The following is a 1,145,158-nucleotide window of genomic DNA, read 5'->3' as shown; positions in this document are numbered from 1 at the left end:
TTTTTTTATCAATAACAAACTGAAATTTGGTGGCTGCGTTTATGCTTGGGAGGACAGTATATCTCAACGAGTTGTCGTGAGCCGCGAAAACAAAACTTATAGTAATGCATGACAGAACACGTGCGCCATTTCTAAAACCCTGCGAGTGCTAAATTTTAATGCCAGAAGTATAATAAATAAGGTGGAACAGCTTGAATGCCTTCTCTTCAGATACGACCCCCATATTGCAATTGTCACGGAAACCTGGCAGTATGATGGTGTTAGCAACGAAATGCTGGTATCACCATCACATAACATTTACCGTCGGGACTGTGGATCGAGGGGAGGAGGTATTGCAATTATTCTAAAAAGCACGTTTTCCGCAGAAATAGTTCCTCAGATCGAAAAACCATGAGAGTCTGTTTTTGAAAGTTAATTGTTGGGGACATGTAGTTGTGCTATGCACGGTTTATAGGCCACCATCATCCCCTCCCGAGTTCTTGTCCTCACTCCCTGACTACATGACTGTGCTGAAACACCGGAAAATTATCATGGCGGACGATTTCAACCTACCTGCAGTTATTTTGACTGCACAGGCCCGAGATGCAGCTGGCCGATAGCCCTCTTCTCGACATAATGTTTGCATGTGACAGAGCAAGTTGTGCTTGAAAACACACGTGACCACACGTGGGGACAAAAGGAGAGGCTCACACCACAGCGACTGGGACATGCTGCACGGGTTGTCTATAAGTTCCCTCTCACGTGCGAAAGATTTTACATAGGCAAAACCGGTCGATGTATTAATGACCGCCTGCGTGAGCACCACTCCTCCCTGCGGTCAGATAACAGTGCAAACTTGCCTCGCCATTGCAATGAGTGTGGTTGTTACCCTTTGTTCAGCAATGTGACGATTCTTGGTAGGGGCAAGGGCAAAGAAGAGCGAGAAATCTTGGAAGCGTACTACATCAGTTTATTAGGTGACGACTGCATTAGTACAACCTCGGTGCGCTTACTTGAAAAAGAATTTGAATTTCTAGGTCGGTCACGATAGAAGCGGTTCTTGTCTTTTCATGCTCTGCGATTAGCGATGATGCAGTTGCGCATGCTCTGCTGGCCTTTCAGGGACTACACCGATTTTAATAAAGCTCAGTTGATAGCCCAGTCACTGTGGTGTGAGCCTCTCCTTTTGTCCTTTGTGTTTTTGACTGGTTTTTTCGTTCAAGTATGTACCAACTGGCCCAGATTTCAACCCGTCCACACGTGGGGGCACGCTACCGCGCAGGCACCTGTCATGACTGTCCCTTTCTTGATGCAGGCCTACCTTGTGTTGGTCTTTCGAAGCCTTCCCGCCTACCTTGCAAGCATTGAGGGCACAGCATACCGCTGCTTCACAGTTTCTGGCCAACTTTTCAACGGAACAAGGACAGGAGCTACGTGGCCGCTGATTCCCGCCATTACTGATGCTCTCATCTGGCAACCTGGAGCCACTTTGTGCGCGGTCAATGCCGCTGGTCTATTAAACCCGCCTCCGTTCCACTGCCAGTCTGGGCACGCTACTGCGCAGGCACCTGTCATGACTGTCCCTTTCTTGACCCAGGCCTACCTTGTGTTGGTCTTTCGAAGCCTTCCCGCCGACCTTGCAAGCATCGAGGGCACAGCATACCGCCGCTTCACAGTTTCTGGCCAACTTTTCAATGGGACAAGGACAGGAGCTACATGGCCGCTGATTCCCGCTATTACTGATGCTCTCATCTGGCAACCTGGAGCCACCTTGTGCGCGGTCAACACCGCTGGTCTATTAAACCCGCCTCCGTTCCGCTGCTAGTCGGGGCACGCTACCGTGCAGGCACCTGTCATGACTGTCCATTTCTTGACGCAGGCCTACCTTGTGTTGGTCTTTCGAAGCCTTCCCGCCTACCTTGCAAGCATCGAGGGCACAGCATACCGCCGCTTCACAGTTTCTGGCCAACTTTTCAACGGAACAAGGAGAGGAGCTACGTGGCCGCTGATTCCCGCCATTACTGATACTCTCATCTGGCAACCTGGAGCCACCTTGTGCGCGGTCAACGCCGCTGGTCTATTGAACCCGCCTGCGTTCCGCTGCCAGTCGGGGCACGCTACCGCGCAGGCACCTCTCATGACTGTCCCTTTCTTGACGCAGGTTAGTTACTGGATTCCTCCGAAAAGGGCAGCTTGGAAGACGAAAGGCAACGAACCTGCAAGAGAACAAGACACAATAAAGATCAAGATGAGCAGTGGTCACATGATCCCGGTTGTTGAGAAGATCCGTGTGCTGGGGATGCTGATTGAGCGCAAACGAGTCAACGGCGAGACGGTCAACCGTCTGGCGGCCAAAGTCACCACGGCCATCCGCCTCATTAAGAGGGTGTCGCACAGAACAGCAGGCATGAAGGAAGAAAGCCTCACCCGGCTAGTGGAATCCTTCGCTATAAGCCACATTACATACGTTGCTGCTTTCCACAACTGGAGGCAGTGCGAACGAAATAAGATCCATGCACTCATACGCAAAGCGTACAAGGCTGCACTCGGACTTCTCGACTGCACAAGCACCGACAAGTTCCTGGCCCTGGGAGTGCATAACACCCTGGAGGAAATCGCCGAGGCGCAGAGGACCGCTTAAATCACGCCTCTATCGGAAACAAGAACGGGCAGACAAGTGCTGCGTGACCTAGGCCTGGGACCAAAGGAAAGGGGACCCGAAAATACAGAAGTGCCTGTACCGGACGCAATTAGTAGATGGCTGCGGGTTTGTCCAGTGCCAAGAAACATGAACTCTGAGTTCCACAAAGAGCGGCGGGTGGCGAGGGCCAAGGCACTCATCGATCTCCATGCCAAAGACAGGGGTGCCGTGTTTGTGGACGCGGCAGAGTATCCACATGACAGAAAGGCATTCGCCGCTGCAGTCGTCGGGGCATCGACCGGTGCAACGAGAACAGCGGCGAGTGTGCGGACTCTAGGGGCGCATCAAGCCGAGGAGGTGGCCATTGCTCTGGCCATCGCCGACCCCGAGTGCACGACTGTGCTCTGTGATTCTAGGACGGCAGTGAAAAATTACGCCAGAGCAAGGGTGTGTGGTGAAGCCGCGCGTGTGTTGCGTGTGGTCGATCTCGCGAGTGAAAGTCGGTGTGTGGTGATAAAGTGGTTTCCAGCCCACCTGGGCAGTGATGTGTCGGATCGCGGCAACGCTAACCACAACAAGACGGCGAACGCGGTGGCGCGAGGACTAACCAACCGTGCCCGCTGCTACTACAGCCAACCCGTCGTGGTGGTGGGAAACCAAGGACAAAATGACTTCCTACAACGAAATTGTGAAATGGTACCGACTAGAGTGAAGGACTATGCCGCCACCTCATCCGGGCTTGACCCGTAAGGAGGCGGTTTTATATCGACAACTTCAAACGGGGTCGTTATTCACCCCGGTGCTGATGAGGCACGTGTGTCCAAGTGTTTATGAAAGTGATCTGTGTTGTGTGTGCCGAAAGGAAAGAGCCACTGCAGCTCACATCCTTTGGGACTGTGCTAAGAATCCGCACGAAGCTGCAACGATAACAACAATCCCGCCGCAGCTCGAGGCCGCAACGAGGTGCTATGACCAAGATGTCCAAACCCAGGCCGTCCAGCAGATCTCGGCTGCCCTCGAAAGGCAACGACCGAGCGAAACCGGAGGGAGGTTGCCACTCCAAAAGAGGGGCAGGCGCGGTCGACCAAAGGGAATAGTGCAGCCGCGGCCGAAGTAGAGGCGCCACACGCCGCGAAGACGTCATGGCCGCGTCACGGTAACGCCTCCCTAACAGGGGAAGGCTAACCGTTCTGCAGGCATTCACAACAAAGTTTCTTCACTCACTCACTCACTTACCTCATGCTGCTTCATTTCGTAGCAGCAACCCATTCTTGCTTGCGGTATCGTGCCTCCCTGTAATGCATGACTTTTGTCGACGTTTGCTGAAACTGGTTTATTTGTATGCAAGTGCTGTTGTCATGGCTTTTACGCTCATTTTGTCTGGGGACGTCGAACTTAATCCCGGTCCTGATCATAACACCGCACCGTCCCTTGAATTCATTTCTAATGCCTTGTCGCGACTTGAAGTGTTCCAAACTACCTTGTTATCTGAGGTAACATTGATTCGGGTTGCCCAAAGCAATATTGAGCACCTGGTCAACAGTCTTTCAAGTCGTGTTGATGCCTTAGAAAAACTTGCTGAAAATAACCGTTACGCCTCCTCAGAGTCAGTCTCCTCCCCAAATGCTGAAATTGCCAAACTTACTGCTGAAGTACATGCCTTAGCTGGAAAGTGTGACGACTCAGAAAACCATCAGCGCCAGTCAAATCTGCTATTTTTTGGAATTCCGGATAAGAATGGGGAGAGCTGGACGCGATCAGAGTCGCATGTTGTCTCATTTTGTGCTAATAAGCTAGCTATTACGATTAACAGCTTTGATATTGAAAGGGCACATATACTAGGACGTTACCAGGTTGGAAAGAACCATCCGATAATTGCAGTTTGCAAGATTTAAGGATAAAAGTTCAATTCTTTCTGCAACGTCAAAGCTGAAAGATACACCCTTCGCTGTTTGCGAAGATTACTCGGCACGTGTCAGAATAGCCCGCCAAAAACTTTTTGCACATGTGCAAGAGGCTCGGTCCTCTTCCTTTGAGATTTGTTTTGACAAGCTAGCAATGAACAACAAATTATTTATTTACGACTCTCTGACTGACGCCGTTAGAGAACTAAAGTCATAGCATTCACCGCAAACTCGCTCGCTGTTATCCTGCCACACTACATGGCCAGATTCACACCAGCCTAAAGTCCCAGTATACGACAGTATTTCATTTCTTCTGGGAAACGTACGAAGCTATCTTCCTAAAAAAGACCTTATAGAAGGCGTTATTGATGACAGTTCTGCCGACATTGAAATATTTACAGTCATGGCTTACTACTGATATAAACACACAAGAACTTTTGTCCAGTGACGTGTTCAATGCCTTCAGGTCGCAGTGGGGGTGGTGTCCTCTTACTGATTAAATCTGATCTGTCTTCCTCCGCAATACCAATCAACAATGAACAAGAAATTCTTTGCGTTAAAGTGTCTTTTCGTTTTTGCACAAATATTATTATCGCGTGCTACCGTGCACCCGACTGCGATAAATCTTTTACGAAAGACTTACACAACTTGCTTTTGCATTTATTTGCTACATTTCCCAAAAGTAACTTCATCTTCTGCGGTGATTTTAACCTTCCTGACATTAACTGGGACAAAATGACAGCATCTTCTCAGCTATCTAAAAAATTTCTTGATCTTGTTCTAACATTTAACTTCACACAAATGGTGTCTACGCTGACTCGTGGTGCCAATATTCTTGATTTAGTTTTGGTTTCCAACCCCGATGCTGTTCATTCATTAACGTGTATTGATGGCCTAAGTGATCACAAGATGGTGTTATCTTACCTGACCTTTCAGGTACCAACCAGTCAGCCTTCAACAAAATATATCCGCGATTACAACAAAGCAGACTTCTCAAAAATAAATCGGGAATTGGATGCTTTTTTTGTGTCTTTTGAGCAGTCCGCTTCCTCGCGAAGAGTAGAGAGTAATTGGCTACTTTATAAAAAGAAGATATTGTCTCTTGTCGAGAAATATGTGCCACTTGTCCCCATTCGGGGCGATGTCGATAAACCATGGTGCACCAACTCCCTTAGGAAGCTCGTAAACAAAAAGAAGCGCCTTTTTCAGGCAGCTAAACTCTCGGACTGCGATTCCAAATGGGAAAAGTATTTCACATGCCTCCGCCAATACAATAATTGGTTAAGGCAATCAAAAAAGAAATTTTTCGTATCGACCTTCTTAGTATCCTTTGTGAAAACCCACAGAAGTTTTGGAAACTTTTTCTCACAATATAACTTTGTCATATCCTGATGGATCACTTGTCTCTACTGATCATTGATCCAATGTCATGAATTCTTATTTGTCTTCCGTTTTCACTCAAGAACCCGCCTTAGGTAACAGTACCCTTCCTGACTGCAACTCTTCCTGCATGCCTTCAATTGACGTCACATCAGAGGGCATTTTGGCCCTCATCGATAATATCAAGGTCTCCAGTGCTCCCGGCCCACATAACATTCCCGCTAAAGTCGTCAAAAGCACTAAGGTGCTTACTAGTAAAATTCTACAAATCATCTTTACGCAGTCCATAACTACCAGTACCATTCCTAACGACTGGAAGTCAAGCAAGGTTGTCCCGGTTTTCAAACGTGGCGACAGAACTGATCCATCGAATTATCGCCCGATATCACTCACCTGTATTGCGTGCAAACTTCTTGAACACATAATCTATTCTCATGTTGCCTCTCATCTTGAAGCTAACTTTTTCCTTTTCTGTAACCAGCATGGCTTCCGACCAGGTCACTCTTGTGAAACTCAACTATTTGAATTCACTACTGACCTCCATTGAAACCTTGATTCTCTCTTCCAAACAGACGTAATTTATCTAGACTTTTCGAAAGCCTTTGACCGTGTACCTCACGAATGACTAATGATCAAAGTGAACAGCTTGTGTCTCCATCCTCTAATCACTCCTGGATCCGGTGCTTCCTAATTGGCCGATCACAGTTTACAGTGATTGGACACCGTCACTCTACAGTCACCGAAGTATTATCTGGAGAACCGCAAGGTTCAGTCCTTGGGCCCCTTTTGTTTTTAATTTTCATTAATGACCTCCCCTCTGGTATTTCGTCATCCATCTGGCTCTTTGCCGATGACTGTGTGCTATACCGCCGTATAAACTCGTACAATGATCAGTTGCTTTTACAACGTGACCTCACTACAATTGAAAAATGGTGCACAGAGTGGCTCATGCAGCTAAATGCCAAAAATGTAAGTTCATGCGCGTATTGCGGAAACACTCTCTCATGTCATACTCTTTGCATTCCCTTCCTATTGAGCTGGTTCAATCATGAAGGTGATACCTTGGGTGTCACCTTCACTAGCAAGCTTACATGGTCAGAACATATCCAAAATCTGGTTACTGCCACTAATCGATCCCTGGGATTCATAAAACGATCACTATCATCATCACCCACCAGTGTGATCCGTCAACTAGCATATGAAACATTTATCTGTACTAAACTGGAATTCGCGTCGGCAATATGGAATCCCCATCAAGCATACCTTGTTGAGCTACTGGAAGCTATCCAAAATCGCGCAGCCCGGTTTAATACATCCCAGTACGACTATCGGCTAAGTGTTAGAAACATCAAATCATCCCTCCATATCCAATCATTAGCACATCACCGAAAAATCTCACGCTTGTGCCTCTTTCAAAAGCTCTATTACAATTTCCCGCACTTACGCGAGACACTTCTCTTGCCACCCAACCGTACTTCACCCCATCTCTCAAACAACCTCAGTATTCAACTTCTTCACGGCTCTACTAAATCCTTCAACAGCTGTTTCTTGCCAGTAGCCATTACAGAATGGAATAGTTTACCGGACCGCGTAGTAATCGAACATAACCCTACCAAGTTTCGAAACATACTAACGAACTTTCTGAGTATTGATGCTTAATGGATTTCACTTATTTTTACTACATCACACTTTTTTGAGTGCATTGGTTATTACTTATTGTGTTTGACATTTATTTCATTGCACCTTCTTTGCCCTTCTGAATGTTTATTATTATTGTTTCTTACTTCAGTCATGACTGTTTGTACGTTTCTTTTTCTTATGTATGCTCACCCCTTAAGTAATACCCCAACAGGGGCCTTTAAGGCTCAACGTTTTTGGCGTGTAATAAACCCGAACAGCTATCCCGATTTAACGCTAGTTGATGAGCACGGTGATATGGTCCACCACTCGGAATGTGCTGATTTATTGAATAGCGCATTTTCATCTGTATTTACACAGGAAGACACCATATCTTCACCAACCCTTGACAATCTCATTAACATATCAATGCCAGAAATAATTGTTAGCGAAGCAGGTATTTCTTCTTTACTAAATAAACTTAAAGTTTCTTCTGCCCCTGATCACACTGGTATTAATAATAATGTGTTAAAACATTTGTCACCTAGTTTATCACCTACATTATGTGCACTCTTCTCGCAGTCTTTATCAACTAACACTATTCCGCACGATTGGAAGGTGGCAAAAGTCGTACCCATTTTTAAGTCTGGAGACCGAACTCACCCATTAAATTACCGCCCCATCTCCTTAACTAGTACTAATTATAAATTACTTATTGTAATTTGTAACACATCTTGTATACTGAAATCATTAACTACTTAGAAGAGCACAAAATTATTGTTGATTACCAACATGGCTTTCGTCGTGGTTATTCATGCGAAACACAGTTAGCCGGCGTTTTACATGACATACATTCATACCTAGACTTAGGGTTTCAAGTTGATGTTATCTTCCTGGATTTCTCTAAAGCTTTCGATCGCGTTGCTCACCATAGACTAGTACTGAAGCTAATGAACCTTAACATACACCCAACCGTTATTGGATGGATTAAGGATTTCCTCTCATCCAGAGTACAATATACGTCTGTTAACAACAGTGATTCCTCTTATACCAAAGTAACCTCCGGTGTTCCGCAGGGCAGCGTTCTTGGCCCTTTACATTTCTTAATCTATATTAATGACCTGCCTAACTGTGTGTCTTCCCACATCAGACTTTTTGCCACTGACTGCGTAATATATCGATTAATTTCACGCGACAATGACAAAGATATTCTTCAAACCGATCTTAACACTATTAACACATGGTGTTCAACATGGTTGATGACTCTTAATACAGCTAAAACGAAGTTATTATCATTTACTAGGCGCAACCACCGTATTCCAACATCGTATGTAAAATCTAACAATGTAATTGAACTTACAACTTCATATAAGTACCTTGGTGTTCACTTACAGTCTGATCTAACATGGCATCATCACATCCGCCTGACGTTGGCATCAGCTAACCGCTCTTTAGGCTTCCTCAAACACTACCTTAAGCATGCTCCAACTAAACTACGCAGACTAGCATACATCACATTAATACGCCCCAAAATCGAGTATGCATCAGCTATCTGGGATCCTTTTCAAACATATATCACCCAAGAAATCGAATCACTGCAAAACCGCGAGGCCTGTTTCATTTTTTCTGATTATTCACCCTATACTAGCATTTCAGCACTAAAAGCTCGCGCTCAGCTTGACGACTTATCTCATCGCCGCAGAATTGCCCGCCTCTTACTGCTGCACAAACTTTATCATCATCTGCTCCTTCACCGTATCTTCGAACCAGGGACAGCCTTCTTTCCATGCACAGACCATATCTTTAAGATAAAACGCATCAGTTGTCGCTCAGCTAACTATGCTAACTCCTTCGTTCCCCGAACAATTGTTGCATGGAATAACCTACCATCACACATTGCTACTCAAACCGATTTCGCAACCTTTCAGGAACTTTTACGCAATAGTTACGTGTAAATATCCATCATGTACTATTTCTTCATACGTTGTTCAGTGTATGTATTGTTTTCATCATTTGTCTTACCGTTCTGTGTGCACATTGTACAAGTGTATTGTACAATGTATTCATGTCTCATTAATTTGTTAACGTGACAACTGACGCAGTTTCGAGCAACACCCCATTTTACTTCTTTTACGTTGTGCCTATTTAATTGCCTTAATTTATTTTCTCAGACAGTTTTGTATTTTCTGAGTTTCACTTGACTAATGTATTTCGTATATTGTTTTACTTGTGTATTTTGCTAGATATCGTATTTTTGTATAACCTTTGTGTTTTCTTTTGTAAAAATTTTCTATAACTTTTGTGTACTTCAGTTGTTTTTTCCGCAACGCGCGAAGCTCACATTTTTTCATGTATCGATTCCCCCTATGTAATACCCCTTCGGGGGCCTTTAGGGGTATTATGAAATAAATAAATAAATAAAAAATAAATTATGATGATGATGACAATGCCAATACAGGTTCAATTTTGGATCTTCTATTTCTTAGCAAAAACATGACAGAGCTCGAAGTCCGAGTGGAGGAGGGCATATCTGACCACAAGCTTGTGCTGGTCAGTAGTAGACTTGATAGTTGTGAAAGGAAGCACATTAAGCCCTGCAAAACTGTTAAAAGACATTAATAATGCCAATTATCAATCTATCCTTGAACTTTGGAAGCTGGTTGACAGCTTACTAAAAACTGATGTTGCTTCACTGTGGCATGTGTTTGTAACCTGTGTTAACTACTTTATTGATGCCTTCGTGCCTACTAAACACATTAAACCACAACGAAAAACCCATGGATTTACAAAAAAAATTATACATATAAAACGCACATTATAACATGCCAAAAAGCACCGGAACAAAAACACTGAAGTTATTCGCCACCTGCAAGGCCAGTTTTCAGACGCATTGTCTTGTGCCCGACAAAAATATTTTTCTGATACTTTGCTGAATTACATAAAAAGCAGTCCCGATAAATTTTGGCGATATCTTGGCAGTGGAAACATACATTTGCAAGAAATAAGGCAACGCGCCATTGTGGTCACCAATCCTCAGGAAATATCAAATATGATGAATGAATATTTCCATTCTGTATTCACCCACGCTGATAGTCATGGAGGCTTCGTCTTCTCCGTGCCAAGTGTCGGACTTCGTATCTTTTGAAGGCATGTTTTCTTTATTGCTTAATGTTAAAGAAAAATCTCCTGGGGGGCCGGATGGCATACCAAATTCTTTTCTTCTGCGCTATGCCGAGCCTGTTGTACACATCTTAACAGCTGTCTTTTCTTTATCTATGAGCACAGCAACTTTCCCTGATGACTGCTGTGTGGCTCGTGTCATCGCAGTCCACAAGAAGAGTGATCGCGCCTAAGCATTGAAAACTATCGTCCCATTTCGCTGACATCCACATGCTGTAAAACACTAGAACACATTGTCGCTCATTACATAACTAATTTTCTTGGAAGTAACAACTTGCTCTCTCCATTTCAGCCTGGCTTTCGAAAGAAACTGTCGACATGTAAGCAAAACAACTGTTCACGAAATCGCTCTAACGCTTGATTCTTCCGGACAAGTTGATCTTATCTTCCTTGATTTCAGTAAAGCCTTTGATCGCGTCCCTCATGGTGAACATTGAAAACTTACTAAGCTCGGCCTTCCTACATTTATCCTAAATTGGATAAGAGCCTACCTTTCAGACCGTAGTCAGTTTGTAGACGTTAAGGGCCATGCTTCTACAGCATTATCAGTTTCGTCCGGAGTACCTCAAGTAAGCGTACTTGGCCCGATTCTTTTCCTAATCTGTGTTAATGATATAACTAGCACCATTCATCCACACGTTACTGTCAGATTGTTCGCAGATGATTGTCTTGTCTTTAAAGAGATTACTTGCCGTGATGATCAAGTTCAGTTAAGCACTAGCTTAGTCAGGCTTAATGAATGGTGCACCACCTGGTCTATCACCCTAACTACTGACAAAACTGTCTTACTTCGTGTCACGAACAAAAAGCAACCTATGGCATTTACATATTGCATCAATAGTACATAAATAAAGGAAGTCTCCGAATGTAAATGCCTAGGCATAATGATTACAAACACTCTATCGTGGTCGAAACACATTGCGAATATTTGTGCATCCGCCTCTCGAAAGCTTGGCTTTCTGCGTCATAAACTGAAAACAGCACCTTGAAATTTAAAACTTCTAGCATACAGAACTTATATATTGCCAAAACTAGAGTACGCCTCAATAGTATGGGACCCCTATTACATAAAGGATAAGCGTAAGCTTGAAATAATTCAGAGGCGAGCAGTATGGTTCAAAAGGACTTCTTAGGCAAGTTGGTGCTTAGATTTCGTAGGTATACTTTGTGGTGCAAAATACATTTCTTGAAAAGGGACAGAAGAAAGGAAGACAGTGAAGCGCCAAACTACCAACTGTTTAATGACAGCCTGAACAAACGTTTAGAAGAAAAGACAACTTCCGCTCATGCGCAGGAAGCCAAGGTGTGACAGAAAAACATGGTCATGATAACCTACTTTGGATAAAGCACATTTCTGCGGAATATAATACGTTAGATGTATCGCTGACACAATCAGACCCGTTCTTTTTAATATATATTAAATAGAAAGGGTCTGATTGTGTCAGCGATACATCTATCATATTGTAACGGATACGAAAGGCGCGGACAAGAGGAGAGAAAAGAAGACGAAGAGAACGAAGAGTTTGAGAGGCCGGGCTGCCCTACGATCACGCTACGATCACATCCATAGCCTGTAAATAAACCCATTTCTTCGCAACTCTTCGTAACAGTTGTGGTGGAAGGTGCGGGGTAATCGACAACCGAAGACGGAGGCTGAAGCAGAAGTTCTTCGACGGAGCCGTCGCCTTGCTGGGCTCCCACCGAATCTACCGGAGTTGAATATGTCCCACGACGCAGACGAACAACGGCCCATTCCAACAGCTGCGCCGACAAGTTCCGTTCTACAACTGAGAGATGCGCGTCCCTTCGCCGGAAGATCGGACGAAGACGTCGAGGAATGGCTCATCCATTATCACCGGGTGAGTGCCGCCAACAAGTGGAACAGTGCTTCTCAGCTTTCGAACGTCGTGTTCTTTCTAACGGATACTGCGTTGTTGTGGTTCGACAATCACGAGGAAACGTTTACAACATGGGGAAGATTTGTTTCCGAAATCAAAGAGCGATTCGGCGACTCCGCGACGAAAAAGAAAAGGGCAGAACAGACGCTACTGCAACGTGCGCAAGTGCCAGGCGAAACCTGCACGACCTACATTGAGGCGGTAATAAAACTGTGTAGGATGGTGGACTCTGGAATGTATGAGGAAGACGAATTCGGGCACATCCTGAAAGGAATAGCCGAAGACGTTTATAATTTCCTCATCGCAAAGGACAACCTGGCTTCCGTCGCTGACATCATTCGGCACTGTCGCTTTCGAGCAACTGAAGACGAGGCGCATCACACTGAAGTTTGGCAGGCTAGCCAACGTGACGACAGTTGCAAGCGTGGTCAGCAACCAGCCCCTCGATCTGGCATCAACGATACGACAAATAGTTCGGGAAGAGCTCAGCCTGCACGCGCAAGTGACACATCCAGGCACTCATGGCTTCCGCCTACCACAAGATATCGAGCCAAACGTGGCATCCTTCTCCCCGTATCCTGCGGCGAGGGGCACTGAGGATCATGGACTCGCGCCCCGACAGCAGCCGCGTCTCTACGACAGAGGCCCTACTTACGACGCTCGGCCACAACGAGAGCAGCCGCGTTTTTACCCCCGAGGCCCTGTGACTTTGTCAGGCCGCGACAAGAACAGCACCGACGCGACTTACGAGCAGCAGAGACACGTTATCCACATGACAACGAACTTTCTCGCCGCCCGCAGCAGCCTAGCATTCGTTTCGAGGAAGATGCTGTGAACCGCGACCCTCCCGTGTGCTACAACTGCGGTTCCACAGGCCATATAGCTCGGTATTGTCGCCAAGGCCGTCAATCACGAAGGACACCACCGATGTTCTCGCCACCCAGAACCCGTACTTCATATGACTTGCGGACGACCGATTTGCTTCCAATGGACCACTTCTCACACGCGACCAGACGCAGCGATTCGCCAGCTTCTGAGCGGAGTTTGACGCCACCAAGTAATCGTCCCCGTCGCTCTCCGTCCCCTCGGCGCCGTTCTTCGTCACCGCCGCCGGGAAACTAGCATCCGCGGCCAATGGAGGTGTGGTCGCCGGACGGTCTTTGCAAGAAATACTTCTGCCTGTTGTGATGTTCAAAAAAAAAAAACAAAGTGAATGTCTCGATTGACGGAGTACCGACCATGGCATTAGTTGATACTGGGGCGACTGTGTCTGTGATGAGCGTCGCTTTCAAAAACCGTCTAGGCCACAAAGTTATGTTTTCTTGGAACGACGGTATTAGCTTTCGTGGAGTAGGCGGCGAGTGGCTTCAACCCCTTGGTGTTTGTGCTGTGAGTGTTTTGTTGGCTGGGAAAGTGTTTGTGTCGGAATTCCTTGCTCTTTCTCGTTGTTCGCACGATGTTATTCTTGGTATAGATTTTCTTGAACAGTGCGGCGCTTCCGTGGACTGTGGTTGTGGCGAAATATCATTTAACAAGTTATTTATATCAGCACAGTCCGAACAAAGCTCGGGTGGTGAAGACAGGGACACAGACACTCTCAGTGTTCTTGATGAAGTGATTGCACCATCGTGGTGCCTGACGCCCGTTCGTGTTTCTGCAACTACTGTTGATGATTGTGTTGACCTTGTAGTTAGGCCTCTCCGCATAAACTGTGTTAAAAAAGATATACTTGTGCCCTGCTCTGTTGTGTGCATGACGAAAGGAGTCGCCACATTGTGGGCGCTGAACTGTTCCGCCACGCCGGTTGTCCTTCTTCGCGGTATGAAAATCGCTCTCTTCGATAAAGCCGCATGTAGCTCAATAGCGGCACTAACTACGGACGTTTCTACAGCTTGCTCTCCTTGCGGTAATCGCAATTCTGAAGAGCTAATGCTCGGCATGATCAGCAAGGCTCTCGGCACATCGGAACGGCAAGCACTGGTACAGGTCCTTGCCAGACATGAGGCTGCATTCGACTTCACGCATGGAGATGCACCCCTTCATTTACCGTCGTCGCGCGCTCGTCACAGAATAGATACTGGCTCAGCACACCCCATCCGCCGGAAGCCCTACCGAGTGTCATCGTCCGAGCGCAAAGTTATTGCAGAGCAAGTCAAGGAGATGATGAACAAAGGTGTCGTTCAAGAGTCGTCTAGTCCATGGGCAGCCCCAGTAATCCTGGTACGAAAAAAAAGGTGGCTCCTGGAGATTCTGCGTGGACTACAGACATCTAAACGCAGTGACGAAGAAGGATGTATATCCACTACCGCGAATCGATGACGTCATTGATTGCTTACACGCTGCTTCTTACTTCTCAACACTTGATTTGCGATCGGGGTATTGGCAAATACCTATGGACCCTGCCGACAAGGAAAAGACCGCTTTCGTGACTCTAGATGGCCTATTCGAATTTAATGCTATGCCTTTTGGCCTTTGCAATGCTCCTGCCACCTTTGAAAGATTCATGGACACAGTACTACGTGGTCTAAAGTGGGAGATATGCATGTGTTACCTCGATGATGTTGTAATCTTTGGCCGCACGTTTGAAGAACATAACGAACGCCTCAGCCTCGTTCTCGACTGCATTGAGAAAGCTGGACTAGTTCTAAACTCAAAAAAGTGTCGGTTCGGCGAACGTCAAACACTGGTCCTGGGACACTTAGTCGACGAGGATGGCGTCAGACCCGATCCTCGTAAGATTGAAGCGGTGAGCTCCTTCAAGTCACCGCAGTCAGCACGAGAACTCCGCTCATTCATTGGCCTATGTTCGTATTTTCGTCGTTTTGATCCTCGGTTTGCCGACATCGTTTACCCGTTGACAAGTATTTTGCGAGAAAATGCATCCTTCAATTGGACGCCAGAGTGTGACGCATCATTCTCTCAACTGAAGTTTATACTAACGTCAGCACCCCTCTTGCGTAACTTCGATCTATCCTGCCCGACTGAAGTTCACACTGATGCTAGTGGAATCGGGATAGGAGTGGTCCTTGTACAACGTCACAGTGGCGCAGAACATGTTGTCGCATATGCCAGCCATTCCCTGAGCAAATCTGAACGCAATTATACGGTTACGGAACAGGAATGCCTGGCAGCCGTTTTCGCCATACAAAAGTTTCGGTGTTATCTTTACGGTAGACCATTCAAGATTATCACCGACCACCATTCTTTATGCTGGCTGATCGGTTTGCGTGATCCCTCTGGTCGTCTCGCACGTTGGGCGCTGCGCCTCCAGTAATACGACTTTGTGGTATCCTACAAGAGTGGCCGTCGTCACGCTGACGCAGACTGCCTCTCTCGGATTCTTCTTGCGACTACCGACTGCGATGCTGAGAATTTTGACTACTGTCTCGCTGCTGTTACTTCTACGTTCCCTGACGCGGCAGACTTTCAGCGAGAACAACGGAATGATGTTACCCTCGATCCGCTTTTTGTCGCCGCCCGTACTTCTAATGGCAGCGGTCGCTTTACTGTCCGTGATAAATTGCTCTACAAAACTAATTACTCCGGGCATGGAGCAGTTTTCTGCTTGTTGTCCCCGAGAGTCTCCGCTCCGCCGTTCTACGCGCCATGCATGACGATGTGACATCCGGCCATTTCGGCTTCGTACGAACGCTGCACCGCACGCAGGAGCGCTTTTACTGGCCCAAGATGTACGAAACAACCAAGCGTTATGTCGCTAGTTGCGAAACGTGCCAACGTCACAAGCGACCGACCACCGCAGCCCCGGGTCCGCTTCGGCCATTGACACCGCCCAGTACGCCGTTCGAGCAAGTAGGCATTGACCTTTTGGGTCCATTCCCGTTATCTAACAACAAGAACCGTTGGATAATTGTCTGCGTAGACCATCTTACACGGTATGCAGAAACCGCAGCCATACCGTCTTCTACCGCTGCTTGCGTGGCGGTCTTCCTGCTGCGTTCTGTGGTCATTCGTAATGGCTCACCACGTGCCATCATCAGTGACCGTGGTCGCCAGTTCACTGCTGATGCCATTGAAGGGTTACTTCGTTTGTGCACTTCACCTGTCCGTCATTCCACGCCGTATCATCCACAGACCAATGGCCTCGTTGAAAGGAACAGAACGCTGACAAACATGCTTGCCATGTACGTCTCCTCCAATCATAAGAACTGGGACGACGTGCTTCCATTCATCACTTACGCATACAACACTGCGAAACACGAAACCACGAACTATAGCCCATTCCATCTCCTGTATGCAAGGTTACCGCGAAGCCCTGTGGACACTTTCTTACCCTTCGTACTGCACAGTGACGATTCAAGCACTGCTACAGGTCCTTGCCAGACATGAGGCTGCATTCGACTTCACGCATGGAGATGCACCCCTTCATTTACTGCCGTCGCGCGCTCGTCACAGAATAGATACCGGCTCAGCACACCCCATCCGCCGGAAGCCCTACCGAGTGTCATCGTCCGAGCGCAAAGTTATTGCAGAGCAAGTCAAGGAGATGATGAACAAAGGTGTCGTTCAAGAGTCGTCTAGTCCATGGGCTGCCCCAGTAATCCTGGTGCGAAAAAAAGATGGCTCCTGGAGATTTTGCGTGGACTTTGTGTCTCGCCGAAGAAGCCCGTCGAATAGCTCGTCTTCGTACTCTGGCCTCGCAAAGTCGTTCGAAAGAGCGATACGACGACCGTCACGTACAAGTATCGTTGGGAAAAGGCACCGCAACGCAAGCGTGGATTGTGCCAAAAGTTCTTGTCACAATATTCAGGCCCATTTGTAGTCGTGGACCGCCTGAGCGAACTCACGTCATAGCTCGCCTCCTGTGCAATGGTCGGTGATCAAGCAGAACTCAGCTGACTAATATTGCTCCATTGAAGCCTTTCTACCCTGCTTGTCCATCCTGACTCGCCCCACGGGCTTCGTCTGCTTGCGGGGAAATGTAACGGATACGAAAGGTGCGGACAAGAGGAGAGAAAAGAAGACGAAGAGAACGAAGAGTTTGAGAGGCCGGGCTGCCCTACGATCACGCTACGATCAACATCCATAGCCTGTAAATAAACCCATTTCTTCGCAACTCTTCGTAACAATATTATATTCCGCAGAAATGTGCTTTATCCAAAGTATGTTATTATGACCATGTTGTTCTGTCACACCTTGGCTCCCTGCGCATGAGCAGAAGTTGTATTTTCTTCTGTACGTTTGTTCAGGCTGTCATTACACAGTTGGTAGTTTGGCGCTTCACTGTCTTCCTTTCTTCTGTCCCTTTTCAAGAAATGTATTTTGCGCCAGAACGTAAACCTAGTATGGTTAATTTTCAACAAGTTTAGGTCCACTGATTCGCCGTCTCAACTAATGACTGAAAACCATATCCCTACCTTAGAACCATGAAGAACTGTGGCAGGACTAAAATTTATTTTCAGGATGTACGACAAGTCGCTTGAATTTAATGGACGAATATACCTTCAACCTTGCTGTCACGCGCGTCTCGACACCGTCATCCTCACAACTTGCTCCCATCCCGCGCTTGCACTAACCTGTTTAAAAATTCATTCTTTCCTCGTACTGTTTGTTGTTCATTGGAATGATCTACGCTCAGAAATTTTCTCTGCTGATACTTTTGAGCAGGCACTACTAGTGTAATTTGCACAGTAATATGGAATGTTGTCTTTTCCCACTTTTTTCATGTTATTTTTACTATCGCCCATGCAAGTGCATCTTGTTCCGGTGTGAAGTTCTGCAGAAACCCGAACTTATTATTTTGATATGATATTGACTATCCCAGTGCATCTTTCTGATGGCATGAATATCGTCCTTTACAGTACAAGATGGCCAACTTGTTCTTTTAACGCGACAGCGTTAAGGAGCTCGTGTCGCAGAAAAGCCGGTGTCGGCGGCGTTGGCCGTGAGCGATAAATCCCAGCAGGCACTTCATGAATAAAAAACAACTTGCAAGATGGGCCGGGTGGGAATCGAACCAGGGTCTCCGGAGTGTGAGACGGAGACGCTACCACTGAGCCACGAGTTTTTTTTCTTTATTTCCAGCTTGGCTACAAGCCTCAAAAGTGTTTGTGATCATAGATCACACTCGTTTTATATATGAGCCACGAGTTCGATGCTTCAAAGCGATACAAAAGCGCCTCTTGTGAATGCGGTGTTGCCTTAGAAACGAGCTGTTTCTAAGGCTCAGGCGTGCGTCGCTTGCTCATGCGCACATTTCGTTGCCGCGCCGAACGGTGCGTTGCTCGACGCTCACCGCGTCCGATGCGGGGCGCGTAGTCGCTGCGCCGTAGCCCATTGTCTTACACCCCTTGGCGGGTCGACGGGAACGCTGTCGCCAGTGGCGTAGCCAGAAATTTCGTTCGGAGGGGGCTCATATTAAGCTCGGCCTCCTCCTAAGAGGAAACATTAGGTCGGATGCTCCTATCTAAATACATGTAGAAAGAGAATTCGTTTTTCTCGGCAACCACTGCGCCAAATTTGATCAGGTTTGTAGCATTTAAAAGAAAAACTCATATTCTAGTGACTGCTTGTTTTAAATTATCGATTTAGGTCGTCGATATATTATTAAAAAGTGGCAAAAATCGAAAATTTTCAGAAAATGACACAATGAAGGTTACAACTCTGGAAATCAGCAATGAAAATTGATATCACAATTCTGTGAATTGCACATTATAGTACATCTACAGCGGACAAATTTGATATGTTACACATGAGCCTCAAAAAATGAAGTATTACGGAAATACGGCTCTTACAGAACCCTTGTACATAAAATAACCAATTCACGTAAGATACAAAAGGACATATCGAATTTGTCCACCTTGAATGGTGTAATGGATGCCGTTTACAGAACCGCGATCTCTGTTCTTGATGCAGAGCTATTAGTTTGTGAACTTCGTCCCTATATTTTTTTTGAAGTTTCGAATTTTTCTAAATATTTTAAACAAAGTTCCGACCCTAAATCGAAATTCCGCTTCCAACAGACACTAGAATTTAACTTACTCTCTCAAATGCACCATATTTCATTAAGAGCGATTCAGGAGTTATCTCAGAAAAGCGTTTCTGCGTTTTACTTGTATCTGAATAGACCGCGTCGGAGTGGGGCCAAGCTAAAGCTTCCTCTTAAACAATTTGCCTAGGGATCAAATACATGAATAATAACTGCATTGCCATTGCAAAAGATGCTGCAAACGAATTCTTGAACGCTACGCACTGTCAATAAAAGTAAAATATGTATTTTCTCATAAAATATTATACTCGTATGTGCCAAAAGTTGTGCCCAACATAACTGATGTCAATGCTTCCATGTTTTTGTCTATTTAATAAGTGAATAAAATATCACACGAGCTTCAGAACTACATCAGTTAGATACCAACAAAGCAGTGCATGCCACTGATATGAAAAATGTAAAGACCATAACATGAACAAGTTGAGCACAAATATGTTAATGAAACTTTGTCATTCAAGATCCTTGTTTACATTCTTGTACATATGCAACGGCCAGTAAAAAATCTAAATGACGCTGTCATTTGTTCCACTGTATTAAGCAGGAGCAGCTGTCACCGGTCTTGTATCGTGAGTAATTGCACCGAAAGTATAGTCGCAGCAGAGAGCACGTATAAAAAGCAGGAGTTCTGCAGAATATACGAGGGCGAGTCAAATGAAAGTGAGGCAATGCGAATATATGACAAACGGGGTACTTTATTTAAAAGTAGCCTCCATGAGCATTTAGACATTTGTCCCATTGACTCATAAAGCTCCTTGGGTTGCTGCTTCAAAACGTCTGCAACTGACTTTCACGTCATCGTCCGAGACGAATCTGGTTCCCTTGAGCTGTTTCTCCGGTTGCCCCAAAATGTGGAAGTCGCAAGGCGACAGATCTGAGCTGTATGGCGCATATTGCAGCGTTTCCCACTTGAACTTCGCCAGTTTCGTACTAACCACATCAGCGACGTTGGGACGGGCATTGTCGTGGAACAAGATGACCCCATTCGTCAATTTTTCACGTAGTTTGTTCTTGATTGAGACACGCAGCCGATCCGGCGTTTCACAATATGGGAAAGAATTGATAGTCTTTCAAGATTTAGCAAGTTCTATCAGCAATGGCCCCTGACGATCAAAAAATAAAAGTGAACAACACCTTTCCGGCGGAAATGATAGCATTTGCTTTCTTGGGGGGTGGTGAATTCGAATGTTTCCATTGTAAGATTTGCCGTCGTGTTTCAGGCTCGTAGTAGTGGCACCATGGTTCGTCCCCGATCACAATTGCAGACAAGAAATCGTCACCCTTATTGTGATACCGGATCAGATGAGTAAAGGCAGTACCGAACTTATCCGTATTCTGGCGGTGGTTCAAAATCTTGGGCATCCATTGGGCACACAAGAGCCGATAACCGAGATGTTCATGAATGATGGCGTGAACGGTGACGGTGAACAAAACCGTGACTGATGTTCATCGATGCTTATCCTCCGTTCTTGTGTCATCAGTTCATCAACTAGTGCAATTTCGTTAGGGGTGATTGCACGATGGCTTTGGCCCGGTCTGGGATCGTCTTTGCAACTTTCACGTCCTTCTTTGAACCGTTTGTTCAAACGCTTCACAATAGCCAATGAAATGCAATGTTCAATGTACACGGCAGCCATACGGTGACTAATTTCTTTTTGGGAAACCCCCCACCTTCAGCTGACAAAAACCTCACGGCACCACGCTGCTCAACTTCTGGAGCGTCCATTACGTCACGCAACCATGTTCAACCCAGTGTACGAGCGCATTAAAGAACATTTATCCTCATACCTGCGAGCCACTTTTGTAAATGAGAGTTGCCTGCGTGCTACGCGCAGGCCTTGCAGATAATGAACAGAACCATAACTGCGCGGGGTGGGTAGGCTCACTGTCATTTGACTCGCCCTCGTACATTACAAATGCGAAGATACAATGGAATATACAAATGCGAAGATACAGCTTGATAAATGGCAAAAAATTGCCACTGGAGACAAAGTTCACTGCACGTATACACAAAACCTCGCGACAAGATATCCAAACATACGTATAAGTCTCCTATAAATCTACGTATCTAAGAAAAAGTCGTGGCATATAATGGGTCAAACAAGGCAAATAAACCATGTTGGGCAATCACAGGTTCACAGAATCCTAGATCCCGCCCCAATACCATCCACTCCCCCCTGTGCATTGCGCGCGACGGAAGGCGGCGCGCTTGCTCCCCGCTTTTCTCCTTTGCGCACAAAAGACTAAGCCACCATCGTTGACTCACCCATTTCCCCCCCACATCCCCCCCCCACGCTTTCACTCGCACATACAGCATGCGGCGCGCGGTGACGATGTTATCGCCCTTGGACTTTATGCGGAACATGAGGGCGACGGCGACGGCAGGAATGCGCCTAGAGTCTCCATATAATTGCTATCGCAATAATATAGTAAGTGTGTCTGGCAGCTGAAGCGTCCCATGGCCTATTACTTTCCGCAAAAGATGTAACAAAATAGAACTTACACCATGCGACAATTCGCTGCGCCGCAACGTTTCATTTTTTTTTCATTCTTGGGGCGGGGGAACCATAATGAAAAAAGAAAACGCAAAGTATGTTGGTCACAATCGAATGCCTACTTTGGGCAACTAATGTGGCTATTAAAGGAATATCGAAGAAAACACGAGACGCTTGGTCCACCAAGAACAATGCGCATACTGCTCGGTATCCTACACCGGCGAGACAAGACTTTCTGGAGAGGTTGTGCGCAAGCGAACGCGGTGCAATCCGTCGAGTCCCCACAGTGGTGGCGGCGAGCGACCATTGTTTATTTTTCTCGACTGCTAGCTAGAAAGCGTCCAAAACTCTGCCAGGCAAAAATGCACTCGGCCAGAGAACGCGCACCGAAGTGCGCCGCGCGGTGGTCGGGGCAACACTGAAAAAACGCATGCGCTCTGGCTGGCTCTGGCAGCCCCCGGGTAGGTGAGCGAGAACAAAAAAAAAATTGAAGAGGCTCAATGTGCCCTCCCGATTAAAAGTCGAAGTAGAATAAATAAATAAGAACATAGTTACCTTGGCTGGCTTTAGTGTCTTCACTGGAGGCTTTGGCGCAGGTGAAAAAAAATGTTGATATTTTTTTATGTGACACGACGGCACGAATAAACCATCACAACGCTTCGTCCCATCGGGCCTCACTGTGGGCTTTGACAACCTGTCTGATAGTGCGTTGTAGCTTGTCTCATTGTATGGCCCGTTGTACGACTTCGGAAAAGTTAATGCACCTTTGGCATCAAATATTTATGGGAACATTAAACTTACAAAATTCCGCAATTGAAAATCTAAAGCACACGTTTGGAAATGTCAATGCACCTTTCACATCAAAAGTTTATGAGAACTTTATACCCATAATGTTTCGGAATTGACATCCACGCGCTTCGTAGATTCCATGATAGAGTGTAGATTCCGCGGCCTCCGCGAGAGGCCATGGCGAGCCCCTTTGTCATCAAAACGCCACTGAAACTTTGTGCTCGGATGGGGCTGATTGCGTTATGTGACTCCCGGTGCATGGACGTTGCCGCGAAATCCAACCCGAGTTCGCAATTTTCGCGGTGAAATGGCTTTTCGAGCGTGAAAAAGACATTCTAGACCAAATCCAGAATGATTTCCTGCGCCTGGGGTTGCTTTGGTCGGCGGTGCATGGACAGCACGAAAAAATTTCGGGGGGGGGGGGGCTGAAGCCCCATATGCCCCCCCCCCCCCTGGCTACGCCCCTGGCTGTCGCGTTCCACTCTTGAAGGCGAAGCAGAGTAACGCATGAGTTGTTTCTTCGTCTAGCCGAACCAAATATAGCCAAGCAACAGCAGTTCACCAGGCTAAACAGTGGTTCAACAACTAAAATAAAGGCTAGTATGCTTCGCATCCTGGCCTTAACCTTAGCTAAGCCACAGCCATTTTTTTTTCTATTTTGTTCTCGTCCTTTTTCTGTTCCATATGTCTAGCACAAAAGCACATATTATACTTGTCTTAAATGAGTGTTTGCAGAAATACGCCCACCTGCTTGGACTGTATAGACTGCAGTATGTACAAATAAATAAATAAATGAGTCGTTCGGCCGGTTGATTGTAGGCATGCCGCCTTCAGATAGCGCACTTTTGTACAAGTGATTCTATATCATGGTTGTATCAGGCCAGTAGACTAATTGTCTCGTCCCTTGCCTTGCATTTTTCCGTGCCCATGCCCTTCATGAATTCTTCGTAATTTCTGCTTGCATTCTTGCCGGGATTACGAAGTTGATGCCCTTGTGAAGTATACCATTTACTACTGACACCTCGGAAGCCTTTGAAGCTAATGGCCTTTCCACCGCTTCTCCTTGCGAGACCCTTCGCAGCACTAATTTAAGAAATGTATCACTCGCCATTTCACGTACAAGGCGTCGAGCAGTCCTTTTGGAGATGAGTGTCGACACCACGCTGATAGAGGCAGCTTGGTACCCTGCCAAGACATCTTAAGGACGTCTTGGCAAGGTATTCAGATAGATATAGAGAGATATTTAGGCAAGATATTGATTGAATTTATCAGATCTAGTGACCACAAAAAATCAAAGCTTTTTCTGTTGACATCGAGGACTTGTTTTATTCATTGCCGCACGATGGTCTGCTGTCCTGTGTTGAAGCCGCAATTGATGAATGTGGTGCCGTCCATTTCCAGAACGCCTGTGGTATTGGTACGGCGGGCTTTCTAGAGCTTTTACCCTTGTAGTTGATGTCAACTTTTGTTGCCTTTGACAATAACATTTACCTGCAAAAGCAGGGTGTTTGCACAGGATCATGTATTGCACCGGTTTTAAGCGATTTGTTTTTAGCTTATTGTGGCAAGGCTTTTTTTGAATGGCTAGATGATCTTAGGAAGAGGAGGAGGAATAAACTTTATTTGTGCGCAGCAGATTTGAGACCTAGGCCTCTACCTAAATGACGGCCTCGAGCCCTTGGGCCCTGGCGGCATCTTCGGCCTGCTGGATTGCCTTGAGTTGGTCTTCCAGTGCACAGCTGAGCAACGCGGTCTCCCACTGCTCTCTGGTCTTAATTATTTTATTCTGTATAGGTGTACGAGGACAAGCCCAAAATATATGTTGTAGGTCCGCCCTTTCTTCACAGAATCTACATCTATCCGTGTAAAGGTCCGGGTAGTAGCGGTGGTAGGCCACCGGGTTCGGATATGTATCTGTTTGTAAGAGGCGCCATGCCGTCGCTTGCCGTCTATTTAACGAGGAGTGTGCCGGGGGGAAATGGGCCCTTCCCAATTTATAGTGTTTGGTGATCTCGTTAAAGCTGGTCATCCGGTCACTCTCCGTTCCCAGTATTTGTTGCGTGTCACCTGCTCGGCCTGTCAGTTCTCGAGCCAGGTTGTGCGCTATTTCGTTCCCGGGAAGGGAGGAGTGTGCGGGTGCCCAAATAATCTTAGGGTTTTAAAAATATTTCGGTATGTTGATGACTTCTTAATTGTTTTAAATGGACCGTTTTTTTTTTCAGACTCTATTGCCGCTCGTATTTTAGACTTTCATCGCATGCTTTAGACTGTTTACCTTTACTCATAAGTTTCCCGTGCAGGACAGCATTAGGTTTTTAGATCTGCGACTGCGTTTTAACAACGATCATGCTTGCTGGGTGTATGAGCCTAGGGCTAACAAGCCTCCTTTGCCATTCAGCTCTGCTTGCTTAAAGCTCGTAAAGAGAACCATTGTTCTTTCCTTTTTGTCGAGCGCGCTCTGCAAGTCATGCGAACATGCCATCGAAGAAAGTGTAGAAAAGCAGGTAGAGCGTTTGGAGGCGGCGGGTTGTCCCAAACATATTGTTTCCGTCGCCGAAGGCTTGCATCGCAGAAAGAAAATTACATCACGCATGAATGACGAGCAGAGAGCGGAAGAGAACAAGCATCATCATCATCATCATCATCAGCCTGGTTATGCCCACTGCAGGGCGAAGGCCTCTCCCATACTTCTCCAACTACTCCGGTCATGTACTAATTGTGGCCATGTTGTCCCTGCAAACTTCTTAATCTTATCCGTCCACATAACTTTCTGCCGCCCCCTGCTACGCTTCCCTTCCCTTGGAATCTAGTCCGTAACCCTTAATGACGATTGGTTATCTTCCCTCCTCATTACATGTCCTGCCCATGCCCATTTCTTTTTCTTGATTTCAACTAAGATGCCATGAAGTCGCGTTTGTTCCCTCACCCAATCTGCTCTTTTCTTATCCCTTAACGTTACACCTATCATTCTTCTTTCCCTAGCTCGTTGCGTCATCCTCAGATTAAGTAGAACCCTTTTCGTAAGCGTCCAGGTTTCTACCCCGTATGGTGAGTAGTGGTAAGACACAGCTGGTGTACACTTTTCTCTTGACGGATAATGGCAACCTGTTCATGATCAGAGAATGCCTGCCAAACGCACACCAGCCCATTCTTATTCTTCTGATTATTTCAATCTCATGATCCGGATCCTAGGTCACTACCTGCCCTAAGTAGATGTATTCCCTTACCACTTCCAGTGCCTCGCTACTTATCTTAAACTGCTGTTCTCTTCCGAGACTGTTAAACATTACTTTAGTATTCTGCAGATAAATTTTTAGACCCGCCCTTCTGCTTTGCCTCTCCAGATCAGTGAGCATGCATAGCAGTTCGTCCCCTGAGTTACTGAGCAAGGCAATATCATCAGCGAATCGCAAGTTACTAAGGTATTCTCCATTAACTCTTATCCCCAATTCTTCCCAATCCAGGTCTCTGAATACCTCCTGTAAACACGCTGTGAATAGCATCGGACAGATCGTATCTCCCTGCCTGACGCCTTTGTTTATTGGTATTTTGTTGCTTTCTGTATGGAGGACTACGGTGGCTATGGAGGCGCTATAGATATCTTTCAGTATTTTTACATACGGCTTGTCTACACACTGGTTCCGTAATGCCTCCATGATTGCTGAGGTTTCGACTGAATCAAACGCTTTCTCGTAATCAATGAAAGCTGTATATAAGGGTTGGTTATATTCCGCACATTTCTCTATCACCTGATTGATAGCGTAAGCATGGTCTATTGTTGAGTAGCCTTTACGGAATCCGGTCGGGTCCTTCGGTTGACAGAAGTCTAAGGTGTTCCTGATTCTATTTGCGATTACCTTAGTAAGTACCTTGCCGAGCACTTTGTAGGCAACGGACAGTAAGCTGATCGGTCTATACTTTTTCACGTCTTTGGCGTCCCCTTTCATATGGATTAGGATTATGTTGGCGTTCTTCCAAGATTCCGGTACGCTCGAGGTCATGAGGCATTGCGTATACAGGGTGGCCAGTTTCTCTAGGACAAACTGCCCACCATACTTCAACAAATCTGCTGTTACCTGATCCTCCCCGGCTGCCTCCCCCCTTTGCATATCTCCCAAGGCTTTCTTTACTTCTTCTGGCGTTACTTGTGGGATTTCAAATTCCTATAGACTATTCTCTCTTCCATTATCGTCGTGGGTGCCACTGGTACTGTATAAATCACTATAGAACACCTCAGCCACTTGAACTATCTAATCCGTAGTAGTAATCATATTGCCGGCTTTGTCTCTTAACGCATACATCTGATTCTTGCCTATTCCTAGCTTCTTCTTCACTGCTTTTAGGCTTCCTCCGTTTCTGAGAGCATGTTCAATTCTATCCATATTATACTTCCTTATGTCAGCTGTTTTACGCTTGTTGATTAACTTCGTAAGTTCTGCCAGTTCTATTCTAGCTGTAGGGTTACAGGCTTTCATACATTGGCGTTTCTTGATCAGATCTTTCGTCTCATGCGATAGCTTACTGGTATCCTGTCTAACGGAGTTACCACCGACTTCTATTGCACACTCCTTAATGATGCCGACAAGATTGTCGTTCATTGCTTCAACACTAAGGTCCTCTTCCTGAGTTAAAGCCGAATACCTATTCTGTAGCTTGATCTGGAATTCCTCTATTGTCCCTCTTACCGCTAACTCATTGATCGGCTTCTGATGTACCAGTTTCTTCCGTTCCCTCCTCAAGTCTAGGCTAATTCGAGTTCTTACCACCCTATGGTCACTGCAGCGCACCTTGCCGAGCACGTCGATATCTTGTATGATGCCAGGGTCAGCGCAGAGTATAAAGTCTATTTCATCTCTAGTCTCGCCATTCGGGCTCCTCCACGTCTACTTTCGGCTATCCCGCTTGCCGATGAAGGTATTCATTATCCGCATATTATTCTGTTCTGCAAACTCTACTAATAACTCTCCCTTGCTATTCCTAGACCCTATGCCATATTCCCCCACTGACTTGTCTCCAGTCTGCTTCTTTCCTACCCTGGCATTGAAGTTGCCCATCAACATAGTGTATATTGTTTTGACTTTACCCATCGCCGATTCCGTGTCTTCATAGAAGCTTTCGACTTCCTGGTCATCATAGACCAGGAAAAAATGGAAATGAAAAAGAAAATGGAAGGAAGAAAAATTAGCCGTGATACCTTACCTGCATAAGGTGGCTCACAATCTAAGGAAGGTAGGGCAACGTTCTGGCGTAAAAGTGGTTGTCACGGCGCCAAAAAATCTGTTGAGTGTCTACAAAAAAAAAAAAGAGCTGCCCTACTCGAACGCACAAGCCTGAATGCACAATTAAACACAGAGATGCCTATGTGCCTTGCAGGATGGGGGTTGTGTACAAAATCTACTTGTGTGGAAGGTACTACATTAGCCAAACAGGCCGATGTTTGAATGTGTGTCTCCAAGAGCACAGTAATAAGGTGGGCAATATTTCAACAGACGGTCATCTGGTGGCCCATTGTAAAAAATGTGCTGCACAACCACCTTGCCATGCTGTGCTCGATAAGACCGCCATTTTGTATCGGCACCATAATGACCTGACAAGGGAAATCAAGGAAGCATCCGAGATTTCACGGGCAGGTGATCTATGCGTCAGCAGGCCGTCTGTGGCATTATCATCTACAGAGCTTGAATTGATGGCATGACCGCATGTGGCGTTTTTTGTCAAGCTTTTATGTCCTTCTTTCCCTTAGCAGAATCAGTTTCGTATATATGCTCCTGTTCCGCAATAAACGCTGTGTTGAAAGTTAGCGGTTGTCTTGTCTAGTCTTTTTGAATCATCCTTTGCGCGCTATGCTTTTAGTGCAACTATATTTAGGACTTTTTGAATATGTCTTAGCAAAACTTTGTCGGATGTCTTAAAACGTCTTGTAGCCATCGTGAAGACCGTCTAATGCACTGCCAAATAAGGGATATAAGACGTTTTGCAAGATATCTTGTAGCCGTTTTAAAAATCCCTATAAAATATTTTGTGAGATGTCTTGTACTCATTTTAGAAACGGCTATGAGATGTCCTGCAAAACGACTTATAGCCGTTTTAAAAATGACCGTAAGAAATTTTGCGAGACATGTAGCCGTCCTAAAAGTGTTTTCCCAACAGACTGAACAGACTTGACGAGCAAGGTACGATGCCTTCTAGTCAATATTTGTGTAACGTAGCCCTATAATTTAGTAAAGTAATTAATTGTCAGGTCATTTAAGGCCCCAAGGTAACGAAAGTACAAACCATTGAAAGCTCTTTAAAAAGTGGCGGCACTTCTAGTAGGGAATGTTTAAGATTCATTGCAAACATCAGCACCTTAACATTGTGTCGAAAAGTACCACTTCTTCATTGGGCTAGGGAGTAGTTGCAAAAATGACGGCAAAATCTACCAAACCTGTAAATTTACAGTGGGAACACTATTGTCAGGGGAAGCACCAGTGCAAGTGACATTTTAAGTAGTCTCGGCGCTAAAATTCAGTCATAACATTGCGATCCAGTGTCGGTTTCTTTTCAGATCAACTGTCCAACGAAATGATGCTGGGTCAGCGATCTGGCTATAAATGGAATCATCATCAGCCTATTTTATGTCCACTGCAGGACGAAGGCCTCTCCCTGCGATATCCCATTATCCCTGTACTGCGCCAACCGATTCCAACTAGCACCCGCGAATTTCCTAATTTCATCGCCCCACCTACTCTTCTGCCATCCTCGACTGTGCTTCCGTTCTCTTGGCACCCATTCTGTAACCCTAATGGTCCAACGGTTATCTAACCGGCGCATTACATGACCTGCGCAGCTCCATTTTTTTCTCTTCATGTCAATTAAAATATAGTCTATACCCATTTACTCTCTGATCCAAACTGCTCTCTTTCTGTCTCAACGTTATGCCTAGCAATCTTCGTTCCATCGCTCTTTGCGCGGTCCTTAACTTGTTCTCAAGCTTCTTTGTGAGTCTCCAAGTCTCTGCCCCATATGCCAACACTGGTAAAATGCACTTATTGTACACCTTCGTGGGCTCGGTGGCTGCGCCACGACTGTCATCTAACCCACTGGTTTTCGCCATGCAGATGATCGCCGCTGCCCTTTCGCACGTGCTGCTGCCCGCACTGGCGGCTGCTTGTTCTCGGACTCCCTCGGAGCATGCGCCCTTTTGCCACCGGTTTTCGGATCAGCGGGGCGTCGCACATGACTGCGCCTTTCCGGTTACCTATGTACTGCCAACACAGCAATGGACGCTCGATTCATCGTGGGCTCCTGCATCGACATCGACCCTCTCCAGCTCGTCCACTATAAAAGACAGCCTACTGCTCCGGCCTGTGGGGACTCGGCGGCTGCGCCACGACACTGTCGTCTAACCCACTGGTTTTCGCCATGCAGGTTGGTACAAGGCACAGCCTTTTTGCTAAGAGGTGTAACGACTATTGTCTGGTGCAACTTCCGAGCCCCCATTACTGCCTTGCTCTTATTGGTGAGTGTGTGAGAGGGATTCGCTGCTTGCTAATACTCTCTGGCGACGTTGAAACTAACCCGGGACCCGACACGAACGTTGTGTTGAAAGAATTGCAGAAGATTTCAGTGAGTCAGAATACACTAATCAATGAAGTTCAAGGCTTAGAAAGTCAGATTTTAAACTGATAAAGTTCTAATGGACTTGAACAAACGAATGACCGAACTAGAACATTATTACCAGGCCATGATACCACTTCAAAATGAATTAGAAGCTGTCAAATATGCCGCTGCTCAAACTGCCAGCGTGATATCAGGCCTCGAAAATCGCCTAGACGATGCAGACAACCGGTCCCGAAGGAATAATCAAATTTTCTATGGCCTTCCTGATACTAACCCAAAAGAAACCTTTGCACAATCAAAAAAGCTGATCATTGATGAAATCGCGGATATCATGAAGGTAAACCTTGAGTCCAAAGATATCGAACGTGCTCATCGCCTTGGACGCTATTCACCTAACCGGCACCGTCCCATCATTATCAAATTCGCGTCATATAAAACGAAAGAATCATTCCTGTCTAACGGCCGCAAACTGAAAGGCACAAATTATAGCGTGAGCGCAGATTTTTCACCTGCAGTTCGGAACGCCCGCAAACATCGCCTACTCTAAAACTCAATCTATGCCTTTTTCCATGCGTTCCAAAACGCTCGTTATGGGTTCCCAGCGCTATGAATATGACGATTCGACGAAATCAGTTAAACATATTCAGTATCAATCATTGCACAAAATTCGTGCAGTTAATAACCGCCCTTCCGCCCCAAAGAAAAACCTTTCCTTATTTGTTGTTTACACTAATGCCCGCAGTTTCATTCCCAAACGTGGCGCAATATCAAATCTCGTGACGTCATCTAACAGCAACTTGCTAGTTCTAACGGAAACGTGGCTCACAAGGGAAATTAGGGACGATGAACTAGTGCAAGACTCGCCAAACTCCGATGTTTATCGCTGCGACCGTCAAGGGGCACGCGGGGGTGGCGTTCTTATTACTTGGAGTAGTGAATTATCCTGTACCCCAATTATTATTTCTTCCAACTTAGAAATACTATGACTTCTTATTCGCTCTTCCCCTCGATATGTCCTTCTAGGTGTGTGCTACAGGCCACCTACCAGTAATTCAAACTTCTCACCAGAACTTAGCAGTACTTTATGCCAGATTACAGCAAGCCATCCTAACGCTCATATACTTCTGTTCGGTGATTTACCCGCCGTGGTTGCTCAGTGGCTATGGTGTTGGGCTGCTGAGCACGAGGTCGCGGGATCGAATCCCGGCCACGGCGGCCGCATTTCGATGGGGGCGAAATGCGAAAACACTCGTGTACTTAGATTTAGGTGCACGTTAAAGAACCCCAGGTGGTCGAAATTTCCGAAGTCCTCCACTACGGCGTGCCTCATAATCAGAAAGTGGTTTTGGCACGTAAAACCCCATAATTTTGTTCGGTGATTTCAACTTTCTCATTATTGATTGGAATAACCTAACTTCTACTATAAACAACACAGAGGCGAAGGACTTCATCGATATCTGTTTGAATTTTAAGCTTATCTCAGAGCCGACACGCGTAACGCGCGACTGCGCAAACATTTTGGACCTTATACTTGCTGACCATCCAGAGACATCATCATCGGTTACCTACCTTCGTCCTATCAACGACCACAGTGTAATTCATGCCACATTTGACTTTGCCCCAGCACCGCGTGTTCTTTCCAGCAAAACTGTCAACCTGTATGAAAAAGCAAATTTCGAAGCTATAAATGAAGAACTGCAGTCTCTGAAACCTCATTCAATGAACGATCTGTTCAAGACAACTGGGAACTGTTTAGAAATAAAATGAATGAACTAACAAACAAGTATATTCCGAAACGAACATGCCGTGCGAATCATCCGAACCCCTGGTTCAATAACAATTTAAAGAGGTTGGAAAATAAGAAAAAAAAAAGACTTTTTCGTAGTGCCAAGCAGAATCCAAGCCCAACTTCATGGGCTAAATATTACGCCGCTGAGAGAGAATACTTACGTGCTGTCCGCAATGCCAAATGGTCTTTTTCCATTGACCTGCCTAAAATGTTAACAGACAACCCAATAAATTTTGGAAAGTTATCAACCCAAGTAACACACGCACTGTAACTCTTGTTGATGATATGGGTGAAATCATGCCTGAAACTGAGTGCGCACTCATATTTAACAACGCATTTTCGTCAGTATTTTCTAATGATAATAACGTTCCATTGACTAATGTCCCCTGCAACATAGCTTCTAGCATGCCGAGCGTGGTGTTTTATCCTGATGGTGTTTCGCGCATAATCGAAAACCTTTAACTTTCATCCTCAGCAGGTATAGGTGGTATAAACCCTAAACTGCTAAAAAATACAAAATATATTTCTTCATCATTTTTGTGTCTTATATTCTCGCAGTCACTTTCTACAGGTTCCATGCCTCACGACTGGAAGGTGGGTAAGTTCATTCCAATCTACAAGTCTGGTAATAAGAACACACCGTTAAATTATCGAGCCATCTCTCTAACTAGCCTTCCGTGCAAAATCATGGAAAACGTCATCTACTCCCTGATCATGAATCATCTGGACGCGAATCAATTTTTTCATTCGGCACAGCATGGGTTCCGTAAGGGTTTCTCTACCGAAACGCAACTAGCTCTGTTTCTGCACGACTTGCATGTAAACGTTGACTTTAACCAACAAACTGACGCTATTTTTCTGGACTATGAAAAGGCCTTTGACAAAGTTTCTCACCGCCACTTACTACTAAAGCTTTCTTTTTTGAACTTACACAGTGACGTACTGAAATGGCTCGAAGCATTCTTTGCTGATCGTTACCAATTCGTTTCTGTAAATGATAAATCATCCACTCTTCTTCCTGTAACTTCTGGAGTCCCTCAGGGATCAGTTCTCGGTCCTCTTCTCTATTTAATTTATATTAATCATTTACCCCAACACGTATCTTGTAAGATACGAATTTTCGCCGATGAATGCGTGATTTACCATCAGGTTTCTAATGCTACTGACGAAAACACCTTACAACAAAGTCTTAACAACGTGCAGTCTTGGAGTGAAGATTGGCTGATGACTCTTAATCCCAACAAATGTAAACATATATCTTTTACACGTCGCCGTAGCCCTTTCCTGTCCTCTTATACAACAGTAAACGTTCCCTTAGAATCAGTAGAATCATTTAAGTACTTGGGCGTCACATTTTCTCGTGATCTCAGTTGGGGTACGCATGTTTCCAACATACTTTCATCAGTTAACCGAACTTTTGGCTTCATCAGACGACACTTGCGTGACGCCCCGCAGAACGTAAAACTCTTAGCTTTCAAATCCCTTATCAGACCGAAAGTTGAATACGCATCACCCATCTGGAATCCATATGAAGTCTATATAGTTAACGAGCCCGAGTTCTTTCAAAACCGCGTCGTCAGATACATCCATTCATCCTACTCATATGACGTAAGCGTATCATCCTTAAGAGCAAAATCTGATCTACAGCCCCTTGCACGTCGCCTCTTTCATAAGTTCTTCTACAGTTCCTTATTTCACGAGCCATATATCACACCACCCGCACGCATAGCTACCAACTGGGCACCCATTACAAGTCTTACGCCCACGCCCCCCACACAACTACTTTTTTCTCGTATTCTTTTCCCGCACAGCATCAGATTGGAACGCCCTTCCCCACCACGTCGCTGCAATCACTTGCCCGACATCGTTTTTCGAAAATGTGTCATTGTTGGCTGGTGGAACGCCAGGTAGCGTCGAGGAGTGAGGACGTGTTTACGCCGGCTCCGCGAACAACCAAGGATTCTGGTGGTTTTTCTGGCAAAATGATCTGCGATAGTGCTACAATCGATTTTCGGAAGTGACAAGGACCCTGTGGACAGAATTGTTTGTGCCTGCGAGTCGATTTTTAGTGATTTTACGGCTAAAAAACTGTAACCGGAGCACAACGCCACGCTAAGCCTCACCTCGGCTTCGGCATGGCCCCGGCCGTGGACGGCGTCGACGGACAGCTCCAAGCCAGCGGCGGCTCCCAGAGAAGCGGCGACATGGAAGTCACGGTGGAAGGCAACGAAAAGAATCCTAAGGTCTAGTCCCACGCTCCACTATTTAAACATAGTTTGGCTTTACTTCTAAGCATACGAAAAACCGCCTGCTTCTTGGCCAATCCCCCATAGTGGGTATGCGCCATTGTCTGGGACACAAGACAAGACAAGACAAGACCCGACAACGAAGGATGGTTCACCGTTTTGGCGAAAAGGAGGCAGAAGACCGTGCCAGCTGGCGCGGAGACGACGCTCGGACGCTCGGCGGACGCTCGGCGCGACGCGCTCAAGAAGGGAGCAGGGAAGAAGGAAGCGGAGCTATCGGTAGCATCGAACCTACCGAGACTGCCTGCCACGGGCTGGAAAGTGACTCTACGACTACGAGAAGGCCTCTCGGTGCTTCAGAAGGCACCGGAAGTGAGCCTCGGAAGAGCAGTGTGCGAAAGCGCGGGCGTCAGCCTGCAAGAAGCCAAGGGAGACCGCTTCGTGATAAACACCAAACAAGGTACGATTATCTACCACACATTATCGATGGAGAATGCTAAAAAATAAGCAAGATAGAGAAGATCAGAATCGGAGACAAAGATTACGGGGTCGTCACGTACGTGAACGCACCGGAAAGCTGTGGGCGTGGAGTCATTCACGGCATAGAGGAAATGTACTCCGACAAAGATGTCCTACTCAACCTCAACGAGGATGAAGACAACCCGACAATCCTAGAAGCAAGAAGAATGGGCAAAACCAGAACTTTCCTCCTAACTTTTGACGACGAGGAAGTTCCACGCAAGGTTTTCTTCATGGGCGCTATTCTACGGTGCTTCCTATACAAGAAGAGGTACGAAGTATGCTACAAGTGTGGCGGACTCGGGCACAGATCAGACGTGTGTGACAATGACGAACCGAGGTGTAGAGGCTGTGGGGCAACCAGACCGCAAGAAGGACATCAATGCGAGCCGCAGTGCCAGCTCTGCGGCAAAAACCACGTCACCGGGGATAAGAAGTGCAGGAATTTATTCCGCACCCCGTACATCGTGAAGAAGAGACGATGGGAGCAAAAACAAGCGGCCGATGAGGCGAACCAAGAGGAACTTCGTAAAAGCAGGCCAAGCGAGAGATCGAGCAGCAAGACCAGGAGCCGCTCGGAGTCCTTCCCGAGGCTACAGACGCCGCAACAGCAGACAGAACAGAAGGAAACAAGTAACAAGGTGAGCTGGTCAGGCAAAGTCTCCCAGGATTCAGAAAAGGATAGAGAAAACCAGGAGCTAAAAGAGCTTATTAAGAGGCAGGAAGAACAAATCAGAATACTGATTGAGGATAGGAAAAAGGAGAGGGAAGAATTTTTAAAGATAATCGAGGAGATGAAAAGAGAGAAGGGCGGAAACAGTACGAGACAGGAAGAGAGTGTAGGGGACAAAGAACCTAAAACAGATCGGCCCCCGCTCAAAAAGAAGAGAATGGGAGAGACAGACTCAGACAGCAAGATGGACAAAGTTACTCAGGATATTACCCTGATGAACGGAGCTATGATGCAATTCATGGAACAAACTCGAGCGGAATTTGAAAAGCGCGACATCGCCCTCAAAGCAGAATTTGAGAAACGCGACTTCGCTTTAAAAGCGGAATTCGATTGGTTTAGAACACAATTAATTAACATTCAAAATGCATTGGCAAAATAACACGATCTGGCAGTGGAATTGTAGGGGCTTCCTGAAAAAGAGAGCAGTCCTACAAACATTCCTAACTAACATCGATAAACCAGATGTCATTGCGTTGCAAGAGTGTGGAAAAAATGCAAAATTGGCCGGCTACACAGCCTACACTGGGCAAGGAGAGAATCGGCAGACAGCTATTTTAGTTAAAAGAAACTTAGCAGCAGTACTACACGAGACTGACACAAATAAGATTGATCACGTCCTAATTGAACTAGTACCGAGGAAAAGAAAAGATAGAAGCCTATACGTTCTCAACGTATACAGCTCTCCTAAGCAAAAAAAGAATTGTGGCTTCGATCAGCTCATCGAAAGGTCCAAAAACATTGCAGGGAACAGCCCCATAGTCATAGTCGGAGACTTTAACGCACAACACACGGCTTGGGGGTACAAAACCTCGCAACAAAAAGGCAGAGAATTATGGGATACTATCTCCAAGCATGAACTAACTCTACTAACAGATCCTCAAATCCCGACTAGAAAGGGAAATAGTGTTTCCAGGGACACCACACCGGACCTTACTCTCATAGGGGGACACATAACCGCACGATGGTGTAACACGGGAGAGGACTTGGGGAGCCACCACAGAATAATAGAGACGGTGGTAGAACACGGCATACCAACTCCCAAACCCAAGCAGTTCGAAGCGGTAAATTGGAACCTCTTTAGGCAGAAATGTGCCGAAAAAGTGGAGCTCAATGATTTAGGCAGTTGGAGCAAAGCCCTCTTGGAAGCGGTTGAAGAGGCCACCGAAAAGGTGGAGGCGGACGAAACGCAAGAGGTAGTAGACCGGAAAATGGTCGGATTATGGCGGAAAAAGAGGCAGCTAGAGCAAAAATTGAAAGAGAATAGAAGCAATAGAAACATTAGGAGGGCATTAGCGCACCTGAACGGAGAGATTGAAGAATACGCACTCGAACTCACGAAACGAAATTGGAATAGCATATGCGAACAGATGGATCACAAAATTGGTAAATCAAATACATGGCAACTATTGAGGCACCTACTAGATCCCCAAAACAGCAAATCAGAGACGCGTAGCAACATGCAGAAACTAGTGTATAAATACGAAGGGAGTAATGGGCAATTGTTCGCTGAAGTTAAGGATAGATATCTTAAATGTGGTCCGCAACAAACGCTGCCGGACTACAAAGGCGAAGAGAACCCCCTCTTGGACAGCCCCGTCACGGTAGGAGAAGTCAGGGCCGAGTTGAATCGACTCAGAACGAAAACAGCTGCAGGACCGGACAGAATCAGCAATCGGATGTTGAGGAACCTAGACGACAAGTCAATAGTAAACCTAACGAATTTTATGCAAGAGTGTTGGGAGAAAGGTAAAATCCCCAAAGAATGGAAGGAAGCTAAATTAGTCCTAATTCCAAAACCGGGGAAAAAGCTCAGTCTCGAAAACCTCAAACCAATATCCCTCACGTCATGCGTCGGGAAACTAATGGAACATGTGATACAATCTAGAATCAGCAGATACTTGGGAGACCAAGACATATACCCTGACACAATGATAGGCTTCAGAGCACACCTATCTGCGTGCGATGTCATGCTACAGCTTAAAGAGCAAATTATCGACCACAAAACGAAGGACACGAAAGCCATCGTTGGCTTAGACGTGGCCAAAGCATTTGACAACGTAGACCACAGGGCAATCTTAGAACAATTGAATAGCCTAAACGTAGGGAGACGTACCTACGAGTATATAAAGGACTTTCTGACTGACAGAACAGTAACGGTCAGTCTAGGGGGTAACGAGGAGAAAGGGATAGTGCTCAGTAATAAGGGGACACCGCAGGGCTCTGTGCTCTCACCCACTCTCTTTAACATAGTAATGATTGGACTCCCGCACAAACTTAAGGACTTACAGGGGCTAGAACATACGATCTATGCGGACGACATCACCCTATGGATAAATAGAGGCAGTGACGCCCACATAGAAGAAACGCTGCAAAAGGCCATCAATATAATTGAAGAGCACTTAGAAAAAGCCGGACTTAAATGTTCAGCTACGAAGTCGGAGGCTCTCTTCATCAGTCCACAGAAAATGCGAAGGAAAATCCCTAACCACGGGATAAAACTCACTGTTAATGGGGACGCGATTCCAAACGTAAAAGCTATACGTGTGCTAGGCATGCACATTCAGGACAATGAAAGAAATACGGAAACGATTAGAAAGCTTGAAATGAGCGTAAGCCAAACATGCAGACTCCTCCGAAGAATAGCCAACAAGAAGGCAGGCATGAGGGAGGCTAACCTATTAAGGATAATACAGTCCTTCGCGATCAGCAAGATCACATACGCAACACCGTACCTTAAACTAACAAGGGCCGAGAAAAACAAAATAGAAATCCTCATTAGGAAAGGAGTTAAAATAGCCCTAAACCTGCAACCATGCACATCTACGCAGAGGATACTAAACATGGGCATTTCAAACACCCTAGAAGAGTTGATCGAAGCCACACTAGTCTCCCAGCAACAGAGACTAATGCGAAGCAGAGGTGCTCTGAGAATTCTAGCGAAACTAGGATACAAAACTAACAACAAAGTAAGAAACACGGGAGCCATCCCGTCACAAATCAGAGACAGGATACGCATGCCACCACTCCCGAAGAATATGCATCCCAGTCACCACCAGGACAGGAGGAAAGACAGGGTTAAAGCGTTACAAAAATCACTAGATAAACAGCAAGGGGTGTTCTACACGGATGCAGCAGAATATGAAAGCAGACCAGGTTTTGTCTCAGTGACGACACAGGCTAACGGTGGGAACTCAAAGAGCTGCAGTACCCCGCAAAACAGTGTGGAGGTTGCAGAGGAGGTGGCCATAGCCCTAGCTTTGACTCAAAAAGGGGTGAAAATCATAGTGTCAGATTCCAAAACAGCTATCAGGAATTATACCGCAGGGAGAATCTCCAAGGAGGCGCTCAACATATTGGAGAAAGGACCAATTCCAGAAGAATTAGTGAACCTTATATGGACTCCTGCCCACGAAGGCTTGCCCGGCAATGAGAAAGCGCATGCATTGGCCCGAGAGCTTATTTACCGGTCCACCAATGCAGCCTCTACAGCCAGGGAGCCCCTACAAAAAGAGGAAGGTATAAACACTTACAGCGAAATTCTCGATTATTATAGAATGGGAAGGAAAACACTGCCAGAGGCGCATAAGAACCTAAGTAAGCAAGAAGAGATAACATGGAGGCAACTCCAAGCGGGGGTGATCTGCAACCCCTACATTCTGAAGAGATGGCACGATAGCATTGAGGTCATGAGTTGCAAACAATGCGGGGCAAAGGCGGACATGATCCACATACTATGGACATGTCCTAGATACAATAAACCAGATAGGGATAGACAATCCTGGGAGACTTTAATGACCAGCTCGAAGGAAGATGACCAAAGAGAAGTCATCCGCATGGCCCTGGACACCGCTGAGCTCCAAGGAGCATCAGCCAGCTGAAAGGGGAGGAGTAAGCCGAAGAGACAGGAAGACTCTTGCCTCTTTTTGCGGGTGCAAATAAACGTTATTTCTCTCTCTCTCTCTCTCTCTCATTGTTGGCTAATCAATAACATGCTTTTTCACGCATTATTCTTTCTGTTTTTATGCACTTGCGAAAATGTAGCTTTCTTGCACAAATTTTTCTGTATACCTGTGTTTATATTTGCACTATCCACTGTACCCACCCCTTATGTAAAACCCCTCGCAAAGGGGTATGTAAGGAAATAAAAGTGAACCTTCCTCCTTTTCAATGATAATGGTAAGCTTCCAGTCAGGAGCTGGCAATGTCTGCTGTATGTGATCCAACCGAACAACACAGCGTTCGTGTTGTCGACTTGTGTCCTGTCATCACGTCTCACCTTTTAACGCGATAGCTTTGAGGAGCTTGTGTCGCAGAAAAGCCGGTGTCGTAGGCGTCGGCGGTCGTGAGCGCTAAATTCCAGAAGGCACTTATAAAGGAAAATGGCTGTGGCTTAGCTAAGGTTAAGCCCAGGATGCAAAGCATACTAGCCTTTATTTTAGTTGTTGAACTAAAGCCTGGTGAACTGCTGTTGCTTGGCTATATTTGGTTCGGCTAGACGAAGAAACAACTCATGCGTTACTCTGATTCGCCTTCAAGAGTGGAACGCGACAGCGTTCCCGTCGACGCGCCAAGGGGTGTAAGACAATGGGCTACGGCGCAGCGACTACGCGCCCCGCATTGGACGCGGTGAGCGTCGAGCAACGCAGCGTTCGGCGCGGCAACGAAATGTGCGCCTGAGCAAGCGACGCACGCCTGAGCCTTAGAAACAGCTCGTTTCTAAAGCAACACCGCATTCACTAGAGGCGCTTTTGTACCGCTTTGAACCATCGTACTCATACTCATGGGCTCAGTGGTAGCGTCTCCGTCTCACACTCCGGAGACCCTGGTTCGATTCCCACCCAGCCCATCTTGCAAGAGTTGAGCCAAAGCCACCTAGAAAATCAGTCTCTGTAGGACGCCGCAACTTTCGCTTCTCATTCCAACGAGCAGCTCTGTCTCCAGGAGGCATCTCACCTCGTGAGTGTCTAGCAGAGGCAGGCGCAGCTGCTTATATACCGCCGCGCCGCCGCGAGCGACGGCGCGAGTTGGAGCCCCGTTTCTCCTCTGTCGTGACGTCACGGTGTCACGTGGTATTGAAGGCGACACCGCCGCGCCTGAGGAGCTGGGTTGAGCTCTCGTAATATGCTTCGCATAAAAACAACTGGCAAGATGGGCTGGGTGGGAATCGAACCAGGGTCTGCGGAGTGTAAGACGGAGACGCTACCACTCAGCCACGAGTTCGATGGTTCAAAGGAAGACAAATGCGCCTCTAGTGAATGCGGTGTTGCCTTAGAAACGTGCAGTAGAAAGTTATACTGCGGTGTATATCGGTAATTATGAGCATGTAAATTACAGAAGTCGCAGTTACACGAGTAGCGAAGTACGTTTCGGCTACATTTCTTCTGCGCTCAGCGCACACGCTGAGCCATCTTGCGGCAAACACAGAAGACCCCTCCTCGATATGTACGGTGCTGTCCCGGCAGGTGGCGCGCCACTCGCCCGCGCGACGCGGCTCCTCTTTCCGCTCACAGCGCTATCCCTAGGTACAGTGTTCGATGCGGGACGCCTCTGACGTGATCGCAGCGCCGTAGTGCGTCTGAGCTCGAAAAAATCGACCGCGCGCTGCTGCTAACAAAACCAGCATGGTAAGATCACTTCGGGATGCTTACGTTAGTTTCAACATTTTCCGCTAGAGGTGCCGTTATAAGCGCAATTTTATCTTGCAAGCTTTCTCTTACAATTACCGAAGCATTTTTATTACATAAAAAGAGGGCCAAATTATCATTGCTAATTAGATATTGTACTCTTCGTAAGTAAGTTTGTTGTTTCTTTGTCACTATAAACGCAAATAGCGTTCAGCATCATCGATCTTCCACGTGACCTCTGGCCTGGATTTAAAATTTTTACCGGTATTTTCGAGTGCATGGCGGCACGGATTCATTCGTTCGTGCACTCAGACTGGTTGCTTCTTTTTTGCTAAAGCTAGTTTATTGCGCTTCGATGTCTCGCGTTATTTAACCTGGGGTGAAGTGACGTGTTTGCAAGCGGACATGTAAGCCCGAAAGTTGGGTATCGGTCGTGAGCCATTCGGAACACGTCTGCATCGAAACGGGAGCTGGATTCTGGTGCGGCTGACAACGGCAATAACGGTGAGTCGTTTAGCACCTCTGCTTGAATCGTTATATAATATTCGTCTCATTAACTTACAGGCGGAGACAAGTCAACGGACTAGATCCTGCACAACATATGACAGTCGAGATCCTACGTTGGTGTTTCCTAAATAAACCGTTACTTGCGAGGCTGTCGTTATACACACACAATCAGGAAAGAAAGAGAGAGCGATATCGGAACGCGCGTCGCATTTTTCATCGCATTGTAGCCGCGGCCATAGGTGACTGGGTAGCCTTAACAATATACATATAAAACTTTTTTTCGAGTCCGCCGGCAACTTCTTTCGTCCACATAACCGAATAATCCTTTGGTAAAATGATGTGAAAGTACAGAATTCAATGTATTAAACAGTTGGAAGCGTGATAATTCACTACTATTTCGCATTTGTTGGTTCCAAATGTTCTTGCTTGTTCAGTTTGGTTTACCGTAGGGCATTTATTTTTGCAGTAGTGAAGCAGTGCATAACGTTCGTGCAGAAAAATAATGCATGAGTTCTAATAGCTTCATGACTTTCATGCATTTGCTTGTGGAACCAGCAGTGTGATCTCTTCCAGTGTATAATTGAACATACAAGTGTTCTCATTTCTGATCTTAATAATACTTAAGCTGTTTACATGCATTGTATAGCTAGGCAGACATAAATTTATGGGCAATAGCAATATTTATTTAACGTGCTGCTTAAGCACCCTAGAACAGACAGGGTACATTTTCACGTGTTCTGTAGTCGCAAACGATTACAATATATATGTCACACCTTTTTGCATTTCATATTGCAAAATTGTGCTTTTTCAATTTCTGATTCAGTCAAAATTTCTGTTCCAGACATGCAGTAATGAGGATGGCACCAGTATAAAGCAACACACTCCACACACTAAACAGAAGCCGCTACCTGCTACAACAAGGTCATTGTGTGGACATTGGCTGCTACTACAAGGTAATCAACATGTGGTTCAGAAATAAATATGCTTGATATATGCTGTATTGGCTTGCTAGTTTTGAGATGCAGCAGAAATGAATGTTTGTTCATGTTTATGGTTCAGTATAACTGGTCCGAACATAAAAGAAAACACACATGAGTTTGGCTAATCTGTGCTGTATCTCATGTGTCACCGTTCTGCCCCAACAGAGTCCATGCCAAGCATATCTTGGTCATCACAGGAGCTCATATCCACACCAACAGAAAGAAGCATGGAGCCGAATTTGCAAGGCTTTTACACCACGAACAAAGAAGCGCATGCAGAAGAATTTGCATGAGATATCAAGTCTGCAGAGCACTGTGCCAAGACTGAAAAGAGCTTCAGCCACCATTCCACCAGCACGGACAAATTGGCTGAGTCATCCAGGTAACTCAAAACGGACTTTATAGAAATTCTTCGTCTTCAGATGCACCTGCAACTTCTGATCAAGCACGGACGACGCTGGCCAAAATAGTTCCATCAGTTTGCCCTTAATCAGCTTCCTGGCCATGTCAATTCCATTTGTGCCAAGTGTAATTTTTCTTCTATAAATGCAAGCTTTTTCATTGCCCATTCTCGTTAGAGATCATTCATCCTCATCCAAACATAAAGGTCAACCGATTCTTCGCTGATACTTAATACCAGTCACTGTCTAGTAGCATAACATATCTGTAGCAGTACCTTCTAGTGTACGTTGTCATGCACAATTCCTCTCATGAAATAGCTGATGCAACATCGACATGTGTCTTACATTAACCTACGCACCCTTCGCTATGCACCATTTTACTTTTCTTAATGTTTTTTGCCTTCAATGCTTGCAAGAGCAGAGTTGCTTCTCTCTTGAATGCAAGCTTTCTCATTTTCCATATTCCATATTCCTAGTCTCGTTCATGATTGCTCTTCCTCGATAGCCTGGGTCTTTGCGCAAGTTACACTAAATGATTGATTGCAGAATCTCGTTTTGCTGACCCACTTGGTTGTGTTCGCCGTGTTACATTTCTCGGATGTGGGGGCCTGGTCAGTTGCATTGGTAAGCAGTCTCTCGAGATAAGCATTTGCTCCTGCAGTCCGCACAGCGACATAGACTCCCAGTATACACGCATCGTAACTGGTGCTCCCATTTGTTCCTTCCTGCTGCAGCCATAGGCAAATTGTACTTGTGGCTTACCTCGGCCATGATTTGCTCAGAATGGAGACCAGCATATCTGCTTACATGGTTCGAAGTATATGAAGTTGATAGCCGTATGGGTGGAAAGGCCCGCAAAAATGGCGGCCGAAGGTGATTCCCACGAAAGCGACTTGTCCATATTGAGACAAAGTGGGACACCAAATGTGAGCCACGCATTGGCGGCCCTCGACAGAAAAGGAACGTGCAGGTTGGAAAGGAGTGAACGCTAAAATGCCGGATAGTCCATTTCGCTGTGTTGGTTGCGGCAGCAGATGCCTGCGTCACCTGATTGCTTCGCAATGGAAGTTGCTCATCTTCAACGGCAACTGTCGGTTCAAACAGGTGCGACGCTCTGTCCAATCTGTTTGTACTGCTGGTTGTCGCTCGTTACCAGAACACCACATGCGACGAAGGCAAGCATTGTGCCTGTAAGTAGCCGGCTGAATGTATCCTAAGAGACCCGTGAGTGTGAATGCTCACTGTTGCCATATGGTTCGTCACCAATGTATAACGTATTCTCTGGACTTCATGCATTGATTGATTGCTGTTTAATTTCGCTGTTACCTTACTTGGTTACGGTCGCCGTGTTATGTTTTTTGAATATGGCGGCCAGGTCAGTTGCATTGGGAAGCAGTCTCTCGAAGTAAGCATTTGCTCCTCCTGTCCACACAGCGACAGTGGCTCCCAATTCCACACACCGTGATTCGTGCTACCCGTTCAGCCTTTCCTGCTGCAGCCATGGACAAATTGTGCCTGTGGCCTTTCCTCGCTGCGATTAAGCACGAACAGAGACCAGCACACGTGCTTACATGGTCCGACGTGTATGAAGTTTGGTGGAAAGGCCCGCGAAAGCGACTTGTCCATACTGAGATAATGTGGGACACCAAGTGCGAGCCACACATTAGCGGCCCCCGAAAGAAAAGGAACGTGCAGGTTGGAAAGGCGTTAATGCTAAAATGCCGGGTAGTCCATATCGCTGTGTTGGCTGCGGCAGCAGATGCCTGGTTCACGCGATTGCTTCGCAATGCAAGTTGTTCATCTTTAACGGCGACTGCCGCTGCAGACAGGCGGGACACTCTGTTCAATATGCTTGCGCCGCTGGTTGTCGCTCGTTACTAGACCGCCATGTGCGACGACGACGATGAGCCGTTTACGAGCTCGCGCCAAAGATTCCAGCGTATCTCGACATACAAATTTTATTTCTGCTATTGCACGAGAATGTACACTTCTTGTCTTCTGCCAATAAAGTCGCACGTTTTGTTCACTCACTTGTGGCTTGTTTGTATGGGCGTCAGTAGAGGCTCTTTTGTCTCCTGGCAATTAGAACGCACCGGCTACGCGCCAGCCGAGGCATCGAGGCATGCCGCATAGCCGGCGGGGCGAGTACGGCGCGTACGAGCGGATACAAGCGTACACGACCGGCGAAAAGCGGCCATATTGGATAATGCTCTAAAAAAATGCGCATTTCCGCTTCCTGTTTTAGCAGCGCCATCTGGCGTCCACCTAGGTAAGTTCCATGCGCTGCCGCTGCTTATTTTGGAACCACTGCGGAAGGTAGTTTCCCTTCTCTAAAGTTGATCTTTATTCTATGGCGTCCCCTGCTATATGTGCCGTGCTGCTGGCGAGGAGCCATGCGTCTGCGTGGTGCTCCCAAGCGAGGTAGAGGACGATCCGATCGAGGCGTCAGCCCCATGATCGCGTCCGCCTTCATGGCGCGCCGCGGCCCGGCTGTCCGTGCCGATTACGACGTTTGGCTCGCGTAGATCGTTTCTCCCTCCGAGACACCGAGTTCTTTGATTCATTCCGCTTGCTCAGGCGCTCGTTTCGTCTTTGTGTGACTCAAGAGCATGCCGAGCGAATGAGTGGGTGGTGCGAACGGGGTGCGATAACGCTATCGTGGTCCACTCTTGAAGGCGAAGCTTAAAGGGAAGCTGAAAGGTTTTCCAGAAAAAATGACTGAGGAGCAGTACGCCGTGGTTTTCAACCCTCTGAATTCGAATATCGCATCGAAATTGAGTGAAAGAAAGCGCAAACATATTTTATTTCGATGAAAAGTGCAGCAGCGGACACGCCCAGCTCGCGCGCCTCGTTTCTGCCTGTGATTGGTCGGGCGCCTCGTGACGTCAACAATGGTGTTCGTCCGGACCGACTGCTACCGCTACACACGAAGCACGGTGCAAAGTTGTTTGGTGGTGTTTTGCTGAGACGGTCATGGAAATTTTCGAGAGCTTGCGTTTCTCTGAGGAGTTCGGCGTTAAGTCCAAACTCTACGAGAGCGATTTTGCGCGCGACGGTGACGGGCGACGGCTTCGAGCGACAAAACGGGCCGTCGCTTGAACAAATCGCTCGGTGTTGTCGCTCGATCGCTCGTTTCTAGAAATCTAGAACTCGTCGCTCGTCGCCCGGAAATGCTATAAGCGACTAGCAAATTGTGCGAAGCCGAAACTGGATGTACATTACTGAAATACTGCTGTTTGTCGCACGGAACGAGTAAACTATTGAATTTTACACATGCAAGAATAAGAACCTAGTGCAAGACCTTCAGAAATACTTTATGCTCCTTCTTCAGTAAAATACATCAACTTAAATTGATAAAGCATGCGTCACGCTAGTTTCGGCGCGTATATTGCTGCCCTCATTCCGGGAAGTCGTCGCTCAACGCCTTCGCTCGCGTGGAGTTCGGCTTGCAGACGACGAGTGAACGCGACAGCCATCGCCTCGCTTGTAGCGCTGTCGCTGTCGCGTGCAAGATCACTTGTAAGGGGTTTATACTAGTACATACTACACGTACGTACATACTTGTACATACTACATGTACGAGCCGATTGCGAAGAGCCGGCCTCTCCAAGAAGCGAAAAATGCTGGTGCAAGCACTGCTTTCCACGCGAACGAAGGCGAAATGTTAGCATCTCCTTGTGTCGGAAATGTTCTTTGGCGAGTATGTTTTTTTGCTAAGCTGCATTCAGCGTTCCAGTGAGTGCGTTTCCGGGCAAACAACTGTAGTGTTATGTTCCTGCATTCTCCTCGTAGAACGTAAGCGGTGATGCGATCTTCAGCATTTGTGCGCTGCCCCAAAGCTGTCGGCAATCTACACAGACGGTTTAAACGCGGGAAACGTTTACCGGCTGTTGTAGCCCGTGTAGTATAGAACCTTCACCAGCGCGCCATCCGCACGCTACTCGTAACCGGCGAATTCCGTCGGCTACGTGAGATGGTCGGTTTCTTATGTGTGCGAGAGAAGGGGGAGTGCAGCGTCTTGGCGTGAGCAGGCTTTCCAACACATGCAAACTTTACGCTTGCACTGCGTTATGGTAGCTGCATGCAGGCTGTTTCACAACACACGTGCGAATAGAAAATTCGCGGCGCTTGGCGATGAAACCTGCGTCAAGGGTGGGCGATAAACATGCACCTTCCGTTCAGCGTGCTATTTTTTTTAGGAGAACCCAAAGCACGCATTATTGATAAACTCCGGTAGTAATCGTCACGGCAGTGGTTAGAGCACAACACTTGTTCTTGAGCGCTTGAAGTTGTTTCGCTTCACAGCAGCCTCCCACTTAGCTGAAAGCTTCTTGTCTTGCAGGAACTAATGGAACATCGGAACATCGTCGCGGCCGCTGGTGTTCGTGCAAGCGTAGGCTGCACAGAACGCCGGCGTGATCGGCCTACAAGTTCAATTGATGCTGCGCACGTCAACTACCAGTCCTATATGCACACAAATAAAGGAATGTAGGGTGACCCACTTGGTTGAGCGGGCGAGCCATGCTGCCACGTAGTTCCGGTGCTCAACGCTATTTTCATGTGCGCCCACCTTCTCTCCTGGTCTTTTCCAATCAGAAAAGCCGTGCATGGTGAAAGTACTGGGGTTGCTTGAAATCGAAAATAGTTTGCACATGAAACAGTAAACAGAACCTTTGGACTCCGAGTACATTAATTAGTGTCGCTCGTACGCCTCCCCATTTACAACCTTTCGCACGAAAAGATGAGGTGACATATAGCGTTTCTGAGTTTGGTATTGCCTTTCGGAAGACGGAAAATTTTCTGCCCGACTTTCAAAATACAATGGCCCTTTCTCAAGGCATGCACTCCGAAAGCTGTCAGTAATAACGTCTGGTCACTTAGCAGGGTCACTTCGGAGAATCTCGCAACGTACCTCTTGCTGTGGGAGTGTCTGTACTTCTCATTATTGGAATGCATCATGTAACCGCACAAAAACAAGGGACAAAGAAGGAACACACAAGACAGGCGCGGATTTATCTTTGTCCCTTGTTTTTCTGCGGTTACATGATGCATTCCAATAACGACCACCAACTAGCCCGCTTATCCCTGTTAAATCTGTACTTCTCTCTTGCTGCAACGAGAAGCCGTCTCATTTGTCATCTCGAGGCACACTTTGTGGGTGGTAACATGATTATTTGAAGCCAAACTAACAGAAAACAAGTGAGTCGGTTCTTGGAGTGTTGTTTCCTGGCGCTCGTTAGAAGGAGGCTCATCGGGGAGGTTTGGCACCTGTTGATCAGCAGTAGTAGAAATCGGGCTTGGCGGACCGGACACCTGGAGCTCTGTGGCAGGGGCCCGGCCGAGTAGCATACACGTTGCTGACTCGGGAACTGGACAGGGCTCGGTTTGCATCGGTTGCTCAGAAATATAGATGACCGAGGTTGCCACCGTTTTCACAGGATCCAGACAACCAAGATGAGTCAAACCTTGCTTCTTGCCAGGAAACCGTGATGATGGAGTTGGCAAGTCCTCCACAGAAGCACAGCCGGTACTATTGGGAGTGTGACACGGACTCTGGGTAGAGCGATCATACTGCTCTGCGGAAGCTGCATTCAGTAGGTACTTTGTCATCTTTGGTAGCTTCTTTTCACGCTCTTCTCTTTCTTACTTCGCCTTTCGTTTAGACGCACCACTTTGATGCTTCCGACCGAGCATTTTCGCATGAACGGATGTATGAACCGGGTACTTCGTCAGTCCGACGTTACCGCAGGTGTCCAACGGTGGCCGTCCCGATGACTGGCGCCTGGATGGTCCGTGGCTGGCCGAGAGTGGTGCGTCCCCCGGGAGCTCCTCCGCGGGCGGGCTTATGCAAGCTTAAACGGCGGCTCGGGGTTCAATCGCAGCCCGCGATCAACTTCCTTTTATAGACGCGCGCCACATCTGTCTGTTACTAGTGCCAAAGCAGGCATTCGCATACGCATTGAATTCCTTGTACAAATTCCCTCCTCCGTACAAACTCACTCCTTCTCCCGTTCCGGTCTCATCTTCCTATTGGCTAGGAGCGATCGTCTGTTCTGGGAGCCTCTAGATTTTTCTTTTGCCCTGTCAAACCGAGTACAAGAACGAACGGAAGAGGGCAACTCCTAGCGCGGGCGAAGTTACGCGCCCTCAGTCGCCTCTGAGTAATCTTTTTCTACTTCTTTCTGGAAAATTCGGCCTCCAGTGTGATCTACTTTTTTCGTCGAGCGCGCGCGAGGGTGCGCAGCCACTAGGCAGGAATGGGCCCTGGAGACAGGCCTTTGTGTCCCCCTCCTTTAATCCAGCGCTGCGTGGGCAGGACGAGAGCAGTCGGGCTACGGGCTCGAGTTCTACGCCCAGCTGCCTGGCCAGAACGCCGCCGCCACCTGCTCGTGTCGCCTGCTGCCCGAGGCCGACCAATGCCTCCTTTACTAGATGCCCGCCGCGTTGCTCGCTTTCCCATTGTAGCGGCGGTTCCCTTAGTTGAAGTTAGTTCAGCATAAATTCCGTGAGGCGGCGCTCGTTGCCTTTTCAACTTCTGCGGGCAGCCGAGAATGTCGGGTCAGGACACCAAAGCGGTGGCAAAGACTCAGAAAGTAGGGTAGACTCTACAGGCGAAGTGGGAGGCAGGGAGCCAAAGCAAGCGGTCGCCAGCTCGCCGCCGGTGAATCGGCGTAGCTATAGTGAAGCAGCGCAACACGCCCCGAGTGAGGCGACGCTGCAGCCACAGGAAGCTGGAAAGAGCGGCACCTACCTTCAGGCCGCCACGCGGAAAAAGCAGGAGCCCAGGGGACAATGCCTTTTGTCGCGTCCGAATCACGCGGAAAAGGACACAGGGAAGCAGGGAGAGGTAGGAGAGAGTGAAAGGGTGATTATCGCTGCCGACTCAAACATGGCTGGGTGCTCAAAAGCAATTGTGGAGAGGGTGAAAGGCGACAAAAGAGTGGCGGTAGGGACATTTCCAGGGCGGACACTGAGTTCTGTCATGGAGCGAGCAAAAGAAAAGCTCACGGAAAATGCCCACGTGCGCAAGCTTGTCGTAGTAGCAGGTGGGCTAAATGACGTCCTAAACAGGAAAGGGCCAGGACTAGCCCAGCGCTTGGCGAAGGGGGTGGACGACTTGCGCGAGCTATCCCCTCAGGTGCAGATCGTGGTGTGCACGGTGCCGGATGTGCCTGTGCGTGACAGTCACGTACAAAGAGCCGTAATGGCTGCCAATTAGGCAATATGGAAAATGAGCCGAGAGAAAGGCTTCCAGGTTGTCGAAGTAAACAGGGAAGTGAGAAGTTGTGGTGGTTTTAAACGAGATGGGATCCACTTCAATTACAGGCTAGCACGAGAAGTGGGCTGGCGACTTGGGGGTCGCGCTGTTGCTTTTTTAGGGGGCCCGCGGGCGCTCAGGAGGTTAGAGTAGGTAGTAATGAAGAAGGTCCCCTAGGGGAACATCAGCTGAGCATCGCCATGGATAACAGAAAAAGGTGGAAAGCAAGAACAAGAGCTCGCCATGCAACAGGCTACATAAACATGCAGGGCGGCAGAAGAAAGGAAAAGTGGACAGAGATTGAGGAGCAGTTACATAGAGAACAAATAGGGGTGTATGCGGTTAGAGAAACGCACCTTAGAGACTCAGAAGAGCCGCCAGTTATTGAAAATTATGTATGGGAAGGGTGCAACAGAACTAAGTCGGAAAGAAAGGGAGGGGGATGCGGAATGCTCATCCATCAGGGAGCCAAATGGAAAAGAGTAAATTCACAATGTAAAGAGCATCTTTGGTTATCAGGTACAATGAGTGGGAAAGAAACTTGGCTGGGAGTAACGTATTTGTGGACCGGAAAAAATTGCACAGAGAAGAATAAAGAGTTAGTGGAATGCATAAGCGCTGATATTAAGCGTTTCGGGAATGGTGCTGAGATTGTCCTAATAGGTGACATGAATGCCCACATACAGGATTTAGATGGCTATACCGACAGTAACGGGAAGTCAATGCTAGACCTTTGCGAGCAACCTAACCTCGTGATCGTGAATACAGGGGCTAAGTGTGAAGGACAGATCACGTGGGAAGTGGGAAACCGGCAATCGACCATTGATTACTGTCTGATGACAGAAGGAATTCATGATAAGTTGAGAGAAATGGTCATCGATGAGGAAGGGTTTAACAGCATATGGAGTGACCATAAACGCATCATTTTGAACATGCGATATGTAGTTGGGAAAGAGAGCAAGGAAAGCACAATGGCCAGTCCAAATTTGAACGCTGAACAAATAGCAAATATAGTCACTAGAGTTGAGGAAGAACTTGGCAAGTGGCCAAGTAAGGAGTGGGAATATGGTGAGCTTCTAAGTGTAATAACGACAGAAATACGGAAAGAGAAACAACATGTTCGTTGGAAAGGAAAAAAGAAACGGAAAAGCTAGTGGAACAAGGAGATACGAGAAGCGATCGCCGAACGACAGAAAGCATCTCGAGAGCGCAGGCAGGCAAAGAAGGCGCAGTTGCCACAGGATGAAGTAACTAGTAAATTGGTAATATACCGGGAGAAAAAGTGTGTGATTCAAATACTGGTGCAAGCAAAATTAAAAGGTGAAAGTGAACGTTGGTTGTCAGAAATACGTGAGAAAAAGAAGGCCGCACCTAGAATATCTTGGAATCACATAAAATTACTAGGCAGGAACTCAACAACAATACAACAACATATCCTAGACGAAGATGAAAACAGACTGGAAGGAGAAGTGGCAATAAATTACATCCAAAAAGTAACAGCCGAATCTTTCCAAGGCAAGGACGAGGTTGTATTTCAAGAAAAAAAGAGCATGAAAGAGACCCAAGTGGAAAAGGAGCTGAGGCTGACAAATTTAGACCGGAAGAAAGCGGAAGAGAAAATTCCTAAGCGCACAGCCACAGGGCTAGACGAGGTTCCCGTTAGGCTGATAAATGAATTGGGACCAAAATGTAAGGAAGCTCTGGTGAAAGCAGTGGAAAAAACTTTAAAAGATAGACGAATACCAGACATTTGGCGACAAAGTAGAATGAATTTAATTTATAAAGGTAAGGGGGAGAAAGACAGAATTCACTCGTATAGACCGTTGACCATTACATCGGTGATATACAGGCTAGCAATGCAGGCAATCAAATTAAAGCTTCAAGCATGGGCAGAGAATAATGGCATTTTGGGAGAGCTTCAGAATGGCTTTAGAATAGGTAGGCGTTTGGATGATAAGTTGTTTGTTCTTACTCAGTGTATTGAAATATCAAAAGCAGAAAGCAGACCGTTTTATGTGGCCTTTTTGGACATTACAGGAGCCTACGACAACGTAGACCGCAACATTTTGTGGGATATTCTGGAAGGGGAAGGCTTAGGTAACGATTGTCTACAGCTTTTGAGAGAGATTTACCTAGAAAATACCGTTTGCGTTGAATGGGAAGGGATGAGGAGCGCGGAGAAAGTTCATATCAACAAGGGACTGAGGCAGGGGTGCCCTTTATCCCCGCTGCCGTTTATGATGTACATGGTGAGGATGGAGAGGGCGCTAGAAGGAAGTAATATCGGGTTTAATCTCTCATACAAACAGGCAGGTACAGTAATAGAGCAGCAACTTCCAGGTTTATTTTATGCGGACGACATTGTGTTGCTCGCTAACAAGCAAACCGATTTGCAACGTCTGGCTAATATCTGTGGACAGGAAGGCAACAATTTAGGTTTGAAATTTAGTGTTAGAAAATCAGGTGTTATGGTATTCAATGAAAACAGTGAACAGACAGTGGAGATACATGGCCAAGAAATACCTCGGGTAACAGAATATAAATACCTTGGTATATGGATAAACGAAGGCAATAGATATATGGAAACACAGGAAAAAACCATAACAGTCAAGGCGAAGAGAAATGCAGCCATAATGAAGCACAGAGCGCTATGGGGATACAATAGGTACGAGGTCCTCTGAGGTATGTGGAAAGGGGCAATGGTTCCAGGACTTACTTTCGGAAATGTGGTTGTTTGCTTTAAATCAGGGGTACAATCAGGACTCGGCGGGAACCAAAGGTCAGTGGGTCGCCTCGCATTGGGCGATCACGGGAAGACTACAAATGAAGCTGGGCAGGGGGATATGGGCTGGACTAGTTTTGAAGTGAGGGAAGCTCGCAGTAAAATTGAGTATGAAGAACGGCTGAGGAATATGGAAGAAAGTGAATGGGCTGGGAGAGTGTTCAGGTATCCGTACAGGCAAAACATTGATTCACAGTAGAGGAAAAGAACTAGGAAGCTTACCAGCAAGTATGCGGCCTGTGGGGTGGGCAACACAGCAACAAGGAAGGTCAAACGGAAAGTCAGAAAGGCTGAATTAATCTCATGGGTGGCGGCAATGGAAAAGAAACCTGCCATGAATAACTACTTAAGAGGAAAAAACGAAATCAGGAAAGAAACCATTTATGATAAGTCAAAGGGAAGCTCATTACTTTTCGAAGCGAGATCGGGATGCCTTAGAACACGCACCTATAAAGCGAGATATAAGAAGGAAGAAGAAGCATGTGCTTGCTGCGATAAAGCTAGGGAAACGACGGAGCATATTTTATTAGAATGTGAAGACGTCTACCCAGCGGTCGATTTAGGCACCACTGGCCTCCTTGAAGCCCTTGGGTTCAGCGGGAGCAGTGGTAAAGCAAACAGGTCCGCAATAGACATTAGTAAGAGGTGATTGGAGGATTGGTGGAAGAAAAGTAGGGAAACGACAAAAGACGGAGACGTACAAAAGCACAGTTCGCAATAGGGGATCAGAAAGTTTGGACGTGGTAGTTCATAGTTTTCTTTTTTTCTTTTTTTCATTGGTTAACCTTGGTAGGATATTAGACAGCATAGTAGCAAGAGCTTGGTGGCGCAACCCACCGCCCCGTTTCAAAGGGGACGCTCATAACATTCATCCATCCATCCACTTCTGGTGGATGTGGCAGCGGCGGCTGAATGCATCCGCCGGCGCGTTATATGCGCGCATAGAGTTACTATAGACCGTTTCATCGGGCGAGGAGGATAGGGCGCGCGGAGAGCCTTTCCTCCTCTCTGGCTTGGGCGATCCGGCGCGGCGCTGCTTGAAAGTATTGCTGTCGCGTGCTGCGAAACGATTTCGAGGTGTTTTAGATCTTACTTTGTGAAATTTACGCCATGTTCGTTCATATAAGGTGGTCAGGGAAGCCTTTCGGTGCATCGGTAGCTACTGTAGGCAGAAATATGTCTTGGGGGCGCAAAAATGTGACGCGCATAATCAGTCGCAGTGTACTATCGGGACAAAAGTCTCCGGACCGCCGCGCACGGCCGCCGGAGCAGCAGCGAGTAGAGTCAGTGAAAAGAAATTTCAGAGTACCGCAAAGGTCGGGATTTGACTGGCAACACTGAGCGGCCACCGCCATATACCTTCCAAGCGGACTGCGTCGCGGGAAGGCCGCCGTGTTGGAAGAGCTTGATATTCGGTGACACATCGGGTTGAGTGTTTACTGAAGTACAAATACTTTGTGCCCGGAGATAACCGTTGCTAAGAACGAAAATAAAATGTTATTTTGTGCGAAGTAATGCAGCCGGTGGTTGTTTTGCACGCTGATCATGTTTATTGCTGGAACTGTGCTACGATTGTGGGCAGCAGCTTAGCGCTGCTATCGGGAGCTTATGCACGCGTTCTTTTTTTTCCTTCCGCGGAGCGAGCTACGAAGGAAACATTTCGTCACTTCGAGCCGGAATGAGTCAAGCTTGTGCTTTTGGGCATGAACATCGTGGACCGCTGTCGGCTTCTATTGAATGTTTCTAAGCAGGACGAAACTAACACCTGACACTGTCGCAGGCACGTACGTTCATTGTATAATTTCGCAAGCTAAATCGGATACATATAATTTAGTTTGTAAACGGATACCGTGCGTTCTCGATTCTGCCGGGCGACTTCGTCGGGCGTATACGCACGACACACTGCGACTGCCGTGTGCGCACTGGTGTTTGGCCGTGATCGTAAGACGATCTGTGCCCAGCAGGCCTAAAAACCAACTTGGATGACCATTTTGCGCACTAAATCTTGTGGAAGGCCAATATGAGCCATTTGCGTGATTACAGCAACGTATATGTACTTCTCTACACTGATAATGAGCGAGAGTGTGCTACATTGCGATTTATGAACGGGGCTGTCTAGTGCGTGCATCAGCGGCTACTCTTCCCAACTTATTTATGACTGTTTTCTTAGACTGCCAAGATTTGCTGCCTGTGTAAATAAAAAAAAAAGCAGGAACGCCCATTGGTGACGCAGCACATTTTTTCTAAGTTACTTAGGCGATGTATAACATTCTTGTGGTTTTAGAGCGGTTTATGTAACATGCATAGTGAGAGTGAAACTAAAGCTACTGGGTGTTCTGTTGTTTTGTATTTCTTGTTATGTATCAAGCACAACGTTATTTGGGTATGCGCCGTAGCATTTCAACATAGAACATAATATATATGCTGACTTCAGTTCATTGCATGTGCTCGGCTTACAAGCTGAAAATTTGAAGCATGTGTTGTGAATATCACCTGGCCATTGGTTTCAAGCTCGAAATGCGTATGTATAAATGAGGAAAGGATAAGCGGAAAAAAGGAAATATCGTGGGCCTCGTATTGACCATGTTTTTATTGACAGCGATCGTCACGATCTGCGAAAAAGAAGTGCCATATATGGGTCAAGTGACACGGAATTCTCGCGTGGCAAGTGTGCCTTCACGTGCCACGAGCACGGAATAACCGCGTGTGTTGAGCAACAAACGCGTACACGTGTACCCGCGTCAAGCGTGCAAGACGCGAACGATCCCTGCAATGAACTTCTATTTTCGTAGCATCGCTAACACCGCGTGCACTTCGCTTAAATATCTTCTAAAACAGTACCGAAGAGCACAAGCAAGGTGTACATATACCTCGCACACGCGGGTGTTTTTTGTAGGCTTCAAGTTCTCCCGGCCGATTCTGTGTAACCACGCAGAACGACGCTCTCGGTCATTTTTTCTCGGTCGGAATCGAGTAAAAAGTCTTTCCAGACTCGGTTCGGTTGCTGCGTCCGAAGACGCAGCAGCCAGGCATGATTTCCTTGCAATCAAATGCGAGCGCGACAATCGGAACATAAAAAAAACGTAGGGAACCTGCGCTGCCTGCGCTCTAACTCAGCCGTGTTGCCCGGCGCTTGGAAGGTATATGGCACCCCAAACTCACGTGGTACGGTTGGGCCAATGAACGCGTAGGCGGCGCGGGGAAAACGAATGCGGTACTCTGAAATTTTTTTCAGTGATTCTAGCAGCGAGTAGGGTGCTTCGATGCCTGCCCGCTGCGCCGCCGTTCCAGGGTGGTGACAGCCTTTGTACCGCTCCGCGCCGACGTTCGGCAGACGCGCCGCCATTTTGGTTCGACGTTGCTGCCCGCTGCACGTGTCTCCCGTGCGGTCGACGAGTTGGTGAGGCGGCATTTTCGTGCTCTCGTGAGCAACCAACATTGAAAACATTTTCGCACACGCTCTTGCAGTGTAACAGTATTCTTATCGTTCACCCGTGGGTGGGTGAACAAGATAAGAGAATGACGGGCTGCTGCGTTCCGCTGTGCACCGGCTCATGGAAAAAAGGACTGCGGACTTTTCGGTTTCCCCGAGACCCTGAGAGAAGAAAGAAGTGGGAGGCTCAAGTGAAGCGGGAGAAGTGGAAAGCGACTGACACATCTAAGATATGCGAGGTATGTGATCGAAGCTTGCTTGTGCCTCGGAGTTTGATAGGGAAGTTGTCTAAGTTGGTCGGTCGTCGTTTAACGCGTAGCATTTCTTCTTCATACGTGACGCGTACAGAATGTCCGCGGTGACTGTGCAGCCTATGTTTAGTATACAGCCGCAAGTGTTATATCGTTGGATAGCTTATGTCCAGTATAACTACGCTGCGCTCATTAGAGGTTTCAACTAATTACTGCTAGTTAATTGTAATTAAATTGCTGTTTACGCTGCATTATTTAGTCATATATTTTTGGAAAACCTATGTAGGGAGACTTAAGTGCCTTCGGTAGTTTTCCCTTTACTGTTCTGTCTTGTTTGTTTGCAGCTGCAGGTGCGCATGCTTATGTCGCTCTACTTAGTGCGCGCAACGTGTCGCGACTTAGTGCACCTTAAAAAAAATTATGGGGTTTTACGTGCCAAAACCACTTTCTGACTATGAGGCACGCCGTAGTGGAGGACTCCGGAAATTTCGACCACCTGGGGTTCTTTAACGTGCATCTAAATCTAAGTACACGGGTGTTTTCGCATTTCGCCCCCATCGAAATGCGGCCGTCGTGGCCGGGATTCGATCCCGCGACCTCGTGCTCAGCAGTGCCGGCGCGCCCCAGACAACCGATCAGCGGCGGCTCCCAGCTAGTAAACCGACATGCTCGCAGGTAAGAAAGGATGCGCGCAGCGTCAGTCTCGTCACAAGGCGCGTCACCGCGAGAGCGCGCGGCGCTCACTGCTGCTCCGGCGGCCGTGCGCAGCGGTCCGGAGACTTTTGTCGCCGATAGTACGCGCATTATCAGTCGCGGTGCGTGTATGTATTGATACGTGTACTTATCTTTATCGGACGACCACGTTTCGCCGCTTAACAAATGCAATCGCACAGCGCGGGACGCGCCTGCATGTATCCGACGTTTCTGGAAAGTTATCGATGCTTCTACCCGGCTGTCTGTTGTCGCCGAACCTTGTGTTATCTGATTTCATCGCGTAGCGCGAATGGTGTAGAACTTTGTGGAAAGCACGCGGGTCCAAACGATTAGTCTGGAACATTCGACGACTGCTCTATAAAAGCCGACGCGCTTGACCCGCTGAGCAGATTTCCGACAATCGCCGACTGTGTTCGCTGCTTTCGTTGTGCTATAAGTGTAGCCTGTTTTGTGGGCACAGGTTCGCCAATAAAATCTAGTTTTGCCTTTCACAGTATTGCTACTGTGTTCTTAACGTCACCACCACGTGACATCTGGTGGAGGTGCTAGTGCGTTCATGTACCGAACGCCCCCGCAAAGCCGCGATCCAAGCCCGAAGCCCGAGGACAAAACCAACATCGCCCAAGACCAGCGTGCTAGCCGCAGACTTCAAGGACTGCCCCCAGAGCACGGACTTCTACCTGAGTCGACAAAGAAGATCGTGGTCAAAACAACCCCAATGGCTGCCCCAGCGTCCCCCGTTATCCTACAACAACCTCGGGACCCACCAACCTTCCATGGAGCAGCGACTGAAGACCCGGAATCATGGCTGGAGACCTACGAACGCATCGCGACGTTCAACAACTGGGACTCCGACGACAAGCTGCGGCATGTCTACTTCGCTTTAGAAGACGCCGCCAGAACTTGGTTTGAGAACAGGGAATCGACCTTGACAACGTGGGACCTGTTCCGTAGCGGCTTCCTGCGCACCTTTACAAGCGTCGTGCGCAAGGAAAGGGCTGAAGCTATGCTGGACGCCCGAGTGCAGCTACCAAACGAGAACGTTACCATCTTTACGGAAGAAATGAGCCGCCTATTCCGCCACGCCGACCCGGAAATGTCCGAGGAAAAGAAGGTCCGGCTACTGATGCGTGGTGTAAAGGAGGAACTTTTCGCCGGTATGGTACGAAGCCCACCGAAGACCGTCGACGAGTTTCTTCGCGAGGCCACTAGCATCGAGAAGACACTCGAGATGCGCAACCGGCAATTCGACCGCCGCACCAACTCTACAAACTATGCCGGCGTTCAATCGCTGGCCTCCGACGACCTGCGCGAGGCTATCAGGGCAGTCGTACGAGAGGAGCTCCAGAAGATCTTCCCGTCGTCGCAGCCTCAAGTGGCCTCGATCGCTGACATCGTCAAAGATGAGGTTCAGCGGTCGCTTGGGGTTCCGGAGGTGCAACCTCAATTACCGCAACCCCAGCCAGAAGCGATGACCTACGCCGCCGTCGCACGCCGTCAAGGTCCTCCTCCGCGACCGCGACAGCACCCTGTAACGCCGCAATTCCGTCGACCACCCCCGCCGCCAGCACGCCCACCCGTCGCCCAGCGCAGCTACCCGAGGAAGACAGACGTATGGCGCGCTCCTGACCACCGCCCGCTGTGCTACCACTGCGGAGAAGCGGGTCACGTCTACCGACGATGTCCATACCGGGTGATGGGACTGCGAGGTTTCGCCGTCAACGCTCCGCGCCCGCAGCAAGGTGAACGCCCTCGCGATATCGCTGACTACCTCGCGGCTACTCAGTGGAGCTCTCGACGACCGTCGCGTTCGCCATCACCAGGCCGCTACCTGTCGCCGCAGCGCCGACCATTCACTGGCCCAGCCCGGGGCCGGTCAGCAAGCCCATATCCGGAAAACTAAAAGCAGCAACCGATGGAGGTGCGGTTGCTGTCCGTCGAACTGACGAAGACCCTCCGCCGCCGACGAAGACGCCGAAGAAACTACCTCGACAACATAACGACACGCCGCCGTCCCGACGAAGTCTGGAAAGAAAGAATGCGACGACGAAAGACGACCTGACGACGTCACATACCAGCCACAGGTCAACGCGACGCAGCCGTGATCCGACGCCAAGACCTAACTGCAACGCCAGACAAAGAACCACCGACCTCGAGGTGCTTCTGGACGGCCACGCAGTTACCGCCTTAGTGGACACAGGGGCTGATTACTCAGTAATGAGTGGACACATCGCTGCCCAGTTGAAGAAAGTTAAGACCGCATGGGAAGGCCCTCAAATTCGGACCGCTGGAGGACACCTCATCACGCCGACTGGAATCTGCACGGCAAGAATAACCATTCATGACCGGACTTATCCTGCCACCTTCGTTATCCTGCAACAGTGTTCACGAGACGTCATTCTCGGCATGGACTTCCTGAACCAACACGGCGCAATCATCGACCTGAAGTCGCAGTCAGTAACGCTGTCGGAAGATCAAGCGATACCGTCGGAGAGCCCTCGTAGTCACCACGCCTTGAGTGTGCTCGAAGATCAAGTGAGCATCCCGCCTCGCTGCAGCATCGTTATTTCGGTCGGCACCGAAACACCCGCTGACGTAGAAGGCGTCATCGAAGGCGACCAACATCTACTGCTCGACCGTGAAATTTGCGTCGCAAGAGGGATCGCTCGACTCCACGGAGGAAACACGAAAGTGTTGCTGACAAACTTCAGCCAGGAGTTCAAGCACCTCAACAAGGGCACGACGATCGCGTACATCGAGGAAATTCTGGAAACAAGTAATGCGTTTGTCCTCTCGGATTCCGCCGCATCTACCCCGACGACCATGGTTCCCGAACCAGACTACGACATTAATCCAAGTCTCCCAGTGATTAAGCAACAGCAGCTCAGAAGTCTGCTCCGACGATACAAAAGCTGCTTTTCGACGACATCGAGGATTCGACAAACACCAGTCGCCAAGCATCGCATAATCACCGAGGAGTACGCTCGACCACTCCGCCAAAGCCCTTACCGAGTTTCGCCGCGAGAACGCGAAGCTATAAGAGAACAAGTCGACGAAATGCTGCGCGACGACATCATCCAGCCGTCGAAAAGCCCATGGGCATCCCCTGTTGTCCTGGTGAAGAAAAAGGACGGAACCCTACGTTTCTGCGTCGATTATCGTCGTCTGAACAAGATCACGAAGAAGGACGTATACCCCCTTCCACGGATAGACGACGCATTGGATCGGCTCTGCAACGCTAAGTACTTCTCCTCGATGGACCTCAAGTCTGGCTATTGGCAAATAGAAGTCGACGAAAGAGATCGCGAAAAGACCGCCTTCATCACCCCAGACGGCCTCTACGAGTTCAAGGTTATGCCATTTGGACTGTGCTCGGCGCCTGCAACGTTCCAGCGCGTGATGGACACGGTTTTAGCGGGATTGAAATGGCAGACCTGTCTCGTTTACTTGGATGACGTCGTTGTATTCGCCGGAAATTTCGACGATCACCTTAGGCGGCTTGCCACAGTACTAGAGGCCATCAAGTCATCAGGGCTCACTCTGAAGCCAGAAAAATGCCGCTTCGCTTACGACGAGCTTCTGTTCCTAGGCCACGTCATCAGTAAATCCGGAGTACGCCCCGACCCCCAGAAAACAGCTGCCATCGCAAACTTCCCGCAGCCCACCGACAAGAAGGCAGTGCGTAGATTCCTTGGCATGTGTGCCTACTACAGGCGCTTTGTCAAGGACTTTTCACGCATCGCCGAGCCGTTGACACGTCTAACTAAATGTGATGTTGAGTTCAAGTGGGAAACGCCGCAGGCCGACGCATTTGAAGAACTCAAACGACGCATGCAGTCGCCGCCGGTACTTGCGCACTTCGACGAGTACGCCGATACAGAAATCCATACTGACGCCAGTAGCCTAGGCCTCGGTGCCGTTCTAGTCCAGAGGAGAAACGGAGTCGAACAGGTGATAGCTTACGCTAGCCGGTCGCTGTCAAAAGCGGAAGGCAACTATTCTACAACCGAAAAGGAATGCCTCGCCATCGTTTGGGCTACACCTAAATTTCGCCCTTATCTTTATGGCAGGCCATTCAAAGTCGTCAGTGACCATCACGCGTTGTGTTGGCTAGCGAGTATAAAGGATCCTTCAGGACGACTGGCACGGTGGAGCCTCAGACTACAAGAATACGACATCACTGTAACCTACAAGTCAGGACGAAAACACTCCGATGCCGATTGCCTATCACGCGCCCCCATTGACCCGCCGCCGCAAGATGACGAAGATGACGCCTTCCTTGGCATGATAAGCGCGGAAGACTTCGCTGAACAGCAACGGGCAGACCCGGAGCTAAAAGGCCTGGTGGAATATTTGGAAGGGCACACCGACGTTGTCCCCAGGGCATTTAAGCGCGGATTATCTTCCTTCACGCTTCAAAACAATCTCCTCGTGAAGAAGAACTTTTCACCAGTCCGCGCCAACTACCTTCTTGTTGTCCCGTCAGGACTTCGTCCAGAAGTATTGCACGCCCTACATGACGATCCGACCGCTGGACACCTCGGTTTTTCCCGGACACTATCGAGGATACAAGAAAAGTATTATTGGCCGCGCCTGACCGCCGACGTCGCCCGTTATGTCAGAACATGCCGAGACTGTCAGCGACGCAAGACACCGCCGACAAGGCCAGCCGGATTACTACAGCCAATCGAGCCTCCTTGCCGACCATTCCAGCAGATCGGGATGGACTTGCTGGGACCCTTTCCGACGTCAACAACCGGAAATAAGTGGATCGTCGTGGCGACAGACTACCTCACCCGCTTCGCTGAAACTAAAGCACTGCCGAAAGGTAGCGCAGCCGAAGTGGCGAAATTCTTTGTCGAAAACATCCTGCTTCGACATGGCGCCCCAGAAGTCCTCATCACCGACAGAGGAACGGCCTTTACAGCGGAGCTCACCCAAGCCATTCTGAAATACAGTCAGACAAGGCACAGGAGAACCACGGCCTACCACCCGCAGACGAATGGTCTTACGGAGCGGCTGAATAAGACCCTCGCCGACATGCTAGCGATGTACGTCGACGTCGAACACAAGACCTGGGATGCCGTCCTGCCGTACGTAACATTCGCTTACAACACGGCGGTGCAAGAAACAACACAGATCACGCCGTTTAAGCTGGTTTACGGCAGGAACCCGACGACGACGCTCGACGCCATGCTGCCCCACGTCACTGACGAAGAGAATGTTGACGTCGCTAGCTATCTCCAGCGAGCCGAAGAAGCCCGACAGCTCGCCCGCCTACGGATCAAGAACCAACAGAGGACCGACAGCCGACACTACAACCTCCGACGACGCTTTGTTGAGTACCAGCCCGGCGACCGTGTTTGGGTTTGGACCCCGATACGCCGACGAGGACTCAGTGAGAAACTACTCCGACGCTATTTCGGACCCTACAAGGTCATCGGACGTATTGGCGCTCTGGACTATGAGGTCGTGCCAGACGGCATTTCGCATTCACAGCGGCGCCGCGCACGATCTGAAGTGGTCCACGTGGTGCGCCTTAAACCCTTTTACGGACGCTGACGAACTTCGTCATTTTGTTCTTTTCTTTGCTACGAGTGCTTTTGTTTATTACCTTCGTTTGTTTGCAGCATCGGGTCGATGCTTTTTAAGAGGGGGGTATTGATACGTGTACTTATCTTTATCGGACGACCACGTTTCGCCGCTTAACAAATGCAATCGCACAGCGCGGGACGCGCCTGCATGTATCCGACGTTTCTGGAAAGTTATCGATGCTTCTACCCGGCTGTCTGTTGTCGCCGAACCTTGTGTTATCTGATTTCATCGCGTAGCGCGAATGGTGTAGAACTTTGTGGAAAGCACGCGGGTCCAAACGATTAGTCTGGAACATTCGACGACTGCTCTATAAAAGCCGACGCGCTTGACCCGCTGAGCAGATTTCCGACAATCGCCGACTGTGTTCGCTGCTTTCGTTGTGCTATAAGTGTAGCCTGTTTTGTGGGCACAGGTTCGCCCAATAAAATCTAGTTTTGCCTTTCACAGTATTGCTACTGTGTTCTTAACGTCACCACCACGTGACAGTATTGTTTACTATACTGCTTATATCGATTTTAATTCAACAAAGAAAACCGCCGTCTCTGTATTACCAGCATTAAGTGGTAAATCAGCTCACTGTCTGATCGATTGGCGTAGGGAGTAAAACATAAAACATAAGAGCGCATGCTCGTGCACGGCCAACCTATGGCAACCACGAAACATCTGAGCGGCAGGCGCTATCAAATATTTGTGATACATTGGCATCGTTATCACGCATTTCAAGTCTCACGCTAGCCTTGCTGCATGAGGCCCATGGCGCTGCTCAACACAGCGATCCCTGCGGTTGGTAAGCTAGCACGATACATATATAAGCTGCGTGCTTCGGCATTGCCTTTTTGGCCTGTATGCAGCCATAATATATGAGTGGGTTCGCATAAAAAGATTGCGATGGCTATTTTTGACCGCAATATTTCCGTGATACGTGTGAGTGCGTCGTAGAGAACTGAACGAACACAACCGAAAAAAAAATTTCGGTCATCATCCTCTTTCTTTAAAACGGGCTAACACCGCACAATGTTTATAAATCTAATAACCGCTGATGCCGTATGCTTGGACCATGCGCTATATAGAACAAATATATCTGTAATGCAGCACCTACTACTGCTTAGGACGCTCGCGCAGTTCGTAAACGGTCGCTTTGCTGGGCAAGCTTAATTCAGACTGTAAGGTATGCTGCTATTAATAGCCAAAACTATTTTATTCATAGGTAGAAACCTCATCCATCCAACCAAGTAATCATGCAATGTAACCTGCAGCGAACAGTTTGAACGCTTGTCAAAGTATAACAGCACAGCTCCTATCGTAGCAGAACGGTACCCACGCTGTTGCGATCGTCGCGTATGTTTCATGGCTCCGAAACCGCAGCTTAGAAATAGAGGATAATACTACAATAAAGTAACATTAGTGATTGGAACATCGGAAATACACAATTGATCTCCGAGGCTGATTGTAGGCTCAAATATGCGCGCACACATCGCGCTGCGTGTTCCGTCCACCTCAACGCCAGCAGAAATACCGGCCATGACGCCTTACACCACTTCAGCACGTATCACAGAACCGTTTCCCACGTAGAAGACGCACGTCATACTAAACAGACCGCACGACCGCGAAAACAAACGCCAGAACCTACCGCCGAGCGTATACCTGCCATGCAAAAGACCGCTTTCACCCAAGCCAGTATGGCGCTGCTTATAGGCGGCGCCACTGCGTTCACAATATGGCGGCGCCTACGAAAAAACGGTCTATACTGACTTTAAAGGACAAGCTACCCATGCATTGAAATCGGGAACCGCAAGAGCGCAGCCATGTTGCTACGCGCCGAGGTTGCCAGTTCCTGAGACGCTTGCTAGGCTTGGTGACAGTGGTCAGTTTTAATCTGGCAACCGTAGCAGCGTAGCAGCATGGCGTCGCGCTTGTGGTGTGCGTGCAGCCGTGTGTTTGAGGCTTTATAAGTTGGTTCTTAATTCTATGTTGCGGGATGGTGTGGGTGTGGTTCATGTTAGCCGTGCAGGTGGCAGTTATGCAAGCGAAGGATGATCCTGTTGAAGTTTCCGGCGGTATGCGGTTTTCAGCGGTCACACCTGTTGCAAGAGTGTCACTCGACGAGGTTACGAGTTAGGAGCTCGAAGCTGTAGTCAGATTCCTCGTTGGCGTTCCGTAATTATCTTCGCATGGGCGCGGTATGTTGCGAAAGCTGCTGTCGCGATCTATCGTGGCGACGATAGATCGTTTTTTTTTATTACAAGTAGGGATCCAGCTGTAGGGCACATGTAACCGACAAACGGAAGTCTCAGGAGAGCACCTGAGATTATAATAAAGCAGGCGGCGCAGGAACTCCCGGGCGCCCAAGGGACAGTGGGGGGATCGAAGCTCGAAGCAGAACGGTACGTAGGTTGGGGCCGCCGAGGCAGGTGTGCGCCAGGGAGTGTTCGCACTGACAGCTCTCCTAGCACGCGCAGCGGTGCCTCACAAGGTCGAGATACTTTAAAGGTACCTGCGCCCATGATCTTTATTTTGCCTCGGTGCAGTGAGCAAGATTAACCAGAATAATATGGAGGGCATCCGGTGCAGTCGCGAATGCGAGTCATGCCAAATGTAGCTCGCGTCGCCTGGTGTGTGAAGTAATATCAGAGTTATGCATGAACTTTATGCATAATACGCTTTGTTACGGTACCTTAAAGGAATGGGTCGGTGTAGGTACGCTTTTTCGTACCGCCCTAATCCTATACCCCCCCCCCCTACAAACACACACATACCCCCTTTTTTTCCTATATGTATACATACAATTCCTTCCCATGACGGAGTGACCAGTTCAAGTTGTCAGCTTGTCAATAACTGTCATAGGAATTACTGTAATAAACACAGTTCATGATCGGATTGCTTACTTTTATTTTTTATTGTAACAATGAGAACTACATAGAACCTTATTTTGTATATGTGAGAGAAGTATAGGCCTTTTGCACATTTGGATTTCACAAGCTTAATCCAATGTGCAATACAGAGACAAAGCAGCTGCTACTACATTAAGTGCATTGAGGGCCACACAACGCATACGTAATTAAAGGCGCAAACTATAGAGGGAAGCTTCAAAATACGCTCTGTAGCACTGCAAAGTATAACATATTGTACGTGTACACTAAACACGTTCGAAAAAGCAATGCATCAATGTCCCATTTGCCTTGAAGTTTACTATCAAGTTCAAGTTTACTGAAGCTTATCATGAGCATATGTACAACAGGAATCTGATGACACACCCGCAGTCAAGGTGGCTGTTCGAGGTGTGCTGGCTGCCTCAGTGTAAGAAAAAGAAATTGGGTGAATGTCAACACCAGTGCCACTGCTTCTTGCCTCTGACCTGCACGTGCCTCCGCGGCATCTTTGTTGGTGGAGTCTGCACAGGTGAGCTGGCGTGGCGAGGCGTATGAGTCATCCGAGAGAAAGAGTATGGTTTACATAGAGAAGTGGCTGTTCCTATTGCCTGTCGCTTTCCCTCAAATGCTTCCTTGGCGACTAGGGTGACACACCCGCAGTCAAGGTGGCTGTTCGAGGTGTGCTGGCTGCCTGAATGTAAGAAAAAGAAAGAAATTATATGAATGTCAAAAGCGGTGCTATTGCTTCCTGCCTCTTACCTGCATTTGCCTCCATGGCCTCTTGGCTTGTGGGGTCTGCATGAGGGAGCTGCTGTGGCTAGGCGTAGACATTGTCTAAGCAAAAAGAAAAGGTCATTCAAATGGGTAATCATGGAAATAAATGCAGTTCTTATGTCTGCTTCTTGCACTCTTTTTGCCTAAAAGTTTTCAAACATAGTGTCCAGAATACACCAGCACTTTGACTGCTTTTGCTTTTTACCTGTAGGTGTTGCTGTGAGATCCTTAGTATGACTCCATGCAGCATTGTAACACTTGGTGGAGGCATCTGAAGTGGTATGCATAAATATAAAAAAAATCACCCTTGTCTGCATGAATGCTTTCAATTTCTAAATGCAGTGGTAACTATCACTATTAGCGCAATGCCCCCCACATCTATGTGGCAAGTGCCATAGCTCGAAACTGAATTTTTCCTTTAGTGTTTCACAAGGCGTCTGATATGTCCACATTAGATGTGATCCGTTTCTTTTTATTTATCCCAGTGTGGAGAGAGCATCATTAAATTGTTTTTTATTTTTGCATGTCTTGTTTTTTGGTTTGTTTCTGAATTTATCAAGCAGCAGTCTCATGAAGCTAAAGTGACGTATGTAATGACAATCATCAGCTTTTGTTTTGCAGAAAAACAATGCATTTCCTGACCCATTGTTTGCCATCCCATCACTCGCATATTTCGACATAACATCACCGAAACGTGCGACCTTCCCGGCAACTAAACAACATCCTGTGTGTGTTTGGAAACGAGTGCGCCAACAGCCTTCTTGCCGCTGAGTGTGTCTGTCGTGTAGCGATTACACGACGACTGTTGTGTTTTGTGGCTCAGCGCTACGAGCCAATGCAACTGTCGTGACATTCTGAAGCGGTGGTATGGATCGTGTCAGCGAGTCTCCTCGATCGTGTTCGGGCTGCCAGCGTGATCTAATCTCGCGGCACACCAACATCGAGCGTAGTGAGTGCGCGTGTGTGAGCGCGGTAACTGTTCTCGTGAACCGTGAGACGTCGCCACGTAAACTTGAATCATGACGCGCTTTGTTGTGTTTATGCATTTTCGCCTCCGTGCACCGCTAAAGCCCCGTAAGAATTGGAGGGCCCTTATACAAAACGCACGCGGATTGGCCTAGCTATTACTGCACTGTGTTTTGCTGGCGATCCGTGTATCGCTTCTGGTGTGTTTCTTAAGTTAATTTGCAGTTGCGTGTTTTTCATCAGTAAAATGGCATCGCCAATTACTGAAACATCTTCGAGTGTACGGGAAACTTGGAAGGAACGAGCTCGCTTGTATATGTAATGTACATTGATATATCGTATTATACTTTATTATTGGATGACCAGTAGCAGTGGCTATGCAGTATTTGTTTTTAAAAGCAGAATAATGCGGGCACTTAGGAATATATTTATTCACATATGCACTGCACAAAATACGGTTAGGATATGCAGAGTTGGAAGTGACTTATTGGTCATATTGTAAAGCGCAGTTAACAACGCGCGCACAAACACAGGAAAGTGTAAAAGTAGAATTCGCTGATGAAATTTTTCATTTTTTATCGCACGTAACGCAATGTGGATATTTGTCAGCGAGTTAATGCGCTCCTGCCCCGCTGTTTACTAGCACGCCAGGTGCACTTGCTAAGTCAACGGGCTCATAATGCACTGAAATCAATAATCTCCACAAACCTCGGCCGTCAACATTCATGCGCGCGAATGAAATACTATCGCAGCTCTGCACACACGCGTGTATACTTTCTCTCGCACCTTCGTATCGCTCTACGTTACTTTCCTCGCATAGTCGTGCAGTTACTGATGGTTCAGTCTTTCCGTCCAATTCTCTGCAACCATACTTTTCTTCTGGTTAGGTTCTGGTTGCCGCGCGGGATGCAAAATAGCTTCGTGCCATCGTCCTGTTTCGGCACCGAACCACACAGCGACAAGGCGTTTCGGCCCTCCCGGAACGAAATTATCGCAGCAATGCGCATAGCACAACAGGCGAAACGCGCGCACTTCGCCCGGCGCGCAGGAACTTTCGTGGTGGCAAAGGGGCGGAGCAAGGTCACATGTCACCGATCTGCCTATCGCTAGCGTCGTCGGCAGGATCAAAGCCTTTCTCTACTTTGCAATTATTGAAGGATTTTACGGTAATGGCGTATGCAACGCCACCACTCCCCCGGTTGGGTGGCGCGAGAGTTGAAATTCGAGAAAGGTGTTCGGACCCTTAAGATGCAATTTTCTCGTAAGCTAAGTGTTTTCTTGGCACGAAACAAGCGTTGCGAGGTTTCTGGAATGGTATTTAAACAGTCCACGTCGACTTAGTGTTGATCCTTTAACAAACACGTTGTCACACTCGCACGGGCATACATGAACACATCTCGCTTGATGACTGCGGACACTCGTTATCAGAACGCTGGCGGGTTGAAGAGCGACAGCAGCGGCGATCAAATTCCTCTTCGTGCTGCCTCTCGCTTCAACGCGAAATAGGTGCGCGAGAGCATAGCGCTCATGAAGCTATCAACTATCGGGTTTGCTAGTCTTCGAACTCATTACAGATGTATGGACAGATGTATGCGTTAAGAGACAAAGCCGGCAATATCATTACTAATATGGATGAGATAGTTCAAGTGGCTGAGGAGTTCTGTAGAGATTTATACAGTACCAGTGGCACCCACGACGATAATGGAAGAGAGAATAGTCTCGAAGAATTCGAAATCCCACAGGTAACGCCGGAAGAAGTAAAGAAAGCCTTGGGAGCTATGCAAAGCGGGAAGGCAGCTGGGGAGGATCAGGTAACAGCAGATTTGTTGAAGGATGGTGGGCAGATTGTTCTAGAGAAACTGGCCACCTTGTATACGCAATGCCTCATGACCTCGAGCGTACCGGAATCTTGGAAAAGCGCTAACATAATCCTATTCCATAAGAAAGGGTACACAGAGGACTTGAAAAATTATAGACCGATCAGCTTACTGTCCGTTGCCTACAAAATATTTACTAAGGCAATTGCTAATAGAATCAGGAACACTTTAGACTTCTGCCAAGCAAAAGACCAGGCAGGATTCCCTAAAAGCTACTCAACAATAGACCATGCTTACGCTATCAATCAGGTGATAGAGAAATGTGCGGAATATAACCAACCCTTATATACAGCTTTCATTGATTACGAGAAAGCGTTTGATTCTTTCGACACCTCGGCAGTCATGGAGGCATTGCGGAATCAGGGTGTAGACGAGCCGTATGTAAAAATGCTGAAAAATATCTATAGCGGCTCCACAGCCACCGTAGTCCTCCATAAAGAAAGAAACAAAATACCAATAAAGAAAGGCGTCAGGCAGGGAGATACGATCTCTCCAATGCTATTCACAGCGTGTTTACAGGAGGTATTCGGAGACCTGGATTGGGAAGAATTGGGGATAAAAGTTAATGTAGAATACTTTAGTAACTTGCGATTCGCTGATGATATTGCCTTGCTTAGTAACTCAGGGGACCAATTGCAATGCATGCTCACTGACCTGGAGAGGCAAAGCAGAAGAGTGGGTCTAAAAATTAATCTGCAGATAACTAAAGTTACGTTTAACAGTCTCGGAAGAGAACAGCAGTTTACGATAGGTAGCGAGGCACTGGAAGTGGTAAGGAAATATATCTACTTAGGACAGGTAGTGACTGCGGATCCGGATCGTGAGACTGAAATAATCAGAAGAATAAGAATGGGCTGGGGTGCGGTTGGCAGGCATTCTCAGATCATGAACAGCAGGTTGCCATTATCCCTTAAGAGAAAAGTGTATAACAACTGTGTCTTGCCAGTGCTCACGTACGGGGCAGAAACCTGGCGGCTTACGAAGAGCGTTTTACTTAAATTGAGGACGGCGCAACGAGCTATGGAGAGCAGAATGATAGGTGTAACGTTAAGGGATAAGAAAAGAGCAGATTGGGTGAGGGAACAAACGCGAGTTAATCATATCTTAGTTGAAATCAAGAAAGAGAAATGGGCATGGGCAAGACATGTAATTAGGTGGGACGATAACCGATGGTCATTAAGGGTTACGGACTGGATTCCAAGGGAAGGGAAGCGTAGCAGGGGGCGGCAGAAAGTTAGGTGGGCGGATTAGATTAAGAAGTTTGCATGGACGACATGGCCACAATTAGTACGTGACCGGGGTTGTTGGAGAAGTATGGGAGAGGCCTTTGCCCTTCAGTGGGCGTAACCAGGCTGATGATGATGAAGGTGATGATGAACTCATTGCACATTACCTGCAAGATAGGATGCGCGCCATGCATAGTCTCAGCCGGTGCAGAACTATTCTACCCGCTTCCTTGCGCGCACAATCCCCCCAAAGCGCGCGAGAAGACGCTGATGCACAAAGCCACCATCCTCCTCGGCTCATCCTCGCATGTTTTCCCTCGCATCTAGACGTACGGTGCGCAGCCGCGATATCGCACTTGAACTTTATCCTCATGGCGACGCCTACGGCGGAAATTCGCCTGCAGTGTCTTTAGTGCCTGTATAATTGACGGGGGGTGAGCGCATATGGGGGGGGGGAGGGGAGGAGGCTGCGCTCACTTTATATTCTTGCAATACAGACAATACGAAATCCAAGAAAAAACTGCGCAAAAAAAGGGACAAGATCTGCGCAGTCCGGAACTGTATTGAACGATCTGGCGCTGTGTCTTTCCAGAACGCGTGTGGTATTTCTGTGGAAGGTTTTCTAGAGTTGCTTAAGGCATATCTTTCGTCAACCATTGTGAGTTTTCAGGATAAATTTTACGTGCAAAAACGCGGCATTTGTATTGGGTCGTGCGTAGCCCCTGTTTTGTCTGAGATTCTTTTAGCCGATCTTGACCGCTCGCTATCGCGGGTACTTTCTGACGACCGCATCATTCGTGTGTTCCGGTACGTTGATGATTTTTTGATTCTTTTAAATTTAGACCACAACGACGACTTGACACAGGTGGCATCGGAGGTTTTAGCATCCTTCAAGTCTGCTTTTGCCAGCTTTAATTTTACTGTTGAACTTCCTGAAAATTCTTGCCTGCAATTCTTAGACTTAAAATTATTTTTTAATGACCCTGCCCACCTCTGCTGGGCTTACATGCCTAGGTCGAAAAAAGCACCTCTACCCTTCAACTCGAGCCATTCGAAGCTGGTCAAGAGGGGGATTGCGTCAACGTGCCTCAGGGCTTCGTTGGTGAAGTCCTGCCCTCATAAGGTTCAGTCCAGTTTTGATGCCCAAGCTGAGCGCCTTCGGTCGGCCGGTTTTCCGCTGGCCCTTCTTCGGGCTGTTGCCGAGTCCCTGTTGAAGTCCTTCCGATTAAGTTCAAAGCCTCGTGGGGTGGACACACAGGAGAGGAGGAAGTATGAAGTTATGCCCTATGTCCACAGGGTCTCGCATGGCCTGAAGAGAGTCGCGGGTAAATTCGGCATTCAGGTTCTCTTTTCGGCACCTTATAAGCTGTCTAGTCTGTGCAATTTAGTTAGACCTGATAGAAAAAAGAAAATTGAGTGCTGCACTAACCACAGGAACAAGTTTGTGCCCTGTAGAGCGAATGTCATTTATGAGATTCCGCTGAGTTGTGGCAACGTGTATGTTGGGCAAACAGGGCGCTGCATTAATATTAGATTGTTAGAACACGCTAATTCCCTAGATGATTCTAGAGGACAGCATCTTCCGAAGCATTGCAAGACCTGCAGGCATGACGGGAATGCTTGTACCCCACTTTTCGGCAGGACTAAGATTGTCGGACGCGCAAGGGATAAGAAAGAGCGCGAAATAATCAAAGCCTTTGAAATCGCGAGATTAGGGCCTGATAAATGTGTTAGCGAAGCTTCCATACATTTGTACCGCAAGGAGTTGGCGTTTCTAGGCTTGACCACCTGACAGCTGCTTTTGTCTTTGTGGCCGGTGCGCATGCGTTCTGTTGTTGGTGGGAAAGAGGCGATGGTGCATTAAACCAGTTGTTAGTCTGCGCCCGTGTCGTGTGGTTCTTTCTGTGTCTTGTCCCTTTTTTTGCGCAGTTTTTTCTTGGATTTCGTAATGCTATACCAACTAGCCCCTCACCGTACGCTTCTAGAATACAGACAACGTTGTTAGTCGACGCTTGTGTTGTCTAGTTTCTGTCAGTTCTCTTCTTGTCGCACTGTTTTCAGTTTAAAAGCTTCTTTCTCGTATTTTCCCAGGCGTCATGCGCTTGTGTTAGTGGCGAGAGAGAACTGGGGACTCTCAGTAAAGAACTCTGTGAAATAGTTGTGTGCACCAAGTGGCAAACGGACCCATAGTGGTTTTAGACGTATAGAATTTTAGCTTTCAAAAACTTGCTAAGACCATACGCAAAAATAGTATGGGATCCCTACACCCAATGTAGCTGTCTAAAACTAGAGAAGGTCCAGTGCCTTACTTCTAGGTTTATATTTAAGAAATACCGCCATTTTCACTCTCCGACTGAATTATGTAAACTTGCAGAGCTTCCACCTCTGCAAAAACGCACGGAGTATGAAAGGCTTAAATTCCTGTTCTTAGTAATTTATAACCATGTCAAAATACGATACGACAAGTACTTCCAAATCAAGACACAGTATGTATATACTTCCTTCCACAGTGCACAATGACTGCTTCAGGTATAGTTTTTTTCCAGGGCAATTCAGCAATGGAACTCTTTGCCTGATTCAATTGTCCAAATAAAATCAGTTAATGCATTCTTGGAAGCAATACATTGCCTTATGTACCCTGATGCACCCTGATGTTCTGTACTAATATTGTGATATAATAAGTCAAAATATGCTCTGTAATTATATTGTGAATGTGTTCCATATCAGCAGTGCTACTTCATTTTCTTTTTTCTTCTTTTTAGTGCACTGTTCAATCGCACTAATGCACTTCTCTGTTTATGTGTGTTATATCAACTCCTATAATAGCGCGTCATAGGCTGACAGTATAAATAAATAAATAAATAAATAAATAAATAAATAAATAAATAAATAAATAAATAAGCGGTGCATACAACAGCGTGAACAGGGAACTCCTGTGGAACATATTAAAAAGATGAAGGTATCGGTCATGAGGTAATTGATTTCCTACAGGAAATATATTGTCACGTGGTAGTGACGGTTAAGAAGGCAGCAAAACTGTAAATAAGGAAACGAGCGTTTTATTGGGCGAACTTGTGCCCTCAAAAACAGGCTACACTCAAAGAAGAACGGTAGCGGCGAACACGATCGGCGGTCGTCAAAATCTGATCAGCGGGTCAATAATATCCGTCTGTTTTTCTCCTTCTTGAACTCTCTGTTAGAATTCATCAGTGAAAGAAAATACGCATTAATTCTGGGTGGTGACTTCAACATCAACATGTTAGCTGATAGCAGTGCTAAATTAGAACTCGAATCGCTGTTAAGCTCCCATTCTTGTCAAAACTATATAACATCCCCCACGCGAATCACTACACAATCAACAACACTTTTGGATCTGTTTATAATCAATTTCGATCCTTCATTTGTTAAGGCTGGCACTTTAATGCATAATATTAGCGACCACTTGCCTATATTTATGTTTGTCAGTCAATTCACTAACGCACCTAAACGACTGCATTCTGAATTTTCATACAGACTAATTACTCCTGAAACACTATCCGATTTTAGAGACCGGTTAGGCAGAACAAACTGGAACGAAGTATTCGCAACGAGTGACCCCAACTTGGCATACGATTTGTTTCTCAAGTTCTCTGAAATATACTTTGCATGTTTTCCCGTCAGGACTTTTAAAACACGCAAGAAAAGTCGAAAACCTTGGGTAAATAAAGAATGCCTCAAGCTTATAAGAAAGCGGGACCATTTGTTTAAGGCATTTATAGTGCGTAAATCTCCTGAATCCCTCAAAATTTTCAAGAAATACAGAAATTTCGTCACTAAACACCTTCGTGATGCAAAAAAGCGCTATTATTCTAACCTTTTCAACTCGAGACAAGGACGCACAGAAAATGTTTGGAAGGCACTTAACACTGTAATTAGTAGTGCATCTGAGGCAGTAATTAAAATTGTACAAGATGGAATAGAAATTCAAGGCCCTGAGCTAGCTAATTCATTTAACGACTTCTTTCTATCAGTTGGTGACGCTACCACCAGCAGCGCTGACCTAAGATATATGAATGATCGAACAAACCAAACCATATTTTTAGAGCCAGTTTCAGATGGTGAGCTTGTAGCTACATTTCTAACTCTAATCAATAGCAAAGCCACTGATGCGGACAATATCCAAATGAAACCAGTAAAATATGTAATTGACATACTAGCACCCTGCCTTACCTACATCTTTAATATATGTTTATCTACGGGATCTTTTCCTCGAAACATGCAGACAGCAAAAGTAACAGTTGTATATAAAAAGGGTAATAGAAATGACATGTCCAACTTCCGACCTATATCAGTTCTGCCTGTATTTTCCAAAGGATTGGAGAAAATAATTCTGAAACGCCTGACCTCTTTCACTGACCGCTTCAACTTGATCAGTTCTGCACAGTATGGTTTTCGGAGAAACAAGTCTACAGAGCTCGCACTACTGGCCCAAAAGGAATTCATTCTCGGAAATTTCGAGTACAGAAATATGGTACTTGGGCTTTTTTTAGAATTTTCAAAAGCCTTCGACCTCATTAATCATTGTATTCTGCTTCAAAAACTAGACCACTATGGCATAAGAGGTATCGCGCACAAATTAATCAAGTCGTACTTACTATACCGTACTCAATTTGTAGTCGCTGAAGGAAAACATTCCTCAATAAAACCTATTAAAACAGGTGTCCCTCAGGGAAGCATCCTGGGACCATTTCTGTTCATACTTTATATTAATGAGATTGTCCACATTGATGAAACAGCCCATTATATAATCTATGCTGACGATACGAGTTTATTCTTTTCAGGCAAATCGTGTGCCGATTTGGGCAGTCGAGTGAATAGCGCACTGTCTGAAATTAATGCGTGGGGTCAAGTGAACTCCCTAAAACTAAACATTAATAAAACGAAGGCTGTTCTATTTCACCCTCGCCACACATATGTCCAGTTACCCACCATTTCGTTAAATAACTCTAAAATTGAAGTGGTAAAAAGCTTCAAATCACTGGGCGTGTATTTTTCACAAAACATGACATGGGATGATCATGTGAACTACATTATTAATAAACTATCTAGGACAACCGGCACTATGCGCCGTCACTGTTACTATTTTCCTACCTCTGTTAACATACTCATATATAACTCTTTATTTTCTTCTCTATTGAATTACGCATTTCTTGTATGGTCAACAACAACAGCTTCAAACATTAGCAAACTTTCTGTCTTGCAAAAAAATGCTCTACGACTAACCTGTAACGTCCCATATCGCTACCACAGTGCAGAATTGTTTAAGAAGCACCACATTATTCAGGTTCCATCAATGTATGATTACAAGCTATGCCGTTTATATAAACTCGGTTTGCTGAAAAATAATGATGCCATGACAAACCTAGCAAGGCTAGAGAAAAATTTCCTTGCTTATAATGTGCGCCATCCTGAAGTGTGGTACGTCGTCAAATGTAGGACCAATTACGGAAATCAAATGTTAAAATTTCAATTGCCTACACTTCTAAACCACATAATAAAAGAAAATAAGATTGACATATCTAGTGCATCACCAAAACAACTGCGTTTAATGTTTGTATAATGATGTGATACGATGATTTTCTATTTGACTACTGTATAATCCCCTTTACAGTGACGTTTTATAACTCCTGTAAGTGTTTTTAGTAGGTTGTACTCTATTAGCCGCACGCTTTTATGCTTCCCCGTGTGATAGGGGGTCAGGGCTCCTCAAGCTGTTTTTACAGCTTTTACCTGTCCTCCTTGTAACATTTTCTTCTTGCGGAATAAACTCAATTCAATTCAATTCTTCAACTGGCCGGCGATGGGTCTATTCATGACAGAGTAATCGGCTCCTGTGCCTACTAAGGCGGTGACTGCGTGGCCGTCGAGAAGCACGTCGATGTCGGTGATTCTTTGTCTTGCGTTACAGTTAGGTCTTGGCGTTGGATCACGGCTGCGTCGCGTTGGCCTGTGGCTGATACGTGGCGTCATCAGGTCGTCTTTCGTCGTCGTATTCTTTGCTTCCAGACTTCGTCGCGACGGTGGCGTGTCGTTATGTCGTCGAGGTATTTTCTTTGGCGTCTTCGTCGGCGGCGGAGGATCTTAGTCAGTTCGACGAACAGCAACCGCACCTCCATCGGTTGCTGCTTTTAGTTTTCCGGATATGGGTTCGCAGACCGGCCCCAGGCTGGGCCAGTGTATGGTCGGCGCTGCGTCGACAGGTAGCGGCCTGGTGACGGCGAACCCGTCGAGGGCTCCACTGAGTAGCGGCGAGGTAGTCGGCGATATCGCGAGGTCGTTCACCAAGCTGTGGTCGCTGCACGTTCACGGCGAACCCTCGCAGTCCCATTTCCTGGTATGGGTATCGGCGGTAGACGTGACCCGCTTCTCCGCAGTGGTAACAGAGCGGGCGGTGATCAGGAGCGCGCCAAATGTCCGTCTTCCTCGAGTAGAAGCGCGGGGCGACGGGTGGGCGGGCTGGCAGTGGCGGCGGTGGACGAGGGAATGGCGGCGTTATAGGGCCCTGGCTTGGTCGTAGAGGGGGGCCTTGACGGCGGGTGCCGGTGGCGTAGGTCATCGCTTCCGGCTGTGGCTGCGGTGATTCTGGTTGCAGCTCAGGAACTCCAAGCGATCGCTCAAGCTCATCTTTGACGATTTCGGTGATTGAGGCTACTTGAGGCTGCGACCTGGGGTACAACCTCTGCAGCTCTTCTTGTACGACCGCTCTGATAGTCTCGCGCAGATCGTCGGTGGCCAGTGATTGAATTCCTGCTTAATTAATAGAGGTCGTGCGGCAGTTGAATTGCCGATTCCGCATTTCGAGTGTCTTCTTGATGCTGGTAGCCTCGCGAAGGAACTCTTCTACGGTCTTCGGTGGGCTTCGTATCATTGCGCCGAAAAGGTCTTCCTTCACACCCCGCATGAGAAGGCGGACTTTCCTCTCCTCGGGCATATCCGGGTCGGCGTGGCGGAACAGACGGTCCATTTCTTCCGTGAACGTGGCAACGTTTTCGTTAGGCAGCTGCACTCGGGCGTCCAGCATGGCTTCGGCCCTTTCCTTGCGCACGATGCCCGTAAAGGTGCGCAGAAAGCCGCTCCGGAACAGGTCCCATGTTGTCAAGGTCGACTCCCGGTTCTCAAACCACGTTCGGGCGGCGTCTTCTAAGGCAAAGTATACATGCAACAGCTTGTCGTCGGAGTCCCAGTTGTTGAAAGTCGCGATTCGTTCATAGGTCTCCAGCCAGGATTCCGGGTCTTCAGTCCCTGCTCCATGGAAGGTCGGTGGGTGCCGATGTTGTTGTATGATAACGGGGGACGCTGGGGCAGCCATTGGGGTTGTTTTGACCACGATCTTCTTTGTCGTCTCAGGTAGAAGTTCGTGCTCTGGGGGCAGTCCTTGCAGTCTGCGGCTAGCACGCTGGCCTTGGGCGATGTTGGTTTTTGTCCTCGGGCTTCGGGCTTGGATCGCGGCTTTGCGGGTGCGTTCGGTACATGAACGTACTAGCACCTCCACCAGATGTCACGTGGTAGTGACGGTTAAGAAGGCAGCAAAACTGTGATTAACGGAACGAGCGTTTTATTGGGCGAACTTGTGCCCTCAAAAACAGGCTACACTCATAGAACAACGGTATCGGCGAACACGATCGGCGGTCGTCGAAACCTGATCAGCGGGTCAAGCGCGTCGGCTTTTATACAGTCGGATACAACTTTAGAAAAAAGGGGTTGTTTACTCCTCCGAGGCGGATGCACACGTACATCCACCAATGGGCGCGCACTCTGGACCGACGTCATGCGCCAGGCTTCATGGCCGCCCGGGCTTCGAACTGGGCCAAGTCGCGTCAGCTGTGCGTGTCAACGCCTCGTCACAGTGAATTCCCAAACTGTTTGTGATTGTCTATCATGCCGGAAATACTACTGCGAGCTTACGATACGGCATTTGTGCCGCGTGCGTTTATTCTAAGCCGTGATCCGGCGAAGAAACATTGCAGGGAGCGTCGCTGACGCTGCACTACGCTTTGCCTGAAAAGAGGAACCCAGGGCGACCGCTGCAAACACACATCCTGCCTGTTTGTTCCATGTCTGTTTTGTTTCGCTCCCGAGTGAAGTTACGACGAGAAGAGTTTGCCAATGTCTGGTGCCTACGGTCAGCGGCGGGTGTGTTTGTGTACTGTGTCGCTGCGTTTCTCGTCGGACGGGGTGAAGTTATGGAGCGAAAGCATTCTCAGGAGAAATGAGAAAAGCGTGCGCGCATGAAACAAGCCTACGAGCATCTCAACAGAAAATATTTGCAAAAGAAGCCTCCAACGCAAAGATTTGTCACCGTCAACTTAGCGTGAACGATCGTTTTCAGCAGTGAGATAGCCGAGCGTCTAACGGTGGCGTTCGAGCATTGTGTAGCACCGTCGATTGATTGCTTTCCACCAGTGCTCACTGCGCGCGCAAGCTGTAGAATGCGTGCTGTGGCACAGTCACGCATAAGTTGTGTTGCCAGCGCTCGATATGGTTTCCCACAACATAGCTTCGCGCTGCTTTTCGACTGTCGTGATATGTTGCAATTAAATATTCCCAAGACAGTGTTAAGAGAACGGTTAAAAAAAAAAAAAACATACGAGAAGGTAGGCACAGCAGCTTGGGAACCCGCTCCTATGATACTTCTACCCAGGTCTGTTTGTAAATGTGTGTATGTTTTCTTGCGTCTAAATTTTTTTTATTTCCCACATTTCTTTATATTTGAATTTCTCTGAGTTTTCGCGTTAGTGTGCCTGCTTCCATGCATGTTTGCGCTTACTCCTATTTCTGTCCTTTTATTTTATATTAGCATTTGTTTTTGCTAGTTTTCTTTCAGCAAAGTCTTTACACATTTTCATTAACGAATCTCATTGAAAGCATTAACTCCTGTACACTGCAGGGCTGGCCTCTTCCATCTCATTAAAACCTTTCTCACTGGTCTACCTCGTCTTCTCAATCTGCCTACTCGCTGTGTTTTCTGACCTTGCTTCTTGTGTTGTTGCTGCAATGGGATTAACCAACTTGCTCAAAACAAATTTTGATGGCCTATGAAAACAGAAAGGTTTAGAGATACATGTTCTAAAAAGCGTCATGGGGGTTGCACCGCAACTTTGCCTCTTACCTCTGTTCATGTTTATGCATCAGTACATGTGGCAGCTAGCCAGAAGTGCACATGAAAGGCTGCATATTGCGAAGCAACACCTTTCTATGCTGTTGCATTTCTCATGCATTCAGTCTTAGTAAACAGACAGTTTCGCTGCTCATCACATATGGTGGTAAAAATTTTCAACACGAATAACATTGCGCAGTGGGGAGTCATTTCCTGTCTGACGCTTTCGTCGTTGCAAAGACATTTTTCAGTGAATGGAGACCAGCAAAGCAGTGCACTGAGAGCTTTTGCAACTTTCACCATTTATTACTTCACAAATATCATTGTCTGAACCTGGCCGTCGATCGCTATACCGATGGCTTGTGAATTAAATAATTGCCTCAATAAAACACATTCAACTTCACTCAGCATTTTTTAGTACAAGCAATGGTAGCAGAGCTATTCCGGGTGAATTTTTGTGCTTACATTGGTGTTACTTGCCCGGTCAGACAAACAAATACAACAATGGCTGTGGCATGACTGTGATTTGATGTGCAGACTGCAAACGGTGCCTTTCAAGCGTGCCGTCGACTACTGCTACTAATAGCTACCCAAATGAGTTTTCTGGGACGACAGAAAGCTGAGATAGTTGGTAAGGATTCATTACTAAGCTAATGATGTTTGATAATTGTTCTCTTATTCGCATTACTTGCCTGGGCCAGGTAGCCAAAATAAACAGTGCCACCACATGAATGTGTTTTTGCATGCAAGCTGCCAACAGTGGCTGTCATTTTCACGTTGGTTGCTACCAGTGGCTACAGCTTGACTGCACTTTGACGTGCAGACTGCTAATGGTGCCTTTCAAGCGTGCCCTCGACTACTGCTACTAATAGTTACCCAAATGAGTATTTTGGGCCTCACTAAGCTAATGATGTTTGATAATGGTTCTCTTATTCGCATTACTTGCCTGGGTCAGGTAGCCAAAATAAACAATGCCACCACATGAATGTGTTTTTGCATGCAAGCTGCCAAAGTGCCTGTCACTTTCACGTTGATTGCTACCGTTTCACCAACAGTGGCTACAGCTTGACTGCGCTTTGACGTGCAGACTGCTAATGGTGCCTTTCAAGCGTGCCCTCGACTACTGCTATTAATAGTTACCCGAATGAGTATTTTGGGCCTCACTAAGCTAATGATGTTTGATAATTGTTCTCCGATCCGTATTACTTGCCTGAGCCATATAACCAATATAAAGAATGCGACCACATGAATGAGCTTTTGCATGCAAACTGCTAAAAGTGGCGGTCAATTTCGCGTTGACTACTGCTGTTTCACCTACAATGGCTACGACATGGCTGCGTTTTGAAGTGCAGATGCTAAAGGTGCCTTTCAAGCGTGCCCAGACGACTGTTATTTCATCACAGGGCCCATCATGCTCGTAGGTTGCTGCCCAATAGAGTATTTTGGGCCTTCTGACATTGGCATTATTCATCTCAACAGGCTGGAAAAAAACAATAGGGGCAGCACAACTGCACGCAAAGCACAATGTGCTTTGGCGTGCAGGCTGCTAAGAGTGGCTGTCACTTTTACGTTGACTACTGCTTTTTTTGTGTGAAGCTAGACAGTCGCTGCCCGAATGAGCATTTTGGGCCCCAGATAGTTATTCAGGGTTAATAACTGTATTTGCATTCAGATTTTCCAGCATTTCAGCACGTTTCCATGGCAATTCTTATATTGAGCACGATCTGTGCAGGACGATGCTTTTTCAGAATTGGGCTTCCATTAAAAGAAATATGTCACCAAATGAACTGCTTATTTACTTAAGAGGTCACGGGAGAATGGTTGGCTGTTGCGACCCCACCGTCAAAATTTTGGTAGCCCTAATAAGGGCTGTTCTTTTGTTAATAAGAAGCTGTTATGCTTCATCGAGTGGCTCAATGCCGGACAGCTCGCAGTCGGAGTCGCTTTCTTCACTGTCATCTTCACCCACTTGTGTGATGATGGGTTGGATGCGGTCACTTCCAGACGTATCAAGCCTGAACTTTGCCTCCAGGTTCATCACGTGGTGAATGTTTTTCCTCCAGTCTTCTGCCGTTACGTGCTTGATTTTTTCCCTCAAGACGTCTTCGACCGTGGACAGCTTGAAGTCTCTGCTGTCCGCAGCGATGCCATTTTTCACCTTTGCCCACACGAGCTCGATAGGATTAAATTCGCAGTGGTACGGTGGCAGCCTGAGTACAATGCAACCAGCTCTTTCAGCTGCATTGTCTACGATGTAGCTCAGAAAGCGTGGCCAACTCAAGCAGCTGCTTTCTAACTATCCTTTTGCTGTAGGTGATGTTTTTGCTTTTGAGCCACTCCTGTATTTTTTCCTTCTTCCAAGCTGTCATCGGCAATTTCTCTTCTCACCGGGAATGGTAAGGTGCATTGTCCAAAACAATGACGCTACCAGCAGGCAACTTCTGCAGAACGTCATTAAACCATCCCTCGAAGCGATTGCCATCCATTTCTTCGTGGTAGTTGCCTGTTTTTTGGCCACGGAATCTATCTAAGCAGCCGTCGACGAAGCCATCCTCGCTGCCGATGTGCGACACAATCAGGCGCTGGCCTTTTCCAGAAGGTTGTTTCAGATCCGTTGGCAGGCCATTTGCTCGAGCGTATTGGCGTCCGTGCTTCTGCACCACGATGTCTGTCCACACGATTGACACTGTTTGTCCTGCCGTCGCCCATGTCTCGTCCAGAAAAAAAGATCTTTCGGCCTTCTGCCTGTAGCGCTCGACGTCAAGAACGTAGCGATTCCACCATTCAGCGATGTCATCCCGGTCGATAAGCAGCGAATTGCGGCTCCTCTTCTCATGCTTGAATCAGATCTCGACAAGCAGGCGATGCACAGTTCACCGCTTCAGTGATAGGAGATCCATTTTTGCGTGTGCCGAGGTATGTGTGGCCGTGGCCGGCAGTAGGTCTGGACCCCACTTCACGCAGAGTCAGAGACGAGGAGAGCCTTCTCGGCGAAGAATTCTTTATACAATGTTTACCTGTTGTGGTCGTTATCAGGAGAGAGACCAACAGAGCAGCTTCAAGCTGCTTAAATAACACCCCTCAGTCCCCAGATTACCCAGACAGCCCCCTAATGACGAAACAAGGTCAAGAGAGAGAGGGTCCGGGAAGCCTCCGTGGTCCTAACGCCGCTCTCGGTGGCCGGCGCTTCCTCGAACCGCGCTGCGGCGTCGGGCCGATCTGGCAGTCGGTCAGAATGGTGCGCCGGGGAAGTTTTATGGCCCGCATAGGACAAAGGGAACCAACTGCAAGGCACGAGGTCGATACACAGCCCTCCTTTGGAAGCCGTCCCAAACACAGCGGGAGTCGTTCGTGGTGCGGGCACCGCCGGACAAAAGAGGGGGGGGGGAGGGGTTGCACTGCTGCCGACACTGGGAGGGGCCGAATAGCAGTCCGTGATCCGGTGGCCGCTTTAGTCGTGGACGCCGCGCAGCCGCGAGGAAATCTGAGCCGCGCACGTAGTCGTGTGCCCGAAGCAGGCACCATGCGGGGATGAATGCTGCCTCCACGGTCGACACACCATAGCACTGGCCTTCCCTCAGGCAAATCCCAGGGCACAAACATAACACCATATACGCTTCGAGAACTCGTTAGTGATCTTCACGACCGTCGGTATCTCGTTGCGGCGAAAGAAATCGTGCACACGACCTCGGCGCTCACAACGTGTAATACTTCGTGCTGCGTCTTCTTTTCTCCGCATTTCGTGGGCGCTTTAGCGAGGGCGTTGACAGTTTGCCACCCGAAATATGCGAAGCTTTGACCTCCCTCCTCACCTTGAACACTGTGCTTTCGCTGACACCGAGCATCTTGAGTTTGTTATGGTTGCGATAAATGCATTGTTTTATATAAGTACTTGTTCAATATCAACTGATTCAGTTCAGTTCAGTTTCAGTTCAGTTTATTGTCCTTAAAGACCCCCGGAGGGGGTATTACATAAGGGGTGGGTTTAACATGAGTTCAACATTTGGTACACTTTATAAGTTATATTCAAAGTGATCAATCACACGCTGTAGGAATGAAGACAGGCAAGTGATGCTAACAATGTCAGCAGGAAGGCCGTTCCAGTCTTTAGCTGCTCGAGGAATGAATGAGGCGGAAAAATGAGTGGTTCGGGCACGCGGCCGTGCGACTTGCTGCGGATGACTGGTGCGGTGAGAGATGCGTGCCGCAGGAACGATGTATGGCGCATGACGAAGGGCACTGAAAAAGAACTTGTGATAGAGCTCAAGACTAGCAATGCGTCGGCGATTAGATAGTAATGTTAGTCCGGATTGTTTTTTAAGTGCGGAAATACTGACATCATATGAATATTGTGAGTGAATGAACCTAGTAGCGCGGTTCTGAACAGATTCAAGTGAGGTGATAAGATATGTTTGGTGCGGGCTCCAGATGGCAGATGCATATTCAAGTTTTGCCCGAACAAGGGACTTGTAGGCAAGCAGTTTTACGTTTTGAGGTGCCTGGCGGAGATTACGTTTTAAAAAACCTAGTGTTTTATTAGCAGACGATATGATGTTAGAAATATGTTTATGCCAGGACAGATCATTGCATACAGTGACACCTAGGTATTTATAGGACTCTGCTAGTTCGAGAGGCATGCTTCTAATTTGGTAGGGAAATGCCAGGGGATTACTGCTACGAGTGAAAGACATAACTTTACATTTTTGTACATTAAGTTTCATTAACCAATCGTCACACCATGTTAGTATGTTGGTGAGGTCTTTCTGCAGGGCTGTTTGATTGCTGGTGTTACGTACAGTTCGATAAATGACACAATCATCGGCGAACATTCGGATATTACAGGACACATGTGCAGGTAAGTCATTAATATATATTAAAAATAATAGAGGGCCAAGAACCGATCCTTGAGGGACGCCTGATGTTACTGGCACAGGGTTAGATAGATGATTATTTATAATGACAGATTGGGAGCGGTTGCTAAGAAATTCAATGATCCAATTCAAAACATCAGGATGCAAATTAAGTCTTGTAAGTTTCAATATTAGACGTTGATGAGGTACTTTATCGAAGGCCTTAGAGAAATCCAGGAAAATTGCGTCAGTCTGTATGTTACTGTCAAGGTTAGTGTGAACATCGTGCAGGAAAATGGCCAGCTGTGTTTCACAGGAGAAACCTTTGCGGAATCCGTGCTGGGCGGGATGGAAAAAGTGATTCAAGTCAAGAAAATTCATGATAAGAGAGTAGATGACATGTTCCATGATTTTGCAGGGGACACTTGTTAGGGAGATGGGGCGGTAGTTAAGAGGCGAGTTTCTGTTACCTGATTTGTGAACTGGAACGACCTTCCCAATTTTCCAGTCATCTGGAATGGAACCTGAAGAAAGGGTCTGGGCAAATATCAAGGACAAATAGGCTGCAGAAATAAGCTTAGTGTTTTTTAAAATTTTTGGGTTAATCTCGTCTATGCCGGAAGATGATGAACACTTGATTTTGTCAATGATCGCACAAATACCGTCTGCATTGAAAGCAATGGCTTGCATTGACGAGTTTATACTAAGCGATGACGAAATGGGAGGTTCATTAGATTCGTTAGTGAACACAGAAGCAAAGGCCGAATTGAACACGTCGGCGCAATCGGAATCATTAATAATTTCGTTCGATTCGTTAGTTATCTTAATAGTGCGCGTTTCGCTATCGTTTATAACTCTCCAAAATTGCCTCGGGTTATTGATTAATAGGTTTGGTAGATTATTGTGATAAAAGGAGTGTTTAGCGTGACGCAGTGCGTCGACGTAGCTCTGTTCGGCTTCATAATATTTATCCCATGCGCATGGGCGTCCTCTCTGTTTGGCGGCGCGATACAGACGCTTTTTTTTGTTTTCTAGGCGTTTTAAGGCCTTTGTGAACCATGGTTTTTGCTGATAAGAACGAAAGGTGACTTTAGGAATGAATTTATGTGCAAGATCACTTAGTTTGTTTTTGAAGCGCGTCCAATTGCTGTTGACTGAATGGCTTTGAAAAGTTGATTCGAATATAGGAAAGAATGTATTCATAGCTTCAGTTATAGCTCCGTAATTTCCTTTGTCGTATAGACATATTGTTTTCTTAAAAGTATCCCGTGCCAACAAATTGAACGAAAAAGTGGCATGGATGACTTTGTGATCACTGATCTCAGGTAAGTAAGAAATGGATGAAAGGCTGTCAGGGTGGTCGGTTAGTACGAGATCGAGGACGTTAGCAGTTTGCTGCGAAATCCGGGTTGGTTCAGTTACTAGCTGGGAAAGGTTAAAGTTAAGGCAGAAATCAACAAAATTTTTGGCCTCTGTGTGTCCGGATACCGAGAATGATTGTATGGTACGCCAGTCTATTTGTGGGAAGTTAAAGTCACCGAAGAGCAGGATTTGCGCGTTTCGGTGGGTGGTTACCAGTTCGCTTATGACGTTGTTAAGTTGATGGCAGAAATCAGGAGTAGCACTGGGCGGTCTGTAACAGATACCAAGTAGCACTTTTTTTGGATAGGTATGCATTATGACCCATAGCATCTCAAGATCTGATGTGACGTTAATTAGCGAGCATGGCAACTGCTCACGAACAGCGACTAGCACACCACCACCACGGGTTCCTGCGCGGTCGTTCCGATAGAGGCAAAAACCGGGCAGGTCGGCTAGAACTTCGCTATCAGTAACGGCGCTGCTCAGCCATGTCTCAGTTAGTAATAGTACGTTGCTACCGGTAGATGAAACTATGTTCGACACCAATTCACGCTTTGGCAGGAAACTGCGCACGTTCGTGTATATTACAGAAAGCGAAGCACTATCTCTGGAGCAAGTTGGTGTTATGTTATTTTTCTGCTTGGGGTGATGTAGCTGCTATGACAACTCTTTGACACTACTCGAGGCGGCATCAAAGGTGTATCTTCTTGAACCAATGAACAAAGTCTTAAAGCGGAGTGAAAACGGAACGCCTTTACCTTTTGCGAAAGCAACGAGATGTTTTCGGGAATTTCGTACTGATCGCGAAAAGTCCTCGCTAATACTGTAGTCAGTGCCCTTAAGCTTTCGGCCACTCGAAAGGATGTTAACTTTGGTTTTATGGAAAGTAAATTTTGCTATGAGGGGGCGAGAGTGATTGGGGGAGTGACGACCGATGCGATGTGCACGTTCTATTTCTTTAGGGTCGATGGTTAGTTGCAACCTATCGCAACTTCATTTGAAGCTCGGAACAGGAGTAGTATATGTGTAGTGTACATGTAAACAAGCGCAAAAGCCATGCAGAGCTGCTCTTTCTACTTTCGTCACTTGCAATGAAGCTAAAGAGCAGACGACGGGCAGCGTTGTGGAGGGCACGGGATTATTTTTCTGTCGCGATCCGGCATGTGCTGTAGCACATGAGAGCTCTACTAAACCAGTCATCAAAATACAAGTCTTTATTTATACCGAGAATTGCGCGTTTCAGTAGCACGATTTTTTGAGAGGGATTATTTTAGTCGCGGAGGCAATCGGACGTCGCGCTTCGGTCATCTGGGCGGGGCCTCCCCTTTATTCTAAAGTTGTATCCGACTATAGATCAGTCGTCGAATGTTTCAGAGTAATCGCTTGGACCCGCATGCCTTCCACAAAGTTCTACGCCATTCGCGTCGCGCATACATGCAATCATAATTGAGGTTTTTTAGTGCACGAAAAGAGACTAGAGACAGAGGTAAGACGCGGACAAAGCGCTAACTTTCAACAATTGTTTTACTCCACGAAGCGGTACACATATATATAGGTAACAGACAACACCGTACGCATGCGCATATGTACTGATTTCGAATCAAATGACAATCAGTACATGTGCACATGCGTACGGTGTTGTCTGTTACCTATATTGAAATACCACGGTCGAGACGGCGCTTTATTTCAAGAAGAAAAAATGGCGTCGATGGAAAAACGAACACGAGCCGATGATTGATGATGGCTTTGTACAGATGAAGATGAAGTCCGCATAAATGCTTACACTAATTTTCCCCGTGGACGGAAGCGGCCAACATGGCCGCACATTAGACAGTGGAACGGAGATGAAAGGGCTTCAGGCGGGAAACGTGTACGATCTCTGTTCCGCGCAGCGTCGGTCAGTTGGGGCATCAACAGGTGTAACGCGATAGTTCACCGGCGAGGTCTGCTCTATGACTTTGTGGGGGCCAATATATCGAGACTCAAGCTTCTCACATAAACCGGGTGTTCGTGCAGGTGTCCATAGGAGCACATCGTCACCAGGGCGGTATACGAAACGACGCGGTGAGAGGCATCGTACCGATGTTTGTGATCGTCTTGGCTGGCTTCAGTGTTCACGCGGGCGCGATGACGACATTGGGCAAGACGAGACACAAACTGGTCGCAAATGAATGGTGAAGCGTTGACGGGGCCAGAGAAGAAAGAAGCGTCGAGTAATGAGGCTGGGTGGTGGCCGTATACTAAGAAAAACGGAGAGTATCCGGTGGTCCGTTGAACAGACGTGTTGTATGCAAATGTTACAAATGGAAGAGTCGTATCCCAGTTACGATGGCCAGGTTGAATATACATGGATAGCATGTCGCACAGCGTGCGATGAAATCGCTCTGTTAGACCGTTGGTTTGAGGGTGGTAGCTAGACGTTGTCTTGTTGGACGCTTGCAGAACTTGATTAAAGCGCTTGAAAGAAATGCCTTGCCTCGGTCGCTCAAAAGAATGTGAGGCGCCCCGTGACGTAAGTAGATAGCCTGCAAGAAGAAGGCCGCTACTTCTGAGGCAGCTCCTGAACGTATTGGGGCTGTTTCAGCGTACCGGGTCAAGTGGTCAACAGCAGTGACGGTCCATTTGTTGCCGTCTGGAGTAGGTGGGAGTGGCCCGAAAAGGTCAATGCCGACGACAGAGAAGGGTTGTGCTGGACAAGGAAGTGGTTGTAGCGTCCCGACCGGAGCAGTAATAGGTCGCTTACGGTGTTGGCAAAGCGTGCACGAGGCAACATATCTAGCTATGCTCGTGGAATGACCTGGCCAAAAGAATCGGCTGCGTATGCGCTCATGTGCTTTGTGGTAGCCCAAGTGGCCTGACGTAGGGTCATCGTGTAAGGCCTGCAGAACAGCAGCGCGAAGAGAGCGCGGTAGAATGGGAACCCATCGATGGCCTTCCGGGTGAAAAATGTACCGGTAGAGCATGTCGTCTTCGAATTTGAACAGTTTGAGCTGTTTCCGTAGCCTGGCATTGGGTGGAGATGAAACACCGCTAAGGCTCTTGATGATACTATGGCAATAAGGATCGGTGCGCTGGTGAGTGGAAAGCACTGAAGGGCGGTTTGATGGAGTCAAGGAAGAAATCGATGTAATACACGATGCGTCCTCCGTGCAGACGATTTGACTAGGGGATGTGACGTGCTCCGATGATGGTGGTAATGGACATCGTGAAAGAGCATCGGTATCTTGGTGCTTCCTTCCGGACTTTTATATGACCGAAATTATATGCTTGTAATCGGAGTATCCAGCGGCCAAGGCGTCCAGGCGAGTTTTTGATTGTCGACAACCAACATAGGGCATGGTGGTCGGTCACAACCGTGAAATGTCGACCGTGGAGATACGGACGAAATTTCTGAATGGACCAGACAACAGCCAAACGCTCTTCTTCGGTTATCAAGTACTTCTTTTCCGCGGAAGTGAGAACGCGGCTTGCATATGCAACAACCTTTTCGCAAAATTCGTGGTGGCGCTGCAGCAGTACGGCACCAATTCCTTGACCACTAGCGTCAGTATACAGTAATGTGGGCGCCTTGTCATCAAAATGACAAAGAACAGGTGGGGATGTTAGTGCGCGCTTGAGTTCTTGGAACGCGGCTTCACACTGATCGTTCCATTCGAAGGAACTTGAACTGGCAAGGAGGTTGTGGAGGAGCGAGGCAATGCTGGCGAAGTACCGGATAAAACGTCGAAAGTATGAGGCGAGTCCAATGAAGCTGCGCAGTTCTTTTGCACGAAGTGTGCGTGGAAAGTTGAGCACTGCGGAAATTTTGTCCGGATCGGGCTGGATGCCGTCTTTGCTAACGAGATAACCCAGGACTTCAATCGTTGTGCTAGCGAAACGGCACTTCCTCGTGTTTAGTTGAAGTCCGGCATTAGAAAGGCATGTCAGCACTTCATCTAAGCGCTGCAGATGGTCAGTGAAAGTCGAGGAAAACACGACGATGTCGTCGAGGTAGCATAGACAAGTTTTGCACTTGAGGCCGTGAAGAACAGTGTCGATGATTCTTTCAAATGTGGCGGGAGCATTGCGTAGACCGAAAGGCATTAGGTTAAACTCGTAAAGACCGTCCGGAGTAGAAAAGGCGGTCTTTTCTTTGTCCGCTTCGTGCATTGGAATTTGCCAATATCCGGAGCGAAGATCAAGGCTGGAAAAGTATTGCGCGCCTTGCAAAGTATCGAGGGCGTCATCGATACGGGACATCGGATATAATATCCTTACGGGTGATCTTGTTTAGCGCGTGGTAGTCAACACAAAATCGTACCGATCTATCCTTCTTCTGCACTAAAACGACGGGTGATGACCAAGAACTGGCAGAGGGACGTATGATGTTTCTTTTCAGCGTATCGGCAACGTTCTCCTCGATGATTTTGCGTTCGGCCAAGGAGACTCGGTACGGACGGCGGCGTACAATAGTCTGGCCATCGGTGTCGATACGATGGAAGGCAACGGAAGTCTGTCCGAGTGTCGAAGTATCCATATCAAAGGAGGCCTTATGCTTCGTGAGCAATTTTAGCAACGCTTCACTCTGAGCAGCCGTAAGGTTAGGACTTATCACGGAAGCAAGGGCAGATGAAGCAGATTTGCCCTGTTGAGGAAGAGCTTGCGAGGCGGCAAGAGGAAGCAGGGAGACTGGTTGGGTATCCACAAAACAGGTCACTGCGGAGCCTTGAGGTAGGAGGATTGTCTCAGTGGTCGCGTTTAACGCGATGACTAATGCAGAACTTTCTTTGAACCGCACCAGGCAGGAAAACGAAGACAATCCCACGGGCAAGACAGCGGCCGTAAGGAGTGATGAACACGTCGCCATTGGTGATGTCCATAGAAGAGAGACTTATGATTTGCTCGTGGCCGGGAGGCAGTACAGAATCGGCAGCAGTGAGAAAACGCAGTCGTGGCTCATCGGCAGTACCACTGCAATGAACAGTCTCGGTCATATGGACTACACGTTGACGGCAAGAGATTAAAGCGGACGCTGACGAGAGAAAGTCCCAACCTAAAATTTGTTCATGAGCGCACGGGAATAAAATCGCGAACTTAATGTGATGACGGATACCATCATAGAAGACGCGTGCTGTACATTGGGCTGATGGCCGAATTATTGCTCCATTAGCCCCAATCAGGGACGATCCAATATAAGGCGTCTTCACTTCTCGCAGACGAGAGCACAGGTCCGCCCGCATAACAGATATAGTGGCTCCCGTGTCAATCAGAGCTAACGAACGCACACCCTCAACAGACACCAATAACATGTTCGAAGGACGTTCAGGAGGATTTGGAGCACTTCGCGGCGATGCAGTTTTCCCTCCAAAAACTGCACTCGTTAGTTTTCCGGTCGCTGGACATGGATTTGGGAGACAGGTCGAAGTGGCGAAACAGAACGTCGGAGCGGCGATGGGCAGCGGCGTCTCGAGGTACGTGTGTTGTGTGCGTTGTTGGAGAAGTCGGCCGGAGTTGGAGATCGGCGAACGGGAGGATTATCGTCATAAGTGCGGTAGACACGAGGAGGTGGCTCATCGCGTTCAAAGGCAACGTAACCACGACGTTCGTATTGCTGGCGGCGTCGGCAAAACCGGGAGATATGTCCTCGAAAGCCGCAGTAACAGCAGACAGGCCTCGACGAACGCCAGGCCGAGTAGTAATGTGGGTTCGGAGCTCGGGCGACTAAAGGTGCCAGGTTATCGGGAACAGGCGCAGGTCGTGTGATTGGAGACGGCGCGGCTGGCATTGCAACAACCTGGGCGTAAGAAGCCGGTTGTGGGCCAGGAGAAGCGTTGGTATGGTGGGCGTTCTGCAAGGAGGCCAATTCCTCCTTAATAATGACGCGCCGGTCAGCAGAAGCAGGTTGGACGTGAGCGCTGCTGCAAGGGGGTGAGCCATGCGCTTGCAATTCCTCCCGAATTATGGCTCGCATTATAGACCGGAGCTCAATACCGTTTGCCAGGGGGTTGTCGAAAAAGTCCGGTTGCAAGCGGATTGATTGCAGTGCGTCGAGGCGCTGACAGATGGAGACGACGTCCGACACCGTCGACGGGTTTTGACCGGCGAGTGCGTTGAAGGCAGTGGATCCTATACCCCTAAGAAGGTGTCGCACGCGGTCAGTTTCTGGCATTGGCACTGTCGACACGGCGGCAATGCGCGAGGATGTCCTCAATGTACGAGGTATACGACTCGCCATAGTGCTGGACGCGCTCAGACAGCCTCTTTTTCGCAACTTCCGAACGAACCGTGGGTGTGCCAAAAATCCGCCGTATCTGCTCCCTGAAAGACGACCAATCACGGAAGTCCCTCTCGTGATTCCGGAACCATGTCTTGGCTACTTGAGAGACGTAAAATGGTACGTTGTTTAATCTCGATGCCTCGTTCCAGTTGTTGTATTCGCTGACACGATCGTAGTTGTCGAGCCAGTCTTCAACGTCCTCACCAGGCAAGCCAGAGAAGATTTCAGGATCGCGATACCGGTTGTTGGCAGGGCTGGGAGTGGGGGTGGCTGGCACTTGAACCGAGATCGTCGACGCTGCAGTCTTGCGACATGGCGGCCTCTTGGCATAAGCGGTGTCCCGAACGTAGCTCCAGGAGAGATCTTGAAGTGGATTGAGCTCGAAGGGATCTTAAAGCACCTCCACCACTTGAAATACCACGGTCGAGCCGGCGCTTTATTCCAAGAAGGAAAAATGGCGTCGATGCGAAAACGAACACGAGCCGATGATTGATGATGACTTTGTACAGATGAAGATGAAGTCCGCATAAATGCTTACAATATATATATATATATATATATATATATATATATATATATATACCGCTTCGTGGAATAAAACAATTCTTGGAAGTTAGCGTTGTGTCCACGTCTTGCCTCTGTCTCTCGTCTCTTTTCGTGCGCTAAAAAACCTCAGTTATGGAACACCAACACACCCTAACCTACGCTCTTTCATGCAATCAGATTACACAAGGTTCGGCGACAGCAGACAGCGGATGGAACCATTGATAACACTCTAGCAACTTCCGACACATGCAAGCGCGTCCTACGCTGTGCGATAACATTTGTTAGGCGGTGAAACATGTCGCCTGATGAAGACAAGTACACGTGTCAATATCGAGAAAATAATGTTGAAATAACATGGGAAGGAATTAAGAGTACGACAACTGCAGAGGTACACAAAGGATTAAGGCAAGGTTGTCGTCGATCACCGCTGCTGTTCACGCTTTATATGATAAGAACGGAAAGAAGGCTACAAGGAAGCAATCTAGGGTATAATCTGTCGTACAGATTAGGCGGTAAGGTTGCTGAGCAACGATTACCAGGTTTAATGTATACGGACGGTATTGTACTGTTAGCAAGCCAGGAAGACTTGCAAACTCTGGTTAATTATTGTGGAGACGGAGGAGACAGTCGAGGTTTCAGTTTTAGCGCAGCTAAGTCCGGTGGGATGTTTTTCAACGATGCAACTGATCAGGAGCTTACAATACAAGGCCATGAAATACCCCAAATGGCCGAATACAAATATCTCGGGGCATGGATAAACAAAGGGTAGATGTACACAGAAAAGCACGAACCGTCTCTCATAGCAAAAGCGGGAAGAGACGCCGGGATAATGAAAAAATAGGGCGGCAAACTTGGCGGCAGCGAGACGACAGGAGAGAGCGCAGAATAAAGCGTGCATCTACTTTTTCGCCCTCCAGATAAGCCAGGAACGGAATCCAGCCGTGGACCACTGTAGCCTGCGACTGCATTGAACTTCGCAACGCGCTACCGTCGTTGCCTTGGCGGGGGGCGTGTGCCTTCACTCAACGCTTGTGCGTCTGCGCCGGGAGCGAACTGAGACTACAAAAGCCGTAGTCGTCGTTGGAAGCGGTCACTTAGCAGCAGCGAGACGACAGGAGAGAGCGCAGAATAAAGCGTGCATCTACTTTTTCGCCCTCCAGATAAGCCCGGAACGGAATCCAGCCGTGGACCACTGTAGCCTGCGACTGCATTGAACTTCGCAACGCGCTACCGTCGTTGCCTTGGCGGGGGGCGTGTGCCTTCACTCAACGCTTGTGCGTGTGCGCCGGGAGCGAACTGAGACTACAAAAGCCGTAGTCGTCGTTGGAAGCGGTCACTTGGCGGCAGCGAGACGACAGGAGAGAGCGCAGAATAAAGCGTGCATCTACTTTTTCGCCCTCCAGATAAGCCCGGAACGGAATCCAGCCGAGGACCACTGTAGCCTGCGACTGCGTTGAACTTCGCAACGCGCTACCGTCGTTGCCTTGGCGGGGGGCGTGTGCCTTCACTCAACGCTTGTGCGTCTGCGCCGGGAGCGAACTGAGACTACAAAAGCCGTAGTCGTCGTTGGAAGCGGTCACTTGGCAGCAGCGAGACGACAGGAGAGAGCGCAGAATAAAGCGTGCATCTACTTTTTCGCCCTCCAGATAAGCCCGGAACGGAATCCAGCCGTGGACCACTGTAGCCTGCGACTGCATTGAACTTCGCAACGTGCTACCGTCGTTGCCTTGGCGGGGGGCGTGTGCCTTCACTCAACGCTTCTGCGTCTGCGCCGGGAGCCAACTGAGACTACAAAAGCCGTAGTCGTCGTTGGAAGCGGTCACTTGGCGGCAGCGAGACGACAGGAGAGAGCGCAGAATAAAGCGTGCATCTACTTTTTCGCCCTCCAGATAAGCCCGGAACGGAATCCAGCCGTGGACCACTGTAGCCTGCGACTGCATTGAACTTCGCAACGTGCTACCGTCGTTGCCTTGGCGGGGGCCGTGTGCCTTCACTCAACGCTTGTGCGTCTGCGCCGGGAGCCAACTGAGACTAGAAAAGCCGTAGTCGTCGTTGGAAGCGGTCACTTGGCGGCAGCGAGACGACAGGAGAGAGCGCAGAATAAAGCGTGCATCTACTTTTTCGCCCTCCAGATAAGCCCGGAACGGAATCCAGCCGTGGACCACTGTAGCCTGCGACTGCATTGAACTTCGCAACGTGCTACCGTCGTTGCCTTGGCGGGGGCCGTGTGCCTTCACTCAACGCTTCTGCGTCTGCGCCGGGAGCCAACTGAGACTAGAAAAGCCGTAGTCGTCGTTGGAAGCGGTCACTTGGCGGCAGCGAGACGACAGGAGAGAGCGCAGAATAAAGCGTGCATCTACTTTTTCGCCCTCCAGATAAGCCCGGAACGGAATCCAGCCGTGGACCACTGTAGCCTGCGACTGCATTGAACTTCGCAACGTGCTACCGTCGTTGCCTTGGCGGGGGCCGTGTGCCTTCACTCAACGCTTCTGCGTCTGCGCCGGGAGCCAACTGAGACTAGAAAAGCCGTAGTCGTCGTTGGAAGCGGTCACTTGGCGGCAGCGAGACGACAGGAGAGAGCGCAGAATAAAGCGTGCATCTACTTTTTCGCCCTCCAGATAAGCCCGGAACGGAATCCAGCCGTGGACCACTGTAGCCTGCGACTGCATTGAACTTCGCAACGTGCTACCGTCGTTGCCTTGGCGGGTGCCGTGTGCCTTCACTGAACGCTTCTGCGTCTGCGCCGGGAGCGAACTGAGACTACAAAAGCCGTAGTCGTCGTTGGAAGCGGTCACTTCGTAGGAGCGAGACGACAGGAGAGAGCGCAGAATTAAGCGTGCATTTACTTTTTCGCCCTCCATATAAGCCCGGAACGGAATCCAGCCGTGGACCAGTGTGGCCTGCGACTGCGTTGAACTTCGCAACGTGCTACCGTCGTTGCCTTGGCGGGGGCCGTGTGCCTTCACTGAACGCTTCTGCGTCTGCGCCGGGAGCCAACTGAGACTACAAAAGCCGTAGTCGTCGTTGGAAGCAGTCATTTGGCGGCAGCGAGACGACAGGAGAGAGCGCAGAATTAAGCGTGCATGTACTTTTTCGCCCTCCAGGTTGGTTTGTTTTCATAGTTCAAAGCTTGTCCGAATCTGTTTCTTTCCCTGTCGTACTCGCTGCTGCCAATAATTTCTATCGTGTTTGGCTGGTGCTGTATGTGAAACGCCATGACTTCGCGTTTTGAAGAAATAAGAGAGGAGTAGCGAAAGGAGATGAAGGAATTCAAGAGCAAGCTTGAACGCGATGTACGAAAAGAACTTCGCGACTTTGAGAAAAGCCTTGAGAATTTCAACGCGAGGTTTGAAGAGGTCATGAAAAAGAATAAAACCGTTGAGAAGGAAAACCAGGAGTTAAAGAAAACCAACGGCACTCTCACGACCGAATGCACTAAAATGAAACCGGAGCTAGAGGAGCAAGAGCTCAGAATTACAGCTAATGAGCAATACTCCCGGAACTGCAGCGTCGAAATAAAGGGAGTGCAGGAGAGCAAAAGTGAAGACCTTGTACAAACAGTGTGCCAAATTGGAACATCGCTTCAGCATAAGGTTGAACCGGATGACATTGAAGTCGTGCACTGGGTGAAAACTCGCAGCGACCAGGCGCCATCTAACATTGTCGTGCGGTTTAAGAGCCGCTGCAAGCGTGACGCCTTTCTTCAAAGGCGAAAAAGACTAGGCTTACCATGCACGACCTTGGCCACTCCTCAAATGAACCCATTTTTGTGAGCGAACATTTGTGTTCACCACTGAAGCGGCTACTGGGCATGGCCATTCAGAAAAAGAGAGTGTCAAAGTGGAAGTTCGTGTGGGTCAAAAATGGTCATATTCTCGCGCGTAAAGATGAACATAAGGACTCCCTAGTTGTCCGAGTGACATGTTCACGGGACATTGATAAGATTCAGTAAGCCTACATAAGTGCATTTCCTTGCTCGGTTCACAAAGGAAAGGCCGTTACACCCGATGACGTAAATAAAATATTTGTGTTAGAAAATATCAAAGGATTCACATGTTTCCACTTGAATGTAAGGTGGCTACGGAACAAAGAAGATCAGTTACGTGTTCTGTTAAACAGTTTCAATTTTAAGTTTGACTTCATATTCCTAACCGGAACATGGCTTACTTCAGAATGTGACACTCCAAAACATGAAAATTACAGCAGTTTTTCGAAAAACAGAAGTAACCGAAACCGGTGGTGGGTTGCTTATGTATGTGAAAAGTGTCAGATGCGATTTAATGGAAAACTATTCGTTAATGACGAATGACGTAGAGAGTCTTGTTGTCCGATCCAATGATCATATGTTTGCTGTCATGTACCGCCCGCCTGATGGGAATTTACTCATGTCTTTTGCCTACCTTGAAGATCTGTTCACGCATGTAAACCAAAATGAACTGACACTTGTCCTTGGCGGAGATGTTAATATTAACATGTTGGACACATCCACCCCGCGGCACACGTTCCAGACGCTTTTAGATTGGAATGGTTTTCACTGCATGGTTAACACGGCAACACGCATTACATCGGCCACAAGCACATTAATCGATCTATTCATTACCAATTTAGCATCGCATGATAATATAGGTGGTGTTCTCGCCTCCCATATTAGCGATCACTTACCTATATTTCTGCTTATTAGGTCGCCGCACCATAAGATTGCCACACAACTTTCAGATAATCGAAAAATTCAAAACATTAATCGAATCACGCTTGAAACATTTCGCTCTAAGCTAAAAAGGATAGATTGAGACCCTATATATCATGCGGATAAAGTTGATGAAGTGTATGATACATTCTTATGTTTGTTTCAGGAAGCCTACCATGAGTCTTTTCCTTTAATTACTATAAAAACATCCAGCCGATCGCGGAAACTTTGGATTTCGAACTTCTGCCTTGAAATGATAACAAAGAAAGACAAACTTTGTAGAAAGTTCTTGTCCACGAGAAACCCTGATGACTGGGAACAATTTAGGCAACATAGAAACAATACAACCGCCTTTCTTCGTAATGCGAAAAGGGAATACTTATTTACATGTTTCAATTTGGAATGTAATGCAAAGGCAGATGTAGTATGGAAAACGATAAATGAATTATTGAATCGTTCACCTGCGGCTCAAAGTGCTCAAGAGATAAGCGTAAATGGTCTGGTTTTAAAGGGCAACCAATTGGCTGAAGCATTCAATGATTTTTTTGTCAATCTAGTGAACACTTGTCACTGTCCTGAGGCTGTTAATCAAATCCAGAGTAATAAAAATGGTATATATCTGAACCCTGCGAGTGAGAATGAGGTTAAAACGACATTTAACCTGCTTAAAAATAGTAATGTCTGCGATGTGGATCACCTGCAATTAAAAGCTGTTAAGTACACTTTTGATATAATTGCAGCACCACTCGCACATATCTATAACCAAGCGATTACTACTGGCAATTTTCCCAAACGGATGAAGCTCTCTAAAGTAATTGTTATTCACAAAGAAGGTGATAAAAACCAGTTTTCTAACTATATATATATATATATATATATATATATATATATATATATATATATATATATATATATATATATATATTGTTACGCGCGAAGGAGACCGTTTACTTTAGGTCGCGAAGGTGAGCGCAAGAGCGGCCAGCTGGTTAATCAACTGAGCGTTGTCCTCTTCTTCCTTCCTCCACTCGGGACCGCAAGCACGTTCACTGGTCTTCGTTTTCTTCATGCGTAACATTCCTCTCGTCGCAGACGAAGCCCGCCGGGCGAGTCGATCCATTTGTCTTGACGTGAACAATTTCAAGCGGGCGACATGGACCACTTGTGTCTTGGCAGCTCTTCTACCACTCGCCGTGAGGCGAGCTATGTTATACGTGACTTCCATGAGTCTGTTAATAATAACAAACGGCCCATCGTAGGTGGCCAAAAGCTTCTGGCATAACCCGCGTTTCCGTACTGGAGTCCACAGCCAGACTAAATCACCAGGGCGATAGGTTACCGGACGGTGGCGAATGTCGTAGCGTGCTTTTGACCTGTCCTGCGATGCCAAAGTGCGCAAACGAGCAATACGACGAGCTTCTTCGGCGAGGCAGAGAGTCTCGGTGACAGTGGGATTTTCGTGACTGCAGAAGGGAAAAATAGTGTCGATTGTGTACCGGGGTGGCCGTGCGTACAGCAGGAAGAAAGGGCTATAGCCGGTGGTCTCGTGCTTGGCGGTGTTGAACGCGTACGTGATAAAAGGCAGTACGTCATCCCAGTTCTTGTGGTCGGATGAAACATACATAGATAGCATGTTTACAATTGTTCCGTTGGTGCGCTCCGTAAGCCCATTCGTTTGTGGATGGTATGGTGTCGAGTGACGCAAGTTGGATTCACACAAACGAAGCAGCTCCTCTACAACGTCCGCTGTGAATTGTCGCCCACGGTCGCGGATGATCACGCGAGGCGGACTATGTCGCAAGATCACATATTGCAGCAGGAATGTTGCAACGTCAGTGGCAGTTGCTGAGGGCGCGGCCGCCGTCTCACAGTAGCGTGTGAGGTAGTCGACGCAAACAACTATCCAACGGTTTCCCTTGGCTGATCTTGTAAATGGGCCTACAAAGTCAATGCCCACTTGTTGGAAAGGCGTGCTTGGAGGCGGGATTGGCTGCAGGAGACCAGCTGGAGCAGTAGATGGCCGTTTGTGGCGCTGACACTGCATGCAGCTGGCCACATACGTCTCAACAGAGTGTCGCATTCCAGGCCAATAAAAGCGTTCCTGAATCCGCTAGAGCGTCCTCGCCGAACCTAAATGGCCAGACGTAGGGTCGTCGTGCATAGCACTCAGAATCGCTGTGCGAAGGCTCTCCGGTACCACTAGGAGAAAACGCGCGCCAGTGCCGGAAAAGTTCTTAAACAGGAGTCCATCACGTACACAGAAATGGTTTGCTGTCGTCGAAGCGAAGAGCGGTGTTAATTTATCGTCTTTTCGCTGTTCGGCTTTGAAGCAGTCGAAGTCTGGAAAACGCGGCGACACAGAGGCCACGAGGTGATCGAAGTCGTCGACGTCACAGTCCGTAGTGCTAAGTTGCATGCGCGAGAGGCAGTCCGCATCAGCGTGTCGTCGACCGCTCTTATAAGAGACGGTGAAGCTGTATTCTTGCAGTCGGAGCGCCCAGCGTGCAAGGCGGCCACAACGGTCACGAAAATTCACAAGCCAACACAATGAGTGGTGGTCGGTGACCACTGTAAAGGGGCGTCATACAGGTAAGAACGAAACCGCTGAACCGCAAATATTACCGCGAGGCATTCTTGTTCCGTGACAGTGTAATTCTGCTCGGGCCTACTTAATGAGCGGCTTGCATATGCGATCACGTGTTCGCGGACACCGTAGCGTTGAACTAGGACGGCACCAATACCTATGCCACTGGCATCCGTATGAAGTTCCGTCGGAGCTGAAGGACTGAAGTGTTGAAGAACCGGTCGTGACGTCAGCAGGAACTTCAGCTGACGAAAAGAAGAGTCGCACTCCGGAGTCCACTCAAAGGGGGCGTCCTTTCGTAGCAGGCATGTCAGCGGATACGCGACGTCGGCGAATTTAGGAATAAATCGGCGGAAATAGGAACAAAGCCCCAGAAAACTGCGGAGCTCCTGGACAGAGCGCGGTGCACTGAACGCTTCAACGGCTGCTGTGTTCTGGGGATCAGGGCGGATGCCATCATTGTCGACGAGGTGCCCAAGCACAAGGGTTTGGCGTTCACCGAAGTGGCATTTCTTAGAGTTTAAAACTAGACCAGCGTTTCTGATGCAGTTCAGGACAATATCCAGACGCGAGTTGTGTTCGCTGAAGGCGCGGCCAAAGATGACGACGTCGTGGAGGTAGCATATGCAGATGTTCCACTTCAAGCCGCGCAGAACAGTGTCCATAAATCTCTCGAAAGTTGCCGGAGCGTTGCATAATCCAAATGGCATCACATTAAATTCGAAGAGCCCGTCAGGGGTTACAAAGGCAGTCTTCTCCTTGTCGTCAGGATGCATCGGAATTTTCCAATAGCCGGATCGTAAATCTACTGAGGAAAAGTAAGAGGCGGAATGAAGGCAGTCTATTGCGTCATCAATACGTGGGAGTGGGTACACGTCGTTTTTTGTTACAGCATTCAAACGGCGATAGTCGATGCAAAATCTCCAAGATCCATCTTTTTTTTAACAAGAATCACTGGAGCTGCCCACGGACTCACTGACTCTTGTACGACTCCCTTTTTCATCATTTCGTGCACCTGTTCGTTGATAATCTGGCGCTCTGATGGCGAAACACGATATGGCTTTTGTCTAATCGGATTTGCCGAACCCGTGTTGATGGTATGGCGCGTTCCAGACTCAGGGATTGCAGGTATTTTGTCCTTCTGCGCAAAGTCGAAAACCGAAATGTGCTTCGAAAGCACACCCATTAACGTTCGGCGTTCACTCGTGCTGAGCGATTTGTTTACCATCGACAAAAGGGCCGTATCCGAACTGCGGCCATCAGGTTCTTCCGGCACATCTGTAAGTTCAGCCACTGATAAGGATGCGTGTTCCCTGGCGAAGGCTAATTTTATGCCGTCTGGTAGTATAACAGGCTCCTTAGAACAGTTTACGGTCCATAAGCCAGTGCGTCCGCCTTTTATCGACACCACACAATGTGGCACCAACACATTCTTCTTCACACAGTTAAAGTGTATCGGTTCTACGGTAGCTTCGAAGCTGTCGGAATCGGCGCCGCAACAGACAACGGGAACGCAAATGGTAGATGATGCAGGCATGACCGTATCACCACAAACACACAGTGTAGCTTCGCGATCTACAGGGTTCTACAGGAGTCCTGATGGAATCCTGCCACTTATAAATACCTTCCCTGTGCTGCAGTCGAGAGTAGCACCGCACTCCCGCAAGAAGTCCATGCCAAGAATAACATCATGGGTCGACCGAGGAATAATCACAAACTCTGTCGTAATAGCATGGCCTCCCAAAAACACGTCAGCACTACACACACCAATAGGTCGCAACGGCTCGCCACTCACTCCACAGAACTTTGAATCTTCGTCCCATTTAAACAAAACCTTTCGCCCTAACACGTGTTTAAAAGAGACACTCATGACCGAAATTGTTGCGCCTGTGTCCACCAGAGCCATCACAGAGACATTATCTACAAGAACGCGCACTTTGTTTTTCAGCATCAACACAGGAGGTATTTCTGTCAGTAGCACGTCTCCAGCGACCTCACCTCCATCGGCCGCGCTAGCTAGTTTTCCGGTGACGAAGGGGACGTGGTGCGACGCGGCGGTGAGGGAGAACGGGCAGCACGACGTTGCGGTGGGGGTGTCAAACTCCCGTCAGATGCCGGGGAGCGATTCCGGGACCTTCTCGGCCAATACTCGTCGCCAGACGATACGTGTGCTGGCCACGGGGCACCGTGTCGCCGTTCGGAGGGCCGAGAAAACTGTGAGGGCTGGCCATACCACGTTGTCATACGCTGGTTACAAAACCGCGATATATGACGCGGGACACCTCAGGAATAACACACCGGGAGAGGTCGAAACCTTGGCTGTTCGTCGATGAAGCGGATATTATCATTTTCCCGCGTGTAGTGGGTTGGTTCGTGGCGTGTGTCACGACGATACATCGCGCGTCGAGAAGGCGTGCGCTGAGCGCGTTGGTCATAGCGCGGAGTCGGAGGGCGTGTTGTCATGCTTGACTATGGGGCTGCGCTGTACTCTACGGCCGCTGCCTTAACCATCGGTTGCCAAGGGGCCGAATGTGGCGCCGTCATAGCCTCACGTGACGTGTGCACACCATGGTGGTCGGCAGTTGAATGCAACAACTCTTCGCAGCGGGAAAGTTTCTCGCGGACAATCTGTCGGATCGTGGAAGGAAGGTCGAGGCAAGGACTCGTGTCCACACTGGCAACCGTCGTAACGTTTGCCAACCGACCAAACTTTGGCGCAATCCGACGCATCTTGAGTGTTTCAAAAGTTCTGCAGTGCCGGATGACGTCGGACACAGAACTAAGGCTCTCCTTTCCAATTAGAAAATTGTACACATCCTCAGCCACTCCTTTCAGCAAATGTCCAACTTTATCTTCTTCCGATATGCGAGCACTAACCACCTTGCACAGCTTTAACACTTCTTCGATGTATGTTGTGCATGTCTCACCTGGTAGCTGCGCCTGTTGCCACAGTGTCTGCTCCGCACGCTTCTTTTTGGCGACTGAGTCCCCAAAACACGCCTTTAGCTCGTCAACAAAATGTTCCCACGTCGTAAGCGCGTCCTCGTGGTTCTCGTACCACACGAGGGCGGTATCGGTCAGGGAAAATACCACATTCGTGAGCTGAGCGGTTGCATCCCACCTGTTGGACTTGCTCACTCGTTTGTAGTGGACGAGCCACTCGTCGGCATCTTCCCCCGCTTTGCCTCCGAAGGTGGGTGGAACTCGGTAGTATGGCAGTGGACTGCTAGGCGCTGCCCTCGGAGCGGCTACTTCTTCTGGCATGTCGAAGATGGTCACAGCTGATGGTGGGAGGCCGGCAAGTCGACGGCTTCGACGAAGCTGCGGCAGTGACGGTTCCGTTGTTGTGAGCGCTACCCCGCACCCCCACCACTTTGTTATGCGCAAAGGGACCGTTTATAACCCTTACGGATGAAGGGGACCGTTTACTTTAGGTCGTGAAGGCGAGCGCAAGAGCGGCCAGCTGGTTAGTCAACTGAGCGTCGTCCTCAGTATATATATATATCTTTATACATATATATATATATATATATATATATATATATATATATATATATATATATATATGCATAGGTTTTTCAAAGGCCTTCAATCGCCGGAACTACATAGCGTTGCTAAAAACCTCGAGCTGTATGGTGTACAAGGCACACCCCTACAACTTCTAACCTCTTACCTAAAATTTCGTAAACAAGCCGTAGCGATAGGTGATTCTCTTTCCTCATTTAAAAATGTGAATGCTGGTGTTCCCCAAGGGAGCATCCTTGGTCCCCTTCTGTTTAACTTTTACATTAACGACATAATTAAGATAAGCGCGAAACCGACATTTGTTATTTATGCGGATGACACGACACCACTGTTCCGAAACTCTAATACTACGACACTTCACCTCGATATAAACGATTGCCTTGACGAATTGAACTCCTGGAGCAAGTTAAATTCATTGGAGATCAACGTTAATAAAACAAAGGCAATCCTGTTTTCACCCAAACAATCACGTGCTGTGCTAGAAGGTAATCTTCTCGGTAATGACATTGTAGAAGTTGTTGACTCTGTTAAAGCACTTGGTGTCTATTTTCATAAAAACATGTCCTGAGATCTGCATATCAATCACGTTATTACCCGTATTGCAAAGTCTGTTGGTATTTTAGCAAAGTTTCGGTTCTTTTTACCACAAGAGGTTAAACTATAGATTTACAATGCTCTGTTCCTTTCTCATCTTAATTACTGTATCCTTGTATGGGGTAAAACCGCAACAACGAACTTAAATAGCATATTCGTACTCCAAAAGAAAGCTCTTCGGCATATAGCCAATGCAGATTACCACGCTCATACTAAAGCACTTTCTCATCGTTTTAATTTAGTTTCTACTCGCAATCTTTACTCGTATCATCTGGCGATAAGATATGAACAAAGCATCAACAATCCTGAAAATTTATTAGCTTCCCTTGCAGACCTGACAATTTGAACGCCGATACATCACACTCGTAGCACGGAACCTTGGCAAATACCATTTTCGAGAACATCCTATGGGGAGCAAATGCTTCGCTGTTCTCTTCCTATGCTAATAAATTATCTACACAAACAGACACTAACAATAGAAAATAGTAGTAGAACAAGGCTCCGCAAATGTTTTGTACATGTCGAATAACAACATTATAAGAAAATGTAAAATTCACTTATATGTTGATAAGATTGTTTTCTTCTCATTTGTACGTATGTGTTATTGTACACTAGTTATTATCTTGTTATGTGTAATTGATTCTATTGTTTGTTTGTCGACGTGTCACCTTCGCTGTGCCTTGTAAAAGGGGGCCTGAACCCTCGTCAAGTGGACTAGCGTCCACTTTTTGTTCGGGCCTCCTTCCAAATGTTCTTTGGAAAAATAAACATGATTCTGATTTTTAATGTTGAGGGCACTGTGGGGGTACAACAGGTATGAAGTACTGAGAGGTATTTAGAAAGGAATAATGGTGCCACGGCTTACTTTAGGGAGTGCGGTCCTAGGCTTAAGGGCAGGATTTCAGTCGAGACTAGAAGTAAATCAGAGAGCCCTTAGAAGATTAACACTAGGTGCCCACGGGAAAGCCACAAACGAGGCAGTACAGGGGGATACGATCTGGGCATCGTTCGAAGCACGGGAAGCTCAGAGTAAAATCCTATACGAAAAACGCCTGAGGAAATTGGACAATAACAGGTGGGCAGCTAAGGTATTTAAATACCTATACAGAAAGAGCACTGACTCACAATTGCGGACAAGAACTAGGAAGCTAACCATTAAGTATACCAGACACAAGGACGGAGAAAGACAGAGCATTAAACGACAGGTTAAAAAAGCGGAAGGTAAAAATTGGATAAATTCAATGGAAAAGATGCATAGTGTTGAACTATATCGATACTGCATGATACTGCAGAGGGTGCTAACAATTCCTGGCTCCGGACAGGCCGCCATTGAAACATGAACCTGGCAACGTTTAACGCTAGAACTTTATCTAGTGAGGCGAGTCTAGCAGTGTTATTGGAGGAATTAGAGGGCAGTAAATGGGATATAATAGGGCTCAGTGAACTTAGGAGGCCAAAAGAAGCATACACAGTGCTAAAAAGCGGGCACGTCCTGTGCTACCTGGGCTTAGCGGAGAGACGAGAACTAGCAGTCGGATTCCTGATTAATAAGAATATAGCTGGTAACATACAGGAATTCTATAGCATTAACGAGAGGGTGGCAGGTCTTGTTGTGAAACTTAATAAGAGGTACAAAATAAAGGTTGTACAGGTCTACGCCCCTACATCCAGTCATGATGACCAGGAAGTCGAAAGTTTCTATGAAGACGAGGAATCAGCGATGGGTAGAGTGAAAACAAAATACGCTATACTGATGGGCGACTTCAATGCCAAGGTAGGCACGAAGCAGGCTGGAGACAAGTCAGTGGGGCAATATTGTCACGTGGTGGTGACGTTAAGAACACAGTAGAGATACTGTGAAAGGCAAAAACTAACTTTTATTGGGCGAACCTGTGCCCACAAGAACAGGCTACACTTATAGCACAATGATAGCGGCGAACAAGGTCGGCGATCGTCGGAAATCTGATCAGCGGGTCAAGCGCGTCGGCTTTTATACAGCAGTCATCGAATGTTCCAGACTAATCCTTCGGACCCGCGTGCCTTCCACAAAGTTCTACACTATTCGCGTCACGCGATGAAATCAGATAACACAAGGTTCGGCGACAACAGACAGCCGGATGGAAGCATCGATAACTTTCCAGAAAATTCGGATACATGCAGGCGCATCCAGCACTGTGCGATTACATTTGTTAGGCGGCGAAACGTGGTCGCCCGATAAAGATAAGTACACGTGTCAATACCCCCCTCTTAAAAAGCATCGACCCGATGCTGCAAACAAACGAAAGTCATAAACAAAAGCACTCGTAGCAAAGAAAAGAACAAAAATGACGAAGTTCGTCAGCGTCCGTAAAAGGGTTTAAGGCGCACCACGTGGACCACTTCAGATCGTGCGCGGCGCCGCTGTGAATGCAAATTGCCGTCTGGCACGACCTCATAGTCCAGAGCGCCAATACGTCGGATGACCTTATAGGGTCCGAAATAGCGTCGGAGTAGTTTCTCACTGAGTCCTCGTCGGCGTATTGGGGTCCAGACCCAAACGCGGTCGCCAGGCTGGTACTCGACGAAGCGTCGTCGGAGGTTGTAGTGTCGGCTGTCGGTCCTCTGCTGGCTCTTGATTCGCAGGCGGGCGAGCTATCGGGCTTCTTCGGCGCGCTGGAGATAGCTAGCGACGTCAACATTCTCTTCGTCAGTTACGTGCGGCAGCATGGCGTCAAGCGTCGTCGTCGGGTTCCTGCCGTAGACCAGCTTAAACGGCGTGATCTGTGTTGTTTCTTGCACCGCCGTGTTGTACGCAAAGGTTACGTACGGCAGGACCGCGTCCCACGTCTTGTGCTCGACGTCGACGTACATTGCTAGCATGTCGGCGAGGGTCTTGTTCAGGCGCTCCGTGAGACCATTCGTCTGCGGATGGTAGGCAGTTGTCCTCCTGTGGCTTGTCTGGCTGTACTGCAGAATGGCTTGGGTGAGCTCTGCTGTAAAAGCCGTTCCTCTGTCGGTGATGAGGACTTCTGGGGCACCATGTCGCAGCACGATGTTCTCGACGAAAAATTTCGCCACTTCGGCTGCGCTGCCTTTCGGTAGAGCTTTGGTTTCAGCAAAGCGGGTGAGATAGTCCGTCGCCACGACGATCCACTTATTCCCGGATGTAGACATCGGAAACGGCCCCAACAAATCCATCCCAATCTGCTGGAATGGTCGACGAGGAGGTTCGATCGGCTGTAGTAATCCTGCTGGCCTTGCCGGTGGTGTCTTGCGTCGTTGACAGTCTCGGCATGTCTTGACGTAACGGGCGACGTCGGCGGTCAGACGCGGCCAGTAATACCTTTCCTGTATTCTCGATAGCATCCGGGAGAATCCGAGGTGCCCAGCGGTTGGATCGTCGTGTAGGGCGTGCAGTATTTCTGGACGCAGCGCTGATGGCACAACAAGAAGGTAGCTGGCGCGGACTGGTGAGAAGTTCTTCTTCACGAGCAGGTTCTTTTGTAGCGTGAACGAAGACAACCCGCGCTTAAATGCCCTAGGGACAACGTCGGTGTTCCCTTGCAAATATTCGACGAGGCCTTTTAGCTCCGGGTCTGCTCGTTGCTGTTTAGTGAAGTCTTCCACGCTTATTATCCCAAGGAAGGCGTCGTTGTCCTCGTCGTCTTGCGGCGGGGGATCGATTGGGGCGCGTGATAAGCAGTCGGCGTCGGAGTGTTTTCTTCCGGACTTGTATACTACCTTGACGTCATATTCTTGTAGTCTGAGGCTCCACCGCGCCAGCCGTCCGGAAGGGTCCTTTAAGTTAGCTAGCCAACACAACGCGTGGTGGTCGCTGACGACTTTGAATGGCCTGCCATAGAGGTAAGGGCGGAATTTAGCTGTAGCCCAAATGATGGCGAGGCATTCCTTTTCAGTCGTAGAATAATTGCTTTCCGCTTTTGACAGCGACCGGCTAGCATAAGCTATCACCTGTTCGACTCCGTTTTTCCTCTGGACAAGGACGGCACCGAGGCCTAGGCTACTGGCGTCAGTGTGTATTTCGGTATCGGCGTCCTCGTCGAAGTGTGCAAGTACCGGCGGCGACTGCATGCGTCGTTTGAGTTCTTGAAATGCCTTGGCCTGCGGCGTTTCCCACTTGAACGCGACATCACATTTGGTTAGATGTGTTAGCGGCTCCGCGATGCGTGAAAAGTCCTTGACAAAGCGCCTATAGTAGGCACACATGCCAAGGAATCTGCGCACTGCCTTCTTGTCGGTTGGCTGCGGGAACTTTGCGATGGCAGCTGTCTTCTGTGGGTCGGGGCGTACTCCTGATTTGCTGATGACGTGGCCTAGGAACAAAAGCTCATCGTAAGCGAAGCGGCACTTTTCCGGCTTCAGAGTGAGCCCTGATGAATTGATGGCTTCTAATACTGTCGCAAGCCGCCTAAGGTGATCGTCGAAATTTGCGGCGAAGACAACGACGTCATCCAAGTAAACAAGACACGTCTGCCACTTCAATCCTGCTAAAACCGTGTCCATCACTCGCTGGAACGTTGCAGGCGCCGAGCACAGTCCAAATGGCATAACCTTGAACTCATAGAGGCCGTCTGGCGTGATGAAGGCGGTCTTTTCGCGATCCCTTTCGTCGACTTCTATTTGCCAGTAGCCAGACTTGAGGTCCATCGATGAGAAGTATTTAGCATTGCAGAGCCGATCCAATGCGTCGTCTATCCGTGGGAGGGGGTATACGTCTTTCTTCGTGATTTTGTTCAGTCGATGATAATCGACGCAGAAACGTAGGGTTCCGTCCTTTTTCTTCACTAAAACAACTGGAGACGCCCACGGGCTTTTCGATGGCTGGATGATGTCGTCACGCAGCATTTCCTCGACTTGTTGTCTTATAGCTTCGCGTTCTCGTGTCGAAACTCGGTAAGGGCTCTGGCGGAGTGGTCGAGCGCACTCTTCGGTCATTATGCGATGCTTTGCGACTGGTGTTTGTCGAATCCTCGATGACGTCGAAAAGCAGTCTTTGTATCGTCGAAGCAGACTTCTGAGCTGTTGCTGCTTAATCACGGGGAGACTTGGATTTATGTCGAAGTCTGGCTCGGGAACTACGGTCGTCGGGGTAGAGACGACAGAATCCGAGAGGACAAACGCATCGCTGGTTTCCTGTATTTCCTCGATGAATGCGATCGTCGTGCCCTTGTTGATGTGCTTGAACTCCTGGCTGAAGTTTGTCAGCAGCACTTTCGTGTTTCCTCCGTGCAGTCGAGCGATCCCTCTTGCGACGCAAATTTCACGGTCGAGTAGTAGACGTTGGTCGCCTTCGATGACGCCTTCTACGTCAGCGGGTGTTTCGGTGCCGACCGAAATAACGATGCTGCAGCGAGGCGGGATGCTCACTTGATCTTCGAGCACACTCAAGGCGTGGTGACTACGAGGGCTCTCCGGCGGTATCCCTTGATCTTCCGACAGCGTTACTGACTGCGACTTCAGGTCGATGATTGCGCCGTGTTGGTTCAGGAAGTCCATGCCGAGAATGACGTCTCGTGAACACTGTTGCAGGATAACGAAGGTGGCAGGGTAAGTCCGGTCATGAATGGTAATTCTTGCCGTGCAGACTCCAGTCGGCGTAATGAGGTGTCCTCCAGCGGTCCGAATTTGGGGGCCCTCCCATGCAGTCTTAACCTTCCTCAACTGGGCGGCGATGTGTCCACTCATTACGGAGTAATCGGCCCCTGTGTCGACTAAGGCAGTGACTGCGTGGCCGTCGAGAAGTACGTCGAGGTCGGTGGTTCTTCGTCTGGCGTTGCAATTGGGTCTTGGCGTCGGATCACGGCTGCGTCGTGTTGAACTGAAGCTGGAACGTCGCGTCGTCAAGCCATCTTTCGTCGGTGTAGTCTTGGCTTCCTGACTTCGTCGGGACGGCGGCGTGTCGTCATTAGGTCGTCGAGATGGTCTCTTCGGCGTCTTCGTCGGCGGCGGAGGATCTTCGTCAGTTCGACGAACAGCAACCGCACCTCCATCGGTTGCTGCTTTTAGTTTTCCGGATATGGGCTCGCAGAGCGGCCCCGGGCTGGGCCGGTGTATGGTCGGCGCTGCGGTGACAGGTAGCGGCCTGGTGACGGCGAACGGGACGGTCGTCGAGGGCTCCACTGAGTAGCGGCGAGGTAGTCGGCGATGTCACGAGGGCGTTCACCTTCCCTCGGGCGCTGTGCGTTGACGGCGAAGCCTCGCAATCCCAGGTCGCGGTATGGGCATCGGCGGTACACATGGCCGGCTTCGCCACAGTGGTAGCAGAGCGGGCGGTGGTCAGGAGCGCGCCAAATGTCCGTCTTCCTCGCGTAGGTGCGCTGGGCGACGGGTGGTCGTGCTGGCGGCGGCGGCGGCGGACGACGGAATTGCGGCGTGACAGGGCCCTGGCGCGGTCGCGGAGGGGGACCTTGACGGCGTGCGACGGCGGCGTAGGTCATCGCTTGCGGCTCAGGCTGCGGCGATTCAGGGCCTACTCCAAGTTGTTGTTGGAGTTCCTCTCGCACGGCGTCGGCAATCGTAGCCACTTGAGGCTGTGATGATGGGAACAGCTTTTGTAGCTCCTCCCTCACGACAGCTCGGATAGTCTCGCGTAGGTCGTCGGTGGCCAGTGACTGAACTCCGGCGTAGTTTGACGAGTTCGTGCGGCGGTCGAATTGCCGGTTTCGCATCTCGAGTGTCTTCTCGATGCTGGTGGCCTCGCGAAGAAACTCGTCGACAGTCTTCGGTGGGCTTCGTACCATCCCGGCAAAAAGTTCCTCCTTTACACCACGCATGAGTAGGCGGACTTTCTTTTCCTCGGACATTTCCGGGTCGGCGTGGCGGAACAGGCGGCTCATTTCTTCTGTAAAAATCGCGGTGGTCTCATTTGGTAGTTGCACCCGGGTTTCTAATAGCGCTTGGGCTCGTTCTCGGCGTACAACGCTTGCGAATGTCTGCAGGAAGCCGCTTCGAAATAGCTCCCAGGTCGTCAAGGTGGCTTCTCGGTTCTCGAACCACGTCCTGGCAGCGTCTTCCAATGCGAAGAAGACATGTCGCAGTTTGTCGTCGCTGTTCCACTTGTTAAAAGCAGCGACCCTCTCGTATGTCTCAAGCCAGCTTTCCGGGTCCTCGAACGTTGAACCGCGGAACGTCGGAGGCTCCCTGGGCTGCTGCAGCACGATGGGAGATGCTGGGGCTGCCATTGGGGTGGACTTGGTGGTGATCTTCCTGGTTTCAGGCAAAAGTCCGTGCTCCGGGGGCAGTTGTTGAAGACGGCGGCTTGCTCGATGGTCCGGGACTACGTTGGTGCTGTCTTTGCGGTCCGGGCTTGGGTCACGGTTTGTCGAGGGCGTCCGGTACATGAAAGAAAAGCACCTCCACCAGATGTCACGTGGTGGTGACGTTAAGAACACAGTAGAGATACTGTGAAAGGCAAAAACTAACTTTTATTGGGCGAACCTGTGCCCACAAGAACAGGCTACACTTATAGCACAATGATAGCGGCGAACAAGGTCGGCGATCGTCGGAAATCTGATCAGCGGGTCAAGCGCGTCGGCTTTTATACAGCAGTCATCGAATGTTCCAGACTAATCCTTCGGACCCGCGTGCCTTCCACAAAGTTCTACACTATTCGCGTCACTCGATGAAATCAGATAACACAAGGTTCGGCGACGACAGACAGCCGGATGGAAGCATCGATAACTTTCCAGAAAATTCGGATACATGCAGGCGCATCCAGCACTGTGCGATTACATTTGTTAGGCGGCGAAACGTGGTCGCCCGATAAAGATAAGTACACGTGTCAATATGGCATAGGCACTAGGAATAGCAGGGGAGAGCTATTAGCAGAGTTTGCGGAACACAATAATATGCGGATAATGAATACCTTCTTCCGCAAGCAGGATAGCCCAAAGTGGACGTGGAGGAGCCCGAACGGCGAGACTAGAAATGAAATAGACTTTATACTCTGCGCTGACCCTGGCATCATACGAGATGTCGACGTGCTCGGCAAGATGCGCTGCAGTGACCATAGGGTGGTAAGAACTCGAATTAGCCTAGACTTGAGGAGGGAACGGAAGAAACTGGTACATCAGAAGCCGATCAATGAGTAAGCGGTAAGAGGGAAAATAGAGGAATTCCAGATCAAGCTACAGAACAGGTATTCAGCTTTAACTCAGGAAGAGGACCTTAGTGTTGAAGCAATGAACGACAATCCTGTCGGCATCATTAAGGAGTGTGCAATAGAAGTCGGTGGTGTTACGTTTCGCTTACGACGCGCGGTATAGCCGGCGCGGATGCAACGGACGCCGGGGCTTCATTCAAAGCGGCGGACATTTTGGCCCGTTCAGCGCCGCCGATACGCCTCCCCGCCAAGCGCGTCCAGGCATGTTTCAATGCCACGTGTCTTCAAGTGTGCGCGTGTGTGTGTGTGCATGTTGGTGCCCACGCTTGTCAAAGCGCGGCAGCCGGGGAGAGGAGCTCCCCAAGTGTGAAACGAGGAGGTCTGACCGGCGCCGGCCCGGCGGATGCGTCACTACACTCGTCTCAACCTGTCTCTCAGCCTGTCCGTGCCTCGCATCACGTGCGCCTCTGACGAGGCCTTCCTTCTTCCCCGCGACTCCGAGAGTATAAAAGCAGCTGCCCCGGACGCCAGGAGAGAGGCTCCGATTTCTTCTGTTGAGTAACGTGCTCTCCCATCTCTCCACTTCGGTCGACCTGACCGGCCGCTCTTTTGCGATGCTAGAATAGACAAGTTGTTCTGTTACCAGTCGACTCATGCTTTGCCGGGACCTTCGGATGCTTCCAGTTGTGCCCCAGGCCGCCAGGCCAACGCTACCCTTGGGGCTTGCGACCCGATTGCAACAATGGGTGTCAGCGCTGAGATTCCAACAACTGTCTGCCAATGGTGAGTTCGCGACAACGGAGGCCAGCAGCGAAGATATGCGGTTGACTGTATGCTGAGCAGCACAACGACCATTCGGGAGCAGTGCAACGAGCCCTGTGTGATGACTGGTTGCCTGCAGCGGAACGACTGCGCTGAATTCGTGGCTGCGAGGTTTGGTGAGTGCGGGACTTTCTTCTTCTGAGTTTTGCCAGGCTTTTGTTAGTGTCAGAAACAGAGCTGGTAATTGTGGTTGTCGTTGCTGCCGGGTTAGTTTGCGGCAAGACAATAGTAGGCAGTAGAGAAAGCAGCATTCAGAGTAGCTATGGATTGGAAGTCGTTGCGCAAACCGAAATTGCTGGAGCTTGCAAGAGAGTTGGGTCTGGATGTCTCAGACAAACTCAGAAAACCAGAACTGCTAAGGGCTATTCTTGAGTTAGAAGCGGAGGATGACGAGCTCTCGGAATGCCTTGAGACCATTGAGGAGAGGGCAAAAAGACAGGAGCGCGACCTTAAAGAGCAAAAAGAGAAACAATAGCGCGAACTTAAAGAACAGAAAGAGCGAGAGCAACAAGAGAAAGAAAAAGAGCGCGACCGTCAACACGCTTTGGAAATGAAGCGTCTCGAGGTAGAGATTGAACGCGCTCGTAATGGAAGTCAGGCACACGGTGCAGGAGAACGAGTGTCGTTCAAAATGACTGACCTGATGCGGCCGTTTAAGCTTGGAGGGGACATTGGTTTGTTCCTGGTTAACTTTGAGCGAACGTGCGAGAAGCAGGGGTTCTCTCGGGAAACGTGGCCACAGCGCTTGCCACTTTGTTACCCGGCGAGGCGGCCGACGTAGTCGCTCGCTTGAAGAGAGAGGAGGCAGAGGATTTCGACAAAGTGAAATCGAGTCTGCTAAAAAAGTACAGGCTGTCAGCGGAGGCGTTCCGTCGGAAATTTCGGGAAAATGAGAAAGGCAGAAGTGAGTCATATACAGAGTTTGCCTACAGGCTTATGTCAAACATGCAGGAGTGGCTCAAAGAAGAGAAAGCGTTTGGTGACCACGAGAAAGTTCTGCAGTGTTTCGGGCTGGAACAGTTTTATAGTCGGTTACCTGAGAACGTGCGGTACTGGGTCTTGGATAGGCCAGACGTTAGTACGGTGGCTAGAGCCGCTGAGCTAGCCGAGGAGTTTGTGACGCGTCGGGCTCGCGGAGCTAAGGATGGTCAAAAGGGTGAATTTGGCTCCAAGTTTGAGAGGCCGAAGTTCACACCCATGAGAGCAAGGGGGAACACACGTAGTGCAGATGCGAGTGAAAGCAGTCCGACCGAATCTAAGGAGACGGCGGCAGCCGAAGCCGAACGCAGAAAGCGGTTCGAGACGAGGCAAGCGCGCGCGTGTTATACGTGCCAGAAGCCGGGTCACTTTTCGGCGCAGTGTCCGGAAACAAAAACAAAAGTCGTGTTTTTGTCATTATGCAGCACTGACGAGAACATGAAGCTTCTCGAGCCTTACATGCGAGACCTCCTCGTGAACGGGAAAGAGTGCCGAGTGCTTCGCGATTCCGCAGCTACGATGGATGTGGTTCACCCCTCTTATGTAGAACCCGATATGTTCACGGGCGAGTGCGCATGGATCAAGCAAGCCGTGGAAGCTCATAGCGTGTGTCTGCCCGTAGCAAAAGTGCTTATTGAAGGACCTTTCGGAACGCTTGAGACGGAGGCCGCAGTATCATCTATGCTGCCCCCCCCCCCCCCCCCCCAGTACCCGTACCTATTTTCGAACACGTCCGATCACCTCCTACGCGAGAAGGGGCTTTTGTTTGGTGAGGCTAGCGTTCAGGCCTTAACCAGATCGAAGGTTCGGGAGCTCGCTGCAAAGGCGGTAGTTGCGGGGCCGACGTTGTCGAACAATGAGAAAGGATCAGAGGCGCAGCAAGCTGATATTCAGAGCACGTCCGAACTGAATAAAATTGAGCCTGTAGCGTTGAAGGCACCAGATACTGGAGAGGAAATGCCCGACACGGGAAAGTTAGAAGAGCTATCTGCAGATTTGCTCATCGCGCCTACGTCAGACGGACTTAATAGGTTGCTAAAAGTTAGCCGGTCGGCTTTGATAGCCGAGGAAAAAAAGGATGGCAGCCTAGAAAACATACGCTGCAATGTCAAGGAAGGTATCGCCAAGAAAAATGCTCGTTTTGTGGAAAGAGGTGGCGTCCTGTACCGGAAGTATCTAGACCGCAGGGGAGTGGAGTTCGATCAGCTGATCGTGCCTCAGTGCTACCGTCAGGATCTGTTGCGCTTGTCGCATGGGGGTTTGTGGTCCGGATACCTAGCAGTTAAGAAAACTAAGGACCGTCTCTTGCAAGAGTACTATTGGCCAGGGTGTTTTCGGGACGCAGACCACTTTGTGAGGACATGTGACACCTGTCAGCGGGTGGGCAAACCAGGGGACAAATCGAGGGCGCCGTTGAAGTTGGTACGTATCATTACGGAGCCTTCTAGACGGCTCGTTATTGATACAGTGGGACCTCTGCCGGTAACAACCACGGGGTACAGACACATTTTGACTGTGATTTGCCCAGCGACAAAGTTCCCTGAACCAGTGCTGCTTAAAGAACTCAGCTCAGTTGAGATAGTCAATGCACTACTGTCGATATTTGCGCGAGTTGGTTTTCCTGCGGAAATCCAATCAGATCAGGGCACAGTGTTTACTAGCGCTTTGACGACAACTTTTCTCGAAAGGTGTGGGGTAAAGCTGTTACACAGCTCAGTGTACCACCCACAGTCGAATTCCGTTGAGAAGCTCCACTCCGTCATGAAGCGCGTGTTGAGAGCATTGTGTTTTGAACAACAAACTGACTGGGAGCTGTGTCTGCCTGGGGTGATGTTTGCATTAAGGAGCGCGCCGCATGCGGTTACGGGGTTTTCGCCAGCTGAGCTGGTGTACGGTCGCTCGCTTCGGTCTCCGCTTCGCATGCTTCGAGAATCGTGGGAAGGCAGGGGCGACGACCCAGTCGTGGTGGAGTACGTGCTTAGGCTCCTCGAACGCTTAAGAAGGGCACAGGAGTTGTCAGGTGAAGCAATGGCAAAGGCCCAGCAGAGGGCCAAGGTTTATTATCATCGGACAGCCAGGGCCCGTCGTGTTGAGGTGGGCGATGAGGTCATGATATTGCGCACATCGCTAAAAAACAAACTCGACGTGCAGTGGGAGGGCCTAGCACGGATTGTTCAAAAACTGTCGGACGTCAACTACGTGGTGAGTCTGCCAGGAAAACTGAAAGCACAGCAAGTTTACCGCTGTAATCTGCTCAAACCCTATAGACAACGGGAAGCAGTCGTGTGCATGATGGTAAACGTTCCCGAAGAGCTTCCGGTCGAGCTTCCGGGACTAGGCTCAGTGACAAACAGGAAAGACACCGATCAAGTCATTAGTGACTTAATCAGTAAAGCATCGCTGTCGCCTGAGCAGAAAACCGAACTACACCAGCTCTTACAAGAGTTTCAAGGTCTGTTCTCTGAGAGGCCTGGTAGGACTTCTGTCCTTACTCATGACATAGAACTTACCTCCCCAGAGCCAGTACGATCCAAGGAGTACCGGGTGTCACCCCGCCAGAGCGATATTATGGAGGCTGAGGTAAAGAAAATGCTACAGCTCGGTGTTATTGAGGCGGGTGAGAGTGATTATACCTCCCCTTTGATTTTAGTTGAGGTACCTGGCAAGGAACCTCGTCCTTGCGTCGACTACCGCAGGCTTAATTCCATCACTAAGGATCAAATTTATCCGATCCCTAACATCGAGGAGCGCATTAAGAAAGTTAGTTGCGCTCAGTTTATTTCCACCCTAGATCTTGTCAGGGGTTATTGGCAGGTTCCACTTACAGAAGAGGCTAGTAGGTATGCGGCGTTCATTTCACCAATGGGAACGTTCCGTCCTAAAGTTTTGAGTTATGGTTTGAAGAACGCGCTATACTGCTTTTCAAGCCTCATGGATAAAGTGTTGCGGGGACAGCAAGAATTCGCTTTACCGTATCTAGACGACGTAACGATATTCTCCGCATCCTGGCCTGAGCATATGGCCCACTTGCTGGCAGTGCTAACCCGCCTGCGCGATGCGGGCTTGACAGTCAAGGCTCCCAAGTGCCAGTTAGCACAGGCCGAGGTTGTCTACTTCGGTCACGTGATTGGTCAGGGTCGTCGCCGCCCCTCTAAAATAAAGGTGGCCGCTGTGCGAGACTTCCCGCAACCGCGCACGAAGACCGATATTCGGTCGTTCCTAGGTGTCGCCGGCTACTATCAGAGGTATACATCCCCAGGTACTCTGATATCGCGGCTCCCCTGACGGCTGCTCTAAGAAAAACAGAGCCCCAAACAGTCGTCTGGGACGAGACAAAGGAAAGAGCTTTTAGCGCCCTAAAGAGCGCCCTAACAAGCCAGCCTGTGCTACGATCGCCAGACTACACAAAAGGGTTCGTTGTTCAGTGCGATGCTAGTGAGCGAGGCATGGGCGTTGTACTGTGCCAACGGGAAAATGGAGAAGTGGAACACCCCGTCCTGTATGCTAGTCGTAAGCTGACCAGTCGTGAGCAGGCGTACAGCGCCACCGAGAAAGAGTGTGCGTGTCTCGTGTGGGCCGTTCAGAAATTGTCATGCTACCTAGCCGGCTCGAGGTTTATCATTGAGACGGATCACTGCCCTCTCCAATGGCTGCAGACCATCTCTCCCAAAAATGGCCGCCTTCTGCGCTGGAGCCTCGCTTTGCAACAATATTCCTTTGAGGTGCGTTACAAAAAGGGGAGTCTCAACGGTAACGCCGATGGCCTAAGTCGAAGCCCCTAACGTAGAAATCAGCCTCAGAGTTGTTTGTTACTGATGTTTTTCTTCCTGAGGCAGGATTTTTAACATATTGCTTTTGTTTAGTGTTTCAAAGTGATGACGTGCTTTCTAGTGCAATTTTCCAATTTCTGGACGCGTTCTGAGTGCTGCTAGACTACTGTAAGGAACTAGGCAGTAGTATAAAAGGGGAAAGAGCCTGGCAGGGCTTAGTGAGGGTTGTGTCGTGCTTGCTGACTGAGCGGTTGAGTTTCGGCGTAGTTCTAACGCTTGCCGGGAACGAGAACAAAAATGTCAACTCTCCCGAAGTCACTTTGCAGTGTCCTGTGTGAACCTGAACGAGAGAACGAGGCCTTCTCTGTGCGCTGCGCTCAAGAAACGCCGAAGGACGCCCGACTTCGGTTATGAGCATCATCGAGCGACATCCCTCCGGACAGCGGATGCAGTCCCCTGACAATCGGGATCTCCTTTCCCCGGCGGGGCGGTCTGTTACGTTTCGCCTACAACGCGCGGTATAGCCGGCGCGGATGCAACGGACGCCGGGGCTTCGTTCAAAGCGGCGGACATTTTGGCCCGTTCAGCGCCGCCGATAAGCCTCCCCGCCAAGCGCGTCCAGGCATGTTACAATACCACGTGTCTTCAAGTGTGCGTGTGTGTGTGTGTGTGTGTGCATGTTGGTGCCCAAGCTTGTCAAAGCGCGGCAGCCGGGGAGAGGAGCTCCCCAAGTGTGAAGCGAAGAGGTCTGACCGGCGCCGGCCCGGCGGATGCGTCACTACACTCGTCTCAACCTGTCTCTCAGCCTGTCCGTGCCCCGCATCACGTGCGCCTCTGACGAAGCGTTCCTTCTTCCCCGCGACTCCGAGAGTATAAAAGCAGCTGCCCCGGATGCCAGGAGAGAGGCTCCGATTTCTTCTGTTGAGTAAGGTGCTCTCCCATCTCTCCACTTCGGTCGACCTGACCGGCCGCTCTTTTGCGATGCTAGAATAGACAAGTTGTTCTGTTACCAGCCGACTCATGCTTTGCCGGGACCTTCGGATGCTTCCAGTTGTGCCCCAGGCCGCCAGGCCAACGCTACCCTTGGGGCTTGCGACCCGATTGCAACAACGGGTGTCAGCGCTGAGATTCCAACAGTGGTAACTCCGTTAGACAGGATACCAGTAAGCTATCGCAGGAGACGAAAGATCTGATCAAGAAACGCCAATGTATGAAAGCCTCTAACCCTCCAGCTAGAATAGAACTGGCAGAAATTTCGAAGTTAATCAACAAGCGTAAGACAGCTGACATAAGGATGTATAATATGGATAGAATTGAACATGCTCTCAAGAACGGAGGAAGCCTAAAAGCAGTGAAGAAGAAACTAGGAATTGGCAAGAATCAGATGTATGCGTTAAAAGACAAAGCTGGCTATGTCATTACTAATATGGATGAGATAGTTCAAGTGGCTGAGGAATTCTATAGAGATTTATACAGTACCAGTGGCACCCACGACGATAATGGAAGAGAGAATAGTCTAGAGGAATTCGAAATCCCACAGGTAACGCCGGAAGAAGTAAAGAAAGCCTTGGGTGCTATGCAAAGGGGGAAGGCAACTGGGGAGGATCAGGTAACAGCATATTTGTTGAAGGATGGTGGGCAGATTGTTCTAGAGAAATTGGCCACCCTGTATACAAAATGCCTCATGACCTCGAGCGTACCAGAATCTTGGAAGAACGCTAACATAATCCTAATCCATAAGAAAGGGGACGCCAAAGACTCGAAAAATTATAGACCGATCAGCTTACTGTCAGTTGCCTACAAACTATTTACTAAGGTAATCGCAAATAGAGTCAGCAACACCTTCGACTTCTGTCAAGCAAAGAACCAGGCAGGATTCCGTAAAGGCTACTCAACAATAGACCATATTCACACTATCAATCAGGTGATAGAGAAATGTGCGGAATATAACCAACCCTTATATATAGTGTTACGGTTAATGTTAAAGCGGCTTTATTCAAGGGACGAGATTGATGGTAAAGTCAAGATGGCGTCCTGAGGCTGTACCAGCTCGCGTCTTCTTTCTCTTCTCCTCGCCCGGCTCATGCCGTAGCAAGCCCCGGTTGCCAGACGAAGCCCGCTGGGCAAGTCCAAATCGCTCGGAAAGCGTAGGGTGAAACTGCTTAAGACGGGCAACATGTACTAACTGGGTCCGGCTAGACCGACGACCAGCCGACGTCAAGCGTGCCACCACGTACGTCAAGTCGCTCAAGCGATCTACAATGACGAATGGGCCCGTGTACTGGGGTAAAAACTTTTCCCATAAGCCACGTTTACGTTGCGGAGTCCACACCCACACAAAGTCTCCTTTGGCGTACGAGACAGACTGGTGTCGGCTGTCATAGCGCTCTTTTGATTGGTGTTGCGATGCCACAGTACGAAGACGAGCGATACGCCGGGCTTCTTCGGCAAGACAGAGCGCCTTGGCAACAGAGTACTCGCTGTGAAAGTCAAACGGTAATATAGTGTCAATGCAGCTTAGCGGTGAACGTGCGTAAAGGAGATGAAAAGGACTGTAATCGGTCGTCTCATGCTTTGCAGTATTATAAGCATAGGTGATGAAGGGGAGTACTTCATCCCAGTCCTTGTGATCGGAAGATACGTACAGTGCTCACGGAATGAAATAGGACACGGAGCATTTAGTAGAACCCTACATATGTGCAAACTCGCGAGAGCACCATGTCATGTCGCTAAGAATTTGGTCGCCAAACGTGACGAGGACTCCGTTGTAAGCGTTCGCGCCAAAATTACGTCGATGTGACACGAACTGCAGCCGGTTGAAACGAAAGTATGCGCACTACTTAGCCCTAAATTGACGCGTTTCATTCCGTGAGCACTGTACATGGCCAGCATGTTAGTTAGAGTTCTGTTCGTACGTTCTACAAGCCCATTTGTCTGAGGGTGATAAGGCGTTGAATGACGGAACTGCGAACTGCAGAGACGAAACAGTTCTTCTACGGCGTCCGCAACGAACTGACGACCGCGATCGCTAATGATCACACGGGGGGCACCATGTCGAAGAATAATGAATCGAAGCAAAAACGTTGCAACGGATGCAGCTGTTGAAGATGGTATGGCCGCCGTTTCCGCGTAACGGGTCAGATGGTCGACACATACGATCACCCATCGGTTGCCGTTAGATGATCGGGGAAATGGGCCCAGAAGATCGATACCCACTTGTTCAAATGGCAGGCGAGGCGGAGGCAGAGGTTGGAGAAGACCTGGCGGAGCGGTCGCAGGGCGCTTGTAGCGTTGACATTGTCCGCAACTGGCGACGTAGTGCTTGACTGTGTCCCGCATTCTGGGCCAGTAAAAACGCTCCTGTGTCCGGTTCAAAGTTCTTATGAATCCTAGATGGCCAGAGGTCACATCGTTGTGCATGGCTCTCAGTATGTCCGTTCGCAGACTCTGCGGCACCACCAGAAGGAACCGTGCGCCTTTAGCCGAATAATTGGTATTGTAAAGCAGGCCGTCACGGACACAAAATCGACCGGTGGCTCCAGGACGCGATGCGGCTACAAATAGAGGTTCCAAACTAATATCATTTTCCTGCTCTGCTTTGAAAGTCATCGAGTCTGGGAATGTAGAAGAAATGGGAGCAAAACAGTCATCAAAATTGTCTTCGTCACACTCCGTCGTCGTCAGAGGAAGACGGGAGAGACAGTCCGCATCTGCGTGGCGACGCCCGGACTTGTAGGAAACAACGGAGTCGTACTCCTGCAGTCGAAGAGCCCAACGTGCCAGTCGTCCAATCAGGTCACGGAGATTCACCAACCAGCACAACGCGTGGTGGTCAGTAATGATAGTGAACGGGCGTCTGTAGATATAGGGTCGAAATTTGCGGACAGCGAAAACAGCTGCCAAGCATTCTTGCTCGGTCACAGTATAATTGCGTTCCGCCTTAGTCAAAGAGCGACTAGCATAAGCCACAACGTGTTCAGCTCCTTGATGACGTTGCACAAGTACGGCACCGATGCCGATGCCACTGGCATCAGCGTGCACTTCCGTAGGTGCGGATGCATCGAAGTGACGCAATATGTGCCCTGGCCTGAGTTGAAATTTTAGCTGACGGAACGCGTCGTCGCAAGCCGATGTCCAGTTGAAGGGGACGGCTTTTTGGAGAAGACATGTTAGGGGGTACACAACGTCGGCAAATCTTGGAACGAAGCGACGAAATTACGAGCACAGGCCCAAGAAACTCCTCAACTCCCGCACTGACTTCGGTGCTTCGAAGGAGCTGACTGCCCCAATCTTCCGTGGATCTGGCCGCACACCGTTTTTGTCGACCAGATGCCCAAGTACTAACGTCTCCGTTTCTCCGAAACGGCATTTCTTGGAATTTAGGATCAAGCCGGCTTGTTTGACACAATCCAGAACAAGATTGAGACGGCTGTTATGTTCACTCAATGTGCTGCCAAAAATCACCACATCATCGAGGTAGCACAAACAAATTTCCCATTTAAGTCCTCGGAGGATAGTATCCATGAATCGTTCGAATGTTGCTGGCGCGTTACGAAGGCCGAACGGCATAACGTTAAATTCATAAGAACCGTCTGGTGTCACGAAGGCCGTTTTCTCCTTATCGTCTGGGTGCATGGGTATCTACCAATACCCTGATCGCAAATCCAGTGATGAAAAGCCGGCAGCGGAATGTAGGCAGTCGATGACATCATCAATTATAGGAAGCGGATACACATCCTTTTTGGTGACCGCATTCAGTTTCCTGTAATCAACGCAAAACCGCCACGATCCATCCTTCTTCTTTAGTAAGATGACTGGTGCTGCCCACGGACTAGAAGGCTCTTGAAGAACACTTTTCCGCAACATGTCTTTCACCTATTCAGCAATAACTGTCCTCTCTGTTGAAGAAACGCGGTAAGGCTTTTGCCGAATGGGGTGCGCAGATCCGGTGTCCATTCTGTGGCGAGCACGAGAACGCGGGAGTGAAGCCTGCGTGTCGCCTTGTGTGAAATCGAACACAGAAAGATGTGCCCACAAAACATGTGTGAGAGCGCGGCGCTCATGTGAGGGCAGTGGCTTGTTGATCATTCTTAGGATCTGCTCTTCAGAAATGCTTCGTTGGGGATCGCTAGTATGAGACTGCTCCTCCTCGCTTAGAACTGTAATGGAGCTGTAGGTAATCTCGTCAAATTCAGCGAGCTTCATATTGTTACGTAGGAAGACACCGACGAAAAGCTATTTACAAGTATATTTACAAGGCCATACGCCGCAGTTGGCGAAGAGGCAACAGCCCGCGCTAGCTTCCAATCGTCGTCGTCGTCTTCTTACTGCTCGGCTCTTCGTCATTGGAAATGCTATCCCGTAGCACTAGCCCCGGGGGAAGAAGCGCCGTCCCGGAGCGACTAAAGGCCGGACTCTGAAGCAGTGTAGTAGGTCTTGAGCCTACTGATGTGCACGACATCACTGGATGCCAGAGTAGATGACGAGATTGAGCTCACAGGAGCAATTTCGTACGTCACAGGCGTCACCTGACGCAGCACGCGGTAGGGCCCTGTGTATCGCGAAAGGAGCTTTTCTGAAAGTCCGACGTGACGAGAGGGCGACCACAGGAGCACGAGTGCACCAGGCGAAAACTGTACGTCACGGTGGCGGGCGTTGTACTGACGCTGCTGCGTAGTTTGCGAGTCCGTCAGTCGAGCACGGGCAAGCTGGCGTGCGTGGTCGGCGAGGGCGATGGCGTCGCGCGCATACTCGGTTGTTGAGATCGCAGCAGGAGGAAGTACCGTGTCAAGGGGCAAGGTTTGTTCGCGACCGTAGAGTAGATAAAGTGGAGAAAATCCAGCGGTGTCGTGCCGGGAAGAATTATAAGCAAATGTGACGTAAGGAAGGGCAACGTCCCAGTCGTGGTGGTCCTTCGAAACGTACTTGGACAGCATGTCGGTAAGAGTACGGTTTAACCGCTCTGTCAGGCCATTGGTTTGAGGATGGTATGAGGTACTCAGCTTGTGTTGAATAGAGCAGGAACGCACAATGTCGGCGATAACTTTCGAGAGGAAGTTACGACCACGGTCAGTAAGCAGCTGTCGCGGGGCGCCATGCACTAAGATAATGTCACGCAAGAGAAAGTCCGCGACGTCAGTGGCGCAACTGGTAGGGAGAGCCCGCGTGATAGCGTATCGGGTGGCGTAGTCAGGGGTGCGATTTTGTAGAAATGACTTTTTTCATGCCAATGCCTTCTCGCGTGACGTCACCGATTTTGGAAATTGTGTGTACGTAGGCACGACGTTTTCTTGGATCGTCCAATCAGAAGCTCCCTTCATTGGCCGGATGTTTCTTTCGTATTCTCTTCTCTTTTTCCGGGACTGTATAGCAAATTTGTTTTGTAAAACGGCACTTAATAAAAGCGGACTTCCATGCTGCGTAAAGCAAATTCATTTTGTTACAGTACAACGCAAAAGCTGCCGCAGTCCAAAGAAATGCAAACGCAAGTGCTCTATTTTTGAAGTCGTAGCCACATAGTAGTCGGATGTGCATCCAATCCATGCCGTTGAGCGCAAGCAAAATGGCAGCCTTTGTTTACCTGTGAACAGCTGACAGCCCCTAGCGTGTCTGTCTGAACAGCTGACAGCCTCTTGCGTGCCCGTAATTGCGGCCCCGCCCCCGTCAGATACTGATTGAGGTGAGTAATTATTGCTCGTGTAGTGCTTGCATTGTCGTGTGGTTTTCGCTGCATGTCTGACGTGTGATAATTTCTTCTTTAGGAAGAGCCAAGAAGAATTATCCGTAGCCCCCGAGGTGAAACTTTGCAACATAGTGGATCGAGAACTGTCAAGGCATTTTCCATAGGGCACCGCCATGACATAACGATAGCTTCCTTAAAGTTATCGCTGCATCGGTAATACTTCCTGCACTGATACGCTCCGAGAAAGAAGCTGCTACAACATTAAATGTGAGTAGTGACTTCACCTTTTTTTACATTAGTGGTATAAAAAGGCAGAAATAAGTCGTAGTGAGCACTTTATGCAGGCGCTTAGCTTAGACAGAATGTTTGCCTCTAAATTTCTTACTGTGCTGCGGGCCGGCTGAAATTCCCAATTTGACAAAGAGAAAATGGCAGCAAAAGGGCCGCGGGTGTCCAAAGAGCAGGCGGCTATTCTCGTGCAGTTCATCGAGCAGCACCCATACCTGGCGAGAGCTTCTACAGAGTTCTCGCCACGTATGACTGCTGCTCGAAAAAACGAACTGTGGGAGGAGGTGGCGGCGGTGCTTAACGCACAGGGGCCAGCCGTAAAGGCCACCAGCCGTTGGCGGAACCATTGGGCCAAGATGGCCCATAAAGCGAAAAAAGAAGCGGCCAGGGCCGCGAGCGAGAAGAGGTGAGCTTCTAATGATGCTGACAGTAACGTAGTTTCACGTTGTCGTTGTTGCCGTGTTTGCAGGGCTACTGGAGGTGGCAAAGTGGGTGGCGTGGACGGCCGCGTCCTCGACGTCCTTATGAGGACAGGAGGGGTCCTTGTTTCCCCCCCTGAGTACTTCCCCGATAGCGAGGTGCGTACATTGGATTTAAAGAAGTGTTGTTTGTGTGACCTGCTGTGACCTCACAAATTTTCAGCATTACATTGTAACACAATATTGCAAAATTTTTAAGCCCTTTTTTTGTGCAAGTGACAATATAGGTTATGTACTCTGAGCAGCAACTTGTGTACATGATGCGCATTGCACACACTGCTCGCAATGTCTGAACACTACTCTGATTGCAGGACGAGGCAAGTTCAGAGGAAGCTGCAGGGCCCAGCGGTTCCCGCAGAAATCTACCAGCGACAACTGCTTTCGTGGTGTCGGGCCCTGCAGCTGTTGCTGGGCCAAGTGGCCTTACACGTAAGGCAGTGACCTAGCTTTTGTAGTAGCATTGTTGTTTGCAGTTGCTGTATGATCTTGCTATGAAGTAAAGTACGTCACTCTGCTGTTATTACCGTTGTGTCGAACATCCAGCTCTCATTCATGGAGGAGAAATGCAACACTACAAATGACATCATGTTGTAATAGAGATTCCTTGTGCTTCTTAAGGGTTACTGCTACCAGCAACTTTCTGTGGCATCTTTTGCTCTAACTACCTGTTTTGTGTATCATTTTTGTAGCTATGCAGCTATAATGACATTTCAAAGTGACTGGTTAGGACAATCAATCTGTGTAGGTCGGATAACAGTGAATGAGCAGTCTTTGCTTTTGCTTTGCATGAAGAGCCACCGGCTACGCCCCAGGTGCTGCGGCCTACCACCCAGGTGCCTCAGCCAACCCCGCAGGTGCCGCAGCCAACCCCGCAGGTGCCGCAGCCAACCCCGCAGGTGCCGCAGCCAACCCCGCAGCTGCCGCAGCCAACCCCGCAGGTGCCGAAACCAACCCCGCAGGTGCCACAGCCTACCCCCCAGGTGCCGCAGCCTACCCCTCGAGAGCCACGGGCTCCCCGTAGACAGCCCAGGCAGCAGGAACTTGATGGTGCTGTGATGACGGCTACTGCCGCATACGTTCGCCAGAGCCAGTTGGAGGAAGCCAGAGTTCAAGAGGACACTCGCTTCCGCCAACAACTGCTGGAGCAAAACCGGCAGGTATGTGCAAGGCCACAGATGTATATTTTTCTGCGTATGAAATTGATGAGCATATGACCTCTCTAAAAATTATATTAATCAGTGAACAAGCATAATGTATACGTGTAGTCCTGTGGTGATATCTTGTACACATTCGCGTGATATAACATGTGTAAATATCTACGCAATTATGTGGCAAAAAGAAAAAAGTGGCGTTGAATTCAAGGAAGCAGGTATAGCAATGTAACACATCTTAATGGAATGCGACGGCACAAGTTTGATGAGCCAGAAAGATATTTCCAGTGTTTGAACATACAATGACAAGACAATAGCCTGCAAATGGGGATGAATGCAACACACAAAGGCCCTGTTACTGAGCTTCTGTAATTAAACTAATTACACATCTTTGCTAACAGCACCACGAGGCCCACCTGCAGAGCCTGCGGCAGCACCACGAGGCCCACATGGAGAGCCTGCGGCACCTCGGGGAGGAGGTGGCGGCAATGCGGGAAGTGGAGTCTCAGCGCCTTGAAGTGCAGCGGCAACGCCTCGAAGTGGCGCGTCGGTCGCACGAGACCAACGAGCGCCTGCTTCAGCTGCTGCTGGCTGCACTGGGGCATGGTGGCAGCCAAGCCCCTCCCCCCTCTCAGGCCCCACATAATTAAAGGATGCAAAGGTAGCATAGGCAAGGAATTTGTAACTTATCTTAAAATTTGCTGATGTATTAATGATATGAAGGGCAAATATTGCTAGTTTGCAAATAAATAATTGCTGAAGTCACCCTTTAATGCAACCATAAGTAGCATAGCCGTTGCAGCATGAATTTTTTCTTCAAGGTTTACTTCAGCCATAAGAGCGTGCACACCATCAGGCTCACCTGCAAAAGTGCCTGTAGGCCTGGTGTGTGCGGGCATTCCGACTGTGGCGCTGCAATTTTGAGGTGCCTAGTTATTGTCATGTCAATTTAAGCACGACGCCACACTGCAAGTGTTCTACAATTTAATCCTTGTCATCGAATGGTGAAATTTTCAGGCCTTACTATAATGTCGAAAGCAACCTGTCAATATACACAGCAAAAAAGAAAAAAGTTATGAAAATTCCTTGCCTATGCTCCTTCTTTTCATTTGTAATGTTTATTTTTTGTTTGTTGCATATGCATATTTGTTTGTGTCACTACGTACTGAGCTGGAATGTCTCTTTTCTTGCACATCTGTCTCATTATCAAACAATTTGTTGTCATTCAGTAATCTTTCAGGTTGTGATACATTGTATTTTAGCCCTTGTGGTGCAATTTGTGTGTAATATTTATGCAGTTTGTCTTACTGAATATCATAATATGGTGCTATGGCTCTTTCAGTTTGAGCGCCACAACAGCATGTTCCTTTCACATGTAGTGATGTACCTATACATTTCGCTGTGATAAATATTCGGTTGGCATGTGATTTAAGCACCTGCTCATTTCTGTTTCTGGTGCAGTTTAAGCCAGTTGTTATTACTGTGTACTTGTGCAGTGTACAACAGTTTTCTTAAACGATGCATGCCGTTACCTGTGATATATTACGATGCAAGAACAATGTGATCCGATATTTATTCCAACGTGTCTGTGATATGTTGCATAATGTCTCTACTACTGAGTACTCATGATTCTCACACTTCTTCAATGTAGAGACTGTCGCATGTGATGTGTGCATAAACAAGTGTATGTTGAAGACTGAAATACAGAAAGGTGCAGTTTTCCTCTAGTGCTTTTATTTACACATCGCAACCACATTTCTAGTGCTAGCTTGCACTGTACAAATATTACTGATTAACATTGCTGAGTTCTGCTATATACAAGTGAGGTCACTTTGTTAAAATCTATCAACTGCTCGTGCGTGCACACACTTCACGGGAGCCACAGCGTTTGACATGTCGGATGACCAGTTGGACGGCATTTTCGTCACTCGAAAGGAACTTTGCCGTTGTTGCGAGACAAAATGGTGGAGGACCTAGAAGCTGCGCGTGCAACAGCACGTTCCATGGAGCGGAAGGTGTGACGTGCACTGTACATCTTGGCTTCTGTGAGCTTCTCTGTGCTAGTAGAAAGTGAGGAGACAGGTGCTTATGTCCATCAATGCGTAAGGGGATACGAGTAAGAATCGGGCTACATGCATCTAGATGACGACAGCAGCAGCAAGCAAATTGTGGCAGACACTTTGAATATGCACTTATTTTTAGCTTGCTTTCAATCTCATATGTCACCTCTAACGATACTGTTTTACTTACTATAAGTGCAGGCTTTACATAACCCTTCACTACACAACTTTTATGTACCCACCGTGGTTGCTCAGTGGCTATGGTGTTAGGCTGCTGAGCACGAGGGATCGAATCCCGGCCACGGCGGCTGCATTGCGAAAACACCCGTGTACTTAGATTTAGGTGCACGTCAAAGAACCCCAGGTGGTCGAAATTTCCGGAGCCCTCCACTACGGCGTGCCTCATAATCGGAAAGTGGTTTTGGCACGTAAAACCCCATAATTTAATTTTTTTATCAACTTTTACATTTCTCAACAAATCATGAATGCTTTGCATTACGCAGACATCAACTACAACTTAGCACGGGAAATGTATCTGCAATTTCACAGCATGAAATGCACAATGCAATTACTTAAAACTGTGTGCATGCACCTAACGATGCTGACGCTGCTGTTGACGTCGCAGCTGCCGCCGCACGCTCCTCAAATAACGCATGTGCTGCGCACGGGTTGTTCCAAACATGCCAATGACATTGTCGCGAACAGCCCGCCCTCTCAAGTAGTGCATTCTAGAGCCCGTGTTACGGGGCAGACTGTGTGGCATGGGGTCGCCGTTATTGTCAAGCTCACTACTACTACTGCCGCTGCTGCTGTCGTCATCACTGTCATCGCCTGACTCGTCGCCTTCAGAAAGGCGAAGGTTGTGCAACACAGCACATGCCGCGACAATGTTGGCTGCACGTTCCGGCTCGTAGAGGAGGGTGCGATATCGCTGAAGACAGCGGAAACGGCTCTTTAAGAGCCCAATGCACCTCTCCACTACGGAACGCATGGCGGCATGTGCTGTGTTGTACTGCCCCTCGGCTGTGTGCACTGGAGGATGGCCAGGAACCGGGGTAAGGAGCCACGGCTCCAAGGGGTAGCCACTGTCACCTGCACAAAGATGGAAATAGTACATTGAGTACTCCGCTGACGAGAGGCAAGTTGTCAACTGAGGAAAGCTACAGCATCATTCAACAAAGGTAGACTTCAGGGTTGCAAGTCCCAAGTAAAAGCATGAGTTGAGCATGTCCATACCCGTCACAAACTCTTAACCAATTTACAAGTGTACGCGGTGCCTGCCACAAACAAGAAATCAACACTTGTTGGTGCTATCAATGACAGTAGTAGCAGTAATGTGTGTTCATTTCTTCTGCTTCTGGCAGTCACTGGGTGCAGAAAGCACTAATACGTGTTGCTTTCGTCAGCTCCTCGCAGACACATAATGTGCTTGTAACTTAACACTTCGAACATTGCCAATGGTGGCAGTCAATGTCTTAATTTTCTTTTTTTACTCCGGAATTACTGATGTTCTTGTGGTTTGGTTAAAAGTTTGGGTTGGAGCGGACACGGCGTTCTGCGCTGCTGAAGCGTGACTGCGCCAAAAAAAAATGTTTTTTTTCTCACCGAGGAGGTATTCCCCGGCATTCACGATGCGCCCCGCTTGGAACCGCCGGCGCAACCATGTCGTCCGCCAGACAAAAGCGTCGTGGTCCGACCCCGGTCGCATAGGGTCCAAGGCCAAGATTTTCATGTCCGCGTCGCAGATCTGAGGTAAAACGTAAACCAGAGAAAGTGCCCGTTGGCAAGAGCAACGTAACTTTCAAAAAGGATCGCAGAAAACGTGAGTTTTACTTACGAACATGCAGTTGAGGGCGTAGTATCCCTTGCGGCACATGAACACAGCCTTGCGCTCACCCTTGGGTGCGATGATGGCTATGAGGCTGCCGTCTACGCATCCGATGACGCCGGGGATAACGCCGCGCCGAAGGAAACCCTCCTTCACGGCTGCCTTTTCCTCGGCTGTCTTTGGAAAATGGACCCACTTGTTGCGGGCCCCTGCGTTCACGACAGCCTCTGCCACACGTCGCACGCACTCGCTCACCGTCGACTGCGACACACGGATCGTCTCCTCGCTCCCAACGGACGCTTGGAAGCTCCCGGTAGCAAAGAAGCGCAGCGCACACAACACTTTCCGCTCCACCGACAGTCCCGTCGCTCGCTCAGCTTCTAGTTCCCCCGCCAGTTCCTCGCACAACAACCGCACCGTTCCCTTCGAGAGGCGAAAACGCCGTCGAAAATGGTCATCCGGCATGTCAAACGCGTCGTCTGGCTCTCCCTGTTCACGTCGGCGACGGCGAAGAGCCACGGCCATAGCGATCAGAGGGGCGGCCATTTTTTTCATGCCTTCGGAAACGACCCTGCCTCTGGCCGTTCCAAAAATCCGTGCCTTTTGCTCCGCATAATGAGTGCCTCAACGTCACGATGACGATTACAGTTTTTGCGGGTTCCTGACGTCGCGTGATTGACAGACAAAATGGGCGCGGCCCGGTCATTTTCGACCAATGGCTGCTCAGTGATGGCGGCAAAAGGCATGGAAAAAGTAATAGAATTGCTACAAAATCGCACCCCAGTTGCGATGGCTACCCAATTGTTCCCAGAGGATGACGTGGGAAAGGGACAGAGGAGGTCTAATCCAACACGAAAGAACGGTTCCACAGGGACGGTGATCGGCTGGAGATGACCTGAAGGTAGCACCTGAGGTGTTTTCCGAAGCTGGCATGCATCACAGGCAGCAACATAGCGTCGGACGGAGCGAGCGAGACCAGGCCAATAGAAGCGGCGGCGCACGCGGTCGTATGTGCGGGTTACCCCAAGATGTCCTGTAGTGGGTGCGTCATGCATCTCAAAGAGCACAGTCTGTCGTAGATGTTTTGGTACGCCAAGAAAAAGATCAGGGCCATCAGGGAGGAAGTTCCTTTGGTACAGAATGCCGCCCTGGAGGACATATCGGCGAACGGATGCGTCGGTAGGTGTAGAGCGCAGACGCTCGATGAGTGCTCGCAGCGATAGGTCTCAGTACTGCTCATCGCCGATGTTAGCGAAGGCAGACACAGAGAAAATGCCGTCGCCGGTACTACTGTCGGCGTCGTCAGGCTCGTCTACGGGGTAGCGAGACAGGCAGTCAGCGTCCTTGTGTAGTCGGCCAGATTTGTAGGTGACAGAGAACGAATATTCTTGGAGGCGTAAGGCCCAGTGAACAAGTCTTCCTGTACGGTCTTTCAATGAGCATAACCAGCAAAGCGCGTGATGGTCTGTGACAACGGAAATGGGTCGGCCATATAAGTATGGGCGGAACTTCACAACCGCCCAAACTAGGGCCAGACACTCACGCTCAGTGATGGAATAGCAGCGCTCCGCGGGCGAGAGGAGCCTGCTGGCGTAAGCGATAACACGGTCGTGGCCACGCTGGCGTTGTGCCAGTACTGCGCCAATTCCGTGACCGCTGGTATCAGTACGGACTTCGGTAGGCGCAGAAGGATCGAAATGGGCCAGAACGGGAGGCGTTGTGAGAAGGTCGATTAGAAGCGAGAATGCAGAGGCCTCGTTATCGCCCCACTGGAAAGGGGCGTGTTTTTTCAAAAGCTCGGTTAGTGGTCGTGCTATGGCCGCGAAATTTTTCACGAAACGGCGGAAGTACGAGCAAAGGCCGATGAAGCTGCGCACATCCTTGACACACTTTGGAACAGGGAAGTGCGTAACAGCATGGATCTTGCCTGGGTCCGGTTGCACTCCGTTCGCGTCAACGAGATGTCCAAGGACGGTAATCTGGAGACGGCCGATTTGACACTTCGATGCGTTGAGTTGCAGACCGGCTCGCCGAAAAACGTCCAGGACTGCTGAGAGGCGCTCGAGGTGCGTAGCGAATGTTCGGGAGAGTACTATAACGTCGTCCAAGTAGCACAGGCACGTGGACCATTTGAAACGGTGAAGAAGGGAGTCCATGATGCGTTCCAATGTGGCAGGAGCGTTACATAGGCCGAACGGCATCACTTTGTATTGATAAAGACCTTCGGGTGTTACAAAGGCAGTCTTCTCGAGGACGAGATCGTCCACGGCAATCTGCCAATAGCCGGAGCTAAGGTCAATAGAGGAGAAATAGCGAGCACCGTGGAGGCAGTCAAGGGCGTCATCAATCCGAGGTAGGGGATACACGTCCTTTTTGGTAACCCTGTTAAGGTGCCAATAATCCACGCAAAAGCGCCATGAGCCATCCTTCTTTTTTACCAGCACAACATGTTACGCCCATGGACTACATGACGGTTCAATAATGTTCTTGGTAAGCATTTTGCGATCTTCGGTGTGAATAACTTGACGCCCAGCCGGTGATACTCGATACGGGCGCCGATGAATAGGAGGGGCGTCGCCGGTATTAATGCGATGTTTAACAGCTGTTGTTTGGGCCAAAGGACGATAGTTAAAGTCAAAAATATCTTGGTAGGAAATCAGAACGCGGTAGAGCGCACGAGCGTGCTCGGACGGCATGTCGGGTGCAATCATTTTCTGTAAGTTGGCGATGGTACAAGTTGCCGACTGCGATGGTAGGGAGGATCGGCTTAATTGTCGTCTACTGAAATCGATGCTACAGAGTGATCCTCGAATGAGCAAAGTTGGGCCAGAGATATCCCACGTGGCAGCACTTGTGTCGTCAAGCCAAAATTGACCACTGGCATGCAGACGCAATTCGCCGTAATAGATAAAACTGTATGAGGTACTGTGATCCCGTGTGTAAGGAGGACGTCTCGCATAGGAGCCGCGATGTAGTGACCGTCGGGGACTGGTGGGGATGACACGAAGTCAACGTAAGTCAGTGCCGAAGGTGGCAAGTGAACGAAGTCGACGGAACTGAGGCGAGTAGGGTGTTCAGCGGGATCCAGAACAGGCAGGTCGAGGCGGAGAGTACTGGCGGAGTAATCGATGAGACCAGAATGTGCGGAGAGGAAGTCTAAGCCGAGGATGATATCGTGGGGACAGTGAGCGATGCCTGTGAATAGCACGGTAGTGGAGCGATCGGCGAAGGAGACGCGGGCGGCACACATACCAATTACAGGGGCTGTTCCGCCATCGGCGACATGGACAACAGGCGTCGTGGCGGGCGTGATTATTTTCCTCAGTCGGTTACGAAGGTCAGCGCTCATTACCGAAAAATGTGCCCCAGTGTCTACGAGATCAGATACAGGAACACCGTCGACTTGCACGTCAAGAAGGTTCAGATGAGTGGGCAACGTCAGGAGAGGATTTGGCAGCCTAGGGAGCAATGCTGCGTCACCTCGAGGCGCTGCATCGTCTAGTTTTCCGGCTGGGAGCGGCGTCCGAAGGGAGTCGGCGAATAAGAGCGACGGGGCTGGGGGGAGCGAGATTGTCGTCGTTGGGGCGAAGGCGAACGAGAATAGGGGCGGTTCGGCGCAGGAGAATCGGTGGCGGCATTATCTGAGCGGGCAGCATAGGGACGAGAAAGGCCACCTGGGGGGCGAGAGTAGGCAGTATATGTAGACTGGTTTGGGGAACTCCAGCGACTGCGACAGTGCCGAGAAATGTGCCCATTTCGATGGCAGTGAAAACAAATTGGCTTGTCGTCTGCAGTGCGCAATTCAGAGGGGTTGCGGAAACGTGGTGGGTAAGAAGATACGGGACGGAGCGGAATCGAAGAAGCCGGGCGGGTATCAGGACGATGGGCTGAGCAGATGGTGTGAATACCCATGTTGGCGAACTCGTGGCGGACAACTGCCTGGATCAGGGAAACAGTGACTGCAGGTGCATTGGAGGGGCTGGAGTCAAAGGCAGCCGGTTAGGCGGCCTCGATCTCACGCCGGACAATCCTAGTAACATCGCCAGTGTTGTTGGGACGAGGAGCGTCGGCACAGGAAGATGTCGCTGGGGTGTGGGCAGACGGGCAAAGTGTAGGTCGATACGTCGGCTTTTAGCGAGTTCCAGGCGGCGGCACTATTTTATAACTGCATCCACCGTCGCCACGTTGTTAAATACGAGCAAGTTGAAGGCGTCATCGGCAATGCCTTTGAGGATGTGGGAGACCTTGTCGGACTCAGTCATGTGTGCGTCAACTTTGCGGCACTGAGCGAAGACGTCCTGAATGTACGTGACGTAGGGCTCCGTTGATGTCTGCACACGGCCAGAAAGCGCCTTCTGCGCGGCAAGTTGGTGACCGTAGGCGTTGCCGAACAAGTCTCGGAGCTTTTGCTTAAGCGAATCCCAACTGGTGAGCTTATCTTCGTGCGTCCGATAGCAAACTCGAGGTGTGCCACCAAGGTAAAAGACTACGTTCGAGAGCATGATAGTAGGGTCCCACCGGTTATTGCCGCTCACGTGTTCGTACAGGCTGATCCAGTCCTCGACGTCTTCCCCTTCTTTTCCCGAGAATACGCCAGGATCACGGGGAGCGGGGAGAGTGATGTAGGTCGTCGAAGTGGCAGCAGGTGTCGGAGCCGGCGGAGTCGAGTTGTCGTCGCCGGGAGCCATGAAGGAAGGCTCGACGTACCGTCCACTGCGAAGCTCCGTGACGAGGTACAGGGAACGTCCACCTCCACCAGATATGTTACGTAGGAAGACACCGCCGAAAAGCTATTTACAAGTGTATTTGCAAGGCCATACGCCGCAGTTGGCCAAGAGGCAACAGCCCGCGCTAGCTTCCAATCGTCGTCGTCTTCTTCTTACTGCTCGGCTCTTCGTCATCGCAAATACTATCCCGTAGCAATATCACGCGGGAGAACGGCAGGGACGCAAGAAGAACCGAAAGCCGACAAATTTGAGGCGCCATTCACTACTCTCACGACAGAGTGTGGTACAAGTACATCTTTCTTTGCGCAGCTCGACGTAAGTGGCTGGACTTGCGCGTCAAACGATGAAAGGGCGGCAGCAGCGAAATTGACAGAGATACGTGACAGCGACCAAGGCGGTAGCAGCAAATCGTTAGAAACAACACAATAGTTTTTCACTGGTAAGGATGTGTCGGCAAGGGTGGCGAGAAGCGCGCTATTCAAAGTAATTTCGCCGTGCCAGAGTTAACGGATGCACCACAATCCTGAAGAAAGTCAATCCCGAGAATCACATCATGAGTGCATCGCGGTAGTACGAGAAATTCTGTTTTAAGATCTTGTACTCCGAATAAAACACTTGCAACACAAATACCAAGGGGAACTAGGCACTCTCCACTGACACCACGAAACGTCACACCATCATTCCACGGGAACATGACTTTCCGACCCAGCCTCTCTTTGAAAGTCACACTCATGACGGAAACGGTAGCACCAGTATCCACTAATGCTGTTGCAGGTATGCTATCAATTAACACACGCACTTTGTTCTTCACCATCATAATAGGCAGAGGAGTATTTCGTAGAGACGCAGACTGTCCGGCGACCTGACCTCCATCGGCCGCGCCGGCTAGTTTTCCGGCGGCGGTGGAGGCGTAGCACGACGCCGTGGTGACAGTGAACGGCGGCTGGTTGGGGGCGTCAGGCTGCGGTCTGAAGCTGGCGAGCCACTCCTTCTACTATACTGACGGAAGGTATTCCGAGGTGGCGCGCCTGTGGTGTTTGCAGGGTCTATCGGCCAGCGGTCGTCATAACTATCACGTCCAAAATTAGGCCAAGTTGGTGGTGGGCCATATGTTGTTGTCTGTCAGCGCCGGCGACAAAATCGAGCAATGTGTCCTGAGGCGCCACAGCTGTAACATACAGGCGATGCGCGACCGACGTTGTATGCCTCGGAGTCAACCCTGGGACGCCGCGAATAATAAACGCGATCTTCCGAATTCCGATTCGTGGTGGTAGCTCGACGAGTTCGTTGGTCGTGCGTCATGTCGTCGGGAATGGTACGTCGGTGCTGTCGCAGCTGATCGACTCGACAGTCTGCAACGCCTGGCATGGCAGACAATGCTGACACAGCAGATGCATGTTCTTGAGGTTGGTTGGAAGCGCAACCAAGCTGTTCGACATCCGCCCCTTTGGTGTGTCGTTCAAGTTCTTCGCGGACAATTTGCCTTATAGTTGCTGCAAGGTCAAATTGAAAGCTGTAGTTGTCGTTTTCGTCAACGCTTGCCACCGTTGTGACATTTGCTAGTCTGCCAAACTTTGGCGTGATACGGCGCAGCTTCAAGGCCTCAAATGTGCGGCAATGCTTGATGAGGTCGGCGACCGAGGCGAGACTCTCCTTTCCGATTAAGTAATTGTAAACATCCTCGGCTATGCCTTGGAGAAAGTATCCAACCTTGTCCTCTTCGGACATTCGAGGATTGACAGTCTTGCAGAGCTTCAGGATCGCCTCTATGTACGTAGTACAGGTCTCACCTGGGACTTGAGCGCGCTGAAGCAATGTCTGCTCCGCCCGCTTCCTGTTCGTGGTGGAATCGCCAAAGCACTCTGTGAGGTGAGTAACGAAGCTGTCCCACGTTGTGAACGTATCTTCATGGTTCTCGAACCACACTAGCGCCGTGTCTGTGAGGAACAGAACCACATTGTCGAGCTGAGTCGTGGAGTTCCAGCCGTTGTACTTGCTCACACGCTTGTAGTGGGTGAGCCATTCCTCCACGTCCTCGCCCAATTTTCCAGAGAAAGGGCGGGGCTCCATCTGATGCACCCAGGCACCGGTTGTTCGCACTGGAGCAGCCAGAGAAGGCTGTTGGTCGCAGCTGTGGGACATCGGGGTCTCAAGTGGTGTTGGAGGCAGTCGAGCGAGGCGTCGGCTCCGGCGTGGCATTTGCTGCAGCAGCTCCGTCGTCTTGGTGGAAGTACCCCGCACCTCCACCACAATACTGTTACAGTTAATGTTAAACCGGCTTTATTCAAGGGACGAGATTGATGGTACAGTCAAGATGGCGTCCTGAGGCTGCACCAGCTCACGTCTTCTTTCTCTTCTCCTCGCCCGGCTCTTGCCATAGCAATAGCTTTCATTGATTACGAGAAAGCGTTTGATTCTGTCGAAACCTCAGCAGTCATGGAGGCATTACGGAATCAGGGTGTAGAAGAGCCGTATGTAAAAATACTGAAAGATATCTATAGCGGCTCCACAGCCACCGTAGTCCTCCATAAAGAAAGCAACAAAATCCCAATAAAGAAAGGCGTCAGGCAGGGAGATACGATCTCTCCAATGCTATTCACAGCGTGGTTACAGGAGGTATTCAGAGACCTGGATTGGTAAGAATTGGGGATAAAAGTTAATGGAGAATACCTTAGTAACTTGCGATTCGCTGATGATATTGCCTTGCTTAGTAACTCAGGGGACCAATTGCAATGCATGTTCACTGACCCAGGTCAGTGATCATGCATTGCACGAACATGTTCATGACATGCATCGAACGAACATGGTCACAGGCAAAGTGGTAGAGTGGGTCTAAAAATTAATCTGCAGAAAACTAAAGTAATGTCTAACAGTCTTGGAAGAGAACAGCAATTTACAATAGGTAGCGAGGCACTGGAAGTGGTAAGGGAATACATCTACTTAGGGCAGGTAGTGACGGCGGATCCGGATCATGAGACGGAAATAATGAGAAGAATAAGAATTGGCTGGGGTGCGTTTGGCAGGCATTCTGAGATCATGAACAGCAGGTTGCCATTATCCCTCAAGAGAAAAGTGTATAATAGCTGTGTCTTACTAGTACTCACCTACGGGGCAAAAACCTGGAGGCTTACGAAAAGGGTTCTACTTAAATTGAGGACGACGCAACGAGCTTTGGAAAGAAGAATGATGGGTGTAACGTTAAGGGATAAGAAAAGAGCAGATTGGGTGAGGGAACAAACGCGAGTTAATGACATCTTAGTTGAAATCAAGAAAAAGAAATTGGCATGGGCAGGACATGTAATGAGGAGGGAAGATAACCGATGGTCATTAAGGGCTACGGACTGGATTCCAAGGGAAGGGAAGCGTAGCAGTGGGTGGCAGAAAGTTAGGCGGGCGGATGAGATTAAGAAGTTTGCAGGGACGACATGGCCACAATTATTACATGACCGCCGTTGTTGGAGAAGTATGGGAGAGGCCTTTGCGCTGCAGTGGGCGTAACCAGGCTGATGATGATGATGATGATGATGATGATGATATCGATACTGGAATCAGCAGATCAGGAAAGAAGCGTTTTATATTGCAACGGAACAGCCGCCACAGTGAGGCTGCACTGAGGAGGAGGAAGACGACGTGGGCCCGCCTGATATAGCGTCGCTATTTTGGCCTTCCGTTAGCTTCCCTGTAAATAAATTGTATATAGTATTGGGCTCCAGCTACACGTAACATTAGTTTGGTGGAGGTGGACGTTCCCCGTACCCGTCATGGAGCTTCGCAGTGGTAGCAACGGCGACAGTGCAACTTCGGCTCCTGCTGGCGGCACTTCATCTACGCAACCGTCTCCGCCTGCAGCCCCGACCTACGTCGCCGTTTCCCCCCCTCGGGATCCTGGTGTTTTCAACGGAGTCGGCAGTCCTGATGTTGACGACTGGCTCCGCTTATACGAACGTGGCAGCACAAGTCACAGGTGGGATCCGACTATTATACTTGCGAACGTTCTTTTCTAGCTCGATGGAGCTCATGGTTCCAGACTCACGAAGAGGAGATCTCGAGCTCGGATCTCTTCAAAGAGAACCTCCGCGACCTTTTATGCGAAGCATACTAGCCGCACAACCACGCTCTTCCTTGCTGCGCCGCGCGCGGCCGCGTAGCTACCATATGACGTCATAGCAGCTGCAAAAGCGGAGGCTCAACTCGTGCGCTCGCTTGCGGTCGCACAGATGGTACTGCGGCCTAACTCCCGCTCCTCCCGCTAGGGCACTGACGTCAGAACAGCTGCAAGCCGGGCTCAACTCTTGCAAGATGGGCTGGGTGGGAATCGAACCAGGGTCTCCGGAGTGTGAGACGAAGACGCTACCACTGAGCCACGAGCATTTTTTTTCTTTATTACTGAACCACGGGTACGATGCTTCAAAGCGGTACAAAAGCGCCTCTAGTGAATGCGGTGTTGCCTTATAAACGAGCTGTTTCTAAGGTTCAGGCGTGCGTCGCTTGCTCAGGCGCACATTTCGTTGCCGCGCCAAACGCTGGATTGCTCGACGCTCACCGCGTCCAATGCGGGGCGCGTAGTCGCTGCGCCGTAGCCCATTGTCTTACACCCCTTGGCGGGTCGACGGGAACGCTGTCGCGTTCCAATCTTGAAGGCGAAGCAGAGTAACGCATGAGTTGTTTCTTCGTCTAGCCGAACCAAATATAGCCAAGCGACAGCAGTTCACCAGGCTAAACAGTGGTTCAACAACGAAAATAAAGGCTAGTATGCTTCGCATCCTGGCCTTAACCTTAGCTAAGCCACAGCCATTTTTGGCAATCCTTTTGGTCGCCAAGTCAATGCCAAGCCCTTGCCACACTTGTACAGACGTCAACCGAGTCCTACGTGTCGTACATTCTCGACGTCTTGGCGCTTTGTGCCAAGGCAGACCCGACCATGTCTGAGGACGATAAGGTTAATCACGTCCTCAAATGCATTGCTTACGACGCCTTCAATTTACTGGTGTTTACGAACCTCACCAGCATCGATTGTTGAGAATGACGAGCTGCAATGCGGGATTGCCACCCAATTACGACTGGGGAACAAGACGCGCATCCCCCACTCTCCGTCGCTTCAGCTAGGATGCGTTCGATGAAGCGGGCTTTGTGCTGAAAACCGCCGCCACCACTCTAGCCCCATCGCCGTTGTGACGGAATGAGTTCGTCGGATGAACTATTGTGCCCGAACTCCCCAGCGCGTACCTGATCTGCTACGCGTGCGTGAGCTGCCGCGGGAAAGCCGTTTTTTGTTGCTTCTCACGCGCCGGCCGGCACGCAGGACAACGAGCTACCCAGAATGTCTCCGAGGTACCCGGAACGACTCCCCTCTGACGTCGGCTGCGGACATCGGAATATGTGTGCCTTTGTGTGCGTAAACTGTTCTGCGGCGCGGCGGCGAATTTACAATGAGTAAACGAACGTTCGCGTCACCTTGTATCGCCGGCGGACCGAGTGTTTAAAAACGGCTGTTGTGCGGATGCTCGACACACTTCTCTCGTGCAGTCATGTTGGACTGACACTCTTTTGCTCAAGCAGTCATGTTAGAGTGATTTAAATACTGTAAATAAACCCATATTCCTCGTTCTCGATGAGAAGCAGTTCTTCCCTTCATCAACGTCCTCAGCGTGGATAAGTTGGACGACGGCATGGGCCAGCTACCTTCGAATTCATGCCGGACTCCAATCTTGACAAAGGACCACGAGCGATGGGATTGAGCCCCCAATCCTGACAACTGGCTGACAGCGGTGAGATGGACTTTGCGACATGGTGCTGTATCTGCGGTGAGTGCTTGATTCTTGCTTTGACTCTCTAGGCTTCATTTTGTGGTTGTTCTGTTTAGAACTGTAAGGAAGCTAGATTGTTGAGCGTTAGCTAGGTTGTGTTTTCCTAGCTAGATTTAGAGGGCAGAATCAAGGCAGTAAAGCAGCAATCATGGAGTTAAGGACACTGCTGAGAGACGAGTTGTTTATTGTTGGTGAGGAACTGGGCCTAGATGTACGGAAGGAAATGCTAAAATCGGAATTACTGAAGCTAATTTCCGAACAGGCCAGTGAGGAAGAAATTGAAATGGGGTTTGAACTTCTGAAAAGGAGAGAAGAACGAAAGAGAAAAGAACAAGAAAGAGAGGGACGCGAGTTAAGAAAAATGCAACTTGAACTTGAAAGCAAACGTTTGGAGTTGTCTCAAGGGAGTGAAGGCACTCTGGGACGATCAAATGAGGCAGAATCGTACCGCATGGACAGGCTATTAAAGCCATTTGAGGTCGGGACCGACATAGGCTTGTTCCTTTGCAATTTTGAAAGGACTTGCGAAAAGATGAACTTCGGCCCGAGTACATTGCCACAGCGGTTGCTGTCTATGTTGCCGTGTGAGGCGGCGGAGGTAATCGCCAGACTGAGTGCACAGGATGCATATGATTATGCAAAAGTTAAGGCTAGTCTCCTGAAGAAATACCGCCTTTCAGCCGAAGCTTTTCGGCAAAGGTTGAGGAGCACAGGCAAGAAAGATAGCGAGGGCTATCCGGAGTTTGCATATAGCTTAAAGGCCAACCTTGTCGAGTGGCTTAAAAGCGCGGAAGCGTACGACAGCAGAGACATGATCATTGAATGGATGTGTCTAGAGCAGTTTTACAAAACCATCCCCCAAGCTGTGAAACTGTGGGTGCAAGACAGAGGTAATGTAAACACTGTGGAAAGGGCGGCTGAATTAGCCGAAGAGTACGCAACCCGTAGAAAGTTGAACGCCGAGGAAGGAAACTGGGACGGTCGAAATGGACCGCGGAAACCATTTCCGTTCAAAAGGGGTGCGCAGACTAGACGATCGGAGCCTGTAGACATGGCGGAAAAGCCCGCAGAAAAGAGCGAGGAGAAACTTAACGGAGAAACCGCACAAAAAGAACAGAAAAGAAAATTCGAATCTTTTAGACCAATTCGCTGTTACAAATGCCACAAACTGGGACATATAGCTGTAAACTGCGGGAAGTCTAGCGTAGTTTTCTCCTACGTGGAGGAAAAAGATGAGAATATGGAACTTTTAAGTCCATATCTTCACGACCTGCAAGTTAATGGAAAGCCATGCCGAGTGCTAAGAGACAGTGCCGCCACGATGGACATTGTCCATCCGCCTTACGTGACGGTAGATGACTTCACCGGAGAAGTAGCATGGGCAAAACAGGTTGTAGAAGAACACAGCGTGTGTCTGCCCATGGCCAAAGTCAAAATCAATGGACCATTCGGGAAACTACAGACTGAGGCTGCAGTTTCCAAATTTTTGTCACTGCAGTATCCTTACATCTTTTCGCATCGTTCGAATCAGTTACTGCGTGACAAAGGGCTCAAACTGGGAGAGGGCATAGTACAAGCATTGACCCGAGGCCAAGCTCGTAAGATCGCGGTGCTTTCGGCTGAAAATGCTCAAGCTCCTCCAGCGGAAGCAGAAAAGGGGATAACTTCAATAGCCGAATCCGAGCTAGGCCCGAGGGACAAAAGAACAGTTGAGGAGAGCCTGCCAGCTGACCAGCTCAATGAGAGCGTAGCACTAGAGTGTCAAAGTTCTAGCCTGCAGGAAGAGCGAGCTGACGCACTCACAAGCGAGACAGGGTCGTTATTATCACCGGCCTCAAAGAACTTTGATCAGCTCTTACGTGTGGATAGAGAGTCACTGGCAGCTGAGCAAAAGAATGATGAGAGCTTTGCTAAATTACATGAGACAGCTAAAGAAGGCATTGCTAGGCGCAACGTGACGATACAAGAGAGAGGAGGATTGTTGTATCGGCACTACAGAGATCGAAAGGGTAGGATTTTAGATCAGTTAGTCGTACCTACTAAGTAAAGGGAGGACCTTTTGAGTCTCTGTCATAGAAATGTGTGGTCCTGCCACCTAGGCATAAACAAATCAAAGGAAAGATTGCTTATGGAATACTACTGGCCTGGCTGTTTCAGAGACGTAGAAAACTTTGTAAGACCATGCGACGCCTGCCAGCGTTCTGGTAAACCAGGAGAGACATGGAAAGCTCCACTGAAGGTAGTGCCCTTAATAACAGAGCCTTTCATACGACTTGTAATAGACACGGTAGGGCCTCTTCCAAAAACAAAATCGGGCTACAGGTACTTGTTTACCATGCTGTGTCCGGCTACCAAGTTTCCAGAAGCAATCCCTTTGAAAGAGCTCAGTTCCACCGAAGTAGTAGACGCGCTTTTGACAGTGTTTGCATGAGTTGGGTTTCCAGCCGAAATTCAGGCAGATCAAGGGTCAGTATTCACGAGCGCACTGACTTCCACATTCTTGCAAAAGTGCGGGGTAAAGTTAATACACAGTTCTGTCTATCACCCTCAGTCAAACAGTGTAGAGAGGTGGCATTCGGTGCTTAAGCGAGTTTTGCGTGCACTCTGTTACGAGCATAAGGAGGACTGGGAGAACTGTCTGCCGGCAACTTTGTTTGCTTTGCGAACGGTTCCACATGAAGCGACAGGGTTCTCACCAGCAGAACTAGTGTATGGGAGGACACTCCGTTCTCCACTGAGAATGTTAAGAGAGATGTGGGAGGAAAGAGGAGAGAGTCCAACAGTGGTTCAATACCTGCTAAATTTACTGGAACGGCTCAGCGCAACCCAAGAACTAGTCGGAAAGAACATGGGAGTAGCTCAAAAGAACGCCAAATTCTATTACGACAAGAATGCGAGGCTTCGTACGTTTAACGCCGGAGACCAGGTAATGATCCTCAAACCTTCAAGAAAGAACAAGCTTGAAGTTCACTGGGACGGGGCCGTTAAAGTGTTGCACAAACTTTCAGATACTAACTATGCTTTGAGAATGCCCGGTCGCAGGAAGGAGGTGGGGATATATCACTGTAATTTGATGAAGCCGTATGTAGAGCGGAGCGGAGTCGTTAACTATACCATCAAAGAGCCGGATGGCATTAGTACCAAGTTTAAGGAGTATAGGGCGACCTCCAACTCTGAAATCGGCCTAGAAGAAGTAGTAGAACACTGCTCGCACGCTCTAAGACCCGAGCAGCTCGATGAGCTAAAAGAGGTTTTAGGGGAATATCTCGACAGATTCAGCGATCGGCCGGGTAGAACCGAACTGATAACGCATGAAATTGAGCTGACATCAACCGAACCAGTAAGATCAAAGCCTTACAGAGTGTCTCCAAGACAGAGAGAGATTATAGAGGCAGATATACAGCGTATGATAGAGTTGGGAGTTATTGAGCCCGCTGAGAGTGACTACACGTCATCGCTAATACTGGTAGAAACCCCTAACAAGGACCCTCGTCCGTGTGTTGACTACAGGAAGTTAAATGCCATCACTAGGGATCAGCTCTACCCGATACCCAACATTGAGGAACGACTTGAAAGAGTTAGCGCTGCTAAATACATTTCAACTATAGATCTCGTGCGGGAGTACTGGCAAGTTCCCGTTTCAGAAAGTGCCAGCCGTTATGCCGCATTCATCTCGCCTGTAGGCACTTTTCGCCCTCTCGCACTCAGCTTCGGGCTGAAGAACGCGCCGTTTAGCTTCTCTAAGTTAATGGATATTGTCCTAAAGGACTTGCAGGAGTTCGCCTTGCCCTATCTTGATGATGTAGCAATTTTTTCGGACAGCTGGGAACAACACGTATCGCACCTCAAACAGGTGTTCTCACGGTTGAGGGAAGCCGGCTTAACGATGAAAGCGGAAAAGTGTAGGTTTGGTTGTTCGCAGGTTACTTATCTGGGCCATGTTGTCGGTCAGGGCATGAGACGGCCGGCCGAGCTGAAAATAGCTACGATTGGAGAATTTTCTCAGCCGCGCATGAAAGCAGACCTTCGTTCATTTTTCGGACTTGTGGGGTACTATCAACGGTACATTCCGAATTACTCGCAAATGGCAAGTCCATTAACAGACGCCCTCCGAAAGGGAGCACCGAGTAACGTACACTGGGATAAGGACAAAGAGAACGCTTTCCAAAGTTTGAAAACGCTATTGGTTTCTCGCCCTGTGCTTCGCGGGCCAGACTACACAGAGGAATTCGTAGTTCAATGCGACGCAAGTGACAGAGGTATGGGCGTGGTACTTAGTCAGGGCGGCGACGATAACGAGGAGCAGTGGCGTAGCAACAAGGGGGGCCGGGGGCCCCGGGTGCAAGGGGCCAGTTGGGGGGGGGGGGTGTCATATACGCCTGAAGACACCCGTCTTTCCGCCAGCTTGACTGGGCGCAAATTGCAAAGAATGCTCCGGTATCAGTAGCCCGAGCTCATGCACCCGATGCGTTGCGCCGCAGAATTGTCGACTGCAGCTCTATCAACACCCCACGAAATAATTGCACGAATGTGCGGGCTAAAAAATTTAAATCGCGAAATGGTCACTAAACTACTCGCCTTAGCGGAACGTTTCATGTGGAGTGCGCTCGTGCTGTGCGTTCATGTTGGGAGCAGGAGTCGCTAAACATACAGTGAGGCGTTGTAAGGCGTTTGGGCTCCTCTTCCGTTCAGAACGCGCAGCGAAGACGAACAAAGACAGCAGCGAGCGGGCGTTCAACCAGCGGGCCCGGCGCTCGCGTTTACGGCGAAGCGTTCGTTGAGAGCGTAAGTGGGGCCGTCAAAAGTCGCGAATAGGATTCTCTGGATCGCCTTCAGACTCGGTTCGGCCGAAGAGTTTGGCGGCGTATGACTCGACAGGCTGTAGTCGCGGGCCCGCCGCGATGTCCGGCTCGCTTTTATGCGAAGCATATTACGAGAGCTCAACCCAGCTCCTCAGGCGCGGCGGTGTCGCCTTCAATACCACGTGACACCGGGACGTCACGACAGAGGAGAAACGGCTCCAACTCGCGCCGGCACTCGCGGCGTCGCGGCGGTGTAAGCAGCTGCGGTTTTTCTAGGTGGCTTTGGCTCAACTCTTGCAAGATGGGCTGGGTGGGAATCGAACCAGGGTCTCCGGAGTGTGAGACGGAGACGCTACCACTGAGCCACGAGTACGATGCTTCGAAGCGGTACAAAAGCGCCTCTAGTGAATGCGGTGTTGCCTTAGAAACGAGCTGTTTCTAAGGCTCAGGCGTGCGTGGCTTGCTCAGGCGCACATTTCGTTGCCGCGCCGAACGCTGCGTTGCTCGACGCTCACCGCGTCCAATGCGGGGCGCGTAGTCGCTGCAACGTAGCCCTTTGTCTTACACCCCTTGGCGGGTCGACGGGAACGCTGTCGCGTTCCACTCTTGAAGGCGAAGCAGAGTAACGCATGAGTTGTTTCTTCGTCTAGCCGAACCAAGTATAGCCAAGCAACAGCAGTTCACCAGGCTAAACAGTGGTTCAACAACTAAAATAAAGGCTAGTATGCTTCGCATCCTGGGCTTAACCTTAGCTAAGCCACAGCCATTTTTACTTCCCCTCTCCCGCTCGCTCCGAGAAGCCACTGCGAAATCTGCCGTTATGTTTCACGCTTTCCTTCTTACCCTCGAAAGTTTCACTTGTGGTGTTGTGTGACTTCATGTCACAAGAACAGTGTCTGTATCAGCTGCACAGAATTTTATAAAAGAAAAGGTGAATTTTGTAAGGATATTTCCTGATCGAGATTCTATGAAGTTATGTCTTTTTGTGATTACTAGGAACTCGGTAGCGCGAAAAATATGGCAGATAAGTAATAACCATATCCTTAATGATGCCGTAATTAGTACTTATAGAGGAAGCACTTCAATTCGAGAATTGAGGACTCAAAGTCATAATATTAACTCAACAAAAACTTCTTAAACAAAATCGTTTTGGTTGCTACAACCTACAGTACTGTGGCACTGCGGGCGGCACCCAGTATATGGCAGCAGCGAAAGAAACACGAAATAGTGGACCAGTGAGGTTGATCCCTTAATCCTCTCCATTGCGAGTGCAGACCAACAGTAGTGCAAGCTTTCGCTGGTACGGGCTTCATCGCGGCCTTTTCTTTCTTTTTTTATGGTGACGCCAAGAATCGACGCGAAGCGTGCTCTATTCTGTTCCCAATCTTGCGGTGGTACCGCAGCTCGGATAATCACGTTTGTACGTATAGCAGCAAATGAAAACAAGGCTTTGTTGATCAGAATGAAGAGAACTCGTAATTGTCGTAGCATTGGCGCCCGCGCAGCGGGGGGGCAGGTAGCATATTATAATAGGGTGGGGAGATCAGCGTCACTGACAAACAATTTAATTTTCGTTTCGTTCAGGGCTGCCCACAGACAGAATACTGCGTGTCATAGTACCTACGACGATTTTTGTGAAGTTGTTGTTGGGCAAGATATGAATGTCGGGCTCCAATTTTGCAAATGCAATATTGCCATTAAAATTGGTAATTAAAGCTTTATTATAAAGATATGTTTTGTTACTTGTGACGTGAGTCATGTTTCCCACGATGCCGCATTTGTATTGGCTGCCAAGCCTTACAGTCTGGCAGAAGGTGTGCACGTGGGCTTATCACACGTTATCAGTGCAGCACCCTGTGTTATTTGGCGCAGGAAAAAGAGCGTGTATATTTGCTGCATTCGAGATCTCTGGAAAATAACCCGAAGGAGAGGGGGACCCGGGGAACGTGCGCGGTATCCAAGGCGGCTGTACTGGGGCTGAAACCCGGAAATTGTCGATATCCTCGCCTTCCTCGACTACATAAGGGGGGGGGGGGGGTGACAGAAGACCTATGGGCCCCGGGTACCAGACGACCTAGCTGCGCCACTGATGAGGAGCATCCTATCCTCTATGCCCGCCGTAAACTAAAGGTAAGAGAGGAAGCTTACAGCGTTTCAGAGAAGGAATGCGCTTGTTTGGCTTGGCCCGCACAGAAGTTGTCGTGTTACTTGTACGGAGCGAAGTTCATCTTCGAGACCGACCACTGTCCTCTGACGTGGCTCCATCAAATGTCACACAAAAATGGCCGCTTGCTCCGATGGAGCGTCACTCTCCAAGAGTACAACTTCTCCGTTAGATGTAAGAAGGGAAAGTTGCATAGCAATGCGGATGGTTTGAGCAGGCTAATTTGAATTCTGCGTTTGAGGGTCCCGCCTAAATTTTAGGGTTACTAGTGTTAATTTTATTAGGCGAAGAAGATCCCCTCTCATTTAGCAGGATTCCCTCCATGATTGTTGAATTTGTCAGCAGGAATTTGCTTCAGAAATTGGCATAGCGAAATGCAGCATTTTTTTTTTTGTATCTGCACTTATGTTGTTTTTTTTTTGAAGCCTAGCGGGTCTAAAGTGAGAGCCAATGCGCGGCATCTCGGCGCAGAGCCGTGTTGTGGCGTTCATTTTGCAGTTGCCTGTCCTTGTTGGATGTTTTGGGGCGGTGACATCAATACACAAGTGGTCGCTGCGAGCCAAGACATCAATCCCCCCCTGACCACCAGCCGTTCTCTTCCTGCCTAGCGGTTGTCAGCGCTAGACAGTCGAGATTTTTCGGGCCATGGAGGCGCTGTTAAGAATGGCGAGCTGCAATGCGGGATTGCCACCCAATTACGACTGGGGAACAAGACGCGCATCCCCCACTCTCCGTCGCTTCAGCTAGAATGCGTTCGATGAAGCGGGCTTTGTGCTGAAAACCGCCGCCACCACTCTAGCCCCATCGCCGTTGTGACGGAATGAGTTCGTCGGATGAACTATTGTGCCCGAACTCCCCAGCGCGTACCTGATCTGCTACGCGTGCGTGAGCTGCCGCGGGAAAGCCGTTTTTTGTTGCTTCTCACGCGCCGGCCGGCACGCAGGACAACGAGCTACCCAGAATGTCTCCGAGGTACCCGGAACGACTCCCCTCTGACGTCGGCTGCGGACATCGGAATATGTGTGCCTTTGTGTGCGTAAACTGTTCTGCGGCGCGGCGGCGAATTTACAATGAGTAAACGAACGTTCGCGTCACCTTGTATCGCCGGCGGACCGAGTGTTTAAAAACGGCTGTTGTGCGGATGCTCGACACACTTCTCTCGTGCAGTCATGTTGGACTGACACTCTTTTTCTCAAGCAGTCATGTTAGACTGATTTAAATACTGTAAATAAACCCATATTCCTCGTTCTCGATGAGAAGCAGTTCTTCCCTTCATCAACGTCCTCAGCTTGGATAAGTTAGACGACGGCATGGGCCAGCAACCTTCGAATTCATGCCGGACTCCAATCTTGACAAAGGACCACGAGCGATGGGATTGAGCTCCCAATCCTGACACGATGCGATCCTCAAGGAGTGCTGCCGTCTTGAGCATGCTAAAAGCCGCCGGGTATCCCAGCACATCACGCGACTTCCCAACACAGCTGCTACGTCATCCTGTGGCGACCTCTTCCACCAGCCGTCGCGATGTGATAACTTGACCCGCATCATTCGTCGTGAGGTCGAAGCGGCATAACCGGCGGCCCCTTCATTCCCGTCACCTGATCATTCTCCGGTGACAATCTCCTTAATCCATACCATCGTCCATCATGAGTTGTCCAACGTCGGCCTGCAATCCATTCTTTCCATACGCTCGGAACCTCTTTCTCCACGCACGTCCCCACCGCACTCTTCTTACTCCTCTTACGGACAGCGCAACCCCTCCGAATGGCGAACCGTGGATGACAAGCCGATCTGTTCTAATTGCCGACGCATTGGACATGTCGCTCGCCACTGCCGCAGCCGCTGGACTTCTCCGATGCGCTATTCTCCTGATTACCACCCTCGCCCCTCTAGCGCGTCCTTTTGCTTCGCCCCTTCTATGCCTGCTCCATCATCTGACCCTGCGGCACCTTTGACACGACCCCGCTACTCCCGCTCTCCTTCTCCCTCCCGTCGTCAATCTCGTTCGCCTCCGTCACGCCGTGCTCCTTCTCCGACCTACTCTCCGCACCCCCGAACGGAGAACTAGACAGTGCAGCTTCTGGAGGTGAAGCTGCATTGACGATATTGGCACAAAATCCTCGCTGCACCTTACCCACGCAGAAGAATCTTTTGGAGGTTCTCGTCGACAATGTTCCTGTGTGTGCGTTGATTGACACCGGAGCGAATGTGTCCATTTTGGGTGCTGCTCTTCGCCGTCGGCTCAAGAAAGTTCTGACGCCCGCCCCGAACCGAGTAGTAGATGTCGCCGACGGAGGGACCGTCGCTATTGTTGGCATGTGCTCTGCCCGACTCACCATTGCTGAGGGACACACCGTCGTTCTCTTCACCGTCATCGAGCATTGCCCTCACGAACTTATTCTCGGTCTGGATTTCCTTGCCAATCATTCTGCCCTCATTGACTGTCCGGGCGGCTCACTTCACCTTGACTTGCCCCTTCTTGCCGACCCTGTGGACCCGCCTTCAAGCCGTTTGAGCTGCATGGATTTTACTTGCCTACCGCCTCACTCTGTGACACACGTCGACTTGTCCTCACCAGCTGTACCTGACGGTAACTACGTGGTCGCACCAATTCCGGCAGTTATACTTACACGTGGTGTTACCGTGCCGCACACTGTGCTCACAATTACTGGCAACCGCACCTGCCTGCCCCGTGTCAATATCGCGCTAACCGCGCAAGTTCTGCCTAAGAGGATTTCATTGGCTATAATAAGCGCTTTGCAGGATGATGAGGTTGAGTCATTCACAGTGGAAGATCGTCACAGCTCAGCCCATACCGTGACGTCATCGCACGGTACGGTCGTCGACATTGAGAAGATGGTTTTCTCTGACTCTACACCTGCTCAAGCTGAAGCTCTTTGCCGCGGTCAAACGTCCGTCGTGTCCCATCGCACAAACACTGGCGATGCGAACCCTATTCACCGACGTCCATACCGTGTTTCTGTGTCGGAACGAGCTGTTATCCAACAGGAAATCAAAAAGATGCTTGCAAAGGACATTATCGAGCCTTCCTGTAGTCCCTGGGCTTCTCCCGTCGTACTCGTCAAAAAGAAGGATGGAACGTGGCGTTTTTGTGTAGATTATCGCCACCTGAACAAAATCACAAAAAAAGGACGTGTACCCTTTGCCACGTATTGATGACGCTCTAGACTGCTTGTACGGTGCCACCTATTTTTCTTCTATCGACTTACGGTCCGGCTACTGGCAGATATCCGTCGACGACATGGACCGACAGAAGACTGCATTTATTACCCGTGACGGCCTTTATCAGTTCAAGGTCATGGCTTTCGGTCTCTGTAACGCGCCAGCCACCTTCGAACGAATGATGGACTCCTTGCTACAGGGGTTCAAGTGGTCCACCTGTTTGTACTATCTGGACGACGTCATCGTTTATTTGCCCACATTTGATACGCATATAGACCGTCTTTCAGCGATTCTTGACGTGTTTCGCCGCGCCGGTCTCCAGTTGAACTCGTCAAAATGTCACTTCGCTCGCCGCCAAATCACCGTCCTTGGACACCTCGGGGATGCCAGAGGCGTGCGACCTGATCCGGTCCACCAAGGACGTTCGTAGTTTCGTAGGGCTTTGTTCTTATTTCCGACGCTTTGTAAAGAATTTTGCGACTATTGCACGTCCCCTTACCGACGTCTTGAAGAAAGACGCCCCATTTTCTTGGGGACCTGACTATGCCGCATCTTTTTCGCAGCTCACTACTCTCCTTACCACGCCTCCAATTCTGGCCCACTTTGACCCGTCTGCCGCAACGGAAGTTCGAACTGATGCCAGTGGTCACGGCATAGGAGCAGTATTAGCACAACGCCAGCGTGGACATGACCGCGTTATAGCCTATGCCAGCCGACTTCTATCGCCCGCTGAGCGCAATTATTCAATCACAGAGCGCGAGTGCCTCGCTCTTGTGTGGGCTGTTGCGAAGTTTCGTCCATACTTGTACGGACGCCCCTTCTGTGTCATCACTGATCACCACGCGCTCTGCTGGCTATCCTCACTCAAGGACCCCACGGGACGACTCGCTCGCTGGGCGTTACGCCTGCAAGAATATACCTTCTCCGTGGTATATAAGACGGGACGCTTGCACCAGGATGCCGATTGTTTTTCCCGCTTCCCCGTCGACGAACCGGCTGATGTGGACGCCACCGCTTGCGTTTTCTGTGTCCCAGTTGCTTCAAATCGGCAACGAGCAACGCCGCGATCCTTCGTTACGAGCCCTCATCGACCATCTGGAGTCAACGCCTGGCGACGCCTCTCTCCGGATGTTTCTCCTTAAGGAGGGGACATTATACCGCCGCAATCTCAATCCACATGGCCTTGACCTTCTGCTCGTAATTCCATCCCACCTGCGTTCGACTGTCCTCCAACAATTTCACGACGCTCCCTTGGCTGGACACTTGGGCGTCTCGCGCACATACGACCGTGTACGCCGTCGATTCTTTTGGCCGGGTCTCGCCCGCTCCGTGCGGCGCTACGTTGCCGCTTGTGAGCCCTGTCAACGCCGGAAGAAGCCCTCCATAGCTCCAGCTGGCTGTCTCCAGCCGATCGACATCCCACCGGAACCCTTTTTCCGTGTTGGTGTGGACCTTCTTGAACCGTTTCCTCTCTCAGGCTCCGGAAATAAATGGGTCGCCGTCGCTACTGATTATGCTACGCGGTACGCAATCACCAGAGCCCTTCCGATAAGGTGTGCTACTGACGTTGCTGACTTTCTGCTCTATGAAATCATTTTTGTGCATGGTGCTCCGCGCCAATTACTCACTGACCGTGGCCACAGCTTTCTGTCGGCAGTCGTCGACGACATCCTCCGCTCCTGCTCGACAAAGCACAAGTTCAGCACGTCCTACCACCCACAGACCAACGGCCTCACGGAGCGCCTCAACCAGACCATCACCGACATGCTTTCAAAGTACGTTGCGACCGACCACCACGACTGGGATCTTTATTTACTATATGTGACGTTCGCGTATAATTAATCGCGTCACGACACCGCCGGCTATTCACCATTCTATCTCCTATATGGCCGAGAACCCGCGTTGCACTTGGACACTTTGTTGCCCTCGGCCACACGTTCAACCACTTAATACGCCTGCGACGCGATCGCACGCGCCGACCACGCGCGCCAGCTCGCCCGCACCCGTCTCGAGGCCTCACAGGAGCATCAGAGACGCCTCTATGATTGCCACCATCGCGACGTGCACTTTACTCCGGGTTCTCTGGTGCTTCTCTGGTCACCCATTCGACTTGTGGGCCTTTCTGAAAAGCTGCTGTCGCGCTAGACTGGCCCATACCGTGTGTTGCGACAAGTGACCGATGTCACGTATGAAGTCATCCCCGCCGACCTGTCAGCGTCATCGTCGGCTGCAAGTGACATCGTTCGCGTGGCGCTACTAAAGCCATACCAGACACCTTTCACCGCGGATGTGTAGATTAAGCACCGGGACGGTGCATCTACCGCCGGGGGTGATGCTACGAAACAGCCGCCACAGTAAGGGTGCACTGAGGAGGAAGAAGACGACGTGGGCCCGCTTGATATAGCGTCGCCATTTTGGCCTTCCGTTAGCTTCCCTGTAAATCAATTGCATATAGTATTGGGCTCCAGCTACACGTAACAATGTTAACTCAAGAGGCAGTGCCCTACTGTTTGAAGCTAGGTAAGGATGTCTTAGAACGCGCAGCTATAAAAAGAAACGTAACGAAGAAGAAGACACATGTACTGTGTGAGGTAAATTGGCAGAAACAATAGAACACCTGATACTAAAATGTGATGGTATCCATCCCGATGTCGATGCGGGCACAGTCACGCTTCCGAGGCCCTAGGTTTTAGAGATAACAATAGTCATGTATATAGATATGCGGTGGAAATTAACAAAAGGCGATTGGAAGATTGGTGGCTCAAAAGCAGAGCGGTGACATAAGGTTAAAATTTTAGGAAGACGTATTTAAAGAAAATGGCGAATTTTATTAACTTACAACACAGTTAAACAAAAATAAAAAGCTTAGCATGGTGGCAACTGCCATCACCGTGTTTCAAAGGGGACGCTCCCACCTTCCATCCATCCATCGGGGTAAAGAGAAGGCGTCTGTAAACGATTCTGTGCTTTCAGTTCGCCGAACATTATTATATCGACAGCCAAAAACTTCGCTCGTTTTGACAGTACTTACATAAATTTCCAGCAGGGCTGCCGCGTGGTGTTTTTATTGAGCGCCGTAAGCGATACTTATGAGGAGCGCGCCGCGTGATCCCTCATACTACGCAAGGGAGGCGCTTCCGACAGATGGCGACTCTGTAAGTCCTCGCCCCCAATAAGGCGTCTGGGCCGCCTTTGACAGCGGTTAGAACGTGGAGGGATAAGATAATGGTGAAAATTGGGCGCTTTTCTCACCGGAAAGGCGACTAGACACGGGGGACCTCCACCTTGGGCTCCTTTGAAGGCCGAGCCAAGGAGAGTGGATAAGGTGCTCAGTCGTATGCACACTCGAATATATACATTTGTATACAAGAAGAAATAGTAAAATTGGTTAAGAAAAGCAGGCCAACCTAGATGCAGTAAGTGCAAAAGCAGACCAATTCAGGCTGGTACTTGCAAACAAATATGCAACTTTGGAACAGAGAGATGAAGATGACATAGCGGTAATGAGTGAAACCTTAACTACGTTGACTTCATAAGCAGCATTTGAAGTGGGAGGTAATGCACCAAGGCAACCCATAGGTAAGCTCTCCCAAATAAAAAAGGACTTAATAAAGAAACGAAAAAAAATGAAAGTGTCCAACTCAAGAGATAAGATAGAATTCGTGGAACTGTTGAAACTGATCAACAAGGCAAAAATAAGTGATATTCGAAACTATAACCCGAGAAATACTGAAGAAGCCGTAAGAAACGGACGTAGCCTGAAATCAGCGAGAAAGAAACTTTGCATAGGACAAACCAAGATGTATGCACTGAAAGATAAGCAATTTAATGTCATGAGCAATCTCGAAGATATAGCAAAAGTAGCGAAAGAATTTTATACTAACCAGAGGAGTCAGGATACCTCAATTAGAAACAGTAAAGAACAGGATACAGGAACTCCTCCTATAAGTAGCGATGAGGTCAGAAGGGCCTTGCAAGACAATAAACGTTGAAGAGCAGCAGGAGAAAGTGGAATAACAGTCGAGCTAATGAAAGATGGATGGGACATAATGCTTGCAACAACTGGCGGCTCTCTATATGAAGTGTCTATGACTGCAAGGGTCCCAGAAAACTGGAAGAATGCAAACATTATACTAATCCACAAAAATGGAGACGTTAAAGAATTGAAAAATTATTAGCGCACTCCCAGTATTATAAACACTATTTACGAAAATAATCTCCAAAAGAATAAGGGCAACACTGGACTTTAGTCAACCAAGGGAATGGGCTGGCTTCAGGAAGGGATATTCAACAATGGATCACATCCACGTCATTAATCAGGTTATCGAGAAATCCGCAGAGTATAATAAGCCTCTCTATATGGCTTTCATAGATTACGAAAATGCATTTGATTCAGTAGAGATACCAACAGTCACAGCGGCATTACTTAATCAAGGAGTACAGAATGCTTATGAAATTACCTTGGAAAACATCCACAGAGGTTCTACAGGTACCTTAATTATACACAAGAAAATCAGGAAGATAGCTATAAAGAAAGGGGTCAGACAAGGAGACACAATCTCTCCAATGCTATTCACTGCATGCTGGGATGAAATAGTCAAGCCATTAAACTGGGAAAGCTTAGGAGTAAGGATGAACGGCGAATATCTCGGCAGCCTTCTATTTGAGATGACATTGTCCTCTTCAGCAACGCTGGGGATGAGTTATAACAAATGATTGAGGACCTTAAAGGGCCCCTCACCGGGCCGCATAGCAAATTTTGGTTATACGCTGGAAGTTGTTACGCGCCCCAGCGTTGTGCCGCATTTTTTCGGCTCATTAAAAGCCGAAATAAAAATATTTCAGTGCCGCGAACCCACGATTTCAGATGGCGAGCTCCAATGCGAAGCAAGACATTCTCTCCACTTGCCCCGTCTAGCCTCCGCAAGCGAAATTCCTTCCCTGCGTTCTACCGCGGGGATCGCGTGACGCATACGTCTTCATTTATTTTTCTCCTCGCTTCTTTCTTTCTTTCTTTCTGTCTTTTTTTTTTTTGCGGCGCTCCACATTTTCGCTGACGGCGCCGCGCGCTAGCTGTGGTGATTCTCTCGTTTCGCGCAGCGCACGATTTTGCGTGCTGTGCACAATGACACATGACTACCGGTATAATTCAGTGCTACAAAAATGCTGAGGCAGACACAAGCTATCCGCAGCGCATGATCACGCGCTGCAACACGGTAGAAAATGGCATAGTTTCGGTACTTGCGCACGTGACTGCACGACCGTGGGAAGAAGCAGACAAAGCGGAAGTGCATTTCTCTTGTGAAGTAAAACAAGAAACACGCAGACATTCCGTTTATGTGTTTTATTTACTGTCCAAACTTCAATTCGTCAATTAAAGCGACAGATCACACAAATAGCAGATGTTGCCGTGTATAATTATCGAAGTCACGTGTCTCGATGGATGACGTCACACTGCGCGGGCGCGAGTACGTAGGCGCACGAGTACGTCAACGTCCGAGTTGGAGCGCGGTCGTCGCGAGGAGAAGGGAACACGGCGTTCGGATTGAAATTTCAGACCTTTCCGCGGCGCGTAGCGATGTAATACTTTGCAAACACGATTGTTAGCGCGTATTGTATGCTATGCGCTTCTCAGCTCAACATGGCCAAACCTGGTGAGGGACCCTTTAAAGAATTGGGTGGACAGACAGACATGGGAAACCAGCATTTAAGTGGTGTCCGAGCAAAGCTGGAACTTATGGCTGAGCCAAGTAACTTATAAGGGTTGTGGCGCACACGATAGCTGCGCGCGGGTATGATATACTAGAAATCATCAAGCAGTATCTGCCACACGGTGTTAGCGCATGCTGCCTGCACTAATAGATCTCCCACCGAGCTACTACATCTATACGAATACACAGCTACAAAATGCATGCCGAGATGCAGGATCCGTCCAGTAAAGGGAACAAATTCGCCAGTCGCTTAATATGACATTGACCGACACCAACCGAAGTCGCTTAATCGTTTAAATAATTAGGTGAGAATGACTTGGTTCGACAGGCAAGGTTCTGACTGGTGTTGTATAAGTCGCGGGTCGCTTTTTAAGTCGCGACGATAGATTGGATTTTTTACAAGCACTGCCCCAGGAGGGCACATGCAACCGGAGGCATCAGGAGAGGACCTGAGGTTATAATAAAGCATGCGGCGCAGGATCCCCAGGGCACCGAAGGGGTAGTGGGGAGATCAAAGCTGGAAGCAGGATGGCCCGTAGATTGGAGTGGCGGAGGCCTAAGCGTGCTGGACTTAAAATAAATATTATTACGTGCAGCCGCCAACTTGTGACGCCAAGACTTCTGCAACAGCAGTCAGAAGTTTGCCGTTTGACATACTAAGGTAGCAGCGGATGCGGACGAAGACACAGAAACGTGAAGAAGAGACCCCACGCTACAAGTTAGTAGTATTTTGAAGTTTAAATTATGGCAATCGAATAACGCGCAACTGAGCCCTCTCGAAGCGTTCGACACATGGAAAAATTCGCGAGGACGGTAGGATACCAGTGTGACAGGGGCACAAGCAAGGAAGGAAAACGCACACACAGGGCAAACTGTGAAGATGCTATATGTTTTGCTATATATATAATATATGCTATATCTATCAAGTGACTAGTGCCATGCTCTAATCTTCAAACGTCGCAATGCTTTCGGAATGAAATAGTTAACAATGTGTGCTGTGTGTGTATCTTATGTTCCGGCTCACTGCTCATCGCGATCACGCCCGATCCTGATCGACTTTCGCGGTCGTGATTGCCTCCTTGGACAAAATGAGCGAGAGACCCAATCGCAGTCGAGAATCGCAGTCGAGTAGGGCAACGCCATATCACACTCGCCTTCACGGGAGACCACTGACCAAACGACAACAATCGTTCGCGCCAGTGCACTGTGCCAGCAACACCCAAGGAGACGCACGAGGAAAACTTCTAGACGACGCACGGATCGCCAGCCGACACATGGCTAAATGCCGGCACGCCTAGGAACAGAACGAGCAAAGAAACTGCTTCTCCGTGGTACCTAGGCAAAGGGAGACATTTCAGGCGCAAACGCCCCCAGATTTTCTCTCTCTCACCCGCTGAAACGACTGGCCAATCCCGTGGACTGGCGATTCCTCAAATGACCGTCTCGTCCAGCTCGCGGGATCGATGGTGGATGCGAAGCCTTGCGTGCCGCTGCTGCGGTGCTACCGAGAGAGGGCGCTCGCTGGTGTGACGTCACGCCAGACCGAGAGACGGGGCCCTAGCTGGCGGCATCGATGGTGGAGGCGAAGCCTTGCGCGCCGCTGCTGCGGCGCTACCGAGAGAGGGCACTCGCTGGTGTGACGTCACGCTAAGAGGTTAAATGGGGCTACAGCTCGGCTCCTCGCAGTGGTCGGCGCGCTGCCTTGCGCTATGTCGGATGATGTACAGCCATAAGTTAAACAAAGGGCAACCATGTCCACACCATCAGCCGAACCAAGGCGCAGGCAAGGGTATTGCTTTCGCAATCTTCCAGGCTTAACCAAGCTAAGCCTTCAGCCAATTTTGTGCATGCTTTTAGCTTGCTTTTGTTTTTTATTTGCTGTTTTTTGCCTTTAAATAGTAATTGGGTGGTTTTCGTTTTCTTTCTTTTTTTATCTCTCGTATTTCGGGTGCGCGGGTGTCCTTCTTGTCCTTCCGACATGGCCACAATTAGTACATGACCGGGGTTGTTGGAGAAGTATGGGAGAGGCCTTTGCCCTGCAGTGGGCGTAACCAGGCTGATGATGATGGGTGTCCTTCGTCTACATTTGGTTTTGCAGGATGGTTAGAGCGTCCTTTCGTACTACGTGCTCCAACACGTGCAGCCGGGTGGAACGTTGAGTGTTTGTAGTCTTTAAATGGTAGCTTGGACATGGCAAGACAAATAGGTATTATTGAGTTTACTGTGCGTGTTTTGGTAGGAAAGTGAGAGTGTGGCCGCGTGATTGAGCGCGTGCGAAAGCGTGTCATACCTTAGGTCTCCGCGGCATTGATTGCTTTGAAACAGTGGTGAGGGTTGCTTTGAGACATCTTGAGGATTCGGATCCTGTGGGAATCGGTTTTTGCTAAAAGGCACGTGCTCTGCATTGATATAGTATTATAGTATTTGCAAAAAGCCGTGCAATACATGGCGAGAAAGACGGGAAAGCAGGCAGTGCGCGGGGGGTCCCTCAAGGCAGATGAGGAGACGGATGAGAATGTAGAGGGCATCGAATCAACCGGCACACAATGTGATGTCGATACTAGGCTGCAGAAAATGGAGCCTCTCCAGGAAGAGCTTCTCAAACAGGTGCAAGAGCTCAAAAATGAGCTAAACAGGGAGCGTGATGCACGGAAGGTAGTTGAAAGAGGCTTGAAGCAGCCGACGAAAAGCTGAACGGGGCCGCCATTGTGAACGAGAATGTGCGTGACATTGGAACGCAGACCCCCAACGCAACAGGCGAGGGAGTGTCAGCAAAGTACGTAGAATGCATGCAACGTGACGAAGGGTTAGCTGGAAAGAGGGGCACCTACCTGGAGGCCGCCACATGGAAAAAGCAGGAGCCCAGGGGACAATGCCCCTTGTTGAGTCCGAATCACGCGGAAAAGGAGAGGCAGGGAGAGGTAGGAGACAGTGAAAGGGTAATTATCGCCAGTGACTCAAACCTGGCTGGGTGCTCAAAAGCAATTCCAGAGAGGATGAAAGGCGATAACAGAGTGGCGGTAGGGACATTTCCAGGGAGGACACTTGGTTCTGTCATGGAGCAAGCAAAATAAAAGCTCGCGGAAAATGTCCACGTGCGCAACCTTGTCATAATAGCAGGTGGGCTAAATGACGTCCTAACCAGGAAAGGGACAGGATCAGCCCAGCGCTAGGCGAAGGGGGTGGACGACATGCATATTGTGGTGTGCACGGTGCCGGAGGTGCCTGTACGTGGCAGTCACGTACAAAGAGCCGTACTGGCTGCTAATGACGGACGGACGGAAAAAACTTTAATGGAAAAAGGACCTGCGAGGTTGCCAGCCCGGGCTCAGGCCACCCGGGCATTGTGTGCGGTGAGGCATAGCCTTTCCACCGCTGCCCGGGCCCGCTGGATAGCCCATAATTGGTCGTTTAGTTCTGAGCTAGCCAGAGCGCTTAGCCATCGCTCCTCGAGAAGGTCCGGTTCTATGTTGTCCTCTACGTATACTGAACTGATCTGTGTGCACTTCCACAAGATGTGTGCCATGTCTGCGTGTTCGTGTTTGCAGAGCTTGCAGCTAGCGTCTGGATATTGTGTTGAATTTATTCTGTTTAAGTGTACTGGGTTTCGGAACGTTCTGGTTTGCAATCTTCTCCAATCTGTTTCTTGAGACCTGTCGAGTTGTTTGTGGGGTTGTGGGTATGCTTCTCTTTGTTTCGTGTAGTGTGTCAGTATGTCGTGGTACGTGACCAGTCTGTCCCTGTCGTCTTTTATCGCTTCTTCGTCGTCGTCGCCTCTTCCGTCTTCTCCATCGCCTCCGCCGCAGTCCTTCCCCCTTCCCCGGGGGTTGCGGGGTGTTGGGCCTTCACTGGCCGTGCCGCGGTGGGTTAGTTTTCGCGCGACTCGGTGGGCCTTCTCGTTGAGGTTGGGAGGGGCACTCATGGTAACTTCTCCCATATGTGCCGGGATCCATTTGAGGTATTTGGGTGTAATTGTGCCGTTCCTAAAGTCTTCTGCTCTGTGGTTCAGGATTTTGGCCGCCTCGGTGGAGACCCAGCCCTTTGTGAAATTCCTAATAGCCGTCTTGGAGTCGCTGATTATTGTTCTGTATTGTTGCCGACCGCTGATTATAGCCAATGCGATTGCCGTTTCTTCCGCTGCCTCCGACGATCTAGTCCTTACGGAGCCCGCAGTCACGGTCTTCCCTTTCGTGCATACGACCGCCATTGCGAAGAGGGAGTTACCTTTGTCAGCGCCGACACCACCATTGTCGTCCCTGTTTCGGGGGTACCGCGCGGCGTCTACGAAGAGCACCCCCTCCCGCGCGCCGTGGTTTTTGAGAATCGTTTTCGTGCGGCATTTCCTTCTCTCGACATTGTGCACGGGGTGCATGTTCTTCGGGATATTTTCCGTGTTAATTGCGGCTCGGACGTCTGGGTGAATCTGCATCTTGGGGCCGTTCATTCCGTGGTAGTTTATGCCGATCTTTTCCATGATTTCTCTGCCCGCCTTGGTTCCGGAGAGTCTTTCGAGTTGCGCTATTCTCTGTGCTTCTGCGATCTCCTCCAGCGTGTTATGCACGCCGAGTTGTAGTAACCTTTCGTTTCTTGTGTATTGGGGGAGACCCAGAGCTGTTCTGTACGCTTTTCTAATGAGCGCGTCGATCCTGTCTTTCTCGGCCTTGTTCCAGTGGACGAATGCCGCCACGTACGCGACGTGGCTGATCGCGAAGGCCTGAACGAGCCGTACGACGTTTCTTTCTTTAATGCCCCTCCTGTTGTTGGAGACTCTCTGTATTAGCCGAATGGCCGCCGTGACTTTCTTTTCCAGGCGTGTTATAGTTTCCGTGTTTGTTCCCCTGGCTTCGATCCAGAGACCTAGGACTCTAATCTTTTGGACCATGGGTATCTCCGTGCCTTTCCTCGTGGTTAATCTGATTCCCCTTTTGTGTAGTTCCGCTACGTCTCTGGGCGGTTTGCCGAACCTCCTGGGGCGGTAGAGCAGCAATTCCGATTTTTCCGGCGAGCATTCAAGTCCGGTGCCCTCTAGATGATTTTCGATTGCCTCCACCGCCCCTTGAAGCCTGTTCTCCATATCGCCCTCGCTTGCGTCTTTCGTGGTCCAAATCGTAATGTCGTCTGCATAAACGGTGTGATTAATGCCTTCTATTCGGTCCAGTTTTTCCGATAGTCCGATCATGACGAGGTTGAAGAGCATCGGTGACACGACGGACCCTTGCGGCGTGCCAGCGCTGCCCATGTCCACCTGGATACTCTCCTCCTCGTCCAGTCTGATTCTGGCTGTTCTTCCCGTAAGGAAATTTCGGATAAAATTATACGTTCGTTCGCCCAGGCCGAGTTGCACGATTCTGTCGAGTATGGCCGTGTGCTTGACCCTGTCGAAGGCCTTCTTTAGATCAAGTCCAAGTATTGCCCTCAAGCCCCGCCCCGTGGTATCTATGACTTGCTCCTTTAGTTGTATCATGGCGTCTTGTGTAGAGAGCCCTCTTCTGAAGCCAATCGTGTTGCTGTGGTACAGGTCGTTTGACTCCAGGTAGCCGTTAACTCTACTCAGGCAAGCGTGCTCCATCACTTTACCAACGCAGGAAGTGAGAGAGATCGGCCGCATGTTCTGTATTTCTAAGGGTTTACCCGGCTTCGGGATGAGGATCACGTCGGACCTCTTCCATTCGTCGGGTATCCTGCCGTTCCGCCAGCACTCGTTGATGTAGTCTGTCAAGCGGCTCGTTGCCTGGTCGTCCAGATTCCGGAGCATCTTGTTGGTCACTTTGTCGGGGCCCGGAGCCGACTTGGTCTTGATGGTCTGCAGGACCGCCTTGATTTCTTGCTGGGAGAAATCTCTGTCGAGGTCCTCGTTGGGAGAGCCCGAGTAGTTCCGGTGTTCAACGGCTGGAGGTCTCTCAAGGTAGAGCTTGACGATTTCATCACCCATTTCACGGATGTTTCCTTTGTACTTGTGTCTGAGCTTGGTCATTTCCGCTTTCGCCGCTGTCTTCGTTCCCGACGGGTCGAGCAGGTGCTTGAGGATCTTCCACGTCTTGCCCGTGTTGATGTTGCCGTCCATGGCGTCGCATACCTCGTCCCAATCCTGATTGCATAACTGGGCACAGTGTGCTTCGATGGTCTTGTTTAGTTCCGCGATTTTGCGCCTTAGATTTCTATTGTGTTTTTGCCCTTGCAGCCGTTTCTGGATGGATTTTTTGGCTTGTACGAGGTGCGCGAGCCTGCTGTCCATCCGCGGAGAGTGACCACCACCGCTGTCATGGGCAATATGGAAAATGAGCCGAGAGAAAGGCTTCGAGGTTGTCGAAGTAACAGGGAATTGAGAAGGTGTGGTGGTTAAAAAGAGACGGGATCCACTTCAATTACAGGCTGGCACGAGAAGTGGGCTGGCGACTTGGTGGTCGCGCTGTTGCTTTTTTCGGGGGTCCGCGGGCGCTCAGGAGGCCAGAGCAGATAGTAATGAAGAAGGTTCCCTAGGGGTACCTCAGAAGAGCATCGCCGTCGATAACAGAAAAAGGAGGAAAGCAAGAAAGAGAGCTCGCCATGTAATAGGCTACATAAACAAGCAGGGCGGCAGAAGCAAGGAAAAGTGGGCAGAGATTGAGGAGCAGTTAAATACAGAACAAATATGGGTGTATGCGGTTACAGAAACGCACCTTAGAGACTCAGAAGAGCCGCCAGTTATTGAGAGTTATGTTTGGGAAGGGTGCAACAGAACTAAGTCGGAAAGAAATGTAGGGGGAGTCGGAACATCCATCAGGTAGCCATATGGAAAAGAGTAAATTCAAAATGTGAAGAGCATCTTTGGTTATCATGTACAATGAGTGGGAAAAAATTTTGTCTGGGCGTTACGTATTTCTGGACCGGAAATAATTGCACAGAGAAGAATAAAGAGTTAGTGAAATGCATAAGCGCTGATATTGAGGGTTTCGGAAATCGTGCGGAAATTGTCCTATTAGGTGACATGAATGGTCACATACAGCATTTATATGGCTATACCGACAACAACGGAAAGTCAATGGCGTTTAGACGATAACTTATTTGTTTTTACTCAGTGTATTGAAATATCAAAAGTAGAAAGCAGGCCGATATATGTGGCCTTTTTAGACATTACAGGAGCCTATATCAGCGTAGACGGCAACATTTTGTGGGATATTCTGGAATCGGAAGGCTTAGGTCAACCTTTGTGACCAACATAACCTCGTTATTGTGTACACAGGACCTAAGTGTGAAGGACAGATCACGTGGGAAGTGGGAAACCGGCAATCGACTATTGATTACTGTCTGATGACAGAAGGAATTCATGATAAGAGAAATTGTCATTGATCAGGAAGGACATAGCAGCATAGGGAGTGACCATGAACGCATCATTTTGAAAATGGGATATGTAGTTGAGAAAGAGAGCAAGGAGCGCAAAATAGCCAGTCCAATTTTGAACGCTGAACAAATAGCAAATATAGTCATTAGAGTATAGGAAGAACTTGGCAAATGGCCAAGGAAAGAGTGGGAATATGGGGAGCTTCAAAGTGTAATGACGACAGAAATACGGAAAGAGAAACAACATGGTTCGTTGGAAAGGAGGAAAGAAACCGAAAAGCTGGTGGAATAGGGAGATACGAGAAGCGATCGCCGAACGACAGAAAGCATCTCGAGAGCACAGGCAGGCAAAGAAGGTGCAGTTGCCACAGGATGAAGTAACCAGTAAATGGGAAATATACCGTTGAGAAAAAGCCTATGGTTCAAATACTGGCGCAAGCAAAATTAAAAGGTGAAAGTCAACGTTGGTTGTCAGAAATACGTGTGAAAAAGAACGCCGCACCTAGAATATTTTGGAACCGCATAAAGCTATTAGGCGGGAAGTTAACTACAGTACAACAACATATCCTAGACGAAAATGAAAACAGACTGGAAGGAGAAGCTGCAATAAATCACATCCGAAAAATAACAACCAGATCTTTCCAAGCCAATAACGAGGTTGTACTTGAAGAAAAAAAAAAAGAGCATGAAAGAGGCCCAAGTGGAAAAGGAGCTGGTGCTGACAAATTTCAACTGTAAGAAACCGGAAGAGAAAATTCCTAAGTGTACAGGCACGGAGTTAGACGAGGTTCCCGTTAGGCTGATTAATGAACTAGGACCAAAAACTAAGGAAGCTCTGGTGAAAGCAGTGGAAAAAACTTTAAAAGATAGACGAATACCAGGCAGTTGGCGATAAAGTAGGATGAATTTAATTTATAAAGGCAAGGGGGAGAAAGACAGAATTCACTCGTATGGATCGTTGACCATTACATCGGTAATATACAGGGTAGCAATGGAGCCAATCGAATTAAAACTTCAAGCATTGCAGAGAATAATGGCATTTTGGGAGAACTTCAGAATGGCTTCAGAATAGGTAGCCGTTTAGATGATAACTTATTTGTTCTTACTCAGTGTATTGAAATATCAAAAGTAAAGAGCAGACCGTTATATGTGGCCTTTTTAGACATTACAGGAGCCTTTGACAACGTAGACCGCACATTTTGCGGGATATTCTGGAATGGGAAGGCTTAGATGACGATTGTCTACAGATTTTGAGAAAGATTTACCTAGAAAATACCGTTTGCGTTGAATGGGAAGGGATGAGGAGCGAGGAGAAAGTTCATATCAACAAGGGACTCAGGCAGGGGTGCCCTTTATCCCCGCTGCTCTTTGACGATTTCGGCGATAGAAGCTACTTGAGGCTGCGACCTAGGCTACAACTTCTGCAGCTCTTCCCGTACGACCGCTCTTATAGTCTCGCGCAGATCGTCGGTGGCCAGCGATTGAACTCCTATGTAGTCGGTAGAGCTCGTGCGGCGGTTGAATTGCCGGTTCCGCATTTCGAGTGTCTTCTCAATGCTGGTGGCCTCGTAAGGAAATTCTTTTACGGTCTTCGGTGGGCTTCGTATCATTGCGCCGAAAAGGTCTTCCTTCACACCACGTATGAGAAGGCGGACTTTCTTCTCCTCGGGCATATCCGGGTCGGCGTGGCGGAACAGACGGTTCATTTCTTCCGTGAATATGGCAACGTTCTCGTTAGGTAGCTGCACTCAGGCGTCCAGCATGGCTTCGGCCCTTTCTTTGCGCAAGACGCTCATAAAGGTGCGCAGGAAGCCGCTACCGAGCAGGTCCCACGTTGTCAAGGTCGACTCCATGTTTTCAAACCACGTTCTGGCGGCCTCTTCGAAGGCGAAGTATACATGCCGCAGCTTGTCGTCGGAGTCCCAGTTGTTGAAAGTCGCGATTCGTTCGTAGGTCTCAAGCCAGGATTCCGGGTCTTCAGTCGCTACTCCATGGAACGTGGGTGGGTCCCGATGTTGTTGTAGGATAACGGGGGACGCTGGGGCAGCCACTGGGGTTGTTTTGGCCACGATCTTCTTTGTTGTCCCAGGCAGAAGTCCGTGCTCTGGGGGCAGTCGTTGCAGTCGTCGGCTAGCACGATGGTCTTGGGCGATGTTGGTTTTGTCCTCGGGCTTCGGGCTTGGATCGCGGCTTTGCGGAGGCGTTCGGTACATGTACGCACCTCCATTAGGTGTCCCGTGGTAGTGACGGTTAAGAAGGCAGCACAACTGTGATTAACGAAACGAGCGTTTTAGTGGGCGAACTTGTGCCCTCAAAAACATGCTGCACTCAAAGAACAACGGTAGCGGCGAACACAGTCAGTGGTCATCGAAATCTAATCAACTGGTCAAGCGCGTCCGCTTTTATACATCAATCGTCGAATGTTCCGGACTAATCGCTGGGACCCGCGCGCCTTCCACAATGTTCTATATTATTCGCGTCGCGCACACATGCAATCAGATTACACAAGGTTCGGTCCCAGACAGTGGATGGAACCATCGATAACATTTCAGAAACTTTCGACACATGCAAGCGCGTCCTGCGCTTTGCGATAACAATTGTTAGGCGGTGAAACGTGTCGCCCGATGAAGACAAGTACACGTGTCAATATGGGCTGGACTATTCTTGAAGTGAGGGAAGCTTGCCGTAAAATTGAGTACGAAGAACGGCTGAGGAATATGGAAGAAAGTGAATGGGTTGGGAGAGTGTTCAGGTATCTGTACAGGAAAAACATTGATTCATAGTTAAGGAAAAAAAACAACAACTAGGAAGCTTACCAGCCAATATGCGGCCTGTAGGGTGGGCAACACAGCAACGTAGAAGGTCAAGCGGAAAGTCAGAGAGGCTGAAATAATCTCATGGGTGGCGACAATGGAAAAGAAACCTGCCATGAGTATCTACTTAAGAGAAAAAAACGAAATCAAGAAAGAAACAGTTATGATAACTCAAAGGAAAGCTCATTGCTTTTCGAAGCGAGATCGGGATGCGTTTGAACACGCACCTATAAAGCGAGATATAAGAAGGAACAAGAAGCATGAGCTTGCTGTGGTAAAGCTAGGGAAACTATGCAGCATGGTTTTTTAGAGTGTGAAGACATGTCCCCAGCGGTGGATTTTGGCACCACTGGCCTCCTTGAAGCCCTTGGGTTCAGCGAGAGCAGCGGAAAAGTAATCATGCCCGCCCTAGGAATAAGTAAGAGGCAATTGGAGGACTGGTGGAAGAAAAATAGGGAAACGACAAAAAACGGATACGTACAAAAGCAAAGTTCGCAATAGGGTATCAGAAAATTTGGTTGTGGGAATCCATAGTGCTTTTCTGCTTGTTTAAGCTAGGTAGGACATTAGGCAATATAATAGCAAGAGCTTGGCGGTGCAACTCACCTCCCCGTTCCAAAGGGGGTGCTCGTAACATCCATCCCCCCATCCATTCTGCAGGGGCCCGTACCAGCGGCTAGGGGTCTGGCGCGCCGGTGTCCGGACATCCACAGCGCTGGGAGCGCGATTTGCAGCCTGTGTTTTTTAGAGTGCCTTTTTTAGAGCGACAAACCTTGAGCCACTGTCTTTATGTTACAGTATATTAAAGTAAAGACGGGGAATGCGGGAGATGGAAATTCAAGACGATGAGCAAAGCGTGAGCAAAGTGAATGCAGGAGCCAACGTTTCGACAAGTGGACTTGTCTTCTTCAAGGCGACGTATGCTTTCCTCGACACAGTATATATAGGTGCGGTTCTTCTAAAGGGAGAGAGTGACAGGCGGGAGGATGCAGAAAAGAGGGAAAAAGTGTTAGCGTGTCGAATTGAGAGTAAAGGAACGCTGTTTACAAGGTTAAAGCCAGGGCACCCCCCTCCCCCCCCCTCCCACCCCGGTCTGACAACACACGCGCGTTAGCCGGCGTGTCAAGGGCGTCTGACACTCCGGCTGACAAAAAAAAAGAAAAAAAAGAAAAAAAGGATGGGAAAGGAATGACAAAAAAAGGGGGGGGGGGTGGATACACCAAGAAATCAAACTAAGTGTTGTTGCCTATAGCTTGAAGCTTAGCATAGCGAATAGATTCTAAAGCTCCCTTTGAAACGTTTATGCCTATTGGTTGCAATGTCTTGAACTTATCGATAAGGTATGATTCTCTGTATTTTCTTTCTCGTTCAGAACGGAAATTTGGCTGTAAGATGTAGAGTTTAAGTTCATCAAAGTTATGACCTGGTTGGTTGAAATGCTCGGCGACAGCTTTGGGAAGCTTTTTAGCTGTGTCCGCGCGATGTCCGTTTAATCTGACGTTCATTGATTGCCATGTTTCACCGACATATTGTTTCTTACAGAAGGAACATTCAAGCATATAAATCACATCCGAACTTGTACAAGTGAAGCTAGATTTGACTTCATGTGTATAATTATTTGCGGTGCTTTTAATTTTATTGTCACTTTGAAGTTGCCTGCAGGTTTTGCACCTAGGGCGACAACATGCTTTTATTACGGGGCAATGCTGTTGGCTGACTTTTGCGTCCACTAACATGTCTTTAAAGTTCATGTTTCGGCGATAGGTAACCCTGGGTGCATCCGGGAACGCTTTTCGCAGACGCTCGTTACTTGATAATATTGAGTGGTATTTTCTTAGGATGTTGTTTATGTTTGGGATGCATTAGAATATTGACCCATTGACCCCGTACATTGATCTCCGCTCAACACCAAATCCTTAAAGAACTTGCGAAAAGGAATGATATTGTAACAAAACCAGCAGACAAAGGCGGCAGTATCGTAATATGGCCTATAGAAAAGTACAAGAATGATGCCTCTAAACAACTGAGCAACCACACCCATTACAGCAAAATCGACTCTAGTACAACTTCAGATTACAGCAATATTGTGATAAGCACAATAGCGGAGCTCCTGTCCAGGGAACTAATCACGCAATCCGAATATCGCTTCATGATACCCAAGAACAAAACAGCAGACCGCTTTTATCTTCTTCCTAAAATACCTAAAGTTCCTGTCGAAGAAATATTTACAGCAGAAATCCCAGGTCGGCCTATTGTGTCTAATAACAACACACCTACTGAGTCACTATCTAAATTCTTAAATCACCACCTGTCAAACATACCCACCACCCTCCCATCTTTCGTTCGAGACACGCCGCACTTCCTTCGAATTATCGACGGCATCAACGCCAACCAAATCCTTTCCGACCGTGCTATTCTAGTAACTTTGGATGTTTCTGCCCTTTGCGCCAACATTCCCATGAGTAAAGGAATTGAAGCCGTTTCTAGATCCCTCGCAATCAATCCCCAAGCGCACGCTCCTGAAGTTTTTTATGGCTCCTTAGTTTAGTTCTCATGCTCAACTATTTCGAGTTCGATTCTATACACTACCTGCAAATTTGCGGCACTAGCATGGGTACGCCATTCGCTCCCACGTATGCGAACATTTCCATGGGACAGCTTGAAGCAGACCTGCTGAACTCCTACCCTTTAAAACCCCACACATATCTTCGTTACATTGACGACATATTTATAATATGGGAACACGGCACAAGTGCCTTAACCGACTTAATTAGCCATTTCAATCGTTTTCACCCGAGTATTAAATTTACTGCTCACCACTCTCCTAGTCAGATCAACTTCCTGGACACGACGGTCTACATAGAAAACGGAAAACTGAGAACGACACTTTACCGGAAGCCTACAGATAGCCAGCAATATTTAGACTACAACAGTCATCACCCGCGACATTTCAAGCAAGGAATTTTTGTCGGACAAGGGAAACGTATAAGAAGAATCTGCAGCGAAGACCACGATTATATCCACCACCTAAACGACCTTAACTCAACGCTAGCAGAAAGGAACTATCCCCAAGTTGCTCTCGGTAGAGCTTATGATGCCGCGTCAAGATTGGAGAGACAGTCGGAATTGGCGAAGAGACAGCCCACATTAGAATCTGACGGACCGCCGGCCTTTATAAGAAAATATTCTAATGCACTCCCAAACATAAACAGCATCCTAAGAAAATACCACCCAATATTATCAAGTAACGAGCGTCTGCTAAAAGTGTTCCCGGATGTACGCAGGGTTACCGATCGCCGAATCAAGAACTTTAAAGACAAGTAAGTGCACGCAAAAGTCAGCCAACAGCATTGCCCCGTAATAAAAGCATGTTGTCGCCTTAGGTGCAAAACCTGCAGGCACCTTCAAAGTGACATTAAAATGAAAAGCACCGCAAATAGTTTTACACATGAAGTCAAATCTAGCTTCACTTGTATAAGTTCGGATCTGATTTATATGCTTGAATGTTCCTTCTGTAAGCAACAATATATCGGTGAAACAGGACAATAAATGAACGTCAGATTAAACGGACATCGCGCGGACACAGCTAAAAAGCTTCCCAAAGCTGTCGCCGAGCATTTCAACCAACCAGGTCATAACTTTGATGAACTTAAACTCTACATCTTACAGTCAAATTTCCGTTCTGAGCGAGAAAGAAAATACAGAGAATCATACCTTATCGATAAGTTCAAGATATTGCAACCAATAGGCATAAACGTTTCAAAGGGAGCTTTAGAATCTATTCGCTATGCTAAGCTTCAAGCTATAGGCAACAACACTTAGTTTGATTTCTTGGCGTATCCCCGCCCTTCCCTCCCTTTCCTTTCCTTTCCTTTCTTTCTTTTTTTTTTTGTCAGCCGTCATGTCAGACTCCCTTGACACGCCGGCTAACGCGCGTGCGTTGTCAGAACGGGGTGGGGGGGGGGGGGGGGGGCTGCCCTGGCTTTGACCTTGTACACAGCGTTCCTTCACTATCAATTCGACACGCTAACACATATTCCCTCTTTTCCGCATCCTCCCGCCTGTCACTCTCTCCCTTTAGAAGAACCCCACCTATATATACTGTGTCGAGGAAAGCATACGTCGCCTTGAAGAAGACAAGTCCACTTGTCGAAACGTTGGCTCCTGCATTCACCTTGTTCACGTCTCGCTAATATCTTAAAGTGTCATTTATAATTGCTGAGGCGCTTTTTTACATTTTCTAAACAAAGCCCATAGAATTTCTCAATGCGGCAGCGACCGTTTGTCTTTTGCTAAATCCACTAGTAAGCTAATTTACTTTCGTCCCTTCTGCTTCAACAAACCGGCGCTACTATTTGTCACAATACGCAGCGTTCCCTTTGTTATTGCATACGAAGCAGGGTTCTGAGGAGTGCAGCATAGGATTAGCCTCTGAGTAAATAGAAGCGCCTTCACCTCATTAAGTAAGTTAACATTAATATGTCTTACTGTTTACACTAGAAGAAAAAATATGATGCATAGTGCGTTTCGCATACAGATTATGTGCCGAAGGCCCAAATTCTAGAAGCCGCCAATTGAGAGACAGCTAATTTTTCTAAAACCGTGCTACCGTGGAACCCGTGGTATCAACATGCGTGCTCTTGAATGAATTATTCTAAGTGCCGAAAAAATAAATGCTGCGTTTTTCGTAGCCAACACCACACTCTGGTGAAGATGTTCACCCCTAGCGGGTAGCTCCGGTATTATGGCCGCCTGGGCTTCCTTGACGTGCATCTTAGCTTAGGCATATTTCTCAAATGTGCTTTTCCGGACGTTCTGACGGTCACAAATTTAGTGTGCCCTGCTTCATTACGGGGTTAACAGCACAAAAGAAAAGAAAGAAAAAGGATTGAGAGAAGAAAGACAAACAGGAAAGTGCCTGTCTTGCTCTTTCTCTTGTCTTACTTTTTTCGTGCTGTTTCAGCGTAATGAAGCAACAAGCTCTAGTTCAGACCGTTCAGACCCTTTTAAATTTTATTGTGTACCGTACCGCTGTTCACGAACTTTCCACGTACACGTATCACGTCGAACTGTCCACGTACGTCACGTCGAAGTGCTCCTCATACCCCTACACTCCTAGTCGCAGGACTTGGGGTCCAAGCTCGAGTACATCCTACAAACCATGTAATAGACTCTTTTCACCGAACATGGAAACTCTGTCTTCGCACATGCAAGACCTGCTGTTGCAGTTTGTTGCGAATCACTTCTCGCCTACAATCCGTCTCCAGCAGACAACGTCGCAGTTCGAGATGCAGACCTCCTTTCCCTCTCTTGCTATTCAGACTTTTCGTCTGAATTTTAAAATACTTACCAAGAACGACGATGATAGATTCCTCAATTGTGAAGCGAACATTGCTAAACTAATAGCTTATCGTCTGCCCACGGCGCTTGCCGGCGATTGCTTCGAAGGATCGACAAACGCCATCTGCTAGAGCACGCGGCACGACTAAACTGTCGGAGTCATTATCGTCTACTACGGCGCCTGACGGATTTTAATGATTATACTGAAGGGGAGGATCACGGAAAAAATTTGTTTTAAGTTCTTTCAAAGCACTTTGGATAGTTACAATTGCTTACACGTTCAAATTTCCCGCTTTATCAGCCTCCTAACGTGTTCTGCCATGCAGCGGTGCAGGCGTGAAACACCACCAATAGTGAGATGTGTTTCTCAACAGCGGCCCCAGCGTCGTCGCGTGGGTCTAAATAGAGACCTTTAGCTCAGCGGGTTTACGTTTCGCTCCGCTCGCGGTCTCCACCGTTGCGCCAGCGGAGCGGTTCGCGAAAAAATAATTTTAGCCCGGCGGATCACTCACCCGCTCGAGCGGGGTAAAGAGCGGGGCGCTCTGCTGCCCAACCTAGTGGTCCGAATAGGAGTTACTGAGAAATGAATTTGAATTACGCTTTCTTTTATAATGCAAGAAATGTTGAATAAAGATATATTACATGTTCTTAGTACATTATTTGTTAATAACATACTGAGTACTAATGTACAGGTCAGCGCTGCAGTCGCCGTCGTCGATGCAGAACTGCCGGCATCATGGAGGACGTGTGGCCGGCGTTGATGTTCGCGGCTGCCATCTTGCATTTCCGATGCACGCCCGCGCGCGCTTACGCACGCTCGCGCGCTGCGTATACCCTCCGCTGGGGAGTGCTTTCCAGCGGGCGTAAACGCTGCTCCGTAAAACCACTGTCCGCCTCAGCGTTGTGCGCATGTGCAGTCGCGTCTCCGCCCGCCCGCTCCTCTCCGCTGGCCGTAAACCCGCTGGGCTAAAGCTCTCTAATGTCGTACAAAAATCCCTCACGTGACTTGATCCTAGGTGCCAAGGGACAGGATCGTTTACGGACTTTTGAGAAAGTGCGATGGTGGCGCCAAGTGGTGCCGTGGTGCCACGTGGCGCGTTCAATCTCCGGCACACGCCGACCGCTGCTCGTACGATGTCTCCGCAGCGCGTTCTGTATTTGTTGGCGAGAAGTCATGCAGAAGTAGTGGTGTGGCATGTCGGCTTTTGGCCTCGGTGAATTCTGGTGGTGGACGACCCGTATGTCTGAAGAATTTAGGGGTGCTGACAATCGAAATATTCAAGTGGCGTAGCGCCTCGGCAATGCAACTTGCGGACTGGCGCTGTGTGCAGCGTCACCGGGTTCACCTTTTTCGGCAGCGTCATCACATCGCACATGCACCTTTACTTGATGGGCGTAGTAGACGGTGGTATTGTATGTGTTCTTCGCCACGACTTACGTTATGTAAGTAGTTTAATGCTGAAGGTAGTGTTTGCTCACAAGTGTTCACGTGTCCTTGAAATGGGCAGCGCATGTTTTCAATCGTGTTCAGCGCTAGTGCGCTATCCGTGACTTCATGTGATTCACTTTTATCGTGGGCTTTACGACAATTGTCGCCTAGTGTTCTGAACACAACGGAGCTTTAGTGACATCACATGGTCTGGCAGAATTCCACGAACTAAAATGCGGAGTAGATGTTTAATATTATTGGTACTAAGGGCGCAATAAATACAGTGAGGTGGAGCTTAATAGTCTACTGTGTGATGTTCAGCTGCATCTCTGCCCGTTTTTCGCGCCCTTAGTTTTAGCAATGGGACGCAGGGTTCTGTGCAAAGTTGGGACGAATGAATATGTGTATGCGTCTGCAATAACTTCACCGCAATACAATTGTGTAATGTGATGAAGCAATGTATTGCGGTGACGGGATGTGTGGCAGCCCTAGTTTCAGCTTTGATGTCCCCGTTACCCTGACGATACTGCCCCGTCCACTTTACCATAATGTCAGGTGCTCTCGAAGTCTCTATTTGCTGTTATTTTTATTTTCACATGCTGAATGCTCCAACCGGAATGCACATGTGTAGTGAGGTGAGGCTTATTAAAGTTGCGAAATGCTTTGACAGTGTCAGACCTAACAGTTTAGAATGACATGACCAATACAACAGCCCAGACTTTCATTTCACCAATTTTATTAGGACTGTGAAAATAATCTTACAGCACAGAAAAACAATATAAACACACCAAGAGTTGAATAGCATGTAATACTGGAACGCACAAGTCTAGTGGCCAAGGGTGTGGTGAAGTGTTTTAAACACTCAACCGACACACCTTAAGTGCTTAACAATTTCTAACATATTGGTGCAGGTTGATCAGATTTTATTGCGATATTGGTTGCTTTACAATGAAAATAATAGTATTGGATTAGAGGATACAAGCGACTTGTGTGCTGCTTGGTTATGCAAACCACGTGGAGTCCCAGAAATACCCAAACAGGGTTCTTGTTTCCGTATGCTGCTTCCATCCACTAATCTAAAGCTTTCTAATGTCAGCAGTATAAAGAGAGGATGTAAATATAGGGCTTTGAACTTCGCAACTCAAATTTCGTTTCTTCTCTACTCATACAACTTAAACACTGTGCTGTCATGACAGCATCTGCATAACTCATTGTCACATTTTGAGACAAAAGCAGTGATCACTCGGTTATAGTTGCCTGTCCTAATATTACTCCAAGAATTCTTTAAACAGTTCGTATTTTAAGCATGAAGCATGTCAGGGCCAACTAGAAAATTAACCAAGGAATAATCTACTGGAAGTAACTAAAAAATCGGCAGTCTTCTGAAGTCAGCTTGATTTGCAGCTCCTAAAATTGGCTATTATTGAATTACACCAAAAAAGAAAGAACAGCTTGAATAAACATATGTCACATCAGAAAGTTGTGACAGTATGCTGCAGTCTAAGGCAGTGAAAGGAAGCCGTTTTGGCATTGGTCTACTTCTGTCCCAAAACCAGGCACCACACCCAAGGCGACTTCACTTGGCTTTGACATCTGCAAACTTGCTTTTCCGAGCATAGAATACTCAAAGTGAGCTCAATGCACATCACCCACATTGGGGATGCAAAGGCCAAGAGGATGCCACCTTGATGAAGCAGACACTACAGACGTCAAATTAACAAATGACACCAACTATCCCCACTGCCACACCCTCCATTCAAACCAGAAGGGTGGTACACTTATTTAGCATGAGCAAATGGGGCGTCAGTACAACTCTGCCCCAAGAGGCAGCGACCATTTCCGATATAACACTTGACGCAGGGGTGAAAATGTGCCACATGCATAAAATCAGGGTTTCAGGCTGGGAGCATTTGCGTGACGCACTTGAGTTTGCAGAATGTGAAGGTGTTGAAGAATCGCTAGCAACGCGCATTCTTTTATTTTAGTATTACTTGCGATTCACAAACAGATCCCCCGCTACCGACCTTGCCTCGTCATCTTCATTCTTTCTACTTGCTACCTAGGATGCAAAAGATAGATAGATAGAAACTTTATTGCAATGGAAAAGGTTTGAAGGAGGGGTGGTCGGAGCCTCTCAGTCCAGGGCCCCACTGGCCTCTGCCTTCTGCCCGAGCTGTGCCTCCCACTGCTCCATTGTGTTACTGGCATTTAGCCTATGAGGGTGATTAGTGCACTCCCAGGTTATATGTATTAGGGTAGGTATGCCACCGCACCAAGGACAGTTGGCCCAATAACGAGTGGGATACATTACGTTTAGCGATTTTAAATGGGAGAATACCCCGGTCTGTATTTTACGCCAATCGGCGGCGTCTTCCCCGCTAAGTTGTGGGTGAGGCGGCGGGTATTTTCTGCGGACTCCGCGCTGATGAGCAATGATGTCTTTGGCATTTAAATTAGGTGTAATTTGTGAGGGATAGTGCGGGTGGTTGGGGTTAGAAGAGGGCGCCGTTGCTCGGTTAGTTAACCCTCGAGCTAACGCGTTAGCCTTTTTGTTCCCCTGTACCCCCGCGTGACCCGGGCACGAGAGTAGGCGATGATGGTGGTTGATGGATTTGGGGATTAATCCGCCGTGGTTGCTCAGTGGCTATGGTGTTGGGCTGCTGAGCACGAGATCGCGGGATCGAATCGAGGCCACGGTGGCCGCATTTCGATGGGGGGCGAAATGCGATAACACCCGTGTACTTAGATTTAGGTGCACGTTAAAGAACCCCAGGTGGTCGAAATTTCCGGAGTCCTCCACTACGGCGTGCCTCATAATCAGAAAGTGGTTTTGGTACGTAAAACCCCATAATTTCTTTTTATTTGGGGATTATCGCCAGGCTAGCCGCAGTCACGTGCGCCTTGAGAAACATGCGACATGTCTCCTGGGAGTCCGCGACCACGACCGAGTCCTTTTGCGAACGCTCCGCGTCAGCGAGTGCGATCGCCACTGCTAATATTTCAGCCGAGGTTAGGGATCTCGCCGTGGCCGACGCGGTAATTTGCTGTTGGCTGATCGCGTTCACGACTGTCAGGGCGTACCTCCTTTTGTAGCGCTGCTCGGCCCCCTCTGCATACACAGCTGCGTCCGTGTAGTACGTGTTGTACCTATGGTTATTATAGTACGCTGATTGAATGTGTTGTGTGCGTGCTTTGCGCATTTCATTGTTGTACTCGGGATGCATATTCTTTCGAATTGGGGCTACTGTAATTTTGGATCTCATCGAAGGAGGGAGAGGTATGGCCTGCTCTGTGACATAAATGGGGTATGCTGGAATATTGAGTCTAGCCAATATTGCCCTACCAGTTTTTGGGAAGCTGAGGCGCTCCCTCTGTCGCATCAGGGTGATCTGCCTCAGTTCGTCGAAAGTATTGTGCACTCCCAAAGCTAACGTGCGCTCCGTTAAAGTACATTTAGGCAGGCCCAGAGGAGCTTTGAAAGCGGTTCGGATTATTGTGTTAGCCTGCTTTTCCTCCTCGCTGTTCAGTATTTGGTACAGTAAGCCATACGTGATTCGACTAACCACTAAGGCCTGTACGAGCCTTAGGGTGTCGTCTTCTCGCCTTCCCGCTTTTCGATACGTCACGCGACGTACTATTTGGGCTATGTTGTGGGCTGTGGATTTGAGGGTCTTGAGTGTCTGTACTGCTCTCCCGTCGCTCTGAAGCCACAAACCCAGGACTCACATCGTGGGTACCTCTCGGACTGATTGGCCCTCAACCACGATGTTAATCGATCCTCTGGATTTGTAGCCTTTCGCGTGTATCCGGATATAACATGAAGAACTTCCGGTTCTCTGGATTTGTAGCCTTTCGCGTGTATCCGGATATAACATGAAGAAGTTTTTTTGCATTCGTAGAATGCAAAAGAAGTTCTTCATGTTATATCTTCGCTTTGGTCTCCTGGACTTGGCCTAGACTCTGTTCACCCATCTCGTATCAAGTTATTTTCTAATTAACTGTCTCCTGTCATAGCTGATATTGCTAACAAAATGTATAAAGCAGTCATATTTCCCAGTTCCCTGAAATTTGGTAAAATAACAGCTGTTTACAAAAAAGGCAATCGTGAACTTCTGAATAACTACAGGCCGATCTATACTTTCATTCTTCAGCAAAATAATTGAACGACTAGTTCATACACGTTTATCATCCTACCTAGCAAAATTTAATTTACTATCACCTAAACAATATGGCTTTTGGCAGGGTCGCTCAACTGAGCTTGCGCTTCTAACCATCATCGATAAAGTCAAGAAGGCAATTGACCAAGGCTTGCGGGCTTTTGACACCATTATCAAAAGCTTTTGACACCATTAATCACAAAATTCTAATACATAAACTTGAATCTTACGGCACAACTGGCCCGTCACTTCAGCTTATTTATAGCTACGTAACCAATCGTACTCAAGTTTTTCAGATTGATAGCAAACTCTCATCTGCTAAGAACATATATCAAGGCGTTCCTCAGGGCTCGATCTTTGGCCCACTGCTGTTTCTACTACTTATTAATGACCTACCTAATGTTCTGACCACTACCGACTGTATATTATATGCAGACGACACGACTATTTTTACTTGCGCTAATAATGTCGACGAGCTACAGCGGCATATTAACATTGATATGCATATCATAACTTCCTGGTGTCGAAAGAACATGTTTTGCATCAATCCGCTAAAAAATTGTTTTTATGGTTTTTCATTCCTTCCCGACACTAATTTCGAAATCTATATCTGTGTGTCTTGAAAACAACTTAATAGCAATAAATATCTGATAGCACCATTTCTTGCCGTAGTTTTAGACAGGCATCTGAAATTAATTCTTCATGCGCAGTCACTTGTCCGTAAGATATCGTTTGGAATACGCGCCATAATGGAAACCCCGCTCATATTTACAGCCACACATTATCCATTCCCTTTATCATGCACACATTCACAGTAATTCATATTACTGCATATCAGCCTGGGGATACACATACCTCGCTCACCTCAGCCAACTTCAACGCCTGCAGAATCAGGAGCTTCGTCTCACGACTTTGTCATTTCCTATCCAATGCAACGCCACTTTATTGCAGTTTAAACATTCATCCTCTTTATCAGCTCTTTCAGTTAAACTTAACAATCGTGATCTATAGGTTATTTCGTAATATTATTACGATATCACCGAGCGATGCACAAGGGACGAGCCGCCGCGAGAATGACGACGAAGTGGGTCGGTGCCCTTCGCGCGAGTGAATGTTGGTCTGGTGCTTTGGCTCCAGTCCATTGTAAATAGCCTGTAAATAGCCTCTTTCGTCTGTATCTTTCTACACGCAACGTTCTGGTGGGGGTCCACAATCCTCGTCCTCGCCACGGAACTCAGGAGTGGTCGGTACATCGAGCTGGTCACCATGCCTCCCGGTGACCAGCCCGCGTCTGCAACGGCTCCGCCTGGTCCGACCAATCATCACGGTTACCCAACATCGCGACCCTAGTGTGTTCTCTGGCCTGGAGGGAGAAGACGTTGACGAATGGATCAAGCTATATGAACATGCCAGTGCTAATAACAGGTGGGACCGAACCATTATGCTCGCCAATGTCATCTTTTATCTTGGCGGCACCCCACGCGTGTGGTACCAGACGCATGACGACGAGATAAGCAGTTGGGACACTTTCAAAGAAAAGCTACGGGAACTGCTCGGCGACCCCATTGGCCACAAGGTTGCCGCACGAAAGGCTCTTGCGTCTCGTGTTCAGACATCTACATAGCCGTACGTTTCATACATCTTCGACGTCTTGGCTCTATGCCGCAAAGCTGACGATGCTATATGTCTGAATCAGATAAAGTGTCACATGTTCTAAAAGGCATCGCCGACGACGCTTTCAATTTGCTTGTTTTCGGCAACGTCTCGACAATCGACGCCATCATTAAAGAATGCCGTCGCCTTGAACAAGCCAAGAGCCGCCGCATCACACACCACATCACGCGGCTACCCAATACCGCTGCTACGTCGACATGTGAGGGTCGACCGCGTCAGGCCACCACCTGTGAGGACGTCACCCGTATTGATCGCCGCGAGCTCGAGGCCGTCTGTTCGCCAGCTTTCTCCACGACGCCTTCCGATCCGCCAGCAACCACCATTGCGATGATGCAGGCCGTCGTCAGACAGGAATTTGAAAACATGGGTCTGAACACCGTGTGTTCCACGTCTCGACCCAGCGTTTCCCAGTTATCTAGCGGCCCTCCTCGTCACCGGCGGTCCTTTTCTGCCACATCTCGCCGCAACCCGTCCGAATGGCGTATCCCGGATGACAGACCAATCTGCTTCCACTGCTGTCGCATCGGCCACGTTGCTCGTCACTGCCGCAAGCGATGGCCACCGCCTCCTCGGACGTACGCCGCCACTTATTCCCGCAGCTTCGGACCTTCTGTTCCCTATGCCACCCGCCATGAACCCACTGCCGCTGATGCCCCTGCTGCAAACCTTCGCTACAGCCGCTCGCCCTCCCCTATACGCCATCAGTCTCGTTCGCCCCAACCCCGCCGCTTCTCTTCGCCGCCTATCGCCTCCCGGGCCCAGCCGGAAAACTAAGCACTGCAGCTTCTGGAGGTGAAACTGCGTTGTCGACACTGCCCTCAAATCCTCTGCTCACGTTAAACACGAACCGAAACCTTCTTGAAGTTGACGTTGATGGCTATCCTGTCTCGGCACTCATCGATACAGGGGCACATCTTTCTATTATGAGTGCTGCCTTCCGACGACGACTGAACAAGCTCCTCACCCCAGCGTCGGCACGCGTCGTCCGCGTTGCGGATGGCGGTACTGTGCCTATCATCGGTATGTGTACGGCACGTGTTAGCATCGCCGGCCGCCACACTCCTGTCCTCTTCACCGTGATTGCTCATTGCCCCCACGACCTCATTCCCGGCCTCGATTTTCTCTCCACGCATTCTGCTCTTATTGACTGCTCTGCCAGTACCCTTCGCTTTGAGTTGCCGATTCTCGCAGAGCCTTCTGACGCACCCCAGTGCCGCCTACGCCCCACCGGCTTTATTCGCCTGCCGCCCAAATCAATAGCCTATATTGAACTCTTGTCTTCCCCACCAGTCCCTGATTGCGAGTACCTCGTCACTCCTCTGCCCGACATTCCACTACAGTATGACGTTAGTGTGCCTCACAGTATACTTACTATACTACGAACCGCACTTTCATACCTATCTTTAACTTTGAATTGGCAAAGCAAATACTACCGCAAGGTATTTGCCTTGCCAACGTAGATTGTCTCGGCGACCATCACGTGGCAATTTTATCGACCAATGCTTCTTGCGAGCTTAGCAGGCCCATCGTGCCAGCCTCGGCCGCCGATCCCAAGATACAGAAAATGCTTGGGACGGACCTGTCTTCTGCGCAGGCTGAAGACCTTTACCAAGTGTGATCGTCCTACAGAGATATTTTCGACTTCGACGATCACCCTTTAGGCCAGACGCTCGCGGTCAAGCATCGGATTCTTACTGGTCCTATTCACCGATGACCGTATCGAGTTTCTGCGTCGGAACGCGAAGTAATTCAAAGTGAAGTGAACAAAATGCTAGACAAAAACATCACTAAGCCTTCTTCGAGTCCCTGGGCGTCACCTGTAGTTCTGGGTAAAAAGAAGGATGGCGCGTGGCGCTTCTGTGTAGAGTACCATCATCTGGACAATATTAGTAAGAAGGACGTCTACCCGCTCCCACGTACAGACGACGCCCTTGACTGCGTCCATGGTTTCAGCTATTTCTCTTCTATTGATCTTCGTTCTGGATACTGGCAGATTGCTGTTGACGATATGGACAGAGAAAAAACCGCGTTCATCACACCTGATGGCCTATACCAATTTAAAGTAATGCCGTTTGGATTATGCAACGCCCCTGCCACCTTTGAGTGTATGATGGAGTCCTTGCTCCGAGGTTTCCAATGGTCCACATGTCTCTGCTACCTCGACGACGTCATCGTCTTCTCGCCAACGTTCGACAGTCACCTTGGGCGTCTCACAACTATACTTGATGTATTTCGAAAGGCGAAGCTGCAACTTAACTCGTCCAAATGTCGTTTTGGCCCCCGACAAATTACTCTTCTGGGCCATCTCGCTGACGCTTCCGGAGTACAGCCTGATCCCGACAAAACTTGCGCTGTCCGAGAGTTTCCGGTTCCGAAGACAACCGCGGCCGTTCGAAGTTTTGTAGGGCTGTGCTCGTACTTTCGTCGTTTTATTGAAGGTTTTGCGGCAATTGCTAGACCACTCACTAATCTTTTGAAGAAAGGCGTAGAATTCTCGTGGGGTACTGCAGAAGCCACCGCCTTCTCTCGTCTCTTTGCTCTTCTCTCCTCACCACCCACGAGGTGAGGAGAGAAGGCTTGGTTTGCTCACCCATTGGGGTGAGCAAACCAAGCCCTAGCTTAAATTGTGGCCACACGCAACAAACCCTGACCAATGTTCTGCACAAGACTGAGCAGGCAAAATGTCATGTTAAGAAACTTGCCAGAGACTAGTGGATGGACCACTGTGTGTCATTTGAACGCATAAGTCTCGGTAATGTGCGACACATTCTCGGCTATAACAGGATAAACCAAATACTGTAATACTACTATTTGTTGTGTTATCATCGCCACTAGAGCAATAGCGGCGGCGCGACTATCGCGACAGCTTGTTATATTAACCCAGTCATGTGGCCACCGGGCCGCATTCCACTAGGAGCCGTCATGGAATAAACCACGTTTGGTTTTGTTTTCGCCTTCTTCCTTCGGCTGCGGTTTCCCCCCGCGAAAACACTACAATGGCGACGAGGATGGGATCTTGACCAATTCTGCGGCAAGCTTACATGGCAACGGAAGGTCCGGCAGCGGCGGGTGCAGTGGCGCAAATCTTGGGTCGACTGCGACACATCGAGCCCTTTGACGAGTCCGAAAGCGAGTGGCCGTCATACGAGGAACGCATGTCGTCGTTTCTTCAGGTCAACCGTATCCACGAGGACGACAAGGTACACGCTTTTTTGAGTCTCATAAGCCCAAAGACGTACAGTCTTCTCAAGTCGTTGACCGCGCCGGAATGGCCGTCAGCTAAAGGTTTCGAGTTTTTAAAGACTTCTTGGTGACCATTTGTCACCGAAGTCATCGGTAATTAGCGAACGCGCAAAATTTCACAGAAGAGCGTACAGGGAATGGCGTAGACCTCTCCTGTGTCTACACCATTCCCTTGAAGTGTGGAAAGGCTTATGTCGGCCAAACCGGCAGCAGCATTATGAACGCTTGGGGGAACATGCCCGAAATTTAAGTAACTTAAAGGACAAGTGCGCACATTTGGTCGCGCACGTAATTGAATGCACAGGATGCGAGGCTCGATTGGGAGAGACGAAGATTCTCGGCAAGAGTGCCGACGCGACGGCGCGCGTCAGTTTGGAAGCGTTCCACATACACAAATATGGCGGCAAGTGCGTAAGCACACCTTCTGTGTCGCTTTTTGCTGCAGAGCTTCATTTTTTGGAAGCGACTGCTTACTGATTTGATTGTAAGTTAGTATCCCTCGCCTTTTTCTAGTGTTTTTCTAGTTTTGTTTTTCTCGTTTTCTTGTTTTTTCTGCGCCTGATTCCGTTGACTGCTGGCAAGTTCGTTCATCGATGCGCAATGTCATTTTCCCCGATTGTATCACTCCCTTCCCCCTTCACTTCTGCCTTTCCCCTTATATAAGGTATCCGTCGTCCGTCAATAAAATTTAGTTGACAGTCAGCGCTTGTGTCCCGTCCTTGATACTTTGTGGTTGCATGTGTTTGCGCTGTAACAATTTTTTTGTTATATTCAAGATGCCCTTCAGTCACTTCAAAACCGTGCCACTAGATTCATTCATCGTTCGTATTCTTACGATGTGAGTGTCATCACCAAAATTAGAATCTAATTTACCCCTTCTCTCATGTCGCCACCGTATCGCCAGTCTTTCTTTATTCTATAAACTTTTTCATAGCTCGATGGGTATCCCGCCATGCATTGTTCCACCAACACGCATATCTAGTCGCGCTGGTCATCCTCTTCAAGTCGCGCGCCCACGTGCACGCACCGTTACCTTTTCTACGTCATTTTTTCCTCGTACAGCTGCTAACTGGAATGGCCTTCCGGGCGACACCGCTGCCATCCCTTGTCCATCCACCTTCATAGAAAGCGTCAACAATCACCTTTCACCATAGATTAACACATGGTTTCTGCTTATTTCTGTGTAACCCACCCCTTATGTAATACCCCGTTACGGGGTCTTTAAGGAATAAAAATGAAATGAAATGAAATCCGACTCCGACTTCACGGAGGGGTTCCTGGTCTTCCCTCAAAGCCAGACTGGTGACCAGCCAACGTCACAAGAGCCGGGGCCCGTGGACTCTGTCCCTCCAGCTCCCGCTCCTCCATCGGAGACATCAGCTCCGCAAAGGCTCTACCCTTCAAGACAGCGCCGTCCACCTGAGCGATACGAAGCCCGTTCTTTAACTATTGTATAAGGATACAAGTACACTGTCTAAAATAAAAAGGAAGCAGTGTTGTGTTATCATCGCCGTTAGAGTGATAGCGGCGGCGCGACTATTGCGACAGCTTGTTATATTAGCCCAGTCACGTGGCCACCGGGCCGCATTTCTACTACGAGCCGTCGTGGAATAAATCACGTTTGGTTTTGCTTACGCCTTCTTCCTTCGGCTGCGGTTTCCCCCCGCGAAAACACTACACTATTGATCTTCAGTGCCACCTCGATCTTCAGTGAACGCCTGAGAAACTTGAGTAACAAGCTGCAGATGCTTTCGCCGACCACCTCACAGCTACAGACCGCCTGGTACCAGACTTGTATGCACGTTAATGACCACTTGCCAAGGAAGGAATGGAAAGCCTCTTTACGATGGCAGAAACTGTCGTTGCTATCGAGCATGTCAACACTTAAAACGCACGTGGCAAAGATGGATTCATTTTCCACATGTTGAGGAATCTTTCCGAAACGGGGAAGCAAGCACTGCTGCTTGTAAGCAATGAAATCTGGAACATTGGAATTTGACACAGAGTGGAAACACTTGATCATGATGCCACTACCGAAACCAGGCAAGAAAGCTGACACCATAACCAACCTTTGATCAGTCTCACTCGCATTGACAGCGCGCAAATTGACTGAAGGAATTATCTCGCGAGGCTGAACCACCATCTGGGAAAGACAAGACTATTTTCACCTGTACCAGACTGGTTTCTGGCCGAAGGTTGACATGTGCGGCAATAACCTCTTTCTGCATCAAAGCATCACCAATACCAGCCACTTCGGAGGAAAGATATATGGGTTCTTAGTCACAGGTGAACCAAGAAGGATGTTTAGCACAGTCTGCAACGAGGAGGTACTGGTGGCCTTTCGTGAAGCCTGCCCAAGCAACAGGGTTGCCAGTGTTGTCAAAGCCTTTCATGCAACCAATTGTTTGAAATAGGAAGTTACGGTAAACAGCCGAAATCTTTTACCAAATGCACAAGTGGAAATGCAGGTTAAACCCGTACCAGCACACTTGGTTGCAGGAGTGATTCGCTGTTAAAGTAAGAAGGTGACTTAACAGTTGGTGATAAGGTATACTGAATGCAGGTATGTGCAGTATGTATATATACTGTTAGGCCGAAACAGACGAATTTTCTCCAAAGTAATGTCAAAATCTCATTTTTTTTCAGGATGCCACTCATGTGCTTTAGGTAAGTGTGGAAAGGGTTATATAAAGCGGCATAGTCAAAATGATACTACTATATACAGCTATTAGGTGTAATATTTTTTCTGTACCAGATGCTTGCTCCTTGCACTGATTTGAGATCATTAACTGTAGCACCAAAGTAGTGGACCACTACCAGAACAAAGGCATGTAGTGTGCCCATCTCAATTCTTGTGCTTATGCCAGTCTTCTTGTTTACAGCAAAAGCTGCTATGGTCTTACTCCCCTGGTTATTCTGATGTCTACTGGTGTTGTCACTGGAATTACCAAATTTCTTGCTAGAATATTACAAATAAGGTTCTCATTGTGCTGTGAGATTTGCAGTCCACGATTCATTTCAGCCACTCTGCTGAAGGCACAGTCGTGGTGAATACTGATCTTGGAGAGCGCGATCTAGCCAACAGGAGCCATGATTGGCTTGCACCTGCTCATGTCTGCGTACTGTATATAGAGCTGGCGTCCACGCCTTAAAGTTCTGACACATCACCTTCCCACTTCTGACGGCAGTCCTATGTTACATTTTCTTCTCACATGTAATGACAGTGATTGGGTGCATCTGCTTCAATAATGTTCGTCTAGTGTTTGGCTTCTCAGATTTACTGAATGGGGCTGTTAGTGTCTTGTTTTCCTTAAGCACAACGTGAGATTCAGCAATCGGTAGCCCAAATATAGATTTGTGAAAACCAAAATGAACTCAGCAGTAAGAAGCTAAAGGGTTGTTTTGGTGGAGACCAGTGGCCAGGTCCGGATGTGAAAGAGGAGGAAGAAAAGTAGTCATTCCACTTCAGCACTGGGAGGCACAACTCCGACAAATAAATACGACTCGCGCTTATTTTACTTCTTTAAAGGAGATTACTGACTTGCATTGACAAGTGGTCACTTCAACAAACACCGCATGAAGCAAGCTTCCTGTGCATATTTCATCAGCTACTGCATCGTTGTTTCGCATAATGAGTGAAACTGCAATTTTCTTTATGCCAAAACTTGCCCAATTTTTTGTTTGGCAGTAGAATGTTAGTGGTGCTATTAAGGCACTTAAATGCTCGTGAATAGTAGTAGAGGAAAATTAGTAAAAGTAAGCAAGCAGTGGCTCATGTGTGCGTAGACTATGCATACACCTGGTGCTCTTATGCTCATTTTTTTCCTATCTGATAAACCATTCTAAACGAGACAAGCATATGCACAGTTATTGTGCAAAGTCAGGCCACAACTAAACCAGAGGTGTCCTTGGTAAACAATGTATATTTATTTGAGTGACACTTTCTGCTACCTTGCTATTGGGCTTTCTTTCCTTCCTGTACAGCTGTGCAGGTTCATTAAGATGTGATGTGACAGTTTGAGAATTATAATCATTGAAAGACTTAGCGAAACCTCTTCTTGATTTTTTTCTTTGTTTCAGACTCGGCGCATTGCATTTTAACGCGTGTTTTCCATGTTCTTATGGGTAGGGTATGCTAACATCTTTTACAGCGTGTCAAGCATGTGGGGCCATAGAATGTTTTTGGGTGGAGTCTTGCCCTTGCATTCTGTACAAAATGATGTCGTTTTTTTGTGTCCGAGGCCATTTTACATTTGAGTGTGATTGTAGCATTTCGCTAAATTTTGCCTCTGTCGCCAAAGCTTGACAGATTGCTACCACTGCTGGTGGCATGACCCATGTGACATTTCTTTTTCACTTTCAGTCTTTCACTTATCTTGTGCACTGGTTGTCTTTGTCTTCTTTATTTACTATTTGTTGCCTATATTTGCTCTGTTGTTGCATTTCAGGTTAGGAATGGCTATCATAGTTGGCATCATTTTACCATATTGCACACAATGTGGATGATATGCACTTGCAAATATGGCTAGCTTAAATATAATAAATAGAAGGTAATAATTCAAGAATAGTGCCCTTGCATGGTGGTGCAGCTTTGAATTGTGGCTATAAGGTACCAGCTCTGTAGGTAGCACTGCTTGTGCAGAATATAGTTCAACTCTACTACTTTGAAACATAATTGTTTTTATCGGCACTTGTATAGCTCCAGTTTCTATGAACAACACACATCTGGTTGAAGAGTGGCTTGCACATGCAGTTGGGCCCAATGAATAGCCAAATTTCTGCTCGCTTTCGTGTTATTAGCATATTAGTAAAGGCAGTCGTTTTTACAGTAGCTTGTTTGCCCAGTGTAGAAGCCGCTGCGAGGTGTCAGGATCTCGCTCACAGCATCTGGCAGATAGTTTGCCACAGACCATGTCTTCGGGACAAGTTGAGTTTACTCGCAAAGGGAGAACCAAGCTTGTTGGACATGAAGTAAGCCGCCTGTACACTCAGTGGCCTTCTTCATTTTGTGTGACATATGTGGTTATAGCGACCCTTGCTTTATGCACTTGTCCGGCAGCAGTCCTGCTTTTGAAACACTCAGGATAGCTTTCAGCAAGCTGGACATGAATAACCAGCAGATAACAGATAACTAGCAGGACAAGAAAAAACAGCAGATAATTGTAGCAATTATCATGCGACGCTTCATACAGTATGATGAGGGCATAAATAAATGAGGGTGTTCTTCAAGGCCTTGTAGCACATGTGATGAGTTTGGAGCAACATGATGTATAGCACTTTTTTGATCGCATGCTATAGGTTCAACAGGTGTGGCCATGGTTGAAGTGCAGCGCAAGGTCAAGAAAACAGATATTTATCAGCCACACCCTGGTCAAGGAGATGCTGGGAAAACTAGTGGGAATCTTGTTGAGCATCTGGTTGACCAAGTTGCTGGCTTCATCAGGCAAAGTGTGATAAAGGGATGGAAGTCATCAGCACACCAGAAGGTTTTTACATATATAGACACTGTGTTAAGTTTCTCGGGCACGTCTCTGTCACACATTTGCCAATGTTGACGATGGCACTGTATCTCGCCTAATTGCTGTCGGTTCTTGGTGCAGGTTTCCGATCGTTCAGCTGCACTACGTCCTTCCGTTTTTGCGCATCACTGTTTGCTGCCTTCCAGCGACGTGTCAAGATAACATCCGGACGGAAGTTGAACAGTCAGCAGTGTTTGGAACCTGCGACAACTAGCGGCGGCGTTTATCACCCTGAAGAAAACGCATATAAGGACTTGCAAGAGCTGTTACCGGCCACACTTGACAGTGGTGACGACGACACTGCATCTCGCCTAACTGCTGTTGGTTCTTGGTGCACGTTAGTGCTCGGTAAACTTGCAGTATCTTCCGGTTCTTCTTAGACGTATCAGTTGTTGCCACTGCCATAGTTTGTTGTTTGTCTGTTTTTGTAAATATACTTCGATACTCTTCGGCTTGTTGCTATAGCGTTGTATGAGTGAAATGACCAAGGAAATGGCCAAGTTAAAAGAGATTTTAAGGCAGAAATTAATAAACTCAAAGATGAACTAAAGACGTCTGGAGAATCATTGGAGCGAGACTGCATTGAAATTTGTGAGCTCCGCAATGAAGAAAGAAACATGACCGAAAACCTTGAATTCTCATGCGGTATTGTGGAGGAATAAGGAAGAGTCTGGAGGAAGAAATTGCCAAAAATGCTAAGTTGGAAAGCGAAAACGAAGCTTTGCAAACCAGGTGTACAACCCTTGAAAAACGTGCTTGTAAGCTTGAAAGACGTGTCACGATTCAAGAACAGTACTCGAGAAAGTGCAATGTTGAAATTCAAGGTGTCTAAAAACGCGAAAACGAACAGGTAATCACCATTGTTTCAAAGATTGGTACTGCTATTGGTTAACTAATAGCACTTTCCGATATCGAATCCTGCCTTCGTGTGCCGATAAGAAATCCTGATAAGACGAACAATATTATCCAGTTAAATCATGCGCGAAATACGATATAACGTTGAGAAAGGTCAAAAGACAAAGCTCACTAACTTGCAGATTGGGCTTAACAGCTCGAATGCCATTTTCGTTAATGAGCATTTGTGCCATTCTCTGAAGCGGCTTGTGGCCATAGCTATAAGACGAAACATGAACACAAGTGGAAGTCTGTGTGGACATTCGGTAGTAGGATATTTGCGAGGCAATCTGATGACGCAGTCTTGATTCAGATGGCAGACGAGGCTGACCTTGACAAAATACGCTAGATTGTACGGGTTACCTACGTTGATGACTACTCAGAAGCAGAAAACCTCCAAAAATGGATTATCACGAATTTGTCTTGCCTCGTCACATTAACCCAGCTTAGGCAAATGTTCGCTCTGTTCTGAAAATGAATGCATGCTCAGTGTCTTCCAAGCATGAAGAAATATGTGATTTTGCAACTGCATTTAGTTTACACTTTTCTACTCTACTAATCACAGAAACTTGGTATAATGATGGATGCACTATGCTAAATTTACCATTATAATAATTTCTGTGTAAATATCCCTCAACAGCGAGGTGGCGTCGCTGCTATATATTGTCACGTGGTCGTGACGGTGAAGAAAGCAGCAATATGGTGGAATACAAAACTAGCTTTTATTGGGCGAACCTGTGCCCACAAAAACAGGCTACACTTATAGCCCAACGATAGCGTTGCTCCGGAAGTTCCTCCTTTACACCACGCATCAGTAGGCGGACTTTCTTCTCCTCGGCCATATCCGGGTCGGCGTGGCAGAACAAGCGGCTCATTTCTTCCGTAAAGATGGCAACGTTCTCGTTTGGTCGCTGCACTCGGGCGTTCAGCATAGCTTCGGCCCTTTCCTTGCTCACGACGCTTCTAAAGGTGCGCAGGAAGCCGCTACGGAACAGGTCCCACGTTGTCAAGGTCGACTCCCTGTTCTCAAACCACATTCTGGCGGCGTCTTCTAAGGCGAAGTATACATGCCGCAGCTTGTCGTCGGAGTCCCAATTGTTGAATGTCGCGATTCGTTCGTAGGTCTCCAGCCATGATTCTGGGTCTTCAGTCGCTGCTCCATGGAAGGTTGGTGGGTCCCGAGGTTGTTGTAGGATAACGGTGGACGCTGGGGCAGCCATTGGGGTTGTCTTGACCACGATCTTCTTTGTCGTCTCAGGTAGAAGTCCGTGCTCTGGGGGCAGTCCTTACAGTCTGTGGCTAGCACGCTGGTCTTGGGCGATGTTGGTTCTGTCGTCGGGCTTCGGGCTTGGATCGCGGCTTTGCGGGGGCGTTCGGTATATGAACGCGCAAGCACCTCCACCAGATGTCACGTGGTAGTGACGGTGAAGAAAGCAGCAATACGGTGGAATACAAAACTAGCTTTTATTGGGCGAACCTGTGCCCACAAAAGCAGGCTACACTTATAGCACAACGGCAGCGGCGAACACGGTCGGCGATCGTCGGAAATCTGATCAGCGGGTCAAGCGCGTCGGCTTTTAAAGAACAGTCGTCGAATGTTCCAGACTAATTGTTCGGACCCGCGTGCCTTCCACAAAGTTCTACACCCTTCGCGTCAGGTGATGAAATCAGATAACATAAGGTTCGGTGACAACAGACAGCGGATAGAAGCATCGATAACTTTCCAGAAACTTCGGATACATGCAGGCGCGTCCCACGCTGTGCGATTACATTTGTTAGGCGGCGAAACGTGGTTGCCCGATAAAGATAAGTACACGTGTCCATATGTTAAAAAAGGACCAACGTATGTATGAGTTTTGCAGGGTTACTGATGACTACGTAATACTAACACTGCGGGACAACACAGAGTTCATAACTGTCGTATACCGCCCACCAGGTGGGAATACGCATACATTTTTTACTTACCTTGAGAGCTTCCTAGATTACATCTCAGTAAACAATTTTAACCTTATTACCTTCGGTAACTTCAATATAAATATCTCGGAGAACACACTCGAAACGACCGCCTTCTAAAATATTCTTAGCTCTACTGGTTTCACTAATTTAATTAGTACTTCGACACGCGTGACTCTTGCTACCGCGTCAACTCCCAACTTAATAATTACAAACGTCGAAACCAGAGTACTGGTTTAGCACGTTAGCACGAGGTCTAAGTGACTGCTGCCGCACATTTGCGGTATTTGATAAGATTATAAGTGACAAAAACGCTAACCTGAGCCTCTCGTTGTTCAGCTCTTATCTGAAACAGCCTTGCAGTCGTTCAAACATGTAATAACTAAGTGCGATTGGTCACATGTTACGCGTACAGGAGACGTAAATGGAGCCTATTGCAGATTTCTTGAAACCTTTCTTCACGTGTACGCTAAGCATTTTCTGTTTAAAACTCTTAAACAATCTAAAAAGATAAGGAAGCCATGGGCTACACGCGACCACCTAGCAATGATAACAAATAAAAATAAACTGCATCATCTATTTCTACGCACATGGTGCCCGTCACAGCTGAAAGAATTCAAGGGACTACGAAATAAGCTAAACAGTGAGCTAAAGCGTGCTAAAGTTACTTATTATCATTCACTTTTCTCTGATATCACTAAGAAACGCCCAGAGTGTGTTTGGAAGGTGATGAACTCTGTCTTGGGGCGCGACAAGAAGCATATCACTCCAGAAAGTATTCCAGTCAATGGTCAGCATACTACTGGCACAAATCTAGCTGAGCACTTCAATCCATACTTTGTGAGTGCTGGCGTGCCTGATTATAACAAGAGACCTACTAACGTGATACATACGCAATTTTTGAATTTCAACATTAGTTACAGCTTGTTTTTAGGTCCAACCGATGAACCTGAAATCTTCAGAACCTTCATGAACCTGAAAAACAGCAGGGTCTTAGATATAAATGAACTGCAGATAAAGCCAGTAAAATAGGTAATTGCATGTATCTCTTGTGTGCTAAAGCACATATACAACCTTGCACTAACTTCTGCCGCCTTCCCCGAAGAAATGTAGATAGCAAGGGTTTCTGTAATACACAAAGGAGGTGATCATCAGTCCATGAAAAAGTACAGGCCAATATCCGTTCTCTCAGCTTTTCCAAAGGCTTGGAAAAAGTCATTTGTACGCGTAAAACCGTTTTTTTTTCTAACAAACATCATATCAGATGCGCAATTCGGCTTTCGAAAGGGAAGGCCGACAGAAACAGCCCTACTAGCAATGGAAGAAATTATGGTTTACTACATAGATAACAGATTTTACCTGTTAGGCCTGACTTTTCCAAGGCGTTCGATTCTCTCAGTAATAGATTTTTGCGGACAAGCTGTTCGCATGTGCAATTCGTGGGAAATCTTTAGATTTGTTTAAATCTTACTTAAAAAACCGCCACCAGAACGTATGTTTACAGGGTTTCCAATCGCCTTTTCTTCCTATTTCAATAAGTGTGCCACAAGGGAACATTCTGGATCCCTTCTTGTTCAGTGCGTACATCAATGACCTCGTAAATATCGAAAAATCAGCAAAATTTCTCATATATGCCGATAACAGTAGCATACTATTTTCTGGGCCAAACATAAATGATCTAGTATTTCAATGTAATAACGCACTTTCAAAGCTATCCACGTGGTCAAGCGTTAGCGAAATAGAGGTTGTTCCTCTAAAAACTAAAATTATTATATTTCGTGCAAGGATTAAAGTAGTTTTACGGTTAAGTCCTATTGTATATGAAGGTCGGAGCATCGCTGTAGTAAACTTACACAAGATACTCGGCATTACGTTTTCTGCTCACCTTAGTTGGAACACACATGTGGAAGAGCTATATAGGAAACTGCCATCAACTACAGGAGCATTATCACGATGTCAACGCTTACTCCCCTCGAAGGTAAAAACTCAAGTGTATTACGGACTATTCGCATCCTACATTAACTACTGTAGTCTAGTCTGGGCTACCCCAACTAAACAGAACTTAAATAAAATCTTGCTTTTAATAAAAACGATTATTCGCCATTTTGCAAACATTTCCTAGCTGACTTCAACTGAAACTTTGTAACTTTGTAACTTTGTAACTTTGTAACAGTATTACTCACATATGTTATAATTATGATCCGATATGCATATATGTGCTCTGAACGTCGTATGCTGCCGATCTAAGGGCCTTCAAGGACTCAGTCAAGCTGTCTAGAGCAGCTTTTAGCCGTGAAGACCATCCAGAATTTTCTGGTGAAATGAACTTTTATTGACTGATAACACGCAAACAAATCTTAGTGCGCAAGTTATGCACGACCAACTACATATCCCTGCTGTTTGAACAAAGAACTGCTCATTGTAACTAACGAGGATGGAGTGGACAAAAAAAAAAAAAAAAACAGCAGCTCCATTAATCTGGTTTCACTGGTATCAACAGTGGTTTTGTAAGTGTGCATCACCATATTCACCAATGCCTTCTTGGGAAACATCAGCAAGGAGCAGCTTGAGGCCAGGGGTAACAGACGTCTACAAGCTAAAAATGCATGCATGCATGGGGAGCACATTCCGTCCAGAAAGCAGGCACTTCACAGGGGCACTTGAGAAGGAACAGATTATTGACAGTGGGCAAAGCCAAGCTTCTCTGCTACTAAACATCTAGTACTGTTGCCATGTAACGACCTCTGAAACAATCCCTCTCAAAGAAGAAATCATCTTTGTGTATCCATAAAGAGGGCAGACAGGCAAAGCCCCTCCGGTAATGCTGCCAGCTTCAAATGGCCCACTGTGCACATCCTGAATGCTTCCTTCTTAGACACTGCTGGGTGCAAGCATTCTACTGTCCAAAAGTTGTCATTGAGGGCACTGTTCGTTTGTTGGCAGTACAGTTGAGAAGCGATTGCAACAAACCTGTCTTCCTAGTTGGTCTGGAGGCTCACAGTGTTTATGAATTGACACCATTTTTTATTTATTAATACCTCAAGGGTCCAAACTAGGACATTACATGAGGGGTGGGCACGTAAAGTGCGGGATTGATGATGATGAAATTAGAAAGATGAGTCGGAACACTCAATGGCAGATCTAAAGCGCGCTGTATAGCGGATTGAAATCAGTTTGTCTGGGAAGGCCATTCCAGTCTCGGGCAGTTCGGACGAAGAATGACTGCAGGAACGTAGTGGCGCGTGCTTGTGGTGGGATTACCCAGTTCGGATGGCCTATTCGACGAACGCGATGAGCCAGCTGGACCAGATGGCTGTCACGAGGTATGGGATAAAAGAACCTATGTTAGAGGCATAGGTGATAGATGCGACGACGAGAGGCAAGAGGCGATACGTCTAGTTTAGATTTTAGTGATGAAACGCTAGTGTGATATGAGTAATCTGAAAGAATAAATCTAGCAGCACGGTTCTGAACAGTTTCAAGGGCTTTAGTGAGATTATTTGGCAGACCAGCTATGTGCCGTTCGGCAATCCGAAGATGCCGCCCGAGTCCAAGGACTTCGAGCCGCCACCTGAGGCCACCACAGCAAGAGCTGCCGGACTGTTCTTTAATAAAGTTTCTTCTTCTTGGTAAGGGTCAAAGATAGCACATGCATATTCAAGTTTTGGTCGCACAAGCGTTTTATAGGCGACTGATTTCACGGGTGGTCGTGCCATGAAGAGATTACGGAGAATGTAACCAAGAATTTTGTTAGCTGAATTATTTATGTTGCTTACATGATTTGTCCAAGACAAATCTTTGGCTATGTGAATTTCTAAGTACTTGAAGTCGGTAGTAGATATAGTGCAGTTGTTAATCTTGTAGGCAGGGGGGATGTAGTTAGGTCGACGATGGAATGAAATATGCACAATCTTACTAACGTTTAGGGACATGAGCCATGTAGCACAGCACTCTTGAATATGAAAGAGGTCCTACTGAAGAGTAGAGACGTCAGCGACGGTATTGATAGTGTGGTATAGGACACAACCATCAGTGAAAATACGTATTGCAGAGGTTACAGTGAATGGCAGGTCATTAATATAGATTCAGAATAGGAGACAAGCAAGATGACTGGATGCCTCCAAGCCCTTGTTCATTTATCACACTGTTCTGTTAGTGACAACCATGTGACCTGAAACCAACGAGCTCAAGTTCTGCACTCGAATGGTTACTGTGGTGGAGGATCCGTAATAAAAAGCATAAGAACATAAACTCAAGGGAAATGATAACGTACCATTTAACGGTTAGTATTGCTGCAGCTCAACCCCTTCTTTTATTTCGTCTGGTGGTATCTCTGTACTATCTATATCTCTACTGTACATGGTATCTCTTTACTATACATGGGCATGAACCTCTGTGCATAGCTTACTGCTGAGAGCGCAGGTGATGTTTCCAATCAGTGTCTGATTTTATATACTCTATGTGCGGGCTCAAAGATGCTCGAAACACTGCAATGGAAGCTTTATTTATTTAGTTTTTATTTATTTGTTTCCACAAGGAAGGAGGTACATGGTTGTGGCGGAAAAAGAAGGGGGAAAAAAGCAGCTTGACAGACCCCGGGGCTTCGTTTACAATGGCAGCAGCAGGGCAGGTGGAAAACGTGTTAAGGGAAAAAAGGGGAGAAAAAAAGAAAGAAGAGCAAAAACACCAAGGGCAAAAAATCACAAAGTACAACCGTACACAGTCAAGATTTCAGAAACATTTCACGCAGATTTTTTGCGGAACAAGTGAGCACATCGATATTGCATCCGGCGGGATCATTGAGTAAACTGGGCAACCAGTGGCATAACATTTGCTGGCCATAATTAGTCCGAAGTTGAGGAACACACCAAGTCTCAGGAGATCGAGTTGTGCAAGGGGTTTCTCATTTTGTGAGGTTAGCGAGATAGCTGAGGGCGCCAATATTTCTCTCATATCTTTTGTAGGTTGACAACAAGCGCAGGTTTTTTAGGGCAGGCAATTTAAGGGTTCCAAGGGCGCTGAAACGAGGAGCGGAATGAAAATCACGAGGCTTATTACAAATGACACGAAGAAATTTCTTCTCGATTGCAAACAGCTTGTGAATATTTGTGGCTGAAGTTGTCCCCCATACGAGGCAGCAGTAATTTAGGTGACTGAAAAAAAGTGAGTTATAAATCAGCGATTTCACGGATTGCGGCAGGTATCTAAAGGAATAGACAACACCCAACACCTGTGACAGTTTGACGGTGAGGAAATCTACATGAGTGCGCCATGTCATATGATGATCAAAGTGCACACCCAGACATTTGATTGATTGGACAACTTCAATACTACTGGAGTTAAGTACAATATCTCCAGGTAGCACGATATTCATATTTCTTGGATGAAAAAGTAAGGCTTTGGTTTTTGCGGAGTTGATTGTTAGACCATTTTCGAGGGACCACTGGTGTACTTTGGAGAGCGCACTGTCAGCACGTAAGACCAGGTCATCCAGGGATTTGGATCAAAAAAGAAGTTTAGTGTCATCGGCATACATAAAGTACATTGTACCAGAATCAATGTTAATAAAGTCATTGACGAAAATATTAAACAAGAGAGGGCCCAAGATGCTTCCTTGTGGGACACCTACATGAACAGGAAGGACACTGGGTGATAATCCATTTATATGCACGAATTGCTTTCTGTTACTCAAGTAAGATTCAAGTAAGCTGAGGGCAATGCCACGGATGCCATAATAAGTTAGTTTACGAACCAGAAGTTTATGATCAATAGAATCGAAGGCTTTAGATAAGTCTACAAAAACATCTAAGGTTAACAAATGTGCCTCAAAATTTTCAAGGATTAGTTCTTTCTGCTTAAGGAGTGCTAGTTGACGAAAATATTAAACAAGAGAGGGCCCAAGATGCTTCCTTGTGGGACACCTACACGAACAGGAAGTACACTGGGTGATAATCCATTTATATGCACGAATCGCTTTCTGTTACTCAAGTAAGATTCAAGTAAGCTGAGGGCAATGCCACGGATGCCATAATAAGTTAGTTTACGAACCAGAAGTTTATGATCAATAGAATCGAAGGCTTTAGATAAGTCGACAAAAACATCTAAGGTTAACAAACGTGCCTCAAAATTTTCAAGCATTAGTTCTTTCTACTTAAGGAGTGCTAGTTCAGTCGACATGAATCTGCGGAAAGCGTGTTGATGTGGGGTTAATAAGTTGTTTGTCAAAAAAATAGGATAGCCTACAAAATATTACCTTCTCCAGTCCTTTGGAAAAAATCGGGAGTATGGAGATGGGTCTGTAGTTCGAAATAAGTGATATATCACCTTTTTTGAAAATGGGAAGCACCTTTGCCACCTGCATTCTTTTTGGGAATTGGCATTGGAGAGATAGATATTGTAGATATGAGCAAGAACAGGTGAAATAATATCAAGCACATAGCTGACAGGCCTGATATGCAGACCATCAGCATCACAAGCACTACTTTTACTCTGGTTACGAAAAAGCAGTGTTATTTCATGTTCATTTATAAAGTTCAAAAATATTGATTCCGTGCAGTGAGTATCTAAGAATTGACAGGCACTCAGACTGGCAGTTTGGTGACTTGTACTGGTGAAATGATCATTAAAACAACCAGGAAGCGCGTCACTACAGATTTCCTCACCATTAATGACAATTTGCGTCTCAGGTGTATGACACGGTTCTCTGTTCGTTAATGTGTTTAACTTCTGCCGGACATTACGGCCATCATTTTGGCATGTTAAAAAGTTCTTTTCAAAATATGAGGTACGAGCCGTACGTAGCTGTTTTGTAAGCCGGTTACGGAAGGACCTAAAGGTTTTCAAATCACCAGGATCTTTGGAATTAATAAACCGGTTAAAAAGCCTATTTCTCTCTTTAAATTATTAAATAGGTCATTCGTGACCCACGGTTTGTGAATTCGGGAAGCGCGAGGCTTTCGTGAATGGAACGGAAAATGTTTCTGATAACATATGCTAACTGTGTCAATGAACAGCTCATACGCGGTTGCCAGCACAATGAGAATCATAAACACAACTCCAGTCAACTTTACACAGTTCTTCGCAAAAATGGTCAAGGTTATCGCTGGTGATGGTTTGAAATATAGGAAGACATTTATTTCGATTTTTTGATTTACGTTTCCAGCTAAAAAAGAAAATTGGCACGTGGTCGCTGATGTGATATGAAAGAACACCAGATTTGATATCAGCCTGGCCGCAATTCGTGATGAACAAATCAAGGCATGTTGAAGTAGGAGAAGCGACTCTAGTAGGAGAACGTATGACATTACGGCAGGCAAGAGAATGCAGCAGTAGCTCAAAATCATGCCTCAGGACAGGGTTAATACAAAGATCTATATTAAAGTCACCACCGATGATGATATTGTACTGGAAATCGGAAGTGTATTCGAGAAGCCTTTGAAGGAAGAGCACAAGACAATCAAAATTTCGATTTGGTGGACGATAAAAAACAGAGTAAACTGTACGCGCGTGAAAGATTGACAGCACCTCATAATCATTAGTGACACACGAAAATTCCTCTACACACTTCACGTTGAGGCAGTTTCGCACTAGCATGCAGACACCACCGCCACGTGAAGCAGTTCTGGATCGAATAAAATAATCATAGTTCGGGAGCAGCCAGGGAAACGAGCTCTGGTGGTACCAAGTTTCTGACAGCATAATAAAATCAAACTCCAGATCCAGGCTTCTAAACATGGCGTCAAGTTCAGCTGTCTTGTTTCTCACCGATTGACAGTTTACATGAATACAACGAACTGTTCCATTGTGCCCAGGTCCAATGAACGCCTTTAATTCGCAAGGAAAAACAAGGTTCACACAAGGATGCCATTATGATATGAAAGAAAAAAAAATGTGTTGTTACTTGGACCTAAAAGACCAGCTTATAAAAGTCTGCCGCGCACTTTATTAGGGAAGCATTCTGACCCTCTTCTTACCTCACGAGGACTTTGCCATTACGGTACCATGCAGAGCGGAGATTATTGACACGTGCCCATTCCTTCGCCGTCTTCAGAAGCATTCGATGCTGTGTCGTCAGATTTTCCAGCATGAATGCATCAGGCACGATACGTGGAAGGAGTTTCTTTTTGGCAAGCCATTTGTCCTTTGTTGACTGGCAAGTAAAGCGAATGATTATGCCCGGTGTCGTGTTTCTTGATTTTAGTCTATGGACGGCGGAGTCAGTTTCCTCGGTTAGAAGAGCAAGTTCCAGTTCAGACGCTATGACGTTTAACTTGTCCATGAGCGATTCGTCTTTGTCTTGCTTGATGACCCGAATTTCGAGGCTACGCTTTCCACTATGATATTCCTTGTCGTTAACCGCGGCGCGGAAGGCCTGCACTTCAATGCTTACGCACGATGCCTCAATTTTAGTCACTTTAACAGCGAGCGTCTTTATTTCGCCATCATGCTTGGCAAGGCTCACAAGGACATCATCGTGCTTCTCCGATAGCAGCTTTACTGATGCCTCGATTTCACCAACAGTTTGCTTGAGTGGGAGCAGCTCATCAAGTTTTTTGTTGACTTCCAGGAGCATGGTGGCGATTGAGGCATCCTGCACCTTACAAACGGCGGAGCTGGCCTTACTACTGCGGCACTAAGGGCAGCGCCAGGACTTCCTAAATTCAACAACACTGGACCGAAATTTTTTCTTGGTTACCCCCGAACAATTATGACTGATGTGAAAATGTCCCGAGCATTCGCAGCAAAGCAGATAGTAATCATTTACCTTAATGGCCACATCACATTCGTCACAGAGTTTTACATTCTGACGGAATGTCTAACTCTGGTTGGTTCAAGTGATGCGGTGAAAAGTGAACAATATCGACAGGAAGCTAGAACAATAGGCAACAGCTTATTAGGCAGCAGCTTCTAGTAGAAAAGGTGCCTGAAAGAAAAAAAAGAAGCTGTGCTACAACCATGTTGGCAACATCTGGTCCCTTTTATAAAAATTGTGCTTTCATATCAACTTCAGCCCTCCAGTTTACAGTAAAGTACCAGTGCACTTACGAACAATGAATCAATTCTTAAAGAGCATGTGCAGTCCAGGCAAAACATGGGCATGAATCCGCATTGTGCTCTGCACTGAAGGTGAATAACGCATTCCATAATGGCGAATGTACTTAAGTAAGCTTCCCTGTAGTGTGAATTTGTAATGTACAAAGAATTGTTAATGAAGCTTTCCACGAGCCCAGATGCACTTGCAAATTATATCACACACAAAAAAAAAAAAAACACGTTGCATAACCGGGCTTTTTTAAATTACCTTTCTCGCAGTACACCAATGTTTGGCGGAGAAGCCTAAGCAATGTACTGCGGCGAAGCATACTAAAAGTGGGAAGGGGCCACTGTCACTGGACATAATAAGAGTTCTCTAATGGTACCGTGGTACCTAGTCTAACGACTCGGTACCACGGTCCTTATCATCCTTATGGTCCTTATGATCCTTAATTCACGCATCTAAGTGCTCCGCGTAAAGCGTGTAATTTATCATAAGGTTTCAAAAATGTACATCGCTGCCGATTGCAGCACATCGCTCGGCTGAATTTTAAGCCGCCGCTACCCATTTAACGTCATTTGACCGAATGACGTTAGTAGGGCGGGCTATCCGATTGGCTGCCCAGGGCGCGTCATCAATAATTTTTCCAACTTTATGGTCAACAAATGTTCGTAATAATTTTAATGTTAGTTACTTTGTTTCCATAAAAGGAAAGTAACTAAAAGAGAATGCACAAGAACAATTTCTCACTAGAGTTAAGCACTTCCAGCACACGACAAGCGTCGTCTGCTTGTGTTACAACGTTCACCATTTTGACGAAAGCTCCACGGTCAGAGTCGGTCTCAGTCTTTTCGCAAGCACCATGATCCGAATTGGTTGCGTTGTGGGCTGCAAACGTAGCGACTGGCAATATGTCATCATCATAATCATCATCATCAGCCTGGTTACGCCCACTGCAGGGAAAAGGCCTCTCCCATACTTCTCCAACAACCCCGGTCATGTACTAATTGCGGCCATGCTGTCCCTGCAAACTTCTTAATCTCATCCGCCCACCTAACTTTCTGCCGCCCCCTGCTACGCTTCCCTTCCCTTGGGATCCAGTCCGTAACTCTTAATGACCATCGGTTATCATCCCTCCTCATTACATGTCCTGCCCATGCCCATTTCTTTTTCCTGATTTCAACTAAGATGTCATTAACTCGCGTTTGTTCCCTCACCCAATCTGCTCTTTTCTTATCCCTTAACGTTACACCTATCATTCTTCTTTCCATAGCTCGTTGCGTCGTCCTCAATTTGAGTAGAACCCTTTTCGTAAGCCTCCTGGTTTCTGCCCCGTAGGTGAGTACATTGTACATTTGCACGTTCAATATGTCAAGCTGCGACAAAGCAAGGCAGCGGACGAGCGGAGTGGCTGCAGCGCATCGGACTATCGCTATCCGATCGGCGCCAGGATTTGCGCGTCTGCGGCCGTCACTTTACACCGGAAGATTACTACCACAACAGCGTTTCACGAGTCCGGTATTCGGATAAACGCAAGCGCAAGAGGACAGGTCATGGCCGGTTCACCGTGCCGTTTCGCGGGATGAGGAGAAGCGCAAACATGAAACGCCTGCATGGTGCAGCCACCTGGTGGCACAGAGCTCAACCGAACACAGTAGCCGTAGCGAAGTGTGTTCTTTGCTGCTGGCGTAAATTTTTCACACGAGCATAATTGTTAACACGTTGTTTTTGTAAATGATTAAATGTTTTACACTTGCTTAGAGCAATAGTAGCTCTTTGTATGGCTGGTTAAGCTCTGCGCCAACGGGTGGCTGGACCGGGCAGCTCACGTACGCCTACGCTAAAGTTCCTTCATCAGCTTGAGTTTATACCTCCGCCATCTATCGACATGCCCAACTCGCCTGTGGTTACCGGAATACCAGACACGTTTGGCGCTGCGACAGAATGCTCGCAACGCACGCACCTGTCGCTTGGGGTCGACAGCCAAGCAGAGGAGCAACTGGCAGAGTGGTTGGAGAGGCTTCGCACGCTCACTCCTAGAGAACCGTAAATAGACGACACGACGTGCCATCATGACGCAGAACCAGTGAAGGTGGAGCTTAGCCCCGATCACTCGTCGAACGAGTTGAGGAGAAAATGCTTGGCTATGGAGGAGCGTAACTTGTAATCGTCCGTAGCTCTCGTAACATGAGACGCTTACCACAAATTGTGGTGCGAATGATTACCTTAAGCTGTAGGCAGCGTCTCGTGTGACGCGTGGCTACCCAGACGACTCCACACAGAATGGACTCCGGCGACGCACAGAAGTGACGTCACTTTAATAAAGTAAACTAAATACAATTGAAATATATCAAATCTTACTAAACAATGCGTTGAACTTCCAACAATATGAAAGAAAGTTGTCTTATGCATTAATTAATGTACACATTTTCATTGAATACTTCATCGCAAAATGTTTTCAACTATACTGTCATGCATTTCTCTATATTAATAGACAGCGTTCAATATTATAAGGCAGAAAAATATTATATTGTGACGTGTATTTTCAGGTGCCTGCGGAAATGGAAAGCAATCTTATTGAGCGCCTCGTGCGCAGCATCCCCCATGCGTCATCCGAGAGCCCGACGGAATGAGGGGTGCGTACGTCTAAATGTACAAAAATCTCTCACGTGAGCTGATCCTAGGTGCCTAGGGGCAGGATCGTTTAGGGATTTTTGAGAAGGCGCGGTGGTGGCGCCAAGCGACGCCGTGGCGTGATCGTTCTCTGGCCCGCGCGTTCTGTAACGTTGCTTATGTGATTGCGCTTGCGTTGCTTGTGCGTTGGTTGTAGGTTCTGTTTTACGTGGCCGAAAGCCGTGAGTAGTGGTGGTGAGGCAGTGCGGCTTTGGCCTCGGTGAGCTCTGGCAGTACAGAATCTGCGTTGTGCGAACCGTGCTTCTTCTAGAACCCGGCGGTGGTGACAAATGAAATGTCGGAGTGCCCTAGCGCATCGGCAGCGAAGTTCTGTGAACCGTAATGTGGCGTCACCGTGTCCTACTTTGCATAACGGACATGGAGGGATGTACTGCTCGCTGCAAGTCATGTAAATGTGACTGCATTGACCGCCCGCTGTTCAGCGCTGAATGTGCGTATGGTGTACTGTGCTTGAAACGAATGGTGCAGCGGGGGTGATGGAGGAGCAGAGTGGCTTAATTAGAGGCTCCATTTGCACGTTCACAGACATGTGCTCCCAATTTGGTCTCATTAGTGGCTGTTGCGGTATTGTGGTGTGCTCATTGCCTACGATGCCAACACACAGCTTGTTCTCGTTTTTCCGTGCTAGATATATGTCTGTGTTCCTTGCGTTTGTGTGTTGTAAATTGCTTTCTATTGTGGAAATTCTAGCAGTCTTAATACGCAATGTGTACGAACGTTAATATATAAACATATTTCTGTGTGTCTAAATTTCGAATTACCCATAAAACCCTTTACGACTGACAAGTGGACTACACGGCCTGTGTGGATCAGCTACCTTTTAATTAAGGAACCCTTATTATGTCCAGTGACAGTGGCCCCTTTACACTCTTTGTATGCTTCACCGCAGTACAATGCTTAGGCTTCACCACGAAATGTTGGTGTGTTGCGACAAAGTTAATTTTAGAACGCCCAATTATGCAACGTGTCTTTTGTAGGTTGCTACACCGCAATACAAGTGTGGTAATAAGTATCGTGCAGAAAAGCATACTAAGAGTGTAAACGGCCCATTGGTCTACACTGTGCTCATTATTTTCAATTGTGATATAATTTACAAGTGTATCTGTGCTCGTGGTAAGCTTCATTGACAAACCTTTGCAGTAATATGCTTCATCACATTACAAATTCGCATTGCAGGGAAGCTTAGTAAAGCATATTTGCCATTATGGAACGCGTTATTCACCTTGAGTGCAGAAGCACCATGCGGATTCATGCCCATGCTTTTGCCTGGAATGCACATGCTCTTTGATAATTGATTCATTGTACATAAGTGCATTCGTAGTTTATTCTAAACTGGGGGGCTGAAGTTGATATGGATCACAATTTTTATTCAGGGGACAAGATGTTGCCAACATGATTGTAGCACAGCTTCGTTTTCTTCTTTCAGGCACCTTTCCTACTAGAAGCTTCGATTGCAGTGTTTTGAGCCTCTTTGAGCCAGCACATAGCGTATACGAACACCAGACACTGATTGGGAACATCGCCTGTGCTCTCAGCAGTAAGCTGTGCAGAGGAGAAGTTCATCCCCATGTATAGTAAAAGATGGTCTCTGGTGTCGCTCCACGAGCACCGTGAGCCTCCAGAGCAACTACGAAGGGAGATTTGTTGGCAATCGCTTCTGAACTGTATTGCCACCACACAACAGTGCTCTCAATGACAGCTTTTGGACAGTAGAATGCTTGCACCCAGCAACCTCACTATGCACATGCATTCAGTATGTGCCTTTGTGTAACATGTTTATATATTGTTCTGTAGTGCAATGTGACCGCGTGAGCAGTGTTTCTTTTTGTGTATCTTCTTTTTATGTCACTTTGTATGCTACTGCCAAATAAGGGGGGCCGTTGCTCTGTCAAGCTGTTGAAAGACAGCTTTTACTTCGGTCCCCCTGAATCACTACGCATGACGTGATGGTCGAAATAAACTTACTTACTTATGTGCACAGTGGGCCATTTGAAGCTGGCAGCATTGCCGAGGGGGTTCTGCGTGTCTTCCCTCTTTATGGATACAAAAAGATGATTTCTTCATTGACAGCGATTGTTTCAGAGGTCGTTACATGGCAACAGTACTGGGCGTTTAGCAGCAGAGAAGCTTGGCTCTGCCCACTGTCAATAATCTGTTCCTTCTCAAGTGCCCCTGTGAAGTGCCTGCTTTCTGTACTCAATGTGCTCTTCATGCATGCATGCATGTTTAGCTTGTAGGCGTCTATTACCCCTTGCCTCAAGCTGGTCCTTGCTGATGCCAGCCAAGAAGGAATTGGGGAGTATGGTGATGCACACTTACAAAACCACTGTTGATAGCAGTGAAACCAGATAAATGGAGCTGCTGTTTTTTTATCCACTCCATCCTTGTCAGTTACAATGAGTAGTTCTTTGTCCGAACATAAGGCATATGTAGTTGGTCATGCATACATAGCCTGTGCACTAAGACTTGTTGGCGTCTTATGACAGAGACCTGCCTGATAACCTTAGCACAGTGTCTGTACTGCTGCATTATCTTCGTCGTGTCCAAATCCTTCATTGACGCTCCCAACGAACCAGAACTTACTTGGTGTTCACATCGACGGTGTTCCTTTAACGGCGTTAATAGATACTGGAGTCCAGGTGTCCATAATGAGTTGTAAACTCCGTCGCCGCCTGAAGAAGGTTCTCATGCCTGCTACTACATGAGCTGTACGCGTGGCCGATGGTAGCACTGCTGACGTCACTGGAATGTGTGCTTCCCGTATAAGTATCGCCGACCTTCACGTTCCTGTTCTTTTTGCAGTGCTGACCAATTGTCCCCATGACCTAATCCTCAGACTCGACTTTCTTACGGCGCATTCCGCTTTGATCGACTGTTCTGCCGGTACGCATTGCCTCGAACTTCCTCTACTTGTGCATATTCGTGCGGAACTGCCGAACAACCTTAGTACGACCACCTTCGTCCGCCTGCCGCCTAAAGCCTTGACTTTCGTCGAGTTGCTATCATATTTTCCTGGGCCCGATGGTGATTACGTCGCCACGCCTGTTCCTGATGTACTTTTGATGCACAATATCACTGTGCCCCTATCCGTCGTCACCGTCGCGGATAACCGGACCAGCCTCCCCGTCGTCAATTTCGGCCTGACAAAGTAAGTTCTACCCCAAGGCATATCGGTTGCAGCGCTGCGTGCTATAGAAAATGACCACGTCACAGCGTTTTCAGTAGACGTCTCCTCAGATTCTTCACCATGTCCACAAGATGCTATTAGCCCTAACGCAACATTTCGTACCATGATTGCTGCGGACATATTGCCTGAACAAGCAGCAGCTTTGTGTCGCCTTTTGGTTTCCTACCACAACAATCGCCAATTGGGCTAGACTTCGATTGTTAAGAGTGACATAAATACTGGCATTCCAGTACTATTCATCACCGGCCATTTGACAGAAAGCGGTGGGTGCGCGAGTGTATAATTAAATAACCCTTATTATGTCCAGTGACAATGGCCCCTTTCCACTTTTAGTATGCTTCACCGCAGTACAATGCATAGGCTTCGCCGCGAAACATTGGTATATTGCTTCAGAGCTTAAGGTTATTCAAGACGAAGTGAACAAGATGCTTGCCAAAGGCATTGTTGAGACTTCGTCGAGCTTCACCCGTGATGCTTGTTAAAAATAAAGATGGCACATGGCGTTTCTGCGTAGATTATCGTCATCTAAACCGCATTACGAAGAAAGACGCGTACCCGTTGCCTCGCATTGACGACGCCTTCGATTGTCTTCACGGTGCCAAATAGGTCTTCGGTCCGCTTCTTGGCAAATTTCTGTGGATGAAAAGGACCAAGAAAAGACCGCGTTCGTCACCCCTGATGGTCTATATCAATGCAAAGTTATGCCGTTCAGTCTATGCAATGCCCCAGCAACGTTCGAACGTATGATGGACTCTTTGCTTCCATGGTTCAAATGGTCAGCATGCCTCTGCTACCTCGACGACGTTCTCGTATTTTTACCTACATTTGAGACACACCTTGAGCGCTTATCAGCTATTCTTCTAGTCTTCCGCGAGGCTTGGCTCCAACTAAATTCATCGAAGTGTCACTTCGGTCGTCGCCAGATTACAGCGCTGGGCCACCTCGTCAACGCTTCTGGTAATCAACGAGACCCGGAGAAAATTCGTGCTGTCACGTCTTTGCCTGTACCTCAGCCTATCAAAGACGTTCGGAGTTTTGTAGGACTCTGCTCCTACTTCCGACGCTTCATTAAAGACATCGCAGTGATCGTCCGGCCACCTACTGGTCTTCTGAAAAAGGACGTGTCGTTTACTTGGGGCCCCGCTCCAACTGCCACGTTTGCCCACCTCACCAAGATTCTCACCACGCCACCTCTACTGGCCCCACTGTGACACGTCCTCTCCTACAGAGGCTCGTACCGATGCCAGTGGTCACGGAATCGGAGCCGTCTTAGCCCAGCACCAACAAGGTTGCGATCGTGTTATCGCCTACGCTAGCCACCTCCTCACAGCAGTGGAGTGCAACTATTCTATTACAGATTGTGAATGCCTGGCTCTCGTCTGGGCGGTTTCTCCGCCTATACCTGTATGGCACGTACTCCTCTGTCATCACGGACCACCACACGCTCTGCTGGCTTTCCTTACTCATTGATCCTACCGGCCGGCTTGGTCGCTGAGCTCTGCGGCTGCAAGAATATTCCTATGCAGTTGTGTGCAAGTCGGGCTGATTACACTAAGACGCAGACTGTTTATCATGCTATCCAGTGGACGAACCACCCGCCGACCCTGACCCCGATGCTGACGCTGGCGTTTTTTCCTTCTCTCAGCTGCTACACGTTTATTTATTTCTGGAGTACTGCCGACCTCTCATATGGGGCCTTAGACAGGAGTGGGTTATAACACGAAAACAGATTTGAAAACAAAGAGAAACAATTCTAGAAGCGCAACAGGGAAAATTGCGAAAGCAAGTCGAATGCAGGTACAAGAGAGGACATGATTCATGCACAAGTACAAGAAGCTGAAACGCTAGGAACTCGAACACTAGAAATTGTACAATACAAGGGCAGAATAACGGCAACAGAGATCTCTTGTCAAACATCTCTGCAACGAGTTAACATAGCATAAACAGCGCAAGATAAGCTTGTAAAACATTACGCCTTGCGAACACCGAAAGATACACATGACGCCAAGCAAATATTTTTAGCGCACTGAAAAAGTACTAGAGAATAAAACGTAAATCGAAGCGTAGTGCGCGTGCGTTGAGCGAAGCCAGATGGGGGAAGGGGGGGGGGGGGGCATGTAGAACGAGGTACGGTCAAGTGGATTGTTGCCGCAGCTTTGCCATGAACGACTCAAACGTAGTGCAGTTTACTGTATCAGCAGGAAGAGCATTCCATTCAGTAACGGTGAGCGGAAAAAATGAATTTTTAGAAGCTCGTGTCTTGCAAGAACACTCCTTCAGTTTCTTTGGGCGCTTGGATCGCGTGGATCGCCGATTAACGGATTTTATGTACGTGTCCTTGTTTATACACAGCTTGTCATGATAAAGTAAAAACATGTATTTCAGAAGTTCATGCTGTCTTCTTGTCTGCAATGTATTCAGGTTAGCGTTGCTTAGAAGTGCGATGGGGGATGTAAAGGATCTGTAGCGATTGTAAACAAATCTAATTGCGTTCCTTCGAATCATTTCAACCTTTTAATGCTTTCTTGGCTATGCGGATCCCAAACCATGGAAGAGTACTCCAGGATTGAACGGATGGAAGTTTTGTACGCAGCTAGTTTTATTTTTGGGGTTGATTTGCGCAGAAACATTCTTAGAAATCCCGATTTCTGCATAGCTTTCTTTTCGATGTAGGCAACATGCTCGTTCCATCTAAAATCAGCACTAAATATAACGCCCAAATACTTGAAAGTATCAACGAAAGATAGTTTTTAGTCATTAATAAAATAATCGCATTTTAAGAGAGACCATTTACGCGCCACGCCCATAGCCACTGTTCTTTTCGTTGACCTTCATTTGCCAGAATTCACACTGTCGGGCCCTTGGGCCCTCTCTGCAGCGCGAACGGGGGAAGCCTTTAAAACGCACGCCACAATGGCACCCGTCGCATGGAGCATGCGCACCGATCGCGTTATCATAAGAACTCGCGCGGGCGGTGCCGGGAAGGGAGCTGCCCGATAAGAAGGCAGCGAAGACGGCACTAGGGGCTTTTTTCGGGGCGCGGGCCTGGGGAGGTGCTGGTGGGGCGTAGCCCGTCTAGGTTTCTTTCCGAGCGTGCTGCAGAGCAGGGGGAAAAGCGTCTTTGCATTGTGTCTGCATGAAAGAGTGCTCTTGTTCGCTTTTGGGACTGTGTCTGCGCGCCTGGTTCGGTGCTTGCTTGCTTTCTGCGCTTGATGCATTCTGTTATCGCCCGAAAGATTGTGTTGGTTGATGGTTTGTAACGGCCGTTCTTTCGCTGCTCCCTTTGGTTTGTATATTTTGTTGCCTAGCTGTTCTGCTGCTTGATTTTTTTGCGTTCTTTTACATTATTGGCCGCGAGGCTGCGGTAATTGTTTGAGTGTTTCATTATATCGTAAATTAAAGTGGTTTTTGTTCTTTGCGCCACTGGTCCTTTGTCGTGCTGGTCGCGGCTCGCGGACCCCCTGAACGAAGGCGAGGGGCCTTCATCTGGCGCCCAAAGTGGTTTTCTTCTTTCTCGTTGTTTTTCTGTTCTGGAGTACGCTGCCGCACCGCAGAGACCACGCGCACGGGAACAAGGAAACCGTCCCCATCTCGAGGCAGCTGGAAATGCCCCCTAGGCCTACTTCTTTCGCACCGACATCGGGTCCCACAGCTCACGCATCTGTACCCAGCCCCTCTAACCCGCGTAAGCTCACTGAACGTTTTTATTCTACCTCTCGCTCTCCTTGCGCTCCGCTATTCCGCGCCATCCTGCCTCCGCAGAACCGCTTGACATTGCTTGACCATTTCGTCGGACCGCTTTGCCCGTCCAATTTCAACACCAAAGATGCACCGCCGGCATTTTAATGCACCTACGTTCGGGTAGAGTCAAGAAGGGCGCGGTTGAAAATGATATTCGCGAAACCACTAGTACGATGCCTGATAAGAAGGACCAGGGCGCGCCCGCACTAGATATGTCCAGCATTATTGCCCAGCTGACCGCGCTGCTCGAGCATCAAACAAACGTAACCCCAGCATCCAGTTTCCGTTCGCAGCTCGCTGTGCCTACATATGAAGGCCACACAGATAAGAAATCGGTGGCGGACTTCCTTCAGGAAATGGAAGATTACCGCAATGCGGAAGACATTACGGATGACGTTCTTCTTCAGCGTGTTTTGCCCGTCGCCCTGACTGGGTTCGCCGCCCGCTGGCGTCGTCGCCAGTCATTCCAAAGTTGGGCGCACTTTGAGCAGCTACTGCGAGCAGAATTCCTCCCCCCCGACTACGTTGTCCGCACGAAAGACGAGCTTCGCGCCCGTAGTCAGGCGGAGGAGGAAAGCCTCCAAGAATACATACGGTACTTTCAGGAGCTTTACGAGCGCGCAGACCCTTCAGCACCCGAAACAGAAAGAGTCAAACGGGCAATCCGGCAATCTCACCCACGCTTTCCAGCTTAGCTAAGGAGCCGTACCTTCTCTTCGCTTGACGATCTCGCTAAAGCGGCGTCCGATACCCAGGCGGCGATGTTGGCAGAGCTAACTTACCAGCCTCTACCACCGCCTCAAGCCTCTCTCGAGCCGTCTTGCGCGTGACGCGGTTCTCTAATTGCAAGCCCGGATAATATGGTACCGCCACCATTCATTCCATTCAGTCACCGCACCTTTGCCACCCAGGTACCTTCCGGCCTCCGGTCCGGGAACCAGCAACAACGTTGCCAGGCACTCGGGGCCGCGGCAGGCCTGTAGCGGCTGCCGCCCAGTCAGGCGCAGAAGATACACGCAGGAGCATTCCAGTCTGCTTCCAGTGTGGAGGACGAGGCCACTACAAGAGCCAGTGCCCGAGCCCCCCGGGCATCCTCCAGCAGGGAAACGACGAGGGCCGGCGGTGGTGAGCAGCTACCAGTCGCCGGCCAACGACCTACCGCGCCCCGACGTCCCCTCGCAGCATGCAGGCTCCGGAACGACCTCTCCGGCAGCAGCCGACCCTCACGCGGTGTTACTCGCAACATCGAAGCATCTTGCAGCGGCTGTAAAGCACCGACCGGGGGCAGGCGTTTCCAAGACTACGAAAAGGCGGGTGTTTTGGTCGTGTCACCATCCTGCTGCCACGGTGCTGAGCCGCGGACAACCTCGGAACCGGAGAGGGGTAAAGATACGGCTCCTCAGACTCGAATCACCACCGGCATCAACGGTAGTAGCTGTACCGGAAAGGTGTCACCCCCCAGATCGAGGGCCCAGGATCTCGGACAAATGGTGAGGGCTTTGCCGTCCACGTTCAGTCTTCTTGACGCCCACCTTGAGAAAACACCATCGGTGGTGGTCAGAATGGCCGGAATAGAAGTACCTGCTATTTTAGACACTGGCTTTGCTGTTTCCGTTTTCGGCGATCGTGTCAAAAGCGCCTGCGAGACGAAACGTCTACAGTTACGAAGTGTAAACACGACCCTTCGCATGACTTCCGCTCACGTTGCGTCCGCTACGTCAGCAGCCCGGTTAACGGTTACCATGATTGATAGAAAATTCCGGCAGCGCTTCCTACACCTTCCAGGACTTTCTTGTCCTGTGATTTTGGGCCGTAACTTCATAGCCAAAGCAGGAATCGTTCTCGATCTCTCTAAAGGCACCTACCAGTACGGCATGCATGCCCATCCACTCAAGTTCATGACTAAGCCAGGAGAACCCCAGTCAAATCTGTTTACCGCCAATATCTCTGCGGTCTCCGAGACTGGTAGTGGTATTCTCACTGTTCTGAAGTCTTTCACAGGATCTCCGGCGGAGAAGACCAAAATCGAGACAGCGCTTAAACCATTTGACGAAATGTTCACGGAAGCTCCTGGAAGCGTTAATGTGCTCACTCATAGGATCGACACCGGATGCGCCCGCCCAATTCGTTTCAACCCTCGGCCCCTGAGCATCCACAAGCGAGCACTTCTTGTTAGTGCGCTAGACGAAATGATCGCTACCGGTGCAGTAAGACCGTCTAAGAGCCCTTGGGCGTTCCCAGTTGTACTAGCACCTAAGAAAGATGGCACGGCGCGGTTGTGTGTCGACTACCGTCGGTTGAACGCTGTCACAGTTCGAGACTCATACCCCTTCCCATCAATCGATTCAGTGATGTATTGACTTGGGTCCGCAAAGTTCTGTACTATTTTAGACTGCAGCAGGGGCTTCCTGCAAATTCCGATCGCCCCCTGTGATATTGCAAAGACTGCATTCACTTGCCATCGGCGACTGTTCGAATTTGTCCGATTGCCTTTCGGTTTGTGCAATTCACCGGCAACCTTTCAGCGTGTAATAGATATTGTGCTTCAAGACGCCAAATTCAATTATGCGATGGCTTACATGGATGACGTGGTAGTGTTCTCGAAAACCCTGGAGGAGCATCTCCTTCACCTAACCACCGTTTTACAACGAATGCAGGCCGCAGGCATCACCATTAACCCCCGAAAGGTTCAACTGGTTTCGACCAGAATCAACCTCCTAGGTTTCATTGTCGAGCAAGGCACATTCCGGCCTGACGAGGAGAAACTCCGGGCCATACTGCAGCTTCCACCAACAACAGACGTCAAGAGCCTGCAGCGGTATTTGGGCGTGGTGCGCTTCTACCACCACTTTATCCCCAACTGCGCTGACCTGGCAAGACCTCTCCACCAGCTCCTACGGAAAGGTGCCAGTTGGTACTGGACTGACGTGGAACAGGGATCATTTCGGGCTCTGTCATCGGCTATCGCCGATACCGCACGTCTGCTGCTTCCCGACCTCAACCTTCCATTCAACGTGCAGACCGATGCAAGTGAGTATGGCATCGGGGCAGTCTTGCTTCAGAAACACCAAGGGAAGCTTTACCCTCTGGATTTTGCAAGTCGCAATCTCACAGGAGCAGAGCGGAACTATACCGTAACAGAGAAAGAGCGCCTAGCAATTGTATTTGCACTAAAGAAATTTGACATGTATCTGGATGGGCTGACTTTACCAGGCGCTGACGTGGCCGTCAAAGCTACAAAACCCAGTCGGCCGTTTAGCCCGTTGGGCCCTCTCTCTTCAGAAGTATAATTACAGATTAGAATACAGGAAAGGCACCTTCAACACGGTAGCTGACGCCCTGTCCCGAGCACCACTCTCCGGGGATGGCGAGCCGGCACCCGAAGTCCTGGCTGTGGCAGGGCGAAAAGTGCATTGTCTCTGAAAGAGCGCACGCCTTGAGCACATGCCAATTGGAGCCGTCACGTGGAGCTCCGAACGACGCCAGGCACTATTCCAGCCCATCGGGTGCCAACTGCCCCGAACTAGGACGATGAGAGAGAGAGAGGGCTCTTTATAAGAAAAGCAGATAATTTTGCCGGCGCGTATATAACCGCTGGCATGCTACTCTGTATAGGGATGGGGAATGGGAATAAAGGATTCCAGAAAAGAGTGGGAGAAAGAAAGGATAAAAGTAAATATGAAATGTCCTAGTGGACCTGATGCTAATATTTACAGGTGACATGGCGGGTAAATTTAGACTTTTGTATAGAAAGGATGCAATTTTTAAAGCTTTCCTATTTGACCAATTTCTGTCAGGTATTTCAACAAGAAATCCAAAACCCGTCGCTATTTTGAAGGGCCGGGCATTGGACCTAAAATGCTCGGTAACGTTAACGGTTCGTGGCAAATCCTGTCCATTTGGTGCTCAAAAAAGTGTCTCTCGTCGCGGTACGCGGGGCATTATAGTAATATGTGCTCAATTGTCTCTAAGTTGCGACAGTTATCACAGTATGGGTTAGTGGCAAGTCCTATGCGGTACAGATAATTGTTCGTGTATGCCACGTTCAGTCGAAGACGATGGTACAATGTTTCTAAGTGTCGAGGAAGTGGTCGTGGAATTTTCGGTCTCATTTCTGGGTAAATTTAACGTAGGAAGTTATGTTGGTGAAGCGGCAGATTCAAGATGCGGTCTTTTTCTTGATAGGCATATTTCTTTGCCATGTTTGAAGCGTCGGCTTTCGTAAAATATTGTCACGTGGTGGTGACATTAAGAATACAGTAGCAATACTGTGAAAGGCAAAACGATTTTTATTGGGCGAACCTCTGCCCACAAAACAGGCTACACTTATAGCACAACGAAAGTGGCGAACACAGTCGGCGATCGTCGAAAATCTGATCAGCGGGTGAAGTGCGTCGGCTTTTATACAGAATCGTCGAATGTTCCAGACTAATCGTTGGGACCCGCGTGCCTTCCACAAAGTTCTACATTATTCGCGTCAGGCGAATAAATCAGATAACACAAGGTTCGGCGACAACAGACTGCGGATAGAAGCATCGATAACTTTCCAGAAACTTCGGATACATGCAAGCGCGTCCCGCTCTGTGTGATAAGATTTGTTAGGCGGCGAAACGTGGTCGCCCGATAAATATAAGTGCACGTGTCAATATGTTCTTTTTAACTTGCGGTATTGGAGTCCATTTCTGGCAGCTTCGTCCGCTCTTTCATTTCCCGAAATGCCGGCATGGCCAGGTATCCACTGTGTGGTGAAGAGGAAGACGAAGAATGCGCTCTTGTGTCGGCTATGCGCGCGATCAGCGCTCGTCTACTGCCAGTGCAACTAGACTGTGCCTAGTGCTTTATAATAAACCATCTTATTACATTTGGTGGAAGGTGCTGCACTCCCCGACCTCACCCTGGAACTTCGCAGCCGAACTTTAACATCTGCTCCAGCCGCTACTATGAACGACGCTCCCAACAATCCGCTTGGCGCATCTGCCGCTCCTGTCATCTGCGGCGCCGTGTAACGGCAGCGGGACCAACCTGTTTTTAGCAGATCAGGTGAAACTGACGTAGAAGATTGGCTCTCTACCTACGAGCGCGTCAGTGAACACAACAAGTGGGATGACCCGACGAAGCTCCGTAGCGTCATCTTCTATCTTGCTGACGTTGCCAACCTCTGGTTCCACAATCATGAACGGGAACTGCAAACCTGGTCGGCTTTCAAAACTGCATTCGCGGAAGTCTTCGGTCGCCCAGCCTTGCGAAAACTCCGTGCTGAACAGCGCCTCCGCCAGCGCGCTCAACAGCCCGGCGAGACTTATACTAGTTACATAGAGGATGTCGTTGATATTTGCGCCCGCGTCGATTCCACCATGACTGAAGAGGACAAGGTGAAGCACATCCTCAAGGGCATCGAGGACGACGCATTTCAGATGCTCCTGGCGCGGAACCCTATTCTGTCGCAGCTGTCGTCACTCTTTTCCAGAGCTTCGATGAGCTGCGTCGACAAAGGGTCCTTGCGCGCAGCGCTGTCGCACCTGGCGACTCTCTCTCGGGCCTCACGCTTCGCTCAAACTCCACGCCAGCAACATCGCTCTCTGTTGAGATTAAGGATTTCATTCAACGATGGACCTCCCCAGCCTGACACATCTCTGGCTGCTCCCACTAGGCGGGCCATTCGCGAGGAACTTGCTGGGTCTTTACCTTTCGCCCAACCCTGCCCTCCCGTGGCTGCACCTCTGACCTATGCCGAAGTCGCCGCGCGACCTGCGCCGCCGACGTTCTCGTTTCCGGCGCCAATGCGACTTCAAGCTGCACCTCCTCCCGCGTCGCCTCCCATTCCATCTCGGCGCCCAGTTCAGACCCCTTGGCGCACACGCGACAACCGACCCATATGCTTCGATTGCGGTGTCGCCGGCCACGTTGCGCGCTTCTGCCATCGTCGCATGCCACCTGCTAACGCTACTGTCGCACCGCCTGGATATGCCTATTCCCACGATACTACCGGGCATGCGATGCTTCCCGACCACGAGTTTTCGCCGCCTCCTCGACGCCCTGTCGGCACCCATCGTTCACCATCACCACGTCGTCGCTCACTTTCCCCCTTACATCGCCGCCAGTCACCTAGCGAGGGAAACTAGTTGCTGCAGTTCCGCAGGCACGAACTGCAAGCTTCGCGACTTCTACAAGGCCTGCACAGTCGCCACGCAATTTATTGGACGTTTTGGTCGAAGGAACCGCCGCAATTGCGCTTATTGATACTGGGGCTGCAGTTTCTGTTATCGACGAAAAGCTTTGTCGCAGCCTCCATAAGGTCACGTTGTATCGAAGGACGGTGTGCTTCCTGACCCAGCCAAGCTTCGCGCGGTCACAGAATTTCCGAAGCCCACTACTCTTAAGGCTCTCCGCAGCTTTATAGGGCTCTGCTCTTACTTTCGGCGTTTTGTGCGCGATTTTGCGACTATCATCGCACCACCGACCAATTTGCTTACCGCTACCAACGGCATCTCCTCGTGGTCAACTTCCTGTGACGAAGCCTTCCAGCAACTACGTCGCCTACTTACTTCGCCACCGATTCTTCGACGCTACGATCCCACAGCGCCTACAGAGGTACATACGGACGCCAGCGGTATCGGACTTGGTGCAGTCCTCGCACAACGGAAAGACGGCTATGACGAGTACGTCGTCGCGTATGTGAACAGCACTTTAAAGAAGGCAGAAGCCAACTACGCAGTAATAGAAAAGGAGTGCTTGGCCATTATTTGGGCGCTCGTCAAATTTCGTCCATACCTATATGGTCGCCCTTTTGACATTGTCACCGACCACCATTCACTTTGCTGGCTGTCCTCGTTGAAGGATCCGTCAGGTCGCCTAGGCCGATGGGCACTCCGCTTACAAGAATATGATATCCGCGTTATCTACCGATCGGGCAAAAAGCACTCTGACGCCGATGCGCTTTCCCGATCGCCGCTACCTTGTGATGTGGCTTCAGTGTCTCCGCTCTTCGCATCCATGTCAGCCTTCAACGTCGCTGATATGCCGGACGAGCAGCGTAAGGATCCCCTGCTTTCAACTATGCTGAATTTCCTCCACGACCCATCCGCCACACCCTCTTCTCGAACCCTTCGTCGCCAAGCCGCTCACTTTACTGTCCGCGACAACGTTCTTTACCGCAGAAATTATTTGCCTGATGGTCGCAAATGGCTCCTGGTGATACCACGACACATGCGTTCTGACATATGCGCTTATTTTCATGCTGCTCCTCATAATGGTCATACCGGTGTTCTGAAAGCGTATACTCGGCTAAGGCAGCGTTTCTACTGGCACGGCATGTATCACTTCGTGCGCCAGTACGTACGCGCTTGCACGGCGTGCCAACGGCGTAAAATTCCACAGCGCCCTCCTGGTGAGCTACAGCCGCTGCCCTGCCCGGCTCGGCCCTTCGATCGCGTCGGCATAGACCTATACGGGCCACTTCCCTGCAGCTCCTCGGGTAACCGATGGATAATTGTAGGTGTCGACCACTTGACGCTCTACGCCGAGACTGCCGCACTCCCGGCAGCCTCTGCGCGCGAAGTTGCGTTCTTCATCTTGCTGAACTTCGTTCTTCGACATAGCGCACCACGCGAACTGCTCAGCGACAGGGGACGTGTCTTCTTGTCCGATGTCATCCAAGCCCTTCTCGCTGCATGCAGCACCGTTCACCGCAAGTCTACAGCCTACCACCCGCAAACGAACGGCTTGACAGAGACGTTCAACCGCACACTCGGTGACATGTTGACTATGTACGTCGCCTCGGATCACAGTAACTGGGACACTGTTTTGCCGTTCGTCACGTATGCCTATAATACGGCCACACAAGCTACCACTGGCTTTTCGCCCTTTCTTCTGCTGTATGGACGAGAGCCCTCGTGTACTATGGACACAATGCTCCCATACCGACCCAACGCTTCCGAATGCACGCCTGTGTCTGAAGCCGCCAAATACGCCGAGGACTGTAGGCAGCTCGCGCGAACCCTTACGACCGCTGCTCAAGGTCGTCAAAAGCTGCGACGTGACAGTGGCGCGCTTACACCAGTTTCCCCGACGGGTTCCCTTGTTTGGTTGTTGGTCCCGCCTCACAGCCATGGCCTTTCGACCAAACTCCTGGCACGCTATGATGGCCCCTACCGCGTCATAGACCGTACCTCCGCTGTCACCTACATTGTAGAACCTGTGACACCTTCACCCGACCATAGGCATCGCGGGCGTAACACGGTTCATGTCAACCGACTTAAGCCGTACTATGACCCCTTCATCCTACCTACGCCGTAAGTCGCCAGGATGGCTCCTCTTCTCTCCCGGGGGCCATTGTGGTGAAGAGGAAGACGAAGAAGGCGCTCTTGTGTCGGCTGTGCGCTGCGCGCGATCAGCGTTCGTCTACTGCCAGTGCAACTAGACTGTGCCTAGTGCTTTATAATAAATCATCTTGTTACAACTGGAACTTTATGCAATGCCCAGCAATCTTAGCCTGGTGGTGAAGATAAGCAATGTGAAATGCTGCAGGTTGATTATTGCAACGCTTGTGCCTGTTGCACATACTTTGTAGGGCTGCTTTCGAGTCTGCGAAAATCACCCATGTCTTTGGCGGCTGCTGTCGAAGTACATACACAAGGGCCTCCTTAATGCCATATAGCTCCGCTGAAGTAGATGATGTCGCTCGCTCAAGACGAATGAGAATCGTTGCCCTGTAGAGGGAACAAAAAGTCCGCATGATGAACGATGTGGAGTTGTAGAGCCATCTGTGAAAATGTGCGTTGCGGCTGCGTATTCTTTGTGCATATATTCTAAAGCTATCTGATAAGTCGCTGCTTGAGGCATTTTTTTTTTCGCATTGATTCCAGGTATATATGGCACGATTTCCAGTGGGGACAGTGTCCATGGTGAAATGTTTCGCGGCATAATTTGTGACGCCTGAGCAGGAATCGAAATAGATATGCTTCCGACGGCCTGCCCAACGCTAGATGTAGCACGGTTTCTGGAAATATCCTTTAAAAAGTGAGTCTTCGTATGAATGACGTGGCGGAGGTGTATCCGAAGTGTCTCCTGCGAACATAGCACTTCCAGAGGCAGGCATCCAGCTTCTGCTACAGTCCCTGAGCGGGACGACCCCTTCGGAAAGCCAAGACATACGCGAAGGCAGTTGTTTCGTGCTGCCTCGACTAGGACGATGCATGGTGCTGTTGGACATAGTGTTACATAGTGTTGTTACATAGTGTTGTTACATAGTGTTGTTACATAGTTTTGTTACATAGTGCTGTTACACAGTGCTGTTGGACACCCAGGCGGATGTCCGGTCTTGTACGGAGGGGACTGTCGGGCCCTTGGGCCCTCTCTGCAGCGCGCACGGGGGAAGCCTTTGAAACGCGCGCCACAACGGCACTCGTCTCATAGAGCATGCGCACCGATCGCGTTATCGTAAGAACTCGCGCGGGGACTGCCGGGAAGGGAGCTGTCCGATAAGAAGGCAGCGCAGACGGCACTCGGGGCTTTTTTCGGGGCGCGGGCCTGGGGAGGCGCTCGTGGGGCGTGGCCCATCTAGGTTTCTTTCCGAGCATGCTGCAGAGCAGGGGGAAAAGCGTCTTTGCATTGTGTCTGCATGAAAAAGTGCTCTTGTTCGCTTTTGGGACTGTGTCTGCGCGCCTGGTTCGGTGCTTGCTTGCTTTCTGCGCTTGATGCATTCTGTTATCACCGGAAAGATTGTGTCGGTTGATAGTTTGTAACGGCCGTTCTTTCGTCGCTCCCTTTGGCTTGTATATTTTGTTGCCTCGCTGTTCTACTGCTTGCTTTTTTGCCTTGTTATTTTCTGTTATTGGCCGCGAGGCTGCGGTAATTGTTTGAGTGTTTCATTATATCATAAATTAGAGCGGTTTTTGTTCTTTGCGCCACTGGTCCTTTGTCGTGCTGGTCGCGGCTCACGGACCCCCTGAGCGAAGGCGAGGGGCCTTCAACACCAAGAAGATATTTTAATTAAAGCTATGTTTCAGAGAGCCTGGTCGGGTGGACTGCGTATTTCCTGATAAAGGATGCAGTCATTTGCAAATGACGTAATAGTAAGCGGAATATCAAGGGGGATGTCTTCTACGAATATTAAAAAAAAACAGTGGCCCAAGCACTGAACCTTGAGGGATTCCTGACTTCACGGGTCATGAATCGGAGCACGCGTTGTCGATAGTGATAGTTTGATTTTGATACGAGAGGTAGGCCTCATTCATGAAATTAAGGTGTCATTTGCAGTATAGGTTTGAGTCTTGGCAGAAGTTTGGGATGAGACAAGCGATCAAACGCTTTTTCAAAGCCTAGGAATATCATGTCAATTTGACCTTGTTTATCTAGGATAACTGCAATATCATCAACAGTTTCCAGCAGTTGTGTGATAGTTTAGAGTCCCCTACGAAAGCCGTGCTGTTGGTCATTGATTAGATTATGTTTCTCGAAGAAAAGTGACAGGTGCTTGAATATGATGTGTTTTAAAATTTTACGCATGAGCACAGCAGGGAAATTGGTCTGTAGGAAGAAATGAGGGTAGTATTTGATGTTTTAGGTAAAGGAACAATTTCTTGCAAATTTCCAATTGCTGGGAAGCTTGCGCTGAAAAAAATGATATCTGAAGAATGATGCACAAAAACTTAGAGCACCATTCAGCATGTCTCAGCATACTATTAGAAGCAGGTTATCGTAGCGTAGCAGTGACCACTGTGGCTGAATGCCTAAGGAAGTCGGCTTCGAGGGGGACGGGCGTGATTAGAGAAAGCAGTAATAGCAAAACAACAGTAGTGGCTATTCCGTAGAATCATTCGGTATCACACAGGCTTAAAAAAGTTGAAAGTAGATATGATGTTAAGGTTGCTTTCACTGCTCCCAATAAGCTAGGTAAGATATGCGCTGCCGTGCAGAGGAAAAATGAGCAGGTAAAAGGCAAAAAAAGAATGGATATTTGTCCTGTGAAGCACAATAAGAACAACAGTTTTACTGGCTGTCGTATGGGTGTCATTTATAAAGTTCCCTTTAGCTGTGGCCAGTTCTACGTAGGGAAAACGAGGCGGTGTATCAATCAGAGGCTAATGGAACATAAAAGGTCGTTAAGCGGCGGATCGCCTTCTTATCTTTCCCTACATTGCCAACATTGTAACTGCACGCCAGAGTTAGATGAATGCGCGATATTGTATAGGCACAAGAATGAAGATACGCGTCTTATGGTAGAGGCATGGCATATCTATAATGGTGGAAGGGCGTGCGCGAGTCAGCCTTTAATTGCTTAACATAAGGAAGAGATTAAGTGCCTTAACAGCTATCTCTCGCGTAGACCAGCACATGTACCCGACTGACACGTGGTGATACCACTCCAGAGCTTGCTCAAATGAGTTTTGTGTCTTCTGTCTTCTTTTCGCCTCAGTGCTCCCTTCACTTGATAGTCGGCGTTCGTGTTGTCCACTTCTCTTGTGTCCTGTCTGCACGCGTCACCTTTTTGCATAATGAAGGTTTATGATCGCGCCGTACTCCCGAAGAAAGTCCATGCCAAGTATGACCTGCCTAAAGCACTCTGCTAGTATAGTAAATGATCCGACATATGTGGCCACACGAATTTGTGTCCTCGCAGTGCATTTGCCGATCGGCGTGAGAACATAGCCGCCGGCTGTACGAACTTGGATCATGAAGATAACGCCAAATAAGAATGGATTGGAGTGCCTAGTTCAGTATATTGTTATCCTAGAAGAGAAAACTACACAATCAGTGCATTCTACTAGTACTAAGCTGTAGCTGAAACTTGGGGGATAGCAAAAAAACTTGAAAATGAACAGAACCGTGGAGTGCATGGTGGGCTAGATTATGGCAGTTTCAGCATTATGAGCCGAAAACTGTACAGTACTTATTAGAGAGCAAATGAGTGTATTCAATATACTGGTTGAGAGTAATGGAAGTGGAGTCGGACTGATATTCAATGGAGATTGGTCATTGAATGAAAAGAGCACATAATCAGCAAGGAATTTAACAGAATGTCTGCCAAGGGGAGGGAAACATGGTCGAGGGAAGCGGAGGCCATGGTAGTATGGTACTATTAAAAAACTGCAGGCATAGTATGGAGTCAATTTACACAAGGAATGATAGCTAAATATCACTGTTACCTTAAATCTTTTACGTAGATGAGAACCCACTGTTTGTATAAAAATTACAATAGAGGTGGCTGTTCAAGGTATGCAAAACATAACACAACTCTTTTCGCTTTTATTTGTTTATGTTTCTGGCACCCTGTACAGTACCTTGCACCATAAGCTCCCTACACATCACCCTCTTTCATTGTTTCCAGTTTTTAAACGACAATTTCTTTGCCGGTTCCCCAAGGCTTGGCATTTGTCATTTTCTCGCCATAAATATTTGTGACAACTTGGGTGACTGGGTATGTACACAAATAGACAACCGGCTGCTGATTATTTTATGGCGTAGTAGACAACATCGGCACAGTGTATGTGCAACTGGGTTTGTGCTCATTCTTGGCTAATCCACCAAAATGGATGTGCCACACGGGGTATGAAACCTTAAATGAATTTAGATACGTATTTCTCTGTGCATACACCTGTCACTACTGGACCTTCTCCGCATGCTTTATCACTTTTTTGGGCTTGTAGCGCAGCTCAGAAAGAGCAAAAAGGAAGGTGGAAGGGGTAAAGAAAGGAAACGGAGAACAGAGTGAGCGCTGTTCCCCTTTCATTACCCCTTCCACCTTCCTTTTTGCTCTTTCTGAGTTGCGCTACAAGCTCAAAAAAGTCATGACATACCAACTCGCCTAAACTGCCACGCTTTTGATGTTTTATTACGTTGGCTAGCTGCAGACCTGCTCAAGATTGCCCGCCACGAGCTTGAGCACATGCTGGGACTAGAAATCGTGCATACATTTCCCAGCCCATGAGCATGTCTATTGCACATGGTATTCAAGTAGACTCCAGGTGACTGGCGCTGCGGCTGGCATTTGGCACGTTTATTTGAAAGATGCTAGAAATCTACGTTGAACTACAAAGTGCTTGCCACCAGGAAAGACAAGAACTCAGTTCCTGTGATAGAAATATTTGTTAGTTAGAGAAAAGGTACAATTTAGCAGGAACATTAACTATGTTTTGAAGTTTCCATCCTACTCAGATTACAGTTGAAGCTAGCTTGCTTCTCAGCTTACTTGTGCTCAGAATTAAAGCACAACAAACAGATTAATGGCTTGTCAGGGTATTCTCCACAGAAAGGGGCCACTTTTCTCACTCTCACCCTATCGTTTGGGCTGCTGCTGGTACTTTTGGCCACTGAGTGTGCCGCTGAGTGTCGTTTACCGATGTGCCAGTTTTTTCTTTTTTTGCGTGTGGACACTCCTACCACGAGTTCCTTCGATGTTGTCTTGACGAGGGCCGAACAGTGAACGAGCCAGTTCTTCTCGAAATTTTATAATTGGGGTAGGGTTTCCTTCAAGCATGCCATGAATGTTGCACGCATTTACGATGGCACTTCCAACAAATAACTCAACAGCTACCTTTCTGTACCACTTGAGTCTTTCTAAGGCAGTTGTGGTATGGCGTCATTTGGTCCCTATAGTCGACGCCTTCTTTTGCTGCATTGTAATCGAGAACGGCCTGATGTTTCGTGATTGGTTTGCCGTCCCTTGTCTTCTTCCCGTTGTCCGCCAAGGTTGCTTTATATTTGGCGATAGATGTGAGTATCTGAACGGGCCTCTTGTCCATCCACTTCAGTACCTTCGCTACATCTGTGGACTGAAGTCCGGTAACGCTGCAATTTGCAACCTTTACTTCAGTGACATCTTTTGGCAGCCATTTCCTTGCTTAGCGAACTGTGCCACAAATGAAAGTGTCTTCCTGGTGATGATTGTCTCAGTGAAGCCTCGGTTTCATCATCATCATCATCATCATCATCATCATCATCATCATCATCATCATCATCATCATCATCAGCCTGGTTACGCCCACTGCAGGGCAAAGGCCTCTCCCATACTTCTCCAACTGCCCCAGTCATGTACTAATTGTGGCCATGTTGACCCTCCAAACTTCCTAATCTCATCTGCCCACCTAACTTTCTGTCGCTCCCTGCTACGCTTCCCTTCCCTCGGACTCCAGTCCGTAACCCTTAATGACCATCGGTTATCTTCCCTCCTCATTACATGTCCTGCCCATGCCCATTTCTTTTTCTTGATTTCAACTAAGATGTCATTAACGCGCGTTTGTTCCCTCACCCAATCTGCTCTTTTTTTATCCCTTAATGTTACACCTATCATTCTTCTTTCCATAGCTCGTTGCGTCGGCCTCAATTTAAGTAGAACCTTTTTCGTAAGCCTCCAGGTTTCTGCCCCGTACGTGAGTACTGGTAAGACACAGCTGTTATAAACTTTTCTCTTGAGGGATAATGGCAACCTGCTGTTTATGATCTCAGAATGCCTGCCAAACGCAGCCCAGCCCATTCTTATTCTTCTGATTACTTCACTCTCATGATCCGGATCAGCAGTCACTTCCTGTCCTAAGTAGATGTATTCCCTTACCACTTCCAGTGCCTCGCTACCTATCGTAAACTGCTGTTCCCTTCCGAGACTGTTAAACATTACTTTAGTTTTCTGCAGATTAATTTTTAGTCCCACCCTTCTGCTCTGCCTCTCCAGGTCAGTGAGCATGCATTGCAGTTGGCCCCCTGAGTTACTAAGAAAGACAATATCATCAGCGAAGCGCAAGTTACTAAGATATTCACCATTTACTCTTATCCCCAATTCTTCCCAATCCAGGTCTCTGAATACCTCCTGTAAACATGCTGTGAATAGCATTGGAGAGATCGTATCTCCCTGCCTGACGCCTTTCTTTATAGGGATTTTGTTGCTTTCTGTATGGAGGACTACAGTGGCTGTGGAGCCGCTATAGATATCTTTCAGTATTTTTACGTACGGCTCGTCTACACCCTGATTCCGCAATGCCTCCATGACTGCTGAGGTTTCGACTGAATCAAACGCTTTCTCATAATCAATGAAAGCTATATATAATTGTTGGTTATATTCGGCACATTTCTCTATCACCTGATTGATAGTGTGAATATGATCTATTGTTGAGTAGCCTTTACGGAATCCTGCCTGGTCCTTTGGTTGACGGAAGTCTAAGGTGTTCCTGATTCTATTTGCAATTACCTTAGTAAATACTTTGTAGGCAACGGACAGTAAGCTGATCGGTCTATAATTTTTCAAGTCTTTGGCGTCCCCTTTCTTATGGATTAGGATTATGTTAGCGTTCTTCCAAGAATCTGGTACGCTCGAGGTGATGAGGCATTGTGTATACAGGGTGGTCAGTTTTTCTAGAACAATCTGCCCACCGTCCTTCAACAAATCTGCTGTTACCTGATCCTCCCCAGCTGCCTTCCCCCTTTGCATAGCTCCCAAGGCTTCCCTTACTTCTTCCGGCGTTACTTGAGGGATTTCGAATTCCTCTAGGCCATTCTCTCTTCCATTATTATCGTGGGTTACACTCGTACTGTATAAATCTCTATAAAACTCCTCAGCAACTTGAACTATCTCATCCATATTAGTAATGATATTGCCGGCTTTGTCTCTTAACGCATACATCTGATTCTTGCCTATTCCTAGTTTCTTCTTCTCTGCTTTTAGGCTTCCTCCGTTCTTGAGAGCTTCGGTTTCGGCTGGCCTCGGTTTACCTTTCGACAAAGGAACTGGCGTATCCTGGGAGCAGCACTTAGAAGTTGTTCTGTATTGTGGTCTCCTTGTGCGATGCAGATGGCCATGTTTCTTCTTGTTGTTTTGATCCTTGACAGCAGGTATTTATTCCTGTGTCAAAGAAATAAAACGCTCAGTTGTTAATGCGCCTACGTGGTTGTCTCGTGTTTCCTTCTTTCGTCCATTGTTTTATTTTGGTGCCTCCGTTGTAATCAATCCTTTAGAAGGTGAAGAGTGGGCAAGTTCATGTAGAAGTTGTCTACCTACAGCTGGCACCCGACTCCCTTGTAATTGTGCAAGAGTTTCAAAGATACATCTTCGGCGTGTCCGATGCCAACTTGTCAGTCAGACTTTCCGCCATATACATCAACCTTTTGCGTATAACCGTCTTTTGTACATGCCTTGAAGAGCCTGACTCGGTGCTTACGGGCTTTTCGTGGAATGTACTGTCTGAACGAACGTTGGCCACGCCGTGGCACTATTGGTTCATCTATCTAGACCTCCTTTCCCGGCTCAAGCAGTGGCAAAAATTTTGGTTATATTTCTCTATCAGAGACTGGATCTTACAGACGTGATCCTGCAACTCTGCAACCAGTTCATTGTCCGCAAAGTGCCAGAACCTCAAAAGTAGGAAAGAGGCGGTCACGGCTCACATTTTGACGAATGAGTTCAACGCCACACAGGTTACTTTTTACCTAGTAGAGACTCAGAGTAGGAAGATGGACGAGACCAATACAAACCAGTATTCCAACAAATGCTTTCGTTTGTTGGACATTGGTTTCCATCGAATTCTTCATCTGTGATTTAGATTTGGGAGTAGGAAGACGGAGGAGAACAATACAAATCAGTATTCGAATAAATGATTTCATTTCTTGGACATCGGTTTCCGTCCGTGATTTAGATTTGGCAGTAGTTGACTCCAGCAATTGTTGTGTGAACCTGTTTGTTTCATTGACCATCATTTGCCTGATATCATCCGTAATAAACAGTAAGTATAAAGATGGGGCATAATGGCTAGATGGCAACTGAATGATAGTGGGTGGCCAAGGGTGCGGTGTCACACTAGGCCAAGTGGTTGTTTCCGGTGTTCATTTCTCTAGCGATGCGCTGATAGAAATTAGAGTATCGTAGTCTGAAACATTCGCTTCAGAATCATCAGTCAGGCTCGAGTCTCCATTCGACGTGCTGGCTGAGGTCTGTGACGGTACGTAAACATTATCTTCGTCACTGATTTCACTGTCTGTCCACTGCTCAACATCTAACACTGAAGCACTTGACATATCAGCCGTTGATCTCGAAGTTGCTGGTGGATTCTTCTGGCCGAAACTAAGTTTGTTTCCTCTGTGTTGTGCTTTTTTGTATCCGTCTCGTGGTATAAGTCAGTGCCCCAGCAATGAGACAGACGCGAGGGGATGAAAGAGCATGATCGCAGTGCTGGAACACGGTAGAAAATGACATTAGTTTCGTTCTCTGCGCGCAAATGTCGGAAAGAGTAGAGGAAACGGAAGTTCATCTCTCTCGCTACTGTGTGAAGTAAAACAAAAGCACCCAGACAATTGGTTTGTATCTTTTATAGTTTCTTTAAACTTATTATTATATGTATTATATTGATATGTCAAGTGCTTCAGTGTTAGATGTTCAGCAGTGGACAGACAGTGAAATCTGCGACGAAGATAATGTTTACGTACCGTCACAGACCTCAGCCAGCACGTCAAATGGAGACTCGAGAATCTATTAGACAAGCTGAAAAGTTTGGGAGTAGCAAGAAAAACGCAGATACTTAGCCCAACGGCACACATTTCAAAAACTAATAAATTTAATAATAATGTTTACGTACCGTCACAGACCTCAGCCAGCACGTCGAATGGAGACTCGAGAATCTATTAGGCAAGCTGAAAAGTTTGGGAGTAGCAAGAAAAACGCAGATACTTAGCCCAACGGCACACATTTCAAAAACTAATAAATTTAATAATAATGTTTACGTACTGTCACAGACCTCAGCCAGCACGTCGAATGGAGACTCGAGAATCTATTAGACAAGCTGAAAAGTTTGGGAGTAGCAAGAAAAACGCAGATACTTAGCCCAACGGCACACATTTCAAAAACTAATAAATTTAATATTAATATTTACGTACCGTCACAGACCTCAGCCAGCACGTCGAATGGAGACTCGAGAATCTATTAGACAAGCTGAAAAGTTTGGGAGTAGCAAGAAAAACGCAGATACTTAGTCCAACGGCACACATTTCAAAAACTAATAAATTTAATAATAATGTTTACGTACCGTCACAGACCTCTGCCAGCACGTCGAATGGAGACTCGAGAATCTATTAGACAAGCTGAAAAGTTTGGGAGTAGCAAGAAAAACGCAGATACTTAGTCCAATGGCAGACATTTCAAAAACTAATAAATTTAATAATAATGTTTACGTACCGTCACAGACCTCAGCCAGCACGTCGAATGGAGACTCGAGAATCTATTAGACAAGCTGAAAAGTTTGGGAGTAGCAAGAAAAACGCAGATACTTAGTCCAACGGCACACATTTCAAAAACTAATAAATTTAATAATAATGTTTACGTACTGTCACAGACCTCAGCCAGCACGTCGAATGGAGACTCGAGAATCTATTAGACAAGCTGAAAAGTTTGGGAGTAGCAAGAAAAACGCAGATACTTAGCCCAACGGCACACATTTCAAAAACTAATAAATTTAATAATAATGTTTACGTACCGTCACAGACCTCTGCCAGCACGTCGAATGGAGACTCGAGAATCTATTAGACAAGCTGAAAAGTTTGGGAGTAGCAAGAAAAACGCAGATACTTAGTCCAACGGCAACACATTTAAAAAACTAATAAATATAATAATAATGTTTACGTACCGTCACAGACCTCAGCCAGCACGTCGAATGGAGACTCGAGAATCTATTAGACAAGCTGAAAAGTTTGGGAGTAGCAAGAAAAACGCAGATACTTAGCCCAACGGCACACATTTCAAAAACTAATAAATTTAATAATAATGTTTACGTACCGTCACAGACCTCAGCCAGCACGTCGAATGGAGACTCGAGAATCTATTAGACAAGCTGAAAAGTTTGGGAGTAGCAAGAAAAACGCAGATACTTAGTCCAACGGCACACATTACAAAAACTAATAAATTTAATAATAATGTTTATGTACCGTCACAGACCTCAGCCAGCACGTCGAATGGAGACTCGAGAATCTATTAGACAAGCTGAAAAGTTTGGGAGTAGCAAGAAAAACGCAGATACTTAGCCCAACGGCACACATTTCAAAAATTAATAAATTTAATAGTAATGTTTACGTACCGTCACAGACCTCTGCCAGCACGTCGAATGGAGACTCGAGAATCTATTAGACAAGCTGAACAGTTTGGGAGTAGCAAGAAAAACGCAGATACTTAGCCCAACGGCACACATTTCAAAAACTAATAAATTTAATAGTAATGTTTAGGTACCGTCACAGACCTCAGCCAGCACGTCGAATGGAGACTCGAGAATCTATTAGACAAGCTGAAAAGTTTGGGAGTAGCAAGAAAAACGCAGATACTTAGCCCAACGGCACACATTTCAAAAACTAATAAATTTAATATTAATGTTTACGTACCGTCACAGACCTCTGCCAGCACGTCGAATGGAGACTCAAAAATCTATTAGACAAGCTGAGAAGTTCGGGAGTAGCAAGAAAAACGAAGATACTTAGTCCAACGGCACACATTTCAAAAACTAATAAATTTAATAATAATGTTTACGTACCGTCACAGACCTCAGCCAGCACGTCGAATGGAGACTCGAGAATCTATTAGACAAGCTGAAAAGTTTGGGAGTAGCAAGAAAAACGCAGATACTTAGCCCAACGGCACACATTTAAAACTAATAAATTTAATAATAATGTTTACGTACCGTCACAGACCTCTGCCAGCACGTCGAATGGAGACTCGAGAATCTATTAGACAAGCTGAAAAGTTTGGGAGTAGCAAGAAAAACGCAGATACTTAGTCCAACGGCACACATTTCAAAAACTAATAAATTTAATAATAATGTTTACGTACCGTCACAGACCTCAGCCAGCACGTCGAATGGAGACTCGAGAATCTATTAGACAAGCTGAAAAGTTTGGGAGTAGCAAGAAAAACGCAGATACTTAGCCCAACGGCACACATTTCAAAAACTAATAAATTTAATAATAATGTTTACGTACCGTCACAGACCTCTGCCAGCACGTCGAATGGAGACTCGAGAATCTATTAGACAAGCTGAAAAGTTTGGGAGTAGCAAGAAAAACGCAGATACTTAGTCCAACGGCACACATTTCAAAAACTAATAAATTTAATAATAATATTTACGTACCGTCACAGACCTCTGCCAGCACGTCGAATGGAGACTCGAGAATCTATTAGACAAGCTGAAAAGTTTGGGAGTAGCAAGAAAAACGCAGATACTTAGCCCAACGGCACACATTTCAAAAACTAATAAATTTAATAATAATGTTTACGTACCATCACAGACCTCAGCCAGCACGTCGAATGGGGACTCGAGAATCTATTAGACAAGCTGAAAAGTTTGGGAGTAGCAAGAAAAACGCAGATACTTAGTGCAACGGCACACATTTCAAAAACTAATAAATTTAATAATAATGTTTACGTACCGTCGCAGACCTCAGCCAGCACGTCGAATGGAGACTCGAGAATCTATTAGACAAGCTGAAAAGTTTGGGAGTAGCAAGAAAAACGCAGATACTTAGTCCAACGGCACACATTTCAAAAACTAATAAATTTAATAATAATGCATACGTACCGTCACAGACCTCAGCCAGCACGTCGAATGGAGACTCGAGAATCTATTAGACAAGCTGAAAAGTTTGGGAGTAGCAAGAAAAACGCAGATACTTAGTCCAACGGCACACATTTCAAAAACTAATAAATTTAATAATAATGTTTACGTACCATGACAGACCTCAGCCAGCACGTCGAATGGAGACTCGAGAATCTATTAGACAAGCTGAAAAGTTTGGGAGTAGCAAGAAAAACGCAGATACTTAGTCCAACGGCACACATTTCAAAAACTAATAAATTTAATAATAATGCTTACGTACCGTCACAGACCTCAGCCAGCACGTCGAATGGAGACTCGAGAATCTATTAGACAAGCTGAAAAGTTTGGGAGTAGCAAGAAAAACGCAGAAACTTAGTCCAACGGCACACATTTCAAAAACTAATAAATTTAATAATAATGCTTACGTACCGTCACAGACCTCAGCCAGCACGTCGAATGGAGACTCGAGAATCTATTAGACAAGCTGAAAAGTTTGGGAGTAGCAAGAAAAACGCAGATACTTAGTCCAACGGTACACATTTCAATAACTAATAAATTTAATAATAATGCTTACGTACCGTCACAGACCTCAGCCAGCACGTCGAATGGAGACTCGAGAATCTATTAGACAAGCTGAAAAGTTTGGGAGTAGCAAGAAAAACGCAGATACTTAGTCCAACGGCACACATTTCAAAAACTAATAAATTTAATAATAATGTTTACGTACCATCACAGACCTCAGCCAGCACGTCGAATGGAGACTCGAGAATCTATTAGACAAGCTGAAAAGTTTGGGAGTAGCAAGAAAAACGCAGATACTTAGTCCAACGGCACACATTTCAAAAACTAATAAATTTAATAATAATGTTTACGTACCGTCACAGACCTCAGCCAGCACGTCGAATGGAGACTCGAAAATCTATTAGACAAGCTGAAAAGTTTGGGAGTAGCAAGAAAAACGCAGATACTTAGTCCAACGGCACACATTTCAAAAACTAATAAATTTAATAATAATGTTTACGTACCATCACAGACCTCAGCCAGCACGTCGAATGGAGACTCGAGAATCTATTAGACAAGCTGAAAAGTTTGGGAGTAGCAAGAAAAACGCAGATACTTAGTACTTAGTCCAACGGCACACATTTCAAAAACTAATAAATTTAATAATAATGTTTACGTACCATCACAGACCTCAGCCAGCACGTCGAATGGAGACTCGAGAATCTATTAGACAAGCTGAAAAGTTTGGGAGTAGCAAGAAAAACGCAGATACTTAGTCCAACGGCACACATTTCAAAAACTAATAAATTTAATAATAATGTTGACGTTCCATCACAGACCTCAGCCAGCACGTCGAATGGAGACTCGAGAATCTATTAGACAAGCTGAAAAGTTTGGGAGTAGCAAGAAAAACGCAGATACTTAGTCCAACGGCACACATTTCAAAAACTAATAAATTTAATAATAATGTTTACGTACCGTCACAGACCTCAGCCAGCACGTCGAATGGAGACTCGAGAATCTATTAGACAAGCTGAAAAGTTTGGGAGTAGCAAGAAAAACGCAGATACTTAGTCCAACGGCACACATTTCAAAAACTAATAAATTTAATAATAATGTTTACGTACTGTCACAGACCTCAGCCAGCACGTCGAATGGAGACTCGAGAATTTATTAGACAAGCTGAAAAGTTTGGGAGTAGCAAGAAAAACGCAGATACTTAGTCCAACGGCACACATTTCAAAAACTAATAAATTTAATAATAATGCATACGTACCGTCACAGACCTCAGCCAGCACGTCGAATGGAGACTCGAGAATCTATTAGACAAGCTGAAAAGTTTGGGAGTAGCAAGAAAACGCAGATACTTAGTCCAACGGCACACATTTCAAAAACTAATAAATTTAATAATAATGCTTACGTACCGTCACAGACCTCAGCCAGCACGTCGAATGGAGACTCGAGAATCTATTAGACAAGCTGAAAAGTTTGGGAGTAGCAAGAAAAACGCAGATACTTAGAACAACGGCACACATTTCAATAACTAATAAATTTAATAATAATGCTTACGTACCGTCACAGACCTCAGCCAGCACGTCGAATGGAGACTCGAGAATCTATTAGACAAGCTGAAAAGTTTGGGAGTAGCAAGAAAAACGCAGATACTTAGTCCAACGGCACACATTTCAAAAACTAATAAATTTAATAATAATGCTTACGTACCATCACAGACCTCAGCCAGCACGTCGAATGGAGACTCGAGAATCTATTAGACAAGCTGAAAAGTTTGGGAGTAGCAAGAAAAACGCAGATACTTAGTCCAACGGCACACATTTCAAAAACTAATAAATTTAATAATAATGCTTACGTACCGTCACAGACCTCAGCCAGCACGTCGAATGGAGACTCGAGAATCTATTAGACAAGCTGAAAAGTTTGGGAGTAGCAAGAAAAACGCAGATACTTAGTCCAACGGCACACATTTCAATAACTAATAAATTTAATAATAATGCTTACGTACCGTCACAGACCTCAGCCAGCACGTCGAATGGAGACTCGAGAATCTATTAGACAAGCTGAAAAGTTTGGGAGTCGCAAGAAAAACGGAGATACTTAGTCCAACGGCACACATTTCAAAAACTAATAATTTTAATAATAATGCTTACGTACCATCACAGACCTCAGCCAGCACGTCGAATGGAGACTCGAGAATCTATTAGACAAGCTGAAAAGTTTGGGAGTAGCAAGAAAAACGCAGATACTTAGTCCAACGGCACACATTTCAAAAACTAATAAATTTAATAATAATGCTTACGTACCGTCACAGACCTCAGCCAGCACGTCGAATGGAGACTCGAGAATCTATTAGACAAGCTGAAAAGTTTGGGAGTAGCAAGAAAAACGCAGATACTTAGTCCAACGGCACACATTTCAATAACTAATAAATTTAATAATAATGCTTACGTACCGTCACAGACCTCAGCCAGCACGTCGAATGGAGACTCGAAAATCTATTAGACAAGCTGAAAAGTTTGGGAGTAGCAAGAAAAACGCAGATACTTAGTCCAACGGCACACATATCAAAAACTAATAAATTTAATAATAATTCTTACGCACCATCACAGACCTCAGCCAGCACGTCGAATGGAGACTCGAGAATCTATTAGACAAGCTGAAAAGTTTGGGAGTAGCAAGAAAAACGCAGATACTTAGTCCAACGGCACACATTTCAAAAACTAATAATAATGTTTACGTACCATCACAGACCTCAGCCAGCACGTCGAATGGAGACTCGAGAATCTATTAGACAAGCTGAAAAGTTTGGGAGTAGCAAGAAAAACGCAGATACTTAGTCCAACGGCACACATTTCAAAAACTAATAAGTTTAATAATAATGTTTACGTACCATCACAGACCTCAGCCAGCACGTCAAATGGAGACTCGAGAATCTATTAGACAAGCTGAAAAGTTTGGGAGTAGCAAGAAAAACGCAGATACTTAGTCCAAATGCACACATTTCAAAAACTAATAAATTTAATAATAATGCTTACGTACCGTCACAGACCTCAGCCAGCACGTCGAATGGAGACTCGAGAATCTATTGGACAAGCTGAAAAGTTTGGGAGTAGCAAGAAAAACGCAGATACTTAGTCCAACGGCACACATTTCAATAACTAATAAATTTAATAATAATGCTTACGTACCGTCACAGACCTCAGCCAGCACGTCGAATGGAGACTCGAGAATCTATTAGACAAGCTGAAAAGTTTGGGAGTAGCAAGAAAAACGCAGATACTTAGTCCAACGGCACACATTTCAATAACTAATAAATTTAATAATAATGCTTACGTACCATCACAGACCTCAGCCAGCACGTCGAATGGAGACTCGAGAATCTATTAGACAAGCTGAAAAGTTTGGGAGTAGCAAGAAAAACGCAGATACTTAGTCCAACGGCACACATTTCAAAAACTAATAAATTTAATAATAATGCTTACGTACCATCACAGACCTCAGCCAGCACGTCGAATGGAGACTCGAGAATCTATTAGACAAGCTGAAAAGTTTGGGAGTAGCAAGAAAAACGCAGATACTTAGTCCAACGGCACACATTTCAAAAACTAATAAATTTAATAATAATGTTTACGTACCATCACAGACCTCAGCCAGCACGTCGAATGGAGACTCGAGAATCTATTAGACAAGCTGAAAAGTTTGGGAGTAGCAAGAAAAACGCAGATACTTAGTCCAACGGCACACATTTCAAAAACTAATAAATTTAATAATAATGTTTACGTACCGTCACAGACCTCAGCCAGCACGTCGAATGGAGACTCGAGAATCTATTAGACAAGCTGAAAAGTTTGGGAGTAGCAAGAAAAACGCAGATACTTAGCCCAACGGCACACATTTCAAAAACTAATAACTTTAATAATAATGTTTACGTACCGTCACAGACCTCTGCCAGCACGTCGAATGGAGACTCGAGAATCTATTAGACAAGCTGAAAAGTTTGGGAGTAGCAAGAAAAACGCAGATACTTAGCCCAACGGCACACATTTCAAAAACTAATAAATTTAATAATAATGTTTACGTACCATCACAGACCTCTGCCAGCACGTCGAATGGAGACTCGAGAATCTATTAGACAAGCTGAAAAGTTTGGGAGTAGCAAGAAAAACGCAGATACTTAGCCCAACGGCACACATTTCAAAAACTAATAAATTTAATAATAATGTTTAGGTACCATCACAGACCTCAGCCAGCACGTCGAATGGAGACTCGAGAATCTATTAGACAAGCTGAAAAGTTTGGAAGTAGAAAGAAAAACGCAGATACTTAGCCCAACGGCACACATTTCAAAAACTAATAAATTTAATAATAATGTTTACGTACCGTCACAGACCTCTGCCAGCACGTCGAATGGAGACTCGAGAATCTATTAGACAAGCTGAAAAGTTTGGGAGTAGCAAGAAAAACGCAGATACTTAGCCCAACGGCACACATTTCAAAAACTAATAAATTTAATAATAATGTTTACGTACCGTCACAGACCTCTGCCAGCACGTCGAATGGAGACTCGAGAATCTATTAGACAAGCTGAAAAGTTTGGAAGTAGAAAGAAAAACGCAGATACTTAGCCCAACGGCACACATTTCAAAAACTAATAAATTTAATAATAATGTTTACGTACCGTCACAGACCTCTGCCAGCACGTCGAATGGAGACTCGAGAATCTATTAGACAAGCTGAAAAGTTTGGGAGTAGCAAGAAAAACGCAGATACTTAGCCCAACGGCACACATTTCAAAAACTAATAAATTTAATAATAATGTTTACGTACCGTCACAGACCTCTGCCAGCACGTCGAATGGAGACTCGAGAATCTATTAGACAAGCTGAAAAGTTTGGGAGTAGCAAGAAAAACGCAGATACTTAGTCCAACGGCACACATTTCAAAAACTAATAAATTTAATAATAATGTTTACGTTCCATCACAGACATCAGCCAGCACGTCGAATGGAGACTCGAGAATCTATTAGACAAGCTGAAAAGTTTGGGAGTAGCAAGAAAAACGCAGATACTTAGTCCAACGGCACACATTTCAAAAACTAATAAATTTAATAATAATGTTTACGTACCGTCACAGACCTCAGCCAGCACGTCGAATGGAGACTCGAGAATCTATTAGACAAGCTGAAAAGTTTGGGAGTAGCAAGAAAAACGCAGATACTTAGTCCAACGGCACACATTTCAAAAACTAATAAATTTAATAATAATGTTTACGTACCATCACACCCCTCAGCCAGCACGTCGAATGGAGACTCGAGAATCTATTAGACAAGCTGAAAAGTTTGGGAGTAGCAAGAAAAACGCAGATACTTAGTCCAACGGCACACATTTCAAAAACTAATAAATTTAATAATAATGCTTACGTACCGTCACAGACCTCAGCCAGCACGTCGAATGGAGACTCGAGAATCTATTAGACAAGCTGAAAAGTTTGGGAGTAGCAAGAAAAACGCAGATACTTAGTCCAACGGCACACATTTCAAAAACTAATAAATTTAATAATAATGTTTACGTACTGTCACAGACCTCAGCCAGCACGTCGAATGGAGACTCGAGAATCTATTAGACAAGCTGAAAAGTTTGGGAGTAGCAAGAAAAACGCAGATACTTAGTCCAACGGCACACATTTCAAAAACTAATAAATTTAATAATAATGTTTACGTTCCATCACAGACCTCAGCCAGCACGTCGAATGGAGACTCGAGAATCTATTAGACAAGCTGAAAAGTTTGGGAGTAGCAAGAAAAACGCAGATACTTAGTCCAACGGCACACATTTCAAAAACTAATAAATTTAATAATAATGTTTACGTACCGTCACAGACCTCAGCCAGCACGTCGAATGGAGACTCGAGAATCTATTAGACAAGCTGAAAAGTTTGGGAGTAGCAAGAAAAACGCAGATACTTAGTCCAACGGCACACATTTCAAAAACTAATAAATTTAATAATAATGTTTACGTACCGTCACAGACCTCTGCCAGCACGTCGAATGGAGACTCGAGAATCTATTAGACAAGCTGAAAAGTTTGGGAGTAGCAAGAAAAACGCAGATACTTAGTCCAACGGCACACATTTCAAAAACTAATAAATTTAATAATAATGTTTACGTTCCATCACAGACATCAGCCAGCACGTCGAATGGAGACTCGAGAATCTATTAGACAAGCTGAAAAGTTTGGGAGTAGCAAGAAAAACGCAGATACTTAGTCCAACGGCACACATTTCAAAAACTAATAAATTTAATAATAATGTTTACGTACCGTCACAGACCTCAGCCAGCACGTCGAATGGAGACTCGAGAATCTATTAGACAAGCTGAAAAGTTTGGGAGTAGCAAGAAAAACGCAGATACTTAGTCCAACGGCACACATTTCAAAAACTAATAAATTTAATAATAATGTTTACGTACTGTCACAGACCTCAGCCAGCACGTCGAATGGGGACTCGAGAATCTATTAGACAAGCTGAAAAGTTTGGGAGTAGCAAGAAAAACGCAGATACTTAGTCCAACGGCACACATTTCAAAAACTAATAAATTTAATAATAATGCTTACGTACCGTCACAGACCTCAGCTAGCACGTCGAATGGGGACTGGAGAATCTATTAGACAAGCTGAAAAGTTTGAGAGTAGCAAGAAAACGCAGATACTTAGTCCAACGGCACATATTTCAAAAACTAATAAATTTAATAATAATGTTTACGTACCGTCACAGACCTCAGCCAGCACGTCGAATGGAGACTCGAGAATCTATTAGACAAGCTGAAAAGTTTGGGAGTAGCAAGAAAAACGCAGATACTTAGTCCAACGGCACACATTTCAAAAACTAATAAATTTAATAATAATGTTTTACCGTCACAGACCTCAGCCAGCACGTCGAATGGGGACTCGAGAATCTATTAGACAAGCTGAAAAGTTTGGGAGTAGCAAGAAAAACGCAGATACTTAGTCCAACGGCACACATTTCAAAAACTAATAAATTTAATAATAATGTTTACGTACCGTCACAGACCTCAGCCAGCACGTCGAATGGAGACTCGAGAATCTATTAGACAAGCTGAAAAGTTTGGGAGTAGCAAGAAAAACGCAGATACTTAGTCCAACGGCACACATTTCAAAAACTAATAAATTTAATAATAATGTTTACGTACTGTCACAGACCTCAGCCAGCACGTCGAATGGAGACTCGAGAATCTATTAGACAAGCTGAAAAGTTTGGGAGTAGCAAGAAAAACGCAGATACTTAGTCCAACGGCACACATTTCAAAAACTAATAAATTTAATAATAATGTTTACGTACCGTCACAGACCTCAGCCAGCACGTCGAATGGGGACTCGAGAATCTATTAGACAAGCTGAAAAGTTTGGGAGTAGCAAGAAAAACGCAGATACTTAGTCCAACGGCACACATTTCAAAAACTAATAAATTTAATAATAATGCTTACGTACCGTAACAGACCTCAGCCAGCACGTCGAATGGAGACTCGAGAATCTATTAGACAAGCTGAAAAGTTTGGGAGTAGCAAGAAAAACGCAGATACTTAGTCCAACGGCACACATTTCAAAAACTAATAAATTTAATAATAATGTTTACGTACTGTCACAGACCTCAGCCAGCACGTCGAATGGGGACTCGAGAATCTATTAGACAAGCTGAAAAGTTTGGGAGTAGCAAGAAAACGCAGATACTTAGTCCAACGGCACACATTTCAAAAACTAATAAATTTAATAATAATGTTTACGTACCGTCACAGACCTCAGCTAGCACGTCGAATGGGGACTGGAGAATCTATTAGACAAGCTGAAAAGTTTGAGAGTAGCAAGAAAACGCAGATACTTAGTCCAACGGCACATATTTCAAAAACTAATAAATTTAATAATAATGTTTACGTACCGTCACAGACCTCAGCCAGCACGTCGAATGGAGACTCGAGAATCTATTAGACAAGCTGAAAAGTTTGGGAGTAGCAAGAAAAACGCAGATACTTAGTCCAACGGCACACATTTCAAAAACTAATAAATTTAATAATAATGTTTTACCGTCACAGACCTCAGCCAGCACGTCGAATGGGGACTCGAGAATCTATTAGACAAGCTGAAAAGTTTGGGAGTAGCAAGAAAAACGCAGATACTTAGTCCAACGGCACACATTTCAAAAACTAATAAATTTAATAATAATGTTTACGTACCGTCACAGACCTCAGCCAGCACGTCGAATGGGGACTCGAGAATCTATTAGACAAGCTGAAAAGTTTGGGAGTAGCAAGAAAAACGCAGATACTTAGTCCAACGGCACACATTTCAAAAACTAATAAATTTAATAATAATGTTTTACCGTCACAGACCTCAGCCAGCACGTCGAATGGGGACTCGAGAATCTATTAGACAAGCTGAAAAGTTTGGGAGTAGCAAGAAAAACGCAGATACTTAGTCCAACGGCACACATTTCAAAAACTAATAAATTTAATAATAATGTTTACGTACCGTCACAGACCTCTGCCAGCACGTCGAATGGAGACTCGAGAATCTATTAGACAAGCTGAAAAGTTTGGGAGTAGCAAGAAAAACGCAGATACTTAGCCCAACGGCACACATTTCAAAAACTAATAAATTTAATAATAATGTTTACGTACCGTCACAGACCTCAGCCAGCACGTCGAATGGGGACTCGAGAATCTATTAGACAAGCTGAAAAGTATGGGAGTAGCAAGAAAAACGCAGATACTTAGTCCAACGGCACACGTTTCAAAAACTAATAAATTTAATAATAATGTTTACGTACCGTCACAGACCTCAGCCAGCACGTCGAATGGAGACTCGAGAATCTATTAGACAAGCTGAAAAGTTTGGGAGTAGCAAGAAAACGCAGATACTTAGTCCAACGGCACACATTTCAAAAACTAATAAATTTAATAATATAGTTTACGTACCGTCACAGACCTCAGCCAGCACGTCGAATGGAGACTCGAGAATCTATTAGACAAGCTGAAAAGTTTGGGAGTCGCAAGAAAACGCAGATACTTAGTCCAACGGCACACATTTCAAAAACTAATAAATTTAATAATAATGTTTACGTACCGTCACAGACCTCAGCCAGCACGTCGAATGGGGACTCGAGAATCTATTAGACAAGCTGAAAAGTTTGAGAGTAGCAAGAAAACGCAGATACTTAGTCCAACGGCACACATTTCAAAAACTAATAAATTTAATAATAATGTTTACGTACCGTCACAGACCTCAGCCAGCACGTCGAATGGGGACTCGAGAATCTATTAGACAAGCTGAAAAGTTTGGGAGTAGCAAGAAAACGCAGATACTTAGTCCAACGGCACACATTTCAAAAACTAATAAATTTAATAATAATGTTTACGTACTGTCACAGACCTCAGCCAGCACGTCGAATGGGGACTCGAGAATCTATTAGACAAGCTGAAAAGTTTGGGAGTAGCAAGAAAAACGCAGATACTTAGTCCAACGGCACACATTTCAAAAACTAATAAATTTAATAATAATGTTTACGTACCGTCACAGACCTCAGCCAGCACGTCGAATGGGGACTCGAGAATCTATTAGACAAGCTGAAAAGTTTGGGAGTAGCAAGAAAAACGCAGATACTTAGTCCAACGGCACACATTTCAAAAACTAATAAATTTAATAATAAGGTTTACGTACCGTCACAGACCTCAGCCAGCACGTCGAATGGGGACTCGAGAATCTATTAGACAAGCTGAAAAGTTTGAGAGCAGCAAGAAAACGCAGATACTTAGTCCAACGGCACACATTTCAAAAACTAATAAATTTAATAATAATGTTTACGTACTGTCACAGACCTCAGCCAGCACGTCGAATGGGGACTCGAGAATCTGATTAGACAAGCTGAAAAGTTTGGGAGTAGCAAGAAAAACGCAGATACTTAGTCCAACGGCACACATTTCAAAAACTAATAATTTTAATAATAATGTTTACGTGCCGTCACAGACCTCAGCCAGCACGTCGAATGGGGACTCGAGAATCTATTAGACAAGCTGAAAAGTTTGGGAGTAGCAAGAAAACGCAGATACTTAGTCCAACGGCACACATTTCAAAAACTAATAAATTTAACAATAATGTTTACGTACTGTCACAGACTTCAGCCAGCACGTCGAATGGGGACTCGAGAATCTATTAGACAAGCTGAAAAGTTTGGGAGTAGCAAGAAAAACGCAGATACTTAGTCCAACGGCACACATTTCAAAAACTAATAAATTTAATAATAGTGTTTACGTACCGTCACAGACCTCAGCCAGCACGTCGAATGGGGACTCGAGAATCTATTAGACAAGCTGAAAAGTATGGGAGTAGCAAGAAAAACGCAGATACTTAGTCCAACGGCACACGTTTCAAAAACTAATAAATTTAATAATAATGTTTACGTACTGTCACAGACCTCAGCCAGCACGTCGAATGGGGACTCGAGAATCTATTAGACAAGCTGAAAAGTTTGGGAGTAGCAAGAAAACGCAGATACTTAGTCCAACGGCACACATTTCAAAAACTAATAAATTTAATAATAATGTTTACGTACCGTCACAGACCTCAGCCAGCACGTCGAATGGAGACTCGAGAATCTATTAGACAAGCTGAAAAGTTTGAGAGTAGCAAGAAAACGCAGATACTTAGTCCAACGGCACACATTTCAAAAACTAATAAATTTAATAATAATGTTTACGTACCGTCACAGACCTCAGCCAGCACGTCGAATGGAGACTCGAGAATCTATTAGACAAGCTGAAAAGTTTGGGAGTAGCAAGAAAACGCAGATACTTAGTCCAACGGCACACATTTCAAAAACTAATAAATTTAATAATAATGTTTACGTACCGTCACAGACCTCAGCCAGCACGTCGAATGGAGACTCGAGAATCGGTTAGACAAGCTGAAAAGTTTGAGAGTAGCATGAAAACGCAGATACTTAGTCCAACGGCACACATTTCAAAAACTAATAAATTTAATAATAATGTTTACGTACCGTCACAGACCTCAGCCAGCACGTCGAATGGAGACTCGAGAATCTATTAGACAAGCTGAAAAGTTTGGGAGTAGCAAGAAAACGCAGATACTTAGTCCAACGGCACACATTTCAAAAACTAATAAATTTAATAATATAGTTTACGTACCGTCACAGACCTCAGCCAGCACGTCGAATGGAGACTCGAGAATCTATTAGACAAGCTGAAAAGTTTGGGAGTAGCAAGAAAACGCAGATACTTAGTCCAACGGCACACATTTCAAAAACTAATAAATTTAATAATAATGTTTACGTACCGTCACAGACCTCAGCCAGCACGTCGAATGGGGACTCGAGAATCTATTAGACAAGCTGAAAAGTTTGAGTGTAGCAAGAAAACGCAGATACTTAGTCCAACGGCACACATTTCAAAAACTAATAAATTTAATAATAATGTTTACGTACCGTCACAGACCTCAGCCAGCACGTCGAATGGGGACTCGAGAATCTATTAGACAAGCTGAAAAGTTTGGGAGTAGCAAGAAAACGCAGATACTTAGTCCAACGGCACACATTTCAAAAACTAATAAATTTAACAATAATGTTTACGTACTGTCACAGACCTCAGCCAGCACGTCGAATGGGGACTCGAGAATCTATTAGACAAGCTGAAAAGTTTGAGAGTAGCAAGAAAACGCAGATACTTAGTCCAACGGCACACATTTCAAAAACTAATAAATTTAATAATAATGTTTACGTACCGTCACAGACCTCAGCCAGCACGTCGAATGGAGACTCGAGAATCTGTTAGACAAGCTGAAAAGTTTGAGAGTAGCAAGAAAACGCAGATACTTAGTCCAACGGCACACATTTCAAAAACTAATAAATTTAATAATAATGTTTACGTACCGTCACAGACCTCAGCGAGCACGTCGAATGGAGACTCGAGAATCTATTAGACAAGCTGAAAAGTTTGGGAGTAGCAAGAAAACGCAGATACTTAGTCCAACGGCACACATTTCAAAAACTAATAAATTTAATAATATAGTTTACGTACCGTCACAGACCTCAGCCAGCACGTCGAATGGAGACTCGAGAATCTATTAGACAAGCTGAAAAGTTTGGGAGTAGCAAGAAAACGCAGATACTTAGTCCAACGGCACACATTTCAAAAACTAATAAATTTAATAATAATGTTTACGTACCGTCACAGACCTCAGCCAGCACGTCGAATGGAGACTCGAGAATCTGTTAGACAAGCTGAAAAGTTTGAGAGTAGCATGAAAACGCAGATACTTAGTCCAACGGCACACATTTCAAAAACTAATAAATTTAATAATAATGTTTACGTACCGTCACAGACCTCAGCCAGCACGTCGAATGGAGACTCGAGAATCTATTAGACAAGCTGAAAAGTTTGGGAGTAGCAAGAAAACGCAGATACTTAGTCCAACGGCACACATTTCAAAAACTAATAAATTTAATAATATAGTTTATGTACCGTCACAGACCTCAGCCAGCACGTCGAATGGAGACTCGAGAATCTATTAGACAAGCTGAAAAGTTTGGGAGTAGCAAGAAAACGCAGATACTTAGTCCAACGGCACACATTTCAAAAACTAATAAATTTAATAATAATGTTTACGTACCGTCACAGACCTCAGCCAGCACGTCGAATGGGGACTCGAGAATCTATTAGACAAGCTGAAAAGTTTGAGAGTAGCAAGAAAACGCAGATACTTAGTCCAACGGCACACATTTCAAAAACTAATAAATTTAATAATAATGTTTACGTACCGTCACAGACCTCAGCCAGCACGTCGAATGGGGACTCGAGAATCTATTAGACAAGCTGAAAAGTTTGGGAGTAGAAAGAAAACGCAGATACTTAGTCCAACGGCACACATTTCAAAAACTAATAAATTTAACAATAATGTTTACGTACTGTCACAGACCTCAGCCAGCACGTCGAATGGGGACTCGAGAATCTATTAGACAAGCTGAAAAGTTTGAGAGTAGCAAGAAAACGCAGATACTTAGTCCAACGGCACACATTTCAAAAACTAATAAATTTAATAATAATGTTTACGTACCGTCACAGACCTCAGCCAGCACGTCGAATGGAGACTCGAGAATCTGTTAGACAAGCTGAAAAGTTTGAGAGTAGCAAGAAAACGCAGATACTTAGTCCAACGGCACACATTTCAAAAACTAATAAATTTAATAATAATGTTTACGTACCGTCACAGACCTCAGCCAGCACGTCGAATGGAGACTCGAGAATCTATTAGACAAGCTGAAAAGTTTGGGAGTAGCAAGAAAACGCAGATACTTAGTCCAACGGCACACATTTCAAAAACTAATAAATTTAATAATATAGTTTACGTACCGTCACAGACCTCAGCCAGCACGTCGAATGGAGACTCGAGAATCTATTAGACAAGCTGAAAAGTTTGGGAGTAGCAAGAAAACGCAGATACTTAGTCCAACGGCACACATTTCAAAAACTAATAAATTTAATAATAATGTTTACGTACCGTCACAGACCTCAGCCAGCACGTCGAATGGGGACTCGAGAATCTATTAGGCAAGCTGAAAAGTTTGAGAGTAGCAAGAAAACGCAGATACTTAGTCCAACGGCACACATTTCAAAAACTAATAAATTTATAATAATGTTTACGTACCGTCACAGACCTCAGCCAGCACGTCGAATGGGGACTCGAGAATCTATTAGACAAGCTGAAAAGTTTGGGAGTAGCAAGAAAACGCAGATACTTAGTCCAACGGCACACATTTCAAAAACTAATAAATTTAACAATAATGTTTACGTACTGTCACAGACCTCAGCCAGCACGTCGAATGGGGACTCGAGAATCTATTAGACAAGCTGAAAAGTTTGAGAGTAGCAAGAAAACGCAGATACTTAGTCCAACGGCACACATTTCAAAAACTAATAAATTTAATAATAATGTTTACGTACTGTCACAGACCTCAGCCAGCACGTCGAATGGGGACTCGAGAATCTATTAGACAAGCTGAAAAGTTTGAGAGTAGCAAGAAAACGCAGATACTTAGTCCAACGGCACACATTTCAAAAACTAATAAATTTAACAATAATGTTTACGTACTGTCACAGACTTCAGCCAGCACGTCGAATGGGGACTCGAGAATCTATTAGACAAGCTGAAAAGTTTGAGAGTAGCAAGAAAACGCAGATACTTAGTCCAACGGCACACATTTCAAAAACTAATAAATTTAATAATAATGTTTACGTACTGTCACAGACCTCAGCCAGCACGTCGAATGGGGACTCGAGAATCTATTAGACAAGCTGAAAAGTTTGGGAGTAGCAAGAAAAACGCAGATACTTAGTCCAACGGCACACATTTCAAAAACTAATAAATTTAATAATAATGTTTACGTACCGTCACAGACCTCAGCCAGCACGTCGAATGGGGACTCGAGAATCTATTAGACAAGCTGAAAAGTTCGGGAGTAGCAAGAAAAACGCAGATACTTAGTCCAACGGCACACATTTCAAAAACTAATAAATTTAATAATAAGGTTTACGTACCGTCACAGACCTCAGCCAGCACGTCGAATGGGGACTCGAGAATCTATTAGACAAGCTGAAAAGTTTGAGAGTAGCAAGAAAACGCAGATACTTAGTCCAACGAGACACATTTCAAAAACTAATAAATTTAATAATAATGTTTACGTACTGTCACAGACCTCAGCCAGCACGTCGAATGGGGACTCGAGAATCTATTAGACAAGCTGAAAAGTTTGGGAGTAGCAAGAAAAACGCAGATACTTAGTCCAACGGCACACATTTCAAAAACTAATAATTTTAATAATAATGTTTACGTGCCGTCACAGACCTCAGCCAGCACGTCGAATGGGGACTCGAGAATCTATTAGACAAGCTGAAAAGTTTGGGAGTAGCAAGAAAACGCAGATACTTAGTCCAACGGCACACATTTCAAAAACTAATAAATTTAACAATAATGTTTACGTACTGTCACAGACTTCAGCCAGCACGTCGAATGGGGACTCGAGAATCTATTAGACAAGCTGAAAAGTTTGGGAGTAGCAAGAAAAACGCAGATACTTAGTCCAACGGCACACATTTCAAAAACTAATAAATTTAATAATAGTGTTTACGTACTGTCACAGACCTCAGCCAGCACGTCGAATGGGGACTCGAGAATCTATTAGACAAGCTGAAAAGTTTGGGAGTAGCAAGAAAACGCAGATACTTAGTCCAACGGCACACATTTCAAAAACTAATAAATTTAATAATAATGTTTACATACCGTCACAGACCTCAGCCAGCACGTCGAATGGGGACTCGAGAATCAATTAGACAAGCTGAAAAGTTTGAGAGTAGCAAGAAAACGCAGATACTTAGTCCAACGGCACACATTTCAAAAACTAATAAATTTAATAATAATGTTTACGTACTGTCACAGACCTCAGCCAGCACGTCGAATGGGGACTCGAGAATCTATTAGACAAGCTGAAAAGTTTGGGAGTAGCAAGAAAAACGCAGATACTTAGCCCAACGGCACACATTTCAAAAACTGCGGCGAAACGTTTGCAAGCAACTCAACTGAGAAATATTGCGCCACTCCATTTTTCGAAAGATACGTGCCACCCAATGTCCAATGCAATAAAAAAATATATTAGTTGTGCACTGAAGGTACTGGGCAGTGGGCATGGTGCTGGTGTGCTGGTGCAAGGGAAGACGACGAGAAGTGCTTGCTTCCCCGTTGTGATATAGCGCCGACCTGTTTACGCCTAGCGCTACAACCTATATCTAGTTACCCTTCTGCTAGGTGAACACCCCCATTGCATTTGGTGGAGCTGCTGGGTTTCTCTTCGACATCCTGGAACTCCGCAGCCGAACGCTACCACCAGCTGTTGCAATGGATGAACCGGGACCGTCCCAGGCTGCTGCTCCCGTGCCCCCCGCCATCGTCTGTTCTGGCGTCATCCGGCAGCGCGATCCGGCTAAATTTAGCGGCACAGACGACCACGACGTGGAAGACTGGCTCGCCGAATATGACCGTGTAAGCGCCTATAATAAGTGGGACGACCGCGCCAAGCTCACAAATGTCATCTTTTACTTGACTGACGTGGCAAACCTATGGTTCCGCAATCATGAAGCCGATTTTACCACCTGGTCGGCTTTCACGGCAACTTTGGCAGAGGTCTTCGGCCGTCCCGCCGTTGGCCGGCTTCGCGCTGAGCAGCGCTTGCGTGGTCGAGTTCAACGCCAGGAGGAGACCTTCACTAGTTATATTGAAGACGTGCTCTCGCTATGCAAGCGCGTCAATTCATCTATGGACGAAGCTGACAAGATTAAGCACGTCATGAAAGGCATCGATGACCAAGCCTTCCAGATGCTCGTCGCGAAGAGTCCGCGGACGATTGCCGAGGTCGTACAGCTCTGTCAGCACTACGACGAGCTGCGCAAGCAGCGTGCATCAACGCGCGCTGCTCAGCAGGACACCACGGATCTATCTCCGTTGGATTTCGGCCGCGACGCTGCCGATATCTCTACCTTAATGCCGGAGATAAAGCAGTTCATCCGTCAGGAAGTGGCACGCCAACTCTCTCTGGCGAACAGCACACCCGAGCCGTCGACAACCTTGGCTCCCTCGCTTCGCCACGTCATTCAGACCCAAGTTGCCGCGGCGCTGCCATCTGCCCCTCCTCCGCAGCCTGCAGCTGGACCGCTCACTTACGCTGACGTTGTTGCCCGGCCTTACGCTCCTCCGGCTCCTGATGCCTACCGGGCCACTGGCACCTTCCATGTGCCGCCGCCACCTTCACGCCCGATGGTCGTCCCTTACTCGGCCGCTGGAGCCCCTGTCGTCAACCCGTGGCGTACATCTGACAACCGGCCAATATGGTATTTCTGCCATTTTCCGGGCCACGTAGCACGATTCTGCCGCCGTCGCAGCCCCCGTTTACCTGCCAGTGGGGGCGCCTCAAGCTACAGGCCTGCTCGACTTCCGCGTCAGGACCCATCTAGCCTTCCTCCGGACTCCTCTTACAGTCGCCTCCCTTTCGATGCACGCCGGTCACCTTCCCCACGTCGCCGATCCATTTCCCCGATGGTTCGCCGACCCAGCCCAGCCCGTGAGGAAAACTAACAGTCGCAGTTCCAGAGGCAAGAACTGCGTTTACGTCGAACATTTCAAGGCCTCATTCTAACCCGGTGAACGAAATTGAACTGTCCGTAGATGGCGTCACCGTACACGCACTTATCGACACCGGAGCCGCCGTTTCTATTATTAGTGAGAAGCTTTGCCGCAATTTGAACAAAGTGATCATTCCCCTTACCTCTCTTTCTCTGCGTATGGCAACCTCGCATCGCATTCAGCCTTCAGCGTCGTGCACAGCCCGGGTTGTCATTCAAAGCGTTATGTATGTTATAGAATTTGTCGTCCTACCTCGTTCCTCACACGACGTTATTCTTGGATGGAATTTCTTATCTGTCAATCAAGCTCTTATCGACTGCGCTCGTGCCGAACTTACGTTATCCGTGCCGTGCTGCGACCATGACGACCATTCTCCTAAAGTTGTTGCCGCCTCTGACATCGATATCGCACCTTTCTCCGCCGCTCTGGTTCCTGTGTCATGTAACTCTGCTGCGAACTCATCTGTTCTGTTTACACCGTCGGCCACTTGTGTGCGCCGCCGGAACTTTCTACTTCCGTTTGCTGTCGTCACTTTTTGCGACGGTTCTGCTGCCCTTTACGTGTGCAATCCGTCCGCCTGCCCATCATCCCTACTTCGCGGCGAGTGCCTGGGTACCGCTGAAGCTTTCGATAGCGTTCTCCCGGCCACCATGTTTGGCGACACGGCATCACTTCCGATTTGTTCCGTCACTAATCCTGCCGCGACTGATGTCCCTGTAGACGTCTTCGCTCGCGCCGTCGACGCAGAACTCACACGTGCGCAGCAAACAGAAACCATCAAACTCCTCCAACGTTTTCGTTCCTCATTTGACATTGACCAACCATCCTTGGGTCGAGCGTCCGCAGTCGTTCACCGTATCGACACCGGTCAGCAAACACCATTGCGCCAGCGTCCCTATCGTGTGTCGGCTGCTGAACGCCGTATCATCGACCAGCACGTTGACGACATGCTGGAGCGTGGCATCATCCAGCCCTCTAACAGTCCCTGGGCATCTCCGGTTGTCCTCGTTAAAAAAAAAGATGGCTCCATTCGGTTCTGCGTCGACTATCGCCGCCTTAACCGAATAACGCGCAAAGATGTCTATCCTCTGCCGCGCATCGACGATGCCTTGGACTGTCTGTAGGGAGCGGAATTCTTTTCGTCGCTCGATTTGCGCTCCGGGTACTGGCAAGTGTCAATGGCAGAGGCCGATCGTCAAAAGACAGCCTTTGTAACGCCTGATGGGCTATATGAATTCACTGTCATGCCATTCGGCCTCTGCAACGCGCCTGCCACTTTCGAGCGAATGATGGACACCATTCTTCGAGGGCTGAAGTGGAAAACGTGCCTCTGTTATTTAGATGATATTGTGGTTTTTTCCACCGACTTTGCGTCGCACCTCAACCGCCTCGAGCAGGTACTTGCGTGCCTCTCCACTGCAGGACTGCAACTGAATTTGAAGAAATGCCACTTCGGCGCTCGTACACTTACTATTCTCGGCCATGTAGTTTCAAAAGACGGTATCCTTCCGGACCCCACAAAACTTAGCGCCGTATCCGAGTTCCCTAAACCAACCACCATAAAAGAGCTTCGCAGCTTCATCGGCCTGTGCTCTTATTTCAGACGCTTTGTCCGTAACTTTGCCTCTGTCATTGCCCCCTTGACGCAGCTTCTCACCGGCCGTTCTGACCTATCAGCCTGGTCCTCGGCGTGCGACGACGCATTCCAAGAACTACGACGCGTTCTCACCTCGCCTCCAGTACTGCGACACTTCGATCCCTCTGCTCCAACTGAGATCCATACGGACGCTAGTGGTGTCGGGCTCGGCGCTGTTCTTGCACAACGCAAGGATGGCTTCGAAGAGTACGTCGTCGCGTATGCCAGCCGCACCCTTACCAAAGCCGAGGCGAACTACTCAGTTACTGAGAAGGAATGTCTGGCCATCATTTGGGCTATCGGCAAATTTCGTCCTTATGTGTACGGGCGTCCATTTGACATCGTGACCGACCATCATGCCCTATGCTGGTTATCTTCACTAAAAGATCCAACTGGTCGGCTTGCCCGTTGGGCATTGCGCCTACAAGAGTACGACATCCGCGTTGTTTATCGCTCAGGCCGAAAGCATTCAGACGCAGACGCTCTATCCCGGTCACCCCTGCCCTCTGGCCCTGTCCGCTCGTCTATTTCTACCTGCGGTGCCTTCGCCCTAAACATTTCCGACATGCCATCAGAGCAGCGCAAAGACCCATGGATCTCTTCGCTTATTGACTTCCTGTCCAGCCAGCCGCCAGCACCGATCTCTCGGACGCTTCGTCGCCAAGCCACGCACTTCATCATTCGGGATAACCTGCTGTACCGCCGCAACTACAATTCCAGCGACCGTAAGTGGTTGCTTGTTATACCCCGACACCTCCGCTCCGACATCTGCGCCACGTTCCACGACGACCCACAATGCGGCCACGCTGGTGTATTAAAGACATACTCTCGCCTGCAGCTTCGGTACTACTGGCGTGGTATGTACCGTTTCGTTCGCCAGTATGTCCGGTCATGCCACATATGCCAACGACGCAAGACGCCACCTCAACATGCCACCGGCCCCTTGCAACCTTTACCATGCCCCGCGCGCGCATTCGACCGCGTCGGCATTGACCTATACGGTCCGCTTCCCAACACTCCAAGCGGCAACCGCTGGGTTATTGTTGCTATCGACCACCTCACGCGGTACGCTGAAACTTCAGCCCTAGCATCTGCCACAGCAAAAGACGTCGCCAGTTTTATCCTTCAAAATCTGATTTTACGCCATGGAGCACCTCGAGAATTACTGAGCGACCGCGGTCGCGTTTTCCTCTCTGACGTCCTTTCAGCATTGCTAAAGGAGTGTCGCATCATTCACCGCACTACCACAGCATATCATCCTCAAACTAATGGGATGACCGAACGTTTCAACCGCACCCTTGGTGACATGATGGCCATGTATGCTTCATCTGACCACTCGAATTGGGATCGCATTCTACCTTTCGTCACCTACGCTTACAATACCGCCACGCAAAGCACCACTGGGTTCTCCCCTTTCTTTCTCCTTTACGGACACGAACCTTCATGCACTATGGACACGATTCTACCTTACCGGCCAGATGCTTCGGAGTGTACGACTGTTTCTAGAGCGGCTGCTTACGCCGAAGAATGTCGCCAGCTCGCTCGTTCGTTCACATCCCAGGACCAGTGGCGCCAAAAGCTTCGCCACGATTCATCCACTACGGCTCCGTGCTTTGCGCCTGGCTCGCTGGTCTGGTTGTGGGTGCCCTCTACTCCTCCAGGCCTTTCCTCCAAGCTGCTCTCCAAGTACCACGGTCCTTATCGGGTACTGAAACAAACATCCGCGGTCAACTACCTCATCGAGCCACTCGAAACGCCTTCCGACCAGCGTCGTCGGGGCCAGGAAATTGTCCACGTCTCCCGGCTCAAGCAGTGCCATGACCCCCCTGTGTTCTCCTGTCCTTAAGTCGCCAGGATGGCTACTCTTTCGGTGGGGAGTGATTGTACTGAAGGTACTGGGCAGTGGGCATGGTGCTGGTGTGCTGGTGCAAGGGAAGACGACGAGAAGTGCTTGCTTCCCCGTTGTGATATAGCGCCGACCTGTTTACGCCTAGCGCTACAACCTATATCTAGTTACCCTTCTGCTAGGTGAACACCCCCATTGCAGTTGCAATTTCAAACGTCAGATGGCAACACAAGAGGGAGAATTCTTGCGTGTGGGTCACTCCGCACACAGCATAAAAACGCTTTTATTGAGCACATCGTGGACTGCCGGTGGGTCATAGCATTTAACATCAGACAATTATTCTACTGGCTATCTTAACCTCACGCAACAAAATTCATACCTCTACGTTCAAGGGTCATAAAGTTCTCGCTGCAGCAAGCAGATGAACGCCCCTAACTTTGCTGCCGCATAGGTGGAGCACAGGCTGTGACCCACCGGCGACCCACAATGCAGTTAAAGTGTAATCAAAGTTACCCTAATTAACTGTGCTTTAATCAACTTTGCCCTAATTAACACCAAAGGTTGGGGTACGAGTACCTAATGAACTCTATATAAATTACCTGTGCATTTATCAACCTTGTCCTAATTAACACCAAAATTCGTGGGTTCGAGTGCCTTAATTAACTCTATAGTAACTGTACGTTCCTTTTTTGCATGATTAGTGGCATCAATGTGGAAGAAGACAACGAATGCGCGAGGAGTTTAGCGAGCGCTCCGATTAACCGTGCCTTTTGTTTGGCACGATTAGCGGCATCCATGTGGCAGGATGTGGAAGACGACAAACGTGTGAGCAGTAGCACGAGCGCTCCGACTTTCTTTACCTCACAAGGCGACTTTGAAACATAGAGATCTAAGGCTTTCGCCTTAAAGGGGCCCTCATCAGGTCTGTGCATATTGAGTTGACAAGCGCAGTGCGTACGTACAATGCGCGCTAAGGATCGTGTCTTCTATGTATTACATCCCTATTGCCGCCGAAAGAGCTTAAATTTCAAACCATATTGCCATCTCCTCACGGTGGCCGCGCTCCCAGCCCGACAGTTGACGTGAATCTCACAAGTGCACCTACGCACATGGCTGTGCTGTGATATCACTCACAGGGACACGTGTCTTCGATAATTATTGAAGGCAACATCAGTTATTTGTTGAATCTATTGCTTCGGTGGACCACTTAAAGTTTAAAGAAACAATAAAAGATACAAACCAATTGTCTGGGTGCTTTCGTTTTACTTCACACAGTAGCGAGAGAGATGAACTTCCGTTTCCTCTACTCTTTCCGACATTTGCGCGCACAGAACGAAACTAATGTCATTTTTACCATGTTCCAGCACTGCGATCATGCTCGTTCATCCTCTCGCGTCTGTCTCAGTGCTGGGGCACTGACTTATACCACCAATCACGTGTTCTCGTGCAGAGCGCGCATTATCGGCCGCTACGGGAAACGAGACAAGCGCGACAGCTCGCGCGCGACACCGTCACCGGAAGTGTGCGGTGACGGTGTGGAAGAAGAAGACGGTGAAAAAAGAAGACGGCAGGGTATACCCACAGCGCCATCCCTCGGATCCGGTATGGGAGAACGCTGTGAAGGAATTTCGCTTGCGGAGGCGAGACAGGGAAGGCTGAGAGAGTGTTTATATAGGCGGCGACGCTCGCCTCCCGAAATCATGGGTTCGCGGCACTTTAATAATTCTCTCTCTGCTGTTAATGAACCAATTTGAAAAATTCTTGCGGTAGAACACGTCTTAGAGGGCGCGTAACAACTTTCAGCGTATAATCAAAATTTGTTATGTAGCCTGTGAGGGCCCCTTTAAAACAAATTCGGTAAAAATCGGGTGGGCATGGAATGTTGTTACAGCTCCGTCGAGCTTCACAGCCCTCTACACGAGCATTGCTGTGAAGCCTGTGGCAGGAATCATTATCATCATCATCACCATCAGCCTGGTTACGCCCACTGCAGGGCAAAGGCCTCTCCCATACTTCTTCAACTACTCCGGTCCTGTACTAATTGTAGCCATGTTGTCCCTACAAATTTCTTAATCTCATCCGCCCACCTAACTTTCTGCTGCCCGCTGCTACGCTTCCCTTCCCTTGGAATCTAGTCCATAACCCTTAATGACCATCGGTTATCTTCCCTCCTCATTACATGTCCTGCCCATGCCCATTTCTGTTTATTGATTTCATCTAAGATGTCGTTAACTCGCGTTTGTTCACTCACCCAATCAGCGTGACCACAGTAGTTGGTCACATTGATTTGTTTGAGCATATAGGTTCATGTGCCACATCTACCTCTGTGATGAAAAAATAAGCAAGAATGTCAGCTGCTACGTGTCGACGCATGCATGTGCTTTATTACAGTGGCAGAAATAGAGTTTTATGAAATCAAAGGACTACATAGCACGCGCTCTCGTGGTGTGCTACGTGAATGAAATTATTCGTTGCCTGCCTGCACAAACGTTTGCATCTCGAGTGAATTTCGAGCACACCGTAATAATGTGCAGTTCCGTCGAGCTTCGCAGCACTATAAGCAAGCATTGTTGTAAAGCTAGTGACAAATGTACGATGTCATGAAACCAGATGAATGCATATACCACGCTCTGGTGGTGCGCTGCGTGAATGAAAGCATTGGTTGCCTGCCTGCACAAACATTTGCATCTGGAGTTAATCTCAAACAGACCATAATATGTGCAGGTTCGTTGAGCGCTTCACCGCGTTATATGCAAGCATTGCCGTAAAGCCTGTAGTATAAATAGGGTATCATGAGGTCAAATGAATGCATAGACCGCGCTTTTGTGAAGTACAAAGTGAACAAAGGATTCGTTGCCTGTCTCCACAGTAGTTCGTCACGTTGATTTGTGTGAGCATATAGGTTCATGTGCCACATCTACCTCTGTGATAAAAAAATAAGCAAGAATGTCAGCTGCAACGTGTCGATGCATGCATGTGCAAAGTGTAAGAGCATTTATGCAAACAGTATGTTCCCTGAACATTGTAGCTATTTAATAGCCTAGGAAGTGCGTCTGTAGTGGAGGTTGCAATTATTTTTTTGTTGCTGTTCTATTTGCAAAATTAAATAACTTGATGCTTTCTAAAATAGCAAATTTCGCAATGGTACGTGTGCTGCGTGAGTAAATTAAGAAGACAGCAAATTAATTAGGTTAAACCAGAGGAAAATCTGCAGGTAGGGATTTATAGAAACGTACAGAGTATTTTCTTATGTTTTCGCAAGTATTTTCAGTGTACAGTAAGGAGTAGCGTATGCGTTGAGCGCTGATCTTTCTCTATTTTATTCAGGCTGTTTGTTGAACCTTGATGCAACAAAGATGTAACATTCAGCACTCTACTTCGTTACATCACAATTTTGTTACAATGAAATACTGCATTCGACTGTATGTGCCGCGAATGCGCCTCAAAAGTTTGGCCCCTCTAAGGAAGTCAGTGTTGTATCGTAGCGTCTAGGAAGCCAAACATGCTGGGCCGGGGCCGTGGGGGAAAGAACACTGATTTATCGCACATGTATAGGAGAAAAGTATCAGTCATAGCTCTCGTAGTATAGCCTTCTGGGCCGTTTCCTTTTTTTTCTTTTTTTTCTTTGAAAGTAGTCCTATTAGGGTTGTTATATTTACACGAAGGTATTTCGCCCTCGTCAGCAGCAGTCCTTGAGGTAGCTATTCTGGCGGCTAGCTTCCCACGCTATGCGTGCCGCCCTCGCACCTGCTTAAGCTTTTCCTAGACGCTAGAGTTAGTATACTATGTCCGCGCAACCTTCAGCGGTCGGAAAGCGCGTTTTCCCCTCTTGGCCGGCGGAGAGGGGAGGCTTCGTTCCGGCCGCGAAGCTCTCCACATCTCAATAAGGTGCCTGGTGGTGGTCTCGTGCCGACGATGCCCTCTCGGTGAGCGCATATTTCCCCCCTCATCTTTTAAGAGGTTCAATACATACAAGCATTTGTCTCGCAAACCATATTTATTTTAAGGGAATTTTCCACGTCTCAATAATTTATCTCGTCGCATTCGAGTGCTGATTGCCGTGTTATAGTTTCTTAACGAAGCTTTCCCTCAAGTCTAAATATTTTAAGGCAGTTTGTCGTGTGCGTATCATGGCCACGCACGCTTATATCGCCTTCCGTTTCTCTACCACGGGGGCGCTTTAAAACCACGGCGCTGCAAGTTTGCTTCAGAGACTTTCCTTTCCTTCCTTCTTCTCCGCCCTTAAACTGGCTCTCTTAACTACTACACGCAGAGACAAAGCAACAGCGCGCGCATTAGATCCTATAGATGAGATGAATATTTACAATTATTATTAGGGTTATCATCATATTCGAGTGCTGATTGCCGTGTTATAGTTTGTTAACGAAGCTTTCCCTCAAGTCTAAATATTTTAAGGCAGTTTGTCGTGTGCGTATCATGGTCGCGCACGCTTATATCGCCTTCCGTTTCTCTACCACGGGGGCGCTTTAAAACCACGGCGCTGCAAGTTTGCTTCAGAGACTTTCCTTTCCTTCCTTCTTCTCCGCCCTTAAACTGGCTCTCTTAACTACCACACGCAGAGACAAAAGCGACAGCGCGCGCATTAGATCCTATAGATGAGATGAATATTTACAATTATTATTAGGGTTATCATCATATTCGAGTGCTGATTGCCGTGTTATAGTTTGTTAACGAAGCTTTCCCTCAAGTCTAAATATTTTAAGGCAGTTTGTCGTGTGCGTATCATGGTCGCGCACGCTTATATCGCCTTCCGTTTCTCTACCACGGGGGCGCTTTAAAACCACGGCGCTGCAAGTTTGCTTCAGAGACTTTCCTTTCCTTCCTTCTTCTCCGCCCTTAAACTGGCTCTCTTAACTACCACACGCAGAGACAAAGCAACAGCGCGCGCATTAGATCCTATAGATGAGATGAATATTTACAATTATTATTAGGGTTATCATCATATTCGAGTGCTGATTGCCGTGTTATAGTTTGTTAACGAAGCTTTCCCTCAAGTCTAAATATTTTAAGGCAGTTTGTCGTGTGCGTATCATGGTCGCGCACGCTTATATCGCCTTCCGTTTCTCTACCACGGGGGCGCTTTAAAACCACGGCGCTGCAAGTTTGCTTCAGAGACTTTCCTTTCCTTCCTTCTTCTCCGCCCTTAAACTGGCTCTCTTAACTACCACACGCAGAGACAAAGCGACAGCGCGCGCATTAGATCCTATAGATGAGATGAATATTTACAATTATTATTAGGGTTATAATCATATTCGAGTGCTGATTGCCGTGTTATAGTTTGTTAACGAAGCTTTTCCTCAAGTCTAAATATTTTAAGGCAGTTTTCCTAGTCTGTAAAGCCGGTCGAGTTCACTCTTCTCCTCTGCCGGCCATTTTTCCAAGAAATTATGCCTTCCAACCACAAATCGCAAAAATCGACTTTCGCGGACAACATCAGTCCCTTTCCACGTAATATAGGGCTCGGAGCAGGAGCTTTGGCGCGTGAAAGTAACCTGTGGCTTGACGAACCAACCGACTGAGCTATCTTTCCGGGCAACATTCAAGGGTCACGAGTTCAAATCACATTTTATGTTCCTTTTTTTTAATGTCTTTTCCTTCATTTTATCACTGTACGGAAACCCTCTTAAAAAAATTATATATATCCTCAATTATGTATGGCCACACATGTGCAGGTCATAATTTACCAGGTTCTCTAGCCGAGTGCCATCCGTGCGGTATAACCGAGCTCAGAGTGGTCCACCTTGACTGATCAAATAGGGCACCACTGGAGGTTAAATGTGGCGTACAACTCCTGCGGGACCCGCCGTGGTTGCTCAGTGGCTATGGTCTTAGGCTGCTGAGCACAAGGTCGCGGGATCGAATCCCGGCCACGGCGGCCGCATTTCGATGGGGGCGAAATGCGAAAACACCCGTGTACTTAGAATTAGGTGCACGTTAAAAAACCCCAGGTGGTCGAAAGTTTCGGAGTCCTCCACTACGGCGTGCCTCATAATCACAAAGTGGTTTTGTCACGTAAAACCCCATAATTTAATTTTTATTTTAACTCCTGCGGGGACGTTAGAGTAACCGTTTCCCGTGCAAGAGGGCCGTGATTCAAATCCTGGTGCCGCGCAATCCTCCCCCGGAAAATTGTTGAGAAAATTGCACAAACAGGCCTGGAGTGCGGCCTGATCCCGGTGACCAGAACCGGTAACGCACTCTCTCACCAGAGCAGGATTGGCCACCCTGGTGCAGTACTTGGCCACAACCTCCTATATGAATACAACAATCAAACCCCGGCCCTCAGTCCCCAGCAGCCGCGAAGCAACTGACCACGGCGGCGGTCAGATCAGTGACGCTGCAGAGGGTGCTAAGAATACCTGGCTCCGGACAGGCCGCCATTGGAATCTGAACCTGGCAACGTTTAACGTTAGAACGCTATCTAGTGAGGCGAGTCTAGCAGTGTTATTGGAGGAATTAGAGGGTAGTAAATGGGATATAATAGGGCTCAGTGAGGTTAGGAGGACGAAAGAAGCATATACAGTGCTAAAAAGCGGGCATGTACTGTGCTACCGGGGCTTAGCGGAGAGACGAGAACTAGGAGTCGGATTGCTGATTAATAAGGAAATAGCTGGTACCATACAGGAATTCTATAGCATTAACGAGAGGGTGGCAGGTCTTGTTGTGAAACTTAATAAGAGGTACAAATTGAAGGTGGTACAAGTCTATGCCCCTACATGCAGTCATGATGACCAGGAAGTCGAAAGCTTTTATGAAGACGTGGAATCGGCGATGAGTAAAGTCAAAACAAAATACACTATACTGATGGGCGACTTCAATGCCAGGGTAGGCAAGAAGCAGGCTGGAGACAAGTCAGTGGGGGAATATGGCATAGGCTCTAGGAATAGCAGAGGAGAGTTATTAGTAGAGTTTGCAGAACAGAATAATATGCGGATAATGAATACCTTTTTCCGCAAGCGGGTTAGTCGAAAGTGGACGTGGAGGAGCCCGAATGGTGAGACTAGAAATGAAATCGACTTCATACTCTGCGCGAACCCTGGCATCATACAAGATGTAGACGTGCTCGGCAAGGTACGCTGCAGTGACCATAGGATGGTAAGAACTCGAATTAGCCTAGACTTGAGGAGGGAACGGAAGAAACTGGTACACAAGAAGCCAATCAATCAGTTAGCGGTAAGAGGGAAACTAGAGGAATTCCGGATCAAGCTACAGAACAGGTATACGGCTTTAACTCAGGAAGAAGACCTTAGTGTTGAAGCAATGAACGACAATCTTATGGGCATCATTAAGGAGTGCGCAATAGAAGTCGGTGGTAACGCCGTTAGACAGGAAACCAGTAAGCTATCGCAGGAGACGAAAGATCTTATCAAGAAACGCCAATGTATGAAAGCCTCTAACCGTACAGCTAGAATAGAACTGGCAGAACTTTCTAAGTTAATCAACAAGCGTAAAGCCTGTTTCACATGATGCGATTTTCGTCGCACCGGAAGTGCGATTTCCGTCGTTTGCGATGAAAATCGCAGTCGCAGTGCCGACCCCCCGATTTTCGGCTGCGACCAACCGGTTGGTCGCACAGTCGCACCGTCGCACCGATCGCTGCGATTTTCCGTCGAAATTGCGCGGAGAGCTGCCAACGGAGCTATTTCGCTGGTTTGTTTTGGAAAATGGCGTCAGTGCGCGGAGACGTGGATCGTCGAATTCGGTACGTACGCGAAGGGATAATAAAAAACTTGTACCGCAGATTGCATTCTCCGATTTCTATGCGTTTGTTGACACTCTGCCCAGCAAATGAAGTGCATTTTCACGTTTGCTTCGTACGTCTTTGCGAGTTGTCAATGCTAGGAGGTGTTCGATCCCCAGCAGACGACGAGGTCGCTACAATGTTTTGTTGAGTAGCATGCAAAAATCGCGCTTACGGAACAGCTTGAATTATTTCAACCTCGGCAAAGGCAAATGACAAGACAGCAAAGTACCCGAAGTTTCAACGTTGCGCTGAACGCGGTACCGTTCAGTTGCATTTTCTTGTCGGTTTTCAAGCGTGAATTTCCCGTTGCATCTTGAAAGATTATCTTACCTCACTTAGTTATTAAATTTGACATGGCAAGCGTGCAGGCTATCGTAATGAATTTTCTACAATAGCATTAACTCCGTGGCTTGAATAAACAGCTTCGTCAGTTTGTTTTCGCATATTTCATGCACGCTGAGTTGCATCTCGTCTCTCGAGATTTTTCTTTTGCTGCACAGAAACCAATGAACACTTTGTGTCCTTACTGCACCTGTATTGTCACTTGCTTTGAACTGTAGTTAACCCTTGGCTTGCTATAGTGGCAGTGACAACGCACCCTCCTGCACCGTCATGTAAAACTCGTGCAGCAATGCGAAAAGCAACGAAACGCTAGAAGACGACACTTTAAAGAAGAGTAAATCAAAACTGTGCAGCTAAGTCAGCCAGTTGCGTCCCTTCCTGGAAATCTTTGAATCCTTTAAGTATAAATGTTCCTGCACGTCCACACCTAATAAGGTGTGCAGGAACATCCGTGCCATACGTGTTCCTAATACAGTTTCTAATAAGTTTGTGATCATGACTTGTACAACGATATCCTCTGTCACCTTTATAAGTAATACAGTACCATGCTACTTACAAGAGCATATCAGCCTGGTATTTTAAAAAAAAAACTTTCTACTTTTCAACTTTACGCTAGAATATGCAGTTTATTCAATAAAGGGTCACAAAAAGCTTTTTTGCAATGACACATCTATTGCAGCACTTTTTACTGACATATAGGCAAAAAAAAAAAAAAAATCTCACGACATTGAAGTCGTTCTTCAATTTATTCACCTGCCACTGTGATTAGGCATTCTGCTACTAACACAAGATGAGGGGTTGAATTTCCAGCTGCGGCAGTTACTTTTGGATGAGAGTCACAGGTAAAAATGCTCTTGCACTTACGTTTAGTTCATCTTCATTTACTAAACCCTTAAACTTCCAGAAGCTACTGCATAAAGGGAGCATGCTTATGCAAAATTAATGCAGCACCTTTCCCCACACTTCGAACATGTAAACATTCATTACATCAATATGTATTCAACAGCGCTGCACAAATAAGCTTGATCAGGCATGGTAAGTACTCTGTCGGGAAGCTGGTTCTACAGATACATAGATGTCAAGACATGCACGCACAGCACAAAGAAAACCTTTTTTCATGAGTTGTGCCTTCTGGCAGATATGAGTGGGCAATAAGCAGCATAAACTTTATTGCAGGGCATTGTGTAATACCGCTTATGAAAGAATAAAGAGAGTGAAGAGGCTTTTAACAGCAGTACCTCATGCTACTCTAATAAGATGAATGATGAACAAAAATGTTTCTTGTAGAGCACCTAAGTTAAACAGTAACATATTGAAAGACAGAAAATTCCAGGTGAGAGTTGGAGGTACATTTGGCCCATCCACACAAACAACACAAGCACACTACAAGATATACTACAGCCTATGGTGTACTACAGTCTGTGGGAAAGCTATCTTATACAGAAATCAAGGACGATGCAAGAAGCTCTTGACAACATTGCAGACTTTCTTAGCCAGCCTGGCCTCTCACTTTTTGACAAGTCGGCCTGCATCGACATCTGATATAAGACTAGAACCAAGAACTACCCCAAATTGCATGTTCTGCTTCAGATAGCTGGACAAATATACCCGCAAGTAAGCATCTCCAAATCGTCGGCTAGTGTAAGATCAAGACGGCAGAGCCAGCATGTGGGTGAAACGAGTATGCCATGCCTGGACACAATACACGTGGTGAAAAGAATAATCTCAACATCATGGGGGGTGGATGAGCGGATACTATAAAAAAGCGCAGTTGCTGTACTTGTGTCCAAGGTGTTGTGGTATGAATTACAAGCAGCTCACAAAAAAGACAACTCATCAAACACAGGCATACGGGTACTGACTGGTCTTTTGAACTTTACCAAGGTTGGAGACCTCTATGAGAAAGTGCAAACAAATTACAAGCACCTAGACAGAGTAGAGGTACAGCCTGCGGCAAAAATTCTTTGCTTCAATAGAGCGGAACCTGGTTGCAAGATACTATGCCAGCATATGAGCTGCAAAGACGACTGCTCCTCCCCTCAGAAACACAGGCTCAAAAGCACCTGAACTCGAAACGCAACAGGCCCGTACCGTGCAATATGGGGGCAGACAATTAGGCCAGGAGACTATATTCAACTGGCAAGCACTCGGACGAGGTTGCCATTCATGAAGACACAAACAGACATCAGGCACGTGTAGTAGACTGATGTGGCAATAACAATGTAACAGTAGCATGACACTACATAAAATTATATACCATACAAGTGGGAACCATTCTAGGACATCCTACAGCCAGAGAAACTGAACGGAATGCAAAGCAGCACTTGCAGTGCAAATTTGCAGACTAAAACATCCTGCACGCCTGCATGGATTCACCAGAAGCTGTCAGGGCCTGTGATTCACGCCAGATTGTCAGGGAAATCGGGAGACTGACTCACGACTTGCAAGCACGTGGCCAAGAAATTAAATTGCAGGTTACAGGGTACATAGCCATGCAGATATTCCAGGACACAAGTGGCCAGACATAACTGAAAACTAGACGAGTTGGTGTGTTCATTATTAATTACAGCACAACAGACAGCCTACAGACATGAAGCAAGAGCTCTGTGTTCACTCTGTTCTTTGTATTTCTGTTGTGCTGTATAGTTAATGAATTCATCAGGCTGCACAGAAGAACAATGGCCCTGCACAAGGCCCCGATTTCACGTCCAAATCTATGCATGCACGCACGCACACACACACATGAAGGTTGCAAGGGCACATAGCATCAAGCACTATCCGCAGTATTACACCAGACCTCGCAACTAAGGCTTATTGTGAAAATGAGGCAATTTATACAGTTTAACAGAAAAAGAAATGCATCAAGGAGGCCTGATGAAGATTGCTGCTTGATGCAACCAAACATAAATAAAAACATTGCAGAAAAAAAATGCAGACGAAAAATCCAAGCGAAGAGGAAAAAAACGACCATTCCAATTGCAAATCATGGATGCCAGCACCTTTCAAAAGACACAGTTCTTTTTCCAATACACAGAGTGACAGCTTGCTTATGCAAACACACTCTTCCAGTTCCATGCCATTGGAAAAAAAAAACAAGTTTCTTGGAACGTAATTGCATCTACAGTGGGTGATCACAATGTTTCTTCTTTTACCCTGGGCTTGTATAGTTATTTGTATTTCCTCTCTCTCCTGTTTTTGATTGTTCGGTTTCATCAAGCACTGGTATTTTATCAGGCTTTCTTGCTGCACTACTTTCAGGTACCCTTTATAAATCACTGAAATTTCACAATAAACCTTTGAATCAGTTAGAAGTTAGCGCACCCTGTTCTCACTGCTTTGCACTATGTGCTCTTGCAACATTGCCAAAATAAATATTTTACAAGGTACACACTGCTAGAGTAGATATGCTGGTATGATTTGCAGAAAGGGATAAGTTGCGAATAATGAGCACCTTTTTCAGGAAGTGTAGCAACAGAAAGTGGACCTGGAAAAGCCCTAATGGCGAAATAAGAAAATCAAGTTAATTTCATACTTTCTGTAGATCCCACCACAATGCAGGATGTAGAAGTGTTAGATAGGGTAAAGGTGCAGTGATCATAGGTTAGTGAGGGCTAGGAAACACCTCAATTTGAAGAGAAAAAGAGTAAAATTGGTCAAGAAGAAACAGGTTAACCAAGATCCAGTAAGTGTACAATCAGACAAATTCAGGCTGGCACTTGCAAACAATTATGCAGTCTAGAACAGAGATGAAGATGACAGAGGGGTAATTAAATAAACTGAACCAGGCTGGCTTCAGAGGCAGCAACTAAAATGGGAGGCAATGCACAAAGGCAACCAATAGGCAAGCTCTTCCAAGTAACGAAGGGCCTAATAAAGAAACAACAAAGAATGAAAGTGTCCAACTCAAGAGGTCAGATAGAATTTGTGGAACTATCAAAGCTGATCAACAAGGAGGAAATAAGGGGTATTCGAAATTATAACATGAGAAAGACTGAGGAAGCCTTAAAAGATGGACCCAGTCTTAAATCGGTGAGAAGGAAACTTGGCATAGGACAAACCAAGATGTATGCACTGAAAGATAAGCAGGGTAATATCATCAGCAATATTGAAGGTATAGTAAATGCAGCGGAAGAATTCTATACTGACCTGTACATACCTCCATTAGAAACAGTAATGAACAGGACACAGAAACTCCTCCTATAACTAAAGATGAGGTCAGAAGGGCCTTGCAAGACATGAAACGGGGAAGAGCGGCAGGAGAAGATGGAATAACAGTCGGTTTAATCATTGATGGAGGAGACATAATGCTGGCGGCTCTTTATGCCAAGTGTCTGTCGGCTGCAAGGGTCTCAGAAAACTGGAAGAATACAAACATTATACTAATCCACAGAAAAGGAGACGGTAAAGAATTGAAAAACTATAGGCCCATTAGCTTACTCCCAGTATTATGTAAAATATTTACCAAAATAACCTCCAATAGAATAAGGGCAACACTGGACTTTAGTCAACCAAGGGAACAAACTGGCTTCAGGAAGGGCTACTCTACAATGGATCGCATCCATGTCATTAATGAGGTAATTGTGAAAGCTGCAAAGCACAATCAGTCTCTCTATATGGCTTTCATAGATGACAAAAAGGCATTTGATTAAGCTAAAATGCCAGCAGTCATAGAGACATTACATTATCAAGGAGTACAGGCCGCTTACACACATACCTTGGAAAATATCTACAGAGATTCCACAGCTACCTTAATTCTACACAAGAAAAGTAGGAACATACCTATAAAGAAAGGGGTCAGACGAGGAGACACAATCTCTCCATTGCTATTCACTATGTGCTTGGAAGTAGTATTCAAACTATTAAACTGGGAAGGCTTAGGAGTAAGTATCGATGGCAAATATCTCGGCAACCTTCTGTTTGCACGTGACATTGTTCTGTTCAGCAACACTGCAGATGAGTTACAACAAATGATTCAGGACGTTAACAGAGAGAGTGTAAGAGTGGGGCTGGAGATTAATATACAGAAGACAGATAATTATCAATAGCTGGGCAAAGGAACAAGAGTTCAGGATCGCCACTCAGCCTCTACAGTCTGTGAAGGAGTACGTTTATCTTGGCCAATTACTCGCAGGGGGCCCTCTTCATGAGACGGACATTTGCAAAAGAATAAAAATGGGTTGGAGTGCATATGGCAGACATTGTCAGATCCTGACTGGAAGCTTTCCACTATCATTCAAAAGCAAGGTGTACAATCAATGCATTCTACCGGTGCTGACATATGGGGCAGAAACTTGGAGCCTGATAAAGATGCTTGAGAATGAGTTAAGGACCGTGCAAAGAGTGATGGAACGAAGAATGCTAGGTATAACGTTAAGAGACAGAAACAGAGCGGTTTGTATCAGAGAGCAAACGAGTGTAGCCGATATTCTAATTGACATTAAAAGAAAAAAAAATGGGGCTGGGCAGGTCATGTAATACGGAGGCTAGATAATTAACCGATGGACCATTAGGGTTACAGAATGGGAGGCACACTCGAGGATGGCAGAAGACTAGGTGGGGCAATGAAATTAGGAAACTTGCGGGCGCTAATTTGAGTCAGTTGACACAGGACAGGGGTAAATGGAGATCGCAGGGAGAGGTCTTCATCCTGCAGTGGACATAAAAAAGGTGATGATGATGGTGATGACACATAACCATCATAAATGCAATCACAGTGACTTGTGGCCTAAAATAATCAAGAATAGCGTGGCTGCAAACAGCACCAGACAACACATAAGATGAACAAGAAAACCGAGATGATCAAACAACCAAAAATTTAATGAACAAGCTGAGTAAATACTTAGTGACGAGCAATAAACCGAACACACACAAAAAAGCAAGAACTAATGTGTGTTTCCCGACAGGAAACGCATCCATCTCTAACAGAGGCCATGTTGACACAAGATTCTCACAGCATTTTTAGATCTACAGCTTCCACAATTTCTCTAGGCAGCTGATCACCAGATGTACACAGAATGCTAGCTTCTTCCTCTACCATGCGCGCTCAGATGTGGAGACTTCTAAGATTGTATTGTAGAGGAAGAAGCTAGGTGCTTACAGGAATTATGAAAGCTGTAGACCTAAAAATGCTGGGAGAACCTTGTGTCAGCATGGCCTCCATTAGAGATGGATGCGTTTCCTGTTCGGTTTATTGCTTGTCAGCCAGCATTTACTCGGCATATTCCACAAATTTTAAGTTGTTAGTGCACCTTATGATTGTCTTGTTCTCTAGCAGAAAGGCGTTCATGTTCGTAGCCCAGCATATGCTCGCTGCCACGGGATAGCACCCTGTGGGCTCATAAGATATTCACAGAACATGTCCCTTACGCTAGCTGCAGACCTGCTGTAGTTGTGGCCTACAGGTGGCTGCAAGGGAAACATCGCTTGACCACCATTTGCATGCTGCTGGCCACTGGTTGCCTCGTCCTCGTGGCTGCGGGATTGGTAGACCGGATCCTCTCGCAGAAAATTATGGAGGACACAGCAGGCCATCACCACGTAGTCGACGTTTTCAGGTAGTAGGTTGATGGGACGACGAAATACCCTAAACCTTGACACCATGATGCCAAACGTGTTCTCGACACACCACCTGAAATGGAAAAAACAACATGTTAGCTTGCATTATATCTTTCTCACTACAGTGTAAAGCTACTGCCTAGAACATTTACCTTGCCCTGCTGAGCCGATAGTTAAATATCCTTTTCTCCTCAGTCTGATGCCTCCCCGAATAAGGCCGCAAGAAGTCTTGCCGTAGTTGGAAGGCCTCGTCTCCCACAAAAACATGAGGAGCTAATGTACTTGTGTTGGGCAAAGCCTGTATGGGAGGGAGGCCAAGGGTGCCATTTTCAAGGCACTTTCCAAATCTTGAAGCACTCAGTGTGCCTCCATCACTCTGCCTGCCATATGCACCGACATCGACAGCAACAAACTTCAAGTTGCTGTCAGCCACGGCCATCAGCACTATAGAATAAGTGCCCTGTAAAGATAATGCGCCACAATGTAAACACCTAATTGTACATAGACTGTAAGCTATTTATGTATTCGCATTATTTGATGAGTTTGCTATATGTGCCCAGAGGTTGTTATTTGTAGCACTGGCCATCACTACCAAAATAAACTGTATAGACAGTGAACATTACTCAAGCAAAATAAAACTAGAATGACAGCGTCAGTAATTAATTAACAATCACATGTGTCAGTCATTAGTAGAAAGACAAAGGATAAAGAACACATTGTACTGGGCGTAGTGTCGCTATTTAACAGGTCTGCATCATGAGCGCACATCATGCAGATATACCATATCCATTATAATAATAGCATGCATATATAATGATCATAATTAAACAGCCAATAATGACAATAGCATACCTTGTAGTTGTAATACAGGCTGCGCGAGTGTGGTGGGGCCTGTATTTGCACGTGTTTGCCGTCAACTGCGCCAAAGGCAATTGGGGAAGTTGCATCTTTCACTGCATCCTGCAGCAGTGCTTCTCCAAGTTTCAGTTGTTGGTACCTGAGGAATTTCGGAACAATTGTGGAAAGCAGTACATGACACAAGGCACATGGGTAAGGTATTAAAACCCAACCGATCGAGCGTTCTATCGGGGACACAATTGCCCAGGCGACGCGCGCGACCGTCGGCCGAATTGCATCGCTGTCTGCCGGGATCAGCCGCGCCACCGTCTGCGCTCGAAATCGCAGGAAAGCGCATACGTGGCCCATTAGTGGCCCACACTGTCGGGCGACCTCTAGCGCAGACCATAGCGCGACTGATCCCGGCAGACATGCAGCGATGTCGCGCGCGTCGCCTGGGCAATTGTGTCCCCGATAGAACATAAAACGCACTTTCCTTATTAAAAAGCTGAAATATATGGACATGCATACGATCGACGAACATGTAGAATAGATCGTTCATTATATATTGGGATCGATAATGTCGTTTGCTGTGCGGCATGTTAGTTGCTGGCCTTAATTGCTGGAGTCAGCAGCGAGGTTGCTGAGCGCATTGGGCTTTCCTGAGGGCACATTGCGCACACAGGACAGCTAGGTGAACTAGGACAATTCCATTAAGCGTTCCGAATGAAGGTAGTAGAAAAATAACAGTCACAATGAAGTGCCCTTGGAAACGCGTTGGTATACGTACGTTACTCGCTGTTGCATTTTGCCGGCATTTACGTCGCGTTTTATGCTGTATATAAATGCGGTGGTAACGCAAATTAAGCGGTGCAGAGGCAAATTCGGAGGCACGAAATCCTGAGAGTTCGCGATCGTCATTCCCAATCACGGTGCGATTATTTTTGCTGGTGCTCTAAAGTCAGCTTTGCTGCAATACAGGCGTCTTGTGCGGTGGAGCAAGAGTCGCAGAAAATAGTAGATGTTTAAACGTACATAAGCGCTGAGCTGTTTCTTGTGGATGTGGCGATTTGGGACGTTCCTCACTGTTACATTTTCACGGGGTCCTTTGAAAAATGCATCAACGGGGTTCTACTAATTCCTTTTCGATAACCACTTTAGATTTAGTTTCCCCGTGATTGTTGCGATGGCCTGACAAAGTGCGTGGTCACGTGGGAAGGGGACACTACGACAGTGCAGCGTAGCAACATAGCGGACAACCGAGTAGCCGGTGCGAGTGCCCAAACGTCGCAATGCCATTTAGGTGACCGCGCTTCCCCGTCATACGTCACAACACAGCAGAAACGAAGCCGAAAATTACTAGCAAGTTAAGGCGGGCTCTGTGAGGCTTAAGAATTTTTTTCTTGAGGTTTAGATGTACCGGGCCTTCATTTACAGCAAAAGGAAGACTTGAAAAATTATCGAAAAAATGTGCTGACTTGAAAGCTGTTTCTCTGGCTCACATTATGCAGAGCTGTCAATTAGCAATACAGGAGGCTACTCAGTTTAACCTCAAAATTAATGTTGCAAATACTGACTGAGCCGCATGTATAATCTATAAATGCACCTATTATGCCTAAACATGTACGGCCACTGCATGCGCAATATACATACCTTGAGGCATACAGGTTGCAGGGTACTCCACAAGAGCCTGCACGTGGCGTGCACAATGGAGGACACGGTGGAAATGCCCACCCGGAACTCCAAGGCAATATCTTGCATAAACATCCCCGAGGCCAAATACCTAAAAAGAAATTTTCGTATTATTTATTGCAACATAACGACACAGTGAGTTGTGAAAGAGTGCATGCTGTACTGGTACAGGTGAATCTCGACATGACGAAGTCGCACCTGACACAAAAACACGTTCTTAATATACAAGATTTGTTATAGTTGTATACATGCCAGTGGCGACGAAAAAGGTTTAATTCGTTATATCCGATAATTTGTTATATTGACCTTTGGCTGTTTCAACGCAGCGAACCAAAGTATTGCGACATCATATGAAGGAAGTCACAGGTGGACCTCTACATAATATAGGTCACAGCCAATGCAGCAATGATTTGCAAGTTAGAGACAATAATATACGCTGCAGATCGAATTAGTGCCTATAGAAGGAGCAACTGTGGCGCAACGGCAAGTGCAGCTACGAATTTTGTAAGTTAACATGGTAGCGCCATAATTAAGATGCCTACTTAAGAAATACTGAATGAAAACAAATATAAGATCCACTCGCATAAAATTGCATTCCGGGGGTTTTACCTGCCAAAATCACAGAGATTATAAGGCCTGTCGTAGTCCGGCTTAGTTTTGCCCACTTTGGGTTCCAATGCACGGTAAACGGGTATTTGAGAATTTCGCGGCATCGAAATGCGGCCGCTGCTGCCGGGATTTCATATTCGTTCACATAAATACCTGATAGTGATGGCGAGTCTGGCCCGCGATGGGATTGGCTCTCGAATGAAGTGTAGCCTAGTGAGGGATTCTTCCAAAAGAGCGTGCAGTTGTTCGAATTTTTCTGGTGTCATCCTGTAGTACTTCCTAAAATTTTTGGGTCGCCGGAAATCAGCAAGGGCATCTGAATGAAACAAACAAGACAAGACGATATGTGTATACATGAATATTGACCTTTGGCTATTTCAACGCAGCGAACCAAAGTATTGCGACATCATACTGAGACTCTGGCAAACTGAGAGAGCGCTAGCAACTTACCACTGTGTGAAACTCGGACTCCTGCCTTTGGTTCACCCATATTGGCCGTGTCCACCAGCGTCTTGACGTGACATGTCGCAACAAGAGCTTCTTTTTTTCAAGGAGTGTCATTTCCAGTAGGAGGAAATGGAAGAGATGCGAGCTAGGTCCATGCAGGGACATGTCTACGTCGTTGAACACATCAACGTCGGCCTGCCTGTTTGTGCTCCTTGCCGAAAGCGTCGTCAGTAGAAATTTTTTCCTCTCAAGCAATACGCGCTCTTCCTGTAGAAGAAGTGCTATAAAAGCCATAGCGTTGGCTGCCATCTCGATTGGAATGAATGGGCAAGCTCACGAAGAGAGAAGCAGATGACAGCGTTGATTTTCAACTAAAGTGTGTGTTGCGGGTGGCAAAATATAGGTGCGGGGAGAGAGAGAGAGATGTGGTTCTAGGGGAAAAGGAAAGGTTGACCATATTTTCTGCAGCCCTCGCGGGAGCATAGCCGATGTTGCTATGTATACGAAGAGAGAGAGAGAGAGTTCTTGTTTGAAAGCAGAGAATTCTCTGCAGGGAAGGGCGAAGCTAGAAAAAGGCCGCAGGAGAAAAAAAATTTAAGGCAAAGAGACAGCAAGAGTGCTAGGAAAATAACAACGCTGTGCAACTGCAACAGCTAGAAGGTTGAGAAGTGCGATGCACCGACGCACTGTCGGTTCCGGAGGGGGGGTTGGAAGGACGCGACGGGGGTGCGGGGCTGCGACGTACAGAAAGGGCGTCGAAGGCTGAAGGTCAACGGGAGAGGTGGGACAATTAGGGAAGCAGAGAAAGTTTGCTAACATGAAAAACTGTGCTGGTCTACTTGAAGGAGGCGGACGCATATCCCTTGCACAAAAGAAATGAAACGCATAATGGACTAATTAATGAAAGTTAGCTAACTATATTTTAACTAATTAAATTATGGTACATATTGCAGTTTACAAATTCTAGCCGGGGAGTTCGCAACGCGGATCCACTGGGAACAAATTCTCAGGATGACACCAGTTTCGACCTCGAGGTAGTAATTCTCGAACTGTGCGGACAAATGCATAAAACTACGCTCTTAAGAAAGTAAACGGAACGACAGTGTATTTTTACCGCAAGTTTAACGGCGTATATCTCGTAAATGCTGTCACACACACACACACACACACACACATATATATATATATATATATATATGTATGTGTGTGTGTGTGTGCCTTGCAGTCTCACCCCCTAAAATGAGTAAATTTCAATATGTGCGATGTCATTCGTTAAAACTTATTGTAATTAATTTTTTTAATTAGTCCAATGTATGCATTTCAAATTTTTTTGCAAGTAATGTCTGCCTCTTCGAGTAGACTAGCTCATGGACTAGAATTGTGCTACCTGCCACACACAATCTCTAAAAAAAAATTTTGAAAGTGTTTGCTGACACCCTGCAGTATACACACATGACAACAGCGCGCACATTTGCAGTTTCCATTAAAGCTTTGTTTTCCTTTTTTCCCTCCAAGCAGAGCTGCGAGTCGAGCGAAGGGTCTTTTGTCTGCCCGCTTGTTAATTAAATTAGCATCCGAGTAGGTTGTTGCGAATTTTGTTACAATGAGTACTTTTCGATAGGGACTTTTATTCTTAGTGCTGCTACATATATTAATTGTTGCGTTTCATGATAGCGTAAGGCAAGAATTGAACATAAGGCAATAAGGCTATATTTGCTCTGCATTATAAACCAATTGAAGAGGGGTAGTCATTGCCGACAACAGTATCATGCTGTATATGTTTATTTCAAAAGAAAAGAAAAGAAAGCAGAGAACATTTTGACGTCTTTTATTTTCCCACTTCGCTGTTTGACCTCCAGTCTGTGTGCCGCCCCTTGCGCGCGTCTCCCTTCGGGCTTCGCGTTCCACGTCACGTAAATTAGTGAGAGTCGCACCGTTCAACCTTGAGAATGGCGCAGCGCTTTACCTAGCTTTCCAGTTCTTTAAGCTTTGCAGGGTTACGTTTTCTGCTGCGTGGGAACGTCGTGGCTTATCCCTCCTTCCGCCCCTCCCGTACAGTTCGTGTTGGTGTTCTTGTTTGTTTTCTTTTTAAGCAGCCCCCAAACATACTCTCTCTCGAAGCTGAAAGTGCACGTAGCGTCGTTGGTCGCCATGGCAACAATACTGTAATAGCTAGGGCTCAGTTGCGCAATTACAAAAAAAAAGCAAGAACCTAAAGACAGTGGCATAATTGAGAAGCGTTGTAAATACAAAAAAAAAATATGCAAGAATTAAGAGCAAGAATGGAATGTCCAAGGTTCAATTCTGCATATACTTTTGCGCACATCACGTGCGAAACTACTACGGCTTTTGTACCGCATCACGTGAACAATTTGCGCACCAGCGAGTCGTCTGTCACAGAGAGTCGTCTGCTTCAGATCTTCGTCTCAGCGCCTCCGTTCAACAATGTCGCGTGCGTCTTACAACGAGTTGCTGATAGAGGAAGTGGCAAAGCGCCCGCTTTTGTGGGACTTCTCACTCGTAGATTACAGAAAAACCGCGAATAGGACTTCCTTGTGGGAAGAAATCAAGGCAGCGCTTGAAGTCGTCGATCCTGGAGGTACGTATATATAAATGTTCTTATCTTTGTGGCGTGAAAACATATTTAGGTGTGCACATTACGTCTCCAACTTTAACTTAGGGAACAGCCAGGTAACGCACGCGCGACACTAAAAAACCGCGTTCTCTTTCTTTTTAAATTTTTTTTTTAATATTGGGGTGATTTCCGCGAAACGTCCCAGACCCAAAAGTGATCATTATTGATTTTCTTGAAAAAAATTGGCCTACATGGCTTTTGTGTGAACATGATTTTACCAAAATATCTTGATCAATTTTTTTTTTCCACGTGAGCGCTGTTTGAAATTTCTGCAAAGTAAGAAAATTTGGTTAGAGGTACATTTTTTTTTTACTCAGGTTTCAAACTAGGTGCAATAACAATTTTTTTTTCAAATCATTTTGTTTGCATCCTTGTTTCATATGACGTCATAATTTAATGCATTTGAGAATTTTCCGTGTTTATTTGCCTAAGTAAAAAAGCAATAGAAGTTGCATTTTTAGAACTTTGCTTAAACTGTTTTTTTTTTCAGCTACCATAATTTTTCTCCCTTTTTGCCTGTTACTGTAGTGTCTGCAAAAAATAATTTGAAGTTATTAATAAATACATATCTTTTTAGAAAAATGCCTCCAAAGTTTGCAAGAAATGAATTTATTCTGATATTCAAGCCAAGTTTAAATATTAAGGCCCTCCAGATAAATATATGTCAGATAGCTCAACATACACATTGACCTCCTAGTGTGTGATTTAGAAACTTTCGTTCGAGTAAATTTTGTCTGCGGCAATTGTGGCAATTTCCAATGCAGATTATTATATGTAAATTTTTAAAATATCCGATGCATTTATTAGTCTGATAGAAGTTGCTACAAAAGTACAGTTGTTCATTTATTTCCTGACTGTCCAATAGCATTCCTGACATATTAGTCTAAAGGGTGTCCCAACTAACGTTAGCCAAGTTGTTCAATGAAAAAAAAAATGTTTACAAAACATGCTGCAAGGTACAATCTCGCGACCTATGGTGTCAGACAGTTACACCTCTGGCGACTGAACACCATACATATGTTTTATAATTGTACCTTGCGCAGCCTTTTTTTTTTTTGGACAGCTTGACTAATGTTAGATGGGACAAAGGATGTAAGTAGTATATACTAATGCCTATACAGTGTGACACAGTGCTTGATGTTAGGAGTTCTACAGATAAATGCTTCTGCTATTATACATGATTGTAGCCTGTTACTGCAACTAATGTTTTTGTTGGAGTATAATGCCATCTCTAACGCCACAATCTAAATTACACGTGGTCTTGATAAGGCTCGATATGTCGACAGGAGAGAGTAACAAGCTTTATTGATGAGCTGCAGAGGTTAGCCTGGTTGTTCGCCTGTCAATAAGTCCCAAATGGAAGTCACTGGATTAGTGCAAACAAAATAGTTAGGAACTATAGCAATAGCATAACTATAATTTCAGTTCCAAAATGAGATATATTTGTAGTGAGAGCATATAAATTTTCTGTCAAGTTAGAAAACTGCCTAAAGATTTACTTATTTGTTTTCAACTGGCACATACTTGATCCAAATTTTTCTAGCATATCATCATCATCATCAGCCTAGTTACGCCCACTGCAGGGCAAAGGCCTCTCCCATACTTCTCCAACTACCCCGGTCATGTACTAATTGTGGCCATGTTGTCCCTGCAAACGTCTTAATGTCATCTGCCCACCTAACTTTCTGCCGCCCCCTGCTACGCTTCCCTTCTCTTGGAATCCAGTCCGTAGCTCTTAGTGACCATCGGTTATCTTCCCTCCTCATTACATGTCCGGCCCATGCCCATTTCTTTTTCTTGATTTCAACTAAGATGTCGTTTACCCGCGTTTGTTGCCTCACCCAATCTGCTCTTTTCTTATCCCTTAACGTTACACCCATCATTCTTCTTTCCATAGCTCGTTGCGTCGTTCTCAATTTCAGCAGAACCCTTTTCGTAAGCCTCCAGGTTTCTGCCCCATATGTGAGTACTGGTAACACACAGCTGTTGTACACTTTCCTTTTGAGGGATAGTGGCAACCTACTGTTCATGATTTGAGAATGCCTGCCAAACGCACCCCAACCCATTCTTATTCTTCTGGTTATTTCAGTCTCATGATCCGGATCCGTGGTCACTACCTGCCCTAAGTAGATGTATTCCCTTACCACTTCCAGTGTTTCGCTACCTATCGTAAACTGCTGTTCTCTTCCGAGACTGTTAAACAGTACTTTAGTTTTCTGCAGATTAATTTTCAGACCCACCCTTCTGCTTTGCCTCTCCAGGTCAGTGAGCATGCATTGCAATTGGTCTCCCATATATATATATATATATATATATATATATATATATATATATACATACAGTGTGCAAGAGATTGCACCTAGTGAAATGATGGGCAAGTTATTGAAGTGAATTGCGATTGTGTGTGTGCATTTCAATATAATTTGCGATTGTCGAACATTTGTTGCGTCCAACTGTAAATCTCAAGGCTCATAGGCTATTCATTGCCAATAACCTTATAGGCTATTATTGTTTGCAATGGGATTTTTGTTGTGGTACAGTTTAATACAATTGGTGCACCCCCTCATACAAAACTAGTATAACAGCACATGCACAGTTATTAGTGTATCAGGTCTATTGTTCCGTAATCCAATAAGAAGAAACAGATGGCCAATGCGCTTCGTTTATTGTTGCTTGCAGAACTCATGTAATCATACAGTAGCGCTTTAATCTAGGACATAGCATAGCTTCACAAAACGTGTAGCAACCTTCTTCTGACATCAGTATTTGTTCACAATTACATGGCAGCATGACTGAGGCATTAATCAAGTAGGGCTCATAGGGTGTGGCGGAATGCAAGTGAAGTGCCACACAGTGTAATTACATGGCAGCATGACTGAGGCATTAATCAAGTAGGGCTCATAGGGTGTGGTGGAACGCAAGTGAAGTGCCACACAATGTAATGATTATTTTAAAAGTTACTTTCTCCGCAGAAGTCATGAATGTGCAGTAGAATTTTCATGCATGGTTATCAGTGGCCAGTCATCACTAGGCATTGGTATTTATATTTTCACAAGTTGCAATTATTGGTGAATTGTAAAGCATAAAAACTAAATCTAGAAAATATGTGTTACACATTACGCTGCTTTGTAATGTTCAGCCTTGCCAAACAAGCATTTTTTCTCCTTTTTCTGTTATGTACAATTCTTAGTTACACTGGACGAGATCCAAAGCCGGTGGCGAAATTTGAAGGCCACATAACGAAGAAAAATTAAGGAACTTAAGGACGAGACAAGGAGTGGATCTGGCTCCAAATCCAAATCACGACAATGGCCCTACATGGAGCGAATGCGATTCATGCCAGACTTGATGGAGCCACGCCAGTAAGAACCATTGAGTCACACTGCATGCTTTCAAGCAGAGACACTTTCTTAAATAAATTTTTAATAAATGCAAATTCTGCAGGAGCCACAGCAATATGCACGAGGAAGTGGAGGTGCATGAACTATTCGAGGTTGGCACACCAGCCAGTGACTTCCAGCCAGAAGAACCAGAAGGCGACCGCGAGCCAGACGGCCATGACCAGCCAGAAAACAAGCAAGGGAAAAAGACCGCGGATGACGGGCATTCCACACAACCTTTGTTTGAGGATATTTACAACTTTCCAGAATGCCCTCCCGAGACGCCTGGACCCTCTGGAACTCCAGCCCCCCGGCCACAGAGGCAAGGTATTAAAAGGAAAAGAGGAACCACAGAGTTGGAGGTAGTTGATGCCCAGCTTGCAGCTGTGAAGACCGCTTTATCAGCATTTAAGCCATTAACATCTACAGGGTACTTTCTACTGTCACTGGAGGAAGCAATGAATGAAACCCCGAAACATATGCAGTCCTACCTACGACAAGAATTGCTGAATGTAGTTTTATCTTATAGTCGTGGGGTGTTCCCTGACCTGATTGTGCGGAAACCAGACCCGAACACTGGCATCTTTGAAGACAGACCAGAAGATGAATAAAACTACTTTGCTTAAGAGGACGCTTTAGCTCGGGCCCAACTCCGATGCAGCCAATTCAAATACATGTAAAACGAAAAAAATGTTTTCATAATATAACCCCTGGACCGATTTTAATTAAATTTATTGCATTTGAAAGAGAAAGCTAAATTATAGTGACTGTTGGAAGTGGAATTTCGATTTAGGGCTTGAATTTTGTTAAAACGATTTTCAAGTATTTGACCATTTGAATAATGTAGAAGCACGAAGTTTACAAATTCATTGCTCTGCATCAAGAACAGATATCGCATTTCTGTAAACAGCATCCATTAGATCATTCAAAGCGGACAAATTGGATGTGTGATTTTACATATGTGAATTTGTTATGTTGGTTACAAGGGTTCTGCATAAGCTGTATTTCCACATTGCTAATTTTTTTATATTCATGTGTAACATATCAATTTTGTCCGCTTTAGATGTACTATTAGATGCAATTCACATAATTGTATTATCATATTTTGTTGCTGAGTTAGAGTTGTAAACTTGATAGTGTATTTTTTTGACATTTTTTTTTATTTTTGCCAGTTTTTAATAAAACATTCACGACCTAACTAAAAAATTCGAAACCAACAGTCAATCGAGCTTAAGTTTTTTTTTTAATGCAACAAACCTCGTCAAATTTGGTGCAGTGGTTGCCGAGGAAAACTAATTCTCCTTTTACAATTTAGATAGGAGCACCCGAGCTAAAGCTTCCTCTTAAGGGACACTAAAGAGAAACACTGTCAGTTTAGACCCAATGAATTAAATATTTAATTTTCACTAATTTTGCAGCAATAGTTTTGTTAGTAGATGAGAAAAAAAAGTAAATATTCAGTTTTTCTAATACTGCACGGAAACCTCGGAGCTGGTATGCCAGTGAGATGTCAGATTTCAAAATATTTTTCTCATATTTGAGTCATTGTGGCGCAGTAAAAGTTATTGAAACTTGCTAAGCTCAGTTTTCCAAAGAAGAGATATATGGGCGAGCTGGGTGGACTTTTGTATACTTTGTCTTCATCCATGTTAAAGTTGCATTTTTTTGCCTTGTCAGTTCAGTTTCTGGCTCTTCTGAATCATAAAGGACAAAATAACTAGCCTCGACCAGACACTACCAAAATCTTTGACACTGTGGTGAGCCAGGGCAGGAACATCAATGTGATGTTGCTACCCATATTTTGTTTGTATACCTTTCCTCGCTTACCGGGCCTCTGCTTATGGTAAGCAAACCTTTTTTTAGGTTTGCTAAATTACTACTTCATTAATATAGATAAAACAATGTTTCTCTTTAGTGTCCCTTTTAAGCCTACACTTCGTCACAGGTCAAGAACGAAGTAGCAGCCACTTGCATATAAGTTGCTGACACCATTTGCCATACTACTGCACTCCATGGAAATAGTGCACCTAGTCTAATTCTGTGCGCACGATAAAAATCAGCATGGAAAACAAATGCAACACCAAGAGAAGGTAACAGCGTGAGCAATCTTCAAGCTGAAGCTTAATAGAATAACACACAAAAGGAAAACACTAGCTGAACGTATGTGGCATCGAGTCAGATTATGGAAGAAATAAGCAAGCAGCTGCATCCTATGATCAACAAGCAGATAGAACGTTAACAGGCCCCTTTGCATAAGGAAAGCTTCTACAAGTTCACTTTGGGAAGACTGCCAACTGTGTAAATGAGCATCTAAGTCAGCACAATACATTAAAGGGAATGTCTACCTCGCTGCTCTCGGCACATAGTAACAGTTATAGTTGCAAGCCTTTGTTCAAGTGAACTGAAATTAGAAAGAACCATGAAGATGAAAATCTGCAGGAACTCAATTTTCATATTTATACAGAGGCAGCACAATAATTGGGAACCTCAATCTTCTCTTTGCTAGATAGTGAGATGCAGCTGCTAGTTAATTTAGTTCCATGATGTAACTTAATGGCATGCACATTGAAGTGTGTTTGCCTTTTGTGTGTTCCTATAATTAAACTTCAGTTGTTAAAAAGCACACTTCCCGTGCCATTCTCATTGTGTTGCCATTATTTTTCATGCTAACTTTAAGTATACATCCACTCCAACTAGCGCAGTTTACTACCTCATTGCAATCTTGTATAGTGTACCTAGTTGTAACATCCCTGTTCAGCATAGTGTTACAAACAGTCACTACACAGAGCTTGTGACACAACAGCACTTGAGTGAGGTGAACATGGTCATGGGCAAAGCAGAGGAGGTGAATCAGGGGCACCATTCAAAAAAACTTTCACTACAATTGTTCACAAGAGGAAACTCAAACCAACTGCCAAAACCACTGATGAACAAATAGCTTTGCGAGTTCAGCCCCACATAAAGTGATTCAGAAGTGCATAATCATATGTTCCCCTCCAAAGCATTTGCCATTGTATTCTTGACCTGTCGCTGGCGATAGTGCTCCAGCAGAACCACACCAGCAGTGCAATAAGTAAAAGTGATTACATTTTTCGTGCTGTGATAGTGCAATAAGAAGTTTGAAATGTAGCTTGTATTTGTTTCTTTACTATACCTCAAAGGCACAACATGGGCATTACATGAGGGGTGGGCATATAGATAGTGTTTGAATATGTTGATTAGTTTATAACAAATAGGTGGTAAAAAGCGAGTTGAAATAGTTGTCAGTTGCAGTAGTGATAAAAATGGACAGATCATTTCAATCGTGCTATATGGATGAAGGAGTGCTGAAATGTAACTGTGTGAGCACGTGGTGGGCAAACTGAATTCGCATGGATGGGATGCCATGGCCATAAAAGATGAGTGTGCTATTTCATGGCAGGGTATTATGGAACCTGTGGAAAAGACCAAAGTAGGCGATATTATGTTGGGAGGTGAGGTGCAGTTGTCAGCAAAGACTGTGTTCATCCAAGGAATTGATGGGATGTTAGTCCCTGAATAACACAATGAGGGCTTTTTCATGGAATGTAGATAGCTGTAGAAGGGCATCATGGAGTAATAGCACGAAGGAAGTGTTAGCAAACCGACTGCATTCCCAAGGGAAGCAATATATTCACTAGTGTGAGATTTAGATTACATTTTGAAGCAATAAGAACTCCCCGACCCCTACAATTGCTAGGCCCGTCTTTGTGAAACATGTCAGAATTGATAATATAGGCTTATAGAGAGAAAGAGAGAGAAGAATACTTGATTAGAGAAAAAGCGGAAAAGTTGGCCAAACGAACATGTCCCTGGCTTGCTACTCCGCACCGAGGTAAAGAGGAAGGGTAAAAAGATTCCCGAAGTATCGATGGTCTGGTTGTGCCAGGTTCCAACTAGCACACTTTGTAACCAAAAATTACGCCACACAAAGATTGTAAATATTATTTCAGCTCGCAGATATCATAAAAGTGCATAAACTTCATGATCTTCAATTATTTCCTTGAATTTCTTATGTACCACACAAAGATTGTAAATATTATTTCAGCTCGCAGATATCATCGAAGTGCATAAACCTCATGATCTTCAATGATTTCCTTGAATTTCTTATGTTTAACCTAGCCCATTCTTGGGCCACTGGGTACGTGCCACCGTGACACATGGGCCTTTCTATACTAGTAAAAGCCTTGTTCGTTAGCTGGGTTTTATCATTAGACTTTGTATAACTTAGTGCCCTGTACGATGAGCCAAACGAGAACAAGGTGAAAGCAGGAACCAACGTTTCGACAAGTGGACTTGAAAAAGACAAGTCTACTTGTCGAAATGTTGGCTCTTGCTTTCACCTTGTTCTCATTTTGCTCATCGTCTTGAATTTCCATCTTCGCCTTCCCCTTGTTTTAATGTCCTGTAATCATTTTTCTTGTAATTCCATTTGTGTTTGCACGAGCTTTGTTTATATATTTTTCTGTTATTGTTTGTTAAGTATTATATAAGGATGTGTCCTTCCTTTTGTAACTGTTTTCTTTACTTCCCGCTCACGTAATACTCCAACCTTGCAGCCTTTGAGGTATACAAAGAATAAATAAATAAATGCACAAGCATGTGTCATTCCTTTCTCTGCACACATCTCGCACCATACTGCCTTCAACAAACATCACCATATTGAAGTCTCGCACACATCTCACACCATACTGCCTTCTACAAACATCACTGTGTTGATGGTTTGAAGTGCACATCCACATTAACTGCTATTTGCATTTGGTATAGCATGTGAACAGCGTAGTGCATAAACAAACATTGCATGATATTAAGGTTGTGACCTATGCTATGCATAAAGAAACCTTGCATAATATTCCTCATTGGATTGTCGAAAATAAGGGCAACTCTAAATATTGCAGTTACTTGACCAGCATTTACACTTGACAAAAACTTCATTTCGCATAGATTCCAGCATGTCTGCTGAATCTGCAGTTTTTTGGCTAATTGATGTGGTCATTACTGTGCGGCCGCATCTTGTAGATTTGAAAACAAAGTTCAATAAATTGCTCTGTTGCAACATATTTACAAAAATGCGTACATCACTGCAATCACAGCAGAAAGGTGAAAAACCACGTTCCTGCATTATGCACAGCACGTATTGATATTGTCTTCTCAGAGGTTCACAGTATACTAACAGCACGAGCCGCAGGACAACAAAGCGAACGACAGGCGTGTCTTTCAGAATGCTATGATGCCACGTACATGTTTCTACACAAATGACGGTAGCTGCTCATTCCACGTTCAGCAATCGCACACAGATCATTTGCGGCTTCGGTCAGGGGTAGGCGTGGGCTTTCGGGTTGGTGCAAGAATATGGCTCGGAGCAGGAGCCACTTATGCGCAAACGCAAGCAATACACACACATGATTTCTCCAGAAGATGACGCTGAGCACGTGTAGCGCGAGGGTCTCGTTGAGCTGACACGACGACTTCGCTGCAGCCGAATTCAGAATACTGCATATGCGGTAAGGGTAGCTATATGAACTTGTTGACAGGTCATCCTATAAGTAGACACAACGTAGACAGAACGACACAGACGTAGAAGGCACGAGATAACACGCAGCACTGAACCACTGAACTAGCTGCGCACAGCGTTGTTTAAGTGTCTCCGTGCAACGCACTGAGCTTCCGCAACCGCCGTTGCGCACTCCGAAACAAATATTAACTTCAACACGCTTTTAAATTACAAAACAAGCATATTATTTGCTCCTAATAAAGAAAAGTCAACAATATTATAACGTAAACGTTTTATTCATTACAATAAAATAATTATGCAACGTGTGCCACGAAACCTGGCAGTAAGCAACCCTGGGACTCGCACCAGTCGCATTGTTAAAATCGCAATCATGTGAAATGGGCCCTCTAAAAATCGCTCTGCGACGCGTGCGACAGCACCGATTTTCGTCGTTCCAGTCGCAGCATGTGAAACAGGCTTAAGACAGCGGACATCAGGAACTATAATATGAATAGAATTGAACAGGCTCTCAGGAACGGAGGAAGCCTAAAAACAGTGAAGAAGAAACTAGGAATAGGCAAGAATCAGATGTGTGCGTTAAGAGACAAAGCCGGCAATATCGTTACTAATATGGATGAGATAGTTCAAGTGGCTGAGGAGTTCTATAGAGATTTATACAGTACCAGTGGCACTCACGACGATAGTGGAAGAGAGAATAGCCTAGAGGAATTAGAAATCCCACAGGTAACGCCAGAAGAAGTAAAGAAAGCCTTAGGAGCTATGCAAAAGGGGAAGGCAGCTGGGGAGGATCAGGTAACAGCAGATTTGTTGAAGGATAATGGCCAGATTGTTCTAGAGAAACTGGCCACCCTGTATACGCAACGCCTCATAACCTCGAGCGTACCGGAATCTTGGAAGAACGCTAGCATAATCCTAATCCATAAGAAAGGTGACGCCAAAGACTTGAAAAACTATAGACCGATCAGCTTACTCTCCGTTGCCTACAAAGTATTTACTAAGGTCATCGCAAATAGAATCAGGAACACCTTAGACTTCTGTCAACCAAAGGACCAGGCAGGATTCCGTAAAGGCTACTCAACAATAGACCATATTCACACTATAAATCAAGCGATAGAGAAATGTGCAGAATATAACCAACCCTTATATATAGCTTTCATTGATTACGAGAAAGCGTTTGATTCAGTCGAAACCTCAGCAGTCATGGAGGCATTACGGAATCAGGGTGTAGATGAGCCATATGTAAAAATACTGGAAGATATCTACAGCGGCTCCACAGCCACCGTAGTCCTCCACAAAGAAAGCAACAAAATCCCTATAAAGAAAGGTGTCAGACAGGGAGATACGACCTCTCCAATGCTATTCACAGCATGTTTACAGGAGGTATTCAGAGGCCTGGAGTGGGAAGAATTGGGGATAAAAGTTGATGGAGAATACCTTAGCAACTTGCGATTCGCTGATGATATTGCCTTGCTTAGTAACTCAGGAGACCAATTGCAATGCATGCTCACTGACCTGCAGAGGCAAAGCAAAAGGGTGGGTCTGAAAATTAATCTGCAGAAAACTAAAGTAATGTTTAACACTCTCGGAAGAGAACAGCAGTTTACGATAGGTAGCGAAGCACTGGAAGTGGTAAGGGAATACATGTACTTAGGGCAGGTAGTGACCACGGATCCGGATCATGAGACCGAAATAACCAGAAGAATAAGAATCGGCTGGGGTGCGTTTGGCAGGCATTCTCAAATCATGAACAGCAGGTTGCCACTATCCCTCAAAAGGAAAGTGTATAACAGCTGTGTGTTACCAGTACTCACATATGGGGCAGAAACCTGGAGGCTTACGAAAAGGGTTCTGCTGAAAGTGAGGACGACGCAACGAGCTATGGAAAGAAGAATGATGGGTGTAACGTTAAGGGATAAGAAAAGAGCAGATTGGGTGAGGCAACAAACGCGGGTAAACGACATGTTAGTTGAAATCAAGAAAAAGAAATGGGCATGGGCCGGACATGTAATGAGGAGGGAAGATAACCGATGGTCACTAAGGGTTACGGACTGGATTCCAAGGGAAGGGAAGCGTAGGAGGGGGCGGCAGAAAGTTAGGTGGGCGGATGACATTAGGACGTTTGCAGGGACAACATGGCCACAATTAGTACATGACCGGGGTAGTTGGAGAAGTATGGGAGAGGCCTTTGCCCTGCAGTGGGCGTAACTAGGCTGCTGCTGCTGATGATGATGATGATGATGATGATGATGATGATGATAGGATTTAGAAAGGGGTGCGTCTTTTTATCAATAAAAGATAAGTTGTTCGCACAGCATGCACATGGTGCATGCGTTTCGATTTACTATGCGCTTGCGTGGAACACGTGTGGCGCTCGGCGCCCAAGATATGATACATCTTCTTTTGTTCGTAAAACAAAACAATAAATGGGAAAAGAACATCAATGAAAATGTCCAGGCACTTTAGTTCAAGGCACTTGCGCGAAGTTCTGGTCGTAGGCCAGACGTTGAGGCGGTCGACGTTGTCTGAGCGACCGCCGTGGGGCTGGTGTGGACGAGACACTTATTGGGGCGCCAGGCTCATAGGGAATACACGGGGCTGTACATTCTGTGTAGCTAGGTGCCGACCCATTTCTTTGGCCCGAGTTTCCCTCGATGTTATCGTCGTCGTCTTCCTGTACGTTGCGTCGGAAGGGCTCCCGGGTCAGTAGCAGGTGCTGCCGGTCGAGCCTCAACACCGTGCCGTCTTCGGTGACGACTGTATACGACCTCGGGTAACCAGCAGGTTTGAGAACCTTCGCTTTCCTGTCCCATGCACCTTTCTTGACCAGGACCGTATCTCTAGGGCTCAGGCGTGCCATTGATCCCCTAGAGTGGTCTGTCTGAAGGTGCCGGAGCACTTCGTGACTGGGGTTGCCTTGAACGTCGGTAATTGTTGTGCGGAGCCTTCGTCCCATCAGCAGCTCAGCGGGCGATGCGCCGCACTCGAGTGGAGTGGTCCTGAAAGCGAGCAGTCCCAACCAGAAATTTTGTTTCGCTTCAGTCGTTTTCTTGAGGATACGCTTAGTTATCTGAATACCTTTTTCTGCCAACCCATTAGAACGTGGGTATCCCGGGCTAGACGTGACATGCCTATAACCGTACAACTGTGAGAACAACGCGAATTCACGACATGAAAATTGAGGGCCATTGTCAGAACAAACTTCGATGGGAATGCAGTGTCTAGCAAAGATCGAATTTGCTACGTCAACCACTGTTTTGGCCGTGGTGTCTTTGAGCAGTTCCACTTCGGGAAAGTTTGACAGGGGTTCGTAAACGCACAGGTGCGACCTCCCGCCGTATTCAAAGAAGTCAATTCCGACACGGTACCATGGTTGTTCCGACACAGGGCGCATCAGTAGAGGCTCTCGAGGTTGGCTATATGCATACTTTTTGCAGATAGAACATGTCTAGACGAACGATCTAATGTCCGAGTTCATTCCCGGCCGAAAAACTAACTGTCTTGCCCTGACATTGCTCTTGTTGATTTCCAAGTGCCTTTGGTCAATTATGTTCAATGTCTCTCTTTTCATGTTAGCCGGAATGACTACTTTGCAGTCTTTGAGAAACACTCCTTTCACGTGTGATAACTCGCCTTCGAATCCTTTCCACAGCCCCTCCAAGCATTTTACAGCTTCTAAAGCTCACAGCACGTTTCTTAGCTGTTTGTCACGTGCCGTTTCCGCAGCCAGCCGCCTCCATGTGTTCTCACTAACAAGTGAGGAAACCGTACTCACGGCATGCACCTCTACATCGTAGCTGTCGAGGTCGTAGTCCGTTGTCTTGGTTGTGACACGTCACAGCATGTCAGCCAGGAGGAGCTGCTTACTTGGAACAAATTTTAATTGAACGTCATAACGCAGCAATCTCAGAAAAAATCTTTGCAACCTCGGAGGCATATCACCAATCGCCTTCTGGGAGATAGCGATAAAAGGGCGGTGGTCTGTTTCAGCAGTAAATTGGCGACCATAGACGAAATGATTAAATCTTTAGCAGCGAAAGACCACGGCCATAGCTTCTTTCTCTATTTGAGAATAACGCTGTTGTGTTTCGGTAAGCGCTCGCGATGCATATGCCACGGACTTCCATGTCCCGTTGTGATACTGCAACAAAGCGGCTCCGATTCCGTCTCGGGATGCATCGCATGACACTTTTGTTAATTTGGCCGGATCGAATACCGCCAACATGGCTAGGTGCTGAGGTAGTCACATGGTTCTCTCCATTCCTTTTCGTGGTTATTGGTCCCTTCAAAGACATCTTGTCTGATCAAGCTCCTCAGAAGAGCTGTTCTTTAAACTAAAGGTGTAACAAACTTGCCCAAATAATTAACGACACCTATTTGGCATAAAAATTGTAACAGCGCAAACACATGCAACCACAAAGTAACAAGGACGAGACACAAGCGCTGACTGTCAACTAAACTTTATTGATGGAATACGGATGCCTTATATAAGGGGAAAGGCAGAAGTGAAGGGGGAAGGGAGTGATACAATCGGGGAAAATGACAATGCGCATCGATGAACGAACGTGCCCGCAGTCAAGGGAATCAGGCGCAGAAAAAAAAAGAAAACGAGAAAAAAAACTAGAAATGCACTAGTAAAAGGCGAGGGATACTCACATACAATCCAATCAGTAAGCGGTCGCTTCCAGAAATTGAAGCTCTGCAGCAAAAAGCGATACAGAGGGGGTGCTTACGCGCTTGCTGCCATATTTCTGTATGTGGAACGCTTCCAAACTGACGCGCGCCGTCGCGTCGGCACTCTTACCGAGAATCTTTGTCTCTCCCAATTGAGCCTCGCAACCTGTGCATTCAATTACGTGCGCGACCAAATTTGCGTACTTGTCATTTAAGTTACTTAAATTTCGGGCATGTTCCCCCAAGCGTTCATTAATGCAGCGGCCGGTTTGGCCGACATAAGCCTTTCCACACTTCAAGGGAATGGCGTAGACCACTCCTGTGGAACAGTTGACGAACCGCTCCTCATGTTTTAGCTGACAACCTCTATTTTTAGAGTTGCAGATGCGTGGGCATAACTGTGCCAGCTTGTTGGGTGCCGAAAAAACAACGGGCACCCCATGCCTGTTGGCTACCTTCTTGAGACTGTGTGAAGTATTGTGCAGGTAGGGCACAACCAAAGGCTTGTCGGTCTTTCGACGGTCATCTGTTCTTCGTGTTAGTAGCTTTAGCTTCTGAAGGAGGGTCTCAGACACAGAGACCGAATAGGGGAACCCCGCCGCCAAAAGTCGGCTGGCCTGATTCTCAAAACTTTTCTGCATTAGGTGCGGGCACGACTTCTGAAGAGACGATTCCAAACAATGCGACGCTATAGCTCTTTTTACAGCTTTGGAATGCGCTGAACCATATGGTAACAAATACTTTTTTTTGCGCGAGGGAAGTAGCCCCAGCAAACGTGCTTTTCATGAAAGGTTATTCTCAGGTCTAAAAACTGTAAAACATCTGCGTCAGGTAGTTCATGGGTAAAATTGAGCACAAGTTCATGCTTGTCAAATGCGTTTAAAACTTCACCTACTGTAGAGAGGTAGGTGAAATATAATTCAATAAAACTTGGTGCTGGGCTCGTTCGTGATGCATTCTTTAAAATTGAAGGTAGCGCTAAAAAGGACGAACACACGGTGAAAAGAAACGCTAGCGTTTCTTTGTCGACGAAGAAACGACGAAGAAAAGCTAGCGTTTCTTTGTGGTTGTGTTGTCCTTTCACCGTGTGTTCGTCCTTTTTAGCGCTACCTTCAGTTTTAAAGGTAGGTGAAGGCCGTTTGCTTTTTTAAAAGCACTAAAAAAAAATCTACGCACCTAAAAAACTTTAAAACAACCCCCTCCCCCCCCACCCCCAAAACAAAAGGACCTATTTAAAGTTCATCTAGTTTGGCTAAAAATATATCACAAGGAATTGGGGCGATGCAGGACCCAATGCAGATACCGTTGCTCTGCAAAAAAAGTCAGGTTGTCATAAACAATAAAAGTAGATCTGAGGCAAAACTGCAATAACGATATAAAGTTATCTACTGACAAGCCTGTTGAGTTCCTGAATGACACTTCGCCGTTTGCTTCTACGCATTCCCTAACAGCCAACAAAAGCTAATCTTGAGGCACAGAATAAAGCAAGTCTTGTACATCTACGGAGAAACCAAAGCCAATCTCCAAGCCAATCTGTGCTCTCAAGAAACAGCGTGACATCCGTAGATTTCTTTGTTAGGAACGGATGATCAAAAGCAAGCATTTCGAGATGCTTTTGCAGAAACCTACTAACGTTTATTTGTCATGAACCTTCTTCACTAACGATAGTCGGGAATGGAATATCTGGTTTGTGGGTCTTCGCTGTGAAAAATGCGTTTAGGCTACTACCTCTGCTATTAGCAATATCCCTCGCAAGTTTGTCAAGATTTAATTCCTTACAGAAGTTAATAAACTTGGTCTTGACCCTAACGGCACTTTCCTTAACAGGCTAAAAATTCTTATTGATGGCCACTTGCGCTTTTTCACTGTACATTCCCTTTGGAAGAGCAACAAACCTAGTCTCTTTATCTGCTTGAACAAGCATAAGGTTATTTCTTTTAAACAAAGAAATCACGCCATTTAACAGTCTTCTACGATTGTGCGAGTCAAGAACGTTTGGTGAGCACTTCCGCAGACAGTCTACACCCTCAAGAAGGCAGCGGTCCCGGTCCTCTTCATTTCTTGCTTTCATGGCCAATTTCCTGTTCGTTGCAATCAGTTCATCGGCTGAGACACCAGGCTACAATCCACATTTTGGGTCCTTCTGCAGGAGACGTGTTACGTTCTCAGACAGGGAAACATTTCCAAGGACGATTACACTTCTTTTACTCCCCTCTGTTACCTAAACAAGACAGCAACAGGTTCAGAAGGCACCTCCAATGGTACTCCGTGAGATGAGCAGCTGTTTTGATCAGCGACGCTAGCTTCCTTGCGGCGAGCCATCCGGGGTGGTCAACGTAGCAAACCAATCGAAGCCAATCTTGAAAAAGACGAACTTGCCGCCACAGTTCGGACCTCATTAATCAGCACAGTCTTTCAACGTGTCCCCAGGACGGTGTTACAGGGCCAAAGAGAGCACTTACTTCATCTGGGACGAGGCCCTTGCGGACACAGAAGGCGGTAGCGTCTTGCCTGGCATGTAGCGTTCACGATATGGGTCAGAAAAGGTCAGTGATACGGGAAGAGGGAAGAACACAGTAGGAAGGGCCCACTGAGAAAAACCTCCTCACTGACTCGCAATATACCTTTCGCAAACACAGATCGACTCAGCTTGCACTTCTTCAGCAGAAAGAATACATTTTACAAAATTTTGAGGGCCGCCAGCTTACTTTAGGGGTATTTATTGACTTTAGTTAGGCATTCGACTCCACCAGTCATCAAATATTATTAAATAACCTTACCTACTATGGTATCCGCGGTGTCGCCTTAAAATTATTTCGGTCATACTTGCAGCATAGGTGCCAATATGTGTTGAATAACAACAAATCGTCAAAAATTTCGTGTGTTACGGCAGGTGTTTCTCAGGGCAGTATCCTTGGGCCTCTTCTGTTTAATCTTTACGTCAATGATCTCGGTAATATTGATCCTGATGCCAAATTCATAATCTATGCCGACGACACTAGTGTCCTGTTTTCGTCCTATGATGATTCGGAGCTAGTGTCAGTGGCTAACGTTTGCTTGGAAAAAATATATTTATTGTCTCTAGAAAATGGTCTCAGGATCCACGCTGAAGAAACAAAGGCAGTTTTATTTCAACCGAAGAATAAGAATACCTGTATTTGTAGGGACGTGGTCTTCTAAAATTGAACTCGTCCCTTCTGTGAAAACACTCGGGGTCCTTTTTGATGAAAATAGGAGCTGGAGCGATCATATTGCTTTTCTTGCAGTCAAACTCTCCCAAATTACTGGACGCGTTTTCTCTATTCGCTACATATCTCGGAAGATTAAAATGTTGATTTATAGTGCTTTGTTTGCGAGCCACCTTCATTATCGCTGCCTTATTTGGGGCACCACGTTTGTTACAAGTATTAACCGCTTGCTTGTAATACAAAAGAAAATTGTTCGCGTAAATAGTAATACGCCCTTTGCCTCCCCATCTGAGCCCCTATTTCAAAAACTTCGGGTAATTAAAGTCAGTGATATGTCTACCTACCGCCTTGCTCATGGATGCCTAAAAGAAACCAAACAGAACTTAAGCCTTGTTTCATCTCTGGCTAGATTAAAACACAACATCCCATGTTGTGTTTTACTGGCATGTGCCGCATGTAATACTGGCATGTGCCGCATGTGCGCTCAACCTATGGTAACCAAATGACTTGTTACACTCTCCCCACTCTGCTGAATAGTCTCAGATTTGCGTCCATCGATGTACCTAATTGTTCTGACAGAGAACTGTATAACTTCTATTGCCCCAAGAAGTGGGTTTAACCATGTACCTTATGTTTTTCCTTTTAAGAGTTTTGGGTATCTATATATCTATATTGTCTGTTTTTCCCGAGGCATTTCATGTGGGAAGCAAATCGTTTAAGTGATATCTATGTACTACATGCCATTACTCTCATTCCTTTCTCCATTTTCGTTGTTCCTCTTTCCTTTCTTTTTCTTCTTATTCTTTCTCTCGCTCTTGCTGTCTGCTTCCTTTTGGACCTTCTCGTTACTAGGACCAGTCAAGTTGCTTTTGTAGCAACTTTTTTCCTAATGCCTTGTCACTTTGTACCACTTCTTTTTATGAATAAAGGTATTATTATTATTAGCAGATGCTTGATGTACTTGAAGAAAAAGTGCTACGAAGACGCGGACTTAAAGAAGAACATGTACGTCGGACAAGGCGCAACTTCCAACTAAATATTTTTTTGATGAAACAGGACTTTATATAGGTATAACCTAGAATGGCCCATCGTGACATCACGACCTCCCTATCTCATTAGAAAAGCTATCTCTTTTTCGGTAAGCGTCACTGAAGGGCAGCTAATGCACGTGCCCTCGGCCTTTGCAATGTACAAAGCTTCTAATATCTCCCGTTCTACTCTATCTCTAGACCGTGCCAGAAACCGGGTGTCGCGAAGATACGGACGGCAATTGTGACGTTTACAGTGTTCTGCCAGATGGCCCCCGCATTGTTATTTACGGTCCAATTGTGCTCACGCGCCCTTTCATTAAAACACCGTCCGATTTGACCACTATAAACCTGTTGGCAACTTAGGGGTATCTTATATATGACATTACTTTTGCAAGCTGTGTACTGCGCTGCATGTTTCTTAGAGCATGGTTGGGGTTTTGCTTTTGTCATCATAGGGCATATCTTGGCCAGCGCACACGGTGCACTGAAGAGAAGATTAACACTGTGCCTTTGCGCCACCTTCTTGAGGTTGTGGGACACCCTGTGCCAATAAGGAATCACATGTAATCTCTTCCTATCAAATGGCATTTTTGTGTTAGTGCCCTCTCTTGCCTGTTTGATCTTTTCAAGAAGCTCATCGCAAACGCTAGAGATCAAGAGTGAAGGGAAACCAGCTAGGCGTAGCCTTGAAACTTGGTTATTGAAGCTGCTTTATGTTTTGTGGTTGCAAGATTTAATTAGCACTTATTTTAGACAAGTCATTGTAACTCCTCTTTTTACTAGCTTGGAGTGCGCAGTGTCGTATGAAATAAGCTGCTTCTTCAATCTCGGCTGGTATTCGAAACAGACATGCGTGCTCATCAGAGTGCGATTGAGGTCCAGAAAGCGAATGCTGTTATCACAAGGCCTTTCGCACGTGAAGTTTAGAGCCTCCTATTATTTCCGTATTAATTAATTTTCTCCACCTGGCGGGTTTCGGCAGAACTACTTTGTTTTATTTATATTTAGACTCAAGCGATTTCTATGAAGCCATGCAGATAACTGAAATTAGTAGTCATTAACAGAGGTCTCTAAACATTGCATGGTTTCTCCGGTGAAAAAAAAACATTAGTATCGTCTGCATACATTATTAATTGCGGGGATTCATGTATTACTATAATATCGTTTATATTGACAAGAAAGAGTAGCGGTCCCAGAATAGAGCCCTAGGGAACGCCCTGTTGTACTTCGAGTTTGCTGGAGGACCAATTGTTAACACATACATATTGATAACATTTCTCTAGATAACTCTGAATCAGTTTTAGCGCCGCTCCTCTAATGTGATTTTTCTTAACAAAATATTATGTTGAACAGTGTCGAAGTCTCTGCTGAGATCTAGGAATAAGCCAAGAGTGAGCAGTTTTTCTTTCTTAAATATTTTCAATTATCTATCCTTGATGTCAACGAGAGCAATCTCTGCTGACTTGTTTGCTTGAAAGCCATATTGAGCTTCTGTTATTACTCGGTGCTATTTAAGAAAAAAAAAAGCTTAGCCTGTGATTGATGACGTATTCAACTACCTTTGAAAACAATGTCAGAACCGAAATGGGCCTGTTATTATTAATGATATTCTCACCACCGCCTTTGTAGGCAGGTGTAACTTTTGTGATCTGCAATTCATCTGGGAAATTTCCGCTAAGAAGCCTCTGATTTAATATATGCGATAATATGGGGCTTATCAAGCATACCACATGCTTATTAGGCAATACTTTTACCCCTTCGTCACCACAAGTGACTTGGTTTTTAGATTTCCGATTATTTTTTCAGTTTCATACGTACGCAGTCACTGGAAGTGCCATGCCGACATGGATAAACACCTACTTTGATGAAGTGCCGATTCATTGCTTCTAATAAATCGTGCCCAGTTAGAAGCACATTGTCAATGCAGATTTCCTTCACACCACCGCCAGCTTGGTTTCTTGCTAACATGTTATTTATTAGCGCCCATGTCTTTTCCTGCCATTTTGAACGTCCTTGAATTTAGTTTTTAATTAACTGGACTTTCCGTATTTTAGATCCGAGTTCAATTTGTTTCTCAGTTGTTTGAATTCATTCAGTACGCATGGATCTCGAATTTTAAGAAACTGCTGTAATTTTCGGGTTTTCTCTTTTATTCTTCTATACAGTTCGCTATTAACTCATGGTTTTCTAATCCATTTGCTTTTCTGGGCACTTTCTCTGAGTAGAAAGAACAAATCGTAGCAATGCTGAAATTTCATCAAATGTACCTGGTAAGCAAGTGGGGCACTGCGCTGCTTGAACAAATACATTTCTCTTCTGCTGTATAGTTATGAAACGTCATCAAGCTTTCGTCAGTTATTGCTCAATACGATATTTTTTTTTCAGGAAAAACATAATTTTTCTCAGGAGGAAAGCCCAAGCAGAACGCTGTCAAATGATCGCTGATGTCATATCTGAGAACACCGGCCGTAACATTTGTATCATTCATGTTGGTGACACACACATGAAGACACGTGGCAGTATCTACTGTGACCCTGGTTGGCAGTGATATCAGATTAGAACAGACATAGGAATTTAGTATATCGTGAAGATCTCTAGCACATGGGCTATCTGATCTGGTGTCTATATTGACGTCACCAAGAAGCATAAATAATTTTGTTACAGTCGATTACATGAAGTCGATAAATTCCATCGGTTTGCCTGCGGGTGGTCTGTAGATCCCACCAACAGTGACGTTCGAAAATTTGACAAACAAGCTTTCAATATGTTGATCGTATCTAGTGAGCTTGGTCAGAATGTATCCCACTTTTATTAGTACGCGCGATGTAAACCAATTTAAGGAGTTCAAGAAGCTTCGAAATAAACTAACTTCAGATCTAAAGAAAGCAAAAGAAAATTATTATGAAAGTTTGTTTCTTCGCCATCAAACTAATGTAAAAAAGATATGAGAAACAGTAAACGGATTGACAAGCAGAAACAATGCCATAACCAGCGTACAAGATATTGAGATCAATGGAAATGCGATAACAGGCCGGTGTTTGGCTAACACATTCAATGAGTACTTTATACAGTCAGGAAAGGCAGATACCGCAATTGTAGGCAGTCAACAACCAACAAGACACATCAGTTCTTTACCAAATTCGTTGGTTTTGTATCACGTCTCCCCGCAAGAGAGGGAAGAGTTACTTAATAGAATAAAGAATGTCACCGCTGGTTATGACGAATTTAGGGATGAGCCAGTAAAGTATGTTTCCAAGTTACTAAAAAACGTTCTCATCTATATTATTGACTTAATGTTCGATACTGGTATGTTCCCTGACCAACTGAAAATAGCAAGGGTTCTTCCGATACACGAATCCGGAGACAAAAACGCCCTTACAATTTATCGGCCAATATCGGTATTACCTGTTTTATCAAAAGTCTTTGAGTGGGCAATTAATGATCACATAACAAAGTTCTTAGAGAAATATAATGTCATATCTAGGTCGCAATTCGGATTTCAAAAACACAAGTCAACTGAACAGGCACTACTTCGTGCAAAGGAGAAAATTATTCAAGGTATTGAAAATACGGATTTTACTTTAGGTCTCTTTCTAGATTGGCGGAAAGCATTTTATTCGGTGAATCATGATATTCTACTTCTAAAACTGCAGTGTTATGGAATACGTGCCATGTCATTGAAATTAATAACCAGCTACCTTGAGAAACGCTTCCAATTTACAGATGTTAATAATTATTCCTCGACGTCGTTAAATGTAACAAATGGAGTACCCCAAGGATCAGTATGAGGTCCTACCCTGTTTTTGTTATACATTAATGATGACATAACTCAGATTGACAACACCCTTGATATAGTAATGTGGACGATACTAACGTATTTTTTACTTCACGGACGAAACGTGAACTTCAAGAAAAGACTAATCATTATCTACAAAACCTATCCAAATGGCTATATGATGATTGTCTACAATTAAATGCCTCTAAAACTAAATACATCATTCTTTCCCCCTCCAAATAAACGCTAGCAACATGACATGCATATTACGTATAGAACCGAGATTATTCAGCAAACACCTGAGCGAAAATTCCTAGGCGTTCGGTTCCAAGAGTCTTTGGTATGGTCATGTCATGTCGACCATTTGGTAGTCGATATAGCTCGATCAATAGGATGTATTAGAAAGATTTCTACATTAATACCTCTTCGGCTAAAAAAAAACTCTTTATTACACTCTAGTATATTCTAAGATTGCCTACTGTTCGCTAGTATGGGGCGCCACCACTCAGCGCAACTATAATAGATTAACGGTGCCACAAAAGCGCGTGCTACGTATATTTGAAAATTATGCAGGCGATATGCGTGATTTACCTACCAGGGAGTTATTTCTGAAACACAACATGCTTATGGCCAATCAAATTTATCTCTATAAATTAGTGCAACATATGCACACCACAAACATATACAAAGACAGCGATATGGTAGTTGAACATAAGTACGGGTTTAGGCAGCATAGGAGGACGCTTCCGAAGATTAGGACAAATTACGGGAAACAATCGGTAACGTATCAAGCTATACAGACTCTAAATACACAGAAAGACATAATAAATTGGGCAGACAGCCGTGGTAAACTTAAAAGAATGTACAAAACGTTCCTTGTCAGAACAGCATGTGTATTGTAGACTGTTTTACATTACTTTCTACTATGACCATGACATTCCTCATTTTCTTTTTTTTTCTGTTTTGTAAGCACAATGTACTGGTATATAATCGTTATCTACATATCTGTAACAGGATAAAGGGACTACTAGCTATCTAACACATGAATCCTGTGTGACCTTTTCTATATGTATATCTGCGTGATCTATGTACACATGTATGCATTTCATACTTCTTATCTGATGTATTAGAGGTCACTTCCTTTCCTTCATCGGCTGTACATTGAGTGCAACTGTAATTTTAATATAATGTGCACCTTACTGTATATGTTATTGTACGCGTAAATGCTGTATGAACTGAACGGGGCCAGGGGCCCAGTCAGGCTATTTCAGCCTTTAGTCTCTGTCTCCACAGGAAATACCCTGAAATAAAGTGATTTTGATTTGATTTGAACTTTATACTGTATGCTTTCCTTTACAAAAATTTCTATGCCACCGCCCCTTTCTACATCCCTACTAAGGCTTACTCGTAACTAGGAAGGTGCGGTAACGTGCCTGTGTGTTAGCCAAGTCTCTGTTTATACTATTGAAGAAAACTTAATGTTTAGGGACTGAAGAACTATTTCAACACTGTCCATTTTGTTTTTTATGCTTCGCATGTTTATATGTATAACTGAAAATTGTCTTTTATTTGACCTGTGCTTTTGGTTAAAAGTCTGGCAATTGTAGTACTAGCAAACATTTTGACCTGCCATCATTTTTCTGAGGTGTATCGAACAGGTGCACCTACGCGTCGGGATCTTCCTCCTCCGCTGCGTAGGGGCCAGCAGCCACACGGCGAGGGATCGGCGTTTCAGCAGAAGAATTTGCCTCCGGGATGACGTACCCTTGTTTCGTACCTATTTGATTCCTGGGAGTCGTTCATCGTCCTCGTGGCGCTCTTGTATGCCTTTTCTCCCTGGTCCGGTACGGTGAAACAGGACTTGCACACGGTCTCACAACTTTTCATCTCCTGTTTGGGCAAGCAATCACCCCACAAGAGTGCCGGACCCACACCCACAAGGCAAGCGAGCACAAGGCCACCCTCCCCCATGATACACCAGGCTTTACAAAAAAAAAAAAAAGAAATCCCCCCACTTTGCTCCCATTTCTTCCCCCCCCTGAACACTAAAAACAGCCATTTCTTGAAAGCGTTAAGACGTGTTACTAAAATCAGCTAAAAATCAACTACAACTTCGCGATAATAAAAAAAAAACGTAGGAAAAAAATAGAAACGTAAAAATGCCACGGAAACCAGAGTGAGCATGATGCTTTCGCTGCTCTAGGAGCAACGACTCAGACTGCCGGCATTGCCGTTAAGTTTACCCTTGTTGTAGAGAATGTCGAAGGTGTACTGTTGAAGAGCCGAGTTCCAGCGCAAAAGACAGCCGTTTTTCGTAGACATAGCCTGCAGCCATGTGAGGGGACAGTCGTCAGTCTCTAGAGTGAACCTTGAACCAGCGATACAGCAAGCTAGCTTCCGCACCACCCATACCACGCAGGCGCATTCATTTTCTGATGCACTGTATGCTTCCTCAAGAACTGAAAGCTTTGTACTGGCGTACAGTACGGGGTGTTCGTTTTCTTCATCTCTCTTTTGACAAAGCACCACCCCCATACCCCGGTCGCTGGCATCACACTGAAGAATGAATGGCTTAGAGTAGTCGTGCGCGTTCAACGCTGGCTGACTCGTTAGTGCTTTCTTCAGCATAATAAAAGCGTTTTCTTTTGTGTCATCCCACATTACCGTTCGCGGTTCTGTTTTTCTGAGAGCATCTGTTAAGGAACTTGCAATCTCGGAATAACGCGGGATATATCTTTGGTAATAACCTGCCAAACCAAGGAATCACCTGATGTCCCGCTTCGTGCGTGGTTGCCGGAAGTTGTCTGTTGCGGCCAGTTTAACCTCGGAAGGCCGACGATGGTATTGCCCTCTTACATGAGCTAGATAAGCTACATCCGCGCGCCTTAATAGGCATTTGAGAGCGTGGACAGTCAAGTTGGCCGCTCGTAGACGAAACAATACGGTTCGTAAGTGTCGTATACGGTCCGCCCATGATAAAGAAAAGATTGCTATGTCATCGAGATACGGAAGTGCTAAGTCCTCAATTCCCCGTAGAACCTGGTCTATAACGCTAGATAAACAATAGGGAGCATTGTTCAATCCAAAGCTCAGGACTTTCAGCCGAAAGGTTCCCCTCGGGGAAGTAAACGCCACAAGCATGCTTGCCCTCTCGGTCAACGGAACCTGCCAGTACCCTCTGACTAAATCGAGCGTAGAGACGCAATTAGCACTGCTCACTCTCTGAAGGCTTTCCTTGGTGATTAGGTGGAGCCGGCGGTAGTCGATACACGGTCGCGGCTCCTTTCCTGGGACCTGAACCACGATAAGAGGTGAGGTATAATCACTCTCTCCTGGCTCGATTACACCTAGCTCTAACATCTTGTTTATTTCAGCGGCCACGACTTTACATTGACGAGGTGATACGCTATAATCTTTCGAACCAACTGGCTCCGATGAGGTTAACTCGATGGCGCAGTGGTCCTGCCTGGTGTCCGAAAATCTGTCTTTATATTCAAACGCGAGTTCCATCAGTTCGGCCCTTTGATTGGAATTTAACTCCGCCTGCTCTATTACCTTGTCAATGGTCTCGTGAATGTTTTCTGCCCCCGTTATTGATAACTCCAGAACTCAGGTTGGTTAAGGGACATGTTCACACTGGCCTCCCTCTGCCGGTAGGGTTTAAGTAGATTGCTGTGGTACACTTGGGGTGTCCTTCGTTTTGCCGGTACCGTGACATAATTCAGATAATTTCTGAATTATGTCAACCGGTCCTTCCCATTGAACCTACAGTTTGTTTTTAATGACGGTTTCAGGATCATTACCTTTTCCCCAACTTCAAAGCGTCGAGTTCGAGCCGTCCTGTCATAGTATCGCTGAGCATTGCTCTGGGCCCTGCGCATTTCCTGCACTGCTAATTCTTCACATGTGTGCAGCCGGTCTAACAGCTCTAGCACGTATGCCACAACTGAAGGGTCGTCCACCCGGCCTTCCCAGGCATCTCGAACAATGCGAAGAGAAGACCGAAGGCAGCAGCTGTAAACGAGCTCTGAAGGTGAAAACCCTGTTGACTCGTGCGGTGCAGTTCGAAGCGCGAACACTGCTGCAGGCAAGCAAACTTCCCAATCGGCTTTGTGCTCGTAACAAAGGGCTCGCAAAAGCCGTTTCATGACTGAGTGGACTTTCTCTACGGCGTTTGACTGCGGGTGGTACACTGAGCTATGAATGATTTTAATACCACACGTTTCCAGAAATTCTGAGGTCAGTGCGCTCGTAAAGACAGATCCTTGATGTGACTAGATTTCTGCAGGAAACATCACTCGCGCGTAGATAGACAAAAGCGCGTTGAGGATCTCCACCGAGCTTAGTTCTTTGAGGGCACCGCCTCTGAGAATTTCGTTACGGGGCATAGTACAGTGAGAATGTGCCGATAGCCAGACGGCGTTGCAGGAACTGGTCGCACTGTGTCTATTATGAGCCAGCGACACGGCTCCATGAAAATGGGAACAAGTTTAATTGGCGCTTTAGCCTTTCCTGCGGGCTTGCCTATGCGTTGACATGTGTCGCAGCTTCTCACGAAGGCTTCCACTTAGCGAGAGCAGCCGGGCCAGTAAAATTCCTGCAATAAGCGATCCTCTGTTTCCCGAATGACCAGATGCCCTGTCCAAGAGCCCCCGTGGACCAAGTGCAGGAGCTCCTCACAGTAGGGATGCGGCAAAACCAGTTAGTGAAATTGCACTCCCTTTCGACTGGCGTCCTTTCTATAGAGGGCGCCTGCCCTTTTGAGGAACATTACGTTCTGTTTGGCCACACCTTATTTTGCGTCTGTCCTTTGGTCACGCAGGGTGGGATCTTTTTCCTGTTAAACAATCAATGTCGCAGGGCTTACATTCAATAACTTTTTTCTGCATTCTGCGTCTCGAGACATTTCAGGCACCGGTGCTTTCCTGACCTCTTCATTAGCTAGTGTACTTTCCGCAATATTCCCTATAGGGCTGTGCTGTTTGGTGCTGGTTGACGAATCCTCCATCAAACCTGTTTCCTCCACCACTGGACATTCGTACACTGCCTTGGCTGCGAGCTCCCTTGCCTTGGAACAAATTAGGACTGGCACTATTTCCTCACTCAACCCGATTCCCCTGCGTCGCAGAAAATCCTCAGATTTGTTAGAAAACAAATATGGATACTGTGGTGGGAGATGTGCCCAGAAGGCGGCTTCAGTGTCCAGTACTCCAAAAGGGCCTTCGATGCGAATCTTTGCCACAGGGAGACAAACACTGGAGGCCTCTACGGCTTGCCTGATCCAAGCAGATTCTGCCGTGAACTGGCTTTGCTCTCCGTACGACGGGTGCACCACGTCCATTATGGCTGCCGAGTCACGAAGCACCCGACACGCTTTGCCGTTTGCCACGAGGTCTCGAATGTACGGTTCTAGCAATTTCAAATTTTCCTCGTTACTGGTTAGTGAGATCAACACTAGTTTGGGATTTGTGCACCCCACGGAGATATGCCGCGTTTGCTGGCAGTTGTAGCAAAATACTGGTTTCTTTGCCTCGAAAGCTTTTTCTTTTGCATTTCCGGCCTCTGTTCGGGTGACTCCTTGTTTCCCTTGCCGTTCTTGTCACTATTATTCACCGAATCTGACTTTTCCTTTGATTTATACTGACTCGACTCTGACCATCACTCTGGCTTGTCGGTTCTGTATTTATTCATCTCCTTCTTAGAAGCTTCTTTGCCTTCGAAAGCAGGGTGAGTTATGTACTCCTCAGCGAGATCGGCTGCTCTTGTGATAGTGGCTACGCCTGGCCTATCCTGAACCCAATATATGATGTTTTCAGGCAGCCGGCGATAGAACTGTTCTAATGCAACGCACTGCATTGTCTTTCCGGCGTCGCCGAGTGCACCCTCTTCTTTGAGCCATTCTTTCAGGTTTACCTCCAAAGTGTATGCGAAATGTGAGTATGACTCACTTTCGGTCTTCTCGACCTCCCCGAATTTTCGCCGGAATGCTTCTGCTGATAATCTATACTGCTTAAGCAGATTCGCTTTGACTTTATCTAAGTCCTCTGCTTCTTTCCCCATGCGGGCAATGATATCAGCTACCTCACGTGGCAGAAACGAAAGCAAGCGTTGCGGCCACGTGTTTCTCGCGAAGTTTGCCTTCTCACACGCGCGCTCAAACTGCATCAGAAAAATGACCTATGTCCCCTCCTACTGCGTAGGGTGCCATCAAGTCTGTCATTCTGCGCTCGCTTTCTCGCGCTTCTGTGTTAGGTCTTTCAGCATTTTGAGCCTTCAGAAACGTATATCTAGGCGCCTCATTTCGAGGTCGCGCTCTTTTTTGGCCTCGCGTGATGCCCGCTCACGTCCTTCTTTTTCTTCTAGGCGCCTACTCTCTTCCTTCTTATCCGCATTGCTCTCTGGGCATTCCTTCAGTTCATTGTCGTCTGCCCCACTCACTTCGATCGCCTCAATGATCTCCGGCTTTATCTTTGATTCGGCAATTTGCAGGCCAGATTCTCTGGTCAAGTTAAACAACTCCGGCTTCTTTAGCGCCTTCTAAGTTCATGGCTGAACCTAGTGCTGCTAACTCTTCACTCTGTAACACCCTCGAGGCACTCAAAACTTCCGTCAACGGTTAAGGGAAAATCACTGGTTTGTACTTGCCCCCAAATATACGTAAAGCCAAGTGATAACTTAGTAAAAAGCCGTGCACTTACCACATGCAGTCATGAATTCTGACACCTTCCTTCCGAACGGTATCACCAGGACGAAGAGGAGACGATCTCTCAGATGTCGTCCAAAGTTGGGGTCTCCAGGGTAGCGCATCCCATCGCTGTCAACCAGTTGTTGCGACGCCGGTTATTTGAACCACGACCGTTGAACCACGACTGCCGTTGTCGGCAGGCTGCAAGCGTACGGTAGACCATGGCAACCAGGCAGGGACGAGATGATTTCTAGTGCGAAACTGGCACTGTTCATGCAATGGTTGGTGAAGGATAAGAAGAAGGGAATGAATGAATTGAAAAAGTACATTGCGGGACCCTTTGAATAGGCCCACTAAAATCGTAGGCGGGATCTTGCTCACGTCAACGTTACGTGACATGTACTGAGTCTGGTCGGGGATGGGTGGCTGATCCCTTCTCCCAGGTAACGTGGCATGTGCTTTCCTCCTCTGGCGGCAACCCACGGAGTGTGGTTGCGTATGGGCGGCTGATCCTTTCTCCCAGGTGACGTTGCGCGAGTTGCCTCCTCTTGCAGCAACCCGCGGGTCCTGTTTGGTTCGCGGAAAGGGTCTCCCCTAGAGTAGGACAGTTCGCGGAAAGAGCGCTCCCTGGAGTCGCATGGTTTGTGAAAAGGGTTCCCCCCTAGAGTCGCACACACAAAGGGGCCTGTCATCACTGCGGGGCGCCCTCCAGACCGGCAACCACTCGAGACAACCATAACAAATTAGGAATCCATCCTTCGTTTCGATTAGGCATGGTTTTTGAGCATCATTTTTGCCCGGGGTGTTACACGCCACCCGTAACACTGTGCACCGTCGCCGAACTGTAGTCGGGCTGGCTGTCGTCCTCCTTCAGTGCGCTGGTGCGGCGCCGCCGTCGTAGCCGACTTCTCTATGGAGCACACATGCGCCAGATAGCCACTCGAACGACGACCGAAGATGATGAGATAGCAGCCATCTTTACTGGACGAATCGGCCCTTCGCAGCAGTTGATCCGTGGCAGGGACTGCAGTGTAACAGGAAAAAAGATTACGTCCGTGTTCCCTGTGCACTGTCGCCGTCAAATCATGGAAAATACAATACCCCTGCCAGCGTTGAGTCAGTCGATCAGATGCGATTGTTGTTTACTTATCCCATAACACCTAATTTTCCTGCCTAAGGCCTACGGCGAATTTTCCTTGGCATCCATTCTAACAGGTTACCTAACTCTAACAGGTTACCAGTTATCTGTTGTCCACGAAATTTGAAGTTGTGCACATGTTATGTGGACTCCATGCGAGACTTGTAGTACTGCATGCGTTTTTGGAGTTTGATCTAGAGTTACAGAATCTCGTGTGGGAGCTACTTCAGTTAGCAACTGTAGCTTTGGAGCAAACATGCGCATGAGAGAATGCCTAAGTGTTACCTGTCAGGACTGGGAGCACCAAGGCAGCTTGTGCAGTAAAGGCATGGGCAGTACGAGCTCACAGATCTTACTAAGAGTGGCTGAGGTGATGCATCTAGACATCACTGTGAAAAGAGCCAAATATAAGGTTACCTGCCAATCATACCTATTCTGTAGCCTTTTCCGAGCTTTTTTAAAACATTAAGCTCAGGAGTCTACACTTCTATCACAGCATAATTATTACAGGTGATGTAAAACATTCTATTGTGCAGCTTTATCAACTCTTCATGAAGGCATCTATCCATAGATTAAAGAGGAATTGGCTCAATATGTTTACATATCTCCACAGTAACGTCTCCAGGACATCATGCTGTCACAATGCATCATAGACATTATTTAAGTGAATTCCAAAAGTGAAGCTGTTCGTTAACATTGGCTAAAATTGTATCTTTAGCAAAGTGATCATGCGTAAATCTGTATGTCACGACATAACACTTCATCGTTTCTCACGGACTTTGGTTCGCAATTGTTTTCAGGTTCAGGAAAATCGTGCAGTGGGCTACTTGGTTCGACATACTTAACACTGTTGCGCAGAGTGATGAAGGGACAGGACTTGAGCGAGAAAACAACACACGACACCTGAGCACAAACTATCGCCTGGTGATTATCACAAGACAATGATTCTGCTGAAAAGTAGGAACCAAAGGACAAGAAAGTCGTGGAAGCACACACGGCTCATGTGTCAGCGCGCCGTCTATTTCACTCAGCAATAAAGAGATTAGCATAATCACTGACAATAGAGGGTGCAGGTAGACCGGCAAGAGGACTCCTGTGCATGCGTGTAGGCTTTATGTACGCTTCATTTGCAGAAAAATAAACCAGTTCATAGTTTGCGCTGAGGTATCGCGTGTTGTTTTCTCGCTCAAATCCTGTCCCTTCATCGCTCTGCGACACAGTATTAGGATTTCAGGTTGTTCACTATGTTATGTAGGAAGGGTAAAATTGATAGGAAATCCCAATATTCTCGGGCATATTGCGAAAAATATGGCCCAACTGAAGTGTCATTTTAGACTGTCCTCTTTTATAGGGCAAATAGTAATAGTTGCTTGGACTCTAAGGGCGCTGGTTGCTTTTCCTGGCATAACCTAAGCCATACTGAGCTCTCAGTGAAAAGGAACAGGCAAACAGGAGGACTTGCCACATAAGGTGGAGGTAGCGCTCCACGCAGACTTAAGCTTAACATACTGCGTGCTTCCACAGCCCTAGGGGGCTATTCTATAAGTGTTGACTAAGTGGACTGCCCTTTCCAGTGCACGCTGAATGAATAGAGCACGAGCCCGCGGTGACGATCGCCGCTTGCTCTGCCAGCTGAGAGCTCTACCTAATAAGTGTGTGCTGAAATAGACAGTCCACTTAGTGGACCCTTGCAGAATCCTTCCCTAGAGCGATCTTTGTGGTGGTAGGTTGCGAGTGTTGCACTTTCTCTCCTTTCATGTAGGCAGTTCCCACATATGGATGTCATTTAACAAATTGTATTCATATTGCCAACCTTATAAAGAGCCAGCCCTTATATATAATATAACCAACCCTTATTTATAGCTTTCATTGATTACGAGAAAGCATTTGATTTAGTCGGAACCTCAGCATTCATGCAGGCATTACGGAATCGGTGTAGACGAGCCGCATGTAAAAATATTGAAAAATGTCTATAGCGGCTCTTACAGCCGCCGTAGTCCTCCATACAGAAAGCAAGAAAATCCCAATAAAGAACTGCGTCAGGCAGGGAGACATGAACGCGAGTTAATGAGATCTTAGTCGAAATCAAGAAAAGGGTATGGGCATGGGCAGGGCATGTAATGAGGAGGGAAGATAACCGGTAGTCATTAAGGATTACGGAATGGATTCCAAGTGAATGGAATCGTAGCAGGGGGCGGCTGAAAGTTAGGTGGACGGATGAGATTAAGAAGTTTGCAGGGACAACATGGGCCAACATGACCGGACAACATGACCGGGGTAGTTGGAGGCGTATGGGAGAGGCCTTTGCCCCGCAGTGGGCGTAGCTAGGCTGATGATGATGATAATGTTTCATATTGCATTTGGTCTATAAATTTTCATTTCATGCTTATAACGAGGCCCACCTCCTCGTCTCCTGCATATGTATAGCTTTCTCATTTCTGCATCAAAACTGCACATATTCATAGCAAATTGGAATCATTCTCCATTATACCCTCAAGCACTAGAAGTAAGTACTACAATAACACCAAGGACAGCAACATGACAACCTTGGTGGGCTTGTATTGCCGCTCAAGGATGCACACGTACCATTTATGCTAAAATTCTCAGCAGATATTCCAAAGTTTGTACGAGTTTGACTTTAGCTGGCTAAGATTTTGAAGGCAATCCTTACAACACTTGGTCAAAGTGAAGGAAACTGGAGAAAACAATTAGTTATGTCCATCTACCAGTTATAGGACTGCTTCCTTGAGCATTGTGCCTGTTATTTTGCTTTTCGTTTCTGTACTGTCAAGTTCAAGTACACATGCTTTACCGCTGTACAAGTAGAAATGCTTCAAGGCATTTTCTGGGCATTCAACAGTCACTATTTATTTCTATAAACCTTCCTGCATGTGAAAGCAAGAGAAACTTATTATTCATGCTGGCAATATAAAAACACAGGTATTTGGACAGAAAACGTTTGTTTTCAGCACTGATGTTCGTGCTGATGCCGATATGGTGCTGTCTCCCTCCTTGCCTGAAGCATGTGCTTGCTGTACACAGCGCCAGATGATGGCTTCCTAGGTCAAAAGATCAAATTGAAATAAGAGGCATTTTGTTTAAGCTCTGGAAAGAGAACGCAGGATTTAGGCATTAACATGTAAAAGAACACTTGCCTAAATAAAAATTATTACACAAGCAAATTCATTAAAGAGGTTCACTTTCAAGAGCAAAAGTATGGTTACGACGAAAATTACAAGGAAGCTTCACTGCTCATCGAGGTTTCGCTTCAGTAGTTGTTGAGCCACGAGCGTTAGCATGCTACATCTTGCATATTATGCATTGTAGAGCAATGTTGTTTCAATCGGAAATATATTTTTTTTTTGATGATTGGTTGCCCCGCTAGGCTGATGAGTGTTCTTGTTTGCTGCGTTCTGCGCATTTTATATTTGTCTATATATGCCAACAGGCTGCCGTGAATAAACCAGTTGAAAGTTACCGCCCGTGTTGTTTATCTGTTCTCTCCCGCTGTCCCCTTTTTTATTTGCGGTCGAGATGATATGCAGTAAACACCAACTAGGCCAAACTGAAGTTCTTCTGAAGCATATATACTTCGGTTGTGGTTATGCAACCCAAGGAGCGCGGAACATTCTGCGGGACTGATGGCGCCGACGTTGAACGAACGTGTGAGTGGAATCAACAGATGGGACCCTACGCTTATGCTAGCTAACCTGTTCTACCTAAGAGGCACGGCAAAGGTGTGGTTCGTAAATCATGAAGAGGAGCTGACCAGCTGGGACCAATGCAAAGAGAAGTTAACAGAGTTGTTTGGCAAACCAGCCGGCCGTAACATTGCCGCGAAGCAGGAACCGGGCCTCTCGTGCCCAATCCCCCACATAGTCCTATGTTTCGTGTATCCAGGACGTTCTGGCGCTTTGTCGTAAAGCCGATCACGACATGACCGAAGCTGAGAAGGTAGGGCATGTGCTCAAGGGAATTGCTGACGACATCTTTAATCTGCTCATGTACAAAAGCTGCTGTACAGTTGATGCTATCATCAAAGAGTGCCGACAATTCGAGCAAGCCAAAACCCAACGCGTACTGCACCCATTCACCAGACTTCCCAACACTGCCGCAACGTCGACGTGTGAAGATCAGCTCACACAGCAGCATGTGTCCCCATCAGAGGACGTAGTGCGAATCGTTCTACGTGAACTGGACGCGATGGGGGCCGCAGCTTTCTGTTTGCGTAGCCCTGATACTACCCCTTTCTCAGTTGCCCTCGTGCAAGCCATCGTTCAGCAGGAACTTGAAAACTTTGGCTTACATTCTGTCTGTGCTGTCATCAACCCCAAAGCCAACGAACGCCCTTCTACTATTTTCGCTCCACCCCGACGCCTCTCTCCGCGTTATCGCAACCCGACTGAGTGGAGAGCCGCGGACGACCAGCCAATATGTTTCACATGTCGCCAGATACTGTCGGAACACGTGGCCCTCAGCACCTCGCACGTCGACCAACCTGAGCCGTTTTAATGGAAATGCCCGCAATGTTTTGCCAACCGCCGAGTCTAACAGCGCCGACAACTCTGCTAGGAACATGTGGTACAGTCGCTCACCATCGCCGCGCGGACATCAGTCTCGCTCACCGCAAACACGTCGCCCATCTTCCCGTTCGCCGCAGCCATGTCGCCTTTCGTCCCCTGTTGCTTTTGACCGTACCCTTTCGGAAGACTAAGAAATTTGAGTGGGCAGGGAAGAGTGACTACCATGCGCACGTTTGACAATCCGTTGTGCTTCCTTGCTGTACATATTCCCGTACTCGGCACGTGGCTATCTGCACCAGCCCGGGGATATGCCAACATCGCTGCAACGTCGCCGTGCTTTGTGGCAGCAAATTGGACCAAAGATTTGAACGCTCTCGCCAACGTATTACTGCGGCCAACTCCACCTTGCGGCCTCGGCAGATCATCGGCGACAACCGTACATATAAAAGCCTGCTGTTCCATCAACTTCTTCAGTGGGCAGGGAAGAATGATTACCATGGGCACGCTTGACAATCCGTTGTGCTTCCTGGCTGTAGAGGTGGGTGACTGTCCTTCCTTGCACGCTAAACGTAGCAGCAACATATGTACGCTGCTCTTCCCCTGCCTACTAGTGTTAGTTTCTACAATATATGATCGCATACATGTTGTTAGACTTTGGACGTTAGCAGGCGACATTGAGTGAAGCCCGGGACCAACTGATACTAATACAATGCCGATGTCCTAGCTGCTATTGCTGCCTTTTCTGAAAAATCGCATGCCCGTCACAGTGAGTTGATGGATACTTTAACACAGCTTGAGGGCAATCAACTTGAACTAGAGCAGAAAGTATGTGACCTCACTAACAGGTTTGCGGCTGTCGAATACCAGGTACAGTCGTTGGACAGTGGACGTGTTCCTGCACTCAACGATGCCATATCCGAGGCTGTTCGTGCGGAGTCAGGTGCAATAAATTAAAGGCTAGACGATCTCGAGGATCGCTCCCGTCGAGATAACTTGATTGTTTTCGGTGTCCCGGACACTAGCTCTGAATCTTGGGCAGAGTCTGACGACCACGTTCGCAAAATTCTTTCAGACAAACTAGATCTATCTTTTCCCGATGAAGGTATTCGTCGTGCTCTCAGACTGGGCTCGTACGTATCGGAGAAATGTCGACCCATTATAGTTAAATTCGGTTTTCCCAAATTAAGAGACAAGATTATATCGCAACGTACAAAGTTCAAAAATTCCAAAGTATCATTTAGTGAAGACTTCTCTCGCGCCACACGCAAGTGCCGTAAAAAGTTGGCTGATTTAGGTAAGCCTTCGGGAGAGAAGTATCTCTTGCGGTTGAACCGATTGTACACCAAGAAAAAGTGCTACGTCTATTGTTCCTCCACCGATCGTGCTTGTGAAGTAGATATTGCCGAAAGTCGTTCCAGCGAGAACAGAGGCACACCTGTTTCGGCTTCCACGAATATTGTCACGAATGCGTCATTTGGCGCTAGCAGTTCATCGCTATAGCTACCTGTTCGCCCGGTCGCTAAACGAATTTCCTTCCATTTTTTCCAATGTGCGCAGTGTGCGTAATAAACGTGATGACCAGCCATTGATTCGTGTTCAGCTGACGTTGTTATCTTGACAGAAACTTGGCTCTCGAGTGATATGGCAGACCGTGAAATCTTTGAATGTGAAAGAGTTTTCAAATTTTTTCGCTGTGACCGTATCTCGCGTAGTGGTGGCGGAGTGTTGGTCGCCGTACGTGACGGCGTGAGTTGCTGTGTTATAGATATTGCTACTCGTTTGGAAATCGTGTCTACGCGTGTCACTCTCGTGATCTTATCTTTTGTTCGTGCTATCGGCCGCCCACTTCGCCCTTGACATTTAATTCAGATTTACATTACGTATTAAATTAGTTAATTGTCCGGTTCTCCTCATGTCCGCTCTTCCCTCTTGGTGATTTTAATTTTCCAGCAATTAACTGGGATGACTCTCCTCCCTCATCTGATTGTTCATCTGAGTGGTCTCTTCATCAAACTCTGTTTGGATTTTATTTTAAGGAACTTGTCCTTCAGCCTACATGATCTACTCATCAATGTGCTAACATTTTTGATCTCCTTCTCACTACTACACCCCAGCTTGTTTCCTGTTTAAGATATTTACCTGGTTTGAGTGATCATTGCCTAATTTATTTTGAACTGCGCACGTCGGTTCCCGCTACCAAAACGCCAAAAGTTATCCGAGACTATAAAAATGCTGACTTTGAGTATATAAACCGCGAAATAATGGCTTTTGTCACTCGCTTCGTTCCAACTGTCCACATGCGCAAGGTTGATGAAAACTGAACCGTATTCAAAGAAAAAGTCAATTCTTTAGTTAATCAATTCATCCATGAGAAACGCATTATATCTTACTCTCATGCTCCGAGGTTTAACGTGCGTCTGCGGCACCGGCTGAACAAGAAAAACAATTACTCTTCCAGCGGGAACCCAAACGGCCCAACGGTGGCACGCTTACGCCACCGCTAAGACGGATTATAAACGAAATTTCGTCTGAAGCAAAAAAAAAAAAAAAATGTACCAATTTCTAAGAAGGAGCGTGTGCTCCCGCTCCTTCTTAGAGATAATCCGAGGAAATTTTGGAATGTGGTCAGCGGGAATAAGCCGAATATAGTAGATCTTGTCGATGATCACAACAATCCAATATGCCAGAGTGACTGCTGCAAAGTGTTAAATGGTTTTTTGCCTCGTGTCTTTCCTCTACCTTGCCGAATGTTTTCCCTCATTCTCTTACATCTGACTTTTTACCCATGGATCCAATACTCATTGATTCTGTTGGTGTGACATGTATAATTGAAAGACAGAAGATTTCGTCTTGCTCACGTATCGACGGCATTACAACGAAGATCTTGAAAAGCACATCTACTTGCTCATCATTGCTTCTTCGGGAAATCTTTGAACAGTCCTTACAGAAATGTTCCATCCCTCCTGGTTGGAAGGTGGAAAAGGTGGTTCCATTGCAGAAATCAAGTCGTAACGCTTCAATACTTAACTATCGGTGCATTTCATTAACCAGCGTTCCCTGTAGACTTCATGAGCGTATTATTTATTCTCATCTTATTAGCTTCCTGGAATCTGACCACTTTTTCAATTCATGTCAACATGAATTCAGAAAATTTTTTTCGTGTGATACATGGCTCCTATCTTTCACTAATGATTTATTCCGAGCGATGGATGCTAACGTTATTGTGGATTGCATCTTTTTAGACTTTGCTAAGGCGTTTGACAGTGTTTCTCATGATCTATTACTAATTAAACTCGGTTCTCTTAATACTAATGATCAGGTATTAGGCTGCATTAAATGTTTTCTTTCCAACCGTAGTCAATATGTCTCAGTTAATGATTATGACTCACCTCTTGTTTCCGTAACTTCTGGAGTACTTCAAGCTTCTGTGTTAGGTCCCCTCCTGTATTTAATTTACATTATTGATCTTCCTGATCACGTTCTCTCCCATATAAATGTTTTCGCAGATGACCGTGCGCTTTATCGTTCAATTACTAAAGTTCTGATGAAGCATGTTTGCAATCTGACTTGAACTCAATTTCTTCATGGTGTAGCGAATGGCTCATGACACTTAAAAAACACCTGCGCATTTCTCGCCGTCCTCCTAAATACACCCGTCGCTATCTTCTTAATAACGCGCCGTTCTCATCTGTCTCATCGAACAAATATCAGGGTATTCGCTTAACACACAATCTGTCCTGAAAAATACACGTGAACTACATATATAACCAGGCTAACCGCATGCTCGGATTCTTACGGTGCCATTTCATAGCTTCTAACAGCACCTTTAAGCTTCATCTGTATAGAGCCTTAATAAGACCTAAACTAGAATAGGCTTGCTCCATTTGGGATCCTAATCAGATAACTTTAATTACCACTTTAGAGTCTCTTCAAAACCGCGCCGCCCGTGTTATTTTTCAAATTATTCCCGAACAGCAAGCGTATCTGCAATTAAATCTGCACGTGGTCTTCGCGTTCTTTTTCTGCGCCGTAAATATTTTCGCTTTTGTCTTTTTCACAGAATTTATTATACTAACCTTATTCCCAAAGATAAGTTACTCCTCTCTCCATCTTATATATCTGCACGCACCGACCACAACTTCAAGGTAGGAATACCGCAATGCCGAACATGCCTTTGTATCAATTCATTTACTCCTCGAACAGAAAATGACTGGAACCATCTCCCTGCCTTCATCGCTGCCCATCACCGACGTCAACAAATTTAAGAAAACTACCGCCGATATTGTAGGCCCCTCCTCTGTAATGCCTCTGGCCCTGAGAGTACTGAAATAAATAAATAAATAAATAAATAAATAAATAAATAAATAAATAAATAAATAAACGTAGCCTTGGAGGTGCTGCTGCATTGCCCACTACTGCAGCAAATACTCTGTCTGTGCCCACAAAGATAAGTGTAACTGACGCTAAAATACACTGCTTACTTGTCCAAGCACTCGTCGACACTGGAGCCCACGTGTCTGTGGTGAGTGCTAGCCTACGTAGACGTTTAAAGAAGGTCCTCACCCCAGCAGCTGCCCAAGTGCTTCGTGTGGCAAACGGCTGTGTGCTGGTTGTACTTGGAATGTGTACTGCGCGCATAAGTATAGCCGGCCGCCCTACTTCTGTTCTCTTTGCTTGTGTTCTCCGACAGTAGACTGGCTACAGCAAAATCCTTAACCAGTCCTGCATGCATACGCAGCGTTTTTTTCCCGTCGGGGGGGGGGGGGGGGGTGGAGGGCCCGACCAGCTTTCTGAACTCCATATATATATATATATATATATATATATATATATATATATATTGCAGTGGGTAACATGCATGTGGCGCTGTGCCCCCGCTAGCGGCGCGAGACCCGAGCTCGGGCTGCTGATGCGAACAGCTAGGACTCGCGATCAAGAGCCACTTGCGATCCCGCATACGAGCTGCAATAAACCCCCTTTCATTTGGTGGTGCTGCGGGGTGGACCTCGGAAACTGGAACTCGAAAGCTGGACGCTACCGACTGCTACGACCATGCCTGACGAAACCACCCAGGAAGATGCACCACAGCCTCCGGCGGTCATCGTTTCCGGTGTGTTGCGCCAGCGTGATCCTGCCATCTTTAGCGGCACCGATGATCATGACGTGGAGGATTGGTTGTCATCTTACGAACGGGTGAGCCAGCATAACAAGTAGGACGACGTCACCAAGTTGCACAACGTGCTGTTTTACTTAACCGGCGTCGCGAACCTCTGGTTCCGAAACCACGAACAAGATTTCACAACATGGAGCACATTCAAAACAAGTTTTGCAGAAGTGTTCGGACGCCCCGCTGTGCGCAAGCTTCGCGCAGAACAACGCCTACGGGGGCGTGCGCAACATCACGGTGAAACTTTCACAAGTTACATCGAAGATGTCATTGACCTGTGTAAGCGCGTGAATCCGTCAATGTCAGAACAGGGGTGCTATGCAGGATGCGCCGAGTTTGGCGAAACTCGGGATCTTCACGAGCTCTGGCGACACCCCAAGATGAAAGCACGAATGGTACCGAGACACAGTTTATCTTTCGACAAGCCTCCAGTTTCATTGGTTTATCTAGATTCACTCTGGCTGGCTATCATTCCTTGGGCGTTGCCTTCTGGGCGGTCGACAAACTGGGGCTCCCGTGATCATATCGTCGGTGCATGGTCGTGCCTTCTTTCACTTGTTTGTCGTTCCACCGAGTGCATTACATGCACAAGCAAGTTATAAAACAAATGCATTTAGTACAATATTATTAGTTACTTTAACGTGGCATAGAAGCATTTTAAAGCTTACAACATGTACACTGAATATGCATTAGACTAATTTGTAATTTAGTACGCTTCGCATTATACCACGAGGGAACGCTGTGGTGGCGTCATCACATCCATTCACTGGGCGAGCATGGCGGCTAAACATCGAAGAGGCCCAGTGTAAACAAACTCGTACCACGAGCTTGCAGTGCGCGACGTAGTGATCAGGCTCGACAATGACCACTATTTCTTGGATACTTCTGTTCCTCCGTCAGCAATCTTTCCGGGCACACCGTAAGACTGCCAATAGCTTCGGCGATTTTACATATCGCAACGCGCACCTACTGTTCACGGCGCCGTGCTGAAGAAACAACTTGTCCGGTGCTGCTTCTGCGAGTTCATCCACTCTGCGTGACTGCGAGCGTCACGAACATTACATAGTGCGTAAAAAAGGAAGCCAGCCTATACAGCTACGATGCGACAAGGAGGTGGTACCGACGATGGATCTCGCTACCAACACAGTGAAGGAAACATCGACAATCTGCAGATAAGTATATTTCTACTGTTTCATATTTAGCATGATAAGAGTGCACGGATTAAGTCACTTTCGTAGTAACGAAATGAATGTCCAGCAGCTTAAAGAAGGCAGTGAGAACCAATGAGTGTTCGTGCTTTTACATGCAAGCGGGCCAGCGAAAATATGGAAAAGATGAAGGTAACCTTCACTAACTTCGCGAGATAACAGAAATTCATGAGTGACATCAACCCCGCAAAATTTATGGAAGAGTATCTTTATCCAGGTGAAATATCAATAGCAGGTACTGATATAAAGCAGGAAACTTATACAAAAATTTCACGGGTTGAACAGCACATGGAAGGCATTACCGAATCGTGATCGCCACGTTACCGATATCCTTGAAAAAAGTTTAGAATCATTGCATTCTACCGGTTATGCAATATGGGACATAAACCTGGAGGTTAACAAAGAAACTTGAGATGTCAAGGACTGTGCAGAAAGCGATGTAACAAAAATTGTTGGAGATAGCATTAAGGCAGGAAGACAGTGGCCTAGTAAACCGTGGCAACAGATATGCTAGTTGAGATTAGGAAAAAAAATGGAATCGGCAGGCAGGCCATGCAGGTATTCGATCACTTGTTGCCAATTCATAACAGGTGATTACATAAGCGTGACAGAATAGACGTCAAGGAGAGAGAACTACAGCCGAGTATGGTAGAACATTGCGTAATGGGATAAAAATATGTTTGTAGGCATAGGATGCAATCAGCTCGTATAAGACGGGATTGTAGGGTGAAGCATTTGCTTTGCAGCGAACAAAAATAGGTTTGTGGTGCTGACAGTAGAGACTCGTGAAGTTGGGGTCACCTCAGCTGCTGGCACACTAATCAACATGACAATTTGCTCTGAAAAAGAAAACCCCAGTTATGAAAAATAAAGCAACGTTGTCCCGACACATTGTTTTATTATGCATACTACACTAAAGGCTTCCACAGTTAATGGCACTTGGTACTAATAGTGCAACGAGCATTTTTCTTTGTAAATAATGGTTCGTATGCGGCTGATTCATTCCAATACACTTTTTTTGCAGCAAAACATTCTGCTGCTGGAGGCACTCAACCGCGTGGTGGCAGTAGGCGAGTGCCAGGCACGTGCTCCTGAGTGTGTGGCAGAGGTCCAGAGGGCTGCTGTGCAACAGTAGTATCGGTGCCCTCACTGCTCTCCTGTCGAGCCCACAGAAGGCACCTTATAAAGGAGCTTTCAGTTTAATATTTTGTTTATTATTCAAGAAGATGAATAAAATTATTGCTGTAAACATTGTGCTGTGCATATTAGACTTGTAACATGCACTTGGTGTCCCTTCAAAATAGGCAAAAACGTAAGACAACCTGTGCCACTCTTTGACCATGTAAATAAAAAATACACTAATGCAGCATACACGTCATTGTGCTGTTTGTTCTTTCTATGTGCAAGAATACAGTGCGTGTTGATTAGCCACAAGATGAACGGTGTGCATAATTCACAATGAAGACAGGAAACAGCAGGAGTTTAATCATGCTATCACCTACAGACTGTGGATATGACTGCAACACTCCCCAATTCAAATGTGCCGTTACATACATGTTCGATACCACATATTCTTTAACATTGTCTTATAATTGCATGTACTAATTTCCACACATCTTAAGCCCTTGCATAGCACACTTCTCGTGTATCTATTTCATAGGCCAAATAATTGTACACTTTGTCCTCTCGTGTAGTATGAAAAGCAGCATCCTTTAGAGTCGGATAAAACTTCAGAAGACAGGAGAGGCCCCGCCCAGATGACCAAAGCGCAGCAGTCGATTGCCTCCATGTCTAAAGAAATAGTCCCTTTCCAACGAGCAGGTATTTGTCTGGCGGCACGATGTCAGTCTAGAGTGCGTGCCCATTGGTGCAGGCTTGTGTTCACCTGCCTTAAAGTGCAGATTCCGCAGCCTCCTAAAGTTGTATCCGACTAGAGAAACATGTAATGCCTTGCACCAGTTACATAGACTTCTGCAACTTGATAGCACACAATGATCAGGAGCAGAAATCTATAAAGGCATCCAAGCAAAGCTGGCTAGCCACACTTCCATTATGAGGGGCTGTAAAAAGGTCTCGCCAAATATTCCCATGACATCCTTGAAAAAGAGGTGGTGTTTGGCACTTCTTTAGAATCAAAAACAGATTACAGTGAATGTTCTGTAGCACGTCAAAACAAACTGAACTTGGTTATCTGCACAGCATGTAATGGAAGGTTGTGCTTCACATAGGAAACAAACTGCTCTGTCCAGTACAATTTTGAGGCCGGTATGGCACCTATTGTGTCAACAGTGTAAATATACAAATTACACTTTTCACAGGCCATTGATTTTACCATTATTTTTGTATGATGGTTCTTTCAATCAGTGCTTGTATTACATGAGCAGGTGGATGTGAAAGCAAAGCTTTGTTTGCAAACCTTCCGACTTCCATAATTGTGTGGCAAGGCACTGGCATATTGTCGAATAGCTCACACTTCCTCGGTCCTGCACCAAAGAAGCCCAATGCTCTATTTGAACTTGTATCGCACAACAATTCAACGGCACACGAAGAAGAGTAACATATACAGCAGAGCATTCTGCTGTCTGTATTTCTCTTTGTGTCCCGTCGAATTGTTGTGCAATTCAATTTCAAGCTTGTATACCAATACACCCAGTCTTCAACCTCACCAATGCTCTAGTTATTAGGCCACAATGGCGCACATCTTTGAAATACCCCAACACAAATTAGCTCACCAAAAAATCACAAGTGTTAAATTTTGCAGCACAGGTGTATGTATGCACGTGCCATATTTTTTACCACTAAACTCACACGAATCAAAGGGGCAAGCATTAACCAGCCTTGCTGCTGCCGTTACCGTTACCATCATGACACCAACGGAAAGACATTGCCACGTTTCAGTAAAGGGAGTGCCGGAGGGAAAGGTGTGACAGAGAGGGCTTACAATAAAAATAATGGTTACGAGACATGTTCAATGCCAATATATGCTGCATGTCGCCCATCCTACTTTGGCATTGTGGCAAGTGTTTACTCATTTGAGCATGTCACATTTTGTGTAATCATTGCTCTAAAGCTGTACAAACGGTCTATATGCTCAGCAATATTTATTTTTATCATGGTGGGTTAAAGACCCACTTTTCATTGGCATCTGCACCACATTTCTCTAGGAGGTCCCGATACAGTCTTTGACTATGGGACCTCCTTATGTATACTACGCACATGCAATTATCTGTATTTTTACTAATAAATAAATAAATAAATAAATAAAAAAAAATATGTAATTTTGCCTTGGTGCTTCATGACATCTTCACGTACAGAGAATTCTGCAGAGCATTGGAAGTGCATTGTTCTACTGCTTAAGAATTAGAGCCCCATTATGAGATGAAAATATATGATTTATCAATCCAGAATAACGCCGCCCCCCCCCTCCAAAAAAAAGAAGATGCATTGACCCTCTGGCACATGCATCAACAGTGAACAGAGCAAACACTCTGAAGTATTTTCTTCATGCAAGCCAACACACCAAGATTCTTAATGCATTTTCATTTCGCCACAAATGCATAGGCACAACCGGCTTGGCGCAACATCCACATCTCGCGCTGCAACAAATTGTGCAATGCCTCGCTGTTTCATAGTGCGGCCGATAGATTACGCATCACCAAAGTTCAGCATTGTGCATACTAAGTTACTTCACCAATGAAGAACCCCAAGTTCTTTATGAAATTAGCATTCATAGGTTACTTCACACAATTTGTGATATCCATTTATCTATTTATACTTAATTAACCTCTTTCTCAAGAAAGTGAGCCATTTGGAAGGCACCCTGACAGACAAGTAGAACAACCGGAGAAAAGTCATCAACCAGCGAAAAAGTCAGTATCATAAGCAGCCGCATGTAAGATGTCGCTAACACAAAATTTCAGTCGGCTACACAGAAGTGACAAATTTGGCAGTATGGCGCGTCTAAATATTGCTTCAATGTTAATCACAGTAACGCTGACATTGAAGGCGAATTCATTCCTACGTACGTTCCGTCGACACACCCGACTACGTTCGTAATGTTCCCACGAAGTAGGAAGCATTCTTTTATATATGCCCGCTCAGCCGCAGTATTCGAGAAAACTAGCCACCGCTTACGCACTGCCGCATCGATAAGCGCGTCAGACACATCTCTGACACAGTGGCTAACAGTAGTTTGATGGCGCCCAATGTAACGCTCGGCGCCGACGCTTCCCTGAAAAGTCCCAGTCCCGTAGAAACAGAGGGCACAGAGGACTTGCTCTACGACGGTGAGCGAATGAAGCCCGCCACGCTGTCTCCGCAGACGAGAGCCTTCGCCGAGCACGTCACACAGCAAGCGCACTGATGTCTTCGACAGGCGAAAATGACGCTGAAACTTTCCGTCGGTCATGTAGGTGAACGGGTCCGGACGGTCATACTGACGCTCGCTGCCGCTGGATGCATTGACACAGGCTGCTGCTGCCGCCGCCATGTTCCCGAGTTGAACTCGGAGGGGGTTTCGCGATGTACGAGTTTAGCACGAGTTCGCCTGTCAATCAAAACTAGAGGTCACGCCCCACGCGAGGCATGTAACTCTTGTGCGCGCACCCACTACAGTTGGGCCACGCCCAACAGCGACGCGGTGTCGAGCTGAGAGGCATCAACAATCTTGACCGCCGACATAAAGCACGCACAACGCACTGTCATCGGTGATGTACTGAGCACCACTATCAAAAACAAAGCGTTGACTGTCGCTGGCTTATGCATACATCTTCTCGGGCTCAGATGGCCCCACAACACGGTTTCATTGCCTGCATTGTGGCGCGTAGCGCACAGTAAATTGTCGGCACGTCACTGTAGCTGCTTGCAAGGCGTCGATGCGCCGAGGGGGACGACGATGCTGAGGAGTGCGTATCGCAGCAGTCGTATGAGATGGCTGCTCTGTCATCGGTGATGAAACGGAGCCACAGCGTCGTAAACACGATCAGCGTCCGAGAATCGCTCGTCTTCTAGACCCAGTGCAATGGCATTTCTTCATCACAAGCACTGCGCACTCAACAGTTCCAACACCTGTCTCCGTTCGAAGTCTGATTTCATAACTGCACACAAGAGCCCTCACCTGCCAAATGCGATTGCTGCGGTGTCGTTACGATATCCATCTGCGATCGCTGCTGGCTCCAGCAGAGGTAATCCGCAAGCACCTTCGACTGCACAACACACTCATATACTGCGTACATGCGCTCAGAGGCACCTTCATTGGGCAAGCGATGACAAGCGATGAATTGTGTCGCTGGGAAGCACGCACTTTTCGCAATGTGTCGCAGAAGCTTCGCGCACAAAGATGAACTGTTACATTTTCACTGAACTGCGTCACTACGGACTCTAAAATAACATACCGCCATTTTGCAACGACAGACGTTGTGTCGTTTTTAGTTGCTAAAGCGGGGCCCTTAATAGCCTAGTGAAGCGCCTGCGATGAACAGCCGTACCGCGGCGCTGCGTTTCTATTCCCCTAATAGAGAAAGAGTGGCCATGACCCTCCATGGATCATGACTGACTTTATTGGGAATGGTACTGCAGCGCCCCTAGGCAACTGATCACTGTATGAACGCCCTCGTGTGTTTGACCCTCTTCAATGTATCTGCTTCTAAGCTTTCGCCTCACTGTCGCCACTCGCGGCAAGAAGTGCAAAATTTAATGATTTGCTCGATCTCCGCTTGTCATCACAAATTTCTAGCACTGAAAACTAAAAAAACAGATACTTAGAGGAATAAAAATGTTCGTTATTTCATTTGTTGTACTTTAACGTATTCGTTTGAGTGAAAGTGTAGGTGCAAGAATGCGCCGTATGTACCCTGTTCGCATTCGAGGGAGGAAAGAATGGTAGTGCACGAAAGAGAAGGCACGCCCTAGACGCGCCCGGGAAAGGCGTGGCAAGCGGTTCACGGCAAGTGTGCAGACAGACAGCGGGACAGTCACGGTATTGCTAAGTTGCGATAATCCGCTGATAACAATACGCGGCGCTGGCGCGTTTCGTTGTGCAGCCTTCTGCGCTTGAAACGTGGAAGCAGCGTGCCGCGCAGGGTGCGCTCACGTTGTCACACGCGGCTTTTTGTCTACATATTTTTTTGCCTGTAGCTTTTGCGCGTTCTGCGCTATCTCCGTTCACTGACTGCCGTCGGGCAAACTCGGGTAAAACTCGGGTGAACGAGAAACTCGGCACATCCTGCATAGCACCCCAGGACAAGATAAAACACATTCTGAAAGGCATTGATGAGGACGCCGAGGACGTTAGCGAAGGATCCGCGTACCGTGGCCGAAGTTATCAATTTGTGCCAAAGTTTTGACGAGCTACGGCAACAACGCATCTTAGCTCGGCGCCCAGCGCCTACGGAAGATTCGTTAGCCGCATTAATTATTGGCGACAACCACACAACTTTGCTGACGCAAATAAAATAATTTGTGCGCGAGGAGGTCGCACGACAGCTCTCGATTTTGCCGACCACGGAGAAGCCTTCTCAATGTTTGGCTCCAGCGCTCCGATAGATAATTCAAGAGCAAGTGACCGAAGCTCTTCCACCTCCGTGTCAGCCGGCTCCCGTGGCCGCGCCTCTTACGTACGCTGAAACCGTTGCACGGGCGCCTCGTCTACGGGGATTCTCTCCTCCGCCTTCAGCGCCTCGCCCGCTAGTGTTTTCTCCTCCGCCTTCGCCAGCCGGCGGATCCCTTTTTCAGTGCACAGCAGCGGGGTCCAAATCCTTGGCGCACTGCTGACAACCGCCCAATATGCTATGCCTGCGGTATTCCGGGTCATGTAGTGCGCTTCTGCGAACGGCGCTTGCCGGCCTTCGTGGGCACCCCGCGACGACCCAGCTCCGACTTCCGGCCTTTCCCTATGCCTTCACCACCGGAAGTCTACGCTGCTGATGACATACCGGCACCGCAGTCACAGCTCTACGGCACTCGTCGCTCGCCTTCCCCTTGTCGGCGCTCACTCTCACCCATGCGTCGTAGACCCAGTACCAGTACTACTGAGGCGGAAAACTCATCTCCGCAGTTCCTGAGGCACGAACTGCGTCATCGTCGGAACATCAAAGTCCTCGTTTTTCCCCCGCTAACGTTATTGAAGTGTCCGTTGATGGCATCAAATCCCTTGGGCTCGTCGATACAGGTGCTGCTCTATCCGTGATTAGTGAGAAGCTTTGTCGTGCATTGTGGAAAGTGACCATGAAGCCTTCGGTTCCATTGCTTAGAATAGCCTGTGCGCAACAAGTACAGCCAGTCGCTATGTGCACTGCTAGGGTGCTGATTCGAGACATATTGTATTCGATTGATTTCTTTGTGTTAACTTGTTGCTCCCACGATGTCATTCTCGGTTGGGATTTTCTGTCGCGCCATCATGCCATCATTGACTGTGCACCTGCTGAAGTTCAGTTCTCCGTTCTGTGCGATTTGCCATCTCATGACTTTCAAGTTCAGGATCTTAGCAGGATCTGTGTAGCTTCAGATACTGACCTTCCTCCTCACAGTGCTGTATTTGTCCCTCTTTCATGCGCATCGCTTGCCGAAGCGTCGGTCATGTTTTCACCCGCTGCCGTCTTCATTCGCCGCCAGCCTATATTGTTGCCTTTCGCCCTCCTCACGGTTCACCATGGTGCTGCAGAAATACTGATTTCAAACCCGGATTCATGCACTGTGGCGAGACTATTGGTACCGTCGAGTCTGTGGACGCTGACGCTATTGTGCGTTTTCCTATGGCCGACGACGTAGATACTGCCAACGTAACAACACTGACACCCCGATTGCCATCTAACCGAGTACCACCGGATGTTTTTTGTCGCTCCATTGCCGATGACCTTGAGCCGACACAACGTGAGCGACTAATTACTCTTTTAAATGATTTTCACGCCTCTTTTGACTGGAACCAAGCATCATTAGGCCGCGCAAGTACCGTCTCTCACCACATTGATACGGGACATCACGCACCATTACGCCAGCGTCCGTACCGCGTGTCATCCACCGAGCGTCGTGTCATCACCGAGCAAGTTAAAGACATGCTTGACCGTGGTGTTATCAAGCCATCCTGCAGCCCTTGATCATCGCCTGTTGTACTCGTTAAGAAAAAAGATGGCTCGATTCGTTTCTGTGTGGACTATCGTCGCCTCAACAAGATTACACGAAAAGATCTCTATCCTCTACCGCGCATAGATGACGCCCTGGAATGTCTACATGGTGCTGAATTATTTTCTTCTTTGGCCTTGCGATCGGGCTATTGGCAAGTGCCAGTGGATGAATCTGACTGCTCGAAAACAGCTTTCATTACGCCTGATGGCCTGTATGAGTTTACAGTAATGCCATTCGGCCTCTGCAATGCGCCCGCCACATTCGAAAGAATGATGGACAATATTCTGCGAGGCCTCAAATGGAAGACGTGCCTGTGTTATTTAGACGACGTGGTAGTTTTCTGCCCTGATTTCAACACTCACTTCTCTCGTCAACGCGAAGTCCTTACTTGCCTTGCCACCGCCGGCCTTCAACTTAACTTGAAAAAGTGGCACTTCGGCGCCCGCCAGCTGACCATACTTGGCCATGTCGTTTCCAAAGACGGCATCCTTCCCGGCCCTGACAAACTTCGTGCTGTCGCAGAATTCCCGCGGCCGACTATACTGAAAGAGCTCCGAAGTTTTATCGGCCTTTGCTCTTGTTTTCGACGCTTTGTGCGCAATTTCGCCTGCATCATCGCTCTCCTGACGAAGCTCCTGGCTGGCCCAGGTGACCTTCGCGATTGGACTCCGGCATGTGACCAAGCCTTCACCACTTTGCGTCGTCTGCTTACCTCACCGCCTGTTCTACGCCACTATGACCCGACTGCACCGACCGAAGGTCATACCGACGCCAGTGGCGTTGGTCTTGGAGCCGTCCTTGCGCAACGCAAGCCTCGCTTTCCGGAATATGTGGTTGCATATGCGAGTCGTGCCGACACGAAGGCACAAACCAATTATTCCGTCACAGAAAAAGAATGTTTGGCTATAGTTTGGGCGATAAACAAATTTCGCCCTTACTTGTATGGCCATCCGTTCGATGTTGTGATAGACCACCACGCGCTCTGCTGGCTTGCGTCACTGAAAGACCCGTCAGGCCGTCTTGGACGTTGGGCTCTTCGGCTCCAAGAATTTGACATTCGCGTCATCTATCGATCCGGGCGCCAACATTCTGATGCCGATGCACTCTCCCGATCGCCCATGCGATCCGACGAAACGCCACCCTCACCCATAGAGTGCCCGGTTGCTACGCTTGCTGTTACTGACATGCCGTCTGAACAGAGGAAAGACCCGTGGATTGTGTCTCTCATTGACATTCTTCACAGTTCTTCGACGGCTACATGCCCTCGAGCCCTTCGTCTCCAAGCCACCCATTTTGTGCTACGGGACGCCATCTTGTACCGCCGAAACTATCAGCCGGACGGTCGCAAATGGCTGCTAGTCATCCCTCGCCATTCGCGCTCCGACATATGCACGTATTTCCACGCCGACCCACAACAAGCTCATGCTGGCGTCCTGAAAACCTACGAGCGGCTCCGCCAGCACTACTACAGGCGTTGCATGTATTCTTATGTCCGCAAATACATTCGGTCATGTGTAGCCTGTCAGCGACGCAAGACATCTCCTAATACGACAGGCCCTCTGCAACCTTTACCGTGTCCTGCACGTCCTTTTGATCGGATTGGCATTGGCCTTTATGGGCCTCTTCCATCCACTACTAAAGGAAATCGTTGGATAATTGTCGCAGTAGACCACCTCACAAGATATGCCGAAACTGCTGCACTTGCTTCGGCTGCTGCTCGCGTTGTCGCCGCATTCATATTACGGCATTTCATCTTACGGCATGGCGCACCGCGAGAACTGCTCAGCGATCGAGGCCGTGTCTTCTTGTCCGAAGTTATTAATGAGCTACTCGCCGCTTGCCGCACTATTCACCGCACCACTACGGCGTATCACCCACAGACTAACGGTCTAATGGAACGGTTCAACCGCACTCTTGGTGACATGCTCACCATGTATGTTGCGTCTGATCATTCCAATTGGGACGATGTCCTCCCTTTTGTGACGTACGCGTATAATACCGCCGTTCAGGCTACCACAGGCTTCTCCCCATTTTTCCTTCTTTATGGACGTGAACCATCCACTACCCTCGACACCATGCTACCATATCATCCGGATGCCTCTTAATTCACCCCTCTTTCCGAAGTTGCTCGCCATGCTGAAGAGTGCCGCCAACTGGCTCGCTCGTTCACGTCGGATACCCAAGGAATCCACAAAGATCGCCACGACAACGGGCAGCCCACACAGTCCTTCGCCGTGGACTCTCACGTCTGGCTTCAGCTGCCCTTCCAATCTCCAGGCCTTAGCCCAAAGCTTGCTCCGAAATATCAGGGTCCGGATCGTCGCGTGTACATCGCCGGTGAATTATGTGGTCGAACCGGTGACGCCATCTTCGGACAAACGCCGCCGTGGCCGCGAGACGGCTCACGTCAGCCGCCTGAAGCCGTACCACGACCCCCGAAGAGGAGCCAGGATGGCTCCTCTTCGCCGCGGGGGCGATTGTAGTGGGTGACGTGCATGGGGCGCTGTGCCACCGCTAGCGGCGCGAGACCCGAGCTCGGGCTGCTGACGCGAACAGCTAGGACTCGCCATCAAGAGCCACTTGCGATCCCGCATGCGAGCTGCAATAAACCCCCTTTCAATATATATATATATATATATATATATCATCAGCCTGGTTACGCCCGCTGCAGGGCAAAGGCCTCTCCTATATTTCTCCAACTACCCCGGTCACGTACCGATTGTGGCCATGTTCCAATAAAAACTTGGTGCTGGGCTAGTTGGTGATGCATTCTTTAAAAACTGATGGTAGCGCTAAACAGGACGGACACACGATGAAAAAGACGACACGACGACGAGGAAACGCTACTGACAACTGGTTTATTTTTTCGAAAAAGTTCTATATTTAAAAGAATCACAACACATGCGCACAACCGAACTACACCAGCCTTCTTTATCGCCATATCGAAAAAGATTGTCATGCACGAGAAGCGAGATGATAAAACTCCCGAGCAGCAAAAAGTGAACACATGACCAATTGAAGAAAGCCATACCGCTATGGTTTTTCAAATTTCCCCAGAAGTGTGCGCTCAGCCGAGTACAAATTTATTGAAGCATCGCTGATGCACAGACCCGCCTTTTTTTGTATGTGGAAAGCTTCCAGCAAAACTCTAGCTTTAGCACTTGCACTTCTGCCCAAAACCTTTGCTTCTTTAAACCGTGGCACGCACTCGCAAACCATCACATGCGAAACTAAATTCGCAAGTTTGTCTTGTTTCGTTAAGTTTTGAGAGTGTTCCCTTAAGCGGTCATTGAGGCAACGCCCCGTCTGCCCGGTATAGCACTTGCCGCAGGACAGAGGAATAAAGTATACCACTCCTAGGGCACACCTGACGAAGACATCTTCATGCTGCTTTTTGCAACCGCGCTGACCTTCACCGCAGATGCGGGGGCACAGCCTCGCCAACTTGTTTGGCGCAGAAAAAACAAGCGGCACATTGTGCCTGCTGGCCACCTTTTTGAGGTTGTGTGAAACCTTATGAATGCAAGGCATCACCTCAGGTTTGGTCTTCACGCGTTCAGGTGCAGCCTTCATTCGTCGGGGCCCAAATTTCTCGAGGAGGGTATCAGCGACAGCTACGAGGACCGAGCAAGGGAAGCCTGCGGCCAATAGCCTGCGAACCTGATAGTCAAAGCTAAGAAGCATTTCGTGCGGGCACGACTTTTGAAGCGCCGATTCCATGCAGAGCGATGAAATTGCTCGTTTCACGGTCTTTGAGTGAGATGATTCATAGGGCAAAAGCAGCATGAAGATGTCTTCGTCAGGTGTGCCCTAGGAGTGGTATACTTTATTCCTCTGTCCTGCGGCAAGTGCTATACCGGGCAGACGGGGCGTTGCCTCAATGACCGCTTAAGGGAACACTCTCAAAACTTAACGAAACAAGACAAACTTGCGAATTTAGTTTCGCATGTGATGGTTTGCGAGTGCGTGCCACGGTTTAAAGAAGCAAAGGTTTTGGGCAGAAGTGCAAGTGCTAAAGCTAGAGTTTTGCTGGAAGCTTTCCACATACAAAAAAAGGCGGGTCTGTGCATCAGCGATGCTTCAATAAATTCGTACTCGGCTGAGCGCACACTTATGGGGAAATTTGAAAAACCATAGCGGTATGGTTTTCTTCAATTGGTCATGTGTTCACTTTTTGCTGCTCGGGAGTTTTATCATCTCGCTTCTCGTGCATGACAATGTTTTTCGATATGGCGATAAAGAAGGCTGGTGTAGTTCGGTTGTGCGCATGTGTTGTGATTCTTTTAAATATAGAACGTTTTCGAAAAAATAAACCAGTTGTCAGTAGCGTTTCCTCGTCGTCGTGTCGTCTTTTCATCGTGTGTCCGTCCTTTTTAGCGCTACCATGAGTTTTAAAGAATGTGGCCATGTTGTCCCTGCCCACTTTCATCTCATCCTTCTCATCCGCCCACCTAACTTTCTGCCGCTCCTGCTACGCTTCCCTTACCTTGGAATCTAGTCTGTAACCCTTAATGACCATCGGTTATCTTCCGGCCTCATTACATGTCCTGCCCATGCCCGTTTCTTTTTCTTGATTTCAACTAAGATGTCGCTAACTCGCGTTTGTTCCCTCACCCAATGTGCTCTTTTCTTATCCCTTAACGGTACACCCATCATTCTTATTTCCATAGCTCGTTGCGTTGTCCTCAATTTAGGTAGAACCCTTTTCGTAAAACAGACGTTTGGGCGAGTTGGTAAGACACACTTGAAACGGAACAGCGCGGTATTCACGGGACAAGCAGGGAGAAACGACACGGACGAGCGCTCACTTGCAATTGAAGTTTATTGCTTGGAACGAAGAATATATAACAGCTCCAACCAACAGAAGAAACTAAAAAACCATACATATGCGTCAGTAGCCCCTCCTTATCCATTACATCCAAAGAACTAGCATTATTAGCGGAGGGGATATGATAATTGCAGTTATCTCCCCTGTTCAGTGCCGCGTGTTTGATTGATTGTGAATATATGCATGGTTTTTTGGTTTATTCTGTTGGTTGGAGCTGTTATATGTTCTTCGTTCCAAGCAATAAACTTCAGCTGGAAGTGAGCGCTCGTCCGTGTCGTTTCTCCCTTCTTGTCCCCGTGAATACCGCGCTGTTCCGTTTCAAGTATGCCTTTTCGTAAGCCTATAGGTTTCTTCCACATAGGTGAGTACTGGTGAGACACAGCTGTTATAAACTTTTCTCTTGAGGGATAATGGCGATCTGCTGTTCATGATCTGAGAATGCCTGCCAAACGCACCCCAGCCCATTCTTATTCTTCTGATTATTTCAGTCTCGTGATCCGGATCCGCGGTCACTACCTGCCCTAAGTAGATGTATTCCCTTACCACTTCGAGTGCCTCGCTACCTATCGTAAACTGCTGTTCCCTTCCAAGACTGTTAAACATCACTTTAGTTTTCTGCAGATTAATTTTTAGACCCACCCTTCTGCTTTTCCTCTCCAGGTCAGTGAGCATGCATTTCAATTGGCCCCCTGTGTTACTAAGCAAGGCAATATCATCACCGAATCGCAGGTTACTAAGGTATTCTCCATTAACTCTTATCCCCAATTCCTCCCAGTCCAGGTCTCTGAATACCTCCTGTAAACACGCTGTGAATAGCATTAGAGAGATCGTATCTCCCTGCCTGACGCCTTTCTTTATTGGGATTTTGTTGCTTGCTTTATGGAGGACTACGGTGGCTGTGGAGCCGCTACAGATATCTTTAAGTATTTGTACATACGGTTCGTCTACACCCTGATTCAGTAATGCCTCCATGACTGCTGAGGTTTCGACTGAATGAAACGCTTTCTCGTTATCAATGAAAGCTATATACAAGGGTTGGTTATATTTCGCACATTTCTCTATCACCTCATTGATAGTGTGAATATGGTCTATTGTTGAGTAGCATTTACGGAATACTGCCTGGTCCTTTGGTCGACAGAAGTCTAAGGTGTTCCTGCTTCTATTTGCGATTACCTTCATAAATACTTTGTAGGCAACAGACAGCAAGCTGATCGGTCTATATTTTTTCAAGTATTTGGCGTCCCCTTTCTTATGGATTAGGATTATTTGAGCGTTCTTCCAAGATTCCGGTACGCTCGAAGTCATGAGGCATTGCGTATACAGGGTGGCCAGTTTTTCTAGAACAATCTGCCCACCATCCTTCAACAAATCTGCTGTTACCTGATCCTCCCCAGCTGCCTTACCCCATTGGATAGCTGCGAAGGCTTTATTTACTTCTTCCGGCGTTACTTGTGCGATTTGAAATTTTCCTAGGCTATTCTGTCTTCCATTATCGTCATGGGTGCCACTGGTACTGTATAAATCTCTATAAAACTCCTCAGCTACTTGAACTATCTCAACCATAGTAGTAATGATATTGCCGGCTTTGTCTCTTAACGCATACATCTGATTCTTGCCAATTCCTAATTTTTTCTTCACTGCTTTTAGGCTTCCTCCTTTCCTGAGAGCATGTTCAATTCTATCCGTATTATACCTCCTTATGTCAGCGGTCTTACGCTTGTTGATTAACTTCGAAAATTCTGCCAGTTCTATTCTAGCTGTAGGGTTAGAGGCGTTTCTTGATCAGATCTTTCGTGTCCTGCGATAGCTTACTGGTATCCTGTCTAACGGAGTTACCACCGACTTCTATTGCACGCTCCTTAATGATGCCCACAAGATTGTCGTTCATTGCTTCAATACTAAGGTCCCCTTCCTGAGTTAAAGCCGAATACCTGTTCTGTAGCTTGATCTGGAATTCGTCTATTTTCCTTCTTACCGCTAACTCATTGATCGGCTTCTTATGTACCAGTTTCTTCCGTTCCCTCCTCAGGTCTAGGCTAATTGGAGTTCTTACCATTCTATGGTCACTGCAGCGCACCTTGCCGAGCACGTCCACATCTTGTATGGTGCGAGGGTTAGCGCAGAGTATGAGGTCTATTTCATTTCTAGTCTCGCCGTTCGGGCTGCTCCACGTCCACTTTCGGCTATCCCGCTTGCGGAAGAAGGTATTCATTATCCGCATAATATTCTGTTCCGTAAACTCTACTAATAACTCTCCCCTGCTATTCCTAGTGCCTATGCCATATTCCCCCACTGCCTTGTCTCTAGCCTGCTTCTTGCCTACCTTGGCATTGAAGTCGCCCATCAGTATAGTGTATTTTGTTTTCACTCTACCCATCGCCGATTCCACGTCTTCATAGAAGCTTTGGACTACCTGGTCATCATGAGTGGATGTAGGGGCGTAGACCTGTACGAGGTTCAATTAGTCCCTCTTATTAAGTTTCACAACAAGACCTGCCACCCTCTCGTGCTACAGAATTTTTGTATGTTACCAGCTGTATCGTTATTTATTAGGAATCCGACTGCTAGTTGTCGTCTCTCCGCTAAACCCCGGTAGCACAGGACGTGTCCTCTTTTCAGCACTGTATATGCTGCTTTTGTCCTCTTAACTTCGCTGAGCCCTATTATATCCTATTTACTGCCCTCTAATTCCTCCAATAGCACTGCTGGACTCGCCTCACTAGATAACGTTCTAGCGTTGAACGTTGCCAGGGTCATATTACAATGGCGGCCTGTCCGGAGCCAGGGAAGGGATTCTTAGCACCCTCTGCTGCGTCGCAGGTGTGACCGCCACCGTGGTCAGTTGCTTCGCAGCTGCTGGGGACTGAGGGCCGGGGTTTGACTGTTGTGTTCATATATAGGAGGTTGTGGCCAAGCACTGCACCAGGGTGGCCAATCCTGCTCTGGTGTGGGAGTGCGTTACCGGTTCTGGTCACCGGGATCAGGGCATACTCCAGGCCTGGTTATGCAATTTTAGCAACACGCGGATTTTTGTCTTTTTTTAATTTGGTGGAAAATTGCGCGGCCCCGGGATTGGAACCACGGACCTCTTGCACGCGAGGCGGGCTTTCTACCTCTACGCCACCGCTGCACCTATATATATATACATATATATTGGGGGCGCAACACATGCCTGGCTTTCAACTTCATGATCTGCAAATGTCATCACCCATTGTCCATCTTCTTCACCCGCAGCACAGTCTGATCCTCGTGGTAGGAGCCCGAGCTCGGCTGGAATAAAATGGTCCCTTACAAGTGGCGGACGCTGCTTTTCGTTCACCAAGACCTCTAGCACGTTCTCACTGGAGCTTCACTCGGGTCACCACATAGCACCACCGGTCATGCTCACTTCAGCGAATAGAGGCACGTCCGAGGCCACTGCTCCACTGCAACCTTCGCCTTCCGTTGTGACCATCAACAGCTGCCAACGCGAGCCTGAAGCCTTCGATGGTCTACGCGGGGAGGATGTAGATGACTGGCTCTAAAACTACGGCCTCGTAAGCGACTTCAACAAGTGGGGCAGTTACGGAACGTCCCGTTCTACCTGTATGATGTCGCGAAAATCTGGTTTTGGAACCGTGAGCCATATCTTCCCGACTGGGCGACATTCACGCAACAGCTTCGGCAAATATTCGGTGCCCCAGCTGTTTGCACTGAGGCAGCGAAGAAGCTCAGTGAACGCATCCAATTCGCTGGGGAATCGTACACCCGGTACGTTGAGGATGTACTTGCATTGTGCAAGCGTGTGAACGCCACTAGGTCCCAGAGTGACCAAATACGCGACATTATTAAAAGCATAAACATCGTCGCCTTCAGTGCCCTTGCTACGCGAAATCCTGCTATCATCCAGGATGTGATAACTACTTGCCAGTGACTTGAGGAGCTCCAGTCTTCGGCTATGCATCGATACCTCCGACATTCGTCTCCCTTCGAACATGGACATGCGCACGCTTATCCTCGACATCGTCCGTAAAGAGCTTCACGGGCGGTGCTCTTCCTGCCCTCCACGAAGTACCATCCCTTCTCTAACGACTGGCTTGCGCGACATCATTCGGCAAGAGATCACATTTGCATCGCGTCTACCGTGCTCCGACAGCCTCTGCACTGATCAGGTACCCACGTATGCCGACGTTGAGGTGCTCTCTCCAGCTATTACCGCCCCTCTGCCTAAATATGTGGACCACCCTCCAATGGCTTCGTTGCCACTACCAGTGTATGTACAACGCCACTACGCTGTGCCTCCTGCCAGGTACATTTGCTACTACTGTCGCTATCGAGGTAACGTCTTCCGATTTTGTCGAAAATTGCGCGGCCCCAAGATTTGAACCACGGACCTCTTGCGCGCGAGGCGGGCTTTCTACCTCTACGCCACCGCTGCTCATCCTGTTGACACAGGATGAGCAGCGTGGCTACACTGCCGAGGAAAAAAATTAGGGGGTTTTACGTGCCAAAACTACTTTCTGATTATGAGGCACGCCTAATGGGGGACTCCGGAAATTCGCACCACCGGGGGTTCTTTAACGTGCACCTAAATCTAAGTACACGGGTGTTTTCGCATTTCTCCCCCATCGAAATGCGGCCGCCGTGGCCGGGATTTGTTCCCGTGACCTCGTGCTTAGCAGCCCAACACCATAGCCACTAAGCAACCACGGCGTGTTCCGAGGAATGTCAAGTGTCCATTCAGCATTGGGATATCAGCGCACGTCTTACTCCTCTTATTGCCGGCCACCTTCTTCTTCCTACTCTGCTGATATGCCTGTGAATTCTCGTGAATCACGCCGCAGGTCGCCGTCTCCATGTCATCGTTCGGTGTCGCTTCTCCGACCCGCTTCTCATGTCATGAACGCTCTCTTGGAAAACTTCCTCATGTAGTTTTAGGAGGGGAAACTGCATCGACTGGACAGCCTACAATTCCTCCGGAGCGACCGTCCAACTTGCTGTCAGTGTTTGGAGAAGGTGTATACTTCGTAGCTCTCGTTGATACAGGCGCTGCCATTTTGATTATTTGTGCCGACTTTTCGAAAAGTGACCACGCCTTACTCCGGCCTTTCTCTTCGTGCAGCGACCAACGTTATTATTCGTCCAATCGCACAGTGTACTGTTTGTGTGTCCATAGACGTAATTCGTCACCACATGGTTTTGCGGTATTTCGTAAGTGTACCCACGAACTCATATTGGGGTGGGACTTCTTATCTTTGGCGTCCGCTTCTATCTCTTGTCGTCAGCGCCTCATACAACCGGATGCCACCGGCAATTCTTTTCCTAACCACGAACAACGCATTCGTCTCGTCACGTCTTCCGATTACGTTCTTTGGCCACCTAGAGAAGAGATAAGTGTAAACTCCTTTAACATTGTGGATGGCGACGTACACATTCTACCCTATGACCATAGCCTATCTCGAGCGATTTTGTTTACCCTTGGCCTTATTTGCTTCTCTCAGGGTTCTTAAACCGCATTAAACCAAACTCTCGAACCCCAACTGTTGCCTCGTGGATCAACTGTCGATTGCGCTGTTGACACCCATCCTGTTGAACTCACTGGAAGTTGACACTCACTGGACGTTGAAGACCTGTATTATGCGATTCCCCATGACGGAGTGCTCAGCGCCATTAGGAACAAGATCGAAGACTTTGGTGATGTTCAGTAATGTGGAAAGTTGGGCTAGTTGGTGAGTAATCATCATACCTTGCTGGTGAAGCAGCGCACTGACATGGACACAGTGAAGACACACAAGAAAAGACGACACTCTTTGTATTTGGAAAGTTGGGCTAGTTGGTGAGCAGTCATCATACCTTGCTGGTGAAGCGAGTGTCGTCTTTTCTTGTGTGTCTTCACTGTGTCCGTGTGAGTGCGCTGCTTCACCAGCAAGGTATGATGATTACTCACCAACTACCCCAACTTTCCAAAAAGCAGCGAGTGTCGTCTTTTCTTGTGTGTTTTCACTGTGTCCGTGTCAGTGCACTGCTTCAACACCTTTGGTGAAGTTAGGTTCATTTGTGCAACCGGAGTGAATAGCGGCCAGTTTCCAGAACTGTTGAGCTTTTACCTTCATTCCACTGTCGTTAGTTTCAAAAACCAACAGTATGTACTACGCAAGGGCATTTGCATTGGATCTTCACTCGCTCCCATTCTTTCAGACATCTTTCTTAGCACCTTTGAGAAGTGTGTAAATAGCATTCTGAAACAGTCATGTGCTCCTTCCATAATGAGGTACGTCGATGACTACCAGGTGGTTTTTAACGAGGTTCCAGGGTCTAGGCTAGATGACACTGCACAATTGATAATTAACACTTATAGAAATGCATCGGAGGCTCTAAACTTCACGTGCGAAAGTCCTTGTGATAACAGCTTTCGCTTTCTGGATCTCAATCTCACTCTAATGAACACGCATGTCTGTTTCGAATACCAGCCGAGGTTGAACAAGCGGCTAATTCCATACGACACTGCGCGTTCAAAGCTAGTTAAAAGAGGAGTTGCAATGACTTGTCTAAAAGAAACTCTAAATAAATCTTGCAACCACAAAGTAGAAAGCAGTTTCAATGACCAGGTTTCAAGGCTACGCCTAGCCGGTTTCCCATCACTTTAGGTTCTAGCGTCTGCGATAAGCTTCTTCAAAAGATCAAACAGGCAAGAGAGGGCACTAACACAAGAAACTCAGTTGATAGGAAGAGATTACGTGTGATTCCTTATTGGCACAGGGTGTCCCACAACCTCAAGAATGTGGCGCAAAGGCACAGTGTTAATCTTCTCTTCAGTGCACCGTGTAAGTTGGTCAAGATATCCCCTATGCTGACAAAAGCAAAACCTGAACCATGCTCTAAGAAACATGCAGCGCAATACACGGCTTGCAAAAGTAATGTCGTATATGAGATACCCCTAAGTTGCCAACAGGTTTATTATGCAAAAAAGAGGTGAGGCGTGCAGACAGGACACAAGAGTAGAGAAGTAGACAACACGGATGCCAACTATCAACTTAAGTTGACAGTCGGCGTTCGTGTTGTCCACTTCTCTACTCTTGTGTCCTGTCTGCACGCCTCACCTCTTTTTGCATAACGAATCCTTCCGAACTAGCTCAGCCTTCTGTCGTTATAAATAGGTTTATATCGGTCAAACCGGACGGTGTTTTAGTGAAAGGACGCGTGAGCACCATTGGGCCGTAAATAACAATGTGGGGGGCCATCTGGCAGAACACTGCAAACGTCACAATTGCCGTCTTTATCTTCGTGACACCAGGTTTCTGGCACAGTCTAGAGATAGACTAGAACGGGAGATATTAGTAGCTTTCTACATTGCAAAGGCCGAGGGCACGTGTGCTTACCGAAAAAGGGATAGCTTTTCAATCGAGATGGAGACGTCGTGATGTAATGATGGGCCATTCTAGGTTGTATCTATTTAAAATCCTGTTTCCTCAAAAAAAAAAAAAGAACGTTTAGTTGGAAGTAGCGCCTTGTCAGTCGTACATGTTCCTCTTTTAGTCCGCGTCTTCGCAGCGCTCTTTTCTTAAAGTACTCATCCTGTTGCAATTGTCACAAAGACGGATCAGTACGTTCTTACGTCGATTACCGTACGCTGAACAAAATCACGTGCCAAATTAAAAGAGCTTGCTATCCGAGTTCAGTCTTCTACTGAATCGTATGTCTTGTACATACAATACGTGCTCGCTGTTTGCCGGATAGTCAACGACAAAATGGCTGAGGTTGGTAAAGTCGGCCACGTATTCAAAGGGATCGCGGACAACGCGTTCAACTTGTTGGTATACAACAATGTGTCCACCACCGACGTCATTGTCAAGTAATGCCGCCACTTTGAGCTCGCCACAAGCCGCCGCATCATTCCCCAGTTCTCCCGGCTCCCTAACACGGCTGCGACGTCGTTTTGCATCGACCTTACCGCTTCACCACCCTTAAATAAGCACGTCACACGTATTGCTCGCCGCGAGCTCGGGGCTACAAATCCTGCGCCGTTCCATCCACGCCCACTTGACCTCTCCTTTGACCAACCGGCCCCAGCGATGTCTCTCATTCAGGCAGTGCTGCGGCAAGAATTTGCTAACCTCGGTTTTCCTGCTGCCTGCTCAGTCTCCCGACCTGACGCCCGACCGGTGCCGACAGCTCCGCCTCACAGCAATCTGTACTCCCCTCCCGGATACCGCAACCCTACCGAGTGGAGAACTCCGGACGACAAGCCCATTTGCTTCCGTTGCCTCCGCATTGGCCACGTCGCTCGCCACTGCCGCACCTCCTTGACGTCGCTGTATTCGAGCTCCTTTTCCCCGTATCCTCGCCCATATGCCGACCCGCGCCGTTACTCGCCTCGCCATATATCTCCTACCTCAGGCGCATATCATATTGACCGCAAATAAAAACGGGGACAGAGGGAGAGAACATATAAACAGCACGGGCGGTTACCGCCCGTGCTGTTTATGTGTTTTCTTCCTCTGTCCCCGTCTTTATTTGCGGTCAATATGATATGCAGTAAATACCAACTAGGCCAAAGTGAAGTTCTTCTGTACCTCAGGCGTATCCGTCACTGAGCCCGTGCTGGTGGGCGAGTTGGTTATGCATGATTACAACGAAGGCGCCAATTTTGGGAGCAGCACTTAGAAGTTGTTCTGGATTGTAGTTTCCTTGTGCGATGCAGATGACGGCCCTGTTTCTTCTTGTTTTGATCCTTGACAGCAGGTGTTTATTCCAGTGTCAAGAAATAAAACGCTCAGTCGTTAGTGCGCCTACGGGTTGTCTCGTGTCTCATGCCTTCGTCCGTTGCTTTATTTGGCGCCTTCGTTTGTAATCGTATCCGTCAATGACAGTCGTCATGCTCGCTCGCCGTCACCTCAGCGCAGTCGGTCCCCGTCACCCCAGCCACGCCGCTATTCGTCACCGACCGATTATGGACCCTCCCGGACGGAAACGTAGACCATCCTGGGGGTTGTGCTACATTAACTTCGTCGTGTGTGAATCCTCCATTGACGCTCCCAATGAACCAGAACTTACTTTGAACATGAAGTAAGTGATGTCCCTTGTGTCCCTTTGACGGCATTCCTTTGACGGCCTTGTGTCCCTTTGACGGTGTCCCTTTGACGGCATTAATAGATACTGGAGCCCAGGTTTCCATAATGAGTTTTAACATCCGTCGTCGACTAAGGAAGGCTCTCACGCCTCCAACTACAGGAGCCGTACGCGTGGCCGATGGTAGCGCTCTTGTCGTCACTGGAATGTGTACTTCCCGTATCAGTATCGCCGACCGCCGCGTTCCTGTCCTTCTTACAGTGCTGACCAACTGTCTCCATGACCTAATCCTCGGACACCTGTTCAAGATGTCCTTTTATTGCGCAATACCACTGTGCCCCACTCCGTCGTCACCGTCGCCGATAACCGGACATGCCCCCCCTCCGCGCCGTCATCAATTTTGGCCTGACAAAGGGAGTTCTACCCCAAGGCATATCGGTTGCAACGCTGCGTGCTATAGGAGATGACCACGTCACGACGTTTTCAGTAGACGTCTGCTCAGGTTCTTCACCGTGTCCACAGGATGCTAGCTGCCCTGACGCAGCATTACGTCGCATGATTGCTGCGGACCTACTGCCTTAACAAGCAGCAGCTCTGTGCCGTGTTTTGATTTCCTACCACGAGATCTTCGACCTCAACAGTCGCCAATTGGGCCAGGCTTCAATTGTTAAGCCTCACATAAATACTGGTAATGCAAGGCCTATTCATCACCGGCCATATCGGGTTTCTGCTTCAGAGCGTAAGGTTATTCAAGATGAAGTGAACAAGATGCTTGCCAAAGGTATCGTTGAACCTTCCTCGAGCCCTTGGGCATCGCCCGTACTACTTGTTAAAAAGAAAGATGGCACATGGCGTTTCTGCGCAGATTATCGTCATCTAAACCGCATTACCAAGAAAGACGCCTACCCCTTGCCTCGCATTGACGACGCCTTCGATTGTCTCCACGGTGCCAACTATTTTTCTTCGATAGATCTTCGGTCCGCTTCTTGGCAAATTTTTGTGGATGAAAAGAACCCAAAGAAGACCGCGTTCGTCACCCCAGATGGCCTATACCAATTCAAAGTTATGCCATTCGGTCTATTCAAAGCCCCAGCAGCGTTAGAACATATAATGGACTCTTTGCTTCAAGGGTTCAAATGGTCAACATGCATCTGCTGCCTAGACGACGTTCTCGTATTTTCACCTACACTTGAGACACACCTTGAGCGCTTATCAGCAGTTCTTCAAGGCTTCCGTGAGGCATGGCTGCAACTAAATTCATTGAAGTGTCACTTCGGTCGTCGGCAGATAACAGTGCTGGGCCACCTCGTCGACGCTTGTGGTATTCAACCAGACCCGGAGAAAGTCACGTCGTTTTCTGTACCTCAGTGTGTCAAAGACGTGAGAAGTTTTGTAGAACTCTGCTCCTACTTCTGACGCTTCGTTAAAGACTTCGCAGTGATTCCTCAACCGCTTACTGACCTTCTGAAGAAGGACGTACCATTTATGTGGGGCCCCGCTCAAAATGCCGCGTTTGCCCAGCTCGCCAACATTCTCATCACGCCACCTATACTAGCCCTCTTTTACCCGTCCTCTCATACAGAAGTACGTACCGATGCTAGTGGCACGGTATCAGATCCGCCTTAGTCCAGCGCCAACAGGGTCACGATCCTGTTATCGCCTACGCTAGCCTCCTGCTCACAGCAGCAGAGCGCAACTATTCGATTACAGATCGTGAATGCCTGGCTCTCGTCTGGGCGGTTTCTAAATTCCGCCCGTACTTGTATGGCACGCACTTCTCTGTAATCACGGACCACCACGCACTCTGCTGGCTTTCCTCACTAAAGCATCCTATCGGCGGGCTTGGTCGCTCGGCTCTGCAGCTGCATGAATATTCCTCTGCAGTAGTGTACAAGTCGGGCAGATTACATCAAGACGCAGACTGTTTATCACGCTATCCTGTGGACGAACCACCTGCCGACCCTGACCCCGATGCCGACGCTTGCGTTTTCTCCGTTTCTCAGCTGCTGCACGTTGCCGACGAGCAACTGCGTGATGACGCCTTGCGCGCCATCATTGGTGGCTTGGAATCTTCGCCTTGTGATTGGTCCCTTCACCTGTTCGTTCTCCGGGATGGTGTATTATATCGCCACAATGTACGCCACGATGGTCCTGCCCTACTCCACGTCATTCCTAAGCACCTCCAGTCTGATATTCGCCAAGAACTTCATGATTTACCAACGGCAGGTCACCTTGGCGTCTCCCGCACCTATGACGAGATTCGCCGACGCTTCTTCTGGCCAAGCGTTGCTCGCTCCATCCGGAAATACGTTGCGGCGTGTGAGAAATGCCAGCGTCGAAGAATACCATCGACGCTCCCTGCCGGGTGCCTTCAACCCCTCGACATTCCTTCGGAGCCGTTCCTTCGCGTTGGCTTGGACCTACTTGGCCCTTTCCCTCTATCCACATCTGTCAACAAGTGGGTCGCTGTGGCAACAGATTACGCCACACGCTACGCCATCACCAGAACACTTCCAACAAGCTGCGCCACAGATGTCGGCGATATCATATTACACGACGTGATTCTGCAGCATGGTGCTGCACACCAATTGCTCACTGACCGCGGTCAGACATTTCTTTCTAAAGTCATCGCCGACATCCTGCAGTCCTGCTCAACCAAGCACAAGCGGACTACGTCTTACGAGCCACAGACTAATGGTCTCACGGAGCGTCTGAGTCGTAGCCTAACAGACATGCTTGCAAAGTATGTCTCGTCCGACCATACTGATGGGGACCTTGCTTTACCCTATGTCACTTTTGCGTATAATTATTCGCGTCACGACACTGCCGGTTATTCCCCGTTCTTCCTGTTGTTCGGACTAGAACCTACATTGCCACTGGACGCATCTCTCCCATCGGCCGCAGAAGAGACCAGCGAGTATGCACTTGATGCCACTACCAGGGTAGTCCAAGCACGCGAAATTTCCTGCGTTCGCCTCCTTAGCCCCCAAGAGAAAGAACGGCGTTTGTACGATGCGGCCGACATAGAGACGTCCACTTTTCGCCTGGATCTCTGGTACTCCTGTGGTCCCCGACTTGTCACGTTGGCCTGTCAGAAAAACTCCTTTCTCGGTACACAGGCCCATATCGAATGCTGCGTGCCGTGACTCCATTCGTTTTAGCGCCTTCACTTCAGACCGTGACTCCAGTTGCGTAAGAATTCGCCCCAGTCGGTTTCAGTGCCTTATCTGCCCCGAATTCCACTGACGTTGTGCACGTCGCACGCCTCAAACCATATTACTCTCCTGTTGCACCAATATTTAGACGCACCGGGACGGTGCGTCCCGGTGCGTCTAAATGATATGATATATGCATATTGTGCGTCTAAATGAAATGATATATGCATATTGCGTGTTTCTTGGAGCCGATGCACGCGGTCGCCCCGACGAAGACGACGAACGCTCTCTGGCTCTCGGAATGTCGGCTGAAGTGGCTAGCGCTGCAATATCCTTTGTACATACACTTTGTATATAGTCTCCAGCTTTTACTCTTTTGTTCGCGTAACAATGTATTTCACCAATGAAACGCTAAAGCTATCACTTATTAATCCTACTTTTCATGCCGCATGGACCACCGGTTCAAAGTTAGCAGGCCAAGCTGCAGGATTCATCTTTGTTTTGATTCGTTTGTTCCGAAGACCAGCGTGGACTGTAAGCACCTTTCCGCTTCCGTCGTGTCCATCACAGTACCGGAAGTCTTAAAGTCTACTGTGTATTTCTTATTTATTTATTCAAACCTACATACCCAAATGACGGTATGTAGGATTGTATATAGAATATATATATATATATATATATATATATATATATATATATATATATATATATATATATATGAAAAACAAATACAGATGCGTTGCAGCTTATGCATTGATCAGAACAAAAATGAAAGTGTTCACGAAATAAGATTAATTGAAAATACACTGTAGGCATAAAACTTCACATTCATTAGAAGAGTATCAGACGGAGCTGAACGCGTGAGAATAAAGGTGATACGTAGATACGAGCACTTGCACTCATTTCGCCAAAAAAAAAGGCAACAAGTAACAGAGGTAAGCTGACAAACGAGCGAGCATTGCAGAATAATGAAAATAATTAAGGAAGCTGTGGAATGTATCAACAAAACTCGCGTGTAAAAGAAAAATACAAAAAATACAAGCAGTAACAAGTTCTGCCAACATAGCAATACCGTTTACATTCAAGACACATATGTTCAATAGAATCAGTGCTTATCAATTGCGAAAATAGCATCTCTTTGATGATCATCTTCAAATTTGCCTTCTACACATGTATTTTTCTCTATTACCCACTCTTCTCGGTAACGCCGAACGGCCCTGAGAGTACATAAATAAAAGTAAAAGGTCGAGGTATCGTGGCCCTTTTGTACCATCGTGTGGTCATGCCGGCAACGCCAGATTTTTTTCATGAGTCATTTATTGCTTTCGCATTAAGGAGCGCTTTAGCTGTCATGAAGATAACAAATAAGACTCACCCATAACATTGTCCTGGTGGCAACCTGTTGAACTTAACCGCAATGCACCAGCGTACCCTAACAGGCAGCATACTTAAAAATGTTATTTCGAAAGACCACCCGTATTTCAACAGCTTTCAATTTAGCTACGACGAGGGGGTAGGCCGGTCTAATAACATGTGTATCTACGGTACTTATTAATGACTTTCCTGCCTATTTTGATGACTGCCTGTGCCGTTGTTACAGTATTTTAAATTGATCATTATAATTAATAACTTTAGCGTACCAGCTCCCAGCAGGCTTATTGTTTGCAACACTCGTTTTATTACAGTTCATTTGATATTGATGACAGTAATATCGCTTTCTTATTCACAAGTTTTCCAGTTTGCTTACAGAAAAACCAGAAGGGTCAGCGCCTTACTGAGGACCTGACCACACACTCTCAAAACGTTTGCACGCTTTGGTGTGTATATTTGTCCCACAACAATAATCGTCATGTGCCTTGCTTGCGTTTCCTTTCTTGAAAACTCGGCGCTCGCTAATTTCCTGTCGCGAATGCTGCGTCACACTGGTAAAGCGCATGCCGTTCGTGACTGGGAAGTACCGGGTTCGCTGCGTTATAGAAAGGAAACGCGGTCAAGACAGATGATGATTATCGTTGTGGGACAAGATAAGCCCCGAAGGGTGCAAAGTTTTTTAAGAGTTCTCTACTTTCCTCCACCTTGCGGGTTTCCGCAGAACTATTACGTCAAAACTCTTGCCTTTGCGTCTGAGTTGACAAATTCGACTTCGCCTGCCATCTGCTAGCCACCTGGTTAGCTCAGATGGTAGAGCGGCTGTCCCGGAAAGGCGGTGGTCCCCGGGTTCGAGTCCCGGAGCAGGACAAATTTTTCTTCAACTGCAAAGCTTTTCTTTCGAGGAGCTCGTATGGGTTTCCTTTGTAGCACTTAGCTACGTTCGAGTGGATGTCTCATTTTCCCTTTATTAATTACTTCCCTCCACCTTGCGGGTTTCCGCAGAACTACTACGTCAAAACTGTTGCCGTTGGTTCTGAGTTGTTCATTAATTCGACTTCACCTGCTAGCCGCTTGGTTAGCTCAGATGGTAGAGCCGCTGCCCAGGAAAGGCGGTGGTTGCGGGTTCGAGTCCCGGACCAGGACGAATTTTTCTTCAACTGCGAAGCTTTTCTTTCGAGGGACCCGCATGGGTTTCCTCTGTAGCACTTAGTTTCGTACGGGTGTATGTCTGATTTTCTCTTTATTAATTACTTCCCTCCACCTTGCGGGTTTCCGCGTAACTATTACGTCATTAGCTGTATTCTGTAATTACTTAGTTAATTGCTCATTATTCTATGGAAGTGCTGATTACTTTTTATGAGTTCATCTGGAACGAATTTTTTACCTGTCTAAATACCAAATGAAATAGTTTAGCTTTCGCCGGAAGTTGCGAGATGATGACCCGAGCTACTGGGCTTAATGCTTGTCTTTCACTCCAGAAAGCCATTCTGTCCGCTTTTTCTCGCACACTCTGACAGTGTCATGTGTACTTGTGCTTCAAGGAACAAATGTGCATCCGAAATAATAATAAACTATTAACTATTGTATTGACTTCAACATACAAGCTCCCAGGAGGCTTCGTTGTTGCGTCACTCGTCAAGAAAATAAAAAAAAAATTAAATTATGAGGTTTTACTTGCTGAAACAACCATCTGATTACGAGGCATTCCACGTGCACAATCAAGTCCATGAGCTTTAACATATCGACGAGCCGTTCCCAACGGACGAATCTTTTGCCACTACAGTGCTGCTTGAATTGTCGCATGATGCCGAACAAAAGCATCCCAAGAAAAATTTTGGCCACCGGAATAAAACCAAACCGATCCTACGCATTGAGGGAGCCTTAGAGTGTACGCTACGAGCGCGCAATTAGCGGAATAGTTGTAAATGTGCTGTAATCGGCATCTTATAAATCACCCATGTTTTTCAAACTGGGTTTACAAAAGTTTCCCAGGGAAAAAATTCAGCCAGCGGAATTAAACTAAAGGCGACATATAGATTGAGACCGTTGTCTGAAAAAAGATCCTGAAGTGTAATTTACGAAAAACGAAGCATTGCTCAACAATCAATTTTCAAAAAATTCTTCCCATAGAGTTACGCCGATCACATTGCCTCCGGATCGGCTTTGCGGCAGCAGCCGGTGTCCCGGATTTCTGGATTTGGATGCCATTTCTACGAAGATGAACAGATAAACAAAAGCTACGAAGATGAACACATGAACAAAAGCCATTGCTTACGAAAAATGGCATTTTTATTTCTTTGCGGTGGAATAATGCAGTCACACTTTTCATTACAAGGAGTACGTAATAGTCTTAATGAGCGCCAGGCATGCTTCCCGGTAATTGCCACGGCGCAATGTGCATGCGCTCGCTAGGGCCCTGGTAGCTACGACGTAAGTATTATTATACAGGCTTCGGTATGAAATTGTATAGGAATTTACAATACAAATTGGTATGTGCTCTGTCCGCTGTGATATTTAGCGATTGCCTGCTTCAAGCACATTCAGCGTGCCCTGTGAGCGCTGCAAGTGAAAAGTCGAACAACCTTTGTTTGTTCATTGTGCGCTAAAGGTCATGGAACATGTAAAAATCACAAAGAGCAGTAGGCAAGCTACGTGGGAGGCAAGAGCCGGGGCAGAGCGCCCATCCGAAGCAGAGGTCTGGCCGGTCGGCAACTTCAGAAAGGTGACCCTGCCATCGATTGCAGTTGTGAGCGGCGATGTGGCGTTCATATGGCTCACGACTATCTGAGCATCCTCGAAACCTGCGAAGAAATATCAATAAAGAACAAGTCTCATGCTAGAGCAACTAAGTGAGGCGTTGGAGCTCCGTTTATGCACAATTCATTCAAGGCGGACATCAACACAATATATAAGAAGGACGAACAAAAAGCGTTTCATAGACACACTAGCTAGAAACCGCCTTCCTAGTCTTTAACACTTGTGTAACTGCCTAGATTGTCGGACTTGATGACGGGATGCTGTGTATTCTCGTGTAAGGCCCGAACTTTCTTCTCTGATATTTACTGGGTGCAGGCTCTACACAAGCTTCACTGAAGCCTCCAAATGCGCTAGACTGCTTTGCAAAATAACGCAACCACTGGTAGCCGACTGTAAACACATGTACGCTTGACTTATTATGTTTCCGGCACGCACAGCGGCGCAAACGTATCCAAAAGGCTGGCAGTATGAAGACGCGAATTGCGACAGTAAACTAATCTTGTTTTTTACAAAGTGCCACCACAGCAAGGAATTTGTTTGTAGGCTTTTGTTAAATGTTACGCTCCAGTAAAATAAAGTTTGCTGGAGATATCAGAACGAAAATGTGATAGTTGTGTAAGGGTTGTCATGTTGGCACGAGAAAAGCTGTCCAAATTTTGCATCGCAGCGTTACTGGCTTCAGTGCCAAAAAAGAAATGCGACATTGCGCGCCGCCACAAGCTTGATGTGCGGTGTTTAATGGAGCAACGGCCAGCTATGGCCAAACAGCGCCATGACATATAATGCTGAATTGTCCACGTATTATGCCGCAAATGATCAAATAAGTTGCAAATGTAGATGAAATGTGGCTGCGAAGAGGCCTAAAACGGGTCGCTGTAAACTGCGTATAATATATAAGCATCAAAATAATGAATACGACTCATGCTGTGAGGTATGAACTTAAACGTTCCCACTATGAAGAAATATAATAAATTGTATGCAAGTATTACGGCCTCCACAGGGCTCTTGAAGAGCTGAGAGCTGAACGCGCCATAAGAGAGCTAACTCTGAGTCGCGTTCAGCAAGTTGCCTCGAACTCCAGCCCGCCAGCCACGGAGAATTCCAAAACAACAAGTTGTGTCACACGCCACCTCTATATCTAAAACAACTGATAAGAAAAATTGCTCATGTACAAAGGCATCACGGAGATTAGTCTCGATGCGGCCAAGGTAATCTGTTGTGGAACTACCTTCTAATAAACCGTACTGGAAGAGATCTTTATTTTATGGATTCAAGAAACAGCAGCAGCCGCCGGTTAGTCACTTTCTCAAATAGGTTGCAACGGGAACTTGTCAGAGCTATGGACATATAACTATTGATCCAGGACCGGTCGTTGCCCCCTTTTAGCACAAGAATTGTGATTGCTTCTTTCCGGGCGCACAGAATGTTGCCGGCCGGGAACATGAAGTTTAAGAGCGATAGTAGTGTTTTGTGGTTTTCAGAGTATAAGTGTTTAATAAGTTTATTAACTATACTGTCACTTCTTGGAGTGGACTTGTTACAGCAGCTGAGTGAAGCCTCAAACACCACCGTGTTAAATGGACAATTGTATATTTCACTAGTTCTGCCTTTCCAACGCCGAGGCAGCAGTTCTGCTTTTCGCTGGTATTATAGAATATTATATATCTAATATATATTATATAATATTATATATATGATATTATATATTATATATACATACATATATTATAGAATATTATTATATCTGTGTAATGCGATGTACTGGAATAGTGCTGGACGTGCTAAACTAGAGAATCATCCTGGTCCTTAAGGGTGATGAGGATAGCTATAGGGGCTTTTGGTACGGCATACCTTATTTTGTTGTAGCGCAAGTTGGACGACAAGGACAGCAGAAAGGCACATCTGACACACACAGCGCTAACTTTGAACGACAGATTTATTTCCAGTTCTCGTCGCTATATGTAGGCCCTCGAAACGTCATACAACACGTGTAAAGCCTCGCTAAACATGAACAGAAAACAGGGAACCACACCCAATCACTTCTTTGCCACAAAGATGGACTCGTGTACCCGTTCAACGCGAACAAAGATAATCGAGCTGTTTGGTGGATAATGAAATGGAAGGCTTGCTGACGCATGTATCACCAAATGTTGATATGTGTCTAGCTTCTGTTATCAATCGCGTCATCTCACACTTGCTTCTACTCGTGATGACTGTTTCTTTAACCAGCACTGACATAAGGAAAAGAAAGCTTCTTGTCATCCCCTACGAACATAGCTTCTCCCACATAATAAAGGAGACTGCTAGAAGGAGCGGCATCAACGCTGTATTTTCGGCGCCTAATAAATTGGTCAGCCTGTGTAGAAACACAAAGCCAGAAAGAATCGCACGTACCGCATGCGAAAAGGAACATAACAACAAATTCATTGATTGCATCGCCGGTGTGGCATTCTTCTCGGGTGTGGACGATCCTACATTGGTCAAATAGGTAGATGTATAAATGACAGGTTACGAGAACACAGTAACAAACTAAAAAACGTGGCTGCCGACGGCTTTCTTACCATCCAGCGCAAACGCAAACGCAGATTAACAATTTGGAGGACGCTTAAGCTTCGCCTTTAAGAGTGGAACGCGATAGCATTCAAACATCCCTGACTGCTTCTCGCGCTTCCCGGCAACTGGAGCGTGCGTAATCGTAATGTTTACCTGTAAACGCTTGCCGCGAATACTATGCACGAAGGCGGGTTTTGTGGTGGAACCACGACCTCTTGCGTGGGCCGCGATATGCTGAAGGCGAGCGCCAGCTGGAGTTAATGCAAGGAACCGGGCGCGCCGCTCTGGGGCCCCATCGCGCCGGCGCGGGCGAAATTGCGGATGCCGCGGCACGGTCTCCGAACGCCGCGGCCAGTTTGCGTGTGTGAAGGGGTTTGTTTGAGTTTTCGCGTAACAGAATTGTGTTTTCTCGTACAGTCAAATTAAAATCCAAGAGCTATCATGTCTGTACGTTGTGCGCAAGTCATAGTTTACAAATTTTCTGCGTACTTTAGCTTGAGAAATTCAATTAGTTTGGTCAATTCCTTGCATCGCATGGAAGGCCTGGGTATACGTGGAACAAAAAAAATTTCTACCTATCTGACGTCTGACGCTAGGCGCCGAATTTTCTGGGACACGGTGTCGTTGAAGGGCGCGTCCAACGTCGATGTTTGCAAGGCGCTCGTAAAGCGCTTTTCGTTGAACAACCTCAAGGCAGTGCAGGAGTTTGGTGCAGGACGGTTCGAGGTAACGTTTAAGACTAAGGCCGCGGTTCATCGCTTCTCAGCTGATCCCGCATTGAGGGTTCGTAATGTGCAAGTTCGTTTTGAGTATAGAGGTGTGCGGGTGAAGTTGGTTAGGGTGTTTGGCTACCCCGCGGATCTTCCGGACCAAGCTCTTGTCTCTGAGCTAGAGGTCTTCGGAAAGGTCCACGGGATCTCCGAAGAGTGCGTGCCCTTATTCCCTGCTATTGGCACGGGAAACCGGCGCATTCGGATAGAGATGACGCGGCCCGTTCCTAACCTTCTTCGTGTAGGTGAGCGTGTCGTTCAGTGTGAGTACGAGGGTGTAGTTAGGTTGTGCCTTAGGTGTAACCTGGGAGGACACCACGCTGCCGCGTGCGACACGCCTAAGTGCGCGCGCTGCGAGCAGTTCGGTCACGTGGCCTGCGGCGTGCGTACGGTGCGGCGGAGACCATGCGGTTTCGGCGTGTAGTGTCCGCACCTAGTCGTCAGTGACCGTGAGGCCAGAGCAGCAGAAACCTGCAGTTGAGGAAGCGGTTCCTTCACCGGTAGCTAACCCGGTAGCTGCCTTGGAGGAAGGAGAGAGCCAGGCCTCCTTGAGCTTGGTCGATCCGCCGAGTGCGGCGGCTATTCCGTGGACGACACCGCGGTCGCTCCCCCGTCTGTCACGGCAACTTGCGAGGGGGGAGCGGGCGAGGAGGCTGAAGCGGGGGTCGCTGCCGCCTCCGCGGCTGGTACGCCGCTCGTTTAGGGTGCCTCGATGCCAGCGCCGCCGTTCAGGGTGGTGCCATCCTTTGACCACCCTCACGCCGCCTCTTTCTCGCTGCGACGCCATTTTGAATCACGGCGGGCCATCAGAGTGGTCGCAGTTGATCGGTGCTAACAGCTGAGCTTGCGTTGTTCGAGGCACTCGCTGGTGGTTCAACTTGCTTGGCAGTGTTCGACTGCGTGACTGACAAGATTGTCAAGTCCAATGAGCCATCATGTCGGGCTGTTGTGTGCCAATGTGCTCCGGGTCAACACGTAAAGGCCTGCGTTGTTTTCGCTTCCCCCGGGACTCGGAGAGAAGAAAGAAATGGGAAGCTCAAGTAAAGCGGGATCAGTGGAACGCAACTGATAGCTCATATATCTGCGAGGTGAGTTGCAAAACAGTTAAGTCTTATCGATCCCTATTTTGCAATTAAAGCAAACTCGTGTACGCCACTGCTGCATAGGCAACGTATAGGTACGCGCATGCGTACGGGCACGAGCTGGTTTTTCGTTTTGAACTTAGCTTTTCTACGCGAGTAGTGCCCTGATTATAGAGTCGGACGAGGGTGTTTTTTATTCGCGGAATGTTTAACACTAGCAAAAAATCGTAACGTCGCACACCTGTTTTATATTTTCACAGGGAGCACTGGCTTCTCTTTTGCAAAGTTCGCGTCGCTGTTGTTTAGACAGCAGAGTTGCCTTTACGTTGAGCGAAAATAGACGAACCAAAAGTTAAGTGGTCGTTATTTGCTACCGAAGGCACACACTGCTTCGTCTGGAGAGTGCGGCTGTTGTGCTGGTGCCACTCGAAGCCCTGCGGTTTTCTTTGAGATCTCAGTAGATAATTGCGGCTCTCATGTCAAAGTGCATAGAGGATTTTTTTTTATTGGTATATAATTGCATCGTGCTATTCGAAAGCGACGTAGCCGATGTTATGATCGGGGGCATATTTGCACTACGCTGTTCGTAAGCAGACCTTATCGCTGCATGTTCATCCCCGATCGTGGTTACTATTCTGTGACGGAGCTAAATACCTAAGCAGGATGTACTCATGTAAACGTGCAGCTAACGCACATTATGCGTCAAATTTTTCCTGAGCTTTCTGGCTCGGCGTCCGTCGTAGCCTGGGCGTTGTTTGGAAACGTGCGAGGTTCGGTAATACAGCAACATTTTTTATGAACGCGGCATCGTTTGTATGTACCAGCGCCAGCCTGTAAACAGATGTAATTGCACCCCTATGTAATTGCACCCAGATGTAATTGCAACAGGCGAGGAACTCGCAGTTACACTTCCAAAGATTAAAAAGCAGGCAGGTTGTCTTTGCGAGCAAAAGAAACGGAAACAGCTCGCGTGACAGAAGCGAAACCAACCGCCGCGCGCGAGCGGCTGATGACGCGCGGCTGTTATCAAAGTGCAGGGATTGAAAAACCAAAAACCACGTAGAAAAAGAAAAAAAAAACAATTTCGTCCACTCGCACGGAGCGGTAGCACCTGCTGGGCAACGGATCTTTAAAATGATAGCCTGTTTAATATGATAGCCAACTGACGGCACACTCTAATTGTTCAACCTCGGCCACTCGGGGCCCTAAAATTAATTCGTACAATTACGTCTTCGACCCTCGGATGTTAAAATGGCTATTATGAGTAAAAAGATGCGCAGTGCAATATTGATAAAAAGATTCTTCAAATCAAAGCTCTCGAAGCGCGCCGAGAGCATGAACGGCGCCGTTACGAACGCTAGCACAGTCGAAGCACACATCCCGTGTGCTTCATTATGGCGGCGCCGTTGAGGTTGTCTCCACCCTGAACGGCGGCGCTAGCAACGACGCTCGCTACGCCGGCCGCTACCCCTGGCGGGTCGGAGCCGCTGACTGGCAAGACCGGCATTGTTCGTCGGTCGAGCCATAAGCGTAAAAAACAGCGCAGTCACCACGCTGGCTCCGCTTCCAGGGCGGCGGCCGCGGAGCGTGCGTCGAGCTCGGATGACGGTGGCTCCCAGAGCTCGGACGCCGGCGCGCCAGAATCTAAGCGTACTGCTGCGGAAACTTCGGATTCTGACACTGAGGTCCCATCGGACGCGGATGATTCCCCTCCGTGTTCAAACTGCAAATGGGCTCGGTGCGATTGCTCCGAGTTATCAGACAGGTACTATGAGTCTACTGAAGAGGGGTCTCCAAATTCGGAGACTCTCTCAGAAGTAGTCTTTGCTTATTTGTCTTTAGCGGCTAGTATTAACTAATACTAGCCTGCTCTTTCTTTCCCTAGCTTTTCTTGTCTTCCTTTGCTTTTACTAGCTTTCTGCTAAATTTTCCCTCACTTAATATGGCTTCTCCTCTCACTATAGCTACTTCTAATTGTCGAGGTTTGTCGCGAGCTTCTAAACAGTTAGAGGTTGTTAACTTGGCTAAATCCAAAAAGGTAGATATTCTCGTACTTCAGGAAACTCATATTCATAGGCTAGGCCAGATCAGACACTTCGACAGGATTTTTCGCACTCGGTCTTTCTGGAGTTATGACGCGACGCGCAGTCGGGGTACGGCCATCGTTATGATGCCGAATTTCGACGGCCTTGTTATTCACCATGCCAGGAATTCCGAGGCCGCGTCCTGTCGGTGGATCTTCATTGTGGCATTCGAATGGTTAATGTATATGCTCCAACCCGGGCTAGAGAGCAGAGAGAGTTTTTCGATACATTAGAACCCTATTTGGTCGGTCCCTCTCGACTAATTCTAGTAGGAGACTTCAACTGTCTGTTAGAACAGGTTGATCACCTCTCGCGTAGAGTGATTCCAATATCGAAAGATAGGCGTGGAAATGCTGTACTGCGAGAGCTCGTCGATGGGCTGGGACTGGTCGATGCTTGGTGCGTGCTTCGCCCTGGACAGTCAGGAATGACATGGATGTGGGAGGGGCATGCGGAGCCGCATCGACTGTTTTTACATCTCGTAGTCACTGGCTTCCTGTATGCATTCTTCTTGGTTAATTCCTTCTGCGCTTAGCGATTACAGCTTCTTAATTCTACGGTTCGCCGATTCTAGCATAGTATCGAGAGCAAAGAGACCGTGGCGCTTAAATCCACGGCTCCTAAAAGACAGGCAGGCAATCGCAGATGTATCATCCATTCTATTTAGACCGCTTCACAACACAGTGAATCTAAGTAGCACAGAATGGGATGACGTGAAAGTCAGAGTGCGGGAGTGCTTCAGGTCTTGGAGCAAGCGTCGAGCGCGCGAGGAGCGTGATGAGATTAAAATCAGCTCCGACGCGATCCTCCTGCTCTAGAGGCCACTGTCCGGCGGGCCTGGTGTTGCTTCGGCGCTAGCCTCACTCCGAAAGGAACTTCGGATTCTCCTGCAGCGACGATGGGATGGCTTGAGGGCCACAACCCGAGCAGCGCTGTGTGAAATGGAAGCGTGGTGCAGCAGAACCGTCCTACGTAAGCATCTTTCAAGGAAGAACACAACTCTCTCTTGGTGGTGAGCATAGTCGACTCACCGGATGGAGTTCTTGCACTGGCGAGGCAGTTTTACATGTCCTTGTATGCCGAACCAGTTGCCTCTCCAGCTGTTTTTCCATTTGCTTCACCAGCTGAGCCGCCGCAAGTATGCGACTCAGCCATAGATGAGGACGAGCTATTTTCGGCTTTGAAGTCTATGAAGCGCAATCGCAGTCCAGGATCCGATGGCCTGACAGTCGAATTTTATGTTAAATTTTGGACAGTGTTAGGAAAGCCGTTCACATCACTGGTGAACAGGCTACTCAGTGAAGGGACTTCGTCAGTGTCTCAATGAGAGGGGCTAATCACTCTCCTTTGTAAGGACGAGTCGAGGAGCTCCGATCTGAGAGCATGGCGTCCAATCACGCTTCTGAACTGCGGTTGTAAGCTCAGCAAAGTGCCTGTGTACGCGAATCACACCAGCGCTCAGCACTGTTTTGGGTCCATACCAGGCATGTAGTGTCCAGGGGCGCTCTACTCAGCTTCATGGTTTAGCAGTGAGGGACCTTCTCCTGTGGGCAAACACCAGGAAAATTCCAGGTATTCTTTGCTCCTTTGATCAGGAGAAGGCTTTCGACATCATTAGCCATAGGTACCTTTTCCGTGTTCTGGAAGAGGCTGGTTTTAGTGTGGGTTTTCGGCAGATGGTCCAAGCTTCGTATTCTCGACCGACTTCTGCTGTTGTCACACGGGACCGCGTCTCGGAGGCGTTCATTGTGGGACGTGGTGTACGGCAGGGGGACCCTCTCTCACCTGCCCTCTACGTACTCGCTTTTGAACCGCTTCTGCAGAGGCTGTCTTGTGACAGCAGAATTGGCAGGTTCCTCCTCCCACCAGGTTCTCCCCGATTGCACTTTTTTCCTATGCGGATGACTTGTCCATTGTCGTCCCGGACGAAGCATCAGCCTGCGGCGTCTTGGAGGTCATGAACAGTTATTGAAGGGCGAGCGGTGCAAGGTTGAATAGGTCGAAAAGTGCAGCCATGTACTTGAACTCCACTCCGTCCAGTCCGCAGCCCGTTCATGGTCTCCCCGTGAAAACGCGGCTGCGCATTCTAGGCTTCCAATTCGAACCAGATGGTCTCTCTCCTGAAAACTGGCAACAGGCTAAGGAGAAGCTTGAAACCAGGATTCAAGAATTCAGCGCGTTGTCATGACCATTGACTGCTCGAGCGACAATCGTGCGCTCACTTCTGTTTTCGTTCCTGACGTATGTGGCGTGTGTGTCTTCTGTCCCAACCCGAACAAAGCTTATCTTGGAGAGGGTCCTCTTTCGCTTCCTTTGGAAGGGCACAAATGGTTTTGTAGCTAGGCGGGTGCTCAAGTTGCCCAGGGATAAGGGAGGACTCCGAACTCCCGACCTGGGCATTGTGGCTACTGCAGTACACGTCAAATGAACCTAGGTCGCTCTTAACTCGGATATGCTCCTGACTCGAAGCTTTACCTCGTTTTTCCTTAGCACCCTACTCCGCTTGTTTTCGCAGAGCACATTTTCCCACTGTGTTCCTCGCTCAGGTTCCCCGTCCACCATTTATGCGGTGGCTGCCAACTTTTTGGTAAGCCTCCGCACGGTTCGCCCCGACATCGATGTAGTTTCAACTCCACTCCAAGAATTAGTAGACATCCTTATCCCAGGCCTTCCCCCGCATTGCCAAATGTATGACCTGTCCATTCACAGGCCAAACTGGAAGCTCATCACGGCCAGTGTCCTCGACGCTAGGCGAGCCACGTTCATGTACCGCCTGGGGCGAGGGTGCCGGCCGTTGGGCTACAGGCCCTTCACAGCCGTCCCGGCTAGTGGAGTGTGCCCGTTCTGTGGCGCTCGTGAGGACTCGGTTCATGCCTTTGCGCAGTGTTTGCTTCCTGCAGCTCTTCTCCGTAGGATTGCTAGTCTTTTTAGTCTCCCAGACGTTCCTTATCAGACAGTTCGATTTTTGCACCCTTTGCCTAATCAAGCGGTCAACCAGTTCGTGCTTCTCCTCGCCGAGTGCTCCTACCAAGTTTGGTTGGCACGCCGCGATGCAGTTTTCGGGGGTCGGGCACCGGGCCTTCACGAAGTGCTTGCGAAAGCACGGAAGGAGGTCTGGTTCCATCTCACCCGGGAGCGGCACCGCTTGGGCGAGAAGTTTCTCGAAGTGTGGGCCCGTCTTGCCGTGATTTTTGATGAGTCAGGTGGAAAGATATCCATTAAGTTATGATGCATGCTTCTAAGGTCGCTCGACTCGGCCGTGTGTGCAAGTCGATCTACGGGGTTTTGTTTGGCTCAGTGGAACCCAGGGCTGGAACCGGTGGTGGCGCACCCTTGGGTGGTTGCGCTGCTCCTCGGACGGCTTTGGCGCTCTCCAAGGTTGTATACCTTGGCCTCTTTTGCGTCAAGGCAGTCCGAGGGTCAGTCAGGCTTGAGTCCTGTAAGACCGACATGGCTGTTTGTATGTTGAGTGCAGTCCCTCAGTGGTGTTGCACCACAACAGCCCCCTTGTCCGGGAAGGACCGTTGGCCCGAACCAAAGCCCCCGCCCAGTCAACCCGGGTTGAGGGGGGAACCGGGGTCAATGTATCGAATGATGCTGGGTTGATGAGTACATGTAAGCTCATGGACGAGGCGCCTTCAAAGGTGCCAAGTCCTCTTCCCATCTGACAACGGTTCCTTAGCGCTTTCGCGTTAAAGGAAACTCTCATCATGAGTAGAAGCTGGTGTGAGATGACGAGCTTGATAATAGAAGGTAGACACATATTAACATTTGGGGACACATGCGTCAGTGCGCCTTCCATTTCACTATCCATAAAATAGCTCGATTATCTTTGTTCCCGCTGAAAGTGTACATGCCTGTGAATCTGTGTGGCAAAAGAGTACTTGCGTGTGGTTCCCTGCTTTTTGTTCATGTTTAGCGATATTTTACACGTGTTTTATGGCGTCTCGAGAGTGTATATATAGCGGCGAGAACTAGAAACGAATCTATTGTGGAAAGTTAGTGCTGTGTCTGTCAGATGTGCCTTTCTGTTGTCCTTGTTGTTCAGCTTGCGCTACAACAACATATTCCTTAAGGGTGTCCCCCATAGGTATTCTTATGGTAGAGGATGAGTTTGGTGGCTTTTTATTTTTCTATTTTGCATTCCAGGCTTTTTGCTTGCCAGTATAATATCTAAAGCTCAATATGTATCTTTTCCAGCTTGTCTTTTCGGGACAGCAGCACGGTTTCTACCCTCAGACGTCATTTTCTTGAAGATGACCAGGATCTCTGTAGTTCGAGAGCCCCGAAGGTCGCTCCAAGCCTTATTTTGATTTCTTCCTTGTTAGCAATCCATGTGCTTCGGGGATACGCAGTGACGCCACATAAACTATAGATACCGTCAAATATACCGCTGCATCATCGAGAGGAAGTGCACAGATGTCACCCCAGTTCAAATGTGTGAACTCCCTGCATCGTTTCCAGTCGGTACACTCGACTTTTCACCGGAGCACATGTGCAGAGAACTCATTACCTTTGGTTAATTTTATGACAATGGGGAAATGGTCACTCCCGTATGGATTCTTAAACACATTTCACTCCAGGTGCGGCACGAGTGCACTTCATCATTTGCTCACATCTATAGATAAGAACGCTTTGTTGGCCACGATGTAGAATGTGCGCTCTTATTTAGTAAGCATGCACTTGTACAGAAGAAGTTTTCTACTAAAAACCCTGTCGCATCACAACGAGAATTTCTACAAAGAGCCCTATGTGCATAAAGCTGTGGATTTCTGTGCTGGAATTTAAAAATGACTAAGTACTTCTCACTTTCTCGTTTTTCTGCAGCTTGGAAAAATCGACGTGAACCACTTCGAATGGAATCGCAGAATACACAAACATTACCATCTTTCCGCGTGGCCTGTGTCTTCCCTTGTTAAGTTGGGAGTAATGGCAACTCCGGACATAGTTGTTAATGTCTGTCTTCATAGTGTTCCACGTAAATCTGCTCGACATATTCCAGTAGCTTTTCTAGAACCCGTCGGGGCCAGAAGACTCGGGCTGTCATGATGAAGTGCTAGAATATTGGGAACTTCTAGTTCGGAAATAGTGTGTTCAGTGCCTTCCCAATGATTCAAGTAATTTGTGTTCTCGTGCTGGTTTTTTACATAATCGTGGGGTCTTTACAGGGCGTCTGCATCTGGGCGTTTTTCCATAGGCCGGTGACGTCAAAGGCCGAGCAAAATCGGAGAAGTTTTTGACGAAACGGCGAAAGTAAGAACACAGGCCGACGAAGCACACTCTAAAAACTAGGAAGGGTATCGCAGGAGTGAAGCTGCCCGTTCACTCTTCAAAGCGTCGTTTTACTCTCGCAAAATGTCGAGGAGAGTGAAATGCATTGTTCACTCTGTCACCAAGGAGAGAGTGAAATGTGCTTTTCATTCTCCCCTTCAGAGAGCGAGAGTGAAAAGACTCTTGCGACAATAGAAAAGAGAGACTCTTGCGGCAATAGAAAACAAAACGTAGCGTAATCTTCTGCTTCAACTGTAGGTGGCTGGCCCCGAACATGGCAATGTATCATTCATGCACGCTGAGCAAAGAACACATCGTTTTGCTTCTAAGAGAACAGGCCGCCGCAGTTCAAAGGAACGTGTAGCGAGCGCTCTACTTTTTCACTCGGAGTTGCTCCACCGCGCGCGCGCGCGCTCGAGATCGCGGAACAACACAGCACCGGAGAAAGGTGATCCCTCCGCCGAGCAGCACAGCAGCAGCAAAGGCCAGCCAAGGCAGATCGTATGTCAGCCATCTTGCGTCGCCACGAAAACACGACAGTCGTTCGTCATGCCATGGATATAACAGCAAATCCTCCACGGTAAGTGAATTCTAACTTAGGTGCACATTGTCCGTATATGTCATGCTATCGCCAGGAAGTCGTCGCTGCGCTTAGCCGACGCGATTGACAAAGGACTAGGCATACGCGCTGTGTCTCTCGATGCCAATCGAAAAAGCCAGTCGTCGCGATAACTGCATGTGATTTTATCACTTTGCCATTGTCCGTAAGAGCTTTAAAAATCGCAAACGCTGCCAGAACTATGGTATGTTCAATAAGACGCCAGGCGAGAGGACGCTTAAAATGGTTAGTTCACCAGCCCGTGATTCCGAGCCTATGCGGAGCGTGATTAGCGTGCGTTTTGTGTGTTTGAATTTATTCAGTTTGGCAGTCTACTGTGTACGGAACGCTGTTGAACTAAGGAATCACATAATAGAAGGCGTCATTTTGCTGGCAGCATGCTTTTTTTTTATAAATAAACCGCGCGCTTGACGGTGTCTCGCGCAGGGGGAATCTGCGACCACTGAAGTTACGTGCAGCACCAGTGCTAGTTAGAAACTTTGCCGCAGGCATTCAGCTGCATGCTGCAAGAGGTCAGTTGGGCGCGTTATCTTGAACTTACTGAAAACGCATGAGGAATCCATGTTTTATGCTGAAAAAAGTATAAACCCCATATAAGCGATCTTGCGCGCGGCAGCTACAAGCGACGCGACGGAGATGGCTGTCGCGTTCGCTCGTCACCTACAAGTCGTACTCCGTGCGAGCGACGATTTTGAGCGACGCCTCCCCGGTGTTGCCGGCATGAGGGCTGCAGTCACGCGTGACGCGTGCTTTACTAATTCACGTTGATGTATTTTACTACAAATTTAGCATAAAATATTTCCGGAGGTCTTGCAGTACGTTCTTATCCTTGCACGTATAAAAATTGAATCATTTGCTCGTTCCGCGCGACAATCGGTAGTATTTGAGCGGTGTATGTACATCCAGTTCCGGCTTCGCGCTATTGGCTAGTCGCTCATAGCACTTCTGGGCGACGAGCGACGATTTCTAGATTTCCAGAACCGAGCCATCTGTTCAAGCGACGGCCCGTTTTGTCGCTCGAAGCCGTCGCTCGTCGCCGTCGCGCACTAAATCGCTCTCACAGTGTTTATCCCTAAGACTGAACTGTTTTTGCTCATGTTGAAATGGTGTGATTATAGGTCTGGTTTTGTCTCCTGTTGCGGTTACGGACTCGGTGAATTGTCGAGCAGCTAGTTACGCATCGGCATCGAATATAACGACTGCTGTGTGGAATTACAATTGCAGGGGCGCTTTGCATACGCTTATTGTTTTGGACATGCCTGTGCATTTGCTGATATGAGTTCGCGTGTCAGAGTTATGTCATATGAACAGCTAAATCAGCCTTGCTCTGGGGGTTACAAGCGTAATGTCTGCATTTTGCTATAGCATGGCAGATCAAGATGTGTTTATCGCTTGAATATTTTTAGTAGAGAAAAAATATCAAAATAAAATGTTGCTTTAATTCCGTGTTACCAGTCTGTCGTACACAGAACAATAGGTTGGTGTAATAATCTAATAACTGCGGTTTAACTGCAACTTTTACATGGCTACAAGAATCTAAAATGCTAGATTTCAAACTGCAGCAGTAGTCGGGTCTGTCAAAAATGAACTCCACTGCGCACCTCATGCATGAAAATAAGCTCATGCCTTTTAGTAAGCTTAGATGCAGGCCGCAGTGAACTTGTTAGTATTGAAATGTGGGTAAGCTTGCCATAACAAGCCTTGTTGCCCTTTTTTATAGGCACATCCATATATCCATTGAGCTGAAGGACAATATTTTCATCCCTACTGAGCATCATGTTTGCAGCTATAATCCTCAAATTATGGCTTCAGCAGTGGCACCACAACCAGGGATGGTGCGGGGGGGAGGCTTTTTTTTTAATGAGATGGTGATGTCGTTCTAATGTACATTTTGACCACAAAGGTGCGATCATGTCTCACAGAGGAATATATGGTTGCTATTCTCTGCGAGGGACGTGTTCTCGTGTTCGTGAAGCATTTGTTGTTGGCAGTATTGTCGCCCAATGAGTCGGATATAAACACTAACTGGCCACTGCCGGCAAGTAGTTGCGAGAAACGCATTATGACGCTGTAAAGTTATTTCATTAATTCGAAGGAAAGTTTTGCATCAGGAAAAAAGGTTGCTATTCCAGGTAAACATGTCTTTTTCTCACAGGTTATTTAGCCAAACTGTGGATGCATGAAATTCGTGACTTATGAATAGATTTTAATTTATTCTTCAGTAATGCTTCTAAAAGAGACTAGAAATAGCATGTGACTACCTCTGCAATCAGCAGACCATACATTTACAGTCATAAGTGGCAGTTCCATGCAGTCTCGCACTTTATATAAGCTTTCCTTTCAGCAACATTGGAACTGGTGGCTGCGTTTTCAGAAAGAGAAGTACACTTGACACTGTATATGTATGTGTGAATTCAGTTTTCTTTGTATGTGTCGGCTCACTGACAAACAGTGCAAAAATCTCTTGTACCATGAGCCTGACGATGCCTTCTGCTGCTAGAAATGCGGCACTTCGTATTTTATAGTACTGCATGACATTTAAATCAAAGCTACCACATAAAATGATCAAGAAAACTAACCGCTGTTATAGCTGTTTTCCTCAAAGAACGCTTGTCCTTTATGGGCTGTGTTAATCTGAGCTCTCCACCGATGTTTCAGCAGTATTATCCCTTAGTGAGTGAGAGATTGGGAGCAATTAATCGTGTTAGTGTTTAAGTGGTGTCCTAATTATGTGCATTTGTTCCAACAAAGTTGTCTAGATTACTTCATTGTGTAGTGTAAAGCTTATGAAACCATCAGCAACTACTGAGTTGTTAGCACGCATATGGATTTGTCACTATACAGGTGGAACTCGGCTGTACCACTGCAGTGCTGCGGAAACTGCCTTCACCAGCGGCTTTGCAACAGCTGTTTCGCATCATGTCGGTATGTGTTAATTTATAATTATGTTGGGATGGGCTAGTATTATGGACCACTGCTACTCTGTATTGTGACCGATCCATATGATAAGGGATGTAATGGGCACAGCGAAAACCTTTGAATTTTTTACTATGGTACATAAACAGGCTCTCCTTTTCGTCACTGGAGCAGGAGAGAAGGGCATGCAGGCACTCCTGAATGTACATATATTTCAAAACATGAGAGAGACATATACACACACACACACAATTAAACTAAAGGCAGGGACGTTCCATCTTTCATCTTGAATTGAATTGTGCAGCGCAAAAATACAACACAGACCACAGAGAAGCACACATGTTAACAGGTTTGATACACACGTTAGTTCAACAGATTTGATACTTCAAGTGTGCTATTTTACACAAGGGGAAGGGAAAGGGGAGAAAATCTGAAAAAAAAGTGGAGCGGAAAAAAAGGAATCGTGCCAAAAAGCATGAGAAGCATCGCGCAGCCAGGATCACCAGCAGGACATCTAAAAAGCACTCTGATAAAATTACATACAGGACAACCTTACGTATAGTTTGTTTCAATCAACTCAGATCACATGCAGCCATTACTGCAATCAAGTTGTTTCCTTATGTCATATGAGGGAATGATGTGGGCCCGAAAAACTGTTTAGAGCTGAAGGATTATGTTCCATTCTAGCCTCATTGCCTACTTTTTTATCATATTGTTATCAGCTGCTTATGTTAGGGACAAAAAGTAAGAGTACGAACTGTTTCCCGATTCGCCATTCCACACAACATGTCTTTGTGACTATATGTACATGCAGATGATCCATAGTTGAAAAATATTCAGTACAGTAGAATCTCATTACAAGATGCACTTGGTTGTAAGAGACATCTGAAAATGGTTTGGTTGGTTTTCCGATATTTGCCACGTTAACAATACTGTATACAAGAGACACCTTTGTTACTAAGGATGACTTTTTAAGTATTCACTACTTCGAAGGGACACAACCCAGACACATTCAGTTTGTGCACCTTGTGTGCTCCGAAGGGCGTAAAGATCACGCAATCCTTACACAAGTCAATCGCGCATGTCTCTTTTAGCAGGAACCAGAAAAGGAGGGCAACTAGGACAGTGCAAGGCAGAAAGTGTCGGCAGTTGAAGCTGACGAGCGTCTAAGAGCACCTCAAAGGTACTGCAAGCAACAAGGCTTGCAAAGTGAAGTGTTTAAATTCCAGAAGTTGGGAAGGAAGCTAACACAATCTACAGTCACTAAAAAGCTGTGAATGTCTTCTTTAAAGGGCCCCTAAACCACCGAGGTTGAAATTTAGTTGCGGTGTTGCAGTTCTACACAATAAGGCAATGAACAGGTAGCCAGGAGAATTTTTCGAAACGGTGCAGTAATAGTGGAGCTACGTGTGTTTGATTATCGAAAAGTAGTCCCCACTCATTTTACTCTTTCATCTGGTACACGCCATATGGACAGTATCGTCTTTTCCTTGCCTAGTACACCTCCAAATGTTACGGGAGAGGCCAACACCAACGAGCTCTGTTGCTGCCGCGCTGGCCCGTCGTCCGGCGAGGGGTGGCGTAATACAACGGAACTGTATGGTGACTCGTGTTGAAGAGCCTCATAGGGAGACCCTTCTGTTGGCGTTTCTGTTCTTTGCCCCCATTGGCTGCCCACAATGGCATCGCGCGCAACGCGACGAGGAAGGAGTGTGTGTATTTGCTTGCAGGCCTTGCCGGCAGTCGTACACTTTCGTTTGACCAATCGACAGCACCGGAAACTGGTGACATCATCAGAGACAGCCTGGTGACGTCAGGACAAACTGGGGGGGTACAGGATAGGTCCAGAGAGGCGCACGGGGTCATTTTCTTCATATTGTGGTGCTCCGGCAGTGCTACGCACTCTGGCATTTGGCTTTGTCGATCGTGACGGCATTCTGATTTCGATACGCGTGTTTACTTGAAATGTTCAAAAAATGTTGAGAAGTGGTTTAGGGGCCCTTTAAGCCACCCTGATCATTTATTCCTTCAGATATATCAAAACATACTTTAGTGATGATGCATAATAAAGTGATCTTGTCTGGCTCCTCAGCGTCTCAAAATTTTTGGTTTCGAGAGACATGTTTCCCGTGCCTCTTGAATATCTTCTGATGAGGCTTTACTGTAATATACACAAACAATTGTGTAACTCCTCCTGCAAGTATTATTCATTAAGCCCGGTCACTTATGTGCAAAGCTTGTGGTTAAGTCTTGATGTCCGTACTTTTTAGAGCTATGTTTATTAATTCATGCTGTTCTTATTGGTTCTTCGATGCAGGAGACAATGCCTACGAAATTATTGGCCCTGATCATGAGAGCCCTGAAGGGGCAAACAACATCTCTGTTGCAGAAGTGAGCCCGATACCACTTGGAAGTTACTATGACAGATGACACGGTAGCAATAGATACAGAGACTGCCATGTCTACTGCAGCTGCAACAGTGTACGAGGCAAGCAGCAGCGCGTCAGCATCAGCAGCAGTGTCAGAAGGAACCACACCAGGCCTGGTAGAGCAACATGTGTGCTATCACTGACTTTTTTTGTAGTGGATACAACTCATTTGCTCAACATACAAAAGCTTTTCACCACGACTGTGAGCCAGTGTTATCGTGCAGCAAGTGCAAGACTAAGTTAGGTGTTATAACACAGTACAACCATCACTTTAATATATGCAAATGCAAACATATACAGTTGTTGCCTCCCCAGCCAGCCCACATAGTGACAACAATGTGGAACACATGGTGGGACACACCTCTCCCCCATTACAAGATAGTAGAGACTGTCAGTGTTGTTGCTAGATTGACTGGTCTTTGTAGGCAACTAGAAGGACAACACTGGTGTCATAAGATTGTTGTTGATGTTGTTGTTGAAGAGGTAAAAAAGAAGTTTGATGCAGCTGAAGTGCGAACTGATATTGAGCAAATCAAAATCAACCACCTGAGAAAGCAACACTATCGAAATTTGGGTATCTATGTGCCGCCAACTCTTGTAAGAATGGCATAGGACAGTAGTGTGATGAAAATCACACAGACACTGCTGTTGCATCACTGGCCACAGTGAGCAGCGACTTGTAGGGCAAGAGAGTCAACTGAAACTAACATTATGATATAGTGTCATGCTCCCATGTGACCACTTTTCAAGTTATTTTGCAAGATACAGCTCAACCTCCAGAAACGAGACTGCAACTTGTCTGTAAAAAAGCTTTCACAAAAAATTATTCATAACACTATTAACATAGCAGTATCTTTTTTTTTCTGTCGGTTCGAGGTTCCCGGCTGTCCATTAATGCAAAAATTGAGGAAAAAAAGAACATGTGTCGTACTTACACCTTTTTAACAAGTACGAGGGGGACAGAACTTTTCTAGTCATGCATCGTCATCATACTATCAAGTTTTTAAATGGCTTTTATAATTATTATCACCAGTTATATCTGAGTGCATTGTATGCATGTAGCAGGTGTAAAATCAGGTCAGTTGGATCAGATGCCTTCTCTGCAAGCGAGCCCTATATTCAAGAAATTTGAATTAAAATAGTTACGTTAGAGACGCAGTCTTTCAGCACTTTATTGCCTGTGGTTTAAGCATCGCTCAATACTTTTGTGGGTGGCAATTTCAACCGGCACAGCACTGCGCTTTGCCACAGTCACATTTGTCTTCAAAGCGGTGTTTACCATTTGTGTTGATCTGTTTGTGTATGCATAGAGCAAGTTTTTAATTTATATTTTTCTGCATTCTTGTGCTTGCACTAAGCTTGTATAAGGCTGTTACGAAATGTGCGTCACTATAACGAACTGTTCTGTTGAGCTTACGCTTGCAAATAATCGTGTTCAGATGGCCGCACTTCTATGCGGGTGCGCTGCTAGCTTTGTGTATGTTCTGATGTTTGTATAAAGCTTATATAAGCTAGTTAGAAAATGTATGTCACTACGCATTGTGATATTCCTTAAAGAACTGCTTGGTTGGTTTTACACTTGTGAATTAGTATTGAGGCGGTGGTATTCCCATGTATGCCCACTGCTAGGTTTCTGTGTCCTCACGTGTTTGTATTAAGTTTCTACAAGGGAGTTACAGCATGTACGTCACTAAGCACTGTGATATTTTTTAAAGAACTGCTTTGTTGGTTTTACACCTGTGAGTAATAGTACTCGGGTGGCACTAGTCATGTGTAGGTACACAGGGACCATTTCTATACATTATGCTCATGTAAAGCAGTTACAAAGTGTATGTCACTAATTACTGTGATATTTGTTGAATTGCTGTGATGGTTTTACACATGTGAATAATAGGGGTTAGGACACAGTACTTGCGGTGTATAGTTGAATTTATACACTGCCAAAACATGGGCTGTATACGTACCAAAAGAAATGTATGTCATTATATTGTTGTGATTATTACTGTTTGGATTTTATTAAACTGTAATAAAATTGTTTCTTGTATCTATTGAGGTATGGCAATTTGTCATGCAACCAAACTGAGGACCTGAACTTGTGCCTACAAATAAACAGCTAATTTAAGAGTATACTGCTGATATTCTGCTAAACCAGTTTAACAAATCTTGTACTACAATGCTGGAAAAATGACAGAGCTGACTCGGATGTACAGAAAAAGTTCTGCACTGGCTGAAGGACTGCCCCACACTGGAGTTCGTAATGTCGCGTTTATTGGAGTAGAACAGAAAGTGCACTTCTATTAAAAATGCGACAGTCGGTGCAGAAACATAAGGCAGACGAGCGGATGTGGCACATTTTTTTCAGGGCCCTCCATGCCTACTACTGCATTTCTAGTCTTCCTGTGCTCTGCGTATAAGCCCCTGTTCAGCCAAGGTTTTTACTCCATGACAGTTGTTCTACTGGGTTCGTAGCAATATTGAAGAAAAAAATTCAATGGTTTTCAAGGACTTTCGAGGCCCCGGCACAGTAACTTCAAGGACCTCGTGCAATGTGTGTAGTAGTTTGGACAGGCAATAACTTGTTCAAGAACACCGTTAACTTTAATGCAAACAAAAGAAAACAAAACAAATAGCATTTGAGTGGTTTCAAACATTTGAAAGACTGCTAATTTGCCTTTCACCGCCCACCACTAAACGCACCCAAGGAAGCATTTCAAGAAAGCGCTCAAAGTTTTTCTGCAGTAGCACAATTAACTACTTGGACCTGCAACATTTGCAGTTTTTGAATACTGTTTGGTTTGACAGTGTATGTGATGTCATCTGTTGCCTCAGCTTTTTTCACCATCAAATAAGCAGTAGTCATTTCTAATTTCTTTTTATTGTGTCTGTCGCTCTCAATTTACTCTTCACGGCTTCTCTTCGAATGCCTCAACTGTTGAGCTTCCTGCTTCTGCTCCTCCAAGCACATTTGTCGCCGGTTCCATGTGCATAAAACTGGTATCTGCAGCTCCTTTGTAATTTCAACTTTAAGGATGTCGCTTTCCTTCTATTACCTCCAGAGACAATTTTCTGTGACATGCGAAAGAGTGTCACAGAAGGGAAAAAAAGCGCTTGGCAATGTCTGCTAAGTCTAGCCAAGTGTACAAGTTTAAGGACTTTCCAGTACTTCTAAAAATTCAAGGGTTTTCAATGCCTTGAAAATGGCATTTTAGAAATAAAGGATTTTCAAGGATCACTACGAACCCTGGATTCTAGCACCTAAATAATTTTACAAGCTTATTTTGGCATGGAGTTAGGAAATTCATGCTTTCTAGCTAACGCTGCACTATCTCTGTACAGTGAAGCCACGAGAGCGCAACTATTTTGGAGTAAAGAAAAATACTGAAAGCTTTTAATACCACTCTTCTTTTTTTCTATGGAGCTTCGTATTGCCTAGTTAAGTTTACGAATGTGCCTGGTTTTGGCGGGCGTTTCTTCGACATTTTCTGGAAGAAGCAGATGTCTAGCCCCCGTATTCAGAAATGTATCTTAATACAAAGCTCATGCTTGACTTGATATAAACGACGGCTGGTGCGAACGTCCCCCAAGACGCTCACTGCCTTTCTTTTGGTGCGTTCACGACTTGCGTCGTTTAGATCAAGTCAAGCATGGGCTTCAAGTTATGATGCATTTCTGCATATGGGGGTAAGCGTGCACAATTCCGGGCAACGCACTGTGCCATTGACACTGAGAGAAAACGGGGAAAACAGAGTTAACCACTTATGCTCCTAAACTTTCGCGTACCTGTGGTGTGCGTGTATCGTGGAAGAAGAAACAGCGCAAACACAAGGACGAAAAACAGCATCAACCACACCAGCGCTTCGTGGTGTGGCATGTTTTTGCGTCGTCCTTGTGTTGCGCTGTTTTTCCTAAAATGCTCAACCAACTAGCCGGCAAGTCCATCCTGCGCATATATAAATTGAACACACGCATGAGTGTAGATGGTCTTCGAAGCTTTTAGAACGAGCACTGCCACAGGATACGAGCAGTGCACGCGTAACAAGTGGACACATTAGTCATTTAAACATGCGTGCCAATGCATTTGACGCGGCTATCGGCATAAGCAGTCTCCAAATGCTGGAATGCATGCGCGTCAAAACGCTAACGATCCGCTGCTAATGCAGGACAACAGCTCACAGCGGACTGAACCAAACTCTAAACTAATGCACTTGAAAAGAACGCCTACACGGCAGCGTGAGGCACGTCGAAATGCCTGGTACTGGCGTCGCAGTTGCTCACCAGTATACGCGCGAATTAAATTCACATACGTGGATGGTTGGCGCAATACTTTGTATCCGCGTATTTTGGAGAACATGGACTGGAGAAGCACTCGATCATGAGCTGAACGGCACATTTGTTATTTTCCTCCGGTGACGACAAGCCGTGAATAGTTCTCACGTTGTCGTCTACGTTGTCTTCTTTCGTTAGTCGTAGCAAGGAATGGAAATGATGCAAACGCACACGTATTCCAGTACACAACAGCACAGCACACTGCAGAGAAACCCCACCCACCACAGCCGATTCATCAAATACGTTTGGTGTATATATAACCTCTAAAGGAACACGACAGGGCGTGGCTGCGATGTGGCGTAATGGTTATGTTGTGTGTTTTGAATTGTACAAATGCGAGTGTACGCGGGTTCGAATCCACATGATGTATAGAGCATTGTAACTCTTGATAAGTATGTGATCCCCTTGACAATTGTATTGTAATTAGATTGTGTGACTCCTGATTGTGAAATTTGCGAAGATATTTGCAGATTAAGTGTTAATTCGCTTCTTTTTCTCCTCAGTGGCGTTCGTGACGCATACGCATAGGCCGCTTCAGAGCAGTCACGCCTCACGGTAGGCAGCAAATAGCCAGGAAAAAATGACCTTAAAATCCTGCATAACTTTGCTCACGCCTATTCTGAAGGCCGCTTGGAATCGGGCCAGTGTCTCTGAGGAGCCGCCTAGGGAACAGTATATCAGTGGGCCTAATTTGATCTGATTTCCTGCCTGCATGCGTGACCAGGACTTGGCTAAGAGGGTATTGGGAAGAGCACTAGCACTCTGTTCTGGAGGAGTACAAGCACTCTGTTTGGGGGAGTAGAAGCACTCGGTCTGGCGGTGTACTATTAACCCTGCGGGGAGAGTATTATCACTCTGCGGAAGAGTACTAGCAATCCCTTGCGGTGGAGTAACAAAACTCTGTCAGGAGGAGTTGACCTACTCTCTCTCAAAGAGGGTCGATCTACTCTCGAAAAGAGTGTGAAATATGGGACAAGCAGCTACTCCCTCAAAGAGAGTGCCCGGCACTCCCTTAATTTTTAGAGTGCAGCGCACGTCAGATGCAGAACGTGGGAGAGGGAAACTGCGTACGGCGCGAACTTCTTCCGGATCTGGTTGGACACCGGATGCGTCAACGAGGTGTCCCAACAAAGTAATCTGACGGCGCCTGAATTGACACTTCGTGGAGTTCAGTTGAAGGCCGGCTTTTCGGAGGACCGCAAGAATTGCAGCGAGTCGGTTAAGGTAGCTGCCGAACGTGTGAGAAAAAACAATAACATAGTCATGCTAACAAAGACAGACGGTTCATTTGTAGCCTCGCTGAAGAGAGTCCATCATACGTTCAAATGTAGCAGGAGCATTGCATAGGCCAAAGGGCACGCCTTTGAACTGATATAAGCCATCCGGCGTGATGAACGTCGTTTTCTCGCGGTCCATTTCATCAACTGAAATCTGCCAGTAGCTGGATCGAAGATCCATGGACGAGAAGTACTTAGCTCCGTGCAAGCAGTCCAAGGCGTTATGTATGCGTGGTAGTGGGTAGACGTCTTTTCATGTGATCTGGTTTAAGTGACAATAATCGACGCAACAACGCCAGGTACCACCTTTATTTTTCAAAAGGACGACAGGCGAAGCCCAAGGGCGGGCTGATGGTTCGATGACCCCTTTGCGGAGCATTTTGTCCTCTTCTGATTGGATGACTCGACGTTCAGCATACGATACCGGATAGGGACGCCGGCGAATAAGATTCGTGTCTCCAGTGTTTATACGGTGCTGAACAACAGATGCTTGGCCTAAAGGCCTGTCGCCGAAATCAAAGATGTCACTGTACGATTCAAACAGGAGAAGTATTTCGGTGGCCTGTGCAGAGGTGAGGTCATGTTCAATTATTTTCGCGAAGTCATCCGTTAAGGAACCAGAACTGTGAGCCTCAATTGGCGCTAATAAACGACTCTCCGCATTCAGACCCTCAGTGTCAAATTCGAAGCCAATAGAAATACTGGCCAAGATCATGCCGGCCGGAATCACATGAGGAACTTAAGGCAGAAAGCTGGGCTAGTTGGTGGTTATTCGAATAACGGGACATCGCACTAGCGCGTAAAAAAGGACACGGACAGGAACATGAAAAAAGACACACTAGCGTTCGGTGTATTTTTTTCATTTTCCTGTCTGTGTCCTTTTTTTACGCGCTAGTGCGGTGTCCCCCTTATACGGATCACTTGCGGGGACAAGCTGAAATTCAGGAGCGGTAGAACGACGCCGTTATTAGTAACCGTGACCAGCGTATGCGGAACAGCAATGTTCCGGTTCAAAAGCACGTCGATGATGGGTAGAAGCAAATATTTGCCGTCAGGAACCTGTGGCTGGACGGTCAAAGTGACGTAAGCAACTGTCTCGGGAGACAGACGCACATCGTGAAGCGAGCACAAGGGCGGTGGTGCGGTGCTCGGAGCATCGGCGAGTTGAGGCAGTTCTAACTGGAACGCCGGAGAACGCCGGTGGCGCAGTAGATGAGAGCAGAATGAATGGATAAAGGGTCAAATCCAAGGGCAATGTCCTGAGGGCAGTCGTCAATCACAGCAAAGAGAACAAAAGTATGGCGGCCGGCTATACTTAAACGCGCAGTATACATTCCAAGAACAACCACCACGCCGCCGTCGGCCACATGAAGCACTGAGGCAGCTGCTGGGGTGAGGACCTTCTTTAAACGTCTACGTAGGCTAGCACTCATCACTGATACACGGGCTCCAGTGTCGACGAGTGCTTCGACAGGTACGCCGTGTATTTTAATGTTTATTACACTTCTCCTTGTAGGCACAGACAGAGGATTTGCTGCAGTAGTCGGCAATACAGCGCCACCTCCGAGGGCTGCATTTCCTAGTTTTCTGTAAGGGTGCGGCCAAAAGCCACAGGGGACGCAAGGCGACGTGGCTGCGGCGAACGAGAAGATGGGCGACGTGTTCGGGGTGAACGAGACTGCTGTCCGCGCGGTGATTGTGAGCGGCTCTACCACGTGTTCCTAGCAATGTTTCGGCCACCGCCGAGTCTAACAGCGCCGACAACTCTGCAGAGTTGTCGACGCTGTTAGTGTCGATGGTGGCCGCAACATTGCTGGCGTTTCCATCAAAACGGCTCAGGTTGGTCGGAGTGCGAGGTGTTGAGGGCCATGAGTTCCGACAGTATCGGGGAACATGACCAATGCGGCGACAGGTGAAACATATCGGCTGGTAGTCCGCAGTTCTACACTCAGTCGGGTTGCTATAACGCGGACAGGAGCGTTGGGGTGGAGCGAAAATAGTCGAAGGACATTCGTTAGCTCTGTGATGGGCGACAGTACACGCAGAATGGCGAAAAATGGCTTTTACGAGGCGAACTGAAAAACTTGGAGGACGCTTAAGCTTCGCCTTCAAGAGTGGAACGCGATAGCGTTATCGCAACCCCGTTCGAACCGCCCACTCATTCGCTCGGCAATGCTCTTGAGTCACACAAAGATGAAACGTGCGCCTGAGCAAGCGGAACAAACCAAAGAACTCGGTGTCTCGGAGGGAGAAACAATCTACGCGAGCCAAACGTCGCGATCAACACGGATAGCCGGGCGGCGACGCACCATGAAGGCGGACGCGATCATGGGGCTGAGGCCTCGATGGAATCGTCCTCTATCTCGCTTGGGAGCACCACGCAGACGCATGACTCCTGGCCAGCAGCACGGCACACATCGCAGGGGACGCTTTCCCACCAGACGCACTACGGCGCAGCGGTCACGTCAGAGGCTTCCCGCACCGGACGCTGCCCCTAGAAATCGCGCTGTGAGCCGGGAAGAGGTGCCGCGTCGCCTAAACACGAGGGTTCGAGTGACGCGCGCTGGAAGTTGGAAGGGGAGAGAGCGAGAAAACTTATTAAGCGAAAGGGTATTGGGGCATCCTAACACCGGTCCACGCACGGCCCCAATGCGCTCAAACAAGACGACCTGTCGGGGCAGCGCCGTACATTGCGAGGAGGGGTTTCTCTGTATTTGCCGCAAGATGGCTCTGCGAGTGCGCCAAGCGTAAAAGAAATGTAGCGGAAACGTACTTCGCTACTCGTTTAACTGCGACTTGTGTAATTTACATGCTCATAATTACCGATATGCACCGCAGTATAACTTTCTACGGCACGTTTCTAAGGCAACTCCGCATTCACTAGAGGCGCTTTTGCCCCGTTCGAACCATCGAACTCATAGCTGAGTGGTAGCGTCTCCGTCTCACACTCCGGAAAGCCTGGTTCGATTCCCACCCAGCCCATCTTGCAAGTTGTATTTATTTATGAATTGCCTACCAGAATTTTTCGCTCACGACGCCGACTTTTCTGCGACACGAGCTCCTTAACGCTGCCGCGTTGAAATGTGGTAGCATCAGGACTACGCGAACAGAAAGCTGCGGGTGCCCTGGCATGCAGTTCACGTCTAACGATTCGTACCACGTCCTCTGATGGCGACGCATGCTGCTGTGCGGGTTGATTTTCACACGTCAACGTTGCGGGAGTATTTGGAAGTCCGGAGAATGGTTGCAAGACGCGTCAGCTTTTGGCGTGCTCGAATTGTCGGCACTCTTTAATGATTGCATGAATTGTAGAGCAGCTTTTGCACATGAGCAGATTAAACGCGTCGTCAGTAATGCCCTTAAGCACGTGCCCGACCTCAGCTTGTGTCATGTCGTGATTGGCCTTACGACAAAGTGCCAGCCCGTCCTGGATGTAAGAGACATAGGACTCCGTGGGGGATTGGGCACGTGAGGCCAGTTGCTGCTTTGCGGCAGTTTTACGGCCGGCTGTTTCGTCAAACAACTCTGTCAATTTTCCTTTGCATTTGTCCTAGCTGGTTATCTCCTCTTCGTGTTTTTCGTACCACACCTTTGCCGTGCCTCTTAGGTAGCACAACAGGTTAGCTAGCATAAGCGTAGTGTGCCATCTGTTGATTTCACTCACGCGTTCGTCCATGGCCACCCACTCTTCAACGTCGGTGCCATCGGTCCCGCAGAAAGTTCCAGGATCCTTGGGTTGCACGACGACAACCGAAGGTGACTGAGACGACGTAGCATGCGACGGGGACGTAGGAGGCGGCGACGACGTTGATCCAGAGTGCTCACGGTCATTCTTGGTGCGCACGGTGATGCGACGTCCACGGCGGAGCTCCGTTTCCAGCCGTGATACCGCGCACCTCCACCAATATGTTACGGGCATCTTGGGAGTATAGAAGATTAAATTTACAATATATATACAAAAAGCGTCTGAGTACTTAAGATGGATGACCACCAACAACGTGCAGCGGCCAGCGTCTCGCGATCGTTCTCTTTCTCTCTTCGTTCATCCTTCCGTAACAATATATTTCGGCTGTCCATCTCACAAGTCGCACTTTTGGTTGGGCCTTACTTGGAAGGTGGCTCAGTGCTTGATTATGGATGAATAACTGGAAATGACGCCCTTTCGAGTAGGAGCGGAAACAACGAAGAGCCACGACTACCGCTAGAGATTCTTTTTCGTCAGTAGGGTAATTCTCTTGAACTTTCGTAAATGCATGAAAAAAATATTCAATAACTTTTAGCTGACGATGAGATGGCTTCGTCAAGGCTCTCTTCTACAGCACTGCACCTGTTTCAAAATGCGAAGGATCCGTGCAGAGGTCGCACTGCCGGATAAAGTCAGGGAGAACGAAAACAGGATCGGATGAAATGGTTCCTACCAAGTAATTATAGATCTAATCGCATTGCTTTGACAATAGAAAGGGCCCTTCCTTCTTCAGTATGAATGTCCGACATTTAGTCTTTGTAGCATATTTGGGAATGGAAGTTCTTAAATGCCGCGCTATTAATCCAACAAAGACACGCAATGTAGAGCTTCACCATCTGGCGTGTACATTCGACCGACTCCTCTTTCGTGTTCTTGGTGCTGCCGTCGAACTTTCTTCCTAAGGATACAATGTTTCTTCGGGAAACACTTTTCTTTGTGTTTATCAGTAACCTTGCCTGGCTCAGAGCCGGAAGTACTTACGTGAGGTGGTTGTCATGATGTTCGTGATTAGATAAGAATGTCGTCTATACACAAACAACAAAATAAGCCCAGGAATTTCTCTAACAAGTAGCCTCCGGAGTTTTTACAAACTCCGAAGGGCGTCGCTAAAGCAGTGAACTATTTAGTCTCTCCTACTTGCCAATACCCTTTGCATAGGCCAATTCTTGAAAACCATGCTCATTAACTGGTTTCATGGATGGTTTCGCCAACACGGGCCATGGGAAATGGGAATAGTTCCGTGTGTCAGTTTGGCAAACCATATTCAGTACAAAGACGAACTGTTACGTCTTTTTTTGCAACTGTTGTGTGGGCAACGCGAGAGGGGATGTCGATGCTCTGATTTTCTGGGTGTCCAACATTTTCTGTAGTTCTTCTTTTAGTCATGTCTTCGCCCGTGTCATGGTGCATGGCTTTCTTTTGGCTGGTATCTGGTGTTGAAGAAAAATTGCACTGTGATGGCAAAAGATGTAGATGGGTGTGTCTCGATGCAAAGAGTTTCAGTATACGAAGATGGTATGTCACTTGGTCTCGTAAACGTTCTGGGCAACTGAGGAACTGCGTCGTAAAGCTCAGTTGCAACTTCGTCTTCCCACGATATATTCGTACGGAAGCGCTTCATACTTGCTCGGGATAATATAAATTCTGCTCCTTCCATGACCAAAGCGTCAATCCCATTGCTTCTGACCTGAAACATCACATTTACGAAACCTCATCTCTGCATCATTTTAACAGTTTCATCACAACTATGAATTTGCACTATAGTACCGACGCGAACATCTTCGCTATTTACTAAACACTTGTTAACTATGGGACAGGTAGTGACCGCGAATCCGGGTCATGAGACTGAAATAATCAGAAGAATATGAATGGGCAGCGGTGCGTTTAGCAGGCATTCTCATATCATGAACAGCAGGTTGACATTATCCCTCAAGTGGAAAGTGTATAACAGCTGTGTCTTACCAGTACTCACGTACGGGGCAGAAACCTGGAGGCTTACGAAAAGGATTCTACTCAAATTGAGGACGACGCAACGAGCTATGAAAAGAATGACGGGTGTAACTTTAAGGGACAAGAAAAGAGCAGATTGGGTGAGGGAACAAACGCGAGTTAATGACATTTTAGTTGAAATCAAGAAAAATAAATGGGCATGGGCAGGACATGTAATGAGGAGGGAAGTTAACCGATGGTCAATAAGGATTACGGACTGGATTTCAAGGGAAGGGAAGCGTAGCAGGGGGCGGCAGAAAGTTAGGTGGGCGGATGAGATTAAGAAGTTTGCAGGGACAACATGGCCACAATTAGTACGTGACGGGGGTAGTTGGAGAAGTATGGGAGAGCTCTTTGCCCTGCAGTGGGCGTACCCAGGCTGATGATGATGATGATGTTAACTACGTTAACAGGAGCTCCATTATCTACCAATGCGTTGATGCTCTTTTCGCTGATTATCATGCTTACGTGGAGTATATTATCTATTATCAAATGCACGCTCACATTTAATATTCAAAAGTATTGCTATTTACTTTGGTTTGCTTCACTCTTGGTGACATCCGCTGGGAAGGGAGCGAAGGATTTTGTTAGTTGAGGTGTTGCCCACATCAATTGTGTGTTCACCATTGAACGATGGTTGGCTTGTTCCTGAGTTCCGCCATGGTCATTTGACCGTTGGTTCTCCACCTAAACACAAATGCAATGAACACGTCTTCGATTGAAGCCGGCGCTCTCGGTTGAATTTGCTTGCGCTCCTCTCGGGTCATGCCAGGGACGGTTAAGGCCATTACCGATGATTCTGGAAGATATGGATCTGCAATTCGTAATAGCCTTTGCAAAGAAGTACTCTATCAAACTGCCAGATTGGTGTCTGTAGAATAACGCGTTGTCCCAACGCTGTACAGGGTTGGTCTCGAATGCGTTCGTGAAACTTAGACGCTGTACATTCCAAGTATTGCTTGCATGGTCAATGATACGTAGCTCGTACCAGGGCCGTGCAGTTCCTGCCAAGTACAATCGCAAGTTTTGCACGCGGTCTTTGTCATTGTTCCATGCATTATTTTCACAAGCATATTCATTAAACGTTGTCCAAGATACGGCACAGCTCGACTCACCACCGAAACAGTCCGGTTGCACAAGCATTACCCTTTTTCCGTGAGTCTTCCACCACCATACTGACAGTTAAGTTATGGGATTTTACGTGCCAAAACCACTTTCTGATTATGAGGCACGCCGTAGTGGAGGACTCCGGAAATTTCGACCACCTGGGGTTCTTTAACGTGCACCTAAATCTAAGTACACGGGTGTTTTCGCATTTCGCCCCCATCGAAATACGGCCGCCGTGGCCGGGATTCGATCCCGCGACCTCGTGCTCAGCAGCCTAACACCATAGCCACTGAGCAACCACGGCGGGTCACCATACTGACAGGTTCATGGTATGCATCTGGTGTTCTAAATGTGAGACATGTAAACGTAGCATCTCTTTCACTGTGGTTAACGCTGCCGCTTCGGCAGAAATTACGCTTCGTGAAAGTAACGCGCAGGTACCACTGCGTGAAGGATATGTCGCTGCATGTATTAGACTGTAAAACTCTTTCATCTTCATATCCACGCTCACGGTGTGTCTCGAGACAAGCTGCTCTGGAGTCAGCTTTGTCGTTGTAGTGGCGAAATTCAACCATTCGGAAGCGTTTGAATGTCTGTCGAGGCTGACCGTGCAGTCCCTCATCTTCAAGCTCAGTTTTTTCCCTCGATCTCAAGAAAAAACGTCATAATCATCATCGTCATCAGCCTATTTTATGTCCACTGCAGGACGAAAGCCTTTCCTTGCGATCTCCAATTACCTCTGTTGCACCCATATAGTCCGTTTTTCTTCCACTGCGCCAAACGTAATCTTTTTCCAAGAACGGAGACATACTTCTATAGGAAGCCATGTTTATTCTTCCTATATCTTCATCATTTTCTCTCTACGAATTTGTCCCTACTTGTCTTCTAATGGTTGAATCGTTATAATGTATGCCTGTATACCAAGATATCTGTAAGATGTTACAGTGGCCAGTATTCGATTATTGAAGGCACAGTTCAAAGGAACAGGGTAAGAGAAAGTGCGCGATACTCGCATGCTTTTACATTTAATAATATTAAGAGCCACTGAAGACTTCGAGCACAAAGAAGATTTGGCGTTAAGGTCTGATTGCAGGGCAGCATGATCGCATGTATGACTGATGACGCAGTAAATTACGCAGCCAGGACGAGAACATTTAAAGAAGGAATAACGTGCATGGGGAGGTCAATAATAAAAACTAAAAGCAGTAGTTGAACAAAAAGTCACCACTGAGGCATCCCAGACTGCACCGAAGCGATAGAACCGTCATGCCTGTTAGCAGATACACATTAAAAGTGACTAGAAAGAACGCATCCAATCAAGCGCAAGATATTATTTTTCAGATTAGGTTTACTTAAGAAAAAAAAAAACATTTGTGAAACGCTGAGTGGAAAGGTAGCGTGGATAGCGCAACGAAACAAGGACAAAAGAAGAAACGAAGACGAATACAAGTGCTAACTATCAACAACGAAAATTCACTTCCGCGGAGTAGAAAGTTTTCACGAAACCCAAGAATATACAATCTAGTGTTTGTACATTATTTGTAGCGCTAAGTAAATCATTAGTAAGAACCAAAGTCTGGGCGATACATGTAAAATATTTCCTAGACCAATGCTGATGGCTATTCAAAAATGAGTCAAATTTAAGAAACTCCATCAGATGCGAGTACGTGACATGGTCCGTGAGCTTACAAGGTACGCTAGGTATTGACGTGTGCTTCTAATTAAATTGAGTCAGCGGGACCTGACTTACACAATCGGACCACCTTCCCTCCTCTGCAACTATAAGGCAAAGTACACCATTGGGCATGGCGAAAGTGCTGTCATGAAGACTGAACCAACCATTTTGTTGTTACAGGTTTTCCTGCGCAATGCACCCATTTCGGCGTACACTTCGAACAAGGAAACAGCCATCGCCAGCTGCGAGGTTCATCGCATCCAAGGACCATCGTGGCAGCTTGCTACTTCCGGACGGAACAGCGCACGGAACAGCATCGATAACTACAGTGACATCCCAGCGCAGCAGCTATATAAGAGCAGTCGGCACCCAGCAATCCCGTGGGCATGGCGAAAGTGCTGTCATGAAGACTGAACCGGCCATTCTGTTGTTACAGGTTGTGGGGCTTCGGGCTAACGTGCCCATACCCGGCTAGCTAAGGTCTAAGGAGACACGTAGCTCGTCCCCACTCCGCAACCCACGCAAAGGGGCACCGCGGCGGGTTCGCTGACTAACCGGCAAGGCGCAGAGACGACTCCAGCCATGGCACCAATGAATGGGGGTTTATTCCCTGTTATGTACAAAATGCGTGTACACTACAGGAATGCGGCACTGGGGTGGCAGTCGCAGACTACGGGTGAAAGCTCCCGGGAAGTCTGCTCCGCCACGCTGGCTCTTCCGAGCATGTTCGCCACACAGAAGGGGGCCGCTTGCTCAGAGGGGCGCGGGACCAAGTGGGTCCGCACGTCCGACAGTCAAGAGCGCCGAAAGTCAATCTGTCGGGCGAAAGCGCCCGCGCACCTCCGATGCTGAAGGAGAGAGAAGCCCAGAGAGGGCGAGAGGGGCCCGCTCCTCAGGCACTGTTACTACGCGCGGCGCAAGGCGTAACGTGAGCCGCGCGCACAAGCAGCAGGCTCCGCGTCGCACCGGCGCCAGCGGCCGCGGCGAATGTACGCTATCCAAAATAAGGCTTGGAACTGCGTGTCCCCAGCGATCGCGCGGGCGAATGGCCCAAATCGCGCGTGAACAGGAGACAGGGGTCCAAAAGGGTCCCCCCCCCCCCCCTTCCCGTCGTGAAGACTCGGGCCGGCCCATGAGGAAGCCGACCGCAATCAATGGCGAAGCTGACGTCTGACCTGTTTTATTTCCTCAAGTGAAAATATCGAAGTCGAGACTCTCTCCTGCAGGGTCGGTGCCTCCGGCTTCCGGCGAAAGGACAGAGCTGTGGAGTGGCGCCAGCGCTGTCGCCTGCTGGACAGCTGCCGCGATGGTCGCCGCGAACACAGGGTCCGAGGCGAGAGCGCCGACGACGGAACGCAACAGGGCAGGGTTGACGTTCGGGTACGTGTTCTTCCGCACCTGTGTGGCTGGATCCGTCCCGGGCGCCCCGGCAGCTCGCTCTGTCCTTCTCACGTGAAGCCTGTGGACCCCTCTGGAATCATGGGACCGGGACAGCCGCAGACGGCGCAGTACACTGCCGAAGGGTCAGGGGCCATGACTGCTCCGCCCGAGGCCTCGACCATGGCTGATACCGTGCGACCGCGGAAGATGCGTGGGATCTTTCGTCCGTTCAAATCGTTCTCCACCTTTCTCTGTTCCTTCCACCGTTTCGTCGACATGAAGCAATCTGGCGCTTCGGAGCCGGATTGGAAGGCCCACGAAGCGACATGGCGGCGTGAAGGCAAACGGGAACCTGGCTGTGGAGACGCAGGCAACGACCGCACCGGGAACGATGCGGAGGTGGCAGAAGCGCTAGATTGGACCACGGGTCGTGCTGTGATCTCAGGAGCGAGTGTAACTGTAGTGGCTTCCCGGACGGCTTGCGACTGGAGGGGCCTGCGGCGGCGGCTCCCGTGAGACCTGGACGAGTCGGTCGACGTCCTCGAGACGTGTTGGGACGGGTTCATTGTAGGCGTCTGCGTAGCACTAGCCTGATAATATTTTCACTTCACGCAACTAATCCGCACTCCGATGATAATAACAACACACCAACAGCAAATTTCACAGTCGACAATGTTCATACACAGAATACGAAGCTCACACTGCGTCCGTCAGCTTGCCAATCACGCATCGTTCTGGCGCATTCACCTTTGCAGGCGGCTGCCAGAGGGAAGGAAGAGGCTCACGGGAACCCGCGGCCGCTGGCGCGACGCGGAGCCTGCTCCTCAGTTTCCACCGCCGGGCTGCTTCGGCGGTCCCAGTTTCGTGCTCGGCTGGGTTGAGCGACTGTGCGCCCCCGTCTGGTGTACGAGTACGGGTCAAGAGCGCGGCCAGAAAGCTCCCACGTGCATAGGGCTGCCGTCGCGTCGGTTTGCCGGAAAGGGGCGGGCGTAAGCACGTTGCCGCCGTTCCAAGCGCACCGGGGCTCAGATGACAACGACGCTGGTGGCGGCGGGCGGTAGGCCCGCGCGGCCAGAATGTCACCCTGAATACGCTTCGCTTCAGCGGCCGAATCGTCCAGGTCGTGGAACCGGCGATTCCGAAGGTGAGCGGCGATGGTTGGATGGGCTTGCCGAATCACCTGCTCCACCTTCTCAGAGTTCGACGCCGAGTGCTCTGCTTGGAGATAAAGCTCCTGCACGGCTCTCACGTACTCGAGCAGAGATTCGTCCCTGTGTTGGGTTCGACGCTCCAACTTGCGTCGCATGCGTACCTCATAGGCAGGAGGGACGAACTCATGGCTGAACAGCGTCCTAAACTCCTCCACGCTACGAGCGCGCTGTCCGACTAGGCGGTACCACCGCGCAGCTTGGGCGGTCAGCGAGACAGGCAGTATGGTGCGTATAATCACGCTGTCTTCCAGTCTCATCGCTTTCTGGTATTAGCATAGAGACTCCAGGTATTCCGTAGCGCTCATATGGTCTGAGTAACCGCTGTACGTCGGAATATGTACCTTGAAGTTGCTCGGCAGGGCAGGCCTAGGGGGACTAGGGTCCACCACGGGAGGCCTGACACTAGCCTGAGATTGCGCCATTTCCATCAGCGACGATAGAAAATGTGCGACTGCGTTGTGCAGCGGCGATTGGTCCGGGCGAGGCTCACAGGGTGCCTGCCGGGACGTGCCCGTTCGTGGCCTTACGGCGGAGAAACGTCGTGCGGGCCAATGGGAGGCCGGCCGACGGTGCTGCGAAAAGGTTGCTTTCCAGGCTAACTCAGGCCGGATAGCGGATCGCAGTCGCCTGCGGAGAGGGATGGCTCCTTCTCGGCAGAACGCCGAAGCAGCTGAGCAGTTAAAGGGCTCACGCTGCTTGGACCGTAGGGTGCCGTTGGGCGAACGGACTGACCAATGGGCTTCCCTAGGGGGCCGCACTTGGCCTCTGATAGCATGGGGTTGCCCCGAAGAGCATCCCTGAAGCTTACAGCATTGGAAAGAGAATGCAAACCCAGGGATTTTAACTTGATTAATATGAACGTTTGTAGCCTGGCTAACAAGACCGTCGAATTTTGACACCTTCTTTTGCAGTACAAGCCAGATGTCGTTGTAACAGAACCTTGGCTACGCCAGCAAATAAAAAGACTGTGAATTAATCCCCCCGGGTTATATCATGATCCGTAAGGACCGCGGAACGCGTGGTGGACGCGTAGCAGTTGTTTGTAAAGAAGACATTGAGCTGATCGTTCTGGATGACTGCCCAAATACTAAAAGTATTTGGTGCAGAACAGTGTTTCTAGGCGTTCCTTTTATTATTGCAGCTGTCTGTGGACCTCCGGGTGTTCCTCTTTCATTTTTACAATGCCTTCAAGATTATATGTGCAACAATGTTCCTCATAACACCCGTGTCATTATTGCAGGAGATTTCAATTTACCGGGAATAGATTGGGCTGATCTTGCAGTGGGTACTACAGATATTGCACATTGTGAAGCTTTCTTAAACCTCACTTTCACTTACGACCTCACACAAATAGTTCCTGAAAGTACTAGAGTTACACAAACCTCGGAATCCTTACTTGATCTTGCGCTCATTTCAAGCAATGTACCAGATTGTAGTATTTTCGTCAAAGACGGAATTTCTGATCTAATGGTTTCTGATGATTTTGCTTTGTGTAAAGGAAGCCCTCCCGACGAAGAATTCAAAGAGACCAACTATCTGTATAAGAGATTATAGCAACGCCGATGATGTTAGCATCTTGGACTGTCTTGAAATATCACTGTACTCATTCGATGGGGCGCCTGACGTCAACATCTTGTGGAATAGGTTTAGGAATACGGTAATCTACGGTCTGGAAAAGTTCGTGCGAAAACGAATCAGGGCAGTAAAAAAGCGCAATACTTGGATTAACCGCAATATAATACAGCTTAAACGAAGAATAAAACGCAGAAGTAGGAATAAAGAGAGGAACAAAATGGAGACTTTGCAGTATTCCCAAAGCCTTAAGCACATGCTCGTAATGGCAAAGGAGCACTTTTACTCGCAGATATTACTCAATTTCGTGAGAGATTCGCCACAGCGTCTTTGGGGTCATCTTGCCCGATCGCACGAACAAATACAATGTGTCTGTATTGATGGCAACATAATTAACGACTGTAAACAAATTGCAGAAAAATATAATGAATATTTTCATTCTGTGTTCACTCCACCGCAGCCATCTTCCACTGACCTTGATGAGAATCGCACTGAGGGTATTGTTGGAATCTCAGCGCTGACGCCCGTTGTTGCAAATGGGTCGCAAGCCCCAAGGGTAGCGTTGGCCTGGCGGCCTGGGGCACAACTGGCAGCATCCGAAGGTCCTGGCAAAGCATGAGTCGACTGCTAACAGAACAACTTGTTTATTCTAGCATCGCAAAAAAGCGGGCGGTCAGGTCGACCGAAGTGGACAGACGGGAGAGCACGCAACTCAACGGAAGAAATCGGAGCCTCTCTCTTGGCGTCCGGGGGCAGCTCCTCTTATACTCTCGGAGTTGAGGGCAAGAAGGAACGTCTCGGGATGAGGCCACGTGACTGCGGGGCACGGACACGCTGAGAGACACGTTGGGACGAGTGTAGTGACGCATCCGCCGGGCCGGCGCCGGTCAGACCTCCTCGCTTCACACTTGGGGAGCTCCTCTCACCCGCTGCCGCGCTTTGACAAGCGTGGGCACCAACATGCACACACACACACACGCACACACGAAGACACGTGGCATTGAAACATGCCTCGACGCGCTTGGCGGGGAGGCGTATCGGCGGCGCTGAACGGGCCAAAATGTCCGCCGCTTTGAACGAAGCCCTGGCGTCCGTTGCATCCGCGCCGGCTATACCGCGCGTTGTAGGCGAAACGTAACAGACCGCCCCGCCGGGGGAAGGAGATCCCGATGGTCAGGGGACTGCATCCGCTGTCCGGAGGGATGTCGCTCGATGATGCTCATAACCGAAGTCGGGCGTCCTTCGGCGTTTCTTGAGCGCAGCGCACAGAGAAGGCCTCGTTCTCTCGTTCAGGTTCACACAGGACACTGCAAAGTGACTTCGGGAGAGTTGACATTTTTGTTCTCGTTCCCGGCAAGCGTTAAAACTACGCCGAAACTCAACCGCTCAGTCAGCAAGCACGAAACAACCCTCACCAAGTTCTGCCAGGCTCTTTCCCCTTTTATACCACTGCCTAGTTCCTTACAGTAGTCTAGCAGCACTCAGAACGCGTCCACAAATTGGAAAATTGCACTAGAAAGCACGTCATCACTTTGAAACACTAAACAAAAGCAATATGTTAAAAATCCTGCCTCAGGAAGAAAAACATCAGTAACAAACCACTCTGAGGCTGATTCCTACGTTAGGGGCTTCGACTTAAGCCATCGGCGTTACCGTTGAGACTCCCCTTTTTGTAACGCACCTCAAAGGAATGTTGTTGCAAAGCGAGGCTCCAGCGCAGGAGGCGGCCATTTGTGGAAGAGATAGTCTGCAGCCATCGGAGAGGGCAGTGATCCGTCTCGAAGGACGCGAAGCGGAGATCGCAGCGAGCGACCGTACACTAGCTCAGCTAGCGAAAACCCCGTAGCCGCATGCGGCGCGGTCCTTAATGCATACTTCACCCCAGGCAGACACAGCCCCCAGTCAGTTTGCTGAAACCACAATGCTCTCAACACGCGCTTCATGACGGAGTGGAGCTTCTCAACGGAATTCGACTGTGGGTGGTACACTGAGCTGTGTAACAGCTTTACCCCACACCTTTCGAGAAAAGTTGTCGTCAAAGCGCTAGTAAACACTGTGCCCTGATCTGAGTGGATTTCCGCAGGAAATCCAACTCGCGCAAATAAGGACAATAGTGCATTGACTATCGCAACTGAGCTGAGTTCTTTAAGCGGCACTGCTTCAGGGAACTTTGTCGCTGGGCAGATCACAGTCAAACTGTGTCTGTACCCCGTGGCTGTTACCGGCAGAGGTCCCACTGTATCAATAACGAGCCGTCGAAAAGGCTCCGTAATGATAGGTACCAACTTCAACGGCGCCCTCGATTTGTCCCCTGGTTTGCCCACCCGCTGACAGGTGTCACATGTCCTCACAAAGTGGTCTGCGTCCCGAAAGCACCCTGGCCAATAGTACTCTTGCAAGAGATGGTCCTTAGTTTTCTTAACTCCTAGGTGTCCGGACCACGAACCCCCATGCGACAAGGGCAACAGATCCTGACGGTAGCACTGAGGCACGATCAGCTGATCGAACTCCACTCCCCTGCGGTCTAGATACTTCCGGTACAGGACCCCACCTCTTTCCACAAAACGAGCATTTTTCTTGGCGATACCTTCCTTGACAATGCAGCGTATGTTTTCTAGGCTGCCATCCTTTTTTTGCTCGGCTATCAAAGCCGACCGGCTGACTTTTAGCAACCTATCAAGTCCGTCTGACGTAGGCGCGATGAGCAAATCTGCAGATAGCTCTTCTAACTTTCCTGTGTCGGGCATTTCCTCTCCAGTATCTGGTGCCTTTAACGCTACAGGCTCAATTTTATTCAGTTCGGGCGTGCTCTGAATATCAGCTTGCTGCGCCTCTGACCCTTTCTCATTGTTCGACAACGTCGGCCCCGCAACTACCGCCTTTGCAGCGAGCTCCCGAACCTTCGATCTGGTTAAGGCCTGAACGCTAGCCTCACCAAACAAAAGCCCCTTCTCGCGCAGTAGGTGATCGGACCTGTTCGAAAATAGGTACGGGTACTGGGCGGGCAGCATAGATGACACTGCCGCCTTCGTCTCAAGTGCTCCGAAAGGTCCTTCAATAAACACTTTTGCTACGGGCAGACACACGCTATGAGCTTCCACGGCTTGCTTGATCCATGCGCACTCGCCCGTGAACATATCGGGTTCTACGTAAGAGGGGTGAACTACATCCATTGTAGCTGCGGAATCGCGAAGCACTCGGCACTCTTTCTCGTTCACGAGGAGGTCTCGCATGTAAGGCTCGAGAAGCTTCATGTTCTCGTCAGTGCTGCATAATGACAAAAACACTACTTTTGTTTTTGTTTCCGGACACTGCGCCGAAAAGTGACCCGGCTTCTGGCACGTATAACAAACGCGCGCTTGCCTCGTCTCGAACCGCTTTCTGCGTTCGGCTTCGGCTGCCGCCGTCTCCTTACGTTCGGACGGACTGCTTTCACTCGCATCCGCACTACGTGTGTCCCCCTTTGCTCTCATGGGCGTGAACTTCGGCCTCTCAAACTTGGAGCCAAATTCACCCTTTTGACCATCCTTAGCTCCGCGAGCCCGACGCGTCACAAACTCCTCGGCTAGCTCAGCGGCTCTAGCCACCGTACTAACGTCTGGCCTATCCAAGACCCAGTACCGCACGTTCTCAGGTAACCGACTATAAAACTGTTCCAGCCCGAAACACTGCAGAACTTTCTCGAGGTCACCAAACGCTTTCTCTTCTTTGAGCCACTCCTGCATGTTTGACATAAGCCTGTAGGCAAACTCTGTATATGACTCACTTCTGCCTTTCTCATTTTCCTGAAACTTCCGACGGAACGCCTCCGCTGACAGCCTGTACTTTTTTAGCAGACTCGATTTCACTTTGTCGAAATCCTCTGCCTCCTCTCTCTTCAAGCGAGCGACTACGTCGGCCGCGTCGCCGGGTAACAAAGTAAACAAGCGCTGTGGCCACGTTTCCCGAGAGAACCCCTGCTTCTCGCACGTTCGCTCGAAGTTAACCAGGAACAAACCAATGTCCTCTCCAAGCTTAAACAGCCGCATCAGGTCAGTCATTTTGAACGATACTCGCTGTCCTGCACCGTGTGCCTGACTTCCATTACGAGCGCGTTCCATCTCTACCTCGAGACGCTTCATTTCCAAAGCGTGTTCGCGCTCTTCTTTTTCTTTCTGCTCTTTAAGTTCGCGCTCCTGTTTCTCTTTTTGCTCTTTAAGTTCGAGCTCATGTCTTTTTGCCCTCTCCTCAATGGTCTCAAGGCATTCCGACAGCTCGTCATCCTCAGCTTCTAACTCAAGAATAGCCCTTAGCAGTTCTGGTTTTCTGAGTTTGTCTGAGACATTCAGACCCAACTCTCTTGCAAGCTCCAGCAATATCGGTTTGCGCAACGACTTCAAATCCATGGCTGCTCTGAATGCTGCTTTCTCTACTGCCTACTATTGTCTTGCCGCAAACTAACCCGGCAGCAACGACAACCACAATTACCAGCTCTGTTTCTGACACAAACAAAAGCCTGGCAAAACTCAGAAGAAGAAAGTCCCGCACTCACCAAACCTCGCAGCCAAGAATTCAGCGCAGTCGTTCCGCTGCAGGCAACCAGTCATCACACAGGGCTCGTTGCACTGCTCCCGGATGGTCGTTGTGTTGCTCAGCATACAGTCGACCGCATATCTTCGCTGCTGGCCTCCGTTGTCGCGATCTCACCGCTGGCAGACAGTTGTTGGAATCTCAGCGCTGACGCCCGTTGTCTCAAATGGGTCGCAAGCCCCAAGGGTAGCGTTGGCCTGGCGGCCTGGGGCACAACTGGAAGCATCCGAAGGTCCTGGCAAAGCATGAGTCGACTGCTAACAGAACAACTTGTTTATTCTAGCATCGCAAAAGAGCGGGCGGTCAGGTCGACCGAAGTGGAGAGACGGGAGAGCACGCAACTCAACGGAAGATATCGGAGCCTCTCTCTTGGCGTCCGGGGGCAGCTCCTCTTATACTCCCGAGTTGAGGTCAAGAAGGAACGTCTCGGGATGAGGCCACGTGACTGCGGGGCACGGACACGCTGAGAGACATGTTGGGACGAGTGTAGTGACGCATCCGCCGGGCCGGCGCCGGTCAGACCTCCTCGCTTCACACTTGGGGAGCTCCTCTTCCCGGCTGCCGCGCTTTGACAAGCGTGGGCACCAACATGCACACACACACACACGCACACACGAAGACACGTGGCATTGAAACATGCCTGGACGCGCTTGGCGGGGAGGCGTATCGGCGGCACTGAACGGGCCAAAATGTCCGCCGCTTTGAACGAAGCCCCGGCGTCCGTTGCATCCGCGCCGGCTATACCGCGCGTTGTAGGCGAAACGTAACAGTATGTTGCCTATGCCAGACATCGTTTTCTTTGAAGAGGGGCTATATGCACTACTCCTTAACATAGACACAAAAAAATCAGCCAGTCCTGATGGCATCCCAAGTGAATCTTTAAAACGATATGGGGAATGGATATCTAAGTATCTCTGTATCATTTCTGAGGCGTCCCTAGAGCAGCACAATTTACCATCTGACTGGCTGACAGCTGTCGTTGTCCCCGTCTATAAATGCCGCAACAGACACAGCATTGAATGTTATAGGCCCATTTCAATTACCTCTAGATGCTGCAAGGTTATGGAGCATGTAATATAAAAAAACTTGTTCACTTACTTGGAAAATGCTAATATCCTTCTTCCTAAGCAACAAGGTTATGGGCAAAAATTGTCAACGACTACCCAACTCACTGAAACCATACATGATTTTTCAAGCGTACTTAACGAGAAAGATCAGTTAGATGCTGTTTGCCTCGATTTCTCAAAAGCGTTCGACCGCGTTCCACTCCCAGAACTTCTTGATCAACTGCTTAGTCTCCGCGTTAACATTAACATTGTCAAATGGATTCAATCATATTTAGTAAGAACACAGTTTGTGGAAGTGAACGGTGCGACATCCAGAGTGTTGCCTGTGAAGTCAGGAGTCCCTCAGGGATCGGTGCTGGGCCCTGTCCTTTTTCTCAGTTATATGAATGACATTGCAGACCAGATTAACCCCGTTATCAAAGTTGGACTTTTTGCGGACGACTGCTTAATGTATACCGCAGTATCCAGCCGCAATGACCAGATCGTCCTAAACTCCGCATTAAGAAGGATTAGTGACTGGTGTAATAAGTGGAAAATGAAAATAAACTACTGCAAGACTGAGTATATAAGGGTAACCAAGAAGATAAAAAATATACACTCCTTGGATTATGAGATAGATGGTAAGGTCATAAGCCGCGAAAATCACATTAAGTACCTCGGAATTACCATGTCGAGTGACCTCAACTGGAAATTTGCATGTAAAACTGTTAGCGTATATATCATTGGTAAGAACGAAACTCCAATACGCGCATCTGCCATCTGGGATCCGCATCAAGCATATCTCGCCAATGCCCTCGAAGCAGTTCAAAATCACGCCACCAGGTTTATTCATTCCGCATACTGTTACAACGTCAGCATATCATCTTTAAAAAAAGAACCTTCCTTATCGCTTCTCTCCTTTCGTCGCCGCATTGCCACCCTTTCCCTCTTCCACAGGTACACGACGCTTAATCGACCGCCGTACATTGTTCCCCCAACGCGCCGGTCACGACGCATTGGCCATCCCCAGCAAGTACCAACAACCACATTCGCGCACAAATACACGTTCAGCCTCATTTTTCTACCAAGCATCTAAAGACTCGAATGGCTTTCCTCATCAAATCGCTGCCATCACCTGCTCTGCACAATTTGTTCAAGATGTAACAACTTCTTTATTTACAGAATTGAATGCATTATAACACTTGTTTGTATATGCTGTATCCCCAGCCCTTATGTAGTGCCCCTACGACGGGGTCTTTAAGGAAATAAAATAAAATGAAATGAAATGAAAGCACACATAAACAACATATGCTCATCAGCTGAAAAAAAGCTCTGGTACTTGAGGCAAAAGTTAAAACTTGCTCCTTAACAAACTAAATTAGCTGCATATTTAACGCTTGTTCGTCCCACATTAGAGTACGCGAGCGTCGTGTGGGATCCGTTTAAAAAACCTGTAAGATAAAATTGAAAAACTTAAGAGCGGCAAGATTCATCTTCTCAAAATATCGTTCAACCGACTCCGTAACTGAAATGCTCAGGAAGCTCAACCTACCTCCACTTTCAGAACGCAGAAGGATAGCTAGACTAAAATTTCTTTATCTGATTCGCCATAACTGGTTTAACCTTAATTCACAGCAGTACATAAAACAGCGTCTGTCTAGAATAGTACGAAGCAGCAACCTAGAGCAAATTCAATCCATTTCAGCACGAATAGATGCACATAAGTACTCGTTTTTTCCCAGAACAATCGAGGAATGGAACACGCAACCACATGAATTACTAACAGTAGACAGTCTAAATAAATTTGGAACCACACTAACAAAATTTACTTCGGCTAGAAGTACATAACTGGTACTTTAATAATGGTACTTTGTCTTACTTATGTTCCTGGTTGTAACACACATGATTAATCCAGCGACTGTGGTATATTTAATACCACCGTATTGTAAATTGTTTTTACTGCTTCTTGCTTCGCATTGTGCCTTTACCTGTGCATATGCCTTATTTGTTCTGTCCTAGACTGCGGCAGCGCTGCTATCTTGTTTCTTTGCCTTGCAACCACCCTGTAACGGCCTTTGGCCAACAGTATTGTTAAATAAATGATAAATAAAATTGCAGTGACTCGTAAAAATGTCCGGTAGTATTAAATAACAATACGTTGCCGGGATTTTAAGAAAGCTGGAATGGATATTGTCAAGCACAATAAGATATTTTAGCTTTGCTCTCAAGCTAGTAGTACCAACAGCACACACAACAGGGCTCATAGGAAAGTAATCAGCAAAAGCAATGTGAGGCGTAACATTGGGGGATGAAGGAAAGAATGAACGGATACATCAACACTTCGCAGCTCCATTGAGAGATACGGAAACAACATTTTCATGATACAGTTCAATTGCAGGCGACTTTTTGTCGCTGGCTATATTCAAATATTCTCGCCAGAAAAAAAAAAAAATATTCTGAAGTGTTACTTGCTGAAACCACGATCTCAGTAGGAGCCACGCCGTAGTGTGCCTCGTAGAGTGCTTTCGATTAATTGTGACCGCCTGAGGTTCTTTAATGTACCCCCAGTATGGACAAGAACGGCACCGAGAGCGGCGCTGCTGCGCCGGCGTTGAGAGTGCCGCACGCGAAGCAAAATTATATTAGCGGGTGGTACCCCTCTCCCATCTCTCGTTCGCACCGCCGTGATTGCCTCCTGCACTGCGCGTGTTTGGGCACGTCAGGCCCCGCACACTCTCAAGTTCAACAAATGGCCACAGAGGGCGAAAAAATCGACCGCGCGCTGCTGCTAATAAAACTAGCATAGTAATATCACTTCGGGATGCTTACGTTAGTTTGAACATTTTCCGCTGGAGGCGCCGTAATAAGCGCAATTTTTTTTTTTTTTGCAAACTTTCGCCTACAATTACCGAAGCACGTTTATTACATGAAAAAGAGGGCGAAATTATCATTGCTAATTTGATATTGTATTCTTTGTAAGTAAGTTTATTGTTTCTTTGTCATTATAAACGCAAATAGCGTTCAGCATCATCGATCTTTCACGTGACCTCTGGCCTGGATTTAAAATTTTTACCGGTATTTTCGAGTGCATGGCGGCACGGATTCATTCGTTCGTGCGCTCAGGCTGGTTGCTTCTTTTTCGCTAAAACTAGTTTATTGCGCTTCGATGTCACGCGTTATTTAACCTGGGGTGAAGTGACGTGTTTGCAAGCGGACATGCAAGCCCGAAAGTTGGGTATCGGTCGTGAGCCATTCGGAACACGTCTGCATCGAAACGGGAGCTGGATTCTGGTGCGGCTGACAACGGCAATAACGGTGAGTCGTTTAACACCGCTGCTTGAATCGTTATATAATATTCGTCTCATTAACTTACAGGCGGAGACAAGTTAACGAACTAGATCCTGCACAGCATATGGCAGCCGGGATCCTCCGTTGCTGTTTCCTAAGTAAACCGTTACTTGCGAGGCTGTCGTTATACACACACAAATCGGGAAAGAAAGAGCGATATCGGAACGCGCGCCTCATTTTTAATCTTATTGTAGCCGTGGCCATAGGTGACTGGGTAGCCTTAACAATATACATATAAAACTTATTTTCGAGTCCGCCGGCAACTTTTTTCGTCCACAAAATCGAATAATCCTTTGGTAAAATGATGTGAAAGTACAGAATTTAATGTATTAAACAGTTGCAAGCGTGATAATTCACTCATATTTCGTACTTGTTGGTTCCAAATGTTCTTGCTGTTCAGTTTGGTTTACCGTAGGGCATTTATTTTTGCAGTAGTGCAGCAGTACATCACGTTCGTGCAGAAAAATAATGCATCAGTTCTAATAGCTTCATGACTTTCATGTATTTGCTTGTGGAACCAGCAGTGTGATCTCTTCCAGTGTATAAATGAACGCACAAATGTTCTCATTTGTGATCTTAATAATACTTAAACTGTTTACATGCATTGTATAGTTAGGCAGGCATAAATTTATGGACAATAGCAATATTTATTTAACATGCTGCTTAAGTGCCCTAGAACAGACAGGGTATATTTGCATGTGTTCTGTAGTCGCAAACCATTACAATATATATGTCACACCTTTTTGCATTTCATATTGCAAAATTGTGCTTTTTTCAATTTCTGATTCAGTCAAAATTTCTGTTCCAGACATGCAGTAATGAGGATGGCACCAGTATAAAGCAACACACTCCACACACTAAACAGAAGCTGCTGCCTGCTACAACAAGGCCATTGTGTGGACATTGGCTGCTACTACAAGGTAAACAACATGTGGTTCAGAAATAAGTATGCCTGATATATGCTGTATTGTCTTGCTAGTCTTGAGATACATGTCATTTGTTTGCAGCAGAAATGAATGTTTGCTCATGTTTATGGTTCAGTATAATTGGTTCGAACATAAAAGAAAACACACATGAGTTTGGCTAATCTGTGCTGTATCTCATGTGTCACCGTTCTGCCCCAACAGAGTCCATGCCAAGCATACCTTGGTCATCACAGGAGCTCCTATCCACACCAACAGAAAGGGGCTGGAGCTGAATTTGCAAGGCTTTTACACCACGAACAAAGAAGCACATGCAGAAGAATTTACATGAGATATCAAGTCTGCAGAGCACTGTGTCAAGACTGAAAAGAGCTTCAGCCACCATTCCACCATCGCGGACAAATTGGCTGAGTCATCCAGGTAACTCAAAAAGGACTTTATGGAAATTCTTCGTCTTCGTCTCCAGATGTGCCTGCAACTTCTGATCAACCACGGACGACGCTCGCCAAGAGAGTTCCATCAGTTTGCCCTTAATCAGCTTCCTGGCCATGTCAATTCCATTTGTGCCAAGTGTAATTTTTCTTCTATAAATGCAAGCTTTTTCATTGTCCATTCTTGTTAGAGACCATTCATCCTCATCCAAACATAAAGGTCAACCGATTCTTCGCTGATACTTAATACCAGTCACTGTCTAGTAGCATAACATATTTGTAGCAGTACCTTTTAGTGCATGTTGTCATGCACAATTCCTCTCCTGAAATAGCTGATGCAACATCGACATGTTTCTTGCATTAACCTACGCACTGTTTGCTATGCACCATTTTACTTTTCTTGATGTTTTTGGCCTTCAGTGCTTGCAGAGCAGGGTGGCTTCTCTCTTGAATGCAAGCTTTCTCATTTTGCATATTCCTAGTCTCGTTGATGGTTGCTCTTCTTCCTCGATAGCTTGGGTCTTTGCGCAAGCTACACTGAATGATAGATTGCAGAATCTGGTTTTGCTGCCCCACTTGGTTGTGGTCGCCGTGTTACATTTCTCGGATGTGGGGGCCTGCTCAGTTACATTGGTAAGCAGTCTCTCGAGGTAAGCATTTGCTCCTGCAGTCCGCACAGCGGCATAGACTCCCAATTTACACACCATGATTCGTGCTCCCCGTTCAGCCTTTCCTGCTGCAGCCATGTGCAAATTGTGCCTGCGGCCTTTCTCAGTCGCAATTAAGCACGAACGGAGACAAGCATACGTGCTTACATGGTCCAACGTGTTTGAAGTTCATAGCCACATGGGTGGAAAGGCCCGCATAAATGGCTGCCGAAGGTGATGCCCACGAAAGCGACTTGTCCATATTGAGAGAAAGTGGGACGCCAAATGTGAGCCACACATTAGTGGCCCTCGACAGAAAAGAAACATGCAGGTTGGAAAGGAGTTAACGCTAAAATGCCGGATAGTCCATTTCGCTGTGTTGGTTGTGGCAGCAGATGCCTGCATCACCTGATTTCTTCGCAATGGAAGTTGCTCATCTTCAACGGCAACTGTCGGTTCAAACAGGTGCGACGCTCCGTCCAATCTGTTTGTACTGCTGTTTGTCGCTCGTTACCAGACCACCACATGCGACGAAGGCAAGCATTATGCCTGTAAGTAGGCGGCTGAATGTATCCTAAGAGACCGATGTATGTGAACGCTCACTGTTGCCATATGGTTTGTAGCCAATGTATAACGTATTCTCTGAACACTATGTGGTGAATGATTGCCGTTTATTTTTGCTGTTATCTCACTTGGTTACGGTCGCCGTATTATGCTTATCGGATGTGGGGGCCTGGTCAGTTGCATTGGAAAACAGTCTCTCGAGGTAAGCATTTGCTCCTGCAGTCCGCACAGCGACATAGACTCCCAGTGTACACACACCATAACTGGTGCTCCCCGTTCATTTTTTCCTGTTGCAGCCATGGGCAAATGGTGCTTGTGGCCTACCTCGGCCATGATTTGCTCAAAACTGAGACCAGCATATGTGCTTACATGGTTCGAAGTGTATGAAGTTGATAGCCGTACGGGGGGAAATGCCTGCAAAAGTGGCTGCCAAAGGTGATGCCCACGAAAGTGACTTGTCCATATTGAGACAAAGTGGGACGCCAAATGTGAGCCACACATTAGTGGCCCTCGACAGAAAAGAAACATGCAGGTTGGAAAGGAGTTAACGCGAAAATGCCGGATAGTCCATTTCGCTGTGTTGGTTGTGGCAGCAGATGCCTGCATCACCTGATTTCTTCGCAATGGAAGTTGCTCATCTTCAACGGCAACTGTCGGTTCAAACAGGTGCGACGCTCTGTCCAATCTGTTTGTACTGCTGTTTGTCGCTCGTTACCAGACCACCACATGCGACGAAGGCAAGCATTATGCCTGTAAGTAGGCGGCTGAATGTATCATAAGAGACCCGTGTATGTGAATGCTCACTGTTGCCATATGGTTTGTAGCCAATGTATAACGTATTCTCTGAACACTATGTGGTGAATGATTGCCGTTTATTTTTACTGTTATCTCACTTGGTTACGGTCGCCGTGTTATGCTTATCGGATGTGGCGGCCTGGTCAGTTGCACTGGAAAGCAGTTTCTCGAAGTAAGCATTTGCTCCTGCAATCTGCACAGCGACATAGACTCCCAATTTACACACCGCGATTCGTGCTCCCCGTTCAGCCTTTCCTGCTGCAGCCATGGGCAAATTGTGCCTGTTGCCTTTCTCGGCCGCGATTAAGCACGAACGGAGACCGGCATACGTGCTTACATGGTCCGACGTGTGTGAAGTTGGGTGCAAAGGCCCGCAAAAGTGGCTGATGAAGGTGATGCCCACGAAAGCGACTTGTCCATATTGAGACAATGTGGGACACCAAGTGCGAGCCACACATTAGCGGCCTCCGAAAGAAAAGTAACGTGCAGGTTGTAAAGGAGTTAAGGCTAAAATGCCGGGTAGTCCATGTCGCTGTGTTGGCTGCGGCAGCAGATGCCTGGTTCACCCGATTGTTTCGCAGTGCAAGTTGCTCATCTTTAACGGCGACTGCCGCTGCAAACAGGCGGGACACTGACCAATCTGCATGAGCCGCTGGTTGTCGCTCGTTACTAGACCGCCATGTGTGACGACGACGGTGAGCCGTTTACGAGCTCGCGTCAAAGATTCCAGTGTATCTCGACATACAAATTTTATTTCTGCTAGTGCACGAGAATGTACATACACTGCTTGTCTTCTGCCAATAAAGTCGCACGTTCTGTTCACTCACTTGTGGCTTGTTTGTATGGGCGTCAGTAGAGGCTCTTTGGTCTCCTGGCAATTAGAACGCACCGGCTACGCGGCAGCCGAGGCGAGTACGGCGCGTACGAGCGGATACAAGCGTACACGAGCGGATACAAGCGGCCATATTGAATAATGCTCTAAAAAAAATGCGCATTTCCGCTTCCTGTTTTAGCAACGTCATCTGGCGTCCACCTAGGTAAGTTCCATGCGCTGCCGCTGCTTATTTTCGAACCACTGCGGAAGGTACAGTTTCCCTTCTCTAAAGTTGTTCTTTATTCTATGGGCACGTCTCGTGCCGCGCGCGGTGTGTGCCTGCGTGTGCGCGCGTGGACATTTAGTTCGAAGGGCCATGTACAGTCTGTTTCGCATTTAGGGGAAAACTCGGAGCGCATTGCATCGCGATGCGGCGAGCACTTGAGTCAGGCGGCGGCAGCAGCTCCCGCAGGTGCTCGAGGGGCGGGATCTTGAACGGCGTCGTCTGCTACGGCGGCGCGCGCTGGCCGCATTGTCGGGAAACGTTCTACTGTCAGCTGCAGGGCGCCGATCTCATCTTTACTGCGTGAAATGAGCCGGTATTCTTTACTTAGCGTTGTGCGACGCCCACTGATACGCCTCGAAGGTAAGTTCATCGCTGCAGGGCAGTCATAGACAATGTACTGATTCCATACGTTCTTGACGGCCCGTTTCTGGAAGGTGACTATATATTGTAACGCGATAGGTCGCCGATCCACACTTCTCGTGTTGTGCAAGAACACGAGTGTGTGAAAGAGCGCGCAGTCACTCTCTTGGAGTGGCCGCCTCAATCCCTGGGCGCCAACATCATTTAAGGTGTCTGGAGCTCGTTGAAAGTATCACTGCCGCACCATCCCCTCTATCAGTCGCGCGGGGATAGGCTTCGAACCACCATCGTCAGCGACTGAGACGTGCTGCGAATGAACACATCCCTGATCAAGTCATTCTACACTTCCCTGCCTTCCAGGATGAGCGCTGTCGAGATACATGACGAGATACTAACTGAAGTTCCGAGCCTGACGTGTCCAATTCCCCGCCGGCTCAGTGTCTTAACCTAAAACATTCCTTTAATCGTATCCGTTTGTTTCATCGTGTTCGACCCCCATATTTATCATTGTTGAGTGCTTTGTTTTCCTTTCGAGTCAAACAAAGACTGAGCATGTTACGCGCACATCTTGGTGCGTCTTGTCGCTGCCTATTACGGTAGCACACACAGGGAAGAAATATACGTGCACGCGCTCAGTACCCCGGCCTTTCGAAAGAACAAACGAAGCATGCTGTCAAAAGAAGTTTGTGGAACTCCATTATCGCCAATGAAGGCTCAGAGTTTGGCGACGCACAACCAATAATAAAGAATATCAGCTCAGTTCCCGCGGTACCGATGAAATCTGTGCACTGCCCCTGACAGTAGCACGCTTCCCGACAATGCGGCCAGCGCGCGCCGCCGTAGCAGACGACGCAGATCACGACTCCGCCCCTCGAGCGTCCGCGCCTGCTCGCGCTGCTGCCGCCGCACGACTCCATTGCTTGCAGAACGCGATGCAATACGTTCCGAGTTTTCCCCTAAGTGTGAAACAGAGTGTAAACGCTTCTATTTGCCTTTAACAAGATCGATATGCTTTACGATTATTTTTATGGCTTTAATGCGGCGAATGGGCAGCGTCTGCTTAACCATGTAAGTGACGCGCTGAGCAGGTAATTGGAAACCACATCGTATGTGCCGCCGGAAAAATCGTCAGCACATACGATGCGGCACATGCATACGGCACATACGAGCTAAAGTCATTTCTTGCAGTTTCTCACAATATGTTTGCTACAAATCCGTGTTGTCTCTGATGGCAACAACGGACTTCCATCGACACTGCGGAAATAAACAAAATAAACCGCTGCGTAGCACAAGTACGACATGCGCACACAACGTTAACTAGTACGTCCCCTACAATATGGAATAGAGGCAGCAATGTAGACAGCTTGGCCATTTTTTAACAGTGCTCAAGAGACGGAAGTTGAAAGTAGTTGTAATCATGTAATCATTCCTGCTTCAGCAATGCCGGCGCGACCAAGAGGCGGGCGTGTATCGTCCAGTAACTCGATCGATCGGTGCAGTGGTGAAGCGGGAATGAACTCCGGTCATGTTCAATGCATCGTCGAACAACTTAAAGTTTTTGTATGAATAGAAGGATTATATACCCAGTAATTATTAAATTTATGTGGGTTATATATAAAAACCGTAATACACTCAGGAGTGATCAACGAACGAGCTCGCTTTGTTTGCTGTTGTTTACTTCGCTCGGCGCACCGCAGTAATCCATGTCTGTCGTCTGCTTTTTTCGTACCATTTTCTTGTGAATCGGCAGAATTTCACTGGTGGCATCAACCCTTTCGTGTTTACATTGCTGTCGTGACAGTTAACAACACAATAATAATTTCCGGTCATCGGAAGAGGCGCCGTCGCAAACGAGACGTTTCGCGCGCAGCGCGAACTGAACGCGGGCGCGATCGCGAAGGGATGCGGCGGCGGAAACCTACCCCCGTTGGAGGTGAAATCGTTCCGCCAGGGGAGAAACGAGCGCTGGCGTCTAGGATGAAACTTAAGAGGAAAAAACGAAATCAGGAAAGAAACCATTTATGATAACTCAAAGGGAAGCTCATTACTTTTCGAAGCGAGATCGGGATGCCTTAGAACACGCACCTATAAAGCGAGATATAAGAAGTAAGAAAAAGCATGTGCTTGCTGCGGTAAAGCTAGGGAAACGACGGAGCATATTTTATTAGAATGTGAAGACGTCTACCCAGCGGTCGATTTAGGCACCACTGGCCTCCTTGAAGCCCTTGGGTTCAGCGGGAGCAGTGGTAAAGCAAACAGGTCCGCAATAGACATTAGTAAGAGGCGATTGGAGAATTGGTGGAAGAAAAGTAGGGAAACGACAAAAGACGGAGACGTACAAAAGCACAATTCACAATAGGGGATCAGAAAGTTTGGACGCGGTAGTTCATACTGTTTTTTTTTTTCCTTTTTTCATTGGTTAACCTAGGTAGGATATTAGGCAGCATAGTAGCAAGAGCTTGGTGGCGCAACCCACCGCCCCGTTCCAAAGGGGACGCTCATAACATCCATCCATCCATCCATCCATCCAAACTTGGCGTGTGGTCGTCCATACGGCACACTGGTGTTTTCGCATTTCGCCTCCATCGAAATGCGGCCACCGCGTTATGATCCCGTGACCTTGTGCATGGCAGCGCAACGCCATAACCTCTAAGCCTCCGAGGCGGGTATTTCCGTGGGCTATCATGAAGAGTCGAGGACAAAGCAACTTCATTAACTAGGCTTTTGGAAAGTGCGTTCGCTTGTATGTATTCGTAGGCAGCAGTGACTTGGGAGCGCGAATGCTTTGCACCACTAGCTGCATTGGAGCGCCGAAAAAATACCTTCTTTTTATTTAAGAGCCGTTTAACATCAATTTCTGTGGTTTTACGTGCCAGAACCATGATATGATTATGAGGCAAGCCGTAGTGGGGGACTTCGGAATAATTTTGATCACCTGGGGTTCTTTAACGTGCACCCAATGCATTTCACACGGGTATTCTTGCATTTAACGCACATTGATTAACAAACGTTCAAGACGTGCATTGAACCATGTTAAAAATTAAAATATGGGGTTTTACGTGCGAAAACCACTTTCTGATTATGAGGCACGCCGTAGTGGAGGACTCCGGAAATTTCGACCACCTGGGGTTCTTTAACGTGCACCTAAATCTAAGTACACGGGTGTTTTCGCATTTCGCCCCCATCGAAATGCGGCCGCCGTGGCCGGGATTCGATCCCGCGACCTCGTGCTCAGCAGCCCAACACCATAGCCACTGAGCAACCACGGCGGGTGAACCATGTTGCGTGTGAGTTAGAGGTGCCTAATCGGAATCAACCGATTCTGCATTTCCGCATTTCACCCTCATAAAAATGCGGCTGCCATGGCGGGGATTTGCTCCCGCGAACTGGTGTTTCGCAGCGCGATTGCGTGGCCATCAAGGAACCACGGTGGTTATCATTCCGCAAAGACAGGCAGGTATGCCGTAAAGCCGGTGCCCTCATCGCGAATGACGAACACTTCTTGAGTACAGAAAAAAACAAACAACAACAACATAGCATTCCAACTCAAATGTTTCTACTAATATGGCGCACACTGCTACAACTACTTCTTTTAGGCGTGGCCTATCAGCCTCCCAAAAGAAATCTCGACTTTCCCAAGAATCTAATTAACGTGCTGAATCAATTAAATAAAAAGTACCCTAATGCGTGGGTCTTGCTGCTTTATTAGGGACGTGAATTACCCCATTGTCAACTACTCCAATGTATCAGGGCTAAACGCAAGAGATACGGAAGCAAATTTATTAGCGTGTGCCTAAACGTTAGCCTTACTCAGCTAAATGAGTAACCAAAACGAGTCAGAGACGATCCGGCAACCATTTTAGACCTCAAACTCATTAGGCGTCCTGAAACATTATCCCGTGATAATTTCCTCCGGGAAGTAAGTGACCATAAAAGAATTCACACAACTTTCATATTTGCGCCTTCCTTACCTCAAACACAAGATAAAATTATTGGGCTCTGCGACAAAGGAAATGACAGCGCTATACACAACGAACTGGTCACATATTACGAAACATACGAATCGCGCTTTGCTAAGCACTCTATAGAAGAAAACTGGTTGCTCGTCCAAAACAATATAAATGACCCGGTAAAAAAGTATGCTCCATTAACTATCATTAGCGCAAATCGGAATAAGCCATGGTTCACAACAGCACGAAAAACGTTCGAGAAGAAATTATGCACATCCCACACACGGTGGGAATCGGTGTAAGCGAAGCTTTCTGTGCTGGTTCCTTTGATTGACGAAAATTTGCGGCAATGTTGACGGCTAAAGCTTATTTTTTTTCAACCTTTAGTCTAACACGAGAGTGGTGAGTTGGTGTTAAACGTTACCGTGCGTTCGTCACTGATGTTTGTCTGCGTAGTACACACCACACACAGGGAGAGGTGTTTGTTCAGGTGTTGTTGTGAGCCATATTTCATAACCTCAGAGAGGGTTGAGCGTTGTCATTGTCTCATATGGCACATTGCATCGCGGCAGCAGCATTAAACTTGAATTGGATTATGGGGCTGTACGTGCCAAACCCACAATCGGATTATGAGGCACGCCGTAGTGGCGGACTACGTATTAATTTTGACACCGTGACGCTCTTTAACGTCTCTCAAAATCTAGTTCACGTGCGTCTTGTATTTCGACCCCGTCGAAATGCGGCTGCCACGGTCGGGATGAAATCCAGACCTCTAGCAACGCCATAGCAGCAAAGCTACGGGCACAAAAGTGTCGATTTGACGGTCAACCGCTTCCGCAGTGTCGCCTGGACCCTGCGGTGCGTTTTAATTAATGCGACTCTGATTCTGCAGTCCTGCGTAATTTGCCCACTTTACATAATTTCATGGTGTTTATTTTTCAGAAATAGTAGGAACGTACTGTACCGTACCTTGAACTTAAGCTTAATCAGTCTTCCCGCAGCCGCTGTCTAGTTTAACAGTCTGCCCCACTGTATGGGAACTGCCTCTTCCCCTCCTCTCGGTAGTTCTATGTATATGTCCCCCTTTTTTTACTACATTTGTCGTACGCATATGAAGCCATTGTTTATTCACTAAGGCAAGATCTCAATTGCGAACTCGTTCTTGTCACCATCGTATTCCATGTCTGTCACTATGTCATATTTTTTGTATACTTCCCTATATCGCGCCCCTTACATATCGCCATCTGCACTCACATGATTTGCACAGGTCATTCACTTAGCGTCGTTGGCTTCTGGTCGTATTTCTTCCCTCGTACAGCAACCGACTGCGATGGCCTTCCGTACAGCATTTCTCCTATCGCAAATACATCAACCTTCACTGACGTCGTCAGGACGTTTTCTACGATGCGGTAATCGATATGAATTGCCTTCTTGTGTTGCCCCCACCCCTTATGTTATACCCCAAGCAAAGACATAAAGTACCTTAAAGGCATAAAGTGAAAGTGAGGACAGGCTTTTCGCTTTGAACTGCACAAGGTTCTTGTATTTGGTAACTCAAACTTTGAAGACTGCATTGCACAGATTATAAAAAGTGAATGGTTCTCGTTGGCTTTCTCGTTTGCATAATCGATGGCTATTGGTCTGTGGAGTGGGCAGTCGAAACTGAGCTGTTGGCGACGTGCAGGAATTTCATTCCTATTGCCGGCGACAAGCGAATCCACTCACCTGTGTCGTACATATCACTGGGTGCGACGAAAGAGAAATTGAAGTTGTCGCCTCCGCGCACAATGTAGCTCATGGCAGCCACGCGGTAACGCCGTGCATCTTCCAGCGGTTCAAACCGAGGCACACGGCAGTCAGCGCACAAAATGAACGCGTCCACCACGCGTTCGTAAGGCTTTCGTCGCACGTCGTACACCACGCGCAGCCCTGCAAATGAAACTGTGCATCAGAAGAGCCACACGCAAGAACAATGCAAAGCTAGGCACATGCCAATACAAGAGACAGTCCAAGGGTCGAAGAGTAATCGGCAGAACAAAACGACGAGGCAAGAAACATAGGGTAACAGGACGTGCACAAACTATCAACTGAAATTTATTCACTAAACCTTTTCTTTAAGCGCAGGCTACTATCTGCAATAAAATAGGTCTGGTAAGAAGAAAGCACGACACAAAGGAAAAAACAAGCACAAGCTACTATCATGCAATCAAATAGGTTGGGTAAGAAGAAAGCACAAAACAAAGGAAAAACAAGCACCATGTATGATCAATGCCACAAGGTACAATGAATGATACGGTGAACGTGAATGCCTCACTAAAAGAACTACTCGAGAGGGAAAATTACGGCAAGCTCAACCACTTTTCCCGTCGCCTAATGTGATTGCGTTCGATAGGGTCAAGCTTTATGCATTCCTTACAGCTTACAATGACATGGCAAAGAGGAGGAGAAGAATTTGAACTTTTCTGGTATTGTAGCTCCTGTTCAGGCTACAGCCACTGGTGCTCGCTTGGCATGGAAGGTAAAATTTAGGCGTCAGCTGATGCAACCGGGCATGAGCTTCCTTCGTAAACAAGCTGCTGCAGATGCTCACCAGCGGCAGCGACGCGTGTACCACGTACGCACGCAAGAGATCATTTCCTTTTAAACGTGGAGGAGACACTCGCCGGCCTTACAGGGCTCCTGAACCACGCCTCGAGCTTGGTCCGCGCACACGCCGCGTTCAACATCTGGCGCGGAGCGTGGAACTCGCAAGCGGAGCCAACTTTCTCTCATACGCTTTCTCTTCAACAAGGGCCGCGCTCTCTTCTGAACGCTTTATTTCGTAATATAGCAAATTCCCATACGCGGCTGCTATTGGCTGTCATCAATCAGGAAGGATGTTTGGATCAATGTTGTTCTTCCTGCTGCACTGTGTACATTTATTGACAATGTTTATTAATCAGGCTGAAGTAAGCGAAAATCGGCTTTTGAATTTCGATAACTATTACGTACTTCCGGGTGTAGCCGACTATCATTTGCCCATGCTCGGCCGCCCGCGTCGGAGTTAAATTTGGCCACCCCGCTTATCGTAGCCGTCGGGCCTCGGTAACTTAGACCAGTTTTGAACACTGAACTAGCCCCGAACCACGCGAAGCTTAAGGTCAGACCAGACACACACTTGCCAGCGCGTCCTGGCCGCCCTAGTTAGACGTTTTGGCAGGCTTCGTATTGAGCTATTGATGGTGCTTTAAAATGTGCTAGTTAAATGTGGCTACTAACCGTTGGTCAAGCTGGGAGCACGACAAAGCCGGTCCGCACCACGAAGCGTGGCCAGGCGTATGAGCGCACGAAGCAGACGCTGCGCATGCGCACTACAGTTCCTGCGTAGCTTAGGCAGTGCGGCCGCCTCAGGATGCCGCGAGGAGTTTGCTTGCTGAGTGCGTCTGGCTTACGTTTCGCGCATCGTAGGCGCCAAAGTGGGAAGTGTATACCCGTTACGACTGAAGTACAAACACGGCCAAACTTCTTCGCTGCTGAAGTATACCCGCCGACAAATTCTTGCGGCAGTACAACCAAAACTGCGTGGGCTAAGATAGCGTATTTTTGCTACTACACCTACGCGTGCCAAACGTATTGCTGCCAATGTTAATCTTCGTTTTGCTAGTGGGTCTCTTCATGTGAACACATTAGGTCAAAGTTTCTTTACCCTTATCTGTGCGCTATTGAACTACGCGTGCAAAGGCATACAGTGCACTCCAATAATGACCTATGGCAAGCGATAAGATATATTGTACAGCGAATAAGCCTACACTCTGAAAAGTAGGGAGAGCATCGCAGAAGCATAGGGACCGATTTACTCTTCAAAGCATTGTTTTACTCTCGCAAAATGACGAGGCGAGTCAAATGCATTGCTCACTCTGTCAGAAAGAAGAGATAAAAATGTTCTTTATACTCTTCCCTTCTGAGTGAGATTATAATTCCTGTTTACCTCTTGTGGCAATAGGCAGCAAAGCGTAGCGTATGCTCCTGATTTAACTGCACTTGTAAAAATGTTTACACCCTTTGAGGCTTATCTTGTCCGAACATAATAATCGTCATCTCCATTGCTAGTGCTTCCTTTCTTGAAAACTCAGCGCTCACTGCTTTCCTTTCGAGAATGCTATGTCACGCTGATAACACGCATGCTGTTTGCAACTTGTAAGTACCAGGCTCGCAGCGTTAGGAATTGAAATGCGGGCAAGACAGATGACGATTATTTTTGTCGGACAGGATAGAACCCGCAAGGTGTAAACTCTTTCAAGAGTGTGCAGGAGGCTGGTCCAAAACGTGGCGATGTATCCCACACGCATGCAGAGAGCAAAGAGGACACCGTTTTGCTTTTAAGAGAACAAACAGCCAGAGAGCAAACGGGAGCGGAGCCAACGCTCTATTTTTTCTACTGGTAGTTGCCTCACCGCGCGTGCGCACGACATGGCGGTACATAATACCACCGGAGAAAGACGAGTCGTCCAGTGGGCAGGAACCAAGGCCATCCAACATGTAGAACTAAATCGACAAAACAGCAGAGGCCCTGACGTTACGTTTTTGAAGCCGTAAATGCAGCCATGTTGGTGTGCCATGTACCTTTGTGCCTCCAATCAGCTCGCCGGAGCAGATAGGCGCGAGCTTTGAACTTGCATTGCTACGAGCCGGCGAAAGTGTGTGCTCCTCACGCGCGTCGGGACAGCTCGCGAAACTTCTGTAACAGTTTTAGTGGAGCAGACGCGCTCCTGTGCTTTCCCGTGGTCCGTTCAAGAATACCCATAGGCGGAAAGTGTTCACTTTTCCGGGGGGGGGGGGGGGGGGGGGGGGGCTTTCCGAGCCCTATGTGTAATATAGATTTCTTGCACTTGAATAGACTTCATGTGACCTCGATGAATTGTTCAATCAGGTGACGGCCTTATATGAAAATTTTCTAGACCTCATAGTAGCAGACATTTTAATGTCACAGCCTGAGTCCTCTCCCACCCCCAAGAATGTGGCGCCTCTCGGTGGTGTAATCTACATTCGTGTAAGTGTCGTATACTTCGCTATCGATAATACTGCTTCGCCTTTCTGGCGAAACTACAGCCTCTTTGTGTCTTTTTTTTCTTTTTCTGTAAGCCCGAGTTTAAGTGCTCCTGCGCATGACTGCTGTTCATTATGATTTCGAGGGAATCCGGCTTGGCCTCATTTCGGTTACAGAGTGAACAATACAACTATCCCAACTATCATGCACCAAGAGTTAAAAAAAGAGCAGTTGCGTTACTCGAAGAACACCTAGTGTATATTGTTTCTAATACAGTGCAGTAGCCTTCATTAATTCTTTGGTTCCTCAAATTTAATTCGACAATTGCCCTTATTATCTATGAATTCGTAAGCGCCGTTGAACACCAGATGCTGCTATAGAGGACGTGTTTGAATAGGTCTTCTTCTCCAGCCACGCATTACTGCATCTGCTTTATCACATCTTCATTGACTTTCTTGATGACTCACGCTCGAATTCTACGGCAGGCATCCCTTATCCTTACCTTGAACTGATCTGACGTCCGTCTTGATCATGTAAGCACGATCTTTCACATAACCCCAAAGAAAGAAATCGAGTGGAGTGAGGTTAGCAGACTTAGCCGGTCAATTTACCGGCCCGTGCCTTCCAATCTATTGCGTGTAAAAAGTCGCATACAGCCAGTTTCGTGCTCGGCTGCTGCTGTGTGCGGGTGCCCCATATTGCTTAAAAATTAAATTATGGGGTTTTACGTGCCAAAACCAATTTCCGATTATGAGGCACGCCGTAGTGGGGGACTCCGGAAATTTCGACCCCCTGGGGTTCTTTAACGTGCACCTAAATCTAAGTACACGGGTGTTTTCGCATCTCGCCCCCATCGAAATGCGGCCGCCGTGGCCGGGATTCGATCCCGCGACCTCGTGCTCAGCAGCCTAACACCATAGTCCTCCTATTGCCATCTTCAGCTCCCAAGTCAAGGATCATGTTTTCCTTCTGCTCATTCCAGAAACACATGGCGAGTGGGACGAAACAAAACGCACCTCTAAAAACTTGAACTTAGGTTGTCAATTCGCGTTTGTGGTGATAGGTTTCGTGGCGAAAAAAAAATGCCTGTGCACTTTATCTATACGCTAAGACAACAGCTGTCGCCACTTGTTTCTAACTAACACCACATGCGACGTGTTAATCCGCCCGGGGCGCGCCAGATCAAGCACAACCTCGATCACGATGTTTTTCTTGATTTCGTCCTGACTAATTCAGGGGGAGAATGTTCGAAGGCATTCCATTATGACGCGGGTGGGAGCGCAGTCACTTAGTATTATCTATATTGTGCAGGGTTTATTTACCAATCGCAAAAACTTAGTAAAGGGAAAATCGGACATCGACCCGTTCGTAGCAATTGCTACAAAGGAAACCCATACGGGTTCCTCGAAAGAAAACCTCGCAGCTTAAGAAAATTCGTCCTGGTCCAGATCTGAACCCGAGACCACCGCCTTTCCGGGGCATCCGCTCTACCATCGAAGCTAACCAGGTTGCTAGCAGAAGGAAGGGCGAAGTCGAATTCGTCAACACCTAGAAAGAAAGGGAACATTTTGACGTAATAGTTCTGCGGAAACCCACAATGTGGAGAGAAGTAATTAATAAAGGGAAAATGAGACATCCACCCGTTCGCTGCAATTGCTAGAAAGGAAACCCATACGAGTTGCTCGAAGGAAAACCTCGCAGCTGAAAATCTCGCATCCGTGGCTGTGGGAAAATTAAGTCTTCAGAGTCGCAAGAGGAGGAACACCAATGCACACCCAAATGTGAAGCATGCGGCGGCCCCCATATCACCGGGGATAGGACATGCAAACAACGCTACCAGATCCCATATATCGTTAGGCGTCGGCGTCGAAGGCGACGACAAATGGAGCGAAAAGTACAGATGGCCAGCGGCGAAGACATCATGATCTCCTACGCACAGAGCTCGGCGACACCTGCGGCAGCATATGGTGGCGCCACCCCGCGAACTCGCTCACAATCGAGGGGATGCTCTCGCTCCAGGAGGCGAACCGGCTCAGGGAAGCGCGGGAAAACCAGCGCATCCAGATCGAGATCCTGGTTCCGGTCTCGCTCCCAGCCCGCGCAGCGGGCCACGTGGGCCGACAGAGTCAAGGGCTCCGGCACAGCGCCGTCGATGGGAAAGAAGACTTGAGCGTAACCACGCTGATGATGACGCTCTTAAACTTACATCACGTGGGCACAGCTAAAGAGCTTCCCAAAGCCGTCGCCGAGCATTTCAAACAAACAGGTCGCTATCGACGTGTGCACAGCGCAATAGACGAGGACTGAAAGAAGAGCACAGCACAGGCGCCTGTGTTGTGTTCTTCCTTCAGTCCTTGTCTTTTGCGCTATGTACACTTGTCCATATTGGATCACCAACTCGCCCGATCTTCCACCTTATCAACCAGGTCACAACTTCGATGAACTTAAGCTCTACATCCTACAGTGAAATTTCCGCTCTGCGCGAGACAGAAAATACAGGGAGAATTATACTTCATCCTTAAGTTCAACAGGTTAGAACCAAAAGGCATAAACGTTTCAAATGGAGTTTTAGAATTTCAATTCAATTCAAGTTATTTCTCAGAAGCATCTGGACTGCTTCCTGGCTAAAAACTGCTAGAGCAGCTTGACAAAAGGCGCATGAAGCCGTTACAAGGCATAGCGGACAAGACACATAAAAAAACAGGTATAATCGCAAGCAATGGAATCAAACAGGATTTCAGTTTAAGAAATCAGTTTTACAAGACACACCAAAGAACAGCAAATGAAGTATCGAAAGAAAGAAACAAAGTTGAGAACAGGTAACGAAAAGACACAAAGTTGAAGTTCATTCTCAAATAACAATTTCAAGTGCACTGTACGCAATCAGTAGGCATTAAAACACAATATAAAAAAACAATATGACTTACAACATGATACATAAGCAATCGCAAACACTCTGTACACAACAAAACACAATAGGCCAGAAACACGATATCAAACCGAAAGGTCACTCACAATACGCTGGATCTTTTATTTAGTTACAATTGCACAACATATGTTGGAAGCTGCCTTCTACTATATCCAGCAGTATTTTGGTGCTTATTAAGTGTTAGGGGAACATTGTGAGCCAGAGACTGAAGTTTGTAATTCGTACGAAAATGTGGTATCGCCCACATATCAGTGCAGCGCGTTTTAACAGTCGACGAGTAACGCTGTAACGATGCCAGAAAAGAGAGGTAATTAGCGATTTTAGTTGAAGAAAAATTAAACAACTGCAATAACCGAAATTGATACATTTTATCCGCGCGAAGTAAATTATGCTCTAGAAATGCTTCTTTCGTGGTATCTGTGCGTTCAAGATCTGAAATTTGTCGTATAATTCTTGTTTGTATGGTAACAATCTTATTTGTATTAGTTTTAGTTGTGGTAGCCCAAACCAGGTTGCACTAGTTTATGTGTGAATAACACGGAGCGTAGTAAATTTGAAGCTTTGCTTGTAGTGGAAGAATACTGCGACAGCGCGATAGTACCCCTGTAACTGCAGATAACTTTCGACAAAGAAGTTCAATGTGAGTATCCCATCTCAAATTTGAAGAAAAATATATTCCTAGAGTTTTGTGGTCACTGACAATGGCAACAGGCTGGTGTTCATAGCTAAGCTGATGGAACGAGGAAACCTTTTTGTTTTTTGCACAGAATATGATCGCCTTCGTCTTAGTTGCATTATTCCTGAGTCTATTCTTTTTGGACCATAAAGACACCTTATTGAGAAGTTCATTGCATTTCATAATTGTTTGATCAAACTTAGAACCGCAGACAGTAAAAGTGGTATCATCAGCGTATATCATAAATTTAATTTCGGTGTCTATCAGGACAATGTCATTAATATAAGTATTGAATAAAAGTGGACCCAATACGCTACCCTGAGGCACTCCGTGCGTGAAGGTTAAAAAAGATGATTTGTTATTGTTAATAAAAACACATTGCTGTCGGTCACGCAGGTATAACTCAAGCAAGGCCAAAGTTTTCCCGCGAATCCCGTATTGTGTAATCTTTGTCGTAAGAACGTCGTGGTCAATGAAATCAAAAGCCTTACTAAAATCCAAAGAAGACCTACTGTATACAATTGTTGTTCAATGTTTCCTTGGACTGTTTTCTTTAAGGACAATAACGCTAATTCTGTAAATCTTCCCGCTCGGAAGCCAAATAGACAATTTGTTATCACATTTTTCATGTCGAAGAATTTCGTTAATCGTGAAAATATGATTTTTTCCAACCCGTTAGAAAAAACAGGTAGAACAGAGATTGGTCTGTAATTCGATGCATTGTTTTTGTCTCCCCCCTTGTATATTACTGATACTCTAGCCTTTTTCATGGCATCTGGAAAAATTCCAGTCTCCATCGCTAAGTTAAAGATGTACGCAAGTGGGGAAGTGACGAACGACAAAACATGCTTAACGGTTTCGACTTGGATGTTGTCGATATCTAGAGCCTTACTATTTCGCAATATCATAAACGTGATGTGGATTTCATGTTCGTTGGTTGGTTCGAGAAATCTACTGGCAACAAAATTGATATATTGTTTGCCGATGTCTGGTGGGCTATTGTCGGCTACATTTATATTAACAAAGTGAGTATTAAAATAGTCTGCAAGCTCTTTGCCTTTAAGTTCACGGTGGCCTACAGTTAACGTTTTGATAGAAGGCATACTAGTATTACGACCGAGAACATCAGTTATTGTCTTCCAAGCAACATCAGGGCGTTGCCGAGTAATATGTCCACAAATGTGTTGACAGCCGGTATGCTAAATTTCAAGCTATAGGCAACAGCACTTAGTTATTTATATTGGGTTGTTTAATATTACATTTTTCTCCCTTTCTTTTTTGATTTTATTTATACACTGAATCCATTTTAGTAATTTTTTTTCCACGAGCACCATTTTCTGCCGCTCCTTTTATTCTCTCTTTCAGACAGATGATAGCACACTGATCTCCAGCAGATCAGGCAATCTCCAGGCAATAGTCCAGGCCCCTTCCACGAAAAAAAGAAAACACTCGGTCGGCTGACACACGGCGCTACCACACGTTCCCTCACCAACGTTGAATAGTCCCCCTTTTCTTTTCAATTCTGCACCCTCGCCGCTAACACATCCTCGGTCGTCGTCTCGCCCACCTGCCTTGCCCCGTCTCCCATTTAGAAGAAGCCTACGTATATATAGTGTGCTGTGGAAAGCAGATGTCGCCTTAAAGAAGACAAGTCCACTTGTCGAAACGTTGGCTACCGCTCTTACCCTTTTATCATTTTGCTCATCGTCTTGAACTTGCATCTCCCGTCTTCCTCGTGCTTTCACTGAAAACGCAGTAGGAATTCTTACTTCGGGCTGAAGTCTGAGCTGTTTTTGATAATGTACAGAAGTGGTGTGTTCATACGTCAGATTTTATGTCTCGTGTTGCGGTTTTCATAGCGCTCGTCCTGTCTGCTCCTTTCTGTGTCCGTGTTTCACTTCGCGCTAGAAGCCAAAATCATGCTACCGTACCAACTCGCCCAACTGTCTATCCTTTTGGTTTTCAAACATGGTGCCAATGTGAAAGGGTGCTTATGTGTATGAACTAGGGGAGTTGTGAAGCGGCGAGTTATGCATTGGAATCAAATATAATGGCTACTGTTCTGGGATTATGGTAGCAGGGTTGTTCTGCCTATGTTTACTGTTTTGGACATGTCTGTGCATTTCCTTATATGAGTTGGCGCTGCAGAGTTTGTCGTATGAACAGTTAAATAACCCTTCCGCCGGTGGTTACAAGCGATATCTGTGCATTTATCTATTGCTTGGCAGAACAAAATGTGTTTATCGCAATAATATTTTTAGCGGAGAAATAAAGTATCAAAATATAATCTTGCCTTGCATATTACCAGTGTTACGTCTCAACACCACCAAAGGTGTCAATTGAACGTTTGCCACGTGTCATACCACCGCACCTCCTAACCAGACGTCAGCGCGGCGTGAACAACGACTAAAAGCGCTCACCCCACCATTACCTGGTAACCGGGAAAAAGGACGAACGGGAGGGAACCACGACAACGAATGGATAGGCGCTGCTAATTAGACGAGTCAAATCACCACCCATCCCTCGGCACTTATTCAGCCGTCAAGACAGCCTGTAAACCGGCTGTTGCAGGGTTCCACGAAAAGACCTCAGCCGCCCTTCACCTTGCAGTCTGATCGAAGAACGGGGTGGACAACGACGAATGAACCAGGTGTCGCAGGACGATTTCTTCCACAAATTCCAAACCAGACTCTTCGAGGCGGAGTTACTGCGGGTTATGGATAGCATAGGCGTGGTACCGCAACGGAGTCGACAATAGTGATTTGCTGCTGGACAGTCTTGAGATCGCCGTCGACTCGCCTAGGGAAGACGACAGGATTAAAAGCAGATACTTTTCGAGGTTGAGACAGAGGGTCCTGATGTGAACTGACACGATTAAATTGCTCCTGCGTGACTGGAGCCGTGTAACTAAGCTAAATAAACCCCTTTTCCTTCATTTTCTACAACTTGACGTCGTAGTCGATGGGCTTGGTGGATTCCATGCCCTGAACGCCACCCTAATCGCGACAACTGGTTGACAGCGGTGCGACCAAGAAGGCAGTCCTCACGATCTGGGATCGGCGGACCTGTGTACGTGGCTCCGGGAGACGCTAACTTGGAAACATCGAGGGAAGCGACGGGCGAAAGAGCGGCTTCCGAATATGCGGAATCGGGAGACCTGCTCTTCGTGGCTCGGGGAGACACGACAGTCGAAGTGGCGGCGTGGAGTCTTGGACGGCTCGAGGAATGTGGAAGGAAGAGATCAAGAAGGTAGTCCTCACGATCTCGAATTACCGGACCTGTGTACGTGGCTCTGGGAGACAGGATCTTCGCAAGCTTGAGTTTGGGTGAGCGCTTGAGCGACTACGTTTTGCCGTACGATAAGGACAGTGTTCTGTTGGGCAATTAGCTTTGATTGATCGCCACCCGATGTGCGGGCAATACAGGGGAAGTTGTAGTCAGCTTTCAAAAAGCATGGATATTACAGAAAGAAGCGGTGTTGCTCTTAGCAACAGAGCTCGGTAGAGAGATTAACCATAGCCATAGAGGAAGCATAACCATAGAGGAAGCCGGAAATTCGTACCGTGATTGACGAAGAGGGTTTCGAGGAGGACAAGCTCACAGAGGCTTGGGAAAAGATATGTCGCGAAAAGGAAGAGAAGGAGCGCGACAGACAAGAAAAAGCGAAAGAGAGGAAGTATGAAATTGAGCTCACGGAAATAAGACAAGAAAGGAGAATAGTGAGCAATGCTAATGTGGCGCCGCCACAAACGGAAAGCGTGAAAATGACGAGTTTGCTTCAGCTGTAAAAATAGGCGATGACATCGGTCTCTACCTGATTAATTCTGAACGCATTTATGAGAGACAATCATTTCACAAAGACACAGGGCCGGAGCGGTTGCTAGCGTTGTTCCCAGGATAGGCCTCGCAAGTCGTAGGTCGACTGAGCGCAGCCGAGTCCGGCGCGTACAGTCCATGAAGTCGAGTTTGCTCGCAAAATACAAGCTTCCCACCGAGGAATTTCTGAGCAGATTTCGGCTGGAAAGAAGGAAGCCTAGTAAAAGCTTTGTTGAATTTGCATGTAACCTGAGGGATAATTTTGCGGACTGAATAAAAGGTGCAGGGGCGGATAACATCAGTAAAATGTCAGATTTAGTCTGCTTAGAGTAGTTTTACAAGACCCTGCCGGATAACGTACGCCTTCGGGTTAAGGAGAGGCACCAAGGTGCATCTATAAAGAACGCATCACAGCTGGCCGACGATTACGTGGCAAGCCGTGGCTTGAAGCCACAAAGCAGTACCAAACAGTACTATTAAAAACCTTGCACATGGCCACAATCTTGCCCTATGTGGCAACAAGCCACCCAAAAGGAACGAGACGACACTAGTCGCGGTTCGACGCCCACCGAAGGCATGGTGAAAACACCTGAAAGGGGTAGAAGGGAACCTAGAAATCAGTCGGAAGAGCTGGAATCGAGAGTTTCGTTGGCATGTTATCACTGTAGGGAAACGAGCCACTTCGCCGGATTGAAGTAGGTAAAGGCAAGGCGCAGAAGACCAGGACTTAGGAAGGAGAACAGAAACGACAAGACGGGTGCCTTGCCTTTACCTACTTCAAGCATGAACCAACTAGCCCAAGCAAGAGTTTTACTTTCGCCGGATACTGCCCAAACAAAAGACCAGTATTCGCTTGCATAAGCAATCGTCAGAGTAACAGCAATCTTTTAAAGTCATACATGACAGATCTAATGGTAAATGGCCAATAGCGTAGGGTACTTAGGGACCCCGCGGCCCCCATGGCCGTCGTCCATCCCAAGTATGTGAAAAGTGAAGACTATGTGTCCGAAGGCGCATGTATAAGGCAGGCCGTGAGCGAGGACTCACTGCGCCTGCGTATTGCAAACTTATAGGTTGAGGGACCTGTTCTGCACACGAGCCGAGGGACGAGGCGGAATACCGGCAAGGCGGAAACCAAATCAATGTTTATTCCCCCTCCCCAGTGCCCCTTATATACAAGGTCCTTTCAGATTGTAGCGCCACTTTATACACACAGGTGGCGACCTCTACATCCCTCCTATTCACCTTTGATGGGACACGGCCATACAAGTCAATCCATCGCGGTGGCCTCACTATACGACCGCTCCGAGTCTATGTCACCGTTTCCTGCGGCGTTACTTCTGGCTGCGTTGGTTCCTCTTGTGGTTCTGCAGGCTGCATGAGCTCGGGAGGGACAGTCGAAGAAGCTGCCAGTTGAGCTGGGGTCGCTTCCGATGAACGAAGTACCAGGTGTCGACGATTACGCCGAAGGTCGCCTCTGGGGGTGTCAACAAGGTGGGACCACAGACGCTGAGCCTGCGAGAGTACTTTACCATTGCAGCGTGTGTCAGTGACCCATTCTTTAGGATTCAGAGGGGCCAATGGGCTTGAAGCATGACGGCGATTGTAGTTCATCGCTTGCCGTACCTTGGGCTTAGCTGCTGCGCGCGCCTGCCGGCCTTGGTGGCCACTGCTGCTTCCTCGGTGTGTAGTCGCGCAAGAGGTCGATAGCATCCGGCATTGGCACCGCAGGCTGCTGCTTCTAGATGGCTCGAGCAGAAAGTAGCTTTATGGTACATTACTTGAAGCGCTAAACTCGAAGGACTGTTCAGGAGCGTTCAATTGGACAATAATGCTTTCGCAGTCACAGTTCAAATAAGTGCTTAGATGCAGTGGCGTAGCCAGAAATCTCGTTCGGGAGGAGGGGGGGGGTGCGTTGCAGCTCGGATTCCGCCTTATATAATTTGTCGAGCGATCAAATACACCAATACTTGCATTGCCATTGCCAAAGATGCTACAAACAAATTCTTGAACGCTACGCTCTGTCAAGACAAGTAAAATATGTAATTTTTCGTAATAGAATATACTACTTGGTCTCAAAGTTTGTGCCCAAAATAGTTGATATCAATGCTTACATGATTTCTGTCTATTCAGTAAGCAGAAAAAGTATCACACGAGCTTTAGAACTATGCTTACATGTTTTCTGTCTATTCCGTAAGCAAAAAAAGTATCACACGAGCTTTAGAACTATATCAGTTTGAAACCTGCAAAGCAGTGCATGCCACTGATATGAAAAGTGTAGAGGCCATCAAATGAATAAGTTGAGGACAAATATTTCAATGAAACTTTGTTAACTTCCTGCCTTTCTGTCATTTGCATCTCTCTGTCATTCAAGGGCGTTGTTTACATTTTTGTACATGTGCAACAACCAGGGGAAAATCTCAATGACGCTGTCCTTTGTTAGAAAGTATTGCACAGGAGCTGCTGTCATCGGTCGTGTATTGGGAGTAATTGCACTGAAATTAAATTCGTAACAGAGAGCACATAAAAAAAGCAGGAGTTCTGCAAAATATGCGAGGGCGAGTCAATGCGAATATATGACAAACTGGGTACTTTATTTAAAAGTAGTCTACACAAGCGTTTAGACATTTGTGCCACTGAATAACCAGTCGCGTGATTTCTGTCTCATAAAATTCCTTGGCTTGCTTCTTCAAAAGTCTGTAACTCACTCTTTCACGTTATCGACCGACACAAATCTGGTGCCCTTGAGCTGTTTTTTTCAAAAGCTCCAAAATGTGTAAGTCGCAAGGCGACAGGCCTGGGCTGTATGGCGGGTGTTGCAGCATTTCCCACTTGAACTTTGCCAGTTTTGTATTAACCACGTCGGTGATGTGGGCATAGGCATTTTCTAACATACGCAAGAGCTTTTCCAACAAAGCAGAATAATCAGAGTTCATGACATATATAAATTCAAAATATTACTAAGCTATTGAAATGCTATGCTGGGAAAACTCGATTCATTCCTAACCCTGGTAACCTTACAAGAAAATAAAAGTACATATTTATATAGTCGCCAGGCACCATGGCAGATCCCTTTCTCACGTACTAATTATGGCTGTAAATGCCTTAAACGTACACTACCTTCCCTGCTTAGTTATTTCAACCAACAAAATGTTGATTTGTTATCTCTAAACAAAACTAAAATGTTGGATTTGTTCTTATAGATGTGTATTGTTAACTGCTCTAACAGTTCCGCAGAACTTATGATGTACTTTCGTTGTGTTTATACGTTAACACTTGTAACTTTGATTCCTAGAATCCAGGTTTCCGCTGCAGTGATTGTGCCCGGACCGCTCGACAGGGTTTGCGTTGTGTGCTAGATGCTGCAAAGGGCGTCTTCACGTTTCTAAAATTCGAGGATGTGATGATGTCCTGGGCTACGTTGCCGAAGTGTCTGTCGGAAAGCAGCAGCCTATATGCAGATTTTTGTTTTCATTTTAATACATAGATGCACACATATTTGCAAGTATGTCAAATAATTTCTAAAAAAACAATGTTTCCTGATGGTAACTGTATTGTACACTTCTGTGAAATTTGGTATATATATATATATATATATATATATATATATATATATATATATATATATATATATATATATATATTTGCTTCTTGCATTCTTATGATATATGCGATTGAGTCTTTGTTAAATAATAGTGTATTATAACTAGTTTCTATGCAATAACATGAAAGTATCTACATGTATTTGTGTTTAAAATACTCTTATATCCACACTTTATGCGTGATTGTGTTGATACACCAGCCGCTACCGTGCCTGTCTGGGAGACCGGAGCTTTGTCAAGTCGAAGAAATTTTGGCTTTTTTTCTGGTGCTCCCTTTTTCACCTTGTATCCAGTAGTGAAAATAAAAAGATATGATGATGATAATTGTCGTGGAGCAAGATGACCCCATTCCTCAATTTTCCACGTTGTTTGTTCTTCATTGCGACACTCAGCCGATACGACATGAGTTTCTCTGTGCTAGCCAGTATAACTTTTTTTATGATGGTGAGCTTGAAATTCACCTCCTCCAGTGCACAACTTCTGCAGGCTTGGAGTGACGCCTGTCACCGGCAAAAGATGCCGAGAGCAAGTGGGGCTATACTTATCCAGGTACAACCAAATTAGGAAGGCCCATAAAGCTTCAACAAGACATTCCCTCACCAGATCAGGAATTGGCCTCCATGGTGCAGTATTCGTCCACCCCCTCCCATATGGCTAACTCAATTACCCAATGGCCCTCAGTCCCCAGCAGCTTCAGAGCACCTAACCAAAGCGGCGGTCAGACCTGTAACGCAGCAGAGAGTGCTAAGAATCTCTGGATCAGGACAGGCCGCCAATGAAAACTGGCCCTTGGAATGTTTAACACCCGAACCCTCTCGAGTGAGGCTAGCTTCGAAGGACTCTTTGGGGAATTATCAAACATTGTTTGAAATATCGTCGGCCTAAGTGAGATTAGAAGAACTGGTGGAGCTTATACATTGATGAATAACGGACATGTCCTCTACTATAGAGGTCTCCTAGAGAAGAAGCAATACAGGGTAGGATTCATAATCCATAAGGACATAGCGGGCAACCTTGACAAATTCTACAGCATTAATGAGAGGGTAGCTATAGTAATCAAACTTAATAAGAAGTATAGATTAAAGGTAGTACAAGCCTACGCTGCAACATCCAGTCACAATGATGAGGAAGTAGATCAGTTTTATGAAGACCATCATACCTTTCTGGTGAAGCAGCACACTGACACAGACACAGTGAAGACACACAAGACGACACTCGCTGCACTCGCAACTATTTTATTTCAGAACACACACTTCATATTTATATACCTGCGCACCCTCAGGCGTCAAAGATAATCAAGGCAAGATTAATGGCATTTTTTAAGATCAGTTGCCCGCGCATACTCGGGCGTCAAAGATATGGCACCTATCTATCATGATGTGCAATTTTATCGCATTTGTTGCACCTCTAACAAACATTTTTATTACAGAATATTTTCATCCTTTAGTGTACTTCCAAAAAGGGAACCGCACCATGGCTTAGATGTAGAGATGGCTGACTGATACAACCCTCTCCCGTCTTGTGAATGTGAAATGCTTCGATTATTTGCCTGATCAGCTGATCCTTCTGGTGGTATAAAACTGAAGTATTATTGTACAGAACCCATGTTGTGAGCAGTGCCCTTTATTGTGGGAATGAGTGTTCCCCCCAGTGACCTTTTGCGCTCCAAAAGTATTGTGTTTACACACCGAGCCATTTGGCCGATGTATATTTTGCCACACGATATGGGCAAACAGAAGACAACGGACGACCGGAAGATGTTGAATTACTCGACCGGGAGACAACAGAAGATGTTGAATTAGCGATGAGAAAAGTGCAAACTCAATATACTGTAGTAATGGGCGACTTCAATGCAAAAGTGGGGAAAAAGCAGGGTGGTGAACAAGCAATTGGAAACTACGGCGTCGATTCTAGGAACACTAGAGGAGAGATGCTGGTAGAATTCGCAGAAAGGAATAAGCTTCAAATAATGAACACCTTTTCAGGAAGCGTAGCAACATAAAGTCGAGCTGGAAAAGCCCTAATGGTACAGCAAGAAATGAAATTGATTTCATACTTTCTGCTGATCCATGCATAGTGCAGAATATAGAAGTGATAGGCAGGGTAACGTTCAGTCATCATAGGTTAGTGAGGGCTAGGATTCACTTCACTTTGAAGAGAGATAGAGCTAAATTGGTCAAGAAGAAACGGGACGACCTAGAGGCAGTAAGGGTAAAAGCAGACAAATTCAGGCTGGTACTTGCAACCAAATATGCAGCCTTAGAACAGAGAGAAGATGAAGACACAGCTAATGAATGAAACGGTAACTAGGTTGGCTTCAGAGGCAGCAATTGAAGTTGGAGGCAAGGCATTAAGGCAACCAGTAGGCAAGCTCTCCCAAGTAACAAAGGACCTAATAAATAAGCGAGAAAAAATGAAAGTGCCCAACTTAAGAGATAGGATAGAATTCGTGGAACTGTCAAAACTGATCAACAAGGGATATTCGAAATTATAACGTGAGAAAGACTGAAGAAGGCGCAAGAAATGGACGCATCCCTAAATCTGCGAGAAAGAAATTTAGCATAGGACACACCAAAATGTGTGCACTGGAAGAGAAACAGGGTAATATCATCAGCAATCTCGAAGATATAGTAAAATCAGCGGAATAATTCTTTACTGACCTGTACAGTACCCAGAGGAGTCAGGATATCTTAATAAGAAACAGTAATGAACAGGATACAGGAACTCCTCATATAACTAGCGATGAGGTCAGAAGGGCCTTGCAAGCCATGGAACGAGGAATAGCGGCAGGAGAAGATGGAATAACAGTCGACGATTTAATCAAAGATGGAGGAGACATGATGCTTGAAAAACTGGCGGCTCTTTGTACGAAGTGCCTATCGACTGCAAGGGTCCCAGAAAACTGGAAGAATGCAAACATTATACTAATCCACAAAAAGGGTGACGTTAAAGAATTGAAAAATTCTAGGCCCATTAGCTTACTGCCAGTATTATATAAAATATTTCCCAAAATTATCTCCAATGGAATAAGGGCAACACTGGACTTTAGTCAACCAAGGGAACAGGCTGGCTACAGGAAGGGATACTCTACAATGGATCACATCCATGCCATTAATCAGGTTATCGAGAAATCCGCAGAGTGCAATAAGCCTCTTTATATGCCTTTCATACATTACGAAAAGGCATTTCATTCAGTAGAGATACCAGCAGTCATAGAGGTATTGCGTAATCAAGGAGTACAGAACGCTTACGTAAATACCTTGGAAAATATCTACAGAGGTTATACAGCTACCTTATTTCTACACAAGAAAAGCAGGAAGATGCCTGTAAAGATAGGGGTCAGACAGGGAGACAATCTCTCTAATCCAATTCACTGCGCGCTTAGAAGTATTTAAGGCTTAGAAGTAAAGATCGACGGCGAATACCTCAGCAATCTTCGGTTTGCTGATGACATTGTTCCATTCAGCAACAATGCAGACAAGTTACAACAAATGATTGAGGACCTTAACAGAGAGAGTGTAAGAGTGGGATTGAAGATTAATATACAGAAGACAAAGATAATGATAAATAGCCGGGCAAAGGAACAAGAGTTCAGGATCGCCAGTCGGCCTCTAGAGTCTGTGAAGGGATACGTTTACCTAGGTCAATTAATCACAGGGAACTCTGATCATGGGAAGGAAATTTAGAGAAGAATAAATATGTGCACCGTATAGGCCCCCTAATTCAGACCTGGACTATGTGCATAAGCTGGAGGATTTTTTGTTCAACTACAGAAATAAAAATTTGATACTTGAAGGGGATTTCAAACTGCCAACCATAAACTGGTCTAACGAAAGCCTTGGATGTTCTGAAAATGCTGACGCTATCTATGATATAATACTGTCCCACAACCTTCAGCAAATAGTCACCGAACCAACTAGAAAACACCCGGCGTGGTTGCTCAGTGGCTATGGTGTTGGGCTGCTGAGCACGAGGTCGCGGGATCAAATCCCGGCCACGGCGGCCGCATTTCGATGGGGGGAAATGCGAAAACACCCGTGTACTTAGATTTAGGTGCACGTTAAATAACCCCAGGTGGTCCAAATTTCCGGAGTCCCCCACTACGGCGTGCCTCATAATCAGGAAGTGGTTTTGGCACGTAAAACCCCATAATTTAATTTTTAACTAGAAAACATGGTTCTACTGAGTCAATCTTAGATTTAGTATTCATAAAACGCTCTTTTTCAGATTACACCGTATCTGTTCATGACTGGATATCTGATCACAAGTTAGTAGTCGTATCTTTACCTGCAGTCCACGGACGTATAGAAAAAGCAAAGCATAAGAACGTAAAAGATTATTCAAAAGCACTGGATGAATCCACCCTTGATTACTTGGAATTGGCTTATGAAAGCTTTGAGGGAACCAGTGTCACACAGTTATGGAACACGTTGAAGGAACACTGCAAAATATTGTATCAATAGCTTCATATCCGATAAGAAGAAGCGCTTAAAGAAAGCAAATCCCTGGAGAAATCGGCACAATATTCACCTAAAACGAAGGCTTAAACGGCTGAAAAAAGCTAAGAACGCCAGCTCTAGTCAGTTAGCTATTTTAGCAGAAGAGCTTTTTTCTAGCATTAAATCAGCAAAAACATTACTTTACAGAGAGTCTTCCACAATTTATACGAAATGATCCCCATGAATTTTGGGATCACCTTCGAACTTCCCACAAGCAAATAAATCAAATCACTGGGCATAACAACGTGATTACGTGTCCTCAATCAATTGCTACGCATTTCAATGCCTATTTTCATTCTGTATTTTCTGAAGAAAGTGCCAATGAACATGTGTTTGACCTTCCACCTGAAGAATTAATCACTGTATCCTACGAATGCGTTGTTGAATCCCTACTCCGGTTGGATACCAAAAGTTCGCACGGTCCAGATGACATACTAAACGCCTTCTTACACCGTTATGCTGAATCATTAGCTCATTTCTTAACAAAAATTTTCTGTTTATCCTTATCGTCTTTTTCATTGCCCCCCGACTGGCTAACAGCCAGAGTTGTGCCTGTGCATAAAAAAGGGGACCGCGCGTGTTTAAGCAATTACCGTCCGATTTCTTTGACGAGCACCTGCTGCAAACTAATTGAACACATCATCGCTAACCACCATACTTCAAATATTAAACTCTAAAGGATGCTTGTCTCTATTTCAACACGGCTTCAGGAAAGGTTTTTCAACTGTCACGCACTTGGTTACTGCTATCCATAACTTTAGTTCCGTATTAGATAAATCTGGACAACTGGACATAATTTTCTTAGACTTCAGCAAAGCGTGTGATAAAGTTCCCCATAATAAACTTCTTGAAAAACTGAAATTAATAGGCGTGCCCTTGACCTTAGTAAACTGGATTGCTTCCTACCTACAAAATCGAACACAGTTTGTGCATGTTGGTGGTATCTCTTCCACGTTACTTCCAGTGACATCTGGCGTGCCCTAAGGAAGTGTACTAGGTCCACTCTTATTTTGCTTTATATAAACGACATTGTGTGTTCCATTGATAGAAATGTTAAAAGTGGTTTATTTGCCGATGACTGCATGCTGTACACCCCTATAAGTTCTGTGGCTGACCAAATATTACTGAATGATGCATTCCGCGAAATTGTGGCCTGGTGTGACAGATCAGGAATGGTCTTCAATTCTGATAAGACTGTGCTTTTGCGCATGACAAGAAAGAAACGTCCTATCCACTATAGTTACTCTGCTTACGGCACTACTATCTCGGAAGTCGAAAAATACAAATATTTAGGCGTTTTAATAAATTCACAGCTTAACTGGAGCGACCATGTTGATTACATCTGTTCATCTGCGTTAAAAAAACTTGGATTTTTGAAACACAAGCTCAAAGAAGCACCCAGTCACGTTAAGCTATTAGCCTATAACTCTCTTATTCGGCCCAAACTTGAGTATGCGGATATAGTGTGGGACCCGTACACCAAAAAATATATAGCAAAAATAGAAAACGTGCAAAGACGGGCTGTGCGCTTCATTTACAATAAATTCAAGAGAGCTGATTTCCCATCTGCTTTAACGGCCTCCAACAAAATTAAACCTCTTAATATAAGACGGAAAATTGCTCGATTAACGTTTCTTCATTCATTCATCCAGGGAAAGTTTGGAATTTCTTCTTCACCTTATGTTACACCTTCAACTACACGAAAAACCCGTCACCAACATACCCATGCCCTAACATCATATTTTGCGAAAACAAACTTTTTTAAATACTCATACTTTCCGCGTACAATAAACAATTGGAATGCACTGCCTGAACATATTGTCTCAAGTGACAGTTTTGAAAGAAATCTCAGCAATGAATTTTGATGTGCAGATTGATGTGCGATGTATTTCCTTAGACTTGTTTCGCTCATTTGTGTCATGCGTCAAACCTTTTGTCTATGTAATAATTTATGGCGTTTGTAAATATGCCTTGCTATCTGCCCTTCCTGCTTGGACCACATGAGGTCTGCAGTATTATGTAAATAAAAAAATAATAGAAAATGGATTGGATCGTGCTCCAGTGCTGACACATGGGGCAGAGACTTGGAGACTGACAAAGAAGCTTGAGAAGAAGTCAAGGACAGCGCAAAGAGCGATGGAACCAAGATTGCTAGGCATAACGCCAAGATGCAGAAAGAGGGCGGTTTGAATCAGAGAGCAAACGGGTATAGAGGATATTCTAATTGACATCAAAAGGAAAAAAATGGAGCTGGGTAGGACATGGAATGCACCGGTTAGATAACCGTTGGACCAGCAGGGTTACAGTATGGGTACCAAGAGAAGGAAAACGCAATCGAAGACTGCAAAAGACTAGGTGGAGCGAAGGATTTCGGAAATTCGCAGGCGCCAGTTGGAATCGTTCGGTGGAGGACAGGGGTAATTGCAGATCGCAGGGAGAGACCTTCGTGCTGCAGTGGATATAAAACAGGCTGATGATGATGATGATAATGATGATGAATACATGCATAGAAAAATTTGGGTGCTGAAAGAAAGATTTAAGAAAGTGGTATGCTGTTTTTTCAACAAGGGATTTCTGTCTAGGGTTCTTGCAAAATATGAAGTACACAGGCTGGCATGTTTGGCATAAAAATTCACAACACTTTACATTAGATTTTAGTCTAGCCACTTCATAATGTGCCCCTAGTACAGCTTAGCGTCAAGCCTGAAGCTGATCCCTGTTGTCACATCAGTTGCAGGTTTGATAACGCGGTATCACAACTGCTGGTTACACATGTCATAGTCAGGTGTTCGACGAAAACTCGTCTGGCGAGGAAACATATTGGTGTCAAAAAACGTGCACTCGCCAAGAATACCATAAAAATAAAGAACATACATTTTGGGCCTCGTACGGCTCCCTTGATCACAATGAATGTGTAAGCATGGGAGCGCGGCTATTTATGGGTGAGGTGGCGCAGTGTTCGGGTGTATATCTCGTGAAGATTAACCCGCGTTGCCTAGTTGATTGGAAAATGATTCTAAAAGCAAACGCGCAAATAAGTGGTTATCTGTTGCGATGATGGCTGCCGAGTCCCAGTCAATGATGTGTCCGGTTATTTCATGACGTTCCGCCAGGGCGTTCACGGCTGTGGGGCCCCTGGCGACGTCCTTCATGTGTTACTTCTAGCGCCGTTTAATATTTCTGCTCACGCCGATGTACGATACGTCACACTCCTTGCATGGTATCTTGTACATCACGCCCGGTTAGTCCGTGTGTTGCAAAGGGTCTTTCGCGCGGACCAGCTGTTGTCCAAGTTTTCTGGAAGGCATGTGGGCGATTTGTACACCGTTGCCCTTAAAAATTCGTGCAAGGGCTTCACTTGTTCCCACTGTGTAGGGTACCGCCGCGCGCTTCACTGTTTCTTTCGCCGTTTCACGGCGGGGATTCGCTGATTTGCGCTCCTGCGTTCTGAGCAGTTGTAGAGGGTAACCATTGTTCAACCGGTCCCTTCTCACAACCCGTAGCTCTTGCCTACGTTTCGTGGGGCTGAAGCAGACGCGGAATGCGCGGGAGAAGAGGGCTGCTGTGATGGATTGCGTGCTATGATCATCATGAAAAGGAGCTGTTACCAACTTGCTCAAACTTCAGCTCTTGTTATTGGTGTTTTTGTCCACAAAATGTCCATATATCAGTAGTGGTGCTGGTGACATTTGCATGTGTGAAAAACAGAGGATTACTTGACTGCAGAACCACTTGATTTGTTCTGCACATGATACTGAAGTTGCCAGTAAAAAGACGGGGAATGCGGGAGATGGAAATTCAAGACGATGAGCAAAACGTGAACAAGGTGAATGCAGGAGCTAACGCTTCGACAAGTGGACTTGTCTTCTTCAAGGCCACATATGATTTCCTCGCCACAGTATATATAGGTGGGGTTCCTCTAAAGAGGAGGGGGCGTGAGGCGGGAGGACGCGGAAACGAGGGAAAATGAGAAGTTGCCAGTGTTATATTAAACGTGCAGTTGGGTAGGAAGCTACTATGGTATTTTTTATGGTGCCCTGGTGCATTCAGCTTGTGCAGGTGCTTCAAGCTTGTATTTTCTTTACAAAAATTGGGCTGACGCCATAGAAGGAGAGTTGTAAAAGTGTAATGAAAGCCTCCTGATCGATATTGTCACGTAGTAGCGACGGTGAAGAAAGCAGCAAAACGTGGAATGACGAAACTAGCGTTTGTTGGGCGAACTTGTGCCCTAAAAAAGGCTACGCTCAAAGAACGGCGACAGCGGCAAGCACAGTCAGTCGGTGATCGTCCATAATCAGATCAGCGGGTCAAGCGCGTTGGCTTTTATACATCAGTCGTCGAACGTTCCAGAGTAGTCACTGAGACCCGCGCGTCTTCCACAAATATTCAAGGGGTGTACAGTAGCGCGATTAGAACACGGGATAAAAGAAAACACATAGGGACACACACAGCGCCAACTTCCAACAATGTTTATTACCGAAAACTAGGTCGTACTTATACACTCAGCCAACATTAGTCACAGCCACGTGAACAGATAAACAATCAGAGCGAAACATCTTTGTAAGTGATATGTTAAGCCAAGCGCAAAAATTTCATGTCTTTTTAAGAGAGAGCCAATGATGGTTTGCTGATACATGAATCTCCTGGGGCATCAATCTGCTCGGCTTCTATTATAAGTCTAGTGAGTTCGCCCTTATTTCTACCAGTAAGAATATAGCTGGTAACATACAGGAATTCTATAGCATTAGCGACAGGGTGGCAGGTCTTGTTGTGAAACTTAATAAGAGGAACAAATTGAAGGTAGTACAGGTCTACGCCCCTACATCCAATCATGATGACCACGAAGTCGAAAGCTTCTATGAAGATGTGAAATCGGCGATGGGCACACTCAAAACAAAATACACTATACTGATGGGCGATTTCAGTGCCAAGGTAGGCAAGAAACAGGCTGGAGAGAAGTCAGTAGGGGAATAAGGCATAGGCAATAGGAATAGCAGGGGCAATTTATTAGTAGACTTTGCAGAACAGAATAATATGCGGATAATGAATACTTTCTTCCGCAAGCGGGAAAGCCGAAAGTATACGTGGAGGAGCCCGAATGGCGAGACTAGAAATGAAATAGACTTTATACTCAGCGCTAACCCTGGCATCATACAAGATGTGGACGTGCTCGGCAAGGTGCGCCGCAGTAACCATAGGATGGTAAGAACTCGAATTAGCCTAGAGCTGAGGAGGGAACGGAGGAAACTGGTACATAAGAAGCCGATCAATGAGTTAGCGGTAAGAGGGAAAATAGACGAATTCCAGATCAAGCTACAGAACAGGTATTCGGCCTTAACTCAGGAAGAGGAGCTTAGTGTTGAAGATATGAACGACAATCTTATGGGCATCATTACGGAGTGTGCAATAGTAGTCGGTGGTAACTGCGTTAGAGAAGATGCCGGTAAGCTATCGCAGGAGACGAAAGATCTGATCAAGGAACATCAAGACAGCTGATGAACATGCTCTGAGGAACGGAGGAGGCCTAAAAGCAGTGAAGAAGAAACTAGGAATTGGCAAGAAACACATGTATGCGTTAAGAGACAAAGCCGGCAATATCATTATTAATATGCACGAGATTGTTCAAGTGGCTGAGCAGTTATATAGAGATTTGTACACTACCAGTGGCACCCACGACGTTAATGGAAGAGATAATAATCCAGAGAAATTTGAAATCCCACAAGTAACGCCGGAAGTAGTAAAGAAAGCCTTGGGAGCTATGTAAAGGGGGAAGGCAGCTGGGGAGGATCAGGTAACAGCAGATTTGTTGAAGGATGGTGGGCAGATTGTTCTAGAAAAACTGGCCACCCTCTATAAGCAATGCGTCATGACTTCGAGCGTACCGGAATCTTGGAAGAACGCTAACATAATCGTAATCCATAAGAAAGGGGACACCAAAGACTTGAAAAATTATAGACCAATCAGCTTACTGTCCGTTGCCTACAAAGTGTTTACGACGGTAAGCGCAAATAGAATCAGGAACACCTTAGATTTCTGTCAAGCAAAGGACCAGGCAGGATTCCGTAAAGGCTACTCAACAATAGACCATATTCACACTATCAATGAGGCGATAGAGAAATGTGCGGAATATAACCAACCCTTATATATAGCTTTCATTGATTACAAGAAAGCGTTTGATTCAGTCGAAACCTCAGCAGTCATAGAGGCATTACGTAATCGGGGTGTAGACGAGCCGTACGTAAAAATACTGAAAGATATCTATAGCGGTTCCACAGCCACCGTAGTCCTCCATAAAGAAAGCAACAAATTCCCAATAAAGAAAGGTGTCAGGCAGGGAGATACGATCTCTCCAATGCTATTCACAGCGTGTTTACGGGAGGTATTCCGAGACCTGGATTGCGAAGAATTGTGGATAAAAGTATTGTTGAATACCTTAGTAACTTGCGATTCGCCGATGATATTGTCTTGCTTAGTAACTCAGGGGACCAATTGCAATGCACGCTCACTGACCTGTAGAGGCAACGCAGAAGGGTGAGACTAAATATTAATCTGCAGAAAACTAAAGTAATGTTAAACAGTCTCGGAAGAGAACAGCAGTTTACGATGGGTGGCGAGGCAACCGAAGTGGTCAGAGAATACATCTACTTAGTACAGGTAGTTACCGCAGATCCGGATTATGAGACTGAAATAATCAGAAGAATAAGAATGGGCTGGGGTGCACTTGGCAGGCATTCTCAGATCATGAACAGCAGGCTGCCATTATCCCTCAAGAGAAAAGTGTATAACAGCTGTGTCTTACCAGTACCCAAGTACGGGGAAGAAACCTGGAGCCTTACGAAAAGGGTTCTACTTAAATTGAGGACGACGCAACGAGCTGTGGAAAGAAGAATGATAGGTGTAACGTTAAGGGATAAGATAAGAGCCGATTGAGTGAGGGTCTAAACGCGAGTAAAGGATATCTTAGTTGAAATCAAGAAAAAGAAGTGGGCATGAGCCGGACATGTAATGAGGATGGAAAATAGCCCATGTGCATTAAGGGTTACGGACTGGATTCCAAGGGGAGGGAAGCGTAGCCGGGGGCGGCAGAAAATTAGGTGGGCGGATGAAATTAAGAAGTTTGCAGGGACAACATGGCCACAATTAGTACATGAACGGGGTAGTTGGAGAAGTATGGGAGAGGCCTTTTCCCTGCAGTGGGCGTAACCACGCTGATGATGATGATGACATTTATTTAGTTCTTGCAACTGTCTGCACTAGTGATTCTTTAGCATCGGCATGAAGTTGCCATGAAGTTTTGCATTCGGAAAGCCGAGAACCCTTTAGCTGGCACATTGGAAAGAAGGGATCACCTTTGATGCACTTCATTTTCTGTTCGCATACTTACGTTGTCAAATAATACTAATCAGCTTGCTGAATTAGCTTGAGGCGCCAAACTGGCGCTAGTGGTGTCATCAAATCCAGACTTGTGAGGATAAGGCTCATGGCTTTGCAAGTGCGGTTGCAGAAAATGTGGCACTCACAGGACGCTCTGCTAGATGTGAATGAAATTAATTGGCGAATCTTGGTTACATCTTTTGTTTAGTTGTGTAGGAGGCAAAGATCTGACGAAAGGTTGTCTCGTCTCGAAAGTAATGATAATCACTAACATGGTCAGTGATCGCAACTTCACAAATCATTTTACCTGACTAAATGAATTTTCTTCGAACCCCTGACAACAACTTCTAGCGAACTCATTGACAGAAAATTATAATCGAGAGTTACTGGTTCGCCTCAATCGCATCCAGAATGGAAATTTGTAAGTGCCACCTTTCTTTCAAACAGGCTTGCCATACAAAGAATCTTAATCCAAAAAGTCTGCACTTGAAGGCATTGGTAGTGTCAAGGTGGTGCCTCAACATATTTCAACTAGCTGGGAAGAAATAACTGCCAGCAAGAGCTCAGTGCTGAGAAAAAATCAAGGGCTGGGAAACTCGAGCGTTCTTTGCAAGGAGCGTACTACAGCGGATCGTTATTTATGTATTCTGTGACATACAGCTTAATGTGAACTTCATCATCATCATCAGCATCCTGGTTAGGCCCACTGCAGGGCAAAGGCCTCTCCCATGCTTCTCCAACAACCCCAGTCATGTTTGTAGGCAACTGACAGTAAGATGATCGGTCTACAATTTCTCAAGTCTTTGGCGTCCCCTTTCTTATGGATTAGGATTATGTTAGCGTTCTTCCAAGGTTCCGGTACGCTCGAGGTCATGAGGCATTGCGTATACAGGTTGGCCAGTTTCTGCCCGCCATCCTTCAACAAGTCTGCTGTTACCTGATCCTTCCCAGCTGCCTTCCCTCTTTGCATAGCTCCCAATGCTTTCTTTACTTCTTCCGGCGTTACCTTTGGGATTTCAAATTTCTATAGACCATTCTCTCTTCCATTATCGTCGTGGGTGCCACTGGTACTGTATAAATCTCTATAGAACTCCTCAGCCACTTGAACCATCTCATCCGTATTCGTAATGATATTGCCGGCTTTATCTCTTAGCGCAGACATCTGATTCTTGCGAATTCCTAGTTTCTTCTTCACTGCGTTTAGGCTTCTTCCGTTCCTGAGAGCATGTTCAATTCTATCGATATTATACTTCTTTATGTCAGCTGTCTTACGCTTGTTGATCAACTTCGAAATTTCTGCCAGTTTTATTCTAGCTGTAGGGTTAGAGGCTTTCAATCTCAACTTCACGGTGACATTAAAGGACCACCTGTGCCGACAGTCTCAAGAAAACTTCATATATTAAAACCAATAGAGCCCGTTGAACAGCAAAGCTATCTTGAGGTTCTCTTCCTACAAGCCCACTAAACCTGCAACTGCCATTCTGCCCAAAGGAATCCACACTGTGGCAATTCACCCAGCCCTGACGAGGGTGACCTGCACCATGGCACGTGCCCACAGTAAGGTATTTCTGAAGCAAGACCACGAACTTAACCCAGAACTGTCGCTCTGTTGGCTCGACTTGTGTCAGTCACCCTAAATTGATCATTATGAAACAGGATGCATTAAAAATTGCAAACTCAGGGTAATGTCTTCATCGGCATCATTTTGTGGAGAAGAAAGGGGATCCAGTGTGACTAGTGATCCTGCCCAGGAGTCCATGATGTGAAAATGTGTAAAAATTATTTGCATAGGTAAACAATTGTAATGCATACTTGTGCTGTGGATTGAAACAATACCATGCACTTTAAGGAGTGGTGCCAATTTTTTTAGGTGTAACGAGCACCTGCACTGCAAATATGATTTAGTTAAAAGAAAGTAAGGCAGAATGGACCAATAAAACTAATGGCAATAGTGTCGGCACAAAATTTGCCCAAATTATCTGATAATTTCATATTTTAAAATGTATAAATTTTTGGTAAATGTAGCTACTGTCAGATGATTCTATATGGGCATTCGTTTTTGTGCATAGAGATTTTCCCTAAGTAAATTAAATTCTGGGGTTTTATCTGCCAAAACCGCAATATGATAATGAGGGACGCTTTAGTGGGGAACTCCGGATTAATTTTGGACACTTGGGGCTCTTTAATGTGCGCCCAATGCACCTCATGTTTTTGCATTGTGCCACCATTGAAATGCGGGTGTTGTGGCCGGCATTTTATCTTGCGCCATTTGGCTTAGCAGTGCAATGTAAAAGCCACTACGCCACCACGCCTTTTTCTTTGCTGGCAGTGGGGTAGTTTCCTAGTAATTTAGTTCGCTCGTCCTGTTTGTGTTGCTTTATAAAATTACATTTTAGGCTTGTTAGTTTTGTTGCTTCAATATTAGTAATAATTGTTCACCAAACAGTGAGTTTGTCCTTCTTTTTTTACTGTTATACCACTTGTTTCAATGGCCTGGTAATGTCACAGGTTATTCTACCAAAGCAATGCATGTTCCTGTCCCCAGCGCACGGACTTTTGCCTGATACGACTAGGAAGACTAGAAAGGCCAGCTCAACGACCGCAATGGCAGCTCCAGCGTCACCCATCGTGCTTCAACAACCCGGAGAGCCCCCTATCTTCAGTGGAGCTACGTCGGAGGATATGGAAACCTGGTTTGAAACCTTCGAAAGGATCTCGGCCTTCAATAACTTGACCTCTGAAGACAAGCTCCGACATGTGTACTTCTCCTTGGAAGATGCCGCAAGGACTTCGTTCGAGAACCGGGAATCCACTCTTACAACGTGGGACCTGTTCCGCAGTAACTTCCCGAGGACGTTCACGGGGCGCTATCCAAAAATAAATGGCCGAAGTTCTGCTGGAAACCCGAGGGCAACTACCCAATGATACCATCGCCATCTTCAAGGAAGAGATGACCCGTGTTTTCCGACACGCCGATCCGGAAATGTCAAAGAGAAAAGTGCGCTTATTGATGCGAGGCGTAAAGCAAGAGCTTTTCTCCGGACTGATCCGCAACCCACTGAAGACAGTAGCTGAGTTCTTGACACAGGCAACGACCATTGAGAAAACTCTAGAAATGTGCATTGCCTGTTCACGCCAGTAGCCATCCAAACACTAGGCTCCGGTGACCTCTCCGAGACCATCAGGGCCATTGCGCGCGAGGAACTGTGCAAGGTGTTTCCTTCGTCGCAACTTCAGTTGTGCTCAGTCACTGACATAGTCAAGGACGAACTTCGACGATCGCTGGGCGTTTCTGCAGTTCAGCCCGAATCGCCGCTTCCCGTCCCGGAAGCGATGACCTACGCCGCCGTCGCCCACCGTCAAAGACCCCCTCTGCGCCGCGCCAAGGCCCTGTTACGCCCCAATTCCGTCTTCCACCGTCCTCACCGCCAGCACGCCCACCAGTCGCCCAGCGCAGCTACGCGAGGAAGTCGGAAGTTTGGCGAGCCTCTGAGCACCGCCGGCTCTGCTATCCCTGCGGAGAAGCCGGCCTTGTGTACCGCCGATGCCCATACCGCGACTTGGGACGGAGGGGTTCGCAGTCGACGCGCGCGTCCACAGCTTGGGGAGCGCCCTCGTGATATCGCCAAGCACATCACCGCTACTCAGTGGAGCCTTCTGTAACTAGCAAGGACAACGCAATAGCATGATGGCCAGAAGAAGAACAATTGCTTTATTCAAGCATTTCATTACAGAGGCGCGGGACCGTGCGCCAAGGGTATCTCCGCATTTAGGGCGCGCAGCAATCCTTATCCGATACATCCCTTTCCTGTAAGAAGTAAATTGTCGTCATCATCATCATCATCACCAGCCTGGTTACGTCCACTGCAGGGCAAAGGCCTCTCCAATATTTCTCCAACTACGCCGGTCATGTACTAGGCAAATTGTAAACCTTCCTAAAAAGTTTTTGAAAGTTAATCTCACCACACGTAAGGATTACACGGGCACTTGGTGAAAACGTTCGTCATGATGACGACGTTGCGGTGGCTTTACGGTTCGGGTCGACCTTCTCAAAGGTGGAGATGGTACAACCGGGGTCGAAGGGTTGCCCGTTTTAGGTGGTTGACGCGTGACTGTTTGCGAGGTTGGAGCTGTCGCTGTTGAATTGTAACCAACGTCGTTGTCCGCTGGGGTGGTTTCGATGTAATCATCGCTTGCCTCTAAGAGCCGTTCGCCGGTTTGCAGTCAGTGACGACGGTTGTGCCTAAGGAGCTTTTGGTCCTCCGTTTTTAGCAGGTAAGATGTTGGGTAGGGTGGGTAGGTAGTGATGGGTATCCATCACTTGAGCTTTTCGGGACCATGCAGTATCTCTAAGCCTCACGATGGTACCCCTTTGGAGAGGAGGCAAAGGCCTTCCAGCTTGTTTTTGACTGCGCTTATTGACATCGGTCACAGTCTCAGCACTGAAGTCCGGGAGGTTGGCGAGAAGGCACCTTCCTTGCAGGAGTTCACCAGGGTGTCGCCCGTCCTCCAGTGGGGTAGTGCAGTAAGCCACCAGGCCCAACCAGAAATCATACCCCGAGTCTGAAGTTTTCTTCAAGATGCTCTTCACAATCTGCACACCTTTTTCCGCAAGCCTGTTAGACTGCGGATAATGAGGGCTGGATGTGAAGTGTGTGAAGTCAAATTGCCTTGAAAATACACCACATTCATAGCTAGAAAATTGCGGATAATTATCAGTACATTCTTCAACTCGCACGCCAAATCCTGCAAAGATAGCACTGAGGGCTGCAATGGTTGATCGCGCCGATATGTCTGGCAGTTTCTGGACTTCTGGAAAGTTTGATAAGGCATGAAAAACAACTATGTACGAGTCTCCCGCAAACGAAAAAATGTCAGCCCTACTCTATACCATGCACAACCTGGCACGTGTCGCATTTGAAGCGGTTCCTGCGGCTGTTTGTAAGCGTACTTGCGGCATGTAGGACACATTTGCAGCATAAAAGTGGTCGCCGCGTTGAGCCCTGGCCAAAATACGAGACGTCTGGCTCTTGCATTTTTGCATGCCGAGATGACTTGCATGAATTCTTTGCAGTAGTGGTTGACGCATGCTTTTCGGAATAACCACTTTCGATGCCTTTAAAAGTATTCCGTGGAGAAATGAGAGATATTGCTCAAAAGGCTTTATGTCGCCTTGTACCGGTAGCTCCAACGACAAACTAGTGATTACAGACTGCAGGTAGCAGTCACGAGCAATTGCCGCCTGCAGTTCTTTCTGCGTTACCGGCGTGACTCTGTTGCCTAGTAGCTGGACTGCGTGAACTTCGACGTCGTCAGTGGCACCAGCTTTGTCTCGGTTGTCAGCAGTCCACCGGGACAGCATGTCAGCAAGCACACGGCGCTTCCCAGGAATATACTGCAAGGCAAAATTATACTTGAACAATCTCAGAAAGAATCGTTGAAGACGAGGCGGCATGTCACCGACTTCCTTTTGAGCAATCGCCTAAAGCGGCTGGTGGTCCGTTTCGATCATCGCCTTCCGCCCATAGACGAATTCATGAAATTTTTCGCATTCGAACCAAATTGCTAGGGCCTCCTTTTCTACCTGAGCATAACGATTTTCTGCTTCAGTGAGGACTCGGGATGCGTAAGCCGCCACTCATTGTTGTAGCACTGAAAAAGAGCGGCGCCGACGCCGTTCTGCGATGCGTCGCAAGATAACTTTGTTTCCCGTCGCGGGTCAAAGATTGCCAACACGGGTGCGGTGGTCAAAATTTGCGTGATGCTTTTCCACTCTTAGGCGTGGTTTTCCGTCCACTCAAACTCTGTGGCAGCTTTGATAAGAGTTCTTAATAGCGCCGTTCTTTCAGATAGCTGCGGCGCGAACTTGCCGAAGTAGTCCAACACACCAAGCATACGGTGAACATCGGCCTTGCATGTTGGCACCGGCATTTGAACCAAACATTTAAGGAGCCCTGGGTTTGGCGATATGCCTTTCTCGCCTATGATATCACCCAGAAAGCGTAGCTCTCTTACGCCGAACTTGCACTTATGAGGATTAAACCTTAACCCAGGTGTTTCATCGGCTTTCAAGACAGCTACCAGGCGCTTATCATGCTCTTCATTCGTTGAGCCCCAGACCAGAATGTCGTCTGCATAAATAAGCACGGAAGGTAGACCGTCAAATATCTGGCGAAGTGCCTGCTGAAAGGCCTCAGGTGCGGACGAGATACCCAAGGGTAGCCTTAAGAAGCGGTATCTGCCGAAAGGTGACGCGAACGCACATATCTTGGACGTTTTCTCATCCAGGGGCACCTGATGGAATCCGGCGCTTGCATCCAGACAGCTAAAATAGGTAGCTCCTGTTAGTCGTGCTTCCACATCCTCGGACCTCGCTAAGGTGAAGTGTTGGCTCTTGACATACATGTTTACTCTTCTGGGGTCCATGCAAACCCCTAGAGCACCGTCTTCTTTCTGTACTAAGACCAGAGGGCTTACCCAGTGTGTGGGCGCCCTTTCTCTGACGATAATTCCCGCACGTGTCATTCGCTGGAGCTCTTTCTCCAGAGGTTCCTGTAGTGCCAGTGGAACCTGGTGGAACGACTGGAACTGCACCTGGTTCCAGGACCACGCTGTACAGAGTCTTCAAGCAACCCAACCCTTGGAAGAATCTTTCAAAAGTTCATACTCAGGGGAGGCATTCACAGTGTCCACCGAGCACTGAACCAACCCGAGTGCCTCACTGGCATTGAGTCCTAGGATGGCTTGACGCCCATTCTTCACGACAAAAAATTTGATGCTAATCTTGGTGGCTCCAATGGACACTTTCTGTGACGTTGTTCCGTGGCTTAAAATTAAACCCCCTTGTATCCTCACAGCATGGAGCAGGTAGGTTGAAATGCTTCTTTGGCTCGAAGCTTACGGTATGTTGAAAACGGTAGCAAGCTTATCTGCGAACCTGTGTCCACCCTGAACGTAACTTCGCGGTCACTTACACGTGCTTTATTTGTCCAGTCCTTCCTGTGACCATTTTCGGAGCTTATTTCAAGAATCTCAGTCATTCTCGTCGACTTAACCGACTTCACTGACGGCGGTCGACTTACGGTAACAACTTGCAAAGTGGTTGAACTTGCGGCAAGAATGACATATCTTATCGAACGCTGGACACTGTTTAGGCCTGTGTTTACGGTTGCATTTCCTGCAGTAGTATTCCCGATTGTCGTAACACTGCTTTTTATCGCGTTGCTGCTGTTTCTTCGTTGACACTGTGCGACTTAAAATAATGTCAACGCAGTCTTCCGACTTATTCCAAAGTTGGCTCCTTATTGCCGCCGATTCTGCAGCTTTGCACAATTCTTAAGCTTTTAGTAGCGTTAGGTCTTTCTCAGCAAGCATTTTTTCACGAAGTTTGGGTTGTTCGTACCAAACACAAATTGGTCTCTGATCAGCCAATCGTGCTGATCCCCAAAATTGCACTAGGTTGCCTGTTTCTTTAAGTCGCGCACAAATTTTTCAAGAGGTTCCTTCTCCATCTGTCTCCTTGTACGAAATACATATCTTTCATGAATTTCGTTGCTCACCTCGGAGAAATAAGCGTCGAACTTCTGCACCACAGTTCCGTAGCTTTCCTTGCTTTCACCGGGCTCGTACTGGAAATTGTTGAAGATGTCGAGTGCTTCGTCTCCTGCGAAGCTTATCATGAGTGCAGCTTTTGAAGCATCACTATTAGGGGCCTTCTCTACTGCCGTTGCTTACAGATACAGCTAAAATCTTTGCTTGAAGCGCTGCCAATATTCCGATAGGTTGCCCGATAGACACAAAGGCTCTGGCATCTTCACTAGGTCCATTCCGCACGGTTACGGCGACGCTTCAGTCCGCGGCGGCCCCTTCTGACACCATGTAATTTGCAAGGACAACGCAACAGCACGATGGCCAGAAGAAGAACGATTGCCTTATTCCAGCATTTCATTATATAGGCGCGGGACCGTGCGCCAAGAGTATCTGCGCATTTAGGGTCTGCAGTCATACTTATCGGATACACCCTCGACGACCGCCCCGTTCATCGTCACCAGGCCGCTACCTGTCGCCGCAGCGCCATCCATACACTGGCCCAGACCGGGGCAGGTCCGTCAGCCTATATCCGAAAACTAAAAGCTGCAAACGATGCAGGTGTGGTTGCTGTTCGTCTAACTGACGAAGATCCTCCACCGCCGAAGAAGACGCCGAATATGTTGTCTCGAGGACATAACAACGACACGCCGCCGGCCGACAAAAGAGGACCTGACGACGCCATGTACCGGCCATAGGTGAACGCTACACAGCCGTGATCGCAACCACCAAGACCTAACTGTAATGCAACACAAAGAACCACCGGCCTCGACGTCGTTCTCGAAGGCCGTGCAGTCACCGCCTTAGTAGACACAGGAGCCGATTACTCCGTAATGAGTGGACCCATTTGAACACAGTTAGGATTGCATGGAAGGCCCTCAAATACGGACAGCTGGAGGACATGTCATAACGCCGACTGGAATCTGCATGGCAAGAATTACCGTTCATGACCGGACTTACCCTGCCACCTTCGTTATCCTCCAACAGTGTTCACGAGACGCGATTGTCGGCATGCACTTCCTGAACCAACACGGCGCAATCATAGAAATCAAGTCCAAGTCGATAACGCCGTCGGAAGATAAAGCGATGCAGCCCGAGAGCTCTCGTAGTCACCAGGCCTTCAGTGGGCTCGAGGATCAAGTGAGCATCCCACCGCGCTCCAGCATTGTAATTTCTGTCGGCATCGAAACACCCGCTGACGAAGGAGGCGTCATCGAGGACGACCACGCCTCCTGCTCGACCGTGAAATTTGCGTCGCAAGAGAGAGCGCTAGACTCCCCGGAGGGAAAGCGGAAGTGATGCTAACCAACTTCAGCCAGAAGTTCAAGCGCATCAACCAGGGCACGGCAATCGCTTACATCGAGAAAATTGTGGAAACCAGCAAGCCGAGGTAACACAATTAACACACACACAAACCAACCAGCCGAGGTAACACTGATGTGGTTTTTTCTGCACCTAACAAACTAATCAGCCTGCGCAGGAAAACCAGACCAGAAAAGAAAGAAAGTGCTCCTAGCTGCCAAGTTAAACACAGGAAGGAGTTTAGAGATTGTAAGACATCAATTATGTATCGTATATCCTTATCGTGTGCAAAGTATTACGGCGGACACTCGGGCAGATGCATTAATGATAGACGGCGCGAACACAAAAATAAAGTCGACAAACTTGTATCAGATGGTTCTTTCTCTCCCTTGATTGTAAGCAACATAAGTGTTGCCCTCTCTTCGAATCAACAATCACTACTGGTAGAAATAAATGCGAACTCACTAGACTTATAATAGGAGCCGAGCAGATTGATGCATTAGGGGATTCATGTATCAGCAAACCGTCATTGGCTCTCTCAGAAAAAGAGATGAAATTTTTGCGCATGGCTTAACGTATCACTTGCAAAAATGTTTCGCTCTGATTGTTTATCTGTTCCCGTGGCTGTGACTCATGTTGGCTGAGTGTATAAGTACAACCTGGTTTTCGATAATAAACATTGTTGGAAGTTGGAGCTGTGTGTGTCCCTGTGTGTCTTCTTTTGTCCCGTCTTTTTATCGCGTTACCGTACACCTCTTGATGATAAGAACTCTCAAGGTCAGCCCCTGGAAATTCCCAGGCAAAGCAAAGCTCGCGCCAGAAGAATTAACGATGGTGTTGTATGAGGTAGAGGCAAGAGTTAACTCCAGGCCTCTCACTTGCCTTTTAACTTAACCAGAGGGAATGGAAATACTTACGGCCGTTCATTCGTTAACCGGTAAACAATTAATAAGCCTCGCTTACCACAACGAAGATGTCTGCACTTCATGGCCCAGATCAACGGACACAGGAAAGTGGCTTCATCGTATGTAGTTACTGGAGCAGTTTCGGAGAAGTCGGAGGAGAGAGCATTTACTTAGTTTATGCTCAGCGAGCTATGGAACTGTTCATGCTTTGAATAATGTATAAGTTGGTCATCTTGGTTTTTACGATGAAAGTTTCCCACGACAGTTGTCGAAGATCGGACGAATCCAGGAAGTACATCAAATACGTGATCAAAATATCAGAATTTGTGCGGCGAAGCGTCCGAGCGTCTCAGTAATACGACAACCCATCCTAAATCTTAAATTATGGGGTTTTACGCGCCAAAACCACTTTCTGATTATGAGGCACGCCGTAGTGGAGGACTGGAAATTCCGACCACCTGGAGTTGTTTAGCGTGCACCTAAATCTAAGTACACGGGTGTTTCCGCATTTCGCCCCCATCGAAATGCGGCCGCCCTGGCCGGGATTCGATCCCGAGACCTTGTGCTCAGCTGCCTAACAGCATAGCCACTGAGCAATCACGGCGGGCTGCGACAACCCATCTAGCGTCTGTACCAAATTGAACTGCGCGTCTTTCCGTGGTGAGGAGAATATTATTTATTTTACTTCAGAGAGCTAAGAAGAAGCCAACGGTCAGCACGCGAGACCGCGGCCTCCTGGAGAAGAAGGCAAAGTGAATGTCAGCCATGGACGGTATTCGAAATACCTTGTTAAATGCGCAAGTACACTAGTATTTCATCCTAGCCCGCGACCATTAATTCTATAAATGCAATTAGCATTGAAGTAATGTAGTCGCACACCGTACTGCCGCCACCAGAACGCATCGCGTATGAAGTGTCTACTGCAACCGGGCTGTTCTCTTGAGCTTCGCTTCATCGAAGAGCGGCACACACCCAGTGGCACATTTGCAGTGACCGAAGGTGCCGTCACAGTGGTGCAACGAAGAGCGCTACAGAAGTGGCACACGCCCAGTGGCGCGAGTTAGTGTCGAATAGGTTAACTAAACGACGGAACACGCACAATAGCATTGTCCAGAGGCACATATTCAGTGGCAGAACATATGCATTGACATCCAGTGACTCGAGTACCCATATCACGTATCCTGCAGTGTCTAGAGTTGCCGTCGAAGAGCTTCATTGAAGAGCGGCACATACCCCGTGATCCAAGTCGGCGTGAAAAGGAAATGCTTAGATCCGAACATAAATACCAGAAAGTGCGTGAAGTTTCCTAATAATTCTCATCCAATGGAAATGTAAAAATGTATCAACTCACTAAATGGTGATTCGGTATATATGCATGTATATATATATATATATATATATATATATATATATATATATAGACTTAACTTTAGTTTATGGATTAACTTTATGGATGGATTTATGGATGGAATTATGGATTACATAGAGCGAATAAATTATAGGTGCGGAAATGTGAAAAATGCCTCATTATTAAGTGTTAGCGTTGTAAGATATATTTCCGTGCATGACATTACAAGACTTGTAAACACCTGCTCATCCACACAACTTACCAGCGGTGATGAGGAATTCCGCGGGTGGCACCTCTCCCTTGGCGTCGTGCCGGTGGACACCATGCTCGAGGAGGTTTCTCAACTGTGCCCCGCTCACGTTCATCACCACGAGCGTGTTGCCGAACGGAAGAACGTTCACCACATCCTCGAAAGTGACCAGCCCACCTGTGCTCTGCGAGGGGGTGATCAATAAGCTTCACACATGATGAACCACATAGGCATGAAGGAAGTTCAGAAATTCGCTAGAAAGCCTTAGTAGATCATGAAAACATTCTTAGTAATCACTAGCATTTTGAACACAGTTCCATTCGGATGAGCTGTGCCGAACATAGCAACGCTACACAGCTGCAGGAAGCCACAATTTCTGACGCTCCTCTACCGTACGTGTCGACGCCAGTGTGAAGGTCAATCGATGACCTACAAACGATGTCACTGCTTGCCAGCGCGCTTTATCAATGCTGGCTGTGTGTTTCACCAGCGAGTCCAGCATGCACCGATGTTTTCCAGATGCTGACTTTAACAATAATCCATTGGCCAAATGGTGACATTAAATTTTCTACCTAGGCTCAGAAGGATGCAACCGACAACCTGGAGCAGTGCGGCCGGTTCTTGTGTTCAAAGTTCTGAAGCGCCTGTGCGTCCAATGTGCCTCCTATTGTGTTTCAAGCGCTCCATTACCTTTGTTAAAGTTGTACCGGCAAACCCACAGCCATTGTCTTGCGTGCAAACCGCCGGAGAAAGTAAGGCCGTTCTACCATAACAGGAGAAAAGACGAGCCGTTGAGCAGGAAGAGTCAAGTCTACTGCCGAAATGCATGCTTTTTTTCAGCTGTTGTCAAGTTTTAGTGATGCTTAAGAACACAGTAGCCACAAGTGTGAATAACATCACTAACCCTTTATTAGAAGAACTTGTGCCTAGCAAAACAAGTTACACTCAGGCACAAGAATGGTGGCGAGCACAGCCGGCGATGGTCGAAAATCAGATCTACGGGTCAAGCGCGTGGGTTTTCATACGTGAATTGTCGAAAGTTCCAGGGTAAACGCTGGTGCCCGCGTGCCTTCTAGAAACTGCAACACGATTCGTGCCGCGCATGCAGTCTCATAATACAAGCTTCGGCTTGAACATACAGAACAGATATATTCAACAATAACATTCGAGTAAGTTATAATCACGCAGGTCCATCTTGCACTGACCGATAAACTTAAGTTGATAACGGGTGAAATGCAGTCCCCGAGTAAAGGCTAAGTACACGTGTCAATTTAACCCCCCTAAAAAATCACCACCCCATACTGCAAACACTAAACAGAAAAGCAAAAGCACCTGTAGTAAAAAAAAAAAAAAAAAAAAACAAAGCATCAAACATAGAGTTTCATATTAGTATACCTAGAGGGAAATCTGGCGCTACGATCGTTCAACCATCATGGGAATGATTGCAAGTACAGGCTTCGGATTGGCATTCTATTGACTGGCGAACTAGTCTACAAGTATTTTTTTGGCAATTTTGGTTTCGCTCCAAGCGCAATTGCTATAAATTGCAGTGGGACAGTGCAACGCAAAGCTTTCTGCCTTTGTTATGTTGCTCGAAGTGGCGATAGCGCGCTGGGCCAGCGATGGGACGATGTTTGTGTCGTGGTGTGGCGTCGAAGCCCTCACGAGAAAGCGACAGCATCGTAAACGTTGAAAGAACATGTTTTGAGCGTTTGGACCTTGGTTTGTTAAGTGCGTTAGGTTGGCACTGTAGCGTTACGTGCGTTATGAAACTTCAGAATAGGAAAAAGAAGGCACTACTGATACAATACATAAACAGTTGTACTTCTAGTGGCTTGAAAATCAAATTTTATTGAGAGCTTCATTGTGCATTGGTCGTTTATGTGCTCATTGAAATGCGTGTTTCAGGACTTTGAGAACACAAACTTACCTGTGGTAGGAAAGGTTGCTGCTTCTTGGCTGTAGTCTAGTGTCGCAGAATGGGTAAGTGCAAAGCCACGCCATAACGCTTGGGAAGTGGTACGTCAATATAAGATATGATGATGAAATGCTCGTAGGAGTCCACTAGCGTCCTAGCTAGCACGGCAGCAGATGTGCTTAAATGTACTTGAAAACGTTCAGCAATCGTGACAGCTGACGCAGCCTTTCGAAAGCGCGAGAGAGTTCGCAAGTGCCTTTTGTCTGCGAGAAAAGTCTCGCGTTTGCAGCGAGCAGGCGTCGTAGCAGACGACACTTCTAGCATTCCCTTCAAGGGCGCAAGACTTTCTCACAATACAATATTTTTGTTTGCAGAAATACTTGATGAGTGTTTTTATATAAGTACATGCACGGTTGTTATTGCTGTTGTAAAAATAAATAAATAATTATTCTTTGGCGTTAAATCGGGAAGAGAATCGCACGAGTATGCATACCATGGTGTGTTCTGGTGACAAACCATAGTAGACCATGTTTCCATCTTAAAGTCGTAGAAAGTTTATGTAGCGCTTTGTACATTATATAACAGATTGCAGAAATAAAATTTGATTTTACGCAGTAATAATTGAGTGCAGCATTGTTTGCTGCGCCGCAAGCAAACGCCACTAGTCTAAAGATCGAAGTCAATCCCAAGCCTGTACTTCCCATCATTCCCATGTAGGTTGAGGCAACGCTCATGAGAACCCCCGTAGACATTAGCGCCATATCTCACTCTAGGGTATTTATTTAGAAACTCTATGAACAAAAAAAACGAAGTTGTGGTTACGATGAGATAAGTCATGACGATGATCCAAGGTTATCGATAAATGGCCGTGGTTTACCGAACTGCTTTGTTTTGCATTCTATTTCATGTTGTGAGACTGAAGAATTAATAACAATCATCATCATCAGCCTGGTTACGCCCACTTCAGGGTAAAGGCCTCTCCCATACTTCAACTACCCCGGTCACGTACTAATTGTGACCATGTTGTCCCTGCAAACTTCTTGATTTCATCTGCCCACATAACTTTCTGCCGCCCCCCTGCTACGTTTCCCTTTCCTTGGAATCCTGTCTGCAACCCTTAATGACCATCGGTTATCTTCTCTCCTCATTACATGTCCTGCCCATGCCCATTTCTTGTTCAGGATTTCAACTAAGATGTCATTAACTCGCGTTTGTTCCCTCACCCAATCTGCTCTTTTCTTATGCCTTAACGTTACACCCATCATTCTTCTTTCCATATCTCGTTGCGTCGTCCTCAATTTCTTTAAGAACCCTTTTTGTAAGCCTCCAGATTTGTGCCCCGTACGTGAGTACTGGTAGAACACAGCTTTTATACAGTATTCTATTAAGGGATAATGGCAACCTGCTGTTCATGAACAGAAGAATCAATACCAAGATTAAAAACAAATGTGCTGCAGGACATGATGACATCAAACCTATGCCAATAAAGTGCTTTGCTGATGTGATATCACCCACGCTCTCATACATTAATAACTTAACTTTCTCTACTGGAGTTTTTTCTGAACAACTGCAAATAGCTCGTGTGTGCCCGGTCTTCAAAGGTGTTAATGACAGAGAAATTGTAAATTATTGACCAATATTGGTACTTCCAATGCTGTCGACAGTGTTTTAAAGTGGTATTAATATCAGATTACAAATTTTTTTCGATAAGAATAATACCAGAAGTGAGGCCCAGTTTGGCTTTCAATAAGGCAAATCCACCGAACTTGCGTTACTCGATATTAAAAGTGAGATACCGAATAATTTCGAGGGAAAGCTTCACACGCTGGGACTGTTTGTAGATTTCCGTAAAGCATTCAATACCGCGTGTGATAGTGTTCTTCTACAAAAACTCAATAATTACGGCATCCGTGGTATTGGCAATAGGTAAGTACAAAATTACTTGGCCGACCGTTACCAATATGTAGTTATTAATCAGGAGACATCCTCGCATGCTAAGGTTAACAAAGGTGTCCCAGAAGCACGGCCTGCTGAACTCCAGACCTCCCTCCTCCAGCACGCCTGGTCTAGTTCGCCCCTTTTGCCGCTAGGCAAAGAACGTACGAGCAGAGTGGCGCTAGTTATAACCTGTTGGCTGTCGTATGCTTCTGCGATCTGTTCAGCGCTTGTCTTGCCATTTCGCAGGCACAAAGCGCTTGTATTGGCGGTAAATGAATAAATTCACAAATAAACAAAAGAAAACATATTTGCGAATGCTTTGCGTTTGAATAGTGAAACTAGAAGAGGAGGAGCGGTGCAAGAAATGTAAACAACGAGCATAGGTGACAGCTGCAATGCTAGATCGACGGCATAAATTTCCCTTTTCTAGCCTCTGTAAGAGAATGGAAAAATTGATTTAAAGGATTCATAGGATAATCTAGCTTTTTTTAGTTGATTACAGGTAGCCTAATGTCGTAGATGACGTTAGGATTTACCGCTGTGTGCCGTAGTGAAAGGCAGATGATCTCATAAAAGTATAGTAAAAGTATTCACGGCTAAGTCCTCCGCCCGATATGTGCAATAGGCTGATCGATTCTGTTTCAAGGGAAGGTGAGCATATCTTGTTTTTAATGTCGTTGGATGTCTAGCTCAGTAGAAAGCTTGCAAAAAATTAAGGGATCCCAGTGGTTTAAAACGTGCTGTACTGCAGGCCTGAAATCGTGTCACGGAACTCTTTTCAAACTGTAAAGCTTTTCTGCGTGGTACGGCGGCGGCCTAACGGTGGTGCTTAAGATACGTACGCAGTGAAGCTGTGTGTGTAATTCAGTTTTTGAACTCACGACCCATTCACGGACAACTTTTAAGAGTTAAAATGAGTGGTAATTGTTCTGTCGTCGGACATTACGGTGGTTTCAAGTTTCTGAAGAGCGCAGAAGCGAACTTTACAACGTGTACAATGGAACTGTTGTGTACGTTGCGAACTCTATACACAATGTGATTTATAAAAATCTGCTTGAAAAAGGCAATAGAAGCCGCTATTTCACGCTATTCTAGAGAGCAGCGGACTATACGCTCTGATATGTTTTAGGTTCGGGCAGTCAACTTTTGGAGCCAAGTGACCGATCAAAGCCTTGTGACATTACTGTCACTGTGTTAGCAAAAATCATCAACTAGACAAGCAGTTCGTCACAACACAACAGCTGCCGTACTAATTACAACGCCGCACAGCCGCCCACCGCGTAGCAGACGATGGACGGATGGAAGGTAGGAGCGTCCCCTTTTTGAAAGGGGGCGATGGCAGTTGCCACCATTCTCAGATTTTTATTTTGCCTTTTATTTTTGTTTTTATCTCTTTTGTGTGTTATTGAATTTCTCGATTTTCTTTAAATACGTCTTCCTACCCTTTTAACCTTATGTCACCTCTCTGCTTTTGAGCCACCAATCCTCCAATCGCCTTTTGCTAATTTCCACCGCATATTTATTTACATGACTATTATTATCTCTGAACCTCAGGGCCTCAGGAAGGGTGACTGTGGCCGCATCGACATCGGGCTTGATACCATCACATTTTAGTATGAGGTGTTCCAATGCTTCTATATATTTATCACACACAGTACACGTGTCTTCTTCGTTAAATTTCTTTTCATCGCTCCGCGTTCTAAGACATCCTGATCTAGCTTCAAAGAGACGGGCACTAGCCTCTTGAGTTGTCATAAACCGCTTCCTTCCTGATCTGCTGTTTCCAGTATCGATATAGTTCCACACTATGCTTCTTTTCCATTGAATTTATCCAATTTTTACATTCCGCATTTTTCACCTGTCGTTTAATGCTCTGCCTGTCTTCGTCCTCGTGTCTGGCATACTTACTGGTTAGCTTCCTAGTTCTTTTCCGCCATTGTGAGTCAACGCTCTTTCTATATAGGTATTTAAACACCTTAGCTGCCCACCTGTTATCGTCCAATTTCCTCAGACGTTTTTCGTATAGAATTTTACTCTGAGCTTCCCGTGCTTCGAACGATGCCCAGCCCATATCTCCCTGTACTGCTTCGTTTGTGGTTTTCCCGTGGGAACCTAGTGCTAACCTTCCCACAGCTCTCTGATTTACTTCTAGTCTCGACTGAACCTCTGCCCTTAAACACAGGACCGCATTCCCGAAAGTACGGCCCGGCACCATTACTCCCTTCCAAATACCTCTCAGTACCTCATACCTGTTGTACCCCCCCAATGCCTTATGTTTTATTATCCCGGCATCTGTTCTTCGGCATCTATTCTTTATTCAATCATTGCCTAAACGCACATGCCAAGAACGTTTTCTCTTTCTTATACAAATTGATACTAGAATCGCTTACGCATTCATCACCTGACTTATCAATGTAAAAAGCCTCTGCTAGTTCACGTGCTACCTGGTTACGACTGCGCCTTAAGATTTTGGTTCTAGCCAGCAAAGGCTGGCATGCCTTATCAGGCGTAGCCAAAGGGCATGCGCCGCAATGTAAGGGCAAATTTGACCCTTTTTCGTTAACCATAGAAAGCTTATGTTCCCTTAGTCGTTCATTTATACAAAGGCCCGTCTGGCCAATGTAAACTTTTCCACATGTCAGGGGAATTTCATACACAGCCCCGACCGAACACCTGACAAACTGGGTGGCGTGACCTTTCGTGCAGTCTCGCAAGCAATCCTCGCCGGAGACAATCCGGGTGCACAAAGAGGCCAACTTGCGCGGGGCAGAAAATACCATCGGCACACCGTAGCGATTGGCTACATTCTTTAGGTTGTGGGAGACCCTATGAATATAGGGGAGAACCGCCGGTCTGGTCTTCGGCTGACCGCCACCTTCTTGAGGTGTTCTAGGTTTCAAGCTTTGCAGAAGCTTCTCTGCCACAGCAACCACGACGGAAACGGGAAAACCAGCCTTCTGTAACCTGCCAATCTGATTGTTGAGGCTGTCCTTTACCAGGTGAACACATGATTTCTGCAGGGCTTCCTTCAGGCACAGCATAACAATGGTGCGTTTTACCGTCTTAGAATGAGCGGACTCAAAAGGCAACAGGTCTTTCCGGGCTCGTGGTGAGTACACCCAACACGTGTGATCTGGTGTTAAAGTGATGTTAATATCTAAAAACTGCAATCTATCTTGTTCAGGTAATTCGTGGGTGAAGGTTAGACTCCTCCCGTGACGTTTAAAGACAGATAAGGTCTCTTGCACGCTAACCATGTGCGTCAAACCGGGTTGCTTCTTAAAAATCACCAAATAATCGTCCACGTATCTAAAAACTCTCAGAACTATCTTGTCGACCAAATAACACACCAGATCACGATCAATGCTGGCCAGGAAAATGTTAGCCAGTACCGGTTCCACACAAGACCCGATGCAAATGCCCTGACGTTGAACATGAAAATGGTTGTCAAAGGTTACAAAAGTGGACTCTAGATAAAATTCTGGTAGCTTCATGAAATTGTCCACGGTTAGGCCGCTAGTATTCTGAAAATCTACTACACCATTTTCGTCGATGCAAGACCTAACTGCACAAAATAGGTCATCATGCGGTATAGAAAAGAACAGGTTTTCTATGTCAAAAGAGACAGCGTAACCTAAAGATGAGGAACCCTGTAGGAAAGAAACCACATCACCTGAATTCTTCACAACAAATGTATAACTAAATTCCTTAAACACTTTTGGAGAAAAGAGCTAATCTCTCGTTGCCACGTATCCCTTTCACTCACAATACACCGGAACGGCTTGTCATCTTTGTGCGTCTGCACGGTAAAAAACAGTTCTAGGCTGTTGCGCTTACAGTTGTTAACTGCTCTTGAAAGTCTATCTAAAGCCAAGTCCTTGCACAGTTCTATGGCTTGAGCCTTTACCTTGGAAGTCTTCACGTTTTTTGGTGATAAAGTTCCTTCCGACGGCCTCAACGGCTTTGTCGTGAAACATCCCCTTTGGTAGCACGGCAAATCCTCCCTCCTTGTCCGCCTGTAGAAGCATCAGCTGATGTTCTTTGAAGAAAGAGACAACTTCTTCAGCGTCCCTTTCCACAGTTGACTGTCTTAGGCACGCAGACACTTGAGGCTTGGTGGCCGTACGCAGCAGGCACTCGACCCCATCAAGAAGACACCTTCCACGGTCCTCTTCACCAGTTTTGCGCGCCACTTGTCGATTCAACGACAGCAACTCGTGCGCTGGCACATTAGGCTCCATGCTGAACTTAGGTCCTTTCTTTAGCACATCGGCTATCTTGGGTGGTAGTACCGTGTCGGCCAGTAGAGAAATCGCACAGCCAGGACTTTTTTCTCTAGGCCTGCCTTTTGGAAGCCGCAGCAAAAGGCAGCCCCACCAAAATTCGACCGCTTGGGAAGTCTGACGCCGATAGGACTGTAACCTGGCTTCACCTATCCACTCGGAGTCTGTGCTAAAGGCGAGCAAACGCAGCCAGTGATTTAAAAGTCTGATTTGGCGCCATAGCTCCGATCTCAAAATTTTGCAGAGGCGCTTTAAATGACCGACAGACGGTAACACGTGGCCAAAAAGAGCTGTGAATTCTATCGGCACTAAATTCTTTTTGAGGCAATAGCCGAATTTCCCTTCTTTAAGTATGTACGACCGACTGCGCAATTCCCTTTTTTAAGTATGTACGACCGACTCGCCCAACAACGTGCTCTCCTGAAAGTTAAGCTAGTCGGTAAGGATTCATTATGCAAACAGGTGAGGCGTGCAGACAGGACACAAGAGAAGAGATGTGGACGACACGAACGCCGACTATCAACTGAAGAGAGCACTGAGGCGAAAAGAAGAAAGAAGACACAAAACTCACCTGCGCGAGCTGTGGAATGGCATCACAACGTGTCAGTCGTGTACATGTGCCGGTCTACGTGAGAGATAGGTGTTAAAGCACTTCATCTCTTCCTTATGTAAAGTAATCGAAGGCTGATTCACGCACGCACTTCCACGATTATAGATATGCCATGCCTCTACCATACGACGCGTATATTCATTCTCGTGCCTGTACAATACCGCGCATTCATCTAACTCTGGCGCACAATTAAAATCTTGCCAATTTAGGGAAAGATTTGAAGGCGATCCACTGGTTAACAACCTTTTATGTTCCATTAGCCTCTAAATGATACACCGCCCCGTTTGCGCTATGTAGAACAGGCCACAGTGAAGGGAGCTTTATAAAACACACCCATACGACAGTCAGGAAAACTGTCGTTCTTATTGTGCTTTACTGGAGAAATATCTGTTCTTTTTTTGCCTTTTACCCCCTCTTTTTTCCTCTGCATGGCAGCGCATATCTTACCTAGCTTATTGGGAGCAGTGAAAGCAACATTAACATCATATCTACTCACCACTTTTTTAAGCCTGTGCTTTACGGAATCAATGTACGGAATAGTCACTACTCTTCTTTTTTGGTATTACTGCTGTCTGTAATCACGTCCGTCCCCATCGATACCGACTTCTTTAGGCATTCAGCCGCAGTAGCCACTGTTACGCTAGCATAACCTGCATCTAATAGGCGCCGGACGTGTGCATTGAAACTGGCGCTCATTTTGTGCATGCAGGATCTGGTGAGAGAAGACTTAAGGCACGTCATGGCAATACAGTTTTTTACTACTTTGGAAGGCTTGGATTCAAAATTTAACAACGGCTTCGAAGATCTTGGGGAATACTGCCAAGAAACGTGATTTTCTTCGGAGACCAAGGAAATGTCTAGAAACTGAATGACGCGTCGCTGAGGAAATTCCATGGTAAACTTTAATGCTCCTCCATGAAGTGTAAATTCCTCACTTACTGAGGTAGCAGTGGAATCGAATTCTTTCCTATTGCAGAATATCAGGTAATCATCAACGTGACGAAATATCTTGATAGCGCTATCACCTAAGGCTTTCTCTAAGAAGCTGTCAACATTACTCATGTAAATATAGCTAAGAATAGGGGCAACTTTTCAGACAATACAAATGCCTGATTTCTGCAGAAACACGCCGTCTCTCCACCCAATCAGCGTCGATATTACGAACATTGAAAAATTTTTTAGAAAATCTCCCGTGGGAACACCGCATCTGTCAATAAAACAGGACACTTGCATTCGTTCTTTAATGCACTCATTTTCGGAATTGAGCAACTCTTCATGCGGCAAGGAGTAATACAGGTCTTCGATATCCATACTAAAAACTGTGCAATCATCATCATCATCAGCCTGGTTACGTCCACTGCAGGGCAAAGGCCTCTCCCATACTTCTCCATACCCGGTCATGTACTAATTGTGGCCATGTTGTCCCTGCAAACTTCTTGATTTCATCTACCCACATAACTTTCTGCCGCCCCCTGCTACGCTTCCCTTACCTTGGAATCCAGTCCGTAACACTTAATGACCATCGGTTATCTTGCCTCCTCATTACATGTCCTGCCCATGCCCATATCTTTTTCTTGATTTCAACTAAGATCTCATTACCTCGCGTTTGTTCCCTCACCCAATTTGCTCCTATCTTATCCCTTAACGTTACACCTATCATTCTTCTTTCCATAGCTCGTAGCGTTGTCCTCAATTTAAGCAGAACCCTTTTCGTAAGCCTCCAGGTTTCGGCCCCATACGTAAGCACTGGTAAGACACAGCTGTTGTATACTTTTCTCTTGAGGGATAGTGGCAACCTGTTGTCCATGATTTGACAATGCCAACCAAACGCACCCCAGCCCATTCTTATTCTTCAGATTATTTCAGTCTCGAGATGCGGATCTGCGGTCACTACCTGTCCTAAGTAGATGTATTCTCTTATCACTTCCAGTGCCTCGCTACCTATCGTAAACTGCTCTTCTCTTCCGAGACTGTTAAACACTACTTTAATTTTCTGCAGATTAATTTTTAGACCCACCCTTCTGCTTTGCCTCTATAAGTCAGTGAGCACGCATTGCAATTGGTCCCCTGAGTTACTAAGCAAGGCGATATCATCAGCGAATCTCAAGTTACTAAGGTATTCTCCATTAACTCTTATCCCCAATTCTTCCCACTCCAGGTCTCTGAATACCTCCTGTAAACACGCTGTGAATAGCATTGGAGAGATCGTATCTCCCTGCCTGACGCCTTTCTTTATTGGGGTTTTATTGGGAAAGCTATATTTAAGGGTTGGTTATATTCCACACATTTTTCTATCACCTGATTGATAGTGTGAATATGGTCATAGTTGAGTAGCCTTTGCGGAATCCTACCTGGTCCTTTGGTTGAGAGAAGCCTAAGGTGCTCCTGATTCTATTTGCGATTACCTTAGTAAATACTTTGTAGGCAACGGACAGTAAGCTGATCGGTCTATAATTTTTGAAGTCTTTGGCGTCCCCTTTCTTATGGATTAGGATTAAATTAGTGTTTTTCCAAAATTCCGGTATGCTCGAGGTCATGAGCCATTGTGTATACAGGGTGGCCAGTTTTTCTAGAACAATGTGCCCACCATCCCTCAACAAATCTGGTGTTACCTGATCCTCCCCCGCTGCCTTCCCCCTTTGCATAGCTCCCAAGGCGTTCTTTACTTCTTCCGGCGTTACTTGAGGGGTTTCAAATTCCTCTAGATTATTCTCACTCACATTATCGTCGTGGGTGCTACTGGTACTGTATAAATTTCTATAGAACTCCTCAGCCACTTGAACTATCTCATCCATATTAGTAATGATATTGCCGGCTGTACAATCACCAGGATTTTACTCTCTCAAATACTGAGCTAGTGCCTGAGAATTATGCAATCGAAAGGAGTCTGAAAAAAACTAGTGACGCTAAGCAGTTCTTTAGGTAACTAGCGACACAGACCTGCGACGTTCCTTTCTCTGACACCATACCATGAAAAGGAATTTCTTGCTTATGGGTGTTCGCAGAGAAAAATAGTTGTAAGGTGAGTGATCTTGCTTTCTTGACTTTAGAGACAACCCTATCAAGATTATTTCTTGACAGAGGGTCAACCGCACTTTGCTTAACCGCCGAGGATTTGAGTTATCCGGGAAAACACGTTGTGGGGCTAGTTGGTGCAGAGCTATCAATAGACGAAGCGCCAATAGTGGCGGCACACAAGGAGGAATGCAGACAGGACAAGGCGCTTCCTTGTCCTGTCTGTAGTCCTTCTTGTGTGCCGCCACTATTGGCGCTTCACCGATTGAAAGCTTGAGTTTTACTGGCTGTATGTTCCTTTCTATGGGTGAAACCACTTTTTCTGAAAACATGTCATCTGGCATAATTACGAAATAACCTTCCTTGTTAGATATTACTAGTCTAAGTTTATGCTCCACAAGGTAATTAACTAACAGTTGGAAAGGGTGACACGTCCTAAAATTAGAATTGGATTGATTAATACTTGCAAGCAATCTGAAATACAGCGTGAGCGTTCTTCTTCCGGGACGAACCTGGTTATGCAGCGCGGTATGCTTCAAACGTCAACGGGTTTTATGTTAGGATTAAAATAGTGCTTGGGACCTAAAGCAAAGGTTTTTCTATGGGTATCACTTACGATGGCGTCTCCAAGAACAAGTACGTTATTTGGCGGTGAATTATTAGAAAGGTGTTTCCTCTTGCTTTGTTGAAGCTCAGGAAGTTTCATCCTCCACAGGAAGTCCGCGCGTTGCTTGGCTAAGCTGTTTCAATCGGCGTAAAGCTGGTTCCAATGACGGCCGCCTCTAAGAGCCTCGCAATGGACCAGGAGGTTCTACCAGACGTGTTTAAAGGTCCGTTGCGGCTTCCTGTCACCCATCCCCGAGGTGCACCCCTGGATTTTCAACTGCACCGCCGTTCAAGCCACCGAATTTCGTCGGGAGCAGCACATCTTCATTATTCAAAAAAGAAGTGAGGCGTGTAGACAGGACACATGAGTAGAGAAGGGGACAACACGAACGCCAACTATCAACTGAAGGGAGCTCTGAGGCGAAAAAAGAAAGAAGACAGAAAACTCATCTGCGCAAGCTCAGGAATGGTAACACCGCGGGTCAGTCGGGTACACGTGCCGGTCTACGCCTTAACAGTTATCTCTCACACAGACCGTGGCACGCAGGCTTGAAACGCATATTCATGACGCCGACAACCAGCCATCATCATCATCATCATCAGCCTGACTACGCCCACTGCAGGGCAAAGGCCTCTCCCATACTTCTCCAACTACCCCGGTCATGTACTAATTGTGGCCATGTGGACCCTCCAAACTTCCTAATCTCATCTGCCCACCTAACTTTCTGTCGCCCCCTGCCACGCTTCCCTTCCCTCGGAATCCAGTCCGTAACCCTTAATGACCATCGGTTATCTTCCCTCCTCATTACATGTCCTGCCCATGCCCATTTCTTTTTCTTGATTTCAACTAAGGTGTCATTACCGCGCGTTTGTTCCCTCACCCAATCTGCTCTTTTCTTATCCCTTAACGTTACACCTATCATTCTTCTTTCCATAGCTCGTTGCGTCGTCCTCAATTTAAGTAGAACCCTTTTTGTAAGCCTCCAGGTTTCTGCCCCGTACGTGAGTACTGGTAAGACACAGCTGTTATACACTTTTCTCTTGAGGGATAATGGCAACCTGCTGTTCATGATCTGCGAATGCCTGCCAAACGCACCCCAGCCCATTATTATTCTTCTGATTATTTCACTCTCATGATCTGGATCAGGAGTCACTACCGGTCCTAAGTAGATGTATTCTCTTACCACTTCCAGTGCCTCGCTAACTATCGTAAACTGCTGTTCCCTTCCGAGACTGTTAAACATTACTTTAGTTTTCTGCAGATTCATTTTTAGTCCCACCCTTCTGCTCTGCGTCTCCAGATCAGTGAGCATGCATTGCAATTGCTCCCCTGAGTTACTAAGCAAGGCAATATCATCAGCGAAGCGCAAGTTACTAAGGCATTCTCCATTTACTCTTATCCCCAATTCTTCCCAATCCATGTCTCTGAATACCTCCTGTAAACACGCTGTGAATAGCATTGGAGAGATCGTATCTCCCTGCCTGACGCCTTTCTTTATTGCGATTTTGTTGCTTTCTTTATGGAGGAGTACAGTGGCTGTGGAGCCGCTATAGATATCTTTCAGTATTTTTGCATACGGCTCGTCTACACCCTGATTCGCAATGCCTCCATGACTGCTGATGTTTCGACTGAATCAACGCTTTCTCGTAATCAATGAAAGCTATAAATAATGGTTGGTTATATTCCGCACATTTCTCTATCACCTGATTGATAGTGTGAATATGATCTATTGTTGAGTAGCCTTTACGGAATCCTGCCTGGTCCTTTGGTTGACGGAAGTCTAAGGTGTTCCGGATTCTTTTTGCAATTACCTTAGTAAATACTTTGTAGGCAACGGACAGTAAGCTGATCGGTCTATAATTTTTCAAGTCTTTGGCGTCGCCTTTCTTATGGATTAGGATTATGTTAGCGTTCTTCCAAGATTCCGGTACGCTCGAGGTCTTGAGGCATTGTGTATACAGGGTGGCCAGTTTTTCTAGAACAATCTGCCCACCATCCTTCAGCAAATCTGCTGTTACCTGATCCTCCCCAGCTGCCTTCCCCCTTTGCATAGCTCCCAAGGCTTTCTTTACTTCTTCCGGCGTTACTTCTGGGATATCGAATTCCTCTAGATTATTCTCTCTTCCATTATCATCGTGGGTGCCACTCGTACTGTATAAATCTCTATAGAACTCCTCAGCCACTTGAACTATCTCATCCATATTAGTAATGATATTGCCGGCTTTGTCTCTTAACGCATACATCTGATTCTTGCCAATTCCTAGTTTCTTCTTCACTGCTTTTAGGCTTCCTCCGTTCCTGAGAGCTTGTTCAATTCTATCCATGTTATACTTCCTTATGTCAGCTGTCTTACGCTTGTTGATTAACTTCGAAAGTTCTGCCAGTTCTATTCTAGCTGTAGGGTTAGAGGCTTTCATACATTGGCGTTTCTTGATCAGATCTTTGGTCTCCTGCGATAGCTTACTGGTATCCTGTCTAATGGAGTTACCACCGACTTCTATTGCACACTCCTTAATGATGCCCACAAGATTGTCGTTCATTGCTTCAACACTAAGGTCCTCTTCGTGACTTATAACCGAATACCTCTTCTGTAGCTTGATCTGAAATTCCTCTATTTTCCCTCTTAGCGCTAACTCATTGATCGGCTTCTTATGTACCAGTTTCCTCCGTTCCCTCCTCAGGTCTAGGCTAATTCGAGTTCTTACCATCCTGTGGTCACTGCAGCGCACCTTACCGAGCACGTCCACATCTTGTATGATGCCAGGGTTAGCGCAGAGTATGAAATCTATTTCATTTCTAGTCTCGCCGTTCGGGCTCCTCCATGTCCACTTTCGGTTATTCCGCTTGCGGAAGAAGGTATTCATTATCCTCATATTATTCTGTTCTGCAAACTCTACTAATAACTCCCCCCTGATATTCCTAGTGCCTATGCCATATTCCCCCACTGCCTTGTCTCCAGCATGCTTCTTGCCTACCTTGGCATTGAAATCGCCCATCAGTATAGTGTATTTTGTTTTCACTCTACCCATCGCCGATTCCACGTCTTCATAGAAGCTTCCGACTTCCTGGTCATCATGACTGGATGTAGGGGCGTAGACCTGTACAACCTTCATTTTGTACCTCTTATTAAGTTTCACAACAAGACATGCCACCCTCTCGTTAATGCTATAGAATTCCTGTATGTTACCAGCTATATTCTTATTAATCAGGAATCCGACTCCTAGTTCTCGTCTCTCCGCTAAGCCCCGGTAGCACAGGACGTGCCCGCTCCTTAACACTGTATATGCTTCTTTTGGCCTTCTAACTTCACTTAGCCCTATTATATCCCATTTACTGCCCTCTAATTCTTCCAATAGCACTGCTAGACTCGCCTCACTAGATAATGTTCTTGCGTTAAACGTTGCCATGTTCATATTCCAATGGCGGCCTGTCCGGACAACCAGTCACGACGCAATAATCGTATTCTTTTATGGCCTCCCTGAATCAATTGGATCAGAGGCGTTTGCCCAGACCGAGCAACTTATCAAGCACAGCCACGATCATTTGAATATTTGTATCGAACTGAAAGAAATTGAGCGCGCACATCGTCTCGGTCATGGCACAGGTACTAACCGCCGCCGTCCTATCATAGCAAAATTCACCTTCCATAAAAAAAATGGCTGTGGCTTAGCTAAGGTTAAGCCCAGGATGCGAAGCATACTAGCCTTTATTTTAGTTGTTGAACCACTGTTTAGCCTGGTGAACTGCTGTTGCTTGGCTATATTTGGTTCGGCTAGACGAAGAAACAACTCATGCGTTACTTTGCTTCGCCTTCAAGAGTGGAACGCGACAGCGTTCCCGTCGACCCGCCAAGGGGTGTAAGACAATGGGCTACGGCGCAGCGACTACGCGCCCCACATTCGACGCGGTGAGCGTCGAGCAACGCAGGGTTCGGCGCGGCAACGAAATGTGCGCCTGAGCAAGCGACGCACGCCTGAGCCTTAGAAACAGCTCGTTTCTAAGGCAACACCGCATTCACTAGAGGCGCTTTTGTACCGCTTTGAAGCATCGTACTCGTGGCTCAGTGGTAGCGTCTCCGTCTCACACTCCGGAGACCCTGGTTCGATTCCCACCCAGCCCATCTTGCAAGAGTTGAGCCCGGCTTGCAGCTGTTGTGACGTCAGCGCCCTAGCAGGAGGAGTGGGAGTTAGGCCGCAGTACCATCTGTGCGACCGCAGGCGAGCGCACGAGCTGAGACCCGGCTATGTAGCTACGCGGCCGCAAGCGAGCGCACGAGTTGAGCCTCCGCTTTTGCAGCTGTTATGACGTCATATGGTAGCTACGCGGCCGCGCGCGGCGCAGCAAGGAAGAGCGTGGTTGTGCGGCTAGTATGCTTTGCGTAACAAATGAATTGATTATTTCTAACGGCCGTAAGTTCAAAGGAACCAGCTTCAGCGTTGGAGAGGATTTCTCATTCCGTACACCTACTTCAAAAACTCGCTTCTATCGGAATCCCAAATAGCTTGCTTTCTGTCTGGCTTGAATACTTCTTAAAAGGGGGCACACAGTTTACCTCTGCAAATAACCATAATTCATTTCTTAGCAGCGTAACATCGGGTGTGCCACAAGGCGCTGGTTTATCGCCTCTACTTTTCCTCATCTACAGCAATGATTTACCTGCTAACATTAAGAATAAATTACGTCTTTTCGCGGATGACTGGCCTATATTCCCCAATCAAAGGCTTGAATGAAATCACCGCCTACAACAGGATCTAGATTCCATCGCAGTATGGGGCGAGAAATGGTACATGCTGCTTAAGCTTACTAAAAGCAAAGCTCTGTCATTCACCCGCAACCACAGCTGAACCAGTCACACCTACACAACAGTAATGAACAGGATACAGACCTCCCTTCTATAACTAGCGATGAAGCTATAATGACTCTTGAAGACATAAAACGAGGAAAAGCGGCAGGAGAAGATGGAACAGGAATCCGTTACTCAAACATGGAGGAGACATCATGCCTGAAAAGCTTGTGGCCCTTTACACGAAATGTCTCACGACTTCAAGGGCCTCAGGGAACTGGAATAATGCCGACAATATACTAATCCACAAAAAGGGAGACGTTAAAGAATGGAAAAATTATAGGCCTATTAGCTTACTACCAGTATTGTATAAAATATTCAACAAGGTAGTTTCAAATAGATAAGGAGACAATTGCCTTAAACAAAGAAGAGAACAGGCTGGCTTCAAGAAAGAATACTCTAAAATGGTTCACATCCGTTTCATCAATCAGGAAACCGAGAAATTTTCAGAGTACAATCAGCCTCTGTATATGGCTTTCGTAGTTTACGAAAAGGCATTTGATTCAGTAGAGATACCAGCAGTCATAGCACGTAATCAAGGAGTACAGGAGGCCTGCGTAAATATATTGGAAAATATCTGCAAAGATTCCACAGCTACCTTAATTTTCCACTAGTAGAAAAATACCTTTAAAGAAAGGGGTCGGAGAAGTAGACACAATCTCGCCAATTCTATTCACTGCATGCTCGGAAGAAGTATTCAAATATTAAATTGGAACGGCTTAGGAGTACGGATCAGCGGGGAATACCTCATCGACCTTCGGTTTGCAGATGACATTGTCCTGTTCAACAACACAAGGGATGCGTTACAACAAATGATTGAGAACCTTAACAGAGAGAATGTAAGAGTGGTGTTGGAGATTAATATGCAGAAAACAAGGATAATGCTCAATAGCCTGGAAAGGGAACAAGAATTCTTGCTCGCCAGTCAGCCTCTAGAGCCCGCGAAGGAATACGTTTGCCGAGGCGAAATACTCGCATGGGACCCTCGTCATGAGAAGGAAACTTACAGTACAATAAAAATGGGGTTGGAGCGCCCACGGCAGACATTATCAGATCTTGACTGGAAGCTTACCATTATCACTAAAAAGGAATGTGTACAATTAGTGCATTCTACCTGTTCCGACATATAGGGCCGAAACTTGGAGACTGACAATGAAGCTCGAAAACAAGTTAAGGACCGCAAAAAGAGCGATGGAACGAAGGATGATAGGAGTAACGTGAAGAAACAGGCAGAGAGCGATGTGAATCAGAGAGACAACGGGCTTAGCCGATATTCTAATTTACATAAAGAGAAAGAAATAGAGCTCGCAGGTCATGTAATGCGTAGGTTAGATAATCGGTGGGCCAGTACGGTTGCAGAATGGGTGGCAAAGGAAACGCAGTCCAGACCGGCAGAAGACCAGGTGGAGTGATGAAATTAAGAAATTCGCAGGTGCAAGTTCAAATCGATCGCACAGGACACCGGTAATTGGAGATCGCAGAGAGAGACCTTCGTCCTGCAGTGGACTTAAAATAGGCTGATGATAATCATGATGATGACAACTGCTGCTTATCATAATAATAATAATAATAATAATAATAATAATAATAATAATAATAATAATAATAATAATAATAATAATAATAATAATATTAATAATAATATTAACATTAATAATAATAATAATCATCCTGATTACGCCCAATGCAGGGCAACGGCCTGTCCCATACTTCAACTACTGCTACCCTGTCATTAATGCTGTAGAATTCGTCAGCGTTGTTCGCCACGTACTCGTGGATTAGGAATCCTACCCCGTATTGCTTCGTATGTGGGAGTCGTCTTTTACAGAGGACGTGACTGTTATTTAGCACTGTATTAGCCTCACTACTTCTTCTATCCTCACTAATGCCAATAATATTGATTGATTGATTCTCTATTGGTTTATCACATAGATGTGATGGGAGGCGAAAGAAAAAGACATTAAAGGATGGCTTGAGGGAGTCCTTCGCCTCCATACTGGCAAGGACAACCGCAGAGGCACACACCTTTTGTTCACATGGTCAAACACTTTAAAGAAACTATCATATTAAACACAACATTGTCATACACTTTGACAAAACCATAAACTTAAACACATCACTAGTTACTGTCCCACGTAAGCATCATGCGTTAACATACGTAATTTCACCTCAGCGTCGAATGACATCAAACATTTCATAACAACGTACGCGTAGTAATAATGGCATTGAAACAATTTAATTAAGTACCAATCATAAACAGCTCTAGAGTTCAAGGTTAGGCTAGAAAGAACGTGTACAAGTCAGATAAGATTGCTTCGGGAATGTCGATTTCTTTTTGATTAAACAGATTTAGTAGACGTGATAGTTTGTTTAGAAGCATTTGTCGACCATAGCCAGTGCGAGAATACGGAACATTCCATATTTCTGTTGTTCTTGTTTTATGTGATACTTCCTTCAGAAGGAAATTTACTAAACCCATGAAGAGAGAATTATAACAGTCATAGTTAAGGCGATATTCACGCAACAATTTGTACATGTGTCCTGTACTCTAATTATTTTAATTTTTTTAAAGAGCTCCACAGTAGAATGTCGGAGTGGCACATTCTCAGTTATTCTGAAAACTCATGTTTGCATTAACAATAGCCGCGAGAAGTTCGATTGTGTAGTGGTTCCCTGCCCAAATGACGATAGTTATGATACGACGCGAAGAGGTCAGCAATTTAGGTTATGGATCAGCGATTATCAGTGATCAGCGATTATTACAGCGATTATAGATCAGGAATTTTATTGACTTCGGAGTTAAGTAGCGGTTTCGGTTCACAATTCCCGTTATTGCACCTTACTTTTGTAATATCGCATTGATATGCTCCTCCCACTGCAGTGATTCCGAAAAAAGCACACCAAGTACTTTAACAGAGCTAACTAGCTCTATCTATGAGCAACGAAAAACTAGGTTACCTACTACTGAAACCTGCCTACGTATAGGATGAAACATCACCGCCTTTCTTTTCTTTGTATTTATCTTTAATTGGTTATTAGCTGTCCACGTGCTTAATTCCTCTAAAATGGCATTACCTTCATGAAAAAGTTCGGCATCTGATGAAGATGAAACAAATATGCTAGTGTCGTCAGCATAAATTATAAATTTACCTTCTGAAGCTATATGGACTATGTCGTCTATATTGACCCGTGTATTTGTTTGTCTTTACCGGGCGATACGTTTAACCACCTAACAAATGTTATCGCACAACTCTCGACGCGCCTGCATGTGTCGGAAGTTTCTGGATTGTTATCGATGCTTCCATCCGCTGTCTGTAACCGAACCTTCCGTAATCTAATTACATGTGTGCGCGAGGCGAATAATGTAGAACTTTGTGGAAGGCACGCGGGTCCCAGCGATAACTCTGGAATATTCGACGACTGATGTATAAAAGCCGACGCGCTTGACCCGCTGATCAGATTTTCGACGATCGCCGACTGTGTTCGCCGCTGTCGCCGTTCTTTGAATGCAGCCTTTTTGAGGGCACAAGTTCGCCCAATAAAACGCTGGTTTCGTCTTTCCCAGTTTGGCTGCTTTCTTTACCGTCACTACTACGTGACATCTGGTGGAGGTGCTTTGCGTTCATGTACCGAACGCCCCCACAAAGCCGTGACCCAAGCCCGAACGCGCAAGATATCACCAACGTTAACAAGAACCAGCGCGGTAGCCGCAGGCTGGAAGGACTTGCCCCAGAGCACGGACTTTTGCCTGAGACGAGCAGGAAGATTGTCACCAAGCCCACCCCAATGACAGCCCCAACGTCCCCCATCGTGCTGCAACAGCCCAGGGAGCCTCCGACGTTCCGCGGTTCAACGTTCGAGGAACCGAAAAGCTGGCTCGAGGCGTATGAGAGAGTCGCCACATTTAAGATCTGGAACAGTGACGACAAACTGTGACATGTGTTCTTCGTATTGGAATACGCTGCCAGACCGTGGTTCGAGAACAGAGAAGCCACCTTAACGACCTGGGACCTGTTCCGAAGCGGCTTCCTGCAGACGTTCGCAAGTGTCGTACGCCGAGAACGAGCCCAAGCGCTATTAGAAACCCGGGTGCAGCTACCTAATGAAACAACCGTGATCTTCAAGGAGGAAATGAGCCGTCTATTCCGTCACGCCGACCTTGAAATGCCCGAGGAGAAGAAAGTCCGTGTGCTCATGCGTGGTGTGAAAGAGGAACTTTGTGCCGGAATGGTACGAAGCCTACCGAAGACCTTCGACGAGTTTCTTCGCGAGGCCACCAGCATCGAGAAGACACTCGAGATGCGAAACCGCCAATTCGACAGCCACACGAACTCTACAAACTACGCCGGAGTTCAATCACTGGCCACCGACGATCTACGTGAGACTATCAGAGCGGTCGTACAGGATGAGCTGCAGAAGTTCTACCCAAGGTCGCAGTCCCAAGTGCATCCAATCGCTGAAATCGTCAAAAAACAGGTTCAGCGATCGCTTGGAGTCTCTGAGGTGCAACAATGATCACCGCAACCTCAGCCAGAAGCGATGACCTACGCCGCCATCGCCCGCCGTCAAGGTCCCCCTCCGAGACAACGCTAGGGCTCTGTAACGCCGCAATTCCGTCGTCCACCGCCGCCAGCACGCCCACCCGTCGCCCAGCGCAGCTATGCGAGGAAGACGGAAATTTGGCGAGCCCCCGACCACCGCCCGCTCTCCTGCCACTGCGGCGAAGCCGGCCATTTGTACCGCCGATGCCCATACCGCGACCAGGGATGGCGAGGGTTCGCCGTCAACGCACCGCGCCCTCGGGAAGGTGAACGCCCTCGTGACAAGGGCAGCGGCGACAGCGAAAAGTGCAAGGCTCAATCGTCTCTTATTTGTGTGCAGATTCCAACCGTCAACCACTCCTTCACCCTAGCCGGCTACCCTCACCTGAAAGCCACATCATCACCAGTTACACGTGCGGGCTCTGCAGCTGCGTATACTGACCTTCTGGAACAGTGAAGCCGCCCTTCCGGTGGCCGCTGCTATAAAGCCAAGCCGGCATCAACGCATCGCCACAAGGGCAGCGGCGACAGCGAAAAGTGCAAGGTTCAATCGGCTCTTATTTGTGCGCAGATTCCAACCGTCAACCACTCCTTCACCCTAGCCGGCTACCCTCACCTGAAAGCCACATCATCACCAGTTACACGTGCGGGCTCTGCAGCTGCGTATACTGACCTTCTGGAACAGTGAAGCCGCCCTTCCGGTGGCCGCTGCTATAAAGCCAAGCCGGCATCAACGCATCGCCACAAGGGCAGCGGCGACAGCGAAAAGTGCAAGGTTCAATCGGCTCTTATTTGTGCGCAGATTCCAACCGTCAACCACTCCTTCACCCTAGCCGGCTACCCTCACCTGAAAGCCACATCATCACCAGTTACACGTGCGCGCTCTGCAGCTGCGCATACCGACCTTCCGGAACAGTGAAGCCGCCCTTCCGGTGGCCGCTGCTATAAAGCCGAGCCGGCATCAACGCACCGCCACAAGGGCAGCGGTGACAGCGAAAAGTGCAAGGTTCCATCGTGCCTTATTTGTGTGCAGGTTAGTTTCAAACGCTATTCTGTTTTCTTCTCATGTTGTAATACTTTTCCGCTGTCGCTGGTGCTGCCCTGATTGCAACTTATTTTGTTTTATCGATTGTGCCGCCCTGTTCCGAATTAGTTCTTTCTTAGGATCATTCTACTTGCCAAGTACATAATTCTCAGCGTTTATCCTGTTTGTTACACCTGTTTGTTACACCTGCCACATGGAATATGTCGATTAAAGAGGCCGACTTTCTCAAATTCAAAGATGAAATAAGGCAAGAGCTTAAAGTGTTTCGCGAATCACTAGAGAGGGATTTGCGCAATGACATCAGGGATTTGAAAGCTGAACAAAGGAATCTTGCGCAGAGCCTTGACTTTGCTCATGGCAGTATTAATGAACTAAAGCAAAAACTGGAATCAGAAATCTTGAAAAAAGATTCTTTTGCAACAGAAAATGAAGCCCTCCGCAAAAAATGCCTAGCAGCAGAAAGTAAAATTCAAGATCTTGAAGATCGTATCGTGTCTTCAGAGCAGTACTCGCGAAGGGCAAACATCGAAATTCAAGGCGTCATTCAGAAAGAAAATGAAAGCGTGACAGATTTGCTTGTTAGGATTGGCAGTGCTGTGAAAGAACCGATAATAGTAAGTGACATTGAAGCCTGCCATCGAGTGCCCACACGAAAGGCTGATAAGACCAAAAGCATTGTCGTGCAGTTCAAGACGCGCACAAAACGGGATGCTGTCTTGAAGAAAGCCAAGAAAGTACGGCTGACAAATGACGACCTCGGCCTTGACGATACAGCACCTATTTTTGTAAACGAGCACCTCTGTCCCGCGCTCAAAAAACTACTTGCAATGACTGTAAAAAAGAAACACGAACACAAATGGAAGTCAGTTTGGGCATACAGCGGCAAAATTTACGCAAAGAAATCGGATGGCAGCTCTGCCGTGCTGATAGCACATGAAAGTGATCTTGAAAGGATATTTTTTCCGTCGAAAGAGGACTTGTTTCCGATAATAACGCAGATTAACTAGCACATCAAGGATTCTTCTATGAAGTACCAAGAGTTCATTCTTCCTAAAGATGTTGAACCTCCTGCAAAATCTTGCGAATCTGTTCTGCATATTGATGCCCGGTCTGTGAGTAGAAAAGATGTTCTTACCTCATTTCTGGATGATTTTGGGTTTAAATTTAGTATCGTGATGTTGTCAGAGACGTGGTATCACGACGGATGTAATATGTTAAGATTACCAGGTTATAAGAATTTCTTTTTAAATCGTACTGGCAGACGAGGCGGTGGTGTTTCAATTCATGGAAAGGTGCACAAGAACTGTGAAATCGTGCCTGACTTGAGCAAAGTAACCTCGGATTTCGAAATACTCACCGTACAATGCAAAAATGAAACCATCTGTGTTGTATATCGTCCTCCAGCAGGTAACGTAAAATCTTTCATAGAGTTTTTTGAGTCGTTGCTGGACTATGTATGCAGCAACAACTTCCGCCTTGTCTGCGGTGGCGATTTTAACATAAATATACTTGACGATACCAACACTACTCGACAGTTTAACACTGTGTTGCATTCCTCTGGTTTTATGAACCTAATCAAAACATCTACACGAGTTACAGTCACTGCTCAATCCGCACTCGACTTTACTTTGACAAATATTAATACCAAAGTTCATACCTGTGGTACTCTAACTTCTGACATAAGCGACCATTGCCCTGTATTTATGACCTATCAAACGAACTGCTCTCAAACCAGGGAGCCCAAAGAACCCATTATAACCCACAGGACACTTTGGAAATGTTCAAACAAGATTTATTGGCCTGTGATTGGTCAACGGTTCTGAACAAAACAAATCCGAATGATGCATATGGGGAATTTATTAAAATTTTTATGGACAAGTACGCAAAGCACTTCCCATTGATAGCACTTAAGTCATCAATGAAAACGAGAAAACCATGGATAAACCGTGAACACCTCAAATTGATTAGAATGAAAAACCGCCTTTATCATGATTTTCTTCGTTCACGTTCCGAAGCCGCATTGAAGGAATTTAAGAAAACAAGGAATCAAGAAAATGCGGAGATTAAACGTGCGAAGACTGCATATTACCAGAAACTGTTTGCAGATATAAATAGGCAACGACTTGGTGCTGCATGGAGAGTTTTAAACAATGTCCTTGGACAGGATGACTCGCGTTCAATTCCGAGAAAGATATCTATTAATGGCCGTGAACTTGGAGATCGCGACATAGCTGAATACTTCAATCATTATTTTGTAAACGCTGCAAGACCGATTAGTACTCCCTTGGATACAGTTACCCTAGCTTATAGCTGTGCTGAAAGCATATTTTTTGCTCCTACAGATGAAAATGAAATATATAGCACATTCATGAGCCTAAAAAACAGTAGATCATTGGATACAAACGATATTCAAATTAAACCTGTTAAGTACGTATTGGAATTGTTAACGTCTGCCCTTGCTCATATTTTTAATCTTGTCCTTGAGACAGGTATATTTCCAACTTCCATGAAATGTGCAAGGGTATCTGCATTGTACAAAGGCGGTGATCACAACCTTGCGTCTAATTACCGTCCCATTTCCGTCCTCCCAGTTTTTTCCAATGAATTGGAAAAAATTATTTTTTTTCGCATTACAAGCTTTTATAATAAGAACAGTACCTTGACAAACTCGCAGTATGGTTTTCGGAAGGGGCGGTCGACTGAAGCCGCCTTGTTAGCCCTGAAGGAAATAATTTTGGAAAATAATAATAATAAGTTACTGACAGCCGGAATTTTCCTCGATTTTAGTGAAGCATTTGACTCCATTGTATTCTCATTAGTAAGCTTTCATCATATGGAATTCGTGGTACAGTTTTGGCCTTAGTTGAATCCTGCTTAGAAAATAGGTACCAGTGCGTGTATATTAACAACCAAAGATCATCATTCTTACCAATTGCATGTGGCGTGCCACAAGGAAGTATATTGGGGCCCCTTTTATTTAATACGTTTATCAATGATATCGTAAATATCGACACCACAGTAAAATTTGTAATCTATGCTGATGACAGCACCTTATTTATTTCTGGGAGTAATATTAGCACACTAGAGCTAAAATGCAATGATATCCTTACTAAACTATCAGCATGGACTAGAGTAAATCAAATCAAAGTAAACCCAACTAAATCCAAAGCAGTAATTTTCCGTGCTCAAAATAAAGCAGTTCCTCCGGTGAATTCATTCATTTTCCAAGACCAGCAGATAGAAATAGTCACCGAGCACAAGGTTCTCGGTGTGTATTTTTCTGCCCATCTTAAATCGGATGCTCATGTTGTTTACATCTCCAGAAAACTGTCTGCAGTTACAGGTGTAATCTCACGCTGCCGCACACTTCTTCCCACAAGCGCTAAAGTACAAATATATTACGCCCTATTTTTTTTTCTCACATTAACTATTGTACACTGGTATGGGCAACAACAACTAAAAGAAATATAAACAAGCTTCTTGTATTGCAGAGGAAAATTATTCGCCTTATCGTTAACATTGAACCAACGTCGAGTGTTAATCCCGCAATAGCATCATTCAATTTGATCCGTGTAGACAATATATATGAATTTCGTTTATTACAAATAACATACTTTTCTTCCACAGTTATGAGTAATTTCCTGACACAACTTGCTTCCCCTGAATATCGTACACCAATAGTTAACACTCGTTGTACTGACACTTGGTCCTTACCACAGTTTAGAACCGATTTCAAGCTGCAATCCTTGGCTCATAATCTGCCATTTTTTCTCAATAAACATAAACATACTGCTGATTTTAGTCGAAAACAACTAAGAACATACTTTGTGCACATGTAATCCGTATTTATTCATATGTCGTTTAAGAAAACTTCTGTGTTATTGCTCTACTTGATTTGATGCTGTACTTGATTGCTGCACTATATTTGATTTGATGACTACTTCTCTATAGCTATTGCTATTTCGTTCTGTCTGCTGCTGCCATGTCATGGTTTCCTAAGCCTTTGTCAAGCTGTTCGTACAGCTTTTAGCCCAGGTGATCATCCCGAGACTTGCTGGAGAATAAAATATAATTTGATTTGACTTGATTTGACATCGCCGACTACCTCGGCGCTACTCAGTGGAGACCTCGACGACCGTCCCTTTCGCCGTCACCAGGCCGCTACCTGTCGCCGCAGCGCCGACCATACACCGGCCCAGCCCGGGGCCGCTCTGCGAGTCCATATCCGGAAAACTAAAAGCAGCAACCGATGGAGGTGCGGTTGCTGTTCGTCGAACTGACAAAGATCCTCCGTCGCCGACGAAGACGACGAAGTCTGGAAGCAATGAATACGACGACGAAAGACGACCTGACGACGTCACATACCAGCCACAGGTCAACGCAACGCAGCCGTGATCCGACGCCAAGACCTAACTGCAACGCCAGCCAAAGAACCACCGACCTCGACGTGCGTCTCGATGACCACGCAGTTACCGCCTTAGTGTACACAGGGGCCGATTACTCCGTAATGAGTGGACACATCGCCGCCCAGTTGAAGAAAGTTAAAACTGCCTGCGAAGGCCCCCAAATTAGGACCGCTGGAGGACACCTCATCACGCCGACTGGAATGTGCACGGCAAGAATTACCATTGACGACCGGAATTACCCTGCCACCTTCGTTATCCTCCAACAGTGTTCACGAGACGTCATTCTCGGCATGGAATTCCTGAACCAACAAGGCGCAATCATCGACCTGAAGTCGAAGTCAATGACGGTGTAGGAAGATCAAGCGATACCGCCGGAGAGCCTTCCGAATCACCGCGCCTTGAATGTGCTCGAATGTCAAGTGAGCATCCTGCCTCGCTCCGGAATTGTTATTTTGGTCGGCACCGAAACACCCGCTGACGTAGAAGGCGACATCGAAGGCGACCAACGTCTACTGCTCGACCGTGAAATTTGAGTCGCAAGAGCGATCGCTCGACTGCACGGAGGAAACAAGAAAGTGTCGCTGACAAACTTCAGCCAGGAGTTCGAGCACATCAGCAAGGGCCCGACGATCGCATACATCGAGGAAATTCTGGAGACCAGAAATTCGTTTGTCCTCTCGGATTCTGCCGCATCTACCCCGACGACCGTAGTTTCCGAGCCAGATTTCGACATAAATCCACTTCTACCTGTGATTAAGCAGCAACAGCTCAGAAGTCTGCTTCGACGATACAAAGAGTGCTTTTCGATGTCATCAAGGATTCGACGAACGCCAGTTCCAAAGCATCGCATAATAACCGAAGAGTGCGCTCGACCACTCCGCCAGAGCCCTTACCGAGTTTCGACCCGAGAACGTGAAGCTATTAGGCAACAAGTCGACGAAATGCTGCGCGACGACATCATCCAGCCGTCGAAAAAGCCCGTGGGCCTCTCCTGTAGTCCTGGTGAAGAAAAAGGACGGAACCCTACGCTTCTGCGTCGATTATCGTCGACTGAACACGATCACGAAGAAAGACGTGTACTGCCTTCCACGGATAGACGACGCATTCGATCGGCTCTGCAACGCTAAATACTTCTCGTCGATGGACCTCAAGTCTCGCTACTGGCAAATAGAAGTCGACGAGAGAGATCGCGAAAAGACCGCCTTTATCAAGCCAGATGGCCTCTAGGAGTTCAAGGCCATGTCATACGGACTGTGCTCGGCACCTGCAACGTTTCAGCGCGTCATGGAGACGGTGGTAGCAGGATTGAAGTGGCAGACGTGTCTTGTTTACTTAGATGACGTCGTTGCCTTCGCCGGAAATTTCTACGATCACCTTAAGCGGCTTGCGACAGTGTTAGAGGCCATCAACACATCAGGGCTCACTCTGAAGCAGGAAAAGTGCCGCTTCGCTTACGATGAGCTTCTGTTCCTAGGCCACGTCATCAGCAAATCTGGAGTACGCCCCGACCCACAGAAGACAGCTGCAATCGCAACGTTCCCGCAGCCAATCGACAGGAAAGCAGTGCGCAGATTCCTTGGCATGTGTGCCTACTATAGGCGCTTTGTCCAGGACTTTTCACGCATCGTGGAGCCGCTAACACATCTAACCAAATGTGATGTCGAGTTCAAGTGGGAAAGGCCACAGGCCGAAGCATTTCAAGATTTCAAACGACTTGTACACTTTGACGAGGACGCCGATACCGAAATCCACACTGACGCCAGTGGCCTAGGCCTCGGTGCCGTCCTAGTCCAGAGGAAAGAAGGACTTGAGCGGGTGATATTTAATGCCAGCCGGTCGCTGTCAAAAGCGGAAGGCAACTATTCTACGACTGAAAAGGTATGCCTCACCATCATTCGGGCTACAGCAAAATTCCGCCATTACCTCTACGGCAGGCCATTCAAAGTCGTCAGAGACCATAACGCGTTGCGTTGGCTAGCTAACTTAAAGGACCCTTCAGGACGGCTGTCGCGGTGGAGCCTCAGACTGCAAGAATATGACGTCACGGTAATATACAAGTCTGGAAGAAAACACTCTGACGCCGACTGCTTATCACGCGCCGCCATCGATCCCCCGCCGCAAGACGACGAGGACGACGACGCCTTCCTTGGTATAATAAGCGCGGGCGTTTGGAAGGGAACACCGACGTTGTCCCTAGGGCATTTAAGCGTGGTTTGTCTTGTTTCACGCTGCAAAACAACCTGCTCGTGAAGAACTTCTCGCCAGTCCGTGCCAGCTACCTTCTTCTTGTACCGTCAGCGCTACGTCCAGAAATACTACACGCCCTACACGACGATCCAACCGCTGGGCACATCGGATTTTCCTGGACGCTTTCGAGGATACAGGAAATGTATTACTGGCCGCGGCTGACCGCCGACGTTGCCCGTTACATCGAGACATGCCGAGACTGTCAGCGACGCAACACACCACTGACAAGGCCAGCAGGATTACTACAGCCGATCGAACATCCTTGCCGACGATTCCAGCAGATTGGGATGGCTTTGTTGGGACCGTTTCCAACGTCAACATCTGGGAATAAATGGATCGTCGTGGCGACGGACTATGTCACCCGCTTTGTTGAAACTAAAGCTCTACCAAAATGCAGCGCAGCCGAAGTGGCGAAATTTGTCGTCGAGAACATCCTGCTGCGACATGCTGCCCCAGAAGGTCTCATCACCAACAGAGGAACGGCTTTTACAACAGAGCTCACCCAAGCCATTCTGCAATACAGTCAGACAAGCCACAGGAGGACAACTGCCTACCATCCGCAAACGAATGGTCTCACGGAGCGCCTGAAAAGACCCTCGCCGACATGCTAGCAATGTACGTCGAAGTCGAGCAGAAGACGTGGGACGTGGTCCTGCCGTATGTAACCTTCGCTTACAACACGGCGGTGCAAGAAACAACATAGATTCCGCCGTTTAAGCTGGTTTACGGCAGGAACCTGACGACGATGCTCGACGCCATGCTGCCGCACGTCACTGACGAAGGGAATCCGGACGTCGCTACCTATCCCCAGTGCGCCGAAGAAGCCCGATAGGTCGCCCGCCTACGGATCAAGAACCAGCAGCGTACCGAGAGCCGACACTAGGACCTCCGACGACGCTTCGTCGAGTACCAGCCCAGCGACCGCGTTTGGGTTTGGAATCCCAATACGCCGACGAGGACTGAGTGAGAAACTATTGCGACGCTATTTCGGACCCTACAAGGTCATTCGATGTATTGGCGCACCGGAGTATGAGGTCGTGCCAGACAGCATTTCGCATTCACAGCGGCGCCGCGCACGATCTAAAGTGGTCCACGTGGTGCGTCTTAAACCATTTTACGGACGCTGACGAACTTCCTTATTTTGGTATTCTCTTTTCTACGAGTGTTTTTCTTTATTAGTTTTGTTTGCAGCATCAGGTCGATGCTTTCTTGAAGAGGGGGGTACTGACTCGTGTACTTGTTTGTCTGTATCGGGCGACACGTTTCAGCGCCTAACAAATGTTATCGCACAGCTCAGGACGCGCCTGCATGCATCGGAAGGTTCTGGAATGTTATTAATGCTTCCATCCGCTGTCTGTGACCGAACCTTCTGTAGTCTGATTGCATGTGTGCGCGACGCGAATAATGTAGGACTTTGTGGAAGGCACGCGGGTTCCAGCGATAACTCAGGAATATTCGATGACTGATGTATAAAAGCTGACGCGCTTGACCCGCTGATCACATTTTCGACGATCGCCGACTATGTTCGCCACTGTCGCCATTCTTTGAATGTAGCCTGTTTTTCAGGGCACAAGTTCGCCTAATAAAACGCTAGTTTCGTCTTTTTCGGTTTGGCTGCTTTCTTTACCGTCACTACCACGTGACAATATATAAATTAAAGATAAAAGGCCCGAGAATGCTACCCTGCGGTACTCCTGAGATTATTTGCTTTCTCTCCGATCCTATTTTATTCTTCGACACAAACTGACATCTTTCTGAAAGATAACTTTTCAGTAGCATTAGGGGAAGCCCACGAATGCCATAGTGACTTAATTTGTCAGATAAAATTTTATTATGTATGTAATCAAAATCTTGCGCAAAATCAACAGAAACACCAATAACAAATAGTTTTTCTTCAGATTTCTCCAATATATATTATTTCTAGTCGAGAACAGGTAGTTCTGTTGATAAATTCTTTATAACTCGCCGTGGTTGGTCAGTGTCTATGGTGTTGGGCTGCTGAGTGCGAGGTCGCGGGATCAAATCCCGGCTACGGCGGCCGCATTTCGATGGGGGCTAAATGCGAAAACACCCCTGTACTTAGATTTAGGTGCACTTTACAGAACCCCAGGTGGTCGAAATTTCCGGAGTCCTCCACTACGGCGTGCCTCGTAATCAGAAAGTGGTTTTGGCACGTAAAACTCCATAATTTAATTTTAATTCTTTGAAAATCCGTACTGGCATTTGGTTATCACGTGCTTAATACAGAAAGGAAATAGTCGATTACAGATTGTTCTCTCGGAACCTGTAGAAAATACAGGCAGTATCAACACTGGTTTATAATTGGAGACGTCGTTTTTGTCTCCTTTCTGGTATAAAGCCACTACACCAGCCACTTGCATGCTGGATGGAAAAACACCCGTCTGAATACATGTTTACACACACACATATATATATATATATATATATATATATATATATATATATATATATATATATATATATATATATATATATATATATATATATATATATATATATATATATATATATATATATCAGGACAGGGGCAATCTTATTTATTACGTATTTGTCTGGCCTTACTTGCAGCCCATCAGCATCTTAACTATGGCTGTTTTTGAAGCCCAAGACAACAGCGCAAACTTGATGTTCTACTGTTGCTTCTAAAAAGAACGTATTTGTGTTATGAGGATCAAGAGCTGTGTAGGATGCACGTGGCCCAGTGTCGAAATCTCGCTGCACGAGCTAGTTGTTAAACACATTGACCATACGGTCACCACTGACTGTTCCCCCACCGTGCAAGACTTCCGGTGGCGGTTCCTTCCTGTCGCTCCGTCCTATAAGTGAATTCAGCTTGTTCCATAATACATCTGTTCGTTTAGAACAGCAAGAAAATAGATGAAAGTAATACATTTCCTTTGATTTCTTAAGTTCCTTACCTAAGGCATTTCGAAACCGCTTAAATGCAATTAGGTCTACTTCTTTATGCCTACGCATAAATTTCTTAAATAAATGATCCTTTTTGTCAATCTTGTGCAAAAGCTCAAGTGCCATCCATGGCTCTCGACAGCCTTTCACCCTTTCTGGACGTTTGTAGATGAAGTGTTTTTTGTATACTGCCGAGAAACAACTAAAGAAAGTATCATGCCTCATTGCCATCAGTAGAATGAAAAATATTGTCCCAACACACGTTACTTATATCCAAATAGAAAGCATCCAGAGCCGTTTGTGAGACACACTGGAAACCGGAGTCAACATCATTGTCCACTCTAGGTCTGTCGGTATTAATACAACAGCATATTGGCCTATGGTCACTGATGGGGTACAAAAGCACTCGTGTTGTAACTAACGACTTATAATAATTTATTATAAACAAATCCACAATAGTCTGCGAACACATGGTAGCCCTTGTAGGAATATTTACATTTTCACAGTTGTAGCATGAAAGCAGATTTTCCAATTCAATCTGTTTTACATTATCGCAATTCATATCTATATTGCAGTCTCCGCCAATGAAAACATTATACTGATTTTTATTTACAAAAGTAAGCAAGTTATCCAAGAAAAGAAGGAAAAGACGCACGTTGCCATCTGGAGGACGATAACAGGAAACAGTGACGACATTGCTAAAAAGAACACACACTACTTCGTAATCAGCAGTTACACAAGAAAACTCGTCAACTAGAACTGCTTTAAAGAAACTATTGACTAACAAAGGCACGCCTCCACCTCGTCGGGTTAGGCTACGCACGAAGAGCGTTTTCACGTCAGGGATTTGAAAAACATCCAAGTCATTTGCATTCCTGGTTTCTCTGAACATATTATTATCAAAGCAGTAATTCATCCTCTTAAAAAGGCATTAAAGTTCCGTGACCTTGTTTCCAATAGACTGCACATTTAAGTGAAAGCACCGAAGAAAACCAGTGTGCTTGTTATCAAATTCTCGGACTGATTCAGTGAGTGTAATACATCCTATGGTATCCATTGCAAGTAATGTAATACGTTACACAAGCAGATACGCTGACAAAATAGAAAGTCAATCACACACGGCAGTCAAGTCGTCCTTGCCCCTGACGAGTGCAGTTGGTTCCCCGTTCTTTCTGTGCACGAGGACTTTGCTGTTAGTGCCAAGCATAGTCATATCCAACCCTTGTAGCCCATGTTCTTGCTATCCGAAGGGGCACGCTACCGCAACGAGCAGGGTCTCAAAGATGCTGCAGGTTTTCCTGCTTTGGATGTTCCCCTTGGAATTCAGCAATCTCCGGCCGGCCGAGCCCACCCAGGCACCACCTTTCTGCGACACGGACTGCCGGTTTCCCGAACACCGCCCGACGAACAGCAACGGCACTCAACACGCACCTGGTCTTGGCATCGACAACTTCTTCGCCTGGCAACCGAGCGCTCTTGGCATCGAGAGCTACTTCGCCTGGCAACCGAGTGCTACTATGAGCGCTCGTGATCCGCTTGGTCTACATAAACCGCCGCAGTCCGGAGGCCAGTTGGGGCACGCTACCGCAACGAGCAGGGTCTCAAAGATGCCTATTCTGCTGCAGGTTAGTTATCTCCCGAACGCGAAATGCATTCGATGTAATGGTCCTTTCTTATTTGCGGTGTCGTGCCCTCTGGACGCCCTTGACGATTGGCGATGGCTGTTAGGCCTGACGCTTTGTTCTTTCTGTATCAATGGGCATCTATAGTTTTTCTTTTACTTGTTTTGTCTGGCGACATTGAATTGAATCCTGGACCCCCAACCCTTCAGTCTATATCAGAGGCCATTGCCCGAATGGAGCTCTCGCAAAACACCATATTGTCCGAACTTGCTTTGATCCGTTCTCCTCAGACAAATATATAAAACATTGTCAGTGGTCTCAGCAGCCGTGATGATGTACTAGAAAAAAACGTTGAAGTCTTCCAATCCACTGACCAACCCGTCGCTAATACTGTCCTCAAAATGCTGTCCTCAGAAATTAAGGAGCTTGCCGGGAAATGGGACGATTCAGAGAACCGCCTTCGCCGAAACAACCTATTGTTTTTCGGAATTACAGACGCCAGTGGCGAAACGGGGGCAAAGTCGGAGTCGCATATCATATCATTCTGCGCGCAGCACCTTGAAGTAACAATCTCTAGTTGTGATATCGAGCGAGCTCACAGGCTTGGTCGTTTTTGCGATAATAAACAACGTCCCATTATAGTCAAACTAAGCAGCTTTAAAACGAAATCGAATATTTTGTCAGCTGGATCTAAACTGAAGGACACGTCATCTTCAATTCGAGAAGATTATTCTACACGTGTACGCAAAGCTCTAGCAACGTTATACGCATATGACCTCAATAGTAAGCTGCCTTTTAAGATCCGTTTTGAAAAACTAGTTATTGGTAACAAGCAATACACTTACGATGCTGGATCGGATTCTGTACTCGAATTGAAAATATAGCGTTTACCGCGTATTCCAGGGCTTCCACAGCTAACATCGTATCGGCCAGTACATCGCCCTGTCAGCGCACCAGCAGACCAAACAATATCGGCTCTACTTACCAATATCCGTAGCTACTTTCCTAAAAGGGAACGTGTCGAAGCCATTCTTGAAGATAACCTTACTGACATCGCTGTTTTTACAGAAACATGGCTAACCCCCGATATCTCATCCGATGAGCTACTCACCAATATGCCATTTTCTGTGCACAGACGTGACAGGGTCGGACGGAAAGGCGGTGGTGTTCTAGTTCTCGTGAATCCCAACCTACCTTCCTCTGCACTCAATATTGAATGCCATCACGAAATTTTCTGCGTGAACATATCTCTCCCTGAAAGCACTAACATGCTCATCGCTTGCTATCGTGCGCCTGACTGTGACATTTCCTTTGTAGAAGAACTACACACTGTCCTTCTCGGTTTGCACAACCGCTTTCCTAGAGCCAACGTTATTCTCTGCGGTGATTTCAATTACCCTGATATAATCTCGGATACATTATGCGCTATTTCTGGCCAATCCAAAGAATTCCTCGATCTTGTACTTATGTATAATCTTACACAAACAGTCAATATGCCAACTAGGATCAACAACACCCTTGATCTAGTTTTTGTTTCGCACCCAGAAATGGTCCATTCAATGTCTCGCGCTCACGGTCTCAGCGATCACAATATAATTTTATTTAACCTATCAGTATCGAAGCCTCCCCGGAACCCTTCCACTGAAGTTATCCGTGATTATAACAAAGCAGATTTCACTACTATGAACGCTGAACTCATGAATCTTTATCACACCTTTAAACAGCTCGCTCCTTCCAGGACTGTCAACCAAAACTGGTTAATATTCAAGCGCAAACTCTTGGCACTAATTGAAGCCTGTGTTTCAGTCATATGCATTCGTGGCGACGCTGGCAAACCCTGGTTCAGTAGTGCCCTAACTAAGCTATCCCGGAAGAAAAAAACGTCTTTTTCGCATAGCTAGGCGTTCTAGTTCAGCCCTCGGGTGGGAAAAATACGTCTCTTGTCTGAAAGAGTATACAAGCGTCTTGAAGACCTCCAACAAGAAATTCTTTCATCAGGATCTACTGAACATAATGAGCAAAAATCCACAGAAATTCTGGAATCTGATTTCCCGTTCTAGCTATCAATCGCACAACATATCTCTTTCTAACCCGGATGGTTCGCATGTGTCGCCTGACGAACGTCCTGTTGTTATGAACTCTTTCCTTTCTTCGATATTCACTCATGAACCGCATCATAACATCCCGAACTTTTCTGGTCCCAAATTTTCTCAGATGCTGCCCATTACAGTTACGGCGGAAGGCATCGCAAAGCTGATCGACAAGTTGAAATTATCAAGTAGTCCCGGCCCCGATAACATATCTGCTAAAGTGCTCAAAGCAACCGTAGTCCCATCAAGTTGTTTACTACAAATAATCTTTACCCAATCCCTCCATGAAGGCTCGCTTCCAAATGACTGCAAGGTCAGCAAAGTAGTTCCAGTATTCAAAAGTGGTAACCGGTCTGATCCTTCAAATTATCGTCCAATCCCTTTAACATGCATTGCACGCAAACTAATGGAACATAATTTATTCTCAAGTCACCCTACACCTTGATAACAACGGGTTCTTTTTCACCAATCAACACGGTTTCAGGTCTGGTCTTTCTTGCGAAACGAAACTTTTGAATTTACCACCGACCATCATTTATACCTAGATTCATTATTTCAAACTGATGTAATATTCTTAGACTTCTCAAAGGCATTCGATCGTGTTACCCATCTACGACTAATCTGGAAACTCTCTTCTCTCAGCCTACACCCGCAAATTCTAGCCTGGATTAAATGCTTCCCCACCGACCGCCTTCAGTACACCGTTATAGGTGGATGTTGTTCAGCCTCAAGCAAGGTATATTCTGGAGTTCCACAAGGATCAGTCCTTGGTCCCCTTCTCTTTCTCATCTACATTAATGACCTCCCTTGTCGTATTTCATCATCCATACGCCTCTTCGTGGACGACTGTGTCTTTATCGTCGAATTTCTACTGAGTCTGACCAGGCCCTTCTTCAGAACGACCTGCATTTAATAGATAACTGGTGTACCACATGGTTGATGCAGCTTAACATTTCTAAATGCAAATTTATTCAAATTTCCCGCAAGCACACTAACATCACCCATGAGTACTCATTAGGCACACTCAACATCTCGCAAGTACAAACGTATCGCTACCTCGGTATCCTAATCGCTAGCAATCTTAACTGGTCGGCACACATCACGAAACTGATCGCCGACAGCTCTAAAACACTAGGCTTCATCAGAAGAACATTATCGTTGTCACCCCCTTCCGTCCGTAAACTGGCATACGAAACTTTTGTTCGAACGAAACTTGAATACGCCTCCGCGATTTGGTGTCCACATCAAACATATCTAATCAATGCAATACAATCGGTCCAGAACCGTGCTGCTCGATTCATATCTTCAAAATATGACTACAAAACTAGTATCAGTAGTATTAAGTCATCGCTCAATTTACCCACATTAGTCTATCGACGCAAGATAGCACGTCTATGCTTATTCCACAAGTTGTACTACCATTTTCAACATCTGCACGAATCACTTCTTCTACCACCAGCACGTTCGTCACGACGCCTGTTCAATTCACTCAGTTTACAGCGCCTGTATGGATCAACTGCTGCCTTCAGTAAATCATTTTACCCACAGCAATCCAGGAATGGAATGCACTCCCAGATGCAACTGTCAGGGAGCATGACCCTGAAGAATTTAAAGAGCGGTTGCTTTCACAATTTGGAAACTACAATTGAACGATTTCTCTTTTCATTCCAAGTGTTGTTGCATTTGAAGTTGCCTGTACTCCTATTTTGTTTTGCTGCATTATTTAACTTGCGTTATTTCAATTCATTTTTGATGTAACAACTTTGACTTATGTATACCTATGACTTCCCCCCCCCCCTTAAGTAATACCCTGTAAAGGGCCCTTAAGGGTCCAATAAATGATGATGATGATGAATGATGAGAATCCTTGCACGCCTAGTCATGTTCTTTGTTATACAGAGGCACTCACTACACTGCCGGAGAGCCTTCCTCCTCTGCAGCCAAATGTGACGTGTGCCCTGGTGCACAAAACGAACGATCACTCCCCGTATCTTGCCCGACTTGGATGCCATCCTGTGAAGGGCGGAAATGTCTGCACGAACAAGTTTACCGAAATCTAACTTTGTAGCGACATCATTGACTTTAGATAGAAGGTCATCACCCTCTTCCTCAGGTATTCCGTGGATTTCAATATTCAAGCGCCTACTGCGCCATTCAAGGTCATCAACGTCAAGCTGTAGTTGTGCAGAACTTTCAGCATTATAGGCTTTATCAATTTTATCAACTTGTCCATGAATGCATTTTATCTCACTCTCGTATTTATTTAGACGCTCCTGAATGTTATCAAATTTATCAGAGAACAGTTGAGCTAGCATTCCCACTTCTCCGACTTTGTCAGTCAAAGGGAGGAGAAAGGTTATCTTCTTGCTCATGTCTACTATCATGTGTTTGATTCCGGCAAATCAAACACCTGAACGAATTGGCAGCCTACGTCCCGTGTGCTGGTCATTCACAGAACTTAGTTGGCGCGTGTAGCGTTGACAGTAGCAATGAGGCAGTCAAATTTTTCACTGTAATTCGGAGGCTGTATGTGTTCTTTGCTGCCTCATCTCAGCGATGGGGGTATCTTTTGGACAGCATGGGCGGAACTGGCCAGCAGCTCGTTTTGAAACGTCTCTCTGAGACCAGGTGGCCAAGACACGCTGAATCATGTAAGGCCATTCTAAAAAAATTCTATGCAGTCTTGTGTTGCCTTGAAGCTATATCAAAGAACGAGGAAGATAACGGTGACACTAGAAACGAAGCGCACTCTCTCTTCAAGAAAATGACAAAACTAGAGACTGCATTCATGGCAATTCTCTGGAGTGAAATCTTGGAGCGCTTTGACAAAGCGAGCGTAGCACTTCAGAAACCAGGCCTAGACATTTCAACTGCTGTAGACTTGCTGAGCTCTCTAGAAGACTTTGTTAATTCTTTGCGACCTCTCTTTGATACCTTCGAAGAGAGCACGCACGCTAAATACCATTCAATGTTATCAGGATGAGGGCAAACGCATCGTTTTCAGTAAGCACCCGGATGGAAAAAGCGATAGTGCGCTACAAGGTAGAAAAAAGTTTATCGTAGAGACCTACAATGTTGTACTTGCCAGTCTAGGCTCTGCTTTGCGAGTGCGAAAGGCCGCCTACACTGAACTCTGCGAAAGGTTCGGATTCTTAAAATTGCTGACAGAAGTTGGGAGTGAGGCCTGTCTGGCACAGCAGGCTGAGAACTTGGTGAAAACCTACAAAAATGATTTGGAGCCAGCATCTTGCGCTGAAATTGTTCAATTTGCAAACTTTCTGCGCAACTCTGTGGGCCAGGACAAAAGTCCCCTGGCAATAATGAAGTTGCTGCAGGAAAGAAAGCTTATTGATGTGTTTTCGAACCTCTCGATTGCGTTGCGAATGTACTTAAACATACTCGTAGCAAACTCTGAGACCGAACGATCGTTTTCCAAGTTGTCGCTGATAAAAAATCGCCTTCGTTCGAGCCTCCTTGACGACAAGGTGAACTCGCTTGCTATCATGTCCAGTGAAAGTGACCTCCTCCGCGATCTATCCTTTGAACAGACTATATCTGATTTCGCCAAAGCGAAAGTGCGAAATATGCCATTTTAAAGAGGACTGTTTGCGCTATGCACGAATAGTTCCAATCAGTTCGTTGTGTCGCCTTCCAGCCTTTCTTTATCCGGCCCTGCCTCCTGGTGCGGTCCTTCTACATAGTGCTTAATTTGTTAGGCGCTGAAAATGCCACAGGAATGTTCACGAGGGTTGCAATGTGGGCTTGTTGGTAATGCATCTTCAAGGGGAGTACGGTAGCTCGATTAAAAGGCGGGACAAAAGAAGACACCTAGGGACACACACAGCGCTATCTTTTGATCGTGCTACCGTACTTCCCACAGGAATGTTATTGCATTGTGCTATTTTCTTGAGTCCGTGCGACTATATTTGCATGCACGGTATGGCTGCTACCCTATTGTTCTCTGTACTGGGCCACACTGGCGATGATGCCTTAGGTTGAAATTGCTTCAGTAATTCCTCAGGTATCGATGCGATGATGTGGGTAGGGTATACAGAATCACGAAGGCGTTTCACTTGTTGTGTGAAGCCTACATTGAATAGACGCCGACACGATTTGTATAGAGCATTGATTAAGCACATCTTTAGTATGCCTCTCTTGACAAGCTTAGAAGGCGAAGAACGAAATGAAAGCAATGGTTTGTTGGCGCACGGATGATAATACCAGCCTGTTTGATGGTGCATTACAACCATTTGTAGGTCTAAAAACCGTATGGCACCGTCACTAGGTTATTCAAAAGTAATATCAAGCGGACTGAGACACTCTCGTACAACGCAGAGTACACTGCCACATTTCTGCTCAAAATATTCATAATTATAATTAAGGACAAGGAGGAAACCTTCTACATATCGAAATACTTTAAGAACATTTGAATCTTTCAACCTTTCTTTCAGGCATCTGTCTAACATGTCTCTTAGCACCTGAACATGCCTCTTAGTGCTAGTTGGAATCGGTTGGCACAGGACAGGGGTAATTGCAGATCGCAGGGCCTTCGTCCTGCAGTGGACAAAATAGGCTGATGAAGAAGAAGAAGATGATGATGATGAAGAGAGCATAATAGCAATCTAAACAAAGAACAGGTCGATGGTTTTCTTGCGCAGCACTGCAGGAGATGGTCCTGCTGGCCTCTCTTTAAAGATAGAGTGATCCTAGAAAGAGCCTTCACGAAATGACAGGCTTATCATTGAAGCACATCACATCGCCATCTTCAGTGGGTCTTGTGTCAGCAAACCATAAAGCTCATTATCAGGAAAAGAGGTGGAATTTATGCGCTTGGCATGATTATTTAACACTGTCTTCACATTCTGCCATGAGAAACTATATCAGGTTGCTCGGAGCACGTACAGGTGGGAGAAAGGTATATATGTATGCTGTGATCCCGCAATAAATCCTCGTTGTTGAAAGTTAGCGCGAAACGTGCGTGTCGTCTGTCTTCTTCTTTTGTCCGGTTTCTGATGCGCTACACCTTTTGCCTCCATCTAGATATTGACACGTGTACCTATCTTTATCGGGCGACCACGTTTCGCCGCTTAACAACTGTAATCGCACAGCGACGGACGCGCCTGCATGTATCCGACGTTTCTGGAAAATTATCGATGCTTCTACCCGGCTGTCTGTTGTCGCCGAACCTCGTGTTATCTGATTTCATCGCGTAACGCGAATGGTGTAGAACTTTGTGGAAAGCACGGGGGTCGAAACGATTAGACTGGAACATTCGACGACTGCTCTATAAAAGCCGACGCGCTTGACCCGCTGATCAGATTTTCGACGATCGCCGACTGTATTCGCCGCTTTCGTTGTGCTATAAGTGTAGCCTGTTTTGTGGGCACAGGTTCGCCCAATAAAATCTAGTTTTGCCTTTCACAGTATTGCCACTGTGTTCTTAACGTCACCACCACGTGACATCTGGTGGAGGTGCTAGTGTGTTCATGTACCGAACGCCCCCGCAAAGCCGCGATCCAAGCCCGAAGCCCGAGGACAAGACCAACATCGCCCAAGACCAGCGTGCTAGCCGCAGACTTCAAGGACTGCCCCCAGAGCACGAACTTCTACCTGAGTCGACAAAAAAGATCGTGGTCAAAACAACCCCAATGGCTGCCCCAGCGTCCCCCGTTATCCTACAACAACCTCGGGACCCACCAACCTTCCATGGAGCAGTGACTGAAGACCCGGAATCATGGCTGGAGACCTACGAACGCATCGCGACGTTCAACAACTGGGACTCCGACGACAAGCTGCGGCATATCTACTTCGCCTTAGAAGACGCCGCCAAAACTTGGTTTGAGAACAAGGAATCGACCTTGACAACGTGGGACCTGTTCCGTAGCTGCTTCCTGCGCACCTTTACAAGCGTCGTGCGCAAGGAAAGGGCTGAAGCTATGCTGGACGCCCGAGTGCAGCTACCAAACGAGAACGTTGCCATCTTTACGGAAGAAATGAGCCGCCTATTTCGCCACGCCGACCCGGAAATGTCCGAGGAAGAGAAAGTCCGGATACTGATGCGTGGTGTAAAGGAGGAACTTTTCGCCGGTATGGTACGAAGCCCACCGAAGACCGTCGACGAGTTTCTTCGCGAGGCCACTAGCATCGAGAAGACTCTCGAGATGCGAAACCGGCAATTCGACCGCCGCACCAACTCTACAAACTATGCCGGCGTTCAATCGCTGGCCTCCGACGACCTGCGCGAGGCTATCAGGGCAGTCGTACGAGAGGAGCTCCAGAAGATCTTCCCGTCGTCGCAGCCTCAAGTGGCCTCGATCGCTGACATCGTCAAAGATGAGGTTCAGCGGTCGCTTGGGGTTCCGGAGGTGCAACCTCAATTACCTTAACCCCAGCCAGAAGCGATGACCTACGCCGCCGTCGCACGCCGTCAAGCTCCTCCTCCGCGACCGCGACAGGGCCCTGTAACGCCGCAATTCCGTCGACCACCCCCGCCACCAGCATGCCCACCCGTCGCCCAGCGCAGCTAACCGAGGAAGACAGACGTATGGCGCGCTCCTGACCACCGCCCGCTGTGCTACCACTGCGGAGAAGCGGGTCACGTCTACCGACGATGTCCATACCGGGAGATGGGACTGCGAGGTTTCGCGGTCAACGCTCCGCGCCCGCAGCAAGGTGAACGCCCTCGCGATATCGCTGACTACCTCGCGGCTACTCAGAGGAGCTCTCGACGAGCGTCGCGTTCGCCATCACCAGGCCGCTACCTGTCGCCGCAGCGCCGACCATTCACTGGCCCAGCCCGGGCCCATATCCAGAAAACTAAAGGCAGCAACCGATGGAGGTGCGGTTGCTGTCCGTCGAACTGACGAAGACCCACCGCCGCCGATGAAGACGCCGAAGAAACTACCTCGACAACATAACGACACGCCGCCGTCCTGATGAAGTCTGGAAAGAAAGAATGCGACGACGAAAGACGACCTGACGACGTCACATACCAGCCACAGGTCAACGCGACGCAGCCGTGATCCGACGCCAAGACCTAACTGCAACGCCAGACAAAGAACCACCGACCTCGAGGTGCTTCTGGACGGCCACGCAGTTACCGCCTTAGTGGACACAGGGGCTGATTACTCCGTAATGAGTGGACACATCGCCGCCCAGTTGAAGAAAGTTAAGACCGCATGGGAAGGCCCTCAAATTCGGACCGCTGGAGGAGACCTCATCACACCGACTGGAATCTGCACGGCAAGAATATCCATTCATGACCGGACTTACCCTGCCACCTTCGTTATCCTCCAACAGTGTTCACGAGACGTCATTTTCGGTATGGACTTCCTGGACCAACACGGCGCAATCATCGACCTGAAGTCGAAGTCAATAACGCTGTCGGAAGATAAAGCGATGCCGCCGGAGAGACCTCGTAGTCACCACGCCTTGAGTGTGCTCGAAGATCAAGTGAGCATCCCGCCGCGCTCCAGCATTATTATTTCCGTCGGCACTGAAACACCCGCTGACGTAGAAGGCGTCATCGAGGGCGACCAACATCTACTGCTCGACCGTGAAATTTGCGTCGCAAGAGGGATCGCTCGACTCCACGGAGAGCAAGTGGAAGTTATGCTAACCAACTTCAACCAAGAGTTCAAGCACATCCACAAGGGCACGACAATCGCATACATCGATGAAACTGTGGAAACCAGCAATGCCTTTGTCCTCTCGGATTCAGCCGCATCTACCCCGATGAGCATTGTCCCCGAACCAGACTTCGACGTGAATCCAAGTCTTCCTATGAGTAAGCAGCAACAGAACAGAAGTCTTCTCCTACGATACAAAGACTGCTTTTGGACGTCATCGAGGATTCGACAAACATCAGTTGCAAAACATCGCATAATAACCGAAGAGCGCTCGACCACTCCGCCAGAGGCCTTACCGTGTTTCGACGCGAGAACGTGACGCTATGAGGCAACAAGTCGACGAAATGCTGCGCGACGACATCATCCAGCCGTCGAAAAGCCCGTGGGCCTCTCCTGTAGTCCTGGTAAAGAAAAAGGACGGAACCCTACGCTTCTGCGTCGATTATCGTCGACTGAACAAGATCACGAAGAAGGATGTGTACCCCCTTCAACGGATAGACGGCGCATTGGATCGGCTCTGCAGCGCTAAATACTTCTCGTCGATAGACCTTTAAGTCTGGCTACTGGCAAATAGAAGTCGACGAGAGATATCGCGAAAAGACTGCCTGCATCACGCCAGACGGCCTCTACGAGTTCAAGGTCATGCCATTCGGACTGTGCTCGGCGCCTGCAACGTTTCAGCGCGTCATGGACACGGTGTTAGCCGGACTGAAGTGGCAGACGTGCCTTGTTTACCTGGATAACGTCGTTGTCTTCGCCGGAAATTTCGACGATCACCTTAGGCGGCTTGCGACCGTGTTAGAAGCTATCAACTCATCAGGGCTCACTCTGAAGCCGGAAAAGTGCCGTTTCGCTTACGATGAGCTTTTGTTCCTAGGCCACGTGATCAGCAAATCAGGAGTACGCCCCGACCCACAGAAGACAGCTGCCATCGCAAAGTTCCCGCAGCCAACCGACAAGAAGGCAGTGCGAAGATTCCTTGGCATGTGTGCCTACTATAGGCGCTTTGTCAAGGACTTTTCACGCATCGCTGAGCCGCTGACAAAGCTAACTAAATGTGACGTCGAGTTCAAGTGGGAAACGCCGCAGGCCGACGCATTTCAAGAACTCAAACGACGCATGCAGTCGCCTCCCGTACTTGCGCACTTCGACGAGCACGCCGATACCGAAATACACACTGACGCCAGTAGCCTAGGCCTCGGTGCCGTCCTAGTCCAGAGAAAAGATGGACATGAACACGTGATAGCTTACGCTAGCCGGTCGTTGTCAAAAGCGGAAGGCAATTATTCTACAACCGAAAAGTAATGCCTCGCCATCGTTTGGGCTACAGCCAAATTTCGCCCTTACCTCTATGGCAGGCCATTCAAAGTGGTCAGCGACCATCACGCGTTGTGTTGGCTAGCTAACTTAAAGGACCCTTCAGGACGGCTGGCGCGGTGGAGTCTCAGACTACAAGAATACGACATCACTGTAACATACAAGTCTGGAAGAAAACACTCAGATGCCGATTGCCTATCACGCACCCCCATTGACCCACCGCCGCAAGATGACGAGGATGACGACGCCTTCCTTGGCATAATAAGCGCGGAAGACTTCGCCGAACAACAACGAGGGGACCCGGAGCTAAAAGCCCTTGTCGAGTATTTGGAAGGGCACACCGACGTTGTCCCTAGGGCATTTAAGCGTGGATTATCTTCGTTCACGCTTCAAAACAATCTACTCGTGAAGAAGAACTTCTCACCAGTCCGCTCCAGCTACCTTCTTGGTGTACCGTCAGCGCTGCGTCCAGAGATACTGCACGCCCTACACGGCGATCCAACCGCTGGGCACCTCGGATTCTCCCGGACGCTGTCGAGAATACAGGAAAGGTATTACTGGCCGCGTCTGACCGCCGACGTCGCCCGTTACGTCAAGACATGCCGAGATTGTCAACGACGCAAGACACCACCGACAAGGCCAGCAGGATTACTACAGCCGATGGAAACTCTTCGCCGACCATTCCAGCAGATTGGGATGGATTTGTTGGGGCTGTTTCCGATGTCAACATCCGGGAATAAGTGGATCGTCGTGGCGACGGACTATCTCACCCGCTTTGCTGAAACTAAAGCTCTACCAAAAGGCAACGCAGCCGAAGTGGCGAAATTTTTCGTCGAAAACATCCTGCTGCGACATGGTGCCCCAGAAGTCCTCATCACCGACAGAGGAACGGCTTTTACAGCAGAGCTCACCCAATCCATTCTGCAGTACAGCCAGACAAGCCACAGGAGGACAACTGCCTACCATCCGCAGACGAATGGTCTCACGGAGCGCCTGAACAAGACCCTAGCCGACATGCTAGCAATGTACGTCGACGTCGAACACAAGACATGGGACGCGGTCCTGCCATACGTAACCTTTGCGTACAACACGGCGGTGCAAGAAGCAACACAGATCACGCCGTTCAAGCTGGTCTACGGCAGGAACCCGACGACGACGCTTGACGCCAGGCTGCCGCACGTAACTGACGAAGGAAATGTTGACGTCGCTAGCTATCTCCAGCGCGCCGAAGAAGCCCGACAGCTAGCCCGCCTGCGAATCAAGAGCCAGCAGAGGACCGACAGCCGACACTACAACCTCTGACGACGCTTCGTCGAGTACCAGCCTGGCGACCATGTTTGGGTCTGGACCCCGATACGCCGACGATGACTCAGTGATGACTCATCCGACGTATTAGCGCTCGGGACTACGAGGTCGTGCCAGACGGCATTTCGCATTCACAGCGGCGCCGTGCACGATCTGAAGTGGTCCACGTGGTGCGCCTTAAACCCTTTTACGGACGCTGACGAACTTCGTCATTTTTGTTCTTTTCTTTGCTACGAGTGCTTTTGTTTATTAACTTCGTTTGTTTGCAGCATCGGGTCGATGCTTTTTAAGAGGGGGGTAATGACACGTGTACTTATCTTTATCGGGCGACCACGTTTCGCCGCTTAACAACTGTAATCGCACAGCGACGGACGCGCCTGCATGTATCCGACGTTTCTGGAAAGTTATCGATGCTTCTACCCGGCTGTCTGTTGTCGCCGAACCTTGTGTTATCTGATTTCATCGCGTAACGCGAATGGTGTAGAACTTTGTGGAAAGCACGCGGTTCGAAACGATTAGTCTGGAACATTCGACGACTGCTCTATAAAAGCCGACGCGCTTGACCCGCTGATCAGATTTTCGACGATCGCCGACTGTATTCGCCGCTTTCGTTGTGCTATAGGTGTAGCCTGTTTTGCGGGTACAGGTTCGCCCAATAAAATCTAGTTTTGCGTTTCACAGTATTGCCACTGTGTTCTTAACGTCACCACCACGTGACAATATATCAGCAAGCCCAACGTGGAACTTAGTTAGGCTATAAACACGCCTTTACAGCCGCCCGCGTCCAGGCAATACGACTGCAACGAGAAGCTCCAGAGCTGAAGGTGAGCGAGGCCGAAGCAATCCGGCACTATTACCTGTGGGTTGCTTAACCGTGACTAAGATGAGGTGCACGCAGGCCAAGCTTCGTCGTCGCGCGAGACGAATGTTCTCCGCTGGGCTGACAGATGGCGCCACCGCCATAGCGAGCGTCCGCTAGGGAGGGCACGCCAGGTGGTGGAAGAGGAGGAAGGGTACATAAAAGCGTGCGCTCGTCGGTGAACTTCAGCCTGTACCAACACCACCAAGACTAGTTCTCTAGAGGGTGTTGCCTGTACCTGCTCCGAAAGCAATAGCGCCTCTTCCGCTACACAACGAACTTCTCTCTCTCTCTTCGGAAACGGCAGACGCTGACGGGCTAGAACGTTAGCGCTCGCTGCCCTGAGAGCGCCAACAAGAGCGAATGATCCCTCGTTTCGGGTAGGCAAACATGAACTGCACATGCTAGCTCAACGCAGCGATAGAGATTATAAATGACGTGACTGGAGTAATAAACACTAGCAATAAATTCATACGATTTTCACACGGAACCAACAATTACTCGATAACAACATAGATAATTATAATGAAGGAAGAGATGATTGCATGAACAAGAACAGAACAAGAAAATCAGATCATCACAAGGAAAGAACATACAGAAATAGATAATCGCAAGAAAAGAACGGGTACACAAAAGAAAATGACAAGGCAAACACAGGGGAGCCAGAGCTCCGCTGTTTCCTCAGATTTCACAAGCGTGGATGTGGCATTAGTTATTATTTTTTTTTTTTTTGGTGCTGGGTTTGGCCTGGTGGGAGTGGTTTCCTTTGCAGCGGCGAAAGCCTGTTCACCCGCTAGGGGTTCTGCGTTATTAGCCCTTATGGCGCCAACCTTTTGCTCCTCCTGCCAACGACGGCATCAGGGATCGTCCGCAGCATGGTTGGCACCACAGTTGGGACAGCGGGCCCTCGAAGCAGTACAGGGACCTTCATGTTGTTGTCCGCAATGCAGGCAGCGGATTGGCACTGGCAGGCAGCGGTGAGATGACCTAGCCTTCTGCAGTTTGTACAAAGCGTAGGGCGCGGGCGTGCAGGGCGGACTGCGAACGGCAGCTTGAAGATATCCAGGTGGGACGGAGGTTTGCTTGCTGCGAAGACAACTGTTAGTTTGTTGCCATTCCTTTCCCCTCAGAGCACCCGGACAAGTGCGGGGATGGCGGCGAGCAGCTCGTCCGTGTATTCTCCGTCGATGCCACGGACGTAACCCCTGGACTGGCTTTGGTCCGCTGGGATGCGTGCTCGAACAGCCACTCCTCAGATGGAATCCATAGACAGCAGCTCTTGTTGTCGTTCCTGATGTTCGTGTCTGCAACAATGTTCAACTTGGTGTTGACCCTTACAGCAAGGACGCCAGGTCGGGCAGACAGGGCCTGTGCAATTACGAGGCGTGACGAGCGATGAAACGACACCGACTGCTCCGCTGGCCGGAATAGCACCGTGCCTGCAACTGGCTGCGATGAGAGCTTCAGTGGAGGAGGTGGTCCAGTCTTTGGAAACACCGGGCGCTTCCCGCAGGGTCGCTTGCGCCTTTGGACGACCGCGAAGCCATCCTCAGGGGCTGATACGAGAGGTCTCGAGGGTGAAAGTGAAGGAGCATTGCCTTCAGGGGTGTGCTGTGAAGTGACCATCACTTCAGCATGCGCGGACGAGGCTGCAACAACTTCGGATGCTCCAGGTGGAGGGGGCCCCTGGTTGGGGTTAGGGGCACTGTGAATATCCCTTCGAGATGCACGAGACAGGCCTGCTTCCGCAGCAGCGTGGGCTGCCGCGGGAGACACGGTGTCCATAGTCTCGTCGTTTGCACCTTATTTCTCTGGTGTGACACCCGGTGGCGGCATCTTATACGGTGCTTCGTCGCCACCTTCGTTGTCGCGCGCACGTTTGCGAGTGCTTGTGGTGTTCATGCGTTGATCACAGGAACCACCAGAGTCCTCGGGGAGGGGACTAGAGCATGCCTCCTGTGCACTGGGATCAGTTGCTGTATCAGAAGTATGTGCAAAGTCTATTCCGTCAGCACGGGCGGCGCTGACTTGAGCGAGGGACAGCGAGCTCGGAACTGCAGCCGCAGCGACTGCGAAGAGTAGGGGTGGGGGGTGGGACCAGCGGCTGCCTGCTTCGCCAGCCACTTGTCAACAATGCTGGCTGCCTGTGTGACCTCGCGCTGCCGCAACGTCGAAATGTTGAAGGGCAGCGGGAGGGCAAGTGAGGCACTGGCCGACCTCCGGTGAGGCTTCTTGGCGCTCGGACGTGCTTGTGTTGCAAACGCATGCATGGCCACGTGCGCACGTGGTGTCCGCAAGAAAGTCAGGAGGTAAAAACAAGTGCACTAATGAGGGGAGTCGGTGTCGTATAGTCCTTGCCTTCTCACGTCACCTTCCCACCCTCTCTTGTATGGGAACTGCCTCTTCCCCTCCCTCTCCTTCTCTTCTCTCTACAGTTCTATCTGCGTCCCCTCTGGGCTCGCACGTTAGCAGAAAGCGCTCTGCAGTTTCTGCAATGCTTCTGAGGGGAGTCACGGGTAATTGCAGCTTTCAAGCGGCTAAAGTGGCGACGGCCAGGGAGCTCCAGAGGGCATTGTGCACATACGATGCAATTGGGTGAAAACCAGTTTCTCCCGTCGCCTTTCCTCTCTGACTCGCGCCTGTCAAACACGCTCTGAACCGCCCCCTGACGCGGTGTGCGCGACAGCATCCCACAGCAGCAGCAGCAGCAGCAGCAGTGGGAAAGTCGAAGGAAGAGGCAAAGAAAGCTTCGCTTTAAAAGTGGAGGCAACAATGCTAATCTCATAAACTTCAAGTTTAAAGCACTGATTTTTCGTTTTCGCAAGGTCGAGCAATTTTCTATTTGCGTGCCTGGTGGCAAGAGAAAAATCTTGACGTATCGGACATGACGAGCCTTTCAGTCTGTGAGCAACTATAAGGATAGTTTGTTTATCCTTGAAAAAAATCAACTTTGCGATGATGGACCGACATTTATTAGTGGAAACACCTCCTAATGCACGCGCTCGACCTGTGAGTTAACCAAGTCAGGCTCGAGCTGTTCCGAGTAGAAATTTATGATTTTCCGCTTCTCATCATTTTCATCCTCGGCACCAACAAACAACAGGTTACTACGTCACATACAGCTTTCAGCATCTTTACATAGTGGAGATGGTGAACGCAGTCGAACCGATACGTTGTTGCGCACCTGAACTTTTCCGAGGGGCGCGAGCGTGCTTTTGAGTGCGTCTGTTCTGCCCACTAATTATCTCTCACATCTGTACCGTCTTGCCTTTTTTTTCAATTTTGAGCTCAATTAGGTAACCGACGGTCTAGCTGCAAGTCTGTGCATAGTTCCTACAACTCAAGCGAGCGTTTCAGTAATAGCTTCAGTATTAGGGCTGGGGTGTTGTTCTAGATTCGCGCAAAACTGAATGACTATATTACATAGTCTATAACAAGAACCCGAAAGGACTGAGATTGCATGGTACGATCTATCACATAGCACTTAGGGGCACGATGCCGCAGTGAGACAATAGTTACGACTCTTGAGACCAAAAGTACCACGTCGGTAAATAACGTGCAATTACAGCTGCGGTAAGAGCCTTATTCTCGTGGCATTGCCATGCCTAAACAAATTTCCCCACAATGTAGCCATAAGAACGCTATAAAGCGGGAGGAATGTAGGCCTCTCAGATTGAAGATGCAGGGAACGGCCGTTGCGCCGTCTTGTGACGGTCGGCAGCGTTGGGTGGCGTTGCGCGCTCTTTAAAAGAGGGCCTCGCCGCGTATTTTCTTCACGACAACATTAAGAAAGTAAAGAATGTGGCGTCCAACAGTTTCCTTGTCCTTAATGGCAGAGGTGCAGCTCACCATTTGAACTAGGAAAGTATGCTTGGCAGTGAATTTACTTTCTCCCCCCCCCCTTGTATGTATAGTAATATAGGCTTTATATCTGTGTTAAATAAACAACAAGTTACTGCTACTACCCACATTAAAACTAAAATTATTGACAGAAGCAAAAGCGAAAGGAAACGTTTGGGTATGGAAGCTAGAAACAGCAACTTTTGGTGTGATGCGTTCCTCGATATCATTATCAATAAAGGAGCTCAAATCTCTGCATACTCGTTAAACTAAATACATTCTAATAATGAGTGTGGCCTCCAATGTGTCGGCTTGTCGTTCCCATCTGTGTTTAAGTAGAAATGTACTAGTTCCCTATAATGATTTTAGGGGTAAAGGCACAATTGTGAATACTTGAAATAAATCTATTGTGGTAAGTTATCGCTTGAGTTCTTTCAAGTGTCCTCTGTGCCTAGCGAGTGAGTTGTAGCGCGGACAGCGAACAAGTTCACAAGGAAGCACAAAAGAAAACACACACGTAGCGCGTTCTGCCTTCTCGTGTCCTTGTTGCCTGTCCGTTCCACAACTCACTCGTTTCAAGATTAACAACCAACAGGTCAACATCGCTACTCTCATTGACTTCTACGTCCTGGTGGTTGTGCTTGGACTACAACAAATTAAGGAAAAGTGCGTGGGATCGCTTTAGCAATCAAATTTGTTTTATTTCCCTATACCTGATGTTCACAATCTGCTGAGACTCGAAATCTAGATTTGTGCAAGCAAGACCACCGCTAGTAAAGTACAAAGCTTTCGTTTACGCATTGAAGCGTCTGTTTGCGACAGCGCCCGAACTGTAAAATAGAAATTGCATACATTTTTCGAGAACGTAGGATTTATACTGGAAGGAGTTTGTTCATGTGTAAACAGCAACACTCGAATCACTTTCGGTCATTCTATTACTGCCGAGGCTTCTGACCTGTTCATCAATAGACGCCCTGATTCCGCCTGCATTAGCAATGACAGCAGCCACGCTTGTCCAAGCTCCTCGCGGACTGGGTAGCGAAGCCATCTTCTTCAGGAAGGCGTCCATAATGAGGTTGCCCAGGTTGCACTCCGCCAGGCGGCACGTCGGCTTATCTCCCTGCAGATACACCTTGCTCTCGGCCACGCCCATTGCTCGTCCTTGTGCGACACGGTCACGGTAGCGATCCAGAAGTGCGACACCGGCGGAATCTGCACAGCGCCGAGGGAGAATTTCAGTGCGCCTTGGTATTATAATACTAAATGACGCAGCATCAATCTCTATGCTTCAGCAACAAAAACGGAATAAGAAAATTGCACCAATTATAAGGCGTCAGCATTCTCAGGGTACTAAATTTACACACATATTAAGGGCTCTGTGCCTATTTTCTAAGCGTTTTCTTGCCAAGCTGGGTCACTGTTTAGTCTATGGTTGAATGAGACTGGGGACTGTTGTGCTGAGGGAACAGGATTGGAAACCAACACTTGGAAAAACTGGAACCGTTGAGTGTAGGTCAATGTGCACGTATACGTGCCGCTCTCCAACAAACCTATTTCCGGAAGACTGTAGATGCGGCGCTGGGCGCGTACTGCTCTTCAGTGGAATTCTGTGACGCCGACTTGGAGAACTATGCATGTGCCACTCCGCTTGTGCTAATCTTTCACGAACCTCTTTTATGCCAATTAGGGTCACAGGGTATGTGCCTGTATATAGGTGTCGCTTTTTAGTGAACGCGTTTGAAACCTAGTTTTTACTTTCACCTTATTACCTTAAAGGCCCCACTGTGGGGGGTATTACATAAGGGGTGGGTGTACAAAAAAGAAAACACGTTGACCATTCGGGGTGAGTAGCTCTTACAGCGCCAATGAAGGCGTGTGGTTTGGTGATGGCCACGACGACATTGGGAATACGGTTCCAGTCTACAGTGGTGCGTGAAAAAAAGGAGGACGAAAAGGTGGCAGTATGGGTTCGGGGGCAAGCAATACTTAGGGAATGTCCTGTACGAAGGGATATGTGAGCTAGTGGTAATATGTAAGGTATTTGACTGAGGGAACTATGGCATATCTTGTGAATTCGGGAGACTAGCGATGCGACGGCGACAGTAAAGGGGAGGCAGAGCTGTTTCTGTCTTTACTGAAGATATGCTTATCTTCAATGACTTTAGAAAAACTTTAGAAAAAAGGGGTGCTTACTCCTCCAAGACGAATGCACACGAGCCTCCACCATTAGGCACGCTTTCTAGACTAACGTCATGAGCCCGCTGGCCGTTGACCCCGCCGATGGAGGAGATGGCCGCGCGCGCTTCTGACGGGCCGAGCCAGGTCAGTCGTGTGCGTCTGCCCCTTCTCAGACTGAATCCCCAAACTCTTTGTGGTGGTCTGTCATGCCGGAAATATCATTGCGAACTTACGATGCACCATCTGTGCCAAGTGCGTCTGTTCTGAGCCGTGATCCGGCGACTAAAGATTCCATCCAGCGAGCATCGCTGGCATTGCACCAAGCTTCGTCTGAAAGCAGCACCCCGCGGCGACACAGCACCACAAACAAACTCCTCCGTGCTTGTTCCATGGTGTTCTCTTTTGCTACAAAGTGAACTTATACGACACGGAAAGTTTGACGCAATCTGGCGCCTACTGCTAGCGGCGAGTGCGTTCATGTACTGCGTTATTGTGTTTTTCGTCACACGGGGTTAAGTGATGGAGCAAAACCATTATCAGGAGAAATGAGAAAAAGCATGCGCGGATGAGACAATCCTACAACTTCCTGGACACAGAAGATTTGTGAAACCAACCTCCAACGCAAAGATTCGTTGCTGGCAGCTCAGCGCGAGCTATCGTTGTCAACAGTGTTATAAGACAGCCGAGCGTTTAACGGCGTCATTAGAGCGTTGTATACTAGCATCGAATGATTGCTGTACACCAAACTTACAGCCAGTGACACGCGCGGCTTGAGCGAATGTCATTGAATTCATCATCATCATCTGCAGCCTGGTTACTGCAGATGATGATGATGCCCACTGCAGGGCAAAGGCCTCTCCCATACTTCTCCAACTACCCCGCTCATGTACTAATTGTGGCCATGTTGTCCCTGCAAACTTCTTAATCTCATCCACCCACCTAACTTTCTGCCGCCCCCTGCTACGCTTCGCTTCCCTTGGAATCCAGTCCGTAACCCTTAATGACCACCGGTTATCTTCCCACTTCATTACATGTCCTGCCCATGCCAATTTCTTTTTCTTGATTTCAACTAAGATGACATTAACTCGCGTTTGTTCCCTCACCCAATCTGCCCTTTCTTATGCCTTAACGTTACACCTATCATTTTTCTTTGCATAGCTCGTTGCGTCGTCCTCAATTTAAGTAGAACCCTTTTCCTAAGCCTCCAGGTTTCTGCCCCGTACGTGAGTACTGGTAAGACACAGATGTTATACACTTTTCTCTTTTCATTGAATTAGTAACGGTCAGATATTTGTTCGGTGGATGTATGATTTTCCCTTTATTATTTAGTTCACTCCACCTTGCGGGTTTCTGAAGAACTATTAAATAGAACTCTAGCCTTTGCTTCTGAGTTGTTGATAAATTAGACTTCGCCTGCCATCTGCTAGCAGGCTGGTCAGCTCATATGTAGAGCGGCTGCACCGGAAAGGCGGTGGTCCCGGGTTGCAATCCCGGACGTGGACGAATTTTTCAACTGGCAAGCTTTCCTTTCGAGAAATCCGTATGGGTTTCCTTTGTAGCACTTAGCTTCGTTTAGGTAGATGCCTAATTTTCTCTTTATTAATTACTTATCTCAACCTTGCGGCTTTGCGCAGAACTATTACGTCAAACTCTTGCCTTTGCCTGGGCTGCTGGCAGGGCAGGGTTGCTGTGCACGCCGGTGACACGCCGGCTGACACACGGGCGTTGACACGTGATTGTCAGATGGCCGGGACCCTGGCCGTGTGCACAGCACTCCATTATTGTCAATTTGATACGCTAACAAACCTTCGCTCGTTGGCGCACCCACTCGCCTTACGCTCTCTCCGTTTTAGAAGAACGCAACCTATATATACTGCGGTGAGGAAAGCTTATGTCGCCTTGAAGAAAAGCCCACTTGTCGAAACGTTGTCTCCTGCTTTCACCTTGTTCTCGTTTTGCTCATCGTCCTTAATTTCCATCTCCCGCCTTCCCCGTGTTCTCTGTGGATTTCTACCGACGGAAAATGAAGGAAAAAGGTAAGCGCTTTCTGGTTTCCTTCTCACACGTAGCACTAACAGGAGGCAGTCATTACAAGTACATGCACTTACACTTCCCACCAGGCCCGCGCTCACCACACATTAGCTTTAAGAGCGGCGCCACAACGCACACCATCCGGGACGTCATTGCCGCAGCACCACAGCACATCACACATTTCGTCGTTCACTGCGGGACTAATGACTTTAACGACGACACCTATGACAACGCAGTTAAGGCCATGAAAACGCTCACAAACGAGTTGCGCACCAACAGACCAAACGCAGAAATCACCATGACAACAGGACTTCCCAGGATCGCAAACAAACACAGGCCACTTACTCAACAATCAGAGACTCCTAGCTCACGCACTAGGTACACGTAAGCTCAATGATTTTCTTCTGAAGATTGGAAACCAACGTGATAACGTTGATGTCATCCACCACACTGAAATACACCACTATACCCTGACATTCTACTCGTCCGGGACGGACTACACCCGAATTTTTATGGCGTCAAGGTAATGACTAACAAAATCAAGTCCAGGCTCAATAACGCTCTTAAATGGACGCAACCAACAACACTAATAAATCCTGCGTCCCACTTAGCTTCCACACAGGTACCATTTACCAGTGGTCCAGGTACCAATGGTACCTGGCCCAGTACCTGGTACCTGGTCCAGTGGTCCAGGTACCAGGTTCCAGTGGTCCCACTTCGCTAACCTCTTCTTGTTGCAAACTTTTAGAACACATTATTGCTTCTAAAATCAACAAATTTGTCGACGATAGAGCCATTCTATCTCCTATGCAGAATGGTTTTCAAAAGGGCCTCTCCACTGTAACCCAATTAACCACTGTAATTCACAGTCTTGCTAGCACTATAGACAAATCAGGGCGAACTGACATCATATATTTGGATTTCAGGAAAGCATTTGACCTTGTATCGCACGCAAAGCTAATAGAAAAACTTGAACATCTCAACATTCCTTCACATCTCGTAAGTTGGATACGCGCTTATCTCTCTAACCGTACGCAATTCGTAGTAGTTGATAATTGTTCTTCCAGCGCCCTTCCTGTCACTTCTGGTGTTCCCCAGGGTAGTGTTCTTGGGCCATTATTATTTACCATATATATTAATGACATTGTAGACACTGTTACTCCACCCGTACAAATAAAACTATTTGCTGATGACTGTCTCCTCTTTAATGAGATCACTTGCCAACAAGAACAAATTATTCTAAACTCTAACCTTCAAGACATACTAGCTTGGTGTGCGCGCTGGGATATGCAGCTTAACATTGATAAAACAGTATTTATAAAGATCACTAAAATAATTAATAAATTGTCGTTTACCTATAGCCTAGAATCCAAACCTCTCACGGAGGTCAATGAATATGAGTACATCGGTGTTACAATAGCCAGTAACCTTAGTTAGAACTCGCACATCTCCCATTTTTGCGACTCAGCTTTTAAGAAGCTTTGCTACCTGAGGCATAAATTAAAACACGCTCCTTCTGAAACCCGTCTTATCGCCTACACCTCTCTTGTCCATCCTAAAGTCGAGTATGCAGCCATTGTATGGGATCCCTGTACTAAAACTAACATCGATGCGCTAGAAATGATACATCGTAAAGCAGTAAGGTTCATCTTCTTTAAATATTAAAAAAAAATTATAGGGTTTTACGTGCCAAAACAACTTTCTGATTATGAGGCACGCCGTAGTGGAGGACTCCGGAAATTCGAAGACACTGCGGAATCAGGGTGTAGAAGAGCCGTACGTAAAAATACTGAAAGATATCTATAGCGGCTCCACAGCCACTGTAGTCCTCCATAAATAAAGCAACAAAATCCCTATAAAGAAAGGCGTCAGGCAGGGAGATACGATCTCTCCAATGCTATTCACAGCATGTTTACAGGAGGTATTCAGAGACCTGGATTGGGAAGAATTGGGGATAAGAGTAAATGGAGAATATCTTAGTAACTTGCGCTTCGCTGTTGATATTGCCTTGCTTAGTAACTCAGGGGACCAACTGCAATGCATGCTCACTGACCTGGAGAGGCAGAGCAGAAGGGTGGGACTAAAAATTGATCTGCAGAAAACTAAAGTAATGTTTAACAGTCTCTGAAGGGAACAGCAGTTTACGATAGGTAGCGAGGCACTGGAAGTGGTAAGGGAATACATCTACTTAGGACAGGTAGTGACTGCTGATCCGGATCATGAGAGTGAAATAATCAGAAGAATAAGAATGGGCTGGGGTGCGTTTGGCAGGCATTCTCAGATCATGAACAGCAGGTTGCCATTATCCCTCAAGAGAAAAGTTTATAACAGCTGTGTCTTACCAGTACTCACTTACGGGGCAGAAACCTAGAGGCTTACGAAAAGGGTTCTACTTAAATTGAGGACGATGCAACGAGCTATGGAAAGAAGAATGATAGGTGTAACATTAAGGGATAAGAAAAGAGCAGATTGGGTGAGGGAACAAACGCGCGTAAATTACATCTTAGTTGAAATCAAGAAAAAGAAATGGGCATGGGCAGGACATGTAATGAGGAGGGAAGATAACCGATGGTCATTAAGGGTTACGGACTGGATTCCGAGGGAAGGGAAGCGTAGCAGGGGGCGACAGAAAGTTAGGTGGGCAGATGAGATTAGGAAGTTTGGAGGGTCAACATGGCCACAATTAGTACATGACCGGGGCAGTTGGAGAAGTATGCGAGAGGCCTTTGCCCTCCAGTGGGCGTAACCAGGCTGATGATGATGATGATGATGGGGTTCTTTAACGTGCACCTAAATCTAAGTACACGGGTGTTTTCGCATTTCGCCCCCATCGAAATGCGGCCGCCGTGGCCGGGATTCGATCCCGCGACCTCGTGCTCAGCAGCCTAACACCATAGCCACTGAGCAAACGCGGCGGGTGATCTCTCTAAATATCGCTCACGTGATTCCCCAAGTCAGTTAATGGCTCAACACAATATTTAGTCTTTGCAACTAAGAAGAAAAATTCACAGGCTTAAATTTCTCTTCTTACTGAGTAATAATAAACTATCTGTTTCTCCCGAACCTTACATAACACCCCTTACTGCCCGCTGAACAAGACATCGCCACGCTGCCTCATTTACGCCTTATAATGGTAGAACCAATGTCTTTATGTCTTCCTTTTTCCCTCGAACAGTAACGGAAGGGAACAGCCTACCTTATAGCAAACTTCTCAGCACTGACTCAATAGCGTCTATGGCTATCTAATATTAGTGCTTGTTCTTATGAAATCTCCTTTCAATTTGTATCGTTCTGATTGATTTACGCGTTGTAGTAATTTTGAATTATGCACTCATTTTTTTCTATTACATTTCCGGTGCTTTGAAATTGTGCTTGTGAAACAGTGTTTCAATTTGTATCTGCCACCCTCTATGCATTATTTAGGCGCTTTACTCATTATGCATTTGTACTTGCTATTACATTTCTTCCGGAGGTTTTTTTTTTTACTCCTTCGTCAATCTATTGTGTTTTCTTTTTTTGTAGGTACTTTTCCCCTCCTGCCTGGGCATTTTAAGGCTTGCAGCATTCCTAAATAAATAAATAAAATAAAATAAACAAACGCCTGAAATATTCAACACCAGCTCGCACGCACGTTCCACCAAAGCTAGAACCCAAGAAGCCTCTTGGGGCTTCTGTGGGCTTCCGCTCATACGGAAGCCCGCAACCACCGGCGAAGCCTTCACGCAAACAGCTGCATACACTAATAAACAGACCGATACGCAGACAGATACACAGACAGACATCGGTGCAGGCCTCGACAAGAAAATTAAGCGTAAAAAGACACCACCTGAAGAGTTTTCGCAACGGAGGTCTGCCCGAACCAAACAGAAATGACTACCACGCACTAGGAACAGCACACGCAACTACTAATCTTGCCCTTTCCTCCAATCCCGCAAACTCGCCGCCAAACAAACAAATTACAGATTTCGCCTAAAAACTTATACATAGCTGCATTATTCTGGCAGGGGTTGTGGCCACAGAAACACACACTGACCAATAATCTTTGCATCTGCAGGCTTGTGTCGTCGTCTTTCCCTCCCCATGACCAACGTCCCGGTATCTGCTTCCACGTGTGACCGGCCTTCTGCGGCTGCGCGGATCAAGAATCTTCGGTGCTGTCGGAACCAGCGTTGCGCTTGCGCCACCAGCCCGCAGTAGGAAGAGGATAAAAGAAGGCGAAGTGGTGCGAGAACCTAATTTGGCAGCGGTCGTGGCAACAGGAACACACACTGACCAACGTTCTTTGCATCTGGAGGTTAGTCATAAGCGTATGTATCGTTGTCATTTGTAATTACAATATTGCTGCTGGCCGCTGCCAAATATTGCTGCTGAACTTCTGTTAACTTTTACTGCCAAGCTTGCGTCGTGTCACGCGGCCTTCCGGGTCTGGTCAGTGAACAATGCCTACAAATGCGGAGCTCACCAAAAGAATTGATGACATTGAATCCAAGCTTGGAAACGTAAGCGAAAGACTTTTTGATGACATTTTTGGGAAATTTCTGCTGAGGCCGAGCAATTCAGGCATAGACGTCGTAGAACTAAGAAAAGCACTGATAGTTTGGAAAGTAGTGTAGAATTTCTAAGCAAACTCGTCGAAAAGCTCAGTGCCGAAAACAATGAGCTAAAAGCCGAAAAAAAAAATGCTTTACAAGCAAACAACAACACTATCACAAAGAAAGTTGGTGAACTCGAACAATACTCTCGAGTGAACAACGTCGAGATTAAGGGCATTCCTTGCACACAAGGAGAGAAGACTGTGCGACAGTCTTACAAATTATTGGCAACGAAATTGGTTGCCCAGTAATGGCCACCGACCTCGACGTTGTTCATCGTGTTTCTACTAAAACAGAACGTAAAAATATCATCGCTCGCTTCTTCTCGAGAACGAAGAAAGCTGAGTTCGTGGCGAAAGCACGGAAAGCTAGACTCTGTCTGAGTGATATTGGCCTCGCAACGGCAAAGGAGAACCCTGTCTTCGTTAATGAACATTTAACACTTGAAAACAAAGCTCTCTTTTCCAAAGCTTTAGGTCTGAAAAGAAGACGATAAATTCGAGATTTCTGCAGACAGAAAACTGTCAAGTCAAGGCCCGGAAAACAAGGGAAAGCCGCGTCTTTCGCATCGCAACCGAATCCGACCTTTCAGCGATAACCTAACTCTAATCCACCTTTGCGCTACGCCTGTCACCTAGGCATGTCTCACAATTTCGTCCTAAGCTATCCAGTTAAACAATCTGCTTTCAAATCATTAGCGATCTGTCTTGCATTTGAATGTGCGCAGGCTGCGCAAGCAGTTCGATGAATTCTCTGTTAGCGTTCCTTCATTCACCTTCCCATTTTCAGTCATTCAGTCATCGGAGTATCTGAAACTAGGTTGAGCGACCACGATAAATACCTTTCTTGTTTTTCTAGTTTTGTTCCTGAATACTCCAATCTTCCGTTCAGCAACCATGGCGACGCAGCGCTGTATATCTATTCAGATATTGTAACCGAAGGAACGATCTTGAGCTTAATGTAAGTTATTGTGAAGACGTTTGGATTGAACTTAAAAATCACTTCCTCAACATAGACAACAAATACCTAATAATTGGTTGCATATATCGTTCACCCTCGTCATCAGCAATAGATTGCTGTGCTGCTTTCCATAACGTCATGGGAGTGCTAGGAGACGAAAACAGAAATGTAATAATTATAGGCGACATCAACATTAACCTCGCTGGTAGTACGTCTACTAATGCTTTAAACTATTCTGATTGTTTTAACAGCTTTGGTTATGAATGTTTAATTAGGATACCGACACGATGTGCTAACCACCCCATAGGCACATTATGAAATTTGGCATATCCACCATAATCAGGTGCTATAATGACCGACATAACTGATCACTATCCCATATTTTTAAACTTTCACTGTACTCATGGCTCCGAAAAAATCACGTACACGAAGTTTATACTAGACAAACAATCATGCCTAGAAGCCGTGTCGAGCCTTGACTGGTCCCCCATCTTTTCTACAAATGATCCACAAAAAGCATTTGCACTGTTTATCTCTGTGCTGAAGTGATGTTTTGATCGTCATTCCGTTCAGGTTAAATGCAAAAAGAAATTCGCGTCAACTCAAAATCCATGGATAACAGATAAGCTCTTAGCTTTAATGCGCAAGAAGGATAATCTTTATAAGAAAACCAAACGACAACCATTTAATAAGGATTTAGCCATTCGGTACAAGAAGTTTTCTAATCAGCTTTCTGCCACATTGAAAAAAGCTAAAAAAAATATGGCACGAAAGAAAAATTTTGGAATGCGGTAAAAACGTAAAAAGGAAATGGGAAATTGTTAACTCCTTCTTAAACGGGGCAAATAATCGCGAAGCTATAACAGAAATTGCTTATCAGGGTAAGGTATACAAGACCGCCAAAGAAATAGCTGATGCGTTTGCTGATTTCTTCTTTAGCAGCGAGCTACAGTCACTTGCGCATGACAATACCGTGGCCCAGCGCGTGCCACAGTCTTTCTTTTTATTTCAAACTACATCCCAGGAAGTTCTAAACATTATAAGCAACATGAAAATAACCGGCGCTGGCATCGATAAATTACACACTTCCCATGTATAATTAATTGCACCCTTAATAAGTGATGTCCTTGCAGACATAATCAACTTCGTATTTAAATGAGGCAGTTTCTCACAAGAACTAAAACAAAGCAAGATCACCCTAATTTTGAAGAAAGGTGACCACTCTTTAAGTTCCAATTATCGCCCCATCTGTGTATTACCTTTCTTTAGCAAGGTAATTGAAAAGCTAATAGAAAAACCTTTAACTAATTACCTTACAAAATTTAACATTCTCTTACCATTCCAATTAGGCTTTCGCTCGGGTTACTCGACCCGAACTGGCTCTCGTTGCTCTAACCGATCAACTAAAGCTCGCTATCGATGAAGGGAATTATGCAGCTTCAGTATTTGCAGATGTAAGCAAAGCGTTTGAGAAAATAAATCATCGCATCTCATTTCATAAGCTTGAATCATTAGGAATTACCGGCCCAGCACTTTTGTTACTACAAAATTCTAATTTCAAATTCAAATTCTAGAATTCTAAAACCATGTTCAGTAATATTGGCGTACCCCAGGGTTCCATATTTGAAGTAGTAGCTTGGCGCGAATAAAACCACGGACACAAGGAAGACAGACAAGGATAAGCGTTACTCACAACTGTTTTGCACAACCGCCTTTGATGTGTATGTACCGGCTACTCTTCTGCTTCGTAGGCGCATGCATGACAAGAGGATATATATATATATATATCTGCACTATCCTTCCTTCCATTAAACAGTTGTGAGTAGCGCTTGTCCGTGTCTGTCTTCCTTGTGTCCGTCGTTTTATTCGCGCCAAGCTACCACTTCAAGTACGGACGACCAGCTAGCCCAACAGTCAACTCTCCCAGGGTTCCATATTCGGTCCGCTTTTATTTTTATTATACGTCAATGATCTGTTTAACTGCATGTCTTCTTCGAAATGTATACTTTATGCAGATGATACTAAATCAAATCAAATCTTTATTTCCACCATGTACATTACAGATGGAGGACAACGGAAAAAAAGCTGCCAGTAGGCGGCTTGACGTGTCCGCAGCCCCACGTAATGAGCGGCGTTTGGGCATCAGCAATGAAAAACGGTCAATAAACAAATGTAAACACTTCATCAGTGCAGAACAAAAGTAAAACATAATGATTCGAAAACATTGAAACAGATAAATAAATAAATAAATGCTGGATAACGAAATCAGTTTTCTTCTTCTGCAAACATAGATCTAAGTTTAGCAGTGGAACAAATAAATAAGTCAAAATTAGTAGATTGATAATAGTTTAACAGTGATGGCAAAGAATAACATAGAAGTTCCATGCCAGAGGTCAAGCGGGGTGCAACAACGTCCCAATATTCTCCATGTCTGGTAGCATAGTAATGCTCATTTTTTCTAATTGGGCCAGTTTACCTAGGTTAGGTATGTTATATCTCACTTCATATTTAAATCTAGTACTCAGTACTAAACGATAGGGGTATAATTTATGAGCCGTCATAACATGCGCTCTATGAAAAGAACCTGCAGTTGTTGCATGAAAATCAGCATTGTATACATGGTGTAGGTGTCGTTTCTGCATAACGTCAATTTTTGGTAGGTTCGAGAATGTAGTTGTACCCCAGACAAGTTGGCAGTAGCTAACATGTGAACAGAAAAGAGAATTATAAATAAGTATATTAGGTTTTGCAAAAAGAGTGTATCTTAGACGACCAATTATTCCAGTTATTCGAGCAAGATTTGTTACTAGTAAGTTCACACGGGATTTCCAGGACATGTGTGCAGTAAATGTCACACCGAGGCATATAAAATGGTCAACAATATCTACAGGATGAGAGTTTAAAATAATATCGGCATGAGGAGGGAGTGGCTTATTCTTGGCCCGAAAGATCACTGCTTTTGTTTTATTTTCCTCAACCTTCATAGAGTTATAGGAGGACCAATGTTGTAGCTGAACTATAGTATCATTACAATTAGAGATAAGGTGATCCACGTTACCACCAGAAAATATATCCTAGTGTCAGCTGCATATATATTAAATTTTGCATTCTGATTAATATTAACAATATCATTTATATTTAGGTTAAATAGCAACGGCCCCAATATGCTGTCTTGTGGGACACCACAAACCAGTGGAAGAACTTGTGATAGTGAGTTATTGATTTGGACAACTTGTCGTCGATGGGGTAAATATGACCGCAGTAAATGTAACCCACACCCACGTATACCATAAATATACAACTTATCCAGCAAAACTTCATGATTCACCTAGTCAAAAGCCTTGGAGAAGTCGACAAATAAGCCAATCACTATTTTCTTGATTTCAAATTGTGTTAAAATATATTCCTTTTGTTGAAGCAAGGCTAGTTCTGTTTACATGTTCTTCCAGAACCCAAATTGGTGAGGTGTTAATACATCAGAGCTTTCAACGAAGTTCAAGACCCGACAGTGAATTATTTTCTCGAGAACCTTTGAAAAAACTGGCAAGACAGATACCGGTCGGTAATTACCCAAGTCATTTCGATTGCCCTTTTTAAAGAGCACTTCTACTTTGGCAATTTGCATTTTTATTGGAAATCTTGATGTAGTCAGACAGGTATAAATATATTCGCAAGAACTGGGGAAATTAGGACTACGACATATTTCACAGGTTTTATTGGAATTTCGTCGATATCTCTATGCTGCTGTTGTTTGTTGTTTAAATTTGTGATTATTGAAATCACTTCCTGTACTGTGACTACTATCATTATTTCCAATAAATGTATTTCAACCTTAGTATCTAACATTAATGGCGATTTCCACAGCCTGCTGAAGTGGTGCCATACTAACCGGCTACAGATAAACCAGTCGAAAACAATATTTGTTGTATTCACTTCCCACCAAGGAACACTTCACTCCATTCCTCCTATCTTTTTGGGCGCAAGTCCTATCCGTGCAAGTTTTTCATATAATTATCTTGGCATAGAAGTAGACAGACATCTTAAATTTGTTGAATACTTAACGAAACTAAAACAGAAGATTACCTACGGGATTAGGGTACTTCTAAAAGCACGAAACATATTTGACCATGAAATATTATCAATCAATCAATCAATCAATTTTATTTACCAGAAACAAAAGGAACTGGAGGGACACCTGGGCAAAAAGCTGTCGCAGCAGCTTGACGGAGGCCCAGGGTCCCTTACATGGCAGTAGCACTCACATGATATATACACTGAAATCTTTATACACAACAAACATTACAATTTCGCACGTATGCATGAAGATGACATTTTACACTTGAATGCAAATGTACTAAAGTGCCACTATAAAGAAAGAAAGTAGTCACGCAAACCATTTTTATTTAGTGTAGCTGTGTGCTTATATTTGTTTAGTACAGTCGGTATATTATGTGTTAAGGACTGTAGGCTGTAATTGTTTCGGAACCATGGTACCTTCCACACCTCGGGGTTTCGTGTAGTATGTTTCGTGTGAGTGCAGAGTTCTAGCTGAGCAAGGGATGCAAAATAATTCTTAACATATTCAGATGAGAAGTAAATCGTTTCTAGTAATCTGTGTTCGTATAATTTATCAACGCGGTTTAGTCGGTATTTGAGAAATATATTATCTGTTGGTGAAAGCCGATTAACGTTATCTATATACCGAACGATTTTCTTTTGAAGTATTACCAGCTTTTGCAAGTTAGATTTAGATGTTGTAGCCCAGACAAGGTAAGAGTAATTTATATACGATAAGAAGAGACCATGGTATATTTGAAGTTTTGCTCTCGTAGGTAGAAATGTGCGACAACGTGCCATAGCACCGGTAACCGCAGAGAGTTTTCCGCAGAGATGTTTAATATGGGCATCCCAACGCAAATTAGAAGAAAAGTATACTCCTAGAATTTTAAATTCTTCAACCAGTTCAATGCGTTGGCTCTGAAAATAAATAGCATGATTAATGTTAAGTGGTTTATTTTTCGCGCGAAATATTAGAACTTTTGTTTTCTTTGAATTTACTTTAAGCTTATTTGTCTGTGTCCAATCGGACAAATTTGCCATAATTTTATTGCATTTTTGCACAAGTTCATTCGCATCAGGACCTGAGACACACAGTGTGCAATCATCCGCGTACATAATAAATTGAGCCTCACTGTTTATGGTTACGATATCATTTATAAAAACGTTAAAAAAAAGTGGCCCAAGAATACTTCCTTGAGGCACACCACATACAATACTCAAGAGGGACGAGTTATGTTTATTAATGGAAACGTACTGACGTCGATGTTTCAGATATGATTTGAGTAATTCTAGCGGTTTCCCACGAATTCCATATAAACAAAGCTTCTGAATAAGAATCTCGTGATTGAGGCTGTCAAAAGCTTTACTGAAGTCTACAAAAATGCCGGCTGCGTAGTAGTTGTTTTCGAAGCTCTGCAAAACGTATTCTTTTAGCGCAAGAAGAGCCATTTCTGTGGATCTGTCTTTCCGAAATGGTATCGTTATACTGTTCATTTATTCATTCCCACATTAACTATTGCGTTACTCGCTGGGGAAACACTTACGTAACCCATTTAAACTCATTGCAAATCCTACAGAATCAGGCTATTAGGATAATTACATTTATCCCATATAACAACAACGCCTCATATCTTTTACGAACTAATCACATTCTTACAGTCACACAACTCGTTAAATATAACCTAGGTACCTTTTTGTTCAGTCAAATCAATTACACATGATGCGATAGCTTGATACCACTATCTTTTCTATTAAATATTACTATTACCAGGTTTGCAATAAATAGAAACTTCATTTTACCCAAAATACATACTGATTTTGGCAAACAGAGCGTCCATTCGTCGATTCGTCCATTCTGGAACCCACTACAATCGTACACAAAAACACTCAAAATTCAAGAATTCAAGAAACAACTAAAAGATTACATTCTGTCGAATACTGATGCCTAGTCCATACTCAGAAGCATTCTTTCAAGGTGCCTTCATTTTATTGCCATACTGACGCGTGTACTTGTCTTTATCGGGCGACACGTTTTACCGCCTAACAAATGTTATCGCAGAGCGCAGGACGCGCCTGCGTGCATCAGAAGTTTCTGGAATGTTATCAATCGTTCCATCCGCTGTCTGTGACCGAACCTTGTGTAATCTGATTGCATGTGAGCGCGACGCGTATAATGTAGAACTTTGTGGAAGGCACGCGGATCCCAGCGATTACTCTGGATCATTCGACGACTGATGTATAAAATTCGAAGTGCTTGACCCGCTGATCAGATTTTCGACGATCGCCGAGTGTATTCGCCGCTATCGTTGTTTGAGTGTAGCCTGCTTTTGAGGGCACAAGTTCGCCCTATAAAACGCTAGTTTCGTTAATCACAGTTTTGTTGCCTTCTTCACCGTCACTACCACGTGCCATCTGGTGGAGGTGCTTTACGTTCATGTACCGGACGCCCACGACAAGCCGTAATCCAAGCCCGGACCACAAAGACAACACCAACGTCGTCCCGGAACATCGAGCAAGCCGCTGGCAACAGCAGCTGCCCCCGGAACACGGTCTTCTACCAGATACGACGAAACCCGCCGTGGTTGCTCAGTGGATATGGTGTTGGGCTGCTGAGCACGAGGTTGCGGGATCGAATCCCGGCCACGGCGGCCGCATGTCGATGGGGGCGAAATGCGAAGACACCCGTGTACTTAGGTTAAGGTGCACGTTAAAGAATCCCAGCTGGTCGAAATTTCCGGAGTCCTCCACTACGGCGTGCCTCATAATCAGAAATTGGTTTTGTCACGTAACACCCTATAATTTAATTTTCTTTAGATACGATGAAGAAGACAGTTCAAGAAGATCGTCCGGAGACGACCAAGAAGACATCCCCAATGTCAGCCGCACCGGCCCTAATAATTCTGCAGCAGCCCAGGGAACCACCGGCGTTCTGCGGACCACATTTGAGGACCCGGAAAGTTGGCTGGAGACGTATGAGAGGGTCGCTACTTTTAACAGCTGGGACAGTGAGGACAAGCTGCGACATGTCTATTTCGCATTGGAGGACGCCGCCAGGACGTTGTTCGAGAATCGAGAAGCCACCTTAACGACGTGGGACCTGTCCCGAAGCGGCTTCATGCAAACATTTACAAGCTTCGTGCGAAAAGACTGAGCCCAAACTCTACTGGAGACTAGAGCGCAGCTGCCGAATGATGCGCTCGCGATCTTCACGGAGGAAATGAGCCGTCTGTACTGCCACGCCGACCCGGAAATGTCCGAGGAGAAAAAAGTCCGCCTGCTGATGCATGGTGTAAAGGAGAAACTTTTCGCCGGAATGGTAAGAAGCCCACCAAAGACCGTCAACGAGTTTATTCGTGAGGCGACGAGCATCGAGAAGACACTGGAAATGCGGAACCGGCAATTCGACCGCCACGCCAAGTCAACAGACTACACACTAAATATTTTAAAACCCTTAAAGGTGTAAATCAGTTTGTCGCCAGACGAACACCCTAAGGGTGCTGATTGTCTACACCCTACAGTTGGGGTGCAATTATGCACCCTAGAGTAAGGGTGTCCAGCACAATAAGTTTAGGGTGCTAGTCCACAATAACACCCATCTCTGTGGGTGTAGGAAGGGTGTACACCCTTTTATTTCTGGTGTGTATGGAAGGCATATTCGGCAGTACACACCTTCAATTACTACTATGTACAGCGATCCACACGTAACTCTCGCATCTGCCAGAAGGTTCAAGTTCGGCTACCAAACGCATCGTTCATCAGCCGGCCTTGAAGCTTCGATGGGCATACACAACACCTATACGTGTGGATCGCATTACATATTAGTAATTCATGGTGTATTGTATATTGCAAAACCTGTCTTCGTGGCACAAATACAACCTAGCAGATTTGACACTTTAGTGCATGTATATCAACACCAACGGTTACCATGATTACCAGATCCACATAACATGCAACACAGACTGGTAAGATATATGCTGCATTTTCAAGAAAAATGTAAACAATTTATTGCATTCTACAATACAGAGTACAAGAGATACATAAATCACATGAAATCAAGACATGCACAATCACCAAATACATTGGCAAGTACAAGAACATGTACGTTTCCCACAAAGGTATCTAAAATATATGTATTGATCAAATCTGTTCTTATTAGAGACGAAACTATGTATAGCAGCACTGAAAGAGCCTGAGTTGACCTCGCAGTGTTTTGAGCCACATACAGGAATAAGTGTTCAGTGGAAAGCTCCAATGAACGAAAATTCATGTTCTTGCCTTGAAAAAAAAAGGATATTGCAAGGTGAATTAGGGAAGTAAATGAAATGCAGAGCAAACGCACAAGACACCTGTTATTTTGTACACTTATGTAGTCGCGAAGCATTCTGAAAAGTTTGGAAAGTTGATGTAAAGCATAACTGGCCAACATTTTTCAGACTGAAACAATACTTTCCAAGAATAGACGTGCTTTAAGTAAGGTTTAAGCCTGGAATATTATTGCTAATTTTATCTTTCCAACAACATTAATTGAGCATGAAAAATATGAAGAATTTTTAGCGCCTACATAGTTTTTCCTCTTTTGTGAAACGAGAGTTCTCTGGGCTAAAGGTGCTGTGTAGCAGATTTTCTAACTGCAATTCAACTTTCTATAAATTTTTGTTTTGTAACCCGAAGGCACTGGTTTGTTATACAATATGCAGTTTGACAATGGGTTCTTTTCTTACTATAATTCAAAAGACTGAATATTCCACTGTTACTACTGTTCGGTTGCAAAGTGCAGTAGGAGGCCTGATAAAAAGAAACCACTGTTGATTAAACGATTTTAACACCCATAAGGGTGTTAAGATGTTTATTGTGTACTCCGGAGTTCAATCACGGGCCAACGACGACCTGCGCAAGACTGTCAGGGCAGTCGTACGAGAGGAGCTTCAGAAGACCTTCCCTTCATCGGAAACTCAAGTGGCTTCAATCGCCGAAATCGTCAAAGAAGATAATAATAATAACCGAAGAGTGCACTCAACCACTCCGCCAGAGCCCTTACCAAGTTTCGACGCGAGAATCTGAAGCTATAAGGCACCAAATCGACGAAATGCTGCGCGACGTCATCATCCAGCCGTCGATAAGTCCGTGGGCATCTCCTGTAGTCTTGGTGAAGAAAAAGGACGGAACCCTACGTTTCTGCGTTGATTATCATCATCTGAACAATATCACGAATAAGGACGTATACCCCCTCCCATGAATAGACGACGCATTGGATCGGCTCTGTAACGCTAAATACTTCTCGTCGATGGACATCAAGTCTGCCTATTGGCAAGTGGAAGTCGACGAAACAGATCGCGAAGAGACCGCCTTCATCACCCCAGACGGCCTAACCCCAGTTCAGGGTTATGTCATTCGGACTGTGCTCGGCGCCTGCAACGTTCCAGCGCGTGATGGACACGGTTTTAGCAGGATTAAAGTGGCCGCCATTGGAATATGACAGGCCGCCATTCCGGATAAGCCGGACATTCCGGCCATTATGACATTCCGGACAGGCCGCCATTGGAATATGAACCTGGCAACGTTTAACGCTAGAACGTTATCTAGTGAGGCGAGTCTAGCAGTGCTATTGGAGAAATTAGAGGGCAGTAAATGGGATATAATAGGGCTCAGTGAAGTTAGGAGGCCAAAGGAAGCATATACAGTGCTAAAAAGCGGGCACCTCCTGTGCTACCGGGGCTTAGCGGAGATTCGAGAACTAGGAGTCGGATTCCTGATTAATAAGAACATAGCTGGTAACATACGGGAATTCTATAGCATTAACGAGAGGGTGGCAGGTCTTGTTGTGAAACTTAATAAGAGGTACAAAATGAAGGTTGTACAGGTCTACGCCCCTACATCCAGTCATAATGACCAGGAAGTCGAAAGCTTCTATGAAGACGTGGAATCGGCGATGGGTAAAGTCAAAACAAAACATAGTATACTGATGGGCGACTTCAGTGCCAAGGTAGGCAAGAAGCAGGCTGGAGACAAGGCAGTGGGGGATTATAGCATAGGCACTAGGAGTAGCAGGGGATAGTTATTAGTAGAGTTTGTGGAACAGAACAATATGCGGAAAATGAATACCTTCTTCCCGCAAGCGGGATAGCCGAAAGTGGACGTGGAGGAGCCCGAACGGCGAGACTAGAAATGAAATAGACTTCATACTCTGCGGTAACCCTGGCATCATACAAGACGTGGACGTGCTCGGCAAGGTGCGCTGCAGTGACCATAGGAAGGTGAGAACTCGAATTAGCCTTGACTTGAGGAGGGAACAGAAGAAACTGGTACATAAGAAGCCAATCAATGAGTTAGTGGTAAGAGGGAAATTAGAGGAATTCCGGATCAAGCTACAGAACAGGTATTCGGCTTTAACTCGGGAAGAGGACCTTAGTCTTGAAGCAACGAACAACAAACTTGTGGGCATCATTAAGGAGTGTGCAATGGAAGTCGATGGTAACTCCGTTAGGCAGGATACCAGTGAACTATCGCAGGAGACGAAAGATCTGATCAAGAAACGCCAATGTATGAAAGCCTCTAACCCTACAGGTAGAATAGAACTGGCAGAACTTTCGAAGTTAATCAACAAGCGTAAGACAGCTGACATAAGGAAGTATAATATGGATAGAATTGAACATGCTCTAAGGAACGGAGGAAGCCTAAAAGCAGTGAAAAAGAAACTAGGAATTGCCCAGAATCAGATGTATGCGTTAAGAGACAAAGCCCGCAATATCATTACTAATATGTATGAGATAGTTGAAGTGGCTGAGGAGATCTATAGAGATTTATACAGTACCAGTGGCACCCACGACGATAATGGAAGAGAAAATAGTCTAGGGCAATTCGAAATCCCACAGGTAATGCCGGAAGAAGTAAAGAAAGCTTTGGGAGATATGCAAAGGGGGAAGGCAGCTGGGGAGGATCAGGTAGCAGCAGATTTGTTGAAGGATGGGGGACAGATTCTTCTAGAGAAACTGGCCACCCTGTATGCGCAATGCCTCATGACCTCGAGCGTACCGGAGTCTTGGAAGAAGGCTAACATAATTCTAATCCATAAGAAAGGGGACGCCAAACACTTGAAAAATCATAGACCGATCAGCTTACTGTCAGTTGCCTACAAACTATTTACTAAGGTAATTGCAAATAGAATCAGGAACACCTCAGACTTCCGTCAACCAAAGGACCAGGCAGGATTCCGTAAAGGCTACTCAACAATAGACCATATTCACACTATCAATCAAGTGATAGAAAAATGTGCGGAATATAAGCAACCTTTATATGTAGCTTTCATTGATTACGAGAAAGCGTTTGATTCAGTCGAAACCTCAGCAGTCATGGAGGCATTGCGGAATCAGGGTGTAGACGAGCCGTATGTCAAAATACTGAAAAATATCTAAAGCGGCTCCACAGCCACCGTATTCCTCCATAAGGAAAGCAACAAAATCCCAACAAAGAAAGGCGTCAGGCAGGGAGATACGATCTCTCCGATACTATTCACAGCGTGTTTACAGGAGGTATTCAGAGACCTGCATTGGGAAGAATTGGGGATAAGAGTTAATGGAGAATACCTTAGTAACTTGCGATTCGCTGATGATATTGTCTTGCTTAGTAACTCAGGGGACCAACTGCAAGGCATGCTCACTGACCTGCAGAGGCAAAGCCGAAGGGTGGGTCTAAAAATTAATCTGCAGAAAACTAAAGTAATGTTTAACAGTCTCGGAAGGGAACAGCAGTTTACAATAGGTAGTGAGGCACTGGAAATGGTAAGGGAATACATCTACTTAGGACAGGTAGTGACTGCGGATCCGGATCATGAGATTGAAATAATCAGAAGAATAAGAATGGGCTGGGGTGCGCTTGGCAAGCATTCTCAGATCATGAACAGCTGGTTGCCATTATCCCTCAAGAGAAAAGTTTATAACAGCTGTGTCTGACCAGTATTCACGTGCGGGGCAGAAACCTGGAGGCTTACGAAAAGGGTTCTATTTAAATTGAGGACGACGCAACGAGCTATGGAAAGAATGATAGGTGTAACGTTAAAGGCTAGGAAAAGAGCAGATTGGGTGAGGGAACAAACGCGACTTAATGATATCTCCGTTGAAATCAAGAAAAAGAAATGGACATGGGCAGGGCACGTAATGAGGAGGGAAGATAACCGATCGTCATTAAGAGTTACGGAATGGATTCCAAGGGAAGGAAAGTGCAGCAGAGGGCGGCAGAAAGTTAGGGGGGCGGATGAGATTAAGAAGTTTGCAGGGACAAGATGGCCACAATTAGTACATGACCGGGGTAGTTGGAGAAGTATGGGAGAGCCTTTGCCCTGCAGTGGGCACAACCAGGCTGATGATGATGATGAAAGTGGCAGACCTGTCTCGTTTACTTGGATGAAATGGTCGTCTTCGCCGGAAATTTCTAAGATCACCTTAGGCGGCTTGCGACAGTACTAGAGACCATCAAGTCATCAGGGCTCAGTCTGAAGCCGGAAAAGTGCCGCTTCGCTTACGATGAGCTTCTGTTCCTAGGCCACGTAATCAGCAAATATGGTGTCCGCCCAGACCCGCAAAAGACAGCTGCCGTCGCATAGTTCCCGCAACCCATCGAGAAGAAGGCAGTGCGTAGATTCCTTGGCATGTGTGCCTACTATAGGCGCTTTGTCAAGGACTTTTCATGCATCGCTGAGCCGTTGACACGTCTTAACTAAATGTAACGTTGAGTTTAAGTGGGAAACGCTGCAGCCCGACACATTTGAAGAACTCAATCGACGCATGCAGTCGCCGCCGGTACTTGCGCACTTCTGACGAGTATGCCGATACAGAAATCCATACTGACGCCAGTAGCCTAGGCCTCGGTGCCGTTCTAGTCCAGAGGAGAAACGGAGCCGAACAGGTGATAGCTTACGCTAGCCGGTCGCTGTCAAAAGCAGAAGGCAATTATTCTACGACCGAAAATAATGCCCCGCTATCGCTTGGGCTACAGCTAAATTTCTCCCTTAGCTATATGGCTGGCCATTCAATGTTGTCTGCGACCATCACGCGCTGCGTTGGCTAGCGAATTTAAAGGATCCTTCAGGACGACTGCCGCGGTGGAGCCACAGCCTACAAGAACACGACATCACAGTAGCCTACAAGTCCAGACGAAAACACTCTGATGCCGAGTGCCTATCACGCGCCCCCTTTGACCCGCCGCCACAAGATGAGGAGAATGACGACGCCTTTCTTGGAATAATAAGCGCGGAAGACTTCGCTTAACAGCAACGGGCAGACCCGGAGGTAAAAGGCCTCGTCGAGTATTTGGAAGGGCACACCGTCGTTGTCCCTTGGGCATTTAAGCGCGGATTATCTTCGTTCACGCTTCAAAACAATCTACTTGTGAAGAAGAACTTCTTACCAGTCCTCGCCAACTAGGTTCTTGTTCCGTCGGCGCTGCATCCAGAAGTACTGCGCGCCCTACATGACAATCCGACCATCGGGCACCTCAGTTTCTCCCGGACGTTATCGAGGATACAAGGAAGGTATTGCTGGCCGCGCCTACCTACGACGTCACCCGTTACGTCAAGACATGCCGACACTGTCAGCGACGCAAGACACCACCCACAAGGCCAGCGGGATTACTACAGCCGATCAAGGCTCCTTACCGACATTTTCAGCGGATCGGGATGGACTTGTTGGGGCCGTTTCCGACGTCCACATCCGGAAATACGTGGATCGTCGTGGCGATGGATTACCTCAGCCGCTTCTCTGAAACTAAAGCTCTGCCTAAAGGTAGCGCAGCCAAAGTGGGAAAAGTTTTCGTCGGAAGCATCCTGCTGCGACATGGCGCCCCAGATGTCTTCATCACCAACAGGGGAACGGCCTTCGCAGCTCACCCAAGCCATTCTGCAGTACAGTCAGACAGCGCACAAGAGGACAACTGCCTACCAACCACAGACGAATCATTTTAATGAGCGCCTGAATAAGACCCTCGCCGACATGCTAGCAATGTACGTCGAAGTCGAGCACAAGACGTGGGACGGGGTCCTGCCGTATGTAACCTTCGCTTACAACAAGGCTGTGCAAGAAACAACACAGATCACGCCGTTCAAACCGGTTTACGGCAGGAACCCGACGACGACGCTCGACGCCATGCTGCCGCACGTCACTGACGAGGAGAATCTTGACGTCGCTACCCATCTCCAGCGCGCCGAAGAAGCCCGACAGCTCGCCCGCCTGCGGATCAAGAACCAGCAGAGGACCGGCAGCCGACACTACAACCTCCGTCGACACTTTGTCGAGTACCAGCCCGGCGACCGTGTTAGGATTTGGACCCAGATACGCCGACGAGGACTGAGCGAGAAGCTACTGCGCCGCTATTTCGTGCCCTACAAGGTCAATCGACGTATTGGCGCACTGGAGAATGTGGTGGCGCCAAACGGCATTTCGCATTCACAGCGGCACCGCACACGATCTGAAGTGGTCTACGTGGTGCTTGTTAAGGCCTTTTACGCACTCTGACCAACTTCCTTAGTTGGTTGTTTCTTTGCTACGGGTGTTTTTCTTTGTTACTTTATTCTGCAGTATCGGGGCGATGCTTTTTACGAGGGGGTGTATTGACACGTGTACTTGTCTTTATTGGGCGACACGTGTTACCGCCTAACAAATGTCATCGCACAGCGCAGGACGCGCCTGCATGTATCGGAAGTTTCTTGAATGTTATCGGTGGTTCCTTCGGCTGTCTGTGACCGAACATTGTGTGATCTGATTGCATGTGTGCGCGACGCGAATAATGTGGAACTTTGTGGAAGACACGCGGGTGCCAGCGATTACTCTAGAACATTCGACGAACATTCGACGAAACGCTGACGCGCTTGACCCGCTGATCAGATTTTCGACGATCGCCGAGTGTATTCGCCGCTACCGTTCTTTGAGTGTAGCCTGCTTTTGAGGGCACAAGTTCGCCCAATAAAACGCTAGTTTCGTTAATCACAGTTTTGCTGCCTTCTTCATCGTCACTACCACGTGACAATACCATTAGGTTTCTGTTTCTGCCTCACATTTACATTCGAGTTAGCAAATTATACTGTCTTCGTCACGTCACCTACGTTGTTACTTTATCAGTTGTCAACGAGATTGTGTTACAGTGCTTTTTTTTCATGATATTTATGCATATGTAGTTCTTCAATCATGCTATTCACACTAAAACCTGTAATTTTTCTATGTTAACGATTTGTTGAAACTGCTGTATTTTTGTTTTATTACGTTTACTTTGTAAAGGAGGTCCCATTGCAGTCTTTGACTTCGGGACCTCCTTGCGAATATTAACAACTTGTAATCTTTCTAATCATCCCAATATAAACTGATTCTGATTCTGAATAAACAGAAAATCCCAAAAGGTCTCAGAATAAAGGTTATATGCGCCCTCGGTTCTTTACCCTCCAGGATATTATTGAAGTGGAAGGCTGTCCTAGAAACTGCATCGCTCTCTCTCTCTTATTGGTATTCACGAAGAACACTGCAAGGAACAACCTCCGATAATTGCTGATTAAGTCGACAGCATAAATTTATCTATCCGGAAAGAAGAGAACTTGAACAATTCGTCGAAAGTAGGGAGGAAAAATTACTATATAAATACCACCGCAAAATATTAGAACTGCAGATCCACCCAAAGAAACTAATTTAACCCCTGCAGCACGTAGCTTCATCGACAGTCCTAAAGGCGAGAATCCAGAGCACTACAGCAATGTAGTAGACATATCCCAGAGTCTAAGCCCCGAGGAAGTTGATCTCCTGAAACGTGGTCTAACGTTTTTTCTGACGAACAACGCAGTAAACGAATACGAACTCCACAAAGACATAACAGAGTTTTCAAGACGCATCCGCAACCAGGAGCTCTTTTCGATAGACCAGATGTAGGAAAACATGATAGAGGCTCTCTTTGACTACCTAGCACGTGGACGCCGGAAGCCGAAGAATGCCCAGACCTGGATTTATACATACAGCTGCTATCAAAGGAAATTCTAGAGTCAGCGGGGCAGTGCCGGAAACGCAAAAATTTCTCCCCCGCTCAACAGCAAATCCTTAAAGAACTTGCGAAAAGGAATGATAATGCAATAAAACAAGCAGACAAAGACGGCAGTATCGTAATCTGTCCTACAGAAACGTACAGGAATAAGGCCTCCCAACAACTGACCAACCACACCCATTACGGAATACTCGACTCTAACCCAACTTCACATTACAGCAATACTGTTCAAAACACAATAGCGGAACTCCGGTTCAGGGAACTAATCACGCAATCTAAATATCGCTTCATGATGCCCAAGAAAAAGAAAGGAGGCCGCTTTTATCTTCCTAAAGTACATAAAGTTCTGGTCGCAGAAATATTGAAAGCAGGAATCCCAGGTGGGCCTATTGTGTCTAACAACAACACACCTACTGAGTCACTACATACATTCTGAAATCCCTACCTGACAAACATCCCCACCACCCTCCCATGCATCTTTTGTTCAAGACACGCCGTACTTCCTTCGAATTATCGACGGAATCGATCAGCGCCAACCAAATCCTTTCCGAGCATGCTATGTAAGTCACTTTGGATGTTTCTGCCCTTTACACCAACATACCCATGAGTGAAGGAATTGAAGCTGTTTCTAAATTCGTCGCAATCAATCCCCAAGTGCACGCTCCTGAAGTTTACCTCTCGCGCCTTAGGTTAGTTCTCACGCTCAACTATTTCGAATTCAATTCTATTCACTACCTGCCAACTTTCGGCACTAGCACAGGAACACTTCTATGTATTCGCTTCCATGTATGCGAACATTTTCATGGGACAGCTTGAAGCACACCTGTTGAGATCCTACCCTTTTAAACCCCACGCCTATCTTCGTTACATGGACGACATATTTAGAATATCGGAACACAGCATAAGCGCGTTAACCGACTTAATTAGCCATTTCAATTGCTTTCCCCCGAATCTTACATTTACTGCTGACCCCTCTCCTAGTCAGATCAGCTTCCTGGACACGACGGGCTACATAGAAAACGGAAAACTGAGAACGACACTTTACCGGAAGCCAGCAATATTTAGACTACAACAGTCATCACCAGCAACACTGCAAGCAAGGCATTTCTTTCGGACAAGCGAAACGAATAAGAAAAATCTGTAGCGAAGACCACGATTATGGGCACGTTGCAAGTGCTAGGCGGCGCCCTGTCTTTCCGACCCCTAGCGCCATCTGACGAATAGTTGCGCGAATGTGGTAGGATTACTCACGGCGTCAGCAGCCCGCGCTGCCTGTTTGGCGTCCTGTCAAACGGTAGCGATGGCGCGAAACAGCGTGCCGATATTAATTTTAACCGGGTTTCGGGAATTACAAGATCTTCATAGCTTTTTTAGGGAAAAGAATTTAGAGAAAGGAAGTCGTCTATTTGAAGTGGGGCACGTCTACGGCGTGAGCGAAGTGCTGAACTCGCACTGATCGGAAGTGACTGCTAGGTTTATTCCGCAAACGAAAAATAATGCACCAGCGAGATGCGTGAAGCTCAGCTTAAGTTATTTCGTTATCTATGGTGTGGACACATGAAATTATAGGCGACATTGATTCTTGAAGATCAGCGACAGCAGACAAATCCTAGCGGGGAGCTGCGATTGCCGTGCTGGCATCGCAGGGAAGTGCAAGGACGCCGCGGTAGTTTCCCTGTACATACAGGACGGCAAATACGAATCCAAAACATCTCATCTAAAAACGTGGGGCGTACGAACGACTCGTAAGACCTACCAGAGGTATTCTAACGTTGCTCTCCCCAAACACAAAAAAGGGGATGAACTTACCAGTTGTTAGACTACGCTGGGAAAATATTTTCGCCCAAGTTACTGGAAGTGCGATACTTTTATGTTGCGATTTTTCTGTGCGTGCAAAGGAGGTTCCAATAAACCACGTTGTCAAAAATTTTGGTGATCTCACCTGCCCCTTCGTTGATATGCTGGGCGCAGAAGGGTGTATGCCAGCTCAGCCGGCTGCAACCCCTCCTTAAATCTCTCAGCAAGCCCTAGCGCTGTTCGAATGGGAGAGGATTGGGAAAGAGTTCCACATCTTTACTGCGGTATAGTGTGGGAACAAACTACTTTGTTTGCTGCATATCCTGGTAAGCACTGCAGGCAGTGACGTAGCAAAGGGGGGGGGGCGTGGGCTCCGGGTGCAAGGGGCCAGTGGGGGGGGGGGGGTGTCATATACGTCCGGAGACACGCGGAAATTGTTGATATCCTCGCCTTCCTCAAATAAACCCGGGGGAGGGGAGGGGGGACAGAAGACCTATGGGCCCCGGGTGCCAGACGACCTAGCTACGCCACTGACTGCAGGTGTCCCGTTGCTGCCATCATTGCTGTAAAAGCAAAGAATTCAGCGTTATAACGCACTTGGCATAACGCCGGAACATAAAACAGCTTATGCCGTCGGACGAGCGCTATCCAGTGTTGACGCCGTTCTGGTTCATATGGTCGGCTTGGAAACCTGTAAAACTTTGTTCCTCGTGAGTTGGTGTACGTGCTGTTGCAGCCCACTACTCAACAGCTCGGATTGCACTTCGGCATTGCTCAGAAAAGGCAACAACTACGCGCGAAACAGTGCACATACAGGCTTTCCGAACGCAAGCGAGCCGGTCGTATCCTGCCGGTTCCGCGCTCGCCGCCGCGAGGGGCGCCCTAGTCGGCGCGGGAACTACGTGCGCAACCTGCCTATATCCACCACCTAAATAAGCTTAAAAGAACGCTAGCTGAAAGGAACTATCCCCAAGTTGCTCTCGATAGAGCTTATGATGTCGCATCTAAATTAGAGATACAGTCGGAATCGGCGAACAAACAGCACACACCAGAATCTGACAAGCCCCCGGCTTTTATAACAAAATATTGTAATGCACCCCCAACCATAAACAACATCCTACGCAAATAGCACACCGAATTATCAACTAACGAGCGTCTGAGAAAAGCGTTCCCGGATCTTTATAGACATGTTAAAGACAGCAACTTTAATGACATGTTAGTACACGCAAAAGTCAGCCAACAGCATTCCCCTGTAATAAAATCATGTTGCCGCCTCAGGTGCAAAACCTGCAGGCACCTTCAAGGTGTCATTAAAATTAAAAGAACCGGAAATAGGTATACACAAGAAGTTAAATCTAGCTTCACTTGTAGAAGTTCCGATGAGATTTATGTGCTTGAATGTTCCTTCTGTAAGGAACAATATATCCCTGAAATAGGGCAATCAATGAACGCCAGATTAAACGGACATCGCACGGACACGGCTAAAAAGCTTCCCAAAGCCGTCGCCGAGCATTTCAACCAGCCAGGTCATAAATTTTATGAACTTAAACTCTGCATCTTGCAGTGAAATTTCCGCTCTGAACGAGAAAGTAAATGCAGAGAATCATCATACCTTATGCATAAGTTCAAGACATTGCAACCAATAGGCATAAACGTGTCAAAGGGAGCTTTAGAATCTATTCGCTATGCTAAATTTGAAGCTATAGGCAACAACACTTAGTTTGGTTTCTTAGCGTCTTTTCTCCTTTTTTAGCCTTTTTTCTTTTTCTTTCTTTCTTGTTTCAGTTCTTTGCCCCTTTATTTATTTATTTATTTTTTTTATACCATTTCAGTATTTTCTGTTCTTCCTTTTATTTTTTACGAGCACCGGTTTCTGCCGCTCCTTCTATGATTTCCTTCAGACCCTACGACCACCAGTGAGACAGGGGGCACGCTACCGCGCATGTCATGACGGTCCCTTTCTTGACGCAGGCCCGCCTGTTGTTGGTCTTTCGAAGTCTTCCCGCCCACCTTGCAAGCATCGAGGGCACAGAACATCGCCGCTTCACAGTTTCTGGCCTACTTTTCAACGGAACAAGGACAGGAGCTGCTACGTGGCCGCTGTTTCCCGCCATTACTGATGCTCTCATCTGGCAACCTGGAGCCACCTTGTGTGCGGTCAACGCAGCTGCTCTATTCAACCCGCCTCCGTTCCGCTGCCAGTCGGGGCACGCTACCGCGCAGGCACATGTCATGACGGTCCCTTTCTTGACGCAGGTTAGTTACTTACTCTATGCTGCTTCATTTCGCAGCGGCAACCCATTCTTGCTTGCGGTATCATGCCCCCCTGGAATGCGTGAGCTTTGCTGACGTTTGTTGAAACTGGTTTATTTGTATGCAAGTGCTGTTGTCGTGGCTTTTACGCTCACCTTATCTGGGGACGTCGAACTTAATCCCGGTCCTGATCATAAGACCGCATCGTCCCTTGAATCCATTTCTAATACCTTGTCGCGACTTGAAGCATCGCAAACTTCAATGCCGTAACCACTCCGGGTCCTTCCAATGCTGATATGCTCCAGACGCTGATACAGGGCCAAAATGCTATTAGAGATGATGTGGCAGTGCTTAAAAAGCGGTTGGAAGACGCCTAAATAAGTGTCAATTCATTCTCGACCCGAATGGCCCACCTTGAAACAAATGTCAAAGAAAGAGCACAAAAAGTAAACAATTGCGAAATCCTTAGCACTTCTGTCAAAAAACTTCAAAAAACACTCATATTGCAACAGGCAAGACTTGTAGCTTAGAACGACAGAAAGCTGAGCTCGTTGGTAAGGATTCATTATGCAAAAAAGAGGTGAGGCGTGCAGACAGGACACATGAGTCGGTGTTCGCGTTGTCCACTTCTCTACTCTTGTGTTCTGTCAGCACGCCTCACCTATTTTTTGCATAATGAAGACTTGTACAGCTGGAAGATCGGAGTCGGATATCTAATCTTGTGGTTTTCAGCATAGATGACCGAGCAAATGAAACTGGCTGATCTGCGACAGAAAGTAATCAAGGAAGTGTTCGAGGACAGGCTTGGCGTAGAGTCTTTGTCTATTGCTAGGATACATCGCCTGGGAAAACATCCTGGAAAGCGACCTGTGATGCTGTTTTTCCAAAATTGTATGGAAAAATCAGAAGCGCTACGCAACTGCAAAAAGCTTAAGGGAACGGAGATTTCCATGGAAAATTACTTCTCTGTCGAAACATTAAAAATAAAACGAAAACTGTTGTGGCAAAGTGCTAAAGCTGGTAAAGAACAAGAAAAGAAGGTCGCACTGGTGAACGATAAACTTCGCATCGATTCTCAATTCTACACATGGGATGACGTTTCGAACACACGTGTTGTTGTCCGATCCGGGAAAGATCCTACACAAAGAGCGTAGCTTTCATGGTCTACTCTTAAGAATGTTCGTGTGCTCGTGGAAAAACTAGAAATATTGCGTTTGACTTACGACCCTCATGTGGTTGCTATCACTGAGACGTGGTTGTATGATGGCGTACACGATGATGAACTTATTGCGCCCGGCTATCAGATACACAGGCGCGATCGAAGCACACGCGGTGGAGGACTTGCTGTTATTTCTAAACTCGGTATTGATGTATGTATGACAAACCAGATTCATGATCATGAAAGCCTGTTTCTGAACGTCACTGTTAATGCTGTTACATTTATGCTTTGTGTTGTTTATAAAGCCCCTGAAATGTCAGAATCATTTCTCGAACAACTTTACGACCATCTTCTTCTAAACCACCCACGACACGTGATTATTACAGGAGATTTCAACATTCCAGCTATTAAATGGGATAAATTAGGTTACGGGCAATCTAAATCGAGCGATGTTACTTTAGACACAATGTTAGCTCTGAACCTTGATCAAGTTGTCTGTGAACCTACGCGCAACAGTGCTGCCTTGCACCTATTCTTTGTAAATGATATGTTTTTAAATGGTGTGATTAGTATTGAACCTGGTGTGTCGGATCACAGCTTATTGTATTTTTTCTTGGTCTTATCGATGGTCTGCAGGGCATTCGAGTACTCATACAGTGTGCATTAATGACTTTGACCGCGCAGATGATACATATATCACAGATTACTTAGACACTGCACTAAACCACAGTACGCATGATGATGTTCATGCCTTGTGGGCACAATTTTAAAAGGCGATCATATTCTCCATCGAACAATATGTCCCATTCCGGAAGATACGTATGAACCGTAAAAACGCATGGATCACTAGGGATAAAAACTTAGGGATTAAACGTAGACTCAAAGGACTTAGCGTAGAGACGTAACACCCGAGAACCTTAATGAATTGAAAATAAATTTGACAACTAAAGTAAATGAAGCTCGGTCACATTACTACCAAGTCACTCTCCCTGCATTCATTAGAGATGATCCTGCTAAATTTTGGAGATTTTTGTGTCAAGAGAATGAAACGGTAAATAAAATTAAACTGAACAGGAAATTCGAAACTGACGCCTTTACAATATCGCAGGCTTTTAATATTTATTTTCAGAGCGTTTTCTCTCCGTCAAGTGCTTACGTACCCCAACCCGCTATGCTTGATGATATGGATATTCATATCGTCACAAGGGAAGGTGTCTTAGTTATGTTAAGGAAGTTCAGCACCAGAAAGAGTATAGGACCAGATCAAATCCCAAATACATATTGACAGCGCTATTCCATACAGATAAGTGATTTCTTGGCAAAGGTCTTTAACGCATCCTTGCGTAGTTGCGAACTTCTGGGCGACTGGAAAATTGCACGTGTTATCCCCATCTTTAAAAAAGGAGATAGGTCAATGATTTCTAATTACAGGCCGATTTGTTTAACTTCTGTTTGTTGCAAGTAACTACAGCATATTCTGGCTCACAATACCCAGTGCTTTTTAGCAGATAATAGTGCCTTATCTACTTGCGAACACGGCTTTCGGAATCGAATGTCCACGACGACACAACTGGTAACAACTATTCACAACTTTTTAGCAGCTCTAGATCGTTCTGGGCAAATTGATATACTGCTCTTAGATTTTTGTAAAGCGTTTGATAAGGTTGCGCGCTGTAAACTACTTCAAAAATTAAATAACCTAGGGTTGCCGCTATATCTTATCGCATGGGTTGAGGCATATTTAACTAATGGAGAGCAGTTTGTTGTAATGAAATCTAGTGTACCTAGGGTGCTCAGCGTTACATCCCGTGTTCCCCAGGGGAGTGTTTTGGGCCATTATTATTTCTTATATATGTAAATTATTTAGTGCAAGTAATTTCTGACTCAGTGTGTGATAAACTTTTTGCGGATGCTTGTATTGTGTTTAAAGAAATAACCTGCCATGAAAATCATAACCTATAACAGCGAACTCTCAGCCACATTGAATGGTGGTGCGCTGAATGGGACATGCAACTAAATGTTAACAAAACAGTGTTATTAAATGTAACGCAGAAAAAGAATCCTAGCGTGTTTACTTACACTATGAATGGCTCTAACATTCAAGCAGTAACTCAATATAAGTATTTGCGGATTACTCTTTCTAGTAATATGACATGGGGGGCGCAGATCTCTGCAATTTGCGCAACAGCTTTTCGGAAACTGTTTTCTAAAAAGAAGCTTGCAAATGCAAAGGCGAATGTTAAACTACGAGCATACAATGCCATTATCAGACCTAAATTGGAGTATGCATCCGTTGTATGGGATTCCCACAAACACACACAAAAAAAAGGTATACAGTGTTTAGAACGCCTGCAAAGGAAAGCAATGAGATTGATATTTAATGAATATAGAAGGCTGGATTCTCCAACTAAGCTCATGATTGCGCATAACATTCCCACACTAGCTGTACGCAGAAAAATCAGTCGACTTAAATTTTTGCGTAATATTTTGTCTGGAAAAATAAATATATCTGTACCCTCACATTTAAAGTCCATCGCAAGAAGACCAACACGCAACACTCCCAAACACTCCCTACAACCAATTTTTGCCAAAACAGAGGCATTTAAACACAGTTCTTTCCCACGCACAGTTCCGGATTCGAACAGTCTACCTGAGTTTGTGAGGCTGAAAACTTTGACGAAGCCCTTGAACTACATTTGTTGCGTTAAATGTCAACCTAGCCAAACTGCTCTTATTTCTGGTGCAAGAACTGTTGCAAATTATTTATGTGCTATTCTTTTTATGTGTGTGATAAATATTTCCTAATGAAACCAATATATTAAATTGTCGTGCGAAGGCACTTAGAAATTATTTCTGTGCTGATCTTTTCCCATTTCATTGTAATTCCACTCCTGCTTGGGCCACGTTGGCCTGCAGTATTATGAAATAAAAAAAATCAAGAAAAAGAAGTGGGCATGGGCAGGACATGTAATGGGAAGGGAAGATAACCGATGGTCATTAAGGGTTACGGACTGGATTCCAGGAGAACGAAAGCGTAGCAGGGGGCGGCAGAAATTTAGGTGGGCGGATGAGATTAAGAAGTTTGCAGGGACAACATGGCCACTTTAGTACATGACAGGGGTAGTTGGAGAAGCATGGGAGAGGCCTTTGCCCTGCAGTGGGCGTAATCAGGCTGATGATATAATATATATATATATATATATATATATATATATATATATATATATATATAGAGAGAGAGAGAGAGAGAGAGGTGCCTTTAGAGACAGCCTTGCAGAATAAGCATAGGAAAGGCAAGGTGAGCACATAGTTCCAACAACAAAAATAATACATTTTTCAAATGTTTGTAACAGCCAGAAAGTATTGACACTTAACTAAAATGAGACAATAATACTAAATTTTGGGCCATAAACACGATAAGGAGGACGTAAGGGCTGAAGAACACTCGTCCTGTCTTTATGACCTCTCTTCCGTGGGACCGTGTTTTTAGCACTAAGTTCATTACTCCTTCGAAGGTAGCATAAAATAGGAACGCAACTTTTTTGTCAAAGCATCATCTAGCATCTAAAGTTAGTGTTACAGCGTGTCGGTATTTTATGCGCATGCTGCCTGGTTATATCAAGGAAGACCCACAAAAGGTCTGAAATTTTCATACTAGTCATAAGGCTTGCATACAACCTACTAGGCTTGACTAAGAACCAGTAACAGATAAAATAAGGATAGCATATACTTCAATAAATACTTACAAGGTGTATTTATTAAGCTAGTGACAGGAGTGCTACAACCTCGCCCAATTGGTTCAAAGATGTACCAACAATATTGTTGGAAGGAGTTTTCAAAATTCTGCATAAATCCAACTTTAGAAAGAGTTGTGCCTCCAACGACCTTCCTAACGCAATTTCTGAAGCGATATACGCTTCATAACTGCAATCTTTTAGGTGCTTAAAGTCTGGCATAAAGCTGCAATAGCGTCCACCAAAAAAAAAAAAAAAAAAAACTTCTACAAGTGTTTTAGCAAATGATCGACATGTATCTATAACATATGCTTTCGGCAAGTTTCCAGGAGACGTCGCTGGCAAAAGTACTGATTTCATAAGCACATTTTCTGTCCACATCAACATGGTTTCAGGCGTAGAATGGCAACTGTCAAACAACACATAATTGTGCATGTTTTCGACTTGGCTTCGGTTGTAAATGTGTCCTTATGCATGGGTAACTCTACAAATTTTTGCTGCATTTTCACAGGCGTTAACTGGTGGCCAGTGTTCTGTCTACAAATATGTGCAAGGCATTCAATTGAAATACTTATTGGGTTCTATTGTACTCGTTGAGTGGTGCGCAGCAGCGCCACACTCGGTGTAGCCACTCACCCTCGGGGACGCTGCTGTCCAGCAGCGTTGGCTGCCCGCTCCACCGGACCACTTCTCCGCGATCATCCCATGTGACGGAGATGTTGCCCATGTACTTGCCCATGTAGAAGTCCTGCACCACCAGGCAGCGGGAGCCGGACACACGATCCACCACTATGGGGTAGGGACCTTGAGGCTTATCACCTGACACCAGACCTCCTACGGGTGTAAAAAACACTTGCTTAGCTCTGCGGGTTCATCAAAACAAAGTTGCGCACACTAGATATTGTTACGCGAAGGACGAGTCAGTAAAACGAGCAACTATTTACAGGTTATATTTACAACAGCGGTTGCAGCGCTGACCGGTTAGATTCACAGCGCGAGCCCAGTTCGTTCTTCCACCTCTTTTTTCGAGTGAGGGCGCCCACGCGCCTCGTTCAAACAATCAAGTACCACACGCGTGTAACATAATCCCCCGGAGACAGAAGCGACGTCCCGGTGCGTCTAAAAGTCATCATTGGGAGGGTGATACTGCTCCAGTCGTGTAACGTGCACGATATCACTGGACTGGGCAGCAGATGGGGCGCCAGGGGCGATCTCGTAGGTGACAGGAGTCACGGCACGAAGCGCTCGGTATGGGCCTGTGTAACAAGAGAGCAGTTTTTCTGACAGGCCGACCTGACGCGACGGGGACCCTAGAAGAACCAAAGAACCAGGCGGGAAGTGCACGCCTCGGTGTCGCTGGTCGTACAAACACCTTTGACTCTATTGGGATTTCAGAAGGCGGTCACAGGCACTTTGCCTTGCGTGGGCACAGCGGGCGATGACGTCAAGTGCATATTCACTGGTCCGTGCCGCGTGAACAGGGAGGGTTGTGTGGAGGGGCAGTGCTGGTTCTCGGAAAAACAGAAGGAAAAATAACGAATAACCGGCTGTTTCGTGGCGCGAGCAATAATAAGCAAATGTGACAAACGGTAGAGCGAGGTCCCAGTCAGTGTGGTCTGAAGAGACATATTTCGCGAGCATGTCTGTGAGAGTCCGATTGAGACGCTCCGTGAGGCATTTGTTTGCGGATGGTATGACGCGGATAGCGTGTGCCTCGTGGCACAGGACTGCAGGATGTGTGCGATAATTTTTATAGGAATGTCCGGCCACGGTCTGTGAGATGTTGTCGCGGTGCTCCCTGTAATAAAATCACGTAGCGGAGAAGAAAATCGGCGACATCTATGGCGCAGTTTGTAGGAAGCGCTTGGGTGATAGCGTAGCGCGTGTCGTAATCCGTGGCCACAGCGATCCACCTGTTCTCAGAGGTAGAAAGAGGAAAAGGGCCAAGTTAGTCCAAACCAACCTGAAAGAATGGTTCCGCGGGAATGTCGAGCGGTTGAAGGCACCCAGCAGGGAGCGTCGATGGTGTCTGGCGTCACTGGCATTTCTCACACGCAGCTACGTATCTTCGAACGGAGCGAGCAAGCCCTGGCCAAAAGAAGCGTCGGTAAATCCGGCCGTACGTACGTACGTTACACACCCAAGTGACCGGCAGTGGGGAGGTCATGAAGTGCGTGGAGAACAGCCGAGCGAAGGTGTTTAGGGATCCATGAATACTTTGTTTAGCGCAAAACAACAGACACAAGAAAGACGACAGGAAAAGGCGCTTTTCTCAACTGACATCGTTTTATTGCGTCACTCCTTTAAGACCGCTCAACTGCATCACACAAAAGAAGAGGCCTGAAGTTGTGCCGTATTGCCACAGAGTGGCTCGCAATCTAAAGAATGTCGCCACTAGATACCAAATTCCGGTAGTGTTTTCCGCTCCTCAGAAACTGTCAGTGTTGTGCAGCCGTATTTCCGAAACAAGTAAAAAACCTGATTGCGAAAAGGACCACGCGAAGTTTGTAGATTGAAGCGTCGGTGTGGTTTATAAGATTCCCTTGTCATGTGGCAAAGTGTATGTAGGGCAGTCAGGCCGCTGTGTTAACGAGCGCCTTAGAGAACATGAGCGATCCATACCAACAGGCACAGGTTCCCATTTGGCTCAGCATTGTAAAATATGCAAGCGCAAACCCATGTTTCGTGATACCACGATTTTGAAAAAGAGCCGTGACACCACCGCCCGAGAGTTATCGGAAGCTTTTTTCATTCAGTCATTGGGGTCACAGTGCATTAGTGTGCCTTCCATAACCTTGTACAGCGCTGAATTTGGTTTTTTGGATTCTGTCGCATGAGTGCGCTCTTGGGATCGGACTCATGGATTCGCAACAACTAGCCCGCCAACGCATTGTGTTGTGTTTAGGGATCACAAGGAGTAATGCAGGGCCGTCGGGGTGAACGTTGTGGCGGTAGAGTGGGCCATCTTGAAGTGTGAATAAGCGGAGGGAAGTGTCGGCAAGTGACGATTCCAGGCGGTCAATGATGAGACGCAAGGACGGGTCACGGCGCTGCTCGTTGGCGATATAGAGCAGTAGGAAAACAAAGAGAACACAGGCGTCAGTATCAGTATCAGGCGTAGAGGTCGCGTCTTCGACTGGGTAGCGAGAAAGGCAATCTGCGTCATGGTGTTGGCGTCCCGACTTGTAGGTCACTGTGTAGAGATATTCTTGTAGTCGGTGGGCCCAACGACCGAGCTGGCCAGAAGGATCCTTGAGCGACGAAAGCCAACAGAGCGTATGATGGTCTGTGATTACTGAGAAGGGCTTGCCGTATAAATATGCGCGGAACTTTGAAACATCCCAGACGAGAGCAAGACATTCGCGCTCGGTAATCGAATAGTTGCGCTCTGCATTTGTCAGGCGCCGGCTAGCATAGGCTATAACGCGGTCGCATCCGTGTTGGCGTTGCGATAAGACGGCGCCGATCCCATAACCACTGGCATCGGTTCGGACCTCTGTAGGTGCGGATGGGTCAAAGTGGGCCAAGACCGGTGGATTGGTGAAAATCGTGATAAGGCGTGAAAATGCGGCCGCCTGAGGGGAACCCCACGTAAAAGGCCCGTCTTTCTTCAGAAGCTCATTGAGTGGTCGAGCGATTTCTGCGAAATCTTTAACGAACCGTCGGAAATAAGAACAGAGTCCCACAAAACTCCGGACGTCTTTGAGAGACTGAGGTACAGGAAAAGCCGTTACTGCTCGAACCTTGTCCAGGTCGGCTTGTACTACGGAAGCATTGACGAGATGGCCTAGCACTGTGATCTGTCGGCGCCCGAAGTGGCACTTCGATGAATTTAATTGGAGCCCAGCCTTGCGGAAGAGCTCAAGGACAGCTGCGACGGGCTCAAGGTGCGTCTCAAATGTAGGAGAAAGCACAAGGACGTCGTTGAGCTAACAAAGGCAAGTTAACCATTTGAAACCTTGAAGTAGAGAGTCGATCATTCGTTCGAACATAGCGGGGGCATTGCATAAACCGAATGGCATAGCCTTGAATTGGTAGAGGGCATCTGGAGTGACGAAACCGGTCTTTTTTTGGTCTTGCTCATCGAGGGAAATCTGCCAATAACCAGATCAAAGGTCGATGGACGAAAAGTATTTGGCATCGTGAAGACAATAAAGAGCGTCATCGATCCGTGGTAAAGGGTAAACGTCCTTTTAAGTAATTCGGTTTAGGTGGCGGCAGTCAACACAGAAACGCCACGTGCCATCTTTCTTTTTGACTAGCACGACCGGCGACGCCCAAGGACTTGACCAGGGCTCAACAATGCCTCTGGCGAGCATCTTGTTTTTCTTCCTGCTGAATAATTTGCCGCTCTGCCGTGGACATGCGATACGGTCGGCGGTGAATGGGAACAGCATCACCAGTGTTTATCCCATGCTTAACAGCAGTCGATTAACAATAGTCGACCAAGTAGTCGACTGTTAGTGTGAAATATGTTGCGGTAGGAAAGCAAAAGGTGATATAGGGCGGCTGCATGCTCAGGTGCGAGGTCCAGAGCGATCACGTGACGTAATGGGCCGTCGAGGTTCAAGGCATCCTGCGGGTAATCAGTAGGATCTGGAGACGCGTCGGCTGCAAAATATGTGACGTGGTCGTCTGTCACTCACCGGAGAGGTGGCCACCGCTATGCCTTCAGGTAACACTCGCTTCGTCAAGCCGAAATTGATAACGGGCAGACACATTCGATTAGCGGCAAGGGTTACGACGGACTGTGGCACAGAGATGTCGCGCGCCAGGAGGACATCACGAATCGGTGCGACGACATAGGCGCAATTAGGCACGGTTGCCGTTGAGGCCAACTTGACGAAGGTTAGGGCTTTTGGAGGTAAGCGAACAAACGCTGTAGTGCAGCGGGTGTTCGGTTGTTCGGGGCGAACGTCTGAAAGAAGAGGAAGCTCAAGACACAGCGTAACAGTGGAGCAGTCGATGAGGGCAGAATGCGTTGTCGGAAAATCGAGCCCGAAGATTAGATCATGAGGGCAACTGGCCAGCACGGTGAACAGGACTGGAACTTGGCGGCCAGCAATCCCTATGCGAGCAGTACACATACCCCTGAAGGCAACAGTGACGCCATTGGCGACGCGTATGACTCGAGTGATGGCAGGCGTAAGAACCTTTTTTTAGGCGACGACATAGGTTAGCGCTTATTATGACCACTTGGGCTCCAGTATCAAATAATGCCGTCAACGGAAAACCATCTACGTCTACTTCAATTAGGTTTGTGTTGGTGAGGAGCGTCAACGGAGGATTTGGACAGGATGAACGTGGTGCAGCACTACCTCCAAGAGCTGCATGACCTAGTTTTCCGTCCGTTGGTTTGGCGAGGAAAAGCGGCGAGGTTGAGGTGACAGGGAGCGACGGCGTTGAGGCGACGGCGATCACACGGAGGAACGGCTGTCAGGGCATCAGAAGTAGGGTGCAGACAGCGAGGTGAATAACGGCGAGCGTCGGCGTATGGGCGAGGAGCAGGGAATGAGCTCCAGTACGGCGGTATCGAGGTGGTGCGGCAGTGGCGGGATACATGACCGACGCGGTGGCAGCGGAAGCAGATCGGTTTGTCGTCTGGGGTTCGCCATTCAGCAGGATTGCGTGGTCTCGGAGCGAAATACTGCTCATTACAGGTTCTGGGCATGGGAAGGGGTGCCGAATCAGGTCGGGAGACAGAGCAGGCAATAGGGATGCCCAGGTTTGCAATTTCTTGCCGCACAACTGCTTGAATAACGGAAATAGTGGTCGCGTCAGGGGGTCGTGGATAAAGAGGGGCCGGACTCGCCGCTTCAATCTCAGGGGAACGATACGTCTGGCGTTCTCTTGAAATGGTCCTGCGGCGGTAAGAGCGGAGCCAAAGGACGTGGCAGGGATATTTGGGAGCCGAAAAAACTGTGGAACGGCGCGAGGGCTTTTGGCTACCTCGAAGCGGCGGCATTCTTTGATCATGGCGTCGACGGTGGAAACGTCGTCATAGACAAGCATATTGAACGGGTCGTCAGCGACGCCCTTTAGGATATCACCCACTTTGTCGACCTCGGCCATGTGCTCGTCGACTTTCCGGCGAAGCGCGAGCACTTCCTGTATGTAGGAGACATACGAGTCAGTCGACAACTGGACACGGGAGGCAAGCTTTTTTCGCGCATCCTGTGGGCGACCTGACGGGTTGCCAAATGGGTCGCGGAGACGCTCTTTTAATATGTCCCAGCTGAGCGCTCGATCTATTGGGTGCGAAACCAGACACGCGGTGTCCCGTCCAGATAAAAGATCACATTGGCAAGCATGATGCTATGGTCCCAGTGGTGGCTTTGGCTAACACACTCATACATGCTGAGCCAATCGTCGACGTCAACGTCATTCTGGGCGGAGAATGTTCCAGGATCACGGAGACTAGGAACCGTAACGTACGCTATGGTTGGCACGGCAGGAGTAGGTGGCGACGGAGCAGTTCCATCGGAAGCCATGGCTGAAAAGACGACGGTGCGGCCGCATCGGAGCTCCGTGGCGAGGACGGGGAATATTTCATCATCATCATCATCATCATCATCATCAGCCTGGTTACGCCCACTGCAGGGCAAAGGCCTCTCCCATACTTCTCCAACAACCCCGTTCATGTACTAATTGTGGCCATGTTGTCTCTGCAAACTTCTTAATCTCACCCGCCCACCTAACTTTCTGCCGCCCTCTGCTACGCTTTCCTTCCCTTGGAATCCATTCCGTAACTCTCAATGACCATCGGTTATCTTCCCGCCTCATTACGTGTCCTGCCCATGCCCATTTCTTTTTCTTGATTTCAACTAAGATATCATTAACTCGCGTTTGTTCCCTCACTCAGTCTGCTCTTTTCTTATCCCTTAACGTTACACCTATCATTCTTCTTTCCATAGCACGCTGCGTCGTCCTCAATTTAAGTAGTACCCTTTTCGTAAGCCTCCAGGTTTCTGCCCCGTACGTGAGTACTGGTAAGACACAGCTGTTATAAACTTTCCTCTTGAGGGATAATGGCAACCTGCTGTTCATGATCTGAGAATGCCTGCCAAACGCACCCCAGCCCATTCTTATTCTTCTGATTATTTCAGTCTCATGATCCGGATCCGCAGTCACTACCTGTCCTAAGTAGATGTATTCCCTTACCACTTCCAGTGCCTCACTACCTATTGTAAACTGCTGTTCCCTTCCGAGGCTGCTAAACATTACTTTAGTTTTCTGCAGATTAATTTTTAGACCCACCCTTCGGCTTTGCTTCTCCAGGTCAGTGAGCATGCATTGCAGTTGGTCCCCTGAGTTACTAAGCAAGGCAATATCATCAGCGAATCGCAAGTTTCTAAGGTATTCTCCATTAACTCTTATCCCTAATTCTTCCCAATCAAGGTCTCTGAATACCTCCTGTAAACACGCTGTGAGTATCATCGGAGAGATCGTATCTCCCAGCCTGACGCCTTTCTTTATTGGGATTTTGTTGCTTTCTTTATGGAGGACTACGGTGGCTGTGGAGCCGCTATAGATATCTTTCAGTATTTCAGTATTTCACCTCCATATAATATTTCACCTCCACCACAATGTTACGTGAAGGACGAGCCAGTACGATGAGCAACCATTTACAGGTTATGTTCACAACAGCGGTTGCAGCGCTGACCGGTCAGATTCACAGCGCGAGTCCAGTTGGTTCTTCCTCCTCTTTTCATGACTGATGGCGCCCACGCGTCTCGTTCAAACAATCAAATGTACCACGCGTGTAGCAAAGTGTTACGCCTGAAAGACAACAACGATCAGATAACTGAAATGCTGAAGCATTGTGCGAATTGCCCCTGCAACTTGTTGCAGGAAATAAGCCTAATCATTACCTGGAATGAATTTAAGACTTAACTAATCGCCAGCTTTCATTAACGTCTTTATCACGTAGACATAGTGGAGGTGATGAATGGCGCTGACAGAAACCCAGTAGTTTTCTCCCATGAAAAGTGCCGTAACCAACGCCATAACTAGCCGCGCCTCCCTCGAACCCACAGTGTCAGAACCCTTTTCCATTATAACACTACCGAGAGTCAAAAGAACTCTTGCGACAGTCAACAAAAACCATTCGGCGATATTATCTCAATCTGGTCTAAGTATTCCAGCTGACGCGATATTGATACATGCATATTGCGTGTTTCTTGTGGACGATGCACGCGGGCGCCCCGACGAAGACGACGAACGCTCTCTGGCTCTCGAGCTGTCGGCTGAAGTGACCAGCACTGCAGTTATCATTTGTAAATGTACCTTGTAAATAGTCCCCAGTTACGAGCAGTAAAAACAGCGCTAAACAACAGGACGTGGGGAGGGACACAGACAACAGCGCTGTTGTCCGTGTCCTCACCCTGTTGTTTAGCGCTGTTTTTACTGCTCGTAATCATGTACCAACCAGCGCAAATGCGTACTCTTCTGCAGTCCCCAGTTCTTAATCCTTCAATTGCGTAACATTTTGGTAGAGGGTGTCCGTTCCCCGTCCTCGCCACGGAGCTCCGCAGCGGCCGCACCGTCCTGCTTTCCGCCATGGCTCCCGGTGACAGCACCTCGTCTACGTTCACTCCTGCGACCCCCACAACCACGTACGCTACGGTTACCAATCCCCGCGATCCTGGAATGTTCTCCGGCCAAGATAATGTCGACGTTGAGGACTGCCTCAGCCTGTATGAGCGTGTTGGCCGAAACAACCGCTGGGACCCTACCATTAGGATAGCGAATGTCCTATTCTACTCTGGCGGAACTCCTCGGTCGTGTCTGGTTCCGGACACACGAGGACGAGATCTCTAGCTCGGATGCTTTGAAGGAAAAGCTAAGCGACGTCTTCGGAAACCCCACCGGTCGGCAGCTGGCTGCTAGAAATGAGTTTGCTACCTGAGTTCAGTCTCGTTCTTTGCCGGAAAGTCGACGAGAAAATGGCGAGGTTGACGAAGTCGGCCACGTACTCAAGGGGATCGCGGACGACGCGTTCAACTTGCTGGTCTCCAACAATGTGTCCACCATCGACGTCATTGTCAAGGAATGCCGCCGCGTTGAGCCCGCCAAAAGACGCCCCATCAGTGCACAGTTTCCCGGCTCCCTAACACGGCTGCGACGTCGTCTTGCGTCGAGCTTATCGCTTCACCACCCTTAAAATGAGCACGTCACACGTATTGTTCGCCGCGAGCTCGAGGCTACATGCCCTGCACCGTTCCATTCACGCCCATTTGAGCCCATCATTGACAAACCAGTCCCAGCGATCTCACTCATTCAGGCAGTTGTGCGGCAAGAATTTGGAAACCTTGGTTTTTCTGCTGCCTGCTCCGTCTCCCGACCTGACACCCGACCGGTGCGGAGAGCTACGCCTCAAAGCGATCTGTATTGCCCTCCCAGATACCGCAACCCTACCGACTGCAGAACTCTGGACGACAAGCCCATTTGCTTCCGTCGCCTCCGCATTGGCCACATCGCTTGCCACGGTGACACCTCCTGGTCATCGCCGTATTAGAGATCCTTTTCCCCGTCTCCACGCCAATATGTCGACCCGCTTAGTTACTCGCCTCGCCGTATGCCTCCTACCTCTGATGTGTCCGTCGATGACAGTTGTCCTGCTCGCTCGCCGTCACCTCAGCGCCGTCGGTCTCCATCGCCCCAGCCACGCCGCTATTCGTCGCCGACCAGTTATGGACAAACTCCCCCCCCCCCCCCCCCCACACACACACCCCGGACGGAAAACTAGACCATGCAGCTGCTCTAAGTAGCGCTAAATTATCTTCGTCGTGTCGAAATCCTCCATTGACCCTCTCAACGAACCAGAACTTGATGCTCACGTCGACGGCGTCCCTTTGGCGGCGCTGACATTGGAGCCCAGGTATCCATGATGTGTTGTAACAACCGTCGTCCACTTATGGAGGTTCTCACGCTTACTACTACGCGAGCCGTACGCGTGGCCGATGGCAGCGCTGTTGACGTCACTAGAATGCGTACTTCCCGTATGAGCATCGCCGACCGCCACGTTCCTGTTCTTTTGTCGAGTAAAGCTACGCTACGCGGGTTGGAGCCGAGCTTCGCGTGCTTCTGCGCCTGCCATACTGTGCATGCGCGAGAGCCGCGTGACGTAACGAGAGGCGCAGCTGCGTCGCCGCAGCCAGCCAACACCGGAGTGTGTTGAGCCAGCGCGCGCTCCTCGCCGCCGCCGGCTGCGGCGCATTCCAGAGGTGTGACTTTATCCCTGCTGCTGTTTATGATGTACGTGGAAGTAATATTGGGTTTAATATCTCATACAAACAGGCGGGTACAGTAGTAGAGCAGCAGCTCCCAGGTTTATTTTATGCGGACGACATTGTGTTGCTAGCTAACAAGCAAAGTGATTTGCAACGTCTGGCTAATATCTCTGCACAGGAAGGCAACAATTTAGGTTTGAAATTTAGTGTTAGAAAATCAAGTGTTATGGTATTCAATGCAAACAGTGAACAGACAGTGGCGATACAGGGCCAGGAAATACTTCAGGTAACAGAATATGAATAGCTTGGTATATGGATAAACGAAGGCAATAGATATATGGAAACACAGAACAAAACAATAACAGTGAAGGCGAAAATGAATTCAGCCATAATGAAGCACAGAGAGCTATGGGGTTTCAATAGGTACGAGGTCATCCGAGGTATGTGGAAAGGTGTAATGGTTCCAGGACTTACTTTTGGAAATGCGGTTGTTTGCTTTAAATCAGGGGTACAATCAGGACTCGACGGGAAGCAAAAGTCAGTGGGTCGGCTCGCATTGGGCGCTCACGGAAAGACTACAAATGAAGCTGTGCAGGATGATATGGGCTTGACTAGTTTTGAAGTGAGGGAACCTCACAGTAAAATTGAGTATGAAGAACGGCTGAGGAATATGGAAGAAATTAAATGGGCTGGGAGAGTGTTCAGGGATCTTGATTCACAGTGGAGGAAAATAACTGGGAAGCGTACCAGCAAGTATGCGGCCTGTGGGGTGAGCAACACAGCAACAAAGAAGGTCAAGCGGAAAGTCAAAGAGGCTGAAATAATCTCATGGGTGGCGGCAATGGAAAAGAAGCCTGCCATGACTAACTACTTAAGAGAAAAGAACGAAATCAGGAAAGAGACCATCTATGATAACTCAAAGGGAAGCTCATTACTTTTCGAAGCGTGATCGGGATGCCTTAGAACACGCACCTGTAAAGCGAGATATAAGAAAGAGGAGAAGCATGTGCTTGCTGCGGTAAAGCAAGGGAAACTATGGAGCCCGTTTTATTGGAATGTGAAGACGTCTACCCAGTGGTCGATTTAGGCACCACTGGCCTCCTTGAAGCCCTTGGGTTCAGCGGGAGCAGTGGTAAAGTAAACATGTCCGCAATAGGCATTATAAGAGGCGATTGGGGGATTGATGGAAGAAAAGTAGGGAAACGACAAAAGACGGAGACGTACAAAAGCACAGTTCGCCATAGAGGATCAGAAAATTTGGGTGCGGTAGTTCATAGTGTTCTTTCTTACCTTTCTTATTGTTTAACCTAGGTATGACATTACGCAGTATAATAGCAAGAGCTTGGTTTCGCAACCCACTGCCCGGTTCCAAAGGGGACGCTCATAACATGCATCCATCCATCCACATCGCAGCCTCCGCAGACGCGCCGGTGTCGTCTGCGTCCGCTGCTGCATTTACGATTGCGGCACTGCGCGGCAATCCGCATGCGCGAGGACGGCGCACCGTGCGTATAATTGCGTAGGAGAGACGGTTGATGCAGCGAGCTCGACATGGAGGTTAAGGAGAGTCGAGCCGCTGCGAGTTGGCGCGGTTCATTGCAATTATTCATGCCCCGATTTCCTTCAGTCATCCCACTGGGCGTGCCACGCGCCGTTGCCACCCACTTAATATTGTTCCTTTGCAGTCTTTTGTAAATTGTTTTAAGTATCCGTTAACCTAGCTGGTTCCCTGCTGGAAGAACCTAATGAAAAGTTTTTGAAAGAATTGTCTAACCACATTAAGCGATTACGTTTCAAATTCAATCTTATGTTGTTTTGATCTTGTGTCTGGTGTATCCACTCCTGCTATGTCTCATGTATTGAGACAGCAGTATCTGTAAATAAATAAATAAATTTATACCCCGAGGTTGTCGCTTGGCAGTTGGCCGTCGAGCGTCGAAAGAACGAGCGTGTCAAGGGAAAACGTGTGGTCGAGACACCGGAGCAACGCGAAGAACGCCTAGCGAAAAGACGTCGCCAAGAAGCTCAACGCCGTGCTATGGCCTCCCAAGAACAGAGGCAGGATCAAGAGAGCGTCACAGACGGTCCCAAGACTCATCGGTGCACTGAACATGCTGTGAAACTCGGTGAAAGTGCGAGTGCCTCTACACTCTTTCTCTCGGACTTTGTTAGCAATCCGTTTGGACACATTTGTGAGCAAGGCCATAGCCGGATAACATAAGGTTAGCAAGCAAGGCAAGAGATTCTCCAAGCTTAACCGTACCTTTACGCTACGTATACCCTGGCATAGCTGAGCTAAGCCACTGCGATTTTTTTTTACAGTGCTGACCAATTGTCCCCATGACCTAATCCTTGGACTCGACTTTCTTACGGCGCATTCAGCTTACGGCACATTCTTCCACAGACGTTAAATAACGCGCTGTGAATTGATGTAAATTTATTTACTGCTGAAACTTTTGTCATAGTGCTTTGTGCTTGTTTTTGTTTTTGCCTGTAATGTTCCAACACCGTTTCGTTTGTGTCAATGTTACTATTACGAATGCTTTACACATGCTGTATGATACACTGTGATACTGTTGCCAAGTCATTGTAGGGTGCGTCGACCTCTGTCAAGCCTCTCTTCAGGCTTTTTGTTGACGCACCCAACATCCTCGTGATGTTGAATAAAGAATTGAATTGAATTGTTCTGCCGGTACCCTTTGCTTCGAACTTCCTGTACTTGCGCATATTCGTGCCGAGCTGCCGAACAACTTTAGTACGACAGCCTTCGTCCGCCTGCCGCCTAATGCCTCGATTTTCGTCGATGGGCTATCATCTTTTCCTTTGCCCGATGGTGACTATGTCGCCACACCTGTTCCTGGTGTCCTTTTGATGCGCAATATCGCTACGCTTCACTCCGTCGTCACCGTCGCCCATAACCGGACATGCCCGCCACCCCTCCCCGCTGTCAATTTCGGCCTGACAAAGGAAGTTCTACCCCAAGAAATATCGGTTGCAATGCTGCGTGCTATAGGAGATGACCAGGTCACGACGTTTTCAGTAGACGTCTGCTCACATTCTTCACCATGTCCACAGGATGCTATTTGGCCTGAAGCAACACTTCGTCCCATGATTGCTGCGGACTTATTGCCTGAACAAGCATCCGCTCTGTGTCGCCTTCTGGTTTCCTACCACGACAACGTCGACCTCAATAATCGCCAATTTGACCAGACTTCAATTGTTAGGCATCACATAAATACTGGTGAGGCCAGCCCTATTCATAGCCGGCCATATCGTGTTTCTGCTTCAGAGCGTAAGGTTATTCAAGATGAATAACCATGAAGATGATTATTCATAAGGGGTGGGCTCGGTGGCTGTGGCACGATGCAGTCATCCAACCCGCTCGTTTTCGCTACGCAGGTTTTTGCACCGCTGATCACCCAGATGCTATTCCTGTCCCTGGTTCGCGCCCCTTCGCACGCCACCTCTGCCATCGAATCCCTTCATTTCAAATCTCCCACTGGCCTTGCAGCACAGCTGCCTGCGGTTTCAGCCTGCCCGGCGGCGCCACCTCTGCTATTCCTTGACTGCCCCCGCACTCTCCCATGGTTATCGACAGCGACAGACACGACGACTATAAAGGCGCATCATCCGCGCTCGGCGCCATGTGGGTTCGGTGGCTGTGCCACAATGCAGTCATCCAACCCGGTCGTTTTCGCTACGCAGGTTAGTAAGCAATACTCTCTTTTCACAAAAAAAAATCGAGCAACTACTGTCTCCTGCAGCTGCCGAGCCAGTGCTGCCTTTCCATTGCTCTTGAATGTGCTGATGTCGTGCTTACCCTGTTGCTCTTGGCTGCCGACGTTGAATCAAACCCAGGCCCCGAAAAGGTGCTAGAGGAACTGGATGGTCAGTCACATTTAATCACCGAGGTCCAAGGACTTAGAAATCAACTTACAACTACGGTACAAGCTATTTCTGATCTGAGTAACAGGTTATCCGCCCTGAAAACTAATTATCAAGATGTTGTAACCCTACGCACCGACATGGATACCATCTGCGCTAACACCACCCAAACAGCCAAAGAAATCCGAGGTATCCGAGAAATCCGAGCCCGTTTGGATGATGCCGAAAATCGCTCACGACGTAACAATTCAATTTTTTACAACATTAAAGAGGAGAATGCATCCCAAACATACCCCGAATCTGAAGAAACAGTCCTCCGCCTATGCCGTGATCACTTAGACTTATCCATTGACCCCAAAGAAATTGAAAGAGCTCACCGTCTCGGGCGCCATTCTCCTGACCGCATTCGACCCATATTAGTCAAATTTACATTTTTTAAAACCAAGGAGCTGATTCTTTCAAACGGCCGTAAGTTAAAAGGCACCGATTACAGCATAGGGGAGGACTTTTCACACCCTGTCCGAGAAGCGCGAAAGCACCTTGTGAAGTTTGCGAAAGCTACTACCACAAAATTTTCCTTGTGCTACAGAACCTTGTGCATCGGTACTAAATGTTATGCATTCGACGAATCATCACAATCTGTACATGAAATCTCATAGCACACGACTTATCGCCGCGCTACTAATCTTCCTTGTAAAAGCTTTCGCGGTAAACTGCCAAATCTTTCTTTTTCTATTATCTTTACCAACATACGTAGCTTTCTCCCAAAGCGTGAACACATTTGTAATCTTGTTTCTTCATCTGCCAGCAATATACTTGTACTAACAGAAACGTGGCTAACAGACGACGTCTCCGATCCGGAAGTTTTAGCTGATTTGATGCAATTTAACGTTTTTCGCAACGACCGCAAGAGCTGACGAGGAGGAAGTGTCCTTATTGCCACTAACCAGCTGTTGCCTCGTTCTGTTATTAACATCCAATCGGAGCTTGAAATACTATGGGTAATCTGTCGTTCTGTACCACAAACCGTCATACTAGGCGTCTGCTACAGACCCCCTCCAGTAATCCGATCTTTTCTTCACAGTTAAATGATAGTCTGAATCAAATAACTGGCAAATATCCCAACGCGCGCATTATTCTTTTTGGTGATTTTAATTACCCCTCCATTGACTGGCTGAACCTAACACCAACAGGCAACACCGAAATAACCAACTTTGTTGACCTTTATTTGAATTTCAATGTCACCCAGTTAGCAACAGAACCCACACGAGTTACACATGAATCCTCCAACATCTTAGACCTTATTCTAACTAATCACCCAGAAAGTTTATCATCGCTTACTTACCTCCACGAAATCAGTGACCACAAATATTTACACGCTACTTTAACCGTCACCCTGAATCGCGTCAAACTTTCCGCAAAACAATTCGCCTCTATGAGAGAGGGAATTACGAAGAAATTAAAAATGACCTGACGGCGTCATTTCCAAACTTTGAGACGGCTTTCGATGATCGATCACTGGAGGATAATTGGCTTACTTTCAAAACTAAAATTGCTGAACTCACTGCGAAGTTTATTCCCACCATCACATTTCGTGCCACTCACAACAAACCATGGTTTTCAAAGCTCTTGACGACACTCGAGAACAAAAAGAAGAGACGTTTCCGTGCAGCAAAACGCAACCCAAGCGCATGCGCCTGGAACAAATATTACAGAGCCGAATCAACATACCTGCAATCTATCCGTAATGCCAAACGCGATTTTTTCCAAACTGACCTCCCCAAGATCCTAACAAATAACCCGAGGAAGTTCTGGAAAGTACTAAATCCTCAACAGGCTCCGATCACCACACTAGCTAACCCACTTGGCGAGATGACCAGTGACATTGACTGTGCAAATATTTTTAACACCGCTTTCTCATCCGTCTTCACACACGAAACTGATATGCCACTTTCTACCGCAACTACTAACCTAAGTTTGCCTATGCCTTCAATCATGTTTTCTGCGCACGGCATTATATGTATTTAGAAAATATCAAGATGTCATCTTCAGCGGGTGCTGATGAAATCACCCCCAAGTTCCTCAAAAATACTGGCCATGCTTCCGCACCGTATCTATCAAAACTTTTTGCACAATCACTTTTCACAGGTAGCATTCCCAGCGATTGGAAGGTGGGGGAGGTTATTCCGGTCTTCAAATCAGGTAACAAAGAATCACCACTTAACTACCGCCCCATCTCTTTCACAAGTGTGCCGTGCAAAATCATGGAACATGTCATTTATTCACACATAATGAACTTTCTTGACTCTATTAATTTTTTTCATCCTGCTCAACATGGCTTCCGTAAAAACCTATCCTGTGATACACAATTGGCTATTTTCATCCATGACTTGCATATGAACCTTGACTGTAACCTTCAAACTAATGCAATATTCCTGGGCTTCGCGAAAGCTTTTGACAAAGTACCCCACAAACGCTTGCTACTAAAGCTTTCATGGTTAAACCTTCATCCTAACATTTTACAGTGGATAAGTAATTCCTTGCTAACCGCACCCAGTATGTTTACGTTAATAATCAAGCCTCTAGTCCTCGTCCTCTTCCCGTAACATCAGGTGTCCTGCAAGGATCAGTCCTTGGCCCGCTATTATTTTTATTTTTAATATACATTAATGACCTACCAACGCATGTCTCTTGCAACATCCGTATTTTTGCCGACGACTGCGTCATCTATCGCACAATCAATAACACCTCTGATCAGCTAGCCCTCCAGAATGACTTAAACAGCGTACAGGACTGGTGTAACCAATGGCTCATGGAACTAAACCCCAATAAGTGTGAACTCGTGTCTTTTAACCGTAAACGTAATCCTCTCCTCTTCTTATACAATATCTCGCACATCACAGTAGAATTACCTCACACTTATAAATACCTTGGCGTAACATTATCCAATGATCTAACCTAAAACGCACATGTCACAAAAATCATATCATCCGCTACCAGAACCCATGGATTCTTAAAACGTCATGTACGACATGCCCCACAAACCTAAAATTACTTGCCTACAAATCACTTGTCCGTCCTAAATTAGAATACGCCTCGGCTATTGGAGCCCTAACCAAAATTATCGAACAATTTCCCTAGAATCAGTACAAAGTCGAGTCACAAGATTCCTATGTTCGTGCTGTTCATATAATGTTAGTATATCATCATTAAAAGCAGAGGCAGGTTTAACATCTCTAGCTTGTAGGTGTCGAATTACTAGTATGTGCTTGTTTCATAAACTTTATTACAGCCCACTTCGTCATCCGCCCTACATAAATCCGCCGGCACGTATTTCCCCCGCATTGGTCAACCCCTTTAAGTTGCACGGCCTCGTACGCGCACTGCTACATTCGCATCTTCATTCTTTCGGAGCTCAGCCCCGGACTGGAACGGCCTTCCACACGACATCGCCGCAATCACCTGTACATCTAAATTTCTGAATTGTGTAGCTAATGTATTTAACAGCGAATAATTTATGTTCAATACGTGTTTTGTTTGTTTATTATATGATTTATACATGTAACCCACCCCTTATGTAACACCCCCAACCCCGGGGGCCTTTAAGGTAATAAAGTGAAAGTGAAGTGAAGTAAAATTGAACAAGATGCTTGCCAAAGCCATTGTTGAACCTTCGTCGAGCCCTTGGGCGTCGCCCGTGGTGCTTATTAAAAAGAAAGATGGCACATGGCGTTTCTGCGTAGATCATCGATATCTAAACCGCATGGCCTTTGATTTAGTAAACTATAAAATATTGTTAAAGAAATTGCATTGCTATGGTATTCGTGGACAAGCCATAACGCTTATTGACTCTTATTTATCAAACAGACAGTAGGCCGTTCAGTTAAGCGACTCTATTTCCGGAATGAAACCTTTGCTGCGTGGAGTGCCATAGGGCAGTATTCTAGGCCCACTATTTTACTAGTATTCTAGGACTCTATTTTAATGACATTGTAAATATTAATTGCGAGGCCAAATACATAATACATGCTGATGATACCAGCATACATTTACAGGGTGTGATATTCACGAGCTTATAAGAACTTGTAATCACACAATGAAAACGCTAGAGAGATGGTCAGGAGCAAATGCTATGCGTATTAACGAAAATAAAACAAAATCTGTTGTATTCCGATGGGGGCACGACGCTCTTTTCGGCACAAACTCACGCTTCATGTACCAGGTGCTGCTCGGATTCTTCGCTGTCGAGGCGAACGTCGACTGGGTGGTGGAACATGGCTACATCAAACCTTGGCCAGAGGCTGCTGCAACTGATCTGCAATCATCTGCTCGTGTCTTACACGGTCCGCAAGATTATTTGCAGGAAATCGTGTACGATCTCCGACGCACCAAAATGGAATCTGCGCATCGGGCGACCTTTCCGGTTCCGCTGCGCGCTGGCCATATAAAGGACCAGCCAAGCCTACAGTGACTTGTGCACGGCCCTCTTTACGGCACAAAATCACGCTTCCTTCACGTACCAGGTCAGTCACCTAAATGGAACTAAGTGTTACCGCTCTAGCAATGTTATGCTTTTAAGAGTGTCGTGCCCCATTAGCAAGCGACAAATGATTGAATGCCTTGAACATGCCAGCCTGTGTTTTGTTGATGCTATGCTATTCTCTCCCTACGACGGCTGTCTGTCGCTTTCCCAAATCTCACTGCTCCTATCGGGAGATGTAGAAATAAATCCAGGGCCCATGAATGAAGTGGAATGTGACCAAATGACAAACATTGAAAGGACTCTCTTAGAATTGAAAACAGGCCAGGAAACTGTGCTTGCGAAGTTAACGGAAATTACAAGACAATGTGAAGTAGAATCCAAAATTACGGGCTTAATAGAGGAGACAAACAATGCAGAAAGTCGTATTGCTCGGGTGGAAAAAATGGAAGATAAATTTATGGCTAAACTGGACGACTTGGAAAATCGAAGCCGTAGACAGAATTTGGTCTTTTTCGGTGTTGCCTGACAGGGAGCATAACGAGACGTGGGAGGTGTCTGAAAAACTGATTAGTGGAATATGCAAAGATGTGATGGAACTTTATGATATTTCGGTTTAACGGTCATCGCGTAGGCGTTTTCAGAGAAGGCGAAAACCGGCCCATAATAGCATGCTTTTCAAGTTGGAAGGCGAGTGGAAGCGTCTTTAAAAACGCTTGCAGACTAAAAGGCACTTCGTACAGCATCTCTGAAGATTTCAGCCGAGCCGTACAAGAAGACAGACGTCAGCTTTGGAATTATGCGAAAGAAAAAAGAGAAAACAAATAAAATCGTGTTCGCTTGAGTTATGATAAATTGATCATCAATGGGCAAACGTTTGTCTGGGATAGCGATATGCGGATGCCAGTTCCACTTCAGGCGCGACTAGATAGAGGCAAATGGCGCATCCCGAATTCCGTTCCTCTGAAAGATAACCCAGCACGTTGATCGCAGCATGAACGGCTCTCTATCCAGCTTGTAAATTGTCGCAGCATACAGAACAAAGTCGATAACTTCATGTCTTTAGTAGCCACTGTTAAATCTGAGATCGTGATGAGCACCGAATCATGGTTAGACAAGACTATATCTAATGTAGAAATCTTTCCGACTGGTTTTACTGTCTATGGGAAAGATAGGCATAGACATGGCGGGGGAGTATTCGTTTTGATATCAAATGCATTGTGAAGTACACAAATTTTATTTGAAAACAATTCTGAGTCTGTCTGGTGCCTTGTGAAATGACCTAACGGAAACAATGTAGTGTACGGGACATTCTACCGCCCACCCGGCAGCAGCGACTCATTCGTATTGCTGTCTGAGATGCTATCTCTTGGGCCTAAGAGCGTATTTCTAGGGGGTATTTCAATTTGCCAGACTTCAACTGGAATGCTGGATGTGCGGCTGGTAATAGGTCCCGTATTTACACAGACTGCGAAGAACTGCTCCGATTAAATGGATTGCAGCAGTACGTACTCGAACCTACGCGAGAAAATGCAATTTTACACTTAGTGCTTTGCAATGAGCCGAACATAATATCAAAAGTTACTGTTTGCCCAGGTATTAGTGACCACAGGGCAGTTGTCATAGAACTTAACATACAGCGAGTACTGATGACGCAAATTCCGCAAAGAAAAGTGTACAGTTACGACAGAGGAGACTATGCTGCTGTCAGGACCGAACTTGAAAATTTCTTTCCTACTTTCCAGTATCTGTCAAACGCGCCCTGCGCGCTAAATTTGTGGTCAGCATTTCGGGACAAAATACTTAAACTAGTCGAAATTCATGTTCCATGCAGGTACCTGCGGCAACGAAAAAAACAAAAACCTTGGTTTAACGTAAACTTATAAGGATAGCAATTTAATTTTAATTTAATTATGGGGTTTTACGTGCCAAAACCACTCTCTGATTATGAGGCACGCCGCAGTGGAGGACTCCGGAAATTTTGACCACCTGGGGTTCTTTAACGTGCACCTAAATATAAGGACATGGGTGTTTTCGCATTTCGCCCCCATCGAAATGTGGCCGCCGTGGCCGGGATTCGATCCCGCGACCTCGTGCTGAGCAGCCCAACACCATAGCCACTGAGAAACCACGGCGGGTAAGGAAAGCAAGACGAACGTATAAAAGTTTTCTGCCGACACTAGTCTGGCAAATCAGAAACGCTTGCAAGAGATACATAATCTATTAAAAGGAACAAATAAATCTAAAAAAATTATGGGGTTTTACGTGCCAAAACCACTTTCTGATTATGAGGCACGCCGTATTGGAGGACTCCGGAAATTTCGACCACCTGGGGTTCTTTAACGTGCACGTAAATCTAAGCACATAGGTGTTTTCGCATTTCGCCCCCTTCGAAATGCGGCCGCCGTGGCCGGGATTCGATCCCGCGACCTCGTGCTCAGCGGCCCAACACCATAGCTGCTGAGAAAACACGGCGGGTAACAATTAAATCTGCCAAAGATACCTTCTTTATTAAATAAAACAAGGACTTGAGAGAAAACCCAAAATCTTTTTGGAAATGTGTAAAACAATATAGAAAAGAAGACATATCAATACTAGCTTTAACTATTGACGGCAAAACCATGACGTCAGCAGACTATCAGAGGACGGAATGCTTCAACCAGTACTTCCAATCTGTGTTTTCGCTACTATCTGCTGGGGAGACTTCTCTTTTAAATAACGCCAATCAGGAAGATGTGATGCCAGACATTGAATTTGGTGTCAGTGGCGTCGATTCTTTGTTACAGCATTCAGATGACACGAAAGCAATTCGACCTGATGCAATATCCCCAGTGGTCCTTAAAGAGTGTCATAGCATCATTGCTCGGTAGTTAACGATCATTTATAAGCTCTCCTTCGAAACAGGCCTCATTCCCCAAGATTGGAAAATGGCAAGCGTGACACCAGTTTTTAAATCGGGCGATAGAAAACTCAGAGAAAGCTATAGGCCGATTTCACTAACGTCGATATGTTGCAAAATGTTCTAACAGATTTGTATAGTAACATATCTGGATTCCTTGACTCAAACGCTTTCGTTACACCTTCCCAGCACGGTTCCGAAAAGGTTATTCCTGCAACACACAACTTATAGAATTCAAGCACTTCTTATCTAAAGCCATTGATAGCAATAGTCAGGTAGACGTGGTTTTTATTTATTTTCAAAAAGCTTTCGGTATTGTGTCCCATAAGCTCTTAGATGTAAAGCTTGCTGCATTAAATATAAACAAAAACGTTCAAAATTGGATAGGAAACTACCTAAACGGAAGAACCCAGTCTGTCGTCCTCAACAACGCCGCATCTTCACCAATAACTGTTTCTTTGGGCGTTCCTCAGGGAAGCGTACTGGGCCCCTTGTTATTTTTTAACCTACATAAATGACATAGTCGAACTAATTACATCACCCATAAAACTATTTACTGATGACTGTGTGATTTACAGAGAAATTACCACTGAAGATGACATAGATACATTGCAAACAGATTTAGACAAGGTAGCGATATGGTGTAAAAAATGGAACATGAATTTAAATGTAAAAAATTGCAGTAGCGCCGAAAATTATCAAAATTTCAGCACCGATATAACATCAATGGCGCGCTTATCGACATACAGTCGGAATACAAGTATTTAGGAGTCTATTTTACCGAATCACTCACTTGGTATAAACAGATTGACACTGTCATAGCAAAAGCTAGTAGGATGTTACATTTTATTCGAAGAAATTTTAAACAGGCAACACGCGAAGTTAAAGAAACTTAATACTTCTTACATGTCAGAACAATACTTGATTATGCTTGTGTAATATGGGATCCCTATCAAGATTACCTCATTGATAGACTGGAAAAACTACACAACGAAACAGTAAGCTTTGTTTGCAATAATTACCACCCGTACTTTAGCGTTCCCGAAATGAAGACCACTTTAGGATGGGATCTACTACATATGCGTAGGCAGAAGTTAAGGCTCAAACTATTGCACCGAATATATAACACACAGACAGGTATTAATCGCTATAACTATCTCCTGGAACCAGATAACATATCGAATCGCTGTGATAACAACAAAAAGATCTCAGCCTATAACTGCAGAACAAACACTTTGTACTGCGCTTTTTTCCCCAAATCAATTATACAATGGAACAGTTTATCAAATGATATAGTAAATGTGTCAAATAACGAACTATTCTATTCTACGCTGTGACGGCGCTCTTGTCGAAGAAATGTATGTGTTATATATCTTGAAACCTGTTTGTTTCACATTAGTTGTATGCCTTTTTCTAAAAGCTATTGCAGTGCTTCTGTTTGTGAGTATATCTGTCCAAAAGCTTTTCTATATTACTGGTTATATTTTGTTCCCCCCTACATAATGCCTTTATGGCGATGTAGGTACTCTGTAAATAAATAAAAACGTAAAATTATTCCACCAGGGAGACATAGTACTGAGTACTCACACTATTAGAAGAGTTGACCATTTTAAATGTCCGGGCATATTTTTTTCCGCGAATATGAGCTGGGATTAATACGTAAGACATGTCCTGCAAAAATTAGCTCAGGTGACAGGTGTAACTGGTCGGCTCCGATACTTACTTCCAAAAGGAATCAAGCTTCTGCTCTATCACTCGCTCTTTAGCACTTGTTTAAGGTATTGCCAACTAGTACGGGGCACAATGACGGTCACTAATCTTAATCAAATATACTTGGTTCAGAAAAAATCTATTAAGCATATTTTCAATGCGCATTCTACGGCATCTACTAATGTTTTATTCTGCAGTTCAGGAATATTTAAACTACGCCAGACATACAATTATACGTTAAGCAGGAAATTCAAATTAGAAACTCGTAAGAACATACCAATTTTGCGTGTTTTGGACAATTTAAGAATTAGGCAATGCAATTATACCACGCGTCATGAAGAAAATTGGGAAGTAGAGACAGTACGATTAAACTCCAGAAAAGAGCACTTGTCTTACACTCTTCTCTCCCTTCTGAATCACTATGACCTGAACAATTTTTACTTGTTTAAATGTTCCTATCAGGATATGCGCAAGTTATATACAGTGATGTATAGCTCTGAGATTTCAACTACTTAACACTGGTTTTTATTACAAACCTTGCTTCATTTATGGAATCCATAATCGTATCGAATTGTTTCATCTGGTTGTATATAACTGTTTATAACAAGTTGATTTGTGCACTGTTTCTTTCCCTGTATTTTCAGTGTATTTAATCTAGATATTTGCAATTTGATAGCATTTTACATATTCATTTTTTTAAAGAAACTGTTGGTATTTATTTTATGACGATTGGAAAAACTGCTTTAACTTTTCTGTATTAATTTCACATTTCCATACCTTAGTGTGTGCCCTATAGTACTATGCTGTCTGTTAAGTTCCAATTTTTGATTTATTGTACGGTAGTGCTGTTACCGCTCCGAAATGTTTCTATGGGGCTGTGACCTAGTCAAGCTATTCTGACAAACAGCTATTTTTCACAGTCCTTTCTGTATTTTCGACAGAATGAAAATAAACTTGATTGATGATTAATTACCAAGAAAGACATCTACCTCTTGCCTCGCATTGACGACGCCCTCGATCGTATCCACGGTGCCAACTACTTTTCATCAATAGGCCTTCGGTCTGGTTATTAGCAAATTTCTGTGGATGAAAAGGACCAAGAGAAGACCGCGTTCGTCACCTCTGATGGTCTATATCAATTCAACGGTATGCCATTCGGTCTATGCAACGTCCCAGCAACGTTCGAACGTATGATGGACTCTTTGCTTCAAGGGTTCAAATGGTCAACACGCTTCTGCTACCTAGACGACCGTTTAGGCAATTTCGCCTACATTTGAGGCACGCCTTGAGCGCTTATCAGCTGTTCTTCAAGTCTTCCGCGAGGCTGGGCTCCAACCAAATTCATCGAAGTGTCACTTCAGTCGTCAGCAGGTTACAATACTGGGCCACCTCATCGACGCTTCTGGTATTCAACCAGACCCGGAGAAAATTCGTGCTGTCACGTCTCTTCCTCTACCTCAGTCTGTCAAAGACGTCTGAAGTTTTGTGTTTTTTAGAACTCTGCTCCTACTTCCGACGCTTCGTTAAACTTGGTTAAAACAAGTTGGCGGGCTATTTCGTTGGCGCGGTCTCTGTGTATCTGTTTCTTTCTACGTCCTCGTTCGATCGCGCTTATACACTCCATCATGGCTTCGTTAAAGACTTCGCAGCGATTGCCCGACCACTTAGTGATCTTCTGAAGAAGAACGTACCATTTACACGGGGCCCCGCTCAAACTGCCACGTTTGCCCACCTCACCAACATTTTCACCATGCCACCTATGCTGGCCTTCCTTGACCCGTCTTCTACAGAGGTGCGTACCGATGCCAGTGGTCACGGTATCGGTGCCGCCTTAGCCCAGCGCCAACAGGGTCAAGATCGTGTTATCGCCTACGCTAGCCGCCTCTTCACAGCAGCGGAGCGCAATCATTCGATTACAGATCGTGAATGCCTGGCTCTCGTCTGGGCGGTTTCCAAATTCCGCCTGTACTTGTATGGCACGCACTTCTCGGTAATCACGGACCACATCACGCTCTGCTGGCTTTCCTCATTCAAAGATCCTACCGGCCGGCTTGGTTGCTGGGCTCTGCGGCTGTAAGAATATTCCTATGCAGTAGTGCACCAGTCGGGCCGATTACATCAAGACACAGACTGTTTATCACGCTATTCAGTGGACGAACCATCCGCGGACCCTGACCCCGATGCCGATGCTGGCGTTTTCTCCGTTTCTCAGCTGCTATAAGCTGCCGATGAGCAACGACCTGATGCCACCTTGCGCGCCATCGTTGATGGCTTGGAATCTTCTCCTTCTGATTCCTCCCTTCATCTGTTTGTTCTCCGGGATGGTCTCACAATGTCCGAGCCGACGGTCCTGCCCTGCTCCTCATCATTATTAAGCACCTCCGGTCAGCTACTGCTGGTCAACTTGGCGTCTTCCGCACCTACGACCGGATTTGCCGAAGCTTCGTTTGGCCAGGCCTTGCCCGCTCCCTGCGGAAATACGTTGCGGCGTGTGAGAAATACCAGCCCCGAAAGAAACCATCGACGCTCCCTGCCGGGTGCCTTCAACCACTCGACATTCCTTCGGAGCCATTCCTTCGCGTTATCTGGGTCTTACTTGGCCCTTTCCCGCTGTCTACGTCTGGCAACAAGTGGGCCACTGTGGCGACAGATTACGCCACGCGCTACGCCATCACCAGAGCGCTTCAAACAAGCTGCGTCACAGGTGTCGCCGATTTTCTTTTACGCGACGTGGTTCTGCCGCATGGTGCTCCACTCCAACTACTCACAGACCGTGGTCGGACATTTCCTTTTAAAGTCATCGCCGACATCCTGCAGTCCTGCTCAACCAAGCACAAGCTGACTACGTCTTGCCATCCACAGACTAATGATCTCACGGAGTGTCTGAATCGCACCCTAAGAGACATGCTTGGAATGCACGTCTCAGCCTACCATACACATTGGAACCTTGCCCTACCCTATGTCACTGTTGCATATAATTCTTCGCGTCAGGACACTGCTGGTTATTCTCCGTTCTTTCTGTTGTTCGGCCGAGAACCCACATTGCCACTGGGCGCATCCCTTCCATCCGCCACAGCAGAGACCAGCGAGTATGCACTTGACGCCATCACCGTGGCAGTCCAAGCACACGAAATTGCCCGCGCTCACCTCCTGACCTCCCAAGAGAAGCAGCAGCGTTTCTACGACCGCTCACACAGAGCCGTCCACTTTTCGCATGGATATCTGGTACTCCTGTGGTGCCCGACTCGTCACGTTGGCCTGTCATAAGAACTCCTGTCTTGGTACACAGGCCCATGTCGAGTGCTGCGTACCGTGACTCCAGTTACGTGCAAAATCGCCCCAGTCAGTACCAGTGCCTGATCTGCCCCGAATTCCACTGGTGTTGTGCATGTCGCACGCCTCAAACCATATTACTCGCCTGTTATGACCGGTATTTAGACGCCCCGGGACGGTGCTTCTGCCACCGGGGATAATGATACATGCATATTGCGTGTTTCTTGTGGGCGATTGACGCGGGCGCCCCGAAAAAGACGACGAACGCTCTCTGGCTCTCGAGCTGTCGGCTGCACTGTCCAGCACTGCAGTTATCCTTTGTAAATAGTATCTCTTAATCCTTCGTTCGCGTAATAATATTAAGCGTTAATGCTCCTATTAAGAGTGTCAAAGTGGAAAAAAACGCATCTGTGTGAAGATAGGAACTAGGTGCCGTGGTAAAGGCAGAGAGGTGCTAGGGGAAACGCTTAGAAGAGTGTATATGTGTATATGCACTCAGTCGCTGGCGCCAGAGTGCATGCCACCATTCTTGTCGCGCACGCAATCTAATTACGCAGGTATATCGATGAGAACTTTAAAAACAGACAGAACCACTGACGGATGTCTTCCCCGGATCACTGTCAGGTGCACTTCGTTTCTCGAAGAGGCGGGACATACGTCGTGTGAGTTGTAAACGACATTTTCATTGTGGTTAAGAAGGTTTAAATTATCAACCAGGGACCTAAATAAAGTTCGACGTAATGCTAACGCGTTTTGCTCACGGTTACCGCTAAACCACCGCTGAATGCTTCTTTTTTTATGGTTGAGAAAAAGTTTTCATAACAACTATCACAAGCGACTCCTCTAACCATCCCAGAAAACAAGCTTAGCCTGGAATGAATTTAGGACTTACGTAATCACCAACCGTCAGTAACTTCTATATTACGGTGACATATGATGGGGTATCCAAAAGCTTTAATTGAAATAAAAAAAACAGACAATAGTCACTTGCAGTCATCAAGGTTAGTTCTTCTCCACGTAGTCTCCTTGCAAAGTCAAACATTTTTGCCAGCGTTTCTTCCCCTGTTTTAAGCCCTCCTTGTACAAGTCCCGCGCTTTACTCGAAAACCACTGCTCCATTCGGCAAATGACATCCTCTCCGTTGTCAAATTGGTGACCACAAAGTGGTGTCTTCACATCGGGAAGGAGGAACGGGTCGCTTGGCGCAAGTTTAGGTGAACAAGATGGATGCCGCAAAGGTTGCCTTTTTTTGCACAAGAAATTACAGACCCTAATTGTCCTCCACGTATAGCAAGATGGTCGCTCTTCTATTATTACTGCGGTGGTCCAATTGGTCGCGGTGTACGTTAGTCTCCTGCAAGTATGCACCCAGGTATGGCATAACTAATCTGACGCCTCATTGCCTAATGACAATGAAGTAACATTTCATTCTATGGCAAGGCTCAATTTTACTCTCACTCGCCCATCTGCCGGACTGTGTATAGTCATTCTCATATTATCATAAATTATTTATAGGTATAGTTATTAAGCATGAAATGCTCTTAGCTCCCATTGTTGGTGACCTTCAAGTGACTTTGAGCCAAAAGCCAGAGCTATTCGGGCAAGTAGACGAGGACATCCCGGCACCGTTGCGAGAACAAAAGGAAATCCTCTGGGAAACCAGTCATAACGTAAGAAAATGCGGTATCTGGACCCCAACCCTCTGTAAAGGACCGCATTACATAGGCTCGTTACTGCCCAAACAAGTTAGAAAAAATTTTGCTTCCGAGTCTTTCTTAATGTTTGTCACAATGTCACTCAAACTGTAGCTTCTAGGACGCTGAAGGTTTATTTGTTATTTCCAAAAAGGCTAATGCAGTGCACAATACACTCGAATGTCATTTTTGGCTCTGAGGCAATGTGCTCTTTTTTAACGCCAGCGGGTCGCGGGTTCCCCGGCCGGATGGCGCCACGCTGCGGCAGCGACAGGCGCGCCACAGACGGTAGCGAGGAGTAATGGTCGTAATTATTCCAACCAACCAGCTTTGCTGGTAGTCATTTCACGCTTGCATCTACGCTCGATTACGGGAGATACAGCATTGTTTTATGCTATTTAACTGCCAAATTCTCCCACTCACGTTTTTTTACTTCCGGTGACAAGATAACAATTAATTTGGCGCTCTATGGCCTTGCAGCTCGTGTGCTATAAAATTGCATCTTACTTCCGCGGTCATCCTTGTATCCTCCTGGAATAAAATTTTACATGTCTTGCGGAAAATGCCTGCGGTCCTTTTTCTAGTGAACGACGAGGCACAAATAACTATAGCACATGTACACTGCTGACGAGTGACTCATGTTAGATCTCGATCTAACGAAACCCGATTTTACCAAGTTCCCGTTCTAACTAAGAACTTTACCTTCCCCGGCAGGTACACACAAGGTTCAGTGTTATGATCAATACAAATTAACGAAAGAAACTGGGCCGAACTTGATTTAACGAAACTTTTTCTGAAATAAGTGACTAAAAAAAGCAGTGATTTCTTCCTAATTTTGACACAGGCGCGTTCTTCTTCGAGCGTGCGCTTTAAGGCTATCGCGCTAAAATATCTAGGCGCCATGGTCACAACCCTATCTTTATTTTGACGAGGCTGCATGCTGTGCCCATGCACGGAGCAGCGGACTCAACACCGCCTCGGTAGGGGCGGTGGTATTGCTTTCTTCATTTCATGATTTATGCGACATATGGCTGGATAAGCGACAAATACAATGCCGTGGTAGCCTTTGCGTGTCGCTACGTTATAATGTTCGATTGGGAAGGAACAAAAAATTTCTTTCTCGATATTACGAACGCCCTGATAGAACGAAATGATTCGAGCGTGGTCATGACTTCGTTAAATTGAGTTTCAACTGTAGTTCTAATACTTTAGAAAGCATAAAACACCACCTTAAAGAACAAGAGTGGCTTTACACACCAGCTGAAAATATAAAAAGGCGAAGCTTTAGTGTCCATTACATGTATCAAGGATATCATGCATGCATTAGTAGCAGTAACTAAAAAAAAAGCCGATCCTTCTTGAAATAATTCATGTTACAAATGGTGTGCATATGCATCTGCGCTCGCGGCTGTAAGCAAAAGGTAAAAAATAAAGCGCCCATTACAAGGCGTCCTTGTGCGCTTTGTAGGCACTTGAGCTACTGATACTAGAAAAGTGTCTCAGGAGGGACCAATAAATCATATAAACGTTTAGGAATGTTCGCTTGACGTAGTAGCAATTGCTACAATTGCTACAATCGTAGCAATTGCTACAAAGGAAACCCATATGGGTTCCTCGAAAGAAAAGCCTCATAGTTGAAGAAAAATTCGTCCTAGTCCGGGACTCGAACCAGGGACCACCGCCTTTCCGGGGTAGCCGCTCTACCATCTGAGCTCTACTATCGAATGTTCCGCTCTACCCTCGCTCTACTATCGAATGCTCGCTTGTTTCAATCGCGCACTCACCATCCGCCGTAGGTCCCGAGTAGAGGAACGTGTGCGTGTGGCCGCCGACGACGAGGCTGACCTCGGGCACTCGCTCGCATATCTCCACGTCCCGAGGCACGCCCGAGTGGCCCATGGCGATGATCACGTGCACGCCTTCCTCGCGCCGCAACCTCTGCGCCTCCCGCCGGATGCACTCCACTTCGTCGGTGAAGCGAACCCTCCCTGCACAACCATACCACGTGGGTGTCACCATGTACGCTACTGCAACTTGCCCGCACTACGGCTTGCTGAAAGATGACGCTTATTGCTGTAAGCTTCTCCTAGCTACATTAACTGTCCGTCATTGGCCTACGTTCGCAATTACGCTTGTGAACCGCTGTAGCAGCGAGATCATCGAGAAATTGGGATTACACGAAGAAACGGTGCTCCTTAGATGGAGCAAATTGCGAAAAAAAAAAAGAGATCGCGAGTGAGGAAGTGCAAGCGAAAATTAAACCTACAAGCGAATGTTCGGTGCACAGCATTCGCAAAAGAGTCAAAAGCGCCCCAAAAACATTCAGAAACCGTGTAAGCTCCAGCTAAGCATTCGCAAACGGCCCTTCGGAATGAAGACGGTAAAATCTACGAAGGACGATGTGCAGCAGTACCTCACAGATGTTATTAGCACTTATCGACGAGTGTTGCGTACAAGCAAAGTACCTGAATTTTTTTTTTCTTGTCGAGTACAAAGTGTCTATCTAAGTGTCCTTGGCGAACACTAGATGGCAGGCAAGAAGCGTCATTTGTTGCTTTGAAGCAGAAACACGAGATGAACAAGTTTGGCATGCGACTCACTGTTCTTAAAAGCAAGGTCCGAGGAAAAAGGTCGATGGAAGATACCCAGCTGCAGTGGTGTCACACATTTGACGCAAAGCTAATTAAATGTACGCCATAGTGGTTCACACATGATGAGAGTTGCCTATACAAATTGCAAACGAAGCCTTAGGCGGCCTCGGGTGAAGCCCACTTACGGTTTCCTGCCTACAGTTCTCCCCCTATTGCTGAAAAAAATTCCGCGAAATATTTTTTTTGTATTGATTATGCTTATTCTTGATGTGTTGTGCGCATTTAGATTGAAAATAAACATTTTTAGGGGTATTTATATGTCTTCTCCTTGAATGTTAGGGATAACTCCGGCACGAATAAAAGCGTAGTTCAGAGTGAAACAGATCTGGCAACAACAGAGAAGCTCGAGAGAACAAAATTTAGCACAGAAACATTTTGCTGAAAATACGATGAGCAAAACGAGAACACCGTGAAATCAGGAGCCAACGTTTCGACAAGTGGACTTGTCTTCTTCAAGGCGAGATATGCTTGCCTCGCCACAGTATATATAGGTGGGGTTCTCCTGAAGGGGAGAGGGCGTAAGGTGGGTGGGCGCGACAGCGAGCGAAGGTGTGTTAGCGTGTCGAATTTAGCCTAAAGGAGTGCTGTGTACAAGGCCAGGGCCGTCTGTCAATTACGTTTCAACGCCCGTGTGTCAGCCGGCGTGTCGACGGCGTGCACAGCAGCCCTCCACTACCTGATTCGCTAGTGGTCGTGAGTTGTCGTGTCTCTGAAAGAGATAATAAAAGGAGCTGCAGAAACCGGTCTTCGTGAAAAAAAATTGTGAAATGGTATGAATAAATCAACAAAAGAAGAAAAAAAACGGAAAGAAGAAGAAGAAAAAAGGGAAAAATGAAGAAAAAGATAGAAAAAAAAAATACGCTAAGAAACCAAACAAAGTGTTGTTGCCTATAGCTTGAAATTTAGAATAGGGAATAGATTCTAAAGCTCCCTTTGAAACGTTTATGCCTATTGGTTGCAATGTCTTGAACTTATGGATGAGGTACGATTCGATGTGTTTTCTTTCTCGTTCAGAACGGAAATTTGACTAAGATGTAGGGTTCATCAAAGTTACGACATGGTTGGTTGAAATGCTCGGCGACGGCTTTGGGAAGCTTTTTAGAACGACAGAAAGCTGAGCTAGTTGGTCAGGATTCATTATGCAAAAAAGGCGTGCAGACAGGACACAAGAGAGGAGAAGTTGACAACACGAACGCCGACTATCAACTGAAGCAAGCACTGAGGCGAAAAGAAGAAAGAAGACACAAAACTCATCTGCGCAAGCTCTGGAATGATATCACCACGTGTCAGTCGGGTGCATGTGCCGGTCTATGTGAGGGATAGCTGTTAAAGCACTTAATCTCTTCCTTATGTAAAGTAATCGAAGGCTGACTCACGCACGCACTTCCACTTTTACACATATGCCATGCCTCCACCATAAGACGCGTATCTTCATTCTTGTGCCTGTACAATATCGCGCATTCATCTAACGTTCATCTAAATCTTTATTAGTGATTTACAAAGTAACATTGATGTTTCATTAAGACTTTTTGCTTACGACTGTGTGATGCACAGTACCGTAAATACAGTTGATGATCAGATTAAATTAAATTTACAGCTGCAAGTAATAGTTTATTCGTGTAACGACTGGCAGATGGAATTAAACTTTAAAAATCTGTGTTCATGTCATTAACAAGAAAGAAAAATGTTCTTCATTACAGTTATCAAATCAACGGTTATATGCTCGAAAGAGTCGATCAGCATAAATACCTAGGCATAACATTTACATCATATCTACGATGGAATACCGACATTGCAAATGTCATTTCCAAAGCTTTTAAAACACTATAGCACCTGCGATGCACTATGCACAGTGCTACTCCGGATGCAAAGTGCCTCGCTTACAAAACCCTAGTCAGACGGATAATCGAATGAGCTAAAGTAATATGGGATGCTCACACAGCAACTAATTGTCACAAGCTAGATAGGATGCAGCGACTCGCTGCAAGGTTTATCTTTAATAAATACCGCCGAAACCATTCTTCAACAGATTTGTGCCTACAAGCCAAACTACCAATACTAGAAACCAGAACCAGATATGAAAGACTAAAAATTCTTTACTTCATTATCAATAATTATCTTAAAATAAATAAATCAGATTACTTTGAGATCAAAACTAATCATACATCAAGGCAATGTCATTGTAAGTTTATCGCATCACCGACTATATAAAACAATTGTTTGAAGTTTAGTTATTTTCCCCGAACTTGTAGAGACTGGTACTCTCTTCCAGATTCTGCTGTTCGGTCGACATCATTAGCTGAATTTCTACGCCACTTAGAAAATTTCATCTATGACACTAGCACAGGGCGATGAGGTCAGATTGCTGCTGCATAAGATGGCTGTTGTTCTGATTTCTTAGTGACGCACTTTTGTTTTGTTTGTGTGTGTGTTTCACAAGATGATTTATTGACTAACGTATAACTATGGTTTTAAATATGTTCTGTACTGTTTATTTTGCTGTTCAGTTTCGTTTTGTGTTCTCTACTTCTGTTACAGCCCCTGAAGGAGGCTGACAGTATTAATAAATGAAATGAAATGAACTCTGGCGTGCAGTTACCATCTTGGCAATGTAGGGAAAGATTAGATGGCGATCCACCAGTTAACGACCATTTATGTTCCATTAGCCCCTGATTCTCGCACCGCCCCGTTTTCCCTTCGTAGAACTGGCCAAAGCTAAAGGGAACTGTATAAACCACACCCATACGACAGTCAGTAAAATTGTTGTTATTATTGTGCTTCACGGGACAAATATCTGTTCTTCTTTTTTTTGCGTTTTACCTGCTCCTTTTTCCTCTGGACGGCAGCGCATACCTACCTTCGCCTACCTTCTTGTCCACTTCTCTTGCGTCCTGTCTGCACATCTCAGCTTTCTTGCATAAAGAAGCTTTTTAGCTGTGTCCGCGCAATGCCCGTTTAATCTGATTGAACGGACATTGGACCGCGCGAAGTCCTGCCCCCTCGCGAGTGGGTGCCGCTCTTGCTGCCACGCGCGCTCGCTGGCTTCGCACACGCCAAGTGTGATGTCATTGGGTGCAGGATCACTTCAGAAAGAGGCGGAAGCAGCACGCAGAAGCACACATCAGACTTGTATTGACGCACATAACGTATAGAAAACGGCACACACACGCGACAGTTCCCCAAAATACCTCAGACGACATGCAGCTATACACTCTAAAAACTAAGGGAGTGCCGGGCACTCTGTTTGAGGGAGTAACTGCTTGTCCCATATTTCACTCTCTTTTCGAGAGTAGATCGACCCTCTTGGAGAGAGAGTAGGTCAACTCCTCCTGACAGAGTTTTGTTACTCCACCGCAAGGGATTGCTAGTACTCTTCCGCAGAGTGATAATACTCTTCCCACAGGGAGTGCTAGTACTCTTCCGCAGAGTGCTAATACTCTCCCCGCAGGGTTAATAGTACACCGCCAGACCGAGTACTTCTACTCCCCCAAACAGAGTGCTTGTACTCCTTCAGAACAGAGTGCTAGTACTCTTCCCAATACCCTCTTAGCCAAGTCCTGGTCACGCATGCAGGCAGGAAATCAGATCAAATTAGGGCCGCTGATATACTGTTCCCTAGGCGGCTCCTCAGACACTGGCCCGATTCCAAGCGGCCTTCAGAATAGGCGTGAGCAAAGTTATGCAAGATTTTAAAGTCATTTTTTCCTGGCTATTTGCTGCCTACCGTGAGGCGTGACTGCACTGAAGCGGCCTATGCGTATGCGTCACGAACGCCACTGAGGAGAAAAAAAAGCGAATTGACACTTAATCTGCAAATATCTTCGCAAATTTCACAATCAGGAGTCACACAATCTAATTAGAACACAATTGTCAAGGGAATCACATACTTATCAAGAATCACAGTGCTCTGTAGATCATGTGAATTCGAACCCGCGTACACTCGCATTTGTACAATTCAAAACGCACATCATAACCATTACACCACAGCGCCGCCACGCCCAGTCGTGTTCGTTTAGAGGTTATATATATACCAAACGTATTTGATGAATCGGCTGTGGTGGGTGGGGTTTCTCTGCAGTGTGCTGTGCTGTTGTGTACTGGAATACGTGTGCGTTTGCATCATTTCCATTCCTTGCTACGACTAACAAAGGAAGACAACGTAGACGACAACGTGAGAACTATCCACGGCTTGTCGTCACCGCAGGAAAATAACAAATGTGCCGTTCAGCTCATGATCGAGTGCTTCTCCAGTCCATGTTCTCCAAAATACGCGGATACAAAGTATTGTGCCAACCATCCACGTATGTGAATTTAATTCGCGCGTATACTGGTGAGCAACTGCGACGCCAGTACCAGGCATTTCGACGTGCCTCACGCTGCCGTGTAGGCGTTCTTTTCAAGTGCATTAGTTTAGAGTTTGGTTCAATCCGCTGTGAGCTGTTGTCCTGCATTAGCAGCGGATCGTTAGCGTTTTGAAGCGCATGCATTCCAGCATTTGGAGACTGCTTATGCCGATAGCCGCGTCAAATGCATTAGCACGCATGTTTAAATGACTTATGTGTCCACTTGTTACGCGTGCACTGCTCGTATCCTGTGGCAGTGCTCGTTCTAAAAGCTTCGAAGACCATCTACACTCATGCGTGTGTTCAATTTATATATGCACAGGATGGGCTTGCCGGCTAGTTGGTTGAGCATTTTAGGAAAAACAGCGCAACACAAGGACGACGCAAAAACATGCCACACCACGAAGCGCTGGTGTGGTTGATGCTTTTTTTCGTCCTTGTGTTTGCGCTGTTTCTTCTTCCACGATACACGCACACCACAGGTACGCGAAAGTTTAGGAGCATAAGTGGTTAACTCTGTTTTCCCCGTTTTCTCTCAGTGTCAACGGCACAGTGCGTTGCCCGGAATTGTGCACGCTTACCCCCATATGCAGAAATGCATCATAACTTGAAGCCCATGCTTGACTTGATCTAAACGACGCAAGTCGTGAACGCACCAAAAGAAAGGCAGTGAGCGTCTTGGGGGACGTTCGCACCAGGCGTCGTTTATATCAAGTCAAGCATGAGCTTTGTAATAAGATACATTTCTGAATACGGGGGCTAGACATCTGCTTCTTCCAGAAAATGTCGAAGAAACGCCCACCAAAACCAGGCACATTCGTAAACTTAACTAGGCAATACGAAGCTCGATAGAAAAAAGAAGAGTGGTATTAAAAGCTTTCAGTATTTTTCTTTACTCCAAAATAGTTGCGCTCTCGTGGCTTCACTATACAGAGATAGTGCAGCGTTAGCTAGAAAGCATGAATTTCCTAACTCCATGCCAAAATAAGCTTGTAAAATTATTTAGGTGCTAGAATCCAGGGTTTGTAGTGATCCTTGAAAATCCTTTATTTCTAAAATGCCATTTTCAAGGCATTGAAAACCCTTGAATTTTTAGAAGTACTGGAAAGTCCTTAGACTTGTACACTTGGCTAGACTTAGCAGACATTGCCAAGCGCTTTTTTTCCCTTCTGTGACACTCTTTCGCATGTTACAGAAAATTGTCGCTGGAGGTAATAGAAGGAAAGCGACATCCTTAAAGTTGAAATTACAAAGGAGCTGCAGATACCAGTTTTATGCACATGGAACCGGCGACAAATGTGCTTGGAGGAGCAGAAGCAGGAAGCTCAGCAGTTGAGGCATTCGAAGAGAAGCCGTGAAGAGTAAATTGAGAGCGACAGACACAATAAAAAGAAATTAGAAATGACTATTGCTTATTTGATGGTGAGAAAAGCTGAGGCAACAGATGACATCACATACACTGTCAAACCAAAGAGTATTCAAAAACTGCAAATGTTGCAGGTCCAAGTAGTTAATTGTGCTATTGCAGAAAAACTTTGAGCGCTTTCTTGAAATGCTTCCTTGTGTGCGTTTAGTGGCGGGCGGTGAAAGGCAAATAAGCAGTCTTTCAAATGTTTGAAATCACTGAAATGCGATTTGTTTTGTTTTCTTTTGTTTGCATTAAGGTTAACGGTGTTCTTGAACAAGTTATTGCCTGTCCAAACTACTACACACATTGCACGAGGTCCTTGAAGTTACTGTGTCAGGGCCTCGAAAGTCCTTGAATACCATTGAATTTTTTTCTTCAATATTGCTACGAACCCAGTAGAACAACTGTCATGGAGTAAAAACCATGGCTGAACAGGGGCTTATACGCAGAGCACAGGAAGACTAGAAATGCAGTAGTAGGCATGGAGGGCCCTGAAAAAAATGTGCCACATCCGCTCGTCTGCCTTATGTTTCTGCACCGACTGTCGCATATTTAATAGAAGTGCACTTTCTGTTCTACTCCAATGAACGCAACATTACGAACTCCAGTGTGGGGCAGTCCTTCAGCCAGTGCAGAACTTTTCTGTACATCCGAGTCAGCTCTGTCATTTTTCCAGCATTGTAGTACAAGATTTGTTAAACTGGTTTAGCAGAATATGAGCAGTATACTCTTAAATTAGCTGTTTATTTGTATGCACAAGTTCAGGTCCTCAGTTTGGTTGCATGACAAATTGCCATACCTCAATAGATACAAGAAGCAATTTTATTACAGTTTAATAAAATCCAAACAGTAATAATCGCAACAATATAATGACATACATTTCTTTTGGTACGTATACAGCCCATGTCTTGGCAGTGTATAAATTCAACTATACACCGCAAGTACTGTGTCCTGACCACTATTATTCACATGTGTAAAACCATCACAGCAATTCAACAAATATCACAGTAATTAGTGACATACACTTTGTAACTGCTTTACATGTGCATAATGTATACAAATGGTCCCTGTGTACCTACACATGGCTAGTGCCAACCGAGTACTATTACTCACAGGTGTAAAACCAACAAAGCAGTTCTTTAAAAAATATCACAGCGCTTAGTGACGTACATGTTGTAACTCCCTTTTAGAAACTTAATACAAACACGTGAGGACACAGAAAGCTAGCAGTGGGCAAACGTGGGAATACCACCGCCTCAATACTAATTCACAAGTGTAAAACCAACCAAGCAGTTCTTTAAAGAATATCACAATGCTTAGTGACATACATTTTCTAACTAGCTTATATAAGCTTTATACAAACATGAGAACATACACAAAGCTAGCGGTGCACCCGCATAGAAGTGCGGCCATCTGAACACGATTATTTGCAAGTGTAAGCTCAAGAGAACAGTTCGTTATAGTGACGCACATTTTGTAACTGCCTTATACAAGCTTAGTGCAAGTACAAGAATGCAGAAAAATATAAATTAAAGAACTTGCTCTATGCATACACAAACAGATCAACACAAATGGTAAACACCGCTTTGAAGACAAATGTGACTGTGGCAAAGCGCAGTGCTGTGCCGGTTGAAATTGCCACCCACAAAAGTATTGAGCAATGCTTAAACCACAGGCAATAAAGTGCTGAAAGACTGCGTCTCTAACGTAACTATTTTAATTCAAATTTCTTGAATATAGGGCTCGCTTGCAGATAAGGCATATGATCCAACTGACCTGATTTTACACCTGCTACATGCATACAATGCACTCAGATATAACTGGTAATAATAATTATAAAAGGCATTTAAAAACTTGATAGTATGATGAAGATGCATGACTAGAAAAGTTCTGTCCCCCTCGTACTTGTTAAAAAGGTGTGAGTACGACACATGTTCTTTTTTTCCTCAATTTTTGCAATAATGGACAGCCGGGAACCTCGAACCGACACAAAAAAAAGATACTGCTATGTTAATAGTGTTATGAATAATTTTTTGTGAAAGCTTTTTTACAGACAAGTTGCAGTCTCGTTTCTGGAGGTTAAGCTGTATCTTGCAAAATAACTTGAAAAGTGGTCACATAGGAGCATGACACTATATCATAATGTTAGTTTCAGTTGACTCTCTTGCCCTACAAGTCACTGCTCACTGTGGCCAATGATGCAACAGCAGTGTCTGTGTAATTTTCATCACACTTCTGTCCTATGCCAATCTTACCAGAGTTGGCGGCACATAGATACCCAAATTTCGATAGTGTTGCTTTCTCAGGTGGTTGCTTTTGATTTGCTCAATATCAGTTGGCACTTCAGCTGCATCAAACTTCTTTTTTACCTCTTCAACAACAACATCAACAACAATCTTATGACACCTGTGTTGTACTTCTAGTTGCCTACAAAGACCAGTCAATCTAGCAACAACACTGACAGTCTCTACTATCTTGTAATGGGGGAGAGGTGTGTCCCACCATGTGTTCCACATTGTTGTCACTGTGGGCTGGCTGGGGAGGCAACAACTGTAATATGTTTGCATTTGCATATATTAAAGTGATGCTTGTACTGTGTTATAACACCTAACTTAGTCTTGCACTTGGTGCGCAATAACACTGGCTCACAGTCGTGGTGAAAAGCTTTTGTATGTTGAGTAAATGAGTTGTATCCACTACAAAAAAAGTCAGCGATAGCACACATGTTGCTCTACCAGGCCTGGTGTGGTTCCTTCTGGCACTGCTGCTGATGCTGACGCGCTGCTGCTTGCCTCGCACACTGTTGCAGCTGCAGTACATATGGCAGTCTCTGTATCTATTGCTGCCGCGTCATCTGTCATGGTAACTTGCAAGTGGTATCGGGCTCACTTCTGCAACAGAGATGTTGTTTGCCCCTTGAGGGCTCTCATGATCAGGGCCAATAATTTCGTAGGCATTGTCTCCTGCATCAAAGAACCAATAAGAACAGCATGAATTAATAAACGTAGCTCTAAAAAGTACGGACCTCATGACTTAACCACAAGCTTTCCACATAAGTGACCGGGCTTAATGAATAATACTTGCAGGAGGAGTTACACAATTGTTCTGTATATTACAGTAAAGCCTCATCAGAAGATATTCAAGAGGCACGGGAAACATGTCTCTCGAAACCAAAAATTTTGAGACACTGAGGAGCCAGACTAGATCACTTTATTATGCATCATCACTAAAGTATGTTTTGATATATCGGAAGGAATAAATGCTCAGGGTGGCTTAAAGGGCCCCTAAACCACTTCTCGACATTTTTTGAACATTTCAAGTAAACACGCGTATCGAAATCAGAATGCCGTCACGATCGACGAAGCCAAATGCCAGAGTGCGTAGCACTGCCGGAGCACCACAATATGAAGAAAATGACCCCGTGCGCCTCTCTGGACCTACTCTGCACCCCCCAGTTTGTCCTGACGTCACCAGGCTGTCTCTGATGATGTCACCAGTTTCCGGTGCTGTCGATTGGTCGAACGAAAGTGTACGACTGCTGGCAAGACCTGCAAGCAAATACACACACTCCTTCTTCCTCGTCGCGTTGCGCGCGATGCCATTGTGGGCAGCCAATGGGGGCAAAGAACAGAAACGCCAACAGAAGGGTCTCCCTATGAGGCTCTTCAACACGAGTCACCATACAGTTCCGTTGTATTAGCGCCACCCCTCGCAGGACGACGGGCCAGCGCGGCAGCAACAGAACTCGTTGGTGTTGGCCTCTCCCGTAACATTTGGAGGTGTACTAGGCAAGGAAAAGACGATACTGTCCATATGGCGTGTACCAGATGAAAGAGTAACATGAGTGGGGACTACTTTTCGATAATCAAACACACGTAGCTCCACTATTACTGCACCGTTTCGAAAAATTCTCGTGGCTACCTGTTCATTGCCTTATTGTGTAGAACTGCAACACCGCAACTAAATTTCAACCTCGGTGGTTTAGGGGCCCTTTAAAGAAGACATTCACAGCTTTTAAGTGACTGTAGATTGTGTTAGCTCCCTTCCCAACTTCTGGAATTTAAACACTTCACTTTGCAAGCCTTGTTGCTCGCAGTACCTTTGAGGTGCTCTTAGACGCTCGTCAGCTTCAACTGCCGACACTTTCTGCCCTGCACTGTCCTCGTTGCCCTCCTTTTCTGGTTCATGCTAAAAGAGACATGCGCGATTGACTTGTGTAAGGGTTGCGTGATCTTTACGCCCTTCGGAGCACACAAGGTGCACAAAGTGAATGTGTCTGGGTTGTGTCCCTTCGAAGTAGTGAATACTTAAAAAGTCATCCTTAGTAACAAAGGTGTCTCTTGTATACAGTATTGTTAACGTGGCAAACATCGGAAAACCAACCAAACCATTTTCAGATGTCTCTTACAACCAAGTGCATCTTGTAATGAGATTCTACTGTACTGAATATTTTTCAACTATGGATCATCTGCATGTACATATAGTCACAAAGACATGTTGTGTGGAATGGCAAATCGGGAAACAGTTCGTACTCTTAATTTTTGTCCCTAACATAAGCAGCTGATAACAATGTGATAAAAAAGCAGGCAATGAGGCTAGCATGGAACAAAATCCTTCAGCTCTAAACAGTTTTTTGGGCCCACATCATTCCCTCATATGACATAAGGAAACAACTTGATTGCAGTAATGGCTGCATGTGATCTGAGTTGATTGAAACAAACTATACGTAAGGTTGTCCTGTATGTAATTTTATCAGAGTGCTTTTTAGATGTCCTGCTGGTGATCCTGGCTGCGCGATGCTTCTCATGCTTTTTGGCACGATTCCTTTTTTTCCACTCCACTTTTTTTTTCAGATTTTCTCCCCTTTCCCTTCCCCCTTGTGTAAAATAGCACACTTGAAGTATCAAATCTGTTGAACTAACGCGTGTATCAAGCCTGTTAATATGTGTGCTTCTCTGTGGTCTGTGTTGTATTTTAGCGCTGCACAATTCAAGATGAAAGATGGAACGTCCCTGCCTTTAGTTTAAGTGTGTGTGTGTGTGTGTGTGTGTGTGTGTGTGTGTGTGTGTGTGTGTCATGTTTTGAAATATATGTACATTCAGGAGTGCCTGCATGCCCTTCTCTCCTGCTCCAGTGACGAAAAGGAGAGCCTGTTTATGTACCATAGTAAAAAATTCAAAGGTTTTCGCTGTGCCCATTACATCCCTTATCATATGGATCTGTCACAATACAGAGTAACAGTGGTCCATAATACTAGCCCATCCCAACATAATTATAAATTAACTCACACCGACATGCTGCGAAACAGCTGTTGCAAAGCCGCTGGTGCTGGCAATTTCCGCAGCACTGCAGTGGTACAGCCGAGTTCCACCTGTATAGTGACAAATCCATATGCGTGTTAGCAACTCAGTAGTTGCTGATGGTTTCATAAGCTTTACACTACACAATGAAGTAATCTAGACAACTTTGTTGGAACAAATGCACATAATTAGGACACCACTTAAACACTAACACGATTAATTGCCCCCAATCTCTCACTCACTAAGGGATAATACTACTGAAACATCGGTGTTGAGCTCAGATTAACACAGCCCATAAAGGACAAGCGTTCTTTGAGGAAAACAGCTATAACAGCGGTTAGTTTTCTTGATCATTTTATGTGGCAGCTTTGATTTAAATGTCATGCAGTACTATAAAATACGAAGTGCCGCATTTCTAGCAGCAGAAGGCGTCGTCAGGCTCATGGTACAACAGATTTTTGCACTGTTTGTCAGTGAGCCGACACATACAAAGAAAACCGAATTCACACATACATATACAGTGTCAAGTGCACTTCTCCTTCTGAAAACGCAGCCACCAGTTCCAATGTTGCTGAAAGGAAAGGTTATATAAAGTGCGAGACTGCATGGAACTGCCACTTATGACTGTAAGTGTATGGTCTGCTGATTGCAGAGGTAGTCACATGCTATTTCTAGTCTCTTTTAGAAGCATTACTAAAGAATAAATTAAAATCTATTCATAAGTCACGAATTTCATGCATCCACAGTTTGGCTAAATAACCTGTGAGAAAAAGACATGTTTACCTGGAATAGCAACCTTTTTTCCTGCTGCAAAACTTTCCTTCGAATTAATGAAATAACTTTACAGCGTCATAATGCGTTTCTCGCAACTACTTGCCGGCAGTGGCGAGTTAGTGTTTATATCCGACTCATTGGGCGACAATACTGCCAAACACAAATGCTTCACGAACACGAGAACACGTCCCTCGCAGAGAATAGCAACCATATATGCCTCTGTGAGACGTGATCGCACCTTTGTGGTCAAAATGTACACTAGAACGACATCACCATCTCATTAAGAAAAAAAGCCTCCGTACAAGGCAGCCGCCAACTGCATAATGTGAAATCGCAACTGATGTCCACTTACTGGTGGCCTGTGTTTGAGTCACTTTTGGCAGTTGACTGGGTGTTGAGAAATGCACGTCCTGGGTTGTCCCTGCAAAACATACAGGGTTATGTCAAATGTTGAAAATATATATATGCCGGCATTTCATCAGTCGCAAAACAAACGAGTAAACTAATAAACAACTCTAATGTAAACAGAGTACACATCATAAGATAGGCTGTCAACTGTTAATGCATTAGGCAAAAAACCTAATGCATAGGAAAGACTATATGTATCCACACGAAGCTGACACACAATTTAATTCGCTCTAAGTTTTTCCGTGCAGTATATTCAAATTATTATGTCTCGTGGTTAGAGCAAAATTAGTGTAAATCACGAACTAAATTATCTACCCTGGAAACTTTTCTTCAATATGCACCTGTGCGCGCTTCGAACGAGTAGCGTTGTAAAATTTACGTACATGGCATTTAACATAGTTGCTGAACACGCATTTCCTTTGCCCTGTGTCGTGTACAGTGAGCTACATATATCTGCCCCCCCCCCCTTTTATGTACTAGCCATACTGCGTGCCACTGCACCTATACGCACGTCAATAAACCTCACGACACAGAAATAAAAAAAGCGCCAATCACCCATGCCTGCATGTTGTAGTGGACCTAACCTAACCAAGCATGGGCTGTTGCTTTTTATAGTAAACACAGGCACAGTGCTCATTGCAAGTATGTATCATGTCGCTAAGCAAATATGCAATTTCATTGTACCACTATTTTTTTATCACATGGATATATCTGTTGAGAGGCAAGACAAAAAGCAGTCACTTCTCAGAACTAATCAGCTTTCTTAAAACACATTTTTAACTTTTCAATGACACTTGCTGCTATGTGTTTGTCTCCAGAGAGCATACTTGATTTGACTTTCCAATCAGAGACATTACATAAATATACCATGTTAAGATGACTGCCTGGAGCACGTGAGAATTTTCATCTTCGTGTAACATACTGTATCTTGATTTTGTTGACATTTGGTCAAATGGTACACCCAATATACCCACATACTAGTTTTGTTGTCCAAATAACATGCCAATGTATTTTGATTTTTTGGCATTGGCTCCTCTGCACTACGTGAAGTCGCGCTGCACTGGCTCTTTCACATCCTCGTGTCCTTGCAGCTGCCTTCTTGCGTTATATAAAGCGGGTGCCTGAAAAATATCGTATGCAAAAGTCAACACAAGGGCATGGTGCAAAACAACATCAAGACAGTCAAGGCCATGGCAATAAAAAAGTCTTAGCTCTTAGTCTTCCTAGTGAAATGCATGCAAAACATCCACATGACTGCAACAGTCAACTGCTAAACTAACTTCAATTTTTAGATTTAAGCAAAAAAAACATATAAACCACAGTTCATCCTTGTTTTTCATGAATGTTAGAATACTCCTGCTAATGAATAGAATATTGGTCATTTTCAGACGTCATAGGTCTGTCATGAGCCTGGTGTATCGCAAACACCACTTGTGACACATCCTAAGCACGTGCCCAGTGTGCCCCCCCCCCCCCCCCCCCCGCACCATCCCTGGTTGTGCCACTGCTGAAGCCATAATTTGAGGATTATAGCTGCAAACATGATGCTCAGTAGGGATGAAAATATTGTCCTTCAGCTCAATGGATATATGGATGTGCCTATAAAAAAGGGCAACAAGGCTTGTTATGGCAAGCTTACCTACATTTCAATACTAACAAGTTCACTGCGGCCTGCATCTAAGCTTACTAAAAGGCATGAACTTATTTTCATGCATGAGGTGCGCAGTGGAGTTCATTTTTGACAGACCCGACTACTGCTGCAGTTTGAAATCTAGCATTTTAGATTCTTGTAGGCATGTAAAAGTTGCAGTTAAACCGCAGTTATTAGTTTATTACACCAACCTATTGTTCTGTGTACGACAGACTGGTAACACGGAATTACAGCAACATTTTATTTTGATATTTAATTTCTCTACTAAAAATATTCAAGCGATAAACACATCTTGATCTGCCATGCTATAGCAAAATGCACACATTACGCTTGTAACCCCCAGAGGAAGGCTGATTTAGCTGTTCATATGACATAACTCTGACACGCCAACTCATATTAGCAAATGCACAGGCATGTCCAAAACAATAAGCGTATGCAAAGCGCCCCTGCAATTGTAATTCCACACAGCAGCCGTTATATTCGATGCCGATGCGTAACTAGCTGCTCGACAATTCACCGAGTTCGTAGACATAAGCATCCTTTCAGTTTCGCACCGTGCACGAAAACCGCAACAGGAGACAAAACCAGACCTATAATCACACCATTTCAACATGAGCAAAAACAGTTCAGTCTTAGGGATAAACACTGTGAGAGCGATTTAGTGCGCGACGGCGACGAGCGACGGCTTCGAGCGACAAAACGGGCCGTCGCTTGAACAGATGGCTCGGTTCTGGAAATCTAGAAATCGTCGCTCGTCGCCCAGAAGTGCTATGAGCGACTAGCCAATAGCGCGAAGCCGGAACTGGATGTACATACATCGCACAAATACTACCGATTGTCGCGCGGAACGAGCAAATGATTCAATTTTTATACGTGCAAGGATAAGAACGTACTGCAAGACCTCCGGAAATATTTTATGCTACTTTTTATAGTAGAATACATCAACGTAAATTACTAAAGCACGCGTCACGCGTGACTGCAGCACTCATGCCGGCAAGACCGGGGAGGCGTCGCTCAAAATCGTCGCTCGCACGGAGTACAACTTGTAGGCGACGAGCGAATGCGACAGCCATCTCCGTCGCGTCGCTTGTAGCTGCCGCGCGCGAGATCGCTTATATGGGGTTTATACTTTTTTCAGCATAAAACATGGATTCCTCATGCGTTTTCAGTAAGTTCAAGATAACGCGCCCAACTGACCTCTTGCAGCATGCAGCTGAATGCCTGCGGCAAAGTTTCTAACTAGCACTGGTACTGCACGTAACTTCAGTGGTCGCAGATTCCCCCTGCGCGAGACACCGTCAAGCGCGCGGTTTATTTATAAAAAAAAGCATGCTGCCAGTAAAATGACGCTTTCTGTTATGTGATTCGTTAGTTCAACAGCGTTCCGTACACAGTAGACTGCCAAACTGAATAAATTCAAACACACAAAACGCACGCTAATCACGCTCCGCATAGGCTCGGAATCACAGGCTGGTGAGCGAACCATTTTAAGCGTCCTCTCGCCTGGCGTCTTATTGAACATACCATAGTTCTGGCAGCGTTTGCGATCTTTAAAGCTCTTACGGACAACGGCAAAGTGATAAAATCACATGCAGTTATCGCGACGACTGGCTTTTTCGATTGACATCGAGAGACAGCGCGTACGCCTAGTCCTTTGTCAATCGCGTCGGCTAAGCGCAGCGACGACTTCCTGGCGATAGCATGACATATACGGACAATGTGCACCTAAGTTAGAATTCACTTACCGTGGAGGATTTGCTGTTATATCCAAGGCATGACGAACGACTGTCGTGTTTTCGTGGCGACGCGAGATGGCTGACATACGATCTCCCTTGGCTGGCCTTTGCTGCTGCTGTGCTGCTCGCTGGACGGGTCACCTTTCTCCGGTGCTGTGTTGTTCCGCGATCTTGAGCGCGCGCGCGCGCGGTGGAGCCACTCCGAGTGAAAAAGTAGAGCGCTCGCTACGCGTTCCTTTGAACTGCGGCGGCCTGTTCTCTTAGAAGCAAAACGATGTGTTCTTTGCTCAGCGTGCATGAATGATACATTGCCATGTTCGGGGCCAGCCACCTACAGTTGAAGCAGAAGATTACGCTACGTTTTGTTTTCTATTTCTGCAAGAGTCTCTCTTTTCTATTGTCGCAAGAGTCTTTTTACTCTCTCTCTCTGAAGGGGAGAGTGAAAAGCACATTTCACTCTCTCCTTGGTGACAGAGTGAACAATGCATTTCACTCTACTCGACATTTTGCGAGAGTAAAACGACGCTTTGAAGAGTGAACCGGCAGCTTCACTCCTGCGATACCCTTCGTAGTTTTTAGAGTGTATATATGTATCGGTCAATTATAATCGGCCTACAGTTCAGGCGGAAGCGCGTGTCGCCGTGTCGGAGACCTCGTGGAACCGATGTCGGCCAGCGAGGTCGGCCAGCAGTGTCGGCCAGCAGGGTCGGACAGCCGTGTCGGACAGCAGTGTCGGACCGCCTCGCGGGGCTCAGGTGGCCCTGCGCCGCAGTCGGTATACTGGAGCCTCCGCGTGCCCGGTTTTCCTCCGGCGCGGTTTCTGCTCGGGATCCCACGGCCGCAGTCACCGGGTCACGTATACAGCTGGCGGGGTAGCCCTGTGGCCGCTCACCCGAACGCTCGATCACCACGGTTCAGGACCGCCAGCCCTCCTGGACCAGTTGCCCAGCGGAAGAGCGGGGCGAGTTAGCCTCTCAGCGGGCGACAGCGTTGACTCGGGTGTGGCGTAGTGACGCGGGCGGCGATAGCTCCTATGGGCCAGACGCCCAGCGAGGAAGCTCTTGTTGCCCTCGAACGCCGAACCTCGCGCACTGCTCACGCCACACTCTCTCGCGCCATGCTTTTCGAGGCGCCACTGTCGGCGCTCTGAAATCGTGTCGATAAAGATGGCGGCTCTCCCGCGGGTGTGTGCAAACAGTCGCTGTCCTCTTCGCCATCGCACGGCGCACTGTCATCATATGTTTATGCTTCGGAGTCCCGCGTACCGCATATTATCACACAAAGCCCGACCTATGCTTTACCAAAGTTGTTTTGGCTGGTTTCTGCTGTCAAGCATGAAGCGCAGTCAGATTTCTTTCCGAAGCAGCACGGCTTGGGAAAAACTGAGGTTGACAAATTGAAAGCTATAGCACTGCTCTTGCAATCAGGAGTGCACGCTGATGATGGTGATGATGATGATGATTTGGGATTGTGATGGCGCAGCAGCCGTGCAGACTATAATGCGCCAAGCACATGTTTTTCGGATTGGCTTATTTGTTCAAATGCGGTAAAATGATGTAAATGGCCAAGTAAATATATAAAAGATGAAATGTGCTACAGTTCTTGTAGTATTCCTTTGGCTTTTAAAAAAGTTATAAGTATCTTCATATGAGACGAGTGGTTCATCGCTCAATAAGAACATGGGATGTATAGGGTGAAAATTTAAAAAAGAATTATGGGGTTTGACGTGCCAAAACCACTTTCTCATTATGAGGCACGCCGTAGTGGGGGACTCCGGAAATTCGGACCACCTGGGGTTCTTTAACGTCCACCTAAATCTAAGTACACGGGTGTTTTCGCATTTCGCCCCCATCGAAATGCGGCCGCCATGGCCGGGATTCGATCCCGCGACCTCGTGCTTAGCAGCCCAAAACCACAGCCACTAAGCAACCACGGCAGGTAGGGTCAAAATTAACGTACAGCGCGAAGAACAAGGACAGCGATAGACGACATACACAGCGCTGTGTATGTCGTCTATCGCTGTCATTGTTCTTCGCGCTGTACGTTATTTTTGATCATGAATTACCAACTAGCCCAAGCAACCACCCTAGGATGGATAGGGATTCATTTTTGGTAAAAAAAATCTTACAAATATCTTTCCCTCCATTTTTCTACGCCGGGAGATGTTATTAAAATGTGTAGCACGCTTAAAAATTCACCGCAGTGTTGGTATGTTGCTTGTGGTTTGTTATTAATTAGGTAACTATGAGTCAGCCTTCTCTGACCAAAATCTTAGGCGACATAAAATAACCTCGTAAGATCTTTGTCTGTGGCGACAACTCCGCCATTCTCGTAAAATAGGTTTTATGCAATGAAGCTTTTTGTCTTCTTGCTGATCCCACAGTATCTGCCAGCGTTTTTCAACTGCTATTCTTAGAGTGGCTTTACAAAACAGTTGGAGAAAGTTGGTCCAAACATCACCGGAAAAGTTCGGTCCTTCAGATAGCTTTTGATTATACCAAGCTTGTGCCCTTTTATTCCGTACCTGTGCAAGTCCATTAAAATGCGATGTCTCCACGTCGTATCATACGCTTTTGATAAGTCAAAGAAAACGGATGGTAGGCCAGCATCATGCAGTTCTAAATATTTGGTATGGGCTGTCATAAAATCTGCTCTTTCATTCCCGGGAATTCCTACATGACTAGGAATGCAGCAGAAAGTGATATTTAAAGCTCTCCTGTGACATTTAGTGTATTGATTTTGTATTTTCTTTAGTAGATTATTTCTAGATAGTAACCTAGATGCCAGAGCGTGAAGAGAGCTCAAGGAGTCGCTAAATATAACAGATCGATTATTTCCTCTTTTCAGGATGTCTTCAAGAGCTAACGAAATTCAGGAGAGCGCGTTCATTGCGAATTTATTGCGAATTCATTGCGCCCGTCCATGTCCTTACTCGTCCGTGTCTTTTTTAGCGCAATTCCCTTCTTTAACTTACGAAATGGCATGGAGTTCTGCAGTAAAGAGAGTAGCCTGACTTGGAAGTCTAATTTGTTTTTCAAATTGATTTGATGTGACTGCAGCGCGTACATTGTCATTGCTTTTTGATCTATCTGTAAAGTATTTCATGCAGAAATTATATTCTATTTCTAAATATTCACTTAGTAACGCCTCTCTTGGTGAAGATTGTTCTCAGTTTTTTTTTTTTGTTAACCTAAAGCCGCATTGCTGCATGTTTCATCTCCCAAGGAGGAAAAGAAGGTTCATCTTGCAAGAATTTTTTTCTTACGTCGTAACATAGGTCCACATTCAGCTTTTGGTACCTGATAAAAAAGGAAGGAATGATTACCGGTTTGTTGCTAAAATGTATTTCAAAGCGTGGCCTTGTAAATAGTAGTCTACAAGGATGCGTTAAACAGGATGGTACTCTCATTATGCACATGTTTCCAAGAAATAGTCTTCTGTGTTCCAAAGACAACTGGTTGGTTTCTGCATACAAGCTTTGTATGGGAGACGTACGAAACGCGCCGGAACACAGACGTAGTCCAAGATGATGCACCGGATCAAGAACCTCTAATGAAGACTTTCGAGCTGAGCCGTACACAAAACATCCGTAGTCTAATTGTGACCGGACAACCGCATTGCATATGCGAAGCAGACATATCTGAACCCCATGATCGATGGGATAGGAGCTTCATTAAATTTATGGATTTGAGAGATTTCTGCTTTGCATAAGTGATGTGCGCTTTGAAGTTAAGTTTCTTGTCAAAGATTAAACCAAGAAATTTGTGTTGAGTCTTTATTGTGATTTGCGGTCCATTGATATGTAATGTTGGGCCCGCTGTGAGCCTTCGTTATTGAATTAAAGGTACGCATATTGTTTTTTCAGCGCAAAATTTAAAACCATTTTTGTTTGCCCATCGCACTATAGCGTTTACACCCAACTGGAGTTGGCGTTCGCAAGTAGCCATATTACAAGAGGAGAAACAAAGTTCAATGTCATCGAAATATAAAGAGTACATTAAGGAAGAAGGAATAACTGTAGTTATCGAATTGAGCTTCACTAAAAATACTCCACCTTGCGGCACTCCATTCTTCTGCATAAAACAGTTGAACAAAGTTGGTCCAAACATCACCTGAAAAGTTCGGTCCTCCAGATGGCTTTTGATTATTCCAAGCATGTGCCCTTTTCTTCCGTACCTGTGCAAGTACATTAAAATGCGATGTCTCCACGTCGTATCATACGCTTTTCATAAGTCAAAGAAAACGGAGACACAATGTTGCCTTTGGACGAAACATTCACGGATTTTTGTTTCTAACCGGACTAATTGGTCGATTGTACTGCGATTGACTTTAAAGCCACAGTGGTACTGATGAAGTAACCCGTTACTTTCCAAAAGGTGCACAAGCCGTTTGTTAACCATTCTTTCGAATGTTTTTGCTAAACAACTGGTTAAGGCAATGGAGCGATAACTGTTAGGGTCAGAGCGTGCCTTTCCCGGTTTTAGAAGTGGTAGAACTATCGCCTTCTTCCATGCTTTTGGAATATAGCCACCCGTCCACAACCTATTGAATAGGTGAAGGATTGTGTCGCACGTGTTCATGTGTAGGTGTCGCAGCATTTCGTAGTGAACAAGTGGACTTGTCTTCGTCAAGGCGACCTATGCTTTCCACCCCACAGTAGATACAGGGGGGTTCTTCTAAAAGGGAGAGGATGTAAGGCGGGAGGCTACGGCAACCAGGGAAGGTGTGTTAGCGTGTCAAATTGAGAGTAAAGGAATGCTGTGTACAAGGCGAAGGCCAGCTCCCCCCCCCCCCCCCCAGTATGTCAATGCACGCGTGTTAGCCGGCATGTCAAGGGCGTCTGACACGCCGGCTGGAAAAAAAAAGGAGGAATGGAAAGGGGAAGAAAAGAACAGAAAAAAAAGTGGGAGGATACGCCAAGAAATTAAACTAGGTGTTGTTGCCTATAGCTTGAAATTTAGCATAGCGAATAGATTCTAAAGCTCCCTTTGAAACGTTTATGCCTATTGGTTCCAATGTCTTGAACTTATGGATAAGGTATGATTCTCTGTATTTTCTTTCTCGTTCAGAACGGTAATTTGACTGTAAGATGAGTTGAAGTTCATCAGTGTTATGACACGATTGGTTGAAATGCTCGCCGACGGCTTTGGGAAAGATTTTAGCTGTGTCCGCGCGATGTCCGTTTAATCTGACGTTCATTGATTGCCCTGTTTCACCGATATATTGACACGTGTACTTATCTTTATCGGGCGACCACGTTTCGCCGCTTAACAACTGTAATCGCACAGCGACAGACGCGCCTGCATGTATCCGACGTTTCTGGAAAGTTATCGATGCTTCTACCCGGCTGTCTGTTGTCGCCGAACCTTGTGTTATCTGATTTATTCGCCTGACGCGAATGGTGTAGAACTTTGTGGAAGGCACGCGGGTCCCAACGATTTGTCTGGAACATTCGACGATTCTGTATAAAAGCCGACGCGCTTGACCCGCTGATCAGATTTTCGACGATCGCCGACTGTGTTCGCCGCTTTCGTTGTGCTATAAGTGTAGCCTGTTTTGTGGGCACAGGTTCGCCCAATAAAATCTAATTTTGCCTTTCACAGTATTGCCACTGTGTTCTTAACGTCACCACCACGTGACAATATTGTTTCTTACAGAAGGAACATTCAAGCATTTAAATCACATCCGAGCTTGTACAACTGAAGCTAGATTTCACTTCATGTGTATAACTATTCGCGGTGCTTTTAATTTTAATGTCACTTTGAAGGTGGGTGCAGGTTTTGCACCTAGGGCGACAACATGCTTTTTTTACGGGGGAATGTTGTTGGCCGACTTTTGCGTGCACTATCATGCCTTAAAATTCTTGTTTCGGCGATAGGTAACCCTATGTACATCCGGGAACGCTTTTCGCAGACGCTCATTACTTGATAATATTGGGTGGTATTTTCTTAGGATGTTGTTTATGTTTGGGAATGCATTAGAATATTTTGTTATAAAGGCCGGCGGTCTGTCAGATTCTAGTGTGGGCTGTCTCTTCGCCAATTGGGACTGTCTCTCCAATCTTGACTCGGCATCATGAGCTCTACCGAGAGGAACTTGGGGGTTGTTCCTTTCTGCTAGCATTGTTTTAAGGTGGTCTTTGCTGCAGATTCTTCTTATTCATTTGGATTGTCCGACAAAAATTTCTTGCTTGCAATGTCGCGGGTGATGGCTGTTGTAGTGTAAATATTGCTGGCTGTCTGTAGGTTTCCGGTAAAGTGTCGTTCTCAGTTTGTCGTTTTCTATCTAGACCGTCATGTCCAGGAAGTTGATATGACTAGGGGACCGATAACGTAAAACTATTCCAATAATCCTGACGTCAAATTTGCGTAACCACCAACGCAAGCACCGGGCGGTCACCCACAGCGTTGTCTGAACAGACCAATCAAACGCCCTCCTCGTTCATAGGAGGTCACTTTTGTTTGCTTGAAAAACGAATAACATTGCCTACACTGAGCGGCTTGTCGTATCTAATTGGCTGATAAGAGGCGAGGAGAATGCTCAAGTGGAGAGGGATTCACTGGGGCAGAGCCAGTGCACTGAAAATCGATAACCGGATGAAGAGGCTGGTGCCGGTGTCTGCGATTGCTGAGCTTTCCCTCACTTAGCTTGTGGTGGCTGGTCGAAAATCACGGCGGCATGCAACGGAAGGTTAGGAATGACGCTAAAGCTGACCCTCAGCAAAGAAGAGTTGGCAGAATGAGGTAGTAAACATGCCGAAAGTGCTTGAAAACGTTACACGGTCACGCAAGAAGTTTTATTATACGCAAATACACCCATGCTCTCCGGCAGGTGCGAGTAGCCAGCGTCTCAGCGATCGGCGGCAGCCATCTTTTATTCCTTTCGGAACGGGGCAGCCTGCGGCTATTCCGAAAAAAATTCAGTTTTGTTCGGCATATTAATGCATCTTTATCGCGTACACGTCACTTTGAGGCGGTGAGTTCGTGCGGTTTTGTCGCGTCGCGTGACAGGCAGATGCAGTGGGTGCAGCCCGAAAACTTTTTACCAATAGCCGAGGGCTAATGGCGAAAAGGGATCGAATCAGAAATAACTGTTTTTCTTTTTTCTGTCAAACCATGCATAATTAGTGTGTGCAAATCATATCAGATGGGGAGGTATTGCGGTTTTTGTGACGTCGCGTGACAGACAGGTGAAGTGGGGGGTGATCGAAAAAAGTTTTTGACCAATCGCGGAGGGCTGATAGCAGAATTGAAATAGAAAAGTTTGGAATAGTTTTACGTTATAGCGCCCTAGGAGAGTGGTGAGTAGTAAATTTATTACTTGGGTGAAAGCGATTAAAATGGCTAATTAACTCGGTTAAGGCGCTTGCGCCGTGTTCCCATATTATTGATATGTCGTCAATGTAACGAAGATAGGTGTGGGGTTTTGAAGGGTAGCATTTCAACAGGTCCGCTTCAAGCTGTCCCATGAAAATATTCGAATACGTGGGAGCGAATGGCGTACCCATGCTAGTGCCGAAAGATTGCAGGTAGTGAATAGAATCGAATTCGAAATAGTTGAGCGTGAGAACTAACCTAAGGAGCGATAAGTAAACTTGAGGAGCGTGCGCTTAGGGATTGATTGCGAGGGATCTAGAAACAGCTTCAATTCCTTCACTCATGGGAATGTTGGTGTAAAGGGCAGAAACGTCCAGAAAAAACATATAGCCATACATACCTGCTATGAAATGAAATGAAGTAAATAGGAGACAGCAAAGATAAATTAGTGAAAGGAAAAGATAAAGATCGAATAGGGGGAGAGGAAAAGGCAACCGCCGATTTCCCCCTTGTGGGTCAGTCTGGCGGTACCGCCAATGTGAAGCAGAGGCCAAAGAGGTGTGTTGCATCCGCTGGGGTGCCTTAAAGGTCCAAACACCCAGCATCGGCTCAACCTCCAGGATCCCCCTTTCCCCAGACACGGCTAAGCCGAGCACTGCTACACGCGGGAGGGTCCAGCCCGCGTGGGCTCGCGTACGTGGTGCCGCAGCGCACCAAACGCCTGCTGACGCAAACGCCCCTGCAGGGGGGGGGGGGGGGAGGGGCGCACCCTGAATGTCTACAAATTGTATTCTTAGGCGTTTTTATGTGTTACTTCATCTTTTACTGCCGGCCTGAATACAAGGTCATCGGCAGCAGCACGTTTACAGTGTTACTGAGTTGTATCTCATCGAGAAAAACGTCATCTGCAAAGGGAACTTGAAAGTGATTGCTGATGATTTGCAGAGCTTAACATGTGCCGAGTACAGAATCGGTATCATACAGGGAGGTGTTCGCGGGTCAAGAAAACAAATTTGTAAAGAACTTTTCGGCTAAGGGAAGACAACAGTGAGTGTGTCTGACTTGTGTGGATCTTGCACTGCGATTGATAACAGGTGACTGCGTAGCTTTGATAGGTAGAGCTGCAGATGTATCGGATGTCACTGACACATGTACTGGATAAATTTGATGCTGCGCTGAGTCGACTAGACGCGCTAGAAAAGCGGCAGGACGCGCTGTTAGCCAAGCTCGAGGCTTCCAACCAGAAGAAGCTGAGGAAAAGTACGGAATTGGTTTCATCTAAGTATGACAAGATTCTTCAAAAGCTGGGGAAGCATAAGATTGAACTTGGAGAAACAGGCAACAGAGTAACTGAACTGGAAGCCGAGCTTTTGGCCAAATCTGACCGGCTGTCGTATATGGAACAAGCAGTAGATGATCTTGAATGGTACTCACGAAGAAACAATTTTGACATTCATAGTACCAACTGCACTGAGAACGATCACTTAAGAAAGGTGGCGGGATCTATCGCAATCAAGCTCGAACTGCCTATACATAGACATGACGATACGGAAACCGTGCACCAAATCAAAGGCAAAGCTAACCCCGTTCCACCTGTTCTGGTGCGATTTTCAAGGCAGGAAATTAAAGAGCGCTGGATTGAAGAGCTGAACAGACTGAAAGGTGAAAAGATATACTTAAACGATAGCATAACTTTACGAGTGAAGAAACTGCTATGGTTTGCAAAAAATCGGACGAAAGATAAGCGATATCGCTTCGTCTCGGTGCGCAATGGCATAATACTTGTAAGGAAACATGAATGAATGTGAATGCTAAGCATTGACAATGTAGAATCTTCAAATAAAATAATCCGAAGTGGCTGACCAACTGCACTTAATTGAAAAATGGCTATCAAGGGAAGACGAGCGGGCGTCAGATCATTCCGGTAGTTTGTTGCTTGAGCTAATCCATGCGAATGTGCGGAGTATGCGCTAACACTGGGACACATTAAAGGTATTGCCATCATTACAAGTTGTAATTTTACCAGAAATCAATATTTAAAAAGACGAATGCGCTCATTTCGCACTGCAGGGTTTTCAGTCATTCTTCTTAGTGTTGGGAAAATAATAGATGTGGTGGCGCAGTGGTCTATGTGAAAAGTGATTGGCATTGTGAAAGAGTGTCTTTTGATTTTCAAGACCCTGGAGTGGGTACTGTACTAATAATGACCAAGGTAGATGTGAAATTTGGTGTGTGCTGTTCATAGGCCACCAAGCTCTAGCATGTTTTCACACGATTAGCACGCGCTTCCTCGAACAGTATACAGACAGAAGTAGCATTATCTTGGCAGGTGACCTTAATATAGGCATTTACACAACAAATAAGTCAGCTACATTTCATTACCTAACCCTTTTGGCAAGTTACGGACTGGAAAACAAAACATAAGTTATATGCGCGAATAAATTCTCTGTGGCCGTTTGGCAAGGTCATGTATAGACCATATCATCACAAAAAATGTGTAAATACAATTAATTTGGCTTTGTTATTACGGAAAAAGTATCGAACCCCTACTTTGTCGCTATGTCAGTTTCGGGAGATGCTGGTGTTTTAACTTAAACTAAGACTGAACAATAATATGCTTTCAATTCAAATGAAGTACATAAACGTGTGAGAGCTTTTGGGTGGGGTAATATTTCTACGGAACAGTATTTGCGATGACGAAGAGGCGAGCAGTGTGAAGACGACGATGACGATTAGAGGCTAGCGACGGCAACTCGACTCAGCCGCCTCCGACACCTTTTGCCACTTCGACGACCTACATTACTCTCCCCGCTCCTCGTGATCCTGGCGTATTCTCGGGCAAAGATGGGGAAGACGTCGAGGACTGGATCGGCCTGTACGAACACGTCAGCCGCAACAACCAGTGGGAACCTACTATCATGCTCGCCAACGTAGTCTTTTACCTCGGTGGCACACCTGCAGTTTGGTTTCGGACGCACGAAGATGAGCTCACTAGTTGGGAATCGCTTAAACAAAAGCTCCGAGACTTGTTCCGCAAACCCTACGGTCACAAACTTGCCGCGCAGAAGGCGTTATGCGGCCGTGTGCAGACGTCAACAGAGCCCTACATCACGTACATTCAGGACGTCGTGGCTCTGTGCCGCAAAGTTTACGCACACATGACTGAGTCAGACAAGGTTTCCCACATCCTCAAAGGCATTGCCGAAGAAGCCTTCAACTTGCTCGTTTTCAGCAACGGGGCGACGGTGGATGCAGTTATAAAAGAAGTGCCGCGGCCTGGAACTTGCTAAAAACCGACGTATCGACCAGTAGTTTGCCCGTCTGCCCAACACTCCAGCGACATCTTCCTGTGCCGACGCTCCTCGACCCAACAACACTGCCGATGCTACCAGGATCGTCCGGCGTGATATCGAGGCCGCCGATCCGGCTGCCTTCGACGCTAGCCCCTCCAGCGCACTTGCAGTCACGGTTTCCCTCATCCAGGCAGTGGTCCGCCAGGGGTTCGCAAACATGGGTTTTCACACCATCTGCTCGGCCCATCGCCCTGATACCCACCCGGCTTCTTCAATTCCGCCCCGTCCCACATCTTATTACCCACCACGTTTCCGCAATCCATCTGAATGGCGCACTGCTGACGACAAGCCCATTTGTTTTCACTGCCGTCGAATCAGGCACATTTCTCGGCACTGTCGCCGTCGCTGGAGTTCCCCGACCCGGTCTACTTATACTGCCTACTCTCGACCCCCAGGTGGCTCTTATCCTCTCTATGCCGCACGCTCCGATAATGTCGCCACTGATTATCCGGCGCCGAACCGCCCCTATTCTCGTTCGCCTTCGCCCCAACGACGACAATCTCGCTCTCCCCAGCCCTGTCGCTCTTTTTCGCCGACTCCCTTCGGACGCCGCTCCCAGCCGGAAAACCAAACGATGAAGCGCCTCGAGGTGACGCTGCATTGCTGCCTACGCCGCCAAATCCTGTTCCGACGTTGCCCACTCATCTGAACCTTCTTGACGCGCAAGTCGGCGGTGTTTCTGTATCTGCTCTTATAGACACTGGGGCGCATTTGTCGGTAATGAACGCTGACCTTCGTAACCGGCCGAAGAAAACAATCACGCCCGCCACGACGCCTGTTGTCCGTGTCACCGATGGCGGAACAGCCCCCGTAATTGGTATGTGTGCCGCCCACGTCTCGTTCGCCGATCGCTCCACTATCGTGCTATTCACAGTCATCGCCCACTGTCCCCACGACATCATCCTCGGCTTAGACGTCCTCTCCGCACATCCTGCTCTGATTGTTCGGCCAGCACCCTCCGCTTTGAGCTGCCTGTTCTCGATCGCGCTGAACCACACCCCAGTCGCCTCAGTTCCGTCGACTTCGTCCGCTTGCCACTTTCGGCACTGACTTACCTTCACTTAGTGTCATCCCCACCAGTCCCCGACGGTCGCTACATCGCAGCTCCTATGCAAGACGTCCTCCTTACACACGGGATCACAGTACATCATATAGTTTTATCTATTAGGGCCAATTGCGTCTGCTTTCCAGTGGTCAATTTTGGCTTGACGACACAAGTGCTGCTACACGGCATGTCTCTGGCCCAGCTTTGCTCACTCGAGGATCACTCAGTAGCACCTACAGGAATAGACGACAATTCAGCCGATCCTCCTCTACCATCGCAGTCGGCAACTTGTACCATCGCCAAATTACAGAAAGTGCTTGCGCCCGACATGCCGTCCGAGCCGCTCGTGAGCTCTACCACTTTTGTTTTCCTACCACGATATTTTTGACGTTAACGATCGTCCTTTGGCCCAAAGTACAGCTGTTAAACATCGCATTAATACCGGCGATGCCCCTCCTATTCATCGCCGCCCGTATCGAGTGTTACCTGCTGAGGGTCAAGTTATTCACGCCGAAGTTCGCACAATGTTTGTCAAGAACTTTATTGAACCGTCATGTAGTCTATGAGCGGTCAGCTGTTGTACTAGTAAAAAAGAAGGATGGCTCATGGCTCTTTTGCATGGATTATCGGCGCCTTAACTGGGTTACCAAAAAGGACGTGTTTCCCCTACCTCGGATTGATGACGCCCTTCACTGCCTCCAGGGTGCTTGCTATTTCTCCTCTATTGAATTTCGCTCCGGCTACGGGCAGATTGCCGTGGACAATCTCGACCGTGAGCAGACTGCTTTTGTAACACCCGATGGCCTTTATCAATTCAAAGTGATGCCGTTCGGTCTATGTAACGCACCTGCCACGTTTGAACGCATGATGGACTCCCTTCTTGGCGGTTTCAAATGGTCCACGTGCCTGTGCTACTTGGACGACGTTATAATATTCTCCCCAACGTTCGCCACCCACCTCGAGCGCCTCTCAGCAGTTCTGGACGTTTTTCGTTGAGCCGGTCTGCAACTCAACGCATGAAAGTGCCAATTCGGCTGTCGCCAGATTGCCGTCCTTGGACATCTCGTTGACGCGAACGGAGTGCAACCGGACCCAGACAAGACCCATGCTGTTACGCACTTGCCTGTTTTTATTTATTATTTATTTATTTCACAATACTGCAAGCCCTCGTCGGGCACATGCAGGAGGTTACAACATGGAATAGAGTACAAAAAAGGGAAAAAAGTGCAACCACTGTATCCAAAACAAAAAGCATTAGCACGCACAAAAATGAACATACTCAATAAATACATACACTCTGCTTAAATGAGCAGTTCGTGAAGCAGGAAAAACAACGTTTGCCATAAGTATGCATCGACAAGAGGCTGCATGTGAAATGCAGGTAACTGCAGTTATTTATCACCACTCGAATTCCAGATTCTCAATACTGTCAATAAATGCGTTGGCAGATGGGCAGTTTACGGCTCCAGAGGGTAGCATGTTCCTATGGGAAATGGCGTGTGGGAATAAAGAGTACTTGTGAGTGTTATTATGGCTGGGATAGTGCCGTATTGATTTATTATGATTCGTTCGGGCAGAAAGTCTGAATGGCTTTTGAATATATGTTGCTCGTGGCATTCGATAGCAGCCGCGATAAAGAAAGTATAGAAATTTTAATCTCGAAATAATTCTACGTTGAGCCAGTGGTTCAACGTTGGCCTTGACGCGCAGGTTCGTAATGCTCGTTTGACGCGAATATTGTGAATATATAAATCTACAGAAGAGTACGCGTTTGGGCTGGCTGGCTCATGATTACAAGCAATAAAAGACAGCGCTAAACAGGAACAGTGAAGGGACACAGCGCTGTTGTCTGTGTCGCTTCACTCGTCCTGTTGTTTAGCGCTGTTTTTTATTGCTCGTGATATAAATCTTAATGCTAATTTATGTATGCGTTCTAGTTTGTCGGTGAAATGCTTTTGGTGCGGGGCCCAAATAATGTCAGCATACTCTAAAGGGGATCTAATGAGGGTTCTGTATGCATTTAATTTAACACTAGGAAGTGTGTTTCTAAGTTTTCTTCTCAATAAATGTAGTTTAGCTAGCGCCTTGCCATATATGCTGTTTAATTGAGCTTCCCAATTTAATTTCGTTGTAAGAGTGACTCCGAGATATGCGACATCATCGAATTTTCTTACTGGTATATTGTTTATTGTGCATGTAAACTGACGCACATTTTTCTTACGTGTGAAGGAGATACTGGTAGTTTTTGTTGCATTCAGTTTCATCCCCCATTTGTTGCACCGATTTTGTATTGCAGCTAACGAATCGTTTAGTTTTACCGGATCCTCTCTGGTATTTACTGTTGTGTACACTATGCAATCATCGGCGAATAGGCGCATTTGAATAGGCGACTGAACGCATGAACGAATATCATTGATGTAGATCAGAAATAGGAGGCGCGCAAGAACCGAGCCTTGTGGTACTCCAGAAGAAACGTTGATGTAATCACACATATTATCATTCATAGCTACGCATTGCTTTCTGCTTTCGATATAGTTCTTGATCCCTTATACTGTTTTCTCGTGTATACTAATGGCAGTTAGTTCAGTAATAAGATCTGGATGAGGAACAATATCAAAGGCCTTTGAAAAATCGAAGAAAATGGCATCTATTTGGCTTTTGTTAGCAATTTCATGGGTTATCTCAGCTTCGTTATCTCAGCAGTTATCTCCGGACAGTTGCATTTGGTAGCGGCAGCAATGCGACGCCCCTTAGATGGACAGCGCTTGACAAATCTCTCCTGTCTTGTACCCAAGGACGGAAACTAATCGCGGGGTCAGCAACACCCGCTGAAATCGCCGCATTGCTGTGCATAGGCTGCTCTACTGATACTGGCCGAGATATCTGACGTCGGCCACCCCAGAATTTACTACGGTGGCCGGTTGGTTGCTTTCACCTGGCTGCCATTGCGGCTGCTGCTTGGACAGCGTAAAGACATCATCTTTTTACTGGCCTTCACACCTGTTGTTGAATGTTCTGCACTACAGCCACGGACGGAAACTCATCTCGGGGACAGCAAGACCCGCTGGAATCGCCGCATTGCTGTGCATAGGCTGCTCTACTGATACTGGCCGAGATATCTGACGTCGGCCACCCCAGAATTTACTACGGTGGCCGGTTGGTTGCTTTCACCTGGCTGCCATTGCGGCTGCTGCTTGGACAGCGTAAAGACATCATCTTTTTACTGGCCTTCACACCTGCTGTTGAATGTTCTGCACTACAGCCACGGACGGAAACTCATCTCGGGGACAGCAAGACCCGCTGGAATCGCCGCATTGCTGTGCATAGGCTGCTCTACTGATACTGGCCGAGATATCTGACGTCGGCCACCCCAGAATTTACTACGGTGGCCGGTTGGTTGCTTTCACCTGGCTGCCATTGCGGCTGCTGCTTGGACAGCGTAAAGACATCATCTTTTTACTGGCCTTCACACCTGCTGTTGAATGTTCTGCACTACAGCCACGGACGGAAACTCATCTCGGGGACAGCAAGACCTGCTGGAATCGCCGCATTGCTGTGCATAGGCTGCTCTACTGATACTGGCCGAGATATCTGACGTCGGCCACCCCAGAATTTACTACGGTGGCCGGTTGGTTGCTTTCACCTGGCTGCCATTGCGGCTGCTGCTTGGACAGCGTAAAGACATCATCTTTTTACTGGCCTTCACACCTGCTGTTGAATGTTCTGCACTACAGCCACGGACGGAAACTCATCTCGGGGACAGCAAGACCCGCTGGAATCGCCGCATTGCTGTGCATAGGCTGCTCTACTGATACTGGCCGAGATTATCTGACGTCGGCCACCCCAGAATTTACTACGGTGGCCGGTTGGTTGCTTTCACCTGGCTGCCATTGCGGCTGCTGCTTGGACAGCGTAAAGACATCATCTTTTTACTGGCCTTCACACCTGTTGTTGAATGTTCTGCACTACAGCCACGGACGGAAACTCATCTCGGGGACAGCAAGACCCGCTGGAATCGCCGCATTGCTGTGCATAGGCTGCTCTACTGATACTGGCCGAGATATCTGACGTCGGCCACCCCAGAATTTACTACGGTGGCCGGTTGGTTGCTTTCACCTGGCTGCCATTGCGGCTGCTGCTTGGACAGCGTAAAGACATCATCTTTTTACTGGCCTTCACACCTGCTGTTGAATGTTCTGCACTACAGCCACGGACGGAAACTCATCTCGGGGACAGCAAGACCCGCTGGAATCGCCGCATTGCTGTGCATAGGCTGCTCTACTGATACTGGCCGAGATATCTGACGTCGGCCACCCCAGAATTTACTACGGTGGCCGGTTGGTTGCTTTCACCTGGCTGCCATTGCGGCTGCTGCTTGGACAGCGTAAAGACATCATCTTTTTACTGGCCTTCACACCTGCTGTTGAATGTTCTGCACTACAGCCACGGACGGAAACTCATCTCGGGGACAGCAAGACCTGCTGGAATCGCCGCATTGCTGTGCATAGGCTGCTCTACTGATACTGGCCGAGATATCTGACGTCGGCCACCCCAGAATTTACTACGGTGGCCGGTTGGTTGCTTTCACCTGGCTGCCATTGCGGCTGCTGCTTGGACAGCGTAAAGACATCATCTTTTTACTGGCCTTCACACCTGCTGTTGAATGTTCTGCACTACAGCCACGGACGGAAACTCATCTCGGGGACAGCAAGACCCGCTGGAATCGCCGCATTGCTGTGCATAGGCTGCTCTACTGATACTGGCCGAGATTATCTGACGTCGGCCACCCCAGAATTTACTACGGTGGCCGGTTGGTTGCTTTCACCTGGCTGCCATTGCGGCTGCTGCTTGGACAGCGTAAAGACATCATCTTTTTACTGGCCTTCACACCTGCTGTTGAATGTTCTGCACTACAGCCACGGACGGAAACTCATCTCGGGGACAGCAAGACCCGCTGGAATCGCCGCATTGCTGTGCATAGGCTGCTCTACTGGTACTGGCCGAGATATCTGACGTCGGCCACCCCAGAATTTACTACGGTGGCCGGTTGGTTGCTTTCACCTGGCTGCCATTGCGGCTGCTGCTTGGACAGCGTAAAGACATCATCTTTTTACTGGCCTTCACACCTGCTGTTGAATGTTCTGCACTACAGCCACGGACGGAAACTCATCTCGGGGACAGCAAGACCCGCTGGAATCGCCGCATTGCTGTGCATAGGCTGCTCTACTGATACTGGCCGAGATATCTGACGTCGGCCACCCCAGAATTTACTACGGTGGCCGGTTGGTTGCTTTCACCTGGCTGCCATTGCGGCTGCTGCTTGGACAGCGTAAAGACATCATCTTTTTACTGGCCTTCACACCTGCTGTTGAATGTTCTGCACTACAGCCACGGACGGAAACTCATCTCGGGGACAGCAAGACCCGCTGGAATCGCCGCATTGCTGTGCATAGGCTGCTCTACTGATACTGGCCGAGATATCTGACGTCGGCCACCCCAGAATTTACTACGGTGGCCGGTTGGTTGCTTTCACCTGGCTGCCATTGCGGCTGCTGCTTGGACAGCGTAAAGACATCATCTTTTTACTGGCCTTCACACCTGCTGTTGAATGTTCTGCACTACAGCCACGGACGGAAACTCATCTCGGGGACAGCAAGACCCGCTGGAATCGCCGCATTGCTGTGCATAGGCTGCTCTACTGATACTGGCCGAGATATCTGACGTCGGCCACCCCAGAATTTACTACGGTGGCCGGTTGGTTGCTTTCACCTGGCTGCCATTGCGGCTGCTGCTTGGACAGCGTAAAGACATCATCTTTTTACTGGCCTTCACACCTGCTGTTGAATGTTCTGCACTACAGCCACGGACGGAAACTCATCTCGGGGACAGCAAGACCCGCTGGAATCGCCGCATTGCTGTGCATAGGCTGCTCTACTGATACTGGCCGAGATATCTGACGTCGGCCACCCCAGAATTTACTACGGTGGCCGGTTGGTTGCTTTCACCTGGCTGCCATTGCGGCTGCTGCTTGGACAGCGTAAAGACATCATCTTTTTACTGGCCTTCACACCTGCTGTTGAATGTTCTGCACTACAGCCACGGACGGAAACTCATCTCGGGGACAGCAAGACCCGCTGGAATCGCCGCATTGCTGTGCATAGGCTGCTCTACTGATACTGGCCGAGATATCTGACGTCGGCCACCCCAGAATTTACTACGGTGGCCGGTTGGTTGCTTTCACCTGGCTGCCATTGCGGCTGCTGCTTGGACAGCGTAAAGACATCATCTTTTTACTGGCCTTCACACCTGCTGTTGAATGTTCTGCACTACAGCCACGGACGGAAACTCATCTCGGGGACAGCAAGACCCGCTGGAATCGCCGCATTGCTGTGCATAGGCTGCTCTACTGATACTGGCCGAGATATCTGACGTCGGCCACCCCAGAATTTACTACGGTGGCCGGTTGGTTGCTTTCACCTGGCTGCCATTGCGGCTGCTGCTTGGACAGCGTAAAGACATCATCTTTTTACTGGCCTTCACACCTGCTGTTGAATGTTCTGCACTACAGCCACGGACGGAAACTCATCTCGGGGACAGCAAGACCCGCTGGAATCGCCGCATTGCTGTGCATAGGCTGCTCTACTGATACTGGCCGAGATATCTGACGTCGGCCACCCCAGAATTTACTACGGTGGCCGGTTGGTTGCTTTCACCTGGCTGCCATTGCGGCTGCTGCTTGGACAGCGTAAAGACATCATCTTTTTACCGGCCTTCACACCTGCTGTTGAATGTTCTGCACTACAGCCACGGACGGAAACTCATCTCGGGGACAGCAAGACCCGCTGGAATCGCCGCATTGCTGTGCATAGGCTGCTCTACTGATACTGGCCGAGATATCTGACGTCGGCCACCCCAGAATTTACTACGGTGGCCGGTTGGTTGCTTTCACCTGGCTGCCATTGCGGCTGCTGCTTGGACAGCGTAAAGACATCATCTTTTTACTGGCCTTCACACCTGCTGTTGAATGTTCTGCACTACAGCCACGGACGGAAACTCATCTCGGGGACAGCAAGACCCGCTGGAATCGCCGCATTGCTGTGCATAGGCTGCTCTACTGATACTGGCCGAGATATCTGACGTCGGCCACCCCAGAATTTACTACGGTGGCCGGTTGGTTGCTTTCACCTGGCTGCCATTGCGGCTGCTGCTTGGACAACGTAAAGACATCATCTTTTTACTGGCCTTCACACCTGCTGTTGAATGTTCTGCACTACAGCCACGGACGGAAACTCATCTCGGGGACAGCAAGACCCGCTGGAATCGCCGCATTGCTGTGCATAGGCTGCTCTACTGATACTGGCCGAGATATCTGACGTCGGCCACCCCAGAATTTACTACGGTGGCCGGTTGGTTGCTTTCACCTGGCTGCCATTGCGGCTGCTGCTTGGACAGCGTAAAGACATCATCTTTTTACTGGCCTTCACACCTGCTGTTGAATGTTCTGCACTACAGCCACGGACGGAAACTCATCTCGGGGACAGCAAGACCCGCTGGAATCGCCGCATTGCTGTGCATAGGCTGCTCTACTGATACTGGCCGAGATATCTGACGTCGGCCACCCCAGAATTTACTACGGTGGCCGGTTGGTTGCTTTCACCTGGCTGCCATTGCGGCTGCTGCTTGGACAGCGTAAAGACATCATCTTTTTACTGGCCTTCACACCTGCTGTTGAATGTTCTGCACTACAGCCACGGACGGAAACTCATCTCGGGGACAGCAAGACCCGCTGGAATCGCCGCATTGCTGTGCATAGGCTGCTCTACTGATACTGGCCGAGATATCTGACGTCGGCCACCCCAGAATTTACTACGGTGGCCGGTTGGTTGCTTTCACCTGGCTGCCATTGCGGCTGCTGCTTGGACAGCGTAAAGACATCATCTTTTTACTGGCCTTCACACCTGCTGTTGAATGTTCTGCACTACAGCCACGGACGGAAACTCATCTCGGGGACAGCAAGACCCGCTGGAATCGCCGCATTGCTGTGCATAGGCTGCTCTACTGATACTGGCCGAGATATCTGACGTCGGCCACCCCAGAATTTACTACGGTGGCCGGTTGGTTGCTTTCACCTGGCTGCCATTGCGGCTGCTGCTTGGACAGCGTAAAGACATCATCTTTTTACTGGCCTTCACACCTGCTGTTGAATGTTCTGCACTACAGCCACGGACGGAAACTCATCTCGGGGACAGCAAGACCCGCTGGAATCGCCGCATTGCTGTGCATAGGCTGCTCTACTGATACTGGCCGAGATATCTGACGTCGGCCACCCCAGAATTTACTACGGTGGCCGGTTGGTTGCTTTCACCTGGCTGCCATTGCGGCTGCTGCTTGGACAGCGTAAAGACATCATCTTTTTACTGGCCTTCACACCTGCTGTTGAATGTTCTGCACTACAGCCACGGACGGAAACTCATCTCGGGGACAGCAAGACCCGCTGGAATCGCCGCATTGCTGTGCATAGGCTGCTCTACTGATACTGGCCGAGATATCTGACGTCGGCCACCCCAGAATTTACTACGGTGGCCGGTTGGTTGCTTTCACCTGGCTGCCATTGCGGCTGCTGCTTGGACAGCGTAAAGACATCATCTTTTTACTGGCCTTCACACCTGCTGTTGAATGTTCTGCACTACAGCCACGGACGGAAACTCATCTCGGGGACAGCAAGACCCGCTGGAATCGCCGCATTGCTGTGCATAGGCTGCTCTACTGATACTGGCCGAGATATCTGACGTCGGCCACCCCAGAATTTACTACGGTGGCCGGTTGGTTGCTTTCACCTGGCTGCCATTGCGGCTGCTGCTTGGACAGCGTAAAGACATCATCTTTTTACTGGCCTTCACACCTGCTGTTGAATGTTCTGCACTACAGCCACGGACGGAAACTCATCTCGGGGACAGCAAGACCCGCTGGAATCGCCGCATTGCTGTGCATAGGCTGCTCTACTGATACTGGCCGAGATATCTGACGTCGGCCACCCCAGAATTTACTACGGTGGCCGGTTGGTTGCTTTCACCTGGCTGCCATTGCGGCTGCTGCTTGGACAGCGTAAAGACATCATCTTTTTACTGGCCTTCACACCTGCTGTTGAATGTTCTGCACTACAGCCACGGACGGAAACTCATCTCGGGGACAGCAAGACCCGCTGGAATCGCCGCATTGCTGTGCATAGGCTGCTCTACTGATACTGGCCGAGATATCTGACGTCGGCCACCCCAGAATTTACTACGGTGGCCGGTTGGTTGCTTTCACCTGGCTGCCATTGCGGCTGCTGCTTGGACAGCGTAAAGACATCATCTTTTTACTGGCCTTCACACCTGCTGTTGAATGTTCTGCACTACAGCCACGGACGGAAACTCATCTCGGGGACAGCAAGACCCGCTGGAATCGCCGCATTGCTGTGCATAGGCTGCTCTACTGATACTGGCCGAGATATCTGACGTCGGCCACCCCAGAATTTACTACGGTGGCCGGTTGGTTGCTTTCACCTGGCTGCCATTGCGGCTGCTGCTTGGACAGCGTAAAGACATCATCTTTTTACTGGCCTTCACACCTACTGTTGAATGTTCTGCACTACAGCCACGGACGGAAACTCATCTCGGGGACAGCAAGACCCGCTGGAATCGCCGCATTGCTGTGCATAGGCTGCTCTACTGATACTGGCCGAGATATCTGACGTCGGCCACCCCAGAATTTACTACGGTGGCCGGTTGGTTGCTTTCACCTGGCTGCCATTGCGGCTGCTGCTTGGACAGCGTAAAGACATCATCTTTTTACTGGCCTTCACACCTGCTGTTGAATGTTCTGCACTACAGCCACGGACGGAAACTCATCTCGGGGACAGCAAGACCCGCTGGAATCGCCGCATTGCTGTGCATAGGCTGCTCTACTGATACTGGCCGAGATATCTGACGTCGGCCACCCCAGAATTTACTACGGTGGCCGGTTGGTTGTTTTCACCTATCTGCCATTGCGGCTGCTGCTTGGACAGCGTAAAGACATCATCTTTTTACTGGCCTTCACACCTGCTGTTGAATGTTCGGCACTACAGCCACGGACGGAAACTCATCTCGGGGACAGCAAGACCCGCTGGAATCGTCGCATTGCTGTGCATAGGCTGCTCTACTGATACTGGCCGAGATATCTGACGTCGGCCACCCCAGAATTTACTACGGTGGCCGGTTGGTTGCTTTCACCTGGCTGCCATTGCGGCTGCTGCTTGGACAGCGTAAAGACATCATCTTTTTACTGGCCTTCACACCTGCTGTTGAATGTTCTGCACTACAGCCACGGACGGAAACTCATCTCGGGGACAGCAAGACCCGCTGGAATCGCCGCATTGCTGTGCATAGGCTGCTCTACTGATACTGGCCGAGATATCTGACGTCGGCCACCCCAGAATTTACTACGGTGGCCGGTTGGTTGCTTTCACCTGGCTGCCATTGCGGCTGCTGCTTGGACAACGTAAAGACATCATCTTTTTACTGGCCTTCACACCTGCTGTTGAATGTTCTGCACTACAGCCACGGACGGAAACTCATCTCGGGGACAGCAAGACCCGCTGGAATCGCCGCATTGCTGTGCATAGGCTGCTCTACTGATACTGGCCGAGATATCTGACGTCGGCCACCCCAGAATTTACTACGGTGGCCGGTTGGTTGCTTTCACCTGGCTGCCATTGCGGCTGCTGCTTGGACAGCGTAAAGACATCATCTTTTTACTGGCCTTCACACCTGCTGTTGAATGTTCTGCACTACAGCCACGGACGGAAACTCATCTCGGGGACAGCAAGACCCGCTGGAATCGCCGCATTGCTGTGCATAGGCTGCTCTACTGATACTGGCCGAGATATCTGACGTCGGCCACCCCAGAATTTACTACGGTGGCCGGTTGGTTGCTTTCACCTGGCTGCCATTGCGGCTGCTGCTTGGACAGCGTAAAGACATCATCTTTTTACTGGCCTTCACACCTGCTGTTGAATGTTCTGCACTACAGCCACGGACGGAAACTCATCTCGGGGACAGCAAGACCCGCTGGAATCGCCGCATTGCTGTGCATAGGCTGCTCTACTGATACTGGCCGAGATATCTGACGTCGGCCACCCCAGAATTTACTACGGTGGCCGGTTGGTTGCTTTCACCTGGCTGCCATTGCGGCTGCTGCTTGGACAGCGTAAAGACATCATCTTTTTACTGGCCTTCACACCTGCTGTTGAATGTTCTGCACTACAGCCACGGACGGAAACTCATCTCGGGGACAGCAAGACCCGCTGGAATCGCCGCATTGCTGTGCATAGGCTGCTCTACTGATACTGGCCGAGATATCTGACGTCGGCCACCCCAGAATTTACTACGGTGGCCGGTTGGTTGCTTTCACCTGGCTGCCATTGCGGCTGCTGCTTGGACAGCGTAAAGACATCATCTTTTTACTGGCCTTCACACCTGCTGTTGAATGTTCTGCACTACAGCCACGGACGGAAACTCATCTCGGGGACAGCAAGACCCGCTGGAATCGCCGCATTGCTGTGCATAGGCTGCTCTACTGATACTGGCCGAGATATCTGACGTCGGCCACCCCAGAATTTACTACTGTGGCCGGTGCGAGCTTGAGCTACACAGTTGCATTTGGTAGCGGCAGCAGTGTGACGCCCCTTGGATGGACAGCGCTTGACAAATCTCTCTTGTCTCGCAGGTTGGTTGCTTTACTTCGCCGCTCTAATCTGCTTAAGTACTGCTGCTGCTGCCTAATTGCAAAAGTGTTTTTTCGTTGTCCTTTTCTTTGGTTTCTTAGATAGACAAGGCTAATGATAATGATGAATGCCCTGAATGTTTTGAACAGCTTCCGGAAACGGGACAGTTCATCACTTGTAAAGGGTGCGAATTAAGCTATCATTTCGACAAGTGTTCTGGCATGGCAGCGAAAACTTATAAGAAGAAAGCGGATAGCACTCTTCCTGAATGGGAATGCAAAACATGGTCGCAAGCTACTTTGCGTGTTAGCGTCACTTCTGTCCCCAATCCAGCACCCAATGAGCAGGATATAGCCAGAGAGATGTAAGCCAATAACAAAAGATTGAATGCATTGCTGCCTTTGAAAGAAAAAGTCGAATCTCTTCTGGAACTGAAAAATGCAGTCATAGGTGTACAAAAGTCAGTGGAACATATGTCAGATTAAAAATTAAATTATGGGGTTTTACGTGCCAAAACCACTTTCTGATTATGAGGCACGCCGTAGTGGAGGACCCCGGAAATTCCGACCACCTGGGGTTCTTTAACGTGCACCTAAATCTAAGTACACGGGTGTTTTCGCATTTCGCCCCCACCGAAATGCGGCCGCCCTGGCCGGGATTCGATCCCGCGACGTCGTGCTCAGCAGCCTAACACCATAGCCACTGAGTAACCACGGCGGGTATATGTCAGATAAATAGTACGAAGTTCTGGAAAAGCTGTCAGATCACGACAGTGAACTCACAGGAATTAAAAATCGCATGGAGCATGAGAGAATTCTGCGGCACGAAGCGAAGTTGAAGAATTGAAAGATCAAATAAATGATTTAGAACAATATGGAAGAAGGCTCAATCTAGAAATCCATGGAGGCGCCTGTGAAGCGAAAGAGGATATTCAGTCTAAAGTAAACAATATCGCTGAGCGCCTTAGTTTGGCCCCGCTGACTGATGATGTGGAAGCTATTCACCGCTTGCCGACCAAAGGTGATCGAACGCCACCGATCATAGTGCGATTTCTCTCGCGTAAAACAAAGGCAAAGTGGCAAGAAAAGGCTAAGCAATTAAGAGACACTAAAGCAGATATGCGTTTCTGTGGCAACTTGACACCTCGCAATAAGCATTTTCTCTGGCTGGTAGGTGCCACCGCTAAGGAGAGGGGCTACCAATTCACGTGGCAGAGAGATGGAGAGATTCGTAGAGTAAGTGGGGCATTGCATATCAGAAATGAATCTGACCTTTAAAAAATTAAGCACAGAGCCCCCTCATCACATAGCTTTCTCCTTGTAACAAAGTGAAACGCAGGCAGAAACTGGGTTTTCGAGCAATGCATAAGAATCGTCCCGATGTTTCTAATGCAAATAAATATGGGCGAGGAACGCAACCCGCACACCTATGTATATCGCAGTGCTGAACGATTAAAAAAACTGTAGCATATCCTTTTCGTGAACAGAGCAATAAATTATCGATATTCTGTCTGAATACAAGAAGTTTAATTAATAAAGCTAATGATATTATCAATGTACCTTGTTCAGCTGATATAGCTCTGTATGCAGATGACACTAACATGTTTTTCTCCGGTAATGATTTCTTGAACGCTTTAGCAAATGCAAAAAAGTATTTGTCTGAACTATCATTATGAATACATGCCAATGAGCTTCAGCTAAATGAGAAAAAAAAAACAAAATTTATAGTTTCCAAACCTAAAAATAATATCCTAACCTTCGAGCCTGTCCTCAGTTTCACAGGAGAAAACATTGAACGTGTGAGGTCTACAAGTTTTCTTGGTGTGGTCTTCAATGAGCAGTTAACCTGGACTGAGCTTATTAATTACTTGCATTCCAAGATATCATGCTCAGTTGGCCTAATACATAAATTAAGGCTTCTTCTACCAACGTGGCTAAAAAAACAACTATATTTTACCCTTATCCAGTCACTTCTCCACTACTGCTTATTTGAATGGGGTAGAACAACGTCTACAAACCTAAATTCCTTATTTATCTTAGAAAAGAAAGCAATAAGGGCAATCTTTAATGTTCCCTACACTTCGAGTACACGAGAACACTGGCGACCATTGGGCCTTCTTAACATATATAAGTTAATAACACTTCGACAGGCAATAGAGGCTCATTCCTTGATCGACAGGAAACCTAACCTTAACTTTTGTTAAGTTAGGTTAGGTTAGGTTAGGTTAGGTTAGGTTAGGCATGGTTAGGTTAGGCATGGCCTGATGCTGTTTATGAACTCCGATATGTTTCTCGCAATACTCCTGAGGTTATAACTAACTATGGGCTTCAGACCCTTGAACATATCATAACTTTCTTGAATGACAACAAAGATGTCGAAACGTTAATACACGAGTTCCCAAGTAAAATACTTTACAAAAAAAAAGAGTTATGGATCTGTTACTTTGGTCATAACACACAACTTATACCTACTGTAGTCTTAACGTGGCAGATTATTTACAGCATTGCTAGATAACGGTGGTTTACCTATTTATTGATTTTTCTGTGCTCTCTTTCCTGTTTCTTTTCACAGCTGTAATTTCAAAAAAGTACTATCTCGAAACATTTATATACTGTACAGAATTGTGAATGTTCTTCTTTTTGTGCGATTTTAATTTTACTTTAGAAGAAAGCTTGTTGTCTCAAATGCCCTGTTTATCACCACGAGGAGGATAGGCCTCGTCAGGCATATACAGCCTATAGCCCTCCTCCTGACGTGGCCATGTATGTTTGGATGCTGTATATAACATTAAAAAAGAGAATAAATATTCTATTCTATTATTATTAACTGAGTAATAGTATTTAGACCTGAACGGAATCCATTTTGCCGGCTGTATAGTAGGTTATTATTCTCTAAGTGCAATATTATGGCCTTATAAATAATATGCTCGAACAATTTACTGGATGCACATGTTAATGAAACAGGTCTATAGTTACGTCGAGTTTAGAGCCAGATTTGCGCACAGGTATTACTTCGGCCCTTCGCCAGTCGTCAGGTATCACTGGAGTTACCAAAGACCGCCTGTAAATTACGTATAAGTATTTTGACGTCCAAACTGCATCTTTTTGCCAAAATGCGTTTGATATAAGATCAGGGCCAGAGGGTTTCTTTAGATCCAGTTTTTGCAAGAGTAGAAAAATTATTCCTTGGTCGATATCTATTTCAGGCATTGGATTGTCGAACTGATACCGTGGAGAGGCGCCGTTAAAGGTAGTTCTGGTAAATACAGATTGAAAAAATTAATTAAATTTGCTTGCTATGACATCTGGCTGAACAACAGTCTCGTTCAATACAGTAATCTGCGATACAATGTGCCGCTCCCTCGATAGGTAGCGCCAAATTTTTATGGCTTTTTCGTCATGAAAGAAGGCAGAGTAACAGTGAAAAAACTCTCCTTGGCCGTTTGGATCCTATTTTGTAGCAAGCGTACGAGATCTTGAAGGTCACGTCTGGTTATCTTTCTGGGCTTCCTTTTATTTCTTCGTTTTAAATATATTATTTCGCGCGATACCCAAGTATGTTCTATGTTCACTCGTTCCTTTCTGGAGGGAATGTAGTTTGCTTCATAAAAATTTACAATATTCTTAAAACGTAGCCATAATTCATTTACGTCAAGAAGTAATGAAAACTGCAGAAAACAGGCGTTCAAATATTCTGAGATAGCATTGTCATCCGCTCTTGAGTAATCCCTGATAACAGCAATCGATGGCTTAACGCGTTCACGGTTTCCTAAAATTGGGCAGGAGAATACAATAATTTTATGGTTCGAAATGCCATTGTCAACGTTTAATACGTTATTTCAAATTTTGCTGCATACGAACATCAGATCAAGCACAGAACATGACGGACCAGCTATTCTAGTAGCTTCGGAAATTAGTTGGTCTAGAGAGAAAGTAAATCACATAAACAATAGTGATTCAGCACATTTCGCGTCAGAGCTATTGTGCGAAAGATTAGTCCAATTGATTCCTGGTAAATTGAAATAACCTGTGATGATAACATTGGAACGTGAGTTAGTGTTCTGTGCAGGGAGATACGATCTCTCCAATGCTATTCACAGCGTGTTTACAGGAGGTATTCAGAGACCTGGATTGGGAAGAATTGAGGATAAGAGTTAATGGAGAATACCTTAGTACCTTGCGATTCGCTGTTGATATTGCCTTGCTCAGGAACTCAGGGGAGCAACTGCAATGCATGCTCACTGAACTGGAGAGGCAAAGCAAAAGGGTGGGTCTAAAAATTAATCTGCAGAAAACTAAAGTAATGTTTAGCAGTCTCGGAAGAGAACAGCAGTTTACGAAAGGTAGCGAGGCACTGGAAGTGGTAAGGGAATACATCTACTCAGGACAGGTAGTGACTGCAGATCCGGATCATGAGATTGAACACAACATGATGAACACTACATCCCATGTTATTTATTTTAATTTATTTATTTTCAAATACTGTTGGCCGTCTTGGCCGTAACAGGGTGGGTACAGCAGGTTTGCACAAAGCGTAAAAAATGTAAACACTTTACAAACGTAAATAGGACATGAAGCAATGAATGTTGGAAATACAGTGCAAAAGAAATAACGAAATACAAACACAATAGTTTGGGTACGAAATACATGTTTCCAACATTTTGACAGTGATATTGGAAGCAGCATAAAAGAAAGACTATTGTATGTATTTCTAGAATAGTGTGACAATGTTTGAACGGCACCACTAAGATTCAATTTCATAAAAGGTTTTTAAGGCGTTCCTCAAAGATTTTAATGCTACTCGACTGCAAAACAGACGCCGGCAAACTGTTCCATTCCCTAATTGTTCGCGGAAAAAATGAATAAGCGTACATGTCCAGATATGCTTTTGGAATTGAGAACATGCAATGATTGCTTGATCGGACGTTTCTAGCCTGCCTGGGGGCAAGATAGGGTGTGGTTTCAATATTGAAGTGGCCTTATGATAACAAAAAAAGAAATTTAAGTCTAGCCAACTTCCGCCGTTGAGCCAGTGGAGGCAAATCAAGCAACCGAAGCATTTCGGAAACAGAGTCCCTACGATAATACCGGGAAATAATGAACCTTGCCGATTTTCTCTGGATCTTCTCAATGCGGTTTATTAATCCTGATTGAAACGGATCCCAAATGACACTGGCATACTCTAACGTTGGTCTAATGTAAGTTAAATATGCAAGTAGTTTGACGGGTGTCGTTGCTAGCTTTAATTTTCGGTGAAGGAACCATAACTTTTTTTCTGCAGCTCCACAAATTCTGTCTATGTGTGATTTCCAACTTAAGTCTTTCGAAATTGTTAAACCTAGGTATTTTATCGTTTCAGCTTCGGTTAGAATCGTTGAGTTCATCTCATAATTACACTGAATAACATGCTTTGTTTTGTTTGTAACTCTGAGCATGACTGAGTTAGAATCGTTAATTTTCATTTTACTTTTTGCGGCCCTGACTTCTACAGCTTTAAGGGCTTGACTAAGTGAGGCCTGATCGCTTTGGTTATTGATTTCGCGATATAATAAACAATCGTCTGCAAATAACCGGATGGTTATGTCGTTACTTATGTTATGAGCAGTATCATTTATGTAAACTAGAAAAAGAAGTGGTCCTAAACCGGATCTCTGTGGAGTAGTAAAGGCAACGCGCAGAAGACCAGGACTCGGGAAGAAGAGCACAAGCGACAGGACCAGCGCCTCCTGTCACTGTGGAACGCCTGTGGAACTGATCCTGTGGAACGCCTGAGGTTATATTTAATTGGTTAGATTTGTTACCATTTATTTCAACGTATTGTGTCCGATCTGTACGATATGAGCGGATCCACATAACAACATCATAATTTATATTCATTTCCATCAGTATTTTAATTAATTCATTATGTACGACCAGATCGAAAGCCTTCGAGTAATCTAAAAATACAGCGTCGACCTCCTTTCTATTGTTCAAGGAAGCTGAAAAATCGTTGATCGTTTCTATCAACTGTGTGACAGTCGAAAGGTGCTGTCGCAACCCGTGCTGGTTGGGAAAAGACGCTTTCTTGTCTTCAAGGTAGGTGTAGATTGACTTTGAAACTATGTGTTCAAGTAGCTTGCAGCATACACACGTGAGTGAAATTGGCCGATAGTTTCCAATATGTTGCCTTTCACCAGACATGTGAACCGGAACCATTTCCGCGACCAGCCAGTCATCTGGCACCCGTTTTTGTTTCAGCGAAGAATTAAAAATGATCTCTAGATAGTGAGCTACCCATTCCGCATATCTGCGCAGAAAGGCATTTGGTATGCCGTCTGGACCTACAGATTTCTTATCGTTAATTTTAAGCAAAAGAGCTAAAATGCCTTCATGCGAAACCTGAATATTAGGCATTGGTGATGTGTACGGGATTCCAGAGAGAGGGGAGAAATACCATCTGCAGAAGTGTCAGTAAAGACAGATTGAAAAAAATCATTAAAACATACTGCCATACGCGAGTTGTCCGACACAAGTTCGCCATTAGCGACAATGACACTTGGACCTTCGTTATTATGCGACAAATGGCGCCAAAAACGGTGCGGATCGTGCTTCATAAAATTAGTTAATATCACGTCATAGTAATTTGCTTTAGCAGCAGCCATATTTGTGCGCAATATAGAGCTCAGCGCCGAAATTTTATTATGATCTTCGTTTGACTTCTGTCTCTCACAGTTAATTTTCCGCTTTAAATGTATAATTTCGCGGGTTATCCACGGGTTCCGTTTATTTATTTTCTTCTTCCGAGTTGGCACAAATCTGTTTACGCAGTAAAAAACAATATCTTTAAACGCAATCCACATCGCATTGACGTCATCCGTCGAAGTGAATTCATCAAAACACAGCGAAAGATGATCAATAATGCTTGTGTCATCGACTCTATCGAAGCACAGAACATGCGTAGTACTACCAGCCTTCGGGTATACAGCGGTAGACTTTATCTCCACATAAACTAGCTTATGATCCGAGAGGCCGGTTTCAACCGATACGTCGTAGTCTTCAAATCGCCCGTCTAGGAACACCAAGTCTAATACAGATCTTGATTTCCCAACTGCGCGTGTGCACTCATGAGCTACCTGTTGTAAATCCTTATTGAAAGCTATTTCTAGAAGTAGTTCACAAGGTATCTTCGCGAGGCTGAACGCTAAGCAGGTAACACCAGGCCCCCGGAATACTGGCATGTGCCGCATGTGCGCTCAGCCTATGGTAACCAAATGACTTGTTGCACTCTCCCCGCTCTTCTGAATAATCCTAGAGTTGTGTCCTTCGATGTACATAATTGTTCTGGCAGAGAGCTGTATAATTTCTATTGCCCCAAGAATTAGGTTTAACCATGTACCTAATGTTTTTTCTTTTTAAGAGCTTCGTGTATCTATATATCTATGGTGTTTGTTTTTCCCGAGCTGTTTCCTGTGCGAAGCAAATTGTTTAGGTGAGATCTATGTACTAAAAGCCATTGCTCTCTTTCCTTTCTCCCTTTTCGTTGTTCGTCTTTTTTTTCTTTTTCTTCTTTTTTTTCTCGCTCCTTCCTGTCTGCTGCCTTTTGGACCTTCTGGTTATTACGACCAGTCAAGTTGCTTTTGTAGCATCTTTTTTCCTAATGCCGTGGCACATTGTACCACTTGTTTTTATGAATAAAGGCATCATCATTATGATTATTTAATATTAATATTATTATTATTATTAATATTATTATTATTATTAAATAATGAGAAGAATAAGAATGGGCTGGGGTGCGTTTGGCAGGCTTTCTCAGATTATGAACAGCAGGTTGCCATTATCCCTCAAGAGAAAAGTGTATAACAGCTGCGTCTTACCAGTACTCACGTATGGGGCAGAAACCTGGAAGCTTACGAAAAGGGTTCTACTTAAATTGAGGACGACGCAACGAGCTATGGAAAGAAGAATGACGGGTGTAACGTTAAGGGATAAGAAAAGAGCAGATTGGGTTAGGGAACAAACGCGAGTTAATGACATCTTAGTTGAAATCAATAAAAAGAAATGGGCATGGGCAGGACATGTAATGAGGAGGGAAGATAACCGATGGTCATTAAGGGTTACGGAATGGATTCCAAGGGAAGGGAAGCGCAGCAGGGGGCGGCAGAAAGTTAGGTGGGCGGATGAGATTAAGAAGTTTGCAGGGACGCCGTGGCCACAATTAGTACATGACCGGGGTAGTTGGAGAAGTACGGGAGAGGCCTTTGCCCTGCAGTGGGCGCAACCAGGCTGATGACGATGATGATGATGATGATGATGCTTTTAATCGTGCATAACCTCTAGATATTCAGGGGACGCATTCGGAGGTCGATACACACCACACAGAAATATGCTTTTTCCATTAAATATAAGTTTACACCATATGCTTTCATAGTCAGGTATGCTGTTTAAAACTGCATTTTTGTTAAATTTAATCTTGTTAAAATTAAATATAGGGTTTTACGTGCCAAAAGCACTTTCTGATTATGAGGCACGCGGTAGTGGAGGACTCCGGAAATTTCGACCACCTGGGGTTCTTTGACGTGCACCTAAATTTAAGTACACGGGTATTTTCGCATTTCGCCCCCACTGAAATGCGGCCGCCGTGGCCGGGATTCGATCCCGCGATCTCGTGCTCAGCAGCCAAACACCATAGCCACTGAGCAACCACGGCGGGTTGTACTGTCTTGTCTTCGCATTCTTTCCATAATCCCCTTTCATTCTCAATAACTGTCATTCTTTCTTACAAATCTGCAACTATTGTCTCCACGTGCTTGACATTTGAAGACAGTTGTTTCAGTGTTTTGTTCGTTTCCCTTTGTTCTCTTAGAATACGTTTCATTAGTTCCCGCTGCGAACATTCATTCGAATCAGGGTCAGGGCCTGGATTTTGTTCCACATCTCCGGATGTTAGTAACATTAAGCGGACAACATAAAACAATCCCGCAAGCTAGCAATACAACATTGTAGACTTGGGAGCACCGTCAATGTTACGTCGTTCTCTAACTTAAGAGGCTAAATGCTTGTCACTAACCTGTGCGATCAGAAAAAATTTGATGAGCATCCGTGCTCGTTCGGTGCTTCCAAGTCCACTGAAGGGAATGTCGAAAAGGCTGCTGCTTTGAACCGAGTGCCATGATGTCTCCGTCGACGTCACCGTGCTGGTCAGATGGTCCCAGCGCAGTGCACGTGGCATAGATACCTCCGACGTGTTCCGTCCGATGAAGCCAGCATGGCACACAGCCGGAGGTAGCAGCAGATAGGCCTGATGCAGTGCATGCTGAGACCCTGCGTTGACGAATACGGTCCTCGACAGCACGATCTGTGCGATCCGAAAAAAAAAATGATCAGCATCCGTGCTCGTTCGGTGCTTCCAAGTCCACTGAAGGGAATGTCGAAAAGGCTGCTGCTTTTATCCGAGTGCCATGATGTCTCCGTCGACGCACCGTGCTGGTCCGGTGGTCCCAGTGCAGTGCACGTGGTATAGATTCTTGTGACGTGTTCCGTCGGATGAAGCCAGCAGGGTGGACAGCCGAAGTGTTTCAAGGATGTGCGCAGCTTCATCCGCCTTGGTTCGTACTTCCACCTTTCCGTGAAAAATTTCGCGGCCATAGCACGACCACTAACCGAGCTTTTAAAAAAGATGCCCCTGTCTAGTGGGGCGATAACGAGGCCTCTGCATCCTCGCATCTAATCGACCTTCTCACAACGCCTCCGGTTCAGGTCCATTGCCATCCTTTTGCACCTACCGAAGTCCGTACTGATGCCAGCGGTCACGCAATTGGCGCAGTACTGGCACAACGCCAGCGTGGCAACGGCCGTGTTATCGCTTACGCGAGCAGGCTCCTCTTACCCTCGGAGCGCAACTATTCCATCACTGAGCGTGAGTGTCTGGCCCTGGTTTGGGCGGTTGCGAAGTTCCGCCCATATTTAAATGGCCGACCCTTTTCCGTTGTCACAGACCATCCCGCGCTTTGCTTGTTATGCTCACTGAAATATCCTACAGGAAGACTTGGTCGCTGGGCCTTACGGCTCCAAGAATATTCGTATTCTGTCACCTACAAATCTGGCCGACTACACAAGGACGCTGACTGCCTGTCTCGCTACCCGGTAGACGAGCCTGACGACGCCGACAGTAGTACCGCCAACTGCATTTTCTCTGGGTCTGCCTTCGCTAACATCGCCGATAAGCAGTACCGAGACCTATCGCTGCGAGCACTCATCGAGCGTCTGCGCCCTACACCTACCGACGCATCCGTTCGCCGATATGCCCTCCGGGGCGGCATTCTGTACCGAAGGAACTTACTCCCTGACGGATCTGATCTTCTTGTCGTGCCAAAAGATCTACGACAGACGGTGCTCTTTGAGATTCATGACGCACCCACTGCAGGACATCTTGGGGTAACCCGCACGTACGACCGCGTCCGCCGCCGCTTCTATTGGCCTGATCTCGCTCGCTCCGTCCGTCGCTATGTTGCTGCCTGTGATCCCTGCCAGCGTCGGAAAACACGTCAGGTGCTACCTGCCGGTCATCTCCAGCCGATCATCGTCCCTGTGGAACCGTTCTTTCGTGTTGGCTTAGACCTCCTCGGCCTCTTTCCCACGTCATCCTCTGGGAACAAATGGGTAGCCGTCGCAACTGATTACGCCACCCGATACGCTATCACGCGGGCTCTCCCTACCAGTTGCGCCACTGACGTCGCGGACTTTCTCTTTCGTGACATTATCTTGCTTCTTGGCGCCCCGCGACAGGTGCTTACTGACCATGGTCGTAACTTCCTCTCCAAAGTTATCGCCGACATTGTGCGTTCCTGCTCCACTCAACACAAGCTGACTACCTCATACCATCCTCAAACCAATGGCCTGACAGAGCGGTTAAACCGTACTCTTACCGATATGCTGTCCAAGTACGTTTTCAAGGACCACCACGACTGGGACATCGCCCTTCCATACGTCATATTTGCTTATAATTCTTCCCGGCACGACACCACCGGATTTTCTCCATTTTATCCACTGTACGGTCGCGAACCGACCTTGCCCTTGACACGGCACTTCCTCCTGCTGCGATCTCAACAAGCGAGTATGCGCGCGACGCCATCGCCCTCGCTGACCATACATTACAGCTTGCCTGTGCTCGACTGACGGCCTCGCAAACCACTCAGCAGCATCAGTACAACGTTTGCCACCGTGACGTACAGTTTTCGCCTAGTGCGCTCGTGCTCCTGTGGTCGCCCTCCCGTCACGTCGGACTTTCAGAGAAGCTCCTTTCGCGATACATAGGGCCCTACGGCGCGCTGCGCCAGGTTACGCCTGTGACGTACGAAATTGGTCCTTTGAGCTCAACCTGGTCCTCTACTCTGGCATCTAGTGATGTCGTGTACGTCTATACGCTAAAGGCCTACTACACTGCTTCAGAGTCCGGCCTTTAGTCGCTCCGGGACGGCGCTTTTGCCGCCGGGGGTAGTGCTACGGGATAGTATTTGTGATGACGAAGAGGCGAGCAGTGTGAAGACGACGACGACGATTAGAGGCTAGCGCGGGCTATTGCCTCTTGGCCAAGTGCGGCGTATTTTCTTGTAAATATACTTGTATATAGCTTTTCGTCTGCGTCTTCTTCCTGCGTAACAATATAACACAGCACAGCCACCTAAGTACTTAGGAACTGTTTGCAGAGGCATTTAAAAAGATCTACCATTACTCCCAATAGAAAATAAAGCTTAAAAGAGAAATAGAAAGAGCCCGTGAACCGATAACGAAATAATGGAGCTCTGCGGTGCTAAAAATAAGCTTCTTAAAGATATCAAAACAGACTCGGGCACATTGTTGCAAGAGGAGACTTCAGGCGAACGAGAAACAAACTGAACGCTAAAATAAAACTCGCTAGGAAGTCCTACTGCACAGGCAAGTTTTCCGCTTGCAGTCTTAATACCGGTAAAACATGGAATTTGGTTAACTCTTAAATATGGTGACCTACAAAGAAGTGTACAGATGATATTCTTACAGACGCCTTTCCCCAGTCACCCACTGTCCAGACAGCGAATAATTTTAAGAATCCCTTTATAGAGTCGATAAACAACATCACAAATGGGTGCACACCAGCAAATCTCCCAAACATTATATTCCCTAACAGTCATTCTGCTTCACTCCCTACAGTTGATGAAGCCGAATTGTGGGATATAATACGGAATGTATGAGCTTAACAAAATGTCCAGGTTTTGATAAAATTAGGATGAGAGATACGACTGCGAATTTCGATGTGCTAAAGGCAACCTTGCTATGCATCTCAAATGAAACATTAAGAACTGGGCAGATACACGAAAACATGAAAGCTAGCATCGTGAAATCTCTCTATACGAAAAGGTCTCGAAAGCGTTACGAGAATTACCAACCAATTTCATTTCTTTTGTCGTTGGCAGGCATACTAGAAAAATAGTATATGGTATTATGGCTTCTTTCTGTGGAAAGTTTAGCCTTATTAACCCAGCGCAGTTTGGCTTCCGCTCAGGATAGAGTACCACAAGCCTGATAGAAGATTTTAATGACCATATCTGTAACAAAATAATACCAGAGACTGGTATTAGACATTTTTTAAAAATTATTTAACAGGCAGACAGCAATGTGTCCATGTGGCGGAGTCATATAGTTCTTTGTTGTGCGTTAAATCAGGCGTGCCGGTATGGTTCGTTTTGGGACTGCTCGTTTTAATATTTATGTGAACGATCTTGCTTGCTTACTGCTAAAATCAAGAATTTATTCATATGCTGATGACACGGCTTTGGTTATATCGAACAAATTTTCCGACGAAGCTGGTAGAGTACTACATCATGACGTGTTTAAACTACTTGATTGATCGTTGACAACACCATGTTTACTAATAAATCGAGGACTAACATAATATGCTTTCGCAGTCCATAAAAGTAGTTGCGGATATTTACCCTATTTATCTCCATACAATTGGCGGCGTTGCATGCTCTTGTAAAGCTGGTAAAAAACATAACACATCTGGGTTTACATTTGGATGACACGCTGTCATGGAATGTTCACATTGAAGAGTTCGCAAGACGTTTACTCTGCTGTGTTCGCTCATTTGTATGCTCTGAAATCCTTGTGAGAGGCAAATGTTCTTAAAACGGCTTACAAATCACTTGGTGAATCTGTCATAAAGGACGAAATAACGATTTACGGCTTTGACTCTTCTAGTAGATCGACGACAATTAATCGCATCCTAAAACACATAGCCTTTCTTTTGGCCAGGAAAGCATACGTCGCCTTGAAGAAGACAAGTCGACTTCTCGAAACGTTGGCTCCTGCTTTCACCTTGTTCTCGTGTTGCTCATCGTCTTGAATTTTCATCTCCTGTATTTCCCGTGTTTTCCCTGGATAGCCTCTCTTTTGGTACACATGTGTTGAAAGCATTTACGAGTCCGACATGTTGTTTGTCGAGCAGCAAGTATTGTTTGACGCCACGTGTAAGAATTACTTTTTTACTACTTTCAAGAACTCCTACGTGAAACCCCGCTGCTTACGCCAGATAGAAATATATGCTCTACCTCATGTGTGCACCAATTATGGCAAGAGGGCTCTTGCTTTCTACTGGCCGGCAAATTTGATTAATTTGAATTACAGTGAGATTACTGGATTTCTTAAACAAATAAAATCACTTCTCAGGTCGTGGGTGATAGACATTCCCACATTTGTTAAACTGTTTCTCCCTCAGATATTTGTAAGCATGTATGCAATTACGGAGCACATCCGACAGAGTGCTTTGCACCTTTTTTTGCATTTGTTTCTATCGGATCCTGTTTGTGCGAACCTGATTCCTTCGTTTTAATCTATCTTCGAGACATAGCATGCGTTTTCAATATTATTACAGTGCCCTTTGTTTTTAGTTTTTTTTTCTCTCTTATATTTATCCGTTGTACACCATTGGTACACCATGCCGACTTCCCAGCCTCGCACACAAGCACTGTTGCTTATATGGGCTGGATATGCAACTGTGAAGTGAATGGATATAATAAAGATTATTATTATTATTATTATTATTATTATTATTATTATTATGTCAGCGAGAAAAACTTCATTTGCAAAGACAATTTCATAAATGCATTGCAGCAATTTTGGGCAGTAACGGCAGCGTCTAAACTACATCGTTAACGAAAGAACTGCGCTTGTTGCCGAATTCCCGGTTGTCAGAACCCTCCCTACTGAAACGTTCCATATACAATTTCACAGAATATATATGATTCCATATATTTCGCACAATAAAAAATATTTGGATCCCACGCACTGTGGGAATCGATGTAAGCGAACCTTTTTGTGTTGTTTGTTTTGATTGACCACAATTAGCGGTGATGTTCATGGCGAATTCCTAATTTATTCGACGTTTAGTCCAGCAGGAGAGTGCTGAGTTGATGTTAAAGGTTACCTTGCGTGCACCACTGGTGTTTGCGTAGTACACAGAACACACAGAGAAGGTGTTTGCTCGAGGTGGTGCTGTGCGCTGTACTTGATAACCTCTGAGGGGGTTCAGCATATGCATTGCCTCACATGGCACATGGCATCGTGGCAGAAGTATTAAACTTGGATTATGTGGCTGTACGTGCCAAAAGCACGATTGGATTATGAGGCTCGCCGCAGTGACGGACTCCGGATTAATTTTGGCACCATGGTGTTCTTTAATGTGTCCCCAAATCTAAGTAGACGAGCCTTTTTTTTTTATTTCTCCCCCTTCAATTGCGGCTGCCACGGTCGGGATCAAAGCCTTGACCTCCAGGAATACCACAGACGCAGAGCTACCGCGGCGGGCACAGAAGCGTTGTATTAAAGTGGAAAGTTTGGCGATTTGGTATACATTCATAATGGGAACACCGCGGACAAGACGACGACGAAGTGAAAGGACACAGGACCAGCGCTCCTCCTGTGTGCTTTCACTCCGTCGTCGTCTTGTTCGCACTGTTCCCATTAAGAAACGTTGATTTGACGTGGCACCACTTCCGTGGTGTCGCCTGAACCCTACGGTGCACTTTAATGTGCCGCTGCTTCCGCACGGCCTGCGTAAGTTATCCGCTCGACAAATTTCCACGGCGTTTATTTTTCGGAAATAGCAGAAACGTATCGCACCGTTCATTGAATTTAAATTTATTCCTTTTGCCTGCATTACCTTGCCTTGTGCTGTCACTTTCTACACCTTCCCCCGCCCCCTTCGTGTATGGAAAGTGCGAGCGAAAAGTGCAAGGCTATAGCTCATTTTATAACTTCTGCGTCGGTTCTACCCATTCTCTGTCTCCTCTCCACCTTCCTCTCTGCCGTTCTATCTAGCTTCCGTCTGCATTTGCACGTTGGTAGAAAGGTAAGCGCTGCAATTTCTGCTATGCTATTGCGGGGGGGGGGGGGGTCACGGATAATTAGAGCTGTCAAGAAGCTAAAATGGCGACACGCAGGGAGCTCCAGAGGGCATTGTGCACATTCGACGCAGCTCAAATGTTCAAACGATTTTCTCGCATCGTCTTTCCTCTTTGCCTCGCTCCTGCCACGTATACACACGCTCTAAACCGCCCCTCGACACATTGTTCCACACAACAGCAGTGGGAAAGTCGAAGGAAGAGGCAAATAAATCTTCGCTTTAATAACATGGACAACATATGTACTTAGTATGAACTGTCATGGAAACGTATTTAAGTTGTACGGCATGTATTGAAAGTCTTCTACTCCGAAAATTTGAAGGTACCGACCACACACGGGCTCGTTATGGAAGCACCAGGAGGTTGTGCTGCACAAACGGAAAAACTTTGTATGGAGTGCATGGTAAGCGTAAGGCCTTATGTTCACAGGCTGTAGACCATGCGGAATTTCTGCTAGTATTGTAGACATGTAGTATATGAACATGGAGAAGCGTATAAAGTTTACAGAAGTGTGAAAGTTAATGACAACAGTTAAAAGCTGACAGCGACCACGAAAGTATGTAAAAGGAAAGACGTTTCAGATCCCACACGGGAGCCTTGTTAACAATAAAGTTGAAGGCGGAAAGGGTCCGGTTATTTCATTAAAACTTCTTTCAGGGCGAGCTGGTGCATACTTGACTTAAAAATTGTAACAGCGCAAACACATGCATCGAGAATGTAACAAGGACGAGACACGAGCCTCGTCCTTGTTACTTTGTGGATGCGTGTGTTTGCGCTGGTACAATGTTTAAGTCAAGGTCGGGTTACGTAGGCTTTAAGATGCGACGTCGGCAACGTGCGTACATGTGGCAAAGGTGGCCGTCATTGCGATTAGGTATGTCCGCCGTGGTCCGGACTGTCAGGGATTCAAGGAAACGCCGAGAAGTAGAGTTCTTTTTTTCCATTATTTTTGCGTTGTCCCAGTCTATTTCATGGTAAGTCGTTTCTACGTGTTCGGCGAGAGCATTTTTACGTTCTTTTTTACGTCGTACATGTGCTGCTTCAGTATTTGCTGGAAATCACCTGCCTCGTCGATGTAACTTCGATCGCCGTCTGCGCATGGGGTGCCGTAGATAAGGCCTGGAAATCTTTCTTCGGGAAGCCAGCCATTAATTTTCCCTCGGTACTGCCTCTTTTTGTTGGCACATGCACTCCTTGTGCACTGTAGTGGCGTACAGCACGCGCCAAGCGCTGGCTGATCCAAGGACTCCTGGCACGTGCGCTGCCGGTGCGTGAAGGAAGTGCTAGTTTGGGTTCCAAGCACAAACGCGTCAGGGTAGCCGCTTCCAGAGAGATCCGAGGTGCACGTGCTGTATGCCAGCAGTTACGTCTTCCGGGTTTTGCAGTTCGCGCCGTTCACAAGCGAGGCGACTACAGACTTCTGGTGCGAGACAGGGTTCACAGAATTAAATTGGAAATATCGACCTGTGTCGCTGCTCTCTCTGCACACGCTGAACGACAAGCTGTTTTCTTCGCGCTTGACGAGGACGTCGAGGAAAGGAGCTGGCCGTGCTGCTGCTCCTCTGCGGTAACCTTCCGCGACATAACACATGACAAATAGACTCACCGCCGCAAATCCAAAAGTAAGAAATACAACAGCAAATGCAGCAGATGACGCAAAACACGATGAAGCGAATACAGTAGATGCAAACACAATTCCAAGGACAGCTCATCGAAATGAAAAGCACCACACCACCGAAAACATCACGGAGAAGGCATACAATCGCCCCGCGCTGACAGCTTTCGCCAACGAGACCACGAACCAGGCAACAAACAATCCTACCGCCTCAACAGCTTAAACTATGGCTAACACAAGCCAAAGCAAACAAGAAAACCTAGAAATTCGGCAATGGAACTGCAGAGGCTACCGCGAGAAAAGGAGATCATCAAACAATTTATTTACACACAACTGGTACCACTCGACGTAATCGCATTAGAGGAAGCGGGCACGAAACCCACTCTAACGGGATACGACTGCTACCAGAGCCAAGCGGCAGGAAAGGCCGCCATCTTAGTCAGCAAGACGATCATAGCTATCAAACACAATAGCATCGAAAGCTCAGAGGTAGAACATGTGGAAATAAAAGTCATACTTAAGAAAAAGAGAAAAGAAGGCAGTGTATTTATCGCCAACGTGTACAGTGCACCGAAACAGAGAAAGGCTAAATTTCAGGAACTTTTCCACCGACCCCACAAGCTAGCGAAGGACAATACACTAGTCATCCTTGACGACTTCAGCGCCATGGACAAGAGCTGGGGGTACCAAAAGAACAAAGGCAAAACAGTAGCTGAAGTAGCGGAGAAAATCAACTACGACCTAATTACCGATCCACCGGACACTACAAGGATAGGAAACAGCGTTAGCGTCGACACCTGCCCCGACCTCACGTTCATAAAGAGAAGCGGAGACTCGCAATGGGGAAACCAATGGGGAAAGCGACCACTACATACTCATGACACGGGTAATCTCAGACAGGATGAGGTGCCAGTTGAGCAAGGCAAGGATAACGAACTGGAATGCATTCCGAGAAGCATGCGATAGCAACCAGGCCGCCATACAAACGCTAGAGGCGTCGGGAATCATGCTAAAGGAGACGCGAGACCTGTACAGCCAGAAGGTAAACCGAAGAGCAGAAACACCCGAGGTGCACGGACGGCTACTTAAATAAAATAAAATAAAATAAAATAACTTGTTTATTTTCCACTATGTACATTACAGATGGAGGACAACGGAAAAGAAGCTGCCAGTAGGCGGCTTGACAAGTCCGCAGCCCCACGTAATGAGCGGCGTTTGGGCATCAGCAATGAAAAAGAGTCAATAAACAAATGTAAACACTTGATCAGTGCAGACCAAAAGTAAAACACAAGGATTAAAAAGAAATGAAATAAATAAATAAATACATAATTGCGAGGATAAGTAAATCAGTTTTCTTCTGGAAACACGGATCTAAGTTTAGCAGGGGAACAAATAAATAAGTCAGAATTAGTAGATTGATAATGTTTTAACAGTGATGGCAAAGTATAACATAGGCGTTCCATGCAAGACGTCAAGCGGGGTGCAACAACGTTCCAATATTCTCCATGTCTTGTAGCATAATAGTGTTCTTTTTCTAGTCGTACCAATTTACCTAGGCTAAATATGTTATATCTCACTTCATATTTAAATCTAGTACTCAAACGATAGTGGTATAATTTATGAGCCGTCATAACATGCGCTCTATGAAAAGAACCTGCAGTTGTTGCATGAAAATCAGCATTGTATACATGGTGTAGGTGTCGTTTCTGCATAACGTCAATTTTTTGTAGGTTCGAGAATGTAGTTGTACCCCAGGCAAGTTGGCAGTAGTTAACATGTGGATAGAAAAGAGAATTGTAAATAACTATTTTAAGCTTTGCAGAAAGAATGTATCTGAGACGACCAATTATTGAAGCATAACTGTGAGTTGGCCTAGTTGGAACAGATTCATCTTAAAACTTTTTGTGCGCAAACAAACAGGGGTGAAGAATAGGGGCAACACAAATCTGTGGGTATTTAAGCAGGTGGTTCTTCAAAAATAAAACCAGTTGTTAGAAAGCGCTCGTCCTTGTGTTGCCCCTATTCTTCGTCCCTGTTTGCGCACAAAAAGCTTTAAGACGGACCAATTACTCCAGTTATTGCAGCAAGATTTGTTACTAGTAAGCTCACATGGGATTCCCAGGACATGTGTGCAGTAAATGTCACACCGAGGCATTTCAAATGTTCAACAATATCTACAGGATGAGAGTTTAAAATAATATCGGCATGAGGAGGGACTGGCTTATTCTTGGCCCGAAAGATCACTGCTTTTGTTTTATTTTCGTTAATCTTCATAGAGGTATAGGAGGCCCAATGCTGTAGCTGAACTATAGTATCATTTCAATTAGAGATAAGGTGATCCACGCTACCACCAGAAAAAAATATGGTAGTGTCATCTGCATATATATTAAATTTAGCAATCTGATTCATATTAACAATATCATTTATATATATGTTAAATAGCAAGGGCCCCGAAATGCTGCCTTGTGGGACACCACAAAGGAGCGGAAGAACTTGTGATCGTGAGTTATTGATATGGACAACTTGTCACCGATGGGATAAATGTGGCCGCAATAAATGCAACTCACACCCACGTATACCATAGATACACGACTTATCTAGCAAAACTTCACGATTCACCAAGTCAAAAGCCTTGGAGAAGTCGACAAATAAGCCCATCACTATTTTCTTGCTTTCAGATTGTGTTAAAATATGTTCGATTTGGTAAAGCAAGGTTATTTCTGTTGACATGTTCTTCCCAAACCTAAATGGGTGAGGTGTTATCACATTAGAGCATTCAATGAAATCGAACACCCTACAGTGAATTATTTTCTCGATAGCCTTTGGAAAAACTGGCAAGATAGATACCGGTTAGTAATTACCCAAGTCATTTGGGTTCCGCTTTTTAAAGAGCACTACTTCGGCAATTCGCATCTTTATTGGAAATTTTGCTGTAGTCAGACAGATATTAAGATACTCGCAAGATCTGGGGCAATTGCGTCTGCGACATAATTCAAGTTTCTATTTGAATTTCGTCGATATCTCTACTGCTGCTGTTGTTGAAATTTGTGATCATTGAAATCACTTCGTGTACTGCGACTGGCTGCAGAAATAAAGATTTATCGTTCCTCATGTTCACATATTGACATGCATCTGGGGAACTAGCCCACGTACTCCCGCTTGTAAAGAAAGCATTGTAAGCGTCAGCCAGATCCGCCCCATGCAAATCATTAGCCTTAATGGTAAGTTTGGATATGCAACTAGGACCACTACTGCGACGTAGTAGTGTATTTAATTTGTCCCAAAGTAGTTCGCTCCGCGCATTCTTGACATCCACGAAAGAGAAGTACTCTTTACGCGCAATGTGCAGTTTCTTGGTTTGATTGTCTCGATATTGTTTGAAAATTCTCAAGACATCAGGATTACGAGTGTTGTGAAATTGTCTATAGAGCCTATCTTTTGTTCTCATTTGTTGGTAGAGGTCGCGTGTTACCCATGGTTTCCAATTTTTTCTGTTTCTTTGGCGTCCTTTAACAGGAAAGTTAACTTGGTAAAAACCTTTGTCGATATCTAAAAAATGCATTGTAGCCGTTGTCAGCATCGCCTGAATTGAGTACCCTGCACCAGTCTACTTGAAGCAGCTCATTTCTAAGCGCGTTATGAGCTTTGTCAGTTATTGGCTGGTGAAAGCTTTCAGCAGGCGAATGTTTAGGAATGCCGGCATCATTTAGGAAAAAAAAACAGGAAGATGTTCACTAATAGAGCATGTTAAGGCACCAGCTTTTATCTCTAACAACGAAAAATTTGTTATATATATATCCAATACTGACTGGCGTTCAGTTGTTGTTGGTTCATTAATAACATTATCAAACCCATTTGACAGTAGAATATTTTTAAAACGTGTACTAAAGGGAGTATTGGTTCCCATATCAATGTTGTATTCGCCTGCGGCAACCAACATATACCTGCTCTCTACAGCAAACGAAAGAATTCTTTAATAAAATTTAAGAAATGTTTGGATATGCCCACTCGGCGGCCGATAACAGACAGAATATAATACTTTATCTACACATAAAGATAACACTTCGTAATCGGGCGTCACAATACTGAAAGTATCTGCTAGTTCGCAGTTCATTTGTGCTAAAGTTACAAGTGGAACACCACCTCCCCGACAGCGAGATCGATTGAGATAATGTGTATTATAACCTTCCATTCTGAAGACGCCACTCTCGTTTTGCTCCATGTTTCACTGAGCATGATAACTGACAATTGAAAGAAAATTGACTAAAGAATTCTTCTAGAAGAAATGCTTTATTCCGAACAGATCTGGCGCTTAGATGCACACATTTCAGCGCATGATATCTCATTTTAGATACTATGCTGTTCAAGCCATCCGGCGAGTAGAAATCGTGGTCATTTATCATTGCATTTATTTGGTCAAGAATAGCACTGGCTGGGCATATCATCTGGGCTGAAGGCGGTCAAGGTCCTCGCGGCATCTGTAGTGAATTGCGTTGGCCCCATGAGACATTCGCAATAGAACCTTTCCATGCACATGGAAAGGTTCTATTGCGAATGGTTCTACCAAACAGATTTCAACCCAGCTTCCTTGGCCCAGTTTTTTGTTGCTTGTAGCAGGTCTCTGTTGTAATGGGTCAAGTTTTCCTGAATGAAGATGCGCGGATGGCTATCTCTTAGTTTGCTCTTCTTGTTCAGCCCCGATTCCCTGATCGCCTGCCTTGTGAAACGTACGATTATTGCAGGTATTTTATATTTATGTGCGGCAGCAGGTGTACTGAGGCAATGTCATGCTCAACCAAACGAGGCGTTTCCAGCTGTCTGCAACTTCGTTTATCACTTTGTGCAAGTTTTCACCTTGCACGAAAAGCACCCCATGAATTTCCAAATTCAGCTGCCTATATCGAAATTCTAGCTCGTTCACTTCTCGCCGAAGCTGAGCCTGAACTGATCGGCTCCCATCTTCCTTTTTCTCTAGTTCCTGCACCTGCTTTCCAAGTACTTTAATTTCATTTCCTTGTGCACGGATTGCATTTCTTAGTTCTTCAAAAATGACAGACATGTGCGTGACACTCTTCCATTGCTTCCACTCGAGCTATGAGGGGAGAAGGGCTTTCTACCTTTAGATTAATAGATTAAAGGGTAGCTTTTATTTCCATGTGTGTCTTGTTTTCATCAGCGCAGCTAACACTTGGTACCGAGCTCGGGCAATTTTGGCATCGCCATGTTTTCTTTGCAGCTTCGGACTTCCCTTTGTACGACTTCTCTGCTATCCCCGCAAACTTTCCAAAGTGGTATTCGTGCGCGCACTCGAAACAAGTTACATGCCCTTCATTTTAGTGAAATGTATCATCACATGTGGAACAGACATGAGATATTCTTTTCGCCACAGCAAAAAAAAAAAAAAGAAAGACAACCACAAACCCAGCAATACACAACGGTAAGATACACAAGTCTTTGACAGCGACAGCAGCGCAAGCACCCTTACACTACAGAATAAGGGAACAAACTAACCTGCACAATTGTAATAGCAAGGCAAGCGATGCTCGCTGGATGCTGCCGCCGCTGCCAAATGACTGCCCCTCCTGGTGCTCTTGGTTTATAGGCAGTCTATTCCCTAGTCAGATGCGCAGAGGCAGTTGGTGCTAGGTGATTCCGTGCAGCCGAACAGCAGAAACACCCGAGGTGGATGGACGGCTACTTAGACTCTGGAAAGCGAGGGGCGGCCTTACCAGGAGACGGAGGAAGCAAAAGTACAACAAAAAACTCAGGCTCGAGATCGCTGAGATCAAGGCGAAAGCCGAAGAATATGCCACACAATTGGCAAAAGGAAATTAGGAACAACTAACTCACTCAAGGGAACGCTAGGCACGACAAAGACCTGGCATCTCCTTAGAGCACTCATCGACCCGACCAAAACTAAGTCAGAGAACACCAAGGCTATATACCGGCTAATCCACCAATACCAGGGTCCGGACTCAGAACTCTTGGAGAAGGTGCGAACTAAGTGCTTTGGCAACACGAACCTTCCAAGCTCCACAGAGACGTACTGTGGAGACGAGAACGCTAAGCTGGACAGACCCATAACGAAAGAAGAGGTCGACACGGCCACACAAAACGCCACCAAGAACGAGGCTGCGGGTGCGGATAAGATAAACAACGTGCTAATACGCAACCTCGTGATGAAATAGTTACCGAATTAACCGAAGTCATCAACAAACATTGGGAAGCAGAAAGAGTCCCGGATGAGTGGAAACATGGCGAAGTGGTAATGATACCTAAGCCAGGGAAGAAACCCCAAATAGAAAAGCTCCGACCAATCTCGCTTACGTCATGTCTGGGGAAGCTGTATGAGCGAGTAGTAACCCAAAGGCTACAAAACTATATGGAAGATAGCGAACTAGTTCCCCACACAATGTTCGGATTCAGACATAAGCTATCAACGCAGGACGTAGTACTCCAAATATATGAAGAAATATTCCAGAACGTTGCCAGGTACGGAGAAAACGTAATAATGGCCCTAGACATCGAAGTAGCATTCAACAATGTAAGCCACGAAGCAATCCACACGGGATTGGATGACCTGAACTGCGGACGAAGGATTCACGGCTACGTCAAGGCTTTCCTGTCAAATAGAACTGCAACTTTAGGCATGGGAGAACATCGGTTGGACAAGTTTCAAACATACAACAAGGGAACACCGCAAGGGTTGGTATTCCCGCCTGCGCTATTCTGCGTATCAGTGATCGCACTGGCACGAAGACTAGGGAAAATTGGCAGTATACAACACACAATTTATGCCCACGACATTATCATATGGACCAACACGGGCTCACTCAGTGAAAAAGAATAGATGCTACAGAAAGTGGCCACCGGTCTAGACAACTATGTTAAAGAAAGAGGACTAGCATGCTCGACCCAAAAATCAGAGCTCCTACGAGTGTGGAGGGAAAAACAAAACCGAACGGTCCCAACCAGGGAATAGCTGCGGCTTAAAGTCTACATGGAAGGAACACCGATAGCCGAAAAGACAATCATACAAATCCTAGCCACGTGGCTACAGTCAAACCAGCGCTACTCCCAGACCCTTATGCTACTAAACGCATCAACACTCCAAGTCACACGCATGATCACGTGAATCTCGAACAGACACCATGGCTTGCGAGAAGACACACTCAAACTAGTTAGAAGTCTGGTGGTCAGCCGAATGACATACAGGCCTCCCGTACCACAGCCACATCAAGAGCGAAATGCCACAGGTGGATTCGATAATGCGCGAGGCGTTCCGAGTACTCCAAAAGTCCTCAACCAAGAAACTCCTAGCCTTGGAACTGCAGAACACGTTCGCAGAACAAAGAGAAGCACCACGCACGGCCCAAATGTGCGGATTACAGTAGGCAGCCACAGGCCGAACTCTCCTCCAGAAACTAGGCTACGTTGAGCAGATACGGAAAATCTCGAGGACCGAAGCTATGTACCACAGCAAGCTTAAATAGCACCAATCGCAAGGAACATAGACCCCCACCTCCGTAAAGGTCGCAGGGAGGCAAGGGCCGAATATCCCCAGAAAGCTTACGCTCCCCAAAAGACAACGGTGTATGTGGCCGCAATCATATACACTAGACCAAGGGGAGGCAAAAATGTAGTAGCAACGATGTACGACTCAGTGCTACGACAGAGGACCAGCATTTCGCTACAAGATTGCACGGTAGTCGAGGCGGAAGAAGTGGGCGTTGCTCTAGCGGCCGCGGAGGACTGTCGGATTGGACAGTTACTAACAATACTCTCGGACTCGCAAACAGCCTGTCGCAACTACTTGCATGGCAGAATGAGTCACCGACCACTCCCCATACTCTGCTCAGTAGACTGTGAAATCGATCAATCGATCACACGCATCAATCGATCACACACAAGCTCGTATGAGTACCGGGACACACGGGGTGGCAGGGAACCAAGAGGCGGACAGGATAGCTCGAGAGTACGCTAATTATCGAGTGTTCAACGTCGACAGCCTTGGGAAGCTGTCACACGGAGACTACAACCAGGGTCGTATCTTAACCTCAACGTGCTAAGTGAAATGCACTTCCCATTATGTAAGGACAAATATCGATGGTGCAATGAGAAATCCACATTATACCATATAACATGGGCATGTAAAAAACTTACGTAGTCCCAGTCATATCACACCCAAGTGTACAGCGGTGGGAGGAACTGCTGTCCAGAGACCCCTGCGAAGACCAGCTAGGTTTAGTGTGGCGTGCACGACGGACAGCAGAGGCCAGCCGAGCCCTGGACTGAGGGCAGCCGATCATTACGATAAAGGACGAAGCAGCGGGTGAAGACCTCCAGGGAAGACACAAGGAGAAAGACTCCCCTGTAGAATCCGCCCCAGCAGCAGAAAAAAAAACAGTTACTAGAGCTGAGTTAAAGTGTTCACTCACTCACTCACTCTACGGTAAACTTCATTGCCTTATTGATGACTTTCAAGTGTTCTGTGACAGCTGTCAGTGCCTACTTCTTGACTACGCTGAAATAATTGTCTACGTATCGCAGAGAGGTTTTGGATGCAGGACTGAACGAACTGAGTGCTTGTTGCTCAATCCATTCCATCGTAAGGATTGCTGCAGTAACCGATACGTCAGCACCGATTGCTGTCCCGTGTACCTGTCTGTAATAGGAGCCCTCAAATGCGAACTATTTGTTCTCGAGGCAAAACCTCAGGAGCCGCCTCAAATCCTGGACGTCCATAGGAGTAGGCTCAAGTAAACTTGTGCCCATTTTGAGGCCTCAGACGCATGCGTCGACTGCGAAGTCCGTAGGTACGCTGGAAACAAAGACTGAACGTCAAAACACGCATGAATATCGACATCTTCGAGGGCAATGTCCCGTACCTGGTATACGAAGTCACCGAAGTGGCGGACGTGCATTGCGTTTCTTCCCACAAATGGTCGCAGCAGGCGATGCAGGACAGTCTGTGGAGAGGAGAGCGGCTATAGTCCACGATTGAGCGCATTGGTACTACGGGTTTATAAATCTTGGGCAATCCGTACTAGGCCGGCGCAGAACCGTTATGGCATAGAAGAGATTGGCAGAGTGCCTTGTGTTGTGGCGTATCTCAACGGCACACATCAGAAAGAAGCTTTTGAAAGTCCCGTTGCAGCTTCGGGGTAGTGTCCCTCTCGACGCGTAGGCACGTGTCTGAAAGCAGAGCCATCATTTTGTTATGGTACTCGGCCTGGTCAAGTAGTACTGTAGCGCTGCCTTTGTCGGCGGGGGGCACGGCTATCCTTGGGTTGTTTCGAAGGCGTTTGATCCCGGCATGTTCTGCCGAAGAGAGCAGTGAAGGCGAAGTTCGCGGCCGAAACCGCGAGAAAATGCCAATCGCGCAAGTGCGAGCCTCGTCGCGTCGGCAGGGTTCAACCTGCATAACCGCGCTTTCCACGGAACACATTATTCTCTTTGCGTCCATTCCGGAATTGATACTGAAGTTCAGTCCTAGGCTGAAAACGGAGAGTTCAGCGGGATCTAGGCGGTGCGATGATCAATTGTGCACAGTAGAAGCGTTTTGGTTCCGACCTGACGCTGGATCAAGACTTCTATGGTGCAGCCTCTCGAGCTTGCATTCTTATTGACTCTGTTTGGCACGGCGACAATGCACGTTTGCCTTCAAGTTGGCATGCAGCTGGACACTCGCGAAATCATCCGGACGCTAGTGCTCGAGTCGACGGCGGACAAAAAATGCCTCGTTCTCGAGTGTTCGTGATCTTTGTCTAGTCTGAAATCCTGGCTTGCAGCAGCAGTCACTCCGTCTTGAACATCTTATTTAATTAGTTACAAGTACTGCCAGCCTTGTTACCAGGCCTTAGGCAGGAACAGGCATTTGGAACAAAAAAACAAGTATGAAATAAGATCAAACAAGATAGCAGACACTGATCAAGAACCTCCATAACAAACAACATAAGAGAAACCTTTCGACAATCATGATTTGACTGGTAAAAACGAGGGATGAACGTTATGGTTTATTTACAAAGTGCTGAAAGAAAGAATGAAACCGTTGGACAGTAGACAGTTGTGGCAGGTAATGCGTTCCATTCGGAAATCGTGCGCGGGAAAAAAGAATCTTTAGATGCGTTGGTCCTGCAGGAAAAATCTCCAACCTTGTTGTGATAAGAGCGCGTGCAGTAGTGGCTAGCCGGTAGAACACATAATGTTTTATCTATTCCTAATTGACTGTTATAGAGTAAGAAGAAAAAATTAATTCTGTCCCGGTAACGCCTTATTGCAAGGTTTTCCAGTTCTGCAGCTTCTAGAATAGATGATGGGGATCTGCGCCAGCTGTACGAATTGAAAATAAACCTGGCTGATTTTCTTTGGACTTTCTCAATTTTAGTGATGTTGGTTTGTGTGTGCGGATCCCAAACAATCGCAGCGTATTCTAGAATGGGTCGGATGAATGTTTTATATGCTAAAAGTTTTATTTCAGGTTAACCGTTTCCTATTGATCGCCTTAAAAAGCCTAGTTTCTTCAATGCTCTATTATAAACATGTGTTACATGTTCATTCCACCTAAGATCTCATGTTATTACTACTCCCAGGTATTTGTACGTAGACACGACTGATAAAGACTGGTTGTTAATGCTATAAGCAGGGGTTAAGGGATTCTTTTTGCGAGTAATGGTCATTGCAACAGTCTTTTTGAGGTTCACAGTCTGCCATTTCGAGCACCATGTTTGTATTGTACACAGCGAGGTTTCTAAAGCTTCCTGATCATTTGAATTGCGCATTTCGTTGTGCAAAATGCAGTCATCTACAAAAAGCTTTATCTTGACGCGTATGTCACTGATGACGTCGTTGTTAAAGATTAGAAAGAGGAGTGGCCCTAACACTGATCCCTGTGGAATGCCTGAGTCTACAGTTGAGGGTGTCGTGGCTGCATAGTTGACCTCAACACTTTGTTTCCGTAATGAAAGGTATGCTTTAATACAGTTAACTACGGCGTCGTTCTTTAAAATGGGTTTTAGTTTGAGAAGTAGTTTGGGTTGAGAGACGCGGTCAACTACTTTTTCAACATCGAGAAATATTAAGTCTATTTGGCATTGTCTATCTAAAGCTGTCGCTAAGTCGTGAACTGTTTCTACGAGCTGAGTTACGGTAGAAAAACCTCGCCGGAAATCATGTTGTCTTGCGTCAATTATTGCGTTGTCGTTAAGAAAGGCAGAAATGTGCTTGAAAATTATGTGTTCGAGGGTTTTTGCGCATGCGCATAGTAAAGATATTGGCCTGTACGATGTGAGGACAGACGTATTTGCTGTTTTTGGTATGGGGATGACTTTCGCGTACTTCCGGTCGGTCGGAATTTCCGCGCATAACAGTGATTTCGCGAATATTAAGGTTAAATACTTAGAAAACCATTCGGCGTACTGGGAAAGGAACGCATTTGGGATTCCATCAGCTCCGGGCGATATTTAGCGTCAAGGATAAGCATAAGTGCTAACACACCTTCCTCAGTAATTGTGGCATTACCAATCGGCAGAATCTGTTCATAGCTAGGGAACTGTGGGTTGATACCGTCGTCACGCGTATCACCAATACGGAGTTTTGGTGCAGCTTTCTTTTTTGGCGATACGTGCTGCCAGAACTTTCCTGGGGATGAGACGAGAAAATTCTTTAGTGCTATTTTTTTATAGTATTCTTTTGCTTGTTTTAATTTATAAGCGGCACTGAAGGCACTGGGCAGTGGGCATAGTGCTTGTGAAAGAGAAGACGACGAGAATCGCTGGCTTCCCCGTTTCGCCATAGTACCGCAAAAGGATAGACAGTTTGGCGAGTGGGTGCGGTAACATGATCTTGGCTTGTATCGCGAAGTGAACACGGAAACAGAAAGGAGCAGACAGGACGAGCGCTCGTCCTGTCTGCTCCTTTCTGTGTCCGTGTTCACTTCGCGCTACAAGCCAAGATCATGTTGCCATAGTACCGACCTGTTTAAGCCTAGCGCTACAACCTAGGACTAGTGCTGCTAGGCAAACACCCCCGTTGTATTTGGTGGAGCTGCTGGGTTTCTCTTCGACATTCTGGAACTCCGCATTCGGACGCTACCACCAGATATTTCAAGGGGACCGGGACCGTCCCAGGCTGCTTGCTGCTCCCGTGCCCCCGGCCATGTTGTTAACTTATTATTGCCGGGGATTTTAACCTTCCCGGAATACACTAGAACAACCGCTCGCATGACGGCCATGATTTCGTAAGTTCAGAATCCCTACTAGACGTGGCATTTACGTTTTCACTGAGCCAAATGTTAACTGATAAGACCCGTATCACTTCAACATTATCATCTTTACTTGACTTAGTTCTTATAAGTAATACCTTAGAAGGATATTCCGTGTCCATCGAGAATGGCATTTCAGACCACAAAGCGCTTATTCTATCCTGTCCCATTTCAACGGCGCGAAAATACCAAAACCACAACCTAAATACTTTAAGGATTACACACGCGCAAATGATTCTGCTGTACTAGGTTTCCTAGAATACCATTTCAATTCATTCAATGAACTAACAAATGTGCAAGAACTCTGGACGCGTTTTAGAAATATTGTTAAGTATTCCGAAAACGCCTTCATTCCAAATAAAAAGAAACGCGTTAACCCAGAGTACCCGTGGATAACACGTGAAATAATCCAACTAAACAGAAAAATAAAACTACGGTAGAAAAAGGGAACCAAGTGCACGTTAGACGATCTTATCGGTACCTTCAAACAAAAAATATCGGAAGCAAAAGCCCGTTTCTTTGACACTACATTACCTTCGTTTATGGCGCATGACCCTCACAAATTCTGGCGATATTTGTCAGATGAACGAGAAAAAATAACGCAAATCGAAATCTCAGATCATGTTATTCAGGACCCTGAACTCATTGCTAAAGAGATGAATAACTTCTTTCAGACAGTTTTTACGAAACATGCTACAAATGCAGCTTTAACACCTTACGATGTCAGAATACCAATGGAAGAATTAACTGTAACTGAGGAGGGCATACAGTCTATATTGCATAAACTCGATCTTAAAAAATCTACCGGCCCCGATCAGATTTCTAACTCATTGTTAAGTCGATACGCAAGCTAGACATCAAAGTATCTATTTAAAATATTCACTCGTTCTCTTCAAACATCAGTGTTACCAGACGATTGGCGCAAGCTGAAATAATTCCAATACATAAATCGGGTTCGACATCAGATTTCAACAATTACCGCCTAGTGTCATTAACAAGCTTATGCTGCAAAATAATGGAACACGTAATATTTAAGACCATAATAACTCACCTAAAAACAAGCGAACTTCTATATAAACAACAACATGGTTTCAGATCAAGCCTGTCAACTATAACCCAACTAGCAGAGTTAACTCATGACATAGCTAACGTACTTAATAATGATGGCCAATCAGATGCAGTTTTCTTAGACTTTTCTAAAGCGTTTGACGTAGTTCCGCACCAGGATTTACTCACAAAATTATCGGCTTTCGCTATCAGTAAGAAAATAATATCCTGGATCAACAGTTTAACCAATCGTAAACAGAGCGTTTCAATTGATAATTTTTCACAACCACTCGCTGTACACTGCGGGGTACCTCAAGGATCAGTTCTGGCACCACTTTTGTTCTTGCTGTACATTAACGACATCCAGTTTTCCATTAAAAACTCAATTCAGATGCGGCTGTTTGCTGATGACTGTGTCGTGTACACAGTCGTACACAACCAAGAAGACCAGATAGAACTTCATAATTCACTGAAAACAATTTACTCTTGGTGCAACACTTGGGGCATGAAACTGAACACATCAAAAACAAACTACATGTCTTTCACAAACACGAAACTACCGCTTAACTTTACATATTCGATCGGAAGTTCAACAATCAACAAAAGCGACCAGGTAAAATACCTAGGCATTAAACTCACGCCTAACCTTAACTGGGAGCCTCATATTTCGACCATGTGTCAAAAAGCCATAGGCAAACTATCCTTTTTAAAAAGGAAACTGCGCGCAGCGCCACCACGCCTCCAACTAAATGCGTACAAAACACTAATAAGACCATGCCTAGAATACGCTGATCTAATCTGAAACCCTCACCAAAATTGCCTTATAAATAAAATAGAACGCATACAAAAATTAGCACTTAGCTTTGTATATTCGAACTACAAAAGGCAGTCCAGTATCTCAGGCCTGCTAGCAAGGGCAAACCTAAAATCCCGCACGCAGAGAAGAGCAATTTCGCGACTAAAATTCATCTATCAATTATACTATGGTCATTTCCAGATAGCACGCTCTCATTACTTGCAAGATCCTCCAAAACGCTCAACCAGACTAAATCATTCCAAAACAATCTATCTTCCGCCAAGACGTGTTATTGTTCACAAGCATTCCCTCTTTCCGTCTGCCATTTCCCAGTGGAAGAAGTTAACTAACGATATTGTGTGTTGCAATAACATCGACTCTTTTATTAACCGCATTCAGTGTATTTACGTGTCATCATGATTTCTTTTCATTGCATTTCTGTACCACTCCTGCACGGGCCGTGAAGGGCCTGCAGTATATTCAAATAAAAAAAAAACGTTTGCTCTGGCCTCATCCGGCAGCGTGATCCGCCTATATTTAGTGGCACAGATGACCACGACGTGAAAGACTGGCTCGCCAAATATGACTGTGTAAGCGCCTATAAGAAGTGGGACTACCGCGCCAAGCTCACAAATGTCATATTTTACTTGACTGACGTGGCAAACCTATGGTTCCGCAATCATGAAGCCGATTTTACCACCTGGTCGGCTTTCATGACAACTTTGGGAGAGGTCTTTGGCCGTTCCGCCGTTCGCCGGCTTCGCGCTGAGCAGCGCTTGTGTGGCCGAGCTCAACGCCAGGACGAGACCTTCACCAGTTATATTGAAGACGTGCTCTCGCTCTGCAAGCGCGTCAACTCATCTATGGACGAAGCAGACAAGATGAAGCACGTCATGAAAGGCATCGATGACCATGCCTTCCAGATGCTCGTCGCGAAGAGTCCCCGGATGATTCCCGAGGTCATACAGCTTTGTCAGCAGTACGACGAGCTCCGCCAGCAGCGTGCATCAACACACGCTGCTCAGCAGGACTCCGCGGATCTATCTCCGTTGGATATCGGCCGCGACGCTGCCGACATGTCTGTTTTAATGCCAGAGATAAAGCAGTTCATCCGTCAGGAAGTCGCACGCCAACTTTCTCTGGCGAATAGCGCACCCGAGCCGTCGACGACCTTGGCTCCTTCGCTTCGTCATGTCATTCAGACGGAAGTTGCCGCGGCGCTACCATCTGCCCCCCCTCCGCAGCCGGCAGCTGGACCGCTAACCTACGCTGACGTTGTCGCCCGGCCTTACGCTCCTCCGGCTCCTGATGCCTACCGGGCCACCGGCACCTCCCATGTGCCGCCGCCACCTTCCCGTCCGATTTCCACCCCTTACTCGGCCGCTGGAGCTCCTGTCGTCAACCCATGGCGTACACCTGATAACCGGCCAATATGCTATTACTGCCATTTCCCGGGACACGTAGCACGATTCTGCCGCCGTCGCAGCCACAGTTTACATGACAGTGGGGGCGCCTCAAGCTACAGGCCTGCTCGACGTCCGCGTCAGGACCCGTCTAACATTCTTCTGGACTCGTCCTACAGTCGCCACCCCTTCGATTCACGGCGGTCGCCTTCCCCACGTCGCCGATCCATTTCCCCGATGGTTCGCCGACCCAGCCCAGCCCGAGAAGAAAACTAACAGTCGCAGTTCCAGAGGCAAGAACTGCGTTCCCGTCGAACATTTCAAGGCCTCATTCTGCCCCGGCGAACGAAATTTAACTGTCCGTAGACGGCGTCACCGTACACGCACTTATCGACAACGGAGCCGCCGTTTCTATTAGTGAGAAGCTTTGCCTGAACAAAGTGCCCATTCCCCTTACCTCTCTTTCTCTGCGTACGGCCACTTCGCATCGCATTCAGCCTTCAGCGTCGTGCGCAGCACGGGTCGTCATTCAAAGCGTTATGTATGTTATCGAATTTGTCGTCCTGTCTCGTTCCTCGCACGACGTTATCCTTGGATGGGATTTCCTATTTGTCAGTCAAGCTCTTATCGACTGCGCTCGTGCCGAACTTATGTTATCCGTACCGTGCTTTGACCCTGACGACCATTATTCTCCTAAAGTTCTTGCCGCCTCCGACATCAATATCGCACCTTTCTCCGCCGCTCTGGTCCCTGTGTCATGTAACTCCGCTGCGAACTCATCTGTCCTGTTTACGCCGTCGACCACTTGTGCGCGCCGCCGGAACTTTCTGCTTCCCATTGCTATCGTCACTTTCTACGAAGGCTCTGCTGCCTTTTACGTGTGCAATCCGTCCACCAGCCCATCATCCGTACTCCGCGGCGAGTGCCTGGGTACCTCTGAACCTATCCATTGCGCACTCCCAGCCACCATGTTTGGTGATACGGCATCACTTCCGATTTGTGTCGTCAGTCCTCCCGCCGCGACCGATGCCCCTGTAGACGTCTTCGCTCGTGCCGTCGACGCAGAACTCACACCTGCGCAGCACACAGAAATAGTCAAGCTCCTCCAACGTTTTCGTGCCTCATTTGACATTGACCAACCATCCTTGGGCCGAATGTCCGCAGTCGTTCACCGTATCGAGACCGGTCAACAAACGCCATTGCACCAGCGTCCGTATCGTGGTTCGGCTGCTGAACGCCGTATCATCGACGAGCATGTTGACGACATGCTGGAGCGTGGCATCATCCAGCCCTCTAACTGTCTCTGGGCATCTCCGGTTGTCCTCGCTAAAAAAAAAGATGGCTCCATTCGGTTCTGCGTCGACTATCGCCGCCTTAACATCGCCGCGCATCGACAATGCCTTGGACAGTCTGCAGGGACCGCAATTCTTTTCCTCGCTGGATCTGCGCTCCGGGTACTGGCAAGTGCCGATGGCAGAGGCCGATCGCCAAAAGACAGCATTTGTAACACCTGATGGGCTATATGAATTTACCGTCATGCCGTTCAGCCTATGCAACGCACCTGCCACTTTCGAGCGAATGATGGACACCGTTCTTCGAGGGCTGAAGTGGAAAACGTGCCTCTGTTATTTAGATGACATTGTGGTCTTTTCCAGCGACTTTGCGTCGCACCTCAGCCGCCTTGAGCAAGTTCTAGCGTGCCTCTCCACTGCAGGCCTGCAACTAAATCTGTAGAAATGCCACTTCGGTGCTCGCACGCTTACTATTCTTGGCCATATGTAGTTTCAAAAACCCTCCCAAACCCCACGAAACTTACCGCCGTATCCGAGTTTCCTAAACCAGCCACCATGAAAGAGCTGCGCAGCTTCATCGGCCTTCGCTCATATTTCCTACTCTTCGTCCATAACTTTGCCTCTATCATCGCCCCCTTGACGCATCTTCTCACCGGAAGTTCTGACCTGTCAGCCTGGACCCCGGCGTGCGATGACGCATTCCAAAAACTGCGACGCGTTCTCACCTCTCCTCCAGTACTGCGACACTTCGATCCCTCTGCTCCAACTGAGATCCATACGGACGCTAGCGGTGTCGGGCTCGGCGCTGTTCTCGCACAACGCTAGGATGGCTTCGAAGAGTACGTCGTCGCGTATGCCAGCCGCACCCTTATCAAAGCCGAGGCGAACTACTCGGTTACAGGAAAGGAATGTCTGGCCATCATTTGGGCTATCGGAAAATTTCGTCCTTATGTGTACGGGCGTCCATTTGACATCGTGACCGACCATCACGCCCTATGCTGGTTATCTTCACTAAAAGATCGAACTCGTCGGCTCACCCGTTGGGCATTGCGCCTGCAAGCGTACGACATCTGCGTTGTTTATCGCTCAGGCTGAAAGCATTGAGACGCAGACGCTCTATCCCCGTCACTCCTGCCCTCTGGTCCTGTCCACTCATCTATTTCCACCTGCGGTGCCTTCGCCCTCAATATTTCCGACATGCCATCCGAGCAGCGCAAGGACCCATAGATCTCTTCGCTTATTGCCTTCCTGTTCAGACAGTCGCCAGCGCCGATCTCTCGGACGCTCCGTCATCAAGCCGCCCACTTCATCATTCGGGATAGCGGCCGCAGTGGTTGCTTGTTATACCCCGACACCTCCGTTGCGACTTCTGTGCTACGTTCCACGACAACCCACAATGCGGCCACACTGGTGTATTAAAAACAATCTCTCACCTCCAGCTTCGGTACTACTGGCGCGGTACGTACCGCTTCGTTCGCCAGTATGTCCGGTCATGCATCATATGCCAACGACGCAAGACGCCAACTCAACATGCCTCCGGCCCCTTGCAACCCTTACCATGCTCCGCGCGCGCGTTCGACCGCGTCGGTGTTGACCTATACGGTCCGCTTCCCAACACTGCAAGCGGCAACCGCTGGGTTATTGTTTCTATCGACCATCTCACGTGCTACGCTGAAACTTCAGCCCTTGCATCTGCCACAGCAAAAGACGTCGCCAGTCATATCCGGGAGCCTCTAACAAGGCACCCTTCCTGGGCTGAAAGCTCCGTCTCCAGTTTCTGGCACGATGAAAACTGTTCTTTTGGCAGTTTATGAACTTTTTTGAGTTTATGAATTATGTTTGAGACGGTCTCCAGCACTTGGACAAAACTGAGTGGTCTTGAGTCATTCGTGATAGTTGACGTTGTGAAAGGTCGAAGCTGGGCATGGTAGCCAACATGAGTACGTCTCCCCGGGGATACGGCTCATCAACTTGTGCCGGTAGTGGATGTCCGCTTAGAGTGTCCGCATTTTGGTGCAGTAGGCCAGGCCTGTAGACCAACTTGTAATCGTAAGCTGCTAGTTTAAGGCACCATCGCGTCATCCTTGATGAAACGACCCGGGGTACTTGCTTTGTTTCACTCACGATTCCAATCAATGGCTGGTGATCTGTTATTATGGTCACATGCCGGCCAGCTATGTACTTATGAAAATGACTGATGCCGTAGATTACTGCTACACTTTCTTTGTTGACCTGGGAGTAGTTCTTTTCAGCGCTTCGCAGTGCTCATGAACCGAACGCAATGGGCGCCTCTCGGCAAATAGCATCTTTCAGAGCGAGGATGGCACCAATGCCGTACGGCAATGCGTCCACAGACAAAAGAAGGGGCTTCGTCTCGTCGTAGTGAGCGAGCACTGTAGATGCATGGATCATCTCCTTAACCATCTCAATAGCGGCTTGATGCTTGCTCTTCCACATCCCCGGCGTCTTCCTCTCTAGGAGCCTATAAAATTCCACCACGACCATCGCTCTGTTCTCCAAAAAGCAGTAATGAAATGAAATAAGCCCCAGAAAAGCCCTTAGGGATGCCTTGTCATATGGTTTGGGTGCTTGAAGTATGACCTCAACCTTTCTCTTGGTGTTGCGAACACCAGTGGCATCAATTCGATGTCCCAGCAACTCAACTGATGTAATTCCGTACCTGCACTTTTCTTTCTTCAGTTAGCCTCGGTTAGCCTTTCTCCGTTAGCCTCAACAGAACCCGATTCAGGCGCTGTGCGTGCTCATTTGCACTATTCCCGTTGACAATGATGTCGTCAAAGTGAGCACTCAGCCCTGGAATTCCAGGTAACATTGTCCCCATCATGCACTGAAAGATAGCTGGTGCAGCAGAAAATCAGATCGGGAGGCATTCCACTCGGAATACTCATTTTTTGGTGTTCACTGTGAGCAGTGCTGCTGTTTCATCGTCAATTTTCAGTTGTTGATATGCTTGATAAAGATCCAACATTGAGAAGGGGGTTTCACCATGTAGGTTTCGGAACACTTCATCCGTAGTTGGTGGTGGGTACAATGCCCTCTTCACTGCTGTTATAACAGTACTCCTGTAGTAACCACAGACACTGAGTGTACCGTCGGTCTTCCAAACAAGAACCAATGGGGTTGCCCATTTGGTATGCTGCGTTGGTTTTAGGATGCTTTGGCGCAGCAGACGATGAAGCTCATGTTCCAAAAGCTCTTGCAGCGCCACAGAAATCGGACGAGCCTCGCAATACTTTGCTGTCGCACCGTCTTCGAGTTCCAGGTGAACTAAAGGACCTGTATAGCTGTCAATGTCTTCCTTGAAAACATCTGTATGTCATCCCAGGACCTCTGTAATTTGTGGTGCTGACTCTCCAACGTGGTTGATCCCCTTCACCTGAATGCGAAGTGCCAAAAACCAATCCCTTCCTAGCAGGTTGCACCCGGCGCCCTTAATAACCAACAACGGCAGCAGATAGTCTTTGATCTGAAACTGGCACGAACTTGTGCATAGCCAAGGCCGTGTAATTCTTTACCTGACCATCAAGTGCGCAAATCGAGCGGCTCGCTTGAAGGTCATGGAGTGTTTTTCTTCCACATTCTGTAGTCCGTGTCCTCGCTTATTAGGGAGCATGCTGTAGCTGTGTCCACCTCAAACTGGACGGGCTTGCCCTCCACTCTCATGTCCACGAGGAACTTGGGGCAGCGTGTACGTACGCTCACTATGTGCAGCGCACAGCAGGTTTTACTGACGAGTGATAGGTTGACACTGTGTGCCCGTAGCTGCTTGTTGTCGAAGCGTGGTTCCGTGTTTTTCTTTTTCTTTGAGATGCAGGCACGCTCGGCGTGACTTTCCTTGGAGCAGAAACGGCACTCGGCTGTCTTGAATTTGCATGTTTCCGGGTCATGCCGATGTATGCTCCCTCATTTGATTTGCGAAGTCCTGTTAATTTCCCCTGAGTTTGGCACTCCCTTGATTCCTCGGTGATGCCTTGACGCACTTTCCGCTAACAGGGCTACGTCCACAGCGCGTTGAAATGTCAGGCTTTTTCTGCGAACAGTCTCCGCGGAAGACGTTCGTCCCAGACGCCGCAGACGAACCTCTCCCGGCGCATCACATCTTGGGGCGGCATAGTTGGGTTCGCTGCTGAAGCGGTCATTTGGGTGACGTCATCGATATTGTAGCCGAAGGCAGCGCTAAGAATTTGCAGTCAGCTGTCAAGGTTCCGAGGGCCGCAGCGTAGTTGCTGATGGACTCGTCTGGCCGTTGGTCGGGTCTTTTAACACGTACCGGCTGTAAAGCTCGGATGTCCGTGTGTCAAAGTGCCGCCTGAGAAGTGTCACTAAATCATTGAAGTTGACTTTTCCCGGGATCTTCGGCCTTATCAGCGCGCACAGAATGTGCAAAAGCGTCGGCTCTAGAAGGCGTGAGAAGTGCCCGCTTCTTCGCTTCGTCGCTGACTCCGCTCGCCACGAAGTTAAAGTCGCGGCGCTGGATCCACGATTCACAAGCTTTGCCCGAGAAAGGCTCGACAGCGCTGTGCATTCGTCCTGTAGGCATGGCCTTCGAAAAGTTATCCGCTTCGCAACTGCTGCCTCGTCGCTAGTGTTATACACAGGGTCTGGCCCCGCTCGCATCCGTTCGCCGATATGTCCTCCAGGGCGTCATTCTGTACCGAAGGAACTTCCTCCCTGATGGCCCTGATCTTCTTCTTGTCGTGCCAAAACATCTACGACAGACTGTGCTCTTTGAGATGCATGACGCACCCACTGCAGGACATCTTGGGGTAACCCGCACGTACGACCGCGTCCGCCGCCGCTTCTATTGGCCTGGTCTCGCTCGCTCCGTCCGACGCTATGTTGCTGCCTGTGATCCCTGCCAGCGTCGGAAAACACCTCAGGTGCTACCTTCAGGTCATCTCCAGCCGATCACCGTCCCTGTGGAACCGTTCTTTCGTGTCGGATTAGACCTCCTCGGTCCCTTTCCCACGTCATCCTCTGGGAACAAATGGGTAGCCGTCGCAACTGATTACGCCACCCGATACGCTAGCACGTGGGCTCTCCCTACCAGTTGCGCCACTGACGTCGCGGACTTTCTCTTGCGTGACATTATTTAGTGCATGGCGCCCCGCGACAGCTGCTTACTGACCGTGGTCGTAACTTCCTCTCGAAAGTTATCGCCGACATTGTGCGTTCCTGCTCTATTCAACACAAGCTGACTACCTCATACCATCCTCAAACCAATGGCTTGACAGAGCGGTTAAACCGTACTCTTACCGACATGCTGTCCAAGTACGTTTTCAAGGACCACCATGACTGGGACGTTGCCCTTCCTTACGTCACCTTTGCTTATAATCCTTCCCGGCACGACCCCGCCGGATTTTCTCCATTTTATCTACTCTACGGTCGCGAACCGACCTTGCCCCCTGACACGGTACTTCCTCCTGCTGCGATCTCAACAACCGAGTATGCGCGCGGAGCCATCGCCCTCGCCGACCATGCACGCCAGCTTGCCCGTGCTCGACTGACGGACTCGCAAACCACGCAGCAGCGTCAGTACAACGCCCGCCACCGTGACGTACAGTTTTCGCCTGGTGCACTCGTGCTCCTGTAGTCGCCCTCTCGTCACGTCGGACTTTCAGAAAAGCTCCTTTCGCGATACACAGGGCCCTACCGCGTGCTGCGCCAGGTGACGCCTGTGACGTACGAAATTGCTCCTGTGAGCTCAACCTCGTCATCTACTCTGGCATCTAGTGATGCCGTGCACGTCAGTAGGCTCAAGACCTACTACACTGCTTCAGAGTCCGGCCTTTAGTCGCTCCGGGACGGCGCTTTTGCCGCCGGGGGTAGTGCTACGGGATAGTATTTCGAATGACGAAGAGCCGAGCAGTAAGAAGACGACGACGACGATTGGAAGCTAGCGCGGGCTGTTGCCTCTTGGCCAACTGCGGCGTATGGCCTTGTAAATATACTTGTAAATAGCTTTTCGTCGGTGTCTTCTTACGTAACAATATAATTTTTACGCACGAGTACAATCAAACAATATAGTTTAAAGAAAGCTGTCACAAGTGCAGTGGCATACTTAACTAGAGCGAGCAAGTGCAAACACTGTGGGAGGCACGCGTACGCTACCCTGACTGCAGCAGACGACAGACGACAGTTTTGGCCCTTACGTCACGCGAGCGGCGCTGGCACAGACCGTCTTGGGGTTAATGCTAGGTGATGACTAAATGCTTGTATGAAAGGCTAGGAACCACAAATAGGCCCTTTTAAGCCAACGTACTGCGCGCGTTTATGGTATCTAGCGTCAGTGAAAACTTGAGTCGCATGTGCGAGGCCTGGCGGAAAAACAAGCAAGTGTGCGGTACATAGTTAGCTGTATATATAAAGCAACGAGGTGCGGCGAACAGGTCGTCACGAGGATTCAGCCAAAATCATCTGCACGGCGTCGCGGCGATGCTGCAGCGCGAGTGATTGCGGGCCGAATGCAAGTGCTTAGGTTGAGGCCCTGACGTTGCTCTCAAATGACGCACTTTGGTTAGCCATTGATTAAACAGTGCTTTATATCGAGTACAGAGGAAATGGAATGGTAGAAGACAGATTAAAACTGCCATCCACGGTCTGTCAAAGTGCATGCGTAACAAGTGCGACTGCCATGGGTGCCCAACTTGCCCTAGAGCAACAAACTAATGATGCTGACTAGAAGAATCAAATTCGCAGGACGTCGAAGTTACGAATACCTTAATAACATGAGCGCTACATCGAGATAGTTTGAATCGCCTGTCTGCTAAATATAATTTCTTATGGTGCTGTATTCTCCGGACATTTACCGGGAGCGTTATGCGTGGCACTTGGCGCGAGCGCCTTGCTTGTACGAAATAGGAGCAACGCTCGTGTGTTCCCGCCTGCCAACTATAAGACTGCTTTGCAAGCGGCCAAGCGCGAGCATCAAGCAGGCGGTGCAATCGAGCATGAACCAAGTCGAGAACATTGTAAGTGATTGCAAAAGAATGGGTGGGCGGGTGGTCAAGACGGCGTGTGTGCAGCCTTAATGCGTACAAAGTGACGCAAGACAACACCCCGATAAATTTCGTATTCGCTCCCGTTGAGTCACAGTAGCCCACGAGCAGGACATACCAGGGTTCGACAGAAATGTGGTATTCGGCGTCAAGTAGCCGATAAGGCCAATCTTGGTGCCTGCACGCTCCACTGTCAGGGCGGCCCTTGGCTGTAGTTGTCTAAGCTGTGGTTCCTCAGTGAAGTCAACGTTGCAGGCTAAGATAGGCACTTGGCTTCCAGTTAAGAGGGGCGCCAGCCCATCGGCACCATGGTCAAACTCGTGGTTTCCCAGTGTCTGCGAAAATAATGCACCAAATAATGGCTTTAATCATGCACATAAACATGGACATCCATGCATCAAATTTTGTTTTGGCACATACAAGAACTGACAGCGCACTGTACTATAAATCAACTCGCTCATTAGTCGGAAGACTTGGATACAAAGGCATCAGCGCGTTTGAGTGTAAAGTGGTGCAAGTTAGGCGTGTTAATAATAAGCGCATGCTATCTCAATTTCTTTACTAACTCGAGATCCTTCTTCACGATGCTTGATACTATCGCTCACGTTTGTCTTTTGAACGTATTCCCACGGTAGTGTACAGAAATATGTCCCAGAGAACTCAACTGGGATCTCTTGTTATTAAATACATGAAGCATGGATATTATCAACATAAAAGCAGTTCAGAATACACGAAGAAAAAACTTGGAGGACGCTTAAGCTTCGCCTTCAAGAGTGGAGCGCGACAGCGTTATCGCACCCCGTTCGCGCCACCCACTCATTCGCTCAGCATGCTCTTGAGTCACACAAAGACGAAACGTGTGCCTGAGCATGCGGAACGAACAAAAGAACTCGGTGTCTCGGAGAGAGAGACGATCGACGCGAGCCAAACGTTGTGATCGGCACGGACAGCCGGGCCGCGACGCACCAGGAAGGCGGACACGATCATGGGGCTGACGCCTCGATGGGACCATCCTCTATCTTGCTTGGGAGCACCACGCAGACGCATCACTCCTCGCCAGCAGCACGGCACACATCGCAGGGGACGCTTTCACACTAGACGCGCTACAGCGCAGTGATCACGTCAGAGGCGTCCCGCATCGGATGCTGCACCTGATATGGATGCTCCCTGGCACACACTCCCTGGCACACACCTGCCTCGGCGGCCCCAACCCACGAACTGTTCTGATTCGAGCATTGATCCCCCCACTGTCCCTTCGGTGCCCTGGAGTTCCTGCGTCGCCTGCTTTATTATAATCTCAGCTGCTTTCTTGAGTGCCACCATGTCAGTTACATGTGCAGTACAGCTGGATCAGTAATTATAAACAAATAAATCAAAAATATTTCGTAGCGAGGAGAAAGGCACCCTGTAATGAAAAAAGCCGAGCGGCTTCGGCAACATACCGCGCCCGTGCGAAGAGAATTACGGAACACCAACGAGCAATCTGACCACAGCTTCGAGTTCCTCACTCGCAACCTCGTCGAGTGACACTCCTGCAACAGGCGTGAACACTGAAAACCGCATACCGCCGGAAGCTTCAACATTATCATCCATAGGTTGCATAACTGCTACCTTCCCGGCGAACATTGACCACACCCACACCATCCCACAAAACACATAAAGAACCAACTTATAAAGGCGAAACACACGGTTGCACGCACACCACATCATCACACTACAAGTGAGACGCCATGCTGGTACGCTGCTACGGTTGCCAGATTAAAGCTGACTACTGTCACCAAGTCTAGCAAACATCTCAGGAGCTGGCAACCTCGGCGCGTAGCAACATGGCGGCGCTCTTGCGGTTCCCGATTTCAATGCATGGACCCTATGGGTAGCTTGTCCTCTAGAGTTAGTATAGTAACTCTATGGCGCTAGCCCCGTGAATGGAGCTGGTTACGGCGTGGGACAACAGCGCCACGAAACGCAGGGACGGGGGCCAAATAGCTTCGCTCTAAAAGAAACTTCTGCGGCAGGCGTACGTTCAATAATCAGCCGTGTTCTTCATATCTAAAAGGGCATAGAGATTACTAACTTATTGTTTCAAGATCCGTTTACAGCTGGCTGTTTTAGGCCGCATTTGGACAGTTGAAGACAAAACACTCCAGTAACAGTGCACCGCAGCCGAGCAGTGAGCCCATAGAGTTACTATAGTGACTCTAGAGGACAAGCTACCCATAAGGCCCATTAATTGAAATCTGGAACCACAAGAGTGCCGCCATATGTTACTACGCGCATAGGATGCCAGCTCTTTGAACGCTTGCTATACTTGGTGACAGCAGGCAGTTTTAATCTGGCAACTATAGCAGCATGGCGTCTCGCTTGTATGGTGACGTGGTGTGCGTGCAGCCGTGTGTTTGGGCTTTATAAGTTCGTTCTTTATTCTATGTTGCGGGATGGTGTGGGTGCGGTCCCTGTTGGCCGTGCAGGTCGCAGTTATGCAACCAAAGGATGATCCTGTGGAAGTTTCCGGCTGTATGCGATTTTCAGCGTTCACACCTGTTGCAGGAGTGTCAGTAGACGAGGTTGCGAATAAGGAACTCGAAGCTGTGGACAGATTACTTACTCTTTGGCGTTCCGTAATTCTCTTCGCACGGCATTTTTTCATTGTGGGTTGATTTTCGCCTCGCTGCGAAATATTTTTGATTTATTTATTTTAAATACTGATCCAGCTGTAGTGAACATGTAACTGACAAACGGAAGTCTCAGGAAAGCACCTGAGATTATAATAAAGCAGGGGGCCCAGGAACTCCAGGGCACTGAAGGGACAGTGAGGGGATCAAAGCTCGAAGCAGAACGGTACGTAGGTTGGGGCCGCCGAGGCAGGTGTGCGCCAGGGAGTGTTCGCACTGACAGCTGTCCTAGCACGCGCAGCGGTGCCTCACAAGGTCGAGATACTTTAAAGGTACCTGCGCCCATGATCTTTCTTTTGCATTGGTGCAGTGAGCAAGATTAACCACAATAATATGGACAGCATCCGGTGCAGTCGCGAATGCGAGCCATGGCATATGCAGCTTGCGTCGCCGGTCGTATGTAGTAATATCAGAGGTAGTTGTATGAACTTTATGTATAATACGATTTTTACGGTACCCAAAAGGAAAGGAATGGGTCTAGAGGACAGTGTTGGTGCATTTTTTTCGTACCGCCCTAATCCTATAGACGTCCCCCTTACAAACACAGACACATACCGCTTTTTTTCTATATGTATACATACAATTCTTTCCCATGACGGATTGACCAGTTCAAGTTGTGAACTTGTCAATAACTGTCATAGGATTTACTGCAATAAACGCAATTCCGCGATCGGATTGTTTACCTTTATTTTATTGTAACAGTGCGAACTACATAGAACCTTATTTTGTATATGTGAGAGAAGTATAGGCCTTTTGCAGATGTGGTTACAAAAGCTTAATCCAATGTGCAGTACACAGACAAAGCAGCTGCTACAACATGAACTGCATCGAGGGCCACACAACACATTGTTACGATCGGCCTGCAGGGGTACTGCTCTGCAAAGCTATCTCAACCCGCTGCAGATGCTTCGATCGACCCGCGGTGGTGGCGCCCTTCAGCGAGCCGGTGAAGATGACAGCGCTAACCGACCATGAAATTCTTTCGGAGAATTGGAGACCACGGCAGCGTTAATCCACCATGCTCCTTCTTCGCAGAGTCGGTGACGGCAGCAGGGCTGGCCACGTTTGGCGGACCGTGTATTGTTGGTTGACTTGCCGTGGCTTTCATGGTCTCTTTGCAGCAAGAAGAGCTCCTCTAACAAAAGGGTGCTTTGCGGTACGTTTTTCCTCGGGCCCCAGGATTCGTCACAGTCTGCTGACACTCTTGGAGACTACCCGAGAAAGTCAGCTCTGGAATTAAGAGGCGCCGGCTGGGGTCAGGCGCGACCACTTGGCTACGAGGACCCGCTCGACTCGGGTTCTGGGAATCCAAAGTGCGTACATGTGTGTGTGAGCCCTCCCCCTCAAAGGCGGGTTGACTACGCCCCAACTAGTGTGGACTTGTCCGATTCGACGAAGGTTAGACAGCAGTTTTCCCTCCCCTAGGGGTCTAGGGAGGACAGAGGCTTTTTAAGCAGCAGTAATTTGTCGGCTGCTAAAGTGTGCTCGTGCTTGACAAGTTCGTGCTTGGTGCTTGGAGCTTTGTGCTCGTGTGCTGTATGCTTCGTCTTGCGTGCTCCATTTGGGAGTCACGCTAGACTGTCGAAATGTATCTCTTCTTTTAATGTAAATAAGTCATGTACGCCTAGTTCCTCCCAAGTTCCTCCCTACGACCCCAACTCTTACAACATACGTAAATAAAGGTGCAATATATAGAGGGAAGCTTCAATATACGCTCTGTTGCACTGCAGAGTGTAACATGTATGTGTGCACCAAATGTTCAAAAAAGCAATGCATCAATGTCCCATTTGCATTCAAGCTTATAATTAAGTTCAAGTTTACTGAAGTTTACACACACACACACACACACACACACACACACACACACACATGTATGTATATGACTTTAAGATAGAGGCATGTATGGTTCCGCAAGGTTTGATTTGAAAAGTTTATGCACTTCTTGGAAAACAACTTTCTCTCTTTCAGGCGCATTCTTTCTTATACCAGGTGTTTCATCTAACTTTACTCAGAGTTTAAAAGTATGCTGACGTACTCTAAGACGACGCGATTAAATGCATATTGCTCACTTTTGTATGTGTCACACAATTCCGTATTTTTCTTAATTTGTTAAATAGTCAAGAAAATTAGCCATTCTGAAGCAACAAAGGTAGGCTAAAAATTCAAATGAGAAAGTTTTAGAGCGCTTTGTAAAACGTCCAATTAGGCAATTTCTAACTTTCTATCTAGTAAGTGTTAGTGTTTTTCAGCTTACTGCGGATGCCCGCGAAATAAAAATAAATATCACGTGACATTACCAGCTTGCGCGCCGTACTTGCAGCGCTCCTAAACGAACATAGCATCTAGCAGGGTGTGCTGCCGCTTAAAAGGCGACAGGGCAGTGACGAAGGCGTTGTCTGTGGTATTGACGCCAGCGATGCGCTTCCCTCGCGGCGGTTCATGATCGCAATAAGCAGACAGGTGTTCACACCGGTTAAATGCTATGTTCGTTTCTGCGCGGAAGGCTTAGGAGCAGTGCAATCAAACTCCACATTTATTTTGACCACCTGGGGTTCTTTAACCTGCACCGAACGCACAGTACACGGGCGTTGTTGCATTTCACCCCCGTCGAAATGCAGCCGCCGCGGCCGGCATTAGATCCCAGGTACTCGCGTTAGTAGCGCTACACCTCAGCAACTACGCCACCATGGCGGGTGCGGCGGTAGTGAACATTGTTTTTACAGAGTGCGTTTCGCTTAGACGTTACCCCTTAGCGCGCAAAAGAATGAAACGAAAAGCTTGGCCGATATGTAATGCATGGTGCTCATATTTCACATGGAGGCCAAAGTCGCATGGAGGCCAAAAACGGGGTGCTGGTCAATGTGCTGGGAATCTGCTTAGCTACTAAGCACAATCTGCGCTGCTATACTTTCCCGGTGACAAATCGCACAACGCAGAAGCACACGCACAAATGTGTAAAGAATGGGACGACAGACCGTCTGCAGTTTGCCATAACGTCGAAGTAAGAAGCATAAACAGCGACATTTCTGTACTTTTCTGGTCAATATTTCAGTTCGCATAGTCGCGGCGCGCATTACTTTTTTTTTATAATCCACACAACGAAAACTGTGCGCGCACACATGGCGCGGCGTTTGCGACGTTCGAATTTTGCGCATTTCCCGCGCACTCCATTAGCTCCCGCCGGTGCACTGCGCTACTGCGATAAAGAAAGTAGGTCATCATTTGGCAGCAGCGGTCACGGTCGGAAACTACGAACTTCAGGAAAAACATTCTGCTTGCTTTTGCCGTGCTCGTCCTCTATACCTGCAAGACACGCGCGGTCACTTCGGCCCACGTGCTGTGTCTGCGTCCCTCTGCATCGTATTCGCCATCAATCTTCGTGCATCACCGGGGAAAGCTGGCTGCGCGGACCACCTGAGTCGATAGCCTCCTCTGCGCACCTTCCTGATTGTGACGTCACGCTCTTGTTGGTATAAGAAGGACGGCAGAATCGACTTGGCATCATTTGGCAGCAGTGGTCACGGCCGGAAACTGCGAACTTCAGGAAAAACATTCTGCTTGCTTTTGCATGTTAGTGCCGCTGCTGGTCAAGCATTTATTCAATTTGCCGTTTTTTGTGTGACTGCTGCTGCTCCAGGTGCTCGTATTATTTTTGTGCTTGCCACTATGCCTACTTGTGCGGAGCTCGCGAAACGAATTGATCAGTTAGAAGCCATGTTCAAGGGTAGATGTGACGAGGCAGTCGCTGATCTTGTAAAAAAGCGTTCGCTGAAGCTATCAATAGAACCAAACGTTGCTGAATTGACACGTGAAATGGAGTCTCTGATTAAAAGTGTCGACATGCTCAACTCAATGGTTGAAGAAGCCCGAGCTCAAAATGCTACTTTGACCACAGCTAACAGAACTAAAAACGGAGGATGAAGCACTCGGCAAACGCCTGTCAGAACTTGAGCAGCGCTCAAAAATAAACAATGTGGAAATCATGGGAGTAGCATGCACACAGGGCGAGAACCGTCCTGCGATCATGAAAGCTGTCGGTGAAAAAAAATATGCTGTCGAATTTCTGACGACGACATCGATGTTTTACACCGCGTCCCAACGAAGTCAGGAACGGGCAATAAGAACATTATTGCTCGGTTCTGCTCAACGACAAAGAAGCAGGATTTTGTTTCTAAGGCACGAAAGGCTCGCCTAAATTCTAAAGATGTCCGCTTCGCAAGACCGAATCATGTTTCCATTTATATTAATCATCACCTGACCAGAGAAAACAAAGTGCTGTTTGCGAAGGTTCAATCACTGAAAAGGGACAAGGGATGGCAATTTCTATTGACCGAGAATTGCCAAATAAAAGCAAGAAACACGTGTGACAGTCGAGTCTTTCGTATCTTGTCAGAGGGTGATTTATCAGTCTTCCGGTAGTTGTGGGAGGGTCAGGAAATTGACCTGTTTTGTTGCGTTCGATAATGTCATCTTATTTTTCAACTGATCAACTTAAATCTTTTTTTAGGAACCCATGCCTATCTGCGATTCACTTTAACAGTCGAAGCCTAAAAAAAACACCATGATGAAATCCAGAACTTTTTAACAGCTTTGGACCACACATTTTCTCTCATCTGCATTTCTGAAACTTTGCTTTCAGATCCAGATAATGTTTTGGCTGTCCCTCTTATGCGTTGGAATATTGCTACCGCCCTCATCAGAGCTACGTAGGTGTCGCTGATTTTATATCTCAAATATGCATTACAAACGAAGACGTGACATATCACTTTCAGTGCCAAATTGTAAAGCTGTGTGGATCGAACTGGAGGATGCGAGCCAGACAATTGTCGGTTGCCTGTGTCGCTCACCTTCAACTTCCATATCTGCTTTTTGCAATGACCTGAACGCTATAATTGGTAACTTGTCTTCAGAAAAGAACAATGTTGTGCTTCTTGGTCACATTAACATCAACCTTTCGGATGACTACAGCGCTGCTACTACTGCCTAGACTAACTGCCTTCATGTGGCTTCAAATTATTGGTTTCCCTTCCAACTAGATATAATTTAGCGGCTTCGGTCACCTTAATAGATCACATATTTTCCAATCTTATGTGCCCTCCAGTTTGCGGTGTACTTGAAATTAACACCACTGACCATTTTCCTGTCTTTTTTAAATTTTCTTATCGATTATAAAAACCTTGTCATGAATTCTATAAAGCCGTGAATTATAAAAAAGACTTCATCGTTCGCGTTGGTGAGCGAAATTGGTATTCTGTGTTTTCAGAGTCAAACGCTGAATTTGAATTTAATGACTTTTCGGAGAACAAAAGAAATATATCGCTAATTCTACAAGCTTCGTAAAATGCAGAAGACTTTTCCCAGCTTTACAGAACCCTTGGTTAACCAATGATCTACTAACTAGCCTAGGTAAAAAGGATGACCTGTACCGAAAAGTTAAATAACGGCTGCTCAGGGTAGCCAAAAGAAAATATTATGAATTCAGAAGAGCCAAAGCCGGTGCAGATTCAAAACGGCAGAGGAATATAATAAATTCCTTCTTGAACCGAACCCATCGCGATAAACAAATAAGTAAGCTTCATTAATCAGACGCCATGTCTGATGAATGAAGCAGAAAAATCGCGATCGCATTTGATGAGTTTCTCTGTGATCATTCGTCTGATCATACTGCTGATACTCAACTATCATTTCAGCGATACTTGCAATCATTGTACCTATTTCCAACTGGCCCAGATGAAATAATTAATATGATACATGATTTAAAGGCTATAGGAGCTGGTCTGGACGAAATCAGTTCTATTAATATTAAATTAGTAGCTCATATGATCGCGCACCAGTTGTCTCATGTTATCAATCTGATTTTTAAAACTGGAGTATTTCCATGTAAACCAAAAAGAAGCAAGAAGTATTCCAGTATTAAAAAGGGTGACCGCTCCTACATTTCTAACTATCGCCCTATTGCTATTCTTCCTTTGTGTAGCAAGGTTATCGATAAAGGTATAGAAAAACGCTTAACCAAATACTTCTCAAAATTTAACATTCTTTCGCCAAATCAATTTAGCTTCAGGGTAGGGTGCTCGACTGATTGTGCTATACTTTCTTTCACGGATAAAATAAAAGACGGCAGACTACAAGCATACATCTCACTTATCAGAACTAAACTGGAATACGCATCGCCCATCTGGAAGCCTCATCAAACATATTTAATAAATGCCATCGAAGCTGTAAAAAACCGAGCTACCATATTTATTCACTCTTCATACTCATACGACGTTAGCTATCATCTCTAAAATTACAATCAGGTTTGTGTGATCTTTCTGCTCAACGTCGCATTGCAAGTCTTGGTTTGTATCGCAAGTTTTTTATTTGCCCCTACGACAAGAACCATACATCTGCGCACCCCCACCACGCAGATCCCATCGCATCGGTCACCCTCTTCAAGTTTTGCGTCCACAAGCCTGTACTACTACCTTCATGAACTCATTTTTTGTCATGAATGGCAACTGACTGGAACGGCCTTCCACACCATATCGCTGCCATAACCTGTCCATCCACATTTTCGACTTCTGTAAACGCCTGCATCTTGTAAACCCCACCCCTTATGTAACACCCTAAAAGGGGTCTTTAAGGAAAATAAAGTGAAGTGACGAGTGATGTGATGCCGGTTTCTACGCAGAATCAGTTTTTATCGACTTATCCAAAGCAGTTGAATCCATAAAGCACGTCATCTTACTTGCCAAACTACGAGCAGAAGGCGTCGATGGCTCAGCAATAGCACTTATAAAAAGTTACCTAACAGATAGACAACAAGCTGTGTATTTTAGTTTCTCGATTTCTAATTTCAGAATAACCAATAAAGGGGCCGCGCAGGGGTCTGTACTTGGCCCACTACTATTCCTGCTTTATATAAATGATTTACCCGGTTGTTTAACAGAAACTGTAGCCTTTCTTTACGCTGACGACACTACATTACTTGCAACCGATTGTTCACTAATTTCTTTGACTACTAAGCTAAACACTGATATGAAAAATATTTTAACGTGGTGCCAGCTTAACTCGCTAAGCATAAATCCTACCAACATGTCTTTTATGCTTTTTCATTCGAATCATAGGATACCAGAATTCATTTCCACTGTCAACCTAAACTCTCTTAGCATCATTGCAGTTAATGAATGCTCATTTCTTGGAACAATTCTTGACTCAAACCTAATATTTACGAAGCATATCGCCTACTTGAAGCGCGAAATTTCTCCCGGTATTAGAGTTTTACTTAAATCTAGATATTATTTTAGCAAACGAACATTGCTGACCTTGTATTATTCTTTTATTCACAGCCATCCGAATTATTGCATTACAGCATGGTGTAACACATATCCAAGTCATATAGCACCACTACAGCATTTGCAGAATCAAGCCATCCGGATATTGTCGTTCAGCCCATTCTACTGCAGTGCTTCTGATATGCTTCTCAACCACAGAATACATTCAGTAAAAAATCTTGTTAAATATAAATTAGCCGTAATGTTATTCAAGTTAATACGTCATCCTCCTCCAGTAAATACATTTTCTGCGGCTACTTTGGTTAACTTGAACCACACAAGGTTTCCAGCTAAGAACAATTTCTGATTGCCACTAACACATACTAATTATGGAAAACGATCTGGATATTTCGCTGCATTATCCACTTGGAACAGCCTCCCACTAGATGTTAAGCGCTCTTCGTCTTTAGGTTTCTTCAAGAAAACATTCACTTTTCTACCAGATAGCCAAAATAATCCACATATCTATGCTATTCACTCCACTCCTGCTCATTTCCCTTCCGTTTTTATTTTTCTTTCGTTTTTTTTCTCATTTGTAGCCTTTATAAGTATTTTGGTTTGTTCTGTTGAGACTGCCTTAAACTACTGTTTTATTTCTACGACTAGCTATTGATTTATATTACTTTACAGTTTGTACTACCTTTACTTCGTATAATCTTCCTCATAGTGACTACTGTATTGCTGTTTTATGCTTTGTATTTCCTCTAATGTATATATTTTCTGACAGGAGGTCCCCTTGCAGCCACATGCTCTGGGACCTCCTTCTGTATACTTGTGTAAACATGTATGTCTCCTCGTTATTAAAGAAATAAACTAAACTAAAAAAAAGAAGCGATGCAGAAAACTTTCATGCACATGAAAATTGCAGCAATTGTTCAGCAATACCATAATATTACAAAATTTGTTATCAAATGTTACAATTTATGACAATATAAGCGTGTATTTGTATCAGTGTACTTCTATGATTGTGCGTTTGCGGTGTTGATGCTGCGGCGCATTCCGGGAGTCGGTGTACGCCGTTTGCTTGAGAGCAGGCTGCGTTTTCTGCGTTCTTTGTGTGCTTCGCTGTGACTTCATTGGAATATTCCCGCGTGTTGCTCGCTTTTTATGGGCTTCTTGCCTCGAAGATCGCCATGATCGCTTCCGACTCGGCGACATCAAAGGTGAGTGAGTGTTTCGAATTCCCCTTGTTCGTCCATTGCGACGCGGTGAACGAAAACGCGGAAATCCGTTCAGCACCTGTGCGTGTGTTGCGCACGCTTCTTTTGTACTTTTCATTCCTAGTACTATCCTTCCGTTGCGCGAATTGGTTGTACAGCAGTATATTTGTGGTACATAACATGGAGTTTTGTTCTGGTTTAACTTCACACTCCGCTTGTGGTGACCTAAGGCAGCTATGTGGTGCCAACTAAAGCAGGACATGTTGTACGACACGATTTCTTGTACGGTGTTCGAGCCCCGATTGAGTTAGTATTATTAATGAGCGCAAAACAATGCGACGTGAAACCATCCGATCTGTACTGTAGTCAAGGATAATTCGTTTGCGCCACGCCTTCTAGTAAGTACATGGCGTGTGAGCGGAATTGTAGCAACAAGGGGCGGTGGGATCGGCGGAAATGTATTCTGTTGCTCTGTTCGCTTCAGGATCGAGTGACCCCGCGTGGCTCCAAGGGAGCCGACACGCCGTGCGGCCGACGTTCGCGCGATCAGAAAACACAGAGAAGGCTATCGCGCGATAATAATAAAGAATTTGAAGGGTGTACATAAGATTCTGTGCGACACGTGAGATAAAATAGGGGTGGTGCCACCGAATGCTGCGAAATCATCGAGTTATTCGCCTTGCCAACCACGTGTGTTTTGTTTTCCACCAGTTCGCGCGCATTCAACTTTCTTTTTTCATCTCCGTTTGACGCCATCGAGTGCTTCGGGCAAACGGCTTCGCGTAGCCGCTCTTTACATTCTCAAGAAAGGCAGATTCCATGGCACTCCAGGTCCTACTTTACTGGGAGAGAACATTCAAAATAATGTAAGAGCGTGAAATTTCACATTTTCGCTCTTCAGTAACTAATTGATCAACAAAGTCTTAAAGTCAGTAAAGGAACGAGCCTGGGCATATCTGCCATGTCGTCCCACTGTGTTTCCAGGCGGCATGAATACGTTATCGGCAACATAAACATCCATAATTGTATCAGTTCAACGAGCGCAAGCTATCTTTGCGTGCTGGAACGACACGTGCCTTTCCTTGCCCTCTATTTCCACTACCCCCTTTCCCTCGCTCTGGTATAAAATGCCCAGCGCAATAAACATAAAGGTTCACTGTTGTCTTGACACGCATGCTGTTGGTTTCTTCGACCGAGACCCAGTCGATACATGGTGTCAGAAGTGGGATGCTAAAGCCCTGTATGCCTGCAACAGAAGACGAAGGACATGGAGTACGTAAAGCCACCCGAGCCTCTGGGCAAGGCGACCAACGGATGAAGGACGTGGAAGCTGTTCAGGCAAAAGTTTGATTTCTTTCTGGGAGCCACGGAATGCTCTGAAAAACCGAGGTCAGAGGCAGCGAAGACAGCACTTTTCTTCAGCGTGGCTGGTGAGGAGGCCCTCGAAGTTTACAATGACTTCACGTTCAGCGAAGGCGAGGACAGGCAAAACTATGCGACTGTCATAGGTAAACTTGAGTAATACTACGTCGAGCAACAAAACATAATTCACGAGCGTTATGTCTTCCGCTCTCGACTCCAGAACGACGCTGAACCTTTTGAACAGTTCCTTCGCGCGCTGAAGAGACAAGCACAGTTCTGCAACTTCGGAACGATGAAGGACGAGATGGTGCGGGACCAAATTGTATTTTACTAACTCCCAGAAGCTCCGAGAGAAGATGCTAATGGACAAGTTGCTTACCCTGGATAAAGCTGTTGCTCTATGTAAGGCGGCGGAAACTTCAGCACGCGAGAACGCGCTGTGGCAGAAGACAGACGGGGAACTTCGCGTGCTTGCAGCATCGTCGAGCCGAAGCGCTGCGCAAGGATCACGGCAAGTCTTTAAGTGTCTCCGCTGCAGCCGAAGACATGCAGCACGACGCTGTCCAGCCTACGAGAAAACATTCTACGTGTGCACGGGGCCAACCATTTCGCATCATGCTGCGAAACAAGAGCAACCGTCCGTGAGGTACAGCATGATTTTAAGACTCGGGACCAAAACGACGATTTCAATGTGTTGGACCTCGCCATCGGTAATATTAGCAGTGACCGGGACTGGATCATGATGGCAATTATTGAAGGCAAGGACATCAACTTCAAGATCGACACAGGGTATCAAGCAAACCTTATACCTCTGTCGCTTTTTCGAAAATTGAAAGCCAGTTCGCTGAAGACAAGTCACGTAGTTCTACGGTCGTATAGCGGCAGCGTCATCAAACAGCTCGGCAGATTTTCGACGCACGTTACGATTAGTGACCGTAAGATATACACTGACTTTTTCGTTGTTAAGAAAGACCACAGCGCCCTCCTTGGTCTAAAAGCCTCAGAGGACTTGGGGCTTATCAAGCGGAATGTTGATGCTGTAACAACGAGCAGCAGCTCAGCGGTCGTCGAGGGATTTCCGCAGCTCTTTAAGGGAACAGGCGGTGTACAGCGCGAGTACAGGATCACCCTTCGCGAGGATGCTGTGCCCGTCATCCAGCCGGGCAGACGAGTGCCTTTGGCGCTCCGGGAACCTCTTCCGGAGCGCCAAAGTGGAAGTACAGCGAAGTACAGTGTGGAAGTACAGCGAATGCAAGCGGAGGGCATCATTCAATAAGTCAGTAGCCCGACAGATTGCGTAAGCCCGCTGGTCATCGTGCTTAAAAAAGACAACAATTTGTTGGTATGCATGGACCCAAGAAAAATTAACGAATCCCTTAAGAGGGAGCATTATCAGATGCCCCGCCGAGAAGACATAGAAGCGGAGCTTGCAGGCGCGAAGATATTTTCTCGCCTTGACGCTAACACCGGGTTTCATCAGATCCCTCTGGATGAGCAGTCTTCCAAAATATGCACATTTGAAGGTTTGAAGGTTTATTTCCGCAACTGGTGTTGCGAGGACAGCCAGGGAAAAAGCTGTATAGACAGCTTGAGAGGTCCTGGCTCCCTCTTACAGTGCAGCATTGACGGCGGCGGAGTACAACAACAGACAAAACGTGAGGAGAAAAACAAAAAAGCAAAAAAAAAAACACATACGTTCGGTACAGAGAATGAGACATACACTTTCAGTACGCAGTACATTGTACTTGTACAGTACAAAACTACACGAACATTTGGGGCAATTCTTTCAGAGAAATATTAGATAAGTCAATATTCTCATAGCAGTACAAATGGTTCAGAAGTGTCGGTAAGGTATGCTGCAACATTTGTTTGCCATAGTTTGTGCGGCATTTCTTAACATTCCAAGGCTCTGTTGTGCGGGTATCATACACAGTTCTGCTCTGCTCTAACCCAGCAAGTCTAAGCAAGGAGTCATCATCTTTCATCATGGCGAGTTTATATTTATAGCACAGTCTGTAGTTATACATGGACTTCATCTGTATAATGTTGTGTTGATGGAAAAGGCCAGCAGTGTGGAAGAAATACGGCACTTTACATGCAATGCGTATAATACGTTTTTGTAAGACAGTGAGTTTGTTAATGTTTCCAGCTGTTGTTGTTGCCCACACCATACATCCGTAGTTGGCTATGGAAGAGAACAAAGAGTGGTAAAGTAACAAGTTAACTGATGTAGGAAAATTAAAGCAATTACGGCGCATGATACCAACTGTTCTGGAAAGTTTCTGAACTACGTAATTAATATGATCATTCCACGACATATCTGCTGCAAAGTAAACGCCCATAGTTTTCACAGACTGCACAAATTCTATTCTGGTATTGTTTAATTCAATTAGAGGAGGTTCAAAGTGTTTGTGACGTGGGTGAAACATGACTGCTGCAGTTTTGCAACTCTCTTTGGCCGTTATCGGTTTCTTCGACTGCCTTTTGCCATTTCATCGGCAAGCGAAGTATTTCAGAAGGCGCTCAATGAGATATTCGGTGGCCCGCCAGGTGTGCGTGTATATGTGGATGATGTGCTCATTTGGGGCGCTACCAGAAAAGAACACGATGCCAGGCTGAGAAACGCGTTACGAGCAGCAGCAAAAGCGGGGCTGGCATTTAATGCGTCAAAATGCCTCTTCGGTGTTGAAGTCTTATTTCTTGGTGACATTATCAGCAACAAGGGCATGCGTCCTGACCCTGCTTTAGTCGAAGCGCTGCTGAAGATGCCGGGACCACAGAACAAGCTAGCGGTACAAAGGCCCTTGGGCATTGTCAACTACTTTGGCAAATACGTGCCGTCGCTCTCTCAGCGGACTTCCATTTTGCGTTCGGTGCTAAAAAACGATGTTGTGTTTGACTGGACGCCTAACCATGAGAGCGAGTGGTATGCTATATGCAAAGAGCTCAGTAAATCGCCGCTTCTAGCAATTTTCGAGCCTGGCAGAGAAACAATGATAACATCAGACGCTTCTCAGTACTGTGTCGGCTCGGCACTGATGCAACGCCACGGAAGTAGCTGGAGGCCTGTGGCTTACGCTTCAAGAGCTCTGAGCGAATCGGAGCAACGCTATTCGCAACTCGAAAAGGAATCTCTGGCGTTGGTTTTCGGATGTGAAACGTTTTATCGCTTTGTATATGGTCACCCGTTCATTCTTTAGAGTGACCATCGCCCATTAATTGACATACAAAAAAACGCCATTGCTGATATGCCACCGAGTACAACGTTTCTTTCTGCGGTTGCTGAAATATAATTACACCTTGTCTTTTGTTCCCGGAAAGCAGATGGTGGTGGCAGACATGCTTTCCCGGGCACCTGCTCCTCAAAACGACACAGCCTCGCCCACAGGTGACGTCGAAGTTCACGGAGTCACCGTAGTATCGGCACTCGTAAGTGAAAGAACCGCTTCAAGGCTTGCAAGTGAGACCGAGCGTGACCTATATCTCAACCAGGTACTACAAAAGCTTGGGCAGGGGTGTGCTGTGGAAGGTCCGCTAAAGCCTGTTGCTTCTGAGCTCTCTGTAGTAAAAGGAATCCTTTTGAAAGGAACGAAGGTGGTAGTGCCAAGCAGCATGCGTTTGGAAATATTAAGCGCATTCACGCAGGACATCTCGGCATTCCAAAATGCAAAGCCTGAGCAACACAGTTAGTATATTGGCCAAACCTCAATGCTGACATTGAAATGGTAATCCACAAATGTCCAGTGTGCCAGACTTATGCGTATAAGCAGCAGTCAGAACCACTCGTCTTGCGCCCAACACCGACACAAGCCTGGTACCGTGTTCGCGTTGATTTGTTTCAGTACGGCGGCCCACATTACCTATGCGCCTATGACTCGATGTCGAACTTCCCTGACGTGGAACTATTGCCTAATACCACAGACAGTTCTGTGATACAAAAATTTTCTCGTTATGGTATACCGACCGAAGTTTGCACAGATAATGGCCCACAGTTTGCCAGCCATGAATTTGCGCTATTTGCTCAGCAGTACGATTTCAAACATGTCACATCCAGCCCAGAGTACCCTCAGTCAAATGGTCTTGCCGAGAAAGGTGTACAGATAATAAAGTGCATTCTAAAAAAGACAAAGGATGCGAATGAAAACTTTTGACTTGGCGTCCTGAATTACAGAGCAAGTCCACTGGAGGATGGCCGCTCACTACGGGAGCTGCTGCAAGCAAGACGTCTGCGCACGCCCATACCGGACTTCAGACCCCTTGCTACCACGCGAGTCAGAAAGCCCAAGCAGGGCAAGCATAACAGGCGCGTACTTCCTGGCCTCAAGAGCCACGACGTCGTTCGCATAAAGGGGACGGCATGGGCACGAAAAGCCAGAGTGCTTGGATCAGTCGGACCACGTTCCTTCTATGTGCAAACGCAGGACCGTAACACCTTACGCCGTAATCGGCAGCACCTCTTGGCAACGAGCGAACCTTTTGAGGGCACTACAGAGGAAGAGTATTGCCATGAAGGACAGGTTCCGGCCTCTCTAGAATCTCGCACATCCGACTCAAGTGCGCCAGTGGCAAGTTGTCCGCCGCCACCTTCGCAACAAGTTAGTTGTCCGCCGCCACATTCGCAACACGTTCTGCCGCAACGTAGGTCGCTGCGTCACACCCGTCCTCCTGAACGCCTGGGATACGATCAAAACTTCCAGCAGACAAACGAACGGCGTTGAAGGGGAAGATGTATCAGTTATACGAGCGCGAGCTATCCTTGCGTGCTGGAGTCGCGTCTGAGCTGCGATCGGAGAAGGTCACGTTGCTCCTCGCTCTGACGACTTCGCCTCGATTGCCACCACGTGTTTCGGCGTCGCACATGTTTGCGCCCGCTTAGGAGCACGTTGCCGCGCTTTTCGCTGCTTTCGGCTTTCTTCCTGCACGCGAGAAGAGGCCTCGGCAGCACAATATGGAGTTTCGGCCACCCGGCGAGCCGCCGCCACGCGTCCGCCATCGACGCCATGCCAGCTTGAGCCGGGTGATACTCGGCCCCGCGACCCTCGATGAGCTCCGGGCAAGGGAGGACCTCGAGCGTCGCGCCACTCGCATGCTGGGCGAGTGGCTACGTGCACGGGCCCCCTCGTTGAAGATCCCTGCAGTTCCCCCCGTGCCTACGACCGCACCGGCAGCCCCAGCGGCAACTTCGGCGCCATCCGAGAACGGCCCTTGCGTGCAGGAAACCCACGCTGAGGTGCCGCTTCCACTCTCGGACGACGAAGAAATGGACTTGACCAGTTCTCGGAAACGCGCCCGCGAGAGCGAGGATGACGAACCTGCCGGGCCACGCAAGCAGCCGCCGAGCGTTCCCCCCTGCGCCGTCTCCGAGCTCCAACTTCCATCCGGCCCTGCCACCCGAGTAACAGCCATCGTCTCTAATGCACCACTCCCCGTCGTTGCACCCCAACTGTCACAGACGCCAGCTGCCGCAGACGAAAACGCCGCCGCAGTGCTCTCTGAGCGCTCAGCCCCTACTAAGCCCGGCCCAAGAAGGAAGCGACGCTTCCGCCAGTTTGCCGAGCTCTTCACGGATGCGTCGGAAAACGCACATGCCTCCCCTGACAATGCCGCCGACACTGTGCTCTTCCGTCCCATCGGCCGCAAAAACAACTTTTTGAAGCTGTCTAGTGACCTTATTGCCGCCCAACTTTGCCGCATTGATGGCGTCAAACGCGTGCGAGTCAACTTTCGCCGTAACGTGGTTGCGGCAGAGTCTGTGCCCGGTGCGGCCCTGTCCCGCTTGCTGGATGTACGGGCCATCGCGGACATACCAGTGAAGGCGAAAGCTCTCGGCAAGCACTCTTGCGTCGGCGTCCTTTTCGGCGTTGACAGCTCCTTTGACAACGACACACTGAGGGACAACATAGAGGCTCCCGTTCCCGTTCTCTCCTGTTCCCGCAACGGCACAAACGTGAGCGTCACCTTTGCCGGCAACGTCGTCCCCACGGACGTACTTGTCTTCAAGCAACGACGGCTCGTGCGACCTCGTCTGCCACGTCCACTCCAGTGCGACCGCTGCGGTGTGTACGGCCATGCCGGCGCCACTTGCTCCTACGACGCCCGTTGCCTCCGCTGCGGAGGTGGTCACGCGACAAGCGACTGCGCAGCACCCGGCGTGCATAAACTGCAAAGGCCGCCATGCAGCAACCGAGCCGCGCTGCCCACACTGGCAGCTCGAAAGGAAAGCAGCCATCCTGCTAGCCGCCTCCGAGCAGCCCATGACTCGGAAGAAGGCGCTCGAGCTGGCCAAAGCTCGCGCCGCGCAACCTGAGCATCGTCAGCATCAGCAGAACGTGCGCCGCCCTTCAGCGACGGTACAAGCTGGCGTGTCGTTCAGCGGTGCTTTACGTGGCCGCAGCGTCAATTCCGCCGTGCCGGAAACCACGCCGCCTCCCGCAGTTGGCCCTGTTGGCGACCCGAGGGACGCCCTGATCGCGGCGCTCGCCGCAGCTCTGCGGGCGCTCATGGAGACCACCCCGCACATGGACGACACGGTGCGACAGATGTGCGCCGCGGCCCTGGCCGCACAGCAGTCCCTGCCTCGTCATGGCTAGACGAGCAGCGAAACGTCGGCCGCGCATGCTGCAGTGGAATGTCCGCTCGATGCGCCGCCGGCACCTGGAGCTTTGCCAGCTTCTTCTCCTGCACGAGTACGATGTGCTCGCGTTGCAGGAGACACACGTACGCGACGGGGAGTGCAACCTTCCGGGCTTCGTCGCCTACCACAGTGCCGTCACGTGCGAACTTCAGTCTTGTGCCGACGTTCCGTGCCGCGATCCACTCCACCCACCCGGCCGCTCTCGAGCGTCTGTTTATGTGCGTGCGCGCCTTGGTCAAGCCGCCGTCTCTGTGTCCGACATCGTTCCCACCTCCGTGGAGTGCATGGCTGTGACTGTGCGCGTTGGGGGGGGTCGACACTTGTGTCGCCAGCGTGTACGTCCAGCCAGTGCAGCGATGGGATACCTCTTTCGTGGAGAGCCTCACCGCGCGCATCGACGGTGACTGTGTTGTGTGCGGCGACTTTAACTCTCACCACACGGCATGGGGCAGCAGCCGCTGTGAGCCTAACGGCAGGAACCTGCTGAACTCTATCAACTCCTCTGGTCTGCTGATCATCAACACCGGCAGTCCCACTTTCGTGCGTCGGAATGTGCGCGGGAGTGTGATAGACTTATCGCTGGTGAGCGAACGGTGCCATTACGAGTGGGTACGCAGCCCTGACACGCAAGGATCGGATCATTATCCGATCTCGCTTGACCCTCTCGGCCTCTGCCGCGACCGGATCCGCACTTACCGCATCACGGACTGGTCTCTCTTCAGGACGCTGTGTGCCACGCCTCCTCCTGTCAACACTGACTTCCTTTCGCACATCTCCAGCTGCGTTGCCGCCGCGACCAAGTCATGTACGGTGCCCGCTGGAACGCCGGCGCCCGACATGAAACTTTTGAACTTACGCGCGGTACGACGATGCGCCGAACGCCGCGCCATCAAAAGCGACAAGGTGGAGCACTGGACTCTTTACAACCGCCTTGACGCCGCGTGCCGTCGTCATGCCAGGCAGCGCCGCAATCAGAGCTGGCAAAGTCTCTGCCTCTCCTTGGAGGACACTCGCGATAAAGCCCGCCCCTGGCGCATCCTCGCCGCCCTGCTCAGTCCCAAGATCCCCCGCCGCCCTGCACTCTCCATCGCAGTGGCTCAGGGCTTGAGTGCCGAGCAGTTGGCCGAACTGTTCGCGGATACGTTCGCCCCGCCGTCTGTGCGCCCTGTCACAGCCGCCGTCGAACTTCCGCCGCACAACATGGTTGAACGCCTCGCTCCTATGCGCTATTTCCCAACGAGCGCAATTATGGAGCATGTAGAAGTGTTGTGTTCTGCTGAGTTCACGATCAGCGAGTTGCGCATCGTCTTGAACAAGCACAAACGCGGCTCCGCTCCCGGTTCCGACAGCGTTACTCATCAAGTGCTCAGGAACATCGACGCAGCTCAACTTCCCTCACTTCTCGAGGTTTTCAACTCCGTTTGGCGCAGCGGCATCATCCCCGCCAACTGGAAAGAAGCGATCGTCGTTCCCATTCTGAAGCGCGGCAAACCAGCCTCGAACATCAGCTCCTATCGCCCAGTATCGCTGACCTCGGTACCCGGCAAAACGATGGAGTCGATGGCTTTGAACCGACTCGAATGGATCGCCTCCGCCCTCGACGCTCTTGCCCCGGAACAGAGTGGCTTCCGCCGACTCCGCTCGACAGCTGATTCCATCGCGGACGTTGTCGCCACTCTCCAGAACGCTGCAAGCCGCCACGAAGCCGCATACCTGGTGCTGCTCGATGTCGAACGCGCGTTTGACGGCCTCCCGCACGGCACCATCATCCAAGCGCTTCGCGAGCTGCGCATCACCGGCCGCCTACTGGACTATGTGTCGGCCTTTCTTAGCGACCGAACACTCAGAGTGCGTGTTGGCGACGCGCTTAGCGCCCCCCGCAGCGTGACCGCTGGTGTTCCTCAGGGCAGTGTTCTTAGCCCCTTTCTATTCAACTTCGCGCTTGCAAGGCTCCCCGATTTCATCCCGAAGCTGACAGCCTTCGAAGTCCGCGTGGCGATTTACGCCGACGACATCGCTCTTTTCGCTTCCGGGCCCACGGACTATGGCTACCAAGTGCGGCAATCACTGCAGTCTGCTATCAATGCCGTGGACGAATACCTCACCAGCGTGGGGCTTCAGCTCTCGGCGTCTAAAACCGAGGCGCTAATGATCCACCCCCGTGGTAGCCGTGCTCGCTCCGCAGTGCCCACGCTCTCGCTACGCGGAAGCCCCCTCCCGTGGCAGAGAAAAGTTCGCTACCTGGGCCTTCACATCGACTGCCGCCTGAACTTTAATGCGGCAACCACACAGCTCTGCAGGGACGCCAGGAAAGTTGCAGGCGCCGCACGCTCCCTGCTCGCCCGTGGCCGCGGCTGCACACCGCATCTTGCGCTCCGAGTTCATAACTGGATCGCTACTTCGCGAGCGCTCTACGCACTCCCGCTCACCAACGCCAGTGCAACCAACTGGAGGGCCGTTGACGTCGAACACCGCACTGCAGTTCGCCAGATGTACGCGCTTCCCCGCTTCTCGCAAGTGGGGGCAACTCTCGCCGAAGCGGGAAACTGGCCGCCCTCACTTCGTGCGAGGAAACAGGCGCTTCACCACATCGAGCGCCTGCAACGGTCGCCACAGGGCCAGTCTCTCATGTGCCGCCTCCACACCCTCGAGGGCTCGGGCATGGGTCAGCATGCCACCGACTTCAGCGCCCGCATCGCGTCTCTGCCGCAACTCCTTCCCTTGCCGCCATCGCCGCTCGCTTCCCCGCTGCTTGACGTTAACATCAGCGTCCCGGGCGTCACGAGCAAGCGCCGAACAGCACTATGTGCCATGCAGCAGGAGACGGCTGCACTGCTTCACGAACACCTACGCGACCGCCTCCTAGTCTACACTGACGGCTCTGTCTCCAGTGCCGGCTCCGCTGCTGCTGCGTGCACGGCACCGGAAATTTCAGCGTCCCGGCAGTGCCGTCTCCGTTTCCCTGCCTCATCGACAGTCGCCGAACTCGCGGCCATCGACCTTGCGGCTGACCTTCTTCACCAGTGCGGTGTCTCGTCTGCTGCGTTCCTGAGTGACTCGCGCGCGGCTCTGTGCATGCTGCGGAAAGACTATGCCGGTGTCCCACTTGTGCAGCGCGTGGGATCAAAACTGCGCCACGTCGTAAATCAGGGCTGCGACTTGGTTTTGCAGTGGGTCCCCGCGCACATTGGCCTGCCCGGAAACGAAGCAGCCGACGCCCTTGCGAAGCGAGCTCTCGCGGCTCGCTTCCCCCTCGCCATCTCCGTCACTCGCTTCGACGTGGCCAAGACGGCCATACTGCGCACCCTCCGCGCGCATCATCCTGACTCACGTGTTGCTGCGGGGACGCCCCCTCGCCACCTCCCCCGCACCGGCCTCTCCCGCTGGGATCGCTCCTTTCTCCTGCGGCTGCGCGTCGGCTGCTACAGCACGACCGCCCGATTGCACAGACTGCACGGAACAGGCAGCCCCGCGTGTAAGGAATGCGGCGAGGATGAGACACTGGAACACCTTCTCCTGCGTTGCACATCCTTCGACGTTCTGTGCTTCATATCGCCGAGTCGGACTACCGTGCAGCACGGAGGGTGATCTATTTCCCGCAGCCTCCGCCTCCATCGCCAAGAGAGCGCTTGCTGCCCTCCTTGGCTTTTGTGACGAGACTCTGCTGAGAGCGCGGCTGTAAGCCCCGCTTTGCTTCTTCTTTAACCTTCTTGTCTTTTTGTGTTTTTTTCGCTCTCTTTCGTTCTCTCTCTAATCTTTTTCTCCCCTTACCCCGTGCAGTGCTGTTGAGGTGCCCTCCCTTGAGAGACAGTTACGGCACTGCACTTTTCCTTTCATCTTAAAATCACTACTACTATCCTTGCGTGCTGGAACGACACGTGCCTTTCCTTGCCCTTGTGTAAAGGTTTATTGGTGGCGCCTAATGCGAAGGCACAGCGACCGGGAACGGCGAGGCAGCCCGAAGCACTGTCCAAAACGGACGCCAGCAATCAACAGCGCGAGCGGAGACGAGCCGCGTGTTGGCGATGCGGCTGTGCCGCGAGGCGCGTCTTCTTCTTCACAATCTCCCCCCGGACAAAAAGAGCCATCCTGGCGCCTTAAGAATCGGGAGGTAGAGGGTCGTGGTAGGGCTTGAGACGCGAGACGTGGACAATGTCACGTCCACGCCGGCGCAAGTCTTCAGGTGGTGACAGGGGCTCAATGAGAAAATTCACCGGGGACGTTTGTTCTAAGACTCGGTAAGGCCCTTCGAATTTTGGGACGAGTTTCGAGGAAAGCCCCGGCGTTTGGAAAGGGACCGACAACCACACAAGAACGCCTGGAGCGTAGGTGGTGTTTGGACGCGTGTCGATGCGGTTTTCTTTCTGGCGCTGCTGTTGCTCTGCCGTAAAGGAGCGCGCTAGCTGGCGGCATTCTTCGGCCTGTCGGGCGACGTCGGACACAGGTAGACACTCGGAGGCGTCACGACGGTATGGAAGGAGCGTGTCGATGGTATGCGTGGGCTCGCGGCCATACAGGAGGAAGAAAGGTGAAAATCCCGTAGTGGCCTGGATCGCGGTGTTGTACGCGAACGTGATGAATGGAAGGATGCGGTCCCAGTTACCATGATCAGATGCCACGTACATAGAGAGCATATCACCAAGTGTGCGGTTAAATCGCTCTGTGAGCCCGTTAGTCTGTGGATGGTATGCCGTGCTTGTCCGATGAATAATGTGGCATTCCGAAAGCAAACTTTCGACGACTTCGGAGAGGAAGGCGCGACCTCGATCGCTGAGGAGTTCTCGTGGTGCCCCGTGTCGAAGCACGAAGCGATGTAGGACGAAAGAGGCTACATCCCGCGCTGTAGCACTTGGTAAAGCAGCAGTTTCGGCGTAGCGTGTCAAATGGTCAACAGCAACTACGATCCACCGATTGCCGTCTGGCGTCATAGGAAGCGGGCCGTATAGGTCGATGCCGATGCGATCGAAGGGTGCGGCAGGGCACGGGAGCGGCTGCAAGGCACCAGACGGGCGTAAAGGCGGCGATTTGCGGCGTTGACAGTCAAGACAGCACCGAACAAACTTGTGTACAAAATTGTACATGCCGCGCCAGTAGTAGCGGTGGCGAATTCGTTCGTACGTCTTGAAGACTCCGGCGTGGCCACACTGCGGATCGTTGTGGAAAGCGGCACATATTTGAGACCTTAAGCTGCGGGGAACCACCAGAAGCCACCGACGACCTTCAGGAGTGTAATTGCGTCGGTGCAGCAGCTGGTCACGAATGGCAAAATGAACTGCTTGGCGTCGGAGGGTTCGGGATACAGGGATGGTCGATGATCCAGAAAGATAGTCGAAAAGAGAAGCGATCCACGGGTCACGACGTTGTGCGGTGACAAAGGAGTCCATGTCGAGAGATGACACGGAATGTGCGGAAGTTGTTCCGCAGGCCGAGTCTGGAGGTAAAGGTGAACGAGACAAGGCGTCTGCGTCGGAGTGTGTGCGTCCGCTGCGGTATACGACGCGAATATCGTACTCCTGGATGCGTAGTGCCCAACGGGCTAGGCGGCCAGTGGGATCTTTCAAGTTGGCGAGCCAACAAAGCGCATGGTGATCTGTGACCAAGTCGAATGGGCGCCCGTACAGATATGGTCGGAACTTGCCAAGTGCCCATACTAAAGCCAAGCACTCTTTTTCGGTGACGCTGTAATTGGCCTCAGGCTTCGTCAGCGTGCGACTCGCATAGGCGACTACGTATTCGGGGTAGCCCGGCTTTCGTTGGGCGAGGACGGCGCCGAGACCGACCCCGCTGGCATCTGTATGTACTTCAGTTGCAGCTGACGGGTCGAAATGGCGAAGAATAGGTGGGGAGATGAGAAGACGACGCAGCGTCGCAAAGGCGGAGTCACATGCAGGGGACCAGCAGGAGAGGGCGGCGTCACCGCGTAGAAGCTGAGTCAATGGCGCCATGATCGATGCGAAATTTCGAACAAAGCGCCGGAAATATGAGCATAGGCCCACGAAGCTTCGAAGTTCTTTGATGGTCTGAGGCTTCGGAAATTCATCGACTGCTCGAAGTTTTGCAGAATCGGGTAGAACGCCATGCTTGGACACAACGTGGCCTAAAATGGTAAGCTCTCGCGCGGCGAAGCGGCACTTCTTGAGGTTGAGTTGAAGGCCAGCGTTCGTTAGACAGGTCAAAACTTGTCTGAGGCGGAGCAGGTGAGTAGGAAAATCAGGCGAGAAAACCACGACATCGTCGAGGTAACACAGACATATAGACCACTTGAGGCCACGCAGCGTGTTGTCCATGAGTCGTTCAAAGGTGGCAGGGGCGTTACAAAGCCCGAAAGGCATCACCTTAAATTCATATAAGCCGTCAGGTGTAATGAATGCGGTTTTCTGGCGATCGGCAGCAGCCATCGGGACCTGCCAGTACCCTGAACGCAAGTCAAGGGACGAGAAGAATTCTGCTCCCTGAAGACTGTCGAGGGCGTCGTCGATGCGCGGCAAAGGATAGACGTCTTTGCGCGTTACCTTATTTAACCGACGGTAGTCGACGCAAAAGCGAATAGACCCGTCCTTCTTGCGAACGAGAACGACAGGAGATGCCCAGGGACTGTGCGAAGGTTGAATAACATCACGGCGCAGCATATCTTCGACTTGGGTGGTAATGACACGACGCTCTTCGGCAGAAACGCGGTACGGTCGTTGACGTAACGGCTGATGTGAACCGGTGTCAATGTAGTGCTGCACTTCCGACGTGCGGCCCAAGTGAGGTTGTGAAACGTCGAATGAACTTCTAAAGTGGTGCAGGAGATCAAGAAGGTCGGCGCGTTCGGTAGGTGTGAGGGTATCGGCGATGGCATTCGAGAACGCATCCCTGGACGTTTCCTCAAGCGCGGACATCGAAGGCGGTTGGCCGGAGTCGACATCAAAAGAGTCTCCGGGGACGTCAACCAAAGACGAAGAGTCGAGGAGTTCCACGAAGCCAAGGCATTCGCCAACGAGCAACGTAATAGGCGCACAGAGGGGATTGTAAAAGTATATATTGCTGCAGCCGCCAGCCATGTCAAGCGTCGCGAAGGGTAGTGGGAGAGATTTACGGCTCATGAAGACGTCGGACGGTGTGAAGAGGACCGTTGCATCAGCGATGGCAACGCAAGAGACAGGTACGAGGGCGAAGGAGCCAGGTGGAATATCTGTGTCCTCGCGCACGGTAAGTTTAGAAGGGCGGTCGCAATCTTCGTCCAAGGGTGCGTCACAAGGGGAAAATTCAACTTTGGCGCGTGCGCAGTCGCTCAAGGCTTTATGGCTGGATAAGAAGTCCCATCCGAGGATGACGTCATGTGAGCAGGTGGGAAGAACAATACACTCGACGATGTAAACAATTCCGTGAATAAGCACACGTACAGTACAGGCTGCGTGCGGAGTGACGTGCTGCGCGCTTGCCGTACGAAGCGACAGTCCAGAAAGCGGCGTGGTCACCTTGCGCAGCGAACGGCACAGTTTGGCGGCTATCACAGAAACGGCTGCGCCGGTATCCACAAGAGCGAATCCAGGAACACCTTCTACACAAATTTCGACCACGTTAGCAGGAGAGGCGCGAGGACTTTGAGAGTTCGAATGGGGCGCAGTTCTTGCCTCTTGAACTGCGACGTTCAGTTTTCCTGGTCAGGTGGTGCGGGTCGCCGACGCATTGGGGAGAGCGAGCGTCGGCGAGGGGATGGCGAGCGACGTGAAGGAAATTCTGGGATGTCAGCATGAGCGTACGGTTGGGGGGAAGGAGCGGCGTATTGGCGAAATGGCTGGCTGCCGTACTGGAAGGGCCGCGAGGCGTCGCCGAACGCTTGAGGGCGACGGCGGCAATATCAGGCGACGTGTCCGGGAGTGCAGCAAGAATAACAGATAGGTCGATTGTCAGGTGTCCTCCAAGGATTAGCTCGCGGTGCGGTCCAAGATGCAGCATGGGTTTCCGGTGGCAGCGGTTGGGACTGGGTCGCGAAAGACGCCTGTGGAGGCCTGCGTACTGCCTGCGCGTACGTGAGAGGCGCGGCCACAGGCAGAACTGGCTGCGCATAGGTGAGAGGCGTGGCGACAGGCTGCACTGCCAGCGCAGAGTTGAGATTCGCGGCTGCAGGCGGCTGATGGTGTGCGGAAGGGACAACTTGGGCGACCTCTTCTGAAATGAGCGTGCGGAGCGTGTTTGGAATACGGGAGGTGGGCTCCTGAGTGAAGGGGACTAAAGAAAGTTGGCGGGCAACCTCCTCACGCAAGAAGTCCTTGACCCGCTGAAGGAATGAGGATGGGTCGTACATGTTGTCAAGGCTCGCCAGCAAGTCGTCGCTTCCCAGAGGACGCCGAGTCGAAGCGCGTTGCTTCCTTAACTCATCGTAACTTTGGCATAGGCTGACAACTTCAGACACAGTGCGCGGATTCCTGGCTAAGAGCATCTGGAATGCGCCGTCATCGATGCCTTTCAGTATATGGCGAATTCGCTCAGCTTCGGGCATTGCGGCGTTGACTCGTTTACAAAGGTCCACGACGTCTTCTATGTAGCTTGTGAACGTTTCTGCCGTCTGCTGTGCTCGGGCGCGCAAGCGTTGTTCGGCGCGCAGCTTGCGAACAGCGGGTCGGCCGAACACTTCCGTAAAGGTTGTCTTGAAGAGTGACCATGTGGGTACGTCACTTTCGTGGTTGTGAAACCACAGTTGGGCAACACCAGCCAGATAAAAGATGACGTGCGTTAACTTGGCTGGATCATCCCACTTGTTGTGTGCGCTCACCCGTTCATATGACGCAAACCAGTCTTCTACGTCTTCGTCGTCTGCACCGCTGAAGATCTTGGGGTCCCGTTGTCGTGGAACGCCGGTGCAGGTGACGGACTGTGGCGTCGGTGCCGTTTGGGATGAGCTGTCGGTCATGGCGGGCGGTAGCGTTCTTGATCTTAGCTCCAGGGTTTCAAGCGACGGGGTTTGAGTCCCAGCACCTCCACCAATTGTGAAAAGGTTTATTGGTGGCGCCTAATGCGAAGGCACAGCGACCGGGAACGGCGAGGCAGCCCGACGCACTGTCCAAAACGGACGCCAGCAATCAACAGCGCGAGCGGAGACGAGCCGCGTGTTGGCGATGCGGCTGTGCCGCGAGGCGCGTCTTCTTCTTCACACCCTCTATAGAGGGTGACTACAAATAGAGGGTGACTACGTCACCCTCTATTTCCATACCCCCTTTCCCTCGCTCTGGTATAAAATGCCCAGCACAATAAACATAAAGGTTCTGTTATCTTGACACGCAAGCTGTTGGTTTCTTCGACCGGGACCCGGTCAATACAATAATTAGCAAAGTTTCTTGTGACCATAGAAGTAGCTAGTTATGTCGAAGAGCTATTTTTACTTTGAATCCGAGCACTAGAAAGAACACACTGAAAGGGGAGCGCATCGTTGTGAACTAAATGACGCTTTGCCACAAGCTTAAAATAATGCTTTGGGTGGAGCAGTTCTGTGAAAAACCTTGTTTGAGAGTAAGCAAAACTTTAAAGAAAGTTAAATTATGGGGTTTAACGTGCCAAAACCGCTTTCTGATTATGAGGCACGCCGTAGTGGAGGACTCCGGAAATTCAGACCACCTGGGGTTCTTTAGCGTGCACCTAAATCTAAGTACACGGGCGTTTTCGCATTTCGCCCCCATCGAACTGCGGCCGCCGCGGCCGGGATTCGATCCCGCGACCTCGTGCTCAGCAGCCCAACACCATAGCCACTGAGCAACCATGGCGAGTAAGCAAAACTTCAGTAGACGGGGAGTAAAAGAATGTAACCCTGTGGGTTTTATATGAAGGAGCTGCCTTTAATACGTGGCCATAACAGTTAAGTAGATGAGCAGAAATAATTTTTAAAATAAGGAGTGAAATGTGAAATAAATTATTTGACCAGCCTACACTGCCATTGGCAATATGAGCAACACCTTAGTGTTTTCTATGACTAGTGATTTGTATCCATCCATTTATGTCAGCCTAATGGTCCATGCAGCTCTTTTGATCGTTGCTTTTGGTGCATCGTGGTGTCACGTTTTAATACTGACAGCTTTTTTGAGATTCAAAATGAGCTGGGAGACACCACAGTTGGAATGCTAAAGGTGAATTCTTTTGGTCATCCATTCTGTAACGTCACCATGAGCAAATACAGTGATGCCATGAAAATGTATTGCAGGAAGCAGGAAAAAGCAACATATAAGAGGGGCTTTAAGTAACTTGCTGTGCACATTAGTGGTCTAAATGAGTGCACATCTTTCTAGTTTTACCAGAATGAAGGTATCATGAACTATGTCATACAGCAGCGCACTGCTAGGGGTTTCAAACCAAAATAGCAACACCCATTGAGAAAGTTGGCTGAACAACAAGCAGTGATCGGGGCATTTCTCATTTCAAGGGCCAAATTCCAAAAAGATAGATGCCGAGCTGGATGGTGTGCAGTGCCGGTAACCATATACTGTAGCCAGCATGGCATGAATCTCCTTGGCATTGTCTTTTTTAAGATAAAGAAATTGCAACACTGCTCATAAAACACTTGGAAATCGGGAGGTTGAGAGGAGGCGGCAGGGCTCCCCTCTGGAGCAGCCAGTGCATTCCCTCTGCCATACCGACAATCCTACCTTAATGAGAACCAGTGGTGCATGTTGTCCTATTACGCAGCCAAGTGCATTCCTTGTTTTGTGTTAAGGGGACACTATGGCGCGTTAAATCAATTTAAAATTAAAAAGCATCATTTTAAATATATAATTCTGTTAAGTTCTTGGTAGTTGGTTGAATATTAGAGAAAATAAAGCTCAAAGTTCAATTTTCTGAGTATCCCCCCAAAATCTTCGTGCTGACACCTCATTGTCACATCGTGGATTTCAAGTATTTTTACAAACTTGGGTTGTATTGGTTTAGTAGAAGTTCCTGGCGGTCTTTATTCTGGGCTTTCGGCCTCTTGGCATACGATGAATAAAATCTTTATTTTCAAAAAGAACTTGCTACACCTGAACAGATATCAAAATCCAGGATGTCACAGCAAGCTGGTGTGGCAACTTCAAGACAGCACTGCCACCAATCTTTCCTTTTGCTCCTTTTACAGTTTGCTCAGCCTCTTGTCACGGTACGAGTGAATCTCTTGAATTGTAGGAAAGTCATTTACAGATGTATCTAAAATAATATTTCCCTTTAGTGCTTTCATGCCGTAGTTCCTCAGGGGCGTTGGCACAGCACTACTAAGCACGAGGTCCCAGGATCAAACAACCGCATCTTGATGGAGGTGAAATGCAAAACTACTCATGTACCGTGCAGCCTGAGGTGGTCAAAATTAATCCAGAGTTGCCCACTATGGCGTGACTTAAGATGAGATTGATATTGCCACGAAAAGACAATGTAAGATGTGCCTGGCGTCGGCGAGGCAGACAGTTGTACAAGATGGCGTACAATAAATTCAAGCCGGCGTCCTCAGCTTCTACTTCTACTCCAGCGCCCGTCTCTTGCTGAGCGCGCGTTCCAGTCCCAACTTCTTTTTCAGCGCTGGCTCGTGACACATAGCGGCATTATTCCCCCGCCAAAAGAAAGGCATCGACCCGATGCTTACTAAACTAGAAAGAGGAAGTGTGGAAGTCTTATGAGATCGGATTGGCGTCACCTTAACGCGGGATATACGGTTTTAGGCGAATGACATGCACTATCTCCGAGTGGTGCTGTCGACGCCGAGGCGACGCGGCACCGTTGGGAATGACCTCATAGTTCACTTCACTAACGCGGCGTATCACTTTGTAGGGTCCAAAATATCTACTAAGGAGCTTCTCAGACAACCCCTGGCGACGGACTGGAGTCCACACCCAGACTTGGTCACCTGGCTGGTACTCGACTTGCCGATGTCGAAGGTTGTAGCGCCGTGCGTCTGTACTCTGCTGCTGCGCGATGTGTATGCGCGCGAGTTGACGAGCTTCCTCTGCGTGTTAAGTTGCTCGGCGCCGGCAGTAAGTGATGAGTCGGTGTCGTGCGGGAGCATAGCGTCTAGCGTGGTCTGGACCTCTCGCCCGTAGACAAGACGGAACGGTGTAAATCGTGTGGTTTCCTGAATGGCGGTGTTGTACGCGAATGTAACGTACGGCAGGACTTGATCCCATGTTTTATGCTGGACGTCCACATACATAGACAGCATGTCAGCTATGGTTTTGTTTAGCCGTTCCGTCAGTCCGTTGGTCTGTGGATGATAGGCAGTCGCCTTGCGATGTTTTGTACAGCTCAGCTCGAATATGTCCTCTATCAGTCGGGCTGTAAAGGCAGTGCCTCTGTCGGTGATGACATGTGATGGGGCACCATGTCTGAGGACTATGTGATCGATAAAGAACTGGGCAACTTTGTAGGCCGTGGCACGCTGTACAGCTTTCGTCTCGGCGTAGCGTATTAGATAGTCCGTGGCGACTATAATCCACTTGTTTCCGCTGGCTGACAAGGAAAAGGGTCCCAGAAGATCCATGCCGATTTGATCAAACGGCGCGCTAGGTGGTGCGATGGGTTGGAGTAACCCCCCGGGCTTCAAAGACGCGACTTCCTGCGTTGACACTCATGGCAGCTTTGCACGCAACGCTTCACCGTGGTAGAAAGTCTGGGCCAGTAGTACGTCTGGCGTACTCTTGCAAGAGTGCGTGAAAATCCCAAGTGTCCAGACGTGGGCTCATCATGGCAGGCTAGGAGAATGTCATCACGAAGGGCGGCAGGTACGACCAATAGATACTCTTTGTCGCTGGCACTCGAGTTTTTCTTGTAGAGGACACCATTTCGCAGGCAAAAGGTCGAAAGACTGCGATAAATGTGTCGTGAAATTGTAGCATTCTTGCCTTCTAGGTGATCGATGACAGGGCGTATTTCGGCGTCCTCGCGCTGCCGTATGATCAAGTCAGATGCGGTGAGGGCCCCAAGGAATGCGCCCTCTTCGTCCATGTCCTTATCACAAGTTTTGATGGGAGCGCGCGACAACGCGTCAGCATCTTCGTGTTTGCGGCCCGATTTGTATACGATGGTAACATCGAACTCCTGCAGGCGGAGACTCCATCTAGCAAGTCGCCCGGATGGGTCTTGTAAGTTGGCTAACCAGCACAGGGAATGGTGGTCTGTCACCCCCTTGAAAGGGCGACCGTCGAGATAAGGCCGAAATTTCATAATGGCCCACACAACCGCTGGACACTCTTTCTCGGAGGTGGAGTAGTTGATTTCGGCTCGTGAAAGTGTGCGACTGGCGTAAGCGATGACTCGCTCGACGCCTTCCTGGTGTTGAACGAGTACAGCGCCAAGACCGATGTTACTTGCATCGGTGTATACCTCGGTGTCAGCGTCCTCGTCAAAGTGAGCGAGGACGGGTGATTCCTGCAGGCGTTGCCGTAACTCGGTGAAAGCTGCGTCCTGCTCATCCGTCCAAACGAAGGGTGTGTCTTCTCGCGTGAGGCGTATGAGTGGTTCGGCGATGCGCGAGAAATTAGCGATGAAGCGACGATAGTACGCACACAGACCGAGAAAGCGGCGTACTGCTTTCTTGTCACGAGGAGTCGGAAAAGTAGCAACAGCAGATGTTTTGTCTGGGTCAGGCTGGACGCCATCGGCGTTCACGACATGCCCGAGAAACTTCAGCTCTTCGTAACCGAAGTGACACTTTTCTGGCTTTAGTGTGAGATTAGCGGAGCGGAGCGCCTCAAGTACCGCCTCTAAGCGCTTCAGATGTTCTTCGAAGGTCGCCGCAAACACGACGATGTCATCTAAGTATACTAAACAGCAGTGCCACTTCAGACCCGTCAGAACAGTGTCCATCATTCGCTGGAATGTGGCCGGTGTAGAACACAGGCCGAATGGAAGTACTTTAAATTCGTACAGTCCATCAGGGGTAACAAAGGCAGTTCTTTCGCGATCTCGTTCGTCAACTTCGATTTGCCAATATCCGCTCTTCAGATCTATGGATGAAAAATACCTGGTTCGCCGCAGTCGATCTAACGAATCATCGATCCGCGGAAGCGGATAAACGTCTTTTTTTGTGACGTTATTCAACTTTCTGTAGTCAACGCAGAACCTAAGCGTTCCGTCTTTCTTTTTGACGAGGACCACCGGCGACGACCAAGGGCTTTGGGATGGTTGTATGACGTCATCGTCGAGCATTTCTTTCACTTGTGCATTAATAACGTTGCGCTCTTTCGCCGATACGCGATAAGGCAGTTGCCGTATGGGACGAGAATCGTCATACGTGATTATTCTGTGCGTCGTGATGGGCGTCTGGCGTACCTTAGAGGAAGATGCTACGCACTCCTTGAACCGAAGGAGCAACTCGCGCAGCGCTTTCTGCTTTTCCTCCGGAAGGTCTGAATTGATGTCGATATTGCTGAGTGTCTGAGCTGGGTTCTCCTTCGTCATAGACGCAAAGCATTCAGCAACGTCGGCTATGGGCTCAGCGAAAGCGATAGTAGTACGACGAAATAAGTGCCGATGTTCCTGGCTGAAATTCGTCACGAGGAGCGCCGAAAGTCCACCTCGAAGCATAATGAGACAGCGGGCTGCACATACACCATGAGTAAGCAAAAGAGAGGAATTGCCCTCTGCAACAGCTTCGGCGTCACGCAGATCGTCGCATACGACCATTACCAGGACACTTGCGCGTGGTGGTACAGTTACACTGTCGGCGTAAACTCTAAGCGCGTTACGTCGGCAATTGTCGCGGTTGTTCGCTGCTCTTTCTGTCGAAAAAGTCACTGTGCGCTCCCGGAGGTCTATAATGGCACCATACTCTCGCAGAAAGTCGACGCCCAAGATGAGGTCCCGAGAACAATCGCGGAGTATAAGGCAGCTGGCTGGAAACGTGGACCCACGAATTTGTACTCTGACCGTGCACATCCCAACGGTGTTACGATGTGCCCGCCAGCACTACGAATTTGCGTTCCAGACCAAGGCGTGATGACTCTTCTAAGTTCCTTCGCTAGTTTTTCGCACAAGATTGAGTAGTCGGCCCCCGTGTCCAATAACGCACTAACGTGGCGGCCGTCGAGCACAACAGGTATGTCTAGCGAGAGTGTGTCGCTGAGTTCGGGCTGCTGTCGTCGCTGAATCGTGCTGAATAGACCGTGCTCGCGTCGATGGGAGGTCTTCGGAAGGGCGATTATCAGCGGCCTCGCCCCTGAAGGTCGCTGTTCTTAGTGTTCCCGGCGAGGCCTTGGCGATCGTCCCTGCGCTGCCATTGGGGGGCTTCTAGGAGCGGGGGAAGAACGCCTGGGGGACGGCGAGTGCGACTGCCGCCGCGGGAACAGTGGCATACTCTGCTGGGTCAAGTATTCTTCAATCGCCCTAGGCCTTTCGCCATATCTGGGCCTTGGTGAATCCGCGGCAAAACCTTGCAGTCCGAGGCGGTGGTATGGGCACTCGCGGTATACGTGATCGGCTTCTCCACAATGATAGCACAGAGGCCTTCTGTCCGGGGTACGCCAGACGTCAGACTTTCTTTCGAGCGGGCGCCGATCCTCCATACGTTGGATCGGTTGCACTGATGGGAGCGGTGGGGCGTATGATGCGGCGTAAGACGTGGTGGGGTCGAAATGGGTCGGAGCGGGGACAGGGACTCGCCTCAAAACTTCCGCATACGACGGCCGCTGCAACTGTGCTGTCACAGGCGGCGCATTGCTGCTTGGAACGGGACGTCGGATCGCTTGCTGCACTTCGTTCCTCACAAGGGCAGAAATGGAACTTAGCGTGGGCTGAGGCGGGCAGGTCAGCCGTTGAAGCTCATCACGCACCACAGAGCGGATAAGGTCTCGGAGAACGTCCACGTTTCCAAAGGCCATCGCGTCCGTCAGTGAAGCAGCATTCGCGTGCCTGTCATACGGAGCTGAGCGCTGGTCCGAAGGTGAAGTTGCGTTCAATTGCCTTTCATACAAAGCTGAGCACTGGTGTAACATCTTTTCCATCGTGGTGGCTTCGGTTAAGAATTCAGCCACGGTCTTCGGCGGGCTTCGAACAAGGCCAGCAAATAGCTGTTCCTTAACTCCCCGCATTAGATGGCGCAGCTTCTTTTCCTCGGACATGGTTGGGTCCACCCGACGGAAGAGGCGCGTCATATCCTCGACGTACGACGTCACGCTCTCGTTCGGCAGATGAATGCGGGATTGGAGCGCCCGTTCGGCTCGTTCGCGGCGATCAGCATTGGTGTAGGTCTCTAGTAAGGCACGACGAAACTCGAGCCATGATTTGATGAGCCCTTCTCGGTTCTCGTACCAAGTGCGGGCGCCATCCTCCAAGCTGAAATAGACGTACCTTAACTTCGCCGCGTCGCTCCATTCGTTTATCTCGGCAACGCGCTCAAATTGGGCTTGCCAGTCTTCTACATCCTCGAAGATATCCCCGTGGAACACTTTCGGCACTCGGAGATTCTGCAGCAGATACTGAGTTGCCGTTGTGGCCGTACCTTGCCTAGTGGTCGGTAAGGACGTCGATGTTCCTTCCATAGCGGTGTGTGCGGGCGTCGATGTTGTTGCGGAGAGAGGATCAAGCTCCGGAGGCAATCCTCGGATTCTCCTGCTTGCCCGGTGAACAGGGGTGTCAACTAGTATAGGGCTGGTACTCCTGCTACCAGGAGAGGTTTGTGGCATCGGATGAACCGTACCCCGCACCTCCACCAGTTTTGTCACGAAAAGACAATGTAAGATGTGCCTGGCGTCGGCGAGGCAGACAGTTGTACAAGATGGCGTACAATAAATTCAAGCCGGCGTCCTCAGCTTCTACTTCTTCTACTCCAGCACCCGTCTCTTGCTGAGCGCGCGTTCCAGTCCCAACTTCTTTTTCAGCGCTGGCTCGTGACACCTAGCGGCTATATTGTGGCACGTGAAACGCCAGAATTTAATTAATTTAATTTTTGTTTAGCGCTCTTTTAAATCGTAGCATTCATTATCTCTGCAAAAACTCATACTCAAAGTATTCTCGATAAATATTTCATAAACAGTAGATATAAGTGTCTGCTTATATTTTAATTAGTGGTGATATGTGATGACTATTAGAACGGTGACACATCGAGACAGACAGAATTGTAATACAATGTGTGAGGGCATGATGACGGACATCGAGGAAATGACAGTCTCCTGAAAGGTCCCTGACATGAAGATCAACTGACTGTCCACAAGCTTCTGTGTTCACTCCGTGATCTTGTGCAGCCTGTGCTTTGCGAGTCAATTAATTTAATTGTTGAGTTGGTGGTTGGCACATACTGTCTTTGCAGCTTATGTACATTTGATACAGCAGAGTTAAATCTCGCATGTTACTTCTGGAGCGCAGCAAGAGAACCAGATGTATAGTAGTAATCTTAGCAACAATCGACAGTCATGTCCATTTTCGAGCTCCTAATGCTGCTTGCCATCACAAGCAGCAGCAGTTGCCCAAGACAGCGTGAAAGAGATTCATTGGAAAGTGGCATATGCCCAGGGTCACATACCCAGTCACCCAAGTTGTTCTGACGGTTGATTGTGAACCCACTTCTCTCAACATAGCAGCCCAATCACTTCCCATTAGACCATGGGCTACCCATTGACACAAATGAGCGGGAAAATAGAGACAAACACTCGAAAATATGTAGTATCCTAAGAATGGTAATCCCATTAAGTAACACTAGATCTTTTGGATACTTTGGCGTACTTATTGTTTTTCTTGTTTGTGCTGGATTGTTTTTCTGAAACCTGTGGCATCCAGACAGCATAAGCAGCTAGTAAGAAGTCAAGTTTAGCATTCTAGATTTGCAACAGGTACTTTTGTAATTTATTTGCAGTAGGGCTGTTGTGTAAATGTGCTTGAAAGGCTTAAAACTGCTTTGCTAACATTTGCTTAAACATGTAGGTTTACATAGGTTGGATGAGTGCACATTGAGAAGGTTATCGTGGCACAGCTTACCCTGGCCTGCCGTGGGGGACAAGGAAAGTTTGCAAGGGCATTGACTCACCATGTGTTCACAGAGGAGGAGCTCATGGGCCATTTGGGCTTTGGAAATAACACCAAGGGGCAAAAGAGCCTCTTGACCCCATTAGGTCAGGGCTGTTATAGGCAAGTACCATATATCCTTTCTAGTTGCATTTTTGCATTCACATTACTTTTTTTAAATTAGCAACTTGCCATTGGCATAACAAACGACTTTCAAGTAGCCCATGTGTGCAGTCGTGTGCTACAATAGCCTACCATTTGGAATGACTGTTCATATGAGCTTAAGTGCCTAATGCCACCACACTCAAATGCTTCTAAAATTTAAAAGTTGCCTTCATTGACAGAAGTTTTTGGCAGCTACACCAGTTGAGCTGCATTTACGCATTAGCTGTGCTACGTGGCTGTCATTGCAATGAATAGTTGTCTGTGAAGCACGCTCCAAATCTAGTGGCGTGGAGGACATGGTTAAGTAGCCGGAAAGTGTTATTCTGATACACGAATTGCGGAGAAGCTACGCTGAAGTGTGGTTACTGCTCAGCTTGAGGAGCAGCACGTTCACCAAATTTCAGCAATCAAAACAGCTCTCCAAGTTCTGATATGTGAAACAGTAGTTTCACCAATTTTAACACAATACATTGAATTAAAGTTGCTCCTGTCTTGAAGAAGGTCCATGTGACGCCAGCAGCAGCCTTTCAGCAGAGGGAACCTGAGTTGTTTGGCAATATTCTTTTGGTTGTTTCAATCAAAGAAACAACAGGGACAGAGTTGCCGGCATCACTCTCAACTGTCATCACTATGTTTAGTGGACGCTTACTCATTCTAAGCACCTAACCTATGACTCGTATTTATTAACATGCGCTTTATCACTTTGCATTCTAAGATATGAAAAAAATATTTATGTGGCTTTTCCCCATATATACTTCAATAAATTGATATACTTCAATAAATTGAGAATCGGCCCTTGGGGCCTAATGTATTAGGCTTCTTACAGACCGTCAGACATGTCCACTACTACCATTCTAAAATTCTTGGAATTGTTTCCCGCTTCCTTACTTCACCTGCCTGTTTATAGCGGTATTATGAACCATCGCCAAGTAGATTATGGGCTTAAATTTATCAAAAAGATGAATGGGCTTTCCCACCGCTCTTGTTTAGCGCATTGAGGACCACATTTTGGCGAGAGATATGCCCCTCCAATTTAGGAGTTAGTGCAAATACTCAAAACTTTCGAATGGAATAGTGTCCTATTCGATTTGGTCTTTGAATGATCACTATTTCTAATGCGAGTACTATTATAATATTCCAAAACACCAATAAAACATGAAATTTGAGCCAACGTACGGTAAATTTTCACCTCCAATAACATAGCATGGACATAAAACGTTAGAACTGGTAAGAATACCAGACCAGGCTACATTACTTAAGTAGCTGTAGTTGAGAGGCTGTACAGCGATCATTTATACTTACTGAAGAGTCCTGTGCATGTGAAAAAACTTTTTGCTGCTCCATTTGTGCCTTTAATAAACAGCTCTTCATAACATAGTATGCAATGACAGAAACGTGCCAACCTTAAGAATACTAGGATGTGAACAACATTTTAAATTATTTGTGATATCCGCTGTTCATTATTCAGAAGCTATCCAATATTCCATTTAGTTCTGGCATTATTCCGTTCGGTTTCAGAAATCACTATTCGCGCATCCCTAATATTTTCATTGCAGAATTAAGTTCTTCAGAGTGACCTTCCGAGAAAAAAAAAATGGGTAAATAATTTCTTAACATGACAATAAACCCTTTCAGTATTTGCAGTTTTACAAGTCTTATTTTTCTATGCAGGATAAAGCGGCATATTTTTTGTGCAATGAAACTAGAAATACTTGTTTTGTAGTAAACTAGGTAAAGTGACGACGCTCCCAAATTACTGCAATGACAGACACCAAGCAGCTGAGAGAAAAATCAGTTTTGGAGAAACCAGACCAGCGACAGCACTATCAGAATATTTTCTAGAAGTCTCAGAAGGTTGCAGCACCTCCAGTGGGATGCCAGACAGCACGTTTTTCTGAAAAGGCACATTTCTTCAAAATGTTCCGCCACAGCCACAGATGTACGGCAGTGAACCCTAAAAGGGTTCAAGAAGTCAGTCCTATGGCGTATGGCTCTTATAAAACTGAGCATTTCTTCGTGTCTGTCACATTCTGCATGTGTCATGCTAAGCAGCTTGGTGCACAACAACACGGAATTCTCATTATAACGGTCATTCAGTCATTGAGGCAAAAAACACACTTCGCTGTAAGCAGCATTTTCTTTAATGTAGAAAGTCCTAAGTCATTGTAAGGGGAGAAGTACATTGCAATTGCATGTGAACTCGTGAAACCTAACTTTAAATGAAGCCACACTCAATTCTAGTGACATGAGAGTATTCTATTTGGAGCATGGAAAAGCACAATGAAGTACTGCACATTTTAATTATGAGAGCTACAAGAAATAATTTTAGTTGTCAGTAGTTTAGGTTTGTTTATGAACGACATGAAGCTTTTTATTTACGATTTTGTTTCTAAGCAAGCAAAGTTCATATTTTTGGCATTGAGAATATTCATAAAGTTATTTTGCTACAGTGTTTTGTTCCTCTTTGCCCTTTCCTGCATTTGACGTTTAGTGGAGTCCTGTGCCACATTGAATAAAGTTAAATGGTCATGCTTAGAAGCTGTACCCGTGGAAAGTTGGAGTAAAGCAAGAGAAATACATAAATCAATACGATTATAATGAGGGCATTTCGCATGGCACGCTTTTGCATGTGGAAGTTGCTTTTTAAAATTGTTCTAGCTTTTTGTTGTTCTTACAGGCTTCACGTGTCGCAAATTTCCTGGTACCAGCATGCCCTATGTAAAGAACTCTGGCCTGGTTTCTCGCATGGGACCAATAACCTCTGAAGAGCCCAAGTTGGACAGCTCAAACCAAAACACAAGTGTGGTGCTTTTGTGTAACTCTCGGCCTTTTTGTGTTTGTTCATGTTTATGTTAGTCTCCTGAAGAGCCCAATTCTGTTTTCTCAAACGAGCATAGAAATGCTGTGCCTTTCTATGCCTTGACATTTTTATGTTAATTTTATTTATGTTAATTATGCCAGGCTCCTTAGAAGCCCATGTTCGATTGCTCAATCCAGAATACAAGTGCTGTGCTTTGTTATATTTCACTACATCTTTATGTTAGTTTTTTATATAGTTCCAGCAAGGGTAGTGTTTCCTTATTATTATATTTTTTAAGTATCTTCAGTCATTTTATGCCAAACCACCCAATTTCATCAAGAGCTGTTCCATTCCGGCCTACTATTTCAAGTTTACTTGATTTTGAGTAGGTACAATGAGAAAGTTTTTCAGAAAATTTTCTTTCATACATACACTTGAGTCATTCCAGGGCAACCAACAAGCGTTTTTTTGACCATCACAGATATAGTTGAAAAAATTTAGATATGTTTGTTGAAGGTCCGCACTCTTCCTCCCCATTTATTTTCTTTCGCAAAAATTTTCTAGAATTTTGGCAAAAATTGATTTTTCTTGCCCAGCTTAGAAGGCACTGATACACGTTTGTTTTGGAAGGGGAATTGTAAGATCCAGATATTTAGATGGTGTTCATGTCAAGAGACTGAAGTGGTGTGACTGCCAAAATACAGAAGGCACAAAATAAATATAGAATTAGCTTGGTTGACTTGGGATAGCTGCAAAATATTTCAAGCCTTGGAGGTTCAGTTGACCAAATAAAAAAACTGCACAGTTCAAATTTTTTGCAAGAAGCTTCGTGCTGAAGGTGAACAAATTAGCTTTAGTGGCTGGGGCAAAAGTATATGTGACCCATCATTACATAGCCCTATATGTCTGCTATGCAGTGTCAAGTAACGAAAAGGTATTTATTCTTAAGTGCGATAAATTATTTTTATAATGTTCATTTGTGGATCGCACATACAGCAGCCATACGAAGCCACGTCATCTAGCAAGGAAAGATTGGTATTATAATTAACCACAAAACCTACTCCACAATCTGACTGCCTTTTTTATCATTACGAAGGCAGGTGACGTCAAGCGCTGCAGGTGCAGTCACCACTCGTATTTTTTAACATGAACGCGAAAAGTGGTCGCCAACGGCGTCTGACCACATCAGACTGAACATGACACATATGACTTTTATAGATGAGCATATTCCGTCTCTGAAACAGTGGTAACACACAACACCACAAGAATGTGTTCATACTTGTGTAGGTTTTCAGTCTGATGGTATTCCTACTTGTATCATCATTGGGCTCCAGGTTCCAGAACGTCCTGGATGTATGTCCCATGATTCGGTCGACGCCCCTACGAGAGACCCAAGTTCCCTTTGGGCAGCTCGCTGACGGCCAACAGGTTTCTGTTTGTGTTTATATGTGTATGTGAGCGAGCGAGCATTTCCTTGCTTGCACCTACTCTCGGAAGCAAATCGGTAATAGACTTTAAAATTATGGGGTTCATGCGTGTCAAAATCGCAATCTGATTATGAGGTACCCCGTAGTGGGGGACTCCGGAATAATTTCGACCACCTGGGCCTTTTAACTTGCACCCAAATCTAAGTGCACGGGTGTTTTCGCATTACGCCCCCATCGATATGCGGCCGCCATGGCCGGGATTTAATCCCACGACCTCGTGCTTAGCGGCCCAACACCACAGACACTACGCAAGCACGGCGCGGATATAGAGCTTACTTGAACCTTATTTATATCCACATAGACAAGAACGAATGACGCTTACTTTATAGCATTAACACTTTCAAAAAAAAATATTAGGAGCCATTCCACTCTGTGAAGATGGATGACCAGCTAACCTGAAACACATCACACAGGGTTAGACAAGGGGACATGTATTTATTTTCATTATTTGGTAATGGTAGCGACGACAGCCTTGTTTTTACTGTGATATATAAAGGTTGGTCCGCTTACAACCTTAGACAGAATCTTGGCCAAAGTAGAATCTATACATGACCGTTGTTACTTGATTGAGTTGCTTGGATTGGCATAGCACTACTAAACAAATTCTTGTTGCAGAAACTCAGTGAACCATTTCTTTGTTGGTTTTGAAATTCCAACATTAAAGTCTCCAATGGTGATCACAAGGGTGGTGTCATTGCGGCTAACCAATGCAAAGGGCGTGGTCATGAACTTCTCGATATCACACTTGGGTGTGCCTGAATATATGTAGACAGTGGATAGCATAATTCTGTCTTTCATTTGTACGGCACAGACAACCCCACAGTCGGTGCCCCTGTCCTCGTACGAGTGAAGGTTGTACATACATTTCCTCCTCTGCATATATGGGAATGCCTTTTGCTCATGAGTCCATATGCTGTTCGCAAACTATTCCAGCATACCCATCGACTTGAAACAATGCATGTTTACTTTCTTTCTTTCTTCTTCTTCTTCTTATTATTATTATTAAACAATGTGCCTGTTTCATTGTTCCAGTATGCTGACGACACTGTCATTTTTGCGCGCGCAAAGAAATACACTGATGCTGTAACAGTGTTACAGACGGCAGCTGTTAAAGCTATGGACTGGTTTAAGTCTAACCTTATCAATGTTAATACTTCTAAAACACAACTTATATGTTTTCATAACCCTTTAAAAAAATTTGAGTTGAGTCTTCCTGTTTATTTGCATACTTCCTCCTGTTCTCATTGTAACTGTGTTCCAGTAAAATATGCGCACTCGGTCAAATATCTTGGCCTGATCTTCGACAGTGATCTCTCTTGGAACTCGCACCTTTCTTTCGTTTGTCAAAGACTTCGTGCTGTATCTTGTGTCCTGTATAATATTAGATATTTTATGCCTTTTTCTGTCCGCAAATGTGTTACACACGCTCTAGCCTATAGTGTACTAAGATACGGAATCACTGTTTATGGTCACTGCACTGTTCGCTGGCAGCGCAGGGTGAATTCGCTTCTGCGTTTACTTTTAAAGAATATTGCCTACGACCTGCCCATCGGTAATAACATTGATATTTTCAGAAGATTAAAGTTTCCAAATTTTAACGCTTTATTAACAGAAACCATTGTGCTTAAACATTTTTGGTGCAGTCAGTTCACCATTCCTTATGTTCCTGCACGTGATTTAAGACCAAAATACCGTTACTGCATTCCTCGTTCCTCAACCCGGTACGGAAAGCGCACGCGTCAATACTATGTACCTGCCTGTTTCAATAGTATGCCACCTAGTGTATTCCGCATGAGAACAAAATACACCCTGAAAAAAAATTTGCGGTATGTCTCTGCATTGCTTCCTACCCCATAATTATTTAATCGAGTGTTACTATCTTAATTTCATATTGCTGTCATCCCTTTTGATGTTGTAATAGTTATGTCTGCATATCTGTCTCTCTGAGTTGTTAAATTTTCTTTTTCTTTTTGCTTGTCGAGTTTGTTGCAATACCTCTATTCTTCCTTTGTTTTGCTAATGTTCGCTGTCTGCCAGGCGCTGCCACTCAAGCCCTTGTGAGGCTTTGGTAGGCCTGATTTTTGTGTATGAAAATTGATACGAATAAAAGTACTATCTATCTATCTATCTATCTATTATTAATATTTTTATTATTATTATTATTCAGCCTGTTTTATGTCCACTGCAGGACGAAGGCCTCTCCCTGCGGTATCCAATTACCCCTGTCCTATGCCAACCGATTCCAACTAGCGCCCGCGAATTTCCTAATTTCATCGGGCCGCCTAGTCTTTTGTCGTACTCGATTGCGTTTTCCTTCTCTTGGTACCCATTCTGTAACCCTAATGGTCCAACAGTTATCTAACCGGCGCATAACATGACCTGCCCAGCTCCACTTTTTCCTCGTGATGTCAATTATCGTGTTAAGTATCGTCTATACCCGTTTGCCCTCTGATCCAAACCGCTCTGTTTGTCTCTTAATGTTATGCCTATTATGATAATTATTATTATTATTAGGGGTGCAGCACTTGAAGCTGCTTCACTTCTGCCGCATGACAGCCCAATACTCCACCACTTCCGGGATCGGCCCACGTTTTTGCTCACTGACACGACACATGCATTTCAAAGCAGAGGTACACAGCTTCGCTTTGAAAGCGCCTGTGCAGTCAATATGGCCACCCTGTATTTTGTTTCGACAGCGCCATCACCATCGGCAAGGTCCCGCGAGGAGCTGCTAGCAGTTCGCGTTTGTTATCGTCCTTGCATTGGCGGCCGCCCATTCTCTTGACGGCGATGATGCGCTAAATCTGCGCTATCATTGCGTCGTGCATCCCTTCTGCGATCAAGTAAGCTTTCGGCAGCACACGTTCATTGCTGTATTGACATTAAAACTTTGCTTACTTTCGAAAAACAACGTAAATACATATCGAAAGTGGGCTAGCCGCATGGTATATGCTCACGCAGCGGTGCCATTCATGGCAATGTCACAAAACGGTGGGCTCAGTCAGGTTGCCCTTAAAGATGTTCTTTTTCAGCATCAGTTATGCTTTGAAAGAGCTTATCTGCAAAGCATTTGTGCAAAACTGAAGCATATTTAATATTTATTCGCTCAGCTAGATAATCTCGAGGACTGCCTCCATACTACTCATTTCCGTTAGCCGCCTAAGTTCAATTATTGAATATTTATTCATCGCAGCTTCTTTTATTATGCAAGCAACTGCTTAGTTTACTCCTTATCTGGAGGTCACCAATTTGAACACTCGAATGATAACAATAATGTCAGCAAGGTTGACATTGCTTTTCTACAGTTTGGCGCCGAGAAAAAATAACTGGCTGGATTTTCATGAGACAATACGCTGCTGATAAAGCAGGTGGGAATTCTTGGACGGATTTTCTTGGCGTAATTCAAGTTCATAAACTTAAGCACATATGCCCAACGGTACACTTCTGCCTTTACGACGGACTCTCCTACGTTGTATAAGAAGCACTTCAGCACTACGGTGTATCACAGAAAGTGTGCGAGAACATTGTGCGCGCTCCCGATTACATATATGAGCGTTGATGCATCAGGCCCAGTTTCCTGGCGTCATTAAGAATAAAAACAGCTGCCTCGCGGAAAGCAATGGATAATTTTTTAGTACATTGCAACATGCATTGTATCATTGTACGGTGTAACACACCAGCGTGGGCACTCGAGCAGCACTTTCGGCATGGCTCGTAACCTCTACTTCTGTCCTGTGCAGGCTGCTATCGGACTCCTGTTGGCGCTATCAAAGACCACACCCACCGACTTCGATTGCGTTTCGGCGCGTCTTCCTGACGGAACCCGTGCTTACATTGACGTCAACGCGCATTTTCCTGCCGAGGTGTCATCACCAAGACTCGTCTTCCGTGCGCCAACCACATCGACCACTGCATAATCCATCAAGGCACATTTAAACGGCTTCCCTGGAAAATTCAGCTTCAGTGGGCACTCCAGCAGCACTTCCGGCATGGCTCGTAACCTCTGCTTCTGTCCTGTGGAGGTGTGTACTAAACTTTCCTTATACGCGAGAAAAAGTGATGAGCGCTTCTTAGTGCTGGGCACGGGTGTTGTGTGAGACCATTTGTGAATGCTTGACTTCGTCGTTTGCCTTATTGTTGATCTGTTCAGGGGATGTTGAGACAAACCATGGACCTAATACTAGGACGGATGCACTTTTTGATATTGAAACACTGCCTGACAACCCTGCAGAACAAATGAAGATAATGTTTCGCTTTATTAAAGATATACACACTTGCTCACTCCAGTCCTCAAAAACTTTAGCCGAACAAGCCGCCGATATTAAAGCTATAAAGAATAGCTAAAGAGACATGGAACCGAAATTCACTGTATTGAACAAACGGATGGACGGTATGGATGAAAAATGCAATAATGTCGAGGCACAGGGTGTAGTACTGTCTACTATAAAGAGCTTTGTCGGGGCCCTAAAAGAAGAAAACGCAATTCTGCGAGCTCGCGCCAATGACCTTCAAGACAGGTCTCGGCGAAATAACCTTATCATTCGCAACATTCCAGACGATAAAGAAACATGGGAACAAACCGAGAACGAGGTTACATCTGCTATGAAAACCGTACTGCCATCGTTTTCATCGGACTCAATTGAACGCGCCCACCGCTTCGGCGTTTTTTCACCGGGAAAATGCCGAAGCGTAATTGCGAACTTCTTGAGTTTCAAATTAAAAGAAAATGTTCTTTCACTACGTAATCCCCTCAAAACAAGCAACATTACTCTTAGAGAAGATGACAACCCCCGCAACACGTCTCGCTCGGCGAAGTCTTATCGAGCTTGGAAAAAGTCAGCCCAGTGCACCTGCGTTTAAACTCAGACAGGACAAACTACTTATGAATGACAGGTGCTACGTTTTTGACGCCAAAACGAAATGCGTGACAGAAAAACCGTCACAGCGCCAACGCGCAAGAAACATACCTCCTGCAGGTATTTTAACTTAGCGGAGCGAAAGGCGAAGTGGACAGTCTTCACAACACCATGCGTCCATCTTTTTTACTTACATTAGAAGTGTACTGAACAAATATTTTTCATTGTCCTCAGCGATTGACCCTTGTTCTCCACACATTGTTGCCTTAACAGAAAAATGGCTTTCGAACAACATTGATGATTCTGAAATCTTCGAGGATGTCCATCGCTTCGCTATTTATAGGGAGGATTGTGCTGCGAGTCGTGGAGGCGGCGTCCTACTTGCCATTTCTAACGACATTCCTTCTTCACGAATTTCTGTTGCTACTGACCTCGAAATCGTCTGGGCTTCATTTAACATTCATCACCAGAAGGTAATTATAGGCGTATGCTACAATCTCTTTCTTCCTCGCCCACATTCGTTAGTGAATTGCATGATGTAATTATTAACGTATTAACACGCTTTCCATCATCGCCCCTTTACTTGTTAGGCGACTCTAACTTCCGGAACATTAAATGGAACCCTCAGCCTCCTTCATTACTCGCTTTTTCGTCTCAGGCGAAGGAATATTTAGATTTATGTTCCACTTTTTCTTTTTCGCAAGTGGTCATTCAACCAACTCGGAATACTGCTACTATATAAAGCACTCTCGACCTAGTACTTACTACTGAACCCAAACTAACTTCGAAGATTTCCTTCCTTCCGCGTTTAAGTGACCATTCTGCAACGCATTTTACTATTAGTGCCAACCACCCGAAAAATGTCAAGAAAAAGAAAACAATACTCGACTATAGCAGAACAAACTTTGGGGCCATCAATAGCGAGCTACATACGTTTCTTGAAACATTCCTAATTAAGTTTGATGACCGTTCTGCGCAAACTAATTGGGACCTGATTGCTCATAAAGTAAATGAACTAGTAAACAAATATGTTCCCAGCCGGAGAAAGGCGTCAGGCAGGGAGATACGATCTCTCCAATGCTATTCACAGCGTGTTTACAGGAGGAATTCAGAGACCTGGATTGGGAAGAATCGGGGATAAAAGTTAATGGAGAATACCTTAGTAACTTACGATTCGCTGATGATATTGCCTTGCTTAGTAACTCAGGGGACCAATTGCAATGCATGCTCACTGACCTGGAGAGGCAAAGCAGAAGAGTGGGTCTAAAAATTTAATCTGCAGAAAACTAAAGTAATGTTTCACAGTCTCGGAAGAGAACAGCAATTTACAATAGGTAGCGAGGCACTGGAAGTGGTAAGGGCATACATCCACTTAGGGCAGGTAGTGACGGCGGATCCGGATCATGAGACGTAAATAATCAGAAGAATAAGAATAGGCTGGGGTGCGTTTGGCAGGCATTCTCAGATCATGAACAGCAGGCTGCCATTATCCCTCAAGAGAAAAGTGTATGATAGCTGTGTCTTACCAGTACTCACCTACGGGGCAGAAACCTGGAGGCCTACGAAAAGGGTTCCACTTAAATTGAGGACGACGCAACGAGCTATGGAAAGAATGATGGGTGTAACGTTAAGAGATTAGAAAAGAGCAGATTGGGTGAGGGAACAAACGCGAGTTAATGACATCTTTGTTGAAATCAAGAAAAAGAAATGGGCATGGGCCGGACATTTAATGAGGAGGGAATATAACCGATGGTCAATAAGGATTACGGACTGGATTCCAAGGGAAGGGAAGCGTAGCAGAGGGCGGCAACAAGTTAGGTGGGCGGATGAGCTTAATAAGTTTGCAGGGACGACATGGCCACAATTAGTACATGACCGGGGTCGTTGGTGAAGTATGGGAGAGGCCTTTGCCGTGCAGTTGGCGTGACCCGGCTGATGATGATGATGTCTGAAGACTGGAGTGCACCTTGAAGTTCGGGCGAGTAAGTCGTGGAGGTAGCTGCCATCAGGAACATGGCACAGTCCCACATGATGTGCCATTTGTCCGCCGGACCCGCTGCACCAACACCGCACAGCCCACTCGGATAGAGCTCTGGGTTAAGAAAGTGCAGCATTGCGGGGGCGTGGAGTGACGCGGTCTGTATTTGCCTTAGAATTACGGCCTCCTCCCGTCTGAGTGCCGGGTGGGGAGGCGGCATTATTGGTCGAGCTAAGCCGTAACACTTGGTTACTTCGGCATAGCTGGTCAATCTGTCCTTGGTTTCGAACCACCACACTGAACGGTCACTCTTGGGGCGCGGAAGGTAAGCGCTCGCGCCGCCGAATGGGCCGTTTCTTTGTGGTTCGGTGAGGATGCACACTCTCCGGCGTGCGCCGGGAACCACCTGATACGGATGGTGCTGCCGCGGTCTTGATGTTGGCGCTTGTTGATGATGGCGGCCGCGGGCGAGCATATTCGCCCCTTGGCAAAGTTGCGCACGGCATTCCTCGAGTCGCTGAGCACGGTGCGACACTCGGCCTCGGTGATTGCCAGAGCAATGGCAACCTCCTCAGCCTGTGTGGCGCTCGAGCACCACACGCTCGCGGCCATTGTCTTGGCGCCGGTAGTCGCCGCAACGATCACTGCCACGAAGCGTTCGCGCTTGTATTCCGCTGCGTCCACGTATCGGGCGCGTGGGTCTTGGGCGTGTTGTTCGGTGAGTGCCTTGGCCCGCGCCTGCCGCCGTTCTTGGTTGTACTGTGGGTGCACGTTCTTCGGGATGGGGTCCGCGTAAATGTGGGCTCACGCCTCCTCTATGATCTCGCACGGTTGCCGGCTGGGAGCTTGGGGGTTGTAACCCAGTGACGTCAGTATACTGCGGCCCGTCTTGGTGGTAGAGAGGCGCTCCATTTGCGCGGTGAGCTGCGCCTCGGCTATTTCTTCTAGCGTGTTGTGGACGCCGAGCTGCAGGAGCCGAGCCGTACTCGTGGTCTCCCTTAAGCCCAGCGCCGTCTTGTAAGCCCGTCTGATCAGCGTGTTGATCTTGGTCCTGTGAGTGACCTGCCAGTTCAGGTTGGGCGCAACGTAGGCGATGTTACTGATCATGAACGACTGCACAAGGTGCACGAGACTCTTCACGCATGCCCGCCCGTCGTGTAGAGACTTGGTGTATGAGCCGGATGGCGGCCATTGCCTTGGTGGTAAGCTTGTTGATGGTCTCGTCGTTGCGGCCGCTCTTGTTGAGCAGCAGGCCCAGGACCCTGATCTTGGGAACTTCGGGGATGCGTTGCCCAGATGCAGTCACAATCTTGATGTGGTGACACTCGCGAAGGGGAGCGCGCTTCCGTCCCGGTCGAAGCGGTGTGTGGACGAACAGCTCGGATTTGGCGGACGAGCACATTAGGCCTGTGCCCTCAAGGTGCTGCTCGATGGCGGTAACCACCCCTTGCAGCTGTTGCTTGATGCTGGCGTCGGTGGCGCCGGCCGCCCACAAGGTAATGTCGTCGGCGTAGATCGTATGCTGGACGCCGGTCCCCGCTACTGGCCTCGCTACTCCGATCATGACGAGATCTAAGAGTAACGGCGAGATGACCGAACCCTGCGGGTGCACCTGTACTGGCGAGCTTGTGTTCGGGGAGCTTGAGGTCTCCGGCGTGCAGTTTCACCGTGCGGTTGACCAAGAAGTCTTGAATATAATTGTAGCTCGTTACCCCCATGTTGAGTCTTGATACTTCTACTAATATGCCTGAGTGTTTGACTTTGCCGAATGTTCTTTGTAAACCGAGCCCCAGACTTACTTTGCTGTCGTGTGTCTTGTTGTCGATGATTTCTTGTTTCATTTGTAACATGGCATCTTGTGTGCTGAGTCTGTGCCGGAAGCCGATCATCGTGTCAGGATAGAGGCCTTCCTTCTCTAGGTATTCCTGCCACCAGTTGGCAACCCCGTGCTCCAGCACCATGCCCACGGAGGACGTGAGCGAGATGGGACGCAGGTTGCTGATATCCATTGGTTTGCCCGGTTTCAGAATCAGGATCGTTCTTGCTGTTTTCCACTGTCGGGGGGAGCTTGCCCGAATGTCAGCATTCATTGAAGTAATGGGTTAGGGCCTCTATCGAAGCATCGTCCAGGTTGCTTAGCATCTTGTTGGTAACGAGAGCGGGCCGGCTACTGAGCGAGTGTTGAGCTCGTGCAGCGCTACCCGTACCTCTGATATGGTAATGTCTCGGTTGAGCCACGCGTTAGGCAGCCCCCCGTACGGTGGGTGGGTTTTAGTTGGTGTGTCCGGCAGATACTTGGCTTCCAGGCTCTTGATAACAGCGTCTTTTCTTTGTTGTTGTGAGATGATGTGCATGAGGCGGGCCAGGCGGTCTAGCTGGTATGACTTGGCCTTTGTTTCATCTAGGAGGGGCCGAAATAGATTCCACGTGTAACTGCGATGCAGGTCCCTGTCAGTTCGGTTGCAGATTTCATTCCACTGCTGACGGCACAGGAGCATGCAATGGTGTTCAATGGCGCTGTTTAAGTCAGCCACCTTCTTCCTCAATTTGCGATTCAACTGTTTGTGATTCCAACGCACCTGTATCGATCGTTTGGCCTCGATCAGATGGGCCAGGAGACTGTCCATGACGATGACGTCCTCGTCTGTTTCTATGGTCTTTGTGGCTGAGCGCACTGCATCGCGGAGCTCTGCTGTCCAGGATCCTATCTCTGTGATGTCTTGTACTGTGGTGAGGCGTCCCTTACGGAATCCGTCCCAGTCCATTCACTTGTGTATAATCGTATTGCTCCGTAATTTGTTGGGTATCGTAATTTCGAGGATGTAGTGGTCACCGCCCAGGTCGACGTCCGTGTTGTGCCATGTTACTTTGCCCGTATGGTCATTTTTGATGAATGCAAGGTCTCGTGTGGTGTCTCGTGCTGCGGGGTTGCCGACGCGGGTGGGATGCGCAAGGTCCGTGATCAGGACACAGTTGTGGTCCAGTGTATCCTGTAGTAAGTCCCGTCCGTTGGCCGTATCCTTCACGTAACCCCACGCTCGATGGGCGGCGTTGAAGTCTCCGATCAGCAACGTGTTCTCTCTGGCTTGGGTGCTGGCTGTGTGTAGTAGGGTCTTGAATTTCTGTGTTTGGTGCTTGGGGTTACTGTAGATGTTGGCAATGAACAGGCTGCCTTTCCGTTGTTTGCTTGGGATGATTTCGGTGAAGGCGTATTCCACCCTGCTGCGGCCGTGTTTGAGTTGGTGCGCGATGAACATGAGCCCTTTGCGGACGAACGGGCAGACGCCCCGTCCCTCCGCTGGGCAAACGTGAGCGCGATACCCCGGGAGGGTGGGAGTCACCGTCGCCGTTTCTTGCAGCAGAATAACATCGGGTTTCTTGCTTACTGTGGTGATATGTTGTTGCAGCATTGCCTTCTTGTTGTAACTGCGGCAGTTCCACTGCCAGACCGTAAGGCGCGGTAGCGATTATATCGTGGATTGGGGCTGGGACATAGTTGCGACGAAGGTGTGGGGCTTGCGTTTGTTCTTGGAGGTATGGGTGTTTGGCGAATTGCGCTGAAAAGATGGGACTGCGCACTATGGGCTTGAGGGTGTGTTCAGTGAAGTCGAAACGCTCTTGTAAGGTGCGGAAGGACGTGGTGATCAGTTCCTCCAGCCGCGTCAGTCGTTGGTCGGTGACAGCAGCCGTGATGGCGTAGTTGTTGGCGAGCACTTAAATTTGGCCCTCGAGCTGAGTTTCCACTTGGGTCAGGTCCTAGTAATGTTGTGATGAAGTGCGTGTTTGTTTTTTGGTGGTTGGCTTAGCGGTCTTCTCCTCCTGGGGCTCGTCTTGGGTGTTGTCCTTTGATTCTGTGCCTTGGTGCGATGGCGTGTCGGTTTTCTGCTCGGAGACAGCGGTGGGTGAAGGTTCGGTGCGTGCTCGTTTCTTGGGGGTTGGATCAGTGGTCTGCTCCTCCTGGGGCTCGTCTTGAGTTGTGTCCATTGATTGTATGCCTTGGCGTGATGGCGTGTCGGTTTTCTACTCGGGGATAAGGGTGGATAAGGTCTCGGGTTACTGAGCTGGGTCTGTCCTTGGATCGGCTTGCTGTGATTTTTCTCTTATTTCTTGAAGTTCCTTCTTGACTAGTGAAAAGATTTTGCGCCAAAAAACACCACACACAAGAAAGACGACGACACCACGAGCGCCCGTGGTGTCGTCGTCTTTCTTGTGTGTGGTGTTTTTTGGCGCAAAATCTTTTCACTATGCAAGATCACCAACTAGCCCAGCACTTAATTCCTCCTTGACCTAGGCTAGCTCTTCGGCAAGAAGGCGTCGAAGAGCTAGCCGAGGTCAAGAAATAACTTCAAGAAATAAGAAAAAAAATAGAACAAAGGAAAGAAAGATCAAAAGAACGAAAGAGAGAACCAAGAAAGAAACCGAGCGCCAGAAAAGGGAAATTCAACAAAACATAGCCTTAGTAAATTTAAAAGCTTGTCCACTTTGAAACAATTCATTTGAGTTCCTGCTTTGCACGGTGATGTCGACTGGACGAAAAAGGAGGGAAAGATAAGCAAAAAATAAAAGATAAGAAGAACAGTGCAGGGATAGCCAGGGTGAACGAACTCCAAGAGCATTGACCGTTAACAGCAGCAAGCGTTCGAATACAGTCTGCAGTCGTTTTCGAGAAGCACAGTTGGTCCTCGTGGCCTTAAGCATCTATTAGGACAAGTTTCCCAGACATCTTCCTCCGAACGCCGTCTGCAATCCAAGCGGCGAATACTGAGCTCCTGGAGCCGAGCATGGAGCGCCAGGCGTTGGGTGTCCAGCCTCTGTGGACCCGACGAGACGCGTCGGCCGAGAAACGACACGTTGGTTGCTAATTCATTTTTACGACTTGGATATGTTTGTCAGGAGACCCAAGACAGCACCCCGTCTTCTAACATCTTATTATGTTGGCGCTCCCGTGCAGTAAACTCAGTTCTGAAGGGACGCGTACCGTAAAATGTGGTAGTGTTGCTTACGTTTAACATATGTAACTTATCTCTCCTACGTATGTAAGCCGAGATACGCTATTCCAAACTGCCTGTTCAGAATAGCGTTTCGCTGAATCCATGTTGTTAGTATTCCCTCAATCGCAAGAGTCAAAAGTATGACTTGTTCTCTAAGTTATAATTTGTCACGACAACGGAGTTGTAATTCACAGTGTCTGCCGCTAAGAAATACGCAACAAGGTATGGCCGATGACGAAATAATTGCCAAGAATGGTATTCAGGAAGGGTTTATTACCTTGAACTGCGGCGCCTATACCACTACAAAGGACCGACGTTCTGTGACTGCAATCGTTTGCTAGCCACATGACACATCTACACTGGAATTCAACTGGTTTCACTAAGGCCTCTTGTATTCTCTGCACCCTCATTTGGGACTTCGCCTGCCACCAGGACTCTTCTCTTTTTCTTTCTTGATGTCCATCGCCACTTTCGCAATGTGCTAAGACATGCTTATCCCGGTACTCGGTACTCCATATTCTTTATAAATGAATTCATTCATTCATTCATTCATTCATTCATTCATTCGTTCATGCATACCTTTACTGCTGCACAAAATAGCGCTTCTTCATCCTCGTAATCACCCTTTCTCTCACGTAGACTCTGTGCATATTTGTGGCAACGCAGCGACAAACCTAGGTCTTAAGTTTAGCATACATAAATCGGGAATTATGATCTTTATGTAAAGACGAATAATTACATGCTGTCAGTTGAACATCAAGTCATACCCATAGTGAAACAGTGTAAATACCTATGCGTATATACAGGGTGCCCCACGTAACTGGAGCCAAAGATTAAAATCTATGAATGCAACGTAGCTGGACAGAACGATGGTAGTGTTGTTTGCCATCATAATTATTCCTAATTTCACTAAAGATCCCGATTCCGGATTTCTCTTTGCTAAACTTGAAGCCTAGGTTTGTGGCTACGTTGCAACAAATATTCGCAACTGTGTAAATCGCATGCATTGTCCGCTAGTGGCAGAATGTCGTCATCGGGGACCTTTTGTTGCGCGATTTGTGAATTACTCATGCAAGATAAAAAAGACTCTAATTCACTCTTTTCCAGTAGCCCAGCCCCCCCCCCCCCCCCCCCCTCCACCCTCCCCTCGCCCCCGAGGACACTACCACTTCGAAGGGATCGCGCATCCCGACAAGCTTGCCGAGGCCGGTTTTCACAACTGCGAGTTCTAGCTACCCTAAAGCAGTGACTTTGGCGTTGCGCTCCTAAGCCCAAGGGCGTGTGATGGAATGCCAGCCGAGGTGGCCGCATTTCCACGGCGGCGAAATGCAAGAACGCTTGCGTACAGTGCGTTGTGTGGATGTCGAAAGAACGCCCAGGGGGTCAACATTAATCGGGAGCCCCCCACTACGACGTGCCTCATAACTATATCGTAGTTTTTGCTCGTACAACCGAAGCATTTATTACCATTCACCTTAGACAATCAATCTATTTGTCGCAAAGCACATATCCAAAAATTAAGATATTTTCCATCCCAACCCAGATCTAATCGGGCCCGCACTGGCCCATCTGTTACGAATTACGGAAAAAGATTATCCAATGCTTTCCCCCAGACGGTTGTTATTAGGGTAAATAGCATTATTTGCTTATACTTCAGCCAATTCGAACCTGCCTGTCTGCCCTGCCCCGTCCGTCCGTCCGTCCGTCCGTCCGTCCGTCCGTCCGTCCGTCCGTCCGTCCGTCCGTCTGTCTGTCTGTCTGTCTGTCTGTCTGTCTGTCTGTCTGTCTGTCTGTCTGTCTGTCTGTCTGTCTGTCTGTCTGTCTGTCTGTCTGTCTGTCTGTCTGTCTGTCTGTCTGTCTGTCTGTCTGTCTGTCTGTCTGTCTGTCTGTCTGTCTGTCTGTCTGTCTGTCTGTCTGTCTGTCTGTCTGTCTGTCTGTCTGTCTGTCTGTCTGTCTGTCTGTCTGTCTGTCTGTCTGTCTGTCTGTCTGTCTGTCTGTCTGTCTGTCTGTCTGTCTGTCTGTCTGTCTGTCTGTCTGTCTGTCTGTCTGTCTGTCTGTCTGTCTGTCTGTCTGTCTGTCTGTCTGTCTGTCTGTCTGTCTGTCCGTCCGTCCGTCCGTCCGTCCGTCCGTCCGTCCGTCCGTCCGTCCGTCCGTCCGTCCGTCCGTCCGTCCGTCCGTCCGTCCGTCCGTCCGTCCGTCCGTCCGTCCGTCCGTCCGTCCGTCCGTCCGTCCGTCCGTCCGTCCGTCCGTCCGTCCGTCCGTCCGTCCGTCCGTCCGTCCGTCCGTCCGTCCGTCCGTCCGTCCGTCCGTCCGTCCGTCCGTCCGTCCGTCCGTCCGTCCGTCCGTCTGTCTGTCTGTCTGTCTGTCTGTCTGTCTGTCTGTCTGTCTGTCTGTCTGTCTGTCTGTCTGTCTGTCTGTCTGTCTGTCTGTCTGTCTGTCTGTCCGTCCGTCCGTCCGTCCGTCCGTCCGTCCGTCCGTCCGTCCGTCCGTCCGTCCGTCCGTCCGTCCGTCCGTCCGTCCGTCCGTCCGTCCGTCCGTCCGTCCGTCCGTCCGTCCGTCCGTCCGTCCGTCCGTCCGTCCGTCCGTCTGTCTGTCTGTCTGTCTGTCTGTCTGTCTGTTCTCACGCCGACACATTGGCGAAAGTAATGTGCTTGCTTGGGTATTTGCTCCTTTCATTCCTGAAGACCCCAAGAAACCAAGCCTGGTGCCACGAACGCTCAGAAATCTATTGGGGAGCGCAAATAATGCTCCCACACACCTTTTTGTGGTGTAACGCGGCGCTGAGGCGTTTCTTGTACAATGTAGGAAGTGCACTGTAAAGAAAGAGGTGCATGGTTCGGCACATGCATTCTAAGTTCATCAACTTCGATTGCGTCAAGAGAACCTGGCCAAGGATTCGCACGTGCTTTATCAGAAGCCTACTGCAGTATCAATATACAGGCGGTCTTCTTTAACGGCACCAAATTTTAAGAAATAGATCAATGTAAATTTTCCTGACATTACTGTTTTTACTCGAGTGTTCAGATGGTAACCTCCGGATACAGAGCAAGTTGAGCAGTATTGTGCGCAGTTCACGCAGGTATGTTAATTATCTTTTGAAATAAACATCTTGGGTGGCTAAAGCAAATGAGTAGTTTGGAGCCTGTCTTCGCGATTGTGTAGTTGAGCGAAATATGTTTTTAAACATGCCCCTGTAAGGGCTAAGAACAAATATTTTGCAATTAGGCCTAACTGACCCAGAAAGACATCTTGGGTAACATCGACCTTACCGCTTCCAGTCTTTTGAGATATTTTTATGCATGGTAGGGCTCCGTGAGCATCTTCCTTGCGGCCAGACGACTGTCGATTTTTATTCATATTGTTTTTCTGAAGGCAAGCCGTCTAAAGTTTAAATGTCAGTGTAGCAACGAACTTGCGCTGCCGAAAGCTTGCATGGTCACAGAAACGATACACGATTGAATGATAGTGCAGATATAGCGCGTCATTGCCTTCAAGACATTTAGCTGCCGCCGACGGCAGCAAGGTAACGAAGGTGAACCGCTTGGCAGCTTATTACGGAGCCGTGCCAGCCAAGGGTGGCAATACTGATGTCACAGGCGCTTTCTTATTTTTTTTATCGGTTTGGCTTTCAGAAAGAGATAATGCTACAAATGCGGTGTCATTCGTTCTTGTCTCGTGTATTTAAATATTGGTTGTAATGGTCTCCACATCGCGTTTGTATCCAAGAATAGGTGTAAGCAGGAACATATTCACTCACACCCGTAAACACGCAAGCACCAGCGCACGCACACGCACTCTCTCTCCCTCGCCCGAACCCACACTCTCTTCCTCACAAGCACGCACACACACTCTCTCCACCGCACGCACATATATCTATGCGCACACAAACACACAGACTTTTGTCCGCAGGCATGCATGCTGAAACACGAACACGCACGGTCGCCATGTATGCACCACAGGCACGCAAGCGCCCACACACATGCAATAACACGCGCGCCCAGGCTCACGCTCACGCACGCGCAGATGCAGGCGTGCACACACGCCGCGAACGCTCACACATGTATACATGCTTTCGCCAGCATGCATACGCAAAAACGGTGGCACTAGCACGCACACACGCACTCTTTCTCCCTCGCGCATACACACGCTCTCTCTCCCTCGCACACACACACACACTCTCTTTGTCTCACTCGCACACAAACGCACTCTCCCTCACACGCACGTACAATCTATCCGTCGTACGCGTGCGCACGCACACATGTGCACCAACACACGCACAGACATCCATCCGCACAAACACACAATACGCACGCACAACCATCCATGCGCACACAAGCATGCACAATCGCGCAGTTTCGCAATCGTGCATGCTGAAACAGGAAAACACGTTGGCACGCGTACACGTCCACACGCATGCACCGCAAGCGCGCGCACACGCGCACGCAGGCACGCACTCGCGCGCATGCAAACGCAGATACGAGGCACACGCCCGCACACGCATACACAGAGCGCACACGCCCATGCAACCATACCCAGGCATGCTCAAGACAAGCACACCGCATAACCACTCTCTACAATCTCGGCTGCCTGTCAAACACGTGCGCATGCTAACAGACTTCATAACACTCCGTCTACCATTGCCGTCTCAATGCCAACAGTAAAAAATCGTTTACGGTTTAAATTTGGCGCTTCTTCAAGTCGATGTGTTCTCTACCGGGAGGGTGCAAAACGATTTCCTCCTTGAAAGAGCGTAGGTTTGGGCATGTTGGTATTCCATAATTTTCATTCCATAACTCTCGTTCCTTTTTGTGCGCTAAAAACCTAAAAGTGATTTGCTCCTGTAGTGGGACTTCACCGCCACACTCTGATCTGCTGTAACTGCTTCAACGCACCACCAATGTTCCGATTAAGTGCCAAAATGCATACGTTGTTAGAAGGCACTTCCCTCTTGTCAGTTGAAATGTCTTGACCCTAGGCCGATATTCTAAAATATCATTTTGAAAAAGAAAAAAAAGATTTCCGATTGGGTTACACTTGTGCATTGCTGTGAAGTTCCGAAGGAGAATGTCCAGAATTCCTGGACATGGGTTCGTGCAGCGTCATCGTAAGCGGCGAGGATCTCTATCATATATACGGACACCAACCTAAACTTCACCGGTTGCTGCTTTCCCATTAATTCGGAGATCTTTTTTTTTCTTTTTTTTTTTTGCACAACAGTGGTTGCACCTAACGGAACGCTGACTTGTACGAGCTTCTTGTGCATCTGCAGTGTAAATGTGTCACTCTGCACTTGAAACTTATGCTGTCGGATTATTGCATCTGATCTCTGGTCCTGCCGGCTGCGTGGAATACACGTGGGTGATACTCATGCGCGGACTGCCTGACCAAATAAGGTACAGCATCTAAAATAATGAAAGCTCGTCTTCGCTTTTATTTGCAGCAGCGGCTGTAGTTAACCGAACGCTGACATAAGCGCGCTTCTTTTGAACCTGCAGTGTCACTTATACCCTTTTAGGCGTGAAGCTTGCGCCGTCAGATTGTCGCATCTTTCTCGGTTGCTACCGGCGTGCATGCAATGTGCCTGGATAATCTTTATGCGATGACTACCTGCACGAGGCACGGCTCCTCAATAACTGCTGCATATGAATCAATTCTGGGGTTTTACGTGCCAAACCCACTATATTATTATGAGGCGTGCCGTAGTGAGGGATTCCGGAATAATTTTGACCACCACGGGATCTCTAACGTGCCCCCAACGCACAAGACACGCGCATTTTCGCATCCATTGAAGTGCGACCGTCGCTGCCTGGTTAACGGCAGCATATAAATAAACGCCACATTATATTCGCCTTTCATTTGGCAGCCGCGGTCGCAGTTAACGAAACGCTGACTTCTACGCGCTTCTTCTGCCCCTGGGAGTCAGCTCGTTGTTTATTAGCTGCTTATAAGGAACCGTTTCTTTTTCTTGCAAGTGCTGCTTCCATGCCCTCATTGTTCATTGTTCGCGATACGTACTTGCGCAGGGTTGCTCCCGAGACTAAAAAAGTCCAAGCTTTAGCCGAGGGCAAGCCAGATGAGGTAGCTGAAAGGCTACTTGAAAAACTCCAAATTAAGGTTCGCGCTTCAGAACCGGATGTCACTGATTTAAAAGCAGAGGTTGGGAGCCTCATTTCTAGCGTCACATTGCTGAGGTTTCTGATAGGTGCAGTGATAGCAGAAAATTCTAGCTTTGTTATTGCATACAAGGATCTACAACTCACGAGATGGTTGCGGCAAAGAAACAGCATTCCAGCATCAATAATGTGGCATTGAAGGGCATTGCATGCCCTCAAAGCCACAATTTATCAGCCATTACTAACACTACTGCCTTGAAAACTTACTGCCCAATCTCAGATGCTGACATCGCCATTGTTCATCGAGTGCCCACAACAGCTGCGGCAAGCAACACAGGAATGGGCGGCGAAGACGACAGTTCGATATATGATAAGGATTGACCCGCAGTCGAACGAAGCTGGTGAGGCTGAAGCGGCTGGGGGTCGGATCATAGGTATCCGAAAATATAGACTGTTTAAGGCGGAGAGTGCTGGTGGAGCAGTCAATAAGAGCCGAATTCGCTGAGGAATATTAGAGGCCGAGATTAAGTCGCGCGGGCAATGGGCATTCACAGTAGAAAAGACCCCAGTGTTGCGGTCGGCGGTGCTTACGTGGGACACAGCGACGGCAGGACAAGCACCGCAACGCGGACGACGCATGTCGGTGCCGGAGTAAGGAGCTTTTTAAGTCGTCGGCGGAAGGCAACGCTCATCGTGGAGAAAGAGGCACCTATGTCGATCAGCACAGTGACAGCAATGCATTCAAAGTGAACTTCACGAAGGTTCTGGTTCTAGGGCCAAGTAAGCAGATGATTTCAGGGCGAGGTCGAAATTGCAGCTTCCCCTCCTGAATCCTCAGTTACTAGTTTTCCGGCCGGTTGTGTGTGTGAGGGAGGGGGGGGGGATTGGACGGTGACGAGAAGCGGCGGGGCTGGGGCGAAGTGGACTGACGATGTCGAGGTGACGGCGATCGGACGCTTTGAAGAATCGGAGCAGTGGCATCAGCCGCAGTATGATCCTGGCGAGAAAGCCAGGATCGCACTGCATCGCAAGAATATAGTACGTTATCGTACTTTATCGCAACAATATTACCGCCATATGTTGTTCCTGAAAAAAAAGAAAAGAATTAGCAAGGAAAGTGTTAAAGGGACACTAAAGGTTACTATGAAGTCAAGTAATGGAGGGCGTTTCCAGCGCTCGTTCCGCTCGGACGTGTTTTTCCGTAGCTCCGGATTTTCGCCCCGTTTGCTGGTTTTTTTCGAACTCTGTTGTTTATGGACCGCTTTGGCGGTTCGTAATTACTACTGGCGCCTATCTACAAGGTCCGTCGTCATCTACACCCTCCTGCTGCGTCGTCCCACTCGAGTTCTTGCGCGGCTTCGCGAGTGCTAGTGCCCCCGCGGCACTCGCCGCGTCGGCGCGGAGCATCCAAGCTGCTGTCCGCTGCGTCGAGGGAGCGGAACATTTCCGATGCAACTGCCATCCAAGCCAGGAACGTCTCCTTCGTGGGGACAAGTGCAACGTGTGAAGGCGGTACCCTGAGCATGGATACCACCAACATGGAGCAGAACAGCCCTGCTGTCGTGGCGCACGCCTCAGCCAAGAGAACGATGGAAGCTACTTTCCTCCCATCGGATGAAAATGTAGCTCCAGCAGCCCCGAAAAGACCTCGCTCATCACAAGACCTACCCGCACGACCGACACGCACGTCTCCTGAGTCGCCAACGACATCGTGGTACAAAGTGGTAATCAAGCCTCGTGCTAGATATGACATGTCCACTCTGCACAACCGTATCATTCGGACGCCTTCCTCGAGACTTCCCGATTTCAAGGTTTTGCTCTACACAAACCCACTAATACGGTCTCAGTATGGGTGTCTGCTATGGCACTAGTTTATAAACTCGAAGAACTGCAACAAATACAAGTCTCGGAAGAGTGTGTCCTTCCAGTCCAGGTGTACCTCGCCTGTGGTACAGATTTAGGACGCTACGTGGTTAATGGCGTTGACCTTGACGAAGAACCCGAGAGGCTCCTGCAGGAACTATCGTGTCCCACACACAAGGTCGTGGCTGCTCGCTACCTAGGCAGCGGTCGTACGTGCCTAATCACGCTTCAAGGTCCTAATTCTCCACCTAAACGGATCCTGTATTACGGCTGCGTACTGCGCCCGCGTCCGTTCAAGCCTTCCGTTGTGTACTGCTACTCTTGCTTTAGACAGGGACACATGAAATCATCTTGCCCCTACCCACCTAAGGACGACACCATGGAGCCTGAACCGTCGGCATCGTTTAGATGCGGCCTGTGCCAAACAAACGATCATGACATCACTTCCACGACGTGTCCTACGAAGTTGAAGGCCACCAAGAAGGCTCGACAACGCCATTCTCGACAGCCAGCAAGGACCCCTCGAGATTCATCAATGAAACAAGTCCCTGTCTACAACCGTTACGCCGTTCTGGCCTCGCTGGAAGAGGACGCTAGCCAGGTGACAAAAGCAAGTACAGCGACAAGTGATGCTGCCACTCTTACCCATAGCGCAGCTGTTAGGTCGTCCACTTCACGACCACAACGGGCATCACAATCGATAGAAGACACGCCGCTTCCTTTGACAGACGAAGAGTTCGAGATCGACGCTCGCCTGGCCAACCTTGCAAAGGAAATCCAACGTCTCAAGGAACGCCGTACAGTGCTCCGGCGTCGTCATGAGGGAGCGCGGCTGTCGCATTCGCCATCGACGTCTAGTCCTGCTCATATGGCTAACCCGGCATCTGTGTCGAAGCCTCTTTCACCCCAAGAACTCCTGCGCTTCGTTGCGCAACAGCTCCAGCATCTCACCTCGGTTCTACTGGCCAATCTTAATCTATGATGGCTGCTACGTCTTCAAGTGTGCCAGAAGGCATGTTACAGTGGAACTGTCGCCGCATCGCGGGGAAGGTCGGAGAGCTCCGTCAGCGTCTCAGATATGGGAAGCTGCGTCTTTGGGCTCTACTGCTTCGAGAATCCAACGGCCTGCCACCCATTCCAGGATTTGTGGCATACTCATTGCCTTCAATGTTGGATCGCAGGAGTGCTACGCCCGATGTCCCTCCATGAAAGGCTGCAGCGTATGTAAGATGCACTCTTCATCTGACTCGCGTTGATCTTTCACGGTGGTGTACTCTATGGCAAGAAGTCATGGCGGTATTGGTTCGTCTCCAACGCACGGACGTTATCATCGTTTCATACTATGCCCGCCCCTACAGCGGTCGTGCGGCTCGGTTGTGTCTTGGCTGGCTGGCGCACCTACGACAGAAACATCCTGGTTGCCCCATTATGGTCGCAGGAGATTTTAACGCGCCCCACACCACATGGGGATACGCTATTTCCAGTGCGCGTGGTACATGTGTGCTGGACACATTTATGGACGCCCAATTCACTCTGCTTAATAATGTGTCAGTGCCTACTCGTCGGCGAGACCACCCTCGCGCGCCGCCACACTCACCGGACTTATCTTGGTGGCTAGGAAGGACGACCGTCTCGTGGTCATGTGAACCCGACTGCTGGGGTAGCGACCATCATCCGATTCACCTTGGCTTATCTTCGGGAGGAACAGGCTGCCTCCGCCGACTATGTCGAGTGGTGGACTGGGATCGATACAGGGCGGTATCAGAAAGCAATGTATCCAACTTCATGGTGGACCCGTGCCATTGTCTTAAGGCGGCATTAGTTGAGGCGACACGTACGTCGTGGGTTGATGAATCGCGAACCGCTCCTGATTTGCAACTTCTACTTCTGCATCTCTGGGCGTCGCGCCGCCAAGCAGAACTTACATCAGAACGTGACCCTGCATCAAATACCTTTCGCTTAGAGGCCCAACGCCTTACTACAGTAGCTCGGCGCCATGAACACCGCCTAGAACGTGGCCGCTGGATGGACTGGTGCTCTTCTCTCGGACCTTCGTCGTTCAATGCCTCCATTTGGCGCACCTTCCGAGTAATGGAACGTGGTCGGCTCCCTCCAGAGCCCGCAGCCTGCGCCCTGTTAGCATCGGGCCAGACACCAGCAGTATTCGCAGAAACTGTCGCCCACACCTTTTTTCCGGCTTTGGACACAGCACCGCCTCCTTTCGTTGTTCAAAACTGCCTTCCCGCGGACGCAGGCACGCCGCTTACGCACTCTGACGTCGAGGGTATACAATATGCCTTCACTATGGCGGAATTTTTAGCGGCAATCGACCTGTCGAAGCCATGCAAGGCACCAGGACCGCATGGCATACCGTATGAACTTTATAAAAACACGGAAGGCGAAGTTCTCGAAGTGCTGTTGGGGGCCATAAACGAAGCTTGGGCTACAGGAGTCATTCCCGATTCTTGGCGGCATGCAGAAATGGGCCCTATTCCCAAACCCGGAAAACACCAAGATAATATCGCTCATATGCGCCCAATAGCACTAACCTCAACGTTAGGCAAGCTGATTTAGCGTATGCTCGCGACACGTATTAGATGGTGGCTCGAGCGGTACTCATGGTATCATCCTGGCCAAATCGGGTTCCGTGCTCATCTAGGCGCAGAGGATGGCCTTGCGTACCTATCTTCTATGGTTCTCATCGGAGGCCACTCCCCAAGAATTCGCACGATTCTGGCAATGAATATTCTTAAAGCATACGACCATGTGAGTCACGAAGCAATTGTCGGAATTCTCCATTGGCTTCAGTTCCCTAGCCGTGTCAGCACATTCGTCGAAGCCTTCCTGTGCGCTCGCACCTTTCCATTCGCCTGGCTGGCCAAGCAGCAGGTGAGGTCGTCGCACATCGGGGTGTCCCACAAGGATCTGTGCTCGCACCAGTCCTTTTCAATATTGCTCTTCTTCCACTAGCCTGGAAGCTAGCCACGATACATAACGCACAGTACATAATGTACGCAGATGACATCACTGTCTGGTCAGTTGATCCTGAAATCTGCCACCAAGAACAAGCCCTCCAAGAGGCCCTAAACATGATGCACAACTGGTGTGCTCAGATAGGCCTTGACATTTCCAAGGACAAGACGACGTACATGCCAGTAGCGAACATGTATGGGCACCGTCTACTAACACTCCGGCCTCTTCAGTTAACTCTGGATCAGCAACCATTACACGAGGCTTCAACTCTCCGTGTACTCGACCTTGAAATGCATTGCTCCGGATCTGCGGGACCATGGGTCAAGAAAGCAAAGCAACAGGCTGCAGAAACGATACAGTTGATACGTCGGATTGCGAAGAAATCTGGCGGAGCGAGCACCAACATGGCTCGCCTACTTGTCCGTTGTGTATTGCAACCACGACTGGTCTACAGAGCCCAGTTTCATCATCTCACGCAGGCACAATGGGCTCGCCTTGAGGCCATTATTAACGAAGCTATGCGGGCCATAACGGGACTACCACGTCTCACTCCGCTGCCAACCCTACAGGCTGAGTCCCAACTCAACGCTATTGACGAACTCGTACACCAACGTCGATGCGCGCGCGCCCTAAAGCCATCATATTTCGGCTCGGCTGCTTCACTGGCCCGCTACATGGGACACGAAATAGACAATCCAGCATCTACGAGACCCGATGTAGCTCCGTGGAAAAGGGTACAATTAAGTGACAATAAGCCTCTTGGTCGTCTGTATAGCCCGGTTCCTCCTCAGGCGAATGCCCATGTTTCCCGCCTTCATCGCGCCGATGACAATCAAGACGATGCGACTCTTGTAGCATACACTGATGCCAGTGTTAATGGCACCATGATTCACACAGCTCTCGTGTGTTCATTGATACCAGAGGCAGGCCAAACGTGCTCGTACGTTGCCGATCCTGCACCACCGGCCTACCTTGCCGAGCTGGCTGCCATACGAGACGGCTTGGCCGCGTTGCTACCTAATGTTCAAGATTCTCGATACTCTCAACTCATCATTCGCACAGACTCGACTCAAGCCATCCACGATATACGTAGGGTATCTCGGTCCACTCTATTGTCAGATAGCATTCACTGTCTTGCTGCCACTACGAATATCCTCATACGCGTCCAGTGGGTGCCTCGAGCAGCCCTGCCGGGTCTCCTTGAAGCAGATATGGCACCCCACCCACAGATTACAACATACCCACTTCCACATTTCCCTGAAGACGTCTGTGGACGACTGATCCGGGAAAAGGAAAACCTCCGACGTACCACACGAGCTCTCATACCTCCGTGTGGGTCAGACCTCCCTGGTGGGTTAATCCGCCGAGAGGAGGTTACGTTAAGGAGGCTACGTGTCGGGGTCGCGCTCACCCCGTCTGTGACCGCTCTCTGGCCACAATACCATGGTCCTTACGGCTCATCGTGCCCATTTGGCAACACAGGAATCCAAAATGTGACAGTGACACACCTATTATGGACGTGCCCAGGACTTCATCAAAGCCGTCTCCGCCATCTCCGGGCAACAGGCCTCCGGCCTGGCCGCCCACCCGACCTTGAACGTTGTATTCATGGACCACATCATCGTTCACTCCTAGATTTTTCGCACGAGTCGAACCTATTCGTGTATTTCTAACATCTTTTGTATTATGCCTAAGGGCATGCTTTCGAATTAAAAAAAAAGTCAAGTTATAGTGATAAAGCAATCCTCTAGAAGTCTAAGGCCTCAATATAATCGCGAACAGAGCTTTAGTAACCGAGAAATTGAAGTAAATGCATGGCACGATTTGAGACCCCCCGGCGACATTCCGGTACTAATCCGATGACGAAGGCACTCCTCATCATAATTTATGTCACTAGTGCTCAACTACTCGTAAATATTAAAAAGATCATTTAATTAGATTATAAGACGGAAGAAAATGCTGCTTGTCTACTTTTATTCGATTCTAAGGAAAAAATAACATCTTGGCGTTACCCTTGAGTAGTATGGGTGATCGAAAGGTTTCGTTTTCGGTCGACTTTGCACAGCGGGTGCTTTGGAGGGTCAGTTGTTTCATTATCGCGTCGTGCTGCGGTGGTCCTGCTGGCTCCCGAAACTTGCATTTGGAACGAGCCGCGAGAATGCCACGTCCACGCGATGTCGTGGGATGCGCGAATGGTCCGCGGAACTTGGCCAAGGGCAGTTGCATCGGCGAATGCAACGTTACTTATCACTGTGTGCCAACGAGTGAACCTCTCCGTCCGAAGTAGTTAAGCGCCGTACCTCTGCCACAGCGCGCTGGCAAAGAGGCGAAAAATCAGGTAGTGTTATATCTGCATTTTCGTCCAGAGGATTACGAGTTCAACGCCGACTTACTGAAGTCGTGTGCAGTGCCTTTCAAAGCAGGCAGCCGTCGTAGCAGTACGCAACGACGCCGGCAGCGCGAGCCCTCAGCAGCAGGTAGCGTTCATCAGTGCTTAAATTGCTGAAGTCGAGCCCAGTATCGCGAGCCAATGTGTCATTGTGAGGTTCGTCCATTGCAACGAGCGTCGAAGTTGGCGTCATAAAATAAAGAACTAGCGTATCGTCGTGCGCTTTCCCTTCCGCTAGCCACCATAGTTCCGCTGTCGCGCTGCTGTCGGCTCTGTCTTGGCTCTGTTTCTGGCCGCGCGTGTGCGTTTTGCGCAGAAAAGCCGCAGCGCCGTCTGCGGGCGTCGTCTTACTCACCGATGGCGCAACGTCACTATGAGACCATGACGTCACCACTCCTCGATCGGAGGGCGGGTGATTTGAACTGCGCTAGAGGTACGCGGACGCTTCAGAACGCATTTTCTCTTAAAATAAGTCTCTTCTTCGCACGAAACAGGCGTTTCGAGGTTTCAGGGATGGTGAGCGTATAATGGTTTCCAGCAAGTACGGACGCGAGCACAAGTAAGTAGAAACGGACAGGACAACACTGGACTTAAAAATGAAGTTTATTGTGAAAACATTCCGCAAATCTCCCCCACGCATGCGTATACACCCGAGAACAATAACAAGGTTTGTAGTCAATTATCAACAAAAGTTATACGCGTACACAAAAGCGCAGTCACACCCCTTCCCGACAACTGTGATTATGACTGATGATTGTGATGAACAGTGCACACTTGAATACTAACTACTACAACAACCTACTTTCGGATGAGCACACAGGAAGAAATAGAAAACGCAAATGGTGATGATTAATGTTTAATGGCGCAAGGGCATCTAAGGCCAAAGAGCGCCAGGACATGTGTTATGGATTAGTAAAATTGTGAGATTAGGACAATGATTTAAAATAAAGGCTGTATAGAGGCCTACACGTAAGATATATCTTTAAATACTAGTGAATGAATTCTAAAAAAAACACGAAGATAAATATAAAGCCTTAAATGCATTGGTTATGGCCACACATGGTAAATTATTGCGGATTGTCCGAGTCCCTTGCTGTACAATTCTTGCCTGCGCAAGAAGTGCAAGAGCTCAGACCTACTTTTGTGCAGCAGACTGTGCCTCACCTGTGAGGCGCAATCTGAAGGTTAGGATGGTATGAGATGATGTCGAGAAAGTTAACTTGCGCAAGATAATTAAGCACTCTTTTATAGTTAAATATTGCATCCTCTGATAAGAACATCGAGGGATGGGGGGGTATATGGTGTGAGTATAGTTCTCTAAAATGGGCCAATCGGTGTCGGTGAAGTTCAGGACATTGAATGAGGACATGTAGGACGGTTAGGTTCTCACCACAGCGTGTGCACGTCGGTGGGTCAGTTGCAGTCAAGAGGTATTTGTGTGTGCCATAAGTGTGACCTATTCTGAGTCGTGCCAGGGTAACTTCGGTTTGTCTATCAAGCTTCAATGGGAAAGGTTTCGTTAATTGCGGTTTAAGCAGGTGCAGCTTATTTTCAACTTCCTTGTCCCACTCAGCTTGCCAATGATTATGGAGCGCCTTTCGTACCGCAGGCTTCATATCTACACCAGGTACTCAGCTTACATCAATTGTGTCCCGATGAGCCGCTTCCCCAGCATTTTTGTCCGCTATTTCATTGCCTGCGATACCAGAGTGGCCTGGCACCCAGCATAAAACAAGAGCAAGGTTTTGTTTATGCGCTACGTGGATCTGTTTAAGGAGCTGGTTAATAACAGGGTTTCGGCTTGCCTTGCCATAGGAGAGGGCTGTGACAACGCTTAAGGAATCTGTGTATATTATAGACTTTTCTATTTTGTGTTGTACTATATAGTCAATAGTGATCAGAATACCGTACGCTTCCGCTGTAAAAATGCTGCTATGTTTATGCAAGGTTTTAGTGCTGGAGAAGTTTGGGCCATGGGCTGCACATGATACTGAATTTGCAGACTTTGAAGCATCAGTGAAGAATGCAGTAGATCTGTACTTGTCTTCAAGAGCCATGAAATGTTGCTGGATGAGGGCACTTGGACAACTCTTTTTCTTAAGCTCTCTAAAGGACAAGTCACAAGTGACAGGATATTGCTCCCAAGGTGGGATGGGTTCAGAAGAGTCACTTTCCTGCAGATCTGTGAAAGCTATTGCAAGTTTTTCCGCAACAGATTTTACTGCCAACGGGAACGGCGGGGCGTGTGAAGGCCTGTTTAAGTACAACTGATTTGTGGACTGATCACTTATGAGTGATTTGCATGGATGTTGTTTTAGTGACGTGATTCTTATTGCATAGGTGATTCCCAGATATGTTCGTTGATAATCCAATGGCCACTGATCCGATTCTGCATATAGACTTTAGACGGGGCTCGTCCGAAAGGCACCAAGCGCTAGACGGATACCTAAGTGATATACAGGATCGAGTACTCTAAGTGTTGTCTTTGAAGCCGACTGGCATACAATACATCCATAGTCTATGCGGGACAACACAAGGCTTTTAAAAAGAGACAGGAGGCAATACCTATCTGTTCCCCACGACTGATCAGATAAAATCTTTAAAAGGTTCATGGTTTGAAGACATTTCAGTTTCAACTGTTTTATATGCTGTATGAAGGTCAGCTTACTATCGAAGATTACACCTAGAAACTTTTGTTCTTTTCTATTTATCAGGTTTTTCCCATGCATCGTAATACAAGGGTCAGGATATACCCCTCTACGTCTGGAAAACAGCACACAGGAAGTCTTTTCTGCACTGAATCTAAACCCGTTTTCGTCGGCCCATTTCGTGAGCCGATTAACAGTCAACTGGATCTGGCGTTCACATATGGACAGGTTGCAGGATTTAAAGCTGATTTGGATGTCGTCCACATAGACAGAATAAGACACCATTGGTGGTATAACAGAGCGGAGAGAGTTCATTTTGATTATAAAAAGTGTGCAACTTAGCACACCTCCCTGTGGAACACCGTTTTCTTGAATAAAAGTGCGCGATAATACATTGCCAATTCTTACGCGGAACTTCCTTTGAGATAAGTAATCTTGCAAAATGTTCAGCATACTACCACAAATTCCATAGGACGACAGGTCTTGCAGAATACCATATCGCCAGGCAGTATCATATGCCTTTTCAAGATCAAAGAATACAGATAGACAGTATTGGCTGTGTACAAATGCGTCACGTATATATGACTCAAGCAGAACAAGATTATCGGTTGTCGACCTCGCTCTTCGGAAGCCAGATTGGTGAGGGTCAAATATACCGTTATATTCGAAAAAGAACACAAGGCGACGGTTAATAATTTTTTCAGATACCTTAAGTAGACAGCTGGTCAGTGCAATTGGTCTATAGCTATTAACTAAGGAAGGGTATTTGCCGTGTTTGAGTATTGGTAGGACTATTGCTTCTTTCCAAGATGAAGGTATATGACCAGTTGCAAAAATCTTATTGTAAAGACCTAAGATGCAGTTTAGGGTCTCATAAGGCAGATTCTTGATTATTTCATATGTTATTGTGTCAGAACCTGGAGCCGAGCTACCACAAGAGCCTAGGGCAAGCTTGAGTTCATGGAACGTTAATGGTCTATTGTACCCTTCTGATGACTTTTTTGGATGTAGAGGAATATTTTCAGCTATTCTTTTATGCTTTAGGAAAATTTCGGAATAATTTTCCGAACTTGATACTCTCTCAAAGTGCTCGCCAAGAGTGTTTGCTTGGTCATCTATTGACTCACCAGAGCCATTGACGAGAGGAAAAGGATTTGGACGTTGTCCTTTTAGTTTACGTACCCTGTTATATACCTTGCTAACATCCGTGTATGAGTTTATGGAGGATACGTAGCGTGTCCAGCTTTCTCTTTTCGATACTCGGCGAATACGGCGGCCATTTGCCTTGCACCGCTTAAATTCTATTAGATTTTCTGTGGTTGGGTAGCGTGAAAATCTACTCCATGCTTTGTTCTGGCGTTTCTTTGCAGTTTCGCAGTCTTTGTTCCACCACGGCTTTGGATTGATTTTATATGTACAGGACTGAGGGATGCAGTTTTCAGCAGAACAGAGAATATGTTCAGTGATGTAGCTGGCCAGTTCCTCTACACCTAGGTGGTCCACATCTTCCAGGCACAGTTTGCATATGTTTCTGAATTTCGACCAGTCTGCACTGTGAAGTTTCCACTTTTTGGGGTACGCTGGTCCATCGTGCCACTTTGTTGTTTCTAGGAATGTAGGGAAATGATCGCTCCCGTATGGATTACTGATAACTCTCCATTCCAGGTATGGAAGAAGTGACGCTGACCCTATTGCTAAATCTATGCATGAATGTGTGTTGTGTGTGGAACTGTAAAAGGTTGGATCTGCTTTGTTAAATATACAGGCTCCAGAAGAAAGAAGGAAGTTTTCTATTGCCCGTCCTCTCGCATCACATCTTGAGTCACCCCAGAACGTGCTGTGAGCATTGAAGTCTCCGATTACTACATAGGGTTCGGGAAGTTGGTCAATCAGTTTTTCAAATTCTGTTGTGTCAAACCGTTCATTAGGCGATATATATATGGAGCAAATCGTTATAAGATGATTGAACAGTATAGCCCGAACAGCTACTGCTTCAAATGAGCTCTGGAGTGATACATGCTGGCATGCTACTGATTTTTGGACTATGATTGCCACACCACCTGAAGAAGAATTACCATTATTTCTATCTTTACGGAAAACTGTGTACTGTTTTAAGAAGTTCTGGTGTGTAGAGTTTAAATGTGTTTCTTGAACACAGAACAGTCGTGGCTGATATTCCGCAAGTAGGTCTTTGATATCATCTAGATTGCGAAATAGGCCCCTGGCATTCCACTGAATTATTTGTGTAGCCATATTGAGGAAGGTTTTTGTTGTCTGTGTTCAAGAGAAAATGTTAAAAATAGGTAATATGTATACAAGGACGGTAACCGTTTAGGTTACCGGTCCCTTCCTTTGAGGACTTATAGGTATTTTATCTCTTCTAGCGCGCTCTTGAGAGCGCTGATCTTTCGGCGTCGATGACGCCGGTGATTTCTGATCGACCTCCATAGCCTTCTCGGAGGCACTGGAGGATCGTGAACTAGGCGCTGAAACTCGCGTCCCAGGCCGTGGAGTTCGGATTAGTTTTGGGACCTGCGGGACCGGAGTCGGCAGCTCCACCTTCGATGTTGATGGAGCAGCACTTGCTGCAGCCACCAGGGGGGCAGGCGGAGTGATTACCGGGCCACTCTCAGTGACCGCGGTAGACTCCCGAGGGATTTGTGACGCTGCCCCCCGTCGCGCCACCTCGGAAAAGCTTGTGTGATCTAAGTACGAAAGACGCTTCCTTGCTTCGTGAAATGTAATATTTTCTTTGACCTTTAGTGCAATGATTTCTTTTTCTTTCTTCCATTTAGGGCATGTCCTGGAGTAGGCTGGATGGCTTCCTTCACAGTTCACACAATGTGGAGATGAGTCGCAAGTATCTGATTGATGTTCATTTGAGCTGCATTTCGCGCAAGTTTGCCTTCCTCGGCATGTCTGGGATCCATGTCCATACCTCTGGCGCTTAAAGCACCGTCGAGGATTTGGGATGTACGGCCTAACACGTACTTTGATATAGCCTGCATCCAATGTATTAGGCAGTAGACTGGTACCAAAGGTTAATACTATGTGCTTTGTTGGAAGTTGTTCATTGTTCCTGCGGATTAGGATTCTTTCTACTTTGATCACATTTTGGTCCTGGAAACCTTCAAGCAGCTCTTCGTTACTAAGGTCTAAGAAGTCGTCTTCAGAGATTACTCCACGGCTGGTGTTCATGGTTCGATGTGCTGACACAGTGACTGCTACATCGCCAATGCATTTCAAGTCATTAATTTTATCGTGTTGTGTTTTATCCTTCAATTCAAGGAGCAGGTCTCCATTCGACATCTTTGTAGCTTTGTAGCCAGATCCTATAGTGCTTGCGAGGCATTTCGCCACCAAGAAGGGGGAGAATTTACGCACGCTCTTGTTGCCTTCACTGTGGATTACTTGGTACTTAGGGAAGTGTTCTTGATTGTTCTTCAAAAAGAATTGAAACGTTGCATCGGTGCGCCCTCTTTTTAGAGGGCGATCAAGGGAAAGTGGTTTGCTAGAAGCCATATAGAAGTCGAGTTCGGCAGCAGCGCCAACCGCCCACCACCGAGCCCAACATGGGGACGGAGCAAGCCTTACGAGTAAGACAAGCCCTCGCCAGTTGTACGGTGCTACTATAACCCAATCTGGAGTACCCAAGGTTGGCCACCCACACAAGGTTAACCCTCGCTGCCAGGAAAAATTGGAAGTAAGCGGAAGCTAGGAGAAGACAGGAAAGATGAAAAGTAAGAGAAAGACGAAGATTGGAGGGAGAGAGAGACAGGAAAAGGCAACTACCGATTTCCCCCGGGTGGGTCAGTCCGGGGGTGCCATCTACGTGAAGCCGAGGCCAAAGGGGTGTGTTGCCGCCGCCGAGGGGCCGTAAAGGTCCAAACACCCGGATCGGCTCAACCCCCAGGATCCCCTTTTCCCCGGACACGGCTAAGCCGCGCACGGCTACACGCGGGAGGGTCCAACCCTCGTGTGCTCGGGTACGTGGTGTCGCAACGCACCAAACGCCTGCTTGCGCAGACGCCCCTGCGGGGTAGAAAACGCAAATATACTTAGCGGTAAGACGTGGTAGATCTGTTAAAACTTTAAATACTCATACAGTGCAAATAGAATAAAACAAAAACCAAAAGTAAAAGAAAACAGACCCAAGATGCATGTACAAGCTTCTCTGAGGTTCATGTCCACATTTCGAACTCTCAGTTTGAAATGTGGACATGATTCTAGGTATAATTTGCGAAGAACATTGAAGGAAATGAATTCCGTATATATTGCATATTTTTTCTGATAGTTCATTTAGAAGTGTGGGTAATCTAAACTGAAACATTTGTGTGCCGTATATTGTGCAGCAAGTGCTAGAACGCCATTGCTCAGTATGGCGTATACTATATTTTGCTACTTTCTCTGTGAGCTTCGCGGTGTCAATGACAGTGTGATCCTCCTTCGTAATCCGGACTTGCAAAGGCGGGATAATCTAAACCGTGTAGTCATTTCACATTCACAGTGCGGAGCATTTACGACATGTGGCATGCCGAATCAATGGCGCGCGTTTCGGAAAGCTATATTCGATAAACGATTTTGTCAAGGGTGCTGAAGCCATAGACTAGTCATTTTTAAAACTTCTTAGCTGCTTTGAACTTATAAGCTTCTTAGAAGCTGTTTTGAAGCGTTCTTAATCTGTCGTAAAAATATTGAGATTAATCTACTGCCATTTTGAATGTCGTAACCACCTTTGAGGTCCACGTAGCCCGTGGTTTAAAGCTAACCCAATTAAGAGGGACGAAAAAAAGAGAATTTGTACAAAGAGGCCAAACGCGCTCTTTCAATGCCGTCGTTCAATCTCGCTATAAGAGTACTGCGATATTCTTAATAAACTCTTAAAGGACGCGAAACGAACTTATTATAATAATAAGGTACTTTTTCTTGGTAAGAGCAGCATTTAACAGTGGAAAATTCTCAATTCATTTGTGAGCAAATCAATGGTTGCACCAGCTATCACTGAATTATAGCCACCTGACAACGTGTACACGAACCAAGAAGTTATTTCAAATGCTTTAAACCAATTCTTGCAGTGAAGCTCTTTACCTGACGGACCTGCGTGAATGAGCCGTATGCGTGCTCTCGTATTGGGCTGGCTAACGTCCGTAAAGTGAACAAACAAGTTGGCGGTAACGCGTGCTCTCGTTTGGGGGTGTCTGGGATGGCTAACGTGCGTAAATTGAAAAACAAAATGACGAACGCTAGTACGCTGCAGAAAAGATACGTGATTTCACCGCGCGCCGCATCTGCGCAGTGGGGGGCTGCACCCGCGCTGAACGCCGCTGCTGCCGGCTGCGTCTTCTGCACTCAATACAACGCTGTGGCGGGAAAACACTGCACCGTGGTAGCCGTGGTGGTGTGTGAGAACCGTACACTGTAAACAGAAATCACTCCGAGGTGGGAGTATACTGCTTGTCCTCTAGCGACCCCCCGGTTCGGAGTTTATTATGCTCCGTATGATCGGAGTAGAATTCTTACTCCGTACGAGCGGAATTTTTGCGTAGAATTATGGGAGTTCTTTTTCTGTCGTTTCTTTATTTTTTGCTTTGCAATTGACGGAGTTTTTTCGAGGTGCAACGGGAGTATAAAAAGAGGCATCGCGTGAGTTTGCGCGAACATCTTTCCATACAGAGACTGCTGGTCAAATTTGGAAATATGCACACGAGACCGCGTCAAATTCGACGAAACAAGTCAATAAAAGCACATATATCATGACATACATAAACATTTCAGAAACGCCCAATGCAGATATTTGAAAGAGATCCCACGTACACGCGATACTCAAGAAGTAACGGTGCCAGTATATATAGCCACGATACTGTGTGCCTCGAAACCGCCTAGGGAGCAGCTGTGCTGTTTTCAGAATTACGACTCACATGCTCGTTCATACGAGATCTGCCTCTCTAAAATTAACTGAATACCTTAATCAACACAAAACTGTTAATTCACAATAGTGAGAGAAAAAAAGCTAATGGCGTAATTTTTCAAAATTATCATGCCATTCTGTGAGTGCTGAAGCGACTTCGCACACTGCCGGCGTTCGCGGCCAAAAAGTAGTGCGTTAGTTACAGTAAGCAAGAAAAATGTAAGTGCATGTACTGCATAGCAAATTTAATTTTTGCGATATAGTGGTAGCGTAGCAAGAAATTACTACGTGTGGCATGACCCGCAGCAGCCGACGTAACACCGAAAAATGCGCAGTTAAACATTTTATACACCGCACTACTTTCTCTGCGTCCAAGCAATCTGTCTCGGTTGCGAAAAGGTGCTACATCGCTGATCTGTCGAGTGAATCCCTAAACTCGGAGCCAGCAGGCATGCGTCTAAATCAGTGTCTCGGATAGAGCGTAACGTGAATGCAATATCGGAAGCAACGACGTGACCAAAACCTATATGCGCGATAACAATTCGATTCACATCGCTCAATAAGAAGCTTTATTTTCAGTACGCATACTTATGTCCTACCGTTTTTCTTCGGGCGAAGATATCCGTTCACAGATACATAAAAACAGTTACTTGCACTCCGGTCTTTCTCGCTGGCAACACAGCACCGCAACGAACTTGGGTTACGCCATTCATGCGCGACTAGCACGGATGTCGTCGCTCGAACAGTGGCTGCTGTTGCCATTGCTACGCGGTCCTTTCAAATACTACACTGGACGTTGTCAGCATGTATTCAAAAGGACATAGAAGTCGCATTTCACGTACTGAAGAACACAAGACAGCCAGAACGTGAGCCGACATCACGAGCCATGTGAGCAGCTTCGAGGTATACCTAAGCCTTTTTCCGCACTTGAAAACGTGGCTCTTGCAATCATCGTTGTCAGCAAAGTGATCACAGCTAACGTACTTGAAGCTGAGATACAGTGAGATTCAGGCATGCCTATAACACTTTCTGGAAGGAAATACGGGAAAGAAATTGACGAAACTCTGTCACGGAACGACACTTCACACACGTAAACAAACCGTCAGCCATGAGCACTGCCCGCTCCGCCGAACGCGCCCGGTCGCTGGCGAGGCGCACAGCCTCATGGGAAGCGTCACGTGATCAACCTGTATCGGCGGAGGGGAGTTTTTTAAAGCTCCCTGTCGGAGTTTCACGGGAGAACAAGATTTTTAAGCGGAGTAAAATCGCGTCATGTCGCCTTAATACTCCCGCAGCTAGCCAGCGGAGTGAAACGAGGGAATGGCGCTGTTTTGCTCCCATACATCGGAGTAAATATTTGAGGAGGGGTGGTTTTAGGGCACATCACCTCTTAAAAACTCCCAGGTGGGTTTATTTTCGTTAACAGTGTATTGTGCATTGCAGAGGTAGACCATTGCAACAGCTGCAGCTCTTACAAAAATAGGAAAAATGGGAAGACCACGCACCGTGTGTACGGCCGAAGAACAAGCGAAGAGAGGAGTCGCCAGCGGACTATAACCAACAACAATGTGCCAGTGCGACAGCGGAGAATGCAGCCAGTGACTTGAACTCCGAAGAACGTCAGCGAGAGCAGAGTCAAATCGTCGGCGTCGAGGGAAGCTCTACCGATGAAGGTCGCGCACTGGAGGCCGCCCCCACAAGCGTCAAGCTAGGTCGTTCGCGTCCAAGCAGCAAAAGCAGCTTCACTGGCTAATGCGCCACCATATGAGGGGCACGACCCGAAATTTTTGCACCAAAGCGCCTTTTTTTGTTCCATAACTACAAGAAAACATATAGAAAAAGCCTTCCGTCACTTTACTTCTTTCCAACAGGCCCAGATAATGTAGCAGAATTTATTAATCACTCAAAAATGACTATTGATAGACTTGATAACATTCAACCTATTCAGCTCAAAGGTGTCTCTCACCTCATCTGGATCACAGTCGCCAGTAAGTTAACCTCATGTTTAAAATTGGCAGCTGTCCTTCACAGCTCGGTAACGCCTATCATATCAGTCCAATCACCAGTGCTCATATCAGGCAATCACCAGTTTTTCCGGGGCTTACTTCTCCGGAAAAACTAAAAGCCCTCTGCCGACGCTTCAATGCAGAAGAGCCGATAAAGCAGCAAGGGTGCACAATAAATCACAAGAGCCGTTTTGTGGATTGCACAGAAGCCGTGGTGTTTTCTATATCTTTAAAATGTGGAAAAAGTATGTAGGGCAACCTTCAAGATGCACAGACGAAAGACATAAACTTAGTGTCGAGCAGGCGAAAAGGAATGTAGGTATCCACGTCAGGGATTGCCCCTATAAAGCTTGTGCCGCAGAATTTAGACGCCGTGAAGTGCTGAAAAAACACAATGACAAGCTGGTTCGGGAGATAATCGAGGCCGCCGAGATTGCCAGACTTCGTGACCAATGCGTTGGCACGCCGTCCTTGTTACTAACAAAAAAAGAAAGAAATTGAGCTTTTGCATGTACAATCATTATCTTGAGTGCAAAAAAGTGCGTGTTACAGATGATGTGCAATTACGTGTCTGTGACACGAGTGGGCAAAGGTATTGGAAGCCGTGTTTCTTTGAAATAAACGTTGTTGAAAGTCGGCGCTTGCAGTGTGGTCTTCTCGTTTCGCATCCCGTCTACGTTTTGCGATGTTAACACCAGGTTAAGGTTGTGGTGTTCTTTGACAAGATAAAGATAAATGAAACTGTTTCGATGGGATCAAACTCGCAAGGGACGGGTGCCTGTTAGCGCTCAGTGACCAGCTTTTCGGCGTCTTGGCAGATCTGGTAGGCATGCGCACTCTGCAGAAATGCTCAGCCAACACATAGTTGCCCGTGCCACTGCAAGCACCTCTTATTTGCTAAATCTGAACGCCAGAAGCATATGGAATAAACGCGATGAACTACAACGTCTTATCACACACGTACAGACGTTACAAACATAACTGAAACATGGCTGAACTAAGAAATTCCCGATACAGAAGTAATACCCAGCACCCACGACGCCCCCAGCCCTCGCTGTACGAGGGCTGGGGGCGTGGCTAGAGAGAAGGGATTAGACTGCTCCATTATTCCGCACAACATGGGCGTTGAAATGATTCGCATATTGCTTCGGTTTTGCAATTTGAGTATTCTTGTTGGTTCTGTGTACAGGACCCGCGACGCGGACGTATCGGTTCGTCTACAGCCATACGAGTTTTTCAGGGAATACCACGCACGATACACTCATGCTATGATGTGTGGCGACCTCAACTTTACAAAAATTGACTGGGAGCTATTATGTTCCATACTTTCATGTCCAAATTCTGATATTTTGCTTGACATTTTCTTTGTGCATGATTTAAAGCATATTGTGCGGCCGCCGACACGTATTGCACCGGGTGCATCCTCCATTCTTGATTTTGTGTTTATTATAGATGGCATTGAGAGACTTGTTTTTTCCGTCAACATTGCACCAGGAATTTTTTACCACGAAGCCGTACTCTTTAAACGGAAGATGGCGCCACCGCTTGCCCATGAACTAAGAAAACCGTTTCATGACTTTAGCAATGGCCTAGATGAAAGTTTTTCAGATTTATTGAAGCAAGACTACGACGAATTCGGTGTATACACTCGGCTGGCCTATTGAATGGTAATGACTCATGGCTGCGCTTTAAATCTACTGTACACGAATGTATGACAAGGTACGTGCCGCAAAAGTTTAGAAAACTCAATCGCACTAGTCCATGGAAAACACGTGAGCTGCGGCAGCATAAACGTCGGATCAAGCGCCTAGGAGCCTCAAGATGGAGAGCAAGCCATATTCCATTACATTTCCTCCGTAGCAACGTTTTTAGGCTTGCAGCGCAGCTCAGAAAGAGCAAAAAGGAAGGTGGAAGGGGTAATGAAAGGGAACGGAGAACAGAGGTCCAGAAAGACAACACAAAGAAGAGAACAAGAGAACAGAAAATACCAACTCGCCAAACTGCTACGCTGTTGACCTCCGTAGCAAGCTGCTGGCGAAAATAAAAAATTCAAAGTATAACTTTTTCGATGTCAAAATGCAGAACTTTCTTACATCTGACCCTTAAAATTTTTGGAGACACTTCACAAAAAAGGACCGAGTTAGAAAAATTCGATCAAATAAAAGTAAAATTAATAAACCTTATTGCATTGCATCAGCTTTTCAAGATCACTTCAGTGTTTTCAATGGACAGTAGGTGCAGCGCTGAATTTCAGTCACCTTGCCTTAAGTTGCCAGATCTATCAATATCGCTTGAAGGGGTCTTTGCCGCCCTACTCAATTTAGAGAAAGAAAAAAGTCTCCAGTACCATTCGGCATCCCTAATGCGTTTATCATACAATATGCAGAATGGTGTGCTAAATACCTTGTTGTCATTTATAACGAAGGCGTTTTGAATTCTGCAGTTCCTACTGACTGGAAGGTTACAAAGGTTATCGCCATTCAGAAATCCGACATAAACTCTGTGTAAATAACTATAGGTCAGTTTCACTACTATGTGCTTCTGGTAAGTTTGGGGAACTTTTCATCTTCAAGCACTTGAGCTCTTTCTTAGAAAGTAGCTACCTTTCTTCCAGTAACCAACATGGGTTCCGGCGCGGTCTGTCAACTGTAACCCAACTTATTCACACATCTAACGAATTCCTTTATGCTTAGATCAGGGTGGGCAAATAGATGCAATATTTCTCGATTTCACAAAGGCATTTAATCCCGTTTTACATAGTAAACTGATGTTAAGACTACGTCATCTACTACACAATCCCCACTTTGTTCAATGGCTTGATTCCTACCTTTGTGAACGGCACCAATACGTCCACATATCCGGGTCCAGTTCACCGCCTGCTCCAGTTCTTTGCGGGGCCTCCCAGGGCTCCTTGCTTGATCCCCTACTCTTTGTTATTTACTTGAATGACTTGGCTCTTGGATCCCCCGTACGTTGACATTTTTTCGCAGACGACTGCGTTGTATATCTACATATACAAAGCGCGGAGGATCACTGTATGCTGAGCGACTACCTATGAGACGTTTCAAATTGGTGTCAGGCCTGGCAAATGACTTTAAAAACATCTGAATGTTCTAAAATGAACATAACGCGCAGGAAGTGTTTTCTTAATTACAGATACAAAATTAATTGCACAGCTATTGGTCCTGTAAACGAATACAAATACTTGGGGGTTGTATTTGACAGTAGCCTAACTTGGAGCTCATATATTTCTTGTGTTTGTTGAGAAAATTTTGATGTGGTAGCAGTCTGTGCGAATGAGTACATATTTTCTGTTTGTTACAGGCCATCAAATGGAAATTTTCACTTTGTTTTTATGAATAGCTGCTGTCTTGTACTGCAGAAAATATCAATCACTTGGTGTCTGCTGGTGATCTTAATATCGACATGCTTACCACTTCTGTACCACAAAAGGCTATGTTAAATATGTCACGAGGATCCCATCCTCGTCACCAGTGTCACGATCCACCCGGGGTCATGAACAAGGGAGGGCTCGAGGCACCCTCCGATAGACGGACGCTCCGCAACGTGGTGGTGCTGAACGATGAATGACCGGCGAACAGCCGTGCTAGTCGGTGTTTATTTCGGTACGGTGGCCAATGTTGCCTGCAGAGCTTTAGCAGGCCACCGAGCCTGGCGGCGAACGAACATTATGCCTGGGGGGCGTCACATGCTTGCTACACCCCCTTACCCCCAGTTTGTTTGTTAAAGAAAAAACAAACGTCCATATTTTAAATACGAGGCTCTGCCTCCACCTTAGCTGGGTCGACGGTGCCTGCTATCCAGGCGAGTAACGGTCCGGTGGCCTCCGCCGTCGAATACTCCGCCTGGGCACCGGTGTTGACGGGTCGGGTGTGGCAATGCCGGGTGCGGCCTGAGCCAGCCTCGCTCCAACCGGAGGGTCCGTAGTGGTCGGCCTCATGAGTGGTGCTGGGCTCGACACCGGTCCAACGGGTGCCGCACCACTGTCTACGGTTGCCACATCCGAGGTGGGTGGTGCTCCGCTGGAAGCGACTGGTGCTGCCACTAGTCCTCCTGCGGGCTGGAACTCAGGAGTGGCAGTCGAGCGTGCTGGCCAGGTCCCGGGGCGAGGCCTGACATGGTCGGCGTGCCTGTGCCACATGTCCACGTCTGGCATGCGCACGAGGAGCGATGACGCGCTGGCAGGAGACACCACCTGTCCGGCAGACCAGGGTGGGCCAGGACGGAAGTTTCTGGCAAAAACTGGAGTTCCCGACTTTGGCAAAGGCCCGGGACGGCACCCTCCGTCAGCAGCCAGCTTCTGCTTCAGCTGCTTCAAGAGCACTGTGGATCGGAGTTCCGGATGCAAGACGTCCAAGGGTGTCTTGACCATCCGACCCAGCAGGAGCTCACAGGGGACACGGCCAGTGACATCGTGGGGCGTGGTCCAGTACTGAAATAGTATCCGGGCAATCTGCGTCCGGAAATCCCCAGTCTGGCTCTTTTTGAGCTTGTCTTTCATGGTTTGCACCACCCGCTCGGCTGCCCCATTTGAAGCAGTGTGGTACGGCGGAACCATCATCGGGCGGATTCCGTTCTTCGTCAGCCAGGCCAGGTACTTTGTGCTGACGAAAACAGGGCCATTGTCGGACACGATGACATCTGGCAACCCCTGGGCGGCGAAGACCTGTCGTAGCGCTGCAATGGTCGCGCCTGCTGATTGAGTGGTGACAAGTACAACCTCCACCCACTTTGAGAAGGCATCAACCACCACCAGGAAGTAACGGCCCTTGAAGGGTCCCCCAAAAAATCCACATGTTGGCGGGACCAGGGTCTCTGTGGGAACGGCCAGGCGGTGATCTTTAGATGACGCGAGGCCCCCTGGCAGATTTGGCAGCTCTGCACGACATGCAGGCTGGCTTCCGGATACTCTGGCAGACAAATGCCCAGTGCATGAATCCAGTTTTGGCACAGCAGCGTCGGCGACGACCCCTTCATTAAGTAAAGGGGAAGGGTTGTCTCTCTGTCGCCAAAACGAACGCTGACCTTTACCTGACCCTGGACCTGGGAGAGTTGCCCGGAGGAGCGTCGTAGCATCACGCCCGAAGCCTCGACGGACACGCCGGGGAAATCATGCTTGAAAACGCTGGCCCCTGTGTCCAGCTCCATGGAAATGGGGTGCCCGCAGATTTCGACGGTCAGCATGTACGGCGGCAAAGACGATGGTACAAAGCCTGTGTGCCACATGTCGAAAATCGGCGGGTTCTCGGCCAAGACATGGAGCCTGGCCGCGGAAGAACTTGAGCTTGTTGCCGCACGCCTCCGCCGCATACCCTTGCGACAGCTAGCCTGGCCGCGGGCTTGTGTGGTACCTGGGCTTGAATCAGGCTTCTGCTGCTGTTTGCTGTTGGTCCTCCCCCTTCGGCATACACGTGCCAGGTGCCCAGTTTCCCCGCACGTAAAGCATTGTGCTCGAGAGAACTGGCACTGTGAGGGGGAGTGGGCACCACCACAGCGATGGCAGGTACTGCCCTTAGTCGCCAACTCGTTGACCGCCGCTTCCGCCGACGGTGAGCCAGACGCACGGGAAATCTCGCCGGCGTCCTTGGCGGCAGCTTCCATTGCCAGCGCTGCCTTCACGGCGTCGTCCAGCGAGGGGTCGGGAAGCTCCAGGAGTCGCGTCTTTATGGCGGGGTTGTTGATTCCGCAGACGAAACGGTCCCGGAGCAGCGAGTCCAGTTGGTCCCCGAAAATGCAGGCACTCGCTAACCCTCGTAGCGCAGCAACGAACTGCCCGAGGGCCTCTCCTTCCCGGCGGCTCCGGTTGTTGAAGCGGAAACGCTGCATTAGTGTGGACGGTGCTGGGTTAAAATGCGAGCGCAGTATGGCAAGCAGCTCACCCAGCGTCTTAACGTGCGGCGTGGCTGGCTTGAGAAGGTCGAGCAAGAGGCTGAAGACGCGGGTCCCGCAGCTGGCCAGGAAAATGTCCCGCTGTTTGGCCTCGGGTGTGTCGTTTGCCCGGAAGAACACGTGGACTTGCTTCTCGTAAATTTGCCAGGTGGACCCATCTCCCTCGAACGGCTCGAGCCTTCCATACAGCGGCATGGCGACAGCAACGGGGGGGAGGGGGGGGCGGTGTTTCGCCGCTCGCGGCGGCGTGGGACGATCCGCGGCTACTCGTCGCCATCCTCGTCGCCAGTGTCACGAGCATCCCATCCTCGTCACCAGTGTCATGATCCACCCGGGGTCGTGAACAAGGGAGGGCTCGAGGCATCCTCCGATAGACGGGCGCTCCGCAACGTGGTGATGCTGAACGATGACTGACCGGCGAGCAGCCGTGCTCGTCGGTGTTTATTGCGGTGCGGTGACCAATGTTGCCTGCCGAGCTTTAGCAGGTCACCGAGCCTGGCGGCGAACAAACATTATGCCTGGGGGGCGTCACATGCTTGCTACAAAATATTTTAGCTTCAGATGATTATGAAAATTTAATCCGTATGCCAACAAGGATTACAACCGAAATTGAAACATTGCTTGACTTGCTCATTAAAAATGCTGACACTGAAAATGCTACTGCGGGGATGATGTCACAGGATCTTAGTGATCACCTTCCTGCATTTTTCTTATTAAGAAAGCACAACTTTAGAAAGAACAGGAAGCATGAGTATATAGCTTTTCAAAGTATTACTCAAATACGTCTAGATAGTTTCAGCGACGAACTACTACGGTGCGTCCTTAAACAAATTTTAGAAATAGATAACGTTGAAATCGCGTATGGAAAAGCTTATTGGTGAAGTATCTCGAGTGCATAAGATCCATTTTCCTGAAAAAAAGTTCAGGCTCGATAAAGAAGTACGGAAGCCGTGGAAAACCCTCGAAGTGCTGAAATGAATTCATTATAAGAATGCGCTCTATCTCAAGTTCGTCTAGATTAAGGATCCAAGTACATTAAAGGAGCACAAGTCATATAGATATAAGCTAAATAAGGAACTAAAATTGCATATGAAGTCTTATTTTCAGGCCGAATATGTCGGTTGTTTGAACAAACATGATATCTTATGAAAAAAGCTAAATTATGTCTTAAATCGTCGTAAGTCAGCTCCGCGAATGCAAACTCGGCAAACTTGGTGGAAACGAAGCATCGGTAAGTGCTCTTGGAAATGCTTTCAATGATTACCTTGTAACCTTTTCTGTTGGTAGTGCACCGTCTGATATTTCTGAATTTATGCCCCAAACCGAAATTCATCTTCAACCTTTCTTCACCCCATGAGGTGACATCAGTTTTCCTTTCACTGAAAGAATGCTCAAGTTGCGATGCAGAAGGCATGCAGGTTCGCCCTATAAATTACGTGCTTGATATCATTTCCCGTACATTACATATCTTTTTAGTATGCCTTTGCCAAGCGCTATCTTTCCTAAACGTATGCAAATAGCCAGAGCTTTGGTATTGTTCAAGAAAGGTGACCTTAATGATAATAAAAATTGCAGACCCATTTCTATATTACCTGTTTTTCGGAAGGGCTCGAAAAAGTAATACTAATGCAAGTTTGAATCTTTTTTGACAAGCGCAACCTAATTTCTCCAGCCCAGTTTGGCTTTAGGAAACGACGGTCTACGGAATTAGCACTACTCCATCAAAACGAATTTATCTTATTGCAACTTGAAATTAAGAACATTGTCCTTTGCATCTGTATTGATTTTACTAAAGCATTTGATTGCATCCTTAACTCTGTTCTTCTTCATAAGCTTGAAACCTACGGTATTTTAGGGCACTGTGCAAGGTCTATAAAATTTATCTTGATAATCGCTATCAATGTGTTGAAATAAACTATAGCCTCTCAAATTTAAAACATATCACCAGAGGCGTTCCTCAGTGTAGTATTCTGGGCCCGTTCCTGTTGATTGTATATATAAATGGTCTAGTGAATACCTATAAAAATGCGAAATACGTGATGTACGCCGACGATGCCAGTATATTTTTTCGTTACCGGACTCTAGTAGCCTTCAAAGTAAAGCTAACACTGCTCTTAAAATTCTTCATGCATGGTCAAAGCAAAACTGTTCACAAATCAATATAAACAAGACAAAAGCAGTAATCTTTAGGCCCAAATCTAAGGATATAATCAGTTCCATCAACCTCGTTTATGACGATGTAAACACAAAAATTGCAGACAGTTTTAAAATACTTCGAGTTATTTTCACACAAAATATGCTTTGGGACATGCACGTGGAATCGATATTGGGCAAATTATCTCGTGTAGTTGGCATGATGGTGTGGCTGAGACCTGACTCACCTTACATAATGAAGGTTCTTGTTTATAACACCCCATTTTTTCTACACTTTATTACTTTGTGCTCATGGGGGGTACCCCATCACGTATAAATCTAGAGCAGATACATATACTTCAGAAAACATTTGTGCGCACATTATTTACCTTCCCTTACAATGTCCACACATCAGACTTATTTCCGAAAGCAAATATAACACCCGTGTTTAACCTTTATAATTACAAGTTGAGTCAATCTTTCAAAGAGGAGGTAAAAGAGAATTTAAAGTTTCTTAATCAGTTATCTAATCTCATCAGGAACTCACATTCTTACCTCACAAGGTGTACGGAATAGTGGAAGGTGGTCACTCCGCGAGCCAATTATTCTACACAAAATATTTCATACACACTACTAACACTTTGAAATTTGTTACAGAAAACAAGCCTTGATATGTATATATCCGATATGCGAGCTTTACGTCAACGTGTTGTCACTACCTTTTTTAAATAATTCGAGAGCGGTTTTCAGCTAATTTGTGTTCTTGCCATTCATTTTTTGCATATTTCACATGTAGTCAATGGGTATATATATATATATATATATATATATATATATATATATATATATATATATATATATATATATATATATATATATATATATATATATATATATACACAACCTGTTCAGTCGCTGTTTTCCTTGTAAAGGAGGCTGCGGGCTCAAGTCGCTTGCCTCTAAAGCGACTTTTACACGGTCTCCTCCACCACTGATGACAATAAAGATGATATAATAATAATAATAATAATAATATTAATAATAATAATAATAATAATTAATATTATTATTAATATTATTATTATTATTATAGCGGGCACATAGTCTCAAAGGCGTCCAACAGGAATTGGCTATTAAGATATCGTCTGAAGCGCTGCACAAGTAAAACGAAACTAACACCATACACAACAATAATACGCCCATTGCTGCAATATGCTGATGTCGTTTGGGATCTGAGAACCCAAGTAGACATAAAGCGTATCGAGGGAGTTCAAAAGAAAGCTCTTCGATTTATTTGCAACGCATACCAAAGACATGTTTCTGTCGTTCACCTACTGAGGCGATCAGAACTTCAAACCCTTCAATCCCGCCGCGGGTTACACCACTCAAAAATGCTGCATAGTGTCGTGAATAACAAAACAAAAATTAATTTTTAGGCCTACATGGAATACAACACAGGACGCCCAACATGCAACAAAGATAACTCGACAATTGTAGTTCCACGGTCCCTAACGAAAGCTTACCAGTTTTCTTTTTTCCCTAAAACGATATCTGAATGGAATCAGCTCACGCGTGACGTAGGCACCATGAAGAATCAAAAGTATTTGCTATCTTCTGTTATGTCTTTGCTATAAACTTAGCAGGTCTGTGTTCATTTTTGTGCTTTTGTCTTTTATAAATGCAGTGTTCATTTTTAAATCAGTGTTTGCTGTTATGTTTACCGTGCTGCATCGCGGCACCCACGAAAGTGATTGCTTTTCTCTTTTATAAATGCGGTGTTCGCTTTTGTATTAGTGTTTGCCATCATGCTTGCTTTGCTGCATCTTGATACCCACCAAAGGGACTGCACCACTCCTGGCCTTGGCTACCAAATGGCTACTGGCCGTATTGAATAAATAAATAAATAAATAAATAAATAAATAAATAAATAAATAAATAAATAAATAAATAAATACAAATAAAATACGAAGTGAATAAATAAATAAATAAAAATAAGCTATAATGCAGGAGAACGGATACCATCGTGCTTGATAGCGTAAATTGGCCAACAGAGTATTTATTTATTTATTGACAGATACTGCTGTCTCAATAGATGAGACATAGCAGGAGCGGATACACCAGAGACTAGATGAAAACAACATACAAGGAATTTGAAACGTAATTACAAAATGTGATTAGACAATTGTTTCAAACACTCTTTATTAGGTTTCTCCCACAAGGAACCAGCTAGGTTGTTCCAAATTTCAACAGTGCTTGGAAAAAAGGAATACTTAAAACAATTTACAAAAGACTGGAAAGGACCCGCCGTGGTTGCTCAGTGGCTATGGTGTTGGGCTGCTGAGCACGAGGTCGCGGGATCGAATCCCGGCCATGGCGGCCGCATTTCATCATCATCATCATCAGCCTGATTACGCCCACTGCAGGGCAAAGGCCTCTCCCATACTTCTCCAACTACCCCGGTCATGTACTAATTGTGGCCATGTTGACCCTCCAAACTTCCTAATCTCATCTGCCCACCTAACTTTCTGTCGCCCCCTGCTACGCTTCCCTTCCCTCGGAATCCAGTCCGTAACCCTTAATGACCATCGGTTATCTTCCCTCCTCATTACATGTCCTGCCCATGCCCATTTTTTTTTCTTGATTTCAACTAAGATGTCATTAACGCGCGCTTGTTCCCTCACCCAATCTGCTCTTTTCTTATCCCTTAACGTTACACCTATCATTTTTCTTTCCATAGCTCGTTGCGTCGTCCTCAATTTAAGTAGAACCCTTTTCGTAAGCCTCCAGGTTTCTGCCCCGTACGTGAGTACTGGTAAGACACAGCTGTTATACACTTTTCTCTTGAGGGATAATGGCAACCTGCTGTTCATGATCTGCGAATGCCTGCCAAACGCACCCCAGCCCATTCTTATTCTTCTGATTATTTCACTCTCATGATCTGGATCAGCAGTCACTACCTGTCCTAAGTAGATGTATTCTCTTACCACTTCCAGTGCCTCGCTACCTATCGCATTTCGATGGGGGCGAAATGCGAAAACACCCGTGTACTTAGATTTAGGTGCACGTTAAAGATCCCCAGGTGGTCGAAATTTTCGGAGTCCTCCACTACGGCGTGCCTCATAATCAGAAAGTGGTTTTGGCACGTAAAACCCCATAATTTAATTTAAAAAGACTGGAAAGGAACAATATTAAGTGCGTGGAAAGGGCGCGTGCCACGCCCAGTGGGATGACTGAAGGAAATCGGAGCATGAATGCAACTTTGGCCGTGTACAATCTTATGTAGCAAAGTGATACGTCCAAGTGTGCGTCGATGCGCCAAGGGTTCTATTGATAATGCATATGCGTGAGATGCAGGAAAGTTGCGGTCATATCGGCGAAAAATGAACGTATTGCTTTCTTTTGTATGGATTCAAGCTTACTAATGTCAAGTCCAGTGTATGGTGCCCATACCACTGAGGCGTACTCTAGTAATGGTCTGACGAGGGATTTATAAGCTGTTAATTTGCAGTCCTTAGTAGACCACTTGAGGGTTCGCTTTAAATATCCCAGTTTCCTAAGTGCCCTAGCGCAAATTGTTTCAATATGAAGGTGCCATTTTAACTTTTGAACTCCAAGATATTTGAAGGTATTCACAGAATTTCCCATTGCAACTATAACTGAAATTGAACGGCTGCTTTTTATTAGCGAAAGTTATTTGTACAGTTTTTTGGTAATTATTACTCATTTGCCACGCGTCGCTCCAACCGCAAGAAGACGAAAATACACTGTTAAGAACCTCTTGATCTCGTCTGTTAGTTACTCTGGTATAGAGCATGCAGTCGTCAGCGCACAATCGCAGCTTCACTGATGTGTCCCAAATGACCTGTGTGACATCATTAATATAAATAATGAACAGCAGTTTCCCAAGGACTGAGCCCAGCGGTACGCCGGAAGTGACTGTGGCCGACGATGACTGCGCGTGAATAAAAGTAACATACTGAGATCTTAAATGTAGCCAATCAGCTATCTAGCCAAGTATATTGTCATCGTTAATAATTTTACTGAGCCTGAGAAGAAGTTTTCTGTGGCACACCATATAAAACGCTTTGCCCTAATCTACGAATCTGGCATCAACCTGACCTCGATTATTTAGAGCTGAAGCGATGTCATGAGTGAATTCAATGAGTTGAGTAGTTGTAGAAAAACCAGAGCGGAAACCACGTTGAATCTGCGACAATTTATTACTAGTAGTGAAATACTGGAGGACATGTTTGTGAATTATGCACTCAAAGAGTCTGCAACAAATACATGTTAATGAGATAGGCCTGTAGTTGGAATTTATTTGCTTATTACCCGATTTCGACACAGGAATTACATTGGCGATATTCCAACTGGCCGCTAGAGTGCATGTCTCTAATCATTTACAAAAATTATAGTTAGATAATGAGCATTGCATTCTGCATAGCGCTTCAAAAACGTGTTTGGTATACCATCCGGTCCGGCACCCTTAGTAATGTCGATGTTCAAGAGAAGGTTATAAATGCCGGTATAGCTAATTTCAATTCTTGGAAATGGAGCCATTTCCTGCATAATACCAATGTCGGGGGTGGTACCATTGTCATCTCCAAACGAAGATTTGAAATAGCCATTAAACGCCTCCGAAATTGTCGAAGAGTCCGAACAGGACACATCATATATTACGAAGGATGACGGGCAGGAGGTGGCAGAGTTGATGGTTTTCCAAAACTTAAGTGGATTATTTTTCATAAAAGAGGATAATGTCGTATTAAAATAGAACTTCCCCCTTCACTTCTGCCTTTCCCCTTATATAAAGTATCCGTCTTCCGTCAATAAAATTTAGTTGACAGTCAGCGCTTGTGTCTCGTCCTTGATACTTTGTGGCTGCATGTGTTTGCGCTGTTACAATTTTTGTGTCAAAAAATGAAATAGAACTTTCTAGCTTCACTCATTTTGGCTTTTAGTTCAGATTTAAGTAACTTATTTAGGGACACCCCGTCATTATTGTGTGCATTCCGTCGTTTTCGCAGTCGCTTAATGGGACGTTTGAGTTGTATAATTGGTCTGGTATACCATGGGTGTGTAGCATGGCGTTTTATACTCTTTTGAGGAACAAATTGCGCTATACACTCATTAACTATACTATAAAATTGGTTAGTCAACATATCAACACTGTAGTGTTCACTACAAGACAAAATATCATCAAAACATGATGCAAGTTTAGCAATAATAGAAGTGTCGTCAGCACGCTCAAAATTCAGGACAGTTTTAAACGATCGTCGTACTGGTACACAAGTAATATTTAGATGAACAATAACAGCCTTATCGTCGGAAATTCCGTCAACAAAACGACACTGATATCCATTCTTTACCAAGTCATCATTGACAAAAACAAAATCTAAGACAGAATCTTCGCGCGTTGTATCAACAACCAGCTACGATAGATCGAAAGCTACTGACATGTCAATTAACGAATCACAAATTATCCTATCACGGCCAGTTGATGATAACGAATGCCAATCTATAGCGGGTGCTATAAAGTCACCCGTTAGTACCAGTTTAGAACAGTTAAGCTTGTGTCCGACAATATAATCACTGATAGCCGAAAAAATGTCACCGGCGGAATTTGGGGGACGGTAGATAGCACCGATAACAATAGCGAGACCATCAAGTTTTAGTTTATACCATATTGATTCAACAGTTGGAAGTTGAGGTAGTAAAAAGAATTCAACACCACTTTTAATAAAAAGTGCTACTCCGCCACGACGGTCAGAAGGCCTGTCTTTTCTTAGAACCGTGTAACCAGGAGGCAAGAACTCATGATCAAGAACGAATTCGTTTAGCCAAGTCTCAGTCACACATAAATGATGGAATATGACATTCAATAAGCCAGTTAAGGTTTTCAATTTGATTAATGAGGCTGCGTGCATTTAAATTCAAAAGCGTGAAGGATTGCGCTCGAAAGTGTTAATCATTGTCTATAGCGTTCAACCGACGGCTATCTCTAGCGATAGCTTTTTTGCTATCATCCTAAGAGTACTGAACGTTATCCACCAACAGATGGTCACAGTGCAGCCGGGCTGCTTTCGCATTTTTCCTTATCTCCGCTGAATTCTGCCACAGCTCCTTGCGCCCCTGCCTCACGCGAACAGAGAAGTCTTCATTTATAAATATTATTGTGCCCTTCAACTTTCTTGCATTACTTAATATAGGGCCTTAGTACTAAAATCCAGCAACTTAATAATTACAGGTCTTAGATTATTGCTCTTTCGCATTCCCACCCTATGACAGCGTTCGATATTGCTGCAGTTAATTTCTAGTTTCGATGTAATCAGTTCAGTTACCGCTTCTAGCAACTCCTCTGATATTTCGCGGGAGCTTTCAGCAAGACCGAATATAAGCAAGTTATTTCTGCGGGACCTGTTTTCTAAATCGTCGTTTTTGCGATCCAATTTATTAACGATCTCTCGAAGTTCAGTTACAGCCTTTTCAAGCTCAGATACGCGCAATGCAACATCAGCAATTGTTGCGATAGGCTGCTCTATTCCAATTATTCGCTCTTCGAAGGATAACCCTAGAGGAAAGAACCGTTAGCTCTTGGCTAGTTTTTGTTTGTCCTGAAAGTAATTCGGGCAACATATTGTCAATGTAGGGGCCAGGGTTAGTTTCCACATCACCGCACAATAGCAACAGCATCTTTAAGGAATTTATGAGTGAAAGAAACACATTCATGAGAACTGCAGGGGGGTTAATAAAAGAAAATAAAAGGAACGGAAAAGTTGCGCAAGAACAATAAACATAGAAATAAGGGACCATTCATTTTTCCATACACTGTGGGGATGCGCGACTCTCACGCGTCCCCTGATAGGTTGCTTTCCCGCATGGCTCACGCCTCCTGTAATTCGGCTTCGCCGCGTGGCCCGGGGCCCGCGGCGGTCGGTGTGGTTGAAGCGCAGTAGAAGAGATGGCGCGAGTGTGGCGCTGCTAACGCCGCCTCACGGCGGGGTGACTTGGGCGCGGAAGGGAGAAGACGCTTGCTCTTTGGTTCGGGTGCGGCGTACGGAGCGGACGTGCCGCGCGTGCGCGAATTCATGCTTCTGCGAGACCGTCTCGTGAGGCCTCATGCGAACGCGCCACCGTTCGCGTGACCCTACGCGCGAACGACCAGGCGTTGGGATCCAGCATGGGGCGAACATATTCGCTCGCTATCCGGTCGAGGTGAGTCGGACTTTCGAGAGTTGTCGCGTGCCCATCGGCATGTTTTGTGGATAGCAACTCGGCAGTAAGGCATTAGTCTATGAAATGTGCCATAAATGCCTTTGTGATTGTTTGCACTACTGTGTTGTCGTTCCTTTGTCCCAACAGCACGGGAGTGAGAACCCCACAACGCACACAACTTCTCGCATGGCCTAAAAAGGGTGGCTTAATGGCATTAACGTCCCAGTTACCTTCTCTGCGCCGATCAAGGAAAAAGGCATCTGCGAGGAAGTAAATTCGGAGGAAGAGCGTGCGAAAGGAGATATCGAGTGAAACATGCGCAAAAGCTTGTAGCCTGTAAATGTGATATTTCTCATTTCATTTCATTTATTTTCACTTTAAAGGCCCGGAGGCATTACATAAGGGAGGGCTTTAATCCTTGTAGCAATCTTAGAAGAAATGTGCAGTACAGTAAAGAAACAACAATAAACAAATACAAGCCAGGAACAATTGTGAAAAAAAAGGAACATCGTGTTAGAGTAAGGGTCGGTGGGATCGGTAATTAAGCAGAGTGGTTATTTAACATTTCGCGGAACGTTTTACGGTTGGTGCATGATACGATATCTTCTGGGAGATGGTTTCAATGGGTTATAGCATCGGGAAAGAATGAAGTGTTCATGGCAGATGATCGGGTGTTAATTTTTGCTATGGGACGACTGTGGCTTAAGCGAGAGGATGTACGTAAGGGTGGATTTAACAGGGAATGCCTGGAGTGTGGATGGTAATAAAAGGTGCGAAGCAAGCAGAGACGAGAGATGACCCGGCGGGAAGCAAGTGATGGTAGTTCAAGTGCACGTTTTAGTGCGGTTGTGCTGGTATCACGAGAGTAATTGGAAGTTATAAACAGAGCAGCGCGATTAGATATCGGTTAGATATAGATGTCATAGGCTAGATATGATTGGAAAGGGTGCCACATAGATGGCGCATATTCTAACTGCGGACGTAGGACTGTTAGATATGCTAGCTTTTTTATTTCTGGTGATGCGGCTTTCAGGTTGCGTTTTAAATATCCAAGGGTGCGTGAAGCATGGTGTCAATATGAGTTGCCCATGACAGTGCGGATGTCATGTGAACTCCGAGATATTTGTAAGACGGGATTGATCGGAGCTGAATTTATTGTGTAGGTGTGACTGGTTAAGCTGTGGTTGCGGGTGAATGATAGAGCTTTGCATTTAGTAAGGTTAAGCGGCATGTTCCCTTTCTCGCACCATACTGCGATGGAATCGAGATCCTGTTGTAGTGCGGCGATTTCATTCGAGCCTTTGATTGGGGCATATAGGACACAGTCATCCTCGAAAAGACGTAATTTATTCTTAATGTTAGCAGGTAAGTCATTGATGTAGATGAGGAAAAGTAGAGGCGATAAACCAGTGCCCTGTGGCACACCCGATGTTACGCTGCTTAGAGACTAATTATGGTTATTTGCGGAGGTAAACTGTGTGCGCCCTTTTAAGAAGTGTTCAAGCCAGGTAAGCAAGCTATTTGGGATTCCGATAAATGCGAGGTTTTGAAGTAGGTGATTGTGGGAAACGTGGTCGAGTGCTTTTGAGTAATCCAAGAAAATGGCATCAATCTGCAACTGAAGGTCCATGAAATGTAGAATGTCATGGGTGAACTCAGCGAGTTGGGTCTCGCATGAAAATAGTTTTCTGAAGCCTTGCTGGTGAGGGTAAAAGAAGTTGATAGATTCCAGGTGACACATTAGGTTGTATGAGATTATATGTTCTAGAAGTTTAGAAGGAATGCTGGTCAGAGAAATTGGGCGATAATTTATAGCACGGGAGCGGTCGCCAGTCTTGAAGATTGGTACGACATGGGCCTTTTTGCAGTCGTTGGGCAAGCTTTCAGTCTTTAAGGATTGCGTAAATATTAGATGGGGTACCTGGCTAGAAATATTACTGGTGTTAACTAGTATTCTGGCGTTAATTGGACTTGGTGGACTTGGTGGCACCGACCAGACGACCATGCTTACTCCTGCTCTTTTCGTTGTGCAGATTGCGCTGTGGCCAAGCGGCCTCACCACCGGGCAGGCCACACATATGCACGCAAACGGATCAATGCCAGTGGCTTCGGATGACAGAGCACGGGGCAACAAATCTGCGCAGACTCCGATCATGATCGACGCCCTTCAACTACGCAGTGACCACGTCACGGATGCGGTCACGTCAACCTTATCAGGCACTCGGCAGTATAGAAACCCGACCCATGACCCCATCCGCTTCAGTGGACTTGGTGGCACCGACCAGACGACGATGCTTATTCCTGCTCTTTTCGTTGTGCAGATTGCGCTGTGGCCAAGCGGCCTCACCACCGGGCAGGCCACACATATGCACGCAAACGGATCAATGCCAGTGGCTTCGGATGACAGAGCACGGGGCAACAAATCTGCGCAGACTCCGATCATGATCGACGCCCTTCAACTACGCAGTGACCACGTCACGGATGCGGTCACGTCAACCTTATCAGGCACTCGGCAGTATAGAAACCCGACCCATGACCCCATCCGCTTCAGTGGACTTGGTGGCACCGACCAGACGACGATGCTTATTCCTGCTCTTTTCGTTGTGCAGATTGCGCTGTGGCCAAGCGGCCTCACCACCGGGCAGGCCACACATATGCACGCAAACGGATCAATGCCAGTGGCTTCGGATGACAGAGCACGGGGCAACAAATCTGCGCAGACTCCGATCATGATCGACGCCCTTCCACTACGCAGTGACCACGTCACGGATGCGGTCACGTCAACCTTATCAGGCACTCGGCAGTATAGAAACCCGACCCATGACCCCATCCGCTTCAGTGGACTTGGTGGCACCGACCAGACGACGATGCTTATTCCTGCTCTTTTCGTTGTGCAGATTGCGCTGTGGCCAAGCGGCCTCACCACCTGGCAGGCCACACATATGCACGCAAACGGATCAATGCCAGTGGCTTCGGATGACAGAGCACGGGGCAACAAATCTGCGCAGACTCCGATCATGATCGACGCCCTTCAACTACGCAGTGACCACGTCACGGATGCGGTCACGTCAACCTTATCAGGCACTCGGCAGTATAGAAACCCGACCCATGACCCCATCCGCTTCAGTGGACTTGGTGGCACCGACCAGACGACCATGCTTACTCCTGCTCTTTTCGTTGTGCAGATTGCGCTGTGGCCAAGCGGCCTCACCACCGGGCAGGCCACACATATGCACGCAAACGGATCAATGCCAGTGGCTTCGGATGACAGAGCACGGGGCAACAAATCTGCGCAGACTCCGATCATGATCGACGCCCTTCAACTACGCAGCGACCACGTTACGGATGCGGTCACGTCAACCTTATCAGGCACTCGGCAGTATAGAAACCCGACCCATGACCCCATCCGCTTCAGTGGACTTGGTGGCACCGACCAGACGACCATGCTTCCTCCTGCTCTTTTCGTTGTGCAGACTGCGCTGTGGCCAAGCGGCCTCACCACCGGGCAGGCCACACATATGCACGCAAACGGATCAATGCCAGTGGCTTCGGATGACAGAGCACGGGGCAACAAATCTGCGCAGACTCCGATCATGATCGACGCCCTTCAACTACGCAGCGACCACGTCACGGATGCGGTCACGTCAACCTTATCAGGCACTCGGCAGTATAGAAACCCGACCCATGACCCCATCCGCTTCAGTGGACTTGGTGGCACCGACCAGACGACCATGCTTATTCCTGCTCTTTTCGTTGTGCAGGGCAGTAACTACTCTGTACCCTCTTTACGGGACAATGATGTAACGCTGACGGTGCTTCCAAGTCCACACTTTCTTGCTGTACTGATTGTTGAGTGCTACGATGTATTTAAGCTATTGCTACTAACATCGGGCGATGTCGAGCTTAACCCCGGTCCGACGTCAGACTCAGAATCGGATACTCGTCCTAATAACGACCTTCTGAAACAAATTCTGGAAGAACAATCTAAAACTAACAAAACGTTAAAAGAACTAGTGACCAACTTGAAAAAGGTGGAGCGAACAGTTGATAACATGGAAACTAGGCTTGCCGCAATCGAAAACGACATGGAACGACTAAATTATTGCGAAGAGAAGTTGGCCGAGTGTGAAAATATTTATGACACCACGAAAAATAAATCCAAGATCTGGCATCGAAATTAGACGATTTAGAAAATAGAAGTCGACACAACAACTTGATTATTTACGGCGTAACGGAAAAACCTAACGAAGATATAGCTTCACTCGAAAAGATAGTGAGAGAAAACATTTTAAAAGAAACGCTAGGCATTGAAGTGAAAACCCTTGAAAGGACTCACAGGATAGGTACTCGCACAAGTAACCGAGACCGCCCGATCATCCTTAGATTCTTTGATTACGCCGAAAAAACCAAAATCTTATCTTGCTGCTACAAACTGAAAGGCACACCAATAACTGTTTCCAAAGATTTTTCTAAGAGAGTAAGGGAAATGCGCACGCACTTGTGGCATTCAGCGGTAAATGAAAGGGCAAACGGAGCAAAAGTTAGGCTAACATTCGACAAACTGAGAATCGATGAAAAAGTGTATACTTGGGACCCAGTGAAGAATATTAGGACTGAATTACCGCAGAAAGCAAGTCTTTCAAAACAGTCCCTTCCCACTTCGACTTCGCTGAAATCCTCTAAAAACAAGAAAGTTTCTAAATGACAGCCCAGTACCAAAACTCTACGAATCCTTTCCCTAAATGCCCGAAGTGTGGTAAATAAATTTGATCAATTAGAAAACCTAATCCTGTCTTATCAACCTCACATTTTAGTAATAACAGAAACGTGGCTTAACCCTGGTGTACGTGATTCTGAAGTTATTCCTCCTTCATACAAACTGTTCCGTAAGGACAGAGGATCAAGAGGCGGCGGTGTCGCGATAGCAATTAAAAATAATATAAAGTCCTTAGAACTTGATGGTATTCCGGACGATGAAAGTTTATGGTGTAAAGTAACATATTGTAACAAAAACATAACTGTAGGGGGCGTTTATCGGACCCCTAATGCAGCTCCGGACTTCATCGATCAGATTCATGATTACCTCTCAAAACATACTAATTCTAGATCAAAACTTATTATTGCCGGGGATTTTAACCTTCCGGGAATAGACTGGAACAACCGCTCGCATGACGGCCGTGATGTCTCAAGTTCAGAATCACTACTAGACTTGGCATTGACGTTTCCACGGAGCCAAATGGTAACTGATAAGACCCGTATCACTTCAACATCATCATCTTTACTTGACCTAGTTCTTATAAGTGATACATTAGAAGGATCTTCCGTGTCCACCGAGAATGGCATTTCAGACCACAAAGCGCTTATTCTAACCTGTCCTATTTCAACGACGCGAAAACACAAAAAACCACAACCTATATACTTTCAGGATTACACGCGCGCAAATGATCCTGCTGTACTAGGTTTCCTAGAATTCCAGTTTCATTCATTCAATGAACTAACAAATGCAGAAGAACTCTTGACGCGTTTTAGAAATATTAAGTATTCCAAAAACACCTTCATTCCTAATAAAAAGAAACGCGTTAACCGAGAATACCCGTGGATAACACGTGAAATCATCCAACTAAAAATAAAAATAAAACGACGGCGGAAAAAGGGAACCACGTGCACGTTAGACGATCTTATTGGTACATTCAAACAAAAAATATCGGAAGCAAAAGCCCGTTTCTTTGACACTACATTACCTTCGTTTATGGCGCACGACCCTCACAAATTCTGGCGATATATGTCAGATGAACTAGAAAAAAATAACACAAATCAGTATCTCGGATCATGTTATCAGGACCCTGAACACATTGCTAAAGAGATGAATAACTTCTTTTTTCAGACAGTTTTTACGAAACATGCTACAAAGGCAGCTTAACACCTTACGATGTCAGAATACCAATGGAAGAATTAACTGTAAGTAAAGAGGGCATACTGTCTCTATTGCATAAGCTCGATCTTTAAAAATCTACCAGCCACGATCAAATTTCTAACTCATTCTTAAGTCGATACGCAAGTTGGACATCAAAGTATCTATTTCAAATATTCACTCTGTCTCTTCAAACATCAGTGCTACCAGACGATTGGCGCAAGGCTGTAATAATTCCAATACATAAATCGGGCTCGAAATTACATTTAAATAACTACCGCCCAGTGTCATTAACAAGCTCATGCTGCAAAATAATGGAACACGTAATATTTAGGGCCATAATAACTCACCTAGAAACAAACGAACTCCTATGTAAACAACAACATGGTTTCAGATCAAGCCTGTCAACCATAACCCAACTAGCAGAGTTAACTCCTGACATAGCTAACGTACTTAATAATGATGGCCAATTAGATGCAGTTTTTTTAGACTTTTCGAAAGCATTTGACGTAGTTCCGCACCAGGATTTAATCACAAAATTATCGGCTTTCGGTATTAGTAATAAAATAATATCCTGGATCAACAGTTTTCTAACCAATCGTAAACAGAGCGTTTCAATCGATAATGATCTTTCACAACCACTCGATGTCTACTCCGGAGTACCTCAAGGATCAGTTCTGGCACCACTTTTGTTCTTGATGTACATAAACGACATCCAATTTTGCGTTAAAAGCTCAATTCAGATGCGCCTGTTTGCTGATGACTGTGTCGTGTACACAGTCGTACACAACTAAGAAGACCAGATAGAACTTCATAATTCACTTCAAACAATTTACTCTTGGTGCAACACTTGGGGCATGAAACTGAACACATCAAAAACACATTACATGTCTTTCACAAATAAGAAACTCCCGCTTAACTTTTCATATTCGATCGGAAGGTCAACAATCAACAAAAGCAACCAGGTAAAATACCTAGCATTAAACTCACGCCTAACCTTAACTGGGAGCCTCATATTTCGACCATGTGTCAAAAAGCCATAGGCAAACTGTCCTTTTTAAAAAGGAGACTGCGCACAGCACCACCACACCTCAAACTAAATGCGTACAAAACACTAATAAGACCATGCCTAGAATACGCTGATATAATCTGGAGTCCTCATCAAAAGTGCCTTATAAATAATATAGAACGCATACAAAAATAAGCAATTAGGTTTGTATATTCGGACTACAAAAGGCAGTCCAGTGTCTCGAGTCTGCTAGCAAGGGCAAACCTAAAACCCCTCTCGCAGAGAAGAGCAATTTCACGACTAAAATTCATCTATCAATTATACCATGGTCATTTCCAAATAGCACGTTCTCATTACCTGCAAGATCCTCCAAAACGTTCAACCAGACTTAATCACTCCAAAACCATCTATGTTCCCCCAAGTCGTGTTAATATTCACAAGCATTCCCTTTTTCCGTCTGCCATTTCCCAGTGGAACACGTTAACAAACAATATTGTGTGTTGCAATAACATCGACTCTTTTATTAACTGCATTCAGTGTATTGACTTGTCATCATGATTTTTTTTCATTGCATCTCTGTACCACTCCTGCGCGGGCCGTGAAGGGCCTGCAGTATATTCAAATAATAAGTTCCATCACATCCGGCTGAGCTGGTTAGTTTGAGTGAATTAATGAGGCTACATATGCCATCAGGGTTGATCTTGATGTCTGGCTATAATTTTACTGGGAGTGGTGGTATTGGTTCAATGGGAGAGTCATTAGTGTTGGAGAAAACTGAGGTGAAGTAGTCGTTAAGAGCTGACGCGCATTTCTCAGAGTTAATGAGATTACCATGCAGATATGCTAGTTCAATCTGTCTAGAGTGTGTCCTCACTGAAACTGCGCCAGAATTTGCTGGGGTTTGATCGTAGAATCGTCAGAAGGTCATGATTAACGAAGGTATCTTTGGCTATCATCAGCTCCTGAATATATTGGTTGGCGCGCAGTTCGTATTTTCCCGATGTTTCTGAGTTATTTGTAAGTTTAGCTTTTCGGTAAAGCCTTTTCTTTTTAGCACGGAGAGCTTTCAGTCGTTTGTTAAACCATGCATTTTTAAAGTCGGATTTCACGATAACTGTTGGTACGTATCTAGCTTCCAGGTTAGTCTACAAGATCTCACTATCATGCAGCAGGGTATACGTGAACCGAGGGAGACGTCTCAATTATAGGCTTGGAAAACGTTAATAGATGTGCCAGCAGAAAGCCCTGCCTAGCTCGTGAGCGTTCGCTAGTTAAACGGTAACATGTTCAGTACCCAGTGGCTGCCCGTCCGGAGAAGACCTTTCCTACGCTGTCCCTGTAACATCATATATACCCCGACGCTGTAAAACCTGCCACGCGCTGATCTCGACCACATTATCTGGTCATGCCCCGTGCAACGCCACGCACTACCAAGCACAGCAACAATCTTACAGTTAGAATCACCACGCCCGAGAAGCTATGCCGCTCAGTGAATTCCCGGAGGATGAAGTCTTGGTTGTCCGGCGGATGGGCGACGCCGCCGCCAGTACCTGAGGAAGGGAGGCTCCGGTAGGGCTAGATTCCCCCGCCTCCTTTGACCCCAGCAAGGACTTTGAATCAAGGTTTCTCTCTCAACACACTCTGCTGTGCCGCAGGTCGGACTGTTGCTATGACCACCGCCGCCGAATATACTGAGCCAACCTGGGTACCATGTATGTGACATTTTCTATGTGCCGCTCTTCAGTTAAATCGTTTCACGCCAACTTGTGTAATAGGGCCTGCACTTACGTGAGCAGGAATTAGGATGGATAGATGTGTGATATAAGCGTCCCCTTTGAAACAGGGCAGTCGATTGCGCCACCAAGCTCTTATTATTTTGCCTAATTTCTACCTATGTTCAAAAAACAACAACACAGAATTCCCAGCATCGAATTTTCTGAAGCACTAGCGGGAACATTGTTTTTGTGCGCTTCGGTTGTTTGCGATCTCTCTACTTTTCTGCCACCAAACTTCCAAGGGCCTTTTACCAATATATATTGCGGGCATGTTTACTTTCCCCCGGCTCTCGCGGAACCCAAGGGCTTCAACGAGGCCAGAGGAGCCTAAACCGACCGCTGGACAGTTATTATAGCAGGAAGAAAGCAGGCCCATGAGTGAAGAATAATTTATATTTACAAGTGATACAGAGGGTGTCCCACGTAACATGAACGAAACATTAAAAATATTCAAATTCCATGTAGCTGGACCGAACCAAGGGAACGTTGCTTGCGGTCGCTTGAAGATACTGGGACAATTTCTTTCGTTCCGCCTACTTAGATAATTAGCCTTAATTGTTCAACTTCATCGCTATTATAGTTAGATGTAAAGTGTCAACGAAAGCATTTAGAGCAACATGAAAAATTACAGGTTCTCTTAAAAGGTAAACGGCGAAAGCCTACTCTTTTTCCTATCATTCGGCTTTTTGTCTTTGCCTATTCTCTCCCTCTTATTTCTTTTAGTCATTACTGCTCATTACTATGCATATTTAGTCACTTGTAATCACTTGTAGTCGCTACAATTCGTCGCTAGACATAATAATCATTCCTAGTCATTAGTAGTAATTAAAATTCAGTTCCGTCATTGTTAGTCATTACTGATCATTACTAAGCATTTTAGTCATTCCTAATCAATTTTAGTCGTTACAAGCTGTCGCTAGTTGGTGGTTTCATAGTGATTACTACTCATTACAAGTCATTTCAGTCATTATTAGTCATTATTGCTCACTAGCAAACATATTTAGTAATTTCTAATCAATTGTGATCATTACAAGCCATCGTAAGACATATTGGTCATCTCGTAGCCATTAGTAGTCAATACAAGTCATTAGTAGTCACTTTAGTCATTACTACTCATTACTAGCCATTTCTAACCAAATGTGGTCATTACAAACCGTCGTTAGACATGTTGGTAATTTCTGACTCATTAGTAGTCATTATTAGTCATTACTAGTCATTTTTCACCTCTACCGATCTCTATTATTACGTTATCATTGACTAACAGTGACTATCAATAACTTTCCATTCCTTAATCAGCGTTTAACCTGTCTTCATATGGCGTGATGACGCTTCGGCGGACACTACGGCGGGCAGTTCTACTGACACAAGTTTTACCATGAGCCTAGAAAGGCCTTAAAACTGCCCACAGCTTCTGTTGCTCGATACGTGCTGCATAAAAGTGTTTTTCCGAGCGTGAAACAAGCCCCGCGATACACGCAAAGTGCCTCGAGCTGCCAGCCACGCGGCAATTTTGCGTGTATTTGCAGGCTTCTTTCAAGCATGGAAAAACGTGTGTGTAGCACGTACTGAGTAACAGAAAGATGCACGCTGCTTAATATACCGGTCGCATACTTGCTGGCAAGTTTCCTACTTCTTTTCAACCACTGTGAATGCCAATGTGTTGAACCAATGTCTTTCTTATACAAATATCTGAACACTCTCCCAGCCCATTTACTTTCTGCCATATTCCTCAGTAGTTCTTCAATATCAATTTACTCTGCGCTTCCCTGACTTCAAAACTTGTGAAGCCGATATCACCCTGCAAAGGTCCCATTTGTACTCTTCTCGTGAGCGCCCAATATGAGGCGACGCACTGACCTTTCGTTGCCATGTAGTCGTGATTGTACTTCAAGCAAACAACCGCATTTCCATATTAAAGTCATGGGACCATTAAACCTTTCCTCGTATCCTGGAGCACCTCATACCTGTTGTATCCCTATACAGCTCTGTGTTTCATTATGGCCCGTTTTCTCTTCCCCTTTGCTGTTGTTGTTTCTTCCGGCGTTTCCACACATCTATTCGTTTATATATACACCAAGGTATTTGCATTCTTTTACCCGAGGTATTTCCTGGCCCTGTATTGACATTATCTGTTCACAGTTTTCAGCGCAAAATGTCAGACATAAATCATCGCCTTCCTGTCCACACATATTAGCCAGACGTTGCATATTACTTTGCGTGTTAGCTAGCACCACAATGCCGTCCCCATAAAAAAAAAAAACCTGGAAGCTGCTGCCCTACTATTCTGCCCGCCTGTCTGTTTGTATGAGAGATTAAACCCGAAATTACTTCCTTCCAGCGCCCTCTCCATCCTCACCATGTACATCATCAACATCAACAGCAACGAGGATAGCGGGCATCCTTGTTGATAGCAATTTTCTCCACACACCTCATCCCCTCCCAATTTAATGAAATAAATTTAATTAAATATACGATTTAATGTACTTAGTTTGGTAGCTAAATCTCAATCAAAAGCTGCACACAGTCGCTGCATAAGGCTTTCGCTCCTAGAATATCCCACAAAATGTTGCGGTCTACGTCGTCATACGGTAATGTCATACCGTAATGTCTAAGAAAGGCACATATAACGGCCTCCTTTCTTTTATGGATAGTTCTATACGATCATCATCATCAGCCTGGTTACGCCCACTGCAGGGCAGAGGCCTCTCCCATACTTCTCCAACTACCCGGGCATGTACTAATTGTGGCCATGTTGTCCCTGCAAACTTCCTAATGTCATCCGCCCACCTAACTTTCTGCCGCCCCCTGCTACGCTCCCCTTCCCTTGGAACCCAGTCCGTAACCCTTAATGACCATCGGTTATCTTCCCTCCTGATTACATGTCCTGCCAACGCCAAATTTTTTTTCTTGATTTCAACTAAGATGTCATTAGCCCGCGTTTGCTCCCTCACCAAATCTGCTCTTTTCTTATCCCTTAACGTTACACCCATCGTTCTTCTTTCCAGAGCTCGTTGCGTCGTCCTCAATTTAAGTAGAACCCTTTTCGTAAGCCTCCAGGTTTCTGCCCCGTAGGTGAGTACTGGTAAGACACAGCTATTATACACTTTTCCCTTGAGGGATAATGGCAACCTGCTGCTGTTCATGATCTGAGAATGCCTGCCAAACGCACCCCAGCCCATTCTTATTTTTCTGATTATTTCAGTCTCATGATCAGGATCCGCCGTCACTACCTGCCCTAAGTAGTTGTATTCCCTTACCACTTCCAGTGCCTCGCTACCTATTGTAAATTGCTGTTCTCTTCCGAGACTGTTAAACGTTACTTTATTTTCCTGTAGATTAATTTTTAGACCCACCCTTCTGCTTTGCCTCTCCATGTCAGTGAGCATGTATTGCAATTGGTCTCCTGAGTTATTAAGCAAGGCGATATCATCAGCGAATCGCAAGTTACTAAGGTATTTTCCATCAACGTATATCCCCAATTGTTCCTACTCCAGTTCTCTGAATACCTCCAGTAAACACGCTGTGAATAGCCTTGGAGAGATCGTGTCTCCCTGTCTGACGCCTTTCTTTATTGCCTTTTTTTGCTTTCTTTATGGAGGACTACGGTGGCTGTGGAGCCGCTATAGCTATCTTTCACTATGTTTACATATGGCTCGTCTACATCCTGATTCCGTAATGCCTCCATGACTGCTGAGGTTTCGACAGAATAAAACGCTTTTTCGTAATCAATGAAAGCTATATATAAGGGTTGGTTATATTCCGCACATTTCCCTATCACCTGATTGATAGTGTGAATATGGCCTATTGTTGAGTAGCCTTTACGGAATCCTGCCTGGTCCTTTGGTTGAGAGAAGTCTAAGGTGTTCCTGATCCTATTTGCGATTACCTTAGTAAATACTTTTTAGGCAATGGACAGTAAGCTGATCGGTCTATAATTTTTCAACTCATTGGCGTCCCCTTTCTTATGGATTAGGATTATGTTAGCGTTCTTCCAAGATTCCGGTATGCGTAAGGTCATGAGGCATTCTGTATATAGGATGGTGAGTTTTTATAGAACAATGTTCCCACCATCCTTCAACAAATCTGCTGTTACCTGAACCTCCCCAGCTGCTTTCCCCCTTTGCATAGCTCCCAAGGCGTTCTTTACTTCTTCCTGCGTTACTTGTGGGATTTAAAATTCCTCTAGACTATTCTCTCCCACATTATCGTCCTGGGTGCTACTGATACTGTATAAATCTCTATAGAACTCCTCAGCCACTTGAACTATCTCATCCATATTAGTAATGATATTGCCCGCTTTGTCTCTTAACTCATGCATCTCATTCTTGCCTATTCCTAGTTTCTTCTTCACTGCTTTTAGGCTTCCACCGTTCCTGAGAGCATGTTCAATCCTATTCATATTATACTTCCTTATGTCAGCTGTCTTACGCTTGTTGATTAACTTGGAAAGTTCTGCCAGTTCTATCCTAGCTGTAGGGTTAGAGGCTTTTTTACATTGGCGTTTCTTGATCACATCTTTCGTCTCCTGCGATGGCTTACTGGTATCCTGTCTAACGGAGTTACCACCGACTTCTATGGCACACTCCCTAATGATGCCCATAAGAATGTTGTTCGTTGCTTCAAGACTAAGGTCCTCTTCCCGAGTTAAAGCCGAATACCTGTTCTGTAGCTTGATCTGGAATTCCTCTAATTTCCCTCTTACCACTAACTCATTGATTGGCTTCTTATGTACCAGTTTCTTCCGTTCCCTCCTCAAGTCAAGGCTAATTCGAGTTCTTACCTTCCTATGGTCACTGCAGCGCACCTTGCTGAGCACGTCCACATCTGGTATGATGCCAGGGTTAGCGCAGAGTATGAAGTCTATTTCATTTCTAGTCTCGCCATTTGGGCTCCTCCACGTCCACTTTCGTCTAACCCGCTTGCGGAAGAACGTATTCATTATCCGCATAATATTCTGTTCGGCAAACTCTACTAATAACTCTCCCCTGGTATTCCTAGAGCCTATCACATATGCCCCCACTGACTTGTCTCCAGCCTGCTTCTTGCCTACCCTGGCATTGAAGTCGCCCATCAGTATAGTGTATTTTGTTTTGATTTTACCCATCGCCGACTCCACGTCTTCATAAAAGCTTTCGACTTCCTGGTCTTCATGACAGGATGTAGGGGAGCAGACATGTACGACCTTCAATTTGTACCTCTTATTGAGTTTCCCAATAAGACCTGCCACCCTGCCACCCTCTCGTTAATGCTACAGAATTCCTGTATGTTACCAGCTATATTCTTATTAATCAGGAATCCGACTCCTCGTTCTCGTCTCTCCGCTAAGCCCGGTAGCACAGGACGTGCCCGCTTTTTAGCACTGTATATGCTTTTTTTCCCTCCTAACCTCACTGAGCCCTATTATATCCCATTTACTACCCTCTAATTTCTCCAATAATGCTGCTACATTGTTCTATAGCTGTTCTATAGGATGAGTAAGCACAAATGCGTCATCATGAATATGCGTACTCATTGTCAACTCATGAATTTCAACCAACAATCCTACAGTGTCTGCCCATGCGTGCAGTTTTAAGTTAATCGCCTGCATTGCTAACTTGTATATTACCGACCAATTTATATAATTGAATTTCATCTTTGTCCCCCTCACCTTTATAAGTTAATTTCATTCTACTTTGTCTCCACTCTCTGGTACTTGTATATCTTTTAAGGTTATTTTCTACTGCTTTCCGTAGAGCTTTTCTTTTTGGTCCCAGTTCATTAATCAGACAAACGGGAGCCATGTGGCTGTGTGCTCAGAAATTTTCTCTTCGTCTTTCTTTCAGTTGAAAATTCTCAGCAACAGCTCTTTTTTAATCTGGTTCTCCTTCATACAGTTACGGAAGGATAAAAGAAGAGAAAGGAAGAAGATCGCTAGATGCTGGCTGCTGTGTCTTGTTGCTGGTCAGCGATCTTAACCACATTGACTGCTTGTGTATATATATTGTGCTACTGTCTGTCTATACTCCCAACATCCCCGTAACATATTGGTGGGAGGTTCTGGGTACCACGGCTAGAAACGGAGCTCCGTAGTGGACGTCGCATCAGCGTTCCCACCCTTAATGACGGTAAGCACGCGGTATTAACGTTGTTGCGGTCTTCAACGCCACCGTCGCCAGCTATGTCGATGTCGCCTTCAGTTGTGGCTGTGCAACCCAAGGATCCCGGAACGTTCTGCGGAACCAATGGCACCGTTGTTGATGACTGGGTGACTATGTACGAACGCGCGAGTGGAATCAACAGATATGACCCTACGCGTATGGTAGCTAACCTGTCGTTCTACCTAAGAGGCACGGCAAATGTGTGGTAGGAAAACCACGAAGAGGACCTAACCAGCTGCGCCCAATGCAAAGACAAGTTAGCAGAACTGTTTGGCAAAACAGCCGGCCGTAAAATTGCCGCAAAGCAGGAACTGGCCTCCCGTGCCAAATCCCCCACGGAGTGCTATGTCTCGTACATTCAGGACGCGCTGGCACTTTGTCGTCAAGCCGATCAGGACATGACGGAAGCTGAGAAGGTCGGGCACGTGCTCAAGGCAATTGCTGACGACACCTTTAATCTGGTTATGTGCAAAGGCTCCTCTAGAGCGGATGCTATCATCAAAGAGTGCCGGCAATTCGAGCAGGCCGAAAGCCGATGCGTCCTGCAACCATTCGCCAGACTTCCCAATACTGCCACAACGTCGACGTGTGAACATCAGCCAGCGCAGCAGCATGCGATCCCATCAGAGGACGAGTTGCGAATCGTTCGACTTGAACTGGACGCAATGGCGCCTGCAGCTTTCTGTTCGCATAGCCCTTTTTCAGTGTCCCTCGTTCTAGCCATTGTTATCTAGGAAGTTGAAAGCATTGGTCTACATTTTGTCTCTGCGGTCCCCAGCCCCAGAGCCAGGGAACGTCCTTCTACTATTTTCTCTCCACCCCGACGCTTCTCTCCGCGTTATCGCAACCAGACTGAGTGAAGGAATGCGGACGACCAGCCGATAAATTTCACCTGTCGCCGCATTGGTCCTGTCGCCCCACACTGTCGCAACTCATGGCCTTCTACACCTCGCACTGCGACCAACCTGAGCTGTTATGATGAAAATATCCGCAATATTTCGTCCACCGCAGAGTCTAACAGAACCGACTACTCTGACTGGAACACGTGGTACAGTCCCTCACCATCGCCGCGCGGGCTCCAGTCTCGTTCACCGCAGGGCATGACGGCACGGACGAAGAGCCATTTCAAATAAAGTATTATTAATTAATTCATTCGTTCACCGCAAACACGTCATCCATCTTTCTGTTCGCCGCAGGCACGTCGCCTTTAGTCCGCTGTGGCTTTTATACGAACCGTTTCGGAAAACTTAGAAATGCAGCCCTCGGAGGTGGTGCTGCATTGCCCACTACTGCAGCAACTCCTCTGTCTGTGCCTCGAAAGAGAAGTGTAATTGATGGTAAAATAGACGGCGTACCTGTATCTAAGTAAGATACCGTCGACATTGGAGTCTAGGTATCTGTGATGACTGCTAGCCTACGTGGACGTTTAAAGAAGGCCCTCACCCCCGCAGCTGCACAAGTGCTTCGTGTGGCCGACCGTGGCGTGCTGGTTTTTCTTGGATTGTGTACTGTGTGTTTAAATATAGCCGAAAGCTCTACTTCTGTTCTGTTTGCTGTGATGGACAACTGCCCTGACGACGTTATCCTTGGTTTAATCTTTTTATCCAATCATTATGCTCTCATCGACGGTGAAATCGGCGTTCTTCAGTTGGAGCTCCCCAACTCGCCGATGCTCCGAGCACCGCCCCACCGCATTTGTGCTCTCTTCATGACGTGCGTCTGTAACCCGAGGTAGTTACTTGCGTCGCTATGACTGCACATCCACAGGTTCCTGACGGTGAATATTTGCTTCGCCCCATCATCGACATGCTGGAACGTTGCTCTTCCGCATACGCTGGCCACGGGTACTAATAACGGCGTCGTTCTTGCGCTTCTAAATTTCAGCCTGTTTCCTAAAGTGCTTCCGGCCGGAATCTTCTTGGCCAGCGTTTCTAGAACTTCTGAATTTGACATTGAGAGTCTGAATGCTGAGAGTGGTTTTTTAGTGCCAATTGCAGCTCACAGCTTTGGTTCCTTAACGGATGACTTTGCGAATATGATTGCGCCTGACCTCAAGTCTGCACCGGCCGGAGACATACGTCTCCTGCTCGAACCATACAGTGACATCTTTGATTTCGGCGACAGGTCTTTAGACCAAACATGTCCGCCGTACAAACACCGTTATCCACCGTATGGACAGTGGATCCACGAATTCGTTTCGTCGGCGTCCCTACCGTGTATCGCATGCTGACCGTAGGGTCATCCAATCAGAAGTGGACAAATTCTACGCAAAGGGGTCATTGAGCCATCAGCCTGCCCTTGGGCTTGGCCTGTCATTCTGTGAAAAAAAAAAATATGGTGCCTGGTGTACGGCCTTTATCACACCTGATGGTTTATATCAGTTCAAAGTCATGCCTTTTGGCCTATGCAATTGTCCTGCCATATTTGAACGTATTGTGGTCTCTCTTCCGCGAAGCTACAAATACACCATTTGTCTTTGTTATCTTGACGATGTTATTGATTTTTTTTCTTTTACGTTCGACAGCCACCTTACCCGACTCGCTGCAATTCTTGCGGTCTTCCAGAAAGCCAACCGCCAACTGAACTCCACGAAATATCCGTTTGGGCGCCGTCAGATTACCATGTTGGGACCCCTCGTTGATGCATCCGGTGCACAACCAGATCCGGAAAAAGTACGGCGCGTTCGCAGTTTCATTGTACCACGTTCTGCTTCAGACGTGCGTTGATTCATCGGCCTCTGTTCTTACTTTCAAAGTTTTGACAAAAACTTCGCTGACGTCAATCGGCCTTTGACAGGTCGAAAGAACACGCCATTCTCATGGGGCCCGGAGCCGGCTCACGCGTTCGCTGCTCTCGTTGAGTTTCTGGTCACTCCTCCCGTACTTGCCCACTTTGATCCACCTGCATCGACCGAAGTCCACACTGACGCAAGCGACCACGGCATCGGCGCTGTTCTTGCCAAACAGCAGAACTGTACCGAGTGCGTGACAGCTTACGCCAGCTGCCTGCTGTAACCTCCCGAGAGAAATTACTGCGTCACTGAGCCGGAGTGCTTGGCTTTAGTTGGGCTGTCGCCAAGTTCCGGCCATATTTGTACGGCCGCACATCTTGTGCCATTGCATACCACCCCGCCCTCTGCTGGCTTTCTTCCCTCCGGGACCCGACAGGACGTCTTGGTCGCTGGGCTTTACGGCTATAGGAATTTTAATTTATTGTGAACTACAAGTGTGGACGTCTGCAGGAGGACGCTGAGTGCCTGTGTCGTCACTCCGTGGAACCACCCACAAATTAACGGTCTCACGGAACGTCTCAATCGAACACTTACCGAGATGCTGTCAATGAACGTCTCCAACGACCACCGCGACTGGGACGCCATGCTGCCCTGCGTGACATTCACGTACAACTCGTGCGGACATGACACTGCGGGATATTCATCCGTTTATCTTTTGTATTGCAGCGACCCCACATTGCCGTTTCACACCATCCTAGATTTTGTGCCACGTGTTGCAACTGAGTACGTTCGTAAAGTCATCAATCGCGCTCAAATGGCCCGTCAACTCGCCCGATCTCGTTTATTAGCCTCGCTGCACATACAAAAAGAGCGCTTTGACCGGTGCCATCGCGATGTTAATTTCGCGCCTGGTGCTTCGGTGCTCCTTTGGTCACCATGACGTCTGGTCGGCCTCTCCCAGAAGCTTCTCTCTCGCTACACAGGGCCTTATGAAGTCCTACTTCAAGGTAACGACGTCAATTACGAGATCTCGCGGTTAAAGTTTGATCCATCCTCAAGTCCGACGTCTGTTGATATCCTGCACGTTTCGCGGCTGAAGCCATATTTCGCTCGCAGTTCTTCGCCTACCATGCGCCGAGACGGTGCTTCACCACTCGGGGGTCCTGTTACAGAAGGATAAAATAAGTAAGAAAGAGATCGCGAGACCCTGGCTGCTGCGTGTTGTTGCTGGGCAGCCATCTTAAGCACATTGACTCTGCTTATATATATATGTATATATTGCAACGGGGGTGTTCGCCTAGCAGAAGGGTCACTAGCTATAGGTTGTAGCGCTAGGCTTAAAACAGGTCGGCGCTATATCGTAACAGGGAAGCAAGCACTTCTCGTCGTCTTCTTCTTTTTCACAAGCACACCAGCACCATGCCCATTACCCAGCGCCTTCAGTACAATATATATATATTTACGCAGGAAAGAGACGACGAACTTTTGGGAAGACTTTTACCGGTTCCGGCTGGTGGACCGGCCTTCGTCACTGTACTCTGACGAAGGCTGGTGCACAAGCCGAAACCGTTAAGAAGTCTTCCAAAAAGTGCGTCGTCTCTTTCCTGCGTATGTTACGTCGGGTCCTGCGTGCTGAAACTTTAAAAAAACGCCCTCTCTCTCTCTCTCTATATATATATATATATATATATATATATATATATATATACATATACATATTGTAAACACAGTCTCCCTATAAACACAAACTTCCCCTAAGAATATTGTTACAGCGTTTCAAATTCCATGAATTGCTGGGGTTGGGAAGAACAGACTTATTAATTTCCGGTTCCGAAATTTTTTGCTTCGTTTTATTAATATAAGGCGCGGAAATCGCTTTCTAAATCCCCCCCGCGGACACGCCGCCGTCCCTTCCCGGAGCGCCGGGTGAGGAGGCAGCCGGAGGAGAGAACCTCGACAGTGACGTCATACCCGGGGAACGTGCCGCCGAACCGGCGTGCTGGCATGTGCTGGCGTGTTTCTTTCCGTCTTGCGCTTTACTGAACGACGCTACGAGAAATCTGCCGTCGCTGACGTTTGCTTTCTTCTGCGATTTTCGTGAACTGTGCTTCCTTTCTGTGCTGCGTGAGTGCCTACAGCCAAGGGTCCCCAACATGCCCTGGTTCTAGGTAGCATTCGGCTGTGCGGGCGGGCGAGACGATGCATGGTGTTTCAGACGTTCCCGAAGGAGAAGAAGCTTGCAGCGCAGTGGGTCAGTGCGGTGAGGAGAGAGAATTTTGTGCCGACGAAATCAACTGTGCTGTGCTCGGACCATTTCCGCGACAGTGATTATCATCGGAGCTTGACAACGATGCCGGCAATCGATATTCCATTTAAATCGGCGCGACTGAAGCCCGGCGTTGTTCCGTTTACATTCTCACACAAGAGAAGCACTTCCTCACCTCCAAGAATGACCTTCGCTAAGAAGAGAAAACCTGAGGTAAGGGTTTTAATGTGCACACGGGCAATTTTAGCAGATGATCCCCTGAGTGTCGAACAAACGGCCTTACAGCGGCCTATGACGAAGCGAGGTGGAGGCAGAGCCGGGAATATGCACATACATGTAAAGTGCTTGCCGTTTTCATCCTGTTTTGCCACTCCGCTTTGTCACGGAACACTGTACTACGGCTGTTTGTTCGGCGCTGTTTTGATATGGTGAAATAACTGGCCGGGGGTACGCTTGCGCATCCAATGATATTTGTTATTCGTCATACCACGCGGTGCCCGCAGGTTTAGCTGTTCAGCATTTATGTTGAAACTGCACGACAGAAGGGGCTGCGGTAATACGTTCATGCTCGCGTTAGAGTAGTTGAACTCGGCGTTAAAAACTTCGTTCCGTAGATTTCGTATTCAGAGCTTGCTACCAGCAGCGAACTCTCGCAAAAACGAGTGTCGGCACAGCCGCGCCCGTGGCAAGGCGAACGGGCTCAAATAATGAAGTAACGCTGTGAGGTATTAAACTTGTGAGCGTTCGACGGGGTCGATCCCAATACAGGCATCGCTGCTGGACAAAAATGTTTTCTTGTCATTGTTCCAAGAGAACTAGCTATCCATCACGCATGACAAAATTATGATTTGAAAATAATTATATTACATTACTCATTACTTTCTTATTACGCTCATTGATTTAAATTACATTACCAATTACCGCTTTAATAAAAGTAATGGTATTACTTTACGATTGCTTACAAAACGTTTCATGCATAGAAGAAGCAAAAAGCAAAGTAAAAAGGGACGCCAACCTTCCTCCAAGGTAACATACACTTGCCAACATTTCATGCCACCCTCCTCCCCCCATGTTCCTCTACGACACCTCACCTCACTACCAACGTTCTGGTACACAGCTTGCTGGTACATATTTAACGAAATTAAATAGATTACTTTAGCCATGAAATTACAGGCACAAAATAATTCACATTACTAAATCACTAGACAACTAAACGAGCACATAAGTTACTTAAAAAAGTATTTCAATTACTATAAGTAATCCAACTACTCTCATGTTTGCTGATTTGCGTGATATGCTGAAATTCATGACATCCATGCCTTACACTCTGTCAGGTTATAGCAGAGCTCCTTGAGAACCGAGCCCCTGAAGAATCTGTTCCACAACCATCACCAATTGAAGAGTTTGAAGCAGCCAGTGTGGAATGTTGAAAAGTTTGAAGTAGCCATTGCGGCACAGGCAGCTGGTGTTGATCAACACGCAAAAAACCAAGGAACTTTAGACAAGCAGCGGCAAGGTGCTTGACATCGCGGAATTGCACCCGTGTTTACAATCTAATGAGGAGTTAGTGCTTCGGCATTCTTCCAGCAGCAAGTTCCCAGTGACACGTGAGCGCGTTTTTTATTCTGTCATTGGAGCGTGCAGCTCCATGAAAAAAACATGCGTACCAGCTAAGATTTCCAACACGCGAGAAGGTGCACACATCGCTCTCACTGTTGGCGCACTCAACATCGTCGTTGCCGCTATCGTTTTCTGTATCGGCTGTCGGTTCGAACATGTACGGGGAAAATATAAGCTGTCCGAGACACGAAAGCGTTCCCTAATGCTTTCAACTCAGCTGTGAAGCCAGAACAGAACAGCATGCTACGCTCTGAAACAGCGGCGCCGACCGGCGATCCCCGTGAATGACGTCACAGCGGTCCCGACCAATCACGGGCAACAGCGGCGTTCAAGCGATGCCCTGAGGCGCTGGTTCGCGTTTTCTTGCAAAAAACAGCCGCTTGCATTTGTTTGCGCCCTTTTCACACGAAATATTCGTGTTCAATGGACTAAAAACTGTAGAATGCCGTAGGGAACTCATTTTTTTCGAAAAGCGTTTCAGCTTCCCTTTAAGGTCCCTTTATGCGGCGAACGTCGGCATCGTAAGCGAGCCAAAGAACACAGTGGGAAGGGCAGCGGCAACAGCGTGAACATGCTTTTAACCAGGCATTTTCGCATATTGCAGTTGCTGCTCTCTGCCATCGGTGACTGCGAAAACAGCACGCTCTCGGAGACTAGGACGCACCCTCTTCAAAATAGCGGCCATGGGATTCACAGCCTGCCAGATCTTCGCTTAAACGTGCAAGAATACTGGTGTGATCACCCATATCACCTGTCGACGGGAACATCACATGACCTTCAAGAAGACATACAGTATGTAAGACCCGATCTCAGCATTTCTACTTGATTGATTGATTGATTGATTCTTTATTGGTTTATCACATATACATGTGATGGGAGGCGAAGGGAAAAGTCATTCAATGATGGCTTGAGAGAGTCCTTCGCCCCCATACTGGCAAATACAACAGGAGAGGCACACATGTTTTGTTCACATGGTCGTACACTTTAACAAAACCATCATATTAAGCACAACATTGTCAAACTCTGACAAAACCATAACGTTAAACACATTAGTTACTGTCCTACGTAGGGCATCATGCGTTAACATACGTAACTTCACATCAGCATCGAATGACAGCACATTTCAAAACAACGTACTCTTAGTAATAGTGGCCTTGAAACAATATAATTAAATACCAATCGTAAACAGCTCTAGAGGTTAATGTTAGGCTAGAAAGAACGTGTACAAGTCAGGTAATCTTGCTTCGCGAATATCGATTTGTTTCTTATTAAAATCATTTAGTAGACGTGGAAGATTGTTTTGGAGCATTTGCCGACCATAGCCAGTGCGACAATATTGAACATTACATATTTTTGTTGTTCTTGTGGCATATGATGCTTCCTTCAAATGGAGATTTACTAAATCCATGAAGAGAGAATTATGACTGTCATAGTTAAGGCGATATTCACGCAACAATTTATACTCATATGCGTCTTGTACTCTAATTATATTAAATTTTTTAAAGAGCTCCACAGTAGAATGCCGGTGTGGCACATTCTCAATTATTCTCAAAACGTTTTTTTGCATTACTAATAGCCGCGAGAAATTCGATTCTGTGGTAGTCCCCCAGACCAAATGACAATAGTTTAGATAGGAAGCGAAGAGGACGTTATAGATTAACTATTTTATTGACTTCGGAATTAAGTAGCGGTTTCTGTTCGGAATTCCTGTTATTGCACCTAACTTTTGTAATATTGCATTGATATGCTCATCCCACTGCAATTATTCTGAAAAATGCACACCAAGTGCTTTAATAGTTTAATTTAATGCACACCAAGTACGCAACCTAAACTAGCTTACGTACTACTGAAACCTTCCTGCCTATAGAATGAAACATCACAGCCTTTGTTTTCTTTGTATTTATCTTTAATTGGTTATTATCTGCCCACGTGCTTAATTCCTCTAAATTGGCATTACGTTTATGAAAAAGTTCGGCATCTGATGAAGACGAAAGAAAATGCTAGTGTCGTCAGCATAAATTATAAATTTACCTTCTGAAGATATATGGAGTATGTCATTGATATATAAATTAAAGGTCAAAAGCCGGAGAATGCTACCCTGCGGTACTCCTGAGATTATTTGCTTTCTGTCAAATACTATTTCTTTCATTGACACAAACTGACGTCTTTCCGAAAGATAACTTTTCAGATGCATCAGGGAAAGCCCACGAATGCCATAGTGACTTAATTTGCCAAATAATATTTTATGATTTATGTAATCAAAGGCTTGCGTAAAATCAACAAAAACACCAAGAACAAATTGTTTTTCTTCAGATTTCTTCAATATATAATCTTTCTGGTCGAGAAGAGCTAGTTCTGTTAATCGATTTTTTTATAAATCCGTACTGGCATTTCGTTATCACACGTTATCACGCTTTCGTGCCGCTGCCCTTCCCACTTCAGTGGGAAGGCCAGCGGCAAGAGCGTGAACATGCTTTTAACCAGGCATTTTTGCATATTGCAAGTAAGCCTTCCGTTTCTTGCTATAGAAGGGATGATCGCGTTTTGCTGCTGCTGCCTTTCCCACAAAAGATGTGCGACTTAGTTACGTCGGTGAAGGCGCTCTTCACCAAATTGTTGTTGCTGTCGGGCGACAATGAACAAAACCCCGGTCCTGGGTCTGGTACGGCTGCTATGTTTCGAAATTCGCAAGAGGGTGAGACAACAATTCTTAGTAGCCTAAGTGACATGCTATAACGACAAAATAAGCATGAAGCATGAATAAGCAGATTCCCTAGAGTCAAGGATAGCTATCCTCGAGGGCAGAGAACTCGAGACTGTTAGTACGTATAGCGGTATGGCAATACGGTCTGGAATCGTCGATACGACAGCAAAAAAAAAATAAAAATAAAAGAAATAAAAAAGATCCCTTAGAAAATAACAGCAGAATGATGAACCTAATTGTCTACGACTTCGAAGACAATGACCCACGTGATAGCTGACAAACTGCTGAAAACCTTGTCAGGTATCTTTGCCAGGACACGTTAAAAGTAACCGTTGGGATGATTCAGAGGGCCCATAGGATAGACGAACATACTTTTGGGCGTAAATAAACGATTATCCCAAAATTTGCATCATACAAGGATATCAAACTGATCCTAAGCAACGGCACAAAAATGAAAGGGACCCATTATGTAATCTCATGGGACTACTCTCGGCGTGTCAGAGAAATTCGTCAGAAGCTCTGGGCTGTTGGTAAACCAAGAAAACTTAATGGTAAAGACAGGGTGTCCCTGGCATACGACACACTAATTATAAATGGAGAGACGTTCGTGCGGGATGAAGACACCCAGTCAGGACAAAAAAAATAAATAAGGAATTACCAGTCTTAACCAATAGGAAGCCCCAAAATTTGGAATGCTCTGTTTTCTTAATAAACTGCCAATAAACTGCCAACACATCAGTGGGCATGGCGAAATGAAGTTGTCAACAACGCTGACCGTTCGTCTTCCTTTTGTAATTCAGGCATTCCTTCTTGGCGGAGCGTGTGCCGGTTCTGCTGCTCTACCGCTGCCCATTCTATGCCTGGATCCCGCATCAGCATGCCATCTCTCCCCGGCCCGTTCTGCTGGCTCTTCTGTTTATCTGCCCGTCCGTATCAGCGTGGCGCGGCGATCAGTGACGTCACAACTTCCCGAAGCTATAAAGCCTGAACTTCAATGCTCCTAGATCAGTGGGCATGGCGAAATGAAGTTGTCAACAATGCTGACCGTTCGTCTTCCTTTTGTAATTCAGGTTAGCTACTCGCATTCTTCTGTAAAATCTAGTAATAGATTTCTTGTAGTTGTGCCAAGCCCAAGCGCTCTTATGCATTTCCTGTACGAATGTTTTCTTGTGTGCGAGCTCCTTGTTTGCGGAGATGTTGAGTCAAATCCTGGCCTTGATATCGAGAGCAAGTTAAGTGATATCGCGGCAGGCCAGAATGCAATAATTCAAGCTATTGCAGAACTGAAATCCCAGTTGACGGCATCACAGGCTGCTTTAGTTGCAGTCAGTGCCAGGGTAGTGGAACTTGATAAACTTCTGCAAGAAGTCAAAAAGTCTACAGACCAAATTAACGACATTAATAGTGCTATTGATTCACTTCGTGGTTCTGTCACTCAGCAGTCCGAGAAGTTGGTCGACCTTGAAGACCGCAGCCGTCGTTCCAACTTGGTTGTTTACGGCGTACCTGAGGCGCCCGATGAAACAGCAGATCAACTAAAAGATAAAATTGTAAATGAAATATTCGAACAGAAGCTTGGGGTGAAATGTTCATCCGTTGGTAGAATTCATAGGCTTGGTCATAGTCATAACAAAAATCGACCGACTATTTTGTACCTGCAGGATTACAATGAAAAGCAGTGCATTCTAAAAAATGCTAAGAAACTGAAAGGCACACGTATCTTCATCGAGAATGATTATTCCCGTCGCACTCTGCGCAGGCGCCGGCTTCTGTATGAGAGTGCAAGGGGAGATAGGGCAAATGGAAAAAAAAGTCTATCTTTTCAATGACAAACTACGGATTGACAACGACACGTTTGTGTGGGATGAGTACAAAAACACACGTGTTAGGCTCCCTGCTAGACGCGTCAACGCGGAGAGCAGTTGACAACCACGTGTTTCTCGGCCACAGCATTTGCGCCTCTTATACGTAAACGTACGAAGTATAATTAACAAAACTGCAGAACTAGAAACTATACTCCTTTGTCAGGACCCTTATATAGCAGTATTAACCGAAACATGGCTCCATGAAGAAATTAAAGACGAGGACTTGGTTCCTGGATCCTACAATATCTACAGAAGGGACCGAACTTCCCGTGGCGGTGGTGTGGCCGTTATTGTGAGCAAAAACACGTCTGTATCGTTTCTAGAACAAATTGATAATCATGAAAGTTTGTTCCTACAGATCCATTTGTACGGGTTCTTGTTTAACCTTGTAGCAGTGTACCGTCCGCCGTGTGCCACGTCGGATTTCCTAACCAAACTTCATGAACATATTGTTAAACATTGCAGAAAGACCATAATAGAGGCTGGCGATTTTAACCTTCCCAGCATAAATTGGAAGAAACTTTCGTCACCTACTGTAGCGGACCAAATTATTTTCGACACAATGTTAGCTTGCGATCTCGACCAAGCAGTTTACGTTCCAACACGGGTGCAGGGATCTGCTTCCTCTATTCTTGAACTGGTTTTTCACAGCAGATCTCTTCGAGACGTTGAAATAACTGTTGAGGAAGGCATATCAGATCATCGGCTAGTGTGGTTCACATGTCGAACAGATAGTTCAAACAATAACACGCTTAAAGATTGCAAATCCGTCAAAAACTATGCTAAAGCAAATGACGAGTCCGTTATCGACTACCTTGAACTAGCACTGGAAGACTTCTCTGGCGATGATGTTGACTACCTATTGCTAAAGCTGAAATCCATTTGCCACTTCTGTATTGATAACTTCATCCCTAGTAAAATGAAGAAGGTGCACCTAAAAAATCCTAGGATCAATCGAGATATAATCCACCTCAATAGAAAAGTAAGAAGATTCCGAAGGCAAAAAAAATTTGCCCAGTATTCGACGAGCTAAAACAAACACTCTGTAAAAAAATTAGAGCAGGTAGGCAGTTTTATTGCTCCCACACGCTGACCCAATTTCTTAAGACTGACCCTGAAAAATTTTGGTGACATTTGAACTATAAGAAGAGGCAAGCTCTTGATCACCTAAAGATTGATGGTCAGATAATTCAAGATAAGCAACACCAGGCATCTAAATTTATTCATTACTTCCATTCTATCATCTCTGAGTCTAATCAGTGCTCAGCACAATGCGTTGGCGGGCTAGTTGGTGCGAATCCATGAATACTTTGTTTAGCGCAAAACGACAGAGACAAGAAAGACGACAGGACAAGGCGCTACTCTCAACTGACATCATTTTATTGCGTCACTCCTTTATAGACCGCTCAAATCAGAGGAACATGCGCAGTGAGCACCATGCGGTGGAGCCACCAACATCCCATCCCAAGAGCGCACTCATGCGACAGAATCCAAAAAACCAAATTCAGCGCTGTACAAGGTTAAGGAAGGCACACTAATGCACTGTGACCCCAATGACTGAATGAAAAAAGCTTCCGATAACTCTCGGGCGGTGGTGTCACGGCTCTTTTTCAGAATCGTGGTATCACGAAACATGGGTTTGCACTTGCATGTTTTACAATGCTGAGCCAAATGGGAACCTGTGCCTGTTGGTATGGATCGCTCATGTTCTCTAAGGCGCTCGTTAACACAGCGGCCTGACTGCCCTACATACACTTTGCCACATGAGAAGGGAATCTTATAAACCACACCGACTCTGCAATCTACAAACTTCACGTGGTTCTTTTCACAATCAGGTTTTTTACTTGTTTTAGAAATACGGCTGCACAACATTGACAGTTTCTGAGGAGCGGAAAACACTACCGGAATTTGACATCTAGTGGCGACATTCTTTAGATTGTGAGCCACTCTGGCACAACTTCAGGCCTCTTCTTTTGTGTGATGCGGTTACTTTTGTGCCGCTTCCCTTTCAGTTTCTGAAGCAATACCTCCGAGACTGACGTCACCACCACACTTGGGTAACCAGCAGCCTGCAGCCTATTTAACTGAGCAATGAAACTCATGTTCGCAGAGTGATGACAAGATTTCATTAAGGAAGATTCTAAACACATCAAAGCAATGGCGCGTTTCACAGTCTTTGAGTGCGCAGACGCGTAAGGTAAAAGTTCCTTACGTGCACGTGGCGAATACATCCAACAGGCGTGGCCTGTTTGTAAGGAAAGCTGCAAATCTAAAAACTGGACTTTTCCGTCCCTAGATAGCTCATGTGTGAAAGTTAAACCTTTGCCATTGTCATTGAACAGAGTTAAAATATCAGCTACCGTCACGGAGCAGTCATTGTTAGTCTGTTTTATCACAACAAGAAAATCGTCAACATATCAAAAAATTTGAACTGAGTCATTGTTTAAGGCACTCTTAAGAGCGCGGTCGACAAACGATAAAAAGATATTACAAAGAGCAGGCGCCACACATGAACCAATACACACACCATTTTTCTGGATAAAAAGGTTGTTTTCGAACCGGATAAAAGTTGCACTTAAATAAAATTCAAGAAGGGACATGAAACTTTCCGAAGACAACCCGGTCACATTGCGAAAATCTACCTCGCCACTTTCTTCGATGCACGTCATCACACTGCGAAATAGCTCATCATGCGGTATTGAATAGTAAAGATCTTCGACGTCAACAGAAAAAATGTAAGCTACTGAATGGTTGTCTTCCAGAAAGGAAACAACATCGAAAGAATCCTTTATGCCATAAGGATCGCCAATAGTTAAATGCTTCAATTGTTTTTGCAAAAAGCGGCTAACCAAAACCTGCCAACAGTTGTTTTCACTGACTATTGTACGGAAAGGCGCATCCTGTTTGTGCGTTTTTGCAGTGAAAAAAACCTCTAGAGCAAGTACCTTACATTGTTTTACATTTTTCACAATCTTGGTGAGGCCCATATTTTCCAACAAAGAAATGGCTTTGCGTTTTACCTTCTGAGCTTTCTCATTTGCCAGAATGAAGTTCTTGTTGACAGCCTCAATGGCTTTTTTGTTGAAGACAGCAGACGGAGCTATCACAAAACCGCCCTCTTTGTCACTGAGTAACAGCCGAAGTTCATTGTCTCTAAAGAAAGATACTGTCCTTTTGATCACAGCTGTCGAAGGTGGTGCTCTCCCGGTGACGGTCCTACGAAGGCAGTCCACCCCATCGAGGAGGCACCGCTCCTGGTCCTCTAGTTCTGCTTTCCTTGCGATACGCCTGTTCAAAGCCAGTAGCTCTCCCTAATCAGTGCTCTCCGGTCATTGCTGAAGATGTGGAAAACGTAAATTCTGATTTTATAACATACGTGGGTATATTTTCTATGCTCTTAAATCCAAACACAAAAAAGACATGCGGTCCTGACGGCATTTCTAATGCTTTTCTTCGTCGCTATGCCGAGTGGCTTTCACATTTTCTTCTCGTAATTTTCCGCTCGTCCATATCTTGTGGCATCGTTCCATCAGACTGGCGGGTCACTCGTGTTGTGCCTGTATTTAAGAAAGGCGACCCTACATTACTATCAAACTATCGCCCTATATCACTGACGGTTACATCTTGCAAGCTTTTAGAGCATATTATCTCAAATTACATGACGGAATTTCTTGAGAAACGTGGTATTCTGTCCCCGTGCCAACACGGCTTTCGTAACGGGCTGTCTACCACTACTCAGCTTCTCTCTAGCGTCTACGCTTTTGCCTCCTTTCTTGATAAAGCCGGCCAGGTTGATGTTACATTCCTCGATTTCAGCAAAGCCTTCGATAGGGTCTCTCATTTTGGTTTGATAACAAAACTAAGCAACTATGGGTTTCCACCTAACATTGTAAACTGGATCTGTGCATATTTGAGCATGCGCAGACAATTCGTCGATGTTGAGGGCCATTACTCTGGCCGTCTCCCCGTGAATTCGGGAGTGCCGCAGGGAAGCGTGCTCGGACCGCTACTTTTCCTAGTATATATTATTACGATATGCTCAAGCGATGCTCAAGAAATGAGCCGCCGCGAGAACGACGACGAAGTTGGTCGGTGCGCTTGGCGCGAGCGAGTGTCAGCCTGGCTGCCTGGCTCCAGTGTAAATAGCCTGTAAATAGCCTCTTCTGTCTGTGTCTTTCAACACGCAACATTCTGGTGGAGGTCAGCGATTCCCGTCCTAACCACGGAACTCAGAAGTGGTCGGCACACCGAGCTTGTCACCATGCCTCCCGGTGACGCGCCCACCTCTGCAACGGCTTCGGCATGTCCCACTGCTCCAATCATCACGGTCGCCCCACATTGCGACCCAGGTGTGTTCTCTGACCTGGAGGGCCAGGATGTTGACGACTGGATCAAACTCTATGAACACGCCAGTGCTAATAACAGGTGGGACCCAACGATTATGCTCGCCAATGTCATCTTTTATCTCTGCGGCACCCCACGCGTGTGGCACCAAACGCATGACGACGAGATAACCAGTTGGGACAATTTCAAAGAGAAGCTACGGGAACTGTTCGGCGACCCCATTGGGCGCAAGGCTGCCGTGAGAAAGGCTCTTGCGTCTCGTGTACAGTCATCTACGGAGCCGTACGTTTCCTACATCCTCGACGTCTTAGCTCTATGCCGCAAAGCTGACGATGGTATGTCCGAAGCCGATAAAGTGTCACATATTCTAAAAGGCATCGCCGACGACGCTTTCAATTTGCTTGTTTTCGGCAACGTCTCGACTATCGACGCCATCATCAAAGAATGCGGTCGCCTTGAGCAAGCTAAGAGCCGCCGTATTACACACCACATCACACGGCTACCCAACACTGCTGCTACGTCGACATGTGAGGGTCGACCACGTCAGACCACCACCTCTGACGACGTCACCAGTATTTTTCGCCGCGAACTCGAGGCCACCTATTCGCCAGCTTTCTCCACGACGCCTCCCGATCCGCCAGCAACCACCATTGCGATGATCCAGGCCGTCGTCCAACAGGAATTTCAGAACATGGGTCTGAACTCTGTGTGTTCCACGTCTCAACCCAGCGTGTCCCGGTTCTCTAGCGGCCCTCCTCGTGCTCGGCAGTCTTTTTCCGCCACATCTCGCCGCAACCCGTCCGATTGGCGTACCCCTGATGACCGGCCGATCTGCTTCCACTGCTGTCGCATCGGCCACGTCGCTCGTCACTGCCGCAACCGATGGCCACCAACTCCTCGGACATACACAATGACATAACCGCATGCATAGACGATAGTGTGAGTATTAAACTGTTCGCGGACGACTGCTTACTTTACAAAGAGATTAACGCTGCCAATGATCAAGTGATCCTGAATAAAAGTCTTGCTGCTGATTTCTGACTGGTGCGACACCTGGGAAATGAAACTTAATGAAGAAAAAACGGTTTTTATGCGCATTACCAACAAAAAACACTCTCTAACATATCAATACACTATTAATCAATCCGCGGTCTCTGAAACAGACTCCTTTAAATATTTGGGTGTAACCATCAACAATCGTCTAACCTGGTCGCAACACATTCATAATGTTTGTGCGTCTGCTCGACGTAAACTCGGCCTACTGAGACACAAGCTTAAACATTCTCCTCTATCCGTAAAACAATTGGCATTCAACACACTCGTAAGGTCACGATTAGAATATGCTTGCGTCGTCTGGGACCCATTCACGAAGAAAGATATTAAAAAACTGGAAAACATAAACAGGCTTGCCGTCCGATACATATATAATTGTTATGGACGTTATGACTCCCCCTCTCAATTGATTAATGAAAATAATATTGCCACCCTAGAATCCCAAAGGAAGGTAGCACGCCTAACACTGCTTTTCCGCCTTTGGAAAAGGGAACTACAACTTGGTCATTCACCCTGTCTCCAGCCGCTCCCTGCTAGAGCTACCAGAAATTATCACCCCTACAAAATAACCCCTATTTTCGCGCTTACAAATTGCTTTAAATATTCCTTCTTTCCTAGAACAATAAATGATTGGAACTCTCTGCCGACCGATGTATTCCTGTCCAATAACATATTACATGCCATTGAAAAACTGCATTTCAAATAAACGTGTGACCACATGAGCACTTTCATGCGTGTTAGCATGAAAAAAAAAAACAACCTGTGTAAACTGGTACTGTAAATATTTCTCTCCTTTCAATTCAATCCCTTGCATTGTATGCTTGTAGAATGTGTTTTTTAAGTATTTATATCATCCTTCAATGTACCTCATATGATTCCATGTATGTCATATTTCATATGCACTTCTGTTCTTTGAACGTATTTAATTACATTACTGTATGAACGTATTCCCTCCTGTCTGGGTCACAAGTTGGCCTGCAGTATTCTGTAAATAAAAAACAAACAAAAAAAATCATTAAAAACAAAGCAGCAGCGGTTGCATTCTCAAGCACGCATCTAAGCAAGCTTCCTTGGTTTCACAGGCTAGCTGCATCGGCTGTCCCCTCGATAGCTGCAGTGACTACCTGGCTGATTATCCTTGCAGCGTACACGCGCCTGCACTCCGCTGAAAGCACCCCCGAGCTGCACCCTACGCAGTCGGGATTCCTGCCATAAAAGCCCTCCTGGCGAGGGCATCGCTGTTGTAGCAGCAGCGGTTTCATTCTCAAGCACGCCTCTAAGAAAACTTCCTTGGTTTCGTAGGGTGCTTGCTTTCATTACTTTCGATATTTTTTTAGAATTTGTCAATTGCTGCAACTGCTGCTGCTACTGTTGTTGCTGCTATCGTTTTTCTCTGCTTCTGTGCTCAGATTGCGTTCGCTATTTAGCCATCCTCGTAATGCTGACAAATGCTGGACTTTGTAAGCGAATGGACGAGCTCGAAGCTATATTGAAACATCGGTTGAATGAATTAGTCGACCGGCTTGTTATTAGCATACAAACTAAGCTTCAGGACACAGGCTTAGACGTCGGTGCGTTGGTCGCATGGATGATAGCCTAAAGATTCTAAACGAAGTAGTCGGGACAACCCGATCTCAACAGTTTAAGTTATCTGCGGCAAACCGCGCTCTGAAAGCAGAAAACGAGGCCCTTAAAAGGAAAGTCGCTGACCTTGAGCAATACTCAAGATTAGATAACTTGGAAATAAAGCTGGTACCCTGTATCCAGGGGGAGGATTATACCGCAATCCTGACTTCCATCGGCGACAAAATCTACTGTACAGTGTCAGCCACAGATGTCGACACAGTTCGTCGCGTACCAGCAAAGTCTGGTCAAAAGAATATAATCGTGCGGTTTTTCTCTCGAGCAAAAAAAAAAAAAAGACAATTCATGAAGAAGACGCGAAGGGCGCAACTGAATACCGTAAGTATGGGGTTTTCAGGAGAGCACTCGCAGGCGATATTCGTCATTGAGCATGTATCGCCAGACAACAAGCGTTTGTTCTCTAGGACGCTTGCCTTAAAGAAGGAAAAAGGTTGGCAGTTCACCTGGACGGAAAATTGTCAGGTCAAAGTGCGGAAATCTACCGATAGTCGGGTATTTTGCATCGCATCTGATTCCGATCTATCTGTCATTACCTAACTTTGCATAAGCCTTCCAACTTTCAATCTTTAAGTCGTGTCCAATGGCTTCGTTCTTTTTACCTGAAGAAGTTGAGGCTTATTTTTCATCGCTCTGCCGTTCACTGTTCTATTTCAATGCGCGAAGTCGGCAAACAAACATCGACGGCATCACAAATGTTTTATCATCTACCCGTCATAGTTTCTCTGTTATTTGCGTTAATGGAACCCGGCTCTCCGCATCTCACAATAACTTGTATAGCCTTCCTTCATATTCATCCGAATACTGCCACCGTGATAACAGTAATAATGGCGGTGCTGCTATTTTTGTGTCCTCCGAGTTGCATTTTCATAGGCGATCTGACTTGACACTCAACATGGCGAACTATGAATCTGTCTGGGTCGAATCTGACGATACATTCTTTTCACAAGATAAGAAAAACATAATGGTTGCATCTATCTGTCACCCTTATCATCTAGAAGCGCGTTTTGCTTAGCCCTAGGTAATTCGCTGCATAATTTAACATTCCAACACAAAAATGTCATCATCATGGGCGACAGTAATATTGACCTTTTAGATACATCCAACCCACCACTTAATGATCACGTTAGCTGCCTAAATGGGTTGGGATATGAAAACCTAATTACTCTTCCAACTCGTTGTCCGACGAATAAACAGGGAACGCTTATCGGCCACATAGTATCCAATCTTCTTACTAACCCTGACTGTGGTGTTGTGGAAGCTTCAATAACCGATCATTACCCAACATTCGTGCGCTTAACTTCTACTGCTGGCGCTACCGATGCAAGCTTCACCAGAAAAAAAGTTCAATTTGTCAATTTTTATTGAGCTGATTGCCGCTTCAGACTGGTCCCCAGTAACGGTATGCGATAACTCTGAAACTGCCTATAACACATTCTCACAGATAATTCCTAATGCTATTTCAGATTCCACAGTACTAATGAATTGTCAAAAAAAAAAACGTTCTCAGCTCCTCGTAACCCGTGGCTATCCACCAGTTTGCTAAATTGCTTTAGGAAAAAAAAACAGCCATTTAACACGCATTTCACGAAATGTATAATAAATATTCTAACTTACTTGGAAAACTACTCAAACAGGCTAAAGCGGCGTATTATGAAAATGAAATTAAGTCTCCAGGTAATGATGTCCAAAAGCAATGGAAAGTATTAAACTCTTTTTTTAGGTGGATCCAATCATAATTCCGAAATAACTATGATACAGTCAGGGGATCTTCTCCTTGATAATGCCTAGGACATTGCAAACTCCTTTGGCAATTTCTTCTGTGTAGATAATAAAGGGTGCGACAATTCACTGACCGAGACTTACCCCGTGTGCCTCATAGCTTTTTCCTTCATGCCCCAACACCTGAAGACATAGTCACAACCATTCCCACTCTAAAAAGTACAGGTCCTGGTCTCGATAACTTCAGCCCATCTCTCATAAAAATGATAGCATACCTAATATATGAAATATTCTGTCCCATAGTGAACCTTATCTCTAAATCTTTATCTTTAATGAGGAGGGAAGATAACCGATGGTCATTAAGGGTTACGAACTGGATTCCAAGGGAAGGGAAGCGTAGCAGGGGGCGGCAGAAAGTTAGGTGGGCAGATGAGATTAAGAAGTTTGCAGGGACGACATGGCCACAATTAGTACATGACCGGGGTTGTCGGAGAAGTATGGCAGAGGCCTTTGCCCTACAATGGGCGTAACCAGGCTGGTGATGATGATAGTTAAAACAGGAATCTATCCAAGTTCTTTGAAGAAGGCCAATATAATCCCTGTTTTCAAGAAGGCAGATATAAGCGTCTAACACATAACTACCAGCCTATTGCTAGACTTTCATTCTTTAGTAAAAGTATCGAAAAACTAATCGTGACACGATTATCAAGTTATTTATCAAATTTTCTTATCCTATCACCATACCAATTTGGGTTTAGGGAGGGTTACTCAACTGATTTGGCATTATTATTTCCAACAGACAAGATTCGGTAGGCAATTGCCACTGGAAATTTTGCTGGCGCATTATTTATTCAACTTTCTAAAGCGTTCGATTCACTTGTTCATAACATTCTTATTGCTAAATTAGACTATTGGTATAACCGGCCCGGTACTACGACTATTACGTAACTATTTAAAGATAGAGAATATTGTCACGTAGTAGTGATGGTGAAGAAGGCAGCCAAACTGTGATTATAGAAACGGACCTTTTATTGGGTTGAACTTGTACCCTCAAAAGCAGGCTACGCTCAAAGAGCAACGGTAGCGGCGAACAAACTCGGTGATCGTCCAAAATCTGATCAGCGGGTCAAGCGCGTCGGCTTTTATACATCAGTCGTCGAATGTTCCAGAGTAATCGCTGGGACCCGCGTGCCTCCCACAAAGTTCTACACCATTCGCGTCACGCATACATGCAATTAGATTACGCAAGGTTCGACGACAACCGACAGCGGATAGAACTATCGATAACATTCCAGAAACTTCCGAAACATGCAGGCGCGTCCTGCGCTGTGCGATAACATTTGTTAGGCGGTGAAACTTGTCGCCCGATCAAGACAAGTACACGTGTCAGTATACTGTATCAATATCCAGCACTTACTCGCACCCTAAAACAACTAACATGGGTGTACCACAATGATCTATATTAGGACCTCTCTTGTTTTTAATATACATTAATGACTTCCCACAATAGCTAGAGTCCTCTGACTGTACCGTCTACGTTGACGACACTACTATCTTCTCCTCAGACAAAAGTATTTATTCATTAATGTGTAAGTTTAACCACGACGCTGCTAATATCGTAATCTGGTGACGACTAAACAGACAGCACATTAATACTGCCAAATCTAACTTCATCTTCTCAGCTAAATAAAAGCAGATCTCAGTGTATCCATCACTAACCTTTGCTTCCAGTGCACTTTATCCTACTGATAGTGTACTCTTTCTTGGCGTCATATTAGGTAAACATCTAAAATTTGACTAGCATGTTTTATCCTTAACAAAAAGGCAGCATTTGCAATTAAAATATTAATTAAAGTTCACAATTTATTTAATGTGAAGACACTCATCTCCCTCTACTACGCCTTTATTAAGTCATATTGCATATCATCATGGGGAAACACGTATCCCACACATTTATCCGCACTACAGCATACGCAAAATCAAGCAATTCGCATCATTACGCGTAGCAGCTACACATCAGAAGCATCTGCATTGCTCAGATCTAACGGCATTTTATCGATACAGGAACTATATAAATACTCACTTGGAATACTTGTTTATAAATCTGTTAACGGAAAGCTCCCATTTCCTATAATTACTAACAATCTGTATCCATATTCCATGTCTACCGGTTTCGCTTCTATCAACAGCTATTTACTACCAAAAGCTAGAACTAATTATGGCAAATTTACTACAAATTTTTCAGCCACACTACATTGGAACTCAATACCGTGTCATATTAAGATACTCTCACTTGTTCACATTCAAATCAAACCTTCGTAAATTTTTGCACTCAATATAACAAATTGATCGTTATCATTATTTTAATAAGTGCTTTGTGTCATTAAATATTTCACAGCGTTAGATAGTGACTAACTTAATATGGTGTCTTGCTTGTTTGCATATAGCTGCTTTGTATTTGCATATCCTACTCATTTGTAATAGGAGGTCCCCTGTACAGTCTGTTGACTATGGGACCTCCCTCTGTATGTATGTATAATCCCCATTTGTAACCTTATTATTGTACACAATAAGAACCCTCGATGAGTTTTATGCCCTATTCGAGATGACGAATCCAGATATCGTTTTTGCTAGGGAATCGTGGATAGATGACTCAGTAAGAGACAGTGAAGTGTTTCCTTCAACGTATCAAGTCTTTAGAAAAGACCTCTAATGGCGGCGGAGTATTTATCTTGGCTAAGGAATTCTTGCAGTGCATCGCAATAGACGTGGAAACCAGCGATCATAAATCAGCTTGATGCAGACTCCTCACTCCTGATAAAGGAACGATAGCGTTGGGCGCAGTTTATCGTTCACCTAGCGCACGACCACAAGTTATCACATCACTGGATGATACACTGGCCTGGCTTCTCGATAATCGAATTGTGCTAGCAGGAGGCTTCAATTTTCCAGAATTAAATTTGGATAAGAGTATGCGTTCAGATGGAACCTGTTCAGCATTTTTTATATGGTTTGCAAATATGGGTTTGATCAATACGTGATGAACGGTACATGTGGAAATAGCATCCTTGACCTACTATTCTGCAATGATCCGAGTGTTGTTCATGATGTTTGTGTTTCACCTGGTATTAGTGATCCCTAAATTGTCACTGCAATGCCACAAATACCACAACTATTCCGCAAATAATTCCAAATCCACAAAACCTACCACAAATAATTCTTGCTACCCATGAAACTCGCAGAGTGTATGACTAGTCTAGGGCAAATTTTAATGAAATCAATCTGTCCGCTTGTACCGCCCTAAAACAAGCCGCGCAGCTCTATTCTGGATTTTTCAAGTTTATCTATACACCTGGCCTGCATCGGGTCCCATACAGGGCATGCGCATTCCAAAATCGGCCTAATACAGGTGAGGTAGGCTGTCTTCTTTAAATTCTGGGGTGCCCATCTTAGGTTCCGTTGGATAAAGTTAAGAGCCCTTGCTGCTTTACCAACAACATAATCAATATTGGCATTCCTTGAGCAAGCCTGCGATAAAACAACACCAAGATATTTGCATGTTCGTTCAGTAGTAATCACATACATATTTAGGCTGTAAGCTGTTTCAATTTGTTTCTTTTCTTTTGGGGGAGGGGAACACGCATGTGCACACACTTTTTTGGATTCACCGTCATATGCCACTTCTGGCACAACCTTGTAATACGATCCAAATCGTCCTGCAAACAAACGCCGTCACTTGCGTTCTTAATCTGCCGATATAAAACACAATCGTCGGCAAATAAACGCATGCGCGATCAAATACCCACATAAATATCATTAACAAAAATAAGAAATAAGAGCGGTCCATGGACGGAGCCTTGTGGCACGCCTGACGATACACCAACATAGGATTAACACCTCCCATTTAAAAGCACGCATTGACGCCTGTCGAACAAGTAATTGGTTATCCAAGTTGGTACATTCTGGTCAAAATTTAGAATCTGCAGTTTGACGAGGAGAAGGGAGTGCGACACGGTGTCGAAGGCCTTTCGAAAATCTAAAAAGACACAATCTGTCTGCGTACCCTCGTCAACGTTGGAAGCCAACTCATAAAACAATTCTACAAGTTGCGTGGTACAAGAAAAACCTTTGCGAAAACCGCGTTGCTCATTTATCAGATCACTATTATCTGTAAGATGGGTCAATATGTGCTTAAATAGGATATGTTCAAAAAGTTTACATTATATCGATGTTAATGAAATGAGCTGGCACTTGGTTACATCCTTTTTTGAGCTACCCTTATGAACCGGAACAACATGGGAAATTTTCCAATCATCGGGTAAAGTGCCTGTTGAAAGAAACTTAGTGTAAATTATGTAAAGGTAAAGCGAAATGGACGCAGCACATTGCTTCAGTACACGAGAGATACCATCCGGACCAACTGCTTTGGATTCGTCTTGACTTTCAAGAAGAGAACGTATACCGCGAACACTCAGTTCCACCGGCGGCATCTGTGGAAACGTGCTTGGGTGCGGTTGGGAAGGAGCATCATGCTTAGGTAAAAACACGGATTGGAAATACGTATTTAAACATGTGGCTTTAGCTTCCTCATCTACTATAACCGTATCATTAAAATTCAGTTCGCTGACTCCAACATTATCAGATCCGCACTCCTTGATATAATGCCACAACGACTTTGGATTACCTTTAATTTTATTATTGAGTCCCTCGAAATATCTCTTTTGCTTTTTCCACACTTGCTTTATGCTGCTCCGTTAATGCTTATAATTCTTTCGCGTGCTCACTGCTTCCAGTTTTCTTTAATTTACGGAAAAGTCATCGCCTTCTCTTGATTTCTCTCAACATACCTGACATCATCCATGGCTTCTTGCATATATTATTCTTGCCTGCTTGTATCGTAGGTATATACCTATCCACAAGGGCTAACACCTTATCCCTAAACTTAAACCATAAATCGTTTACCCTATCGGTTTCAGCAAGGCACTCAAACACGGGCAAATAATCATTTAGCTTTTGAGCTATGCTTCAGTAGTCACACTTGCTGAATAGAAAAACCTTTCTTGTTGCACAACTTAAGGTTCTTCTGCTCTCTTTTTTAATGTCTGCAACAACTGCCATGTGTGTCACTGATACCTGGACTAACACTGACAATATTCACCAAACCGTGGAAATTCGAGACCACGAGGTCTAGATCGTTATTATTTCTAGTTGGGCAAGTAACAAATTGAATAAGACCAAAATTGTCAATAATATTTTTCATCTCTGCGTTTACACGGCACCCAATGCTGCTTATACATATTCCATCATGCCATTGTAAGTCTGGCAAGTTAAAATCAGCAGCAAGAATGAAAGGTCTGCTTGAAACTTCCGAAATAATTTCATTCAGCGATTGAAGTGTATTGTAATCAGAGTTCTGCGGTCGGTAAAATGCACCTATGGCGAACGAAGAATTATCATCTAGGGTAACTGTGCACCAAACAGATTCGACATCCCACGGGATGTCTAAGGCGGCAGATTTCAGGGATCTTCGCACTAGCCCATTCTATCAAGACAAATCCAAAAGCGTTTTGGAGCTATGTAAGAGAGACGCGGAAGGAGAGTACAGGTATTCCAAGTATTCTTCACAGCGGACTCCAGGTATGTGAAAGCAATGCTAAAGCGGACTGTTTTAACAATTACATTAAATCAGTGTTTATAAAAACGAAGCATAAGGATACTTTTCGCAACACTACTTATAATGTGCCAAACATAACGCCTCCAATTACTAATACATTGGGGGGTATCAGGAACCGTATCATTTCCATTAATGAAGCCAAAGCAATTGGACCACACGGAATCTCTCCGAGGATACTCAAAGCCTGTTCTTTCATTATATCTCAATACTTAAAAATAATATTCTGTAAAACCCACGAGAGTGCCGTGCTCCCTAAAGATTGGAAAAGAGCCCATGTAGTTCTTTTATTTTTTATTTTTATTCGGTATACCTACATCGCCTGTACGGCATTATCGTATGGGGGTTAAAATACAGGTGGTCCCAATGGAAACATATTCAGCAACATCAAAAGAATACATCAGTAAATACAACATTGTTTAGGCACTGAAATTCGCAAAAGCGGCAGACAAACTAACAAAGTACAAAACAAAGTAAGTAACAAAGTAACTAACTAACAAAAACGTTGCGTATGTGCAGAGATGAATAACAGAACAATCAAAGAATATGGCTCTCAATAGCATTTTTAAAACTAGAAGCGGCCATCACTTCATTAGGGAACTCATTCCAATCGGTAATCGTGTTAGGAAAAAGTGAATACTTAAACACATTGGTACGGCACTGATAAGCTCTAATTTTATTAGCCTGGTCTCTCCTAGATGAAACGTAATGCGGCTCCTTGATGAACAGTGTTTTGTCGATACCAGTTTTACTTTTATATATATTATGAAGGAATTCCAATCTTAGGATTTTCCTGGGTAAAGAAAGAGTTTTCCAACCCAACCCGTCCCGTATTCCGGATCCTCTGATAGTAAAATTATAATTTCCTGTTACGAAGCGTGCTGTTTGCTTCTGGACGCGTGATATCTTTTCTGTGAGGTTTTTAGTGTATGGATCCCAGATAACGCATGCATATTCTAGAATAGGCCTGACGTTTGTTAAATACAAGGTTGCCTTGAGTGATGAAGGAGAATGCTTAAAATTTCGTCGGAAAATTGAGTTAACATGATTAGTCCAGTCAAGCGTTTCAGAAAACGTAACTCCGAGGTACTTAACATCCTTAGCGGTACTGAGTGCAATATTTTTAGGCTATAGGAACTGGGGAATTTCTTGTTTTTCTTTGTAAACTGCACATGGTAGCAGTTACCAGTATTCCGAGTCATCTGCCAGCGCTTGCACCAGATAGATACATTTTCAAGGTCGTCCTGTAAGACAGACATACCGGCATAACATTTCACTGTACGATACATGACGCAGTTGTCGGCATACAGTCTAATTGTTGATTTAAGACCTACTACTAAATCAATAATATAAACAAGGAACAAAAGTGGCCCAAGCACAGAGCCTTGAGGAACTCCCGATAGCACGTGCATTGGAGGCGATGTCACCCCATTAGGAACAACTTGCTGTTCACGCAGGTGTAAATAATCTATAGAAGAGTTAAATGCTGGGCTAGTTGATGATCTTGCATACTGAAAAGATTTTGCGCCAAAAAACAACACACACAAGAAAGACGACGACACGACGGGCGCTACTTCAACTGTTTAATGAGGGTGAAAGCACTCGACATATATAGCCCTCCAAAACACCGCACATGCGTACAAGGCAACATGGAGTACAAAGTTTTACCAGAGTAAGCGCGATAGAAACTTCAGCTCAGCCTCGTAAAGAAAAACCGATGTATCACTAACCCAGTTCGGACCCGCTTTCTTGACGTAGAAGGCTTCCAATGTTTCACGCGATGTCCGATGCCTCCCTCTACCCAAAATCCTCGCATCGCGGAACCGTGGAAAACAATCGGTGCAAGCCCTGAAGTGATCGACAAGTCGTTCACCTTCATTATTTTTTTTCTATACCTTTTGCATGTTCCCTAAGCCGGTCGTTCACACAACGCCCCGTCTGTCCAATGTAGGATTTCCCGCAGGACAGAGGAATTTTATATACGATGTTTGTGGCACACTTTACGAAACGCTGGCCATGCTTCTTCTGACAGCCAGGCATTTGCTTTTCGCTAGTTATGCGATGGCTTAGCTGGGCAAGCTTTTGGGGAGCGGAGAACACCACCGGTACATTATACCGGTTAGCCACTTTTTTCAGGCTGTGCGTGACTTTATGGATGTATGGGACCACTATGAGCCACTCTTTTTTCTTCGGCTCTACCCTGCTTACCCCAGCCTTCATCTTCTTCAAAAGCGTTTCTGCCACAGGGACCAAGACCGACTCAGGGAAGCCAGCTGCAACGAGCCTGCCCAAATGGTTGTAAAAACTTGCTTGCATCTCATGCACACACGACTTCCGGAGTGGTGACTCCAGGCAGAGGTTGGCGATGCCTCTTTTCACTACTTTTGAGTGGGCCGAATTGTACGACACGAGCCCTTTTTGCGCACGAGGAGAGTAAGCCTAACAAATGTGCCCATCTGAAAACTTTAACTGTAAATCTAAAGGCTGAAGCGAACCATTATCCGGTAGCTCATAACTAAAACATAGCCCTTTCCCCAGGTTTCTGAGATCATCTAAAACACTGCTCACTGTAGCCTCAGTCGGAACGGAGCAATGCTTGTTTAAAACCACTAAAAAGTCGTCCATGTAACGAAACACTTGAAGGACTTTGTCATTAATAAAATGGTTAAAACGATCGTGTAGAGAGCGATCGATAGATGATAAAAAAAAATTGCAAAGTATAGGGGCTATGCAAGAGCCTATGCATAAGCCTTTCTTCTGCAGGTAAGGTTGCTCGTCAAACACGATAAAAGTACTTGGGAGATAAAACTCTAAAAGGACTAAAATGCTATCAACAGTGATACCAGCGGCGTTTTGGAAAGCCACCGGGCCGCTCTCCTCTATGCAATTTTTAACAGAGGCAAACAGGTCCGGATAGGGCACTGAATAAAAAAACGTCTTCTACATCAACAGAAAAAGCATTATCTATGTCATTCCTTTCTTCGAAAAAATAGGCTACTTCCCCTGAAATTTTTGTAAGAATGGGATCCGTTATTACAAGGCTATTCATATTTTTCTGAAGGAACTTACTCACGCAATGTTGCCAGGTACCAGCTTCACTCCCGATGGTATGGAAGGGAGCTTCGGGTTTATGCATTTAACTGAAACATTTAACGCCCCTCTCTCACTCTTTGTTATATCTTTAGCTAGTCCTTGCAGATCTAGGCGCTTACAAAGTTCAATCGCTTTGCTCTTGATTCTCGTTTGAGCTTTTTTCACAGCGACGAAATTTTTGTTCACCACCTGTGCTGCTTTCTTTCTATACATGGTTCTAGGCAATAATACGAAGCCGCCTATCAAAGCGACCGTAGTGTCGTCGGCTTCCTTGTGTGCATTGTTTTTTGGCGCAAATCTTTTCAGTATGCGTGTAAATAATTCTTTATCCAGCCGAGAATATGTTCAGGGATGCCTAGGAATGATAATTTTAAGCAAAGTACGTTGTGCGGGACGACATCAAATGCTTTCCGCAGATCAAGAAAGAGTGCATATATCTGTTCACCATGGTCCAGGCCGAGTGCAATGTCGTGAGTGAATTCGGCTACTTGTGTTACGCACAAGAAACCAGAGCGGAACCCATGCTGAGCCGAGGCGAAAAAGTTATTTCCTTGAAAACGTTTCATCAGATTAGAGTACAGGACATGTTCGAGAGTCTTACAGCAAACGGAAGGTAAAGATGTCGGCCTGTAGTTGCCTACGTGTGTAGGCAATTACACCCTCTTTAAATATCGGAGTCATGTTGGCTGTCTTCCAATCTTCGGGCAGCGTCTGATTATCTAGTGACTTGTTGAACAATATTACTAAGAAAGGCGCTATCTGTCTCGAACAGTCTTTCAAAATATGATTAGAAATTCCATCGGGTCCATGAGCTGACTGCAGGTTCAGATTAAACAACAAAGCCTCCCCTCCTTCCTTGCTCACGGCAATGTTTTCCATTTCCAGTAATCGTGTCGGTGTGTAAGAAATAGCAATGCTACATGACTTTGCAAAAACTGAATAAAAATACTTGTTAAATACTTCTGCTTTTCTTTTGTCTTCTTTAATTAGGGGACCATCACTTGTGATGGCCGGGATTCCAGTGTCATCCTTCTTGTTGCCCTTGATATACCGCCAGACCTCTTTGGGATTCGTTTTTAGTTTATCTGCTAACGCTTTTAGATATGCATCCTTCGCAACCTTAAATTCGCTTTTAAGTTTTGTTCGGATATCCTTTAGCTTTTCCTACATGCTTGGGTTTCTTCCAGTGTTTAAAGGCGTGTTTCCAGTGTTTAAAAGCGGTTCCAAATCCTCCGTATCTAACTATAGGCCAATTTCACTTTGTTCTATATGTTGTAAAGTTTTTCAGCACATTCTTTATAGCAATATAATAAGGCACTTAGAAGGAAGCAATTTTTTCTTTCCATATCAGGATGGTTTTTGCAAAGGCGTGAGCTGCACCACTCAGCTGAGCGAACTATTGCATGAGCTTGCAGATACTGCTGCAAAAAGAACGCGTACGGATGCGGTTTTTCTCTAATATTGCAAAAGCCTTTGATTCCGTATCACATCACCTGTTAATATGTAAAATGAGCACTCTTAATTTGGATGCGAAAATCATGAAGGTTATTGGAGATTACCTGAACGAAAGAATACAATGTGTAGTTATAGGACGCATGAATTCTAGTTTTGTCCAAGTTACTTCTGGAGTGCCGCTGCTCTATTTAATTTACATGAATGACATCGCTTCAAACGTTTCCTCACAAATTAGACTTTTTGCAAATGACTGTGTTGTTTACAGATCCATTCGCAATCAACATAATATAGACGCACTCCAGCAGGACCTCAACAGCATAGCCTCCTGGTGTCAAAACTGGGAACTTAGCTTGAATACCGATAAATGTTACCAGGTAACATTCACTAAATCTAAAATCACTAATGAACCTACTTACAAACTGGGAGATTCCGTACTCAGGAAGGTTAACGAAGTTAAATATTTAGGTGTTCATCTAACTGCTGGATATGCCAAGTACGGACAGCTGGGCTAGTTGGTTGTGATTAGCATTATGAAACACCGTTCCAGCGCACAACTGTACAAGGACGAGAACAGAAAGACAACACGAACGCTGGACTTCAACTGAATTTTATTCATGAAAAACAAGGCTTTATGTACACAGGGGGAGGGAGGGGGGGGGGGCTGCTAGAAGGAGTGTGCATCGGCTCTTGCCTAGTACCACTTTTAAGCAATATTTTCTTAGCAAGTATTGACAAGCGCATTCAAGCGTCCCTTTACAACGCAGGCGTGCAGAAAGTCTTTAAATATGTCAACGATTACCTCGTGGTAATGAATACGACTGATGCTTAGGATAAAGCAACATTCTCGATATTTTTGCTAGTAACGCTTTCGGAATGAAGTTCACGCACGAACTGCGGCAAGTTGGTCGCATCCAGTACCTGAACTTGTGTCTTATTTTTCATGGAGCGCGCGTGTGCTGGCAGTACAAGCCACGGTCGGAAAAACAAATTCTTAATTATCAATCGGCCCACTCGAAGCTCGTAAAAAAGAGCTATAGGAAAAAACTGCATCCGCTCTGCTCTAGACAAGTCATGCGAACATCAAGTTCGTGACAGCGTCGACGCCCAGCTAAGGCGTCTGGAGAAGGCCGGGTTCCACGGAGAAGTCGTGGCCTCGGTGGTAGAGAGCCAGATTCGCGAGGTAAAGGTTGGTGGGAGGCGCAGGCTGAAAAAGCACGCACGCCCGCTGAAGCGCCCTGTCGTAGTGCCCTATTGGCACCAGGTTTCTCACCGCCTCAAGAAGGTTGGCAACAGGTGCGGGGTGCGTGTTGTGTTTTCAGCACCGGAAAAGCTGGGACGAATGTGTCGCCTAGTAAACGAATCCCAGAAGGCAGCCTGCAAAATAAAGCACGCCAAAGCCCCCATTGAATGTGACGTCGGTGTTTTGTATAGTATTCCCCTCGCCTGTGGGAAATGCTATATTGGCCAAACCGGGCGCTGTCTGAATGAACGCTTGCAAGAGCATCGCATGAATGCTACTTCACTAAGTGGCGCTGGTCATTTAGCCGACCACATTCGCTGTTGCTCGCACAAGCCAGCATGGAAGGTGTTTTTCGAACGAACACGTGTGTTGCGCAAATATAGTAATCAGAAAAACCGGGAAATTTTTGAATCATTTCCTTCTGTTGTACTCGGGATAAAAGAACTTGATTATCTCAGGGCAAACGGGTGTGTCGAATAAGCTAGGTAGAGCCGGAGATGAGCAAGATTGTACTGAGTGATGTAAAAAAAGAGGGAAAGGCTTTTTCACCTTTTTTGACTTTTTGCTATTATTCCTTTATAATTTTGGTTTGACACTTCTGATGACTGTTGCCTAGACCAAGGAAATATTTTTTGGTAGTCCTGTGCACTAGCACCCCCCTCCCTCCCCCTTTGTACATAAAGCGCTGTTTTTCATTAATAAAATTCAGTTAAGTCCGGCGTTCGTGTTGGCTTTCTCTTCACGTCCGTGTTCAATTGTGTGCTGGACGATGTTTCATAATGCTAATCACAACCAACTAGCCCAGCTGTCCATATTTAGCGATATAATTTCTAGTACATTGGGCCCCTTCTCCCCTCCTCCTTTATGTGCAAACCCTTCCTCGACCCTTGTCAACCTTTTAGCAGTGACCACATACCGTGCAAGAGAACTCGCATTTGCTCTGGACCACCGTCTTGTCCTACCTGGTGTTCATGCCCTGTTTGCGCCGTGCTTCCCATCTGCCCGACATTCAAGAAGGATAATGAAGATTATGCGCTCCGAGCTGTGGCGACAGATCAGACACCTGCAGAATTGCCTGCGCACCTACTCCGCTTCGTTAGTGCCTGGACAGAATGGTGACCCACTTTTCCGAACGCTGAACCGTGAGGCTACAAGGACTTCCGAATTTTTGTGGAGCATGTGTCTTAGAAATCTGCGTGCGTTGAAGAAAGCGCAAGTGCGACAGCAAGTTGCACCGAAGCAAGTTACCCGCATCGGTGGGTGTGACTTGCCTGAAAGGGTTGTAGCAGTGCTAAGCCGTGATCCTAAGTTTTGTATCGAGCCTAAAGAAGAACCGGTACGAATGCTGCCTATAGTCAGAAATGTGGCCGCGGCAGCCAGTTCAGATGAACACGAGCGATGTATAGCTGAAGGCGTAAAGTCACTGCAACATAGAGGTGCGCCTTTTGCTCCAAAATTACCTGTTAGATTCACTGTTACTTACTTGAAGAGCAAGGATCTTAACCTATCAGTTGGGGACAAAGAGGGCGGCTTTGTTGTGATGCCAAAAGTTCTGTTGCTACAGAAGGCAAATGAGGCTATCGCAAAAAACTTTGTCCCAGTGAATATGTCGTTAGCTAAAGTGAACAAAAAGGATATTGCTTTATGTGAAGAGCTCGACCTAGAAAAATTAAGAAAGAGCAGCAACGCTGCTGACATTGTGTCTTTGAGTGTTTTCTTTACTGTAAAGACCCATAAGGAATCTGTTCCGTTCAGGGCTATTGTCACGGGGAAGGGCTCCTGGCAGGGCATCTTGTCAAGGTATCTGCAGAAGCACCTTAGTACCATTCCGTTAGAAGACTCTTTTCTGGTAAAAAATTCTACAGAGGTTATCGAATATTTTTTCTGGCTGTGAAACCTCGTGTCGAAAGAGGTTTGCATTTTCTATCGATGTAGAAGATTTGTTCTACTCATTGCCTCATCTTCAGCTTTTCCGCGTGGTTAGAAGCCACATTGAAGACATGGCACCAGTGGCCTTCCAAAACATGACTGGGTTATCAACCGACAATTTTTTAGAGCTAATATCCTTTTATCTCTCATCCACCATTATCACTTTTAATGACAGCTGTTTTATCCAAAAAGGAGTGTGCATCGGCTCTTGCCGAGTACCACTTTTAAGCAACATTCTCGATATTTTTGCTAGTAACGCTTTCGGAATGAAGTTCACGCACGAACTGCCGCAAGTTGGTCGCATCCAGTACCTGAACTTGTGTCTTATTTTTCATGGAGCGCGCGTGTGCTGGCAGTACAAGCCACGGTCGGAAAAACAAATTCTTAATTATCAATCGGCCCACTCAAAGCTCGTAAAAAAGAGCTATAGGAAAAAACTGCATCCGCTCTGCTCTAGACAAGTCATGCGAACATCAAGTTCGTGACAGCGTCGACGCCCAGCTAAGGCGTCTGGAGAAGGCCGGGTTCCACGGAGAAGTCGTGGCCTCGGTGGTAGAGAGCCAGATTCGCGAGGTAAAGGTTGGTGGGAGGCGCAGGCTGAAAAAAGACGCACGCCCGCTGAAGCGCCCTGTCGTAGTGCCCTATTGGCACCAGGTTTCTCACCTCCTCAAGAAGGTTGGCGACAGGTGCGGGGTGCGTGTTGTGTTTTCAGCACCGGAAAAGCTGGGACGAATGTGTCGCCTAGTAAACGAATCCCAGAAGGCAGCCTGCAAAATAAAGCACGCCAAAGCCCCCATTGAATGTGACGTCGGTGTTGTGTATAGTATTCCCCTCGCCTGTGGGAAATGCTATATTGGCCAAACCGGGAGCTGTCTGAATGAACGCTTGCTAGGGCATCGCAGGCATGCTACTTCACTAAGTGGCGCTGCTCATTTAGCCGACCACATACGCCGTTGCTCGCACAAGCCAGCATACAAGGCGTTTTTCGAACGAATGCGTGTGTTGCGCAAATATAGCAATCAGAAAAACTGGGAAATTTTTGAATCATTTTGTATCTCCAATGAAAACAATTACTGTGTAGTCTCGGGAAACAACAGAACTCGGGAAAAAATAAGTTGATTATCTCATAGCAAACGGGTGTGTCGAATCATCTAGGTAGGGCGGGAGATGAGCACGATTGTACTGAGTGATGTAAAAAAGAGAGGGGAAGGTTTTTTTCACCTTTTCCTCACTTTTTGCTTTTATGCCTTTTTTATTTTGGTTTATCACTTCTGATTACTGTTGCCTAGACCAAGGAAATATTTTTGGGTGGTCCTGTGCACTAGCAGCCCACCCTCCCTCCACCTGTGTACACAAAGCCCTGTTTTTCATGAATAAAATTCCGTAGAAGTCCGGCGTTCGTGTTGTCTTTCTCTTCTCGTCCGTGTTCAATTGTGCGCTGGAACGATGTTTCATAATGTTGATCTGCCCTTTCCAGCCATATTGATATGACCGTCAGAAAAGCCGGGAAAATGCTTAGCCTAGTTATACGAACCCTTATAACTGCCCCTCAGATTCTTACAACCATAGCATATAAGTCGCTGGTAAGGCCACAATTAGAATATGCCGCCGCCTTGTGGTATCCCCACCAGCGGTGCCTGATAAGTTACTTGATAGTGATAGGCAGTACTTCAGACGCGCAATCATAACATCAATAAAGAAACACATCGGACTAGAACCGCAACAAATAAGACGCCAGAAGCACCGGCTGAAACTTCTGCACGCAATATACGCTGATGCGGCAGGCATTGACAAGCTAAAACACCTTAAAGCAGCCCACTATATTTCAAACAGATGAGACCACAGTTTCAAAATACGTGAAATTACCTGCAAAACAAACTATATGAAGTTTCTGTTTTTTTTTTTCCGCAGTATTTCTGAGTGGAATAAGTTGCCAGTTGAAATTGTGAGCGCTCCTCGGGATCTCTTCTTAAGACTAATAAATGATTTGTCATTGCAATCTTCTTCCAAACCAATGGCTGCAGGCTGAATGTACTTTTTTCTCTTGTACTGTTATTCATGTACTTTTTGGTTCTTTTTTCATGTACTGCTTTCATGTACCTTCTTTTTTCTGCTCCTTTGTCATGCCCGCTTTTGTGGGATTATATGCTCCTACTAGGCACTTTAGGTTGTACCCACTCCCCTACTATAATGCTTCGGTGCTGCAGGCTGTACTGTAAACAAAAATAAATAAAGTGCGAAAGATGAAAGAGCGAACGCTGAGGGGGAAGGACTCGAGCGGCGGAGACCAACGAGAGCGGCATCTCGAGTGACGTGCGCGCGGGGCCCCAGGGGCAGCACACAAGTTCAACAAAGGCCAACAGAGGGCGCAAAAATTGACCGCACGCCGCTGCTAAAAAAAAAAAAAAAAACACAGCATAGTATGAACACTTAGGGATGCTTTTGCTGGTTGCACTATCCCCTGCTAGAGGCGCCGTAATAGGCTCAATTTGTCAACCTGTTGGGTTTGGATATTGTGGCGAATCGACGAGCTTCCGGGGCTCCGTGGCGGTGACGAAATCATAAGTTTTCGTGCATGCTTTGAGCTTGCTACTGTTTTTGATTTGCAGGTTTTTTTCTGCCTTTAAATAGTAATTGGGTGGCTTTCTTTTTCTTTCTTTTTTTTCTGTGTGTCTCGTATTTCAGGTAAGCGGGTGTGTTTAGTGTACATTTGGTTGTGCGGGATGGTGAGAGCGTTCTTTCGCGCAACCTGCTTGTACACGCTTGTACCCCAGGTGGGACGCTGCCAGGTGGGACGCTGAGGGTTTGTAGCCTTTAAATGGTAGCTTGGAAGTGGCAAGACTAATAGGTATTAGTGGTTTTACTGTGTGTGTTTTGGTAGAAAAGTGAGAGCGTGGCCACGTGGTTGAGCGCGTGTGAAAGCGAGTCATACATTCGATCTCCGCGGCATTGATTACTTTTGAAAAAGTGGTGAGAGTTGCTTTGCGGCATTTTGAAGATTTGGATCCTGTGCGTATCGGATTTGCTAAAAGGCACGAGCTCTGCATTCACATAGTATTATAGTATTTGCATCAGTTGTATTATTATAGTCTTATAGTATTTGCAAAAACCCATGCGATACATGGCGAGAAAGACGGGAAAGTAAGCAGTGTGCGGGGGCTCCCTGAAGGCAGATGGGGAGACGGATGAGAATGGAGAGGGCATCGAATCAACCGGCACACAATGTGATGTCGATACTAGCCTGCAGAAAATGGAGGGTTTCTAGGAAGAGCTTCGGAAACAGGTGCAAGAGCTCAAAAATGGGCTAAACAGTGAGCGTGATGCACGGAAGGTAGTTGAGAAGAGACTTGAAGCAGCCGAGGAAAAGCTGAACAGCGCCGCCATTGCGTACGAGAATGTGCGTGACAATGGAACGTAGACTTCCGACGCGACAGGAGAGGGAGTGTCAGCAAAATACATTGAATGTGTGCAGCGTGATGACGAGATAGCTGGAAAGAGCGGCACCTACCTTGAGGCCGCCACCCCGAAAAAAGCAGGAGCCCAGGGGACAGTGCCCCTTGTCGAGTCTGAATCACGCGGAAAAGGACGAAGGCAAGCAAGGTGAGGTAGGACAGAGTGAAAGGGTGATTATCACCGGAAAATCAAACCTGGCTGGGTGGTCAAAAGCAATTGTGGAGAGGGCGAAAGGCGATAGAAGAGTGGCGGTAGGGACATTTCCAGGGCGGACACTGGGTTCTGTCATGGAGCGAGCAAAAGAAAAGCTCGCGGAAAATGCCCACGTGCGCAACCTTGTCATAGTAGCAGTTGGGCTAAATGAGACCTAAACAGGAAAGAGACAGGACTAGGCCAGCGCTTGGCGAAGCGGGTGGAGGACTTGCGCGAGCTATCCCCTCAGGTGCAGATCGTGGTGTGCACGGTACCGGAAGCGCCTGTGCGTGACGGTCACGTACAAAGAGCCGTAGTGGCTGCTAATGAGGTGATATGGAAAATGAGCCGAGAGAAAGGCTTCGAAGTTGTCGAAGTAAACAGGGAAGTGAGAAGGTGTGATGCTTTTAAACGAGACGGGATCCACTTCAATTACAGGCTGGCACGAGAAGTGGGCTGGCGACTTGGTGGTCGTGCTGTAGCTTTTTTAGGCGGCCCGCGGCTACATAAACATGCAGGGCAGCAGAAGAAAGGAAAAGTGGGCAGAGATTGAGGAGCAGTTACATAGAGAACAAATAGGGGTGTATGCGGTTACAGCAACGCACCTTAGAGACTCGGAAGAGCAGCCAGTTATTGAGACTTATGTTTGGGATGGGTGCAACAGAACTAAGTCGGAAAGAAAGGGAGGAGGGAGTCGGAATGTTCATCCATCAGGGAGCCAAATAGAAAAGAGTAACAGAAGAACTTGAGTTTGGCCTAGTTGGTGTTTCTGCATATCATATTGACCGCAAAGTACCGCCCGTCTTGCTCATGTGTTCTCTCCCGCTGTCACCATCTTTATTTTCGGTCAATATGATATGCGGAAAAGAATAAATTCAAGATATCATGAGCATCTTTGGTTAACAGGTACAATGAGTGGGAAAAAAATTTGGCTAGGCGTTGCGTATTTGTGGTGCGGAAATAATTGCACATAGCAGAATAAAGAGTTAGTGGAATGCATTAGTGCGGATAGCGAGGATTTCGGAAATGATGCTGAAATCATCCTATTAGGTGACATCAATGCCCACAAACATGATTTAGTTGGCTATACCGACAACAACGGGAAGTCAATGCTAGACTTTTGTGATCAACAAGTCTCGTTATCGCGAATAATGGGCCCAAGTGTGAAGGGCAGATCACGTGGGAAGTGGGAAACCGGCAATTGACCATTTATTTATTTATTTACAGAGTACCTACATCGCCATAAAGGCATTACGTAGGGGGGAACAAAATATAACCAGAAATACAGAAAAGCTTGGACAGATATACTCACAAACAGAAGCACTACAATGGCTGTTAGAGAAAGGCATACAAGTAACATGAAACAACCAGGTTCAAAGATATATAACACATACATTTGTTTTACAAGAGCGCTGTCACAGCATTGAATAGAATAGTTCGTTATTTGACACATTCACTGTATCATTTGATAAACTGTTCCATTGTCTAATTGATTTGGGGAAAAAAGAGTAGTAAAAAGTGTTAGTTCTGCAGTTATAGGCTGATATCTTTTTGTTGTTATCACAGCGAGTCGATATATAATCTGGTTCCAGGAGATAGTTATAGCGATTAATACCTGTCTGATTATTATATATTCGGTGCAATAGCTTAAGCCTTAACTTCTGCCTACGCATATGTAGTAGATCCCATCCAAAAGTGGCCTTCATTTCAGAAACGCTAGAGTACAGGCTGTAATTATTGCAAACAAACCTTACTGCTTGGTTCTGTAGTTTTTCCAGTCTATTAATGAGGTAATCTTGATAGGGATCCCATATTACACAAGCATAATCAAGTATTGTTCTAACATGTAAGAAGTATAAAGTTTCTTTAACTTCGCGTGTTGCCTGTTTAATATTTATGCGAATAAAATGTAACATCCTACTAGCTTTTGCTATGACAGTGTCAATCTGTTTATGCCAAGTGAGTGATTCGGTAAAATAGACTCCTAAATACTTATATTCCGACTGTATGTCGATAAGCGTGCCATTGATGTTATATCGGTGCTAAAATTTGGATAATTTTCTGGAAAAACTTACGCTACTGCACTTTTTTATATTTAAATTCATGTTCTATTTTTACACCAGATCGCTACCTTATGTAAATGAGACTGGGCATGGCAGCATCGACAGAATGCGGAGCACTAATCCGTTTGTCTTCCTTGTGCAGCTGTGTGGCCTTCTTGGGTGTTTCAACGTTGGCTGCCCGGACATCAGCGTGCTGAACCTCTCTGCGCATGTCCATCTTTCAACGCATCAAGACATCGATCAAGAAATACGCCCACCAGCATTGGAATCTTGGCATCCGTATCATCATTCTTCGGCAACACGTTCTGATTGCCAGGAACCTGGACTGCAGGGGGCATCACAGTGCACTCAAGCTATAAATGGGATTCATGCTCGTTTTGCAACCACTGGGCATGGCAGCATCGACAGAATGCGGAGCACTAATCCGTTTGTCTTCCTTGTGCAGCTGTGTGGCCTTCTTGGGTGTTTCAACGTTGGCTGCCCGGACATCAGCGTGCTGAACCTCTCTGCGCATGTCCATCTTTCAACGCATCAAGACATCGATCAAGAAATACGCCCACCAGCATTGGAATCTTGGCATCCGTATCATCATTCTTCGGCAACACGTTCTGATTGCCAGGAACCTGGACTGCAGGGGGCATCACAGTGCACTGAAGCTATAAATGGGATTCATGCTCGTTTTGCAACCACTGGGCATGGCAGCATCGACAGAATGCGGAGCACTAATCCGTTTGTCTTCCTTGTGCAGGTGAGCAAAAAGTATGGAAAATGTTTTCGTTCTAGTGACCTATTCCTGTTGGTGCTGCCGTGCCCTCGGCTTTGTTGCTTGCTACAGGTTTTCACATTGTGTCTGAGGAAATTATTATTGTTAGCCGGAGACATTGAATCGAACCCAGGCCCTGACACGACCCGAATTTTACAACAACTTAATGATATTGCAGTCGACATAAAAGATATGAAAGAAAACAGATTACTGAACATAGAGAACAAATTAGATGCCCTGTCCAGGCTTGAGAGCCGAGTAACGTCCTGCCAAGAACAGGTTAGTTGTATGAGTACAACGATTGAAAGGCTTGAAGCAAGGCTTGAGCAGCTTGAAAATTATAGTAGGAGGTCAAATCTGATCATATATGGCATCCCAGAAACTGAAGAGGAAACAAATGAATCGCTTGAAGAAACCGTTAAAAAAGATATTTTTCATGATATTTTAGGACTCGACCCTATCCCTATTGAGCGGATACATAGGATAGGTAAACCGGCAATTGACAAAACACGTCCTGTAATCTTAAAGCTTTTAGACAGTAGGCATAAAACTGTGATACTCAAGAACGGAAAGAAACTAAAAGGAAAAGATTATTCAATTGGCGAAGACTTTTCAAAGAACGTTCGTGAACTAAGAAAGAAACTATGGGATAGCGCGAAGCCGAACCGAGATAAAAAAGAAAGGGTTTCCTTGGTGTTTGATAAGTTATATATCAATAATATTCCTTACGTTTGGGACTGCGAAAAAAATGATAAAGTGAGGGTTCAAAAAAACGACGGGATCGGCGCAAGTCGGCCCGTGACGCGAAGTTGTACGCAGTTGCGAAACCGCTCACCGATAAAGTGAGTGGTTCATTTACCTCAGCTTCTTTCTTCACTAAGACAGATAGCCTGTCTTGCCATAGTAACACGGGCCAATCTAGTATAAAAAGCTTGAGAATAGTTAACATTAACGCACGCAGCGTTGCAAACAAGAAAGACTCGCTTGAACTTAAACTGCTGGAGTTCGACCCACACATATCAGTCCTGACGGAAACTTGGTTACATGAGGACTTAGCAGATGACCTGGTATTTCCTCCTCATTATAAAGTTGTTCGCAAGGACAGGACCTCAAGGGGTGGTGGCGTAGCCATTCTCTTAAAAGACTCTGTAGAATGCGACCTTGTATATGATGTTCCTGACCTTGAATGCCTTTGCATAAAAATTTCTTGCTGGGGTCATTCTTTCATCCTGTATGGTTGCTACAGGCCACCAGATGCCGCACCCGACTATCTTATTAAGCTACAACATCACATGTCTCATTTCCAAAATAAGAAAATACTGTTAATAGGTGACTTCAATCTGCCAGATGTTTGCTGGTACCGCTTACAAGGCGATGCTAAGTCTGGGAGCAATGCAGACGTTCTGTTTGATGTCATGCTTACTCATGATTTAGCTCAAATTGTAAATCAACCTACTCGTGTACAAGGTTCATCTTCCTCTATACTAGACTTAGTTTTTGCTAGCCGTCAATATTCTATGCATACTGTATCGGTCGAAACAGGCATTTCAGACCATCACCTCGTAAGCGTATCGATAGATTTAGTTAAGTCCCCTTACCACAACAAAAAAGCCAGTCACGTTGGTTGTTTCAAGGATTATTCTAGGGCTGATGATGCCGCAGTGATTGATCATATGGAAACTTGTTTATCGAGCTCCGATGATAATGACGATGTCTGCAAGCTGTGGGAGCGATTCGTCGAAATGTGTCAATATTGTCTAAATGCCTTCGTTCCGAATAAACGCAAAAAAGTTCACAAACGCACACCTTGGATGACGCGGAAGATTATTCAACTGAAGCGAAAACTTAAAAGATCTAAGAAAAAAAACCACCAGTTAAGTCAGATTGAAACGCTTAAAAATAATCTTGAACGTGCGGTTCGTGAGTCAAAAGACTTCTACTTTAACACAACATTACCCAGTTTTGTTAAAAATGACCCAAGTAAATTTTGGAACTTCCTGAGTGACAGCAAGAAACATATCTCAAAAATAACAGCGGAGGGAGATACTTTGACTGATCCGATTGACATTGCACGCCATTTTAATTATTTTTTTCACAGCGTATTCTCTGAAGCAGGTGTACAAACTGTACAAAGCGCATCAAATTTTCCTGTATCGGAGGTTGACTTTATTAGCCTCCCTGGTGTATTTGCTTTGCTTTTAGAACTGAAACCTAAAACTTCTTCTGGTCCTGATAATTTACCCAATGTATTTTTGCGACGCTATGCCGAAATAATTGCGAAGTTTCTTTTTGTGTTGTTCAAAAAATCTCTGCTGTCATCAAAACTTCCGGTTGAATGGAAGACTGCTCGAGTTGTTCCCATCTTTAAAAAAGGTGACTGCACATTACTACAAAATTACCGTCCTATTTCTTTAACTTCCGCATGCTGTAAAATGCTCGAACATATTATTGCTAAACATATTAACAAATTTCTTGAAGAACACTCCATATTAAGCGACTTTCAGCATGGGTTTAGAAAGGGCTATTCTACAATAACACAATTAGTTACAATAGTACACACCTTTGCTAAAACACTGGATATGAATGGTCAAATAGACACCATATTTATGGATTTCAGCAAAGCATTTGATAAAGTTCACCACGAAAAACTGATTCAAAAACTAAAAAACATTAATCTTCCAGACATTTTAATATCGTGGATTCAAGATTACCTCACGAATAGAGTGCAATTTGTTTCAGTCGATGGGTGCAGCTCCAGTTGTCTCCCAGTCACCTCTGGGGTGCCCCAAGGAAGCGTCTTGGGGCCTTTGCTTTTTCAGATTTACATAAATGATATTGTTAATGTGGTTACTCCAGGAACTCATATTCGCTTGTTTGCTGATGATTGTGTCATTTTCCGGCAAATTACGTGTACTAACGATCAAAACGAACTTGACCAGTGTCTTCGAAATGTTCTTGATTGGTGCAGCGAGTTTTCCATGGTTCTTAACACTGAAAAAACAGTTTCGATGCAAATAACACATAAAAAGAACCCAATTAACCACGTGTATACACTCGGATCATCAACACTAAAGCAGGTTAATAGCTACAAATATCTAGGTGTAACAATCACAAGCCGTCTTTCCTGGAACTCACATATAGATAACATATGCTCCTCTGCATTTAAAAAGCTGTGTTTTCTGAGGCATAAACTAAGAAATTCACCTTCTCACGTAAAACTTCTAACGTATAACACTTACATCAGGCCAAAGCTCGAGTATGCTTCGGTTGTTTGGGACCCATTCACTAAACTTAACATAGATAAATTAGAAAGGGTTCAAAGAAAAGCTGTTAGGTTTATCTATTCCAAATTTAAAATCACCGACTCCCCCACTGACCTCATGGCGGCTAACAATATTGAAACACTTGAAACGCGAAGAGGAAAGTATCGCCTTGAGTTTCTTCATTCTTTACTTAACCATAAGTTTGCTTTGGATCCTTCACAGTACATATCCCCTCTAACCACACGTCATACCCGACATCATCACATTCACTCATTGACACCGTATTTTGCGAAAACTGACTGTTTTAAATATTCCTTTTTTCCGCGGACAATATCCGATTGGAACCATGTTATGACATCTTAATAGTTTGCAATATTTGTCTCCTCATTTTTATGTGTATTTCTTTTCATTGTGTTCTGTATCTTTTGAGTTTTAAGAACATATGCCTGTCCTGCTTGGACCCTGAAAAGGGTCTGCAGTATGTACTAAATAAAATAATAAATAAATAATAAAATAAATCTGTTTGCAATGTATCTATGTCATCTTCAGTGGTTATTTCTCTGTAAATCACACAGTCATCAGCAAATAGTTTTATGGGTGATGTAATTAGTTCAACAATGTCATTTATGTAGATTAAAAATAACAAGGGGCCCAGTACGCTTCCCTGAGGAACGCCCGAAGAAACAGTTATTGGTGAAGATACAGCGTTGTTTAGGACAACAGACTGGGTTCTGCCGTTTAGGTAGTTTCGTATCGAATTTTGAACGTTTTCGTTTATATTTAATGCAGCAAGCTTTACATCTAGGAGCTTATGGGACACAATATCGAAAGCTTTTTGAAAATCAATAAAAACCGCGTCTACCTGACTATTGTTATCAATGGTTTTAAATAAGAAGTGCTGGAATTCTATTAATTGTGTGTTGCAGGAATAACCTTTTCGGAATCCGTGCTGGGAAGGTGTAAAAAAAGCGTTTGAGTCAAGGAATGCAGATATGTTACTATATAAAATGTGTTCGAATATTTTGCAACCAATTGACGTTAGTGAAATCGGCCTATAGTTTTCTCTGAGTTTTCTATCGCCCGATTTAAAAACGGGTGTCACGCTTGCCGTTTTCCAATCTTCGGGAATGAGGCCTGTTTCAAGGGAAAGCTTATAAATTATCGTAAAGTACGAAGAAATGATTACTGTCTGATGACAGAAGGAAGTCATGATAAGTTGAGAGACATGGTCATTGATGAGGAAGGGTATAGCAGCATAGAGAGTGTCCACAAACGTATAATTTTGAAAATGGGATACGTGCTTGAGAAAGAGAGTAAGGATTGCAAAATGGCCGTTCCAAATTTGAACGCTGAACAAATATCAAATATAGACACTAGAGCCGAGGAAGAACTTGGCAAATGGCCTAGTAAAGAGTGGGAATACGGTGAGCTTCTAAGTGTAATAACGACAGGAATACGCAAAGAGAAACCACTTGTTCGTTGGAAAGGAAAAAAGAAACCGAAAAGCTGGTGGAACAGGGAGATACGAGACGCGATCGCCGAACGACAGAAAGCATCTCGAGCACAGGCAGGCAAAGAAGGCGCAGTTGCCGCAGGATGAAGTAACTAGTGAATGAGAAATATACCAGGAGAAAAAGTCTATGGTTTAAATACTGGTGCAAGCAAAATTAAAAGGTGAACGTGAACATTGGTTTTCAGAAATACGTGAGCAAAAGAACGCCGCACCTAGAATATTTTGGAACCACATAAAATTATTAGGCAGCAAGTCAACAACAATACAACAACATATCCTAGACGAAGATGAAAAGAGACTGAAAGAAGAAACGGCAATAATTTACATCCGAAAAGTAACAGCCGAATCTGGCCAAGGCAATGACGAGGTTGTATCTGAAGATAAAAAGAGCATGAAAAAAGCAGATGGAAAAGGAGCTGGTTCCAACAAATTTCAACTGGAAGAAAGCCGAACAGAAAATTCCTAAGCGCACAGCCACAGGGCTAGACGAGGTTCCAGTCGTGACGTCGAGATGAACCCACGCCCCGACGATACAGTTCTTATTAAACAGCTTTTAGACGGGCAAAACGAACTTAAGAAAAATCTGGGTGTTATTCAAAAACACCAAGCCGAAAGTTACTCTGCATATCGGACCTCAGCGAATGTATGAGTAAATTAGAAACAACGCTTACTAAACTTGAACTGCACAGCGTCGTAAAGGGATGCAAACAAACTTGCGAAGTGCAGCAAGCTCAGCTACAGGCGCTTGTAGATAAGGTTGATGACCTTGAAAACCCCAGCAGGCGGTGCAATTCAATTTTTTATGGTGTGAAAGATGATGACGACAAAGCGTACAAACAGGCTCAGGAACGTATCTTAGAAATTTGTCAGTCGAAACTTCAATGTGAGAACATATCAACAGAAAGAGCACATCGTTTTGGAAGGCGCAATCCTAATAAAAGCGGCCAATAATGGTCAAGTTCCTTTCGTTTAAGGAAAAGCAGGCAGCATTATCAAGCCCAAGGAAATTATAGAGCACCGATATAAGTATTTCAAAGGACTTTACCTAGAGGGGATGCAAAAAGGAGAAACGATCGTGGGATTATGCTAAGGCAAATCAAGTGAACACTTACAATCTAAACCTCAAGTTCACTACTCTGTATATAAATAAGGTGAAATACGTCTATGATGAATCCGTGGACCAAGATGTGCAAGCAGACTGACAGGAACTGAAAGCGGAGGGGTCGGTGCTTTTTCTTATTGTGAATTGCAGAAGCATAAGAAATAAGAGTGATGAATTTTCTAGCCTCGTTGGTATGTCTAGACCAACTGTCGTTCTTGGATCTGAATCCCTGCTCGATGCTGACCTTGAGGATAATAAAGTATTTCCCAGGGGCTTTGTTTGTTACGGTTAGGACCGAAATCGTTTCGGGGGAGGCGTTTTTATTTTAGTGGATGCGACAATGTGCTCCCGTGAAATCAATATCGGATGCAGTTAAAGTAGAATGCTGTGGGTAGAGATTAGATTGAAGAACGGCAGGTTATTATCGGTATGATCGTTCTATCGCCCACCAGGAAGCAAAGTTAATATTCTAGGTGACCTTACCGCCGCAATGGAAAGAGTGAGCACCGATTATCTATTTATAGGCGGTGATTTTAATCTTCCAGAAATCGATTGGTCTCTAGCAGATCCCAGTTCCGGCGCTTGCAGCCAGTCAAGTAAAGAAATCTTGAAAATATGTCACCTATTAGAGTTAAGACAACTAGTTCTAGAGCACACACGAGCAAAAAATAATTTAGAATTATTTTTGACTAACACGCCAGAGGTGGTGCGTTCTACAATAGTGCTGCCGAGCATAAGCGACCACCAAGCTGTATTGTGCGATATGAATATGCAGTATGTGAGAGCTGTTGGGGAGGGTCAGGTAACAGCAGATTTGTTGAAGGATGGTGGGCACATTGTTCTAGAAAAGCTGGCCACCCTGTATACGCAATGCCTCATGACCTCGAGCGCACCGAAATCTTGGAAGAACGCTAACATAATCCTAATCTATAAGAAAGGGGACGCCCACTTGAAAAATTATAGACCAATCAGCTTACGGTCCGTTGCCTACAAAGTATTTACGAAGATAATCGCAAATAGAATCAGGAACACCTTAGACTTCTCTCAACCAAAGAACCAAGCAGGATTCCGGAAAGGCTACTCAACAATAGGCTATATTCACACTATCAATGAGGTGATAGAGAAATGTGCGCACAATAACCAACCGTTATATTGTTACGTGTAGCCGAAGCCCAATGCAATATACAATTTTTTTACAGGGCAGATAACGGAAGACCAAAATGTTGATGCGATATCAAGCCAGCCACGTCATCTTCTTCTTCCTCCTCAGTGCAGCCGCTCCGTAGCATCACCCCCGGCAGTAGAAGCACCGTCCCGGTGCTGAATCTACACATCCGCGGTGAAAGGTGTGTGGTATGGCTGTAGTCTTGCCACGTGAACAATGTCACTTGCAGCCGACGATGACGCTGAGAGGTCGGCGAGGATGACTTCATACGTGACATGGGTCACTTGTCGCCCCACACGGTATGGGCCAGTGTAGCGCGACAGCAGCTTTTCGGAAAGGACCACACGTCGAATGGGTGACCAGAGAAGCGCCAGAGAGCCCGGAGTAAAGTGCACGACGTGATGGTGGCAATCACGCGTCTCTCATGCTCCTGTGAGGCCTCGAGACGGGTGCGGGGAGCTGGCGCGCGTGGTCGGCGTGTGCGATCGCGTCGCGGACGTAGTCAGTGCCTGAACGCGTGGCTGAGGGCAACAAAGTGTCTAAGAGCAACGCGGTTTCTCGGTCATATAGGAGGTAGAATGGTGAATAGCCGGCGGGGTCGTGACGCGATGAATTATACGCGAACGTCACATATGGCAAGTGAAGATCCCAGTCGTGGTGGTCGGTCACAACGTACTTCGAAAGCATGTCGGTGATGGTCCGGTTGAGGCGCTCCGTGAGGCCGTTGGTCTGTGGGCGGTAGAACGTGCTGAACTTGCGCTTTGTCGAGCAGGAGCGGAGGATGTCCTCGACGACTGCCGACAGAAAGCTGCGGCCACGGTCAGTGAGTAATTGGCGCGGAGCACCGTGCATTAAAATGATGTCATAGAGCAGACAGTGAGCAACGTCAGTAGCACAACTTGTCGGGAGGGCTCTGGTGATTGCGTACCGCGTAGCATAATCAGTAGCGACAGCGACCCATTTATTTCCGGAGCCCGAGAGAGGAAATGGTCCAAGCAGGTCTAGACCAACAGGGAAAAAGGGTTCCGGTGGGATGTCAATCGGCTGGAGACATCCAGCTGGAGGTGTGGAGGGCTTCTTCCGGCGTTGACAGGGCTCACAAGCGGCGACGTAGCGCCGTACGGAGCGGGTGAGACCCAGCCAAAAGAATCGAGGTCGTACACGGTCGTATGTGTGCGAGACGCCCAAGTGTCCAGCCAAGGGAGCGTCGTGAAGTTATTGGAGGACAGTCGAACGGAGGTGCGATGGAATTACGAGCAGAAGGTCAAGGCCGTGTGAATCGAGATTGCGGCGGTTTAATGTCCCCTCCTTAAGGAGAAACATACGGAGAGAGGCGTCGCCAGGCGTTGACTCCAGATGGTCGATGAAGGCTCGTAATCAAGGATCGCGGCGTTGCTCGTTGCCGATTTCAAGCAACTGGGACACAGAGAAAACGGAAGCGATGGCGTCAGCATCAGCCGGTTCATCGACGGGGTAGCGGGACAAACAATCGGCATCCTGGTGCAAGCGTCCCGTCTTATTTACCACGGAGAAGGTATATTCTTGCAGGCGTAACGACCAGCGAACGAGTCGTCCCGTGGGTTTTTAAGCGAGGATAGGCAGCAGAGTGCGTGGTGATCAGTGATGACACAGAAGGGGCGTGCGTACAAGTATGGAAGAAAATTCGCAACAGCCCACACAAGAGCGAGGCACTCGCGCTCTGTGATTGAATAATTGCGCTCGGCGGGCGATAGAAGTCGGCTGGCATAGGCTATAACGCGATCATGTCCACACTGGCGTTGTGCTAACACTACTCCTATGCCATGACCACTGGCGTCAGTTCCAACTTCCGTTGAGGCAGACGGGTCAATGTGGACCAGAATTGGAGGCGTGGTAAGGAGAGTAGTGAGCTGCGAAAAAGATGCGGCATGATCAGGTCCCCAAGAAAATGGGGCGTCTTTCTTCAAGAGGTCGGTAAGGGGACGTGCGATGGTCACAAAATCCTTCACAAAGCGTCGGAAATAAGAACAAAGCCCTACGAAACTACGAACGTCCTTGGTAGACTTCGGAACAGGAAAGTTCGTAACGGCGCGAATTTCGGCGGGATCAGGTCTCACGCCTCTGGCGTCCACGAGGTGTCTCAGGACGGTGATTTGGCAGCAAGAGAAGTGACATTTTGACGAGTTCAGCTGGAGACCGGCGCGGCCGAACACGTCAAGAATCGCTGAAAAACTGTCTAGATACGTGTCGAATGTGGTCGATTAAACGATGACGTCGTCCAGATAGCACAAACAAGTGGACCACTTAAACCCCTGAAGCAAAGAGTCAATCATTCGTTCGAAGGTGGCAGGCGCGTTACAGAGGCCGAAAGGCATCATCTTGAACTGATAAAGGCCGTCAGGGGTAACAAATGTCGTCTTCTCTCGGTCCATGTAGTTGACGGATATCTGCCAGTAGCCGATAGAAGAAAAATAGGTGGCACCGTACAGGCAGTCTAGAGCGTCATCAACACGTGGCAAAGGGTACACGTCCTTCTTTGTGATTTTGTTCAGGTGGCGGTAGTCTACACAAAAACGCCACGTTCCATCCTTCTTTTTGACAAGTACGGCGGGAGAAGCCCAGGGACTAAAGGAAGGCTCGATAATGTCCTTCGCAAGCATCTTTTTGACTTCCTGTTGGATAACGGCTCGTTCGGGCGCAGAGACACGATATGGACGTCGGTGAATAGGGTTCGCATCGCCAGTGTTTGTGCGATGGGTCACGACGGACGTTTGACCGCGGCAAAGAGCTTCAGCTTGAGCAGGTGTAGAGTCAGAGAAAACCATGTTCTCAATGTCGACGACCGTACCGTGCGATGACGTCATGGTATGGGCTGAGCTGTGACGATCTTCCACTGTGAATGACTCAACCTCATCATCCTGCAAAGCGCTTATTATAGCCAATGAAATCCTCTTAGGCAGAACTTGCGCGGTTAGCGCGATATTGACACGGGGCAGGCAGGTGCGGTTGCCAGTAATTGTGAGCACAGTGTGCGGCACGGTAACACCACGTGTAAGTATAACTGCCGGAATTGGTGCGACCACGTAATTACCGTCAGGTACAGCTGGTGAGGACAAGTCGACGTGTGTCACAGAGTGAGGCGGTAGGCAAGTAAAATCCATGCAGATCAAACGGCTTGAAGGCGGGTCCACAGGGTCGGCAAGAAGGGGCAAGTCAAGGCGAAGTGAGCCGCCCGAACAGTCAATGAGGGCAGAATGATTGGCAAGAAAATCCAGACCGAGAATAAGTTCGTGAGGGCAATGCTCGATGACGGTGAAGAGAACGACGGTGTGTCTCTCAGCAATGGTGAGTCGGGCAGAGCACATGCCAACAATAGCGACAGTCCCTCCGTCGGCGACATCTACTACTCGGTTCGGGGCGGGCGTCAGAACTTTCTTGAGCCGACGGCGAAGAGCAGCACCCAAAATGGACACATTTGCTCCGGTGTCAATCAACGCACACACAGGAACATTGTCGACGAGAACGTCCAAAAGATTCTTGTTCGTGGGTAAGGTGAAGCAACGATTTCGTGCCAATGTCGTCTTTGCAGCTTCGCCTCCAGAAGCTGCACTGTCTAGTTTTCCGGTCGGGGGTGCGGAGAGTAGGTCGGGGGCGAACGAGATTGACAACGGGGGTGAACGAGATTGACAACGGGAGGGAGAAGGCGAGCGGGAGTAGCGGGGTCGTGTCAAAGGCGTCGCAGGTTCAGATGATGGAGCGGGCATAGAAGGGCCGAAGGAAAAGGATGCGCTAGAGGGGCGAGGGTGCTAATCACGAGAATAGCGCGTCGGAGAAGACCAGTGGCTGCGGCAGTGGCGAGCGACATGTCCAGTGCGTCGGCAGGTAAAACAGATCGGCTTGTCGTCCATGGTTCGCCATTTGGAGGGGTTGCGCTGTCCATAAGAGGAGTAAGAGCGCGGTGGGGATGTGCATGCAGAAAAAGGTTCCGAGCGTACGGGACGAATGGATTGCAGGCCGACGTTGGACCACTCTTGACGGACGACGGCCTGGATCAAGGAGATTGTCACCGGAGAATGATCAGGTGACGGGAATGAAGAGGCCGCCGGTTGTGCCGCTTCAACCTCACGACGAATGACGCGGGTCAAGTTGTCACATCGCGACGGCTGGTGGAAGAGGTCGTCACAGGATGAAGTAGCAGCTGTGTTGGGGAGTCGCGTGATGTGCTGGGATACCCGGCGGCTTTTAGCATGCTCGATGCGGCGGCACTCCTTGAGGATCGTATCGATGCTGGTGACGCTCGTAAACACCAGTAAATTGAAGGCGTCGTCAGCAATGGCTTTGAGGACGTGATTAACCTTATCGTCCTCAGACATGGTCGGGTCAGCCTTGGCACAAAGGACGAAGACGTCGAGAATGTACGACGCGTAGGACTCGGTCGACGTCTGTACACGTGTGGCAAGGGCTTTCTTAGCATTGACTTGGCGACCGAACGGATTGCCAAAAAGGTCGCTGAGCTTCTCTTTGAAGACATCCCAGCTCGAGATCTCCTGTTCGTGAGTCTGGAACCATGCAAGTGGAGCTCCGTCGAGGTAGAAAAGAACGTTCGCAAGCATAATAGTCGGATCCCACCTGTAACTGGTGCTCACACGTTCGCATAAGCGGAGCCAGTCGTCAACATCAGGACTGCCGACTCCGTTGAAAACACCAGGATCACGAGGGGGGGGGGGGCGGGAACGGCGACGTAGGTCGGGGCTGCAGGCGGAGACGGTTGTGTGGATGAACTGCCGCCAGCCGGAGCCGAAGTTGCACTGTCGCCGTTGCGACCGCTGCGAAGCTCCATGAGGGGTACGGGGAACGTCCACCTCCACAAAATTATTGATATGTGTAGCTGAAGCCCAATCCTACATACAATTTATTTACAGGGCAGATAACGGAAGGCCAAAATGGCGATGCTATATGAAGCCGGCCCACGTCGTCTTCTTTTTCCTCCTCAGTGCAGCCAGACTGTGGCGGCTGCTCCGTAGCAATATATAGCTTTCATAGTTATATATTACGAGAAAGCATTTGATTCAGTCGAAACCTAAGCAGTCATGGAGGCATTACGGAATCAGGGTGTAGAGAAGCCGTATGTAAAAATACCGAAAGATATCTATAGCGGCTCCACAGTCACCGTAGTCCTCCATAAAGAAAGCAACAAAATTCCACTAAAGAAAGTAGTCAGGCAGGGAGACACGATCTCTCCAATGCTATTCACAGCGTGTTTACAGGAGGTATTGAGAGACCTGGATTGGGAAGAATTGAGGATAAGAGTTAATGGAGATTACCTTAGTAGCTTGCGATTCGCTGATAATATTGCCTTGCTTAGTAACTGAGGGAACCAATTGCAATCCATGCTCCCTGATCTGGAGAGGCAAAGCAGAAGGGTGGGTCTACAAATTAATCTGCAGAAAACTAAAGTAATGTTTAACAGTCTCGGTAGAGAACAACAGTTTACGATAGGTAGCGAGGCACTGGAAGTGGTAAGGGAATACATCTACTTAGGGCAGGTAGTGACCTAGGATCCTGATCATGAGACTGAAATAATCAGAAGAATAAGAATGGGCTGGGGTGCGTTTGGCAGGCATTCTCAGATCATGAACAGCAGCTTCCCATTATCCCTCAAGAGAAAAGTGTCTAACAGCTGTGTCTTACCAGCACTGACGTACGGGGCGGAAACCTGGAGGCTTACGAAGAGGGTTCTCGTTAAATTAAGGACGACGCAACGAGCTATGGAAAGAAGAATGATGGGTGTAACGTTAAAGGATAAGAAAAGAGCAGATTTGGTGAGGGAACAAACGCGAGTTAATGACATCTTAGTTGAAATCAAGAAAGAGAAATGGGCATGGGCAGGACATGTAACGAGGAGGGAAGATAACCAATGGACATTAAAGGTTACGGACTGGATTCCAAGGGAAGGGAAGCGTAGCAGGGGGCGGCTGAAAGCTAGGTGGGCGGATGAGATTAAGAAATTGCAGTTACGACATGGCCACAATTAGTACATGACCGGGGTTGTTGGAGAAATGTGGGAGTGGCCTTTGCCCTGCAGTGAGCGTAACCAGGCCAGAGAAAAAAAACTATTATCCTCAATTCTTCCCAATCCAGGTCTCTGAATACGTCCTGTAACCACGCTGTGAATAGCATTGGAGAGATCGTATCTCCCTGCCTGACGCCTTTCTTTATTCGGATTTTGATGCTTTCTTTATGGAGGACTACGGTGGCTGTGGAGCCGCTATAGATATCTTTCAGTATTTTTACATACGGCTCGTCTACACCCTGATTCCGTAATGCCTCCATGACTGCTGAGGTTTCGACTAAATCAAATACTTTCTCGTAATCAATGAAAGCTATGTATAAGGGTTGGTTATATTCCGCACATTTCTCTATCACTTGATTGATAGTGTGAATATGGTCTATTGTTGAGTAGCCTTTATGGAATCCTGCCTGGTCGTTTGGTTGACGGAAGTCTAAGGTGTTCCTTATGCCATTTGCCATTACCTTAGTAAATATTTTATAGGGAACGGACAGTAAGGTGATCGGTCTATAATTTTTCAAGTCTCTGGCGTCCGCTTTCTTATGGTTTAGGATTATGTTAGCGTTCTTCCAAGATTCCGGTACGCGCGAAGTCATGAAGCATTGCGTATACACGGTGGCCAGTTTTTCTAGAACAATCTGCCCACCATCCTTGAACAAATCTGCTGTTACCTGATCCTTCCCAGCTGCCTTCCCCATTTGCAGAGTTCCCAAGGCATTCTTTACTTCTTCCGTCGTTACTTGTGGGATTTAAAATTCCTCTAGACTATTCTCTCCACCATGATCGTCGTGGGTGTCACCGGCACTGTATAAATCTCTATAGAACTCTTCAGTCACTTGAACTATCTCATCCATATTAGTAATGATATTGCCGGCTTTGTCTCTTAACGCATGCATCTGATTCTTGCCTATTCCTAGTTTCTTCTACACTGCTTTTAGGGTTCCTCCGTTTCTGAGAGCATGTTCAATTCTATCCATACTATAGTTCCTTTTGTCAGCTGTCTTAGGCTTGTTAATTAACTTGGAAAGTTCTGCCAGTTCTATTCTAGCTCTAAGGTTAGAGACTTTCATAGATTGGCGGTTATTGATCAGATCTTTCGTCTCCTGCGATAGCTTACTGGCATACTGTCTAAGGAAGTTACCGCCGACTTCTATTGCACACCCGTTAATGATGCCCATAAGATTATCGTTCATATATTCAACACTATAAGGTCCTCTTCCTGAGTTAATACCTGTTCTGTAGCTTGATCCGGAATTCCTCTATTTTCCCTCTTACGACTAACTCATTGACCGGCTTCTTATGTACCAGTTTCTTCCGTTCCCTCCTCAAGTCTAGGCCAATTCTTGTTGTTACCGTCCTGTGGTCACTTCAGCGCACCTTGGCGATCACGTCCATATCTTGTATGATGCCAGGGTTAGCGCAGAGTATGAAGTCTATTTCATTTCTCGTGTCACGATTCGGCCTCCTCCATGTCCGCTTTCGGCTATCCCGCTTGCCGAACGATGTATTCATTATCCGCATATTATTCTGTCCTGCAAACTCTACTAATAACTCTCCCCTGTTATTCCTAGATCCTATGCCATGTTCCCCGAATGACTTGTCTCCAGTCTGCTTCTTGCCTACCCTGACATTAAAGTCGCCCATCAGTATAGTATATTTTGTTTTCACTTTGCCCATCGCCGATTCCGCATATTCATAAAAGCTTTCAACTTCCTGGTCATCATGACTGGATGTAGGCGTGTAGACCTGCACGACCTTCAATTTGTACCTCTCTATAAGTTTCACAAGACCTGCCACCCTCTCGTTATAGCTATAGAGTTCCTGTATGCTACCATCTATATCCTTACTAATCAGGAATCCGACTCCTAGTTTTCGTCTCTCCGTTAAGCCCATCAGTACAGTGTATTTTGTTTTGACTTTACGACTTTACCCATCGCCGATTTCACGTCTTTATAGAAGCTTTCGACAAAGGTATCACTCTACAAATCAAATGTCCGATCTGTTCTGCATTATGCTTGTGCTGTGTGGGATCCGTGGTCGGCACGTGACGGGAACAGTTTGAAAGAATTCAAAGCATAGCAGTACGTTTTGTTTATTCAAATTACGCCAGGAATTTCAGTGTTGCAAGAGCAAAAGAAAGCCTCGGTTGGGTACAACTACAGCAACGCAGGACAAAACTCAGAACGAAACTCTTTCACAACATATTCCACTCTGCAACAGGTACAGATTCCAAGAAATATTTTTCCAATTCTGATTACGTTTCTCAACGGCTGGACCATGAATATAATGTTAAAGAAATAGCCTGGAAAAGTGAAGAGTTTAAAATGTCATTTTTCCCCAAAACCTTAAGCCAATGGAACAAGCTACCATCCGATGTCGCAACGATTCTCTCAAACAATGTATTTTCAAACTCTATACGCCCACTGAAGTGAGATAGTGCTTTTTCGTGTATATGCGAGGATGAAATTGTACCGGATACATGCTTTGTTTTGCCTGCCTTATTTATTAGTTCTTTGCTTCCTTCTCCACCCCGCTGTAATGCCTACAGGCGCTGTGGGTACTGTGATAAATAAAATAAACAGGCTGAATAATGTACGCGGACCAAAAAGTGTCGAAGCTCTGGAGAAAACAGTGGAAAAACTTTACGAGATCGAAGAATAACAGTCAGTCGGCGACAATGTAGAATGAATTTAATATTTAAAGTTTAGGGAGCGAAAGATAGAATTCACTCATATAGACCGTTCACCATTACATCGGTAATATACAGGCTAGCAATGCAGGCAATCAAATTAAATCTTGAAGCATAGGTAGAGAATAATAGCGTTTTGGGAGAACTTCAGAATCGCTTCAGAATAGGTAGGCGTATGAATGAAAATTTATTTGTTCTTACTCAGTGTATTGAAATATCAAGAGTAGAAAGCAGACCGATATATGTGGCCTTTTTAGACATTACAGGAGCGTATGAGAACGTAGACCGCAACATATTATGGGATATTTTGAAAGGGAAAGCCTAGCTGACGAGTGTTTGCAGCTTTTGAGAGGGATTTACCTACAAAATACCGTTTGAGTTGAATGGGAAGGAATGAGGAGCGAGGAGAAAGTTGATATCAACAAGGGACTGAGGCAGGGGTGCCCTTTATCCCCACTGCTGTTTATGATGTACATGGTGAGGATGGAGAGGGCGCTAGAAGGAAGCAATATCGGGTTTAATCTCTCATACAAACAGGCAGGTACAGTAATAGAGCTGCAACTCCCACATTTATTTTATGCGGACGACATTGTGTTGCTAGCTAACAATCAAAGTGATTTGCAACGTCTGGCTAATATCTGTGGACAGGAAGGCAACAATTTAGGTTCGAAATTTAGTGTTAGAAAATCTGGTGTTATGGCATTAAAAAAAACACAGTGAACATACAGGGGCAATACAGGGCAAGGAAATACCTCGGGTAACAGAATATAAATACCTTGAATAAACGAAGGCAATAGATATATGGAAACACAGGAAAAAACAATAACGTTTAAGGGGAAAAGAAATGCAGCCATAATAAAGCACAGAGCGCTATGGGGATACAATAGATACAGGGGCTCCGAGGTATATGGAAAGGTGTAATGGTTCCAGGACTTACAAAAGGTAATGCGGTTGTTTGCTTTAAATCAGGGGTACAATAAGAAATCGATGGGAAGCAAAGGTCACTGAGACGCCTCGCATTGGGCGCTCACGGGAGGACTACAAATGAAGCTGTGTAGGGTGATATGGGCTGGACTAGTTTTATAGGGAGGGAAGCCGCAGTAAAATTGATTATGAAGAATGACTGAGGAATATGGAAGAAAGTTATGGGCTAGGAGAGTGTTTCGGTATCTGTACAGGAGAAACATTGATTCACAGTGGAGGCAAGTAGCTAGAAAGCTTACCAGCAAGTATGCGGGATGTAGGGCGCGCAAAACATCAACAAAAAACATCAAGCGGAAAGTCAGAGAGGCTGAAATAATCTCATGGGTGGCGGCGACGGAAAAGAAATCTGCCATGATCAATTAAACGAAATCAGGGAAGAAAGAATTTATGATAACTCAAAGGGAAGCTCACTACTTTTCGAAGCGAGATCAGGATGCCTTAGAAGACGCACCTATAAAGCGAGATACAAGAAGGAACAAGAAGCATGTGCTTGCTGCGGTAAAGTTATGGAAACTATGGATCATGTTTTATTAAATGGGAAGACGTCTGCTCAATGGTCGATTTAGGCACCACTGGCCTCCTTGAAGCTCTTGGGTTCATCGAGAGCAGTGGAGAAGTAAACATGTCCGCAGTAGGGGTTAGTAAGAGGCGATTCGAAGATTGGTGGAACAAAAGCAGGGAAACGACAAAAACGGAGACATACGAAAGGCCAGTTCGGGGTAGAGGATCCGGAAATTTGTTTTTGGAAGTCCATTGCGTTTTTTCTTATTTTTTTATTGTTGAACCTAGGTAGGAAATTAGGCAGTATAATAGCAAGAGCTTGGTGGCGCAACCCGCCGCCCCATTTCAAAGGGGACGCTCATAACGTCCGTCCGTCCGTCCGTCCGTCCGTCCGTCCGTCCGTCCGTCCATCCGTCCGTCCGTCCGTCCGTCCGTCCGTCCGTCCGTCCGTCCGTCCGTCCGTCCATCCGTCCGTTCGTCCGTCCATCCATCCATCCGTCCATCCATCCATCCGTCCATCCATTTGATCTTAAAAACTTTTTCCTGCATTTATCGAAGCGTTTTTATTACATAACAAAAGAGGACAAAGTTATCATTTCTAATTAGTTATTGTACTGTTTATAAGTAATTTTATTGTTTTTTGTCATTATAAACCTAAATAGCATTCAGCATCATCGATCTTCCACGTGATCTCTGGCTTGGATTTAAAATTTTTACTGGTATTTTCGAGTGCACGGTGGCAATGATTCATTCGTTCGTACACTTAGGCTGGTTGCACCTTTGTTGCTAAAACTATTTCATTGCGCTTCGATGTCTTGCGTTATTTAACTTGGGGCGGAGTGACGTTGGGATGGATAGTTGGGCGTGTGGGTTAAGCATGATCTGAAGTGAAGGCGCTAAAACGACGGTGGACGAAGAAGTTTCGCAAGCGGACGGGTTCGCAAGCGGACATGTAAGCCCTAAGGCTGGGTTTTGGTGGTGAGCTATTCGGAAAATGTCCTGCATAGAAACGGGAGCTGGATTGCGTTGCGGCTAGATAATGGTAATACCTGCTGGTTCCCCCATACCAAACAGTGCATAAGACACCTAGAAGCAATACAGAGAAAAGCCATCAGGTTCATTTATAATAGGTACAATCGTAATGATTCTCCGACAGAACTTGATAAAGCTTGCTTTCCGACTATGTGCAAGCGTGCTGAATTCTTACGCCTCAAATTTCTATTCCACCTCCTTAACGGGGGCTACAATTTAAACAGTGGTGCATATGTATCTTTCTCTGAACAGCGAAACACTAGAACTAAACATCTTAAACATTGAATTGAATACAGGTTCCACACAGACACATTCAGGTATTCTTTCTTTCCTCAGACAATCAGAAGTTGGAATTCATTGCCTAGTGATATCAAAATATGCTTACCTGATGATTTCCTTCCTATGCTGGAGAAGTATGTCTATGAGTATGCATCTTGATTTTTCATTATCGCCTAAGAACACAGCATTTTGTTTAAATTGGTTTTGGTGAACTTTTTGTTGTTTATCTTATGCTTCTCTATTTCTGTTCATTAAGCTTTAAAGGGAAGCTGAAACACTTTTCGAAAAAAATGAGTCCTCTGCGGCATTCTACAGTTTTGAGTCCCCTGAACAAGAATATCTGGTTCAAAAAGAGCGGAAACAAATGCAAGCGGCTGTTTTTCCAAGAAAACGCGCACCAGCGCCTCAGGACATCGCGCGAACGTCGCTGTTGCCTGTGATTGGTCGGGGCCGCTGTGACGTCATTTGCGATAGTCGCCGGTCGGCGCCGCCGTTTCAGAGCGTAGCACGCTGTTCTGGCTTCATAGCGGAGTCAAAGTTGTTCTTTATTCTATGGCTGAGTTGTAAGCATTATGGAACGTTCTCGCTGTCTCGGACAGCTTGTGTTTTCGCCGTACGTGTTCGAACCGACAGCCGATACGGAAAACGATGGCGGCAACGACGATGTTGAGTGCGCCAACAATGAGAGCGATGTGTGCACCTTCTTGCGCGTTGGGAATCTTAGCTGGTACGTATGTTTTTTTTCATGTAGCTGCACGTTCCAATGACGGGAGAAAAAATGCGCTGAAGTGTCACTGGGAACTTGCTGCTGGAACAATGCCGAAGCACTAACTTCCCATTAGATTGTAAACACGGGTGCAATTACGCGATGTCAAGCACCTTGCCGCTGCTTGTCTAAAGTTCCGTGGTTTCTTGCGTGTTGATACACGATCGCGAACATAAGTGCCGCGTTTGGCTACTTCAAGCTCTTCATCATTATCTGCCTGTGTCACACTGGCTGCTTCAAACTCTTCGATTGGTGATGGTAGCAGAACAGGTTCATCAGGGGCTCGGTTCTGTAGGTGCTATGCTAGAACCTAAAAGAGTGCAAGGCATGGACGTCATGAATTTCAGCATATCATGCATATCAGCAAACATGACAACAGTTGGATTACTTCCAGTAATTGAAATACATTTTCAGTAATTTATGTGGTGGATTAGTTGTCTAGTGATTTAGCAATGTGAATTATTTGGTGTCTAATTTCATGGCTGAAGTAATTTATTAATTGCGTTAAATATACAGCAGTAAGTTGTGTACGGTGCCAGAACATTGGTAGTGTCGTGAGGTGTCGTGGAGGAACATGGGGGGGGGGGGGGGGGGAGGGCATGAAATGTTGGCAAGTGTATGTTACCTTGAAGAAAGGTTGGCGTCCCTTTAAACTTTGCTTTTTGCTTCTTGTATGCATGAAAACTTTTTGGAAGCAATCGTAAAGTAATACCATTTTTGAAAGCAGTAATCGGTAATGTAATTCAAATTGATGATTGTAATAAGAAAGTAATGAGTAACGTAATATAATTACTTTCAAATAATAATTTTGTCATGCCTGGTATATAGCTAGTTCTCTAGGTACAAAGGGAAGAAAACATTTTTTGTGCAGCAGCGATGCCTGCATTAGGCTAGACGACGGCGAACGCTCACAAGTTTAATACCTCACAGCGTTACTTCATTATTTGAGCCCGTTCGCCTTGCCACGGGCGCGGCTGTGCCGACGCTTGTTTTTGCGGCATTTCGCTGCTGGTAGCAAGCTGTGAGTGCGAAATCTACGGAACGAAGTTTTTACACGCCGAGTTCAACTACTGTATCGCGAGCATGAAAATATTACCGTAACTCCTCATGTCGTGCGATTTGAACACGAATGCTGAACAGCTAAACCTGCGGGCACCGCGTGGTAGGACATTGAATAACAAATATCACGTAATGCACAAGCGTACCCCCGGTCAGTTATTTCACCGTATCAAAACAGCACCGAACAAACAGCCGTAGTACAGTTTTCCGTGACACAGCGGAGGGGAAAAACAGGATGAAAACGGCGAGCTGTTTGCACGCATGTGCATATTCCCGGCTGTGCCTCCACCTCGCTTCGTCAAAGGCCGCTGTAAGGCCGTTTGTTCGACACTCAGGTGATCAGCTATTTAAAACATTGCCCGTGTGCACATTAAAACCCTTACCTCACCCTTTCTCCTCTTGGCGAAGGCGGCTCTTGGAGGTGGCGAGGTGTTTGTCTTGTGGGAGAATATAGACGGAACAACGCCGGGCTTCAGTCGCGCCGATTTAATTGGAATACCGATTGCCCGCATCGTTGTCAAGCTCCAATGATAACCACTGTCGCGGAAATGCTCCGAGCACAGCACAGTTGATTTCGTCGGCACGAAATTATGTCTCCTCACCGCACGGACCCACTGCGTTGCAAGTTTCTTGTCCTTCGGGAACGTGTGAAACACCACATCGTCTCGGCCGCCTGTGTTCGCACAGCCGAATGTGCACAGAACGAGGGCAGGTTAGGCGCCCTTGTCTGTAGGCACTCACGCAGCACAGAAAGGAAGCACAGTTCACGAAAATCGCAAAAGAAAACAAACGTCAGCGGCGGCATATCTCTCGTAGCGTCGTTTAGTAAAGCGCAGGACGGGAAGAAACATGCCAGCACATGCCAGCACGCCGGTCCGGCAGTACTGTCCCCGCGAGTGACGTCACTCTCGCCGGGGCTCTCTTCTGGCAATCACCTCACCCGGCGCTCCGGGAAGCGACGGGGGCGTGTCCGCGGGGGGATTTAGAAAGCTATTTCTGCCCCTTATATTAACAAAACAAAGAAAAAAAAATTCAGAACCGTAAATGAATAGGTCTGTTCGTCCTAACCCCAGCAATTCATGGAAATTAAAAACCGCTTCAGCTTCCCTTTAAGGGCTGACTCAGGAAGGTCACACCCTCTTATTGTATTGCTGAACTACGTCTTCTTGTAAACTACGATATTTACAAGTGTGTAAGTTTGTCATTCATATAGTGATGCAATGTACTTTCCCATGGCCTGCAACAGCCTCCAAATGGAGGCTAGCAGTATGTATGACATAAATAAATAAATATTAATGAATAAACAACGGCAATAGCGATGAGTCGTTTAAGACCGCTGCTTGAATCGTTATATAATATTCGTCTCATTAACTTAGAGGCGGAGACAAGTTAACGAACTTGATCCTGCATTACATATGGGCAGTCAGGATGCTCCGTTGTTGTTTCCTAAGTAATCGTTTAGTTGCGAGGCCGTCATTACACACACACACACACACACACACAATCAGGAAAGAAAAAAAGCGATGTCGGAACGCGCGTCAGATATTTCATCTTATTGTACCCGTGCCCGTGTGTGACTGAGTAGCCTTATCAACATATATATGAGGAGTTTTTTTTCGAAATGGGTCAAATCCACGTAAGCAAAAGTTGAGAAAAAAGCAAAAATTTGTTACCGGACCTAAATGCAACGCTAGCAAAGCTATTATATGATATGCTTTACATGTCGGCTAGGGCAAGTTTACGACCACAAGTAATAAAAAATTATGCGGCACATATGCCCAATATTAGGGTGAGAACTCTGGATTTGGCTCGTATTAAATTGAAACACTGGATTTTAGGCGGTATTGTTATGAAAACTTTATTAAAATTGGCTTTCCAGAATGGCATCATGTAATAATGACAGAAAAGCTATAATAACATCGGCAGCAGGGCTTTGCTGTGCTTCAAGAACCATAGAACTATACTTGAAGAGCAGGTGCGTCTTCTTGGCAGCATAAGCAGCTCTCTTCTAATTCTTCCGCAGGATCATTTCCTTGGGCGCGCCTGAAGACACTAACGAAGTACGCAAGCTCTTCATTGTCTTGCCAGGAATTTCCGAAATGCTTCACAAGAAGGCTGGTCACATCTCTGACTTTCATTTCGTTGACGTGGTGTGCGTACAGTGCACATCTTATGGGTGCTTGTGCAAGGGACCTTCCCCTTTTTAGCACTGACACGAAATTTGACACAGAAACTTTATAGCGAGGCTCTGCTCTAATTTGAGGACTCCTACCAGCTGCATTTCTTTGAATGTAGAAGACCTTCGTTTCGGTTACCTTGAACGGCAAGCTGGATGTCGACTTCATCACCGCCGTGCAGTAGGCCTTCCAGTCGTACGCATGCCAATGTTTTCCAAGCTCTAACACAGTGCCGTGATTTGAAAAAATCCTTTGATAGCTTTGTGGATTCAGGATTTCTTCGTGTCGTCTAACATCTTTTTCAATTCTGCCAAATACCCTGTCTGGGGGTAAAAAACTGTGTCCTGTGACAGGAAACACAAGGGAAACTACTGAGACACCTGCTGGAGCCTCATTCTGGAGCCACCAAAGAAGCATGCAAAGCACAGTACTGTTCTTGTTTTGTCCAGCACAGCCATCGGCTACTAACCGCACCTCTCTAATTCCTTCGAAGTTAGCGCTTCGAAGTGTATTATGTACCGCACTGGCTACTTGGTTGCTTCCTTTGGAGCTTTCATCTTCGCTCCATGTGTAGGAATGGATGGCCTCTTTGGGCATTGATCCATCTGCCTGGTTTTCCACCACGCAGAGGTGGTACTGATAGAGCTGGCGGCTGTAGTAGGCTTCCTGGTCCGGAACTTTGGGGAGCACTTGATTTTGTTGGCAATCAAATGAGAATGTTTTCAAGTCTTCCCTCTTCTCACGCAGCAGGGAATAAAAAGCCTTATACTTCAACTTGTGTACACGTTGCTCTGTTATGACACGCTGCTTCTGTGAAACATCTCCACAAGTTTTCATCTCATACGCATTTTTCAGGCACACAGAGCAAACGTCTGTCCTCGGTGTTCTGAACGAAAGATTGAACGTCGCTCGAAAAATATGCTGAAAGAAGCCATACTTCACCCTCACATCTTCGGGTGCTTGTTGGTTATAAATCTGCCACAGGTTTCGGATGCTCTTCAGCTCACTTGGAAGGTATAACTTTTTTGTCTTCTTCCGGTTGTAGTGCGACTCTCTTGCCCGAAGTCGCTTAATGAAACCCACAACAGCTGATCGCTTTCGACCGTAGCGCTTGATCTTCTGGTCACCTCCACGACTGTCGGCTTTCACTTCACCTTTTTCATGCTTGTGCTTTATATAGCGAGTAACTGTGCTGTGACTAATATCAAGCACTGCGCAAAACATATCGCGACAAACACGAATCTCTTGGCCATTTTCTATCCGTACCTTGTAAACAACAGCAAAGCTCCGACGAGGTTCCGCTTCTTTTCCTCTCCTACGTTTTACGGCTGTTGGCGTGCAGTACATCAAAACGAACGCCTTTTGTTCCACGCTACACAGTTCGTAAAACTTCTCCTTGAAACGTTTAGTGGATGCTTCTGTCACAAGCGCACACCTGAGAGTCTTTTTCGCGTGTTAACATTTTGGCAACAGCGCATTCTTGCTTTTACGGTGGTGATGCGGCTTTTTTTCACTTCGCCGTCGACGTCTAGGGATAGATCTTTCGCCGATCTCTTCATTGCCATCCGAATCCATGAACAACGATATCAGAAAAGCGAAGAACTCGTGAAAACACGAACGAAACACTCTGAGCTGTCAGGCGGGAACCAACTCCTTGGCGGGAACTGACAAGGAGGCAGCGATGGCTAAATGACGTCATGCCAAAAGCGCTCTCCTATTGGGCAAATGGATTTGGCTCATTTTGATCCGTGCAACAGCTGGATCTGGCTCAATTTCGATACGAAATACGATCTGCGAACACGTTCGCCTGGCGTTATTTGACCCATTTCGTTGCAACGGTTTTTCTATGAGAAAGTTGCCTAGTTTTTCTTGTCATTACCGTTTTATCTGACCCAGTTTCGGTTTGTGGATTTGGCTCATTTCAAAAAAAAACTCCTCATATAGAACCTTTTTTTCGAGTCCGCCGGCAACTTCTTTTGTCCACAAAATCGAATAATTCTTTGGTAAAATAAAGTGAAAGTACGGTATTTAATGTATTAAACAGTTGCATGATGATTATTCACCCATATTTTGTACTTGTTGGTTCCAAACGTTCTTAATATTCAGTTTGGTTTACCGTATGTCATTTATTTTTGCAGTAGCGAAGCGGTGCATCACGTTCGTGCAGAAAAAGCATGCACCATTTCTTATAGCTTCATGACTTTCATGCATTTGCTTGTGGAAGCAGCAGTGTGATCTCTTCTAGTGAATAAATGAGCGCAAGAAATGTTCTCATTTGTGATCTTAATAATGCTGTTGACATGCATTGTAGTTAGGTACACATCAATGTTATGGGCAGCTGCAATATTTTTTTAGGATGCTGCTTAAGCACCCAAGAACAGATAGTGCACATTTGCATGTGTTCTGTAGTCGCAAACTATTATATATATATATATATATATATATATATATATATATATGTCACATCTTTCTGCATTTCATATTGAAAAGTTGTGCTTTTTCCATTCCTGATGCAGTCAAAATTTCTGTTCCCTACATGCAGTAATGAGGACGGCATCAGTATAAAGCAACACATTCCATGCACTAGACAGAAGCCTTCTACAACGAGGCCATTGTGCGGACTTTGGCTGCTACTACAAGCTAAACAACACCTGGTTCAGAAATAAATATGCCTGATATATGCTGTATTGGCTTTGTAGTCTTGACATACATGTCATTTCTTTGCAGCACATGTGAATGTTTGTTCATATGTACAGTTCACTATATTTGGTTTGAACATAAAAGAAAACACTACACGAGTTTGGCTAATCTGTGCTGTATCTAATGTGTCACTGTTCTGCCCCAACAGAGTCTGTGGCAAGCACTTGGTCATCACAGGCGCACCAATCCGCACCAACAGGAAGGGGCTGGAGCCGGATTTGCAAGGCTTTTACACCGCGAACAAAGAAGCACATGGAGAAGGAATTGGGTGAATTCCACGACAATTGTGACGAAGGATGGCGTTTATTAACAAGATGAAGAATGCAAAGATATCGCTCTGCGAAAGCAGTTCGCAGCCCCGATTTTTTCTCCTCTTCATCAAAACTCCACTCGCACGTTTCAATATTAAGCTGATAAGAACAGCTAGCACACTTTGAGCAGCATCGGCCATGCCTACGTTCGCACCGCCCTCTATTTGTCGGTGTTCTAAGCGCTTGGGTGTCTCCTTTCATGCTCCTTCCGCACACCCGTGGTGGTGGACGGATCGAAACGTCATGCGTGTCTAGTTTCCCCCGGCTCCTCGGGGTGGCGGTTCCGTCGTCCACGCGAATGTATAGAAAAATCATGGTAAAGTAGTTCGTACTTTTGTTCAAAATTCTGTGTCACCTCTGTGTCGTGTGCTAAACAGCTTCGCTGGTAATCCACTTTCATAGAGTGGAATGGCTCATAATTTTTTTATTTCAAAAGCACTGTGTTTGCATTCAGTTCTAGTCAGTGTCACGGCCTTAACACAGCACATTGCCAATAATTACCACATCATCTTGATAACGTCTAACGCATCACTCACATATTGAGATCCTCCGCGATATTGCTCCGCTGCCTACTTTAACATCTTTATTTCGTTTTGCACAAGACTATTCCAATGTTCTTAGCTTTTTATCATCACGTGGACAAAACTTCTCGCTGTGAGAACACCGATTGTTTGATCCAGTACCGGCGACATTAATGTCCTTCCACGCATACAGTTGCTTTGATCTCATTCACCAAGAGAATTACTCGCTCACCGACACGTAAGTATGTGCGCGGTCCTCTCTAACGAGTATTTAGCAAAACAGGGAGCGTGAGAGACACCATTGCTAGGTGCGAAACCTAAAGAATGCAAGTTTCTCATGAACTGTGATTGCACTGAAAGCAAAACAGCCGACTACCCTGCCGTGAAAAGCAAGGCACCCAAATCTGCCTCATGGTGCACAACGTTGGTGATATGCAGCAGGAGTAATTCAATGGCTGGGAACTGTGGTTGTTAAAACATAATGTCCTCGATACGACGCGAATACCAAGGTTGCAACGGCAAAGAAGCTTGCGAAGCTGAGTCACCCACCATTGCATCATGAGCGAGGTAGTTGACGGCGTCCACGACGATTTGGGCGCCAAGGAAGTAGTACCAAATGCTTCCCTGGTAATAGTCGCCGCTGTTAAGGAACAGCACGTTGGCGCCAGACGCCTTGGCGCGCATCACCTGCACACCAAGTGAGATACGAACCAGACATATTGAGATGGTCTCAATAATGTCACATCACAGTAAAAAATAAAGAACAACCGTCCCTATTTAGCTTTACAGTCGCAACATTTAGGTGTTCTGGGCTGTTCCAGTGGAGACGGCAAAATGTCCCGACGTGAATTTTTTCCACTCATTACCAATCAATAAACAACATTTTCTTTTCATATAGCCTGTTGGCTCGGTTGAATATTCTATCTTTTTTGTTGCATTGTCATACCCATAAAGACGGTATAATTTCCAGTTGTAGGCCCTTACCGTCCACAATACCACTATCTGTATTTGCAGCCGTACGTGCTAGCTAAACTTGCTTCTACTGCAATTTTCTTGTAAAATCGCGACATGGTAGAGCTAAAAAGCATTGCAACTCTGCTACACGTCAACACCTCTCCTCTAGTAGACAAAAACCAGCCCTGGCCATGAAGCTCTAAGGCAGTTTGAATATCCTCATAAATAATGCTGACGCCGACCGATAGCGACGCAACGGAAATCGTGAGATACATTGAACGTTGACAGACACTCACCCGTATTAACACGTGGACTTGTTTATCTTTTACGGGTGAGCGCTCTTCGCCGCCTAACAAATGTTATCGCTCAGCGCGGGACGCGCCTGCGTGTATAGGAAGTTTCTCGAAAGTTATCGATGGTTCTATTGTCACCGAAGTTTGTGTAATCTCATTGCAAGTGCGACGCAAATTGTGTAGAACTTTGAGGAAGACACGCGGGCACCAGCGAATGCTCTGGAACTTTCAATGACTCGTGTATAAAAGAAGCATTGAAGCCCACTGTTTCAGTTATGACCACAATTATCTATGGTGACGTAGTTATCCGTACCAATTTTGCACGGCCTCTGCACGCACCGCGCGTCAAAAGCCAAAGCTTTCAGTGCCGGTTACGCCTTCTTTTAAAGCGAAGCTTTCTTTGCCTCTTCCTTCGACTTTCCCACTGCTGCTGATGTTATGGGCTGGTGGCGCGCACTGCCTCGGGGGCTGGTTCAGAGAGCGTATATAGATGACAAGCGCGAGTAAGAGAGGAAAGGCGACGGGAGAAACTCGTTTTCACCCCACCGCTGGATAGATGAATGTTATGAGCATCCACTTTGGAACAGCGTGCTGGGTTGCGCCACCAAGCTCTTGCTATTATGCTACCTAATTTCCTACCTAGGTTGAACAACAATATGAACTCCCAGAACCAAATTTTCGGATCCCCTATTGCGAACTGGGCTTTTCTAGGTCTCCGTTTTTTATCGTTTCCCTACTTTTCTTCCACTAGTCCTCCAATCGCCTCTTACTAATCCCTATTGCGGACATGTTTACTTTTCCGCTGCTCTCACTGAACCCAAGGGCTTCAAGGAGGCTAATGGTGCCTAAATCCACCTCTGGGCATACGTCTTCACATTCTAATAAAACATACTTCATAGTTTCCCTAGCTTTACTGCAGCAAACACATACTTACTGAGGTACTAAAGCGCCAAACAGACGACACAAGAAGAGACATGGACGAGCGATTACTAACAATTGATGCTGTATATTCAGAAACACACAATATATACGCAAACCTGGCAGCGCAACTCACACGTCGCATGGTAACCGCGCAAAAGGTGATAAAACGATTGTGAAAGATGACGATCGCGACAATTACACGTAGTGTATGGGGCCAAAGGACCCTAAGTGATAATGGTTATGCGATACACAAAACACCGCCGTAAGGGAGTATCCCATGAAAAACTAAATGATTAAGATTTTTCACCAAGCGCAGGCGGCACAGCAACGTGCTCAGTTCTAACTTAGGGCATCTAAAAAGGACATTTCACTTTTATACAGAATTGCTGATGGTCGCTGACGCATTCCAGGCCCCACCTTTAATGTGAAAGGCTTCCTTCAGCTCACGGGCAACGCTGTCTCGACTTCTGTCCAGAACAATGGTATCTCGTAGGTGAGGCCCTATACACCCCGTGTCATTGTCGCGATCGTCATCTTTTACAATCGTTTTATCGCCTTTTGCCTGGTTACCATGCGATTTTCGACAACGTGTGAGTTGCGCTGCCAGATTTGCGTATATTTCGTGTGTTTCTGACAATAAAGCATCAGTTGTATGTAAGCGCTCGTGCGTGTCTCTTCTTGTGTCGTCTGTTGGGCGCTTTGGTACATCAGTAACATGCACCAACTAGCCCAACAAAAAGTTCTGCAGGAAGCACATGCTTCTTCTTCCTTCTTATATCTCGCTTCATAGGTACGTGCTCTAAGGCATCCCGATTTCGCTTCTAAAAGTAATGAGCGTCCCCTTGAGTTATCATAAATTGTTTCTTTGCTGATTTCGTTCTTCCCTCCTATGTTAGGTTTCTTTTCTATTGTCGCCACCCATCAGATCATTTCAGCCTCTCTGACTTTCAGCTTGACGTTCTTTGTTGCTGTGCTGCCCACCCTACAGGCCGCATACTTGCTGGTAAGCTTCCTAGTTGTTTCCCTCCACTGTGAGTCAATGTTTTTGCTGTACAGATACCTCAACACTCTCCCAGCCCACTCACTTTCTTCCATATTCCTCAGTCATTCTTCATACTCAATTTTCCTGCGAGCTTCCCTTACTCCAAAACTTGTCCAGCCCATATCACCATGCACAGCTTCATTTTTAGTCCTGTCGAATGTGCACAATGCCCTCTGGAGGCCGTGGCCACATTAGCCGCTTGACAGCTGTCCGTGACTCCCCTCAGAAGGATTGCCGAAACTGCAGCGCTTCCCTTTCTACTAACGTGCGAGGCTAGAGGGGACTCAGAACTGTAGAGAGGAGAAGGAGAGGGAGAGGAGGCAGTTCCTATATAAGAGAGGGGGGAGATGACGAGAGAAGGCAAGGAAACTCCACTACTATACGACACCGGTTGTGGGGAACCAGGGTAATTTCAGCCCAATGCATTGGCGGGCTAGTTGGTGTGAATACCTAATTACATTGTTTAGCGCAAAACAGCGGACACAAGATGACCAGGACAAGGGGCTACTCTCAACTGACATCATTTTATTGTGGCACTCCTTTATATAGAGCAAAATCTAGAAGATCATGTGCAGTGAGCACCATATGCAGCAACCACCAACAGCCGATCACCAGAGCGCACTCATGCGACAGAATCCCACAAACCACATTCAGCGCTGTACAAGGTTAGAAAAGGCACACTAATGCAAAGTGACCCCAATGACTGCATGAATAAAGCTTCGGATAATTATCGGGCGGTGGTATCACGGCTATTTTTCAAAATCGTAGTATCACGAATCATAGCTTTGCACTTGCTTATTTTACAATGTTTAGCCATATGGGAACCTGTGCCTGTCGGTATGAATCGCTCATCATCTCTAAGGCGCTCGTTAACACAGCGTCCTGACTACTTACAGCGAAGGCGCCAAATAAAACGACGGACGAAGGAAGGAGATACGAGACAACCACGTAGGCGCACTAACAACTGAGCGTTTTATTTCTTCTTTCCTTTTTTTGTATTGTGGTTTCCTTGTGCGATGCAGATGACGGCCCTGTTTCGTCTTCTTGTTTTGATCCTTGGCAGCAGGTATTTATTCCTGTGTCAAGTAATAAAACGCTCAGTTGTTAGGGCGCCTCGGTGGTTGTCTCGTGTCTCCTTCCTTCGTCCGTTGTTTTATATGTCGCATTCGGGGTAAGCATCCATAATCAACTTGCCCACCAGCACGTGCTCAGTGAGTCCTGACTGCCCTACATACACTTTGTCACATGACAACGGAATCTTGTTTTCCACACCGACGCTGAAATCTACAATCTTCGCGTGGTTCTTTTCACAATCTGGTTTCTTACTTGTTTTAAACGTACGGCTGCACAACATTGACATTGACAACATTAACAGTTAGCTATGGTGATCGGTTGTTCGTGGTTCCTGCATATAGTGCTCGTTGCGCATGTTAGTCTAGATTTTGCTCTCTATTAACGAGGGTCGCGATAAGATGATGGCAGTTGAGAGTAGCGCTTTGTGCCGGTCGTCTTTCTTGTGTCCGTTGTTTTGCGCTAAACAAAGCAATTGTGAAAACAGGGTAAGCTAAAGTCAAGGTACGGTACAGTACGTTGCTGCTATTTCTGATGAATAAACGTTATGCAAATATGTCAAGCTGTCATGTTGCTCACGGTGTGTGAAAAGGCAAGGGCGAAACGAAGAGGTGACACACACAGGCGCTAACTTGCTCGAAATAAAGATTGTTGCAAGTTAGCGCCTGTGTGTCACGTCCTCCTTTCGTCCTTGTCTTTTCACGCGCTATAAGCCTCACGACGTCATACCAACAATGCAAAATCACTGCATCACAGCATGTGAAGCGGGCCCCTTACGCAGGGCGTGCAGAAGCAGAGCCGCATTAATTAAAGCGCACCGCAGGGTCCTGTTGACACGATCGAACGTCGCTTCGGTGGCCGCCGCGTTCGCATTTGCGGCCATTGCCAGAGGTCGCGGATTTCATCCCAATCGCGGCAGCCGCATTTCGACGGGGGTGAAATAGAACATGCACATGCACTTAGATTTTGGGACGCGTTAAAGGACATCACGGTGTCAAAATTAATCCGGAGTCCGCCACTACGGCGTGCCTCATAATCTGAGTGTAGTTTTGGCACGTACAGCCCCCTAATCCAATTCGAGTTTAATACTTCTACCACAATGCGATGTGCCATATGAGGAAATGACAACGCTCAACCCTCTCAGAGGTTATAAAATATGGCGCAGAACAACGCCTCAAGCAAACATCTCTCCCTAAGTGTTCTGTATACTACGCAGTCAAACAGCACTGGTACACGCAAGGTAACGCTTAACATCAACTCACCACTCTACTGTTAGCCTAAACGTTGAAGAAATGAAACTTTAGCCGTCAACATCACCGCTAATTATTGTCAACCAAAGCATCCAGCGAGGAAAGCTTCCCTTACATCGATTCCCACAGTGTGTGGGATCTGCATAACGTGTGCCACACATAAACGCTTTCTTTTTCAGTTAGATACATTAGTACACTGTTAAAAATATGTAATATTTAACCCGCTGATATACTTCGACCATTTTGTACAGATTATGAATAAAAAAGAATCTTAAGCTCGCATTATTTTTGCTTCACATCGCCACAGATATCGAATCACCACGCGCCTCGACGCAAGTACAGTGAAATTTACCACGCGCGAGTGGCATGGAATGTGCTTCCTTTGTACAGTTTGTATACTGTACAGCTGCGTACTGAACTTTAGAGCTGTGCTTCTGACTGCTGTTTGTGGTACGTTTGTTCGCCTTGTGGAGCGCTCCTGAGGGTAACGTTTTGCAAGTTTACTTTCAGGCACGTTTGTATCGCTCGTTTTCTAGTGCTCCTCTTCAAGTGTAAGAGATATTTCTCATTTGCAGTGCTTATTTCGAAGTATCTAGCAGCATTGTTTTCGGCTCTTTGGTGGTGTGAGAGGCTGCCTGAGCAAGTTCCTTATCCAGACGAACATTCCATCTCGGGATTCCGCTCGCTTGTGTGGATTTTCTTTTAGTATATAATTTTAAATATAGCTAGAAAGTACTCGCTTTCTATATTGAATCTCGTGGCCCCGGAAGCAGTCGCCGGCATGCAGGCCATACCTATTCGGTCTGTTACGTTTCGCCTACGACGCGCGGTATATCCGGCGCGGATGCAACGGACGCCGGGGCTTCGTTCAAAGCGGCGGACATTTTGGCCCGTTCGGAGCTCCCGCAAAGCCTCCCCGCCAAGCGCGTCCAGGCGTGTTTCAGTGCCACGTGTCTTCGTGTGTGTGTGTGTGCCCACGCTTGTCAAAGCGCGGCAGCCGGGGAGAGGAGCTCCCCAAGTGTGAAGCGAGGAGGTCTGACAGGCGCCAGCTTGGCGATGCGTCACTACACTCGTCTCAACGTGTCTCAGTCTATCCGTACCCGCCGTCACGTGGTCTCGTCACGAGGCCTTCCTCTTGCCCTCAACTCCGAGAGTATAAGAGCAGCTGCCCCCGGACGCCAAGAGAGAGGCTCCGATTTCTTCTGTTGAGTAACGTGCACTCCCGTCTCTCCACTTCGGTCGACCTGACCGGCCGCTCTTTTGCGATGTTAGAATAAACAAGTTGTTCTGTTACCAGTTGACTCATGCTTTGCCGGGACCTTCGAATGCTTCCAGTGCCCCAGGCCGCCAGGCCAACGCTACCCTTGGGGCTTGCGACCCATTTGCAACAACGGGCGTCAGCACTGAGATTCCAACAACTCGTGCCAGCGGTGCGATTCCAACAGGTCATTCATTAGTACGCAATATTATTACCTCGCACTGATGAGTTTTAATCTATTAAATATAACTGTGGCATTCTGACTGCTAGTAATTTCCTGAGTGTTAACGCACTCTTCTCATTACTTTTGCTTTAGTCAAGTTGAAGTTTCACGAATTTTCTTATTGAAGTTCTTTCCTTTTTTAGATCCACGTTTAACCTGTTTGTATACAGCTAGAACTTACAATAGATATTTTCATACATACGCCTGTCTGGGTGCCAATCATTTTTGCAATGAAGCTTCATCAAGTGTATAAATAAAAACTAACCTTGATATGCCATTGTTAGTATCACTTGTGTGCTTTACCTAGTGCTTACTGAACTCACTTTTCTCATGTAGCCATTGCTGGATTTGTTATCATTCATAAAGATCAAAACAGGCGTATGTTGTTGTTAGCCCAGCTTTCGCATCGTTATGAGCGCTAGGAGGGCTAGCGCTCATAAAGATGCGAAAGCACGTTCCCAAGGGGGGGGGGCGACCCCCCCCCTGAATTTAAGCGGCATACCCCCCCCCCCCCTCCCTGCCCACGCCACCAATCTTTACGCAACCTCCTAAAGTGCCGCTAAATGAATGTTGATACTTGATAGCTATTTGGTGGCCAACATTTTGATACCTCTTTCACTCTTTTTGGATGACGGTATTTATCGGCAGCTCCTGGGGTGTGAAGGCAAGTTTTCTCATGGATTCGGCGCCCGAGATGCGTTCATTTGACACCATCTATTTAACCGTCACGCGCATGGCTTTGCTTCGTTAGTTCAACCTTCTTTATTTACACCAATCCAGGAACCAGGAAAGGGATTCGGTTCGTAGTGAGCTGGTCTGTATGCTTGAGGAACGAGTTGCAGCCGGAGAAAACACCAGTTGAGTTTAACTTTTCCTTTTGCTCCATTATTACCTCGAGTGGCGGATCGCCGCGACGCTGGCGGATGGTCGGAACCGCATGCATAGAATAAGGGTCGATTTACGCTCAAACTGCCCATGGCTGCACGCCGCACCGCAAGCCAGTGGTCCGCCAGTAATGGCCGACGTGACGTCACGAGAGGCGGTCGTGAACTTTTGCCTCCTTGCGGCGACCGCACAAACATGGCGCTGGTTCGAAGCGAAGCGAAGCGAAGCGAAGCGAAGCGCGAGGCCTAGACCCCTTAGGCGGCACCGGCAGTTTGTTTTTTGTGTGATTTATTGTGGTCATCGCAAGAGCTATTCAGTACCTGCAAAGCTATTTGTCTAACGCAACAAGCAGCTGTACACTTGCTGACAGTCTCCAGTACGTGCGATCGCCAAAGGAAACAGACGGATGTGTGTTGTGTTTACGCGAGGGGCGGAAGGAATGAAGCCGCGGATTTCGTGTGTTTTAGGCAGTTTTTTGCTGGTACATTACAAAAGCGAAGGCCGTCGCATAAACCTGCATTTTAAGTATGACACTAGTTCCGTACGCGCTAAAATGAAGATTGCGATCACCCACCTCAGTATATGGTCTTCGTAGGTGTTGTGTGTGCGCGCTTCATCGATACGAAGATTGTAAGTTTGTGCAGTGTTCAGAAGTGATTACACGATGTGTAGCGATGAGCTTCATTGTCGTGTGGGGAGTCGTCCGTAATGTGCTGTTTGTGTCTGGCTTCATGTGAGCTGTTTTGCGGGCTGCGATGCGCATTGGGGACCGCGAACACGTACAGTCGCGGACAGAATAAAATGGACCACGGGATCTCCGAAAACGTTCAATTAACGAGCAGCCTGTAGCAGTAACCAGTAAAACTGCCCACGACAACGTTGTTAGCATATTCTAGTCGAGGTCCAAAATGCAAATACCAGATTGCGTTGTGAAGTTGCGGAGATATTCAGCTTTTTCTTAGATTTCATGGTCCATAATATTCTGTCCGCGACTGTACATAACGTTCGAGCGCTAGGGTTCTTACTTTTACGAAGCGTACGTGTACTGTGATGTGTGCGTGCAATGTGTCACATTGGTGCTAGGCGTATAAGTGTTCGTTTTATGCAATATGCATATGTTCTGAAGTGAATCGTGCATACGCGTTGAGGGCGAGTTTTCGTTTCGGCCCTTTCTGCCTCCTTCACGTATCTTATGCGTTTTTCAGAAGTTATTTCTGTGCTGTGAAGGTGTTTATAATCGGTGAGGGCAATATAAAGAACAGCTTAAAAGTTACATGAGTACATGCTCGCTGTCGTGAAATGTGGACGCGCATATGCACGGTTCTCTTGAACGCAAATTTCGGGCACTCTTCATCTTTGTCCTGTGGACATTGGTGTCAACAGCAGAAATCATGAGACATATTTCTAGATTAAGCAAAGTATACAGTTTTGTACTGAGAAATGTGAGCACCTTGCATGTGCAAGAAATTCAGCGGCTTGTTGTTAGTGTCCGAGTACACACAAGTACACTGTTGTGCAAACAACAGTGGCATGGCATGATGAGCATATAATGTGTGAAAACTGGATACTTCCTTCTGATTCTGGACAAATTTGCATTTTTTGATAAAAAGCCATATGCACGTAACCATGTATGAGGATGACAAAACAACTGGTATGGTCAATATATTGTAACAGATAGGAAAGGCACGGACAAGTAAAGAAAGGCAAGACGAAGAGAACGAGGAGTTTGAGAGGGCGGGCTGCACTGCGATCCCGCTACGATCATCGTCCATCTCCTGTAAATAAAACCATTTCTTCGCAACTCTTCGTAACAGTTGTGGTAGAAGGTGCGGTGTAATCGACACCCGAAGACGGAGGCTGAACCACAAGTTCTTCGACGGAGCCGTCGCCTTGCTGGACTCCCACCGAATCCACCGGAGTTGAATATGTCCCACGACGCAGACGAAGAACGGCCCATTCCAACTGCTGCGCCGACAAGTTCTGTTCTGCAACTGAGAGATGCGCGTCCCTTCGCCGGAAGATCGGACGAAGACGTCGAGGAATGGCTCATCAATTATAACCGGGTGAGTGCCGCCAACAAGTGGAACAGCGCTTCTCAACTTTCGAACGTCGTGTTCTTTCTAACGGATACTGCGTTGTTGTGGTTTGACAATAACCACGGAACGTTCAGAACATGGGGAGGATTTGTTTCGGAAATCAAAGAGTGATTCCGCGACTCCGCGACGAAAAAGAAAAAAGCAGAACAGACGCTACTGCAACGTGCGCAAGTGCCAGGCGAAACCTGCACGACCTACATTGAGGCAGTAATAACACTGTGTAGGATGGTGGACTCTGAAATGTCCGAGGAAGACAAAGTTGGGCACGTCCTAAACGGAATTGCCGAGGATGTTTATAATTTCTTCATCGTGAAAGACAACCTGGCTTCCGTCGCTGATATCATTCGGCACTGTCGTACTTTCGAGCAATTGAAGACAAGGCGCATCACGCCGAAGTTTGGCAGGCTAGCCAATGTGACGACAGTTGCAAGCGTAGACAGCAACCAGCCCCTCGATCTGGCATCAACGATCCGACAAATAGTTCGGGAAGAGCTCAGCCTGCACGCGCAAGTGACACATCCAGGCACTCATAGCTTCCGCCTATCACCAGATTTCGAGCCACACGTGGCATCCTTCTCCCCATATCCTGCGGCGAGAGGCACTGAGGATTATGAACTCGCGCCCCGACAGCAGCCACGTCTCTACGACTGAGGCCCTACTTATGACGCACGGCCACCACTAGAGCAGCCGCGTTTTCACCCCCGAGGCCCTGTGACTTCTGTCAGGCCACGACAAGAACAGCACCGACCCTACTACCACGACGCGACTTATGAACGATATAACGGATTTCAGCAAGCAGCAGAGACACGTTGTCCGTATGACAACGAACTTTCTCGCCGACCGCAGCCGGCTACAATTCGTTTCGGGATAGACGCTGTGAACCGCGACCCTCCCGTGTGCTACAACTGCGGTTCCGCAGGCTATATAGCTCGGTATTGTCGCCAAGGCCGTCAATCACGTAGGACACCACCGATGTTATCGCCACCCAGAACCCGTACTTCATATGACTTGCGGACGACTAATTTGCTCCCAATGGGCCACTTCTCACACGAGACCAGACGCAGCGATTCGCCAGCATCTGACCGGAGTTTGAAGCCACCAAATAACCGTCCCCGTCACTCTCCGTCCCCTCGGCGCCGTTCTTCCTCACCGCCGCCGGTAAACTAGCATCCGCGGCCAATGGAGGTGTGGTCACCGGAAGGACTTTGCAAGAAATACCTCTGCCTGTTGCGATGTTTAAAAACAAAGTGAATGCCTCGATTGACGGAATACCGACCATGGCATTAGTTGATACTGAGGCGACTGTGTCTGTGATGAGCCTCGCTTTCAAAAACCGGCTAGGCCACAAAGTTGTTTTCTTGGAACGACGGCATTACCTTTCGTGGAGTAGGCGACGAGTGGCTTCCCCTTTGTGTTTGTGCTGTGAGTGTTTTGTTGGTTGGGAAAGTGTTTGTTTCGGAATTCCTTGTTCTTTCTCGTTGTTCGCACGACATTATTCTTGGTATCGATTTTCTTGAACAGTGCGGTATTTCCGTGGACTGTGGTTGCGGCGAAAAATCATTGAGCAAGTTATTTATCTCAGCACATTCAGAACAAAGCTTGGGTGGCGAAGACGGCGACATAGACACACTCAATGTTCTTGATGAATTGATTGCACCATCGTGGTTTCCTGACGCCCGTTCGTGTTTCTGCAACAACTGTTGACGCTGATTGTGTTGACCTTGTAGTTAAGCCTCTCCGCGTAAACTGTGCTAAAAGAGATATGCTTGTGCCCTGCTCTGTCATTTGCATGACGAAAGGAGTCACCACATTGTGGGCACTGAACTGTTCCGCCACGCCGGTTGACCTTCCTCGCGGTATGAAAATCGCTCTCTTCGATGAAGCCGCATGTAACTCAATAGCGGCACTAACTACGGACGTCAATACAGCTAGCTCTCCTTGCGATAATCGCCATTCTGAAGAGCTAATGCTTGGCATGATCAGCAAGGCTCTCGGTACATCGGAACGGCAAGCACTGGTACAAGTCCTTGCCAGACATGAGGTTGCATTTTACTTCACGCATGGAGATGCACCCCTTCATTTACCGTCGTCCCGCGCTCGTCACGGAATAGATACCGGCACAGCACACCACATCCGCCAGAAGCCCTACCAAGTGTCATCGTCCGAGCGCAAAGTTATTGCAGAGCAAGTCAAGGAGGTGATGAACAAAGGTGCCGTTCAAGAGTCATCTAGTCCATCGGCAGCCCCAGTAATACTGGTCCGAAAAAAAGATGGCTCCTAGAGATTCTGCGTGGATTACAGAAGTCTAAACGCAGTGACGAAGAAGGATGTCTATCCGCTACCGCGAATCGATGACGTCGTTGATTGCTTACACGCTGCTTCTTACTTCTCAACACTTGATTTGCTATCAGAGTATTGGCAAATACCTATGGACCCTGCCGACAAGGAAAAAACCGCTTTTGTGACCCCAGATGGCCTATTCGAATTTAATGTTATGCCTTTGGGCATTTGCAATGCTCCTGCCACCTTTGAAAGATTCATGGACACAGAACTACGTGGTCTAAAGTGGGAGATATGCATGTGTTACCTCGATGATGTTGTAATCTTTGGCCGCACGTTTGAAGAACATAACGAACGCCTCATTCTCGACTGCATTGAGAAAGCTGGACTGGTCCTAAACTCAAAAAAGTGTGTGTTAGGCGAACGTCAAACTCTGGTCCTGGGACACTTAGTCGACAAGGATGGCGTCAGACACGATCCTCGTAAGATTGAAGCGGTGAGCCCCTTCAAGGCACCGCAGTCAGCACGAGAGCTATGCTCATTTATTGCCCTATGTTCTTATTTTCGTCATTTTGTTGCCCGGTTTGCCGACATCGTTTACCCGTTGACAAGTATTTTGCGACAAAGTGCATCCTTCGATTGGACACCAGAGTGTGACGCATCATTCTCTCAACTGAAGTTTATACTAACGTCAGCACCCCTTTTGCGTCACTTCGATCTATCCTGCCCGACTGAAGTTCACACTGATGCTAGTGGAATCAAGATAGGAGCGGTGCTTGTACAACGTCATAGTGGCGCAGAACATGTTGTCGCATATGCCAGCCGTTGCCTGAGCAAATCTAAACGCAATTATACGGTTACGGAACAGATATGCCTGGCAGCCGTTTTCGCCATACAAAAGTTTCGATGTTATCTTTACGGTAGACCATTCAAGATTATCACCGACCATCATTCTTTGTGCTGGCTGGTCGGTTTGCATGATCCCTCTGGTCGCCTCGGACGTTGAGTGCTGCGCCCCAAGGAATACGACTTTGTGGTATTGTACAAGAGTGGCCGTCGTCACGCTGACGCAGACTGCCTCCCTCGGATACCTCTCGCGACTACCGACTGCGATGCTGAGAATTTTGACGACTGTCTCGCTGCCGTTACTTCTACGTTCCCTGACGCTGCAGACTTTCAGCGAGAACAACGGGATGATGTTACCCTCGATCCGCTGTTTGTCGCCGTCCGTACTTCTAAAGGCAGCGGTCGCTGTACTGTCCGTGATAAATTGCTCTACAAAACTAATTACTCCGGGCATGGAGCGAGTTTTCTCCTTGTTGTCCCCGAGAGTTTCCGCTCCGACGTTCTACGCGCCAGGCATGACGATGTGACATCAGGCCATTTCGGCTTCGTACGAACGCTGCACCGCACGCAGGAGCGCTTTTACTGGCGCAAGATGTACAAAACGAGCGCTATGTCGCTAGTTGTGAAACGTGCCAATGTCACAAGCGGCCGACCGCCGCAGCCCGGGTCCCCTTCGGCCATTGACACCGCCCAGTACGCCGTTCGAGCAAGTAGGCATTGACCTTTTGGGTCCATTGCCGTTATCTAACAACAAGAACCGTTGGATAGTTGTCTGCGTAGACCATCTTACACGGTATGCAGAAACTGCAGCCATACCGTCTTCTACCACTGCTTGCGTGGCGGTCTTCCAGCTGCGTTCCGTGGTCCTTTGTCATGACCCACCACGTGTCATCATAAGCGACCGTGGTCGCCAGTTCACGGCTGATGCCATTGAAGAGTTACTTCGTTTGTGCAGTTCATAAGTTCCGCCTTTCCACGCCGTATCATCCACAGCCCAATGGCCTCGTTGAAAGGAGAAACAGAACGCTGACCAACATGCTTGCCATGTACGTCTCCTCCAATCATAAGAACTGGGAGGACGTGCTGCCCTTCATCACTTACGCATACAACACGGCGATGCACGAAACCACGAACTATAGCCCATTTAATCCCCTGTATGCAAGGTTACCGCGAAGCCCTCTGGACACTTTCTCACCCTTCATTCTGCACAGTGATGATTCTGTGTCGAAGGCTTTGTGTCTCGCCGAAGAAGCGCGTCGAATAGCTCGTCTTCGTACTCTGGCCTCGCAAAGTCGTTCGAAACAGCGATGCGATGACCGTCACGTACAAGTATCGCTGGAAAAAGGTGACTTAGTCCTTCTTTGGAAACTGCAACGCAAGAATGGATTGTACCAAAAGTTCTTGTCCCAATATTCAGGCCCATTTGTAGTTGTGGACCGCCTGAGCTAACTCACTTACGTCATAGCTTGCCTACTGTGCAATGGTCGGCGATCAAGCAGAACTCAGCTGACTCATATTGCTCGCCTGAAGCCTTTCTACCCTACTTGTCCATCCTGACTCGCCCCGCGGGATTCGTCTGCTTGCGGGGAAATGTCACAGATACGAAAGGCAGGGACAAGAAGTAAAGAAAGAGAAGACGAAGAGAACTAGGAGTTTGAGAGGCCGGGCTGCGCTGCGATCACGCTACGATCATCGTCCATCATCTGTAAAACCCTTGCTTCACAACTCTTCGTAACAATATGATTTGAGGATTGTAGAACACGGACACAGAATGGACAACTAGACGAGGACGCAGCTGCACTGTCAACTGATTTCTTAATTGAAATTCCCAGTCTTATTTATTTCATCGCCATATCTCTTCTCTTATCTGTCTGAGGCTGTCTCAAAAAGGTGAATTCCTTTCTTGTCAAGGCGACTAACGGTGTGCTTACACATAGCGCTCCTGTTTTACTTGCCTCAAATTCCTCAAGAATCTCCCGAGTTAGCCTATTGTTGTTCCTTTTCAGGACTTGTACTTCACGAAATTTGGGGGTGCACGTGCTTACTTGGCTATCTTGCCCCTTCTTGTTTACTTTGCAATGTTTGCAATGCAAGGCCAGATTGCTGCCAGGGGTCCCTGAAAGTGATGATGCGTGCTCTCTTGTTGAATCATTAATCATCATCCTGTTTGCCCTATGTATCGCTTTCCACAGGACAGGGGGATGGTGTACACTACTCCTTCGATGCAATCGCAGTCAAATCAAGATGAACAAGAAGGGACAAGATAGCCAAGTAAGCTTGTGCACTCCCAATTTCACGAAAGGCATGTCCTGAAAAGGAACGACGATAGGCTAACTTATTGGATTCAATCTTCTTCTGGCACTATTCTATTCCGTCCTAAAAATCCCTATTTGCTCACCTCTAATATTGTATATTTTTTTGTGCTGTCTTTCCCATGTGCATTGTAAACAAGACTGTCACATAAACGTGCCCTCGGAGCTTATTACATATAATTAAAGAAAACTTCCCAGTGGGCTAGTTGGTTCGACATAACACTGTTGCGCAAACTGTCGAATGGACAAGACTTAAGAGAGAAAAGCAATGCACAACACCTGAGTGCAAATTAACGACTGTTTTTTTTTTCGGAAAATGAGACCTTCATATAGCCTACTCGTGTGTGCATGGATGCTCTTCCCAGTCTACCCACGCCATCAGTCATTAAGTCAATCTCTTTGCTGAGTGATATAGATGGCACATGGGGTCATATTGATGTAGGCTTTCACGACTTCTCTTTTTCATTGGTTACTACATTTCAGCAAGATCACCGTCCTGTGGAAGATACGCTTGCACTTGCATGAAGCGCCGCGTATGGCAAGGTCTCCGGGTGCTGGTATCAGACTGCAGTTGTATCGATGTTCGCTCATTCAATCATTTACGCACCTGCCAGTTTGACCCACGTAATCACCCCCATGTGCCGAAGGCATCTTGAATTCAATCAATCCTTTAACGTGGTTTATAGTGCATGCATTCAGGGTATTCCTTTCGCTGGTCATTCCGTTTACTTTTGAACACATTCCCTTTAGCTTTTGTCGCGCTGTGAGGGCCACTTGTTCGCTCAGTTTAACCAAGCGAACGAGTTCAGCAAAAGATGAGAGTGAACGCAGCATGCAGTGGGAGATGACAAACAGTGGCAAGTGAGAAGAGGCATGAGGAGGAAAGCGGAGAGGAAGGTGCATCGGAACCATGAGGCAGAAAGCGGAGGAGTGTATGGCAAAAGTGTGAGAATAAAAGCGAAGAGCGGTGACGGTAGCTAAGAGATGGTGCCAGAGTGGCATGCAATGTCTGGGAGGTTTGTTGGCAGTGGCTTCTGTGAATCATGCCTACGCATCACCGATGCGCTCACTCACGCAATCTCCAGATTAGCAAGGCAGTGGCGCCACATTTCGCTGTTTGCAACACGCCAAACGAGACTGATTGTCCACGCCAGCGAAATGAAAACACGTGTAGAGCTGCACTCAAATTTCGTATTAGGGAGCGTCGTAATCGTCCGATTTTTTTCTGTCAATTGCATGTGCTATGAAGTACAAAACACTGCAGAAGCATCGCTGGTCGCTTATGTTTCTATGCATCTCAATATATGTATTGTATCACAGCAGATCCCTTGCTTTGTACGTGTTGGTTTCCAGAGCTGTCTAGGCACATTTTGCACTTCATAAAGAGAGGAGGCCAGGGAACAGCTTAGAAGTTGTATCACTGCTCCATGTATTGCAATTATTCATTTTGTGCTAGGTGTCATCTGCTGTAATGTAAACTATGCAACTGCTCCTTATGCAATTTTTTGTGCATGTGACGACACAGCAAAGCACCTTCTCTGCCACTGCCCAACTGTCGCATATCTGTACATGTGTACATGTGTGATAGCGTTTCCCTTTCCGTCACACGGGCCATATCGTAATCACATCACCCTCGCCCACTATGTGTATATAGGCGCTGACCGCCAAGTTGTGGTGTGCTTTTTGTCCTTATATTCCTTGGCTGTCATTCTGCCACTTTAAATTGCTGTTATCCAATAATACATGTTTCAAGTTCAGTCTGGCTCTTCGTTCACTGAAGCCCTGGAACACGACACAAACCATTCACGCTAACAATCTGTTCTCTGAGCTGTACTCCATCTCAGTAGTTCCTTGCTGCACTGGGGAAGCTGCTGGGCTGCACTCACATTAATGCTAATAGGAAGGCTGAGTGTCCCTCAAGATGTGTTCATCGCGCCGCACCGTCTGCTCGGTGTCTGCTTTCCATCCTCTCACTACATGCTCCATGGTTGGAGGATTGACGAAAAAAAATGTTTTGAGGCCGCATTTTTAGAATTCATAAGTAATCGTGAGAACTTTTTTTCTATATTGACACGTGTACTTATCTTTATCGGGCGACCACGTTTCACCGCCTAACAAATGTAATCGCACAGCATGGGACGCGCCTGCATGTATCCGAAGTTTCTGGAAAGTTATCGATGCTTCTATCCGCTGTCTGTTGTCGCCGAACCTTATGTTATCTGTTTTCATCACCTGACGCGAATGGTGTAGAACTTTGTGGAATTCACGCGGGTCCGAGCGATTAGTCTGGAACATTCGACGATTGATGTGTAAAAGCCGGCGCACTTGACCCGCTGATCAGATTTCCGACGATCGCCGACCGTGTTCGCCGCTATCGTTGTGCTATAAGTGTAGCCTGTTTTTGTGGGCACAGGTTCGCCCAATAAAAGTTAGTTTTGTATTTCACCGTATCGCTGCTTTCTTCACCGTCATTACCTTGTGACATCTGGTGGAGGTGCTTGTGCGTTCATGTACCGAACGCCCCCACAAAGCCGCGATCCAAGCCCGAAGTCCGAGGACAGAACCAACATCGCCCAAGAGCAGCGTGCTAGCCGCAGACTGCGAGGACTACCCCCAGAGCACGGACTTCTACCTGAGACGACGAACAAGATCCTGGTCAAGACAACCCCAATGGCTGCCCCAGCGTCCCCCGTTATCCTACAACAACCTCGGGACCCACCAACCTTCCATGGAGCAGCGACTGAAGACCCGAAATCATGGCTGGAGACCTACGAACGAATCGCGACATTCAACAACTGGGACTCCGACGACAAGCTGCGGCATGTCTACTTCGCCTTAGAAGACGCCGCCAGAACGTGGTTCGAGAACAGGGAGTCGACCTTGACAACGTGGGACCTGTTCCGTAGCGGCTTCCTGCGCACCTTTACAAGCGTCGTGCGCAAGGAAGGGCCGAAGCTATGCTTGATGCCCGAGTGCAGCTACCAAACGAGAACGTTGCCATCTTTACGGAAGAAATGACACGTTTGGTCCGCCACGCCGACCCGGATATGGCCGAGGGGAAGAAGGTCCGCCTACTGATGCGTGGTGTGAAGGAGGAACTTTTCGCCGGAATGGTAAGAAGCCCACCGCAGACCGTCGAAGAGTTTCTTCGTGAGGCGATGAACATTGAGAAGACACTCGAGATCCGAAACCGGCAATTCGATCGCCGCACGAACTTTACAAACTACGCCGGTGTTCAATCACTGGCTACCGACGATCTACGCGAGACTATCAGAGCGGTCGTACGGGAGGAGCTGCAGAAATTCTACCCAAGGTCGCAGTCCTAAGTGGATCCAATCGCTGAAATCGTCAAAGAAGAGGTTCAGCGATCGCTTGGAGTCCCTGAGGTGCAACCACGATCACCGCAACCTCAGCCGGAAGCGATGACCTACGCCGCCATGACCCGCCGTCAAGCTTCCCCTCCGCGACAACGCCAGGGCGCTGTAACGCCGCAATTCCGTCGTCCACCGCCGCCGCCGCCAGCACGCCCACCCATCGCCCAGCGCAGCTACGCGAGGAAAACGGACATTTGGCGAGCCCCCGACCACCGCCCGCTCTGCTACCACTGCGGCGAAGCCGGCCATGTGTACCGCCGATGCCCATACCGCGACCTGGGATTGCGAGGATTCGCCGTCAATGCACCGCGCCCTCGGGAAGGTGAAGGCCCTCCTGACATCGCCGACTACCTCGCCCCCACTCAGTGGAACCCTCGACGACCGTCCCGTTCGCCGTCACCAGGCCGCTACCTGTCGCCGCAGCGGCGACCATACACCGGCCCAGCCCGGGGCCGCTCTGCAAGCCCATATCCTCAAAACTAAAAGCAGCAACCGATGGAAGTGCGGTTGCTGTTCGTCGAACTGACGAAGACCCTCCGCCGCCGACGACGATGTCGAAGAGACCATCTCGACGACATAATAACGACACGCCGCCGTCCCGACGAAGTCAGGAAGCCAAGACTACACCGACGAAAGACGACTTGACGACGCGACGTTCCAACTTCAGTTCAACACGACGCAGCCGTGATCCAACGCCAAGACCTAACTGCAATGCCAGACAAAGAACAACCGACCTCGACGTGCTTCTCGACGGCCACGCAGTTACCGCCTTAGTGGACACAGGGGCTGATTACTCCGTAATGAGTGGACATATCGCCGCCCAATAGAAGAATGTTAAGACCACATGGGAAGGCCCTCAAATTCGCACCGCTGGAGGACACCTCATCACGCCGACTGGGATATGCACGGCAAGAATAACCCTTCATGACCGGACTTACCCTGCCACCTTCGTTATCCTCCAACAGTGTTCACGAGACGTCACTCTCGGTATGGACTTCCCGGACCAACACGGCGCAATCATCAACCTAAAGTCGAAGTCAATAACGCTGTCGGAAGATAAAGCAATGCCGCCGGAGAGCCCTCGTAGTCACCACGCCTTGAGTGTGCTCGAAGATCGAGTGCGCATCCCGCCTCGCTCCAGCATTGTTATTTCGGTCAGCACCGAAACATTAGCTGACGTAGAAGGCGTCATCGAAGGCGACCGACCTCTACTGCTAGACCGTGAAATTTGCGTGGCAAGAGGGATCGCTCGACTGCATGGAGGGAAAACCGAAGTGTTGCTGACAAACTTCAGCCGGGCGTTCAAGCACATCAACAAGGGCATGACGATTGCGTACATCGAGGAAATTCTGGAAACCAGTAACGCGTTTGTCCTCTCGGATTCCACCGCATCTACCCCGACGACCATGGTTCCCGAACCAGACTACGACAACAATCCAAGTCTCCCCGTGATTAAGCAACAGCAGCTGAGAAGTCTGCTCCGACAATACAAAGGCTGTTTTTCGACGTCATCGAGGATTCGACAAACACCAGTCGCCAAGCATCGCATCATCACCGAGGAGTGCGCTCGACCACTCCGCCAGAGCCCTTACCGAGTTTCGCCGCGAGAACGTAAAGCTATAAGAAAACAAGTCGACGAAATGCTGCGCGACGACATCATCCAGCCGTCGAAAAGCCCGTGGGCATCCCCTGTTGTCCTGGTGAAGAAAAAGGACGGAACTCTACGTTTCTGCGTCGATTATCGTCGTCTGAACAAAATCACGAAGAAGGACGTATACCCCCTCCCACGGATAGACGACGCATTGGATCGGCTCTGCAACGCTAAATACTTCTCGTCAATGGACCTCAAGTCAGGCTATTGGCAAATAGAAGTCGACGAAAGAGATCGCGAAAAGACGGCCTTCATCACCCCAGACGGCCTCTACGAGTTCAAGGTTATGCCATTCGGACTGTGCTCGGCGCCTGCAACGTTCCAGCGCGTGATGGACACGGTTTTAGCAGGATTGAAGAGGCAGACCTGTCTCGTTGACTTGGATGACGTCGTCGTCATCGCCGCAAATTTCGACGATCACATGAGACGGCTTGCGACAGTACTAGAGGCCATCAAATCATCAGGGCTTACTCTGAAGCCAGAAAAGTGCCGCTTCGCTTACGATGAGCTTCCGTTCCTAGGCCACGTCATCAGCAAGTCTGGAGTCCGCCCCGACCCGCAGAAGACAGCTGCCATTGCAAAGTTCCCGCAGCCCATCGACAAGAAAGCAGTGCGTAGATTTCTTGGCATGTGTGCCTACTACAGGCAATTTTTCAAGGACTTTTCACGCATCGCTGAGCCGCTGACAATGCCAACTAAATGTGACGTCGAGTTCAAGTGGGAAACGCCGCAGGCCGACGCATTTCAAGAACTCAAACGACGCATGCAGTCGCCGCCCGTACTTGCGCACTTCGACGAACACGCCGATACCGAAATACACACTGACACCAGTAGCCTAGGCCTCGGTGCCGTCCTAGTCCAGAGAAAAGATGGACATGAACACGTGATAGCTTACGCTAGCCGGTCGTTGTCAAAAGCGGAAGGCAATTATTCTACAACCGAAAAGGAATGCCTCGCCATCGTTTGGGCTACAGCGAAATTTCGCCCTTACCTCTATGGCAGACCGTTCAAAGTGGTCAGCGACCATCACGCGTTGTGTTAGCTAGCTAACTTAAAGGACCCTTGAGGACGGCTGGCGCGGTGGAGTCGCAGACTACAAGAATACGGCATCACTGTAACATACAAGTCCGGAAGAAAACACTCAGATGCCGATTGCCTATCACGCGCCCCCATTGACCCACCGCCGCAAGATGACGAGGATGACGACGCCTTCCTTGGCAAGTGCGGAAGACTTCGCCGAACAGCAACGAGGGGACCCGGAGCTAAAAGCCCTAGTCGAGTATTTGGAAGGGAACACCGACGTTGTCCCTAGGGCATTTAAGCGCGCGTTGTCTTCGTTCACGCTACAAAACAACCTGCTCGTGAAGAACTTCTCACCAGTCCACGCCACCTACCTTCTTGTTGTACCGTCAGCACTGCGTCCAGAGATACTGCACGCCCTACACGACGATCCAACCGCTGGGCACCTCCGATTCTCCCGGACGCTGTCGAGAATACATGAAAGGCATTACTGGCCGCGTCTGACCGCCGACGTCGCCCGTTACGTCAAGACATGCCGAGATTGTCAACAACACAAGACACCACCGACAAGGCCAGCAGGATTACTACAGCCAATCTAGCTTCCTTGCCGACCATTTCAGCAGATTGGGATGGACTTGTTGGTGACCCTTTCCGACGTCAACAACCGGAAATAAGTGGATCGTCGTGGCGACGGACTACCTCACCCGCTTCGCTGAAACTAAAGCACTGCCGAAAGGTAGCGCAGCAGAAGTGGCGCAATTCTTTATCGAAAACATCCTTCTGCGACCTGGCGCCCCAGAAGTCCTCATCACCGACAGAGGAACGGCTTTTACAGCGGAGCGCACCCAAGGCATTCTGCAATACAGTCAGGCAATGCACAGGAGGACAACGGCCTACCAACCACAGACGAATGGTCTTACGGAGCGCCTGAATAAGACCCTCGCCGACAGGCTAGCAATGTACGTCAGCGTTGAACACAAGACCTGGGATACCATCCTGCCGTACGTAACATTCGCTTACAACAAGGCTGTGCAAGAAACAACACAAATCACGCCATTTAAGCTGGTTTACGGCAGGAATCCGACGACGACGCTCGACGCCGTGCTGCCCCACGTCACTGACGAAGAGAATGTTGACGTCCCTAGCTATCTCCAGCGCGCCGAAGAAGCCCGACAGCTCGCCCGCCTGCGGATCAAGAACCAGCAGAGAACCGGCAGCCGACGCTACAACCTCCGTCGACACTTTGTCGAGTACCAGCTCATTAGGTAGCTGCACTCGGGCGTCCAGCATGGCTTCAGCCCTTCCCTTGCGCACGACGCTCGTAAAGGTGCGCAGGAAGCCGCTACGGAAGAGGTCCCATGTTGTACAGGTCGACTCGCGGTTCTCAAACCACATTCTGGTGGCGTCTTCTAAGGCAAAGTATACATGCCGCAGCTTGTCGTCGGAGTCCAAGTTGTTGAAAGTAGCAATTCGTTCGTAGGTCTCCAGCCAGGATTCCGGGTCTTCAGTCGCTGCTCCATGGAAGGTCGGTGGGTCCAGAGGTTTGTTGTAGGATAAAGGGGGACGCAGGGGCAGCCATTGGGGTTGTTTGGACCACGATCTTCTTCGTCGTCTCAGGTAGAAGTCCGTGCTCTTGGGGCAGTCCTTGCAGTCTGCGGCTAGCACGCTGGTCTTGGGCGATGTTGGTTTTGTCCTCGGGCTTCGGGCTTGGATCGCGGCTTTGCGTTGGCGTTCGGTACATGAACGCACTAGCACGTCCACCAGATGTCACGTGGTGGTGACGTTGAAGAACACAGTAGCAATACTGAGAACGACAAAACTAACTTTAATTGGGCGAACCTGTGCCCAGAAAACAGGCTACACTTATAGCACAACGATAGCGGCGAACCCGGTCGGCGATCGTCGAAAATCTGATCAACGGTTCAAGCGCGTCGGCTTTTACACATCAATCGTCGAATGTTCCAGACTAATCGCTGGGACCCGTTCGCCTTCCACAAATTTCTACATTATTCGCGTCGCGCACACATGCAATCAGATTACACAAGGTGCGGTCACAGACAGTGGATGGAACCATCGATAACATTCCAGAAACTTCTGACACATGCAAGCGCGTCCAGCGCTGTGCGATAACATTTGTTAGGCGGTAAAACGTGTCGCCCGATAAAGACAAGTACACGTTTCAATATAATATGACTACATGCCATTTGCTAATTAGTAGTTCAAGTGATTAAGAGAATGATATAAGGCCTGTTAGGTTAATCTGGTTTCTTTGTCGTGTTAAAACACAGGCTGTGAAATTAACTTCAACATGTCTAGGTTGTCAACATGTCTAGGTATTTACGAAATTAGGGAGGTGCCAGTGAGACTTAATGGGGAAGCAATACCTCAGTTGTACTAATGGTGTGGCTTGATTATATAATTTCATCATTGCTTGTTTAGAAATATGACAGTGGGTTAGAAGCTATGAAATGCCACAACAGAAAGGCTGAACCTCCATCCTTACTTCTCAGTGGCTAAAGAAAGATAAACAGTTATGCTTTAGAGCATATATTCCAACTTAATTTCAGTGGAATGGAAAGAGGTGATTGAGCACAGCCATGCTACTGTAGCATGCGTGAAGGAATACAGGAGAGCTTGGGGGCTAATAAAATGTAATTGAATGAACAAGTAGCTGTGACTTGCAAGATTATTTTACCCCGCAGAGGATGCTGTCGTAAGGTTTGTGCAACTGTAAGCAATACGAGAACGAGTGAAAGATTACTTGTAATATAAGGATTTGTATGGCAGATGAGAATGTGCACCCAATTCGCCACTATGCATTTTTTTTCTATTTTAGGTCTAGCACAGAGTGTGAGTCACTATGGCTTCTTAAGTACAAATTTCTGGTTTCCGTTTCACAGTGTTTATGGAGCTATCTGCATTCATTTGACTACTTATGCAGTGATTGGATTATAGAACGTGCCCACATTGCAGATATACACAGAACATATGAATTCATCAGAAAGCTCCACCCAAGAAACTGTCTGCTGGTTATCAAAATAAAATTGTAAACAAACATTCCCTTACTTTCTTGTGCTGCCCCACATACGGTGCTAATGAACTAATGTCTACAATGCAGACATTCTGTTCTTTCATTAGAGGTAGGTGCAAGTTGCACTTACGCAATGAACATGCATTCATTGCCTACAAGCTACTGTATGTTGGAATTGGTGTTACAGCAGGCATGGCAAATGTTCTCCCTTACTTGTGTCTTGTGCGCCATATGAGGCAGCATTTCATTTCATTGTCGTGTGCCTGTTTAAGCTGTTACTGATTCAGAAAGGCAAATATAAAACGACTTACTACATCAACCATTTCGCATGCAAGATCACTGCACTCATTGCAAAGCTTATTAGAGAGTTTTGTATCAGGGTGATGCAATCGTTGAGGCTCCAAGTACTAGGCAGCCTCAACGCTTGCGTTCCCTTAATCTAGATCTCTATAGTCGCTTGATAATCTTGGTTTGCTTTAAGATGAAGTACAGGTACTGTGCACCTTTTTGTTAGCCTATGCACTTCTTTCTTTTTAATGTGGCTTTGCATTAGCTAGCAAGGTTGTCACTACATGAATGGCATTTGGGCCATGCCCAACGCAATCAAATAGAGTAATACTTGTTGGGGGGCTAGTTGGTACATGTTTCAAGAAGAGGGTTATAGCGCCGAAAAAACACAACACACAGCAAGCGAGACGGGACAGGCGCAACGTCCAACTGTTTATTCACCGCGTATGCGAATGAATATAAGGTCAAACAAAGATGGGTAGCAAGTACCACACATGCGCACGAGGTTTTTACAAAAAGCGGATAAAGATGGGTGAGGTACACGCGTATCTCACGCCCGTGTATCTAAAAAGGCAGTTTCATTCTTATAAATGGAGATAGATGGGGGCGCTAACACAATCGCTACAGTTTCTTTCAATATAGTAGGCCTCCAACAGTTCACGGGCTGTCTGGTCCTTACTTCTGTTTAAAACCTTTGCTTCTTTCAGCCTTGCCACACACTTAATCTTCCTGACTTCTCCGCAGGCTTTACAATGATGTGGCAGATGGGAACCAGTACCATTTTTTAAATCGCGGTTATGTTCCGCTAATTGGTCATTAATACAACGGCCGGTTTGTCCGATGTACTTCTTTCCACATGTGAGAGGTATCTGATATACGACACCCACGGCACATTTAACAAGCGGGGCTGCATGTCTCTTTTTACAGTCAGTTTTGTTTACCTTGTTGGGATCAGTTTTAACGCACAAGCCAGCCAGTTTCCTTGGGACGGAAAAAAACCACAGGAACCTTATATTTTGTCGCTACATGCTTCAAATTGTGCGCTACCCTATGGGTGTACGGGATGACAACCGGTCTACTTTTGCTTTTGGGGACGTCATCTTGGTCGCCCTTCTTTGTACTTTCTTTCTTCAATGTTCTCAGCAAGGCTTCCGCTACTCCGGTTAAGATCGAGGTTGGAAAGCCTGCTTTTTCCAACTTCCGAATCTGGGTGTTAAAGCTTTCCTCTGCCTTATGGCAACAAGATTTCTTCAGCGACGCTTCCAGGCACATCTGAGCAATGGCGCACTTTACTGTCTTTGAATGGGAGGAATCATAAGGCATTAGTTCTTTTTGTGCGCGAGGGCGATACAACCAGCAAAAGCTTTGGTCATTAAGGGTGATTGATGTCAATGTCTAAAAACTACCATCTGTTGCCTTGGGCAAGCTCATGGGTGAAGTCTAAACCTTTTCCAAGTAGTTTAAAACCAGATAAAACTTCTTCCACTATTTGTGGGTAAGATGAGGAAACCTGTTTCTTTAAAATAATTAAAAAATCGTCAACGTACATAAAGGTTTTCAGCCCTTTGGCTTCGTCGAAAGTATCCGCCAGTGACCTGTCCATCTGCGCGAGAAAGATGTTACATAGCACTGGAGCGACGCAGGAACCAATGCAAATTCCTTTTTTCTGAACAAACAGCTGGTCTTCAAATAATACCACCGTCCGAGACAAGTAATACTCTAACAATGCCAAGAAATTCGCAACAGGAACACCGGCAGAGTTCTGGAAGGAAATCGCCCCATTCTTTTCAATGCACGGCTGTACCGCGGCTAACAACTCAGTCTGTGGGATAGAATAGAACAGGTCAACAACGTCAATGGAAAACATATAACCTGAAGACTTATTGTCATTCAAAAATTTAACAACATCAAGAGAGTTCCTGCAAGAGAATGGGTCTTCGACTTCTAACCCATTAAGTTGCCTTAGCAGGAAACCACTAACATGGCTCTGCCAAGCCCCTCTTTCACTCACGATACATCTGAACGGGAACGGGAAGGCGCTGGATCAACGATTCCCATCATTTGCCTGAGAAAGGCTCGACAGCGCCGTGCATTCGTCCTGTAGGCGTGGCCTTCCAAAACTTATCCGCTTCGCAACTTCAATTCTGCCTCATCGCCAGTGTTACGTACGGGGTCTGACCCCATCCGTGAAAGGAGTGCGCGTCGGTTGGTGGCAGAAAACAGATTGCGTTTATTTTCTACAAAACACCCTGGCGAGAGCTGCATATGGGTTCGAGGGAGCAATCTCTCGCTCCTTGTCCGGTAGCCGAGACGCTAAGGGCGACGGAGGATTCTCAGAACTTGACTGGGGATGGGGTCGCTTCCCGTTTCTTCTGCGCTGGTGCTTTGTACAGCCGAGGAGCGGGGGTGCGTCGCTTGTCCACAACACAAGTTTTTGCTAGAACAGCTACAAAAAGTGTGCCATCGCGCCGTACACAACCGAGCACACAGTGACGTATGTTGTCGCAACATTATACAGTAGCAATAAACAAATGTAAGAAGCGGTACAGTTAAGACGACTGCACAGTGTTCCAAAGGTGGGTCACCAACTCAACGCCACACATGCAGCACATAATGTGACAGTGCAAGAGTCGCGTTTTCAGCATGACGCGGAAGCTTCAGCCTACATCGACAAAGATATGCCAGTGGGTCTGCTGTTGGCGATAGTTGCCGATTTGGAACAGCGTTGCTATGCGCAGTGCCGAATGTTTGCCAGCTTTCAACCATAGCCTCCTATATTTTTTCATGCCCGCCCGCTGAGTGGGGGAAGAAAGCGTGCCGTCAGTACCGCCTAGTTCATGCGCCCACCACCAGAGCGCGCTGCCTTCCCATTCCCTGTCCTTCCTACACGGCCTGTGGGGTGGGCAACACAGCAAGAAAGAAGGTCAAGCGGAGAGTCAGAGAGGCTGAATTAATCTCATGGGTGGCGGCAATGGAAAGGAAAGCTGCCATGAGAAACTGCTTAAGAGGAAAAAACGAAATCAGGAAAGAAACAATTTATGATAACTCAAAGGGAAGCTCATCACTTTTCGAAGCGAGATCGGGATGCCTTAGAACACGCACCTATAAAGCGAAGAAGGAAGAAGGAAGAAGAAGCATGTGCTTGCTGCGGTAAAGCTAGGAAAACGACCGAGCATGTTTTATCAGAATGTGAAGACGTCTACCCCGCGCCTTTTTTAGGCTTGTAGCGCAGCTCAGAAAGAGCAAAAAAGAAAGGAGGTATAGGTAATGAAAGCGAACGGAAAACGTGTTTTCCGCTCCCTTTCATTACTCCTACCGCCTTCCTTTTTTTGCTCTTTCTGAGGTGCTCTACAAGCCTAAAAAAGTAATAACATACCAACTCGCCCAAACTGCCGTTTTCCGTTTCCTTTCATTACTCCTACCGCCTTCCTTTTTTTCTCTTTCTGAGCTGCGCTACAAGACTAAAAAAGTCATGACGTACCAACTCGGCCAAACTGCCACGCTTCTACCCAGCGGTCGATTTAGGCACCACTGGCCTCCTTGAAGCACTTGGGTTCAGTGGGAGCAGTGGTATAGCAAACATGTCCGCAATAGACATTAGTAAGAGGTGATTGGAGGAAGAAAAGTAGGGAAACGACAAAAGACGGAGACGTACGAAATCACAGTTCGCAATTGGGGATCAGAAAATTTGGACGTGGTAGTTCATAGTGTTTTTTTTTTCTTTTTTCATTGTTTAACCTAGGTAGGATATTAGGCAGTATAGTAGCAAGAGCTTGGTGGCGCAACCCACCGCCCCACTCCAAAGGGGACGCTCATAACATCCATCCATCCATCCATCCTGTCCCAGAGTAAACGACGCTTGCGCGCGCGCTCGTGGAGGCACGTTTGGCATTCGTATTTGACATAGAACTATGAAATATAATCACACGTTGAATTGATGTTTGTACACCATGTGCATCGGAAGTAAGCAACACAAAACATCTTAAAACTTATTGTACGCAACAAACAGGGACGTAGAATAGAAAAAACACAAGGACGAGCGCTTCTCAAAGCGCTCGTCCTTGTGTTTCTTCTATTCTTCGTCCCTGTTTGTTGCGCACAATAAGTTTTAAGATGAATTTGTTCCAACTAGGCCGACTCGCAGTCTTGCTACAGAAAACATGTTGTGGAGAGCCAGCCCTTCACCACAAAGCGCCGAACTTTGAAATCATAGCTCACAGTTTGCGGTTCTTTCTTGACAGTGGTTTTATTTGAATCCCTTTAGCCATGTCGTGTTTGTCTGTCGCCTTCATTGCAAAATTGGTGAATATTGGGCGAAAAACAGCAACAGTGGCAGCAACAGTGGCAGCAACAGTGGCAGCAGGTTCTCTTGGTGTCCTGGCGTCGAGCACATCAAGGTTTTGCGCTCGTGGAGTATTGCAGCGGCATTATTCACAGCCTCCTTCAAAGGCTAATTCATGTGCCTTCTTCTTGCGAGAAGAACGCCGATAAATTTCTCTAATGTGTTGAGAACCGTTAAAAGTTCTCCAGATGGGTAGATGAGTCCAACGCTGTCTTGGTGCTTTATGAGCGAGTCCGAGGGCGCCGAGGCGTTTGGCTTTTTTAACAGGCCGACGCACTCCTCACAATCGATCTTTTCTTGTACAGCTCTTGCCAAGTAGCCGCCGACCATAGCCAATGCTGCGACATCTGGAGTAGGAAGCAGAGGCTGCCCTAGCTTGAGTCGCTGTGTGAGCTCTCTACATGCATCTGCAGGGAATTCCTCGCTGGTTCCCTCGCTTATGTTTTTCTTTTGCGGCAGCGTTGACAAGCAATCGCTGCCTTCTGTTGTCATTACGTTGTTCGTACCAGACGCCGACGCGATGCCAGTCTTCAGAGTCTTCTCAATACCTGACAGAACAGCTCAGGCATCCGTTTGATCATTTGAGCCTGCTGACTTCCTCAGCCAGCCAAAAAACGACTCGGTTGGGTCAGACGACATTTTCGTCGTTAAAACAAAGTGAAAGCACATCTCTTCAAAAAGATATCGAATGCACTCAACATTTGAACAAGTTGTCATCACCAGGCCTTCGTAAGTCTTTTTGGTTAAGAAGTTCTTCGCCAGGCACTGGCTTTTGAGATCCGCCAGGTAGTCGAGGAGGCTTGTTTCAAGCAAGATTAGCCGTTCATGGCTTGTAGATTCGAACTGCTTGGAATAGGCATTGTTCTGGTGTATGTGCTGGGTACAATTGCTCACGTCCGTGAGCATGAACCAGCGGTGCACGGTGTCCATGAATTCAACCGTCGGTCCGACAACCGCGAAATTTGCATCGCATGTGTGGCCCGCTTGATCTTGCAGGAGCTTCAGTACAGCTGTCACCGCAGGAGACAAAACCTGGATTGTTCTTTTCACGTTCATTTTTTCAATGTTTGTGGGGAACACATGTTTTCTCGTTAGAAATCGAAGTGGCTTTACAAGGCTGCCTTGCAGCATTTTGTAGAGGCTCTTCAAGTGGTTCGCCGTTATTTCGCCGCCTTTTCCAATGTCACGCGATAAAAACTGCGATCGCACGTTTTTCACCAAGTGGCACTGATCGAATGCATAGAAAAGCTTTGGATTCGGTGTTCCCGGGTGCTCAATGCAATGCGTGAGGCTTCCGTTGAATAGAAGTTGGAACGCTAAGACACTGATTTTGTGGTTGTCGGTGACAATGTGCACCACGAAAAATCCTATGTTTTCAACTTCCTTCAGGACGTGTCGCATGGGCGTCTGCAGCTCACGGCCAGTGCAATTTCTCGTGAAAAAGTTGGCCACCGGTATTTTAAACGAAACTGAAAGGCCATTGAGGACGAAGCACAGAAGTGAGTTGGCTAGCACAGGCTAATTTGTTGTTTCCTTAGGAAAGGTCCCACCATAGTCTACTTCACCGATTAAGGCGTCCCTCTGTTTATGATAAAGTAGCCTCTGTTTCACGCGCATTTCGTCTACAATTAACGAGCACGCTCTGGCTTGCGATGAGGGATGAGTAGTGAGCTCGGTTGACAGCCTTTGCTTCGCGAGTTCCGTCATGCCGACTTCTCCACGTTATGTGCCCATAAAACGCTCCAGGGTGCTTCGACTGGGCAGCCGGAGAATGCCTGTAGTCCTTATGTGCTCGTATGCGCGATTAGAGAGGTTACGAAAACCCACAGCATGGCGTACTGTCAGATCAGACCACGTTGGTTTCGTTTTCCCGAAATTCTTAACATATTCTACTAACACTGACACAGCCAAGTCTTTCACCTTCGCTTTCTCGACAACTTGGAGGAATGCATGAACAAAGCACTCTTCCTTGAGTTTTTGTATTTCTTGTTTAAAATTGTCGACGGTATCCTTGAGGCACCTAATATGCGCGTTTAAGTCTCGTTCTTTGCGTCTCCACTTTCGTTTGTCCAATGTCGAAACCGAGAATTGTGAGGACACCTGCACTGCTCTGTCCATCTGCACAGTCGCGGTGATGCAGCGCTCGCTAGCGCCGTTTTTCACGGGTGGCAGTGGTTCGGTAGAGGTGCAGTCCACAGGTGACAAATCTTCAAAGGTGACGTCGACAACTGGCAATTCGTGAAGCGGATGCGGACACGACTCCATTTGGTTGTCATCAATGACTGCTCGTCGCTTCGGCGGTGGTGGGTTCGCTAGCGCAGCAGCCTAGCGCTTTTTCAGTGACGCGTAGCTTCTCTCTCTTCTTTAGGAGGCTGCAAGTACGCCGGATATTCTTCGAAAATGGTGGGGATAGCGTCTTAAGTTACCGAATTTTGCAACCTTCCTTGAAGTCAGAGGAACAGAAGTGTCGGCTGCATACAGTTGAATAGCCCGACGTCGTATTCGGTACCCAGTTTTCACGAGAGATGATTTTAAGCCATTTTGCGCACATTCAAGCATTGCTTGGTAGCTTGGTATTTCGTGGGACGGTATGCCCGGCGTCCGTTGTTTACTAGATGACTTGCAGCGTGGCACACAGCAGTACGGTATCTTGCCGGGCGCAGGACACCACAACCGATTCCACACTGCAGCAAGAGAACTGATTTGGTATAAAAAAGAAAGTAACGCAAGGAAATGATAAGAACTGTGCATCGTAAATCACTGATTTTATACTAGTAAAGCAATATAAGTTGTAACGAAGCTAACAACTAACACGTGGTCGCGGAAAATCTAGTAAACAAACGGTCGCTTCATCTGTCTACACTCCTTACATGTTCGATCATGCAACCCTGATATTTCACGAAAATATATATATAAACATGCTGCTGTTGAAAAACGCATACGCTTACCTGCAACCAACACGACGGAAATCGCACAACTCTTGCTTGACGGATCGGTTAGGGTGATTCGATGGGCTTCGACGCGTACCTCTGTCTGGCATGCGAGGGCAAATATTTTAGTAGGGATGGATGGATGTTACGAGCGTCCCCTTTGGAACGGGGTGGTGGGTTGCGCCAGCAAACTCTTGCTACTATACTGCCTAATAACCTACCTAGGTTAAACAATGAAAAAAAAAACACTATAAACTACCACGCCGAAATTTTCTGATCCTCTATTGCGAATTGTGCTTTTGTACGTCTCCATCCTTTGTCGTTTTCCTACTTTTCTTCCACCAATCCTCCTATCGCCTCTTTCTAATGACTATTGCGGACATGTTTGCTTTACCACGGCTCCCGCTGAACCCAAGGGCTTCAAGGAGGCCAGTGGTGCCTAAAACGACCGCTGGGTAGAGGTCATCACGTTTTAATAAAACATGCTCCGTCGTTTTCCTAGCTTTACCGCAGCAAGCACATGCTTCTTCTTCCTTCTTATATCTCGCTTTATAGGTGCATGTTCTAAGGCATCCCGATCTCGCTTCGAAAAGTAATGAACTTCCCTTTGAGTTATCATAAATGGTTTCCTTCCCGATTTCGTTTTTTCCTCTTAAGTAGTTACTCATGGCAGGTTTCTTTTCCATTGCCGCCACCCATGAGATTAATTCAGCCCGTCTGACTTTCCGCTTGACCTTCTTTGTTGCTGTGTTGCCCACCCTACAGGCTGCATACTTGCTGGTAAGCTTCCTAGTTCTTTTCCTCCACTGTGAATGTTTTTCCCGTACAGATACCTCAACACTCTCCCAGCCCATTCACTTTCTTCCATATTCCTCAGCCGTTCTTCATACTGAATTTTACTGCGAGCTTCCCTCACTTCAAAAATAGTCTAGCTCATATCACCCTGCACAGCTTCACTTGTAGTCTTCCCGTGAGCGCCCAATGCAAGGCGACCCATTGATCTTTGGTTCCCGTCGAGTCCTGATTGTACCCCTGATTTAAAGCAAACAACTGCATTTCCGAAAGTAAGTCCTGGAACCATTGCACCTTTCCACATACCTCGGAGGACATCGTAACTATTGTATCCCCATAGCGCTTTTTGCTTCATTATGGCTGCCTTTCTCTTCCCCTTTACTGCTGTGGTTTTTTCCTGTGTTTCCATATATCCATTGCCTTCGTTTATTCATATACCAAGGTATTTGTATTCTGTTACCCGAGGTATTTCACGGCCCTGTATCTCTACTGTCTGTTCACTGTTTTCGTTGAATACCATAACACCTGATTTTCTAACACTAAATTTCAAACCTAAATTGTTGTCTTCCTGTCCACAGATATTAGCCAGACGATGGAAATCACTTTGCTTGTTAGCTAGTAACACAATGTGGTCCGCATAAAATAAACCTGAGAGTTGTTGCTCTATTACTGTGCCCGCCTGTTTGTATGAGAGATTAAACCCGATATTACTTGCTTCTAGCGCCCTCTCCATCCTCACCATGTACATCATAAACAGCAGTGGGGATAAAGGGCACCCCTGCCTTAGTCCCTTGTTGCTATGAACTTTCTCCTCGCTCCTCATCTTTTCCCATTCAACGCAAAAGGTATTTTCTAGGTAAATCTCTCTCAAAAGCTGTAGACAATCATTACCTAAGCCTTCCCCTTCCAGAATATCCCACAAAATGTTGCGGTCTATGTTGTCGGAGGCTCCTGTAACGTCTAAAAAGGCCACATACAACGGCCTGCTTTCTGCTTTTGATATTTCAATAAACTGAGTAAGAGCAAACAAGCTATCATCCAAACGCCTACCTTTTGTGAAGCCATTCTAAAGCTCTCCCAAAATGATATTATTCTCTGCCTATGCTTGAAGCTTTAATTTGATTGCCTCCATTACTAGCCTGTATATTACCGATGTAATGGTCAACGGTCTATACGAGTGAATTCTGTCTTTCTCCCCCTTACCTTTATAAATTAAATTCATCCTACTTTGACGCCATGTCTGGTGTCCGTCTATCTTTTAAAGTTTTTTCCACTGCTTTCCCCAGAGCTTCCTTACTTTTTGGTCCTAGTTCATTTATCAGCCTAACGGGAACCTCGTCTAGCCCTGCGGCTGTGCGCTTAGGAATGTTCTCTTCCGCTTGCTTCCAGTTTAAATTTGTCAACACCAGCTCGTTTTACACTTCGGTCTCTCTCATGCTCTTTTTTTTCTTCAAATACAACCTCGTCATTGCCTTGGAAAGATTCGGCTGTTACTTTTCGGATGTAATTTATTGCCGCTTCTCCTTCCAGTCTGTTTTCACCTTCGTCTAGGATATGTTGTTGTATTCTTGTTGACTTCCTGCCTAATAATTCTTTGCGATTCCAAAATATTCTAGGTGCGGCTTTCTTTTTCTCACGTATTTCTGACAATCAAAGTTGACTTTCAGCTTTTAATTTTGCTTGCACCAGTATTTGAACCATAGACTTTTTCTCCCGGTATATTTCCTATTTACTGGTTACTTCATCCTTCGGCAACTGCATCTTCTTTGCCGGCCTGTGCTCTCGAGATGCTTTCTGTCGTTCGGCGATCGCTTCTCGTATCTCCCAGTTCCACCAGCTTTTCGGTTTATTTCCTCCTTTCCAACGAACATGTTTCTCTTTCCGTATATCTGTCGTTATGACACTTAGAATTGCACCATATTCCCACTCTTTACTTGGCCATTTGTCAGGTTCTTCCTCAACTCTAGTGACTATATTTGCTATTTGTTCAGCATTCAAATTTGGACTGGCCATTTTGCTCTCATTGTACTCTTTCCCAACTACATATGTCATATTCAAAACGATGTGTTTATGGTCACTCCCTATGCTGCTAAACCCTTCCTCATCGATGACCATTTCTCTCAACTTATCATCAATTCCTTCTGTCATCAGACAGTAATCAATGGTCGATTGCCGGTTTCCCACTTCCCACGTGATCTGTCCTTCACACTTACGCCCTGCATTCACGATCGCGAGGTTATGTTGCTCACAAAGGTCTAGCATTGACTTCCCGTTATTGTCGGTATAGCCATCTAAATCTTGTATGTGGGCATTCATGTCACCTAATAGGACAATTTCAGCACCATTCCTGAAACCCTTAATATCAGCGCTTATGCATTCCACTAACTCTTTATTCCTCTCTGCAATTATTTCCGGTCCACAAATACGTAACGCCTAGACAAAATTTTTTTCCCACTCATTGTGCCTGATAACCAAAGATGCTCTTGACATTGTGAATTTACTCTTTTCCATTTGGCTCCCTGGTGGATGAGCGTTCCGACTCCCCCTCCCTTCTGTCGTTCTGTCGCACCCTTCCCAAACAAAATTCTCAATAACTGGCGGCTCTTCCGAGTCTCTAAGGTGCGTTTCTCTAACCGCATACATCCTTAATTGTTCTCTATGTAACTGCTCCTCAATCTCTGCCCACTTTGCCTTTCTTCTGCCGCCCTGCATGTTTATGTAGCCTATTGCATGGCGAGCTCTTTTTCTTGCTTTACTCATTTTTCTGTTATCGACGGCAATGCTTTTCTGATGTTCCCCTAGGGGATCTTCTTCATTACTATCTACTCTGACCTCCTGAGCGCCCGTGGGCTCCCTAGAAAAGCAACAGCACGACTACCAAGTTGCCAGCCCACTTCTTGTACTAGCCTGTAATTGAAGTGGATCTCGTCTCGTTTAAAACCACCACAACTCACTTCCCTGTTTACTTCGACAACCTCGAAGCCTTTCTCTCCGCTCATTTTCCATATTGCCTCATTAGCAGCCACTACAGCTCTTTGTACGTAACTGTCACGCGCAGGCACCTCCGGCACCGTGCACACTACGATCTGCACCTGAGGGATAGCTCGCGCAAGTCGTCCACCCCCTTCGCCAAGCGCTGGGCTAGTCCTGGCCCTTTCTTCTTTAGGACGTGATTCAGCCCACCTGCTACTATGACAAGTTCGTGCACGTGGGAATTTTCCGCGAGCTTTTCTTTTGCTCGCTCCATGACAGAACCCAGTGTCCACCCTGGAAATGTCCCTACCGCCGCGCTTTTGATGCATTTCACCCTCTCCACAATTGCTTTTGAGCACCCAGCCAGGTTTGAGTCGCCAGCGATAATCACCCTTTCACTCTCTCCTACCTCTCCCTGCTTCCCTTTGCCCTTTTCCGCGTCATTCGGACTCGACAAGGGGCATTGAGCCCTGGGCTCCTGCTTTTTCCACTGTCGGCTTCAAAGGTAGTTGGCGCTCTTTCCAGCTAACCCTTCGTCACCCTGCATGCATTCTACCCTCTCTCACCTGTCGCGTCGGGGGTCTGCGTTCCATTGTCACGCGCATTCTCGGTCACAATGGCGGCCCGGTTCAGCTTTTCTGCGGCAGCTTCAAGTCTCTTTTCAACTACCTTCCGTGCATCACGCTCGCTGTTCAGCTCATTTTTAGCTTTTGCACCTGTTTGAGAAGCTCTTCCTGGAAAGCCTCCGTTTTCTTCAGCCTAGTATCAACATCACATTGTGTGCCGGTTGATTCGACGCCCTCTCCATTCTCATCCGTATCCTCATCTGCCTTGAGGCACCCCCGCCCCCCGCGTACTGCCTGCTTTACCGGCTTTCTCGTAATATATTGCACGGCTTTTTGCAAATACTATAATACTGTAATAATGCTACTACTGATGCAAATACTATAATACTATAGCAATGCAGAGCACGTGCCTTTTAGCAAAAACCGATACGCACAGAATCAAAATCCTCAAAATGCCGCAAAGCAACTCTCACCACTGTTTCGAAAACAATCAATGCCGCGGAGACCGAAGGTATCACACGCTCTCGCATTCGCTCAACCACGCAACCACGCTCTCACTTTTCTACCAAAATAGGCACAGTAAAACCACTAATAGCTATTTCTCTTGCCGCTTCCAAGCTACTATTTAAAGACTACAAACACTCAACGTCCCACCCTGCTGCACGTGTCGGAGCACGTGGCGCGAAAGGACGCTCTAACTATCCTGCAACACAAACGTACACGAAGCACACCCGCGCACCCGAAATACGAGAGAGAAAAAAACGAACGAAAACCACCCAATTACTATTTAAAGGCACAAAACCAGCAAAGAAAGAAACAGAAGCAAGCTGAAAGCATGCACAAAAACTTATTTCGTGCCGCCACGGAGCGCCGAAAATCACGTCCATTCGCCACAAAATCCATACAAGACTGATGAAGTATAGGGTGCGAGCGCCTCTCGCGGAGAGCCGAGGCGTAAATCGAGGAGGAAAGGAGAGGGCGACAGACTGTCTCCGCGGCACCATTGCGCGGGCATGAAAAATACAGGAGGCTATGTTTCAACAGACGCCGTGTCCCCAAACCGAAGTGTGGATGCAGGCGCATGCGAACCGTTCGAGCTATCGAATAAAAAAATAACTAAGAGAGCAAACGTAATAACAAAATCCTGGCACAGCGCGAAATATTGCTGGTCGCCAGCACACGAGGCTGCCAACTCGCTGATGCATGTTGCCAGTTGCTGGTTACCTATTTGGACAACCAGAGGGCGCATGCGAACCGCACCGCATCACGCGCTTTGCGCGTAAATGCAATTTTGTGACCGATCGCGACGACCACCCGTTTTTCACGAACCGCCTGCGTGCGGTGCGGCTTGCGGCGATGGGCGGTTTGGGCGTAAATCGGCCCTAACATAGTAAACGTAAAGAGCGGACACTCTCATAGGCGCCTGCGGCCGACTTTGGCTCTCAGCGCACCTGGCGGAATCGGCAAAACGCACCAGCCTCCAAGATGGTCGCACACGCTGCCGAATCGCGGAGGCTCCAATTTCAGTTTCGTCTCTTGAATTTTTTTTTGTGACCCATGCCTTTGCTCAAATCGCGTGATCTCATGCAGGCTCTTGTGCCACTGTTTATATGTTGTGACGACGAGTGCGCAAAGGTGTTTCACTCATGTTAGTTTCATTTAAATTTATATTTACTGTTTCAAGCTGTAACTTAGTGCAACAATCATGCCAACTGTTCAGGAAGTAGAACTTTATCGCTTATGATATTGGGCGTCTAGTAACTCACGCCAAAAGGTGTATTGTAAATAGATGTGCCGTGTTGCTTAAATATTAATGAACTTGCTGCAGAGTGAAGAACACGAAAATAGCAGACAATTTATTGCAGCAAGATTGTAAGAGGCAGATACATGAAAACGGGAAGAAACAGCGAAATGCAAGTAATACGGGTGTCACACGGCGCACTTTTAGAAGTGATCAAGCCCACTCCGATTTTAATTTCTCAGTCATGATTGCTTCTTTTGCGAAAGTTGCGCGATGGCGCCAATATCAGTCGCGAATTTCAGTCCGGATCGGACTTGTTCGCGATGGAAAGTGGTCGTGTGACACCGGTATAACGGAGAATAGTCGGAAATGAATGGCGTGATGGCATAAACATTGCACAAGCAAAACACATAGAAGGCGTGTTGCAACTATCGAGATAATGTAGAAGAAAACTGCAAATACACCACAGCAATTAATTTGCTTAAAATGGTATTGTATGAGAAGGTAAAAATATGACGTTCTATCTTGTACTTCTGCGAAGGAGGGTGAATTAGGGCAGCAAAATTATGTGAATTGTAGCGTGCCGAAATAAAATGGCTGCAAAAATAATTGAGCACGCACCAACATCTTCATCTCAAATGTGTAAGCCAGTGTGTCCGTCATTAAAGAGCTGCAATTAAGCACTTTGTGTTGGGCGTCTTCACCTGCTGTCTTCGAAGCCTTGCAATCATCTTCTGATACTTGGAATTTTGCCCTTGAGCACGTGTGATGTCCTTTGGCTGTGCAGTGTATTTTGAGGAAATGGTGGAGATTTCTGCAATACGTAGCATGACAGACAGAAGGTAAGCAATAATGGAGGCTTCAAAGCTATTGAATGTAGACGCTACGTTCCTTCGTATAAGCAATGTTGGAGCCTGCAAAGCTTTATAATAGAGATGCTGCGTTCGTTCATGCAATGAGTATTTTTTTTTGGTTAAGGAAGCACTGTTATAAAGGCTAAGAAACAAGGAACTTTCTACGGTAACGACTCCATACACAATTAAAACATGAAAACACGTATTTTCAGCCCAATGCGGAACAGCTAAACGCTCGAGCGCACATAGCCGGCTACAGAGGTTGGGAGAGAGCGCATTATTGCACTACTGCAAATATTGCACGTGTACCGCTTTAGAAATAGCTACATTTCTTTTGCAGAAAGAGAGCCTACTTTTTCAGCAGTCGCCGCGCGTATCATAAAGCTCTCTGCCCCGAACGGCATTTGTTCATAGGCCACATTTCTTAACGTGGCCATTTTAATTTATTTTTCTAACTTCGTCATTGTATCGAACGTGCATCGCAGCTCGGACGCTGCCGCGTCGCTGTTTTCGCTAGCATCACCGCTCATTGCTGCGCATAAAGAAAATTGGCTGATGGCTTAGCTTGGTTAAGCCTGGAAGATTGCGAAAGCAATACCCTTGGCTGCGCCTTGGTTCGACTGATGGTGTGGACATGCTTGCCCTTTGTTAAACTTATGGCTATACATCGTCCGACATAGCGCAAGAGAGCGCGCCGACCACTGCGAGGAGCCGAGCTGTAGCCCCATTTATCCTCCTAGTGTGACGTCACACCAGCGAGCGCCCTCTCTCGGTAGCGCCGCAGCAGCGGCGCGCAAGGCTTCGCCTCCACCATCGATGCCGCGAGCGGGGGCCCCGTTTGTCGGTCTGGCGTGACGTCACACCAGCGAGCGCCCTATCTCGGTAGCGCCGCAGCATCGGCGTGCAAGGCTTCGCCTCCACCATCGATGCCGCGAGCTGGGGCCCCGTCTCTCGGTCTGGCGTGACGTCACATGGTCACGTGACGCGCAGTTGTGTAAGGAGGTGCCACGACCACCGATGGGCCGAAAGTGCGAGCAGTATTGCATTCGCAATAAAAAATACGAAATGAAAGTCAGCGTAGCAAATGGGCAGCAGCTGTTCATGGCTGCAAGGCCGCCGTCACTCGTTCATGCGGCTAACAGTGACATAGCGAAATGCGAAGAGAACAAGTCGTTAATAACGCGCAAAAGAACTTCCTGTGGCCTTACCATGAAACAGCGACGAAGCAGACGCTGGCAGAAGAACGCAACAACGATGCTCAGGTGCATTTTACAGAAAGAGCCCGGCGGAGCGGTTTTCCAAGGCTTCGCACATGTTGGGTCGTGCCCCAGTGGTCGGGCCGCTTGTCAAGCTGCTACCCGCAGCTGCAGCCACATCCCCATTTTTCTTGATAGAGCGTAGCTCCATAGCTCGGCCGCGAAACGGCTCGAGTGTCCGCTTTTGTCGTTTACTATGTTGCTCTATGGCGCATGCGCGTAGTGCGCGCCGATGGACGCGCCTCTGGTGGCGGCCGGACACGCGGGAGACGAGCCAGCCATACACCGTAGTTTGTTGTGTCGTTGATAGGGCTTCTCTGTCTTACTCACGTTTTGAGAGCTGAATAGGCAACACCCTTAGCATGTGTGGGGAGGTCAAAGCTTCGAGGAATGTCTAAGAAGAAGGGTTGAAATCTGGGCCAGTTGGTACATACTTGAACGAAAAAACCAGTCAAAAACACAAAGGACAAGAGGAGAGGTTCACACCACAACGACTGGACTATCAACTGAGATTTATTAGAATCGGTGTAGTCCCAGCAAGGCCAGCAGAGCATGCGCCACTGCATCATCGCTAATCACATAGCATGAAAAGACAAGAAACACTTCTATCGTGACCGAGCTAGAAATTCAAATTCTTTTTCAAGTAAGCGCACCGAGGTTGAACTAACGCAGTCATCACCTAATAAACTGATGTGGTACGCTTCCAAGATTTCTCGCTCTTCGTTGCCCTTGCCCCTACCAAGAATTGTCACATTGCTGAACAAAGGGTAACAACCACACTCATTGCAATGGCGAGGCAAGTTTGCACCGTTATCTGACCCCAGGGAGGAGTGGTGCTCACGCAGGCGGTCATTAATACATCGACCGGTTTGGCCTAAGTAAAATCTTTCGCACGTGAGAGGGACCTTATAGACAACCCCTGCAGCACATGCCGTAAAACGGTTTACATGCTGCGTTGTGCAAACGTGGTTCCTTGCCCTGCCTCGAAAAACGCGCGACCCGAAGGCTTACAAGCGGCAGAAAACACAACGCTTACTCCCTACTTGGCGGCAACCTTCTTGATGTTGTGGCTCACTTTATGCACATACGGCATAACTTCAATTTTCCTACGTTCAGTTGCCCCACCATCTACCAGCTTCGTGCGTTCCTTCTTTAGCCTCTGAAGCAGCGATTCAGCCACCGCTTTCAAAAGAGGCGGAGGGAACCCTGCGGCTTCTAAACGTTGGGATTGTGCGTCAAAGCTGCTTTTAATGGCGTGGTGAAAGCTTCTTTCAAGTGCATTGCGGGAACAATTGATTGCAATCCCTCTTTTACAATCTTTGAATGTGCAGATCCAAATGGTAAAAGAGCTTTCTTGCCCCTAGGTGAAAACATCCAGCACAAATGCCCGTCATCAAAGAATGTTAGTTGCCGTTCTAGGAACCTGATGGAATGATTTCTAGGAAGTTCATCAGTGAAATTAAGGGTGCGTGAAGAAGCTTTAAAAGCAGTCAATACATCTTCTACTGCTGCGGGCAGAGTGTCATTTGGTAAAAGCTCTAAAACTACTAAAAAATCGTCCACATACCTAAAAACATTGCATACACGCTTGTTTAGAAGGAAGCCTTGAAGCTTCCTTTCAAATTTTGCTAAAAATATCTGGGAAAGCAGTGGGGCAACACTAAGAGCCAATACATATTCATTTTTTCTGAAGGAACAAAGAACCTTTGACTTCAACAACAGTGGATGACAGATAAAAGGATAGGAGCTCTAGAAAGGCGTCCACAGACATACCGCATGCATTCTGGAATTTTACAGCACTGCAGTGATCAATAAGTTCACGCACAGCTACAAAGAGTTCATCATGGGGAATGCTGTAGAAGAGGTCTCCAATGTCAACTGAAAAGGCCGTGTTGGCACCAGGGGTTCCACTATTGAGGACCTCTACCACCGCTGCCGAGCCAGCCACGCTGAATGGATCCTGCACTGGGAGGGCCGTCAACTGTCGCTCAAGAAACTGACTCACTAACTTCTGCCATGAACCTGTCTCCGTGATGATGGCTCTCAGAGGGCCACCCACCTTGCGGGTTTTTGCTGAAAAGAACACTTGCAGGCGGTTCCCCTTGCAATTCATGACACTTCGCGAAAGTTTTTCCAAGTTGTTTTCTTTCAGGAGCTTCACCGCTGCCGTCTTCAACCTTGAGTGCTTCCGATTTGTAGGCTCCAAGTTCTTCGCTACAGCAGCCATTGCCTTCTCTCCAAAAGACCTTGTCGGACTGCGTTAGTACAACCTCGGTGCGCTTACTTGAAAAAGAATTCGAGTCTCTAGGTCGGTCACGATAGAAGCGTTTCTTGTTTTTTCATGCTATGTGATTAGCGATCATGCAGTTGCGCATGCTCTGCTGGCCTTGCTGGGACTACACCGATTCTAATGAATCTCAGTTGATAGTCTAGTCGTTGTGGTGTGAACCTCTCCTCTTGTCCTTTGTGTTTTTGACTGGTTTTTTCGTTCATGTCTAAGAAGAATCGTTGCAGGGCGGGAGGCTCAAATACGGGCGAAAATGTAATGGCGATGCGGTTCTTATCATTCCCCGCAAAGCCTATCAGCGGGAGCAACAGTAGCAATGGATCGTCGCTTAGGCGGGAAATTTCTTATTCTCATTCTTTCCTTTGTCGCGTCGGTCTTTTTTTCCACTCGATCATAGACGCGTAAGCGACCAAGTTCGTCTGCAGTGCAGCAAGCGGTTTAAATACATTTCCATAAAGTTCGCAATGCCGTTTCCGCTTATATTGCCTTCCGCTTCCTTACCGCGTTGCGCTAGCTAGGCAGCACGACTGCACGAAGGCATTGTGTTCTATGTTAAAGCTACTGAAGTTTGCAAGAACTGAAATTGTTGATTTTATGTAGCACGGTAAATCCTCGCACCAGCTGTTGCGCACTTGGCGTTTTTACATCTATTTTATGCGTGGCTTCGCACATGTTTAACTGTTGCTAGTTGCTTCATGCATAACTCTTGTTGATTATTTTGAGCTGCGAGGTTTTCACCCTGCCCCATTTGTAAAGGGTATAAATCCCACTGTGTCTTATCCGAATGATACCAAACAAGTGCTTCTTTAACAGCTTTATTCTTTTCACCCGAGGGCATCTTGTATATTGTGGCTTTTTGGGAAATGTGTTTAGAAAATAGGTAGCTCAGGGCGAGAATTGCTAATGGTTGGCGCATATGGTATTTTTGTTCCAATTTTCGCTGAAAAGTTCGCGTCATGTTTGGGAAGTCATCTCACCTCGATACTGTCTGAGCAGACTTAACACGCCGAGTGATTTGTTTGTTTCACAACGTAGTTCCTTCTTGCATGTGAATTTTGTACTCAAGTGAATTCTTTCTTACTATGCTTACGCCGCAGAGGACTAAACCCGGCCTTGCCGCTAGAGCTTATCTACTTTGAGTGGCGCTGCTCTGCCTTGAAATATATCACGTTGCGCCTCTCTTTAGTAACATTTAAAAATAATTACTGAAGAGTTAGTCAGACTTTAGCTTTGTACGTTTCCAAGCAGCTCCCTTGGGAAACTTAAAATTGCAATAACTGCAGCGGGAACGGCAGTTCATCGGTGTATGCAGCAGAATTGCATCGGCGGTACAGCGCTAACACGCGCTTTTATTAACCCTTGCGTTTGGTGACTTCGTTGACTAGTGTACGCGTTTCCATCAGTAAATTAGCAATTAGTCTTCTCGAGGTGACTTTGATTGCACTTATTCGGAGATGTCACATATATTCATCGGCAGAAAAATCCGAACGGCATATGCAGACATCGCACCATGCGGATTTGTTTCATATAAATCTGCGCTAATGACGGGTGCTTATTATTGAGGTACAGAAGCAGCAGCACGGCAAGGATAGAATAAACAAAGAGAACAATGGAGACATCGCATTACTCTACAAACTTTATCGGCTAGTTAACACGAGCTCCACTTTATGGCGCTTGGGCGATTGTCTGCGAGACGCACCTGGCACGTATGCGCACCATGCTATACGAACCACCGGCAACATCTTGTCCGTACCAGCTCCCACAGAGGTCTTCCCTACTGCTGTCACCGCAGAACAAGCAGTCTGGCACCAGAACAAAGGAGAAATCGCAGCCGCGAACTTTAGGCATCCTTGCTGCAAAAGGTTGTCGTCTGCTACTGCTCCCACGCGTACTGTTGGTAGCGCCCTCTAGGTGGCTGTCACTGGCTCCTTTATAGGCGCTGCACAAGGCGTATAGCCGCGATATGGGTAAAATGAAGTGCAAAATAAAATAATGCGAAACGGCGTCCATCATCAAACCCTGAAATAATCCTTAAACCCATAAACAATGTTACTATCACCCGTTACCTCGTCTAATTTTTCCCTAAGTGTCATCATCATCATCATCATCAGCCTGGTTACGCCCACTGTAGGGCAAAGGCCTCTGCCATACTTCAACAACCCCGGTCATGTACTAATTGTGGCGATGTCATCCCTGCAAACTTAATCTCATCCGCCCACCTAACTTTCTGCCGCCCCCGGCTACGCTTCCCTTCCCTTGGAATCCAGGCCGTAACCCTTAAAGACCATCAGTTATCTTCCCTTCTCATTACATGTCCTGCCGATGCCCATTTCTTTTTCTTGATTTCAACTAAGATGTCATTAACTGGCGTTTGTTCCCTCACCCAACCTGCTCTTTTCTTATCCCTTAACGTTACACCCATCACTCTTCTTTCCATAGCTCGTTGCGTCGTCCTCAATTTGAGTAGAACCCTTTTCGTAAGCCTCCAGGTTTCTGCCCCGTATGTGAGTACTGGTAAGACACAGCTACTATACACTTTTCTCTTGAGGGATAATGGCAACCTGCTGTTCATGATCTGAGAATGCCTGCCAAATGCACCCCAGCCCATTCTTATTCTTCTGATTATTTCCTTCTCATCATCCGGATCCGCCGTCACTACCTGCCCTAAGATGTATTCCCTTACCACTTCCAGTGCCTCGCTACCTATTGTAAATTGCTGTTCTCTTCCAAGACTGTTAAACATTACTTTAGTGTTCTGCAGATTAATCTTTAGACCCACTCTTCCGCTTTGCCTCTCTAGATCAGTGAGAAGCATTGCAATTGGTCCCCTGAGTCGCTAAGCATTGTGCAGAACTTTTTGTGCAAAATTGGCGACTGGAAACAAGAGTCGCCATGAATTGACAAATTAAGCCAAGGCAACAGCCAAACAGGAAGGAAAAGCGAAAATTAAGAATTTAACCATTGTTAATGAAAATATTGATGGAGCAACACCTTTTTGTTTAAAAAGGAAATAGAGAGAACGCTGCCGGATATGCAGAAGAATTCCGTGCAATTTGAATGACACTTCTACAGTTATCAGTCGAGCCGCGTGACGTAAGCACTTCTCTGCTGTGCTTATGTAGGTGTTTTTCTAACCTTCCGTGGTGGGCGCAGTACTTCTAGAACCGCAGCGTCCATCGCTCTACGCAGTTGCATGGGACTGGCGGCCTCGTATCATTACGCAACTTCCCAAATAACAATACGAGTCGGTTTGAGTACTTCACTTGGTAGAGCAGTAAACTAGGGATCCAAAAGAACTGATTGTCCCGCATATATATATATATATATATATATATATATATTGGATTGGATTGGAAAAACTTTAATAGTAGTCCTGCAGGACGCACGTCAGCGCGCAGTGGGCGTCTCCCACGCAGGGACCGACAGGGAGTACCTGGCGGCCGCTGCGCGAGCCTGCTGGACGGCCCATTGCTGATCTTCTAGGAGCGGACTTCGTATCGTCCTCTCCCACTTGTCGGAGGTAGAGTCGGGCGGAGCGTTTCTGCACTCCCAGAGCACGTGTGCGAGTGTCGCCGTGACCCCGCACGAGGGGCACGCATTGTCTGGGTAGACGTCCGGGTAGATGATGTGTAAGGTGGCGGGGTTCGGATAGGTATCTGTCTGTAATAAGCGTAGCGTAAGCGCCTGTGGCCTGTTTAGTTTGGGGTGCAGGGGCGGAAAGAGACGTCGTCCCAAGTAAAAGTGTTTGGTTATTTCATTGTAGGTTACTGGGGCGTCCCTGTTCGCCTCCAACTCATCGAGACGTGGTTGCCCGGGGGTGACGGCGCGGTCGGTAAGCGCGCGCGCAGCGTCGTGGGCTGTCTCGTTGAGGTTGGGCGGGGCGCCCGGGATCCGACCCAGGTGGGCGGGAAACCAGACGACGGTGTGGTGTTTGAGGGTGCTTGGATCAGCGCCGCGGAGAATGCGTAACGCCTTGACGGAGACGACTCCTCTCTCGAACGCTTTGATGGCCGGTCTCGAGTCGCTGAATATTGTCGTTCGCTTATCGTCGAGCATTGCCAGGGCTATGGCCACTTGCTCCGCCACCTCGGGATCACGTGTGCGTACCGTTGCGGCGTTTAAAGTCCGTTGCGAGGACGAGACGGCTACCGCGGCGTAGGCTCGGTTGCACGGGTAGGCGGCGGCGTCCACGAAAGCGACGTCGTCGGCTTTCTCGTTTATTCGTTTGAGGAACGCGGTGGCCCGGGCTAGGCGCCTGCCTCGATTGTGTTCCGGATGGACGTTTCGCGGAATGGGTGCGATTGTGATCAGGTCGCGGAGCTCGCGGGGAACCGGCGTAAGCTCCGGGGGATCCTGGGTGTTCGGTGGAAAGTACCCCAGTTCGCGCAAGATGTGACGGCCAGTCTTCGTCATCGTCAGACGTATCATCTGCGCTCTCTCCTGAGCCTCAGCGATCTCTTCGAGGGTATTGTGCACACCGAGCTCGAGGAGCCGAAACGTCGGCGTCGTGATCGGGAGCCCAAGGGCCCGCTTCACTGCCTTTCGTATGAGTACATTGAGCTTGTCACGCTCCGATTGTTTCCACTTATGCATTGCTGCGACGTAGGTGAAGTGGCATAGGACGAACGCGTGTACGAGACGCAGCAGATTGTCTTCTTTGAGGCCGTGGTGACGGTTGGCCACCCTGCGTACAAGTCGTATTGCGTTGTCCGTCTTTGTCGTCAGCTTGTGGACCGTTTGGATGTTTGATCCGCCCGCCTCGATAATCATTCCCAGTACTCGGATGGAATCGACCCTGGGGATTGGGCGACCGTCTCTGGTGCGGATAGTGATGTTGCGCTCGGTCGGTGGTTTCCATCCCTTAGGCCGTTTGCCTTGTCGTTTTGGGCTGTACAACAACAGCTCCGATTTGGCGGAGGAGCACTTGAGGCCCGTGTGGTCGAGGTAGGATTCGGCAGTTTCGATTGCCTCCTGCAGAGCGGATTCGATGAAGCCGTCCGACCCCGCGGAGCACCAGATGGTGATATCGTCCGCGTATACCGTATGGTTGAGGCCTTGTATCTTCGACAGGCGTTCGGAGAGCCCAATCATCACCAGGTTGAACAGCGTCGGCGAAAGGACGGAGCCCTGGGGGGTGCCACGCTGTCCGAGCTCGGCTTCTTCCGACGTGAGGTCTCCGGCACGGAGCACGGCCTTGCGACGGGTTAGGAAGGAGCGGACGAACTCGTAGAACCGGCGCCCGAGCCCTAAGGTCGTGATCGCCTTTAGTATTGCCGAGTGCTGGATGTTATCGAAAGCCTTCTCCAGGTCAAGTCCGAGTATGGCGCGGGTGCCCCAAGTAGCCCCGGCGTCTATGATCTGGTGTTTCAGGAGAAGCATCGTATCCTGAGTAGAGAGCCCGGGTCGGAAGCCGATCATGTGGTGTGTGTAACAGTCCTGGTCTTCGAGATACCGGCCGACTCTGTTGAGTACGACATGCTCGGCCACCTTACCCACGCACGACGTGAGCGAGATGGGGCGAAGGTTATCGAGGCCAGGCGCCTTGCCCGGTTTCGGAATGAGGATCGTCTGGGCGAGTTTCCAGGCATCAGGTAACTCGCCCCGCCTCCACACCTCATTGATGGCGCCCGTGAGGTACACGACCGAGGGCTCGTCTAAGTTCCGCAGGAGCTTGTTGGTTATGCCATCGGGGCCCGGGGCGGAACGGCCGTTTAGTTCGTGGAGAGCCCGGCGTATCTCTTCGATGGAAAATTCGGCGTCTAGGAGGCTGTTGTCAGTACCTGTGTAATCAGGATGTAGGGTCGGCGGGCCTGTGGGTATCGGCAGGTACTTATGCACAAGCGTCTTGACGGTGTCATCCGGCGAAGCGGTGCCTTTGGCCTGGTGAAGGACTTTAGTGAGCGAGTGGCGCTGGTTCGTGCGGGTGTTGGTGTCGTCGAGCAGGTGTTTTAGGAGGTTCCACGTCTTCCCGTTGCGGACCTGTCCGTCGACGGAGTTACACACCTCGTCCCATTGCTGTTTGGATAGGGTGCTGCAATGTTCAATTATGGTCTGGTTCAGTTCTGCAATGCGTTTTCGGAGCTTGCGGTTGAGACGCTGGCTCTTCCATCGTGTCAGTAGAGACTGTTTGGCTTCGAGCAAATGGGCGAGGCGGCTGTCCATCTTCTCGGTTGGCATATCCGTGCTAAATGTTTTCGTGGCCTTAACGACGTCGGCCTTGAGCTGAGCCGTCCACGTCTCGAGGTTCGGGGCAGTGTCTGGAGGGAGTCGTGAGGCGCGGGTCTTGCGAAAGAGGTCCCAGTCAACCCACGTGTACGACTTGGGCTTCCTGACGATGCTGGGTAAGTGCACGGCTAGTATGAGATGGTCGCTGCCAAGATCCTCCGCAAGATTGGACCAGCGGGCATCGGCTGTGTTCTTCACGAAGCAGAGATCTGGAGTGGTGTCTCTGTGCGTAGATGTGCCGATACGAGTAGGGAACGTCTTGTCTGTCACTAGGGTGAGATCGAGCTCGTTCGCATGCTGCCACAGCGCGGTGCCCTTGGGGGTGTCATATATGTAACCCCAGGTGCGATGCGCAGCGTTGAAGTCGCCAGCTATCACGAGCGGGTTTGAGCCTGCAAGACGGATGGCTCTCTGGAAAACGCGTCGGAAACGGTGACTCGTTTGTCTGGGGCTGCTGTACAGGTTGAGTATGTACACACTTTGTCGGGACGCGTCGCTTGGGAGAATCTCCGTCATGACATTGTCCACCTCCGACGTGCCGAGGTCATGCGCGAGGCAGGTGAGCTTTTTAGAGACCAGCGTGGCGGTACCACGTCCTCCCGCGAGGCCTGGTAACCACTGGTAACCGGTGAACGTGGCGGTGTGTGTTAGAGTTTCTTGCAGTAGGATTACGTGGGGCTTGGCGTCGTGGCTGCGTAGGTATTGCTGCAGGGAGGCTTTCCGCGCAGTGAAACTCCTGCAGTTCCACTGCCAGATGCGGAACGCTTCATCTCGCCTGGCCATCTTGATGCTTTTGGGTGTCGGCCCGGGCGCTTGACGGGTGGAAGGGGGCCGCGTGTGTGGGTGGATTGGGCGTGGGGTGTTGTGGCGAGACTGGCTTAGCAGCGGCAATGGCGGGGGCTACGACGTTTTCGAGATAATGTTCTACTGTCCCCAACCGATTACCGTGGGCCGCGAGGGTTGACTGTACGCGGGCCATATTCTCTCCGAGAAAGCGGAGGCTCTCTTTAATTGCCGACAACGTACTTTTAGTCTCTTCTAACTCGGGTTTCAGTTCTGGTAGGGCGCGGGCGACGGCGCGTTTCTTGGGCGCGCTCTCGCCGTCGGCGCTATCAGCGCTAACAGGTTGTGGCGGTGGTGACTGGGCTAGTGCCTTGGCTGCGTTTTCGGCGGTGGGCATAATGGCTGCGCGCGCGCTCCTGTCGTTCTGTAGTTCGGCAATCGCGGCCGTAAGTTTGAGAATTGTCTCTTTCATAGCGGCGTTTTCGCGTTTGAGTAACGCTATCTCGGATGTGTTAGTGTCTGTAACGTGCTCTGGGAGTGAGCCCGACCCTACCTGTGATGTGGTGTCGTTTCTTCTTCCCCGGACGACATCTGTCCAGGTGAGGGTGCCTCGTTTCTTGTTGCTTGTTGGTGGTGCCGGCGAGCTTGGCAGTCGTTGACAAGAGGGCCCGGAGTGGGCTCCAGAACGGGAGCCGGAACGGGACCCGGGCGCGGACTTGGAGCGAGAAATGGAGCGGTCCCGAGATGCGCCGCGCGGCGCACCACGGGAGCGGGCCCGTGGTCGGCACCGGGATGTCGATGCCCGCCTGGAGTGGCTCCGAGATCGGCCCCTGGATCTAGACTGGGATCGGTTGCTGTCAGCGGCCCAGGCACCTCCAGGGAGTTGCTGGTAGTCGTCTTCGGTGGTAGCGATGGCGGACTTGGGCATTGTAGTGCAGTCATCGCCGTTCCTCGTCGAGCGTGCTCTCTCCCATCGCCGTCGACGGACCACGTATGGCATGTGGTAGCGTTCCTTGCAGGCTTTGTCGGCGGTGAGATGGGGGCCACCGCATAGCTTACATTTGGGTGCACAGTGGTGCTCCCGAGTGGGGTTTGGGGCACCACAGCCTCGGCAAATAACGTCCCCGGGGTTTGGGCACACGTCCGCACGGTGGCCGAGCCGACCACAGGCGTAACATATGTCAACCTGCCTGCGGTACAGCGTGCAGTGCATGAGAACCGAGCCATAGCGCACAAAATTGGGCCCTCGATGGCCGTCGAACGCCACGATTACTGCTGTGGTAGTGCCTATGCGCTTGGCGGCCAATGCCAGTGGATTTCTGTCATTGACGATTTTCGAGTCAATGTCCGTCGGCCCGTCTTCCACAGGGACCCCGCGGATGACTCCCTTGCAAGTGGACTGTGGTGCCGCTTCGTAGGCGCTGACCTCGTGGGTGACGCCTTGGATGCAAATTTGCTTTACTCGCACATAGCGGTTAGCATTTTCTCTGAGCGGAGTGCTTGCCACTAAGATATTCTGTTTGTTGTTGGGGCAAAGCGTGTCCGAGTGTTGTTGTGCCGGACCGAGGCCAGCCGAGGCGGCAATGGCGTCGGCAACCACCGCAGGGCCAACCTTTGCTATGTTAAGTCCCCCACGAGGCCTTATAATAATACGGATGTCATCTTTTGGCAATGGCGGCATTCTGCTCGCGCGGATGATGGTGTTTTTAACGTTTTCGCGGCCGCGGGTCGCAGTTCCTCCACGTTTCAACACGCCATATGGCGGAGTAGGGTTAACGCTCTCACGTTTGTTTGCGGCGCGGCGAGACGTGGCAGTCTGCCAGCCTTGATCCGGGGTGATTTCCTCCACGGCAATGTCCTCCCCAGCCACTTGGTATTCCATGTCTGAGCACAAGAATTCTAGCCCATGCAGCGGCGGCGACGACGTGGAAGAGAGAGCAACGCGCCAGAAGCGGCGCCGCGCTCGACACGTCGGATTAGAAGCTCACCTCTTTAGGGCTAGCGAGGCGGCGGTTGGGTGACGATGGCAAAACCGCTGTAGACGGTAGAGATAAACACTCACAGTGTCCAGGAAAGTGTCCACAGGGTCCGTGCAACTTCACAAAGCCGTCTTGCACAAGTATTTCCTTGAAATCGTGAAAAATCGCCGCGAGAACATTTGTAGAAACAAGAGCCGAATTGAATACGTCCGCACACTCCGGCGTCTTCTTCTTCTTCGGACCATATATATATATATATATATATATATATATATATATATATATATATATATATATATATATATATTTCTCGATAATTTTTATAGAGCTAATAAAAAAAAAGATGCCACTATAGTCGCATACAATTTATGTCTGCAGTGAAGGCCCGCGTACGCCCTCATAACCGCCACTCACTGTTCCTGCGTGAGGCTGCAAATAATTTTTACTTCAAGCTTTTTCTGTTAATCAAAGAAGGCGGTAACCACAAAAATAACATTATTAGCGCGTAACTTTATACGTTTTCCCTCGCTTATTATAGTCCAATGGCGAAAGCCTAATTCTTTATTAAAGTGAAATAAAATGCTTGCTCCGTTGCAACTATTTATTGTCAAGTTTCACCACTGTTGGCAGTGAAATTTCATGAGTAAAACGGGCTCGGCAGTGAAATGAACTGTATTGCAGACTTCTGAAGATTTAAGTAATTATGGAGTTTTATGTGCCAAAACCACAATTTGATAACGAGGCAGGACGTATTGGGGGACTCCGGAGATTTTGACCGCCTGGGGTTCTTTAACGTGCACCTAAATCTTAGTACAATGGTGTTTTCGCATTTCGCCTCCACCGAAATGCTGCCGCCGTGGCCGGGATTCGATCCCGTGACCTCGCGCTTAGCTGCCCAACACCATAGACACTAAGCAACCATGGCAAGTAGACTTTTGAGGAGTGAAATACTCTCTATACGCTTTGTCCATGTCTGTTGCACACTTCATTGCTTCCGTCGATGAAAACACTCTTAAAGTACAGTAGACGCTCCGGAGGTAAGTACGACGCCATGTTGAAAAGGCCGCATGATGTCGATTTGGTTTGCTTCTTTGATTGGCAGGAGGAGTAAGCCAAACCCGCGCTGTCCGTGTGCCTTGGTTGCCAACTGCTGTTTTTTTAAAGTTGTATGCTACTATAGAAATGTACTATAGAGAGAGACCTTTGACCTGCAGTTGACATAAGATAGCCTGATGATGATGATAGAAATCTTTATTTGCAGCTTCGCTTGTTTACTTGTTGTAGGAAGCGTTCTTCCTGAGCTTCTTTCCTGCGCGAGTCCATTAGACGTGGTTCTTTGTTTGCCAAGTAAAGAAGAGGCGTGTCTCACATGCGTACTGCCTGTGAGATATACCTTATTCCATTTCTCTTTTCTGTTTGCGCGTCTTTATGGCGAATGGCGGGCGTTGTTCTCATTTGTACTAGTAAAGGTGCCCCCTCTAATTTGCATAGAAAAGGTACCTTGGGTTGCCACCCCCTCTCCCCCCGGAAAAGCGATGCTGGGTACGTGCCTGGCTAGGACTAATATAAATATTGACAGTCACTTGAGCACACGCTAACTAGGATGAAGGCAAAAGCCTGGGCTCTCACGACATATTCCTGAAGTTGCTCGTCTTTCTCATTCGAATGCATTTTATATTGTTTTCTCTCATAAGAGGATCAAGTGTCTTAATTAACTCGGCCTTATTTAACTGTGCCTTAATCAACTCTGCCATAATTAACACCAATGGTCGTGGGCTCAACTTCCACCAATGGTCGAGGGTTCATGGGCCGTAATTAACGCTATCATAATTCGCTATGTCTTAATTATCTTCGTATTAGCACCAAATGTGGGTTCGGCCCCCGCCAAACGTCGAGGGTTGGAGTGTCCTAAGTACCTTAATTAGGAGAGTTTTAAATTATTTCATCCTAATTAACACCAAAAGTCGGGTTTGACTCCTACCAAAGGTAGAGGGTTCCAGTGTCTTAACTATATCTTCATTAACTGGGCCTTAGTTAACTTCACGCGAATTAACACGGAATGTCGTGAGTTCGAATGACTGAATTACCTACATCTTAATTAAATTTGCCCTAATTAACACGGTATGCCGTGAGTTCGAATGCTTTAATTACCTATATCTTAATTAACTTCACCTTATTTAACGGCCGAGGTAGCGAGTTCAACTAACAACCTTTACCATATCAATTAGAATCCTACTTGGAGATATGGCCAGTTCACCCACATTTCCATGTTGGGTCGTGGGTTTGAGTGCCTTAACTTTACGTTAATGAAAACCAAAGTTCACGCGTTGGACTACCAACAAAGGTCGAGGCTCCGACTCCCGTCAAAGGTCGCTGGTTCCACTCTCGACCTTCATGGTGTCAATTGGAATCCCACTTCGAGATATGGCTGGTTCGCCCGTATCTCCAAGTGGGTTCAACTTCTACCAAAGGCCATGGGTTAGAGTGCCTTAACTAACTCTATCCTAATGAACTGTGCCCTAATTCGCTTTGCCATACTGAACACCAAAGGTCGAGGGTTCGATTCCCAATTTTGGTGCCATTGAATTTTCCTACCATAAAGTTGGACATCGGATTTTTCTACCCATTAGCTATTAAGTATTTTGCCCTAATAAGAAAGATACCTCGTGAGTGATGCAATTTATATTTTGACGTTTACATGTTAACTAAACATTTCAAAGAAGGTCAACAGCTACTTGCCGAGAATGGTGGTAACTGTGACATTAGTGTGCCTCAGCAGATCAACCATAGGGAGCAAATGAAATGCGAACAGCGGAGCTTGTGGCTGGAGCATAACCATAAATGTGCAGTACATGGCGTTATTGAAACGAAAGGTGCACAATCAGTGCATTTTACCGGCGCTGATATATGGGGTAGAGACTTGGAGCTTGACAAAGAAGCTTGAGAACAAGTTAAGGACCACTCAGAGAGTGATGGAACGAAGAATGCTAGGCATAACTTTAAGAGACAGAAAGAGAGCGGTTTGGATCAGAGAGCAAACGAGCATAGACGATAATCTAATGGACATTAAGAGAAAATAATGGCACTCGGCCGGTCATGTAATGCGCAGATTAGATAACCGTTGGGCCATTAGGGTGACAGAATGGATACCAAGAGAAAGTAAGCCCAGTAGAGCACGGCAGAAGACTAGGTGATGCGAGGAAATTAGGAAATTTGCGGGTGCTAGTTGGAATCCATTGGCGCAGGACAGGGGTAACTGGAGATCGAAGGGAGAGGCCCTCGTCCTGCAGTTGAGACAAAAAAGGCTGATGGTGATGACGATGACATGGCGTCGGCCAGTCTCTGCACGTGCGTGGGCATGTTGTTCTTGCGCAGAGTGCAGCGCTGTTCGCCCTACTACAATAAACATCATCCGCATTTTGTCCGAAACTTACTTTCTCATCTCTCCGTGGCAGTGCCATTCCCACCTGGCAGTACACCGTTACGCTGGCTAGCACCATTACCGCGTGATATAGCTGGCATGCGTCCAGTTTCCTAACGTCCATTGCTTTGATTTTTTACCGTCATCAAAGCTACCATTGTCTATTTGTGATTTGATCGGAGGTTGCAGTGTCGGCTGTCGGTACGCTGCTGGTTCTTGATCCGTAGGCGGGCGAGCTGTCGGGCATCTTCGGCGCGCTGGAGATAGGTGGCGACCTCAAGAGAGATGGCGACGTCAAGATTCTCTTTGTCAGCGACGTGCGGCAGCATAGCGCCGAGAGTCGTCGCCGGGTTCCTTCTGTAAATCAGCTTGAACGGCGTGATCTGTGTTGTTTCTTGCACCGTAAGCGAACGTTACGTACGGCAATACGGCATCGCATGTCTTGTGTTTGAAGTCTACGTACATTGCTAACATGTCGGCGAGGGTCTTATTCAGGTAAGGCCATTCGTCTGTGGGTGGTAGGCAGTTGTGCTCCTGCTCCAATACCGACTATACTGCAGAATGGCTTGGGTGATCTCCGCTGTAAAGGCCGTTGCTTTGTCGGTGATGAGGACTTCTGGGGCGTCATGTCGCAGCACGATGTTCTCGACGAAGAATTGTGCCACTTCGGCTGCGCTACCTTTCGGCAGAGCTTTCGTTTCAGCGAAGCGGGTAACGCAGTCCATTGCCACAACGATCCACTTATTTCCAGTTGTTGGAAACGGAAAGGGTCCCAAGAAATCCAACCCAATCTGCTGAAATGGTCGCAAGGAGGCTCCATCGGCTGTAGTAATCCCGCAGACCTTGTCGATGGCGTCTTGTGTCGCTGACAGTCTCGGCATGCCTTGACATAAGGGGCAACGCCAGCGATTAGGCGTGGTCAGTAATACCTTTCCTGTATCCTCGACAGCGTCCGGGAGAATCCTGGGTGCCCAGCGATCGGATCGTCATGCATGGTGTGCAGTAATCCTGAACGCAGCGCTGAGGGAACAAGAATGTAGTTAGCGCGGACTGGTGAGAAGTTCTTTGCTATTAGGTTGTTTGGAAGCAGGAACGAAGACAATCCACGCTTAAAGCCCTTGGGACAACGTCGGTGTTCCCTTCCAAATACTCGAAGACGCATTTTAGCTCCGGGTCCGCTCGTTCCTGTTCAGCGAAGTTTTTCGCACTTATTATTCCAAAGAAGGCGTCGTCATCCTCGTCATCTTGCGGCCGCGGGTAAATGGGGGCGCGTGACACGCAATCGGCATCACAGTGTTTTCGTCAGGACATGTACTTTACAGTGATGTCGTAATCTTGTAGTCTGAGGCTCCGCCACGCCAGCCGTCCTGAAGGATCCTTTAATTCGCTAGCCAATACAACGTGTTGTGGTCGCTGACGACTTTGCATGGCCTGCCATGTAGGCAAGGGCGAAATTTTGCTGTAGCCCAAACGATAGCAAAGCATTACTTTTCGGTCGTAGAATAATTGCCTTCGGCTTTTGACAGCGAGAGGCTAGCGCAAGCTATCACCCGTTCAAGTCCGTCGTTCCTCTGGAGTAGGACGGCGCCGACGCCTAGGCTACTGGCGTCAGTGTGGATTTTGGTACCGGCGTCCTCGTCGAAATGCGCAAGTACCGGCGGCGACTGCATGCGTCGGCCTGTGGCGTTTCCAATTTGAACTCGACGTCACAATTTGTTACATGTGTCAGCGGCTCAGCGATGCGTGAAATCTCCTTGACAATGCGCCTGTTGTAGGCACACATGCCAAGGAATCTACGCCCTGCCTTCCTGTCGATGGGCTGCGAGAATTTTGAGATAGCAGTTGTCTTCTGTGGGTCTGGGCGGACTCCAAATTTGCTGATGACGTGCCCAGGAACAGAAGCTCATCGTAGGCGAAGCAGGACTTTTCCTGCTTCAGGGTGAGCCCTGATGACTTGATGGCCTCTAGTACTGTCGCAAGCCGCCTAAGGTGATCATTGACATTTTTGCCGAAGACGACGACGTCATCCAAATAAACAAGACATGTCTGCCACTTCAACCCTGCTAACACCGCATCCATCACGCGCTGGAACGTTGCAGGCGCTGAGCACAGTCCGAATGGCATGACCTTGATCTCGCAGAGGCCGTCAGGCGTGATGAAGGCGGTCTTTTCGCGATCTCTCTCGTCGACTTCTATTTGCCAGTTGCCAGACTTGACATCCATCGACGAGAAGTATTTTGCGCTGCAGAGCCGATCTAATGCCTCGTCTATCCGTGGTAGGGGGTATACATCCTTCTTTGTGATCTTGTTCAGTCGACGATAATTGACGCAGAAACGTAAGGTTGCGGCTTTTTTCTTCACCAGGACAACAGGGGAGGCCCCCGGGCTTTTTGACGGCTGGATGATGTCGCGCAGCATTTAGTCTACTTGTTGCCTAATAGCTTAATGTTGTCGCGTGAAAACTCGGTAAAGGATCTGGTGGAGTGGTCGAGCGCACTCTTCGGTCATTATGCGATGCTTTGCGGCTGGTGTTTTTCGAATCCGCGATGACGTCGAAAAGCAGCCTTTTTATCGTCGAAGCAAACTTCGGAGCTGCTGCTGCTTAATCATAGGCAGACTTGGGTTTATGTCGAAGTCTGGTTCGGCAACTATGGTCGTCGGGGTAGATTTGGCAGAATCCGAGAGGACAAACGCATTACTGGTTTGCACAATTTTCTCGATCTTTGCGATCGTCATGCCCTTGTTGATGTGTTTGAACTCCTGGCTAAAGCTTGTCAGCAATACTTTCGTTTCTCCTCCGTGCAGTCGAGCGATCCCTCTTGCGACGCAAATTTCGAGGTCGAGTGGTAGACGTTGGTCACCCTCAATGACGCCTTTTACGTCAGCGGGTGTTTCGCTGCTGACGGAAATATCTATGCTGGAGCGCGGCGGGATGTTCACTTGATCTTCGAGCACACTCAAGGCGTGGTGACTATACGAGAGCTCTAAGGCGGTATCGCTTGATCATCCGAAAGCGTTTCCGATTTCTATTACAGATCGAGAATTGCGCCCTATTGGTTCAGGAAGTCCATGCCGAGTATGACGTATCGTGAACACTGTTGGAGGACAACGAAGGTGGCAGGGTAAGTCCGGTCATGTAGGCTAATTGTGGTCGTGCAGATTCCAGTCGGCGTAATGACATCCACCAGATTTCACGGGGGACTTACGTATAAGAACACAGTAGCAATACTGTAAAAGACAAAGCTAACTTTTGATTGGGCGAACCTGTGCTCACAAAAAACAGGCTACACTTAAACAACGGCGACAACGGCGAACACAGTCGGCGATCGTCAAAATCTGATCAGCAAATCAAGCGCATCGGCTTTTACACATCAGTCGTCGAATGTTCCAGACTAATCGCTGGGACCCGAGTGTATTCCACAAAGTTCTACACCATTCGCGTCACGCGATGAATTCAGATATCATAAGGTTCGGTTAAAACAGACAGAGGATAGAACAATCGATAACTTTCGAGAAACTTCCAATACGTGCGGGCGCGTCCTGCGATGTGCGATAACACTTGTTACGCGGTAAAACGTGGTCGTCCGATAGAGATGTAGAGGTACGCCTGTCAGTACGTATACATTGTATACCTTGTACCATTGTACCATTGTATTCACTGTCTGCACTACGTTTCGCTGCATAGCGAAGGCGCTCCTGTTCTGCCCGACGCTTCTTTCGGGCCTAGGTATTCTCAACACTTAGTGCATGATTTGGAGCCATTTTTTCTGGCGCGTGTTTACGTGCTCCTTCCGCATCGGTCACCTGCACGCTGTAGAGACGCCAGCTGCAAGCACTCTTTTTAGGCTAACGACGATTGTAATGTCTACACAATCATGGCCAAGCACGCGACCTCAACTCAGCACGCGCTTCTTTTACCGCAAAGGAAAGCAAGCACGGCACGTGCCATACGCGCAAACGACGCGCTCCTGCCCGCGGCGGCGCCGACCGCGCTGCGCGGAGGCGAGCGCCATCTCGTGGTGTTGCGAGAAACCCAGCGGCACGCACGCAAGGACAATAACAGCAACGGCAGCACCCGCGAAGTCGGGAGAAGAAAACTTCGCTTTAAGAGGGGCGGCTATGTGATTCCTTTGCTGGCCGTTTCGCTCTTCCCTCCTGGCTACAACAGAACTCATCTCACTAGGACAGTCCATAGTAATACGATTAGTATTCAAGCATATAGCAAAATTCAATATTTCTGAAGTCAAGTACGCTTAATATCTGTAGATGATTGTCTTCAAATGAAGAAAGACTAGGGGGGGGGGGGGGGGGGCTACCGACTATTTAAACTTTTCAGTGACATTTTTGTATCAGGTGGGAAATGTCTCAGCAGGAACCAACTAACCTTCCTTTTGCGAGACTTCATCATCATCATCATCAGCCTAGTTACGCCCACTGCAGGGCAAAGGCCTCTCCCATACTTCTCCAACTACCCCGGTCATGTACTAATTGTGGCCATGTTGTCCCTGCAAACTTCTTAATCTCATCCGCCCGCCTAACTTTTTCCCGCCCCCTGCTACGCTTCCCTTCCCTTGAAATCCAGTCCGTAACCCTTAATTACCATCGGTTATCTTCCCTCCTCATTACATGTCCGGCCCATGCCCATTTCTTTTTCTTGATTTCAACTAAGATGTCATTTACCCGCATTTGTTCGCTCACCCAATCTGCTCTTTTCTTGTCCCTTAAAGTTACACCCATCATTCTTCTTTCCATACCTCGTTGCGTCGTCCTCAATTTCAGCAGAAAACTTTTCGTAAGCCTCCAGGTATCTGCCCCATACGTGAGTATTGGTGAGACACAGCTGTTATACACTTTTCTGTTAAGGGATAGTGGCAACCTGCTGTTCATGATTTGAGAATGCCTGCCAAACGCCCCTCAGCCCATTCTTATTCTTCTCGTCATTTCCGGATGATCCGGATCCGTGGTCACTACCTGCCCTAGGTAGATGTATTCCCTTACCATTTCCAGTGCCTCGCTGCCTATCGTAAACTGCTGTTCTCTACCGAGACTGTTCAACATTACTTTAGTTTTCTGCAGATTTTTTTTCAGATCCATCTTTCTGCTTTGCCCCTCCAGGTCAGTGAGCATGCATTGCAATTGGTCGCCCGAGTTACTAAGCAAGGCAATATCATAAGCGAATCGCAAGTTGCTAAGGTATTATCCATCAACATTTATCCCCAATTTTTCCCACTCCAGGTCTCTGAATACCTCCTGTAAACATCCTGTGAATAGCATTGGAGAGATCGTATCGCCCTGTGTGACGCCTTTCTTTATTGGAATTTTGTTGCTTTTTTTATGGAGGACTACGGTGGCTGTGGAGCCGCTATAGATACCTTCCAGTATTTTTACATATGGCTCATCTACACCCTGATATCGCAATGTCTCCATGACTGCTGAGGTTTCGACTGAATCAAACGCTTTTTCGTAATCAATGAAGGCTATATATAAGGGTTGGTTATATTCTGCACATTTCTCTATCACCGGATTGATAGCGTGAATATGGTCTATTGTTGAGTAGTCTTTACGGAATCCTGCCTGGTCCTTTGGTTGCCGGAAGTCTAAGGTATTCCTGATTCTATTTGCGATTACCTTAGTAAATACTTTGTAGGCAACGGACAGAAAGCTGGTCGGTCTATAATTTTTCAAGTCTTTGGCGTCCCCTTTCTTATGGATTAGGATTTTGTTAGCGCTCTTCCAAGATTCCGGTACGTTCGAGGTCATGAGGCATTGTCTATATTGGGTGGTCAGTTTTTCTAGGACAATGTTCCCACCATCCTTACACAAATCTGTTGTTACCTGATCCTCCCCAGCTTCCTTCCCCATTTGCATAGCTCCGAAGGCATTCTCTCATTCTTCCGGCGTTACTTGTGGGATTTCAAGTTCCTCTAGACTATTCTCTCTCACATTATTGTCGTGGGTGTTACTGGTACTGTATAAATATCTATAGAACTCCTCAGCCACTTGAGCAATCTCATCTATATTAGTAACGATATTGCCGGCTTTGTCTCTTAACGCATACATATGATTCTTGCCCATTCCTAGTTTCCTCTTCACTGCTTTTAGGCTTCCTCCGTTCCTGACAATATGTTCAATTCTATATATTTATTTATTTAGAAATACTGCAGGCCTTAGTAGGCCCAGGCAGGAGGGGAAAGGTACATACAAAAAGAGAAATACAATAGACTGACGAAAAAAAAAGCTCCGGCAAAAATGTCATAGAAAGTACAAATGCATAATGAGTAAAGCACCTCTAATTAATGAATAGAGAGTGGCAGATACAAATTGAAACACTGTTTCACAAGCACAATTTCAAAACACAGGAAATGTAACAGAAAAAAAAGGAGGAGTGCCTAATTCAAAATTACTACAACGCGCAAATCAATAAATATTGCAGAACGATACAAATTTAAACGAGATTTCGTAAGAACAAGCACTAATATTAGATAGTAATAGACGCTATTGAGTCAGTGCTGAGAAGTTTGTTATGAGGTAGGCTGTTCCCTTCCGTTACTGTTCGAGGGAAAAAGGAAGACAAAGACATTGGTTCTACCATTATATGGCGTTAATGATGCAGCGTGGCGATGTCTTCTTCGGCGGGTAGTAAGGGGTGTTATGTAAGGTTCGGGAGAAAGCGATAGCTTATTGTTACTCAGCAAGAAAAGAAATTTGAGCCTGTGAATTTTTCTTCTTAGTTGCAAACACTGAATATTGTGGTCAGCCATTAACTGAGTTGGGGAATCACTTGAGCGATATTTAGAGAAGATGAACCTTACTGCTTTACGTTGTATCATTTCTAGCGCATCGATGTTTATTTTAGTATAGGGATCCCATACAATAGCTGCATACTCGAGTTTAGGACGGTCAAGAGAGGTGTAGGCGATAAGACGGGTTTCAGAAGGAGCGTGTTTTAATTTATGCCTGAGGTAGCAAAGTTTTTTAAAAGCCGAGTTGCAAAGGTGGGAGATGTGCGAGTTCCAACTAAGGTTACTGGCTATGGTAACACCAAGGTACTTATATTCATTCACCTCCGTAAGAGGTTTGGATGCTAGGCTATAGGCAAACGACAATTTATTAATTTTTCTTGTGATCTTCATAAATACTGTTTTATCAATGTTCAGCTGCATATCCCAGCGCGCACACCAAGCTAGTATGTCTTGAAGGTTAGAGTTTAGAATAACTTGATCTTGTCGGCAAGTGATGTCATTAAAGAGGAGGCAGTCATCAGCAAACAGTTTTATTTGTACGGGTTGAGTGACAGTGTCTACAATGTCATTAATATATATAATAAATAATAATGGTCCAAGAACACTACCCTGGGGAACACCAGCAGTGACAGGAAGGGTGCTGCAAGAGCAATTATCAACTACTACGAATTGCGCACGGTTAGAAATATAAGCGCGAATTCAATTTGCGAGATGTGAAGGAATGTTGAAATGTTCAAGTTTTTCTATTAGCTTTGCGTGCGATACAATGTCAAATGCTTTCCTGAAGTCCAAGAATATGATGTCAGGTTGCCCTGATTTGTCGATAGTGCTAGCGAGACTGAACTACAGTGGTTAATTGGGTTACAGTGGAGAGGCCCTTTCGAAAAGCATGCTGCATAGGAGATAGAATTGCTCTATCATCGAGAAATTTATTGGTTTCAGAAGCAATAATATGTTCTAAAAGTTTGCAACAAGATGAGGTTAGTGAAATAGGACGATAGTATGCCACTAGTGATGGATCGCATGTTTTTAGTATCGGAACAATACGAGCAGAAAGCCAGTCGTTAGGAAGCACCGCCCATGAAAGGGATGCACGAAAGATAATTACGAGAAAGCGAGATAGCATTTCAGCGTACCTGTGAAGAAACACGTTTGGTAGGTTATCAGGCCCAGGAGATGATTTTGTTTTAATATTCAGAAGCATAGAAAAGACTCCAGACAAAGAAATAAAACTAAAATCATTGTTGTGTGCTACGCCATTCACACGAGGGGAAAGGGGCGAGTTCGAAAAGACACTGTTAAAATAAGCATTGAAGTAAACAGCGATATCTTGTTTAGTGAGGACAGGATTGCCCTCATGCATAATACGGTCAAGTGATTTACTTCTTTTACCAAGATATCCCCAAAAGTTGGGAGGAGCAGTTCTGATCAAGTTAGGAAGGGTGAACTGGTAATAGCGAAGTTTAGCAACACTGATAGCTTCATTTAATTTTGCTTGGTAGGGTACTACTATGTCACGAGAAATACCCTGTCGCTTTAGTCGCTCGACCTTTCTCTTTATGTGCACTATGTCACGCGTCATCCAGGGAGTAGCTCTATATGTTTTCTTGGTTTTATTTGGAATAAAGTTGTCAATACAGTGCGTAGAAATATCCTTAAATTCATCCCAAAGTTGAACGGTGTCATGTCCCCCAAAACCGCTAAGACGAAAGTCAAAATAATCGAGTATGCTCTCATCCCTGGCGCGTGAAAAATCTTTTACAGTAATAGTTTTACAATGAGTAGATCTGAGAGGATCAAGGTAGCAAGAAAAAGCCAAAAGTTCATGATCAGAAATGCCATGTTCAACAGAGACAGAATAATTATCTAAAGTCCGGCTAATAAACACAAGGTCAAGTATTGAGGCAGAAGTAGTGCTAATTTGTGTTGGCTCAGTAACCACTTTCTGCAATTTGTGCATCAAGATTATGTTACGCAACTGCTCATTATATATATTAAGATCAGCGCTAGGAGTTCCGCGAATCCAGTCAACTCCCGGAAGATTGAAATCACCTATGAGAAAAATTTTTTCATGCACAAAAGACGCCATGTGACCACGCAGATCATTGAGAAATTGCGGAGCGGAATCGGGAGCGCGGTAAACAGCAAAAATCAAAACAGAAGCATTATGGCATAAAATTTTTAAAGAGATTACTTCAAGATTATCAGCTTGACGTAGGAGAACTGCCGAAATATCTTGTCTCACCAAAATAGCAACACCGCCACCTCTAGTAGGTCTATCACGACGGAAAGCACGGTAGTTAGAGGGAAAGACATCCGTATCTTCTATTTCGTCATGCAGCCATGTTTCTGTGATGACGAGAATGTGTGGATTATTCGCAAGAATTATCGCGTCAAGCTCATCACTCTTGTTGATAACACTGCGTGCATTGATATTCAAGATTCGGAATTCTTGAGGGAGAGCAAGTCAGTCCTTTTGTGAAGTACTGCGATAGTCGTGGATTTTAATCCTGGTGTTCGTGGCATCATTCCAAATAAAGTATTTATTGTTGACCTGCAGTTTCGCGTCTATCAAAGTGACCTTTTGCCCTCTTTCTTTTCAGCCTTCGCGCTGTCCCAAAGCAATTTACGTTTTCTCAGGGTTTCACGCGAATAATCATTTTGTACAGAAATTCTGGTCCCTTTTAACTTGTGGGCGTTCTGTGAGATTGCACGTTTTTCATTGAAGTCCTGAAAGAACATAACGGGTCTTTGTTTACCAGTCTTCCCTAAACGGCGGATTCTTCCAATCGAGCTGCAATTTACGTTTAGCACATAGGAAAATATGTCAGTCACAATTTTTTGCTTAAGCTCGGTTTCTGTTTCAGCGGCTTCCTCCCGGATGCCAAATAGTATCAAATTGGAACGCCTACTTCTATCTTCGAATTCTACTATGTTGGTCTCTAGAGATTTAACGGTTTGTTCGAGTTCATCAACACGAGCGATACGTTTTTCTAAAACAGTGAAACGATTGCCCCAATCAGTAAAAAGTTTTTCCATATTATTCTGCTGCGTTCTAAGCATCGCGCTGTCTTCAACTAACTTAGTTTGTCCTGCCAGTATTTCTTGCAGCACTTCTTCAATATCGGGGCCTGGATTTGTCTCAACGTCACCGCACAGCAAAAGTAAACACATACAGTAGATTTCGTAAGCAATACTAGCACAACGCCGGGGGCACGGCAAGACCAAAAGACAGTGGCAATCGCTCTTAAATGAGGCAGAGTAGTAACTAACCTGCATGAAGCAGAGGAAAGGCTTGTGAAGCCACATGCCCGCAGTTGGTCCGCCGTGCCCACTGACATTGTGCAGCTGCAGTCTTCCTTTTGTACAGCGGCCCACTGATGTCACATGATGTGTAGGTGGCGCTATGGTTGGATTGCGCGGGACCAGAGCTGGCGTGACGTGGAAGGAAGGTGTATCGTGATAACTCTCCATCGTTGCTGACGTGTTAGGAAAACACGTGGAAGGAACAGGCGCATTTTGGCAGCTTGAAGATCCGGTAGAATAACTTTCGGTGATACGTCGCTCCGGTCAAACTAAGAACGAGCACCTGCATGAAGCAGAGGAAAGGCTTGTGAAGCCACATGCCCACAGTTGGTCCGCCATGCCCACTGAAATTGTGCAGCTGCAGTCGTCCTGTTGTACAGCGGCCCACTGATGTCACATGATGTGTAGGTGGCGCTATGGTTGGATTGCGCGGGACCAGAGCTGGCGTGACGTGGAAGGAAGGTGTAAGGTGAAAACTCTCCATCGTTGCTGACGTGTTAAGAAAACACGTGGAAGGAACAGGCGCATTTCGGCAGCTTGAAGGTCTGGTAGAATAACTGTTTCGGTGATACGTCGCTCCGGTCAAACCAAGAACGAGCACCTGCATGAAGCATAGGAAAGGCTTGTGAAGCCACATGCCCGCAGTTGGTCCGCCGTGCCCACTGCCCACATATATATTATAGTTCCTTATTTCAGCTGTCTTACGCTTGTTGATTAACTTCGAAAGTTCTGCCAGTTCAATTCTAGCTGTAGGGTTAGAGGCTTTCATACATTGGCGTTTCTTGATCAGATCTTTCGTCTCCTGCGATAGTTTACTGGTATCCTGCCTAACGGAGTTACCACCGACTACCATTGCAGACTCCCTAATGATGCCCACAAGATTGTCGTTCATTGCTTCAACACTTAGGTCCTCTTCCTGAGTTAAAGCCGAATACCTGTTCTGTAGCTTGATCTGGAATTCCTCTATTTTCCCTCTTACCGCTAACTCATTGATCGGCTTCTTATGTACCAGTTTCTTCCGCCCCCTCCTCAGGTCTAGGCTAATTGGAGTTCTCACCATCCTGTGGTCACTGCAGCGCACCTTGCCGAGCACGTCTACATCTTGTATGATGCCAGGGTTCGCGCAGAGTAAGAAGTCGATTTCATTTCTAGTCTCACCATTCGGGCTCCTCCACGTCCACTTTCGGCTAACCCGCTTGCGGAAAAAGGTATTCATTATCCGCATATTATTCTGTTCTGCAAACTCTACTAATAACTATCCCCTGCTATTGCTAGAGCCTACGCCATATTCCCCCACTGACTTGTCTCCAGCCTGCTTCTTGCCTACCCTGGCATTGAAGTCACCTATCAGTATAATGTATTTTGTTTTTACTTTACCCATCGCCGATTCCACGTCTTCATAAAAGCTTTCGACTTTCTGGTCATCATGGCAGAATGTAGGGGCGTAGACCTGTACAACCTTCATTTTGTACCTCTTAAGTTTCACAACAAGACCTGCCACCCTCTCGTTAATGCTATAGAATTCCTGTACGTTACCATCTATATCCTTATTGATCAGGAATCCGACTCCTAGTTCTCGTCTCTCCGCTAAGCCCCGGTAGCACAGTACGTGCCCGCTTTTTAGCACTGTATATGCTTCTTTTGTCCTCCTAACCTCACTGAGCCCTATTATATTCCATTTACTACCCTCTAATTCCTCCAATAACACTCCTAGGCTCGCCTCACTAGATAAAGTTCTAACGTTAAACGTTGCCAGGTTCAGATTCCTATGGCGGCCTGTCCGGAGCCAGGTATTCTTAGCACCCTCTGCTGCATCACAGACCTGACCGCCGCCGTGGTCAGTTGCTTCGCCGCTGCTGGGGACTGAGGGCCGGGGTTCGATTGTTGTATTCATATAGGAGGTTGTGGCCAAGTACTGCACCAGGGTGGCCAATCCTGCTCCGGTGAGAGAGTGCGTTACCGGTTTTGGTCACCGGGGTCAGGCCGAACTCCAGGCCTGTTTGTGCAATTTTCTGAACACACGGTTTTTTTTTCCGGTGGAGAATCGCGCGGCACCGGGATTCGAACCACGGTCCTCTTGCACGCGAGGCGGATACTCTACCACCCGCGCAGGAGTTGTACTCCTCATTTACCGTACAGTGGGGCGTTATTTGATCAGCCAAGGTGGACCAATCTGAGCTCGGTTATACCGCACGGATGGCACTCAACTAGAGAACCTGGTATATATGACCTGCACATTTGTGGCCATACATAATAGAGAAGATTTTCTTTCCTCTTTTTTAGGAGGGTCCCTGTACAGTGATAAACTAAAAGAAAAGACATTAAGAAGGGGAAAAAAGACGAAGAAAAGGGAAGAGAACACGCGATTTGTACTCGTGACTCTTGGATGTTGCCCGGAAAGATAGCTCAATCGGTTGGTCCGTCAAGCTCCAGGTTACATTGAAGCGCCATAGCTCCTGTCCAGAGCAACATACTTACGTGGAAAGAGACTGATGTTGTCCGCAATGATCAATTTTCGCTGAAGGGCTGTACTACGAGTGCTATGACTGATAATTTTCTATTTATATATATATATATATATATATATATATATATATATATATATATATATATATATATATATATATATATATATATATATTCATCTCATCTATGGGATCGAATGCGAGCGCTGTTCCTTTGTCTCTGCGTGTAGTAGTTAAGAGAACGAACTTAAGGGAGGAGAAGAAGAAACGAAAGGAAAGTTTCTGAAATTGCAGCGCCGTGGTTTTAAAGCGCACCCGCGCTAGAAAAACGGTAGGAGATATAAGCGTGCGTGGTCATGATATGCACACGACACACTTCCTTAAAATATTTAGAGACTTGAGCGAAAGTTTCGTGAACAACCGATAACAGGGCAATCACTACTCGAATACGACGAGAGAAATTATTGAGACGTGGAAAAATTCCATTGAACTAAGTATGGTTTGCGAGACAAATGCTTGGAAAGATGAGGGGAACATGCGCTCACCGAGAGGACAGCGTCCGCACGAGACCACACCTGGCGCCTTACTGAGACATGGAGTGCTTTGTGGCCGGAACAAAGCCCCCTTCTCTGCCGGCCAAGCGCAAAAAACATGCGTTCCGATCGCTCAAGGCTTCGCGGACATAGTATAGCTCTAGAGTCTAGGAAAAGCTTAAACAGGTGCGAGCACGGCACTCTTAGCGTGCGAAGCTAGCCCGAGTAACTATCTCAAGGACTGCTGCTCACGAGGGAGAAATACCTTCGTGTAATTATAATAACCCTAATATGACTACTTTCGAAAAATAGAACGGCCCAGAGGGCTGTACTACGAGTGCTATGACTGATAATTTCTCTCTCTCTCTCTCTCTCTCTCTCTCTCTCTATATATATATATATATATATATATATATATATATATATATATATATATATATATATATATATATATGAATATATATATATATTGTACTGAAGGCACTGGGCAGTGGGCACGGTGCTAGTGCATGACAAGAAGACGACGAGGTGTGCTTGCTTCCCCGTTTCGAGATAGCACCGACCTGTTTTAAGCCTACCGCTGCAACCTAAGGCTAGTGCTGGGTTTCTCTTCAACATCCTGGAACTCCGCAGTCGGACGCTACCACCAGCTGTTACAATGGATGAACCGGGACCGGGCTGCTGCTCCCGTGCCCCCGGCCATCGTCTGCTCTGCTGTTATCCGCCAGGGCGATCCGGCTATATTTAGCGGCACAGACGACCACGACGTGGAAGACTGGCTAGCCGAATATGACCGTGTAAGCGCCTAGTGGGACGACCGCGCCAAGCTCACAAATGTCATATTTTACTTGACTGACGTGGCCAACCTATGGTTCCGCAATCATGAAGCCAATTTTACCACCTGGTCGGCTTTCACGGCGACTTTAGCTGAGGTCTTCGGCCGTCCCGCAGTTCGCCGGCTTCGCGCTGAGCAGCGCTTGCGTGGTCGAGCTCAACGCCAGGACGAGACCTTCACCAGTTATATTGAAGACGTGCTGTCGCTCTGCAAGCGCGTCAACTCATCCATGGATGAAGCAGACAAGATGAAGCACGTCATGAAAGGCATCGATGAGCATGCCTTTCATATGCTCGTCGCGAAGAGTCCCCGGACTATTGCCGAGGTCATACAGCTTTGCCAGCAGTACGACGAGCTGCGCAAGCAACGTGCGTCAGCACGCGCTGCTCAGCAGGACACCACGGATCTATCTCCGTTGGATTTCGGCCGCGACGCTGCCGACATCTCTGCTTTAATGCCGGAGATAAAGCAGTTCATCCGCCAGGAAATCGCACGCCAACTCTCTCTGGCGAATAGCGCACCCGAGCCGTCGACAACCCTGGCTCCTTCGCTTCGTCGCGTGATTCAGACGCAAGTTGCCGCGGTGCTGCCATCTGCCCCTCCTCCGCAGCCGGCAGCTGGACCGCTAACGTACGCTGACGTTGTCGCGCGGCCTTACACTCCTCCGGCTCCCGATTCCCACCGGGCCAACGCCACCTTCGCGTCCGATAGTGGTTCCTTACTCGGCTGCTGGAGCCCCTGTCCCGTGGCGAACACCTGATAACCGGCCAATATGATATTCATGCCATTTTCCGGGCTACGTAGCACGATTCTGCCGCCGTCGCAGCCCCCGTTTACCTAACAGTGGGGTTGCCTCAAGCTACAGGCCTGCTCGACTTCCGCGTCAGGACCAATCTAACCTTCCTCCGGACACCTCTTACAGTCGCCTCCCCTTCGATTCACGCCGGTCGCCTTCCCCACGTCGCCGATCCATTTCCCCGATGGTTCGCCGACCCAGCCCAGCCCGAGAGGAAAACTAGCAGTCGCAGTTCCAGAGGCAAGAACTGCGTTCCCGTCGAACATTTCAAGGCCTCATTCTGCCCCGGCGAACGAAATTTAACTGTCCGTAGACGGCGTCACCGTACACGCACTTATCGACAACGGAGCCGCCGTTTCTATTAGTGAGAAGCTTTGCCTGAACAAAATGACCATTCCCCTTACCTCTCTTTCTCTGCGTACGGCAACTTCGCATCGCATTCAGCCTTCAGCGTCGTGCGCAGCACGGGCCATCATTCAAAGCGTTATGTATGTTATCGAATTTGTCGTCCTGTCTCGTTCCTCGCACGACGTTATCCTTGGATGGGATTTCCTATTTCTCAGTCAAGCTCTTATCGACTGCGCTCGTGCCGAACTTACGTTATCCGTACCGTGCTTTGACCCTGACGACCATTATTCTCCTAAAGTTCTTGCCCCGCCTCCGACATCAATATCGAACCTTTTTCCCTAGAATAGCAGCTTGGGCTTGTTGGTTTTCCATCCTGCTAGTAACAGCGCAAAATGTAGACAAGGGACGAGACAAGAAGACACCACAAGCGCTGACTTTCAACAACGTTTATTCCAAAAGAAACACGGCTTCTTATAAACATTGCCCTCACGTGTCGCAGTCACGTGATCACACATCATGTGAAACAAGCACTTTTTTTCCTTTTATACACTCAAGATAGCGGTTGCACGTGCAAAAGCTCAAGTTCTTTTTTTGTCAGTAACAAGGACGGCGTGCTAACGCATTGGTCACGAAGTCTAGTAATCTCGGCCGCCTCAATTATCTCCCGGACCAGCTGGTCATTGTGTTTCTTCAGCACTTCACAGCGTCTAAATTCTGCGGCGCAATCTTTTGAGGGGCAATCCCTGATATGTATGCCAAGATTCCTGTTAGCCTGCTCGACGCTAAGTTTGTGTTCCTTCAGTCTCTCATTTGTGCATCTAGAAGTTTGCCCTACATACCTTTTTCCACATTTCAGAGGTATTGAATACGCAACGGCTTCCGTGCACTCCACAAAACGATTCTGGTGATTAGTCGTGCACCCTTCCTGGTTTGTCGGCTCTTCAGCATTGACGCGTCGGCAGAGGCTTTTTAGTTTGTTCGGGGCAGTAAGCACTACATTAACACCAGCTTTGCGCCCAATCTTTTTCAGGCGGTGAGATACGTTGTGCACGTATGGCAGGGCCACGGTGCACAACGAATCCGAATCCGAATTTAGACGCTGTGAAGTGCTGAAGAAACACAATGACCAGCTGGTCCGGGAGATAATTGAGGCGGCCGAGATTACTAGACTTCGTGACCAATGCGTTAGCACGCCGTCCTTGTTACTGACAAAAAAAGAACTTGAGCTTTTGCACGTGCAACCGCTATCTTGAGTGTATAAAAGGAAAAAAAGTGCTTGTTTCACATGATGTGTGATCACGTGACTGCGACACGTGAGGGCAATGTTTATAAAAAGCCGTGTTTCTTTTGGAATAAACGTTGTTGAAAGTCAGCGCTTGTGGTGTCTTCTTGTCTCGTCCCTTGTCTACATTTTGCGCTGTTACTAGCAGGAACCTTTTTCCGCCACTCTGGTCCCTGTGTCATGTAACTCCGCTGCGAACTCATCTGTTCTGTTTACGCCGTCGGCCACTTGTGCGCGCCGCCGGAACTTTCTGCTCCCGTTTGCTGTCGTCACTTTCTGCGAAGGCTCTGCTGCCTTTTACGTGTGCAATCCGTCTACCAGCCCATCATCCCTACTCCACGGCGAGTGCCTGGGTACCTCTGAACCTATCCATTGCGCACTCCCAGCCACCATGTTTGGTGATACGGCATCACTTCCGATTTTTGCCGTCAGTCCTCCCGCCACGACCGATGCCCCTGTAGACGTCTTCGCTCGTGCCATCGACGCAGAACTCACACCTGTGCAGCACACAGAAATAATCAAGCTCCTCCAGCGTTTTCGTGCCTCATTTGACATTGGCCAACCATCCTTGGGCCGGGCGTCCGCAGTCGTTCACCGTATCGACACCAGTCAACAAACACCATTCTGCCAGCGTCCGTATCATGTGCCGGCCGCTGAACGCCGTGTCATCGACCAGCACGTTCACGACATGCTGGAGCGTGGTATCATCCAGCCCTCTAACAGTCCCTGGGCACCTCCGGTTGTCCTTGTTAAAAAAAGACGGCTCCATTCGGTTCTGCGTCGACTATCACCGCCTTAACCGAATAACGCGCAAAGATGTCTATCCTCTGCCGCGCATCGACGATGCCTTGGACAGTCTGCAGGGAGCGGAATTGTTTTCCTCACTGGATCTACGCTCCGGGTATTGGCAAGTGTCAATGGCAGAGGCCGATCGCCAAAAGACAGCCTTTGTAACTCCTGATGGGCTATATGAATTCACCGTCACGCCGTTCGGCCTCTGCAACGCGCCTACCACTTTCGAGCGAATGATGGATAGCATTCTTCGAGGGCTGAAGTGGAAAACGTGCCTCTGTTATTTGGATGACATTTGGATGACACCGACTATGCGCCGCACCTCAGCCGCCTCGAGCAAGTCCCTGCGAACCTCTCTACTGCAGGACTGCAACTAAATTTGAAGAAATGCCACTTCGGCGCTCGCACGCTTACTATTCTCGGTCGTGGTATAAAGTTTGTAAACAGGGATGAAGTGCCTCAGACAGGCTGGCCAACGTTTCGATAGGAGGACCTATCTTCGTCAAAGGCGGCCTCGTCATCCTCGCCGTGTTAATTTTAAAGGGTTAGTGCAGTGACGTCACGTGCGGGTTTTGTCGCTGGCGGCTGGTTTTAAAGAGAGAGATTACAAGAGGAAACAAGCGCTGTCGTCCGACGTCTGTGAGCGTCATTCTCAAGACGAGGGGACAAGAGCGTGAGAGTGGGCACGCAAAATTCACATCAGAATCCTCAACTGAGCGCATAAACTTTCTGGACACAACAATATACCTTGACAATGGTGAACTAAAGACAACTCTGTATAGGAAACCTTTCGACACACAACAGTACCTAGAATATACCAGCCACCATCCCAGACATTGCAAACAAGGCATCTTTAAAGGCCAAGCCACACGACTACGTCGCATTTGCGTTGAAAACCAAGACTACATAGATAGACTCGATCACCTTAAAGAAACGCTATCAAACAGGAACCACCCAAACAGTGACCTTCAAACAGCTTACATCGCTGCAACCAAACTTGATCGAGCCGAGGTCCTCAAGCCCCGCCCGAGGATCACAAGAACAACAACACCTCTTCTTACTACTAAATTCTCAAACGCACTCCCAAACGTGAATAACATCCTAAGTAAATGCTACCCGATTCTCACCAGCAACCAGAAACTTAAGAAGATTTTTCCCGACCCTCCCAGAGTGGCCTACAGACGCAACACTAATTTTAAAGATGTTCTTGTGCACGCCAAACTACAGAAAAAGAAGAAGTTGGGAACCAATCCCTGTGGCCGCCCCAGGTGCTCTACATGCAAACACATTCAATCTACTACTACAGTAAAAAGTACAGCGTCGAATTACACACACAAGGTAACTTCGGCTTTCACCTGCACATCAAGCAACGTAGTCTACTGTCTAGAATGCGCCGCTTGTAGCAAACAATACATAGGTGAGACTGGACAACAAATTAATACAAGACTCAATGACACAAAACACAATTTACCCAAAGCAGTAGCCAGCCACTTTAATGAACATGGACATATGTTTGACAAAGCAAGGCTCTATATACTACAAACAAATTTCCGTTCCCCTCGCGAAAGGAAGTATACGGAATCATACCTCATACACAAGTTTAATTGCCTACACCCGACAGGAATTAATTTGGCACGCGGCAACTTAGAATCTTTAAAAGCTGTAACTTAAATCTGAAACTCTCATATCATCAACCAATACACAAAACACATTAGGCCACCAGCCAACTTTAATTCTTAACCTCGCCTACTCTTCCATTTCGGGAAAAAAGAGAAAAAAAAATTTCCTGCCTACTACTCAATTTAATGTACTCTTTCAGCTTTTTACGTCTATACCAACTGTACGATCCCCTTCTTCCACGTACACTTGCCCCCTTCTGCGCGCGTCACCCTCCTGTTTGTTATACCGGTTTCGGCCCCCCTCCCCCTTCCCCCCCCTTTTATTTTAATCTTTTTTTTTTCTTTAAATTCCCTCGACAACACATTCCGAAGTCAATATGCCTTTTTCGGCGCCTCAACCCAGAGTATCGCCATCTCTGGATGCCGCCGTAACGACACCTACGTTAAGCGCGTGGGGCAGTGCCCCTTGAAAGACCATGCCGCTGCCTTTCAGTCACCCCATACATTGCACCGCAGCCTCCTCGTCGCCACCTTAACTATTTCAAAATTACTCGACGTATTACTACTATGCTACTCAAGTCCCTTTCAACTCATGTTTTTTTTTGTGTGTGTGTCTGGGTTTTCTCCTTTCTCCCCCCCTTTTTTTTTGTCTTTTGTGTTACTCGCGCGCTGACCGCTTGACCGGCCGTTTTAATGCCTCAAAAACATGCCGCCAACGACTCCCCCTGAATACCTCCTAACCTTTCACATCCCCAACAAGCTCCCAAGCCCCCGTATTTCTTAAAGATTTCACTTTTCTCTTTCTTTTTCTTTCACTCCCCCCTTTTTTGTCTGTCTTGGTGCCGCCCTGGCTTTCCCCACCCCCCCTTTTTTTCTTTTTTCCCCTTTTTTTTCTTCTTCTATTTCTTTTCTCCCCGCGTGCCCACTCTCACGCTCTTGTCCCCTCGTCTTGAGAATGACGCTCACAGACGTCGGACGACAGCGCTTGTTTCCTCTTGTAATCTCTCTCTTTAAAACCAGCCGCCAGCGACAAAACCCGCACGTGACGTCACTGCACTAACCCTTTAAAACTAACACGCCGAGGATGACGAGGCCGCCTTTGACGAAGATAGGTCCTCCTATCGAAACGTTGGCCAGCCTGTCTGAGGCACTTCTTCCCTGTTTACAAACTTTATACCACAGTGTGCTATTCCATCTGTCAGCCCCTTTCTTATTCTCGGTCATGTAGTTTCCAAAGACGGTATCCTCCCGGACCCCACGAAACTTAGCGCCGTAACCGAGTTCCCTAAACCAACCACCATGAAAGAGCTTCGCAGTTTCATCGGTTTGTGCTCATATTTCCGGCGCTTGATCCGTAACTTTGCCTCTATCATCGCCCCTTGACGCAGCTTCTCACCGGCAGTTCTGACCTATCAGCCTGGTCCCCGGCATGCGACGACGCATTCCAAGAACTGCGACGCGTTCTCACCTCTCCTCCAGTACTGCGACATTTCGATCCCTCTGCACCAACTGAGATCCATACGGACGCTAGCGGTGTCGCGCTCGGCGCTGTTTTTGCACAATGCAAGGATGGCTTCGAAGAGTACGTCGTCGCGTATGCCAGCCGCACCCTTACCAAAGCCGAGGCGAACTACTCGGTTACTGAAAAGGAATGTCTGGCCATCATTGCGGCAATCGGAAAATTTCGACCTTATGTGTACGGGCGTCCATTTGACATCGTGACCGACCATCATGCCCTATGCTGGTTATCTTCATTAAAAGATCCAACTAGTCGGCTCGCCCGTTGGGCATTGCGCCTACAAGATTGCGACATCCGCGTTGTTTATCGCTCCTGCGAAAACATTCAGACACAGACGCTCTATCCCAGTCACCCCTGCCCTCCAGTCCTGTCCACTCGTGTATTTCCACACATGGAGCCTTCGCCCTCAACATTACCGACATTCCATCAGAGCAGCGCAAGGACCCATGGATCTCTTCGCTTACTGACTTCCTGTCTAGCCAGTCGCCAGCGCCAATTTCTCGGAAGCTCCGTAGTCAAGCCGCGCACTTCATCATTCGGGATAACCTGCTGTACCGCCGCAACTACAATTCGAGTGGTCGCAACTGGTTGCTTGTTATACCGCGACACCTGCGCCCTGACATCTGCGCCACGTTCCACGACGATCCCCAATGCGGCCACGCTGGTGTCTTAAAGACATACTCTCGCATCCAGCTTCGGTACTACTGGCGCGGTATGTACCGCTTCGTTCGCCAGTACGTCCGGTCCTGCCTCATATGCCAACGACGCAAGACGCCACCTCAACATGCCACCGGCCCTTTGCAACCTTTACCATGCCCCGCGCGCGCGTTCGACCGTGTCGGCATTGACCTATACGGTCCGCTTCCCAACATTCCAAGTGGCAACCGCTGGGTTATTATCGCTATCGACCACCTCACGCGGTACGCCTAAACTTCAGCCCTAGCATCTGCCACAGCAAAAGACGTAGCCAGTTTTATCCTTCGAAACCTGATTTTACGCCATGGAGCACCTAAAGAATTACTGAGCGACCGCGGTCGCGTTTTTCTCTCCGACGTCATTGCAGCATTGCTAAAGGAGTGTGGCATCATTCACCGCACCACCACAGCATATCATCCTCAAGCTAATGGGATGACAGAGCGTTTCAACCGCACCCTTGGCGACATGTTGGCCATGTATGCTTCATCTGACCACTCGAATTGGGATCGCATTCTGCCTTTCGTCACCTACGCTTACAATACCGCCACGCAAAGCACAACTGGGTTCTCCCCTTTCTTTCTCCTTTACGGACACGAACCTTCATGCACTATGGACACGATTGTGCCTTACCGACCAGATGCTCCGGAGTGCACGACTGTTTCTAGAGCGGCTGCTTACGCCGAAGAATGTCGCCAGCTCGCTCGTTCGTTGACATCCCAGGACCAGTGGCGCCAAAAGCATCGCCATGATTCATCTACTGCGGCTACGTGCTTTGCTCCTGGCTCGCTGGTCTGGTTGTGGGTGCCCTCTACTCCTCCAGGCCTTTCCTCTAAGCTGCTCTCCAAGTACCACGGTCCTTATCGGGTACTGAAAAAAACATCCGCGGTCAACTACCTCATCGAGCAAACGGAAGCGCCTTCCGACCAGCGTCGTCGCGGCCAGGAAATTGTGCACGTCTCCCGGCTCAAGCAGTGCCATGACCCTTCTGTGTTTTTCTGCCCTCAGGTCGCCAGGATGGCTACTCTTTCGGTGGGGAGTGATTGTACTGAAGGCACTGGGCAGTGGGAATGGTGCTAGTGAATGAGAAGAAGACGACGAGGTGTGCTTGCTTCCCCGTTTCAAGATAGCACCGACCTGTTTTAAGCCTACCGCTGCAACCTGGAGCTAGTGCTGCTACGCGAACACCCCTGTTGCAATATATATTCATCTCATCTATAGGATCAAATGCGAGCGCTGTTGCTTTTTTTTTATTTATTTATTGATCCTGCAATCCCACTTTGGGGATTTTGGCAGGCGGGTACAAATGTTGGAGAGATCACAAAAATAAGGCAGCCGACAAATACATAGATACATAAGAGTAAATAAACTAATATAAACTTAAATAGAAGGCATACGGTAAGTACTAAGTTAGACACGATGTAAACAATGTAAGTGAAGGCTGTTGAACTTGGGTGTTAGTAAGCTGGTTCCATTCAGTTTGTCTCTGCGTGTAGTAGTTAAGAGAACGAATTTAAGGGAGGAGAAGAAGAAAGGAAAGTTTCTGAAGCATAATTGCAGCGCCGTGGTTTTAAAGCCTACCCGCGGTAGAGAAACGGGAGGAGATATAAGCGTGCGTGGTCATGAAGCGCACACGACAAACTGCCTTAAAATATTTAGAGACTTGAGAGAAAGTTTCGTGAACAACCGATAACAGGGCAATCAGTACTCGTATACGACGAGAAAAATTATTGATACGTGCAAAAATTCCCTTGAACTAAGTATGGTTCGCGAGACAAATGCTTGGAATTATTGAACTTCTTAAAAGATGAGGGGAATATGCGCTCAACGAGAGGACAGCGTCCGCACGAGACCACACCAAGAGAAAAATCTCCTTTAGCTAAGGTAAATAAGAACGTTTTTAACGACTTGGTAATGTCACAACATCGAAGGCCTATAATTATAGAATTGATGCACTGTACCACAACAAATTTGTTTGGCCACTCTAAACCACAATACTCGAGACCCACGTGAAGATAAATTTATGTCACCCTCTATGAAGGCGCTAAGAGAAGCAAACGAGGCGTTGCGGAAGAACAACACTGAACTAGAGGCGACAGTCAATAAGATCAGTAAGGAAATGGCAGATATCAAGAGAATGATAACGGTCCAGCTACAACAGCAGCAGGCACAGCAGTTATCGACACCGCCACAGCAGATGGCAATGACCGAGGATGAACCAGAAGTAGCGGTGATCCCGAGGACAGAGAACGCGGCCGCTGCGGGTCCGGCACCGAAGAGAAGAGCAACTTAAAAGCTGAGACTCAGCGATAGGGTGGACAACCTTGAAGATAGGCTCAACCACCTTGAAGAATATATTCGCACGACATACACCAAGACAATTACCGACCGTTTCGTAGCAATTGAATAGACGTGCCAGCAATTAACTACGACAGTACAGAATTTGTCGACGCAATTGGCTAACTTTCAGCAAACATGGATAGACATCAACCACCGCAACCACAACAGCATTGAAAGGCCTCCTGGTCTGGCATTGGAATTGCAACGGTTTTGCTGGGAAAAAGGCTGTAATTCAACAACCCTTCGAACAAGTATCAAGAAAGCCAGATATCATCATGTTGCAAGAGGCCCTTATTGAGGAAGTCAAGCTCTCAGGTTACCAGTCCCACGACAGCCCGCCAAGCCTCCGGGCCGCGGCCGGCAGTAACGACAGGGGAGTTTGCACCTTGGTGAGAAAAGGTATCACGTACGTCGAGCACGAGTTGTTGAGCAAAAGCACAATCGAGCACGCGATGGTAGAGGTGGTTACAGGGAACAAGCAGAAGGAAAGCACTTTTCTGATAGACGTGTACAGCAGCCCGTCACACGGAAAGCAGAAATTCAAAGCACTGTTACACAAGGCGTGCAACGTCGTGGGGCCCAACAACAGGCTGGTAATCTGCGGGCACTTTAACGCGCCGAATCAAGCCTGGGGTTACCCCAAAACATTCGCAAAGGGCAGGGACTTAATGCAAGATGCTACCGACTTGGCACTAAATCTAATCACCGACCCAGCATACCCTACAAGAATCGGCAACTCGGTCAACCGAGACACAACGCCCGATCTCACTTTTGTCAGGGGTAACGGCGGCAGTATGGCGGACTTTGAATGGCGAAACACGGGCCACGAACTGGGCAGTGACCATTACATTGTGGAGATCTCTGTCCCGCTCGGCGGTAACGACGAAGTCGGCAGAAGCTTTCGGAAACATAGATTTACTGATTGGGACGCGTTTCGAGGATTGTTATTCGAGGAGCAGATCGAAATTATAGACATTGAGTGGTCCACCGACATTGTAAACAAGGTATAACAGGCCACCAAGGAAGTCGAGACGGACGAGCGTGTCCACAGGGTCGACAGCCACCTGGCCCACCTCATCGCAGCCAAGCAATCCATACTGTCAAGGTGGAGGACGCAGCGGACAAACAGAAAGCTACACCAGAAGGTCCCCGAACTCAACCGCGAGATCGAGCCCCACAGCAGAGTTCTATGCACTCAGCAATACAATGCGGTTTGTAACGCAGCGGACAGCCAGATGCACTGCGGCAAGACGTGGAGTATGCTGAGGTATCTTTTGGATGCGACCACGACCAAGTCTCACCAGCACCACAACCTGGCCAAGATCATCCCCAGGGCACTGACCGAGCACGGGGAAGACGAAGTGAAGAAACGCCTCGACGACAAGTACCTGCCGCTCACTCAGAAACGCACCCGGACTACCAAGGCGAAGCAAACGAGTGGCTAGATCGAGACTTTGAAGTATGGGAAGTAAGGGTTGCCCTGCACAATCTTAACAGCAGCTCCGCCGCTGGTCCTGACGGCGTTACGGACAGAGCGCTAAAAAAATCCAAGACAACTGTCCCACCAACAAGGAGTGTTATGTTATGTCAGGTCAGTCTCCGTCTTCCTCTGTCTCGTATAAAATCTTCTTTGGTCATATACTTCTTTCGTAAGGCATTTTGAGTGGTGTGCAAGCTACAATCGCAAGTCGCGCGGGTCTGACACACCATCTATGCCGACGACATAACGCTCTGGATCCCAGGAGGAAGCGACGGACACATCGAGAGTAGGCTGCAAGAGGCGGCTGACGCTATCGAGGAGCAGCTGGACGGGTCTGGGCTCGTCTGCTCGCCAAGCAAGTCTGAGCTGTTGGTGATTCCTCCGAAAAGAGCAGCTAGGAAGGCAACGAATCTGCGATAGAGCAAGATAAAATACAGATCAACACGAGCGGCGGTCACACGATCCCGGTTGTCGAGAAGATCCGAGTGCTGGGGATGCTGATTGAGCGCAAACGAGTCAACGGCGAGACGGTCAACCTTCTCGCGGCCAATGTCAATCAAGGGGGTGTCACAGAGAACAGCAGGCATGAAGGAAGAAAGCCTCACTCGGCTAGTGGAATCCTTCGCTATAAGCCACATTACATACGTTGCTGCTTTCCACAACTGGAGGCAGTGCGAGCGAAATAAGATCAATGCGCTCATACGCAAAGCGTACAAGGCTGCACTCGGACTTCTCGACTGCACAAGCACCGACAAGTTCCTGGCCCTGGGAGTGCATAACACCCTGGAGGAAATCGCCGAGGCGCGGAGGACCGCTCAGCTCGCGCGGCTATCGGAAACAAGAACGGGCAGACAAGTGCTGCGTGACCTAGGCATGGGGCCAAAGAAAAGGGGACCCGAAAATACAGAAGTGCCTGTACTGGACGCAATTAGCAGACGGCTACGGGTATGTCCGGTGCAAAGAAACATGAACCCTGAGTTCCACAAAGAGCGGCGGGCGGCGAGGGCCAAGGCGCTCATCGAGTTCCATGCCAAAGACAGGGGTGCCGTGTTTGTGGACGCGGCAGAGTGTCCAGACGACAGAAAGGCATTTGCCGCAGCAGTCGTCGGGACATCGACCGGCGCAACGAGAACAGAGGCGAGTGTGCGGACTCGAGGGCCGCATCCGGCCGAGGAGGTAGCCATTGCCCTGGCCATCGCCGACCCCGAGTGCACGACTGTGCTGTGATTCTAGGACGGCAGTGCGAAATTACACCAGAGCATGAGTGTGTAGTGAAGCCGCGGGTGTGTTGCGTGTGGTTGATCTCGCGAGTGAAAATCGGTGTGTAGTGATAAAGTGGCTTCCGGCCCACATGGGCAGTGATTGCCGGATCACGGCAACGCAAACCACAACGAGACGGTGAACGCGGCGGCGCGAGGACCAACCAACCGTGCCGCTGCTACTGCGGTCGACCCGTCGTGGTGGTGGGAAGCCAAAGACAAAATGACTTCCTACAACGAGATTGTGAAGTGGTACAGACTAGACCGAAGGACTATGCCACCACCTCATCCGGGCTTGACCCGTAAGGAAAGGGTTCTATATCGACAACTTCAAACGGGGTCGTTATTCACCCCGGTGCTGATGAGGCACGTGTGTCCAATTGTTTATATAAGTGACCACTGTTGTGTGGGCCAAAAGGAAAGAGCCACTGCAGCTCACATCCTTTGGGACTGTGCTAAACATCCGCACGAAGCTGCAACGATAGTAACGGTCCCGCCGCGGCTCGAGGCCGCAACAAGGGGCTATGAATGATCAGGATGTCCAAGCCCAGGCCGTCCAGCAAATCTCGGCGGCCCTCGAAAAGCAACGACCGAGCGAAACCGGAGGGAGGCTGCCACCCCAAAAGAGGGGCAGGTGCAGTCGACCAAAGGAAGTAGTGCGGCCGCGGCCGAAGTACAGGCGCCACACGCCGCGAAGACGTCATGGCCACGTCACGGCGACGCCTCCCTAACAGGTGAAGGCTAACCATTCTGCAGGCATCCATAACAAAGTTTCTTCACTCACTCACTCACTCTCCGTTTGTTTTTCAAGAAATCCGGTTTCTTAGGGGCCACTTGCGCTAAAGCGATGAAGCTGCAAAATATTTCTCAGAAATCTTCAAGAGGTTTCTAGCAAATGAAAATAAATAAGTATGCAGCAAGACCATGTACTTGTTCCGCTGTAAAATAGAAATATAGCTAAATTGCATAACAATAGCCAGGAGTTCAATGTTTTAGAGACGTTTTAAAGATGTAACCTTCAATATTTATGAAAATTCTGCAGAATACTCCCCCATAGTGGTAAATCTAGTATTGTGGAAAGATGCGACATTATATTATTTGAAGTGATAAAATGGAGCCTATTTAGGACCCTAGTATGGTCATCCCAGCGATGTGTCTCGTCTCGATAATAAAGTAAAAATCCACTCCTATTGAATTCTGAACTCCTTTAATTGTAGAAAAGAAGAGTGACTGAGATTGTGTTTCTATTCCACATTTTCCACATGATTTGAGTTTCAGGGCTCCAACATCCGTATTCCTACTACAGTACGTTGACGTAGCAAGCATGCGAGAGCGCGTACAGCAAGTTTTTAATGACCAGCTTGGGAAACCTACTTCTGGTATCTATAAGTGCACCTTCTGTGTGAAGTGTTCCACGAGTACACGAATGATGCATCAGCTTAGTTGGGAAGCGGGATAACGTCAGTACAGAGTTGACTGGGTATGTTCAGATGAGAACAGTCACAAAACAGGTCCCAAATGTTTTTTTTTTTTCACTTATTTTCATATTAGGCATAACAATCCTCCCACGCCCCGAAACTGCGACTACATCTTTTCAAATTTTTTCAGACGACAAATGTTAATTGAGACTATGATGCCTCTAGCACAAGTTTCTAAATACTACCAGGAAACGGATCCATCATGACCACAAAGCCGCAGGAAAGCAAATGACATACAGGACGAAATTGTTTTTCACCGTTGTTTTTCACTTGGAATTTACCGTAAATTGGTACGGCGGATGAAGTACAATCATACCATCGACAAAGCGCGCAAGTTAGCATCTTTATTTGCGTTGTATCATCAAGAAAGCCTTCATATAACTGTGCCTTGATTAGCGGCGATGTCTGCTGAGACTGCAGACATCACCTGCTTGCCTGCTTGCAGACATCGCACACATTCTTGCTTGGTTCCGAGAAAAAATCAAGGCGCACATTGAGCATTATGCTCCAATATACACCCAACTAACACATGTGAGCGATGGAGCAACCGTCCATTTTAAGAATCGCTTCTAACTGCACCAAATGCAATGCAGTGAGCTTCCGACGACCAAGTGGCTTTCCACAGCTACAGGGCACTGTAAAAATGCCCGCGACGGCGGCGGTGGCCTTGCCAAACGCCAAGCCTCCCTACATAACGTGCCATAGCCAGTCACTGAGTCAAAGCTAGCGCAGTGGAATCAGCGGTGTGAAAAGCAAGTTTGCTGTGCGAGTGAAGATTTGTTTTTTTCCCTCCTGTAACCACCACTTCGGGCAATGTGATGTAAGTCTTGAGTAAAGAGTAAAATTCAGTTTCCCTTGATTACGCGTGAGCGGTCGTGTATACATGTGCAGGAAAAGGATAGTGGTTTGGAAAACTGTGTTCTCTATACCACGCGCTCTTAAATTTTGAAACGTGTTGCTACTCGATATTGACACGTGTACATATTTATCCTTTTTCCTGGGCCTGTATTTGACTCGCTAACTTAATGATATCGCTCAGCGCAAGACATGCCTGTACGACCTGGAACTTATTCGAAAGTTATCGCTGGTTCTTCGGTGTATGTTCTCGCCGAGCTTTGTGCAATCAGGTTTCATGCGCGACACGATTTGTGTAGTACTTCCAGCAGGGCACCAGTGATTATGCTGGAACGTTTGACGAGTCAGGTAAGAAAACCGAGACGCTTGACCCGTACATCAGACTCCCGTGATCGCCCACTGTACTCGTCACTATCGTTGTACTTTGAGTGCAGCCTGTATTACTGTATCGACATGGTTGCACAGCGCAAAATACGAGGACTGAAGGATGAACACAACACAGGCGCTGACTTCCACTGATATTTATTTCCGAAATCGCCAAACTATGTACATGAACAAAAGTAATGGAAAAACAACTTTTGCGTTAAGTTACACATGAAGCCCTATTGTATCACAGCTAGATACTTTATTTATTTTTAGGGAGGGGAATAGACGGCATGCTGATCCAAAGGTCTCCAAGCCGCTGTATCTTGTTAGCTTCTATGATTTCACGTGTAAGTTGTTCTCGGCATTTGGAAATTACGACGCGGTTTTCAAATTAAGGGTTACAATGGCAGTCTCTGCAGTGAATACCAAGATGACCTTGCATGGCGGTATAAACATTGCAAAAACACTATTACAATCGCTCATTTAAACATCTGCCTGTTTGTCCAACTTATTTCTTTTTCGCAGGTCAAGGGAACCATGCAAACTACACCCAGGGCGTATGCTCCAAACCGCTCCCTATGGTTAGAATTGCAAATATTTCATCGTGTGGCGTGATTACTCACACGTCCTACAGAGCACTGACAATTTCTCCGTAGATGTTTTTCTGATACCAGGTTCGCCCAATAAAGAGCAAGTTTCGCAATGCACACTTGTTGCTACTGTGTTCTTTATTATCGCCCAACAAAGAGTTAGTTTCGTAATACAAAGTTTTGGTTGCTGTCTTTTTTGAGCTCATTGCAACGTGAAAATATCGAAATTTTTGCACCTTGTCTCAGTGAAGATTTGTTGTGTGTACAACAAAAAATGTTTGTTGGAAAAGTAGTCGCAGTGCGGGGCGTGAAAGGATCTTTAGGCCTCACACAAAAATTTAGGTCAAGATGAATAATATTCGGGACCTGTTTTGCGACTGTCGTCATCTTAAATTGAAAAGTACAGGTGTTTCCATTAACGAAAATTTCTGCCGGGCAACTTCTCTGACACAAAAAAAACTTTTCGAACTTGGCAAGACCAGCGGTCAGCCTTTTTCACTACGTTTATTAAGCAAGTCATCAACAACGATGCCTACATATACAGCGCAATGACTGGCACTGTTTGCGAACTGAATTCCCCTATAGAGGCGCGTGAAGCTTCCACAAAACACCTGCTAATCCAGCACATGACCGATCGGCATAGCTACCTCCCCTATCTGCAAATGGTGCTTCAATCTTTTTCACCAATGCACGCAGTCTTCTCAATAAACAAACAACTTTATCATCTCGCATTGACGCATGCTCAGCTGACATTTGTCCTTTCAAAAACCTGGATTTCGGCAAAAATAAGAAAATGATGGAATTTTTGAATGTGAAAAAAGCTGCAAGATCTACCAGTACGACCGTGATATTCGTGCTGGAGGGGGTGTTCTAATAGCCGCGAATTATCAACATTCTTCATCGAATGTTCCAGTAGTGTCTGCTTTAGAACTTGTGTGCGTACATGTTGGTAATTATAATCGTAACTGCATTTCTTACGCTTGCTATATACCCCCAACAGCACCAAAATCTTTCTGCTATAATGTACATGATGCTCTAAACAATCTATCTGTTGGTATCGTACGTCACCTTTGTTTATTCTGGGGGACTTTAATTTTGCTAATATTTTGTAGAGAAGTGATTTCGGGTTCCATACCGTGGCAAGAAGCTCATGCGATGACGCACAGTTTCTGAATATCAGTTCAGAGTTTAACTTGTCAGTTAGTACATGAACCCACCCGTACAACTTCTACGTCATCTAACATCCTGGACTTTATTTTCACGACTGTGCCTGACTGTTTCTAAACTAGCTTACCTCCAGGGCGTAAGTGATCACTTGATTATATATTTCTCGTTGAAAATGCATGTATCTTCCAAGAGACGATCTAAAATTATCGTTGACTATAACCGCGCTGACATACCCTCAATTACCGGTTAACAGGAAACGTTTACCAACAACTACCTTGCTAAATTTGACGAATGCTCTGTCGAAGAAAACTGGCAGCTCTACAAAAATGAATGGCTCCACTTAATCAACCATATGTTCCTCGAAGGCACATTCCCTATAGCTCCCGCTCATCTTGGTTTAATAATTCCCTTAAGCGACTACGCAACAAAAAGAAACCTATTTTCCGTCGTGCCAAAGAAACCGATCTTGCCGATCGCTGGGATGCTTACCATCGTGTAGAAGCCGAGTACATTTATGTTGCTAGCAATGCCAAAAAATTCTATTTTAATGTCACATTGCCATCCCTCTTACTAACTAACCCACACAAATTTTGGAGTATTGTTGGCTACAAGAAAGCTGACTCCATTCATTTAGTTCATGTTGATGGCAGTGATGTTGACGAAAACCAGCGTTGCACTGTTTTGAATGAAATGTTTACCTCATTTTTTTTGTGATAACCTTGCCGATTTACCGAATATTCCTAATTCCTTGCTTTGTGCTATCGATCCCATATTATTCGATTGGGTTGGTATTAATCGTTTGATTGATAATCAGATCTCAGCTTTTACAGGTCCTGATCTTATTATTTAAAAACCCTTAAAATGTATGGCATTAGTTTCATCTGGTATTCTATCTAAACTGTATACACAGGCAGTAGAGAACTCACCGCTTCCTACAGACTGGAAAACGGCGAGGGTGGTTCCAGTCCATAAATTAGGTAACGCAGTATGTCCCGAAAACTACCGACCCATCTCATTAACGAGCATTCCATGCAAACTCTTAGAACACGTAATATATTCTCACCTCATCGATTTCCTGGAAAGCAACTCGTTCTTCCAGCCAACCCGCCGTGGTTGCTCAGTGACTATGGCGTTAGGCTGCTGAGCACGAGGTCGCGGGATCGAATCCCGGCCGCGACGGCCGCATTTCGATAGGGGCGAAATGCGAAAACACTCGCGTACTTAGATTTAGGTGCCCGTTAAAGAACCCCTGGTGGTCGAACTTTCGGGAGTCCCCCATTACGGCGTGCCTCATAATCAGTAAGTGGTTTTGGCACGTAAAACCGCATAATTTAATTTTTTTCTTCCATCCATCTCAACACGCTTTTAGAAAAATTTTTTCGTGCAACACTACACTTCTTTGTTTCACTAACGATTCGTTTGCCGCCTTAGATCAAGGACTCGATATTGATAGATTTTGCGAAAGCTTTCGACATCGTATGTCAATCTACTTATTGACACGTGTACTTGCTCATCTTTATCGGGCGACCACGTTTCACCGCCTAACAAACGTTATCGCACAGCGCAGGACGCGCCTGCATGTATCGGAAGTTTCCGGAATGTTATCGATGGTTCCTTCCACTGTCTGTCATCAAGCCTTGTGTAATCTGATTGCATGTATGCGCGACGCGAATGGTGTAGAACTTTGTTGAAGACACGCGGGTCTCAGCGATTACTCTGGAACATTCGATGACTGATGTATAAAAGCCGACGCGCTTGACCGGCTGATCAGATTTTCGAGGATTGCCGACCGTGTTCGCCGTTTTCGTTGAGCATTGAGTGTAGCCTGTTTTTTCTGGGCACAGGTTCGCCCAATAAAGTTAGTTTCGCCCTTCACAGTTTGTTGCTGCCTCCTCAACCGTCACTACCACGTGACATTATCCGTAAACTTAATCAGTTTAATATTGAACTAAATCTGTTGTCTTGCAATAAGGAGTTTCTTTCTAATCGAATTCAATATGTCACAACGAATAACTATTCATCTGCCTTGTCAACATTTACACCCGGAGCGCCACAAGACTCCGTCTTGGGGATTTACTCTTCTTCATTTATAATAATGATCTCCCTAACTGTGTAACGTCATCATCATCATCAGCTGTTCGCAGAGGATTGCGTAATATGCCGAAAGATCACTAACCTTCACTAACTAACTGACTAAGATCAATAAGTAACATTCAGATCAGCTGCAAAGAGATCTTCACAATTTATCACCCTGGTCTAAGAAATGGCTCATCAAACTGAACGATAGCAAGTGTAAATCGATTCGCATATCACGTACGGCCAGAAATACCAACCAGTGTCGATATGTACTGAATGACAATTCATTAGCGTCCGTTACCAGTCACAAATATCTTGGCCTTTACATAACTAATGATCTTTCATGGAATATACATACTAATTATGTTGGTGCTAATGCTAATCGCATGTTAGGATATCTTCGTAGTAACTTTTTTGCCGTTCCTACTTCGGTAAAATTGACACTCTACAAAACCCTAGCTCGCTCAAAACCTGAATACGCATGTGCCATTTGAGATAACAGTCAAGCATCACTAACCGTAAAACTTGAAGCAATTCAAAATTGAGCAGCTCGCTTTAGTTTAACCATTCGCACTATTCTAGCGTTACATGCATGAAGAAACCCTGAATCTGCCAGAACTTCCATTACGCCGCAAATGTGCTCGTCTTTGCCTACGTTACAGATTGGCTTCCCCCTTATAGAATTTGTCGAGGGATCAAATGCATGAATAATAACTGCATTGCAATTGCCAAAAATGCTGCAAACGAATTTTTGAACGCTACGCACTGTCAACACATATACAATATGTATTTTTTCATAAAAAGAATATATTTGTATGTCCCAGAAATTGTGCTCGAAATAACTGATGTCAATGTTTCCATGTGTTTTGTTTATTTAATAAGTAAAGAAAATGTCATACGAACTTTAGAACTATATAAGTTCGAAACCAGAAAAGCAGTGCATGCCGCTGATATGAAAATGTAAAGGCCGTGAAATGAAGAAGTTCAGGACAATATTTTAATGAAACTTTGTCATGCAAGAAACTTGTTTACATTTTCGTATGTATGCAATGGCGAGGCAAAAATCTCGATGACGCTGTTCTTTGTTCCAGTGTACTGCGCAGGAGCTGCTGTCACCGGTTGTTATTCAGAGTAATAGCACTAAAATTGTAGTCGCGACAGAGAGCACATACAGAAAGCAGGAGTTCTGAAAAATATACGAGGGGTAGCCAAATGAAAGTGAGCCAATGCGAATATATGACAAATGCCGCACTTCATTTAAAAGTGGCCTCCATAAGCATTGAGACATTTGTCCCACTGACTAAAGAATCGCGTCATTCTCATCTCACAAAGCTCCTTGGGTTGCTGCTTCAAAAAGTCTGTAACTGACCCCACGTTATCGTCCCGCACGAATCTGGTTCCCTCGAGCAGCCTTATTTTTTCAATTGCCCCAAATTTTGGAAGTCGCAAGGCAACAGGTCTGGGCTGTACGGCGGATATTACAGCGTTTCCCACTTGAACTTTGCCAGTTTTATATTAACCATATCAACGAAGTGGGGACGGGCATTGTCGTGGAGCAAGGTGACCCCATTCGTCAGTTTTCCACGTCGTTTCTTCTTGATCGCGACACGCAGCCGATCCGGCGTTTCCCAATTGTTGAAAACCAGGAAGCGGAGCCGAAGTAGAGAAAGTCTTCTTTATTCGACGCTTGCAAAACAAGTGAAAAAAATGCAGGCGCGCGCTCGGCTCCACGCTCGCTTCTAACTTCGGCTTCTCATCTTTGTCGGAACATAATATTTAACAGCTCCCGGCCGAACAATTTGCGTGTGCTTGCTCGTTTCTTTTCAAGACAGAGCTGGTCCAGCAGATTCTAGGTGGTACCGCCTCGGTACCGGTCTCCGCAACGTGTTGCCACTAGAAGTGCGCACTTTGCATGAGCGAAATTTGCCGTCGCTGCCCGGAAATGATTCTGTCATTTGTCCCATCTTCCACAATTCTCTTGGCGAGTTTAATTCTTTTATCAGTATTGTCTCCAAGCTTCACTGATTCTGAGTGTCCATTTTCATTAATGTGAGCTCAACGAAGTTCTTGGAGGTACTCTCGTCGCCACCGGTTCCAGAAATTGTTTAACACATGTTCTTTGTGCTTCCATCTTCGTTGAAGTAATTCGCGTGACGACGGTGTGTCTTTTGATGCTGCGCTCGTGGTGGAACCATTGCTGGCAGGTGTCTTCCTGATGGGAGTAGGTGCCACAGTGGGAGCCATCGCAGCCACCATTGCTGACGTGCTGCTGCTGCATGCGTCGGATGTTATGTGATTGGCCTGCCCTGGCCCCGGCCCAGACAGCAGTCCTAGCCCTCCAAGGGTTAAAGGTGGTGGCTGCTGGGGCGAAGGTAATTCCTTTTGATGGCCTAGCGAGCTGTTGCGGGCGGCCATGGCTTCAGGCTGTCGTGGAAGTGGCATTCGCTCCACCCGGACAACGAGGGCCAGCGTGTGGTCGTTGCGTTTTAGCCTTTCCACCGTACTGCTGTGCCTCCCTGACAGTGAGGACCCAGATAGAGCCTTTTCTGTTGATGACGGGCGCCCGGCAGGCCCGTTCGAGTGTCGCGGGGTGGCAGACGATGACGTTGAAGACGACGATGATGAGGACAATGACAAAGAGCTGTGCCCCGATGACTCCCCTCCACCCGCCGGGTGGAGCACGGACGTGTCAGAAGTGTGGTCACCCCGACCAAAGGTGTCAATGCTCCCATGCCGTTGCTCCAAGTGATTTCGCAAAGCCTGTGGTTTTGCGACTTGGCTACATATTTCACACATAACTAAATAGAATTCATCCCACGCTTGGCAAAATACGAAAAGTTGCATATCCTTTTTCCATAATTTCATGGCATCGCTTTCTCTTTTCGCTGTCTCTGTTCCTGTATCGGCTTCTTCGTTTTCTGGACTCATGAAGCAGATAGTTTCGGCCCGAGAATTCCATGACTGTCCTTCAGTAGCCGACACACTATTAGTAGCCGCAATTCTGTGAAGATCTTTCAATAGTTTGGCAGTAGACGGGTATTTGTCGTCTACCAGTTGGAAGTGGTGTCGCAGAGTTGCAGCAAGGAGAAATGAACTGCTGCAGGCGCCAAAAGGAACCCTTGCCATGCGCAATTCTTCAATATTGGAAGAACCTTCTTCAAACCAGAAGTAACGAAACGCGTCTCGGTCTTGTTCAGCCTGCAATATTTGAAGAAACGCTTTTTCGATGTCGGCGGAAATTTCAATCTTGAAGCTGCGAAACTTCAGCAGTAAGTCGAGGATGTTGGGGTTCAAATTCGTTCCTGTCCACAAGACGTCGTTAAGTGAAGGTGAGCCCGAAGCATGAGAAGAGGCGTCGAATGCCACCCGTACTTTAGTCGTAGTTCTGTCGCATCGCGCTACTGCTCGGTGTGGCATATAGTACGTGATATGTTCACTCGTACTGTCCATTGTTACCTTCTCAGCCAAGTCTTTGCTATAGTAGCTCCTAATGGCAGTGTCATATGGCTTCTGAAACTCTGGTTCTCGGTGTAGCGTTCTCTGCAAAAACTCCAGCCTCCTTAACGCGGCATCCCGGTTATTTTTAAGCTGGGAACAATTGCTGCGCCACGGCAGTTCAACTTGATAGCGACCATTGTTTCTAACAGTTGTTTCCACGAAGTTCTTCAGGACGTATTCGTCATCTTTCGAAAGTCTATATTCGTTAGTCAGTCCCAGATGTTGTACTTCCCAGAAAAACCGCAGTTGCTGGGAGACACTGGCTTCCGTTAGGCATATTATTGAAGTTCCTTGCGGTTTCCGGCTTGTAGAGCTTAGGTGGACTTCTGGTGCCTCCATGACGTGTCCATCCTATGATAGTTTCGATGGCGGTCAAGGGATCGTCCAGTCAATGAATTCTTCCGCTGACGCGCTGCCAGTAATAGTCTGCACCTATAAGGATGCTTATTCCACGCTCAGGCGAGATGTGAACTGCGTTGACGTCCGCCAAACATAAGTTCTTGTTTTTCAACTTTGCAAGTACATTTATTTCTGTCAATACTGACAACTCGTTGCATATTACAGGAACTTCTATAGCCTCTACTTCAAGTTAGTTTGAGTCATACTGGCTATGCAGCTTGACTCGTACTCTCCGATAATATTTCCGCGGTGCTGAAACGTTTCCAAATCCCGAGATGGTGAGCTGCTCTTCGGCTAACACAGTGGCTTTCAGCTTCCTAGACAGATCTTCTGTGATGAAGCTGCGCTGACTGCCACCATCAATCAAGATTCTTACAAAGCGTTTGCTTCCAGTGCCCAGAGCCCACACTTGGGCGGTCTGCAGAAGAACTGTGTACTTTAGCGAGTATATTGACGAGCTGGAAACAGTTGCCTGCGTTTCCGTCTTCTGCTTCCATTTCGGGTCACACATCGTGCTGATATGTCTCCCCTTGCATTTCGCACACCTTAGTCTCTTCCAGTTTCGGCATTCCTTAGCTTTGTGAAATTGTCTAGCGCAGCGGAAACAACCTCCTAATTTGCGTAGTTTCTCTTTTTTCTCGTACATTGTTAGTATCGTTGAACATACATCCACCGAGTGATCTTTGTCTCCGCATAATATACAACTCTCTGGAGTGAGATTAACAGTTAGCATAGATGCAGAACCGGAAAGGCTCATTAGATTGTCGTTTGGCGGTTGTGGCTTCTTCTCCCTTATCAGAAGTCATCATTATAGTCTGTTCCCGGCTTCTTATTTCAAGGCTCAAGAAGTCTAGAAGAACAGACATTTCATTAAGCCTGTCACTAGCAACTGCTGTACTTGTCGAAGACAAGATACGCTGAGTATAACGGAGTACCATTTCTTGCGGAAGATATTGCGTTATAGCAGTAGTCAGAAGCACTCCATATTCTTTTTCTTCGACACCAAGGTTGTGCAGGGCTCTCACGCGCGTCTGCACTTCTTCATGCAACCTTTGAAGCCCTTCGAAATCTTCGCAAGAACGAACTTTACGTAGGTTTAGAAGAGGACGCATGTGGTCGTTAACAATCAGTGACTTCAGACGCGAACCGAATCTTTCTTTGAGAAGTTCTATAGCTGTGCTATAGCTTTCGTTAGTTGTCGACAGGCCGCTGAAGACACCTATAGCTTTACCCAGCAAGTAACTCCGAAGATATTTCAATTTGTCTACGTCTGTGATATATCGGTTCTGGTGAACAGTACACTAAAATTGATCCCAAAATTCTGGCCATTTAATGAGGTCACCATGAAATTCGGTACATCGAGCTTAGGTAGCTTAACGTGTGCGCGTGCTTGATGAAAGCCATCGCGAGATGCGTGCGCAGCCATTCTTTCATCATCATCATCAGCCTGGTTACGCCCACTACAGGGCAAAGGCCTCTTCTCCAACAACCCCTGTCATGTATTAATTGTGGCCATGTCGTCCCTGCAAACTTCTTAATCTCATCCGCCCACCTAACTTTCTGCCGCCTCCTGCTACGCTTCCCTTCCCTTGGAATCCAGTTCGTAACGCTTAATGACCATCGGTTATCTTCCCTCCTCATTGCATGTCCTGCCCATGCTTTTTCTTCATTTCAACTAAGATGTCATTAACTCGCGTTTGTTCCCTCACCAAATCTGCACTTTTCTTATCCCTTAACGTTACACCCATCATTCTTTTTTCCTTAGCTAGTTGCGTCGTCCTCAATTTGAATAGAACCCTTTTCGTAATCCTCCAGGTTTCTGCCCCGTAGGTGAGTACTGGTAAGACACAGCTATTATGCACTTTTCTCTTGAGGGATAATGGCAACCTGTTCATGATTTGAGAATGCCTGCCAAACGTACCCCAGCCCATTCTTATTCTTCTGATTATATGAGCCTCAAGATCCGGATACGCGATCATTACCTGCCCTAAGTAGATGTATTCCCGCACCACTTCTAGTGCATCGCTACCTATCGTAAACTGCTGTTCGCTGCCGAGAATGTTAAACATTAGTTTTCTGCAGATTAATTTTTAAACCCACCCTTCTGCTTTGCCTCTCCAGGTCAGTGAGCATGCATTGCAATTGGTCCCCTGAGTTACTACGCACGGCAACACCATCAGCGAATCTCAAGTTACTAAGGTATTCTCCATTAACTTTTATCCTCAATTCTTCCCAATCCAGGTTTCTGAATACCTCCTGTAAACACGCTGTGAGTAGCATTGGAGAGATCGTACCTCCCTGCCTAACGCCCTTCTTTATTGGGATTTTGTTGCTTTATTTATGGAGGACTACGGTGGCTGTGGAGCCGCTACAGATATATTTTAGTATTTTTACATACGGCTCGTCTGCAGCCTGATTCCGTAATGCCTCCATGACTGCTGAGGTTTCGACTGAATCAAACGCTTTCTCGTAATCAATGAAAGCTATATATAAAGGTTGGTTATATTCTGCACATTTCTCTATCACCTCATTGATAGTATGAACATGGTCTATTGTTGAGTAGCCGTTGCGGAATCCTGCCTGGTCCTTTGGTTGACAGAAGTCTAAGGTATTCCTGATTGTATTTGCAATTACCTTAGTAAGTACTTTGTAGGCAAGGGGCACTAAACTGATCGGTCTATATATTTTCAAGACTTTCGCGTCCTCCCTCTTATGGATTAAGAATATGTTAGCGTTCTTCCAAGATTCCAGTACGTTCGAGCCAATGAGGCATTGCGTATACAGGGTCGCCAGTTTTTCTAGAACAATCTGCCCACAATGCTTCAATAAGTCACGTGTTACCTGATCCTCCCCAGCTGCCTTACCCCTCTGCATAGCTCCTAAAGCTTTCTTTACTTCTTCTGGCGTTACTTGTGGCATTTCAAATTCCTGTAGACTATTCTTCTTTCCTTTATTGTCGTGAGTGCCACTGGTACTGCATAGATCTCTATAGCTCCTCAGCCACTTGAAGTATCTCATCCATATTAGTAATGATATTGCCGGCTGTGTCTCTTAGCGCATTCATCTGATTCTTGCCTTTTCCTAGTTTCTTCTTCACTGCTTTTAGGCTTCCTCCGTCGCAGAGACCATGCTCAATTTTATCCATATTATACTTCCTTATGTCAGCTGTCTTACGCTTATTTCATTTCATTTCATTTCATTTATTAATACTGTTAGCCCATCTTTGGGCCGTTACAGGGTGGAAAATATTTGTTGCAATGCAGTAAATGCATTGGCAATCACAGCCTTGCAGACATGCAAATAAAAAATAAAGTTAGCGCACACAACCTGCGGTTCACAACAAAATACAAATGCGGTAGCAGAAGCACACACAGCAACATTCATATTTTCAAGTAGGTGAAATGTGCTAGAAACGAGCTGTCGTGGTTAATTTGGTAGGTCAAAGTAAAGGTGTATTGATTTTTCAAACAAACTGACAGAGTCTGTTTGCGTTATGTGCTGTGGCAACGAGTTCCATTCTTCAATTGTTCGTGGGAAGAATGAGTACTTGAAATTAACTATTCATTAACTTGGAAAGTTCTGCCAGTTCTATTCTAGCTGTAGGGTTAGAGGGCTTTATACATTGGCGTTTCTTGATCAGATCTTTTGTCTCATGCGATAACTGACTGGTATCCTGCCTAACGGAGTTACCGCTGACTTCTATTGCACACTCCTTAATGATGCCCATAAGATTGTCGCTCATTGCTTCAACACTAAGCTCCTCTTCCTGAGTTTAAGCCGAATACCTGTTCTGTAGCTCGATCCGGAAGTCCTCTAGTTTCCCTCTTACCGCTAACTCATTTATTGGCTTATTATGTACCAGTTTCTTCCGTTCCCTCCTCAAGTCTAGACTAATTCGAGTTCTTACCTTCCTATAGTCGCTGCAGCGCACCTTACCGAGCACGTCCACATCTTGTATGATGCCAGGGTTAGCGCAGAGTATAAGGTCTATTTCATTTCTAGTGCTGCCATTCGGGCTCATCCACGTCCACTGTCGGCTATGTCGCTTGCGGAAGAAGGTATTCATTATCCGCATATTATTATGTTCTGCAAGTTCTAATAAATGTCCCTTCCTATTTCTAGAGCCTATGCCATGTTCCCGCCACTGACTAGATATACCCAGGCACATCATAGACATGATAACCATCCCTTCAATACCCAAGAATATGCCTCCTACCCACCACCAGGGTACACGGGAAAGCAGAGCACGCAAAAGACAGGAAATTCGGTAACAGCAAGGACACCCCATTTGTAGACGCAGCTAGATGCAGACTCAAGCGCGCCTACACATCAGTGGTGATAAATTACGAGTGAAAATGCACGACAAGCGCTACAGTCAACACGCTACACGCAGAAACCGCAGAGAAAATGACTATCGTGCTGGCCATAGCACAAATACAAGCGGCAGTGATTTCCAGACGACGACACGAAACTTCTCCAACGGTCGAATCTCCCCAGGGGCACTATGACTCTTAAAATTAGCTAATAACCACTATAAAAGTGCCGACCTCATCTGGACACCCGCTCACACACTACCAGACGGTAGCGATTAGAGGGCGCACCGCATGGCTCGAGAGCTTGCGGACCTAGCCTCGGTTAGCCCCACCTCACCGACTACCGATGAGTGGGAGTGGGACGATCGAATGACCAGATTTCACGAAATTACAGAACACCATAGATTGCAGAGGCGTACATTCACGCCGCCGCACCAAAAATTAAGCAAAGATCAGTCTGTCGAATGGCGGCAGTTACAAACCAGATCCTATTCGAGTCCAGCTATCATGCAGATTTATACACGACTGACAAGTGCAGACATTGCGTCCCTAAGCCACGCTGGACTATATCCTATCAGAATGTGCGGCTATAATACAGGATAACGGTGATGCAGTCTCAAAGAGCGACAGCCTCCGCGCGCGTTGGGAGTCTGCGTTGGGAGTCTGTACTCGGGCATGCAGCACCAAATCTTGGCCGTCCAGCGAGCCAAGCAAGCCGCCAAGGGCCAACAACCCTTGGCCGAAACCTAGGAGGGGTCCAGTACCACCCGACCAAATCGCTGGGCACTCAATAAAGTTATTTGAATGAATGACATAATTGAATATACAAATGCGAAGATACAGCTTGACAAAGGGCAAAAAGTGTCACTGGAAACAAAGTTCACTGCACGTATACAGGATACCTCGCAACTAGATATCTAAATATACGTATAAGTATCCAATAAATCCACGTGTCTAAGAAAACGTCACTTTATATAACGCGTAAAACAAATCAAATAACTACGTTGGACAAGAATAGATTCACACATCACAGAATCGTAAAACCCGCTCTCCCCCCCCCCCCTTCCTCCGCTCCCCCTATGTATCTTGCGCGGAGGAAGGCGGCCTGCTTGTTCCCCACTTTTCTCCCTTGCGCACAGAAGACTGAGTCACTGTCCTCGGCTAACCCATGCCACCCCCACCCCTCCCACGCTTTCAGCACTCGCACATGCAGCATGTGGCACGTCGTCACGATGTTATCGCCCTTGGACATTACACGGAACATAAGGGCGACGGCAGGAATGTGCCTAGAGTGCCCATATAATTGCAATAATATAATAAAGGTACCTGGCGACTGAAGCGTCCCGTGGCCCTTTACTTTCCACAAAACCAGTAACGAAATCGAACTTTCACCATGCGACAATTCGCTGCGCCGCAACAATTTCCATTTTTCTTTCGTGGGGCAGGAGCATCGAAATGAAAGAAAAGATGCAAAGGAAACTATGTTGTCCACAATCTAATGCCTACTTTGGGCACCAAATGTTGCTACCAAAGAAATATCGAAGACAACGTCAGACGCATGATCCACAGAGAACCATACGCATACTGCTCGGTAACCTACACCGGCGAGACAAGACTTTCCGGAGAGTTTGCGCTCAAGCGAACGTGTTGCAATCTGTCGAGTCTCCATAGAGATGGCGGCGAGCAACCATTGTTCCTTGTACTCGTCTAATAGCCACAAGGCGTCCAAAACTCTGCCAGGCAAAAATTCACTCGGCCAGACAAAAACGAACGCGCACCGAAGTGCGCCGCGGGGTGGTCGGGTCAACACGAGAAAAACGCACGCGCTCTGGCCGGCTCCGGCAGCCCGCGGATAGCCAGAACATGAAAATTGAAGCGGCTGAATGTTACCTTTGCTGGTTTTAGTGTCTTGACATGGATGCGTTGGCGCCGGTGAAAAAAAATGTTGATATTCTTTTCTGTGACATGACCGCACAAATGAACCACCACAACGCTTCGTCTCATCAGACCTCGCTGCGTGTTCTCTCAACTTGTCGGATAGTGTGATGATTTGACTTGTTTCGTTGTATGATCCGATGTACGACTTTAGAAAAGTGAATGCACCTTTGGCATGAAATGTTTATAACAACATTAAACCCACAAAGCTCCGGAATTGAAGATCTAAAACACGACTTTGGAAATGTCAGTGCACCTTTCACATCAAACGTTCATGAGAATTTTATGCCCATAAATTATCGGACTTGAAATCCATGCTATCTGTAGATTACGCGGCCTCTACGAGATGCCGCGACGAGCGCGCTCGCTGTCAAAACGCCCTTGAAACTTTGTGCTCGGATGGGTGACTCCCGGTGCATGGCCGTTGCCGCGAAATCCAACCCGAATTTGCAATGTTCGTGCTGAAATATCTTTTCGAGTGCGAAAAAGACATTCTACACGAAATGCAGAATGATTTCCGGCGCCGGAGGTTGGTTTGGTCGGCGGTGCATCATAGCCCGAAAAAATTTCGGGGGGGGGGGGGGGGGCTGAAGCCCCACAAGCCCCCTCCCCCTGGCTACGCCCGTAGTTGGGATGACCACATAAGGGCCTTAAGATAGGCTCAATTTCCTCACCTAAAATAATATAATGCGACATGTTCTCGCAGTACTAAATTGAGCAGTACTGGCTGGGTGTTCCAAAAAATTCATAAAAATAGGCAATGATAATTCTTACACGTCTCTAAAATGTTCCAATTTAAGCTATTTCTGCATTTTTTGTGTATTTTAGATTTCATAACTAAATAAGTAGGCGGTGTAGTTGCAGATTGTTTTCTGTAGTTTGTAAGAAACCTTTGGAAGATTTGATATTATGTCACACTTTTAATATTCAATAGTCTGAGCAGATTTAAGATAAAAGCCTTGTGCTGACAGTGTTATGTTCCATGACATTTGTTTGTCGGCTGCCATTGCGAAAATTCTTATTAACATATTTGCCAATAAAATAAGACCTGGTATGAGCAACTATATGTAAATATAGTGTGGCAATATAAGCCTCAAATGCAGCACGGAATATAGCATGGCATGGGATATAATATGCATATATCTAAATCTATGCGTAGCCTCACGGCAGCGCCAACAGCTACGGTGAAAATTCGCTGGGAGTGTCCATATAAGCGCCACCGCATCAAAACTAATAGCGGAAAGAATTATGTCTTTCCTAAATAATGAGAATATTCTTACCCCCTGTCAAACATGGGTTTGCAAAACGGAAGCTGTTTTGCGCTTAACTGAACTTACTACTTCACTTAAATGACATAAAAGACGTGTAGGCGTATCTTTTTATACAGGCCTTTGATATTGTTAACCATAGCATATTCATAAATAAATTAAAATTTCACGGCTGTTGAAGCATGTCCCTAGATCTTTTTAAAGATTGCATATTAAACGGGAAACCGACAGTGGAAATCACCTATAGCTGGTCCGAGTTTGATTAAGTAGCTACAGTTACAACCGAAGTCTCAGTTCTTGGACTAATGTTCTTGGCACTATATATTCACGACCTTTCCCGCGCGCTAACAAAAAAATTTTAATATTTATGTATACTGACGACATCGGTCCCATGGGCACCACAGATTCACCGGCCAAGCATTGATTCGGGCGAATTGTGAGCTCGAAGACATCCATAAGTCGTTGTCCTCGAACATCATCATCATCATCATCATCAGCCTGGTTACGCCCACTGCAGGGCAAAGACCTCTCCCATACTTCTCCAACAACCCCGGTCATGTACTAATTGTGGCCATGTCGTCCCTGCAAACTTCTTAATCTCATCCGCCCACCTAACTTTCTGCCGCCCCCTGCTACGCTTCCCTACCCTTGGAATCCAGCCCGTAACCCTTAATGACCATCGCTTATCTTCCCTCCTCATTACATCTCCTGCCCATGCCCATTTCATTTTCTTGATTTCAACTAAAATGTCATTAACTCGCGTTTGTTCCCTCACCCAATCTGCTCTTTTCTTGTCCCTTAACGTTACACCCATCATTCTTTCCATAGCTCGTTGCGTCGTCCTCAATTTGAGTAGAGCCCTTTTCGTAAGCCTCCAGGTTTCTGCCCCGTAAGTGAGTACTGGTAAGACACAGCTATTATACACTTTTCTCTTGAGGGATAATGACAACCTGCTGTTCATGATCTGAGAATGCCTGCCCAACGCACCCCAGCCCATTCTCATTCTTCTGATTATCTCCGTCTCATGATCCGGATCTGCCGTCACTACCTGCCCTAAGTAGATGTATTCCCCTACCACTTCCAGTGCCTCGCTACCTATTGTAAATTGCTCTTCTCTTCCGAGACTGTTAAACATTACTTTCGTTTTCTGCCGATTAATTTTTAGACCCACTCTTCTGCTTTGCCTCTCCAGGTCAGTGAGCATGCTTTGCAATTGGTCGCCTGAGTTACTCAGCAAGGCAATATCAGAGAATCGCAAGTTACTAAGGTATTCTCCATTAACTTTTATCTCCAATTCTTCCCTATACAGGTCTCTGAATACCTCCTGTAAACATGCTGTGAATAGCATTGGAGAGATCATATCTCCGTGTCTGACGGCTTTCTTTATTGGGATTTTGTTGCTTGCTTTATGGAGGACCACGGTGGTTGTGGAGCCGCAATAGATATCTTTCAGTATTTTTACATATGGCTCATCTACACCCTGATTCCGTAATGCCTCCATGACTGCTGAGGTTTCGACTGAATCAAACGCTTTTTTCGTAATCAATGAAGGCTATATATAAGGGTTGGTTATATTCTGCACATTTCTCTATCGCCTCATTGATAGTGTGAATATGGTTTATTGTTGAGTAGCCTTTACGGAATCCTGCCTGGTCCTTTGGTTGACAGAAGTCTAAGGGGTTCCTGTTCTATTTGCGATTACCTTAGTAAATAGTTTGTAGGCAACTGACAGCAAGCTGATCGGTCTATAATTTTTCAAGTCTTTGGCGTCCCCATTCTTATGGATTAGGATTATGTTAGCGTTCTTCCAAGATTCCGGTACGCTCGAGGTCATGAGGCATTGCGTATACAGGGTGGCCAGTTTGTCTAGAACAATCTGCCCACCATCCTTCAACAAATCTGCTGTTACCTGATCCTCCCGAGCTGCCTTCCCCCGTTGCATATCTCCCAAGGCTTTCTTTACTTCTTCCGGCGTTGCCTGTGGGATTTCGAATTCCTCTAGACTATTTTCTCTTCCATTATCGTCGTGGGTACCACTAGTAGGGTATAAATCTCTATAGAACTCCTCAGCCACTTGAACTATCTCATCCATATTTGTATAGATATTGCCGGCTTTGTCTCTTAACGCATACATGTGATTCTTGCGAATTCTTAGTTTCTTCTTCACTGCTTTTAGGCTTCCTCCGTTCCTGAGAGCATGTTCAATTTTATCCATATTATACTTCCTTATGTCAGCTGTCGTACGCTTATTGATTAAGTTGGAAAGTTCTGCCAGTTCTATTCTAGCTTTAGGGTTAGAGGCTTTCATACATTGGCGTTTCTTGATCAGATCTTTCGTCTCCTGCGATAGTTTACTGGTATTCTGCCTAACGGAGTTACCACCGACTACCATTGCACACTCCCTAATGATGCCCACAAGATTGTCGTTCATTGCTTCAACCCTTAGGTCCTCTTCCTGAGTTAAAGCCGAATACCTGTTCTGTAGCTTGATCTGGAATTCCTCTATTTTCCCTCTTACCGCTAACTCATTGATCGGCTTCTTATGTACCAGTTTCTTCCGTCCCCTCCTCAGGTCTAGGCTAATTGGAGTTCTCACCATCCTGTGGTCACTGCAGCGCACTTTGCCGAGCACGTCCACATCTTGTATGATGACAGGGTTAGCGCAGAGTATGAGGTCTATTTCATTTCTAGTCTCGTCGTTCGGGCTCCTCCCTGTCCACTTTCGGCTATCCCGCTTGCGGAAGAAGGTATTCATTATCCGCATATTCTTCTGTTCCGCAAACTCTACTACTAACTTTCCCCCGCTATTCCTAGTGCCTATGCCATAATCCCCCACTGCTTTGTCTGCAGCCTGCTTCTTGCCTACCTTGGCATTAAAGTCGCCCATTAGTAGAGTGTATTTTGTTTTCACTCTGCCCATCGCCGATTCCACGTCTTCATAAAAGCTTTGGACTTCCTGGTCATCATGACTGGATGTAGGGGCGTAGACCTGTACAACCTTCATTTTGTACCTCTTATTAAGTTTCACAACAAGCCCTGTGACCCTCTCGTTAATGCTATAGAATTCTTGTATGTTACCTGCTATATTCTTATTAATCAGGAATCCGACTCCTAGTTCTCGTCTCTCCGCTAAGCCCCGATAGCGCAGGACGTGCCCGCATTTTAGCACTGTATATGCTTCTTTCGGCCTCCTAACTTCGCTGAGCCTTATTATATCCCATTTACTGCCCTCTAATTCCTCCAATAGCACTGCTAGACTCGCTTCATTAGATAACGTTCTAGCGTTAAACGTTGCCAGGTTCATATTCCAATGGCAGCCTGTCCAAACTGGCGGCCTCGAACAAACTAACGCTAAATACTGAACAAAAGCAAGTTTTTAGTTCACTGCGCACAACTCTAGAGGAATAGTCGTGTACACATACATTAAACAAATCTGCGCTAGAAAGTGTAAAGTCTATAAGAAACCTAGGCGTTTTACTTGAATATTTTAAGCAGAAAATTTATATCGACGAAGTCTGCAAGATACGTAGTGTAACTTTCCTTTCCTTATATAAATGGCGCGATGTAGTCGACATGTCAACAGTACCTAATATCTATCTCAACATATTTCCCAGTCACTTAATATATCTGGACACTTGCGGTCACACTTACCGTACATGTTTAGAACCGGCTATGAGCCTCTAGAAAAGAGGTATACGCTGTATGACGAGTTCACAATACACTGCGCATTCACTATGCTAAACATCTTGAAGGGGCAGCGCAATAAGACGGTGACAGCTGGCAGGAACACACAGGACAGCGCTGAACTCACAACTAACTTTATTCGAAGGCACGCACAAACTTATGTACACAACCCATAGTCACGTGCTCTCCTATCTATGGCGTCATGATCAGTGCGCAGGGAAAAAACACGCAAAACCATTTAATCTCATGCTACGCTATGAGGCGGCTTAAAAATTCAAATTCACTGTCATGCAAATCTTCAAATCCATATGTGCAAATTATGCAAATCAATATGGGCATAAACTATCACACAGTCCCAGGAATGTAGCAGGCAGATTTGATACAAAGGTTGTTTTTTCTGCCCCTAACAATTGATCAAAATTTGTGGTAAGATCTACAGGAAATTGGCCCAGGCTGCCTCCACTCATGCTGGGAAAGGCTGTACTGTTAAGCATACTTCCCCGTTTGTGCACTGTAGAATGGGAGTTGTTTACGAACTTCCATTTTCCTGCGGTCACGTATACGTTGGTCAAACAGGTCGTTACCTGAATATTAGATTGTCTGAGCATAGGCGCTCACTAACGGGTAATGCCTACTCGCATGTCGCGCGGCATTGCTCCGAACATGGGTGCACTCCAATATATAAAAAACACCACAATACTTTCCGCGCATAAAAATCAGACCACGAGGGAGATTATTGAGGCCTTCTATATAAGGAAAAAAGGGTCGCGTTGTGTAAGCATGCCATCGTTAAATTTGCATGACAGGGAATTTGAATTTTTAAGCCGCCTCATAGCGTAGCATTAGATTAAATGGTTTTGCGGATTTTTCGCCTGCGCACTGATAATGACGCCATAGATGGGAGAGCACGTGGCTATGGGTTGTGTACATAAGTGTGTGTATGCCTTCGAATAAAGTTAGTTGTGAGTTCAGCGCTGTCGTGTGTTCCTGCCTTCTGTCATCGTCTTATTGCGCTGCCCCTTCAAGATGTTCAACCAGTACCAACTCGCCCAAATGTCGATCCTTCTAAACTATGCTAAAGCCTAGACGTCCTCGAACGGTTGGGAAAGCAGCGCTTAAAAAGTTAAGTAAAGTAAAGAGCACATTAAAACTGTGCTCTTTACTGCCCTCTTTAAAGCGCCTGCCAGTTTGACCGACATATTGGCGACCACAGCTTGAGGGAATCCTGTAAATCACGTTAGAAGTGCACGCTGTAAACATGTCCCCGTGTTGCCTCATGCAAAAGAGCACATGTCTTTGTTAGACATTGCACACAGCTTTGGAATCTTGCACGGCGCTAAATGTACAATTTGAACCTCGGTCCTCGAGGCGCTTCTATTGATACTGACACGTTTACTTGTTTATCTTCCTCGAGTTGCCGCTTTTCACCGGCTAACAAATGTTAAACTATCGCTCAGTGCAACACTCGCCTGCACGCACCATAAGTTTCTCGAATGTTATCGATGGCTCTATCCGTTGCCTGTTGTCACCGAGCTTCCGTTACCCTTCTGTGATACATTCTAGACGATGCGCGGGCATCAGCGCATACTCTGGAACCTTAAAAAAATAAATGTTTTTTTTTTTGCTCTGGAAACCCCTTAATTTATTTTCTTTCTTTTGGCCCGCAGATCAGATGTTCGACAATCGGCGACTGTGCTCCGCGCTATCGCTGTGCTTCGAGTGACACTTGTTTTATGGGCACACGTTCGCCCAATGCCCCCCCTCCCCCCTCTTCTCGATCGTTGGTAACTATAGACGTTGGTAACTATAAGCCAATATCACTTACGTATATGCCGTGTAAAATTGAACATATATTATATAAAGAAACAGTAGATAATTTAAATGAGCATAAGGTACTAACTAACGAGCAGCATGAATTTCATAGGGGACTATCTTGCACAACACAACTAGTTGAGTTTTATGATGACATAATATCGAGCGTAGATGCAGGACAGGTAGACTGTGTGTTCCTGGATTTTAGAAAAGCCTTCGACACGGTACCACATTCATTCTTGTTGTTTGAGCTTAATACCCTAAAGATTGATGCAACTGTTTTCGAATGGAGTGAATGTTAACTTTCCCAAAGAAGCCAATGTGTAATACTGAATGGAAAATGCTCCGGATATGCAGATGTGAGGTGAGGTGAGGTGAGGTTTTATTGGATTCTTTCTGTACATCAAGAGAAATCGAAGCAAAAGCAAAAGGCTATACAGCCTGACAGAGGCTTTTGCTCCGAGATACAGTTCAGCAAGCAGGCATAAGCAGACAAAAGATAATCATAGAACAATCTAAATTGTCTCTAGTTATAAAAAACAAAAAAAAAATATAACAGAGTAAAGAAAACAAGCAGATCGACATTCATATATTGTAACAAGCAGCAAAAAAAAAAGAAACAATGTGTGCTAAGAAATAAAACACAGTGTACATTGAGTAAGATAAAAAAGTCAATACATATGGAGGTTGTAATCAACACTTAAACAGTAATTAAACATATTCAATGCAATTTTCAAGAAGAATTTGTTTAAACCTATTTTTGGAAATTTGTTTATTTAGGTATAAAATGTTGCCAAGTTTATTAAGCAGACTGGGTATTTGATGCAGGATATGCTGCCGACCATAGGTAGTTCTAATTTTTGGTGTTCTTATACTTTGTGACCGGAGGCAATATTGAACACATCTAGAAGAACTGTACGAGGGGTATAGCTTATTATTTTGGATATGAAGAAAAAGCTTAAGATAATAGATTTGGTTAGCTTGCAATATGAAATGTTTAGTAAAAAGCGGACGCGTGCTCAGACCTTGCGGCTGACCATTATATCCCTCAAATATTCGCAGTACCTTTTTTTGTAATGTGAGTAATGTGGTATAGTTCTGCGCTGTCGTTGTGCCCCAAATCAACACGCAGTAACTAAGCCTGGAATAGAATAACGTATAATATAGCGCTTTCTTGAGCCAAAGTGGTAATAATCGGCTTAACCTGTACATACATCCAACACTTTTGCTTAATTCTAATGCTAATTTATTTACGTGTTCATTCCAAGACAAGTCTTCCTGGAACCATACGCCCAGAAATTTTGAACCTTAACTTGCTGAAGCGTCTGGCCCTCAAAGTAAACAATTAAGCCTATATTCCGTGGCTTATTGATAGGTGCAAACAATATGTATTTAGTTTCACTCACGTTTAGTCGTAACTTCTTGATTTTAAGCCAAGACAGCTTACTTAGATAGGTATTTACACTTCCTTCAAGGTTAGAAATTGAAGCATCAGTAAAAAAAGATATTAGTGTCATCGGCGTACATAATTATTTTAGGAGAATCCTGAATGCGACACAGGTCATTTACGTAAATTATAAATAACAGTGGACCGAGTATAGATCCTCGTGGGACACCTTTGTTGACCTTAGCATGCGAGGATGTTTCTTGATTAATAACTACATATTGGTAACGGTCTGTCAAGTAATTTTGTAGTAATCTATTGGCAATACCACGGACGCCGTAATTATTAAGTTTTTCTAGAAGAACGCTATGACACACGGTATCAAATGCTTTACGGAAATCTACAAACAGTCCCAGCGTGTGAAGCTTTGACTCGAAATTATTTAGTATTTCACTTTTAATATCGAGTAATGCAAGCTCAGTGGATTTGCCTTTTTGAAAGCCAAACTGGGCCTCACTTAGGATATTATACTTCTTAAAAAAATTTTGTAATCTCATATTTATAGCACTTTCAAACACTTTCGACAGTATCGGAAGTACCGAAATTGGCCGATAATTTGCAATTTCTTTGTCATTACCACCTTTGAAAACCGGACACAAACGAGCTATTTTCAGTTGATCAGGAAAAACTCCAGTAGAGAAAGTTAAGTGAATGTATGAGAGCGCGGGCGATATCACATCAGCAACGTATTTTATTGGCATAGGTTTGATGTCATCATGTTCTGCCGCACAGTTGTTTTTAATCTTAGTTATTAATTCTTCAGTCTCACGACATGAAACAGAATGCAAAACTATGGAGTTAGGTAAGCCACGGTCATTTATCGATAATCTTGGATCATCGTCATCACATATCTCATCGTAACCACAACTAGTAATGAAGTAATCGTTCATTTCAGTTGCAACCTCTCTGTAGCCAAGGCCGCTAGAGTTAGCTAGAATGCTAGGGACGTGGTTTAGTTTTATTCGACCGGAAAGATTTCTAACTTCGTTCCAAATTCTCCTGGGATCATTACTTATTTTGCAAAATAAATTCTCATAATATCTGAACTTAGCACACCTTAGTTCACCATTTAGCTGGTTTCTGTACTTTTTAAACTCAATAAATAAATTTATGTCGCGTGTCTTTACAAATGCATGGTACATGCTATTCTTTTTTATTTTTTTAAGTAAGATATTAGTTATCCAGACTTTTCTAATTTTCTGCCGTTTTACGTACCTTACAGGTACCTGGAAAGCATCATTATAACATTTTATCAGTTTAGACATGAAAACGTTGTATGCCAAGTTAGGATCCTTTTCCCGGAACACGTGACTCCACTCGGTCTGAATAACATGATGCCGGAATACTTCTAGTGTCCTAGCGTTGATCTGGCGTGACCGCACTTTTTCGTTAGCTTCGCGACTATCATTGGAAGAAGGAAAGGTACAAAAGATAGGTAAATGGTCGCTTACTTCTACAACCAGCACTCCAGCAACGCAATGCGGCGGGTGTATGTTCGTCAAAGAGATATCAAGCAAAGTCGCAGTCTGCGCAGTGATACGGGTTGCCTAAGAAATCACATTTTTGCAAGCAAATGATTTCGCTAGTACTGTTAACTGACGTGACGATGCATCCTGAGATAACATATCGATGTTCACGTCGCCCATTACCACAAATGGAAAGCCAGTGTGACACAAATATTCCAGCACGTCTGCCATGAACTTGGCAAATCCAGATTTAGTTCCAGAAGGTGGTCGATAAACGACAACAGCAAATGCTTTTTCTAGGCGTATCATAAGACACTCTACAACCTCGTCAATAATAGAAAATTGGGAGATAACTTCATGTTTTAATGACTGCTTAACGTAAATAGCCACACCACCTCCTCTTCCTAAAGGACGCACTAGGCCATTGTAAATATAGTTTTCAAAGTATGGCGGATCTTCACCCACAGATAGCCATGTTTCAGAAAATAATAGCAAGTCAAAACTAAATGATAAGGAGCCGAGGACATCAAGGATCATGTCTCTCTTGTTGCGTATGCTGCGTGCGTTTAGATGAAAGGCCTTGATGCGCTTGCGCGCATCCCGAAGTAGACTATTCAAGGAATGGCTGTCATGATAATCATCGCTAGGCGTTGCTCTAACGGAGTTCATGAAACTTGCGAGCGTCTGTCAAATTTGGGCGTGTTCCGATACAGTGTTTATTCTCCAGTAGTTGCACCTGCTTCTGCAGTCATCTTATCGAGGTCGTTAGCGTTCCTGATTTTCAGTACAGGCGAGCCTTCGTTTCTACGTGAAAAGACATTGCCCCCCGATGTCCAAACAAATTTCCACCGCATTTCCTTCTTTCTCTGTATAGCTGACCAGAGAAGCTGTTTGCCGTGTTTCGTCAGATGTTCATTGACATGTACTGCAGAGGACGTCTGGCTGCCTAAATCCTTGCTATCGATTCTGACTTTCTTTGACTTGCTTAAAACAGCAGCCTTCTTTGTCCTGCGCACAAATCGGACAATTATGTTACTTTGGTCATGACGAGCAGTGGGTACTCTGTGACAGATATCGACGTCGTCCGCAGTTATGTCTTCTTGAATGAGAGCACCAATTTTCTTAACTGCTGCAAGTGGTTCAACATCAGGCGGAACACCCTTAATTTCCATATTATTTGAGCGCTGATATTGCTCAACCTCCTCTATCCTGCGGTGCAGTCTATCATTTTCAGCTCTGAGCTCTTCGTTTAGCCTCATTACTGACTGAATATCTTCTCTGAGATCTTTCACGTCCTTCAAAGCATCTTTTATATCTCGAAGTTCCTTTCTCAATTCACGTCGTAAGTCTTCTATGGCTTTGGCGGTATCGCGCGCATCTTTAGACATAGTTAGCCAACACAAATCAAATCACTAGCAAAGCATCAAAGACAAGAACAGTACGTCCGGCAGCAGTGCACAGCTTGCGAAGTTTAACTGCTGCAAATGCAGCTGGAAATTTCTCACCTGAAAGAGGCGTAGATTTAGTGTGCGATGCCAAAGTGCACTGCTGCCGGACTGTGGACGACGACTTCCTTGCAGCGTCTTTATGCAGCAGCGGTGAACCGTTGCCCTCTGGTGATGCGCAGCTTTCGTCGTCGATGCAGGAAACACGTCCCGCTATGCCAGTTCCGGGGTATCAGGCAGCATCAGCGATGTGTTGGCAGTAGGCGTATCTGAAAGAGGCGTAGATTTAGTGTGCGATGCCAAAGTGCACTGCTGCCGGACTGTGGGCGACGACTTCCTTGCAGCGTCTTTATGCAGCAGCGGTGAACCGTTGCCCTCTGGTGATGCGCAGCTTTCGTCGTCGATGCAGGAAACACGTCCCGCTATGCCAGTTCCGGGGTATCAGGCAGCATCAGCGATGTGTTGGCAGTAGGCGTATCTGAAAGAGGCGTAGATTTAGTGTGCGATGCCAAAGTGCACTGCTGCCGGACTGTGGACGACGACTTCCTTGCAGCGTCTTTATGCAGCAGCGGTGAACCGTTGCCCTCTGGTGATGCGCAGCTTTCGTTGTCGATGCAGGAAACACGTCCCGCTGTGCCAGTTCCGGGGTATCAGGCAGCATCAGCGATGTGTTGGCAGTAGGCGTATCTGAAAGAGGCGTAGATTTAGTGTGCGATGCCAAAGTGCACTGCTGCCGGACTGTGGACGACGACTTCCTTGCAGCGTCTTTATGCAGCAGCGGTGAACCGTTGCCCTCTGGTGATGCGCAGCTTTCGTCGTCGATGCAGGAAACACGTCCCGCTATGCCAGTTCCGGGGTATCAGGCAGCATCAGCGATGTGTTGGCAGTAGGCGTATCTGAAAGAGGCGTAGATTTAGTGTGCGATGCCAAAGTGCACTGCTGCCGGACTGTCACGTCAGGAGTCCCACAGCGCTCCGTTCTGGGTCCGCTATTATATTTGATCTATATTAATAATATTTGTGCCAGAATTTCATCTTCTGAACGGTTGTTCGCGCATGACTGTGTTGTACACAAAAACATTGCCCATCGCAATGATACAATTGAACTTCAGAACGACTTATCACTTATTCATGACCGGTGTACTAAATGGCAAACGACTTTCAACATAGCAAAGTGTGTGCATCTCTCATTTGCTGAAAAGAAGAAACCAATTGAACAATGTACTATCGGAGCAACGCAGTGCGTATCTAGGTGCGCTACTGTCGTCTGAATGTTCGTGGAAACCTCAGGGAGACAGTATCAGCCAAAGCTGGTAAAGCTTTGAATTCCATTCAGAGAAACCTGTGATGTTCACATGCAAATTTAAAACGTATGGCATATACAATTTGTGTTCGACCAATCTTCGAATATGGCTGTGTTGTGTAACCTTCGTTGCCGTTCTAGAACAAATACAAAACCTTGCTGCCAGTTTCGTCTACGGAAGGAGGGAGAGCTGCACTGCAATGAAGGTTGAGCTAGGACGGCAATCTCTTTCTGCCCGCCGCAATAAACTGAGATTAAAATTTTTATATTGGATTTACAATAGTAACACTGGAATTAATAGGGAAATTTACCTACAGAAATATCAATACATTTCAAAACGAACTGATCATAGTTGCAAAATCCTCAAGTACCCTGCCAAGACAAACATGTATGCCAACTCATTTTTTGTTCAAACAATAAACAGAGGAATAGGCTGACTGAAAGGCAAGGGCATTGAGTGAATGAAGATGTATTTTATTCCATGTTGTAACCCCCCTGCTGTAACGCCTTTGGGCGCTGCGGGCTAATTGACGAATAAAGGAATAAATAAAGGAGGGTTCGAGGGACGCTGCAATATGTGGCATATGTGATTTCGCTTGACTGTAGAAAACGTACATAGACCAAGCGGGCAGATTCCTGAAGGATAGGCTTCGGGCACATAGAAGATATTAATATATCTATTACATTAAGGAATATTATAAGGATAGGCTTCGGAAACATAATAATGTATAAAGGGCGGTGCAAGGACATCTGGGTTTGCACTGTCCGGATTGCGGTTGTAAGCCGTTCAGCGACTGCAAAGTTGTAACCAGGCACACCGATTGGACAACACGAGAGATAATTGAAGCGGCATAAACTGTTCCAAGCCAAGGCAAAATCTTAGTTCAAAAAGTTTCTCTGAAATAGTTGTTTCCACATCGCCAGGCGTTAAACTTTTCCAGTTGACGTGTGATAAATTGAAGTCTCAAGTAATCCTCTTCGTCCTCTCAATAACACGGCCATACGGGAATCCATTTAGCAAGTCCAAAAACTCTGGCGGAAACGCAGGTGGCAGAGACGCAGGTGACCAACTAACTACACACTCTTTACGAATGCAACCTACACCACATGGTTTCGGGAACATGACATTGAATTCTAAAAACAGTTATGTAAATTCTAAATATCATAGCAACGCCACCACTTCTAGAATATATGTTCCACCTGAAAAATCTGTACCCGGATGAACAATACTATCACAAGGCACTCTTTCGCGTAACCATGTTTCCGTAATTAGTACCACGTGATGAATACTACCAAATAGCAGATATTCCAATTTAGTAACCTGTAGCAATATTATGAGAATATTGCAAAAAAATTCATTGCTACGACTGCGGCGATATTTAGAGCGACTGAGAGGGCTGTCTGAACCATCTTGTTAGCCATACCAATTTGCTGCCACGGGTGTTTCGTTATTACCCTGGTATTTTATTTGTGGCGACGCCGCTCATTTCGCTTCGGTCCCAAATATGGTGCACTATATATAGTGTGGTTATTTTTTCACAAGACATATTTTTTACAACAATATTTTTTACAGCAAACGGCATTTTTACAGACGAGTTCTTAGGCGAAACGGGTATGCTATGCCGCAGTTAGGTGAGCTTCAGAAGACTAATTTACCAAAATTCATTCATTAACTTTTTTTTCTAGCGTCTTGGGGGCTGTTGTCTAAACGGTTAATTTGCCGGCAGCGACATTTTCATGCACATCCATCAATTTAATGTCTTGAAAGCAATTCTAGAGAATGGTTGTCTTATTCCAACGCGCAGGCGAGGCAATATTCAGACTGAGCGCGTCCCGCTGCGCATCGGACGTGCCGCAAGAAAGTGTGGGCTGCGAACGATTCCGACACGCATGCTTGACTGGCAACAAAGCGCGATGCAGGAGCTGCCATGGCTGGCATTCGCTTTCTTCCTTCGGCCGGCCTAGCTTCCCGGCTCTCCCGCGGTGCTCGGTTTCGCTGTTGCCGACACTCAAGTCGACGATAAATATTCGATTTAAGTGCGACCTTCAAGATTTCTAAAAAATCTGGGCGCTTTAAGTTGTAACTGCCTTCAAGTTGGCCATTCACTCCTAAATATGAAAATTAATAATTTTTATAAATTCGTGTCTTGAAGCTCACGTTATTAGTGACAAGGTATGCCTGCCTGGCCTAGGAACGGGTCTGCAAAAGCCCCACATTCGCGTTGCTCAATACAGTTATCCCCGTGTTGAGCAACGCCATAGGCCTCACGCAGAAGGTTTAAACGTGGTATAGTGACCTCACGTATACTAGAGTTGAAATAGGTGAGAACGATAACGATTTGTGCTTAGATGTTTCGGAGCTGCATTGGGTTGGCCGCACACGAGCACTCTTATGTTTTAGTTCTGATGCCAAGCGATCAGCCAGCAAATTTTCGAATTCACGCTGGCAATTGACTGGGTGTATAACGTTCGGCGTGTCTTTTTCATGTTCCTGTCCGTGTCTTTTTTTTTACGCGCTAGTGCAATGTCCCCTTATACGAATTGACAGGCGCCGATTTTATTTGTCCTGTGAAAACTAACCCAGCCAAAATAGACCAGAACACACACACAAACCGCGGCTAAAGATGCGCGTCGCCCTTCTCGCTGCCAAGAGAAATGCCCCCATACTGTAGCTACTGCTGCACCAAGACAGCGTTTTTTCGACGCCCTCGTATGAACTGATATGACATTAATTTCACGCAAGACGAGCTACATCTCCAAACGGTTTCGCAGTGCCGCGCCGGCTCACACAAGCCAGAGAGGAGGAAAGGCTCGCCATTTTCTCACCGCCCGATTAAGCGGTTTGTCTAGCGGGAAAATGGAGCCACGCAGAGAAAGTGGGCCACAGGTGACGAGAGGCCACGTCGCAGGTAGGAGCTGTAATGGAATTCTCCCGCGAAGCGCCCGTTGCTATGGGCTCCCTGCAACGGCCAGGCGGCGCAGCGATCGGCTCAGCCATCAGCGCCACCGTGTCAGTTGCACGAAACACCGAGGCAGCCACTGCTACGGAGGCATGCTTTTGCGGCGCTCGTTGGAAACCTTTCGGACGCTTTAAATTGCGGTTTTAATGCAATCGAAAATATCGAGGCCCATTTTGGACCACCGATGCTTGAGATTGGGCGCCAAATTTACGACTGCAACCACGTATATCGCGACAAAAGTAAGCAGCACGGACATCACAGCGAGGAGCTTAAACTAAGTTGTGGTATTTTGTGGTGTTTTGCACTGACTAGTAGGCACGCAGTGATGAGGGACTCGGGAATAATTTGGAACACCTGGGGTTATTTCACGTGGACCTAAATTTAATTACAGGGGTGTTTCGGTATTTCGACCCCATCGACATTCGGCCGCCGTGGCCGGGATTTAATCCCACGACCTCGTGCTTAGCAGCCCAACACCATAGCCACTAAGCAGCCACCGCAAGTATTTGTCACAACGAAGCAAGAATGCTTACGACGTCGAACTCAAAGTGACTTAACAAATCATTATTTTATGCCACTCAAGTGAGCAAATATGTCTGTGGTCGACTTTGAGTAGTCATTTGTCGCTTCATTAGTTGTAGCATGCCTTGCACCACACAATTGTAGAGGTTTTGGCGAATTGGCAGGTAAGTGCTTTTTTGCCCGTTGACAAAGTGCCTCGAGCATACTGTGATATGGTCGTTCGGGCTCGAATGTAAGAGGGCATTACCGCTGAAGCATCATAGAGAGCAATCAGCTGAGACTAAACAACGTGACGACTGAACAAATATGCGCTAGCGTGCACCTCAGAAATGCTAATTTTCATATACTCGACGTGTGCTGCAGCATTTCTGCTAACTTTAGTTCTGTTCTTCTAAGCGCGAGAAAACATCGGCACGAATGAGCTCGGTTCCAGCATTCGCGTCTTGATTTTAGCGCAAGAAGAAGCACAGCGCGTACAAAGCTCTAGCAGGGAAGGCTTACGAAGCTGCATTTGACACGTAACAACCACTGTGAGTTTGTTTTGGAGCAAGAGGAGCTAAACAACTATCGAAACTAATTTACAACAGCGCGAATCAGTTCACGCGTCTTTATGCAGTTGACGCTTATTGTGTTTTTAAGGATACCGCTGCTGGTCCTTTTCTTGTGTTTTACATTTACGACTGAGTTCGTTCAACAGAAATTCGCAAGGCCGGCACGAACCGCGGCGATCCACTTAAGCCGCCGGGTTGCTTCCCCCGGTTTTGAAGGAAAGCGGCAGAATTTGATGCCGACATACCCTTTGCGGTTGTGATAATCCTTAACGCAGCAGTATCTGCGTTTGTTCTTTTTGCGCACACTTCTCTCGAAGGCGCTACAAGGAGGCCGCGGTGAATCCATTGGAAAATTGGAAAAGCAGGCTTTGAGGTGGCCTGAGCGCACCTCGGGCAATGATGAAATGACGATGTGGGCCTACCCGCGGGTGCTCACCGCCGCTGCTAGGTGGCGCGACATGTACAGGCAAACTTCATTGCAAGGTGCCCATAGCAACGGGACCTTTCTTGAAGCTGCGCCGCCTCGCCGAAGGTCAGAGGACAAACGGGCGCGCGCTATTTCTGTTTTATCTGGTCCACCGGGTCTCGCGAGTGCCCTCGCCTAAAGAGTAAATATCTTATACGGCCGTCCTAAACAGACACATGAGCATTTATCTTTATCTTCAACCAGTGAGAACCTTCGCCCTCAAAGACCAGCACCCTCCCTCAATTTCATCCGTAGCCTTACTATCTTTCGCCTAGTCATTCCTTCAATTTTGTACAATTCGGCTACACAAGCAAGGTTTGGGTACGGGCTAGCTGGTATTTCGTTCTTTCAAACGTCACAGCGCATACATGTATGATATGTATGTATGTCTATGTATTCGCTGTAAGTGACGTTTGAAACAATCCGCTACAAATTCTCTTTTTAGTGATCATCTATCAAAATAACTTGTCTCACAACTCCTGGTCGTAGGTTAGCAATGTGATGAATTCCTTTTAGTGTTTTAACTTCCACCCCAAAATGCTTCTAAAATATTGCCGACGAGAGATTCCCGTAATTTTTTCTATGTCTGACCTTCGGACTCAGGAAGAGCGCAAACTTGTAGGTTAGTTTTTCGACTTCTGCTTTAATACTAAGCATGTCTCTCAGCTTGTCGATGGATATTTTCTAGGTGTCGAATTTTCATTTGAATATCTTTTATAACATGAAGATCACTGTTCATTTATTTAGTCCTCACACTTAGCGACTTCATTTCATATATGTTTATCTTGTCTTCAAATTCTTTCTCATCATCCAACATTTGTTCTAACGTCTCAGCAGGCCTGGGGCCAAAAGTTTGGTCTACGAGAAAGTGTACGGTATCACGCACATCATAAGGAAAAAAAATAACCTAGCTACAACAGTAACAAAGTTCACAATAAAGATTTTCATGAAGTAAGAAAGGTCGTAGTCCGCACCCATCTATTTCCTCTACATTCGCACTTACACCAGTTCTCGCAGGTTTTCGTTTGTACTCCTATAGATCACGAGCGCGCATTTCCAACTGTTAAATTACAAGATGCCAAGTACGGCGGTAAAAGGTACCTCAATAGCTTCCCCGCGCGAAGTGCACAAGCAATATCTAACTGATCGCAGACGCTTGCGCGGTAGTTTAAAGGAGGTGACGTATAGTCGCTTTCCAACCACATGGCAAGGCCACCTTCCAAGGACGCCTTTATTACGCGCGGCTCAGCGCCAGTGTTAGGGGCCCGTCTCCCCGCTCTGAAGATTTGCCCTTTCAGCGAGTCTCTGCCAAGGCATCCTTCTCTCCTTTGGTGGTGGTGATGAAAAACATTTATTGGGCTATATATACAGAGAGGTGCTCGGGGAGAGATCTTCAGTGGGTCGCGCCCCTTGCAATACTGAGCGGAGTCCCTCATTCCTGGACCCCGTTAGTTTTGACCGCTGCGCAGGTCCGCCGAACTAGGGTTTGTTGGGCCGATAATTCCTGGCAGCCGAGTAGGGCCGCCTCCCAGTCCTCTCGGTTAGGGGAAGGGGTGATGGGGCGTGGGGCAGAGAAGGATTTTGCCTGCATGCCCAAACCATGTGGAAGGTGTCGGCCACCACCCCACAGAAGGAGCAGCGGCCGTCAAAAGAAGGATCAAAATGCTTGAGAACCACCGGGAACAGCAGGGTGTTTGTAAAAAGCCTAAGGAGAGTTCGTTCGCCAGCCAGTCCCTTCATAGTAACTGGGTAACGGCGGTGTTCGGCACGATAGTGCTCAGTATTGTCTTTAAAAGCAAGAAGAGGGCTGTGATCTGGGTCAAGGTACTCCCAAGTGAGGCCTGGTGCCCGTTAAGTGAGTGCGCGGGCTGCCTCATGGGCGGTGCCGTTACGTGGCATGCCTTGGTGGCCGGGGACCCATATGATTGAGCGATGAGTTGGATCGCAGTCGTGAATACTGCGGCGAAGAATTTCGTCAGCGAGAGGAGTGATCCATCCCAATTGAAAGTTATGACAGGCTCCACGGGAGTCTGTGAGGATGAATTTAGAGTCGGGATGGGAGGCTGCGAGGGCGATCGCGACGTCCTCCGCATGCGTTGAGCTGGGTGCTTTGAACGAGAGGCCGTCCACTTGTCGTTCCTCGTGTATGAGTTGTGATAACAGAGTCAGGCATTTTAAACTTGCTTTTTGAAATAGACACAAAGAAGGCGCCAGGGCCCGCTAATATATCAAACATATTTTTGAAACGATACGCGCAGCAGCTGTCTCCCGTTTTGCAGATGATATTTTCTGAATCGCTGAGTACAGCCTCTCTTCCCAAGGATTGGCTATGTGCCAAAGTAATTCCCATTCATATAGAAGGCAATAAATTACACCTGGAAACATATAGACCAATATCACCAGCAAGTTGCTGCTGTAAATTAATGGAACACATAAGTAAAGCTATCATGACATACTTAGAAGAAAATAACGTATTATATCCTAAGCAAGACGGTTTTACAAAAGGCTTGTCAACTATAACACAATTATTAGAAATAACACATGACTTCACATCAGTAATTAACTCCAAATTCAAAGCTGATGCTATTTTTATTGATTTTTCGAAGGCTTATGTTCGCGTCGTGCACTGTAATCTAATCGAGAAAATAAAGTCTATCGGAATCAAACCCAAGGTAGTAGAATGGATAGCAGCCTATCTGTCAAACCGAACTCAATATGTTACCATAAATAATTATGACTCTAACCAACTCGAAGTTTATTCAGGGGTACCACAGGGGTCCGTATTGGGGCCATTATTATTTCTCATATACGTTAACGACATCGCTGATTGTGCAGAAAATGAAGTAAAATTGCGGCTCTTCGCCGATGACTTGGTAATTTATACAAGCGTGCAAGGAATCGAGGACGAGCTTAGACTAAATACTACACTAAGCAATATAGCCCGCTGGTGTGACATGTGGGGAATGGAAATTAATCTTATGAAAACAAAGTATATGTGCATAACTCATAGAAAGTCGATCTTTAGGTTCAATTATACATTAATGGGCAACGATTTAATACAACCTGACACAGTAAAATATTTCGGCATAACCTTTACAAGCGCGTTAAAATGGAATGCCCATATTGATAATACATGCACGAAAGCCTTCCGAACACTCGGTTTCTTGCGAAGAAAATTAACTGCAGCACGATCCTGTGTGAAACTAACAGCATATAAAACTTTAGTAAGGCCAATTCTTGAGTATGGTAGCGTAGTGTCTAACCCGCACCAGAAAGGTCTCTCACAGAAATGAGAAAGTATTCAAAATAATACGTTGCGATTTATATACCATAAGTATCCTCGACACGAAAGCGTGAGTGCTCTTAGAAGCCAGGCAGCACTGCCTACCATTGTTTGTCGGCGTCGTGTGGCTGTCATGAAATTTCTTTTTATGCTAAGTAATGACAACATTCATATAGATAAGCAAGATTACGTGCAGCCACCACACCGACACTCCAATAGAAGCCGTCATAATCAACACATCAGGCAGTATCCGACACAGTGCTATACGTTTAGATATTCATATTTCTCATGGGCAATCGAAATCTGGAATTCGTTGCCAAATGAAATTGTAGAATCAGATGCTGTGGATGGCTTTGTCGCATAATTCGAGCTATATTTTGGTTGTTCATGAAAGCATTTTAGTGCGTAGTTTAAAGGTAATGCGTTGGTTGAGTGATTGGATACTAGTGCACGTGTGACTGCATACTGCCTTATGATTTTAAATGTGAATATCGCAATGTGCTGAATAGTTGTGTTTTATAGATGCACGATAACTACAAGAATGTTATATGACTAATATTGCAATTTTTTAGCACCTTTTGTTATTCCTTGATTTACGAGAGACAAAGAAAGTGTCTTGTGTTGAATAACAGTGCTGTTGTATGGCAGTTTTCTATTGCTTTCTATATTTTTTTCCTTTTTTCCTGTTTTTCTGATGCTCATGTGTATTTTTACAATAATGATGATGATGTGTGGTGTTTTGTGGCGCAAGGGCCAGGTTTGGCCAAAGAGCGCCATGACAAGTGGTAATGTTGAAGATGTATTATGGGAGATGTGACTTGGCTGTAAAGTGGCCTAAAAATAGTCGCAGTAAAGTGCGTAAAATCTACGTGCTATAAAATTATGGCGATGACTAATGAATACTATGAACATTAAAATCCATCGTAAAAGAATGATGCATTGTTTAAAATATGCGAGATGTTAAATTGCTTACAGCACTACTGCCTCGCCAGAGCCCTTGAACCACAAGGGCCTAGAGGCATGTGCTATTCAAAATAATTATCGCAGCGGCATCCTCTGAAGAGAGGAAGCGCAACGAACGTGTGGGGCTAATAACATGCAACACAACATCTTTCAAAAAACCTAGGATGGCGTTGGTGTCAAAGAGTGGTTCTGGACCAAGTAACATAACAGGGTGAAGGGGGATGTGCTGCTGGTAAGCTAAGAGAAAATGTTTTTTTCTTTCAGATTCGGCTTCCCGACACTCCAGTAGGACGTGGAGGACGGTCAGCCTCTCCCCGCATCTACCACAGGTTGGAGGCTCGTTTCCCGTGAGTAAAAAGTTATGTGTGCCAAAAGTGTGTCCTATTCTTAGCCGGCAGAGTAGGACATCTGTCCGGCGTGATTTTGTTGCAGAAGGCCAGAACCCTAATTGTGGCTTTATTACGTGCAGTTTATTATTTATTTCCATGTCCCACGAGCGTTGCCAGTAGTTCCGCAGTTTTCTGCGCAAGTAGGGCCTCAGATCTGTGACAGGACTGCTGCGGTAGGATTTACAGAATACGATGCAATTGATGTGGCCATCTGGTCCGCCAGAGCATTGCCTTCGATGCCCCTATGACCCGGCACCCAGCATATGATGACATGCTGGTTACATATATAAGTTTTACATAGGACGGAATAGAGTTCATTGATTACTGGGTTTTTGTGTTTAGAAAATGACATTAGGGCCTTCACAGCACTTAGTGAGTCCGTATATATAACTGATTTCTCGAGTTTTGATTTCTTTATATACTTTACAGCCGACAACAGTGCGTAGGCCTCAGCCGTAAAGATGCTTGTTTCCGGATGCAGTACATCGGATTCCGAGAAGGACGGGCCGACGGCTGCATAGGACACCCCCTCCCGTGACTTCGATGCGTCTGTGTAGAACTCCGTGCAGGAGTGTTTGTATTGGAGTTCCCGAAAATGCATTTGTATTTCAATCTCTGGAGCGTGTTTTGTAACTTGCATGAAAGATATATCGCATTCTATGTGCTGCCACTCCCAAGGAGGTAGCAGCTTGGCTGGCTGCATTAGGCGGAGCTCGAGGAGTGGGACGTGCATTTCATCACTAAGCTCCCTCACACGCATCGAAAAAGGCCGTCTTACGGAAGGACGATTATGAAAGAGCGTAGCATATGTCATATCGTTAATGGTATTAAAACATGGATGTTGAGGATTAGAGTGGGCTTTCAGGAAATATGTTTGGCTGATGTATGTTCTCTGCAGATGTAGTGACCACTCATTTGATTCTGCATATAAACTTTCTATGGGACTTGTTCTGAAAGCTCCAGTGGCCAGTCGGATTCCTAGATGGTGGACCGGATCTAGCATCTTTAGCGCGCTCGGGGCTGCAGAATGATAGATCACGGCACCGTAGTCCAACCGCGATCGGATGAGGCTCTTGTAAAGATTCATTAAACATTTCCTGTCGCTGCCCCATGCTGTGTGGGATAACACTTTAAGTAAGTTCATTGTTCTTAAGCATTTGACCTTGAGGTACTTTATGTGTGGAATGAAAGTTAATTTCGAATCAAGTATGACGCCTAAGAACTTGCGTTCTTTGTTCACAGGAATTCGCTGACCATACATTTCGATACTGGGTTCTGTAATGAGTCCTCTCTTTCTTGTGAAAAGCACACAAGAACTTTTGTTGGGGTTGACTTTAAATCCGTTTTCTTCTGCCCATTTGGACAACTTGTTCAAGCCCTGTTGAACTTGCCTCTCACATACTGTAAGGTTGCAGGATTTGAATCCTATCTGTATGTCGTCTACGTAAACAGAATAAAAAATGGCTGGCGGTAACGAGGCACGAAGGGTGTTCATTTTCACAATGAAGAGCGTGCAGCTAAGTACACCTCCTTGAGGTACACCAGTTTCCTGTATAAAAGGTCGCGACAATACATTTCAGACTTTCACGCGAAATGTACGGTTGGACAAATAGCTTTCTATTAGGACGAGCATATTGCCACGGATGCCAATTCCCGACAAGTCTCTCAATATTCCATAGCGCCACGTAGTGTCGTACGCCTTCTCCATATCGAGGAATACGGATAGGAAATATTGTCTATGTAGAAAGGCGTCGCGAATGTTTCCCTCAATACGCACAAGGTGATCGGTTGTGGACCGCCCTTCTCTGAAGCCACACTGAAAGGGATCGAGGATATTGTTGAGTTCAAGGTAATGTACAAGTCTGCGGTTAACCATTTTTTCAAAAAGCTTACAAAGACAATTTGTAAGAGCTATCGGACGGTAACTTTCCGCCAAGGAAGGGTCCTTGTCCTGTTTAAGAACAGGGACCACAATCGCTTCTTTCCATGTGGATGGGAGGTTTCCCGCAGCCCAAATAGCGTTGAAAAGCGTGAGTAGTGTAAGTTTGGTGTCAGCGTGTAAGTTTCTGATCATTTCGTACATGACCCTATCAGGTCCCGGCGCAGAGCCCCTGCATGTGGGGCTCTGCGCCGCAGAGCCCCTGCAGCTCTCAACTCAGCAATATTGAAAGGCCGGTTATAAGGTTCATTCTGCCTGGATTTTCGTATTATGGGCTTACATTCTTCTATTTGTTTGTATTTCAAAAATGATTGCGAATAATGGTTTGAACTCGACACGCTCTCGAAGTGTTCCCCAAGTGAATCTGCCTGATCTTTTAGTGTTTCACCTTGTGTGTTTACCAAAGGAAGTGAATATGTTTGTCGCCCTTTTATCCTATTAACCCGGTTCCAGACTTTGGCCTCATCTGTATACGAGTTGATACCGGATAAAAACGTCTGCCAACTCTCTCTTCTAGCCTGTCGGCGTGTTCGCCTGCCTTGCGATTTCACTTTCTTAAAGTTAAACAGATTCTCCGCAGTGGGAGAGGCGCGTAGCAACCCCCACGCTTTGTTGTGTTTCTTACGAGCGATCCTACAGTCCTCGTTCCACCACGGGACACGCCGTTTGCATGCCAAGCCATTTACTTGTGATATACATTTAGTTGCGGCATCTATTATGAAGGCTGTAAAGTATTCCACGGCAGCATCAATTCCTAACGAGGACATCTCATCCCATGAAATATTACTGAGAGTTCGGAATTTCTCCCAGTCAGCTGTATCAATCTTCCACTTGGGAGCCTGTGGTGGATATTCGTTTTCTTTAGGTGTTCTTAATAGTATGGGGAAGTGGTCGCTTCCGTAAGGATTGTTTCTAACTTCCCATGCGAGTTCAGGAAAAATAGAAGGAGAAACTATGCTGAGATCAATTGAGGAAAAGGTTTTGTTGGCAAGACAGTAATATGTGGGTGCCTTCTTATTAAGCAGACACGCACCGGAAGAAAGAAGGAGCTGTTCAACGAGACGACCTCGCGCATCGATACGAGAGTCGCCCCATAGGGAGTTGTGCGCATTGAAATCGCCAAGAACAACATAAGGTTCTGGCAATTGATCTATAAAGGATTGGAATTCATGTTTTGTTAATTTGTAATGCGGGGGTATGTAAAGAGAGCTAATGGTGATGAGTTTGTTTAGGAGAACAGCTCGAACCGCCACTGCTTCGAGAGGCGTTTGTAGCTGTAAAGGTTGACACGCAATGCTCTTATGGATAACAATGGCGACACCGCCCGATGATGCGACAGCATCATCGCGATCTTTGCGAAAAGTAATGTACTGTCGGAGAAAGATTGTGTGTTTGGATTTTAAATGTGTTTCCTGTAAACACAGCACTTTTGGATTGTGTTGGTGGATCAGTTCTTGTACATCATCAAGGTTTCTAAGGAGACCTCTGACGTTCCATTGTATGATTTGTGTGTCCATATTTACTGTAAATTAGTGCTGTGTGTACGGAAACGGAAAGATGCCTTAGATTACAGAGCCCTTTCGAGGCCCTGTAATAGGTGTTTTGTTCTTTTTGAAGCGTTCGAGCGGTTCTCCACGCTCCTTAGGCGTTTGGTGCGACTTGGGGACAGGTGTAGTGTCCATTGCCTCTTGTGAGGCTCCGGACACGTGCTCTTGCGAGCGAGAGGTTTTCAGGGGGAGTCCCGCCTTGGAGGGCAAGACCCCTGCGCCCACCAGCCCGGAGGTCAATGGGGCTCCCTGAGGGATTTGGCTGCGCTGGCCGTTGCCAGCGCTGGAGGGGGCCTCGGGGGTTGGGGCTGCCTCGGCTGCACCCACCTTCGGGGTCGATGATCCCTCATTCTGGGTTGACGGAGCAGCACTAGCTGCATCTGCCAGGGGGGCTCACTGGGTGTGGGACGGACAGCCGCCGGAGACCGTTGTGGCGCTGCCCCCTGACGCGCCACTTCGGCAAAAGTGTTCTTTGGCAGGAAAGATACCCGCCTGCGTGCCTCTTTGAAACTTATGTTTTCTTTTACTTTAATCGTAACTATTTCCTTCTCTTTCTTCCAAGATGGGCACGACCGCGAGTATGCAGCGTGCTCGCCTTCACAGTTTACGCAGCGGAGAGAGTTTTCACAAGATTCAGAAGTGTGCTCATTAGCACTGCATTTAGCGCAGGTTTGGCGGCCTCGGCAGCTCTGAGAGCTGTGACCGAAACGCTGACATTTGAAGCAACGCAGGGGATTAGGGATATATGGCCGAACACGGAGCTTGATATACCCGGCCTCGATGGACTCGGGCAGGACACTTGTGCCAAAAGTTAGTATCAGATGTTTGGTCTGTATTTCCTTGTTGTCACGCCTCATCTTAATTCGCTTAACGTTGACGACGTTCTGCTCACTGAAGCCCTCCAAGAGCTCAGCATCAGTCAGCTCCAAGAGATCATCATCGGAGACTACGCCACGGGTGGTATTCATAGTACGATGCGGAGTTACTGTCACTTTGGCGTCGCCAAATGATACTAGGTTCGGTAGGTTCTCATATTGCTTCTTGTTTCGGAGCTCCAAAAGGAGATCACCGCTTGCCATTCTGGATGCTTTGTAACCTGTACCAAAAACTTGGGTGAGAGACTTGGACACGAGAAATGGTGAGATTGTTCGTACGGGTTTGTTTGGTGTTTCGGAGTGGACTACGTGGAAGCGTGGAAAAGTTTCTTTTTGACGGGCGAAAAATTCTAAAACATCATCGGTGCGCCCCCTCTTCAGGGAGCGATCAGGTAGTAGGGGAAAGGAAGTAGCCATAGGAGATTGTAGTTTCGGCAGTAACGCCAGCCACCCACCGTGGAGTCCTACAAGGGGGCGCTGCAGGGCGTGTGAAACACGGCCTGCAAGCGCCAGCTGTACATTACCACTATAACCAAATATGAAATAACCTAGGTTGGCTATTCACACAAGGTTAACCCTTGCTGCCTCGAAAAATTGGAAGTAAGCGGAAGCTAGGAGAAGACAGGAAAGATGAAAAGTAAGAGAAAGACGAAGATTGGAGGGAGAGAGAGACAGGAAAAGGCAACTACCGATTTCCCCCGGGTGGGTCAGTCCGGGGGTGCCGTCTACGTGAAGCCGAGGCCAAAGGGGTGTGTTGCCGCCGCCGAGGGGCCGTAAAGGTCCAAACACCCGGCATTGGCTCAACCCCCAGGATCCCCTTTTCCCCGGACACGGCTAAGCCGCGCACGGCTACACGCGGGAGGGTCCAACCCTCGTGTGCTCGGGTACGTGGTGTCGCAACGCACCAAACGCCTGCTTGCGCAGACGCCCCTGTTACACTTCCTGTTTGGGCCTGTGCAAAGGCCTACAATATTGTTAAATAAATAATAAAGATGGTGATGTCATCCGCGTACATCGCATGCTGAACACCATTGACACCCGCCAGCTGTGCCGGGATGTGTGTCATGCCAATGCTAAAGAGAAGCGGGGAAAACACAGCGCCTTTTGTTGTGCCCCGTGTTCCCATCTCAAACGGGCCGTACTCGGTCTATTGTAAGCGTATACAGGCCAAGCGGTCCACTAATAAATCTTTGATATAGTTGAATGTACGAGCGCCGCAGTTGGTCTCGCTAAGATGCTTTAGTATGATGGCGTGCTAAACATTGTCAAAGGCACCCTTGAGATCGAGTGCCAGGACTATCTTGTCGTTATGTGGGAAATCTGTGGGTTCGAGGATCTCGTGATGAAGCTGTAAAAGGGTGTCTTATGCCGACTTATGAGGTCGGAAGCAGAACATGGTGTCGGCGAAGGTGTCCTTGCTCTCGAGGTATTCCGAGAGGCGGTCACGGACCATCGTTTCCACCAGTTTCCCTACACATGAAGTGAGGGACATAGGCCGGAGGTTGCCTATGTTTACCGATTTCCCCGCCTTCGGGATGCAGGTCACCAATGATGTCTTCCAATCGGCTGGCAACGAAGTGTCCCCGGTCCAAATGGCGTGGAAGTATTCGAGTAGGGTTCCGTACGCCCGATCTGGAAGGTTTGCCAATAGTTTGACTGTTACCTCATCCCTCCCGGGCGCCGTCCCCCTGCGCATTCGTGCAAGAGCCGCGCGAAGGTCGGGAAGCTGGAAAGGCTGATCCATTTCCGGATTATCACAGCCTGCATACGAATAATCCATCCCTCGCGGGTTCCCATCCTGATTGAGGTATTGTGAGCGCAAAGCGTTCGCTAGCTGCTCCGTGTTTATTTGAAAGTTGCGTAGTGCGCCAGTGAGGTTGTTTCTTGGTTTCCAATCGTGTTTGGTCTATGAGACTCCTGAAGAGCCACCAAGTGTTGCGGCTAGCCATCTGTCTTGCTGCGCTTTTACATCTATCTGCCCAATTAGTGTCGGGGAGCTGGGCAGCGTACTCGGCTGCTTGCTGATGTAAGGTCAGAGATGCGAGCGCGGAGTTTACGATTGTGTTTTTGCCGCCGCCATCGTTTGGTTAGGCGGCGGCGAGCTTCCCAGATGTGCATCAGGTGGTTATCCACGTCCGGTGCACGTTCCGTAAGCTGTATCTGCTTTTTTGTGTGAACGGAGTGTTTGCACGAGTGCGTGCGCCGTTGCGCATCAGTCCGGAGCAGCGTTGTTGCAAGGTAGAAGTTACTGGGAGGACCTGGCGTAAAGCATTCGAGTCGGGAAGTTTCGCTTGTGCAAGGGTGCGATGTAAGGGTCCAGAGTGAATGACAGTGTTCAAAAAAAAATTTAATTATGGGGTTTTACGTGCCAAAACCACTTTCTGATTATGAGGCACGCCGTAGTGGGGGACTCCGGAAATTTCGACCACCTGGGGTTCTTTAACGTGCACCTAAATCTAAGCACACGGGTGTTTTCGCATTTCGCCCCCATCGAAATGCGGCCGCCGTGGCCGGGATTCGATCCCGCGACCTCGTGCTCAGCAGCCTAACACCATAGCCACTGAGCAACCACGGCGGGTGACAGTGTTCAGTATGCAATGGTCGCTAACAAGGGTGTCCTCGGTTTTGATCCAGTCTGCCTGTCGGATGTGTTTCGGGAGGGTAAGGTCGAGGCAGGTGTCCCGAGTGACGGAATTTCATACACGGGTTGGGTGGACCGGGTCGGTAGAAGAGTGATGCCCAGCGTAGATATAAGACCCGCCAACTTATGACCACACGGATTTTTCTTGCGATAGCCCCACATGGGACAGGGGACGTTAAATCAACCACTATCATCAGGGGATCGCGACCCGGGATCCTTAGGGCTGCGCTAAAGCTGTTAGAAAAAGTGACGTTTTTTTTTAGTTTCGGGGGGCAGTATATATTAAGTATGGTAACGGGGCTATCTGCTCGCCGCAGGGCGAGGACAGAGACAATCACGCACGAATATTCCAGATTTACGTCTAGATCAACCTCCTGCGCTGTGTAGCCTTTGTTGACTAGGAGAAAGGTGAACGGGTCTCGCTGAAAAGCTTTATAGCGTGAGAGCTTAACCACAGCCCCAGTTTTTTGCAGCGCAAGGATTGCGGCAGGGTATTCGAGCTTGTCAATGTACGCCCTTAAGTGGGCGCGTTTCGTCCTGTCGTTGAAACCCCGACAGTTCCGCTGTACAAGAGAGAGTGAGAGCTTGCTGTCTTTGCGGGGGGCGTCGCTCTATAATGGGTTGGTTGGAAAGGGACGCAGCCATTTTGATTTGAAGGGAGATCGCCTTGGAGGGCCAGCCCAGGTTCCGTCACCTGCAGCGGGAGTGATTCCGGCTCCTCCGAGAGTTCGGTTAGATTGGTGGGTCGTCTGAATTTTGATGGGCGGTTCGCGTCTTTGAGGGGTCCCGTTCTGTGGAGAAGCCAGGGATTTGACTCTAGCCACGTCTTAATGTGGGCCGTCACGGCGGCCGCAACCGTGGCTGTGAATGCCTTGAGAAGGCTGTCTTGGATTTGGCCAAAATTTGATATCTGAGTCGTTAATTCGCCAAGGGCGTTTACGAGGGCGGTGAAACGCACGTCAGAGCTAGAGGGTGTCAGGTCAGCCGACACCACTTGCATCGTTTCCTGAGTCACCTGGGCAGGGGCCGGGGAGGACCGAGCCGTTCCTAGCGCGTGAATCTTGGCGTTAAGTTCAGCATTTTGTGTCCGCAGCTCACGGCGGACGTCCACGACGTCAGAATTAAGGGGGGGGGGATGAGGAGGAAGCTTTGGTGGGGAAGAAGCAAGGGGAGTGTGGGGAGGCGGAGGAGGCCCGTCTCGGCTGCCTACCTTGGGCTGAGACGTATTCTTCGGTGCACCAGGCGGAGGGCCCTCGAGAGCCGGGAAATCCCCATTTTGGAATGTGGGGGCGTCTCGATCCCGTGACGCTTTCCGGTTAGTTGACCGAGGAGACTTGGGGTCACGTCCAGGCAAGGTGACCGCCGGTGGCGCTGGTCCGGTTGTGCCTTTCGTCATCTTGTTGCTTGGCGTGGGAGCTTATGAAGCGGTGTCAGGACCCGCGGGCACTGCAGTCCGAGGTTGGGTTCGTTGAACGATCGGGTTGCCTGTTGTTGCAGCCGTGCGAACTTGGCTTTGCAGTCTTGCGAGCCCGTAAGATGAGTACCACCGTCCACGATGCAAGAAGGCGTGCACTCGTGGGGCGCAATGTTGCCGTCTTCGACGACTGCGACCGTTTCGCCGCAGTGTCCACAGCGATTGTCTTAAGGATTCGGGCATAATTCCGGACGGTGACCAATGGTGCCACATTGGAAACACGTGGGAATTGTCCGCTTATATTCACGCACCACAGTCACCACACTGTTATAGTGCACCTAACGCGGTATTCTATGTCTCACGAAGGTGACGAGGGCAATCGTCGACTTCCCCAGCTTCCCACGACTTCCCCTCGCCATTGGACTTTAGATTTCAGGGTGGTAGAAGTTTCCTGTTCAGGGACCATAATAATCCCCCTGCAGACTTCACCGTTGATTTTGGCGTGTCCGACCACCGGGATAGGGCCTTTGGAAGCATTGTGTGTAACTTCACGAGCGAGCGCGTTCGCCGCAATGACGTTTTGAGTGGTGGCAATGACGATATTCTGGTCACAGATGGGCCAGACACTAAGAATGCCCACCGAAGATGGATTTACGTAGGCAGAGAGCAAAGAACCAAGCTCACCGTTCTGCAGGGCTGTCTTCAGGGAGATCGTCACTGTGGGCTTGATGAAAATCGTGAAACCTTTGCGGAGTCTAGGCATAGCGGTGGGCCGCCATTCCTGCGATCCTGCTGCTTGCGAGAGCTGAGCGCTGGACTGTGCAGGATTCGGAGGCACAGAAACAGCGGCATTCGTGGAGAGTCCGTTGACCGCCGAGGTGTTCGAGCGTTGCTGGCGTTTACGAAGTGCCACCAACGAAAAAAAGGCCTTCATCCACTACCTCCTCCGTCGGAGTGGAAGTTTCAAGAGAAGATGGGGCTTCTGCGACAATTTCTGACCATGTCATCGTCTCGGGATCGTACCTGCGCCAAGCAGAGGCCGCGATGGCGGCCGCCGAGAACGATGGAGATCGATTCCGGGACGTTAGGCCCAGTTGGGTGATGTGGTGGAGACAAAAATGGGCCTAAAAGGCCCCCCAAAAATGGCCCACCTGATCTAGAGCGCTATCTTCGGACGCCGGGTGATGTTATCCGTCTAGTAGAAGCAAAATATCACGGGGTCCCTTGGAATTTTCGGTAAACCGGGGGATAATTGCGGAGCCGATGTGAGGCGCGTCCACTTGCTCCTCGCTCGCACCGTTCCTCCACCTCACTCACTTGGCTCTTCAGTCTTGGGCGGCGATTCAGCATCAGTTCCACTTCGTTAGGAATGACTTCTACGATTGCTGAGACTGGAAGCCGAGACCGTAAGCTGTTTGGTGTATCGCTGTTCATACGCGGTTATTGAATCCCCGGTAAGCGCTCAAAGTATTTGCTTTTCTCATTTTATTTATTTCCACACTACATTTAAGTATTGTTGAAGTTCGCCGAAAATGTTTCGTATATCTAGCCGCGTTCATGGCCGCATGCGTACGGGTGACTCCGAAACCACGATGTTAGAACCCTTGAGGAATACTATGCCGTGTCACCAGCTGCGATCAGCAAAGCCCCTATTGCGCGGAAAATTCAAGCGTGTTTTCGAGCATTTGATTTATACGAAATTGACGTAGACTGACTCGAAGCGAGCGCGTCGTACACGATTATTATTTTTAACGGGAGTCAGAGGCGGCTGTATAGTTTTTGCCTAGCCGAATTCACGGCCGCCAGCGCGTATGTGATTGCAGAACTACGAGGCCATAACTGATTTAGAAATCATTCCATATCGAGTTACATCTACAGCGGACAAATAAAAAAAGTTTTTAGGCATGTAGGACCCACTGGGTTGTATTTGTGGACGAGAAGACAGTCCCGCCCCCTACGCTATTATCTGATTGAGCTATGCAGTATGCTCAGTTGCCTTAAAGCCAAATGCTCGAATCCCGTTTTTTACATTTTTTTTTCGATCTGACGGTGGTGAGCGCGATTTCCACCTCCTCCAGTGTAGTACATCTGCTGGTTTGGAGTGACGCCTGACGCCGGCAAAAGATGCCGAGGGCGAGTGGGGCTATACTAATCCAGGTACAACCAAATTAGGAAGGCCCACTAAGGTTCAACAAAGACACTCCCTCACCAGAATAGGAATTGGCCTGCCTGGTGCAGTACACGGCCACTCCCTCCCAAATGACTCCAAAAACTAAACCATGGCCCTCTGTCCCCTGCAGCTGCGGAGCACCTCACCAAGGCGGCGGTAAGACTTGTAACGCAGTAGAGGGTGCTAAGAATCTCTGGGTCGGGACAGGCCGCCACCGGAAACTCACTCTGTCAACCCTTAACGCCCGAACTCTGTCGAGTGAGGCTAGCTTAGCAGGACGTTTTGAGGAACTATCAGACATTGTTTGAGATATCATTGGCCTTAGCGAAATTAAAAGATCTGGTGAAGCTTGTACAGTGCTGACTAACGGCCATGCACTCTCCTATAGAGGTCTCCCAGATAAGAGGAATACGGAGTAGGATTCCTAATACATAAGGACATAGCGGGCAACATTGACGAATTCTACAGCATTAATGAGAGGGTAGCAGTACTTGTAATCAAGCTAATTACGAGGTATAGATTTAAGATAGTTCAAGTCCACGCTCCAACATCCAGTGACGAGGATGATCAAGTAGATCAATTTTATGAAAATGTTGAATGAGTGATGAGAAAAGTGCAAACTTAGTGTACTCTAGTAATGGGCAACTTCAATGCTAAAGTGGGGAAAAGGCAGGCTGGGGAACAAGCAGTTGGCAACTACGGCGTCGATCCTAGGAATGCTAGAAGAGATATGTTGATAGAATTCGCAGAAAGAAATAAGCTTCGAATAAGGAATACATATTTCTGGAAGCATAGTAAACGGAAGGGGACCTGGAGAAGCCCTAATGGCGAAACAAGAAATGAAATTGATTTCATACTTTCTGCCGATCGCAGCACAGTGCACGATGTAGAAGTGATAGGTAGGGTTAAGTGCAGTGATCATAGATTAGTGAGGACTAGAGTTCACTAAAATTTGAAGAGAGAAAGAGTAAAATTGGTCAAGTAGAAACAGGCAAACCTAGAGGCAGTAGCGTAAAAGCAGACAAATTCAGGCTGGTACTTGCAAACGAATATGCAGCCTTAGAACAGAGAGATGAAGATGACATAGAGGCAAAGACTGAAACCGTAACTAGGCTGACTTCAAAGGCAGCCATGGAAGTGGGAGGCAAGGCTCCAAGGCAAACAGTAGGCAAGCTCTCCCAAGTAACAAAGGACCTAATAAAGAAACGACAAGGAATGAAAGTGTCCAACACAAGAGATAAGATAAAATAAGCTGAACTGTCAAAACTAATCAACAAGGCGAAAATAAGTGATATTCGAAAATATAACGTGAGAAAGACGGAAGAATCCGTAAAAAATGGACGCAGCCTGAAATGAGTCAGAAGGAAACTTGGCATAGCACAAACAAAGATGTAGGTAGTGAAATATAAGCAGGGTAATATCAGGAATCTCGAGGCAGTGGAAAGGCAGTGGAATAATTCTATACTGACCTGTACAGTTACCAGAGGAGCCACGATACCTCCATTCGAAGCAGTAATGAACAGGTTGCAGTGTCCTCCTATAACTAGCGATAAGGTCAGAAGGACCTTGCAAGAGATGGAACGGGAAAATTGGCAGGAGAAGACGGAGTCTCCGTACATTTAATTAAAGGCGGAGGAGACATAATGCTTGGAAAACTGGCAGCTCTCTATAGGAAGTGTATATGGACTCCAAGGGTCCCAGAATACTGGAAGAATGCAAACATTATACTAATCCACAAAATTGGAGGCGTTAAAGAATTGAAAAACTATAGGCCCATTAGCTTACTCCCAATATTATATAAAATATTCAGCAAATTAATCTCCAATAGACTAAGGCGAATACTGGACTTCAGTGAACCAAGAAAACAGACTGGCTTTTGGAAGGGCTACTCTACACTGGATCACATCCATGCCAGTAACCGGGTAATGGAGAAATTTGCAGAGTACAATAAACCCCTCTATATGGCTTTCGTAGAATACGAAAAGGCATTAGATTCAGTAGAGATACCAGCAGTCATGGAGGCATTAGGTAATCAAGGAATACAGACCGCTTACATAAATAGCTTAGAAAATATCTACAGAGTTTCCACATCCACCTTAATTCTACACTAGAAAAGTAGGAGGATACCTATAAAGGGGTTAGACAGGAAGACATAATCTCTCCAATGCTATTCACTCCCTGCTGGGAAGAAGTATTCAAGCTATTAAACTGGAAAGGCTTAGGCGTAAGGATGGACGGTGAATATCTCAGCAACCTTCGAATTGCCGATGACACTGTTCCATTCAGCAACACTGCTGCAAGAAATGATAAAGGGACTTAACAGAGAGGGCGTAAGAGTGGGGTTGAAGATTAGTACGCAGAAGACAGAGATAATGATGAATAGCCGGGCAAGAGAAAAAGAATTCAGGATCGCCAGCCAGCCTCTAGAGCCTGTGAAGGAGTACGTTTATCTATGTGAACTAATCACACGAAACCATGATAATCAGAAGGAAATTCATAGACGAATAAAAATGGGTTGCATCGCAAACCGCAGACATTGTCAGCTCGTAACTGGAAGCTTGCCATGATCACTGAATAGGAAGGTGTACAATCAGTGCATTTAACCGGTGGTGACATATGGGGCAGAGACTTGGAGACTGACAAAGAAGCTCGAAAAGAAGTTAAGGAGGGCGCAAAGAGTGATGGAACGAAGAATGTTAGGCATAACGTTAAGAGACAGACCGTTTGGATCAGACAGCCAACGGGTATATCTGATATTCTAATTGACATTAAGAGAAAACAAACAGAGCTGGGCACATCATGTAATGCACAGGTTAGACAACCGTTGGACCATTAGAATTCATACTCTCCGATAATCCTGGCATCATACAAGATGGGGACGGCACGGCAAAGTGCGCTGCAGCGACCATAGGATGGTAAGCACTCGAATTCGCCTTGACTTGAGGAGGGAACGGAAGAAACTGGTACATAAGCCCAACTATCCATCCACAACGCCCAACTATCCATCCTAAAGTGGTACATCAGCAGCCGATCAATGAGTTAGCAGTAAGAGGGAAAATGGAGGAATTGCAGATCTAGCTACAAAACAGGTATTCGGCTTTAACTCAGGACGAGGACCTTAGTGTTGACGCAATGAACGACAATCTTATGGGCATCATTAAGGAGCGTGCAATAGAAGTCGGGGGTAACTTCGTTAGGCAGGATACTAGTAAGCTATCGCAGGAGACGAAAGATCTGATTAAGAAACACCAACGTAAGAAAGCCTCTAACCCTACAGATTGAATAGAACTGGCAGAACTTTCGAAGTTAATCAACAAGCGTAACACAGCTGACATAAGGAAGTAAAATATGGATAGAATTGAACATGCTATGAGGAACGGAGGCAGCCTAAAAGCAGTGAAGAAGCAACTAGGAATAGGTAAGAATCAGACGCATGCGTTAAGAGACAAAGCCGGCAATATCATTACTAATATGGATGAGATAGTTCAAGTGGCTGAGGAGTTCTATAGATTTATGCAATACCAGTGGCACCCACGACGATAATGGAAGAGAGAATAGTCTAGAGGAAATTGAAATCACACAAGTACCGCCGGAAGAAGTAAAGAAAGCCTTGGGAGCGATGCAAAGGGGAAGGAAGCTGGGAAGCATCAGGTAACAGCAGATTTGCTGAAGGAGGGTGGGCAGATTGTTCTAGGAAAACTGGCCACCCTGCATACGCAATGTCTCATGACCTGGAGCATACCGGAATCTTGGAAGAACGCTAACATAATCCTAATTCATAAGAAAGGGGACGGCAATGACTTGAAAAATTATAGACCGATCAGCTTACTGTCCGTTGCCTACAAAGTATTTACTAAGGTAATTGCAAATAGAATGAGGAACACCTTAGACTTCTGTCAACCAAAGGACCAGGCCAGATTCTGTAAAGGCTGCTCAACAATAGACCATATTCACACTATCAATAATGTTCAAGACAAATGTGCGAAATATAACCAACCATTATATATACCTTCAAATGATTACGAGAAAGCGTTTGATTCACTCGAAACCTCAGCAGTCATGGAGGCATTACGGAATCAGGGTGTAGACGAGCCGTATGTAAAAATACTGAAAGATATCTTTTGCGGCTCCACAACCACCGTGGTCCTCCATAAAGAAAGCAACAAAATCCCAATAAAGAAAGGCGCCAGGCAGGGAGATACGATCTCTCCAATGCTATTCACAGCGTGTTTACAGGAGGTCTTCAGAGACCTGGATTGGGAAGAATTGAGGATAAGAGTTGATGGAGAATACGTTTGTAACTTGTGATTCGCTGATGATATTGCTTTGCTTAGTAACTCAGGGGACAAATTGCAATGTATGCTCACTGACTTGGAGAGGCAAAGCTGGGCTGGGTCTAATAAAATCTGCAGAAAACTAATGTTTAACAGTCTCCAACAGAAGTTTACGACAGGTAGCGAGGCACTGGAAGTGGTCAGGGAATACATTTACTTAGGGCAGGTAGTGACCGCGGATCCGGATGATGAGACTGATATAATCAGAAGAATCAGAATGGGCTGGGGTGTGTATGGCAAGCATTCTTAAATCATGAACAGCAGGTTGCCATTATACCTCGAAATAAAACTGTATAACAGCTGTGTCTTTCCAGTACTCACGTATGGGGCAGAAACCTGGAGGCTTAAGGAAATAGTTCTGCTTGAATTGAGGACGACGCAACCAGCTATGGGAAGAACAATGATGGGTGTAACGTTAAGGGATAAGAAACGAGCAGATTGGGTGGGGGAACAGACGCGAGTTAATGACATCATTTAGTGGAAATCAAGAAAAAGAAACGAGCATGGGCAGGATATGTAATGAGGAGGGAAAATAACCGAAGGTCATTAAGGGTTATCGACTGGATTTCCAGAGAACGGAAGCGTAGCAGGGGGCGGTGGAAAGTTAGGTGAGCGAATGAGATTAGGAAGTTTGCAGGCTCGGCATGGCCATAATTAGCACATGACCAGGGTAGTTCGAGAAGTATGGGAGAGGCCTTTTTTCTGCGGTGGGCGTAGCCAGGCTGATGATGATGATAATGATGGTGATGCACCACTAGGTTACCAACATGGATACCAAGAGAAGGGAAACGCAGTCCAGCACGGCAGATGACTAGGCGGAGCGATGAATTTGGGAAATTCGCGGGCGCCTCTTGGAATCGGTTGGCACAAGACAGGGCTAATTGGAGATCGTAGGGAGAGCGCTTCGTCCTGCAGTGGGCATAAAATAGGCTGATGATGACGAGGATGATGACATCGCCCGCTATTAGCAATGGCAACGGCAGCGCCCAGCAGTCCAGTCCACTTTATATATATCTTATATGAGAGCTTAAACCCGATATTGAGTCCTTGTAGCGCCCTTTCCGTCCTTACCATGTACATCATCAAGAGCAGCGGCGATAGAGGGCACCCATTTCTCAGTCCCTTGGTGGTATCAGCTTTCTCGTAGCACCTCATCGCTTCCCATTCAGCACAAACAGTATTCAACGCTCAACGCTCAATACAGCAGTTACCTATACACTACCCTTCAAGAATAATATATATATATATATATATATATATATGGGCGGTGCAGCGGTGGCGTAGAGGTAGAACACCCGCCTCGCGTGCAAGAGGTCCGTGGTTCGAATCCCGGTGCCGCGCAATTTTCCACCGGATTAAAAAAAAAAAAAAAATCCGCGTGTTGATAAAATTGCATAAACAGGCCTGGAGTGTGGCCTGATGCCGGTGACCAGAACCGGTAACACACTCCCTCACCAGAGCAGGATTGGCCACCCTGGTGCAGTACTTGGCCACAACCTCCTATATGAACACGACAATCAAACCCCGGCCCTCAGTCCCCAGCAGCTGCGAAGCAACTGACCACGGCGGCGGTCAGACCTGCGACGCTGCAGAGGGTGCTAAGAATCCCTGGCTCCGGACAGGCCGCCATTGGAATATGAACCTGGCAACGTTTAACGCAAGAACATTATCTAGTGAGGCGAGTCTAGCAGTGCTATTGGAAGAATTAGAGGGCAGTAAATGGGATATAATAGGGCTCAGTGAAGCTAGGAGGCCAAAAGAAGCATATACAGTGTTAAGGAGCGGGCACGTCCTGTGCTACCGGGGCTTAGCGGAGAGACGAGAACTAGGAGTCGGATTCCTGATTAATAAGAATATAGCTGGTAACATACAGGAATTCTATAGCATTAACGAGAGGGTGGCATGTCTTGTTGTGAAACCTAATAAGAGGTACAAAATGAAGGTTGTACAGGTCTACGCCCCTACATCCAGTCATGATCACCAGGAAGTCGAAAGCTTCTACGAAGACGTGGAATCGGCGATGGGTAGAGTGAAAACAAAATACACTATACTGATGGGCGATTTCAATGCCAAGGTAGGCAAGAAGCATGCTGGAGACAAGGCAGTGGGGGAATATGGCATAGGCACTAGGAATAGCAGGGGGGAGGTATTAGTAGAGTTTGCAGAACAGAATAATATGAGGATAATGAATACCTTCTTCCGCAAGCGGAAAAACCGAAAGTGGACATGGAGGAGCCCGAACGGCGAGACTAGAAATGAAATAGATTTCATACTCTGCGCTAACCCTGGCATCATACAAGATGTGGACGTGCTCGGTAAGGTGCGCTGCAGTGACCACAGGATGGTAAGAACTCGAATTAGCCTAGACCTGAGGAGGGAACGGAGGAAACTGGTACATAAGAAGCCGATCAATGAGTTAGCGCTAAGAGGAAAAATAGAAGAATTCCAGATCAAGCTACAGAACAGGTATTCGGCTTTAAGTCACGAAGAGGATCTTAGTGTTGAAGCAATGAACGACAATCTTGTGGGCATCATTAAGGAGTGTGCAATAGAAGTCGGTGGTAACTCCGTTAGACAGGATACCAGTAAGCTATCGCAGGAGACGAAAGATCTGATCAAGAAACGCCAATGTATGAAAGCCTCTAACCCTACAGCTAGAATAGAACTGGCAGAACTTTCGAAGTTAATCAACAAGCGTAAGACAGCTGACATAAGGAAGTATAACATGGATAGAATTGAACAAGCTCTCAGGAACGGAGGAAGCCTAAAAGCAGTGAAGAAGAAACTAGGAATTGGCAAGAATCAGATGTATGCCTTAAGAGACAAAGCCGGCAATATCATTACTAATATGGATGAGATAGTTCAAGTGGCTGAGGAGTTCTATAGAGATTTATACAGTACGAGTGGCACCCACGATGATAATGGAAGAGAGAATAATCTAGAGGAATTCGATATCCCAGAAGAAACGCCGGAAGAAGTAAAGAACGCCTTGGGAGCTATACAAAGGGGGAAGGCAGCTGGGGAGGATGAGGTAACAGCAGATTTGCTGAAGGATGGTGGCCAGATTGTTCTAGAAAAACTGGCCAGCCTCTATACGCAATGCCTCAAGACCTCGAGCGTACCGGAATCTTGGAAGAACGCTAACATAATCCTAATCCATAAGAAAGGCGACGCCAAAGACTTGAAAAATTATAGACCGATCAGCTTACTGTCCGTTGCCTACAAAGTATTTACTAAGGTAATTGCAAATAGAATCCGGAACACCTTAGACTTCCGTCAACCAAAGGACCAGGCAGGATTCCGTAAAGGCTACTCAACAATAGATCATATTCACACTATCAATCAGATGATAGAGAAATGTGCGGAATATAACCAACCATTATATGTAGCTTTCATTGATTATGAGAAAGCATTTGATTCAGTCGAAACCTCAGCAGTCATGGAGGCATTGCGGAATCAGGGTGTAGACGAGCCGTATGTAAAAATACTGAAAGATATCTATAGCGGCTCCACAGCCACTGTACTCCTCCATAAAGAAAGCAACAAAATCCCAATAAAGAAAGGCGTCAGGCAGGGAGATACGATCTCTCCAATGCTATTCACAGCGTGTTTACAGGAGGTATTCAGAGACCTGGATTGGGAAGAATTGGGGATAAGAGTAAATGGAGAATACCTTAGTAACTTGCGCTTCGCTGATGATATTGCCTTGCTTAGTAACTCAGGGGACCAACTGCAATGCATGCTCACTGATCTGGAGAGGCAGAGCAGAAGGGTGGGACTAAAAATGAATCTGCAGAAAACTAAAGTAATGTTTAACAGTCTCGGAAGGGAACAGCAGTTTACGATAGGTAGCGAGGCACTGGAAGTGGTAAGAGAATACATCTACTTAGGACAGGTAGTGACTGCTGATCCAGATCATGAGAGTGAAATAATCAGAAGAATAAGAATGGGCTGGGGTGCGTTTGGCAGGCATTCGCAGATCATGAACAGCAGGTTGCCATTATCCCTCAAGAGAAAAGTGTATAACAGCTGTGTCTTACCAGTGCTCACGTACGGGGCAGAAACCTGGAGGCTTACGAAAAGGGTTCTACTTAAATTGAGGACGACGCAACGAGCTATGGAAAGAAAAATGATAGGTGTAACGTTAAGGGATAAGAAAAGAGCAGATTGGGTGAGGGAACAAACGCGCGTTAATGACATCTTAGTTGAAATCAAGAAAAAGAAATGGGCATGGGCAGGACATGTAATGAGGAGGGAAGATAACCGATGGTCATTAAGGGTTACGGACTGGATTCCGAGGGAAGGAAAGCGTAGCAGGGGGCGACAGAAAGTTAGGTGGGCAGATGAGATTAGGAAGTTTGGAGGGTCAACATGGCCACAATTAGTACATGACCGGGGTAGTTGGAGAAGTATGGGAGAGGCCTTTGCCCTGCAGTGGGCGTAATCAGGCTGATGATGATGATGATATATATATATAGTAGGTAAAGAGGAATATTGCAGGCTACCTTGTAACATATAGAACTTTAGCGGTGCTGCAAGTATTCAATTTCAACAGTTTCGACTGGTTGACCGATCTTCACCAGGGTTCACAAGAAAATGGCAGTTCGGCGCTGATAGTGGAGACACTAGACCGGGTGCCCAGTCTTCTCAGGTACATCAAACCAAAAGGGACAGTTGTGACAGTGATTGACTTTCTGTCGGCGCTTTGGCAGGTTTACAGCTGCCTTATTGCAATGATGCAGGGCAAGAGGAAGGCGGAGTCCAACATATGTTGGGCAAGGAGGTCGGTGAAAAAAATAAAAGAAGAAGAAAGAAACACACTGGAGGAGGGAGTCGTCAGTAGGAGAGTGGAAGGAGGCGGAGAGTGGCGGCAGCTAGGTTCCCGTTGACACGAGGCAAGGAGGGAGAAAACGGTCGCTGCGCAGCACCAGTGTGCGTGCCGCCGTTGTAGCGGGAGCAAGTTGAATCGCGCGGCGGGGGGCGCAATAGAGAAGACAGAAGAGCGGCAATTTGTGTAAAATAACAGTCATAGTACACATATACAAGGCGCTTCCTATTCTGGCAACCCTGTGGTCCAGCTAAAGTGCGAAAGAAATATATAATTCCAAAAAGAATATATTCGTGGGATTCGCAAAGCAAGGACAACGCTAACTTTTATACAGAACTCCCAAGCAATCCTACCGAGAAATTTGAAAGTGAAATATAGGACGTCCTAAGCACTCTGCGCTAGGCAGGGCAAATAACTGATAAGTCGTTCAAAGCATTGTTACAAAGAAACCCTGGCCCCGGCCATTTCTACTTACTACCCAAAATTCACAAAGTAAACAATCCCGGACGGCCTATCGTTTCCAGCAATGTAACAGTGACTGAGAAAACACCCACCTTTATCGATAGTCTCATTAAGGACATTCTATCTTCATTCCCCTCGTGCATTAAGACTACAAAATACTTCCTTCGGGAGAAGATTGGGGGTTATCCGAGGGGCTCGATTTTTATTAGTCACATCATACGAATCAAACAAATACTGACACCAAGGCTAACACTGGCAAAATTACTTGCGCTTTATAAATGAAATAAAGAAAGGATGAATTAATGGAAATGAAAGTTCATGAAAAAGCAACTTGCCACAGGTGGGGAACGATCCCACAACCTTGGCATTTTGCGTGCGATGCTTTACCAATTGAGCTATCTCGGTGCCGTTTCCCCATCCAATTTCTTGGGTCTTTATGTTTCCTAGTAGAACCCTGCAAGTGTTAGCCAGCGCCACCACTCACAGACCTTGACGCCGGATGCAGAACATCCTTTCTGCCGCAGGCGTCACAAGGGTTCTACTAGGAAACATAAAGACCCAGGAAAGCGGATGGGGAAATGCCGCCGCGGTAGCTCAATTGGTAGAACATCGCAGGCGAAATGTTAAGGTTGTCGGATTGTTCCTCACCAGCGGCAAGTTGTTTTTTAATGCTCTTTCATTTAGATTAATATATCGTTTCTTTATTTAATTTAATAACCATAAGGAATCTCACGCTGTGTTGTCCTTGGTTTCAGTGTTTATTGGCTTCGTATGATATTCCTTTGGGAGGTATCAAACCTGACGGTACCGGCGGGGGGTTACTTGGTAACTATGGATGTCGCATCTTTGTACACCAACATACCTCACACCGAGCGCATAGCTCCCGCAGTTTCAGCTTACGCTGCCTTCAGCCAACGCAGGCAACTAGAGAAAGAAGCTGTTGAGACTCTTCTCAATTTAGTACGGGTGCTAAAAACCTGAAATCATCAAGAATAAAAGAAAAATAAAGAACAGACGTTTTGGGCCCTGTACGGGTACCTTGACCACAATGAAGATGTAGACATGGCCGCGCGGCTAATTATGGGTGAGGTGGCGCAGCGTTCGGGTGTATATCTCAGATAGATTACCCCGCGTCCTGTTTATCGTGTGTCTAGTTGATTGGATGTAAAATGATTCTAAAAGCAAACGGGCAGATAAGTGTTTCTCTTTTGCGATGATGCCGAGTCCAAGTCAATAATGTTTCCGGTTGGTTCGTGATGTTTCACCAGGACGTTCGCAGCTGTGTGGCCCTTGGCGACGTCTCCCATGTGTTGTTTCAGGTGCCATTTAGAATTTCCCCTCTCGCCGGTTTACGACACGTCACGGTGCTTGCATGGTGCCTTGCATATAACACCCGGGTAGTCCGTGTGCTCCAAAGGGTCTTTTGCATGAACCAGCTGTTGGCCAAGTTTTCGGGAAGGCACGTGGGCGATTTGAACACCGTAGCCCTTAAGAATTCGTGCAAGGGCTTCGCTTCTTCCCACTGTGTAGGGTGTCACCACGCGCTTCACTTTTTCTTTCGCCGTTTCACGGCAGGGCTTCGCTAAATTTGCGCTCCTGCGTTCTCAGCAGTTGTAGAGGGTAACTATTGTTCAACAGCTCTCTTCTCACAACCTGTAGCTCTTGTCTACGTTTCGTGGGGCTGGAGCAGACGCGGAATGTCCGGGAAAGAAGTGCTCCTGGAACGGATCACCTTTGCGCAATTGGATGCGCCGAGTCAAAGCTCAGGTACTTTTCCGTGTGCGTTGTCTTTCTGTACACACAAGTACTCAAGCCGCTTGAAGTCCTCTTTATCAGGACATCCAGGAAGGAAATTCGCCCATTGTTTTCCTCTTCAGCCGTGAACTGTATACTCGGCTTGAAGGAATTTAGGTGCTCGAGGAAATGTGGTGCTTGCCGGCGAGGGAAAATGCAGCAGCACTTGTCCATTCTCAGATCATGAACAGCAGGTTGCCATTATCCCTCAAGAGAAAAGTGTACAATAGCTGTGTCTTAGCAGTACTCACCTACGGGGCAGAAACCTGGAGGCTTACGAAAAGGGTTCTACTTAAATTGAGGACGACGCAACGAGGTATGGAAAGAATAATGATTGGTGTAACGTTAAGGGATAAGAAAAGAGCAGATTGGGTGAGGGAACAAACGCGAGTTAATGATATCTTAGTTGAAATCAAGAAAAAGAAATGGGCATGGGCAGGACATGTAATGAGGAGGGAAGATAACCGATGGTCATTAAGGGTTACGGGTTGGATTCCAAGGGACGGGAAGCGTAGCAGGAAGCGGCAGAAAGTTAGGTGGGCAGATGAGATTAAGAAGTTTGCAGGGACGACATGGCCACAATTAGTACATGACCGGGATGGTTGGAGAAGTATGGGAGAGGCCTTTGCCCTGCAGTGGGCGTAACCAGGCTGATGATGCTGATGATGACTCGTGCATGTATCTTAGAAATAGCTTTGGTGGCGTCCCGAAGAAAGATAAGGCCGCACTTTCCAGATCCTCTAGAGCACTGTTGGCGCTAACGACGCACACAAAGGCTTCCACCGCTGTGCCGAATACTTGCTTGTAATACTCCTTGTTAAAGACGAAGTACGTATTCTCAAGTGAAAATGTTAGAAGGCGGCCAATGTCGTGGGATTTGAATAGCGTGCGTACGGGCAAAGAATTAAGAGTCAGCCTCGAAAAGTTTCCACTAGTCCTGGACCGCATGTTCAGTAGGCACGCATGTAAACATTGGTTTTACACGCCCGAATCCTCGAAACAAAGGCAACAATCAAACGCCTCGAGAACGACATCTTCTTCGCTCAACATCGGCTTGAAAACCAGCTGCCCATCGAATTCCACGAGGTTCTAGTTCACGCTAACAGCCCTGCTGCCGCCACGCGGGAAAAAAGGCAGCTTGTCACGATTACCAATTCTCCTTTCTTTTACGAAGAAACGCCGATGATTCGGGCACACTAGGTGTTCAGAACTTCATACAGCCTTGACCGGGCAGAGCATGCTCATTTCAGCAGCGGCCTTAAGAGGAAGCTCCGACGCGGCCTATTCAAATACATGTAAAAACGCAAAAACGTTTTGATGAGATAAACCCTGGACCGATTTTGATGAAATTTGTTGCATTTGAAAGACAAAGTTAAATTCTAGTGACTGTTCGAAGCGGAATTTCGATTTAGGGCTTGAATTTTCTTAAAACGATTTTCAAATACTTGACCGTTTGAAAAAAATAGAGGCACAAGGTTTACAAATTCATAGCTCTGCATCAAGAACTGATATCGCGGTTCTGGAAACGGCATCCATTAGATCATTCAAAGCGAACAAATGCAATATGTCATTTTACATCTCACGTGAATTTGTTACGTTGGTTACAACGGTTTTGCAAAAGTTGTATTTCCCTAGGATTAAATTTTTTTATATTCATGTGTAACATATCAATTTTGTCCGCTTTAGATGTACTATTAGATGCAATTCACAGAATTATATTATCATTTTTAGTGGTTGAGTTACAGAGTTGTAAACTTGATACTTTCGTTTTTTGAAAATTTTCAATTTTCACCAATTTTTAAGAAAAAATTGACGACCTAATTAAAAAATTCGAAACCAACAGTCACTAGATTTTAAGTTGTTCTTTTAAATGCAGCAAACCCCGTCAAATTTGGTGCAGTGGTTGCCGAGAAAAACGAATTCTCCTTTTACATGTATTTAGATGGGAGCACCCGAGCTAAAGCTTCCTCTTAAGTACAACATCGGCACACGACCGAATGTCGGCCAGCTGACTTGCGCAGTGGAACAACTGGTACGACTTGTTGAGCCCAGTCATCGGGAAGAAGTTCGCTCGCGTGAAATTGGGGTCGTCTCGTAGGTTGCGAAGACAAATCCTGCGACCATACCGGCAGCAGAAAGAAGCGTGCTGAAACGATTAAAAGGAAACGAGAACATAGCCATCCTCCCCGCGGACAAGGTAAATGCCACTGTGGTTTTGGACCGTGTGGACTACGTCAACAAGATAAAGGGGCTGCTCCAGGACACGTCAATCTATGCCAAACTGGCTAGGGATCCAACGAAGAAAGTGGAATCGGAGCTCCAGAAGCTGCTTACGGAAGTTTTCAAGTTTGTCCCCCCCCCCCCCGAAAGAAAGAATCTCTACTACAGGTTGCTCTGCCGCAACGAATTGGCTCCCACGCTCTACGGACTGCCCAAAATTGACAAGCCGGACGTCCCGGTACGACCAATTGTGGATTACGCACGCTCGCCACTGTACGAACTGTCCGGCTACCTGCACCGTATTCTTAAGCAGCTTGCAGGACTCACGCCCATGTTCGTCAAGGACTTCGCTCATTTTATTAAGCAAATAAGAAGCGCCTGCATTGACGATGACAATGACGAAGTCATGATCTCATTTGACGTTAAGTCAATGTTTAGATGCGTGGTAATGGACTATGCGGTCGAGTGCTGCAGGCAACTTCTCGAGGCTGACTTTTTTGGTCGAACGCACGCCATTCGAATCGCAGGACACTTACCGCCTTCTAAACTTTTGCCTTGAGTGTAACAAGCATGTGACGCCCCCTCTGGCATAATCTTGGTTGGTCCGGCAGGCTAAGTGGCCTTCCAGGCTCGCCAGGCAACATTGGTCACCGCACCCACTAAACACCGATGTGCACAGCTGCTTGGCGGTCAGTCACCGTTCATCACCACCACGCTGCGGAGCGTCTGTCTAACGGAGGGTACCTCAAGCCATCCTTCGTTCACGAACGCGGACGGATCGTGACACTGGCGACGAGTGCCCACGGATCGTCCCACGCTGCCGCGAGTGGCGAAACACCACGCCCTATTGCTACCACCATGCCTCTGTACGGAAGGCTCGATCCGTTCGAGGGAGATGGTTCCTCCTGGCCAATTTACGAGGTGCAAATCCATGTGTTCTTCCGGGCAAACGACACACCCGAGGCCAAACAGCGGGACATTTTCCTGTCAGCTGTGGGACTCGCTTCTTCAGTCTCCTGCTCGACCTTCTCAAGCCAGCCACGCCGCATGTCGAGACGCTGGGTGAGCTGATCGTCATACTGCGCTCGTATTTCAACCCAGCACCGTCCACACTAATGGAGCGTTTCCGCTTCAACAATCGGAGCCGTCGGGAAGGAGAGACCCTCGGGCAGTTCGTTGCTGCGCTACCAGGGTTAGCAAGCGCCTGCGTTTTCAGGGACCAGCTGGACTCGCTGCTGCGGGATCATTTTGTCAGCGGCATCAACAACCCTGCCATGCAGACGCGACTCCTGGAGCTTCCCGACCACTCGCTGGACGACGCAGTGAAGGCAGCGCTGACAGTGGAAGCTGACGCTGGCGAGATTGCCCGTGCGACTGGCTCACCGTCGGCGGAAGCGGCGGTAAACAAATTGGCGACAAAGGGCAGTACCTACGGTCGCTGTGGTGGTGCCCTTTCCCCCTCAGTGCCAGTTCTCTCAAGCACAATGCTTCACGTGCGGGCAAACTGGGCACGTGGCACGTGTATGCCGAAGGGGGAGGACGAAAAAAAATAAAATTATGAGGTTTTACGTGCCAAAACCACTTACTGATTATGAGGCACGCCGTAGTGGAGGACTCCGGAAATTTCGACCACCTGGGGTTCTTTAACGTGCACCTAAATCTAAGCACACCGGTGTTTTCGCATTTCGCCCCCATCGAAATGCGGCCGCCGTGGCCAGGATAGGAGGACTAACAGCAAACAGCAGCAGCAGCCTGGTTCAAGCCCAGGTACCACACAAGCCCGCGGCCAGGGTAGTCGTCACAAGGGTACGCGGCGGGGGCGTGCGGCAGCAGGCTCAGGTTCTTCCGTGGCCAGGCTCCACGTCGTGGCCGAGGACCCGCCAATTCTAGACATGTGGCGCACAGGCCTTGTAGCGCCGTCTGTGCCGCCGTCCATGCTGACCGTCCAAATCTGCGGCCACCCCATTTCCAGGGAGCTGGGCACAGGGGCCAGCGTGTCAGTCATGGCCGGGAAACTCTTCAAGCGTAGTTTTCCCGGCGTGTCTGTCGAGGCTTCGGGTGTCATGCTGCACAGCTACTCCGGGTAGCTCTCCCAGGTCCAGGCTCAGGCACAGCTGAACGTTTGCTTAGGCAAGAGCGAGGCAACCCTTCCCCTTTACCTAACCAAAAGGTCGTCGTCGACGCTGCTAGACCGAAACTGGATTAACGCACTGGGCGTTCGTCTGCCAGAGTACCAGGAAGCCAGCCTGCATGTCGTGAAAGACATCCCCAGCCTCCTAACCGAGTTCAAGTCCATGTTCCAGCCAGGGGAGGGCACATTCGCCGGCACGATGGCTGGCATCTATCTACCTGAGTTAGCCCGGCCCCGTTTTTTCAAGCCTCGCCTCTGCCGTTCGCCGTGAAGGACATGGTCACCCACGCGCTGCAACGATTACAGCAAGAGGGCATCCTGGTGCCCGTCAAGACGTCTGAATGGGCCGCTCCGATCGTACCAGTCTTCAAGCCAGACGGCAGTGTCAGGATCTGCGGGGATTGCAAAGTTACCATCAACCCCGTCGCTACTGTCGAGAAGTACTCATTGCCCCGGATTGAAGATCTCTGGTCAGTGTTGTTCGGTGGACAGAATTTCACAAAGCTTGACCTCAGAGATGATTACCAGCAGCTGGATGCCGCCCGGAAGTATGTCACAGTATCGACAACATTGGGGCTCTTCCAGTACACGCGCTTACCACTCGGCGTGGTCTCAGCCCCAGCCATATTTCAGAGGGAGATGGACAACCTCTTCAGGGGCATGAGGTACGTAGCGGTGTACTTGGATGACATCCTGGTTACTGGCAGCGATGACGGGGACCAGCTGCAGAACGTGCACAACGTCCTGGCCTGACTTCGGGACGCCGGCCTCAAGCTCAAGCTGGAAAAGTGCATTTTCCTGGCCCCCAGTGTTGAGTACACGGAAGAGTTGACTGTTGGGCTAGTTGGTCTTCCACACTTGAAGTAGTAACTTAGCGCGGTAAAAACATGGAAACAAGAAAGGCGGACAAGGACAAGAGCTACTCACAACTGTTTAATGGAAGGAAGGATAGCACATATATATCCTCTTGTCATGCATACGCCTCAAGCAGAAGAGAAACAGGCGCATGCATATCAAAGGCGGTTGCGCAAGAACTTATATTCGGCATCTAGTAATGTGATAGAAGGCTCACTTACACACCTATCTCTATTCTTCTTCATAAAGGAGGCCTCAAGAGCAAGCCTTGAAGAGGCGTTGCCGCTCCTGCCCAGAATAGTAGTCGCAGAAAATCGAGCGTCACAACCACACGCGTTATCATGAGCCACCAAATGTGCGCCCTTATCCTCCTTTTTCTTTATTTTTTGCGCATGTTCCCTTAAACTGTCATTCACACAACGCTCGGTTTGTCCAATGTAGAGCTGTCCAGAGGGGTGCAAGGGAATTGCCGAAACAAACCCTCTGGAGCACTCAGCAATGGGCCTCCCTCGTGCGGCAACCCCGCCTGCTCCCACAGCAAACGCGAGAACGCAGCTTCGAAAGCTTGTTAAGCACAGAAAAAACAAGAGGAATACCATGATGGTTAGCAACCTTTGTAAGGTTGTGTGACACCTTGTGCACATAGGGTATAACGTCTGGTCTTACCTTCGGTCGTTTGACCTCTGCTCTCGCCCTTCGTGCTACAATCTTTACTTTTTGCAGAAGAGACTCTACTAAGAACGACAGAAAGCTGAGCTAGTTGGTAGGGATTCATTATACAAAAAGAGGTGAGGCGTGCAGGCAGGAGACAAGAGTAGAGAAGTGGACAACACGAACGCCGACTATAGCGTTGACGACCAGACTCTACGATAGCGTTGACGACCGTCAAAGGGAAACCATCTGCCAAAAGGCGCTCAGCTTGGTACGTAAAACTCGACCGCATTTGGTGTACGCACGATTTCCGCAAAGCTGATTCCAAGCAAAGAGCACCAACTGCTCTCTTCACCATGCATCTTAGAATGTGCGGAATCGTAAGGCAGTAATTTTTTCGGCAGAAATAGGCCCAGCAGACTTGGCCAGCCTCAAAAGAAAATTTTATATCTAGGAACTGCAGGCCTGTGTCGTCAGGACGTTCATGGGTAAAAACGAGGCCTTGGCCTTGGTTGTTAAAGGCTTCTAAAATCAAAGCAGGGGCTGTAAAGTCACTCTTGTTTAAAAGCACTAAAAAAATATCAACATACCAAAAAACCTCTAAAACCTCTCCCCCATTAAACACCTGCTCCAGAGACCTATCATACCCGCCGTGGTTGCTCAGTGGCTATGGATTTGGGCTGCTGAGCACGAGGTCGCGGGATCGAATCCCGGCCACGGCGGCCGCATTTCGCTGGTGGCGAAATGCGAAAACACCCGTGTACTTAGATTTAGGTGCACGTTAAAGAACCCAAGGTGGTTAAAATTACCGGAGTCCTCCACTACGGCGTGCTTCATAATCAGAAAGTTGTTTTGGCACGTAAAACCCCATAATTTAATTTTTTTATACCTCTCAACAAAAGACAAAAAAATGTCGACCAATATAGGAGCAACACAAGACTCTATACGCATTACTAAATGCCGAATTTAACTTCTCGCGCAACCGCCTTTGATGTGCATGCGCCTGTTTCTCTTCTGCTTGATAGGCGCATGCGTGACAAGAGGATATATATGTACTATCCTTCCTTCCATTAAACAGTTGTGAGTAGCGCTTTTCCTTGTCCGCCTTTCTTACTTCCGTGTTTTTATCGCGCTAAGTTACTACTTCAAGTTGAGTACTTGGGACATGTCATTTCCCAGACTGGCCAAGCCCCGGCTCCCCGCAAAGTTGACGCTGTGCTCAAGGTGCCTAAGCCCCAGAACAAGAAGGAGCTTCAGAGCTACCTCGGCCTCATCAAATCCTACAAGATTTTCCTGCCGCACCTGTCGGAGCATCTACAGCCACTCCATCTTCTGCTTCGAGATGGTCAGCAATCGGTCTGGAAGAAGGAGCACGACCGAGCCTTCCAGTGCAGCAAGGAGCTAATCACCAAGGCTCTTTTGCCGGTACACTTCGATCCTGCCAAGCCTGCCGTCCTGATCGTAGATGCGTCGTCCTATGGTGTGGGAGCCATCCTGGCGCACTGGGACAAGGATGGCCAGGAACGCCCTGTGTCGTTTGCTTCTCGTCGGCTTCAGCCTGCACAACAATGCTACAGCCAGCTGGACAAGGAAGGCATGGCCTTCATGTTCGGTGTGGAACGCTTCCGCCAGTACCTGTGGGGCAGGAAGTTCGAGGCGGTCATGGACCACAAGCCGCTGTTGGGGCTGCTAGGGCCTGACAAGGCAGCTCCCGTGCAGGCATCACCTCCAGTAGTACGCTGGGCCTTGAGGCTGGCGTCTTACATTTACCAGCTGGTTTACCGTCCGGGAAAGGACCTGGGACATGCTGATGCCCTGAACCGCCTGCCTCTGCCACAGACGCCTGATGCGGTTCCAGAACCTGCTGAAGTGTTAATGCTGTTCGTGCCGCAGGTACTCTCCAGATCTGCGGTATTGCAAGTGACCAGCCGGGACCCAGTCCTGTCTAAGGTGGTCAAGGCGGTGTCCCGTGGGGATGAATTGGCTCAGCAGGACTATATCCACAAGGCCACCGAGCTCAGCTGGCAGCAGGGCTGGCTACTGTGGGGTTCCGGGGTGGTGATGCCACGAAGTCTCCGCCCCAGGGTCCTGCAGTTGTTGCATGCGGGTCATCCTAGCGTGAATGAATGAATGTTTGATGTTTTATGGCGCAAAGGCCAGGTATGGCCAAAGAGCGCCATGTCCGTGGTAATGACTTCGCAGTGTAATCATGAGTTCGATGAAGTTGGTGTGAGGTGGCTGTAGAGGGGCCATAATAATGGTCGCGCTAAAGTGCGCAAGATCTGCATAATAAGATTATGGCCATGACTTATGACACGTGCTAGGAACATTAAGATACATTTAAATAAAATGATACGATGCGTAAAAATATATAAGGTTATAAGATATGCTAGAGCACTACTGCATCCTTAGCGCCCTTGAAAAACAAGGGCCTGGAGGCATGTGCTATGCAAAACTGTTATCGCAGCGGCATCCTCTGGAGCGAGGATGCTGTACGAATTTAATGGGCATATAACTAGTAGTACGGCATCATTTAAGAATCTGAGGACTGCCTTGGTGTCAAAAAGCGCTTCCTTACCAAGAAACACAGCCAGGTGTAGAGAGATGCAATGTTGGTTTTTGCACTCTGCGGCAGCAGCGGCGTGGCGCTAGTCCTGTGGCTACATTCCTAACCGGGGAATTCTTTCTGTAAACCCAGGTCCCTACGTCTGCGCATCTCTGCCGGGCATACAGTTTTTTTCTTTTTTCTTTGCCTTCTGCAAGCTGAATTGCATCACTGCCACGTGCCTTGACTGCCTTCGCGGTGCCTGCGGTTGGGTGGGACTATCTACTGGTGCGCCGTACGTACCTGCTGTGAAGTGCATCGCCTGTCCGCGGAGCAGCTGCCCCCCGGGAACGAGTACATGAAGCCACGTCGACTGAAGACCAACTGCATTTGCACTCTGCGGCAGCAGCGGCGTGGCGCTAGTCCTGTGGCTACATTCCTAAGCGGGGAATTATTTCTGTAAACGCAGCTAGGTCCCTATGTCTGCGCATCTCTGCCAGGCATACAGTTTTTTTCTTTTTTTTGCCTTCTGCTAGCTGAATTGCATCACTACCACGTGCCTTGACTGCCTTCGCGGTGCCTGCGGTTGGGTGGGACTATCTACTGGTGCGCCGTACGTACCTGCTGTGAAGTGCATCGCCTGTCCGCGGAGCAGCTGCCACCCGGGAACCAGTATATGAAGCCACGTCGACTGAAGACCGACTGCATTTGCACTCTGCGGCAGCAGCGGCGTGGCGCTAGTCCTGTGGCTACATTCCTAAGCGGGGAATTATTTCTGTAAACGCAGCTAGGTCCCTATGTCTGCGCATCTCTGCCAGGCATACAGTTTTTTCCTTTTTTGCCTTCTGCTAGCTGAATTGCATCACTACCACGTGCCTTGACTGCCTTCGCGGTGCCTGCGGTTGGCTGGGACTATCTACTGGTGCGCCGTACGTACCTGCTGTGAAGTGCATCGCCTGTCCGCGGAGCAGCTGCCACCCGGGAACCAGTATATGAAGTCACGTCGACTGAAGACTTTGCACTCTGCGGCAGCAGCGGCGTGGCGCTAGTCCAGTGGCTACATTCCTAAGCGGGGAATTCTTTCTGTAAACGCAGGTCAGTGTGCACCACAACTTGAGCCTCCTCCGCCGCTACTTGATATTGCCGCCTGCTGCCGCGAGTGTCCTTGTTGCATGTGTACAAATTTTCTGCAATGGCCGATACTGCTCAGTGTGCTTCATGTAGCCTAACATTTCCCAACGATGCACCTTCCATTTTATGCGTGAGTTGTGGTTGCAGGTATCACCTAGGAAGTTGTTTGGGGGAGGACGAAATAACCATGACTCGAAAAAGGAAGAAAAGTGCAACTGTGAAGCCTGCAAACCTAAAGCAACTATTGATCCTGACAGCTCAGCAGATGCACGCTCTATCACTGATGTGTTCGATGAGCTAGCTGCCATAAATCAAAAGCTGCGTGAAGTAAACGTAATAAAGAAAAATGTAGAGTTGTTACTGAATCTGAAGGCCACTGTGGATGGCATCGAGTCCTTGGTGACACTTGTTTCCGAGAAGTATGATACGCTACTGGATAAGATGACAGCTCAGGAAAACAAAATTGGCACGTTCGAGAAAAGAGTTGCCGCCATTGAACCGTCAGGGGACTGTGAAGAAACGAAAAAACTCAAAAATGACCTTAATCAACTTGAGCAGTATGGACGACGACACAATATGGAAATACACGGCATAAGGTTCACCGAGAATGAGGACTTGCTCAGCAAGGTTAACATCCTTCCTAGTGAACTCGGTCTGCAGCCTGTAACTACAAGGTAACTCGATGCTGTTCATAGACTTGCAGCGAAACAAGGAAAGACACAGCCGATACTACTGAGGTTTCAGTCTCAAACTACTAAGGAAGAATGGCTCAAAAAGAGAGCTGTCTTGAGGGAGAAGAAATCAACTGTGGGTTGGCGTGAGAACCTTACAGCTACGAACAAGAGAATATTTTAGCTAACGAAAGCAAAGGCAACTGAAAAGGATTACATGTTTACATGGATAAAGGAAGGAAAGCTGTTCGTCAGGAAACGTCATGCGGATCGCGAAATGAGAATTCAATCAGAAGATGACTTGTCCAAGATAGAATAGAAGCTGACAATGTCAGTAACACTGGTATAAAATGGCAGAACTACTTAGCCAAAGAGACAACCAATACTATAGTCAAGCAACGTTCCAAGTAGATGTGGGCAGCTATGTTCATAACAAGCAATGCTTCTCAGTTTTTCACATGAATGCTAGAAGCCTCAGGAACAAGTTTGACGAAGTTAACATGCTTCTTGACTCTGCACTATAGTTTCAATGTCTTGGCTTTTACAGAAACCTGGTTCAGTTCTAATGATTTTATTCCCGAACTTGAAGGTTACAGCTGTGTGTCTATTTCGCGATGTAAGCGAAGAGGTGGTGGCGTTGCATTCCATTTTCGCAATGACGTATTGTACAACGAGTTAAAAGAGTACAGTATGGTTAACGATGATTGCGAATCACTTGTGGTTGAGTGTGACGGCCTGCTTCTTGCTGTCCTGTACCGTCCGCTTGCAGGTAGTGCGAATATTTTTTTGCAAGTTGTTGAAAAGATCCTGGAGCACAGCTTGTTGTTGAAAGTGCCCGTGTTACTCACTGGTGACTTTAATATTGACCTCCTTCTTGAGAACTCTCAGAAATATGATCTATTAGATGTTATTCACTCTTATGGCTGTCGGAATTTAATCGAAGCGCCAACAAGAATTAATGTCGAAACAAGTACATTGTTAGACTTGTGTATAACGAACTATTTAAGTGATGAAATGGTCTCAGGCATAATATCTAGCGGCATCAGTGAGCGCTTACCAATCTTTTGCATTATACCGCGCTATACATCATTTGCATTATACATCGTAGTGTTTCGCAAAATGGGAAAGAAGTGAGAGCAAGTAGAAAAATAAGTGACTAATATTACGAAGTTCCAGGAGCTTGTAACTAACACCGATTGGAGTGTAATAGAGAACAAAATGTTGACCAGGCTTACAGTAGGTTTATAGCACTCTTTAAAGAAATTTACGACACTTGTTTCCCACTAGAAATGCGCAAAACGCACCGAAAAATTAGAGAGCCTTGGGTCTTCTACGATCTATATAAAGAAATTGAACGCCGTAAAATGTTATTTGAAACATTTATTAAATCGAAAGATCCACACGTGCTGCGAGCCTACAAGCAGCTTCGAGATCAAACAAACTCTAAAATGAAGAAGGCTAAACGAGAGTACTATCAGAATAAGTTCACTGCAGCTGCAAACAATCCTTCACTGCTTTGGAGAACATTTCGAGAATTAATGACGGGCAACAAAGCGAACTGTGCTCAGTCAATAGTTATTGACGGGATAACATTATCAGGGGAACGCCTAGCCAACAAATTTAACTCGCATTTCCAGTTTTCTGCCGCGCAGTGTAGCGATGCTCCTGTAGGCCGATGTGAAGCATGCAAAAGTTGTTCTGATATGCCCACTATACTCCTGTACCCAACAAGCCCAGCAGAGATAGCAGACGTCATATCTACACTAAAGAATAACTGCGCATGCGGAGTGGACGAAATAAGTACAAAGCCTATAGAGAGTGTAGCGCAAGTAATATGTCACCCGCTTTCGCATATCTGCAACCTCGTCTTATCGACTGGTGAATTTCCCGTGCTGATGAAAATTACGAGAGTAGTGGAACTGCATAAGGGGGGTGCGTTAGATAACCTCAATAATTTCAGACCCATCTCAGTTCTTCCTATCTTTTCTAAAATCCCTGAACGCATTTTAAATAAAAGAATAGTTGGGCACTTGACAAAAAACAAAGCAATAGTACCAGCACAATTCGGGTTTCAGAAACAAAAGTCTACTGAGCAAGCGCTTTTGCATGCGAAATACCACTTAATTAAAAACTTTGAAAAACAGACATACACTATTGGAGTGTTTTTGGATTTCCGAAGGGCTTTTGACTCTATTAATCAAGATATTTTGCTTCGAAAGTTACCCTGGTATGGCATAAGAGGTGTAGCATATACTTTAATTAAGAACTATCTCAGCTCTCGTAAGCAGTTTGTTTGCCTAAAAGATTCTAAGTCCCAACGTCTTGATTTAAACTGCGGTGTTCCTCAGGGCTCAATCCTAGGCCCAACTTTGTTTCTTCTCTATATCAATGATATTGTTCACATCCCAAACACACCGTGCATAACTTTGTATGCACATGACACCAGCGTTTTCTTCTCTAATCACAACATTCAAGAAGCATTTAACGCAGTCAATAGATGGATGGGGGACCTCAACTGTTGGCTAAATACAAATAAAATACATCTGAACTGCAAAAAAAGAAAGTACGTCATATTTAGACCTAAAGGAAAGCAGCTGATGGGTCACTACGAGTTAAATTTTGGGGGGCGCATTATAGAAAATACGAAGTGCGTAAAATCTTTAGGCGTATGGTTTAACGAAAACCTGTATTGGTCCATTCATGTGGAGACCCTCAGAGCCGACATTCGTAGAGCGACGGGAATGATTAACATGTTAAAGCATCTTATTCCAATGAATTTAAAGAAACAGCTATATTACACACTAATACACTCTCGTCTACACTATTCTCTTCTGGTCTGGGGAACGACTACCAAAACTAACCTTATGTCACTATATCGGCTGCAAAAAAGAGCCGTAAAGGCAGTTTGTAACCTACCTGTTCTTGCACACACTAAACCGTTTTTTGATACGCTTGGCATACTCCATATAGACCACCTATTTTTGCATAAACTATCGCTCGAGGCGTTCCGTCTCCGTCAAGCTGATCACACACAGTTTAATCAGACCTTCGCCACCAAAGAAACTCCGTATAATCTCAGACATGACCCAATCTCTATACCGCTTACTCGCACGAACTACGGGAAACAGGCATTACACTTTCAAATATCAACCTTACTAAACAATAATCCCACAATTATGGAACAATTACAAACCTCGAAATCAAGCTTGACATTAAAGAAATCTGTTAAAACGTATTTTCTTCGCTGCTTTATTGTATAACTTCTTTAAGTACCACAATGTCACTGTTGTTGTTTTCCTTTTTAACATGTTCTGATTGAGATTCGAATTGTTAGTCGTTTTTTATATGTTATCATATTTCAAAAATTGTAACACTTGTTGGGCTGTTGTTTGCTTCAGAGTGTCAACATGCTTTGGGTGCTGCAGCCTTTGTCAGGCAAGAATACTGCGTTTTGCTGTAGCACCTGAGACAGCTGTATGTCTCAAAGAACAAATAAATGTAATGAAATAAATGAAAAAATAACGTGCAGTTTATTATTTATTTCTGCGTCCCACATGCGTTGCCAGTGGTTTCGCAGTTTCTTTCGTATGTAAGGTTTCAGATCTGTATGAGGCACCAAAGCAGTATTATTACCAGAAGGGAGTGCAATTCACGTAGCCATCTGGTCTGCCAAAACGTTACCTTCGATTCCCCTGTGGCCGGGCACCCAGCATATGATGATTTGCTGGTTAGATAGATAAGCTTTGCACAGGTCGGTATATACCTCAGTAAGTGCAGGATTTTTATGTTTGTAGGGTGCCATTAAGAGGAAGCTTTAGCTCGGGTGCTCCTATCTAAATACATGTAAAAGGAGAATTCATTTTTCTCGGCAATCACTGTACCAAATTTGACGGGGTTTGACGCATTTAAATGAAAAACTTAAAATCTAGTGACTGCTTGTTTCGAATTTTCGATTTAAGTTGTCCATTTTTTATTAAAAATTGGCAAAAATCCCAAATTTTCAGAAAACGAAACTATCAAGTTTGAACTCCGTAACTCAGCAAGAAAAAATGATATCGCAATTCTGTGAATTGTATCTGATAGCACATCTAAAGCGGATAAATTTGACATCTTACACATGAATCTCAAAAAATTTAATATATAATTACAACTTTTGCAGAACCCTCGTAAACAACGTAACAAATTCACGTAAAATGCAAAATGACATATCAAATTTGTTCGCTGTGAATTATCTAACGAATGCCATTTATATAACCGTCATATCTGTTTTTGATGCAGAGCTATAAATTTGTAAACTTCGTGCTTCTATTTTTTCAAACTTCTGAACTTTTGAAAATCTTTTGAACAAAATTCAAGCCCTAAATCAAAATTCCGCTCCCAACAGTCACTAGAATTTAACTTTCTCTCTCAATTGCAACAAATTTCATTGAAATCGGTCCGGGAGTTATCTCAGAAAAACGTTTTTGCGTTTTTACATGTATTTGAATAGGCCGCGTCGGAGTTGGGCCAGAGCTAAAGCTTCCTCTTAAGGCCTCACCACACTTAGGGAGTCTGTATATATAACGGCTTTCTGGAGTTTTTATTTCTTTATGTGCTTTACAGCCGACCATACAGCGTAGGCCTCTGCCATAAAGATACTTGTTTCTGGACGTAGTACATCGTATTCCGAAAAAGAAGGACCGACGGCTGCATAGGATACTCCGGCATGTGACTTGGAAGCGTCTGTGTAGAACTCTGTGCATGAGTGCTTCTACTGAAGTTCTAGTAAATGCATTCGAATTTCTACCTCTGGAGCATGCTTTGAAACATTTAGAAAGGATACGCCACATTCTGTGACCTGCCAGTCCCAAGGAGGTAATAGCTTGGTTGGGCGCATTAAGCGGTGCTCCAGGAGTGGGACATGCATTTCATCGCTAAGCTCCTTCACACCCAGCGTGAAAGGCTGTCTTATAGACGGACGGTTGCGGAAAAGTGTAGCACACGTCATATCAGTAACGGTATTAAAACATGGATGTTCAGGATTACAGTGCACCTTAAGTAAATATGTAACGCTGATGTAAGATCTCTGCAAGTGGAGCGGCCACTCATTAGATTCGGCATATAAGCTTTCAATCGGGCTTGTTCTGAAAGCGCCAGTTGCTAAGCGGATGCCCAGATGGTGGACAGGATCCAGCATTCTTAGCGCGCTCGGGGCGGCAGAGTTATACACTACGGCACCATAATCCAATCGTGACCGAATTAAGCTCTTGTAGAGATTCGTTACACTTTCTGTCACTACCCCACGTAGTCTTAGATAGAAGTTTCATTACGTTCATTGTTTTTAGACTTTTTTTTTCAGATATTTAATGTGTGGAATGAAAATGAGTCTATCGTCAAGTATAATACCTAAAAACTTGTGCTCTTTGTTTGCAGGTATTTGTTGTGCACACAGTTCCAAGCAAGAATCCGGGATCAGGCCTCTCTTTCGTGCAAAAAGAACGCAAGAACTTTTGTTAGGATTGATTTTAAATCCATTTTTCTCTGCCCATTTTGATACTTTGTTCAAGCCATGCTGTACCTGTCTCTCGCACACTGCGAGGTTACAGGACTTAAAAGCTATTTGCATGTCGCCCACATAGACAGAATAGAAAATGGCCGGCCGTAATGAAGCACGAAGCGTGTTCATCTTCACGATAAAGAGCGTGCAGCTAAGCAAGCCTCCCTAGGGTACACCAGTTTCCTGTATAAAAGGACGTGACAGCACATTACCGACTTTTACTCTGAAGATACGATTCGACAAATAGCTTTCTATTAGGTTTAGCATATTGCCATAAATGCCCATTTCTGACAAGTTTCTCAAGATTCCGTAGCGCCACGTTGTGTCGTATGCCTTCTCCATGTCGAGGAATATGGATAGGAAAAACTGTTTGTGTACAAATGCATCACGGATGTTTCCTTCAATACGTACAAGATGATCAGTTGTGGAGCGCCCCTCTCTGAAGCCACACTGATAGGGATCAAGCATTTTGTTCTGTTCAAGGAAATGAATGAGTCGCCGATTAATCATTTTTTCAATTACCTTACAGAGACAACTTGTGAGGGCTATCGGGCGGTAACTTCCCCCTGAGGAAGGGTCCTTGCCTTGTTTCAAAACCGGGACCACAATGGCTTCCTTCCATGCGCTTGGAAGGTGCCCTGCATCCCAGATGTTGTTGAAAAGTGTGAGTAGTGTAACCTTCGTATCATTGTGTAAGTTTTTGAGCATTTCATACATGATTTTATCAGACCCTGGTGCGGATCTCTTGCATGCGCCCAAGGCAGCTCTCAATTCGGGAATACTAAAAGGACGGTTGTAAGGCTCATTTTCTCGACTTTTTCTTGTGAATGGCTTACGTTCTTCTATTTCTTTATATTTAGGAAATGATTGTGAATAAGTGGTTGAACTTAACACGCTCTCAATGTGCTCCCCAAGTGAGTCTGCCTGATCTTGCAGTGTATCGCCCTGTGTGTTTACCAAAGGAAGTGAATATGCTTATCACCCTCTTATCCTATTAACTCTGTTCCAGGCTTTGGCCTCATCCGTAAACGAGTTGATGTTCGATAGAACCGTTTGCCAACTTTCTCTTCTGGCCTGTCGGCGGGTTCGCCTGCCTTGGTATTTTACTTTTTTGAAATTGATAAGATTCTCCGCAGTGGGAGACGCGCGTAGCAAGCCCCACGCTTTGTTCTGTTTCTTACGGGCGATCCTGCATTCGTCGTTCCACCACGGGACGCGCCGTTTGCGTGCCAAGCCACTTACTTCAGATATGCATTTAGATGCGGCATCTATAATGAATGCTGTAAAGTACTCCACAGCAGCATCGATTTCTAAAGAAGACATATCAGCCAACGAGATATTAGTAAGAGTTCGGAATTTCTCCCAGTTGGCTGTATGTATCTTCCACCTAGGAGCTTGTGGAGCAAATTCATTTTCTTTAGATGTTCTTAGCAGTACGGGAAAGTGATCGCTCCCGTAAGGATTGCTCGTAACTTCCCATTCGAGTTCGGGCAGTATAGAGGCGGAAACTATACTAAGTTCTATTGACGAAAAGGTTCTGTTTGCAAGGGAGTAATATGTGGGTTCTTTTTTATTGAGAAGGCACGCTCCAGAAGACAAAAGGAACCGTTCAACGAGACGACCTCGGGCATCGATACGAGAGTCTCCCCACAAGCTGCTGTGTGCATTGAAATCGCCAAGAAGAAGATAAGGTTCTGGCAATTGATATATCAAGGACTGAAATTCATGTTTGTTTAGTTGGTAATGCGGGGGTATGTAAATCGAACAAATAGTGATGAGTTTGTTTAGCAGGACAACTCGAACCACTGCTGCTTCGAGGGCCGTTCGTATCTGTAAACATTGAAACGCTATGCATTTTTGAATTACAATGGCAACACCGCCCGATGATGCGATAGCATCATCGCGATCTTTGCGAAAAGTAACGTGCTGTCGAAGAAAATTTGTGTTTTGGTTTTAAGTGTGTTTCCTGTAAACAGCACTTTTGGATTGTGTTGGTGGATGAGTTCTTGTACATCATCAAGGTTTCTAAGGAGACCTCTGACGTTCCATTGAATAATTTGTGTATTCATATTGGAAGTAAATATGTGCTGTGTATACGGAAACGGAAGTGATGCATTAGATTACAGAGCTCTTTCGAGGCCCTGTAACCGGGGTTTTGCCTTTTCTGGAGCGTTCGAGGGAGCCTCGCCGCTCCTTAGGCGCTTGGTGCGCCGTGGGGATAGGTGTTGTGTCCATTGCCTCTTGTGAGGCGCCGGACACGCGCTCTTGCGAGCGAGAAGTTTTTCGGGAGACTCTCACCTCGGAAGGCTGTGCCCACCAGCCCGGAGGGCGATGGGGCTCCCTGTGGAATTTGGCTGCGCCGGCTGTTGCCAGCGCTGGCAGGGGCCGGGGAGGTCGAGGCAGCCTCGGCTGCGCCTACCTTCGTGGCCGCTATCGGTCCTGCGGGATCGCTGCGCGTAGCGCAGGTTGCCGCAGATAACTTTTGTGGGGCCGGCAACCCAAAGGTAGCCTGGCCTGTATGCTTGTTGGATGGCGTAGGCTTACCTACTTCCACCCTGGGGGCAGGAGCCAAAGGTACCTGCTCGCTGTACGCAGGCTGGGCACTTGGCAATGGCCGCTGCGACGCTGCCCCCCGACGCGCCGCATCAGCATAAGGTGTGCTGTGGAAAGGTGAGCACCGTTTACGGGCTTCCTTAAACGAAATATTTTCCTTGACTTTACGGGTAATTATATCTTTCTTTCTTCCATTTCGGACAGGAGCGTGAGTAAGCTGGATGGTCACCACTGCAGTTGTCGGACAGGTGGCCCTGCACTCCACACTTTGCACAAGTTATTTGACCACGGCAGCTCTGCGAGCCGTGGCCGATCCTTTGGCATTGGAAACAACGTCTAGGGTTTGGAATATATGGTCCGACAGTTAGCCTAATGTATCCCGTCTTAATGGCTTTCGGCAGAACGCTAGTTGCAAATGTTAAGACGAGGTCTTTGGTCGGAATTTCTTTGTTGTCTCTTCTAAGGGTAATGCGTTTTACATCGGTCACATTTTGATCTTTCCACCCTTCCAGGAGTTCAGCTTCTGTCAAATCCTGAAGGCCTGCCTCTGACACGACTCCGCGTGAGCTATTCATTGATCGGTGTGGTGTAACAGAAACTGGAATGTTACCAAATGTCACCAGACTGCCTAGCCTCTCGTACTGATTTTTCTGAGGGATCTCAAGAAGTAGGTCTGCGCTTGCCATTTTCGTCACCTTATAACCTGGCCCTAAGGCTTCGGTCAAGGACTTTGAAACTATGAATGGGGAAATAAGCCTGGCTTGTTTTTCAGCGTTATCGCTATGTACAACATGGTATTTCGGGTATGTCTCTTTTGTGCGGGTCAAACATGTACTTAAGTCATCGGTGCGTCCCCTCTTCTGAGGGTGACGACCAAGTAGGCGGGGAAATGCGGGTGTTCCCATAGTTTGTTACTTCGTTTTCAGCAGCAATGGCGGCCACCCACCACGGAGCCCAACTACGGGGCGCCGTAGCACTTAACGGGTAAGGCTGCAGGCGCCAGCCGTACATTGCCACTATAACCTAATATATTATACCCAAGGGAGGGCACATACACAAGGTTAACCCTTGCCGCCGTGGAGGAATGAAGTAAATGGAAGAGAAAAGAAGACAGGAAAGATCAAAAAGTGAGAGATAAAGGCGAAGGTTTGAGGAGACAGAAACAGGAAGAGGCGACTACTGAATTCCCCCGGGTGGGTCAGTCCGGGGGTGCCGTCTACGTGAAGCCGAGGCCAACGAGGTGTGTTGTCTCCGCCGAGGGGCCGTAAAGGTCCAAACACCCGGCAACGGCTCAACCCCCAGGATCCATTTCTCCCCGGACACGGCTAAGCCGCAGGTGATTAGACGCGGGAGGGTCCAACCCTCGTGTGCTCGGGTACATGGTGTGGCAACACACCAAACGCCTTCTGACGCAGACGCCCCTGCGGGGCATCCTGGCGTGGAAAAGACCAAGATGGCGGCACGGTCCCATGTTTGGTGGTCTGGCCTGGACCAGGACATCGCTCACATGGTGCAGAGCTACCAAATCTGCCAGGAGCATCAGCGGGCCTCAAGTCATGTGGAAATCACCCCCTGGCCGATCCCACAGAGGTCCCGCCTGCATGTGGATTTTGGGGCTCTTCAGGGGCCATTACTCCCTGGTGGTGGTGGACGCCTTTTCGAAGTGTGTGGAGGTTCTACGTATCACCACTCCACCAGCAGGCGCAACCATTTCAGTGCTGCAACAAGTCTTGGCCATCCAGAGGTTGCCTGACGTCATCGTGTCCGAGAATGGTACTGTGTCGCAAGCACAGAGTACACTGTCCTGGTTGAGGACAATCGGAATCCGCCGGATGATGGTTCCGCCATACCACCCTGCTTCAAATGGTACAGCCGAGAGGGTGGTGCAAAGTATCAAGCACAAGCTCAAGAAGAGCCAGACTGGCGATTTCCGGACGCAGATTGCCCGGATATTGTTGTAGTACCGGACCACGCCCCACACTATCATTGGATGTGCCTCCTGTAAGCTCCTGCTGGGTCGGATGGTCAAGACACCCTTGGACGTCTTGCATCCGGAGCTCCGATCCACAGTGCTCCTGAAGCAACTGAAGCAGGAGCTGGCTGCTGACCGAGGGTGCCGTCACGGGTCTTTGCCGGAGTCGGGAGCTCAAGTTTTCGCCAGGAACTTCCGTCCGGGCGCACCCTAGTCCGACGGACAGGTGGTGGCTCCTGCCAGCGCCTCATCGCTGCTCGTTCGCATGCCATACGGGGCCATGTGGCACAGACATGCCGACCGTGTCAGGCCTCGCCTCGGGACCTCGTCAGCACCCTCGACTGCCACATCAGAGTTCCAGCATCCAGGAGGACTAGCGCCCACACAAGTCGTTTCCAGCGGAGCAACGCCCACCTCCGACGCGGCAGGCGTTGCCAGTGGTGCGGTGCCCGTTGGGCCGGTGTCAAATCCGGCCCTATTAACAAGGCCGACCACTGTGGACCCTCCGGAAGGAGCGAGGCAGGCTCAGGCAGCACTCGTCATTGCCACGCCCGGCCCGTCAGCACCAGTGCCCAGGTGGAGTACTCGCCGGTGGAGGCCACCGGAGAGTTACTCGCCGGTTTTTGTTGTTGTCGACAAGCAAACTGGGGGTAAGGGGGAGTAACAAGCATGTGACGCCCCTCTGGCGTAATCATCGTTCGCCCGCCAGGCTCGGTGGCCTGCCAGGCTCGGTAGGCAACGTAGGTAACCACACCCAATAAACACCGACGTGCACCGCTGCTCAGCGGTCAGTCATCGTTCGTCACCACCACGCTGTGGAGCATCTGTCTAACGAAGGGTGCCTCAAGCATTCCCTCGTTCACGAACCCTCACGGATCGTGACAATACGTAGTTTGTCTTTAACAAGGAGTATTACAAGCAAGTATTCGGACCAACGATGGAAGCCTCTGTGTCAGTTGCTTGCGCGAATATTGCTCTAGAGGATCTGGAAAATGCGGCCTTATCTTTATTCGGGACGCGACCAAAACTGTTTCTAAGATACACGGACGACTGCTTCTGCATTATTCCTCGCCGGCACGCAACACATTTCCTCGAGCACCTAAATTTCATCTAGCCGAGTATAGAGTTCACGGCTGAAGAGGAAAACAATGGGCGAATTCTCTTCCTGGATGTCCTCGTAGAGAGGACTTCAAGCGGCTTGAGGACTTGTATGTACAGAAATCCAACGCATACGGGAAAGTACCTGCACTTCGACTCGGCGCATCCGATTGGGCAGGTGATCCGTTGCAGCAGCACTTTGTTCCCGGGCATTCCGTGTCTGCTCCAGCCCCACGAAACGTAGGCAAGAGCTACAGGTTGTGAAAAGAGACCTGTTGAACAATGGTTGCCCTCTACAACTGCTCAGAACGCAGGAGCGCAAATTCAGCGAAGCCCTGCCGTGAAACGGCGAAAGAAAAAGTGATGCGCGTGGTGACACCCTACACAGTGGAAAGAAGCGAAGCCCTTGCACGAATTCTTAAGGGCAACGGTGTTCAAATCGCCCACGTGCCTTCCCGAAAAGTTGCAAAAGACCCTTTGGAACACACGGACTACCCGGGTGGTCGGTAACTCAGACAGGATACCAGTAAGCTATCGCAGGAGCCGAAAGATTTGATAAAGAAACGCCAATGTATGAAAGTCTCTAACGCTACAGCTACAGTAGAACTAGCAGAACTTTCGACGTTGATCAACAATCGTAACAGCTGACATAAGGAACTATAATATGGATGGAAATGAACATGCTCTCAGGAACGGAGGAAGTCTAAAAGCAGTGAAAAAGAAACTAGAAATTGGCAAGAATCAGATGTGTACGTTAAAAGACATAGCCGGAAATATCATTACTATTATGAATGAGATAGTTCAAGTGGCTGAGGTGTTCTATAGAGATTTATACAGTACCAGTGGCAACCACGACGATTTTGGAAGAGAGAATAGTCTAGAAGAATTCAAAATTCCACAGGTAACACCGGAAGAAATAAACAATTGCCTTAGGAGCTATGCAAAGGGGGAAGCCAGCTGGGGAGGATCAGGTAACAGCAGATTTGTTGAAGAATGGTGGGCAGATTGTTCTAGAGAAACTGGCCACCCTGTATATGCAATGCCACATGACTTCGAGCGTACCGGAATCTTGGAAAAACGCTAACATAATCCTAATCCATAAGAAAGGGGACTCTAAATGCTTGAAAAGTTATAGACCGATCAGCTCACTGTCCGTTCCCTACAAGGTATTTACTAAGGTAATTGGAAATAGAATCAGGAACACCTTAGACTTCCGTCAACTAAAGGACCAGGCAGGATTCCGTAAAGGCTACTCAACAATAGACCATATTCACACTATCAATCAGGTGATAGAGAAATGTGCGGAATATCATCATCATCATGAGCCTAGTTACGCCCAGTACATGGGACACCGCCTTCCTTTTGCCCTGCATCGTTGCCAATAAGGCAGCTGTAAATCTGCCAAAGCGCCGACAGAAATTCAATCACTCTGACAACTGTCCCTTTCGGTTTTATGAATCTGAGAAAGACCGGGCACCCGGTCTGGTGTCTTTACTATCATAGCCGAACTGCCATTTTCTTGTAAACCCTGAAGATCGGTCCACCGGTCGAAACTGTTGAAATTAAATACGTGTTCTTTTTACCTTGTAGCACCGTTGAAGTTCTATATAATCATCATCATCATCAGCCTGGATACATCCACTGCAGGGCATAGGCCTCTCTCATCCATATTAGTTACGATATTGCCGGCTTTGTCTCTTAACGCACACACCTGATTCTTTCCTATTCCTAGTTTCTTCTTCACTGCTTTTAGGCTTCCTCCGTTCCTGAGAGCCTCTTCAATTCTATCCATATTATAGTTTCTTATGTCCGCAGTCCTACGCTTGTTGATTAACTTAGAAAGTTCTGCCAGTTCTATTCTAGCTGTAGGGTTAGAGGCTTTCATACATTGGCGTTTCTTGATCAGATCTTTCGTCTCCTGCGATAGCTTACTGGTTTCCTGTTTAACGGCGTTACCACCGACTTCTATTGCGCACTCCTTAATGATGCCCATAAGATTGTCGTTCATTGCTTCAACACTATGGTCCTCTTCCTGGCTTAAAGCCGAATACCTGTTCTGCAGCTAGATCCGGAATTCCTCTAGTTTCCCTCTTACAGTTAACTCATTGATTGGCTTCTTATGTACCAGTTTCTTCCGTTCCCTCCTCAAGTCAGGGCTAATTCAAGTTCTTACCATCCTATGGTCACTGCAGCGCACCTTGCCGAGCACGTCTACATCTTGTATGATGCCAGGGTTCGCGCAGAGTATGAAGTCGATTTCATTTCTAGTCTCACCATTCGGGCTCCTCCACGTCCACTTTCGGCTAACCCGCTTGCGGAAAAAGGTATTCATTATCCGCATAATATTCTGTTCTGCAAACTCTACTAATAACTCTCCTCTGCTATTCCTAGAGCCTATGCCATATTCCTACACTGACTTGTCTCCGGCCTGCTTCTTGCCTACCCTGGCATTGAAATCGCCCATCAGTATACTGTATTTTGTTTTGACTTCACCCATCGCCGATTCCACGTCTTCATAGAAGCTTTCGACTTCCTGGTCATCATGACTAGATGTAGGGGCGTAGACCTGTACAACCTTCATTTTGTACCTCTTATTAAGTTTCACAACAAGACATGCCACCCTCTCGTTAATGCTATAGAATTCCTGTATGTTACCAGCTATGTTCTTATTAATCAGGAATCCGACTCCTAGTTCCCGTCTCTCTGCTAAGCCCCGGTAGCACAGGACGTGCCCACTTTTTAGCACTGTATATGCTTCTTTCGGCCTTTTTACTTCAGTGAGCCCTATTATATCCCATTTACTGCCCTCTAATTCCTCCAATAGCACTGCTAGACTCGCCTCACTAGATAACGTTCTAGCGTTAAACGTTGCCAGGTTCATATTCCAATGGCGGCTTGTCCGACCAACCTTTATATATAGCCTTCATTGATTACGAGAAAGCGTTTGATTCAGTCGAAACCTCAGCAGTCATGGAGGCATTGCGGAATCAGGGTGTAGACAAGCCGTATGTAAATATACTGAAAGATATCTATAACGGCTCCGCAGCCACCGTAGTCCTGCATAAAGAAAGCAAGAAAATCCCTATAAAGAAAGGCGCCAGGCAGCGAGATACGATATCTCCAATGCTATTCACAGCGTCTTTCTAGGAGGTATTCAGAGACCCGGATTGGGAAGAATTGGGGATAAGAGTTGATGGAGAATACCTTAGTAACTTTCGATTCACTGATGATATTGCCTTGCTTAGTAACTAAGGGGACCAATTGCGAGGCGTGCTCACTGACCTGGAGAGGCAAGGCAGAAGCGTGGGTCTAAAAATTAATCTACCGTAAAGAAAAGTAATGTTTAACAGTCTCGGATGAGAACAACAGCTTACGATAGGTAGCGAGACACTGGAAATGGTAAGGGATTACATCTACATAGGGCAGGTAGTGACCGCGGATCCGGATCATGAGACTAAAATAATCAGAAGAATAAGAATGGGCTGGGGAGCGTTTGGCCGGCATTCTCAGATCATGAAAAGCAGGTTGCCATTATCCTTCAAGACAAAAGTGTATAGCAGCTGTGTCTTACCAGTACTCACATATGGGCCTGTAAGCTCAGGAAAAGGGTTCTACTTAAATTGAGGACGACGCAACGAGCTATGGAAAGAAGAATGATGGGTGTAAGGATGAGGGGTAAGAAAGCAGCAGAATGGGTGAGGGAACAAACGCGAGCTAATGGCATCTTAGTTGAAATCAAGACAAAGAAATGGGCATGGACAGGACATGTAATGAGGAGGGAAGATAACCGATGGTCATTAAGGGTTACGGACTGGATTCCTTAGAGAAGGGAAGCGTAGCAGGGGGCGGCAAAAAGTTAGGTGGGCAGATGAGATTATGAAGTTTGCAGGGACGACATGGCCACAATTTGTACATGACCGGGGTAGTTGGAGAAGTATAGGACAGACCTTTGCTCTGCAGTGGGCTTAACCAGGCTGATGATGATGATAAACTAGACACACGATAAACAGGACGCGGGCAATCTTCCCGAGATATACACCCGAATGCTGCGCCACCTCACCCATATATAGCCGCGTGACCATGCTTACATCTTCATTGTGATCAAGGGACCAGTGCGGGGCACGCAACGCCTGTTCATTTTTATTTTATTCTTTGCGAGTGCACGTTTTTTGGCACCAATATGTTTCCTTGCCAGACGAGTTTCTTCGAAAACTTGCCAAAATTTTGTACTTAGGTATAATCGCTTTGAGTTCGAGGAAAAGTATTGTCTGCAAATCAGTGGAACCAACATGGGAAACAAGATGGCACCAAATTACGCAAATATCTTTTGGCATCGTTGAAACTACTCTTCCTCGCAAACGCGTCCATTAGGCCAATATATTATAAGCGATTCCTGGATGACATTTTCTTTGTGTGGGCTGACAGTGAACAAAGTCTCTTGGACTTCATTACCAATTTCAATTCTGCGTAATCTGCTTTACGCACAACTTCTCCCGAGATAGTATTAACTTCCTCGACGTCACCATGTCAGTGATTGGCGGTCGAATTTCCACGTCCCTATACAAAAAGCCGACTGATCGTCAGCAATATCTGCATTTCTATAGCAGCCACCCCCACCCTTGCAAAACAAGCTTCCCGTACTCCCAGGCCCACAGATACGGAAGGATCTGTTCTTAATCTTCACAATTTGAGCGACACGCGGAGGAACTGGAATCTGCTCGTATACGCTAAAGATATGCTCCAAAAATAGTAGACAATGCCATTGCACATGTGCGCAGATTAGATCGAGCGCATATATTGGTAGTAAGGGTGAGCGATACCAACACCCAATCAGATCTGAATTTGGTCCTCACATACGCTACCGTTTCTCCGCGGGTCAATGCCATTCTCAACCACTATTTCCACATCATGAAACAGAGCATCCGACTCGCTACTATCTTGAAGTGGCCGCCTCGAGTTGTATATACAAGAAACAAAATTTTAAGGGATTTGTTAGTCAGGGCGAGGACACAGAAGTCAAACACGCCCAAGGGCTGTCTACGGTGGGGGAAACTTCGATGCAAGGTGTGTCGTCACATGACAACAACAGACACGGCTGAGGCATGCAACTCGTCCTTCGTCTATAAAACTAACGAAAATCTTGACTGTGATTCGAGTAACATCGTGTACAAAATTCGATTCGAGGTGTGTAATCAGAAATATATCGGACAAACACAGACCCCTTTTCGCCTGCGGTTCAACAATCAACGCGCGCATGTGAAAAATCTCCCGAATTCACCCTTCTCCAGGCATGTTCGGCTGCCGATCACTGCTTTGAACGCCTCAGCGTTATGCTCTTGCAGTCTGGTTTCGAACACACCCTTGCATGCGAGCAGAGATATTTTTTTTTTCATCCATAAATTTGGAAGGTATGGTAAAGGCATTAATGGAATCTACTCTAAAATTGAGACGCTAGCCACTGCTTGCTCCTCTCTCCGCGTGCGGCTCAAGGAGGCGAGCGGAAAACTAATGAATTCAGTTTCCTCCACCTTGCCACTCAAGTAGTCATTCTGAATGGCCTATTGCCCCTTCTAGGAATCCGCACGAGCTGTCGTGACGTCAGTGGTTGGTTAAACGTTCAAAAACTGGACCACAAGGAGGCTTCCTAACTGGGCTCCCTAAACCTGAGCCCAGGGGAACATTTTTTTTTCATACCCTCAAGGTACGGTTGTACATTGCAGAAGGGAGGGGCAAAGTAAATACAGAGGCAAATCACAAAATAAGGAAGGAAGGCAAACAACATGGCAAAAAACATCGTATACAAAATAATAAGAATGGTAAATAGAAACTTGTAAGCGTGGCAAAAATACATGGCGTAACCAAAAAAGAAAGGAAAGAACATACGATATAAAAATACAAGCCATAACTTAAAATTATGGCATAAAAACAGTTATTATACAGAACAAGCAAACGCCACATTAAATCATAACATGAAGCTTTGAAGTGCGCTTTTAAAGTTATTGGTGTCTGTTATGCTTGTAAGTAATGCGGGTAAGTTATTCCAATCTTTGGTCGTTTGGGGAAGAAATGAATATGAAAAGCCGACGGTGTTGCAGTGCGGAATGTTTACCTTTTGGCGGTGGTCATTGTGAGATGAAATGTATGGTGGTGGTTGAACAAAGATAGAACGTAAATATGTGTTGTGTTAGTACATTTTATGGAAAAGACATATGCGAGATATTTGTCTACGGGTTGATAACAGCGGGAGGAGAAGGAGAGCTTTCATGTTAGTGACACTCGCAGTTCTTTGGTAGTTGGTGAGAATGAAACGGGCCGATCGATTCTGTATTGCCTCTAGAGACTGTATGAGGGTGTCATGACCAGGGTCCCACACTGTTGATGTGTACTCTAGTTGTGGACGAATGTAAGTTGTGTACAATAAGAGTTTTAGCGATGATGGTGCTTGAGAAAATTCCCGACGAAAGTATCCCAGTGTACGAGTGGCCTTAGATGTTATGTCATCAATATGAGTTTTCCAGGATAGATTGCTGGCAATGTGAAATCCCAAGTATCGATATGACGTTACACATTCTAGTGGGATGTTATTTAGCGTATAGGTGGGGCAGATCACCTTAGTACGAGAAATACGCATAGTCTTACACTTTCTAATGTTTAATTCCATGCGCCACGTACGACACCATTCATTTATGTTATTGAGATCCTCCCGAAATAGTAGAATATCTGAAGAATTAGTTATTTTACGGTACAAGACGCAGTTATCCGCAAATAGACAAATGTTCGAGGAAACGTGAGTGGGCAAGTCATTAATATAGATTAGGAATAATGAAGGACCGAGCACAGACCCTTGCGGGACGCCGGAGTCAACTGGGGCTAAATGTGAGTTAGCGTCATTAGTGGTTACAAATTGAACACGTGATGTCAGAAACGCGCGAATCCAATTAATTATGGAGGGGTCTATGTTTAGAACGCCTAATTTATGAAGAAGCAATGCATGGTTCACTTTGTCAAACGCTTTAGAGAAGTCGAGAAATATACAGTCTGTTAAAAAAACCAGAATCTAAATTGGCATGTAGGCCATTAGTGAAGAGAATAAGCTGAGTGTCACAGGAGAAGTTTTTACGGAAACCATGCTGCATAACTGTGAAGAAGTTGCTATTTTTAAGAAAATTACCCAGATGCGTGTATATTATATGCTCCATAACTTTGCATGGTACAGATGTAAGTAAGTGAAATAGGTCTATATTTCTATGGATCATGGGTTGGTCCAGTTTTGTGAATGGGGATTACTTTGCCAATTTTCCAATCATACGGTAAGGTGCCAGAGTTGTAAGATTGTGAGTAAATGCATTCTAGTAGGATTGAACAGTATTCCGCTGTGTTTTGTAAGAATATAGTATTAATTTCATCTACCCCACATAATGCTTTAGGTTTTAATTTTTGTACTATGGCTTTGACACCAGTTGAGTCGAAAACGATGGGATCCATGAAGTGGTACTTAGGTAATTTTATCTCGGGCATCGGATCAGGGATCTGAGGTGATGAGAATGACTGAGTGAAGGTATTGTTAAGCACAGTAGAACACAATAGGTAAGGTACTGGGTCCCCAGAAGTTGTCAGCAATGATATTCCTGTTTTATGGTTACTTCCTAGTGTGGTTTCCCAGAAGCGTTTTGGATTAGTCTTCAATAAATTTGGAAGTGTACAATTAAGGAATGAAAATTTGGCTGACCTTAGGGCTTTAATATATGAAATTGCTGCGTGTTTATATGCTAGCCATTGTGTCTGTTTTGAGGAATGTTTCGCTGTACGGAATAAACGTTTTCTCCTATTCGATAACCGATTCAGATATGTGCTGCACCATGGTGCTGTTAGCATAGACGGATCGAAGGGGTACGTGTTTGGTGATAAGCTCACTTATTTTATTTTTGAAAATAGACCAGTTAGTTTCTACGGAGCGTTGCAGATGCAGTGGTAGGAAAGTGTCTAGAAATATAGAAAGTGTCGCTGTTGATGGCTTGATAGTTAGCTTTTTTATAATCTGGGAACTTTTTCCGCTGTCGGTATGTTTTTGTTGTGTTGTTGTAAGTGTAAAATGCAAGATGTCATGATTACTCAGTCCGGGCATGTGTGTCACCGCAGAAAAGTTCTCGGGCGATGACGTTAGAATGAGGTCCAGGAGTGAAGATGTGTTTTGTGCTACACGTGTTGGAAGTCTGACGATCTGCGATAAGCCAAAGTCAGAGCAAATGAAAATGAACCAATTGGCCTCGGCCGACGAAGGATTAGAAAAGGGATTGACATCTGACCAGACAATGTTAGCAAAATTAAAATCGCCTAAGAATATAATTTCAGTTCCGGGGAAACGCATGGTAATCTTATTTAAACAATCATATAAGTCATCGCAAAAGGATGAGTCGCTTGATGGGGATCGGTAGCACACACCTAGTATTATTTTTTAAAGCTAATAGTTACAGCACCACATTAGCTCTAAATTGTTATCAATGGTCACAAAAAACAATTAATACATTCTTTAACTGGCTCTGCGAATCCCACTTATATATCCTTTTTGGAATTGTACTTTCTTTAGCACCTTAGCTGGACCACAGAGTCGCCGGAAAGGGCCGTGCCTAGAATATGTGTACTATGACACTGTTACTTTGCACAAGTTGCCGCTCTTGTCTTCTGTATTGCGCCCCCCGCCGCGCGATTCAACTTGCCTTCTCTCCCGCTACAACGGCAGCACAAACACTGGTGCTGCGCAGCGACCCCTTTTTCCCTCCTTGCCTCGTGTCAACGGAAACCTAGCTACCTCTACTGCCCACCCCATTACAATCTCCGACTCCCTCCTCCTGTGTGCTCTCTCTTCTTTCTTATTTTTTTTAAATTTTTTCATTGACCTCCTTGCCCTACGTTCATGGGACTCCGCCTTCCTTTTGCCCTGCATCGTTGCCAATAAGGCAGCTGTAAATCTGCCAAAGCGCCGACAGAAAGTCAATCACTCTGACAACTGTCCCTTTCGGTTTTATGAATCTGAGAAGGACCGGGCACCCGGTCTGGTGTCTTTACTATCATAGCCGAACTGCCATTTTGTTGTAAACCCTGAAGATCGGTCCACCGGTCGAAACTGTTGAAATTAAATACGTGTTCTTTTTACCTTGTAGCACCGTTGAAGTTCTATATCATCATCATCATCATCATCAACCTGGCTACAGCCACTGCAGGGCATAGGCCTCTCCCATACTTCTCCAACTACCCCGCTCATGTACTAATTGTGGCCATGTTGTCCCTGCAAACTTCCTAATCTCATACGCCCACCTAACTTTCTTCCACGCCATGCTACGCTTCCCTTCCCTTGGAATCCAGTCCGTAACCCTTAATGACCATCGGTTATCTTCCCTCCTCATTACACGTCCGGCCCATGCCCATTTCTTTTTCTTGATTTTAACTAAGATGTCATTTACCCGCGTTTGTTCCCTCACCCAATCTGCTATTTTCTTATCCCTTAACGTTACACCTATCATTCTTCTTTCCATAGCTCGTTGCGTCATCCTCAATTTCAGCAGAACCCTTTTCGTTAGCCGCCAGGTTTCTGCCCCGTAGGTGAGTACTGGTAAGACACAGCTGCTATACACTTTCCTCTTGAAGGATAGTGGCAACCTGCTGTTCATGATTTGAGAATGCCTGCCAAACGCACCCCAGCCCATTCTTATTCTTCTGGTTATTTCAGTCTCATGATCCGGATCCATGGTCACTACCTGCCCTAAGTAGATGCATTCCCTTACCACTTCCAGTACCTCGCTACCTATCGTAAACTGCTGTTCTCTTCCGAGACTGTTAAACATTACTTTGTTTTCTGCGCATAACCTTTGAGACCCGCCCTTCTGCTTCGCCGCTCCAGGTCGATGAGCATGCATTGCAATTGGTCCCCTGAGTTACTAAGCAAGAAATTATCATCAGCGAATCGCAAGTTACTAAGGTATTCTCTATTAAATCTTATCCCAAATTCTTCCCAAAGCAGGTCTCTGAATACCTCCTGTAAAAACGCTGTGAATAGCATTGGAGATATCGTATCTCCCTGTCTGACTCTTTCTTTATTGGGATTTTGTTTCTTTTTTATCGAGGGCTAAGGTGGCTGTGGAGACGCTATTGATATTATTCAGTATTTTTACATACGACTCGTCTACACCCTACTTCCGTAATGCCTCCATGACTGCTGAGGTTTCGACTGAATAAAACGCTTTCTCTTAATCAATGAAAGCTATATATCAGGGTTGGTTATTTTCCACACATTTCTTTATCCCCTGATTGATAGTGTGAACATGGTAGATAGTTGGGTACCATTTACGGAATCATGCCTGGTCCTTTGGTTGACAGAAGTCTAAGGCGTTCCTGATTCTATTTGCGATTACCTTAGTAAACATTTTGTGCACTCTAAAAACTAGAGAGGGTATCGCAGAAGCGGCCGATTTACTCTTCAAAGCGTTGTTTTACTCTCTCAAAATGTCGAGTGGAGTGAAATGCATTGTTCACTCTGTCACCAAGGAGAGAGTGAAATGTGCTTTTCACTCTCCTCATCAGAGAGAGAGAGTAGAATGCCCGTTCTACTCTTGCGGCAATAGAGAACAAAACGTAGCGTAATCTTCTGCTTCAACTGTAGGAGGCTGGCCCCGAACATGGCGATTTATCAGTCTCGTGCGCTGAGCAAAGAACACACCGTTTTGCTTCTAAGAGAACAGGCAGCCACAGTTCAAAGGAACGCGTAGCGAGCGCTCTACTTTTTCACTTGGAGTTACTCCACTGCGCGCGCTCTCAACTTCGCGGAACAACACAGCACCGGAGAAAGGTGATCCGTCTAGCGAGCAGCAACGAAGGCCATCCAAGGGAGATCGTGTGTCAGCCATCTCGCGTCGCCTCGAAAACACGACAGTCGTTCGTCATTCGTCGCATATAACTACACATCTTCCGCGGTAAGTGAATTCTAAGTTAGGTGCACATTCTGCGTATATGATGCTATCGCCTGGAATGGAAGTCGTCGCGGCGCTTAACCGACGCGATTGACAACGGACTAGGCATCGCGCGCTGTGTCTCTCGATGTCAAACGAAAAAGCCAGTCGTCGCGATAACTGCATGTGATTTTATCACTTGCCGCTGAAAATCGCAAACGCTGCCAGAACCATGGTATGTTCAATAAGACGCGAGGGGAGAGGACGCTTAAAACGGTTTATTCACCAGCCCATGATTCCGAACCTATGCGGAGCGTGCTTAGCGTGCGTTTTGTGTGTTTGAATTTATTCAGTTTGGCAGTCTGTTGTGTACGGAACGCTGTTGAAATAAGGAGTCACGTAACAGAAGGCGTCATTTTTCTGGCGGCATGCTTTCGTTATAAATAAGCCGCGCGCTTCATGGTGTCTCGCATGTCGGTAATCTGCGACCACTGAAGTTACGTGCAGCACCAGTGCTAGGTAGAAACTTTGCCGCAGGCATTCAGCTGCAACAGGTCAGTTGGGCGCGTTATCTTGAACCTACTGAAAGCGCATGAGCGCAAATCCATGTTTTATGCTGAATAAAGTATAAACCCCATATAAGAGACATTGCGCGCGACAGCTACAAGCGATGCGATGGCTGTCGCATTGGCTCGTCGCCTACAAGTTGTACTCCGTCTGAGCGACGATTACGAGCGACGCCTCCCCGGTCTTGCCGGTATGAGAGCTGCAAACTCGCGTCGAAACTAGCGTGACGCGTGCTTTAGTAATTTAAATTTATTTATTTTACTAATATTTAATAATAACTAGCCTAAAATATTTCCGAAGGTATTACAGCAGGTTCTTATTTATGCACATGTAAAAGTTCAATCGTTTGCTCGTTTCGCGCGACAATCGGTAGTATTTGGGCGATTTACATGCAGTTCCGGCTTCGCGGTATTGGCTAGTCACTCATAGCACTTCCAGGAGACGAGCAACAATTTCTACATTTCCAGAACAGAGCGATCTGTTCAAGCGACGGCCCGTTTTGTCGCTCGAAGCCGTCGCTCGTCGCCTTCGCGCACTAAATCGCTCTCATGGTGTTTAGCCCTAAGACAACTGTTTTTGCGCATGTATAGAAATGGTGTCATTATATGTCTGATTTTATGTCTCCTGTTGCGGTTTTCGAGCACGGTGCCAATCTGAAAGTGTGCTTATGTCTACGAACTCGGTGAATTTTCAAGCAGCGAGTTATGCATCGGCATCGAATATAACGGCTGCTGTGTGTAATAACAATTGCAGGGGCGCTTTGCATAGGCCCATTATTTTGGACATGCTTGTGCATTTGCTAATATGAGTTGGCCTTTCAGAGTTGTGTCATATGAACAGCTAAATCATCCTTCCGCTGGGGATTACAAGCGTAATGTGTGCATCTTGATACTGCATGGTAGATCAAAATGTGTTTATCGCTGTAATAGTTTTAGTAGAGAAATAAAGTATCAAAATAAAACGTTGCTTTAATTCTGTGTTACCAGTCGTCTGTCGTACTCAAACAAACAGTTGGTCTAATAAACTAATACCTGCGCTCTATAACCGCAACTTTACATGCTTTCAAGAATGTAAAATGCTACATTTCAAACTGCAGCAGTAGTCGAGTCTGTCAATATGAACTCCATTGCGCACCTCATAAATGAAAATAAGTTCATGCCGTTTAGTAAGCTTAGATGCCGGCCGCAGTGAACTTTCTTATTATTATTGAAATATGGGTAAGCTTGCCATAACAAGCCTTGTTGCCCTTTATTATAGGCACGTCCAGTCATATCCATTGAACTTGAGGGCCATATTTTCATCCCACTGAGCATCATGTTTGCAGATACGATCCTCAAATTATGGCTTGAGCAGAGATGGTGCGGGGGGCACACTGGGCACGCGCTTGGGATAAACACAAGTGGTGTTTGCGACACACACTAATGAGACCTATGACATCTGACAATCACCAATATTCTATTGATTAGCAGGAGTATTGTAACATTGGTGCCGAACGAGGATGAACTGTCCGTTATTTCCTTTTCGTTTAACCCTAAAAATTGAAGTTAGTTTAGCAGTTGACTGCTGCAGTGGCTTAGATGTTTCGCATGCATTTCAGTAGGAAGACTAAGAGCTAAGACTTTCTTTTAGTGCCATGACCTTGAATGTCTTGATGTTGTTTACTCCATGTGCGCGTGTTGACTTTTGTACACGATATTTTTCAGGAACCCGCTTTATATAACGCAAGAAGGCAGCTGCGAGGACACAAGGACGCCAAAGCGCGAGCCCAGTGTGACTTGAAGTGCAAAAGAGCGCACGCCAAAGAATCAAAATACATTGCCATGCAATTTGGACAAGAAAACTAGAACGTTGGTATATTGGGTGTACCACTTGACTAAATGTCAACAAAATCAAAATACAGTATGTCACACCAAGATGAAGATTCTGACATGCTCTAGGCAGTCATCTTAACATGGTATATTTATGTAATGTCTCTGATGCGAAAGTCAAAATCAAGTATGCTCTCTGGAGACAAACACATAATAGTAAGTGCCATTGAAAAGTTGGAAATGTGTTTAAAAAAGCTGATTAGTTGTGAAAAGTGACTGCCTTTTGTCTTGTCTCTCAACAGTTATATCCACGTAATAAAAAATAGTGGTACAATTAAATTGCATATTTGTTTAGTGACATGATGCATACTTGCAATGAGCACGGTACCTGTGTTCGCCGTAAAAAGCAACGGCTCATGCTTGGTTAGGTGCTTAGATATATTTAACAGCTTTAATAGCTTACATTTAACAGCATGTGAATGCAAGTGTGCAAATAGAAACCACTGTGATTCTGTATTGTAAATGCTGACTTGAAGCAGGCAGGTTTTCATATCTTGCTTTTTATCTAGTTTTTTACACTTAATTTTAGAATTATGGCTTTTAGGTTCCAGAAAAGGGAAGCATTGGGGGAAGACAATTCAATGTTTAAGAAGTCATTATCGTTTACGTGCATACTCATGAAACCAGTTCATTAGAACTGCTTGTGCCTCCCAAAGCGAAAGCAAGCAGCAATTAAGGCCTTTAACTGTGTACTTTGTGATGCACACCTTACGTCTTAGAAGCCAGAGAGTCACTTGGAATTGATAATTATTTCGAAAATGTAAAATTGTGGTTTCTTCAATCTACTTGCCAAAGAAGTATGCTAGTAGAGGTAGGGATACGTTCAATGCAAAGAACTGAGAGCATCTGAGTAGAACACTTGTTCATCAATTGGTGAATGTCAACATATAATGTTAAGCAAAAACTCCTTAGTTTTATGGCTTCTGTAGACGTAATTCTTCTGGACTTAAGATAGAGTGCACAGTGAGGTGATGTATTAATCTTCCTAGATACATATATACTTGTACTTGTTTTGAGACGAAGATTCTGTAAGTACGATAATTTTTCTTTAGTGCATCTTAACCACTTCAGGAGGAAAAAAGCTTTAGTTTCAGATAGTTGGTTCATTGTGCATATGCATATTCGCATACAAACTCCACGTGCATGGAAGGGATATATGAAACAGGATGGCGCCATTCTCAGTTTGTTTTGCTTCTTTGTTCGTCTTTTTTGTGCACTTCCCTGCCTGACTTATGCTTATGTCAACTTTGAAGCATCATATTCATCCCATCCCATCTATATTTCAGTTAGATTGCATATTCAGTGACTCACAATAATTGATCATGTAATTATGCAAGCTGCTCCTCAGAAGTATAGCATTCTTACCGTAATGGGAATGAAAAGCTACCATATATGACAAGAAATTTGATGCACAAGATTTTAATGCCAATGCTCCTGGCAGTTTTATACTCATTTGCTACTCACTAGATAATATTGTAAATTAGATTTTTTTATTTGTGAGAAAGTGTAACGGATTAATTCCAACAGCACCAGGAAACTGCTTTCGTGACGAGGCCAACCGAATAGGTAATATAATACGCTTCTGTACTGGTTTGAGACTGGGAAGGATATTGGTGCAGAACCACAAGACATACTTAGAAACAATGCGGTGCAGCCTATACTTGAATAACGTTTTGTAAAATATAAGCAAAGCGAGCTAGACCGGCTGCCTTACATGAAAATATACAACACATTTCTAAATGCACTGTACTCTCAGTCAGGAACATCCATATGCTGTACAGGATGTTATTAAATGAGCTGCGGTCTTAGAATATGGCACGCAAAAATGTTTCTTGCACAATTTATCTACATTACCAGCCCCATGCATAGCAGCTCATCTGGTAACCTCTGCCATGTAAGTGCACGCGTTTTGTGCCAGAAATGCGTTTGCTGGCCAGTAATGTGGCGTATATATCTCTTCAATCACAGTGTCAATACTTTGTGAGTTTGCACGTTTGTTCTATGTTTAACTTTCAATTGTATACTTTATTTTTGAAAAGAACGAACCAATTGGAATGAAAGGATATTGAGACACTAATACTGATGAAACTACACAATATACTTATGTTTTATTACAAGATGTGTTCTAAATTTCATGGGCATCACTGTAATCTGATTTTGTGTTTGTCAGTATGTTTTTCAAGTTATTCAGCTTGCCTTGTGACTGATCAATAAAGATTTTGACCTTTTAAGAGAACATGTTTCATGTGCATAACTCAGCGACTACAGATTACATCCCATTCACCAAGCATAAGTGCAGAAGCTGCTTATTAAGAAATAAAATATTCCCCACATCTAAGTATTGCGAATCCCTTCAAACGTGACCATGGCCCTACATCGTGCTTTCACACTATTGGGAAGAGTACTAGCACTCTGTTTTGAAGGAGTACAAGCACTCTGTTTGGGGGAGTAGAAACACTTGCCTTGGAGGAGTAGAAGTACTCGGTTTGTAGGAATACTATTACCCCTGTGGGGAGAGTATTGGCACTCTGTGGAAGAGTACTAGCACTCCCTGTGGGGTGAGTATTGGCACTCTACTTCCGTAGTACTAGCACTCCCTTGGAGGGGAGTAACAAAACTCTGTCAGGAGGAGTTGCCCTACTCTCTCAAAGAGGGTCGATCTACTCTTGAAAAGAGTGAAATATGGGACAAACAGTTACTCCCTCAAAGAGAGTGCCCGCAACTCTGTTTTTAGAGTGTAGGCAACGGACACTAAGCTGATCGGTCTATTATTTTTCAAGTCTTACGCGTCCCCTTTCTTCTGGATTAGCAATATGTTAGCGTTCTTCCAAGATTCCGGTACGCTCGAGGGCATGAGGCATTGTGTATACGGAGTGGCCAGTTCTTCTAGAACAATCTGCCCACCATCCTTCAGCGAATCTGCTGTAACCTGATCCTCCCCGGCTGCCTTCCCCCTTTGCATAGCTCTCAAGGCTTTCTTTAGTTGTTCCGCCGTTACTTGTGCGGTTTCAAATTCCTCTAGACTAATCTTTATTCCATTATAGTCGTGGGTGCCACGGGTAATGTATAAATCTCTATAGAACTCCTCAGCCACTTGAACTGTCTCATCCATATTAGTAATGATATTGCCGGCTTTGTCTCTTAAGGCATACGTCTGATTCTTGCCTATTTCTAGTTTCTGCTTCACTGCTTTTAGGCTTCCTCTGTTCCTCAGAGCATCTTCAATTATATCCATACAATAGATCTTTATGTCAGCTGTGTTACGCTTGTTGATTAAGTTGGAAAGTTCTGCGAGCTCTAGCTGTTGGATTGGAGGCTTTCATACATTGGTGTTTCTTTATCAGAGCTTTCGTCTCCTGCGATAGCTTACTGCTATCCTGTCTAACGGAGTTACCACCAATTTCTATTGCACACTCCCTAATGATGCCCATAAGATTGTCGTTCATTACTTCAACACTAAGGTCCCCTTCCTGAGTTAAAGCCGAAGACCTGTTCTGTAGCTTGATCCGGAATTCCTCTATTTTCCGTCTTACCGCTAACTGATTCATCGGCTTCTTATGTACTAGTTTCTTCCGTTCCCTCCTCAAGTCTAGGCTCATTCGAGTTCTTGCCATCCTAGGGTCACTGCAGTGCACCTTTCCGAGCACGTCCACATCTTGTATGATGCCAGGGTTAGCGCAGAGTATAATGTCCATTTCATTTCTAGTCTTGCCATCCGGGCTCCTCCACGTGCGCTTTCGGGTGTCCCGCTTGCGGAAGAAGGTATTCATTATCCGCATAGAATTCTGTTCTGCAAAGTCTACTAATAACTCTCCCCTGCTATTCCTAGAGCCTATGCCACATTCCCCCACTGACTTGTCTCCAGCCTGCTTCTTGGCTACCTAGCATTGAAGTCGCCCATCAGTATAGTGTATTTTGTTTTGACTTTCAATTCATTGCTACAATCGCGCGAATTTTGAGATGATTAACTCGGAACTACACACTTTCTGTGAGAACTTCCTGGCTCAGTATTCATCACGCTCAATCGAACTAAACTGGCTGTCGTTCAAAACCACCTTGTCTCACCTTGTTGATAAGTATGTGCCAATCATCACCATCCGACATCATAAATATTCACCTTGGTTCACATATCGTCTTCGTCGTCTTAATAATAAGAAAAAACGTTTGTACTGCCAAGCAATGACCACACGTCTCCTGTCATCATGAAACAAGTACAAAAATTGTGATAAAGAGTATCAGTCCCTGCTTAGAACAACCTGTCGTAATTTCTTCTCTCACGGCCTGTCTACTATGTTAACCAATAATTCTCATAGATTGTGGCGCACTATCAATCCGAGTTCCTATCCTGATATAGTACTAATTAATGCTGACGGACAACCAGTCACAGAAACTGAGTGTTCGCAGCTTCTGAACGATGGATTTTCATCGGTATTCACCAATAAAGATATAACTTCTTCGCCTATATTAGAGCCATTGCCTAACATTTCCATGCCAGAAATTGTCATCAGTGATTCTGGTATTCTTGCCCTGTTGATTAACCTCAAAACTACTACTAGCTCTGATCACCTTGGTTTCAATAACAAGGTACTTAAAAACGCTTCTTTAAACATTTTTCAAGTAATTTCAGTCCTGTTTTCACAATCATTATCATCTGGCATTATTCCTCGTCACTGGCGAATAGCTAAAGTAATACCAATATTTAAATCAGGTGATCGCTGTCCCACGTAACTATCGTCCTATCTCATTAACTAGCAACATATGTAAACTTCTCGAGCACGTCATACACACAAAAGTCATCAACTACCTAGAAGACCATGACATCATCTTCCAGTACCAGCACGGTTTTCGCAGGGGTTATTCATGCGACACTCAGCTCGCCGGATTTAATAACGATATATTTTCCGCATTTAACGAAGGATTCTAAGTTGATGCAGTCTTTCTTGACTTCTCTAAAGCTTTTGATCGTGTTCTTCACCACAGGCTTCTAATCAAATTAACACACTTAAATATTCACCCAAACGTTCTTGCATGGACTAAAGATTTTCTCTCCAACAGACAACAATTTACCTGTGCTAATGGCTGTAACTCTTCTGTATTTTTAACATCTGGAGTCCCCCAGGGCAGCGTCCTCGGTCCCCTACTTTTCTTAATTTTTATTAATGATCTACCCAAATGTGTCTCATTTCGAATTCGATTATTCGCAGATGATTGTGTTATATATTGTAATATTAGTAATGACGCTGACCGACTTTCCTTACAAACTGATCTTGATGCGGTGACCGCTTGGTGCTCTTCGTGTTTAATGTCTTTAAATACGTCTAAAACCAAGCTAATGTCATTTACCAATTCCACTCGACTTCCTACCACCTACTTTCTCAATAATGCTAGAGTAGAACTTGCGCCAACTAACAAGTATCTTGGCCTTCATCTTCAGTCTGACTTAACTTGGCATTACCATATTAACACCGTCTTAGCATCAGCTAACCGGGCACTCGGTCTTCTTAAGCGTAACCTCAAGCACGCACCTTCACACTTAAAAAACTTGCTTATGTCACGCTGATCCGCCTAAAAATTGAATATGCTTCTGCCATATGGGATCCCGATGAAGCATACATAATCAACAACATTGAATCTCTGGAAAACCGTGCTGTTCGCTTCAACTTTTCCGATTATGCACGCTTCACCAGCGTCACATCGTTAAAACAACGAGCCGAGTTGGAATCACTATCATGTTGACGCCAGTTTGCTCGCCTAATCTTATTTCATAAACTTTATCACCATTCCACGCTTCACGGTGACTTCTTTTCACCACCTCCTGCAGTTTTCCCGCGCCGTGACCACGCTAACAAAGTAAAACGCATAATGTGCCGCTCAACGTTCTACGCACAATCATTTATTCCTCGCACAATAATGGAATGTAATAACCTACCATCACCCATAGCTACTGAAGTTAACTTACCATCTTTCCAAACTTTGTTGCAAGAAAACGGTTAGTGGTAGCAGATTAGATATTACTTATGGTTATATGCACATATTAACATATTATGTAAAATGTTCTTGTGCTTTCATGACTAAGTGCATATACCCCTTGTTCATATCTATTTAGCTTATACTCCTTGTGTGTATGTTTATTTGATGTAGTTTTATTTCTTGTGTATATTTCATGTTTGCGCTTCCCCGCCCCGCCCCCCCCCTATGTAATACCCTCGTGTGAGGGTCCTTAGAGTAACGTAAATAAATAAAGAAATAAATACCGATCGCCAATTCCACGTCTTCATAGAAGCTTCCGACTTCCTGGTCTACATTACTATATGTAGGGTTGTAGACCTGTAAGACCTTCAATTTGTACCTCTTATTGAGTTTCACAACAAGACCTGCCACCCTCTCGTTAATGCTATAGAATTCCTGTATGTTACCAGCTATATCCTTATAACCAGGAATCCCACTCCTAGTTCTCGTCTCTCCGATAAGCCCCGGTAGTACAACGCGTGCCCGCTTTTTAGCACTGTATATGCTTCTTGTGTCCTCCTAACTTCACTTAGCCCTACTATATCCGATTTACTGCCCTTTTATTCCTCCAATAGCACTGCTAGACTCGCCTCACTAGATAACGTTCTAGCGTTAAACGTTGCCAGGTTCAGATTTCAATTTCGTCCTGTTCAGACCCAGGGATTCTTAGCACCCTCTGCTGCGTCGCAGCTGCTGGGGACGGAGGGCCGGTGTTTGAATGTTGTATTCATTTAGGAGATTGCGGCCAAGTACTGCACCAGGGTGGCCAATCCCGGTCTGGTGAGGGATTGCGTTACCGGCGCTGGTCGCCGGGGTCAGGCCGCACTCTAGGCCTGTTTATGCAATTTTAGCAACACACGCATTTTCTTCTTTAATCTGGTAGAAAATGGCGTTGTACCCGGATTCGAAGCACGGTCCGCTTGCGCGCGAGGCGTGCAAGATTATATACATATATATATACATACATATATCTTGCACCAATATTTAAATATATGCAAATGTCATGTATCTTTCTGTTGCACAGTTCGTGCTACATAGCAGCGTTTCGCTCGTTCGTGAAAGAACCCTGCGAATACACGCAACATTGCCGTGCGACAGGACGCTCGAGGCACTTTTCGTGTATTGGCTGGCTTCTTTCAGCTTTCGTCGTTGTGCCTTCTTTCGGTGTCCTCGTTTGCTTATCACACAGTTTCGTGATATATACGGTCATATCATAAGAAGCCAACAAACAATATCACAAAGAACAGCATAGGAGAGAGTAACTGCAGTTCTTAATTGGAAATAAGGAAATCACAAATAAATGAAAATTAAAGTGGACGAAAAAACAAATGTCCGCCGGTGGCATACGAAGCCATGTCTTCGAATTATGTGTGCGATGTTCTTACGGGTTGAATAACGCGGCGCCGTTTTCCATTACACTTACCGGTACGGTAGTTGAAGTCGTAAAAGCATCGCGCGCGAAATGCGACGACGTGGGATTATGTAACATTCAAAAAAGAAAAAAAAGGACGAACGTTGTGGCATATGTTTTTACTGACGTTCCAGCCGCTGGACCGGGCTTCGTTAAAGTGAATTCCGACGAAAGCCGTTCCTCCCGCCGAAACATCAGTAAAAACATATGAAATAACGTTCTTTTTTACCTCTTTGAATGTTATACCTTTAAGTATGGCGGCGCGAAACTCTTCGTATTGTATGCATAGAGGAAACGACCCACGCCCAATGGTCCAAGGCCTACTCGGTACAGCATCATTGTGCGAGATCGCTGTATAGCTAAAGAAACCCATCACTTTAAAAGCCGGCTGAACACATGATCCTGCGCTTGGCGTACTTAGTCCAGTGTGTTCCTGGTATGGGTTTTTCCAACGCTTTGTCGCCCGTTTCGCACACGCTCTCTGCGCAGAAACTTGTGCACTTTCAGTAGTTTATTGGAAAATAGGAAACTGAGCAACTTGTACTGATTGATGTTTCAAGTGTAGCGGAAAAAAATGCTATTTACGAATGACACCGAACTAGGAAACAATGCACTAAAGTTGTCCGAACTGCCTGTTTCTTTCGTCCTGTGCAAGCTCTGCATTTTAAGCAATTATTGTCTGAAGAGTGTGCTCATTTCGACTGCTCAAACAATAGCACTAAACAGGGCGACACTGAACAGCAAGCAGGGATCCGTCTGGTGTCCTCAACGCTTAATATCTTTACAATGTGCGAGTGCGCCCGCTGCGCGTTGCAAGAGCACGGCTGGCCTGGCGGAGGAAGGCAGTTACCGCGACACGTGCTTCATTTTATTACGTCAGGGTCCCTCACCCCCCGCCCCCAGTTGTTTCCTTCCTCCATGCACACCTGGAAATTATGCCACAAGAACGAGGTGGCCTGTATCAGCAGATCGCACTGTGCATTGCAAGTGAGGGCTGTGCCATCAAGCTGCTCAAGGTATCAGTTTCTGCGCTGCTGCTTCTTGCGCGTAAAAAAAAAAAGTTGAAAGAAAGCATTCGTCTGTCGCATTGATTGCCGTTCTGAAACACTACGGAGCTAGTGTGGCAGTAAGTCTGCCTTAATAGTTACCCCCCCTCGCTCCCTCCCCGCTGCACGCGCACCAGACATGCTCTTTCGTTCATTAGGGCTAGTGTGACCGGGATTACTCGCTCCCGCTGCGGTGCCTGCACCTCGAACAGGCGCGTGGCGGCGATCGGCTTACCAGCGTCTTCTGGCGCGCGATTCCGCCGACACACTGGTGCGCCTCGGAAGCCTGCTTCGTGCAGCGCGTGCCGGAGGGTGTCACCTGCTCGAAGCGTCCATGAACGTCGTTGGTGTGCAGCACTGTGGCCGAGAAGTGAGCTGCTTGAAGCGCCTGCGGCAGCAGCAGCAGGCATGCGGCCAAGGTGTTCATCGCTCGTTGCTGTTTATCTCCACCGTCTTCGCAGCCCGGCGGCCCCAACGCGAATGGTCCTTGAATAGCGGGGAGGGTGATAAGGGCGTGCCTGCTGCCCTCTACAGTGGCTTCGTCCCCACTGCCGCGTTCACGGCGCAGTCTGCAGGCACCTGTGCGTGTTGACTGACCCACAAAGACGAACAACGCCTGGGGTGCTATGCAGGATGCGCCGAGTTTCTCGTTCACCCGAGTTTTACCCGAGTTTGCTTGACGGCAGTCAGTGAACGGAGATACGTGAAACGCGCAAAGGCTGCAGGCAAAAAAATATGTAGACAAAAAGCCGCGTATGACAACATGAGCGCACCCTGCGCGGCACGCTGTTTCCACGTTTCAAGCGCAGACGGCTGCACAACGAAACGCGCCAGCGCCGCGTATTGTTATCAACGGATTACCGCAACTTAGCAATACCGTGATTGTCCCGCTGTCTGTCTGCAGACTTGCCGTGAGCCGCTTGCCACGCCTTTCCCGGGCGCGTCAAGGGCGTGCCTCCTCTTTCGGCAACTATCTTTATATCCTCGATCGATTGCGAACAGGGTACATGCGGTGCATTCTTGCACCTACGCTTTCGCTCAAACGAATACGTTAAAATACAACAGATAAAATAACGACCATTTTTATTTCTTTAAGTGTCTGTTTTTCGTTTTGAATGCTAGAAATTTCGGATGACAAACGGAGATCGAGCAAATTATTACATTTTTCACTTCTTGCCGCGAGTGGCGACAGTGAGGCGAAAGCTTAGAAGCGGATACATTGAAGCCGGTCGCACGCACGAGGCAGTTCATGCGGTGAGAAGTCGCCTAGGGGCGCTACAGTGCTATTCTCAATAAAGTCAGTCATTCAATAAGGTCAGTCACTCTTTCTCTATTAGGGGAATAGAAACGCAGCGCCGCGGTACGACTGTTCATCGCAGGCGCTTTAAGGGTCTCGCTTTAGCAACTAAAAACTATGCACTAGTCACTGATACGGGAGGAACGGCTGTCGGTGCAAAATGGCAGTCCGTCGGCTCCGTAGTGACGCAGTTCAGGGAAAGTGTACTGTTTATCTTTGTGCGCGAAGCCTCTGCGATGCATTGCGAAGAATTGCGTGCTTCCCAGCGACACAATTCATCGCTTATCATCGCTTGCCCAGTGAAAGTGCCTCTGAGCGCATGTACGCAGTATTTGAGTGTTTTGTGCACTCCAAGGTCTTTGCGGATTACCTCTGCTGGAGCCAGCAGCGATCACAGATGGATATCGTAACGACACCACAGCAATCGCATTTTGGCAGGTGAGGGCGGTAACACTGAACTTAGTGTCACACATTACTTCCCCCCTCTTTCTTGGCTTCTGGATTGGGTTGGCGCGGCTCGCTACGTGCTTGCGCGCGCTTTTCCGAGCGCAGATTGGTGTGCGCCTGGTTTCTGCACTAGGCTGGTACGCGATCGCTTTTTGGAGCGCAGATTGATGTGAGCCTGGTTTCTGCACTAGGCTTTTGTACGATCGCTTGTCGCTGCTTTCCTTTCCTCTGGATTGATTCGGCGCGGCTTGGTGCAGGCGCACAGACTCCGTGTGCGCCGGCTTTTTTGCACTCGGCTTTCAAAAGGCGAAGTGAGCGTCGCTTACTGCGGAAGTGCTGCGCCGCGGGCGTACCGTGTATGGAAGCGCGCAGCAATGCCGGGAAACATTCATACAAAAGCAAAGGGTCAGAAAAGTGCGCTTTATTTTCCATTACTTTGTCACACTGGGTAGCGCCGTGCGATCGCTTCTAATAAACGCAGAAACGAGTCCTTGCAGCGCATGTGCCCATTAATCTGCGCCCACCACAGCCATATGAGGTGCGACTCGAGAAGCTGTGCAGTTACCCGTAGCCGGCGGAGACGAGGTGGCGCTTCACCTTCTGCCAGTAACTATCGATTTTTTGGGTGTGAGCGCCCGTGATCGGGTCTACAAAGTTCATGCTGTGGTTAACAGTCTCCCATTGCAAATTCAGTCTTGCTCCGTTAGCCCCCACTAAGTTCGGTATGCAGTTGTATGCGGCCCATTCATCACTGTGGATGGTGGTCCCCGGTTCAACGTTGGCTGCAATAATGGGGCCTAGCGTCGCCGCGTCTCGTCGGTCGACCTTGAATAGTCGGAGCTCCCCGGTGGTCACGCAGATCATGCCGAATACCCATGCTCCACGATCTGCAATGCCGCCGTAATTTTGGCGGCTCGGCGGAACGTTGTCGCCCGTCATCAGGCGGCCTCGGTTGTATTTTCGCTTGCCGCGAAGGAGGCATTCATCAATTTGCACAATCCTCCCGGGGCCACCGAGTGGGGGTTGCGCCAGCAGCTCGTCCCGCACGACCTCACGAGCGTAGTTCCTCCAGTCGGCGATGACATGGTCCGACAGATTAAGCAAGTCGCCGGTCATCTCCTTCAAGAGCCACGTGCCTATGTTTTTGCTCACGCAGTACGTGAGCCAAATCACTTGCCGCCTGGAGACGTGGACGTTCGGGCGGCCGAGGCGGTCCGTGTTGGCGAAGTAACTTCCCTCACCTCTCTGCCCGTGCAGTGCAGCGGTACCGTGTAACTGCGGCAGCTGCTTTCGGCACCTGTTGCACCGGAAGGCAGCCCGGCGTCCATTCTGAGTCTTCCTATACAATGTGACGACTTCGCCTTCGCAGGTTGGTTGGTCCGGGTTGAACCCCAGGTTCTTGCAGGGGTAACACTGAACTTAGTGTCACACAAAGGAAAGCAGCGACAAGCGATCGTACAAAAGCCTAATGCAGAAACCAGCCTCACATCAATCTGCGCTCGAAAAAGCGATCGCATAACAGCCTAGCGCAGAAACCAGGCGCACACCAATCTGCGCTCGGAAAAGCGCGCGCAAGCACGTAGCGAGCCGCGCCAATCCAATCCAGAAGCCAAAGAAGAGGGGGGAAGTAATGTGTGACAGTAAGTTCAGTGTTACCGAGGGCTCTTGTGTGCAGTTATGAAATGAGTCTTCGAACGGAGGAATGTGTTGGACCTGTCGAGTGCGCAGTGCTTGTGATGAAGAAATGCCATTGCACTGGGTCTAGAAAAGCGAGCGATTCTCGGACGCTGATCGTGTTTACGACGCTGTGGCTCCGATACATCACCGATGACAGAGCAGCCATCTCAAACGACTGCTGCGATACGCACTCCTCAGCATCGTCGTCACCCTCGGCGCATCGACGCCTTGCAAGCAGCTACAGTGACGTGCCGATAATTATTTACTGTGCGCTACGTCGCCACAATGCAGGCAATGAAACTGTTCTGTGTAGCCATCTCAGCCCGAGAAGCCAGCGACAGTCAACGCTTTGTTTTTGATAGTAGTGCGCAGTATACATCACCGATGACAGTGTGTTGTGCGTTTTATGTCGGTGGTGAATATTTTTGATGCTTCTCGGCTCGGCACCGCGTCGCTGTTGCGAAAGATAAGTTGGGCGTGGCCCAACCGTGGTGGGTGCGTGCACAAGAGTTACATGCCTCGCGCGGGGCGTGACCTCTGGCTTTGATTGACAGCCGAACTCGTACTAAACTCGTACTAAACTCGTACATCGCGAAACCCCCTCCGAGTTCAACTCGGGAACATGGCGGCGGCAGCAGCAGCCTGTGTTATTGCAGCCAGCGGCAGCAAGCGTCAGTATGACCGTCTGGACCCGTTCGCGTACATGACCGCCGTGGAGTTTCAGCGTCATTTTGGCCTGTCGAAGACATCAGTGCGCTGGCTGTGTGACGAGCTAGGCGAAGACTCGTCTGTGGAGACAGCGTGGCGGGCTTCATTCGCTCACCGTTGAAGAGCAAGTCGTCTGCGCCCTCCGTTTCTACGGGACTGGGAGTTTTCGGGGAAGCGTCGGCGCCGAGCGTTACATTGAACGTCATCAAACTACTGTGAGCCGCAGTGTCAGAGATGTCTGATGCGCTTATTGATGCGGCAGTGCGGAAGCGGTGGCTGGCTTTCCCGAAGACTGTGGCTGAGCGGGCATTTATAAAAAAAAAACGCTTCTTACTTCGCGGAAACATTACGAACGTAGTCGGGTGTGTCGACGCAACGTACGTAGGAATTAAGGTGCCTTCAATGTCAGCGTTACTGTGATTAGCATTGCAGCAATGTCTAGACGCACCATATTGCCAAATTTGTCACTTCTCTGTAGCCGACTTAAATTTTGTGTTTCCGACGTCACACATGCGGCAGCCTATGATACTGACTTTTTCACTGGTTGCTGAATTTTTACCGATTGTTCTACTTGTCTTTCAGGGTGCCTTCCAAATGGCTCACTTTTTTGGGGAAAGAGGTTAATCAAGTATAAATAAATAAATGGATATCACAAATTGTGTGAAGTACCCTGTGAACGCTAATCTCACAAAGAACTTGTTTTTTTTTATGAGATTACTTAGTACTTAGTACAACTTACTTAGTATGCATAATGCTGAATTTTGGTCATGCGTCATCTATCGGCCACACTATGAAACAGCAAGGCATTGCACAATTTGTTGCAGTGCGAGATGCGGATGTCGCACCAAGCCGGTTGTGCCTATGCATTTATGGCAAAATGAAAATGCATTGAGAATCTTAGTGTGCTGGCTTGCATGAAGAAAATACTTCAGAGTGTTTGCTGTTTTCACTGTTGGTGCATGTGCCAGTGGTTCAGTGTATTTCTCTTGTGGGGGAGGGGGGCAGCATTATTCTGTATGGACAAATCGTATATTTTCGTCTCATAATAGGGCTCTAATTCTTCAGCAGTAGAACATTGCAGATCCAATGCTCTGCAGAACTCGGTCTGCGTGAACATGTCGTGAATCACCAAGGCAAAATTACATATAGGGAGAAATGTGGTGCAGATGCCAATGAAAAGTGGGTCTTTAACCCGCCATGATAAAAATAAAGATTGCAGAGCGAATAGACCTTTTGTACAGCTTTAGAGCAATGATTACACAAACTGTGACATGCTGAAACGTGTAAAAGCTTGCCGCAGTGCCAAAGTAGGATGAGCGATATGCAGCATATTTTGGCATTGAACATGTCTTGTAAATGCTATTTTTATTGTAAGCCTCAAGCCTCGCTGTCACGCCTTTCCCTCCGGCACTCCCTTTACTGAAACACAGCACTGTCTTTCTATTGGTGTCATGATGATGATGGTAACGGCAGCAGTAAGGCTGGTTAATGCTTGCCCCTTTGATTCCTGCGAGTTTAGTGGTACAGAATATGGCACGTGTATACACCTGTGCAGCAAAATTTTATGCTTGCAGTGATTTGTTGGAGAGCTAATTCGTGTTGGGACATTTCAAAGATGTGCGCCATTGTGGCTTAATAACTAGATCATTGGTGAGGTTGAAGACTCGTTGTATCGGTATAGAAGCTTGAAGCTGAATTGCACCACAATTCGACAGGACACAAAGAAGAGAAATACACACAGCAGAACGCTCTGCTGTGTGTGTTACTCTTCTTTGTGTGCCGTCGAATTGTTGTGCGATCCAACTTCGAATAGAGCATTGGGCCTCTTTGGTGCAGGACCGAGGAAGTGTGAGCTATTCGACACCATGCCAGTGCCTTGCCGCACGATTATGGAAGTCTGAAGGTTTGCAAACAAAGCTTTGCTTTCAAATCCACCTGCTCATGTAATACAAGCACTGATCTAAAGAACCATCATACAGAAATAATGGTGAAATGAATGGCCTTTGAAAATTTGTACGTTTACACTAATGACATAATAGGTGCCACAGCAAACTCGACAGTTGTACTGGACAGAGCACTTTGTTTCCTATGTGAAGCACAAGCTTTGATTACATGCTGTGCAGATAACCAAGCTCAGTTTGTTTTAACGTGGTACACAACATTCACTGTAATCTGTTTTTGATTCTAAAGTGCCAAACACCACCTCTTTTTCAAGGATGTCATGGGAATATTTGGTGAGAACTGTTTACAGCCCCTCATAATGGATGTTTGGCCAGCCAGCTTTGCTTGGGTGCCTTTATAGATTTCTGTTCCTGATCATTGTGTGCTATCAAGTTGCTAAAGTCTATGCAACCAGTGCAAGGCATTACGTGATTCTATAGTCGGATACAACTTTAGGAGGCCGCAGAATCTGCACTTCAGCGGCAGGTGAACACAAGCCTGCACCAATGGGCGCACACTCTACACTGACGTCGTGCCGCTGGACGCACTAATACCCGCTCGTGGAGAGAGACTATTTCTTTAGACGTGGAGGCAATCGGCTGCTGCGCTTTGGTCATCTGGGCGGGGCCTCTCCTGTCTTGTGAAGTTGTATCCGACTAGAGGATGCCGCTTTTCATACAACACAACAGGACAAAGTGTACAATTATTTGGCCTATGAAATGGATACATCACAAGTGAGCTATGCATGCGCTTAAGCTGTGTGAAAATTAGTACATGCAAATATATGACATTGTTAAAGAATATGTGGTATCGAACATGCATGTAATGGCACGTTTAAATCGGGGAGTGTTGCATTCATGTGCACAGTCTATAGGTGGTAGCATTATTAAGGTCATGCTGTTTCCTGTCTTTTCATTGTGAAATACACACACCGTTCATCTTGTGGCTAATTAACACCCACTGTATTTTTGCACATAGAAAGAACAAACAGCACGATGACGTATATGCTGCATTAGTGTCTTTTTCATTTACACGGTCCAGGTTGTCTTATGTGTTTGCCCATTTTGAAGAGACATCAAGTGCATGTTACAAGTGTACCAATATGCACAGCACAATGTTTACTGCAATAATTTTATTCATGCTCTTGAATAATAAACAAAATAATAAACTGAAAGCTCATTTATGAGGTGTGTACTGGGGGCTCGACTGGAAAGCAGTGAGTGCACTGATCCTACTGTTGCAGAGCAGCCCTCTGGACCTTGCCACACTCTCAAGAGCATGTGCCTGGCGCTCGCCTACTGCCACCAGGCGGTTGAGTGTCTCCAGCAGCAGAATGTGTTGCTGCAAAAAAAGTGGATTGTTGGAATGAATCGATCGCATACAAACCTATATTAACAAATAAAAATGCTCGTTGCACTATTGGTACTAACTGCCCTTGACTGTGGAAGCCTTTAGTGTATGCATAATAAAACAATTTGTCGGGACAACATTGGTTTATTTTTCATAACGGGTTGTATTTTTCAGAGCCAATTGTAATGTTTATTAGTGTGCCAACAGCTGACGTATCCTCAAACCTTTACGATTCTCTACTGTCAGCACCACAAACATATTTTTCTTCACTGCAAAATCAATGGCGCTCCCTACAATGCCGTCTTATGCGAGCTGATTGCATCCTATGCTTACAAACATCATATTTTTGTCCCATTACGCAATTTTCTACCATCTTTGGCTGCAGTTCTCTCTCCTTGACATCCATTCTGTCACGCTTATGTAATCACCTGTTATAAATTGGCAACAAGTGATTGAAGACGTGCATGGCCTGCCCACTAATTCAATTTTTTCTTCTTAATCTCAACTAGCATATCAGTTGCCACGGTTTACTACACCACTGTCTTCCTGCCTTAATGCTATCTCCAACAATTTTTGTTACTTCGCTTTCTGCACAGTCCTCGACTTCTCAAGTTTCCTTGTTAACCTCCAGGTTTATGTCCCATATTGCATAACCGGTAGAATGCAACGATTCTAAACATTTTTCAAGGATATCGGTAACGTGGCGATCACGATTCGGTAATGCCTCCCATGTGCTGTTCAACCCATCAAATATTTCTATTAGTTTCCTGCTTTATATCAGTACCTGCTATTGATATTTCACCTGGGTAAAGATGCTCTTCCATAGATTCTGCGGGCTGAATGTCACTGATTAACTTCTGTTATATCACTAAGTTAGTGAAGGTTACCTTTATCTTTTCCATATTTTCGCGGGCCCACGTACATGTAAAAGCACGAACACTCATTGGCTCTCAATGCCTTTTTTAAACTGCAGGACATTCAGTTCGTTACTACGAAAGCGACTTAATCCGTGCACTATTATTATGCTAAATATGAAACAGTAGAAATATACTTATCTGCAGTTTGGCGATGCCTCCGTCACTGTGTTGGTTGCGAGATCCATCGTCGGCACCACCTCCTTCTCGCATCGTAACTATATCGGCTGTCTTCCTTTTGCACACACTATGCAATATTCGTGACGCTCGCAGTCACGCAGAGTGGAGGAACTCGGCGCACTCACAGAAGCAGCACCGGATAAGTTGTTTGTTCAGGAATGTGCCGTGAACAGTTAGTACGCGTTGCGATCTGTAAAATCGCCTAAGCTATTCGCAGTCTTTCGGGGTGCACGGAAAGGTTGCTCACGGAGGAACAGAACTATCCAAGAAATAGTGGTCATCGTCGAGCCTGATCACTACGTCGCGCACTGCAAGCTCGTTGTACGAGTTTGTTTACACTGGGCCTCTTCGGTGTTTAGCCGCCATGCTCGCCCGATGAATGTATGTGATGACGCCACCACAGCGTTCCCTCGTGGTATAATGCGAAGCGTACTAAATTACAAATTAGTCGAATGCACATTCAGTGCACATCTTGTAAGCTTTAAAATGCTTTTAAACCACGTTAAACTAACTAATAATATTGTAATAAATGCATTTGTTTTATAACTCGCTTGTGCGTGTAATGCACTCGGTGGAACGACAAACAAGTGAAAGAAGGCGCGACCATGCACCGACGGTATGATCACGTGAGCCCCAGTTTGTCGACCGCCCAGAAGGCAACGCCCAAGGAATGATAGCCATCCAGAGTGAATCTAGATAAACCAATGAAACTGGAGACTTCTCGAAAGATAAACTGTGTCTCGGTACCATTTGTGCTTTCATCTTGGGGTGTCGCCAGAGCTCGTGAAGATCCCGAGTTTCGCCAAACTCGGCGCATCCTGCATAGCACCCCTGTTCGTGCATTACAGATGGATACCACAAGTCGCTGCGCGTTCCCTTTCAGCATACGGACGTTGCAACTCTTTATAAACGAGGTTGCCAAACACTTGCTTGCAGAGGCAATCAACGACTTGACGAGAGCGCAAGGCGTTCGAAGCGTTCATTCAGCGCACGGGAAAGGAAGTTCTGCATTGGTCGCTTGTCTGTTTCAGTAAAACAGTGCAGCAGGAACTCGCTGTTCGTTAATCGAGTTTGCTCTCGCGGCAGAATGACGACAATAATAATCGTCCGTGCCGAGCGTAATGAATGAAAAGCTCAAGAGAACAGACTGGTGGACTAGTTGGTACTGCCTAACTTGAGGCAAAGTGCAAAAAAAAAAAAAGCACGACAACCGAAGGGTACGAAGGCACAGCGCTGTGTCTTCGTTCCTTTCTGTTGTCGTGCTTTCGTGCGCTTTCCCTCAGGAATGAAAAGCATTGCATGCACAAGGATAAACACGTTGGTGAGGGAGGCATTGCGGGCTTCGTACTAGTAAATAAATTGAACAAAAATAAATGCTTTCCAATCAGCCATGTTGATGTCAGTGCGTGGCTCCCACCGCTAATGGCCGAGTCTCACCCATGTTCAGATATTATTAGGATTTATTTACTTGATGATGTGATGGTGTTAAGCAGGACCCAGCTGCAAAAAGGACACCGTGTATTCTACTCCACCAAAGTGACAAGAGTAAATTTATTTTATTATTTAAAATTGCGATAGCGATTATGTGGACACCAAGCGAATTTTTGTCATCGTCGTGGTCGTCGACGTCACCGTGAGGTTCCATATATATTAAGGTATAAGTATGCTACATGCCAAGCCATGCTCTCTCACATGCGGTACATGCGGGTTATTGTGCTGCACTATTCTATCACTAAACTTCCTCATACCGGTGCTTACATGCCTGACGACATGTTTCCTCAGTATTTTGAGAATAGCAGCCGACAAACAAATGTTGTGAAACAAACCAGCGACGTCGCATGCCTTTAATTCAATGCTTTTAGACTTAAATATAGAAAGTACAAAACAATAAAAGAGCTCAAACTTCAGAATGACGTAATTTTACTGGCGCGGCTGTGCACTAACTCCGCGATCGGCCCAGGAAAGAGGTTTGACACATACCCCCAAGGGAAAAGCGATGATAAAGCTGCTAAGACGATGGCTTTCATTAAAATGTCACGTGGGAGTGACGGTTAAGAAAACTAGCAAAACAGTAAATGGCAAAACTAACTGTTTATTAGGCGAACTTGTGCCCAGGAAAACCGGCTACATTGAACGTACAACGATAGCCGCGACAGGACAGTGCTAGTCGAAAATCTGATTTGCGGGCCAAGCGCGTCGGCTTTTATAAATGAATCATCGAAGGTTCCAGAATAATCGCAGGCACCTGCGTGTCTTCCAGAATGTACTGCGCAATTCGCGTCGCGCATACATGCAATCAGATTACACAAAGTTCGGTGACAACAGACAACGGATGGAACTATCGATAACATTCGAGAAACTTTAGATACATGCACGCGCATCCTGCGCTGAGCGATAACATTTCTTAGACGGTGAAACGCCGTCACCCGATGAAAGATAAACAAGTACACGTCTCAATAAATAGAAATGAAATAGTCCAATGGTCAGAAACAACTCGTTTTTACTTAGCCGGATTGCGTTTATTTCAATTTATATGTGGACACTGCAACTCGGCCGTGACTAAATCGACTGATATACCGTTGTTCGTGCAGGTCTTTTCGGCCTGCGCGCTCTTCACTGCAGCTGATCATCTACATCACGCTGACCATGGCTCCTGCTCGCAGGAGTTTGCGTCCATTCATGCACCGTGTTTCCTTGCTTTGGAAAGCGAAGATGGCACATCCCGTCCGGATCTTGATCTCTGGATGGTACCGCCGCTGTCGCACGTGTACATGAGCAACCGCGCAACATTTGGGCACACGATGACGTCAATGGACTCTGACGGCGGCACACGCCCATCGCTTATAAAAGGAACTTCACCGGCTTCTTTCTTCAATGGACGCGGCAACTCGGCCGTGACTATGTCGACTGACATACCGTTGTTAGCGCAGGTTAGTAAAAAAAAAAAATGGTTTCCGTAGCAATTACTTCTGTTTGGTCGTGTTTCCGTGTCCACACATCCTTTGGAATTGCTTGTGTTATTGTTTGTCAGTGGTGAGGATGTTGCTGTTAATACCCGGAGACGTTGAAGAAAACCCTGGTCCTCCGACTGACGAGAAGCTGAAGGAACTGCTTGAAACGCTGAAGACAGTCCTGTTTAAGCTTAATGAAATACAAGCATTCTCTGATACTAGTTTGCAACTTGTTGAAAACAGGCTATCAACAATAGAAAAATTGCTGTCTCTGGATGAAACACGCGACAGGCTCACTAAAGTGAGAATTTAGTTATCAGGAATGACGCTAATTTGACTGTGCTTGGCTGTAAAGTTGATGATTTAGAAAGCCGATCACGACGAAACAACATAATTGTACGCGGAGTCGTGGAAGTCGAGCAAGAAGGTGAGGAAGTGCTAGTGAAAAAAGTAAACGAGGACATATTCGAAGGTATACTCATACTAAAGTTAGGCTCTACTGAGAGGATTCACAGGCTTGGAGGAGGATTCCTGGTGTGAACCACCCGATAATACTAAAGTTCGTAGATTTCAGGGATAAGAAAAGGATACTAAATAATTGTTTCAAGCTCAAAGGCACCCGCATTAGTATTAGCGAAGTGAGGGTTGTAACAGCGCACCCAAGACAAGAACAGCAGAATGAATAAAGCGACGACACAGCGCTGACTCTGGACCGATTTTTATTGGATATGTCTAACATATATATATATATATATATATATATATATATATATATATATATATATATATATATATATATATATATATATCGGAGCCATTTGATAACCATGACATGCGCAAGATGCAGATATGCGTCGAGGCAACGGTGACAAACTGACACATAATCAAAATTGACATAGGTAATGCAGTTCCTTGTCATAAAGAATGATGCTTCACTGATACACCCTTCGTCCCTAACCTTTATATTGTGAGGTTCCGCGATTTCCCTTGTCAATTGGCTTGCGTGTTTAAAGATGGCACTAGTTTTTTTTTTAAATTCAGGGCGACAACCGCACGACTTGCAATGCTCCGGGAGATGAAGTGGCGCAACCCTTTGAAGAGATAGCTCATGCTCCCGAAGTCGAACATTCACACATCGCTTCGTTTGTCCCACGTACTCTCGACCACCAGATAATGGTATGGCATAGACAACCTGCTGAGCACAATAAAAATAAAAATCAGTTGTGAGTCAGCGCTGTGTCGCCGCTTTATTCCTTCTGTTGTCCTTGTCTTGGGTGCGCGGTTACAACCCTTACCATGAATCCCAACCAACTGGCCCAACTTGCCGTTCTGATGCAGTATATTTCTAGTACTCAGGGCTCTTCTCTTTGTGTCAACTCACACCTTCAGGACCTAGCCTGTTTGGCAGCCATGATAGCCATGTGCGTATGTAGGGCCAGGGTTGCGTCTTGGCACGTCAGACAAGGAATCTGCCCAGCCGATGTGCAGCTGTTGTGCGGGTGGCTCCAGCCTTCCGTTGGACATTCACGAAGGTTGTGCAATATACTCAAGTCCGAGTGGTGGCGACAGCTTAGGATTCTCAAGGACTTCGAATCGCGTGTGCAAATCCTCTGCGGAGTTCCCCACCTTCACGCCAATATGGGCAGTGGCGCAACATAGCTGATTCCACCAGTGAATTCCTTTGGCGCACGGTTCGACCAACGCTCCCGGTGAAGAAAAAAGGACATGTTCAGGGCCATGTGCTTAACCTGAGCACCATGCCTATTCCGGAGGAACACAAGCAGGTTTTGGGTCTAGGCCCGATGTACTGCATCGAACCTCACCTGAATCCCTTTGAGAAGGTCGCCACAGCAAGGTCGGTCTCAAGGTGTGCCAAAGAGGACGAACGTTCAAGGTGTGTTTCAGAGTGTGTAGATGCCATTACTAGGACAGGAAGAGGGAGGGGTGGCAAGGACGTGCTTAGGCCATCAGTTCACTTTCTGTGTGAGAATAAGTTACATGTGTTAGTAGCAGACAAAGAAGGGCATTTCGTTGTCATGAATTCTGATGTTTATTCACAAACGTCTGAGGATGCGATTGGGAAAATTTTCAAAGGTGTAAAGGTTAAGGCTGCGAAAGTCAAGCAGCAAGCACTAACCTTTTTGGAAGCAATGAATTTGCAACGATTAGCGGCCAGCGTAAAGAAAGCAAAAACTCTGAAGCTACAAGTTTTCTTTACGGTGAAACCGCACAAGGATGACATGCCGTTCCGGACCATAGTCTCGGAAAAGGACAGCTGGCTGTTATGTGTGTCGCGACTTCTACAACGGAATCTTGGGAGCTTAAAAATAGTTGATCCTTTCCGTATAGCCAATTCAGATAGTGTGTGCAAGTTCCTGGAAGACAGTTCGCTGAACATTCGGTTGCCTTCAGCGCAGATGTAGAAAACCTATATTACTCCCTTCCCCATGGCCAGGTTATGAAATGTGTCAAAGACTGCATAGTGCGAGACAATGACGAACAAGCCTTCATCAATGGTTGTCGTATCTCAGTAGAAGCCTAACTTGAACTCCTTTCCTTTTACTTCAGACCTTTGTTTCATGGAAAGGCGGTCAGTATATAGAAAAATCGGGGGTATGCATTGGCTCGTGCGTAGCTCCTATCATTAGTGACATTTTTCTAGGTTATATTGATAGGCGATTCGAGGGCCACCTTGCTAAACTTTCCAATAGAGTTTTTCGTTATGTTGAGGATTTCGTTCTATTTTTTACCAGAGACATTCACGCCGAAGGTGTTGATGAAATTTTAACGTTAGTCAGACAGCCCGGCATGGGCCTTGATTTTACTTTCGAAGTTCTTAAGGACCATTAACTGCAGTTTCTTGACCTGAGAATAACTTTTGTTAAAGATCATGTGTGCTGGAAATATGGTCCCAGGTCGGTTAAGCCCATTTTGAACTATAGATCCGGTCATTCCAATAGAGTGAAGAGGGCTATAGCGAAGTCGTGTTGTCGAAGTTGTGAGTGAAGTGGGCTATAGCGAAGCAAAAAAAGTCGTGTTTTCATATGACGAAGTATGCTTTTTCCGATCAGGTAACTCGCTTACTGGACGCCGGTTACCCCGAAGCGATCATTTCATCTGTGAGCCGAGGTATTCCGAGGTATTCAAACTAAATTAGACGAAAAAAGAAAAAAACGCAGTTGTACCGTATGTACACAAGCTAGCTCACGGGTTTAAGAATGTTGGTTCAAGATACAACATTGATGTTCGTTTTTCTGCGAAACATAAGATAGGTCGCATAAGCCCGTTACTTGATAATTTGCTGAAGGAAAAGCAAGTTGTGAAGAAGTACACACAAAGTACTGAGCGCTAGAGCAGACGACATTGCGGCCGTCCTCAACAAGAGGAAAAGAAAGACAAGGGAGGCTCGTGCAGCGCATGAGAAAGGGGCTCGCGCAACGGAGATCGTTGGAACGCCGGCGCGACTAGGGCCACCGGGCCTACGGAACCCACATCTACCGGTGAGGTTCACTTGACCGGGCATCCGTCTTCGGGACAAAGAACGCCTCGGGTCGTTGTACGGCACGAGACCTCGGACCGGCCTGCTGCAGCCTCAAACCCGCATCTACGCGCGAGGTTCGGGAGAGCGAGCGTCCGTCATCGAGGCGAGGAGCGCCTCGGTCGTCGCCTTGCTCGAGGCCCCCAGGTCGGCCTGCTGACATCTTGGAACCCGCTTCTACGCGCGAGGTTCGGGTGACCGGGCGTCCGTCATCGAAACGAGCGCCTTGGGCCGTCTTCTTGCTCGAGACTTCACAGTGGCCTGTTCGAGTCTACGGAGCTGTGGGCCGTCCACCTTTTCCTGCCCCGTGCTGCTGCGTCTGCTCTTCCACGCCGGTCATCACTCTACGAGCGAGTGTTCCACCTCAAGGACTCGACTCTACGTCCCACCACACTCCGGACTTAACCGCAAGCTCGTGAGACTACATTTTTTCTATTTACGAACAACCTTGTATGTGTGGAGGCTAGTTTAAGATATTCTTCATGTTTACGCGCCGTCCAATATAGTTGTCGTGTGTTTGCTCATCATGCACCGTCTCCTCCATCTTCCTCCCGTCACACGCTTTGCAACGTGACGGTCCTAACCTCTTCACACAAGTGAAGGGAAAATGCAGTCAAACATGTGAACCGATACATCAATTGTGCTAAGCCAGTTGTATATGCCATACCATTATCTTGTGGTCGAGAGTACGTGGGACAAACGAACCGATGTGTGAATGTTGACTTCGGGAGCATCTATTTAAGGGGTTGCGCTACTTCATCTCCCGGAGCTTTGCAAGTCGTGCGGTTGTCGCCCTGAATTTAAAAAAAAAAAAAAAAACCAGTGTCATTTTTAAACACGCAAGCCAATTGACAAGGGAAATCGCGGAAGCTCACTATATAAAGATTAGGGACGAAGCGTGTATCAGTGAACCATCACTCTCTATGACAAGGAACTGCATTATCTATGTCAATTTTGATTATCTGTCAGTTTGTCACAGTTGCCTCGACGCATATCTGTATCTTGCGCATGTCATGGTTATCAAATGGCTCCTATATAGATATATATATGTTAGACATACCTTCAATAAAAATCAGTTGAGAGTCAGCGCTGTGTCGTCGCTTTATTCCTTCTGTTGTCCTTGTCTTGGGTGCGCCGTTAGAACCCTTACCATGAATCCCAACCAACTGACCCAACTTGCCGTTCTGATATTAGCGAAGATTAGTCTAGAAGGATTGTCGAATTATGAAAGAAGCTGTGGAATTCTTGTTCTGAAGTTAGGAAAGGTGGAGCAAAAGTGGCATTGATCTTCGATAAATTGAAATTTAAGAATCTAATGTTCGGTTGGGATGAATATAAATATAAAAGAGTCAAACTTGTGCAACCACTTCGCGCACCTGAAAACCCCGAACAAAAGAGGCAAAGTTTAACGTTATTAATGCAAACGCCAGAAGTATCCTAAATAAGTTGGAATCCGTAGAGAGCGTTGTGTTGGAGCATGAACCAGACGTTAAGGGTATAACAGAGACATGGCTGCGTAAAGATGTAAGTGATGCAGAGGTCACACACCCTGGGTATTCAATCGTCAGAAGAGGTCGGGAAGCTCGAGGTGGTGGCGCAGCATTCTTGCTAAATAACAGTGTACCGTATGCTATTCTCGAGACCGAGAAAGCGATGGAAATGGTCTGGATCAAAACCAAGTTGGGTGAAAGTCAAGCATTCATTGGTTGCATTTATAGGGCTCCTAACTCACCAGTCGATGTTATTTTGCATTTAAGAAAATTTATGGAGTCTAACATGCATCAAGGCAATATTATTATACTTTTAGGTTATTTTACCTTGGCCGGCATTGATTGACCGACACTTTCACCTGGACAGACTGAGGTTTCGAGTTGTGACCAGCTTTTGAAGCTAGCTTTCTCTTTAGGCCTAACCCAGGTAGTGACACATTATACAAGAATCTGTGAGACTAAGTCCTCAATACTTGAATAAATTTTTCTGTCAAATTCTTTATTACCATATCCAGAAATATGTAAAACGGAGGATGCTCTTTCGGGCCGCAAAATGGTGCAAGTATTTCTAAGCTTAGGACCTGAGCCATATCCATGTGCCCTTCATAAACCATTTTTGAAATTTTCCTCTGCTAATTATGTTGGTGTGTTAGACTTTTTAGAGCGTTCATTCGACCATTTTCTTCATCTCTTTGAGTCGAATACTAGTACAGATGATTTATGGGGCTACTATTTTGCAACGGTCATGGATTGTATAAAATTGCATACCAAAGTGCTATAAAAGAATTAAAAAGAAAAACCCTTGGATTGCAAGGGAAGTTACACATCTAAAGAGACGACTAAGGCGTAAACGTGGGGACTGTTCGAGGTACCCAGCCCCGGATAAGAAGATCTCAATTCAACACATGAGTCAATATCTGAAATGCCTTATAAAAGAATGTAAAGACAAGTTTTATGATGTGACACTTACGAAGTTTCTTAAAGAGGCGCCGCAGAAGTTCTGGCGTTATGTCAACCTATCCACAAAACCGTTATTCTCCGAATCCTGCAGTACAGCTGCAATGCAAGCTGATTATTTTAATGCTTCCTTTGCATCAGTTTTTACTAAAGATAATCGTAATACATCTCATATAGGCAACACAGCTGCTAGACCACCTATTGCAGACATTGAAATCAATGAATAAGCTGTTTTAAATCTCTTGCTGAATATTCATGTTAAGAAGAGCCCTGGTCCTGAAGGCATTCCAAACGAGTTTTTACGTAGATAAGTAGAACGCAACTCTAAATTTTTAATTACAATGTTCAGTCCTCTGTTGATAGCGGTTGCTTCCCGGTAGCATTGAAACCCGCAAAAATCATACTTAGGCACAAAAGTGGCGGTACTGCGGAAGTGGCAAATTATATACCAATTTCTATTACAAGCGCGTGTTCTAAGCTCCTCGAGCACATTATTTATAAACAATCACTTTCTTACTTGGACAAATACAACTTGTTTTTTCATGGACAGCATGGTTTCCGAAAAAAGCTGTCGACAACACCCAACTCATTGAAATTGTACATGACCTCTCTGAAACGTTCAACTCCCGTGGTCACACAGATATAATCTTCCTCGACTTTGCGAAAGCATTCGACAAAGTGTCCCATCCGAAGTTAATCACAAAAATTAATTCCGTATTTCAAAGCCCCGCAATACCTCAGTGGTTTTCACCTGACCTTTCTTGTGGAGAACAATATATTAATTTCGTGGGGTGCACATCACACCCTTCCCGTGTTGTGTCGGGTCTCCCGCAAGGAAGTGTGTTAGGTCCCTGTTTTATTTCTGATCTTTACAAATTACTTGCCCAGTATTATTAGTGTCCCTGCCAGATTGTTTGATAATGATTGTGTGACGTATAATAAAATTCGAGATAGTAATGATCAGGCCAATTTAATCTAGTCGGCCAAAAATTAAAAAAAAAACGGTGTGTCGACTGGCAGATGGAACTGAACGCAGCTAAATCTGTTAAGTCCATAACGAGAAAGAAAAAAGTTTGCATTATTCTTACAGTATAAGTAGTATAACTATTAGCAGAGTCGATAAACATAAGTATCTAGAAATAACGTTCACTTCTGACCTCAGATGGAATCAATGCACTGATGCTGTATGTGTGTAGTAAGGCTTGCAAAGCGCTCTGGAGCCTATGGCGGAATATAAGTTCGTCGACACCTGAGGTAAAACTTTTTGTCAATAAATCCTTAATATGTCCTCTCATGGAATATGTTAAAAGTGTATGGGATCCCTACGCTGAATCCAACCAACACAAATTGATAGAATCCAGAGGTTAGCATCAAGGTTCCCTATTTAACAAGTATCGCTACTGCCAATCCCCCACTGAAGTTTGTAAGCTTGTCGACTTACCTCCGCTAGATTTGCGTACCAGGTATGAGAGACCGAAACATATTTACCTTATCATTATTGGTCACTTGCTTGTCGACAAACACAAGTACTTCAAGATCTCGACAAATGAAATATCCAGACATCGTCATAGCCAGTACATCACACCCGCTCAGGTCAGAAATGGCTGTTTTAAGTACAGCTTTATCCCGAGAGGTATTACAGAATGGCATACGCTCCCCGACTCTGTCGTGTCAGCCTCATACGTTGAAGAATTCTTACAATGTGTACACGTTATTATTTTGGCGCTAACTAATATGTATATCATAACTTTGCCAAAGGTGTATCTGTTCGTTTTTTTTTCTTATTTTTTGAGGGATTTTGTAAGGTGCATAGAATCTAAACTGATTTGCATCCCTCCTGAGACGTCTACAGTTGTTCATTTACTTGCTTTTGTTGTCATACTGTATAAATATATATGTTTGTATCTTCCACTCCTGTAATATCCCTCCATGGGCTCAGAGTCATCATCATCATCATCATCATCATCATCATCATCATCAGCCTGGTTACGCCCACTGCAGGGCAAAGGCCTCTCCCATACTTCTCCAACTGCCCCGGTCATGTACTAATTGTGGCCATGTTGACCCTCTAAACTTCCTAATCTCATCTGCCCACCTAACTTTCTGTCGCCCCCTGCTACACTTCCCTTCCCTCGGAATCCAGTCCGTAACCCTTAATGACCATCGGTTATCTTCCCTCCTCATTACATGTCCTGCCCATGCCCATTTCTTTTTCTTGATTTCAACTAAGATGTCAATAACGCGCGTTTGTTCCCTCACCCAATCTGCTCTTTTCTTATCCCTTAATGTTACACCTATCATTCTTCTTTCCATAGCTCGTTGCGTCGTCCTCAATTTAAGTAGAACCCTTTTCGTAAGCCTCCAGGTTTCTGCCCCGTACGTGAGTACTGGTAACACACAGCTGTTATATACTTTTCTCTTGAGGGATAATGGCAACCTACTGTTCATGATCTGCGAATGCCTGCCAAACGCACCCCAGCCCATTCTTATTCTTCTGATTATTTCACTCTCATGATCCGGATCAGCAGTCACTACCTGTCCTAAGTATATGTATTCCCTTACCACTTCCAGTGCCTCGCTACCTATCGCAAACTGCTGTTCCCTTCCGAGACTGTTAAACATTACTTTAGTTTTCTGCAGATTAATTTTTAGTCCCACCCTTCTGCTCTGCCTCTTCAGGTCAGTGAGCATGCATTGCAGTTGGTCCCCTGAGTTACTAAGCAAGGCAATATCATCAGCGAAGCGCAAGTTACCAAGGTATTCTCCATTTACTCTTACCCCCAATTCTTCCCAATCCAGGTCTCTGAATACCTCCTGTAAACATACTGCGAATAGCATTGGAGAGATCGTATCTCCCTGCCTGACGCCTTTCTTTATAGGGATTTTGCTGCTTTCGTTATGGAGGACTACAGTGGCTGTGGAGCCGCTATAGATACCTTTCAGTATTTTTACGTACGGCTCGTCTACACCCTGATTCCGCAATGCCTCCATGACTACTGAGGTTTCGACTGAATCAAACGCTTTCTCATAATCAATTAAAGCTATATATAATGGTTGCTTATTGTTGTATCCTTTATTGTTTCAGTTTCGTTTCTTTCAGTGTACATATTGTCATCGTCATTCAATATGATTTCCTATGTAAGTGGCTTTACTTTGACGAATAAAGGGAGTCGCATACTGCGCTTGCGTGGTCCAGTGTCATGCGTCTGGGCTGAGCCAGACACCACATATTGGCGACGAGGGTCAGTATCGGAGCCATGCCACTCGGGTGTTTCCCAGCACCGCCCCCTTTCTTGCCGGCACCCGGCGACCCGGCTGTGCCGTGGCAGCAGTGGAAACGCGTATTCCTGAATTTCCTGGAGGCCATTGGCGGCGATGAACTGAAGCCGAAGCGTTGCAAGGCAATTCTGCTAAACTCGCTCGGGGTTGAAGGCCAGCGAATATTCTACAGCATCCATGCACAAGGAGCAGACGTGACCGCGGACGCCAAGGCCGAGGACAAGGTGGACCTGTTCAAGGATGCGCTTGCTGCACTGGATACGCATTTCGCGAGCGCTACGAATGGTTTGGTGGAGCGGCGCCGGTTTCGCCAAAGACGACAACTGCCTGGTGAGACCTTTCAAGCATTTACAAACAGTCTTCGGGAACTTGCGTCTACTTGCAATTTTGGCAGTGCTACCGATAGCATGATTCGAGACCAATTACTGGAAGGCACTTCGTCACGAACAACCCGTGAACGCATGCTTTATGAAGGGTCTTCGCTTACACTGCAGCGTGCTGTTGATATCGGGAAGCAAATTGAGCAAACGCAACAAGAGCTCGGGGAATTCGCGCATAGCACTGTGAACAAGATTCAAGATGTGCGAAAAAGGTGAGACTCTGAGCAAGGAAGTTGCTACAGGTGCGGCTCGTCATCGCATATGGCTAACTCGACTGCATGTCCGGCGAGGAACAAGCGTTGCCACTCTTGTGGAAAAATTGGTCACTTTTCAAGCATGTGCAAATTGAAGAAAAAGAAATACGCCGTTCGAAAGCCCGAGAAGGCCAACGCCGTCACGGTACTTCAAATCGGTGACCGTAATGCGTCGGCGAAAGATATTCGAGCCAACATTTCTATCGGGAAGATAAGATTGTCGTTGCTTGTCGACACAGGCGCTACGGTTTCTTCACTCAGTGAAGAGCACTACCACAAATATCTAGCCAACACCTACTCGTTGCGACCGCCGACTGCCAATTTGTGTAACTATTCCGGAGACCAAATCAAGTGAAGCGGTTGCTTTCTTGCTGACGTATCTTACAAGGGAAACAGAGCCAGTGTGCTTTTTCATGTCACAACCAAGGGCACTTCGCTGCTGGGGCTTGATGCCGTTCGGAGCCTGGGAATCACTATCAACGGCTCAACCTTGAATTGCTGCCAGGTGACATGCCTTCATTCACTGCCTTCAGAATTCACGCAACAGTTTGCGCACTTGTTCACGGAACAGTTAGTGCATGTGAAAGGCTTTGTTCACCATGGTAAATGCCGTTCATCTGTGAAACCAGTCGTTGCGAAGCTCCGACGCCTGCCGCTCACGCTACGGCAACAGGTATCGGTAGAAATACGTCTGCTGGCCGAAGATATAATTGAACCTGTCGACGCGTCGGAGTGGATTTCACCGATCGTCGTCGTGAGGAAGGAGGACTGTTCAATTGGGTTGTGTGTGGACCTACGTGATGTGAACAAGGCAGTAATTGCCGATGCTTTTCCGCTTCCGCATACAGAAGAACTACTTCATGAACTAGCTGGAGGAACGTGCTTCTCAAAGCTTGACTTAGCGTCGGCATACCACCAGCTAGAACTGACTCCAGAAAGTCGGGGACTAACCACCTTTATCACACACGAAGGATTGTTTCGTTTTAAGAGAGTGTGTTTTGGCCTTGCATCTGCCCCTTCAGCCTTTCAGAGAATGATGCAGCATATTTTGAAAGATTGTAAAGGCGTACTTTGTTACATTGATGATGTGATTGTATGGGGCAAGACACGTGAGGAGCACCACAAGAATCTACACCAGGTGCTAAAACGCATTGGTGATTCAGGTTTGAAGCTCAACCAGAAATGCACATTTGCTGTTTCAGAACTATCCTTTTTAGGGCATACGGTGAGCTCAAAAGGGCTCACACCACTGCAGTCTAAGGTTGACGCTATTGTCAATGTGCCTGCTCCTCACGATGTTGCCACTTTGAGGTCATTTTTGGGTCTCGCTGGTTACTATGCTCCGTTTGTGCCGCGATTTGCTGATCTCGTCGAGCCGCTTAGAAGGCTCCTGCGGTCTGGTCAACAGTTCACGTGGGATGATGAGGCTGAGCGTAGCTTCCAGCTTGTTAAGACAGCTTTGTCTTCAAGCCCAGTCATACAAATGTTTAACCCAGACCTTGATGTAATTGTTACGACAGATGCTTCTCATAAGGGACTGGGAGCCGTTCTTCAGCAACGCGATGGTGACAGCGTACGCACAGTGGCCTTCGCATCGCGTGCCCCGACTCCTTCTGAGCGGAAGTACTCCGCTGGGGAACGTGAGGCCCTTGCTTGTCTCTTCGCGTGCGAGCGCTGGCACGTCTACTTGTGGGGTAGAAAATTTTTGTTGCGTACGGACCATCAGGCACTGGTGACGTTACTTTCAGCTGCCGGTACAGGACGCCGACCTTTGCGTATATCCAGATGGTCAGCTCGACTTTTGTATTATAACTTCGACATAGAGTACCAAAAGGGATCGCAAAATGTCGTGGCAGATGCGCTTTCACGCCTACCTCTTGACTGTGATTCGCAGCAGACGATGCAGGAAGAAATTGTGTCCGTTGTATCAGAGTGCCTAACAAAGGAACGGCTGCAGGTGGCCACTGCTGCAGACAGCACACTGCAACAGGTTGTTGTGCACGTGGTACATGGTAGGGCGTCCAGAAAAGCTTTGCCAGCAGAAGTAATGCCGTACTTTAACGTGCGGGAAGAGGTTTCTTTCGTTGATGGCCTTTTGATGCGCGGCGAGCAGGTCCGAGTGAATTAACCTCGCTCCTTGTTGGTTTTGCGCACGAAGGTCACCCAGGAATTGTGAAGACGAAGCAGAGACTACGTGATCTTTACTGGTGGCCGCGTTTGAATAAACAGGTAGAAGAAGCAATCCATTTTTGTCATATCTGCCAGGCCGCGGACAAGTCCGCTAAACCGTCGTTTGCACCGCTGCAGCCGGTGACGTTTACAGCGCTACCATGGCAGAAGTTAGCAATGGATATAGTAGGACCGATTGACTGGGCCCCTTCAAACTTTATGTGCATGATATCGCTGATCGATTATCATTCCAAGTGGCCTGAGGTTGCCTTTTAATCTACAGTGACGTCACAGAGTGTGGTCGATTTTTCGCAGACTGTGTTCTGCCGAGAAGGCTATCCGGAAGAAATTGTCACAGATAATGGGCCTCAGTTTAGATAGCAAATGTTTGAAACATTCTTGAGAGAGGGGTATTGCGCATCGTTGTTCTTCTCTATACTATCCACAAGGAAACGGCGCGATTGAACGCTTTAATCGCGTGCTGAAAGATTTCATGCAGGTTGCCCGATTGGAACAACGGCCCCTCCAGGCTATATATAGGTCGACGCCGCATGCGACAACTGGTGTGTCGCCAGCCAAGTTGCTTCACGGGCGCCAGCCAAGGACAAAACTCAATACAGTGGGTTTGCCGACAAGAGAGGGTGTCCATGCCAGTTCGAATGAAAATGTTCCTGCTAGGGTTAAGGCGAAGCAGACGTATGCAAAACAGTATACGGACAGGAGGCGAGGTGCGAAAAGACCAGCCTTTAGTGTAGGCGACTTCGTTCGTGTACGCAAGCCAACAGGCGGTGGGAAAGCGTCGGTAAACTACATGGGACCTTTCAAGATTGTCGGCAGAAAAGGCAAAAATAGCTTTTTGATGAGCGACGGTCGTTGCTGGAACGCGTCTAAACTAGTTCGGGTTCCCTGCAATCAATCGCAGACAACAGAACAATGGGCATGGGAATTATCTCATGACTACTCGGGTACCGCTGGGGCTGAAAGCCGCGCAGACGCTGAACAGGGTGAACTGTTGCGATCGCCGGAAACAAGGGCTGAAGTTGATGAAGAAGTGGTTGCTCCTTTAGAGGATTCGGTGGAGCAACCTTTGCGTCGCAGCACTAGGGTACGCCGACCTGTCGAAAGATTTGGGTTTCCTTTACCTGAACAATAAGTGTTTAGTTCGTGTTATTTTGGTTGTTGGAAATTACTATGTTGTATTTTCAAGCGGGAGGCGATGTTGTATCCTTTATTGTTTCAGTTTCGTTTCTTTCAGTGTACATATTGTCATCGTCATTCAATATGATTTCCTATATAAGTGGCTTTACTTTCACAAATAAAGGGAGTTGCATACTGCGCTTGCGTGGTCCAGTGTCATGCGTCTGGGCTGAGCCAGACACCACAGTTATATTCCGCACATTTCTCTGTCACCTGATTGATAGTGTGAATATGATCTATTGTTGAGTAGGCTTTACGGAATCCTGCCTGGTCCTTTGGTTGACGGAAGTCTAAGGTGCTCCTGATTCTATTTGCAATTACCTTAGTAAATACTTTGTAGGCAACGGACAGTAAGCTGATCGGCCTATAATTTTTCAAGTCTTTGGCGTCCCCTTTCTTATGGATTAGGATTATGTTAGCGTTCTTCCAAGATTCCGGTACGCTCGAGGTCATGAGGCATTGTGTATACAGGGTGACCAGTTTTTCTAGAACAATCTGCCCACCTTCCTTCAACAAATCTGCTGTTACCTGATCCTCCCCAGCTGCCTTCCCCCTTTGCATAGCTCCCAAGGCTTTCCTTACTTCTTCCGGCGTTACTTGTGGGATTTCGAATTCCTCTAGACTATTCTCTCTTCCATTATCATCGTAGGTTCTACTCGTACTGTATAAATCTCTATAGAACTCCTCAGCTACTTGAACTATCTCCTCCATATTAGTAATGATGTTGCCGGCTTTGTCTCTTAACGCATACATCTGATTCTCGCCAATTCCTAGTTTCTTCTTCTCTGCTTTTAGGCTTCCTCCGTTCCTGAGAGCTTGTTCAATTCTATCCATATTATACTTCCTTATGTGAGCTGTCTTACGCTTGTTGATTAACTTCGAAAGTTCTGCCAGTTCTATTCTAGCTGTAGGGTTAGAGGCTTTCATACATTGGCGTTTCTTGATCAGATCTTTCGTCTCCTGCGATAGCGTACTGGTATCCTGTCTAACAGAGTTACCGCCGACTTCTATTGCACACTCCTTAATGATGCCCACAAGATTGTCGTTCATTGCTTCAACACTAAGCTCCTCTTCCTGAGTTAAAGCCGAATACCTGTTCTGTAGCTTGATCTGGAATTTCTCTATTTTCCCTCTTACCGCTAACTCATTGATCGGCTTCTTATGTACCAGTTTCTTCCGTTCCCTCCTCAAGTCTAGGCTAATTCGAGTTCTTACCATCCTGTGGTCACTGCAGCGAACCTTACCGAGCACGAATACTTACCGAGCACGTCCACATCTTGTATGATGCCAAGGTTAGCGCACAGTATGAAGCCTATTTCATTTCTAGTCTCGCCGTTCGGGCTCCTCCACGTCCACTTTCGACTATCCCGCTTGCGGAAGAAAGTATTCATTATCCGCATATTATTCTGTTCCGCAAACTCTACTAATAACTCTCCCCTGCTATTCCTAGTGCCTATGCCATATTCCCCCACTGCCTTGTCTTCAGCCTGCTTCTTGCCTACCTTGGCATTGAAATCGCCCATCAGTATAGTGTATTTTGTTTTCACTCTACATATCGCCGATTCCACGTCTTCATAGAAGCTTTCGACTTCCTGGTCATCATGACTGGATGTAGGGGCGTAGACCTGTACAACCTTCGTTTTGTACCTCTTATTAATGTTTAGAACAAGACATGCCACCCTCTAGTTAATGCTATAGAATTCCTGTATGTTACCAGCTATATTCTAATTAATCAGGAATCCGACTCCTAGTTCTCGTCTCTCCGCTAAGCCCCGGTCGCACAGGACGTGCCCGCTTCTAGTATTATTAAATAAATAATAAAAATAAAATAAAATACTGCCACTACAGCTGCGCTTTTTTATTTCGTGTAATATTCTGGCATGTTGCTATCGCATTCAATCTCCGCGCTTAGAGCCGCACTACAATAATTTTATTTATTCCTTTATTTATTTACAATATCTGCAGAGCAATTAAGGCCTTAAGCAAAGGGCATAACAACATATGTAAAGTTTAACGTGAGAAAGTTCAGTTCAGTTTTATTACCTTAAAGGCCCCTTTCGGGGAGGCATAAAATAAGGGGTGGGTTTTTATTTATATAACGAACAAGCAAGGAAGATTAGCATTTAATATCATCACTAACACAGTCTTGAAAAGTAGATGGTGAAGCGATACTGGCGATGTCTCGGGGAAAGATGTTCCAGTCTGTAGCTGCTCGATAGAAGAACGAGGCTGAAAAAGTAGTACGCGACGATGGGCGGGCAACCTGAAATGGATGATAGGTGCGGTGCGCATTTATTAAATGCGCTGGGTGCAGGGTCCAGACCACAGTAGAATATTCTACTTTTGGTCTTATGAGTGACTTATATGCGAGCAGTTTTACATTCGGGGGGGGGGGGGGGGGGAAGCAGAGATGGCGCTTTAGAATTCCGAGCATTTTATTGGATGCAGAAAAGATGTGGGTACGCCATGATAAATAAGAAGACAAGGTTACTCCTAGGTATTTATAACATGGTAGTAATTCAATTGGGGTGTTAGCGATGGAATACTGGAAGCGATGTGGACTACAGCAAGGAGAAAAGGACACAAGTTTGCATTTAGGGGCATTGCCAGTTGTCACACCAATTAACTACGCTGTTAATATTTTCCTGAATAGTAAGTTGATGATGAACGTTACTAATAGTGTGGTAACTGACACCGTCGTCGGCGAACATTCTAATACTACAGGAAAGATGCGCGGGCAAACTGGTAATGTATATTAGAAATACAAGAGGACCGAGGACAGTTCCTTGCGGCGTGTTTGATGTGACCGGATGGGTCTTAGACAGGTGACTATTAACAAAGGCTGACTGAGAACGACTAGTTAGAAATTCTTCAATTCATTGAAATATAAAGGATATAAACAGAAATAAAGTGCCTCAGAAAGGCTGGCCAACGTTTCGGTAGGAGGACCTATCGTCAAACTAATCTTCGTCAAAGCCGCTTTTGACGAAGATAGGTCTTGCTACCGAAACGTTGGCCAGCCTTTCTTAGGAACCTTGTCCCTGTTTAAAACCTTTATACCACATTGTGCTATTCCATCGGTCAGCCCCTTTCTTGATTTTGGATTTCAATCCATTGAGGAATGTTAGCATGTAGGTTTAGCTGTGAAAGTTTTTGTAAAAGACGGTGTTGTGGAACGTTATTGAAAGCTTTCGCGTAATCTAGAAAGATGGCATCAGTCTGCATGTTACGGGCAATGTTAGTGCGCGTGTCGTGAAGGAGAAGCGCTCATTGCGTTTCGCAGGAGGGGCCCTTACGAAAGCCGTCTTGTGAAGGGTGGAAGAAATTGCACGAGTCAAAAAAGTTTATAATCTGTGAATATATGACGTGTTCCATAATTGTACGGGGCACACTAGTTAATGAAATGGGCCGATAATTTAAACGTGAGTTTCTGTTACTTGTTTTGTACATAGGAATGACCGTCCCTGTTTTCTATTCGTCAGGAATGATTCCTGAGGAGAGTGACTGCGAAAAAAAGATAAATATACCGGACAAATTGATTTAACATTTCGCAGAAGTTTTGAATTACTCAGGTCCAAACAAGCTGATGATGACAGTTTCATATTATCAATAATTGATGCAATGGCTTCTTTGAAAAAATGAGATAGATGGCGTGGATGCTTCTATGTTAAAAGATGATCACTGTGATAGCGCGTCAAGTTTTCTAGTAAAGACAGATGCGAATGCGTTGTTAAATATTTCCCCGCACTCACTGTCAGTGACAGCTTCGTGAGACTCATTAGTTAGTGTAATATCATGAGTGCGCTTAGGATTTAGTACTTGCTGAAATCGCCTGGGATGGCTGATTTGTAGTTTTGGTAAGTCATTCTTATAAGATGAGTGCTTGGCATTCCTAACAGCAATTCAATATGATTTTTCACCATCGAGGTATTTTTCCCAAGCGGTCTGAGCTTCTCTGCGTTTGGCTGAACGGAAAATCCGTTTCTGTTTGTTTTCTAGTCGTTTTAGATGTGTAGTAAACCCTGGCTTATTGCGATTACTATGAAAGGTGACCTTCGGAATAAACATGTCAGTGAGCGTATTTAATCAGTCTTTGAATACGTACCAATTTTCATGTATAGTGCGATTGTAAAATATCGATTTGTACTCGAAAAAAAGAAGTGTTAAGATTATCCGTTATTGCATCATAGTTCCCCTTATTGTGAAGGCATATTGGCACAAAAATGCGGGGCTCCTGCACCGCAGAACGGCGCGCGCAAAGGTCGGCGCCATGAAAGACGATGAAGTGCGTCAGCTGCACGCTCTTCTTCTGGCCCGCCTATAAAGATAGACGTCTCTTTTGTAACACTCCGTCTCCAACCTACGTTACATTTTTTTCCGGTGGAGGTGATGGGTACATGCTACCACTCCCAGATCGAACACCGTCTACAAGCTCAGTACGAAGTCCGGTCGAGCTGGCTCCTGTGCACGCACGGACAAGCCGCCGACTTCAAGGATTGCCAACTGCCCACGAGGCACTACCCAACCATTTCAGAGGGATGAGTACGTCGGTTCCATCATCTTCCTCGACCGTGCCGACCGAGGTCGTCCTCAACCAGCCGCGAATCCCCACTTCCTTCCATGGGGACACCTTCGAGTATGTCGAGGACTGGCTCGATCACTTTGATCGTGTCGCGGAATACAACAGCTGGACTCCAGAGCGCAAGATACGCAACGCCTACTTTGCCCCTCGAGGACTGTGCTCGGACATTGTTTGAGAACCGTGAGGAGGCCCTATCGACATGGGACGAATTCCGACGGCAGCTAATCGGCACATACGCCATCCTCGATCGCAAGGAGCGAGCTGAATCTGTAATTAAGGCGAGAGTACAGCGGCCGAACGAAAGCGGGGCAATGTTTGTTGAAGATATGTGCTGACTTTTCCGACACGCGGATCAATTCATGCCGGAAGAAAAGAAGCTCAGGAACTTGATGCGCAGTGTCAAACAAGAGTTATTCGGTGGCCTAATACGCAACCCACCAAAGACCGTTGCACCAAAGACCGCGTCATCGCCGGTGGCCAGTGGGGCCGGCAGCAGCACACCGAATACCATGCTGAACCAGTGTTGCCAGGTTTGGCTATATATAGCCAAATTGGGCTACAGAAAAAAATCTTTGGCGTCGACTTGGGCGGGTTGGCTACGTGGCTATATTTGGGCTACTGAAAATCTGCGACTTGGCTTTGTGTGGGCTACAAGCGGCGCATTAATCCACTCTCTAGCGGTGAGTCTCACTGAGTAGAATAAATCTCCAAGGCTACGTTTTAACAGGCTGAGCCGGCAGCGTGACTGTGCGCGTACGCGCGAAATGCCGCCCCCCCCCCCCCTCAGTGCATCGTTCTCTGAGCCGATGACTTTTAATCTTGACGCGCTTAAATTGACACCGCGCTTCACCATGCTAACATTTACGCCAGCAACGTCGTCTCATCTTCGTCTTATCCCGACACCCGATCACCGGGCGTCGGGATGAGCCTGGGAGTGGAGGGTGTTTCATAGTACACTGTACTAACATGGCTGTACTCAGAACGGAGAGAAATGGAGTCGCGCGATCGTGGCGCCTGCATGACAGAAGGGCAACACGGGTAGATGACGTGCGCCAGTGTGTCCATGGCGAAGGCGTCTGGTTGAAGTATCATGCTGGGCATAGCTTTGGACCTACTCCGCGTTCCTCACTGTAAGCTTTATTGCAACTTTCCTTTGCGTGCGAGATGAACATTAACGCAATCGCGTTAAGGGCCCCGTGTCACAGAAAATGCGGTGTCGACGCCGTTGTATGTGTGAAAAATGTAATACCGAATCATGTAGGCCCTTCGCCTGGCGCATATGCGTGACTGAAATAATTGAATTTCTCAAAGTAAAACGCGTCAGAGAATTCGTAAAGTACGACTTACACTCAACCTGCAGACATGGTAGCGTTGAATTGTAATTTGAATATACGAGAAAACATATGTTTGTTACACGGAACCTCGAACACAAACCCTTTTTGCAGCTGCCGTTCGACGTCTTATTAGGAGGGTCATGGTTTGGGCTTCGTGGTGCATTGCTAAGCGGAAGAGGGGACACAGGAAAAAACGAGGACAAGTGGTCACTGCTAAGTAGGAGCGGCGCGCCCCGCTCGGTCCCCCGCCTCCGCGGCAGTGGCGGCGCCTGCCGTGAGGGTGGGATGAAAAAAAAAGAACCAGAAAGTTCGCCTTCGTGCATATCGGTCGCCTCCTTGTAGCGGCGTCTGCAGGTAAACATTATGGTTACATAAGCTGCAGTTGCCGGGAAGCGTGGGAAGCAGTCAGTGATCTTTGAATGTTATCGCGTTCCACTCTTAAAGGTAGAAAATTAAAGGGACTGAGAACCAATTTTCAGGGAACCTATTTTTTAATGCAATGAAAAGCTTACCGGTCAGCGTGTCTAATCAAGAAGTGGTAACGTGGAAAACGCCATGGAACATTTTTTATAAGAATTTTTTATCTGCAGTGAGGAAGTAGTCGTTCACTGAAAGCTTGCTGAAAGCGGCGATAGGGCAGCGCGGTAGCGATTAAACGCCGGCATTAGTGGGAGGCAGACGAAAAGTGCCGCCGTAACTGTGACAAAGTATTTTGTCTAGCAATTCAACGTTCCTGCGATTCATGTTTTCCGACGTGTTAAGTATTTCTGGGGTAATATCTTCGTGTTTTCATTGTTTCCTGTTCAACTGCTTTGGTATTTAACTCTTTCCCTACCTTGGGGAAAATAGGTATATTTTGTAGGTTACGCCAGGTTTTTTTTCTCAAGGCAATGCTGCATTAAATATTTTACGTAGTGCATAAACAAAGAGCAGAAGGAGTGCACTTTTCACGCATAAAAGTTTTATTAACGAGATGTATGTCATAAAAAAGACATTGCCAGAATCAAGATTGTGGGATAAAATTGAACGAAGTTTGTAACGACAGGCTTGTATCTACTAAGAAAAATATGAAAAGAAATTATGAGATATACATAATGTATTACAGTCTAATGAGCACTATCTCCGAAAAAAAAATAAAAAAAACTTCATTGAACAGGTATCCCACTACAAATGTAACAGCAAGCACTACAGCAGGACGTGCCGGCCTGCGGCCGCGCATGTTCCGGGCTAGTTTGCATCGTCGTCGCTATCAGAGTCAAAGTCCGATGAATCGGCAGCATCCTGAGACTCGCTGCTGCTCGATCCATCGAGAAAATCAGCCGCAGACCCACGGGAATCGCGACATCTGCAATCTTTCAAAGCGCACGCACTGCTTCCGAAGGCGGCCATCGTTGTTTTCTACTTTGACGATCGCGGAACTTCGAAGCGCATTCAAAAATTACCACCTGGCGTCAAAAAATCTAACTGCTCAGAAAACAAAATGTGGGTCTCCTCCTTCACGTCCAAAGGCGCAGTGTGTCCGTGAGCGGTGCGTAAGGTCTCTAAAGCGGCGTTTTAAACAATACACAGGAGGCGGCCATTTTTCCTTTCTATATACTTTGACGATAGCGAAACATCAAAGCGCGTTCAAAAATAACCTCCTGGTTGGAAAAAAGCGAACTGCTTACAAAACAACAATATAGGTTGCCTCGTTCGCGTACAATAGCGCAGTGAGCGGCGCGGAAGGTCTCGAAAGCGGCATTTCAAACAATCGTCATCGAGATAACCACGTGCAATGGGCGCGGTAGGGAAAGAGTCAAAACAGTAAAAGGGAAACCAATCGGATTGATAACAAAACGACGGTTTTACACGTGACATGCAGTTCAGCGTGTCGCCGTAGCCATGCGTGCGCTTTTGATTTACGAAGCATAGAATAAATCGCAAGTGTCTAATACTATGGCAACTGCAATTTTAAGCAATAATTATGTTGTAGTTAATAACAGCCGACTTACAGTAATCTCATGGACTACACCCGAAGTACCAATATTTCATTGCCAGGCCTCGCCACTTTCTTTGCCAATTCAAAATTATAATCCCAACTTCAATTGCGAACAGTGTGCCTGGTTCTATCACTATAAATTATGATCATTTCAATTCCATCAACGTCTTACAACACATTCTGGCCAGTTGTCAGTCGCTTTAAGCGTCCTCCAAGTTTTTTGTTCGTACTTACATTTGATATTCATTTCGGCAGGTTCTCCCTCAGCAGCGATTCGTTGGAACTTGAGTTTCCGGGGCCAACAAAAAAGTGTCTGTGTGTAAGCATGATGTCGATGTGGTGGATGTCAAGGGTCGACCATCACAGCGTCACGGACTTTTTCTTACGACGGGTTGTGCAAAAAGTGATCAACGCAGTCGAATGTGAAAATGTACGTATATACAAATTAAAATGGCTATATTGGCTACAAATTTGTTTCGCTCTTTCTTGTGCTTGGCTACATTTGGGCTACTGTTTCTCTAGCTTTGGGCTACGCCGCTTTGTCCGACCTGGCAACACTGTGCTGAACCCGTTCTGCCTTCTTGCGCAGGTTCTTGCTGTCTGCCTATCAACGCAAGCTTCATCGCGTTGACCTGTACCGAGGGAATGGCCTGCCAACTACAACAGTGATCTGATCTGTCCTCTATCTCGTCCAGGTGACCACTGCCCCCCAGGTGACCACTCTCCGACACTCGTGACCTTCCCTGTGAACCATGTGACTGTACCGACGGCTATAGAAGGTTTCGCATCATCGACGGTGGCCGGTGGGCCCGGCAGCAGCGCACCGAATACTATGCTGAACTGGTTCTGCCTTCTTGCGCGGGTTAGTTCCTATTTGCCAACTAAATCCTATAGAAATGACAACCGGTCTCTTTTTCTGCTGCCCTGGCCACTGTCCATCGGAAGGCGGAAACTTGAATTACTGGAGACTTTATCTGAATGCTTTTTTATGTTTTGCTTATTGATACGTGCGGGAGACGAGCTTAATCCTGGTCCAACTACCCGCTCCGAATCGCTTCTCGACATGAAAAGCTTGCCTGATGATCCTAAGCAGCAAATGCCAATTATGTTCCAGTTTCAGAAGGAAATCCATGCGCGCTCATTGCAATCAAATAAATGTCACGCAGAGCTCGCTGGTGATATCAAAGCAATAATGAACGAAAAAGAAAAATAAGCATTGAGGCCAAACTTGCGGCGTTTCAGAATTGCTTGGACGCTCTAGAACAACAGGCTAGACAGGCTCAACACCTGTCACAACAAATGTCTTGCTTTACAGAACAAGTCCAAGATTTATTATCGCACAAATACTCATTTCAGTCACGCTTTGACGAAATGGAGGACTGGTCACGTCGCGACAACCGAATTTTCTGCAGCCTTCGCGATTCAAAAAAATATTGGAATAACACTAAAAAAAAGTTAACGGATGCAATAATTTCTGTACTTCAGAAGAGTTAACTGCTGGGCTAGTCGGTGATCTTGCATACTGAAAAAATTTTGCGCCACAAAACAACACACACAAGAAAGACGACGACACCACAGGCGCTACTTCAACTGTTGAATGAGGGTGAAAGCACTCCACATATATAGCCCTATATATATGTGTGTGTGTGTTGTTCTTTGGCGCAAAATCTTTTCACTTTCTGTACTTCCCTCATTTTCTGCCGATTGCATCCAGCGCGCTCGCCGGTTAGGCTCACGTATCGAGCTTTTCTGGACACAAGGGGTTTAGTTCGCGTGAGTGCCGCCGCGTGGCGTACTGGCCTTAAACTTTTCAAACTTGTCGCGATGACGCGTGATGACGTCAACCAAACAAAAATAAAAAAAATAATAGCTATCCCTGCGCGCTGAACTTCGCCACTATGCTTGTCCCGCTGGCGTTATCAGTGTCCTTGATAAAGCGTATTCGCTCGTCACCTGGAAATTACTCGTCATCCTAAGAGCGTTTAGTCGCGACGAGCAATGGTTGATTCTGGGCTTTTGATGCGCTTCTTTTCTTTCTTTTCTTTCTTTTCCTTTTCTTTTTCTTTTGTTTCATTCTACGGAGTAAAGAAGCTAGCCTAACCGTCAGAAGCACTCCGGGGCAGCCTTTCTTCAGTGGGCACACATTGTTAACGTCCGAACATCGCACAGCGTCTACGAGAGACGCCGTCGTGGACCAATTTTTATTTTCCCCTATCGAATTCGTTAAGGCGCACACAATTATTTCACTAGAGACTTTTCAATGCGCACTCATGGGCTACCGCCGCAGCTGCAAATCTAGATGTGCTTAAGTATTAAGACATATACATAGATATGTTGGTTTTTCACCTTGACACAAATGTGATGACACAAGAGTTGAGCAAACTGTCCCTCTGTCGTGGCAGGGTGTAAGACCGGGCTAGTTGGTATTCCATGCTAAAGTGACTAGCGCAAGAGTGGACATGGGACACTAAAGAGGCGACAAGGATAAGCGCAAACTTCCAACTGGGCGCTTGTTCTAGCGTCTTTAGTGTCCCCTGTTTCTTGCGCTAGTTACTTCAGTCTGTGTCGTCGTCCGTTAGCATGCTATGGCCGAAGCTGCTCGCAATATTACGTCACATTTACTGGCCACCACGCCAGGTACCACCCTTGGGTACGACATATACAGTACTTGCACTTAGTTTCCAAAGTCGTCTCCTATGGCGGTTATCCACGTGCGTGAAGCAAGAACGCTATTTAAAATTATTGTGCAGTAATACATGCGGGATTTGTATTTTCTCCACATTCTCTATGAGGTTGCGGTTCCGCCTTTATTATATAGCGGCTATGTAGACTAGCAGCTATCGAACGCCATAAAAGCTATCCACATATTCAAAGACCTCACGCACAACTCCTGACACTTAATTGTATTCAAGAGTTGTGCGACTGCCCAGGACATCCTTAACGAACGTTACATAACACATTATGAGGTTTTACTTGCCAAAACCACGATTTCATTATGAGGCACGCCGTAGTGGATTATTCGGGAAAAATTTAGACCACTTGGGATTTTTTAATGTGCGCCTAACGATAAGTACGCGGGTTTTCGCATTTCACACCCATTTAAATACGGCTGCCCTGGTTGGGATTCGATCCCGAGACCTCGTGATTAGCAGCCGAACCCAATAAAAGCTAAGCAACTACGGAGGGGAAGGAATGTTTGCAGTAGGAGGAAGGTAACAGCCGGCACGTGAGACAATTTGTTCCTATCCCCATTGCGCGAGAATCGGTACCATCTGTCGAAGAATGACACCGTAGAATGCACTGTATTCAATGTGATGGAGTCCGCATCCAATATTTCAGACCCGAATCATACTGTAACTACTGACGACCAGGCATCTCGCTTGACAGCTGCCGAGCGCTGGTTTCGTCCACAAGACCTACATCATCATCATCATTTATTGACCCTTAAGGACCCTTTTCAGGGTATTACATAAGGGGGGGGGGGCAAAAGCATCAAGAAACACTATGGTCATTATTATACAATGGTTAACTCATTAGTATAACGGTAAACAAAACTTAGTACACATGCTAGTAGACGACGGGCAAGAAAAATAAAAAAAAAATACAAAAATAAAGTAAGGTACGAACCGGAAGTAGAAATGGCAACACAACCGGCAATATAACAGAAAAGCGAAAAAAAAAAAGAACTTAGACGTTAGAGTAACAGCATAGTACTGGTAGGTTAAGGGTTTAGAAAACATGACAAGAGGTGTCTAAATTTATCTGGATTACTTTCATTTACTATGCTGTTGGGTAGCGCGTTCCACAATTCAATAGCACCAGGTAAGAAAGAGTTGCTAAAGGCATTAGAGGAACCATGGAGAAGTTGTAGACTCAGGTTGTTAAAGAGTCGCTTAGAAAAGCGGTTGGGCGGAAGTAAGAGAGTGTTCCTGAGATGTGGAAAATTGTAATAGAGTTTGTGGAAAAGGGGAAAAGGGAAAGTTGTGAAATCTTCCTACGAATTGCTAGGCTAGGGATGCTGAGGGATGATTTAATGCCGCTTATACTTGTATGCCAGTCATAGTTTGAAGCGATAAAACGTGCTGCTCGATTCTGCATTGCTTCGATCGAGTTAGTAAGATAGGACTGGTGAGGGTTCCTAATTGCTGAGGCATACTCAAGTTTAGTCCGAATGAATGTTTCATAGGCGAGCTTGCGTACGGGAACAGGAGACAGAAAAATCGATCTTTTGAGTAGGCCAAGTGATTTAGAAGAGTCGTGTATAAGTTGAGTTATGTGTGCAGACCATGTAAGCTGATTAGTGATAGTAACGCCTAGATAACTGTAAGAGTCAACTTTAGTCAATGGTGTGCAATGAAGAAAGTACTGGTGGTTAATGATGTCCCGCTTGCGAGTTATACACATGTACTTGCACTTGGAAACGTTGAGGGACATGAGCCAAATAGAGCACCAATTTGCTATTTTGCTTAGGTCTTCCTGGAGTATTAGTTGGTCATTACGGGATGATATGCGCCGATACAAGACGCAGTCATCAGCGAATAACCGAATTGGTGAAAGAATGCTATTAGGGAGGTCATTTATAAAAATTAGAAACAAAAGAGGTCCGAGCACAGAGCCCTGCGGTACACCTGACAAGACTGGCCTACTTGACGACTTGAGGTTATCGATGACAGTGTGTTGTGAGCGGTTTGTGAGAAAACATTCAATCCAGGACAAAACAAGTTGGTCGAGATTAAGACAAGCAAGTTTCGCGTTAAGACGTAGATGGGCGACACGATCAAACGCCTTTGCCAAGTCAAGATAGATAACGTCGGTTTGGAAACGGGAGTCAAGGTGGAGGTGAAGGTCTGTGGTGAATTCGAACAGCTGCGTTTCACATGAGTGGCCTCGCCTGAATCCATGTTGATTGGGAAAGAAAAAAGAGTGCTTGTCTAAATAAGATGCAATGCTGGAGTACAATATATGCTCTAGAATTTTACAAGGTATGCAAGTTAGGGAGATAGGGCGGTAATTACTTGGACTAGAACGACTACCAGATTTGTGCACAGGTACAATACTGCTAATTTTCCAATCATTCGGAATAGTAGAAGAGGCAATAGATTGAGTGAAAATCAATTTCAAGAAGCGGCTAGATTGATATTTGGTGCCCTTTAAAGCTTTGGCCGTTATGCCGTCTGGGCCTGGCGCACTGGAAAGCTTAAGGTTATCGATTAAATTGGAGATTCCTTGAGTATGTATATTAACAGCCGGCATTTCCGAAAAGTGAGTAGATGGCAACGTAGGAATATCAGTGGGAGGTTCATTAGTGAAAACAGGGCAAAAATAAGAGTTCGTGACATCGGGACGCTGATTCACTGAAACAGGAGACCCGTCCGAGTTGATTAATGCGATACTATGACATGAAGTACGTTTAAGTGATAATGAGTTCCAGAATTTGCGAGGGTTGACACGCAGAATGCTCAACAGATCCTGGTGGAAATATTTGCGTTTAGATTGTCTCAGCAAACTTGTGTATTCCCGCAATACCGTCAAGTATCTTTCCCATTGTTGCGGATTGTTCCGTCGTTTGAGTTCGCGGAAAATGCGCTTTTTTTTTCCTATATAGTTTTTTAAGGTTGTTCGAATACCAGGGTCTGCCGGCATCCCCACGAATACGTACAAGAGGAACATGGGCATCAAGAAGAGACAAAAGTTTATGTTTATAGAGTAACCAGTTTTGCTCAACCATTCTGGAAGGGGCTGATTGATGGAAGTCTACACAAAATGATTCTAGCTCATTGTTAATTTCAGCAAAGTTTGCTTTATTGTAATCTCGGATGTATTTAGTAGACGGCTGGCGGGTAGGAAGTTCAATAGCTATGTTAAAAAACAAAATGTTGTGATCGCTAACACCTTTAACATACTGTAATGAATTTATTAGTTCATTATTGGTAGTAAGTACTAGATCAAGAATGTTATTACTGCGAGCAGGTCTGGTAACTACTTGGCTAAGATTGTACGTAAGAACTGCTTCTAGGAAATCTTTAGACGCGCGGGTTGAAGCCATGCAGCTTTCCCAGTCAATATCCGGAAAGTTGAAGTCGCCGCACAGCACGAGATTAGCACGAGGAAAACGGGAGATTAGATTGGATATGATGGAATTAAGTTCGTTTGTAAATGCAATGTCACAATCAGGGGGACGGTAACAAGAAATCAGTATGGTAGTGCTTGTCGGCAGTACTATCTTGAGACAAAGGATCTCGTGGTGACTTTCAGCAGATAAGCGAGAAGAGACTAGCCACTGTTTGACAAATACCAAGACCCCACCACCCTGACGACCGGTCCTATCTTGCCTATAAACGGTATACGATGGGTTGTTCAGAAGTTCGTGGTCCTCGATATCAGAGTTTAGCGATGACTCTGTGATAACAACAATGTCAGTGTCATCATCCGTGATGATCGTTTCCAATGTTTCTGTTTTCGGCATGAAGCTTCGAGCACTGGTTAACATAACTTTCATCGTGTGAAACGTGGGGCTCCTTGACGGCGCATAACTGGGTAGGGTAGAGTGGGAAAATGTAAGATTTTCAATTCCAGTTGATGGCTACTTTGTTAGTTCTATGACTGAATCAGACTCGGCGTTTGACTGAATCAGACTCGGCGAATCAGACTGCTTGTTTTCTATGATGAGCCTGTCAAAACGGATTTTAATTTGGGAACCAGTTTGTATACCAAACGAATATAACTTTTGCCGCGCGGCGCGCACGCGCATAGAGAAATCCTCTCGAACCGCAAAAGAGGAGCCTTTAAGTTTGGAAGCTGCTTGAAGGATGGCGGTTTTATCTTTAAAACGTGCGAATTTGACGATGATGGGACGATTTTTGTTTTTCTGGAAGCGACCTAGTCTGTGTGCACGCTCTAAATCAGCCGCTGCAATGGAAATTTTAAGCTGCTCGGATAAGAATGAGGTTACATGCATTTCTGATTGTGCCCAGCTTTCGTTGTTAGCATCCGGAATCCCAAAGAACAGCAGGTTAGAACGCCTTTGTCGGTTTTCCGCGTCGTCACATTTTTCAGCAAGCGCTTTTAATTGGCAGCCCAGATTAGCGACGTAGTCACTTGTGCCATAAGAAGGCTGCGAGTGCAGCGATTGAACTTCATCTCTTTTTTCTAACATATCAACACGAGCAGAAAGAGCACTGATCGTAGCTTCAATGTTAGTTTGGGAAGTGCGGATTAGTGCGAGTTCATTTAGCACGGTGCTTTGGGAAGATTCTAAACGAGTTAGTGCTTTCGAAATAGAGTCAAGTGAAGAAGCAGTGCCTGTGACAGGGCTGGGGTTCAATTCCACGTCGCCAGCCAGTATAAGCAAGAAAGACACATCGTGAAAAGTAACGTAACAGGTGTATAACAACTTGCAAAAATGATTGCGACAACTGTTAATCAACTCAGGGGGCACGACACCGCAATTGGAAAACGGTCATTGGCACGGAAGCAGCTTGCGTTTGCAAGGTAACTAACCTGCAGAAAGAATGGCAGTTGCATGACTTTGTTCCGTACGGTGGCGTGCCCCCACTGGCCGAGAAACAGTTCCGGTTTAAGTATCAGCTGGGACTGGGTGGCCACGTTGCCAGACGGAAAGTGCGCTCGTGGCCAGGAACGGAGGCAAAGTGAAAAGACGATGATCCGCTTTGGGTTGGACGGGCAGGTATTCCGTATGGGATGGCAGGTGGCGATGGAGCGTCCAGGTTACCTCGCTACGCACGAAGCAGTTGGGCAGAGGGGCGATGGCCCACTGAAGGGCGGCCTGCAGAAAGAATGGCAGTTGCATGACTTTGTTCCGTACGGTGGCGTGCCCCGATTGGCCGAGAAACAGTTCCGGTTTAAGTAGCAGCTGGGACGGGGTGGCCTCGCTGATAGTACAGCCACGTTGCCAGACGGAAAGTGCGTTCGTGGCCAGGAACGGAGGCAAAGTGAAAAGACGATGATCCGCTTTGGGTTGGACGGGCAGGTATTCCGTATGGGATGGCAGGTGGCGATGGAGCGTCCAGGTTACCTCGCTACGCACGAAGCAGTTGGGCAGAGGGGCGATGGCCCACTGAAGGGCGGCCTGCGGAAAGAATGGCAGTTGCATGACTTTGTTCCGTACGGTGGCGTGCCCCGACTGGCCGAGAAACAGTTCCGGTTTAAGTAGCAGCTGGGACGGGGTGGCCTCGCTGATAGTACAGCCACGTTGCCAGACGGAAAGTGCGTTCGTGGCCAGGAACGGAGGCAAAGTGAAAAGACGATGATCCGCTTTGGGTTGGACGGGCAGGTATTCCGTATGGGATGGCAGGTGGCGATGGAGCGTCCAGGTTACCTCACTACGCACGAAGCAGTTGGGCAGAGGGGCGATGGCCCACTGAAGGGCGGCCTGTAGAAAGAATGGCAGTTGCATGACTTTGTTCCGTACGGTGGCGTGCCCCGACTGGCCGAGAAACAGTTCCGGTTTAAGTAGCAGCTGGGACGGGGTGGCCTCGCTGATAGTACAGCCACGTTGCCAGACGGAAAGTGCGTTCCTACTTGACCTTTGTTCAACACTTGCCGACATTTTCGCCTTATTTCGCACCATGGCGTTTAAACTGGACTGCTTCAACAGCCAATTTATCTGCGCCAAAATTTGGCCACCCTGTTAACGTTATGGTTTCTTATATTTAAGTCATCTTTTATATTTAGGCTAATGCTGTCCTGAAATTTCCAGTGGTTCCAACTTTCCCAAAATGCCCGCATTTTTGTCGGCCTCTGTTTATATTTTGGAGGATTTTAATAGACGTGGAAACCATTGCGTGGCCCCCTGACTAAGCTGCTAAAAAAGTCATTTTATATCCCTGAGGTCTTGTGCAAGCTTTTGCCTTCTTGCCGTTCATCAACCTCCTGATTTCCCTGTCAACTGTATCCCGTTTTGTCGACTCCAATCCCACGGAAGTTGGCAACGATATATTGTCCATGGGATTAAAGCCATTTAAATCAATTCTACTGTGGATACGACAGCCGCTTTTGCGCACTGTGAATGGAAATATTGCGTTAATGGGCGCCATTCTTAAGCATTTAAATTGACAGTAAAAAAATTATGCGGATCCCATGTATGTGCGAATCGATGTAAGCAAAGCTTTCTGTGTTTCTTGTCATTGTCATACGTAATCTCCACAGAGTAGACAGGCACTCTTTAATGAAATGCTGTCAATGTTTGCCTGATTACGCCTGTCATTGTGATGCAAATAAACGGAACTTTAACTCATTTTCTCAGAAATAAACGCTGAATGAAATGCTGACGTCATCCTAAACAAGATCAACAAACGCCGTAGCGCTCGATCTTATGATGTCCCTATTCGAAAGCTTATATTCGTGATCTATTTTTTTTTTCTTGGGAGGGGGGGGCGATGTGCTCTTGTATCCTAGAAATGTCCCTCGGACGTCTCTGATGTGCTCGTTTTTATTCTCAAGTACCCATTGAAAACTCTCATCGCTGCAACTTCATGATGTCCTGGTGGCAGGCCACCATGGCGTGTCGCGCAAGTATGACCACGCTGATTCATTTGGGTTGACATATACTATTTTGTGCATCACACTTCGCCACATTCATTTTTGAAACTATGCCAGAGATCGAAAAGGGCGGGCAACTCACTACGTCCCTTTCCTCTGTTTATACTTCCGCAAAGTGTCTGTTTATCGCTGTGGTTACCAAATACGCCCAGCGGTATGCTACCACTCAAGCCTCTCTGACCGCTGAGCAACTAAAGTCGCAGGCTTTATTCAACAGGGCGTCGACGTTCAATATGGCTATCCTCAATTGCTTTTCGCGGACTTCGCTCACCGCCTTCTCTCCAGTGTCATCTCTTACACTACTCGCTCCTGCTAGAGACAACACAAACACGCAACGACCTTAATGAAGTATCAATTACACGCTAGTTGACACGATGTCGATGTATATTTCCGCTGAGTACCGAAATTGGACCGTGGTCTTGTCTATGGTGGCATTATCCGTCTACAGCCTCGCTCATCAACACCGCTCGTTACTCATCACGTTTTTTTTTTTTTTTTTTTTTGTCGACAAGAGCATAGTGTATTTCCTCTGAATGTGCTTTCGGCTTTAGGTGTGACCTTGCAGACCCGCTTATTCTGTTACGTTGACGGCGACCGTTGTCGTCAGGCTGCCGCCTCATTCTGAGCTTCGCAGTCACCGGAGAGCACAGAAAGCTGTCTTCACAAACAAACCACCGGGATTCGAGCCCATCTCTCATATGCACGATCTTGCATTTGGGAGATGGGCACGCTAACCAGTACGCAACCACCTACCTCCACCAATTTCTGCTTATCTGCCTTCCCACTTCACGTTTTTGCCGCAGACGCAGGCAGAACGGATGCAGAAACGAAAAAAAAAAGTAAAGATCGCTTGAGCCGCCAGCTAACACATGACCTTAACTTTGACAGGTTATTCTCATTGGAGCGCTTGTAGGCTTGCGGCTGTGTGCAGATTGTGGGTCGCCTTAGCTTTATTGTAAATTTGCTTTCACCGACTCTTTTCAGCTAGAACTGAAATGCCGGACAAATATGAGACCTACCTTCATCATACCTTGGTGGTGGAGCAGCGCACTAACACGGACACAGTGAAGATACACAAGAAAAGACGACATTCGCTGCGCTCGCAACTATTTTACTAATTACTCTCCAACTAGCCCAACTTTCCACTTTAATAAGGCCTACCGCTGAATATTGTTTTCTTCTTTTCTAGGTTTAAACCAAGAACGCTCATTTACACAATAGGGATTTTTTTAAGAAATGGCATCAGGATACTATATCTCAAGGTCATGTCGTTGTGTCAATACGGGCCGGCACCACGTATCGACGATAGGGCATCACAGTGCCGATGCACGCGGCAGGTTACTGAATGAAGAAAACAGGAAACGACTGTTTTTCAGTTCTCGTAACATATTGTACACAGAACACAAGGCACCCACCAGCATGACATTTTATTTTTGACAACAGCGACACACAATGGCCGACTGATATACTTCCTAAAGGGGTTTCATTTTATTTTTTCATCGCAGAACCGCAAGCACAGGTTGCGTCGCGCGTATACCGCAGCCACGTACTGTGGCTGTGCTCCTTTTTCTCTGCCAATGTGGGCCCCGGCGGCTTCACGCGCTCCCGTACTGGCGGATTGGACTCACTCCAGAAGTTTAAATACATAACCTCTTTGCATAGAAAGGACGGCATGATTGCTAACATATTGTTGGCTTGGATATGTTTGGCACGAGGCCCAAGGACCTGTCTTCTAACGCGTTCTTAAGCTTACGTTCGCGTCTTTGTCTTGAAGGGACGCGCACCGTAACATGCTGCAATGGTGCTTGCGTTGAGCGTATGTAAGACGAAAAACGCGTTCTAAAATGTCTGCATGTTCACTAACTTGTGCAGTAAATCCATGTTTATAGTATTCGTGCAGTATAGTAGTAGTATAGTAAGAGTCACGAGTATGGCATCCGTAACCGCAAGCGTCACGTTATGGTCGTAACTTGTCCGGACCGCGTAGTTGTAATCCACAGATCCTGCCACTAAGGAATACGTGGCTAGGCATGGCTGATGAATAAGTAATTGCGAAGATTGGTTTTCAGTAAAGGTTTGTTACCATTGTGGTGAAGAGGAAGACGAAGAAGGCGCTCTTGTGTCGACTGTGCGCGCGATCAGCGTTCGTCTACTGCCAGTGCAACTAGACTGTGCCTAGTGCCTTATAATAAATAATCATATTACATTTGGTGGAAGGTGCTGCACTTCCGGACCTCACCCTGGACCTTCGCAGCCGAACTTTAACATCTGCTCCAGCCGCTACTATGAACGACGCTCCCAACAATCCGCTTGGCGCATCTGCCGCTCCTGTCATGTGCGGCGCCGTGCAACAGCAGCGGGACCCTCCTGTGTTTAGCGGATCAGGTGAGACTGACGTAGAAGATTGGCTCTCTACCTACGAGCGCGTCAGTGAACACAACAAGTGGGATGACCCGACGAAGCTCCGTAGCGTCATCTTCTATCTTGCTGACGTTGCCAACCTGTGGTTCCACAATCATGAACGGGAACTGCAAACCTGGTCCGCTTTCAAAACTGCATTCGCGGAAGTCTTCGGTCGCCCAGCCTTGCGAAAACTCCGTGCTGAACAGCGCCTCCGCCAGCGCGCTCAACAGCCCGGCGAGACTTATACTAGTTATATAGAGGGTGTCATTGATATTTGCGCCCGCATCGATTCCACCATGACTGAAGAGGACAAGGTGAAGCACATCCTCAAGGGCATCGAGGACGACGCATTTCAAATGCTCCTGGCGCGGAACCTTACTTCTGTCGCAGCTGTCGTCACTCGTTTCCAGAGCTTCGATGAGCTGCGTCGACAAAGGGTCCTTGCGCGCAGTGCTCTCGCACCTGGCGACTCTCTCTCGGGCCTCACGCTTCGCTCAAGCACCACGCCAGCAACATCGCTCTCTGTTGAGATTAAGGATTTCATTCGTGAGGAGGTGGCGCGCCAATTGTCTATGCTGCCTCTCAACGATGGACCTCCCTAGCCTGACACATCTCTGGCTGCTCCCATTAGGCGGGCCATTCGCGAGGAACTTGCTGGGTCTTTACCTTTCGCCCAACCCTGCCCTCCCGTGGCTGCACCTCTGACGTATGCCGAAGTCGCCGCGCGACCTGCGCCACCGACGTTGTCGTTTCCGGCACCAATGCGACTTTAAGCTGCACCTCCTCCCGCGTCGCCTCCCATTCCATCTCGACGCCCAGTTCAGACCCCTTGGCGCACACGCGACAACCGACCCATATGCTTCGCTTGCGGTGTCGTCGCAAGCCACGTTGCGCGCTTCTGCCATCGTCACATGCCACCTGCTAACGCTACTGCCACACCGCCTGGATATGCCTATTCCCACGATACTACTGGGCATGCGATGCTTCCCGACCACGAGTTTTCGCCGCCTCCTCGACGCCCTGTCGGCACCCATCGTTCGCCATCACCGCGTCGTCGCTCACTTTCCCCCTTACGTCGCCGCCAGTCATCTAGCGAGGGAAACTAGTTGCTGCAGTTCCGCTGGCACGAACTGCAAGCTTCGCGACTTCTACAAGGCCTGCACAGTCGCCACGCAATTTATTGGACGTTTTGGTCGAAGGAACCGCCGCAATTGCGCTTATTGATACTGGGGCTGCAGTTTCTGTTATCGACGAAAAGCTTTGTCGCAGCCTCCATAAGGTCACAACGCCGTCGTCTGGTATGCTTCTAAGCACCGCGACTGCGCAGCATATAGCCCCGCTTGCTCAACGTACTGCAAGGGTATGTTGCATTGTCTATGTTGTTGAATTTCTCGTGTTGTCATCATGTTCACATGACATTATTCTCGGCTGGGACTTCTTGTCTCACCATCGTGCCATCATCGACTGTGCCCGGGCCGAAGTGACGCTTATCCCGCTTGCCGATGCCCCGCTGCCTGACCCCCCTGAGCAAAAAGCCTCCAAGCTCACTATTGTGTCCGATACGGACATACCACCCGACATGTGTGTGCTTGTGCCTGTCTCTTGCTCTACCACGCGAGACGCTACAGTACTTTTTAAACCGTCGCCTATTTTTCTACGTCGCAAGGCCCTACCTCTCCCATTTGCCGTCCTCACCACTGTGTCTGGATTATCCTCAATGCTTGTGTGTAACCCGTTTCACTACCCTGTGACGTTACTGCGCGGCGAATCACTTGGTCGTGTTCAGCCCCTAGACCCGCTTCACATTCTCGATGCTTCCGACGACACGGCCTGTTATGAACTCGACGCCCTCACTTCTCCCGTGCCGTGCACGTCATCACCATCATTGTCGTCGTCGTCGTCAGACGTTCTTGAATCTGTCGTAGACGCCGATCTGCCGCCTCCATATCGCCAGCAAGTCCTCGCGCTTCTTCAGAATTTTCGCTCGTCGTTTAACTGTGAACAACTATCTCTGGGGCGTACGGCAACCGTCACTCACAGCGTACACACTGGTTCCCACCCTCCTTTACGCCAGCGACCATACCGCGTGTCGGCAGCCGAGCGACAGATCATTAACGAGCAGGTGGACGACATGCTGCACCGTGGCGTCATTCGCCCTTCCCACAGTCCTTGGGCGTCTCCTGTAGTATTAGTACGCAAGAAGGACGGGTCAATACGCTTCTGTGTGGATTACCGTCGATTCAATAAGATCACTCGTAAAGATGTCTATCCGCTACCTCGGATTGATGACGCCCTCGACTCCTTGCAAGGCGCGGAGTACTTCTCATCCTTGGATCTTCGCTCCGGCTATTGGCAAGTGCCGATGGCAGATGATGACTGTCAGAAGACAGCTTTCATCACGCCCGATGGCTTGTACGAATTTGCCGTAATGCCATTCGGGCTCTGCAACGCGCCCGCTATTTTCGAACGTATGATGGACACCATCTTTCGCAACTACAAGTGAAAAACATGTCTATGCTACCTTGATGATATCGTGGTGTTTTCGCCAGATTTCCCGACGCACCTCGTTCGCTTGCGTGAGATACTGACCTGCCTCACGTCTGCTGGCCTCCAACTTAACATCAAAAAGTGCCGTTTTGCTGCTCGCAAATTAACAATATTGGGTCACGTTGTATCGAAGGACGGTGTGCTTCCTGACCCAGCCAAGCTTCCCGCGGTCGCAGAGTTTCCGATGCCCACTACTCTTAAGGCGCTCCGCAGCTTTATAGGGCTCTGCTCTTACTTTCGGCGTTTTGTGCGCAATTTTGCGACTATCATCGCACCACTCATCAATTTGCTTACCGCTACCAACGGCATCTCCGCGTGGTCAACTTCCTGTGACGAAGCCTTCCAGCAACTACATCGCCTACTTACTTCGCCACCGATTCTTCGACACTACGATCCCACAGCGCCTACAGAGGTACATACGGACGCCAGCGGCATCGGACTTGGTGCAGTCCTCGCACAACAGAAAGACGGCTATGACGAGTACGTCGACGCGTATGCGAGCCGCACTTTAAAGAAGGCAGAAGCCAACTACTCAATAACAGAAAAGGAGTGCTTGGCCATTATGTGGGCGCTCGTCAAATTTCGTCCGATTTCGCCCTTTTGACATTGGCACCGACTACCATTCACTTTGCTGACTGTCCTCGTTGGAGGATCCGTGAGGTCGCCTAGGCCGATGGGCACTCCGCTTACAAGAATATGATATCCGCGTTGTCTACCGATCGGGCAGAAAGCACTCTGACGCCGATGCGCTTTCCCGATCGCCGCAACCTTGTGATGTGGCTTCAGTGTCTCCGCTCTTCGCATCCCTGTCAGCCTTCAACATCGCTGATATGCCGGACGAGCAGCGTAAGGATGCCCTGCTTTCAACTATACTGAATTTCCTCCACGACCCATCCGCCACACCCTCTTCTTGAACACTTCGTCGCCAAGCCGCTCACTTTACTGTCCGCGACAACGTTCTTTACCGCAGAAATTACTTGCCTGATGGTCGCAAATGGCTCCTGGCGATACGACGACACATGCGTTCTGACATATGCGCTTATTTTCATGCTGCTCCTCATAATGGTCACGCCGGTGTTCTGAAAACGTATACTCGGCTAAGGCAGCGTTTCTACTGGCACGGCATGTATCACTTCGTGCGCCAGTACGTACGCGCTTGCACGGCGTGCCAACGGCGTAAAATTCCACAGCGCCCTCCTGGTGAGCTACAGCCGCTGCCCTGCCCGGCTCGGCCCTTCGATCGCGCCAGCATAGACCTATACGGGCCACTTCCCTGTAGCTCCTCGGGTAACCGATGGATAATTGTAGGTGGCGACCACTTGACGCGCTACGCCGAGACTGCCGCACTAACGGCAGCCTCTGCGCGCGAAGTTGTGTTCTTCATCGTGCGGAACTTCGTTCTTCGACATGGCACACCACGCGAACTGCTCAGCGACAGAGAACGTGTCTTCTTGTCCGAAGTCATCCAAGCCCTTCTCGCTGCATGCAGCATCGTTCACCGCAAGTCTACAGCCTACTACCCGCAAACGAACCGCTTGACAGAGAGGTTCAACCGCACACTCGGTGACATGTTGACTATGTACGTCGCCTCGGATCACACTAACTGGGACACTGTTTTGCCGTTCGTCACGTATGCCTATAATACGGCCACACAAGCTACCACTGGCTTTTCGCCCTTGTTTCTGCTGTATGGACGAGAGCCATCGTGTACTATGGACACGTGCAGGCGCATCTTGAGCTAACTGATAACTTTAGAACTGTGGTTAGACGCTAAAAAAAGCCCCCCCCCCCCCCCCTAAAAGAAGAATACAGTTGCTTTCAATATTACCTGAAACATAGCGCTTGTGGTTTAAAAAGGGCCCCCAACACTGCACAGTGACGCCGACATACAGGAAATTCAAGAGCGAACCACTTTCCAATTACTGGTATTTATCAAACCAGCATATCGTGGTTCAATGTAGCCCTGCAGTCCAGGGGCCAGTTCCACCACGGGTACTGTGTCGGAGCTCATGTTTCATGTCAGCATTAATTGTCACAAAATCACAGTATTTCTTTCTTTAGACCTTATCATTAGACAACTAAAATACAACCAGCGAAAGCCTCACCTTAATATTCTTACGTGAAGCTGAAGCCGAATATTACTTACAATTTATTTACAGGTAAGCTCACGGAGGCCAAAATGGCGACGCTATTCAAACCGGCCCATACGTCGTCTTCGTGCTCCTCAGTGCAGCCACACTGTGGCGGCTGTTCCGTAGCATCACCCCCGGCTGTAGAAGCACCGTCCCGGTGCTTAATCTCCACATCCGCGGTGAAAGGTGTGTGGTAGGGTTTTAGTCTTGCCACGTGAACGATGTCACTTGCAGCCGACGATGACGCTGACAGGTCGGCGGGGATGACTTCATACGTGACATCGGTCACTTGTCGCAACACACGGTAAGGGCCAGTGTAGCGCGACAGCAGCTTTTCGGAAAGGCCCACACGGCGAACGGGTGACCAGAGAAGCACTAGAGAACCCGAAGAAAAGTGCACGTCACGATGGTGGCAATCATAGAGGCATCTCTGATGCTCCTGTGAGGCCTCGAGACGGGAGCGGGCGAGCTATCGCGCGTGGTCGGCGTGTGCGATCGCGTCGCAGGCGTATTCAGTGGCGGAACGTGTGGCCGAGGGCAGCAAAGTGTTCAAGGGCAACACGGTTTCTCGGCCATATAGGAGATAGAACGGTGAATAGCCGGCGGTGTCGTGACGCGATGAATTACACGCGAACGTCACATATGGTGACGTTCGGCTCGGGTGATTGCGTACCGCGTAGCATAATCGGTAGCGACGGCGACCCATTTATTTCCGGAGCCTGAGAGAGGAAATGGTCCAAGAAGGTCTAGAGCAACACGGAAAAAGGATTCAGGTGGGATGTCGATCGGCTGGAGACATCCAGCTGGAGGTGTGGAGGGCGTCTTCCGGCGCGGACAGGGCTCACAAGCGGCAACGTAGCGCCGCATGGAGCGGGCGAGACCCGGCCAAAAGAATCGACGGCGTACACGGTCGTATGTGCGCGAGACGCCCAAGTGTACAGCCGAGGGAGCATCGTGAAGTTGCTCCGTCTTATATACCACGTCCCGTCCCACGTGAAGCGTCCCGTCTTATATACCACGGAGAAGTATATTCTTGCAGCCGTAACGCCCAGCGAGCGAGTCGTCCCGTGATGTCCTTGAGCGAGGATAGCCAGCAGAGAGCGTGGTGATCAGTGATGACACAGAAGGGGCGTCCATACAAGTATGGACGAAATTTCGCTACAGCCCACACAAGAGCGAGGCACTCGCGCTCTGTGATTGAATAATTGCGCTCGGAGGGTATTAGAAGTCCGCTGGCGTAGGCTATAACGCGATCATGTCCACGCTGGCGCTGTGCTAACACTGCTCCTATGCCGTGGCCACTGGCATTAGTTCGAACTTCCGTTGAGACAGACGGGTCGAAGTGGGCCAAAATTGGAGACATGGTAAGGAGAGTAGTCAGCTGCGAGAAAGATGCGGCATGGTCAGGACCCGAAGAAAAAGGGGCGTCTTTCTTCAAGAGATAGGTAAGGGGACGTGCGATGGTGGCAAAATCCTTCACAAAGCGTCGGAAATAAGAGCACAGCCCTACGAAACTACGAACGTCCTTGGTAGACTTCGGAACAGGAAAATTCGTAACGGCGCGAATTTTGTCCGGATCGGGTCGCACGCCTCTGGCGCCTACGAGGTGGCCAAGGACGGCGATTTGGCGGCGAGCGAAATGACATTTTGACGAGTTCAACTGGAAACCAGCGCGGCGGAACACGTCAAGAATCGCTAAAAGACGGTCTAGATGCGTGTCAAATGTGGGCGAATAAACTATAACGTCGTCCAGATAGCACAAACAGGTGGACCACTTGAACCCCTTAATAAAAGAGTCCATCATTCGTTCGAAGGTGGCGGGCGCGTTACAGACACCGAAAGGCATCACCTTGAACTGATAAAGGCCGTCAGGGGCAACAAATGCAGTCTTCTCTCGGTCCATGTCATCGACGGATATCTGCCAGTAGCCGGACGTAAGTCGATAGAAGAAAAATAGGTGGCACCGTACACGCAGTCTAGAGCGTCATCAATACGTGGCAAAGGGTGCACGTCCTTTTTTGTTATTTTGTTCAGGTGGCGATAATCTACACAAAAGCGCCACGTTCCATCCTTCTTTTTGACAATTACGACGGGAGATGGTCAGGGACTGCAGGAAGGCTCGATAAGGTCCTTTGCAAGCAGCTTTGTGACTGCCTGTTGGATAACAGCTCGTTCCGACACAGAAACGCGGTATGGACGTCGGTGAATAGGGTTCGCATCACCAGTGTTTATTCGATGGGTCACGACGGACGTTTGACCTAAGGATCTATTGTCAAAGTCAAAAATGTCGCGATAGCCTTCAAGAACGCAGGAAAGAGCTTCAGCTTGAGCAGGTGTAAGGTCAGATGAGACCATCTTCCTAATGTCGACGTCAGTACCGTGCGATGACGTCACGGTATGGGCTGAGCTGTAACGATCTTCCACTGTGAAATGCTCGACCTCATCATCCTGCAAAGCGCGAATTATAGCCAAGGAGATCCCCTGAGGCAGAACTTGCGTGGTTAGCGCGAAATTGACAAGTGGAAGGCAGGTGCGGTTGCCAGTACTTTTCAGCACAGTGTGCGGCACGGTAACACCATGTGTAAGCATAACGGCCGGAATTGGTGCGGCCACGTAATTGGCGTCAGGTACAACTGGAGAGGACTACAAGTCGACGTGTGTCACAGAGTGAGGTGGTAGGCGAATAAAATCTATGCAGCTCAGATGGCTTGGAGGTGGGTCCACAGGGTCGGCAAGGAGAGGCAAGTCAAGGCGAAGTGAGCCGGCCGAACAGTCAATGAGGACAGAATGATGGGCAAGAAAATCCAGACCGAGAATGAGTTCGTGAGGGCAATGCTCGATGACGGTGAAGAGAACGACGGTTTGTCGCTCAGCAATGGTGAGTCGGGCAGAACACATGCCAACAATAGCGAGTCCCTCCGTCGGCGACTTGTACAACTCGGTTAGGGGCAGGCGTCAGAACTTTCTTGAGCCGACGGCGGAGAGCAGCACTCATAATGGACACATGCGCCCCGGTGTCAATCAACGCGCACACAGGAACATTGTCGACGAGAACGTCCAAAAGATTCTTAGTAAGATCTTGATGAGGGCTAGTTGGTTCATACTTAGAACTGAGGTGAAACAGTGCGAAAAAGACGAGGACACAAGGAAACAAATACCACAGACAAGCGCTGACTGCAAACTGGAAGTTTATTTGAAAATCACCGGACATTTATACCTTCTTCAGCATAGGCATGCGCACAGCAGTCGCAAAAACATCTGCAAATCATCATTTTAATCTTTCTTCCAAAAATGTGATTTCTTTTCCCGACAAGGCAAGAGAGGGAGTGCTTACACATTTATCGCCTTCCTTTCTTATATGAAAGGCCTCTACTATTTCCCTTTCCTTCTTACTCTTTCCTTTCCCTATGAATTTAGTCTTTTCAAATATGGGGGTGCATTGACACTTGTTACAGTGTCCAGCTAAATGACTCCCATAGCCATTCTTTAGGTTAGTGCTGTGCTGACGAGCTCTTTCATTGAAGCACTGTCCCGTTTGACCTATATAAGATTTCCCACAGCTTAGCGGTATTTGATAGATGACGTTGCGCCTGCACTCAGTGAAACGAGTTTTATGATTACTGGTGCACAGGTGCCTTTCGCGCTTGTTCATGTGATTGCATATCGAGGACAACTTACACGGGGCACTGAAAACCAAATTAATATTATGTCTATTGGAAACTTTCTTCAGATTGTGAGACAACTTGTGTAGGTATGGCACCACGTGCGCTATTCTTTTGTCTTTGTTTTCTTCTTGGGAAGCATCGGAACTTCTTTTCTCTTTCTGCAATATGGCTTCGCATACTGAAGTGATCACAGAACTGGGAAAGCCTGCGTTCTGTAGTCGCTATATCTGATTTAAAAAAACTATGATCGCACTCATGCTCACATGACTTACTAAGTGCTGCCTTAATGTACGTTGTTGCTATGCCTCTCTTAATCAATTTAGAGTGTGCGCTGTCGTAACGCAACAAGGTTTTCTTATATCTGGGATGATATCCCCAGCATACGTGCTCGTCCAAAGAAAAACAGAGGTTAATATCTGGAAACTGAATACGGTTGTTAATTGGCAATTCATACGTGAACTTAAGTCCTCCCGATGAGTTGATGAACAGGTTCACAATTTCTTCAACCGCGTCATGAAAATGCATACAAGAATCTTTCTTCATAACAATTAAGTAGTCGTCAACATATCTGAACACTCTCGTTACAGGCATGTCAACCAACTTAGCAGAAATTATACTGTCAGCCGAGGATAAAAAGATGTCACATAAAATGGGGGCGATGGCTGATCCTATACAGATGCCAGTACGTTGGATGTAGAATTGGCCATCATAATGAACAGCAGTTGAATGAAGATAAGTCTAAAAGCGCTAAAAAATTGTCGCTGTTGACACATACAGAATTCTGAAAATTAACTTCCCCGAAATATTCTATCCTATCGCGCACAACGCACATCAAACCATCTGGCGGTACAGAATAATATAAGTCTTCTACATCTACTGAAAATGCGGTTAGTGCGGTTCCCTGGTCTTCATTTATGGCCGAGATAACTTCTTCCGAGCTTCTTACCAGGAAAGGGTCATTTATCTGCATCATCTTGAGATGACCTTGCAGAGCTTTTCCTACATGACATTGCCATGACGTCTTCTCGGACACAATAACCCTGAAAGGGTATTCAGGCTTGTGTGTCTTGCAAGTGAAGAAAACATCAAGGAAATCAGTCTCCGCTTTGTTCACAAGCTGCCGTAACGAGTCTAGGTGCAAGTCTTTGAGTAGCTTCAGGGCGGCCTTCTTTTGCTTTTTCAGGTCGAAGGGAACAGCTTTGAAATTCTTAATAATAGCTTGCATGGATTTCTGGTTCATAAGGTTTTTAGGCAGAACAACAAAACCGCCTTCTTTATCTGCCTGTAGTGTTTCAAGCTCATCATTCTTTAGCTTCTTTACAATTTTCTTTATGGAAGGCGTACCTGATTTTCCGCACGGTGCGTGTTTTAGGGCGCAGTCCACGGCTTCACCGACAACTCGTTCGCGGTCTTGATCCTCAACCCTGTCTCCTATGCTTCTACCCATGGCTAGGAGCTGTGGAGCAGTAAGCTTCGGCTCAAAACTATATTTCAGGCCTTTTTCCAGGGTCATCTTAACTTGGTCTGGAATTGTAGCCTCCCCAAGCGTGGTGACTGCGTTGGCATTGGTGATCCTGGTGCACGGCTTCGGTAAGGAGATCCTGGTGCGTTGCCACAGGAATTCTGTGGATTGCCCGGCAAGTCTCTTGCAGTCGCGCAGCGTTCGGTCCTTTTTGCAGGGGTCTTTTCTTTCTCCAACGAGTACTTTCAGCCAATCATTGTATAATCGTATTTGGCGCCATTTTTCAGATTTCAGTAATTTGCACATCCTTTTTGCGTGTCCCCAAGAAGGTTCTACGAGACCAAAAAGGCCTGTGATTTCAGGTGGCGTGATGCGTCTTCTCAGGTAGTAACTCAAGGAACGTGACTGGCAAGCAGTTATGGCGATGAGGTTGACACATACGTATGCTGGGTCTTGCAACGCCGGTGATGAGAGGAAGGAGCCCATTGTAGAAGAAATTTGCATTAGTAAGATCTTGATGAGGGCTAGTTGGTTCATACTTAGAACTGAGGTGAAACAGCGCGAAAAAGATGAGGACACAAGGAAACAAATACCACAGACAAGCGCTGACTGCCAACTGGAAGTTTATTTGAAAATCACCGGACATTTATACCTTCTTCAGCATAGGCATGCGCACATCAGTCTAAAAAACATCTGCAAATCATCATTTTAATCTTTCTTCCAAAAATGTAATTTCTTTTCCCAACAAGGCAAGAGAGGCAGTGCTTACGCATTTATCGCCTTCCTTTCTTATGTGAAAGGCCTCTACTATTTCTCTTTCCTTCTTACTCTTTCCTTTCCCTATGAATTTAGTGTTTTCAAATATGGGGGTGCATTGACACTTGTTAAAGTGTCCAGCTAAATGACTCCCATAGCCATTCTTTAGGTTAGTGCTGTGCTGACGAGCTCTTTCATTGAAACACTGTCCCATTTGACCTGTATAAGAATTCCCACAGCTTAGCGGTATTTGATAGATGACATTGCGCCTGCACTCAGTGAAACGAGTTTTATGATTAGTGGTGCACAGGTGCCTTTCGCGCTTGTTCATGCGATTGCATATCGAGGACAACTTACACGGGGCACTGAAAACCAAATTAATATTATTTCTATTGGAAACTTTCTTCAGATTGTGAGACAGCTTGTGTAGGTATGGCACCACGTGCGCTAGTCTTTTGTCTTTATTATAAATATAAAATAAGGTATAAATGTCCGGTGATTTTCAGATAAACTTCCAGTTGGCAGTCAGCGCTTGTCTGTAGTATTTGTTTCCTTGTGTCCTCGTCTTTTTCGCGGTGTTTCACCTCAGTTCTAAAAGATTCTTTTTCGTGGGTAAGGTGAAGTGAGGATTTCGTGCCAATGTCGTCAATGCAGCTCCACCTCCAGAAGCTGCACTGTCTAGTTTTCCGGTCGGGGGTGCGGCGAGTAGGTCGGAGAAGGAGCACGGCGTGACGGGGGCGAGCGAGATTGGCGGCGGGAGGGAAAAGGTGAGCGGCAGTAGCCGGGTCGTGTCAAAGGGTTCGCAGGGTCAGATGATGGAGCGGGCATAGAAGGGGCGAAGGAAAAGGATGCGCTAGAGGGGTGAGGGGGGTAATCAGGATAATAGCGTAATTAACAGGTTTGCGTAATTAACAAAGCTACGGTAATTAAATTTTCAGTAATGGTTGTTACGTGGCCAAAGAAAATGAGCAGTTTGGAGCCCGTCCTCGAGATTACGCAGCCTAGGGAAGAAATTTCGGCTGAACATGCTTCTGTAAGAGCCATGCGAAAAAAAAATTTCCACGTAAACACTCCTGGAAGACGTAACTAACGCTGAAAAAGAACGTCTGTAAAGTCACAGAAAGAACAGCACTTCACGACGGGGCACAAAGGAGGAACCACACACAAACTGCGCTAACTTTAAGCGCTGTTCTTTATGTGACGATGAAGCAACTAGCCCGTCAGTGATTCCTTCGAAACCTCTAAAGTCAACCTGACCACATCAAGCCTTTTGTGATGCTGTCATCAATAGTATGGCCCCGTGAACATGTTCCCGATGGCCACATAGTCGCGGTCCATTTTTATTCATGCTGCTTTCTCGAAGGCAAGCATTTTAAAGTGTTAGTGTCAATACGGCAGTGAACGTGTGCCGCCGAAAGCTTGCTTGGTCGCAGAAGCGATGCATGATGGAATGATGGTGCAGATTTAGCGCGTCGCTGGCATCAAGACAATGCGCTGCCGCCGAGGGAAGGAAGATAACGAAAGTGGACAATTTTGTCCGCTTTAGATGTGATGTCAGATGCAATGTAAAGAGTTGTGATATCAGTTTTCATTACCGAAAGACAGAGTTGTAAACTTGATGGTTTCGTTTTCTGAAAACTTGCGATTATTGCCAATTTAGAATAAACAAATGATGACCTAAATCGAAAATTCTAAATCAACAGTCACTAGATTTTAAGTTTTTCTTTTAAGGGCAACATACCTTGTAAAATTTGATGCAGTGCTTGTGGAGAAAAACGAATTCTCCTTTTGCATCTATTTAGAAAGGACCACCAGTGCTAAAGGTTCCTCTTAAGGGCTACTTTCCCCACTATCACGTCCGCGTCTAGAGCAAAATCCTGAAGATAGCGTAATACCGGCCTGACCCGCAGCGGAGGTGAAGCAAGCGCTCAGCTCTCCCCGTACGTGGGCTGATCCCGAATGTAACGCCATGCCAGGCCGACCTGCGGCGGAGGTGAAGCAGGCATTAAGCACTTCCCATACGTGGGCTGTTCCCGAATAGAGTACAATGCAGGGCCGACATACGGCGGAGGTGCAGTTCGCCATTAAGGGGCTGACATACGCAGCTTTGCTGGTCATCTTTCTTCACAGAGTGGGAGGGCACTGAGATTTTTGCTTATTAAACATCAGGTCATCGACGGCGAAACCAGGGACACCAAAGCCGTCCTCGGGCTCGACCTAGAAAGTGCCTTCGACAAAGTGACGCACTCTGCCATCCTCACGCGGGTATACCATCTAAACCTAGGCGAGAGGTCGTACGAATATTTCAAAGACTTTCTCACCGGCAGAAAGGCGGAGCTCAGAGCCGGCGACCTGAAGACGGACGAGAAGACATTAGGGAGCCAGGGCACTCCCCAAGACTCCGCCATCTCACCCATGTTATTTAACCTTGTTATGATTGAAGTTGCCAAAAGACTACGCCAGGTTGAAGGACTGAAGCACACGATATACGCGGACGACATTACGCTGTGGATGGACGGGGGCAGTGATGCCTGCATAAAATCCACACTACAGACGGCCGTCGACACGATCGAAGAAAGCCGGGAAGGTACGGGACTGCGTTGCTCCCCAAGTAAGTCGGAGCTCCTGCTTTAAGAGGAAGCTTTAGCTCGGGTGCTCCTATCTAAATACATGTAAAAAGAGAATTCGTTTTTCTCGGCAACCACTGCACCGAATTTGACAAGGTTTGTTGGCTTTAAAAGAAAAACTTAAGATCTAGTGACTGTTGGTTTTGAATTTTTGATTTAGGTCCCTAATTTTTTATTAAAATTTGACAAATATCGCAAATTTTCAAAAAAAAGAAACTGTCAAGTTTACAACTCTGTAACTCTAAAACGAAAAACGATAATACAATTCTCTGAATTGCATGTAATGGTACATCTAAAGCGGACAAAATTGATATGCTATACATGAATTTAAAAAAATTTAGTAATATGGAAATACAGCTTTTGCAGAACCTTTGTAAACAACGTAACAAATTCACGTAAGATATAAAATGACAAATGAAATTTGTCCGCTTTCAATGGTCGAATGGATGCCGTTTACAGAACGGCGATATCTGCTCTTGATGCAGAGTTATGAATTTGTAAACTTCATGCTTCTATTTCTTTCAAACTTTCAAATTTTTGAAAATCTTTTTTTCAATATTCAGGACCTAAATAGAAATTCCGCGACCAACAGTCACTAGAATTTCACTTTCCCACTCAAATGCAACAAATTTCATTAAAATCGGTCCAGGGGTTATCTCAGAAAAACGTTTTTGCGTTTTTAAATGTATTTGAATAGGCCGTTTCGGAGTTGGGCCCGAGCTAAAGCTTCCTCTTAACAAGCGATCAAAACGCACAGAATCAAGAAGCAATGGAAACACGAAAAGATCAAGATCCGCACAAGGGATGGTAACACAATACCGACGGTCAGCAATATCCGAGTCCTGGGCATGACGATCGAAGCCCTCGGCAGGAACGGAGACACCGTCACCCGCATCATGGGTAAGGCGGCCAACGCCACCAGACTGCTCAAGCGCGTCACCACCAAAAAGGTAGTCATGAAGGAGGAAAACTTCATCAGACTTATACACTCCTTCGTACTCTGCCACATAGTGTACGTGGCAGCCTTCCACAAGTGGATGAAAAGCGAAAAGAACAAGCTAGACATCCTAATCCGGATGGCTTACAAGACACCCCTCGGTCTACCCGAATCTACCAACACGTAACGTCTCCTCCAGCTGGGCATACACAACACGCTCAACGAGATCGCCGAAGCGCAAAGAGCCGCTCAGTTAGAATGGCTGTCATCAACAAAGACCGACAGAAAGACCCTGTGCAGTCTAGGCATCGGTTATCACGAACAGCAGGGACCAAAATGTCCCATCCCCGACCACGTACGACGGAACGTGCGGTTTGACCCCTTGCCGGGGAACATGCTGCCGGAATTCAACGAAGGCCGAAGACGCGCTAGAGCCAAGGCACGGACGGACCTGCACGCGGAAGACACCGGCGAAAGATACGTGGATGCAGCCGAATATGCCGGCCACAACGGCTTCGCGATCACGGTGGTCGACTCCGCAGGCAACGTGCGGGCGCCGCCAGCACATCGAGCAAGCAAGTGGAGGAAGCAGAAGAAATCGCCATCGACCTAGCCGTCGTAGACTGAGAATGCCACATGATCCTCAGCGACTCCAGACAGGCGGTGAGGAACTACGCCAAAGAAACAATTGCCCCAATGGCGGCACGCGTCCTGCTCCAACAGGCAGACCGCGACAAGAGGACTCGAATCAAGTGGTTCCCGGCGCACGCAGGACAAGCGTCGGAGAAGCATGCCGATCGCAACGAAACGGCACATGCCCGAGCGCGAGGACTAACCAACCACGCCCAAGGCAACGGCTGCCCGCTGTGGTTCAGCGCCAAAGACCGGTTGACCAGCTATACCAAACTGACCAAGGGTTTCGGCTGGCCCGTAGACTTCTCCCGCCGCCCTGCAAAGGGTTGAGCAGGTCGCAGGCCGTGCTGTTCAGGCAACTACAAACGAGAATGCTTCCAAGCCCGGCGCTATTGCACAGGATGTACTCAGAATCGCACCCCCATGACAAGTGCAGAGCGTGCTGCAGGGAGACGGTCACATTCGAGCACATGCTATGGGATTGCTCTAAATATCCAAGCGAAGCTAACTCAGGGCGTATACCGCCGTAGCTTGAGGATGCAACGCGGAGCGACGACCAAGAAAAACAACTCCAGGCCGTCCAGCAGGTCATCAAGGCGCTGGCTAGACAGGAGCCTGGCGAGCCGGCAACGGCGAGCGGGGATCCTCGCAGAGCACCCGCCGCGATGACGACGTAGGCCACGTCCGAAGTGCGCCTTCGCGCTTTACTGCAGGCTCAATAAATGTTTTCCCAATCCAATCCAATTACTTATCCGCGTTTTTCCTGCATGCGTCTGCGGTGAAAACAAGAAGCAGGTATGCATAGAAAATCTGAGGTGGCGGCGGCAGGTGATAGCGCAGAAGTTAGCATGCCCAGCCCTTGTACGTACTTATATCTGCACTGACATGGCTTCGCGGTAGTGATAGCGACCAAAGCTCTACTTTTTCTGCGCGCTCTAGCCATTGAGAAACTAAGGATGTAGTTAGCATGCCCAGCCACTGAATGCAAATTGCAGCAGTTACGAATGGTGGAATCCCGCTGGGGCTGATTGTGAAGAAAGCTTCCTTTCTCTGTCCACTCTCGCGATGGTGAAGCTGAAATGAGGAGGAGGCCTGACGGACACAACGTTGATGATCACCATAACAGAATGGATGGACGACGTGCGAAAAGGACAAAGCACACCAAGTTTTTAGTACTTGTCCTAGAGTAAAGCGCTACAATGGCTAGTATGCCCTCATGGGGATGGTAGGCTGAACTGCTTCTCACTGCTAACACTGGACTGATACTAAGAAAATACTCAGTTCGCAGACACCACACTACACTGAAATTAGCAAAACAATATCAGTTTATAAATGGATAGTGTCAATTATCTGGTGTCCTTGTGTGTGAGGAGGGCATAAAGGTCATGGCAATGAAATGATAGTATCTTTGTTCTTGCTGCAGTTGCACACAAACGAAATTCGTTGAAGTGATCGGACAGCGATTTACCAGCGGAGAAGACCAATCCGCAAATTAAAAATAATTGCGTGTTTCAGATCTTCCAATCTACTTTGCGCTTAGCTACTATCTGTACTATTTTTTTTGCTCTTATGAAGAGGAAAACTCCACATTACTACAATATCAACAACAGTACACAAAATAGACTGGCTTTGAAGCTGTGACCACGCACCGATCTTTTGTACATTTAGCCCATGTAGTATTCGGGCAACCCGTTTCAGCAAAATGATTAGGTTTTCGGTCAAAGCACTGTGACAGGCTGGAAGAAATCATTGTCATGCCCGGTCGAAACAATACCATCTGAAATCTTATTATACATATTTTTTTGAAAAATCACTATAAACCTTTATACATTTGCTTCGTATGAGTTATATACTAGCTTGCCTAGTCAAACTAAAAAATGTATTCTCTTTGCGGGAGAAGGCTTTCGTGAAAAACGACGCAACATAACAATAAAACATCCAGCAAGGTTCCTTTCCAGATGATTGACGAAATTGTGCACTGAGAACGTGTGGACTAGCGTGCGATTGAAAGTTGAATTATGACCGTTGTAAGCTTGTGTTGCGTCTAGCACTAGCGAGTAGTGTTAGCGATGATATTTGTGTGAAAATGGTCAGCTCGGTCTCCGATTAGTTCTTGCGGATCTCGGCATTGAACGTCGCAGTCGTCACGATGAGAGCACTCCTGTGACGTTATTAGCTCAGTGGGCTGGAAAGGCTCGAGTGGTAGCTCACCTTGAGGGCTATTGATAACAATTATTAATATGCGTTCTTTGCGATGATGAAAAATATGCAGAAACACCACTGGTGTTGTCTAACTATTCGTAAACAGGCCCCCAAATTTCAATTGGCCAACCCCAAACATTAAGTAGGCCCACCCCTAAATTTCCAGTTGGCACACCCTCAAATTTAAATTGGCCCACCGCCAAATTGAAAGTCGGCCACGCCCGATTTTCTTTTCGCCCAGCCTTAAACTTCAAGTTGGCCCAATCCCAGATTTCCTAATCTCTAATTTCAAGTTGGTCCACGCACGAATTTCCATAAATCATCCTCCAAATTTCGAGTCGACGCACCCCAAAATTTAGGTTGGCCCTTCCCATATCGCCCCCAAATTCAGATTGGCCCACCCCGAGATCGCCCCCACATTTAGGTAGGACCAAGCCCATATCATCTCCAAATACAGATTGGCCCGCCTCCGCAACACCACCAAATTTAGGTTGGCCCACTCCAATACCACCTGTAAATCGAGGTTGGCCCACCCCCATATCCGCCCCAAACTAACGCTGGCCCACCCCTTGATCACCTCAAATTTAGGATGGCCCACCGCAAATCACCCACCAATTAAGGTTAGTCCACCATATATCACCACCCAACTCAGCTTGGCCCAGCCGCACATCACCCCCATGGTTAGGTTAGCCCGTCCCCATATGTCACCCGCAAATTCAGGTTGGCCCAAACTGGTTAACCTCCCTGCCTTCCTTCTCCACTTTTTCCTTCCTTCCTTAGGTTGGCCCACCCCCATATAATCCCCACCTCCAGGTTGGCCCACCCCCATATCAGCCCCAAACTTAGCCTGGCCCACCCCTCTATCACCTCAAATTTAGGATGGCCCACCGCAAATCACCCCCATGGTTAGGTTAGCCCGTCCCCATATGTCACCCGCAAATTTAGGTCAATAACAGAATATGTTACATTAATGAAGAAAAAGAAAGATATATCGTTAGACAGCACTGGTCCTGAGAGCACAACTTCATTCACCAAAAGAACATGTTATAACAAGGAAGAAAAAAATGCATCATTACACAGAATTATTACAGAGTCCTGCGGTAACCTGTTCCAGTTCGAAATCGTCCTGGGGATAAAAGACATTCTTAGCATTTCGGTTTTGCGTTTTATTTATCTTACCTTATTCACATGACATAGACGTAAAGATACATAATCGGGCTTAAATATGTACTTATCCCGTTCAATACCAGTTCTAGAATGAAATATGTTATGAAAAAGCTTTAACCTGAGTTATTTTCTTCGTTCCTTTAATAGTTCCCAGCCAACATTCTCTTTCGCACGTGACACGCTGAAATGCCTACAGTAATTACGGAACACAAGGCGAGCCGCTAAATTTTGCACTCGTCCTAACTTTTGTATATCAACCTTTAGCCAAGGGTCCCATACAGTGCAAGCATAATCGAGGACAGATCTAACATTCGTTATATGCAGGAGTTGCTTAGTTTCCGAAGGAAAATGTTTTGCATTTCGTCGCAAGAAACCTAGTACCCTACACGCCTTGGCTGAAACGTACTCAATATTTCGGTGCCATGACAGATTGGAGGGAAGAAAAACACCAAGATATTTGAACTCGGATACAGATGGCAGCTGTTGAGTGCTTATTTTATATTTAAATTGAAGAGGAGTACGTTTTCGTGTAAAAGACAGGTGAACAGTTTTCTGCAAATTTATACGCATGCCCCAACTTTTGCTCCAATCCGTAACCTTGTTCAGATCATCTTGCAAGGCAAGACAATCATTTTCATTATGAATAACTCTATATAACACGCAATCATCTGCGAATAAACGTACAGAAGATGAAATATCAACACATATGTCATTCATGTAGATTAAAAATAGGAGAGGTCCCAGGACGGATCCCTGTGGTACTCGTGATGTTACCTCAATGTCATCCGAGTGTTGGCTGTTTAAAACTACTTTCTGATGTCTTGAGCTTAAATATTCCTTAATCCAAGCAATAACTGATGTATTTAAGTGATACCATGATAACTTCTCTACTAATAAATCGTGAGGAACAACATCAAAAGCTTTCTTACCCACCCTTAGGTTTACCCACCCCTATATCACCTCAAATTTAGGTTGGGCCACCCCCATATCAGCCTCAAATTTAGCTTGGCTCATTACCATTTCACCCCAAAATTTAGGTTGGGCCACTCCCATATCACTACCAAATTCAACTTGGCCCATCCCTGTATCACGCCCAAATTTATGCTGATGCCACTTCCAATTTCAAGTTGGCCACCCCAACCCTTTTTATAAAGACCTATGTACTCATATGGGAAATGCGTCAATTTTTTTGGCGTTACAGACACGATTTTGCACGATTTTGCTACCAAACTGCTGGGGTACTCGCCAAAGAATGCTGCGCATTAAAAGCAAACGCCCCGAACGAGGGACGCCATACGTTGATCCTAAATACTGACGGCTAGCCAAGCTAGCTTCTCTGTAGAGCGACCGGGGCAGACACAGCACGGGACATTTATTCAAATGGTTTTTTTTACGACCACACCTACGGATTCATACCACTTGGCTGTAGGGAACACATTAACAGTAGCTATTAATCCACACGCTGCACATCTTCTCTTAGTTGATGCATTTCTTATTTGGATAAATCTTTAGAAATAATTAACATTCGGGCAGCGACTCAGCCTAGCAGACCTTTTGTTCCACACGTATGTTGGACAGGAATGGCACTGGCCACCGGGTGGGATTGTGGCCCAGGTGGACCTGATTCGCTCGGAGTATGTGCAATTAAGGACAGGCGAAAGTCGAAGAAAGCAGACCTTCGAGAAGAACGCAGTAAGAGTAGCCATTTTGTTCTCCCAGGTTCCACGCTACAAAGCACGAAACTTTTTTTTTTGCATAACACGAAGCTATGTGCAAGCTTCTAGTTGTGAGGCCCAATAAATAAAATCTGCATAAATGGGTTGACTTAACAAATGAACACGACACTGCTATGTTTTAGGAAGGAAAAATAGAAAACCTAATATTTCAAGACAACCACTGGAAAACCAGAACCGAAAGCAAACCATGAGTTTTGTGTTTCTGCCATGTGGTGGGAGACTACAAAACTAGGTCCTATGCGGCTTAAAACGAAAGAGTGAAGCGGGAATTGAACCGCGGCCAACGCGACGCGGCACTAAAGATGTGCGCGATTCTACCACTCGGCCACGGTTCCCGAGGCTTTGGCCAGTGGTACGCTCATCTTTTTATGGATACTACGCGAATTTTCACAACAGGGGTACAAAAAACGCTTTTTGGAACAGTGTTACGCCATGTGCGGAGAGTCGAGATAGGCATCAATCGAAAGCTGAGTCTCCGGACTACATACGCTGCACTGGGTATTACGATAGACGAAGTAGTTTAATCACAAGCATCGTTATTGCCTCGAAAATCTAGTAAAAGCTTTCGTCGTTTCCATTGGCTTCCATTGCTAAGTCTTTAACCGCTGTGGGAACAAAATTCTTACGTGCCATAGAGTGATCACTGCATTTGGCTCGTGTGGATTGTCTTCCAGAACACGTGTGTCACCTGCCCTTTTCGATAATCGACCTGCAGCTTTTGTTATTCGTGAAAAACCCGCTCGTTCCATTGAAAACACGCTAGCTTCGTGCCGGGGCCGCTTGGGACGCTAGTTGGTACGTGTCTACTAAAGCTGGATATGATCACTTCTGCCATACCGCGTTGCGGTATTGCTAAGTTTTCCAACTTTAAAATTAAAGAAAATGTGTTATCACTGCGTGAGCAATTCAAACCAAATGACATAGCCATCAGTCAAAACTTTTCACCTGGAACCCGCGCAGCTAGAAACCAATGGAATTTGTTCGTAGCCAACCACAATCGCCCTCGTACAGCTGCGTTACAACAAAATGTTTTTAAACAAAAAATGCTTCAAGTATAATCCTGCCTCCGATATGGTTAAAGAACTCGAGATATACATGGAGGGCCTGCCATTGCTGCACCTAACGCCGGCCCTTCAAGCTAGGAAAGCGCGAGGGTTGATGGGCACTCAAGTTGTTGTCCTGTAACTGTCCTTTTTTAGTAATGCAAGAAGCGTACTAAACAAATATAACTCCTTATCATCCGCAATAGACACGCTTTCTGCTCATATCATTGCACTGACTGAGACGTGGCTTCACGATAACGTTCTAGATGTGGAAATCTTCCAAGATACATACCGTTTCTGTATGTATCGTTGTGACAGAGATGAGCGCCGTGGTGGCGGTGTGCTTGTCGCTGTCTCTGAAGATTTTTTATCATCGCGCATTGACGTCAACACTAACCTAGAAATCATCTGGGTGTCTTTAATAATTGGCCATCAAAATATAGTCATTGGCATTTGTTACCGTCCTCCCACATACACTAATTATTTAGCCCCGGAACTTCGTGACACTATTAACGATATTTTCTCACGTTTTCCTTTATCCCCCGTATATTATTCGGCGATTTTAACTTTCCTGACTGTTGTATTTCGGCGGTAGCCGCAGATGAACCACGAATACAGCCACGGCCGCAACGGAACTAGCACCCTTTATTCAGAGGCATGCATATATACAGGTGACAACATTGGCGCCACTGGCGGCGTGTAAGAGCAAACAGAAACTGAAACTGAGATACTACATATTCCCCTCCTTACAAGAACAAGGTAACTAATAATAGATTAGTGTTGTTATACATACATACAGTATTTGCAAATAAATACAATTATCTTCACAATACATGTCATGTGCTCATCATTATTAATACTGTATGGAATAATTATACAGCATGGCCTAGGACAGGTAGCGCCAAAAAGACAAAGCAAAAACGACAAATTGCTCGCAGAGACACAGGCATGTGCACATAGTTCGTGCAGCACTCAAGTTCTGACACTGCACCCGTCTGCACCTAGCACACAAGCTACATGTAGTCCCGGTATCGATCTGGAGGCCTTCTGTTCCTCGGTGGTTGGACCCGACGTTGAAGCACACGGTCATCCGGCACAGGTGACGCTGGAGCTCGTAGCGTGGGCGTAGTTGGCGAGGCTTCGGGACGAGCTGTTGAGGCGTAATCGCTGGATTGCCGAGATGCCGACGACGGAGTCACGGGTTTCGAAACAGCATTATGCTGCTGATTCCATGTGGCTGAAGCTGCTGGTACCCTGGATAGCTTCGATGCGTTCCAGGTTCGTCCATCATCAAGCCGAAACATTGATGGACCTTGTTGACTGATTACCTTTCACGGGTGGCTAAACGCGAGGTCTCCCTTAACCGATATTCCAGGTTTTCTTATTCTAACGTAATCAACAACAGACACTGTTGTCTTCTTCGCGGCCCTGCGATGGTCTGTGTACTCTTTGCTGTAGTCTTGCTTGCTCTTAACTCGTTGGCGCCGACGATGAAGTTCGGAAACAGGATCGCTGAAGAAAGCTGGTGACGGGTGACCCACAACGTCAAGGCGTGTTCTCGGTCGCCGTCCGTGTAGGAGAACAGACGGTGGAACTCCCGTAGTGGCATGTGGCGTGCAGCGATATATGCCCAAATACTCGGTTACCGCTTGGCGAAGCGGACGCTGTTCCAGCATAGCGACCTGCACAAAATTCTTGAAGACCCGGTTAAACCGCTCGACAAGTCCGTTCGCTTGGGCGTAGTAAACGGAAGAGTGCACAAGGCGGATGGCGCGATCTTTGAGGAACTCAATGAACTCCCTAGATGACAACTGGGGCCCGTTGTCGCAGACCGCCAGGTCCGGATAGCCTTCCCGGGCGAACACGTGAAGCAAAAAGTTCATGACTGTGCGGGAGGATACTTCACTGCAGAGTTGAACATCTGGCCACTTGGAAAAATAGTCGATGAGCGTAATGGCGTATCTGCAGTCATGTGGGGCTCTCTCTATAGGGCCGACGATGTCAACAGCAAGCTTCTGCCATGGACGCTCTGGCAGGTGTACTGGCTACAAAGGGGTGGCAGCAGTCTTCGTACTTTTGTCAGCCAATTGACATATGCTGCAGTTCTGGATGGAAAGCTCCACTTGCCTGTCCATGCCTGGCCACCAGTACCGTTCCTGTAGCCGAGCTTTTGTTCGAAATATACCAGGGTGAGCTTCATGGGCAGCAGCGATTACCTGCGGTGTGAGAGACAAGGGAACGACGATTCGTTCGCCGCGCAGGAGCAGGTTGTCAACGACGGACAATTCTTCACGTACCAAGAAGAAAGGCTGAAGTTCGCCCGAGAGCGTCTTATGTGCAGGCCAAGATGTGGCGACATAGATCTTGACTTGTTCTAACATGCAGTCATCACGAAGGGCTTGTTGAAACTGATCTTTAGTGAGGCACGGTTACTCAACAAAGGACACAACCTCATCAAATGAGACATTTTCCTGCGGAGACGGAACTGGAAGGCGGGAAAGGGCATCCGCCACCTGGTTTTGAGACCCCTTCCGATACTCTACTGTATAATTGTAGCGAAGCAGCCGTTCGGACCAGCCTGCAATGCGAAGGGGGCGGCGCCCAGTGCCCTGAGAAGAGAGCAGCGAGACCAAAGCTTGGTGGTCCGTGCGCAACGTGAAATGCCGTCCCCACAAGTACGTATGCCAATGCTCACAGGCCCAAACACACGCCAGCGCTTCACGCTCTCCAACTCCGTATTTCTTCTCTGCAGGTGAAAGTGTGGGTGAAGCAAAGGCAACAGTTCGCAGCATGTGGCCATCAACCTGCTGGAGAACAGCACCCAGTCCGCAGTCGGACGCGTCAGTGGACACTACAGCCGGAAGGGACGTATCAAACATGTGCAGGACTTTGCTGGAAGAGAGCAGAAACTTCACCTGGGCGAAATTGGCGTCTACAGCATCATTCCATATGAATGGCTGATTCTTCTGGAGAAGAGCCCGCATTGGTTCTACCACGTCGGCAAGCCTGGGAACGAACTTGGCATAATACTCGATCAGTCCGAGGAAAGAGCGCAGACTAGTACTGTCAGTGGGCGCCGGAGTATTCATAATGGAAACAATTTTTTCTGGTAAAGGAGAGATGCCTTGCGGTGTGATCCTGTGTCCCAAGAAGGAAAGTTCCTGTACGCCAAATACGCACTTGTCATTCAACTTGAGCCCTACTTCCTTAACCCCGCAGTACAGCGGTCAGGTTGGCCAAGTGTTCCTGTTCGCTCTTCCCAAAAACAATGATGTCATCGATATAGAACAAAACACCAGAACATCCTTGAAGGATTTTCGACATCATTTGTTGAAATGCAGCGGGGGCGGATGCCAACCCAAAGCAAACGCGTTTGAAGCGGAAGAGGCCATCGTGAGTTATGAAAGCGGTCAAGTCACGGCTTTCAGGATCGAGCAAAACCTGGTAATAGACCGACGCGAGATCTAGCTTCGAAAAATGCGTTGCCCCAACAAGACTGTGGAGGAGTTCTTCGGTGTGTGGAAGAGGGAAGCTATCCGTCACGACAGCTTTATTAGGCTCCCGTAGGTCCACACAAACACGAATGCCTCCATCCTTCTTTTGAACAACAACAATCGGAGACACCCATTCTGAAGTGTTAACGCGCTCTATCACGCCCAACTGCTCTAGCCGACGAAGTTCCTCAGATACCCGAGCTCGGAGTGAAAGAGGAAGGCGGCGACGTTTTGCTACAACGGGCGGAATCGAGAGCCTTACTTTCACACGGTGTACAAACCCATTTGCTAGGCCGAGGGTGGAGTCGAAAAGACATGCAAATTCATTGCGCAACTGTGCTGGAAGACGTGCAGATGAAACTGGTTCCTGAACTGGAACTTGTACGTTGGTAGCACTGTTAGTTGACGTAGTAGTCTCAAGGCAGCGGAGGGACGAGCCATTAATCTGGAAGTCAAGAGCCATAATTGCGTCGACACCCAGAAGCGATGTACCTTGCGAGACGACATAGAACAGAACGGACGCCTCGCGTTCCTTGTATGCGACTTTCGAAAGAAAGCATTCTCGCACTGGAATAGGCTCTTTTGAATAATCTAACAACTGCACACGGGGCGCGGACAGCAGCACCTGTTCGGCAAAATGTTTATCAAAAAGATCCCCCGCTAGAATGGAGACTGAAGATCCCGAGTCGATAAGGAATGTTAAAGTCGTGTGACCAACTGCTACCTCGACTAGAATTCCGGTGCGGCCGGACGCGGTCACACATAGAATGCTCACAGCTTCATTGTCAGTTTCACTGCCGGGCAAGGTTTCATTGTCGGGCAATGTCTGTTCGCTAAGCTCACGAACCGCAACGGCCCGTCGCTTCTTGTTGCATACCGCGCTGAAGTGACCAATGAGACCACAATGATAGCAACGTTGACCTTGGCCTGGGCAGCGGGGTGATGCGGCACGGTGCTGGCGCGAACCACAACGATAGCAGTGAGAGGACGAGTTGTATGGGCGGAGATACGAGGCAGGTTGGCGGCTGTCGTGCTGCAGGCTCGCCTCGGTACGAGGTTCACGCAGGGGTGCGTCGTTACGCGGAGGGTGGCGCGTTCCAGTGCTTCTATGGTCGTATAGCGCCAAGTGAAAGTGCCCTGATATGCGCTGCATATTGCCGGAAGCAAATTCTCGAATGTCCTCATGGGCCTGTTCGACTTGTGAAGCTAATGCCACTGCTCGGGGGAACGAAAGGGTCGAGCCCTCAAGAAGAAGGCGTTCGCGAAGGTGCTGGCACGCGACCCCTTCCACGAACTGGTCAGGAAGCGAGTCTTCCAGAGACACATAAGAACATGCTACCGCGAGAGCACGTAGTGCAGCAACGTACTCCTGTACAGACTCCCCCGGTTGTTGCATACGACGGCGAAACCGGTGCCTTTCCGCGACAACATTGATTGTGCTTGTGAAATGTTGCTTTAAGGTTTCGATAGCTTCGTCATAAACGGAAGGCTGAGCTATTCTTACCACTTTTACCGCCGGCAGCTGACTCACCGCTCTGGGCGGCATCCGACGCAAGCAGTAGGCTGGAGAAGACACGTTGACCCTCAACGCCGAGGCTGTGTATCAGCAGGGCCTTGCGACGTTCGGGCTTGAAGTCGGATGCTCCTGATGCCAGCAGGAAGTTCTCGAACATCCGGTACCATTGCGGCCAGGGAACAGGAGGGCGGCCGGGTACAGGCGAAAATGGGGGCGGCGGAGCGAGCCCGATGCAGCTCATGGCGTAGTAAAGTTGCAGGCGCGGTTACGCCCCTCGAAAAGATCCCGTCCTCGTCGCCATTGCTGTATTTCGGCGGTAGCCGCAGATGAACCACGAATACAGCCACGGCCGCAACGGAACTAGCACTCTTTATTGAGAGGCATGTATATATACAGGTGACAACACTGGCGCCACAGAAACTGAAACTGAGATACTACACTGACATAATGTGGAACACAGAACCAGCTCCTATGTCACCGTTTTCCTCTCAAGCTCACGACTTTTTAGAACTATGATCGACGTTTTCATTACCGCCGTTAACCACCCAAGCTACTAGAAGCACGCCTGTCTCGGCCAACACCCTTGATCTTATCCTTACAGGTAGACCTGACCTCGTTCCTAGTATTTCTTATATGCCAGGTATATGCGACCACTCGTTACTCTCCTTTTGTATTGGTGCGCACGTTCCAAAAACCAACAAAACACGGAAAATATTTCGCGACTACGCTCGAGCTAATTTCGAGGCAATCAACAATGAATTAGCTGATTTCACTAACACATTTCTGACTAACTTCGATGAACGTTCTATTCAACATAACAGGGACGTGTTTTCAACTAAAGTAAATAATTAATTGAAAAATACATCACTGTTCGTATTATCACGTCTAGTCATCGAACACCATAGTATAACACCCATATCAAACGGCTTTCTAACTGAAAGATACGTCTGTATCGCTTGGCCAAATTATCATCCTCAAACTCGAGATGGACGGCCTATAAATCTGCATCTGATACATAAATGGCAGCATTAAAGGAAGCTAAAGATAACTTCATGTCGGATACCTTACCCCAACTTCTGAAATATAATGTTCGAAAGTTTTGGCGTATGATTAACCCCTCTCTTGATAACTCCATTCCCTTGGGAGACACAATTGGCGACCCCATTCCACCTAACCAGTGTGCTACTATTCTGAATGACACCTTCTCAAGAAATTTCTCCGTAGTTACATATACTAATCTTCCAGACATTTTTGATTAGTTACCCATTCATGCCTCCCATTATTGATGACACGGCTGCTATTACGAAACTCATCAATAACTTAGAGAACCATTCCTCCCCTGGTTATGATTCTATTGATTGCAAATTTCTCAAAAATACTTTTCTCTACAGCTCAAGCATGCTAAGAAAAATGTTTCAGCAATCACTAGACGCATGAACTCTTCGAACCCAATAGAAGATTGGGACGGTGATTCCAATCTTCACATCGGGAAATAAAAGTTCGTGTAATTATCAGCTCATTTCTATTGCTAGCACACGCTGCAAACTCTTAGAACACGTAATATACTCGAACCTTGTCGCCTTTCTTGAACTCCTTTTTCTGACCAGCTCAACATGGATTCCGGAAACCATTTTCGTGTGAAACGCAGCTCACATCCTTTAATAATAAACTGCACCACATTCTTCATCTTTCTTCGTTAGCTGACTGTATTTACTTAGATTTTTCCAAAGGGTTCAACAAGGTCTGCCACATACTTCTTTTTCATAAACTTAGTCATCCTAATATTGCTAGTATGCTTATTTATTTATTTATTTCGTGTACCCTCAGGGCCAGAGGCATTAAAGAGGGGAGTGGTTACATCAAATACGAAAAAAAGAAAAAAGTACAGTGCAGCAAAATAGTTAATAGTACAGAAATAGATGGTTCTCGGTTATACAATGTTATTTGAGTGTTCCTGGAGTGCTGGTCAATAAAATTAAATACGGTGCATGCAGTGCAGTAATACAGTGTTCCGGTAATACAAAACAAAAACAGTGATACAATTGGTAGTACAAAAACACAAATGAAATTCTCCTGTTTATACAATGTTATCTAATACTGCCGTGAAGTGCTGATGGTCAACAATAGTAGCGGTTGAGGCTGGTAGGCGATTCCACTCGGCAGATGTACGCGGAAGGAATGATTGAGACATGACATTGGTTTGGCATAATGAAATTCCAACTTTGTTATTGTGATCTAACCTTGATGAAATGTATTGAGGAGGGGAGATAAGTTCGTCGCGAAGTGAAGGATGATGAAATATCTTATGAAAAAGTGAAAGTCTAAGGCCTTTACGGCGAGAGGCTAAAGATGGCAAATCAAGGTTTAATTTCATTACAGAAGTGCTGGCAGTTCGGTTATAATTAGAAAAAACGAAACGAGCAGAATTATTTTGTACCATTTCTAAAGAGTGAATCAGGTTTTTCTGAAAGGGATCCCAAACTGCTCCGGCGTACTCTAGTTTTGAGCGGACTAGTGACTTGTATAACATTAATTTTAGGGAAGACGGTGCCTTAGTGAAATTGCGTTTTAGGTATCCCAGCATGCGGTTAGCATTTTTAATTACGTAAGAAGCGTGCATGGACCACGAGAGGTTTCTAGTAATATGGACACCAAGATATTTGTAGGAGGAAACAGGGTCTAAGGGGAGATTATTAACGCAGTAAGAAGGAAGCTGGTTAGAAGTTCTGGACACGCGCATAAATTTACATTTTTTAATATTTAATTCCATTGACCATGATTGGCACCAAGTAGAAATAGCGTTAAGGTCGGATTGAAGAGAAGATATGTCAGTGTCACATATTATTTCCCTGAAGATTACGCAATCATCGGCGAATAAGTGAATGTTAGAGGAAACACAAGAGGGTAGATCATTTATGTAAATTAAAAAAAGGAGGGGACCAAGTACCGACCCTTGAGGTACGCCGGACTGTACTCTGCTCGGTTGAGATGTTGAGTAATTAGCAAAGACAAACTGTGAACGGTTAGAAAGAAAGCACTCAAGCCATGCTAGCAGTCTGGGATCAATGTTAATTCGATGCAGCTTAAACATTAGAAGGTTATGGCACACTTTGTCAAACGCTTTCGAAAAGTCTAAAAATATACAGTCGGCAGTTGAAGAGCGGTCAAGAATGACGTTTAGCTTATGCGTAAATAAAACTAGTTGTGTTTCACATGAATATGTCTTGCGGAAGCCATGTTGCGATGGTGAAAAAAATGAGTTAGTTTCAAGAAAGCTAGCAAGATTAGAGGCAAGTATATGTTCTAACATCTTACATGGAATGGAAGTGAGCGAGATAGGGCGGTAGTTATATGGAGAATGTTTGTCACCCGACTTATGGAGTGGGATCACCTTCCCAATCTTCCATTCATCGGGCAAAGAACCCTTATCTAGCGACTGTTGGAAGATCATTCCTAGGAAAATTGAAGAGTAACAGCTAGTGCTTTTCAAAAATTTCGCGTTTATTAAATCGTGTCCTGGAGCCGAAGATAGTTTTAAAGATGAGATAATTGGTATGATGCCTGCTGGTTCAATGATTATGGGAAACATTGCTTGGTAATCGTAGTCGTGCGTGGATGGAAGAGTAATGTGTGTAGTTGATGAAAAGTTGTTCATGAAAACATCATTAAGCGCGGACGCACATTGATTAGTTGGAATAACATTTCCAGAGCTGTCGATTAAGGTTATCATGTCGTCCGCCTTGGGGTTAATGACGCGCCAGAATTTCTTGGTGTCGGTTTTAAGCATTAAAGGCAAGGTATTGCCAAGGAAGTGATATTTGGCTTGTTTAAGTGCGGCTACATACTCATCTGCCGCCAGTTTGTATTTGATCCAGTGGTTTACGCTAGGTGAACGTTTGGCTAATTTGTGCAGGCGTTTCTTTTTATTAGACAGGCGCTTGAGACGGATGTTGTACCATGGGGCGTTTAGATTACATGCAATGGTGCGCAGTGGGATGTATTTGTTTGTTAGTTCCGCAATTTTTGCAGCAAACATATTCCAGTTGGTCTGAACGGTACGGCTGTCGAAGTTGTTTATAAATACGTCTAGAAAAGCAGATAATTCGGCGTTGATTGCTTCAAAATTTCCTTTTGCGTAGTCCCGAAAAGATTTGAATTTTTTACCGGTTTTTGGCCGCAAAATATTTAAGTCAAACGAAAGTGCTGAATGGTCGCTCAAGCCGGGTAAATAGGTGATGTCGGAAACTAGGTCGGGCCGCGATGTTAATAGAAGGTCAAGTGTGTTCCCAACGGATTCGGTAGTGCGTGTGGGTTGAGTAACAAGTTGTGAAAGTGAGAAGACAGAGCACATGTCTAAGAACTCATTGGCTAATGAAGAAAAAGGGTGTAAAGTTGGAGGTTCAGTATTCCATATTATGTTCGGTAGATTAAAATCGCCAAGCAAATATAAGGGTAATGTAGGATGACGAGATGTAACAATATGAATGATATCATGCATCTCGTTTACGAAGTTAGATGAATAAGTTGGGGTCGGTAACAAACACCAATGATTATCTTCTGGTGATTGATTTCAATGATGGCCCAAACCGTTTCGAGGTCAGTATTGACATGAATACAGTGAGATCGGAAATCTTTAGAAATCGCTAAGAGCACGCCGCCTCCCTGACGCATTGTACGGTCACAACGATACAGTGAAAAATGGTGCGCGGTTTGAAGAATTTCGTTATCTTGAATCTGTGAATGTAGCCACGTTTCGGTAAGCACAAAGATGTCGGCGTTGCAAGTCTCCAAGGCAGATTCTAAGGAAGTGCGCTTATTCATGACGCTTCGAATATTTGTAAAGAACACAGATACGATGCATGATTCTCGTGATTCTCGTCCACATCCCCTCACGTTTTCCTAACTGGGCACGTGCTGGGAATTTGCATGCCCGCCGTTATCTCGTGGTTCATATGGCGCATGCTCGTTGACGGTGTCTGTTGCCGGGTCATAGACGAACTGTTTTTTATTCATTATTAGTTTGGTGTACCTTAACTGGAAAGGGCATGGTTGGGGCTGGCTTTTAGCGTACTCAATTAGTTTTTTACGGACGTGACGGGTGGCGGGCGAAAAATCTTCGGAGATAGAAATACCCTTTTCTTTCAGCTGTGCGCGCATAGAAAATACTTTGTCTTTTATTTTCGTGTTGGTAAATTTAACTACAATTGGGCGACACTTATTAGGCGTGTAGTGACTAATGCGATGAGCACGTTCGATTGCCGTGTCAGGCAGGCTGTCGATTACACCGGTTAGTGCTTCTCTTATGCGTGATTCGGACTGTTCCCACGATTCCCGAGAGTCACGGATGCCATGAAATATGAGGTTGTTGCGTCGCGATCTGTCCTCAAGTTCGTCAACGCGCATTAGTAAAGGGTCAAGCCGAGTTGTTTGGGCTTGAGCCGACGCCTGAATGCCAGTCATTTCATCATGGAGATGGTCTAGAACATTTGTTTTTTCTTCAAGGTTGTCTAATCTTTTCTGGATACATTCCATTTTGGTCTCGATGTTCTTTGACCAACCTTAATAGCCTTGACGTCGTTAACCAACTCGGCCTGACCCTTAGCAGATTGTACAGAACGAGCCTGAAGGTCTTTTAACAGCCGGAAAAGAACTTCCGTCTGCTCAGAAGGATTTGATGGCAAATTCTGCAGCTCGAGTAATGCCTCAGTACGCGTAGTAGGACCTGGATTAGTTTCCACGTCACCTGAGCACAATAACAGCAACGCCATAGAGAAACAATCTGCAACAATTTCACAGAGCACTTGTTGGCACGGAAGCAATAGCAAGAATGGGTCGTCACTTTTCTTAGCATAAAGCGGAAAGTTTTTACAGACCTGCGAAGTGGAAAGGTGCGTTGTATGAGCCATGGTGCTCCAAATGCTGCTTCCGTGCCAACTAAACGGACTGACGCTCGGACAGCCGCTTAAGTTGCCACTGCGATGTGACGACACGGTTGACGATGATGGTGCGCAGAAGGCTGGGCGCAGTAGTTGTAGTGGGTCGATGTGGAGATAGTTGCCGGTCTGCTGGTAGATTGTGGCCTTGCTTGATAGTACCAGTGGTTGCGAAGGGTCATACTCCGAATACGCTGTGCACGGACACAGCAGCAACAAGAACGCGAAGATCGCCTGCGAAGTGGAAAGGTGCGTTGTATGAGCCATGGTGCTCCAAATGCTGCTTCAATTTGTGGATAAAAGATTTCCTTTCAGATCCTTCCCAATTCGTTGTAGCCAATGAACTTTCCTCTAACCAATGTCCTGTTCAATCTGGAATCCCACAAGAATCCGTATTAGGCCCCCTTATTTTTAAAATTTTCATTAACGACTTTTCCTCTTTAGTTTCTTCTAATATTCATCTTTTCGCTGATGACTGCGTTATTCTCCGTGACATAGTTACTGATAACGATGCTAACATTCTCCAGTCACATTTAAATTCTATTTGTAACTGGTGCAATACTTGGTTATTGGAATTAAGTATTAACAAGTGCAAAGCGATCCATATCTCTCGTGCATCTAGTAGTCATGTTCCATATTACCTAATCAACTGTCCCTTAGCCGCGGTTTCATCCTATAAATATCTAGGCGTTCATATCACTTCTAATCTATGTTGGTCGCTGTATATTGAGGAGATAATTAACAACGTTAATCGCATGTTAGGTTACTTACGCCGTAACTTTTCTGCAGCCCCTTAGTTTTTAAAGCTCTTATTACATAAAACATTCATTCGATATAAATTATAATACGCCACTCCAGTCTGGGATCCAAGCACAAACAATTTGGTTGCGTCAGCAGAAAGGGTGCAGAATCGCTCTACTCGCTGCGTCTGTACCTGATACAACTGCACTGCCACTATAACTTCTATGAAATCTTATATCTCTCTTCCATCTCTAGCATCCCGCCGAAAAATTTTCGCTTGAACTTTGCCATTGGCTTTAATATCACCCTGCCCTCCGTGACGAATTATTTCTTCAGCCATATTATCTATCTGTGTTGACCATCGCTGTAAAGTTGGTATTAAGCCATGTCATACTAAAACCTTTCTTTAGTCGTTCTTACTTCGAACTTCCCAATATTGGAATCACCGTTCTACCGACATTGTTTCCATTAGTGATAACACCTTATTTAAATATGCTTTAGATAACATTGTATGATTAGGATTTACCATACATTACCATGCTTTGTCATATTATGTTTATTATGTTCATTATTATTTTGTTATTATCGTTACTATGCACTGTGTTTATTCTCTATCCACTCCCCTCTGTAATGCTTTGACCCTGAGGGTAAATAAATAAATAAATAAAAATATGTTTCACATATTATTCCATTAAGTAAAAATGACACTTTAGAAACATGAGTTCAACATCTTATTTCATAATTTTGGCAGCAGTGACAGCGGTGTATGCACGTTTTTACATGCATCTATTACATATTCTACAGCGTAGCAACAAAGGATATCAAGAACTTCCCAGCACTGCTGAGCGGCTCGGGAAGCCACTATTTTATCGCCGCATGCGAAAGAACACGACGACAGACAAAAAGCGATGACTGGTGGACGAGGCCTCAACTGGTCACGGCGTCTCATCAGCATGCATGCGGAACCGCCCCACGGATCGGCATATTGGCTGCAGCGACAGCGGTGTATGCACGTTTTTACAAGTATCCATTGCATTTTCCAGAGCGTAGCCTTGAAGGATATCGAGAACTTCCGGGCACTCCTGAACGGCTGCGGAAGCACCTATCTTATCAACACATGCGAAAGAACACGACGACTGACCACAAGCGACGACTTGCGGACGAAACCTCAGCTAGAAAGGGCGTCTGGTCCTCATATATTGGGCACCGTCGCGAGGAACGGCATTTTGGCAGCAGGCACAACGGTGTACGCACGTTTTTACATGTATCGATTGCATTTTACAGCCCGTAGCCCCGAGGGATATCGAGAACTTCGGGCTCTGCTCAACGGCTGCGGAAACCACTATCTTATCGACGCAAGCGAAAGAACACGACGACTGACCAGAAGCGACGACGGGCGGACGAGGCCTCAACTGGTCACGGGGTCTGATCCTCATATATCCGGCACCGCCCCACGGCTCGGCATTCTAGCAGCGTTGACAGCGGTGTACGCACGTATTTACAAGTGTCCATTGCATTTTCCAGAGCGTAGCACCGAGGCATATTGAGAAGAACGATAGGTGTCACGTTAAGGGATAAGAAAAGAGCAGATTGGGTGAGCGAACAAACGCGGGTTAATGACATCTTAGTTGAAATCATGAAAAAGAAATGGGCATGGGCAGGATATGTAATGAGGAATGAAGATAACCGATGGTCTTTAAAGGTTAAGGACTAGATTCCAAATGAAGGAAAGCCTAGCAGGGGGCGGCAGAAAATTAGGTGGGCAGATGAGATAAAGAAGTTTGCAGGGACATCATGACCACAATTAGTACAAAACAGGGGAAGTTGGAGAAGTATGGGAGAAGCCTTTGCCCTGCAGTAGGCGTAACCATGCTGATGATGATTTCATTTTCCAGAGTGTAGCCCCGAGCGATATCAAAAACTTCCGAGCACTGCTGAACTGCTGTGGAAACCACTCTGTTATCGACGCATGCAAAAGAACACGACGACTGGCCACAAGCGACGACTGGCGAACGAGGCCTCTACAGGTCACGTCCTCTGATCCCCATATATCCGGCATTGCCCTACGGATCGGCACTTTGGCAGCAGTGAGAGTGGAGTACGCACGTTTTTACAAGTATCGATTGCATTTTCCAGAGCGTAGCGCCGAGGCATATCGACAACTTCCGAGCACTGCTGAAAGGTTGCGGAAACCACTATCTTATCGACTCTTGTGAAATAACACGACGACTGACCAGAAGCGACATCTGGCGGACGAGGCCTCAACTGGTCACGCCGTCTGATCCTAGTATATCCGGCACCGCCCAGAGATCGGCATTTTGACAGAAGTGACCGAGGTGTATGCAGGTTTTTGCAAGTACACATTGCATTTACCAGAGCGTAGCCCCGAGGAATATCGAGAACATCTGAGCACTGCTCAACGGCTGCTGAAATCAGCATCTTATCGACGCATGCGAAAGAGCACGACGACTGACCACAAGCGACGACTGGAGGACGACGCCTCAACTTGCCATGGCGTCTCGCCCTCATATATACGGCACCACCCCACGGCTCGGCATTCTGGCAGCAGTGACAGCGGTGTACGCACGTGTTTACACGAATCCATTGCATTTTCGAGAGCGCAGCACCGAGGGATATTGAAAACTTCCGGGCACTGCTGAATGGCAGCGGAAACTACTATCTTATTAACACATGTGACAAGACACGACGACTGACAACAAGCGACGACTGGCGGACGAAGCATCAACTGGTCATGGCGTCTGGTCCTCATATATCGCGCACCGCCCCAAGGATCGACGTTTTGGCAGTGGTGTACGCACATTTTTACAAGTATACATTGCATTTTCTGGAGCGTAGCACCGATGGATATCGAGAACTTCCGAGCACTGCTGAACGGCTGCGGAAACTACAAGCTTATCAAAACACGCGAAAGAACAGGACGACAGACCACAAGCGACGACTGTCGGACGAAGCCTCAACGGGTCATGGCGTCCTGTCCTCATATCTTGGGCACTGCATCAAGGATCGGCATTTTGGAAGCAGGGAAGGTGGTGTACGCACGTTTTTACAAGTATCCATGGCGTTTCGCAGAGCGTAGCCCCGAGGCGTATCGAGAACTTCCGAGCACCGCTGAACGGTTGCGGAAACCACAATCTTATCGATGCATGCGAAAGAACACGACGAATGACCACAAGCGACGACTGGCGGACGTGGCCTCAAGTGGTCACGGCGTCTGATCCTCACATATCCGGCACCACCCCACAGATCGGCATTTTGGAAGCAGTGACTGCGGTTTACGCAGGTTTTTGCAAGTATACATTGCATTTTCTAGAGCGTAGCCCCGAGGGATATCGCGAACTTCCGCGCACTGCTGAATGGCGGCGGAAACTACTACCTTATCAAAACATGCGAAAGAACACGACGACAGACCACAAGCGATGACTGGCAGACGAAGCCTGAACTGGTCATGGCGTCTGGTCCTCATTTATTGGGCACCGCCCCAAGCATCGGCATTTTGGCAGCAGGGACAGCGGTGTTCGCAGGTTTTTACAAGTGTCCTTTGCGTTGTACAGAGCGTGGCCCCGAGAGATATCGAGAATTTGTGGGCACTGCTGAACGGCTGAGGAAACCAGTATCTTATCGACGCATGCAAAAGAACACGACGAGTGACCAGAAGTGACGACTGTCGGACGAGGCCTTAACTGTTCATGGAGTCTGATCCTCATATATCCAGCACCGCCCTACAGATCGGAATTTTGGCAGCAGTCACAGTGGCGTACGCACATGTTTACAAGTATCCATTGCATTTTCCAGAGCGTAGCACCGAGAGATATCGAGAAATACCGAGCACTGCTGAATAGTTGCGGAAACCACTATATTATCGTCGCATACGAAATAACACGACGACGGACCACAAGCGACGACTGGCGGACGAGGCCTAAACTGGTCTCGGCGTCTTATCCTCATATATCCGGTACCGCCCCAAAGATCGGCATTTTGGCAGCAGTGACAGCGGTGCACGCACGTTTTTACAAGAATACATTGCATTTTCCAGAGCGTAGCACCGATGGATTTCGAGAGCTTCGTGGCGCTGCTGAACGGCTGCGGAAACCACCATTTTATCGACGCATGCGGAAGAACACAACGACTAACCACAAGCGACGACTGGCGGACGAGACCTCAACTGGTCACGTAGTCTGATCCTCAAATATCCGGCACCGCCCCAAGGATCGGCATTTTGGCTGCAGTCACAGCGCGTAGGCCCGTTTTTACACAAGTATCGACTGCATTTTGCATTGGTCTAGAAAAACTGGCCACCCTGTATGCGCAATGCCTCATGACCACGAGCGTACCGGAATCTTGGAAGAACCCTAACATATTCCTAATCCATAAGAAAAGGGACGCGAAAGCCTGGAAAAAAAAGATCAGTTTACTGTCCGTTGGCTACAAGCTATTTACTAAGGTAATCACAAATAGAATCAGGAATACCTGAGACTTCAGTCAACCAAAGGACCAGTCAGGTTTTCGTAAAGGCTAGTCAACAACAGACCATATTCATACTATCAATCAGGTGATAGAGAAATGTGCGGAATTGAACCAACTCTTATATATAGCTTTCATTGAATACGAGAAAGCGTTAGGTTCCGTCGAAACCACAGCAGTCATGGAGGCATTGCGGAATCAGGGTGTAGACAAGCCGTTTGTAAAAATACTGAAAGATAATTATAGCGGCTCCACAGCCACTGTAGCCCTCCATAAACGAAGCAACAAAATCCCTATAAACTAAGGCGTCAGGCGGGGAGATACGATCTCTCCTATTCACAGCATATTTAGAGGAGGTATTCAGAAACCTGGATTTTGAAGAATTGGAGATAAGGGTTAATGAAGAATGCCTTAGTAACTTGCGATTTGCTGATGATATTGCCTTGCAAAGTACCTCAGCAGACCAATCGCAATGCAGGCTCACTGACCTGGAGAGGCAAAGCAGAAGGGTGGGTCTAAAAATTTATCTGCAGAAAACTAAAGTAATGTTTAACATTCTCGGAAGAGAAAAGCAGTTTACGATAGGTATCGAGGCACTGGAAGTGGTAATCGAATACATCTACTTAGAGCAGGTAGTGACGCACAGTTCATGATCATGAAACTGAAACAATCAGAAGAATAAGAATGGGCAGGGGTGCGTTTGGCAGGCATTCTCAGATCATGAACAGTAGGTTGCCATTATCCCTCAACATAAAATTGTATAACAGCTGTGTCTTACCAGTACTCACGTACGGGGCAGAAACCTGGAGGTTTACGAAAGGATCCCACTTAAATTGAGGACGACGGAACGAGCTATGGAAAGAAGAATGATAGGTGTCACGTTAAAGGGGTGGAGACATCAAAATTTTCGTTCATGCGTTTGTTGATTCAAACGTTGCGTCATGCTTCAGTGAGCACGATACACACAGTGGGATTCATATATACCCGATAAATAATTTAACAATAGCATTATTATACCGAGCGATTTCAGTTTCGATTTCGGGGCTCCGGGAGATGCTATGATGTCACAGCGGAGGAAACTCAACATGGCTTGGTCACGTGGGCCACAAAAAATAGTGACGTAAAACGATGCTGCGTCGTCTGCTCGCGCGTACGCGTGCTCTCCCAGCAGAGGTAAACAACTGGCGATTCGAAGTGCACGTCGCGATGTCCGACGAATCATACTTCACGGAAAGTCCGTCCTCCTCCGAGTCGGAGTAGTACGAGGACACAGACTTGTTTTGTTATGGCGACAGTGAATGTGACGAAAACAGCGCGGTCTAAAATCCAGAAAACCATTTTAGATTCGATCCGCTTGCCAGCGATGAAGAAGAGGAGAATGTCATGCCTGCCGTTCACGAGCAGCAAGTTGAGCGGAGCGGCAACGTTGACTGGTAAGATACGCTCGTTATGTTTTTATAGGCTTTGCTATATTTCTGAACGTAGATGGCGTATCCCATATCACGTAAGCTAGGTTTTCTGCCCTTTGTCTTGCCGCGCTCTGAACTAGTTGTGCTCAAGACAGCTAGGGGTCGGCAATTGTTCTCCTGAATATTTCTTCCGAGCACTGCGACACAGCTGATTGGGTGCTACAGCTTATATCGAAAATAGCGATGTAATATGTTCTCAACTTTGCAGTCATATTTACTTGCGAATCTGTATACATATGCCGTCCTGACTGTGAGGCTTTCTAAGTACGCATGATGTATGTTAGAGTACGAGAAACGATAAAATGTATGTTCATTGCAGTTTGCACCTGTGGTCGTTGTCGTCCGATGGAAACAAACCGTGAATCGGCGTGCTGCCGCGAAATTTCGGAGGTGGCAGCCCGTGTGCCGGAAAGGGCCAAGTGTATAACTGACCACCCCACTTTTGTGCACGCGTGCCTCAACGTGCATGCTTTAGAGGTCGCATACTACACCTTGAGAGAGGACCGACCTTCGCTAGTCAACGCACCTGATATCCACACGTACGTACGAGTGCATGCTTTTTTTTTTTACGATTGTGAGCGCGTGTCAAGTTGACGTGCAGCAGAAGCTATCACGGGCGCATGGCGAGTCTTGCGCGTGCTGTAACGATGCAACAGCTTGGCTTTGTATGTTAAGAACAGATTTCATTTTGTTTTACGCAGTGCAGAATACCACTGATGGCGCTACGTTTTATATCTGTGCACACTACAGCAGTATAGTTTCATGTTACAAACCCGATACATATATTGGAATGCGAACATGTCGGCAGAGATCAGCCTGATCGGGAGGCGAATTTGAGAGCAGACTGATCACCCATAGTTGTATAGTTTGCCACTGCAGTTTTCATGAGCGGTAAAAATGATGCAAGGTTTGTCGCTTAGCAGCCATGTTAATTTTACTTGTCAGTATGCACACATTCGAAACCTATTTTCCATCTACCTTCCAATTTTTATTGGCAAATCCGGGAATTTATACGTGCACATTGGGAATGGGCATTAGAGGTGCCATACATTCTTTATTTTCTGCTGCCTATCGTTCACAACAAATCCTGCCATTATACAAGGTCTACCATGCCCAGCAGCGCCAGCTGTCAGCATTTGCAAAAGGGTGCGCTTAATAAGGACTGTGCGATGAGGACACTTGTTTGCTTGTGGTGACACCGTGCTAGCTCAGTCCCAGATGCTTGCTAATGTGTTTTTTTTCTTTTGTCTCTCGTTATAGGAGATACAGGTACACTGCCTACAGGCAGTTTGTCCGCTGGATATGGATTTGGCTGGGCCGTCGTAATCGCAGAGTACTGCCCAGCTGCGTCGTCAGTGAAATAAGAAATGCTTTTCCATCAGCACGCTATGCAGGATTCAGATACCCCGAATAATAGTCAAGTTGTCCGTTTTGCCGCAAATAAATGCCAACACTTCAATCGTACTTTATTTGATGTTTGTATTCATGATGGTCACAACTCCATTCCAACGTGAACAAAAAGGGAACAGAAATCTAAAAAAGAAAGTGGTTGGATAGTGGCGAAATATACCCTGGCTAATTACATGCAAGCTGTATCCTCACAGCAGTCTTAGCTCGAGCAGCGATGATGAGAAAAAATGGAGATGTGGAAGTGGCTCTTTTGCGGTTTGCCACTTGACTTCAATGTGTAATTGTCAGCAGCCGAAACAAATCGCACATATTCCAAACTGTGAGTGAACATTGAATATTGAACTCTGAATATTGCTGTGAGTGAACACGGCACCAAGCGTTGGCTCCAGAAGCCCAGTTTGAGAAATATGTCCCTTTCTTGCACAACCCACTCTGGTTAGGCATGTGGGTTGGATGATGAGGTTGTGAAAGTGACCACAGAAGAGGACAGCAGCCAAACAGGTGGTCCACTTTCTGCACAGTTCCAGGTTTCTGATGAAACAATTACTGTATCAGAACCACATTGTTCAGGCACTGAGACAGAGGGCACCACACGCTTTTGAAAGCAAACTAGCAATGATGATGCTGACTGCCCGTTCGTCACTGCTCTTGCAGCACTGCAACGCACCCACATTTGAGGAGTATTCGCCAGTCACAAAAAGTAGGTCCTGCACAACATTCCCAAGTGTACCCAACATTTGTCCCCACAGGACCCTGTGCCCATACCGCTAAATCGCATCTCCACCCATCCAAGATCTCCATTTCTCTTCACCACTGTTCTAGTTATGACTGCTGTGACGGTGCATTGTACATGTATTAGTTATAATCAATGTTCTGACACACACCCAAACTGCTTTTCCGGCATGTCAAGCAGTTATCCCAATTGCCTTGGTACAAGACTATGAATTATGGTTTCCTTATACAACAAGGGAGAGCTTTGACTTGGCAGTTGCTTGAAACTTAATGTGTCACAGGAACTATAACCAGTCTTTTCTTATGTAAGGTAAGAGTAATGGGCATGTCAAATAATACACTGGTAAGCAGCAGGGCTAAATATAGTGGCTGATTTCTGCAATTTATTAAATTGCTGTGAAGTGGTACTTCCCTGCTTCTTTTTTCTTACATGAATTGAATGAGCAGTTCTTTGGATCACAATCTTGTCGTGGCCATATGCATTTGACAGTAGGCTAGGCCAGTGACTTCACAGGTGTCGGAAAGAACATGTAAAAAGTTCTTGTGTTAGTATGCGCAAGTCCTTCATATGTAGCTACAGTAATTTACTAAAAGTTAGTTCCTTTCCATGCTACCAAAACAAAACTACAAAATTGCTTCTGGCTTCTGCAACAGAGCAGATTTCACTATGAGCTGATTTCACATGTAAACAACATGCACAGTAACAGGTTGTGCTCTGATACAAGCCAAAATATGCAACAATAATTACACATTCGGAGTGCAACACATCATTGTGGCAATGCACAGAACAGAAAATGACAAAGGAAATAGTGACACATAGACGAAGAAGCAGTGAGCACATTTCGCATGAGAAATTTCACCATGAGCTGATGTCACATGTAAACAACACACACAGTAACAGGTTGTGCTGTGATACACGCCAAAATCTGTGGTTTTCCTTTCCAGTAAATGATAAACTTCCACGTGATAACCCAGTGTAACGTCATAGTTGGTCTGGCAATTCCTTGTGTGATGTATTCTTCAGCCATTCTCGTCATGAACTCCAGTTCGCATATGATGATGAATATGGGCGTTTGGTCATGGGAAGGGAGTCTCTCAATTCAATTAAGTGCTCTGCGAGTGGTGCTCCTGCCAGCTTGGGCTTAACAGCGAAACCTCCGTAGTGAGCAGCCATAATTTTACACAGCTTCTTGAGATTACATTGGGTTTGATGTAATAGTTCTGCGGAAGCCCGCAAGGTGGAGAGAAGTAATTAATAAAGGGAAAATCAGACATCCACCCGTTCGTAGCAATTGCTACAAAGAAAACCCATACGGGTTCCTCGAAAGAAAAGTCTCACAGTTAAAGAAATATTCGCCCTGGTTCGGGACTCGAACCCAGGACCACCGCCTTTCCGGGGCAGCCGCTCTACCATCCGAGCTAACCAGGCGGCTAGCAGATGGCAGTGCAAAGTCGAATTTGTCGACAACATGAAGCAAACGCAAGTGTTTGACGTAATAGTTCTGCGCAAACCCGCACGGTGGAGAGAAGTAATTAATAAAGGGAAAATCAGACATCCCCGTTTTTCTTTCGAGGAACCCATATGGGTTTCCTTTGTAGCAATTGCTATGAACGGGTGATTTCTGATTTCCCCTTTATTAATTACTTCACTCCACCTTGCAGGTTTTCGCAGAACTATTACGTCAAACTCTCGTCTTTGCTTCGTGTTGTTGACAAATTCGACTTCGCCCTTGCACCTGCAAACCGCCTGGTTAGCTCAGATGGTAGAGCAGCTATCCCGGAAAGGTAGTAGTCCCGGGTTCGAGTCCTGCAGCAGGACAAATGTTTCTTCCACTGCTAGGCTTTTCTTTCGAGGAACCCGTATGGGTGTCCTTTGTAGCAATTGCTACGAACGGGTGGATGTCTGATTTTTCCTTTTTTAATCACATAGGGTTGTGCCAGTTGTCATCAGTGCTACTGCTTCTGTAATTTCCTGCTCGAGTTTGTGGTCTGTCCTCGGTGAAGGCACTGCGTGTATTGCGACGAGGTGTATTGTCGTTCACAACGTTGTGGAATGCTAGGTAAAGGCACTGCAAGGGCTGTCCGTAACACAGGGCTCGCTCGCGATCACGGCACGGTCTTCCGTCTTTCGTCACGACACAGGGGCGCGTCTGCTTCATTACAATGCCCCGAGATCGAAGCATAGTCATCCTGGCGACTCAGGGCGCGGACAAGATGAGCAGGTCATAATACGGTTTCAGGCAGTTGACATGTACTGTCTCTCGTCCACGACGACGCAGGTCTGGTGACACTGTGAGCGGCTTGACAATGTAGTTGACCGGTGAAGTGGCCTCGATGATACGGTATGGACCGTGATTACGTGCCAGGAGTTTAGAAGAAAGGCCAGGAATGTGGGCTGGTATCCAAAGCCACACAAGCGAACCAGGAACAAAGTTGTGCGGTGGTTGATGAGTACGGTCATGTCTTGTCTTTTCACGTTCTTGAGTCTCACTAGACAGGGCACGTGCCAGCTGACGGCAATCTTCAGCATATTTGGTGACTTCTGAAAGTGGAGTATACTCTGTAGCATTAGGTTGGTACGGCAGTATAGTGTCCAAAGGGCATGAAGGCTCACGGCCAAACGCAAGGAAAAAGCGGGAAAAGCCGGTATTCGCTTGCGTCGCGGTGTTGTAGACAAACGTAACAAAAGGGAGTACGGTGTCCCAGTTGGAGCGATCGGATGAAATGTACATCCGCAACATGTCGCCAAGTGTGCGATTGAACCGCTTGGTCAGACAGTTGGTTTGGGGACGATACACGGTTGATTTGCGGTGAATTATCCTGCACTCAGTGAGGAGGGCTTGGACGTCATCTGACAGGAAGTCACGGCCTCTATCATTCAGTAGTTCTCGGAGAGCACCGTGTCGAAAAACAAAATTGCAAAGGATGAAAAAACCAATGTCACGGGTGGTCGCTGCTGGCAGAGCTGCAGTCTCAGCGTAGTGAGTCAGGTGGTCTACGCTGACAAAAATCCATCGATTTCCACACCCGCTACATGGAACTAAGCCGTAGAGGTTGATGCCGACGAGGTCGAACTGATGAGCCGGGCACGGTAGCGGCTGCAACGGTCCTGTTAAACACTGGGTGGGTGTCTTGCCTTGTTGGCATGTAGTACAAGACGGAATGTACTTTTGCACAAAGTTGTACATCCCTCGCCAATAATAGCGCTGATGCAACCTTGTGTAAGTTTTGAGGACGCCAGCATGAGCACTTAGGGGATAAGCGTGAAAAGATGCGCAGATGGCAGAGTCCATAAGACGAGGTATAGCAAGGAGCCATTTTCAACCGTCGGGCATGTAGTTGCGGCGATATAGAATGTTGTCCTGCACAGAAAAGTGGGTTGCTTGGCGACGCAGTGCTCCTGTCGAAGGGACATCAGACGGAGCGGCAAGGTAGTCAAGTAACTTTACAAGTGTTGGGTCCTTGCGCTGCTCTGTGAGCATGTCAGTGATGGCCAACGGTGACAGTGTGGACGCGGAAGGTGATAAAGACGCCAAATTAGGCGTCAGTGGGGAGCGAGAGAGCGCATCAGCATGGGAGTGCTTGTGACCAGAGCGGTACATGACACGGATGTCATACTCTTGCAAGTGAAGCGCGCAACGTCCCAAGCGTCCCAACGGGTCTTTCAACGAAGAAAGCCAACAAAGGACATGGTGGTCAGTCATCATCATCATCATCAGCCTAGTTACGCCCACTGCAGGGCAAAGGCCTCTCCCATACTTCTCCAACTACCCCGGTCATGTACTAATTGTGGCCATGTTGTCCCTGCAAACGTCTTAATGTCATCTGCCCACCTAACTTTCTGCCGCCCCCTGCTACGCTTCCCTTCTCTTGGAATCCAGTCCGTAGCTCTTAGTGACCATCGGTTATCTTCCCTCCTCATTACATGTCCGGCCCATGCCCATTTCTTTTTCTTGATTTCAACTAAGATGTCGTTTACCCGCGTTTGTTGCCTAACCCAATCTGCTCTTTTCTTATCCCTTAACGTTACACCCATCATTCTTCTTTCCATAGCTCGTTGCGTCGTTCTCAATTTCAGCAGAACCCTTTTCGTAAGCCTCCAGGTTTCTGCCCCATATGTGAGTACTGGTAACACACAGCTGTTGTACACTTTCCTTTTGAGGGATAGTGGCAACCTACTGTTCATGATTTGAGAATGCCTGCCAAACGCACCCCAACCCATTCTTATTCTTCTGGTTATTTCAGTCTCATGATCCGGATCCGTGGTCACTACCTGCCCTAAGTAGATGTATTCCCTTACCACTTCCAATGTTTCGCTACCTATCGTAAACTGCTGTTCTCTTCCGAGACCGTTAAACAGTACTTCAGTTTTCTGCGGATTAATTTTCAGACCCACCCTTCTGATTTGCCTCTCCAGGTCAGTGAGCATGCATTGCAATTGGTCTCCTGAGTTACTAAGCAAGGCAATATCATCAGCGAATCGCAAGTTGCTAAGGTATTCTCCATCAACTTTTATCCCCAATTCTTCCCACTCCAGGCCTCTGAATACCTCCTGTAAACATGCTGTGAATAGCATTGAAGATATCGTATCTCCCTGTCTGACGCCTTTCTTTATAGGGATTTTGTTGCTTTCTTTGTGGAGGACTACGGTGGCTGTGGAGCCGCTATATATATCTTCCAGTATTTTTACATATGGCTCATCTACACCCTGATTCCGTAATGCCTCCATGACTGCTGAGGTTTCGACTGAATCAAACGCTTTCTCGTAATCAATGAAAGCTATATATAAGGGTTGGTTATATTCTGCTCATTTCTCTATCACTTGATTGATAGTGTGAATATGGTCTATTGTTGAGTAGCCTTTACGGAATCCTGCCTGGTCCTTTGGTTGACAGAAGTCTAAGGTGTTCCTGATTCTATTTGCGATTACCTTAGTAAATACTTTGTAGGCAACGGACAGTAAGCTGATCGGTCTATAATTTTTCAAGTCTTTGGCGTCCCCTTTCTTATCGATTAGGATTATGTTAGCGTTCTTCCAAGATTCCGGTACGCTCGAGGTTATGAGGCATTGCGTATACAGGGTGGCCAGTTTCTCTAGAACAATCTGACCACCATCCTTCAACAAATATGCTGTTACCTGATCCTCCCCAACTGCCTTCCCCCATTGCATAGCTCCTAAGGCTTTCTTTACTTCTTCTGGCGTTACCTGTGGGATTTCGAATTCCTCTAGGCTATTCTCTCTTCCACTATCGTCGTGGGTGCCACTGGTACTGTATAAATCTCTATAGAACTCCTCAGCCACTTGAACTATCTCGTCCATATTAGTAACGATATTGCCGGCTTTGTCTGTTAACGCACACATCTGATTCTTGCCTATTCCTAGTTTCTTCTTCACTGTTTTTAGGCTTCCTCCGTTCCTGAGAGCCTGTTCAATTCTATCCATATTATAGTTCCTGATGTCCGCTGTCTTACGCTTGTTGATTAACTTAGAAAGTTCTGCCAGTTCTATTCTAGCTGTAGGATTAGAGGCTTTCATACATTGGCGTTTCTTGATCAGATCTTTCGTCTCCTGCGATAGCTTACTGGTTTCCTGTCTAACGGCGTTACCACCGACTTCCATTGCGCACTCCTTAATGATGCCCATGAGATTGTCGTTCATTGCTTCAACACTAAGGTCCTCTTCCTGAGTTAAAGCCGAATACCTGTTCTGTAGTTTGATCCGGAATTCCTCTAGTTTCCCTCTTACCGCTAACTCATTGATTGGCTTCTTGTGTACCAGTTTCTTTCGTTCCCTCCTCAAGTCTAGGCTAATTCGAGTTCTTACCATCCTGTGGTCACTGCAGCGTACCTTCCCGAGCACGTCTACATCTTGAATGATGCCAGGGTTCGCGCAGAGTATGAAGTCGATTTCATTTCTAGTCTCACCATTCGGGCTCCTCCACGTCCACTTTCGGCTTACCCGCTTGCGGAAAAAGGTATTCATTATACGCATATTATTCTGTTCTGCAAACTCTACTAATAATTCTCCTCTGCTATTCCTAGAGCCTATGCCATATTCCCCCACTGACTTGTCTCCAGCCTGCTTCTTGCCTACCCTGGCATTGAAGTCGCCCATCAGTATAGTGTATTTTGTTTTGACTTTACCCATCGCCGATTCTACGTCTTCATAAAAGCTTTCGACTTCCTGGTCATCATGACTAGATGTAGGAGCGTAGACCTGTACAACCTTCATTTTGTACCTCTTATTAAGTTTCACAACAAGACATGCCACCCTCTCGTTAATGCTATAGAATTCCTGTATGTTACCAGCTATTTCCTTATTAATCAGGAATCCGACTCCTAGTTCTCGTCTCTCCGCTAAGCCCCGGTAACACAGTACATGCCCGCTTTTTAGCACTGTATATGCTTCTTTTGTCCTCCTAACCTCACTGAGCCCTATTATATCCCATTTACTACCCTCTAATTCCTCCAATAACACTGCTAGACTCGCCTCACTAGATAGCGTTCTAACGTTAAACGTTGCCAGGTTCAGATTCCAATGGCGGCCTGTCCGGAGCCAGGTATTCTTAGCACCCTCTGCAGCGTCACAAATCTGACCGCCGCCGTGGTCAGTTGCTTCGCGGCTGCTGGGGACTGAGGGCCGGGGTTCGATTGTTGTATTCATATAGGAGGTTGTGGCCAAGTACTGCACCAGGGTGGCCAATCCTGCTCTGGTGAGAGAGTGCGTTACCGGTTCTGGTCACCGGGATCAGGCCGCACTCCAGGCCTGTTTGTGCAATTTTCTCAACACACGGTTTTTTTTTTTGTATTTTCCGGTGGAGAATAGCGCGGCACCGGGATTTGAATCACGGTCCTCTTGCACTGGAGACGGATACTCTACCGTCCCCTTAGGAGTTAAATTAAAAATTAATTTCTGGGGTTATACGTGACAAAACCACTTTCTGATTATGCACGCCCGTAGTGGAGGACTCCGAAAATTTCGACCACCTGGGGTTCTTTAACGTGCACCTAATTCTAAGTACACGGGTGTTTTCGCATTTCGCCCCCATCGAAATGCGGCCGTCGTGGTCGGGGTCCGATCCCGCGACCTCGGGCTCAGCAGTCTAACACCATAACCACTGAGCAACCACGGCGGGTCCCGCAGGAGTTGTACGCCTCATTTAACCTACAGTGGTGCCCTACTTGGTCAGTCAAGGTGGACCAATCTGAGCTCAGTTATACCGCATGGATGGCACTCGGCTAGAGAACCTGGCATTTATGACCTGCACATGTGAGTGTGAGGCCATACATATTTGAAGATATATATCTTTCTTTCTTTTTTTTCTTTTTTTTTTTAGGAGGGTTCCCGTACAGTGATAAAATAAAGGCAAAGACATTAAAAAAAAAAGAAAAAGGGGCGGAAAAAAAAAGGAACATAACAGGTGATTTGAACTCGTGACCCTTCGATGTTGCCCGGAAAGATAGCTCAGTCGGTTGGTTCGTCAGGCCCCAGGCTACTTTCAAGCGCCGCAGCTCCTGCTCCGAGCCTCACACTTACGTGGAAAGAGACTCATGTTGTCCGCGGTAGTCGGTGTTTGGTTGGAAGGTATATTTTCTAGGAAAAATGGCCGCTCGAGGAGAAGAGCGAACTCGAGCGGCTTTAGAGGCTAGGAAAACTGCCTTAAAATATTTAGACTTGAGGGAAAGCTTCGTTAACAAACTATAACACGGCAATCAGCACTCGAATACGACGAGAGAAATTACTGAGACGTAGAAAATTCCCTTGAAAAAAAATCTGGTTTGCGAGACAAATGCTTGTATGTATTGAACCTCTTAAAAGATGAGGGGTGAAATATGCGCTCACCGAGAGGGCATCTTCAGCACGAGACATCCACAAGGCACCTTACAGAGATGTGGAGAGCTTCGCGGCCGGAACGAAGCCTCCCTTCTCCGCCGGCCAAGAGGGGGAAACGCGCTTTCCGATCGCTCAAGGTTGCGTGGACAAAGCATAACTCTAGCGTCTAGGAAAAGCTTAACCAGGTGCGATGGCGGCACGCATAGCGTGGGAAGCTAGCCGCCAGAATAACTATACCAAGGACTGCTGCTGATGAGGGCGAAATACCTTCGTGTAATTATAATAACCCTAATAGGACTACTTTCGAAAAAAAAAGGAAACGGCCCAGAGGGCTATACTACGAGAGCTATGACTGATAGTTTTCTATATATATATATATATATATTCGTCTCATCTATGGGATCGCATGCGCGCGCTGTTTCTTTGTCTCTGCGTGTAGTGCAGTTAAGAGAGCCAGTTTAAGGGCGGAGAAGAAGAAAGAAGAGAAAAGCAAAAACTGCAGCGCCGTGGTTTTAAAGCGCACCCGTGGTAGAGAAACGGAATGCGATATAAGCGTGCGTAGCCATGATACGCACACGACAAACTGCCTTAAAATATTTAGACTTGAGGGAAAGCTTCGTTAGCAAATGATAGCACGGCAATCAGCCCTCGAATATAATTATAACTCTAATAATAATTGTAAATATTCATCTCTTCTATGGGATCTAATGCGCGCGCTGTTTCTTTGTCTCTGCGTGTAGTACAGTTAAGAGAGCCAGTTTAAGGGCGGAGAAGAAGAAAGAAGAGAAAAGCAAAAACTGCAGCGCCGTGGTTTTAAAGCGCACCCGTGGTAGAGAAACGGAATGCGATATAAGCGTGCGTAGCCATGATACGCACACGACAAACTGCCTTAAAATATTTAGACTTGAGGGAAAGCTTCGTTAGCAGACGATAGCACGGCAATCAGCACTCGAATATAATTATAACCCTAATACTAATTGTAAATATTCATCTCATCTATGGGATCTAATGCGCGCGCTGTTGCTTTGTCTCTGCGTGTAGTAGTTGAGAGAGCCAGTTTAAGGGCGGAGTGGTTGGAAGGCATACTTTCTAGGAAAAATGGCCGCTCGAGGAGAAGAGCGAACTCGAGCGGCTTTAGAGGCTAGGAAAACTGCCTTAAAATATTTAGACTTGAGGGAAAGCTTCGTTAACAAACTATAACACGGCAATCAGCACTCGAATACGACGAGAGAAATTACTGAGACGTGGAAAATTCCCTTGAAAAAAAATCTGGTTTGCGAGACAAATGCTTGTATGTATTGAACCTCTTAAAAGATGAGGGGTGAAATATGCGCTCACCGAGAGGGCATCTTCAGCACGAGACATCCACAAGGCACCTTACAGAGATGTGGAGAGCTTCGCGGCCGGAACGAAGCCTCCCTTCTCCGCCGGCCAAGAGGGGGAAACGCGCTTTCCGATCGCTCAAGGTTGCGTGGACAAAGCATAACTCTAGCGTCTAGGAAAAGCTTAACCAGGTGCGATGGCGGCACGCATAGCGTGGGAAGCTAGCCGCCAGAATAACTATACCAAGGACTGCTGCTGATGAGGGCGAAATACCTTCGTGTAATTATAATAACCCTAATAGGACTACTTTCGAAAAAAAAAAGCAAACGGCCCAGAGGGCTATACTACGAGAGCTATGACTGATAGTTTTCTATATATATATATATATATTCGTCTCATCTATGGGATCGCATGCGCGCTCTGTTTCTTTGTCTCTGCGTGTAGTACAGTTAAGAGAGCCAGTTTAAGGGCGGAGAAGAAGAAAGAAGAGAAAAGCAAAAACTGCAGCGCCGTGGTTTTAAAGCGCACCCGTGGTAGAGAAACGGAATGCGATATAAGCGTGCGTAGCCATGATACGCACACGACAAACTGCCTTAAAATATTTAGACTTGAGGGAAAGCTTCGTTAGCAAACGATAGCACGGCAATCAGCCCTCGAATATAATTATAACTCTAATAATAATTGTAAATATTCATCTCTTCTATGGGATCTAATGCGCGCGCTGTTTCTTTGTCTCTGCGTGTAGTACAGTTAAGAGAGCCAGTTTAAGGGCGGAGAAGAAGAAAGAAGAGAAAAGCAAAAACTGCAGCGCCGTGGTTTTAAAGCGCACCCGTGGTAGAGAAACGGAATGCGATATAAGCGTGCGTAGCCATGATACGCACACGACAAACTGCCTTAAAATATTTAGACTTGAGGGAAAGCTTCGTTAGCAGACGATAGCACGGCAATCAGCACTCGAATATAATTATAACCCTAATACTAATTGTAAATATTCATCTCATCTATGGGATCTAATGCGCGCGCTGTTGCTTTGTCTCTGCGTGTAGTAGTTGAGAGAGCCAGTTTAAGGGCGGAGTGGTTGGAAGGCATACTTTCTAGGAAAAATGGCCGCTCGAGGAGAAGAGCGAACTCGAGCGGCTTTAGAGGCTAGGAAAACTGCCTTAAAATATTTAGACTTGAGGGAAAGCTTCGTTAACAAACTATAACACGGCAATCAGCACTCGAATACGACGAGAGAAATTACTGAGACGTGGAAAATTCCCTTGAAAAAAGAATCTGGTTTGCGAGACAAATGCTTGTATGTATTGAACCTCTTAAAAGATGAGGGGTGAAATATGCGCTCACCGAGAGGGCATCTTCAGCACGAGACATCCACAAGGCACCTTACAGAGATGAGGAGAGCTTCGCGGCCGGAACGAAGCCTCCCTTCTCCGCCGGCCAAGAGGGGGAAACGCGCTTTCCGATCGCTCAAGGTTGCGTGGACAAAGCATAACTCTAGCGTCTAGGAAAAGCTTAACCAGGTGCGATGGCGGCACGCATAGCGTGGGAAGCTAGCCGCCAGAATAACTATACCAAGGACTGCTGCTGATGAGGGCGAAATACCTTCGTGTAATTATAATAACCCTAATAGGACTACTTTCGAAAAAAAAAAGCAAACGGCCCAGAGGGCTATACTACGAGAGCTATGACTGATAGTTTTCTATATATATATATATATATATATTCGTCTCATCTATGGGATCGCATGCGCGCGCTGTTTCTTTGTCTCTGCGTGTAGTACAGTTAAGAGAGCCAGTTTAAGGGCGGAGAAGAAGAAAGAAGAGAAAAGCAAAAACTGCAGCGCCGTGGTTTTAAAGCGCACCCGTGGTAGAGAAACGGAATGCGATATAAGCGTGCGTAGCCATGATACGCACACGACAAACTGCCTTAAAATATTTAGACTTGAGGGAAAGCTTCGTTAGCAAACGATAGCACGGCAATCAGCCCTCGAATATAATTATAACTCTAATAATAATTGTAAATATTCATCTCTTCTATGGGATCTAATGCGCGCGCTGTTTCTTTGTCTCTGCGTGTAGTACAGTTAAGAGAGCCAGTTTAAGGGCGGAGAAGAAGAAAGAAGAGAAAAGCAAAAACTGCAGCGCCGTGGTTTTAAAGCGCACCCGTGGTAGAGAAACGGAATGCGATATAAGCGTGCGTAGCCATGATACGCACACGACAAACTGCCTTAAAATATTTAGACTTGAGGGAAAGCTTCGTTAGCAGACAATAGCACGGCAATCAGCACTCGAATATAATTATAACCCTAATACTAATTGTAAATATTCATCTCATCTATGGGATCTAATGCGCGCGCTGTTGCTTTGTCTCTGCGTGTAGTAGTTGAGAGAGCCAGTTTAAGGGCGGAGTGGTTGGAAGGCATACTTTCTAGGAAAAATGGCCGCTCGAGGAGAAGAGCGAACTCGAGCGGCTTTAGAGGCTAGGAAAACTGCCTTAAAATATTTAGACTTGAGGGAAAGCTTCGTTAACAAACTATAACACGGCAATCAGCACTCGAATACGACGAGAGAAATTACTGAGACGTGGAAAATTCCCTTGAAAAAAAATCTGGTTTGCGAGACAAATGCTTGTATGTATTGAACCTCTTAAAAGATGAGGGGTGAAATATGCGCTCACCGAGAGGGCATCTTCAGCACGAGACATCCACAAGGCACCTTACAGAGATGTGGAGAGCTTCGCGGCCGGAACGAAGCCTCCCTTCTCCGCCGGCCAAGAGGGGGAAACGCGCTTTCCGATCGCTCAAGGTTGCGTGGACAAAGCATAACTCTAGCGTCTAGGAAAAGCTTAACCAGGTGCGATGGCGGCACGCATAGCGTGGGAAGCTAGCCGCCAGAATAACTATACCAAGGACTGCTGCTGATGAGGGCGAAATACCTTCGTGTAATTATAATAACCCTAATAGGACTACTTTCGAAAAAAAAAGCAAACGGCCCAGAGGGCTATACTACGAGAGCTATGACTGATAGTTTTCTATATATATATATATATATATATTCGTCTCATCTATGGGATCGCATGCGCGCGCTGTTTCTTTGTCTCTGCGTGTAGTACAGTTAAGAGAGCCAGTTTAAGGGCGGAGAAGAAGAAAGAAGAGAAAAGCAAAAACTGCAGCGCCGTGGTTTTAAAGCGCACCCGTGGTAGAGAAACGGAATGCGATATAAGCGTGCGTAGCCATGATACGCACACGACAAACTGCCTTAAAATATTTAGACTTGAGGGAAAGCTTCGTTAGCAGACGATAGCACGGCAATCAGCACTCGAATATAATTATAACCCTAATACTAATTGTAAATATTCATCTCATCTATGGGATCTAATGCGCGCGCTGTTGCTTTGTCTCTGCGTGTAGTAGTTGAGAGAGCCAGTTTAAGGGCGGAGTGGTTGGAAGGCATACTTTCTAGGAAAAATGGCCGCTCAAGGAGAAGAGCGAACTCGAGCGGCTTTAGAGGCTAGGAAAACTGCCTTAAAATATTTAGACTTGAGGGAAAGCTTCGTTAACAAACTATAACACGGCAATCAGCACTCGAATACGACGAGAGAAATTACTGAGACGTAGAAAATTCCCTTGAAAAAAAATCTGGTTTGCGAGACAAATGCTTGTATGTATTGAACCTCTTAAAAGATGAGGGGTGAAATAAGCGCTCACCGAAAGGGCATCTTCAGCACGAGACATCCACAGGCACCTTACAGTACGGCCAACTCTGCTGACGTCAGTATGAACTTCCGTGGGAGCATCAAGGTCGTAGTGGCGAAGAATCGGCGGTTAGGTGAACAAGTGGCGCAACTGCTGAAATGCTGTATCACATTCAGGTGACCACGCTGCTATGTCATTACTGGCGGAAAGTAAACTTGTCAAGGGTGCCATGATGAATGTGAAATTGCATAGGAAGTGACGAAAATAGGAACATAAGCCAAGAAAACTTCTCAGGGTTTCGATAGACGTGGGCTTTGGGAAGTCTGTAACGGCGCGGTGCTTGTCTGGGTCCGGGAGGATGCAGTCTTTTGAGATATTGTGACCCAAGATGGTTAGCTTGCTCGCAGCAAAACAGCACTTCTTGAGGTTAAGCTGTAGGCAGGCAGACGCGAGACAGGTCAGAATCTCATGCAGGTGAGCGAGGTGTGTCGGAAAATCGGTTAAGATGACGATGTTATCGAGGTAACATAAACAGGTCTTCCACTCAGGCTCAACACTTAGTAGCCGATGGCTAGCTTTTTGCAATGTTGTCAACTCCTCTGGCGCTGCACAAAGAGGGCTTGTACAACAACTTGTAGGGGGCATCTGGAACATGAACGGGTACACCACATCTCCAGCAGGTGTCACGCAGTGGCGACAATTAATAGTACAGCAGGCATTACAGGCTTCCTTAAGAAACTCCATTGGCTTGAATTGCGCCTACGAAGAACTGAAGGAATCGGCGTTCGTACATGATAGCAACAAACACGCTTGCCGGTTGTTGAAGAACAGAATCTCTGCTGCACTCAATTTAAAGCTGGCAAAGGGTATTCAAGATAAGGCAAAAAAGTAACTACAACAATTTCAAACAATACAGAAGCGTCAACAGTGAAGCGGTTAGGTTTATGTCAAGGGAAGCATGACTGCAATCACTTGACATAAACCTAGCCGCTTGTTTCGTCAAAAAATAAATAAATGATAAGGCAACATGCCCGTTGCTTTGAACAAGAACAAACATTAAAAATGTTCGGGGCAATACAGTGGTCGACGCATCTCACGTTTTGCAACACCTCTACACTCTGCATGGAATTAATTCAGAGCCGTTCACCATGGCATCACCACAGCACGTGTCACTCTAGGTCGTTAACTCCTACATACTTGTTAGAAATATATGACATTGATTGTCTCATCCATGCGTAACCACAGCACAGACTCTCATCATCTGTGTCTTCCAAACCACTGGGGTGGTGTTCTCTTGGTGCGAACCGTGAAAGGTGGTCCTGCACTAGATCTGCCTTGTCCACAGCTTCAAAACGGCTTGTAAGAGGTGGTGGCACAGGGGGTAGGGCAATCAGGTGCGCAGCGCCAAATCTGCTGCTTTCCACAAGGTCTTCAACAATTTCAAGCAGTTGCACAACGTACTCTGCAGAAGATACATGCAAACAAACGAAAACACATCAGATTATGTTAAACTGATGCACAAGTGGGGTACCTGCCGTCTCCCTACTTAATGTACACAAAGCAGGACTGCAGGTAATCAGTTTGAAATATAAAAAGAATGACTGCTACTAGTTGAAAACAAACACAGCCTTGAGGATTCTTGCTCTCCTTAGGCAAGCTGGAGAAATGATATGGTGCTGCATACCCCATATCTACCTTAGGCAAAAATATTTACAAACTGAACTTTTCAAAAGGGGCGACATTAATTGCAGTGAACTGTGGGTTGCTCTACAACAGAGTGAAGCACCTCTGTGCTATCACTATCTTTTGCAATCTACCGTTTGACTGTAGGCTTGTCATTTATATTGTATATAGAGTACACCCCTTCAAGACAAACCTCAAGGGAGCGGAACATTTGTTTCTCTTAACAGAAGTACCCCTGAAAATTATTTGAGCCCACCAGGTGCATCCATATGTTACATGTTAACACTGCATAAAACAGCCTTTCAGAGAGAGGATAATTGCAAATAGAGTAGACTGCCATTGAAGATGAACTTCGTTTAGATAAATTGTTTGATAAGACAAACAATGCGAGACATTTGGTTGGTTTCCCATAGTACTCAATGTAAACGAAACCTGCTTAAAGGGCCACTGACCACCCTCCAGCCTAAAATATTTTCTAACTAGATGGTTGTCTCCGGAAAGCGTGGCCACTAATGTTTAAAAAAGAAAAACAAATAATAGCGGAGCTACAGCTATCCAAATCAAGCAACTCCGTCATGCCCCTTTCCTGCCATTCCCTCTCCAAGTTTTCTTTCCTCTCTCCTGCCACGGGAACTAGGATCACCAAGCAAACTTTTGCCATCCTCCACCAGTGTTTGTGAGAGGTGTGCGCTCTTGTGAAGTCAGATCCTCACGTTATGGCCCCACCTTCAAGAGTATATTTTTCTTGCATTTTACTACCCGGAGAACTTCCGTGGAGAACTCGATTGCGCGGTACTTGGCGGATATCCCTTCCGCCATGTTTACAGATGTTTTTTGCCCTCCCTCCGCAGCCTGTCATTTCATTTCATTTATTTACTCTCAAGGCCATACAGGCATTACAGAGAGGAGTGGCAAAAGAAAAAAAAAGCGAATGAGGCAGCACATGGTCACAGATCGCCGATTTGAACACATCATAGTCTGTGATAGTGACGATGGATGCGGGAAGGCGATTCCAGTCTTGACTTGTTTTCGGGATGAAGGCTTCGAAGTATACATTGCTTTTACACTGCGGCACCCCAACCTTCATTCGATGATCAATACGGAATGGCAAATGGCTCGGTGGCGAGAAAAGTGTCATTTTTAGCTCATTATTAGTGTAGTATATATTATGAAACAGGCATATGCGAGAAATTCGATGTCTAATAGAAAGGAGAGGTAGTTCATGCTTTTGCTTCATGCGAGAAACGCTGGCTAAGCGACAGTAGTTAGAGAGGATAAACCTAACTGAGCGGTTCTGAACCGATTCTATGGACTGTGTTAACGAGCTAGTGTACGGGTCCCATATCGATGAAGCGTACTCAAGTTTAGAACGCACAAGTGTTTCATATAGTAGTAGTAGTTTCAACTGAACAGGAGCGAGGCGAAAATTCTGCCGAAGAAAACCAAGGTAACTGTTAGCTTTGTTAATAACATGGTGGATATGCTTCTTCGATGACAGATTATTAGTGATATGGACACCTACATACTAGTAGCTGTCGACGAACTGAAGAGGGCAACCGTTAAGATTAAAGCCCTGAGAAGTGGACTGGTTAATCTTTCGAGACACCCTCATTGCTTTACATTTGTTAATGTTTACTTTCATAAGCCATGCATCACACCAAGAAGAAATTTTATTTAGGTCAGATTGAAGAACGGAAAAGTCCAACTCATTAGAAATTATGCGGTACAGAACGCAGTCGTCTGCGAAGAGCCTTATCTTAGAACAGAATCAGGCAGGTCATTAATATAAATTAAAAGAATAAGAGGCCCTAGGATTGACCCCTGATGAACACCGGATGTTACATTGCATGATTTAGAGTCATGATCATTAACAGAAACATACCGTGTTCTATTCTGCAAGAAACATTCAATCCACTTAAGCAAGTTACAATCAAGATGGAGTATGCTAAGTTTCATAATAGTAGTCGATGTGAGACGGTATTGAAAGCTTTCGCGAAGCCAAGGAAGACGTAGCCAATAACTGAAGCTCGATCTAAAGCGGAAGACAAATCATTAGTAAATGTTAATAATTGAATCTCACAAGAATAATTTTTGCGATAAGCACGCTGCTGTGACAAAAAAGTGCGATCATTATGCGAGTAAATATGGTACGGATTGACCTAGCATGCTCAAATATATTTAGGGGTACTTGAACTTCTGATAGGATGAACAAATTTTCTGGTCCCTTCAAGTTCGTCTTAACGGGAGTATACTGTGTTCATACTGAAATAAAATTTCACTGCATATATCAGAGGCACGATTTAAAATAAAGCTTCCACTGCTAATGTCGAATGGTGCAATCATTCAGATCCTCCTTTTGCACCGCAGCGCTGTTAACTGGAAGTAGAATGAATGTGTGTTGCTTAGTGGCGCAAGGGCCAGGTATGGCCAAAGAGTGCCACAACCACGTCTTTGCTGTTGGTACATGCAATATTGTTCTTGTAGTCCAGTATTTTGGATCGTGCATCTGAAACCAGCAATGGGAAAAGCATAGTGCCTGAATTATAGGCATTCAAGTGTTGCCTTCCCTTTGCAGTTGTGTACGCACCGTAAGTTGGAGGCTCTTTGACTGGGCATGCTACTGCCTTGCCTTTCCTTGCCTTGGGATGTTTTACCGTCCACTGACGCTCACCCATGGAGGTTCTGCCTTGTGACCTGTCCGCATTCTCATTATAATGAAGTGCAGCCAGTTGTGACCTGTGCAGGGATATGCAGAATGTCAAAAGTGGTCAGACTGCGGTCATGTGGTGTAGCAATAACTTTGCACAAAACTCAACGAGCCAGCCTGCCTACAGTTTTGCAGTGAGACATGTCATGTACCTGTTCGGCTCCCATTTTGGAAAACAATCACATACTGATATTTTCATTCAGGAACAATAAATAGTTTTCTAACACTGCAACATACGTATTTTGGACACATTACTCTCATCTTTTACAATACCTAGCACACAGCTACATCAGTGTATGTAAAGAATTCGTGCTTTCTTTCCTTGCCAGCATTCCATAGAAGGAAAACGTGAAGCTTTTTGGCGCGAACCTGTTAATTAGTGAATGGAATGACTCCACATTCGATGTCTGGCATGATGGCGACACTTGCTTGATGTCGATGATGAGGCGACGGTTTTCGAAAATCTTCTGCAGCTTTACAAAGCTGTCAGTGCCTGATCACACAGATCAAAAGGATACAGTGTTACATACAGGCAGAAACATTTAAAAAGACTCTCAGAATAAATCATGAGCGCATCAATGAGCAGGTATACAATCCTCATTTGAAATGCATCAACCAAACACTTTATCATAATCTCATAACGTCAAAAGTGTCATTGGTGACCACCAAGGGCCATTGTTTAGATCTGCAGCCTACGAAAAGCAAAGGATATCCCTGCACTATGAATGGAAAAGTCACCTGGTATGACATATATACCTGCAAAAATCCACTTTCTGGGCAACAGGTCCCCATGTTCACAATGCGGATAGTTATCACTGTGGTTGCAGTGCTTATTTTGCACGTGATTTAGGAAAGATTTCCAAACAGCCACTGCCAGCTCGCCTCTGCCCGCACCAATCTTCACCGAATAGTAGAAGTGGTTGATGATGGACGTGATCCACTTTTCAATGAGACCGCAGCCTCGTGAACGTGACACAGCCTGCAGCTTCTTTTTTAGCCCTGCACACACACAAAAAAAGAAGGCAGACCAGGCAAGTATTGTTAGCTGCCTTGCTTAAAAAGTAATTACTACGTCTGCATCACCAAGAGCTATCAACTGCAGTTAGTCTTCCATGATGATGAGGACACTCTTGTACCTAATTTCTAAAAAAATTGGGCAGTGTTCATGAGTAAATAGCAGTCTGCACGAAAGAACACTAATGTGAACACACAACAGTTATATACGACAAGACCACTTTGCATGGTGAACAGCACAACTATGTTTGCAATGGTCAGAAATGGTCGAAATACTGCTTTGTCACAATATGGCTGCTACATTAGCAGCTTACAAGTAAGGTTATTCTTTTGGATGGAACACAATGATGACAGCACTTATGCCAGCAAAAGCTTCCTACTCTGCTAATGTGACAACCTCTAATCTCCTGCTTGGCCTTCCGTGTTTCATGACAGTAGTGCTAGTGGTCATTCAAGATGTGAAGTTTCCCGGCAGACAGCAGACCAATGATACACTGAAAGTGGTGAAGCGCAAACCTTTTGCAACATGCCAAGCATCGATGAGGTGGGTGACATCAGGCCGCTCTCTTTGCGTATGGCTGCGCACCTGGGTGTGCCTGTCTGTTACCAATTCATTCACATGAATTTTTCCGTCATCAAGAGCCTTCAGCGCCCTCTTCAACCCTTCCAGTTCCATGGCACCACTGCTGGTGACTTCATTTGACTGCAGTGGGAAGTGAAAGAAAAGTTAAAGCTTACAAAAGCAAGTATGCTGCACATACCAAAACCGGAACGGTCTCTCACCTGCACAAGCTGCACATCTATTACGCGGTTGAGAGAGGTGTCCAGCAGCGAGTATGTCCCATACTTCGCACAGTAGCCTGGAGAATCGGCATGGCTGTCACCTGCCAGCTGGGCACCACTACTGCTTAAGCAGCTCAAAAGAGATAGCTTTTCGCGTTCCCAAAGCTAGAATGAAAAGTAGACACATATAGAAACAGTGTTATAGGGTCATAAGTAAGGAAAAAGAGAAGAGAGAAAGCAAGAAGTGTAATGCAATGAGAGAATGCAACAACACAGCTTTATTAATGGGCAAAGTAGTATGACATAAAAAATGCATGTCATACAGTATGCGAAAGCATTACTGCACCACAGCGAAGTTTTGTTTTCGTATGTGTCCGCTTTTGAGCCGGCAGTATTCAAGACATAAAGCGGCACAATGATGAACAACGTTCTCCAGCAATGTTTGCCGTTTTCTCTCGTGGTGTCGCCTCAGAAGATCATCTTTCTTGTCAGTGATTCATTTACACAAGTCGTGCGACTGTCCTGGCAGGTGGACCCATGGGTCGCTGTTTGTAACACAGCCACCCATGAGTCTTGTGCAACGCAGGTTGCCAGATTGTCTATTTTGAATCCAGCCTCAAGAACAAAGCCTTTCCCCGGGCCATGTTGGGCAGTTCCCTCACAATGTGCTGGGCAGGTTTTATAGAGCACCAGAAGTCCTCATACCATTTCTGGCAAAGCGGTGCGGCGGTTAAATGATGCACCACTGTTTTGGCAGGTGGCTGTTCCAAAACAGCCACCCGTGGGTCTTATGCAACCCAGGTTGTTCAGGTTGTTGATTTTGAACCTAGCCTCAATGCCGATAACAACAATGGACTTTTCGATCAATGGGGCAAGTAATGCTTTTACATATAAAACAGGCTTCAAACAATTTTTTTTTTTTGGATTAGCTTCATGGCCTTGTTGATACAAAAGCTTTTTTCCTAGTGGGCACAAGCACACTGCTAATCATGCTCACCTTGTGCACAGCTAGGATCAACAGATCCCTCTGTAGGCGGTCATACGTTCGCTTGGTGAAGCACGCAATGCCGACACTCTGGAGCACCCGCAGCACTTGTGTGGGACTTGACCCGGTAAACAAGATAGAGGCAGCAAGAATGACATTGCCCATGGCAAACCGCTTCTTCTTTGGCTGACTGTGCCAATACAAAGTGTGGCCATCCTGGCAGGTTGATGTAATAACGGCAAGAGAGCCAAAAACCTGCGCACGCAAGAACACCCACATAGTCCTCTATACACACCAGAATGCAAGATTAAAGCTCCTATTATGCGATTACTACATAGAATTGAATGAAGAAAATTAGGACAGAACACTTGTTTTATAATAAAGCTAGAACAGGATGATTAGTGATCACTTAAGCTCGGGTATTCCAACAAACACTGCCTTCAATGATCAGTGAATTATCCGTGTGGCTTAAGTATAGCCTGCTTTTTTCATAGGTGCTTGAACACGAGAGTAAAAATGTTTCTTTTCTACTGGAACTTACAACATGCAAGAAATATCTTTGCATTGTCTTTTGATACATGCATATTGGGAATGCAAGAAAGGAAGAAAATGGGGCTGGCAGAATGACAGTACAAAATTTAAGTTTGTTGCAACAGCTTTGCATAAAAGCAATGATTCCCATACCTGTACTGATGACTTTGCAGGAAGGTGGCATTTCCTGCAAAACTTCGTAAGGGCCAGGAGGTTTTGCTCATACACAATGAATTTGCGAGGAAATCCTGGTTGAATGGCAGAACTGTAAAACAAATTTATATTCCCTTTAGCACAACTGCTCTGATTCTGAGCTGTATCCTTCACATTTTTCCTGCAGAAGGCAGGGCTTTTCAGAGTATTACTGACAAAAGCAACTATTTAGCACGAATATCTTGACAAAACTTGTGTGGTTTCGATCGATCATTTCATTTCGATCGTCCTGAAAACTGAGTGAAAATGTTTGCGACTGTGGCGTAGAGCACCTTGGGACCTCTGGCAGCACAATGTCTGCAAAATCACACTTAGTCTGACATTCTGCAAAGAAAGATGAAAGGCTATTGTAAATGTGCACATGTTGAGGCTAAATAGTAAAGAGTGAAAAACGCAGCAGCTCAGCAAGAACTTTGCGTACTCCTAAGTAAACCCTTAGAAAGTAGCCGCAAGAGGCCCCTTACATGCAACTCGACATGCACCATTATGCTACTCACAGCTATACGTATTGAAACCTCTTTTTCTAGCTGCGGAACAATGCCACGCACTCTTAACTCCACCTCACGCAGCTGGTACACTATAAATGCCTTCGGCTGCCATGACCAATCGTGCATGGCACAACACATCAGTTCTGTACCTCGCTCGTATTGCCGGCAACCGCCGCATGCTGGCACTGCTACAACACGTCAGGCGGCTGTCATTTGCTATTATGTTCTTTGTTAATTGGCAACATTAACTATTGAGGTTAATTAGCCACTTTATTTAACTACATGTTCTTGCCCACTCTGTAGCCTACTCTGTGGTGCGAGGCACATACATAAGGTTTCCTTTATGTTACATTTAAACCAAGCTCCTCCTCATGACCCCAAGGATCGTGGTTCGATGCCGCATGACCAGCCATTTTTTTAAAGCAATGCTGCTACAATGTCGTCATTAACTGGATCAATCGGAGAGCTTCGTCATTGGATACTGGGGTTTGCTCAAAATGTTCTCTCTAATGCTATTGTGGTATAAGTATACGTAACGCAACAAGTGTGCTGTGACGCTGCGCCTTCAACACTTGCCTAGAAGAGAAGCATTAATTTTTGTTTCAGGGTCCACAAGAGAAAAACCCGCCTGCACTGAATGTGTTGCTTGAAAGCACTGCACTACAAACATTACTTTCAGAAGCGACATTCCAACACAAAAACCTAACGTGGGAGGTCGAACAATCAGCTCTATCATGTTTCGAGACCAAAACAAACTGTCCATATTACATATACTTCACTTGAATACATAATGCAAATTGCACATGCGATGCAGAGTGGAAACAGGAGAACACGCATATGCTATTTCCACCTTCTATGCCATGTACGCTTATCTGCACTATAAAATGACCCCTATCAAAAGACCGATTTAAGGTCCTTGGAAAAGAAGCTATTAATATCATATGTCATACTCCAATCAGCGATATGGAGCATGTTTTCTTGCTTTGTGAACTAAATGCGTGCTTCAATACGAGATTTGGATTCAAATCTTAAGTTCTTATCAGACAAGATGGATTATGTGCTCATTCACAGATGCTAGACCCTGTGCCTGATGGCCAGCTGGAATAAGGCACTAATCGTACCTACTAAAGTTCCTCAGAGCATACCTCCCTGCTGCCCTAATTCACTGACATAAGTCATTGTTGCTTGGGTCTTCGGTTACACTGACATCTTGAGCAATGAGGCGGGCAATCAGGGGACATGCAAATTTAAAAATACCCTATGCTGGCAGATAATCATGGGCTGTCACTCACGCAAGATTACACTCTATAATGCAAAACTTCATTAGAAAATACCTGTTTTTCATATCCAAACTCGTCAATAGTGGTACATATGACAAGTTTCTCACATAACTGAACAAAGATCATTCATGCTAGCTCTCTCCATACGCACCCGCAGTTCGGTTTGCACCATCTGTTTGTGAACCGATGCTCCTCATTTTCGGACGCAAAGTGTCCTGCGTTGCTTTTACTGACACTTGTACAGTGCACTGCGTTTGGGAGTCACGTGTACTGCACGGGATTCCTTCTGTGGCTGCGCATGGGGGTGATGGCGTGGGGTAGCGCTGCCCAAGTGCTGGATCAAAAGAAAACAATCACAGGAGTCTTGGAGGCATGGTTAATGGATCATTTGTGCACACAGAGCACACATTATAAGCAACATGCTTGCCACAATCATGCCAGTGGTTCCATTATTCCATTACAATCTAGACTTGTCACCAAGTTTTACCAGTACATACATATGTTTGTAGGCATATTCTCCCTCAAATACCACTACCACGACATAGATCATGCTAGAAAATTTCTAGCCTATGTAATGACACGGCAATGTAAGATCTTTTGCAAGTGCTTCCTTTAGTGTGGGTTTATCAGTAACCTTATGCGCCAAGTTGAGCTGAGTTGAGGTTTATGTAAGAAGCTACTGGTAAGACTAGCCTCGCGATCATTCTGCCGGCAATTGCTCTACCGTAGCGACGCCTTAGATCAAGAATTTGAAACAAAGATTTGAGACCCGGCACATCTATGTCAAAAATCGCTTATACTAGGTGAAATTTCGTATTCTCGGCGATCAAAACTTACTCGCAGATACTTCGTCCATGGCCGTCGTGTCCCAGGAATTATCATGGTCACTGCCAACTCCAGCGATGCACTGCACAAAATATCACATACGCCAGCGTCAGAGCCACCGACAACAAACGCGTCATATTAATCACAATCGTATGTAATACACACCTGACGCTTCGGTGCAGTTGCTCCAGTCCCATGTTGAAGGAGACTGCAAGCGGAAGCGGGATACACCGTCGGCACGGCATCGGGTTTCAGGCAGCGCTTCGCCGGGATCCCGAAGTTGGCCGCATACTGACTACGGTACGAGTCCGCCGAAAAGTGCAGTGAGCAAACCACACTAGTCTTTCTCGGCGTCCAATAGTGTCGCCCTGTAGCACGAACAAAGTCTGTCCACGCGTCCCTTTGAGCACCGCCCCGAGGGAACTTGTGAAAGGTCGCGCCGTCTCCGACTCTGCTAGGGCAGAAGTCCACAACGCAGTACTTCAAAGGCATGGCGGTAGTTGTGCTCCACAGCTATCGTCCGGATGCCTCGAACGGCTCCAACAGAAAGCGCTCGCACGTTGAACGTCGCCGGTTTGCGTGACGATGTGAAGCTACGATTACACGTTAGGAAACGCCAAGTTTAACAAAAGACCACTCCGAGCTGCCGAACTATGCGACTCGCAGATGCAGCGCTATGTCTCGGTTAGGCAGGGACCATTAGCGGCATTTCATCGCTACTCATCATACGTCACGTTTTTGTGCTGGCATGCTATGACGTCAATATTTTCGTTCCTCCACTGTGACGTCATAACAGCCGCGCTAGCGATGGATCTCGATCACGAGAAGGAGCTTTTATTGACTTTTTGAAGCTGAATTAAAATTATTTTGAAGTGTTTGCAGCGTCCAATACCTCGTAGTTGGTGTCCTCGCATACAGAAGCAGCCTACAACAGGCTTTTTATAGCCTCAAAATTTGGTGTCTCAACCCCTTTAAGGGATCATAAAAGAGCAGTTTGAACGAGCGAACAAACGCGAGGTAATGAGATCTTAGTTGAATTGCGGAAAAATAAATGGGCTTCGGCAAGACATGTAATTTGGAGAGAAGATAACCGATGGTCTTTAAGGGTGACGGACTACATTCCAAGGAAAGGGAAGCGTAGCAGGGGGCAGCAGAAAGTTAGGTGTGTGTATGAGATTAAGAGGTTTGCAGGGACAACATGACCACAATTAGTACATCACCGGGGTAGTTGGAGAAGTATGGGAGAGCTCTTTGCCCTGCATTAGGCGTAACCACGCTGACGATGATTGCACTTTCGAGAGTGTAGCACCGAGGGATATTGAGAACTTGACAAAATTGTCAATATTGTCAAATTGTCAATTGACAATATTGACAAAATTTTTCATGCCTACAGTGCCAGCACAAGAAGCGATGACCGCAGATGTGACGCGTCATAAACACAGGTATATGTGCTATCGCCGAAGGCTCCCAGCACTAGCCTAGGCTTCTCTGAAGAAGATATATGACTAGACAGGCGTGTTGACTGAAAGGCATCACTGAACTAAGGAAACGTTGCATATATCCTTTGCGTGAAGAACAAGAAACGGTTATCAAAATCGGCAGTAACAGCCCATACACCGTTCCGGTTCGGCGGTTCATTTATGACTTTTTGTCGAAGTTAAAATAGGAATCGCAAGTGAAACTCTATGTTGTGGCACTGCCAAGCATACTGCTGAATACGGGCAACAACATTTTCTTTCTCGTACAGGCGTGAGTTTCAGTTGCTGGGCGACAGCGCATCAACCATGTGTGTACGAGACGTATCTCTGCAAAACAAACTGCTTCTCGGCTTTGACATGGCAAATTATGCGCCTGTTTTAGTCTGCTGCCGTGGCGTAGACGTAAAGTGCTGGGCTTAGGTTCTGCAAGTCGGACGTTCGAATCCTGTGTGGAGCAGTTCCATTTTTACGTTTTTTTTTCTTTCTTTTTATTGCACTAAAACCATCGTTATTGCTTTCTATATTAAAAAAAATATATATACGGCGTCCAGGCAGCGCATATTTAACGCAGTAGAGCTGTTTTTCGCGCGAGTAGCCAGTGCGTCCCAGCACGCTGCGCCTTCCCAGCGCCCCAGCATCCAGTGCGCTGCACTGGGCCCATAATCCGGCGCACTGGCTCCCAGTGGCACTGGGTTTTGCAATAGGGCTAGCACTGCTGAACGGCTGCGGAAACCACCACTTTATCGACGCATGCGCAAGAACACAACGACTGACCACAAACGACGACCAGCGGATGAGGCGTCAACAGGTCACGTCGTCTGATCCTCATATATCCGGCAGCACCCCACGGATCGGCATTTTGGCAGCAGTACGTGACAGAGGCGTACGCACGTTTTTACAAGCATCCATTGTATTTTCCAGAGCGTAGTCCCGAGGCGTATCTAGAATTTTTGAGCACTGCTGCGCGGTTGCGGAAGCCACTATCTTATCGACGCATGCGAAAGAACACGACGACTGACCACAAGCGATGACTATCGCACGAGGCCTCAAGTGGCCCCGGCGTCGGATCCTCATACATCCGGCACCGCCCCACAGATCGGCATTTTGGCAGGAGTGACAGCGGTGTACGCAGGTTTTTGCAAGCATGCATTTCATTTTCCAGAGCATAGCCCCGAGGGATATCGAGAACTTCCGAGCACTGCTGAACGGCTCCGAAAGCACTATCTTATCGACGCATGCGAATGAGCACGAGCACTGTCCACAAGCGACGACTTGCGGACGAGGCCTCAACTAGTCACGGCGTCTGGTCCTCATATCTCCGGCACAGCCCCCGGGACCAGCATTTTGGCAGCAGTGACAGTGGCGTACGCACGTTTTTACAAGAATCTATTCTATTTTTGTGAGCCCAGCACCCAGGGAGATGGAAACTTCCGGGCACTGCTGAACGGCAGCGGAAACTACTATCATATCAACACATGCGAAAGAACACGACGACTGACGGTAAGTGACGACTGGCGGACGAGGCCTCAACTGGTCACGGCGTCTTATCCTCATATATCCGGCAACGCCCCGCGGATCAGAATTTCGGCACCGGCGACAGCGGTGTACCACGTTTTTTCATGAATCCATTGAATTTTCGAGAACGTAGCCCCGAGGGATATCGAGAACTACCGAGCACTGCTGAACGGCTGCGGACACCACAATCTTAGCAACGCATGCGAAAGAACACAACGACTGACCACAAGCGAGCACTGGCGGACTTGGCGTCAAGTGGTCACGTCGTCTGAACCTCATATATCCGGCACCGCCCCAAGGATCGGCATTTTGGCAGCAGGGACAGCGGTTTACGCACGTTTTTACAAGTATCCATTGCGTTCTCCAGAGCGTAGCCCCGAGGGATATCGAGAACTTCCGGGCACTGCTGAACGGCGGCGGAAACCACTACCTTATCGTGGCATGGGAAAGAACACGACGACTGACCACAAGCGACGAACGGCAGACGAGGCCTCAACTGCCCTTATGAAAATGGTTATGTCCTTTATGTTTACTGTATGTTTCCCGGAGTTCACATGAGGAAACGTCCTTTATGTTTCCTCCATGTTGAAATTTGGCCACTGCTTTTATGTTTCCTTCATGTGTCCTCCCTTTATGTATCCCTTATGTTACCGTCCTTTATGTTTCCTCCATGTTGAAATTTGGCCACTGCTTTTATGTTTCCTATATGTGTCCTTCCTTTGTGCATCCTTTACGTTACCGTCCTTTATATTTCCTCCATGTTGAAATTTGGCCACTGCTTTTATGTTTCCTTCGTATGTCCCACCTTTATGCATCCTTTATGTAGCCCCAGTGATTAAATCCTCTATTTCGCGTAGACATGCATAGATGAAGAGTTCCCTGTACCCATTTTATATTTATGCACTTTTTGTGAGTTTTAATGTTTTGCACTGGTTTCATTGTAAAGTTACTCTTCCCTACATGATGCAGTATAAGGATTGGAACACTGCTACGGCACAGAAATTCATGCCAATTCGTTCTAAAGTTACAAACTAATTGGCCTTCATATAATATTTCAGTATAACACTTGAGTACCATTGTACGTTCTTCACTGCAGTGCTACTGTTGTTCTAGTTATGTCTTTCTTACTAATATAAAATGTACTGTTTGATTGGAAAATTAGATTATATTAGTGCTTACACTTTTAAAAGAAAGTTTTGACTATACTTTGTAAAGTCTGAAATTACAAGTAGTTTATTGGACTATCTGCATGTTACTTCAATTTGCCACGTCTGCTCACAGCAGACCTCTGGAATGCGGTGCTTGGATGAGAGCTCACAGGGCACCTGAAAAACGAAACAAAAGCCAATCTTTCTCACTTATTCAAAAATATTCATATAAGCAAGAACAGCTTGGCCTGTATGCACAGCTAAGAAACTTGCAGCAGTCAAAAATAGCTCATAAAAACATCAGGGCAACACAGAAGCTTTTAACTAGTTGTTTGAAACAGACTGCACTGTTTGCCAGTCCACTGAGGTATGAAACTGCTCGCAAATTATTTTAATCATTATTGCAGCAGCTGCTAAGTAGTACATGAACTGTACGAGTAGGCAACTGGCCAATAAACCTTTGTGTGGTACCTCGAGTATCGAGGTTCCCGAAGTTGAGGCCCTCACTATGCCACGAGCAAAAACTTGCCAGTATCTACCAGGAAAGCTCCCATCGCGCAACGCTGCTGTCGATGCCATAAGGTAATGTGGTTAAAAGTTAGCCGCGCACACATTCTAATACCAAATTGAAAGGCGTTACAATATCCTGTGCATTTTTCACATTTTCACAAAGTTTTTGTAGTTCTTACACATCTTTATTGTCAGTTGCAGGCTGTAGGTGTGCATTCTACAAAGCCTTTAGCACAACACTTTACTACCTTCAGCATGCCACAGAAGGTGGGAGGCAAACATTCTGTGTATATGTAGCAGCATCTGCTTCACAAGCAAGAAAGGTGTTATTCGTATGGCGAGTTGTTTAGGCTTTAGTCACACGTACAACCATCATCAAAAGAAACAAACACTGTGTCCATGCTTTCAGCTGAGTCTGGGACATCTAGTTGGCCTTGAAGCCGCCACCATTGCAGCAACAGTCAAGAATGCAGTGGCATTAACCAGAAATAGTAAGACATATTGGACCGCTTACTTTAAACAGACAGAAGTCTGTCACCATAAGAATAGTGGTTAAAAAGCACGGTGTTTGTTGCACACACAATTGTGTTGAAAAAGCTAGCGCTTGAAGGCCACAAATTTAGTTATGATTAATCTTAATACATACCGCACTGTTATACAACTTTCGTGTGACAGCATTACTTAGGAGGCTTTCTGCCTAAACCATTTATTTATTTATTTAAAGATACCTTACAGGACCCTAGAGGCATTGTGTAATTGGGGCGAGTACACTCAAAGGTTATACAATAATTAGAATACATATGTGAATACATATGCAAAAAATACACTGTAAGAAATACGCTAACGTGCAGTAAGGTAGTGTGCATGCAGGTCAAGTGCATGCAGGTCAAGCATGCAGGTCAAGTGCATCATTGTGCGATCCAGTATGTAGCAGTGCAGCAGGTTCCTACAGGTTGTAGGCTTGACTCCAGAACCCTCATAACCTTCAACAGTAAGAAAGGATTAATTTATTGCGACGTGAAGCTTCAAGCGTGTGATTTAGTGTCATGTGGAATTGAAAAAAAAAGGGACTCTCACATCAATCTGTGCCTGCTTGTACAGATGTCTCGTAGTTATATCTGACGAGGTTACACTGTTATATTTTAAAATTCAGGCGGGAATAAAACCAGCAGCAAACATCAGAGTATCTGTGAAATTATCACCAAAACCTAAACATGTAGAGAATCAAAACAATCGTTTATGAACGGTCTAAAACCTAGGCCGCGATTTTGTAGCGATGCCCTTTCCTTTGCTACTCCTTTTCCTCAGTGGTCTGACTGACACTCCGCCATCGTTATTGACTAGAACCGCCAGCTGTGAATGGTGGCCTATAAGAGAGGCAAACATCGAGTGGAAAGCATCGCAACAAAATCGCAGCCCTATTTACGCAGTGCTACAACCCACATACTTTCACAACAATCGCAGGAGCTGACATCCTGTCCTTCAGATCAAAATATTAATGAAAACGAGCGTCTGATTGACATGCCTCGATTAAAAAGAAATTTCGCTGTTGTAACATCGGTCTATATTTGCCGTGCAATATAGAAGACAAATACGCGAACACGCCGAAGAACAGAAACAGTGCAGACAGGTTCTCGCGAAGCTGGACTTCTAACTAAACTGCATCAATAAAATAATCTTCACATAAGCTAATATCTGCTCAAGTGTAAAACACCGCAGTCGAGTGCCAACTCGCGATGCCCGTGACACATCAACATGCATTACACACGCAACTTGCGGAAATGCATATCTACGGAAGAATTTTGTGCTGGGAAACTACCGAGGAAACAGTAACTTTCAGCGTTTACGTAAATATTTGCCCATTAAGTCCCAACAATCGGCGGTGGTAGCACATCACTGCATAAAGCAAGTAAGCGGTGAGAAATAATACATTTCACAGAAATACCCCTCGTCAAACGCTTTGCTCAATGTGCACAGCAACGTGGTCAACATACGCTACGAAAGTGTTCTGTTGTCGTTCCACAAAGCTTACTACATGAACCATAAGCTGCGAGAATGCGCGCAAACGTGAGACCTGCTCACCTTCAATGCGGTCGGCGAACGGCTCCTTTGTCTCGCAGGCACCACGCGACGACGCTCTTCCCGGCGCGAATCCGGTCGAATTGCCGATGAACACCAGCGCACGAAAGCACAACTTTCAACAAATTCTTCCACGCACCAGAATTCGAAGCCACAGTACCAGGTATTTCACGAGCGAACGCGGACAGACGAGAACAAAGGCAGCTCGGACGGGCGCTGTAGTACACATAAGACAGGCGTATCACAGGAAACATAAGGCGAATGAATGGCGTTACACGAGTCCAGAGGTTTCCTGATGGTTAATGCACACGATACGGATCACAGTTTGTTTAGGCAGTTCGAAAATATGATTGAATTACCGTGTAACTGCAACGAGCACTCTCACCGCGCACACCAACACAACGTGGATGGATGGATGGAAGGTAGTAGCGTCCCCTTTGAAACGGGGCGATGGCAGTTGCCACCATGCTCAGATTTTTATTTTGCCTCTTATTTTTATCTGTGTTGTGTGTTATTGAATTTCTCGATTTTCTTTAAATACGTCTTTCTACCCTTTTAACCTTATGTCACCTCTCTGCTTTTGAGCCACCAATCCTCCAATCGCCTTTTGCTAATTTCCACCGCACCTTTATTTACATGACTATCATTATCTCTGAACCCTAAGGCTTCAGGAAGGCTGACTGTGGCCGCATCGACATCGGGGTTGATACCATCACATTTTAGTATGAGGTGTTCCATTGTTTCTACATCTTTACCACACACAGTACATGTGTCTTCTTCTTCGTTAGATCTCTTTTTATAGCTCTGCGCAGTGTTGCCAGGTCGGACAAAGCGGCGTAGCCCAAAGCTAGAGAAACAGTAGCCCAAATGTAGCCAAGCACAAGAAAGAGCGAAACAAATTTGTAGCCAATATAGCCATTTTAATTTGTATATACGTACATTTTCACATTCGACTGCGTTGATCACTTTTTGCACAACCCGTCGTAAGAAAAAGTCCGTGACGCTGTGATGGTCGACCCTTGACATCCACCACATCGACATCATGCTTACACACAGACACTTTTTTGTTGGCCCCGGAAACTCAAGTTCCAACGAATCGCTGCTGAGGGAGAACCTGCCGAAATGAATATCAAATGTAAGTACGAACAAAAAACTTGGAGGACGCTTAAAGCGACTGACAACTGGCCAGAATGTGTTGTAAGACGTTGATGGAATTGAAATGATCATAATTTATAGTGATAGAACCAGGCACACTGTTCGCAATTGAAGTTGGGATTATAATTTTGAATTGGCAAAGAAAGTGGCGAGGCCTGGCAATGAAATATTGGTACTTCGGGTGTAGTCCATGAGATTACTGTAAGTCGGCTGTTATTAACTACAACATAATTATTGCTTAAAATTGCAGTTGCCATAGTATTAGACACTTGCGATTTATTCTATGCTTCGTAAATCAAAAGCGCACGCATGGCTACGGCGACACGCTGAACTGCATGTCACGTGTAAAACCGTCGTTTTGTTATCAATCCGATTGGTTTCCCTTTTACTGTTTTGACTCTTTCCCTACCGCGCCCATTGCACGTGGTTATCTCGATGACGATTGTTTGAAATGCCGCTTTCGAGACCTTCCGCGCCGCTCACTGCGCTATTGTACGCGAACGAGGCAACCTATATTGTTGTTTTGTAAGCAGTTCGCTTTTTTCCAACCAGGAGGTTATTTTTGAACGCGCTTTGATGTTTCGCTATCGTCAAAGTATATAGAAAGGAAAAATGGCCGCCTCCTGTGTATTGTTTAAAACGCCGCTTTAGAGACCTTACGCACCGCTCACGGACACACTGCGCCTTTGGACGTGAAGGAGGAGACCCACATTTTGTTTTCTGAGCAGTTAGATTTTTTGACGCCAGGTGGTAATTTTTGAATGCGCTTCGAAGTTCCGCGATCGTCAAAGTAGAAAACAACGATGGCCGCCTTCGGAAGCAGTGCGTGCGCTTTGAAAGATTGCAGATGTCGCGATTCCCGTGGGTCTGCGGCTGATTTTCTCGATGGATCGAGCAGCAGCGAGTCTCAGGATGCTGCCGATTCATCGGACTTTGACTCTGATAGCGACGACGATGCAAACTAGCCCGGAACATGCGCGGCCGCAGGCCGGCACGTCCTGCTGTAGTGCTTGCTGTTACATTTGTAGTGGGATACCTGTTCAATGAAGTTTTTTTTATTTTTTTTTCGGAGATAGTGCTCATTAGACTGTAATACATTATGTATATCTCATAATTTCTTTTCATATTTTTCTTAGTAGATACAAGCCTGTCGTTACAAACTTCGTTCAATTTTATCCCACAATCTTGATTCTGGCAATGTCTTTTTTATGACATACATCTCGTTAATAAAACTTTTATGCGTGAAAAGTGCACTCCTTCTGCTCTTTGTTTATGCACTACGTAAAATATTTAATGCAGCATTGCCTTGAGAAAAAAAACCTGGCGTAACCTACAAAATATACCTATTTTCCCCAAGGTAGGGAAAGAGTTAAATACCAAAGCAGTTGAACAGGAAACAATGAAAACACGAAGATATTACCCCAGAAATACTTAACACGTCGGAAAACATGAATCGCAGGAACGTTGAATTGCTAGACAAAATACTTTGTCACAGTTACGGCCGCACTTTTCGTCTGCCTCCCACTAATGCCGGCGTTTAATCGCTACCGCGCTGCCCTATCGCCGCTTTCAGCAAGCTTTCAGTGAACGACTACTTCCTCACTGCAGATAAAAAATTCTTATAAAAAATGTTCCATGGCGTTTTCCACGTTACCACTTCTTGATTAGACACGCTGACCGGTAAGCTTTTCATTGCATTAAAAAATAGGTTCCCTGAAAATTGGTTCTCAGTCCCTTTAATTTTCTACCTTTAAGAGTGGAACGCGATAACATTCAAAGATCACTGACTGCTTCCCACGCTTCCCGGCAACTGCAGCTTATGTAACCATAATGTTTACCTGCAGACGCCGCTACAAGGAGGCGACCGATATGCACGAAGGCGAACTTTCTGGTTCTTTTTTTTTCATCCCACCCTCACGGCAGGCGCCGCCACTGCCGCGGAGGCGGGGGACCGAGCGGGGCGCGCCGCTCCTACTTAGCAGTGACCACTTGTCCTCGTTTTTTCCTGTGTCCCCTCTTCCGCTTAGCAATGCACCACGAAGCCCAAACCATGACCCTCCTAATAAGACGTCGAACGGCAGCTGCAAAAAGGGTTTGTGTTCGAGATTCCGTGTAACAAACATATGTTTTCTCGTATATTCAAATTACAATTCAACGCTACCATGTCTGCAGGTTGAGTGTAAGTCGTACTTTACGAATTCTCTGACGCGTTTTACTTTGAGAAATTCAATTATTTCAGTCACGCATATGCGCCAGGCGTAGGGCCTACATGATTCGGGATCACATTTCTCACACATACAACGGCGTCGACGCCGCATTTTCTGTGACACGGGGCCCTTAACGCGATTGCGTTAATGTTCATCTCGCACGCAAAGGAAAGTCGCAATAAAGCTTACAGTGAGAAACGCGGAGTAGGTCCGAAGCTATGCCCAGCATGATACTTCAACCAGACGCCTTCGCCATGGACACACTGGCGCACGTCATCTACCCGTGTTGCCCTTCTGTCATGCAGGCGCCACGATCGCGCGACTCCATTTCTCCCCGTTCTGAGCATAGCCATGTTAGTACAGTGTACTATGAAGCACCCTCCACTCCCAGGCTCATCCCGACGCCCGGTGATCGGGTGTCGGGATAAGACGAAGATGAGACGACGTTGCTGGCGTAAATGTTAGCATGGTGAAGCGCGGTGTCAATTTAAGCGCGTCAAGATTAAAAGTCATCGGCTCAGAGAACGATGCACTGAGGGGGGGGGGGGGGGGGCATTTCGCGCGTACGCGCACAGTCACGCTGCCGGCTCAGCCTGTTAAAACGTAGCCTTGGAGATTTATTCTACTCAGTGAGACTCACCGCTAGAGAGTGGATTAATGCGCCACTGGTAGCCCACACAAAGCCAAGTCGCAGATTTTCAGTAGCCCAAATATAGCCACGTAGCCAACCCACCCAAGTCGACCCCAAAGATTTTTTTCTGTAGCCCAATTTGGCTATATATAGCCAAACCTGGCAACACTGGCTCCGCGTTGCGGTGCGTTATAGCTCCGCACTGCGGCAGCGCCGCGCTGCGGTTAACAAGTGAATTTAGCCTCCGAGATCTACATTTTCTTTTAGAGCGGGCATTTCGTAAAAGCACGGCCTTCGAGATTTGAAAAAAGTCGTAGCTGGAAGGAAGACTGGTATTTAAACACAAATTATTGACTTTAAAGTGTCTTAGTACACTGCCTTGTTCTTTTAAAGTATATACAGAGATTTCAGACGAACTATGCGCGAACTTTTGCCGACGGACACGAGCCAATCAGCGCGCATCATGTGCAGCTCCGTCTCCTTGCGCTGGCGGACGGTGTGCGGGCAGCCGCGATAGCTCTGAGACCCACCGATCAGAAATTCGGAATCACCACACATATACATGCTTCTTATGGCGCCCAGTGGCGTGTTCTTGGGAATGTCAGGCCTTATCTTGAATAGGTGGAACCATATTTCCTCGTAGCGTAAGGAATAAAGACGACAAAATGTGGCGATGGCTGGCTTGCAGCGGCAGCTGGAGCTTTGGCCAAAGTGAAACAGGCGTACTGTTTGCATGCTCGCGTAATCAAATACCGCCATACTCCACACACAACTTTCATACTCAGCCAACTCACAATTATAAATTATTCAGTTGTACGCCCAAGCAAGCATTTACGGGATCCGCGCTGCCCTACTTCTACGCCTGCTAATATTGACACAGCAATGACTCGTACTTCTGGTCAGCGCGAAAGTGACACGGACAAAAGGAAGAAACAGAACAACACGGCGCTGTTTCTTAGGAGTGTTTCTTCCTTGTTTCCGCGTTGCTTTTGCGCTGTTGCTAAAGGTACGATGAATCGTAACCAACTCGCCCACTTTTCTATCTCGCTACAGCAATCACATGCAGTTTTAAAAAGAAAAATAGGCACTTTTAGCATCGACCGCCGGTTATGCATTGGTTAGTGACCATACTTTTGTGGATAATCTGTGTGAGTAGTAAAGGAAAGGTATCATGACAAGGCCGAGGGCTGAAAAAAAAATTGCGTAGAAAAAGCAACATGTCAAAAAGTGCTTCGAAGACCACGGATTTGAGGTGGAGCAGTGGCAGCGTCTCCCAATGTTCGAGTTTTTTTTTTCAGTTTAGAGTATCAGAAACGTTATAGATAATCAATTTCAGTGCATTCTTTTGAACTAAGCGTTCTGAAAGTTAGCGGCAGCTCCAGTTCAGCTTTGGAGGTGGCAGCGCTCGCATTTCCTGCTGACGGCTGCAAAGAAATCTTACGAGGATATTATAGAGACAATCGTAATGTACGTATTAGATATTTATGTGTAATGAGGCTATCATGAAGCCAATACAACACCGCGAACAGCTGCTTAAATGGTTGTATAATCATACAAACGGCGGATTGGCCGCGGAGGCGTCCGCCTCTTTTTCGGTTCATGTAGCGCAAGCCATCGAACACTGCGCGTCGTGCCACCGCGTCTCCAGCCGCCGCGCAATTGTTATTTGTCGTGAGAGATTATTCGCTGCATGAGGCTTTGGTGTACGTATGTACTGTTGATGGCGCGTGGTGATCAATACAGCCAAGATAGATAGGGAGGGGGAGGCAGGTGCACCCCCCCATTTCTTTTACTGTGATACGCCAGTAGCTAAAGTTAATACATCTTTCATGTAGACGATCTATCTGTAGCATGTGTAAAAAGATAATCATTGGGCGCACTCTATGTTACCTGGAGGTGCACTCGAGGGAGTACACAGTTAGGTAACATAGAGTGCCCACACAGGTAATATAGTGCTTATATATAAGCCAGATATATAAATTACGTAGATTATTTCCCAAACTGGAGGCGAAGCGGAGCATCTGAAAGACGCCTGCTATGAGAAGCGTCTTAAACATTCAATCAACTATATTTGATGGTCTAGCTGGCACAAAACTTTCATAAAATTCTTGCATATTAGGTTAAATACTGCAGATTTCTGCATCTGGCTTGCTACTGGAGAATAGCAGGTTGAAAAAGTAAGAAATACTTTATATATTAAGAGAATGCATAGCATAAATCATTATATACACCATCCTATTTCATGGCATGCTCAATTTTCCGCACAATATAGGCACAATTAGTGCCGGTCGGCATGTCTAGTGTGAGGGGGGCAAGCAGTGCCTTTTCCCTGAATCTGCCAGTGACTAACATACAGTACAGATAGATTTAACTGTACTATTTGCAAAAGATGCTCAATCCGCACATTCTGTTACCTACATGTGCACTCAAGTGCACATGTAGGTAACATATATAGAGTGCATGCGCACCATACATGGATTAGTGCTCTATGTTACCTACGTATGCACTGAAGTGCACACCTAGGTAACATACCGCCGTAAACACAAAGGGCACACCCTACAATAATTATAATAAGGGTTGTTTTCTTGGGGCAAATGAAAGGATAACTCAAGATTTAGTATTACAATGACTCTGCAGAGTGTATCAATGGCTGTCACACTGTACAGATATATCTGCCTGTGTTATATGTACAGACAGTTGTTATGTGCACTCTATGTCACCTACATGTGCACTCAAGTGTACACTCAGGTAACACACAGTACACACCCAGTTAACATCCTGCCGTAAACATAAAGGACACATCCTAGACGCATAATAAAGGTCACTTCCTCGAGGTATACGTTAGGATGAGTAAACATGTGGTACACACAAAGTTGGCGTCCCGGAGGTCACACAAAGGACAAGGAATCATAAAGGTCACATAGGGCGCAAGAAGGAAACATAAAGGAAACATAAAGGCAATGATCATTTTCATAGGGGTGGTCACGTAATCTGATCCTCATATTTTAGGCACCGCGCCAAGGATCGGCATTTTGATAGCAGGGACAGCGGTGTACTACGTTTTTGCAAATATCCATTGCATTTTCCCGTGCGTAGAACCGAGGGATATCGAGCACTTGCGGGCACTGCTGAACGGCTGCGGAAACCACTACCTTACCGACGCATGCAAACGAACACGACGACTGACCACAAGCGACGACTGGCGGACGAGGCCGCAACTGGTCACGGGGTCTGATCCTCATCAATCCGGCACCGCTCCACGCATCGGCATTTTGGCAGCTGTGAGAGCGGTGTATCACGTTTTTACATGTTCCATTGCATATTCCAGAACGTATCACCGAGGGATATCGAGAACTACAGAACTACCGAGCACTGCTCAACGGCTGCGGAAACCACCATCTTATCGACGCATGCGAAAGAGCACGAGCACTGTCCACAAGGGACGACTTGCGTACGCGGCCTCAACTGGTCACGGTGTCTAGTCCTCATATATCCGGCACTGCCCCACGGATCAGCATTTTCGCAGCAGTGACAGCGGTGTACGCTCGTTTTTACAAGAATCCATTGCATTTGATAGAGCGCAGCACCGAGGGATATCGTAAATTTCCGGGCACTGCTGAACGGCCACGGAAACTACTATCTTATCAACACATGCGAAAGAACACGACGACTGACAACAAACGACGACTGGTGGACGAAGCCTTAACTGGTCATGGCGTCTGGTCCTCATATATCGCGCACCGCTCCCAGGATCGGCATATTAGCAGCAGGAACAGTGTGGTACGCACGTTTTTACAAGTATACATTCCATTTTCGAGAGCGCAGCACAGAGGAATATCGAAAATTTGCGGGCACTGCTGAACGGCAACGGAAACTACTATTATATTGCCACATGGTGTGGCGCAACAAGAGACTGAAGAAGAGGAGAACGAGATTCGTCTCGGCATCGCGCGTCACCGCTTGCTTTTTCGTAAAGTGCAACCGCCTGTATCATCATTCAGCTTGTATACTCCAGCAGCGTATACGCGACAATTCGGTGGAGCTTGCTGGGTACACTGAACTTATGCAGGAGACCCCACTGGGCAGCAATAACCTCGCCCCACAGTTGGAGTTGCCTCCAGTTCACCGCACAAGCCGGCGAATCCGAGGCCTCGCTCCAGAATTTGGAAACCTCCAGGAAAAAGTGATGAATGCGACCACTCCGACGTTCTACGGAACCGGGGACACCATCTTACCTAACGCTGCTGAACCCCCAAGTGCCGACGGCTTTTCATGGCGACACATTTGAAGACGTGGAAGACTGGCTGGCGGAGTTCGAGCGCGTGGCTCCGTTTAACGAGTGGGACAACTACGCCAAACTCAGGAGCGTCTACTTGAGCCTCCAGGATGGTGCTCGAACGTGGTTTATGAACCGCGAAAGTGCCCTGTCATCCTGGCCTGAGTTCCAGCGCAAGCTCCTGGAGACTTACTCCTGTCCCGATTGCCGAGAAAAAGCGGAACGGGCCCTTTAGTCACGCGGCCCAACGAGAGCGTCACGATGTACGTGGAGGACATGACGCGTCTCTTTCAGCGTGCCGATCCGAGCATATCGGAAGAGAAGAAGGTACGTCATCTGATGAGAGGCGTACAGGAGCAGCTCTTTGGCGGACTTGTTCGGAATACGGCCAAGACTGTTGCCGAGTTCCTCACCGAAGCCACTGCGATGGAGAAGACCCTTCAGCAACGGTCGAACTTGTACAACCGACAAGTAAATGCCGCCTGCACTCCGGATACGCCGGTAGGCTTAGGGTGCGACGTCGCCTTGCTTTGCGAGCTGATTCGCTCAGTGGTTCGCGATGAGCTGCAGAAGCACCACGCCACGTCGCCACCTCCAGTCAGCTCCCTCGCCAGCGTCGTACGCAACGAAGTACAGCAGGCGCTGCAGGCATCTGTTTCCAGCAGTGAAGCATCACCTCTGCCAAGCGAATCCCGGCGCAAGACGTACGCAGAAACATTGCTGAGCCCCGTCCAAGCTTTCGCACCTGCTTATGTGGCGCCGCCGGTCGCGTTGCAATCGGCGCAAGCCGCTCCGACAACTCCGCTACCGTATTTCGACGATCGCCGAACACCCGCGAGAGAGGTTTGGCGAGCACCCGATCGACGACCGCTGTGCTACCACTGTGACGAAGCTGGTCATGTGTATCGGGAGTGCCCCTACCAACTACTCGGACTGCGGGGTTTTTCTATCGATTCACCTCGACCTAGGTTCGGCCAAAGGCCACCCGACATCGCAGAATTCCTCGAACAGCAGCGCAGACCGGGCCCATCGCAGCGGCAGTCGCGCTCACCCTCACCGCAGCGATATTTCCCTGCTCGCGATACCACCTCGAGGACGACCCAAGGACGATCACCAAGTCCACACCGGGAAAACTGTCAGCGACCTTCCGAGGCGGGGCCGCTGATACTCGATGCGCTCAAGACCTCGTATCGTGCCGACCGCAGAATAACGAAAACACGATGGCGCCAGAACCAGTTCCCACGAACAAGATTTCACTGCACATACCTGTGTTGATCGACGGCAAAACAGTGGGTGCGCTTCTAGATACCGGCGCCAATTACGCTATTCTTAGTGGAAAACTGGCGAGCGTTCTGAAAAAAAGTTACGTTGCCCTGGAACGGGGCACCAGGTCGTACGGCAGGTGGCCACGTCGTCACACCGCTTGGCCTATGCACGGCCAGAGTAGAAATTCGCGGTGCTGCTTTTTTCGCCAGTTGTCTGGTTCTACGCGAGTGTTCCCGCGATTTAATCCTTGGGATGGACTTTCTCCGGGAATATGGCCCCATTATTGACCTCCGCGAGCGCTGCATCACTTTCTCGACACAAAGGGCAACACAGACCGACGCCATTGGACACAGATCCGCACTTCGCGTTTCGGACGAGACCATCACGATACCTCCGCGTGCGAGTGTTATGGTTCCGGTACAAGTCCAATGAACTACAAGACGGTGAAGCCAGTGTCGAAGGCAACATTTCTATGTTGCTGGCACAAGGTATTTTAGCGCGAAGCCTTGTGGAACTTCGTGAAAGCCAGACAACGGTCCTCGTTACCAACTTTACTTTGAGCATCGGCACATTTCTCGTGGCACTGCCATCGCCTACGCAGAACCATAAACGGACATCGTCGAGTGCTTTGCTTCTGAGGTGGACACAGACGACGGTTCGCTCAGAGACATCGATATAAACTCCGAGCTTATGGACGACCAAAAGAGCGCACTGCAGGAACTCTTGAACGAATTCAGCGCGTGCTTCGCTCGGGCTACTAAGGTGGGCCAAACGCCAATGACGAAGCACCGAATAACTACATCCGCCGACGCACGTCCCATCAAACAACAGCCTTATCGTGTCTCGCCGAAAGAACGCGAGGCAATTCAAGCCCAAGTCAAGAAGATGTTAGATGATGGTGTCATTCAGCCTTCGCACAGTCTGTGGTCCTCCCCGGTCGTTCTAGACAAGAAAAAAGGCAGAACGCTTCGTTTCTGTGTTGATTATCGACGCCTCAACGATGTTACCAAGAAGGACATGTACCCACTACCACGTATCGATGACTCTCTTTAGACAGGTTGCGGCGAGCTAAGACAGGCGAGCTAAGTATTTTTCGTCTCTCGATCTAAAGAGCGGTTACTGGCAAATTGAGGTCGATGAACGAGACCGCGAAAAAACTGCTTTCGTCACTCCAGATGGCCTTTACGAATTCAGAGTACTTCCTTTCGGTATCTGTTCGGCACCAGCAACTTTCCAGCGAATGATGGACACCGTTCTCGCTGGTCTGAAGTGGCAAAGCTGCCTCGTCTACCTTGACGACGTGGTTGTTCTTTCGGCGACATTTGACGACCACCTCAAACGACTGCGGCAAGTTCTCGAAGCCATCCGATCGGCTAACCTCCCCCTTAAGCCTCAGAAGTGTCATTTCGGCTACAAGGAGCTGATGTTTCTCGGACACGTGGTCAGCGCGAAAGGCGTTAGCCCCGACCCCGCCAAAACTGCCGCTGTAGCCTCGTTTCCAACACCGACCGACAAGAAAGGTGTCCGACGCTTCCTGGGACTACCGGCGTTTCATCGAAAATTTTTCGAAGATGGCGGAGCCGCTGACTCGCCTCACGAGGGACGATGTATTGTTCGTCTGGCACTCAGAACAAGAGACTGCTTTCACCAAGCTTCGACAGCGTCTGGTGTCAGCACCAGTTTTGGCCCACTTTGACGAGGAGGCGGACACGGAAGTTCATACAGACGCCAGTAACGTTGGTCTTGGTGCAGTCCTTGTACAACGACAGGAAGGTATTGAAAACGTGACCGCCTACGCAAGTCGTACACTATCGCGTGCAGAGACCAACTACACCAACACGGAGAAAGAGTGTCTTGCCGTCGTATGGGCGCTTGCCAAATTTCGACCTTACCTTTACGGCCGCCCATTCAAAGTTGTTACTGATCACCACTCGTTATGCTGGCTTGCAAATCTCCGGGACCCTTCTGGACGATTGGCACGGTGGAGTCTACGTTTGCAGGAGTACGACGTGACCATCGTGTACAAGTAGGACCGCATACACGAAGACGCTGAGGCACTCTCGCGCGCCCCTATCGACACTACCGACCACGACATTGAGGACGACGGCGCTTTCCTTGGGGCCGTAAGCGTTACTGATTTCTTCACACGGCAGTGTGCAGACGACGCACTACGGCCTATATTCGAACTTCTGGAAGGACGAAACGCAACCATACGCCGGCATATCGCTCGAGGATTGTCGTCTTTTTGTTTACGACATGGCGTCTTATGCAAGAAGAACTCCGCTGCCACCAACAAGACCTACCTTTTGGTCGTTCCAGCAGACCTCCGTGCCGAAGTTTTGTTCGCCTGTCATGACGAGCCTCCGTCTGGCGATTTGGGTTTTACGCGAACGCTTGATAGAGTGCGCAAATCCTACTACTGTCCAAGACTTGCCGAGTGTGTTAAGCGGTATGTCCGAGCCTGCCGTGAATGCCAGCGCCGAAAGTGGCCAGCTGTGAAGCCTGCGGGATTGCTGAATCCGATTGACCCACCAGGCAAACCATTCGACCAGGTCGGCATGGATCTTCTGGGCCCGTTTCCATTGTCATCTTCTGGCAACCGGTGAATAATCGTCGCCACGGACTATTTAACGCGATATGCTGAGACAAAGGCGCTGCCTCGAGGCACACCTTGCGAGGTTGCCCAGTTTTTCATACAGAGCATCGTCCTACGGCATGGCACCCCTTAGCACATCATCACTGACCGAGGCAAAGCCTTTACAGCACAGCTCATTGAAGACGTTTTTAAACTCAGCTGCACGACCCATCGGAGAACAACTGCCTATCATCTGCAGACAAACGGCTTGACCGAACGACTGAACAAAACGATGACTGACATGCTGTCTATGTACGTAGACGTACAGCACAAGACATGGGACGAGATACTCCCTTACGTAACGTTTGCCTATAATACTGCTACGCAAGAAACAACAGGCTTCACACCATTTTACCTCGTTTGCGGCCGTGAAGTGCAGACTATGTTAGAAGCAATGCTGCCGTGCTACAACATCGATCATCTCGACCTCCCCCAAGATGCCGAACTTTTCGTGCAACGCGCGGAGGAAGCCCGTCAGCTTGCCCGAGTGCACATAAAGCAACAACAGAGAATCGATGCGCACTGTTACAATTTCCGCCATCGACATGTTGAGTTCTAACCTGGTGATCAAGTTTTGGTCTGGACTCCCGTGCGCCGCAAAGGACTATCCGACAAGCTTTTGAGTCGCTACTTCGGACCTTACAGAGTGCTGCAGCGAATTAGTGACGTGAAATACGAAGTGCTTCCTGACGGAAGTCAGCCTCCCCGACGTCGACAACCGCAATCTGAGATTGTGCACGTTGTGCGGTTGAAACCGCACTATAGCCCCTAATATTCGACTTTTTCAGCCGCTTCGGTTAGTTTTGTGGTTGCTCGTCCATCAGTGCCTTGTGACTATATCGCACACCGCAGTGATTGTGACTATAGCCTATGTGTTCGTCCTAGGCCATCTCGGCGCTCTCAGGTCAAGCCTATTCATGCTTTCCTTCTTTTTTCTTTTTTTTTTGAAGAGGGGGTAATGCCACATGGTGTGACGCAACAAGACACTGAAGAAGAGGAGAACGAGGTTCGTCTCGGTATCGGGCGTCTCCGCTTGCTTTTTCGTAAAGTGCAACCGCCTGTATCATACTTCAGCTTGTATACTCCAGCAGGGTATACGCGACAATATCAACACATGCGAAAGAACACGACGACTGACCGCAAGCGACGACTGGCGGACAAGGCCTCAATTGGTCACGGCGTCGGATCCTCATACATCCGGCACCGCCCCACGGATCAGAATTTCGGCACCAGTGACAGCGGTATACCACGTTTTTACATGAATTCATTGCATTTTCCAGAACGTAGCACCGAGGGATATCGAGAACTACCGAACACTGCTGAATGACGGCGGAAACCACTACCTTATAGACGCATGCGAAAGGGCATGACGACTGACCAGAAGTGACGACTGGCGGATGAGGCCTCAAATTGCCACGGCGTCTTGTCCTCATATATCCGTCACCGCCCCACGGATCGGCATTCTGGCAGCAGTGACAGCGGTGCACGCACGTATTCATTGCATTTTCCAGAGGATAGCACTGAGAGATATCGAGAACTCCTGAGCAATGCTGAACGGCTGCGGAAACCACTATCTTATCGACGCATCCGAAAGAGCACGAGCACTTTCCATAAGCGACGACTTGCGGATGAGGATTCAACTAGTCACGGCGTCTGGTCCTCATATCTCCGGCACAGCCCCACGGATCAGCATTTTCGCAGCAGTGACAACGGTGTACGCACGTTTTTGCAAGAATCCATTCCATTTTCGAGAGCGCAGTACCGAGGAATACCGAAAACGTCCAGGCACTGCTGAACGGTAGCAGAAACTACTATCATATCAACACATGCGAAAGAACACGACGCCTGACCGCAAGCGACAACTGCCGGTCGAGGCCTCAACTGGTCACGGCGTCTCATCCTCACACATCCGGCACCGCCCCACGGATCAGAATTTTGGCACCAGTTACAGCGGTGTACCACGTTTTTCCATGAATCCATTGCGTTTTCTAGAACGTAGCACGGAGGGATATCGAGGACTACCGAGCACTGCTGAACGGCTGCGGAAACGACTATCTTATGGACGCATGCGAAAGGGCACGACGACTGGCCAGAAGCGACGACTGGGAGACGAGTCCTCAACTTGCCACTGCGTCTTGTCCTCATATATCCGTCACCGCCACACGGATCGGCATTCTGGCAGCAGTGACCGCGGTGCACGAACGTATTCGTTGCATTTTCCAGAGCATAGCGTTGAAGGATATCGACAACTTCCGAGCACTGCTGAACGGCTGCGGAAAGCAATATTTTATCGACGCATGCGAAAGAACACGACGCCTGACAACAAGCGACAACTGGCGGAGGAAGCCTCAACTGGTCAGCCATTGACTGTGTGCTATACAACAAATACGCCACCGCACAACACATTCAAATAATATCAATGCACATTGACGAAGACAAAACAGACAGCTGTGGTAGCAACCACAATAGAATTAAAATACTTCTAGGTACCCTTGCACTTCGCACGAAAAACAAAAAGACAACACACACAGCAAGACACTGGAAGGTGAGAGACAAAGACAAATTGGAAGCGTTCGCATCACAGCTAGAAGAAAAAATAGAAAACACCCAGACCTATCAAAAGTTCATAGAAGAATGCCTAAAGGTGGCAGATAAAACTATTGGCAAGACAAAATGGACGACCCGAACACGACCAACACCCTGGTTTGACGAGGAAGTTAAAGAAGAAATATCAAAATGGAAAAGACTATCCAGACTACACCGCCATACAAATGAAAAGGAAACCACTGAGAAAGCCAATGCATGGCAAGCCTACTTAAAGCAGAAACAAAAGGTTAAACACTTAGTAGCGAAAAAAGTTGACACCACCTTCAAACAACAAGAAAGCCACATAATAAAGGAACGAAAACATTACAGTCAAAGGTTCTGGGGGTATATTGACTCTCCTCAACCAAAAGAGATCACAATGAAAACAACTGCTCTACACACTGCGTCTGGACTTGTCTAGAAAACACAAGAAGAGATGGAAATATACCTGACATCACACTTCAAAACACTCCAAGACAATCCACCAGATCACACACCACATCCATTAAACACAGCGACTGATAAGATGAAGAGGGAAAAGAAAGAACATAGCATACTGAGCCCGATATCCACAAGAGAACTGAAACGAAGCATCAGCGACCTTAAAAACCAAAAAGCAGTAGGCCCTGATGATATCCCCAACGAATTCCTAAAAGCACTAAAGACAAAAGCAAGAGAGGTACTACTAGACTACTTCAACAGCATCCTTGATTCGGGTCAAATTCCACCAGCTTGGAAAGAGGCAAGAGTGATCCTTATACACAATGGCAAAGGAAAACCAATTGAACAACTAAATTCATATCGCCCGATATCTATACTGAGCAACGTACAAAAGCTGTTCAGCGCAATCCTCAACAGAAGACTACAAAAGTTCTGTGAATCAAATAGCATATCCACAGAGTCTCAAAACGGCTTCAGACCAAACCGCAGGACAAGTGACCATATATTCACTCTCACCCAGGCTATGGAAATGAAACATAAGGAAAGATCAACGCTATATCTGGCTTCCCTTGATATGGAAAGAGCCTATGACGGTGTGCCCCACTCGAGGCTTTGGCAAAAACTACTGAGCAATGGAGTAGATTGTAAAAGCATAGACCTGCTCAAGAACCTATACACGGATTGCACAGCAGTGTACACACTACAAGAACTAAGGTCGAAGAAAATCGAGCAAAAGATAGGACTAAAACAAACGTTGTCCCCAACATTATTCGACATATACATCACACAACTACTCCAAACATTAGACAATGAAGGACCAGGCTTCCGTCTGTCCACGATAACGACCGACAATGAAGAAGAATACACGAAAATTTCATGTCTGGCATTCGCGGACAATATTGTGCTGCTAGCAGAATCAGCAGCTGACCTCCAACACCAGCTCGACATCTGCTCCGAAGTCACAGGAACCGATCAGCTAAGGTTTAACACTGAGAAAACACAGTGGATGGGGATAAATACAAACAACACTAACAATGAATCCACCCTCCAAGGGAACCTCGTCAAAAAAACATCAAATACAAATACCTCAAATACGCATAACTCTCAGTGACCAACCAAACTTTCTGTATTCGCATCAAAAAGCACTAGTAAAAAAATCTAATCACCTCAAATGCCGCATCTGGCACTTGGCCAGACATTCATATAACCCATACACTGTCGGACGCACACTGTGGAAGGCAGTAGCAGTACCAGCGACAACATACGCAGACGATGTGCTGGCTTACTACAGTGAAACCATAAAATGCCTGGAGCGTCACCAAACAGAACTAGGCCATTGGCTGCTAGGGGGCAGCATAGCCACTGCAAATGCAGCAGTAAGCGGTGAAATGGGGAGCTGGTCCTCGTACGAGGCAAGGGAGGCGCGGTCCACATTACAATATGCCGGCAGACTCAAATTCACGGCAAACACAAAATCCGGTGTCGTCGGCGTCGGCGTAAACGGCGTTGGCCGTGAGCGATTAATACCACAAGGCACTTAATAAATAAAAAAAACAGCTTGCAAGATGGGCTGGTGGGAATCGAACCAGGGTCTCCGGAGTGTGAAACGGAGACGCTACCACTCAGCCATGAGTTTTTTTTCTTTATTGCTGGTCTTCGACACAGTATACGACAAAAGTACACAAAATTTATAGTGCGCCAGAAGGCACAAGTGGACTAACTGCCACTGAGGCCTGGCCTTGTCATCTTTAAAATTCCCGGAGCTCTACCAAAGGCTAAAGCCTTGACAGCCACTCAGGAACATCTGTTTGCGCTTTCAAAGTCTCCAGGAATCTGTGTACGCCTTCGCGAAAATACATACGTGGTGGTCGCGCGTCCGGATCACAAAAATAGCCAGCTATTAGGGAGCGCCATACACTGTGGAGGCCCATCAGCATATTCTGGTCAAAAGGGACGCCATCCTCATTATCGGTTGGCAGGTACCGGATCCCGTGAGAGTCTAGCGGTAATGCTTTTTTAATGGTTCTTTGGAGCACGTCCCAGAAAAATACCCCTTGCCATCAATGAAGAAAAAGTGGTCTATTGTCTCAAGTTGCTTGCATATAAGGCAGTGGGAACCCCACGGTAGAAATAAACCCCTTTCCTCTAGAAGGGACTTAACAGTTAAAGTTCCAGTGTGTAACTTGAAAAAGAAAGATTTGGCCCCCGGCGACACCTGCATTTCTTTAACTCTTTTTAAAACATTGCCACCTGGGCCTCCAGAGTGTATGGTCCTGTACAAAGGCACTGGAAACAGCGCGTCACAAACATCCCTATACAATGTTTTCCTTTTAACGCTACTCAAATACTGCATCGAAAAACGTACTTAGCAATTTGACTCTTTGAACAATTTCTCTAAAGAAACCACAAACACTTCTTGAAATACATTGCGTAGTAACAACATACTCAGGCAAAACTTCCCCGAGTCTTTGTTGACACACGGTGCGCAGGAATGCGTCTCTAACATTACGGAAAAATAAAAACCTGTTTACAATCTGTCGCACAAACAAATGTCCCAGTCCTAAACCACCAGCCTTCACCTGCCGAAACAAATTCGTGCGGCTGCACCTCTCCCATGTGGACGCCCAAACAAAAACAGCAAATACACGGTGCAGCTTCTGCACGTTTACTCGGGGACAATGTAGCACTTGCATTGCATACCACAACTTACTAATGAAAAAAAGATTGAACACCGTAGCTCTTGCGAAGACAGATAGATGAGCGCTTGTCCATTTTTCCGCTTTTTCTCGCGTCTCTTGCAGCTGGGCTCGCCAGTACGGATCAGTGTCTCTATAAAATTGCAGCGGCACCCCCAAGTACTTCGGAGGCGTTGTCACCCAAGCCACGTTGGCAAAAGTGTCTGGGGTCGAAGGCCATTCTCCGTGCCAAAATCCCAGGCACTTATCCCAATTCACCCGACTTCCGGTTAGCTCACTGAAGCACTGCACCGTTTCAACTGTTTTACTCACACTTTCCTTGTCCCTGCAAAGAACTGCAACATCGTCTGCATACGCAAGCAATTTCACTTCGGTTGCTTGTAGTCTAAATCCATGAATTTAATCGCTTTGTATTATGTTCAGACACATTGCCTCAATATATATATCAAATATATCAAAGAACAGAGGGCTGAGGGGGCAACCTCGGCGCACCGAACGTCGTACGTTTATGGGGGCCCCCAGCAACTTATTAACAAGTAGCCTCGTAGTGCAGTTTCGGTACGCCAAGCTCACTCCATACCGGATGACCGAACCTATATTGATGTAGTCCAGGATGCAAAACAAAATCCAATGTGGCACACAATCAAATGCCTTTCCAAATCTAATTGTAATAGTGCAACACGTGCATATGTGGCGCCACAGCATTCAAGTACACACCTCGCCTTGTGAATGTTCTAAATGATGGAACGGCCTTTGATCCCACACGTTTGATGAGGGCCAACTATTTCGCCTATAACACTCTGTAATCTGCTGGCAAGAACCTTCATGTAGATTTTGTAGTCTACGTTTGTCAGAGCGATAGGTCTGTATGACGATACCTGCTCAAGTTTATCTACTTTGTCGGTTTTCGCAATAAGTACAGCATGTGACGTTCCAAACGACACAGGTAAAACATTTATTTTATATGCCTCATTGAATACCGTCAGCAATGGAGCTAGTTGTTGCTTGAAAGTTTTGTAGAACGCTGCACTCAAGACATCAGGCCCAGGCGATTTACCGGGGTTTAAATTATCTATTGCACGCTCTACTTCTAGCTCGCTAATGGCCGTGCCCAGTCTTGCTTTTTGTTCCACGTCCAGTCGTGGCATCGCCCGCAGATACGATTCTTTAAACCGGTCCAGGTCGACATAACGCAAATCGAACAATGCCTGGTAATACTCAAAGAAAGCTTGCCCGATTTCTCTATTATCTGTTGCGGTGCGACCCGCCCATTGTACCTCTGTGACATGGTTCCATTCCTTCTTGCGTGCGCTTTTTCCATCCCTAGCGCCCGTTTTGTGGGCGTCTCCGCCACGGCTAGATGTTCAGCTCTCGCGCGCACAAGCGCTCCACGATAGCGCTCTTCTTCATTAATTTCTAGTTTTTGTTTTATTTTCCTAATGTCGTCCATGTATAATCCCGGTGCCTTGCACTCCAGAGCTAATAAGTTTTCTAGCATAGACTTTAACTGCGTTTCATTTAGTTTTTCTTGGAACCGTATGCAGCTCGCCCTTTCAATTCCTTTTATTTTGATCTGCTGCTTGCACAATTCGCATTCCTGGCCCAATTCATGTATTCCCCCTCCAGTGACTTTACTCATTTCTTTCTCCGCTCCCTTAGCGAATTCTCGATCATTGAGCAGTTTGTTGTTTAACTTCCAAAGATCCCACTGAAAACAGCTGCTTCGCTTTTTTGCACCAATGAAACATTGAACCATGCAGTGATCCGAGAAGGGCGCGGGCACTACGTCATAGCCATGACATTTTGGGACCAAACATGCAGACACGTAAATCCTGTCGAGTCGGGCGTGGCTGGTACCTTAGTGTACTTAACTGGACACCTGCTCACCAGGCATTCTCCCACGTCCTCTAAAGCAAATTCATCAATTAATCGAATAAGAACGGCAGTACTACTATCCCTCAAAGTACGCGCACTAGTTTTGTCATGGGCGCTCAGAACACAATTGAAGTCATCCAACAGAATGAGCTGCCTTTCCGTGTTCAGGTATTGCTTAATAAATTCAAGAAAGACAGTCCTCTCGCCAACTGCGGTGGGTGCATATATACAGACAGCGCGCCATTCAGTAGCACAAAAAACGAAATCACAGACAACTCCTCGTCCTGAAGCAAGTGAAACATGCGACTGAATAACTAGACCAGGCAGTTTTTTGACAAACATGACGCACCCGGCAGAAGTACCAACTTCGTGACTGAACGGCGTAAAACCTAGACGTGAAACGCTGCACCATGCTCTCAGTCTCTTCTTCCCCTTCGACCTTTGTTTCTTGTAGACCAAGCATATCGATATCTTGGTCAGTTAGAAGGCGCAGCACATGACTCTGCTTTTTCTTTGTGGCTAAGCCTCGTACATTTAGACTGGCAACTTTAAGCGTGAGTACGGAAGCCATTTTGCTGCGTTGATAAGATGCCGACAGCATGGTGCTTACCTTTCGCGTCCAGCACGTCGCTAGACGCTTTTGTTGGTGCCGGGGTCACCTATTTGGCCAGGTAGACCTAGCAGCAAGGCCTGCTTTTCGGCGACTCTCGTTTCCGACCTACATTTGGCTTTGTTTTGAAGAGTGGTCGTCTCCCTTGTGTCGTTTTCTTCGGTGGCTCCTCGCTGCTAGCGGCCGCCGCCTGGTGATTTTCGTTGCCGCGTTCGGTGTGCGTGCGTTTCGCTGTGCCGGTGACACTCAACGCTCGGCCGCCACTCTTGTCGAGGGGCTCCTGGCTGTTCCCTGGTTCAGACACCTCCGGCTCTGGTGCTGCCTCGGCACCAGTCGCCCTCCCGTCTTCTTTTCCTTCGCAGCGTATCGTTGCCGTTACTTTGCTTTCTTTGGTTATTGTTTCTTTTCCTTCTTCCTCAGTCACCGAAGACTTTGCTGTCACTGCAGGCTTTTCGCATTCCCCGGCTCTTTTTGCAGCTGCTTCCGCTTCGTCGACGTCCATGACGTGGTCCGCCGAATTTACCACCGACGCAGTTCTTGTAGCAGCTGCGTACGTCCGTACGCACTCCTCTTCACTGTGGCCGAAACGTCTACATTTCGAACACCTTGGTATCTTGCATTCTCGGCGTACGTGGCCCGTGCCGCGGCAGCGCAAGCACTGCATCGGCCGTCCAGGCACGACTACGAGGGCCAGCTCTCCTGCAACTCTTATCTGATGCGGCAGGTCCTCGATCTTCATACCAGGCTTAATCTTTAGGAGCACGGTTCTCGTCGTTGAACCCTTTTCGTGGACGCCTTGAACACGCCATCGCTCACGGGTCACTTCAGTGACCTTCCCAAACGTCACAAGCGCCGTCCGTATGTCGTTGTCGGACACGCCATGAAGGATCCAGTGGAGTCGAAGCTTCACCTGTTGGTCCTCTGGGTCCAGGACAAGGCACCGGCGCCCCTTGACGTTCAGCTCCTTGAAGGCGAGAGGCCGCTTCGTTGCTTCCGCGCTGCCTAAAGCCACCGCCCAGACGTGGTTGATTTGGTAGCCCCCAAAGCCACCACGTCAGGGAGCGTACCGGTCTTGGTCAGCGCGGCTCGGAAATCTTCGACTCTAAACGGTCGCACTCGTGGGTCTCCGTGCAAAAAAACCGTGTTCAAAACAACACGTCCGGTGGGCAGAGTTGGCAAAATAATCTGATACTCGCTATTTTCAACATCTTCAGGCCTGTTTCCGTGGTCACCGAAGGCCGCAATCGCCGCTCCGCTGGAGCTCATGATTCGCCGTCCGTCACGCTCGGTGGCAGGAAGTAGAAACACTCAGCCACGAGTTCGCTCCTTCAAAAGGGAACAAAATCGCCCCTAGTGAATGCGGTGTTGCCTTAGAAACGTGCCGTAGAAAGTTATACTGCAGTATATATCGGTAATTATGACCATGTAACTCACAGAAGTCGCAGTTTCACGAGTAGCGAAGTACGTTTCCGCTTTATTTCTTCTGCACTCTGCGCACACGCAGAGCCATCTTGCGGCAAGCACAGAAGACCCCCTCCTCGCAATGTACGGCGCTGCCCCGACACTTGGCGCGCCACTCGCCCCATGATCGCGTCCGTCTTCATGGCGCGTCGGGGCCCGGCTATCTGTGCCGATCGCGACGTTTGGCTGGCGTAGCGCGTTTGAGTAGGCGGTGCGAACGGGATGCGATAACGCAATCGCGTTCCACTCTTGAAAGCGAAGCTTAAGCGTCCTCCAAATTTTTCATTGCATTTTCCGGAACATAGCACTGAGGGATATCAAGAACTTCAGAGCACTGCTGGACGGCTGCGGAAACCACTATCTTATGGACGCATGCGAAAGGGCATGACGACTGACCAGAAGTGACGACTGGCGGACGAGGCCTCTAATGGTCACGGGGCCTGATCCTCATACATCCGGCTCCTACCCACGGATCGGCACTTTGGCAGCAGTGACAGCGGTGTACGCTGGTTTTGCAAGTATCCATTGCATTTTCCCGAGCGTATCCCTGAGGGACATCGAGAACTTCCGAGCATTCCTAAACGGTAGCGGAAACCACTATCTTCTCGACGCATGTGAAAGAGCACGAGGACTGTGCACAAGCGACGACTTGAGGACGAGGCCTCAACTGGTCACGGCGTCTGATCCTCATATATCGGGCAACACCTAACGGATCGACATTTTGGCAGCAGTGAAAGCGGTGTACGCACGTTTTAACAAGTATCCATTGCGTTTTGCAGAGCGTAGCCCCGAGAGATATCGAAAACTTCCGAGCACTGCTGAACGGCTGCGGAAACCACTGTCTTATCAACACATGGGAAAGAAAACAACGACTGACTAGTGACGACTGGCGGATGAAGTGTCAACTGGGCATGGCGTCTGGTACCGATATATGGGGCTTCGCCCCAAGAATAGGCATTTTGCCAGCATGGACAGCAGTGTACACAAGTTTTTACAAGTATACATTGCATTTTCAGGAGCCTATTCCCGAGGGATATCGAGAACTTCCGAGTACTGCTGAACAGCTGCATGAACCACTATCCTATCGACGCATGCGAAAGAACACGACGACTAACAACAAGCGACGACTGGTGGACGAAGCCTCAACTGGTCATGGCGTCTGTTCCTCATATATCGGGCACCGCCCCAAGGATCGGCATATTGGAAGCAGGGAAAGTGGTTTACCACGTTTTAACATGAATCCAATTCATTTTCGAGAGCGTAGCACCGAGTGACATTGAGAACTTGCGGGTACAGCTGAACGGCTGCGGAATCCACTATCTTATCAACGCATGCGAAAGAGCACGAGGACTGTGCACAAGCGACGACTAGCGGACGAGGCCTCAACTGGTCAAAGCGTCTGGTCCTCATATATCCGGCACCGCCCCACAGATCGGCACTTTGGCAACAGAGACACCGGTGTACGCAGGTTTTTGAAAGTATACATTCCATTTGCCAGGGCGTAGCACCGAGGAATATTGAAAACTTCTGGGCACTGCTGAAAGGGAACGGAAGGTACTATCTTATCAAAACATGCGAAAGAACACGACGACTGACCAGAAGCGACGACTGTCGGACGAAGCCTCAACAGCCATGGTGTCTCGTCCTGATATATCGGGCACCGCCTTTAGGATAGGCATTTTGGCAGCAGGGAAAGTGGTGTTCAACGTTTTAACATGAATCCATTGCATTTTCCAGAGCGTGGCACCGAGGGATATTGAGAACTACCGAGCACTGCTGAATGGCTGCGGAAACCACTATCTTCTGCACGCATGCGAAAGAGCACGAGAACTGTGCACAAGCGACGACTGGCGGACAAGGCGTCAACTGGTCAAGGCGTCTGGTCCTCGTATATCCGGCACCGCCCTACTGATCGGCATTCTGGCAGCAGAGACAGCGGTTTACGCACATTTTTGCAAGTATTGATTGCATTTTCCAGAGCGTAGACCCGAGGGATATCGAGAACTTCCGAGAGCTGCTGAATGGTTGTGTAAACCACTATCTTAGTGTCGCATTCGATAGAACACGACGACTGACCGCAAGCGAGGACAGGCGGACGAGGCCTGAAGTGGTCCCGGTGTCGGATCCTTGTATATCCAGCACCGCCCCACGAATCGGAATTTCGGCAGCAGTGACAGCGGCGTACGTACGCCTTTACAAGTATCCATTGCGTTTTCCAGAGCATAGCGCAGAGGGATATCGAGAACTTCCGGACCCCACTGAACGGCTGCGTAAACCAGTATCTTATCGACGCATGCGAAAAAACACGACTGACCGCAAGCGAGAACTGGCCAACGAGGCCTCAACTTGCTACGTCGTCTGGTCCTCATATATCGGGAACCGCTCCAAGGGTCGGCATTTTAGCAGCAGGGACAACGGTGTACGCACGTTTTACAAGAATCTATTTCATTTTCCAGACCGTAGAACCGAGGGATATCGAGACATTCCGAGCACTGCTGAACGGGTGCAGTAACCACTATCTTATCGACTCACGCGACAGAACACGACGACTGACCACAAGCGACAATTAGCGGACGAGGCCTCAACTGGTCATGGCGTCTGGTCCTGATATGTCGGGCACCGCCACAAGGATCGGCATTTTGGCAGCAGGGACAGAGGTTTAAGCAAGTTTTTACACGTATACATTGCATTTTCAGGAGCGTATTCCCGAGGGATATCGACAACTTCCGAGCACTGCTGATCGGCTGCATAAACCACTATAATATCGACGCATGCGAAAGAGCACGAGGTCTGTGCACAAGCGATGACTAGCGGACGACGCCTCAACTGGTCAAGGCGTCTCGTCCTCATATATCCGGCACCACCCCACGGATCGGCATTTTGGCAGCAGTGACAGGGGCGTACGGACGTTTTTACAAGAATACATTGCATTTTCCAGAGCGTAGCACCGAGGGATATCGAGAACGTCCGCGCACTTCTGAAGTGCGGCGGAAACTAGTATCTGATCAAAACATTCGAAAGAGCACGAGGGCCTTGCACAAGCGATGACTGGCGGACGAGGCCTCAACTTGTCACTGCCTCTGGTCTTCATATATCCGGCACCGACCCACGGAACGGCATTTTGGCCGCAGTGACCGCGGTGTACGCACGTTTTTACAAGTATTCATTGCATTTTCCAGAGCGTAGCCCCGAGGGATACCGGGAATTTCCGGGCACTGCTGAACAGCAGCCGAAACCACTATCTTATCGGCGCATGCGAAAGAACACGATGACTGACAACAATTGACGACTGGCGGACGAAGCCTCAACTGGGCATGGCGTCTGGTACTGATATATGCGGCTTCGCCGCAAGGATCGGAATTATGGCAGCAGGGACTGCGGTGTATGCAAGTTTTTAAAAGTGCACATTGCATTTTCAGGAGCGTGTTCCCGAGGGATATCGACAACCTCCGAGCACTGCTGAACGGCCGCGGAAACCACTATCTTATCGACGCATGCGAAAGAGCGTGACGACTAACCACAAGAGACGACTGGCGCACGAAGCCTCAGCTGGTCATGGCGTCTGGTCCTCAGATATCGGGCACCACCCCACGGATCGGCATTTTGGCAGCAGTGACAGCGGCGTACGCACGTTTTAACAAGTATCCATTGCGTTTTTCAGAGAGTAGCCCCGAGGTATTTGGAGAACTGCCGGGAGCCTCTGAACGGCTCCAGAAACAGTATCTTATCGATGCATGCGAAAGAGCACGAGGACTGTGCACAAGCGAAGACTGGCGGACGAGGCCTGAAATGGTCACAGGGCCTGATCCTCATATATCCGGCACCGCCCCACGGATCAGCATTTTCGCAGCAGTAGCAGCGGTGTATGCATGTTGTTACAAGAATCCATTGCATTTTCCAGAACGTAGCACTGAGAAATATCGAGAACTCAGGGCACTGCTGAACGGTTGCTGAAACCACTATCTTATCGACGCTTGAGAAAGAACACGACGACTGACCACAGTCGAAAACTGGTGGACGAGGTCTCAAGTGGTCACGGCGTCTGATCCTCGTATATCCGGCACCGCCCCACAGGTCGGCATTTAGTCAGCAGTGACAGCGGTGCACGCACGTTTTTACAAGAATCCATTAGATTTTCCAGAGCGTAGCACCGAGGGATATCGACCACTTCCGAGCACTGCTGAACGGCTGCGGAAACCACTATGTTATCGACGCATGTGAAAGAGCATGACGACTGACTACAAGCAACGACTGGCGGACGAAGCCTCAGCAGTCATGGCGTCTGGTCCTGATATATCGGGCTTCGCCCCAAGGATCAGCATTTTGGCAACAGGGACCGCGGTGTTTGCAAGTTTTTACAAGTATACATTGCATTTTGACGAGCGTATTCTCGAGGGATATCGAGACCTTCCCCGCACTGCTGAACGGCGGCGGAAACCACTATCTTATCAACGTATACAAAAGAACAAGACGACTGACCACAAGCGACGACTGGCGGACAAGTCCTCCGCTGGTCAGGTGGTCTGATCCTCATATATCCGGCAGTGCCTAATGGCTCGGAATTTTGGCAGCAGTGATTGCGGCGTACGCACATTTTTACAAGTATCCATTGCATTTTCCAGAGCGTAGCCCCGAGGGATATCGAGAACTTCCGAGCACTGCTGAATAGTTGCGGAAAGCACTATATTATCGACGCATGCGAAAGAGCACGACGACTGACCACAAGCGACGACTTGCGGACGAGGCCTCAACTCGTCACGAGGTCTGATCCTCATATATCCTGCACCAACCCACGGATCGCCATTTAGGCAGCAGTTACAGCGGTGTAAAAAAACCATTGCATTTTCCAAAGCGTAGCACAGAGGGATATTGAGAACTATCGAGCACTGCTGAACGGCTGCGGAAACCACCATCTTATCGACGCATGCGCAAGAACACGAAGACTGACCACAAGCGACGACTGGTGGACGAGGCCACCACTGGTCACGTCGTCTTATCCTCACATATCCGGCACCGCCCCGCGGATCGGCATTTTGGCAGCAGAGACAGCGGTGTAGCACGTTTTTACAAGAATACATTGCATTTTCCAGAGCGTAGCACCGAGGGATATCAACAACTTCCGAGCACTGCTGAAAAGCTGCGGAAACCACTATCTTATCGACGTATACAAAAGAACAAGACGACTGACCACAAGCGACGACTGGCGGACAAGGCCTCCGCTGGTCACGTGGGCTGATGCTCATATATCGGGAACCGCCCCCCGGATCGGCATTTTGGCAGCAGGGACAGCGGTGTACCAGGTTTTTACATGAATCCATTGCATTTTCCTGAGCGTAGCGCCGAGGCCTATCGAGAACTTCGGAGCACTGCTGAATGGATGCGGAAACCACTATCTTGCCGAGGCATGCGAAAGAACACGACGACTGACCACAAGCGACGACTGCTGGACGAGGCCTCACCTGGTCACGGGGTCTGATCCTCATATATCCGGCACCGCTCCACAGATCGGCGTTTTGGCAGTGACAGCGGAGTACGCACCTTTTTGCAAGTACACATTGCCACTTCCAGAGCGTAGACCCGAGGGATATTGAGAACTTCCGGGCACAGCTGAACGACTGCGGAAACCACTATCTTATCGACGCATGCGAAAGAACACGACGACTGACCAAAGGGGACGACTAGCGGACGAAGCTTCAACTGGTGACGGCGTCTGGTCCTCACATATTGGGAACCGCCCCAAGGATCGGCATTTTTGTAGCAGGGACAGCGGTGAACGCACGTTCTTAGAAGAATCCATTGCATTTTCCAAAGCGTAGCACCGAGGGATATCCAGAACGTCCGGGCACAGCTGAACGGCTGCAGGAACCACTATCTTATTAACGCATGTGAAAGAACCCGACGACTGGCCACAAGTGACAACTGTTGGACGAGGCCTCAACAGGTCACGGGGGCTGATCCTCATACATCCGACACCGCCGCGCAGATCGGTATTTTGGCAGCAGTGACAGTGGCGTACGCACGCTTTCACAACTATCCATTGCATTTTCCCGAGCGTATGAACATCCTATATGAACACAACAATCAAACCCCAGCCCTCAGTCCCCAGCTGCTACGACGCCACTGACTACGGCGGTGGTCAGACCTGCGACGCAGCAGAGGGTGCTAAGAATTCCTGGCTCCGGACAGGCCGCCATTGGAATATAAACCTGGCAACGTTTAACGCTGGAACGTTATCTAGCGAGGCGAGTCTAGCAGTTCGTTTGGAGGAATTAGAGGGCAGTAAATGGGATATCATAGGGCTCAGTGAAGTTAGGAGGCCAAAAGAAGCATATAAAGTGCTAAAAAGCGGGCACGTCCTGTGCAACCGGGGCTTAGCGGAGAGACGAGAACTAGGAGTCGGATTCCTGATTAATAAGAACATAGCTGGTACATACAGGAATTCTATAGCATTAACGAGACGGTGGCAGGTCTTGTTGTGAGACTTATTAGGAGGTACAAAATGAAGGTTGTACAGGTCTACGCCCCTACATCCAGTCATTATGACCGGGAAGTCGAAAACTTCTATGAAGACGTGGAATCGGCGATGGGTAGAGTGAAAACAAAATACACTTTACTGATGGGCGACTTCAATGCCAAGGTAGGCAAGAAGCTGGCTGGAGACAAGGCAGTGGGTGAATATGGTATAGGCACTAGGAATAGCAGGGGAGAGTTATTAGTAGAGTTTGCGGAACAGAATAATACGCGGATAATGAATACCTTCTTCTGCAAGCAGGATAGCCGAAAGTGGACGTGGAGGAGCCCGAACGGCGAGACTAGAAATGAAGTAGACTTCATACTCTGGGCTAACCCTGGCATCATGCAAGATGTGCACGTGCGCAGTAAGGTGTGCTGCAGTGACCACAGGATGGTAAGAACGCGAATTAGCCTAGACCTGAGGAGAGAATGGAAGAAACTGGTACATAAGCCGATCAATGAATTAGCGGTAAGAGGGAAAATAGAGGAATTCCAGATCAAGCTACAGAACAGGTATTCGGCTTGAACTCAGGAAGAGAACCTTAGTGTTCAAGCAATGAACGACAATCTTGTGGGCATCATTAAGGAGTGTGCAATGGAAGTCGGTGGTAACTCCGTTAGGCAGGATACCAGTAAACTATCGCAGCAGACGAAAGATCTGATCAAGGCACGCCAATGTATGAAAGCCTCTAACCCTACAGCTAGAATCGAACTAACTGGCAGAACATTCGAAGTTAATCAACAAGATTAAGACAGCTGACATAAAGAAGTATAAGAGGAATAGAATCGAACACGCTCTCAGGAACGGCGGAAGCCTAAAAGCAGCGAAGAAGAAACTAGGAATTGGAAAGAATCAGATGTATGCGTTAAGAGACAAAGCCGGCAATATCATTACTGATATGGATGAGCTAGTTGAAGTGGCTGAGGAGTTCTATAGAGATTTGTACAGTACCAGTGGCAACCAAGATGATAATGGAAGGAAAAATAGTCTAGAGGTATTCGAAATCCCAGAGGTAACGACGGAAGAAGTAAAGAAAGCCTTGGGAGATAAGCAAAGGTTGAAGGCAGCTGGGGAGGGTCAGGTAACAGCAGATTTGTTGAAGGATGGTGGGCAGATTGTTCTAGAGAAACTGTCCACCCTGTATACGCAATGCCTCATGACCTCGAGCTTACCAGAATGTTAGAAGAACGCTAACACAATCCTAATCCATAAGAATGGGGACGCCAAAGACTTGAAAAATTGTAGACCGATCAGCTTGCTTTCGGTCGCCTACAAACTATTTACAAAAGTAATCGCAAATAGAGTCAGGAACACCTTCGACATCTGTCAAGCAAAGGACCAGGCCGGATTCCGTAAAGGCTACTTAACAATAGACCATATTCACACTATCAATCATGTGATAGAGAAATGTGCGGAATGTAACCAGCCCTTATTTATAGCTTTCATTGATTACTTGAAAGCGTTTAATCAGCAGCCATAATCAGCAGTCAATTTAAGCAGTCATGCAGGCATTACGGAAGCAGGGTGTAGACGAGCCGTATATAAAAATACTGAAAGATGTCTATAGCGGCTCCATACCTACCGTAGTCCTCCATAAAGAAAGCAACAAAATCCCAATAAAGAAAGGCGTCAGGCCGGGAGATACGATCTCTACAATGCTCTTCACAGCGTGTTTACAGGAGGTATGCAGAGACCTGGATTGGGAAGAATTGGGGATAAAAGTTAATGGAGAATAGCTTAGTAACTTGCGATTCGCTGATGATATTGCCTTCTTTAGTAACTCAGGGGCCCAACTGCAATGTATGCTCACTGACCTGGAGAGGCAAAGCAGAAGAGTGGGTCTAAAACTTAATCTGCAGAAAACTAAAGTAATGTTTAACAGTCTTGGAAGAGAACAGCAACTTACAATAGGGAGCGAGCCACAAGAAGTGGTAAGGGAATACATATACTTAGCGCAGGTAGTGACGGCGGATGCAGATCATGAGACGGAAATAATGAGAAAAATAAGAATGGGCTGGGGTGCGTTTGGCAGGCATTCTCAGATCATGAACAGCAGGTTGCCATTATCCCTCAAGAGAAAAGGGCATAATAGCTGTGTCTTACCAGTACTCACCTACGGGGCAGAAACCTGGAGGCTTACGAAGAGGGTTCTACTCAAATTGAGGACGACGCGACCAGCTATAGAAAGACGAATGATGGGTGTAACGTTAAGGGATAAGAAAAGAGCAGATTGGGTGAAGGAACAAATGCGAGTTAATGACATCTTAGTTGAAATCAAGAAAAAGAAATGGGCTTGGGCAGCACATGTATAGAGGAGGAAAGATAACCGATGGTCATTAAGGGTTACGGACTGGATTCCAAGAGAAGGGAAGCGTAGCCGGATGCGGCAGAAAGTTAGGTGGGCGGATGAGAGTAAGTTTGCAGGGACGACGTGTCCACAATTAGTACGTGACCGGGGTTGTTGGAGAAGTATGGGAGAGGCCTTTGCCCAGCAGTGGGCGTAATCAGGCTGATGATGATTATGATGGTGATGATGAAGATGATGAGCCCCGAAGGATATCGCGAACTTCGGAGAGCTGCTGAATGGTTGCGGAAACCACTATCTTACCGACGCATGCGAAAGAACAAGACGACTGACCACAAGCGACGACTGGCGGACGAAGCCTCAACTGGTCACAGCGTCTGGTCGTCATATATCGGGCACCGCTCCATAGATCGGCATTTTGGCAGCAGTGAAAGCGGTGTACGCACGTTTTTGCAAGTATACATTGCATTTTCCAGACCGTATCACCGAGGGATATTCAGAACTACCGCGCACTCCTGAACGCGCCACAAGCGACAACAAGCGACGACTGGCGGACGAGGTCGCAACTTGTCACGGGGTCTGAGCCTCACATTTCCGGCACTGCCCCACGGATCGGCACTTTGGCAGCATTGACAGCGGTGTACCACGTTTTTACATTAAAGCATTGCATTTTCCAGAGCGTAGCACAGAGCCATATCGAGAACTACCGAGCACTGCTAAAAGGATGCGGAAACCACTATTTTATCGACGCATGCGAAAGAACTCGACGACTGACCACAAGCGACGATTGGCGGACGAGGCCTTAAATGGTAACGTCGTCTCATCCTTATATATCCGGCACCACCCCACGGATCGGCATTTTGGCAGCAGTGACAGCGGTGTACGCACGTTTTCGCAAGTATCCATTGCATTTTCCAGAGCATAGCCCCGAGGGATATAGAGAACTTCCGAGCATTGCTGAACGGTTGCGGAAACCACTATCTTATCGACGCATGCGAAAGAACACGACGACTGACCAATAGCGACGACTGGCTGACGAAGCCTCACCTAGTGATGGGGTCTGACCCTCATATATTCAGCACCGCCCTACGGATGGGCATTTTGGCAGTAGTGACAGCAGTGTACGGACGTCTTTGCAAGTATTCGTTGCATTTTCCAGAGCGTAGCGCCGAGGGATATCGAGAACATCTGGGCACTCATCAGCGCCTGCGGAAACCACTATCTCACTGACGCATCCGAAAGAACACGTCGACTGACCAGAAGTGACGACTGGCGGACGAGGCCTCAACTGGTCACGGGGTCTAATAACCATATATCCAGCACCGGCCCACGGATGGGCATTTTGGCCGCAGTGACAGCGGTGTACGCACGTTTTTGCAAGTATGCGGTGCATTTTCCAGAGCGTAACGCCGAGGGATATCAAAAACTTCCGGGCACTGCTGAACGTCTTCGGAAAGCACTATTTTATCAACGCATGCAAAAGAACACGACGACTGACCACAAGCGACGACTGGCAGACGAAGCCTCAACTGGTCATGGGGTCTGAACCTCATATATACGGCACCGCCCCACGAATCGGCGAAAACGTGCGATGAACGCACGTTTTTACAAGTATTCATTGCATTTTCCAGAGCATATATCGAAGGGATATCGTGAATTCTCGGTACTACTGAACGGTTGCGGAAACCACTATCATATCGACGCATGCAAAACAATACGACGACTGCCCACAAGCGACGACTGTCGGACGAGGCATCAGCTGGTCCCTGGGTCTGATCATCATATATCCAGCACCACCCCACGGATGGGCATTTTGGCGGCAGTGACAGCGGCGTACGCACGTTTTTGCAAGTATCCATTGCGTTTTCCATAGCATAGTCTCGAGGGATATCGAGAACATCCGAGCATTGCTGAACGGTGGCGAACACCACTATCTTATCGGCGCATGCGAAAGAACACGCCGACTGACCACAAGCGACGACTGGCGGACGAAGCCTCAACTGGTCACAGCGTCTGGTCCTCATATATCGGGCACCACCCCAAGGATCGGCATTTTGGCACCAGCGACAGCGGTGTACGCACGTTTTTGCAAGTATCCATTGCGTTTTCCAGAGCGTAGCCCCGAGGGGTATCGTGAATTCTCGGCACTACTGAACGGCCGCTGAAAGCAGTATCTTATCGACGCATGCAAAAGAAAACGACGACTGGCGGACGAAGCCTCAACTGTTCATGGGGTCTGATCCTCATATATCAGGCACCGCCCCACGAATCGGCATTTTGGCAGCAGGGACAGTGGTGTACCGCCTTTTTACATGAATCCATTGCATTTTCTAGAGCGTATAACCGAGGGATATTGAGAACTACCTAGCACTCCTGAACGGTTGCGGAAACCACCATCTTATCGACGCATGCGAAAGAACACGACGACAACCTCAAACGACGACGGCTAGACGAGGCCTCACCTGATCACGTCGTCTGATCCTCATACATCCGACACCGCCCCACAGATGGGCATTTTGGCCGCAGTGACTGTGGCGTACACACGTTTTCACAAGTATCCATTGCATTTTCTGGAGCGTAGCCATGAAGCATATCGCGAACTTCCGAGAAGCGGTGAAGGTTTGCGGAAACCACTACCTTACCGTCGCATGCGAAAGAACACGACTGACCACAAGCGACGAATTGCGGACGAGGCCTCAACTGGCCACGCCGTCTGATCCTCATATATCCGACACCGCCCCACAGATCGGTATTATTTCAGCAGTGACAGCGGCGAACGCACGTTTTCACAAGTATCCATCGCATTTTCGAGAGCGTAGCTCCGAGGGATATCGAGAACTTATGGGCACATGTGAACGGCTGCGGAAACCACTATCATATCGACGCATGCAAAAGAACACGACGACTGACCACAAGCGACGACTGTCGGACGAGGCCTGAACTGGTCACTGGGTCTGATTGTCATATATCTAGCACCGCCCCACGAATGGGCATTTCGGCGGCAGTGACTGCGCTGTACGCACGTTTTTGCAAGTACCTATTGTATTTTCCAGAGCGTAGCCCCGAGGGATATCGAGAACTTCCGAGTATTGCTGAACGGTTGCGGAAACCACTATCTTACCGACGCATGCGAAATAGCACAACGACTGACCACAAGTGAGGACTGGCGGAGGAAGCCTCAACTGGTCACAGCGTCTGGTCCTCAAATTGACTCAGTTACCTGCAATTCAGAGTAGGGTGGATGCTCTTTTTTCAATTAAGGAAACGGTCGACAAAATAGAACGCACCATTGAGCATCTGTCTGAACCGTACGACATGGTACTTGCAGAAATGAAAAAACAATCTGCGGAAATCCTAAGCCTTGGGAAAAGAATCGATATGGTGGAATCCTCTAACAGCAATCAGGAAGTGTTGGAATTAAAAAAACAGGTCGCCGCCCTCGAACAGTACAGTAAAAGACAGAATCTAGAAATTCAGGGACTGCCAGATGTTTAAAACGAGAATCTGCCCGCCAGGATGAATAAACTGGTAAATAAACTTCACCTTCCTCAGTTGACCTGTACCGACTTTGAGGCCTTACACAGACTGCCTACCAAGCCTGGTAAAGCCTCGGTAATATTAGTTCGTTTCACATCACGAGTCATGCGCGATGAATGCATGGCAAAGAAAAACGAGCTTACAGCTACTCAATTGGCGATACATTTCAGAGACAATTTGACACCGCAGAATAAGAAATTTCTCTAGACGATGAAGGCAAAGGCGCGGGAAATGCACAACGAGTTCGCATGGCAAAAGGATGGAAATGTTTCATGCGTAAGGCTGCTGGCGAGCGGGCAGTGCGCATCAATTGCGAAGCTGATCTTGAGAAGATTCGTTGAGCGGCCACAAGATTGCACCGCTTGTAATTTTCCTTGTTATGACTTCTGCTTTCGATGGCTGACTTCACTAAAGTTATGTATCACGATGTTTCTTCTTTTAAATCGCTAGTACATACCCTGCGCAGAAAAAGCGATAACATGTCAGTCTTCCACGCAAATATAAGAAGCTTGAGGAACAAGCAACTTGAAACAGAGGCATTTTTTGAATCACTTGATTACAATTTTAACTTCGTAGCATTTACGCAAACTTGGTTTCAGTATGTTCAAGATGTTGTACGCTTTTCCGGCTATAGGTCTGAATGTGTTTATAGATCAGGTCGTAGAGGTGGAGGAACTTCATTGTATATTAAAGACTACATTGCTTATGATGTCTTGTCGCAGTTTTCTGGTATTACTGCGCATTATGAATCAATCGTTGTTAAGAGTGCTGGAAAAGTCATTGCTTTAATTTATCGCCCGCCTTCTGGTGAAGCTAAAGCATTCTTCGAATATGTTACGTCTGTTTTTGAATATATGTCCTCTGCAATGCTTCCCATTGTCCTGGTTGGCGATTTTAACATTGACTTCCTAACAGCCATTTCACAGTCTGGATAATTTTAAGCATAATTGAGTCATTCTCTTGTACATATGATATACGCTCGCCGACAATACTAACAGGATTAAGCGAAACTCTGATTGATCTGTGTGTAATTAGTCATGATGAAACTGATGTTATACATGGCATCATTTGAGTCGATCTGGGTGATCACTTACCTGTATTCTGTATCTTTCCTGTTCCAAAAAACAAGATACATCCCGCTCGCGTTCTCCCAGTACCTTATCGTAGTTTTTATCAAATATGTCTCTCTGCTTTTCACTCGATGATCGAGTTTGTTGACTGGTCGGATGTTTTTGAGGAAGAAAACGCAAGCATTTCATACGACATCTTTCTACAAAAAGTTAAAGGTGGCTATGAAGAAGCTTTTCCTTTGCGGTATGCGATAAAAAACACATAAAAAATCTAGAAAACCATGGGTAACAAAAGATTTATTTCACAGAATAAAAGCCCGTGTTATTATGTACTGTCAATTTATTAATCTAAAAGATATCTCTCTTCTAATCGAATATAATAAATTTCGAAACAAGTTAAACTCTGATCTCAAGAAAGGTCGATGTGAATATTACAAGAATTGGTTTATTGCTGTTTCTCATGACCCCAAAAAAAGTTTGGAACACATTACGATTGCTTATTGGTCAACAACAGAACAGCATGCCTGGTACACTAATTACTGATGGTGTCGAATACAGTAAAGAGACTTTGTCAGATAAATTCAATTCCAACTTTTTATCTTCAGGCGCATATTCATCTTCCAGCACTCAGCTAGATGCACCGAAATATATATCCTCTTACGAATTCTATATTTGTGTCTCCTAGCCGTGAATTAGAGATAAACACATTTCTTAGGAAGCTAAATAAAAATACTGCTGCCGGTAATGATGACATTAAGGCTACTCCAATTATTTTCGTTTAACCTTTTATCAGCAACTTTGCAACATATTTGCAACCGAGCATTATCAACAGGCATTTTTGCAGTTAATATGAAAATAGCTAGAGTTGCGGTGTTGCACAAAGGTGGTCCTTTCAATAATCTTAACAATTATCGACCGATTTCGGTGTTACCTTTATTCTCAAAGGTTTTAGAGCACATAATAAAAACAAGACTATCCAAGTTTCTTGATGAACATGAATTGCTTATCAAGGAACAATTCGGGTTTCGCGAGAAAATATCTACTGAAACAGCTTTACTTAGTATCAAAGAAAAATTAACTAAGAATATTAATAGCAAGGTGTTCACCCTAGGAATTATTTTAGACTTCCGAAAAGCATTTGACTCGGTCAAGCATAGTATACTCCTTCAAAAATTACCACATTCCGGCATTCGTGGGGTAGCTCTACAATTATTACGCAGTTGTTAACAAACAGGCTACGGTATACGTTTCTTCACGGGTATATATCTCAGCTACAGCCTTTGAAATCCGGTGTACCACAAGGTTCTATAATCGGTCCACTATTTTTTATTATCTACATAAATGATATCGTGCCACTACCATAAACTTCCTCTATAGTTCTGTATGCGGATGATACCAGCTCGTTTTTCTCTGGCAGCCATTTAAGAGATTTAGAAATCGCGGCGAACTAGTGGTTGATGTCGCTTTCATGCTGGATTGAGTGTAACAAGCTAGAATTAAACGTTAGTAAATTAAATATATCTTATTCAAAGGCCGAAATAAACGCGAAGATTACATCATTTCTGTTAGATTTTAAAATAATGACATCGAGCGTGTCCCGTTGCCTTATTTCTTAGGAGTACTTTTTCATCAAAATCTAAGTTGGGCACCGCAAATCAACAAAGGACGTGCCAGTATGTCTAGATCAATTTCTGTCTTATATAAACTTAGGTCTCTGGTACCAAACTGGCCAAGGCTCGAGTTATATTACTCACTAGTTGATTCTCATCTCAATTATTGTCTCTTAATCTGGGGTACGACTTCAGGAACGAACCTTCAAGGGTTTAAAATTGTACAGAAGAGAGCTGTTCGCTGCATAGAAAATCTGCAACCAACTGAACACACTGCGCCATATTTTACCACACTTAAATTGCTTACTGTTAACCAACTTTTTAATGTGAAGCTCGCTTGTATATTCGCAAGGAAATTGGAAATGAATTGAGTAGTTATATGGCTCATTGCTACCCTACTAATGTTCCCTATAATCTCCGACACGAGCGATTTAGACTACCGTTATTCAGAACCATTTAGGGTAATCAAACATTGCTCTACCTTATACCTAACCTTCTCCGCAACAATAGTTATATCCACGAACTTATTGAAAAATGTACTTCTATGCACAGTTTAAAGGAAAATGTTACAATGTAATTACAATCTGGTACTCTGTCCTAAATAAGTTCTTGAGCTTTAAAAAAATCCTTTTTATTGTTCTATAACCTCTGTGTTCTGCTGCGTTTTCTAACAGTTATACATTGCTAGGAATGGTTATGTTACATTTTGTATAACGCTTGCACAAACTTTGTACATTTTAATATGTTGCCATTTATGTACGCGTTTATTCTTGTTTTGGGTTAATGCTGTTGCCTTATTGAGTGATTCCGTCACTCAATTTAAGATGCCTAATCGCGATGTTACTTCTGTTCATGAAAATCTTTTTGTGGCGCTTTAATGAGCAAAGCCATTGTATTTCTTTTTTTATTCGCACTGCTTCTGAGCAAATGTATGGGTGGAGGGAGCTTAGTCAGGCAGAGTTCCTCTGCCTTTAGTCCTCTCAATACAGGCAATGTATGTCTGAATAAACAAACTGAAACTGAAAACTGAATATATCTGGCACCACCCCAGGGATCGGCATTTTGGCAGCAGGGATGGCGGTGTACGCAGGTTTTTACAAGTATTAATTGCATTTTCCAGATCGTAGCCCCGTAGGATATCGAGAACTTCCGAGCACTGCTGAACGTTTGCGGAAACCACAATCTTAGCGACGAATGCGAAAAAACACGACGACTGACCCCAAGCGACGACTGGCGGACGAAGCCTCAACTGGTCACAGCGTCTGGTCCTCATATATCGGGCACCACCCAAGGATCGGCATTTTGGCAGCAGTGAGAGCGGTGCACGCACGTTTTCACAAGTATCCATTGCGTTTTCCAGAGCGTTACCCCGAGGGATATCGCGAATTTCCGGGAGTTACTGAACGACGGCGGAAACCGGTATCTTATCGACGCACGCAAAAGAACACGACGACCGACCACAAGCGACGACTGGCGCACGGGGCCTCATCTGGTCACGGGGTCTGATCGTCATATATCCGGTACCGCCCTAAGCATCGACATTTTGGCAGCAGGGACAGGGGTGTACGCACGTTTTCACAAGTATCCATTGCACATTGCAGAGCGTAGCCCCGAGGGATATCGAGGACTTCCATGCACTCCTGAACGCCTGCGGAAACCACTATAATATCGACGCATGCAAAAGAACACGACGACTGACCACAAGCGACGACTGTCGGACGAGGCCTCAACTGGTAACGGGGTCTGATCGTCATATATCCAGAACCGCCCCACGGATGGGCATTTTGGCGGCAGTGACAGCGGTACGCAGGTTTTTGCAAGTATCCATTGCTTTTTCCAGACCGTAGTCCCGAGGAATATCGAGAACTTCCGAGCACTGCTGAACGGTTGCGGAAACCACTGTCTTAGCAACGCATGCGAAAGAACACAACGACTGACCACAAGCGACGACTGGCGGACGAAGCCTCAACTTGTCAATGCGTCTGGTCCTCATATATCGAGCTCCACCCCAAGGATCGGCATTTTGGCAGCAGTGACAGCGGCGTACGAAAGTTTTCACAAGTATTCATTGCATTTTCGAGAGCGTAGCCCCGAGGGATATCGAGAACTTATGCGCACAGGTGAACGGCTGCGGAAACCACTATTTTATGAACGCATGCGAAAGAACACGACGACTGACCACAAGCGACGACTGGAGGACGAGGCCTCTACTGGTCACGTGGTCTGATCATCATTTATCCAGCACCGTCGCACGGATGGGCATTTCGGCAGCAGTGACAGCGGTGTACGGACGTTTTTGCATGTATCCATTGCATTTTCCAGAGCGTAGCCCCGAGGGATATCGAGAACTTCGGAGCATTGCTGAACGGTGTCGGAAACCACTATCTTATCGACGCATGCGAAATAGCACAACGACTGACCACAAGTGAGGACTGGCTGACGAAGCCTCAACTGGTCACAGCGTCTGGTCCCCAAATTGACTCAGTTACCTACAATTCACAGTAGGCTGGATGCTTTTTTTTTTCAATTAAGGAAACGGTCGACAAAATAGAACACTCCATTGAGCACCTGTCTGAACAGTACGACATGGTACTTGCAGAAATGAAAAAACAATCTGCAGAAGTCCTAAGCCTTGGGAAAAGAATCGATATGGTGGAATCCTCTAGCAACAATCAGGAAGGGTTGGAATTAAAAAAACAGGTCGCCGCCCTCGAACAGTAGAGTAGAAGACAGAATCTATAAATTCAGGGACTGCCACATGTTGAACACGAGAATCTGCTCGCTAGGGTGAATAATATGGCAAATAAGCTTCACCTTCCTCAGTTGACCCGTACCGACTTTGAGCGCTTACAAAGACTGCCTACCAAGCCTGCTAAAGCCTCGGTAATATTAGTTCGTTTCACATCACGTGTCATGCGCGATGAATGGATGGCAAAGAAAAACGAGCTTACAGCTGCTCAATTGGCGATACGTTTCAGAATCAATTTGACACCGCAGAATAAGAAACTTCTCTGGACGATGAAGGCAAAGGCGCGGGAAATGCACAACGAGTTCGCATGGCAAAAGGATGGAAATGTTTCATGCGTAAGGCTGCTGGCGAGCGGGCAGTGTGCATCAATTGCGAAGCTGATCTTGAGAAGATTCGTTGAGCGGCCACAAGATTGCACCGCTTGTAATTTTCCTTGTTATGACTTCTGCTTTCGATGGCTGACTTCACTAAAGTTATGTATCACGATGTTTCTTCTTTTAAATCCCTA

The 1,145,158-nt window shown here is 46.9% G+C and overlaps 4 protein-coding genes, 3 long non-coding RNA genes and 3 pseudogenes across 8 annotated transcripts; 3 read left to right on the top strand and 7 right to left on the bottom strand.

Moving 5' to 3' along the window:
- Window positions 1–41,429: 41,429 nt before the first annotated feature.
- LOC129387485 (uncharacterized) lies at window positions 41,430–45,313 on the top strand. The gene is made up of 3 exons (XR_008614682.2): window positions 41,430–41,903; window positions 42,748–42,859; window positions 43,052–45,313. It is a non-coding gene; the product is annotated as an uncharacterized lncRNA (long non-coding RNA).
- A 20,884-nt stretch (window positions 45,314–66,197) lies between these two features.
- On the bottom strand, window positions 66,198–207,023 carry LOC140218868 (uncharacterized). The gene is made up of 3 exons (XR_011895057.1): window positions 206,939–207,023; window positions 66,950–67,235; window positions 66,198–66,881 (listed from the first exon to the last, which is right to left on the bottom strand). It is a non-coding gene; the product is annotated as an uncharacterized lncRNA (long non-coding RNA).
- LOC129382233 (uncharacterized) lies at window positions 125,201–128,566 on the top strand. Its single transcript, XM_055065842.2, has 5 exons — window positions 125,201–125,620; window positions 125,684–125,792; window positions 126,005–126,122; window positions 126,486–126,850; window positions 127,246–128,566. The coding sequence occupies exons 1-5, from the start codon at window positions 125,355–125,357 to the stop codon at window positions 127,492–127,494; spliced, it is 1,107 nt and encodes a 368-aa protein (XP_054921817.2). The 5' UTR covers window positions 125,201–125,354; the 3' UTR covers window positions 127,495–128,566.
- On the bottom strand, window positions 128,557–131,509 carry LOC129387494 (putative nuclease HARBI1). The gene is made up of 3 exons (XM_055076455.1): window positions 130,742–131,509; window positions 130,510–130,651; window positions 128,557–129,996 (listed from the first exon to the last, which is right to left on the bottom strand). The coding sequence occupies exons 1-3, from the start codon at window positions 131,285–131,287 to the stop codon at window positions 129,497–129,499; spliced, it is 1,188 nt and encodes a 395-aa protein (XP_054932430.1). The 5' UTR covers window positions 131,288–131,509; the 3' UTR covers window positions 128,557–129,496.
- Window positions 207,024–266,264: 59,241 nt separating the features above from the next.
- On the bottom strand, window positions 266,265–267,057 carry LOC126543239 (uncharacterized). Its single transcript, XM_050172370.2, has 2 exons — window positions 266,744–267,057; window positions 266,265–266,664 (listed from the first exon to the last, which is right to left on the bottom strand). The coding sequence occupies exons 1-2, from the start codon at window positions 267,028–267,030 to the stop codon at window positions 266,319–266,321; spliced, it is 633 nt and encodes a 210-aa protein (XP_050028327.1). The 5' UTR covers window positions 267,031–267,057; the 3' UTR covers window positions 266,265–266,318.
- Window positions 267,058–341,900: 74,843 nt separating this feature from the next.
- On the bottom strand, window positions 341,901–990,161 carry LOC126523968 (protein 5NUC-like). 2 transcript variants are annotated; one of them, XM_050172368.3, is made up of 9 exons: window positions 989,901–990,161; window positions 805,818–805,955; window positions 632,129–632,345; window positions 551,218–551,421; window positions 521,897–522,094; window positions 487,441–487,697; window positions 435,456–435,627; window positions 397,855–398,058; window positions 341,901–342,434 (listed from the first exon to the last, which is right to left on the bottom strand). In XM_050172368.3, the coding sequence occupies exons 1-9, from the start codon at window positions 990,090–990,092 to the stop codon at window positions 342,226–342,228; spliced, it is 1,791 nt and encodes a 596-aa protein (XP_050028325.1). In that variant the 5' UTR covers window positions 990,093–990,161; the 3' UTR covers window positions 341,901–342,225. The 2 variants fall into 2 exon arrangements, with proteins under 2 accessions (XP_050028325.1, XP_054922992.1); XM_055067017.2 differs by lacking the exon at window positions 805,818–805,955.
- On the top strand, window positions 537,936–549,735 carry LOC140218910 (uncharacterized; annotated as a pseudogene).
- On the bottom strand, window positions 558,654–568,101 carry LOC126523970 (uncharacterized). Its single transcript, XR_007597830.3, has 5 exons — window positions 567,714–568,101; window positions 565,296–565,438; window positions 564,262–564,330; window positions 563,126–563,206; window positions 558,654–560,798 (listed from the first exon to the last, which is right to left on the bottom strand). It is a non-coding gene; the product is annotated as an uncharacterized lncRNA (long non-coding RNA).
- Window positions 833,631–835,536, bottom strand: LOC129382818 (uncharacterized; annotated as a pseudogene).
- Window positions 990,162–1,064,047: 73,886 nt separating the features above from the next.
- On the bottom strand, window positions 1,064,048–1,067,481 carry LOC126523941 (uncharacterized; annotated as a pseudogene).
- Window positions 1,067,482–1,145,158: the final 77,677 nt, after the last annotated feature.

This window comes from Dermacentor andersoni, chromosome 6 (assembly GCF_023375885.2).
Source record: "Dermacentor andersoni chromosome 6, qqDerAnde1_hic_scaffold, whole genome shotgun sequence".
In the NCBI taxonomy this organism is placed as follows: domain Eukaryota; kingdom Metazoa; phylum Arthropoda; class Arachnida; order Ixodida; family Ixodidae; genus Dermacentor; species Dermacentor andersoni.
This window is presented reverse-complemented; position numbering and strand designations above follow the sequence as displayed.

Excerpts from the sequence above, each read along its gene's own strand:
- LOC126543239 (XM_050172370.2), bottom strand. The coding sequence starts at position 267,030 with ATGGCCGTGGCTGACAGCAACTTGAAGTTTGTTGCTGTCGATGTCGGT. Across the intron at positions 266,665-266,743 it reads TATCGGCTCAGCAGGGCAAG|GTGGTGTGTCGAGAACACGT; the intron begins GTAAATGTTCTA and ends TTTCCATTTCAG.
- LOC129382233 (XM_055065842.2), top strand. The coding sequence starts at position 125,355 with ATGGCAGCAAAAGGGCCGCGGGTGTCCAAAGAGCAGGCGGCTATTCTC. Across the intron at positions 125,621-125,683 it reads AGGGCCGCGAGCGAGAAGAG|GGCTACTGGAGGTGGCAAAG; the intron begins GTGAGCTTCTAA and ends CCGTGTTTGCAG. Across the intron at positions 126,123-126,485 it reads TGGGCCAAGTGGCCTTACAC|AGCCACCGGCTACGCCCCAG; the intron begins GTAAGGCAGTGA and ends CTTTGCATGAAG.
- LOC126523968 (XM_050172368.3), bottom strand. The coding sequence starts at position 990,092 with ATGAACACCTTGGCCGCATGCCTGCTGCTGCTGCCGCAGGCGCTTCAA. Across the intron at positions 632,346-805,817 it reads ACCTCGCTCATGATGCAATG|ACACTGGGAAACCACGAGTT; the intron begins GTGGGTGACTCA and ends TTATTTTCGCAG. Across the intron at positions 435,628-487,440 it reads GGGCGTCTATTGATGAACAG|AGCACAGGTGGGCTGGTCAC; the intron begins GTCAGAAGCCTC and ends ACCCCCTCGCAG.
- LOC129387494 (XM_055076455.1), bottom strand. The coding sequence starts at position 131,287 with ATGAAAAAAATGGCCGCCCCTCTGATCGCTATGGCCGTGGCTCTTCGC. Across the intron at positions 130,652-130,741 it reads ACGCCCTCAACTGCATGTTC|ATCTGCGACGCGGACATGAA; the intron begins GTAAGTAAAACT and ends GTTTTACCTCAG. Across the intron at positions 129,997-130,509 it reads TGCCGGGGAATACCTCCTCG|GTGACAGTGGCTACCCCTTG; the intron begins GTGAGAAAAAAA and ends ATCTTTGTGCAG.